The following is a 1118444-nucleotide window of genomic DNA, read 5'->3' as shown; positions in this document are numbered from 1 at the left end:
GAGGTACAGAGGTGTGGAGATGCTCACTGGTTTGGGGCATGCCAACCCGGGTGACTCTAGCGGTAAAGAATCTGCCTGTCTGTGCAGGAGATGCAGGAGACACGGGTTCCATCTCTGGGTTGGGAAGATCCCCTGGAGGAGGAAATGGCAACCCACTCCAGTATTCTTGCCTGGAGAATTCCGTGGACAAAGGAGCCTGGAGGGCTACAGTCCATGGGATTGCAAAGAGTTGGACATGACTGAGCACACACACACACACACACACACACACACACAACTACCTAAGACTGAAGTGTCTGGCAGAGCAGCCACCAGCTGCACGTGGTTACTAAGTGCTTTAAATGTGGTTGGTCTTACTGGAGAAATAAAGCACAGTCCAGATTCTGAAGACTTAGTGTGAAAATGCAGAATGTAAAACAGCTCATCAATATTTTTAACATTGATTATATGTTGAAATGGTAATATTTTTGATTACTGGGTGTGATATTGTGATTTATAAGAAATATGCATTTAATCACTCAGATGATCAAACTCTAGTTCTCATATACTTTTAGTCTTCATCCACAGTTCCTGGCTCATAGCACTCAAAACCCTTGGGATTTCCTGAATAAAAAGGGCAGTGGAAACATCTTTTGTCATATTTGGTCTCTTGTCCTCAGTCCCTAAAATCCTTGAGAGCCATAACAGGGAAATGGTATGTTGTTATTCATAGCAAGTCTCTTTCCACCACAGCTTCCAGTCATAGCATGAGGTGATTTTTGGAAAACACCTAAAAATGAGGGCTGATGGCCAGGAGAACCAACCATTAATAGAGGGGTGGAGTTTTCATTCTCACTCCCTGATTCTAGGGTGGGGGAGAGGGGGTGAAGATCAGATTAATCACTAATGGTCAATGAATTGTGCCTGTATCGTGAAGACTCCATAAAACCCAACTGGATAAGACTGGGAGAGCTTCTAGATTAGTGAACACAGAGCATCCTTCCCATGCCTTGCCCCACACATCTCTACTATGTGCTGTTCCTCAGTTATCCCTTTATTGTTGTTTAGTCGCTCAGTCAGGTCCGACTTCTTGCGACCCCATGAACTGCAGTATACTAAGCTTCCCTGTCCTTCACTATCTCCCAGAGTTTGCTCGAACTCATGTCTGTTGAGTTGGTGATGCCATCCAACCATCTCATCCTCTGTTTCCCCCTTCTTCTCTTGCCCTCAGTCTTTCCCAGCATCAGGGTCTTTTCCAATGAGTCAGCTCTTCTCATCAGGTGGTCAAAGTATTGGAGCCTCGGCTTCAGCTTCAGCATCAGCCCGTCCAATGAATATTCAGGACTGATTTCCTTTAGGATTGACTGGTTTGATCTCCTTGCTTTCCAAGGGACTCTCAACAGTCTTCTCCAGCACCACAGTTTGAAAGCTTCAATTCTTAAGTGCTCAGCCTTCTTATGGTCCAACTCTCAAATCCGTACATGGAAAAGCTATGGAACTACATGGACCTTTGTTGGTAAAGTGATATTTCTGCTTTTTAATATGCTGCCTAGGTTTGTCATAGCTTTCCCTCTAAGGAGCAAGTATCTTTTAATTTCATGGCTGCAGTCACCATCTGCAGTGATTTTGGAGTCCAAGAAAATAAAATCAATGCTTCCACTTTTCCCACTTCTGTTTGCCATGAAGTGACGGGACCTATATCATGAAGCCTCTGTAAAACCTAAATGGACAGGTGATCACTTCTAGATTAGTATCACAAGGACGTCCTTCCCGTACTTTGCCCTGTGCTTATCTTCTATCTGCTGTTCCTTAGTTATATCCATTTATAATAAGCCAATTATCTAGTAAGTAAGCTGTTTCTCTGAGTTCTCTGAGCTCTAGCACAATAATGGGACCCAAGGAGGGGGCAGTGGGATCCTGGGATTTATAGCCTGTTGGCCAGAAGCACAGGTGACAGCCTGCACTTGTGGTTGGTGTCTGAAGTCGGGGAGGGTTCAGTCTAGTGGGACAGAGCCCTTAGTCCAAGCATCTGATGCTGTTTCTGGGTAGATAACATTAAAATTGATCTGAATGGTAGGACATCGAGCTGGTGTCTTGAGAATTGCTTGGTGGGGGCAGAAAAGCCCCACCCATATTGGAATTGGTGATCAGAATCATCTATTGGGTTAAGTATAATAGAATATTAAAATTAATTTCATCTTTCTCCTTACACTTTTTAAATGTGGCTACTAGAACAGTTGAAATTACTTATGTGACATGTTTCTATTAGTCTATAAAAACTGGAGCCATAGAGGGCAATAAATTCAGATCTGAGCCTTTAATTCGGCTGTGGGCTAAAATGAGCCTGTACGCATGCCCGATTTGCCTCACAGCTCGGAGTACCAGTCACTCACTGTTATGTGGCAGCCAGCCTCTTCACACTGATAAGCGCTCTGTGCGGTCCCCGAAGCATCTGTGCTTTCAATGCTGCTGTGAGCGCTGTGGTGGCCACAGTCCCCAGAGTGGCAGCCAGAGCATGAATGTCCCAGCTTTTCTAGACCGGTGCTGCCCTGTTGAGATATATTGAGAAGAGGCCCAGACTCACATTCCTGGGCTGCCTGGTCTATGCTGTAAACCCAGTCTGTGTCCCAACCAAGTAAGCTCTCAGGGGCCCATTTGAGGTCTTGAATCAAAGCTGTTGCCAAGCCTGAGACAGCTTCCTGCCCGAGGCTGAGAATACAGCCATGACTTAGAGATCAGCCCCCAGCCCCCACCCCACCCAGTGGGCCATTTGCTTCTCATCAAGCTGTGAGTTACGGTGCGCTGTGCCCATTTCTAAATGCCCATCTGTTCTCCTCTTTGGAGAGTGGCAAGGGGACAGGTGTCTGTCGCTTCCCCAAGTAGATTTTTCTCAACTGTCTTTCTTGCAGATTCCCTCACTCAGTTCCCAACCACAAATAGTGTGTGCTTTGCATATCTTTGTCTCCTCCAATTTACATTTGAGCGAACCAGGCTGAAAGAGTTTGAATGACCCACATAGCTCATAAGCAGGGCGCTATGGCTTTCAAAACCATCTTCCTGTTGCCTCCCAAGGCTGTTGACCTGGCCTCAGCCTTGTTGTGTTATGAACACTTCCCAAGCTCCCATCACAGAGCTCTGTGTTAGTTAAGAGAATGCTGGTGGCCATAACACATGAACACAGAAACCCCAGTGCTTACATACATTTAAGATTTGCTCTCAGTATGCAAAGCCCACTCAGCCGTTTTCTGTGCAGTGATACAAGGACCCAGGTTCCACCCATGTTGAGGTTCTATTAATTTTAATATGGGGCTCCCAAGATCTCTGCCAGTCACCTCCCTGGTTGCATGTGCATGCTAAGTCACTTTAGTCGTGTCTGACTCTTTGCAACGCCATGGACTGTAGCCCACTAGGCTCCTCTGTCCATGGGATTCTCCAGTCAAGAATACTGGAGTGGGTTGCCATGCCCTCCTCCAGGGAATCTTCTCGACCCAGGGATTGAAACTGCGTCTCCTGCAACTCCTGCATTGCAGGTGGATTCTTTACCATGGAGCCACCCGGGAAGCCCCCGTGGCTGTGTGAAAGGACAGAACACAGCTGAGATCCTGTTTGGGGATGTCACAGGGCTTCCCTGGTGGCTCAGTGGATAAAGAGTCTGCCTGCAATGTGGGAGAGCTGTGTTCGATCCCTGGGTTGGAAAGATCCTCTGGAGAAGGAAATGGCAACCCACTCCAATATTCTTGCCTGGAGAATTCCATGGACAGAGGAGCCTGGTGGGCTACAGTCTATGAGGTCACAAAAAATCGCTCATGACTGAGTAACTAACACTTTCAATTTCACTTTCTGTTTGGGGAAAATACATCAGACAGCAATGGCATTCCATTTCTAGGGCAAAGACCCCAAAGGACGATGTCTTAAGTAGAGGAGGTTTGCCCCTCTTCCCTGCCTTCTTTACCCTGCTGCTCAGGACATAGACATGGTCTTGAGCCACCTTGAGCCACATGGTTGAGAAAATTACCCTGGGGATGGCAGAGCACATGAACCTAGGCTGAGTCCCTGAATAACTACATGGAGCCCAGTGTCCATGCCAGCCCCGTACTACCTGCCTCCAGACGGTACGCAGGAGAAAAGCGTATCCATCTCATTTAAGCCACTGTTGTTTTGCATACTTCATCCGTGCAGTAGAGCCTATATCCTGAATACAGGGAGCCCACTCTTTTTGTCCACAACAGGACTCTGGGCAAACAGTGGATGGAAAAAGAGTTAGCCCACAAGCCTCAGACCTTAGCTCAGGTGCTTAGGGGGTCAGCAGAGGGAATAACACCTTTTGGGCATATCATGACGTTTCTTATTGTGATAAAATAGATATAACCTACTTGGTTGGATGGCATCACAGACTCAATGAACATGAGTTTGAGCAAGCTCTGGGAGCTGGTGATGGACAGGGAAGCCTGGCACACTGCAGTCCATGGGGTCTCAAAGAGTCAGACACGATTGAGTGACTGAACTGAACTGAACATAAATTTACCATCTTAACTATTTTTAAGAGACCAGTTCAGGGGCATTAAGTACATTCACCCTGTTGTGTTGCCATCACCACCATCATCTCCAGAACACTCTTCATCTATCCGGACTGAGACTCTGTACCCATTAAACCCTAACTCCCCCTTCTCCCTTCCTCCACCCACTGGTAACCACCCTTCTATTCTCTGTCTCCAGGACTCTGACTGCTCTCGGCACCGCATGGAAGTAGAATCACAGTCTTTGTCCTTTTGTGACTGGCTTATTTCACTTGACATAATGTCCTCAAAGTTCATTCACCTGTCAGAATCTCCCTCTTTTTAAGACTGAATAATATTCTGTGTATGGATGGATCACATTTTGTTTACCCATTCATTTGCTGATGGATGCTTGGGTTGCTTCCACCTTTTGGCTATTGTGAGTAATGCTGCTATGAAGAAAAGGTCTCCACAGGAAGAGGAAGGGAAAGGAGAAAAGGCACGCTCGCATCCTGGACCTGGAAGTAGTGTGCGACTTTTCAGCTCATGTATCATTGGCAGAAACTAGTCATAGTGTGAACTAGTTATCTATTGCTGAATAACAAGTTACCCCAAAACTTAGTGGCATAAAAACATAAATACATAATTGTTGTTGTTTAGTTGCTGAGTTCCGTGTCCTACTCTTTGCAACACCATGGAGTGTAGCCCACCAGGCTCCTCTGTCCATGGGATTTTCTAGTCAAGAATACTGGAGTGGGTTGCCATTTCCTTCTCCAGAGGATCTTCCTGACTCAGGGATCAAACCCACGTCTCTTGCATTAGCAGGTGAATTCTTTACCTCTGAGCCACCAGGGAAGCCCAAATATATAGTACCTTATGATTTCTGGACTTCCCTGATGGCTCAGACAGTAAAGCATCTGTCTGCAATGCAGGAGACCCAGGTTCGATTTCTAGGGTCAGGAAATAAGGAGCAGATTCACTGAGTGGTTCTGGCTCAGGGCTTCTCATGAGACTGCAAAAGACCTGCTACCAACATGTCTCACTCACATGACTGTTGGCAAAAGGCTTCAGTTTTCTTTGCCATGTAGATCTTTCCCTAAGGCTCATTGAGTGTCCTCAGAATGTCAACTAATATTCCCCAAGGGGCTTCCCTTGTGGCTCAGTGGTCAAGAACCCCCCTGCCAATGCAGGAGATGCAAGAGACATGGGTGCGTTCGATTCCTGGGCTGGGAAGATTCCTTGGAGTAGGAAATAGCAACCCACTCCAGTATTCTTCCCTGGGAAATCCCATGAACAGAGGAGTCTGGTGGGCTATAGCCCACGGAGCTACAAAGAGTCAGACATGACTGAGCATACACACACACATTCTCCAAAGTAAGGGAATCCAACCTAACCTCAGAAATTATACACCATCATTTCTATGTTATTCTGGTTACACAGGTCAGAGTTGTAGGTGATACTCAGTGGTGTAGTTCAGACCCAGGTCTCAGAGAGGCATCATGAGAAAAAGTATGGATGGGAGTTGAATTCTGGGACTGGGACCCCAGGAAGCGGTAGAGCATGTCAGGTAAGAGCACTGGTCTTGGGGTCAACAGCTTGGGTTCAAAATCCACTTAAAATTCTTTGTTCTTAAATGAACACTCTTACCTCTCACTAGTCCATTTTCCTTTGCTGTTATAGAGTTGCTAAGTCATGTCCAACTCTTTGTGGCCCCATGAACTACAGCAGGCCAGGCTTCCCTGACCTTCACTATCTCCCAGAGTTTGCTCAAACTCATGTCCACTGAGTCAGTGATGCCATCCAGCCATCTCATCCTCTGTCACCCCTTCTCCTTCTGTCCTCAGTCTTTCCCAGCATCAGAGTCTTTTCCAGTGAGTCGTCTCTTCGCATCAGGTGGCCAAAGTATTGGAGCTTCAGCTTCAGCGTAAGTTCTTCCAATGAATAATCAGGATTGATTTCCTTTAGGATTGACTGGTTTGATCTCCTTTCTATCCAAGGGACTCTCAAGAGCCTTCTCCAGCACCACAGTTTGAAGGCATCATCTTTGGTGCTCAGCCTTCTCATGGTCCGACTCTTCCATCTGCATATGACTACTGGAGAAGCCATAACCAGTTGCCTTATAAAGAGAAAAAAGCATTTGCCTCATAGGATTATTAGGCCCGTTGATCTAATCCAGTGTTTCCTAATCTTTGCTTTGTCTCCTTATGATTTTTTTCACATTTGTATGCCACCTCTAGTGTCACCTAATATTTTTATATACTTTATAGCATCTTTATTGATATATAGTTCACAGAATACAACTTTCCCATTGAAGGTATACAATTTAGTGATTTCAGTATATTCACAGTTATATAAGTATACTCTCATCAGTTTTGGAGCACCCCAATTATCACCCTAGAAAGAAGCCATGTATGCTTTAGCAGTCACTCTCCATTTTCCCCAGCTCACCCAATCTCCAGCCCCGGGAAACGTCTGATATGCTCTCTATCTCTATGGACTTTCCCATTCTGGACATTTTATATAAATGAAATCATAAAAATATGTGGCTCTTTGTGTCTGGCTTTTTTCATTTGCATAATGTTTTCAAGATTCTTCTACATTGTAACATATATCAGAACTTTATTTTTTATAGCTGGAATCCATTGTATGGATAGGTCACATTTTATTTTTTCATTTATCTCTTGATGAACATCAGGATTGTTTTCAGTTTTTCACTATTGTGACTAATACTATGAACGTTTTTGTGTGGACATATGTTCAGTTCTCTTGGATGTATTTAGGAGTGAAATTACCTGGTCATATGATAAATCTATGTTTAGCCTTTTGAGGATCTGTTAGACTGTTGTATGAGGGTTACAATTTCTTCAATACTTATTATTATCTTTTTTGAAAAATTGTAGCCATTCTACTTGGTGTGAAGTGGTATCTAATTGTGGTTTTGATTTGCTTTTCTTTGTTATAGACTCATTTGGTTTATATTTAAAGGAGATTTTACATTGTTTACTCTAAGTGGAAAGACTAGCATTTACCATAAACAGATGGTAACCCCTTAATAATATAACTATCAGAGTGACCCTTGTCCGTGTATCACAGGCTGTAGTTGATGTTTGTTGCATTTTGGGAAACATGAATATGATCTAGGTAATAAGTGTGGAGCTGCAAAGGCAGAAGAGAGTCTTGTGTTGTATTGTGTTTTGTTTTTCCAGGAAGAGGGTAGGGTAAGATTCAGAGATCAGAAGATTCGTGCTGAAGAGAGAGGTCCAGCTAGTGGTAGAGAGCAGCCTTAGGAGACTGAAAACAACCAGCATGTGGATAGCGAGGATCTATGAAGTGGTGTTAGATATGAAACCTGCTGTCTGGCAGCAGTGAGAATTCAGGGGTTCTTTTCTCCATTCCTTGTCAATCTTAGCTCCTTTTCTCATACTTGCAAGGCAGGCTACCGTCTATGTTCTTAGAGCTCAGAGGGGCAGCACTGGGTCTGATTCAACTTTAGACACCTTTCCCCACCCTCAGTACTTCTGCTCAGACAGTGTTTGAGGAGCATGGGGCTGGTCAGAGAGTCCTGACCTGGCAGGTGAGGTTCAGAGGGTGCAGAAACTTGTCCAAGTTCTCAGGTTTATAGACAGGAGACCTGGGATTAGAATCTGGGTTCCATGACCCTCCTACCATGTTTCTTTCTGGAAAGGTCTTCTTGGCTCTTCATTTTACCTGTTTGTATTGTGAGATGCCCACAGATTTCTTGTTAGTAGACTGAGATTTTCTGCTCACAGCATGGTTCACACCAGCAGCAGCATCTGGGAGCTTGTTAGAAATACAGACTCTTCAGCCCCACCCAGACTTACTAAAATCAGAACCTGCATTTTAACAAATCCCCAGGTAATAGAAATTAAAAGACACTTGCTTCTTGGAAGAAAAGCTATGACAAACCTAGACAGTGTATTAAAAAGTAGAGATGTCACTTTGCCAGCAAAAGTCTGTATAGTTGTATAGTCAAAGCTATGGTTTTTCAAGTAGTCACAGATGGAGGTAAGAGTTGGACCATAAGGAAGGCTGAATGCCGAAGAACTGATGCTTTTGAATTGTGGCGCTGGGGAAGACTCTTGAGAATTCCCTTGGACAGCAAGGAGATCAAACCAGTTCATCCTAAAGGAAATAAACCCTGAATATTCATTGGAAAGACTGATGCTGAAGCTGAAGCTCCAGTACTCCAGCCACCTGATGTAAAGAGCTGACTCATTGGGAAAGACACCGATACTAGGAAAAGATTGAAGGCTAAAGGAGAAGGGGGTGTCAGAAGATGAGGTGGCTGGATGGCATCACCTACTTAATGGATGTGAGTTTGAGCAAACTTTGGGAGATGGTGAAGGACCGGAAAGCCTGGTGTGCTGCAGTTCGTGAGGTCACAAAGCGTGAGACAACTTGGAGACTGAACACCAGCAGTAGGTTGTTTGAATGCACGTTCCTGTTTCAGAACCTGGATTAAAAGATAGCCTTTATTTTAGCACCTACTATCTACTGGGCTCTAGTAGATGCTAAGCAAGCAGAAGGTCTCAGGCCAGTCAGGGAAATCGATGAGAAACCAGAGATCACTGACCTATCACTGACTTTTATTTATGTATGTATGTATTGCTCACTGAAAAAGCAGTTGCTTTGTCGATTTTCCTAAAAATGAATCAGTAAGAATTCAATGGTGGATGCTCTAGCTGGTGTTTTATGTCTGTCTAGCACCTTTGGGCAGAGAAGGCAATGGCACCCCACTCCAGTCCTCTTGCCTGGAGAATCCCATGGATGGAGGAGCCTGGTGGGCTGCAGTCCATGGGGTCGCTAAGAGTTGAACACGACTGAGCGACCTCACTTTCACTTTTCACTTTCCTGCATTGGAGAAGGAAATGGCAACCCACTCCAGTGTTCTTGCCTGGAGAATCCCAGGGATGGGGGAGCCTGGTGGGCTGCCATCTGTGGGGTCACACAGAGTCGGACACGACTGAAGCGACTTAGCAGCAGCAGCAGCAGCACACTTTGCCTTTGTCCTCTTCCAGATCCTTTGGAAATTCCTCCCGTACTCATTTTTAATTCAGAAATATTTATTGATCACCTTTAAATGCCAAGACCTGTGCTAGACACTTGACAACAGTGGTCAAGAAATCAGACAGAGCCCCTCTTTTCAAGAAGCTTCTTTATTTTGTAGTAAGGAATGAAAAATAAATAATACCAAAGAGTAATAGATATTATGGTTAAAAATAAAAATGGCAAAAGGGTCATCTTGCACCCCAAACTCTATCCAGGCATCTACTCTTGGAGAACCTCCAACATTTGGTGCCAGAGCTGGTCTGAGAAGGCAGGTCATGGGCTGTTGGAGCGAGAACCCTCAGTGCCTGGGTGGTGAGAGGGCCCGTGGCTGGTGGCTGACACAGCAGACAGCCCACTTGTTATAACTTTCACAAGAAGGGGATCGAAGGTGGATCTGTGGAAGGAACTGCACTAGTAGGTGTGGTGTGTTGGGAGACTGACAGGGATGGAGGACACAGTGGGATACACGGGGTTGGTGACCATGCCCAAGCACCACTGAAGCTTTATACCCAGGGGTCACAGCCTTTTTCCTTAAGGGCTAGACAGCAGATATTTTAGACTTTGCAGCCCATGCAGTCTGTTGTAACACTCGGCTCTCCTGTTGTGGCACAAAGCAGCAGTAGACAATATGTCAACCAATAAAACTTTCCCCAAACAGGCTGTCTGCCAGGGGAAAGCCTGAGCTTTCCATGAGCTGTGGTTTGCTCATTCTTATTCTATACTGAAGAAAAGTAGTGAACAGCTAAGGGTGACTAACCAGACAAGTGATTGCTTTTGAAGAAAGAATCTTTCTTTTTTTTTTTCCAGTAGCAGAGAGAAGATAGTTGAGGGCCAAAGTCAGGACTCCAGGATGTCATAATTTGTTGTTGATGTTCAGTTGCTAAGTCATGTCTGACTCTTTGAGACCCCATGAATGCCGGGCTTCTCTGCAGTACTCCAGGCTCCTTTGTCCTCCAGTATCTCCTAGTATTAGTCGCTCAGTCGTATCCAACTCTGCGACCCCATGAACTGTAACCTACCAGGCTCCTCGGTCCATGGGATTTTCCAGGCAAGCATACTGGAGTGGGTTGCCATTTCTTTCTCCAGGGGATCTTCCCAATGCAGAGATCGAACCCAGGTCTCCTGCATTGTAGGCAGATGCTTTGCCATCTGAGCCACCAGAGAAGCTCCTAGAGTTTGCTCAAACTCATGTCCATCGAGTTGGTGATACCATCCAACCATCTCTTCCTCTGCTGCCCCCTTCTCCTCCTGCTCTCAATCTTTCCCAGCATCAGGGTCTTTCCCAGTGAATCTGTTCTTCAAATCAGGTGGCCAAAGTATTGGAGCTTCAGCTTCAGCATCAGTCCTTCCAATGAATATTCAGGGTTAATTTTCCGGTTTGATCTCCTTGCAGTCAAGGGACTCTCAAGTTTTCTCCAGCATCAGACTTCAAAAACATCAATTCTTTAGTGACACTCAGCCTTCTTTATGGTCCAACTCTTCACCTCTGTCCATGACTACTGGAAAAACCATAGCTTTGACTATAAGGAACTTTGTTGGCAAAATGACGTCTCGGCTTTTTAATACATTGTCTAGGTTTGTCATAGCTTTCCTTCCAAAGACTAGCGTCTTTTAATTTCATGGCTGCAGTCACCATCTGCAGTGATTTTGGAGCTCAAGAAAAGAAAATCTGTCACTGCTTCCACTTTTTCCCCTTCTATTTGTCTTGAAGTGATGGGACCAGATATCATAATCTTAGTTTTCTTTAAATACAGCTAAATAAACATCCCAAATTCTCTCTCCAGAATTCTATTGGTTTTCATCATGCACTCAAGAGTGTTAGTCGCTCAGTCGTTTCCTACTCTGCAACCCCATGTTCTGTAGCCCACCAGGCTCCTCTGTCCCTGGAATTCTCTAGGGAAGAATACTGGCGTGGGTAGCTGTTTCTTTCTCCAAGGGATCTTCTCCACCTAGGGATCGAACCTGGGTCTCCTGCCTTGCAGGCAGAGTCTTACCATCTGAGTCACCAGGGAAGCCCTTTGCACTCAGAGGGTCACTGTTTTTTGATAAGTGTGACGTTCGTAAGAAAAATATTCAAGTCATAAGTGTACAGGTGGGTGAATTTCACAGGGTGAGCCCATCATAACCAGCACCCAGATCAAGTAACAGAACAGTACTAGAGGTCCCCTTCTGCCCCGTCTCAGTTGCTCCTGCTCCTAAGAGTACCACTACCTTGACTTTCAGCACGTGTATGTTACCCTTCCCTGCTTATGAACTTGATAGAAATGAATCCTACTGCATGTAATTTTAAATGTCTGGCTGGCTGTTTTACTCAGTATCATCAGCGTAGCCTTCATCTATATGTTTGTAGCTTGTTTGTTATTAATTCTACAGTTGATGGTTGTTTGAGTTGTTCCCAGTTCTGGCTATGAGGAATGGTGCTTCTGTGAACATTTTTGTATATGTCTTGAACATATACAAAACATATTCCAAGCCCATGCAACTACAGCATCTCCTTTTTGGGGTTCCCTGGTAGCTCAGCTGGTAAAGAATCCACCTGCAATTCAGGAGACCCCAGTTCAATTCCTCAGTCAGGAAGATCCCCTAGAGAAGAGATAGGGCTACCCACTCCAGTATTCTTGGCCTTCCCTGGTGGCTCAGGCAGTAAAGAATCCACCTGCAATGCCGGAGACCTGGGTTCAGTCCCTGGGTTGGGAAGATCCCCTGAAGGAAGGCATGGAAACCCATCCAGTATTTTTGCCTGGAGAATCCCCATGGAGAGAGGAGCCTGGAGGGCTGCAGCCCATGAGGTGGCAAAGGTCAGACATGACTGAGTGACTAAGCATGCACGCTTGAACATATGCACACATCCTTGTCAGATATACTCCTAAGTAGAAATGTTAGATCATAGGGTACTTGTATGTTTGATTTAATAGATCCTGGCAGAGTTTTCAACATGGTTACACAGTTAACACTTCTACCAATAATATATATGAGACTACTACTAACTGCTCTACATTCTTGCCAATATTTAGTATTTTCTGCCGTTTTAATTTTAGCCATTCTGATGGGTGAATAATGGTATTGTATTGGGTTTTTAATTTTCATTTTTACATTTTTTTGTACTTTTCTCATGTCTACTGAACATTTAGATGTTTTATTTTGTGAAATGCTGTTTAGATTGTGTGCCCATTTTTCCACTGAGTTTTTTTGCTGTTTTATTTACTTTTAGGAGTTCCTATTAAATTCTAGATATGAGTCTTGTCAGATGCACGTATCATAAATATCTTCTCCCACTATGTGGCTTTCCTTTGCAATAACTTTTATGTGCTTTTATTTTTGGTTTAAGAAGTCTTTGCATACTTAAGGGCATATAGGTATTTTCTCATTTTTCTTCTAAAAGTAATATTGTTTTATCTTTCACATGTAGATCTGCAATCCGTCTGGAATTTATTTTTGTGTATGATATGAGCTAGAAGTATTCTTCTTTCCTCAGATGGTAATCTAATTGCTGCAGCAGCATTTATTAAAAAGATCATGCATTCATCACTGAATTGCAGTGACTCCGTTGTGTTACCATGTATGTGTGGATCTTTTATGGACCCTCTGTTTTGTTTCATGGGTCTGTTTGTCTGTATCTGTGCTAATACCATGCTGTCTTACTTGTTATAATTTTTTTTTACTACAAGTTGAAATCTGGTAACATAAGTCCTGCAACTTTGTTTGATTCTTCAAGATGGCTATCTAGATCCTTTGCATTTCCATATATATTTTTAAAATAATTTCTCAATTTCCATAAAAAACCAATTAGGAGTTTTGATGTAGATTGCACTAAATGCAATCACATGAAAGATAATTAACATCTCAACAATATTGAGTCTTCTTATCATGAATATGGAATTTCTCTCCTTTTATTCAGTTCCACTTTGATTGTTCTCAATCATGTTTGTAATTTTCAGTCTAGAGGTCTTAAACATGTTTTGGTGGATTTATTCTTTGGTATTTGACATTTCTGATGGTTTTCAGTTCAGTTCAGTTGCTCAGTCGTGTCCGACTCTTTGTGACCTCATGGACTGCAGCACACCAGGCTTCCCTGGCCGTCACCAACTCCCAGAGCTTACGCAGATTCGTGTCCATTGAGTCAGTGATACCATCCAACCATCTCATCTTCTGTCTTCCCCCTTTCATCCCGCCTTCAATCTTTCCCAGCATCAGGGTCTTTTCCAACGAGTCAGTTCGCATCAGGTGGCCAAAGTATTGGAGTTTCAGCTTCAGCATCAGTCCTTCCAATGAATATTCAGGACTGATTTCCTTTAGGATTGACTGGTTTGATCTCCTCGCATCTAAGGGACTCTCAAGAGTCTTCTCCAACACCACAGTTCAAAAGCATCACTCTTTCAGCGTTCAGCCTTCTTTATGGCCCAATTGTCACATCCAAACATGACTACTGGAAAAACCAAAGCTTTGACTAGATGGACCTTTGTTGGCAAAGTACTGTCTCTGCTTTTTAATATGCTGTCTAGGTTGATCATAATTTTTCTTCCAAGGAACAAGCGTCTTTTAAATTCATGGCTGCAGTCACCATCTGCAGTGATTTTGGAGCCCCCCAAAATAAAGTCTGTCACTGTTTCCATTGTTTCCCCATCTGTTTGCCATGAAGTGATGGGACCAGATGCCATGATCTTAGTTTTCTGAATGTTGAGTTTTAAGCCAACTTTTTCACTTTCCTCTTTCACTTTCATCAAGATGCTCAACATCACTCATTATCAGAGAAATGCAAATCAAAACCACAATAAGGTACCATTTCATGCCAGTCGGAATGGCTGCTATCCAAAAGTCTATAAGCAATAAATGCTAGAGAGGGTGTGGAGAAAAGGGAACCCTCTTACACTGCTGGTAGGAATGCAAACTAGTACAGCCACTATGGAGAACAGTGTGGAGATTCCTTAAAAAACTGGAAATAGAACTGCCATATGACTCAGCAATCCCATTGCTGGGCATACACACCGAGGAAACCAGAATTGAAAGAGACACGTGTACCCCAATGTTCATCGCAGCACTGTTTATAATAGCCAGGACATGAGGGCAACCTAGATGTCCATCAGCAGACGAATGGATAAGAAAGCTGTGGTACATATACACAATGGAGTATTACTCAGCCATTAAAAAGAATACATTTGAATCAGTTCTAATGAGGTGGATGAAACTGGAGCCTATTATACAGAGTGAAGTATGCCAGAAAGAAAAATCACCAATATAGTATACTAACGCATTTATATGGAATTTAGAAAGATGGTAATGATAACCCTGTATGCGAGACAGCAAAAGAGACACAGATATATAGAACAGTCTTTTGGACTCTGTGGGAGAGGGGGAGGGTGGGATGATTTGGGAGAATGGCATTGAAACATGTATAATATCATATGTGAAATGAATCACCAGTCCAGGTTCAATGCATGATACAGGATGCTCGGGGCTTGTGCACTGGGATGACCTAGAGGGATGGTATGGGGAGGGAGGTGGGAGCGGGGGTCAGGATGGGGAACACATGTACACCCGTGGCGGATGCATGTTGATATATGGCAAAACCAATATAATATTGTAAAGTAATTAGCCTCTAATTAAAATAAATTTATATTAAAAAAAAGAGATTCTTTAGTTCTTCTTTGCTTTCTGCCATATGTGTGGTGTCATTTGCATATCTGAGGTTATTGACATTTCTCCCGACAATCTTGATTCCAGCTTGTGCTTCATCCAGTCCAGCATTTCCCATAATGTACGCTGCTCAATGAACATGAGTTTGAGTAAACTCCAGGAGCTGGCAACAGACAGGGAGGCTTGGTGTGCTGCAGTCCATGGGCTCACAAAGAGTCAAACATGACTGAGTGACTGAACTGAACTCTGGATGTAAGTTAAATAAGCAGGGTGACAATATACAGCCTTGACGTCCTCCTTTCCCGATCTGATGGTTGGAGATGGTATTTAAAATCTTTTTCCCATTTCTTGTTTCATGAAAACACATTGAGACACAATTGATTTTTTTTTTTTACAGCTTTTTGAAGTACAGTTGAGATACAGTAAGTTGTACATGTTTTGGTTTAGTTCAGTCCCTCAGTCATGTCTGACTCTTTGCAACTCCATAAATTGCAGCATGCCAGGCCTCCCTGTCCATCACCAACTCCCAGAGTTCACTCAAACTCATGTCCATCGAGTCGGTGATGCCATCCAGCCATCTCATCCTCTGTTGTCCCCTTCTCCTCCTGCCCCCAATCCCTCCCAGCATCAGGGTCTTTTCCAGTGAGTCAACTCTTCACATAAAGTGGCCAAAGTATTGGAGTTTCAGCCTCAGCATCAGTCCTTCCAATGAACACCCAGGACTGGTCTCCTTTAGGATGGATTGGTTGGATCTCCTTGCAGTCCAAGGGACTCTCAAGAGTCTTCTCCAGCACCAAAGTTCAAAAGCATCAATTCTTCGGTGCTCAGCCTTCTTCACAGTCCAACTCTCACATCCATATATGACCACAGGAAAAAGTGTACAAATGATAAGTTGTGACATACATATATACAGTGAAACTATCGCCATAATCAAAATAATGAAGATGTCTGTCACTCCCAAAACTTTTATCACGATGCTTTCCGTATCTTCCTTCCCTAGACTGTCACATGCAACAAGCCATCTGCTTTCTGTCAATATACATTAATTCGCATTTTATAGATTTTTATAGAAGTTGCAATTCATATTATATGAACTTATTTGGGGGAGGGGAATAGGAGTTCTTTAACAAAGATAATTATCTTGAGATTTAGTCCCGCTTCATGTATCAGTAGTTGTCTTCTGTTTTTGTTGTTTAGTTAGTATTCATTACATACATGTAACACAGTTCATTTATCCATCTTCATCATACCCATCAGTTGATGGATATTTTAACTATTTTCAGTTTTGTGCTGTTGCAAATAAAGCAGCTACAAATATTTATGTACAAATCTTTCTGCAGACATTTATTTTCATTTCTCACGTCTTGAGTATAAATTGGATGGAATATATGATATTTTTAACTTTTTTATATGGAAATTAAATAAGATACTTTAATTTTTTATTGAATGAAAGAGTCTTTAAATTCTATAGTGCTATACAATTTGTAAAAGTTTCACAAACATGCTTTCATAGCATCCAGGAGTAACCTTTTTTTCCGTTACCTCTATATTGCCCCTTTCCACTTCTGTCTCCCCACTGGTAACTAATAATTTGTTCTCTATATCTGTGAGTCTTCTTTTTTGGTATATTCACTAGTTTGTTGTATTTTTTAGATGCTGTGTATACGTGATGTCCTACAGTATTTGTCTTTCTCTGTCTGACATTTCTTTTAGCATAATATCCTTCAAGTCCTCCTATGTTGTTGCAAATGGCAAAATTCCATTCTTATTTATAGCTGAGTAGTATTCCAGTGTATATTGAATATGTCACATCTTCTTTATCCGTTCATCTGTTGTTGGATACCTAGGTTTCTTCCATACCTTGGCAAATGTAAGTAATGCTGCTGTGAACATTAGGGTATATGTATCAGGTTGAACTGGTTTTTTTTTTTCCTGAAATACACACTCAGGAGTGTAATTGCTGGGTCATATGGTAGTTCTATTTTCAGTTTTTTAGGAAACCTCCATACTGTTACAGTGACTGCCCCAATGTACATTTCCACCAGCGGTGTAGGAGGGCCTGCTTTTCGCCACATACTTGCCAACATCTTTTATTTATATTCTTTTTGATGATAACCATTCTGACAGGTCTGAAGTGATACTCATGGTGAGTTTGATTTGCATTTCCCTGGTAATTAACATCTTTTCCTGTTGGCTATCTACATTTCCTCTTTAGAAAAATGTTTACTCAGTTCTTCTGTCCATTTTTTAAAAAATTTTTGAGTTGTATGAGCTGTTAACGTACGTTAGATATGAACCCCTTATCAATCATGTCATTTGCAAATATCTTCTCCCATTTAGTAGGTTCTCTTTTTATTTTGTCAGTGGTTTCCTTTGCTGTGTAAAAGCTTTTAAGTTTAATTAGGCCTCATTTGTTTATTTTTGTTTTTATTTCCTTTAAGAGACATCCAAAAAAAAATATTGCTGCAATTTTTGTCAAAGACTATTCTGCCTAAGTTTTCCTCTGAGGGTTTTCTAGGATCCAGTCTAACATTTAGGTCTTTAATCCATTTTGAAGTTTTGTTTTTGTTCTTTTTTTGTATATCATGTTAGAGAATCTTCTTATTTCAAGTAACTGTCGAGCTTTCCCAGCACCACTTATTGAAGAAACTGTCTTTTTTTCCATTGTGTATTCTTGCCTCTTTTGTCATAGTTCAGTTCAGTCACTCAGTCATGTCCAACTCTTTGTGACCCCATGAATCGCAGCACGCCAGGCCTCCCTGTCCATCACCAACTCCCAGAGTTCACTCAAACTCATGTCCATCGAGTCGGTGATGCCATCCAGCCATCTCATCCTCTGTCGTCCCCTTCTCCTCCTGCCCCCAATCCCTCCCAGCATCAGGGTCTTTTCCAGTGAGTCAACTCTTCGCATGAGGTGGCCAAAGTACTGGAGTTTCAGCTTTAGCATCAGTCCTTCCAATGAACATCCAGGGCTGATCTCCTTTAGGATGGACTGGTTGGATCTCCTTGCAGTCCAAGGGACTCTCAAGAGTCTTCTCCAACACCACAGTTCAAAAGCATCAATTCATCGGCACTCAGCTTTCTTTATTGTCCAACTCTCACATCCATACATGACCACTGGAAAAACCATAACCTTGACTAGACGGACCTTTGTTGGCAAAGTAATGCCTCTGCTTTTGAATATGCTATCTAGGTTGGTCATAACTTTCCTTCCAAGGAGTAAGTGTCTTTTAATTTCATGGCTGCAATCACCATCTACAGTGATTTTGGAGCCCCCAAAAATAAAGTCTGACACTGTTTCCACTAATTGATCGTAATTGTATGGGTTGTTTCTGGGCTCTACATTCTATCTGAGCCATGGGTCTGTTTTTATGCCAGTGCCATACTGTTTTTTTTTTTTAATTTAATTTAATTTTATTTTTAAACTTTACATAATTGTATTAGTTTTGCCAAATATCAAAATGAATCCGCCACAGGTATACATGTGTTCCCCATCCTGAACCCTCCTCCCTCCTCTGTCCCCATACCATCCCTCTGGGTCGTCCCAGTGCACTAGCCCCAAGCATCCAGTATCGTGCATCGAACCTGGACTGGCATCTCATTTCTTACATGATATTTTACATGTTTCAATGTCATTCTCCCAAATCTTTCCACCCTCTCCCTCTCCCACAGAGTCCATAAGACTGTTCTATACATCAGTGTCTCTTTTGCTGTCTCATACACCGGGTTATTGTTACCATCTTTCTAAATTCCATATATATACGTTAGCATACTGTATTTATGTTTTTCCTCCTGGCTTACTTCACTCTGTATAATAGGCTCCAGTTTCATCCACCTCATTAGAACTGATTCAAATGTATTCTTTTTAATGGCTGAGTAATACTCCATTGTGTATATGTACCACAGCTTTCTTATCCATTCATCTGCTGATGGACATCTAGGTTGCCCTCATGTCCTGGCTATTATAAACAGTGCTGCGATGAACATTGGGGTACACGTGTCTCTTTCCCTTCTGGTTTCCTCAGTGTGTATGCCCAGCAGTGGGATTGCTGGATCATAAGGCAGTTCTATTTCCAGTTTTTTAAGAAATCTCCACACTGTTCTCCATAGTGGCTGTACTGTTTTTCAGGCTTCCCAGGTGGAGCTAGGGATAAAGAACCCACCTGTCAATGCAGGAGACAGAGATGCAGGTTCAATCCCTGGGTCAGAAATATAGTCTGGAGGAGGGTAAGGCAAACCACTCCGGTATTCTTGCCTAGAAAATCCTATGGACAGAGAAGGCTGGAGGGCTACAGTCCATGTGTTCTCAAAGAGTTGGACACTATTGAAGCAACCTAGCATGCACCATACCATTGTGATTACTATAACTTTGTAGTATAGTCTGAAATCAGGCACCATGATTCTTCCAGCTCTGTTTTCTTTCTCAAGATTGTTTTGGCTATTTGGGGTCTTTTGTGTTTTTCTACAAAATTTTAAAATTATTAGTTCTAGTTCTGTGAAAAATGCCCTTGGTATTTTGATAGGGATTGCATTGAATCTGTAGATTGCCTTGGGTAGTATGGTCATTTTAACAATATTAATTCTTTTGATCCAAGAACATGGTATACATTTCCATCTCTTTGTGTCATCTTCAATTTCTTTAATCACTGTCTTATAGTTTTCCAAGTACAGTTCTTTTACTACCTTGTGCTGTATGCTTAGTTGCTAAGTTGTGTATGGCTCTTTATGACCCTATGGACTGTAGTCAACCAGGCTCCTCTGTCCATGGGGATCCTCCAGGCAAGAATACTGGAGTGGGTTGCCTTGCCCTCCTCCAGGGAATCTTCCTAGCCCAGGGATCAAACCCAGGTCTCCCACATTGCAGGTGGATTCTTTACCATCTGAGCCACAAGAATACTGGAGTGGGTAGCCTATCCCTTCTCTGGGAGAACTTCCCAATCCAGGAAATGAAACAGGGTCTCCTGCATTGCAGGTGGATTCTTTCCCAGCTGAGTTTCCCTACCTTATGTAGGTTCATTTCTAGGTATTTTACTCTTTTTGATTGGGATTGTTTCCTTAATTTCTCTGATAGTTCATTTTTATGTACAGAAATGCAACAGATTTCTGTATGTTAATTTTGTACCCTGAAACTTTACCAAATTCATTGATGAGCCCTAATAGTCTTCAGGTAGGGTCTTTAGGATTTTCTATGTATAGTATCACATCACCTGCAAACAGTGACAATTTGATGGGTATAGAGGTAACATACTGTAATATAGTAAAGGCCATATATGAAAAACTCACAGCTAACATCATAGTCAGTGGTGAGAAGCTGAAAGCATTTTCTGTATAATCAGGAAGACCACAAGGATATGCACTCTCAATGCTTTTATTCAGCATAGTTTTGGAAGTCCTAACCAAAGCAGTCAGTCTTCGCTAGTAGCTCAGATGCTAAAGCATTCACCCGCAATGTTGGAGATTCGGGTTCAATCTCTGGGTCGAGAAGGTCACTTGGAGAAGGAAATGGAAACTCACTCCAGTATTCTTGCCTGGAGAATTCCAAGGACATAGGAGCCTGGTGGGCTACAGTCCATGTGGTCGTAAAGTGTCAGACACAACAGAGCGACTAGCGTACACACAGCCAAAGCAGTCAGGGAAGAAAAAGAAATAAAAGGAATCCAAACAGGAAAGGAAGAGGTATTTTTAACTTTTTAAACAACTATAATCTGATTTTCAAGGTGACCATACCATTTTATATTCCCATGAGCAGAGCAGGAAAGTTCCACTTGCTCCGCATCCTCACTAACACGTGGAGTGGTCAGTTTTTTAATTCGAACCATCCTAGTTCCAGATGGTGCTAGTGGTAAAGAACCAGCCTGCCAATGTAGGAGACGTAAGAGATGCAAGTTCAATCCCTGGATTGGGAAGATACCCTGGAGCGGGGCATGGCAGCCCACTCCAGTATTCTTGCCTGGAGAATGCCATGGACACAGGAGCCTGGTGGGCTATAGCCCATGTGGTGGCATAGAGTCAGACATGACTGAGCATGTACACAGTGCATATACAATGTCACAGAGATTGTGAAGTGGTGTCTCATTGTGGTTTTGAATTACTCTTCCCTAATGACTAATGATGTGAGGCATATTTTGATGTACTTATTTGGCATCTTCTTTTTTTGAAATATCAGATCAAACCCTTTACCATTTTCTTTGGGCTGTTTGTCTTACTATTGAGTTACACATTTTAAGAACATATTCTACATACAAATCCTTTGTTGATTATGCTTTGCAAATATTTTATCCTGGTCTGTGGCATGCCTTTTCATTTTTATAACACTATCTGTTGAAGACCAAATGTTTTTGTATTTTGCTGGACATTACTTAAATCATTTTTCCTTTTATAGTTTATGCTTTTTGTATTCTATTTAATAATTTTTGCCAAATATAAGATTACAAAGGTATTATCTCATGGTTTCTTCTAGAAGTTTTATAGTTTAAGATTTTACACCTAGATCTATGATACATTTTAAGTAATTTCTATATATGGTTTGAGTACTTATCTGGTTAATTTTTTATTTCAAATATCCAGCTGTTTCAGAGCCATTTGTTGAAAAGATTATCCTTTCTCTCTCAAAATCCCTTGGCACCTTTGTTGAAAATTAATTGACCAGAGGTATGTGGGTCTATGTGCGTGGTGTAGGAGCTGGGGCTGCAAGGGGCAGGAGTGGCCAAGAGGAGCTACCCCACGTCCAAGATCAAGGGCAGTGGCCGAGAGGAGCTACCCCCACATCCAAGGTCAGGGGCAGTGGCCAAGAGGAGCCACCCCGCGTCCAAGGTAAGGAGCAGCGGCTGCACTTTGCTGGAGCAGCAATGAGGTGATACCCCATGTCCAAGGTACGAGAAACCCAAGTAAGATGGTAGGCACTGAGAGAGGGCATCAGAGGGCAGACAAACTGAAACCACAATCACAGACAACTAGCCAATCTGATCACATGGACCACAGCCTTGTATAACTCAACAAAACTAAGCCATGCCGTGTGGGGCCACCCAAGACGGATGGGTCATGGTGGAGAGGTCTGACAGAATGTGGTCCACTGGAGAAGGGAATGGCAAACCACTTCAGTATTCTTGCCTTGAGAACCCCATGAACAGTATGAAAAGGCAAAAAGATAGGACACTGAAAGATGAACTCCCTAGGTCAGTAGGTACCCAATATGCTACTGGGGATCAGTGGAGAAATAACTCCAGAAAGAATGAAGGGATGGAGCCAAAGCAAAAACAATACCCAGCTGTGGATGTGACTGGTGATAGAACCAAGGTCCAGTGCTGTAAAGAGCAATATTGCATAGAAACCTGGAATGTGAGGTCCATGAATCAAGGCAAATTGGAAGTGGTCAAACAGGAGATGGCAAGAGTGAATGTCGACATTCTAGGAATCCACAAACTAAGATGGACTGGAATGGGTGAATTTAACTCAGATGACCATTATATCTACTACTGTGGGCAGGAATCCCTTAGAAGAAATGGAGTAGCCATCATAGTCAACAAAAGAGTCCAAAATGAAGTCCTTGGATGCGATCTCAAAAATGACAGAATGATCTCTGTTCATTTCCAAGGCAAGCCATTCAGTATCATGGTAATCCAAGTCTATGCCCCAACCACTAACGCTGAAGAAGCTGAAGTTGAATGGTTCTATGAAGACCTACAAAAACTTTTAGAACTAACACCCAAATAAAGATGTCTTTTTCATTATAGGAGGCTGGAATGCAAAAGTAGGAAGTCAAGAAACACCTGGAGTAACAGGCAAATTTGGGCTTGGAGTACAGAATGAAGCAGGGCAAAGGCTAATAGAGTTTTGCCAAGAGAACGCACTGGTCATAGCCAACACCCTCTTCCAACAACACAAGAGAAGACTCTACACATGGACATCACCAGATGATCAACACCAAAATCAGATTGATTATATTCTTTGCAGCCAAAGATGGAGAAGCTCTATACAGTCAGCAAAAACAAGACCAGGAGCTGACTGTGGCTCAGATCATGAACTCCTTATTGCCAAATTCAGACTTAAATTGAAGAAAGTAGAGAAAACCACTAGACCATTCAGGTATGACTTAAATCAAATCCGGATGCTGGGAAAGATTGAGGGCGGGAGGAGAAGGGGACGACAGAAGATGAGGTGGTTGGATGCCATCACTGACTCAATGGACATGAGTTTGAGTAAACTTCAGGAGTTGATGACGGACAGGGAGGCCTAGCACGCTGCGGTTCATGGGGTCGCAGAGTTGGACACGACTGAGCGACTAAACTGAACTGAACTGATGTGGGTCTATTTCTGGCCTTTCCGTTCTTTTTCACTGTTATTGTATCCTTATGCAGATATCACACTGCCTTTATAGAATTGCTTTCTAATAAATCTTGAAATCAAGTAGTCTAAGCCTTCCGACTTTGTTCTTCTTTTTCAAAATTATTTTGCATGTTCAAGGTCCTTCAGATTTTAATAGAAATTTTAAAATCAAGCTGCCAATTTCCACAAAAAACAAAACCTGCTGGAATTTTGATTGAGATTGACTGTGTCTATAGATTTATTTGCTGAGAATTGCTATCTTAGTATTGATTTTGCCATTTCTTAAACATGATGTATTTCTCCATCTATTTAGATTTCCTATCACTTTTGTGAGCAGTGTTTTGAAGTTTTTGACGTTCAAGTCTTGTGTAACTTTTGTCTAAAGATTTGGTTAGTATTTTATATTTTTGAAGCTATCATATTGTTTTTTAAAAGTAGCAATTCCAAATTGTCTTTTTCTGGTACATATAAATATGTATAAGTTTTATGTATAAATTTATATGTATTTATACATATAAATATGTATAAATATAAATATAATTAGTTGTTGTTGTTAACTTGGTATCTTTTTACCTTCCTAAGTTCACTTATTTCAACATTTTTGGTGATAAAGACAGTTTTATTTCTTCCTTTTGAAATTATACATGTCTTCGTAGTTTTCTTGTCTGTTACACTGGATAGACCCTCCAGTATAATGTCATATACGTTTTAAGAATAGACATCTTTGCCTCTCCCCTGATATTTGTGGGGAACGTATTCAGTCTGTCACAATTAAGTATGATGATATTATTAATAGCCATGTGTTTTTATGGATCACCTTTATCAGGGTGAGGAAGTTTCCATCTCTTCCTAGTTTGCCTAGAGTTTCTGTCATGATTGGTTGCTGGAGTCTATCAAATACTGCTGTTGTACCTGCTTCCTCCTCTTCCTATTCCCCCTTCCTTATTCTTCTTTCTCCTCTTCCTCTTCATCACATCTTTTGAGATGATAAATGCTTTTTTTCTTCTTTTTCTTCCATAAGTATGATGAATCACATTTGTATTTGTGTTAAGTGTAAAACCAATCTTGCATTCCAGGGATAAACTCTACTTGGTCATTCCTTTTACATGTTATAGTTACAATTTACTAAACTTCATATTTTTGTGCCTACATTCATGAAAGATACAGATCTATGGTTTTGTTTTCCTTTTCCTTGTAATGTGTTTGTCTGACTTTGCTATCAGGTTGATGTTGGCCTTATAGAATTTGTTGGGAATTGAGTGCTCCTTCTCCTTGATTTTGAAGAAGAATTTGTGTAAAATTGATATGATCTCTATTAAAGGTTTCATAGAATTCACCAGTGAAGCCATCTGGCCCTGGAGTGGGAAGGGTTTTAACTACCAGAAGAAGTTTCGACTAGATATAGGGCTATGTAGGATACACATTTATTCTTGAGTGAGCTTTGGTAATTTGTATCTTGCAAGAAGTTTATCCATTTCATTGAAAATGCTTAATTTATTGTTATACGGTAGTGGTTTAGTCGCTAAACCACTGGCTTCTTATTGCAGTGGCTTCTCTTGTTGCAAGATAGGGGCTCTAGGGTGCCTGGGTCTGACTCTTGCGACCCCATTGACTGTAACCTTCCAGGCTCCTCTGTCCATGGGATTCTCTAGGCAGTACTATTGGGGTGGGGCCATTTCCTCCTCCAGGGGATCTTCCCAATTCAGGGATTGAACCCAGGTCTCCTGCATTGCAGGCAGATTCTTTACCAACTAAGCTATGAGGGAAGCCCTCGTATATTGTTATATATTTATATGTAATATTCCCCATTAACCTTTCCCATTGTAGGGTTTTTAGTCATGACCTTTTATTCCTGGTATTAGTACTTTGTGTCATCTTTGTTTTTTCCTTGATTACTCTGACCAGTGGTTTGTCAACTTGAATAATTTTCTTTTTCTTTGTTACTTTTAAGTTTCAGTTTCACTGATGATTAATTTTTTTTCTCTATTTTTGTCTGCTTGTTTTAGATTTAAGTTTCTGTTCTCAGAATAACTTTGCTTAGAATATCAATTTAGAAACCAAGGGCATTGATTTGAAATTCTTCTTTTCTACTCTAAGGATATATTACTATAAATTTACCTTTAAGTGCTATTTTAGCCACATCCTACAAACTTTGATGTGTTGTATTTTTACTTTCTTTCATTTTCTCATTTCCCTTGTAATTTATTTTTTAAAATTTCTTCTTTGATCAATAAGTTAAATAGAAGTGTGTTGTTTAATTTCCTATATTTGAGGATTCTCCAGATCTGTTACTGATTTATAAATTAATTCCATTGTAGTTTAAGAACATAACTGATGTTATTTAAATTCTTTTAAATGTGTTGATTTTTAAAAAATTAATTTCTGGCACCTTCGTTTGCAGTGAGAGGGGCTGCTCTCTGGTTGTTGTGCACTGGCTTCTTACTGCAGTGGCTTCTCTTGTTGCAGGGTATGGGCTCTAGGGTGCTTGGGCTTGGTAGTCACAGCAGGTAGGCTCAGCAGTTGCGGCACACGGCTTACTTGCCCTGCGGCAGGTGGAATCTTCCTGGACCAGTTCCCGACCTGTGTCCCCTGCATTGGCAGGTGGACTCTTAACCACTGGACCATCAAGGAAATGCTAAATGCATTGATTTTTACATTGATCCTGTATCTAGTGGCCTTGAAAATTTCACTTATTAATTATAATAGTTTGCTCCTAAGAATGTGAATGAGACAGTGGACATCCTCATCTTGTTCCCAACCACAGGAGGAAAGAACGCAGTATTCCATCATTAACTATAATTTAGCTGTGGATGTCTTATTTCCCAGGTGGCACTAGTGGTAAAGAACCTGCCTGCCAATTTAGATGTAAAAGACAGGGATTCAACCCCCGGGTCGGGAAGATCCACTGGAGGAGGGCATGGCAACCCGCTCTAGTACTTCTGCCTAGAGAATCCCATGGACCAAGGATCCTGGCACGCTGAAGTCCGTAGAGTTGCACACGACTGAAGCAACTTAGTGTGCATGCGTGCATTTTACACATATTCATTACATAGTTAAAGAAGTTTCCTTCTATTCCTAGTGCTGAGGAATTTTCATATAGATAGGCATTAATTTTATCAAGTGTTTTTAATAATCTTTTGAGATATGATTTTTCTCAACATGGCAAAATCCATTGATTGATATTTGTGTATTAAATTATACTGGTATTTTTCAAATAAACTTCTCAGTCATGCTAGATTATCCTTTTAAAAAATATATCATTATATTCAATTTGCTAATATTTTGTATAGCATTTTTGCATCTCTATTCATGACTGGTATTGGCCAGTAATGTTATTTTCTTGTAATATCCTTGTTTGGTTTTGGTACCAGGGTTGAGTTGGTTTCAAAATAAAATGTTGAGAAAATTCCCCCTTTTTTTTTTTTGGGACAAGATGATGTATATTGGCATTTTTTAAACATGTAGAAAGACTTGTTTGTCTTTTTGAAAGAATATAGGACTATTCAGATCTAGTGTTTCTTCCTGTTTTCATTTTGGCAAGTTATCTTTTTCAAAGAATGATGGCATAAAATTTCCCCTTTTAGCAGCATGAACATCCACTCATGTAAAGTTTCCTGCAGCAGAGGGTGTCAGTTTTATTTTATCAGCATACCCACGGGCCAAAGGCAAGACCAGGAAAGTCATCCCACCACTTTAGGAGAAAAATTATGGTAGCGTGTAACAACACTTTCGGGCTTCCCTGGTAGCTCAGCTGGTGAAGAATCCGCCTGCAATGCAGGAGACTCTGGTTGTTTCCTAAGTCAGGAAGATATGCTGGAGAAGGGATAGGCTATCCATCCTAGTATTCTTGGGCTTCCCTGGTGGCTTAGACAGTGAAGAATCTGCCTGCAATGCAGGAGACCTGGGTTCAATCCCTGGGTTGGGAAGATCACCTGGAAAAGGGAACAGCTACCCACTCCAGTATCCTGGTCTGGGTTGCAGAGAGTCAGATACAGCTGAGCGACTTTCACTTTCAACTACACTTTACACGCTGTTAAGTGAATGCATACAGATTGTTGTTGGGTTTTTAGTGAGGTAAAAACATATTTTGGAATGCCTGAGATGCTTGTTGGCTAAGTCTATCTGCTCTGTGTGTGTGTGTGTGCTGTGCTAAGATGGGTTGGAAAATACAGCTTGCTAAGAGTCTCCTCAAAGAACATGAGTTTGAGCAAACTCTGGGAGAGAGTGAAGGAAAGGGAAGCCTTGTGTGCTATAGTCCATGGGGTCCCAAAGACTCAGACACAACAAGAGTCTCCTAGCATCCAAGGAAAACTGGTATAGATGTTTGCATCACCAGGTTCATGGTAGCCAGGATTTAGAGCTCCTTTTGAGGGGTGAAGACACCTCACTGGAAATCACTTCCTTCAATCAGCAGCTCCCTGGAAGCTGGAGCCAGGAAAAATAGTTCATGAGTCAGAAACCCGAAGAATTCTCCAGAATCTGGGTGGGGACTAGAGGTAGCAGTGAAGTCAGGGTGAGGCCCAGGTGGGGCCATGAGCCTCTGAGCTAAAGTCACTTCCTAACCGAGGGGCCTGATGGGTAGCCTTCCTATCACCCCATCTCAGGGAGCAGAGGCTGTCCTGGATTCCAGAGTCACCAAGTTAGCCATCTCTGGCTAGAGTGGGTCAGATGTTAGGACATCACTTCATTTATCCACTTGCTTGTCTTGGGGTCACCACTGAGATTCCAGGGCCCTGGAAATTCTATCCTGCTGGATACAAACCTCCTTCCCCTAACAGTCCCGTCTCATCCCCTTTTCTTTCTCAACTCATGTTTTCTCTCCCTTCTCATCACTCCTGCTTCATCTCTCCTCCCCTTCTTTTCTCCCTTCTCTCCACCTTACCCTCCCTCATGTCTACCTTCTACTCCCCTTCCCCCCAACTTAAGACACATTTCTCCCACTCCTCCCTCCTTGCCGCCTTTCTTGTCAGACAGTAAGAACCTTGGAGGTGGTTGCCAGGATACTAGGCTAAAACAGCGACAGAAATGCAAACTAGGAGTTGTTTGAGCATAAATAGGAATGAAACAAAAATTGAGATCAGTAGATGTCAGGCCACAGATCTTTTGCGTACCACCAGCTTTTCTGGTGTGGGAAGATAGGACCGATAGCTGTCTAGCCCTTTAAGGAGACCTAACGTTAATGAATGTGGTTCTCCTCCTGGGACAGAGAAGGGGCTTGTAGCAGTACTTCTGGTGCTGTGTGCCAAGAAGTCAGAAAGAAATTGTGAGTCCTTGCTCAGTCCTTCCAGAGCCAAGAGTTCCACTTTAAGTCCCAGGCACGTGATAAGGAAATCACAGTCCTATTAATTGGAACCTTCGGAGCATTTGTTACTCATGTTCCCATGTCATTTGTACCCTGAGACAAACAATAGACCAGAAATCACTGTAAAACAAAACTCTTCAGCTTCGCCGAGGGGCTGTGCAGATGCAGGCCTGCAATTATGGATACAGCCACTAGGGGAGGTAGTGATTACTGCAGATTTGGGGCAATGGATCAAGATATATTATATATATGAGATCTTCCTGGTGGCTCAGATGGTAAAAGAAACTGCCTGCAATGCAGGAGACCCAGGCTCAGTCCCTGAGTCAGGAAGATCCCCTGGAGAAGGAAATGGCAACCCATTCCAGTATTCTTGACTGGAGAATTCCAGGGACAGAGGAACCTGGCGGGCTACGGTCCATGGGATTGCAAAGAGTCAGACACGACTGAGCAACTAACACTGTCTACACTCTATTATATATATATGAGCTTCCCTGGTGGCTCAGATGGTAAAGAATCCCCCTGCAATGCAGGAGACCTGGGTTCGATCCCTGGGTTGGGAAGATCCCTTGGAGAAGGAAATGGCAACTCACTCCAGTATTCTTGCCCAGAGAATTCCATGGAAAAAGGAGCCCAGTGGGCTACTGAGTGACTAAGCATATATATAATTCACTCTCTCTCTCTCTCTTTCCCTCCCCTTCGCACACACACAGGTCTAGCTCTTTATCACAACAATAGGAATATGATTCAACTGCAATATCAGATTTGGGCCAAGATAGGGAAAATTACAAACATCTAGATCCAAGTTGCATCTTTTCTTACATTAAACTTCAGTATCTGTCGTTCAGGTTGGTCCTTGGTGTGGCATTAGGAAGACACAGTGGCTTTCTGGGCCTCCTGAATCCCCAGCTCAACATCTTGCTTTTCTCTGTAGAGACTTCAGATTGATTATTTTACGTCGTTAACTATTCACTTGCTCTTTCAGATAGAATGAGGTAATTGCCCTTTTCAAACTATTTCTGCTTGAGAACTTCCTATGCTATCTCTCCTGCATCATCCCACCCTACCCCAGCCCCACCCTATTCAAATAACTTTTCTTCCCTGGTGGCTCAGCTGGTAAAGAATCTGCGTGAAATGTGGGAGACCTGAGTTCGATCCCTAGGTTGGGAAGATCCCCCAGAGAAGGGAAAGGCTAAACTCCAGTATTCTGTACTGGAGAATTCCATGGACTATAGAGTCCATGGTGTCGCAAAGAGTCGGACACGACTGAGCGGCTTTTGCTTTCTTATCCTTTTTGCGTCCCATTTGAAGGCAAGCTGAATTCTGCATTACTAGAATGATTTCTTAAAACCTGGGGATTTCGTAAATCTTTACACCAGATTCTTCATGATTCTTTCCCTTTTTAGTCAGGAGACAGACTCCAGGCATCTCAATCCTTACCTCTCCCTTCTCACTTCTCAAGTTCAGGCTCACCATCAGCTCAGTTCAGTTGCTCAGTCATGTCTGACTCTTTGAGACCCCATGGACTGCAGCACGCCAGGCTTCCCTGTCCATCACCAACTCCTGGAGTTTACTCAAACTTATGTCCATAGAGTGGGTGATGCCATCCAACCATCTCATCCTCTGTCATCCCCTTCTCCTCCCGCCTTCAATCTTTCCCAGCATCAGGCTCACCATGATGGAATACAAAAGTAGATTACTTTTTAAAGCTCAGTTAGGTCCCTGTCCCTCAGGCCTAACATTTCCCCCTTTTTCCTTCCTCTGAATATTTAAAAACATATTTTCAAAACATTTGAATACATGAGTTTTTAACTGAAGTTTGAACAGTGGTTCGTCTTACAGGACCACAGGTTCTTGGGAGCAGAATGGCTCAGAAGCCCATGGGCAGTGCAGAGCGGCTCCTCTTCTGAGCCAGCTCATTTATTTGCTTGGGACAGTGAATGCTCTAATCACAACATATTTGGTTTCTTTTGTAACACTGGGATTCCTTAAGTGTCCTTGGCCACTTTCCAAGCCCCAAATATTAGTCATGCCGCCTGGTGCTCAAACATCCCAAGTTCCACACTGACGCATCCTCTCCTATTTGCATGGAAATTAGATTTTTAAAACTTGAAGATGAAAACAAGTTTCACTGCCTGTGCTCACAAAGTACCTCTCCGTCGGTCAGTGGACTGTAAACGCTGCTTCCAAGCGGTGGTTTTCATTTCCGTCAGTTTATGAGGCTTGAGGAGCTGAGCTGTCGGCACTCCCCTGCAGTGGGGAACTTTCCCTCGCTGCCAGCTTCTCCGGCTTTAGCTTCACTGGCTTTGGCTTTGCTTAGATACGAACTGAAGCACCTACTCATCTTTTACCTCGGTTATTATACAGTAAAAAATTACATCAGCATTGATCTCAAGTCTGTAAGATGGCACATTGATTGAAAAAAAAAAATCAGAAGGTAGAAAAACCCTCACTGTCTTTGGCAATGGTTAGAAAAGCTCATTATCTCCAGTGGGGTTGCTAGGAATGATCATATCTCACAAGGTCACACTGTCTTATTAACTACTGAACATTTTGTTGAGAACTTAATGTGGATCAGATGCTGGGGATGTGGAGAGAAATACGATGGTGCTCCTGCTGATGGAGAGAGAGATGTGAAGAGATCTGAACAGAGCGCGTGGCCTGATGTAATAAAGGCATGTGTGCTCAGTCATGTCCGACTCTTTGCGGCCGCATGGACTGTAGCTGCCAGGCTCCTCTGTCTGTGGAATCTTCAAGGCAAGAATACTGGAGTGGGTTGGTGTTCCCTTCTCCAGGGAATCTTCCCAACCCAGGGATCAAACCCACGTCTCTTGTGTCTCCTGCATTGGCAGACAGATTCGTTACCAGCTGAGCCACTGGGGAAGCCTGATGTAATAAAGGCAAGGGTAAATGAGGTCCATATTGAGTGGATAACTTTCCGGAGAAGTGAGGTAAGGCTTCCCAGAAGAAGTGGCATTTGAGAAGCGCCTTCAATAAGGAGCAGTGTCATCACTGGAAGTGGAACAATTAGAAAGGGGGTTTGGATCAGATGTGTGAGAGTCTTCAAATACCTGGCCTATAAGTCAGGCCTCTGTCGTCCTCGTGCGTGTTTGGAAACGTTTACTGGTTCCTTGGTTTATCGCACTATCTGAGTGGTTGGCCCTTGGGTGCCAGTGGAGCCAGCGGTGCGCTAGGATCTCCCGTTAGTGCCTTCAGGCCCACCGGGAACCTTCCTCTGCACTGCTCTGATCCCCAGGAGGCTGACCCATGCAGACTGCATCAGCTGGGGTGCTGGTTGTGTGTGTGCATGCCCCGTCATGGAGTTGCGTCTGACCCTTTGTGACCCCAGGGACTGTAGCCCACCAGGCTCCTCTGTCCATGGGGATTTCCCAGGTAAGAATACTGGAGTGGGTTGCCATTTCCTCCTCCAGAAGATCTTCCTGACCCAGGGATCAAACTTGCGTCTCCTGCATTGGCAGGTGGGCTCTTTACCGGCAGATGAGCCACCTGGGAAGCCTCCTGGGTGCTGGTTAGGGGTGGGAAATTAGAGCACTAGCAAGAGACCAGAAGGTGAAGGTGGAAACAGATCAGGGTATTTGTCAGCCTGGTCCCCTGCCTGTGGGGTTACAGCACCCAAATCTCTCAGCCCATGGCTGCTGTCATTCTGCTCTCGCCACATAAATCTCTGGGGATCTGGAAACCACTCCTTCCCCTTGACCCTTCAGCCCATCTGGGCTGGCGATGGCTCCCTGCTGATTCTTGTCTGGGGTGCTGCACCATCTCTGTTGCTCTCCTTAAACTCTACACACCCTTCTAAGTAGCCCCTTCATTAAGCTGCCCTCAGTTACCCAGCTTGGCACGGGTGCCATCCATCTCCTCCCAGGACTCATACAAATGGCAGATGAGGTCCCCACTCCCACGCAACTTATCATCTAGTCCACCTGAACTTGTTTAGGCAGGAGAATGATTGCACTGCATCTTTATGTTTTGGGGAAAAAAAACCCCGGATGGCAGTGAGGAGAGAGATTCCAATCCAGCCGAGGACCATTAGGGAAGGAGTGTTGCTGTTGTCCTGGCAACAGATGCCAGTGGTCCAGTCTAGGGAGGGACAGAGAGGAAGAGAGGTGGGAGATGAAAGAATAAGAAGGAATAGTCCAGGGTGGTCCTCGCGTCCTTGCTGAGGCAGCTGGATGGATGGCCAGCCCTGAGCTGGGGGACCCTGGAGAAAGAGTTGACAGGCAGGAAGGGGAAATGAGAACTTTGGTGCTGACACGTGAAAGTGTCTGTTGCCAGTGGGATAGCCAGTGAATGTGTCCAGCAGGCTCTTGGAATTGTGGGTTTGAGTTTGTGGGAGAGGTCAGGGTGGGAAATATGGATGTGGGCATCCTTGGAGTCTAGGTTGAGGGGGTGGGTACGAGGCAGGAGAGAACATGTTGGGTGAGCAGTGCAGCAGGCCTGTGAGAGGGCCCGTGGGGCTGGGATGTGCACAGAGAGGCTGAGCACTGATGCAGCTGCCTGAGACTCCCACACTGGCACAAGGGGGCCTTACAGCACTCCTGGGTCTAGGGAAGGCCGTTGACTCTGTCCTTGGTGCTTCAGGTTTGCCGAGCATCCCAGGGCTGGTACCAGACCTGCCCACGCCAGCTCTTGAACACCAGGTACATCTACTGTCCTCTGTACTTACCTCCTGGGGTATTAAAAAGAAAACAGGGCCCTACCCTCCCACTCCAGGCTTAGTGTCTGGCTCATAAGATGAATTACTTTGCTGACAAAGGTCCATCTAGTCAAAGCTATGGTTTTTTCAGTAGTCATGTATGGATGTGAGAGTTAGACAATAAAGAAGGCTGAGCGCCAAAGAACTGACGCTTTCGAACTGTGGTGTTGGAGAAGACTCTTGAGAGTCCTTTGGACTGCAAGGAGATAAAACCAATCAAACCTAAAGGAAATCAACCCTGAATATTCACTGAAGGACTGACGATGAAGCTCAAGCTCCTCTACTTTGGCCACCTGATGTGAAGAGCCAACTCATTGGAAAAGACCCTGATGCTGGGAAAGATTGAGGACAAGAGAAGGGGATGACAGAGCATGAGCTGATTGGATAGCATCACTGACTCAATGGCCATGAGTTTGAGCAAACTCCGGGAGATGGTGAAGGACAGGGAAGCCTGGTGTGCTGCAGACCATGGGGTCACAAAGAGTGGGGCACAACTCAGTGACTGGACAACAACATAAGACGATATGTACACAAGTGGGAAAACTGGCAGTCAGGCCGATAGACCTACTTGCCGTGTGGATGGAGCTGTTGGACTCTGCTCTCACAGACACCCCTTGACTGCTTGGTGGAGCCAGGCTTCGCAGAAAAGTCCGTGCGTGGGGAGGTGGTCCTGGAGGCTTTGCTCTCAGACATCACCACAAGGGAGCTTCCCAGGTGACTCAGTGGTAAAAGAATCTGCCTGCCTATGCAGAAGATGCAGGAGATAAGGGTTTGATCTGCCTGCCTATGCAGAAGACGTCAGGAAGATCCCCTGGAGAAGGGCATGGCAACCACACTCTAGTATTCTTGCCTGAAGAATCCCCATGGACAGAGGAGCCTGGTGGGCTACAATCCACGCGGTTGCAAAGAGTCAGACATGACTGAATGACCGAGCACAGCACATCACCACAAGACGTGCGGTTTTCTTGGTTTTCATCACCCAGCTCGTTTTTTTTGCCTCAGCAACTGATTAACTGTGGCTGTGGCCCTGCCTTCTCAGCTAAACACCCCTCGTCCCTCGACCTTGGCCTCTGAACTCCATCTTCTCCTGGCTACAACCAGTGTCCTTTCCCTTCTGATTCTGTAATGATGCCGCAGCTGGCTCACTGCCGCCTGGATCTGATTCCAGGTGATGATAAGAGGCAGAAATCACCCTGGGCGGGTAATGATCAGGTGTAAGAGGAAGAGGCACCCAGGGGAGACAGAAAGCCAGAGGCCTTGAGCAAGAACCTTTTAGATATAAAGTGGAGAGACTTGCCACTTCAAACACTCAGTAATGACTTCAACATTGTGCTCTGTACAATTCTCTCCTGCTTTCTGAAAACCCGTGAAAACGCTCATCCTGACTCTCTGGCAGAGCCTGTAAGAAGGCATTAGCACACACATCAGCAGTCAGAAAGTACACAAAGCAAACAGAGCAGAGGAATTTAAGGCACAGTTGTGCAACTGGGAGGGGAGAATGCTCAGTCGTGCGGATCAAAGAAATACCGAAGACAACATGTGGAGAAGAGAGGTGAGGGAGAAGAGATAGGCAGAGTCTGAGTAAAGCAGAACACGGACGGAACACTGGTCCTTGCAGGGCACCAGTTTCTGGCTCTTCCTACATGGTGCTCGAGGTGGCATGGAGCAGGTGGTCCCTGCTGGCTGGTTAATTGAATGACGGCTCCGGGAAAAGGTTAAACGAACGGTTCACACTTAGAGAAGACTGGAGAAGACGGCCGTAACATGCCTGATGAAGCTCGGCTTCTGTCCACCTTTCAGAGGTTCCCAGTCTCCGCTCTGCACCCTCAGTTCTTCCCAGAAAGCTCCCTGGGAGCCAGACTTAAGTTTGTGCTCATTGCCACAAGCATCTTTGGAGGCGTGCCTGCAGCAGGGCTGGCCAGCTGGGTTTTAGTAAAGTGGAGGCTGTTGGAGAGCTTACTCCATCCAAGGCATTTTCCAGGTTGGGAAGTTGCAGCCCCGTTCGGCTCACAGGCTGTCAGTGATCTCTACCACCTCCCGCCTTTACTCAGCTGCAGTCCCAGTGCTCTTGAACTTGGAGACTCAGCCCACGCTACCTTTCTTAGTCAATCCTGGCCAACAGGGGTGTGTGTGGGGAAGCAGGTCTTAGGTATCTCTTCCCTGCCAGCACGATGAAGCCACACTTCATCTAAGGCTCGGTCCAAGAGCAGCACCCCAAGTGTTACGTGAGGGACTCTTGTCTCTCACACCTACCCCTTCTCCAAGGGTTCATCTATAGATACAAAGACAGCAAACTAACTTCATCTGACAGCTCTCATTGAGAAGGATTGGGAGACTTCCAGGGACCACTCTGTGATGGGTTAGTCGTGTCTGCCAGAGGCAAAGGCTGCAGAGTGGTGGCAGCAGTTCCCAGATTTGGCGTCCCAGTTAAGCCACATTCCTTGCCTGTTAGACTTCAGATGTCTCCGCAACCGGGGGTCTCCTGCTCGCCCCGCAGAGGCAGCTCCTCTGACACAGCTGCCTGCTGCCCCCAAGCCCAGGTGGGCTATGCCCACTTGTCCTCTGCTGGCCATCGCCCTGGACCCACCCTAATGGCTCCATTAGTTTGTCCAGTCTCCACTTCTACCTGAGCCCAGCCTCCTGCTTTAGAGGAGAAAACAAACAAATGGCCAAAGAGTATTTGGCAGTGTCCAAACACAGTAGGTCCCTGGAGGAGGGCATGGCAACCCACTCCAGTATCATTCTTGCCTGGCGAATCCCATGGACAGAGGAGCCTGGCGGGCTACAGTCCATGGGGTTGCAAAGAGTTGGACGTGACTAAAGCGACTTAGCATGCATGCACATACAGAGTAGGTACTCCACAAGATGCTAGTACATGTGTTACATCACAGCTGTCTGTCTTCCTTAATAAGTAATTGATTGTCTACTACATATTCCTTGGTAGTGGGGAAAAAAAAAAAAAAACTGCCAATGCAGGAGACCTGGTTTTGATCCCTGGGTCGGGAAGATCCCCTGGAGGAGGGCATGGCAACCCACTCCAGTATTCTTTCCTGGAGAATCCCATGAACAGAGGAACCTGGCGGGCTACAGTCTATAGGGCCACAAAGAGTCAGACACGACTGAAAGGGCTTTGCACGCACTACGTATCAAGCGTTTTCTGTAGCCTGTCCCACTCAATCCTCCTGGTCACCAGGAAGGTAGGTACTGCTAGCATAGTTCCCATTTTGCAGTTAAGGAAACAGATTCAAGAGTTGACATCAGCTGGTCAAAGTCAGATACCTTATAATCAATGAAACATTGGATGTTTGATCCAAAGCTCTGTCTCTTTTGGGGGTTTACCATGAGCACTCTCTCCAAGTTGAACCCCCGTCTCCAATCAGACCCCCATCTCAGCTCCCTGTGTGCAGGCTGAAGAGCTTCAGTACTGACACTCCTGGATGTCAGCCTGCGCTTCTGTATGGAGCACCGAGATACCTTCTGGGTATCCCTGTGCTCTTCTGGGGAGACAGAGTCATGGGCTCCTGCCCACAACCCTTTCCACTCCCCCAAACTTCAAACCTCCCTGGCCACATATCTGGGACCCCAAGGATTGGCTGAAAGATGCCGCTGTCCCCACCAGCCCCGAAGCTGTGTTTGCATTTCCAGCAGGGAAACAGCACTTAATTACCTCTCAGTGCTTTTAATTGAGCATTCGTTCTGACTGATGTCTTCCATGGACCCTTTTGAACGAGGGGAGAAAAGTCCTCACAGGTGTGACTTCAAGGGCCTTTGGCCTTGGGAATGGGCTGGCTCCCTAGGAGGGTACTGCTCCCTAGGAGGATGATGCCCTGGCCACCTGGCCACCTGGCTTGCATGGGTGCCAGCCTGGCTGTCCTGCTGTGCCGAGTGTTGAATTGCTGCGTGCTCTGGGCTGTCTGGCGATCTGGATGTGGACTTGAAAAGTGTAGAGGGAGGGTGGGAGGGGATGTGTCCTGCTGATGGTGAGCCTCAGGGCGGTGGCTGGGGTGCCTCAGGCATCCTCCATGCCTTCATCCTCCTCCTTGGAGGATCCTGTTACTTCCCTCCCTCCCACATCATAGGGTCATGCCTGGCCCTTTGCTGCCTGCACACAGCCATGGATTCACCCGTTTCTAAGCCAGTCCTGGCCAAGGCAGGAAATATACCAGCTGCCCTGGCACCAACATCTGGTCCCTCTGCATAATTCTGAGCCCTAGGACAGTACCCAGGGAGCAGATGCTGTTGATTTGCTACCGGTACCCACCTGTGGGCTGACGGTGCCTACTTGGGGGACCGGTGGATTAAAAGCCGTGTTGGGATATCTCTGAGGTGTATTCTACACTGTCCCCCAGAAGTTCCAGCACAACTGGGCTCTCGTTGCCCACGGGGGTCGTCTGCTTCATAACAGCCTTCCCCTTCCTGTCCCCTGCCCCACCTCCCTTACTGAAATTTTCTAGAATCACCGTCCAGATACTCTATGCTTGAATACTTGCCTCAAGTCTATTTCTGGGAAAACCAAAGTAAGACACACTCCACAGCACTGCTAGAGTCTCTTGGCTGCCCCTCCCAGCTCAGAGACCAGCTCCCCGGAAGACACGTGCTGGTTCAGCCCAAAGGGCTCAGCCTCGTCTCCCTACCCTTCCTCTCTCACTTGTTGCACCCCCACCACCCAGACCGTGGTTCCCATTTAGCATCTCGCCTGCTGAGACCTCAAACATTGCTCATAGTCTGAGTTCCATCTGTTCTACTCCATTGATTGCAATGGCAGCCTTTTCCAGCATCCACTAAGACCCTTGAGTCTGCTCAGAGCATGTGGCTGGTGCAGCCACAATTTCAGAGTCAAGTCCCAGCCCTTTCCCTCAGCCAGGAGGAGATGCGATGCCCCAGGCAGAGGCAGGGCTGCATGCACAGTGAGTGGAAGGACGAGTTTGTGAGGCAGACAGAACTGAGCTCAGGTCTCAGCACCACCATGTACAAACTTCTCTGCTTGAGCAAGTCCATCTCTCTGAGAGTCAGCATTTTTAGCCTCGTATGACAGGGGGCAGAGAAGGGTAACTGTCCTCTGATTTGTGCACCCTCTTCTGCAACAGAGCTGGAGAGGCCGCCCAGGCCTGGGATGGCAGTTTTCAGTGCTCCCTGCTCTTAGGTGATGGGTTCTCACCAACAGAATGTGAGTGGAAGGGATGTGTGTCGCTTCCAGGCCCAGTGTGGTTAAGAAGCAGCCGTATCTTCTGCATCATCTCTCTCAACTTCCTCCTAGATGCAGAGTTCTAAGCCTGGGTCCCTGAATCACCATGTGGAGCGAAGCTGCCTGCCAACTAGAATCACCAGCATTGGAGCATGTGAGTAAAAATATTTGTTAAACTACTGAATCATGGGGGTTTATTTGTTACAGCAGCTGGCATTGTGTTAACCAATACATAATCATATCTCCATGTTGTAAAGAACCTAAAAAGATAACACAGAGAACCTCTACTCTAATAAGCACTCACTGTCTTTTTTACAACTGAGTACTGTCCCTTTTTACTTGCATGGTCTTATTGAATCCTCAAGGCAGTCACATTAACTGCGTCTTGAAGCTGGAGAAACCCTAGCACAGAGAGGTGAGGTGACATGGCCAAGGTCACACAGCTAGGAAATGCTAGCTCTGACTCTAAAGATATTTCTTTACCAGTAGGCTAAGCGGCCTCCAGTGCCTGCCACAGAGAAATTACTTCCAAAATGGGCACCATCTTTGTTAATCTGACCAAACAAACTTGCCAGGGCCTCCTGCCACCTAGACTGAGCCTTTGTCTCTATGGGGTGAAGCATTGCCCCCTGAGCAGATAAAGTGGACAGAGGTGGCCCCTCTGGGGCCGGGGGTGGGAGGTGGGCACAGGCTGGGTATTCAGCCTCACCAGAGCAACTTCCTCCACCCCAGGCCTGGCACTTGCTCAGGACATAGCTTCACCCCTGAAAACTGATGCCCCCGAGTTACCACTCCTTAGAGATGCCCTGAGTCCTTCTTCAGCTGGACGCCTGGCTGGTGGGGAGCCCGAGAGCACACGCACTGCTTGCGGTTTCCGGAGGGAAGATGCACCCTCAAGGCCATCCCTGCACCCTCAAGGCTGCAGCTGGCAGCCCCCCGGGGACCTGGCGAGTGACCCCCTGGTCCCCCCTCAGAGGCCTCCCCAGGCCCCCTGGGATGGCTTCTCAGCCCCTGGCCGCAGCCCAGCCTCCAACAGGGCTATTTCTGACCAGGCGGGTAATAGATTTCTGTCTCCTTTTTGAGAGCCTTTTGTGTGCCCTCAAACTCAGAGCCAAATGCTCTCCCTCCAATTAAAAAAAAAAAAAAAGGCTGTGTTTCCAGCCCCCGTGTGAGGAGGTTTCTTGAAGAGCTGGAGGACCCTGGGGGAGAGCTGGCCCACGATTTTATTTATGTTAATTGCCTGCCCCTCTTCCCAGGGGCCCGCACCTCACAAAGCTCCCTTGTGGGGCACCAGTGAAGCATCTAATATGTGGTATATATGGAGGCAAGGGCTCTGCTCAGCATTTCCTGGCTCTTGATTTATGAGGTGGGGCTGGGCTTGCTGCCCCGACCCTGCCTCGTCCAGGAGATACAGCCTAGAATTCTCTCTGATGGGGATCTGGGGTCTGGCGCCTGCCACGCCGCTCCAGGAACTCTAGTGAACCTCCACTGTTTCCACAGTATGATCGGGAAACCGAGGCACGGTTAGGTTGCTTGATGTGGGTGCCAATTAGGGGAGCTTAGGCCAGCAGTGGTTGTCTTAACTGGGGCCCAACGTTTCACACACCTCTACCCATGGCAGGTTTTCTGGGAGCTGATTAAAAGTATAGATTCAAGTCACGTCTGGGGCCCGTGGTCTTAGAGAGTCAACAGGCACTAGCGAAGGTGCTCAGGGATCACGTTGAAACTCACAGCAGTTCCAGCTGCACCGGAACCTGGTTGCCGCCTTGAATCTTCAGGGTTGGGGGCCTGTGTGTTTTGCTTTCACTAAGGTCTGAGACATGCCCAGACATGAAAACTGAAAGGGGCTATGAGATTTGTATTGTCCAGATTTTCCATTTTCTAGATGACAAGGTTGAGGCTTACAGTGCGATGGAGACTTGGCCAAGGTTTCACACCAGAGTGGTTCTGTCCCTTTGTGAGGACCAGAGGAGAGAGGGGTGTGGGGTTCTCGGTACCTGGAGAAGGTACGAGGAAATAGAGGTACTACTTCACTAGCTTGAAGCCCCCCCAACCTTTGGGAGGCTGGAGTTGGTGCCTGATCCCAGGCATCCTGCCCTGCCACCACTCACTCTCAGAAAACCCTTCCCCACTTTCTCCAGGTGGGACAGAGTCCTGCCCTCCAGTTTTGTCTGGACTTGACATCTAGAGTTGCTCTGCAGATTGTATGAGGCCCCTGGGCAGGCAGCCTGTGCTGTCCTGGAGGAAAAAGCCACAGCTGTTCTTAGACCGTGTGGGCATGACCCTGGTCTGCCTTTCCCCATGACCCACCCACCCCAACAACCCGGGGACTCCTGGGGCCCCGAGGGCCCCCAGACTTCTTTGATCAGGGCTGCATGTGTGTTTGTGTGCATTCAACAGGAATAGACGGCTGGAAGGGAAACAATCTATAATTAATGAAAGATGGTGTTTGATTTAGAATTTCCTTTCAAGTTTCAGAACTTTTGCTCTAATGTGAACAGGCAGCTGTGACCTGGGGTAGAGTAGGGCTAGATTCAGAGCCAGACATCCGAGGGCTCCCATCCCAGTCTGGCACGTGACCATGTGGCCCTGTGAATGCCGTCCACCCTCTCTGAGCCTTGGCTTCCTTATCTGTTAAAATGTGGGTCATCCTCTCTCCTTCACAGGTTGTTGGGAGTGTGACATGAGATCCTGTGGGCAAAAGTTTCTCAAACACTGTGGGTGCTGGTTACTTGCAGAGCCCTCTCACCCCTCCATACAGAGATTCTGCAGACCGAGCAGTCTTTTCCGAGAGGCATATTTTAGCTAGACGTGGTGGTCCTTTCATTGTTGCGTAAAGGGACAGAAGTGTAGTCAGGTAAATAGTTTTCAGGAAATAGGTATCTCTTAATGCTTTTTCTGTCCTCAGACATAGGTGAATTAATGGGGGGAATGAATACAGAAATACTTTCTTAAAGGTATTTTTACTAAAGTCTTATAGACATGCAGAAAAACACACAAATTGCACATGATTAGCTCCATGAATTTCACTAGCTGATGCCATCCATGAAACCAGCACCGTGTTAAGAAGCTGCTTGAACCAGAACCACCATCCCAGAAGCCCCCATCATGTCCTTCCCAATACACTCTCCCGAGTCTGGCTTTGGAACCGGATAAGAACAGACTCTTAGAGTGTGTAGTGCTGGTGTCTGCCTTCCTTCCTTCAGTGTTGTGTTGGTGAGATCCATCCGTACACTTCCAACATGGTCAGCCCATCCTTGCAAACACCCACACTGTCTGTCTTGCATTTTAGTCATCATGGTGAGTGTGCAGAGGTACCTTATCGTGGTGTTAATTTTCCTTTCTCTGATCAGTAATGAGGTCATTCCTCCTAATATACACCTGTTGGGCATTTGGATATTCCCTTTTTAAAAAATGCACTTATTTTATTTTCGGCTGTGCTGGGTCTTCGTTACTGCACACGGGCTTTCTCTAGTGGCAGCGAGTGGGGGCCACGCTCTGTTGTGGTACACCGGCTTTGCATTGCGAGGCTTCTCCTGTGGTGTAGCACAGGCTGTATGGTGCATGGTCTTCAGTAATTGCAGCATGCAGCCTCAGCGGTTGTGGCTCACAGGCCCTAGAGCCTGGGCTCAGTAATTGTGGTGCACAGGCTTAGTTACTCTGCAGCATGTAGAATCTTCCCAAACCAGGGATCAAACCCATTGGCAGGCAGATTCTTATCCACTGTACCATCAGGGACCTTGTGGACATTCTCTTTGTACACCACCTATTTAAGTCTTTTACCCCAGTGTCTAGTGGGCTAGCTATCATTTTATTGATTTGTAGGAACTCTCTATATATTTTGGATACTCTTTAGGTTTTTAGGGCTTTAGAAGCCCTGCCTGTCTCCCAGACATTTCACCCTGAGTACATCAGGAGCTCTGATCTTGATGGAAACCCACTGAGTACAAGCATTCAAGAGACATTCTCTTCCCAGCCTGTTGCCGCCACTTCCCCTTCAGAGTACAATGTGCTCCTCTGCACGCAGAAGCTAGAGAGCCTTGTCTCGGGCCCCTCCCTACTCTACCTCCCTCTGTGCCTCTTCTTCCCTGTTTGGTGTCCACCACCTACATTCCTGTCCCATGGGCCTGCTGTTCAGCTGATAGAAACCAAATCACTTTGAGGGCATCTTCTGCCCAAGAGGCTCCACTCCTTTTGGTCAACAGATGGAGGGAAGGGTTGCAGGGGCAGACAGAATGGCTGGGTCCTTCCCACCACTGGTCACTGTGCCTGAGATCCCACTGTTAGAGCTTCAACCCTCAAGGACAGCAGCTAGTGACCTGAGGATGTGATTCCTATGTTGTTGCACAGGGTTTGCTCAGCGCTCAGCCCTGACCAGGTCTGTGGTGTCAGGCTTATCCCTGTCTTAGCCTCAGTCTTGCCTGGTTCTGGAAGGGACAGCTCCAGGCAACTCCTCCAGCTCACAATCTACCCTTTAGACCCTCTAACCTGATAGCAGTTGCACACCTCTGTTCGTGAGACAGCAGGTGCACTGTCCCACTCTGTTTGGCTCCATCACAGACCAGGGCGGGAGGCTGCAAGGAGCAAAGCTTCCTTGGTGGAATTACAGGCACCACAGTAGTGACTGAGTGATGTTCACACAGGGGGTCCACCCTAGGGGACTGCAGCTGACTCAAGTGGACCAGTGAAAGGATGAGCGCCATGCTGCTCTTGGATGTCTTTCCAGAGGGTGGATATACATTACTCTCCACTGCCTAATTGTCCCTGAAGAAGGAAACCGAAAGGTCTTGTGGAAGTTATTGCCTTGACATGTTGACTGAGCTATTTCCCCTCCAGGTGGGTGACCCAGGTCCTATGTATGTTGGGCAGAGACCAAAAATAGCATCCACTGATTTTAAAGCCATGTCCCCCAGAGCATTTCCCTTCTGCACATCCGAGTTCCAAAAGGATATTTTTTAAAGGTTAGGCATCTCCTCCAGGAAAGGCATTTTGTTGTTTTGCCTGAGCAAAATAATGTCCTTAAAAAGATTCCAGTTGACCCTGCCAGCCTGAGCAGGAGAAAGATTCCATCTGCAAAGGTCAATATGAGGGTAAAATTTGAAACACTTTTAAATCCGTTTTTTTTTTTTAATGAAATACATGCTTGAGAGTAAAAATTCAAGTAAAGCAGAAGATCTGAATACCCAGCCTAATTTTTCAGGAATTTATGGCAAGAACAAGCATGTTACCAGCACCATTTCCATAGGTTCATCAATCAGCATAAGCTAAGTTATGCTTGGTAACAAGTAACCCCGAGATCTAAGTGCTTACAACCACCACGATTTATGTCTTTCTCAAGCTACTTGTCCACTGGGGATTGGCTGTGGGTCTGTGTCATGTCTGTTTCACTGTACGACCCAGCCTCACAGAACATCCCTGTCTGAAATATCGCTGTCTCCAGGTGGCACTAGTGGTAAAGAATCTGCCTGCAATGTAGGAGACCAGAGTTCAATCCCTGGGTTGGAAGGATCCCCAGAGGAAGGGATGGATGAGCACTCCAGTGTTCTTGCCTGGAGAATTCCATGGACAGAGGAGCCTGGCGGGCTGTGGTCCAGGGAGTTGCAAAGAGTCGGACACGACTGAGCCACTAACACTTTCTGTTTCACAGCAAAAGGGAAAGAGAGAACTCAGTGACACCAGGCAATGACTCTTAAACCTTCTGCTGGCAAAGGACATGTGTCTCTTCCTCTCATGTTTCATTGGCCAGGATAGAGCTCATGGCCACGCCAGAGGTCAATGTAGAGACACCAAATATTTTGGTCAATTATTCAACCTTTCATTGTAGGCAAAGTTCAGAATGATCTTCTGTCTTCCATAAAGGTGCTGGCCCTTTATTCCCAGCACCCCATGAACCCTTTCCCCCTGTAGAATGCTATGTTGCTGGCACATCCTCAGTGTGTTGTGTGGAATGCTATTTTTCCAATGTCAGTAAGTGCTGGGAGACAGAAGGTTCTGTGGTTAAGTAAGTTTGGGACGCATTGGGTTACAGAGGGGTCTTCAAGACAGCGGCTCTCAGAATCTTTAATAGCATGTGAATTGTTGCCTTTGAAGAAGGAGAGCGTCAACTGGGCCTACTGCCTGGTCCCTCCAGGCCAGTGTTCCTGACTTTGGCTGCACACTGGAATCATCTGGGAAGATTTGAAAGAAAGCCTAATGTGCAGGCCACATGCTAGACCCACGGCCTACGGGATTCCGTGTGCGTGCTTCTCAACACTCCCCTGGCAGCCATGGATTCCAATGGCAGCTCACTTCCAGGCGGATGATAAATTTGGGAATTGACCTTGCACAAGCTTGATCTGGCAGCCAACTGATTTGTAGCAGTTTCTTTCATCTACTAAGCAGACAAGCTCGAGCCAGAATGCTCAGGAGGGTTCAGACATATAAGAGGAATATACCTACCCCAAAGAAACTGATGATCTAATGTTGAAATGCTGACAGAAAACTTCTACTATATAATTGGTAGCACAGGTGACCTGGCATCTCTGGGAGGAACTTAGAAGTGCAAGGAGCCTGGAGTCCCCACCAGACATGTGCCGGAATAGCCCCAGATTCCTATGGCCTTTGCCTCTAAGGAAACATTGGACTCTTCATGACGTCACTGGTGTCTTTCAGTCCATCCCAGTCCATCCTGCTGAGACCCCTGTAGGTTCTCAGACTCATTGGATCATAAACCTTTTGCTGGAGGGCATGGGGCACCGGTGTTCCACGGACCCCTTGGCCCCATAGAATAAGCTCGTGTGGAAGTATATAAGGAGAACTTAGGAGCCCACTTAAGGAGACATTCTTCTTCTTTTGAATGATGTCACCTTGGCACTCCTCTCTGGCAGGAAGGATGAGATGTCACCTCCAGGGGATGATTTTGACTGAATGCCTGACTGGTTTAAATGCCCGTTTGGCTGAGCCCTGCTCTGGTAGAAGGGATTCCCAGGTGCCTCGGTGAAAGAACTGCCTGCCAATGCAGGAGACACAAGAGATGCAGGTTTGATCCCTGGGTCGGGAAGATCCCCTGGAGGAGGAAATGGCAACCCATTCCAATATTCCTGCCTGGGAAATCCCATGAACAGAGGAGCCTGGTGGGCTACAGTCCATGGGATCAAAAAGAGTTGGGCAGGACTGAGTGATAGAGCACGTGCGTGCTCTGGTAGAATAGGAGAGTATTAAAGATGCCTTAGTGCCAAACTGAGGTACTATCCTCAAGGCATCAGAAACGTTGAACAGCCAGTGGAAAACAGGCTCAAGTCTCTGAAGCATTTTGTGCTCAGATTCCTCTCATCAGTGATCTTTAAAAATGTGTCTGGAAAGAGGGAGAAGGGAGTGAGTGTAGAAACTGCGGTGGGTGGATTCTGCATAAGGTTCAACCTGGACTCACCCCCAGGTGAGGGTGGTGTCCTCATGGTGCCAGGGCTCCAGTCAGGGTCATGCCCTTGCCCCTCAGACATCACCCCATCAGGCATCACATGCACCGAGTGGTGAGCCCGTGATCTGCTGCTCCATCTGGCTCCCCACCCACCATGCTGAGGTCCCCAAGTCAGGGCTGCTGTGCACTCACCCGGGCACTCCCATGACCCAGCGCCATGCCTGGCACATAGTTTCTGCTCAGTCAATGCTGACAACACAGTGCAGAGACACCTCCAGGCTCCAAGGACCCCTAGTGAACTCAAGGCTTCAGTTGCCATGTCTGTTTACAGGGCTGAATTCGGATAAGCTCCAGGGAGGCAGGATGAGCTTTCAGATTCCTTTGACATCCACATGAGAACATCAGTGGAGGTTTAAAGATTAACAGCTTTACTGTGGCTCCAGAGGAAATAGAAAATTAAGGCCTCTGTTTTGGGTTGCCGAATGGAATTGGTTCCCTTTATGCCTCTCTTTGGAAGAGAGAAACATTTCCATCATCTCAGTTTATAAAAAGCAGTCGTAAGGCCAAGAAGAGATAAGTGGAATAATTTCAGAAACCCTCAATTTGGGCAGTTTCTTAAATCCTCAGAGTCTGAAATTGCTGCACATGAACTTTTCTGCAAGCATCGCATTTCCTGGGCCGGCTGTTTCTTGGAGAGATAATTGGACAGGTTGAGGGGGCCTGGGGGCTGTAGCCTAGGGGGCTGGGGCAGGAAGGCAGGGGTGGGGGCTGAGTGTGAATGGCAGGGTAGGATATAAAGAGCCTCCCCAGCCAAGATGTTAATGCAAGAGGATTACATGGGATCATCTTAAAAACACATCTGCCTATCCTTTCTCCCCTCCCCTCAAGTTCATGTTCAGTAGCTATAGGGTAGGGAGCTCCTCAGCAAGTGAATTTGAGCAGGCGATGACATCATAGTGTAGGATGCTCAGCCACCAGAGTGTCCCAGCACAGTCATCAGAGTCCTGCTCCAGGCCCCGCCCTGATCTCTTAGCACACACCTGCCTGACTTCCACCTGCCAGCCCTGCATCCCTTTCTTGAGGACACTCTTGTGTCCCAGAGCCATGCTTACTCATCAACAGCAGAACAGAGAGCCAGGGGAACTTACACCTCCTAAGAACAGTCCTGAACCAATGCTGATAGGAAGGGGGTATAAATACCAGACGATACTGTCTTTCCAGTGGCCATGTACGGATGTGAGAACTGGACCATAAAGAAGCTGAGCGCCAAAGAATTGATGCTTTTGAACTGCAGTGTTGGAGAAGACTCTTGAGACTCCCTTGGACAGCAAGGAGATCAAACCAGTCCATCCTAAAGGAAACCAACCCTGAACATTCATTGGAAGGACTGATGCTAAAGCTGAAGCTCCAATATTCTGGTGACCTGATGGAAAGAACCAACTCATAGGAAAAGACTCTGATGCTGGGAAAGATTGAGGACAGGAGGAGAAGGGGACGACAGAGGATGATATAGTTGGACGTCATCACCGACTCAATGGAAATGAGTTTGAGCAAACCCTGAGAGAGAGTTAAGGACAGGGAAGCCTGGTGTGCTGCAGTCCATGGAGTCTCAAAGAGTTGGACTCGACTTAGCTACTGAACAATAACAATAGATGGTAAAGAATCAACCTGTGATGCAGGAAGGAGACCCGGGTTCAGTCCCTGGGTCAGGAAGATCCCCTGGAGAATGGAATGGCGATCCATTCCAGTATTCTTATCTCAAGAATCCCATGGACAGCAGAGCCTGGTGGACTACAGTCCATGGGGTCGAAAAGAGTCAGACATGACTGAGCGACTAAGCACTCATAAATAACCCAACTCCCTCATCCATTGGGCAAGAGAGCTTGGGGGTAAATGTTTTATGCTGTCTCCCAGAGGTTCTTGGCAGGACTGAGCTCCAATTGCCCATGGGGGTCACTTGCTTGATGGTCTGGCTTCCTTCGCTGTCTGTCTTCCTGCTCCCTAGCTGTGTTTCTGGGTCTCACCTTCCAAAAAACACTTGCTCAGAAACCCTTGGCTCAGGCTGCTTCTGGGAGCACCCAAAGCACACAGTCAGTAAGAGCTGTAAGACCTTGGACAAGTGGCTTCAACCCTCAGGGTTCAAGTTTCCTCATCTGTGAAATGGGGATAATGCTACCTGAGCCACAGGGCAGGTGTCACAAACAGGAGGCCTGATGGCCGGATGTGGCCTCCATGTAGGTTTTATCTGGTCTCCAGATAGTTTAGGGCTTCCCAGGTGGTGCTAGTGGTAAAGAACCCGCCTGCCAATGCAGGAGACATGGGAAACATAGGTTCGATCCCTCGGTGGGCAAGATCCCCTGGAGGAGAAAGTGGCAAGCCACTCCAGTATTCTTGCCTGGAGAACCGCATGGACAGAGGAATCTGGCAGGCTACAGGACGTGGGGTTGTACGGAGTCGGACAAGACTGAAGCGACTTAGCGCAAACAGGTAGTTTTAAAACTTTATTGTGGAGTCTGTGTCATGCATTCCAAAGTATATGATGTTTGTTTAAAGATTCACATAATAAGCATCTACGTACCGACCTTCTAGCTTCGGAAATAAACCAACCACAAGACTGCTGCACCCCTGGATCCTCACTCCCCAGCAACCCCCAAGAGGTCACCACTGTGATGAATTTTGTGCATATCATCTCATCCTTAGTCATAGTTTTACTCTCAATGTCAATGACATACTGTTTCGTGTCGCATTTTCACAAATTGAGATGCAGGCATGTATGTGCGCTCAGTCATATCTGACTCTTTGTGACCCCTTAGACTGTAACCTGCCAGGCTCCTCTGTCTATGGAGATTCTCCAGGCAAGAATACTGGGTTTGATCCCAACCCAGGGATTGAACCTGCATCTCTTGAGTCTCCTCCATTGGCAGGCAGATTCTTTACCCCTGTGCCTCCTGGGATTTCTCATCAAAACCCACCTTTCCAACCTCCTGTAAGGAGGGTCAGAAGACCCAACCAGGCTGGACCCACATCCCCACATGGTAACAGTTGTCGGCTCTAAGTCATTGGGGATGGACTGGGTAGGTGGTATAGGGATCCGCAAGGACCCCTGTTTCCTGGAGCTCCTGCTGTCCCCTCCCTGGACTCTGCACTCCTTCATTTATCTGCCCGCTATTCCCCATGGACGTCTGGGCTGGTGAATTCTCACCGCGAGAAACGCTGCAATGAGATAGCCCATGGGTGCCCTTTGCAGAGAGCCTGGCAAAGGAGCATCAGCTGTTCCTTAATCACAGCCTCTATCAATGACATCTTGGGAGGCAGCCAGAATCAGAATCCTTGTCTTGAGGCTGATGAGGCGACATGATAAGGCCAAGGCCACTCGTGTGGACGGCGGTTGGGTCAGGACCCCACACGGCCCTGGGACAGGGGAGGGGGAGAATGCGAGTCCACTGAACCTCAACCTTGGGGAGAGGGTAGGGGGCCAGGCCGAACCCCTCCCCCAACCCCCGCGCCTCACATGTGCACCAGCTGAGCTCTGCTCCTGCTGCTCCCAGCCCAGGCCCACCTGCCTTTCACACAGCCCTCACTTGGAGACCAGAGGCGGAGGTGAGTGGGGAGACCTGGGACCAGGTCTGGGAACGAGTGACTCCCACCTCAGCCTCCTGGAGAAGCAGGAAAGGGATGCACCGGAGTTCTGCCTCTCCAAGCAGGTCTGCTGGCCTCGCCGGGCACGGAGGTGGACACTGGGGCCTGTGAATCATCGCCAGCGGATGGAGCTTTGTTTGGCTCACTGAGTCCCCAGACCAGGGGCCGGCCGGAGAGAGAGGGCTCTTTCCTGAGGGGCTGGACTTTCCCACAGGAACAAAGTGGGGCTTGTTAGCCGGGCATGAATCTTGGCGTGGGGCAGCCCGGGCTGGGCTCAGCGCTGCCAGGCGGAGGCCCGGCGATATCAGGCAAATTCCGCCTTCCCCACAGCTGGGGCTGACAGCAGGAAGCCCCAGGGAGGCTCCTAACAAAGGCAGAAAAATGGGCCACGTTTATTCATTCACTGACCAGCCCGGGCCTGGCTGGCCCACGGGGCCCCGTTTCCATGGCAATGGGCGGCCTTCGGAGCTCCCAGTTGGCTCGTCCGTGACCACTGCCCCCTCTGTTCCCGCACACCCCAGGCACACAGGAACACAGCATCCCGTGGCTCCCCCGGTACGGCCTTGCTCCATGGTGTCTGGGAGAACATGGGCCAAGCCAAACGCAAATCAAGGGCTTGTAAACAGTCAGGAGAGAGCCTGTGTTGTGTTCTGAAAGCTGAACACATGCCAGTCTTGGGTGAGTGGGGTCGAGGTAATGGTGCAGATCCCTGTGCTAGCCAAATACTTACTATGTGTGGGCCAGGGATGCGTGCCCTCTCCAGTCTCATTCTAATACAGCAAAAAAAAAAAAAAAAAAAGAGAGGGAGAGAGAGATTTGTTCTATCCTGAGACCTCCCAGAAGAACTGTCATGGACATTGGGTTTTGAAGGATGCGTAGGAGTTTGCCAGGCAGGGAAGGAAAGTGCATTCCAGGCAGAAACACAAGTTTTGAGGCCTGAAAGTGTGTAGTGTGATAGACAGTAGCTGAAATATTTGTTTTTAACTGGAATGAAGAAGGGATGTAGCTGGAAATGAGGCAAGTGAGGGCTGGAGAGCCATGTGATGTGATTCAGGGTGGCAGGCCCTTTGCTCCCCACTCACTGCCCAGAAGGGGGCCTGTGGACTGCCTCTGAGTTGTGAATTCTGCATATTGGCCTCTTCTCAGACTGGTTTTGGCAGTGGCCTAAAGAAGAAATGCCAATAACGATATCTTACAGCTATTTAGGACAAAAATAGCAAGTGGATAGCAGAGGGGGACTTGCCCAGTGGTTCAGTGGTAAAAATCTGCAAGGCAGGAGACCCAGGAGATGTGGATTTGATCCCTGGGTCGGGAAGATCCCCTGGAGAAGGAAACGGCAACCCACTCCAGTATTGTTGCCTGGAAAATTCCAGGGGCAGAGGAGCCTGGTGGGCTACAGTCCATGGGGGCACAAAGAGTCAGACATGACTGAAGCAATTGAGCACGCACATGTGCGAAGATTGCATAGGAGGGGGTGCCCTCCTGTCTCACACCACAGCAGATACAGCTAAACCATCACATCACGCTTTCTGGTCCGGCTTGACCTCAGCTTCAGAATCCTTCTCAAACAGTGATCAGGGAGCCACTGCCAAGCAGAGCTGACACCCAGGAGAACAACTTGGTTGTCCCTAGTCCATCCGTCTGTGTTCTCCAAACAGCTCACTCACATCTGAGACTCGTTTTTTGCCCCATTCATCAGGGCACGTGTAGCTGTCTTCATTTCGCAGATGGGGAGACCACCCTTGTAGCTCAGATGGTAAAGAATCTGCCTGCAATGCAGGAGACTCGTGTTTGATCCCTGGGTCGGTAAGATCCCCTGAAGAAGGGAATGGTAACCCACTTCAGTTTTCTTGTCTGAAGAAATTCACAATTAAAGGAGCCTGGTGGGCTACAGTCCATGGGGTCGCAAAGAATCAGATGTGGCTGAACCGATTTCTACACCATTGTAGCACACAGCAACTTAATCACAGAATAGAGGACAAGAATGGAGGGATCTCAGCTCTTACTCCATTCAGGATGTGTTTGGAAGGCCCACTGCGACCAAGGCAGTGGCATTTGAGTAGATTGTTCTTCCCTTTTCCCCCTGGAAGCCCACTGAGTTCCAGCTTCCCCTGTTTTAGCCAGGACACGAGTCCACTGAAGTCATCCAGAGATCTGAAGCATCACTAAATCTGGCCATTCCCTTAAGTGCCCAGCCTCCCGGGCTTCCTGGAGTGCAGATGACGCTATGATGGCAGATGTGCTCTGACAGCTGCTGATGGAGAGGCAGGCAGAGTTTATGCAGCTCTGTGGGCTGGAGGGGGCTGCTTGGGGAAGCTCCCCAGGCTGGTGGCTGAGGCACCTTGAGAGCTACGAGGGCAGCTGAGGGGTGGGTTCACGGCCCCCAGCGACTGCCGATCCCAGGAGCAGGCACATATGACCCAGCCTCCTGACTTTTCTTGTTGATTTAGCTGAACTGAGGAAGCCTCGTTCTTAGAGCCAAGCCCCGGCTGGGTGCTCCACTCTCTCCTGTTCTTCTTTGACTCTTCTCCACACCTCCACAGTCAGTGAGTTGTTGTTGTTCAGTCGCTCAGTCGTGTCTGACTCTTTGTGACCCCATGGACTGCTGCACACCAGGCCTCACTGTCCTTCACTGTCTCCTAGAGCTTGCTCAAACTCATGTCCATAGAGTTGGTAATGTCATCCAACCATCTCATCCTCTGTCAACCCTCCTTTCCTCCTACCCTCAGTCTTTCCTGGCATCAGAGTCTTTTCCAGTGAGTTGGCTCTTTGCATCAGGTGGACAAAGTATTAGAGCTTCAGGTTCAGCATCAGTTCAGTGAGTATTCAGGGTTGATTTCCTTTAGGATGGACTGGTTTGATGCCCTTGCTGTCCAAGGGACTCTCAAGAGTCTTCTCCAGCACCACAATTTGAAAGCATCAATTCTTTGGTGCTCAGCCTTCTCTATGGTCCAACTCAGTGAATACCAACTGACCGCGAACTGCCTGGACCCGTGCCCATCACCTGCTCTCAGGTATCTCTGTCTCACCTGCTGGGACCCCCACAGGCACCTTCCCCTTGCTGCCTTCATTCATCTGGATGGGACTGTCTCACTGCCCCATCTTCCAGCCTTGCCTTCTTCCCCATCATCTCCAGGTCAGTACTTCCCCAGACACACCTGCCCTGCTTCTGCCAGTTGGCATGGCCAGGCCCTCAACCTCCTTCTCTACTGGGTACCAGGAGCTCCCCAGACACAATCTCACTCCAGCTTTTCTTGATCTAGCTGTGTCCCAGAAATTGCCACCTTTGCAGTAACAAATACCTGCGTTAGCTGCCAGATGAAGTGACAAGTGCTTATCAAGCTCTCACTGTCTTCAGGCACTGGTGGGTGACTTTTTCATCCTGTATCATGCTCAGGGGAGCATGTCTGGCTTGTGAAACTTCATATCAGGAAAAAGAGCAAAGAGGTTTCATTTCGGCTGTCAATGCTGATTGTCTGGTGGTGTCGGCTTCAGTGCAGTGTGGATGTATGGATGTATGTCTAAGGCAGCTGTGGACTAGGTGGGGAGAAGTTCAGTGATCAGCTATTCAGGTCTCTTTGGGGCACAGGAGTAGCTACTGAAGGTCCATGTGCCACAAATTTCATTTCTCTGTGTCTACACCATGGAATGGCATCCGGTCCCATTACTCCATGGCAGATAGATGGAGAAACAATGGAAACAGTGAGAGACTTTATTTTCTTGGGCTCCAAAATCACTGCAGATGGTGACTGCAGCCATGAAATCAAAAGATGCTTGCTCCTTGGAAGAAAAATTAATATGCTAGACAGCATATTAAAGAGCAGAGACGTCACTTTGCCAACAAAGGTCCATCTAGTCAAAGCTATGGTTTTTCCAGTAGTCATGTATGGTTGTAAGTGTTGGGCTATAAAGAGAGCTGAGCACCAAAGAATTGATGCTTTTGAACTGTGGTGTTGGAAAAGACTCTTGAGAGTCCCCTTGGACTGCAGGGAAATCAAAACAGTCAGTCCTAAAGGAAATCAGCCCTGAATGTTCATTGGAAAGACTGGTGCTGAAGCTGGAGCTCCAATATTTTGGCCACTTGATGCGAAGAACTGACTCATTGGAAAAGACTCTGATGCTGGGAAAGATTGAAAGCAGGAGAAGGGGATGACAGAGGATGAGATGGTTGGATGGCATCACCGACTCGATGGACCTGAGTTTGAGCAAGCTGTGGGAGTTGGTGATGGACAGGGAAGCCTGATGTGCTGCAGTCCATGGGGTCACAAAGAATCTGACATGACTGAGCAACTGAACTGAACACAATGGAAAACACGGGAGTTTCTATAAGTCCCTAACTGTGAAGGCAGACAACAGAGAAAAGAGACTGATGTCTCCTAGGAAAGGCTGCCTGAGGAAGGGAGGAGGTGAACTTCTGGGGTCACTGCAACCCCTGGGGTCTGAGATATCATCTGGACCAGATTGAATTTACTCATATGTAATAAAAAATTTTTTTTGATTCTTCCCTATGCTTTGGTTCCCCTTCTTTGAAACAGTTGAATCTGTCAAACTAGACCTGGAAGATCCTTTCTGACTCCCAGTGTCCCTAAATAATTGCATCTCATAGGTGTAGAATCTTCCTGGGTGGCTCAGTGGTAAAGAATCCGCCTGCCAATGCAGGAGATACAAGAGACACGAATTTGATCCCCGGGTCGGGATGATCCCCTGGAGAAAGAAATGGCAACCCACTCCAATATTCTTGCAGGAGGTCCCATAGACAGAGGAGCCTGATGGGCTACAGTCCACGGGGTTGCAAAGAGTAGGATGTGACTGAGCAACTGAACACACAGCAGTGTAGGTGTGGAATGCGCTACAGCTCCCAGCCTCCTCTCTTATCCACTAGCTCGTCTGTACTTCATAAGGAGCCCATGATTCGGCCATTCCAAAGGTGAAAAAGCTGAGGCCCAGAGACCTTCCGTGCTTCTTACCCAAGGTCGGGCTACATCTGCAGAAGAGTTACCTGAACTCAGTTCTCCTGGCTCTAGTCATTCTCCTTCTGAAAGTATACTTGTACATTTCCAAATACCTGGGACATGTAGGTTATGTTTAACAGTTCCTCAGGTGATCCTAGCATTCACCTAGGGTTAAGATTATTGTTGAAAGGTTAGTTTTATGATTCACTTTAGAGGAAGAAGTAGAGGCTCAGAGAAGTTAAGCGACTTGCCTAAAGTCACACAGCCAGAAGAGAGTGAATCCCATGCCAGGCAGGCTGACTGTGTAACTGTGTGTTTATCATGGTCCAGGGACTCTCATATTATCAGTTCATTTCATGCTCTCAGCAAGTTGGTTCTTTCTTAATGTGGTTTTGTTAATTTTTGGCTATGCTGGGTCTTCATTGCTGGACAGTGGAAATTTCTCTAGTTGAGGTGAGAGGGGGCTCCTCTTCCCTGCAGGATGCACGTTTCTCACTGCGGGGGCTTCCCTGGATGTGGAGCCCAGGCTCTAGGGCACGTGAGCTTCAGCAGCTGTGGTTCCCGGGCTCTACAGCACAGGCTCCACAGTTTTGGCAAATGGGCTTAGTTGCCCCACAGCCTGCGGGATCTTCCCAGATCAGGGGTCGAACCTGTGTGTCCTCAATTGGCAGATGGATGCTTTACCACTAAGCCACCAGGGAAGCCCAACAAGTTAATTCTTTAAAAAAAGAAAAAAAACAACTGAGGAAACTAAATCAGAAAGGTTAAGTAAGCAGCCCAGAGTTGCAGAAGTAATAAAAGGCAGTGAATAATGGTTTCTGCCCCGGTTAGATGTGGGTGCACAAGCGTGTGCACTGGTCATCACTCGTGCATTGGCTCGCTTAAGACCTGCCCATTTTACTATGTATCGATTTTACCTTTAAAAGAGCATGAACTCCAGTCATGCTTTGCAGCAGGGAGAGAGAGATTCACAGCTTATTTTGAAGTGCTCAAAAAAAAAAAAAAATAGGATGGATGAATAGAGGAAGAAATAAATGGACAGATATGCAATAAAGGTGGTGAGTCTGTGGGTGTTCACTGGACAGTTCTTGCAACTTTTCTGCATGTTTGAAAAATTTCATAATAAGATATTATGTGGAGGGGAGGCAGCTAATAACTTGGCATCAGACTGTGAGCTCAGTGAGAACAGGGATCTTTGCCTAGCTTGTGACTGCTGAGCGCCCAGCACCTGGAATAGTGGCATGAAGCAGGTTTTCAGTGAAAAATGGCTGAATGGAATGTGGTAATAGACTACCTTGTGTCTGTAAATCTTAAACTAAGCACTTACCTAACAGTGAGGACTTGGTGGTATCTGTGAAGCAGGAGGGTAGGGAGGAAGAACACTGGGCAGAGTTGGGTGGGTGGGCACGGGTGGAGGGCTCTCCCCAATTTCTGTGCATGAGCTCAGCTCCCCTTTCCCCTGGGAGAAGCAGTAAGCGCTCCTTGCCCCAGAATCTCTTTCCCAGGAGCAGGGCGTTGCACGGGCGCATGCTGCCCTCCTGTGGCCAAGGTGAATATTGCACTAGTGTTAGAAAGGCCTCTGCCCCTTGAGCCCCGTTGGGCAGTACTCAGGGGCTCACAGACGCCGGAGAACCAATGCTGAGTCCAGGGGGCTGCATCTCTGGGCCTGGGGCCACTTGTTAGCGTGCCCTTTATCAGTTAGTGGTTCTCCCAGTGGCGGGTGTGGATCTTCCACGACCTCACCGCCGTCCTGAGGTTTGGGAGAACTGACTGATATGTGTTGGCGCCCCTGTCTGCTACCACTCGTCCATGGTCTGTCTGATTTGACCATCACACTGACCCTGCCGGGAGGGCGGCATGATGACTCAGAGGGCTCAAAGCCACACAGCCAACTGGGGGCAGGGAAACTGCCTCTAGGAATTCCAGATTACAGCAAGAAGACACCAGCCTTCCCCTGCTGCGATTCAGTGGACTCCAGCTCTGGAAGGGGCAGGGAGTCAGGGTGGTTTGAAAAAGCCCCAGTACTCACATCCACACCTTCACCTGTCACCCAGACACCACAGGTGGGCTCTTCACCTGCCCCTCCCGTGTCTTGCTGGACCCAGCTGTGTGACCCTGAGGAAAGTTATTTGACCTCTCTGAGCCCTGCCTCAGAGTGTCAAATGGGAATGATCATGACTTTACCTTTTAGGATTGTCATATAAACAACTGGGAGAATGTAAGCAAAGTGCACATGCTCAGAAATCCCCCCACTGCACTCGCCCCCGGATTGCAGCTTCCACGCGGGCAGGGATTGTATGTGTTATATATATACTCGCGCAACCCCAGCGTGATTAAAGAGGTCGGTTCTCCGAGAAGAGCCAGGGCAGAGCTAGGAGCGGGGTCTCTGCAGTCAGATACCTGAGTCCTGGTCCTGGCACTGAGTGACCTCAGCTCCTGCTCTGTAGAATGGGGAGGATTGTAGCTCTATAGGGTGATCCAGCGAATGGGCTGATGGGAATAAAGCGCCTGGCGTAGCACCTGGAGCGTAGGAAATGCCCAGATAAATGCAGGCTTGGTCAGATGGCCTTAACATCAGAGGTGATCGGGGTGTGGCCACAGCTCTGGGGCTTTCAGAAGCCCTGTGGTTCTCATGTGCAGCCGCAGGGCAAACCTCCCACTCATGTGGACAATGGAAACAGCGCAGCAGCACTGTCATTAGAGGAGAAGCACTGCGTGGGGCTGAGGACGGAGCAGCCGCCGTCAGCGTCAGGGGCGCGGACGGGAGGGACCCAGACAGGGTCTGGTCCCCGCCTGTGATGGCTAATTTTGTGTCGACTTGACTGGATCACCAGGCGCCCTGATTAAGCATTTTTTCTGAGTATACTGGGCCTATTGTGAGGGTGTTTTTGGGTGAGATTAGCATTTGGATCATTGGAGTCAGTCAAGTAGATGGAGATTGCCCTCTGCTGAGGGCTTAAATAGAACAGAAGGTGCAGGAAGGAGGGATTTGTCCCTTTTCAGATTCTCACAGCTTGAGCTGGGCATCTCGTTTAATCTCATCTTCTCTGGACCTCAGACTGGGGCTGTCCTCATCAGCTCCCTGTTCTCAGGCCATCAGACTCGGACTGAACTACACCATTGGCTTGCCTGGAGCTTTAGCCTGCAGATGGCAGATCCTAGGGCTTTCAGCGTCCATAATTATGTGAGCCAATTTCTCATAATAACCACCCCCCGTTCCTTCTCACTCACTTGCTTGCTCAGAGATATAGATAGACAGATAGATAGATAGCCCAGATTTTATATATATATATATATGTAAATATATATATTATATATATTTTGTATTTATTTTATATATATATATAAATATATATATATATATATATAAAGGACAGAAATGGTATGGACCTAACAGAAGCAGATGATATTAAGAAGAGGTGGCAAGAATATACAGAATAACTGTACACAAAAGATCTTCATGACCTAGATAACCACGGTGGTGTGATCACTCACTTAGAGCCAGACATTCTGGAATGCAAAATCAAGTGGGTTTTAGGAAGCATCACTATGAACAAAGCTAGTGGAGGTGATGGAATTCCAGTTAAGCTATTTCAAATCCTAAAAGATGATGCTGTTAAAGTGCTAGACTCAATATGCCAGCAAATTTGGAAAACTCAGCCACAGGACTGGAAAAGGTCAGTTTTCATTCCAATCCCAAAGAAAGGCAATGCCAAAGAATGTTCAAACTACCACACAATTGCACTCATCTCACACGCCAGCAAAGTAATGCTCAAAATTCTTCAAGCCAGGCTTTAACAGTACATGAACCATGAACTTCCAGATGTTCAAGCTGGATTTAGAAAAAGCAGAGGAACCAGAGATCAAATTGCCAATATCCACTGGATCATTGAAAAAGCAAGAGAGTTCCAGAAAAACATCTACTTCTGCTTTATTGACTATGCCAAAGCCTTTGACTGTGTTGATCACAACAAACTGTGGAAAATTCTTCAAGAGATAGGAATGCCAGACCACCTTACTTGCCTCCTGAGAAATCTGTATGCAGGTCAAGAAGCAACAGTTAGAACTGAACATCGAACAACAGACTGGTTCCAAATTGGGAAAGGAGTATGTCAAGGCTGTATATTGTCACTCTGCTTATTTAACTTATATGCAGAGTACATCATGTGAAATGCCAGGCTGGAAGAAGCACAAGCTGGAATCAAGATTGCCGGGAGAAACAGCAATAACCTCAGATATGCAGATGATACCACCCTTATGGCAGAAAGTGAAGAGAAACTAAAGAGCCTCTTGATAAAAGTGAAAGAGAAGAGTGAAAAAGTTGGCTTAAAACTCAACATTCAAAACACTGAGATCATGGCATCCAGTCCCATCACTTCATGGCAAATAGAGGGGGAAACAATGGAAACAGTGACAGACTTTATTTTGGGGGGCTCCAAAATCATTGCAGATGGTGATTGCAGCCATGAAATCAAAATTCGCTTGCTCCTTGGAAGAAAAGCTATGTCTAATCTAGACAGCATATTAAAAAGCAGAGGCATTACTTTGCCAACAAAGGTCCATCTAGTCAAAGCTATGGTGTTTCCAGTAGTCATGTATGGATATGAGAGTTGGACCATAAAGAAAGCTGAGTGCCGATGAATTGATGCTTTTGAACTGTGGTTTTGGAGAAGACTCTTGAGAGTCCCTTGGACAGCAAGGAGATCCAACCTGTCAATTCTAAAGGAAATCAGCCCTGAATATTCATTGGAAGGACTAATGCTGAAGCTGAAACTCCAATACTTTGGCCACCTGATGTGAAGAACTGACTCATTGGAAAAGACCCTGATCTGGGAAAGATTGAAGGAAGGAGGAGAAGGGGATGACAGAGGATGAGATGGTTGGATGGCATCACACTCAATGTACATGAGTTTGAGCAAGCTCTGGAAGTTGGTGATGGACAGGGAAGCCTGGCGTGCTACAGTCCATGGGGTCACAGAGAGTTGGACACGACTGAGTAACTGAACTGAACTGATACACACACACACACACACACACACACACACATATATATAGATGGTGTAACTAGCACCTCCAAGATAAAAGACTTCCAGGGCTGGGTCTCTAGCCTTGGGTAGTGGGATAGTGCATTAGTCAGGATTCTCCAGAGAAACAGAATCAATAGACATGTATCTGTTATCTATCTGTCATATATATATGTGTGTATATATATATATTTATATGCATAAAGGATCAATATATAGATAGAATATCCTATCTATCTATATCTGTATATATACTCTCTATATGTGTCCTATTGGTTCTGTTTCTCTGGAGTATCCTGACTAGTGCACTACCTCACTTCCCAAGATTAGAGACCCAGCCCTGGAAGTCTTATCTAGGAGGTGCTAGTTGCATTCCGAATGAGCGCAGAGAGAAAAGGAAGACTCAATGCAAAAGAAAGACTGTCATATGCATGAGTGGGATTTCTGACCTCATCATGCCTAGAGGAGGGGGCACTCAGAGACAAGTCTCTTCATGTTATGGCTCTCATAACATGCAGTGGGATGAGGCCCAGTGCCAGACACTCAACAGCATCCCACAGGCCCCTGAAGACCAGTACTGACGGCTTTGCTTTGAGACATGAGTCTCTCTCGCAGGCTCAGAGCGGTCCCTGTCCACAGCGCTAGGTCAGCAACTTGTGTCCTTGCTCTTGACCTTCAGCATTTTCTCTCTCTAAGCCGTACTGTGATTCTAGCCTCAGAGGGCCAGCGTCAGGGTCCAGCTACCTGGCACTGCTGTGGTCACCAGTGCCTCCTAGCTTTTCCTGCACTCACCACTGACTGCTGCCCAGCGATGAGCTCCAGAAGGGACTAAGCTTTATCCAGACCAGAAGCAGAGAAAATGTGGGGGCAGTGTGGGGTTTCACAAGTTGTTCAACTGGCAAGGAACCTGGACAAGCACAGCAACTGTTCCTTATGGAAAGTAAACCCCTTTCTGGTTTTTACTTAGCTTCTCTGTTGTAGGCTTTCTGAAGGGAAAAGAGGAAAGGCAAGATAAAGTGACATACAAAGAACTTTAGAATCTAGCGTCTTTGTGAACCACTGCTCTGGGACTATTAGACAGGGATATCTGTGAACCCCCAAGGGTCCAGGACTGCCTTCTGAGGAGGAGTCATCATCCGACAGGCCCCAAAACCTTTTTTGCATATCTGCCTCCCCTTCAGAATGTGAGGCATCTTCTCAGGGTGACTTTGATTTCGCTTTTCTGAAGCTCAGTTTTCTCACCTATACTATGGGCAGACTAGGGGCCCCATGGTGTCCAGAATCAAGTACAAACAGAACCCAGAAGCCGGCAGTGAGGAGGAGTGATCTGTGATGTAGCTGGATCTGAGGTTGGAATCTCAGAAGGAGAGCCATGACAATCAGTTTTCAGCCCCATGGTTCTGCTTTTCAGTCTCCACATCCCCCAGTCGCAGGTCCCCAGTGAGGAGGGAAGGGGTCCAGTCCTTAATCCTCAGAAGAGGTTTGAGGAAAGGAGCCTTCTTCATCCTGCCTTACTGGGCAAGCTGAGCACCTCTCAGCCTCCTGCAGGCTCGCTGCTCTCCAGGGTCCTGACCTGGCTCTGGCGTTGGTTCCCTGCCCTGGAGGCCAGCTCCTCCATCCAGGTTCCTGACAGCGGGGCTCAGGGCTCGGGGGCAGCTTTGCCACACCACCCTGGAATGCATTTAGAAACCTAATAATAGGCTTTAAACCCAATTTTTAAAACCTTGTTTTACCTTTCCCTGCCAATATTTAAAACTGACTTAGTGAACAAATGTTTTCAACATAGGTCTGGAACTTTTAAACTTTCTATTCTTAGATTGCATTTGTTCACTGAGTCACATATTCTCCTCTCTTATCTGTCTCTTCTCCCTTTCATCTTTCACTCTCTCTCTTCCCCCCTCTTTCTCCTTTCTCTTTCTTTTCTCTTTCTTCTCAGAATGAATATCCACTTCCTCCAGGGGCAGAAAGAATCACATTCTAATCATCTTCTTAAAAAAATGATTCTCAGTGACTTCACTGTATTCAGTCTGGATTTGAACTTAAATAATCCTACATTTGTTCAGACTAGAAACATTGTATTTCTCCATAAGCTGCCATGTTATTAGATCATCGTCATGCCCATTGGAGCTGAAAAGATATGACTTGGAATGGCTCGAACCCACTTCCTACACCAGATGCAACTCTAAGTGGAAGAAGTTGGTTGAAACAGCCATTCCTTCAACAAGTATGTGCTGAGCTGCCACTCTGAATCTGGAATTGCTCTAGATTCAGAAACCGCAGCTGTGAATAAGACAGATGCAAATCTCTGCCCTCAGGGAGCTGACATGTGTCCCTCAGGAGGAAGGTAGTGTCAATATGATCTGCTGCTGGATGAAGCTGAGAACTCACATAGAAGAAACACACCTCCTTCTTCAAAACTAAGAATAAGATGCTCCCAGACTTCCACAGAGATCTCAAAGGGTGAAGTTTCAGATTTCCATCTTGGTGGGTATAAGAGGCACCCAGGCTGTGGGCCTCTTCATTAGAGGGAAGCAGGTGATGTGACAGGTCCACAGGAGAAAAAGCAAGGGGAAAGAGCTTCTTTCTCCAGAATGCTTTGTTTTTTCCAGGCATCAGACAATTGGGGAGAAGGTGGAACCAAGAGGGAGGGGAGGGTTTGAGGCCCCTGGGGCTTTCAAGGGATCTCCTCTGAGCCACATCACAAATTTGCTTGAAGACGGACTAGCTCTTCCCTTTAAATTCACATCTTCCTAAACTTCCATATGTTTAAGATGTCTAAAGGGGATATCCTTGCTGCTAACACTTGCGGTCAGTTCCCAGAGCCACTCCCTGGTTCTGTGTGTGTGGTTCTGAAGTGGTCCAAGCCTGCAGGAGGGTCGTTGGCCAGAGAGGATTAGACCCACATGCTTTGGTCTAGGAATACCAATTCTGGACATTTATCCTATATAATAACTCAGAAATAGGGAAAAGGCTGGTATAATGGGAAAACACATTTATAACAGTGTGAATTAGAGCTATGAAAGGCCAAAGACTATATGAATGTCTCATGCTGGGGTTAGGTGAGTTGTGATGTATTAATTTAGTGGGATATTAAATTTATCACTAAAATGATAAACATAAGGTCTCAGCGGATTATAAATGTCTAAAATGCTCAATATCAACTCCTACTGTTAATGGCATGGAAAGCACATTCTGGAGAGAGAAGTGAGTTCTCTGAGATTGCATGCGGGTCTGGAATGGGGCAAGGACTGGCCTCAGGGTGACTCACAGTCCAGCTCCCTTTCCACCATTCTAGAATCTTCCAAAGGGGGAGGCTTATGCCTCACTCAGAAAGTGAGTTTGAAGTGGGGGAGGTCATGCAGGCAGGACATTAAGTGCCATAAATTCAGGGACATTAAATACCATTTAGAGGTGCTGAGAATGTCTGGGCACTTCCCAGGTCCTCCTCTGGTCCTGGTGACTCCAACTAATAGGGAACTCCCAGGTCCTGTTTCCCTCCCAGCTGTATTGAGACATAAATAACAAATAACATTGTATGTATTTAAAATATACAGCACTTTGATTTGATATACGTATGCACTGGGAAATGGTTACAGGTTAAGTAATATATGTTTTGAGATCTCTCTTCTCTAACTTCCAAGATCCAGGGCAGCACTGTTTACGGCAGTCACCATAGAACAGGCCTGACACAGTGTCTCTGATGTCCCTCTGAGCTCTTTTTCCACAAAGAGCAAAGGAGGTGAGGGACATTCTAGCCCAGAGCCCCCAGCAAGTGACAGCCTCCATCTAGAATTTAATCACTTTGTTTTCATTTTGTTTTTGCGGTTTCATCTCAATTATGATTAGTCATCCAGATTTTCTATTTCTGGTTGCATTACAAGATCTCTTTCCAAATAACCTTGCTTAAATAAATAGATCAGTTGTTTCAAGAAATATACTGAATCAAAGAGTGTAAAGGGAGTGTTAAGGATGTAGCAAAAGCTGGGAAGTGGATCCAGAGTTGGAGACTTGTGGGAAGCCTTCCCCCAAGCCACCTTGAATCCAGAACATCAGTCAACATATACAGGGGTGGTGAGCTGAGAAAGGGGAGCTCCAAACTGGCCATGCACATTGATAGCAATTATGGGGAAAAAAGTTCTGCCTCTGGTTGGTGGTGAAAGGAAAAACAAAGGTTATAAGCTACATAGGCAAGGGGAGGTTTTTATTTTGTTTAATTTTGTTTTAAAAAAAATAGAGGGTTGGACGTGTTTGCAGGCTGAGTGGAGAGATTCGCTAGAGAGGGAGACATTTATTCCTCCCTGCGTTCATTCATTCTGTGGAAGTATCAAGTCCCTACTTTATGCCAGGCATTGTGAGAGATGCTGCAGGTAGAGCAGTGACCAAAACCAAAAAAGGCCCCTGCTTTCAGGGGTTTTCATCCTCGTGGGAGAAGACAGCAACAAAGAGATACCCAAATATATTGTGTGCCCAGTGGTAGAAAATGTCATGAGAGAAAATAAGGCAGGGAAATGAGATAGCGAGTGATGAAGGCTGGGGTGTTATTTTGTGATGGTGGTTTGAGAAAACCTTGCTGATGAGGGGTATGTGTATGTGTATGTGTGTGTGTGTGTTAGTCACTCAATCGTGTTTGACTCTTTGCGACCCCATGGACTGTAGCTCACCAGGCTCTTCTGTCCATGGGATTCTCCAGGCAAGACTACTGGAGTGGGTTGGCATTCCATTCTCCAGGGGATCTTCCCGACCCAGGGGTTGAACCTGAGCCTTCCTCATTGCAGGCAGATTCTTTACCATCTGAGCCACCAGGGAAGCCTGAGGAATATTTGAGTAAGTCCCCAAATGAAGGGAGAATGAACCATGGGAAAGCTGAAAGGAGAGGGCTCCGAGTGGGAGGAACCTCCGTGCAAAGGCCCTGGGGGAGGAGTGGGGCTGGGGGAGGGCGGCAGGAGAGTCAGTGATCCTAGGAGGCTGGGTGGGATCTTGTCAGGACTTCAGATTTTACGTGGAGTGAAATGGGCTCCCGTGGAGGGTTTGGAGCAGACAGATATTAATGCCTGATTGTCATGTTATGTGGAGAACCTTGGCTATCCTGTTAAGACTTCAGGGCAGCAAGAGAGATAAGTGAGGCAGCTCTTCAAGCATCCAGACCAGAGTCCCAGGGACTCAGACCAGAGAAGGAGTTGCTGAATATAAACATCATATAGCCAGGAATGTGAAAATAATTAGTGGGGTGGTAAATGGAAAGGCAAGGGGCTGCAGAGGGCAGGAAAGAATGAGATGAAGGGACTGAAGGGAGGCATGTGAGGAGTTCACCTAGAAAGGGAAGTGCGGCAGGGGTGGAGAAAACACAGACCACTGAGGCTCAGAGACATGTAGGGTAAGAGGTGAAGGAGGGTGAGGATGAGCAGGCAGGACCTCAAGTGCCTCCAGGAAACAGGACGCAGCACTTCATGGAAATAATGGCACGGGAGGAGAGATGCTTAGACAGAAGGAGAACAAATGTTTCTTCCCGTACGTCATCCCTCTTCTGTGGTAAGCCCCAAGAGGTCAAGTCCTTCCCTGTGGGTGAAGCACTGACCACTGAGCCCCAGTAATGGGCCAGTCTTGCAGTGGGCACCCAACCTGTTTTTGAGTGAGTGAATGGATGAAATGGATGGAAAGAAGGTTGGATGGAAAGATGGGTAGGAGGAAGGATGAATGGAAGGATAGATGAAAGGAAGGATAGATGGATGGAGGATGGATGGGAGGTCAGATGGGTAGAAGAAGAGATGGAAAGAAGGATGGATGGGGACTCCCCTCGTGGGTCAGTGGTTGAGAATCTGCCTTCCAATGCCAAGGACATGGGTCCGATCCCTGGTCTGGGAACTAAGATCCTACATGTCACAGGGCAACTAAGCCCATGTGCCACAACTAGAGAGCCCAAGTACCACAATTAGACCTGATGCAGCCATCTCTATCTGTCTGTCTGTCTATCTATATAGAAGGATGAATGGATGGAAGACAGAAGGATAATATGCTAGCATCAGAGTTAACACTCCTAGTTCAAAGTTACTTTGAAATGAAAGAATGTGTGAAAGAGTAAAAAAAAATTTTTTTTGAGTAGTGCACGGGGGAATAATTTGAATCAGATTTATGGATGAAAACCAATTTATAGGTCAAAGTTCCCTTGGAGGATTGGAATTAGAGCAGGAGTTGGCATCATGAAGGGATGTTTTAATCAAGCTGCCTGTCCTGACAAGTGCGGCTCTTTATGCAGTATGGGGTTGGAAACAAGTCACACTGTTCTTGGAGTTAAGGAATCTGGGTTCTGGTGAAGCGGATGCTCTCCTTAAGCAGGTAGAGAGCTCAGGGCTCAGGCTAACAGAGCTCAGTGTCCTGGAAGAATATAGGCTGGAGAGAGAAGTTGTCAGGCTTGTTTGGGTAGAATCAAAACTTTCAACCTAAGTTGAGTCATATGATGAACAATCTTTTTCTCTCCTACACTCGGGCTTATTTCTTCTGTATCTCATTCCTTCAAGATGCTCCTAGCAGGACTTCCCTGGTGGTCCAGTGGTTAAGACTTTGCCTTCTAAGGGGGTGTGGATTCCATCCCTGATCAGGGAACTGGGATCCCTGATCTGGGATCCCACGTGTGTGTGTTAGTCATTCAGTCGTGTTCAACTCTTTGTGACCCCGTGGACTGTAGCCCACCAGGCTTCTCTGTCCTTGGAATTCTGCAGGCAAGGATACTGGAGTGGGTAGTGATTCCCTTCTCCAGCAGATCTTTCTGATCCAGGGATTGAATCCAGCTCTCCAGCATTGCAGGCAGATTCTTTACTGTCTGAGCCATCAGGGAAGCCCTCACATGCCTTGGAGCAAATATCTCCCAAAACCATGGAACAGAAACAATGTTTTAACAAATTCAATAAAGACTTTAAAAATGGTCCACATCAAAAAAATCTTTAAAAAAAAAAGCAAAGATGTTTCTAGGAAACTAAGCTAATCAAATAGTCTAATTTATACTAAAGTGTTCATGGCTATTAGGGAATCAGTCATTCCCCTACTTTCCACCAATTATGCTGAAGGCATTGGAACTAGGACCCAAAGAGAGAAAGTGACTTGATCAACCTGGAGCAGACACCTGTTTCGAGGTGACACTTGTGCTGAGTTTGGAAGGTAGAACAGATATTAGTGCAGGAGAAGAGAGTTGCAGGCAGAGGGAACAGCATGAATAAAGGCATGGGAACAAAGGGTTCTTCGCGCAGTTCTGATGCATGGGGCAAGGGTGAGGCTTGGAGAAAGATGAGGCTAGAGAGGTGAGATGTAATACTAAGTCACAGATGCCATTGTGTGCTGAGCTAATGGATGTTGATTTGATTCTGTAGGCAGTGGGAAGCTCCTGAAGAATTTGGACCCAACTTATTAGAGGCAATAAATCATAGTGGCTGAGAGCATGGACTCACTGTGAGTTCAAATGTTGCCTCTGACCCTCACTGACTATGTGACCTTGGGCAAGTTACTTCACCTCTCTGGGCATCAGTACCCATCTGTAAGATTGTACCTACCTCATAAAGGTCATTGTGAAGATAGTAGGTGTTATTGAAGTGCCAAGAACCACAACCAGCGTATACCAGAAACTCTGTGCTTCTATGCTAGCAGCTATCTTTTTCATCATCATCATTATTACTATTAGTTGGGTTTTAGAAAGCATGTTCTAATCGGCAGTGTTTTTGTGTAAATAGAAGCAGGATTAGACTGCAAATAAGACCAGGTGTGCTAATTCAGGTGGGATGGAATAGATTGTCACCGGAAAGCCAAATCCAGCCTGCTGTCTGTTTTTATAAATAAAGTTTTATATGGAACATGGCCACGCCCACTTATTGACATTCTGACTGCTATTGCCTTTGTGCTACACCAGCAGAATTTAGTTGCAGCATTACCTGGCCCTCAAAACTGAAGTTATTCACTATCTGGCTCTTTATAGAAGTGTGCTGAACCCTCAGGTCGGGGGCAGTTCAGCTTTGGGGCAGTGTCAAGGTTCTGTGTGCCTCCAGCACCTTCAGGAGGGACTGCCATCCTTTTTAGACTCAGGACACATCTAGCTGTACCTTTCCCATCAGAGTCATCCCGAACAGATGGGCGAGGTGTTTAGATTCTCCCAACTCAATTTCCTCTCTGATTAGTTTGTACTGCCTTGTTGTTCTTTTGCAAATTAATTCTTGCATCTTCAAATCTGTAAAGGAAAAAAAAATATTGAGAGCAGTCCATGACCTTTCTGGCGGTTTTCAATTTCTTTCCTCTTCATTTTTAGCTTTTATTACCCCCAGGATAGCATCTAATTATTTCCTGAATAATCACGTCTCCCGGGCTCTGAGGAAATTTGAGAAGTTTGCTCCCTATTATGTCTTCCAAATTAGTTTCTCTTCAATTTTGGTGCACTTTCTTTTGTCTTTTCATCTTGGTTCAGCCAAAAATAGCCTCTCAAATTGAGTGCTAAATTCTTCAGGATTTCGTTCACTTCAATTAACTTTCCTCAGGACTCTCTTTGGTTTTATAAATGAGGTCTCTGCTCGCTGGGATCTTGGTCCTTAGCCACTGGGCTGCCTTTTCATGTCAGCTTTGCCTCTTGTCTTCATCCTTGTGAAGGATGGGGGCAGGGAGAGGGGAAGAGTGGGAGGAGGTGTAGAAAGAGGCAGGGAATCTGGTGTGTCTGGACTCTGTAGCTTACAGGCTGAGGCAAGTCGACCTTAGTTTTTCCATCTACAGAACTGGAGGAGATGCCTACTGCACTGGAGAGTGTAGCAGTATCAGCACTTTCGATGATGGGAGCTGGGGAGCAAGTGTAGGGTTTAACACTTCTGCAATGTTTCTGAGCCCCTGTGAGGGTCACCAAAGTCCAGACCACTCTCAGATTCTCATAGTCCAATGATCAAGTTCTTACAAGCAGCTTCATTGACAGGAGAAGTTCAGAAAGCAATCAATGATTCTTTATTAGTGTGATATCATCAGTGTAGTGAAATGCTTTTCAACTTACAGATTGCTTACATATCTGTTATGTTATTCCCCAGCCTTCTGGAGTAGCCTGAGCCAAGGCACTGACCCATTTTACAGATGAAGACACTTAGCCAAGACTGATAGTTGCCCAAATATGTTGCCCAGGATCACACAGCTAATCAAGGCAGAGTCACTTAAAACACTGAATCTCACCTCCTTTTTTTTTTTTTAAACATGAGCTCCACTTCTTCCTTTGTTAGATTTTTAGTGTCCAAGTGGAGAGCATTGTCTTAAGAATCTTTCTGCTGGGTGTGTAATATTCCATATTCCAACAGTCCAAAAGCCAGGACTGGCCCAGTCTGAACCAGGAGTCCAGGCACCGGAGCCTCACTGGACATGAGACTTCAGCCCACGCTGCTGAAGACCAGGAGCTAGGTCTCGTTTACCTGCCCACGCCCCCCACCCCAGCTCCCAGCATGCCCGAGGCTCACTCCAGGGCTCAGAGAACACCCAGTGGACTCCACACATGAAGTCGAGGAGACTGGGTATGAGTCTTGGTTCTAGTACTTCCTAGTGGGTGACCTCACACTATCCCTGCACCCTTGGGAGCCTCAGTCCTGTCATCTTTTAAATGGGAGCAGTGCCCATTCCATAGGCTGGCAGCAGGCCTTACATAAGGGGATGTGAGAATGTATCTGGAACCACGTCTGTGCTCAGTAAACCCCAGACTCCCTTCCTCTTTGTCGGCCTCCTCTTCTCATTCTGTCTTCCTCTCTCTTGCCTCCCGCCTTCTGCCTGGAATTCCACCTTTAAAGCCTATTTCCCATCACTCTTATTTCCCCATATTTTTTGTCTGTGTGCAGCATGTGGGATCTTAGTTCCCCAACCAGAGATTGAACCTGTGCCCCCTGAAGTGAAAGCTCAGTGTCCCAACACCTGGGCAACCAGGAAAGCCCCTCTCTTTTTTGATTCATTGAACAGGACTTTTCCCAAGAGCAAGTGTTTAAAAAGTAAGAGGAGGGAAGGCTGAGGATGGGGACAGGACCCTGCTGAGGGAGGAAAAGGGCCAAAGACAGGGCAGAGGGTCAGAAGTCAGCATTCCCTCCACAAGTCCACTGTGGACTAGTCCTGTTGGTGGGGGTGATTTCCCTCTTTTTCCCCACCTCTGTCTCCTTTAAAATTATAATATGCTGCTGCTGCTGCTAAGTCACTTCAGTCGTGTCCGACTCTGTGCGACCCCATAGACGGCAGCCCACCAGGCTCCCCCGTCCCTGGGACTCTCCAGGCAAGAACACTGGAGTGGGTTGCCATTTGCTTCTCCAATGCATGAAAGTGAAAAGTGAAAGTGAAGTCGCTCAGTCTTGTCCAACCCTCAGCAACCCACTATTTATAAAGGATGACTAAAGAAGTGATGTATGGAACTGTTTCTTACCAGACCTTAAAAAAAAATTTTTTTTTTCAAGAAACTGTCTTTTCCTCCAGGATTTGTATTGGTGATCTGAAGAAGCTTGTAAGACCCAGAAGCCTCTGTGTTATTGCAGCTTAGAAGCTGCAATAACAGGCCAGGATCAGGGTTCAAATCCCCACTCTGACTCTTCCTGGCTCCATGACACTGGACCAATGACTTCACCTCTCTGTGCCTCAGTTTCCTCATCTGTAAAGTGGGGTAAGTGATGGCTCCTACCTCTCAGGTCAGGGAGTGAGCATTAATGAGATAATGTGTCTCAAAGTCCTATAACAGTTCTGGGCAATATTAATCATAAAATAAGAGTAGGATTTCCCTGGAGAACCAGTGCTTAAGACTCCACACTTCAAGTGTAGGAGGTGTGGATTTGATCCCTTGTCAGGGAAGTAAGGTCCCACAAGCCGCATGGTGCAGCCAAAAAAAAAAAAAAGAAGGAAAAATTAAAATTTAAATAATGTGGATGGTTTAGCTGCTAATTTGTGTCCAGCTTTTTTTGTGACCGTATGGGCTATAGCCCACCAGGGTCCTCTGTCCATGGAATTTCCCAGGCAAGAATACTGGAGTAGGTTGCCATTCCCTTCTCCAGAGGATCTTCCCAACCCAGGGATTGAACCCATAACTCTTGAGTCTCCAACACTGGCAGGTGGGTTATTTTACCACTGAGCCGCCTTAGGAAGCAGCCGCTCTGGATCCTTAGTCATTTCCTGTGGGGAGTCACTCCAGCCACACAGGACCTTCTTGGCACCTGCTGGGCTTCCTGCATGGAGTCTTAAGCCTCCCTGGGGACTTGTGAGTTGTTTGGAGAATCAGACGTGAGAGTGATTTCTCAGGTGAGAATGGGCAGTGGCAGCCTTGGGTCATCAGCTCCCTAAAGGCCACTGTAGTTCCCAGACCCAGGCCTGAGCTAGAGAGCATGGAGCTGGAGCCAGGCGAGGTGGCTGCTTGGCATTGCCGCTGTGGTGGCACCTAGCGGCACTGGGTGGCAGGCTTGTCCTGCTTTTAAGGCCACCAGTGCCCCCACAGTGTCCCCACGGTGAGGAGGCTCTGCTGGCGTGGCACTGCCCTTCCGCTTCCCACACTCATCCACTGCCCTGCCCTCCCCCGCCTCTGTGCCCACCCGGGGGCTCAGGCTTCTCACTTCCTAAGAAAGGCTGGGACCTGTAAGAGCCCTCACCACCCGACAGGCATGGGCTCACTCAGCGTTCGGAGCTTTAATCTCATCTCCTTGCCACCAGCTGCGCAGTCCAGGGGGGCACCCATGTCACAGCAGAAGAGACTAAGGCTCAGAGAAGTTGGGGCACTTTCCCAGCCAGAGGAAGAACCCAGGTCTGACTCCAGGGCCCGTGCCCACAGTTTTCAGAGTTTCTGAACTGGGTCATGCCCCTTGTTCACTGGCCTTGGCTCCCAGGGACTGAAGTAGTCAAGGACTGAATCCACAGCCGCAGGGTGGGGTCTGCATGTCCTGAATATATTCAAAGGGACTGGAATTCGACGTCATCATTAATTTGCTTGCAGACCCCTTCCACCAGTCGTGGGACTCCTGAGGCAGAATCGTACCTGCTTCACTTCGGGCCTCAAGCACAGACCTGGAGTTGACACCCGAGCCCCGCTCCTGCAGGTGCTTTGGAACATGAGTTCTCCGAAGGGAGCCAGGGGTTTCTGGGAGTGAAGCGGATGTTCTCCTCCCGGGGGGACCAAAGGAAGCTAACCATGGTTTGAGCTACGACTGTGGGTGAGGAACCGTGATGACACCTTTCATATGTCCTAGGACACATACACCACCCCCCTCAAGGCTGGGGTCGCTGTCCTGTCTCAGGGATGAGGAAGCTGAGGAAAGCGCATATATGCAGGAGCAGGAACGGGAGAGGGTGGCTGCCTTCCACCCGGCCAGGCTGCTGTTGCAGTTCCTGCTAATCTGCCCACAGTCCCCGAGGCTTGAATCTGGGATGGGTCCCCACTCCCTCCCGGTCAGGTCATTCTGAGCTGGTTCATTTTGGTCTTACCTCTCCATCTCCCAGGGAGATGTGCCTGTCTGTCATCCTGCCACTGGGCACTGTTTCCACTCGGTGCCAATCCCTGTCATCTCCATTGAGACCCCATGGCCTCTCTGGGAGCTGACAGTCCTCTGGCAGGGTGTATGATCCCAGCTCCGGCCTCTGCTGACACCCCATCTCTTGACACCCCATCTCTTACACTGGTCCTGCCCAATCCCATCCTGGCAGGACAGGGTCATGTCAGAAGCCCAGCTCCATAAATCATGTGTGTGGGGCTTGGAAAGGTTTGGGGCCAGCCCACCCTGGCCAACCCTAGCCCCGAGATAGTCTCTACAAGCCCCCTCCCCACTCTGGAGAACTAAGCTTTTGCTCCAAGTCCTAAAGTGAAGTCCATCTGGGGTCCTGCCTCAGCCCTCAGTCTCTCTCTATGGGCACCCCCCAGACCCAGGGCCACAGCCACCCCATGCTGCCTGACTCCATGTTCTGACCTCCCCCCTGCCCTCCATCACTACGGGCCTGGTCCCATCCTGGGAGGCTCCCTCACTTGGGTCCAGCCGACTCCCCATCCCTGGGCCTGCAGGCACACAGACTTGGGTTCTGAGCCCAGGTCCCCTTACTGCTGTGTGACTCTGGGTAACTCAGTGCCCTTGCTTAGCTGAGCCATCATCACATGAAAAAAAGGGCAGTGACTCCTACGTTGCAGCACGGGTGAGAGGATAGGCATAAAGTCGTCCAGCTAGCACTCACGCTGTCCTCCATCGGTGGTGGCGTCCGCTCATTCACGATTACTGAGCGTCTCCTGTGAGTCCAGGCCTGGGAATACAGTGCTGAGCTGAGCCCAAGCCTGGTTGTTGTGCCTCTGCGTTCCCTGCACTCTGGTGAGAGATTACAATAATGGACACAGAGCAAGTCCTGCAGGGAGGGTGGTGACTAGAGCCCCAGGGAGAGAGAGCAGGGTGTGGGGAGAGGGCTGGGAGGAGTTCTTCACGGGGGTATGTGGAAGGTAGCCTTTGAGCAGGGACCTGAATCATGTGAGGAACCAGCCGTGCAGGTCTCTGGGGAGGAGGGAAAGGCTGTGCAAAGGTCCTGAGACACGTCTTGCCTGGTGCACTTGGAGGGCAGCAAGGAGGCCAGCGTGTCTGAGCACAGTTTGAGAGGGAGCACAGGGGAGGTGCAGTCAGCGAGAGTGGTGGGGGCTGGGCCAAGTGGGGGGCTTGTTTTATTCCTGGGGTAGTGGAGGGTGGGAGCGTTGAGAACCACTGCCGGTTATTGGTCTGTACTGAGTCAGCAACAGCTCCACCCTCACCACCACAATGGCCTGGGAGGATGCAGTTGTCTGCAGGTGAGGAGAGGTAAGCCAGGCAAGCTCCCCAGGGTCCCGGCCCCCCAGCCCTCTCCCACCTCCAGACAGCACTGGTTCTCAGCTTCTGGCCACGTGGGAGGAGGAGGAGGCAGGCTGGTGACAGGCAGGGCTGCACCCACCTGTTCAGATCCTGGGCTGACTCAGCTTCAGAGAGGAAGCTGGTGAAAGAGGAGAAGAAGAGGTGAGGGAGGTGGAGAAGGAGGAAGAAGAGGAGGAGGAGGCCTGGCAGAGGGGCGCATCAGTGCATCCGCTCTACTGGAACGAGATTTCAAATTCTGTGCAGCACTCATACTTGGGGGACACTAAGTCAAAACCCTTCTGGACCCATCAGTCTTAGATGTCCACAAGTTTTAGTAGTTGGAAACCAAGTAGTTTTAGAAGAAGAAGAAAAAAAAAACCTGTCCTAGTTCTGTAATTGGCTCCCAAGGCTCTGCTCAACGATTATTAAAATACTGACACGAAGCTCCGGGCCCTATATTTATCATCGCATTGCTAAGATAAGCAGAGGCCTTTCCATGGAGTGTCAGCTATGGTGTGTTTCAAGGTCAGATAACTCACTTTTATTAAGGAAGAGTCTGATTTGCCAAACGAGCAGTACTGAGACTCAGGAGTGGTCCTCAGACCCTCCCACTGCCCGAAGTGCATGGAGGGATTATGGGAGGTCCAAGAACCTGCTGAAATCACAGACACGGTGTTTCTAAGTTGGTAGTTCTTGTAGTGTGAGCCCTCAGGAGTAGCCTCTCCTGGGCACCTGTTAGCAAGTGCACTGCCCTAGGCCTAATGAGTCACACACTCAGGGGCTGAGGTCCAGGCATCAGGGATCCTGATGCATGCCCTGGTTTGACGGTGGCAAGGGCTGAGCTCTAGAAGAATACAGCGACAGAGAGTGGGGCCTTGGGAAGCACGCTGGCCAGGGCTCAAATCCCCGTGCTGCCACTTAGTCGCTGCGTGACCTTGGTCAAGTTGCTAACCTCTCTGAACTTCTGAGCCCCTGTCTGTGAAACGAAATCACAAAAACCTTGAGGCACTGGGGGGATTTTTAATCCAACAATGATGGCAGATTCAGTCTTCGTCAGAGAAGAGTCCTAATGATAATGATGATAATAATGTTTTTGAAGAGAGGAGGTGTGTGGGCATAAGTGTGATCAGAAAGACAACTCTGTAGACTGGACTGAACACCTGAGTAGCTACTGCAAATGTCACAGGTGGTCAGGGCTGTGGTTAGAGCGGCAGCCAAGAGAGGTGTGTGTGTTTGGGGAGAGGGGTCCTTGTGAAAGAGTCGTCAGAAGTCAGGTGCACAGGGATTGCAAGCAAGTTGATTCACCCAGCAAATACTTCCTGAGCACCTACAATGTGGCAGCCCAGCTCCAGACCCTGGCTGTGTGGATAGCAGAGGCCTTGCCCTCATGGGGTTCGTGTACCTGCAGGAGATAAAGGCAGTGAGCGAGCAGGCAGGGAACACAAGAGGATCTCAGTGCGTGGTTGGAGCCACGGAGCAGGCTGAACGGGGAGGTGAGGCAGAAGGGGATGTGGGACAGGCAGGGTAGTTGGAGCCGGGGATGATGAGCTGAGACCTGAAGGACAGGCAGGAGCCGGTCAGGACACGGTTCTGGGGGCCAAGCAGAGGGCAGGGCCATGCACAGGGTTGAGCATGTGTTAGATGAGCAGGAGGAACGGTAGCAGCCTGGAATATAGATCCGAGGGTGTCCGAGACACCATGATCCTCCATGGAAGGGCTGTGGCGAGGAACTACCGACATAATGAACATAACCAAGTCTGGGACGGGCCAGCCCTGGGAAATGCCCACCGCTGCCCTGAGATGCAAGCTCTGCACCTCCTGGCATCGTAGGAGTCCAGCCAAACATCAAAGTCAGCTTGGGCACTCTTAATAGAAATAAAAGTTCTGAGGGCTTTAGACCAATATGAGGTGTTACAACAGGAGGCAGTTTCCCTGAAATAGCAAATGAGGATTGAGCCTGCATAAGGAGGACAGACTTGGGGGCACGGGAAAGCGCAATGTTCTCGGCTCCAGTGCACATCCCAGCCCTGCTCTCACCAGTTTGTGGTTCCGCCCAGTCTCCTCTGTGATGGGAGGAGACGTCCAGTACTACTCGAGCTTATCAAATACTGCAGGGTTGGCCCCCAGAGCATGCGCTGTGATGGGATCAGAGCTGAACTTTGAGATGAGTGGAGACCTTCAGGGGACGGAGCAGCAGGGAGAAAATGGGTGCAGAACACGTGCAGCTGTAGACCCAGTGCCTGGAAGGTGATTGGTGAGATTCCCCCCTTAACTTCACTGGGCCTTAGTTTCCTCATCTGTAAAATGGGCACAGTCTTGGTGGTAGTTGTGAGGATTACCTGACATAGTATCATACAGTTCTGAGCATGGCACCTGAAACAAACCAAGACTCACTAAATGATTGTTGAGTCACCAAGTCATGTCTGCCTCTTTGCGACCCCATGGATGGCACGCCAGGCTTCCCTGTCCTTCACTATCTGCCAGGGTTTGCTCAAACTCATGTCCATTGAGTCCGTGATGCCATCCAATCATCTCATCCTCTGTTGTTCCCTTCTCCTCCTGCCTTCAGTCTTTCTCTGCATCAGGTCTTTTCCAATGATGTCGGCTGCTATTATTAATATCAATATCATTGTCATCAGTACTATAGCCAGCAGGGGAAATTATGTCCCTGGGCTGCCTGAAGCGACTCACTGAACTGTGATACCTCTGAGTATAGGACCCTGGAAGAGCAGGCTTCTGTCAGCCAGGCCTCAATTCAGTTCAGTTCAGTCGCTCAGTCATATCCAACTCTGTGCGACCCCATGGACTGCAGCACACCAGGCTTCCCTGTCCATCAACAACTCCTGGAGCTTGCTCAAACTCATGTCCATTGAGTTGACGATGCCATCCAACCATCTCATCCTCTGTCATCCCCTTCTCCTCCTGCCTTCAGTCTTTCCCAGCATCAGGGTCTTTTCCAATGAGTCAGTTCTTCACATCAGGTACCAAAGTAGTGGAGCTTCAGTTTCAGCATCAGTCCTTCCAATGAATATTCAGGACTGATTTCCTTTAGGATGGACTGGTTTGATCTCCTTGCAGTCCAAGGGACTCTCAAGAGTCTTCTCCAACACCACAGTTCAAAAGCATCAGTTCTTCAGTTCTCAGCCTTCTTTATGGTTCAACTCTCACATCCATACATGACCACTGGAAAAACCATAGCTTTAATCAGATGGACCTTTGTTGGCAAAGTAATGTCTCTGCTTTTTAATATGCTATCTTGATTGTTCATAGCTTTTCTTCCAAGGAGCAAGCACCTTTTGATTTCATGGCTACAGTCACCATCCACAGTGATTTTGGAGCCCAAGAAAATAGTCTGCTTCTTTCCATTGTTTCCCCATCTGTTTGCCATGAAGTGCTGGGACCAGATGCCATGATCTTCGTTTTCTGAATGTTGAGTTTTAAGCCAGCTTTTTCAATCTCCTCTTTCACTTTCATCAAGAGGCTCTTTAGTTCCTCTTCACTTTCTGCCATAAGGGTGGTGTCTTCTGCATATCTGAGGTTATTGCTGTTTCTCCTGGCAGTCTTGATTCCAGCTTGTGCTTCTTCCAGCCTGGCATTTCACATGATGTACTCTGCATATATGTTAAATAAACAGGGTGACAATATACAGCCTTGACATACTCCTTTCCCAATATGGAACCAGTACGTTATTCCATGTCCAGTTCTAACTGTTGCTTCTTGACCTGCATACAGATTTCTCAGGAGGCAGGTCAGGTGGTCTGGTATTCCCATCACTTTAAGGATTTTCCACAGTATGTTGTGATCCACAAAGTCAAAGGCTTTGGAATAGTCAATAAAGCAGAAATAGATGTTTTTCTGGAACTCTCTTGCTTTCTCAATAATCCAACCTGGAAAATTTTAAGCATTACTTTGCTAGCGTATGAGATGAGTGCAATTGTGTGGTAGTTTGAGCATTCTTTGGCATTGCCTTTCTTTGGGATTGGAATGAAAACTGACCTTTTCCAGCCCCTTGGCCACTGCTGAGTTTTCCAGATTTGCTGCATACTGAGTGCAGCACTTTGACACCATCATTTTTTAGGATTTGCAGTAGCTCAACTGGAATTCTGTCACCTCCACTAGCTTTGTTCACAGTGATGAACACTAAGGCCCACTTGACATTGCACTCCAGGATGTCTGGCTCCAGGTGAGTGATTACACCATCGTGGCTCTCTGGATCATGAAGATCTTTTTTGTATAGTTCTTCTGTGTATTATTGCTACCTCTTCTTAATCTCTTCTGCTTCCATTAGCTTCACCCAGGCCTAGACAGATCCAGAAGCCTGGGAGGAGAGGGCAGGGAGCTTTGGAGAGCCCCCAGCAGGTGGCAGCAGGGGACAGAAAGGAGCTGAATTGTGGTCACCTCCTCCTGGAAGACTTCCCAGATTGTTTTGGGTGCTCCCAAAGCCCCTTGCACTTACCAGTTGTGAGACACAGACTCTGCTGTGGTGTAGTACTCTGTCCCTCTATCATACTGAGAACTCTTTGATAGTAAGGCCTAGGAATGACCCAAGTATGTACTTCCTAGGTGAGGTACAGCCAGCTCCCTAGAGAGCAGTGATTGCTTGAATGGATGAATAAATGAACAAAAATAAAGAATTAATGCCTAAATGAATGGGAATAAGTGGCCTGGCTAGTCCAAGGGGGAGTAAGTTTGGGATGGGGACAATCAGATCAGATCAGATCAGATCAGTCGCTCAGTCGTGTCTGACTCTTTGCGACCCCATGAATCGCAGCATGCCAGGCCTCCCTGTCCATCACCAACTCCCAGAGTTCACTGAGACTCATGTCCATCGAGTCAGTGATGCCATCCAGCCATCTCATCCTCTGTCGTCCCCTTCTCCTCCTGCCCCAAATCCCTCCCAGCATCAGAGTCTTTTCCAGTGAGTCAACTCTTCGCATGAGGTGGCCAAAGTACTGGAGTTTCAGCTTTAGCATCATTCCTTCCAAAGAAATCCCAGGGCTGATCTCCTTCAGAATGGACTGGTTGGATCTCCTTGCAGTCCAAGGGACTCTCAAGAGTCTTCTCCAACACCACAGTTCAAAAGCATCAATTCTTCGGCGCTCAGCCTTCTTCACAGTCCAACTCTCACATCCATACATGACCACAGGAAAAACCATAGCCTTGACTAAACGGACCTTTGTTGGCAAAGTAATGTCTCTGCTTTTGAATATGCTATCTAGGTTGGTCATAACCTTCCTTCCAAGGAGTAAGTGTCTTAATTTCATGACTGCAATCACCATCTGTAGTGATTTTGGAGCCCAGAAAAATAAAGTCTGACACTGTTTCCACTGTTTCCCCATCTATTTCCCATGAAATAGGGAGGTATCATGCCTTTCCCCTGGAAGGATCTTGGCTTGAGGCAACTGCACATCCTTTCTTGGACACAAGGGGGCGCCATCACTGCAGCCCCCACATTAAGAGCCTGAAGGACTCGGAACACTTCGCAGTGAAACTGACCTGATGCTTAAGTCAGAAGGGACCCAGTCCTTCTAGGGCGCAGATTGTCAGTTATAGGAGGAAGAACTTGCTGACGATGATAGTCAGCTTACCATGCAGGTGGTGAGCTCTGCATTGCTATAGGTGTGCAAGTGAAGAAGGCTGGCCTCAAGCCGAGGTCTCCGGAGTGAACCCCAGGACTTTGCCTGAGATATCTGCAGTTTGCTGGTTTCCTGACCCACCCTTGGCAGCTGCTGGTGCTTCCTGAGGTGGGAGGGACCTAGGAAGCCCTCTAGTTTCTGCCTGCTGGGGAGGGGAAGGGAAAGCCTTTTTATGGGTCTCCTTAGAAGGCAATGGCACCCCACTCCAGTACTCTTGCCTGGAAAATCCCATGGACGGAGGAGCCTGGTAGGCTGCAGTCCATGGGGTTGCTGAGGGTCGGACACAACTGAGCGACTTCACTTTCACTTTTCACTTTCATGCATTGGAGAAGGAAATGGCAACCCACTCCAGTGTTCTTGCCTGGAGAATCCCAGGGACGGGGGACCCTGGTGGGCTGCCGTCTCTGGGGTCGCACAGAGTCGGACACGACTGAAGCGACTTAGCAGCAGCAGTTAGATAGGCCCCTTGGCTTCCCAGGTGGTACTAACCATAAAGAACCCACCTGCTAACACAGGAGACATAAGAGAAGCAGGTTTGATCCCTGGGCTGAGACGACCCCCTGGAGAAGGGCATGGCAACCCACTCCAGCATTCTTGCCTGGAGAATCCCGTGGACAGAGGAGCCTGGCAGGCTACAGTCCATGAGGTTTCAAAGAGTTGGACACGACAGAAGCAACTTAGCATGCATGCACGCATGCATTAGTCCCCTTCCTCCTTCCATGGCAGACACCTTCCTTTTCTGACAGCTCAGCAAGGTTCCCCCAAAGTAGCTCCATTTCTTTTTTGGAATCATTTCACATTGTATAGAAAGTTGCAGCAGTAGTACAAAGATCTCCACCCTGTCCCCACCCCCCACCCCACCCCCGGACCAAACCATTTGAAAGTAAGTTGCTAATGTGATAGCCTATCAACCTTAGATATTTTGGGAGCGACAAAACAGTTTGTATCTGCCTCACCTCAAGCCCCCACATCAGAATCAATACTTGATGTTACCCTGAATCAAGCATTAGTACTATGACAGTTGCCAAATGGTGATTTTCTGATTCTGCCATCCCTTCTAATGGATCGATCAGGAATCCGACTATAAGGAAAAGCTTTCTCCTCTCCCAGTAACTCAGTCATTGATGTGTGGACTCAGTGTGGACGCCTGGATTCCCACTGTGTTTAATAGGTTATGATCTGTCACTCTGATTGTTTATTTTGATGCTCAAATGGTCCCAGGTCTGGCCAGTGGGAGCTCCTTAACACTGCCTCCTGTGTGCTTTAGACGTGCACCCATATTCTTTATATACTTCCTTATTTTCTGGTTTCCCTGGTGGCTCAGATGGTAAAGAATCAGCCTGTAATTCAGGAGACCCAGGTTTGATTCCTGGGTTGGGAAAGTTCCCTGGAGAAGGGAATGGCAACTCAAGGGAACGGCAGCCCACTCCAGTACTCTCGCCTGGAGAATCCCATGGACAGAGGAGCCTGGCGGGCTGCAGTCCATGTGGTCACAAAGAGTCGGACACGACTGAGTGACTGACACTTTACTTTCTCGCACAGGGTGTTGCAGGCTGATCTTATATTCCTGCCCCTGTTTTCTCTACTTATGACAAATGTGGATTTGTTGTCCTGCAGAGGTGCACTTTCAAACCCTGTTGCTCTAACACGCCAACCCTCAGAAGCCTCACAGTGCAGGAGGGGAGAAACTGGACTCTGCAGTCAGACTGACCTGGGTTCAGATCCCACCACTTACTGTTTCCATGGGCAACTCATTCAAACCCCCAGGAGTCTTTCCTCATCTGTAAAATGGGCACATTTGTCCTATTGCTTCAAAGGGGAAGAAATGAGAGAGCCCTCTCCTAAACACAGGTGGCTGTCTCCCGGAGCTCACTTTGCTGCCGATGATGTAACACCACCAGCACCAGCAGGTGACCGGTGGCTGGGAAATTGGGAAGGGGACTCCTGGACCCACTGCAGAGTGTACAGAGCTGAGTTAGAGACCCTAACTCAATTGGGCTCACCAGTGGGATGCTTTGTCTGTCTGAGCTGACATCTCTTTCCTCCCAACAGGACTTGACATTTATCCCCTGTCTTCCAACACCTTGTCGTGGGGGAAGAAGGACGTCTATAGGAATGAGACCTGTGCCACTGGGGCTTTGTGAGGGGGAGCCCTGACATCTTAGAGATGCCCTGAAAGCCCGGCTACAGAGAAATCTCCTGGGACACAACAAGTTCTCAGTGACTGACGACGACTCCTATGCTTCTGCTCTTCAGATGGTTGAATGAGTTTGGGACATGTTGCATGATGGAGCATTCTTCAAGATTCTTGATGCAGAGCGAGATAATACAGATGCTGGTCACATGGACATATTTTGCTTCTGGAAGTTGGGCTCTGAGCTTTCCCTGTCTCTGAACTCTCTCCAGTGCCAATAACTCAGGGCTTGTCACATGATAGACGCATGCATGTGTGTGCACGCTAAGTTGCTTGCTTTAGTCGTGTCCAACTGTTTGCGAACCCGTGGACTGTAGCTGGCCAGCCTCCTCTGTCCATGGGATTCTCCAGGCAAGAATACCCCCTGGAGTGGGTTGCCATGCCCTTCTCCAGAGGATCTTCCCAACCCCGGGATTGAAGCTGCGTCTCTTAAGTCTCCTGCATTGGCAGGAGGGTTCTTTACTAGTGACACCTGGGAAGCCCCCACAGATGCACAGTAAACGCTGAATGGATCAGCATCCTTTCTCCAGTCTCAATCTCCTTACTTGCTAACTCCTCCTCACTTTCCCATTTTCCCTGTCTCAGATTGTCTCCTTTTCCTGGCCTCCGCCTTCTGCCCTTCAGCACCCCCTTGTGGTCTCTAAGCACATCACGACCTTAGCTGTCTCTGCAGTGATCCAGGCCTCCATCATGCTTGTCTAACTGGCTCTGTCTCCAGAGACACTGCCCGCATGCATTCCAAACCCAGCAGGGACGCTGTTGCCTGCTCCGTGCCAGCTCTTTAGCCAGACATTCAAGGCTCACTACCTCCTAGCCCTATGGGGGTGGTCTGGTCCCCAGGTAGAACCTAGGAAGCCACTTTTAAACCAGCTTACCCCAAGGAATCCTGCTTCCCTGCAGGATATTAATATAGCTACCTCCGTTCTCCTTAGATTAGTGTTTGCTGGGTAGATCCTTTCCTGTACTTTCCTTTTAAACTGATTTGTATCTTTATATTCCAAGTGGGTTGCTGTAGACAACATATGGCTAAGTCTTACTTTTTTATCCAGTCTGACAATATCTATCTCCTGTGTGGATGCTATTTAAATTTAATGTGACTATTGGTATGATTGGGTTTATATCGACCTTCTTGCTGTCTGCTTTCAATCTGTCCTACCTAGTCTTTATCTTACCCTCACCTCTTTTTCTGCTTTTCCTTTCTTTTGGCCAATCAACTACTTTTATGGTTCTATTTTCTGTTCCTTGTTGGCTTATTTCATGCCCAATTGTTAAGCAGTTGATTTCAGGTTTGCATGTGTGCGTGCTCAGTCACAAGCAGTCGTGTCCAACGCTTTTCTGACCCCATGGACCACAGCCCTCCAGGCTCCTCTGTCCGTGGAATTTTCCAGGCAAGAATACTGGAGTGGGTTGCCATTTCTTTCTCCAGGGAATCTTCCTGACCCAAAGATTGAAACTGTGTCTCCCGCATTGGCAGGCAGATTCTTTAGCACTGTGCTGTACTGCGTCTTCAGCTTATTACAGTCTCTATATTCAAGTATGCCCACGTGTCATGGAAGAACCTACAATAGGACATTTCATTCTCCATCAGCTTTTTGAGCTATTACTGTCGTGCATCTTATTCTCCTTATTTTATGAAACCATAATAAATTACTATCTTAGGTTCAAATGGTCAGTTGTCTTTTAAAGAGATTTTTTAAAGCATATTTCTTATTAACCCTTTTGTGTCTCATTTCTAGTACTCTTCATTCCATTGTACTGGTCCATATTTTACATGTGATTGTAAGTCTCCTTCCTCCTAAAGGAGTTTGTTTAACATTTCAGTGCTTGTGATGAGGTCTTTCAGCTTTTGTGTGTCTGAAAAGAGTCTTTTTTTTTTTTTTTAAGTTGCATTGAAGCATAATTTACATATAAAATATGCCCTTTTAAAATGTGCAGTTTGATGTATAATTCAACAATTTCCACTATCTAATTTTAGAACATTTTTGTCACCCACAAAAGAAAGCCCATACCCATTTGCACCCACCTTTAATTCTCCACCTCTCCACAACCTTGGTCAACTACTGTTCTACTTTCTGTCTCTCTGGATTTGCCTGCTCTGGACATTTCATGTAATTGGAAACACAGTATGTGGCATTTTGTGTCTGACTTCTTTCAGTTAGTGTGTTTTTGTCGTCTGTCCGTGTTACGGCATGTATCAGTACTTCATTCTTTTTATGGCAAAATATTTCATCATAGGGGCATTCCATATTTTATCTATTCATCAGCTGATGAAGATTTGGGTTGTTTTCACGCTTGCCTACTACAAATAATTCTGTTACATATGTACACTCATGTACACGTTTTTATATGGAAATTTGTTTGCATTTCTCCTGAGTGTATACCTAGGAGTGGGATTGCTGGGTCATAGGCTTCTCAGGTGGCTAGTGGTAAAGAACCCTCATGCCAACGCAGGAGACTTAAGAGACACAGGTTCAGTCTCTGGGTTGGGAAGATCCCCTGGAGAATAACATGGCAACCCACTCCAATATTCCTGCCTGGGAAGTCCTGTGGACAGAGGATCCTGGTGGGCTACAGTCCATGGGGTTGCCGGGAGTCAGACACGACTGAAGTGACTTAACATGCACACATGTAGTAACTCTGTATTTACCCTTTAAATGAGACTACTCTCCACAGTACCTGTACCATTTCAGTCTCACTGGCAATGTCCCACGGTTCCAGTTTTCCGCATCTTTACCATCCCTTATTGTTTATTTGTCTTCATTTTCGTAAGACATTTCCACTGTGCATAGAATTAGCAGGTTGACGTTTTCTTCTTTCTGCTTTTTGGTCGTGTTGTTCCATTTTCTTCTAGCTTTCAGTGTCTCCAGTGAAAAGTCTGTTGTTATTCTTGTCTTTCCCTTGTCTCACTACAGCTTGTGCTTTCTCTCTCACTGCTTTTAAAGTTTTTTTTTATCATTAGTTTTACGCAGTTTGTTTATACTGTATTTTTATCTTCCCTGTGCTTGAAGTGGGTTGAGCTGCTTGATTCTGTGGATTAATAATTTTCATCGACATTTAAAAATGTTTGGCCATTATTTCTTAGGATATTTTTTTCGGTGCTTCCATCAGCTTCTTTTTTCTCTCCTTTGGGGACACCAGTGCTATGAATATTAGGCCCCTTGCTTCATAGCCCACAATGCTGTATTCAGCCCCTTTCCCTTCTCCTCTTCCTCCTCTTCCTTTTCCTGTATTTCATTTTGGATAGTTTCCACCACTATTCATAAAGTTCACTAATATTTTCTTCTGCTGGAACAAACTTTCTGTTAATCCTGTCTATATTCCAGACATTCTACTTTTAATCTCTAGATGTTTGATTGGGAGTTTTTGTATCTTCCATATCTCTCCTTTACATGCCTATGCTTTTATTTATCTTCTTGTATATATAGACTATTTTTAAATAGCTGTTTTAATGTTAATCCACTACCTCTATTACCTACATTATTTCTGGATCTGTTTCAATTGAATGAGTTTTCTCCTCATTATGGCTCACACTTTTCTATGCTTCTTTGCATGCTTAGTACTTTTCTTAAGTTATTCCGGATTTAATGTTGGATGATGGATTTATTAAATTTTCTTTAAATATTTTTGATCTTTGTCCTGAGATGCAGTAAAGTTAGCAGAAACAGTTTGATATCTTTGAGGCTGTCCTTTAAGCCTTGTTATGTGTGAGATCAGCCCTGGGATTTCTTTGGAAGGAATGATGCTAAAGCTGAAACTCCAGTACTTTGGCCACCCCATGCGAAGAGTTGACTCATTGGAAAAGACTCTGATGCTGGGAGGGATTGGGGGCAGGAGGAGAAGGGGACGACAGAGGATGAGATGGCAGGATGGCATCACTGATTCGATGGACATGAGTCTGAGTGAACTCCAGGAGTTGGTGATGGACAGGAAGGCCTGGCGTGTTGTGATTCATGGGGTCGCAAACAGTCAGACACAACTGAGCGACTGAACTGAACTGAACTGAACTGATGTGTGTTCTTTCAAGCTGCTCAGTTTGGGGTAATTTGTTATGGAGCAATAGATAGCAATTACAGAATGCAACCACTGTGGGAAGCTCTGCTCACTAGACTGATAATCCATGCTTACCTCCAGCCCCTTCAAGAAGAAACACTCTCTCTGCTCCTTTGTTCCCTCACTCCAGATACAAAAAAACTCCTAAGTGAGAACATTTGATTGGTAGGATTTACATCATGTGCTGAAAAAAATAGAATCCAGCTTCTCTATGGATGAGAAATATCTGTCTTGTTTGGGTTTCCTGCTTGCGTGCTTATAGTAACCTTGACTTCTTCTTAGCTATTATTAATTAGTGACCTATGTCACTAAATCACTAAAGTCTTGTCCACTAAACTATAGGCTCCCTGAAGGGAGAAACTATCTGTTTTGTTTGTTGCTTATTCCCTTGCGCCTAACATGGGGCCTGATACAGAGTAGGTGCTCATTAAATGCTTGATAAATGAATGAAAGCTTGCCACCTCTCACTCTAGTTTGTACATGTTGTCTTCTCAACAAGGAGCAATATTGGCCAGACTTGTAAGAATCAACTGGGATGTTTATTTAAAATGCAGAATTATAGGCTCCATCACAGGTCTGGGAAGAGGCCCAGAAAACTGTAATTTAACAAATGCCCCATGTTATTTAGGTAGCTGAGAGCTACAGCATCATATATCTCTAAGGGCTGGTCCCCCTCGGCCCAGTTCACTGCTAGCTGAAACCTGTATGGATTATTTTGTAGTCTTCTTGTCTGGGACAAGTGACCCTCATTACTTTCCTCTTTCTCTGGAGGACCTGCTGATTGTCCCCTCTAGTCACCTGCAGGATTTTCTGTGCTTCTCTTGATTTCTCCATGACCTTCAAGCATGAGTCGAGCTGTGGACACACAGGCACTGTTATGCAGGAGTGGGGGAGGAGGAGGGAGCATCTCACTCCTGGGCAGCACTGGGTAATGGAACTCATTTGCTATTGGTCTCAGGGGATGGCCAGAAAAGATTTGGTCCCTGAAGATGGGCAGGAAAATGAACATAGAAAGACAGTGATTATAAAAGCCATCCATCTGCTAAGTGCAGATGAATAGAAGGGATGGTAAGTGCCACGGGGAGTAATGTAGGGAGTGAGGCCAAGAACTGAAGCATTCGGGGATGTCTGCATGGAAGAGGAGTAACCCAAGCTGGGTCTCCGAGAAAGATGGTTGAATCTGGTAAAGAAGTAGTGAAAGGGAAAAAAAGAAAAGGAGAGTATACCGGGCAGAAGGGACAGAATGAGAAAGCTGTGGAGTTGAAAATGGGCCAAATCACCCCCAAATTAGTGGCTTGAAATAATAAGTTTGCTCTTTCTCATGGATTCTGTGGGTCAGGTAATCAGGAAAGGTTCAGCTAGATTGTTCTGGTTTAGGCCATCTCTTAGGGTTGCAGGGAAACAACTTCTGGTGAGGTCGAAGGACTGTGGGTCCTACCAGCAGAGAGTGGGTTCAAAGTCCAGCTGGGCTGTCTGCTTGAGTGCAGCTTTGGGCAAATCACTTCATCCACCCATCCTTCATCTGTCCGTCTGTCCATTCAAAAAGTATTTCTTGAGAACTTTCTCTGCCTGCAAGTGAGTTGTATGCTGAGGATTTTATCAGTAGGAAAGGCAGTTCCAGATCCTACCCTCATGGAGCTTAGTCTCTCAGGACGGTTTCTTAGCAACCTGCAGGCTGTGTGTTCGTGATGGAGGAACAAGGCGCTGACACAGTGGTTCTCAACTGGGGACAGCCCTGCCTCCACAGTGTACATTCGGTCATGTCTGCAGATGCCTTTGGTTGTACAGCTTTGCTGTGAGGAGTTGGGGGGATGGTGGTGCTACTGGGGTTTGTGTATGGAGGCCAGGGGTGCTGCTCAGCATTCCGTAATACACAGGCAACTGCCGCAACTAAGAATCGCATGGCCCCAAATGTCAAAAGTCCAGTGTTGAGAAACACTGCCATAGGAGCAGGGCAGGGGTCCTCAACTTGGGAAGGAGGGTGTCAGGGAAGGCATCCCGGAAGGAGTAACTACAGAAACCTCAAGGTTAGGTTGGCCAGGCAGTGAATACATCTATGGAAAGGGAACTTGGGGGTGCTGAAATAGTGTTCCTGGCCGAGGGAACAGCATTGCAAAGGTCTGGAGGAAAGAGAGAACAGGATCCCCCAAGGAACTGAGCAGAATTCATTGCTTCTGGGATACAGAGAGTTGGAGGGGTTCAGCGGATGGATGAGATGGCACGTGTGGAGCATGTGCTTCAGGAATCGTGAGCAGTCCTGACTTTCAGGGGGTGGGACCCTGGACCCAGTGCTTCATATGCCTCATCTCACAGAACCCTCGTGGCAACCCTCTGGAGCATGTTGTCGCTTTGCCCTTTACGGATGGTTCACAGAAGTGACAAGTTGAAGGTCACGTTGCTTTTGTTGCCACAGAGTCCGGCATCAAACACGTGTAAGTCCAGGTGCCAAGGAAAGGCTCAGGTTGTGTTTGTTGATTGAGCAAGTGAGTGACAGAATGAGGAAACCAAGCACAGATCTGGGTCCTAAAGCCTCACTGGGCTCAACAGAAATGACTGTCCTGTGGGGCCTGGGAATCAAGGCGTGGTCACAGCTGGTCCCCGAGACCAGCGAGGAAGCGCCCTGGCACCCAGGTGTGACTCAGCTGCGGGGTCCCGAATGTCCTCGCTTCTCCAGTTCCTTCCTCCCCCCTTGATGGAGAACACGTGCCCAAGGCCACCTCCGTCCATTCCCTGTCCTGTCACCTCGTCATGGGAGGATGTGGAATCAGGCTGGCGCACTCTGCTTCTCAAAGGCCACATCGTCATGGCAAGGTCACCCGAGGATGCAGTGACCTACATTGTGCCTTTTCACGGCCTGGCCTTTGGCGTCCTCAGCCACCCAGGAGGAGCTGGTGAAAGCGTAGGTTCTCAGTCCCCATCCAGACTCTGGGGGTGGGAAGATCTAAGTCTGTAGGTTGTAGGTTTTCACAGTCTCCCTGGATGACTTTTAGGCAGGCTAACGTGTGGGAAATGGCACCGAGAACCGGCAGAACAGCCAGCCTTTTGGCGGGCAGCCTGCCTCTTACAGAGGTCCTAGCGTGTCCCAGCAAGGGCTGCATCCACCGGGACCCGACCATGTGCCGGGCTCCGGGCTGAACCCTTCCGTGATTGCTCGCTCTGGGATCCGCAGACGTGCTGGCCCTGTTCCCCTCCTTTTACAGATGAGGAAGCTGAGGCCTGGCACAGCGAAGTACCTGGCCACCCAAACAGGATCTCTGGCTCGAAAGATCTCATAAAAACATAGACCTCGTTAAACACAGGTTCCGAAACCTGTCTGTGGCCCGAAGCAGGTAATTTGGTTGAGCTCACCTTGCTGGATTGTGAAATAGCCCAGTTTTTCCTCTATTTTTTCCCCCTCAGGTTATTTACCCAACAGGGGGATGGTGTGAATCCCAGCTCCAAGGCAGGAATGAAAGAAGCAGAGGGCAGGTAGGTCAGAAAACCCCAGTGAGGAGCAAAACTGGAATCTTCTCTCGGGGAGCGTGGGGAGCTGATCCTCTGAGACCTCCAGGCAAAGACGTCTTGCACCCAAGAAGCAGAGAGATGACACCAAGCTTGTGTGTAAACACAGGATCTTTGCATAGCTGCAGAGACTGAGCCCCCTGGGTTGGATCCAAGACCTGGAAATGCCTTCCAGAAATCCTCGTCTGGCACCAGGTGGTGTGTTGAGAAGGATGCATTGGGGTGGCACTGAGGGCTTTGGTCTGGGGTCCAGGGAGCTGTTTCTTCCGGTCTGGTCCCTCCGCTTTGTGTGCTTGAGTCAATGTCCGTCCTTCTCTGAGTCTGTGTTTCCCTGTGTGATGTTGGGTTTCAACCGACTGCTCTCTAAGGGTCTTCTTATTCTAGACTGAATTCTTAACCTCAGGACCCAACACAGAACAGGTGCTCAGGAAATCTGCTTGAATGAGCGAATTTGCTTCTCCAACCTCTTGCTTTCCTGGAACCAAGGTTGGCGTGGTGTTCAGCTCCTTCTGCCCGCTCTTTCTCCTCTCACACAGACCCTCAATGGCGGTCCAATGCTTCCTCTAGAACCTCCTGTTTGACCCTCCAGCCTCCAGGTCACACCGCTTGGCACTAGCTTCTTATTGCCCCTCTCTCTCTTTCTCCCACCACCTTGCCCCCTCTGGCCCGGCCCCTGAAGTGCATCTGGAGGGGTTTCCCCGGGACACAGTCACAACCAACACGTCCCTCCTCCCAAACCCCAGCCTTCCCACTGGCGGCTCTCTCCCATGTGCCCCCAAAGCACCTTTCAGTCCAGTGCCTGCCCTTCTCTCAAAGCCTGGCCCTGGCAGTTCCACGGCTCACCTAGGGATGTTGGGAGGAGCCAGGGTGGGATGAGGCCACTCACCGTGGGCCCGTGTGAAGCTCCAGTAGCTCCTCCCCGGACCGTGGTGCATCCACAGCTCTGCCCATGATACAGGCGCATTGCAGTGTTATAACTGATGACCTGCGGGCGACAGGGCAGGTACAAGGAGCACCACTGTGGACCCTTTTGAGAAGGGCAGTGGGGCGCTCAGCCCTGTTTGCTGTGGTTGTTCCACTGACTAGCTGTGTGGCCGCGGGAGTCCCCCAGCCTCTCTGAACCTCAGTGTCCTCATCCTTGAGGGGCTGGTGACACTCACCCTCTCGGGGGTGCTGCGAGGATCACCCATGACAACAGGTCTGAAGCATGAGGGTGCTTTGCCTGCGCTTGGTGCTACTGTAGGGTGTTACCATGGAGGACCGGCCCCTGCCCAGGGCCTGCAGCCTCTGAATCCTTCCACTTTCAGCTGTTCCCAGTAATGGCCTGCGTGGTTAGGCTGGCTGCGTTTCCGATTTTGGCTCCAAGACACACATCGACCTGGGCTGTGCTTTGTGAGGATGGATGAGTGGATACCCAGCCACTCTCCAAACTGGATCTCGGCATTTAAATGATTAATGTATTCAGGCTGCAAATAGTACCTTATGTCCCAGGGCCTCTGGGGTGCTTGAGAAAAGATCCGGCCCCTTGAGCACTTTGAAACAGGAGGCTAAAGGCAGGGATGTGGTTCTCTTTGCTAACTTTAGGGCTGGGCACTCCCTCGTGTAAATAAGAGGCTGCAGGGTTGGGGGCAGGGCCCGCCTTCTCTTCCATCCAGGTTTGAGGTTCGGGTTCCTTCTTGGTAAACTAGAAAGAAGCCTGGGTTACGAATCACTGCGTGGACTTGGGTCTTGACGGTCTTGCCAGCTGGTTGTATGACTGCTCCATGGTGCATCTTCCCACTTGCAAGATGGAGACTTCAGTCTTGCTATGGAAAAGCTCTTTGGGAACTAGGAAGTGAGCAGAGGGCAGGCACTTCTGGGTTTGGTGGTGGACTCTGTGCAGTGAATAAAAATTGCATGGGGCCGTCTATATGTTCTTAGCTCACAGAGGGGGCACAATGGGGTGTCAGTTAGCTCCCAGCTTATCCTTGTCCCTGAGCTCAGGGCAGAGTCGCTGGGTCTCAAAGATGCTCCCTGACCTCTCTCCATCCTTGGTACCCATGACAGGCTCATGGATGTGATCACTGGAGAGATGAGGGTACCCTCTGCAGTGGTGAAGACTGTATCATCACCTAACCCCACGTGGAAAAATGTGCTGCATAGAAACCTATGCAAATAAACCTCATCTCGCCTGGAGGCGACCCCTTGCTCTGTGATCCCGGGGGCAGGGACAATGGCGTGGAATTACACTTGACTCATTTCTGTTTAGATGCCCACCCTAGCTCCACCCACAGGAACATCCATCAGAGCGAGCAGTGCCTGGAAGGTCTGTATGAGCACAGAGCCGACAGGTGCAGACAGATGGACGCTCATGTGCCGTCTGCAGTTGCCACCTCAAAGTTTTGGAACAACCAGGCCCCTGCATGTGGGGTCTTTCCCCTGTGTCTCTCCCTCTCATCTGGCTCACTGGTTTGCTGACTCTACTGGGCCCAAGAGTAACCCACGCAGAGTTCCGCTCTCCAAACCACTGCAACGGTTAGGATTTTCCAGGGAAAGCTTGAGTCTGGCTCCAGTGCCCGTCCTAGGCTCCATCTCCCCAACCCCCATGTCATGTGCGATTCTGCTGTTGTACACACCCCTCAATTGCTGCTGTAACCGTGATACCTGCCACAGTGCTTGGCATGTATTATGTATGATGCGTGCGTGCACGCTCAGTCGTGCCTAACTCTTTACGACCCTGTGAACTGTAGCCCGCCAGATTCCTCTGTCCATGGGATTTCCCAGGCAAGAGTACTGGAGTGGGTTGCCATTTCCTTCTCCAGGGGATCTTCCCAACCCAGGGATCGAACCTGGGTTTCCTGCATTGTCAGGCAGATTCTTTACCACGGAGCCACCTGGGAAATCATTATATACAATAACTGCCCAATAAATGTTGCTTGGTTTACCTGGTATGTTAATTAATGGAGCAAACAAACCTCTGAAATCTCAGTGGCTTTGGATTAAAAAGGTACATTTCTTGCTCATGGAAAGTCTTTTCTCCATCTGGTGACTCCAGGACCTCTGGGTTTGGTCATCTCCACTGTGGCCCTGCAAATGTCTGTGGCACAGAAGGAAGAGAAGAGGGAGGGGCATTTTCTTGTCTCTGTTTCAGCCCCGAAACACACACATCCCCATAGCTTGGGATCCATCCACCGGGGCTGGTCATGGCAGCCCCAAGTTGATGGCAAGGTGGGCTGGCAAAGGAGGGGAGCCCCTGGACTCTTCAGAGCCTCTCACTGCTGCTCCGCAGCCAAGCCTTGACCAGTGGGTGGCCCTCTCTGATCCCGCTCGGGCTCACCGAGCAGCCTGGCATGCATGCCTGGAACCATCTGAGGCTTTGCAGCCTCCTCCGTCATGCTCTTCTCCAGCACCACAGGGAGGGAGGGGTGACGAACTCCACTCAGCCACTGGGGAGGCTGGGGCTCAGTGTGGCCAACCTCTTTTCCAAGGTCCAAGGTCAAATGGCTACCAAGGGGCAAAGCCATGACTCAAACTTGGGTTTGTTTCTTAACTCCAGCTCTAGTGCTTCTTCCACCATGGTCCAGATGTCCTGCGGGCACAGTGGTCCAGGGGCTTCAAGACAGAGAAGGGACGAAACCTGAGACTCTTTGGGAACATGAGGAGAGATGGGGAAAGGCTGGGAGGCAGCCAGGCAGTGGCCAGAGGAGTGCATGTACCACCCACTTTGTGTGATGTTGTCCGGGAAGGAAGCCCAGGACTGAGGAAAACAGCTACATTTACGATGAGAGGTGAAGAATGGAGGCGCCTTTTAAATGTGACTCAGTTTATGGGACACTCAAGAGAGTCACTTAGATTTCGCCTTGTCCTTGAGGAATGAGGACTGTCTCTCCATGCTCTCTGATTATTTTTGAAATGAACATTTCCTCCACCCCACATAGAACTTGTTATTCAGAGTTCTCCTTTTTCGCCCGTCAACTTCTTTTTTGGTCTAGTTGAATGCCAGAGGAGATAAAAAATATATACAGTAGGAAGCAAAACAAAAAAGAGAGAGAGAATCAGCTTCACTTTTCAACAAACTACTTTTAACAAGTGGGTTCAGACTTGTTAACAGGTCTTGGTCTGCTCTTAGCAAATCTTTAAGAGGTTCTGTTCTGAAAGCAGTAGGCAGTTTGAAGAAGTGGAGCCATGGAGTTGGTGAAGGTGATCCTTTTTTTACCAGGCAGAGCTCTGTCTGTGTGCACTCCTTGTCATACCCCCTCTTCCGGTGCTTGCCTTGGCGGATGACTGCCCAGCCAGGGCCTGTCTGGAAGCCCAGGAGCCGGCTCTGCCAGGCACCTCTGCTGGGTGACTCCAGGATGACCACTTGGTCACCGGCCAGCTCTGACCATGAGAGCATGCGCCTTCTCCACATCTGCCTCCTGGCTCTAGACTCACACACCCTCGTTCTGCCCCATTCGTCTTTACCAGGACAATCTACAGGGGCACCTGTTTCATCAAATTTCTCACGTCATGTAGAAGAAGTAGGTCACTGATTCCACAGAACCCAGAGTCTTGAACGTCAAGACTCTTCAGGTTGTGTTACGTCAGGTCGTGGGTGGCAGCCATCGCCAGGGGGATGTGGACACCCACAGGACAGACTTCAGTCCTGAGGCCACACGTGTGGCCGCGGCGTTCAGGGACGTTGGAGGCACAGGGGTGTGGGGTGGCAGAAGCCCTCCCAGAAACCCTCATCGCTGTCACTGTGATCCTGTCACTGAGGCTTAGACCTGCCCACCGCTCCTGACACCCTCAGGGTGGAATCCTGCCATCCTCACAGGGCTTCCAAGGCCTCATCTCCCCTCCGACAAGCTCCCACTCCATCCAAACGCTGAGCTGCTCGAGTCGCCTCCACGCACTAGGCTGCCTCCCACCTCACTGCCTTTGCTCCTGCTGTTCCTGCTGCCAGGCCCACCCTTCCACCCACTCATTCCTATGCGCACGCCCTGCGTGACTCCTACTTGTCACCTGAGATTGAACTCTTTCAGCTCTCTCCTCCTTCCAGAGGCCTCTCTGGCCATGCTTTGTCAGTCCTGTCTGGTTTCAATCTCACACAGCCCTGTGAGTGCTGGACCAGAAGGAAAGGGTTTCCTTCCAACCAGCACGGGGCCTGGTACCCCAGGAGTTCTGCAGACTGATGATCGATGCAGTGAAGATCAGACTTTCCCCACGGTAGCTCACATCTCAGATCCCATCCTGCATGCATGCATGCTAAGTCGCTTCGGTCGTGTCCATCTTGTTCCTTGAACTGCAAGGAGATCAAACTAGTAAATCCTAAAGGAAATCAGCCCTGAATATTCATCGGAAGGACTGATACTGATGCTGAAGCTCCAATACTTTGGCCACCTGATGCGAAGAGCCCACTCACTGGAAAAGACCTTGATACTGGGAAAGATTGAGGGCAGGAGGAGAAGGGGATAACAGAGGATGAGATGGTTGGATGGCACCACTGAATCAATGGGCATGAGTTTGAGCAAACTTTAGGAGATAATGAAGTACAGGGGAACCTGGCATGCTGCAGTCCATGGGATCACAGTCAGACACAACTGAACGACTGAACAACACCAGTGTTTGTACTCCAGCCTAATGGCTGGTTCTTGTCCAACACACAGGACCGACCAGATGGCTGAGGCCCACGGAGGCCCAGTTGTCTAGCTCAGGGGCAGAGATGGGTCCTACACCTGAAGCCCCTGTTTCCTGGGGCCCAGGAGAGTCTTGGCTCAGAACACAGACGGGGCCATCTTGCCACTTAAAGGCTGTGATCTGGCAAGTATCTCCAGCTCTCCATGTCTCAGTTTCCTCATCTGTGAAATGGGATCTCATGAGGATTAAATGAATTGATAAAAGCCAACCACTTAAATCACTTAAAACCTGTTTTAAATGGCACAATATAAGAGCTACATAATCGCCATTTATCATTGTCATTGTTTTTATTATTGTCTCTCCTACTATGACATGTCATTTCTAGGCAGAATATCCTCATTCCTCCCCAACTGCACTCTCTGTGACATTTTTTTATTATGGGTTGGGATCTGACAGGTCATGGAGTTTCAGAAACTCCATGTAGTAGAGATTATAGCTCTACTATGTATCAGGGGATTGCCTAGTGGCTTAGACAGTAAAGAGTCTGCCTGCAATGCAGGAGACCCAAGTTGGATCCCTAGGTTGGGAAGATACCCTGGAGAAGGAAATGGCAACTCACTCCAGTATTCTTGCCTGGGAAGTCCTGTGGATAGAGGATCCTGGTGGGCTACAGTCCATGGGGTTGCAAGGAGTCTGAGTGACTAACTCATTACTATGTTTCAAGCCTTTTGTGTTTACTTCTAACAACCGTCCCTCAATATATGTCTTATTACCACCATTTTTCAGATTAGAAAACTGAGGCCCAGGCTCCCATGCTGGCCAGAGGCAGAGCACGAATCCAACCAGGGCCAGAGCTCTCTTCACCTCCACTTCCACTGGCCGCTGCGATGCTCACACTGGTCTGTCCTCCTTGGGTCTTCTTTCTGATGGGCGTGCAGGTCTCACTTTGATGGCATGCCCACCCTCTTCAGCAAGCAGCAACGGCTTTGGTGAGGTGCGTGGATTTGATTTTCCGGATTGTCACTGCTCTCGGTCTTGTGAGGCTGGGAAGGCCGGGACCCTGTCCCCCGAGTGGTCAGCGCAGGTAGCGGTCACCATGGTAGCTGCGGCACTACCCCCCAGGTCTCTGGAAAGTCCTCTTGGGGAAGCTGGCCCTTTGCCTTCTCCGCTCATCACCAGGCATTTTTTGAGACCCACTGTGTGCCAGGCCCTGAGATAAGTGGAGTAGCAGGTGCAGAGATCCTGCGGTGGGAGGGGGTTGGTGTCTTGAGGAACGGAATGGAGGCCAGCATGAGCGGAAGCTGGGGAAGCGGGAGATGAGCGTGGAGGGGTGGGTGGTGGCCAGAGCTTGGTGGCCCCCAGTGCCCTGTGGGGCATTTGAGGTTGTGTTCTAAAGGCGGACGCCCTCGGTTGTTCTGAGGCTATGAGACCCAATGTGAGCTTCTTGGTTGGTCCCACCTCACCTGCTCCACCCACCAGGGCCCCTTCCTTCTTCTCCTCCCCACTCAAGCTAGAACTGCAGAGTCATCTTCAACTCTGCCTTCAGCCTCACCATCTGTTCACATCCCCTTCTAGAAGTTTCTCAAACCCATCCCCTCTTATCCAGCCCTGGGCCCCTGCTTTGGGTTAAGGTCAGGGTCAGTTTCCCTCCCCTCTGGATGACCTTGCTGTAGCCCTTCCCCTCCAACTATTTCCAACCTCTGTTGGCTTCCCTGGAATCCATCCTTTACAGACCCCCTCAAACTAAACTCAGGCTGTGTTTTTCCCCATCTGCGGAACCTTCCATGGCTTCCCAGTCTACTCTGTGCTGTCCAGTGAGACAGCCCCTAGGCACAGGTGGCCATTTAGATGTGGGTTAAAGTGTAATGTGAGATACAACATAAAATGCACTTCCTCGGTCCTGTGAGCCACATCTCACGTGCTCAGGAGCCACACATGGCCACCATATTGGGATGCGTGGGTATAGAATGTTTCCTCACTGCCAAAAGCTCTGTCTGGACAGCGCTGGACTTTATGAGCTAAAATCCAAACTGGTTAGCCTGGTACTTAAGGCCTTAAGCAATCTCACCTCGGCTGGCCTGTCCCGGGCCGTTTCCCACCAGCCCTTCCCATGCACACAGCAGCAGCCACATCACACGACTGCAGTGTCCGTCACACGTGTGTTAGTGTCTCGTGTGCCCTTCTAGGGTTATACAAGCACATGCAGATATGCGTGTTGTGGGTACAGATGCCTGCCTGCGTGTCTGTTTTCTTATTTCTCCTCTTATACAAAACGTAGAGTACTAAGGTCCCTTTTGGAACTTTGATGAAAATGTTATAAAGTTTAGATTATGGCGATGGTCGTATAACCCTTAAATATACTAAAAGCCGTTGAATCATCACCTTAAACAGATGAACCTTATGATAGGCAAATGGTATCTCAACAAATCCATTTTTTTTAGGACGCTGCATTCACTGATACAGACTGTTTTGTAACTTGCTCTTCCCATTTCACAGTATAGCCTGGAGCTCTCTTCCCATCACTATTTGCAGAGCTTCCTCATTCTTGATGTAGCCACAGAGGATTGCGCTGTGTAAATGTTTCATGGTTGTTTACCATGGCTGCAGCTGACAGACACTTGGGATCATTCCAGTCCTCTGCTTCTCTGGACAATGCTATAGAAATAACATGTTCCCTGTGTGGGCTGGTAACTGTAGGGCAGATTCCTACAAGTGGATTGCTGGGTCAGAGGGTAGCTCTATTTGTCATTTTGACAGATATTGCAAGCCTCCGTCCAGAGAGTTGTACTGATTTTCACTCCCACTCCCAGTGCATGAGAGTACTTGCTTCCCCAAGCTTCGCCTACAGTTGGCGTCAGGCTTTATCAATGCAGTTTTAAATGGAATTTCTCTGATGAGTGTGGTTGAGCAGCTTTTCATATATTTAAGAGCCCTTTAGGTTTATGGGGGGTGGCACTGCCGATTCATGTCCTTTGCCCATTTCCTATTACATTGCTGGTCTTTTCCATCTTGATTTCTAGAAGTACTTTATATATTGTGGCAATTAACCCTTGGTCTATGACATAAGATACACTTTTTTCCTCCCCTATTTGTCATATGCCGCTTGTAATTTTATGTTTTTTCCTCACTTAGACGTGTGAAAGATTTTTTTTAAATCTTGTTAAAGGTTTTTTATCTTGTTAAATTCGACAGTCTTATCTTTTCTGACTTTTGAATTTTGGGTGATGGAAAGACCTTACCCATTTCTAAGTGTTAAAGGAGTTTGCCCAAGCTTGATATTGATAGTTTATGGGTTCATGTTTGGTTATTAAGTCAGGATTTCGATTTCCTGATCCATTTTGTGTATGGTATAGGGTATGGATCTAATCATATATTTTCCTAAATGATTGCCCATTCATCCCAATACCATTTATCAAGTCCATTTGAGCCCCAGTGATTTGAGATGTTTCCTTTTTACCAACTTCTTGTATGGATTTGAGCCTGTTTCTGGACTCTCTTCTGTTCCATTGGCATGCCTGCCTATCGGCTGTATTTGCCAGTATCACACTGGTTTAATGACTGAGGTTTCATGGTATGAATCCAACTTAAACCCGCCTCCTCAAGATGCTTTTCAAGATCCTTAAACAAATGGGACTTCCTTTCCCCTCTGCTCTTAATGCCCCGTATGCCTCTGACAGACTGCAAGCTCAGTAAAAACAGGGTCTTGCCCTGTATAACTGCTCACCCAGGGTGCTTGGGGTGGGGCCTGGCACGGGGCAGGCCGCTGATACCTGCATTCGTCCGTCTCATCACAGAGGTTGCCTGTGAGCATACAGGGCTGTAGTTTCCTGGACGTCACCTTTTCCTTTGTTCGAAAATTGAGACACAATTCCCCTGCCTCCAGCCTTCTGGCATTTCTCCCAGACTCCTCCCAGATGTCTTGGGCCTTGGACCGGTGATTCTGCAGTGAATTTGGGTGTCTTTTCAGGGCTGGGTGCTCCTCTTTGGACCCCAGACACTCAAGAGCCCCCAGAGACTGGCCTCTCCTTTCCCCATTTAGACTTCAGCCCATGGACTCAGCCCTCCTGTATCTGGGGGGTGTTCCCTCCCTTTGTGCAGAACGTGGGATGGGAGGCCTGTTATTCTTTCTTCTGTCAACGTGACAAGGAGGGCACTTTGCCCTGCCTTTGGAGTCCAGCCTGCACTGAAGACTGTGCAATGGAAAAAAGCCTTTTCTGTTGAGCCTAGAGATCCTTCTGTAAGTCTGGGCTGGTTTATGACCATCAGCTCTTCTTAACCATCAGGCTGCTGTAAGAGCTGTGCAGCATTTGGCAAACATTTTGGAGCCTGATCCCCATTCAGCCCCTGAGCCCAGTGCCAGGGGACGGCAATGGCTCCCAGCTGCCCTGGGAGAGCTGAGTTTCTAGGCGGGAGCCTGCGTGGACAGGGAAGACACCAACAGCACAGCGCTCCGTATGGCGCGCTGTGCCCCAGGGCCTTTCTGGTCCACACGTCCCTTTCCTGATGCAGAGGTTAGCACCGTGCAGCGTTTCCTCCAGTGGGCTTCCCTGGAAGCTGTCTGGCGCACCTCACCCCCACATTTCACCCTTGACAACACTGAGCCCCAAGGAAGTGATGGCACCCCAGGTCCCTGGGAAGTCAGACTCTGGGCTGAGAACTGGAGCCTGAGCCTATTTCTCTGATCTTCCACCAGCCTCTGAGTCTTCTCTCTCACCCAGCGTCCCAGCCAAACCATTTACGGGAGGCACCATAAACCTCCCAAACATGTCTTAATTCCCTGTATTTCCCCGGACACAGGATTCAAGCCAGTGTCATCTCTCACTTGATGTTTCAGTGCCTCTGCACTGCTCCCCGCTCTGATCCTCGGGGAAACCAATGAGATCCTATAAAAATGCCGTATTTGATCAGGGCAACTTCTTGCTTAAGAACTCTCAAAGGCTTCCTATTGTTTTTCAAAAAATTCCTTAAACTTTTTATTTTGAAATAATTGTAGATTTGCATGCAATTGCAATAAATAGGAGACATCCTGTGTAGCTTTCGAAACCCAGTTTACCCCCACGGCACTATCTTGAATCACTGTTCCTTGATGCTTTTAACATGAAGATGGAGATCATTATTCTAGTTTAGCTCTGGAGTCAGAGAGATGTGGATTCAGGTTCTGGCCTTGACAAGCTGTTTTGCCTCTCTGAGACTCAGGGTTTTGGGAGTATAAGATTTCTAATAAAGATACTCAGCTCAAAGAGTTGCTTGAGGTTTAATGAGATAATATATACAAAGAGCTTAAAACAGAGGCTGACCTATCGATTGGCACTTGATAAATGGTAGAATGGCCTGGAGCGGTCTGTCCTCTACTTCCCTCTTCCTGTCCATGATCCCTCTTGCTCTGTCTGCTCAGACTTACCTTCTTTCTGATTCCTCCTCTTGTCCTTTTCCTACCCCACCCAGGACCTCTGCACATGCTGTTCACATTCCTGCTCTCACTCTGCTGGGTGTGTTGTATTCTCCCGTACAGGTACTGATTTTCGCATATACACATCTGACAATATTTACTGTTTTTTGTTATTATTCTCTTCCACTAGGCCATGAGTCCACGAAAGTCACCATAATGTTTGCTTTGCTCACCACGGGATCCTCAGCACCCCACAGAGGGTCAGGCCTTGAGGAGGGACCAATACGTGCATCTCTCATCTGAGTCAATGAGCAAATGGCATGGGTGGGAGGGAAGAGAAGGTGATGGTGGCGATGGTGGCAGAGATTTTATTGTTGTTGTTTTAGTTGCTAAGTCGTGTCCAATTCTTTTGCAACCCTGTGGACTGTAGCCCACCAAGTTCCTCTGTCCATGGGATTTCCCAGCCAAGAATTCTGGAGTGTGTTGGCATTTCCTTCTCCAGGAGATCTTCCCAACGCAGGGATCGAACCCGGGTCTCCTGCATTGGCAGGTGGATTCTTTACCACTGAGCCACCAGGGAAGCCTGGAGATTTTATTAGCAAATATTTATTGAATGATTATTGTACATCTTGCAATATGCTCAATACGGTGTGAATTCTCTCATTTAATTTACTCACATTTAAAATAACGCCCATCATTCTCTATCCAGCTTTAGTTTTTTCCTTGGTTATTTTCACTGCCTGATATTATATATTTATTTAGTATCTGATTTCCTCAATAAGGTAAACATCACAAGCTCAGAAATTTAGTTCTGTTCCCTGCTGTGTCCCTAGAGCTCGAACAGTGCCTGGTACTTCGTAAGCGTTCAGTGAATATTTGTGAAATGAATGAATGCTCACGTGAAATGTATGAGGCAGTCACAATTATCACCCCATCCTCATTTTAAGCATGAGGAGATGGATGCTTGGAGAAGTTAAACACCTGGTCCAGGTGATGGCCAGAGCTGGTCCTCTGACTGCAAAGCCCCTGTGATGTTACAGCCCATCAGGTTACACTGTGATGCTTTCCAACTTTGGGTTCGCCCCAACGGATCCTGAGACCAAGACTCAAGCTTGAGTAGCTCACTTGGGAGGTGACTCCAGGAAGCCAGGTGGGGCTAGGGAGGGGAGACAGGGAAGGGCTGAGAAGGAGGCCAGCAAAGCGTCCTCATCAAACCATTCACCCCGGGGACCAGCAGAGCTGGCCTGGGAGCTGGTGGAGACCAGCGGGCTCAGAGCTATCCTGCCCGCCGTGTGTGGGGGCCTCAGAGCTCCCCGCCCAGCTCTCGTCAGCAGCTAGTGAAGGCTGCTCCTGGGCGGGGTGGGGTGGGGGATGGCCCTCCAGCCTGTCTGCCTTGCCCCGCGTGTAAGCTGGCGCTCCCATGGTCAGGCAGACATTCTCAGCAAGGACTTTGCATTTGCCGGGGGCACGCAGTGGGGCACTACCAGCACCTTTTTCAGATGCCACTCAGACTCTCACCCTCAAAAGGTTGCTGTGTTTTCTCCCAAGCTGACATTTAAAGACCACATATTTATAGGAGAGAAGGCCTTCCTCCTCCCTCCCCCGGGCTTGGCAGCTCTCCTCACGCACACCCTCTTGCTCTCATTTCCTGGGGCCCTGCTAGCCTTCCAGGTCTGGTGTGGATCCCTGTCCTAGGTCCAGGCTGGAGGAAACCCCAGAGATTACTTGCTGCACCTTCTGACTCTGTGAGGGCATTCCTCTGTAGGAGGGTCATCCCTGGCAGGACTGCAGTCAGATTCCTGGGGGCCCTATCCTGCCCTCCCAAATCCTGTTGACGAATCTGGTCTCTCTGCTCAGTCACCATCCATAGCTGTGGCCTGAGAGCCCTCCTCTCACTCCCCAGCTTGTGCTGCAGTTCCTGCCCTGACTGGGGTTTCCTGCCTCCAACTGCATTAACTTTCCCAGCAGCCACGCTGGCATTTATTAAGCCTATAGTCAAGACCCTGATGCTGGGAAAGATTGAAGACAGGAGGAGAAGGGCACGACAGAAGGTGAGATGGTTGGATGGCATCACCGACTCAAGGGACATGAGTTTGAGCAAGCTCCGGGAGATGGTGAAGGACAGGGGAGCCTCGCGTGCTACAGTGCATGGGGTCGCAAAGAGTCGGTTACGACTGAGTGACTTAACAACAACAATAACACGGGGGAATAGACTTGTCCCTCCTGGCCAGGCTGGTCCACGGTCAGCCCAAGAGTCATTCTCTTTCACAGAGAGATGGAGTTGAACACGTTTCCCTTATTTCTACCTTCCTTGTTCTGTCTCACTCTGTGGCTCCCTTCTCTTACTGTGGAACCAGCTCCCATTGTCTGATTTTGCTTTGCTGAGCATTTGGGTTTGGGTCTGTCTCGTTTCCTTGATCCCCTCCCATCCCACCAGCCCCTCTTGAGGAAAAGGATTCGTACACATTCATCTCTGAATCCTGCACATCGTGCAAGGACCCGGCACACATACCAGATAAACAGAGGGATGAGTGTCAGGTGGAGCCAGTGACTGCTCAGTCATCATCCCTCCTGCCTCGCTGCCCATTCTCACTTGACACACCCATGCTCCACCCACCTCAGACCTCTAACCCCCACATTCTCATGCCCCGTCTCTCTCTCGTCTCTCTCTCTCTGACATGAGCCCTTGACATGCTGCTCCCTTGTCCCCTTAGAAAAATCCTTCTGCGGATGGAGAAGAGGCCCATGATCTGGCTCTTCCTTCTTTGAGATCAGTGCCTTCACGTCCTCAACTGCAAAATGGGAATAAGAAAAGGTTCTGAGGTCTGGTTCCCCAGAAGCAGAGCCTGGGATAGGCATGCTCGTGCATGGAATTTACTAAGTGCTCCTGGAATAACCTGCCTGGGAAGGATGAGGGCAGGGCAGGGAAGGGAAAGGCGCTTGGCAGACGTGGGTTCAGGGTTCAGGACAAGTGCACCCTCAGCCTCAGCCCTTGGGGAGTCCTGGGGGGTGACTTGCACCATATAGCCTGTTGCTACCTAGTGGTTCCCACTGGCCAAGGACCATATCCTCCAGAGAAGGGCGCAGGTGTGAGAAGCCAGCCCCCAGAGAGCCAGGGGCTGGGCACACCTGCCAGGTGGAGGGCAGGGTGGCACGCCGGCAGCACCTGCTAACAAATACTGCCTGCTAGACTCGTTGGGAGGATGAAATCAAGCTATTCAAAATTCTAAGAACAGTAATCGACGCTTTTACTAGAGTTCAGCGACTCTTTCTATCATTGGTCCTCTTGCTTCAAAACCCAGGAAAATTCCACCTCCGAAGTCTTCCTCACTGGCTGTCTTGAGAATTAATCATCTCTTCCCCTGCTGCCTCAGCACGGGGTGTTTTCCCTTCTCATTTAGGTTTTAAAACAGCACAAATAAAACATGGGAGATCGTTAGTGTAAAAGGTTCTGGCAGAGCCTGAAACATACAGGGGATACACAGAACGTTTTCTCTGCCCTCCAGTCTTCCCCAGAGAAACTCCCCTCGGTGGCATGTCATGTTTCAAGTGTTATCGATCAACCTGCCCTGTATTTGGGGAGTTGGGCTTTCCCAGCTGCATTTAGAGACCCTTAATGGGAGGGAGCCAGCTTGCCATTTCCTCTCCCCTGCTCAATAAACAGTTTGCTTAGCCCAGAGTTGCTGCTGGAGCTTCTAGAGGACAGGATGGGGGTGGGGCAGGAGGTTTTCAGCTTTCTCTCCTTGGAGATTCCGACCCTGACCTGAGTCAGTCCAGCAATCTCCTTAGAGATTCTGGAAGCAGATTCTCCAGTAGATGAGATAAAAATTTGTCTGAGAGGATGCAGTTTTTGAAAGGTGGCTTCTGTCAGTGAGGACCTTGCTCACTGATTTATTCCAACCTCCCCTGGATTATCATTTGGTGTGAGTGTGCGTTGAATGACTTCTACTGTGACTAAAAATAGTAAAGACACGGTCATTGTGAGGGACTGGGAAATAAAAGTCGGCTTTAATCTCCTCCCAGCAAAATCACTTTTGAGGGACATTCATGTGGTCCCCGGATCATGCAGTCTTAGTCACTTTTGCTCTCTGCCACTTCTGGCCCCTGCCTCACAACAGACCCCTGGGGGACCCAGGCTTCTTTCTCTTCTTGTTGCGAACTCAGAGGTGACATGCCCACCCGCTCGCCAAGCGTCGGTCACCTCCCGGTCTCTTTGTCTCTTCTTCCCGTCCAGTAGAGAGAGGGAAGTGGTCGTTTCCCACCTTATTTTGCGGTCGGTTCCATCACACAAGAAGTCTTCAAGTTGCAGGAAGGGCCCTATTTTTAGTGGAGTGGGACTTCTGGGCGTCCAGATTGCCAAAGCTCGCTCGCTACCAGATGCTCTTCTGTGTTGTCACTGGAAGCCCATGTCCTCACTTGTCACATGCTTGTCACCTCATGTAAACTTTGCCACAGCCGAGCAATTCCACCCCCCCCCCCATTCTCAGATGAGGAAACTGAGGCTCAGAGAGCAGACGGGGGTTGTCTAGGATCCCATGTGCCCCCCCTGACCCCCTCGCCATCCTGTCCTCTCCACTCCCATGACCCTGTGTGCCTCTTAGGTGGACATGAACGTATTCTGTGGGAGAGAGAAGGGGCCTATGTGTGCCTGTGTGTAAACAGATAACATTGATCTTTCTCCTGCTAATCCAGAGGTCAGAAGCTGCCAGCCTGCTGGCCAAAAAACCTACCACAGCTATATTGTGTTTGCCCTTCACAGGGTTTTAAATTTTTAAAAAAAACTGTTGATGACATTTACAGATAAAGAGTATGAGTCTAAAAATCCAGATGTCCAGCTTCTCTTAAAAAAAAAAAAATAGAAAACTGGCAGTTTAGACTCACATCCCAGCTTGGCCACGGTCAGGTGGAGCTGAGTGGTGGCTGTATCCATTTGACTGGACAGATTGCCAGAGTCCCCACCACTCCTTATTACCTCCCCCAGTACAGCCACTGTCAGCTCCTATTTGTCACCGCATGAACACTGTTGCTTTTTCTTATTGGGAGATTCCAGAGGAGAGAGCTGGAAGTCCTAACCAGCCCACCTCACTCAGTATTGCTGGTCCTTACGGGCATTCTCAGCTGGTCCTTACGGGCATTCTCAGGCTTCCCTGGTAGCTTAGCTGGTAAAGAATCTGTCTGCAATGCAGGAGACCCTGGGTCGATTCTTGGATCGGGAAGGTCCCCTGGAGAAGGGATATGCTACCCATGCCAGTGTTCTTGCCTGGAGAATCCCCCTGGGCAGAGGAGCCTGGCAGGCTACAGTCCATGGGGTCGCAAAGAGTCGGACATGACTGAGCGACTAAGCACAGCACAGCACAGCACAGCACAGCACACAGGCATTCTCTCCCCTGTCCTTCAAATCCCTACCAAGTCATCTTTGTAAATCCCAGGGCCTTAGCACACAATAGGTGTGAAGAATAACAATAGCTACTGTTTTTTTGGGGGAGTGTGTTTACCTTGGAGAAGGCTATGGAATTTATCACCCTTTAAATAAACATAAAGGTAGGAAGGACTTCCCAGGTGGTGCTAGTGGTAAAGAACCAGCCTGCCAATGCAGGAGACATGGGTTCAGTCCCTTGGTCTGGAAGATCCTCTGGAGGAGGAAATGGCAACCCACTCCAGTATTCTTGCCTGGAGAATTCTATGGACAGAGGAGCCTGGCAGGCTACAGTATTTAGGGTCACAAAGAGTCAGATATGACCGAGCAACTTAACCCACACACAAATAAACTAACAGGCTCAGAAAGGTCGAGGGCATGTTCAAGGTCATCCAACTGATGACTTTTGTCATCAGGACTTTTGTGGTGGCCCTTACTTTTGCACTGAGTTGCCTCACCTTTTGCAGCTTTTCACACCTATCCCTTTTGCCTTTCAACTTAACTGCTGGTTTCTGAACGTTTCATAAAAGAAATAGTAACTGAAGCTGAGCCTTGACACTATGACTGGACAGGAATTGACTGAGAGAGGGAGAAGGGCATTTCCATCCAAGGAGCAGAACACTGAGAGAGATGTAGTGTAGGGCTAAATATACATCACGAGGGGGTGCTGGGAACCAAGGTGGGAACGAAGTAGAAAGGGCACTTGGGGCCAAAGCAGAAAACCTGGAATGGCAGTCTGAAGCTATGGAACTTCTAAGGGCACTAGGGAGCTATGGAAGGTTTTAGAGCAGGAGCAGCCGTGAACCATGTCTGGCGTCATGAAACCTATGTGACAGCTGGATGCAGGCAGACAGGAGGCACTGTGAGAATCCAGAAGAGAGGTGTTGGGGCCCTTCAACAGGTTCCAGGGGGAACTGTGGAGGCCTGTTCAGTGAGGACTTGGAGATGGGAGAGCCTGGAGCTGGTCACCTGGAGGCCCACGGTGCCGTTCACTGGGATGGGGAAGGTGGGGTGTCTGTGCGGAGATGTCCTCCGGGCACCCACGGGAGAGGGCAGGCCTGCAGCAGGAGATGCAGTGACGCCTGCCAAGCCAAGTTGGAGCAGTGAGAACGGAGCGCTCTGAGCCAAGAGCCTGGAGACACCTCCTCTCACACCTGCCGGATTTCCTTTCGCTGATGGCCTCCCCGGCCCCCTCTCTCCCCTCTACGCCTAAGCCCCCGAGAGTGAATATCCTCCGTCCCATCCTAGGGCTGCAAAGCACAGGCCATTGTGCTTTTGGCCCAGCCCAGGGTCCCCCCAGGCCCTAGCTCCTGTTTCAACAGACCAAAGCCTGGGGGCTGGTGGGTGGTTACCAGGGTCTAGGCCCTCCCTGCCCCCGCCCCAAGGGGGCCCCTCTTCTTCTCTCTTCCTGTGAGCGGAGCAGTGCATTTGGCTTTTTATAAAGCCGATAAATAAATAAGCAAGCGGGCATGATTAATTGATGGCATGGAGCAGACCCAGGCTCTGGGAGTCAGGTGGCCCAGCTTCCTGGTGGAGCTAGGCTTTTCAGCGACCTGGGGCCTGTGCCAAGGAGGGGAAGCCTGCTTTGGGGAAGTGCTTCCGTGTGTGCCTGGGGCGTCCACTTTTCTGCTCCTCTGTGCCCGCCTAATCTAGGCCCTAGACTGAGCCAGGGCTGGAGGCTGGGGGCCAACAGGTGCCCCTGCCCTACCCCCATCTCTTCTCCCAGTCTGAGTGCCCTCGGGCTCAACACCCCAGGATTGCTCCAGCCAGCCCTCTCCCTCAAAGCTAGGTCTCCCCGTATACCCCGACCACACCTTAGTAATCCCACACTGCATGACCCCAGCCTTGGGTTTCTGTGTGTTGGGAATGGGATTGGGGTACCCTGACCCAGGGGAAAGGGTTCCTCCAAGGGTCAGGCTGATGGGCGGGGGCGGTAACGAGCTGGTGCTGATGGAAGTACCTGAAGACCAAGCCCGGGGAGAGGCCGGACACCCGCTCCCTGGGCCCCCCAGCGCGCGCGGTGGGGCGCGGGCTGGACCGCGAGCTCCGGGTCCCGCAGGGCGCTCTCCGTGCGGAGTTTGGGGAGGGCCGAGGGGGAGCGCGTGGGGGAGGAGGGAGCGGGAGGGGAGGGAGAGAGGGAGGGAGGCGGGCAGAGCGCAGTGCAGCGGCGGCAGAGGCGGCGGCGGCGGCGGGAGGGAGGCGGGCGGGCGGCGGCGGGGCGGCGGGGCGAGGCGAGCGCGGGGCAGCGGCGGCAGAGGAGCCGCAGCCGCAGCGGGGCCGGGCCGGGCCGGGCGCGCACCAGCGGCAGCGGCAGCGGCAGCATCTCGCTCGCGGAGCCGGCGCAGGTGAGGCAGGGGCGGCCGGGCCCGGGGCTCTGGGCCTCCTCCCCTCTCCTTCGGTCTCTCTCTTCCTGCCGGCTGGCTTCCCTTCCTCGGGCGCTCGTCCCCGGGAACCGCTGCCCGGCCAGAGCCGGAGCCGGAGCGCGTCCCGGGTCCACTCGCCCCGCGGAGGCAGGCGCCTTGTCAGCGGTGACCTTGAGCGGGCAGCCGGCGCGGGCGGGGCTGGCCGGGGTGGGCGCCTGCGGACCCGGCGCCTGCAGGCGCGGGGAGGGGGCGCGCCGTCCGCCTGCCGCGCGCAAACTTTCCGGGGATCCGAACAGCCCCGGAACTGGGGCCGGGGTCGTCCAAGGCGTTAGAACCCCCCGATTTCTTCCTTCCCAGCTGTCTCTGACTTCTCTGCCTGGCTTCTCCCCAGTATTGCGGGGTCCCCCCTTTCTCCAGGTCCGGGTATCTGCAGGCTAGGGACAGGAGCGCAGCTGTGGACGTTGACCTGGGGCTGGGGGCTTCTCTCCTCCGCAAAGGCGCTTTCGGAGCTTCCAAGAGCCTAAGCGCCGCGGGACCCTCTGCCAGGTGCTCTCTGCACCTCCGGCCTTGCTCTTCCCTGGCGCCCCTCGCTCTGCCCGCAGCCCTTGCCCAAGCTCCAGAAGTCCCCCACCTGGTGCCACAAGGGCTCCAAAGCCCCACACTCTCGTCAGGCTCTCAGATCTGCAGCTTGATTTTTCAGTCTAGCGTCAAAGGGTCCTTGAGAAAGAGGATTTAGGCAGGTACCCCACCTAGGGCCCCAAAGTGGATCAATATGTTTCCACACACCTGGACTCACCCAGGGCCTGGTCATCCTGAAGCCCTGTGGTCTCAGGAGGAGACTCTGTCCTGGCCATCGGGTGTGTGTCTTAGCATCCTAGAACGTTATTCTTAATGATGGGAGGTGAGCCCCAGAGAGGGCGATCCAACCTCAAGGTCACACAGCCAACCTGTGAAAGGAGCAAGAACTGGGCTTTTTTTTTTCCAAATGGGTTGAGAGGGAAGGAGAGTACTCCTGTTTGGTTCCTACTCCTGGGGGATTTGGGCTCTGTCTCTTACTAGCTGTGTGACCTCTGACAAGTCAATTCCCCCCTGACTCTCCCCATGTGTAAAATGGGGGTAGCTACCTCCCAGGGCTGTTCCGATGGCTGTGTTCATGTTCTTAAAGTTCTTACCACCCTGCCTAGTGCATGGTCTGTATCCAAAAATTTTTTGGCTAACAACATGTGAAATTTCCTTTCCGGGCTCAGAAGGGAAGAAACGGTTCCCATCCTCTCCAGTCTGCTCCGGCATCTAGATTTCGATGGGTTCTCCCTTGTGGCTCTGTGGGCTGCTAGGGGGCAGCACCTGCCAGAACCCTGAACCCTTGTGTGGAATGTTTGGTGGTGGCAAGAGTCCCAGACCCTCAAGAGCCCTCTGGACCTACTGGTCCGGCTACTGCAGGCTGTGGTTTCTTGCTTCTTCCATGGCAAGAACAGTTGCTAATTCCTAGCTGGGAGATGATGACGGGGGTGCCCTGCTGTAGTCCCAGGAGGATCACCCCCCTCCCTCCACAGTCTTATGGGTGAACATCAGCCTCACCTTCTCCATCTGACCCACTGTTCTCTCTACCTCTGTGCGATGTCATTCCTTCCCTCAGAGGTACTATTGGCAGCAGAGGAGACGAGGCAGGAGGAACTCATTCATTCATTCCCTTGCCTAGCCTTGAGTCATGCCTTCTCTGGGTCAAGGGGTGCTTGGAAGCACTGAGAAATATCAGCCATATGTTGCAGATATGAAGCTCCTGCCAGGTGCTAGGTGCCTCCTGCTCCCTGGAGACACATTCATTCATTTGACACATTTTTATTAAATACCTAATATGTGCTAAGCACTGTTTGGTGTGGCAGGGAGACATTGGTAAATAAAACAGACCTGATCCCAGTTGTCTAGGGTGACCATGTGATTTGCCGTCCAAGCCGAGATAATTTTGAGAATGAGAGAGGGCATTATTAATGATAACACCAGAACTGCGGACATAAACAGGGACTGTCCAGCCAAACCGGGTTGCATGGCCATCCTGTGACCTCGTATTTATACACCAGTGTTCATGGAGAACTGTTAATTTTTTTTTGAGCTTGCTTTTTGCCAGGCTCTGTTAAGCCCTTTCGAGTTATCATCTGATTTAATCCTCCCAGGGCTGTGAAGCTGCTGTTACCATCTGCATGCAGCTGGTTAGTGGTGGGGATGGGACCCCTTCTGCTACTTAACTGCTGAGTCGCAGTGTCTCCCCAGAGATGGACAAGACCCAGGGCCCACGGGCACTCTCACTCTATCAAAGAAGCTCACAGATGACTGTTAGGAACACAGATGCTGTAATAGATGTGCCGCAGGGGCAGACGGAGGCACAGATTTTGCCTGAAAGAGTCTGAGGGAGCTTTCTGAAGGACAGAACCTTTAAGCTGGAGCTTGAAACCTGAATTAGGATTTTGATGGACTGCTCGGTTGGGGGCAGGGCGTTCCAGGCCCAGGTAACTAACTGAGGCTTTGAGGTGTGGGGTATGTGAACTGTTTGGCGCTGCTGCTGTTGCTGCTGCTAAGTCACTTCAGTCGTGTTCGACTCTGTGCGACCCCATAGATGGCAGCCCACCAGGCTCCCCCATCCCTGGCGCTACCATCCCCCAAATAGGTCTGAATCTAACTGCGACAGGACAAGAGTTAGATCTGAAACAGCAGAGCCAGCGAAGATTGCGTCCAAAGCAGGTGTGCTGTGGCATTTTACAAGGATGCTCTGAAGATGTGACTATTCTGGAGGCAGGTGGTAGAGAGAGAATTGGTTGTGCTGGTTTTCCCTTTGACAGGAATTTTCTGTAACCCAGTCTATACTATGGGTTGCCTGCAAGGTCAGGGAAATCATCTTGTTATGTAGAACCACTGCAGAAGAATCTTACCAGCGTCTATCGCAGCAGAAAGGTTTCACCAGGCAAAGTGAGTGCCGGCAAGAGGAATATTAACCTACTTAAGGGACACAGTGTGTAGTAGCATCATTTGCAAATAAGGAATGTGCTCGTTATAAGTTAAATCTTTTCTGTTTGCTCAGTCACATCCAGAATAGCAGAACTTCCTCCTCTCGCTCCTCCTCTCCATGTCACCTCTGCCACCGTAGAAATCTGCAAGTCATAAAATTGAATTTCTTTAGTAACATAGAAAATTATAATAAAGTCTTATTTCTCAGGCTTTTCACTAATTCGGACTGGCCTCCTTTCCTCTCCCTGCCAAGGAAGTGGAATTATTAGCTCTATGCTATCTGAAACTTTGAATCCATTAGCAGAGAACAGTACCAGAAAAGGGGGTCAACTGTTGGGGCCTTGAATTTGGAAAATCAGGCTAGGAAGATTTGGGAAGCAGGAGAGCTTGATGGACGGCAGGGAAGGGGAAGGAGCAGGGCCAGCTGGGTGTGTGACCTATGTAATGACACAGGATTCTGTGGTGAGAGGGGCCCCACAACTTGATTCAATACTCTGTGGTCACATATTGAAATCCTTAATAACTTTGAACAGGGAAGCCCACATTTTCACTTTGCACTGCTGCTGATGCTGCTGCTAAGTCGCTTCAGTTGTGTCCGACTCTGTGCGACCCCATAGACGGCAGCCCACAGGCACCACTGTTCCTGGGATTCCCCAGGCAAGAATACTGGTACTTTGCACTACATCCTCCAAATTATGTAGCCCATCCTGGGAGGGAGAGAGGAAGAGAGAAAGGGTGGGGGTGGAGGTGGGGGTCGGGAAGACAGCGGGGGCAGGGGGGAAAAATAGAGATGAGGAGAGAGAAAGTCAAGTAACATTTCTAGAGCCTCTGCCATGTGCCAGATGCTATGTGAGGCCACTTACCGTGTTCCCCTACTTTTGTCTTCCTGACAATCCTATGAGGTGGGTGATGTCGTCCCTGTTTGAAAATGTAGATTTTATGTGACTCAGGTTTGGTAGGGGCTTCCCTGGTGGCTCGGTGGTAAAGAATCTGCCTGGCAGTGCAGGAGACATGGATTTGATCCCTGGGTCGGGAAGATCCCCTGGAAAAAGAAATGGCAATGCACTCCAGTATTCTTGCCAGGGAAATCCCATGGACAGAGGAGCCTGGCGGGCTACAGTCCATGGGGTCACAAAGAGTCGGAGACGACTGAGTGAGCGAGCAAGACAGTTCTAGAGGCTAGCAGTCTGAGATCAAGGGGCCGGCAGGGCCACACACCTTCTGAAACCTGTAGGGAAGCTTTTGATGGTTTCCAACAATCTCTGCTGCTCGTACGCCTGTAACTACGTGACTGCTGTCTCTGCGGTGTCTTCACACGGCTGACCCCCTACTCTGCCGCGTCTCATTTTCACATCTCTCTGTCCTTATAAGGACAACAGTCATATTAGAATGGAGCCCACCCTCACTGAGAATGACCTCATCTAAACTTGATCACATCTGCAAAGACCCCGTTTCCAAATAAGGTCACATTCACAGGTGCAGGGTTAGGGCTCCAGTGTATCTTCAGGGAGGACACAGCCTCATGCACAGCCACAGTGAACCCGACTGTGTGAATGTGAATGATTTGGGCCGAGAATGAACTCCTCTCTGCCCCAAGGTTAATACCAGCTCTGAAGAATCGAACGTTCTTGAGAAGGAGCAAATGACAACTGTTCGGTCCACGCTGAGAGAGAAAAATCAATCCCCGCTGAGGGAGAGAGCAGTCCCAAGCATACACAGAGGCGTCTCCACCTGAGCCTTCCTGCTTGCCCCACCGTCCTGACGCCATCACTTTCGTGTCCCTGGCTTCCTGGGGGATTAAGCTGCTTCAGTCCCGTTTCCTCATCTGTGAGACAGGATACCAGCAGCGCCTGCCTCGTGGGTGCTTTCCTGAGAATGAGAGGAATTAAGACGCGTGATTCTTAAACAGTGCCTAGCACACAGTTGCTACTGTTACCATCCTCATCATCTTTTAACTTAGGTAGCTTTTCACATGTCTTTGTATCTTTCAGTTTTCCTCACAGCAAGCCCTGTGACATGCTTCCATAAAAACCAGCTTCCTCTCCCCATAAGGTGGTTACTCACTGATGAAGCCACGTCTCAAACCCAGTCCTCGGGTTTCCAATTCCGAGCTGGCCTCACTGCATGGCGCCTGCTCTAGTAGCTGAAAACCCACCGGTATGAAGATGTTGTTCCTGGTTTCATGGGGCTGGGAGACTGGAGAGGAGTGATGTGTCAGGGAGAGGATGATCTGAGGGGAAGGAGAGGGTACCCAGAAAGGGGAAATAGCCTCAGCGGCCAGAGCCCCCCTTTATCACTATGCTTCTTAGAGGTGGCACAGGTGGGGCCTTTCTTTTTTTAACTTTGCATTTTCAGGCCCTGGTACATAGTAGGTGCCTAATAAATGTGTTGGATGAATGGATTTCTTATCAAACGCAAACAGTCACTGTCCCCAACCCAACAACAACAACAAAATCCTAGGACGAGGCCGCGTTGCCTAAGTGGCGATTGCTGGCCACAACTCACAGCTGGGCCATAGACGTGTGAGTGATGTCAGAAAAACATGCTTTTGATGCTGTGTGAGGAAACTGGATGAGCTGTGAAGGGCGAGGGTATAAAGAGGGTCCGATTAAGATTTGTAGAGTGTTTAGCAAAAAAGCCTGGGTCATAAATATCATCTCCTTTCTTTGCTCTTTTCTCACCCACCCCTCTTCTTCTCTCTTCATCTGTATTAGTTGAGGTAGTCATTAGTGCTAGAGAAGTATTTCTAGCTCCTTACTTTCTAGGTAGGTGGTAAACGGAGCTTCTTTGCTTGTTTTGTCATTAGTTACAGCTATGTATCTTGCTTTGGCCAGTGAAATTGGAGAAGTGACATTTGTCATCTCGGAAGCTTTAATAACTAGCATGCTGTTAGCCACTGTCTCCTTTTCCTCTCTCGGCAACTGAGGCAGCATGGAGCTGGAGCCTCCCTCAGTCTGATTCCCAAGTGAAGATGATGCGGAGCAGAGCCCTCTGCCAAACTATGATGGACGTGCAGCAATCAGTGAGAAGTGAGCCTTTGCTGTTAAGACACTGACACTTTGCTCTTATTTGTTACTGCAGCATAATCTGTCCTGTCCTGACTGATACAGGTAGGGCACGAGCTAAAATAACCACAACTTGTTTAGAGATGTATAGCCAGCTGTCCATGGCATTCTCCAGGAAGGAATACTGGAGTGGCTTGCCATTCCCTTTTCCTGGGGATCTTCCTGACCCAGGGATAAACCCAGGTCTGTTGCATGGCAGGCCGATTCTTTACTGTCTGGTCCTCCAGGGAAGCTCTAGAGATGTGTTTGTCTTTCATTCCTTCGCATGTAATGCTTAAAATTTTAGTGTTTGAAGGTCTTGTGGATACAAAATGGGTGAGCCCCACTGCTCTGTGAGGTAAAGGTCAGTCTTTGTGGCACAGATTATGGGAACTGTTCCAACTTCACCCCAGCCTCATCTGCTTTTCCCGTGTGGTCCTGCCAGACAAGTCTGCAGCATCCTCGAAATGGGCCATGTGTGCTGGAGCAACTCCGGGCCTTTGCCTGTGCTCTGGCTAGAATGGGGCATCCCCAGGAAGTCACGTCACTTGATGAGTGGCTGTGGTGGAGGGAGAGGGGAGCATTGGGTTGGTTCTGTGTGGCACGGAAGACCAGAATTAGGACTGAGAGTGAGAGTCCTGTTCAGTGTGAGACAGCTTTCTAGCTATTAGGACCTGGCCTGGCACAGTAGCGAGCTCACCACACTAGGAAGTTTCCAAGTAGGGGTGGGATGTCATGGTGGAGATTTCAAGTCATCAAAACTAGTATAAACTTTCCAATCCTGTTGCACATGACTTTAGGTGAGGATTGTCCAAATAAGGTGGATCTTGGCCATAATTCTCTATTTCTTTTTCCCTTTTAAAAATAAAAATAGCTCCCCCTCCCAATTGTAGATTGGTTACATAATGATTATAGAATTACAAATGATATCAAAAAGTACAAAGTAAAACTCAAATGCAATGCCATAAAACAGAGCTAACATCCATTAACATTTTGTTCCAGATAATGTCCTTCCAGATGTTTCTCTATGATTTATAGGTAAATAGATAGATTTTGTTGTTATTGTTGTTTTTGTATCTTTATGTCACTCAGTAGTAGAGTATGGGCATCTTAAATAGTAGTAAATATTTCTCTACCTTGTCTTTTATAAGTGGCTCTGCTGTAATTTATTTAATGGATCCCTTCCTGGAGGTTGTTCCTGAATTGTGCCATTAGGGGCACCATTGGGATGGATGTCTTGTCTGTGGACCCCTGGGCTTGTGTTCAGGCACCACCTGAGGACATATTCCTAGAAGTGACATCAACTGGCTCAGGCAAAACGGTTTGGGGTGAAAGAAGAGATGAGAGCCGTGGTATGATCAGGTAGAGGAACCACTTCTGGCAGGAGGGAAGCCTGCAAAGGGCCCGAAAGGAGGGAGATGAAAGGGAGACGGTGGCTGGTCTGGAAGGCTGAGGCAGTGGGAGAGAAGGGGAGGACATGGAGGGAGCTGGATTTAGACCCTCAGTCCCATCTTTGGGTGAGCCGTTCCCCAGGCAGAGGCCAACTGTGACGGCAGCTAAGACTTACTAGAGCCAGGCAGTTACAAGTGCTTTTATGTGCACAGCAGAGCCCCCCCACCACCTTGCAAGGAAGGTTTCTGTCCCCATTTTACAGAGGAACAAGGTGAGGCCTGGAGAGGACGCAGCAAAGGTGCTGTTGTCTCCATCTGCAGTGTGTGGGCTCCTGCAGAGTTCAGACCCTTCGCCTGCACACACCCTGGCTAGCTCATGCCTCCCGTCTTGGCAGACGCCATCTCAGCCAGCTCTTGGAAAGGAAGACTGATCATAGGTGACTTCTTTATGAAGTTTTTCTTCATGGCTCCTCATCCACCCCAGTCAACCTCCCAAAGTAAGGCAGAACTGCTCAGGGCTCAGAAAGATGTCCTGTAGGCATCACCAAAGTGTTATTTGGTATTGAGTATTCACTGTTGAACCAGGGAGCCTGGTTCCGTGGCTTCAGTGAATTGGATTCCCTGACTCGACTGACAGAGAGTAAGACCCTTTCTTATCTCACATGATCCAAAGCTCTGGAGTCAAGTTAATTTAGCAGTTCATTCCATGCCATCAAAACCCACAGTCTTTCTGTCCTTCTCCTCTGCTATCATCTCTAAAAGGATTCTGCTGTCCTGAGCATCCCCTGAAGATGCCACAGGACCCAGGGGACAAAAGGCAGAGGCAGCTCTCTGTTTCTTTTATCAGGGAGGAAGTCTTTCCTAGAAGCCCCCAGCCAACTTTCCCTTCTGTCTCATTGGCTGGAATTGGGTCACATGGCCGTGTCTAAACCAATCACTGCCAAGGGAATGTGACTGAGGGCTTTAAAGGACCAGGACTTATCTCTGCATCAGTTAAGGGCAGAGGTAGATGCCCAACACAGTCAGGGCTCTGCCAGCCAGGAAAGGAATGACCACTGGGAAGGCAGCTCCCAGGGTCTGCTCAACTGTGTGCTCACACTCCCAGCTCCCCTGCTAGGCTGGGAGCTGTGAGAGGACAGGGGCTTGGGGCTTACCCCTTCCTGTGTCTTCTGCAGGCTAGCATAGGGCTTGGCACCTTGTGGATATTGAGCAAACTATGGGTTGAATGAATGAATGAAACAAATCAGTAGGTGTTGCCGGAGATTGCATTGGACCCTGAGATCTCTGTGTACCAACAGTGCCAGTGATCTATCGACTGGGGCCGGGGGTGGTTTAGGTATTTCAGAGAGTATAGGAATGGCTTTGTCCTCAAAGTTGTGGTAATTTGGCAGTGGGGAGAACACTAGAGCCTGAGTAATGTGTAGAATCGGGGCCTGGATGGTGGCACTGACTAGACATGTCATAGAAGGTAAATTCCTCCATAGGAGCCCAGAACAGTAGGACAAGGCCCACTAGGGACCAGATACTGTGAAGGGCAGTGGTGGGTGGTGGCCTGTGTGCTCTGAGACTGGATGTGAGGGTGGTGGATACAGGGCAGTGAGGGCACCAGCTGGTCCTGAAGAGGACTCATTCCTGAGAGCCTACTGTGTCCTGGGCATCATACTTGTATTTATTTCATCCACTCTTTCCTGTGTCTCTATGAAATGGATCATCCTGTCCCATTTGTAGATGGGGAAACAGACTCAGAGGGTGAGTTTGCTTGTCGGACATCACAGGGCCAGGAAGTGGTGGAGTTTGGCTGAGAAAGCACATCTGTTCTGAAACACTGGCTCCGTTCTACAAAGGGGCTGGGATGGCCTTTGAGGGCCCACCTAAGACCAGCAGACTGTGGAGTGAATGGGAAAGGGGAGCCTGTAAACTGGCAAGGAGGGCCTCGAGAAGCTTGGCGCTGTGCAATGAGGGAGCAAGACATCCCTGTGGAAGAGGTGCTTGCAGCAGGATTCAGGGTGGGCCTGAGGAGCCATGATCCTTGGCATCAGAGCTGACCTCACATCCCTGATCTCCCAGCTAATAGCTGTGACCTTGATGGGACACTTAGTTTCTCCATCCCTCAGTTTCTCCATCTATAAAATGACAATAATAATTAAGTATGTACCCAGTGCCTGGCACATAAGGAGAATTTAATAAATGGAGCTATTATAATTATTAATATCATTATTGCTGTTCTTTTAGAGCCTGGTGGGTGATCACATTTTGAGGTGACTCCCTTGGTGTGGGGGTCCTGGGTTCCAGCTCTGCCTTGATCATCACCCACACATTTGACCTTGACTGCATCCTGCACCCAGCCTGGAGAGCCAGGCTTCCTCTGCAAACTTAAGAGGGGGTGGGCCAGCTTAATTCTAGCTTCCTCTTTGTTCCAAGCTCTGCACTTGTGTGAGGTGGAAGGGGGAGGCTGCAATGACAAACAGGATCAGAATGGAGTGAGGGGGTGTTGGGGATGCCTTTGTTCTGGGAAAGCAAAGGAAGGGAAGGGCATAGGTGGGAAGGAGGAGCAGAGAGGAACCAGAGCAGGTGCACAGCCAGCCAGGCCTGAGCAGGTGTGCAAACCGGTGGCCGGACAGCTGGTGGCCGGACAGTTTGGAGGGGAGCAGAGGCAGCCTGCTGAAACCGACCAGGCAGAAGCTCGTTGAGAACAGCTGCGTCTGACACCTGCCTGCGTTGTGGCAGAACCAGAGAGAGAGAGAGGAAGAGAGAGAGAGGGATCAATCATAGTTCTTCCTGATGTTTAATACCTGGGAGGCAGGGCTTTGAAGAGTGTGTGTGTTCAAAGACTGAAATTGAATTTCTCCAAAGTTTGCAGGAACACTGCAATTATGCCTGAGAACATGTCTATGAAATCCCCTTGAAATCTATTTTTGGCACAAGGTTTTATAACCAGAGTCAGAAATTGAGTGGAAGTGTGTGGGAGGCTGACCCTGGACAGATTCCATGTTTTAAAGGGGAAAGGGTATTTTTAACTGCAAACACCCCTGTCTCCAAACACCCCTGTCTCCTCGGGTGAGACCAGGGAAGAGGCAGTTTTACCACTTTGGGTTTCCCACCCACTGTTGTGTTAAGACGGCAACTGTCTTTGACAGAAGTTGTTAAAGTTCCTTACTCAGAGTGGGTGGCCTGGGGCTGGGGGATGAGCGGGGGAACTTGTCTGGGAGTTTTGTATGTTGGAACAGAGATAGATCTTAATTTGCCAGAGACTCCTTCAAATCCATCTTGTGATGCTGTCACTGTGCCCAGGGAGATTTGCCTGGCGGGAGATTTCTCCAACACTGCTGTATCAGTTAGCTGTTGCTTGGTAACAAATTGCCCCAGTCTTGATGTCTTGAAGCAGTTGGTTTGTATTATTGGCAATGAGTGTACAATTCAGCTGAATGGTTCTTCTGGACCTGCTGGATTCCCTGACATGTCTGTGGTCTGTTGTCAGTCACGTAAGCAGCTCTGTTGACTGTGGTGGGCTCTTTCACAGGTGTGGGGGGTCAGCTGGCTCGGGGCTGGCCTAGGACAGTCTCTATGGGACAGCTTAGCTCTGCTGTATGCTGTGTCTTCTCCTCCAGCAGCACGTGTGGGTCTGTTGGAGAGGCAGTGGCAGGGCTGTGAGAGAAAACAGAAGCATGCAAGGGTCATTGAGACCTGGGCTCAAAACTGGCACAAGGTCACTTCCAGTGCATGCGTGCATGCTCAATTGCTCAGTCGTGTCAGACTCTTTGTGACCCCATGGACTGTAGCCTGCCAGGCTCCTCTGTCCATGGGATTCTCCAGGCAAGATTGCTGGAATGGGTTACCCTGTCCTCCTCCAGGAGATCTTCCTGACCCAGGGTTCAAACCCACGTCTTATATCTCCTGCATTGGTAGGTGGGTTTTTTTTTTTAACCACTACTGCCACCTGGGAAACCTTCTGTTGCCCAAAACAAGTTATGAGGTCATCCCAATTCCAGGATTGGGGAAATATGATGGTACTTCTTGAATGGCAGAGTCACACTGAAAAGGGCTGGGGTCCAGGCAGGCCTTTAATTGGGACCACTAACACCTCCATTCGGTGTGCACACAGGTGAGCTTCAGCGTCGCCCTCTGGGGCTGTCACATTAGGTGGCTGTCTTTCCTTATAGTCGTCCCTATGCCAAGGAGGCCCTTGCCATGTAGAGTTTTCTGAGTCTTATCTGTGGAATAAGGAAAGTATGGGCTCCCACATACCGCGAGGTCAGTTTGCACTTGCGTTGTTGATTAGTCGCTTCAGCCGTGTTGGACAGTTTGTGCCCTGATGGACTGTAGCCCACCAGGCTTGTTGGTCTGTGGGATTCTCCAGGCAAGGATACTGGAGTGTGTTGCCATTTCCTTCTCCAGAGGATCTTCCTGACCCACAAACTCATGTGTCCTGCATTCTCAGGTGGGTTCTTTACCACTGAGCCACCAGGGAAGCCCCCACTCACTCATGAGACTGGCAGAAATTAAAGAGTTTGATGTCCTCCAGTGTTGGTGAAGATGTGGGGGAAATAGATGTTGTATCCATGGCTGGTCAGGGTTTCCATGGCATTTAAGGGGGCAATTCTGCTGTATTTCTTCCTTTTTTTTAACTTAATTTTTTTTAATTGGAGGAATATTGCTTTACGATGTTGCATTGGTTTCTGCCGTATGACAATGCAAACCAGCTGTAATTATCTGCTGTATTTCTGAGAATTGAAAATATATGTAAGGGTTAAACGCAGTATGGAATGACCATATCATGGATGAATAGCTGATAGACACAATTACCCAGATGAACCTCGAGGCGTGAAAAAGGCCGGTCCCACAGGCTTATTTGCTCCATGACTCCGTTTGGGTAACTTTGGTGACGTAACATAATCTTAGGGTTGGAGAACAAGTTAGTGGTGGTCAGGGGTCAGGGATGGGGAGAGGGCGTGTGGCATGCAGGGGAGGGCAGGGGGCCTTGCGGGGATGGCACAGTTGAGTGTCTTGGAGGGGCTGTTGTGTGCACAAAGACACACTTGTGATAAAATCACACACTTGTAATAAAATTACAAACTTGTGATAAAATCACACACTTGTGATAAAATTACACGTGCACGCACACAAGCACACCTGTATGGCGGGTGCAGTTTGAACTAAGCTCTAGGGGTTGTGGAATGTCTATTTCTTGGTTTTGACAATGTGCTCTGTCTATGCAAGATCTTGACTTTGGGAGAGGCTGGGTGAAAAATGTCTGGGTGTTCCCTATTCATTTCCTAACAACCCCCTGCGCATCTATAATTATTTCCAAATAAAAAGTTGAGTCCAGAGCGATGCCAGTGTGCCGCGTGGTCCTGTGCACCTGGAGGCTTATGCGGGTGGTCACCGAACACTCTTTGTTATCAGACGACTGGAAATGACTCAGAAACAACCTGAACGCCTTCTTTCACCTGATAACCATTTACTGAGCGCCTGCTCTGAGCCAGTCACCTTGCAGGCTCTGGGGACATAGCCGTGAGCAAAGTAGTCCAAGTCACTGCCCAGGTGAGTTCACGTTGTGTGACTGTCTCACCACAGGGAGCTGACTCGACCACAGGGCAGCTGCCCAAGGAATCCCAGGTAACAGAAACAGGGAGAGGAGGGGGGTTCCAGTCTCTGTGGACGTGTGCGATTCTGTCTCCAGACCACATCGCTGAGAGAGAAGAGCAAGAAGCAGAATCAGGCATTCGGTGTGATGTTTTTTTAGAAAAGAAGCACAGTCAGATAAAGAAAGGGCCAAACTCTGGCGTGCACTTTGCCGGCTGTTAGAAGGCCCTGTCCCCAGGATGGAAGGCCCACGGGTGTGGGGAGTCGGGGCTCTTTTGCCCACGCACCCCTCCAAGTGCAGTTCTGGCACGGAGAGGCATGCTGATTATCTGCTGAAGGAAGGAGTGAGTTGTACCTGTTGACTAAAAAACAGAGTCACAACCTGAACGTTGAGAGTTATTTTATTTTGTGGGCACGTGTAGGATTCCTAGCCTGGAAAGACCGTATCTCAGAAGTTCTGAGAAAACTGCTCCAAGGAGGCAGGAGGCAACGTCAGGCTATGCACTAAAGGTCCCTATGCAACAAAGGGAGCAGGCAGTCTGAACGGCAAAGGTCAGGCATCTGCAAGCCTCTGGGCTCACTGCTTCCATTCCTTTCACATGCGCCTCAGCCATCTGGGGCAGTCCTGTTTCCTTGTTCGCCTTTGCTGCTGGCATTTCCCCAGCATCTCAGCAGTCACCGTGGGGGGTGGCAGCATCCGCTGGATCACCATTTTGGGAGCCCTTTTCACCTTTGGAGGCCGGAGATCACTGATGGCTGTGACTTTTGTTGTTGTTGTTTATTGATACGGCAGGAGATATTTTTATTTCACATACCCATTTTACAGATTGGCCAAGAGAAGCATGAGGTCCTTAGCAGTGATATACTGGCAGATCAGATCAGATCAGATCAGTCGCTCAGTCGTGTCCGACTCTTTGCAACCCCATGAATCGCAGCACGCCAGGCCTCAGTGTCCATCACCAACTCCCAGAGTTCACTGACACTCACGTCCATCGAGTCAGTGATGCCATCCAGCCATCTCATCTTCTGTCGTCCCCTTCTCCTCCTGCCCCCAATCCCTCCCAGCATCAGAGTCTTTTCCAATGAGTCAACTCTTCCCATGAGGTGGCCAAAGTACTGGAGTTTCAGCTTTAGCATCATTCCTTCCAAAGAAATCCCAGGGCTGATCTCCTTCAGAATGGACTGGTTGGATCTCCTTGCAGTCCAAGGGACTCTCAAGAGTCTTCTCCAACACCACAGTTCAAAAGCATCAATTCTTCGGCGCTCAGCCTTCTTCACAGTCCAACTCTCACATCCATACATGACCACAGGAAAAACCATAGCCTTGACTAAACAGACCTTTGTTGGCAAAGTAATGTCTCTGCTTTTGAATATGCTATCTAGGTTGGTCATAACTTTCCTTCCAAGGAGTAAGCGTCTTTTAATTTCATGGCTGCAGTCACCATCTGTAGTGATTTTGGAGCCCAGAAAAATAAAGTCTGACACTGTTTCCACTGTTTCCCCATCTATTTCCCATGAAGTGATGGGACCGGATGCCATGATCTTCGTTTTCTGAATGTTGAGCTTTAAGCCAACTTTTTCACTCTCCACTTTCACTTTCATCAAGAGGCTTTTTAGTTCCTCTTCACTTTCTGCCATAAGGGTGGTGTCATCTGCATGCTGCTGCTGCTGCTGCTAAGTCACTTCAGTCGTGTCCAACTCTGTGCGACCCCATAGACGGCAGCCCATCAGGCTCCCCCGTCCCTGGGATTCTCCAGGCAAGAACACTGGAGTGGGTTGCCATTTCCTTCTCCAATGCGTGAAAGTGAAGTCGCTCAGTCGTGTCCGACTCTTAGCGACCCCATGGACTGCAGCCTACCAGGCTCCTCCATCCATGGGATTTTCCAGGCAAGAGTACTGGAGTGGGGTGCCATTGCCTTCTCCTGTCATCGGCATATCTGAGGTTATTGATATTTCTCCTGGCAATCTTGATTCCAGCTTGTGTTTCTTCCAGTCCAGCATTGAGCTATGAGGTGTGGATCAAATACCCTTGACTTTGAGGCTACCACATACTTTTATTTCACCCATTTCCCACCCCAACCACAGGAGGCTGAAATTGTCAAGTCTTAGGTCTTCTGATCCACACTGGCTGTTGGTTGTGGAATGAGGTCACAGTTTTTTTTTTTTTTTTTTGGTTCACAATCCGGGATTTGGTGATGGACAGGGAGGTCTGGCGTGCTGCAGTCCATGGGGGTCTCAGAGAGTCAGACACGAATGAGCAACTGAGCTGAACTGAACAGTGTGTCAGGCGTGCCTGCTGACATTATCTCATTTAATCCTCCTATTAATCCTGTTCTGGGGAAAGTGGATGTTCTCACATTTTCTATCTGATCTCGGGCCCCAAGCCTTCCTGTAAGTTTTTAGGCACAGGATTCTAGATGACTGGAGGTAAGAGAGTCTTTTATGGGACACATAGGCCTTCCCTGGAGCCTTCGTGAGTGCCTTGTGGGGGGCACATGCTCTTTACTCTCTATTCCCCCCTCAGCCTCTCAGAGAATCCATGCTTGCCTTGGGGTCCAGGGGGTCGCTCCTCTGCAGCCCGCTGCCTCTCTTCATCTCTATCAGCCCCGTATGTGGCTTAGAACGGAGCACCAGACTCTTGGGAATGCTTGCTGGGTTGATAGAAGTTGAGATTTCTTTAAAGGCAAGTGCTGAATTGTCAATCACAAGGAACACCTGTTCAGCATTTAGCTTTTAAGGTAAGGGAAAAGCGTGTTTCTTTAACCTGTGTGAGAGTTTGTGTGGTAGGATAACGAGTGAGAACACAGATGCTCAAAGTAGCTCATTCATTCACTCACTCATTCATTCATTCACCAAACACGTCTTGAGGCTCTGGTTAGAGCCCGTGGCTGGTCCTGAATGTGTGGTTTGACCCAGCGCCATTCTCAGGACAGGAAAGCACAGAGGCAGTTTACCCAGTGTCGCCTGGGAACCTGCATACCAGGAGGGTCACAGCACACAAGTTACTCTCACCCCTTCCTGTCCCCTCCTGAGGACCACAAACCATCCTTCCAAGTGCCAGCCAAAACAGCGAAACATGAAGATGCTCTTGGGGTCACCAAGGGAATCCTTTCAGACCAGGGATCCCCCGGAATGTGAGCATCTGGCAGCCTTGATCATGACCTCAACGTGTCCCCTCATCCATTGCCTACTGGGTCCCCTTGAACATTTATCACCCAGTTTCAGAAAAAGGCTGCGAGGCCAGATGACTTGTCTGCAACCCATGAGCCTCGGCGCCCACAAAGCAGAAATTAATGAATGATGGCTGGGGAGAGAGGCGGGTAGAGGACAGCAGCTATTTCGGGCGCACTCCGCCAAAGCAGAGCCTAATGCGTGCATCTGTGTGTTAACTCCATGTGCTCTCTGAGCAGGAATCAAAGTCATGTTGGCTGGGGTTTTGTTTGCTCGCCAGCTCCAAGCTCCTCAAGTTTGTACATCTTGTAAAAATATGCAGATTTTAAGTTAATAAAAAGAAAATAGAGCTACTGTGAGGATTGATCCCTACTCTCTCTTTCTAACTTAGTATGATTCATCAAAACCTTCTCTGAGCCAGCCAGTCAAACAGACTAAGATCAGAGTGACCTGAGTGCAAATCTTGACTTTCTCGCTTTCTGTCACATGAGCTCTCTGGGCATTAGTTTTCTCAACTAAAAAGTGGAGGTTGGAAGATTAAGGGAGATACTCTATGGGAAAGTTCCCAGCATGTTGGCCAGAGTTGAGGGAATGATTTTCCTCGCGGGTTTTGCTGCCCTTCTCCTTCTCTCCATACAGGATCACTGTTGACAGGTGTAGAGTCACTTCTCTGTCCCTGGAGGTGATTCTGAGACAGGTTTTATGCATCTACCTCACGCAGTTTAATCATCAAAACGTAGGGAGTCAAAAATTGCTTAACGGTTTGAGTGAGTGACTAGAGTGGCAAACTTTAGAAACCTCAGTTTCCTCCTCTATTAAATAGAGGAAATAGTGCCTTTTGTAAGGAGATACTGAGACATGGGTGTGTGTGTGTGTGTGTGTCTGTTTATCCCTATCTGTGTATAGATCTTTCCATCCTTCTGCTGTTCATCCATCCATGTACACATGCATCTATCTCCCCACCCATCATCCATCCATCCATCTATCCATCCATGCACCTATTTATCCATCACTTAGTTATACTGGTGGGCCTTGCCTGGTGGCTCAGAAGATAAAGAATCCGTCTGTAATACAGGAGACCTGTGTTTGATCCCTGGGTTGTGAAGATTCCTTGAAGAAGGGAATGGCAACCCACTTCAGTATTCTTGCCTGGAGAATCCCACGGACAGAGGAGCCTGGCAGGCTACAGTCCATGGGGGTGAAAAGAGCCGGACACGACTGAGTGACTGACACTTTTGCTTTTAGTTATATTGGTCTGTGTGAGTGCTCTTAAGTGTCAGCTGTTCAGAGGATGCTGGTACAAGTTTCCACGGTAGTGGTAGCTCACCCCATGGGTTGGGTGTTGCTCTATTGATCTTAAAGGGGCCTCATTCAGGCATCAGGGGTGTATTCTCTTCTGTGTCAATCCCCAGTGATGAACAGTCGTAGCTATGACTTAGCGCCCTCCCAGTCCCCTTTCCTGATTTGCCCTTTCAGAATGAAGACTCTTGTTCTTTTGATGTGAACATTATTTCCGCACTGTGTCCCCAGAGCCTTTGTGGTTCACTCTGCAGTGTGAAGACAGAATCCTCTGTAGGTGGTGGGTGGCGGGGGTGGGTTGGTGTGTATGGGTGGGAGGAGGGGTTGGCCCCCTCCCTTAGTTTTGATCTCTGCGTGATCTCTGGGACTGGCCTCTGCTCTGTCTAGAATGTTCTTCCTTCTCCCATTCACTCTGCCCCCACTGAGGACTTACTCTGTTGAGCCCCTGCGTCCTGCCCACACAAGGCCCACCACTCAGATGGGGTGGGGAGGGGAGGATGTGCAGCAAATACCTTAACAGCATGGCAGAGTGTGAGAAATAAGACGGAATACTAATATCCACTGGGCTCCCTCCGGGGCCAAGCACATCGTCTCGGTGGTTTCCTGGCAACCACCTGAGGCCAGTGCTGGTCCTCAGCAAGGTTCTCTGATCTGAGGCAAATTGGACAATGGTGGGGAGCTTTCCATAAAGCTGAGAGAAAAGGAAGCCCTTTTGTCCTGGGATTTCAATCTTCCTACTCTTTCTGTGTTAAAAATGGACTTTCTTCTGTCGTGCTGATGCTAGGAAGAGGTCCATTTCTCTCAAAGTTTGGTAATTTTAGATTGATTTACCTAATGTTTTTTTGTTTGTTTGGTTGGTTTTGTTTTGCTTTTTAAATTTTACTGGTCCAGGATATCTCAAAATCTAGGAAACCCTGAGATACCTCATTTTGCTGTTGTTCAGTCGCTAAGTGGTGTCTGAGTCTTTGCAACCCCATGGACTGCAGCATGCCAGGCTTCTCTGGGCTTCACTATCTCCCAGAGTTTGCTTACCTTATTTTGGGAGGGGCTTATCCCTGGTGGCTCAGACGGTAAAGTGTCTGTCTACAATATAGGAGACCCGGGTTTGATCCCTGGGTTGGGAAGATCCCCTGGAGAAGGAAATGGCAATCCACGCCAGTACTATTGCCCGGAAAATCCCATGGACAGAGGAGCTTGGTAGGTTACAGTTTGGGGTCGCAAAGAGTCGGACACGACTGAGCGACTTCACTTTCACTATCTTCTTGAATTGTAGTTGCTGACAATTCCGTGAACGCAGAGTGGATCCCCGCGCCCCCCCCCCCCCCGCCACTAATCATGGACCTGCCCTCCTTCTCAGCCCCTCTCCCCTGGTAATGGCAGCACATTCGTCCCCCCAGGTGGTTTCCACATCAGAACTATGGAGAGAGAGCTCTTGTGAGCCTCCACGTTGCCTTTTTAAACCAAGAGCCCCACCAACACCTTTCAGGGCTGCATCCCTTTCTCTTTCCTCTGCTCCGCCCTCATCAAGCCGGGGCCTACATCTTTGCCCATCTGGCGTCCAGGGGAAAATAATGGCCTGCGATCTGGTGAGTAAGCGCTTTGCGGGTTTTGTAAAATGACTTTGCTGATTTGGCTGCTTCTGTGGGCTGCAGGTGGCCTCGCGATGGATAAATCATGCCGCTGTGGAGGTCTGCTTGCCTCACCTCCTCCCCCTCTGAGAGCAGATTTTCTTTCCCTGGTGGCTCTCTCGGAGGACTTGGGTCAAGCAACAGGGACAAATCTAAATGAAAATGGACTCAGGCTAATTTCTGAACAAAATGTTTTCCCGTCTGATCTTGAACAGTTAGGAGTCTGAGGCAAAGGACGTACAGAAGAGCGTTGAGAAGTCAGGCACGCCTGTTGCCCTAGGTGTGTGCTGTCGGGGCCAGCTGCTGCTGAGGACAGGGTCCCTCGCGCTGGGTGCCACAGCTTGGAGTTGGGGTGTCCTTCCCACAGCCCCCGCTGTGGCCAGAGCCCCTCGGAATGGCTGGCGTCCGGCGGCACTGACCAGCTCTCGTGGTATTCTAGGACTCTGTGTCTGAGACGCAGCCTCACATGCCTTGTCTTTTGGGTATTCCCAATAGACAGATGGATGCGTACATGAGTGGATGGATGATGGATGATGGATGGATGGGAACCCTGTGGGATGGACCAGCGTGCACTGGCCTCTCGCACCACTGGAGACACTGAGGCTTGGAGAGGTGAATGGGAAAAATACCCAACACCTTGCTCACAGGAGTCATGGTGAGAATTTTATGAGTGTGTGATATGAATAACCATAATGAATGTATATGTGTGTGTATATACACGTGTACCCGGGGCTTCCCTGGTGGCTCAGATGGTAAAGAATCTGCCTGCAATGCGAGAGACCTGGATTTGAGCCCTGGGTTGGAAAGATCCCCTAGAGAAGGGAATGGCTACCCACTCCAGTATTCTACTTTTTTTTGTCCCACTCCAGTATTCTTGCCTGGAGATTTCCATGGACAGAAGAGCCTCGCGGGCTACAGTCCATGGGGTCACAAAGAGTCAGAATTGCTGAGCGACTAACACTGCTGCTACTACTATATATAAACCAGGCTTCCCAGATAGCAAAGAACCTGCCTGCCAATGCAGGAGACCTGAGAGACACGGGTTTGATCCTTGGGTTGGGAAGATCCCCTGCCTCAGGGCATGGCAACCCACTCCAGTATTCTTGCCTGGAGAATCCCATGGAGAGAGGAGCCCAGCGGACTACAGTCCATGCAATTGCAAAGAGTCGGACATGACTGAGTGAGCACACACCTCTAAACTTGTTCCCAGAAGTTTCTAAACAGAAGAAAACATGCCCAAAATGCCATCAGAGAGGCATCTTCTATTCGATTCATTGTGTCACAGAAGCGTGAAGAGCGTTCTTTGGCCCACCGAGATAACACAAGTCAACAATGCTTGAGCGCTTGGGACGCACCACGCACTGCAGTAAGCACTTAATGTGGATTAGCTCACTTAATCCACACGGCAATACTCTGAGGGAAATTGTGTCTGTATTGTTCCCATGTTATATGTGAGGAGACTGGAGTGCACAGGGTTGATTGTTTACCCAAGGCTGCCAGTGAGAGGCAGAACTGAGTCTCCAAGCCCAGGGTCTTTAGTTCCCAAGGCGTGTGTGTCCCGGGGTGGGAGAGGGGGGTTCATGTGGGGCCACTGCTGTGAGCTGTGCACAGCGATGTTGGCTGTGGCCTGGGGTGGTCAGTGCTCCGTGTGCTCTCAGAGGATAGGGTCCAGCCCTCAGCCCTGGCTCCTAACAGCCCCAGCTCCTCTCTGGCCTCAGCCTCCCCACCTGTAAAGTGAGCTGGTTATGTGGCATCAGCCCCACCCCAACATTCCAGAAATAGGCAGACATCTACACGAATCCAGCCTAAAGCTTTCTATTCTTCAGTTATTTTTTGGAGAGCATAGGAACTACTGTTCAGAAAATGCTCTCAGTTTTCCTAACTGTGAAATAGGTCACTGTGACCATGCAGTGAGAATGCAACAAGCCCCCCGGGATATAACGAGTGCATGAGAATTGCTCACCTTAAAAAACAGAGTTGGTTCTAGTCTCTTGGGCCGTGTGTCACAGATCCCTCATGGAGCTCTGGAGACCCAGCCCCCACCCTCCACAAAGCCAGCATCTATTTGAGGAATCTGTGCAAAGTTTGGGGTCTTGGTGCTTTTCTGTGGCAAACCATGTGAGCCTGAGCACCCTTTGTCAGAGAGGCCCTGGTTTCTCTGCTTAGACAAACTCAGTCTCCCATCCCGCGTGGCTCCCTTGGGGGTTCCAGCGAGGTGTCCGTTTAGTGGGAATCAGAAAGAGAGGGGAGGGACATGAGGAACCCAGGAGGGAGGAAGAGACAGAATCTGCATCTCACAGTTCAGCCATGAGAGAATGAGTGGCTTTAGAACAAAGTGACCCTGGCTGCATGGGGACCTGCTTGGTGGAAGCTTGTCCTTTGTTGTCTTTAGCTAAAAAATCTAAGATGTTGTATAAGAAGGAATTTCGCTTTAGAAATGGAAAGCCTTTGACTTGGGGCTTCAAGGACAAGGAAGCGAACAATGGAGCTAGGATTCTGGTTGTCAAAGATTGTCCCTCACACGTAGGTCCCTGCGGCTGTCATGCACGTCTGTGCTCCTGTGTGTGTGTGTGTGTGTGCGCGTGTGCATGCGCCTGTGCACGCCCGCCATTAGACCAAAGGGCACTTCTGTGTGCATTAGGAAAAGGTGCCCCTTGGGCAGAAGCAGGCTCTGGGCACACTGCTTAGCTAGCAGACCCCCCGCAGTCTCCCCTCCCCCCCGCCCACACTGTTTCTCGGGTGGTGAGGAGACCATCAGCTGAGGGCTGGTAATGTCTCAGAGTAGTGGAGACTGTGCAGCTGGACTCTCTCCATGAGGCACGGCAAGCCTGGCTCTCCAAGAGTCATTTCTACAAAACCCACAGCTTCCCTCTGCTTGCTCAGCCACCTTCTTGAAGATAATCTGTTTTTTTCTGGGCCTCTTCAAGACCCATCCGGCCCCAGCAGTCACACTTACTGATCTGACTCCAGAGCACAGATTTTATTCCTTCAGTCGAGTACCTGCTTTCGCTGGAAAACAAGCCTGGATCTTGCCATTTCCGGGGCGCCTCATCTGATCCTCGTGGCAGCCCTGAGGGTTAGATGGAAGGGAGCTGATACACCTATTTTACAGATGGGGAAATGGGCTGTGGGACAGGAACTTCAGAGCATGTCACGGGTGGTCTGAATTTAAAGAGCTTGCCATCTGGTTTTGAGTGATTCTACAGCTCAGTTTAGCTGCTGCAAAATCCTTTCCGAAGTGTGAACATTCACGGTCTCGTAGGCTTAGCTTCCTTTTCCCTGCTACCTCTGACCTGAACGTCCGTCCTGACCCACCATCTTCCTTAATGAACTCCTAACAGCAGCGTCTCAACCACTGTCTTGACTTGTCATTGTCCCAGGCCAAATAGCCAGTTGACAGTGACCTCTCTGGGAACCTGTTGCCATACACTCCATTAGCCTTTGGTGCTGTGTGATCCCTGCTGTGGTCATCACTGCTGCAAACCTGCTCCTAAGAGCTGGACCTCACCCCAGGTCTATTGGGTGCTTCTCTTTAGAAACTGCCTGCAGAGCCTGGGTCCCATTGCCCTAAATACTCTAAGATGATAAATCTTCATCCTGATTTCCTTTTAGGCAGATGGCATATCAGTGCCAGGCCCAGAGTGGGTTCTAAATAGATCATTGTTGAATGAGGCAATTAATTGATGAATCCTTTGAGGCTGCTATTTAATAGAAATCTTTCAGTTGCCAGTAGCCAAATCACAACACGAATTAGTTTAAGTGAAAAAAAAAAAATGAATGCATTGGCTTACACGACTGTGAAGTACAAGGGTGAGGGCAGCAGGCACAGCTGAATCCAGGGCTCAAGTCATGTTACTAGGGCCTGGTTTTTCCTTTTCCCTCAATGCTGCTGCCAGGGTTGGCTTCATTCTCCCATGTTCTTTCCTCGTGGTAGATCAGATAGCCACCAGTAGTTCTGGGATAATGGGGTTCTTCTAGTCAGTTCACAAGCTTAGACAAAGAATGATCTTCTCCTTCCTTTGTCCAGAAAGTGAATCTCATGGATGGGCTGGGATTGGCCCAGCTTAGGTCACGTGCCTTCCCTTTAAGACCTGTCACTGTGAACAGAGAGATGGGCTTCCCTCATTGGCTAGGGTAGGCACGATGGATTGATAGCTTCACCCAAGCCCCGTGGGATGAGGAAGGAACCATTCTTTAACGGACATTAGGGCTCGGCAGATTGTAGTTGTTCACTACAGGGGGGCTGAGGTTTCTGAAAAGGGAGAGATGTCAATAGGACAGTCTAGTAGAGATGAGAAATCTAGTGATAAGGCTTCAGGTCAAAATGAGAAGTGAAGTAAGGAGACATATTTCCTTGTATGATTCATCAGACCTGGAAGGGGTGTTGGCAGTGATGTTCTCAGTGGTAGCAGCCTAGAAAGAATGAGGGTGATCCTTGTCCTGGGAACTGTTTTGATGGGCAGAGAATCTTGAGGTTGTTCATATTATCCAGTCACCACACCCCCTGACCTCTGTTCCACATGAAGAAATGGGCAGAGCTACAAAGTCAGAAAAACTTGTCTTTAACCAGCACTGACACCTGTTCCCATCATCCCCACCCATGGGGAAGTTTTCCACTCTCCTAATTCAGCAGCAGGACCTTCTTACACAATGCCCTCCTGTGCCTCTTTCTCTGACTCATCCTTGGGATCAGAGCATGGTTAAGGACACAGGCCCTGACACAAAACGGAATCTTAATCCCAGAATTACCCCTTAGTGGTTCAACGTCCCTCAGCCTCAATTTTCTCATCGGTAAAATGGACCTAATAATGGTACCAGGAAGGGACGTTGTGAAGGTAAATGAGATAGTGGAGGCAAAGTGCACACAGCAAAGACTCGATGGGCATGTGTCTGACCACTCTTAGTAACCACATTCATTTTGTGTCCCCATCTTTTAATATATCAGGTTCCACAGAGAGGGCACAGTCTACAGTCCAAGAACCACGCACACACAAAGAGCAGGCCACCCTTCCATTCCAGCCCTCATCCCAGTTGCAAAGCTGTCTCCTGCCAGGTGCCCTGTGCTTGTCCGGTCTCAAGCCAGTGGGATCACGACCTGACCCCTGAGGCCTTCTGCCCTCAATCCATCTTTAACCGGGCCCAGTCTAGGAATGAATGGCAGATTCTGGAGTTTCTTGTGTTTCTCATGGATTTATTCACCCAGAACTCCCACATGACCTTGCTTCTGCCCTCGTTAGAAGTCCCCATACTCAGAGTCCACAGGGACCCCTCATCCCCATGTCTGTCATCTACAAAGACCTTCATGCAGCTGTTCTGTCCTCCCAGAAAGCTCCCAGGTTTAGAATATTGATTTAAAAGACAGACTGTCCTCACAAAGCATTTCCCATGGCACTCTGTAAACATCTTACATCTGCTGACTGATTTAACCACCACCACAGCCCTACAAGGTATGCTGTGTTGTGATCTTCATTTTATGGGGGAAGGACCTGAGGCACAGAGGAGTTAAGTAACCTCCTCAAGGTCACACATCCAATTAATGGGAAAGTTAGAACTTGAACCCAAGTCTATCTCCTCCAAAGCCCATGTTCTTGGCTAGTGTCTGATTCTGCACCTCTGGTTCATGCTTCCTGTCCTAAGTTTTGGTCTTGGGGGCCACCCGTCCTTCTGAGGTAACATATGCATTTAAATGCAACTCAGTGCTCCAAACTTGCTGTCAGATACAGGGCAAAGAAAATTTTAGATCTGGTGATGGAGACAGATTGAAAGTCCTTCATGGCAGACCTTTGTAAGGCATGAATGGAAATCTTGTACCCCTAAGATCCCTTCCCATCAGTCTCTTATTGTTATGGAATCAGTGTGGCTTATTGGAAGAGCAGGGAATCTGGATGTGGAGTCCTGGTGAACTCCTACTCATCCTTCATGGCCCAGGTCCAGTGCCTCCTCCTCAGGGAAGCCTTCCCTGACTGCCTCAGATATGTCTGATCATCCTACACTGCCAGTTACACATTCATCTAATGAATACTTTCTGAGGTCTACTCTGCAAACTCTCAAAGACAGGGTCCAGATTAGCAAAACAGTTAACTTTGCAGGCGTTGAAGCCAGACTGTTTATTTGAATCCTGGTTCCTCCATTTTAGTAGCAGGATGACTTGGGACAAATTTCTTAACCTTGATAAGTCTCAGTTTCCCCCTCTGTTAAATGAGCCAAAAAATAGTTCCCACCTCTCAGAGTGTTGTAACAATTGAGTTAATAGTAGGTGTTCAATAATTGCTGCCAAGTACATGCTAAGTCACTTCAGTTGTGTCCGACTCTTTGCAGCCCCAAAACCTGGCAGAATGTAGCCTGCCAGGCTCCTCCGTCCATGGAATTCTCCAGGCAAGAACACTGTAGCGGGTCACCATGCCCTTCTCTGGGTAATCTTCCTGACCCAGGGATCAAACCTGTGTTTTGAGTCTCCTGCATTGGAGGCGGGTTCCACTAGCGCCCCCTGGGGAGCCCTGCTGCCAGGTAGCAGGTGCTTATAACTGTTATCATTGTTATTGAGACTGTTTTTCATTTTAGTGTCTTGAGGATCAAACACAGTCCCTGCTCCCAGCAGATGCCCCGTGAATGTCTGTGTGAACAGTAGAGTGCGTGAGCGAGTGAGCTGGACACATTGCCCTTCTACACACGAATCCCCCTGAACATGGGACAGGGGGACACGAGTCTGCCTCCCAGCTTGTTGTGGGGATTAATGGGGGCGCATGGGCCGTGACCGTGCCTTGGAAACAGGGAGGTGCCCTGTACCCAATGGAGAGATTGCAATCATGTTGGCTGTAGGGACAAATGACCTGGGGATGTGCCTCCAGCGTGGGACCCAGCCTGGGAGGGTGGCCAGTCAGGGAGGGCTGGGGAAGCTGTGGGAACCTGCTGCCTGAGCCATCCCACCTGCAGGGGGTCGGCCTGGGGTGATTCTGGAGAGCACCCTCTGTTCTCCACAAACCTTGTACTGGTCCTTGTGTTTGGGGGGCATGGAGTGGGACCAAAAGAGCTGTCCTCACTGGTCACAGCCTCTGATTGGCAGGTTGAGGATGTTGCAGTCCTCCCTTTTCTGGAGCACTAAGGCATCTAGAGATAGTCAGCCTGTCCAAGGTCACATCACTAGCAAAGGCTGGAGCTGGAACCTCCCAGCAAAGTCTGCCCCAAGCCCTGCAAGGAATGATAAAGTCTCAATCAAAGGAGAAATCCCCCAGGGACAGGTCTCAGCTGCACTAGACTGTGACAACCCCAAACTCGACCTGCCACTCACCTGGGCCTCCGGAAGCCTGAGAGACCAGACTTCTGCAGCGGGAGGAAGGCCAGCTCATGCAGCCTCCACTGCCCCATTTTACAGATGGCAACGTGAGGCTATGAGGGCCTCGGGAAAGTTAGTGGCTGGAGATGGGATGTCTCTGGGGCCAGGGGACCTTTAAGGTTTTATGTGTTTTTTTGTTTTAAGATGCATGTTTCCCTGGTGGCTCAGCTGGTGAAAGAATCCACCTGCAATTGAGAGACCTGGGTTCGACCCCTGGGTTGGGATGATCCCCTGGAGAAGGGAAGGGCTTCCCACTCCAGTATCCTGGCCTGGAGAATTCCTTGGACTGTATAGGCCTTGGGGTTGCACAGAGACGGACATGCTGAACGACTTTCACTTAGGATCTAATAGAGGATAATGTAGCCTGAAGACTATTCACTCATTCAACTAATGTTTATTGCACATCAGGCCAGACCTACCTGGGTCCTCTGCTCAGGGACTCACAGTCTGGGCTAGGGGTGGGGCATGGTCTACAGGGTTCAGGATCCTCTGTTGTAGCTGTTGTTGTTGTTCAGTTGCTAAATCATGTCTGACTGGTTGCGATCCCATGGACTACAGAACACCAGGCCTCCCTGTCCCTCAGCATCTCCCGGAGTTCACGCAAATTCAGGGTCCTCTACTAAGCTCATGTGGCGGAATTAATTTCCTTGCACCTACAGAGCCCACTGGTTTTCCAAGGCCAGTGGGTGAGGGAATCCACGTCTGTGACTACCAGACCCTCTTCTAAAGGGTCACCTGATTAGTTCCAGCCCACCCAGGGATAATCTCCCTTTGGCTTAAAGTCAACTGATTAGGAAGCTTAATTGCATCTGCAGAACCCCATCACCTTTGCTCTATACCTTTGTACCATGACCACAGGAGTGATAGCCCATCATATCCACAGACCCTGCCCGCACTGAAGAGGAGGGAATTATTCAGGGTTTGTATACTGGGGGGTTGGAATTTATCTAAATGATAAGCCATTTAGAATTTGGCGTATCATAGATTGGTTGCATTACTATCACCATTTTAACTCAGCACAGTGAATTGTTTAACCCGGGTCACATATCCATCAGGAGGGTAGAGCTGGGATTCAATTCTAGTCTGTCTTGGGAGTAGGAGTTTTCTCTCTGCCTCCAGGACCTCTCAACATTTGTAAGAGGGGAGAGGGGACCACTTCCCCAGACTTCACAGACAGGTGCAGAAGTGCCTGGAACCCACAATATGAGCCAGCTGAGGATCAGTGACCAGGGCCTCCTTCCCTCCCTCCTTCCCTCTCTTCTTCTTTTCCTCTCTCTTCTCTTTCCTCCTTTTTCATTGAACTTGGACAATACCTGTGCTAAGTGTCAAATGGGCCATAAAAACAAAGCAAATCTCTGCCTTCATGGAACTAATAAAAGAGATAGAAAATAGATACATTCACAAATAAAGAAGTACCATTTGTTACCAGGTCTAATCTGCTATGGGCTTCCCTGATGGCTCAGTCATAAAGAATCCTCCTTCAGTACAGTAGACATTGGGCACATGGGTTTGATCCCTGGATCAGAGAGATCCTGTGGAGGAGGGCATGGCAATCCACTCCAGTAATCTTGCCTGGAGAATCCTGTGGACAGAGAGCCTTGTGGACAACAGTCCATAGGGTCGCAAAGAGTCGGACACGACTGACGTCATTTAGCACGCACACCCACTAGGGTGCTATGGGAGGGTGTGATGGTGACCTGACATTCACTGTGGTCATCAGGGAAGACCTCTCTGAGGAAGTGGCATTTGCACCAAAACCTGAAAGATGATCACAGAAAATGGGTGGAGGAAGGGCATGCTAGTCAGAAAGCTCGGCATGTGCAAAGGCCCTGAGGTGGGAACTGAAAGGAGGCCAGTGTGGCTGGCTGGGGTGTCCCGGCTGAGGTGCTAGTGAATGAGAAGGGAAGTTGGGCAGGTCTCCAGGCCTTGTAGTTCTGAACATCAGGTCCAAGGGATGCTGGGATGGGTGGCCCAGCTCAGGGTCAAGGCCAAAATTTGAGTTGAGTGAAGTCGATGTGAATTGAGGGTAGACCAGGGCCACATCATTAGGCGTCCTGGGCTGTGCCTGGACCCCTGGCAGCATCAGCTGCTCAACTTATGAGCAGGGAGGTGCCCAGTAAGTGGCTGGCCAGGCCAGCTTAGAGGGCCAGGACAGCTCCAGGCCCTCCAATTTGTTCTTATGGGTGAAAACATGTGTGACCTGATTCACCCTTTGTTCCTACAGAAATGATAAATCAATCATCATAAATGCTGTGAAGCACAGATCCATGTAGTAATGTGCCTGAATCTCACAAAATGATGGTGAGTGAAAGAAGGCAAACCCAGAGGGAACATGCTGAACGATCCCTCCTTCTGTGTGAAGGTCAAGAGCAGACAGAGCTAATCTGTGATAACAGAATTCACAGGGCAGGAAGGGCCCTCTGGGAGGCTGGCCATTCCTGTGTGCTGACCCAAGGGCTGGACATATAGGTGTGTTTTCAGTTTGTGAAAGTGCAGTGCTAGTCACTTCAATGTACGTCTGTGACACTTTAATACAACGTTCACTACAACTAAATCCATTCACTCGAAGTCACCTGTGTAGTGCTCCTGCCTAGAATGTTTAGTATGAATCTAGTTGTGGGAAACAATGAGGTGAATCCTGTCGACACTGCAAGAAACAAAAGGTCTGGAGAACTATTCTAAATTAAGAGAGACTAAAGTGATGTGACCCTGGGTGGAAAAAGGAGTTGTAAAGACACAGGAACACCTGGGGTAACTTGAATGCAGGCTGAGAGTTGGATGATACAGAGTTGACTTTCTGGGTGGGAAGCTGGAGTCATGGTTGTGTGGGAGGATATCTTCGTTCTTAGGAGTTCAGTTCAGTCGCTCAGTCGTGTCCAACTCCTTGCGACCCCATGAATTGCAGCACGCCAGGCCTCCCTGTCCATCACCAACTCCCGGAGTTCACCCAAATTCATGTCCATGGAGTTGGTGATGCCATCCAGCCATCTCATCCTCTGTTGTCCCCTTTTCCTCCTGCCCACAATCCCTCCCAGCATCAGAGTCTTCTCCAATGGGTCAACTCTTCGCATGAGATGGCCAAAGTACTGGAGTTTCAGCTTCAGCATCAGTCCTTCCAATGAACACCCAGGACTGATCTCCTTTAGAATGGACTGGTTAGATCTCCTTGCAGTCCAAGGGACTCTCAAGAGTCTTCTCCAACACCACAGTTGAAAAGCATCAATTCTTTGGCACTCAGCTTTCTTCACAGTCCAACTCTCACATCCATACATGACTACTGGAAAAACCATAACCTTGACTAGACAGAACTTTGTTGGCAAAGTAATATCTCTGCTTTTCAATATGCTATCTATGTTGGTCATAACTTTCCTTCCAAGGAGTAAGCGTCTTTTAATTTCATGGCTTCAGTCACCATCTGCAGTGATTTTGGAGCCCCCAAAAATAAAGTCTGACAGTTTCCACTGTTTCCCCATCTATTTCCCATGAAGTGATGGGACCAGATGCCATGATCTTTGTTTTCTGAATGTTGAGCTTTAAGCCAACTTTTTCACTCTCCACTTTCACTTTCATCAAGAGGCTTTTGAGTTCCTCTTCACTTTCTGCCATAAGGGTGGTGTCATCTGCATATCTGAGGCTATTGATATTTCTCCCGGCAATCTTGATTCCAGCTTGTGCTTCTTCTCAGGAGAGTAATGCTCAAATCCTTAGGACTGAAATGGATCAATGTCTCAATAAAAGGGAAAGGGAGGGAGATAAGGAGGGAAACACACCATAAGAGGGGTAAAACATTAACAACTGGTGTAATAAGTGAAAAGGAGGTGAACACAAACTGAGCTATTCTTGCAGATCTTGTGTAGGATTGAAATTTTCTAAACCAAAAATTTTGGAAATAAAATAATGAAGGAAATCGTCCTTCTCTTTTTCAAAAAGAGTTTTAAAAAGTTGTGGCTGTGTGTCCCATGCCTGCTAGGCTTTTAATATATATTATAGATAATCTCATGGTCAGGTAGGCCTTTACAAGGAATAAAAAAAAATCCAACCAAATAACTGAAGTGGATATTTGTTGGGCCATAGAGCTGAATAAGCCAAGGACTTCTAACTTCAGGTCAGGCTTGATCAAGGACCTGTTCTTGCAGGACCTGTCTGTCTAGGCTCTGCTTCTTATAGTTCGGCCTCATTTTCCGACTCACTTTCCCTTCCTGAGCATTTGATGGCTGCCAGGACCAATCAGGAAGAGTGTAAATTCCCCAAAGGGAGGAAAGAGAGGGTGCTTGGACTCCTCTCCAAAGTGGTTTCCACGCTTGCATGTAATCCGTGAGGCAGATGGTCTTACCCGCTGTGTATATCCCATGACTCAGAGAGATTATGCAATTTGTCCAAGGTCTCACCACAAGGACAGGAAGGCTGGGACTTGAATTTGGGTCTGCATGTCCCCAAAGCCTACACTTCCCTTGTGTTTATACCACCACTTCTCTTCCTACAAATGGTCTGGAGAAAATGCAGGACAAAGAGCACCCAAACTCCACTCCAACACCATCATTTTGTATATTCTCTTCTAATCTTTCTTTATCTGCCATGGCTTTTTTTTTTTCTTATACATAGAAAACATATTGAAATTAGATGTTAATACGAGAATTTATGAAGACCTCTGAGCTACCTGGACACCCTCCACGAGGGAGGTGAAGGCTGGGTGTTCCAGCCTGAATGTGAGGCTGGCTCCTTCCAACGCAGGCGTCCAGATCCACCTTTACTGTTTGATAAGCCGCATCTGTCAGGCAACCGACACTTGTGTGAAAATTGTTAGTCACTCAGTTGTGTCCAGCTCTCTGCGACCCCATGGACTGTAGCCCACCAGGCTCCTCTGTCCATCGGATTTCCCAGGCAAGAACACTGCAGTGGGTAGGGAAACAACGATGATGAATTGATGGGGAGCCCTGCGTGTCCTGACTTGCTCATGTCGGCAGTCACAACCCTCCTAAGCGTGGACGTTGCAACCTCCCCCACCACCCCCATCTTTCAGAGGAGGAGACTGGGGCTCTGAAGGAGAAATGCCTGGCCAGGTCACCATCCAGCAGGTGCCTTGTGACAGCACACCACACATTATGGCCTTGAACTTCCCACCAGGCCTTCTTCGAATAATCCTGGGAGCATCCTACCCACTTCACAGAGAGCCCCGGGGTTTTCAGCATCGATTACCCTGTGGGTGATAAGAACTTGAATCAAAGGCCCCTCTGTCGTCGGAGAAAGACCTCCAGCTTTGCCTCGGCCCAGGCACTCTCTGTCCAGGTCTGGAACCCATGCTAATAAAAGCAAGTGTCCTTTTACAGTGCTTTCTATAAATCTGGTGGTGACCTTTAATAAAAATTTATGACCCTAATAATCCTGTTCTGCACAATCTGGTCCAGTCACTGCTCACTGGCCAGTAATCTGCAAACCTTTCAAATGGAGTGACTGTGCCTGGGCCCGCACCGGGGGTCCTGTTCCAAGTGATGGGAATGGCATGGAGAATGATTAATCCAAACTGCCCTGTGCTGAGCACAAAGCTGTTTTCCTGACGCAGGCCATTGGGCCGGGAATCCTAGAAAGAGCAGGAACGGAAGACACCGGAGAATTTTCAGAGAGCCCATTAGAGCCGCTGCTGATCGAGCTTAGCCCCACCTGCCTGACCTTTCCCCTGGCAACCTTCTCTTCCTCCACCTCATCAGAGGAAGGAGCCAAAAATAGAGTGGGCTCCATCCATACCCAGCTGTTGTGGACAAAATCCAGGGGCCCCTCCTGAACTCATGAATCTGTCCACACTTTGTTTACGGGGTTGGAGAGTGAAGTGCCAGGAGTTTGAGAAAACCTGGGCAGACGTGGGCTTTCAGCATCTTGTTGCGTGTGATTTAACCAGTGGGGGCGCTTATGATCTCCAAGGAAAGGTTGCAGGCCTCAAACACCTTGTCGAGTGTTTGCTTGGCTGTCATGTTGTATCAGATCAGACTGCTTTCGCTCTGAGGCTCTCTGACAGGCAAATACAGACATTTGTGCAAATAGTACAATGTACCTCAGGCCCCCACCCACAGTGCATCCTGCAGAGGTCCCAGCTACTTCGGCTCCATTACTTGGGGTTCATGAGAAAGATGCATCCTGGGTACTTCGAGTGGGGGGTGTTTTTTTCTACAAGAGAAGGGCCCATCCAATGCCACCAGTGTCCTAGGGGCTCCTGTTAACCAGGCCGGCGAGTGCAGTCACCATCTCATCCTATGCTAGGCAGCTTCAGAGCTTCCTCGTCAGTTTCCCAGTTTGAAGAAGGGACATTTGTAAGTCATGGGGGCACCTATTTGCCCCAAGCTCTTCCTCTCTTTCGTGGAGGAGAGAGCAAGGATTCTGGAATTCCAGACCACCCCAACAAAGATGGGTCTGGCTACTGCTAGACTCTTGCTGCTCAGAGTCACTGTCTCGTAGGGCATGAGCTCCATGGTTCAGTTCAGTTCAGTTCAGTTGCTCAGTCGTGTCTGACTCTTTGCGACCCCATGAATCGCAGCATGCCAGGCCTCCCTGTCCATCACCAACTCCCGGAGTTCACCCAGACTCACGTCCATCAAGTCAGTGATGCCATCCAGCCATCTCATCCTCTGTTGTCCCCTTCTCCTCCTGCCCCAATCCCTCCAGCATCAGAGTCTTTTCCAATAAGTCAACTCTTCACATGAGGTGGCCAAAGTACTGGAGTTTCAGCTTTAGCATCATTCCTTCCAAAGAAATCCCAGGGCTGGTCTCCTTCAGAATGGACTGGTTGGATCTCCTTGCAGTCCAAGGGACTCTCAAGAGTCTTCTCCATCACCACAGCTCCATGGTTGGAAAACATGAATTATTTTTGTATTTGTTTCCAATATTAGATTTAATTCCTTCTTGCGGCAATCTCTACCCACCCATCCTACTTCTGTTCTCTGGAGTAGCTTAGAAAGGTCCAGACCCTTTTCCACACAAGAATCCTTTACATACTTAGAAACATGGGCTTCCCTGGTGGCTCAAATGATAAAGAATCCATCTGCAATGCAGGAGACGTGGGTTCAATCCCTGGGTCAGGACGATCCCCTGGAGGAGGAAATGGCAACCCACTCCAGTATTCTTGCCTGGAGCATTCCATGGACAGAAGAGCCTGGCAGGCTACAGTCCCTGGGGTCGCAAAGAGTCAGACACAACTGAGGGACTAACATATCAGGACTTAGCTTCTCCAGGGTAAACTTTCCTGATTGGTTATTTTTACTTTGTTCTTTGAGTAAGATGATTTTTAGATGCCTCCTCAGCCCTGCAGCCCCAGACTGCCATCTCGTAATTATCCTCAGAGTGATAGCTGCCTGTCACTTTCCCTCTTCAAGGGGATCAAATCTCACACTCCAGCTAAGGCTGGCTTCAAAGAGAGGGCACCATCACCTCCCCTGACTAGATACTCTACCTCTTTTAATGCAACCAAATTTTGTTTGGATTTTTTACTTTACAGCAACCACATCACACTGTTAGCCTGTATTAATATTAACTCGGTCAGGTATGCCTCTCACATCTTTGTCACATAAACTACTACCAAGTAAATGCCCCTGCTGATCTGTACTTAATTCTGAGTCCAGACGCCTGTCTTTCATCTACCCTTGAGTATCATCCTCTGACTGTCTGGCCCAGGAATTTTGCCTTTGGGGATAACTTTGGCTCTCGAATCTTTTACGATGTGAATTAGTCATCTCTCCCAACTGGGCTGACCTAAGCCAACCCTTGAGAATTTATTGAGCACCTACTGAGCACTCAGGGTCAGAGTTAGAGGATACAAGTGTGACACACGGCCCTGTCTCTCAGGGGGTTTACAGCCTGGCTGTAAAATGAGGACTCATCTCCAGGGCACAGAGGGGAGTGAAAACCAAGGACAGAGTTGCAAAGCGGTCTCCCAGGGAGCCCTTGTTCAGCGAGGCTCGCCCTCATTATGACTGCCCAGGAGCTTGCCAGAAGTACAGGCACATGGATCTACCCAGCTCAGGGACCCAGAACCTGGAGGAAGCGCCCTGCCTCCTATTTGTAACTCCCCAAAGTTAAAATCTGTAGTTTAAAGGGCTGAAGGAGGTGAGCCCAGGACCCAGGATGGGGAGGCGTTGGGAGGTGAGGGGAAATGAGGGGCAGGGAGAAGCAGAGCCCTCTACATGCCCAATAAAATGGGCATGGGCTACAGGTCCAGAGGGGCTGGGCAGGGTGGAGGAGGTCAGCCGCAGACACACACCCAGCTCTGCCCTGCTTATTAGCAACTTCTTGGAGCATCTCTGCCGTCCCAACTAAAGACGCAGCCCTGGGTTTGAAGTGCCGTCATTGTCTTGCCTGGGGTCCAAAACTGAGTCCACTCTGGGACAAGAAGAGAAAAAGCGTTTGGCAAATAGCACCACACCCTGGCTTCCTGCAGGTCCCCCCTTCCTGATTCCAAACAGTGGGTCAGTTCCCCCTCTCATATTCTTAGTATCTCAATTGTTGGCTGTTTGCCTCCTGGGGCTGAATTTAGCTTTTACAAGCAGTAGGAATCAGAATCCAGCCTGGAACGCCTGAGGGTCCATTTAAAGTGATCGGGCAGATCCTGTGTGATTTAATTGCTCCATGTTAGCATTAATGTCCTTATTAGTGTTGATAATCTTGGTAGAGCCATAGCACTTCACTTCTGAATCGTGTGGCCGTTAGAGCAGGAATTGGGATTAGATCAGTCTGGGTTTGAATCCCAACTCTGCAGTTCTCAGGCTGTGTGATCTTGGCCTAGTCACTTAACCTCTCTGAACTTCCACCCAATGGTGATAACAAGAAGACCTATAGTTCAAGTTTGTCGTGGGGATCAAATGCACAGGAGCCTGGACTTGACCCTAAAGTGTGGGCATTAGGGGGCTGCTCTGAGGCCCCAGAGTCACTCTCCCACCTACCTTACCCGCTTGCTGCCACCTGTCTGCCCAAGGTCACATGCCCCAGGAAGCCGGAAGCCAGGGGTGGGGCCCCAACAGCTAGCAGGAGGGCTTGCAAGGCCCCCCCGCCCCGCCCACCCCCACACTTTCTATCCTAGTTCAGCTATTTCTTTTTTAAAATGAAGCAGCAGCCCTTGATTTTGAAAATAGATCACTCAGAGTTCTCCTCCCTCTAATTAGGTTGTCTCACTTGTTTGTTTTGCATAGTGAGGAAGGGAGCTTGGAATTTACCCAGAGGACTGGAGAGAGTCCTGAGCTGAGAGGTTTTTTTTGGCCACCAATGGTGTCTGCCCGTCTCTCCATCCCGTTCTTTCTGAATGTAGCTCCTGTTCGGAGTATGCTGGATCTCAGATCCAAGGATTTGGGTTCGAATGGAGGCTTTAACAAGGAGCTGCCCTCTCCAGGCCTCCTTCCCACATCTGTAGAATGGGCTGACCGGAAGCTCAGGGGCTCTTTGTGAAGAACTGAGGACCGGGGGTGCAGGAAAGTCCCTGGCCTTTGCTCACCAAGTGAGCATTCGGGTGGCACTTGGCACTCTGATGGCTCTTCAGGATGTGGCATGCAGCCCAGGTTGACATGCTAAGGCAGGACACTCAGAAGGACCATGCTTGAAGCTATCTTTCCCTGCTGGCTTGCTTCTGGGGGATTTATACTAAAAAAGTGTTGACCTGAGAACCGTTCTGGCTCCCCTGCTCCTGGAGATGCCTCGGAATCACCCAGGGCACCGCGTTGTGGTGTTGCAGAGCACAGACAGCTCTGAACCAGAGAGGCCCAGGCTGAGCCCCCCAGCTGCCAACCTGGCCAGTGCCTTCGTCCACCTGACTCCGCTTCCCAGTCTACAACATCGGAAGTCTAAATCCTCTAGGTCCATTGCCTATAGGACTTCTGGATGGTGCCCGGCAAGGAGTAGTGTTGGGGGCACCACCTCTGAGAGGGCCCTGCCCAGCCCCTGCATTTTTCAGATGGAGAAACTGAGGCCCAGGACGGGGGAAGGCCTGTTCAAGGTCACACAGCCTATCAGGGGCCTTGCTGGGTCTCCTGAATCTCTAGGCCTCCGTCTTGCTAGAGCCCCAGTGAGAGTGGAAATGCTGCCTGGATGATCACAGGAGTCTAAAGAGGGGCGGGAAGAAATAGTCCTCGTTGCCTGGTAACCCCACTGAAGTGGGAAGCCTGGAAAACATCAGGTGGTGGAATTTTAAAGCTCAGAGAGCAGTGTGGGCAGAACTCCGTGTTCTCCAAGGGTTGAGACCTTCTCCTCCCAGCCAGCCATGCCCTCCGGGCTCTGGAGAAGAGCGTGTCTGGGGTAGAGCCCGTGTCACTCGGCTACACGTGGATTCTCCTGGGGAGTGAGGTTAAGCACACGTGGGGGCTGCAGAGGTTGGGAGGTGAGTGGGAGAAGGATGGCCGGGGGCTTCCCTGGGGAGCTGGACCTGTCCATCCATCCATTCACTCTATCTTCCTCTGGGCTTCCAGCTGGGTACCATGTAGAGTACCCAGAGGGCGAGATGGTGGGATGACATCACCGACTCAACGGACATGAGTTCAAGCAAGCTCAGGGAGATGGTTGAGGAAAGGGAAGCCTGGTGTGCTGTGGTCCGTGGGGTCTCAAAGAGTTGGACACAACTGAGCGACTGAGCTGAACTGACCATGTAGGGAGCAGACTGAGGAGACCGTTGGATCTGCCCAGAGTCCCTTCATCTGGGGAGTCAGGTGTACACGTGGAAATTCCTAGTGAACAGCAAGAGTTCACAGGGACTGGGAGCCAGTGAGAGCCAAGCCTCAGCAGTGATGGCCTGGGAGGGCTTCCTGCAAGAGGTGGCCATTGGAGAGCTCTACCTCTCCCCAGCAGCAGTGCTGGGGGTGAGGAGGAGAGGAGAGGGAATCTCTGACCCACCAAACCCCTCAGGCACTTCTGTGTGAGTGTGTTTGGCCAGTGGCCAGGGAGGCAGCGCACAGCAGGAACCCTTTAAACTAGATTCCACCCCGACTCTGCCACTGGCTTCTTCAAGTCAGAAGCAAGTCGTGAACGTATCTGACTTTTGCTTCTTCTATGAAATGGTTAGTGGAGGCCGTTCAAGAGGCTCTTAGAAGCTTCTTCCATCCTAAAGAATGTCCTCTAGGTTTTCCTGACAATGAAGACAGAAGCGGACAATTCCCCTGGTGGGTCAGGAGGAGCCCTTGGTCTGTTCTTTGTTCTGTGGTGGGTTTCCCTCTACCTCTCTCCGGGCTGTGGTGGGTGGACCCCCTCAGCAAGAGGTGACCCCATGCCTGTCACTCCTTCAGAAGCTTAAGATGTCAGGAGGGGATATGGAACCTGAATTTTAAAGATCTTAACCTTTGGCGGGTCCTCTGTGCAAACTCAGAAGTTGCTTCAGTCACATTTTCCCGCATCTTTGCTTTCACTCACTCGTCCAGGCAATATTTTCTGAAGCCCTACTATGTGCCAGGCACTGGGGATGTGCTGGGGACAAAACAATGAGCAAAACCAGATGAAGTTCCCTTCCCAGTGCAGCCGGGAGACAGACATTAGTCTAGGACTCAGTCAGGGACTCACAGAGCTCTGTGTGAGGTTCTGTCTCTGGTGAGAGATGCCTGCATGCCATGTACAGGCCTAGGAGAGGATTGTAGGGGTGCGGGTGGGCACTGTGGTCAGGGGAGGTTTCCCTGAGGAAGTGATGCTGAACCAAGACCTGCAGGGTGAGGGTGGGCTAGCCAGGCTAAGGGGGGAATGAAGGGGCAGGTCAGCCTGCACGAAGGGCCTGTGGCTGGAGCTGAGACAGGACGGGGTGTTGCAGGCTGAGATGGGTGGGGCTGGACCTGGGGTTGGCAGGCCCATATGGAGTTTTTTCCTCATCCCCAAGGCAAAGGGAAGCTTTGCAGGTGTTTGGAGCAAGGGAGAGGCTTCTGGGGAGACACAGACCAGTCTGACCCCCAAAGCTCAGGTGGAAAAGGGCTGAGGAGGATGAGGAAACCCAGGGAGGAGCCACCACAGTTACCTGGGCAAGAGAGTTGGACGCGTGCAGTGGCTTGACAGGAACGGAGGGGAGCAGCTGGTCTTGAGAGCAACTTGGACGACATGGTGGAGTGACTGGGATGGGGGCTGGGGGGCAGGAGGCGGTGTCCGGTGGCTTCTGGCTTTCTGGTTTCCATATCTGGGCATTTGCGCGAGCCTTTTCCTGCAACGGGGAGGCTGGAAGAAGAAGACTACAATCTGTGGGAAAAGATGAATGTTTTCTTCCTCCCTGAGGCGGCCTTCTCCATTTCCTCCTATTTTCAAGGCACCTGAGAGATCAGATACCTTTGCTCTTGTGTTTCCAAAGATCTTTTATCATCTCCCTTACCTCTGAGAGAAGGCGAATGAAAAACATGCCTGACAGACCCAGGTCCGAGGCTCACAAAAGAGTCTTGGTGAAATAGGATTAGTCCCTAAGTCCCCGCAAAGCTCGTGGGGTCATGCCAGGCGGAGGGGGGCCTAAACCTGCAGAGAAGCCGAGTCCCATGACCAGGGAGCTGGGCAGGGACACCGGTCTTTTCAGAAAAGAAGCTCCGGCCTTCACGAGTGAGTAGCTCGATAGCCTTGGGGTGGGGACAGGCGAGAGGGGCTTTGCTTTGTGGGGAGAAGATGTGTGGGGTAAGAGTCTCCTTGGGGACCCCAGAGGCTGCTCCGTTTTAAGAACAAATCAATCCTCGCAGCCACAGGGCCCTGGGAGCCTTCAGGGGATGGGAGATGAATCATCCCACCAGTTGCTAGGGAGGAGACAGGTAACCAAGATGCAAGGAGGCAGGGTCCCGGCTCCAGAGTGAAACAGCTCAGGGTTCAGCCCCACCCCTGGTCCGCTCCCTGCCTCTGGGACCTTGCCCAACCACGTTGGGCTTGTTTCCTCATCTGCAGCATGGTGGAGTGGGGGGTGGAGGGATGGGGGGGCGGCGATGCTCTATTGAACTTTCAGGAGAGCCATGAGCAGTCACAGAGCCCCCTTGTAACACCACTCACTTGTCTTTCTGGCACACGGGCTCTGGGGTGAGTTGGCGTCTTTGTTAAAGTTATCAGTGACCTCAGGGCATCTCTCATGTCCTTGCGTGGACAGCAACGGAGGGGACCCTGTCCTGTCCTCAGACAGCCCAGAGTCCCCTGATAGGAGGGTCATGGCTCAGCCTCCACTCACCCGGGGGGTGGGGAGAAATGGGCAGTGATCCTTGCAACGTCAGGCCAGGTGGGCGGTGAAGTGGGTGAAGCCGGATCCTTTGTGTCCCTGCGGTGTCTGCACTCCCCTTCCCTGGCCTTGCTGTGGTTTTGCTTCAAATGCCTGCACCATGACTCCTCTTTCGCTGGATACCCTTGAATGGGTTTTTGGAACAGCCTTGCTAGCACGCATGGAACCAAAAATGCCTAGGAGTGTATGTCCCCTCCGGTGTGTGAGGCGGGGTGGGGTAGGCAGTGCTTAGGTGGTGCCTGGTGAGTGTGGGAGGGTGAAAGCCCAGCCACTTTCCTGGACCAGGCCCCCCGAGGTGTGACCCCTACCCCCTGCCCATAGCTCCCGGCAGCACCATGCTGGAGCCGCCGATGGAGGAGGTGACACCCATGCTCACCCCTTCCTGCCCTGTTCTGCTTCCCCTCCCTACCTGGTCTCTCCCCGGAGCGCTTTCTTCATGCATCACTTGCAGGGGAATCCTCCTCTTAGGGACTGTAGTCAGTGCCCCTGGTTTCCCATTCTGCAGATGAGGGGAACTGAGGTTGAGGATGTCTCAGCCACGTTCTCAGGTGTCCCTGGCCAATGGTGGCTGAGTTGGGCTTTGGGCCAACTGTGGTCTGACTCCACAGCCCAGGTTTTTTTCCATACCCCAGTGTGTGATAAAATAGGGAGAGAGATCAATTTCCAGATGGGGCCGGGGGAAGGGGCAGCAGATTGTCGTGTTTGGGCAGGAGGGCGGTGTGAGGTTGAGACTGAGAAGCCCTTGGAAGCTTTCCTGGTGGAGTTTCCAGGTGGAGTTTTCCTGATGGAGATGGTGGGAATGGCGGTAGGAGGAGGAGCAGCGTGTGCAAAGGCACTGGGGTGTGAAACACGCTGCTTGCTGGGGAAGCACATGTGCCCCTTTCTTCCAGCCTCATTTCTCACCTCCCGACTGTCTCCCTGCCACCACCCCAGGCCCCTCCATTCTGTTCTCCAAACAGAAGCAGCCAGAACGGACTCTCTTAAATGTGAATCTGATCATGTCTCACTGAGCCTCCTCCAAAACCTTCAAGGACTTATTCTTCCGCTAAAAACAAGCAAAAAAGCATAACAAACCCTGAGCATCTTTCCATGTCCAGCCAGCCCTGCTGATCTGGCTCCTGCCCCTGTCCCCACCTCCTGCCCTGCCTGCCTTCACACACTCCAGCTGTCTTGGCTGACTCTGTTCTCTGAACACTGTAAGCTGCTTCTTGCCCCCAGGGCCTTTGCACTTACTGTGCTCTCTTCTGCAGGAAGAAAATTTCTTCCTGCAGATCTCGACAAGTCTGGCTTCTCTTCTTGCCCTTGAGGTCTCAGTATATGTCATGCCTTAGGGAAGTCACACCTCAGCCTGTTGCCCGTTAGTTTCCTTCATAATGCTTCTAGCAACTCCAGTCACTTAGCTTGTTTGACTGTTTTCTTGTCTATCTCACGTGTTTCCACTGACATGTGAGTTGTCTGAGGGCAAGGACCTTATCTGTCTCACCTCTTTATCCCAAGTGCCTCTAGCAGTGCCTGGCGCATATTGGGTGCTCAGGAATAACTGCTGCATTTGACTGGTGTGTGTGGAAGGATCAGTGGCGGGAGGGGCCTGAGCTAGGTGATAAAAGGCTTTGAATGTCGAGGTAAGGCATTTGGACATCATCCGGTTGAAGCCACTGCCTCTTGCCACCTCCTCTACTGAGAGGAAGGAAAAGAAGAGCATCCTGGGGAGCTTCTGAGACGCCCAGAGACCGATGCATTGGCTCTCAGTCCTAAAATGGGCTGGCCACTTCGCCCTGGGCTCAGTTCCAACCCCATCCTATTTTAGGGGATGCAAAGGAGAACTGGTGGATGGAAGGTGGCCCCGATCCATGGAGAGGTACAGCCTCCCACTAGAGCCCCCATGTCTTTGCTCCCCAGACACTGCCCCCCATCTCCTCCCCCACCCTCCCTCCTCAGCCCTCCACCCCACACAGCCTCTGCTGCCTATGCAATAAGTCAGATGCCTTATTCAAGCTTCTCTAGAAACTTTAACCCATCCCGGAGGACACCACTGTGCAGCTAAAAGCTTGTTTTGCTTGGACTCATCGATCGAGGATTTGTTTTCCTCGCCCTCAGATATGTTTCCAGGAGGAAAAAGGTTTTGTCCTTTCATGGCACTGGCTTGTAACGAGTTGGGAAGTGTTATTAAGGATACCAATTAATTGTAAATCAAGCATTGACAGAGAAGGACGTGGCTTGTGGTGCGAATAGATGTTTAAATCAGCTTTCCACGGTTTATCGTGGGGAGGTTTTCTCCTGTTACTGTGGAAAAGCATGGGTTGAGTCTGGCTGTTTAAAAGGAAGGAAGGAAGGAACTTCTCTCGGTAAGAGGAAATACAGAGACTCACTTCCAAAGTGGCTAAGTGGGAGGGCGGGTACTGAGAGGGCCACGTGGGCAGGTGACTGCAAAGAAGGGAGGGAATGTGGGGCCCTCCTTCTCTGAGTGTCGTGGGGTCTGAGCCACCTGGTCCAGACGGCCGATGGGGTGGGCCCTGGGGGCTGCCAGTCTGGTGCCTCCCAGGTAATGCTGACGCTGCTGGTCCGTGGACCATAGTTGAGTAGCCGGGGTCTAGGGGACCAGAGTGTGGTGGCTGAGGCCAGGTTAGGGTCTTCTGGAATACCTGGGAAATTTGAAAAGTAGAGTTCCTTTGTCCTAATGTTGGAGATTCTGATGGAGTGGGTGGGGATGGGACCTGAAAGTTGGCACCTCTAACTGCTCCCCGGTGGGGCTGATGCTGTTGGGACACGGACCACACTTAGGTCCTGGGGAGGAAGGGTAGGCGGGGGAGCTGAGAACTGAGAGGCCAAGCTGTCATATAGGAACTCAAGTCCCCATAGCAGAGGGAGAAACCTGGAGTGGGGAAGGAGAGGGAGGAGCAAAGAGAAGCTAAGAGTGATTGCTGAGACTTCCCTGGAGGTCCTGTGGTTAAGACTCTGCTTCCAAAGCAGGGGCGCAGGTTCGATCCCTGGTTGGGGAACTGAGAGCCCGCGTGCCGTGCCATGCAGTGCAGCAAAACACTTTTTAAAATGAATACATTAAATAAAGCATATTTAGAGCACCTGTTTAAAAAGACTGGTTGCAGTTGAAGCTAAGTGAAGTTGAATATCCAGCAAATACATAGCTTGGGCATTTTCATTTGACTGTTATTCTATTTCTTTTGGGTATTGTTGTTTGTATTATTTTATTATTGACCATTATTCTAAATATTGTACCTTGACCTGTGGCCAAGCTGGTTATTGGTGACTTGTCAGACCTTCGTACTTTTCTTTACTAGTTCTAGCTCTTGGGAAAGCTAAAGAGGCAGCAGTTAAAAACTAAGGGAGTCCCTTAAGCCCTCCCTGGCCTGAGGAGCCCCTGGTGACATGTCCTGGAGTGGTCGTTTTGTGCAGTATGATGGCATTTCTCTTACCTTGATAGTGAGTTGAACAAACCTCATAGGAGCCTGTGGATAGCGTTGCATTATAGCCCCACCTTATTTCTTCCCATAAAAGGGTCACCCTACTCTGGCACCTTCCTTGCCCATCCTGCCCTGTCTCTGGCAGACCTGGCTAAGGATGGCTTTGCAGTCTTCAGAAAGTAGATTCACCCACAGACAGCCAGTGAAAATTGGGCACCTTTAGGTCTTGAAAAGAATGTTCATGGGATGGGTTGATGGCATAAGAGTCACTGTCTCTAGCCTTCCGCCCTGCCTGCTCCGGGCCAAGCAGTGAGGGGCAGTTGCAGCCCTGCTGTGGGGCTCCTGCCTGCCTGGCGCTCTGAGTGCTTGCTTGGAAGTGCCCAGTAGCAGACACTGTTTTATTTTCTTCTTTTTAAATATTGTGGTAAAATATACAGAACATAAAATGTACCACTGCAGCCACTGTAAATATATAGCTCAGCAGCATCGAGTACGGGGCTTCCCCCGTGGTGCAGTGGTAAAGAATCCACCTGCCAGTGCAGGGGACACAGGTTCAATCCCCGGGCTGGAAAGAAACCCTGGAGGAAGGCATGGCAACCCACTCCAGTACTCTTGCCTGGAGAATCCCATGGACAGAGGAGCCTGGTGGGCTGCAGTCCATGGGTCGCAAAGACTAGGACACGACTGGTGCCTGAGCACACACAGCACTGAGCATGTTCGCTTTGTTGTGCAGACGTCACCAGGACTCCACTCATCTCCAGGATTGTTTCATTTTCCCCATCTGAGGCTCCGTATCTATTAAACACCTAACTCCTCATTCACTGCTCTCCAGTCCCCGCCACCCACCACTGTACTTTCTGTAAGTCCGACTGCTCTAAGGACCTCATGTAAGTGGAGCCACACCATATTGTCCTTATGTGACTGACTTACTGCACGTCACATAATGTCCTCAAGGCTCATCCTTGCTGTAACGTGACAGAATTGTGTTCTTTTTAAAGGCTGAATAATATTCCTTTGTTTGTTTTGTGTATCCGTTCATCCACAGACCACGTTTCGTTCATCCACAGACCATGTTTCGTTTATCCATTCATCCACTGATAAACACTAGGCTTGCGTCTGTCTTTTGGTTGTTGTGAGTGTGCTACTGTGAATGTGGCTGTGCAAGTACCTGTTGGATTCCTACCTTCAGTCCTTTTGTGTATATACCTGGGAGTGAAATGCTGGAACACGTGGTATGTTGCTTGGGACTTTTTGAGAATGAGATGGTTGGATGGCATCACTGACTCAATGGACGTGAATTTGCGCAAACTCCAGGAGACGGTGTAGGACAGGGAAGCCTGGCGTGCTGCAGTCCACGCAGTACTGTGGCCCACAGGGGCTGCACCAAGGGGCCTGCCTTTTGCTGCCTTCCTCCAGGTACTTGTCCAGCCAAGGAAGGCCACCATGGATTCAGGTCACCCTGTGATGTCAGTATGCGGTGTTATAGCAACCCGCATGTGCCTGAGTTGAAACTAAAGTCTAGTTGGCTAAAATGAACATAATCAGAAGTGGGACTTGTCTGCTTTGTGGATTTGAAAGGTTTTCCCTTACAGCTTCACCTCATGTCTGACTCCTCAAGGGGATTAGCATCTTTTATTTTCCTTGACGTAATTATGAACGTGTGATAGATTTCTCTGGAAGTGAAGGAGACCTTTCTTCCTGAGGATGGGCTGGAGCACCTGCCCCTCTAGGCAGTGTGTGTGGTCATCAGCCTTCAAAGGCTGTTCACACCAGCCAGGCCACATCTGGGGCTGGAGTGGACATAAGAAGGCTCGTTTATTGATTGATGATGAAAAATAACCCCATTTTCTGGATCAGAGTAGTCTCTCCTTGAAGCTCTGGGGCTTCCCAGGTGGCTCAGTGGTAAAGAATCTGCCTGCCCATCCAGGAGACACAGGAGACGCAGTTTTGATCCCTAGTTGGGGAAGATCCTCTGGAGAAGGAAATAGCAACCTGCTCCAGTATTCTTGCCTGGAGAATTCCACGGACAGAGGAACCTGGTGGGCTACAGTCCATGGGGTGGCAAGAGTCGGACATGACTGAGTAACTGAGCACATCCTCTCCTTGAAGCCCTAGGTTCTTTGGGAAACCAAATCAGCATTGATGGACATTGAATGATTAACCACAGAGCCATTCTTACCCCGACCTGAAATCTGGAGCTGACGTGATCTGTGTGTTCTCTCCTGGCTTATTGGGTTAGGTGGACATCAGAAGATAGCCCCAGGTTGAAGCAGGGGAGTGAGACAGAAGGAGTGTGGAATGCCATCAAGCTAAAGGACTCGTCTCTCAATGGGCAGGGACTGTTCAGGAGATTACCATCCCTGACGCTAGCTAAATCTCCTACCACCTTCATCCATGCACCTACCTGCTGAACCATCCATACATCTGTGTATCTGCCCATCTGATCATCTGTCCAGTTCATCCCTGAGCTGAGGTCTGAGCATGAATAAGAGTTAACTAGCCTAATATGAAAGGAAGAGTGTGCCCGGCTGAGGCAAGAGCATGTGCAAAGAGCCTGTGGTGGGAGGGAGTTTGTCGGCCAGTAGGGCTAGACCAGGGCAATGAGCACAAGATGAGGGTGCAGGAATGAGCAAGGGCCAGCCACACAGTCATGTGGGTACCAATGATGTTCAACCAAACTTTATATGATGATGGAAATGTTCTATAGCTATGAGTCCAGTATATTAGCCACTAGCCACCTGTCACTACCGAGCACTCGAAATGTAGCTAGTATGACTAAGAACCTGAACTTCTGCTTTTATTTCAATTAGTCTAAAACAGTGGGAGGCCACATTGGGGGTTTTAGCAAAGGGTGAATCAACGCGATCACAGTCTTCTGGGGCTGCCGAGTGGAGAATGGATTGAGAAGAGGAGGGGAGGATGCAGGGGCTGCCCCGTGAGGAGGCTTCTGCAGTGGTCCAGAGAGGAGGACTGGTTGCCTAGGCAGATGAAGGTGGAGAGAAGTGCAGAGATTTAGGAAAGACTAGGGATGGAAAACCAGCAGGACTTGGCAACGAATGATATGGTGATTTGGAGGCAGAGGCATCAGGATAACCCCTGGTCTCTGGCAAACGCAGCGGAATGAAGAGGGGTGCTTTCTCAGGTCCAGGCTGTAGATATAAATCAGGGAGTCATCAGCATAGAGAAAGCCTAAAGTTGGGTGACATCATCTAGGTGGTGAATGTACATAGAGAAGAGGGGCAAGAATCCTGAAAGATTCTCTGACTCTGCCTGTTCTATTCTTTTCTCTCTCTAAGTCTTTCATCTTTTGCTCTTACCATCATCTGCCCTTCATCTCTCTCCACTCCATCCAGCCATCAAGAACATGTGAGTTTATCAGCCCTAAGTTTGACCACAAGAAAGGAGAAACTAACTTCTCTTTCTCAATTCAGTTTCTGAAATCTCAGGGAAGGAATCTGATTGGTCTAGTTGGGTCAGGTGCCCACCCCTCAAACCAGTCAGCTTTGCCAGGATGTGGAGTCCTGCTATGTACATATGGCAGCACCTTCATTAACCACGTGAGTAAAGTGAAGTGAGATACAGTTCCCGGAAATGACTGGGTGTACTGGGCAGGCATAAATCCAGTAGGATTTTCAAACATGGATTTAAAGGCACACAGGTGACTTTTTCCTGTGGGAAGACTGGCCAGCAAAACATGGACCATGGAATGCCCACGTGAGGAGTCCTTCCTGTCTACAGGTCATCACCGTCCCCTATCTCAGGTCCTCCGTTGGGAGTCCTTCCTGTCTACAGGTCATCACCGTCCCCTATCTCAGGTCCTCAGTTGGGCCAGGTTTGCTGGAGAAAGTCATCTGATGGAGCCGATTCTTGATCGACTGCTGCCTCTACAGCTCCTACCACTACTACTGCCTCAGCCCCTCAGTTAGCCCAGCAGCCTTCATGTTGACGTCCTTGCTGATTTGCTGACAAGGCTGTTTTCAGCCTTCTCCCGACTTAGGCTCCCAAGAGCACACATCCCTTGCAGCCAAAGGCACCCCTTTGGCTGAAAGTCCTTCACTTTCCCGTATTTTGCCATCTTTTCAGGATTACATGGTGGCGGAAAGGAGAGAGCAGCCTAGAATCAATGATGAAGACCACTGCACATGAACTTTATCGTCTTTACACCTTTTCCAGACGTTCATCTTCCCTTGCCTCTGTGAAGGCGGACATCTCATTTTCTGTACTTCTCTGGACTTCATCCTGAGTTTTTTTCCCTCATCAGCCCACTGTTTTATTGATCTCCATCAACTTCCTTTGTTTTCTTCTCAGATATGCACGGGCTTCCTCTACTGAGGAAGAAATCCTCCTTCCCTTGAGGCTTTCACTGTCCAAGGATTGTCTTCTAGCTTCCTTCCCTCTCCAGCCTGAGTTTCTAAAAGAGAGCTCTCCATCTGTGCCCAGCACCCCCAATAGGGCCCCCACCCCGTTGTGGACAAACCACGGGGACCCTTTTCCTGTCCATCATCCGCACTTCCCCACAGCAGCTGCGGTCACGTGTTGAGGGGGAGCCTCATCCATCTTCTTCTCCATGGAGCTCTTTTCCTCGGCTTCTGTGATGGCAAGTTTTGATCTTAGATGATTGGGAGAGAGAGAGAAGACAATTTTCCAGTCGGATGTGAGGGCACTTTCCCATCCTCCAGCCCCCAGCCTGCTGGCCCAGCCTGACTCCCACCACTCACCTTGCCCTTTCCTAGACTGATCTACCCAATGACCCTGAGCAGACCTCCTCCCCACCCCCATGTTCACTTTATGGGCCCAGTTCTCAGCCAGGATCACTTCTCCTGCAGAAACCCTCCCCATGGGCTGGACACAGCTTGAATCGCTCCTTCCCCTTCCCAAATCCGTGCACCACGGAAGGAGCTGCCCACACTCACTCTTACCCCCACCATCCCCACCACGCACAGTGCACCAGAGCCCCACTGTGCACCAGAGCCCCACTGCCTTGCTGAATCACAGCATCATATAATGTCCCTTTGTAGTCCGTCACTCACCTGGCAATTAATCACATCCTGCTGGGTCCCAGCTCTGATGCTGCTGATTTGCAGGGCGCTTCATCCCTTGTATTATTATGTAACTCCCCACTTGCTGTCTCTTCAACCTGAATTAAGTTCCGGAGGGGAGGTGGGGAGGTGGCAGGGAGTAGGCAGGGGTGCCTTATCTGTCTCTGAATGCTCCAGAGCTCTTAGCAGAAGTGGCTCATGCAGGAGAGACTCAATAAGTGCGTGGTGATGGATGGGCTTGCTGTTGATTTTCCTCCAGCCCATCCTTTATGCTGCTGTCAGAAAAATCTTTCTCGAGGATTGTTCTCGTTACGTAACTCATCTGGCTCCCTCCATGCCGTCTGCCAGCATTGTTGAGGGTTTGCTGGGTGGGTGGTACTGGCTGGGGACTGGAGGGGTGCAGCAGAAGCGAGTGAAGAAACAGCTGTTAGAGCCCCCCCGCCACCATGAGGCTGACATGCTCGGGAAATGACTAGACGCAGAGGCACATATGGAACTGAGGGATGAGTGGAGGAACCATGAGAGCCATGGGAAGGCAGAGAAATGGAAGTGTCTTCCTGAGGTGCTCTGGTCGTCCAGGCTGACTTTGAGAGGTTTGGGTTGATCTGTTGGACGGTGGCAGGGGCGGGGGGCGGGGGGCGGGTTGGGACAGGAGGAGGTGAAGGGATTTCTGGCAAGGACGCTGTGGAGCAAAGTGATGCAGCGGCTAGGGCCATCACTGCAGCCTCTGTGCCTGGTCAGGCAGCCTCAGGACCATGTGGGAAGGTCAGTAACGGGTGAGATTTGGAAAAGCCTAGGAGTCCATAGCGGAGAAGGCAGTGGCACCCCACTCCAGTACTCTTGCCTGGAAAATCCCATGGGCAGAGGAGCCTGGTAGGCTGCAGTCCATGGGGTCGCGAAGAGTTGGACATGACTGAAGCGACTTAGCAGCAGCAGTAGCAGCAGCAGGAGTCCATAGACTTCAGGAGGGCCATCAATGTCTCCCAAATAGGCACCTTGTCCAGCTGATAAATGGAAACTTGCACAAGGACACCAGCCGGAGCCCTCTTGGTATCCATTTACTGTCCCATCTCCTGCCAGTCCATGCCCACATCTGTCACTGCAGCAGCCCTCAGGCCCTGATATGCTATGGCATCTGAATCCAGAGAAGCAGAAGGTGGGATTTGGGTGCTTGTCTCTGGGGGAAGGTGGTGCTAGGGTCTCCCAATCGCCTGTGATTGACAGCATCTGCCAAGCGATCCTGAGCAAGGCTCTGTGCCTCAACATCTCTGCAGTGGGGACCGTGCCAGGGGTCAGGCAGGTTGTCCCACGCTCAGCAGAGCCACATCAAAGAGCCTGTGTTCACCATTATCCCGCAAACACAGGAGGGTGAGACTCCCAGTTCCCACTTTGACTCTATTCTAGTCACAGAAGGAGGCTCTGAAATGTCCTGGGATGAAAGGCGACCCTGACTGTTGCCCCAGCAGGAGCAGCCACAGATGAAGGAGAGGTGGGGACTGTGGAGGGAGGAGGTGTTGACTGTGCTTCTAGGCGCCGTCCAGGGCAGTGTCAGGGCAGACAGACGCAAACCAGCTTGCAGACCTTGATTCTCACGCCTGTGTCCATGATGGCCTCTGTCTTTTTCTAAGTTTTTTGGGGTATCATTTCAAATCTCAAGAATAATATAAAGCAGCATCACGACGTTTGCTCACAAGTCCCTATCGTTTATCTCCTCCCTCCTTTGCTCTGTGTGTGTGTGTGCGCATGCTTACACATCCACATCTTCTGAGCAAGGTGCACCTCCCTGCATGTCACCTCTGATCACTTCAGGATATTTCCTAAGAACAAAGAGCCAAGACACTTGCCAACATCTGGAAATTTAACATTAATCCAGTACCAACACTTAATCCGCTGTCTGTATTCACATATCAAATGCCCCACTGATGCTCCTCAAAGCTTTTCTCCCTGACTTCTTTTTAGGACACACCCTTCTTTTCCTAATTTTTAACTTTTTATTTGGAAATAATTTCAAGAGCATGGAGTAGTCTGAAGAATGCTACAGAGAGCACCTGTAGATTGTACCTAGACTCACCTGTTGATGTTTCACTCCCCTGGCTTTATCATTTACACAAAATATCTCTACCTTTCCATCTACACACAGATCATTGTTTCTAAAACTACTTGAGAGTAACTTGCACACAACATATACCTTTACCCCTAAATACTTCAGTGTATGTTTCCTAAGAGGGACTTTCCCTTACATAATACCCCATTACAGTTACATGCTCCAAAAGATTCACCCTGATAGAAAATTTTTCTCGAGATGAAGTTCACATAACATAAAAGTAGCCATTTTTAAAGTAAACAATTAAGTGTCCTTTAGGGTGTTATATGATTGTCCAACCACCATCTCTGTCTAGTTTCAAAACATCTGTATTACCCACAAAAGTAAACCCTGCGCCCATTAAGCAATTTTCTCCTCTTTCCTCGCCTCTAGCCCCTGGTAATCTTCTCTATAGATTTTATCTATTCTGTACATATCAGTGTAATCTTAAAATATGTGCCTTTTGTGTCTGGCACCTTTCATTGAGCATAATGATTCATTTTGTAGTGTATGTCAGAACTCCATTCCTTTTCATGGTTGTATAATATTCCATTCTGTGGATCAACTGTCTTTTTTTATCTATCCCTCTGTTGACAGACATTTGAGTTGTTTCCACCTTTTGACTATTGCGAATAGAGCTGCTCTGAGTATAGCTATACATATATTTGTTTGACTACATGTTTTCATTTCTTTGGGGCATATACCTAGCATTAGAATTATTCATTTTGATTACCTGGGAAAGGTATAATTTAATTTGTCCAGCGTACCCTTACTATTTTATGCCCTGCCTCTTGCTCCCCATTTGAAGGACATGTGCACATCCTGCTTCTCCAGTTTCCCCTGGACTTAGCATCCACTGATAATTCTTACCTGATCCATTCTTTACTACGACTGCAAAATTCTGAGTGTCCAACCCTAGTACCCTCTCTGCATTTCCCAGGTAGACCAGGCATCCCACTCTAAGCTCCCTTCTTCCCACTGATTCATTGATTCATCAGTTTTTCTATGTGAATTCATGAATCCCTGTTTTTCACCCCAAGGTCTTATAATTCATTACCAAAGGGGTCCCCAACCTCCAAGATTTAATGCCTGATGATCTGAGGTGGAGCTGATGTAATAATAATAGAGATACAGTACACAATAAACGTAATGTGTTTGAATCATATTGAAACCATCCCCACCCCTGCCTTCCAGTCCGTGGAAAGATTGTCTTCCACAAAATCGGCCCCTGGTGCCAAAGAGGTTGGGGACTGCTGCTACTGTATTTAATTAGTTTGGTGCTCAACTCATCCCAGAGTTGGCCATTGGGAGCCCCCTACAAACTGGTGTTTGTGTTCTTATTACTTGCCTCCATCTCTGTTTTGTTCTTGGTTTGAGGTTTTGTGTGTGTGTGTGTGTGTGTGTGTGTGTGTGTGTGTGTTACTTCCTTAACTGTCTGGCTTGACAACATGATCCTCCTGGGCTCATCTTGAAACTATCCCACCCTAGTCAGCCATCTCTCCTGGGATCTGCGGTTCCTCTTAGAGAAAAATGGCAAGTGAGAGCAAGGTCTGGGCACAGGCGAGCGCACACCTTTGCCAGGCCTCCTCCATGCAGTGCGGAGGGTGTGGGACCCAGAGCTGCTTCCCTCCCTCGCCCTACTGCTGCAGCCCCCTTCTGAGGTCACAAGTGTGGAACACGCAGCCTACCGTGGCAAGTACTCGAGTCAACTGGCCTCGGGCACCACTTCATGCTGCATCTCTTTTTAGCTAAATCTCTATGCATGTTTAGACCCAGTAGGGTCTGTGGTTATTTCCATAGGAGGAGGCCTACTGGGTCATGAAAAATCACTTATTCTTTAAATATTGAAACATTATTTTGATGATATGTGAGCACAGGGCTCTGTTACATTTTACGCAGGCTGGACAGTATGTGGTGTTTTCTAATATGTCTCCTCCAGGTGTGTTGACGTCAGTGACTGTGCTTCTTTTATTCACCTCCTGGCACCCAGTAGAGTGTCTGGCACATGCCCAAAATTCTGTAAATGACCACTGAATGCGCACTGGTAGCCAAGCGTAGCTCCCGTGTACAGAGCACGTATAACATGCCAGGGGCTATTCAGAGTGCTTTACGTGAATTAACTCTTTCAGTCCTCATGGTGACTCTACTGTATCTCCCCTGTTTTACAGATGAGGAAGCTGGAGCTCAGGGAGGTTGAGTATCCTGCCCAAGTTCACATGTCCAGAAAATGGCAAAGCTAGATTTGATTCCAGAATCCATGCTCTTAACTATAATGATATACTGTGGAATGGGTGGATGATGGGTGGGTGGATTAGTAGATGAATTGTGGTAGGTGGGTGGGTAGGTGGATGGATGGGTGGGTGTGTGGGTGGATGGATGAATGGAGGAGTAGATGAATGTGTGGGTGAGTGGACAGATGGATGGATGGGTAGTATGGGTGGGTGGGCACATGAATGGATGGATGGGCCTGTGGATGAATGGATAGAGAAGTAGATGAATGTGTGAGTGTGTGGATGGATGGAGACTGATGTGTGGGTGGATGGATGGATGGATGAGTAGATGAATGGATGTATGGGTGGGTGGGTACGTGGATGGATGGATGGACGGATGGGTAGATGAATCAGTCATACATGGTGGCTCATCCATTTCTCCCCTGCTGTCTTTGACCTAGCTTCTCACTAGGAGTGTATCCATGCCCTCCCTTCCTGCTCCCTTGAAACTCACTCCCTTTCATACCATCTCTCCTGGAACTGCAGCCCCAGATGCACTCACAGTTATAGCTGAGCACCGAGAGAGAGAGAGAGAGAGAGAGAGAGGACAGACACCTAGCATCCTTAGTGTAGACCAAAGGTCACTAAATGTCAATTAAGGGCCAGATCTGGCACCTGGATGTGTTCTGTTTGACCCACAGAGCATTAAAACAAAGCAAAGCTTAGTATTTAAAAATGGGGGAGTTATGTCAAAGTTTGATTTCCACCTTCTCATTAAGAAAAATTGGCAGATTGGAGAATATGGGCATTCGTATCTGCTGGGTCACCTTGAGATGGGCTGAGAATTGGCTATCTGTGACATGAGACTCGAGGCTGTCCATTTGCTGCTGTCTTCACCCATCACCGGGAGAAATATCAATAACCTCAGATATGCAGATGACACCACCCTTACGGCAGAAAGTGAAGAGGAACTCAAAAGCCTCTTGATGAAAGTGAAAGTGGAGAGTGAAAAAGTTGGCTTAAAGCTCAACATTCAGAAAATGAAGATCATGGCATCCAGTCCCACCATTTCATGGGAAATAGATGGGGAAACAGTGGAAAGAGTGTCAGACTTTATTTTTTTGGGCTCCAAAATCACTGCAGATGGTGACTGCAGCCATGAAATTAAAAGACGCTTACTCCTTGGAAGGAAAGTTATGACCAACCTAGATAGCATATTCAAAAGCAGAGACATTACTTTGCCAACAAAGGTTCGTCTAGTCAAGGCTATGGTTTTTCCTGTGGTCATGTATGGATGTGAGAGTTGGACTGTGAAGAAGGCTGAGCGCCGAAGAATTGATGCTTTTGAACTGTGGTGTTGGAGAAGACTCTTGAGAGTCCCTTGGACTGCAAGGAGATCCAACCAGTCCATTCTGAAGGAGATCAGCCCTGGGATTTCTTTGGAAGGAATGATGCTAAAGCTGAAACTCCAGTATTTGGCCACCTCATGTGAAGAGTTGACTCATTGGAAAAGACCCTGATGCTGGGAGGGATTTGGGGCAGGAGGAGAAGGGGACGACAGAGGATGAGATGGCTGGATGGCATCACTGACTCGATGGACGTTGAGTCTGAGTGAACTCCGGGAGTTGGTGATGGACAGGGAGGCCTGGCGTGCTGCGATTCATGGGGTCGCAAAGAGTCGGACACGACTGAGCGACTGATCTGATCTGATCTGATCACCCATCACTCCTCACTTGTGGTCTCCTTGGCCCCTGGAGGACCTGAGTTTACAATCCCTGGTCGGACACTGCCCCTTATCAACTCATCCAAGTCTTTCTCGGCTGCAGTATTCCCCTTTGACTCTGTGGAGTGGATTGTCATCTACAAGCGTGATCCTGCCCGGGCGTCCCCCTGCACCCCTCCCACAGTGGGTCCTGCTCCCTTTCTGTGTGTTTACTTCCGTTCACTTGAGGTCCCAGGGTTGTTAGTTGTCCTGAGTTCAGTTCAGAGTCTGAGGTTGCCACTCGCTGTAGGAGTTCCCTAATCCTGTCTGCCTCGGGTCACACCCCTCCCCTCTCCACTGTTGGTCATTCTCCTCCAGATCAATGGTCAGTGTGTTGCAGGCACAGGGCCAGCCCGTGTGCTGTCAGAGACACCTGTCTGGTTAATGCTTCCAAGTTCATTTGGCCATCCGGAAACTATGAAGCCCTCTGTTGTTCTATAAACTGGTCCTCCTTTCTCCAACATTTTCTCAGAAGCATTAGGAGACACCAAGCCTGCCGGGGTCCAGCCCCGGTGGATCCAGGGAATTTGAAGCGGGGACGGCGTCGGAGATCAGGAAACAATAGCTTATTTAAATGTTAATTAAAGATATAAAGAGTGGTTAAATAAGGATATCTCAGTGAGGAAATTTAGTGGAGAAAAGAGGCTGAATAACTTGGTTTACGTGGAAAGCTAATAAAATTACAAAATAAGGAATTTGTATCACCTACATAGGCCGCAGGCATCCTCCCGTTCTCCCGAAGGAGAAGAGACACTAAGGCATCCCCGGTCAGATCTTAGAAGCCTAGGCAAAATTAGTAGGCTTGACGAGCCTCTGCGCCCCAGATGGAAATTCAGCCAGAAGGTGAGAGAAAGAACGACATGGGGAGACCAAGTTTCGGTGAACAAAAGGGCGCATTTTATTTTCCAAAGTAGTTTTATACCTTAAGTTGTGCATAGAGGATAATGGGGGAAGGGGTAGAGTCATGCAAGGACAGCAGTCCTTGATCCTAATGGAAGCCAGGCTTTCAAACTTATCATATGCAAAAGTTTAGGTGATTTACATCATCTTCTGGACAGGAGGCCTGTTAAAATTTTAAGATCCTTTCTTCAGAAAACTTATTTTTCTCTAAAGGTGATTATTCTAAAGTCAGGCGCCACCCTCCAAAAGCATTAGACAAAGTTGCATTTCTGTAGGGCAAAGGTGTGGTGGGCTGTAACAAGAAAAGAATTAACTCAAGGGTCCAAGGTTACAAACATTAAAGCTACTACTTACATTTCTATACACCAATTATATCAATCAATACACTGCCCAGGGACACAGTAGGTAAGGGATATGGAGACTTAGCAGCAAACATTGGCCCAACAAGTGAAAAACCCTTCACCAATACAATTTCTAATCAATCTTTTAACTGCTCAAAGGAATCTGTATTTAGACAGTTTAGAACATCTCACGCCTCTCACAGTTGGGAGGCTCTGAACAATCACATGTGGCCGGAAAAACCTATTCAGGCAGGCTAGAGGACTTCCAAAGGAGTTTGTAGGTTGAAACACTCTTGTCACACCCAGGAACTTTATTAACTGGAGCTGTAAGTTAACTCTTTTTTCAGAGAGAGGTAGTGGGGGACAGCCCCCCGTAAAGTCAGAGGTGTAGGTGAGAGCACAAAGCAGAAAGTAGGCAGACTCTGATTTTTGGGGTAGATGCTCAAGAATTTCCAGGGGGACTCCTGAGGCTCGATCCCGCCTTTGTGTATGCCGAGCCTCCTTCCTCATGACCTTTGCCACGGGCGGAGTTCCTCATGCTAGCTCCTGGCACAAGCCCATGCAATTCTTTTGTTCCTTTGCCCACAGAGCCCTGGGAGAGAAGACAGGAGTGTTCTAGGTGAGAATAGGGGACCAGCTCGGTGGCCCACCTGTGGTGAGTGCTCAGTAATCTGCTGACTGTTGTTACTCTTATCATCATGCTGATTTCTGGCTGTCACCTTATTTATCTGAGTGTTAGAAGGTCTACTGGACTGACAGGCAGGAAAGTCGCAGTGTGGGTCCCAAGTCTTAATTACTGACTGTATGGCCTTGGGCAAACACTTTTCATCTCTCTGAGCTTCAGTTTCCTCATCCGTGAAATGGAGTTAATAACAGTAACTCCTGCAGTGGCTGCTGGCCAGTGTGTGTTTTTTTCCAAAGAGGTGATTGATTGGTGGTTCAACACCTTCTTCATGGCCTTCGCTGCCCTGTGAGCAACATGAGGACCCCTATTCACCCCAAAGATGTACATCTAGACCAGGAAATGCTGCTTCTTTGTCCTTGTTTGTTCCCAAGTGAACATCAGTGACAAATACTGCAGCCTGGAAGCTTCTGTCCTGGCCTCTGGCCCCATAGCAGCCCCTCCACTCGTCCTTTCCATCTGCAGGTTGCTAAGAGGATGCAAAGGATAGGTTTCTGCCTGAGTCAGCACAGCTTCTCGTCTGTGAAATAAGGATGTGATAGCACTCAGTCGCTCAGTTGTGTCCGACTCTTTGTGACCCGTGGACTGTAGCCCCCCAGACTCCTCTGTGAGATTCTCCAGGCAAGAATACTGGAGTGGGTTGCCATTTCCTTCTGCAGGGAATCTTCCCGACCCAGGGATCAAACCCGCTTCTCCTGCGACTCCTGCAGTGAAGGTGGATTCTTTTTACCACTGAGCCACCTGGGAAGCCTGGTAACACTTCCTAGGCACTCCCTTTTTGTTAGTCAAAGCTGAATTTGAGAAGCCATCTCTGAGCACTGCCACTGTGTCTACTGGGAGTTTGGCCAGAACCAGGGTGCAGGACTTAATTGTTGTTGTTTTTCAGTCACTAAGTCGTGTCTGACTCTTTGAGACCCTATGAATGCCAGGCTCCCCTGTCTTTCCCCATCTCCCAGAGTTTGCTCAAACTCATGTCCATTGAGTCTGTGATGCCATCCAACCATCTCATCCTCTGTCACCCCCTTCTCCTCCTGCCCTCAGTCTTTCCCAGCATCAGGGTCTTTTCCAATGAGTCAGTTCTTCGCATCAGGTGGCCAAAGTATCGGGGCTTCAGCATCAGCATCAGTCCTTCCAATGAATATTCAGGGTTGATTTCCTTCAGGATTGACTGGTTTGATCTCCTTGCTGTCCAAGGGACCCCAAAGCATCTTCTTTAGCACCACAGTTCGAAGGTGTCAGTTCTTTGGCGCTCAGCTTTCTTTATGGTCCAACTCTCACATCCATACATGACCACTAATACTGGTTTAGAAAACACCCATCTTGAGTTGAATGGCCAGTGTGGCTGGCAGGTGTGATGAGTAGTATATTACACACTTAGAATGCTAAGATCCCTTCTAGCTCTGACAGTCTGAAATTCTCATGTCTCCTATTACAACAGCCTATAGTAATATCTTGCCTTGTATCATTATGTGATCATTTTGGTTGAAAGTTGTATAAATTCTGTTCCAACTGTTGTAAATTAAAAAAAAAAAAATTATATAGGTTCCGAACACTAAAACTGTATAGTTTTAGGCAAGGCTGGATCCAGAGGCACGACTCTTATGCCACTAACTTGACTGCATCCACCTGTCAGCTCTGATTTCTTCTGAATCTCCTCATGATATTAATATTTAAAGATGGACCCCAGTAGCTCTAAGCTGATGTCTCACCTGCTCAGAGACCCCAAAAGAAAGCAAGTGCCTCTTGTGCAGTAGCTCCAGCTTAAGTTCTGAAATTTGGTTTTATTGAGCCTGATCAACCAAGCTTGGGTCATGTGGCCACTCCTAACCAATCAGCATGGCCAGGGGCATGTGATGACCTGATCAGCTGGGCCTGGTATCCCACTGGCATGAGAGGTGTCAGGCTCCCTGGAACCACGGGGCATAGCCAGAGGTTGGACTCTGACTCCAAAGCAGCTTTGAGGCCTCACGTTTGAAGCCTCTGCCGCTCTTCGTTTGTTCACTTCCTCAGCAGCCTCGCCCTGTCATTAAGCCCTAGACCACCCAGGTCCAAGTGCTGGCTGCACACTTCCTGGCTGTGTGAGCTTGAGCAAGTTACTCAGGCTTCCTGAGCTGCAGTTTTCTTGTCTGGAAAATGAGAACAATAATCGTGTCTACCTGGGAGGCAGGCTGTGAAGATTAAACCAGTTAATCCTTGCAGAGTGCTTGGAACACGGGTTGGCACGTAGTCAGTTCTCTTTGCATGTGCTTGGTGCTGGGATTCCAAGATAAGCCAACCAGACACGCTCCTTGCATGAAAGGAGAGCATGGTCTGGAGACAGCCTGGGATTCTTGTAATCAACACAGACAGATGGAGAATGGAATGTTGTTGTTGCTTAGCCCCTAAGTCATAGCCAACTCTTCATGACCCCATGGACTGTAGCCTACCGGTGTCCTGTGTCCATGGGATGTCCCAGGAAAGAATACTAGAATGGGTTGCCATTTCCTTCTCCAGGGGTTCTTCCTGACCCAGGGATTGAACCCACGTCTCCTGCTTGGCAGGTAGATTCTTTACCACCAAGTCGCCTAGGAAGCAGCATTAAGAGAACATGATGTTATAAATAAATTGAGCAGGTGATTATAATGTGCATGGGTAAATGTGAGATCCCAGGAGTGTTACTTAGTGAGAGTTTCCAGAACTGAAGGATTAACAGGAGTTATCTGGGTGAATCGGAAAGTGGGAAGGGTGTACCTGGCAGATGGAGCAGCAAACACAAAAGCCTGGTGACAAGACAGAATGCGTTGCCTTGAAGAGGCAGAAGTTGAGTGTGGCTAGAGGCTGGTGTGTGAGGTTCGGTGTGAGGGTAGATGGGAAGCATCCATGGTGAGGCTGCGCAAGGCACTGGGCGACAGATTGCCTCCTAGGGTCTTGTGGGCTCTTGTAGGTATCGGTTTCAGCTTGAGGGCTGTGCAGGTGCCCTGAGGAATATTTTATTTTGTTTAGTTTTTTAAATTATTTTATGTTATTTTTAACAGCTTTTTTTTTTTTGAAGTATAATTGACGTATGGTAAACTGCACACGTTTTAAGTGTATGACTTGCTAACTTTTGTGATATGTGTACACGAATGAAGCCATTGCCATCATCAATAACGAACACCTCCATCACCCCAAAGAGTTTCCTTGTGTCTCTTTTTAACACCCTCCCTGCTGCAACTCCCAGCAGCCCCAGCCCCAGTCAACTACTAATCTGCTTCCTGTCGCCGTAAATTACTTTGTTTAATTCTGTTTTTATCTGTTTCTGACTGCGCTGGGTCTTTGTTGCTGCCTGCAGGCTTTCTCTTTTTGCGGCGAGGGTGGGCTACTGTCTAGCTGCAGTGCTGGGGCTTCTCATTGTGGTGGTTATTCTTGGTGTGGAGGACAGGCTCTGGGGCACGTGGGCTTTGATAGTTGCAACGAGTGGACTCCAGAGCGTGGGCTCAGTAGTTGTGGTACACAAGCTTGGTTACCTGGAGGCATGATGAATCTTCCTGCACCAAGTACTGAACCTGCATCCCCTGCAGGTAGGCATACTCTCTACCACTGGACCACCAGGGAGTTCCACCACAAATTATTAACTTGCATTTCCTAGATGTTTATCTAAACAGAACCCTACAATTTGTACTCTTTTTTTTTTTTTTTTTTGGCCTGGTTTCATTCACTAAACGTAATTAAGATTCCTCTGTGTGTAGCCTGTATTAATACTTCATGTCCTTTTATTACAATGGAGTAGTATTTCATTGTAGGGAATATACCATACTTTTTAAATCTGTACGCCTATAGATAGGCAGTTGAGTCTGTTCCTCCTTGGGAATATTACAAATAATGCAGTCATGACCTTCCATGTAAAAGTCTGGCTGTGGACCTACATATTTTCATCTCTCCTGCACAGATGCTTAAGAGTGGAATGGCTAGGTCATATCATAGGTAGATACAACTTTTTAAGAGACTGCTGAACTATTATCCAAAGTGGTGGTACCTTCTTATGTTCCCCCACCAGTTTATGAGAGTCCAGTTCCATCACATTGTCAGCAACACTTGATGCTGTGAATCTTCTACTTTAGTCATTCTAATACTTGAATAGTGGTACTCACTGTGGTTTTAATTTGCATTTCCCTTATGAAGGGAAAGGCTGCCCACTCCAGTATTCTGGCCTAGAGAATTCCATGGAGTGTATAGTCCATGGGGTCACAAAGAGTCAGACACGACTGAGTGACTTTTTCACTTTCATGACTAATGGGGCTTCCCAGGTGGTACTAGTGATAAAGAGCCCACCTGCCAATGTAGGAGACATCAAAGACGCAGGTTCCATCTCTGGGATGGGGAGATCCCCTGGAGGAGAGAATGGCAACCCACTCCAGTATTCTTGCCTGGAGAATCCTATGGACAGAGGAACCTGGTGGGCTACAGTCCATAGGGTTGGTTGCAAAGAGTCAGACATGACTGAAGCGACTTAGTATGCATGCATGACTGATGATGTTGAGCATCTTTTCATGTATTTATTTTCCAAATATATATCTTTTTTGGTAAAGTGTCTGTTTAAATCTTTCTACTATTTTGTATGAGGGTTGTTTATTTTCTTATTAGTTTTGAGAGTTCTTTATATCTTCCAGATACATGTGCTTGATCCAATATATGATTTGCAAATATTTTCTCTGAGTCTGTGGCTTGAGTTTTCATTTTCTTAGCAGTATCTTTCAAAGAGCAGAAGTGAGAACTTCTGATAAGGTCCAAGTATCAAAGTAAATTCATTCTCTTATGGATGGTGCTTTGGGTTGTGTATCTAAGAAATATTCCTCTGGATCTTTGCCTAAGATTGTGGGAGTTTTCTCCTGTTTCTGTCCCTGGTTCCACCAGTTGTTAAGAGAGGGTGTTGAAATCTCTGACTCTGATTGTGAATTTATTTCTCCTTGCATTTGCATCAGTTTTTATTTAGTGTATTGTAAGCTCTCTTATCTCATCTTATTTTAAATATTTAAACACTTAGAATTGCTATGTCCTCTTGATGTATGACTCCTTTATCTTTGCAAAATAACCTTCTTTATCCCGGCTGATATTCTTGGCTCTAAAATCTACTTTGATATCAATACAGCCACTTTGGCATTTGATTAGTGCTAGCTAGATGTATCTTTTTCCATCCTTTTACTTTTAACATATTAGTGTTTTTGTATTGAAGTGCATTTTTTGTAAGCAGCCTAGAGTTGTTTTTTAATCCAATTTGACAATCTCTGCCTTTTAATTGGGGGAACTTAGACCACTTATATTTATTGAGATCAGAGACATAGTTAAGGTTAAATCTCTCATCTTGTTGTTTGTCCCTTCTGTTCTTTGTGTTCTTTTTCCCTCTTTTTCTGCATCCATTGGAGTGATTGAATATCTGTATGATTCTATTTAATTTCCTTTGTTGTTTTACTAACTCTAATTTTTTTTTTTTTTTGGTTATTTTAGTGGTGTCTTTAGTATTTATGGGATAGATCTTTAACTTATCACAGTCTGTCTTCATACTTCACGCAGACTATGCCTTATAACAGTATACTTCCGTTTCTCCCCCTCTGGACCTTTGTACTCTTATTGTCAATCACTTTACTTTTGGGTATACAGTCGACTCTTGAACATCACAGGTTTGAAGTTCGTGGGTCCTCTTAGAAGTGGATTTTTTTCAATAAGTATGCACCACAGTATTACACAATTCTTGGTTGGTTGGTTGAGTCTGTGGATAAGGAACTGTGGATATGGAAGGCCAACTATAAAATTATATATGGACTTTTTACTTCATGGGGTCAGCACCCTTAGCCCTCACAGTTTTCAAGGGTGGAATATATTATAAACACCACACTACTTTATTATTTTCATTTAAACAATCAGTATCTTTTTAAGGGGTTTAAATAAATTTTAATAGCCTACACATTTGCCTGTGTGGTTTCCGTTTCCAATGCTTTTCATTCCTTGTAAGAATCTGTAGTCACATCTAGTGTCATTACCCTTCTGTCTGAAAGAATTCTAACATCTCTTATGGTTTGACTGCTGGTAATGAATTCTTTCAGAGTTTGTGTATCTGAAAATGTCTGTTCTGCCTTTGTTTTTGAAAGCTATTTCTGCTGGTAGATTTGCAGTTCTTTTCTTTCAATATTTTAAAGATGTTGTCCCACTATCTTCTCACTTGCATTCTCTCCGGTGAGAAGTCTGTTGTCATCATCTTTGTTTCACTCTATATTATGCATCTATTTTTTTATGGCTACTTTAAAGATTTTTCTCTTTATCACATGTTTTGAGAAACTTGATTTTGTTTTCTTTATGTGGCTTGTGCTTGGGATCCCTTAGGTTAGGCTTCTGAGTGTGTATGGTTATAGTTTTCATCAAATATTGTAAATTTTTCAGCCATTATTTCTTCAAATATTTTGTTGCATTCCCACCCCTTTCTCCTCGGCTTTGAAGGATCTAGTTGCACAAATATTGGGCCACTTAAAGTTGTCTCACAGCTTACAGATGCTCTGTTCTGTTCTGTTGTTTTTCTTTTTTCTTCTCTCTTCTCATTGTATTTCCTTTTAGTTTCTACTGCTGTCTTCAAGTTCATTAATCTTTCCTTTCACACTCTCTAATCTGCTGTTGGTCTCATCCAGTGTGTTTTTCTTTTCACACATTGTAGTTTTCATCTCTGGAAGTTAAACCTGTCTCTTTTTAAATATCTTCTTTCTCTCTGCTTACCTTCCTAAACACATGGTATCCAGTTATAATAACTGTTACTGCAACCCTGTCTGTTCATTCTGACATCTGGATCTGGCCTGGGTCAGATTGCTTTACCTTTGCTTTTGATTGCTTTACCTTCTCAGTATGTTTATAGTTTCCAGCTTCTTTGCATACCTGATACTTTTTTATTGGGTTCCAGATACAGAGAAGGCGATGGCACCCCACTCCAGTACTCTTGCCTGGAGAATCCCATGGATGGAGGAGCCTGGTGGGCTGCAGTCCTTGGGGTCGCAAAGAGTTGTGCATGACTGAGTGACTTCACTTTCCCTTTTCACTTTCATGCATTGGAGAAGGAAATGGCAACCCACTCCAGTGTTCTTGCCTGGAGAATCCCAGGGATGGAGGAGCCTGGTGGGCTGCAGTCCTTGGGGTCTCGAAGAGTCGGGCATGACTGAGTGACTTCACTTTCCCTTTTCACTTTCATGCATTGGAGAAGGAAATGGCAACCCACTCCAGTGTCCTTGCCTGGAGAATCCCAGGGATGGGGGAGCCTGGTGGGCTGCCGTTTATGGGGTCACACAGAGTCGGACACGACTGAAGTGACTTAGCAGCAGTAGCAGCAGCAGATACTGTGTATTACCTTCTTGGGTGCTTGATGTTTTTGTTTCCTCTCAATATCTTTGAGCTCTGTCTGAGATGCAGTTAAGCTACTTGGAAGCAGTTTTGAGTAGAACAGTAGATCCTTTTGAGCCTTGCTTTGAGTATTTGTTTGATGCAACCAGAACAGTGCTCAGTTTGGAGCTAAGTATTGCCCTGAGTACTTGACTGAGTGTCCCATGAATCCTGAGGGTTTTGCCAGTCTGGCTGATGGCTACAGACACTGTTTCCAGCCCTGCCTGAGTGTCAGGCGTTGTTCTCTGTAGTCCTTTCGGGTGGTTCTTGCCTCGGCCCTAAGTAGTGTCCTCACACACAGGCCAGATTGATACTCAGCTGCATACTGCAGGGTACCCTCTGCAATCTCCAGATCTCACCACACCTCCTCTTGTCTCTCCAGGGTTCTGTCCTGGATCCTCAGCTCCATCTCCTCCACTCAAGGAGTCTACCAGTTTCTACCTGGGTTCCCCCATGATCTGGAAACTTCTCAAGGCGGTAAGCTGGGGCAGTCACTGGGCTTACCTCTTATTTCTCATCTTTTGGTTACCTCTGTCTGTCATTGTATGATGTAAAGTGGCAGACCAATTATTCTTTTGCATATTTTGCCCACTTTTTGTTCTTCACAGCCACAAGAGTAACTGGTCTCTGTTACTGCATATTGACTGGAAGTGAAAGTCCCCCTGAGCAGTTTAAATCAGGGAGGCAATAGGCCAGATTCACCTTTTAAGACAATCCTGTTTCTAGATGTTCTTTCTAGTCTCCCTGGGGACATAAGCACCTGGGCCCCTCTGCCTGAGTGAGCTCATCTTCCCAGCCTCCTCCAGCCAAGAAAGGTGGCGTGGTCACAGAGCCAGTCCTGCAGGTCCTGTGGATCTCCTGGAGGGTGGTCCTGTGGATCTCCTGGAGGGTGGTCCAGCCTCCACCACTGTCACCTCTCATTCCTGTCTGTCTCATCCCTGGCTCTCAGAGGCAGGGAGCGTTGGGGTGAGCGAAGCAGCTCTTTACTGACACCAGTGGCCACACCACGGGCGGTGGAAGGGGAAATCACCTTTACATTGGAATAGCACTCCTGCATCTGGCTTGTCCACATCCTGCCCCCATGGGCTCAGCAGACCGAGGGTTTTATCCCCTTCTTAGAGGCTGAAACTGCGGGCAGTCACCCAGTTGCTAAGTGGCATGTTTTGTGTCTCTGGGCACAGGTTCAAGTTCTGGGGCCCAAGGCTTTAATTTGGGTGGCCCTGAGGTCCTTCTCCCCTTCCCGCCTCGCCCGTGTCCCAGGAGGCCCAGCAGGAAGACCTGGGAGTGACCCTCGGTGTCACCGCCACAGCCTCCCTCACTGCAGGAATCTTTTTGAGCTGAGGCGGGAAGTGCTGAGTGAAACACCCCCAGGGGGCTGTTTGCAGAGGCCGGTCTTGCCCACAGAGCCGGCAGGGATTGATGAAGACGACTGAGAGGGTGCTGTCCTTGTCAGGGATGAGCAGGGCCTTGTGGGAGGACCCCCACGGGTGCTGTGCTGTTGCTGTGTGCAAAGTGCTACCTACGAGGAGCCAGGGAAATTTCCCACCAAGGCCAAATCACGGCAGACTGTACTGAAAGCAGCGTCCGGTTCCTATCTGTCCTGCATCCCAAGTGCTCAGACCATAGGAGAGGGCGGGAGAGTGGATGGGGTGGGCTTCAGAGTGTGCACACACAGGAGGAAATGGCCCAGGGGTAAGATGGAGAAACTCACCACCATACATCTGACCTCATACACCGTGCACCGTACTCTAGCCTAAAGGAGGTCGTATTGCCTGGTGTCCTCAGAGTGTTGGTGGTGGAGGGAAGAGCTCTGCGAGTGGATTTTAGAGCTGCTTCTTGTTTGCTTGACCTGCAACCTTCCTGAACCCTGAAACTCTCGACTCAGAGCCTCCCAATGGAGGTCTTCAGGCTAATGCCGTGCATGCATGTTCAATTCTATATACTTTGCGTTATCCCACCTTTTGTTTTTTACTGGAATTAGCTTTCTGAATTCCCACACTGAGAGATGTCATGGAAAAACCTGAATTTCCAGCTTCTCTTGAAAAGTTAGAAGCTCGGACAACTGTGAGTTGAGTCACAGCCACTCTGTAAGCTCTCAGCTCTCATCACTCCCCATCGCCTCCCACAGACGAGAGCAAGTGAGAACTCACCACTTCCTGTGGATGGACACTCGCCTGGTGATCCTGTGGATGTTAGAAGGCCCTGTTCTCTGTCCCACAGGGCCTTCCCCCTCTAGTTTCCACTCAAGGGTCCCTGAAACCACGCTGAAGAGGTCGTCTCCCTTTCCTCTGTGACAGCCTTGAGTTGAGTAACATGCTGTTGTGGCTCCCTGACACCCAGCTCAGACCTCTGAGCCCTGGCTGCCCCTGTGATGGGGCTGCCCCAGCAGAGCTGCCCCTCAAGACAGTACTCTGAAACTTGGTCCGAGAAAGAGTGGAGCAGTCTGCCTGTTGGCAGAGGCCAGAGCCTCACACTCGAGGCATGGCATGCTCCCGTGGATTCAGGGGATTCCCGTGGTGCTGTGGGGACTCAAAGGGGAGGTACTTGGGGGAAAGAGTCCTTCTGGGTGGCCAGGCTGGCCAGACATGGGGTCACGGTGCATAAGGCAGTCCTATGCTTCTCTTCCTTGGAGGCGACAGGCCATCCCTCTGGAGGCAGGAGGATGACCCAAATGGCCTGGGCTGGACTCTCTCAGCCTTCAAAACCCATGATTGGAGGCTCCCAAAGGGTTGTGCTCTGTCTTTTTTTAATGTCACTGTGCCCCAAAAAGATATGTTTCCTCAAGGCCACAAAGAGAAGGTCCTGGGTCTATTTCACATTAGAGAGATTGTTCTGTTGGTTGGGGTTGGGGACTAGCTTTGTGCATCTGTGAGAGGCCATGGAAAGGGCACTTCTTGAGTGGGGTTGGGGGGAGGCTGGTAATGTCTCCCAGGCTAAGTTGGGCGAGAGAGCCCAACGAGGTCACCTTGGGATATGGTGCTGTGGCAGACACTAAAACCGCAGAAACCAGGGTCTCACACGTAGCCACCACCACCAGGCAACGGGGAGTTGGCCATAATTCAGGCACATGGCCTCATTTGCCTTGAGCATCAAGAAGGAGCATTTTGATTGCAGGTAACAGAATATATGGGGCTTCCCTGATAGCTCAGTGGTAAAGAACCCGCTTGCCAATGCAGGAGATGCAGAAGCAGAGGGTCTGATTCCTGGGTCAGGAAGATGCCCTAGGGTATGGCAACCCACTCCAGTATTCTTGCCTGGGAAATCCCATGGACAGAGGAGCCTGGCAGGCTACAGTCCACGAGGTCACAAAGAGTCAGATACAACTTAGCAACTAAACAACAGAATATATAACTGAGAGTACTAAAGTAATATGTACCTGATAGTGGAAGGTCTCCTGAGTCAGGAAGGAACCGGGTGCCATATGGCCTGGGGCCGCGGGTCCTACCCTGCCTCGGCACATCCTTGTCTTTTATCATTTTCATTTCAAAGGAGCCCTGACTTAGCCCGAGTCTCTGGGAACCCAGTCAGTAGTCATACAAAGACATTGTTCCCTGCATTGGAGTGCCCGTATTTCCCCAGGAGCCCACAGCCCCCAGCAAGGCCAGGCTCTGGGGCAGTGCTGAGCCCCTCGGGCCAGCCAACATGGGGAGGGGGGCACAGGAGAGCCGGTCGGGGGAGCAGCGGCAGCAGGTCCACTGGACTGTCACAGCGCAAGTGCCTAGTGACCCTGGGGGCACCAAGCCAGGACCTCAGAGGCCAGACCTTTGGAGGACCTTCTCACCTGAGCCACCTACAAGGGGCCTGGCGGAGCTGGCCCACCCTCTTAAGAGGTGAAAAGAGAAGCCCAGGAGACAGACAGGGATTCTTCTGAGTCAGATGTCCCTCTGTGGCAGGGCAGAGCTCGAGGCCAGGCCCCCTGGCTCATGCAGGACTCTTTCCACAGTTGCCTCTGTCTCAGAAGTCATCAGAAACGTTGGGATGCACCTGCCATGTCCTGGGTCTTGGGGTAACCAGGGTGAAGAGGTGGGGTCCCTCTTCCCATGGGGCCTCAGAATAATGACAGCTAAGGTGGGGGAATGCCACTGAAGCCAGGAAATGTTAGTGCTTACAGGGTGCACAGAGGATGCTGACCCCATGGATGGCAAACTCAAATGTCCTCAGGGCAAGACCGGTGCCAGGCTGTGTGAAGGTGAGGGAGGGGAGGGGCGAAACAGTGAGGAGCACTGGGGACTGCGGTGTCTGTAAGGGAACTTAGGTCTCCTTGTGGGAGGCTGAGATTCAGGAGCCAGGTATTCCCGATTTTAAGAAAATCCAGAAATCTGCACTCTTATATGTAAGTTTCCTAATTAAAATATTTATTTCTTTATTTATCTATCTTTTGGCTGCGCTGGGTTTTCACTGCTGCCTGTGGGTGTTCCCTAGTTGTGGCGAGCAGGGCCTACTCTCTAGTTGCGGTCTGCGGGCTTCTCAGGGCAGTGACTTCTCTTGTTTCGGAGCATGGGCTCTGAAGCTCGGCTCGGTAGTTGCAGTGCGTGGGCTGAGTTGCCCTGCGGCAGGTGAGATCTTCCCGGATTACGGATTGAACCCATATCCCCTGCATTGCGAGACGGATTCTCAACCACTGGACCACCAGGGAAGCCCTAAGTTTGCTAATTTTTAAAACTGTCTCTGCGCCAACGACAAAAAGTCGTCTTCGGACTGGTTGCAGCCTTTGGCCACTGCCCCACTGCTCAGTGGTGGTTGGATGGCATCGCTGACACGATGGACGTGAGTTTGAGCAAATTGGGAGATAGCGAAGGACAGGGAACCCTGGTGTGCTGCAGTGCATGAGGTCGCAGAGTGGGACGCAACTGAGATACTGGACAACAACCCTGCTCATGTGGCACGGAGAAGGAAAGGACTTTCCTGAGGTTACACGGCAAGATAGTGGCTGAGCCAGGTCTTGAACCCAAGTCTCCTGATCCAAGTGGGAGACCTCATGGGCCTGCTTCACATTAACTTCAGGGTCCCTTCTCTCTACTGGATGTGGTACGATGTTTTAGCTTTGGGCACAAACCACTTAGGGTGAGAAATATGGCCTTCCTGAAACTTCTGTAAGAAGCAAATTGGGAAATAGACAGCAAGCCATGTTAAATCTTCTAGTACCTTCCAAAGAGTGTTCTGCAGTTTTAATCCTGAAGTTGTATTTCACATGGAGCCACTTTGACTCCTTCTTGCCAGAATAGAGGGGGCCTGTACTCTTCTTTAAGGAGACAGAGCCTGTTTTTCATGGGGTACATGAAGTCCAAAATTCTCCTGTGGGGGGCAGGAGTAGAGGCCACTCTGCGTGGTCTGTCACACCGTGTCCACAGCAGCCCCCTGGCAGCGACCTTCTCTCCCCAAGCCCGGGCCTCCAGTAGCCTGTCTCCATTAGCAGGAGCTTGGGCATCACCGATGAGATGCGAGTCAGAGGTCTGTGTGCTGTATTTGAATCCTGGCTTTGCCACTTACCAGTTATGTGTCCTCGAACAAGTCCCGTCGCCTCAGTGAGCTCAGGAGTCCTCCTCTGTAAAACGGGTAAATAGTATTTACACACAGAGTTATAGAGTAACTCCGTGCCTACCTAGGGCTTCCTTGGTGGCTTGGTTGGAAAGAATCCGCCTGGAATGTGGGAGATGCAGGAGGCATGGGTTTGAACCCTGGGTCAGGCAGATCCCCTGGAGAAGGAAATGGCAACCCTCTCCAGTATTCTTGCCTGGGAAATCCCAAGGACAGAGGAACCTTGTGGGCTACAGTCCATAGGGTTGCAAAGAGTCAGACGGGACTGAGCAATCGAGCACGCACATTCTTACCTAATTGCTACAGGTAGGAAAGATGGACTTCTCACTGGGCTATTGATAGTAATGTTAATCACAACAAATAAACATGGAGTTCGCCTAAATTAGAAACAGAAAATCTGGGGCAACAACAGATCTGGCAAATACTTTCCCCTTCTCACTTATACCTAGGTTAATTTTGTTGAATTTTAACAAATATTTACATACATTTACTAAGTGGTAAACTCTCGGCTAAGCACTTTACAAATATTGACTCATTTAATGGTTGGAACCAGTCTCTTGAGGCAGGTATTACTTTAAAGATTTCCAGGGGAGACAACTGAGACACCAGAGCAAGTAAGCTGCTCCAGGAAGCGCTGCTGACGGGTGGCGGGCTGGGCTGCAGAACTGATCCGTGCGGGGTAGGGTCTGTGTGCACCACTGTCAGCTGCCCCTTTCCCGCTGTGTTACTGCTGAGACACAGTCTCCAACTTGCAATTGACCAACTCAGGGGAAGAAACTGTTCTTCCTCTACCTGTGGAAGCAGATGAAAGACTTGCCTTCGGAGGCTAAATTCCTTCTCCAGGTGGCTCAGTGTTAGAGAACCTACCTGCCAACGCAGAGGACGTGGGTTTGATCCTTGGGTTGGGAAGATTCCATGCAATCCACTCCTGTAGTCTTGCCTGGGAAATCCCCTGGACAGAGGAGCTTGGCGGGCTACAGTCCATGGGGCCGCAAAGAGTCAGACATGTCTTAATGACTGAGTATGCATGTAGGAGACAAAAGACAGAGGATCAAATCCCTGCTCTGCCTCCTGCCCAGATGTGTGACATCAAGCAAGTGACTCCCCTCCCCTGAGCCTCGCTTTCCTCATCTCTAGACTGGGCTAGCATCACCACCTGCCTCTCAGTTGGAGGGAAGTGGAGTCAGCCATCTATGTGAATGTGCTTTATAAAGTCTTAAATGCAGTATTTGTATTCGAGGAAGTTAATTAGTCAGGATCATGAAGCTGGTTTTCACTAAAAGTATCCAGCCCTTAAGTACTGCCCTCCTTTGTCTATGAGGATCCTGTGAAGTGCATGACTGCATGCTCAGTCTTTCAGTCGTGTCCGACTCTTTGCAGGCACATGGACTGCAACCCGCCAGGCTCCTCTGTCCATGGGATTTGCTAGGCAAGAATACTGGAGTGGATCGCCTTTTCCATCTCCATGAGATCTTCCCAACCCAAGATTCTATACCACTGCGCTACCTGGGAAATCCTATTTTCACACTTTTTGTTGGGAAGCCCAGATCCTATGAAACCAGTAGACAAAGAGCAGTGCCCACCTCCTGCCACGGCAAGTGGCATTCTGTCCTGGGGGTGTGGTGTGTCCCTCAGGCCTGTCCTCTGGCCCTGCTTGGACTCTTTGCTCTGGGATTCGGGTGTGTTGACAATCAGTGCTAAGAGGCTCAGCCCTTCCTCAATGCACAGCATCGATACCCATGTAGGTCATAAGAGGATTTCTGCCTTTGTGTTGCTTGGCAATATTTTGTTTGAATGAATTTATGCCAGGGATTAATATAGTTTGTGAGCTGAACTGCTTACTTGGCAGGAAGGTGGAAATGAACAGGGTTTTAAGAAACCTGATGTAGAAACAGTTTCTAGAATGAGGGCATGTAGATGAAGCTTAGGGGCGCAGGTGGGCCCCAGAGGGAAGCGTCCATGGTTTTCATCCATGCTGGGCGGTGTCCCCACCGTGGGCCTCTGCACCTGCAGCCAAAACTAACCATCTCTTCTCAGAATAACCATCGCTGGGTGGTGAGACTGTGCAATGCCTGGCAGGCCACACGTGCTCCACAAATGAAGGGTCAGTCCCGGGGGAGCAGGCTGCATGCCCCCAGCACCTGAAGGGCCTGGGCCACGGGATATCACGCGTCACAGACTCCACGTTACTTTTGAAGTTCGTCTACTGACTACACTTGATTTGTAACCTCCAAAATCAGTACTCAGCGGTGCTTTTGCAGTCGTTGGCAGAAACGTGAGGCGTGGTCAAAATTTGAGTCACCCAGTGTGCGAGTTTCCAGCTGCAGCTCAGCGGGTACCACTCTGCTTTTGTGTTTCAGCTGTCACATGTCAACCAGTGTGCTTCCTTGTGGTCTACTTGTGGCCACGCTTTCCACGCTTTTGCACTTTCTCTTGGTGATTTTGCTGGTTTAAATGACCCCCAAGCGCAGTGTGTGTTTAAGCCGGGAAGGCTGTGCTCGGTCTTATGGAGAAAATACATATGTCAGACAGGCTTTGTTCAGATGTGAGTTATAGTGCTGTGGGCTATGAGTCCAATGTTGATTAATCAACAGGAGGTACTAATAAGATGCATATATAGAAACACACATAAACCAAGGTTGTGTGTGGATCAGTTGATGAAAAGGTTGTCAACTGAAGCTCGCAGGAAGCTGATCCTGTATTCCCCCTGGAGTAGTGGTTCACTGTTAACTCATTCAGCATTTGTAGAGATTTTATAGAACATAACCACCACTGATGACCAGAATCAACTGTCTATCTACTTATTGTCATTATGATAGTTTTTATTCTTCAGAAGGGAGTCAAGAAAGAGATTGGGCTTGGAGTTCTCCCAGCTTGACAGCAGTTGTGAGGATCAAATGTGATAAAGGCTATGAAAGGTGGTTGTAGACTGTGAAGTCTGCACATAGGCATTGTAAATGGCATGACTTGATCGCACGGCCATCCTTCCCGGGGTAGTCCTCCTGCACTGAAGACTCTGGGGAGGTCCTGCCTTTATCCACGGGGCTGAGACTGAGCTTCAGGGCCTTAAGAAGTCACATTGAAAGGTGATGGGATATACCGGCAGGCCTCACTGTCACTACTTCCTACGTATTAGCCAGAGTCCCTTGGAGAGCAAGGAGATCATACTGGTCAGTCCTAAATGAAATCAGCCCTGAAGGTTTTCTGGAAGGACTGATGCTGAAGCTCCAATACTTTGGCCACCTGATGCGAAGAACTGACTTGTTGGAAAAGACTCTGGATGCTGGGAAAGATTGAGGGCAAGAGGAGAATGGAGTGGCAGAGGATGAGATGGCTGGATGGCATCACTGGCTTAATGGACATGAATTTGAGCAAACTCAGAGAGATAGTGGAGGACAGAGGAGCCTGGTGTGCTGCAGTCCATGGGGTCACAAAGAGTCAACACAACGGAGCGACTGAGCATAGCTCATGTCCAAGAAAAACCAAGTCTGACTGAAGGATGCTGTTCCTACTCGCAGTGTTGGTCATGCTCAGGAAGGCTTTGGCCTCTGATAGGTCTCGGGGCGGGGGAGGGAGGTGGGTCACAGGATGCTGAGATAGCAGGACTCACTTGACTCATAACCCCTCACCCATTTTACACAGGAAAAAGAGAGGGCCAGCAAAGGGAGTGAATTCATCCAAAGTGAAAGTGAAAGTCGCTCAGTCTTGTCCAACTCTCTGCGACCCCATGGACTACAGAGTCCATGGACTTCTCCAGGATTCTGATACTGGAGTGGGTAGCCTTTCCCTTCTCCAGGAGATCTTCCCAACCCAGGGATCAAACCCAGGCCTCTCACATTACAGGCAAATTCTTTACCAGCTGAGCCACCAGAGAAGCCCAAATCCATCCAAGGTCATAGACTAAAACAAAATGAGAACTTGAGATTCTGGGCTCCCTGGGCAGTGTTACTCACTTTTGCCTTGAAGTCTTACTGGTGAAATGGGGACAGGGAAAGGGTCGTTGTCTCTACCAGTCTGTCACGGTATCTGAAATTGCACCATAAATGTCTTTGTCTTACAGAAATTTCTGCTATTTCTCTAACAATGGATACCGTTGGATGGGTGAAGTGGGGAGGGAGAGTGTAAGTCATCAGCCACGGAATTAATCATTAATGTCTCCATCCATCCCCTTCTCTCCCATCTATCCACTTTTCTGTCTCTTCAACCGTTCCATCCAGCCACCCACTGAACTTTTTACCCATCCACGCATCTACCCATCCATCCACCATCCACCCATCCATCCCTCTGACCACATTCTCACTGAACACCAGTTCTGTGCCTGGCTGTGGGGTAGAGAGATGAATACAGCTCAGGTCCAGCCTCTTCAGGGCCCCAGTACCCTGGAGGCAACAGGTCTATGAGGGCACATTTCCCCTCCCTGGCGAGGACCACACTCAGGGAGATCTTCACAGCCTGGCTGCACAAAGAAGAGATGGCCCAACAAAAAGACCCTGAGTTCTTCATCCCAGCCCTTGCTATTAACTGGCTGTGTGTGCCTGGGGAAGGCCCCTGCCCTCTGGACTTAGTGTTTCCATCTGTGATGTGGGCAGGTTGGACTAGATGAAAGTTGCCCAGACTCCAGTCATTCACATGCCCCTTCCTCACCTGTACACGAGATCACCTGTCCTGAAAAGTAGTTTGTCTTTTTATTCAAATGAACTCCCTTTGTTAAAAATCCAAAATGAAACCTTGTTGTTGTTTAGTTGCTAAGTCATGTCCAGTTCTTTGCAACCCCGTGGACTGTAGCATGCCAGGCTTCCCTGTCCTTTACTATCTCCTGGAGTTTGCTCAAACTCATGTCCGTTGAGTCAGCGATGCTACCTAACTATCTCATCCTCTGTTGCCCCCTTCTCCTCATGCCCTCAATCTTTCCCAGCATCAGGGACTCATTGGAACAGACCCTGATGCTGGCAAATGAAACTTTATTGCCTACCATAAATGGGAAAAAGTGGTAACAGCTGTTATAAATAGAAAGTAACCATAAAGATACTTAAAAAAAAGAAGAAGAAGGCAAACTGCTGGTTAGATTCGGGGTGGACATTGCTTCCCACTGGTGGAGGCCTGCAGGTCTGGTTAGGAAAGAGCTTAGAGGGAGGTTGGGCAGGTGTTAGGGGTGAGACAGGACTACGCGGAGACCATATACAGACTAGTTTCCCTGCAGTGTGCCTGGATAGCACAGGATGGTGGTGAAGAGGGGTCACCCCTGGAGGGTCCGTCAGTGTGAGCATCACTCCTCACAGAGGTATTTCCCTGACCTCTCTCTCCTGTGCCCTCTGAATGTGCCCCGGGCCTGGCCCCTCCCCAGCCACTCACACCTCCTCTGCAAGCCTCCCAGAAGCCAAGGGTCAGGAAGCCGTGAGCCGGATTTTGTAACTCAAGCCAGCGGGTATCTGCTTCAAATCCTGATGCAGGAGAGAAACCAATATGGAAATCTGAAGCCGTGCCATCCGCGAGCTCAGCGGTGTCAGGTGCTGCCTGTCACAGAGAGGACCTTGGCCCGTTCTAATCTTACCTGCGGCCACCAGACTCCTCCACCCCATCTTCTCCAACCCCGCCCTCCCTTGACCCAGGGCTCCCAAAGCCCATGACCACCCCCAGGGTGAAGCCTTCCTGAATCTCCCTGTGGCATTAGCAGGTCTGATCAGAGAAAAATGTCTCTTAGCTACTCTAAGGCCTGAAGTGTGCCCACTCTTCTCACCCCTGGAAGACAGGCAGCCTGGGGGAGCCAGGAGACCCAAGTTTGGGGTGCACTGTGCTCCAACGGCTCCCTATGCTGCCTCACCTCTGAAATCTGGAGGGCCATGGTGCCTCCCGCAGCCACGGAATTCAAGGGTATTATTTACTTGAAAAAATGCTCTGTTTTGGATTCAGATTTCAGAAGGATATTTGAAATGCTGAACCTGCTGCCAGCTCTGTTGAAGACACAGGAAAGCCCACTTTTTCCTCTGGCCTTGGCTCCTGCCTGGGGCTCTGTAGGAGGGGTCATCTTCGTAACACCCAGCCCCCACCACCCAGATCTGAACAGCCAAGCCAGAAAAACACAGAAGGGGAAAAAATGTTAAAAAAAAAAAAAAAATAGTCTGGGCTTTGTCTTAGAAAGTGCTTTTTTCTCTCTAGTTAATAATTATGTTCTCTCATGCAGGCCTTATCATTCATTCAGTCGTTCGTTCGTTCCAGCAGGCTGGTGTTTGACTGACAAGCACCTGTAGGTTATTTATAGCTCATGTCCCTCTTGGTACACACCCCTTGTAAAATATTTTAAACATCACCCCTGTACTCAAATATATTTATTGAACACACACTGTGTGTTTCAGGCACTGAGCTTGTCAAGCCCCAGAGCACATTGGTGTCCAGATGTGGTCACTCTCTCAAGAGCTTGTGGTCCTCTGCTGGAAGAGACACACCCATGGTTGCAGGGCAAGACTGGCTGTGGCAGAGACCCAGACACAGGACCTGCCATGGGAGCTGGAGGAGGGCGCCCTCCCGTCTTGGCCAGAAATGCAGCCGAGACATTTTGGAGCAATTACCCAGAGGGTGAAATTTCACACCTCAGACTCTTATTGAATCCCCTTAGTGACAGAGCAGGAGGGTACCTGAGAGCTCTTTGAGGCCAGCATTCCCAAAGTGGGTTCTGAGAAATGCTAGTTTTGTGGGTGTTAATAGACATTCAAAATAATCAATATGCCCTTGTGACATACTTGGGGGTAGCCTGCTGTGGGCCCCTAAAATGTCTAGATTTGTGGGTGATATGATCACTCTGCTTTTTCTTCTCCTCCCTTGGAAAAGTGTCCTATTTATACTTCATCTATTCCCATCCTCCTTCCAGCTCAAATAGGATCAACTCCATGGGTACAGTTTGAGCGGGTACATAACCCAACATTATATCAGGAAAGGGCTTCCCTGGTGGCTCAGCGGTAAAGAATCCACCTGCCAATGTAGGAGACCTCGGTTCAATCCCAGGATCTGGAAGATCCCCTGGAGAAGGAAATGGCAACCCACTCCAGTACTCTTTCCTGGGAAATCCCATGGACAGGAGCCTGGCGGGTTACAGTTCGTGAGGTCGCAGAAGAGTCAGATACAACACAGAGACTAAACAACAGCAAATAGACACTGCTCCCTCAAAAAAGTCTGAAAGTCAGGTTAGTTTGGTAAATGCTGCGTCAAGCAAAGCCAAGTCAGTCAGTTTCTGGGTTACAGTACTTATCATAGCCTCACTTGTTCATCGCTTTGTGAAATATACAAGGGTGGGAGGGGCTGAGGTGTGAACCGCAGTCCTCTGTTCTAGGGAGCGTTGCAAAAGGCCAGTGCTTCCCTAGAGTTTATTCAGGGGGATCATACTCTAGTCCAACCCCTTGGTCACAGATAAAGAAACTGAGGCCCAGTTTCACAGACAGCCCAGAGAGTGGCTGTTGTTCACTCGCTAAGTTGTATCCAACTCTGCAACCCCATGGACTATAGAACAACAGACTCCTCTATCCTCCACTATCTTCTGGAGCTTGCTCAAACTCATGTCCATTGAGTCAGTGATGCCATTCAATCATCTCATCCTCTGTCACCCCCTTCTCCTCTTGCCTTATCTTTCCCAGCATCAGGGTCTTTTCTGATGAGTCAGTTCTTTGCATCAGGTGGCCAAAGTATTGGAGCTTCAGCATCAGTCCTTCCAAAGAATATTCAGGATTTCCTTTAGGATGGACTGGTTGGATCTCCTTGCAGTCCAAGGGACTCCCAAGAGTCTTCTCTAACACCACAGTTAGAAAGCGTCCGTCCCTCGGCGCTTTCCTTCTTTGCAGTTCAGCTCTCACATTGGTACATGACCACTGGAAAGATCTGGCTCTTGGGCAATGTCTCACAGGGAGTAGGGCCCAAGCTGGGACCAGAATCCAGGGCTTCTCCCCTGTCTGCGAGCTGTTTAGGGCATGTGGTTTGGGCTTTGGCTGCTGGTGCCCTGTGAAAAGTGTGAAATCCACGTGGGCTGAAGCAATCCTGGGGAGATTCCTGGAGGAGGCAGGATGTGTATTAGAAAGTCTGAGGCCTCTGCATGCCAACGCTTTGTGACTTTATTGACCATACAGTGGTATCACTGAGAACCAGGTATACACTAGAACCTCATCGATGCCCAATCTGCTGAAAAGGGACTTCAGGATGGGGATGGCCTCTCGCCTGAGGAGATACTAATCTCCCTGAGCTCACAAAAACATGGACGCACTTGGAAGTGTGTTTTCCAGGTCCCTTCTTCCAGGAAGCTCTCCCCCACCCCGGTTGCTGCCTCTAAATCAAAATGATGCCCCCACCCTGAGTTCTCATTCCGGATGTTTTGTAGTGTTGTTCTACCCTTCATCTTTCTTGTGAGTTTTGTGCTTAGCCAGTGTGAGATCCCCACTAGTTCGTAAGCAGTTTGAGAGCAGAGCTACTGGTTCATTCTTCTTCATTATTGTTAATGCTCATGAAGAACTCACCATGTGCCAGGCACACGTGTGCCAGCCCTCCGTATTTCCCCCTGGATTGTCTCATTTTATCTCCATCACGGCTCTCTCCAGGGGCTATTTCTGTTCCCATATTATGGAAGAGAGAACTGAGTCATGGGAGGTAGAAGTGACTTGCTCGAGAACATGGACAAGTAAGCGATGAAGTAGAGATTTGAACCCAGGCCTTCACTTCTCTTTATGGCCTGGCTTGTAAAACTGGATGAAATTGGGTTGTGAGTAATCCCACAGGCAGGCTTCCCAAGTGGTAAAGAATCCGCCTGCAGTGCAGGAGACACGGGTTTGATCCCTGTTCTGGGAAGATCCCCTGGAGGAGGAAATGGCAACCCACTGTAATATTCTTGCCTGGGAAATCCCATGGACAGAGGAGCCTGGTGGGCTGTAGCCCATGGGGGTTGCAAAGGAGTCAGACACGACTGAGCAACTAAACAACACTCCTACATTCACCCTGCTCTCCGGGGCCAGTGACCTGAGGTTGGGAGTTGGGACCACCCCCACCCACCCAAGCACCATGCTCCAAGCTCAGCCCTGTCTCTGCGGGTTCACTGTAAGAGGATCTGGGATGTGAGGTGTGGTCACCTGAAACGTAAGAGTGCAGGAGTCATAGACTGACAGTTGTTGGCCTTCAGGCTTGCGCACCCTCTGCCGCTGTGCCCGGACCTGCCCCAGGCCTGTGCACCTAGTCTCACTCATCCTCATGTCTCTGCAGAACTTCCTAGGCTGGGAGTCTGGCGGTTTTCCCACCAGTCACCCCTCATCCTACCCTTTCACCTTTATTTATGGACAAGAAAACATGGATGCAGGGTTTATAGCTGTGTCCGTGTGGACAGAATGTTAACATTGGTGATACCCAAGTGCCACTCTCCCTGCAGGCCTGCCTGGGCCGGGGGCTGGGGTCTCCTTTCTTCCGTAATTAAAGGTTCACCAGCGAGGACAGATTGCTCATCATTCTTTCATCCTCGTAGTCCCTGTTGGAGAAGACAGGGCACCGCTCGTGAGGCAGTCCTGGCTGCCCGCTCATGAGTCCGGCCTGGGCCCTGGCCACCGTGTGCATGAGGCCTCGAGTGGGGAGCAGGTGGGTCCAGCCCAGCCTGGGGAGGCCCCTAGAACATCACCGAAGGGCACTCGTCATGACCGGTCACTGATTCTGCTTTCTGCCTCACGTGGGCTGAATGTCAGGGAGAGGCCCACAGAGGCTCAGAAAATGAGTATGTGGAACTAAATAGTCAGGAACCAGGTAAACAACCCATAGCTAGGGGCTTCCCAGGTGGCTCAATGGTAAAGAATCCACCTGCAGTGCAGGAGATGTGGATTCAATCCCTGGGTCGGAAAGATCCCCTGGAGAGGAATTGGTAACCAACTCCAATATTCTAGCCTGGGAAATCCAATGGACAGAGGAGCCTGGTGGGCTACAATCGATGGGAGTTGCAAAGAGTTGGACATGACTTAGCAGCTAAACAAAAACAAGTCCTGTCTAGTTAAAACTATGGGGTATATGTATGCTAGAACGTTGCTAAGCAAGCAGAAGAAAGAAATGGTAATTGTGTGACATGATGCAGGTATTAGCTATTGCTACAGCGATCATCGCTTTGCAATAAATGTGTATCTAATGCCATGTGCATCTTAAACTTACATAATGTTATCCATCAATTATATCTCCGTAAAGCTGGAAATGTATATACCCTCCACATTCTAACCAAAGTTAGAAAAAGTTAAACTCCCAACACCAACAAAACACTTCCTGGGATGATGTGTGTGAAGCCCTCCATAAGGGGCCAGCTTGGAAAAACATCCTAATTGGCAACTCTCTTTTTTAATATTATTGTCATCAGTGTTGTTGCCCCGGCGACAGGCCTCACCTGCCGTGCTGGTCTAAGGCACAGCAGGTAACTCCTCTGGAGCTCATCTCCCTCTTCTGTAGCACCACTGCAGGACCCGCCTCACAGATTTGGGATGAGGAGAGGATGAACCAGGACCCCTTAATGTTGCTGTTCATTAGTGAAATCGTTATTGAGGAAACTGAGCCTGACACCCGTCTCCTGACTCGGCAGGGCCCTCATGTGTCCCAGACTGGGAGGCAGGGACAGCCTGGCAGGACAACACGACACGGGCTCTGCCACCTTCTGGCCGTGTGACCAGGGCAAGCCTCCCGCCTCTCCTGGCCTCGGTTTCTTCCTCTGAATAGAGCAGGTGATCTCCCAGGTCCCTTCTGGCTGCTCTGGCTTCCATGAAAGCCTGCAGGTGGCTGCCCCTTGTGAGGCTCAAGTTTTTCCCAGAAGAGGTTTGGGGGTTGGAGCTCTGTGTCAGCCTCGTGCCGGTGGATCCCCTGCAGCTCTGTGCCCTGATCTCTGGGAACCCTGGGCTGGGCTGTCTTTCCGGGAAGAGCACAGCCTGGCTCTGTAGGGAGGGGAATTTGATGGTGTCCAGTGAAAGAGAACAGGTTGGGGTGGCTATGGGAGCTCAGGGCCCTGAACTTGTTGGTGGACGGAGGTCCAGGTGCTAGGGGATAGGGAGGCAGCTAGAGGAGGGGCAGAAAATTCAGGCAAGGCCAGGTGAGCAAAATAGAGAGGCTCTGGCACAACTGGGGACAGCTAATGGCTGTTGGGATGGAACCGAGCTTCTGACACCTTGAAGGACCTGGTCAGCCTTGGCTTAGGTATGGATCCACTTTGTGAACAGGGCAGGGGAGCAGGAGGCAGGGCCGCTGGGCTGGACAGCTGCCATTCACCCCTGGAGACCCGCTGGCCGCCCTTCTCCCCGCCTGTGCTGGGAGTGGACCTAGAGGGCTGCATCCGTTCAGCACCTCCCCCCCAGCTTCCTATTGGCTCTGCCAGTGGGGAGCCCTGGCAAGCCCTAGACTGAGGAGCAGGGAGCTGTTGAAGTGTTTAGTCTTCCAGCTGTCCCTGGGGGTCCCCTTGGGCTGGCTGTGTGCCTCGCCCACAGGTGGGAGCTCCCACCAGGGGTCTTCCCTTGCAGCCCATTCTGTGCCTGGGTCTGGAAACTATTTCTTCCCCCCACCTGCTTCCAGATGCGGGGTGGCAGTGATGAGCCTTTTGCTCCCCCCAGGGAACTGCACCACTACTTCTCGCAGCTTTGTCCAGAAGCCCTTTATGAAGCTCTCAAGACCCTGCCTCCTGCAGCTCCCCAGAGCCGCAGAACAGAGGCGCTAGAGAGGGATTCTGGGGAGGGGGCGGCAGGACCCTGGACCCCGACTTCACCTGGAATCTGATCCAGTCTTCTCACCCTTGATTACTCCAACGGATGGACCTGGGATCTCCCCCCTGCCCCCACCGCCTGCCCCGGTATTCTCTGTCTGTGTGTCTGGAGCAGAGAAGGGAAAGATCGGGTAGGAAGCCCGGCAGGGCCAAGGGGACAGCCCTGCTCGGGCCCAGCCCATCTCTGTCCTATCCACACGTGGCCCAGAGTGCAGCTCTCCCGGGAGCAGTCGGAAAGATAGTGCAGTCCCTCAGCTCCTGGGCTTCCCCGGTGGCTCAGGGGTAAAGAATCTGCCTGCAAGAATCAATCTGCTAGAGATGCAGAGGAGGCGGGTTCGATCCCTGGGTCGGGAAGATCCCCTTGAGAAGGAAATGGCAACCCGATCCATTATTTGTGCCTGGGAAATCCCATGGACAGAGGCACTTCCTGGGCTACTGGACTTGGGGTGGCAGAGTCGGGTGCGACTGAGCACTCACCGTTAACATCTACCATCCTCGGTTTCTAAATACTGGGATCAGTTCAAATATGAAATTTTAAGCAAATACTAAATTTCAAACAGTCAGATTCAGATCCCTGGCCACCGGTCTGGAGCCGAGGAAACACAGGCCCCTCTGACAGGCTTTTCTGGTCTTTGTTTGTAGGCTTCCTGCACCTGGAGTGTGGACTGAGGACGGCCCAGGAGACAGGTGAGTGTGAGACTGAGACCCCTGGTTCACCTGGGGCACTCTGCATCCCATTTACACTTCAGCGCCGACAGTGGCCCCGCTTAGGAAACCCCTGGGTTGCAAACCACCTGTCTGTACAGTCAGCCACCCCCGGCCTCCCTGGCCCCTCCCGACACCAACACTTCACTCCTCGACCCCTGTGGACCTGCAGGTAGTGGGGGAGGAAAAGGAAGCAAGAAGCAGACAGGAAGCTGCGGTTTGGACACATTTCCTGCGGCTGACTTTTCCCTTATGTCCTGCAGGGCCTGCGTGTTGCTGCTTTACCTCGCCGTGACATTCTAAAACAGAGGGTCACTTGGGCTAGCCCATGTCCTTTTGAGATAAAGACCCATGTTCCTGGGTGGGTTACACAGCTCTCATTTCAGTCATTCACACTTCAGTATCTTTTAACACCATCAGATTATTTTCCAGTTATTATGTGACTGAGGTCAGCCACACTGAGGAGGTATTATTGACTTGGGGACTTGAGAAGGGAGAGCCCTGTGAGGAGGGCCTTGGCTCAGCCTCCATGGGGCCTGGAATGGAACAAGGGTCTGGAAGCCCACAGAGGACCTTCTTGGAGCTTCATGACTGTCCATTCGTTTACAAACGTTAAGAGACACAGCCCCTTTGCCTGGGGGACTGCCTGGGAGTTCTGTCAACGGCTATGGGCTGCCACTTCACTCGCAACCTCGGAGCAATCAGAGAAATCGTCCTTTCACGGGGTGGGTGTGTGCAGGGCTCGGTGGAATCAGCAGTCACGCCAGGGCATTTGGGGCTTCCCAGATGGCTCAGTGGTAAACAATCCGCCTGCCAATGCAGGAGATGCAGGTTTGATCCCTGGATCAGGAAGATCCCCCCGGAGTAGGAAATGGCAACCCACTCCAGTATTCTTGCCTTAGAGAATCCCATGGACAGAGAAGCCTGGCGGGCTACAGTCCAAGAGGTCGCACAGAGTCGGGCACAACTGAACGACTGAACACCTACGCATACCAGGGCATTTGGTAGCAGACAGCCGTGTCCACCAACACCCTTCCCCGCCGACCTGCCACAGTGCCCACATGGCCACCATCTGTGTCACCCCCGGGAAAGGATGAGGGAGCTTTGAAAGCTTCTGTCCAAGTGTCATCTGTAGGTTAGTTACAAGAGAATGGGCGATTTGGATTTTCTGTGTTTTCGGAGTTTCACATACTAAGTGTGAATTACTGCATTGGTTTTACTCTGCTATCTGGATTGGTCTAGTAAGCCTTGGGCATGTATGTTCATTGTAGAAGCTCTCTGATCAGATTAGCCTCAGCAGATGACAGGGTTTGGGGAGCTGAGAAATGGGCAGGTAAGTTTAGATGGAGAAGTAAAAGGCGGTAGTGGGGAAGGATTAAAGATCTGCCAAAGGTGGACATGCTCTGCTTTTTTTTTTTTTTTTTTAATTTATTGGAAGGAAGATGGCAGACTTTTAAAAAAACTTTTTATTTTATATTGGTATGTAGCCAATTAACAGTGTTGCAATAGTTTCAAGTGGACAGCAAAGGGACTCAGCCATACGTCTGCATGTATCCATTCTCCCCCATAACTCCCTTCCCATCCAGGCTTCCACAAAACACTGAGAAGAATTCCCTGTGCTATACAGCAGATCCTTGTTGGTTATCCATTTTAAATATAGCCGTGTGTACACATCCATCCCAAACTCCCCAACTATCCCTTCCTCCATCCTCCCTGCTGGTAGCCATAAGTTGGTTCTCGAAGTCGGTGAGTCTGCTTCTGTTTTGTAAATAAGTTCATTTGTATCATTTCTTTTTTCGGCTCTGCATATAAGGGATGTCCTAGGATCTTTCTTCTTCTCTATTTGACTTATTTCAGTCAGTATAACAATTTCTAGGTTCATCCATCTTGCTGCAGGTGGCATCATTTCATTCTTTTTGATGGCTGAGTAATAGCCCATTGTATATTATGTACCACATCTTCTTTATCCATTCCTCTGTCAGTGGACACTTAGGTTGCTTCCATGTCTTGAGTATTTATTTCAAATAGGAATGATCTGGCTGCTGCTGTGGAGTGAATAAGTGGCTGGGAGCTGGGGGGACGGTGGAACAGTTGGGAGGCTGATGCAGTCATCCTGGTAGCCTGGACTTGATGGTGGCCATGGGGAAGTAAACAGAAGAGAATGACAGTCACGATGTGGGTAGAAAGGAGGAGAGTCACAAGTGAGCACACTTTTGCGATTTAGGCAAAGGCAGACAGGAGGGCACTTGCAGAGATATTTGGAGGTGCCTTTGCCAAACTCTCACCCCACACTGAGCTCTGATAGTCCAACTGCTGCCCACTCAGGGGGGCCCTGACTCACAGTAGCCCCGGCAGGTCGGCCAACAGGGACCTCAGCATCCGGGGACGGGGGAGACCGCCTGCCTGGGGTCCCATGTCAGGGCTCAGGCTGGGCTCCAGGGCTGTGCCCAGGATTTCAGAGTTGCTGAGGGGATGATTGAATGAGAAAATTTGGCCCCACAAAACGTGACAACTTGGTTTAGCATTTTCCTCTAATTTAGCAAAATCTCTTCCTTCAGCATCTTTCCTGACAGAGAAAAAATTGGCCATTATTCCTAGAGATCCACTTGGTACTGACTTTATTTCTTTCTTAAAAATATGTATTTATTTATTTTTCACTGTGCGGGATCTTCGTTGCTGTGAGCTTTTCTCTAGTTGCGGCGAGTGGGGACTACTCTCTGGTTGCAGCGTGAAGCCTTCTCATTGGGGTGGCTCCTCTTGTTATGGAGCACGGGCTCTAGGGAATGTATATAGATCATGCTTCAGTATACAGATCATACTTCAATAGTTGAGGCTCCTGGGCTCTGGAACACAGGCTCAGTCATTGTGGTGCGTGGGCTTAGTTGCTCCGTGGCATGTAGGATCCTCCTGGAAAGGGGATGCAGCCCATGTTCCCCGCATTGGCAGGTGGATTCTTCACCACTGAGCCACCAGGGAAGTCCCTGACCTTGTTTCTCACCTAAATGTCCTGGTCCTCCTGTCCTGGTGGATGTTAGCACAGGAGTGGACTGAGTAGCAGCTGACAGGCCTGCTTCTATCTGCCTCTCAGGGACCCTCAGAGCGACCCTGGGACACAGGCCAGGAGGGGTTATCAGCAGCCTCCTCATTATACAGATAACAAAACTGAGGCTCAGCGGGAGGACATCCCTCACCCAAAGTGACCAAAACCCGAGTCGGGAAAGTCCACATTCTGTGAATGTTTCCCAGTTGTGTCTTTTGCCTTTAACCTCTCAGTAACTTCTGGAGTAAATGACCCGGCACGTTTTGCTTTCAGAGCATCTGTTGGTTACTCACTAAGAAAACATTTCTTTTCCTTTCACTCAAACTGTTTGAACTGTTCTGCCCTCTTGTGCTTCTTTCCACATCCCTGTGAATACATCTTTAGAACAACCAGTGGCAAAGCAAAAGACTCAATGAGACACCACGTCATTGGTACAATACCCTTCCCAGCGTCTGGCCAGCTTTCTTGGTGGCACCTGTTTCTTCATTCATTTGACAGTCATTTGTTGAGTCGAGTGCTGGGAGGACAGCAGCAGACAGAGCAGATGTGGCCCCTGCCCTCAAGGGCTGCGGTTCCAATAAGGGAGCAGGACAGTGAACAACAAAACAAGATGCCACCTCTCAGGCTGTTCAGGCTACAAGCAAGACTCAAGCCAGGGAGAGGAGGTGAGGGAGGCACTTTTATAGAGGGTAATCAGGGAAGGCTTCTTGGAGCAGGTGGCCCTTCCGATTGAATGTAAGGAATGAGAACATTCCAGGTCAAAGGGAAAAGCAGAAGTCCTGAGGCAGGCCAAAGCTTAAAGTCTGGGGACATGGAGAAGCCAGTGTGGCCAAAGGGACAGAGCAGGGGAACACGAGGTGGCTGTGACGTCTGGGAGGGAGGTGAGGGCCATATGGCAAAGACTCTGGGGGCAGGCACGCGAGATTTCAGACCGGCTTGTGTGGTGATCTTGCAGCCCCCAGTTGCTGTGTGGAGAGTAGGCAGCCAGAAGCAAGGGGAAAGCGGGGAGACAGGGAGAAGGCTTCAGTGGTGGCCATAATTTCAGGTGAGAGGCTCTGGTGGCTGGACCCAGTCAGGGCAGTGGTGGTGGGGAGAAGTGGCTGTGTACTGAACAGATGTGAAGGTTGAGTTCATGGGACTCACTCTGTCTTTGGATGTGGGGGAAGAGGGAAGGAGAGGAATCATGGGTGACTCTGGGTAGGGGGAGCACTGTCATTCTGACGCTGCTGGAGTGCTGATATCCAAACCTGGCACTAACTGCCCAGAGTTAGCACAGACCTCACGAGATGGAGAACACTGTTCCCAATGAAAGCATCCCCACCTCAGACGCCAGCCACCAGTAGGGTCTCCAGGCTACCATACTTTTACTGGGCTGGCTACAAATCTGGGGGCTCCTGCAACCCCTCTGGCTTGGTGACTCACTAGAATGACTCACAGAACTTGGGAAAATGCTATACTTACAATTACAGTCTTATTATAAAGGCTACAGGTCAAGACCAGCCGAATGAAGAGATACATAGAGCGCTCATGATTGAACTGCACCTCTATCCCTCTCCTCCCTGGAGGTGAGGCTGGCTCAAGCCCCACCCCTCCACTTCCCTGATTGGTCCTTCCGGTGACCAGCCCCCATCCTGACTCAGCTCATTAGCATAAGCTCAGGTGTGACCCCAGGGGCTCATGAACAACAGAGACACCTCTGTCTCTTGGGAAATTCCAAGAATTGAGAGGCTCCTTCCCAGGAACCAGGGACAAAGGCAGTTTAATTTTTTATTAAACAGCAGGCTGGATGCTGGTGCCATTTACTGAAACCAGCAGAAGGAGGGAGGCCAGGGGTGGGGGCTGGAAATAGTAGGTTTGGTGAGGGAAATGAAGGGTAGTGCTTTGAGCACATCGACTCTAAGATGCTCATTGGACATCCAAGTGGAGGTGGGGAGGACGCAGTTGGATCTATGAGTCTGGAGCTCGGGGAAGAGATCAGTATATAGATCATACTTCAAGCAGTAGGACTGGATAGATTAATTCAGGAAGTAAGAGTCATTAGGGAGGAAAAAAGAGCCAAGGGTTGTGCTTGGGGAGCACAGTGTTTGGGGAGCGAGGAGCCAGCCCAGGAGACAGAGGAGCAGTGGGCTTAGAGGCTTCTATCTGGCCCCCCAGCCCACCCCACACACTCTCCCATGGTGGAGGCATGTCTCTGCTCACAGCCTTCTCATCCCTCATCTATGGCATGGGGACAGTGGGCTCTGCCCACCCCTGTCAGGGTGCACAGTCACCACTTAACATGTAGGGGAAAGGCACTTTGCAGAAATGCCCGGCAGAAACCAGGAGCCATGATCCTCATTCAGGAGTGGATGGGAACCCCGTCCTAACAGCCAGATGGTGCAGTCGGGAGACTGCCGTCTGAGGTGGGATTTGGCAGCGGCTTGATCTGAAGCACCTCAGATCTGCAGAGGCACACCTGGCAGCCTCAGGTCCTGGCTCCCCACCCGTGAAATGGGAGCATCCTGGTTGAGTGGGCTCATGCCACCTGTTGAGAGAGACAGTCCAAGGAGCCCAGCTGGGCAGAATACACCCTGATAACTTCTGTGGTCGTCAGGGGCTCTTCCGTCCGTACCTTCAGCCGTGTATGTGGCTCTGCTGGGCTTGACAGACGCGTGGCGCATCCCAGCCAGCAGGGCCCTCCCCGCACCTCCCATTTCACAGAGGAGTGGGCTAAAGCCAGGAGAGATTGGGCCAAGCTTCCCTCTGGCAGCTGTTACTATCTCCTACCTAAATATTCCTATGTAAGGGAAGGGAGGGAGGGAAAGCGGACATGGGGAGAGGGGTGAGGCCCAGGGTGCTGTGCGGATTCGGGAGGATGGAGGCTCACCTTGGCTTTCAAGAAGAAGGGAACTAGGAATCCTGACTCCATCAGACACTTGGAGAGCGAGTGAGTCTTAGAACATTCTCAGTCTGGACCCTGTCAAGCCAGTCGCTTTACCTGGAAGTCTGTGACTCCACTCTTTGATTCTCCTTGTGCAGCGAGCACGCTGGTGGTTTGGTCTCAGGTTGTATGGAAAGAAGCATCTAGAAGGAGACAAGCACCGAGTGATGTGGGGCGGAGGGCATGACCTCCCACCACCCCCATGACTTGGAAAGGACGAAAAACTGTGGGCCAGGGGCCTGGGTTTGAAAATGTCTGGGATCTAGAAGCAGATGATGAATGAGTCTGAGGGGTCGCTGGCCCATCCTGCTTTTTGCCCTCCCTCCACGGGGAGCCACAGAGCCAGTTCTTGAAAAGCCAGTGCCCTTTCAACTCTCCCGGGGGCTCTGTGTTGCCTTCCAGAAACCCTGACTCTCAAACTTGCTTGGCTGGTTCTTGGGCTGCAGGTCATATTTCTGGAGCTTTTTCTGGAGCTTCCTTCCTTGATTCTCAGTGTCTCCACACGCCTCTGGGGAGATCTGAGGTGGGGCAGTTAGGAGGGAGCGGGCGCGTCTCTAAAGCAGTGCCGAGCTGGGAGCTTTGTGTGAGCTGTCTCACTGCAGGCTTGTGCCACTTCACAGGCAGGCAAACTGAGGCACATAAAGGCTGAAGGGCTTGCCTGGATGATCCAGTGAACAAGCAGGCGAGCAGGATGGGAAGCTGGGCCCATGGGACCCGGAGCCTGGGTCCAGAGTCTGCCTGCTGCTCCCCACGTGCACACCCTCAACTGAGTCTCCGAGGCTGGTCCCTCAGTTGGCTTGGCTGTTCCTTTCTCACTCCTCTCTACTATCTTTGTAACATCCCAGGGGCCCACTCTCCTCAAAGGCAGTTCATGTTTGACCCTGTTTTGGGACTCCCTTGGCTCAAATCCTGGAAGATCCCCAAAGTCCTGGAAAAGCCCCCAAATTGGGCCACTCTGAAAATAACCAGAGAGAATGAGAGGGCTTCTGGAGTCTAGACGTCAGAACTGATTGGTCAGGGATCGGCCAGAAGGAAGGCTCATGCCCTTGGTTGCCAGAAATGTGATCATCAGGTCTTCAAGGCCAGAGTCTGGAATAGTGGGCAAAAAAAATGATAATGATAGATGATAGATAGATGGATGCATCAATAGATAGGTGGGAGAGACACAAGAAGAATGAACTGGGCACGGGAGAGGCAGAGGAACCGTGTGTGGTCCAGGAGGGCAGACCAGTCACAGGTTTTTCTAGACCTGTGATGCGTCCACTGGGAGTGGGTGATGACATCAGGAGCAGCTCTGGACACAAAGGGAGGGAGCTCAGTTGGTTGAGGGGTGACCAGCACTAGGCAGTCATTCAGTGTCTGACCAAACAGCCCACTCACCCGGGACGAGAGCGGAGGCACTGCAGTGACCCCATGTGTTCACTTCATCAGCTCTGAGTCATCAAAAGATGCTTACATTACAAGTGGGTTCTGCTGCAACTTATGTTTACAGTGTGGATTAGTTAATTCCCATTAAAGCCAACCCAGAAACTGGTAGGCAGGGAGCTGGCCCTTAGTAGGTTAACCTTCATTTATCTGGAGTCCCCCTGCCACTCCTCCCCTTGCACGGATGATCGGGGGCCTTCCTGCACCCCAGCCAGTGGCATTTCTGTATTGGCAAATGGTGTTCCAGGCCCCCACCAATGGCCTTTTCTTAGATGGTTGCCTTTAATTTTCTCTTTCTTTTTATGCACACTTGCAAAGCCCCTGGCTTCAGCCAGGCGTGCCGAGGAGGGTTGGAGTAGCCGGACTGATCGATGCTGGAGGGCTCCTTGTGGATGCCAGAGCCACAGTCCTGGGTGGGGGTGGCTGAAGGCTCTGTAGCAGCGGCCGCCTGCCTCTGCTGCTGGCGGCCAGAGCTCCGGACAGGTCTGCACCCTGCAGACCCCTCCGGCCTGGAGCCTGGGGCACTGGAGAGAGGCCCACACCTCTGGCAGGGCTGGCCCAGGACATTCTCAGAGGGGTAAGTGAGGGGCTGTGAGTGCCATGGACCCTTGGAGGCTGGGAAGGAGGCACGGGTTCTGGGACTTGTAGAAAAGCAAAGCTGATAAAGCCATTGCTGCAGAGACTGAAGGAGGAGACCGCTCGAGAGCCCGCTCCTGGTGACTCCATGAGGTGGCAGCAGTACCTGACCCTGCTCAGACTTGAAGTCGCCTGGAATTCTGGGGCAGGAAGGCTGCCCTTGACTCACGGCCAAAGCAGGGCGGTCATAGGACTTCCCCAGAGGACCTTAGCTCCTTCCTTCATTTTTTGCCAGATGTTGACTGAAGGCCGTGTACATGCCAGGCTCCCTGTGGGGCACCAGGGTGTTCAAGGAGGACAGGAATGAGGCCTTTACCCAGCAATGCCCCTAGATGTGCCAGGAGGATGGTTGCTTAAGTAACTGTACTGTCCTGTGGATAATAGGAAAGGGTCTGTCCAGGGGAGGAAGAAGCCAACTGGACTTCAGGGTGCTAGAGAAGATTTTACAGGGAAGGCGTCATTCAGATTGGGTCCTGAAGGATGAATAGGAGTTCTTCGAGGAACAAGAGACAGCCAAGATGTTATGAGTGCGTGCAAAGAGATCTGAACATACAAAAATGTAATAGTAGGTGGTAAAAAGCTCAGCAGGCCTGAGCAGGCACTGCAGAAAGTAAGCAGAAAAGATTGACAGGGCCATATCATGAAAGGCCTCAAATGCCAGGTGAAGGAGTTTGGGCTTGATCCTGCAGGCAGGTGAGAGATGAAGTTTTTAAAGCAGTGATGTGATGTGGTCAGTTTTGCATCTTAGAAAACTCAGTCTGGCTACCGTATAGACAGGGTGAGGAGGGACACAGGAAGATCCCCGAGGAGACAGCTGTGTCCTGCAACTCTTAGAGGCCAGTGCTCTAGACCAAGGTCACTGGGAAGTGAGGGACAGGGGACAGCTTTGCTGTTTGTTGTCTGAGTTTGAGCTGGAAGACAGGTTGGAAAGTCAACGATAAAGGAAGAGGCTGGGGTGATTTCGTACTGGACCGTGGGGATGGGCTGGGTGTTGGGCCCTCTCGATGAGAGAGGGAATGGAGGAGGAGGAGCAGGTGGTAGGGGGTGGGGGGAGCACAGGAAGGACAAGTGATGAGCTCGAATGTGGCCTCTGAACCGAGCTGCTGGGGGGACGTGGCTTTAAGATGGCGGCACCCAAGGCCCCCTCACCCCCTTATCCCCGCGGGCTCCATGGTGACACCTCTGGAGATGCTGAGTCAAAGCCAGATTTACGACCCCACGCCCTGAGATTCCTGGTCCTCCACCCAGGGCACTGAATTGTGCAGCGGCCATCAGTCAAGCAGTAAGATTTTAACCTTGCACCTACTGTGTGCTTAGCCTGATCTTCAGGGCTTGGGAGTGAATCACCCTGGGTACGTGTATGAAAGAGGAGTACCACGCTCCGTCTGGAAGATTCCCAAATGTGAATGGGATGCTGCTGACCAAGTTGGCGGTGTAGAGCTGGGGCTGGAAATCAGGGCTTTAGAAAGCCTGGCCTGCTGGCTACCTGCCCAGAGACCCTCGGCAGGGTGGCAGAGGGGTGAAGGAGGGGTGACTAGGGTCTGACTGGTCGAGAATTACTCTGGCTCCCCACTCACCCCTTCCTGGGATCCTACTTGACTTTAGAAAAGATCTTGGGGTTAGGATAAATAGAAATGGAGATTAGGGACTATAAATAAATGGAATGAATAACAGAAACAGGAAATACAGATAGTTTCTGAGGTGGGAGGCGGCATTGCTGGAGATCTGGGGGTGCCTGGCTTTATGGGGAGTTGCCGGGACAGATAACTCTGTTGTATTGAACTCTTGTGCTGGCCTTTCCCTTATTCACCATATTCTCTCTTCACACATGGGGATCGGAGAGGTGAAGCAACTGGCCTGTGTCACACAGCCAGTACGTGGCAGAGCTGGGCTCCTGCCCAAGCCTGGCCCAGCCGGAAGCAGGGCTTCTCCTCCCCTGCACCCCTGCCATGCCAGTGGTGCACCTTGGTCTCCGGGTAAAGTTGAGAAAGATAGAACATTTGCCAACAGGGTGAGATTCATCCTTGAATAACCAAATTAAGTGTTTTTCTTAAAGATGTCGACTGGTTGGGAGCAGCTGAGGGGTGTGTGTGTGTGTGTGTGTGTTGTGTGTATAGACACACTGTCACACTTATGTATTATTGAGCACCTACTGTGTGCCAGTAATACATAAGTGTATTTGGGCTTCCCAGATGGTTCAGCGGGTAAAGAATCCACCAGCAATGCAGGAGACACAGGTTCAATCCCTGGATCTGAAAGATCCCCTGGAGGAGGAAATGGCAACCCACTCCAGTATTCTTTGCCTGGGAAATCGCATGGACCGAGGAGCCTGACAGGCTACAGTCCACGGGGCTGCAAAGAGTAGGACAGGACTGAGCGACTGAGCAACAGCGCTATGTACCGGATGCAGCGGATGCGGCGGTGCCTGAGCCCCGCTTTGGCTGGGCTCCTGGGGAGTCACGGGCAGGCATATGGGGCAGGGTCTTATACACGAGCAGGTCTGGACAAGCACACGAACACACGTGTGTGCACACGTTAGTGTTCCGAGCCCATGTCACGAGGAAAAGCACACTGGCCTCACAGAGACCCACGTACCTGCCCCAGACTCGCGTTCCAGTGCCTGCTCACCCCCCACACTCATCCACCCTGGGAACCAACTCAGGAGAGGGCACTGACCCCTCCGCCTGATGTGCTAGCCAGAGGGTTTGAAGTGCAGGCCGTCCCGTTTCACCCTAGAGCTCCGCACAGGACCTCAGTCCCAGGCCCGTCTCCACCCCACCCGTCATGACAGGAGGGCCAGAGCTCCTGGGCTTGATGACTCGGGTGCAGCTTTGCTGGGGGCTCTACTGAGAGTCATCACCGCCTCTGTCCACTAAACACACCCCTGGGCCCTTGGCATGTGTTGTCTCCTCTCACGTTTACTCCAGCCCTGGAGGTGGATCCATCTTACAGGCGAGGAAACTGAGGCTCGGAGAGATGGGGCCTTTTACCTAGGGTCTCACACAGTTCACAAGTAGCAGACCTGAACCCTGAATCCCTCGTTGAAATCAGCAAGCCCAAAGCAGGTGCTGCTCAGGGTGACCCGATGCCCGGAGCCCCCATGGGTGGTGGAGTCCTCGGGCTTTTCCTATACATTCCTGACACTTCGAGGCCTCCTGGGACATGGAGCGCTTCTCTCCTGATGCCTCAGGCCTGGTTCCCAGTACCATCGTCCAGTTTCCTGCTGGCCTGGCCTCTCTGGGCAGTGATGTGTCAGGTGGGAAGAAGGAAGGACTTAGCCTTACAGAGTGGCAAGGAGGCCCTGCTCATGGGTGGTGAACAGGCTGCTCTGCAGACAGACACCCCACCCCACCCCCGCCTCAGAGTCCTAGCCATTACCTGCAGATAATAATAGCACCCACATTGGATTTTATTCAGTGTTAAATGAGATAGCACATAAAGTGCTTAACCTAGAGCCCAGCACAGGGGGTGGTACTATTGTTTCATTATTCTTGGCATCTGTTCATTTACCTGTCCGTGGTTTCCTGTGGGCCAATCTGATGGGGGAGTAAGTATGTTAAGCTCTAGACACATGGGGGCAGGCTTATATTCCAGTGGGAGAAGTGGAAGTATTAATGAATAAAGGTACTTTGGTGCAAAAGATGCTGTGAAGGGGGTCTGAATGGGGTGTGGGGGGCAACACAGAAGGTACATGATGTCAAGAAGCGAGTAGAGCCCTGCAGTGAAGCCGTCCAAGAGGTGGATATTTTCCCATCAGAGCGAGGAAGGGCATTCCAGGAGGAGGAACCAGTAGAAGCCAAAGTTTAGGACAAGAAGAGTGAGATGCACTGGAGAAAGTGTACATGGAGCAGGTCCTGATATCCACAGGGTCGGAGCATGTGAGCTGGGTGAGAGAAGCAGGCGAGGGTAAGACAGTATGGAGTGGTGGGGACTGTGGCCAACACGAGGGTACTTGACGTCTCTAAAGGGGAAGTGGGACTCAGCTCCAGGCAATAGTTGCTATGAATGAGAGCTGGCCCCATGTCTGCCAAGTTTTCAAGAGATGCCAGGTTTTTATGTGAAATTTCCTGACTTTGAAAGATTAAGCCAACAAGGGGGAAGTCAAACAAAATATACCCAGGGACCACCAGTTGGCAGCCTCTGGTTCAGGCCCCGAGCATAAGGTGGTTATGGATGGTGGCACCGGAGGAAGTGGGGCTATGGATTCTAGACCCTGTGCTGTGCGGCACTGGGGCCAGGACCTGGCACACGGACAGTGCCTAGTCAACCCTTGTTCTGCGGATGAGTCAGGGAGTTTGGGCTTTATCTGGAAGGTTAGGGGAGGCTGAGGTTTGAGGCAGAAGGGCGAGGTGATGGGATGAGTATTTATAGCCATCACTCCACCTGCCGTATGGAGGCTGGCTTGGAGCGGGGAGACGGGAGGCAGAGAGTGGGTCAGGATGCTTAGCAGGGCTCCAGACATAAGGCATTTGTGGCCAGGACCAGGGTTGTGGGGTGAGAGGAGAGAACGGATTCCACAGGAGTCAGTTCCGCAGAGATGGACTTGGCGAGTGCTGGAGAGGAAAAGCAGGGTGCCCCAGCTCCCCACCCACGTGGAGGTCTCGGGTACATCTCGCTGAGGTAGGGAACCTGATGGGAGAAGTAGGTGGGCAGTGGAGGAGCGAGGAACCTGGTTTGGGCCATGTTAAGTTTAGATACCCTTGGCACAGCCAAGTGAAGAGGTGTCACGGGGCCAGACATGGGGCCAGCTCTCAAGAGAGGAAGGGCCAAAGACTCAGAACCACACGCCACCCGGATGGCAGCCTCTTTCCAGGAGCCCCAGAGATCCTGGTTCTCTTTATGGTTGCTCTGTGGTTTGAGAGTTGAGAAGTTTATTTCCTGGGTGTCGGTTTGTGTTTTGTTCCTAGAAAGCCTAAGGAAGGAGAAAGCAGACTGAGACGCAAGGCCAGAACATTGGTCTGTGAATCCATCAGCTCTGATCCGCACCCTCACCCCATGATGCGGGCAGCTGGGGGGAGGACAGGCAGAGAATGCAGGGCTCCCCAGACCCCCAGGGCGACCCCAGGAGCAGTCCCCGAGCTCCACTCTCCTGAACCCTCGCAACAGGGTTTTACCTGCACTTGAGAGAAGAAAAGGATTTGCTAAGCAGATTGATGGTTTAACAAGCCCACTTATGAGCGCAGGCTTTTAGCGGCAGCATTTGCATTCCAACAATGAGTGTACAAATTATAAATGACTCCTTATCTATTTTTAAAGCAGTTTAAGACTTCTCATCTGCCGTCAAGAGTGTCACAGAGCCTACCAAGGACATTCAGAGCAACGCTGCGCTCCTCCTGAAAATAAACTCTTCTGTTAGGGAGCTCACGGTTACGGAGCTGCTCACACACCCCAGGTGCCCGTGCGGGCATGGAAGAGCCTCCGGCTCCTCTGAGGCTCTTGCAGGTCTCCAGAGGGGTGGCCTTTCACTTCTTACAGAGGAAAGGAGGCCAACCCAGAGGAGGTGAGCTGAGGGTGCAGGCATGCTCAGCGGTGGTGCAGAGTCCCCACCAGGTCCACGTTCTTTCTGGGGACCACGAAAGGTCCAAGTTCTTTCTGCTGCATCTCGGGGTGCTTTCTCCCCAATTCAGGTTTCTGTCCCTCCATCAGAGCAAGGATGGTCTGATATAGACCCTCAGGGGGGTTGGAGAGCAGGGGAAAGAAGGGAAAGGATAGAGAGAGGGGTCTGAGAGGTCAGGAGAAGGAGGCCCAGTTCCGTGCGGAGGAGGAGAGGGCTCTGAGGGCCGGTACCGGGTGTGTCCTGGTCCACACCCCAGCTCTGCTGAGAATTCCCCATGGGCAGCTCCTTTGTCCTCTCCAGCCCTCAGCTTACCCGTCTGCAAAGGAGTTTGTCCTCCAGATCAACGTTCCCCAACGTGGGTCATTCGTGTCCCTTTCACAAGTATCACCGTCTCTGAGAATCGCCTGTACTTTCCACATGCTCTTCTTTTGTCAGTTCCCTTTTTTACTCGGGAGAAGGAAATGGCACCCACTCCAGTGTTCTTGCCTGGAGAATCCCATGGACAGAGGAACCTGGCGAGCTACAGTCCACAGGGTCACGAAGAGTTAGACACAGCTTAGCGACTAAACAGCATTTTTACTCGATTATTTTAAAGATAAACTTTATTGTGCACCTTCAATAGGCTGGAATATCACTTGTCATATACAGAAGCTAACCATCAAACTGAACACAAATAAATGAAAAATAATAATTTATCTGATTAAATTCTTTCCAGCTGTGTGGCCTGGAGTCCTCTCTCTCTCTCTCTCTCTCTTTCTCTCTGTTAAAGAGAAGTGACTCATCAGGGGTGGGTGTTAAAACCCATTGACCCCGAGCTGAGCCCTTGCTGCTCGAGGTAGCCACCCGAAGCCTGTCTCCACACGTAGGGCAGCGTTTTGTGCCTCCTGAGATCACCCCTGTGAGCCCTAGTGTCTGGGGTCACGCTCTGTAGAAAGCCGGATCAGAAATCATGCACTGACAATTGAATCTGGGTAGGTCTGGTTTGGAGAAGCCACAGGAGATACTAGAAAGAGGGCAGGAGTGGGTGGGATTCCAGGACGAGCCCTGCTCTCTGTGACAAGGAGGTGGGCTCGTTTCCCATGCTTTCTGCCTTTTGATGAGGGTGGGTAGGGGCAGAGGGGGTTCCTAGGGGGCTTCTGCCCAGCACCCCCTCTACCCTCCAGGGATTGCTGCTGGAGCCTCAGCTTCCTCCCCAACCTGGTGGGGAGGAAGGCCCCTCGAGTTTGCCCTCAGTCACCTGCAGAGTGAGGCAGCCTGTAATCCCTGTAATCCCATATTAATGAATTTATGTGCCCCAGAACTGGCTGAGTTGGGGGAAATTAAACTAAGCAAGCTCATCTCCCTGCCTGGGAGGCTGGAGGGGGACCGGGGGATTGCTCCCGACGGGATCAGAGTCGTGTTACATCCCATCCATGCTGAGCTCCAGGCAGCCTCCCTGTGGGCTCTGCCCAGGTTCTGGGGTCGGGGGTCCCCACTTCAGCTTTCCCTGAGGTTGCGTGCAGGCAGGTGTGGAGTGTGCATGCTCGTGAGCGTCCCCGCCTGGCCTCCAAGGGGGCCTTCCCTACTGGGCTCTGCCCACTTCCCGGCCTTAATGAGGAGGGGGGTTGGGGGTGAAAGGGGGAGACGCATTCTGATCAACCAAGAGCAGAGAGAGAACGTTCGATCAAAAGCATCTTAAGAGACCTTCTAGTTCACTGTTACTCCGCAGCCACAGGTGCAAGTATGACTTCCATTTTTACAGATGAGGAAACTGAGACCTAGGGAGGGGAAGGCCTGAGCGCCTTGTCTGGGGCTGAGCCAAGCCAGACCGCAGGCTCCTGACTGACCTAGGCTTCTCTCCCTGCATAATTCCTCTTCGCAAAAGGGCGGGTGAGTGGCTTCAGAGCCCATCCTTGGGACCTGCCAGGTACCATGTAGGTGTTCTTCTTATGCAAGCCTTGTGCTCAGGGTTCAACCCAGCTAGACCCCTATCTGTGCTGAGTCTGTTCTAGGAATATCTTTATTCACACTCTCCTCTGATCACGGCCTCTGGGGACACCTTCCCTCTTTCTGCCTGGAGACTGTGGCCACTTCCCCTGCCCTTTGCCAAGCATGACACGCAAGGTCTCCTCCATCTTCCGAGATTCTGAAATGACCTCCCCTGGGCAAGTTGGCAAAGCCAGGAGGTACCAGCACACCGGGGGAGACCCCTCTCACCGTCCAGGACACCCTCCCATGGGCACCAGGACCTGCCCTTTCAGAGCAGCTGGGTTTTGCAGCTCAGGGTGTCAGGTCTTGGAATCTGGGGGGTTCTTGCTCCACTGCAGAACGGAGGGCCTTGACTGCAACGGCAAAGCCTGCCTCTCACCCAGGGAAAACCCTAGTTTTCTCATCCCCTGATACTTTGTCTGGTCTCTGCCTGATATCTGTCTGTTCTCCTTGATCAGCCCCTGCCCACCCGCTGCATTCCACCTCATCCTCCCAGGCCCCTTCCTCTTTCCAGGGAGGAAAAAGATTGGTTTCCTGTGGGGCAAAGTGTGTAGTCCACAAGCGCCCCCAGGCTCTCAGAGCCAGGGTTGGCTTGAGCTGGGTCGGGGTGGGGAGAGGGCAGCAGATCCCACAGATGGAGAGCCACAGAACCAGCCCGTCTGGAGTCAGAAACCAGAGGCTTGTGAGTGAAGCTGTCCCGACGCCACCGATGCCACCGAGCCAGTTCCCACCGTGAAAGGGCCTTTTGTTTTACATTCCCCCCACCCGCAGTTCCTGGGTGAGCAGTGATTCCATTTTAATTAAATACTCAAAGATGGGGGTTGAGCACGCTGCCTGAACCCTCTGCTCAGGGCCCAGAGGAAGTGATTTGGGAGAGGCCAGTGGGGGCCCCACCCTGGCTGGAAAATGGTGAGCAGGTGGTGGGGCTGAGAGCCCTGGGCAGGCAGCTATGTGCCCTCGGCAGCTGGGTCATGTGAACGCAGAGGAGTCCACCCTGCCGGAATCCAGCCCTCCTTGGGTATCCCCTTAGCAGCACCTTCAGGGACACATTTAGGAAATTAAACCCAAGGGCAGGGGAGAGATATGTTCTGATTTCACACTGGTCCAGCAGGGGTTCAGAAAGGAGCTGATGGCTGGCTGTGCTGGTGGGCAGCCTGTCCCCCCCAACCCCCACCCCAGCCCATCATGCCCTCTGATACCATCTTCTCTGCCTGCCACATGCTGGCTTCTTGCCCAGAAGGAGTCCACTGTTCAGCAAGCCAGCCCAAACCAAACTCTGAGTCGAGGCACCTGTGGGAAAACCCAGCCCAGTCTGCCCATCCTGGCTTGCCCTTGGTCCATAGAATCCCTCCTCAAATGGCTCTTCCTCCAGGAAGCCCTCCAGAATATGGATTATCCCCTAACATCCCACACTCGCTGTAACCCATCCCTCTAAAAACATTTTTTTTTAATTTGAATTCCTGTGAATTGGCCATCTCTCCCCCATAGGATATAAGCTCCAGGAGGACAAGGGCTTTGTCTCTTTCATTCACTCAGCACCTGACACAGATCACACACTCAGCAGTGGTTGACTGAATACACTTAGGTAAAATCTGTGGGCAAAGACTCCACTTAAAAACATGTTGTTGTTCAGTCACTCATTCATGTCCAACTCTTTGAGACCCCATGGACTGCAGCATGCCAGGCTTCCCTGTCCTTCACTATCTCCCAGAGCTTGCTCAAACTCATGTCCATTCAGTCAGTGACATCATCCAACCATCTCATCCTCTGTTGTCCCCTTCTCCTCCTGTCCTCAATCTTTCCAAGCATCAGTCTTTTCCAATGAGTCAGCTTTTTGCATCAGGTGGCCAAAGTATTGGAGCTTCTCAGCTTTACCATCAGTTCTTCCAATGAATATTCAGGGTTGATTTCGTTTAGGATAAAAAAATGACATAATTTCAGTAGCGTGAAAGTCTATCATGATGACTGTTTTTCTGGGGCTCATCCAACCAGCAGAGGTTCCCTGAACCCCTGTTCTGCTCTGTCATTCCCCGCGATGGATTATACTGGGGGGACAGTGATGAAGTCAGCATGACATCTGCCCTCAAGAGGTTCTCAGCACAGGAGAAGACAGACAGGAAATCACAGTTCAGTGGACTATGTCTGTAATGGAAGGCCAGGGAGGCTTCCTGGAGGAGGGGACCATCCAGGATGATGAGCAGCAGTCTAGCTGGGAGAGAAGAGGGTGGATTGCCTGAGAAGGTGAGGCCGTTCTGAGAACCAGTGGCGAGAAGTGGTGAAGCCTGGGGTCGGAGGGTTGGTGAAGAGCTTTCTCGAAGGCATTTCAGATGCCCTCCCCCATACACACACATAGGCTCCAGAGCTTGTTGGAAAGGCGGTAGGGAGCTGTTGAAGGTTATTCAGCAGGGGCAGGGCACCAGCAGCTGTGTTTTAGGAGCATTCTTTGAGCAGCAGCTGGGAGCGTGGACTGAAGCCCCAGAGGAACTGGGGCCTGCTTTCGCGTCCACCAGGGAAATGGAATATGATGCCAGGCACTGGGCCCCTCTCTGAGGATGACTATCCAAACCTCTGCAGAGGGCTGGGTGATAAAATGCAGGCAGGGGGATCACTTACCTGTTATCAGATACGCTTTCCTCTGAAGGGGATAAACGTCCTCCTGAATAGGTGGCTGAGAGGGCAGGTGCTGCGTCAGTGTGCCCTGGGTGTGTTCTCCAGGCCTGGGGGCTCCAGGTCATCACCCCTGGCACCTGGAAATGCCATCCTCTTGGTTAAGTGCATGTTGTACAGTCAGTCAACGAACCACTTGCTTAACGTCGATGTAGGTTTTGTTTGCTTGCTTATTTACTGTATTCAGCCATAGATCCTGCTGGAGGTTGGGTGGGTGGGGAAGCTCCATGGGCAGAGGCTCAGAGCTAAGAATACATTTGAAATTAGTTGGAGGGGAGGCTAAGGCTCTTTTATATTGAATCCTTGTAGCCTTGGGGCCGAGTTCCCTTTTTCTCAGGAGAGTGAACAGTTGAAAGGCGTAAAAACCCAAATTTCTTTGTGTTCACCCCACGTCTTTGTCATTAAAAATATAGAGCTTGTGGCACTAGGCTAAGTGCTCAACATGTGTCATCTCTTAATCTTTATAACAACTCATGAAAGCCAGAGTGTAATTGCCTCCATTTCACAGGTAGGTAAGCTGAGGCTCAGAGAGGGTAAGTCCCTTGCTCAAGGCCACACAGTGAGGAAGCAGAGCGCCTGCGTTTTGAACCCAGGACCTCTGCCCCCACAAACCCCATTTTGAGTCACCACAGCAGGCCTTCTAAGAGCAGGGCAGCAAGCTGAGCTCACCCCCAAATTGTGCTCAGTTTACTCTTTGTGAGGCCTTTCTGGAACCCACATCCCAGAGGATCTTGTCCCCCTCCCCCAAATTCCAAGGACACCTGTGCATTCAGAGGAGGCTCCTTTGCTGGTGGTCTCATCACTTCTCTCCCCTGTTACCTGCCTTTCAGAAGAACTGTGTTGTCTGGACCCCTTCTCCCAGGATCCCAGCCTGGAGTCTAATATGAGGTCTTTCTTATCCTTCCCCTCCTTATTATATAACACTCCTTACCATTTGTAAGTCCTTTTCCCATTTAATCTTTGCCACTTCCTTCTGAGGCTTGATAGCTTGAGGGCCATTTGACAGAGGAGGGATCGGGGCTCAAAGACTCGAGGACAATGGCGATAATAAAAACCGCAGCAGTTAAAATGTACTACGCCGAGCTTGCGTACAGGTGAGAGGTACTGATATTGTTATTCCCTTTTGGAACTTGGGGAAACTGAGGCACCAGGTTCTGGAGTAGCTTATCCAGGGTCGCAGCTAGTGAGAGTTGGAACTGAGGTTCAGACCCAGGAAATCTGGCTCCAGAGCCCACACCCTGAACCATTTCACCCAGTCGCCACCCAACTGGCTGGTGGGGAGGCGCACAGAGGACTTGGCAAACACTAGGGGATGACTTGACTGCTCATCACTGACCCCCTGCAGCTCCGCTTGTGTCCTCCTCTTTCTTTCCTTCTCGACCTAGGGTTTGTAACTGACTGTCCTACCGTCACAGAACCCCACATACTACAGGTGCTGGTTTAAGTGCTGTTCATCCCTGAGAAGACTCACTTCTGTGTGTGTGTGTGTGTGTGTATGTGTGTGTGTTCATGCCTGCCATGTGCCATGTGCCACTTTGCTGAGATTCCTTATAGACTGTGCCCGGGGAAGCTACCTGCACCAAGACTCTCTCTGACTCCCTCCTTCACTTGGGGTGAAGACTTTCCTGACTGTGTGTTTCTCCTGTCCCTGGGCTGAGGCTGGCAGCTGACTGTCGGGTTTTCATCTTAAGGGACAGGGAGACGTGGTCCTTCAGAACGAGTCGAGCCTTCTTCAGGAAACTCCAGTTTTCTTTTGAAACTAAGCCACAGAAGAGTGACAGCCAAGAAATTCACAATCCTGCTTGGGACTGTGTTTTCCTCTTTGGAAAAAAAAAAAAATACGAGCTCTTTTGACTACCAAAGTGACTCTCAACCATCTTAAAGTGACAGCCTCTTACTTTACACCTGTGATATAGGGCATGCTCATTAAAAATAAAGAAAGAAAGGAAGAACTTGTTTTCAAAGCCTTGGCACCTCCCTGGAGGTTATCATACACACTCAAGAGCTGCAAAATCTAAAACTGTGATCACTGTGTGAGATGGATGAGGAAGTTTATTCATTCAGCAGGCGTTTCTTGGGTGTCTACACTGTGCCTGATGCTGAAATTATGGGGATGTTCAGATCCAGGGCAGGTAATCCCTGCCCTCATGGAACTTAGTTCTATATATAGAGAAAGATATTGCACTAATAAATCAAGCCGATCACTTCAGACCGAGTAGAAGGATGTGGCACAAGGTGCCGTGATAGAGTGGCAAGAGGCCACCTAGCTCAGGTAGTCCGGGAGGGCCTCTCTAGAGAGGGGGCCTGCCAGCTGAGAGGGGAGTGACAAGCAGACAGCTATGCCAAGACCTGAGGAAAGTGCATTTCAGGCAGACGGCATACATAGTCAGTGCAAAAACTGCCAAGTTGGGAACAAGCTTGTGAGTTCAAGGAGTGGCAAGGAGGAGGACAGCAGTGGGAGATGATGTCAGAGCTTGGCATAGGCTAGTCGTGTAGAACCTGGTCAGCCACGCAGAGAGCTTGGCTTTCATTCTATTAAGTAGACTGCATGCTCTGTTGATTAACAAGTGATGTGTGAATTCAGGAAAGATGATGGATTATGGCCACATTTACCGTTTTGTTCTCACAAAATTTTCATGCATCTGGCAAACATAATTTTGATGAAGGTAATACTCTCAATGGAAGATAACAGGGTCTTTTTACATGAATTATGGCAACTTGGTGTAATGATCACAGGGCTCAAGGTTCACTCTGAGATTTCCTAGCTGTGTGACCTTCGGCAGGTCATCTACTACTATTTCTGAGCCTCTGGTTCTTTATTGAGCAGAGGGGTGATACTGGAGTCACAGGGCTATTGTGAAAGTGAAAAATGATAATGCCACTAAAAAGCGTTTTATAGACTGCCAGGTGGTGTGCAGCTGGAAACGTGTATGGTTCCACTGAGAATTCTCCACTGCAAGCCCTCTCAGCAGTTAGGACCATACATTGCTATCTAGGGGAGCAGATGCCCACTGATGCTGATAAGTCGCTTCAGTCATGTCTGACTCTGTGCGACCCCGTAGACGGCAGCCCACGAGGCTCCCCTGTCCCTGGGATTCTCCAGGCAAGAACGCTGGAGTGGGTTGCCATTTCCTTCACCAGTGCATGAAAGTGAAAAGTGAAAGTGAAGTCCCTCAGTTGTGTCTGACTCTTAGCGACCCCATGGACTACAGCCCACCAGGCTCCTCCATCCATGGGATTCTCCAGGCAAGAGTACTGGAGTGGGGTGCCATTGCCTTCTCCAAGATGCCCACTAGAGATGTTTAAAAAAAAAATGATCTTGGAAGACCTAAAGCCTAGGTGAGCGGGGAGCATATCAAAGAAGAGTATCTAGCATCCGACCTCATGCCCTGAGGACTTGCAGCACCCCTCGCTCCCTCAGAGGCCCCCAGACACCTGACAAAGCTCTGTAACTAAAGGCCCTCTTAGAAGATGCCAGCCCTACCATGCATTGCTTCCCAGTTGTGGCAGGAGGGACCTGTCCAAGGCAGACCTGTGAGAATCTTGAAGTGCACTGAGGTCAGCATCCTGGAGCCAATCAGCATGAAGCACTTGGAGCTCTCCAGGGTCCTGACCAGCAGGTGCTCCCAGAATATTGCAGTTACCTTAGAGTGTATAGCTGTGACTCCAATTGCGTTGTCTTAGAAATGGGTTGTAGTTATCACATCTGGACCAAAAATGAGTATCTGGGGGGAAATAACCACATTTGGGGTCAGGCAGACCTGGATTAAAATCTCTAACCAGCTGATGACCTTAACCACTTAAACCTTCATTCCCTTATCTTTAAAGTGGGGGTGGTGGTAGCTGTTTCGTGTTGGCTTGCATGAGTTAATGAGTGAAAGCATTGAAAGAACCTAATACAATTCCAGATTAATAGGTCATTAAGTAGACGTCCCTCTGCCTAGGCAGTGAACTCTCAAGAGAAGCCTATTGTGGATCACAGGATTGGTTATAAGAATATGGATTCTGAGGTCCCTCAGACCTCATATAAGTTCCAGTTTTCCCCTGACAGTATGAGTGACTAAGACACTCACCTGTTAAACAGGGCTAATCTTGCATACTTAATAGGGCCTAATAGCTAGAGTTTAATAAGCACCAAACAAAGGCTTGTGGATTTGGATTGAATTTTCAGGTGACCTTCCTCTCCTTTTTAAAATAGAATTTAATTTGAAGTCCATCTCTAACCTAACAGCAGGTTTATGTTTCCCTGCACTCCGTTAAAAGGGGGCAGGCAGTAAATGGAAGCAAATGGTCATGTTGTAGTGTGACAGGGTGAAATGAAAATGGGTGCGTTGAGTTGAGCAGATATAACCACTCGCTCTTAGGTGGAGTCTATGGCACACGACTGTCAGAGTTACGTGGTCATGACCCCCAAGAAAAAGATCTATTCTCAGAAGTCATAGAGCCCTTGGAGTGTGAGAACAAAAATGTTTATAAGGTCTGTCTCTAAAGTTTCCATATTCACAGGGGAAAAAGAATGAAGCTGTGTGTCTTTGAGTGCCTGAAACTTTTCCAACAGAAAAGCATGAAGCTGGGGTGGGCAGAGTCCCTGTGGGCAGAGAGAAAATTACTTCACCCAGATGTCTGCTCCACCACTTTTCTGGGCAACTTGATGTTTAACTTTTAATGTTGGAGAATTTCCATCATATCAACAAGTAGTATAGAATGGCAAAGCCACATATACTCATTACCTAGCGGCAGTAATTATCAACCATTGATTAATCATTTTTCTTAAGCATTGATTAATCTTGATGAACCTCCTCCCATCCATTTCCCTCCCTCCTACTGCTGTTGCAGTGACACAAATCAGCTGGGTGGCAAAAGCATTCAGCTCTCTGAGCCCAGTTTCCTAAGCTGTAAATCTGGGTTGATGGTGACATCAAGAGCACAGGCTATCGGGGAAGGTGAAGAGAGAGATGAAGTCCTGACCGCGGCTGTTCTCAGTGTGAGTTCTCTCTTCTTCCCTGTCTCACTCCTGGTGGAGCCTGGGATCAGTGCAGAGTTGGCCTTCAGGTCTCCTTCTGCAAGTGGAGTTTCTCAGATCTGCCTTCTCCTCACACATGCTGACTCACCTTCTGGATCTCGGTGCCCATTATTCCAGTTACCCGTCACCTTTGGGAGTTGAAGTTCTGGTCTGTCCTGATCCTAGGGCTGAGGAAGGTGCCATGGAACTGAAAGTCAGGAAACACAGGTTTCTATCACCCTAGTTACCTGGATTTCACCAGTTCAGACCTCAGCGTCCTCATCTGGAATAGTACTGCCTTCATGTATAAAGTGCTTTTGCAAAATTTAAGCTGTGAGGATTGTTTCAGTGCTGATATTCTGCTCTTCATCCCCTTCAGAATAAGCCTTGTAGAAAGGGATTGTAGGAATCAAAGAAGACAGAAGTGTAGCAGGAGCAGCCTGAGGTCCAGAGAGGGTGTGTGTTTAAGATGGACTAGAATACAGCATGCTCAAGAACATGAGGGAAATAGCCCAGTAGAGGAGGAACAGGGGGTGATTCAGGGGGAGAGGACAGCAGGGGCACCCACGGAGGCTAGCTCTCGTGTGAGGCTCACTGTCAGTGGCCCCTGGTCACAGAGGCCTTGGGGCTTAGCTAGTGTGTTTGAACCTTATCCTGAAATCAGTGAGGCCCCTGGAGAACTTTGAACAGGGGAGGCGGTGTGGTCATGCCTGCCATGGGGAGGGCAAGACTGCTTGAGAAGACCTACTGAGGAGGGTTGGAGAAATTCCAGCAAAGGGGACTGTGTCTGCTCCTCACTGCCTCCCAGAGCTGAGCTGAGCTGTCTGTTGAGGACAGTCACCAGGGATAGCGAAGGGCTTTTGACCCTTCAGCAGGAAGCCCTTCTTGGCCAGTGTCACCGCTTCACAGCTTGTGAAGTGCGGAGACCAGTGGGAGGGAGTCCAGGAGCCGAGCCTTAGTGTCACTGGACATGGCCAGCTGGTCTTTGAAACCTGCTCCCCAGTCCCTGAGTCCAAGGCAGGTGCACAGGTGCACATGCTTCTGACCCCCCTCTCTCATGAGGCCAGGACTGTGAGCACAGCCACCTCTCCCTCAGGCTCACTGGTTTAAACAGGGGAGCAGAGAGCATCAGGGCTCCACACAGGCGAACCTGCAGAACCCACTGCTCCCATGGGCCGGGGCAGCTGCTGGGGGGAAGTCCCAGGCTAAGTAAGGATGGGGAGAGTGAATCCCTCTCCACCTCGGGGTGGGGAAGATTGGGCTTCCAGGCAGGAAGAAGCCAGGACCCACCAGCCCTGGGTGGTCCAGGGGAGGAAGAATTAGTCCAGGGGTGGTCCTAGAGCCTACAGCAGGCTAACATCATTCTAGAAGGGTTTTTTTTCCCTAATTTTTAAACATTAAGGTATAATTTTCATACAGTAAAATTTCCCTGTTTTAGTGTACAGTTCTGAGTTTTGACAAATGCACACCATTGTGTAGCCACCTCTTTAATCCGCATAGAGGACTTCTAACACCCTGAAATTCCCCTGTCACTTTGTAGTTAGCCTCTTCCCCTCCCCCAAGTCCCCAGCAACCACAAATCTATAGATCTGCCTTTTCCGTAACAGCGTATGAAGGAATCGCACAATACTCGACCTTTGACCCTGGCTTCTCCCACTCCACACGGTGATCGTGACTCTGTCATTTCAGCAGTTCACTCTTTTCCTATGCTGAGTGGTATTCCATCATCAGGACACACTGTTTACCCAGTCACTCAGTTATCCCTTGAGAGGCATTCAGGCCATTTGCAGGCTTTGGCTGTTATAAATAAAATCACTTTATTTTTGTATAAACGTAAGTTTTCCTGGGGTAAATACCTGGAAGTGGGATTTCTGGATTGTGTGATAGATTTCTGTTTAATTTGTAAGGAACTCTCCAGGTCTTTTTCCCATTTTGTACCCCTACCAGCAATGGACGTGAGCTCCAGTTGCTCTACATCCTCTCCAGCACTTGGTATTTGTCGTTTATTTCTTTGCTTATTTTTAGCCATTGATAAGTACTGGGGGCCTTATCAAGTACCTCCTAAGTGCTAGGCACTGAACTAGGTGCTTGATGCACAGTATCTCATCAAATGCTGGGCGTTCTGCAGGTTTGGAGACTGAGGCCCAGAGGAGTCTCCAAGGTCCTGCAGGACAAGAGCTGGCCCAGGGTGTGGAAACTCCACCGTGTGTTCCAAAGCTCAGCCAACCTGAGAGGTTCTGCCCTGATGTGGGGACAGTATCGACACTCGCTCACACCACAGGAAAACGGGTTCAGTCCAGACTCACCTCTCCCTCTGCCCTCCCCAACGGTCATTTCTTGGCCTGTCTGCCTCCTCTGATGGTCTATGAGCCCCCTGAGGGGCTGTGTTCTGGTCCTGTCTGTATCTCCAGGCCTGGGGCAGACCCAGCAGAAGAGCGAGGCAGCTGGTGTATGAGGTCCCGCTGCAAGGCTGAGACCCACTAGAGGAATCTCAGTCCTTCCCGGGATTCCAGCAGCCTCCCTGGCCACTCTCGGCCCCTAGAGTGGGAGCCACTGGGAAGACGGAGCTAGAGGGCCGGAAGACCAGGCCAGGCATGGACGGCCCTGTCAGCTGGACCCTCCACGGGGGCCCACCCTGAACTGTGCCAAACCCCCAGGTCCTCCCAAGATCTGGCATCTCACTGCCAAGCCCATGGCCCCCTGCCAGGTCTGTGGGCTTTGTTTCCTCCCCTTGTTGCCCCAGCTTGTGTCCAGGAGACACATCAGGAGCTGGGAAACTTGCTACTGCCTCTCAGCCCCTCCTACTATCAATACACAGGCTCACAAGGTATTGCCAGCCGCTGGCAAGGGAATCTGACTGTTTGGGAATCTGACTGCACTTGAATGTGAAAAAGGAGGTTATTTCCTGTTGGGTCCTTTTTTTTCCCTCCTTAACAGTCATTTACAGCCACTTAACCTCTCTGAGTCTCACTTTGTCTGTAAATTGTTAGCTGCTCCATCGTGTTCAGCTCTTCACAACCCCATGGACTGTAGCCCACCAGGCTCCTCTGTCCATGGGATTCTCCAGGTAAGAATACTGGAGTGGGTTGCCATGCGTTTCTTCAGGGGATCTTCGCAACCCAGGGATCGAAGCTGGGTCTCCTACATTGCATGTGGATTCTTTACCATCTGATCCACCAGGGGAGCTTTGGACATAAAAGCTAAAGCATCTGTCCCTCTAAAGATTGTGGTAGAGATTCAGTGAGGTAAGACAGTGAGTTGCTCAGCAGAGGGGCCCCAGAGGCAGTGCTTGTGCTGGGTGAGAGTAGTCACCTTGCAGCCCCTTCCCCTCCTGCCTCCGTCTCACTTGAGTCTCACTGTGGCCCTCAGAAAATGGTGCCAACTGCATACTTAGGTCATAGTCTCGCTTCATGAGTCACAGATGGCAGTCACAGTGGGAACCTGTCAATGCAGACAGACAACAACGATGACCTTTATTTGCTTCCCATGTAGGGCCACAGAATTCACATTAATGGGGGGGTCTGCATCAAGGTATTTAATTTTATAAAATTACATGTACACACACATGCATTTATAGAAAATAAAATGACTTCTATACAACAACAACAAAAAAGAAAACAGTGCCAAAATCCCCTTAGGACATTCATGCCAGGAGGTGACCAGCCTCACCTAATCCCAGCCATGTTTTCCACATCTGTAAAATGGGAATGTTGAACAAGTTAGTCCCAACAAGCCGCTCCTGCTCTCACAACTCCCTCCTTTTCAGGTTCCATTTTCCTGTTCCTTCTGTAGGGCAGGGAATGAGTAGAGGTGATGAGGGGGCTCCGGAGGAGGATTTGGGGGCTTGGTGCCCAGTGTAGCCAAGAGACACAGGGCCTGAGACCTTGGCCTCCGTGGTGGCTCTGGTGGCTGTTAGGCTGGGTGAGGCTGTCCAGAGTTAGGCAGAGGGGCCGCCTGTTCTTCTGGGCTCTGCTTTTGAACCAAGAGTCAGCAGTGTCCAGCAGTGGGGGTGGTAGTGTAGATTGTCAGAACAGTTGTGGCCAGTGTAGACGGCCACACAGCCATCAGAAGTGAGTCTGAGGACTTGGGCATTGGTTCACAAACACTGATGAAAGAGCACTCTTAGGCACTCAAGGCAAGGTACAGTGTAGCCCTTTTGAAACATCTGTCTCCTCCTCTAGACTGTCAGGTCTCAATGGGGTGGTTTTTGCACACCTTACCTCCTGCCTCAGGGGTATTTGGTAAGTTCTAGAGACATTCTTGATTGTCATGACTTGGGGAGGAGCTACTGGCATCCTGTGGTTAGAGACCAAGTCACGTGGCAACACCCACCACAGAGAATTTCGCAGCTCAAATGTCCACGGTGCCATGGCTGAGGACCCTGCCTTGATCCAGGGCCTCGTAGGAGTCCAGTGCCTCACACAACGCCTGGAAAGCAGTGATCCTGCAATGGCATCTGTGGATGCAGAGAGTCCTCCTAAATGTGCCAGTGACATGGTGGGATTACCGAGGAGTCCTACTCTCCTCTTTGCTCATCTGCATTTTTAGTGGTTTGTTTATGATCCTTCATAATACTGTCAAACTTTTTTTTTCTTGATAATGTTTTTTAACTTACTTATTTTTAATTGAAAGATAATTGATAAGGGCAGGGGGGTGGAGGAGGGAGAGGGTGAGATGAATGGAGAGAGTAGCATGGAAGCTTATACACTACCATATGTAAGACAGATAGTCAATGGAAATTTGCTGTATGACCCGGGGAACTCAAACTGGGGCTCTGTAACAACCTAGAGGGGTGGGAAAGGGTCGGAGCAGGAGGAAAGTTCAAGAGGGAGGGGACATATGGCTAATTCATGTTGATGTATGGCAGAAATCAAACCAATATTGCAAAGCTTTTCTGTATTTCTGAAAAATCTCCCACTCTGGATTTGCAGAGCTTGTATGATGAAAATTTTACTTAAGGAAGAAAAAACAGGATCATGTCAGAAAGGCATAACATGTGTACTGAATCATATAGTAATTAAATTCATCCATTCGTTTAAACAATGTTTATTGGTCCCCTGGTGTATGGCAGGCGTGGTTCTAGTAAGTGGGGATACAACAGTGGAGGGAAAAAAAAAACAGATAAAATTGCTCTCTTGGAGCTTGTGTTCCAGCAGAAGAAAACAATTAAGGACTTAACGTACAAATATGTGATATTTATAATACAACAGAATAGCTGGTATTGACAAGTGGGATGAGCAGAGGTAAGACAGGGCAGGGAGAGGGCGTGATGAAGAGCTGATGGGAGGAGACCTCTCGGAGGATGTGACTTTTGAACAGGGACCTGAGTGGAGCTGGGGAGCAGGACATGATAAATGGACCCGGTGTGGACATCATGTGTGTTTAAAGCAGAGGTTCCACTTCTTCTCTGGAAGGTCTCTGTTACACTCGGAGAAATGGCAGGAATTCTTATTTTGGAAGTGCAATCCATCAAGATGCTCCCTCTGACACCTCTGAGGAGAGGCTGATGGCATTTTCTTCCTCTGTGAAGGACCGGAAGGATGCACAGTTACTTAAAGACTGGACCTTGGAAGGTGGGGACAGGGTTCTCTCGAGGACCTGCAGAGGTGCTCTCCCTGGGGAGGCAGTCTAGAGTTCCATTCCCACTACCTGCCAGCTGTGTGACCTTGGACAGGTTGCTTAAACTCTCTGAGCCTCAGCTTTCTCATCTGTAAAATGGCAACGATAACTCTCATCCCCCGGGGTGATGGAGACTCAGGTGAGATAATATTAGGGAAGCTCTGCTGTGCATCCTGGCACATGGAGGTGCCCTTCCTCCCTCTGTTCCCAGCATCCTTCTCTCATTCTTGCTGGTAACATGAGTTAAGGGGCCGAAGTTTGCAGAATGTGAGCCAAACAAATTCTCCAACACCACTCTTTGAACAACAGCAGCATGCCGACATCCCAAGCAAAGGCAATGATGCCATGGTTTTGAGCAGAAGCAGACAAGTGCCACCGTTTGTCTTCTTTCAACATGTGTTGGGCTCATAAAAATAACTGCGAAGGGAAAAGCCCTGCAGAGGAGGAAACAGTCTGAGTAAAGGTGCCGAGTGAGTCAGTGAGTCGGCAGGTGTTCACTGGGTACCTGATATTTTCTGGGTACCCTTTTGGATGCTGGAGGTACCCCGGCAAACTAAACAGAGAGGACGGAAAGGATGTGTTCCCATGGAGCTTACACTGTTTTGGCACTACAGAGGCGTTGGACACAAAACAAATAGAGAAGCCAGATTTGAGAGTGAGGTGATAGCAGGTGATGGGGAGGCAGCCTCAGACAGGCAGTGAGGGAAGGCCTCTGTGAAGAGAAACGTTGGCCTTGGATCAGAATCCTGGGAGGGAGGCAGGCACCTCTGGAGAAAGCCGTCCAGGCAGAGGGAACAGCAAGTGCAAAGATCCTGTTGTTTGCTGCTGTTCAGTCGCTAACTCATGTCCGACTCTTTGCAACCCCATGGACTGCTGCATGCCAGGCTCCCCTGTCCTTCACTCTCTCCAGAGCTTGCTCAAACTCATGTCCATGGAGTCAGTGATGCCATCCAACCATCTCATCCTCTGTTGCTGCCTTCTCCTACTGCCCTCAATCTTTCTCAGCATCAGGGTCTTTTCCGATGAGTCGGCTCTTCGGTTTAGGTGGCCACAGTATTGGAGCTTCAGCATCAGTCCTTCCAATGGATATTGAGGGTTGATTTCCTTGAGGATTAACTGGTTTTATCTCCTTGCAGTCCACGGGATGCTCAAGAGTCTTTTCCAGCACCACAGTTCAAAAGCATCAATTCTTTGGCACTCAGCCTTCTTTATGATCCAACTCTCACATCCTTACCTTACTCCTGGAAAAACCTCAGCTTTGACTATATGGACCTTTGTGGCCAAAGAAATGTCTCTGCTTTTTAATATGCCGTCTGTTTGTCATAGCAAAGCTGTGTGCTGGTGAGGTGGAAAGAAGGCAGATAGATATAAAGAGTGTTGAGGAGGAGAGGCAAAGAAGAAGCTGGAAAGGTGAGCAGAGCCAGACCAGGAAGGGTCTTGCAGGCCATAGAATGGATCTTACACTGGATTCTAATTACAGTGCAAACCATTGGAGAGATAAGAGCAGGCGAATAACATGATTTAATCTGTGCTTTGAAAAGATCCGTTCTGGCTGCTCCGGCTGCTGCACCTGGCTGGGTTTGAAGGCTGGAGAGAGTTGCAATAGACAATGGTGGCTTGGACCTGAATGTGGCTGGGAGAAGGTGGGAAGGATATTTGGGTCGGATATATCCCAAATATATCCGATTTGAGATATATTTGGAGATGGCACCGTTGGGGCTTGCCAAGGGATTGGGTACAAACACTGAGAGAACTAGAGGAGTCAAGGATGGCATTTCTGCTTTTCTGCTGAACACCTGGGAAGGTGCCTGTGGCTGTTTGCGCAGGTGGGGAGCCCAGAGGAGAAGGACTGCTGGGGTGGGGTCATTTTAGCATTCATGTTAGTTATCCCAGCCTTGATGCCAAGCAGGCATGTGGATTGTATATGTGGAATCAGGGGTGAGTGCTGGAAAGTGATGGAATGGAAAGTTAGAGCCTTAGGATCACCCAGCAGTAGGAAGTAATTAATAGGGAGTTAAGGTAGGATGTTCAGGGAACATAGCCCCTGGGAACCATGGTCGTGAGAACAACATGTGAGTATCAGCCACGAGCTAAACATCACCTTCTTTCAGGAGAGAGTGGCCAGCTCGACTCTACATGGTTTTTCAGGACTTCGATCCGTGTGTCTCTGGCTCTGTGGTATTTGCAGATTCTACTGGGTACATAAGGGCCCACATGTCAGGAAGCCCATAGAGATCCAGGGGTCATTTGAGGAGCCCCCCATCTGGAACCCTATAGGGTCTATCAGGGGCTTCCCTTGTGGCTCAGCTGGTAAAGAATCCGCCTGCAATGTGGGAGACCTGGGTTCCATCCCTGAGTTGGGAAGATCCCCTGGAGAAGGAAAAGGCTACCTACTCCAGTATTCTGGCCTGGAGAATTCCATGGACTGTATAGTCCATGGCGTCGCAAATAGTCAGACACGACTGAATGACTTTCACTTTCAGGCTCTATCACACCAACAGAAGGGGAGCAAGAAAATTTGCTAGGGAAATCTCTGTCTGAATTCAAACCTCCCAGTCCAGTGGGTGAACTGGATCCCTAGACGCATCCTCCTGCCTTGTGGGGCCTCCTCTAGCCATCAGACCCCTCGGAGGAAATGCCAGGCCAGCCTCACCCCTGCCTGCTGGCGCCCCCTCCTCTCCTGTCTCCCCATAGTAGCCTCTGTTCTCTACTATCTGCGGGCCCCTCCTCCCCTCTGCCTCCTCTCACCGTCTCCACCTGACCAGGGCCTGCTTTTCCCTCAACACCAAGCTCGCAGCTCCCTTCCCAGCAAGTCCCTTTGGCTTACTAACCACCATCCAGCCATCCCATCCACTGCATGAGGGCCATGACTGAATCTGTCCAGTTTGCTGCCGTATTTCCAGGGCCCAGCAAGCAGCAGCTTGGCTTGACCCGTGACGTGCTGACTTGGATTCCCTGAGCAGCTGCCCTCGGGGTCCCAGCCACAGCTGCTTCGTTCGTTTCCAGTCAGTGTAGAGGGGTTGCTGGCAACCGAGGCTCGGTGACCCTCGCGGCTCCCGCCCAGTTCATGATGTGACACTCTGCTTTCACATTCATGCTGGCCCCTCAGAGTGGAGACAGAAGACCCAGGTGGATCTGAACGCCACCAGAGACGAATCCTGTTCTTCCTATAACTTCCTCCAGCGTCGGTTTTCCTCATCTGTAGATCCGGTTCCCTCACAGCGGGGATTTCACGAGGTCACGTTTGCAAAGCTGCCTGATACTGTTCATGAAATACGTTGAGCACAACCTGTATCTTTTGTAGTCAGTCACCTGCAGTGAGAAATGCCTGGGGACTTGCATGGTGGTCCAGTGGCTAAGACTCCTTGCTCCCAGTGCAGGGGGCCCAGGTTCAATCCCGGGTCAGGGAACTGTATCCCACATGCCACAGCTAAAGGTCCCACATGCTGCAACTAAGACCCAGCACAGTAAATATTTTTTAAAAAAAGAAAGAGAAGAAATGCCTGGATAAGAGGTGGAACAGGAGCTTACAATCTCAGAATCTCTCACTGCAAAGAATTGGATATTCCCAGACTGGGAATGAACAGGGTCAAGGAGTCACGGTCTCTTTCATCAGCCTTCTGGACATGCTGTGGTGCAGACCCAGCACGCCCTCGGCATTGCTGTGGGAGTCCAGGAGGTGCTGGAGGAAATGGTTGGTTAGTGGGTAGACTCTCCTCTATGTGTTGTTCCTTGAACACTTGCACCTCAGTGTTTCATTGCAACCCCAAGCGTCGACCATACTGCAGTCCTCTCAGCCCTGGGGTCTTGGTCTCATCAGTCTTGATCTCATCAGGTGCTCCTTTGGTCCAGTAGTCTGGCAAACCAAGGTGATGAGAAGAAACACACAAGAACCATCTGAAAAAGAAGAAGATAGGCGAAGCACGCGCTTCGTTTAAAAACAAGCAGGTTTGCTGGAGATTGGGAGCCTGTCACAGACGTCAAAGCAAAGCTGGTTTTTAGGACTGTTCACTAAACATTTATGAAATATCTACCGTGTGCCTGGTACGGTGGCCCGACAGAACTGCCAGATTAAGTGATGCAAGGGGCACCGTCCATAGGAAGGCAGTGGGGGCTGTGCAGCGGCTTCCCCACGGCTCCCTGAGCCGCTGTCCCACCCTAGTGCTGTCCACGCAGCGTCTGTAACCATGAGCCCCGCGGGGCCTTCACATGGGTCCCTGCATCACAGCCGCTCTCTTCGTGGCCCGTCACACTCCAGCACCCCACGCTCCTGTTGGTTCTTCAGTCACCCGGCTCCACGCTCCCTCTGCCCTCATCACTCTTCCCCAGATCTTACAGGACAGGTCCTCCGCCTCATTCCATTTGCATCACAAACATCACCACCTCCAAGAAGCCCTCCCCCACTATCCTAATACCCTTACCCCCCATGCACACAGGGGTCCCATTTTCCCCTTTGACTTTCTCCAAAGTACATATAATCCCCTGGAATGATCTCATTGGCTTATTTATTCATCTCCACATTCATTGTCTGTCTCTCTCCTGGAAAGTGAGCCCCAGGACTTAGGACCCATCCCTGTGTCCACAGGGCAGTAGTTATCCCTGAGTATTTGCTGAATGAAAGAAGATGCAGAATCTCTGTCTGAGGACCCCCCACCCCACCCCAAGTCCACAGATGAGCAAGCAGACCGATAGGTGTCAACTTGGATGTTTAATCAACAGTCCACAAATTCTCTTTCCCACTTTCAGCCCCCTGGATACCTATAGCAGCTCCTACAGCAACTCTGGAGCCTAGCTCCTGGAGAAAATAGTGACCCCAAAAACAGAGGATTCATCCCCCGACCTGGTTGCAGCTTTGGAATGAGGAAGGTATTTTTAAATGTTCTTGCAAGTGCCAGAGTGTGTCTTGTTAAAAATAAGGTTTGTGTTCATTGAAATGCCGTTCAGGCTCGCCATTCTGCGGCAGTGTTTAAATTAACCACATCAGGCACTGTGAATTCCGAGCAGCCCGTGAATCATTTTGGGGCGAAAAAATTGGGAGTTGGTATTTGCTGAAGCCAGACCTTCTTTATGTTCTGTGTTTACCTAGCGAACCTTTCTATAGCACTCAGTCTGCCGGGCACTGTTTGGTGTGCTCTGCGAATATCAGTGTTTTACCCTTTCCACCAGCCCGTGGCGTTCCCCATTTACAGTTGAGAACATCAAGTCACAGAGTTCACGTGTTCACCCAAGTCCACATGACTCATGCCCTTGGGGAGTTTTCGCCAACATTTTGGCCACAAGGAAAACCTTGTTTATAACCCGCCCTGCCGAAAGGTACCCAGCTTTCACTTCTGTCCTTTTTAGGAAATTCGGAATCCTCACAATGCCTAGGTATGGAATTTCCTGCAGCATGTCTCTCCTTCTCCTGTGGACTTGGCAGCCTTTTGGGGCCCGGCAGACAGATAAGCATCATTTCAAGAGTGTGTTTCTGTAGTTCCCCAGTACCCCGGCTCTGGGCCAAGCTTCCCCAGCTGGCTCGTGCCCTGCCTTGTCCCACTTAGCTGGCCCACCCTTCCATATTTCCTCCCCCTATCCGGCTAGATCTCCTCTCCCTGAATGACTCAGGCAGATCCTGCTGCTTCCAGGGGCCTTCTGGGCTGCTCTGGCCTCGTTTACCCTCATCTACAGAACTTCTCCTGGGCTTGTGGAACCTCCTTGCATCTTGCAAACTAGACTCATGGTGTTGCTCTGCTTGTTGTTCAGTCGCTAAGTTGTGTCTTGACTCTTTGCGACCCCATGAACTGCAGCATACCAGGCTTTCCTGTCCTTCACCATCTCCCTGAGTTTGCTCCAACTCGTGTCCATTGAGTCAGTGATGCCATCCAACCATCTCATCCTGTTTGTAGTAATAATTAGTCTGTTCCTGGACTCTGGGACATTGGTGGATTCAAATCCCAGTACTGCCACCTACTGGATACCCAACCTTGGACAAGACCCTTCATCCCTGAGCCTCAGTTTCCACATCCATAAAATGGGGATAAAAGTGGTTTCCAAGCTCCTATAGAGCTGTTGTGAAGATGCAACAAAAGATTATGTGTAAGATCTGTGCTTAACCTGTGTCAGAGTTCAGCAAACTTTCTCTGCAAAGAGCCAGGTAGTAGATATTTTAGGCTTTGCGGGTCAGTTTCAGCAGCAGCCTTTCAACTCTGGTGTTGTAGTGTGTAAACAGCCATAGACAAAGGAGAGTAACTGTGTTCAATTAAAACTTGATTTACAAAAACAGACGGCAGCCAGATTTAACCCATGAACTGGGGTTGGTCCATACCTGGTCTTCCAAGTGGCCCTCTTATCTCTGAAATGCTATAAAGGTCAGAAAAGAGAAGGCTGTGACTTTCCGTCCAGGCATGAAAGTTTTGGCTGAGAGCAATGCATGGGAGCAGACAGACCGGAAAGGGGTGGCCGGGAGGAGGCACTGTGGACCGGGCTGAGGCCCACAGACAGAAGCACAGGGTGGAGGTAGGAGGCTCCTTGTGCAGAAGTAAAGTGGGAGGGGGTCTGGCCAGCCAACCTCGAATGGCATGTGCATTCAGAGAATCACTGACTTCCTGTGTGAGAACTATTTCCCGAACACCTACTGTGTGCCACATCCTGTGTTGTATGCCTATGCCACAGGAGAACAAGACACACAGAAACCCCTGCCCTCACAGAAGCTTAGGTTCCTCCAAAGGAGGGAAACTCAGCCCCAAAACTCCTCCCGGGAGTCCCATAGCTGGTAACTGTCCTTCTGTATGAAGTGTATTTCCAGGGTTACTGCTGCTGTGGTGGGATAAGCACAAGATTTAGGGTCTCTGACCTGGATTCAAGCCTCACTGCCCACCCCTGTCCCACCCCCTCACTTCTGTGAGGCCCATAATCTGTGCTTCCCGCCATTGACACAGGATGCTGGAACCTTGGACTGTCCTCGCTGTTAGAGCCTTTGGGTTGTGGCTATGTGAGCCTCCCTGGGCCTCTCTGTGACCAAGGCACCCAGAGCTTCCACGTGTCAGGGGGGTGTTAGTGACTTCATTAAGCTTGATGGATCGATGTCTACCACATCCATGGAGGGGACTGGGGAAGGGAAGCAGTTTGGGGAAACTTTCTAAGTCCAAGCCTTTTTCATGGCTGTGTAGTATTCCCCACAGGCAATACTGTTCTCCCAGGGCAGACAGAGACCACCCCTGTCCCGGCCACCCAGTGGCAGACCCTGTTCTGGGCACCTTTGCAGCCTCATCCCCATGAGTGAGCTATGAGCCCTCCTTGTTCCCCCTTTTACAGAGCAAGAAACCACAGCCCAAGAGCTTGCAAGGAGCCTGACTACCCACAGTGATCACTGATTGTGAATCCCCTAGCAACTGCACATCCTCTCCTTTAGCCTTATCCTCGGAACACTCCCGTGATGGAGGAATCTTCCCCTACATCTCTCACATGCACTCTCTCTCTCTCTTTCCCCCATTGAGTAAAACTGCATCATAAAGTGAGCAAATCTGAAGTGCACAGTGGGTAAACTTTTCCCTCGGTTTATGCCTGGGTGACTGCAGCCCAGATCCAGCACATTTCCGGGTCCCTGGGGGGCTCCTTCCTGCCCTTTCACTGCTGAACCCAGAGGTACACACTGTTTTGACTTATATCACTAGGGATCACTTCCACTTACTCTTGAAGGCTCGATCAGTAGAATCCCTTGGGGTGTTCGTCTTGACCTGGCTTCTTTCACCAGCATGTCTGTGAGATTCTTCATGTTGTCATGCACGGGAGTGGGGCTTCTTTTTCAGGGCTGCCTAGAAGTCCCCTGTAGGAGTCCATTATAGGAGGTTTGTCTGTCCTCCTGTGGGTGGGCATGTAGCGTATTTCTCATTTAAGGTTATTATGAATTAGATCTCTGTGAATATTCAAGTCTGCATAGGGACGTGTGTTTTCATTTCCCTCATTCAGAGTGGGATTTGGGAGTCGCAGGGTAGGTATAGGTTTAACTTTCCTAGAAACTGTCAACGCTTGTCTCCAAAAAGGCTGTTCTATTTCACGCTCCCACCAGCAACGTCAGAGAGTTTTCCTGTGGCTCCATGTTCTCATCAACACTTGGTAAAATCCACACCCTTTCCTTTTAACCATTCTGGTAGGCGTGTCACCATATCCATTTCCTGGAAGCAGAAACCAAGGCTCACACATGCTGAGCCCTTTGCCCCAGACCACACGGCTACTGACGTTGGAACAGAGACTGGGGTTCTGTGAGATTCTGGAATTGTGTCACAGCCCAGGGTTCAAGGCATAGAGCATGGGACAGAGTGAGAACAGAAGAGGTATTTGAATAAGTGTTTTCTGAATACGAAGTGGATGGTTGAAAACCAGAACGCTCATCAGTGATAGCAATGGGCCCAGCTGGTGCTCTTGCCCAGTGGCACAGTGCCCTGGGTCCGCGCCAGCCACCCCAGGGAGAACCCGGGCTCCCTGGTAACTCCACTCGTCCCCGCCGCACCACTGGGAACGCGTCCCCGTGAGCTTGCCAGGAGAGACTGTTCTTTTGCAAGCTGGCAGGACACAGTCTGCATTCTGCAGCCCCGGGCTCTCTCGGAGTCCCTGTCCCAGGGGCTCTACTGTCCCCAAAGGCACTGATTGTTCCTCTCAGGAAAACATCCCATTCCAAGGGCAGGGGATTAACCAGCATGCCTGGGCCACTGGAGACACCGGGTCGGCTCTGGCCCAGCCGTGGGTTTCTAGAGCCCTGTGTTCCCCTGGGTGTGCCTTGGAAACTAAGGCTGGGGCCTGAGACACCAGAAGTCTGAGATCCTAGGCCAGCTTTGCTCCTGTCTTGCTGGGTGATGTCTGGTAAGGCGCCTTTCCTCTCTGAGCCCCATCACCGTGCATAAAGTGGAGAGACTGACTAAGAAGTCGGAGAGGCTGGGCTGGTGTCTGGAGCGCGAAGGCCTATGTCAGGGTTTCCTGTGGCAACTTGGTGGCTTTGACACATTTGTTTATCACTTAACTCAGTGCTTCTCAAGCTCTAATGTGCGTACGATACTCCTGGGGATCTTGCTAAATGCAGATTCTGATTCAGTGGGTTTGTTCTGAGCACCTGGATTTTCTCTCAAGTTCCCAACTGATGGTGCTTGCTGGTCTGAGGACCACACTTTGAGTAGCAAGAGCCCAGGAACTTCTCCCCCAATCCATGGGTTTCTTTAAATCATGCTTTTTAAAAAACTTAGATTTCTCTTAAGCAGTAACATATATGAACCTCTGGTTTGAGGTACCAGGCATATCTTTTGCCAAACACACAATAAAATGAATATGTTGCGTGCTCAGTTGCTTCAGTCGTGTCCAACACTTTGTGACTCCATGAACCATAGCCTGCCAGGCTCCTCTGTCCATGGGATTTTCCGGGCAAGAATACTGGAGTGGGTTGCCACGGCCTCCTCCAAGGGATCTTCCCCACCCAGGAATCAAATACGCATCTCCTGCATTGCAAGTGGGTTCTTTATGGCTGAGCCACCAGGGAAGCACTAAAATGAACATGTTAACTATTGGTATAAATATGGCAACCCTCCCTACGCTGCTGAGACCTGTTTATTTTTTTAAATGAATATCATACGTTTTGTCAGGTTCCTTATGCTTATGACCTAATTTAATCTTTAAAACGTCATGAAAAGTAGATATTCTTTTTAAATGTCTTTTCTCTTTGTTATCCAAGTAGTACAGGCATAATGAAACTAAAGACCAGTTTGAAATTAGAGATAAGGAAAAAAAGGAAATATAAATCACCCCCAAATTTCACTCATATGTCAAATGGGAAATTGAGGCACACCCCCACACTGACTCATGTAAGGCCACACAGTGGGCCTGTCTGGTGGTTTTCTGTGATCCCACACTGAGGTAATAAATCAACACTATAGAAATGTTTTAAATAGAAGAAAAAATATGACCACGATTATATTTTGCATTCCCCTCTGGCCTTTTCCTTATTCTTTTATTATACAGATAGCATTATGAATATGACCAATTGTTTTTCTCTGATTCATTTCTCAGTGTTCTCATCTGTAAAGTGGGGATGATAATGGAGCGGAGTCTGCAGAGTTGGGTTGGGGGAGGAATGGTGTCCTGCAGGCAGAACATGGGGCCCAGTACCTAGTAAGTCAGGTGCAAATGCCCTGAGCTTGCCAGGCTCCTCTGTCCATGGGATTCTCCAGGCAAGAATACAGGAGTGGGTTGCCATGCCTTCCTCCAGGGGATCCTCCCAACCCAGGAACTGAACCCACATCGCTTCTGTGTCCTGCACTGGCAGGTGGGTTCTTTACCACTTGCGCCCTCTGGGAAACCCAAGAAACAAACTCCACGTGCCCTCAGTCATCTCTTTGGGAGTAAATCTAGGGATGGTTCGCCTCTTAACCTTCTCCCTTCCTAGGACAGGCTGGAGAGGACCCGGGGGCAGGGAGGGGGCTCAGTTATGAAAGCCTCCAGAGACAGTGGTAACCAGTGTTGGAGGGAGAGGTGGGCAGTGGGGACGTGAGCAGGCCAGGGTGGCTGTGGGTCTGGCATTTGGGCACCCAGGCTCTCCTCTCACCTCTGCACCCCTCTCTCTGTGACCTTGAAAGAGAAAGAAAGTGACAGTGTTAGTTGCTCAGTCGTGTCTGACTCTTTGCAGCCCCGTGAACTGTGGCCCACCAGGCTCCTCCGTCCATGGGATAGTCCAGGCAAGAATACTGGAGTGGGTAGCCGTTCCCTTCTCCAGGGGATCTTCTTGACCCAGGGATAGAACCCATGTTCTCCTGCATTGCAGGCAGATTCTTTACCACGTGAGCCACCCTGTATGACCTTGGACGAGCCCATTGGCCTCTCTGGGCCTCAGTTTCCCCACCTTCTCAGTTATCCTGCAAGGGATCTTTAGCTCTGACAATTGGTGAAGTCTTTAACAATGAGTTGAAGCAAAGTATTTTCAGTTGTTTTTCTTTCTGTGTTCTCAGTTAATAAGAACATAGAGAGCATGGGATGAGGCCTCTGTCAGGGAGCTTTCATCTGTATTCCGTGTATCTGTGGGCTGTAGGATGTGTTCTACACTAAACAGAATCCCATTCAAAGGAAAGAGAGGGGCCTGGCTCCTGCTTGGTGCTTCTGAGGGTCTCCCTGAAGCCCTGGTCTCTATGATGATGTATGGTCTCTCTTCTCCCTCATCCCTAGAGATGAAAACAGCAGATGATCCCTAGACTCTGTCCCCAGCGGGCTGTGTCCACCATCTGTCCACACACGAGACCTTTCCCTCTCAGGGAACAGTGCAAGCTGGTCGCGTGCTCAGCTCAAAGTCAAAATGTTAACAGCAGCGGCTGGAAGAGCTGGCGTTTCCCAGGCATGCTCTGCGCCAGGTGTGGTGCTGGGTTCCCCACACAGCCCCTCCTCTTGCCCTCTCGGGGGAGAGGCAGCTGTCATACTCCTTTTGCAAGGCAGCAACTAGGTCCAGAGGGGCCAGCACTTGACAGGCCCCAGACCCTGAATCCCGCAGTCCGGTTCCAGAGCCAGTGCCCTTGGCCACCTGGCTGGATGCATGAGACTCAGAAGGGGCCACAGGGCTGTCCGGAGTGGTGGGAAGGCAGCCCAGAGCTGGAGCATGTGAGCTGGGTCCTTAAGTGGGTGTCTACCACGGCCTGGAGGGGAGGAAGAGCCCACACCGTGGTGGCTGGAACTCTGTAGTTTCAGGGAGCAGGGGTGGTTGGAGGCGCCAGTGAAAAGTGTGTTGAAGGCTCAGCTCAGGGTGGGAGTGGTGTTAGAGGCCATATTAGAAGGGTGTGTTAAGTCAGTAGAAGAAAAGGTCTGTTTGGGGAAAACCCCTGGCCTAGTTTGCTCTGAGACTGCCCACAGCCAGGCAGAAGACTGGATGATTCTGCTCTCGGGAAACTCAGCACCCTCCAAACAGCCACAGATGCTGCCATGTCAGGGTCTCCCAGTGCACAACCCACCTTCAGTGAAGCCCACCCTCCACTTCACCCCCAACCCACAGAGCTCCCTGTCAGCTCTTTGTACTTCTCCCTAAATGGAAATAGACCTCCAGGCTCAGCAGGCATCTGAAGGAAGCAGGGACAAAACAGAGAGAAAAAACCAAGAGGCAATAGAGACGATGTAAGAAGCAGAAGCTAACTGCCAGGAACCGTCGTAATTAACATCTCAGAGAGGTAAATACTGCATCTATGAAATGGAGAGGCAAGAGAAGGACCATTTGGAGAACAAAAAGGACTCTTGGACACCTGCTTCTAAAGTCGCAGAAAGAATATTTCAGTGGGGTTTGAAATAGGAAGAAACAGGCAGGGTCTGGCTGCTGCATGGATGTTGGGGAAAGGGCTGGTAAGAACAGAAGAGGCTTCTGAGCTTGACTAGGTAGGGCTGGGCAGAGCCCATATTTGCTGAGCAGTTCACCGCGGAAAAGCAGGTTGTGGGAGGACAATCGCAAATTCATTTTATTTTTGTTTATTTCTTTGGCCACCCCACTCAGCTTGCTGGATCTCAGTCCCCCAACCAGGGATTGAATCCCGGGCCATGGCAGTGAAAGCCTGCAATTGTAACCACTAGGCCACCAGGGAACACCCACAGATTAGTTTTAGACGAGTTGGTCTGGAGGGAGATCCAACAGCAAGCAGCAGAGTGTTGAAACCCAGTGCGAGGAAGCCATTGCTGTCAGAGTTTGGAGCATGGCCCCTCATGGTGCGTCTCTACCTCAGCCAGGTCTTTTCTTTAAAAAAAAAATTTTTTTTGACATGTACACCCTGCTGTTTATTTATTTATATTTTTGGCTGTGCTGAGTCTTCGTTGCTGCATGTAGGCTTCCTCTAGTTGCAGAGACCAGTGGCTGCTCTGTAGTTGCAGAGTATGGGTGTCTCATCGCGGTGGCCTCTTGTTTCAGAGCACAGGCTCTAGGTGGGCGGGCTTCAGTAGCTGCAGCACAGGGGCTCCATTAGTTGTGGCTCGTGGACTGGTCGTGGAGCGTGGGCTTAGCTGTGCTGCGACGTGTGGGATCTTCTCAGACCAGAGAGCGAACCCGTGTTCCCTGCATCGGCAGGCGGATTCTTATCCACTGTACCACCAGGGAAGTCCAGCCAGCTCTTTTCAAAAGCAAACCCCCAACCCTGCCCCTGAGATGCTGGTTAACAATAGAGATTCCCAGGTTTGCCAGGTCAAACCCCGGAGGGTGGGAATGTATAGTTCAACAAGCTCTCCTGGGAGTCTGATGTAGACCAACGCTTGAGAACCGCTGGTCTCTGGAGTGGGTGTTAGACTGGGACACAGGGAAGAAATAGAGAAGTCAGGATGAAGAGAGTGAGCAGGAAGTAGAGGTAGCTTTAAACCCAGGAGGACACTCGTGTGGCACATTCTGCCATCCCAGTGCAATGAAATTATTACTTATTTCAAAATAGCAACAGCTCTTGAGTATTCAGTAGCAGAATCACTGATTCAGGAAGCAATTAACATAGACATTCAATCAATTATTCATCGCATTACTAATGTGTAGCAGTAATCAAATTGGCCTTTTAATATGTATATTTTTTCTTTTAATTAACCCTGTCCAAAACTGGAGTAAAGCTCCCAAGCAGAAATATATTTGGCTTAATTAAAAAAAGAAGGCAGAGAGGGAAAAACTATTATCTCCTTACCACGTGTTAAAGGAGCCCAAAGGTAGGACTTGCTCTGTGCTCTGTCTCGTGTTTGTGGTTTGAGCTGCACCAGGAAACCCCAGGTCCTGTCTGCAGGCGCCTGAGCGTGCACAGTTAGTGGTTAGATGAAGCTTTATTGTGTCCCCGTCTGTGGCAGAACAGAAAGAGCACTGGACTTGGAGTCAAGACCTCCAGATTCCAATTTTAGATCTGCCACCGAGTTCCTGAGTGACCTCAGAGTTGCCTCTCTGAGTCTCGCCTTCTTCCAATGAGGGGACTAAGTTAGACACTGCCCAACAGTCTTCCAGCTCTGACTGTGTTCTCCTTATCATGTGACCACTGCAAATGCCCCTTCAGCCTATTAGTATGAATGAGTTTATGCCTCTTCCTTTAAGAAGTGAGTAGAGAGGCCAGTCACTCCAGAGTCATTTCCCTGGGGGCTTCATTGATCATCCTTGCACTGTGGCTAGAGTATGCAGTTCACCACACACCTCCTCTTGCCTTCTAATAACGGCTAACATTTATCAGGCACTTGCTATGTGGAAGGGACTAAATGTTGATTTTTTTTTTTTTTAAGTGGTAAGATTTGTTGTTGTTCAGTCGCTAAGTTGTGTCCGATTCTTTGCAACCCCATGGACTGCAGCATGGCAGACTTACCTGTCCTTCACCATCTCCTGGAGTTTGCTCAAACTTATGTCCATTGAGCTGGTGATGCCATCCATCCGTTTCATCCTCTGCCACTCCCTTCCCCTGCCCTCAATCTTTCCCAGCATCAGGGTCCTTTCCAATGAGTCAACTCTTTGCATCAGGTTGCCAGGGTATTAGAGCTTCAGCTTCAACATCAATCCTTCCAATGAATATTCAGGGTTGCTTTCTTTTAGGATTGAGTGGTTTGATCTCCTTGCAGTCAGTCCAAGGGACTCTCAAGAGTCTTCTCCAACACCACAATTCAAAAGCATCAGTTCCTCGGTGCTCAGCCTTCTTTATGGTCCAACTCTCACACCCATACATCCGTGGTAAGATATATATTTAATATCAGATTTACCATATTAACCATGTTTTAAGCGTGCAGTTCAGTGGCATTAAATATACATTCATCCATAGATATCCACGGGGGACTGGCTACAAGACCTACCTTGGATACCAAAATCCGTATCATTGGCCCGCCTTATCTGTGTTCCACATCTACAGATTTGACCAACAATCGATCACGGACATAGTACTATATTTATTGAAAGAAATAAGGGTATAAGTGGACCCATGCAGTTCCATCATGCTCAACCAGTGTTGTGCAAGCCTCACCATCATCCATCTCTAGAAAGTTTCATTTTCCTGACGGAAATTCTGGTCTAAGAGCTTTAAGTGGATTATTTTTATTGAATCCTCACTATAACTCCGAGAGATAGGGTCTGTTATTATCCCAATGTATCAGTGAAACACGGCCAGAATAATGCTGTGTAACAAACAACCCCAGTACCTCAGGCAGATACAATAATAAGCACCTCTTTAGCTCACAAGTCTGTAGGTGGTCCGGGAGTTGGCTGATCCAGCAGCTGGCTCCATTTGTGTCTGAGCCTCTGCGTGGAGCCAGCAAACTCACTGAAGGGAATGTTCTTCTCATGGTGATAGCAGAGGCCCAAGGGGGCAGATAGAAGCCTGCAAAAGCTTTTAAGGTCTAGATTCCAACTGGCACCCCTCAGTCCATTGGCCAAAGCAAGTCACATGGCCGGATGTAAAGCCCCAGGGCAAGGAATTTGACTGCACTCCTTAAATGAGAGTAATTGCAAAGTCAGTTAACAAAAGGTCCAGGGCAAGCTCAAGATGTACGGAAAGAGTAACATGGAAACTTACAGTACCACGTGTAAAATAGACAGCCAACGGGAATTTGCGGTGTGACTCAGGAAACTCAAACAGGGGCTCTGTATCAACCTAGAGGGATGGGATGGGGAGGGAGATGGGAAGGAGGTTCAAAAGGGAGGGGATATATGTATCCCTATGGCTGATCCATGTTGAGGTTTGACAGAAAACAACAAAAATCTGTAAAGCAATTATCCTTGAATAAAAAACAAATAAATTTAAAAAATTATACCCAAGTTAAAAAAAAAAGAATACAAGCCAGTGGTACCACCTTTCATAGCTCCATTGCTGAGGCTACTAACTCCTACCTCACGGGTCATTTAAGGAGTCAGCCAGGAGGTCATGGAGGGGTCATGCAGAGAACCCTACTGGGTACAGAGGAGGAGGCCGACACTTCTTTTAAACAAGAGTCATCCAGGGTACATTTAAATAAGGGTGCCCCCACCACAGTGGTTTCAGCTTTCAACAGTTTACCACTCCATCCAAAGCTTTTAACTTGGCATTCAGTGCTGGGAGCTGGATTTGAAGGGCCCAGCCAAGTTTCTCTGGCTCTCCTACCCCTGAGTTCAAGCTTTGGCTAGACTATTTGCTGCACACCCATGTCTGTGCCTCCGTTCGTGTTTCATAGAATCCACCCGGGTCCAGGGCAGAGTCCTCTCCTCCAGGCTGTCTGTCACTGGGGGCTCCAGGTGGAGAGCTGGCTTCCCCTGGCCTTGAGCGGCATGGTCTCTCACAGCCCATGGGACTCCTGCCCCGGCTCTGGTACCCCTGCTGAAGATTCTGTCCCTGGCACCACTGGGCAGTCCTCTTGCCTCAGGCAAGGGCCTTCCCCAGCTTCTGCCCTTCTCAGGGAGCTGGAGAACCCCATGGGATTGGCACTGACTGTGGGCACCAAGTCAGTCTTGGCAATACCCTCCTCACCTTCACCTGGGTAAGCACAGTACAGAACTTCCAGACATCTCCGCTTCTCAGTGCCACCCCCACCACAGCCCGAGTGTCAGACCAATCTCTTAGAGCAAGGGAAACATGGAGAAATTCCTCTCTTCTCATTAGGGGCCCGAGATAGACAAAAAGGATGAAGTAGGCCAGCTCGCTGACCCAGAATGTTATATTTAAACTCAGCTTTGCGTATGTGCTTCAGTAATGACAGGGAGAATTTATTAAGGACCCAGGAGCAGGGTGGGCTCCAGTGGGCCAAGTGGGCCTCTCTGGGCATAGTTGAGGGAGGGTCTTTCAGGCCTGGGTCAAGGTGGCAGGATGTGTTGCATCCTGAGAAGTTGTGGGAAAAGCCGGCTGTCCTTGGAGGGGCAGCAAGCCCTTAGCTCCCGGCCAGTGGAACATCAGGCTGGGCTCCAGTGGGGCTGACGTGGGCCAGTTGGTGGCTCAACACCCCGGGGGGTTTCCATGCAATTCTCTTCACCAAGAAGCAGCCTCTGTGTTCACATAATTTTGGCCAGAGAAAATAAGGAACCTACCTTCTTCCCCTCACCTGCAACATGGGAGGAAATCAGTTGGGATAGTTGACAACTATTTCATTGGTTCAGGTGCAACAACTAGGATCCATTACAGCTCTAGCCCAGCCTTCTGGGAAGACACTGGTTTCTTAAAATCCCAAACAATGGACCAAGCTGACCTCATGGCTAGGCAGAGTGGGTAGTCACCTTAGTGATGGGGCTTGAGGGGTGCCAGGAAGCTCCTCCTGCAGCACATCCCACCCACCCACCAAACTGCTGCTGCCTGCAGTTCCAGCATCAGTACTTGTCATCAAATCATAAAATGTTAAGGTTCCGAGGTTATAATTAGCCTTGGAACCTGTCTAATTCAATGTCCTGGCAGAGTACTTTTAGAGGATACCTGAAGAGGCCTCGTATTTTAGAGTGACTTCATAGCTGAGCAGGGTTCAAGTCCAGGCAGTGAGACTCTCTCAGTTCGGTTCAGTTCAGTCGCTCAGTCGTGTCTGACTCTTTGCGACCCCATGAATCGCAGCACACCAGGCCTTCCTGTCCATCACCAACTCCCGGAGTTCACTCAAACTCACGTCCATCGAGTCAGTGATGCCATCCAGCCGTCTCATCCTCTGTCGTCCCCTTCTCCTCCTGCCCCCAATGCCTCCCAGCATCAGAATCTTTTCCAATGAGTCAACTCTTTGCATGAGCTGGCCAAAGTACTGGAGTTTCAGCTTTAGCATCATTTCTTCCAAAGAAATCCCAGGGCTGATCTCCTTCAGAATGGACTGGTTGGATCTCCTTGCAGTCCAAGGGACTCTCAAGAGTCTTCTCCAACACCACAGTTCAAAAGCATCAATTCTTCAGTGCTCAGCCTTCTTCACAGTCCAACTCTCACGTCCATATATGACCATTGGAAAAACCATAGCCTTGACTAGATGGACCTTTGTTGGCAAAGTAATGTCTCTGCTTTTGCATATGCTATCTAGGTTGGTCATAACTTTCCTTTCAAGGAGTAAGCATCTTTTAATTTCATGGCTGCAGTCACCATCTGCAGTGATTTTGGAGCCCAAAAAAATAAAGTCTGACACTGTTTCCACTGTTTCCCCATCTATTTCCCATGAAGTGATGGGACCAGATGCCATGATCTTAGTTTTCTGAATGTTGAGCTTTAAGCCAACTTTTTCACTCTCCACTTTCACTTTCATCAAGAGGCTTTTGAGTTCCTGTTCACTTTCTGCCATAAGGGTGGTGTCATCTGCATATCTGAGGTTATTGATACTTCTCCTGGCAATCTAGATTCCACCTTGTGCTTCTTCCAGCCCAGCGTTTCTCATGATGTACTCTGCATAGAAGTTAAATAAGCAGGGTGACAATATACAGCCTTGACGTACTCCTTTTCCTATTCGGAACCAGTCTGTTTTTCCATGTCCAGTCCTGACTGTTGCTTCCTGACCTGCATATAGGTTTCTCAAGAGGCAGATCAGGTGGTCTGGTATTCCCATGTCTTGAAGAATTTTCCACAGTTTATTGTGCTCCACACAGTCAAAGGCTTTGGCGTAGTCAATAAAGCAGAAATAGATGTTTTTCTGGAACTCTCTTGCTTTTTCCATGATCCATCAGATGTTGGCAACTTGGTCTCTGGTTCCTCTGCCTTTTCTAAAACCAGCTTGAACATCCGGAAGTTCACGGTTCATGTATTGCTGAAGCCTGGTTTGGAGAGTTTTGAGCATTACCTTACTAGCATGTGAGATGAGTGCAATTGTGCAGTAGTTTGAGCATTTTTTGGCATTGCCTTTCTTTGGGATTGGAATGAAACTGACCTTTTCCAGTCCTGTGGCCACTGCTGAGTTTTCCAAGTTTGATGGCGTATTGAGCAGGGTTCAAGTCCAGGTGGTGAGACTCTCTGTCCAGTGTGAAATTCTACATGCCTGTGTATCTTGGACTTTCCTGGGTATCTCAGTCTACCAGGGATTTTGCTGAAAATGGATATTCTAGGTCACTTGGTCTGGGGTGTGGCTTGAAATTCTCCATTTCTGAAAGCTCCCTCAATTCAGTCCTCATGAGAATCCTGGGAGGGATGTTATCCCCATTTGATAGATGGGAAAATTGAGGGTCAGAGAGTTGGGTAATATGGCATGCAGAATTATAACCCGCTCCCTTGCCTTGGATGTCAGCACTCTAATCCTGGGAATTGGTGAATGAGTTACCTTCTGTGGCCAGAGGGACTTTTCTGCTGTGATTAAGGATAAGGACTTTTAGGTGGGAGATTAACCTGGATTATCCAAGTTAGCCCAGTCTAATCATGGGAGTTCTTAAAAGCAGAGAACTGCTTTCTTATCTGGTCAGAGATCTGTGGTAATGGAAAGGAGGTCAGAGAGATGTGATGTTTGCTGGCTTTGCAGATGGAGGAAGTGGGCATTGGCCAAGAAATGTAGACTGCCTCTAGAAGCTGGAAAAAGGGAAGAAAATAGATTCTCCCCTAGAGCCTCTAGAGAAGAAAGCAGCCTGGCTAACACAGTAGTTTTAGCCCAGTGAGCCCTGTGTTGGAGTTCTGACCTATAGAATTATGAGATAATGCATCTGTGTTGTTTGAAGCCTCTACATTTGTGGTAATTTCTTATGACAGCAACAGTTAGAAAAAATGCAGACTTTGGTACCCAGAGTGGGTTGTTGCTTTAAAAAATACCTAAAAATGTGGAGTGGTTTTGGAACTGGGCAGTGGGCAGAGGCTGGAAGAGTTTTGAGACATTTGGTAGAGAGAGGGAAAAAAATGTAGTTTGCCTAGACTCTACTGTTAGTAGAACTATGATTATTAACAACTTAATTAGTGTTGACCCAGAGGAAATAAGGATCATATTATTGGAAACTGGAAGAAAGGGGATCCTTGTCAGGGGGGACAGAAATCTTAGAAGGACTGTATCCTGCAGTTTTGTGGGAAACAGAACTTATAAGTGATGAGCTTAGATATTTAGCTGACATTTCCAAGCCAGTGTAGAAGGTATGGTTGGCAGGGATCTTCCTGTTGCTTATGGAAAACTGTGAGCAGAAACAGATGAGTTTGAGAGAAGAACTGTTAAACAGAAAGAAAGAAGGACTTGATAATTGCGGAGTTCTCTGCCTGTCTTACTGGGAAAAGATGCTAAAATTGAGAGGTTCCCTGTCAGGAAATCATGCTCCAGAGAAAAGGCTTTGTGTGCAGCTGTACAACTTTCTGCTAATACCTTAGAAAGACCAAAAGTTCAAAGTATTCAGTCACACAAAAGGCTCTTTGAAGAGATTAAGGGTGTGAGTCACAGATCCCTTCAATCAAACCCAAGAGTATCTTAGAAGCTTAAGGGAGTGTGTTTCCTAAGCCATCTCAGCAAATGCCAAAAATGAGGGAGGGGTTTTCTAGGAAAGACATGTTGAAGAGCCTCTTGTCTAATGGAGTGAATTCCCATGACATACACAGGAGACCCATGGGGTTACTGAGAACGTTATACCAGCAGAAACACTGCCAGATTGGACTGAAAGAGAATATGAAATGAAAGCAGGCTGTCAGATGCCCAAAAGTCTACCGACAAGACCCAGACTGATAAAACTGCTTATCTGCAAATACCTGCTACCTTGCATGAGAAAGGAAGGATGACTCAGAGGATGGAGCCCATATAGAATATCCCTGAGCCATAGAGGATTATTTCTAGACCTTGAGACCTGACAGATTTGCCTGGCTGGATTTCAGAATTGCTTAGGAACAATGACCTTTTTTTTTTCCTTCCATTGTCTCCTGTGTCTATCTCATCATCTTTTTTTTTTTTAATTTAATTTTATTTTTTAACTTTACAATATTGTATTGGTTTTGCCTATATACCTGTGGCAGATTTATGTTGATATCTCATCATCTTATATAGGGAACAAGTAACTTGTTGCTTTAGAGGAATTATGCTCCAGGATGGATCATAACAAGAGCCCTGTCCCAATTTCCATGATTTAGCTGATGACATTTGAGACTTTTGAGCTGATGAGATTCAGATGAGATTTTGAACTTCAAATTGCTGCTGTAATGAAATGATAACTGGGGGGACCTTTAGATAGAGTGAATGTATTTTGCATGAGGTATAGACATGAATCTTAGTGGGCCACAGGGCAACCTGTCATAGACAGAATAATGGCCCACAAATTCATCCCCAGAACCTATTAGTATGTTACCTTACATGGTAAAAGGATGCAATTAAGGTTAAGGAAATAGATTCTCCCCTAGAGCCTCTAGAGTGAACATGGTTGTTGTTGCTGCTGATCAGTCCCTAAGTCGTATCTGACTCTTTGTGACCCCATGGACTAAAGCACACCAGGCTCCTCTGTCTCCACTATCTCCTTGAGTTTGCGCAAACTCGTGTCCATTGAATAGGTGATGCCATCCAATCGTCTTATCCTCTGTTGCCCCCTTCTGCTTTTGCCTTCAGTCTTTCCTAATACCAGGGTCTTTTCCAATGAATCAGCTCTTCACATCAGGGGCCAAAGTATCAGCTTCAGTGACAATCCTTCCAATGGATATTCAGAGTTGATTTCCTTTAGGATTGACTGATTTGATCTCCTTGACCTCTTTCTAGGGGGCCTCTTATTTTAATTGCAAATGCCCCTGGGCAAGTAACCCACAAAGTGCTGGATCTGCCTCGATTTTAGACTGCAAACAACAGAAATTGAACTTGGATGATTTGGGCAGAAAAGGAATTAATTTAAAGCACCTTGGGCCTTGAAGGAACTCACAGCAAATACTGAGAACCAGGTTCAAGGCTGCTTGGCCAGGATCATGTCCCCACACTTTACAATAGAACTAGCCTGGGAAGACCACACTCCCAAGGTCATTGCCTCTGCACCCCCTCGCTCCAGATGCCGGAGCTGGGCTGTTTGGCCAGTGGAGCCTGGGTCACGTGCCTGACCCTGTGCGGCAGAGGCGGGGGAGCCATCCACAGGCATTTTCAGCTTCTTGAGTATGATGGTGGGTTCTGAGTCACAAGATGGGCAGCTCCCGAAATAAAGGGAAGAGTTTAGGTACCAGGCAAAGTAAACGGCAGGTGTCCCAGGGGCAATGTGTTGGGTTAGGCTATATCTTAGACATGATTCCTGTGTCTCAAATGAGCCGTAAAATTAAAATGCACCCTCCCTCCTGGCCGCTAGTTCACCTTCCCAATTTTAGTTTCTCTCTTTTCATGCTTGGAAATTTCCCCAAAGTCTCTTGGCCAGCCCAGGGTCCCAGATTGTAAAATAGAGTCCATAGGTAAAGGCAGCCCCAGGGATTGTAAAGAGGAGTGTGTGCTGTGAACCCCAGAGGCCTGGAGTTGCTGATCCTCCCCAGGACCCTTCGTTTCTTGAGTCTTTCCTCCTCCACTGTCACCCCCAAGGGCTGAGCCTGAGTCTCTTCTTGCTCAGACACTGCACAATGCTCTGAAAGGCTCAGCTTAACATTTTTCCTTGAACTCTCTCACTTTCATCATTTATTTTTTTCTCTTTTCTTTTTTTCAGTATAGTTAATTTGGGGGCTTCCTTGGTGGCTCAGCAGTAAAGAATCCTCCTGCAAGGCAAAAGACACCAGAGATGCAGGTTTGGTCCCTGGGTTGGGAAGATCTCCTGGATTGAGGGCATGACAACCTACTCTTGTATTCTTGCCTGGAGAATCCCACAGACAGAGGAGCCATAGGATCACAAAGAGTGGGACATGACTGAAGCAACTGAGCACACATGCATAGTTAATTTGCAATGTGTTCATTTCTACTCTACAGCAAAGTAATTCTGTTATATATAAAACTTCTCCATTATGGCTTTCCATTATGGTTTACTACAGGATATTGAATATAGTTCCTTAGGTATACAGTGGGACCTTGTGGTTTATCCATCCTCTATATACTAGTTTGCATCTGCTAATCCCAAACTCCCAATCCATCCCTTCCCCACCCTATCCACCCTGGCAACTGCAAGTCAGTTCTCTATGTCCATATGTCTGTTTCTGTTAAATATCATTCTTAGTTTTGTCATAAGGAATAATACAGAATAATAATCTCTATCCTTTCTTTCTCTTCCTCTTTCCAGGAGGTCAGTGTTTACGTTCTAGTTAAGTTTTGTTTCTGGTTCATGCAAATAATCCATAACAACTGAAATAAGAAAAACTGATCGTCAGGGTCGTGTTTAAAAGCATCTGTACCACTCTTTGGAAGAGGAAAGGAATCAACTCCTATTTCTACCACTTCCCTGTTGGGACCCAGGGTGATTCACTTCATCTCTCTAAGCTTATGTCCCCTCACCTACAAAATAGGCTGCATAGTTCCCAGGGGGATGTGAGTGATGTGTGGAGCCAATTAAACTGCATCACCTGTACAGCAGGCCAGTGCCTTGCCCACGTGAGGTGCTCAGTAAAGAGCAGCTGCTGTGTCCACTGTTGGTCAGCTTTGTCACTATCACTCCCAGGTGGAGTGTGGGCTTTGGAGCCACGTAAGGATGTGATGCCCGGCTCTTTAACATCCCTGGAATGTGAGCTCAGCAGCTCCCGTCACCTCTCTGAGCCCGGGTTTCCTCATCTGGAAAAAGAGAGTTAACCGGAGGCACAGTCGAAACAGGGAGGCGCTGTGACTACCAGCATGTGGCTGTAGTTAGCCTGACTGTTGTTTCCTGCTGATGGCAAGGCTCTCTCCTCTCTTTCTCTTTCCCTGACACTGGTCAGTTGGTAGGTTCTTAGCTTGTCTGTCTGCTGTTCAAACCAAAACAAGACAGGGAAAATAGAAAACCAAGTCTACACACCTCATTCTAAATAGTGGGAACCATGCGAATGGAAGGGCTTCCCTGGTGGCTCAAATGGTAGAGACTCCACCTGCAATACAGGAGACCCGGATATGATCCCTGGGTCAGGAAGACCCCTAGGAGAAGAAAATGGCAACCCTCTCCAGTACTCTTGGCCTGGAGAATTTCATTGTCAGAGTAGCCTGGCGGGCTGCAGTCCATGGGGTTGGGAAGACTTAGACACAACTGAGTGGCTCACATGAGTGCGAATGGAAGGAGATGGTTTTAGAGTTGGGCATTCTGAGCATCACTGGAGCTACTCTTAGGGGATGTTGTCTGACCTTATCCAAGAATTCACGTGTGGTGCTCAAACTGAGCAGGAGACAATGGCTCCAAGCCTCTTTCTCAAAAGGACATTTCTGAAGCAGAGAGTCAAAAATAGCTGCTAGTAAAATGACTGTTCAACAATCAGAGCCGAAGTGTGGGAAGCAAACTTTCCCTGAGCTCCAGCCACGTGAACCTGTGTCTGTTTAGATCTTGGAGTATTTAGGTTTTCTGTGGGAGGTTTTCCAGGAGATTTTTCTCTCTCTGAATGTCAGATATGTGGCTTCTCACAGCACAGGCCACCCAATCCCTGATCCCGCCAGGGCCTCAAAGTCCAGGCCTGCTTTCAGCAGCTCCGCTCAGCCCCACGTGTCTTTGGAATATGTGGGCAGCAGAAAGGTGGGAGCTGACTTAGCTCTGGTATCCTGGTCCAGGAATACCCCAGCCACCCTCCCGAGTCTCCCCCTTGAGGGGTGAGCAGAAGCAAAGGGCTGCCCCTCATTCAGCAGCAGCTCTAACCCTGATGCTGCGAGGGCCTGCCGTGGAGTCAGGGGCATGACTTGGGCCTTGGGCCTCCCCTGGAAAGGACCAGCCCACCCTCTTGATTCTCCTTACTTCCTTGAGGGACAGAGCCTGGCTTTGGCAATAAACGATCTCTTCCCCAAGCTTTCTACTTGCCTAATTTTGGGAGTTGGTCAAACAGGAGATACTGTCCCAGCCCTTCTCAGAAAGGCTTCTCAGGAAGTCCATGCCGCCTCCATCAGACCATTCCCTCCGTCTCCACGACCCTCTGGGTACCAAGGACCACTCAGTGATACTCTGCCTGCACCCGGGAGCCATTCACAATTCCCTGAGCACCTGCTAGGCGCTGTGGATAAAGCACAGTCCTGGCCTGCAGGGAGCGCCCACTGTCCTTGTTTCCATCACCATATCCCATTCCCAAGCCCAGCACATATTCCTCATGCTTATGGTCATCATTAATAGGAGTGACAGCAATGCTGGAGCTCACATTTCTTGAGAACCTGCGCCGGCTGAAGCACCTCTGCAAAGCCCTTTGCGTGAATTTTCTCATGAAAATCTCACAACTATCTTGTGAGGCAGATCTTGTTATCATCTCCATTTTATAGAAGAGAAAACAGAGACTCAGAGAAGTCATGCCTCTTGCCCAAGGCCAGGGGTGCCCTCAGATGGCCAAAGGGCTTCCCAGGTGGCTCAGTGGTAAAGAATCCCCCCTGCCAATGCAGGAGATGCAAGATATGCAGGTTAGATCCCTGGGTGGGGAAGATCCCCTGGAGAAGAAAATGGCAACCCACTCCGGTATTCTTGTCTGGGAAATCCCATGGACAAGGGAGCCTGCAGAGCTGCAGTGCATGGATTCTCAATACCATGGACAGGGGAGCCTGCGGGGCTGCATGGGTTCTCAAAGAGGTGGACACAACTGAGCATACAAAGGCTGATTGCCTAAAACCCGGCTGGCGAGCCCTCTCTCAACCTGTGTCCCTCCTGTCAGTGTGAACAGAGTCAGGATCAGCAAATACAGGTTTTATTTGGCCTCCTCCCAGCACAAGAGATGTTATTATTCTGATTTAGTTATTCCAGAAACCAAGGCTTGGAGAGGCCAGTAGAATTCCCTCATGTCACCCAGGTGAGGCTTTGGTTTTAGCACTTCCAGTTGCAAAACTCCTCTTACTGTGACATATAGCCCATTCATTCCAAAAGGGCATTTAGTGCTTCTGGGCTTTGATCAGCTGTGGCTAAGATGGAGCCTCATGGGTTGCAGCATATGCCTTGGGTCCCTGGCCCTCACCAACTCTGGCTGGTAGGAGGCACTGGCTCCAGAAGACCCGACTCTGAAAGGAAGGGGCCAGGTCTGGCTGCCAATGGCGAGCATTCGGGGTTGTCACAGTGGCCGGGCCCTGCTGGCATTTATGAGCGAGGACAGCTATGACAAACCTGGACAGCATATTAAAAAGCAGAGGCATCACTTTGCCGACAAACGTCCATGTAGTCAAAGCTCTGGTTTTTCCAGTAGTCATATACCAATATGAGAGTTGGACCATAAAGCAGGCTGAGCACTGAAGAATTGATGTTTTTGAGCTGTGATACTGGAGAACATTCTTTAGAGTCCCTTGGACTGCAAGGTGATCAAATCAGTCCTAAAGGAAATCAACCCGAAATATTCACCGAAGGACTGAAGCTAACCGCCAATACTTTGGCCACCTGATGCAAAGAGCCATCTCATTGGGAAAGACTCTGATCCTGGGAAAGACTGCAGGCAAAAGGAGAAGGGGGTGGCAGAGGGTGAGATGGTTAGATAGCATTACCAACTCAGTGGACATGAATTTGAGCAAACTCCCTCCAGAAGATGGTGAAGGACAAGGAAGCCTGGAGTGCTGTGGTCCATGGAGTCACAGAGTCAGACATGACTTAGCAACTGATCAACGACCATCAGGATGTAGCGACCCCGCTATGCACGTGGGCCTGTCCTGTGTCTGACAGTGGTTTCTCATTGAATGTTGAAGTTGCTGAAGATCCTGTTCGTTTGTATGTAAGCGCAGAACTGAACTCTGTGTTACGTATTGACACTTGATACATAAGGGAATTTGCAGCAAACTCACCAAGTAAATCAGGGCAAACCTGTACTTGATTTTATTTAGAACTCCACTAAGAGCTGCGTCCCCAGTTTAAAACCCAGGACCAGCAGTGTCACCTGTAGTTTTAAGATATTTTGGTGCTGATAGAATAGCCCCACAGTAGCTGCTAGTAGCTGTCACATTTCCAGTGATTCAGCGTGTGTATGTATATGTATATACATATACATATGAATTTGCCAAACATGAAGAAAAGAGTTGGCAACTCTCGGTTGAATGGTGTCTTCTCTTCCAAACCTTCATGCCCAGTAGGATCCATTGTCCGATGGCATCATCATATCTTCTGGAGCCGTCACAGCGAGGCATTGTGATGTGGACATGCACACATGATTTTCCTTTCTTTTCTCCCCTGTATTTGCAGTTGGGGCATTATAGGCCCTTTAATTACATATATTGCTAGGTCGTATTAGTTGTGAATTTGCTTTCTAGATAGTAAAAGGGGTGTTGGATCAGATGGGCCCCCAAACCACTGGCATGGTGGACAGAAACCACTGGTTATGGGTGGTGCCCTGCCCCTATTAGCACGGACCTGGGATATAAGCATGAGCATTAGCTCTTACCCCCAGCCTCTGATGTCATCTGTTTTAACTTGGTTCAGCCATTGGACTGCAGGTGAGCAGTAGGTGTTGACAGATAACGGATGATGGGCTTTTGGATGAACCAACAGGTGGGTGGATGGATGGGCAGATGGGTGCACAGATGAAGAAGAAAGTGGACGTATGGGCGTAGTAGGTGGACAGAAAGATGAGTGGGCGGGTGGGTGGATGGATGGATGGATGGATGTGTAGGCGGGTACAGAGATGAAGAAGCAAGTAGATGGATGGATGTGGTAGGTGGACGGACAGATGAGTGGGCGGGTGGGTGGATGGATAAGAGGGATAGGTGGACAGATGGGTAGACAAATGGGGGCGTGGCGGTGAGCCCACAGACAGTTAAGCAGTGAACAGATGGCCTGATGGGCAAACAGTTGGCCGATGGGTGGACAGATGCAGTGACTGGACAGATACAGATGGAAGGGTGGGTGGACAGATGGGAAGATGGATGGGTAGACAGACAGGTGAGTGGGTGGTTGGGGGGAAGGACGAGTGGATGAAATGAGGGAAGGGGGAAGAAAAGGCACAGAGATGTTCACTAACTTTCCCAAAGTCACACAGCTGGTCTGTAGGACTCCCAGGCAGTCTGACCTCAGATCCCATTCTCTTAATCACTGCCTTACATTTGACGAAGTCACTTGCCCAAGTTACCAGTTAGGAATGGGTTAGGCCAAGATTTGAAGCTGAGTCTGCCTGAGTTATTACTACCCCGATGGGCTGAAGGCTGGAGAAGAGCACTGGAATCAATAGTGAATGTCGCAGGACGCTGGACCTTGTCCTCAGGCAACCAGGGAGCTGGCAGAGAGTTTTGTGTAAGTCTGGACATTACACCATCCTTCTGAGTTTAGCAAGACAATACACCCAGCAAAGTAATGGCCAGGTTTTAGGGGAACCCACCTATGGGGAGGCTTTTGATTTGGGGGGAGGCTGTTGTAGTAACCATTGGAGGAACTGAATCAGAGATACAGCTGAGGTGGCACAGAAGCAAGAATGGATTCAGAAGGCTTCCAGAATTCCAGTTGTCAGGACCCAGTGGCTAAGCCCAAGTGAGAGGGGGGGAGCAGTAGAAATCACAGGGGTCTGTGTGACCTTGAAACCAGTCACTTCCCTTTCCCGGACCACCTACTGCCTCAAAAGTATGTATTAGTGCAATAAAGGCACTGCTGCTGTAACAAAGAGGCCCCCCAAGTACTGCTGCTTAAGCAAGCTATTAATAGAAGCATTTTTCTAGGGCAACAGGTGGATGCTGTTAGCTTGACATGGGGCTCTGCTCCATGAGGTCATGTACCAACCCAGGGCTACGTGAGCATATTGAGAATGGCTTCTGATGAGAGGGTCAGGGAAGAGCATTCCACAGTGGTGACCTAGATGATCAGAAGGATTTGTTGGGAATAAAACAGGGCATGAGGGGTGCAGGCAAAGGGAGCAGGGTATGCAAAGGCCCTGAGGTGAGACCCAGTGTCATGCCCTGGGAACACTGAAGGAAGGCCAGGGTGACTGGAGCCCAAGTAGGAGATGCTGATGTGAGGAGGGAGGGTAGGGGGCCAGCAGGACGTGTGTGGAGTTTGGACGTCATCGTAACTGCAGGAGAGCCATTAAAGGACCAAAGCCTCCTGCCGTGGGATCCAGCTTCCAGAAGATTCTTCTGTTGGAGAGTGGATTGATCTTAAGGGGTGATAGTGGAGGCCAGAGGCCAGGCCAAGGGTATGACATTCATTCAGGCCAGCAGTGATGGTGGATGACCATGGCATGTTGAGGAGGGTGACCATGTAAGGGAGACGGGTGAGAGGTACGATCTGCAGACAGGCTGGGGCAGGGGGCTGGCTGTGAGCCTGTGGTGGGTGGCAGGCAGCTGGTCGACCGGCCTTGGGAGCCATCTCCTGAGACTGGAGGAGGAGAAAAGAAGCATGGGGCTCACCTGGGCCCATGGGGCATTTAAGGGTCTTCTCAGCTATAAGGCCGTGGGGAGGTTCCTTTTTATTCTGAATGCATCAGGGAGTGAGCCTCAGTGAGACAGCACAAGTTGTCAGCCTCTGCCTTGGCACCTGCTGAGCCGTGTCCCTCCTCCGAGGGCAGGTCCTGGCTGTCCACAGCCGTGTCAGAAGCTTGGCGTGTCCCCACCAAGGGTCCCACAGCGCCCCACCCTGGCCTGTCTGCGACCCCTCGTTAGAGAGGTGTCCACCACATCGCGCTTTTCCCCTGGTTTGTTCAGAAGCCCAGCTGCTGCCTTTGCTTTGCTCTCATCTCATTATCCCTGGAGTTTCACCTTCTTTTTGTGAAAATTTAATTGCCTGCTGAATGTGAAAGGGCCTGGACCAGCTGTTCAGGTTTGGGAAGTGAGAGTCAAATGCACCCAGTGATCAAAGCCTTGCAAGAGGACAGCATTGTCGTTATCAGCAGTGCCTTTAAGCAGGAGCAACTTCACTCCTCCCCAGACGGAAACCAAATCGCCCAGCACGGAAACTTGAAAGGAAGAATGTTAAGCAGTTCCTGCCTGCATTTGAACTGCCTGCTGCATCTTTAAATCATTTTGCTTTGGAAATGGAATACCCAGGACTCCTGAGCTCCCCATGAGGGAACACTCACGGGGACGTCACCTGTGGGTCTTGTGCCTCCTCGGAGGTTCTTCCTAATCAAGCCCAGAATGAACCTTGAGAAGTCGATGAGGTCTGCAGATGAGCTCCAAGCTTCCAACCCGCCCCACCCGGGTCCCCCGTGTCCCCCCTCCCCCGCCCTGCCACGTCTCAGAGGGCAGGACTGGAAGCCAGAGGACCCAGATGCAAACCCAGCACCCCGCTGCATGTCCTCACACTAGATCTACTCATCTATAAAATGGGCTGATAGCATCCCTGACTGCCTCACCGGTGTCTGAGAGGCCTCCACAAGATGTCAAGTGTGAAAGTGCTTCATGAACAGAAACGGCGGGGCCCCAGAGGTTACCAGCATTTGCGTGTGTGCATTCTCAGTCGTTGTGTCTGACTCTTTGCAACCCCCTGGACCTTAGCCCTCCAGGCTCCTTTGTCGACGGAATTATGCTAGCAAGAATACTAGAGGGGGTTGCTGTTTCCTCCTCCTCCCGACCCGGGGATAGAATCCACATCTCCTACATTGGCAGGCGGATTCTTCAACCACTGAGCCGCCAGGGAAACCCATACCCGTAGTTCTGCTTGTTACCCCTCCCAGGAATACACGCGTTTCAAAAAAATAAGGAATTCAGTGAAGCAGGTAGAGTTTCTCGGGGAAGGAAGGGGTTTCTAAAATGTTGGAAAACGAAGTAGGATTTGAAGGACAGGCATAACAGGTGTGAAGTTACCTTGAGAGCCATGCGGTATAAAAATAGCGGAGTAGGTGGCAGGAGCAGCTGGCCTCACTCCTGGGGGCTGCAGGGCCACCTTCTGTCACTCTCCTCTTTCCTCTCTTGCCCTCTCCTCTCCTGCCTCCCTTTCCTCCCCTCTGTTCTCCGGTCTCCCCTCACCCGTGTTTTTTACATGCTAGTTTTTAAAATTTTACTCCCTCAGTCATTTTTAAGCGTACCCTTCTGTTGTTGTCAGTCATGTCTGACTCTGCGACCCCATGAACTGCAGCATGCTAGGCTTCCCTGTCCTTCACTATCTCCTGCAGTTTGCCCAGATTCATGCCCATTGAGTCTGTGGTGCCATCCAACCATCACATCCTCTGTCGTCCCCTTCTCCTCCTGCCTTCAGTCCTTCCCAGCATCAGGGTCTTTCTCAATGAATCAGCTCTTCACATCAGGAGGCCAAAGTATTGGAGCTTCAGATTCAGCATCAGTCCTTCCAATGAATATTCAGTATTGATTTCCTTTAGGATGGACTGGTTTCATCTCCTTGCAGTCCAAGGGACTCTCAAGAGTCTTCTCCAACACCACAGTTCCGAAGCATCCATTCTTCAGCGTTCAGCCTCCTTTCTGGCCCAGCTCTCACATCCGTACATGACCACTGGAAAAACTGTTCAGCAGTGTTAAGTTTTTTCACATGCTTGTGGAACAGACCTCTAGAATCTTTTCATCTTGCAACACTCAAATTCTATACCATGAAACAGCAATTCTCACTCCTTCTTCCCCTCACCCATCTTTCTCCTTTTTTCTTCTGAGTTCCATTCTCTCTTTTTTGTTCCCAGGAAGTTAAAGCTATGTAAGTCAAGAGCCTTTTTATAGAAAGTGACTCAAACTGGCCGGTCTAAAAAGGAATTTACTGACGTGTAACTAAGGAGTCCTAGGGCAATAGGCTTCAGGTACAGCTGGATCCAGGGGGTGATACAATGTCAGCAGAACTTATTATCTTCCTCTCTCTCCATCTCTCTTTTCTGCTTCTCCCTGTTTGGGCTGCACCCTTAGGCATTCTCTCCTTCTGTGGCGGCATGGGTGGCCCCCAGCAGCTTCAGGTCAGCCATCCCAAGAGAAAAAGAGCACTCCCTGTAGCTTACAGAGTCTTAAGACTGACACTCCGGTGGCTCACAGGTCACGCACACATCCACAGACTGCTCACCAGGTGGGGACTGCAAAGCTTTGTCTGGCCCAGGCTGGGATTCACACCCATCCTGGGAGCCCCGTCAAAGTCCCACAGTCTGAGAGTCAGGAATGAGCAATTTCCTAGGGCAATCCAGGCTGCCTGACCCCGAGGAGACCCCACAGGCATCACCGTGCCAGGCAGCCCACTTCATTCTGCCGAGTAGCCGATTAGGATTCTGTCCTTCCTTGCTGGTACTGCCTTACTTCCGAATACGGGGGAAATGTCCGCGGATTACTTACTCCCTTGCCATGCTGCCTTCACAGTAGTGTCTTCAGCCAGCGGCACCGGCCACACCCCCAGCTTCGGGGCATTGCTAGTCCTGCTGCTGGCCACCTGACAGCACTTCCTCCCCAGGCACCTTGACCCTTTCACCACCGTGACCCACCCGCTGCTTCTTGTCAGGATAGCATATAAACAGCCTGAGCTTCGCACTCACGCAGATCAGAGTTCGAGTCCCTGCTCTGCCACTGACTGAGATAAATGATGGCAGGGGGAAGGATAAAAGCAGAATAATGGTACAGAACATTGCCCTCTGATACAACACTTCTTGGGAAAGATTGAAGGCAGGAGGAGAAGGGGGCGACAGAGGATGAGATGTTGGATGGCATCACCGATTCAGTGGACGTGAATTTGAGCAAACTCCGGGAAATGGTGAAGAACAGGGATGCCTGGTGTATTGTAGTCCATGGGGCCACAAGGAGTCGGACACGACTGAGTGACTGAACACACACATACAACATTTGTTCCAGTGACTTCTGACTGCTCGCCCTGCTCTAGATGCAGCCCTTGGTGACTGTGCCCTGTGGTACCCACCTCAGTGCCCAATCCATTCTCTTCCCTCGCTGTGAAGTTGACGCCAGGACTGGGCCCTGTCCTCTGTGAATCCTGTACCCTCCACGGCCACTCTGTGCCTCACCCTGCAGCCTGGTCTGTCCTGGAGCCCTGCCCTGGGATCTCTCTGCCATCTCCTTCCGTCAGCTCTTCTATTAGAAAGTTCTGTCTCCTTCCCTTGCATCACTGAGGCACAACCTCCCTGGGAATCCAGCCTCATCCAGGCACCCAGAGGCTGCCCTGGCTTTGAGAGACCGGGACTGAGCCTGTGGAGCATCTGTGACTTGACTTTCCTGGTCTACTTCTTAGAAATCCACGCTCCCCAAGGGTCTGCCTACCCTCCAGCATCTTAGGCCCTGGGAGTGCCTTCCCGAGGCCACAGTGGCCATCCCAGGGGCAACTCTACATGCTCACCCCTGGGTCTCAGAACAGAGACCCAGACTGGAGACTGTTTATAGATATGCTACCAAGGAATGAAGGAGGGAGGCACCCTCTGGGGCTGGGAGTAACTCATGGTGGGGCAGCAGGAATCAGGGAGCGTGAGCACCTCCCAAGCCTATCCTGGGAGAAAAAGCCAGAACTGAAATATCACACAGTCCTGGGTTCAAATCCTGACTTAACCTACCTGCTGTGTGACCTTAGGCAAAGCACATTACCTCTCTGAGCCTTAGCTTTGCACAAAAAGGGGGACAATTGTACCCACCCCAAAGGATTGCTATGACCTAATAATACTTGGAAGAGGCTCACTGAATATGAGTTTCTGATTAATAGGAAAGAATAAATAAATGGGCATAACTAAATATTTTCTATAAAATGGTAGAAATAATGTGATAACATGTCAGTTGAGTATATGTGTTCTGAGCACACACTACGTGGCCTCCTTGCTGTTTCTCAAACACACCAGACACATACTCTTCTCACTGGGGATTTTGCCCTTTCTGTCCCCTCTCCAGGAATGCGTCTACATGGCTCACTCTACTCCCTTTACTCTGATAGGGGCTTAAATATGTCCTTCTTAGAGAGGCCTTCCTCGGCCCCTTACCCAAAGCAGAGGGTCTCCCATCTCTCCCTGCCCCTTGCTGTGTCTCCAGGCATCATTTGCAATGACTCCCTGCCCCTGCCTGGTATATTCTGGTTTTAAATGTTTTCATAACTTTATTTATTGGCTGCCCTGGATTTGTGTTGCTGTGCACGGGCTCTCTCTGGTTGCAGCGAATGGAGGCAACTCTCTGGCTGTGGTGCGCAGGCTTCTCTTGTTGCCAAGCATGGACTCTAGGGCGCTCGGGTGTCAGTAGCTGCAGCACGTGGGCTCGGTATTTGTGGCACGCAGGCTTAGCTGCTCTCCTCCAAGGCATGTGGGATCTTCCTGGACCAGGCACTGAGCCATTGTCCCCTGCATTACAAGGTAGACTCTTAACCACTGGACCATCACAGGAGCCCCTGGTACCTTCTATTTTCACTTGGGCAGATTGTATCATGTCTGCCTCCCCCACCACTGAAAAGTCAGCTCAAGGGGGCAGGGCCTTGTTCCCCTCTGTCCTCCCAGATCTAGAGGAGAGCTGGGCACAGGGTAGGTACTCGGTAAAGATCTGAGGTCTATCAGAGATAAATCAGACACACCCCTGCCCTGGGGACCTCAATTTTACCCTAGGAAGCATCTAGAATGATAACCTTTCTCCTGAAAACACAGCCACTTACTGCAAGCCCGCTCAGTGCCATTGCTATGCTATACCCTTTCCATGCAGCAGTTCCTGTGCTCCTCCTGACAACCCAGTGATGGAGGTGCTGTCATTATTCCCACTGATCAGAGGAGAAACCACTCAGAAAGGAGGCGTAAGTACCCTAGAACCACACAGGCAAGGCCAGGACTGGAGCCCGGAGGTGTCTGATAGCATGCTTGAGCCCTAAACATGAAACCCACAGTACCACAGGGAAGCTGAAAACCCAGCACAAAGAGTACAGCATGACCTTGCACCCTGGGATCAAGGAAGGCTGCCTGGAGGAGGGGGCATGTGAGCTGGAGCTTGATGGAAACATACGGGGCCTTTTAGGCAAAACAGAGAAAGAGGAACATTCAATGGACCCCAGTCCTGGGGTCCATTCCACCAGCATTCATTGAGTACCTTCTGTGTGCCAGGCAGAGATGAGGCTCTTCTGGGAAGGAGGCCCTGGAATTCCAAAGGCTTTAGAGCCAGTGGCTGTGGGGGACCCAGGGCAGGCCTGGGCTTGACTGAGAAAAAGGATGGAACAGGCACTGAGTGCCACCTGCATGCCAGGCATGTGCCACAGGCTTTCCCTTTGACCTTCTGCTCTGTGTTCCCTCCAGCTGATGCAGAGGGGGGCTGTGTCCATTTTCAGATGAGGAAACTGAGGCTCCGAGACTGTGGGCTGTGAGTGCTGACTCCAGGCCACCACCTCCTACACAGGAGGAAAGCGGCTCCTGCTTGTCATAAAACGGGCCACCCACCTGCCTCTGGCTGAGAGAGACAAAGGGGACGGGGTTTGAGGTCCAGGGTTCCAGTGAGACTGGTAGTAGAGAATCAGCAGAGAAGCTGCCTGGAACACAGGCCCCTCGGTGGACAGTGTCAGGAGCCTTGAGGAGGGCTGAGCACACCTACAGGTCTCTGCGGGGAGCCGGTGAGGCATTCTGCTCATGACAAAGGTCATGAGGAAGGAGGCTCGGCATACGCAAAGGCGGGATCGAGCCTCAGGAGTCCGCCCGGATATTCTCGAGCATTTTCCCCAAAAAAACCAGAGTCTGCCTACTTTATTGTTTTGTGCTCTCACCTCTGACTTTACTAGGGGCTGTCCCCTACCACCATCTCACTCTCTCTCTGTCAAAGAGTTAACTTACAGCTCCAATTAATAAAGTTCCTGGGCAATTAGGAGTGTTTAAATCCAAACCCCTCAGATGGCTCTCTAACTCGCCTGACAAGTTTACCCGGACTCCTGCAGCTATGCATACGATTGTTTACAGTCTCCTAGCCTCCAGAGGCACGGGAAGCTTAAGATATTCAAATAGCTTAGAGCCTCTCAGAGAGTTAAAAACTGTCAGAATAAACTAGTAAAGGATTTCATTGATGAGTCAATGCTTGTTGCCAAGTTTTCACATCCCCTGAATTGTATCCTTGAATGTGTATTAATTAATAGTTGGTATATAGTAAAAAATAAGTAGTGGCCTTGGTGTTAGTAACTTTAGACCCTTAAGGTAATAAATTCTTTCCTTTGTTGTAAATCCATTACACATCCGCCCTATAGGAATGCAATTTTATCTTTGGAAGATGGTGCCAAACCTTAAAATAATTACTCTTAGAGAAAATAAGTCTTTGTTGATAAGTCCTTGTCAAAAGTCATAAAATGTTAGTAGGCCTTCTGGCCAGAAGATGATGTAAATCACCTAAACCATTTGTATACGATAAATTTGCAGGAAAGAAACCTTGGTTTTTGATAAGAATCAAAGACTGCTGACTTTGCATCCCCTATTATCCTCTGTGTGTAACTTAGGGTATAAAAGCCCCTGTTAAAAATAAAGCTACGGGCCTTGTTCACCAGCGCTTGGTCTCCCCATGTCATTCTTCCCTTTAACTTCCAGCTGAGTCTCCATCTGGAGCGCGGAACCCACCACGCTTACTAATCATGCCTGGGCTTCTAAGACCCACTCGAGAAGGTGTCTAGGGTGAGGCACCTTCCGCTATTCGAGAGGGCGCCTGCGGCCTACGTAAGTGGTGCAAACTTCTTGTCTTGAAGTTTTATTGGTCTCCCGCGTGAACCAAGCTACTCAGCTTCTTTTCTCCACTGAATTTTCCTACTGAGCTATCCTCATTCTATTGTTCTCTATATCTCTAATTAGCATATAAACAGTCGCCTAGGCCGTCTCTCCTTCGAATACCCTGGATCAGCTGGGGCTGGTCCCCAGCAGGTCTCTGTCGTTATGTGTCACCTGCTTTGTGACCCTGACCAAATCACTTCATTTCTCTGGGCCTCTCATTTCCTTAACTCTAAGTTAGCTGAACCACCTCCAAAGCCCCCTTTTGGCTCAGACCTTGCGGACTTCTGTCCCTCGTGCGTAGTTTCCTGTCGGTGCTGTGACAAATTCTCACAAACCAAGTAGCTTAACATGTACCAGCTAGCTCTCTAAGTCAAGGGCTTCCCCTTTGGTTCAGCGATCAAGAATCCACATACTGATGCAGGAGATGCAAGAGATCCGGGGTCGATCCCTCCCTCCTAGGGGAGGGCATGGCAACCCACTCCAATATTCTTGCCTGGGATAGCCCATGGACAGAGGAGCCTGGTGGGCTACAGTCCATTGGGTGGCAGAGTCAGAGACAACTGAGCGACTGAGCACATCTAAGTCAGGAGTCTGATGCAAGTCTACAGGGCTAACACCAAGGGCTGTGTTCCCTTCTGCAGGCGCTCGTGGAGAATCTGAGTCCCCGCATTTTCCAGCTCCTAGAAGCGGCCATGATTCTCATGGGCCTGTCCTCGGTCTTCAGGTCAGCGATGAGCATCCTTCAGGCCAGCTGCAACCTCCACTCCCCTTTGCCGCACAACCTAACATAATCAGAGGCTCAGGGGTTAGAATACGGATGTCTTTGGGTGGCTGCCGTTCTGTACCCTACACCTGGTGAGGGTTTGGGGCCGGCTTTGGGCAGCTGTTTCTTCTTTCTGGACCTCGGCTTCCTATATTTTGAAATGGGGTGATCATTGCAACCCTCCCGTCCATATGGCTGCTTTGGGACCAAACTGAGGCAGTGTGTGTTCAGGTGGATGAGAGAGGGTCAGTCGCTGCTCATGGGTTAGGTCTCTATTCCTGTGTTGTTTCTGCTGCTCGTATCAGCTACTGATGGGTTCTCACTGGGTACCCAGCCTTCCTATGCTCTGCTCTGAGAGGCTGCAGTGCACCCCCACCCCAGAAAGCAAGCATGGTTCTGTCAACTGCTTCTGCGCCTGATAATCTCTGGCTTCTTTACAGAGAACCCCAGGAGCCCTTGGGATTTGGGAGTAGAAGAATGTTACTCAAGGATGCCTATTGACTGCTGAACAATAGCCCCCATGAGGTCATGTGGCTGCTTAGCAACTGCTCAGGCCCTTAGTAACCAGCCCAGAAGGGTTGATATTTACCCAACAGAAACTTTGGACTATATGGAGAACACCCAATTCCTTCCAGTGAGCTGCAGGCCCGAAAAGCAAGCTCCACCCATTCCTAGCTGCTCTTTTGAGAGCAGACCCGTGAGGGTACCAGGAACCCTGGGTTCTACCTGGCTCCATGCCTCCTGTTGTTGTTCTTGTTCAGTCACTCAGTCGTGTCTGACTCTTTGCAACACCGTGGACTGCAACACGCCAGGCCTCCCTGTCCATCACCACCTCCTGGAGTTTGCCCAAGTTCATGTCCATTGAGTCGGTGATGCCGTCCAACCGTCTCATCCTCAGCCCTCTTCTCCTTTTGCCTTCAGTCTTTCCCAGCATCAGGTTCTGGTGCCTCCTACTGGGACTCAGTTTCCCTCACAACATGGGGACCAGATGAAATGATCAGCAAACAGAGTGACCGTATGTCGTGGTTGGCCTAGAACAGTCCTGGCTTATCATGACTACTAAAAATGTCCTTTTTATTCTCAGAAGTGACCCCACCTGGAAGATCAATTTTCTGATTACCCTGAGGCCACCTCCAGCCCTTGAGTCTATTTTTCTTCCCTTCCACCCTCTGCCGCTGTCCTGAATTAATCCTGACTAGTCCAGCCAAGATTTTTTAAGGGCTCTTTCTGTGCCATACCTAGAGCTGGGACCTGGGAAGACTGAGGCAAACCAGATAGGGCCCCTGCTCGTGGGGGCTTCCAGCTCTAGGAGGAATACAGCTTACACATCCTGCCAAAGCTAGGATTGAATCCAGAACCTTGTCGTTCTCAGCCTTGCTTGCACTCTCCCCACGAAGCTATTTTAGTAAATAATAATACTCCTTAGTATTCGGGCGGCGTTTTGCAGTCGCTAAAGCGTTTCCCTTCCGTTCCCTCAGTTAACCCTGACCTTCTCGGAGGCTGTGACTTCAAGTCCCCATTGCACAGATGTGGAGCTGGAGTCCAGGGGTCGCAGAGGGGACGGTCAGGACAGTGTCTGGGTGGCCTTGGGAAGCAATTTAACATCCGCCTCCTCACCTGTGAGGTAAAAATACCAGCTCCCGCTGCAGAGAACGTAAAACGTAAATGAGACAACACAGAAAGTCCTTTTAAAAAATGGCACCTGCCCTACACGTGCGCCTTCACCCAGAGCCGTCGTGGCCCCAGCAGTTGCGTTTCTCCCGCTCCCCACAGACACCCGTTTGGGAGTCTCGGAAAGTTTTCAGCACACTGGGACCATTCTGTTGGAATCCCAGCTCTGCCTCCAGGTGGCGGTGTGACAGGCTTTCAGCCTCAGCTTCCTCATTTGTAAAATGGGCGTAAGAATCCGTCGTCCCGAGGGTGGGCCAAGCCTTGGTAGAGCACCCAGCGCCCTGGCCATGCGTGTTCCATATTGCGCTCCCAATATGAGTGTCAGGTGGGGGGTGCTTTGGGCCCATTCCGGAGGGAGGAGCACCCCCGATGGGGCTCACACCCCACCCCAGCCCCGCCAGCCCGGGAGCCTGGGCCACCTTGTGCTTTAGGCTCTGCGTTCAGCCGCGTTGGGAGGGAGGGGCTTCTGATGGAAGCTGCTTCCTAGTGCCCCACTCACCTCGCAGGAGAGGGCAGGGCCCCCTTCCCCTTTCCTTTCCAGAGCAGCTCCACGGGAGGCAAATCTGTCCAGTTCCATACTGATGCCTAAGTGGCTTCCCAGCCACACCTTTTAACAGTACTCTGAGTCACCAGCCAGCATTGAGGCTGTGGGAAGGGTGTTCCCTTTCAGGCTGTAGGAACGCTGCACAGGATTGCTCCAGAAAGCCAGAATCAGGCCCCACGATAAATGCAGCTACCCTCCTTATGCAACTTTGTGACATTGTTCAAAAACAAGGCTAATGTTCCTTCGCTTCCATTTGCTGAGGGCCCTAGAGAGCCGGCCCGGCCCAGCCCCGACCTCATGTCTTGCTTCCTGCAGCCAGGCAGAGGCTGGCGTCCCCACCACAGTACAGGTGGGGAAACTGGGCTGTGGCTGTGGCCGCATGGCCAGGACGCTCACAGACCCAGCCCTCTGCACCAGCCCTCAAAACTCCCCCTCTACAGCCAGCTGGGTCCTTAGACAAAGCAAAACAGGTAACTATGATACATTTTCTTCTTTTTCAAATGCAGCATAATGGTGAGCAGTTGTATCCAGTTCCTGGGTTAGAAACTGGAACTCTTGATTTCTGATAAGAAGAAAGAAAAATCTATTTCTGAATACAAGCTCACATAAAATAGAAACACGTTTTAGGGGGAATGTTTCTTTATACAAAAATTCAAAACTACTTCGTACTGCAGAGCTGGGCCCGTGGAGGATGCTCGTGGGGACTGAGCATTGAAGGGAAAGGATGTGGTATTAAGGATCATACTTTGCAGGTGGCAGCCACGGTGATGCAGGTCCTCAGAGCTGAGCTGCTGAGGCTGGCCCTCTTGCCGCATCTCTACTGTGCTGCAGTATATGGGCATCCATTCGCCTCTGCCTGGGGTGCCCAGTTGCTCAGTTGTGTCCGACTCTTTGCGACCCTATATGAACTGTAACCCTCCAGGCTCCTCTATCCATAGGACTCTCCAGGCAAGAATACTGGGGTGGGTTGCCATTTCCTCATCTAGGGGATCTTCCTGACCCAAGGATCAGACCCTCTGCTCCTGCTTCTCTTCCATCCTCAGGCGCTTTCTTTACCACTGAGCCACCTGGGAAGCCCCTCGCTTCTGCCTTGCCTGGTCCTAAAACCACACCACCTGCTTCTCTAGGGAGCTGTGTTTCCTCTTTCCCCACAGAATTCACTAACTGTTCTTCCATCGGGTATTTGACTTCCTGTCCTGTGAACTAATTAGGAGTCAGAGCTCTGCTTGGGAGCTATGAGTGGGGGTGAGGGGAGAATAGAAAGTATTTGCATAGTCACCTTGGTGACTTTGCATGTCGGCTGCCTCTGGCTGGAGTCTGCTCGATGAGACGCTGTGCTGTCTTGCTCAGTCCAGGGGGAAATAGGCAGAGATGAGAGTGGACGGGGCACGCAGGGTCCACAGGCATTCCCACCAAGCTCAGTCCTCTCTGAACCTTAAACTTGCTTGACCTGGGTCGAGAAAAGCCAGACCGCCCTTTCAGCCAACGGAGCAGCAGTCTGAGTCACATCCTGCCGGCCGCCTGGCCTGATTGGAGTTTGTGCTCTGCTCTGCATCAGGTCTTGGCCTCTCTGCCTAACAGCTTCCTTCTCTCCCAGAGCGACTGTGGACGTTTCCCCTTCCCTTTCACCATGACCTCACCCGGCATGGATTTCCTACTATTTAAAATTCTTCTGCAGTTCATTGGGTAGACTTCGGGGGTGACATTGATCCCCGCCAATTGAACAGCAGTGTGATGTTGATGCCCAGACAGTTTGAGTTCCTGGAATTAAGTCTTGCAAGGGTTTCTGTAAAGTGAATTTCTGTATATCAGTACCTGGATTCTGGTTAACTTTCACTGGAGCATTTAGAATGTGTCCTGGAAGGGAGAAGATTTTAAGCCCAACAGATAAAAGATCTGCATCTCAGATTGCACCAGATCTTGGAGAAGAAAGAATCTCAGAGAAATGAGAAAAATGTGCTTTCTGAAAACAAACAAAACAAAAATACGATTTTTAGAATTAGGACCTAATTTATTTCTGAGTTAAAGAGATTGTTATGTAGTTAAATTAATCTTGAGATGACTGAGAAAATTTAAAAAAAAAATCATCTGCAGCAAGGTAAAATGCCCTACATGCCAACTTATTCGTCAGTAAAGTGTCTTGTCACATTTCTACTATCTGCTTAGCTTTTAATTCTGAGAAGAAATTTATTGCTTTCGTGTTGGTCTCAACTTTTCAGTTGCTCTTACTATTGAAACTTCAGAGGCTCTATTCTCTGTGGCTAGTCAGCCACGAAAGACTCCCTTGGGCTGAGTTCCCCAAGACCTAGCTCGCAATAGAAGTCATTGTTATTATTATTTCCTTGAGGCTGTTAACAGACTGTGACCACATGGAAGGATACCAGAAATCATGAAATTTGGAGTCAGGACAAGCATTTATTTGCAATGAGGCCTGAAGCAGGTGACCTGACCTTTCTGACTCTTGCAGTCCCTTCCCTTAATTGCAGTATCACTGAGCAAGGTCAAGTGCCCCGTTTCATACTCCCCTGCTGTCATGCTGGCCTTTGTCCACCTCACTGAGCTATGTGATTCCCTGGTCTACCTCCTCAATCCCTCCTGGGTCCTGAGAGCTCTGTGAGGGCAGAGTCTTGTCATCTCTATGTCCCTGTGCCCAGCACAGAATCTGGCAAAGAGCAAAGGGCCGGGGTTTTGGGTGGATGGGGAGAAAAAAAAAGGAAGGCAGGGGAGGGAAGGAGAGACAGAGGAAGGAAAAGTAGGGGAAAATGCAAATTTAAACTCCTCTGGAGCTCATAGTTATTTATTTTAACCACCAACTGGCCTAAGTGATAAGACAGGCTAAGAAAACAATAGTATTACTGTCACCTATCACTGCCCAGTGTCCAGTGCTGATTTCACCATCATCTTATAGCTGACCCATAGTGAGCACCTATACAGACACATGTGCCTGCTTACTCTCCCAACAAGCCTGGTGGCTTAGATAGTAAAGAATCCACCTGCATCACAGGAGAACTGAGTTCAATGCCTGGGTGGGGAAGAACCTTTGGAGAAGAAAATGACCACCCATTCCAGTAGCCGTGGACAGAGGAGCCTGGTGGGCTACAGTCCACAGGGTCACAAAGCGTCAGACACAACTTTCACCATAATCCTCCATTAGACAACAAAGCAGAGGTCAGGAGAGGTCGAATCACTTGCCCGTGTCACGCAGCTGGCACGTTTGGGACCTGGGCTTGAGCCCAGGCCCCCAGAACTCCAGAGCTGCTGCACTTCACTGGTGTACCCGCAGCACCCAGTCTAGGACGTGACAAATGAAAGATGCAGTGAGTGAGTGAATGTCCTTCCATCGCCATTCTCTCACTAGATCTTCAGTCTCACTCTTAGTTCTTTCTTCCTGGCATGTGTGGTGATTAGAACAAAACATCTGAGGCTACACAGTACTGGATTCAGACATGAGCTTTCCACATCACTCTAGGAAAATCACCGCTGTCCGAGTGCCCATCTCTAGATTACCCTCACAGCCTCCTCTCCTCAAATGATTATCCCACTGTCCCCTGAGGCTGGATCTTTGTCTGAGAAGCCCCCATCAGCCCGACTCCACCAAGGGTCAGAGGAGGGAAGGCAGGAGGGCTTACCACATCCCCTGCCTTCCGGCTTTCAGCTGAAGACCAAAGACCCTCTCAGTGTGCCCCTTGTCCACCTCAGTCCGACCCCTGTGAGGCTGCGAGTGTCATCTCTGAGATTACCACATTATTATCGTGGTTGTTGATGTTGGTAGGAATGGCGTGACCTTGGGCCAGCCGGTCCCTCTCTCTAAGAATCCTCTCTCCTCCCTGCTGGCTGCTGTCGACCCCAAAGGACCAGGAATGGGCAGGCAGCGTCTGGAAGACCTGCAGCCATAGAATATGACCTTGTCAAGCCTGAGAAGAATCAAATGACCCAACCTCTTGTAGTGGAGAAACTGAGACTCAGTGGCGGGCAGAGGGCTTGCCCAAGGATACCCAGCCTCAGTGGTGGTCAGCATTGACCGTGGAATGCTGATACACAGCCCGCAGCTCTCCCCCCACCATCTGCTGAGGACTGTGCCTGCCCTGGCCCCTCTGCCACCTACCCTGCCCCAAGGCCCTCTCCCCTCCCTGGCTCCCAGCCAGGGCATCTCACTGTTCAGTTCTGACCGTGCCGTGGGAGCGTGCCCTCTCTGCAGCAAGCCAGTATTCCTGCTGCAGAGTTGGTGCGGCAGATGGCACAGCAGAACTGAGCGTCGGTTTATTTTTGATTCGAAGAGGACATTGCACAAGTGCACAGTGCTCGCCGGTAGGGGTGGTGGGTCTGGAGCGTGGGGAGCAGAATCTACCAGCGATGAGAGCCACGCACGCAGCCTGGGTTCAAATCCCGGCTCAGCCACCTTTTGCTGTGTGCCCTCAGATACGCAGTCTTCCCTCTGAGAGCCTCCACTTCCCCACTTGTCAAACAGATCAGTGAGGCTCAGAGGCCGTCCCTCATCAATGTCATGGGTTTCATTGATGGGGGAGATGCACACGTGGAGAAGGACTTTGGGGGCTGGTTTCCATCTCTAGGGAGGGGACATGATGGGAAAGTGGAGGCCCGCCTTTGGGACCTGGAGCTGAGCCGTCCCAGGTATTGGCCCCATATAGGGGTGGGGTGGGCCAGTGGCTGGGGCAGAGCCAGGAAAACCTGGGGACCTGGTCCTTCCTCTGTTCCCTGTAGGTGACTCTGGACAAAGGAACAGGGTAGGGTGGGCCCAGGGAAGGAAGGATCAGACTGAAGTGGGCAAGGGGTACCTAGAAGGTCTTTGGTCTTCAGTGGGGAGGCTGAAGACTAGGAGGGAGGGGATGTGATGAGGCCTCCTGCTCTCCCTCCTCTGCCCCTTGGTGGAGTCAGGCTGACGGGGGCTTCTCAGACTAATAAGCTTCAGCCTCAGGAGACAGTGGGATAATCATTTGAGGGGAGGGGGCTGTGAGGGAGCTGCAGAATGGGTAAGCCCATTAGTCTGGGCAAGACCCTCTTCCTGACTGACGTATGTGCAAGCTTACAGGGATTGCAAACTGGGATCTGCTGCATTTTAACCGCTGGACCGCCAGGGAAGTCACTAGAATAAGTTCTCAAGAAGCAAAATGACTGAGTAAGAAGCTGAACATGTTTTCCTCCACGTATGTTTACTAAAGAAAACAGGGAAACAGAGACATTTCATAGAAGAACCAAAATCTTAAGCCCCACAGTGTTGATGTTTGAGAAATAGTACATCTTTAAACATTATTATTTCTTTTCTAGGTGATAAACATAATAAATTGCTTGTTGTAGGTCATAAAAATCAAGATCTTATTTTATTTCTGTTCCCTACTCTGCATGTTTCACTTCAAGTTATTAAGCTATTTTCCTGGGCCATTAAAAAGTATCTGGAAATGTGATTTTTCCTTGATAGATGCATAATATTCTGACCAACGACTTCCCAGTAACTTACGTAACTAACCTTCTAGATTGGAAATTTAGATTGTGTCCAGATTATCGCCATGATTTAAAAAGAAAAACACCATGATCAGCATCGATATGGTTGAAATATTTTTGCATTTCCAAGTACTTCCATTAGAGTGAGCTCTTTTTTATTTTTATTTTTTAATTTTTCGGTTGTGCTGAGTCTTTCTTACCACAGACGGGTTTTCTCTAGTTGCAGTGAGCACAGACTACCCTGTCTAGTTGCAGTGTGCGGGCTTCTCACTGCAGTGGCTTCTCTTGCTGTAGAGCACAGGCTCTGGGCCCACAGGCTTCAGTGGTTATGGCATATGGGCGTAGTTGCCCCAAGGCATGTGGAATCTTCCCAGACCAGGGATGGAACCTGGGTCTCCTACGTTAGCTGCTGCTGCTGCTGCTGAGTCGCTTCAGTCGTGTCCGACTCTGTGCAACCCCATAGACGGCAGCCCATCAGGCTCCCCCGTCCCTGGGACTCTGCAGGCAAGAACACTGGAATGGGTTGCCATTTCCTTCTCCAATGCGTGAAAGTGAAAAGTGAAAGTGAAGTTGCTCAGTCATATCCGACTCTTAGCAACCCCCTGGTCTGCAGCCTACCAGGCTCCTCCATCCATGGGATTTGCCAGGCAAGAGTACTGGAGTGGGGTGCCATTGCCTTCTCCCGGCTAAACTCTAGGTAGATAGCAAACAGATTTTGGACTTAAAGTATCGGGCAGGCAATAGAATCCACTAAACATCAGGACAGCCTGTTAAAATTTTTCTGTTGTGGTTGTTTTTTATTTGTGGTGAGTGTCCCTGGTTTTCCTTTTAAAATAAATGTGTTTAAGTTTTAATCAAGCAAGCTATTAAGAAAAAATGAGATTGATTAAAGAATAGTAATCATCTTGACAGTCATGTTTGATTGACATAATTGGGGAAATACTGACCTCAATCAGCCATTCTCAAACTTTCTGTCTCAGGACCTTTTACATTCTTAAAAATGACTGAGGACCTCCAAGAGTTGTGATTACATGAATATTGTCTCTCCATATTTACCATATTTGAAGTCAAAATGGAGATAGCAATGATACTTATGTATTAATTCTTTTAAAAATAGCAATAGTAAATCCATTATGATAACATACTTTATGAAAAATAACTATTAAAAAAAAAGGAAACCTAGAACAGTAGTATTGTTTATGTTTTTGTGTCTCTTTAATGACTTAATTGAAGACAGCTGGATTTTCATCTGCTTATGCATTCAGTCTGTTGCCATAGGATGTTTTGGTTACTATGAAGAAATTCCAGCCTCACAGAGATATGTTGTGGGAAAGGGAGGAGGATTCTAATAGCTGTTCAGAAAATTGTAGATCTTCTCCTTTGATACTACACCCAAACTCAACAAGTGATATGTTAGTTATGGCTGGTATCCAACCAAGCTTGGCCCCACTCATCCGCACACAGTTAATAAGCCAGTCTATGGACACCAGGTTGCATACAAGCAAGTATAGCTTTTATTGCAAGACACCCAAAGTGAAAGTGAAAGGGAAAGTGAAGTCGCTCAGTCATATCCGACTGTTTGAGACCCTGTGGACTGTAGCCCACCAGACTCCTCTGTCCACGGGATTCTCCAGGCAAGAATACTGGAGTGGGTTGCCATTTCCTTCTCCAGGGGATCTTCCCAACCCAGGGATCGAACCCAGGTCTCCCTCATTGCAGGCAGACGCTTTAACCTCTGAGCCACTAGGGAAGCCCTGCAAGACACTCAATGTAGTGCCAAAAATAAAGGAGAACGGGCAGCTCATGTTCAAAAGCTCTGAACTCCTCAGTGGCTTTTGGCAAAGAGTTTTGAAAGTCTTTATTAAGGGTGAGGATTGTAGAATGTCCAGCTCATGGACATTCTTCTGATTAGACAGTGGTGAGATAATACAATGGTTTTTCAGGAGGTAACCTCATCATCCTTCTGGTTCCAAGTGGCCTGGGGTCTGGGTACTGATGGTCAACATGCAGTTAGCTTCTTCTACCTGGAGAAGATTTTAGTGTCTGCAAAACAGCCCAAGGGTATGGCTCAGGATATCACCTAGACCCCTTGAAGAGGAATTAAGGGTCTTGGACTTGGTATTATGGCTGAACTATTATTTTGTCTTGCTTGACTGTTTTCCTTTGTGGCTGCCTTTTCTTACTTCTCTGATTGAATCTGTTCCTTGGAATTTGGCGAAGGCCTAAGAAACTAAAGCTTTTTGATAAGTAAGGGTGAGGGAAGCATGGCAGGGGTGTCTGTCCCCAAGAAGGCCCCGCAGGATCTTGCTCAGTTACAGGGATGCCGTAACCAAACGCCACACACTGAAGGACTTCAACAACAGAAACCTGTTTTCTCATAGTTATGGCAGCTAAAAGTCCAAGATCAAGGCATGCTGGCCTCTCTTCTTGGCTTGCAGATGGCTGTCTTCTTGCTATTTCCCCACAGGGTCCTTCCTCTGCTTAGATAGCCCTGGTGTCTCTCTGTGTGTCCAAATTCCCTCTTCTTATAAGGACTCTAATCAGATTGGATTAGGGCCCATTTAATGTCTTCATTTTAACTTGTTGTGTTGTTCAGCTGCTGAATCATGTCCACCTGTTTGCAACTTCATGGACTGTAGCAAGCCAAGCTCCTCTGTCCTCCACATCTGGAGTTTGCTCAAATTCATGTCAATTGAGTCAGTGATGCTATCTAACCATCTCATCCTCTGTCGTCCCCTTCTCCTCCTGCCTTCAGTCTTTCCCAGGATCATGGTCTTTTCCAGTGAAGCAGCTCTTCACATTAGGTGGCCAAAGTATTGGAGCTTCAGCAACAGTCCTTCCAATGAATATTCAGGATTATTTTCTTTAGGATTGACTGGTTTGATCTCCTTGCAGTCTAAGGGGAACTTAACATTTTAACTTCAGTTCAGTTCAGTTCAGTTGCTCAGTCGTGTCCAGTTCTTTGCAACCCCATGAATCACACAGCACGCCAGGCCTCCCTGTCCATCACCAACTCCCGGAATTCACTTAAACTCACATCCATCATGTCAGTGATGCCATCCAGCCATCTCATCCTCTGTCGTCCCCTTCTCCTCCTTCCCCCAATCCCTCCCAGCATCAGAGTCTTTTCCAATGAGTCAACTCTTCGCATGAGGTGGCCAAAGTATTGGAGTTTCAGCTTCAGCATCATTCCTTCCAATGAACACCCAGGACTGATCTCCTTTAGAATGGACTGGTTGGATCTCCTTGCAGTCCAAGGGACTCTCAAGAGTCTTCTCTAACACCACAGTTCAAAAGCATCAATTCTTCAGTGCTCAGCTCTCTTCACAGTCCAACTCTCACATCCATACATGACCACAGGAAAAACCATAGCCTTGACTAGACGGACCTTTGTTGGCAAAGTAATGTCTCTGCTTTTCAATATGCCATCTAGGTTGGTCATAACTTTCCTTCCAAGGAGTAAGCATCTTTTAATTTCATGGCTGCAGTCACCATCTGCAGTGATTTTGGAGCCCAGAAAACTAAAGTCAACCACTGTTTCCACTGTTTCCCCATCTATCTGCCATGAAGTGATGGGACTAGATGCCATGATCTTCATTTTCTGAATGTTGAGCTTTAAGCCAACTTTTTCACTCTCCACTTTCACTTTCATCAAGAGGCTTTTGAGTTCCTCTTCACTTTCTGCCATAAGGGTAGTGTCATCTGCATATCTGAGGTTATTGATATTTCTCCCGGCAATCTTGATTCCAGCTTGTGCTTCTTCCAGCCCAGCGTTTCTCATGATGTACTCTGCATAGAAGTTAAATAAGCAGGGTGACAATATACAGCCTTGACATACTCCTTTTCCTATTTGGAACCAGTGTGTTGTTCCATGTCCAGTTCTAACTGTTGTTTCCTGACCTGCATATAGGTTTCTCAAGTGGCAGGTCAGGTGGTCTGGTATGCCCATGTCTTGAAGAATTTTCCACAGTTTATTGTGATCCACACAGTCAAAGGCTTTGGCAGAGTCAATAAAGCAGAAATAGATGTTTTTCTGGAACTCTCTTGCTTTTTCGATGATCCAGCGGAAGTTGGCAATTTGACCTCTGGTTACTCTGCCTTTTCTAAAACCAGCTTGAACATCTGGAAGTTCACGGTTCACGTATTGCTGAAGCCTGGCTTGCAGAATTTTGAGCATTACTTAATGCTTAAACATGAAGCATTAACATTTTACTTAATCCCTCTTTAAAGGGCCCTGTTGCCAAATACAGTTATATTCTGAGGTACTGGGAGGTAAAGACTGAAAAATATGAACTTTAGGAGGGACACAATTCAACTCAGAATCTTAAAAATTAGTTGCAATGAAGAATCTGAAGCAATGTCAATGAACTCTTTGTATTATACATTCTAATCCATTTTTCTTACACTTTGATTAATTCTTTTTACTCATGCATGGTTTGGTAACTCATGCATGGTTTTTCACTCATGCATGTCTTTTTTACTCCTGCATTGGTCATTTAGAAAATATTGGCTCAATGCGTTATGCAGATCTTCCAAATGTTTGCACATTTCATTATGCAATATCAAAAAAGAACATTTTTTGTCTTACCACTGACCTCATCAGAAATATCTCTTGGTAGCAGGGAGCTGTCAAGTTCATGATGGCACACATAAGCCTTCCACAACTCTAATTTTCACTTTGGAAGTTCACATTTTATCACTGGCAACATATACTGCCAGTTGTTTTCCTCGAAGTGATAGGCTCACTTTGTTTGCTTTTGAGAACATGTCTGCCAAATACCCAAGTCTAAATAACCATCATGTGTCTGTTGGTTGTTCTTTTTATGTTAAAAAAAAAAATGGCATTTGGTGAAAATAGGCAATTTCAGCTCATAACGTGAATGCTCACACGAGAGCCTCTCCTCCAGCAGACGTCATACTTGAGTTACAATGTAAGGGCTTATACAAATACTTCCCTTTCCGTGTTCTTGCAAAAGTTAATAAAGTTAGTCATTTTTACCGCTTCATCTCGGACATTCCAGGATGAAGCTGGCATTTTTTACTGCCCACATGTGGTGATGAGGAATACAATGATGACTGGTACAATTTGGTGCCACTCCCTGGATTCCTGCTAGGGCACCAGCAGTTTTACTCACTCCTGCCTTTGCACCAGAAGTGCAATCCAGTGAAGGTGGTAAATAAGATCTAAGTGTTACTCGGAAGATGGTTTTGATCTCTCAGCACCCCCTGTAAGAATCTTGGGGGAACCCTCGGGCACGTGGACCATACTTTGAGAACCATTTTGACTTAGATGAAAAAATACAGAGAAGATTTGGGGCCTGGAAAATGACCTTGGTGCCAGAGTCACAAGACCTGGGTGTGAGCCTGGCTCTGTCAGTATGGAACTAAGCGGTCTTGGGTAGGTCCCTGACCTCTGAAAGCCAGGCACTTAGGACATCAAGGGTGGTGGGTGCTTGCTGCCTCCCAGAGCTGGGTAGAGAAGGAAATCAGGTGCAGACTTGAGAGCCTCTTGTAAAAGGTAATACACAGTCCTGGAGGGAGGAGCCAGCCATGGTGGGGAATGAGACAAAGTTATGAACTTTAACACCCTGGCTTAAGTAGTTTTTGGTTACTGACACTGCCCAGATTCCTGCATTCCCCTGGAAAGACCTCATAAGGTTGGACCTGGAGACCCTGAAACAGATTACTCAACTGGATTTCTAGTTTTAACAACCATCTTTGGGGCTCTGTTCCAAGTCACCCATTGCCACCTACAGCTTTGAAAGAAAAGGCCTCCTAAAAGCCTAGAGTTCTTCTTGTCCCTGACTGGACACGTAGGCGTTCACCTGGGTCAGGTAGAAAGCTGGGAGTCCATGGAAAATAATGGGCATCTTAGAATATCTGATCAGTTTAGCTGTGTTAAGAAGATAGAGGTGGTCCTGGAAAACTCCAGAGAACTAAAAGCACTTGTTAAGAGGGCTCAGGTAGGCTTCTGCTTCTTGGACAGTGGAATAGAGGTACTTGTCCCTAGGCACAACTGAGAACCCTAGACATTTATATAAAATAAACACAAGAAAACTCTAAGAAATAGAGAGAAGGCAGACCTGCTTCTTGGGACCTGGGGACCCAAGAAACAGCATAGTGATGAGGTCCTGGTGAATGAGGAGTTTCTTTTTGCCTCATACAGCCCAGAGTTGGAGCTGAAGAAGCTAGAAATGAGGAAATGCTAATGGGCAGGCAAAAAAACAAAGAAACAAACAAAAGTGCCCTGACAGAAACCTGGCTTCTTTAGCTGAAAAGGCAAGAAAAGGGTAGCCTAGCAGAACAGATGTGCATGTGTGCAAAGTCACTTCAGTTGCATCCAGCTCTGTTACCCTGTGGACTGTAGCCCTCCAGGCTCCTCTCTCAATGGGATTTTTCAGGGAAGAATACTGGAGTGGGTTCCCATGCCACCCTCCACGGGATCTTCCAGACCTAGGGATTGAACTTGTGTCTCTTAAGTCTCCTGCATTGGTAGGCAGGTTCTTTTACCACTAGTGCCACCTGGAAAGCCCCAGCAGAACAGATACTTACCAACAAAAACTGCTCTGCTCTAACCAAACACCACAGAAAGCACTGAGGCTCCACCCACACCAGCACAGATCCAGTGGGGAGATTAGACTTCCCCCTTCACCAGACTGTAAAGAAGCATCTCAAGCGCTCCACGGGGGTGGTGTCAGAGAAGGCCAGGTAGGGATCCAGGACTTTCCTTCCCCACTGGGTGGTAACAAGACCTCACCCCAGTCCCTGTCGTGCTGGTGGAGAGACCACACTGGGAGCTGTAACAAGGCAGACCTACCCCTTTCAGCCATGGAGGTATCAGTGGGGGCCTGATGGGGAGCTTGATTTCCCCTTTCTCAGCTGGAGTAGTATCAGAGGAAGCCAGCTAAAACACAAAGTTTAAATGAGATCCCAGAGTCTGGATGCCCAAGTATCAATAGAATAATAATGCCCCAAATGCCCAGGTATCAATAGAAATTCACTTATAACAAGAATGAGGAAGATCTCAAACTGAATGAAAAAAAAAAAGACAATCAATAGAAGCCAACACCAATATGACAGAAATGTTGGAATTAACTGACAAAGATTTTAAAGCAGTCATCATAAAAATGCTCCAAGGAACAACTAGGAACACACTTGAAACAAATGGAAAAAAAAAAAATACAGTGTATCAGCAAAGAAAAATAAAGATAGAGAAGAACTGAAGGGAAATTTTAGAACTGAAAAATATGAAAACTGAAATTTAAAAGAAAAAAATCACTGGATGTGCTTAATTGAGGGCTGGAGGGGACACAGGAGAGAATCACTAAATGGGAATATAGGACAATAGAAATAATCTGAATTACCTAATCTGAATAACCAAGAAAAAATAGACACAAGAGAAATGAAAAACACAGCCTCAGAGACTGGTGAGGCTATAACAAAAGATCTAATATTTGTGTCATTCGACTACTGGGAGCAAACAAGAGCGGAAATGGAACTGAAAAAAAAAAAATACTTGAAATAGTGGCTGAAAACGTCCCAGATTTGGCAAATAACATGAATCTACAGGTTTGTGAAGCTGAGCAAAACTCCAAAGAGAATAAACTCATTAAAATCCACACCAAGATACAAAATAGTTAAACTTCTGAAACGAAAAACAGAACAACAAGAAAAAATCTTAAACGCAGTGAGAGAGAAATGACACCTCCTCTGTAAGGGGGAAACAATTCAAATGACAATGCCTTTCTCATCAGAAGCCACAGGGCCAGGAGGAAGTGACACGACAGTTTTCAAATGCTGAAAGGGAAGAACTGTCCATTCAGAACCTGGTATCCAGGGGAAATATTCTTCAAGAATGAAGGGGAAGTCAAGACATTCTCAGAATGAAGAAAAACAGAGAATTTGTTGCCAGAAGACCCACCCTAAAAGAATGCAAAAAGAGGGTTTCCAAACAGAAAGGAAACAATAAAAAGGGAACCTTTGAATATCAGGAAAGAAAAAAGATTATGGTAAGCAAAAATGTGGGTAAATGCAATTGGCTCTTTTTTCCCTTCTCGGCTTTTCTAAATTATATTCGATGACTAAAACAAAAATTGTCACACTTTCTGATGTGGTTTTAAGTGTATGTAGAAAGAACAAATAAGCAAAAGTTAAAATTGTACACTTAAACTTGGCACGTCAATAATGATATGAAATGTCAACCGTTTAAGTTCACCAATTAAAAGACAGATATTGACAAAGTGGTTTGAAAATCATGACCTGACTATATACTACCTATAAAAAAACTCACTTCAAATACAATGACACAGACAGGTTGAGGGGAGTTTCCCAGGTGGTGCTAGTGGTAAAGAATCTGCCTGCCAATGCAAGAGATGCAAGAGACGTGTGTTTGATCCCTAGGTCAGGAAGCTGCTCTAGAGTAGGAAATGGAAACCTGCTCCAGTATTCTCGCCTGGAAAATTCCATGGACAGAGGATTCTGGCAGGCTGCAATCTATGGGGTCTCAAAGAGTCATACACAACTGAGCACCCATGTGGACACATACACACACAGAGGCAGGTTGGAAGTAAAAGAATAAACGAAATATATATCATACCAACATTAATCAAATGAAAGTAGGAGTAACTATTTAAAAATCAGGTACTGTAGACCTCAGAGCAAAGAAAATTACTAGAGTTGGGAAGGAATATTATATAATGATAAAGAGTCCAACCCCCAAGAAGATACAGCAATTCTAAATATATATGCACTAAACAACAGAGCTGTAAAATATGTGAAGAAAAAAAACTGATGAAACTGACCACAGTTATAGCTGGAGACTTCAACACCTCTCTCTCAATAATGGACAGAGCAATTAGACAGAATACCAGAGCAAGGATATAGAACTCAACAACATCATCAACCAACAGGATCAAAGCAACATTTATAGAACTCATTATTTTCAGTGTCCACAGAACATACAACATATAGACCATATGCTGGGACATAAAACAAACCTCAGCAAAATTAGAATTTGTATCCAAAGGATGTGTTCTCCAACTGCAATAAAATCAAGCTAGAAATCAGTAACAGAAAGAAAACAGAAAAATCTCCCAACTACTTGGAAGTTAAATAATGCACATCTAAATAATCCATGAGTCAATGATAAAGTATAATTTGAAATTTTTAAACTATTTTGAACTGAATTAAAATAAAAGTATCACAGGAGACTTCACTGGCAGTCCAGTGGTTAAAACTCTGCATCCAATGCAGGGGGCACAGGTTTGGTCCCTGGTCAGGAAACTGAGATCCCACATGCTATGCAGCCAGAGCTAATAAAAAATAAAATTAAAATATCACATATCAAAATGTGTGTGACATACCTAAGTGGTGCTGAGAGAGAAGTTTATAGTACTAGATGCATAGTCAGCAAAGAGAAAAGCCTCAAATCAATGATTTAAGTTCCCATCTTGACAAGCTAGAAAAGGAAAAGCCAAATAAACCCAAATCAAGAAGGAGGAAGGAAATAATAGAGATAAGAGCAGAAATCAATAAAATTGAAAACAGAAGATGAATAGAGGAAAATCAGTGAAACTGAAGACTTGTATCTTTGAAAATATCAATAACATTGACAAAACTTTAGCAAGACTTAACAGGTAAAAAAGAGAGGGAAAGAGAGAAATTAGCAAAATTGAAAATGAAATGTGATTGCAGATATACAATTGGAGGGTAAGGGAATACTGTGAATAACTCTATGCACAGGACTTTGACAACCTAAATGAGACGAACCAATTTCTCAAAAAATGAAAACTACAATTTACCCAATATGAAACAGATAATTTGAGTAGCACTATAATTATTGCAGAATTTAAATTTTTAAATTTTAAATATCCTAAAAAGAAAACCTCAGATAGCTTCACTGGAGAATTTTACCAAATGCTTTAAAAATTAACACCAGTTCTACACAGCGTCTTCCAGTAAGTAGCAGAAGAAGGAACCCTTTCAATTCATTTTTTGAAGCTAGAATGACCCTGATATCAAAACCAGAAAAATAAAATACAACACACACACACACACACAAAAGACTAGGGTCCAACATTCCTCATCAATGTAGATGTGAAAATCTTTAATGAAACTTTAGCAAATAAAATTCAGTGGTATATGTAAAAGCGATTATGCATCATGACCAAGTAGGGTTTATTCCAGGAATGCAAAGTTGGCTCAACATTTATAAATCAATTAACTCCCAGCTACACCTCTGTGTTTAGAATTTAAATCTCAAACAGTAACTGGATCTACTTTGCTAGTATTAAGTATATCTGATATGTGTTAATGATTATGTAATGGCTTTCCTCTTCACGGCTGTGCTTTGCTGGAGCAGCCGTGAAGAGAGACCCCGCATCTGAAGTAAGAGAAACTCAGGTAATACAGTAGGCACTGAGAGAGGGGATCAGGGGGCAGACAGACTGAAACCACAGTCACGGACAACTAGCCAATCTGATCATATGGACCACAGGCTTGTCTAACTCAGTGAAACTAAGCCATGCCATGTGGGGCCACCCAAGATGGACAGGTCATGGTGGAGAGGTCTGACAGAATGTGGTCCACTGGAGAAGGGAATGGCAAACCACTTCAGTATTCTTGCCTTGAGAACCCCATGAACAGTATGAAAAGACAAAAAGATAGGACACTGAAAGATGAACTCCCCAGGTCAGTAGGTGCCCAATATGCTACTGGAGATCAGTGCAGAAATAACTCCAGAAAGAACGAAGGGATGGAGCCAAAGCAAAAACAACACCCAGTTGTGAATGGGACTGGTGATAGAAGCAAGATTCGATGCTGTAAAGAGCAATATTGCATAGGAACCTGGAATGTTAGGTCCATGAATCAAGGCAAATTGGAAGTGATCAAACAGGAGATGACAAGAGGGAACATTGACATTCTAGGAATCAGTGAACTAAGATGGATTGGAATGGGTGAATTTAACTCAGATGACCATTATATCTACTACTGTGGGCAGGAATCCCTTAGAAGAAATGGAGTAGCCATCATGGTCAACAAAAGAGTCTGAAATGCAGTACTTGGTTGCAATCTCAAAAACGATAGAATGATCTCTGTTCGTTTCCAAGGCAAACCATTCAATATCACAGTAATCCAAGTCTATGCCCCAACCAGTAATGCTGAAGAAGCTGAAGTTGAACAGTTCCATGAACACCTACAAGACCTTCTAGAACAAACACCCAAAGAAGATGTCCTTTTCATTATAGGGGACTGGAATGCAAAGTAGGAAGTCAATAAACACCTGGAGTAACAGGCAAATTTGGCCTTGGAATTTGGAATGAAGCAGGGCAAAGGCTAATACAGTTTTGCCAAGAGAATGCATTGGTCATAGCAAACACCCTCTTCCAACAACATAAGAGAAGATTCTACACGTGGACATCACCAAATGGTCAACACTGAAATCAGATTGATTATATTCTTTGCAGCCAAAGATGGAGAGGCTCTATACAGTCAGCAAAAACAAGACCGGGAGCTGACTGTGGCTCAGATCATGAACTCCTTATTGCCAAATTCAGACTTAAATTGAAGAAAGTAGGGAAAACCACTAGACCATTCAGATATGACCTAAATCAAATCCCTTATGATTATACAGTGGAAGTGAGAAATAGATTTAAGGGACTAGATCTGATAGATAGAGTGCCTGATGAACTATGGATGGAGGTTCGTGACATAGTACAGGAGACAGGAATCAAGACCATCCCCAAGAAAAAGAAATGCAAAAAAGCAAAATGTCTGTCTGACGAGGCCTTACAAATAGCTGTGAAAAGAAGGGAAGTGAAAAGCAAAGGAGAAAAGGAAAGATATACCTATTTGAATGCAGAGTTCCAAAGAATAGCAAGGAGAGATAAGAAAGCCTTCCTCAGCGATCAATGCACAGAAATAGAGGAAAGCAATAGAATTGAAAAGACTAGAGATCTCTTCAAGAAAATTAGAGATGCCAAGGGAATATTTCATGCAAAAATGGGCTCAATAAAGGACAGAAGTGGTAGGGACCTAACAGAAGCAGAAGATATTAAGAAGAGGTGGCAAGAATACACAGAAGAACTGTACAAAAAAGATCTTCACAACCAAGATTATCATGATGGTGTGATCACTGACCTAGAGCCAGACATCCTGGAATGTGAAGTCAAGTAGGCCTTAGGAAGCATCACTACGAACAAAGCTAATGGAGGTGATGGAATTCCAGTTGAGCTATTTCAAATCCTGAAAGATGATGCTGTGAAAGTGCTGCACTCAATATGGCAGCACATTTGGAAAACTCAGCAGTGGCCACAGGACTAGAAAAGGTCAGTTTTCATTCCAATCCCAAAGAAAGGCAATGCCAAAGAATGCTCAAACTACCGCACAATTGCACTCATCTCACACGCTAGTAAAGTAATGCTTAAAATTCTCCAAGCCAGGCTGCAGCAATATGTTAACTGTGAACTTCCAGATGTTCAAGCTGGTTTTAGAAAAGGCAGAGAAACCAGAGATCAAATTGCAGGCATCCGCTGGATCATCGAAAAAGCAAGGGAATTCCAGAAAAATATCTATTTCTGCTTTATTGACTATGCCAAAGCCTTTGACTGTGTGGCTCACAATCAACTGTGGAAAATTCTGAAAGAGATGGGCATACCAGACCACCTGACCTGCCTTTTGAGAAACCTATATGCAGGTCAGAAAGCAACAGTTAGAACTGGACATGGAAGAACACACTGGTTCCAAATAGGAAAAGGAGTACATCAAGGCTGTATATTGTCACCCTGCTTATTTAACTTATACGCAGAGTACATCATGAGAAATGCTGGGCTGGAGGAAGCACAAGCTGGAATCAAGATTGCCGGGAGAAATATCAATAGCCTCAGATATGCAGATGACACCACCCTTATGGCAGAAAGTGAAGAAGAACTAAAGAGCCTCTTGATGAAAGTGTAAGTGGAGAGTGAAAAAGTTGGCTTAAAGCTCAACATTCAGAAAACGAAGATCATAGCATCTAGTCCCATCACTTCATGGCAGATAGATGGGGAAACAATGGTTGACTTTTGTTTTCTGGGCTCCAAAATCACTGCAGATGGCGATTGCAGCAATGAAATTAAAAGACGCTTACTCCTTGGAAGGAAAGTTATGACCAACCTAGATAGCATATTCAAAAGCAGAGACATTACTTTGCCAACAAAGGTCCGTCTAGTCAAGGCTATGGTTTTTCCAGTGGTCATATACAGATGTGAGAGTTGGACTATAAAGAAATCTGAGCACCGAAGAATTGATGTTTTTTAACTGTGGTGAAGACTCTTGAGAGTCCCTTGGACTGCAAGGAAATCCAACCAGTCCATCCTAAAGGAGATCAGTCCTGGGTGTTCATTGGAAGGACTGATGTTGAGGCTGAAACTCCACTACTTTGGCCACCTGATGTGAAGAGCTGACTCATTAGAAAAGACCCTGATGCTGGGAAAGATTGAGGGCAGGAGGAGAAAGGGATGACAGAGGATAAGATGGTTGGATGGCATCATTGACTCAATGGACATGGGTTTGGGTGGACTCCGGGAGTTGGTGATGGACAGGGAGGCCTGGCATGCTGCGGTTCATGGGATGGCAAAGAATCGGACATGACTGAGCTACTGAACTGAACTGAGTGGCTTCCTATGTAATAAGGGCTTCGCTTATGTCTCAGCTGGTAAAGAATTGTCCTGCAATGCAGGAGACCTGGGTTCAGTCCCTGGGTTGGGAAGATCCCCAGGAGAAGGGAAAGGCTACCCACTCCAGTATTCCGGCCTGGAGAATTCCATGGACTATATAGTCCATGGGGTCGCAAAAGAGTTGGACACGACTAAGCAACTTTCACCTTCACCACCTTCCTATGTATTAAACTCAGAGACAAAGTTTCATGTTAAATAATTTCCCAAAGGAATTTTCTAAATTATGTTTGCTTACTTCATACAAATGAACTTGTTCTTGGGTTACAGCAAAGATCAGTGACATGTTACTTTGTACCAGTTTATCAATGAGTAGTCACCTGTTGAATATTCCTAAAATTTAACACATGGATTTTAAGTATCTTAACAAAAGTATGTAAAATAAAAGTATTTCTTTCAAAAATAAAAAATCATTTAACATAATCTACCAGGCTAATGGTCTAAAGAAAAACCATGCAGTATATCCACTAATGCATTTGATAACATTCAACAGCCACTCATGGTATAATGCTCAGAAACACAGGAATAGAAGGGATTTTGCTCAATGTGATAAAGAACATCTGCAAAAAACTAGGCTAATATTATCTTAATGGTTAAAGACTGAATGACTTTTCCTAAAACAGAATAAGGCAAGGATGTCAGCTCTCACCACTTATATTCAAATAGTGCTGTAAATTTTAGCCAATGCAGTAAGACAAGACAAGGAATACAAGTTGGACAGGAAGAAATAAATTGTCCCCATTTGTGGATAACTTCATTGTCTGCAAGAAAAATCCCAAAGAATCTATCAAAGGGAAAATAAGAAAAACCTCCTGCAGCTAATGAGTGATTTCAGGAAGGTCACAGGGTACTAGATAAACCTACAGAAATCTATTGTATTTCTGTATACTAGCAGGGAACGTGGGTGTACCATGATTAAAAATGCAGTGCCATTTACAATAACTCAGAAGGGAGATAATTAGGTGTAAATTTAACAAAACATACAAGATTTGTATGCTGAGAAATAGTTTTTTTAAAAAATCTGATGAAAGAAATCAAAGAAGATATAGATAAATGAAGTGACATATGTGTTCATGGATTGGAAGCCTCACCACAGTAAAAATGTTAGTCTCTGCAATTCCTATTAAGATCCCAACAAAATTTTTATAGATGTAGAAAAGATTATTCTAAAACTTATGTAGAACAGCAGAGAAGCTGGAATAGCTGAAACAATTTTGAAAAAGAAGAGTAAGAAGAGTCTGTCTACCTGATTTCAAGATTTATTATATAGAAATCAAGACTTTATGGTATCAACAGAGAGATGACATGTAGGTCAATGGAGGGAATAGAAGATTGAGAGATAAGACACATGCAAATAAGCCCAACTGATTTTTGACAAAGATACAAAAGCAATTCAATGGAGGAAAGATAATAACTTTTTCAACAAGTGATGCTGAAGCAATTGGACATCAGGGTCGGACACGACGGAAGTGACTTCAGCAGCAGCAGCAGCAGGCAAAAAAAAAAAAGAAAAATCCTATCTAAGTCTCTCACCTTATACAAAAGTAACTCAGAATGGATCATAGTCTTAAATATAAAATGTAAAACTATAAAACTTTTAGGGGAAAAATGTAAGAGGAAAATCTCCAGGATCTAAGACTAAATAATTATTAAACTTGACCCCAAAGCATGACCCATAAAAGAAAAAAAAAAAAAGATAATTGGGACTTCACGAAGTTAAAAGCTCACGATCTGCAAAAACAAACAAAAAAACTTGTTAAGAAGATGAAGAAAAGCTAAAGACTGGGAGAAAATATTTGCAAACCACAAAATCTAACAAAGTACTGATATCTAATAAGTATAAAAAATACTCTCCAAATTCAACCATCAAAAAAATCCAATTAGAAAATGGATAAAAGTCATAGAGAGACATTTCTATGAAGAGAATATGCAAATGGAAAACAAGCACATGAAAAGATGTTCAACATCATTAGCCATCAAAGAGAGGCAAATTAAAACCACGGTGAGACATTATTACACACCTATCAGAACAGCTAAAATAGAAAGTGATCACACCAACTGCAGAAAACCTGGATCACTCGTACATGGTAGATGGGAACGTAAAATGGTACAATCACCCTAAAAAAGAGTTTGGAAGTCTCTTTAAAACAAACAAACAAACAAACCCTAAATATAGAACTACTGTATGACCCAATAATTAATTGTCCTATTGAGCATTCATGCCAAATAAATGTAAACTTATGTTCACACAAAAACTCTGTACACAAAGGTTTATAGCAGCTTTACTCATATTAATCAAAAACTGGAAGTAACCCAGATGTCCTTTAATGGTTGATTAAGCTACCCGTGATCCCCCCACACCATGCAGTGGTACTCACCTAAAAAGCACTGAACTGTCTACACATACAACAACCTGATGAACCTCCACAGAACTGAGCTGCATGAAAAAGCCATCCCAGAAGGTCACATATAGCATGATATCATTTATAGACATCTTTGAAGAAACAATATTATGGAGATTCATGACTGCCAGGAGTTGAGGGTGCAGGGGCTTCCCTGGTGGCTCCGTGCCGAAGCTGAAGCTGCAACACTCTGACCACCTGGTGTTAGGAGTCAATTCATTGGCAAAGACCCTGATGCTGGAAAAGACTGAAGGCAAAAGGAGAAGGGGATGACAGAGGATGGGACGGTTAGACAGTATCACCTACTCAGTGGACTTGAATTTGAGCAAACTCTAGGACTGCAGTCCATGGGGTGGCAAAAAGTCAGAGACGACTCAGCAACTGAACAACAAGGGGTGCGGGTGGGTGGGGTGGCTTCAGTGGGGTGGCCCAAGGAAGCTTATGGTGACAGAACAGTTCTGTATCTGGATTGTGACTGTGCTTACATAACACTACACATGTGATAAAACTGCTCACACACATCGCCATGAATGTACATAGAAATAGGTATTATTATCTCTGTCCTGCAGATGGGGAAACAGAGGCTTGGAAAAGTCCGGCCACCAGCCCCAGGGCCTCTGTCCTTCTGAGCACAGGCCTATGACCACTCGGCCTCACTTCCTCTGCCCTCGCAGGCCACACCAGCCATCAGACAGAGGACAGGGAGACCTCACCCTAACACTCTCCTGGCGGGTAGACTGGTTCCCCTGAGATGGGACCTGGGAGAGGGTGAAGCCCACCCAAGCGAGTCCTGATGGAGAAGGCAGGGGCAGAGTCCTCCTGCTTCTCTCCCAGCTCCACCCCCCGACCCTGGCGCTAGCCCAGTGCCGACACATAGGGACACGCCCCACCACTGTTCCCTTCCCGCTCTTTCCTGACTTGAGTCCCTGTGGGGTCACCCGCCCCTAACCGATGCCTTCTCCCCTTTTCCAGAGCTGAACTTCGTCACCCAGTCCCCAGAGGCGGCAAGACATGGGCCCCATTTTCCAAACCCTGACGCCTTTCATTTAACCAGAAGACGTGGAGTGGTGAGTTGGAGACTGGGGTTTTGCGGGAGCTGGGGGTGGGGGAGACCTGGGAGGATAGCACTGGTGTAGGGGTGCTGATGGGGGTCCGCTAAGCAGGAAAGCAGTGGTCGACAGCAGCCGCCTTCCCTCTTCCACTCTGGTGGGGACGCGTGAATTATTTATGCACCACGGTGCAGGTGTGGGAACCTCCCCCTCACGTCTTTGCGTTTGAATGGAGAGCAGAATGAGAAGGCCTCATGGAAGGAAGGCAGGATCCCTGCACATAGAGAACTGAGTCTCGAGTCCCTCGTCAGTGAAACTGGGCGGCAGCAGCGTTTCTTTCTTGTCAAGGTCAAGCAGAGATGATCCAGAGATGAGTGTTTAGCAGAGTAGCTGGAAGATAGTAGGTGCTCAGTGAATAAATAGATGCCTGGTTGTCTAGTGCGTGTTAGTTAATGGGCAGCTGTCTCTCCAGGGTCACAGTGCCATCCGGCCTTCCAGAGCCAGCCCCTATGGCAGCTCTGTGAGGTTTCTCTGGCTCCTAGCTGGGATTAACCACATCTTCTGTTTTCCCAAATCCCTTTCTTTGGGCTTCTGTTAATGCCTTGCTTGATCCGCCTTGCGTTATATACCTGTGGACCTCAAAGTCCATGCCTGTCCCCGAGACCCACACCTGTCAGGGACCAGAGGTCACGCTGCTCACGTACGAGCATCGGACCCAACTTACTTTCCGAAAGAACAGCCCCTGAGCCAGAGCTCAAGTCAGCTTCTCCTCTGACCTCAGAAGGTGTCATCAGCCCCTTTCACAGGTGAGAAGACTGAGACCCAGAGAGAAGTAACTACCAGCCAGGAGTTGAGAGCTCTGGGGTGCAACTCAGAGATTCTGAGCTCACTTCCTACTTACCCCACCCTGCCTGCACCAAGAAAGATGAGAAAGTCCAGACCCAAACAGGGGAAGGGGTAGACAGGCAGATGGGCCATGTGCCTCTGTCCTCAACCCTCAGAGATCACCCAGATCTCTCGCCTCACTGAAGTTCTGTTTCTTGCCCAAGCACTTTGGGACAAACCAGATTGTTTCCAAACACATTACATAATCGTGCACATATTTATTTAATGCCATCTCTTGAATATTAAACAATCGATAATGCGGAACAGAAACATGGGTGTTTAAACCCGGCAGCTTTTGACAGGCGTGGGTGCAGAAGGAGGTTGAGGAGAGCCATCTATGAGCCATCCATGGGAACAGGAGGTGACACCCACCCCTCCTCCTCTTCCCAAGACGGGTTGAAAAGCTTCCAAGGCTCACAAGGTTGGCAAAGATTTAGTGTTTTCACCACTGGGGCTCAACCTCTTTTATTACATAATACCAAGGATGCATGAGCTCTTCACTGGAAAAGACCGTGATGCGGGATAAAGACCTAGGAAAGACTGAGGGCAAGAGGAGAATGGAACGACAGAGGATGAGATGGTTGGATGGCGTCACCGACTCAGTGGACGTGAGTTTGAGCAAATTCTGGGAATTTGAAGGACAGGGAAGCCTGGCATGCTGCAGTCCATGGGGTCGCAGAGTTGGACACAACTTAGTGACCCAACAACAACAAAGGATGCTTGGGGCAGGGCTTGCTCAACTACCTCTTTATCTGTTTATGAGTGTTTATTGAGCATCTTCTATGTGCAGTCTCTGTTATGCTCTGATTCACCTTGGGGTACCCTTGAGAATGAAACACACGAGACCCGCTCCTCATACAGTTGAGCAAATAAATACAAAAGATGGCTTCTGGACATGACTAGCACTGAATAAAACAAAGCAGAGCAGCAGGGTGGGAGTGCTGGGCAGCCCCTAAGGAGGGGACTTCTGGCCAGAGGTCCCTATGGTGGAAGCAGCCAGCCATGCAGAGGTCTGGGTCAAGGCACAGGGGTGGTGAGGGGGGCAGGTTTGGGGAGAGCGTTCTGAGCAGATGAGGGTGGGGGCAAGGGGCAAGTGATCCTGATGGAGCTAAGGAAGAATGAGGAAGACAGTGTGCTGGGGAGGGGTGAGTGAGGCCCCCAAGTAGACTCTGCAGACAGGGGGATACCTCCTCAGCAGGGCCCTTGGGCCAGGCCTAGAGGATCCCCAAGAGAAGTTTAAATTGCAGTCTACATGCAGTGGCTAAGCTGTTGGAGGGCTCTAGCAATCTGATGAGTGTTAGGAAAACACCCCTCTGCAGCTAGGAGAGGACTGGGGAGTGGCAACATGCTGGGAAGGGCTGGGTCAAAGTTCTAGGTCTGGAGTGCTGGGGGTGGGCAGAGAGAATCCAAGGAGGGGCTGCGGGGGCCCCAAGTGCTAGTGGATCTGTCCAAGGTGATGGTGAGTTCCTCCCAGGGCAGCTGTGGAGGGCCTGGCCTGACCTGGCAGAAGTCATGGTAACTCAGATATCGATGATAATAATAGTACCTAGGATTCACCAGGCACTTGCTGTGAGCCAGGCACTGGTCTGAGCCTCTTATCCTCACCACCAGCCTGTTATATATGTATGTTCATTATCTCCATTTCACAGAAGAGGGAGGGGACCAAGGCACAGAGCAGTTAAGTGAAATGCCCAGGGTCACTCAGCGAGTTAATGGCAAAGCTGGGATTTGAACCCCGTCCATCTGACTCCATACATATGGCCCTCCATCCACGGTGGCTGAGTGAAATGATAACAGTAGCAATGCTAACAATGACGAGAGCAGTTGCTTAATACAGTGCTGGCTACATGCCAGGCCCTATTCTAAATGCTTTAACAAGTGCTAACTGGGGAATTCCCTGGTGGTCTAGTGGTTAAGACCTCGCCTTCCAGTTCAGGAGGTGGGAGTTTGATCCCTCACTGGGGGAGCTAAGTCACACATACCTTGAGGTAAAAAAACCAAAGCATAAAACAGAAACAAGGAAGGTTGTAACAAATTCAGTAAAGACTTTTAAAGTGATCCTCATTAAAAAAAAAAAAAAAATTCTCATCATTTAGTCTTCACAACAGCCTATAAGGCAGGCACGACCTTTATCCACATCATACAGAAGGAGACACTGAAGCACAGAGCTTTCCCTGCCAAGATTTGAACCCAGGAGTTCTAGCTCCAGAGTCCAGGCTTTTAGTGTAAGTTGGGGGAACGTTGACCACCTACAACCTAACCTGGCTCCATCTGCATTTCCAAGTCTGGGGCCAAGCCTTGGCTGGGCCAGAGTCCCAGCCATGTTGGGGAGTGGGGCAGGCACTCCAGGAGCCGTGGGAAATCACAAAGGGCTGGACTGTCCCCCGCCCCAGAGCCCGCTGGCTCTTCAGTGGCCAAAGCAGAGGGCTTCCCAGAGCCTGACCCACCTGCAGAAGCAGAGACGAGCCAACGCAGGCAGGCTCAGCTCCTTGACGTCATCTTGGAGACATCCCACCACCCTCTCTGCTGACAAGAGCATCCAGAGAGCAGTGAACCAAGAGGGAGGGGTCATCAAGTCAGATCACATCCATGAGAAATGTCTACCCCAAGTCTGCTCAGAAACAACCCCCCAAACAGTCCCAGTGGAACCTCTTTTAAGCAAAAACTACAGGCATCCTTCTCTATAAATAAATCCAACTGACAGACTTTCCACACCAGAGCAATGTCTTAGGCCATAGGAACTAACGCTAGTTTACAAAGCAGGTCAGCCCTTCTTCAGAGGTGGATGGCAGTTCCTGTCTGAGGGGCAGTGCTGGTGCCAGGGGACAGTGCGTGCAGAAGTGCCGTGTGATACGTGAAAACGTGTGCACGCAAGGGCTGTAACAGTACTCAAAATGTTTCTATAAGTCTTTTGCCTCTCTTTTGTTGTTAGGTTGTTTGTCTTATTGGATGGGCTTCCCAGATGGCTCAGTGGTGAAGAATCCACCTGCAATGCAGGAGATGTGGGTTCGATCCCTGGGTCAGGAAGATCCCCTGGAGAAGGAAGTGGCAACCCACTCCAGTATTTTTGCCTGGAACACCCCATGGACAGAGGAGCCTAACAGGCTACAGTCCATGGGGTCGCAAAGAGTTGGACACGACTTAGCAACTAAACACCAGAATTGTCTTATTGAGTTCTTTATAGTATATGTTTTCTATGAATGCCTCCTTTGTTTTCTGAAAAGTGAAAGCATTAGTCTCTCAGTCGAGTCAGACTCTTTGTGACCCCATAGAGTGTAGCCCGCCAGGCTCCTCTGTTCATGGAATTCCCCAGGCCAGAATGCTGGAGTGGATAGCCATTCCTTTCTCTGGGGATCTTCCTGACCCAGAGATTGAACCTGGGTCTCCTGCACTGCAGACAGATTCTTTACTTTCTAAGCCACCTCTTTATAGTATATATTGTCTATGAATATATCCTTTGTTATCCATATGATTGCAAGTATTTTCTCCTAATTTGTGACTTGTCTTCCCCTGGCCAGGCAGTCCGAGAGTCTGGAATGCCAGGGATGGAGCAAAGAGGTTGGGGCCGTGCACTCCACACCCTGAGGCCACTCAGCACAGGTTCTGTCTGGGGAGGCGGGCACGGTGAGGACTGCCAGGCTGCACACTTCTCCCATGGTGGTTTCAGGTCCCAGTCGTGCAGTCTTTAGCAAGGTGTTTAAATTTCTGCCACCTCAGTTTTATGTCTTTAAAATGGGAGTAAGAAGCCCTCCACATTGAGACGGTTGAAAGAATTGGGTGGGAGAGGACATTTCAGGGCATGGAGTGTCACCAGCTGCCCAGTGGGTCTCTGGTCCCAGTGGCCCCAGTGGGAACAATTGCCCGCTCTCAGCCTTGGGTGCCTGGGGTTGAGGGCACCCTTCCCCAGGGTCAGTGGGAGAACTAAAAAGGGACCCGCCTTCCCTTCACTAGGAAAGAATAAAACTTGTAACATCTTATTACTAGAAGGAACCAAAGAACTCCTCAACAACCCCACGCAGTGACTGGCACCTTTTCAAAATGTCTTGCTGATTACCTCCAGGGACAGGGACCTCACCACCTGTTCTGTGGCCAAGAGCAGAGGTGACCCCCAGTTCATGCAGCTCGTTCTTGGGCATTTTACACATAAATAAACCCAGTACTCCTCACTCAGGGCATCGTGGCTCTTACTTTACAGTTTTAACCACACGAGTTATGTGGTTTCTTAAGCTTGAGAATGGAAGACCCTGCTCACGTTTCACCTCTCCTGGAACCATCCCCCATGGAAATCAGTCACTCTCCTTCTCATTCTCTGCAGCTCTTCAGATATGCCTCTTCTGTGGTAGAAGGTATCCTGTTGTGTTTTATTTGGTTGTTCAGTTAGAGCTCTCTCGCTAGACTCTAAAGTCTCCAAGAGTGGGGGGCAGTGGAAAGAGCTTGCTTGGGCCTGAGAGTCAAATAGGTCTAACTTTCATGCCTTATTCCCTGCTGGCTGTGTGACCCAGAGGAAGTTATCCAGCCTCTCTGAGTACATGGATCACGTCAGAGTCTTCATCATCCTCGCTCCCTGTGTGTGCGTGCATACTTAGTCACTCAGTCGAGTCCGACTCTCTGCGACCCCATGGACTGTAACCCACCAGGCTCCTCTGTCCATGAGATATCCCAGGCAAGAATACTGGAGTGGATTGCCACTTCCTTCTTCAGGGAATCTTCTCGACCCAGGGATCGAACTCAGGTCTCCTGAATTGCAGGCAGATTCTTTACCACTGAGCCACCAGGGAATCCCCTCCCTGAGCAGAACCCACTTCTGTTTATCTGTGTATCCCTAGTCCCTGACCCACAGTGGGCGCTGAGCCCTTGTGGAATAGAGGAAGTGCTAGGAGGCTGTGAGTGCAGTCAGTCATTGCATTGCAGGGGAGGAGTTTGCTGCTAGAAGTGTGCAGCGCTGAAGCCAAGAGACAAAACAGGAAAATGAGATTCAAGGACCGGACACGGGCAGCAGTCCAGGGCTCCTTAGCGAAGGGGCAGCAGAGGGAAGCACACTCACACCACCACCCAGGAGCCAGCCCGCGGGAACTGCCAGCACCTCGGTCCCTGCGCCAGGGAAGTGCTCGTCTAGGACCTGTGCGACTTAACCTGTGTTTTAAAAAGCAAAAGCCTGGGAAGCAAAGGAAGTCGCTGGGTTGACTAAATAATATGTTTGCCACACAGACGTTCTACTGTTTGTCAAATAGGAGCCGTTGCGATCAGCAAAATATCAATTCACATAAAAAGAGAAAAACAGAGTCAAGGGCGAGTTCCTTACACCTGAAATGTTTAAAATAAAGGAGACTGTCAGCACGAGAAGGGGAGAATGACAGGAGCTGGGTAGGCACTCGAGTGGAAGTGCTCCTTCTCCGGAGACACTGGTGAAAGTCTATCTCTCTGCCCATCAGGAAACACACGTGTTTTCTTCCTGCTCTCTGTCAACAGACAGAAGGGAATCGGGCACATTATAATGGGACAAGCAAGGAGTATCGTGGGGACATGAGACAGGATGAGCGGGGGGCTGTGTCATCTTTTTTTCCCTTTAATCGAGAAAGGCTTCCTGGGGGAGGCAAGATCCGGGCTGTTTGGTCCAGGCCCTCCCCACTACCTGGCCTCTCCCCAGCGCTCACACTCACGTGGCCTCTTCATTGGCAGTCTCTGTGGCCAGGGTCTGGCCAGATGCACAGATGGTGGCCACCCTTTCCGCATGATCCCAGGGCCACTCGACACCAGCTTGTTGTACCGGGAGTCCTCAGAACAAAAGGACTTCCAGGTAACAGGACTGGAGCCAGCGTGCTGCTGATAGGATTGGAAGCCTCAAGTGAACGGCGGCCCAGGAGGAAGCCGGGGCCACAGAGAAGCGCCCATCACCCCCACTGTTTTTGGCAGAGGCGCTGTTTCGGCAAGCACAGGCACTGCGGAGGCCGGCCATGCTCCCCCGCCCCTCCTCACCCTGGCCTGCTCCTCGCTGGTCCCGAGACCAGAAAGGCAGGTCTCAGCCCTGCTGGCAGCTGGACTGGCCACTGCATAGGGTGTAACCACAGGCTGGAGACTTCTGCAGCGGGGGCCATCCATGCTGAAGCCAAGAGGTCAGGGTAGGGGTTTGTGTCCTCGGCCTGGTATGCAGGGGGGGACCCTTGGGGATTCTCCACCATCTCCAGCCCAGGTGTGGGTGGGGCATTCACTAGCACTGCAGGGGAGACCCTTGGGGATTCTCCACCATCTCCAGCCCAGGTGTGGGTGGGGCGTTCACCAGCACCGCGCACAGTCCTGCGCTGCCTGGGCCCCTCGAGGGTCTGGGTCTCCAGGGCCAGGGGGCGCTGGGATGAAGGCCCAGTGTGGAGGAGGGACCTCGAGCCGTGAGTCCTGGGCCCGGAGGGAGCCTGGAGGGTAGGCACACCCTTTGGAAGTCGATGAGGAGCCCCGAGGGGTCGGTCTCTGGCCTCACTCAGCTCTCTGGGCACCCTTCCTGCAGAGAACAGCTGACTCGAGCGAGAGCGTGAGAGATAGCCAGGTTCAAATCCAGGTCCCTGTGAGACTGTGCGTGTTTACTAGTGCCTCAGTTTCCCACCCTGTAAAATGGGGATGTGAGAGCAGGACTGATCTCATAAGGCTGTTGTGAAGATCGAGCAAGATGGCAGATGCAGCTCCATAGCTCTGAGCATCTCCGCTGCCTGCCCCTCAACACTCCCCAAGCGTGGGGCACACCTTCAGAGCCCACAGGGTCAGCGCTGGAAGGAAAATGAAGAGACCTGTAGGCTACTTGCCCATTTCACAGGCGCAACTGCAGAGGAGATGATCTAGGTCATGGCCCCAGACTCCAAGCCAGACAGGCCGTGGATTGAATCCTGAGTCTGCAGACAAGCTGTAGAGAAGTTCTTGACCCTCTGACCCCCATTTTTCAATATGTGAAGTGGAGATGATTGTAGTGGATATACTTCATGCGGGTATCTGTGAGGATTGAAATCATGCCTCACACATGAAAGGTGTATCCTGTACTTCATACAAAAATTGGGAGCCACCACCAGCACCAGCACCACCATCGCTGTGGTTATTGTTATTGTTGTTGTTGAAAACGATGTTGTTGTGAGGAAAGGGAGACTCAGAGAGGGAAAGGGACTTGCTGGCAGTTGCACAGCAAGTCAGAGGGCAAGACAGGTCCAGCCCTGGCCTCCTAACCCCCAGTCCCCATTCTTCCTGCTTCCCTCATCATCTCATTGGTCTTTGCTGCCTCTCAGTCCATCCTGCCTAGAGCTTGGTTTCCCCTTGCAAGAGGTCCCCCTGAAGCATCTGAGACCTGTCTCTCGCTGATCTTGTTGCTTCTGGGCACAGATTTGGGGTCACCACACAGGGGAAGCTGACATCCCCCGAGACAAGATGCTGGGCCATCAGTGTGCTGGTAAGGCTACCTTCTCCCTGTGCTTTCTACAGTGCCCGTCCAAAAGCCCCAGCTTCCCTGCTGTCCTCAGGGATCCTTGGCCAGGGGGATCCCTGAGGGGATCAGGATGCAGCTTTTGGGGGCTGACTCCTTTGTTCCCCAAGAGGCTCCTTAGGGAGGGGAGGATTGGGACCCCAACTTCCACCAAAGCTTCCCTGCATATTGGGGTCAGATCCAGGGTCATCCTCAGGGGGTTCCTGGTTCCTTAGCCAATCTGGGCCACCTGTGCCAGCTTGCCTCTGTCTCTCTACCTTCCAGCCATCAGAGCTCAGCCTTTCCTGGCAGGAAGGGACAGAGACACAAAAGGAGGCTGAGGAGGGAGAGGATGGAATTTGCTTTAAGGAGAAACAGGAGTTATGTACTTGTTTTAATAATATAAATATTACATGAACAATAATCATTCTTATGCTTCCCACATATTGAACACTTGCTATGCACCAGACGGGCTTCCCAGGTGGCGCTAGTGGTAAAGAACCCACCTGCTGATGCAGGAAATGTAAGAGATGTGGGTTCGATCCCTGGTTCAGGAAGATCCCCTGGAGGAGGGCATGGCAACCCGGTCCAGTATTCTTGCTTGGAGAATCCCCCTGGAGAGAGGAGCCTGGCGGGCTACAGTCCATGGGGTCGCAGAGAGTCAGACATGAGTGAAGTGACTTAGCTGGCACACGTGCACCAGGCACCCTGCTGAGAACTTTATATATAGATATATAATTTCAGTTAACCTGACTACAGCCATATCAGGTAGGAAATATTACGATACCCATTTTATAGATGAGTCCTATGTATATGTTGTGTGGTAGCTATGGATGGCAAGCAGATGAAATAAAGCAGGACAGACTCAGTGGGATCCCAGTGAGTGCGAAGGACTGTGGCACACTGGAGACAACTGACGAAGGCAGCTGTTTTTTTAACTGGGTCACGATACACAGAAGGGCTTCCCAGGGCTCTAGAGGCAAAGAACCCACCTGCCAAGGCAAGAGACGTAAGAGACACGGGTTCAGTCCCCAGGTCGGGAAGATCCCCCGGAGGAGGCCCTGGCAACCCACTCCAGTATTCTTGCCTGGAGAGTCCCATGGACAGAGGAGCCTAGCGGGCTACAGTCCGTGGGGTCACAAAGAATCAGACACAACTGAAGTGGTTGAGCAGGTACACACACACACGTACATTAAAGTGGGCAGAGAGCACTTATCTTAATTGTACCATCTGATGATTTTTACACATATTTATACCACCCCAAAAAAATATATATAGAATATTTCTAGTACCGCAAACATTGCTTCTCGGGCATACAATTTTTTTTTTTTTTTAATTCTGCAAAGCTTTTAGAGCCAAGAGGCACCTAAGGAAACATGATGACTAAAATATACTGTGATATCCTGGATGGGATCCTGGAAAAGAAACAGGACTGGAGGTGAAAACTAAAGAAATGTGAAACAAGTATGGGCTTTAGTTAATATTAGCATATCAATATTGATTCACTAATTGTGAAAAATGCACCATACTAATGTAAACTGTTAATAATAAGGGAAACTGGAAGTGGGGTAGGTGAGAACTCCCTGTACTATTCTTAGCAATTTTTTGGTAAACCTAAAACTGTTCTAAAACAAAAAGTTTATTTAAAATTAAAAAAAAAAAAAAAAGGTGTTCTGTAGATATTTAAGGAAAATACATCCATGGACTGGGTCTGGCTGTGTTTGAGCTGCCCGTTTGTGACCTCCAGTGGTCTAATGCCCTTACTTTACAGATGAGGAACCTGGGGCCCCCAACAGGGAGGGCGCTCTTCCAGGGCCCCACACGGGGCCAGTGGCAGAGGCTGGTCCGTGCTCCAGCTGTAAGGGAGGGGCTTGGGGCGTGGGTGCAGGGCGGCCGGGGTCTCCCTGGGTCCTGGGTCCTGGCTGGGGGCCTGCCCCGCCGGAAGCTGCCAGGTGCCACTGGCTTCCTCCCGGGCTCTCCAGGGCTGTCAGTTGGAAACCAGTTTTCCCACTGGCCTCGGCCCCAGAGGGAGTGGTCACGAGCAGTTCCTGTTCTGGGAGCAGGGTGTCGTCTTCCCACTCCCGCCTGTCTCCATGCACCTGAGAGGTGTCCCCATGGCCAGCCCGGGGCCTCGGTTGAGTGTTTGTTGGACAGATGGGTGAGTGAAGACATGAAGGAGGGAAGAAACGAACGGCAGGGGTGGGTGGCTATTTGGAGAGGGCAGTAGGGGAGAGAGGGCCAGGAGTGCAGACCCTGCAGCCAGATGGCCTGGGTCAGACGCTGGACCTGCCGCTCCAGCCACAACGCCTTGGACAAGTCATTTAACCTGTCTGTGCCTCAAACTTCTCATCAGATGGCGGAGCTGATGGTGGCTCCTGTGCCCTACAGGAGTGCAGAGAGGGTTAAAGGAGTCGACTGACATACCAGGGGAGGGAGGGATGCGATAAATAGAGGCCAGGAGAGAAGGAGAGTGGGGGGAGGGGTGATGAGTTTGTTTTCATATTGAGACGTGGAAACCTGGACGAAGCCACAGGACTGGCCAGTGACCCAGAGAAGAGGTTTGGTAGCTTCCCACGGTGATCAGAGCACAGATTCGTGAGCTGGTCTGCCAGGAGTCCAGGCCCAAGGCCCCCCACCCCTTACTATTTTAGCCATGTAGCCTTGGGCAAGAGTAGTAACCTCTGTGTGCGCCCGTATCTTCATCTGTAACACAGGTGTGATTACTGCAGTACTTGTTTCATGAGATTGTCATGAGAATTAAGTAGTTGTCTGGTTATGTGTGTACCCCCTGGGACCTCTAGCATATAATCTTAGTTGCTTGGTCGTGTCTGATTCTTTGCAACCCCATGGGCTGTAGCTCCCCCAGGCTCCTCTGTCCCTGTGATTCTCCAGGCAAGTATACTGGAGTGGGTTGCCATTCCCTTCTCCAGGGGATCTTCCCGACCCAGGTATCGAACCCAGGTCTCCTGCATTGCAGGTGAATTCTTTACCATCTGAGCCACCAGAGGAGCCCCTGGCATATGACCAGTATTTGTTAAATAACTGGGAGAGGTTTTATACCAAAAATCCACTTCCTTCTCTGGAGGGCATTGTCTCACTCGAGAGATGGAGCTCCCGGTGTTGTGAATTCTCTTACCTCCTGAATCCAGGCAGGCAGCTGCCCTTCACAAAGCCAGACATGGTGAGGGCCAAACTGCTGACCGGCTTCCTGTCGCTATGGCCTCCACCCCCTCCGGCCAACCCCGGGGTGAGCAATGCTTGCCATATTTTCAGAGAAGCCAGAAATCTAGATTCTACACACAAGTCCCCAATTTTTAAACATTGGCACTTGGTTCAACTTTATTTTAAGCTCTAAGCCAAACAAACAAATGTATTTTAAGCTGGCTGCTCTCCTGAGCCGTTGGTTTACAGCTTCCACCCCAGTCTAGCCCTGCCAGCTGGCTTTCTTCTATTATTCTTGCCCTGTGTTTTAGAGAAAAGGAAACTGAGGCACAGAGAGACACAGCCCTGGGAAGCCAACAGCACCACCATCTTTGCAGATGAAGAACCTGAGGCTCTGGGAGGTCACGTCCACATGGGGACCTGAGCCCGAGCACTCCCCGTTACCTGCCTGAGCCTCCAGCTTCCTCGTCTGTAAAAGGAGGTTCAGGACACCCATCCCGGGGCTGCTGTGAGGATCGGTGAAGGCACGGCTTGGAGGGTGCACTGTCAGCTGCGAATCCCAGGCAGACGGGCAGCAGTGGTGTGAGTCCTGCAGAGGCCTGATCCCATTCAGGATTCAGGGTGTTTGGGGAGCAAGAGCTTCGGAGGAGAGTTATTCCAAGTGTCTTTTCCTTGGGTGGGTTCCAAAACGCGTCTCCTCTCTCCGTCTGACAAGTGTAGAGCTGGCCTCAGCAGAGGCTACGCCTAAAACAAGCAGCTTCCAGTGCAGTGACCTGGGAAGCAGAGGGAGGTGGGCATGATGGCCGCAGGGCGGACAGGGTCATGCAGAAGGTCTCAGGACTACAGCATCAGGTGGATGTGGGATCAAATCCTGGCTCTTCCACTTCCTAGCTGAGCAACCTTCAACCTGCTAGCTAAGCCCTCTGAGCCTCGCGCAGAGGATGGTTATGATGGGGGAGCTGAGCCCGGGTGCTGACAAGCACAGCGCGAGGATCCACTGACATCCCATGAGACAAGTATCAGGTCCAAGGCTGGGGCAGCAGACCTTACGGGGGATGGAGTGGGGAGCAGGACAGAAATCAGCCACAGGGCCAGGGTGGGGAGAAGGGTCGCTCCTGAACCCAGGAAGGGAAGACGGCTCAAGCAGGATTTAGCAGGACACACACCCTGGGAAGGAACGTCAGCCAAGTAGGGCTTAGCAGGGCATGCACACTGGCCCATGAGTAGCTGCGGGGCAGGCGCTCTGCGTCCCGGTGGCCTGGCTCCCAACCAGGGCACAGACTAGATTTTACAAACTGAATTACGCATCCAGTTTCCTTTCTGCCTCAAACCCGCCCATTTAATTCCCCGAGTCCTGCCATCTCCAACCCCACCACCCGCCTCTGTGAAGCGTGGAAGCACATGGGCTCTGGTGTCAGACAGATGGGGGTTCAGATCTGCCCCGTCTGGCTGAGTAGCCTCGGGCGGGTTACCTCCCTTCTCTGACCCTCCGTTTCCTCTTCTGTAAATGGGCTGGTCCTGCCCCTCCCCCCGGCAGGGTTCACATAGGAGAGGCTGTGTGGGAAAGCACCTCGCGTGGTCCTGGCACACAGTCAGCATTACGACAGTGGCAGTGGGCAATGCCACCTATCCCTTCCCGGCGTAGCACGTGTCTACTCTGTTTTTAAGCAGAATAGGAACAGAACCCCAGGGCGTTCGTGATTTGTCTTTACAGCTCAGATGACACAGCCTAAGCACCTAGGCTGGCCAGGTCAGCGAAGAGGGAGTGTCACCCCTGTTCCCAGCGTCTCTGTACACAATTCCCACCCTGCTCTGATGTTGATTGGACGTGGTGCGCTTAACAAGGTCCATAAAGTACCTCGAAAATGAGCATCAGAGAGCAAATCCCTGGAGACCAAGAGATAAACCACCCTCGGGGACTAAAACACACACCCACAAGGGCCAACAGCATCCTCTGGCCGTGGCGATGTGAGAGTTCATCAGAGTCTATGAACGTCCTCAGGCTGAGAGTTCATGAGTGTGGGCTTTGTGGTCCCAGCTCCGACGTCTTACTCTTGAGAATGGTCTGGAAACCCTGCAGCGTTGCTCAGCTGACTCTTGATGGGTCCTTCTCCTGCATATCCTGGTCAGGCTGTGTTCCTGAAAGGTGGCGCTGGCTCTGATCCCCGCAGCAGGAAGCCCACAGAGCTTCGGCCGGTGGGGGCTGGACCCAGAGAGGGACCCCCTACCCATTTGGGATGTGTGTGCCCTTGAGGCCTGAAGCTGGCAAGGGTCTCGGGCCAGACCCTGTGTGTGCCTGGCTCACGCGCACTTACCCTACATTCAGTGCAGACCCTGTTCTATGAGCCTTCCCCTCAGAACTGGGAACAGGGTTCGCCCTGTTACTAGCTGGGAAATCCTGCTTTAATGCCCAGCACTGTTGGAGGAGCCCCATGGCCACCAGCAAGGGCCTCAAAGAGACTATCTGCAGCCCCTGGGCCTCGGTGCCAACCCCTGAGCCCCTGGTGATATGTTACTTGGAAAAGTCACCACACAGTTTGGTCCAATGTAATCACAGCATAGCTGGTATCAGGTTCCATCAGTTCAGTTCAGTTCAGTCATTCAGTCGCTCTTTGCAACCCCATGAACTGCAGCACGCCAGGCCTTCCTGTCCATCACCAACTCCAGGAGCTTGCTCAAACTCAATGTCCATTGAGTCGGTGATGCCATCCAACCATCTCATCCTCTGCCGTCCCCTTCTCCTCCTGCCTTCAATCTTTCCCAGCATCAGGGTCTTTTCCATTGAGTCAGCTCTTCACATCAGGTGGCCAAAGGATTGGAGCTTCAGCTTCAGCATCAGTCATAGGCAATAATCATTCTGCAACCATCATTTTTGGGCTTCCCTGGTGGCTCAGACAGGAAAGAATCTGCCTGCAGTGCCGGAGACCAGGGTTTGATCCCTGGGTCGAGAAGATCCCTTGGAGATGGAAATGGCAACCCACTCCAGTATTCTTGCCAGGGGGATTCCATGGGCAGAGGAGCCCGGTGGGCTAGAGTCCGTGGGGTTGCAAGAGAGACACGACTGAGGAACTAACATTTTCCACTTCACTTTCAGTCGCAACGTTAAGGCACAATCCCTGCCCCACTCTTGACCTCTCCAGCCCATCTCTTTCTGTGTGTTACTTTGGGTTTCTCTCCACTCACCTCCCACGGGCATCCGGGGGCTCACCCGACCCCCATCACCTGCACAGCTGGGCATCCAAGCTTACAGCCAGCCCCTACCCCCTCTCACTGCCTGCTCCAGCCCTGGCTCCTGCACCCAGCCTCTCCCTCCGGGCCCCCGAGCTAATTACAGGCTTCCCTCGATCATTCTAAGGAAAAGCTAATTAAATCAGGGTCAGCCATCAATTTCCTGGCTAAGGACAGGCAACCCGAGCCCTCTCCTCCCTTCCAGGATTCCACAGACTCTGATTCTGATCTGACTCCACTCCATGGCAGCAGCTTTAGCTTGAGTCTGAGAACAGGGTTCACCTCTCAGGGCTGATGTGAGGATGAGCAGCAGGACAGGACACCTCCCCCTTTGCTCCTCTACCCTGGGTCAGGGCGCCACGGCAGGAGCAGGTCGGCGGGGGGTGGGCCTGAAGGACTGGGGTGCAGCCAGAGCCGAGGAGGTGAGGTGGGTGGCAGTGTCTCCCGGGTAACATAAAGCGGCCGTTGTGGAGCAGGGGCTGAGCCAACGTCTGTTGAATGAAGGAGTGACTACAGAGCGCCTGGCCCCGTGCTGCTTCCAGAGCACACAAAATGATAGTCGTTCTCTTGTCCTTCCTGGAAAACCCTCGTTTGTAACTATACACACTCTTGGGGAAAGGTGTATATGCTTTTGTGAATACGCTTGGTGTGAATACACTTATTGTGTGTGTTCCCCCTTTGACATGAGAGGGTGAGAGAGGTCAGGAGTGGGTCGTGGCTGTAGGGATGGAACTGAGGGGTCCTCTCCCATCGCATGAGCTTCTTGTATCTGGGCCTCAGCATTCCCTCTGTAGAGAGGGCCCCCGGACTCGAGTCCCACCTGTGATCCCCAGCCCCATCCTGCTTTGTACCCTAGTTAGCCGTGTCCTCCTAACCTCTCAGGGCCCTCGTGTCCGGGACCAGCGTGTGGCCATCATTATTTGTGTACTCAGTGGCCACTTGACTGCAGACAGTGAGGGACACGGTCAGCTAACTAAGGAGACCCCCAAAGGCAGATAACGCATGGGGGCTAAGGACCCACGTCACGTGCCAGGCTCAGCAGAGCGCTGGGGGACACAGGCTCTAGAGTCTGGTTTGAATCCCAGCGAGCTGTGTGATCTCAGGCAAGTTACCTAACCTTTCTGTGCTTCCGTTTTCTCCTCTGTGAAATGGGCATGAGAGAGTAACGTCCCTCACAGGGTTGTCGTAAAGACTTTAGGCGAGTTCACTGACTGCTCATCAAAGCCCAGCTTAGCCCATATGATGGTGCCTGTTTTATAGATGAGGGTCGGATAGGAGGAACTCCCTGGCCCCGGTTGCCCACAGTGAGGTCCCAGCTCCCTGGCTCTGTCCAAAGGGGGAAGGTCTGACAGCGCCTGTCAGGACCAGCAGGGCTGGGACAGCACAGAGGTACCGAGAGAGGAGCCGGGCCTCCCTCAGAGCCGCAAGCCGCGTCCAGAGGTGGCTATAAATACGAGAGGCGAGGGGCTTTCTAACTAGGCCAGGAATGTGTGCTAATCATTGAGGTCACCCGGGCCGCGGCAGCTCTCTTCTGAAAAAAGGTGTTTCCAGGAGTGAGTTGTCCCCAAGAGTGGAGCCGAGGAGGGGGAGGGCAACAAGTGTGTCCCAGCGAGGGGCTTGCTGGCACCGGGCTCATGTCATCCGGGAGGGCCAACCCCAGGAATGCCTCTCCTGCCCGTTGTGGTCCCTGAAAAACCCTCCTGCAACTCAGATCAGATCGATGGCCTCAAACCCACCCACCGGCCGAGGCCACAGCTGCGCTTCACCAAGGGCAGGCGCAGGTCGCTTTCTGGGGAGTGGGCACTTATTTTATTGTTTGGGGAGAAACACAAGTGGCAATGCCTAAGGCTGTACTGAGAAGGCTGTGCGTGTGTCAGCTGTGCTGACTCTTTGTGACCCCGTGGACTGTAGCCTGCCAGGCTCCTCTGTCCTGGGCTCCCCAGGCAAGAATAGTGGAGCTGGTTGCCATTCCTTTCTCCAGGCGATCTTCCTGACCCAGGGATCAAACCCAGGTCTCCCGCACTGGAGGCAGATTCTTTCCCATCTGATCCACCAGGGAAGCCCAAGATGCTGTATACTTTTTTAAAAGGGAGTGGATTTAAAGAAGAATGTGAAGTGTGTGCTAAAACCCATGGAGCTGGCGAGCATCATTCTTGACAGGTACAGGCTTCTGGTCCTCAGGCAGACTGCTAGTCTCCCCCACCCGCTGTGGGGTTCCAGTGGTCTCGGCCACTCTCACCCCACAGCCCAGCCCCGCCCTCCCCAAACATCCCAGGCACTTGCACCCGGCCCCACCTCCAGTCTCACTGTACCCACTGCCTGGAGTGCCTCTCCCACCCACTTTTCCTGGCGAGGACCAGGAAAAATGAGGTCTTCTCTGGGACCTCCCCCAGGCTGCTGTAAGCCCTTGTCCATCCACAGCCATTCCCTGCCTGTGTGAGAGTCACCGAGGCTGGGACCATGGCTCCCCCAGCGATGGGAAAAGTAGACTCTAAGGGGTTTCTGTCCTACCTGCTCTGCCCAGCTTACTGCCTGGAGCCGACCCAGGAGGGAGACACAGGTCACATCCGGCAGCCATCAGGGCCTGGTGCCAGTCCATGCATGTGCCAGTCCGTGTCCCCGTCAGGTGGGGACCCCAACTGTCCTTCTCCCGCTGGGTGGCAGCTGGGGCATGGAGTCAGTGAGTTCCCTCCATGTAAGCGCACATGCCTGCCATATTGTTACCACTCCACAAACACTGCCCTGATTATTAGCATCCTCAGCACAACTGCCATCACCAGGGGCCAGTGGATATTCGGTAAGGGAGTCCACAGTGGTACAGGGTGGAAGGGAAGGAAACAAGAACAGGGTATCTTTGCCCTTTGGACTGGGGCTTCCCAGGTGGCCTTAGTGGTAAAGAACCCACCTGCCAATGCAGGTAGATGTAAGAGACGCGGGTTCCATCCCTGGGTTGGGAAGGTCCTCTGGAGGAGGGCCTGGCAACCCACTCCAGTGTTCTTGCCTTGGAGAATCCTAAGGACAGAGAAGCCTGGCGGGCTTCAGTCCGTACATCCGTACAGGGTCGGACCCAACTGAAGTGACTTAGCACGCATGCACTTAGGATCAGGAGAAAGTTCTCAGCACCTACTGACTCCGCCCCTCTCGTTTTGAACTCGGGCAAACTGAGACCCTGGAACCGGGGCCCAATCTCCTGCTGCTCCACCGCCATCTCCCTCCTCAGGGCTGGGGAAGGCGGTGACTGCAGCCGGGCGGGCTCACCTGCCCAGTGAGACACCGCAGGCCTCCCGAGCTGCCCAGCAAGACCCAGGGAGGAATTCCAGGGTCTGCGGCAGCATGATTTTCACTTCACCCGGGCAGTGAATCAAAAGCCTCGGTCTTTGAAGACTCCTCCAATAGGTAGGAGCAGATGCGACCTTTGTCATTTGTTATTTTTAGCCGAGCAGGCAGGGAATGATAAAAACCTGTACGGGAGCTGACTATAAATAATCTGCCTGTGACGTGTTTTTTGTTTTTTGTTTTTTCCTTAACACATCTAAAAATTGTAGATCTCAACAAGCATTGCCCTTCAAAGCAGAATCACAGTGTTAGCATGGCACTTTACAACCAGGGCCGGTCTCGCCCCAGCTATGGCTGGGGATCACAGTGAAAGTCCCTGGGGCAGACTTCTCCCCATCCTGCAGATGAGGGGACAAGAATGAGCCAGGCCAGGGGAGCCGTGGGCATGTGCCTGACCCGTGACAAGAGCCTGATTTGTATCACTGCCCTCGGCGAGGGGTCTCCGAGAGGCCGAGTAGCTTGTCCGCAGTCACAGGGGGAAAGGGTCCGAGCCAGAACCACGTCGGGGCCACCTGGCTCCAGATGCAGTATTCACTGGCTGCTAGTGGGCTTCACGGGGCTGGAGGAAGAAGAAGTGGTTGTGCAGGGATCAGAGGAGTGGGTGCCGGGTGTCGTGGAATGAAAATTCTGAGCGAGAAGGTGGTGGCCGGGGTGCTGGAGGCTGAGAAGAAGGCTGTGAAGGTTCAGAAAAGGTGGCGAGGAAGAGAGAAGGTAACTAGCCGCCAGCCGCATAGGGCTGGACCTCACCAGGCTCCCCTCACCTGGCACTGAGGTCCCTTTGGGCGGAGCGGCCATCCATGGCCAGCCCTGTGGCAGGGAGTGAGAGACCCAAGAGTGGGTTGCCAGCACTGGGGTGCATGAGGGCGGCCAGGTGGCGGGAGAGGAGCAGGTGGGAGGGAACCAGGGCAGAAGGGGGTCCCGAGACCCCGAAGGAACACAATAAAGGCAAGCAGTGTGGCGTCCTGGCCTGGGCCTGGGGGTGAACTGGGGAACGTGCCAGACCGGCTCACAGGGAGGCAGGTGCCCTGCTGTGCAGCGTTTGCTGGTGTCTGTGGGGCAGATGCAGATTGCAGACCACCAGTGTGCAGTGGCCATACCCACGTGCAGTCCATGTGCCAGTCCACCCGGGGCAAGACTGCTCCATGCCAACCTGCAGGGAGGGATACGTATGCCCCTCTTGCTTCAAGGAAAGAGAGGGGGCCTTGTGCACCCTTTTAAGCTACTGTTAACTGTGGATGGGTGATGTGTTTCATACACAGTATCTCAGTGAATTCTCAGCACAATCCTCTGAGCTCGACATTATCTCTATCCTCCTGATGAAGAAACTGGGGCTCAGAGAGGTGAAGTGACTTGCCCAAGGTCACGCAGCCAGTGAGTTATGGCGTCTGGGTTTGAACCCAGGGGTGTGTGAGTTCAGAGCCCATACCCGAGCTGGAAACCGCTCGGCCTCCAGCCCCCAGGGTAGTTCTGGGAGCTGAGTGGAGGTTGGATTTTCAGGCAGGAGGTTATGGGGTTCCTGTGTGGGGCTGGCAGCTGAGAGTCCTAACCAAGGCCCAGAGGAGATGGTTGCTACCCTTGGGTAGTGTCCTGGGACAGGACCACCCCTTGGGGGAGGTCCTGAGAGGTTGGAGACAGCCCCACGTGGGTGGGGCCCTAAGTAACCCTCACTAAGGCAGAGGTACCACTCAGCACCCAGGACTCCGCAGACCCTCCCTCCCCGCTTCCTTCTTCTCCATCTGCCCCAGGAGCTGTCATCATGCCAGCAGGCATGTGGCACGTGTTCAGTTCGCGCTGAAGAAGTAAGCCAGCGATACCTTCCGGTTCTCTCTCATTTTGTTTGAAATCAGTCACCAGAATTCCTGTGCCTAAAATTGGTATCACCTTGCAGGAAAGAGATGGAGAAGCAAGCCAGGCTTTGCTGAGCACCTACTATGTGCCACAAGCATACATGTTAGCCATTCATGCTTCCTGACACTCTCACAATTGCAAGACTTGGTATTCCCATTTCACAGGTGTAGAAACTGAGGTTCAGATTGGTCAAATGACTAACTCAAAGCTACCCACCAGTAAGTGGAAGTGCTGGGGTTCAATCCCATGTCTTTGACCCCCAAGCCTCTGATCCACTCTTCTCTGCTGTGCTGTGACCACCACCACCCCCCAAACCCACCAAGAAAGAAACAGCAGCCCTTGTCCAAGAAGTTGCTTACAGTTTGTCAAGACTGGTCTATTTTCTTCTTGGATTTTTCTTCATGGCAAACTGGCCCCTGGGGTTAGCAGAGCAGGAGGCTGGGGGAGAGGAGGGCGGGCTCGGGAGACCGGAATGCCCCCTGGCTCACAGCAGTTAGTCCCACCTCGGCCAGCTCCTGGTCCAGGGTTCTCTGCACCTCCCGGGGAAGCCTGTTGGTGGCCCTGGAGTGAGATGTTGGCCCAGCCTTGAGAGCAGTCCCATCCACAGAGGCCCACAGATGCAGGGTGTTCACAGGGTGGCCTGGCCCCTATGCAGGTGCTCTCAGACCCCTAATCTGATGAAGGCGGGTGTGGATCAGGAGGCCCTACGAGACGACAGGAGAGATTTCTTAAAGGGTTAGAGGCTGCCCCGGAGCCAGTACACACTCAGCTGCAGGTGTCCAAGGCACCCAGCTGCCTGCCTAGGCCTGCAGCTCCCCCCGCCCCGCCACCCCGCCTTAAAATGGAAGGTTAGGCTTACGGAGGGGCAGGGCAGCACTTTCCAGCCCCGACAGGCCCCGATTCCACACGAACCAGCTCCACAGGCAGGTCCCAGAGAGAACTCCCTCTGGGACAAAGCGGGACGCCCCTATGGGGACGGCTTTGGAGGCCATCAGCCCACCTCCCTTTTCAGCCCACCTCTGACTCCACACAGCTCACTTCCACCCTGCTCCCTTGGGCCACTTGCTGGACACGCCTAGCTGCGCCCAAGCATCCCCCAGGCCTCTAGCAGGGTAGGAAGACGTCTGAGTTCAAATCCCAATGCCACTTACTGAACAACCTTGGCCAAGGTCCCTGACCTCTCTGTGCCTCAGTTTTTATCATCTGTAAAATGGGGATAATAGTCAGAACTACCTTAAAGAGTGAGAATTAAATGAGCCCAAACATGATCATTTTTTAGAACAAACATACTCAGTATTTAGTAATCATTGTTCGGCCAATGTCACCTCATTAGTACGATTTATGACTCATAGTAATACTGTCTCTTCTGCCCAGCAGGGCAAGCATCAGAGCCCTAGCAGGAGCACTGAACTAAAAGTACTGAGCTCAAAGCTCCCATCTCAGTCGCCTATGACTCCGGGGGTGGGGGCCCCCACTTCACCTCTCCTGGTCTGTTTCTCCTCCTGTCGGGTGGCTCCCCTCCCCTCCCAGCACATGTGGGAGTCTGCATGTGTCTGTTGGATGTGTTTTTCCTCCCGGTCGACGCTAGTGTGTCCCTAGCCCAGGGTCTGCCCCGGTCCCAGTTTGTTGAGTGAACACATTCCCTGGGGAAGGCGGGTGACGTGCAGTGTGGCTGTCCCGTGACACTGTGCAATTCTCTCCGGCGGCAGGCCCTTGCCATGGGCCTGATGTTCCTCATCCCATTTAATTAATTCTTCAAACCTAAGGTCCCTCCTATTCCCAGCTTCTAAGATGGGAAGGGGCTCATCTGCTTCAGTCCCCCTTTGCATCCAAAGGCAACGAGGAAGTGCCAGAATACTGGAGTGGGTAGCCTTTCCCTTCTCCAGGGGATCTTCCTGACCCAGGAGTCAAACCCAGGTGTCTCGCATTGCAGGCGGACTCTTTACCAGCTGAGCCACAAGGCAAGTCCCTTTCAAAGGTCCCTCCTATTCCCAGCATTCTGTAACTGGTCCACAAGCCCTACCCCCACCGCAAGCCCCTTGCCTACTCTCCCCGGCTAGCAATCCAGCTGCCTCTGTACCCCTCGAGAACGGCTAAACCCTTTCCAGCCTCAGGGCCTTTGCACATGCCGTTCCCCTTGCCAGAAACACCACTTTTTACCTAGTGAGCTCCTGCTCAGTCGCCACCCCCTCAGGGAGACCTTCTTCAGCTCCTCCCTCACTCCTACCAGACGTTCCTGCCTAAGGCGCTCACAGCCTCTGCTCCTTCATCGCAGACCCCTTTTACATGCAGGTCGGTTTGTGTGGTCCTTTCATTTCACGGCTGTCTCTAAACCCTCCTGAGAGTGGCTACCATGGGCTTTTCTGTTCACCGCTGTATCCTCAGCACCTAGCAAGGAGCCTGACAAGTGGGGGGCATCAGCATATCTTTGTTGAACAAATGAGCAGTCAGGGAGGCAGGAAGCAGATAGTGCTGTGTGCCTGTTTTACAGATAAGGAGCCTGAGGCCAGAGAGATGGGGAGGAGCGGGATTTGCCGAAAGTCACACAGCCCATCAGGGTGGAGCAGGACTGGGGCTAGTCCATTGGGCTCAGGTGCCCAAACTCAGTGTACCCACCCCTACTTCCTTGCCGCCTTTGCATGCAAGAGGGGACTGAAGCAGAGGAGCCCCTTCCCATCTTAGAAGCTGGGGACTTGAGTGACAGGTCAAGAAGGGGGGCTTCCGTTCTGCTGAAAGCCTTGGCAGCTTGGAAAGCTCCTAAGGGTGAACCCCCAAGCCCACCACCCTTCCACGAGCCTTCCAGAAGAGATCTGAGTTCTGACTCTGGCTCCAGCTGTTTAGTCCTGGACTAAACACCCTCCCCATTCTCCAGGTCTTAGTGTTCTCATCAGTAAAACCGGAGCGATCCTCTCCACATAGCAGGTCAGCTGTGGGTACCTAGACTGTGCGCTGGCACAAAGGAGAGCACTCACACACAGCCCACGTGGCCCCCACAGCCAGCCTTTCACTGTGGCGAGCCACAGGCCACGTTCACGGCTGAACTTCTCACTGGTCACAACCCCAGCCGTGCGTCCAGTTTCCCTGTCCCTCAGCAGGCAGGCCTCTCAGCTTGGAGCATCTCAGTTGTCACCCCTCTGACCTTGTCCTTTTTCCCTGCTGGGTCAGGGCAGCCTCCTGGGTGGGAAGACGTCCACAGAGGTCACAGACAGTGCTCAGTTCAAATGCTCGATCCTGTTCCACACAGCTGTGTCCCCTTAAGCGAGCTACTCACCCGCTCTGGGCTGCTGCTTCTCCTCTAAACTGAGGCCTGAGAACACTAAATTCTCCTGGGGTGGTGACGAGGAGTAAAATGGTAGCTCTTGTGTTAAGTGCCTGGCACACAGTAGGGGCTCAGCAAATAACAGATTTTCTTCCCTCTTCTCCTGACATTCCTGGATTCACCATCCCCACTCTCTCTGTTTTTCTTCTTTCTCCTCCTCTTCTTCCTCCAGGGAGTCAGTCTTCCAGTAGAAATGAAAAAAAAAAAAAATATATATATATATATATATACACACATACACACAAATAAATGTTAAATAGGGACCCCAGCACAGTACCTCACATTCAGTGAAGGCTGAATACATATTTGATGACTGAATAATCCAAAGAAATGAATTACTAATGGTGAGATGTCAGGCTGTGGATATCTAGGAGAGAGCATTTAGGGACAAGGGCTCTTCCCTGGGGGCATAACTCACCTTGAGTCCAGGCCCGGGCTGAGGCATCCCAAGCCTGTTGACACATCTCTGGACAGGGTATCCGAGGGAAGTTGGGGGTCTTCCTTTCCCCTTCCCAAGATGGGCAGGCAGAGGGAATCCCATTCATTGACCCATTCAGGACATAGCAACCTTTAATCAGGACCTCCAAGCAAGCCCAAAGAATATTTCCAGAGCCATAGAGAGATGCAAATGCCAGTTTAAAACCACCAGGGGAATTGCATTTTCATTCAACAAACCTGTATTCATCAGTTCAATCAATATTTATTAAGGCTGTGTGCCCAGTGCTCGGGATACAATAGGCAAATGAGACTTCTTCCCTATCCCCAAGGAACCCGGCCCCCCTGCTCCGTGATGAACAAGACAGATATACATAAAAAAATTAATTACAATGACTCTATTGGTGGGGAAGTGGGGGAGGCAGAGATGATGGAGAAGAAATCAGGGAAGGCTTCCTGGAAGAGGAATTGCTGGAGCTGAGTTTGAAGGATGAGTAGAAGTTCTCCTGGCAGATCAGACAGTGCACGCGGAGACACAGAGGCATGGAAATGCAGGGGTGTGTTTCAGAAGCAAGAAGGGCTTGATATACAGAAGATAAGAGGAGGGGTCTGGGACAGTCATCCAGGCCTCATAAGCCGTGATCAGGAATTTAGGTTTTATGCTGAAGGCACAGGGAAGCCAAAGAGGGGTTTAGAGTAATTGAGGGAGGGCCTTAGAGTGCAGGGGGTGGGTAAGCCAGAGGAGGATAGCAGGGGGAGACCAAGGTGAGGAGGCAGGATGAGCAGATGGGAGTGGGCAGTATATAAATATTTGTGCATTAACACGGTCACATTAACCTGAAGGATGAACAGGAATGAGACCGTGGTTTCCCAAGCCCGGAAAAGGCTGCCTCCCCCAGGGAGTCTTCCCAGAGTAGCTTTTGACTCACCAGGCTCTGTTCTATCAGATGGGAAAGTCCCCACTCCCTAATTAGCCCCTATTCCTGGCCTCATGGTTGGGGGGTGCAGTCAGCCATGGCTGCATACCTGCTCCACTCTGCTGGAGGGTCAGGGTAGGTCCTCTGAGGTGTTCAGATGTGTGGGAAATTCAGGTCCCGCATGACTTCCTGGGTCGGGTTTACGCTCACCTCCCACAGACCCTGGGCTCAGCATGGGGCCTCACGCAGCCCTGTTTCAGGCCCAAGTTCCCCTACTCACTCTATGACCTGGGACATCGTTTCACCTTTCTGAACCTCAGTTTCCTCATCTGTAAAATGGGGGTGGGGGGATAAAAATAGGATCTACCTCCCAGAAAGGGCTTCCTAGGTGGCAGTAGTGGCAAAGAACCCGCTTGCCAAAGCAGAAGACATTAAGAGGCGTGGGTTCGATCCCTGGGTCAGGCAGATCCCCCAGAGGGGGGCATGGCAATCCACTCCAGTTTTCTTGCCTGGAGAATCCCTGGCAGGCTATGGTGCATAGAGTCACAAAGAGCTGGACACGACTGAAATTGGGTTAGCACTCAGGATTTGGCAAATCTCACAACAGGGGAGACACCCAGTAGGACGTCAGTATGAATGGCAGCTGGAGTAGCCAGGGGCCAGGCCTGCACCCTCCTTACTGAGGGAGCAAGACCCGGGGGGAGGCCGGGAAGCAGGGACCCGGGTTTGCAACTCAGCAGGGCTGACTGGGCTTTCAGAGTCCTGGAGGCTGGCCCTGCCCAGGCCCCGCCGGTGGCATCTGAGGACCATCATTCGCCAGTGGGACGAAGGGCTACATGAGGCCCACTCCCCCACTTCTTTTCCTGGTTGGGAAAAGAAGCTGACCCCTGTGTTTTTTCTATGAACAACAGCTGCCATTCACTCTAGCGTGCAGACCTGCCAGATAGGTATTACTGTCCCCGTTGTGCAGATGAGAAAATGGGGACCCAGGGAGATTGAGTCACTTGCCCAGAGTCACACAGCTGGTAAATGAAGGAGCCAGGATCTGAACTCTGCTTTGTCTGACCACAAAGCCTCAGCCCAAGACCAGGTTGTCTCAAGGGACTTTTGGACCTTGGTGGGAGTGGATGGAGGACCCCAACGTGGTCGAGGGAAGAGTTAGGCCACGCTGGGCCACGAGGCCTCCTAACATTCTGTGGCCCCTTAAAGACCAGGGGCCTCGGAGAGTCTGAGTCATGGGCCTCAGAGCTGGGTGGCTTGAGGCAAGGACAGATGGATGGGCTCAAATCTCGAGTGGCACAGATCTGGGTTCGAATCTGAGTTCTGGCCCTCCCTGGCCCTGTAACTCCTAAGCAAGTCATTCGAAATCTCCAGGCCTCAGTTTTCTCCTGTAAAATGGGAAGAAGCCCAAACTCTCCATGAGTGATTAGTAAGACAAGGCAGGGATGGCAGGGGCCTTTGGAAATAGCTTCTCATCCCCCAAAGGGCCCAGCCAGCAGCTCCTTGTGATGGCAGCTGCCCCAGGACCCCGGGCCAGACTTCAGAAAGCCACAGAGAGCCTGTTACCTTCCAGAAGGGACACAGCGGGCCTCAGACTGCATCCCACTCTGCCTCCCTAGACCTGTCTGGACCTACCTTGTCAGCCTCCCCTGTGAAAAATGCCTGGGCCAGGCTCCCACCCTCATCCCTGGGTGGACGGACCCTCTCCACTTCCCCTGTCTTTTCGGCCCTGGGATCTGCCCCCGGGGAGAAAACTGGCCACCTAAACACCAGTTGAAATCCCACTGGAACCGCTCTCCCCTGAACCCTACCCTGTTTCTCAGATCTTCCCCCAACCCTGACCTCAAGCCGTGTTCCCCACAAGCGAGATCATACTGGAGGCAGAAGCTATGGGCACTCCTCCTGGCTGGCCCCTGCCTCTCTCTCCCACTTCCCTGTAGGTGACCCTGACCTGTCATTTCCAACCTTCCCAGAGTTGCAACACTAGTTCCATTGTTTGTCTGATTTCACAACGCCTCTGCCTGTCCAGTACCTCCTACCCCCAACATATCCTGGAAGGACAGGCCAGATGCCCCAGGTGTGTCTGCTGTCAGAGGGGGAGGCAAAGGGGGCCAGGGATGAATGTCTGTGGCCAGATTTCACGCTTAGGAATGACCTTGGTGAGCCCCAGACACCTTTTTTCTTGAGGCTTCAGTTTGCTCAGCTATAAAACAGGAGAGCTGGATAAGCGTCTTTCACGTTGCGGTATTTGATAACGTAAAACCACACAACAGCAGATTCACTCAAGCCTTTATTGTGGCACCTACCGTGTGCTGGGAGCTGGAACTTGGAGACAGAGTTGATGTGGTCACAAGCCTGGAAGGGAGACAGATGTGAAATGTGGTCAGAGCTGGGCCAGAGTTATGGACCAATTCTGTTGCTGGAATCAGAATTGATTCCAGGGGAGGGGTAAGGCAGGGGCATTTGAGCTGGACTTTGAAGGATGAGTAGGAGTCTGTGGGCCTAACATAAGGAAAGCTTCCAAACTCTGCCATTTAACACTTGGACTGCCTCAAAAGTTAGGGAGTATCGTGTACTTGGGGCATGGATGCAGAGGCTGAAGTACACAGGCCTGAAATGCCAAAGAGATGGGAGCTTAGCCAGATGCCGTGCTAGGCTTAGATCCTGAGAACCAAAACCCATGAGCTCCCAAGAGTTTGGTATCCCTTACTGAAGGCTCAGCCCAGCCCTCACAGGGGTCAGGGAACAGGCTGTCCCTGTTAGGACAGCCAAGCGGATGAGTGTGGGCCCTCAGGTGGCCTGTGTCTGCCTTCATGTGTAGGGAGCCCTGGGCTTGTAGTCCTCAGGCTTGAAGCACGGGTTCCGTCTGCCCCCTTCCCAACTGAGGGACCTTGCCCTGGCCACTGCAATGCCTTGGGCCCACCGAGGTTCCCCATCTGTAATATGGGTGCTCTCTCCAGCATACTTGTGAGAAGTAAGCGATTTATTGTTTTGCAGGTGGCCTCTGAGAACTAAAACGCACTGGACACGGGGGGGATTATTCTTTCTGGATGGTGGCTTATAAGCGGCCCCTTGCAGGGCTGTTTGCTTTGTAATCACAGGGAAAGAGCCGTGTGTGCCCCCAGTCATCTCACAGTCATAAAGGTGGGATTCCTGGCCCAGACACCGTTGTTCCCACCGGACAGGAGCTGAAGTGGGCCTCTCCCCTCTGCCGTTCTGTGCTCACCCTCACCCCAGCACCTCCAACACTTTTACTTGGCCCCATGTTGGGGGGCAAAGGCTTCCCCCCGCCCCAGGCCCTGGAGAAGGGGGTACTCCTGGTATGGCCCCTCCTGAAGTAGAGTATGTCTAGGAGTCTGAGTGGAGGGGGACCAGTGGAGTACCCCTGTCGGCACCCCCTGAGAAGGGGCTGAGGCAGGACGTCCCAGCCTCCCTGAGCGGCGTCCAGGGCTGTTCCTTTGGAACGCAGCCCAGTGCCCCCTCTGCTGGCCCCAGGGGAGCCCAGGCCACCCCACGCGCGTAGCACCCTCAGCTTCTCACCAGCCTCCTGCATCTCACTTGGCCTGGCCCAGTGGCAGAAGGGGACCCCGGCGGGGCTGGTTGTGATGAACGGCAAGGGGGTATCTGTGTGGCTGCTGGTGCTCCCCGTTCTCTGCCTCTCGTGGCCCCTCTGCCCGGGCCGGGTTCTGATTTTGGTGCAGTGCAGACTTTCAGCTTAACGAGACAAATTGATATTCTGTGCCAGCCCAGGGATGGAGCGGCAGTTCGGGACGCTCCAGCGGGCAGCTCAGAAGTGGGCTGGGAGAGGGGGCAGGGGAAGGAGGCAGCTGAAGTCTGGAGCGGCCTCCCAGGGCACCCCCAGCCCTCACCCTGCCCCTATAGCACCCCTTCCGCGCGGACAGGTGCCCCGAGACATTGTCCTAAAGGTCCTTCCGCCTTCAGTGCCTCCTGCCAAGCAGGAGGAGGGAGGAGGCCGGTGGAGGGGGAGGCTCCGGAATCTAAGAGAGGCCCCTGCATGCACTGTGACCTCCTACCCTTGCTCCCAGGGCTGGCCTCCTCACCCATCAGGAGGTAAATGGGCAGCAGGTCTGCAGAGAAGAGGTGGGAAGAAGCCGGCAACTGGCTGGGGGAATCCCATTCTTGCAGACTCCTTGTTGGGGGTCTCTGGGGTCCTCTGGACACCATCAACCCCCCAGCTCATCACCCTGAAAATTCTGGAGAGGTGCAAGGAATATGCAGCCCTTTGCCAGGGGGCACTTGTGAGTGGAGAAATGGCCCCTGGAGAGAGTCCTCTGCAGACCTGCAGCCCCTAGGCAGGTGGGGGTGCTCCCAGCCCGCAGTGGGGCTGCGGTGGGTCCAGGGGCTGTGGGGGTCCTGGGGCTGTGTTCCCATGGCAGCAGGGAGCTCACTGCCGGCTTGGTTCCATTGGTCCTACAACCACAGTTGTGTTTAGTCTGTCTTGAGTCCACCCGCTCCCCATGTGACCTTTGCCCCCCCAGGTCTGGGGGTGTCCTGCTCAAAAAGAGGGGGTACCAGAGCCCCTGCCTAGCTGAATGGGTCCCTCGGAAAGTAAGGGAAAGTAGGGCGGTATGGGCAAAATCCTCCCCTCTCTATCAGTGCCCCCACCCCCCCCGCCGCCCCGCCCCGCACGTCCACCGCTCACCCGAAGGACCCCCTCCCCTCCAGCGCAGCCCCGAGCCTACCCCCACCATGCCCTTGACATCCCCTCCTGCTTGGGGGAGCGGGCATATTCCTGGACTCTGCCAGCTTCGGTTCCTCATGACCCCACGGGGAGAATTAAAACCGCAGACAACACCGTGGCGGTGGCGGTGGTGGTTCGGTCCGCGCACCGCCGCCCCCGCCCCCCGCCTCCCCCAGCCCCCCATCAGAACGCGCCCTCCCCGCGCCCCTCCCTCGTCCTCCGGTGCCCCCTCCCCCAGCCTGGGCGGCTGTGCAGCGACAGGGGCGGCCTCCACCTCCCCCGAGATCTTGCATTTTGCCGGCTAGATGCTCTCCTAGAAGCCGGCGCCGGCGCCTTCCCACCTCCCCCCGCCCCCCCACCTGCTCGGGCAGGATGGTACAGTCTGCAGAGGGACCCGGGCACGCCGGCTGGGCTCAGCCGCGGGACCAGCTGCCGCACCGCGATTCCGGGGCTGCCCGCCTGGAAACCGTGCCGGATTTGTGGCGATTTTCGTAGCCAAGTAAGTACCGGCATCCCCCAGCATGAGAAATAAAAAATAAAAAGCGCCCCATTTCGCTCTCCCCTTCCTCCCTCATCCATTTTATTTTGTTTCATTTCGTTTCTTTTTTTTTTTTTTCCAGTGCTGATGGTGGTGGCGGTGGCAGCGTTGGTGGGGGGAGGGGGGGTGGGTAAGAGCCGGGCTTGTTTATCTGACAGCAGCTCAGGCTGCACTAGGAGCCGGCCCGCTGAGGGAGACACTAGTGTGAGGGTCCATGTGCTGTGGGGGGAGGGCTGGGGCGCCAGGGACATGGGCAGGGGGGCCTCGGACAGGCGGATGCCCGGGGTCTCAGGCAGATTCTGGCTGCCTCTGGGCAGCGGATGCATCTAATGGACGTTACGCAAGGGCCGGCCGGCAGGCAGTGGGGGCAAGGTTCTTTTCCTTCTGAGCTTCGTCCCAGGGAGACGCAGGGGACCGGAGGCTGCCCCCTGCCCGCCGCGGCCAGAGTCCCGGGAAAGAGGCAGAGGGAGGCCCCCGTGGAGGGTCCCGTCGGTGGGGTGGGCTGCTGCGGAGTACTGGGGAGCCCCCCCACCCCGCCCCGGGTCAGGCCAGCCGGGCGTGTGGTGGCAGGGGCAAGTCCCCCGGGTTCCTGAGACGCCTGGTGAGGAGCAGGAGTGGCATGGCCAGCCGTTTTGCAGCAGTCATGCTGGGTGGTGGAGCTGGCACTTTTGCTCCAAAGCCCCAGCCAGCCTCGGTGGCCCCTGGCTGAGCCCTAGGCATCGGGCAGGGGGCCTCCTCCCTGCCCCCAGGCAGGGTCAAGGTTGGGAAATCCAGCAGGGGGCCTCTGCATGCCCCTAGGATGAGCTGCCGTGGCAGCGTGGCAGCCACCCGTTCCAGCCCAGTGGCCGGTCCACGCCACGGCTGTCCTCTGCTCACCCAGGTCGTGTGGGGAGGGGTCGGCCCAACCTGGCTCGACCTTCAGAAGGGTAAGTGAGCAGGCAGGCTCCACCAGCAGAGGGTCTAGGCGCAACGCTGAAGCCCCCTTGCGCGGCACGGAGCGGGCTCCTCTCCTTGCCTGCCTTGCTCTCCAGGTCGCTGGGAGGAGGCAGAGCTGACGTTTGGGGCATCTCCAGGAGCGGCGGGCGCCATCCGGAGAAATTCTCCTTTGACGTGTGCACGAGGAGGGGGCTTGGAGCTCAGGCCCCGGGGCCCTCCGCCTGTTAACTTCGCTGGAAGAGCAGAGGCAGGGAGGGGGCTGTGTCTCTGGGGGAACCCTGCTGGTGAGGGGGGTGGTGTCCAGGAAAGAGGCGGGTGGCCCATATTATTCAGCCACCTTCATACTCCCCCCTAGTCCCGTTCTCATCAGGGCACACATACATCCACAGATCTGCACAGATGCACATATACAAATATAGTACACAGAGTAGTGCATCATATGTGTTCAAATTATACACACACATATGGCGTGCCGGTGCCCCCAGATACACCCCAGCACATGTGAACACAGTTCACAGCCCTGAATACCACCTGCTCACCTGCAGAATACAGCATCTACACGACTGCAGCATGCACGTGCCTGCAAGTGCACACACACACACTCACACCTGTGAGGGCAGCATGCCCTCACACGCGTGTGAGCAGCGCCAACCCAGAAATGCCATAGGCTGCCCATGGGTGAATCGGCCCACGCCGCCAGGCCCCGTAGCAGCCGTGACTGTGGCTTGTGAAAGTGACAGGCACACACGTGTGGCGTCCTGCGTGCCATCCGCATGCCCATCCATGCACTGGCAGGTGCGGGGCCTGCTGGAGTGTACCCACGGGCGAATGTGTGTTGCCCGGGTGCTAAGATGGCCCAGGCAGAGACGTAGCACACACTGGCCCCTCGATAGGCAGGCATCTTTCGTGGGAGTGCAGGAACCGCCTGGGTGCGCCCCAGGGGGCTGCCTGTGGGGCAGAGGGACACCTGGCCCCATGCAGGCCTGAGGGGAGGGCCAGCCCACATTCCCAGGAAGCCGTGCCTGTGCTCAGCAAGGCCATCTTGGCTTCTTGGTGCTCTGCAGAAGTGCCTGGAATTGGAAAGGAAACAGAGGAGGAGGCGAGGGTGGCCTCTGCCCATGACCCAGACCACCAGGAGCCCAGACTAGCCCCGCCACCCCCTTCTCTGGGCACCTGAAAACCGGCACGCTGGTGTGGGGTCTTTGAGAGCTGGGGCGTGGGATGCCTCTGGCAGCCTCCAAAGTCTTCTTCAATCCGAAAGTCAGAAAAGCTGCCCGTGGCTGGTCCCCTCCCTCTGTTTTCCCACTGACCACCCCACCCCTCCCCCCACCCTCTCTCTCTCCGCCCAGGACAGGTGCGGGTCAAGGACACCGGGACAGATGATAATAAGCCTGCTAGCCTTCACGGAGCTAATGACTCCGTGGTTGGCACTTCAATGAGGCCTCCCATAGCCTTCTTATCCTCAAATCCCAGATGAAGAAGCTGCACAGAGAAGTGAAGGCACTTACCCAAGGTCACACAGCTGGAACGTGGCAGAGATGGGGGGTAGGCTAGGCCGCCAGGATCCCTGCCTGACCCCTGAGACCCCCTCCTCCTCTCCCGTCCTGTGAAAGGCCAGCTCCAATTTGGGCTGCCAGCCTCTTGAGCACCAGCCAGCCAAGATCTTAGGATCTGGGGGTGAGGCTCCAAGAAAAGGTCCAGAGGGTCTCCTGTGGCTGAAGGCGGAACCCTCCCCAGGCAGGTGTGGCCCTGTCCTGGGCAGCCGGATACCTCTGCCACCCCGCGACCCCACGGAATTGACACCTACACCCAGCCAGGGGAAGGGACTTGTCCAAGGTCATACTGTGCTCAGTGGAGAGTGCGGAGTCTTGCCAACCCCCCTCTGGTCCCAGGCACCCTGCAGCAGAGGCCTGTTTGGGCCACTGGTTTCCCCCAGATATTTGAGTCTAAGGTAAAAGGCTGCTCATGCCAGGCCCAGGCTCTTTCCCCAGGAAGCTGTGTGACCTTGGGCAAGTCTCTCTGTCTCAGCATCTCAGTGTCTTCACGTGTGGCCAGGGCAGACCTGTCCCTGCCCTGCCTGGCCCGCAGCTGGCCGGGGCCCTGGACTCCCGCAGAGAGCTGTGTACAGAGCCATGCCTGGAGTCAAGGCCAGGAGCCGGGGCAGCAGAGCACCTTGCTGCTGTGATCGGCCAAGGTCAGGAGCGGAGACAAGGATGGGAACCTAAAGAATCACCTGTGGGGGCAGATCTTTGGGTCACCCAGTATGTCAGGAGGTCCTGGGGACTGCCTCTTCATCAGAGTCCCTGCGTTCTCATCCCTACGGCTCTGAGACCCCGGGGAGGGAGGAGCCGAGGGGCGTAAGAATGAGCTTTTGGAGCTCACGGACTCTTGGAGCTGGGGGTGCCTGCCATTAGGCGGCTCCCCAGCCACCACCGCCTCCTGGGAAACTGAGGGTGCCTGGCAAGTTGGCAGCAGAAGGAGACTGAACCTTGGCTGTCCAGCCCTCCAGTCCTCCGTCCGACCCCCAGCCCCTGACTTCCACGTGCACAGTTAAATCAGGCCTCTCTGGGAGCCAGGCAAGCTTCAGGTCCCATGTGGCTGGGAGGAGGGCTCCAAGGAGACTCCCTGGGCCTTAGCCCTGAGCCCTGGGGATGCCTCACCCCAGCCGTGTCCTGACAGTGGTGACAAGGCTCCTATCTGTAACTCCACTCTGCCCTTCTCTAGAACGGAGATAGTTTTAAAGCAGGGCTGCTTAACTCAGGGCTTCCTGGGTGGCTCAGAGGTAGAGAACCTGCCTGCCAGTGCAGGACACACGGGTTCAATCCCTGGGTCAGAAAGATCCCCTGGAGGAGGAAATGGCAACCCACTCCAGTATTCCTGCCCGGAGAATCCCATGGACAGAGGAGCCTGCTGGCCTGCAGTCCATGGTGTGGCAAAGAGTTGGGCACAACTGAGCACGCACGGTTTATTCAGATTGATATTGAGAAGCAGCTGGCACATAGTAGGTGCACGGCCAAGGCTGGGGCTGTGGAGGAGCCTGGGCTACAGAATGCAGCTCCTCTCAGCCTCCTTAGTTCCCAAAGGGCTGCGGTAGAGCTGTCTGGGGTGCGGGATCTGGGTGCCACATGCACACACACGATGTAGGGGTGGACAGGCGCCTCCCCCAGCCCTGCCTGGAGCACACAGTGCAGACTGGGAGGCCAGGCGGGCCTCATGCCTGGAATCTCGACCCCCACGCCCCACCAGCCCAACCTGCTCTCTCCAAAGTCTGAATATTGAACCTGCGCTAGTTCATCCCTCTCTCTCTCTGTAGGAGCCTGAAACAAGATATTTAGGGAGAATGTTCTCCTGGGTGGAGACAACTGGGTGTCTGGCTTTACCCCTCATTGAGAGGCTTCCCTGGTGGCTCAGAGGGTAAAGCACCTGCCTGCAATGCAGGTAGACCTGGGTTCGATCCTCTGGGTGGGGAAGATCCCCTGGAGAAGGAAATGGCAACCCACTCCAGTTATCCTTGTCTGGAAAACCCCATGGAGAAGCCTGGTAGGCTACAGTCCATGGGGTCGCAAAGAGTCGGACACGACTGAGTGACTTCACTGTGTCACTTTTTGAGAGCTGAAAGTGGATGGAGGCGGTGTGTCCTGGCATTCCAGGTGACCACCATTGCCCAGTTCACCCATCTGTGGAGTGGATGACAATGGTACCCACGTCCCGGGCTGCAGTAAAGCGCGAGTGAGAGGGTGCTGGGCTCAGGATGTGGCTTGTGTTCATGGCTTAGTGAGTGGAAACTGGAGACTGAGAACCGGAAGGTGTGAGCTTAGAACCTACCTCCGCGGCTTTTGCGTGCCCTTGTGTCAGCCCTGCCGCCTCTTGGAGCCTCGGTTTTGGATCTGTAAAGTGGGACTGTGTTTCCTAGTCTGCCCACTTCATAGGACTGCAGGGTGACAGCAGTTAAAAAAGAAGAAGTAATGTGATTGCCGGGTGACATGTTGAGGGCTTCACCCTGCCCTCCAGCCCTCGGAAGCATCCTGCACAATTCAGGAAGCCTCTGCAGGGTTCCGTGCAGGGCGAGGTGGCCGGGCCAGATGTGGTCAGGGGAAGGGACACCAGGACTGGGGTCCCTGAGGCTGCAGAGGCCCCGGGTGTAGGGGAGATGACCTTGGTCTGAGGATTGAGTGACCGGGTTTCCAGGCCCACCTCTGGCATGGATCAGTGACTTTGGGCAAGTTGTGATGGCACCCTGGTCCCATGCTCCCCCTGGAAGGCGGGGGCCGTGATCCCGCCCGCCTCATGTCCTCAGTGGGAGCAGATTCTCCTGCCAGCCGGCCCTCGGGGTGAAGAGGCTGAGCCAGGGCGAATCGGAGGCGTGATCAACCGCAGCAGTTACAACTGCTGTGTGTGTTTGCTGTGGCCATCGTTGCAAACGACCACAAACTGTTTAATGGCTTAAAACAATGAAAGTTATTTTCTCACAGTTCTGGAGGCTGCAAGTCTGAAATCAAGGTGTTGGTAGGGCCAGTTCGCCCTAGAGGCCCCGAGAGAGGCGATACAAGGCGTTTCTTGGCTTACAGCCGCGTCACTCCCTCTCAAATCTGTATTCATCTCACCCTGTGTCCTCTCCCCTTTCACCTCCTCTTTATAGTCACTGAATACAGGGCCCACCCTAAATCAAGGATGACTGAGATTTACAAAGACCCCCTTTCGAAATAAGGGCACCTTCTGAGGTGCCAAGTAGGCTTGAATTTGGGTAGACACGATGCAACCCATTGCAGTCACGAATGGAGCCAGCCACTGTACCTGCAGGTGTGTGGCCCCCAAATACAGAGGGCCTCCTGGAAGGGACTTGAGCATCCCGAGTTTCTATGTTTGCCGGGGGTCTTGGGATGACTGTATTTGTTGAGCATTTACTGCCATGTATGTGTTAGTTGCTCAGTTGTGTCCAACTCTTTACGACCCTCTGGACTGTAGCCCGCCAGGCTCCTCTGTCCATGAGATTCTTCAGGCAAGAATACTGCAGTGGGTTGCCATTTCCTTCTCTGGGGGAATCTTCCCAACCCAGGAATCGAACCCAGGTCTGCAGTGCAAGCAGATGCTTTACCGTCTGAGCTACTAGAAAGCCCCTTTACTGCCAGTGAATCCAACGCACATTGCTGCATTTCCTCACTGTTACCCATTTTACAGACAAAGAGACTGAGGCCTGGGGAGTTCAGAAGTGCCCAAGTCACCCAGCAAAAGAGGGGCAGAGCTGAGAATGTACCTAGGTCTCTAGTGCACTTTCTCCTTCCTCCCTTGGTACAGCTGCTGAACGGAGGCTCCACGTAGCCAGGAACCCACAGGGCAAGACCTCCAGCCAGCCCTGTGTTCACCCAGAGCCTGCAGGGCCTTGGGGAGAGAAGAGCTAAGAGTGGGCAGGGTAGCTGGCGGGGCGTGAGTGAGCCCTGCTGGCCCCTGAAGACCAGTGCAGGGCAGAAGGTTGAGATCCCACAGTCCCTTCTGTGAACCTCAGTGTTCTCTTCTGGAGAATGGGACAGCAGCCACTCAGTCTGTGGGATCATAGCCAAGTTCTAAAATGCTAATCCTAATAGTCATTTCTAATAGTTAAAATGTATCCTCAAGCATTTTACAAATATTTTTTTAACTTAATGTGTGGGAGGGTAATTGCTTAATCCAAGCCATATGCTAACAAGTGGCTCCACCGTGAAATAGCCGTGTGTGGTTGAACCAGTGACTTAACCTCAGTTTACTCCTCCATTAAGTGGGGGTAACATCAGTAGCCACCTTCTCAGTTGTGAGAGGCAAATGGGTTTCAAATCAAGCGCCTTGTGCTGTGTTGCAGTTGAGGGCCCAGAGGATGTTTCTTCATCTGTATGATGGGGAGTAAGAAAAGTGTTGGTGTTATTATTATACTGTTGCTTGTGGGAGAATTTGGTGAAGTAATGCAAAGGAAGCGCTCAGCTCAGGGCCTGCCCAGAGGTCAGTGTTAAAGTAATCGCCTCTCGTGCCATCAGGTAGACTTGAATTGAAATCCCAGTGCCAGCGTTTGCTGCTGTGTGACCTTGAGCTTTGCCTCTCTGAGCTTGAAGAACCGTATCTCACAAACATATCTGTGCACGATGGGATGGACAGAAAACTGTCACAAGTGAAGCCCCCACCGCATCAGGTGTTTGAAAGACGTTGCATTTCTGTCCTGCTTTTGGGGGAGGGCCCCCAGAGGACTTCCTTAAAGATATCTGCAGAAGGGGCAAATCCTGGTCCCGGGGCTGGAGTGGATTTGATTTTCAAAGACCCAGAGATACTGTGCTGTAGTGAAGCCTGGGGTTGGAAGAGCTTGTCGGGGGAAGCCATGAGTGGATGGCCGTGTTTGGGGTCCAGGAGCCTTGTAGCTCCTGGGGAAGGAAGCGGGTCTCTCCAGGCTTCTCCTGCCACTGCAAGGGAAGTTGTCTACAAAGGTCTGGACTTCTCCATGCCGGCCCAGGCCGCTTCACCCGCCCACGCCTGGCTGCCCAGGGGCTGCACTGCAGGAGCTGTGGGCAGTTTGGCCCAGAGGCATCGCTGCAGCCTGGCCTCCCTAGACTGAGTGCCGGCTCCAGGGTAGCTCGGGAGCTGAGCTGCCACCACTTCCTGTCCAGGCCGGGCAGGGCAGGAGGATCCTGGGGAGGCTGTTGGGGAAACAAGGGGCTCTGGGCTCCAGCTGCCCGAGTCTGCTCCTCGACCTGAGGCGCCAGGGGGAGAGGGGGGCAGGGGGAGGTCCCACATGGCCTGGCTGAGCGGTGATGTGGACGGTGGTTCAGGACCAAGTGCCGACCAGCTGTGTGCCCTTCCCCTCTGGGCCTCAGTGCCCTCAGCTGTCAATGGGGGCAGCGCCTCCCTTGTAGGGCATGGTGGTGAAAGCTGAGTCTCATGGGGATGGCGTGGTGCACGTTTTGACATCTCTGAATCAGGGCACGCAGTAGACCCAGCCATGCCTCTCTCTTTCTGACGCGTACATAAAGTAGCGATGCTTCTTCCAGCAGATGCATCTTAGCTTCACTGAAAGACGGTGAATAAGATAATAACCTATCAGGGACTTGGACAGGGCCACCAGGCGGGGAGAACAGAGCCATCTCCCACCTGCATGCCCAGCTCAGTCGCAGTGGAATCTTGGGTGTTTCTGTGCATCTCGCGGGAGCCCTCATTTCCTCTTCTGAAATGATCCCGGCCTCCCAGAGCTGTCGTGAGAAGTTAACAAGCTCCTGTGTGTACCACGTGCCCAGCAGAGTACCCGTATGCAGTAGGTGCCTAAAAATTGCCAGTTCAGAGCAAACAACGAAGATGGTAGTACAGGGAGGAGTTTAAAGCCCAGACTCTAGGATTTCAACTCCTGCTCCACCGCTTCCTTGCTGTGTGACTTTGTGCCAGCTTCATAGCTTCTCTGTGCCTTGGTCCCACCATCTTAAAATGGATGTAACAGAAGTATCCAATTCATTCGATTGCTGTGAGAATTAAATAGAATTAAAGTGCCTGGAGGAAGTGCTTGACTGAAGTGTAAGCAATTATTATTCAATGAGCTTCTAATGAGTCTCTTCTAGTTCCATAAATGGTAGTGAAAATGGACACAGGGCTCAATAAAATACTAGCAAGACAGACGGCACCCATTTTACAGATGAAACGGCTGAGGTCCAGGTTTTACGTCAGCTTCCCCAAGGTCACACAGCTGGCCCTCCCCAGAGCAGGAACCTGACCCCAGCTCCAGGCACCAGTCTGATGTCTCCTCCTGGCCCGTGTCAGTCTGGAACTCTGTGATTCTCATGGAGAACGAGGTTCCTGCCCGGGGGAGGGTGGGTTTCAAGAAGAAACGGCAGCCAGATGCAGTGTCTTCCAGGTTGGGGTTCCCATCAGAAGTGGTTTCTTCTTCCTTTATGCCTCTGCCTGTTCCCCACGGTGCAGGGGATGGGGCTGAGCTGAGCCAAGCCCAAGGCCTACAGAGCCTGCCACCCCAGTCACCCTGCGGGTCTACCTGCCAGCCCTGCTGGCCTCTAAGCGCCTTCTTGGGGACTGCTGCAGAGTTGACACAGCAAAGCTCCCTCCTGGAGGGAGCTAAAGCCCCGCTGGCCAGCTGGTCCAGATGCCGAGCTGTGCCAGGGTCACAGAATGGATTGGGACGGGAGAGGGCGAGCAGAGACTGGGGTGCAGCTGGCCCTTGACAGACACTCCAAGTAACCTTGGACTCGTCACGGTCCCTCCCTGGGCACCAATCTCCCATCTTTGAAATGAGGACTTAGGAGCCAGATGGGCCCCCTGGGACTTTAAATGTCTAAGATTCAAAATTTCCCAGACATTGCTGATAGTCAAGGTTACAGGGAAGGGCCAGGGCTGGAAGAGAAGGAGCCTGTGGCTCTGTGTGCACATCCTTGGGGATCTGAGGTTGGGCTTCCTGGGAGCAAGCCTGAGACAGCAGTCGCTCCTGTTCACCCCAGGATGATTCCAGAGGAGGAGGCAGGCCGAAGGTCTAACAGCCCAGCACTGGGGAGCAGGGTCTGCTGGTAGGGGGCGGGGGGCACCAACTGCGGCCCTGCAGTCCTGTATATTTGCGATGTGGAGGTCGCTGAGAACCAGCCTCTTCCTAGCAACTATCTGAAGGCAGGAGATTAAGAACTCTTAAGGCCACTTCTAAATTTATCAACTTACATGACTCACTTCAGATTAAAACCAGGCCCTTCTCCCCATTCCCACCCCCAGCCAATTTCAAGTTTCCAAGCTCAGAGGGAGGATCTTGAAAAGGGAAGAGAATAGAAATCGATAAAACCAATATTGGCTGAGGACTTAGCATGTGTCAGGCCAGGTGCAGCCCCAGGTAGAAGGCGGTAGGTGAGAGCAGACGCCCAGCTGTTGGCTGGACCATGAGTAACTGCTGTGCCCAAGGTGTGGCCTCGCCGACCATGGTCCTTGCGCCTCAGTGGGCCTCAGTTTCCTCATCTATGAAATGGGGCCAGTGTTGGGAGGAGCCGTGGCTGTAGCCACCCACACTCAGTCAGTGGGAATAGAATATAGGGTGACTGGGGGTTGAGGTCCAGGCTGGTTGTGGGTGTTTCTTTGCCCTCTAGGAGGCCAGGGTCTGCCCAGACATCTGCAGGCAGAGGGAACAGCTTCCCTCACCCTGGGACCTTCAGAAGCTTCTCCAGGAATCTCTGAGCTCCAGGGTCAGAGCTAGACAGTGGGACCACGGCAAGTAAAGGTGAATGGAGGCTGGTGCTGACCAGTGACCCGAGAGCTTTCCCCTGGGGACCTCCTCGAGCCTCACCACAGCCCCCATGGTAACCAGATTACCGGTAACAGCGTCATTAACCAAGGGCTTCTGTGCGCAGTGCTGTCCACATGTGTCCCTTCACCCCTTGTGGCCGTGACTGGACCCCTTTACAGAGGGACACCCGGGCTGGGGGGAGTGTGGCAGTTCCAGCCAGCTCTCCCAGCTGAGAAGGGCACCCCTGGGAGGAAGCCAGCCCCCTCCCCGCCCCCATCATCCTACTGTGTGCATTGGACTCGGAGGACCGGGGCCCAGGGCAGAGTCGCCCAAGGTTGCCCAGTGACAGCCAGAACACCAGGACTCTGTCCATGGTACTGGCCACCACCCCCAAAGGTCATAATACCACCCCAATCCTCCAGGGGAAAGGGTGAGGCCTCGGGCCAGACATCAAGCCAAGAACAGGGTCACTTACACACAGCCTGTGCACTCAACACAGCTGCCCACTGGTGCAGAGGACATTCAGGAGACCCTGTGCGCTGACACCTCGGCAATGCCAGGCCTGGGCCCCAGGAGTCAAGCGCGGCCTGCTCTTCATTCTCACCCTCTAGGATGCCCGGTGACCCTGGTAGGGTCGGAGCCACAATGGGGCCACCCTTGGGCCAGAGCGGTGACTACTTTCCTTAAGTGCCTCCTGGGCACTTCAGACCCCAGCTTTGCCACTGAGGGGCTGCGTCCCCTGGGTGGGCTGTTGCTTTCTGAGCCTCGTAGTTTTCGCCTCTGAAACGGGGAAGTGACCACAGCCATCGTGGAGAGGGTAGGCGTGACTCGCAGGCCCTGTGCATCTCCTGCCGGCTGCCTCCTCACTAATGTGGGTATCACCCTGGCTCGAAACACGCGGTTCTCCTGTCCATCCTGTGAAGAAGGCATTCTCGTCCTCGCTTTGCAGACCAGACACAGGTGTCCCTCAGAGATGTCCAGGGACTCACTCTGGTCTGGCAGATCAGCAGTAGAGCCATGAGCAGGAGCTGGTCAGTTCTTGTGCTTTGAGGGGCTCGTTGGCATATTCTTGAGGCCTCAGCAGGCAGTCAGGGGCATCGTGTGAGGGTTTTCTCTACCTGAATGTAGAGTTGTGGGATCCTAGGTGGAGAAGACAGCCAAGGGCAGTGGTTAAGAGTGGGCCCTGGAGTCTGAGCACATGGGCTTGCTTCCCAGCCCGAGTGCTTCCTTGCTGTGTGATCTTGAGCAAGTGACGTAACCTCTCTGCCTCAGTGGCCTTCCCTGCACACCGGAGTACAGTGTAGCGCCAACTTTTCTGGAGTCCTGCTGGTTCAATGAGTTAATGGGTATAAAGAGCTTAGAACAGTGCCTGCCTCTTAGGAAGCTCTATAAAGTGTCAGCTATTTATTATTATTAATCATATCATCAGAATGGGACGGGGGAGCCAGGCTTTGCCGTCTCTCCCTCAGTCTTGCCTCCAGCCTCCTCCCTGGCCGTGCATGGCCACCAGGGGGCCCTGCTCAGAACGTCCATCTGGCCAGCCACTCTGTGGGCAAGGGCTCAGTGCTCCCTGTTGCCAAGCAGACGGAGCTCAGACTCCTTGGCCCCTGTTCAGCGCTACCATGATTTATCCCCATCTACCCTTCCAGCACCTCCCTCCAGCTTCACCTTCTTCCCATTCCTCTCTCCTCAGTTAGTTATTTCATCCACTAAGTACACGAGTCATTCAGTACAGATAGGAGTACAGCTCCTGTTCACACCAACCTTTCCCCACCTCTGAGCCTTTGCCCGGACGGTGTCCATCCCTGAACACCCTTCAGCCATCCTTCAGGGCCTCCTGAAATGCAGGAAGACTTCCTGCCTCTCCGTTTGTTGTACGCTCCTCCTGTAAGCTCCTGCACCTCTGGAGTCAGGCCCCAGCTAATGAGTCTTGTTTGTTTCCATCTGTGTGTTTGTCTGAGATTTCGTCAGAACGTTGTTGAATAAACACGTGTGGAACAAGTGAAAGGATGACCTGCCTCACTGGTCCCCCGTATCCTCTCTTGCTCCCCCCCACCACCCCAAATCATCTGTTCTCCCTAAGTGGCCAGATGGATGCTTTTAATGATGCCGACCAGACTGTGGTGCTTTCTGCTTCAGTCTCTGCAGTCCTCCGCCATGCTGCACAGGATCAAACCCAGACTCGTCCCACGGCTTGTGGGCCCCTCGTCACACCCCTCGCCCCTCACTCGCCTCCTCTAGCTCACCGGTCGTCTTTCCAGTCCTCAAGCTCTTCGGCCTCTTTCCCGCCTCAGGGCCTTTGCACTTGTTTCCCCGATCTAGACTGCCCAAAACCCTTCTCTTTCTATTATAGGCTCCATCTCATAGGCACCCCACTGAGATCCTCCCTGATCTATTAAAGGGAGTGTTCCCGGTCACGGCCCTTGTCTTTTAATAGCATTTGTCACAATTCGTAGTCTTTTCAGTGTTTATTCTCCTGTTTGTCGTCTGGCTCCCCCACCCACGGCAGACGGGAGGTGCATCCGTCCCATTCAGTGGGGGAGGGCTCCTGTTTTGATCGGCTGTTTCGAAGGCGAAAACAGTGTCCTTACTTAGTATCACTCTTGACCCTCGATATAGCAGACGGGGAGACGTGATCGTGGGGGTTGCCTGGGAACCTCATGCTCACCCTGCCTGCCTTTAGTCGATCGAACAGGGCGGGGGCAGAGAGAGAGAGTGAGCGAGAGGTGCAGCCCCAAACGAGACAAGCGCAACGTGTAGCCTCCTTCTGTTTGCGTTTTGCTGGAGAGAGGGCAGTACGCAGACCGCCAGGCCTTGGAATGGTCTGACGCCAGGTAGCAGTGATGATGCGAGGCAGACACAGCAGAGGACGGTGCGGGAGGAAGAGCCCCCGGCTGCCCCCTGCTCTGAGAAATTAGGCTTTGTCGCATTGTTGGTGGCTCCACTGTGTACGATCAGACTTGAAGAGCTTTTAATGATGGGTTTGGGGCCCAGGCCTTAATAAAGGGAAATTTCTGCTGATTAGACCCGCCTAGGACAAGCTCTGGAAAGTGCGTGCCTGACGCTCACCTGCCCCCTTCCAACCTTCTCCCCCCAGCAGGGAACCCACAGCTGCTAATTAATGTGTCCCCAACCCATGAGGTGCCCGGAAAAGAAACCAGGCAGCAACTGCTCCGAAAACCGATTTCCTTTTCTTAAACTTCAGTCATTTGCATTACAAAAATAATGGTTTGCTTACTGAAACAGACAGAAAGATACAGAATGGTCTGTATCTACACATCCCACAGTCACCAGATGTAACCTCGGTCCGAACCCTGTTTTGTAGCTTTTAGGATGCATAGTTTCACGGCCCTGAGAAAGGGATACATGTTGTACATAGAGAGTTGATAACACATTGTAGTTTTGTTGTTGTCTTTCAAGTATAGTTGATTTACCATATTGCGCTGGTTTCAGGTATACACCGTAACCTAAAAAAAAAAAAAAAAAACCTGAATCATGGTATAGTTTTATGCTGGAAGTTCTTTTCCTTTCTTTGTTGCTGCTTAGTCACTAAGTCCCATCCAAGTCTTTGTGACCCCTTGGACTGTAGCCCACCAGGCTCTTCTGTCCATGGGATTTCCCAGGCAAGAACACTGTAGTGAGTTGACATTTCCTTCTCCAGAGGGATCTTCCTGATCCAGGTGTTGAACCTGCCTCTCCTGCATTGGCAGGGGGATTCTTTACTGCTGAGCCACCTGGGAAGCCCTCTTTACTGGTACATAAGATTGTGGTACAGCTTACAATTTGACTTGTGTGTGTGTGCTCAGTTGTTCAGTCTATCTAACTCTTTGGGACCCTATGGACTGTAGCCCTCCAGGCTTCTCTGTCCGTGGGATTCTCCAGGCAAGGATATTGGAGTGGGTTGCCATGTCTTCCTCCAGGGGATCTCCCTGCCCCAGGGATCAAACCTGCATCTCCTGCACTGGCAGGCGGATTCTTTATCGCTTAGCCACCTGGGAAGCACCCTCCCTTAGTGGTACATAAGATTGGGGTGCACCTTACAATTTGACTTAGGTTTGAGGAAATCTGGCAATTTGCTATCTCCCTCCCTTGCTTATATATTCACATACTGGTAGATACAAGTTTGGAGGGAGTTTGCTTCTTTTCTTTGGAGTCGTTTTGTTTGTACCGTGGCTTTGCTGTGTCCCTTAGGGTGCTGTGGCCCTCCTGGTGGCTGGGCAGTCTCTGAGGGGCACAGAGGCTAGTGCAGGTGACAGGGGCTTGGCAGCCGCTCACCCTGCCACCCACCCACTGTGGTGCCGCATCTCTGTGCCCCCAGCGCCTCACACACAGTGCCCAGCACAAGCTGGCACCAAGCGGGTGCCCGGGGATTGTGCTTCCCCCTCCTCTGCCCCCACGATGTGGACAGTGTGGACTGGCATCATCGCTCCTGCCCCAACCAGAGACATCGTTGCCCTGAGACCCAGAGGAGGGGCAGGGAGCCTGAGCTCAAATAAAAAGGCTGGATGCAAAAGGTCAGCTAAAAAAAGCCACATGCAAACAAAGGCAGGAGGTGAAATCAGAATAACAGGCACAAAGGTCAGAAGGAGAGAAGAATGAAGGGCATTAACCACAAACCTGCAAAGAGCTTCTCACCCCCAAAGCAAATAAGGCTCATTTTAAAAAGTCAGCTGAAGCAAGTAAAGGCTTCTTAGTAAGAAGAAGGTGATCCTCGGAGGGCAGGTACAGGTCAAGGTGATCCTCTGGTCCAGTCCCAGCCCCCACCGTGGCAGCCAGGTGCCAGGGCCCTGGGCTCCTTCCCTCCTCTAGTTTCTCCATCTGAATGCTGTCAACTGACTCACATCTAGACTCTGCTCTAAGTGCTGGGGGGGATTTGCTGAATACAGCATCCTTCTGGCAATCATTACCCCCACTTTACAAAACAGGGAGTGAGGTCCCCAGACATACAGTGACCTGCCCAAGGGCGCCAAGCCAGCAGGCTGGCTCCAGCGCTCTGAGCCTGACCGTGAGGCCAGTGGCCTCCAGTCCCCGAGCGCTTGGCCTCGCAGGGACACCAGTCATTGCAGACCAGTGAGTGTGCTCACAGCCCGGCGAGAGGGCAGCCTCAGGGATGCGGGCCCAGGGAAGGCAGCCACTTGCCGGTGCTGTCGGGGAACAGCCCCGAGAGGGCCCCACGCGGCCAGCCGCAGCCGAGCAGAAGGGTAAACGAGAGCCAGCCAGCTGGAAGGAAGGTAGGTGGTGGGCAGGGCGCCCCAGGCGAAGGCGCAGCCTGAGCCGGCAGAGACGCCAGCAGAGGCCAGAGCAGAAGGCAGCGGGTGGGGTGGGGAGCACAAGAGGTGGCAGGGCCAGGCTGAGGGCAGGTGTTAAGCTGGGGAGTGGTGTGGCCAGACGGGCCCCTTGGGGAAATCCCATGGCCCTAGTGAGGATAACGGGTTGCAGAGAGGAGGCTGGAGGCCCAGGAGGCTGGAGGCCAGACAGGCATTTGGGCAAATAAGGGGCAGGTTCTGGGGGGAGGAGGCAGGGTGAGCTGACAAGGCTTGGGGACTTCAGGGGGCAGAAATGGGAGGTCACGCTGGGTCCCTGCTGACAGTGGGGTCACTGGGGCCGATGGTGAGAGGGCAAGCAGGTCAGGGAGAACCTGTGGATCTGTTTAATGAGCGCTCAGAGGGTTGGTTATGAACAGAGACAATCATCAGATTCTGACCACTGATGAGAAGAATGCAAAAGTCCTTCATAAAATGGCAGCCCCCACCCGTACCTAAAGGTGGGCTTTCCTTCCATCCACAAACACCGTGCAGGGCGCGCTGTGTGCCAGGCACTGCAGAGGCCACACTGGGACAACAGGGACCCGTTCACTGCCCCATGGTTTGTACTCGAGGGGGCAGAGATAGACGGTAAACAAAGATGTGAGTGGGCAGCGCGTCGGGGAGTGGTCCATGGACAGAGAGAAATAAGGCAAAGGGAGGAAGATAAAGAGGGTGGCTTCAAGGATGGGGCCAGGGAAGGCCTCCCTGAGAAGGTGGCATTTGGGCAGAGACCTGAGGGAGTTCTGTGGCTGTCTGGGGAAGCGGGAGTAGCCAGTGCAAAGGCCCTGAGGTGGGTGCATGCTCAGTGGATTCAGAGACAGGGATGAAGCCAGTGGGGTGGAGGGGAGTGAGTGAGGGGGAGTGGGGGGATGTGGTTGGAGAGGTAATGGGTAGGGGAGGGGTACAGATCATGTAGGGCCTCGTGGGCCGTTCAGGGACTTTGGGTTTTCCTCAGAGAGTGGCAGGAACCACAGGAAGTTTCTGAATACAAGAGGACTTGATTCATCTCTGACCATGTGTCTAGAACAGGCTGGGGTGGGATGAGGGGATGAGAAGCAGGGAGATCAGGGAGGAGTCCTCCTCAGTGAGCACTCTGCGAGAAGACAGTGGCTCAGCCCAGGCTAGGGACTGTGACGGTGATGAGACGTGGTCACATGGGTGTGTTTTGAAGGTAAAGCAGATAGGATCTGCAGATCGATATTTGGTGAAACAGGTTTATTAAAGAGTTGAAGATCCAGGTTAACCCCAGCACTTAGCACGCTGTCTAGAACCTGGGAACCACTTAGTCAACGTTGCATGAAAGGATGGATGGGTGGGTGGACGTCTGGGTGGAGGAATGGAGAGAGGGAGGAAAGAGTACAGGTAGGTGGGTGGATAGGTGGAAGGACAGAGGGATGGATGGGTAGACAGGCAGGCAGCTGGATAGATTGGCAGCTAGAGGGGAGGATGGATGGATGCATGCATGCAAGCAGGGAGAGAGGAAAGGAGGCAGGCCTCGAATGCCAGACTAAGAAATCTGAACTTTCTCCAAGGCAGTGGGAGCCACCGCAGGTTCTTGAGCAGGGGCGTGACGGAACATGAGGACTGTTGGAGGCACCATCAGATGGCGGCTCTGGGCAGTGTTTGCACCATGTCCCAAGCTGGTAACCTCTGTGGACGCCGATTTACCAATCCTTTCTGTCGCCTGCTGTCCAACCCTCTGTCTTCATTCATTTATACTTACAGGTGTTCTATGCGCATCTGCTCCGTGAGGGCACTGGGGGCCTGGTGTGAATGAACCAGACATGGTCTCTGCCCACAGCACACATTTTCAGCCTGCACGGGGTGGGGAGGGAGTGTCTCAGAACCAGAGAGAGGATGCAGTTACTCTTGGGGCTCAGTGGCCCCCCAGCTTCATGCTGAGAAGGAAAGGGCTGCTCTCCGCTCTTTCCAGAGACCTGGACTTCCTGCAGCCTCAGTGGGGACCCTCCAGTAAGCCAGACAAGACCTTAGCATCCTCCTTCCAGCTCAGAGTTTTCTTGTTTGAGAATTGTGTTCTTTGGTTTCATCTGGATATTTACTTGGGGTTGGGGGGTTGTGCCTGACTGTTTGAGACCCCATGGACTGCAGCACGCCAGGGGTGTGTGTCGTGACTGAACATGCACTTGCCTGGGAGGAAAGGCTATGCTGGGAACGGGTAAAAGGAAGGGAACCAGCATTTAATGCCCACGGTGTTTCAGGCTCATTACACATTCATTCACTTAACAAGTATTTCTTGGACTTCTGCGCCATGCCAGGCACTGTTTGAGGCAATGGGAATACAGTGGTGAATGACACAGGGAAGCTCTCACTAGTAAATAAAGAATTCCATACAGCAGTGAGTGTTACAAACAAAATTAACCAGGCAGTTGAAGGGGCCACGGGGGCAGCTTGAGTAGGATGGTCAGGGAGACCTTCACTGAGGAGGTGACATTTGAGATGATAAATACCTGGCCGTGCCACCATCAGGGGGAGGAGCAATCCCAACGAAGGAGCCAGCATGTGCAAAGGCCCTGAGGCAGGAAGGAGCTAGGCGTGTTCAGAGACTGAGGCCACATGGCTGCGGTAGAGTGTTCAGAGGGCAGAGAGGTGGGTGAGGCAGAAGGGAAAGTAAGGGACCGGATCTAGGGGCTTTATAGTTCATGGAACGGGTTTTGAATTTGATCCTTGCCCTGAAAGCAAAGAGGAACCAAAGAGCCTCTTGATGGTGAAAGAGGAGAGTTAAAAACCTGTCTTAAAACTCAACATTCGAAAAACTAAGATCATGGCACCTGGTCGCATCACTTCATGGCAAATAGATGGGAAAACAGTGGAAACAGTGAGAGGCTTTATTTTCTTGGGCTCCAAAATCACTGCAGATGGTAACTGTAGCCGTGAAATTAAAAGATGCTTGCTCCTTGGAAGAAAAGCTATGATCAACCTAGAAAGCATATTAAAAAGCAGAGACATTACTTTGCTGACAAAGGTCCTTATAGTCAAAGCTATGATTTTTCCAGTAGTCATGTATGGATGTGAGAGTTGGACCATAAAGAAAGCTGAGTGCCAAAGAATGGATGCTTTTGAACTGTGGTGTTGGAGAAGACTCTTGAGAGTCCCTTGGAGAGCAAGGAGATCAAACCAGTCAATCCCAAAGAAAATCAGTCCTGAATATTCATTGGAAGGACTGATGCTGAAGCTACAATACTTTGGGAACATCATGCAAAGAGCCAACTCATTGGAAAAGACCCTGAGAATGGGAAAGATTGAGGACAGAAGAGGGCAGATGAGATGGTTGGATGGCATCATCGACTCAATGGACATGAGTCTGAGCAAACTCCAAGAGATGGTGTTGGACAGGGAAGTCTGGCGTGTTGCAGTCCATGGAGTCACAAACAGTCGGACACAACTTAGAGACTGAACGACAACTGAAGGGCCTTAAGCAGGGGTGAGACTCACATACAGGCCCCTTTGGCTGCTGTGTGGGAAGAGGTTCTCATTTGATTCAATCCTTGCAACAGTTCTGAGCAGTTGTTGAGGAAATTCCCATTTTGCAGACAGAGAAACTGAGTTGCCCAGCTAGTAAGTGATAGAGCAGGTTCCGAACCCGCATCTGCATGACCAAGTCCCGCACGTGATCAGCGGGCACTCACACAAGGCCCCTGGATGGGGGGACGGTGGGATGCAGGTGGGATTGCAGGGTGCTGATGTGGCCCCTGCCCTGTGCATCTTTGTGTCCCCCTCATCTCATTCACCACCTCTCAGCCCCATTTCCAGAGGTAGCAGATTCTGCCAGAAGCTTCTGCAAAGGCCTTCCCCTGCCACTGGCACACAGCAGCCTTGCAGACTGATCGTCCAACTCCCAAGCTCTGAGAGCTGATCCTGGGCTGAGGGACTGGCCCGGGACCAGGGGAGCAAGCAGGCCAAGACAGGGGGTCCACAAGTCAGCCTCTGTGACTCTGTGGAGTGGGCAGTGGGGATGGGCAGCCCTTTTCTTCCCAACCCCACCTCACCCTCATCCCTGTCCACCCCTGGAGAAAATATGGAGACAGGCAGAGTAAATTTGGTTTCTTTGCTATAATCACAAGGGCCTGCTTTAGACACAAGGAGACAAGCTGAAAGCAAAAGGGGCTGGAGGCAGGAGAGGAGCCTGCTGAGGGTTCACCCAGCCAGGAGGGGCTGTGCCAGGTGCACTCAGCTTGCCCTGAGCAGCCGCCAGGGAAGGGGGCACAAAACCATCCCTTGCCTCCTCTTTTAAGCCCCCTGCCACCCCATTGCTCCCCACCTGCACCCTCCTCAGTGCACAGCTCAGGGGTAAAGGCCCTGGCCGTGTCACCCACCAGCCAGGTGGCCTCACCACTCTGAACCTAGTTTCAGCAGCTGTAAAATGAGCTGATAAACCTTTCCAGGCAGGACTTTAGTGAGGGAGCTGCAAGAGGCCCTAACCTCAGAGCCTGGCATGTATGCGGCCCCGTGGACTGCAGCCCGCCAGGCTCCTCTGTCCATGGGATTCTCCAGGCAAGCACATTGGAGTGGGGAGCCATCTCCTCCTCCAGGGGATCTTCCCGACCCAGGGATTGAACCTGTGTCTTTTGCATCTCCTGCATTGGCAGGCGGGTTCTTTACCGCTACCGCCACCTGGAAGCCCAGCACATACCAAGTGCTCAGTTTAAAAAGTAGACAGTGCTTCTCTGATGGCAGGGATGATAATGGCCACCCAGCCTCCTAACACCTCACCGCCTCACCTCACCGCCCCACCGCCTCGTCTGACTGGGTCCTGACCCAGGCGCTTTCACAGAGGGGGTCCACCCGGGTCGGGTCTGCCTAGGGTCTGCTCCAGGCCAGCCTCTGGGCCCAGCGCTCCTAGCTCATTCTCATTCCCACCCTCAGGACGACAGTAGAAGGGCCAGGGCTGCCACCCCCACTGCATGGCTGAGGAAATAGACTCTGAGCTGTGAAGGCATCTGCCTAAGGGGGCAGAAACCCAGGTCTGCTCAGGAAGTCGCCACTGTCCCTAACCTGCAGGGTTTCTTCCTAGGCTATCTTGGAGGCTGTGGTCCCCAATGGGCCTTGATGTATAAGGGAGTTTCCTGCATTGGGAGGAGAGGTTGCAGGCAGGGGGAGGGAGAGGTGATCCTCTGGGTCATTGCGCCCTCTCCTACCATACGTAGCAGGGAGTTGGGGCCCTGGGGGCCTCTGCAGGACAGGGTGAGGGCCTGGTCAGCCCAGCAAAGGCGTGAGGTCTGAGCGGGGAGTGGGGCACCTGGGGACAGCGGGCAGGAACCACCAAGGCAGCAGCGGGTAGCGGGTGCAGTGGGTGGGTGTGTAGAGCTCAGACTGCCACCGAGACCCCCAGGGATGGCTGTGGGCGGGGGTCGCCTCCCCAAGTTCCTCACCTTTGTCCAGACCCCGCTGTCTGTCCCTTCCTTTCCCAGAAGGCAGCTGGGCGAACCGCGTGCCCGTGGGAGAGGCAGAGAGTGGCTGGGTGGTGAGGAGGCTGCGATCTCACCCACACGCTCCCACCCTCCAGGACCTGTGGGTCCTTTTTCTCCCTCTGGGCCCTTTAGATTGCTCAAGAGTTCCCATGGGCTCAGTCTCTCTGCTCCCTTCCTGGCCTCAGAACTCAGGAGACCCAGTGTCAGAGCCAGCCACACATCACCACGTGTTTCAGACCTTAAAGAGCTGCCCACCCCCTGCCTCCTTTCCCAGGGGAGGAACTGGGCTCAGAGAGGTCTGGTAACTGCTCAAGGTCACACAGCGAGTGGGTGGCAGAGGAAACGGACTCCAGGCTTGTGACTGGCGTCCGGGGAAGTGACTGCTTTGTTCTTCAACACATTCCTCCAAGAGAGGAAAAGCTCCCCATTTTTCCTTGAGCCCTGGGCCTCTGGTGCCCAGCTCCACACTGGGGGGCCGATGCCCACACGCTGGCCCGGGGCCCTACCGTGGGCGGCTCCAGCGTCTGCCAGGACTGCAGCGGGCCCAGTCCAGCCATTTGGGTTTGGAAGTCTTTTCAGGAGAGGTGTTTGGAGAGTGGCCAGCAGGTCTTTTCCACCACCGTGGAAATTTCCAACGATGGAATTATGAAAACCTCCTGTGGCCCTTCTGCCGCCCCACTTTGTTATGAAAAAACAACTCCTTGGTGGCCAGGCAGGGGGAGAGCAGATTAGATCCCAGAATGAAGAACTCCCCAGCGAGAGACTCCCGAGTAGATCACTGGGAGGACCCAGGAGATGGTGGTTCAAAGTCCCGGCAGCCTCTCCAGAAGGGGTTTCCAGCTGTTCTGCACCGGGAGCTGGGGTTGGTGTCGACATCACTGTCGGTCAGTGAACGCTGATTGGTGGTGAGACAGGTGGATAGGTGGGTGGGTAGTGTGGAAGGAAAGGAGGGAGGGAAGCCATTTAGTAGGACGGGCTTCCCTAGGAAACATCCAGACCATGGGACCTTGGTCAGTCCCCTCACTCCGGTGCTGTCTGACTTCCAAAACATGGACACGATTGTACCTACCACTCCTGGAGAAGTGGATCATGGCAACCCACTCCAGTACTCTTGCCTGGAGGACTCCATGGACAGAGGAGTCTGGCGGGCTACAGTCCATGGGGTCATGAAGAGTCACACACAACTGAGCAACTAAATAGCAGACATACCTACCGTGCAAAGTGGGAATGAGAACTAGTGTGTGGGAAATTCCCGGCTCTGTGAACAGCAGAGACAGCCCTGACTCTGTCTCTCTGAGCTGTGTCGCCTGGAGCAGGTGACTTCGCCTTTCTGGGCCTCAGTTTCTTCATGCACGCAATGGAGATGAGAAAGAGCTCCCGTCACCAGGGTTGCCTGCAGGGGCCGGATGAGAGTCCTTGGCCTGGGGAAAGCATCACCCCACCCCGCACTGTTGTTCTGCTGATTCTGATAGTGACTTGGGGGGCAGGGAAGGCAGCGAGTCTGTGATGGCAGAGGGGCCTTTCTATTAACTGTGGGGGGAAGGAGGCTTCAGTTAGGCCCCGGTGGGTGGGCAGAAGACAGGCTTTTCCAGCTCAGTCACAGGGCTGAGGACCAGCTGCAAAGGCAGCTGTGATTGACAGGCCTGCAGAAAGTCAGGGGGATCTGGACCGGAAATGCCTGGGGACGCACAGGTCGGGGCAGCAGTTGCCACACGCTGGGGGTTCTGGTCTCGGCGCACCTCGAGTCCAGCCCCTGCACCGCCCACTCTCTCCTTCCTCTCACCACCAGCCTGGCCGAGAGCAGGTTGCTCTTGGGTTAGTTCTCACCCCTCTGGGTAGGGTGAGGTGAGGGGTTGAGCTGCTCTGGGCCCAGACACGGCTGAGGCTGAGGGTCAGTTGGCATCAGCAGAGCGAGCTGTGACTGGGGCGTGTGCACAGCGGTACAGTGACGGGCTTGACTTTCAGATGGATTCCAGTCCTGCTTCCCCAGCCGTGTGGCCTGGGCAAGGTGCCCAAGCCTCAGGCTCCTCGTCCGTAAAATGGGGATAATAGAGCCCAGCTCCCAGGCTGCTCATGAGGGGGAAACAAAACAGTCCGCGTAAACACAGGGTGGCCCCGCCTGGCCCAGGGCTGGCACTCATTTACCCACTCAGCTGGGCACTGGTTACCTGCTGTGCGCCAGCCCTGGTCTGAGAAATGGGGTTTTATAGTAAACCAACTGAGCAGTCACGGGTGATCAAATCGTCCAGGGCGTTCTGGCCTTAGAAATAGAAGTCCTGCATCTCAGAAACCAACCCCACCCCACCGCCCATTCTCAAGCTAATCAGGACAGTGGGGCATCCTAACACAATCTCTACCCTAGTGGACGGAGATGGACAGTAAGTAAACACATACTGTTCATGATGGTTGAAGCAGTTATTTTTTTAAAATAAGCCAGAGTAAGGGAGTAGGGGGTGATGATCAGGCTTGTCACTGTTGATGGGGTGGGAAGGGCAGGCCTCTCTAAGGAGGTGACATTTGAGCAGGGACCTGGGGTGTGTGATATCTGGGAGAACGGGGAGCTACATGGGCAGAAGCCCTGAGGTGGGGGTGCTGGCGTGTCGGAGGAGCAGAAGAGGAGATGGAGAGTGGGGCGAGGAAGGGCTGGCCTTGAATTAATTGGGGCTCCTTTCAGAAGCAAGTAGTATAAATGTCAACTCAAGTTAACTTAAGAAAAATAGACGTGTTGACTTCAGGCATGGCTGTATCCTGGCGCTCAAACGACTTTTCTCATTCGTCATCTCTGCTTGCATCTGTGTTATCATCATTCTCAAGAAGGTCACAGCAGCCCCAGCTAGGTGACCTATGTGTCTGTAACTGCAAAAAAAAAAAAAAGATGCTCTGCTGTAAGGTCCAGCATGACAGATGGGAGCAGGCTGGGCAGAGATCATGAGAGAGAAATATGTGGGAGGGGAAGGGAGCCATCTGCAGAGCCAGAGCACTTGGGTCCAGTCTTGTAGAGTCTGGACTTTGAACTTCATTCTGAGTGTGCTGGAAGCCATCGAAGGTTTTAAACAGGGAAGTGACCTGATCCAGTTCACGTTTTAGGAATTGTCAGTCTCGTTGTGTGGTGAAACAATTGTCAGAGCGAGGGATTAGCAGAGAAATCGATGAGGAGGCTAGTGTGGTCACTCAGGTGGGCTTTCATGATGGATGTAGAGGTGGAGGGAAGGAGATGGACCAGGAGTTGGGGAGCACTGGGAAGAGAGCCTGGACAAGCCTGGGGCTGAGATGGGAGTAGGGTCACTGGGAGAGACTTGGAAGAGTCTCAGCCCTAAAGGGACTGGGGTGTGGGAGCGAGCTCTGTGTCAGGGACAAGACGACAGGCAGCCCCTAGAGGTAGGGCCTGTTTCCCCAGATAGCATGAGCCCCCTTAGCAGGAGGAGTCCTTCTGGACTCCTCTCCCAGTTAGGGGCCCACTGAGCCTGGAGCCTGGAGCCCCCTTCCTCAGCTTGAGGAAAGGAGAGTTGAAGGGGGCAGGCAGCCCACCCAGCAGACAGCAGGAAGCCCAGAATTGAGGAAGCCCCTACTTCAGCCATGGCCATTCATTGCCCCTTCCTTCACTGCTGGGTCCATGGCAGGACATATCCCCTGTGAAGCAACATCAGGGTCCTAGGTAGGCCCCAGAGCTTCTCAGGACCTGGCCTGGCCTCCTCTTGGTGCCTAAGGGCAGCTCAGGGGGTCTGCCCTGCCTCCCAGGGGGACTTACTCAAGTCTCATGCAAGATAAGAGTTGCCTAGCATCTAGGCTTGTAGTGGGAAGTGGGCCCAGTGTGGGCCCACCCACCTCTGACTCACCAGGCTAGAGTAAGTCTCATGCCATTTCCAAACTTTCAACAAGAAAAAAAACAAATGTTCAAGCAGATAAGTCATGAGCATTTTTTCTAAGGTTTCTGCTCTTACTGGGCTTCAGGTATGGCTAGATCAAAGTATATCTGAGTTAAGCCTCCCAGGCATGTACCTGAGGGCAATTCCCAAAGACTGCATGCCTCAAAGGGGGCTTGGGTCTCCATGTATCATTCTAGGGATGTGTCCGTGCCCAAACCTGGCAACTAATGAACTGAAGAGACTAAGGCACAGAGAAGCTAGGAGAGTGGCTGGATCTGGGGGCATGGCTGGGCTCAGGGTCGTCTCCAGAGCGCTTGTTTGGGGCTCAGCACTTTCACATACATCATCTCTTCTAATATGACAGTCTTAGAAGGGAATGTTGTAATCCCCACTCTATGGATGAGGAAACTGAGCCTGAGAAAGGGCCTGCCTGTGTTTGTCATGCATAATAAGTTCAAAGTGAGTGCTCCCCCCTGCCCTCCAGAAATGATGAGTATCACAGCTTCCCGTCTTAGAAAGAATCTTGTAAAGCAAGGCAATCAATCTTTTCACTCCAAGCATCCACCCTCCCTCCCTCCCTCCCTTCCTTCTTTCTTTCCTTTATTCCTGAATGATTTACAGATGATCTACTACATACTCACACTGTGTGAGGCCTTAGGAATGTGTAACAGTGATTAAAAAACAGACACGGGCCCTGCTCTCAGTGGTCTAGTGTCGAACATTAATCCAACACTCAGGCGAATGCGTATGAAACACAACCAGAGTACATAGTAGGTGAGTCCGGGACGGGCCCCACGAGGAGGTGGGATTGAGCAGAGTATAGGAGGGTGAGTAGGAGTTTGCTGGGTGCTTCTGGGGCGGGAGCAGCATTAGCATTCAGGCCCAGGAGCAGAACAGACAAAGGCCTGGTGGGGAGAGTGAGCAGCGTGGCTGGAGAATGAGACAGTGAGGGAATGCGGTGTTGGGTGGGGCTGGTGGACCTGGGGTGGGCCACCTGGGGCTTCGAAGGTCACAGTGAGGACTTTTGTCTTTATCCTAAGAACGAGATGAGGAGGATGTGGTATAAACAGACTTGCTTTTCCAAATGGAAGGGGACAGGTCAGTTAAGGGGCTCCTGCACTCACCCAAGCAAGAGATGAGAAAGACTTAGAGCAGGGGCTGTGGAGACGCAGTGCGGGGAGTGGCTTCAAGGAAATGTGCATGCTAAGTTGCTTCAGTCGTGTCGACTCTTTGCGACCCCATGGACTGTAGACCCCCAAGCTCCTCTGTCCAAGGGATTCTCCAGGCAAGAATACTGGAAGGGGCAAAACCAACAGGACTTGGATGATGGAGAGGAAAGGGACAGGGTGACTCTTGTGTTCTGAGCTGCCCACCTGGAGAGAGGACGAGGCCTTTCATGGGGACAGTGAACCCCACGGGAGAATGAGGTGGGGGTAGAGAAGGTTAAGGCTTGGATTTCAGATAGGACCTCCTATCTCACACCATGCACACACTGAACTGAGGGAGAAGAAAACAGAGTGTGTGTGTGTGGGGGGGGGTGGGGTTGGCAATTATTTCTTCATTCCAAAACAAAAGGATAAGCAAGAAAAGAAAAACTGGTTAAATTGGACTTCACCAAACTCAAAAAGTTTTATGCAGCAAAGGATACTATCAACAGAGTGAAAAGATGATCCATGGAATAAGAGAAGATACCTGCAAATCATATCTCTGATAAGGGACTTATATCAAGAACTCTTGCATCTCAACCAAAAAAATAAAGCCAAACAACCCAAATCGAAAATGAGCAAAGAACTTGAACAGACATTTCTCCAAAGATGATATGCACATGGCCAATAAACACACGAAAAGATGCTCAACATCACTAATCATTAGGGAAACGCAACTCAAAACCACCATGAGATTTCACTTCACACCCATTAGGATGGCTATTAAAACAAAACAGAAAATTACAAGTATTGGCAAGGATGTAGAGAAATAGGGACCCTTGTGCATTCTTGGTGGAAATGTAAAGTTGTATAACTGCTATAAGAAATTGTATGGTGGTTCCTCAAAAAATTAAACCTAGAGTAGCCGGACAATCCAACAATTCTGCTCCTGGATATATACCCCAAAGAACTGAAAACTGATATTTTCACATCCATGTCCATAGCAGCATTATTGGGGAAGCTGCCCACATGTCCACCAACAGAAGAAAGGATAAACAAAATATTGTTTATACGTATGATGGAATATTATTCAGCCTTAAAAAGGAAGGAAAGTCTGACACATGCTGGACCATGGATGAACCCTGAAGATGCCAAGTGGAATATAGCACAAAAAGACAAATACTGTGCAATTCCACAGGCATGAGGTCCCTAGCATAGTCAAAATCGTAGAGACAGAAAGTTGAATGGTGGTGCCAGGGGCTGGCGGGGAGGAGGGAGTGGGGAGACAGTATTTGATGGGCACAGAGTTGCAGTTGGGGAAGATGAAAAAGTTCTAGAAACAGATGGTGGTGATGGTTGTACAAGAGTGTGAATGTCAATGCCACTGAGCTGTACAGTTCAAAATGGTTAAAATGAAAACTTTTGTTTTCACCGCGATAGGAGGAGGAGTAGATGAGAAACGTTGAGGCAACACGTAGATCTGAACGTAAAAGCTGCAACTCTAAAACCTCTAGAAGGAGACGCAGGAGGACCTCTTCACCACCTCGGAATAAAACATAATTTTCAGAAAAGACACAGAAAAGTGTTTATCATAAGAGAAGAAACAGACAAGTTGGACTCGAGATGGGTTGAGCGTGACGTGTGGGGACATCGGGGTAGCGGGGCCAGGTACGAAGCTGGTTGTCGTTTGTAGTGAGACCTGGGCAGGAGGACCCACACGTGAGACCCCCGCAGTCAGCTGATATTTCCAGCCACAGTCTGCCCTCGGGGCCCCCAGTGGGGTCACCCACATGACCCGCCAGTCTAGAATAAGTGCCTTCGGGCCACTTCTGGAATGGGTCTAGCTGTGGATGTCCAAGCAGATGAACCCCTGCGTGTTTTCTCAAGGTATCTTCTCTGAGTGCCATCTCACTGGGCTGTGGCTTACACCGTCCGTCTGCTTCTCGGGCCATTAGGGTGCATTTGTGACAAGAGCTCTCTGCACTGCACTGCTGCCTTCACGCCCATCCCCGGGGCTGATGGAGGAGTCAGATGAAATCTCATTTCCTCGAACTAGAGGCTGATCAATTAAGGCGACAGGAACTTGCTGATCTGGAAGAATTAGATACTGGTCTTGGGTAAGACCAGTATCTGAGCTATTTCTGCTCAATCCACTCTGGCGTGATTCTCAAGTAGCCTTGCCTTGCTGAGGGCCCCCAAACCTGGGGTCGCAGCCTCAAATCTTGCTCTCTCTAACCATGCCCAGGCCCCTGGATTTCCTGGCTCTGCCATCTTGATACTGTTCCTACATGGCATTTACTGGCAAAGCAGGGAGTTGACTTGGCCCCGCCACATAGTGATTCCAGCGGGGTATTTGTGGGACAGAGGGGTCAGGGACTGCTTTGAGAAGCTGGTGAAGGTCACAGGCTTCCTCTTAGGGGAAAAAAATGTAAATCTACACAGACCTTTACAAACGACCTTTACATGGACCTCAGCTAAAGGCAGCCTGATTGGGGCTCCCTGCAAGGGTGCCAAGGCTACCCTAATGCTTTTCTGCTTTGCCCTCTGGTTATCTTCAGGGGGACACATAATTCATGCAAATTTTGCAGATGGAGAAACTGAGATTCAGAGGAGTAACCCTAACTGCTTGCCTGGTCCTGGAAGGAGTAACTGGGCTTGTGAGCTGGGAATTCCCAGACTGTTTCTTCTCGGTACAGTTGAGAGTTCCTACCCCACCCTCTCATCCCCAGTTTCTCTGAGCGAGAGGAAGGGGTATAAAGCAGTTGGTGGTGAGAGGCTTGACCCCCAGAGTGTGGAGCTTTTGCCTGAATAACCTTTGAGTCCCCAGCATCCAACTCACGGCCCCAGAACCTACTGACTGAATGACAAGTAAGAGAATGCATGGGGCGTTGCAGAGAGAGGGGCCTTTGGCCCTTGGAGACAGAGATGCTCCTGGTCATCAGTGCTGTCCATCCTAGCTCTGTGATCTGGGCCTCTCCCAGCCTTAGTTTCCCTGTCTGTAAAATGGGAACATCGACACTCCTCTGACAGCTGTTGGGAAGATGAAAGGAGACAGCTGTGGGACAGGGACTCTGCACGATGTGTCACAGCCGTTGTCACACGTTGCCTCCCCCAAAGCCTGGGCACACACATGAAAATGTCCCCATCTTGTAGATGAAGAAACGGAGGCCCAGAGCAAGGCAGCGATGTGCCCAAGGCCACGTAGAAGTAGCTGGTCTCGAATCAGAGTCCAGGTCTGTGCCCTTGAACAAACGCATGGTGCCTGACACCTACGAGGCGGTCATTAAATGGCCAAGGTGCCTCCCCCTGACCCCAGCCCACCAGCTAGAGGGGGCTTTCTGCAGGAGTCTGTGGGTGGTAACATCAGACACAAGACAGAATAAAAGTGGCCTCGGAGCACGCAGGGGGCTTCCCTGGTGGCTCAGCAGTAACGGATCTGCCTGCAGTACAGGAGATTCAGGAGACTCGGGTTCGATCCCTGGGTTGGGAAGATCCCCTGGAGGAGGGCATGGTAACTCCAGAATACCACTCCAGTATTCTTGTCTGGAGAATCCCACGGCCAGAGGAGCCTGGCGGCTACAGTCCACAGGGTCGCAAAGCATCAGACTTGACTGTGCGGCTGCTTGGGAGTGTGCGGAAGCTTTGTTGTGACCCCTCCAGACACGCCCCGCCCCCAAGGCCTCTCTGATTTCCTGCACAGTTGAGTCTCTAGTCCTGGGGCGAGGCAGCAGTGAGGACAGAGAACCTGATTGCACCTCGCTCCGATTTTGTCTTTTCACTTTTTCCCTTTGCTGCTGCAACAGCAGGTGAGAGGCCCAGGGAGTGCCCAGCAGCCGCCCCTCATTCTCACGCCCACTCACCTCCTCCCTGTGTGCAGCTTCCTTCCTGTGAGTCTGTTCAGAGCCGCAGCCCAGGCTCAGGGTGGAAAGGATGGGATGAAGTCCACTTTCTCAGCACCCCACCCCCATCTCCACCGCCATAGATCAGATGCACTCCTGCGACTCATGGGTGATGCAGGGATGGGTGCTTAGTGCAGGGCGGCTCTCTGTGAGCCTCGGGCGTGCTGAGCCCCAGAGACGCAAGATGGACCGGCCTCCGCCCCCTCGCCCAAGGGGCTCCCAGAAAGACAGTGATAATATAGTGTGTCCAGAAGGCCACAGAAGCACAGAGGCAGGGTGGCAAAGAAGTCTGCCCGGAGGGTTAGAGAACGCTTTAGAAGAGCCAGAGTTAGAATTAGCCTTTGCCTAAAGGAGGACTTAGGCGGGGGAGCTGCCCGAACTAAAGCCTGGAGGTGTGAAACTTCACAGGGTGCTTCTTATGATGGGAGGAAGGATCTGAGTGAGCAGCCGAAGGACGTGAGACCGGAGAAGTTGGCAGGACCCACGTGTGTCAAGCTACAGGTGACGAGCCTTGTCCTGAGGGCAGTAGGGACCCACTGACGGCTTTGAGCAGGGAGTCACCCGACGGGTCAGCCAGGAGGCTGCGTGGCTCTGTCCTCCTCCCTTGGTGATCTCATCCAGCCCCATGGCTTTAAATACCATCTTTTAAGCTGCTGATGCCCATATTTCTATCTTCAGCCCGCATCTCTCTTCTGCACTCCCAGCTCATCATCCAACTGGCCACTTGGCACCTCTACTTGGACATCTCACAAGCATCTCAAAGTTAACAAGTCCAAAAAGAATTCTTGATCGTGCCCACTCACCCTCCCCCACCCCCCAAAAACTCGCTCCTTCCCCAGCTTCACATCCCAGTAAATGGCACCGTCACCCAGCCTCCTCCTACAGGCAGAGCCCTTATCGGCCAGGCTCCTCCGCCTCCGTCTCCCCGGCTCGTCCTCTGGGTTCTGCTTCCTATCTGCCACCTGCCCACGTGTCCTCAGCAGCTCTGCCGCCCCTACAGCCGGCGCCCCATCCCCGCCCGCCTGGATGACGCAGTAGCTGCTCTTTCTTCCCGCTCTCACCCCGACGTTGTTGCCTCCAAAGGATGATGGGTTTTACAAAAAGCAAAGGCTTGTGCTAACCTGCCACCTAAAAGTCTTCAGAGGTATCCCTCTGCACCTGGAATAAAATTCAGCCTCTTCACCATCGCCATGAAGCTTCACAGTCTAGCCCCTGCCCTTTTCTGAACTCGCCTCTCTCACAAGTCTCAGTCATGCTTTGGGTTATTAAAAGCGTGTCCCACCCCACTTGCTGCCTCAGGGTCTTTGCCTCCACTGTCCCCTCTGCCTGGCACCTGCTGGCCCCAGCCCTTTGCCTGTCTACTTGGCAAAACAAGTTCCCCCGGCAGTTGGTCGTAATGTGGTCGTCACTTCATAGTGCTTTTCACAACCTGTCTTTTCCTACAGAAGCAAGTTATGATGTGCCTGGCACACAGTAGGTGCTCATTAAATAAATCTTGAGTTAGTAAATGAGAGAAGGCCAGAGCAGAAGCGGGCCTAGAAGCAGGAGGTCAGGGGAGAGAACCTGAGAGGGTGGTTAAAGGACAAGTAGAGGAAGGAACTAGCTCCCCGGGGGACGTGTAGACTCGACCTGAGAGGCACTGGGGAGCCATGGAAGGATCCGGAGCCGAACCCTGGGAGTGGAGTGATCCCTGGAGCGGGGAGGCCGTGTGCCAGGTGGCCACGTGACTGGGTTCTGAAATCAGGCTGCCTGGGCTCAAACCTTGGTTCCGCAACTTCCAGACGTGAAACCGCAGCAAACCCCCTCAGCCTCCCTGTGCCTCGGTTTCTTCCTCTATAAACCAGGGCCTCTTCCTGAAGCCTCCGTGTCCAGCAGCCGAGAGGCTCCATGGGAGGGCGCGTGTACATGTTTTCTTGATCAGTAGACATGGAGCTCACAGTCTGATGGGGGAGACCGACAGATACACCCCGACCGTGGGTCCGCAGGATGAGCGCTGGACCGGATGGACCAGCCAGGGCCTGTGTGAGCAGAGAATTTAATCTCGGAGGTCAGGGAAGGCCTCCCGGCAGAAGTGACATTGGATTTTGGGGAGACAGTTTCCTTGAGAGAATATTTTTGAGTCAGCAGCCACTGGCCCGTGAACAAGGGAGGAGGGGGTGGGTTCTGGCTCCTCAGCTCCCAAAATAACCCGGATCCGAGGGCGGACAGCCCGGCAAGCCCCGGGAGCCGCTACCAGCCCTCTCCTGGCTGGGCTCCGGCGACCTTGGAGCAGTCCTTGCCCTGCCCTGGGCCCCCAGCTGGCCAGGGGCTGGAGGGAGGGATGCCCACGCCAGAGACGGGGGCCCCCGGCCGAGGGGGCTGGGGAGTTAGTGCGGGCACATGGCCCAGGCCCCCTCTCTCCGATACAGGACCCGGAGCCGCCCCGTGAGAGCGGACATGTCTGCGTTTCGCCTTCTGGGCCGGCCGCTCAGCCACCGGGGCGGAGAGGACGCAGGCCCGCTCCTCCGTCTCCTTCCGCGCTGTGTCACCCGGCGTCTCAGTTTCTCTGTGTCTCTGCGTCGGTCCTTTTGGCTCCGTGTCCGTCTGTCCGTGTCCCTCCCTCCCTCTCTCTCTCTCCTTCTCTTCCTTCCTCCTCCTGGCCACCTCCCGGCCCCCTCCTTCCTCTCTCTCTTACTCTCTCTCCTTATCTGCTCTTAAGTCCACCTCTGTTCCTTCCCCTCCTCCCCTCCTCCCCCTCCTCCCCTCCTCCCCCTCCTCCCCTCCTCCCCCACCTCCCCTCCTCCCCCTCCTCCCCTCCTCCCCCTCCTCCCCTCCCACCCCAGCCTCTCAAGTTCCTCTCTGCCTTACAGCTTCTCTTTCTCCCCTTTCTTCCCCCTCCACGCCCCTCCTCCCCCTCCAGTGGGAGGCATCCTGGAACATACACACACACGCACACGCACATGCACACACACACCCACTTGCACACGCACACGCACTTGTACACATGCTCTTGAGCCCAGCATTCTCCCACAGTCTCCCACGCTGGCCAAGCCTGGTGCAGCACACAGAGATGGGGCAGGGCTGCCCAGACGTGTGGGTGTCGAGGCTAACGGAGGCAGTAGGGGAGAGGTCCCGGCCTCCTCCACTTCCCTCAGCCCTGCACTCAGAGCTGGGGGCCGGAGGTGGGGTAGTGGGGTGGAGAGGTTCCTGAGCTGTTTCCTCCCCTCTGTGCAGCTGTGGGCTTCCCGGCCCTTGGACGGCGGGTCAAGTCATTGGGCCCATTCAGCAGAATTATAAATAGCAGCGTGTGCCGGGACTGGCCCACAGAGCAGCCCCGGCTGCCACAGGGCCCCCGGGCCCCCCGTCGTCCTCCGCCCTCCAGCCATCCCTCTGAGGCCAGGCCTCCCCCTCCCGTGCGCTGCCGGCGGGTCCCCAGGTCAGTATCCGATGTGCTGTCGCCATGGCAACCCGCCTGTCTCCATCCAGCCCAGGCTCAGGTTGCTGGAGGTGGGGGGTATGGGCCACTGAAAAAAGAGGTCTGCTGGAATCAAAGGTCATGGCTCAGTGCTGGGGCTTGCTGGCTCTCTTGCGGGCTGGAAAATGGGGTCCTGTCCCCCAGAAATCTCACGCTGCCGGGGAGGGGTGGGGCAGAGATGGCTGAGGCTGGGAGGCCTGGAAGCAGGGTGCTGCCAGTGAACTGGGCAAAGTAGGTCAGCCGAGGCCTTGAAGCCAGAGAGACGTGGGTTCAAATCCTGCATGTCTGCCTACTACTTAGGTCACCTGGGGACCATCACTTAATCCTCTGGGTTCAGCATCCTCAGAGTTGGGTCGGGAAGACTGTTACGCCTCTCTCTCCGGGGTCTGCTGCAGAGATCAGAGACCACCCTCTGGAGGCGGGTCCCTCAGTCCTTACCTGTCCTCTCCTTCGTCCTCCTCAGCACCAGTGGGAGCAGAGCCTGCAGGCTTCAGAGTCACTCTGACTGGCCTCTGTCATTCACCAGCTTGATGGTTTCCAGCAGGCTGCACAGTCTCTCTGAGCCTCGTTTTCTCCATCTGCAAAATGGGCATGAAAACAAGCATCTGCCCCTCACTGTTGTGTTGAGGTTGAGTTGGGCTGCGGCGGGAGAAGCCACTGGCATGGTGCCAGGTGCACAGCCAGTGCCCTGCACACGGCAGCTGCATTTGCCATCACTTTCTGAATTGTTACTCGTCTTCCAGTCTTCTCAGCGAGACGATCCTGCCTTCTTCACTAACTCACTGCTCACTTCAGACAACTCCCTTTCCCTCCCAGGGTTCAGTCTCTCCATCTGCAAAATGGCCACAGGACTACCCCAGTCCTGCCCAGGTCTGAGATTTGTGTATCTCAAGCGGCCCCACTGGGCTGGGCCATATCTATTATTATTAACTGACACCCTCACCCGAGCCTTGTCCTCAGCCCCCGAAACCTAAGCTGCCTAGTTGCCTGGCAACCAAGGCGCGAGCCGGGGAGGCTTGGGTGTCAGGGTGTCCAGCTGCAGCCCCCTCCCTGAGGGACTGGAGCCCCGTCACTGTGGTCACTGTGTGTCCGGGAAGCAGGAGGACTCAGGGATGGGAACTTGAACCACGGCAGTCTGGGAGCGGCCTCCCGTTCCTCTCATACCTGCCCAGGGCCAGCCTGTCTCAGAGCCCACTTTTCTCGGGGTAAAAGGGGCCATGGGCCTGGGATATTTTTATAGGCAGGTCACGTGGTCAGACTCAGAGAGGAAGAAATCGGAGCTTCCTTGCTCTGCTAACTGATACGGCGGCTGTCACTGTCACCCTCTGCTTGGAAGCCTGCAGCCCAAGTTTGCCCAAAAGCACAGTTGATTCCCTGACCTGCTCTGAGCCCCGCCCTCAGGAGGCCTGATGCTGCTTCCTGGAGCTCTGAGGGCACTTTGCAGGGTCACGTTTAACCAAGCACATCGCCTGTCTGTCGTCAGGCCTCCCGCATGGCCTCCCCTGTGTCTTCGTTCATTCACCCACCAAACATTTCACTGAACTTGCATCCCAGCTCTGCTGTGTTCTGCCCGAGTGACCTTGGGCAGGTTACTCTACCTCTCTTTGCTTCAGTTTTCTTTTCTGCAAAATGGGATAATGAGAGTACCTGCCTCAGATTTGTGATGGGGATCCAATGAGATGTTGCTGTTCAGTCGCTAAGGTGTGTCCAACTTTGCGACCTCATGGACGGCACCATACCAGACCTCCCTGTCCTTCACTGTCTTCCAGAGTTTGCTCAAACTCATGTCCGTTGAGTCAATGATACCATCCAACTATCTTATCCTCTGTCGTCCCCTTCTCCTCCTGCCCTTAATCTTTCCCAGCATCAGGTCTATTCCAATGAGTAGGCTCTTCGCATCAGGGGGACAAAGTATTGGAACTTCTGCTTCAGCATCAGTCCTTCCAATAAATATTCAGGGCTAATTTCCTTTAGTATTGGCTGGTTTCATCTCTTTGCTATCCAAGGAACTCTCAAGAGTCTTCTCCAGCACCACGATTCAAAAGCATCATTTCTTTGGTGCTCAGCTTTCTTTATGGTCCAACTCTTACATCCGTACATGACTACTGGAAAAACCATAGCTTTGATTATACGGACCTTTTTTTGTCAGCAAACTGATGTCTCTGCTTTTTGATACACTGTCTAGGTTTGTCATAGCTTTGCTTCCAAGGAGTAAGTGTCTTTTAATTTCGTGGATGCAGTCACCATCCACAGTGATTTTGGAGCCCAATGAGATGATGTGTATAAAATACTTAGCACAGAGCTTGGCACATAAAAAATGCTGCATAAATGCTAATTTATCAGGATTATTGGTAAGAAATTGTGCAGGCACCATGCTGCACAGGGGGAGAACACCACCAACTTTTCTGAGAACAGGGCTGTGTCCTATTCCTCACCATCCACGTCACATCTCACAGGTCCAGGCACATAGCGGACCCAGAGCAAAAGTTTGCTAAATGAGTGGAAGTGAGAAATGAACTGTTTGCCCCCAAATCCCCTGCTGCTCAGCAAACTGATTGCTGCGACATCGGCTTTAAACTTCTTCTATAATTCTGGGTGCTTCTTAGAATCTGTTATGTTTGGCTGCATCATCCGCAAAGTTGCCAAAGTGGGTTTGAAGTCCCTCTGTGGATTTTCAGTCTCTGCCCTGTGTTTGCTGTGGGGGTAGGGCAGGGAGATGCATGGCTAATTCAGGTGGACTTGAACTGCAGGGCAGACAGCTAGCAGAGCAGTGGGAACCTGAGAGCAAGCACGGCCTTGCACTTTGTACCCTGGGGGCCTCCCCTGCCTCGCCACCACCCCAGCACTGTGTCTTAGGGGCCTGTGTAAGAACTTGCTTGTCTTCTTGAGCCTCAGTCTCCTCATCTTTAAAATGGGCAGCCTGCTTCCTCTGCCCCAGGGTCACGGGTGAGACCAGGGGGGTTGTACGATGAAGAACTCCTTCCAGCAACAGTCCTGAATTATAAAATAGTGATGCTATCCATGGAAAAGGGCTGGGCTGGTGCCTCCCCAGGCCTCCCATTTGTCAGCAGACCCACATTGGGTGGCCGCCAGCCCCCAGGCCCGGGGGCGGTTTCTAACAGCAGGTGACGCGGCCAGGCTGGTGGCTCCAGGATTTCACCCTTGACTTCTTCCAAACACAGGAAGGGACTGCCATCTGCTTACCAGCCCCTCATACTCAGCCTGCCGGGTCAGCCAAAGACCCTGCCTCGCACCTGTCAGCAATGGAATGGACCAGAATCCCACTGGGGATTTCCTTACAGATGCTGAAGTTGGCCAAGCCTAGGGGCCTCCTCCCAGCCCTCAGCCCGCAGCCCACCTGGAGGCCAGGCACTGTATCCTCCTCCTTGAGGCAGGGGAACAGGGTGGTCCTGGCTTTCTCTCTCCTGCAGAACAACACATTCCACTCCTGTGACATCCACTGGGTCCAGGTCTGGGAATCTGTTGCATGCCAAGGTCAAGAGTATAGCCTTGGGAGTCAGACCCTAGTGCAAAACCCAGTGTGACCTTGGCCAGACACCCCACCATCTGAACCTCAGTGTCCTCCTCTGTAGAGGAAAGAAAATCAGAATTCTGACCTTGGGGGCTGTTGTGGGTGTGAACAAGGTTGTGCATAGAAAAAATTAAATATAAAGAGCAGCACTCACTTGTAATAAAATTAGGCTTCCCTGGTGGCTCAGATGGTAAAGAATCCACCTGCAGTGCAGGAGACCCAGGTTCAATCCCTGGGTCAGGAAGATCCCCTAAAGGAAGAAATGGCCACCCGATCCAGTATGCTTGCCTGGAGAATCCCATGGATGGGCTGTAGGCTATGGGGTCACAAAGAGTCAGACATGACTGGCACACACATGATTCCTTCCATTGCTGTTACTGCTGCTCTGATGCCATGATTACTGTGACCACCTCCCCACCAGGGAGGTGATCTCATTTCCTCTAGTTGGGCTGCAGGAGCCATCCTTCCTGGAGGCACCATCCAGGGCCAGGCACACAGTAGGTTCTCAGTGCATGCTCTCTGCCTTTGTGTTCAAAAGCAAGCCCCTGTGGAAGGAGTGGATGAGCCCAGGTCCCAGGCACTCTGGTTCTCTGTTTCTGAGGTCAAGCTGCGGGTTTCTGTGGTCAGTCAGCAAGCCTCTGTTAGACACTGACCCTGTCAGATACCCTGGGGACCCGGAGAGGGGTGGACATAGTCCCCTGGTGTGAATGGTCAAGCCTGGTGGAGGGATCAACTGATTCTGCCTGGAGAGTGGGCTCAGCATAGTGTTCACTGAGGAGGGGGCTCTCTTGAGTGGGGCCCTGCAGGGTGAATAGGAGTCTAGCAGATGGAGAAGAAGCAAGTGGGAGGGAAGAGCTTGTGCTAAACCAGGATGGATTTTTCACACGGCAGCATTGAGTTGATTTTTTTTATTTTTTAAAGCAGAAAGTTTCCCCACCCCCATAGATGTCCCAGTGTCCAGAGATGACTCTGGCCAAGCTGAAGGAAAACATGCCCCTTGGGGAGGGGATTCCAGAACCACAGAGGGCCCCCTCCCTGGGCCTGATCCAGTGTCCAAGACTTAGCACAAGCCGGCACGCGAGGGTCTCTTAGACGCCGTCTAGCCTGACCTCCTCATTTTACAGATGGAGAAACTCAGCTTCAAAGAGGTAAGACCAGTGGCACAGTTTCAGCTAAGGGCAGACCTCCCGCGGCCCATCCACCATGGCTGGGGTGACCAGCCCTGGAGCTGTATGTTCTGTGCAGGATTCTGAGCCCCTAGGTTCCCCCCAGAGACGTCACTCTCTGCCGGGCCCCCCACCACAGGCCCCTGTGTCTTTCTCCTCTTTATTCGTGAAATATAAATAATTGGTGGATCCTTTGTGAACTTCAAGCTGGAAAGCATTTTATGACCGCTCTTATATAAATGGCATTTTGTGGTCACTGTCATTTTGTTCAGGGCAAGCCCTAATGGCAGAGTTCCCTGAGAGGTAAAGTCATCTGGTGACGTGCTGTGGGGTTCAGAGGTTCAGGGCCACCTTGCAGTTGGCCGTGGAGGCAGTGACAAGGCCTCTGCTACAGCCTGGCCTTCTGTTCTGTTCTGGAGCCTTTGTGGGTGCCCCCTCTCACCACCCACCCATCTCCCAAGCTGGGAGGCTAAGGTAATCTCAAGGTAGTAATAAAACTCTTTGCCATGACTCATGACTCCCTAACAGCCCCTTATACCTAAAGTCTTGTTTTTTCCAAAATGCACACATTTCTGCACGTCCCAGCACAGCCCGCACTCAGACATGTTAAAGCAAGTTTATACACACCGAGATGCAGCCCACATGTGTGCTCCCCCTCCCTGACATACATGGACACATGCCTGTGTGTACATTCAGGATTGCACGGCCAGTCACACAGTCTGCCCTGGCACACACACAGGTATGTGCCCATAGTTATGAATATCCAAAGGAGAAGAGGGAGCGGGGTTACTGTGTGTGAGTCCATTAACCGTGAAACAGACAAACAAAGAATGTTAGCAAGATTTCAGCTCGACCGAAAGAATTTAGGAATTACCAGCATTGGTGGTGTTGCGTCACTAAATCGAATCAGTCTCTTTGTGACCCCCACGGACTGTAGTCCATTGGCTCCTCTGTCCACGGGATTTCCCAGATAAGAATACTGGAATGGGTTGCCATTTCCTCCTGCGGGGAATTTTTCCCGACCCAAGGATCGAACCTGGGTCTCCTGGTTGGCAGGTGGGTTCTTTCCTACTGAGCCATGCGGGAAGCCCCAGCTGGAAGGAGAGAGTGAAACCCCTGTCGAGGGAGGCACGTGAGCACAAGCAGGACTTTACATAGGTGCTATGGAGGGGCTTGGGTGTCACAGGGATTTTGACCGCTGAGGGCCCTCTGGTTTCTGGATTCAAGTAAGCCTGGGGAATCAGAGCCTCTTCCGGCTTTCCCTCGAGGTTTACAAACAGTGGCTTCCCAGGTGGCTCGGTGGTAAGGAATCTGCCTGCAAGGCAGGAGACACGGGTTTTGCAGGTTTGATCCCTGGGTTAGGAAGAGCCCCTGGAGAAGGAAATGGCAACCCATTCCAGTACTCTTGTCTGGGAAATCCCATGGACAGAGGAGCCTGGCAGACTGCAGTCCATGGGGTCACAAAGAGTCAGACACGACTGAGCTGCTGAACAACAACAACCTCTTCTGGGGAGCGGCTTCCTGGAGTGGGGAGTCCAGGATGTGGTGGACAAGAACCGGCTCTGAGCAGGCCTGATGTCATTGGGGTCTGTGAACCCCCTTTAAAGATGCACACGTAGAAGCCCCCCCAAAAAACCCAGCACCCGTTTCATGCCAGGCCTGACCCTGGAGAGGGAGAGAGAGGCGGCAGCTCTGGGCTGGTCAGTCGGTTGTAACTAAGGAGTCTGGGGAAATGAAGGCCCTGATTAGCAGTAGGTGGCAGGGACTGAAGTGTCTAGAGAGGCAGGGAGTGAGTGAGGGGGCCTGGAGAAAGCTTCCGGGACTTGGAGTTGTACGCGATTTGAACATGAGTTTTGACTGCGTCTGAGACCCCAAACGTAAACTCCCCTGCGGTACACCCCACAGAAAGCAGGCCCTAGAGGCAGTGTGACATGAGGCCTGGAATCTAGGAGACATTAGTACCTCCAGGAGTCCCTGTATCCCTCCTTTTCTGGGAGGCTTCCAGAGCCATGGGGAACCCCAGCAGAGAGGGGAAGGGCAGCCATGGCTGGAGGAGGACCTTTGGAAAGCAGATTCATGGTGATGGGAGTGTTGGGCCATGCCCAGGGAAAAGGAAGTAGACAGAGCCCCTCACCCCCACCACTGCCAGGTAGCCTCATCACCAGACTTGGGAGGAGGAGGAGAGCCCCTGCAAGGCTGGGAAATCAGAGGGGGCAGAGCCATTGGGGGCCGTCGTGAGAAGTCTGCCTATGTGGGTACTTCCAGGGTCCAAGGATTGGGGTCTCCTGGGGCCTTGGGAGCACTTTAGATTTTGAGCTCTTAAACTTTCTGGCAGGACTTGAACTTCCTTGAGAAGCTGAAAGGGTCAGGCTACGGTTCAGGGCTGGTTCTTTGCAAGATATGGGGAGGAGGTGTTTTCAAGGAGTCCCTTAGGCCTCCTGGCCAGCTCCTGGGACTGGAGATGGACTAGCACTCAGGGAAAATCCTGCACAAGCATGAAGGTGAGACACATCCCTGGAACATTAGAGAGGGCTGTTTCAGGGGGTGAAAGCCCTGGCAGAGGCCTTGGGCCTGAACCTGGCTCTGCCAACACCTGCTCTGTGGCCTTGGGCCAGTGTCTTCCATTCAGGGTTTCTGTTTCCTCATCTAGAAATCACTATCATTCCTGTTGATTGTGTGTCTCTCGCTGGCCAGGCCCTGGCCTGAACCCTGTACCCGGTATCAACTCATGCTATCTCCTTAGCCACCCTGCAAGGTAGGGACGATTATTGTGTCCATTTTACAGATGTGGCAACTGAGGCCAGAGAGCTGCCCTGATTTACCCATGATCGCTCAGGGCTGGCAGATTGAGGGTGCTCACCCAGATCTCTCTTACTCTCTTGTTTAGTGACAAGGGGCTGGGAAAAGAGTAGTTGTTCAGTTGCTCAGTCGTGTCCGACTCTGAAACCCCCTGGACTACACCACACCAGGCTTCCCTGTCCTTCACTATCTCCCAGAGTTTGCTCAAACTCATGTGCATCGAGTCAGTGATGCCATCCAACCATCTCATCCTCTGTCGCCCCCTTCTCCTCCTGCCCTCAGTCTTTTCCAGCATCAAGGTGTTTGCCATTGAGTCAGCTCTTTGGATCACGTGGCCAAAGTATTGTAGCTTCAGCTTCCATCAGTTCTTCCAACGAATATTCAGGGTTGAGTTCCTTTAGCATTGACCAGTTGGATCTTCTTGCAGTCCAAAGGACTCTCAAGAATCTTTTCCAGCACCACAGTTCGAAAGAATCAATTATTTGGTGCTCAGCCTCAAACAAAGGGGTTCTGACCCGGCTAGGTTGTGAGTCCAATGAAAAGTGGTTAAAGACTCTATGGATGGAAGGAGAAGCTTCCTGGGAGTGGAAGGAAATTCCCTAGAGAAGATGGCACTAGGGATTGTGGGCATAGGGACCGAGACATGGGGTCGAAGGTGACAGGCGAAGAAGAGCGGTGTTCCGAGTGGGAATGCCAGGCGGCACACCCCTGCCTAGCCTCCTTGCGTTCACTTCAGGGCCGCACCTCGGCAGCAGGCCCGAGGCTCTGCAACAGCTTCCGTGAGGCTGGGGTCCCCCGGGCCCGCATCCCTGGGGAGGCTGCATTCGCATCTGTCTCTGTGCAGATGGCTGGTGAGCGCAACTCGCGGCCCCCACCCCCACCCGCACCCCCTTCTGTCGCCGGGACCGGCTGCGCAGGGGAGCGTTATTTTTAGAAGCAGCACCATCTGTTCAAGGTGCCGGGCAGATTCTGTTTGTCTCCGCAGTGGCCGGGACAGCCATGCTGTGTCAGGGGAAGGGCTGCAGAGCCAACCTGCCCTGTGCGGGAGCCAAAGAGAGGCCGCGGGCACACGAGGCACGGGATTCTGGGGTCTGGGGTCTGGAGCCGCCAGGGCCATGGCTCTGGGGCCAGGGCAGTCAGCGTGGAGGACAGGCTAGGTGTGGGGGTGCCCTGTGCTCCCAGCACCCTACCAGGTCCCTGGGCCTGAGCCTGGATCTACCTCCTGACAGATTCTGAGTGCCCTGCCCTGACCTTACCCCTGCCCTCCAGCTTTGGGTAGAGAACAGAGACGCGTGGGGGTGGAGGACAGTATGAGGGCCAGACCGCGAGGATCCCTGGTGGGATGTAACACTGGGCGTGGCCGAAGACGCGGACCTGACTGTGTGCTCCACACGGGCGGAGGCGTCTCCCTGCTGGACCCGGGACGCCCCAGCATGTCCCGCTGCCTTTGCCACCACCTGCCCAGCTTCTGAGTCATCTCAGAAGGGACTTAGGCAAGGCTTCTGATGGCACATTGCTTGGGCTCAAATCCAACGGTGATGTGACCCTAGACAACTTCCTTAACCTGGCAAAGCCTCCATTTGCCCGTCTGTGAAATGGGATACTGGAGTATCTGCTTCCCAAGTCTTAGGTGCCAATTTGCCAGCTTGCTGGCTGTAACGCTTCCCCCCTTCCCCCGACTGCATTCAGCATCCGCTCGTGCGGCCACTCAGCCGACCAGTTTCCACTTTCCAAATGCAGACTGCACCCCAGATCTGTTGTCTTTCCAGGCAGGTTGTTTCCTCAGCCACGGAACCAGCACTGGTGGAAACCAGTCTTGTGCTGGGTGCTGGGGAAGCTCTGTTCTCAGGGAGTTTAATCTAGTAGGGGAGGCAAGCTGGCAGAACCCACCCCAAGACTGAGGGTAGAGGGTGCAAAGTCAAGGAATGAGCCACATGTGATGGGCTGGAAGAGGGAAGGGGGGTTCAAATGTTTAACAGAGGAATTAGAGAATGCCTGACAATGCGGGAGCCTCAGAAAACGTGGTTTGATCTCTGGGTTGGGAAGATCTCTTGGAGAAGGAAATGGCAACCCACTCTGTATTCTTGCCTGGGAAATCCCATGGACAAAGGAGCCTGGCGGGCTACAGTCAGTGGGGTTGCAGAGAGTCGGACACGACTGAGCAACTGAACAAGTGATACATCACAGCGAAGTTAGCGTTAAGGCTGGACCTTAGAGAGGAAGAGATGTTTTTGTTATTGTTGTCCTTTTTAAAAAACTGGCTTTTGATGTGGACCATTTTTTAAGTCTTTATTGAATTTGTTACACTATTGCTTCTGTTTTATGTGTGGGGTGTTTTGGCCACAAGACATGTGGGATCTTAACTCCCTGACCAGGGATGGAACCCACACCCCCTGCGTTGGAAGGCAGAGTCTTAACCACCAGACTGCCAGAGAAGTCCCTGCAAGGAAGGTTTTGAATAGTGGCGAAGTGGGTGTAGACAATCCTGGAGAGAGGAGACAGTGTGTACAGAGGGTGGGGGGGGGGAGGAGGAGCACATGTTTGTTGTTTAGGAAACGCAAGGAGTTCACTCACACCAGAGCCCAGGAAAGTTGGCTCTGAGCCAGTGAAGCAGGATCTTGGATGCAGTAGTCGTGAAAATGTTTTGTTTTGTTTTTTTTAAACAGGCACCAAGGAGCCAGTGATGTTTTTAATGCAAAGCATGGCATGCTCAAATCTGAAAGGTTTTAGAGTCAGACAGGTCCCAACTCTACTCCTGGCTCAGCCGCTCATTAACTATGTGACCTGGACATGGTGTTATTTCACCTCTTTGAGTCTTGGTTTCCTCATCTGTAAACTAGGCATAAGAATGCCTCCGTCATGGGCTTATTGTGGAATCAGATGTTTTCAGAGCCGTTCAGTAAGTAGGAGTCCCTCCCAGCATCACACTGGGGACTGTGAAGGGGGTGAGGAGCCAGTCAAGAGGCTGTGAATGAGGAACCCGAGCAGGGTCAGGAGCCCAGGCCAGGGAGGAAGATGATGAAGCCTGAGCTCTTACCCCACCGCCCCCTGGCTCGGGCACCTGATTGAGTACAAAGAGGGAACAGAGTCAAGAGCAACCCTAATGGTCCAACTCCTGACTCGATGGACATGAGTTTGAGCCAGCTTCGGGAGTTGGTGATGGACAGGGAAGCCTGGCGTGCTGCAGTCCATGGGGTAGCAAATAGTCGGACACGACTGAGCAACTGAATGGAGTGAACTGAATGGTCCAACCCTGGGGGGATGCTTTTTATTGACACAGAGGTCACAGAAGGATGGGGACATTTGGGAGAGTCTGAGAGCCTGGACGACCTTCAGAGGTGACATTTGGTAGTCATGGGGAGTTTGGTTCTAGAGCTTAGGAGAAAGGGCCGGGTGGAAATGTCAGTTTGGGAACCACTTACGTTAGGATGCAAGTTGATGTCAGTTGGGTGGCTTTGCCAGGGAGAGGTGAGGCATTAAGGGGGTCAAGGGCAGGACTGTGGGAAAAGCCCAGAGTTCGCCCAGAACAGAGAAGCGGTATGGACCCCTGGGCAGAATTGTTCAGAGAAGCTATCATAGAGTGGGAAGAAGGGATCGGGTCATCAGGTGTGAGCAAGAGTGTAGAGACAGAAGGACCCTGGAGTGGCTGGTGGGAGTCATTCCCAGAAGATCCTACCGCCTAACCCAGCAGAATGTGACATTTGAGAAAGCGGGAGCTGGAGGTGATTTTGAGCCATAGACTGGGTTACAAGAGCAAGACAGGAGTCTAGAACCCAGAACCAGTGGAATGTTGGCTACAAGAGGAAGAAAGCCCCAAAGAAGGACTGTAATGGAATCCCCTCGAACTCTAGGGCAGTGGTTCTGCCTGTTTAAAATTTCCCAGCCCCAGTACCAGAGGTTGACTCATTTCTGCAGGCCTGAGCCTGGAACTCTATGTTTCAGCCAATCCCCAGGTGATGCCTGGGCAACCACACTTTGAGCAGCCCTGCCCTGGGGTCCTGAGCTCCACTCAGAGAAGCGTTTATCAAGAGAGGAAGGAGAGGAAACTCCTGCTCCTGCTCTCGGCTCCTCCTCTGGCTTCCAGGCCTTCTGATCCATTGCCTTTAGGTCTGAGGCCAAGTCAGCGTCCAGACAGAGATCGCTAGCTATCCACCAAGGAGTCACGGAGGGAGGTGACCTGGGGTGGAGCATGAAAGGCAATGGGTACACAGCCACCAACCAGGGATAGTTCTTCTTGAGCCCAGAAGACTCACTTCAGTAGTGAGAAATAAAATCTGAAAAGCATTTTCAACACATACAAATACCAACACATACAAATACCACCTCCTGCCAGTGCCCGCATCAGCCTGACTCCCCTCCTCCTCTGAATCTGGGTATCCTGCTTTTCTGCCTTTCCCTACTTTCTATTTAGTTCTATTTCTTGGCCTCTGTGTGCTCAGGCTGCATAGAATGACTTTTCCTCAAGCCTTATCTGCCTGCTTCCCTGATTTGGACCCCAAAGAACTTAGCGATTCAAAAGTAGTCTCCCAACTTAAACTAATTCTTTGGCACTTCTGTGGGTGAATTTTCCTTCCCCATCCCATGGAGGAATGAATTTTATAAACTCAGACACACTGAGTTGCAGCCACGTAAATACAGCAGGAACCAGAGGGAAAGGATAAAGCACAGAACAAGAGAATGGATCAGTAAAGGTGGGGTTTCTGGCATTGGTGACAGATGGCACTGATGGGTCAAAGTGAGTCTTCTCTATAATCATGCAGTTGGCCCCAAACGACTTTTGCTTAGTCCCATTTTCTTGGCTCAAGCCTACTCACAGGGACACCCCATTGCCTGACAACCTGGCTTTGAGCGACAGCACCAAATACCTGGGGTCAGCTACCCATGCTTGATCACAGAACTCATGAAAAATGCCCTGTGCCCTCCCTACTCCACCCACACCCAGCTCCTCAGACTTCCCAAGCCTGTGCTCTGTCAGTCAGCACTGCTATCCTGGATAGCTCTACGGGCACTTAAAACCCTTTGCCCTATGTCAGCACCACAGAACACGGACAGCTCCTTGACACGCGGTCCCTATACCCACCCCAGATCCCAAATCAGTACTGTGGCCTTGGGGACAGCTCCCAGTGGAGACAGTTCCCCAGTGCCTGTGTCTTTGTCCTCCCCAGGGGGGCTGTCAGCACCACAACCACATGGACAGCACTCACGCCCAGCCTCTGCTGGTCAGCCGGCAAGGGGAGAGAGGGGGCCCTACGGTTATCAGGTTCCCTGGCCTTAGCTACCCAATCCCTCCCTAGCACCCACCTGCATCCATCCATCAGCACGTCATCCCTGGAGACGGTTCCCTGAGCCCCAAGGACCCAGTGACCTGTTGTTTATGGTCAGAGCACTGACATGGCAGAACCCCGTGTATCATTACAGAGATCAGAAAAACGGGCAGGAGCCTGGTCTGGTGGAAAGAAGGATGTAACTGGGTCCTTAAGAGTTTCTGTGTGCATGTGTCTGAGAACTGACTGCCTCCCGCCCCCAAACCAAAGACCTCATGCAGTCCCTGCAGTCTTCCTGTTTCCTCCTCTGTAAAATAAGAGTGTGGCAGTACCTGTGTCATAGGGTTGTCGTGAAGGATTAAATGAGATAACAAAGGTGGAGTGGATGCAATGGTGCTGGACACATGTGATCCAAGTGTCCCCCTTATTGTTTGTTTGTTTGTTCTTGTCCTTTCAGCCCTCCGCTTGTAATCTGTGAGGACAAAGCCGGGGGCAGGAGAGAGGGAGGCAGATGAAGCCCGAAGGGGATGGTGTCACTCCAGCTAGTTAGGATCTGGAGGCTGGGGACAGCCAGGGAAGTCAGTGCACCTGTAGGGAGAGTTGGGCAGGGTGAGAGATGAGACTGGGGAAGCGGCCAAGACATTTGACTGAAACCAGAGGACACTGTGGGCTTTGCAGGTGGCCCTAGCGGTAAAGAGCTCTCCTGCCAGTGCAGGAGACGTGAGACTCGGGTTCGATCTCTGGGTCAGAAAGCTCCCCTGGAGGAGGGCACAGCAACCCACTCCAGTATTCTTGCCTGGAGAATCCTATGGACAGAGGAGCCTGACAGGCCACAGTCCGTGGGGTCATAACGAGCTGGAAATGACTGAGTGACTTAGTATGCACACACGCACGCAGAGGACGCTGAACAGAGTAGCTGATCCATCTTAGGCCGAGCCCTCGAACTGCATGTACCCTCTCTTGGAGGTAAGATGAGGTCTCTCCCAACACTTTTCTGCCTCAGCTAAGCTTTCTTACCTCTATCTGCTGATGATTTTACTGTTTTTCCTTCATCAGAAAACCCTCCTAAGTTTTTTTTTAAACTTTACTGTTTTTCTTTCATCAGAAAACCCTCCAAGTTTTTTGTTTTTTTTTTTTTTAAGGGAAGGTGTATAACAGGGAGCACATAAAGGGTACGAATCTTGGAAGGCAGGCACTTCCATGCAGAGGCCAGTGGGTGTCAAAGGCACCAGGTGCCTTTGATGTTTCTCCTTCCTCCAGCCTCCAGCCAAGCAGGACTTGGCTTAGAGCTAGGATGATGTTCCTGCTGGGCACAGCAGGGCAGCAAGAGGCTCAGGAAGTGCCCCTGTCTGAGCAGCAAGTATCTGGTGATGGGAGAATCCTTGAGGATGGTGCTAAAGTGGCTCTCTAAGACTGAGATCTGTCCAATCCCCCCTCACTTTATAGGGAAGGAAACTGAGGCACAGGGAAGAAGGCAGTCGTCTGAGGCTATTCTGTGAGTTGGTGAAAGGCAATGGGACACAGAGGCTCTGGACTCAAGCAGGCACCCATCTGTAAGGCACTGGCCGTCTGTAACCCTCCGAGCCCAGCTCTCTCTCCTGTAAGGTGGGAACAGTGATACTGAACAGCCCATGCAAGCGTGTGCTAAGCAATCCATTTTAATAGTGGAGGCGAAGACGAGATTGGAGCTCCGCAGATGCAGTTCCCAGGCAAGTGCCATTTGGATTGAAAGTGAAAGGTGCTCAGTCACGTCCGGCTCTTTGTGACCCCCATGGACTATACAATCCATGGAATTCTCCAAGTCAGAATACTGGAGTGGGTAGCCTTCCCCTTCTCCAGCGGATCTTCCCAACCCAGGAATCAAACCGGGGTCTCCTGCATTGCAGGCAGATTCTTTACCAACTGAGGGATGCCATTTGGATTACATTGCCCCAAAACCTGAAGCAAGAGTGGTGCAGGAATCATTCAACTTGGTCAACAGACCCTGACCATGGGGTCTGGGGGGGCTCTCTGTGGCAGAGTAAGCAGACCCTCAGCTAGAAAGGTGGTCTGTGCACCTCCCTTGCTCTCTCCAGAATCCCAGTGCCTGAGGCAGGGCCTGAGATGCAGCTTTTTATCGAGTAGGTAGATGGATGGATGGATGAGTGGGTATGTGAGGCACATAGAGGACCAGGAATGCGGGGTTTCCTCTACCATCTAACACTGGAAACTCCTGTGGAGAGCAAGGGGCAGTGGAGAGAGTTGACCCTGGTGGTCAGGGGATCCACCCTCCCTCAATTCAGGCAGGAGGCTGGGAAGCTATGTGAGAAACCCCAAGTCCCTAACAACCCACCCCCGTCCCTGCTTCTGCCATCTGTGCCTTTGAGGCCGATGCGTGGCTGTTTCTGTGGGTTTTTTTTTTTTTTAGATCTTCCTTTTCTGGTTAACAGGATAGGAGTTTTCTAAAAATAGCACTAAACTGGCTTCTGAGGCATTCATTTTCAGTTCCCTTCCTCTTTCCCTGTTCTCTCTCCTTGACTGTGAGAATTCAGAGCCGAGACCGTCATTGTGAGCTTTGATGCGCGTGCACACGCAAACCTAAAGGACAAACCTCTCAGAGAGGGGCGGCTGAGGCGAGAACTACAGCCCCTCCCCTGACTGTCCCGTGAGGCTGTCCCTCTGTCCCCAGCTGCCAGCTGAGTTTCCCTGTCTCACCCTGGTCAGCACCCAGCAGGAGGGTCCCCTTGGCTGGAGTGGAGTGTGGGGAGGGGCTACAGAGAGGCCAGAATTTCCATCCAGGAGAGGGGATGCCTGTGGGGATCAGTCAAGACCAGAGCAGAAGGGAGACTAGCCCTTCGACCTGTGCCTACAAGTGGGGGCCCTCCCCAGCCTTCCGAGCTGTGCTGGGAGGCTTGCGGGCACCGTCAGCCTGAGACCTGTGTTAAGGACAGCAGCGTGGGGACAGTCTGGTTGAGCAGCTAGAGGAGGGGAGTGAGTTAAGTTAGCGTCGTCAGAACAGTCACTGTTTAACGAGTCTCCCTCTCACTGGGCCAAGTTCCATCTCAGTTGAGTCCTCACCCGGCCTTAAGAGGGAGGCTGTGGGGCTGGCTCTGTTCCAGGAAGATGAGACGGATGCACAGGGAGGGGTGAAGAGCCTTGCCCCCACCTCACCCCAAATCTCAGAACCCCCACCTGTCAGCGTCAGGCCTCGTCATCAGGGATCTCCAGATGGGGTCTGTGTCCCCACATGGCTCACTCATTGGTGCCGAGGAAGATTCAAACTAAAGAGTGACTTTATAAATACATATTAAGGTGGCATTTAAATTCAGCACATCTGAAAACAGAAGGATTCGGCATCCGAAAGTTATTTTTAGCGCCTAATTCATTTGCAGTGTCCCAGCTACCATCCTTCAGTTAGGGTTTGAAAAACTGTTGGTTTAGGTTTGGGAGTGTTTTTTTAAAAAAATAAAATCCTTCATTTGAAAGATGGATTTCTTTTTTGTTAAATTAACTCCAAAAAAAAAAAAATTGCTCCTTCCTCTGCCAGTCTCTCCTGGCAAAGATTTTTTATTAAGGTGCCCCTAACCTACTCTTGAGTCATTGAAGTATAACAGTACAGAGTTATTTAAATGCTAAAAAGATGAAACTGAAATGCACAAACCCAATATTGTCAGAACGTTCTCCTGGAGTCCAAAGGGGCTGTTGTATCAGAGCCAGAAGGGACCCCAGAGAACACTGCTCCAGTCTCTTCACTTTCCACATGGGAAACAGGCCCAGGCAGGAAAGAGGCTTGGTCACCCAGCAGGAGCTTGGAAAACGGGGAGGAGCTTTTCAAGGGGCTGTGGCCCCAGTTGGCTGTGTGACCCCTAGTGTGTTGCTTAACCTCTCTGGGCCTAGGACTGGCTCTCTGCCCTGCCCAGGCCCATGCCTTAGTTTGGGTTGCTATAGAACAAAATACCATAGACTGAGCAGCTTAGACAACAGAAGTTGTTTTCCTCATAGTGCTGGAGGCTGGGAAGTCCAAGATCAAGTTACCGGCAGATTCAGTTCCTGGTGAGAACCCACTTCCTGACTTACAGATGGCTGTCTCTTCACTGTCCTCACACAGTCAAAAAAGATCGTCTCTCCCAAGTCTCTTTTTATAAGAAGACTAGTCCCATTCATGAGGGCTCCACCCTTATGACCTAATTGCCTCCCAAATGCCCCACCTCCAAACACCATCACACTGGGGATTAGGACCTTCAACACATGAACTTGGGGCAGGGGGACACATTCAGTCCACAGCAGCCTGTGTGCCCATTACTTAGGACAGGGGCACTGTCAGTGTGCTGTTGAGAGCTGGCTGCAAATGAACCTCGTTGCAACCTTGAGGGAGGTACACTTGCCAGCAACAGGAGGGGTAGGTAGGAGGGAGGTGGGAGGAGGCACAGAAGCCAGTTTACTGCAGAGCGTCTGCTCCGGGGGCCAGGAGCTGCAGAGAGACCCATACACCGGGTCTCTGTGGGTTCTTACAGCAGCCAGTAAGGCAGATGGGCCAACCTCACCAGGCACATGAGCCCCAGAGAGGTTAGGTGACTTCTCCAAAGTCACACAGCCCATTTTCCTGCAGGGGAAGACTATATTCCCTGCTCATATTAAGAGAAAAATCTTCCCTGATACCCTGGGCCCGATCACATCTTCCTGCTCTAGATATCCACAGCATCTGGGACTGACTGCCTGCTGTGGCAAACCCATCATGTTATAACAGGTCTTTTGATTGTCTCTCTTGCCCCTTGTCAGCTCCTGGAGGGCAGGACCCATGTCTGGATTATCCACTGCCTGGCACAAAGTAGGTGCCCACAGCACAGTTAATGAATGGATGATTGGATGGATGGATGGATGGATGGGAGGGTGGATGCATAAATGGTTGAAGATCATTGTTCCTCTTCACACAACAGCCATTAAAATCACCAGTCGCCCATTAACTGATGCCTACTGTTGTTGTCACAGATATAATTACTGCTAACGGTTCTCGTAGCTCATGGTGTCAGAGAGGTAATTATCCGTGCCTATAAGCCACGCCGCAGGTAGCAAGAGGACAGAGAGAAAACAGCACCTCGGGGTTAGAGAGTCTCTCATGGTTTGCGAAGCACTGTTGTTCACATATGGCACTTCATTTAAGCATCCTAAGTGCCCCGTGAGGGAGATACTACCAGGGAAGGCAGCATCGCCTCCTGATTAAGAATATGTCTCTGGATCCAGATCTCCTGGGTTCAAATCCCAGCTCTGCCACTCACTAACTCTGTGACCTTGGATGAGTGACTTCACCTCTCTTGGTCTCAGTTGCTGTGTGTGTTCTAGGGAATAAGAAGACTATCTGTCGCAAAAAGTGCTTGTGGATAGTTATGATCATTAGTGCTTACCATGTGCTTGTCTTGATTCTAAATATTCTGCATTAAATAATGCATGTAAGCCTCATAATACCTACGAGGTAGATACTATTACCCTCCCTGCTTTTTTTTTTTTTTTTAAAGATAATGAAACTGAAGTTAATTTGCCTCCCATTCTGCTGAGAGATGGCAGAACTTGAACCCAGAGGCTGTGTCTTCCAGAGCCCCTCCAGTTAACCTCTACAGCATCTCTACACACAGCCCTGCTTGGTCCTTGCCTCACCTGCTCCTCTCAGAGATGTATCACTGGGGTCCAAACTCATGGGTTTGGGGGCGGGGTGTGCTTGGGTGGCCGAGGACCCTGAGTGCTCCTGCAGGACTGTGGGTGGGAGCCCCAAGCACACACACGGGTGCCTCGTGCCTCTGCTTAAGGCATCAGCTCCATTGTAAGTTCTACTCCGCATGACACGGGTCAGCCCCAGTGCAAAAACCAGGCTTCCACGGCATCCCTGAGTGAAGGGCCCCCCTCTGAGGCATGACAGGCTTCTCCTGTGGCTCCAGCACCCCCTGCCCCAGGCTGGGAAGCCCTGCACCCCCAGTGGACACGCACTGGATTTGAACAGGGTTCATAGTTAGTTTCCAGTACACTGAGAGGTCACAGGGGCCAGGGCAGACTGACTTCTTTTATAGACGAAGAAACCGAGCCTCGCAAAAGTGAAGGGACTCACCCAGGACCCCACAGCCAGGACGTGAGAGAGCCCGGGTTTGAACCCGGATTGCTGTGATTTGGAATCCTGTGTTGCTCCTCCGCCATCGGTCCTGGTCTTCAGCGAGAAAGGAGGGAGCGCCCCCTAGTGGGAGGGGAAAGAGCAACGGGCTGGGAGCCGGGAGATCCAGGCCACCTCTGGGCTCCATCCACCTTTGCTCTGTGTCCCTGGACAAGTTCTTTTCCCTTTCTGAGCTTCAGGTTCTTCCCTAGGAAAATGAGAGGAACCCTGAAATCACCTCCAGCTCTAAAATCCTGTGCAACAGGAAAGGACTGTGAAGGAAAGAGAAGGGGCAGGGGAAGGGACACGTTGGGGCTGGGGTTGGGGCCCGGGTGGGGGCTTGGTCCCATCTGCCTGCCGCCACCTCACCCTCATTGTCCTGGGCCTCGGATGGCCAGCTGTCCATCCCTGCTGGGCGGGGCCAGTCCCCGTGCCAGGCCCGGCCGAGCTCAGCAGAGGCCCTTTGTCACCCAACGCTTGCCGGGGCCTTGGCCACCGGTGTTGGGTGTCTGGGTGGATTGGGTTCTCTCCTGGCAGCCTCACAGATGCCACACTCCTGCAAGGGTGGCCGGGCGGGCAGGGAGAAGCCGCCCGTGCTCGGCGCTCCCCGAGGGACGTGGCAGCCGCTGTCCGTGGTGCTGGACTGCGGGGCCCCCAGGTGAGGGTTCTGTGGCGCCTAGCTCATGCTGACGGCCACGGTGACATCCTGTTGAATGTACGTGAGCTGGATCCTCTCACCAGGACACGAGGGCCTTGATCAGTGTGCTTGCGGACTGCGGGTGGAGGCGGGGGGCTTTCTTCCATCCCCACGCCTATGGGGAGAACAGTGCGTATCAGCAGACACAGGAGACCTGGATGGGGAAAACATCTGTGCTGGGGGAAGGAGCCTGGGAGCTGTGAACTTTGGGGGAAGGGGTTGTGCCCCGATTGTGTGGGCATGGCATGTGTGCAAACAGGGTTGTGAGCACGGGTGTTTCTGAGGGGAGGAGGTGGGGCTAAGATGATGCCTGTAGATGTGACTACGTGTGACAGTGTGCATGTGGGGAGGGGTGTCCACCAGGGTGTGTGCGAAGGGGGGCCCTGTGTTGGGGAGTGTGTGTGGCTTTGGTTAGGCCCTAAAGTAGGCGAGTTGGGTGTTGCACCCTGAGCTGTGTGTCGAAGGCTGTGTGTATACCGGGGTTCGTGTCATGAGGTCAGTGTGTGCACAGTGGGCTGTTGGGGGTGTAGAGTGTGTTATGAGGATGCATAAGGCTGTACCTGGGGGAGGGATAGTGTGGAGTGCCCGGTGGGCATCAGTGCGTTTGGGTTACAGTGTGTGCTGGTGCATGGTGGGGTGTTATATGAACATCAGTGTCCAGGTGTGTGTACGTGTAGTGGGTGTTATCTGGGGTAGGGTGTGTGTGTGTGTGTTTGGCACATGAGTACCTTCCTGAGCACCTGTCCCCTGAGGCCTCCAGTGCCTGACCCTCATCACTCTCTGTGCTTATCCCTGCAGGAGCCCCCACCCCTGACCATGTAGATGCCGGCTCCCGGAAGCAGCATGGGCCCCACTGAATGGAGACTCCTGGGTCTGCAGCCCTGAGCCCCTCCGGCCCCTGGACCTCGCCCCGTGCCTGGGGACGCCCCTCGGAGCCCACCGCCACTGTCGCCAGCCCACCTCGGCCGCCCCCTGGAGCTGGCCGCCCGGAGCCACAGCTGTCCAGTGAGGCTGTGCCGGGGACAGACACGCAGAGCCATCAGCCAGCGGCCTCCTGTGCAGCGCTGACCCTTGGGCCCGCCCCGAGCGGGGACTGCAGCAGACATGGGTGACATGACCAACAGCGACTTTTACTCCAAAAACCAAAGAAACGAGTCGAGCCATGGGGGCGAGTTTGGGTGCACGATGGAGGAGCTGCGCTCCCTCATGGAGCTGCGGGGCACCGAGGCTGTGGTCAAGATCAAGGAGACCTACGGGGACACTGACGCCATCTGCCGACGCCTCAAAACCTCCCCTGTCGAAGGTAGGTGCGGGAGGCTCCCACCTGGGGTTTGGGTTCAGGGGTCAATGAGACCCTGGGCTCCCTGCTTCGGGCCCCAGGAATCTCTGTATCCAGGCTTCAGCATGCAACCAATGAGCCGATTCCAGCTCCCCAGACCCCCGCCACTGGGCTTGGTCATGTCCGACTCTCGCATGTCCAGACCCTGATTGGGGATCCCTCAGTCTGGGGCAGCCATGAAGCTTCTAGGATGACAGATAGGCAGGAAGTTGGGCCATCATGGGCAAGGTGATGACGCCCGTGTGTGTCATACCTCGAAGATGGCATGGGGCCTTCTTGTGTATGCGTGTTAAGTCGCTTTAGTCGTGGGCAACTCTCTGCATCTCTATGGACTGTAGCCCACCAGGCTCCTCTGTCCATGGGATTTCCCAGGCATGAATACCGGAGCGCGTTGCCTTTTCCTTCTCCAGAGGATCTTCCCAACCCAGGGATCGAACCCCCATCTTTTATGTCTCCTGCATTGGCGAATGGATTCTTTACCACTAGCGCTACCAATGAGCAGGCCTGTGATCTCCAGAGAGCGGAGGTTTCAGCCTCCTGGGGGCTCCCCTGGAGGGGACCAAGGCCAGGTTGTCTGCTGCAGGGCAGAGAGGAAAGACAGCAGCCTAGCCTGGGCACCAGAGCTCTGAGTTTGGGTCCCCTCCCCTCAGTCGCCTTCCCCTCACCACGAGAGAGAAGTGTTCGCTACATACACCCCTCAGGCTCAGGTGTGAGGCAGTCTGCCCTGGTGCTGCAGTTTTGCACAAAGAGGCTGCCTGAGTTTCTTCCTCTGGAAAATGGGGCTAATGCTTATCTCACAGTGCCTAGTGGAAGCCCGAGCATGCATACAGTAGGTGCTCAATGTGTGGCAGGCATTGTTATTCTAAAGAGAGTGGACGACAATCCTCCTCCAGGGATAGGCCACAATCTGGGAGGCAGGCAGTGTCTGAAATCTCACCCCTACTGACAGGCGACAAATTTGAGGCCGGAGATCACTCCCACACCATCTCCCGACTCCAGCCCCCGTGCCCTGGGCACTGCTGGGCACTAACCCTGAACCCGCTCTCTGCAGAGGCTGCCCGTGGGCCTCGCCGCTCTGCTGGGGCCAGGCGGTCCCTCACTGTACCGGCATCCGTGTGCCCAGCGGTGCTGGGGTTCAGTGTCTCTCTTGGTCTGGGACCCGCCTCTCTCAGGTCAGGAGGCAAAGCTCAGATGAGTCCTTCTTCCCAGGTTGGCTCCTGTCACTGATGTTTTGCCCATGTTGCTGAGTCTAGGCAGAGTGTAGAAACACCTTTTTCTTCTTTGATGTTGTTTGGTTTGGTTTTGGTGGGGAGAGTAGAAACAGAGGAAGCATCCTTTCTTCGCTGTGTGACTCTAGCTCAGGGCTTGAGAGTGGGCTTGGCCTGGGGGGCTCCTGGCCCCAGCCTCCTGTGAACACCCACCCATGGCAGAATGGTCTGTGCTGTCCTCCACCATCAGGTTGGCACAACTAGCCTGCTAGGAGACAGGGTTGTCCCAATGGTTTTGCCTTTTGAGTGGGACCAGGAGATTCTCTTGAGTCAGAAATTCTTAAGTGTCTCTGGACCCCCAGACTCTGTAGAAACCCAATGGAAGCTATGGCCCCTCCCCTACCCAGAAAAACAGCCAACAGCATGCCACAGTGTGGTCTACACTGCCAGCAGGTTCGCAGAGCTCTTCAAAGCCGGGCCCTGGACCCCGGGTTAAGAAACCCAGCCTCGCCTCCCAGCTGACAGGCTCTGGGATGCTGAGTGGCTCACAGCCACACTCCAGGGCAGGGCAGCAGGTGCGTGCCTAAGGACAGGAGCCCCGTCCTGCCCTTTTCTGGACACCCCACTCCCAGCCTGGTGCCTGGCATAGAGAAGGGTGGGTAACTGTCCCTGATAACCCTGAGATGTGGCCACTGAGTCCCCGGCCCACAGAGAGCAGCTCTCAAGTGGCTGAGCAAGCCACAACAGCAAATCCCAGAGCTACTGCAGCCAAGGGCCCCAGGGATCAGAGAAGTGAGGTGGGTGGACTTCCTGGTATTTGAAGGAGGAGGAAAGGAAAGGGAAAGTGCGTGATGTGGCACAGAGCAGCATTTGTTAGGTGGAACTCCCCAGACTGCTGGTGCGCTGCAAGAAGTGAGGCATTATGTGAAAAGAAAAATAAAGGAGACTTCGTTTTCTCATCTGTAAAATGGAAGTGATAATGGCTATAGCTCTGCCACCTGTTATTTGTATGCCTTTGAGACTTTTATCTGACTTCGCCAGACCTTGGTTTCCTAATATTTCGTGAGCATCAAGTGAGATGTTTGATGGTTGAAAGGTCCCTGAGGAGGGGGAAAGCCCATAGTGGGATTAACCAGGGCTGCGTTGCTGCCCTGAGGGATCTCCCAGGTTGCAGACGGGGCTGGGGGAGGTTTGAGGAAGGACTAACACATGTAATGCTACCCTTGGAGTTGGACTTGGATGACTGGGATTCAAATCCCAGCTGGGCAAGTTTCTGGGCAAGTTACCCAGCCTCTCTGTGCCTTAGTTTTCTCGTCTGAAAAAATGGGAAAGTACTAGTGACTACCTCATAGGGCTGTGATGAGGATAAAGTGAAATAGTTTAACACAGCATCCACCAGGCGCAAGGACAGCGCTGTGTTAGGGTTCAGCCCCAGAGACTGAACCCCTCCGTTTCCCCGTCCATTACACAGATTTTGAACACCGAGTGAGGTCGGGCACACGAGTGAGGCCCAGCGTGTGCGTCCTTCTCAGCCAGCATCAGCTCTTGTTGTTTCCAGTATGATTGTCACTACTTTGGAAGAAGTAGCGGTGATTTCCAGAAAGGCTAGAACCCGACTCTTCCGGGACCCTGGCCCGTGTCCCAGCTGGTGTTACACATGTTTTCCCAGGCTCTTCTGCATCCTTATCACCCACCTTCCTGCATGCAGGTGATGTCACCCATTTCACAGATGGGAAGCAAGAGGGCTGAAGTCATCACCACGGCTCACAGCAGAGCCGACTTTGAACACAACTGTGTGAGGCTCCACGCCCAGCCATGCCTCAGCCCCAAGCCACGCGTGTGTAACCTGGGTACAGTCCTGCAAAGGTGCCCTCTGTCTGCCAGGGGAGCCGCCAGGGCACTTTCCGTCTTCTCTCTCCCCTGCAGCCTTTGTCCTGCCCTGGGTGGCTCTCTTCTGACTCAGAACAACGCTTGGCCTCCCACCCCAGCCTGTGGCTCCAAAGCCCCGTGATCCGGGGCTGCCCTGGCTCCAGACAGAGGCCCAGGTGGGCCATTCCCGACACCCTCTGTCCTCATCTGCTGACGTCAGCAGGGGGTAGCTTCTGAGTCAAAATCTGGGAAAGTGCCCCAGTTCTCCTGAAAATCGAGCTACTTTTAGACAAAAAGATTGCTGAGGGCGATCGAGGGGATTTGAAACCATAGAGGTCAACTTCCACCCAGGGCACCACCTGCCGCCCACCCTAACCACGAGCTCAGATCCCACAGCCTGGCAATACTGGATATTTCTCTGGGCCACCGAGCACCCCTGCTCTCCTCTCCCACTGTGGGTCCTCTTCCATCCTGGTGATGCCCCTCCCTTGGTGCCCTCCACCCTCCCCCTCCTTGCACACCCATCCAGCCTAGGGCAGTAAAGCCCCTGATGCTCAGGTTTGACTCCTGGCTGGCTTACTCTTTGAGAGACACTGGGAGAGCTCAGTGAATCCTCTCTGAGCCTCAGTTGTCATGTCTGTGAAATAGGCATAATAACACTACCTTCCTTATAGAATGTGTGAGAATTAAATCAGATCACCTATCTGAAGGGTTTAGCCCTTTGTGTGGCAGCCCCTAGACACAAAATGATGATCATTGTCATTGTTATTATCATACCCAAATAGTCTCTTTTTTAAAAAACAACATGCTCTGGCCCCATCCCTGTGCAAGAATTAGGCAATTAAATGAGACGGTGCCCAGCATCGAGTCAACGTGCTATCAGAGGAGGCTTCCCAGAGGAGGTGGCTTCGAATTATCCAGAAAGTTGGGTAGTGGGTATTGGGGTGGTCTGTGAGCCCTGGGGCGCAGGAGCTGCTTGTCATTCTCCAGTGTCCCCAGCGCCTGCTCCAGCAGTTGGAGGGTCAAAAATATTGGCAGAATGAAGGGAAGGAGGAAGTAGCAGTGGATGTTCTGTGTCCCTCTCTGTGGGGTGTGGAAGGCTGCAGACTGGGGACAGGACCTCCCTGAGGGGACACTCGGCTTCAGTCTGCAGAGCCCCGGGCGGCAGTGCTCGGAGCCACTCAGCTCGCCTGGCGCTGTCCTTCACTCTGGACCCTGCACCACCGGCTGTCAGCTGGGGCGGCCAGAGAGGCCCCGCACGGTGCTCCCCGCGTCGCATATTTCATGGTGGGGGAGAAAGGGGACCGAGGAGACTGGGCAGCCGCGGGGTGCGCTGGGAACTGGATCCGGTGGGGTGCTGTGAGACGGAGCCTCCAGTTAATTTTGTATGAATCCTGCGGCCCTGCCCGAGTGGGGGAGAGACAGGGGCTGAGAGAAGGACAGGAGGACAGACGGTGAGGGATGGGACCCCACGTGGACTGAACGCGGTGATGGACAAGACGCCCCTCGGACCTGCTGGGGCCCACATTGCCCATGGGGCCGCCACCCACTGGGCACGGGGGAGAGCAGGAAGGCAGCGAGGGGGGGTCTCCTGTTTGCCACCGTGACACTCTGTCTCCCCAGGGACCCCAGGGAACCTGAGGCAGACCCAGCTGCAGCAGAGTCCCAGGCAGACACGGGATCCACTCGGGGAATTCACAGCCTGGCCAGAGAGAAGGGGAAACATCTCCCTGCCCCAACCCACTAACACCCCTTCACTCCCCCACCCCCACCCCTGGTCTTCACGCAAAGCTGCCCGGGACTCTGTCAGCTGCAAGGCCTGGAGGAGCAGAGCTCACCCAAGTATGTAAGAGGCTGAGGAAATGTAACCACTTTCTGAATACCTCCAGGGGCAGAGGAGGGGCCGGCATGACACCCTGGGAGGTGTTCTGGCCTCACTGCTATCGCTCAGCAGGTTGTGACTTCAGGCAAGATATTTAGACTCTCCAGACCTGTTTTCTCACCTGTAAAATGGGACTGTGCTACTTCCCTCTCCCACCGTTTGGAGACAGTGAGTTGGAAGTGCTTTGAAGGTTTTCTACCAAAGAAGTCATCATCTTTCAGTATTTACTGAGTATTTCTATCTATTAGGATTCGATTTGGGGCTTTCCCAGTGGCTCAGCTGTGAAAGAAGCTGCCTGCAATGCAGGAGACGCAGGAGACCCGGGTTCTATCCCTAGGTTGGGAAGATCCCCTGGAGGAGGGAACAGCAACCCACTCCCCTATTCTTGCCTGGAGAGTCCCACGGACAGAGGATTCTATTTGATAGAAATGTGTCTCAAACTGGCTTATGCAAAAAAAGGATTTTTTTCTGGCTTGTGCAACTGAGAAGTCCAGGGATTGTCCTGGCCTCAGGCATGGGTGGACCCAGGGCCTCTGATGCTGAGAAGGGCTTGTTCATCCCTCTCCTGCTGTCTTCTGCCTCCACTGTCCTCTGTGTTGGCTTCCTTCTCAGACAGGCCCTCACCCCATGAGGGCTCCAGCAGCCAAAGTCACCTCTTTCTCAGGGCCCCCCCACCACTCCATGAAGTATCAGAACAGACTCCCTCAAGGGCCACCTGGAGCCGCTCTTGAACCAATCCCTGTGGCTGGAGGTGGGAATAGTCTGATTGGTCAGATCCGGTCACATGCTCACCCCAGAAGGGTGCAGTCCTACTGTGTGCAGGGGAGGTATAGAGGAATGGCAGGCATGCTCCACGCCCTGGAGGATGGGGAGAACAGATAGACTCAAGGAGGCAGCTGAGGAGTGAAGGCAGGATTGGGAGCACCAATTGGGGAGTGATCACAGCCAAACCACACACTGCTAATAATTACACCTGGGAAGCAGGTGGAAGCTGGCTGCATCCAGGCTGGGGGGCGGGAGTCTCTGGCCAGTGTCCCAGAAGTGAAGGGGCTGACTCAGTGTCAGGGTCAAGTCCCAGCTCCATTTTCATCCAGCTGTGGAACACTGGGCCATTGTCTAACCTCTCTGTACCTTCGTTGCTTCATCTGTGACCGGAGAAAATAACAGGGCCTCTTTCACGGGGTTGCTGGGAGGATCAGAGCATCGTCGTGCAGTTGCTAAGTTGTGTCTGAGTCTGTGACCGCATGGACTGCAGCATGCCAGGCCTCCCTGTCCTTCACTATCTCCCAGAGTCTACTCAAACTCATGTCCATTGAGTCGGTGATGCCATCCAGCCACCTCATCCTCTGCCGCCCGCTTCTGCTTTTGCCTCCAGTCCTTCCCAGTGTCAGGGTAAAGTGTGTGAAGAGCCGAGTGCCTGGCACATGGCAGGTGCGATCTCAGCGTCAACCTGGGGCTCTGGGTGACTTTAAGGGACAGGTTGGGTTCACATGGGTAGAGAAGAGAGAGGCAGCTTTTCTGGGCAGGTGAGGGGCCTAAGCAACACATATGAGTCTGTGGGTTTCCAAAAGTGAGCCCTGTATTTGACTTGCAATGCTTCTATCCCCTCCCCTCACTCCCAGTACCATCAGGAAAAACAAATCCCCTAGAAGCACAGTTTTCCATGAAAGTCCGATGAATCTCCTGTAGATGCCTTCCAGAATGCCACCTGCACATCCTTCTGAATCATCCATGAGATAAACCCATGTGTTGATTGATACGTGGTGCTCTCTGTCTTCCCAGGCTGGGGCAGCAGAGTTGATGCTGGACAGACAGTTGTATAGGCTCAGGGGAGGCCGGGAGAGTGCAGAACAGTTAGAGAAGGGGCCTGACCTGTCACTCGTGGGGGCTCCTGGCCGGGGTGGTGAATGGGGGGGTCGGGGTGGGGTGTGAGGGGGCGGGTTTCCAGGAACTGCATGTTCCTTGACCTTGACCAGTACTGCTTGGCCTGGTCAGTGCTTCGTAATCAGGCAAAGAGAAGGGGCAGGGAGGATACGGGGTAGGGGCCGCATTGCAGGTGGGCTTCTCATCAGGCGGGCCCACCATCCAAAAAGCCTGCGTCCCTAGGCCAGCCAGTGGCTGTAATTTACTGGGTGCAGACTTCTCAGGGCCAGTCTTTCTTACTGGGGCCTCCCAGCAGCCCTGTGTGCAGGAAACCACGGCGTACAGAGGAAGGTGGTCCTGATTTGTACTCTGAAGGCACCTTTGATTTATAGAATGAATGTGCCCTAAACACTGAGTGCCTACTCTGTCCTCAGAAAAGAGAAGGAAGGGGAAGAGCTCTACCCGGGGGGCCCTTGATCCAGGGCCACAGTTTTCCTGTCTGTAAATGGTGTGACAAGAACACCCACCTTCCAGAACCAATGGATACAGGTACTATTCAAGGTTGTCCAATTCTTACCCCGCATCTGTCATACTGAGCAGAGGTGGAAGCTAACACACAGGCATGCACTGAAAAGATGTGTGCTGTGCACCTACTGTGCGCCAGCGTGGGCCACGTGGCTCCTCTGGGTTCTGTCTGCTGCTCGGGCAGCGTCTCTATCTAAGTCAGGTGGGCAGGGCTGGGGTGGGGCAGCCTTCCATTCCCTATTGGTCCAGGGTCTGGGATGGAGGAGCCCCTTCCTGACCTCCTTCTGCTCCAGAGCTGCCCCAAGAGTTCCTGGAAATGGAGGTGCAGAGCTGGGTTGTTAATCCCTCTGCCTTGAAGACTCTTCCAGTCTAGCTGTGATAAAACTGCCAGCTGATTCCAGGTCCAGCTGGGATTCCAGGTGCAGCTGAGATTCCAGTTCCAGCTGGGATTCCAGGTGCAGCTGTGGTTCCAGTTCCAGCTGGGATTCCAGGTGCAGCTGTGGTTCCAGGTCCAGCTGTGGTTCCAGTTCCAGCTGTGATCCCAGGTCCAGCTGAGATCCCAGGTCCAGCTGGGATTCCAGGTGCAGCTGAGATTCCAGTTCCAGCTGGGATTCCAGGTGCAGCTGTGGTTCCAGGTGCAGCTGTGATAGAGCTGTGATTTCAGGCACAGTTGTAGTCCCAGGTCCAGCTGTGATCCCAGGTCCAGTTGTGATAGAGCTGTGATTTCAGGTACAGCTGTGGTTCCAGGTCAAGCTGTGGTTCCAGGTCCAGCTGTGATCCCAGGTCCAGCTGAGATCCCAGTTCCAGCTGGGACTCCAGGTCCAGCTGTGATCCCAGGTCCAGCTGTGACCCCGGGTCCAGTTGTGATAGAGCTGGGATTTCAGGCACAGTTGTAGTCCCAGGTCCAGCTGTGATTCCAGGTGTAGGTGTGGTCATGGGCACAGCTGTGGTTCCAGTTCCAGCTGTGATTCCAGGTCCAGCTGTGATACATGGTTCAGCTGTGGCCCCAGAGACTCCTTAACGCATATTGACTGCTCATAGAGGGCCAGCCCGTCTGCTGAGGCTTCGTGACAGTATATTTGTTAATCCTCCCAAACCCATGTGAAGCAGGAACTACTTATATCCCCAGCTTTCCAATGAGAAAATTGGGGCTCAGGGTCCCACCGCTAGCAAGGGGCCCAGCCAGGACGGGTGCCCAGACAGGCTGGCACCCAAATGTACCCAGGTAGCCCCCTTCATCTTCTGGCTGCTGTTGAGAATAACTCTATGGCAAGAGGGAGGGCACTTCCGGACAAAGGTGGGGGTGATCCCTGCCCAACTGGAGATGAGTGAGGAGAGGCGTCCTTTGAACTGGGTCTCCTCCCAGGCAGGGTGGGGGGAGTTGAGCACGCAGTGACCAGAGAGGGAGCATGTTCTCAGCGAGAGGAGCTGCTTGAGCAAAGGGCCAGAACGTGCCCAGGGAGAGATGAGGGACTCATCACGGCTGGGACCTAGCATGTGTCTCAAGGGGAGAGGACCGGTCCACGGACTGGGTTTTAGCCGGTGTGTTCATGCCGTGTGTGCAGAATGTTAGCCTGCTGATCGTGGCTACGTTCGTCTATGCTGTGCTGTCCACATGAATGTGAAGTGGGCCATGAGCTCCATGAGAGAGGCCTGAGAACAGCTCCTCTCCAGGGGCCTGGGAAGCCAAAAGCTCGATAAAGGCAGGGGGACTGAGGTTTGGGTGAGGCGGTTCTCACACTGGTTTCCCTGGGGTTCCATGGAAGTGCCCCAGGGGACAGGCAGATGCTGAGTGGCTGGGGCTCTGGCCTTCCTGCCCACTGTGTTCCAGAGCAGCAGCTTCTTTTTTAAAAAATCTGTTTTGCATTGTGAAGCATCTAGTAAGTTTTCTTTAAAAAAAAAAAAAGAGGTGGGGGATACTTTTTTTTAAAAAGAAAAGAAAAAAATTTGAAAACCTCTAATATTATAGAAAGATACTAAACTGTAGTATCTTAAAGCCTGGGTGGGAGCTCTGGCTCTATAAACTCTCAGTGCCTTGGTTTTTACATCTGTTAAGTGGAATGGGTAATCTCCAGCCCCCGGAATCCATACTGGTCTCTGGATTGAAAGAGAAAATGCACGGAGAGAGCCTGGCCCACAGTGGGACCTTGGGAGGTTCGTCTTGCACCCGCCCCACTGACCACAGCCTGGGCTCCTGTGTGTAGCCCTCTCACCTGTGTAAGAAACTCACAGGGCTGGAAGGCCTGGAGTGGGGACCAGCCTCACTCTGGCCCCTGTTGACTGAGACTACCAATTGATAAAGCCCGAGTGCCAATGAAGAGAGCAAGTCTAGGGGTCTCAGGTTCTTCCAGGTCCTTGGGGCCAACACCTACCCCCAGTGGTGCAGACGTCACACTGGCCAAAGGGTGAGTGGCTCAGAGCCAGTCCCCAGATCCCTCTCCCTTTGACAGACTGTAACGTCCATCCTTAGGGTGTGGCAGGCCCACCATAGCCCTGATGGGGCAGCGCCCTTGGCCCTGCACCAAGCCCACACCCAGCGTCTCCACCAGGCAGTCTCAGAGTCCTGCTCACGCTGGCTCCGTGGGCGGTCCCGGGCAGTCTGCCTCTGGCTTCAGAAGCCCAGAGCCCTGGACACCAGTCTCTGGTTACTTTGCCTTCTTGAGCCTCAGTTTCCTCGTCTGTCAAGTGGGCTGAGGGATGAGAGATGCTGCTCAGCAACCACAGGCTGGGCTGTCTTAGCATTAGGGCAATGTCAGGTGTCCACCTGGCCTGGGTCCCACAAAACTCAAGAGGTCTAAGGCCACCTGTCCCTCTGGGCCTGCCTGTCACAGGGGAGGCCTCAGTGGGGCAGGTGAGTTACTTACACAGCCTCCCCTTCACCTCCACAATGATTATCTTACTCCTCCTGGCACACTGCAAGCCCTGCTGTGGTTTCAGATCTGTAGTTATTATAGTCAGTGGAAATTAGGGCCTCCACAGATGGTTCTCTCATACCCACCTGCCAGCATCAACCTCCACCCCAAAGGGAGGCCCCTTACAAATTTCTGTGGTCCCAGAAAATGTTCCAAGGGACCGTTTCTGAGCAGAGAAGATTCTGCTCTTTCTCTAGGATAGCTTTGGACAAGACGCCAGAGAACGGAGAAGCAGAAGTGAACCCTTCCAGCTGGGGGGATCTTGGAGGGCTGCATGGAGGAGGTGGTATTTGAGCAAGACGTTGAGGGATATGCAAGGTTTGCATTGGAGCAGGGCACTCCATGTGGAGGGAAAAGTGTGGACAGAGGCAGAGCAGAAGGCTATGTAAAACGAAGAGCCAATTATTCTGTTTTGGTTGGGGCTTAGAGAAGGGAACCACAGCAGCAGTGATAATAATTAAGAGGAGCAGAGCAGTGTAGATGCTCCAGACATTCTTCTAGAGCTTTGCACGCGTCGTCACCTCATTTGATCCTCCCAACAACCCTACAGAGTAGGCACTGGTAGTAGTCCCATTTTCATAAGACACCGAAGCACAAAGACATCAAATCACTTGCCCGTGGTCACGCAGCGAACGGGTGGAGGAATCCAAACCAGGCGTGACAGTCAAACCCAGCAATTCGAGAGTCCATGCCAGGACTCCACATATTCAGCCACAACCTCTGTGCTTAAATGAAGAGGCAGGAGGGAGGCCGTGACGGTCCTCAAGCAGAGGAACAGTGCAGCTGGAACAGCTGGCAGCCGTGGGTTTGGGTTGGATGGGGAGATAACCCATGAAATAAAGCCAGCGGGGAGGGAGGGAAAGGCATCTGAAAGAGAGGTGACAGCTGGACCTGGCTGGACCGGTGGCGGAGAGGAGGACCCAGGCTGCACTGGACAGTCAAGGGCAAGAGAGGGTCGTGCAGACTCGGTTTTTAAGACAGAGCTGGCCGCTTGTGGTAGAGACGGTCCAGCGAGGAGAGGAACAAGGCTGTGGTGAAATGAGAGGTTTCTGCTGGGCCCTGAGGAATGGGATGGCAGGCCTGGAGGTGGAGCAGCTAGATGACAAAGATGCCTACAGAGAAGCCTGGGACAACAGAGAAGTTTGGGACTCTGCTGCTGCTACTGCTGCTGCTGCTAAGTCACTTCAGTCGTGTCTGACTCTGTGCGACCCCATAGACGGCAGGCTATCAGGCTCCCCTGTCCCTGGGATTCCCCAGGCAAGAACAGTGGAGTGGGTTGCCATTTCCTTCTCCAATGCATGAAAGTGAAAAATGAAAGTGAAGTCCTTCAGTCGTGTCTGACTCCTAGCGACCCCATGGACTGCAGCCTACCAGGCTCCTCTGTCCATGGGATTTTCCAGGCAAGAGTACTGGAGTGGGGTGCCATTGCCTTCTCCGGGGACTCTGCTAAGAAGTCCCAAAGCTGCTTGGGGGAGTGGGGCAGAGGTCTGGGCCTGTGCTGTTCACTGCCGTATTCTAGTGCCTGGAGCAGTGCTGGGCACAGAGTACACTCCATGAGCATACAGGAATGAACTCTCCTGCGGTGCTCATCAAGTGCAGCTGCAGCTGGTAAGGGAGAAGGCAACCAGCAAAGCAGGAGAAGTCAGAGAGGAGAGGAGAGAGTCACCTGCAGGCAGGGTGTGATCAAGGTGTCTGACACTGGAGAGGCAATCAGACATAAGAGCTGCCGGGAAGGGTCCAGAGAGGACAGTGAAGGAGTAACAGCCCGGGGCACAGGCTGCTTCCCGAGCTCTTGGGAAACCTCTGTTGGACAAAACAGCAGAATGGTGTGTTCCCTGGGGCTGCCCCCACACACACCAGCTCAATCGGGTCAGGGTGGTTGGGACAAGAGCCGGAGGGACTCTCAGACTCGTGGGGACCACAGGTCTGGAGTGGCTCTCAGGGCCCATCTCATCCAGCAATCCCAGAATGCACTGAGGCCCAGGAGGGAAGGGACCTGCCCAGGTGTGCGGTGGGTGAGGTCCTCACCCAGGACCAGGGGCCCCAAGGCATCCCTGCACGTGGTGAAGGGGGCAGATGTTCGTCTTCCCCGCCCCCTGCCTCGTGCAGGCTCCCCACCTCCCCACACAATGTCAGCTCTCTTCCATCCCCGCCTTGCTGCACGGATGTGTACATTTCCAGGGTCTGCCATAACCAAGGACCACAAACTGAGTGGCTTAAACAGCAGAAACGTGTTGTCTCACCTTTCTGGAGGCTGGAAGTCTGAGATCGAGATGTCGGCAGAGCCGGTTCCTTCCGAGGGCTGTGAGGGGAGGATCTGTCCCAGGTCCCTCTCCTTCACCTTGTCGGTGAAGAAGGCGTGACAATTGTAAATATCTATGCACCCAACGTAAGAGTGCCTCAATCCACAAGGTAAATGGTAGCAGACAGAGAAGGGGACATCGACAGTAACACAACAGTACTGGGGGCTTGAGCATCGCACTTCCACCAGCGGACAGATCACCCGGGTAGAAAAGTAATAAGGAAGCACAGGCTTTAAATGGCACAGTAGACCAGTCGGGCCTCGTTGGTATTCACCTTGTAGGTGGCCGTCCTCCCCGTATCTTCACACCATCTTCCTTCTGTGTGTGTCTGTCTCTGACTGCAGATTTCCTCCACGTAAGGACACAGGTCATCCTCGAACAGGGCCCACCCGAAAGACCTCATCCTAACTGAGCAACTGCTCCCCTCTGTGGTGGCTCTATATGGTCCCACCCTGAGTTTCCAGGCCTTATGACTTGGGCGGGGGCACAATCCACCCAGAACATTCTCACTTGAGACGATCCTTTCTGTGCTTGAAGCCCCAGTTTCTCTCCTGTAAAGTGGGGGTGCACGGGGGGACAGAGGAGGACTGTGGTGAGAGCTGACGAGCTCTCTTCCGTGCGGATGCATGCGTCTCCGAGCGCCCATCCCAGTGGGCGTTAGGAAGCAGTGAGGCAGCCTACGCGTTAAGCAGCGGGCGTCCTGGGTCTGATCCCAGCTGTGCCACTTACTTACTCGCCGTGTTGTGCCAAGCAAATGACTTCACCTCTCAGAACCTGTTTACTCATCTGTGAAATAGTACTTGTTCGTGATCCGTGGTAAGGAATAAATGAGCTGGTGTAAGAACACACAGCTCAGTACAGGAAGCCTGCAGGGAACGGAAACTGCCATTACTCTTATTACTATCATCATCATTATTTACATATTATAGGTTTAAGATGCTGAGGCACAGAGAGGGAAAGATCTTGCCCCAAACTCACACAGCCTTCTGGCCTAAAACCAAGTGAGAACTCTTCTCCTGACCCAAAGTCCCAGTTTTTTTTTTTTTTTTTTCTTAACCGTTTCCCTGTGTGATGTTAAGTAATTCCTAAATGCCTAACATTAGGAGAGCAATTAAGCCGCCTTCAGCTTCTCCACATGCCTGATGGAACATTGTGGGAAATTGTTGCAAAGAGCATGAAGCAACGTGTATGGGGCTCGTGATGCGGTGCAGTGTGAAAAAGCCGTGTTCAGCATGGTACGTGGCAGCAACTCCGTAGAAACAGATGGGAGGCAAGTGCCAGTGTTGGGGTTATGGGTAAGATTCAGGGTGATGGTTTCTCTCTCCACTTGTCCTTCTGCGTTGGTGGGGACGTTGTCCTAAGGCAGGTCAGCTAAGGCACGTTGGTCATGAGCAACAGGAGTGGTGGGGCAGATCCGAGGGAAGAACGGGCATGGTCCCCCGAAGTCAGACCAGAGGCTGGAAAACCGAGATCGGTTTTCTGGAGGGAAATTGGGATGCGCGGGGCTGGATGGCAGGACTGACACCAGGAATATATGCCCCTGGGGGGCACGCAGGGTGGGAGAAATCCACTCCCGCTGTTTCGGGTCCTTGCGTTGTTCTCTATTTCGGGCAGCGCTGGGCTGGTGGGTGGTTAGCACACAGCTCTCTGGGGTGGTAAGGAGTCCTCGTTTGTGGCGCATGCTGATTTCCATGGCGTAAGTGTTCCTACAGCGTCACGAACACGATAGCACAAAATGTGAGACTGGGAGACGACCCACAGTCCACACCATTATGCGGCGTTTCTGTGGGTAGACTCAGTGGGCTCCAGAGAACAGAGCATAGTGACAGGCAGGAAAATAGGAAGGGACAAGCATGGGCCACTTGTTCCCCTTTTAAATATGATTTATAGAAATTGGAACTCTGTATCATTGACTTCTCATGACGGCTGCCTCTAACAGCCAGCTCACAAAAGTGCCTGAATACTTAGCAACAGGGTCTCACAAGAAGATGTGAGCTGATCCCACTGCATTGCTGACTCCGGGTCCAAGGAGAGAGCATGTGGATGGCCTGGCCTGAAACACGGAGCAACACAGGGGTTGTAGCCCGCCAGGCTCCTCCGCCCATGTGATTTCCCAGGCAGGAGTACTGGAGTGGGCTCCCATTTCCTTCGCCAAGGGATCTTCCCAACCCAGGAGTCGAACCTGCGTCTCCTACGTTGAAGGCAGATTCTTTACCATCTGAGTCACCAGGGAAACCCTATAAAGAGGATCCAGGGCTTAACTGTGAGAACAGTGAATGAAAGGAACCAGCCACCCTGTATAGGGGCTTAAAACAGTTACACCATGTACATCCTGCCCCAGCTGGCCCCTACCTTCTCCAGGGAGGGAGGGAAATGAACTCAGCTCCCCGTCACCCTGCTGAGCCCACCCTAGAGATTCTCCCAAGAGGACAGAAATCCCAGTGGGAGAGTATCTCAGGGCAGAGTCTTCCCAAGCAGCCCTGCAGGTAGAAGAGGCTGCATGGGGACCCTCGGGAGTCTGGAGCGGCTGCCTATGAATGGCTTGCCAAGATTGGCTACGGTTGAGTTCTGGTAGGCCTCCAGCTCTCTGGAGTTTTCTGATCCCCTATGTTGCTCAGTGGTAAAGAATCTGCCTGCCAGTGCAGAGACACAGGAGACGTGGGTTTGATCCCTGGTTTGGGAAGATCCCCTGTAGGAGGAAATGACAGCCCATTCCAGTATTCTTACTTGGGAAATCCTATGGGTTGAGGAGCCTGGCGGGCTCCAGTCCATGGGGTTACAAAGAGTCAGACACAGTTTAGCGACTAACCAACAGCAGCGTGGTTGCTTCCCAATGTTGTATTAGTTTCTGCTGTACTGCAAGTAAATCCACTACACATACATATATCCTCCCATTTTTGGATTTCCTTCCTGTTTGGGTCAATGCAGAGCATTGAGTAGGGCTCCCTACTGTATACAGTAGGGAGTACTGTATACAGAGCTATACAGTAGGTTCTCATTAGTTATCTAGACTTTTGGATTTTATGCTTCCTGAGGACAAGGGCAGTCTCATGCACCTCTGAAAAGTTAGCACCTAACAAAGATTCTACATAAATGAAAATGCGAGTGATGGAGATATGTGTGGGCATGCTGAGGGCTCCCTAGTCCACTTGCCCCAAACGGAACCCACAGCCCACTCAGCTTAGGACCTGGGGGGAGGGGGCCGGCCCAAGAGGGGCTGCGATCTAACAGAGACACACACCCTGCTGCCCCCTTGCCAGCCTCAAGGACATGTGAGCTGGCATGAAGCCGCCAGCATCCTCTTGAAGTCCTGGGAGATCTAATTACCCAGACAAGGAGAAAGTGTCGAGTGAGTGAACGCCGGGGTTTGGAATAATCCATTTTCTGACTGCCGCAGTTAATATGAGGCCAGGCTGCAAAACCGTCCCTCTGATGTTCTGACAACGGGCTCCCGGGAAAGCTGGCTGTTTGATCTGGAACTGCCAGCTTCTCTGTCTCCCCCAGAGGTTTCCTAAATTGTCCGAACAATTACCATCTTGGGGAGCCAGCTGTGTTTCCAGCCTCAGCACAGTAGCAAAGAAAATGCAGCCGCCATGTGGGAGGCTGATGGAGACCACCCATGGGGCTGCAGTGAGTCCCAGCCCCCAGGTTTAATTCTGAGCAGTGGAGAGTGGTTGGGGGGGACTTGCGGTTTATATGGTATCTCTTTATAGTATTATCACCGTTTCACAGACAAAGAAACTGAGACACAGTGTCAAGGCCAAGGTCACTCACCAACAGGTTGCAGAAGTAACACCTGAACCCAAGCCAGCCTGGCCCAAGTCCCCTCTCTCCAGTGTGTTCTAGATGCCGGCAAATCTTAGATGTTATTTCCTCTCCCTGTTTTGTGTATTTAAATTTCAGAGTCCTTCATGACAGGTCCTGAAGTTTTGTCCCTGAAAAGTGCACAGAATGATGATTTCATGCTAGCGTGTTTCTTGGTTAATGGATATCTTTACCTTTTGCTGTAAATATCTAAGAAAGAATTGCCTCCAGTAAATGCAGGGCCAAGCATACAGGGTTTAAGGGTGTCGGCGAACTCCTTTTGTAGAAAAGCCTAAAGTGAAACAAAAGGCAAGAAGGTCCCAAGCACCTACTAAGTGCCAGGCATTGGAACCATTCCTTCATTTGTTCATCGATTCATGCAGCAGATGGTCCTTAAGCACCTATCATGTGCTAGACATAGTTCTGGGCCCCAGGAATTGATGCAGCAGTGAACAGAATAAAAAATGTCACCGCTCTTATGGGGCTTGTGTTTGAGTATGGGTGGCAAGAAAAAAAGCTAAGAAAATGGAGAAATAACTGAGATCGTCCATTGTCATTACGGCTCTAGGGGAAACAGGCAAGGGCCGGGGGAGGAAGAACAGAACAGTCATTGGAGATCCTGAGATCAGGAGGCGGAGAGGACCTGCAGAATGAAAGGGAGGCTGTGCCATGGAATGAGGGGGAAGCGTGGACAAAGGCTTGGAGGTGGGGCCTGAGGGGAAGTCAGCAGGGGCTGGACGACCAGGGGAGCACCAGAACTGTGGGGTTTCCTCCCTAGTGGGGTGGATGCTGGAGAGCTGAGAACAGGCGAAGGACATAGTGTGTTATCTCATCCATTCTCACCATGCCAGAGCAGGGACCAAATCTGAACTCCAGCAGGTGAGGAGATACCAGGGCACTGACTGGGTATGGCTCAGCCAGTGAGCAGGTGACAGGGCCACTTTTTGAACCTGGACCTGGGTGAGGATCTCGGTATCACCTAGCCAACCAGGGGTCAGCATGGCTGGAAGCCCAGCCCCAGTCTCCTAGCACAGTACTCCATCCCCCAAAGCTCTTGCTGCTTTGTTCTGTTCCTTATGGCTTTGTTGCTGAGCCCCAGGCTGAACAGAACTTAATGATGTGTGATTTGAGGGTTCATCTGGAACATTTTGTTTCTCCATATAATTGTGAGCCGAGGCAGAGATGTGTGTTGCTGGTTGCTAGGCAACCAGGTGTGACCCAGTGAATGCTGGGGGTGATGATTCTTCCCAGACAGAAGTGGCAGGTCCACCCACCTTCCCCTTTCTGCAATGCCCCCTGAATCCAGACCCTCTCAGCCAGGCAAGTGAACTCCAGGGACTCAATGATGAGGGGGACAGAATGCAAAGTAAGTGTAAACAGGAGAGGGTGAGAATTCCAAACCAACAGTATATAGGTTCAGGCCTAAAGGAAAACTGAAGTGGAGGACCTATCCCAATATGCAGGAAAGGTCAGCCCTCACTCTTACCATGTACAAAACACTGTTTTGAGCACATTAGTGTAGTGTTAGACACTCAGTTGTGTCTGACTCTTTGCGACCCCGTGGACTGTAGCCCACTGGGCTCCTCTGTCCATGGAATTCTCCAGGCAAGAATACTGGAGTGGGGTGCCAATCCCCTCTCCTTTCTTGCCATTCTTCCTTCTCTAAGCATATTGTTGTTGTTGTTGTTCAGTCACTCAGATGTGGCCGATTCTTTGTGATTCCATGGACTGCAGCACACCAGGCTTCCCTGTCCATCACCAGCTCCCAGAGCTTGCTCAAACTCATGTCCATCGAGTCGGTGATGCCATCCAACCATCTCATCCTCTGTCGTCCCCTTCTCCTCATGCCTTCAGTCTTCCTCAGCATCCGGGTCTTTCTATTGAGTTGGCTCTTTGCATCAGGTGGCCAAAGTATTGGAGACTCAGCTTCAACATCAGTCCTTCCAATGAATATTCAGGATTGATTGCCTTTAGGATTGACTGGTTTGATCTCCTTGCAGTTCAATGGACTCTCAAGAGTCTTCTCCAACACCACAGTTCAAAACCATCAATACTTTGGCGCTCAGCCTTCTTTATGGTCCAACTCTCACATCCATACATGACCACTGGAAAAACCATAGCTTTGACTAGATGGACCTTTGTTGGAAAAGTAATGTCTCTACTTTTTAATATACTGTCTAGGTTTGTTATTGTTTTTCTTCCAAGGAGCAAGCATCTTTTAATTTCATGGCTGCAGTCACCATCTGCAGTGATTTTGGAGCCCAAGAAAATAAAGTCTCTCACTGTTTCCATTGTTTCCCCATCTATTTGCCATGAAGTCATGGGACCAGATGCCATGTTTAGAATGTTGAGTTTTAAGCCAGCTTTTTCACTCTCCTCTTTTCACTTTCATCAAGAGGCTCTTTAGTTCCTCTTTGCTTTCTGCCATAAGGGTGGTGTCATCTGCATATCTGAGGTTATTGATATTTCTCCTGGAAATCTTGATTCCAGCTTGTGCTTCATCCAGCCCAGCATTTCACATGATGTATTCTGCATATAACTTAAATAACCAGAGTGGCAATATACAACCTTGACGTAAGCACATTAACAAGTATCGACTCATTGTATCTTCACAGCAAGCCTAGGAGGGAGGTACTGTCAAAATTCCCATTTTAGAGACAGGAAAACTGAAGCACCTGGGGGTTGAGTCCAGCCTGTAAGTGGCAGAACCCCTTCATGGATCAGTGCAAAGAGATGACTTGTTGGAAGAGACCCTGATGCTGGGAAAGATTGAAGGCAAGAGGAGAAGAGGGCAGCAGAGAATAAGATGGTTAGATAGCATCACCAACTCAATGGCAAACTCCGGGAGATAGTGAAGGACGGAGGAGCCTGGCATGCTGTGATCCATGGGGTCACAGAGTCGGACCTGACTTAGCATGACTCAACAACAACAACAAAAAGCGTCAGAAGCAGGTGATCTGGCCCCAAGTCCAGCAGCAAAACAAATGGGTGGGCCTGAGACCTCACTGGGGGTCAGCAGGGAGAAATGGAACACAGGAGAGATTTACTCAAAAACTGGAGTTGAATCAATTCAGTTCTTATTGTGGCCCTACTGTGCACTGGACAGTTTCCCTTATACAGAAATGAGGTGAAGAACTGGAGGAAAAGGAGTGGAGGCAGATAGACCCAAGCTGGCCATCGAACTATTTACTAGAGTGGTGGCTACTGTGAGAGAAGAGAAAGATGCTGGGAGAGGATGGTGTTGAGGCAGACCCCAGAGGAAAGGAGACAGACCCAGACCTGGAAAAGGAACCAAAGTTGGAAGGAGAGGCATTTCACCTGGGATTAGAGTGAATTTTTACACATCTGTCTCCACCCTAGACTGCAAGCTCCTCATTAAGGGACGTAATAACCTGGGAAGGGTTGTGAGTTTCACATACCTTGGACTGGACTTATTTCTCAAAGGAAAGCAGGACTGCATCAGTACCCGCAGAATTTGAAGTGGAGGGAAGTATTCACTTCTGTGTCCTTACGAGACAAGACATACCTGACATTGTGGATGCAGCAATCGTGAAATGTTTGTTTAACAAATGTGTGAACAGAGAGGAAAAGGGAATCTAAGAATGAATGGATTAGTGAGTGAGAGAAAGGGATTGGTTTTAATTGTTGAAGAGGGGATATTAGACACTGCTGAGCATTTAGAGCCAATGCACTTTCCAGAGTGGGGACATACAGGTCTGAGGGGCACTTAGGAGAGATCAGAGTATCATTCACTGTGAGTCAGAGGATGACGGTTCAGGAAGGGAGATCCACTAAGGAGCCATTGCAGGGACAGCCAAATGAGAGATGCGAGGACCCCAGACTCAGATGTTGATCTCAGGTCTGAAGAAGAAAGGTCAGATCCAGGAAATCCCAGGGTGGCTGGCCAATATGGTCAGAAGGGGGGATAGATTTCAACGAAATGAAGAGCTTGGTCTTAGACCTCCCAAGTTGGAGATGCATTAATAAATAAGACATCCAGGTGGGTCTACCTTGTGGGCCTCTTGACATCCTGAGCCAGGGGTTGAAAGAGAAAGAGGACAGGACAGCAAATTCCTGAAATACAAGCCCCCACTTCCAGACCCAAATCTGGGGCAGATCAGATCAGTCGCTCAGTCGTGTCCGACTCTTTGCGACCCCATGAGTCGCAGCACGCCAGGCCTCCCTATCCATCACCAACTCCCGGAGTTCATTGAGACTCACGTCCATCGAGTCAGTGATGCCATCCAGCCATCTCATCCTCTGTCATCCCCTTCTCTTCCTGCCCCCAATCCCTCCCAGCATCAGAGTCTTTTCCAATGAGTCAACTCTTCGCATGAGGTGGCCAAAGTACTGGAGTTTCAGCTTTAGCATCATTCCTTCCAAAGAAATCCCAGGGTTGATCTCCTTCAGAATGGACTGGTTGGATCTCCTTGCAGTCCAAGGGACTCTCAAGAGTCTTCTCCAACACCACAGTTCAAAAGCATCAACTCTTCGGTGCTCAGCCTTCTTCACAGTCCAACTCTCACATCCATACATGACCACAGGAAAAACCACAGCCTTGACTAGACGAACCTTTGTTGGCAAAGTAATGTCTCTGCTTTTGAATATGCTATCTAGGTTGGTCATAACTTTCTGTCCAAGGAGTAAGCGTCTTTTAATTTCATGGCTGCAGTCACCATCTGTAGTGATTTTGGAGCCCAGAAAAATAAAGTCTGACACTGTTTCCACTGTTTCCCCATCTATTTCCCATGAAGTGGTGGGACTGGATGCCATGATCTTCGTTTTCTGAATGTTGAGCTTTAAGCCAACTTTTTCACTCTCCACTTTCACTTTCATCAAGAGGCTCTTGAGTTCCTCTTTACTTTCTGCCATAAGGGTGGTGTCATCTGCATATCTGAGGTTATTGATATTTCTCCCGGCAATCTTGATTCCAGCTTGTGTTTCTTCCAGTCCAGCGTTTCTCATGATGTACTCTGCATAGAAGTTAAATAAACAGGGTGACAATATACAGCCTTGACGAACTCCTTTTCCTATTTGGAACCAATCTGTTGTTCCATGTCCAGTTCTAACTGTTGCTTCCTGACCTGCATACAAATTTCTCAAGAGGCAGATCAGGTGTTCTGGTATTCCCATCTCTTTCAGAATTTTCCACAGTTTATTGTGATCCACACAGTCAAAGGCTTTGGCATAGTCAATAAAGCAGAAATAGATGTCTTTCTGGAACTCTCTTGCTTTTTCCATGATCCAGCGGATGTTGGCAATTTGATCTCTGGTTCCTCTGCCTTTTCTAAAACCAGCTTGAACATCAGGAAGTTCACGGTTTACATATTGCTGAAGCCTGGCTTGGAGAATTTTGAGCATTACTTTACTAGCGTGTGAGATGAGTGCAATTGTGCGGTAGTTTGAGCATTCTTTGGCATTATCTTTCTTTGGAATTGGAATGAAAACTGACCTTTTCCAGTCCTGTGGCCACTGCTGAGTTTTCCATATTTGCTGGCATATTGAGTGTAGCACTTTCACAGCATCATCTTTCAGGATTTGGAATAGCTCAACTGGAATTCCATCACCTCCACTAGCTTTGTTCATAGTGAGGCTATCTAAGGCCCACTTGACTTCACATTCCAGGATGTCTGGCTCTAGGTCGGTGATCACACCATCGTGATTATCTGGGTCGTGAAGATCTTTTTTGTACAGTTCTTCTGTGTATTCTTGCCATCTCTTCTGAATATCTTCTGCTTCTGTTAGGTCCATACCATTTCTATCCTTTATCGAGCCCATCTTTGCATGAAATGTTCCTTTGGTATCTCTGAGTTTCTGGAAGACATCCCTAGTCTTTCCCATTCTGTTGTTTTCCTCTATTTCTTTGCACTGATCACTGAAGAAGACTTTCTTATCTCTTCTTGCTATTCTTTGGAACTCTGCGTTCAGATGTTTATATCTTTCATTTTCTCCTTTGCTTTTCGCTTCTCTTCTTTTCACAGCTATTTGTAAGGCCTCCCCAGACAGCCATTTTGCTTTTTTGCATTTTTTTTCCATGGAGATGGTCTTGATCCCTGTCTCCTGTACTATGTCATGAACCTCATTCCATAGTTCATCAGGCACTCTATCTATCAGATCTAGGCCCTTAAATCTATTTCTCACTTCCACTATATAATCATAAGGGATTTGATTTAGGTCATACTTGAATGGTCTAGTGGTTTTCCCTACTTTCTTCAATTTAAGTCTGAATTTGGCAATAAGGAGTTCATGGTCTGAGCCACAGTCAGCTCCTGGTCTTGTTTTTGCTGACTGTATAGAGCTTCTCCATCTTTGGCTGCAAAGAATATAATCAATCTGATTTCAGTGTTGACCATCTGGTGATGTCCATGTATAGAGTCTTCTCTATTGGAAGTGGTCAAACAAGAAATGGCAAGAGTGAATGTCGACATTCTAGGAATCAGCGAACTGAAATGGACTGGAATAGGTGAATTTAACTCAGATGACCATTATATCTACTACTGCGGGCAGGAATCCCTCAGAAGAAATGGAGTGGCCATCATGGTCAACAAAAGAGTCCGAAATGCAGTACTTGGATGCAATCTCAAAAACGAAAGAATGATCTCTGTTTGTTTCCAAGGCAAACCATTCAGTATCACAGTAATCCAAGTCTATGCCCCAGCCAGTAACGCTGAAGAAGCTGAAGTTGAACGGTTCTATGAAGACCTACAAGACCTTTTAGAACTAACACCCAAAAAAGATGTCCTTTTCATTATAGGGGACTGGAATGCAAACGTAGGAAGTCAAGAAACACCTGGAGTAACAGGCAAATTTGGCCTTGGAATACGGAATGAAGCAGGGCAAAGACTAATAGAGTTTTGCCAAGAAAATGCACTGGTCATAACAAACACCCTCTTCCAACAAATCTGGGGCAGACATCACTAATCAATCCTGATACGCAGACTCTTCAAACTCAACTCCAGGTAGCCCTTGCTAATAAGTCACAGTTGACTTGCAAGATGAAATTAGTTTGTGGCTCCTGTCTGAGAGGTGGCAAGGATAGCCCTCGGATTTGACTATTCTCTGAAAGCCGAATCAGAAGAGGGAAAGGGGTAATGAGGGAGCCGTGAGGCCTGAAAGTTAAGGTCAGATATAAGCCACCCAAGGTCCAGGTAAGAATCATGACATTTTCCCTCTGTAAGAAAGACTCTGAAGGCTTACAGAGTTTAAACAGTTAAACTCTCGAAGAGGTTTTTGTTTATAAAGAACTTTGTTTTGCTTTTTGTATTTAGTTATTTTTGATTGATTGATGATTACAATATTGGTTTCATTTCTTCCATACGTCAATATAAATTAGCCACAGGTGTCCCCTATGTCCCCTCCCTCCCCGCTAGGTTGTCCCAGTGCCCCGGCTTGAGTTCCCTGAGTCATGCAGATTTCCACTGGCGATCTATTTTACATATGGCAGTGTGTATGCTTCCATGCTACTCTCTCCATTCATCTCACCCTCCCTTCCTCTCCCCCGCCCTTGTTCATAAATCTGTTCTCTATGTCTGTATCTCCACCACTGCCCTGCAAATAGGCTCATCAGTACCATCTTTCTAGATTCCACATATATGCATTAATACACGATATTTGTCTTTCTCTTTCTGACTTACCTCAGTCTGTATAATAGGCTCTCAGTTCACCTACCTCACTAGACCTGACTCAGGTGCGTTCCTTTTCACGGCTGAGTGGTATTGCATTGCATATGTGTGCCATCGTTTCTGTATCCGTCCATCTGTCGATGGGCATCTAGGCTGCTTCCATGTCCTGGCTGCTGTAACTAGAACCGCGGCAAACGATGGGGCACATGTGTCTTCTTCAGTTTGGGTTTCCTCAGAGTATGTGCCTAGAAGTGGGATTGCTGGGTTGAATGGTGGTTTTGCAAAGGAGTCAGGCACGGCTGGGCGACTGAACAGCACCAACATTTTATTATTGTTCCTAGTTTTTTAAAGAGTCTCCATACTGTCTTCCATAGTGGTTATATCGATTTACATTCCCACCCGCAGCGCAGGAGGGTTCCCTTTTCTCCACTCCCTCTCCAGCACTTCTTTGTGGAGTTTTTGATGATGACCATTCTGACCAGTGTGAGGCGGTATCTCACTGTAGTTTTGATTTGCATTTCTCTAACAATGAGCGATGTTGAGCATCTTTTCATGTGTTTATTACCATCTGTATTAAAGGAACTCTTTTTTAAGCAAAATTACCCAGCTCTTGGGCTTCCCAGGTGGAGCTAGTGGTAAAGAACCCTCCTGCCAATGCAGGCGACTTAAGAGACATGGGTTCAATCCCTGGGTTGGGAAGATCTCCTGAAGGGCGGCATGGCAACCCACTCCAGTATTCTTACCTGGAGAATCCCATGGACAGAGGAGCTTAGCAGGCTATAGTCCATGGGTCACAGAGTTAGATATGATTGAAACATCTTAGCACGCATCACACACCCAGCTATTATTATTCATTTGTCCCAAGTAGTGACAATGCATCCATTCTTATGAAGAATAATATTCTGAAGGTACAGTTTGACAGCTTTCCTGAGAAGCCTGACTAGTCTCAACCGACTTCAGTTTTATTGTTTGGTAAAGGTCCTAAGGAACATACTTTTCTCCTACCGTGGACTCTGTAGCCTGCCAGCCTTTCATGCCGCACCTGCTTCATGAGCACCTACTACGTGTTGGGCTCTATTCGAGGTAACAGGACAGTCTTCACCATGGAGCTCCCAGCAAATTAGGGCAAGAGCCAGCCTCAGAGCCAGCTATGGTCTCACCAGTGACCAGCCCCGGTGACCCTTCCTCTTTCACAGCCAGCTTAACAGCTGGAAAAAGAGTGTGTTCTGTTATCTTCCAAGAAAACATTGTAGTCAACCTGCCAGCATGCCTGCTCCCGACTCTGCATGGCTGGTCAGCAGAGCAACTGCCCCTTCTCCCCCAGAGGAGGGCGGACTCGCCCCGCAGCAGGACTGGCATGGCAGGGCTGGCCGAGGACCTGGCCGCCCTCAAGCATCACAGGAATGAGGTTCCCAAAAGCAGACACAAGTGACTTCTCCCGGGCTTGGGGTTAGCACAACTGCAGAAAGGCTTGCTAAGGGAAGCACATGCTCCCAAAACAACACACTTCTAAATAAGAACACACTTCATAGAGAACATGGCGCATGTCTAGAGAGAAACTTCACTGGGTTTTGCCAGGACTCAGTAAATGGTGTGACGATCACTATGGCTGCTCCAGTTGGAGTCACTGGGTGTGTTTTCACAGCTGTCCCCTTGCTCTCAGTATTAGCTTGAGCCTTGGTCAGTCCAGCATGGGCTTTCCTGGTAGCTCAGATGGTAAAGAATCTGCCTGCAGTGCGGGAGACCCAGGTTCAATTCCTGGGTCAGGAAGATCTGTTGGAGAAGGGAATGGCAACCCACTGCAGTATTCTTGCCTGGAGAATCCCATGGGCAGAGGAGCCTGACGGGCCACAATCCATGGGATTGCAAAGTCAGACACAACCAAGCAACTAACACTTGGTCAGTCCAGCATCTTTATCCAGCTCGAGGCTGCAGCTGGCACCACACCAGTCCTCTGAGCAAAGGGACAGGAAGTACCCGGCCCCCGAAACAACAGTGATGCTGACCCTTCTTCTGTTGCGCGGGCAGTGACAGAGGTGGCCTTTGTCAAGTTATTGGAGAGACACACAGAACATTTAAAGTATAAAAGAATGCGCGACAGTGTGGGGAAGCAACAGCATCAATGATAGGTTCCCGGTGCAAATGCTTAGGCTGTCCTGAAGAAGCCTGTGTCGCAGAGCAACAGGGGCGTGGGGTCTTGGCATCTCCAGACTGGGGTTCCAGTCCTACTGTCCTATTCATGCCTCTGATGGCTGCATGCACTCAGTCAGGCCTCTTCATCATCTCCCTCCTCCATGGGGTGTTACAAGGCTATCAGCTTCTGCAGCTGAAGTCCTTTAACCCGTACACATGTGTGTATGTGTGTGTGTGTGTGTGTGTGTGTGTGTGTGTGTGTGTGTATGTTCGGTCTTGTCTGACTGTAAGCCAGAACTGTAGCCCGCCAGGCTCCTCTGTCCATGGAATTTTCCAGGCAAGAATACTGGAGTGGGTTGCCGTTTACTACCCAAGAGGATCTTCTGACCCAGGGACCAGGCCCATGTCTTTTGTGCCTCCTGCATTGGCAGGCGGATTCTTTACCACTGTGTCACCAGTGCCTACTCTATGCCAAGCACTGCGGGCCAGGCATCGCCTTAGATAGCCCTCTCCTCAGGTCTCTGGGGGCCTGCGGGATCTCCCTGTTTTATAGCCCAAGTGGCCCAGAGAAGGTGCGTGACTTGTCCCAGGTCACACAGCTGCGGAAAGGGGAACAGCTGGAGCCACCGTTAGTCATTGGAGGCCGTGACCACACAACTCAGTGCCCAGAGGGTCAAAATGAATAAGTGCGTGTCTCACCGGCTGCCAGAAGAGCTTGAGTCTGTGTGTGGCAACAGCATTGCACGGTTAGACGACCACGTGGGTGTAGAAGAGCCAGGGGGGGTGGGAGGGCCATTCCTGCCCCACTAGTGTGTGACCGGTGCTTGCTGAGATGCCGGTGCGGGCGGGTGCACAGCCACCGTTCAGCGAGCGAAGGAACCGGCAAGCGAATGAAGGAAGGAGTCAGGCCACACACGCTCTAGTCCAGGACGGGACTTGGGCCAGCTTCCCTGGGGTCCCTTCCCGCTCTGCCGCTTCCTACCTGTGTGTAAGACGGGATGATAATAGTGTCCCCTTCAAGGGGCCACGCCGGGGATTAAGTGAGTCTGCACACATGAACACTGTTAGCCTAGAACCTGGCATGGAGTAAGCACTAAGTGTGGCCTGTGAGGATGGCGAGGACCAGTGGTTTAGCCAGAGGGTTTCGTGTCTGTGTTGTGATTTAGCATTAGAGCTGTTGCTCCGTGCTGTTTGCTCTCTGCTAGTACCAAGTGTGGGTCCAGCTGGGACCCCCGCCCCTCCCCCTCTTCCCCCCTCTCCCTCCTCCCCCCTCTCCCTCCTTCCCCCTTTCCCTCCTCCCCCGCTCCCTCCTCCACGGGCACACGGTGAGTGATTCCTGCCTGCCAGCCATAACCAAGGACACAAAATGAACTGACGCAGATCTTGCCTTTCAGGAGCTCAAAATTAAGTAATCCCAGGAGTCAGTTGAAATACCACTTAATAACTTCCGTAAGGGGGGTGGTGGGGGAGGTAAGCTGCATGGAAGGGCCATTAGATGAGAGTAAGGCCAGCCAGGGGCAGCTTCCTGAGGAAGGTGCTGTGACCCGTCCCAGGAGGGTGAGGCCGGAAAGGCAGCCAGGCATGCAGACGGCCAGGCCGAGGGAGCGCAGGCACGCTGGAGGCAGCGAGACGAGATGAGAGGCTTGCCGTCAAAGTGGCCTCCTCAGTTGGCTGCCCTGTAGCTGTCCTGCCCCCTCACGCAGGGCAGGCTCGCCCCCTCCGACAGTGGGCAGCACCTCTGTCGGGCCACAGGCTCACCCGGCAGGCTTAGAAGGCCCCTCATGGAAGCTTAATGGCTTTATGAATGAATGATACAATTACAGGAGAAGTGGATCTCAGAATTTCTGAGCAACAAGGGCCCTTAGAGGACTAGTCCAAGCTCCTTGGTCGAGAGGAAGGAGAGGCCCAGCGGGGTCACACGGCCAGTGAGTGATTAGAGGAAGATCAAGATGGGACGCCAGGCCCCAGCCTCACACATTCACTCCTCACGACCTGTTTTTGTGTGTATTAATCGCTCAGTCAGGTCCAACTCTTTACGACCCCGTGAACTGTGGCCCACCTGGCTCCTCTGTCCATGGGGATTCTCCAGGCAAGGATACTGGAGTGGGTTGCCATGCCCTTCTCCAGGGGATCTTTCCAACCCAGGGAGCGAACCCAGGTCTCCCACATCACAGGTGGATTCTTTGCCATCTGAGCCACCAGGGAAAGTTTTTAGTTTGAGTTCCCCAAAAGCAGAGTGTGAGCCAAGGGTGGGATGCAGGTGGTATGTTTAGGAGTCATCTCAGGAGTGAGAGAGCAAGAAAGCAGGGAAGAGAGAAATGCCATTGGGGGTGTGCTGGTGACCTGATTACGCTGCAGGGGACCAGGGCTATGACCCACTTGACCTTGGCAGGGAGCATGTGGGAAGCACCTGAGAACTGTCCCTCCAAGGGTATAGGAGCATCTATCCTGACTCCCAGTCCCACTGGAGTCTGGGGTAATTCTCGTCACTTCTGGGCCCCCTGCTTAGTGGCACCCGATGAACCCCCAGCTGCAGGAAGAGCCCTGAAGCTGAAGACAGATTTGGAGGACACGTGAAGGGTGTGGCCAGCGTGCTCCGGAGCTGCCTGCCATTGGCTGCAGTGTGGAGTCATAGAGGACCAAGGGGCTGGGGCACAAAAACTCTTGCCACAGTTCCTTATGAGATAATAATAGTGCCAGCAATGGTTTTCATTCCTCGAGATGTTCCCTGCACCAAGTGCAATGCTGCGTCCATTATGTTCATCACCTGAGGAAATAGGGACCAGTTATCCCCTTGGAGGATTCCCAGGGGGCTCAGTGGCAAAGAATCTGCCTGCAATGCAGGAGACGCAGGTTTGATCCCTGGATCAGAAAGATTCCCTGGAGGAGGGAATGGCAACTTACTCCAGTATTCTTGCCTGGAGAATACTATGGACAGAGGAGCCCAGCGGGCTATAGTCCATAGGGTTGCAAAGGTCAGACACAATTGAAGTGACTTAGCACTCAATTACACTATTAATGGGGCTTCCCTGATAGCTGAGTTGGTAAAGAATCCGCCTGCAATGCAGGAGACCCCAGTTCAATTCCTGGGTCAGGAAGATCCACTGGAGAAGGGTTAGGCTACCCACTCCAGTATTCTTGGGCTTCCCTTGTGGCTCAGCTGGTAAAGAATCTGCCTGCAATGTGGGAGACCTGGGTTTGATCCCTGGGTTGGGAAGATCCCCGAAGAAGGGAAAAGCTACCCACTCCAGTATTCTGGCCTAGAGAATTCTTTTGATTGTATAGTTCATGGGGTCGCAGAGTCAGACATGACTTAGCAACTTTCACTTTCACACTATTAATGATTAAAGTAATAAAAATGAAAGGGATGTTCGGTGAGCTATGAGAACATTCAGAAACAGGTTCAATCTGAAGGGGACAGAGAGACAGGTTTAGCCGAGTTCAATGTGATTGAGAGGGAAGCGCAGTCCAGGCAGCAGGAACAGCATGTGCGAAGGCCCTGAGGCAGGAGAGCACCTGTATTGAAGCTGTACTAGAGAGGCTGGTGGCGCTGTGGTGTGTTGGCAGGGTGAGGGAATAAGACTTAAGAAGAAATAAGGGGTCCCACTGTCCAGGGCCTTCCAGATCTTGGCAAGGAGAGTAGATGTCTGTCTGTGCAACGGAAGCCCCTGGAGCATCTTCAACAAGGGCCTGACATTCACACAGTGCACTTAATGCTTTTAAAACATCCCTCTGACCACTAGGTGGAGAATCGGTTGAAGGTGCCTAACCGAAGTCCTCCTGGACTGATGTGCAGGCAGTGAAGGGGAGTGGTTGGATCAGAGTTAAGTATTCCTTTGAGTGGAGGGACACACAGGTAGTAGTGATGAAGCCAAGTTTTTAACCCAGGAATATTTGTCTCCAAGCTCATATCTAAAAGGAGGGCCATTTCCTCTCCAGGGGATCTTCAAACTCTGTCTGCTGCTTTGCAGGCATATTCTTTACCACGAGCACCACCTGGAAAGCCCCTCATATCAAAAGGTTGTGTGGAAATAAGTGTACATTTTCTTATAGTACGTATTGATTTCTCCCTGTAAATTAAACTTTGAATCATTCAAATAAAACATGAATACATTCTCCTGGGTTAAAATAAAAATATTTTAGTCCAAGTTAGAGTCCCAGCCACTGCAACCAATCAGGTTGCCCTTTTCCTCCCCAGAAGTTCCACCATCATAAGTTTGGAGCAGATCCTTAAAGAACCTTTGCTACATATTTACATATATGTGTACCTATAGGAAATATAAACTATGGCTTTACTGAGTTTTCTGTTTCGCATAAATGGAATCAAACTGTACACATTGCTCTGCAACTTGCCTTTTTCACTCAGTTTTGCTGTATTAGTGCATATAAATGGATTGTGTTTTCTAATTGTTGCATAATATTTAATGGACTGGATGCACCACAGTGGATTTAGCCCACTCACTTTCCAAAGACGGAAATGCATTTTTCTATAAATGTTATAGCTTTTGAAGGACTCGTGTTTTTTTTTTTCCTTTCAAAATGTAAGACTTTTATTTATGCTAATGGAGGTACCCACACTGCAGTGACAACACAAATATTTAACAACTCCGAGCCTGGTGACTAAATTTTCCCATTTTCTTCAGGTGCCTGGAATCCCTGGGAGTTAGCTCTTGTCTGTTGCCAAGTCTGTGTTTATAGCTCAAGGCTGTGTCCAGAACAGGGGAAATGGTGGAGTTGTTGACTTTTAGCTGCTGGGCCCTGAAATAGGCGCCCTGGCATGACATAGAAATAGCCCAGCTGTGGATTCTCAAAGACCTGGGGTCCAGTCCCGGCTGAGCTGTGTGACCTTGAGCAAGTCACTTGAGCTCTCTGAGCCTCAGTTTTCCCATCCACAAAATGGAGTTTGTAATCCTTGTCTTATAGACTGGCCAGAGGTGAATGCAAGCTCCATGTGCTAAGTGATGATCCCCGAGAGCACAGATGTGTGCACTTAGCCCCCCTCTGTCTGCAGCCCCAGCATACTGGAGGGAATGGGGTGATGGTGTGGGGTGGGGCAGACGAGTTCGTCCTGCATCTCTAAAGGGGTCACTCGAGATCATAGACAATGAAAAGACGTGAATACTCTGTCGCTGCTGTCAGTGTCGTGTGAGGGTGCATTTGAGCTCAGAGGCTTTCTGCCCGGATTCTGGGCCCCTCGGTGTGCCAGGCACTTCTCGTATAGTTGTGCGCCTTTCATTTGCACCCCAGCAGGCAGAAACAGCGAGTCTCCCCTCTGCCCCAACTTACAGCTGAAGAGACTGAGGTTCTGAGGGAGTGTCACTTGCCCAAGTGGCAGGTTGAGGCTAGAATTTGGTCCCTCTGCTTCTGGAAGCTTCCCTGAGGCTGCAGGCAGCCGCTCAGCAGAGCGCCCCGTCCTGGACCAACAGGGATGTTGCACCTCTCGTGATGACATCGCGGATGTCTGTGTTCAACCGTCAAGACCCCTTCACAGACGGAGAGAAAAGCGGCTTTTCTGGCCTCCTTTTTTCCAAAAGGATGCTGCTGCTGCTGCTGCTAAGTCGCTTCAGTCGTGTCCGGCTCTGTGCTACCCCATAGACGACAGCCCATCAGGCTCCGCCGTCCCTGGGATACTCCAGGCAGAAACACTGGAGCAGGTTGCCATTTCCTTCTCCAATGCGTGAAAGTGAAAAGTGAAAGTGAAGTCGCTCAGTCGTGTCCGACTCTTAGCGACCCCATGGACTGCAGCCTACCAGGCTCCTCCGTCCATGGGATTTTCCAGGCAAGAGGACTGGAGTGGGGAGCCTTTGTCTTCTCTGCCAAAAGGATGAGATAAAGGCTACTCGGAGGTCACCAAAGGACAGTTTGAATCAAATCTCTTAAACGATGCTGATGGAGAGAGAATGTGAAATGTCCATAATTTTGTGTGTACATTAAGGCTCAGTTTTTTTTTTTTTTTAAGCTAATGAGCAAGATGAGAACCTTTTGGTGAAAAGGGCCTGGGCCAGGAGTCAGGAGTCCAACCCCAGCTTTGCAGCTGAATCACTGTATCTGAGTCAAGATACTTCCCCATCCCTGGGCCTCACTTTTCCACCTGCCAAATGGAAGAATGAGACTGGCTGACCACAGAACTTGTCCTGCTCCAGCAAAGGGGGAACCTGGGGCAGGGGATGGAGAGGGTGGAGTGCTTTTGGTATAGGGTTGCCAGATTTAACAAAGAAAAGTATAGGATATCCAGTGAAATTTGAATTCCAGATAAAAAAATAATTTTTATTAGCGTGTCCCCAATATTATAGGAGACATAACTTAAAAGTTATTTGCTATTTATCTGAAATTCAAATTTAACTGGTCATCCTGTATTTTGTCTGGCAACCCCATTCAGCACCTTCACCTCCACTGGACCCCTCAGTTCTTTGATGCAGATAATTGATATCTTCACAGCTACTAGATCAACTCCTGGCCACCCACCTTCCCACCAGATCCTCACCACCCAATCCCAACCTTCCCACCAACACGCACTTTCCTGTTCACATAGAAATTCTAGAGCCGTGAGCTGAGAGGGTTCATGGGTCTAGGAATTCCTACAACAGAGATAGGGGTGGAGATGCAGCTGAGCTCAGGGACTTAAATCCGTGGGGAGATGTATGTCCGTGTGTATCACGAAGGCTGGAGGGACACAGTGTCTGTGGGTGCTCACGAGCGGCTGATCTCATCGTGGGCCATGTCTACATGTGCGCACACACGCTAGGGGCACTGCTTCCGCATGTGACCAAGAACCTGGCCAGGGCAAAGCCTCAGAGCCTGGGGGAAAAGCCAGTGTGTGTCCAGTACAGCTGGACAGAGATGCACTTTGGGGGCAAAGCTTCCTCAGGTAGCCAATGACACAAGCGGCCGTTACAACAAATCATTCCTGTTCAGCGCAAGAACCCACGTTCTGCACTCAGCTCTCTTCTTGTACATAATTAATAGCATACAAATTCTGACTCCAGCAGAAGACTTGAGCCACATGCTGGGGCATTTTTTAATTTCTTCACCGTGAGGACACACTTGCCTCACCTATACTGTTCACAGAGAGCTTCCACGCCCCTTCCTCTGTGGAGTACAGCTTACCACAGCCTCGGGCTTACTTTGCTCCCATTTTAATGATGAGAACATTGAGTTTCCAGGGGATGAAACAACCAGCCCAAGTTCATCCGCAAACCTGACTCCTCACCCTTGTACAAAGAGAAACTCAGGTTCGAAAATCTATGGTTCCACACAGTGTCTGCTATCAACTGCATTTGGGTCTCTGAATTTTCAAGGCCTTCCTGGCTTTGTCCCGCGGATATTTGACACAGTATTTTAATTTTTAACATACTAAATGGTGAGATGCCCTTTAATCTAAATTGAATCTCCAGCACCATTCATCTCTCACACCAGCCTGGTAGTTTTCCTCCCAAAATAGGCACTGTTAATTTTCAGCCTGAGGGTGAGGAGACTTTAAATTTCTGCTCCTGGGAAGGGCATGACCGGTGGCCTGGGCCAGGTGGACTTTCCTACCTGTAAGTCTCCATAACAACTGTCTTTGGATATAAGGTTGCCACAGCCACCAGTCCCCACTTTGAGCCCTTCAGCCAAGTCCATCCTTCGTGCTGTATATGAGGAAACTGAGGTCCAGAGAGAAGTGGGTTGTCTGCAGTCACACAGCCCTTCCGCTGTGCCTGTCCTCTCCTTGACCAGCCTCCTCTCCTTCTCACTGAAAACTCATCTCTTCAGTCTTACTCCTCCAGGATGTCGTGATTAATGACACCACTGTCTTAACTGAACAACAATGACCCAATATCCTCACCTGAGGGCTTCCCTGGGGGCTCAGTGGTGAAGAACCCACCTACAGTGCAGGAGATGCAGCTTCGATCCCTGGGTCGGGAAGATCCTCTAGAGAAGGAAATGGCAAACCACTCCAGTATTCATGCCCGGAGAATCCATGGACAGGCTACAGTCCATGGGGTCGAAAAAGAGTTGGACGTGCCTGACAGACCAATGCTTTTCACTGTGAACACATATTAGCCATTCCGGCACGGGAGGCTGGGGGCAACTTTTCCATGTGCTTAGAACAGGGCCAGCCTGGGTCCTCCGGTCCCAAGAGTGTGCCATGGCTGGGTCTCATGAAGGCCTCCATCTCCCCATCTATGAAAGAAGCATAACCCAGCTCAAGCTCCCTTCCTCCCACTGCACAGGCAGGACAGTGGATCTTCAGCACTTCCTGTACTGATAGGCAAGGCCAGTGGGATGGGGGAAGGTCTCCTTGGGAACAGGACACCCTCAGGCTCTTCTGCAGCTCTCAGCCAGTCTGGCTCTTGGAGGCAGTAGGTGGGTGTCTTACTATGAACATCAGAAGAGGCTCAGCACCCAGAACCCCATTTCAGAGGTATGTCCATCTCCTGTACCCCTGAACCACAGACTGTAGGATCCCAGGACCACCAAGCTCCTATATTCCTGAGCAAGGGGCTCTTCCCTTCGCAGGACTCCCCCAGCACCCGCATGGGGCAGGCGTGCAGAGAAACACGGGTTGAATGAATAACGGGATGAACAAAAAACTATTGGAGTCCTAGGCCCTGTGATGTGATAGCTTGTCTATGATGGTAGATATTGGACCCTGGGGCCCCTGCAACTTGAACAGCAGAATGCCCCAGTCCTCCAACTCCAGCACGCTGTGATGCCGTTCAGGAGATCTTCTGGGTGGAAGCTAGCATTGGGCGCCGGCTCCTGGTGGGTTCCTGCTGGTTTTCTGCCTTGTTTTTGCCTCTCTCCCCCTGCCACGCGGCCGCCCTCCTCGGAGTGATTCCTGGGCATGTGTGTCTCTCCAGGACCCCCAGGCCAACCTCTCTGCACTCTGTCCTCAGGTTTGCCGGGCACTGCTCCAGACCTGGAGAAGAGAAAGCAAATTTTTGGGCAAAACTTTATACCTCCAAAGAAGCCAAAAACCTTCCTGCAGCTCGTGTGGGAGGCCCTGCAGGACGTGACGCTGATCATTCTGGAAATCGCCGCCATCATCTCCCTGGGGCTCTCCTTCTACCACCCGCCCGGCGAGAGCAACGAAGGTAAGACGGCACCTGGGACCTCCCTCTCCTGGCCTGCAGCACGCATGCCCGGCCACACCTCGGGGCACCTGGGGGCTCAAGGCCACCGTTCCCTCCAGGCTGGGAAACTGAGGCCAAGGGGCAGTGGGTGGCTGAGCTGGACCGGGGCTGAGAGTGCCTGGCCCCCCTTCTCCCATGTGGGAAACACAGAGGTTGGTCAACCATGGTCACGTCAGGGTGAGCGTTTGTCGAGCACTTAGTGTGCCGAACTCCAGGCCGAGATACCGTCCTCCTAACAACCCCATGACATAGGGGCCATGATTACGCCCATTTTAAAGATGTGCCTTGGGCACAGGGAAGTGCATTAACTTGCTCCAGGTCACCCAGCTAAGAAAGAGCCCCGAGATTTTGCGGTGGGGCTTGTTAAAGACACGACTGCCCAGACCACGCTCTTGTTCAGTCGTTCAGTCGTGTCCCATTCCTTGCCCTTGCAGCCCGTGGCTGCAGCACCCCAGGCTTCCCCGTCCTTCACCATCCCCCAGAGCTTGCTCAGACTCATGTCCATCGAGTCACTGATGCCATCCAACCATCTCATCCTCTGTTGTCCCCTTCTCCTCCTGCCTTCAATCTTTCCCAGCATCAGGGTCTTTTCCAATGAGTCAGCTCTTCACATCAGGTGGTTAAAGTATTGGAGCTTCAGCTTCAGTCCTTCCAGTGAATATTCAGGGTTGATTTCCTTTAGGATTGTCTGGTTTGATCTCTTTACTGTCCAAGGGACTCTCAAGAGTCTTCCCCAGCACCACAGTTCTGAAAGCATCAATTCTTTGGCGCTCAGCCTTTCTTTATGGCCACTCTCTGGTTATGTTGAATGGAATCCAAGGGAGAGTGACCCCAAACTTCTATCCAGCTGCTCTCTGTGGGCTCCTCACTCTCACAGCTGACGACAGACCCTCCGAATCGCCCACCTATGGGCAGCATCCATGCTCCATTGGACACGGTGTCAGCCTCGGGCCCCTTGCCCTCTGGGTGCTCTAGCTTCTGAGTGATCCTGTTTCAGCTCCGACACTGGGCTCCCAGAGGCCCCCAACTGTGAGAAAAGCCATGATGACGTCAGAGCCCTGTGCAGCTGATATTCTGGAACAGGGATCGCAAACTTCAGAGCACGGCCACATCCTGTTTGTGTGTGGCCCTTAAGCAAGTCACTTTCCTTCTGTGAATCTCAGTTTCCCCATCTGCTAAACAGGGCAACAGACCTCACCTGGAGGGGCTCTAACAAGGAGGTGGTGGAGGGGCATGTGGACAGCCTGGCACACAGAGGGCGCGCAAAGATGCTGGGCCTGCTGCCGCTGTCGGGGGACCACCCTGGGCTTCCTTCCCTGCAAGTGTGAGGCGGGGATCTCACACTCGGTGCCTTGCAGGAGGAGGACTCTCAGTCGCGATCCTTTGCTTGGTTCAGGGCCAGCACACCCTGGTGGGGCTGATGCTGAGCACGCTTGGCCACGTGACGCGTCTCGGGCTTGAGAGGACATCCTGAAATGTGCCCTGGGTTCTGAATGGGGCCATTGCTTGGTGGGTGGAAGAAGTACTGCCCCACTCATCCAGGGAGGGTTCTGGAGTAAACCTACTTTCTCAGTCAGGACTTGGGAGCCCTAATGGAAAACCTCATAAATAAGTGAGGAGGTTGGGATTAATATATACACACTAATAGACATTAAAATAGATAACCAACCAGGACCTGCTGTACAGCACAGGGAACGCCGCTCAATATTTTGTAATAACATATAAGGAAACAGAATCTGAAAAAGAATAGATATGTACATATAACTGAATCACCGGGCTATACACCGGAAACTAACATGACATTGTAAATCAACTAGACTTCTATTTTAAGAAAAGAAAACCTCAGCCTCCATTCTTCCTTTCATTCCAAATACTGAGCACCTGCCAAGGGCTAGACTTCACCAACTCCATGCAGCTTCCCTTTATCATGGCGAAGGTTTTTAAGCCTGAATCCCTCTACACATCTATACGTAAATAGAAAGACAGGCAGACTGATAAATATATACACATAAACCACGGGCTATGTAGGATTACATAAGATATATTGTTTTGCTGTTAGATTTTTATAATCTGATTTGCATTAGTAGAAAAGTACAAATACTTTGTTATTAATTATTATTAGGCGTCTTAATGTGCTTCATAAATAGATGATCCTTCTAGGTTCACTGCTTCAGGCAAGCAAATAAAAAGTGAAAACTAAATATAGGAAATAATCTTTATGGGCCTTATTTGCCCAAATGAGGAGGTGGTCCCTGAGGTTCCTTGTACGGCTGCTACCCCACTCTCTCCCACGCCAAAATTTCCTGAAAAACTGGATAACCAAGTCTATCTGGTCAGCTACCTTTATTTATTTATTTTTTTTACCTAATATTACTAGTTGCAGCCATGAAATTAAAAGACGCTTACTCCTTGGAAGGAAAGTTATGACCAACCTAGATAGCATATTCAAAAGCAGAGACATTACTTTGCCAACAAAGGTCCGTCTAGTCAAGGCTATGGTTTTTCCTGTGGTCATGTATGGATGTGAGAGTTGGACTATGAAGAAGGCTGAGTGCCAAAGGGTTGATGCTTTTGAACTGTGGTGTTGGAGAAGACTCTTGAGAGTCCCTTGGACTGCAAGGAGATCCAACCAATCCGTTCTGAAGGAGATCAGCCCTGGGATTTCTTTGGAGGGAATGATGCTGAAGCTGAAACTCCAGTACTTTGGCCACCTCATGCAAAGAGTTGACTCACTGGAAAAGACTCTGATGCTGGGAGGGATTGGGGGCAGGAGGAGAAGGGGACAACAGAGGCTGAGATGGCTGGATGGCATCACCAACTCGATGGACATGAGTTTGAGTGAACTCCGGGAGTTGGTGATGGACAGGGAGGCCTGGTGTGCTGCAATTCATGGGGTCACAAAGAGTCAGACAGGACTGAGCGACTGAACTGAACTGAACTGAACTGAATATTACTAGTTGATTCCTTTTTTCTGCATCACCTCTTTCCAAAGAGGATTTAAAGCAAATAAGTTTGCTCCCTTGATTGAGATATAAATTTGACTTTGAACTGCCTGGCAACCAAAGCAGAAAGTGAATTGGGGTGATTTGCATAGCTCAAGTTATCAGTTAGGAGGAAAGGTAGTTCTTTGAGAAGATAGTACACCCCCTGACAATGAATTGTGGGATGAACTTACACACAGGACCTTATGTGCGAGCGTGCTGTGTTGTTTCAGTCGTGTCCGACTCTTTGCGACCCCATGGACTGTAGCCCACCAGGCTCCTCTGTCCATGGGATTGTCCAGGCGAGAATACTGGAGTGGGTTGCCACGTCCTCCTCCAGGGGATCTTCCCCCATCCAGGGGATTGAACCGGCGTCTCCTACGTCTCCTGAATTGGCAGGTGGATTCTTTACCACGCGCCACCTGGGAAGCCCAGGCCATTATGAGAGATGCATAATGGGCAGCATTCTTTGCAGAAATTTTGTAGAAAATAGAGAAGAAGATGGTACACTGCTTCTTGCATAAGCTTCGAGCAAAGCTAAGGGCGCAACACAAAAGCATGATGAGGAGGGTAATATTTACTGTTTTTAGAGCCACCTCTAGTTGGGAGCTTTTAGGGTAAAAGTTCATTTGGTACTCACTTGACCCTCACGACAGCCCTGTGGGCAGATACTCTTATTACCCAGGAAACCGAGGCCCCGAGATGCTACATGACTTGCGAGGGCAGACTCCGGGAACTGGCAGAACCGTGACTCAGACCAAGGCGTTCTGGCCCCCGAGCCCGCGTGCCTGTCCGTCGGCTGCCTTTCCTCAGAAAGGGACCAGGTTGAGTCAGTGCCACCCGGATAAGTGACCTCAGGTGACCCTGTGTAGTGCAAGCTTAGAACTCAGCGGGCAGCGGGGAGAGGGGGTCAGTGGGAACACAGATCAGGCTCCCGGAGTGGTGCCCCACAACCCTGCTCTCAGATGCCTGGGGTCGCCTCCATCCTAGCGAGATGGGAACCAAGGCCCAGAGAGGGGAAGGACTTGCCTAAGGTCACACAGATTGGTGGCAGGAGGGCTGGGTTTGGAACGCCAAGCTTCTGGTTGTTTCTACTGCCCTTCACTTCTTCTAGCTGAGACACCAGCTTAGGCCACAGTGGGTTGACAAGGGCAGCTGAATACACTCTTCTCCTACAGAACGGAGTTCTTGAACTTTGTGACTCACTCCTCCCTGACACCCAGGCCCCAGCCTGCGCTCTGAACCTTCCATGGTGCCTGGACCATCCCCACCATGGCAGACGTAGGCTGCATCAGTTACGTGTAAAGTGATGCTATGTACTAAGTTGCTCAGTCATGTCCAGCTCTGTGCAACCCTATGAACTGTAGCACCCCCCCAGGCTCCTCTGTCCATGGGATTCTTCAGGCAAGAATACTGGAGTGGGTTGCCATGCCCTTCTCCAGGGGACCTTCCCAACCCAGGAGTCAAACCCGCATCTCTTATGTCTCCTGCATTAGCAGGCAGGTTCCTGACCCCTAGTGCCACCTGGGAAGCCATAAAACGGTGCTGGTGACGGACTAACACTAGACTGCCCTGCAGTACCCAGAACCCCTCCTTGTCTGCTTTCTTGGCTCAGAGACCTCTAGACACTTGTTGGAGGTCACAAAGCACTTTCATGGCAGGGCTAGGATAGGCATAACCCCTGCTCCCAGCTCCCTGCCGTGACAACTCCCTTAGTGCCAGAGAGCCAGCAGAGTGCCCAGCACATAATAGGTGCTTAGAAAATGTTTGTGACTTGACCAGTTTTGAGAGTCCGTATTTGATGCCAGGCCCTGGTAACCACCTCAGAAGTAGTTTCTCCAGTTTACTGATGAACAGTTAGAGGGAAGGCCAGGTGGGTTCCCCAAAGTCACACAGACAGTGAGCAGACACACCTTAGAAAGCCCTGGGTCTGAGGAGGGCAGTTGCAGTTTCCCCAGATCCTGTGGTCACAATCCCCAGATCCTGTCCCTGCCCCAGTCCAAGGGAGCCCAGAGGTGACCTCAGCAGGACCCACCCACACCTCTCTTTCTTCCCCTTCCTCTTCTCTTTCCCCTGATTGCCCCAGAGCAGCAGGAGGTGTTCTCAGGGTCTGGTGGCTCCGAGTGGTGAAAGGAACCCACACCTCTACTTTCTTGCCCTTGTAGGTACCATGTAGTCATCAGACTGTAGGTCACACAAGTGGCTCAGGGTATCAGTATCCTCACTGTGTATTGGAGGCTCAGATCCAGTAAGACCCTCCTGTGTGCCGAGCACTGCCTGGAGCTTTTACCATCCTCCCCTGGAGCCTGGCCTCAGTGACTCCCGCTTTGCAGATGAGCACACTGCAGCTCAGGGAGGGCAGGGACTTACCCAGGACCAGAAAGGGGCAGCAGCAGGGTTTGGACCCAGCTTGTTGGAGAGCAGGTCCCGCCCCAGCCTAGAGACCTGCCTCACAGTTGCTGGAAGAATGGAAGGAAAGGATGTCAGCAAAGCTGCCTTTTAGACCCTAAAGCACTTGCACTGTAGATTACCATGAGGCCCCTTCTGCCTGGCTCACCCGCCCTGCCTGCTTCCTTCCGCTCTGCGCAGGATGTGCGACGGCCCAGGGCGGGGCAGAGGATGAAGGGGAGGCAGAGGCGGGCTGGATCGAGGGGGCTGCCATCCTCCTGTCGGTCATCTGCGTGGTCCTGGTCACCGCCTTCAATGACTGGAGCAAAGAGAAGCAGTTCCGGGGCCTGCAGAGCCGCATTGAGCAGGAGCAGAAGTTCACTGTGGTCCGGGCCGGCCAGGTGGTCCAGATCCCTGTGGCTGAGATCGTGGTTGGGGACATCGCCCAGGTAAAATATGGTAAGTGACCCCACTGTTGAGCTGGGTGCTAGAACTGGAGTCCAGGCAGGGGTGGGAATGGGCCAGGCAGACCCAGAGAAGCAGGCCCAGGGCAGAGGGTGGATTCCTGAAGGCTGACCCCAAGCTAAAATATTTTCTGAGCTTCTTGGAGAGGTGGAAGGCTCATTTCTGGAGGAGGTAGGATTCCAGAATGTATTTAAACCATAAAATGGCAAATGCATGACACATGTACCACCACTCTCCAAACGGCTACCCTTAGCAGACATTACTAGTTGATCTCAGCTCAAAGCTGAGATAACATCATCAGATGACTTCTCAGCCCAGCACTCCAAGGAACACTAACACTCAGAGTGGCTTGATGAAGGGAAATCCCTTTCCCTTCTCTGATTTGGCTGTTGGTGGATGGTTGTTGTGCTAGAGAAGGTGTTATAAGGAGTGGACACGAATGAGCAAACATTCTAGGCCCGTGATGCTGCCATGGAGAAAGTGAGCAGGCTGGTGCCAAAGGGGATTTAGCTGAGATATGTCCTAGGTAAGTAGAGGTAAGAGAAGGGGGAAAGGTTGGAGGACCCCTTCTCACCAGCCGTATTATCCTCCGATAATATTCCTGTCTTGGGGTCTATTCAGCCTAGTCAAGACAGGCCCTTCCCAAAGAATTTCCCCAAACCATAGTTGAGGCCAAAGAAGAATGAGTCATTGAGAAAACTGGGCCCCAAATCCATGCCATGCCAAGAGAAGCACCTTAGAAACTGAGGGACATGCCCACTTGAGCTCAGATAGAGGCAGGACCTGACCTCAGCGCTCCAGGCCCCCTGCCCTTCACCTGGGCCCCAGGCTTCAGCTGCCCATTGGCCTGTGATGGATGCCACCTTGGTTCCTGCACCCTGGGAGCGCCAGGCAGCCTGTTCCAGAAGGCGACTCCTCCTTGCAATCATGCTTGAAGGGAATATTCCAGCCTCTCCAGCCCTTGAGACCCTGCTGACAGCCCCCCTTGCCCTTCCTCCCACCAGGCGACCTCCTCCCTGCCGACGGCCTCTTCATCCAGGGCAACGACCTCAAGATCGATGAGAGCTCCCTGACGGGGGAGTCTGACCAGGTGCGCAAGTCGGTGGACAAGGACCCCATGCTGCTGTCAGGTGAGCTGCGGCCGCCGTGGGTCACTCCCGTCGCTGCTTCCTGTCCCCGTTCCCCGGGGGCGCCCGTGTGCCCTTGATGAGGCTGGAGGGTCTCAGAGCCTTTGGTCTTTGGCTCCAAATCTCTGGCCAGCTCGGCCCCAATCAAGAACTCCCTTCTTTTCCCCAGAACACATACATTAAGTCTACTGTGTACTCAGTACTTCTCCAGGCCCTGGGGTGAGCCCAGTGAATAAAACTGACAATGAATTCCTGCCCTCCCCGCCACCATGGAACTTACCTTCTAGCGAACTGGTTTTCTGAAAGTTGAACATGGAAGTCTATTCCCATTAGGGACAAGAAAGAACCAGTCTGGTGACCATTGTTTTAGAGGCATACTGTGTGCCAGGCACTGGTCTGGGGGCTGGGACCTAAGACAGATGAGGCCCCGGCCTTGAGGAGCTTGTGGTATCGTTAGGAGTCAGACAATGTGGAAATTCCAGAGAGTAATAGATATACTCTTGAGAGTCCCTTGGACAGCAAGGATAGCCAACCAGTCAATCCTAAAGGAAATCAACCCTGAACAGTCATCGGAAGGACTGGTGCTGAAGCTGACGCTCCAATACTTTGGCCACCTGATGTGAAGAGCCAGCTCATTGGAATAGACCCTGATGCTGGAAAAGATTGAGGGCAGAAGAAGGAGATGACAGAGGATGAGATGGTTGGATGGCATCACCAACTCAATGACATCACTTTGAGCAAACTCTGGGAGATGGTGAAGAACAGGGAAGCCTGGCGTGCTGCAGTACACGGAGTAGCAGAGTCAGACATGACTGATCAACTGAATAACAGCAACGATAGATACTTGATGAAAATAAAACAGGACAATGGAGTGCAGCTGGCTGGGGTGGTCGAGGAGGCCTGTAAGCTGAGGTGTGAATGATGACACAGAGCTGGTCTTCCAACTTTCCAGAGGATGAGTATACCGGCAGCAGGAATGGGAAGTGCAGAGGCCCTGAGGCAGGACTGGGAGCAAGATGGAGGGGTCAGATGTCAGGCCTGGTGTGCCGTGCTCAGGAGTTCATAAATGTTCTGAATGTTATGAGTGCTCTCTAGAATTAGCAGTAAGCTGATCCCGTTTACATTTTTAAGATCTTGGTCTGACTGCTGCAGTGGGGATGGCAAGAGAGGAGGGGTGACCCTGCAGAGGTGAGGTAGCAGTCAGGTGAAATACCTTCCCCGAACAGGACACCAAAAAGGCATTCCTGTCCAGCAGTGCTCAGCACACATCATCTGAGCAGCTGCTCTGAGCCAGGCTGAGCAGTGAGATACCTCCCTCCCTGACCCCACGATGATCCAGACTCACCCTCCACCCTTGGAGGCCTCCAACCTGAGTAAGCAGGAGCATGAGGGCAGGGAGTAGAGTTGCAAACAGCTAAGTCCATAGAAGAGGAGTGAGGAAGGTGTGAGGAAACCAAGGGAACAGAACCATCTAGAAGAGGTAGAATTGAGTGGGGTTTTAAAGGATCAGTAGGAGCCCACCAAGCAGAGTTGTGGAGAAAGGGTCCTCCTAGCAGAGGCACAGCGGTCTAAAGGAGGGTGGAATTTCCTAGAAATATTACAAAGAGGAAGAGGAGCATGTCTACAGGGTATGATGGTGAAAAGAACTGAGAATCGGGTCTGGGGCATTTATTTATCAAGAACTTATTCAATTATTCACTTATGGAGCACCTACTGTGTGCCAGTGGTTCATGGAACAAGCAAGGTGCCTGCCCTCCTGAAGCTTAGAATCTGGTAAAAGAGACTGACAAGAAAGGAACAAACAAGCAGATATGTACCACAGTTTCGGATAGGGATAAGTCAGGTGAAGACATTACATCGCTGTAGTGAGAAAGAGACCCTGAGGAAGGGGATGGGAATCTTAGTTGATCAGGGAAAAGCGTGTGTGAAGAGGTTGCATTTGAGCTAAAGGCAGAGCAGTGAGAGAAAGAGCATTCCAGAAAGAGGGACAGTAAGTGCAAAGGGCCGGGGGTCTGGCCGAGTGATCATGGAAAGCCATATGTGCCCTCTGGGAGCTCAGGGCCACGTGGGAGCTCAGTAAATGGTCATCGCCCTATGGCCTTTGTTCTGACCTCTGAGCTGAAGTGATTGTCAGAGATGTGGTTACCCTTGAGAGAAGTGACTCGGTGGGTTATGAGGCTCAGTGCAAGTCGAGGGGAGGTGCTGGGCCTGAGTGGATGGGAAATGAAGGTTCCAGACAGTTTGGAGGAGAGGAGAGGTAGTTCCCTGGCAGGAGGCTGGGGAGAGAAAATGTTCAGGATCACTGACCTGAATGAAGCATCAGCACGCAGCCATGAGGGTGGGCACAGATGTGGAGACCCTGGAAAAGAACAATAGGGTAGAGGTGGATGGGAAGTCGGCTGGCCAGCCCAAGTAGGGTCAGCCACTCTAGTCTCAATCTATCCACCTGGAGGGAAGTCAAGACAAATGGAGGAGACCCTGGGCCTCTGGGTGTCAGGAAACAGGAGCCAGGGTCTCCTGTGATGTCCTTTGTGGGCAGAACAGAGAGGGTGTGCCGAGGCCAGGGGATCTCGGTCGGTTTGTGCTGACGCTTCGTTGCTGGCAATCTGGTGGCAGGTTTCTAGCAGGCTTCCCTGGAGCTCTGTCCTGTTACAGTACGGAAAGTGTGCCCATCAAGTTTGCAGAGCCCACACACCCAGGGAGGGTCAGGACCCATGAAAGGTGGCCAGAGTGCAGGGCGAACTAGACTCGAGAAAATGCAATGGACTCTGAGCTGCAGCCGACACCCTGAAATGTGAGGGGGAGGGAGGGCGGCGGCTCAGCCCAAGTTCCGGGGGAAAGACGGTGAGAGAGGGGCATAGTCCGCCCGATGGAAAGCAAGCTGATTGGAGAGAGAATTCTGTGACAGTCAGAACCATTCTAGGAACAAAAGAGGCTGCCTGTGTGGTAGTGAGTTCCCCATCACTGATTGTATGTAAGTAGGGCCTGGACAGACTGGGGGTGGGGTGGTTGTAGAGGAGGCCGGAGCTCTGAGCAGACGCTGCCTTCAATGCCCCTCCCTGTGGTGAGAGTCACAGATTCAGTGCACCCGTCCTCACCCGCACCTCTGCTACAGACCCGCCTTACTTCCTTTCCTCTGCCCTGCCTCTACTAGGGCTATTTGCTCCTCCCAGGTGGCCCTTTTCCTTTCTCGTTGCACATTTAACTCCTGCCCATCTGCTCAGTGCCCCCTCCTCCACGAAGTCTGCACCTTTGGCCTGCACCCCAGCACCGCCTGGGACCCTTGTGTTGGCCCGCGACATCACACAACACTCGGCCATTCGGGCACAGGCTGTCATGCTGATTGAGTTTTGTGCTGCGCAGAGCATCTCAGATAAACAGCGAGACCATCCACAGTCCCGCCACCCAAACAAATCTAACAGGTCTCACATTTATGGGCTCTTCCATCCTTGGCCGGTCCAAGTGGGTGGGAGCCCAGGCCTGAGGCTGCCAGGAGGTCCGCCCAGCTCCACCCCAGGCCCTGCACCCCTTAGGGTTCAGGCAGTGTGTGTGAGAGTGAAGAGGGAGGCTGCACTGCGTAATAGAAAGAGCAGAGTTCAGCCAGGCTGAGCCAGATCTGGGCTCTGGAGTGAACTCACTCTGTGGCCTTGGGCACGTCGCTTCACTTCTCTGAGCCTCGGTTTACCTGTGAGGACAATAGTGATATCCTCGTGTGTGACGTAGGTGAGGCCCCTACCTAGCATGGTACAGCCAGAGGGATGCCCATGGTGGGCTGGGTCCCTTCCCTGCTCCTCCCAAGGAGCCTGGACTTGGGAGTGACTTAGGCCTGGGTTCAAATCCCGACTCTGCCCTTCACTGGCTGGGAGACCCTGGACAAGCTTCTTTCTGAGCCTGTGTTCCCTCACTTGTAAAATGGGAGAACAACTCCAGCTTATGTGTCCTTTTCCTACCTCTTCCTTCATCTTGAATGTGTCACCGTTCCCCCTCTCTGGGCTGGCCCTGTCTCTCCATCCTGTAACCCCTCCCCACCTACAGCCTGCATGAGCCTGCCTTCTCCAGGCAGTCCCCCTGGCTTGCTGTCTTCCCCAGTGCTCTCAACTCTGCATAACTGTCCTTTGGGCACTCTTCTTTGGGGGGGGAATACGACTAGACTTCTCACACCCTTCCCCTGTGCTAGAGGCTTCGCTGGGCCTTCTGGTCAGATGACCCTCGGAAAATACAGAGAGACCAGCCTGGGGGCACCTGCAGGGTCCTCATGGTAGTTGAGGAACCACCCCCACCCCACACACACACACATCGCATCGAGCACATTGGCTCAGCCTGCTGCTGCTGCTGCTGCTAAGTCGCTTCAGTCGTGTCCGACTCTGTGCAACGCCATAGACGGCAGCCCACCAGGCTCCTCTGTCTCTGGGATTCTCCAGGCAAGAACACTGGAGTGGGTTACCATTTCCTTCTCCAATGCATGCATGCATGCTACGTCACTTCAGTCATGTCTGACTCCGTGCAACCCCGTGGACAGCAGCCCACCAGGCTCCTCTGTCCACGGGACTCTCCGGGCAAGAATACTGGAGTGGGTTGCCATTTCCTCCTCCCGGCTCAGCCTTGAGGAAGGCAAACAAAGTGGCCCAGCCTGTGACCCTGGCCAGGTTGCTTTGTCTCTGAGCCTCCAGGTCCACGTCTGTGTAGTCACCGGGCCCCCCCACATCTGCCTAGGCACAGGGCTGTTTTGGGGACCACATGCCTAAACCAGTGGGACTATCCTTTGTGAATGGTGTGCTTGTGAGACGCTGTGTGATGTGGATCAGACACAGAGGCAGAACCCCCCAGCTCCTGCTCTGCATCAGCTCCCGCTATGACCTCGGCCCCTTGGGGCCTCAGTCTCCCCATCTGACAAATGGGGGCAGACCAGCCTTCAGGAAGATTCAGCTGTATCTCTAGCACTCAGGGCACAAAGGAAATCCTAAAGCCCCGAGCACAGACAGGAGGACGCAGGCCTGTGTCTGCAGTGTCTTCTACCTGGGCAGAGGAGACGAGCAGGAATCTCAGGGCGATCCTCTATCCATGGGGCCGGGCAGGGCTGGTGGTGGGCAACAAACCCAATGTCACCTTCTCCCCCTGCTGCCCGCCCACATGCCACCAGTGTGGCTGTGATGTCCACTCTGCAAGGGGACCCAGAGTTTCACACACTTCACGTACAATTGGTTAAGATGTTGGGGGGAAATTTCAATTCTTTAAAAGTCTGTGTGGGTCAGACAGCATGCAAATGGGCCCTGGAGTGCAGGGGCCCATGAACTCAGCCTATTTTTTTTTTCTAGTTTTGTATTTTAAAATAATTTCAAACTTTCAGAAAAGTTGCAGGAGTAGCATAATGAACGCCTGCATGCCCTCCCTCTGATAAAACTGCTATGGCCTTCCGCTGCCCTCGCTCTCAGGAGCCATACGCTCTCCTTGTCAGGACCCCTTCCTCCTTCAGGTGTGTCTCCAGAGAAAAGGTATTTTCATGAGTAACAACAGCACAGTTGTCAACTCAGGAAGCACACCAGACATACCATCCTCGTTCACGTGTACTGCCAGTACCCACAGCATCCCCCAGGCTGGGGCCCGGCGCAGATGCCCTGCAGCCTTTAGACATCCTGCTTCTTCAGACTCCCTTAACACTGAGCAGATCTGCAGCCTTTCCTGGAAAGCCAGTGGTTTTTAGCCCTTCTGGGTCATGAACCCCCATGAAAGCAGTGATCCCTCCTATTAGAAATAAATGCCCAGACTTGCTTCTTTGCAGCCTGGCTTTCCACGTGGCGCTAGAGGTAAAGAACCCACCTGCCAGTGTAAGAGATGTAAGAGGTGCAGGTTCAGTCTCTGGGTCGGGAAGATCCCCTTTAGAAGGAAATGGGAACCCGCTCCAGTATCCTTCCCAGGAAAATCCCATGGACTGAAGAGCCTGGTGGGCTACAGTCCATGGAATCACAAAGAGTCAGAAAGGACTGATGAACACACCGACACACACACACATGCGCGCGCGCGCGCGCGCGCGCGCACACACACACACACACACACACACAGAGTGAATGCCACAGGAAACCGAAGACTAGGCAGGACCAGCACGCTGTCCTCAAAAGCCGCGGCGCCCACCCCCAGCAGACCCTCGGCTCAGCCCCCTGCAGGACCCCCCTCTCCCTCCTCCCTTACCCCTGGAACCAGAGCCCGAATGGCACGAGGTAACCCAGGACCTCAACAACCCTCTGGGGCCCGCTGCCCACCCTGCCCGCCGAGCGCAAGGCCAGGCACGGGGAGCCGGACCTGCCGCCACTGCCGCCGCCGGGGAGCCTAGGACGACACCGTGACCGCAGGGAGGCCCCGTCTGCCACGCGGCCCGCGCTCTCTCCATTACACTACCCTGCCTCTTCTCCACGAGAGGCAGCGGGGTGTAGTGGATAGAGCACGGGTTCAAGTCCCGGCTCACCTCTCACAGCTGTGACCCTGGGCCATCGCTCAACCTCTCTGAGCCAGGGAGGCCACAGGTGGGCGGAGGGGCCGGGGCTGGCACTCGCACCAAGGCCTGCCTCACTGGGTTGTTGTGAGGGGGACGGGCTCGTGGGTGCTGCAATGCTCTGCCGACTTGGAGTGCTCGTGGGCCTGAGTTATTGCTGTTGTTAACCGCGTCGGTAACAGTAACGACGACAGCACCACATCTGGGCCAGGAACCGCATGGGCTTGGCCTGGTGCTCTGCTGGAGGCAGGTGATAACTCCCGGACAGGGCCTCCGTCCTTCTTCACGTCTCTACTCTCAGGAAAAGGCCTCTGAGACGGCCCGGCCTCTCCACTCTCCCTGTCCGGAGAGAGGCTTCGGAAGTCAAAGCCTGGAGGGTGAGGAGCTCTGTGCCTCTTGTGCTGTGCAGCCTCTCAGCCATTTGACCTCTCTGTGCTCAGAAGCTTCATTTCATAAAGCTAGGCTTCACTAGGCCTGCCCGCAGGGCCTCAGTGCACCCCACTTGTCATCTCCAGAGCCTGTGCCCTGAGATGCCATCTGGACCAGGTCTGGGGCAAGTCTGAGGCAGAGGTGGGCTTTGAGCCTGCAGTCGGGTAGGTTCTGGCCCACACTCTGCTGCCAGCTCAGAAATCACCTCCAGGGGGACGAGATGAAGGTTCAGGTGGGGGACCTGGATAGGCCATCCTGTTGGCTGGAGCCTGCAGAGTTCTCGGGGTCCAAGGTCCTTTCTGACTCACCGATGGACGGACAGACGGGTGCTGACACGGCTCCCCCTGACTCACCTGCTTCCCTCTCACTCCTCGGGGCCGTGTCCCCAAAGAGCCCTGCCTCGGATTTTGTGCACAAGCCCCACCACCCCCCACCACCCCCAGCAAGGGGGAGAGAATAGGAGCCTGAGCCTCCCAGCTGCCCAAGCAATGTGCTTTGAAATGCGGGTGACGATGGTGACCTCACCAGGGTCCATGGCCACCGAGAGGGAAGAGCAGGCCACAGAGTGTGGGGCACAGAGAGACCCTCTGTGCATAGTGGTTCTCTTCTTCCCTCCCTCAGCACACCTCCAGTGGCTCCCCAGTGAACCCCAAACAGACACCCAACCCTGCAGCCCTCCTCTGCTCAGGCCGCCGCTCCCTTCATGAGCCCTGAGCTTCAGCCCAGCTGATCCGTGGCCGTCTCCTGCCTTTGCCTGAGCGGGGCCCCAGCCTTCCCTGCTCCCGCTGGTCTAGAGGCCCTTGGGTCTCTGTTGTCTTGTGTTGTTGCTCATCTGTGTGCCTGTCTGCTCCCCCAACTACACTGTGAGCCGGTGGAGGACAGGGACCACCGGGAGCCCCTTGGCACAGAGCGGGACCCCACCACACCCATCCGTCGAGTGAACAAGCGCAGCCCGGACAGGGAGCGACTCGTGGTCAGTCTGTCCGCTCAGCCTCCGCCCGCCCCTCCAGAGTCCCCGAGATGCTGCCTTTAATAGAGGCTGCCCTCCTCCAGCCGGGAGGGACCCTCATCTCCAGGAGACCTGGGTTCCCAGACTTCACTGCTGAGAGGCGATGACTGAAGCCAGGCCTCTAACAGAGGACAAAACTGAGGTCCACCAAGGAGAGGGCTGGCCTCAGGTCGCTCAGCAAACCAGAAGCAGACCCAGACTGATTCCCAGGGCCCTCCCTCCTCAGCCCAGGGCCTCTCCATCGACCATCTCCTAAGCAGTGTATTCTGGGGGGCTCCTTGGGGACTTAGAGGAGGTGGGGGCCACAGGATGGTGTCCAGAGGACCGTGGACATGGGAGCTTGGTGCACAGCCTAGTCAGGATGCCCCTCCCTAAAAGGGTCTCTGTCCACACCCACAGACCTGTGGCTTATATGCCTCTGGTTCTAGTGTTGGAGCTTCGGCCCTTGGGCTTAAACCTCGTCCCCTGCAGGGGATCCTGGAGCTGGGTGGCCCAGTCCACTTGGTTCTTCCTCTGGCAGGAAGGGGCAGCCAGGCTCTGAGGTCCTCGCAGGGGAGGCGGGTGGGCAGTCCAGGGAGCTGTGGGGAGGAGGGCTGGGCTGGATGAAGTTGACCCTTTGTAAAACCATGAAGTGGCTTATGGAGGGGCTGTGGGTCCTCCGTTGTGAATGTAACATGTGCCCACCAAGAAAAATACAGAAAATGAGGCAGCAGTGGCAACAGAGCTGTGGGAGGCAGAGGAAATGCGCTCGATCCTGCCCCCAGGGGCTCAGGGGCCAGGAGGCAGCCCCTGGGGAGACTGCCGGCAGAGGAGACCAGAGAGGTGACATCCTTCTGTGGGGGTCAAGGAAGTCACCTGACAGGAGGGGCATTTGTCCTGAGCCTTGAAGAGGAGGTTTTGGACAAGAAGTGGAAGAAGGGCATTCAGGCGGTGATAACTGTGTGAGCAGAGATGGGCGTGGGGCTGGGGTCGGCGGCGGGACGGAAGGGCCGCTCCCAGTGCTGCTCCCAGGGAGGGGGCGCGTGGCTGGAGTCGGTGGTCCAGGGCTCAGAGAAGGGTGAGAGCTGACCCAAGGGTTGCTAATGAAGGCGTCTGGACTTTGGGGAGCTGTGGAGGGTGTCTGAGCTGGGGGACGGTAGTCAGAGCTGAGGCTGGGCGTGCTGCTGGGGTGTGGAGGGAGGGGGGACCAGAGGGGGAGGTGAGGCCCCCGACTCCTCTGGCCCCTCCAATGCGGAGGCCTGGAGGACCCCCGGGGCTCCTCGGTGCTGGGTGGGAGGTGGCCAGCCCTTCTCCCCGACCTCCCTGTGTCCCCGTGTCCCCGTGTCCAGAGGCCGCCTCTCTGGCTTCCTCTTCCTTCCCCCCCTCCTCCCTGCCTCCTGGTGCAGAGCTGCCAGCTCCCTGCTGAGCTGGGAGTGATTAGATCAGAAGGTGATTTGGGGTCTGATTATCTTGGGTGGAAATTGGCCCCCTGTGTCTTTTTCCATCCCGCCCAGGGCCGGGGAGGTGGGGAGCGGCTTCTCTGTCGACACCCAGGCCGAGCCAACTTTTTCACGAATGTGTTTGGGACCAGTGTGTGGCCTTGTTTCTGAGGAAGTGCAGCATCTGACCAACCTGGCAGGGGGCTCTGTCCCTCACCAGCCAGGGACCCTGGACGGGCCACTCCTCCCAGAGCCCCGGGTTTCTCCTCTGCCAGCTGAGGGCCAGCGTGAGAGCTGACGAGATGATTGCACGTGAAGGGTCAGGGTTAAGGTTGGGGTTAGGATCCGGGTGAGGGCACGGGGCCTGGCGTGGAGTAGGTGTCCTGCAGAAGGTCGTGCTGATTCCGTCCCTGCCGTCTACGCCCTGTGAGTGCACTGAAGTGTGCTCACCCCTCACCTTTAAAGATCTGCAGTGACCTCACACCACCCACAGGTGACCTCTCTGCGCCTTAGTTCCTCATCTAATATAGCTGATACGTAATAGTCCATCCTGCCAGCCCCCACACAAGCTGAGCCCGCGCTTGAGAAAGCTTTTTGTCAGCAAGTCACTGTAGTTCCCAAAGCCCCATAATGGGGCCCAGGTGGTGCTTGTGCCCCTCGTGAGGAGAGTGCGCTCCGGGGTCTGCCTGTGATGCGAAGACACCAGGCCTGGGCCTTCCAGCTGGAGTCAGTGTTCGAGAGCTTTCTGTGGTCCCCACTGTTCCCTGCCTGGCGATGGGCGTGGAGCCTGGGGATGGGCGCAGAGCCTGGGGATGGGCACGGAGCCTGGGGATGGGCACGGAGCCTGGGGATGGGCATGGAGCCAGTCGCAGAGGGCATCACCTGAGAGCCCGGATTCTGGTACGGCTTGCTAAGCTCCAGGCTGCCTCTGGGAGTCTTCATGACTTCGTTTGCCCTTCATGGATGGACAAACCAACTTTTACCACCTCAAAGGAACTTACTGGAGGATATCTGTCTGTCTGTAAAGCACTTTAAGATCCTGACATCCTAGAGACCAAATGGCTGGAGCCCCACAAACACGCGCACACACACACACAACCAGACATGTGTGCAAACATATACATGCACAGACACCATCTCAAAACATGGCTCAGGTCCTAGGAGAAAAAGGAAAGGAGTGGACAAAACCTCTTGAAACGTGAAAATAGATTCCTTGCTTTAAGGAAAGTGCTTTCTGCCCCGACTTAGAACCTGTTGACTCTTATTTTACATGCAATTCTAATGAGTCTGTCCACCTAGACTTCAAGTCTGAAGCAAATTGGGAGAACAAGGAGAAGGCCTTTAGTGACAAGTGACCCTGAAAACAGGAGGAAACGACCATTGATCGTAAGTGGAAACAAGGAAAATCTGAAAACAGCAGAAGGAGTTTGAGAAACAAGTATTCAGGGGTGTTTGGTGTCTGGGCTTGGTGGTCATGGCCGCCTGTCTGATAGACCAGATATAATTCTTCCTGTGCGGCCTGAGGACGGCTGGAGACCCTATACCATGCAGGACTGGATTCTTACCTCTCTGCTGGAGGAGGAGCTACATGCTCGTATAGAGGATTTTCTAGCCAGAGCAGTAAAAAGGAAAAATCACAAAAAGACAAGCACTTGACAGGCCAAACTTCACTTCCCTAGGTTCTTTACTAAGCAGAGTGCCCACTTGTCAAGAAGAAGTTGACAACAAAGACCCCGAAGATGAGTAAAAGTGGAGCTACTCTGCTCAAAGGCCTCCCTCCCTCCTTCCCCACAGCTCCCCTCAGGCCCCTGGAAGAATTCCAGGACCCTTTGGAACCCAGTTTGAAAAATCTAAAATTCTCGGAAGGGAGTTTGTAACTTTTCTTGTACCATGGACTCCTGGGAAGGTCCGGGGTCATCATTAGTTCAGTTCAGTCGCTCAGTCGTGTCCGACTCTTTGCGACCCCATGAATCGCAGCACGCCAGGCCTCCCTGTCCATCACAAACTCCTGGAGTTCACTCAGACTCATGTCCATTGAGTCAGTGATGCCATCCAGCCATCTCATCCTCTGTCGTCCCCTTCTCCTCCTGCCCCCAATCCCTCCCAGCATCAGGGTCTTTTCCAATGAGTCAACTCTTTGCATGAGGTGGCCAAAGTACTGGAGTTTCAGCTTTAGCATCATTCCTTCCAAAGAAATCCCAGGGCTGATCTCCTTCAGAATGGACTGGTTGGATCTCCTTGCAGTCCAAGGGACTCTCAAGAGTCTTCTCCAACACCGCAGTTCAGAAGCATCAATTCTTCGGCGCTCAGCCTTCTTCACAGTCCAACTCTCACATCCATACATGACCACGGGAAAAACCACAGCCTTGACTAGACGGACCTTTGTTGGCAAAGTAATGTCTCTGCTTTTGAATATGCTATCTAGGTTGGTCATAACTTTCCTTCCAAGGAGTAAGCGTCTTTCCATCTGCAGTGATTTTGGAGCCCAGAAAAATAAAGTCTGACACTGTTTCCACTGTTTCCCCATCTATTTCCCATGAAGTGATGGGACCAGATGCCATGATCTTCTTTTTCTGAATGTTGAGGTTTAAGCCAACTTTTTCACTCTCCACTTTCACTTTCATCAAGAGGCTTTTTAGTTCCTCTTCACTTTCTGCCACAAGGGTGGTGTCATCTGCATATCTGAGGTTATTGATATTTCTCCCGGCTATCTTGACTCCAGCTTGTGTTTCTTCCAGTCCAGCGTTTGTCATGATGTACTCTGCATATAAGTTAAATAAACAGGGTGACAATATACAGCCTTGACATACTCCTTTTCCTATTTGGAACCAGTCTGTTGTTCCATGTCCAGTTCTAACTGTTGCTTCCTGACCTGCATACAAATTTCTCAAGAGGCAGATCAGGTGGTCTGGTATTCCCATCTCTTTCAGAATTTTCCACAGTTTATTGTGATCCACATAGTCAAAGGCTTTGGCATAGTCAATAAAGCAGAAATAGATGTCTTTCTGGAACTCTCTTGCTTTTTCCATGATCCAGCGGATGTTGGCAATTTGATCTCTGGTTCCTCTGAGATGAAGCCAGGGGTCGGCCACCCCTATTCAGAATAAAGCTTTGAAATACATGAAATACCTTGGATCACAAAGGAAGTCAATTATATTGAAATAGCTAAAGTAATTTTAAAAGAATAAATGTGTGCTATAGTAACATATGTGTTTCTTTATTAGTATACTGAATAATGAGATCCAGCAATCAATATAATAACAGCCTTAGTTATAAAATAAGCATAAGCCTAAAAAGTATCTTATCTTGGTGGCACCTCTGATAGCTCAGCTGGTAATGAATCCACTTGCAATGCAGGAGACCCCAGTTCGATCCCTGGGTTGGGAAGATCCACTGGAGAAGGGAAAGGCTACCCACTCCAGTATTTTGGCCTGGAGAATTCCATGGACTGTATAGTCCATGGGGTCACAAAGAGTTGGACATGACTGAGCAACTTCCACTTTCACTTTCAAAAAGTAAGAGATATTTTTCTTTATTTCAAAAATAAAGAGATATTTTTAAAAACTGTGATTTTTGTAACATGTGTAATGGTGTTGTGGGCACCACTGACACTCCTGGAGTTTATTGCCTTTGTTCTTAATGGAGGAAAAATGCTAAATTTCAGTTTGATGTCTGTGAAAATAAAGATTTCATTGTTTCCTCATCCAAGTTCTCGGAGCGCTGAATTCTTTCCTCAGATCTTTGGGGAGGAAGTGGACTTCATTTTAGGCAGTCCTGCCCAGGGCTTAATTGGCATTTTTCTTGCCAGTTGCAGAATTAAGTAGAATGAGGTATGGTTCTAGATATATCAATAAAGGAAAAGACAAGGGTGGTCCCTGCTTGACCTGTAAGGCAGGGAGAGGAGGAATGGGGAGAGAGAAGAGAGAGGAAGGAACTCACCAGGAATGGGTAGGAGAGGATAAGCCTGAGCTTTCCAGGGGCCTAAGAGCTGAGTACAGCAGTGTTTGAGAACCTGGCTCATCATAGCACTGTCCCAAGGTATAGTCATCTTTAAAGGACCCACTACGATGATACACATTAAAGCTTCACTGCAGGTGGTGCCCCAGGACCTCGACAGGCAGATTGCCAGGAGCAGACTGGGACCAGATTCCTCCCACTCCTTGGGGGAGGGGGTCTGGGCTGTGCAATGGTAACTTGGCTTTCATCCCCATCCCCAGGTACCCACGTGATGGAGGGCTCTGGACGGATGGTGGTGACTGCCGTGGGTGTGAACTCTCAGACTGGCATTATCTTTACCCTGCTGGGGGCCGGTGGTGAAGAGGAAGAGAAGAAAGACAAGAAAGGTAAGCCCAGCCCCCTCATGGACCAGGAGAGGAGCTCTTAAGGCCACATTTTTTTGTTGTTGATTCTTTCACTCAACAAGTGAGTTATTGAGTGCCTTTTATGTCCACACCCTGTGCCAAGAGTCGCCTCCTGCATCCTCGAGGCCCTGCTTGGGCCAGGAGGCTCTGTCTGTTCCATCTCCAGGGTCTTGTCCCAGTCTCTGTCTTGTCGAGTCATGTCATGGGGGGGGCTCCCCTTCCCCTCCGAGCCAGGCCAAGGGTGCAGAGCCTTTTCTTCAGTCTCCAGCCTCAAGTGTGACCTGGTCCCATCATCAGCCCTGATATAGAGTAGGAAACCCCACCTGGGCACATTCCTTCACTACTCTCAATTCCACTGGGCAGAGCTGCACACTCAGTGGAGACTCTATCCAGAAATGATAGGGGAGCTTCTGGGGAAGGTGCCTCCAAATCATCTGTTGTGAGCCCCTCTCTGATGCCCCTGGAGCTGCCATCTCAGCTGAGTTCTGTCTCCTCCTCTCCCAGAAGCAAATGTCCTCACTCCGTGGGCTCCCCTTGGTGCAGCAGGTTGGCATCTTGGGCTAGAAGTGCCTCTCAGAGCATAGGAGGGCTGGTTGGGAGACGTGAGCCCCAATCCCATCAGACCAGGCCCAAATCTAACATCCAGCCTCTGGTCCAAAACAGCCAGCTACTTACCCGACATTCACACTCGGTCTTGGGGACCCTCCCCCTCTCACAAAGTCTTCAGTCCTTTGTCTCCTTCCCCAAGCCCCAGAGGAGGGTCCCCAACATCCAGACCTTCTGGAACCCAGGGGAAGGAGATGAGATAGTAGAAGACCCCGCTTTTGGTTTTAGGGACAACGGGACTAACCTCCAGCTCTCAGAGGTCAGCCAGTCTTGGCCTGGGACACAATCAAAGGTTACTTGTTCCCAGGGCCAAAACCTGTTTCCTACTGGGGTCCTCCTAAGATTATGGCTGCCGCAGCAGCAGGAACAATGGCAGTAAGCTGTGATCTGTGCGAGCTGAGGTTGAAACTGAGGACAAGTCTTGGCCATGAGGCACAGAGCGCGTCAGGACAGCGTCCACACAGTGAGGTAGCAGCTGTGGCCACCAGCGGCCCCCGGTACAGGCAGTTGGGCAGGATGTAGCAGTTGTGCCCACTTCCTTGGCCTTGCTGGGGCCCGGGTGAGGGGCAGAAATGCCCAGAAGCTCCCACAGGCCAGACTGGTGTTTTTTAAAATGCCGATAAGAAAACAGGCCTCTTCTGCCCATCATGGGTCAGAGTCCCTCGCTGAATGTTGCCCCATCGACGAGACGCGGACAGCAGTGCAGAAGGAAGAGGTGGGATATGGAGGGGACATGGCAGAGGAAGATGAGGGGCAGCCCAGCCTCTCAGGCCCCTGAGAGCAGACCCGGGGGGTTCCCAGGGCTGGACCCCCTTAGCACTTCCATCCCATCACCCCCACCAGGGACACTGCTTACAGCCCTCCATTTCAGGATGACTCTGGGCATGTCAGAGTGTGTGTGTGTGTGTGCATGTGTGGGCGGGCGTGTATGTGGCTGTACATGCTTCTCCTTCATTAACATGTCTCAAAAATCATCACACAGGTGTGAAGAAGGGGGATGGCCTTCAGCTACCAGGTACAGTAAGACACCGCCCAGGGTAGAAGGGGCTTTTAGAAGTAGCAGCAGCCATTGACCCCTGAGCCCTGGCCCCAGACCCCCAGCACACAGCTAGAAGGGTACCCGATGGCTGGGGGCTCTGCCCCCAACCCCAAAACTCCTCTGTGGCCCCATGTGCTGCCAGCCCCACAGGACAGGCCAGCATCCCACGCTACCCTTCCAGTGCTTCCAGGGCAGATGGTGCCCCCACTGCCTCCAAATCCCAGATAGCCGCACGCCATGTGCGCTCAGCCCCACGTGACCCCACAGAGCCCCTCGCCCCACAGCACGGCCAACTCACCCAGCATCTATTCCCTCTCCTTCCCACAGAACCCGTCTCCCCTCACCCCAAGAGCAAACAGCCAGAGCGAATTTGAGCATCTCATATCATTTTTGATTTCTAAATTAAGGAAATCTCACTAGTACCCTTTCTGTCTCGTGCACAAGATGCAACATGCCTGATGTCATATTTTAAGTGGTGGGACATCTCCTATAGGCAAGACCAAGGCAGCCTTTTGAGCATCAGTCAGGAAAGGAGGAGTTGGCCACGGGCAGCGGCCTGAGTCAGATGCACGCATCCGAGGTCACTGCAGTGAAAGATGTCCTTCCAGGACACAGCAACCATCACAACAAATGCCCAATCGGAACGGTCAGTGCTATTACTGCACCCGTGCCGAATCGACTCCTGGCCATGGGTCCCTCTGGCCGTGATGGTCAGCCAGCGCCCTCCCGCACCTTCATAGAACCCTCACTGACAGAGAGACCTGCCCTGTTGGTTGGGCCAACGGGACGCCTGGGTCCAGACCTCACACCGACCATCCCACCTACCCACGTTGATCATCCTCCATATTTTATTTCAAAGACCCTCCATGTCTGAGTTTCTCCCCACCGACTTGTGTGTCATCTCCATGGGAACGTTTCACCCACCCACCACCCACCCCCACATTTGAGTTTCTTGATTTCCGGCGGAGATGTGTGTTTCTGACCACAGTCACGTCACTCCCCGCACGTTGGTTCGCGTCTACTGTTGCTGCTGTCTGCACTGCTGCTCTCCTCCATTTTGACCACTGCATTTTTCATCCCTCCCACCCCCACAGCGGCCGATGGTGCGGCAGGTTCAAATGCTGCAGATAGTGCAAATACCAGCCTAGTCAATGGTACGTCTCCCACCCCGCCCCCGGGGAGCTCTCGGTCTTGGGCGATGGGCGCCTCCCCACCCTCAGCTCTGGGCTTTGCTCTCCCTGTTCGGGATGGCCCAGACTTGGATGTGCATGGGCAGCTCGGGGACGGTCGTCCTCTCACACACAGGGCAGGTGCTTAAGAGAGAAGCCACCCCCGGGCAACCAGCTCGGCTCCCACCAGCAGTGGTCACCGATGGGGCCTTGATCCCCGGTGAGCCCGGAAGAGGGACGTGACCTTCGCTTCAGATCTGGTCCCCTCTCCCTCCCTGGAAGCAGCGTCCCTCCCTGCGTGGCCCTCTCCTAAGCACATTCCTGGTCCCGGCTTGGGGGAAGAAGGCCCGGGGTCAGGACCCGGGCTGAGGCTGGCCTCTGGGTCCCCAGTGCAGGCTCCCATCCTCGACTCTAACCATTCCCTCGAGGCAGGGGGACCCAGGCCTGTGTTCAGCTCCTGGGCCCCGCCCTGTAGCATGGCTGAGCCACTAGGACACGTTCTTCTCTTCTTTCGTGGAGTGAACGGGCAGGGGGTTTGCTTGGGCTTGGGCCCAGTTCTGTCCCTCGGGTGTGGACTGGTATTTCTTGCTGTTGCCTGCGCTGGAGCATCTGTCCTGAGTCTCTGCATTCTTACCGGCCCTCTCGGGGATGGGCGATGGGGGTAAGGGCTGCCCCTGTAGCTTGGGTCTGCATCTCACCCTCCTTACACACAGGCAGGAAGGAACTCCTTTCACTGGCCTCCGCGCCTTTGGAAGATTTCACACCTCTATACCCTCCCATCTTCTCTGGTCATCCCCGTCCCCAAGTCAGGTGACATAAAGTTACCTGGTCTGCTCCTTAGAGCTTTTAGGGCTCGGTCATGAAACCATTGCCCCCGAGAATTGAAGGGAAGGGAAAGCTCTTTCTTTCCCCAGTGTCGCTCATCCCAGGAACTGAGCATCCATCATGTCATTTACTCCTCACCACTCCCAGAAAACATGGAGCTGTGGTTCTGCCTCCCCTGTCCCAGGCCTCTGGCCCAGCCACTCGGATTCAAAGTGACCCAAGCTGGAAGCAGCTAGCAGATGTCAGGGGCTGGGCAACACCCCTCTGTGAGCAGCACCTGGCCAGGAAGGGCTAATTCGGGTGTGGGTCTGTTTCAGGCACAGGAAGAGAAAAGAGGACAGCCTGGGGCATGGGAGGTGTCACATGTGAGGGAGGGGCGGTGCTGGTGCTTTAGCTGCTAAGTCTTCTCCGACTCTTGCCGCCCCATGGACTGTAGCCTGCCAGGCTCCTCTGTCCATGAGATTTTCCCAGCAAGAGTACTGGAGTGGGTTGCCATTCCCCTCTCCAGGGGATCTTTTCAACCCAGGGATAAAACCCGGGTCTCCTGCATTGAAGACTGAGCCACCAGAGAAGCCCTAACAGGGAGAAATAATATAGGCAAATCCATGTGGGGGAGGGAGAGGGGAAGGAGGAAACAGGAAGTGACGTCCTGCTTCCCCCCACCCCTCCTGGGTGATGAATCTGCTGGGACCACATCCAGACTGGTGGGTCTCAAAAAGGCAGGAGCCTCACTTCCAGTTCAAGCCAAAAACGTCCATATATTCCCAAGAAAAACTGTAGGAAAAGATGGGGAAACATCATTTCTTACCCACTTTCTGTGCACCAGGCACTTGCAAGCGTCTCATTTAATCCTCATGATAACCCTATGGGTCAGTGTTTTGTCCCCACTTTAAAATGAGGAAACTGAGTCTCATGGAGATCAAGACACTAGTCCAAGTTCACAGAGCTAGGCAGTGGCAAAGCTGCGACGTGAAGCCAGGCCTACCTGGCTCTAAAGTGTGTGCCGCTCTTCCTGGTGTAAATTTCACATGATGTAGGGACTTTCCCTGGCGGTCCCGGGGTTAAGACTTCAGCTTCCAATGCAGGGGGTGCAAGTCCAATTCCTGGTCAGAGAGCTAAGATTCCCATGTGCCTCGCGCCCAGAAAACCAAAACATAAGCAGTACTGTTCCAGATTCAATAAGGACTTTTAAAATGGTCCACATCCTCAAAAAAAGAAAAGCTTTAAAAAATAAATAAATAAACTTCACAAGCACATTAAGAAGTCTCCCCTGCAAGGAAAGGATCCTGTGGTCAAAACTGTTTTAAGAACCACTGGGTAGAATTGGTTTCCTTCTTGTTGCAGAAAGACAGCCTCTATTGTGCTGTGGGATAGAGTTAGAGTCACACAGGGCTTCCCAGACTGACGTGGCTGCAGAACCCTTCCTGGCTGAATGTCGTGGGATTGGTAGACCCCCCCCCCAAAATACTTTGGAGCCGGTGCTCTAAGCTGTTGTTACTCGAATTGTGACCGGAGGCCCGCATGCTCCTGGGCATCTCCCAGGAGCTCGTTAGAAATGCAGACTCTCAGGCCCCACCCAGACCTAGCGAATGAGAACCTGCCTTCTGACGCATCCTCCAGGCTCCAGGTAGAGGGCACTGAAGGCTGAGGGGGCTAAGCTGAGCTTTGTGAGTGAGAGAATGGACCATTCCTTTCCACTCTTTGATCTGAGCCCAGTCAGGATGCCCTGGATGTGGAAGACACACTCAGCTGGCAGGATGCCCCCTCCTCGCTCCACTCCCCCCAAGCCCCTCCCAACTGAGCACTAAGGGGTGTCCCATTCATTTTGGAGGCATTATAATTGCCATTTTAATTTTATTATTTATTTTATATTTATTGACATGCGTGCGTGCGTGCTAAGTCGTTTCAGTCATGTCTGACTCTTTGCAACCCCATGGACTACAGCCCATCAGGCTCCTCTGTCCATGGGATTCTCCAGGCAAAAACACTGGAGTGGTTTGCCATGCCCTCCTCCAAGGGATCTTCCTGACCCAGGGATAGAATGAGCATCTCTTGTGTCTCCTGCATTGGCAGGCGGGTCCTTTACCACTAACGCCACCTGGGAAACCCATTTATTGATATATCACTATTGAATACATCACTTTTAATCATGATTTTAAGTGACACGTTGCTCTTAACACTGGACACTTACAGGGTACTTTGCAGTGCTTTTCATAAGCATCACCTTGGTTGAAATTTTTGCATTTCACAGGGGGACAAATGTAGGCACAGGTAAGAGAAGTGACGCCTCCCAGTTCTCCTAGTTAGCAGTCTGTCTCCTCAAAGCTTGTTTATGGGATCTCCATGGACCCTCCACGTCGAGGCTTTCTGCACCCATGACCCTCGCAGTGCACAGAGAGGACCGATCCATTTGGTAGAAATGCATCTGGCATCTGATGCAGAGAGGCCTCTGGGTCTCCACCCCGGTCCCCCATCCTGGGTCCTGTCCTCCATCCCAACTCCTCTGAATCAGCCCATCTTCCAGGTCCCATGGGGGGCCAGAGCAGCACCCCACCACCGTTTCAGGGCCAGGCAAGCACCGATTTGGCTAAGGAGAGCCCCCAAATGAGCCCTTGCTTCTAAGAAACCGGGCCAGCTGCGCCCAAGTGCCCCCAGGACACGGCTCCCTCCCTCAAACATATGCATTGTTGATTATTTTTCTGGCCACATGATCGCTATGGAAATAAAAGAGGAAATTGCTAGCTTGGTTAATGGGCGCACGTGGGCTATTGCATCTGATAATGTGCAATGCAAACAAAGGTCCCTCTGTGCCCTCGCACACCAGCTACTGAAGCCGAGTCCTCTGGTGCCTTTTAGCCCAGTTAGTAAAATTACGTTTAAAAATAAAAACAACTGTTGTAGTTCATTCCAATCGGCTCCGAGAAGCCTTCTTCTGTGTTGTTTCTTAATCTGGTAGAAAGGATTTTAGAATAGAGGGATGAGGGCCTTTCTCTTTCAACCCCAGGGCAGGTCCCTGACCCTTTGCTAGCAGGCTCAATGGGAACAGCCCAGCACTGTTGCAGAGACGGTATGGAGCTGGCACCCAGCAAGCTGCTGCTTCCCTCTGAGGCAGTCGGTGTAACGTGGATGTGGTGTAGGGACGACAGTGTTTAGAGGGTCGTCAGGATGCTCTGTAAATGACAGCTGCCTCTGAACCTCCCTCAGCCCCAGTTTCCTCGTTGTAAAATGAGAGGGATGAAAGCCCCTCCCGCCCCACCCTACAGGGTACCAGGAAAACTGACAAGACGTGAGACACTTGCAAACTGCCAAACACTGCTGGGCGGGTGGTTCTCACTAAAAGGTAACTTTTAGGTGCTCTGGGAGGCAAGACGACAACCCCTTGTTACGGAGGTGGAAGCCAAGCTGGGAGCAGTGAAGTCACAGGGCTAGCTGCTCCTGAAACAGCAGCTTCAGGAGCCCAGTCCCACCAGTGCCACGTCAGTGCCCACCCTACCTCAGGCTCAGGGGATGGTGGGTAGCTGCTTTCTCCCAAGGAGGGGCAAAAATGTGCACACACTTTGGGGCCAGCTGTCCGCTCACCTGCAGAGAGCTGGCAGAGCCCCCGCTGAGCGTCCCTCCCCGAGCCGCAGCTTTTTATCTGTCTGTGGGTATGATCCGGAGTGCCCCAGTAGGCATGCAGTGAGGACCAGCTGAAATCACGGAGGTCATGTATGGGCCTGGCCCACGAACTGTGAGGACGTCCTTCACGGTGATTATCCAGGAGTGGTGAGGGGTTCAGCGACCTTCTCTGAGTCCTCCTGAGGTGGCCAGCCATCGGGCGAAGCCCAGGGTGAGCCAGGGGACAGGAGGATGCCCCCATCCTTGCAGGACCAGCAGGTGCGGGTAGGTGTCTCATTACCAGGTAGCAGTCACCAATACCTCCCGCCCTGTGAATGCAGCCCACATGCTCTGGACTGACTTGGGGAGGCAGCCTCCCACGTGGCCCGTTTACAGGGTGGGGAGCCCCAGACTCAGCACTAGACACCATCCGACTGATGGAGCTGAGGGTAGGGGGCACCCAGGGGTTCCCACCAAGCCAACTTCACCTCTCTGCTGTGGCCCGAACTAGGCAACCTCGAGTGACGAGCACACACTTTAGTGGAGGGGTGTGGTGGGGTAGCTTCCCCTCGGGCGCCACGGCATGGCCCCAAACACCTGTGGGTGCCTCCGAGCCCACTGCTGGGAGCCTCTGCACACCCTTTGCCTGAATCACTCTCAGTGAGGCTGAGGGTCGGGGGGAGGGTTGTCCATGTCGTGGCTTCGTCCTCCACCACCACGAGGAAGAGGAGCTGGAATCATCTCTCCCGGAGCCAGAAGCTAAGGAGCACATTGACCAAACGCCTCCCTGTTCTAGAATCAACCTCTCTCTCTCTCTCTGTTTCCTTTTGCCTCTTCTCAGCCCACATAAAGCACCAACCAAATTCCAAATTCATCACTGGGAACCTGAGATCTCTTATTCCTTCTGCTTGTGTGGTCCCTTTACCCTAAAGGCTGCTGTCTAATCTGTAAAATACTCATGGCCAACATAACCCCCACGGAAGCCCCCGCTCTACACCCTCAGAGAATCAAGAGAGACCCTGCAGTCCCCGCAGGTTTGCTCTTGCCTGGGGGGCCTCCCCGGCATCCCCGTACTGAGGGGCAGAGCCGGCTCGGCCCTCCCCACCCGCCAACTGACATGAACGTCCGTGGCCCTGTTGCGTCTTCATGGTGACCGATGTGTGTTGTCTGTTCTCTGTCGTCTGTTCAAATTCTTTGTCGTGTAGGTAAAATGCAGGATGGCAATGCGGACGCCAGCCAGAGCAAAGGTAACCCTTTTGTATTAACCTGGTCCCTGCGGCCCCTCCCTGCCGGTTCTAGGGGCCACAGCAGAGGCAGACGTCTACACCTGTGGGCGCCTGACGTCTCTGGGCGGGAGGGTAACTGTGACCTCGTGGCACCAGGACAAATGGAAGTGGCACTGTCCGCACGACAGTCCACCCGCAAGCCAGTGTCTCCCCTGCTTTGAGCTGTATCCCCGTTCAGCTGAAGGCTTGAAGCTGGTTCTTCAGGATCTTCAGGGGCCAAGGGCTCGGGCTCCAAGCCCACCAGTCAGGGCTGTGCTGAAGGAGCAGGGTCTTGGAACCCGTGGATGAGGACACACTCCTCCACTTTTCAAGCCGCTTTTGTCCCTTCTGCCTAGTGACTACTCAATATTCCAGCAACATGGCCCAAGGACCAACTGGGCAGAGCCCAAGCCTGTGTCTTGTCTGATGCGGAAAAGCTGAAGAGCCCTTTGGGAAAGGGCTGGTAGACTTGTTCAGGCCCAGAGTCTCCCCCAGCCCCTTCATGCTGCAAATCCAGGGTGGAGCCGTGTCACTCCGTGCTGTGTTCTGTGGCCCTGGGTCCAGGGTCTCCAGCAGAGAGAGGCCGACCCCCTCATCACACAGAATCTGTGCCGGCCATGCAGGGGGGCTCAGGCGGGGGAGTGAGGCTCTCACCGTGCTCCCCTGGGCAGGGGGCTGGGTGCCGACACCCGCACCCTGCAGGCTAACCTGTGGGTGTGCATGTCTGTGTGTGTGCACGTGTCTGTGTGTGCGTGTGTGTGCGTGTGTACATATGTGTGTGATCTGCTCCCTGCAGCCAAACAGCAGGACGGGGCGGCCGCCATGGAGATGCAGCCCCTCAAGAGTGCCGAGGGGGGAGACGCTGATGACAAGAAGAAGGCCAACATGCACAAGAAGGAGAAGTCGGTGCTGCAGGGCAAGCTCACCAAGCTGGCCGTGCAGATCGGCAAGGCGGGTGAGCGTGCGCCCTGGCGGACGGCATGGGGCTGGGGGGACACAGGGCATGCAGGGGGATCCCCAGGGCAGAGCCCTGCCCCTGGCTGGGCCTTGGCTACCTCATCTGCAAAGAAGGGCTTGCAGGAGACCCACCCTTGTCAGCCACGGCAACCAGTCTGAGTCCTGATATAGCAGGCACCTCAGCTGGCACTTAGGCGCAAGAGTGAAGCGTGGGCTCTGGGGGCAGCCTGCCTGCATTCTCGTTGAGCTCCAGCTCTGAGGTCTTGAGCAAGTACCTTCACCAAGCTCTGAGCCTCCACTCCCAGTCTGTGGACTTGGGCTCCTGTAGCCCCCACTTCACAGGTTGCTGTGAGGAGTAAAGGAGATTATTTACATGTACAGGCAAGGGTGGTGGCTGGATGTGGGCAGACCCTGTAGGAGTTGGCCAGGCAGGCTTTATTCTGAGGACATTGGGAGCCCTGGAGGAGGTGTGAGCAAGGATGGAGTTGAGCTCTATGATGACCACCCCCAGCTGCCATGCACAGGAAAGATTGGGAAGATCGAGGGCAGTGCTAGGAGCCCAGGGAGAAGCCCCTTGTCTGAGCCCCAACATAAGATGGTTGGATGGCATTGCCAACTCAATGGACACGAGTTTGAGCAAACTCCGGGAGGTAGTGAAGGACAGAGGAGCCCGGTGTGCTGCAGTCCATGGGGTCGCAAAGACTCAGACACGACTGAACAACAACACGAGCCAGGTTTCCCAACCGAGTTGATAGCTACAGTTGACAGCTGATGACGGCCGCTCTGGCCCCCAAAGCCGAGCCCGGCTACACGGTGAGCCCTGCCCGCCCGACATGGTCTTGGCCTCTCCTCCTGGGTAAGGATATGGCAAACACCACGGCCTCCCCACCTGGCTGCCTGCTCTTCCACGGCTGTCTCCCAGCTCTAATTATAGGCACCGCAGTGTGGAGAAGAGAGGCAAATTGCAGGCTTGGCTGTCTATATTTAAACTCAGGGGCCTGGTGACAGCTCCCGGCTGCCGGGAGCTTGGCATCCCGCCCCTGCGACTGTCAGACGGGGCTCGAGCTGGCTCTTCAACTCCACAGCTGGCAGTGGGGGCGGGCGGCAATGGGTCTGGGGATTTCCTCCATCCCCACCACAGGGAAGGCTCCACAGCAGCATGGTGCTGGAGGGCAGGGAGCAGAGCCGTGAGAAGCATCCCATGGCCTTCCCTGTCCTGGTTCATCCCCTCCGCCACTCAGTCAGCCCTGCCAGGCATGGGGCACAGAGTCGCACCCTTCTGGTTCACATCCCACTTCTGCTCCTCTCCTGGGATGGATTCCCTGCAAGCAGAGCCTGAGATGGGTGGGCACAGGGTTTGGGGAGGGGTGCTCTCACGGGGAGACCTGGAAAGGGTCTGGAAGGCCACAGAGCCTAGGAAGATTCAGACTGAGCCGAGGTTTCCGGAGAAATCCCAGTCCCCACCTGATCCCACAGGGAGCTCTGGAGCATGAAAACCTCTACAGGGCCCAACCCGCACTGCAGCAAGGCGGCTGGGCTTCTGGACCCCCATGTCAGCCCCTGGGTATTGGCCATCAGATTGGGGTGGGTGGAACTGCCATGCACTTTTTGACAAGGAGACGCCAGTCTCCTCTGGCAGAGGCTGCAGGTGTGGGCAGCTTCAGCTACACCTGCACAGCACTGAGGTGGATGGGGGTGGTTGGGCACATGGGGCTGGCAAGAGGGATCTGGGTGAATAGCTACCTGCAGGTACTAATTCGACAGTGCCTCCCTGGCCTGTGGCCTCGGGCACATCACTTCCCTTCCCTGCTGTTGTTCAGTCACCCAGTTGTGTCCAACTCTGTGACTCCATGGACTGCAGCACACCAGGCTTCCCTGTCCTTCACTATCTCCCGGAGTTTGCTCAGACTCATGTCCATTGAGTCAGTGATGCCATCCAAACATCTCATCCTCTGTTGCCCCTTCTCCTCCTGCCTTCAATCTTTCCCAGCATGGTGATCTTTTCCAATGATTCGGCTCTTCGCGTCAGGTTACCAAAGTATTGGAGCTTCAGCATCAGTCCTTCCAATGAATATTCAGGACTGATTTCCTGTAGGATTTACTGGTTTGATCTCCTTGCAGTCCAAGGGACTCTCAAGAGTCTTCTCCAGCACCACAATTCGAAAGCATAAATCCTTCGGCGCTCAGCCTTCTTTACGGTCCAGCTCTCACATCCATACGTGACCACGGGAGTTATCCTCTTAGTGTATTTGTTAGTTTCTTGTCTGTGTCCTCCTCTAGAATCTCAGCTTCCCAAGGGCAGGGACTCTGTCTCTTTACTATCGCGTCCCTTGTTCCTAGAATAGGAAACAGTGTGTGCCTGAATGAAGGAGGAAATAGGTGGTGCTCTCTGTACATCCTGCAGTGCGAGAGCACCGTGCTACTGCTGCTGCTGCCAAGTCGCTTCAGTCATGTCCGACTCTGTGCTAGCATTCCTTATTCGCATGCTCACTCAGCACCTGTTGTATGTTCAACACTGTACCCGGCAATTTACATCCATTCATTGTATTTGATTCTTATAAAACCACATGGGATAAATACACATCCCCACTGTACAGAGGAGGAAACTGAGGCTCTTTGAGGATCAAGCACTTGCCCCAAGGCCACCAGGTTGAGCTGGCATGTGAGCTACGGCCTGCCTGACCCCAGAGCCCTTGGAGCCAAGGGTTGGCTGGGTCCACATCTCCCTTCCCAGGGCCCCTTGCCCCCAGGAGGCCCCCTGACAGGCTTCCTCCCCGCCGTGTCACAGGCCTGGTGATGTCAGCCATCACGGTGATCATCCTGGTGCTCTACTTCACCGTGGACACCTTCGTGGTCAACAAGAAGCCGTGGCTCCCTGAGTGCACACCTGTCTACGTGCAGTACTTTGTCAAGTTCTTCATCATCGGTGTGACGGTGCTGGTGGTCGCCGTGCCCGAGGGGCTCCCTCTGGCCGTCACCATCTCCCTGGCCTACTCGGTGAAGGTGAGGAGTGGGGAGCAGGACAGGCCGGCTGATGCCACCTAGCTGGGAGTCTGAGGGGTGGCTGGCAGGGCCAGTGCCGGGGGCTGCGAGGAGAGCTAAACAGAAAGGAGTGGGCACGTTGGAAGCTCAGAGAGAGAGGCTGCATCTGGGAGCCCCAAACTCACAGGCCTCCAGGAGAGCCGCACCCTGGCCAAGGGGACAGCCGTTATTCAGCCCAGCCAGGTGTCCCCTTGTAGTGATGGGGCCCAGTGTTGCCAGATATTCACATTTTTCTAAGAGAAGCCAGAAAGCTGGACTTCATATAAGCCCTCCTGACTTTTAAACACTGACAATCAACTCAGGTCTGAACAGTAAATTAGACGCAGGTATTCCCTGTACAGTTGTGTCCGACTGTTTGTGACCCCATAAACTGTAGCCCGCCAGACTCCTCTGTCTATATGGGATTCTCCAGGCAAGAATACTGGAGTGGGTAGCCATTTCCTTCTCCAGGGGATCTTCCCCACCCAGAGATGGAACCTGGGTCTCCTGCATTGCAGGCAGAGTCTTTACCATCTGAGCCACCAGGGAAGCCAGACCCACACTCATCCCTTCCCATCAAATGCTGGCCGGAGTGTGGTCATCACACAGCTGTAGGCCCCACTTAGCCACAGTACTTGTGGGACTAAGCTTGGAGTTTGCTTCCTCAAGTTCGAAAGAGATAAGCCTAAAATAAAAAGGATGTCTGGTTTTAAGAAAGCCCCTCCTCTCAAGAGATGGGCTAAAAATAGGAGGTTTTAAAAGCTGTTCAATAACGGGCTCGTGCTTAGTCGTTCAATTGTGCCCAAGTCTTTTGCAGCCCCCTGGACTGAAGCCCGCCTGTCTCCTCTGTCCATGGGATTTCCCAGGGAGGAATACTGGAATGGGTTGCCATTTCCTGCTCCAGGGGATCTTCCTAACCCAGGGATTGGACTCATGTCTCCTGACAGGCGGATTCTTTACCACTGAGCCAGCAGGGAAGCCAATAAAGGGCAAGTGGGCCCAGGAGTGCCTTGGGTCTGGGGGTGCTCCTGAGTGCCACCCTGATAACAGAGCCCCACGTTCCCCTGCTCCCAGGCCCGAGGCCATGGGCAGAGCCCAAACACGGGGGTGTGGGGGCTGGCATCATCTCGTGAGCACAGGTGTCTGACCCTCTTGGGGGCACTTGCAAGCCAGGCTCATCCCCAGATCCCCACACCTCATTCCTCATCTTGCCTCAGCCCAATGATTGCCCCACCTCGATGGGCAGGGCCCTGTGCTCCTGTTTCCCAGGGCCCCTAGGCCAAGATGTGCCTGCGAGAGCAGAGGCCAGGGCTGTTTATAAACAAGGCATTCACTCTGAGTCGTTGGCAGAGCCGACCGAGGGCATGGTCAGTTTCCAAGTTGGAATTTGGGCTTGGCTGGCCGATGTAATTTCATACAGAAAAGAGCTCTCAGGGCAGTGCCAGGAAGTGGCAGGTCTGTGTAAAAGGACACCGTCCTTATCGTCTCCTTGTTTTGGGGTTCTCTAAGAAACTCCATCCCACAAACCAAAGCCCAAACAGATCACAACACAAGGCTGATCGGGGGGCCTGAGGATGGAGACCTCATGCTGCTATGAGTCTGGACCCCACCCCACCCAGTGGGGACCCAGGTCCCCTTAAAGGTCATAAATGGTGTCGGGGGGTCCACTTACAGACCTTGTTGCCTCTACACCTGTGGTCTGTGTCTCCAGCACCTGTGCCTTCAGCTGCCTTAGGTAGTGTTACTTATACAGTCACTTGATAAACTGAGTACAGCCCCCGCCCGCCACCCAGGAGAGAGGCAAACTCTCCACTTTCTGAGCCTGGACCTACCCCTTGGCCGTGTGTGCTCAGTCGTGTCTGACTCTTTGTGACCCCATGGACTGTAGCTCACCAGGCTCCTCTGTCCATGGGATGTCTCTCAGGCAAGAATACAGAGGGGGTCTTCCTTATCTGGGGAGATGGATTCTTTACCACTGAGCCACCAGGGAATCCCCACAAAAGCAAGTGCCAGAACAAGGACTTGAACCCTGGACCCTCAGATTAAAAGTCTGATGCTCTACTGACTGAGCTATCCAGGGTCCACCATCCAAAGAACAGTGGTGACACTTAGACCCTCACTGTGCAGTAGAGACATGACATATGGATGAGGTTAAACTTCCTAGCAGCTTCATGAAAAAGACAAAACAGAAAGAAACAGGTGGAAATCATTTTAATACTGTACATTATTGAACCTAATATGTCCAAGTTATTATCAAGCCTACATGTAATATTTAATAATACACAAATGATTGGTGAGATTTTTACATTTCTTTTCATAATCAGCCTTCAAACCTGGATGTGAAATTTACTCTTGTAGCACATTTCACGGGCTTCCCTGGTAGCTCAGATAGTAAAGAATCTGCCTACAATGCAGAGGACCAGGGTTTGATCCCTGGGTTCGGAAGATACCCTGGATAAGGAAATGGCAACCCACTCCAGTATTCTCACCTGGAAAATCCCCTGGACAGCGGAGCCTGGTAGTTTACAGTCTGTGGGGTCGCAAAGAGTCAGACACGACTTAGCAACTAAACAACAGCAGCAAATGATAAGAGAAGCTGCAGGAGCACTGAATTCTACCAATATTCATTTTTTAGGAACATGACCTGCTATTAAAATTATTCTAGGGACTTCCCTGGCAGCTCAGTGGTTAAGACTCTGTGCTTCCAATGCAGAGGCAAAGGTTTGAATCCTTGGTCAGGGAAATAAGATCCCACACGTCGCATAGCCAAAAACATTTTTTTAATTATTCTAATTGCACTCTTTTTTACCCTTGTTATAAACACTTATAATGAGGAGCAAGAAAAATGGAATCAGATCCCTAGGCTCAGACTAGAACATCTGACTCAGCCTTCAGCTAAATCCGCCTTTTCACATGTGTTCTTGCCAGTACGGTCACTGTGTCAGGAGGACCTGCAGTTAAGAGTGGTGGTTCCTTAAGAATCACTTTATTTGCATTATTTGCCTGAGAACCTGGAAGAAGCTAGGAGTGTGATGCTGGGAGGAGAGAAAAGAAGGTGAATATAAGACAATTAATAGTTGTAGAGTAGGATTTCATTTTTGTTCTAAATTTAAAGAGAAAAGATATTGTTATGTAAGATACTTCAGTGCTCGATGGTAGAATTATGACTGACTTGTTTTTTCACGCGTATCTATATTTAAAAGAAATTTGTGATTTTTATTATGCAAGTTATAGTATGTAGTCATTGTAGGAAAATGGAAGCTGTAGATTTTTCAAAGGAGGCAATAACAATCTCCTATAAATGTCTCTCTCAGAAACGATGACACTAATAATTTTGTTTTTTCCCCATAGTCTCCTATGTCTGTTAACACATATATAACTTACACTTCTTCACTTCTCATGAAACCAAAGTGACCGTGAAAACCACGCACCAGTGAAAGATGGTACCTTTGGAAAAGAAAAAACCCATAATCAAATTAAGAACTTATTTCTGTTAGGATGTAAAAGGAAAGTATCTGAAGTGCTCAAAGAGGACCCAGCCTTCATTTATCATCCTTTTCACTATCTTTTCCATAAAGAATACAGACTACATCCGTAATTCAAATTAATAAAGTCAACTAATCAGCTCTTTTAAATGGCTCAAGTAATGTAAAAGGAGAAAGAGAAAGTGCTGTACACAAAAAAGGAACCCAGATGCCAGACGCTCTTGAAACCCAGATCCTTTGCCCAGGAGTGAAGCAGAGGGGCAGTTGTGCCTCATTTACTGAGTGTTTACACGGTGCCCTCACTCCCAGCCCCCAGCTCCCTCTCCTCACTGTCCCGTCTCCCCTGCCCCCTCCTGCAGAAAATGATGAAAGACAACAACCTGGTCCGCCACCTGGACGCCTGCGAGACCATGGGCAACGCCACGGCCATCTGCTCGGACAAGACAGGCACCCTCACCACCAATCGCATGACGGTGGTGCAGGCCTACGTGGGCGACATCCACTACAAGGAGATCCCCGACCCCAGCTCCATCAATGCCAAGACCATGGAGCTGCTGGTCCATGCCATCGCCATCAACAGCGCCTACACCACCAAGATCCTGGTGAGTGGGGAGGCGTCCAGGGGGTGATGCAGGAGCACCTGGCTGGCAGAGCAGAGTGATTCGTAATTTTAAATCCTGCTGATGTATTTTGGGTGGTCAGATAGTAAGCAGTTGTTTCTCTTTGACCCAGCTATGATGCTTGTGTGTGTGTGTGCTAAGTCACTTTAGTCGTGTCTGACTCTTTGCAACCCTATGGACTGTAGCCTGCCAGGCTCCTCTGTCCATGGGATTCTCCAGGCAAGAATGCTGGAGTGGGTTGCCATGCCTTCCTCCAGGGGATCTTCCTGACCCAGGGATCAAATCCACTTCTCTTATGTCTCTGAAGTTGGCAGGCGAGTTCTTTGCCACTAACACCGCCTGAAGCCCCAAAAGTGAAAGTGTTAGTCACTCAGTGGTGTCTGACTCTTTGTGGCTCCAAGGACTGTTAACCCGCCAGGCTCTTCAGTCCATGGGATTCTCCAGGCAAGAATACTGGAGGGGGTAGCCATTGCCTTCTTCAGGGGATCTTCCTGACCCAGGGATCAAACCCAGGTCTCCTGCATTACAAGAAGATTCATTACCATCTGAGCCACCCATGGGGGGTGGTGGGGGAGATTACTGTTAATTGTGTTTTTTAGATCCTATCATTTCCCTCTCTACAAAAAAAAAAATCTTTTTATTAGTTAGTTTCTGCTATATAATGACTCCAAAACATAGTGGCTCAAAAGCAAGCTGTGTCTGTAGCTCACAGTTCTGTGAGGTGGGAGCTCAGGCCGGGCTCAGCTGGCGGACGCATTCCCTTGTGCATCCACCCTGGGTCACGTGCACGGCTCTGCTGATCTTGGCAGGACTGTAGGCTGATCTGGGATGACCTCAGCTGGCATGGCTCATCTCTGCTCTGTGTGGTCCCACCTCCTCCATCAGGCTCGGCTGGGCACTTCACGTCATTTTGCTGCGTACTATTGGCCAACACACGTCGAGAGCCCTGTCCAGATTCAAGGAGCAGGGAAATAGACCCCAGTGTCACATTGCAAAGGGCGTGGATTCAGAGAGGGGACTCACTGTGGCCATTTACAGAGCCTACCACTAGCGACAGTGTAGTTATTAGTGATAGTAGGGGCATTACTAGTTTTAATAAGAAAAAAAAAAAACGCTCATATTCCTGTCTCAGCCACCTAGAGTCATCATGCTAGAATCCCTGTTTGGTTCAGAAGCACAGGTTGCTGTTTTGTAATTAACCAACATTTGAGTGAAGAGAAATACAGACCGGTCCATCCAGAGTTCTGTCGGCTCCCAGATGCAGGACATTCCTGCAGAGCGAGTGTCTGAGAGGACAGCTGAGCTTTTTTGCCTGCCCTGCCAATGTGCCCTGGCCCTGACCCCTCCTTCTGCCCCTGAGCCAGCCTGAACCTTCTGGATCAGACTGGGTTGCAGAGTGCCAGAGAGTGAGTCAGCGGCCGGCCGAGGGCCGAGGGCTGGGGGCGGAGGGGGTGGGGGTGCGTTTGCTGGAGGGAGGCAGATTCTGCCTCCAGACACTGGGGCTGCAAGAACTGTCCCGTCCACTGTGGCTGAGCAGCTGCCCCATCAGCCCAGAGCTGCAGGAGGGCTGGGGAAGCAGCCCTGACAGGAGGAGAAAGTAGGTCGGGAGAAAGCGGGAGAAAGCGTGCAGATGGGTGACAGAGAATGCTGGGGGCGGGGGAGGGGGGGCATGCCAGAGATGACAGCGTTTTTGTCTCCTTCCACCCCTCCCCCCACCTCCCAGCCCCGATCTGGGAATCAAGGGAGGTGGGGCGAGGCTTTATTCTGTTCCTCAGGCCTTCCTAAAATAACCAAGATGCCGTTAATGATCTCGTCCTGTAGATGTTGCAGAGAAGGGAACAGGGCAATTCCCAGAGCAGGCTTCGGGTGGTGGGGGCGGCTGTGTGGGCAGAGCCCTGCAAAATGGGCTTGGATGAAGATGTATGTTATGCAATTACAGTTAAAAAAGGAGTTCTGGAATCTGCCAGGAGGGGCCACAGAACATCTCTGCAGCAAGAAGGCTCTATTAGGCAGTGTTTCACAGTGCCAGTGGCAGAGCCACAGTTCATTTCCAGATGTGGTTAACTAGATGGTATCCAGTGGCTTCAAGGACAGGGGTCCTCAAGTCCACCTAGGGGAAAGGGGTATTAACTGCCAAGACTGGAGAGAGCTCAGGGACCCGGGAACTGGGATTCTTGGTTTGTAAATAGACCAAGTCTCTGACCTCTCAAGCACCAGTGTCCCCTTCTGTGCCTTGAAACCTTGCGCCTCTCTTTCTGGGGCTTCCTTGAAAGAACCCTGGCTGTTCTCCTTTCTGTGAGCTAATAGCCAATCAGTGTGAAAGGGACAGCAGAGGCGCCTGGCATGACTGGATGGTGGTTAAAGCCCACACCCTGGAGCCAGACAGCCTGGGTTCAAATCCCTCACTAGCTGTGTAACTGTGAACAAGTTACTAAGCCTCTCTGTGCCTCAGTTTCCTAGGGGAAATGATAGGATTATTGTGAGGATGAAATGAGTTACTAAGTGGAAAGTGCTTAGCACATATTCAGCACTCAGAGTGATTAGCATTTTTTGTTGTTGTTAGCAGTAAAATCACCCATTTGTAGCCATGCAGAGGCTAATCAATAAATGAATAGACAGCAGAGACATCAAGGTTACAGAAGAAAGGGTTTTGCTCAAAGTTGGTAGCAAAGCCAACTTACAGACACCCTAAAACCAGCTATTAAGTAGGGTGCCCAGATTAGGTTCTTGGTCCTTGAAACCAGTCATGCAGCATCTTTAGTACTGGTTGGTCTCAGGAAGGAAGGCCTGGAACTCAGAGAGTCAGATTCACAGCCAGGACTGTCAGCCATATGGAGAGAAGGGGCTCCCAGGACCTGCCCTTGTAGTCCTAGAGGAATTTTGAGAAGCATCATGGGCTTCTCGGTCCAAAGTGGAAGTCCAGCCACCCTCCAGATCAGGCTGGGAAATCTAGATGTGGAATATCTTTACCATGCAAAAGGAGATGGAAAGGAAAGGTGCACAGTGTCCCCACAATATCTACCAGCCTAGACTGGGAAATGAGCCTGGCCTGGGAAACAGATCCTGGCCAAGGTTGTGTTTCCCCCTGCAGGAGGGTGCCGATTCTTCTGTGTCTCATGTGGTCTGATTGCAGGCTGTGTGCTCTGGGACACAGCTGAGTTATCTCCGCTCCCTCCAGTGTAGGCTCTTGGGAAGTACTAGTTGGGCGGGTGACGTACGTGAATTGACTGGTGAATAAATATATGCACATGTAATCAGTGAGATGGGGACTAGGTAGGGAGAGGGATGGATGGACAGATGGAAGATGGATGGAAGGATGGCTGATAGATGAGTAAATGGATGAGCAGGCAGATGGATGAATGAGTGGGTGGTGAATGGACGAGTCTGAATTGATAAGAGGCTCAGGATAGGGCTACCTCCATGGTCTATTTTCCTATTTTTGTGGCAGCAAGAAGTAGGAGTTGGCCCTGGCCCCAGTCTAAGGCCAACACCCAGGCTCTCTTGGTACCTCCAGCATGCCGAGGAAATCTTTTCTGAAAGTGCCCTCAACTCTCTACTCTCCATTGATCCAGAGACTTCCAAAGTAACTAATGGCTGTTATTCTAAAAGATTAAAAAAAAAAAAAAACAAACTAGATGCATATTTGCAAGGGTAGTTTGTATAGGTGTAATCTGCATGGATTCACAGACCTTAGGGACCACCTGGTCCAGCCCCCTCACTTTACTCTGAGGCCCAGAAATGGGAAAGGACATGGGCCAAGTCACCCTGTGGGTTTGTGCCGTTAGAATCCACGTCTCCTGACTCCCAATCCAGTAAGCAGTTTAGGAGCTTTGGCTCTGAAGTCCAACAGACCACGGTTCAAACTTCAGCTCCAGCACTTACCACCCATGTGACCCTGAACAAGTTACCTAACCTCTCTAAGCTTTTGCTTTCCAATCTGTTAAATGAGTGTAGAGTTAATCATAATTGCTAGTATTCACTTAGCCAGACAGAATGCTGAGTGCTTAACCCATGTTGGCTTGTATGAAGACTCCATGAAATAGGTAATGTCACATCTCCAACTCGTAAATAAGGACAACGAAGCTGGGAGGAATTAAAGAGCGTGTCCAGAGAAGCTAAAGAACAGGGCCAGGTTTCAAACCCACGTCTGTCCAGTCCAGAGCCTGCACAGCTCACCACCACCACCGCTCCATGTCCAGCTCCTCTGGCTATATACATGCCTTGAGGCAGTTCCCAGGGCTGCTGTAAGAAGTTCCAGGGCTGCTGTGAGATCAGATAAGAGGATGTATGTGTGGTTTCCAGTGTAGTGCTCGACATGTAGCAGCTACTCCATCCATGTCAGTTATTGCTCTTATTACCTCCTTTATTATTTCTGAGCCTTAGCCTCCATAGCCTGCTCTTCCGGCCACTGTCTAGCTTGACCCTCCACATCCCTTCCAGGTAATCAAGGCATATGACCATTTTCATCTTGCAGCTGAGACAACAGAGCTGCATAAACAGCAGGTGTACTGACCCAGGTTGCTCCGGACACCAGGTGACAGAGTTGAGCCCAGAGAATTGTGGCGGAGTTGACCAGGCGGGTGAGGAGGCGTTCTGGGCAGGGCCACACAGCCTTGCCAAGGCCCAGAGACCTTTTAGAGATGAGACAGTCTGTGGCCTGGGCATTTCCCAGGGTCAGAGTGATGAGAGGTGAGGCTGAGAAGGCTCAGGCTGAGAAGGCTGAGGGCGAGTTGGGGCGGTAGCAGTTACGCCCTTCATGGCCTTTCTCCTCACAATGCTCAGAATCACCCAGGCACTGGTGGAGGATGGTGTGAGAGTGGAGGCTGCTGGGGGAGACCAGGAAATGGGACCAGGAGGTCCCTCTCAGGGCGCCAGCCTCAACCACATGCCCCATCCCTTCTGAGGACGCCGGAATTCTCTTCTTTCCACTCCTGTTTCTAATCACTGGCAACTAAACTTGCCCTCTGAGGCAAGCGACATGAATCATCTTTTAGTCAGATATGGCTTCCCTGCCTCAGAAATCCTGGCGCACCCTCAGATTGGCTTTGTCGCCTCTAACTCTCTGAGTGTTGAGACTTCTACTAGCTGCTTCTTCCTGTCGCCCTTCTGCTTCCCAGAGCCGCAGCTGAGCTCTCAGATGGAAATAGCTCCTTCCTCAGACTTTAGAAGTGTGCTTTCTTTTGGGAGAACGTTCTCCTTTTCCGCCCACGTTTATTCTGCACTCTGAAACCACCCAAGCGGACTTTAATTTTTTTTTATTTTATGAGACCTCTTTTAAAGTAGGTTGACATTACAGTTAACATTTGAATTATTAAAATGAACATGGGCACTTGTGGAGTCAAACTGTTGGAAGTTTATGGCATATATTCTGGTAACATAAACTATTGAAAGAAGAACAAATCTCCTTGGAGTCCCTGAAGTGGTTTTCACTTCAGGGAAGGAGCAGGAAGGATTTTCCTGGCAGGATGGTTTTCCTGAATAAATAAGGCAAACTTCACCATGTAGAGACTTCCTAGGTGGCGCAGTGGTAGAGAATCTGCCTGCCAATGCAGGAGACCCAGGTTTGATCCCTGGTTCGGGATGATCCCCTGGAGAAAGGAATGGCTACCCACTCCAGTATTCTTGCCTGGAGAATCCCACAGACAGAGGAGCCTGGCGGGCTGTAGTGTATAGGGGTCACAAGAGCTGGACACGACTGAACATGCACTCACCTAGTTAGAAATTACAGGTGCTACCCCATTACCAAATTGAGGTGCCTCTATACCCCCAAGAGCCCCAGTAAAACCTAAAAGGCAGGAAGGATCTGCTTGATTCCATGTCTCATCAATCTTAGAGCTAGAGCTCCTGGGAGGAGGGTGAAGTGGGGCGCTAACTCTGGAAAGCAGAGAGTCAGCCCTTTAACTCAGATCTAGCTCCAAACCCAGGGTGCAACTGAATGTTCCAAGGAGCCTCAAACCCCCTGAGTCAAGCCAGTTCTGCAAGGGACTCTGGCCAGGACAGTGGTTCCAGAAGGCACAGAAGACCCTGGAAGTGACTTACCAGGGCATTCAGACGGGGAGGTGGGATTGCTCTTCGTCCTGGTCTGTGAAGTGACGGTGCCTTTGTGTTGAATTCAACAGCTGTTCTGGTTCTGTTCATTGGTTTTGTTTTTGTACTTTTTGAAAACACTGTCCCTAGGAGAACAATTTAAAACGAGTAACCCTGAATGGGGGAGTCTAATTTTTAACAGAACTGTTAATCCATGTATCCTATCTTCTCACTGTACGTGTGCACACACACGTACCACACAGCACGTACACCATGCCCACACAGGTGCCTGCACACACACACCCACACACCCTGCATGCACATATACTGCACTACACACAGCGCACACACAGGCGTGTGTACACACACGTACCACATCCATGCATGCACACACACCCACACACACGCATACACAGTGCAGTGGCGAGCTCAAGAAGGCCCCCAGGGAGTCTGCTCTCACGGGTGTGTCTCCCCAGCGTGCTTCAGCCTGTCCAGCTGTCATCCAGGACACACACACTGACCTGGGCCTCTGTAGCCTTCGTGAAGGTCCTGGCTCTGCCCTCCTGCCCCTCAAGGCCTAGCTCCTGAGAAGCTCCTGGGGAGGCAGAGCCTCAGATAACAGTTCTGGAGGCCAACATTCTGACGAAATCCCATCCCATCTGGCCTCCCCTTGGCAGCGCTCCACACCCACAAACACCAAATTATTCATTTATTCATTCAACACATATTCATTGGTTACCCACAGTGGGAAGCAGAGATAAGCAAGACAGCCCTCCCCACCGCCCCCACCATGGGCTCTAAACCAGTCACCCACCAGTAACCTCGTTAACCAACCATCTGAAATGCTAGGGAAGACAGGCAGGGCTGCTGGGAAAGCGTTCTGTGTGGACACAGAGCTGAGACCAGCAAGGGTCAAATCCTACTATCTCAGCCACTCACGAGCTGTGAGACCCGGTCTCTCCAGGCCTCCGCATGCACCTGGGAATAGTAACAGTCTGTCCCCTAGGAAGCCATGAGGATGTAACTGAAGATGCATGCTTAGCGAAGAGTTTAGCAAGGGGCAAGCGGAGTTGGCATCTGGCACACAGTCCTTGCTGCAGCTGCCGAGGCTCCTGGTGGTCCATTCAGGCCTTGGGGAGGCTCCACTGCCAGTGCCCATCCTCAAGGGGTGAGAAGAGTGGGCTCAACTGCCAGAGCCCATCAGAGAGTGAAAAGTCATTTTCTAATGTGCTTTCACAAGTGTCATCCTGTGGCCATGGCTGAAGTTTACCATGCTATGTCTGTTGGGTTTTGAGGGACAGAGAGGGGGTATTGAGGGTATTTTAATATTTCAGTAAAAGACATATAACTTAAAATTGATCACCGTAACCATTTTGGTGTACACATCAGTGTCATTAAGTCCAGTCACATTGTACAACCGTCCCCACCACCTGCATCCAGAACTTACCATCTTCCCCAACTGCAACTCTGTTCCCTTTACACTCTCCCCATCCCCCTCCCCCCGCCCCTACTTTCTGTCTGGATGAAGGTGACTGCTCTAGGGACCTCGAATAAGTGGAATCACACAGTATCTGTCCTTTTGTATCTGGCTTATTTCACTTAGCATAATGTCCTCAAGGTTCATCCACGCTGGAACATGTGTCAGCGTTTCCTTCGTTTTTAAGGCTGAATACCATTCCACTGTGTGTGTAGCTCGCATCTTCCTTATCGACTCGCCTGTTGACGCACAGTTGGGTTGCTTCCATCTTTTTGGCTGCTGTGGACAGCGCTGCAGTGAACGTGGGTATACAAATGTCTTCTCGAGTCTCTGCTTTCAGTTCTTTTGGGTATATACCCAGAGGTAACATTGCTGGATTGTATGGTAATTCCGTGTTTAATTTTTGAGGGACCTCCCTGCTGGTTTCCACAGTAGCTGCGCCATTCTGCATTCCCGCCAAGGTTTCCAGTTTCTCCACATCCTTGCCGACACTTGTTTCCTATTTTATTTTGGATAACGGCGTCCTCATGGGGGGGAGGTGGTACCTGCTCGCTATATGTTTTTAAATCTCATTTTTTCAGATGTTATTTATAACTTGCTGCTCTTCAGGTCATCATTCCTTGTGTCTGAGCTCCAGTCACTTCCAAGCATCCCAAAACAGGAGCATGAATTGCCCTCTCAAAGTTATGCTCACCCAGCTCACCCAAAGTTAGCTGCACCCAGCACCCCCAAAGGGCTTAGTGCTCATACAGGGACATGTGCAGTAAACAGCACTGCATTGGGAATGAAAGGAACTGGAGGCAGCCCCAGGCCTTTGACCAGTCTTTGCAGGAGGTCTTTGACCAGTAGCAAATCACTTCCCCCCAGGCCTGCCCGCTGCCCCTCAAAACCAATGCCTTAACTGTCTTACAGAATTAGAGCCCTGGAGAGCAAAGGCTCTTGGGAAGTCTACAGTTATAACAAAACCTATGGGTTTGTTGAGATTTAAAAAAAAAAAAAGCCTAAAGAAAAAAGGGGCGAGTCCCTACTTCTTAATAATACACGTAGGCGATTTCAGAGCTCAAGTTCACGGAAACAAATTGAATTATGGAGGAGCCAGCTCTGCCTTTTGCAGCCATGGATTGTTTGAAATCCTTTTAGGGGAAAATTAAAATATTTCATAGAGGGTAATAAAATGCCGTGTGTTTGCAGGCATAACTGCTCAGCTCTCTTGGGCAAATAAGTAATTAGCCATTTTTATTTCGGTCCTCTGTATCATCATCTTTCATAAGCAGGGGGTGGGGGGAACCGTGTGGAAGACACATAAAACTCTGGAAATCACCAGAAGGTTAATTATAAAATTGTAAAAAAAAAAAAAGTAAATAAATATGTAAATTTTCAAAGCACACATAACCACATGCTGCAGAGACTAAGAGGAGTGCTTAATGTCTCTTTTCCCAAACATCAGGAAGAGGGAGCTGTCAGATTCTTCTGCTTTCAAGTCACATCCACACAGTGTGGGAGTGGGGAGCCTTCTGAGGCCCACAGTGCTGGGACCTAGTCGGACGTGGCATGGAGCAGGGAGGGTATTCTCAGGCTGGACCCATGGCCCCCAGAACCCTCAGAGGAACCCGCAGCTCCGCCTTGTTCTGCCATCCTTCACTACGGCCCACGATGTACCTGAAGGAGTGGGTTGATTTTTTTTTCTCAGCTGGAAATCATTTGCTCCAGCCTTTCCATGTGACACGTGGGGGCCCTGAGGCTGACGACTTAGGGTCCACGGCTATGTATGGCGAGGTCAGTGCCCGTGACCCGCCGTGTCTCAGGTCTGCTCCTGGGGCCTGAGCCCTGACTGTGGGGCAGAGGGGGCCGGCCAGGGACAGGTCCTGTTGCCATCCTTCCCCCCGCACTGCCAGCCCATCCATGCCAGCATCCTCTGGGGTCTGCCTTCCTCTTACCTGGCTGCTCGTATGAACACCACCAACAAGGCTGAGAGTGAGGGTTTGGAGGGCTCCTGTGCGAGGCTGGTCTGAGACCCGCAGAGACCCAACCGTGGGGTAGGAGAGGGACACAGCATGTTCACAGACAGTGTTCCTCTTCAGTGTCTCTCTGGGGTCTGCGTTTGTCCATGGTGGCTCTCACCGCTCCCAAAGCCACCTCCACCCGGGTTGCTGCACACTGATTTTATACAAGTGGTCTGCATGTGTGGTGGGCGGGGGGGGGGGGGCGCAGCTGTGGGAGGTGAGCCTGCCTGCCACGTGAACTTCCCACAGCCACCTGCTAAAGCTGCTGTCAGCGCTCACGTGGAGCACCTTGTGCTTACCTGGCCACCTGTGCCTCTCACCCCATGCCCCCAGGGCTGGTCTGCATTGAGCCATCTTGCAAACAATGAGTAAATACCTACTGTGTGCCGGTCTCTGTGCTGGCCCTGACAACCTGGGCAGGGGATGGAAGAATACAGCTCCTACTCAGGGGGTGACAAAGTCATCAAAGACAAGGAGATACCTGTGCTGGTCCTTAAAGGGCGAGGGGAGTTTGCCTGGCAGGGAAAGGAGGCAGGAACTGCAGGGCTGAAGGGACAGGGTGGAGAAACAACAGCCTCTGTCCCGGCAGCCACGCGAGGAAGTGAGAGGCACTGGGGAGATGTGGGTGGTGGTTTCACTGAGGTTCAGGGCAGAGGCTGTGGTGTCCATGCAGCCCAGTTAGAAAGGAGCAACCCCCCATTTCATCCGACCCGCCTCTTCCCCCGCTGTGTCTACACGTCCGTTCTCGACGTCTGCGTCCCCATTCCTTCCCTGCAAATAACTTCATTGGTACCATTTTTCTAGATTCCACATACATGCGTTTATATACGATACTTGTTTTTCTTTTTCTGGCTTAACGTCACTCTACATGGTAGGCTCTAGATCCATCCACACATGTCCACTGCTATATGTAGAATAAATAGCTAGTGAGAAGCTGTTATGTAGCATGGGGAGCTCAACTCGGTGCTCCATGATGACCAAGAGGGGTGGGATGGGGGTGGGGGTGGGAGGAAATTTCAAGAGAGTGGGGATATATGTATGCGTATAGCTGATTCCGTTCATGTATGGCAGAAACTAACACAACATTGTAAAACAATTATATTCCAAGTTTTAAAAAAGAACAAACTAGTGCCCTAAATGGGGATAACTCAAAAACTGAATGTTTTTGAGAATGAAGCAAGTTACAGAAGAACGTGTACAGCCTCCTTACCTGACCTTTGCAACATGTAAAACAGCACTGCACATATATACCGTAAGTTAAACTACATGAAATTGCCGATGGTTGGCCCCTGTGACACAAAATTAGCTGTTGCGTTTGGTTCAACCTCAGCTGAAGTCACAAAGGATGTTACATTCAGAGCATAGAATACCACCCAGTCGTGAAAAGGATCACACTGTTGAGGCATGGAACAACTTGCCTGGACAGCAGGGGACTGTGCTGAGTGAAAAGAAGCCAACCTCTGAAGGTTACATACTGTACAGTTCCATCCATATAACTTGCACAACATGGCAGAATTACGGAGCTGGAGCACAGATTAGGCGTTGCCAGGTGGTAGGGAGGGGGAAGGGACAGAGATGACCGCAGTCATGAAAGGGCAGCATGGGAAGTGAGTCAGAAAATATGGATTCATGCATATATGTGGAATCTGGAAAAATGGTATAGATGATCTTATTTGCAAAGCAGAAATAGAGACACAGACACAGAAAACAAATATATGGACACCAAGGGGGCAGGGAGTGGGAAGAATTGGGAGACTGGGATTGATATATCTATGCTGTTGATCTATGCACAAAATAGATACCTGGTGAGAACCTGTTGTATCGCACAGGGAGTCCCACTCAGGGCTCTGTGGTCACCTAACTGGGAAGGAAGTTCAAAAAAGAGGGAATGTATGTGTACGGAAGATCCCCTGGAGAAGGAAACGGCAGCCCACTCCAGTGTTCTTGCCTGGGAAATCCCATGGACAGAGGAGCCTGGCGGGCTACGGTGCATGGCTTCACAAGGAGTCAGACAGGACTTAGCAACTAAACAACAAGAATCACACGTATACGTCTAGCTGATTCACTTTGCTGTCCAGCAGAAGCTAACACGGCATTGTTAAGCAACTAGACTCCAGTAAAAATTCATTATAATAAATTAGGAAAACAAACCATAGACAGTAAAATTTAAATTTTATTAAAATTTATATCCACATAGAAAAAGGCACTAAATTTTTTACAATGGTTATCTCCAGAAAAAAAAAAAAAAAAACAATGGCACAGGGGAGTGTTGTGGTGAACAGCTGTGCACCTTGATGATGGTTGTCACAGGAATCTACACATGATGCTGTTGTTCAGACCTAAACACACATAGAAGTGCTTTAGTACTGGTGAGATCTGAATCCCGCCGGGTCGGTTCTACCATCGTCAACACCTTGGTTGTGTTCTCGTGGTCCAGTTGCTCGGGAAGTGAGCACTTGGGGAAACAGGATGAAGGGCATAGGACACCTCTCTGTATTATTTCTTGTCGCCTGTGAATCTAGCATGAATCTCGAAACAAAAAGTTAAAACACAGAGGGCAAGGATGAATACCAAATTTAAGAGTTTCCTTGTGGGACAAGGAGTGGGTTATACAGATGCAGAGGGCTACATGGGGGACTCAACTTTATCTGTTAGGCTTGACTTCTTAAAAAAAAAGAAAACTCTGAAGCGAAGAAGGCCTCAGGTTCTGCAGAGCTGGGTGGTCTGAGCACAATTTTTTTTTTTATTCTGTCACCGGTTTATGTTTGAAATCATAAGTCTTAAAAAGCCGATCTTGGTTAATGCCCATCATCCGAGAGGTGGGATGCAGAGGCCCGAGTGCGGGAGCGTGTAGGAGCAGCCCCACCCAGCCCCGCCGCCCCGTAGTGCCCAGGTGGCCATCCCAGCGAGCCCCCCTGCCTCTCCCCGCAGCCCCCGGAGAAGGAGGGCGCCCTGCCCCGGCAGGTGGGCAACAAGACGGAGTGCGGCCTGCTGGGCTTCGTGCTGGACCTGAAGCAAGACTACGAGCCCGTGCGCGCTCAGATGCCCGAGGAGAAGCTGTACAAGGTCTACACCTTCAACTCCGTGCGCAAGTCCATGAGCACCGTCATCAAGCTGCCGGACGAGAGCTTCCGCATGTACAGCAAGGGCGCTTCGGAGATCGTGCTCAAGAAGTGAGTAAGGGAGCGGCGGTCTACGCAGGGGCCTGGCGCAGGCCGGGGGCGGTGCTGTGGGCGGGGCCGGGACTCCCAGGGCTTTTGCTGCTACTGCTGCTGCTGCTGCTGCTGCTGCTGCTAAGTCACTTAAGTCGTGTCCGACTCTGTGCGACCCCATAGACGGCAGCCCACCAGGCTCCCCCGTCCCTGGAATTCTCCAGGCAAGAACACTGGAGTGGGTTGCCATTTCCTTCTCCAATGCATGAAAGTGAAAAGTGAAAGTGAAGTCGCTCAGTAGTGTCCGACTCTTAGTGACCCCATGGACTGCAGCCCATCAGACTCCTCCGTCCATGGGATTTCCCTGGCAAGAGTACTGGAGTGGGGTGCCATTGCCTTCTCCAGCTTTTGCTGCTATTTCCTCTTAAATGGAAAAGACACTGGTGCTTGGACAGAGGGAGGGCAGGAGGAGAAGGGGGCGACAGATGATGAGATGGTTGTATGGCATCATCGACTCAATGGACATGAGTTTGAGCAAACTCTGGGAGAGGGTGAGGGACAGGGAAGCCTGTGTGCTGCAGTCCATGGGGTCACAAAGAGTCGGACACAACTGAGCAACTGAACAATCTCTTAAATGTTCATGCAGAGAATTCTCCCTTTCCCCCCTAAGTCACTGTCTCATCGGGAAATTCTCCCTATTATCACTGTTGGAGCCCCCTCCTGTCACTTCTCCGAGTGTGGAGTTGGTTGACAACACGATTTTCACTGTTAGCCAATCTCATCTGACTCCAGGTGTCAGAAATAAACTCGGAGAACTAAGCAAGTCAGGCCCCATCTCTGCACCCGTTTTCCCATTTGTACCTTGAAAGGGAATCAACCCTTGTTACACATTGGAATAGCCCCAAGGAGATTTCTAAACAAACAAACGCTGATTCCTGGACTCGCCCCAGACAAACTGAATTGGAACCTCTGACCTGAGGCTCAAAGGTGGGGATTTGTTCAGTGCTCCCCCGAGCCATCTTGATGTGACTGGTGACGTCAGAAACCTCTCACCTAGGTTTTATGCCCTCTGAAAACCATTTTAGCTGTGAAACTACCTTTTCAGATGATATCTTGTGAAAATGAAACAAAGTAGATAGGTTCTTGGTGGATGGCCTGAGGGCAGATACAGCAACCAGGCCACCTGATTTCTTTTTAGTTGGTCCTGATTTCAAGTTCTTCCCTGGTAGCCAAGCTGGTAAAGAATCTGCCTGCAATGCAGGAGATCCCAGTTCAATTCTTGGGTTGGGAAGTTCCCCTGGAGGAAGGCATGGCAACCCACTCCAGTATTCTTGCCTGAAGAATCCCATGGACAGAGGAGCCTCACAGGCTACAGTCGATAGAGTCGCACAGAGTCAGACACGACTGAAGCAGCAATCAGCAGCAGCGGATTTCAAACCTGCCTGGGGCCCAGTGGCCAGGACCACCCCAAGCGTTATGAGAGAGGGACTCGACGGGCCCTGGATGACCGACCCCGGCCAGTGCAGGGCGTCACTTGGGATGTGGGGGTGCGCGCCAAGCCCATCGGCGGGAGGGTCCTTGGGCCCTTGGCTGCACCTTACCGACCCCCCTCCCGCCTCCTCCAGGTGCTGCAAAATCCTCAACGGGGTAGGTGAGCCTCGGGTCTTCCGGCCCCGCGACCGGGACGAGATGGTGAAGAAGGTGATCGAGCCCATGGCCTGCGACGGGCTCCGCACCATCTGCGTGGCTTACCGCGACTTCCCCAGCAGCCCTGAGCCTGACTGGGACAACGAGAACGACATCCTCAATGAGCTCACCTGCATCTGCGTGGTGGGCATTGAGGATCCCGTGCGGCCTGAGGTAGGTGCCCCACCGTGGCACCCCAGGGAGGGGGTGAGGCGGGGCATCCAGCCTGCTGCTGGATGACCTGGCATACACCACCTGACCGCTCTGAGCCTCAGTGTCCCTGCAAGGCCCGCTGGTCTCCTCTGGACCTTCTCCTACACTTTCAGACTGCTGAGACCAGCAAAGCCACACTTGTCTGCTTGGGCCCCGGGGCAGAGCCCACAGCCTGGCAGGGAGTGTCACTCTGCCGTGGGGTCTATCCTGGAACAGTCCACTCGATCACCCAGAGACCTTCTCTCCGGGGCTCTGGGGACAGGCATGGGGCCTGCCTTGCCCTGGAAGCCTCAGAGGAGTCAGGATTTCCTGTCAAAAATCCAAAGGCCCCAATTCCAAGGTCCCTGCAAAGGAGATGCCCACTAACAAAGGTCACCGCACTCAAGAAGACCCCAAACATGGGCATCCCCATCAGCAGTTTAGAGTTCTCTGCATGCAGACCGAGGTTCCCAGTTAGTTTTCCCTAGTGATGCATCGGGCTGTCTGCCTTCATCAGGTTTCCAGGGCAACAGAGCGGGAAAGTTAACTGAAGGTCACATTCTCAAGCCGAAGGGAAGGAGGAGGCATGACTGTGTCCCCTCCCCACAAAGGCCGAGGGAAGTGATGTAACACGTGCATCTGTCGGGGCACTCGGCTGACACAGTGGGTCTTCCGTCTTCTTTAGCTGAATCTGAATTCAGCTGGAGATTTGCAGGGTTGGGGGAAGACGGGACGTGCATGATCAGTTGAGCTGCCCAGGCTGGAAGGAGGGTGTGAGACGACGAGAGAGCAGCCTTGAATCTCTAACACACCACTGTGGGCAGGCAGAGCGCACTCACTCACCCTGGGAGCCGGAAGTGGGGGCAGGACACAGGAGGGGGTGGCCTCTGCTTCCTTGAGGACTAACGCAACTGCTGGGCCGGAAGGGCTTTGATTGTGGGATTTGGTGATGGCCTCTTGGGAGTGTTACAGACCAGGGTTCTCGGCCCCCTTAATCAATAGAAATTGATACGAGACCAGACAAGGCATTCAGGCAAGGCTTTGTTGGGGCCCCTGCTGCAGCAGAGGGGAGCAAGAACAAGTAACAGGTTTCTTTAGGGGATCGCCCACCCCGTGGGTGGTCTTGTGAACAGGGCACATGCACAGCACCCTGCTTTTGCTCCCAACTCTTCCAAGTGGCAATAGGGTTCTCCTGGTCTTTTTTGTATCTTGTTGTCTATAATTTGTCCCAACTGGGCATGCATGCAGTCATTTGTTGTCCCTTACAGTTTCTTCTTAATTTGTTTTATGTATTTTTGGCTGCCCTGGATCTTCGTTGCTGCGTGCAGGCTCTTCTCTAGTTGCGTGCAAGCAGGGCTCACTCTCCAGTTGTGGCGTGCAGGCCTCTCATTGTGGTGGCTTCTCTTGCTGTGGAGCATGGGCTCTAGGCACGTGGGCTCAGTAGTTGTGGCACACGGGCTTAGTGGTCCTGTGGCATGTGGAATCTTCCTGGACCAGGGATCGAACCAGGGTGCCCTGCATTGGCAGGCAAATTCTTAACCACTGGACCACCAGGGAAGTACCCTTATGGTTTCTTCATATTCTGTTGCTTGAGGAGATGACTGCCCAGGTGCTAGCCCTGCAGTAAAGGGTCCCAGGCTGCCGCCTGTCTCGGGGCCACCTTCCTCCACTGAGGGCAACTTCAGGGTGCCCCACGTACCCTGTCACCGTCCTCGGGGGCGTCTCTGGCTGTTCCCTGCTCTTCTTGGAGCCTCCATGTCCCTTTCTTTCAAGTGAAGTGGGAACAAAGAAGCTCCTGCCCCCCAACCCTGCCAATCCCCGGCTGAATTCCAAGCTCCTGGCCTCTGTGTTGTAAGATTCTGCATTCTAAAGACCAAGTGAAACCTGAAGGTCACAGACGTGGCCTTTCACATTTAGGCAACAGGGAGATGGGTCAAAACTGTGAGTTTGGGCATCAGACAGACCTGGGCTTCTGAGTCCCTCAGCTGTGTGACCTCGGTCCAGTTACATAACGTCTCTGAGCCTCCATTTCTTCATCCGAAGACTGGGGATAAGAATAGTATTCTAAACACACACACACATGCCTCCTTCCTCCCACCCAGAGCCTAAAACAGCAAAGGCAGTTAGTGCCCCTGGGGCTTGGCACCAGAGCTGTATGCTTTTGCCTACAGCCTGTACCTCTCCCTGGACACACAGCCATTTACCAGTCTCCCTGGGGGAGTGCCTGTTCATTACCAGCTACTAATGGGATTGGGCTTTGCTGTAATGTGTTATACCCTTACAGGCGACTGAGATGCACAGTGCACGAAGCTGGCCTGCGGCTCCCCGGGCCTTCCCGTCCCCAGAGCCCCTCCAACCCCCATGCCCGAGCTCCTGCCTCGTCACCCTGAAGCAGAGTGGAAAGCAGCATTGCACACACAATATGCTGTTTCGTGACCCCCAGTGATGAGAAATGTATCTTATGTCAGGACTCAGCAAACACACACGCTAAACCAAGATACGACTCTCACAGAGTAATGTGATGCACTAAAGTATTTTCTGTCCTCGCCTATCTCTTCCTTCATTTTTTTAAACACTGGTCACCACCCACAGAACTGATTTCACAATCCACTAAAGGGCCGAGACTCAAGGTCTGAAAGGCTGATCTCGTCCAGACACCTTCCCACTCTCCCAATTTGCAGAAGAAACACGGAGACCCAAGCAGGGCCAGTGAGGGGCCCACAGTCTCGCTGAGTGAATCCAGGTCTCCTGCCTGGAGCCTGCGCCTGGGGGCCACAAAAATGAGAGGGCAGGTAGCTGTGGGTCAGGGGGTTGAGAAGAGGAGAGAGGGCCTGAGAGGGCTGAGCGGGGTCCCTGCTGTTTTCTGTATCCAGAGAAGCTGGCTTCAGGCGCAGACACTGGGAGGGGGTGTGGGCTTCCCAGGGTGACGCCAGTGGTAAAGAACCCACCTGCCAATGCAGGAGACCTAAGAGACTCAGGTTCGATCCCTATGTTTGAGAAGATCCCCTGGAGGAGGGCATGCACCCCACTCCGGTATTCTGGCCTGGAAAATCCCATGGACAGAGGAGCCTGGCTGGCTATAGTCCATGTTGCAAAAAATCGAATGCAGCTGAAGCTACTTAGCATGCACACATGCACGCTGTCCACCCTGCAGGGCTGGGTGCACAGTCAGCCCGCACTGGAGAAAGGGGGCCTGATCCCAACCCCAGCTCGGACACTAGCAAGACACTTCTCCACTTCATGCCTCAGTCCCCTCATCTGTAAAATGAGCGGTTGGCCTGGGGACTCCCCAGGTCCTGCGCCTGGGGGCCACAAAAATGAGAGGCTGTCTGAGCCAGCAGCCTGGGAGGCTTACCTTCAGTCAACACATCCTGTGGCGACCTTCCGTCTCTCCAGGGCTCACCCTGGGATGTGAATTTAGAAGCTGGAACTGTGCTGGAGGGAGGGGGCTTACTGGAGGGAAGTGGGTTCTCATCCCGCCCCTGCTCCTCTTTCCCATAAGACCTCCTGTACATCGCTGCCCCGGGCCTCAGTTTCCCCATCTGAACAATGAGGAAGTTAGACGTCTGCATGTGAGGGGCACGGTGGGGTTCCTGGCGATGCTTGTGAAAGTGTTGAACCTCTTCACCTGTTGACTCAGCATCTCCCGTGAGGCGGGGGTGGGATGCAGGGCCTGAGGAGACTGGCAAGTATGTGTTTTGATTTATTTGGGTACTTTAGGCTAGGTGATTTATGGAGGCAAATTCAACAGGTTAAACGGCACGGACAGGGTGAAGTAGCCCCCATGCCAGCCCCAGACCTGCAGTCCCCACCACAAAGGCAGCCACGGTCACCGGTGTCTCAGGTTAGGGTCACGTGCGTGCGTGCTCAGTCACTCCAGTCATCTCCAACTCTTTGCAACCCCATGGACTATAGCCCGCCAGACTCCTCTGTCCATTGGATTTCCCAGGCAAGAATACTGGAGTGGGTTGCCGTGCCCTCCTCCAGGGGATCTTCCCCACCCAGGGATCAAACCCACATCTCTTATGCCTCCTGCATTGGCAGGTGGGTTCTTTACCACTAGCTCCTCCTGGGAAGCCCTCACCCTAACCTTTGGGAGGAGTGTCTCTGCCTACAGGGAGAATGTTTGTGAAAGTTCCCAGGACAGCCGTGAGGCCGGCCGGAGTGAATGGCCCCACCTGGACCACATCTAGGGTCCTACAAGCCTGGTCAGATTCGTATGCAGCTGCTGCAGGAAAAGAAACTCTGTGTCCCTCAGTTTCCCCATCTGTCAGGGGGAGAAACTCTCATTACCTTCCTCCCTTGAAAAGACAAAGGGCAGAACAGGTTAAAACAGGCTTGCCAACCACCCGACTCCCACCCCCAAGACACCACCGCAGTGCATTTTCCAAGGCGGATGGAAGCCAGCGAGGATAAAGCCGTCAGGAGAGCCACGGCTGGAGATTTGCCGTGTTATCCGGGGGTGTTTGGAGCCCTTGGAGTCACAGACGACTGCTGTCACCAGAAACAACAGATGTTTTAAAGCCTTTATTTAATGAAAACAGGAAGCACCCGTTTCCTGGCTGGTTTTCCTCAGCGAGAAATATCGAGGATAATTTTAGTGGAAGAAGGAATTTTTTTTTTTTTTACAGCTATTGTATCTATGGGGAAAGCATATTTCAACCAGATCGATGCCTCTGGGGCTTGAGTCTTTATCCTCTCTGCATCGTCCCTGCCCAGAACAGTTAGATGTTCCTTAGCTGTGCGTCACATAAATGAATGAGTGAGGTGGTAAAAGGAAGGGCTAAGCAGCTGCAGGAGGCAGAGCATTGAGCTGGAGGGGCCAAGGGTGGCTCCTGAGTGGAGAACGTTTCATGTGCAGGATGGCAAAGATCTGTGGGCACAGAGATTCAGGGAGAGAGGGTATCCTTGGTGGAGGGGACACCACAGGCAAAGGCAAGGAGGTGGGATGGGATGCTGGGTGTTTGGAGACTCCTGAAAACCCCAGATGGGTTGCTTTTCCTTTTTAAAAAAAAAATCTTTTTTTTAGGTAGACCATTTTTAAGGTCTTTATTGATTGTTACAATATTGGTTCTGTTTTATGATTGGGGTAGGTTTTTTTGGCCACGAGGCATGTGGGATCCTAGCTCCCCAACCAGAGATTGAACCCACATCCCCTGCATTGGAAGGCCAAGTCGTAACCACTGGACCACCACAGAAGTCCCCCTCAGGTTGAGTTTATAAGAGAACAGGTGGAGAAGGGAGCTTGGAGCTGAATTGGGAGGGTTTGCACATGCCCGTCCATATCCTCTCTCACGTGGGTCAGCCATCGAGGGACTTGAGTGCAGAGGTGTTTCATGATAACCCTCACTGACTGAGCGCTTGCCCTGTGCCCAGGCCTCAGCGAGGGTTCTGAGCGGCCGGCAGCCCCCACCCGCAGATCCACGGCCTAGTGAAATGAAGGGTGAGGGAAAGTGTAGATGCTTGCTTGGTGCATGAGAGCGTGAAACCAGACAGGACTGAACACGGCAAGGATGTCCAATGTGGGGGGCACTGCTCAGAAAGGAAGCAGAGTATATCTCGTAGTGGCCAGGGGTTTCCAGATCTGTCCCCGGTCCCCGCCCCCAGTCAAGGCAGGTCAAAGACTCCTAATATACCTGACCCAAAAGCTGTGGTGTGGCGCCCACCCTATCCCACCACCCCAAGCACCTGTTCCCATGTGTGCTCCAGATGCCCGTGGCACCCCACCCCCACATCTGCACCCCCGCTCTGCACCCCCTTCACCGCTCTGGAGCAGAAAGAGCAGACAAGGGCGCCTGGGATGAGGCATCTCGCCAGCCTCCCCCACCCCCTCATCACCAGCAGGCACTGGCCGTGAGCTTGGTGCCGTTTGCAGGTCACAGATTTCTGCAGCAGCAGTGAAGGGTGGAAACTACCGTCCCATTTTATAGATGAGGAAACCAAGGCTCAACAGGGAGCCTGGGCAAAGCCCAGCTCAGCCTTTTGGTCCCTGAGCCGTCTCTCCCCAAAGCAGAGGTGCCTTCACTGTACAGAGCAAAGTGTGGGGACCATAAGAATTAACCTCCTCCTTTTGTCCCAGTCTGGCTTGTTGGGATGAAGCTCAGATGGTAGGGATTACACACAGTCAAATTTCAGCTCCCTGAGACCATCTTGAAAGCAGAAGTCCTTCTAAAACGTGGTACACATCACCTCATTCCCAGTTCAGAACTTGCCATGGCTTCCAGGCCTGAAGGAGCGAGGCCCTGGGTCCCAGACCTCTGGGCCTCCAGCCCGTCTCTGGCTCCATGGCCAGCAGCCAGCCCCTACCTCTCACCCTCCCTGGGCGTAAGGTCCCCCCACATCACCTGCAGCAGTGTCTGCAGCATCCTCCCTTTGTCTGCCTGTGCACCTCATGGGCAGTTCTCTGAAGCCAGGACCACAATGAAGTGGTCATCTCTGCAGCCCCAGCATGGGCACAGAGCCAGGCATCCAAGCCTTAGTTAGTGTTGGCTAAAAAGAGGGAGTTTGAGCATCCCCTCCTCCGGAAGCCCTCCCAGATTTCTCCTCCCCACACACGTCCTTCTTAAGCAGCTGTGTCCTCCTCTGTGCTCCCCGAGCCCTCTGTACAGATCTTTACTGAAGAGTCTATCTCTGTACAAGAGAGTGGGTCTGACCCAGAGTTGTTATTTAGTCACTCAGTTGTTTGTTTCTGACTCTTTTGTGACCCCATGGACTGTAGCCAACCAGGTTTCTCTGTCCATGAGATTTCTCAGGCAAGAATACTGGAGTGTGTAACTTCTCTTTTATTTGAAAAAAGGATTATGTGAAAGGACACGATAGACTTGCTCTACCATTGGGCAGTCAGCCTTAGAAGGGGGGAGCACCCTGTCAACAGAGGCATGGAACAGAGGGGATGCCTGGGAGGGGATCTAGGCAATTAGCAGAGGGTCAGAGTCACCACCTAGAGTCCCTTCCAACTCCAAGTGCCTCTGAAGCACAAAACCTAAATTACTCCTTTCCGGGCAGGAAACAGATAAAGGTATGTTTTCCCAGAAGAACAGTGGCTCTTTCGTGTCCTCTGGGGCAGGAGACAGTGGGGGGCCGCAGCCGGGTTACAGCCATCGTGAGGACATTGGTAAATTATGTAAACGGGATCTCGGACCTCCCACATCCCCACTCCCTCCAGCTCTGTAAAAAGAGGTCACGTCTGCTCATGTGAGCAGGCGCCGTGGCGCAAAGCAGAGGCCTTGCTCACGGGGTCCCAAGCCCCGCGTGGGCACCAAAAGGCTCCTCCTCATACCCTGGGAATACACCCAGAGGCGGCCCCTGGTCAGCGTGTCCCGCTCCAGCCCTTCAAAGGACGGAGAGCACTCCCTGTCACCACGGGCTTCTTAGAGAACTCAGGGAGCTGGAGAGGCCTCCCCAGCCTTGACCCAGGCCCTGCCTCTCCCGAATGTTTGTTTCTCCCTCCACTGCAGGATGGGGGCTTCCCAGGTGGCTCAGGGGTAAAGAATCCGCCTGCCCATGCCAGAGACACGGGTTCAATCCCTGGGTTGGGAAGATCCCCTGGAGGAGGAAATGGCCACCCACTCTATATCCCTTGCCTGGGAAATCCCATGGACAGAGGAGCCTGGTGGGCTACAGTCCATGGAGTCGCAAAGAGGCATGACTGAGCAACTGAACAGCAACAACAACATATTTGAATTCTCTCAGCAGTGACTTGTCCGGGTAGGCAGGGATGAAAGTGAGTTCTTAGACCCAGAATGTGCAAGAGGAGGGGGCGTGGGATTCAATCGCCAGGTCTAAGATTCGAAAGTACTTCGGTCGTTCAGTAGAACTGGGTTTTCTGCCCTCGACATGTCCTCTCCCACTGAAGGACGTTTGGCAGCAAATATTGCTTTACTGTTGTGCGATTTGTCACTGCCCGTGGGTAAGAATCACTTGTTCAGTTGATCTGTGCTGTGTATAAAGGGCCACAGCAGCTCCAGGCTGGTTTTTTAAAATACTTGTATATTTACTTTATTTTTGTCTGCACTGAGTCTTCACTGCTGCTTGCTTTGCTAGTTGTGGCGAGTGGGGCCGCTCTCTTGCTGTGGTGTGCTGGCTTCTCATTGCCGTGGCTTCTCTTGTTGCCGATCACGGGTTCTAGGTGTGTGGGTTCAGTAGTTGAGACCTGAGGGCTCTAGAGCGCTGGCTCAGTGGCTGTGGTGCAGGGGTTTAGCTGCTCTATGGCATGTGGAATCTTACTGGACCAGGAGTCGAACCCATGACCCCTGCGTTACAAGGCAGATTCTTAACCACTGGACCACCGGGGAAGCTCCCAGGCTGGCTTTTGCATCCTAATTGCTAGACAGATCCAGAGCTCTGCATAGGTGGGGTGGGGAGTAGGGGTGGAGTAGGGATTAGAGGGCAGAGTTGGGGGATTTGCTGGCTCCTGGTTGGCTGGGTCTGCTCTGTCCTAATTGGTCCAGATGTCAGTCTATCATTACAACAAGGGCAGTAGGAAGTCCTTATTCTCCCAGGGAGATGTCATGTTTTACCTGAAGCCTAGTCATTTGCATTTATCTAAGGCAGTGTAACACTATGTAAATAATATGCCCTAAAATGCAATGTTCTTCCACTGCCCACCCCCCCCAAAAAAAAAAACCCAAAGTACACAAATGTATTTAACATTGCATTTGCAGGAAATGTGCACGTGGATAAAGCAGGGACAATATCCTGTGCAGTAATGCAGTGTTCTGTACTCCTGCCTGGGACCATATCCAAGAGGGTGTTTACTGCAGTGTTTCTTAAAGTTCTTGTCCAGGTCAGAATAGTCAACGGTCTTATCTTAGGATGCACCGTCACTGTCGATAGGTGATGGCTGTCAGGGACACTGCAGGAAAGAATTGTGAGACCACATCAGGGTTTAATCAGAGTGTGCTGGGATTGATTAGCAATGCCTGCCATGGGCACAGGAAGGGAGGAGATGGTCTGCATGCCATCAGGGTCTCCCAGTCATCTAGACCCCTTATCGTGGTGCTGCCTGTGAACAGGCTCTGGAATCCATAAAGGCAGGGAGGGCCTACCCTAGGTGCCGTCCACTCCATGGCTCCTGCCCTCCCTCCCAGGTCCCGGAAGCCATCCGCAAGTGCCAGCGAGCAGGCATCACGGTCCGCATGGTCACCGGTGACAACATCAACACAGCGCGGGCCATCGCCATCAAGTGTGGCATCATCCACCCCGGGGAGGACTTCCTGTGCCTTGAGGGCAAGGAGTTCAACCGAAGGATCCGCAACGAGAAAGGGGAGGTACGTGGCCCAGCGCAAAGGGTCCTCGGAGGGTTGGGCCCGAACGGGGGCCCAGGAGGCACGGGCGTGCATGGTAGCCAGCCAGTATGCCGCTCAGAGCCCAGTGGTCTAGGAAAGTCCCCTCCCTTACCTGGGCCTCTGTTTCTCTCCTCAACCCCACTCACCTGCCCCTCCCGCATCCCTTTCCAGATTGAGCAGGAGCGGATCGATAAGATCTGGCCAAAGCTGCGGGTGCTGGCTCGCTCCTCACCCACGGACAAGCATACCCTGGTCAAAGGTAAGACCTGGGTGGGCCCAGGCAGTGCTGAGGTCCAGGCACCAGGCCTCTGGGGCTTTCCTGACCTAGCGCCTTCAGCTTCTTTCCAGGATGACAGCGGCTCCCGCCTGGGATTCCTCATACCTGGGGACACCCCATACCTGGGGATGCCCTAGGAGGCCTGCCAAGGGCCACAGCGGCATGAGGAGGTGGTGGGCCTTTGGCCTAGGTCCCCCCTCCCATGGGCAGCAATGGGACTGAGGGCTGAGGAGCCCACCGACAAGCTGATTTGGGTGGTGTATCTTGGTTAATGTTCAGGTTGAATGACTGGACACAGACCCTGCTGTTCCCATGTGATGCTGTCTTAACCACTAGGTCTGACACTCAGCCCACTTCCTTTGTGTATGTTCCCAGTCTGGCCCACACCTTGTGAGTCTGAGAGCCTTGGCCTGCCTGGTCTCTAAGGACGCTGTCCCATGTGTGTGACCAGGACCCCGGGCATGAGCTGCCCTGGGAACAGCGATCTGAGACATGAGGCCCAAAGCCAGTGTCCTTCTTCCCTGACTCCTTCCAGGGGGAGGACACACCCCTCGCTGAGCCCATCTCACTGGCCAGATGCGGGGCACTTTCAGAGTCACACAGGCCTGAGTTAAAACCCTGGCTCTGCCCCCTGTCCTGCTCTGTGGCCTTTGGCAAGTGTCCAGCCCCAGGACTCAATTTTTCCGTCTGTTGAATGGCCATAAGGGGAAGTTTTCTGACTGAGGTCAGCCATAGGGCATCTTAGATTCGTCTTCCAAAGGTGCTGCCCAAAGACTTCAATGGAGGCAGACCTGGCCTTAGAAACACTGAGCCCCTGAACTGCAGGAGACCCCCAACCCAGCTCCATTTTTTATTCAATCACTTATTCATTCATTCACTCATTCTCTTGACAAATGTTTACTGAGTATCTACTATGTGTCAGGCCCATCTCTTGGCTGACATGACCCTTCCCTCTTGGATTTCATGGCCAGGTCTCACCCAGTAGACACTGAATAGGTCGCTGCCCTGCACAGAGGCCACAGCAGTGGAAGCGGAAGCTTCCTGGGCCCTGCTGGCCTCTCACTCCACCTGGGGGTGCTGTCAGATCCCAGACTGAGGGGTGGGGTCCAGGGGGCGGCCCTGTGTTTCAGGCAGGACAGGGAACCACACTGTGGAAGTCCAGAGGAAAAGGTCTCCAGGCACTTTCAAGGGGTGGGAGGAAGTTCATTGGCTGGCCCGGGGCCTCCAGTGAGAGAGGGAGACGAGAGGAAGGGCTGGAGAAGGGAGTCTCATCCTCAGATCACACGGGGCCTTGAACACGCGGTGGTGACCTGCACTGCTAGCCCAGGTGGTGAGCTGCAGGAGGGCCTCGATGGAGAAGCGGTGTTTTAGAAATCTCCCTCCCTGCTGCTGAGTGGAGAGCGGCCTGGAAATGGAGGGACCGCTGGGATAGTCCAGCTGCGAGAGGGGATGCTGGGGGCGGGCTGGGGACAGAGCAGGTGCGCTGGGAGTGGGCAGGTCTGAGAGCTCTCTGTGGGGGTCAGGCCTGGCCCAGATGGGGTGGAGGAAGAGGGGAGATGGGAGTCCAGGACTGCTCAGTGTGTTCCTGCCTGAGAGCCTGCTGCGAAGTTTACAGGGGGCAGCTGGGTGTCTGGAGTCGCACAAGAAGGGACAGATTTGAGGGGAAATGGATGCACGTGGTTTAGGAGGCTGGGCTGGAGGCCCTCTGACATCCCAGGGGAGGTGTCCATGGATTCAGGGCTCAGGAGAGAGCCCCGGCACCGCTGAAGGCAAAGGTGGTGTCTGTATGCCCCATGGGGGTGGAACTAGAGGAGCTGCCGAACCCCAGTAACTCCCACCTGAGTGGTGGGCAGAGGTGACTTCTTTCACTCGTCCTGCTCCTCTGGCCCTCACTCACTCAGTGATGCGAGCCACATGTCATCTGTCACTGCTACTTGCTGAAGGTTTTATTAAGGATGAGTATCTAGAGAGTGGTCATTAGCAGATGGCAGAGCCCAGGCCTCCTCAGGTGTGACTGGCTCCCCAAGCACAAGATGCTGGCGGAGCAGATGGGTGGCCCCCCAGCCAAACCTGGCTCCCCTGGAGAACAGAGAGGCCCCTGTGGTTCGGACAGGGGATTTGAGTTCGGACAGGGAAGGTGAGTTCGGCCAGGGTGGTCACTGCAGTGGCCATGGGCTGCAGAGAGCAAAGAGGACGCTGGAGAGGCAGCAGGCCCTGACGAGAGGGTGTTAGTTGCAGCCAGCACTGGGCTAAGGGGCCCCATGTCCCCTGCAGGTGCTGGGAGCTAGGATGAAGCTTGACAGAGTCAGGGGGGTGGCGGGGCAGGGGCCAGAGAGGAGGCTGTGCCAGCCTGGGCCCCCGGCCCTGGGGGGGTCCCAGGGCCCTGAGCACATGCCCGCCCCGCCCACAGGCATCATCGACAGCACGCACACGGAGCAGCGGCAGGTGGTGGCCGTGACGGGGGACGGCACCAACGACGGGCCTGCGCTCAAGAAGGCCGACGTGGGCTTCGCCATGGTAGGAGCGCACGGGGGCTGGGGCGGCAGCTGGCAGGAGCCCGCAGGCAGGGGCTAAGGGGGACGCGTGGACCACCAGCCTCCAGCAGGGGGATGCAGGAACCCCGGTGCTCACGCCGCCCACCCTCTGTCCACCTGACACTCCCAGAGGTCTTGACGCTCAGCTTGGCCTCAAGAAGGGAGGAGAGAGCTTCCTGCAGTGATGGGTCTGGGGAAGGGAAGGGAAAGAGTGGAAGGGCCCCCTTCCTGAAGGCAGAGGTTGGCCTCAAGGCTGGGTCTTGAAGAGTAGGGGTAGGGTGTGTGTGTGTGTGTGTGTGTGTGTGTGTGTGTGTGCGCGCGCGCGCATGCATGTACACTTGCGTGTTTGGTGTGGTGCCTGGGTTCCTGGGCCAGCTGGACTCTGCTACTGGGACAGGCAGCCTCCTGTCTCCCCACAGCCAAGGGCTGACCAGCCTTGCTTGGGGAGGAGAGGGCACGTGTTCCGAGGCCTGGCCTCTCCCAGCAACCACGTGGGCAGACACGCTCCCGTGTGGTCTGCAGTGCTGGGGATTCGTGTGTGTATGTGGGCGGTGGTCGGGGGGTGAGGATGGTGCTGCTAGAGCTGCTCGCCTCTCCGGTCGCCCCAGCCAGGCTCCTGTCCCCATCCTCACAGGGCATCGCAGGCACGGACGTGGCCAAGGAGGCCTCGGACATCATCCTGACGGACGACAACTTCAGCAGCATCGTCAAGGCGGTGATGTGGGGCCGCAACGTCTACGACAGCATCTCCAAGTTCCTGCAGTTCCAGCTGACCGTCAACGTGGTGGCCGTGATCGTGGCCTTCACGGGCGCCTGCATCACGCAGGTGGGTCCTCCAGGGGTGGGCGGGGTGGGGCAGCTGAAGCCCGGGGGAGGACGGGCACCACACACAGGGGCTGTCCCAGGCTGTCACAGCTCCATGCTGAGGGCCAGGAACCGCATCACAGAGCCACCCACGTAGGCACCAGCCGCACAGAGTGCAGGAAAGGAGGCTCAGAGAGGTGGCAGGACTACCCCAAGGTCAGCCAGCCAGTGGAGATACCGGCCCTTGTTCCGGGAGGCAGGAGAGGGACCCCCTCCAGGAAGGCAGGGCCCCTGGCCACATAAAGGGGCAGAGAGAGGCCGGCACCAGACAGGCAGCCAGCTGGCATCACGGAGCTGGTGCGGCCCTGGGAGCCCCAGCCGTGGCGTGGAGTGCATCAGGGAAGGCCTGAGTGCCTGGGTTCCTGGGCTGGGTGGACTTGGTCACTGGGAGAGCAGGAGTCGGCCCCACCTTTACAGCCAGGTCTGTAGCAGCCCCGTGTCCTGGGCCCTGTGGAGCTGACAGGCAGGCCCAGCCCCTGCAGCCTCACTGCCTCCTCACCCCCCTCGTGCGATGGGAACTGTGTTGATCCCCATTTCACAGAGGCAGAAACTGAGCCTCAGAGGATGGACCAGCCAGGTGCCTGCCATTCCTCCCGCAGCCTCCTGCCTGCCTGTGGCCAAGGGCTGACCAGCCTCGCTTGGGGAGGAGAGGGAAGGCCTCTCCCAGCAACCATGTTGGCAGACAAGCTCCTGCCCACAGGAGCCCCCAGAAGCCCAGAGGCTCTGGAGGACAGAGGGGCCCATGGGGTACCTGCCCAGTTCAGTTCAGTCGCTCAGTTGTGTCTGACTCTTTGCGACCCCGTGGACTTCAGCACGCCAGGCCTCCCTGTCCATTGCCAACTCCCAGAGTTTACTCAAACTCATGTCCATCAAGTCGGTGATGCCATCCAACCATCTCATCCTCTGTCGTCCCCTTCTCCTGCTTTCAATCTTTCCCAGCATCAGGGTCTTTTCTAATGAGTCAGTTCTTCACATCAGGTGGCCAAAGAATTGGAGTTTCAGCTTCAGCATCAGTCCTTCCAAAGAATATTCAGGATTTCCTTTAGGATGGACTGGTTGGATCTCCTTGCAGTCCAAGGGACTCTCAAGAGTCTTCTCCAACACCACAGTTCAAAAGCATCAGTTCTTTGGTGCTCAGCTTTCTTTATTGTCCAGCTCTCACATCCATACATGACCACTGGAACACTGGAAACCCCATAGCTTTGACTAGACGGACCTTTGTTGGTACCGGTACCTCTGTCCTGAAGAGCTGTGTAGCCCAGGGAATACTGTTCCCTCTGTTGAATTCTGGGCCCTTGAGGACGCATATGGCAGCTCCCAACACCCCAGCCCTGAGAGTGAGAGCCCTGGGCTGGAGCGGAGGTGGGGAGGTGGTGTCCCTTCTGCTCACCAGGCCCTTCTCTCCTGCTCTGTAGACAAGAGGCTCCCTCTAGTGATGGTTTAGGGAAACTCACGCCAAGTTTCTTGGAGACCAGCTGGAGCCACACGGGGAAACTGAGGTGCCGAAGGGACGGTTTGCCTGAGGTCTTGGATTGAGTTGAGGGCTGTGAAGGCCTTGGTGAGGATAGAGGGGCCCTGACCCCAAGGTGCATGTAATCAGAGGAGGCTGATGGACAGGAAGAAGCTGAGGGGAGTGGGGAGCGTGACTGAGCTGGGGTGGAGGTGGGAGGGGTGGCCTGGGGGAGGGGAGGTGATAAACATCTAGGAGGTGAATGAGGGTGTGAGGTGTAGGCGGTGGGGCCTCAGGAGCCACACTGAGAAGACCAGGGGGCAAGGAACAGCCCACCCCAGGCTGTTAGGTGTATAGGGCCTGTGACCTTCCTGGAGGAGGTGTCCACCTGTGGGCGAGGCTGCGGCCACAGGGCCAGGTCTGGACTGGAGGGAGGGTGATGTGGGGAGAGGTAAGCAACTGCATCCAGGGGTAGGGCCGAGGAATGGGTCACAGGGAACACAAATTCAAAAGGTAAGGGAAGAAGGAGCTGGAGAAGGAGTCAGAGAGAAGGGCGCCCAGAGAGGGGTCAGGATGCAGTCAGATTCCTCGAGGTTCAGTGAGACGGGCCTGGAAAAGAATGCCTCAGTCTGTGACAAGAAAGGTGGTGCTGCCCTTGGGGAAAGGCATTTTGGGGGGTGTGGAGGTGTGAGGATAGGATGGGGGACAAAGGATGGGGTCTACACACCTTCAGGCAGCACAGACCACAGGAGACGACTGTGCACAGACGTGTAGGAATACGTGATCCCGGTCTCAGCCAGGGAGACATGGAGAAGGACCCAACCCAGAATGTGGAGGGCAGGAAACCCATAAGTGGGGAGATCCTGGATGAGGTTTGGCTTCCTCTGTCCCTTACTTGCCTAAAGTTTCTACCAGGACAACATTTTTGTGTGTGTGTGTGGAGTTAGGAGAAGGCAATGGCAACCCACTCCAGTACTCTTGCCTAGAAAATCCCATGGACGGAGCAGCCTGGTGGGCTGCAGTCCATGGGGTCGCTAAGAGTCGGACACAACTGAGCGACTTCACTTTCACTTTTCACTTTCATGCATTGGAGGAGGAAATGGCAACCCACTCCAGTGTTCTTGCCTGGAGAATCCCAGGGACGGGGGAGCCTGGTGGGCTGCCGTCTATGGGGTCGCACAGAGTCGGACACGACTGAAGCGACTTAGCAGCAGCAGTGGACTTATTGAGACACACAGTACTTGCTTCATGTAAACAAAAAAGGTGAAGAGAAATCGGGTCGTGGTAAAGAGAAATGGTGTGGACCTAACAGAAGCAGAAGATATTAAGAAGAGGTGGCAAGAATACACAGAAGAACTGTACAAAAAAGATCTTCACGACCCAGATAATCATGATGGTGTGATCACTGACCTAGAGCCAGACATCCTGGAATGGGAAGTCAAGTGGGCCTTAGAAAGCATCACTATGAACAAAGCTAGTGGAGGTGATGGAATTCCAGTTGAGCTATTTCAAATCCTGGAAGATGATGCTGTGAAAGTGCTGCACTCAATATGCCAGCAAAGTTGGAAAACTCAGCAGTGGCCACAGAACTGGAAAAGGTCAGTGTTCATTCCAATCCCAAACAAAAGCAATGCCAAAGAATGCTCAAACTACCACACAATTACACTCATCTCACACGCCAGTAAGGTAATGCTCAAAATTCTCCAAGCCAGGCTTCAGCAATATGTGAACCGTGAACTTCCTGATGTTCAAGCTGGTTTTAGAAAAGGCAGAGGAACAAGAGATCAAATTGCCAGCATCCGCTGGATCATGGAAAAAGCAAGAGAGTTCCAGAAGAACATCTATTTCTGCTTTATTGACCATACCAAAGCCTTTGACTGTGTGGATCACAATAAACTGTGGAAAATTCTGAAAGAGATGGGAATACCAGACCACCTGACCTGCCTCTTGAGAAACCTATATGCAGGTCAGGAAGCAACAGTTAGAACTGGACATGGAACAACAGACTGGTTCCAAATAGGAAAAGGAGTGCATCAAGGCTGTATATTGTCACCCTGCTTATTTAACTTCTATGCAGAGTACATCATGAGAAACACTGGGCTGGAAGAAACACAAGCTGGAATCAAGATTGCCGGCAGAAATATCAATAACCTCAGATATGCAGATAACACCACCCTTATGGCAGAAAGTGAAGAGGAACTAAAAAGCCTCCTGATGAAAGTGAAAGAGGAGAGTAAAAAAGTTGGCTTAAAGCTCAACATTCAGAAAAAGAAGATCATGGCATCTGGTCCCATCACTTCATGGAAAATAGATGGGGAAATAGTGGAAACAGTGTCAGACTTTATTTTGGGGGGCTCCAAAATCAAAAATCAAAAAAAAATCCAAAATGGTGATTGCAGCCATGAAATTAAAAGACGTTTACTCCTTGGAAGGAAAGTTATGACCAACCTAGATAGCATATTCAAAAGCAGAGACATTACTTTGCCAACAAAGCTCCGTCTAGTCAAGGCTATGGTTTTTCCAGTGGTCATGTGTGGATGTGAGAGTTGGACTGTGAAGAAAGCTGAGCACCGAAGAATTGATGCTTTTAAACTGTGGTGTTGGAGAAGACTCTTGAGAGTCCCTTGGACTGCAAGGAGATCCAACCAGTCCATTCTAAAGATCAGTCCTGGGTGTTCTTTGGAAGGAATGAAATACTTTGGCCACCTCATGTGAAGAGTTGACTCATTGGAAAAGACTCTGATGCTGGGAGGGATTAGGGGCAGGAGGAGAAGGGGACGACAGAGGATGAGATGGCTGGATGGCATCACCGACTTGATGGACATGAGTTTGGGTGAACTGTGGGAGTTGGTGATGGACAGGGAGGCCTGGTGTGCTGCAATTCATGGGGTCAGAAAGAGTCAGACACGTCTGAGCGACTGAACTGAACTGAACTGAAGGAGAAATTGGATGGTAGTGAAAAGGGGACAGGGTGCCAGGCGTTGTTTGTGAGAAGGAGAAGCCCGAGTCATTGATTCACTGATGGTTAAGGGGAAAGAGGCAGCAGGAAGCAGGGGAGCTGGGGTCTGTGTGGAAGATGCTTGTGGGGGCTCTTGACCTGAGCCTGGACGAGACATGGCCAATCGGGGCTGGAGGGGAGGAGTGAAGATGGCGGGGGTGTGGCTATATTTACAAAGCACAGGGTGTGGAAGTGGTGGCCGTGATGCCTGGGGCTTGATTTTCTCCCTGGGGGAAAAGACAGCGCTGAGGTGAATAGGGCTGGGTGGTTCTCCACGGAAGGTCTGACAAACCTACTCAGCACCCACTCTGGAACCCTGGGCTGGGCTGGCCAGCCAAGGGAGACACACTGGCAGAGCTGGCCTCAAGGGGAGCAGCTTACACTCTGGCGATGAGCCCCACGCCAGGCACATCAGGGCAGTGGATGGCCAACCTCCCGTGATAAATATCTAGGAGGTATTCATCACTACCGTCTCACCCACGGTCCCCAGGACTCCCCCCTGAAGGCCGTGCAGATGCTCTGGGTGAACCTCATCATGGACACGTTCGCCTCCTTGGCGCTGGCCACTGAGCCGCCCACCGAGACCCTGCTCCTGAGGAAGCCGTATGGCCGCAACAAGCCCCTCATCTCTCGGACCATGATGAAGAATATCCTGGGCCATGCCGTCTACCAGCTCACCCTCATCTTCACCCTGCTCTTCGTCGGTGAGTCCCCTACCTTGCCCACCCAGGACTCCATGGCCCAGACCCGGCCGCTCTGGACTCCCAGTCACCCGCCTGTTTGCTGAGGAAGTAATGGAGGCCCAGAGAGGTGAAGTTAGTGGCTCGGGGTCACACAGCAAATCTTGGGTAGAGCCAGGCCCTGGCCCAGGTCTGGCAACCCCAAAGACTGGGCTTTTCCCACTGATGACAGCTCTGGACACTGTGTACACATTGTGCAAGGCAGGGCGTCATGCCAGCCCCCCCAGGAGCCCGAGACACTAGGGGGAGTGACCGGCCCCTGTTCTCAGCACTCCCACACGTGACCCTTGCCCGGTAGAAGGCTCCTCACCAAGGCCTCCTGGAAAAGAGCCACACACCTGCCTACAAGCCAGCTGTTTCCACACTTTTCTTGGGCACCTGTGCCACCACCCCCATGACAATGAGGCACCAGGGACAGAGAGGGGAGGTGACTTGCCCAAGGACATGCAGCCAGCCTGAGGGGGCACCTGGGCTGAGAAGAGACCTGGCTGGAACTCAGACTGGCCTGGCTTCCAGGGTGCTTCCAAGGTAATCCGACCCCTGGCACCTGGAGGTGCCCAGAGGCAGGCAGATGGTGGCCCAGGGTCACACAACAAACTGGGGCCAGTGGGATTCCCTCAGATCCCTGAGCTGGGCTTTCGACGCCAGCAAGCCTGGATGGGGTTGGGGCAGGAGCCCATTTCTCAAAGGGCAGTTCTTGTTCGTTGTGCTGGCAGGATAGTTGTAAGGATGATCGTGAGAAGCCTTAGAGGATGTTCGGGAATGCAGAGCAGCAGAGACTCACAGAGAAAGCTGTCAGTTGGGGAAGAAAGGAGGAGGAGGCCCCTGGTTGACTCACTGGCTTCCCCACTTGAGCATCTGCTCTGGGTGCTTCTGGATTCAGCTAGACTCTCACCGTCAGAAAACCCCACAAGCCCTCCCAGCACCAGCTTGTGCGGCGCTGCAAAAGGACATGGGATGGCATCAGGCATGCCATGGGCGGTGTCCGCAGAGCAGCCGGGAGCTGTGTTGCCCCACCACGTGACAGCCCCCGTGGTGTCATTCTTTGAGCCCTCTCAAAGAATGAGGGAGGCCACCTGGGTGGGTCTGGAGCCAGCCTGGCCTGGAAGGCTCACCATCCATATCGGAACTGGTCTGTCTTGTAACAGCCCCTTGAGCTCCCAGAGGTCTCCGCAAGGACATGCTCAGTTACAGGCAGCCACACTTTTGGGGGAACCCAAAGCTACAGCTTCCGTGGTGGCTCAGACAATAAAGAATCTGCCTGCAAGGCAGGAGATCTGGGTTCAATCCCTGGGTAAAGGAGGTCGCCTAGAGAAGGGAATGGCTACCCTCTCCAGTATTCTTGCCTGGAGAATTCCAAGGACAGAGGAACCTGGAGGGCTATAGTCCATGGGGTCTCAGAGCGTCAGACAACTGAGTAACTGAGAAACAACACAAGTGCAGAAAGCCAAGGCCTCCCGCCAAACGTTCCAAGGCCACGCCCTGTCCTCCCAGTCCAGAGGAGTTTGCCAACCAGGGGCTGCTTTTTATAAGCCCTGTTGCCTGGAAGCACAGCTGGCCTCCCGCCTTTATTAGATTTCCTCAAAACACTGGAAGAAAGTTCACCCAAGGCACTTGGCCCCTAAAGAAAGGGTGCTGTTACCCCTTCACTTACACCCCATGGCGCAGGCCCACCTAGCCCCCCAGTGTCCAGAGAGCGCCTCCCGCATCTGGGTGACCCTCCTGGCTGCTCAGAAGAGGCCTCCACACAGGGCCAGGCGTCCCTCCCAGTCCCGACCCTCAGCCCAGCTCCCGCCCTCTTGACTTGGCAGGCGAGAAGATGTTCCAGATCGACAGCGGGAGGAACGCACCCCTGCACTCGCCGCCCTCCGAGCACTATACCATCATCTTCAACACCTTCGTCATGATGCAGCTCTTCAACGAAATCAATGCCCGCAAGATCCACGGCGAGCGCAATGTTTTCGACGGCATCTTCCGGAACCCCATCTTCTGCACCATCGTACTGGGCACCTTTGCCATCCAGGTACCAGGCCCCCATGCTGGCCTGGCTGGTGGGGGGCTGAGCACCTTTGCCATCCAGGTACCAGGCCCCCATGCTGGCCTGGCTGGCGGGGGCAGCATCAGGCAGCCGGAGCCCCTCAGCAATGCCCTGGGAGCCCAGACCTCTGAGCTGGCCCCTGATGGCCTTTCTGTCTCTCTCTGCCCCCTTTCTCTCCAGATAGTGATCGTGCAGTTTGGGGGGAAGCCCTTCAGCTGCTCCCCGCTGCAGCTGGACCAGTGGATGTGGTGCATATTCATCGGGTTAGGAGAGCTTGTCTGGGGCCAGGTGAGTACTGCAGGTGGGCAGCGCGAGGGGCCCCTCAGCAGGGACGCCCTGGAGAGAGCACTGGCTGGGGCTGTCCAGGATCCTCACCCATAGGTCCTGGCTCCTGCAAGGACTAGCTGTCTGGCCCCCATTTCTGGGGGCTGGAGCAACAGGGGTTGACCCTGGTCTCACATGATGGTCACGTGGGTATCGCCACTATGACTTTTGCTTCCAGCTATACGCTGCCGAGGGGCTTCCCAGGTGGCGCTGGTGGCAAAGAACACACCTGCTGACGCAGATAGATGCCAGAGTCGAGGGTGCAGTCCCTGGGTCGGGAAGGTCTCTTGGAGAAGGGCATGGCAGCCCATTCTAGTATTCTTGCCTGGAGAATCCCATGGACAGAGAAACCAGGCCAGTGGGCCACATACAGTCCATGGGGTCTCAAAGAGTCACACACGACTGAAGCGGCTGAGCACACAGGCGTGCACACATACACCACTGATCCTGTTGTTTGATATTTTCTTTTAATCCTGTCTGGTTTTTTAACTGAAATTTATTTCAAAAGGCAACTTACATTACTGATAGGAAAATAAGTATTATTTGCCATAAACAGAAACTGATAAAAAAAAAAAAAAGTAACATGATCAATGTTATTAAACTCTAACTAGATGTCATGACCAGCCAAGGCTCAGAGCCCGAGGCGGCCAGCTGTAAAGGGTGTCACAGGGGTTGTGGCACCCAGCAGAAGGTCCTGCAGAGAGCTCCGAGGGAATGTAAGAGGGGTGACCTCCGCTGCATCGTGGTGCTGTCTGCAGCCATCCGTGACCCTCCGAGGCTCTGGGGAACCCTGGGCTGGCTCCTCTCCAGAACGTCCCCCCACCAAGCCACACGCACACACACACATGCACCATCGCGAGCTCACAGCTCGCAGCTCAGAGGACATGGTGTCTGGAGCTGGATCTAGGCAGAGGGCCCCGGCAGACCTAAGACATTGGTCTTGCCTTCAAGCTGTTTCCAGGCTAAAGTGGGAAACTCCAGTGACAGAAATTAACTAGAAGGTCAAGAAGGAACTTTAGTTTCACTCAAAATAACCTTCTTTAAACTTCAGAGTGTCTTTGGAGAGTTGATAAACTAGATTTGACTTAGCAAGCCCATTCCCCGGGCACCCTTGAGCCTGGACATCTTTGTCTCATGGGGGCCTGCTCCCTCAGGGAGCCCTTGGCATCTGGACAAGATGGTTCCTGACCCCTAAGGACGATGCCACCTCAGACTCCCAGGGAACCCCTGAGAGTGTCCAGGCCAGCCCCTGTCTGTCCCTAGAGAAGATGTAAGCGGCCTCTGACCCCAGCCACCTCAGTTACCCCATAGGGCCTGCACTCAGGCCTCAGCCCTACGGACAAGCCGTTTGGAGGAAGAGTAAGAAGGAAGACATAGCCCCTTCCCCTATTGCCTTCCCTTCCAGGAGGGCAGACATTCCAAGGGTCTCCCAGCATTGACTACCCCCAGGCACCTAAGCTCCGAGCCCCTGTTGCCCAGGGTTGGGCACCCCAGGGACCTCAGGAAGAATTAAGCCAGTGACTTAGACACACCATGTCCAACTCTGAGAACTGGCCCCCAAGCTTTCCAGAAGGGAAAGCTAGAGCTCAGAGAGGTTACATGACTTGCCCAAGGTCACGTGACCAGTGAAGTCTGGGGTAGTCAAAGTCACGTGTATGTCCAACTCCCAAGATTTCCCACCATGTCCTGCTGACTCTGGATAAGCGAGGGAATTAGAAAGAAATCTAAAGATTGGGTTGGGGAAGAGGGGAGGTGAGTTGACGGTAACTAGGTGAGTGAGTGACAGGAGCCGACCCCTCCACGGATGCTGACGCTAATGGCTGGGCCCCTCCGCAGGTCATCGCCACCATCCCGACCAGCAGGCTCAAGTTCCTCAAGGAGGCGGGCAGGCTCACGCAGAAGGAGGAGATCCCCGAGGAGGAGCTCAACGAGGACGTGGAGGAGATAGACCACGCCGAGCGCGAGCTGCGGCGGGGCCAGATCCTGTGGTTCCGAGGTCTGAACCGGATCCAGACGCAGGTACTGGCAGCTCCCTGGGCCGGGTGGGCGGTGACGGAGATGAGGGGCGGGCCTAGACCCCACCCTCTGATCAGCCTCGGACGCACCGAGGCTCCCCGCGTGCGCTCTCCCTGGCTGTGCGAGGGAATGTCCCACCTCCCCGTCCACTGGGCGAGGGGGGTCACACCAGGGTCACGCCCACAGTGGACTTTGTGGGGAGGGGTGGCTCTGAGGGCCGAGATTGGGGGGGGGGGCTCCCTTCAGGGCTGTTGGGGGGCGGTGGATCAGGGCTGCCGGCTGGCTACCAGGAGGCCACGATGGCGGCTTGAGGCCAGAGTGGGCCCCAGATTCTCCCGGCCAGGGGGTCAGCCCTGAGGCCCGGCTCTTCTGCACACAGCTTCCTCCTGGGGGTGGGGGGGGGTGGGGCGGGTGCTTCAGGCACTCCCCCAGCCCCCACTGGGGCGTTGAGTCAGTTTTGGGGAACAAAGTTCGTTTTTAAAACACACACTGCAAGGACACAGACGCAGAGCACTGGTGCAGGATGTGTGTTCAGCCAAGAGCAGATTTCTTCCCCACAGAACAGAGCCTGCCACCAGGCGACACACACCAAGAAGGTGGGGCCCCCACACTCACAGCATCCCTCTCCCTGGGTCAGCGTTACAGTTCCCAGGGTGCTTTCACAGCCCTGTGTGGTGAAGAACAAAAAGACCCAGAGACCAAGAGTGGGGCAGTTTCCTGCCCAGCCGGCCTGGGAAGGTCATGGCGCCCCATCCCACCCCACACCCTCTGGGAAGCACGTCAGGGGCCCCCAACCTTGGGCGCGCAGCCCCGCGTGGCAGACCACTGCATTTCCACCCATTCGCAACACAAACAGATCACCTGGGCTGCCTCACCCTGCACAGGGCGCTGTCCCAAACATCTCCTGGGCCTTTCCAGCCCCCCACCTAGCTTTAAGGCTAACTGACGCTTGGGAAACAGCCCTTTGTGAGCGCTGGGTGCAGGGAGCAGCTTGCAGACCCAGAGCCTCCTGACGGCCAGCATTGTGGGCGCTGGAACTAGCCCTCCTGGTGGCCCCTGGCCACCCTCCCCATCCCCCACTGCCCTCGAGGGCTGGCAGCTGTCACACGGAGCCCTGAGACACCCACCTGCTGACACCCAGCCCGGCTGCCAAGCCCTTCAGGAGGATTCCAAGGACTGTAGTTTCTTGAGCAGGCACGAGTCCCGTCCAGCCTGACTCTTTCGTACCACTAAGTGGGTCAGTGCTTTGTCCCTCACAGCTTAGCCCTGCCAGGTAGGTTGGTGGCACTGCCCCTTCTGAAGGACAAGAAACTGCCTCCGGGCAATGACCTGTCCAAGGGCACCTAGCTTGTACATGACAGAGCAGGTATCTGGGCCAATGTCGGTCCTCCCCGGAGTCCCCTCCTCACCACTCCGGCTCCACGCCTGGTCCCAGGGGCTGAGCACCCCCTCTGCCTGCAAACCCCACGTTTAACATCCCCCCCAGCCCACCGGCCCCCAGGCCTCTAGATCGGTGCTGCTGCCGGGCCCTGGGTCTCCCCGCTGTCCCCGGGCCCCGGAAGCCCAGGTGCCCGACTGAGCAGATGTCTCTCAGAGCCTTGGACGTGTCTGGTATTGTCGTCTTGGTGTAAGTGGCGTGTCGTCTTGCCGTGGCTGCGGCTGTCCTCGTGGCGTGGCGCCTGTCAGTCGTGAAGCTGTCGTGTCCGTTCTCTTCGCAACTTGTCTCGTTCTCTCCTCCGTTGCAGATTGAAGTAGTCAATACTTTCAAGAGCGGAGCCTCCTTTCAGGGGGCCCTGCGGAGACAATCCTCCGTCACCAGCCAGAGCCAGGACGTAGCCAATCTCTCTAGCCCTAGTCGCGTGTCGTTGTCCAATGCTCTTTCCTCTCCGACCAGCCTTCCTCCTGCTGCAGCTGGGCGTGAGTGTGACCCCCTTACCGCCTCGGGAGCCGCCACTGCCAGTGCCGCGGGGGGCAGGCGGGCAGGGGCTGGGGGGCAGCCAGCCGCTCATGGTTAGGCCCAGGGAGCTGAGGGGCCCCGGCCATTGAGGAGGAGGGTCCCAGATGATCAGCCGACCACAGCCAGGCACGGGGTGGCAGTCCCTTGGTGGGTCAGAGGCGTCTGGAGTCAGAGTTAGGGGTTATGGACCAGGCCGTTGTGGGGTCGGGAGGGTCATGAGTGGTCAGAAAGTCTGGGTCAGTCAAAGGAGCACCGTCACTCAGGGAGGTTTCAGTGATCGAATGGTCACAGTCCCCCACAGGGTCACGGAGGCCAAGTGGGGATGCAGTCAGCTAAGGGGTATGAGGTATCCCAATCAGTGTAGGGTCAGGAAAAGCCTGGCTTACGAGGGTCAGAGTTGGCCAGCAGATCACAATCTTGCAGTCGAAGTCAGGCCGAGGGTCACTGTGGGTCAAGGGAGAAAAGGCTCTCGGGGTCACGGTCGGCCACAGCGAGACCCACCCAGAGGGCGCACTGGAGGTTAGGGATCACAGTCGGTCAGGGGACCCAGGCCCCCACGGGGATCGCAGCCCAAGGCCCTGTGCCCCGTCGTACAGACCCTCCATCCTCTGCCCTGTGCCTCTGACAGCCCCGGCTGCCTCGTATACTCTTCTCCCTGCAGCAGGGCTTGGAGCACAGTGAAGGCCTGAGCCCTCCCTGGAAGGGTCAAGGCTCCTGACCCCATTCCCCTTGACCCGGCGGGGTCTCATCCGGGCTGGCTGCCGGCAGGCTTGTGGACCTGGTCCAAGCCTCAGCTTCCTCCTTCCTCATCAAAGGGGCAGCCTAGGACTCTGAACTCCTCCCACGAGCTCATCTCCTTATACCATGGCTTCCGCCCAAGGTCACTCATCTCTGGCCTTGTCTAGATCTTTCTGAACCCCCTAATGGCCTCGGGCCCCAGAGGGCATGAGAAGATTCTGTTTACCACCTGCCTCCCTTCCCTGGTCTCTAGTCAGCCCCTCCCAAACAATGGGGGAGCTGTAGTCTGGTCCCCTCTCTCCCAGCTGTGTGCTCACTCCCAGCCCTCGGGCTTCTTTCATGAGACTCCAGGCCTCATCTCTTGTAGTTTATAAGGGACCTCTGTCCTCTTCTAAGCACAGAAGACCCAAACACACATCCTCTGCCACCAGGCAAGAAAGGACCATGTGCTGGGTGGGCACGATGCTGCCCGAGCCCTCAGGCAGGAGGCACAAGTCACAGGGCGCTGTTGGTGGTGCGTCCCATGAACCCTTCCGTGGGTACAGTCCCACCAGGTACGCGAGATGACAGGAGGCATGCAGAAACGTGGCAAAACCCTGTACTGGTTCATCAGCATGAAAACACAGCGATGGGGAAACCAGAGGAGCCAAGGTGAAGTGGGGCCGTTTGAGCAGATGGTGCCTGAGCCTCGTTTCCAGGAGGCCTTGTCACCGGAAGTCAGTGCCAGGCTCTCTCTGGGCAGGAGGCACTTTGATCCCACCCTCTTCTCCCTTCACACCAGAGAGGCCCCTCCTCAGCGGGAGGCCCGCACCCATCGGCCTTACTCCCACATCAGCTAAGCCGTGGCCTTGCTCAGCGGTGCCTCCTACCTCCAAGCATGGAGACCAGAAGTGCTCGGGGCTGGACAGCCAGTGGGGAAGAGTCCCTTTCTCTCCGTTCCCACATCCCTCCTGCATCCCTCCAGCCGGTCTGACTCCCAGGAGGTGGCCTCCAGGTCCAGTCCTTTGTCCTCCCTGGCTCGGTCTCTTTCTTGAAGCGTGGAGCCCCACTCGTCCTGGCCAGCACAGAGCTCACTGCGCTCCTGGCCACCCCGCAGCCTCTCCCTTGTTCGACCTCACATCTTAGCTCTCACGGTCTCGAGGAAAGAGCGCAGTCGTCTCGAGTCCTTTCTTCTGTTCTTTATAAAACCACTCAGTAAGGCTAGTCCTGGGCCAATTGGTTCTCAACACTCTTCCTTCAGAGAAATGCCCATCTCCACCTGCCTTTCGCTCCCTTTCTCTAAGGCAGCTTCCTTTCAGGCCAAGTTGATCCCTTTATCCCATGAGGTGACCCAGCTTTGGAACAGCATTTGAGAAGGAGCCTACAGGTCTTGCCCATGACCCATCATTTTCTCAGAGGACCCTAAAGGGGCTACTCAAGCATGACTCCCTCGCCCAAGCACCATCCTGCATCTCTCCAGGCATCACGCCTCCTTAGGGATCTTGCATTCCTACCTGTGATTGCAGAATCCAGCCTGTGACTCTGGGTCCTACTAGGACCTTTTCTTGGGCATCAGGTCTCCAAAAAGAGCCTGAGCATCCCCCTGCATGAGGGTACTTGTTCCAAAAGGGATCAAAGCCTTTGTGGTCTCAACACACAGATTTGGGTCAACATAGTCATGACGTGAACTCTAAATATATACCCCTTAGTTTCTCCTTTGCTTGAATAGTTTCTATAGCCATGTCGCCGCCTCTGGTCTCCAGGGACTCCAGGAGCCCTCTGGGTACCAGGCAGTTCCCTCCAGAAGCCCAGAGGCTTTCTTGGCACAGGTTGTGAAGCAGGTGGCCAGGAAGCAGGGCCCCACATGGGGTGGATGGAGAGATGGGCTGCCCCTGCCTCCGCCGAGCAGGATCTCCCTCCCAGGACTCTGGGTAAAGGAGGGCTGCCTGCTGAGGCAAAGAACACCTGGGCTTTCTGTACCTTTGTTGCTGTTCAGTCGCTCAGTCGTGTCCGACTCTTTGCGACCCCACGGACTGCGGCACCCCAGGCTTTCCTGTCCTTCACCACCTCCCGGATTTTGCTCAGACTCATGTCCATTGAGTCAGTGATGCCATCCAATCTTGGAAGGAGTCCAACCACGGTCCCCTGGGCTATCAGAAGTGACCACAGAGACCTAGGGAAGGGCTGTGTCTGTGAGGCTGACTTCTGGAACACCCCCAGCAAGTCCCATGTCCCTCCCCCAGCACCACTGTGAGACAGAGGGGCCCCAGCAGACAGATGCCCTGCAGTGACCGGAGAGTGTGGTCAGACTGACATTCAAATGATCAGAAGGAGACTCTGGCCCACGACCTCGCTTTCCTCTTCCGATTCACTCAAAAGCGAGTTTTTCACCTAGAAACTTAATGGCACACCCCTGATACTTGAGCCTAACCCACCATTTTCCAAAGCACTTGCCCACATCCTCCACTCCACATGTACCTCACAACTGAAATGCAAAGACGGAGGATCTGCCAATACCTCCATTTAAGTGAGCAAGTCTCTGAGGCTCAGAGAAGTGGCCTGACTTGGCCAAGATCACACAGCACGTAAGTGACAAGAGATCTGACTCCAGAGTCCCGCGTTTTACCCACCACCCACACCACTTGCCAGACAAGCCCACAGAGGTTGAGTTTCCACCGTGGAACCAGTGCCCACGCCCACAGCCACATCCAGTGAAAAGCAGCCAGTGCTCTGGGGGCCAGGGGGCCAGGGAAGCCATTCCTCCTCTTGAGATTTCCATCAGCCTGGCAGCGACTGGGTTGGGGGTGTCCTCCCATCAGCGATCAGGAACAGAGTTAGCGTTCAGCTCTAGGATCTGAGGCCAACCTCCACGGCTCCTCTCTCTCTTACTCCCACAAATTCCTAACCCATCTCAGGCCGTCTTCATATTCAGCAAGTTCGTAGCATGCTCCATGTTCATGAGTGAAGTTCCTGTTCCTTCAAACCAACCAGGCCCAGAGCATCAGACTCCTAACCCCAGACGGGCCACTTTCCCCATGCCTTCCCAGTCTAGAGAGGGCATGCCCCCTCCCAGCCCCCTGCAGATTCCAGGTTCAGAGGACCACTAGGATGAGGAGTCTGTGTCTCTTAGGCGGGGTATGGAGAAGGGAAGGAAAGGAAGCCAGAGCTCTCATTAGTATCCTGGTAACTAATTTAGTGCAACTTGGGTTGGCGAGGAAATGGCTTGCTTCTGGTTGGTGGTGGGGGGGAGCCCAGACCTCTCCGCTGTCTGAATATTCCATGTGTTTGTTTCCCTAGAGGGCTAGAGAACCCTGGACACAGAGTTCAGCAAGAGAGAGTGAAATTAAAAGAGGTTGTGAGTCTTTAACCTTGAGCCTGAAATGAATGTGAATCAACCCCAGACTCTTGGCTTCCTTGAAGCCGGGTAAACATTCGAGTATGTCCAACCCACCCCAGACCGGGACCTATGCATCTCCCTTAGAGCACCCCGCCTCCCCGCCCCGTGTGCTGATGAAACCAAAACACCTGAAGACCCCAGACCCTTCCTCTCTTCCCCCCTCACCCCACGTCCCAGGGCGGCTCACGCCAGCACAGGCCCATCCCCAGGGCAGGCAGGGAAGGGGAGACGGAAGAGCTTTTTTTCTTCCCATACTGTTTTCCATTTCAGCCGCGAGAGATCCGCAGTGGAGACTTGAAACGGCCGTGGCGGGGTGTCCCGGAAAGTCTTGTCCCCACAGTCTTTGTCCAGAGCAGTCCATTCTTTCTGTCGTCTCCATTCCAGGGGGAGGGCGAGGGGCCTGCATCTCATTGTGTGTCGTCCCCTCCGCGTTGTCAGTCACACAACAGGGTCCTGCCACCATCCCCCCTCCTCCACCAGGCGCTCCCCGGCTGCCGTCTCATTGCAGCTCAGCCTCCGAACACTCTGGGCACGGGGCTGAGCAGCTACAGTGGTCATTAGTGTCCCCCTTATACAGTTAGGAAGACTGAGGCCTACAACATCTTTTTTGTTGTTTTCACTTAACCAAGGGAGTAATGGCCCAGTTATCAGGAGGTCAGAATACTGCATAATCTCTACAGGCCACAGATAGGGTGTCCAGGGAGAAGGAAGTCTCTGAACAGCCACATGGCCATCACGGAGGGCCAGTGCTAGCACATGGTGTCTGGCTCTTGCTTAGCACCCAACGCCTTATTGAAAGCAGGATCTCACCAGGCAGATTTCCCCAGAATCCCCAGCCCAACAGCACATAAGAAGGACCAGAGACAGAGGTGGTTTTGAGAAGATGAGGAAGAGTCAGAACTAGTAAGTGATGGCTGGCAGCAGAGGAGAAAAATTTAAAAAAAAAAATCAAAACTTTGGAGTCTTACATAATACCAAGAGGGCTCACTGACAAACTTAAATTCTCTGTGTTCTCTAAATTAGAAGGCAGAGGAGCTTATGATGTGCTTTGCAAAGACTCCTCTCTGCAATAGTCGAGTAAACCCTGAGCTGTGACACTTAAAACCATCAGCCACAGTCATCATGAAAAATCACTTCCATGGACAGGGCTTTCCCGCCACGCACCCCACCAACCTGGGTTTAGTGCCACAAATCCCGGGATTGCGAGGGCCTTCCCACACCCACCCTGTCCGGTCCTCTGCCCCCCACCCCCAGGCCTGTGATGTGGGGCAGGAAGGCCGAGCTCTCCGGGTCAGCACCCCTACCTCCTCTGCTGAGGGTCTGCTCCCCCGAGGCATCATCGATGCCTGTTTTTCCCTCCGCCTGCTGGCTCTGCTCTGAGTGGGGGCTGGGAAGAGAGGAGGAGGCGCTTTTGTCCCTTCGGCCCCTCACTATGGCAGGCAGGGCTCCCCTCCCAGGAGTTCAGGGACGGGACCCTCTCTTCAAAGCGAGGGTTCCGTTCCTGTGCCCTCTGTGAGGCGGGACGGGGCAGCCAGCCTGGTGGCCAGGCTCGCCTGCAGTCAAGGCGCCAGAAGTGGGAGAGCCGAGACGCAGACTCGGGCCTTCCTGACTCCGTGTCCACTGTTCTGTCCGCTGGTCCGGACGCCTCCGTGTCCGGCCTCCTTACGTTCAGCAGGGAACCCAGCTTCCAACTGAGACCCAGACAATAAAAGATCTTGGCTGTTCTGTGGCTTAGTTCCGAACCCTCTTAGCATCCTACCCAGGGGCTGAGTCGGCCCCTTTGATTCTGGCCTCATTTTGGGGTTTTGTGTTTTCAAAGCACAAATAAAGAAAGAGGGGAAAAAAAAAAAAACCAGGAAATCAGGGACCCCAAAGCCAACTCCAATGACTGGCCAGAGCTTTGAGTCTATACTCGAGTGTTTACCTCCCAAATGCATGAAGGAAAGAAGCGTTGGGTACAAACGACCTCCGTTCACATTGTGCAGGCTTCCAAGTGTAGCCGTGTGTCCGTCTGTGTGTGCCGTGTGGTTCCCGTCCCCCCACCGCAGCATGCTCCCGAGCCCCGAATGTCATCGGCCGCCGGCTCCTCCGCGCTTTCTGGCTGCCTCTGCTGCACCCCAGAAAGCCCTGAGTTGGCTTTGGTTTGCTTTGCTGCTTTGGTTCGATGTCCCCTTCTCTGTTTGGCCCTCATGTGTCCCCCCTCTCATCCCGGCTCACCCAGCCATCTCTCCTCTCTGTTCCTTTTGTGTGTGTGACCCGTTATCTGTTCCATGTCGTGTGGTTCCTTAACGGTGTGTGGTTTTTCTAAGATGAATTCTTCTTTTTTTTTTTTTTTAACAAATAGCCTCTCCTTCTTCCTCCTTGATTCCCACCTGGCCCCGCTACCCTTCTGCATGGTCGAAGCTCTGCTTTCCAATTAACAAGGCTCAGTCTCTCACTAGGTCTGGGTGCCCACTGGAGTGGACTAAGCTTCCTCTAACCACTGTTCCCCATCGTCTCTACGGCGGGGCTTCCTTCCTTCTGTGCTAATACTGTAGTCTGTCCCCAAACCGATCAATTAAAATCAAACAAACAAAAAAGACCTCTCGGATGCACATAACCTGAGCCCCCTCCCTCCTCCATTCTTCCGGCTCCGTCCCGTGGATTCCAGCCGCCCGCTGTGCCCCGCCCCCTCTGCCTCCCCACCCCCTTCCCCTGAGCCCACCCCCGACCCCCAGAGCTTGACCACCGCCCCCCCCTCCCCCGGTGGTGCGCCTCACCCCCGCCCTTCCCTTGCAGATCCGCGTCGTGAAGGCGTTTCGTAGCTCTCTCTATGAAGGTCTAGAAAAGCCTGAGTCTCGAACCTCCATCCATAACTTCATGGCTCATCCTGAGTTCCGGATCGAAGATTCGCAGCCCCACATCCCCCTCATCGACGACACCGACCTGGAAGAAGATGCCGCGCTCAAGCAGAACTCGAGCCCGCCCTCGTCGCTCAACAAGAACAACAGCGCCATCGACAGCGGGATCAACCTGACGACCGACACAAGCAAATCAGCTACCTCTTCAAGTCCAGGGAGCCCCATCCACAGCCTGGAGACGTCGCTTTAGCTGAGGAACCCCCCCCCCCCAACCCCGCCGCCACACCACACCCACCCCCTACCCGGGCAGCCACCCATCCAGGCACCTGACTGACCCAAGCAGCAGCGAGCAACAGCAGGAAAAAAAAAACAAAAACCAACAAAAAAATACTGGCGAGAACACCGATTCCACCCAGCAGACCCTTTTTTTTTTCTGGCTGCGATGCTGTTTGAACTCTTTTTCACCTTGAGGCGAGGGCGGGATCTCGTGGGGAGCGGGGCTTAAGGGAGTGAGCGGGGGTTTTCCCAGAACTAGCCCTTCCTGGCTCCCGCCTGACATGGACCAACCATGCCCCCTGCCCAGCGCCAGCCACATCCCTGCATGAATGTACTGCATACTTCCGGTCCTCCCCTGGTTTGGTTTTTGGGGGGTTGGGGAGGGGTTTTGTTTTGTTTTGTTTTGTTTCTTTTCTTAGGCGGGAACTGCAAAACAGACTCTTTTCTGAGACTATTTATCCAATCCACTGGTCTGTGAAGTTTTTGAGATGCTTGCATAGCATGGTCTCAGTTGTACAGGTTAATTTCACAACTTTTTGAAATTGCAGAGCTTAACTCGCCTGGTAAATTTGCACCAATGGAACCGAAGAACTTCAGACACTCACAAGGTTATATCCATTTCTTTGTATCTATATCAACGTATACTTCTCTGAGACTGTATGCGTCCATATAGATAGGTAGATATATATATATATAAATATATATACATGGATATATAAAATTTTTTTGCCGGCATGTTGCCTTGTTTCCGCTTAAATTGCTCTATTTTAACTTATTTATGTCCTAAAAGAAGAATGTAATTTGTTTACAAACCTGTAGATAACGTCTTCGGCTATTTGTATGGTTTAAGAACACTGGGGGCTGAGATGCTGTAAAAACAGCTCAGCCTGGCAGACACCTCCCTGGATTGCACCCCTCGATGTTTTACGATAGCCATGCTCTGATTTTCTTTTGCCTGCTATTTCCGTTCGATAATGTCACTACCATGGGAGGCAGGAGTCAAGTGTGAGCGGGTATCCATCCCGAGGGGTCCATCAGCGCGCTCGGTAGACACAGGGGGAGGCGGAGAGAAGTCCTCGTGGGCTCCACGCACTGAGGGCCGGCCGGCCGCAGGGCCGCGGGGTCCGCAAGCACTGAGTGAAGACTTTCTCTCAATGAAACTCACTTGAGTTTACTGAGAGCACTTCCGACAGAGGTTCTCTCTGGCGCTGTCTGTGCAGAGACTGAGGTAGTGCGGCAATATTATAAATGCTGTTGTGTTGATTTTCTTTTCAGTTACTAATTTAGAGGCTTATTTCCTCATAGATCGCAGCAAATGTGCTGATGGCCGATTGGATGAGGATCTTAAGGCTTGCTGCTTTTATTTTTATTTTTGAAGAAGAATAGCCTTTTGCTCTGCACTACTTAGATCCGGAAGAACCTTATGATGTGTATATTGAGATATATTCAGTGTGATTTTTTTTAAACCAAATCGTCTTCCTGTAGTCACAATATATACTGTAGCCTTTGAACAGCAAGTCTTGCTTTCCCAGACAGAAAGCCATTCTGAAACCCTGCAGTATCACAGGTGAGAAAAGGTGGTTATTTCTCCCCCGCCCCTGAGACAACAACAGCACTAGTAATCCCACTTAATAAGAGCTTATTTAATTGTATGTCAGCCTCTTAACTGCTAAGCACTTTGTGGGTATCAGCTTTTTTCATAAAAGAACTTTTGTATTGAATACAAAGTTTGCTTTGAGACTTTTCAGCATACGATCTTTTTCCATAAACTTGTACAGTGCAAAAGACATTTTGAATACCATGACCGATGATGTCCCATGCTTCAAGGAAAACCAAAACGTTTCCCGCCTCGCTTGCAAAATGCATTCTTCATACTGACCCTTCCCACGGTTGCTCTGTGTCAGCCCGGGCCCTTCCCTTCTCCAGGCCCAGAGAATTCTTCCACAAACAAGATTGAGAGCCACTCGGGAAAAGAGCCATAGTCAGCTGGGAGGGCGTGTGTCTGGACGGCTGTGGAGAAACCCGAGGGTTTGGGATCCCGAGACAGCCCATCCCACCTAGCAAGACCTTCCTGGAAGGAGGACCTTTTTTGAGCAAGAGCATCTCCTGAATGTCGAGAAGCAGCATCTCTGAATGTAGCCAGCAGAGGGAACTGCGTCCCCTGAAGGGGTGACCAGCCCTCAGATGTGTTTATTGGATTCCAAGACCAACACCGCCCACACCGCCCACTGCTCTCCTTCGAGAAAGACCTGCTCCTGTAGAACCTGGGGCAGCTTTGGAACGTGGTGTGTTTTTTCGTCTCTGTTGTTTTTTGTAGTTTCCTTTTTTGAGGTTCTCCATCTCCCCCTGTGTTCCCACCGTGTGTCCATGACCTCATTCCATGACGCCAGGAAAGCCCGGCTTGCACATGAGGCCTCCTGCTCATTTTCAGCCAGGACGCAAGGGAAGCAGGAGGGGTCTCCCAGAGCGGGGCTCAGCTCCAGGGAGAATAGGGAGCCATGGAAGTTAGACTGCCCCCATGTCGGTGCTGGTCTTTTCTTGTCAGGAATGATGGATGCCCACACACACATACACACTCATACCCTCACCCTCACACTTGCACCCACACACAGAGGAAATGACTGGTTTGTCAGAACTCACTGTAGTACATAAAGCTTGCACTCGGCGTCCTATATCTAGCAGCATGGGGTACGTTTGGCAGTTCACCCCATTAGGGGGTAAATAATTTATGACCATTCATCTGTTTTTATGAATTTTTTTAATCTAGACAATAATTGTAAATAAAGAACTCACCATCTCTGTTCATTTAATACTATGCAATGGTGATGCTTTCGATTGCTGACTCTTGCTACTCCTGCAGTGTGGTTCTGAAATGTCTGTGGTCTTAAAAAAAAAAAAGGCAAAAAACAACATCAAACAGAACACAGTGACTATACACTCTGTAATATATACTTTTTTTTTAACTGGTCAGGGACTGCACCATCCTCTTAGATTCCTGTCTGCTCTCTGGACAGGTTCCAGAAGGAGGTAGCAGACTCGGTTCTGAGGTCTAAGCTCACCAATTTGTCTACCCCTCCACAGGTGAGGGACGAGCAGGGGGCCCATTCAGTGAGCCACCCACCTTTGGAGGTGGACAGGGAGGAAACTGAAGACTTTCCTTCCTAACTCAGCAGCAGCCTGGGTTGCTCCCACCAGCCCCCACCCCCCGTCCCATGGCCCCTTGTGCCCATGTCCCAACCAGAGCAGAGAGCGGACAAGAAAGAGGGATCCCTGCTTCTGAGCACAGACCAACGGCGGTGACTACGGTGGGGCGAGGATCCTGGGCCTGTCTCAGCCCAGGCAGCCCAGTGATTGAACAGCCACCCTTCTACCACGTTGAAATTGCCCCTTTCCCACACGCTGGCAGCTTAGAGAGACCTGCATCTATTTCTAGAATTTCCCCTCTGTTTCCTCATCAGGGTGTCTCATCTGACCAGCCACCTAGTTTTGATTATTGTCACTTTATATGATGTTTTTATTATGTGGTGGGACAAATACCCTTCGTGCTTTTTTTTTTCTTAAGCAAAATTTCCTGGTTATTCTCTCACGTCTATTCTTCCAAGTAAATTTAAAATGTTGCCAAGTCCTGCATCCTTCTGCCCTCCTCTCACCCCAAATATTGGGCCCTTTCATCACAGGTGCAAACGTCATGCCGCCATTGTAAGCACTGTCCACTCCGGCTCACTAAATAGCCCTTTAAGGAGAAATAAGAAGGGCATCCTAGCTCTTGAGGGAAGCCTGATACTCCTCCCATCATCTCACCTGTCCCCTGAGCCAGGGTGTTGTCAGGAGAGGCCACTGAGCCCCCACCCAATATCAGGGTGGGCCCCCAAATCACCCCCCTTGCCTGTGATGGGGTGGACCCTCCATCCGCCCCAGTCCAGGCGAGATAGAAGGTTCTCTCCCAGACTCAGAGCTACCAGAACGTGTACCCCACTTGCCAATTCTCCTCATGGAGAAATGTTTATTCCTGGCTCCTTTTCCTGAGCTGTTTTTGTGGGGAGGGGGTCACCCCTTGCTCTTTATTGACAGTTTTCAGCAGGTCCGTGATAGGTCCTCCGGGATGTAGCCGTTTCTTGCCTGGACCGTCTCACCACCCTGACTCCCCCTAGTGGTTCTTGCTCTACTTGCAGGAGGCTGTCAAATAAGTACACTGTGACATGCCTCCCAGCCCCAGACTCTCTCCAAGGGGCCCCAAGATCCCACCATTAGGTGTGGGGAGGGGATGGGACGGGCTGCATTTCTCTGAAGGTTTTTGGGTCCTCCAGAGCCAAGGCCAAAATCAAACAATAGCGGAAAATCCCCAGGTCTTTCTCAAGTCCCAAAGCGAGCTCTCCTGATTTTGACATAAAGATCCTGTCCGCCCAAGTAGGGGAGGGGGAATCCCAAGCCCTGGGCATCAGCCATCACCCCCTCCAACGAAAACAAGATATTTGAGGCTGCTTTGGGACTGCCCATCTCGGCTCCCCCAAGTCTTGTAACGCCTGTGGTGCTCTCCCTCCTGACCTTTCCTCTCGGGAGGGTCGGTCGCCACACTTTGCTAACTCTTGTGTGCACATATTTTATACCAGAGTAAGCAAGGAAATGGTGCCGCCTCCAGCTTCCTGAGCTGCCCGGGCTCTGGGGGGCTCTGGGACAATCGGGGCTGGGAAGTGACTGTGCTCTTATTGTACACTCTCGATTTCTCTGTATCTCTGGCTTGTGCTCTTTGTAACTAATGGGATTTGTCTGCCTTTTCAACACTATACTGAGCAATAACAATAAATGCACACGTGGAAATGTAGACACAGTACACATCATAAGGCCTTTTTCCGCGGGATGGCTGGGTCCCCGCCCTCCGTGGACTTGAACTCAGAGGGAAACTGAGTGCCTGGAAGGGAAAGGCAGTTTTCCTGAGGGTGCACAGGGCCGGGGCAGTCTCTCTCCTTCCACTGAGTCACACCTTCCTGTACCATTTGAGGGAGGCAAGTTCAGTGTTCCGTGAGTCATTAAACCTCCATGAGGAATAGCTGACAAGCCCAGACGGCCAGACTTTTGGGGGAAGAGACCTCAGGAGGACAAAGAGGTAGAGATTCAGGTTCTAGGGGCACCAAGGAAGGAAAGCTAACAGTGGCCTGACTTGGGGTCTGGGATTAACCAGAGGGAGGTGATGGGAGATATGGACAAAGGATGTAGGTATCATCCCCTCCTGGGGACAGGGGGATGCAGAAGGGAGCCTGGCTCACTAAGAGTCTGAGCTTTGCACACCTCTGGTGAACATTAGCAAAGAACAGGAACGTGCCCAGGTCAAGAGACAGTCCAGTGTTGGTTCAAAAGCTGAGGGTCCCACGTGCACACACACGCACACACAATCCCAGCTCTTCTCAGGGGACTCCCAGAACAAGCACCACAGGCCCAGTCAGCTTCCAAACCCAAACCCAGTTTCGCATCCAAAGTCCATTTACTCCCAGCATCAACCTTGTAGAGAAGGTTTTATTACAGTTTCCACCTAACAGAAGAAGAGACAGCAGTTCAGAGAGGTGAAGGGTGTGCCCACCTAGTAAGCAGGAGATACAGTATTGATACCTGGCAATCTTGATGCCAGGGTCGGCACTCAAAACTTCAGTTCCACCAGCAAATACCTTAATGAATAGGATACAGTTGCACCGTTTCTCCCAAATCCTCAGTCTCTCCAACTGCAGTGCCAACACTAGGGAGTTCCTTATGCCCCATGCACTGTGTTTATAGCTGGTGTGTCATTGTCCTCATCTTATACTCAAGGAAAGTCGGGCTCAGAAAGAAGCGACATGATTTTATCGCTCAGAGAATCATCTACAGATCTGAGATCAGGGCCTGTCCCTGGAACAACAGGAGACCCAAGAGCCCCTCCCCCTTTGCTCCCTGCAACATTTTTTTCCATCATAAACACCAGTCCTCAAACCTCTGGAATATTTTCCCATTAGAGGGAAATTGGAGGTCTTGAAAGCTGGGGTGGGAGTGGAGTGTGAGTTGCAATCTGCAGGTCCAGCCCTGAGTTCTGTAAGACCCCACTCTCCGGCCCCCTCTCCCAGCTCCTTGATGGCCTGTCACACTCTCTGGGTCTTAACATTATCCCTCCAGCAGGAACCATCTTCTGCTAGGACACTTCCCTCCAGTTTCAAGAGAGGAAACAGGGATTCTGACTCATCCAAGGGGAGTCTAGGTTCCATCCTGGGTCACTGAAGTTCTAAAAAGCCATGAGAAGCTCAGGGTTGCCAGACCATGTGAGGCTGAGGGCAACCCCCACCAGGGGCTCTGTCCAGCTACAGCATTCTCGCTGTGCAGGTGAGAAGCCAGGGACCTAAGGGTTGGGGAAACTGGCGATTGGGTCCTGGGCTCTAGCTGTAGGAGTCGAGCTGAGATCCCTCCTTGCCTGGGGCATCTAGCCGGTGGGCCAGATTCACAGGATCCCAGAGCCGTGATGGAAAAGGCAGTTTCGGAGGCATGGATCCTCCGGCTTGGAGAGGGCAGGAAGAGAGACAGGCTCAGCTCCTGGCGAGGGGCTTATTTGCTAGACTTCTTTGCCCCTGGTCCCAGCTTGGGTCCTGAGGAGACACTAACAAGGAAGAACAAGGACCATTCTGGCCACTACCCCCAAATTAATCATCCTAAAATGTTCATTGTAAGGCCCGTCGCACCCAGAACCGCAGAAACGTTCCTTACTGCTAAGTCGCTTCAGTTGTGTCCGACTCTGTGCGACCCCATAGACGGCAGCCCACCAGGCTCCCCCGTCCCTGGGATTCTCCAGCCAAGAACACTGGAGTGGGTTGCCATTTCCTTCTCCAATGCATGAAAGTGAAAAGTGAAAGTGAAGTCGCTCAGTCGTGTCCGACTCTTAGCGACCCCATGGACTGCAGCCTACCAGGCGCCTCTGTCCATGGATTTTCCAGACAAGAGTACTGGAGTCGGGTGCCATTGCCTTCTCCAGAAACGTTCCTTAGGAGTCCCTTTTTTTCCTGTGTGGGATCTCAGGAAAAGGGAAGGGTTGGGTCGCGAGGGAAGACGGGCTAAAGCTTCAGATTACAAGTCCCGGGTCTGGGTCGCCATGGAAACGAGAGTCCCACCCCGCTCTGGTCTCGCGCGCTACGCACGGAGAAGGGGAGGAGCCGTGGCGCTCAGAAGAGGACGGAACGTTTGTGCGAGTGGAGCTTGCTGCTGCCCGGAGGCTCCGCGTCGGGATCCGACGGGCTTCCAGCCCGACGCCGGAAGTGAGCTGTTCCGAGGCGACGCCGGGTCTTGCCACGTCTGAGTCGTGAAGTCGCTGCTGCTGCTACAACCATGGTAAGTGTTGGGGTCGGGGTCGCGGCCCTCCCGGGTCCTCGCCGCGCTGAAGTTCAAGCCCCATTCTGGGGCCGTACAGTTCTCCCGCACCGCTTCGGATTTGAAGTGGGGTGGCTCTGGGGGGTGGTCAGAGGGAGGCCGCGAACCTCTCAGAACTCTGCGGACAGCCTAGCTGCCGCGTCTCCTGCTCCTTCTTTTCCTTCTCCTCCCGCAACAATTGAAAACAAAATCCTAAACACCGTAGGAGCCGCTGTATTCTGAGCCCTTAGCGGGTTCCAAGCATTGTTCCTAATCTCAGCCTGCCCACAGCCCCGTGCAGTCGATTCAGTTAAGCCAGTGTTCTCGGGGAAATGTCTGTGCCTAGGTTTTTGAGGAAAGCTGGGTGAGCCCACAAGTCAGGACGCTGGGTTTGGTCCTTGCTCTGCAGGAGACTGGGTTTTAAGTTTCTTGGGGTTTTTTCTTGGCCTCTTACTGAGTAGGTACTGAGTAGAGTTGGGGTCCTTATGCCGTGACATTCAGCTTTTTTTAAAACTGAGTTTTTAACTCAGCAGTTCTGAAGAGGTGAATTATTTTGAGGGCTGTCTTTTACTACCCAGTGAAGACCAGACAACTTGAGGTGCTCGGAAGGATGAACTTTTTTTTTTTTAAGTAGCTTAAAAAAAAAACAAAAAACCACGCACTTATTCATCAGTCCTGGTTGGTGACAGAAAGTGGGTTCAAAATAAAGGCTGGTAATCTGCAGGGTCCTCTGATGAACTAGTATGAAACTACCAGGAAGTTTTGTTCTTGTGTACTCAGCATCGGGCCATTAACTTAGGCAACTGGATGTGACGCCTGGATAGGCACCCTAGTGGGGTGGAAAGCTTTGTGGGGTAGGCATTACTAATAGCAGGTGGGGGCTCTTCTCCCAGCGCCACTTTTGACTAGCCCTGGAGCAGGTGTTTTCCCTTCTCTGGGCTTCATATCCTCAGTCAGCTCCTGTGAACTCTGCCCTTTGGCTTTCCTAGTGCACACATGAAAGCACTTTATAGCCCAGGCAGCTTGCTGCAGGTAGGCTTCTCTTTCTCTTCCTTTCTTGCCTTTGCGGATCGTGGGGGCCTGCTTTACCGGGCATCTAGGCTTTGATGAGAGAAATTGTGTTTGCTTGATGCGCCCCTTTTGCACTGCTTTGCAACCATCCTCTCCCGGCGTTCTCCTTTCTGAAAAGTCGGGTCAGGTTTTAAACCTGCAGGACTCGTGCTGGGAAAAGAAATGGGGGAGACGGTAAGAAGAGTATCGTTTCCAGTCTGAAACCTCCTTTTCAGTCTCTCTTCTATCCCAAGAGTTTTGAGAGACTAGTGGTGGAACATAGTCAAATTGTCCATTTTTGTTCATTGACTTATTCATTCAGCAGATAGTCACTGAGTTCCTTCTGGTTGCAAAACACTGCTGGGTGATGTGAGAGGATGCAGAACTGTCGATGACACCAGCCCTGGCTCTGGGGAGCTCGCCTTCTAGTTGGGAGAAGGAAGCGTCTGAAGTGTAGACATTCAGCATTGATATTCAGAGGAGTCTGGCCAGTCAGGACATCTGGGAATCTTCAAGCCCCGGTGTTGGGGGCGGGGTGTGGTCATAATTTGAGCTGAGCCTCAGAGAATGGATATGAAGGTGTGGTAACTGTACTCCAGCCAGCCCTGCGAACTGGACTCTGTCACAGGTGGTGAACCAGGGAGCAGCCTCAAGAGAATCAATTGAATCAATTAATCGAAGTCTTCAGGTGAAAATCCTGTTATGCGAAAAACTGCCTGGAACATCAGAGGCTCTGTCCTTGAGGAAGGCTGCTCCATAGTCCAGCTGTAGCTCCCTCGGAGTCCCTCTTCACCCCCAAACGTAGCCAGGACGTCCCGTGCCACTATCCCCCATCTTTGCTCATGTTATTCCCTCTGCTTGGACTGTACTTTTTTTTCCCATGTGTTGGTCACTCGAGTCCTGTCCAACTCTTTGCAACCCTATGGACTATAGGCCGCAGCTCCTCTGTCCATGGAATTGTCCAGGCTAGAATACTGGAGTGGGTTGCCATGCTCTTCTCCAGAGTATCTTCCCTGGTCCAGGGATCGAACCCGGGTCTCCTGCGTTGCAGGCAGATTCTTTACCGTCTGAGCTACCAGGGAAGCCACCTGCCAAATTCCTCCTCATCTGAGCCCGTTTTTGTCCACCACCACCAGCCCCTCAGACTGCTATAGCCCGTACTAACCCCATTAAAATATTCATCCTGCCTTGTTGGAGTTACTTCCATACAGACTTCTCTGGGCAAGAAGTACCTCTTTTCTAGGTCTACATCTCCAGTCCCTGGCACAGTGCTTGGCACAACGAAGGCACTTAGAGTGAATCTTTACTGAATGAATGAATGATCAGATGCTATCAAGAACTTTAAAAGTGGTGGATTTAATGCAATGATTGCATTCTAACTACCATCAGTTCATTTACCAACAATATCTTTGGTTTTAGGTGTCAGTAATTAACACTGTGGACACTTCCCATGAGGACATGATTGTAAGTATTCCTTTAGCCCTTCCTCACATGCTGAGGACGTGGGCATCTCTGTTGATGATTTATTAATCCAGTGTGGCCCTGCAGCCTTTGCCAGTCAGGCTGTAACCTCAGGGGTATGGTCAGTCTCCAAGCAGGCCCTCTGAGTTGACAGGGCTGTGACAGTCTGCTCACTCGAAGTCAGGAGAAACCCAGAAACAGTTTGCAGCTCAAGGTGCTTAGTCTCCTGGCCAAAAAAGTAACTGGCTCTGGGATGGGATGGAAGTGGGTGCAGAGGTTTGAAATAGTCTTCCCACCTATCTTCCTCCTGCTGTCACTGCTTAGCCCCATTGAAAAGGGGATTAAAGAAGGAAAAATAAGGACTTCTCTCGTGGTCCAGACTTAGGCTTATTGGAAGCATAGTCTTCCCTGCATTGGAAGCATAAAACTATGCTTCCAATGCAGGGAACACAGGTTTGATCCCTAGTTGGAAAGGTTCTGCCTGCTGTGTGATGTGACCAAAAAAAAAAAGAAGGAAAGAAATAGGAAGATGACTCAATAAAAAGGCAGAGCCAGGTAGGACCACCACAGACGGCGGGCCAGACGGTGCCCTTTGAACCAGAAACATTAACTCAGGGTGTGTCCTGAGAGGTGAATACCTGCTTAGTGTACGAGGACCGGGCTGTGGGAGAAGGTCCAGAGGTTACAGTCTCCAGCAAAGGATGCAGACTCTGCTTCATGCAGGGCAGGGAGTGCAGGAAGCCTGAGCAAGACCCAGGTCAGTCAGCCCACAGCACTGCGTCCCAGGCGTCCTGCGCTCACCACCTCCCTCCAGCTGTTGCCTTTGGGCTTCCGAGTGGTCGCTTGGATGTGGTCATCCTTGGAGACAGCGTGGCACCTGGGTAAAACCGTCAAATCTGAGGTCCCCAGTCAATCTGTTAACTTTAAGATGATCCAATGTGAGGTCCCTCGTCAACCTGTTAACTTTTCTGAGCCAGCCTTGATTTTCTCGTAGCTGAGATGGGAAATGCCATGGGTGTGCCCCCTCTCTGGGCGGGTTCATCTTGGGGAACAGATGAGACAGGGTAGTAATGGGGAGCATCTGCATGCTCATGGCACATCCCACCCCCGGCTGAATACTGCTTCTTCAGTGTCTCGTTTAACCTTCATGAAGTTGAGGCCATTATCAGCTCCGTTTAAAGGAAACTAAGGTTCCAGGGCATTAGGACATTTTCCCGAGGTTGCACGGCAGAGAACTTGAGATAGGATTGGAGTCTTGGTGCTGTGCTCTGCTTCCTCCCAAAGTGTGTGGCAGCCTGCAGGAGCAGTGCTTCAGAAGCACACTTACCGAGAAGCTCTGTCTCAGCACTGCCCTGCCTGCCTTCTGAGGAGCCAAGACCTGGAGTGGCGGGGACGCTTGACTTCCCAAGAGGAATCAGGATGTCGTCCTTGGGTAGAGAGATGAGGAAGGAATGTCTAAGCAGACAGAATAATTGCTGCCCTTTGAAAGGATGTAATTGCTCCTGATGACCACAGCATGACAGCTGATAGTTGAAACCCCAGAGGTACAATGAGGAAGACATGTTATCCGTTGGAATAGCAGGGCCAGCGAACGGGAGGGCCAGTCAGTTCAGCGAGGCAGCAGGCAGGTGGGCTCAGAGGAGCCATCGCCCAGATGGACAAGGACGCTGAAGTGCTGGGTGGAGAGTTCGGGGTCCTGGGCACACTACTGGGGAAAAGGTCAGCTAAAAACCCAGGAACAAAGGTCCACAGAGGATCCAGGGCCATGGGTGGAGGAAGGGGCCTAAATGGCCGAATGGAACCCTGTGTCCTGGCTAGACGTGCCTTGTGGAGGACCTCACTGGGGCCCGCTGGTGGTCAGAGGCCTGCTTCTCTGAGTCAGCGTTAGCCCCGGGTTCTGGCACTGAGCCGAACCTCCCTGGTAGCATATGGAGCCTCAACACAGTGGGGCGGGAGGAAGGAGAGAGAAGCTGCGCGAGCTTTCCTCCCACACCCCCCTGCCGATGGGGATTGGGAGGACTTTCCCCGTGCTGTGAAGGGTCTGAAAGCAGCTGGGTGTGGTTTCTCTTGTCCCTTTCAGAAGGAAGTTGCCTGTGAGAGAAGTGAGAATGTCACCAAGCTAGGTTCCTGCCGGATAGTGATGATTCTCTGAGGTTCAGTTAATCTCAGGTCCTGTCCTCCCTCTGCAGCATGACGCCCAGATGGACTACTACGGCACCCGCCTGGCAACCTGCTCGTCAGACAGGTCCGTCAAGATATTCGATGTGCGCAACGGGGGGCAGATCCTCGTCGCCGACCTCAGGGGGTAAGCGCCCCCAACCCTGGACAAAGCCGCAGATGTGGCAGGAAGGGCTGAGAGCCCAGATCAGCACAGCCCCTGGGGTGGCTGGTGGAGAGGATTCCTGGTCCCGGCCACCTGACTGCCTCAGCAGGCGTCCTGGGCTAATGGGCCAGGAGCCAATCCCACCTCTGCCGCCCAGATGCCCACAGGCAGCCCTGGGGTGAGAGTCAGGTTACCCCTCCATCTTCACCTGCTCACCCCTGACCCAGGCCTGGGCAGTGTCCGCCTGGGCAGTGCCTGCTCACAGGTCTTTAGTGGCTACTGCTGTGTTCAAAAGTGGGAAACGACCTTTTCTTTTCCTTTTTAAACACGTTCAGCACACATGATCTAAAGTGACTCAGAGTATAATCGTAATTATGTGGATCCCACTGTTTGGCCTGTTTGTCCCAGCAGGTACTCAGTGAGTATTTACAGATGTTTGGTTTACCCTTCTCCCTGTGGAGATTCTTGAGATCCTGGTTTTCTTTTTTGTGGCCACACTGTGTTTTTCCCTCTAAGTTCACTACCTCAGATGGATAGTGTTCTTAATCCAGGTTCCATGAACCTCCACGGGTTCTGTGGGTAGAATTCAGGGGATGGTGAACTCGGGAAGGGGAAAATCACATCTTTATTTTCAGTGACTCTGATGTGCAGCATTTGCTTCAATTATGGCTATAGGCCAGGAATCACAGTAGTATTCATGGTACCTGTCACTTTTTTTTTAATATTTATTTGTCTTCACTGGGTCTTAGTTGTGCCACTTGAGATCTTCTGTTTTGTTTGGACATGCAGGTCTTTAGTTGTGGCATGTGGGATCTAGTTGCCTGACAAGGGATTGAACCCAGGCCCCCTGCAGTGGGAGCTCGGAGTCTTGGCCACTAGACCACCAGGAGAGTCCCCAGTACCTGTCACTTTGTTACCAGAAGAAGTCACAGATATTTTTTATATCACATTACAGTTGTAGCTTTCTCAAGCACTTGTGCTCATCGCTCCTGTGAAATTAGAATGGGTATTAGACTTGCCACTGGAGTTTGTTACTTAATGTATTAACAAAGAAGCACATATATCACTAATAACATAAATTGTTCTTTAACCTTTTGATGACGATTTCAGTATAAATGGATTTCATGTATAATCCTCACTCTATGTATTTTATTCATTATCCTGAGAAGGGACCTTAGCCTTCACCAGACTACACAGGAGAGGTTAAGAATCCCTGACAAGTGGGTACTCACTGCATGTCTGTGAATGGATTAAAGAAAACACAGCCATGTCAGTAGCCGTTTAGGAAGACAGGTCTAGAAATTGCCCTCCTCGTGGGTGTCAGGAGTTGCGTGCCTGAGGAGCCCAGTGCCGCCTTCCCCGCCCCACGGCCGCTGGCTGAGAGCTCACAGGGCGAGGCCTGGCCGCCAGTACTGGCTTGGACACACTGTCCACTGTCACTTGGTCCTTTCTGCTCAAAGTACGTAAAAGACTGGAGGGTAAATTCGTGCCCCCGTTCTTTGCTCCCTCAGTTAACACTATGCCAGTTGTAGGACAATGAGTCTCCAGGAGTTTCGTTAGCAGCTCCTTTGTGGAGACTGCGCCTGGACCATCATCCCAGCTAAGGGAGGTGGACTCTTGAGTGTCCGCAGCCCCAGGTGAATGGATGAGCAGGGAGCAGCCCACAGGCGTCGAACCTGTGTTTTTTCCTTTTTTTGTACCAAGCACTGTTGCAGACTCTTAAATGAGTTATCACAGACATTTCCCTCATGACCACCATGTGAAAGAAGTCCCGCTGACATCTCTCTCAAGAGACCAAGCCAAAGAGAGGATAACGGCCCTGACCTGAAGTCAGGCAGCTAGTGAGTAGAGAATGGGTGTGAAAGAGCCCGTCCCATCTGCTTTGTGCTGCCCACCTCTTGTGTGCTGGGTGCCCTCTCTTCTGAGCAACAGACCCAGTACAGAGCCTGGCACAGGGCACATGCTCAAACGGTAGTGACCAGGTGAACGCACAGAGATGGGAAGGGAAGAGAGAGACCTGCCTTTTGAAAAAGTTAGAGAGTAGTTGAAAGTACTAAGATGAAACATTTACTGCCTGCTCAAGAGCACAGCCTCCTCAAGGGCTCTGCTGGCTCAGGACAGAGGGGCTGACTTGCTTTCAGCCTCAGGGTCCTCACTGTCCAGTGAAAGTCCCTTTTGGAGTGACATTATTCAGCTCTATCCCTTTTGAAATTCTTCAGCAGTTCTCTCCTGAGAAGCCATTCACTTCTGTCCAAAGTAGTGGCCAGCAGAGCGCCCTGCCTTCCTTTTGCCCATCTGACCAGCCGGCAGAGCGCCCTGCCTTCCTTTTGCCCATCTGAACAGCTGGCAGAGTGCCCTGCCTTCCTTTACCCATCTGAACAGCCGGCAGAGCGCCCTGCCTTCCTTTTGCCCATCTGAACAGCCGGCAGAGTGCCCTGCCTTCCTTTACCCATCTGAACAGCCGGCAGAGTGCCCTGCCTTCCTTTGCCCATCTGAACAGCCTCTGGCCCTCTCGCCTGCAGCCATGAGGGTCCCGTGTGGCAGGTGGCCTGGGCCCACCCCATGTATGGCAATATACTCGCGTCCTGCTCCTATGACCGGAAAGTCATCATCTGGAAAGAGGAGAATGGCACCTGGGAGAAGACCCACGAGCACACAGGACACGACTCGTCAGGTACAGTGCGGGCGGGTGGGGCAGGGGCCGCGGCGGGAGGGTCTGTCCACAGCGCAGGCAAGGTCCTAAGACTCAAGCCAGCACAAAGCGCAACAAGGACAGCAAAGACAAGGTAGTAAGCTTGGTGGGTTGGTTTTTTCTTTAAGGTTTATTCATTTTAAGTGCTGGTCTTTGTTCTGAGACTATAAGATAGGCTTTAGTTTATGATGACGATGATATTAGTAGGTGATGGGTTTTTCAACTTTCCCCGTGGTGATCCCTACGATTTTCCTTTTTTTTTTTTTAAGAAATTTAGTTAAACAGTCTCAGACATGAAAGTCTGCTCACTGTGCCTCCTTCCTCCCTGCAGTAAACTCCGTATGCTGGGCTCCCCACGACTACGGCCTCATCCTGGCCTGCGGCAGCTCGGACGGGGCCATCTCCCTGCTGACCTACACCGGGCTGGGCCAGTGGGAAGTAAAGAAGATCAACAATGCTCACACCGTAAGTCCACACCCTGCCTGCGGGTAGGGGCCGCTCTGCGGCCTCACCACGTGTCTGCTATTCACTCCTTAGAGAAGGGCAGGAGCGGTGTCCCTGCTGTGCGGTGGGCCACAGGAGGGCTGCTGAGCAGACACTGTTGGGAGAGCAGGTCTGAGCCTCTTTGTGCCAAAGCCAGACAGAGGCTACATCCAGGGAGGCCAGGCTGCACCTGCCTCATTCAGCCCAGGGCAGTGCTGGCACTGGTTCCTTCAAGTCAGGGAGGGCCAGGGCACTGGCAGGGTGGCAGCAGTAGCCTGCCCACCTGCCACCCTTGCTGTGCACACCGCAAGTTGACATGGCCTGCAGTGACCATTGGGAGCCCTGGAACTGATTGGTGTTACAAAAAGCATCATAGAAAGTAGTTCTCTGCTTCCTGTGTAAGGTTGAAACAGTCACGGAAGCACTGAACAGGGGTGGGAGGGCTCACATTTCTTGAGCCTCTAGTGTATGTCATGTAATCCTCACAGATGTTTGTGAATCAAAAAACTAACAATTGTACAGATGCCTGAGGTCACCAGTCCTGTTCTCATTTTGTGAATAGATACGTGAGGCTCAGATAACTGACTTAGAGGAGGTACCGTGCTGGGGTTAGACCACTGGAATCCGTGTACCTCTTGTCTACACGGCCGTCCAGCCTTGATGGCCCTAGCGCTTCTGAAAGCTATCCAGACGGAAGGCAGCAGCCCCAAGTCTAACCCTGTACTTTCGCAGTTCTCAGATCCTGGGAATCCACAGCCTGCCCAGCCTTCAGGGCCCCAAGAGCCTGTCTGTGGCTCTTGTTACTTGGGACCCTGTGACCCACATCTGCTGACTAACATAAAATTGAATAGGCCTAGAGGCTTCTGGAAAGATGGCAGGGAATGACATCATAGTGCTTGAGTCTCTTCCACATCTCTGCATAGAAACCAACAGAGCAACTTAGGTAGCAAAACCAAAATTTTCTGAGCAGTAGTTAACAGCAGAACTGGTAAAAAGGTATTTCCATGAACTCAAAAATACAAGTGAAGAGGGATGGACCAAATAAATACAGCACCAAGACTGCGTGGTATTGGCATGCGAGCAAGAGAGGAGGTAAGTGGTGAGCAGCGCCTTCCAGTGGCACCTGCGGAGTACCCACAAAGAGCAGGAGGTGCTCACTGTTCGTAACATTTTAAACTCAAGAAAATTCACCCTTTTAAAAAATAGAGTTCGATAGTTTTTACTATACTCACAAAGTTGTACAACTCTCACCACTAATACCCAGACCATTCTCATCACCCCAATAAGAAACCCCATTAGCAGTCACTCTCCACCCCACCCCCCCCCGGCCCTAAGCAACCCTAGTCTACCTTCTGACTGTGAATTTGCCCACTGGACATTGCCAGTGGATATTGCATATTGCCTATGGACATTGCCTGTAAATGGAATTATGCAGTACAGTCCACAGAAGACTGACTGCTCTCACTTAGCTTGTTTTCAAGGTTTATCCAAGTTTCATCCACATCATAGCATATATCACTGTTTCGTTCCTTTTTTATGACTGAATGATATTCTATTGTGTGAATATATATATACACACACACACACACACACACACACATTTTATTTTGCATTTATTTCATTTTTATTCATCAGTTAGCGGTCATTATGAATAACACTCTTACAGACATTTGTGTATAAGTTTGTGGTTTTAATTTTTTTGGGTAACTACCTGGGTGTGAAACTGCCAAGTAAGGGAAGCTCTGTTTAATTTTTTGAAGTACTGCTAAACTGTTATCCAAATTAACTGCACCATTTTACATTCCTGCTAGCAGTGTATGAGGGCTTCAGTTTCTCTACATCCTTGCCAACATTCCTTTTCTTTTTGATGATAGCCATCCCAGTGCGTGTAAAGTAGTACCTCCTTGCGGTTTTCATTTGCATTTCTCCAATGACTAATGACGTTAGGCACCTTTTCACATGCTTACTGGCCATTTGTGTATCTTCTTTGGAGAACTGACCGGGGGAGTGGGCTTGCACTGTCTCATACTATGTGAGTGCAGGGAACCCACAAGAAGAAAGACTAAAAAGGGGCTTGGGGAAATCCGGCCCTTGCGACCCGCTGGGCTTGCTTCCACGGCAGTGCCCCTCTTGAGCAGAGGGACGCAGAGCCAGAGAGAGAGACAGAATGAAGCATGTAGACCAGAGTGGGCGAGAGGAACACAGCCTTGAAATCCCCAAAGCAAGTGTCACGTTTGTTAACACTACACAGAAAGAGACTTCTGAACTTAGGGAGGCTTTCCTCAACCTCACCATCAGGAAAACTAATTTCACATAAAAATACCAGAGAAGTATTTAAGTGAATCACATACAAAATTTTCCTTTAAGAAAGAAAGAATATGTGGAATAGACCCTTACAGACAGTGAGAGAAAGACACGCCCACAAAAACTGAACCAGTTGTCATCTATTTCAAATCAAGCTGAAAAGACTTCTTTTAAAATGACAAAAGACAAAAAAATAGCATAAATGAAAATTAGAAAAATTCAGAAAAAATGAAGTGACAGGACTCAAGAAATTTAAAATTATAAATAAAGACTAAATTTAGGAGTGTAAGAACAAATAAACAATAGATAATGCCGTAAGATAAACAGTGTGAAAAGAAGGGGAAATCCCCCCAAGATGAAGCTATAAATAGATTTTAACAAAAAGTGAAGACAGGCCAAGATCAAATGTGAATATTAGGAGTCCAGAAGAAGTCAGAACAAATACTAAAAATTGATTAAAGAAAAACTACCTTAAAATTCAAAAACTCTCTTTGAAACTACATCTTGAGAGAGTATACCTTATATTTAAGAATATCAACCCAGAATCACAAGCCAAAGACCTAAGAATAGTGAAATTACTGGCTTTTAAAACAAATCCTTCAGGCATCTAGGCAAAAGGACCATGTGATTTACAGGGGAAACAGACCATCATCAGACTTCTCAACAGCAATGATCATGCAAGAGAAAATGGAGAACGCATTTACAACGCTCGAAAGAGTGTGCGAGCCAAGGATTTAACTTAGCGAAACTGACTTTCAAGTTCACACAGACTCAGCAGCTTTACTCGCCAGATATTTAGGAAATAACCCAAATGTGAATCGGCAGGTGAGTGGGCCAACAAACTGTGAGGCAGTAGAAATGTTACCTAGCAATTAAAAGAAATGACTACTGATAACAAGATAAATGAATTTTAAAATGCTGAGTGGAGAAAACTTAGTCAAAAGGTACATACTCTGATTCCACAGTACGCAAAAGCGAACTCCAGTGACTGCAGGCTGGTGGTTGCTGAGCTTGGGGGGCCAGAGGCAGACTGTAAGCTTGGAGATGGCAGATGCGTTCATTCTCTTTTTACCGATAATTTACTGTTTTTAATCACTTTTTAGTGGAGGTATTAACTAGTCACCACGCTGTGCATCACGTCCCCGTCAGATGCTTATTTTACACCTGAAGATTTGTATCCATTCGGCCAGTCTGTCTTGGTTGGAGCATTTAATCTGTGTATGTCTACAGTAATTATTGATATGTATGTTGTTACTGCCATTTTCCTCATTGTTGTGGGCTTGTTTTTGTAGGGCTTTCCTCTTTCGATCTCTTGGGATTTGATGACTAACTTTAGTGCTGTGTTTGGATTCCTTTTTCTTATTTATATTGTGCATCTACTGTAGATTTTCAGTTTGTGGTTACGATGAGGTTTTGATATAGTAGTCTATATAGAAAAAGATTGTTTTAAATTGCTGGTCTTTTCATTTTAAATGCATTTCCAATATTTTGCATTTGTACTCTCACGATTGTTGATTTTGATACCATATTTCTGTGGATGATTTCCTACCTTTATGTTTCCCTTTACCAGTGAGTTTTTCCATTCATAGTTTTCTTGTTTCTAGATGGGACCTTTTTTCGCCCTGCCTGGAAAAAGTCCTTTAACATTTGTTGCAAAGCTGGTCTCATGGTGCTGAATTCTCTCAGCTTTTGCTTGTCTGTAAAGCTTTTGATTTCTCCTTCGAGTGTCTAAATGGAGCCTTGCTGGTTATTATTGGTCGCAGGTTCTTCCCTTCCATCACTTGAAATATATTGTGCCGCCCCCTTCTGGCCTGTAGAGTTTCTGCTGAGAAACCAGCTGCTAACCTTATGGAAATTCCAGTACGCTACTTGTTGCTTTTCCCTTGCTGCTTTTAATATTTTCTCTGTGTTTACTCTTTGTCAATTTGATTCCTACGTGTCTCAGCCTTTTCCCCCTTGGGTTATCCTGCCTGGGATTCTGCTTCCTGCACTTCAGTAACTATTTTCTTTCCCATATTAGGGAAGTTTCAACTATTATCTTTTCAAATATTTTCTCAGGTCCTTTCTCTTTGCTTCTGGGACCCCTATAATGTGACTGTTGTGTGTTTAATGTTATGATGAAGGTCTTCCTTTCTTTTCATTCTTCTTCACGGCCGTGACTCCCCCCATTCCGTCTCGCAGCTCACTTGTCCAGTCTTCTGTGTTCCTGATTCTGCTGCTGAGTCCTGCTAGTGTGTTTTTCCCTTCACTTATTGTGTTTTTCATCTCTCTTTGTTCTTTAGATTCTCTAGCTTTTTATTAAACATTTCTTGTGTCGTCTTAGTCTGTGCCTCCATTCTTTTTCCAAGACCTTAAAACATTTTTACTGTCATTACCCTGAGTTCTTTTTGGAGTGGATTGCCTGTCTCTACTTCACTTAGCTGTGGCTCTGGGGCTGTGTCGTGTTTCTCCGTCTGGAACATGCCCTGCTGTCTCATTCTGCCCAGCTCTCTGTGACTGGTTTCTGTGCTGCAGGGTGCAGGTTCTTCTTCTGTCTGCCCCTGGTGGAGGAGGCTGGTCTCACAGACTTCTGCAGACCTCTTGGTGGGAGGGACTGGCTCCTACTCACTGGTGGATGGAGCTGGGTCTTGTCCCCCTGGTGGGCAGGGTCAGCTGTGGGCTCAGGAAGGCTTGAGGCAGCCTGTCTGCTGATAAGTGGGGCTGTATTCCTGCCCTGCTGGTTGTTTGGCCTCAGATGTCCCGGCATTGGAGCCTACAGGCTGTTATAAGTGATTGTTTGGCCTCAGATGTCCCGGCATTGGAGCCTGCAGGCTTTTATAAGTGAAAGTTTGTGCCTTTTGACCTCTTTTCACCCGTTTTGCTAATCCCTCATCAGCACCTCTGGAAACCACCAATGTGTTCTTTGTATCTGTGAGCTTGGGGGTTTTTTTTATTAGTGTCGCGTTGAAGTGAGATCATACACTATTTGTCTTTCTCTTTCTTTCTTTCTTCACTTAGCATGATAGCCTCAAGGTCCATCCATGCTGCTGAAGATGGAAGGATTTCATTCTTGTTTTTGGCTGAATAATATTCTGTGTGTGTGTACATACCCCACCTGTTTATCCATTCATCTGTTGATGGACATTTTGCTTGCTTACATTCTTGGCTCTTATAAATGTTACAGTGAGCATGGGGGGTGCAGATATATTTCAAATTAATGGAGGGTTTCCTTGTTGTTTGTTTTTTGGTATAAATAGCCAGAAGTGGAACTGCTGTATCTAGGTAGTTTTACTTCTAATTTTTTGAGGCTCCTCCCTGCTGTGTTCCACAGTGGCTGCACCAGCTTACGTCGTCACCAGCCGGGCACGAGGGGTGCCCTTCCCTCTGCGTGCTCACCAGCACTTGTCTGTTCGATAGTGTCTCTTCTGACAGCTGTGCGGTGCTCTCCACTGTGGTTTTGATTTGCATTTCCCTCATGACTAGTGATGTTGAGCGTCTTCAGGTACCTGAGTGTCTGTGTATCTTCTTTGGAAAACCATATATTCACATCCTCTGCCATTTTTGAGTTCAATTATTTGCTTTTTACTGTTGAGTTCTATGAGTTCTTTTCTATTTTGGATACTGACTGCTTATTAGGTACACGATTTGCAAATATTTTTTCCCATTCTGTACAGTGCCTTTTCACTTTGTCGATGATTTCTCTTGCTGTGCTTTTTGTTTGATGTAGTCCCTCTTGTTTCTATCTTCTTATGTTGCCTTTGCTTTTGGAATCAGGTGCAGAAAATCAACACCAACATCAGTGTCAAGGAGCTTAGCGCCTGAGTTTTTCTCTATGCGTTTTATAGCTTCAGGTCTCACCTTCTTTAATCCATTCTGAAGTAATTTTTATGTATGGTGTAAGGTGGTGGTTCAGTTCCATCCTGACGTGGCCGCCAAGTTTTCCCAACACTGTCTATTGGAGAGACTGTCCTTTTCCCATTGTATAGTCCTGGCTTCTTTGTCATAAATTAATTGCCCACATAGGCATGGGTTTATTTCTGGGTTCTCTGTTCTGCTCCATTGATCTATGTGTCTGGTTGGGTTTTATTTATTTTGAGTTTACATTTTAGTAAGGGTAGAAAGTATCAGGTACATAAGTAAATGTAGACAATACCAGTGTTATAAGTACTGTCTGTCTGTTTTTAATGCCAGTACCATCACTTCATGGGAAATAGATGGGGAAACAGTGGAAACAGTGTCAGACTATTTTTGGGGGCTCCAAAATCACTGTAGATAGTGACTGCAGCCATGAAATTAAAAGACGCTTACTCCTTGGAAGGAAAGTTATGACCAACCTAGATAGCATATTCAAAAGCAGAGACATTACTTAGCCAACAAAGGTCCGTTTAGTCAAGGCTATGGTTTTTCCTGTGGTCACGTATGGATGTGAGAGTTGGACTGTGAAGAAGGCTCAGCGCCAAAGAATTGATGCTTTTGAACTGTGGTGTTGGAGAAGACTCTTGAGAGTCCCTTGGACTGCAAGGAGATCCAACCAGTCCATTCTGAAGGAGATCAGCCCTGGGATTTCTTTGGAAGGAGTGATGCTGAAGCTGAAACTCCAGTACTTTGGCCACCTCATGCGAAGAGTTGACTCACTGGAAAAGACTCTGATGCTGGGAGGGATTGGGGGCAAGAGGAGAAGGGGACAACAGAGGATGAGATGGCTGGATGGCGTCACCGACTCGATGGACATGAGTCTGGGTGAACTCCGGGAGTTGGTGATGGACAGGGAGGCCTGGCGTGCTGCGATTCATGGGGTCGCAAAGAGTCGGACACGACTGAGCAACTGAACTGAACTGAACTGAACCATACTGTTTTGGAGAGGGAAATGGCAGCCCACTCCAGCGTTCTTGCCTGGAAAATCCCATGGACAGAGGAGTCTGCTGGGCTACAGTCTGTGGGGTCACAAGAAGTTGGACATGACTGAAGTGACGGAGCACACTGTTTTGATCACTGCATTTTTGAATTGAGGGGTCTTCTGTGATTCCATACAGATTTTAGGATGTTTGTTCTGTTTCTGTGAAAAATGGCATTGGAATTTTGCTAGGAATCGCATCAGATCCGTAGATTGCTGAGTAGAATTGACGCTCCAGCAGTGTTCTTCAGTCCATCTGCACAGATACCTTTCATCTGTGTTTCTCTCATCATTGTTCTCAGCGTACCAGTCTTTCACCTCAGTGGTTAAATTTGTCCCTAGGTATTTTATTCTTTTTGATGCACCTGTGAATGGATTGTTTTCATAATTTCTTTTCTGATAGTTCATTATTGGTATATGGAAATGTAAAGAGATTTTTGTATATTGATTTTGTATCCTTCAGTTTTACTAAATTCTTTTATTGTTGCTAATAATTTTTTGGTGGATCTTGAGGATTTTCTGTATATAATATATCATTTCCAAATACTGACAGTTCCACTGTTTCCTTTCCAATTTGGATGCCTTTTATTTCTTTTTCTTGTCTGATTGCTCTTGCTGGGACTTCTGATACTTTGATGCATGAAAGTGGCAAGCATGGGCATCTTTGACTTCTTCCTCATCTTAAAGGAAAAGCTTTCAGCTTTTCACCATTGAGAATAATGTTAGCTATAGGCTTGTCCTGTATGGCCTTTATTATGTTGAGGGACATGCCTTCCATACCCATTTTGTTGAGAGTTTTGTCATAAATGGGTATTGAATTTTATCAGATGCTGCTTTTGCATCTATTGAGATGATTATGTGATTTTTTTTTTTCTTCCTTCATTTTGTTAACCTCGTGTAAACACCTGGACTGATTGGCTGTTAAACCAGCCTTGAATCCCTGGAATAAATCTCACTTCATCCTGTGTGTGATCCTTTATTATGTTGTTGAACTTGGTTTGCTGATTATTTTGTTGAGGATTTTATCATCTGTGTTCATAGTTAATGGTCTAATTTTATTTTCTGTTTCTTCGTGAATCAGTCTTGCAGTGTGTTTCTAGGAATGTATCCATTACTTCTGCTGCCGTTTGTTTGCATTATTATTTTTCTTAGTTACTCTGATGAGCTTTTGTACTTCTGTGGTGTCAGTTACCCCTCTTTCATTTATCAAATGAAATTTGAGCCCTCTTTTTTTTCTTGGTGAGTATAGCTAAACGTTTGTCTGTTTTATTTATAGTTTCAAAGAACCACTTCTTAGTTTCATTTATCTTTTTGTTGTCTTTTTAGCCTCTACTTCATTTATATCTACTCTGATTCTTGTTCCTTCCTTCCTTCCACTAACTTTGGTCTTCATTTGTTGTTCTTTTACCGGTATCTTGAGGTATAAAGTTTGGGGTTTTTGAGACTTTTTTCCTTTAGGTGTTTACTGCTGTGACCACCCCTCTTAAAGCCGCTTTCGCTGCACTCCACAGGGTTTGGTGTCTTGTATTTCCGCTTCCATTTCTCCGATGGTGTTTTTGTTACTGCTCTTTTAATATCTTTCTTCATCCGCTGGCTGTTCAGTAGCATGTTGTCTATTCTTCACGTATTTGTGGATTTTCCAGTTTTCTCCTTGTTATTTCTAGTTTCATATCATTGTAGTCAGAAAAGATGCTTAATAGGACTTCAGTTCAGTCGCTCAGTAATGTCTGGCTCCTTGTGACCCCATGGACTGCAGCATGCCAGGCTTCCCTGCCCTTCACCAGCTCCGGGAAGTTGCTCAAACTCATGTCCATCGAGTCGGTGATGCCATCCAACCATATCATCCTCTTTTGTCCCCTTCTCCTCCCGCCTTCAATCTTTCCCAGCATCAGGGTCCTTTCCAGTGAGTCAGTTCTTCGCATCAGGTGGCCAAAGCATTGGAACTCCAGCATCAGTTCTTCCAATGAATAGTCAGGACTGATCTCCTTTAGGATTGACTGATTTGATCTCCTTGCAGTCCAAGGGACTCTCAAGAGTCTTCTCCAACACCACAGTTCAAAAGCATCAACTTTTCAGTGCTCAGTTTTCTTTATGGTCCAACTCTCACATCCATACATGACTGTTGGAAAAACCATAGCTTTGACTAGACGGACCTTTGTCAGCAAAGTAATGTCTCTGCTTCTATTAATAATATGCTGTCTGGATTTGTCCTAGCTTTTCTTCCAAGGAGCAAATGTCTTTTAATCTCATGCTTGCAGTTACCATCTGCAGTGATTTTGGAGCCCAAGAAAAGACAGTCTGTCACTGTTCCCATTGTTTCCCCATCAGTTTGCCATGAAGTGATGAAACAGGATGCCATGATCTTCATTTTTTGAATTTTGAGTTTTAAGCCAGCTTTTTCACTCTCCTCTTACACTTTTATCAAGAGGCTCTTTAGTTCCTCTTCACTTTCTGCCATAAAGGTGGTGTCATCTGCATATCTGAGGTGATTGATATTTCTCCTGGCAAACTTGATTCCAGCTTATACTTCATCAAGCCCAGCATTTTGCATGATGTACTCTGCATATAAGTTAAATAAGCAGGGTGACAATATACAGTCTTGACGTATTCCTTTCCCAATTTGGAACAGTCCATTGTTCCATGTCCGGTTCTAACTGTTGCTTCTTGACCTGCATACAGATTTCTCAGGAGGCAGGTAAGGTGGTCTGGTGTTCCCATCTCTTGAAGAATTTACCAGTTTGTTGTGATCCACACAGTCAAAGGCTTTGGCGTAGTCAATAAAGCAGAGGTTTTTCTGGAATTCTCTTGCTTTTTCTGTGATCCAGCAGATGTTGGCAACTTGATCTCTGGTTCCTCTGCCTTTTGTAAATCCAGCTTGGACATCTGGAAGTTCTCATTTCATGTACTGTTGAAGCCTGGCTTGGAGAATTTTGAGCATTACTTTACTAGTGTGTGAGATGAGTGCAATTGTGCGGTAGTTGGAGAATTCTTTGGCATTGCCTTTCTTTGGGATTGGAATGAAAACTGACCTTTTCCAGTCCTGTGGCCACTGCTGAGTTTTCCAAATGTGCTGGCATATTGAGTGCAGCATTTTCACAGCATCATCTTTCAGGATTTGGAATAGCTCAACTGGAATTCCATCACCTCCACTAGCTTTGTTCGTAGTGATGCTTTCTAAGGCCCACTTGACTTCCCATTCCAGGATGTCTGGCTCTAGGTCAGTGATCACACCATCGTGATTATCTGGATCGTGAAGATCTTTTTTGTACAAGTTCTTCTGTGTATTCTTGCCACCTCTTCTTAATATCTTCTGCTTCTGTTAGATCCATACCATTTCTGTCCTTTATCGAGCCCATCTTTGCATGAAATGTTCCTTTGGTATCTCTAATTTTCTTGAAGAGATTTCTAGTCTTTCCCATTCTGTTGTTTTCCTCTATTTCTTTGCATTGATCGCTGAGGAAGGCTTTCTTATCTCTTCTTGCTATTCTTTGGAACTCTGCATTCAGATGCTTATATCTTTCCTTTTCTCCTTTGCTTTTTGCTTCTCTTCTTCTCACAGCTATTTGCAAGGCCTCCTCAGACAGCCATTTTGCTTTTTTACGTTTCTTTTTCTTGGGGATGGTCTTGATCCTTGTCTCCTGTACAATGTCATGAACCTCCATCCAAAGCTCATCAGGCACTCTATCAAATCTAGTCCCTTAAATCTATTTCTCACTTCCACTGTATAATCATAAGGGATTTGATTTAGGTCATACCTGAATGGTCTATTCGTTTTCCCTACTTTCTTCAATTTAAGTCTAAATTTGGCAATAAGGTGTTCATGATCTGAGCCACAGTCAGTTCCCGGTCTTGTTTTTGCTGATTGTATAGAGCTTCTCCATCTTTGGCTGCAAAGAATATAATCAATCTGATTTCAGTGTTGACCATCTGGTGATGTCCATGTGTAGAGTCTTCTCTTATGTTGTTGGAAGAGGGTGTTTGCTATGACCAGTGTGTTCTCTTGGCAAAACTCTATTAGCCTTTGCCCTGCTTCATTCCGTACTCCAAGGCCAAATTTGCCTGTTACCCCAGGTGTTTCTTGACTTCCTACTTTTGCATTCCAGTCCCCTATAATGAAAAGGACATCTTTTTTGGGTGTTCATTCTAAAAGGTCTTGTAGGTCTTCATAGAACTGTTCAACTTCAGCTTCTTCAGCGTTACTGGTTGGGACATAGGCTTGGATTACTGTGATATTAAATGGTTTTGCCTTGGAAACAAACAGAGATCATTCTGTCGTTTTTGAGATTGCATCCAAGTACTGCATTTCAGACTCTCTTGTTGACCATGATGACTACTCCATTTCTTCTAAGGGATTCCTGCCCGCAGTAGTAGATATAATGGTCATCTGAGTTAAATTAACCCATTCCAGTCCATTTTAGTTCACTGATTCCTAGAATGTCGACATTCACTCTTGCCATCTCCTGTTTGACCACTTCCAATTTGCCTTGATTCGTGGACCTAACATTCCTGGTTCCTATACAATATTGCTCTTTACAGCATCGGACCTTGCTTCTATCACCAGTCACATCCACAACTAGGTATTGTTTTTGCTTTGGCTCCATTGCTTCATTCTTTCTGGAGTTATTTCTCCACTGACCTCCAGTAGCATATTGGGCACCTACTGACCTGGGGAGGTCCTCTTTCAGTATCCTATCATTTTGCCTTTTCATACTATTCTTGGGGTTCTCAAGGCAAGAATACTGAAGTAGTTTTCAATTCCCTTCTCCAGTGGACCACATTCTGTCAGACCTCTCCACCATGACCCTCCCGTCTTCGGTGGCCCCATGGGCATGGCTTAGTTTCATTGAGTTAGACAAGGCTGTGGTCCGTGTGATCAGATTGGCTAGTTTTCTGTGATTATGGTTTCAGTGTGTCTGTGCTCTTATGCCCTCTCACAACACCTACCGTCTTACTTGGGTTTCTCTTACCCTGGACGTAGGGTATCTCTTCACGGCTGCTCCAGCAAAGTGCAGCCACTGCTCCTTACCTTGGACGAGGAGTATCTCCTCATGGCCGCTCCTCCTGACCTTGAAGTGGAAGAACGTGGAGTAGCTCCTGTTGGCCCTCCTGTGTCAGTAGATCTTTAATCCTGTTTTCTGTTGATGGGCGGGGCTGTGTTCCCTCCCTGTTGTTTGGACTGAGGCCAAACTATGGTGGCAAACAGTGGTGATAATGGCAACCTCCTTCAAAAGGACTTATGCCCTCACAGTTGTATTCAGTGCCCCTGGCCCCGAGGCAGGCCACTGTCAACCGACGCCTCCACCAGAGACTCCTGGACTTCAGATCAGATCAGTCGCTCAGTCGTGTCTGACTCTTTGCGACCCCATGAATCGCAGCACGCCAGGCCTCCCTGACCATCACCAACTCCCGGAGTTCACTCAGACTCACATCCATCGAGTCAGTGATGCCATCCAGCCATCTCATGCTCTGTCGTCCCCTTCTCCTGCCCCCAATCCCTCCCAGCATCAGAGTCTTTTCCAATGAGTCAACTCTTCGCATGAGGTGGCCAAAGTACTGGAGTTTCAGCTTTAACATCATTCCTTCCAAAGAAATCCCAGGGCTGATCTCCTTCAGAATGGACTGGTTGGATCTCCTTGCAGTCCAAGGGACTCTCAAGAGTCTTCTCCAACACCACGGTTCAAAAGCATCAACTCTTCGGCGCTGAGCCTTCTTCACAGTCCAACTCTCACATCCATACGTGACCACAGGAAAAACCATAGCCTTGACTTAGACGGACCTTTGTTGGCTAAGTAATGTCTCTGCTTTTGAATATGCTATCTAGGTTGGTCATAACTTTCCTTCCAAGAAGTAAGCGTCTTTTAATTTCATGGCTGCAGTCACCATCTGCAGTGATTTTGGAGCCCCCAAAAATAAAGTCTGACACTGTTTCCACTGTTCCCCATGTATTTCCCATGAAGTGTTGGGACTGGATGCCATGATCTTCATTTTCTGAATGTTGAGCTTTAAGCCAACTTTTTCACTCTCCACTTTCACCTTCATCAAGAGGCTTTTGAGTTCCTCTTCACTTTCTGCCATAAGGGTGGTGTCATCTGCATATCTGAGGTTGATATTTCTCCCAGCAATCTTGATTCCAGCTTGTCTTTCTTCCAGCCCAGTGTTTCTCATGATGTACTCTGCATATAAGTTAAATAAACAGGGTGACAATATACAGCCTTGATGTACTCCTTTTCCTATTTGGAACCAGTAACTCAGTCATCTTAAATTTATGAAGACTTTTTTGTGGCCTAACATAAGATCTGTCCTGGATAATGTTTCATGTGCACTTGAGAAGACTGTCCCACAGAGATAGTGTGGGTTTGGTCCCAGACCACCACAATAAAGCAAATAAAAGGATTCGCCTGAATTTTTGGATTCCCAGTGCACATAAAAGTTATATGTAAACTATACTAGTCTGCTGCTACTGCTAAGTCACTTCAGTCGTGTCCAACTCTGTGCGACCCCATAGACGGCAGCCCACCAGGCTCCCCCATCCCTGGGATTCTCCAGGCAAGAACACTGGAGTGGGTTGACATTTCCTTCTCCAATGCATGAAAGGGAAAAGTGAAAGAGAAGTCGCTCAGTCATGTCCGACTCTTAGCGACCCCCTGGACTGCAGCCCACCAGGCTCCTCCATCCATGGGATTTTCCAGGCAAGAGTACTGGAGTGGGGTGCCATCGCCTTCTCTGAGGTATGCAATAATAGCATTATGTCTAAAACAATGTACATACTTTAAAAAACACTTTACTGCTAAAAAAACTAACCATCATATGAGCCTTTAGCAAGTCATAAATAACATTAGCGTTAGTAACATCAAAGATCACTCAGCACAGATCACCAAGACCAGTGTAATAATGAAAAAGTTTGAAATATTGCAAAGTTACCAAAGTGTGACACATAGATGGGAAGTGAGTAAATGCTATTGGGAAAATGGTGCCAGTTGAATTGCTCGACTTAGGGTTGCCACAGCCTTCAGTTTGTGAAGAACTCAACTTGAAACAAGATACAGTAAAGTGAGACATGCCTGTATTCTGCTGCTTTGGGTGGAACATTCTCTATATCTCTGTAAAGTTCCTCTGGTCTAATGTGTCCCATAAGGCCATTTTCTGGATGATCTGCCATTGACATAACCCTACTGTTACTGTAATACTGCCTATATCTCCCTTCAAGTCTGTTAATATTTGCTTTATGTATTTTGGTTCTCCTATGTTGAGTGCATAAATGTTTACAAATGTTACATCCTCTTTTTGGATTGTCTCCTTTGTCATTATCTAATGCCCTTCTTTGTCTTTTAGTGCGGGCTCTGTTTTAAAGTCAGCTCTCTTGGTTTCCATTCGCATGGAACATCTTTTTCCATTCCTTCTTTTTCAGGCTGTGTGTGTCCTTCAGTCTGGAGTGAGCCTCTTACAGGCAGCATACAGATGATGATGTTTTTTTCTCCTGTCAGCCATCCTTCCATGTCTAGTTGGAGAATTTAGTCCACTTACATTTAAAGTAATTATTGATAGGTATGTACTTCATGCTGTGTTACTGTTTTTTGTGGCTTTTCTACTTCTTTAGCTCTCTTACTTTGTAGTTTGATGACCTTTATCCTTGGGCTTCCATGCTGACTCGGACAGTACAGAATCCCCCTGCAGTGCAGGAGACGCAGGTTTGATTGGGTCAGGAAGATCCCCTGGAGAAGGGAATGGCTACCCACTCCAGTTTTCTGGCCTGGAGAATTCCGTGAACAGAGCAGCCTGGTGGGCTGCAGTCCACGGGGTCACAAGGAGTTGGACACGACTGAGTGACTAACGCCGTCACTCTCACGTTCAGGTTCCTTTGTCATTATCTCTTGTGTATCTGCTCTATAGATTTTTGCTTTGTCATTACTATGGAGTTTACATAGAACAGCTCATATTAATAACAGCCTATTTTAAGTTGATAACTTAAATTTGTTCCCATTCTAAAGCTCTATATTTTTATCCTCCCCCACCCACATGTAAAATGTCACATTTTACATCTTTTTATTTTGTGTATCCTTTTAATTACTGTAGTCACAGATTTTTATTACTTTTTTAACCTTCATAATAGCGTCATAAGCAATTAATCCATTACCTTTAATATATTTTTATATTATGAGCATAAAACATGGAAGACTTATACTTTTATATGTTTTCTTGTTACTAATTAGCACCCTTTCTTTTCAGCTTAAAAAAGTCCCTTTAACATTTCTTGTAAGGCCGGTTTAGTGGTGATGAAATCCTTTCACTTTTGCTTGTGTGGAAAACCGTCTTTCCTTTACTTCTGAACAGTAACTTTGCAAGGTAGAGTATTCTTGGTTGGAAGGGTTTTTTCTTTCAGCACTTTGAATTCATTTGATATCTTGATTGTAGTGATGGCTTTACAGGATATGCTGATGTCAAAGTTAATCAGCTTGTGCAGTTTATGTGCTGTTAACAGCAGTTAGATCTCAAAGCTGTCTTTACAGGTTGGAGTGTAAGGAATGCAAAGTGTTATCAGTATGCAAAAACTCAGGGACTGTTGTTTTCATAAGCCATTCTGAGGTATCTACTAGAGAGAATAAGTTTTAGACAACAAAAATGGCTAGAAAGACATCCATATAAATATACAGTTAGTTGTGAAGACCATTCAGTATTAAACTGAATGAGTCCTGGTCATGTGCTTGGCTAAGATAGATAGAGTATAACTATTTAAAAATGGTGTGCAGCACAAGCAACTGGAGATCTAGACTTCTTCATGTTGGTACCATCCACACAAAAACACCCCCTCACCAAAAAACAAAACAGTGGGAGAATGGAGTTGTTACGTTGCTGAGTCATGTCTGACTCTTGGCGACCCCATGGACTGATACAAATACTACTAGGTATCATGTTGATGGCATTATTATTCTGAGACCATCCTGCTGTGTGTCAAATGAAATAAAATGAATAATCATCTGTCAGTGAACATCCTTAGCACCAGAAGTACACTTGAATTAGTTTCTCACTGAAAGAATCCAGAGCTCTTCTGGAAATGGCCAATCCCAGGTTTTGAGGCAGGAAAGGAACAAACATCTTGTTATGCCAGATAGAAAAGAAATCAGTGACATACTTAGACATACTAAGGTTATGTCAAAGGAGCCACCTTGAACAGGCTCAAAGTGCCGAAGATGGGCAGTTTGAGTGTAAAAAGTGAGAATGATTGCAATGAACCAAAAGCCATCAAATATGCTTAAATCCATGCCTTCATCCTGATAGTTATTTAATAAAAAAGAATCAGTCATCTTTGAAGAATAACAAGAAACTGGTTCAGAAGGGATTAAGTGTTTATGCTGCCTTTCCTACCTGATCTGTACCCCTGGGGGGAAGCAAACATTAGTGAATGAAATAGCCCCTGTGTGGAGTATTCCATGTAATAAATGACAAAGGATAGAATGACAGTATCGCCATTTTGGAATGCCCAGTGAGTTAAAAGAGGCATAAATTATTGACGTGGTAATAACACAGAGAGAGAGACAGTCTGAGGTCGTGTGCCTCCTGCTGAAGGAGTACACCATACTCTGTAGTCCTGGCAAAAGGAAACGAACCTGAATCTGATCAGTAAGATCATAGGGAGAATCCATAAATGAGAGATGCAAGAAACATCAAAAAAATGTTTTTACTCACACTGGTCAGAATAATCATCAAAAAGTCTACAAAAAAATAAATGCTAGGGAGGATGTGGAGAAAAGGAGAGAAGCATCCTGCACTGTTGATGGGAATACAAATTGATGCAGCCAGTATGGAAAACAGTGTGGAGACTCCTTTAAAACTAAGACTAGAGCTACCGTGTGGGGGATATATGTCCCATTCCTGGGCATGTATCCAGAAAAAGTAAGAACTCTCCTCTGAAAAGATACACGCACTCATTGCTCATAGCAACACTGTATTAGCAGAGACGTGGAAACAGCATCATCGTCCGTAAAGAGAGGAACGGATGAAGATGATGCGGCACGCACATATACACACACATACAGTGGGATATTACTCAGCCATACGGAGAACAAAATGATGCCATCTGCGGCAACGTGGATGGACCTAGAGATTATTATAAAAATAAAGTCAGAGAAAGACAAACACCATATGATATCTCTTATATGTGGAATCTTAAAGATTGGTGTAAAACACAGCTTCACAGACATAGAAAGCAGACTTACGGGACTTCCCTGGTGGCCCGTTGGTTAAGACTGTGCTCCCAGTGCGGGGGGCGTGGGTGTGATCCCTGGTTGGGGAACTAAGATCCCGTATGCGGCACAGCGTGACCCACAAAAGGAAAACAAACTTATGGTTACCAAAGGGAAAAAGGGCGAGGATAGATTAGGAATTTGTGATTAACACGTACCCACTGCTATATAAAAATAATAGCCAACAAGGAATTACTGTATAGCACAGGGAACTCTATTCAGTATCTTGTAATATTAATAACTTAAAATGGACAAAAATCTGAAAAAACATATATGTAACTATCCCTTTGCTACACCTGAAACTAACACAAGTCTTGCAAATCAACTACCTTTCAATAAAAAAGAGATACTGCAATTCAAATATATATTTTTAATGGCACAACTACACTGGTGCCTCGGAATGCGCGTTTGGGTGATGAATGTGCTAAAATAAATAGAAATCAGAATAACGTTTACTTACGGGGAAGAGGAGCTGTGATTCAAGTAGGACACGAACGACAGGGCTTCTTGGGCAAATGGTCATTTTATTTTTTGACCTGGGAGTGACTGCAGGAGTACTTCAGAGTGATTGATGAATCCATGTATTTACTTTGTGTGGTTTTCTGAAATCTGTGCCCTCCCTTCGTATATTTGGAATATGTTCTGTCTTTTAAATTCCTGAGAGTCCCTGCTTCCTACTTTAAATGCATGTTGCTGAGAAAGACGTGCACTGTAAGGAATCCTTGAAGCAGAGTTCTGGGTGGCTAATCCTTAGTTCATTAAAAGAGCTGTCCTGCATAATCCAGTCCTGAGAATTGGAGAGGAGATGATCACCAGCCTTGGGTCTGCAGAAGCAGTGTCCTGTCGCTGGGCCAAGGGGCAGAGTCAGCACGAGACCCTCTCCCTGCAGATCGGCTGCAATGCTGTCAGCTGGGCCCCTGCTGTCATACCCGGAAGCCTCATAGACCAGCCATCCGGGCAGAAGCCCAACTACATCAAGAAGTTTGCGTCAGGCGGCTGTGACAACCTCATCAAACTGTGGAAGTAAGTGGAGCTGGTGACCTTTTTAAGGGGAATCTTCTACCCTGTCTACTGTCCACCGTGACTCAGCCTCAGTTCACCAGAAACAGAATCACCTTTTCCCCTTCTGCCCATTGAATACTATCTTCAGTCTGTCAGAGGACATCCTTTATTTAAAAAAAAAGTCCAAATCTTGCCCTTTCCTCGGGTGCTTTGACTCTTCCTAACTGCTGTTATTTGGCTCAACAAATGCTATCAGAAAGATGGAGTAGCTTCTCCACCCCTGTGGAGCCTTTGGGGCGGGGGAGGAAGGGAGGTGAGGGAATGGTGCCTGGAGTCTGCCTGCTGGATTCTCCCTCCCGTCTCCCCTGCTAGGGAGGAGGAGGACGGCCAGTGGAAGGAAGAGCAGAAGCTGGAAGCCCACAGTGACTGGGTTCGAGATGTGGCCTGGGCCCCCTCCATCGGCCTGCCTACCAGCACCATCGCCAGCTGCTCTCAGGTCAGCTCAGAGCCATGCAGGCGGCCCACGTTAGTTAATCTCAGGCAGTCCCGTCGGCCCTCACAGTCCCCTGGGGAAAGTGCTTGGAGGGGCAGGAGGCTGGCCCCTGTGGACCACTGCAGGTAAGCGCTTCTGGAGCCCGCTCGCCTCCCAGTGAGGTCTTGACCAGAAGCCACAGTGGCTTTCTTCCACTCAGCCAAGAGCAAGACCAGACTCAGGACTAGTTCCCCTCCTGACCCTTTTATGGAAAGGGATTGGAGCTACCTGGGCATTAAGAGTGTTCCCAAGCAAGGACTAGGATCAGTGGGAAATCCTAAGACCTTGGGCTCATCTCCCTGGTCACGCTTCCCAGACAGAAAAGACCCAGGACAAGCCTTTAATTACATGCAACCACCCAGGATGAGGCTTCCTTGATAGCTCAGCTGGTAAAGAATCCACCTGCAATGTGGGAGACCTGGGTTTGATCCCTGGGTTGGGAAGATTCCCTGGAGAAGGGAAAGACTACCCACTCCAGTATTCTGGCCTGGAGAACTCCATGGACTGTAGAGTCCATGGGGTCACAAAAAAGTTAAACACAACTGAGCGACTTTAACTTCACTCATCCAAGATGAGGGGGCTTCCCTGGTGGCTCAGATGGTAAAGAATCAGCCTGCAATACGAGAGACCCTGAGTTTGATCCCTAGGTCAGGAAGATGCCTTGGAAAAGGGCATGGCAACCCACTCCAGTCTTTTTACCTGGAGAATCCCATGGACAGAGGAGCCTGGCAGGTTGCAGTCCATGGAGTCACAGAGTCAGGACTGAAGTGACTAACACTTTGACCAAAGATGCGAGTTAAGCCAGGCCTTTTACATCACTGGAGCCTGTTCTTGTGCGTGCACGTGTTCTAAGTCGCTTCACTTGTGTCCTCTGGTGTGACCTGTGGACTGCAATGTGCCAGGCTCCTCTGTCCATGGAATTCTCCGGGCAAGAAGGCTGCAGTGGGTTTGCCGTGCCCTCCTCCGAGCCTCTTCTACTTGGTCCTAAATTTGAGAGGACCAGGTATGAGAGGTTCAAATGATGTAAAAGATGGTTTTGTTTTGGTTTGTTGTGTGTGTGTATTTCTGTGTGGTTTTTTGGTCGCTTCTCATTCTCTGAGCTTGGCTTTTTAAACACCTATACCCATTCCGTTGAGAAAGTACAGGGCTACTGGAAACCAAAACCAGGAGGTGACTTGGCACATGTGGGAAAGTCCCAGGGAACATTTGAGAAACAGCAGTGTTGACAAAGCCCATCCCTGAAACCGGTATGAGGAAAGGGACCTGGGAGACTCCTGCCCAGCCAGAAGCGTGTTCTGGGCTGAAGGGATACAGGCAGGGGTGCCGGGCTGGAAATCGGTTGTCAAAGCTGGAAACAGCCAGGAGGTCTTTGGCTGTGGTTTGCCCTGGTTCCCTCCCCCTGTCCCTGAAAAGGCCTAGCACAGATGCAGATGGAGAAGACGTCACCGGGGAGGCCTGCCGCCCCCACCTCCTGACTCGAGGCTTCTTTTCCCAGGACGGTCGGGTGTTCGTCTGGACTTGTGACGATGCCTCAGGCAACACGTGGTCTCCCAAACTGCTGCACAAGTTCAACGACGTTGTGTGGCATGTCAGCTGGTCCATCACAGCCAACATCCTGGCGGTCTCTGGTGGAGACAATAAGGTCAGTTCAGTCACTCAGTCGCGTCCAACTCCTTGTGACCCCGTGGACTGCAGCATGCCAGGCCTCCCTGTCCATCACCGACTGCCGGAGCGCACTCAAACTCATGTCCATCGAGTCGGTGATACCTTCCAACCATCTCATCCTCTGTGGTATTCAGACCCCCCACCTCTGCACCAGCACCTAGCAGCCCTCATTTTGCTCTCTGTCTCTATGAATGGAGCATTTAGGCACCTCCTAGAAGTAGAGTTATAAAGGATTTGATGTTGTGAGTGGCTTGTTTCACTTAGCGTGGTGTCTGTGTTGTTGCTGTTGTGAATTGAGGCATATAGCTGATTTGCAATGTTGTATTAATCTCTGCTGCACAGCAGAGTCATTCAGTTACACATGTTTCTTTCATGTTCCTTTCCATGGTGGTTTGTTAAAAAATACTGAATGTAGTTCCCTCGGTTCTGTGGTAGGACCTTGTTGTTAATCCATTCTGTGTATAATAGCTTCCATCTGCTAATGCTAAATCCCCGTCCATCGCTCCTGTAGACCCCGTCCATCTTGGCAACCAGGAGCGTATTCTCTGTCTCTGGGAGGCCGTTGCACAGATGAGGCAGTAGTCATGCACGTGCCTATTCGCCAGAGCCTGAAACGGCCCAGCAGTGGGTCTGTCTTGACTCTGAGGAACCACGTTCTGTTCTCTGTAGAGGCTGTTACCAATTGCACTGCTGTCAGCATCTTACAAGGGCTCCATTTTCTCTGAACTCTCTTCCTGTATTTGTTATTTCCACACCTTGATTTAAATGTCTGATATTAGGTTGAACATCTTTTTTTTTTTTTCACAGTGTGAGTAAAATGTACCTTTTGAAATTTCCTTATTAAAAGTGGGCCCTGTTTTCATGGTTATTACATTACCTACCCAAAGTCATTAATTGACAGCAGGTATCATTTAGAAGCAAACATGTCTTTGGAATATGACCCTTCCTTAAGCAGTGGATTTAAAGTTCTTGTTATAGAAAATGATAACAAGGAAGCAACCTCCCTTCCTGACCAACTGCGGTTACTGCAGCTTCCAGAAGCTCAGGAAAAGCCGTATTCCCGGGCTGTCAAGGGGACAGTATGCGCCAGCACACACACTGAAGGGCTTCCTCCTCCTTTCTTCCTCCTCCTCACCCTTCAGCACCCAAAATACCAACCCCTGCCGATCCCCAGCACGCAGGTGGCTGACTGACGTGGGTGGGGTTGAGTCTCTGGACAGACACTAGAGATGGGAAGCCCTCCACCAAGACCTCTTCCCGCCCCGAGGACTCACCTCTTCTCGGCACACTCAGTGCGCTTAACGCTCTGCATGTCCCACGCACATCTGGTGATGCCGTGCCTTCCAGAGGGACCACTCAGGTCCAAGATGGCATCATTGCCGGCCCCTCCCTCCCAGCTCCCTTGGCCCCCCGCCACCCCCGTCTTGGTTCCCAGCCAGCTCGGGCTCCAGGGATGGACTTTACCACGGGCTTCAGAGGCCTCATCGTGACACAGTAGATAATACTCTGAGGTTTTTCTTTTCTCCTCTATTTTATCTGGACGTGTTGTTGATTTACAGTGTCGTGTCAGTTTCAGAATGCTGGGTGCTGGTCACCTATGCTTATGCACATCCCTCCTCTTGAATTCTTTACCTGGATAGCTTAGGACACAGGTTCACTGGGGTTCTCTCTGCACTGCAGTAGAGTCTTGCTGATCATCTCTCTCAGTGATGGGAGTTTATATATGTGAATCCCAGCCCTCTCATTTATCTGCCCACCATACCCTGCACTAACACCTCCTCGTTCTTCTTTCTTCTTCACTGACACGCTGTTTCAAGTTCACCTGTAACAGTGTTCAGAGTCCACCTATTGCTGAAATCGTAAGATATCTGTGTGTCTCTGTCTGGATTAGATCGTTCGTGGGATCGTCTCTGGGTTTATCCACACTGTTGCAACTGGCATTACTCCTTTGTTCCTACAGATGAGTCGGTACTCCAGTGTACGCCTGCACTACGTTTATTTTTTACTGGTTCGTCTGTCATCAGTATTTGTCGCTTTTCTGTTTGTAAATAATGGTGCAGTGAACACTGGAGTGCAGGAAATCTTTTCGTATTTGGTGTCTACAGGCCCTGTGACAGCAGGTCTTTTTCCGAGTTGACTGTAGTAGATCTCTTTCTGAATTTTTGACCAGCCTCCATAGTGCTCTGCCGAGTAGGTCTACCAGTTCCGTTCCCCCGGACAGAGTAGGCAGGTTCCCTTCCTCCCAGGTGCTCTCTGGGGTTGCCTTTCACACTGTAAGGATTGTCCTTCTGTGGGTGTGATGGGATTCCAGGTTGGTGTTTGGGGTGACTTCTTTCTGCCAGTTGGGAATGCAGACCATGTCTTTCTGTACTAAGGTTGACAGCAGTGGAGGAAAATCTTTCTCTGCAACCCACTTCTGGAAAATGGGTCGTTAGGAATTCTTTATCCATGAGATACTAGGGCAATATTTCTTGAAGGTAACTGTCTTTAACAGCTCCAAGGGCCTGGTCAATTTGAACTGCCCTGAAACCACGGTTTTAATGAATTCTTTGGGGACGTGGCCACAAGGTGGCAGGTTTCTTTGCCTGGCTGTAGTCACTCCAGCCTCCAGAACCCTGGGGGACGACATGTTCCTGGGCTGTCAGGAGACTGAAGGGTGCGGCACAGACACCCCAGGGTTCCTGTCTCCTCCCTTCCTCCCCCTTACCCCTCACTCCAAGAGGTGCCGACCCGGGAAACCTCAGCCCTGGTGCCCGACATACGTGGGGTTGGGCCCCTGGACCGAGGCTAGAGGAGGGGAGCCCTCCACGGAAGCCGTCTGTGGAGACTCGGGCTCTTTCCATACCTGTCGGGCCCAGAGGACTCAGCTCTTGGGTGAGCTGGGTGTGCTTTAGCCTCTGCGTGACCCACCTGTGTCTGATGATTGTGCAGCCTTCCAGGGAGCAGGCACACAGGTCCAGGAGTGGGCCATTGCTGGTCCCTCCCCCCAGCTCCTTCAGCCCCTGGACACTCCAGCCTTGTTCCCAGCCAGCTCGGGCTTTAGGAATGGACATTAGCCCCTGTTTCAGAGGCCTCATCGCAGCACACTAGGTAATACTCTTTTAGGTTTCCCTTTTTCCCTCTTTATCTGGAAGTATCCTTGGTGTACGGTGTCGTGTCAGCTTCAGAATACTGGGTGCTCGTCACCTGTACACACGCACAACCTGTGGTTTCTCAGGGTCTTCAGCGGGATAGCTTGGGGCACCGTGTTCACTGGCGTTCTCTCGCTGCCTACGGTGGGTTCTTGTTGATTCTCTCTTTTACTAATAGTTTATGTATGTGAATCCTAACCTTTTCACGTACCCGCCCACTGTACTGTACTATACTTCCTTTCGTTTTCTTTCTCCCTCACTGAGCCTGTTTCTCTTTGAAGTTCACATTTCACACTATTTAGATCACACATGTTATGAAAATCACGAAATATTTGTCTGTCTGTATCTGTATTAGATGGTTCGTGGGATCCTCTGGGCCCATTCACATAGCTGCAATGAACATTTTTCCTTTGTTTCCATGGATGAGGAAGTAATTTCATTAAATCTGTACCACGATTTTTACCAGTTCATCTGTCTTTGGTATTTATCATTTTCCTGTTTATAAATGATGCGGAGGAGTTGGGGGTACAGTTATCTTTTGAGTTCGGTTGTCTGCAGGCCCTGTATGCGAAGGGCTCTTTCTCACTTGACTGTGCTGCCTTCTCAGTTTTTCACCAACCTCCATCATGTTCTGCGTAGTAGGTCTACCAGGTTACACTTCCACCAACAGACTAGGAGGTTCCTTCTTTCCAGGCTCCCGCTGGGACTGAGTCTTTCAGTTTCCTGTTGATTCTTTCTACTAATTGGGGATTTAGAGTATGTGTTTAGCTACTACTGTTGAAAGCCGTGTGAGGAAAATGTATCTCTGCAACTTGCTTTGGGAAAGCAGCCTCTGTTTCAGATTATTATCCATGAGATGCCAGAGCATGTTTCTTAAAGGCGGGTGCCTTTTACAACCCAACAGGCCTGGCGAGTCTGAGAGCCCTGAAGCGGCAGTTTTAGTGCTGTTTTGGGCAATGGCCACAGGGCGGCAGCGTTTCTTCTGCCTGACTGTGGTTAATGCGGCCTCCACACCGCAGGGAACAGTGGGTTCCTGGGTTCTCACTGAGACTGGAGGGTGCAGAACCAACACCCCAGGCTTCCTGTCTCCTTCCTTACCCTTCACACGAATAGACTCAAACCCGGAAGCCGCAGTGCACAGGTGCTGCCCGTGTAGGTGGGGGAGCCCTCCACAGAAGCCAGGCCTGTGGATTCGTGGGCTTTTCAAATCTCTCCCTCTCGGGTGCACGGGGCGTGTGTATCCTCCTCATCACCCACCAAGCCTGTGACTGTGGTGCCTTCCAGAGGCGCCAGGGACTCCAGGTCCAGGAGGGCATCGTCGCGGGTCCCTCCCTGCCAGCTTCTGCACCCCTGCACTCTCCAGCCTTGTTTCCCGGCCAGCTCAGGCTCCAGGGATGGACGTTAGCCCCGGTTCCAGAGCCCTCATCGCAGCACAGTAGACAGCAGTCTCAGGTTTTCCTTTTTTCCTCTTCATTTTATCGGGGAGTATTGTCGATTTACAGTGTTGTGTCAGTTTCAGAACACTGTGCTGGGCACCTCTCCATGCACACACCTGTTCCTTCTCCAGCTCTTTACCTGGTTAGCTGAGGGGCAGTGTTCAGTAGAGATCTGCTGAGCTACGATAGGGTCTTTTTGATGATTTGTTTTATTAATAGAAGTTTGTGTGAATCCCAACCTCCTGATTTACCCGCCTAGGATACTCTTGAGATTGTTTTTTTTACATTAGGTTACTATTGCCCTTTTTATTAATTGCGAGGGATTCTTCCTGAATTTCCTGTTTCTTTTCTCCTTTAACTATGTATTAGACCATGTATTTCTGTGCTATATCTGGTAACATTTGGGTTCAATTCTAGCACTCATTACTTCAGATTCTGTACCTGGGAGCCTCTCAACATAGTACTTTCTATTTAAACCTTTTTTCTGTTGAAGCACTTCCTTGTGGCACAGTTCTAGAGCATGTGGATAGCACTGCCTACCTGCTCCTTCCCCCAGCTCACCCTGCAACGTCCCTGTCCTGGCATTGCAGCAGGACAGGGTCCAAAGGATGCTTGGCTCTCCCTTTGGTGAGCTTCCGAGCAAGAGTGTGCACTTCTTGGTACGTGAGGCTACTCGCTTTTTTCTACACAGTGCCAGTGTAGTTTGTCTGGGTGGTCGGAAGTGGTCCCTGGCCTGGGAAGCAGCTCCAAGGTTTCTTACCTACTAAGTCATGTCCAGCTCTTTGTGAACCCATGGACTATATAGCCTGCCACGCTCCTCTGACCATGGCATTTTCCAGGCAAGAATACTGGAGTGGGTTGCCATTTCCTTCTCCAGGGGATTTTCCTCACCCAGGGATCGAAGTTGCATCTCCTGCATTGCAGGCAGATTCTTTACTCACTGAGCCATCAGGCAAGTAGTGCTGTAGGTTACTAATGACTTATTTGTGACCTCATCTCTAGCCTTCAGTGTGTCCACGTTCCCTGTAGGAACAGACTCCTGCCCCAAGATCCGGTGCTGGCTGTGGTGGGCCTTACCCTGCACAGCTAGTGTCTCAGCAGCAGAGCCTCATCTCTGTGGAGCCAAACCAGAGTAGCCGATCTGCAAAGTATAACTTCTTTGCAAGCAGAGGGCTCTCTTCTCACTCCAGTGCAGAGCCTCAGGAGAAGCCTCTCTGCGTGGTGCTCTGCCAGCCCTGGAAAGGGGCCCTGGGCTAGACATTGGCCACACCTCTTACCGTGTCATGGAGTCAGGCTGTCTTGGCTGGAGGGGCACTTGAGCCTCAGTGCTGTGGTGTAGGATTTGTTCAGGCACATCATGTCCATGAAAAGTTCTCAGTTCTTCATCTGAGGGAGATGAAGCCAGGAGCAGCTGGAGTCATCCTCTTCTTAGACATCACTCTCCCCACCCCTGTCTTCCTCTGTGTGTGTTTATTCCTTTACTTACCTTGGTTCCTCCACTGAAATCACCAGGACGTAAGTGCTCGGTTTAGCCCTTGATGGGGAGCGGTGCTCTCTGAGGAGGTGGGTGTGCGCCCCTCTTGGAGACGCGGGCAAGGAGGGCGGGGTGCCGCCTCCAGTGGGTGCCGCCCTCTGCTTGCAGGTGACCCTGTGGAAGGAGTCGGTTGACGGGCAGTGGGTGTGCATCAGCGACGTCAACAAGGGCCAGGGACCCGTGTCCACGTCTGTCACGGAGGGCCAGCAGAACGACCAGTGAGCACACGGGCCCGCTTCTCCAACCGCGCAGACCCTGGGCCAGCAGCCCGGACGGCGAGGAAGAGGCCCCGCGCCCCCTTGGGGCCCCAGACACAACAGGGTCATCATCTGCCTCGACGTGAGCTGATATGGTTTGTGACTTACCGTCCAGCTGAACACACACTTGTTCTGAGGGAAAAACCGAAAAGACCCGAAGGTGGTGGTTTTAAGATGCTGTGGTCGTTTTTACGCGCCTTTTATGTTCAGGCGCCATTTGTGCGGTTTGTTTGCAGAGTAATTAAATAAACACGTATTGCTTATAACTCTCCCTGCATTTTCCTAACCCACCTAAAACCGAGCTTTTCACGATAGTTGTCCTGGAAGAGCACAGATGCAGGCCAGGTGGCCGGGGGCCTGCCGAGCCGCACGCAGCTGCCAGGCACCTGCAGAGCTCTGCGACTCAGAGTGCCAGGCCTGGACCTTCAGGGCTGGGCTGTGTCCCCTGCGTATATACCCTGCGCTCTGGACGGGCTGATAAAGCCTGCCCTCTCCAGTTACACCCATTTGCGGGCAGAGGGCCTTACTCACCCTCACGGAGGAGCACCTCAAAGCGCCTGTGACCATGACTGGAATGAGCATTCACACCCCTCACTGCGATGACTGAGATCTCTGCAGGCTGCATGTCACGCCTCTGGAGGCAGAAAATCCGGAATTACCACGGAGGGAATCCGCAGGAAGGGGAGAAACTGCCTTGTGCCGTGTGCAGCCCGTAACTACTAAAATCCAGGGCAAGAAACAACGGCGTGAAGAGGGTCGCTGTCCCCATGCCTGAGCGGGCTTGGCCCCAGGCCGACCCACCTGGTCCGAGGCTGCTGTAAGGCTTTGGCATAAGCGCTCCTCCCCTGGAGTAGAATTCTAGTGCCTCCTCACCTCCAGACTGGGCCTCAGTTTTACCCAGGAGACCTACCCTGAACGCTAATCTCAGCCAAAGGACCCAAGAGATACTGCATTAACGGGAGAAAAGCCTCCACAGGCTCCCTGCAGCCCCTTAGCTTCAAGCCCCCTAACTTCCAAAGGACAAGACTGCAGCATGGCAGTTTGGCAGGGGTGTCCGAATATCTGCAGGTCAGCAGTGAAGCAGGAGGAGGAACAGGACACAGGCCTTTGGGGTTTGTGTTTCCATGTTCCAGAGACGTTGGCACCCAAAGTCCCCGGTCTCCCCACTGACCTGGGTTGGGCATGGAAAAGTAGTGCCGCCTTGTGGCCATTTCCTGTTATTACAACGTACAAACTGGTGCTTCAAGGCACTGCACAATCAAAGGGCTGCTGCTGCTAAGTCGCTGCCGTCGTGTCCGACTCTGTGCGACCCCATAAAAGGCAGCCCACCAGGCTCCCCCGTCCCTGGGATTCTCCAGGCAAGAACACTGGAGTGGGTTGCCATTTCCTTCTCCAATGCATGAAAGTGAAAAGTGAAAGTGAAAAGTGAAAGTGAAGTCGCTCAGTCGTGTCCAACTCTTAGCGACCCCATGGACTGCAGCCTACCAGGCTCCTCTGTCCATGGATTTTCCAGGCAAGAGTACTGGAGTGGGGTGCCACTGCCTTCTCCTGTGGGGCCTTAAATAACAAACACTTACCCTAGAAATGGGCTTCCCTTGTGGCTCAAGTGGTAATGAATCCGCCTGCAACCTGGGAGACCTGGGTTTAATGCCTGGGTTGGGAAGATCCCTTGGAAAAGGGAAAGGCTATTCATTCCAGTATCCCAGCCTAGAGAATGCCACGGACGTTGCAAAAAGTCAGATACGACGGAGTAATTTTCACTTCCGCACGATCGGGGGGAAAAGCACTTCAGACTTTCATACGGCCTGCACAGGCTCACCTGCAGCCCCTTAGCTTCAAGCCCCCTAACTTCCAAAGGACAGGAATGCAGCATAGCAGTTTCCCAGGGCTTTCTGAGTACCTGCGGGTCAAGGGTGAAACAGGAGGAGGAATGAGACACAAGCCTTTGTGGTCTGTGGGGCGTGCTCCAAGGACATGGACCACCCAAAGCCCGCACTCCTAAAGCTCTGGCCTCCCCACTGACCTGGGTTGGGCATGGAAAAGTAGTGCCACCTTGTGGCCATTTCCTGTTATTACAACATACAGACGTGCTTCAAGGCACTGCACAATCAAAGGGCTGCGGGGCCTTAAATGAGGAACACTTAGCTAGAAGCACCCCGGCACAGGTCAGTGAGTAAAACTTCAAAACCCATAAACAGGGGGACTTTCAACAAGTCCTATTCAAAAGGAAAGTTTCCTCAGATATTTACAAGAAATAAACAAGGCACATTAAATGTGCAGATCCCTCACACACAGACTGTCAAAACTACACCCTTTGCCATCTGCCGTGAGTCAGAATGTCCAGCACAAAGGTCTGCAAACAGTAACTGCTGCAGATCGAGGACAGAGGGAACCTCCATGCTGATGCTGGCACTGCACACAGGCATGGGCCACTCTGGAAAAGAACACTCAGGCTTCTGAAAGGGACATCACAGCTCCATGTGAGCCCAGTACATGCTCCTGGACATAAATGAGAAACTAGGGGCTGAAATGACACGGGCATCAAGACGCACACTGCGGGAGTATGGACAGTACTCAATACGGAACTGAAGCCAACGGCCAGGACCACCTGCACACCGAAAAACCGACCTGGGACACGTATGCCGCAGGAACTGACTCAGCTGTGAAGTGAAGAAGAAAACCATGCCTGGCAACAAGGACGGACCTAGAGATCTCTGGACTCGGGAACTTACGTAAGGGCTGCAGCCAAAGGATGGTGTAGTGGTGTCGTCTCTAACTGGAGAGAAATAAACCCTCTAAGAAAACAGAAACAGTCTTAGAGTCCTGGAAACAAAATGTGCATGCAGCAGGGACAAAAGGTATGAGCAGTTCACACTGCTACATAAAACATCGACCCTCCATCACTACACGGCACATGCAGTCCACCCAGCACTCTAAAATCCTCCCCGGGAGAAGAGTCCACGCACGGAGAGCTGTGCAGACGTGTACCCCTGAACAGTGGTGCTGCCCATCTACAGCATGCACGTGGAGATCAAGTCTGTCTGTATACACTTGAGTACTGAAGTATTTTTAAAAGTGTCTATTATATTCCCCGCAGCCTGGGTCCCCTGGCTTGGTGTCCCAGGCCTAAGCAGGCTTGGTTCCCTAGCCTAGACTATCCTGGATCCAAGCGTGCTGTAGAGGTTTTGGCAGAAATGATCCCCCCTTGTATCCTAGGCCCTCCCACTTCTGTTTCGGTCCTTTATTTTAGTCCCACATGCCCACTCTCTTAAATCTAATCCCAGCCTCAAGAACCCCAAAGATAAGTGACCATCCACCAGAAATAGTTTCAAAGTGAAATGGCCTCTGCATTCTCTGGTGTTCAGCTTCCTACCTACATTCTCTAAGCTTAGAGTCATCCTCTTTGTTAAGAACAACCCCTTAGCATAGTCGTTTATTTGGGTTCATATATATCTGGACGTGTTTATGGTGAGGAAAAACTTGAAAATATGTGAAACAAAAACTCACAGAAGTGAAGAGAAGTCTTTTCCAGTTCTGGCTGGTGATCTCAGCGCCCGTCCTTTAGCAGTAGAACACGCAGAGCCCTGAGAAACAGCCAAATGATGGATACTGTCAGTCAGCTGGACCTGACTGGCATTCACAGAACATTCTTCCCAACAACACTTAAAGCGCATCAAGTGCGTCTAAAACACTCACCAAAATGGGCTGATGTCTGGACCCCAAACAGCTGTCCTGCTGTCTAGCTTTCCTTCCAAGGAGCAAGCCTTTTTTCATTTCATGGCTGAAGTCACCATCAGAAGTGATTTTTGGAGCCCAAGAAAATAAAATCTTTCATTGCTTCCACTTTTCCCTTCTATTTGCCATGAAACAAAATTGTTGAAGCCAAAGTCATAATTCTTTCGCCACCTGATGGAAAGAGCTGACTCGTTGGAAAAGACCCTGATGCTGGTAGAGACCGAAAGCAAAGAGAGAAGGAGCGGCAGAGGATGAGATGGTCAGACGGCATCAGTGACTCAATGGACATGAATCTGAGCAAACTCCAGGAGACAATGAAGGACAGGGAAGCCTGGACACGACTTAGCAACTAAACAAGGACAACGAAAGGGGGCTGTGGTCGACCAAGAAAGCATGTTTCATCTGTGAACGATACAAACTGAAGCTTTTAAGACTGAGGTCACGTGATTGCTGAGATTTGCTCTTCATTCCCCTCCAGTGAAAACCAACATGAGAAATGAGTGCATGAAAGAAGATGCAAATATATGTTGAAACTGATGACAGGTGCTTGGAGACTCGTGGGATTACTCTCTCTGCTTTCTTTGTATGTTTGAAATTTTCTAGAAGAATAAGTTCAAATATATCTGGAGAGAGTTTAGCTTACACAGGTTTCTGTTGGAAAACTTTTGGCCAAGTTTTCCGTTGGAAACATGACTTTGTAATCAGAAAGGAAGTACCTGAGACCCTCGTGAAAATACAGATTCTCGGCCCCACAGCAGACTTACTCGAACAGAGTTGGAAGATGAAGCATAAGGAAGTCGGCTTTCTTACAGCCTCCCCTGTGAACCCACTGCAGCGCAGCGCAAGTCTGCGCCCAGCAGTTGCGATCAGGTGACCCCACGGGCCTCACCGAGGTCCCACGGCTCTTAGTGACCCCTAGACTAAGGCTGCGCCACCTGCAGCTCCGAGAGCCGTTTCAGCACAGTGGTGAGCAGGTGTGAGCTAGACAGTTTGGCCTATCCAGTGAGGAACAGGATACAGGGAAAGGAAATTCTGCCTGGACACGGCAGCGTGAGGGCAAGGCGGCATCGACAGACCTTCCCAGGGTGAGAGACCTGGGCGTGTTTGAAGGCTGAGGGTGGAAGCTGCTGGACAGAAAGACTGGAGACAGAAGACTAGCATCTGGGGCTCCAGCCCCACGATGGCAGGAGAGCAGGGACACCCCAGTGGGAAAGGAGCGGCGAGAGCGCTTGGCTAAGGTGATGTGAGTGTTAAGAGCAACACCTGTGGTGTCTCCATTCTTCTTCATGACTACCAAGCTCTTCCTGTTAAGTGCCCATCTCACTTCTATAAAGGAAAAAAAAAAGGGTTTCATATGATTATCATGTTAGAAATGGTCATTTTATTCTTAAATAAACCTTCATTTTAGAAGATTAATCTTGAGTTCCTGGTGCCCACATATTTTTATCGAGCACCCCGTACCCCACTTTTTAAAAAAGTGTCCACTTATGTAAACATACCATTTTCTTAGATGATTTTACTATTCATGAGGGAAGTTTTTGTTAAGGATATACTTGAATATTGAGTTTTTCCTATCATGTTGCATTCTGCTGCCCTTGGCAAAGTATATCGTAGATTTTCATGAAAAGTGAAAGCCACTCAGTCATGTCCAACTCTGTGCAACCCCATGGACTATGTAGTCCATGGAATTCTCCAGGCCAGAATACTGGACCGGGCAGCCTTTCCCTTCTGCAGGGGATGTTCCCAACCCAGGGACTGATCCCTGGTCTCCCGCATTGAAGGTGGATTCTTTACCAGCTGAGCCACAGGGAAGCCCAAGAATGCTGGAGAGGGTAGCCTATCCCTTCTTCAGTGGATCTTCCTGGCCCAGGAATCAAACCAGGGTCTCCTGCATTGCAGGCTGATTTTTTACCAACCGAGCTATTGGGGAATCCCATAGATTTTCAATCTTCGTCTATTTTTTGTCATCCAGATGTATCTTCTGTTTTTGTTTTTAATGCATTTATTTTACAGCTGTGCCTTTACTATGGACTGTAAATAAAGAAATAGAAATAAAAAATGAAAAAAAAAAGCGACACCCATGTTGACCTAATACTCACCCTACAGTAGCTGGGAGCCATGGGTCCCTACTAAGCACCGGAAATGCAGCAAGTCTGAACTGAAAAATGCTGCAGAAATATAATACCCACCAGACTCTGAGGATTTAGTAAAAAGAAAACCAGTACCAACCATGTAAATCATTTTCATGTTGACTGCGTGCCAAATTGACAGTGTTTGGGGTACATTAAAGTGTATTATTAAAATTGATTTTACCTCTTTCTTTCTGCATTCTTTAATGTGACTTCGAAGGAATTTTCCATCTCATGGCTGGCATGATACTTCTATTTCGGAAGCCAGAAGGAGAGAAAGAAGAAGCTGGCCCAAAGAGCCCTATCTCACAAAATAAACCTGTTTCTAGACCCCAAACTCTGCCTCGGTCACACCAAGGTTGGACTACACTGATGCAAAAAGTGCCTGATAAGCCAGCTAACCATTGGTACAAACAAAAGACCGTGGACCGTGTACACACTTTGTTCTCAGATGCCATTCACACACGGCAGGTACTTGGGTGACGCCGCGTCCCTGTCCGTTCACAAGGCCGTGCGGCAGGAAGGGAAGCACCACCCAGCGGGCAGGGAATGCTCTGCGGGGCAGACAGACAGGTGCAGGCTGGCCTCAGCGTCATCCGCACTCCGACGGGAATCATGAGCTGGGAAGGCCAGTCCTTCCCTGGAGACACAGTCCTCCTCCGGAGAACTCTGGGGCCGGGTCTGCGTGTGCCCTGCCCAGTCCCGCCCCTTCCACAGCAGGGGGTGGGCGGCGGGGTACTTCCCAGGCGCAGCCTCCCCGGCCCCTCCGCCCTCCCTTCCTTCCCCAGCTCGCCTGGGCTCTGCACCCGCAGGCCTCCTTTCTGCACTTTCCTGTTCCCAGGATCAGAGGGCGAGGGGACCAGGGAGCAAGGGTATTCTGTTTGCTCGCGGGGGCTGTTATCTAAGATCAACACCCGCAGCTCCCGTCTCCACGGTGGAGGGAGGCCTCATGTCGCAGCAGGGGCCTGGTCACCATAGACGCTTTGGGTTTTGTTTTTTGTTTTTTTGCTGGGGTTGGCAAGGAGAGGCTCTGGAAAAGCTGCCAGCTGTCTCGAACATCTCCCCACCTCACTCCACCTTCAGCCCTTCTGGGCACCCAAGGTCAGGAGCCCTATGCTCAGGGGGCTCACAAGGGGAAGGTCTCCAGGGGACACGCTTACACTCTGCTGGGACTGATGGAGCCTCCTGGTAGAAGTTTTCCAGCAGAAGGTACTTGGTCCCCACACTGCACTGTGGGGCTCAGTCCAGCCCCTCCCAGGTCCCCCGTCCCTAGAGTCTGCACAAGGTCCATCTCCCTGAGGTCCATCTACATCCAGTCAGCATCTGACGGCCAAAGGTCTGCTGGCGGCCCCAGCCTCTTCCTGATCCGGAGCCCGCTGGCAGCCCACACAGCCACTGAGGGCAGCGTGGCTTTGGGGCAAGGGTGGCCCCTTTAAACAGTCAGTTCTCCCCATGAAACAAGAGGTGCAGCCTCCCAAGTCTTCAAGGTCAACCGGTCACTCCACTGCCCACGAGCCTTCAACGTCTTCCCTCCTCCAGATCAAAGCCCAGATGCCTGGTGCCAGGAGCTTCCCAAGGGTGTTCATCCTCACCCTGCCCCTCCTTCCAGGCCTTTCCTCACAACCCACTCCTCCCCACCCCGCCGCCGTCCTCCAAGCACCCCAGCTCCTCGCCGGTGGCTGCACACGGTCCACAGCCGCGCCTGCCGCTCACCTCCGCTCCGGCCCTCTGCCCGCAGTGGGCCTCCCTTCACAGCCTGGCCCCGCTGCTGCAGCCCCGACGGGGGCGGCCTTCCCACCCTCCCAGCTCAAGCGCGGCCAGAAGCAAGTTCCTGCTCTGACTGACACTAGAATGTCTACGCAGACCACACACCGAGCCCTCAGGAGTCACCGCCTGGGCATCCGGTGGGACGAAGGGCTCCAGGCAGGTTAGGAAGCCCCCGTGTGGTTGAGCAGCTCGTCATTGGGGAACATGTGATGTGGCCGAGGCTGGCCAAGGTACGAAGAACAGCTACCGTCTGATACTTGACAGCTTACAAAGGATGTGACATCCGTCACCTCGGTCCATCCTCAAAGGCGCTCTGAGAAGCAGCCATGTGCAGGGGACGCTCAGTGACCTTGCTGAGGCCAGCGTGCATGTGGTCACCCTTGGCAGCACTGGGTCCCGGCTTTCCCACCCCTGGGGCCACTCTGCTGCCTCTCAGGGCCTGGCCGGGGGAGGAGAGACAAGCCCACGTGTTAAGAAAGACCATGCAGAGCGGAGCCATCACCCCCTTCCTCCCAGAGGCGAGGACGGGCCTTCAGCCCCTGCTGGAGACGGTCCCTGCCCCGCTCCTCCAGTTTCCTCATCTGAAAAACGGGGCTTCCCTCCGGGCGGCCTGAGAATGCCAGGAGGCAGGCTCTCACGTGCTCGAGGCCATGGGAGCCAGAGCAGCGTCCCTCACGAGGCCCGAGGCAGCACAAGCCCCCAAGATCAAGCGACGGTGCCTGGTTCATCACCAATTCCGTGGACATGAACTTGGGCAAACTCGGGGAGAGGATGAGGGATGGGGACGCCTGGAGGTCTGCAGTCTATGGGGTCGCAGAGTTGGACATGACTTGGCAACTGAACAACAGCAACCGACCTGGTTCTATCCCAGGAGGAGGAGGGGAGCAGAAAGGCCAGCAGGTCACAGCTGCCGAGCAGCAACGCCGGGATGGCCCCAGGGCACACTCTCCTTCCTCCCGCCCAAGCCGAGGCGGGCACTCCTGGGCACAGGAGGGGCAGGTGGCCCCACGGGGCCGCCCCAGCCAACTCAGCCATCTCTCAGGGCATTTGACCTCTGCTGGTGACGTCTCCCAGGTGGGTGATGCGAGCATTTTTAGTTCCCAAGGAATGGCACTCAGCCCCCAGATGCCAAGCTGCCCTGAGAGACGGCTGCTGGTTTCAGATAAATACAGACTGCCCTATATAAGAACCAGACGGCCGCCAGGCGCCACCTCCGCCCGAAACCCCAGGTAGGCACTCTGGGGACGCTTGCATGCGGGGGGTCTGTTTACGGGTCTAACTCACGGCAACACCCGCAGGCCCTTCTGAACACGGGGAGGTCGCAGGGCCCCGCGCTGCCCGGCTGCTCCCAGCTGGACTTGGGAGCAGCCCCGGTGCCCCCGGGTCTCCTGGGACCTGGCCAGTTCGCCTTCCTCAGCCCTCCTCCAGAAACTTGGCGCAGGGTTCTCAGGGCTGGGGACGAAGGATGTGGACACTCCCACTGCCAAGCATCTGCACCGGAGAGAAAAGTCTTGGGAAGCAGCCCTCATGTCCTACCTGGGGAGGTGGGCAGATGGCACTTCTGGGGGAGAGCTGCTCCAGACAGCAGTCACCCTGGGTCCACAAGCCATCTCTCTGCCTGGCCCAGAGACCCTCTCTCCTCCAGGTCCATCTGCCTCCAGCCAGGGAAGCAATGCCCGCCCTGTGGACCATCTGCAGCCTGCTGCTGCTCAGCGTGCTCTGCATGGACTTGGCCATGGCGGGCTCCAGCTTTCTGAGCCCCGAACATCAGAAACTGCAGGTGAGACGCCACCCCAGGAGCCCCGTGTCCTGAATGCCCCGAGCCGTGTGAGTTGGGCAGTGGCTCGCCCTGTCTGAGCTTCAGCTTTCTCCCCGAGCCCGAAGGAGGGCTCTGGGTCTGACTGTGGGTCCACACCTCAACCTGCTTCTCGGAGGAGAGGGGAGATTCAGGGCCTAAGGGGAGCACCTCCTCTTTCCTGCAGAGAAAGGAACCTAAGAAGCCATCAGGCAGACTGAAGCCCCGGGCCCTGGAAGGCCAGTTTGACCCGGAGGTGGGAAGTCAGGCGGAAGGTGCAGAGGACGAGCTGGAAATCCGGGTGGGTTCCTCTGCAGTAAGAGGTGGGGTGGGGAGGGCGGCTACCCACAGACACCCACTTAGCAGCTACTCAAGGGACATCAAACAGCAGGACAACAGCAGGCTCCACACCCCTGGTTCCGCTAGGTCTCTGCCATCAACAGGCAAATGTCTAAGGAAATCTGCTGCACAAGGATGAGCCCCAGCAGAGGGGAGGGGGCGTGCCAGCGAGTATTCACAGACACTCAGGAAGGAGGAGCTGCTCACAGGCTGCAGGCGTCTCCCCGCAGAAAACCTTCCGATGGGCTCAGGGCCCTCTCGGACCTGACCTTACCCTATCTTGGCAGGGCGGCACCCTGGGTGGGGAAACCCCACCTGCAGGCCAGGATGGAGCCCTGCAGGCTTGCTTGGGCTCAGGAATCCTGCACGGGGCAAGGGCACCATTGGGAGAGAACGGGAGGGCCAGGAGAGACAGGGCATGAAGGCGTTTTATGGGCCCCCCGCCACGTGACCTTCCTGCCGGGGGGCCTGGCCGTGGTCCTGGGAAAGGACTGACAAGGGTTTAGGTGGAGATGGGCATCTCTGTGCAGGGCGACCAGTGTCCCCCGAGGTGCCCAGTCACCACTGAGCTGCCGCACCCTCTGGGCCTCACTTTCCACGGCTCCGCCCTCCTGCACGCGAACGTACTCAGTCGCTTCAGTTGTTCCGACTCCTTGCGACCCCATGGACTGTAGCCCACCAGGCTCCCCTGCCCATGGGATTCTCCAGGCAAGAACACTGGAGTGGGTTGCCATGCCCTCCTCCAGGGGGTCTTCCCGACCCAGGGATTGCACCCATGTCTCTTACATCACCTGCATTGCCAGGTGGGTTCTTTACCACTAGCACCACCTGGGAAGCCCTTCTACCCTGCTTGGCACTGAATCTCTACAGCCACTGGTGGGGTCAGTACGCTGGTCTCTGTGGCCTCGTGTAGAGTTGAGGAACAGAGGTTCAGCCAGGGGAACCCGCTGGCCCAAGGGGTCACCGCCTGCAGGCGCCGAGGTGGGACCCACGGCCTGGGGGACTCGGGTCCCCAAGCCTTCGGTCTCCACCTCCGGTCTGGCAGAGAGAGCAAGTGCCCAGGAAGTCTCCTCTGCCCACCTCTGCTCCGGTCAGAGGTCAAATCCCCAGCCCCCAGCCCCTGACTCTCCCCAGGCGCCGCCTCCACCACGTGTAAGACCCCACCCGTCACGTTCCTACTTGACGACGGCCTGCAGATTCTTAGATTAAAACCAGGGAACTTTCCTGCTGAGACTGCCAGGCCCAGCGGGGCAAGGGAAGCCGTGGGACCGCTCAGATGGGGCAGAAGTCTTGGCTGGGACTGTCCAGTTTCCACAGAGGCAAGAGCAGGCCCTGCCTCAGCCGGAACCAGGAGTGCGTGATGTCCAGAGGTGGGGGGTCCCACCAGATGTGCGTGAAGCCTGAGACACAGGCCACACAGTGTGGGCTGTGCGCCCCAAAGCCCCCAGTCCCAGGGTCCCACCTCAGGCACCGCAGGCCCCTCCACTCGCTCCAAACGTTTTCCTAAAATGGAATCTCAGAGCAGAACGCCTTATAGACCAAGTCCTGTCCTGCCCCACCGGTCACCCATGGACTAGTTAGACACTGGGGCCAAGGGGCCCGTTTCCAGCCCCTCGAAGACGCGCTCTCTCCCATCCGGCAGCTGCCTCACCTCCTGTCAGCTGCCCCACCTCCTGTCAGCTGCCCCTCGCCCAGCTCCAGGGTGAAGACCAGCCCAGCAGGTCCCCAGCTCAGTGTCCACAGAACCCCAAAGTCTGCTAGGGTCACCTGACCACTCTCATCGGCCACAGGGCTGGAGAGGAAATGAATATTTACTGAAGGGAGAGAACAGAGGGGCCTCAGTTCCCCCCGAATTAATTACGTCATCTCCACAGCTCCATCTTCACGGTGGAGGCAAGAGGGGGAGGCAGATTTTAAAAGGGAACCCACATTTTATCGTTGTTGTAACAACACCTCGGAGCACCCCTGCTCACCTGTGAAATGGGAGGCAGAGGGAAAGGCACTCAGCCCGGGCCTGAGCAGGGCGAGGGCTGCACCCCTGCCGGGGGCAGGAGGACCGAGGGCTCCCTTTCGGCCCCAAGATCCCTTCGTGGACTCACCCAGGAGCTCTGTCACCAACACGGCCAGGAACTGGATGAGCGGAGGCGAGCACGGTCTCCACTCCTCTGGAGAGAAACAATGATGCGGCTGCAAACAGAGTTCCTTCCTGGTCGCCCAAATCTTTGAGCTTCAACAAGTCGTCTCATAGGCTGCCGAGAAACTAGGAGACGTGGGGTGATCCCCCTGTAGAAGGGCAGAGACAGAGGCACAGAAAGTACAGCCTTGGCTCAGAGCATCGATCGAGGAAGAGGTCAACATCCTATCTGGTCCAACACAGAACGAGGAAGGGCCGGTGCAGTCGAGAGGAAGAGCTCCTGGGAAGGGAGGGAGGCGGTGCAGAGACCGTCCCCCGGGCCGGAGCTGTGTCCACCGGGGAGAGCCCTGACCCCACATCATGCTCCCAGCCGTACCTCCATCACTGGCCATTCCGTCTGACGTCTTCCGATCTAGGGGACCCCACAGCTTTTATCAGTAACCTCTTCAGAGCCAGGTAAAGAGGGTACAAGGTGAGCCTCCTAAGGATCGTGGAGTGGTAAGATGAGGCCCGGGACGGACGGCAAACTGGCTAAGCCACCCCTCGGGGGGCCTGTCAGACCCCAGGCCTTTCCTTCTTCCCCTCCTGAGAGCACAGGGCCTCTTCTGGGGTGGGGGTGCAGGGGGCAGGGGTGGGAGGGTGCAGGTGACCTCTGACAATTCCTGGGTGGTCCTCCTCCTAGTTCAACGCCCCCTTTAACGTTGGGATCAAGCTATCAGGGGCTCAGTCCCTCCAGCATGGCCAGACGTTGGGGAAGTTTCTTCAGGACATCCTTTGGGAAGAAGCTGAAGGTAAGTCCTTGCCCAGCTCAGCTCAATTCCAAGCTTCGCCTGAGTCCCAGTGTGAGCCTGCCCATGAGTAACAAAACAGAGGTTTCATTCCCCACCCTGCCTCTCAAAAGAGCTTCTAATTCCTCTTTCCCAAAGAGTTGTCACTCAGTACCCGTGGGGGATTGGGTCCAGGGCCCCAGCTTTTAGGGGATGGGCCGAAGTGGCACAGTCCAACTCTGGGCCGCTCCTCTCGCTATTACAGCACATCTCCTCCACCCCCTGTGGAAGGGAAGGCAAACCGGAGGGCAACAGGAGGAGAGCGGACAAAGTAGAGGTTTTTTGGTGGTTTTTCTTTTTTTGGCTACATTGTAAGGCATGGGGATCTTAAGTTCCCCAAGCAGGGATCAAACCCGTGCCCCTGTAGTGGAAGCATGGAGTCTTAACCAGTGGACCGCCAGGGAAGTCCCGGACACAGCTCTTTGACTTGACCTCTTGCATTTCAGAAACCCTGGCTGACGACTGAGTGGCCCTGGGACCAACCACCTGTCCGTTCTCCCACCCTCAGAAGCTCTCACCTGGCTTCCGGGACACTTCCGAGACCACGTGGGGCTCTGAGGGGTACTAGCCTAGGCAGTGAATAAATGCTCAGATGGATGCAAAGGTTCAAAATGTTTATTTCACCAAAGATGGAAATTTCACATTTCAATGAAAACCAACGTGCCCCCGCAATTCCTGGTCTGTGGTCAATAGACAGGAGAAGGCCGAGGAAGAACATAAAGCAAGGAGGTGTGAATGCTGAGAAAACCAAACCAGATCCACTCCTACAAGCAGATACGGCTGCTGGGGGATTGTAGGAGCGGAGGTGGAGGAGACAGCGGAACAGGAAGGGGAAAGGAGGGGCAAGATGGAGAAAAAGAAAAAGACAAAGTTCCTTTAAATAGCAGAGCTTCCCAGGGGCAAAGCTGCAACGGGGGCTTCTTAACAACCAGCAAGGGCTGTGTGCACAGGGAAACTTCTGGTGACGCCATCGGAGCCAGTGTCCCTGAACTGACATTCACGCGGACAGGACGCTGGGAAAGGGAAAGCCTGACTTTGAGGCTGGACCTAAGTGGGGCACTAACAATGGTGACGGCCATTGCTAGACCCGGCTGACCTAACCCCTCCCTCCTCCTCACCCAATGCGGAGCGGATGCCACCTCCTGTGGCTGAGACTGACCACTGCCTTGGTCCCTTTGTTGATCTGGGACACGAGGTTGATGTCCAAACACACTTGTGACCCCAGCTCAGGGCTGAATGAGCCTTGATCGTTAAGCACACAACTTAATTCCAGCGAAGACCCAGTCTTCATGGAAGGGATGTCACTTAGCATTCACTTGCACTTTGGTGCAAACATGTGAGCTGACTCAAGAGCCGGTGGCGATGGGTGGGCAATCACGGGGGAGGAGCACCACCCAGCCACCCACCTGACATGCACACCCATCACCAACATGCAGGACACCCCTCTGTGGAGCCAGGGCCACAGCCACACTTGGGAGAAACCTTGGTCACAGAGAACTCCCTCTAGGAGCCAAGTACCTTCTCCAGTGAAGCTCTGCCCACCTGGCAATCAAGCATGCGTGCATGCTAAGTCACTTCAGTCTTGTCTGACTCACTGCAACCCTATGGACTGTACTTACTCCAGGCAAGGATACTAGAGTAGGTTGCCATGCCTGACTCCACGGGATCTTCCCGACCCAGGGATTGAACCCGCCTCTCTTAACGTCTTCTGCATTGGCAGGTGAGTTCTTTAGCACTAGCACCACCAGGGAACCCCCCAGGCACTCAAGACAAAGCACTAACCTCTGATCGCACTTGGTGGGCACCCAGAACCCATCCCATCATCCCTCAGCGAAGAGCCACTTGTGCTCTGAGGAACATCACTGTGTCAGAAAGCCTCTTAGAAACAGTCTGGGGCCCCGCCCCCACCCTAGGACAGGTAAGGATCTGCTTTCTAACAAGACCCCCAGGTGCATGTAAAGTGGTTTAGAGGCCACAGGCTCCTATTCACGAGCAGAGCCCGGTCCCCCACCTGGCTTGGAGCAAGTGTCGACTCTCCTGTGACAAGAAAATGCAGGCCTGGCCAGCGGACCTCAACAAAACTGAGCGCACGGGAAACAGCTGTCCTGCCTCCTCTCTCATTCACCTCCCCCCGCCCCCCAGCCCTCTAAGCCTCAGCTCTGATGTCAACGCCAGGCCTGTCCATCAGGCGGGCAACACACATACTTCTCCATCTCTCGGAGCACCCCACACTGACGATCTGACCACCCAGTAACAGCTCAACGAGCCCTTGCTTATGAAAGCATCTGCTTCCAAGTGGTGATCACAGTTTGAAAAGCTTTGTTCCCACAGGAGGAATCTAAGGTACTGGAAAGCAGGTGAACGGCTTGGGTTGGGGGAGGCAGGGAGGAAGCTGGAGCCTCCAGCCCCTCGCTCTGATGCAGAGACCAACATGCGGGCCTGGAGCTGAGTCACATCCCAGCTCTAAAGTTGAGCAGGGGTGCCACCCTAGCCCACCGCCCTCTTCTCAACACCCAGAGGAGGACTCAAGTCCTGAACATGTTCAAAGGGCCCAAGAAGCCCGCTCCTGACCTGATGGACAAGCAGCCAGATGGGGCTCAGGGGAGGACGGGTGTCAGGCCCCAGGGAACGCTGGTCACCGGCTGCCCCCTCCTCAGAGACAACGCCTTACTCCTTCCTCAAGGGCCACACCAGCCTTCTCTCCCACTCGCCCAGGTCATTCACCCCACACACAGATGATAAGCACCTACTCTGCCCTGGGCGCTCTCACCGGCCCAGGCAGCGTGGTGGGCTGGAAAGCTACAGGCTTCAGGCTTGAACGTGAACACCAGCTGCCAGATCCACCCACGACGCTGACCTGTGCAGGCTCTCCCCACGTGCAACGCCACCTCCACTGGCCACTGTCAAGAATGATCCAAGCATCTCCCGCTGGGACACCCGCACACTAACTGTCTTAACGGCCGCGTTTGCTGCATTCTTCTTGGGCAGCCCTGGCGCTCGGACGGTAAAGAATCTGCCTGCAATGCAGGAGACCCAGGTTCGACCCCTGGGTTGGAGAAGATCCCCTAGAGAAGGGAATGGCTGCCCACTCCGGTATTCTTGCCTGGAGAACCCCATAGATAAAGGAGCCTGGTGGCTACAGTCTCGGGTCACAAAGAGTCAGACATGACTCACTTGCAGAGTCAGACACGACCGAATGACCAACACTTTCACTTACTGCTTACATGAATTTAGTGTACTTTAAGTTACTTTCACACAAAAAAACCACTTATGAGGGAGAAAACTGAAGTCTAGAGGCATTAAGCGACTTCCCAAGGCCACAGAGCAAACAAGTTTCTGACTCACCCAGAGCTACAGGCTCAGGCCACACTCTGGCACACTCAGCTGCACACTCGGTGACCAACATCACCGCCTGACCCTGCTGCCTGAGGTCCCAGGGGTTCCTTTTGTTTCTATTTCTCATTTTCCTTCACAATACATGGGGTCAGCTTGGGGTGGGCTGAGGACAATTTCAAGTCAATAACTGGCAGAAAAACTGATCACAGGGAACACACTTGAGAATACACAGCATTTCTAGCCTGGTCCCACGTCAGCCTGCTCACACCTGCTCCTGCACACGTCCCTCCTCGACACCAACTCCGGTGCTCTGAAGCTGGTGAACTTATCCCCAGGCTGAGCAAGGTATTTGCCACATAGGAGAAAACAACCTCCTTTAAAAAAAGACTTTAAAAAACCCAAACTTTTGTGTTTTATAACTAATACACCAGGTACATTAGCATACACGCTGATGGGGTGTCAGAAATTCTCTCACGATGGTGAACAGACACAACAGGAGAGACCCACACTTAGTTACCGCCCTCTGGTCTGAATCCACGTCCACACCGCGTTGACAGATGAGCATGGACAGCAAGCAAGGGGCCTGCCTGGCCACAGACCAACGGCTCTCCTGCCGTCTTGGAGACTTCACTCAAGCATCGCACACTTCAGTGGACACTGGCCCAGATCTAACAGAAATCACTGATGCAAAAATGGAAACGCTTGACATCTTCAGGACATTCCATCCAAATGCAGAAGAATACACCTTCTTCTTAAGTACACATGGAACATTCTCCAGGACAGACCACATCTTGGGTCACAAATCAAACATCAGTAAATTTAAGAAAACTGAAATCGTATCAAGCATCTTCTCTGACCACAAAGCTATGAGACTAGATATCAATTACAAGAAAAAAACTGAAAAAAAACACAAACACATGGAGATTAAACAGCACGTTTCTAAATAACCAACAGGTTACTGAAGAAATCAAAAGGGAAATCAAAAAATTTCTAGAAACAAATGACAATGAAAACACGACAACTCAAAACCTGTGAAATGCAGCAAAAGCAGGTCTAAGAGGGAAGTTTATAGCAATACAATCCTACCTCAAGAAACAAGAAAAACATCGAGCAGACAACCTAACTTTATACCTAAAACAACTGGAAAAAGAATAACAAAAAGAACCCCAAAATTGGTAGAAGGAAAGAAATCATAAAGTGCAGAGCAGAAATAATTGAAAAAGAAATGAAGGAAACAATGATAAAGATTAATAAAACTAAAAGCTGGTTCTTTGAGGAGATAAACAAAATTGACAAACCTTTAGCCAGACTTATCACAAAAAAAAGAGAGAGAAGAATCAAATCAGCAAAATTAGAAATGAAAAAGGAGAGGTTACGACAGACAATGCAGAAATACAAAGGATTATGAGACTATTATAAACAACTATATGGCAATAAAATGGATAATCTGGAGGAAATGAACAGATTCTTTAAAAAGTTCACTCTTCCAAGACTGAACCAAGGAGAAATAGAAATTATGAACAACCCAATTACAAGCACTGAAATTGAAGCTATGATCAAAAATCTCCCCAAAAGCAAAAGCCCAGGACCAGATGGCTTCACAGGAGAATTCTATCAAACATTTAGAGAAGAGCTAATGACTATCCTTCTAAAACTCTTTCAAAAAACTGCAGAGGAAGGAACACTTCCAAGCTCATTCTATGAGGCCACCGTCATCCTGATACCAAAACCAGACAGAGACAACACACAAAAAGAAAACTACAAGCCAATGTTACTGATGAACATAGATGCAAAAATCCTCAACAAAATTCTAGCAAACAGGATTCAGCAACACACAAAAAAGCTCATACACCATGATCAAGCGGGGTTTATTCCAGGGAAGCAAGGATTCTTCAATATACACAAATAAATCAATGTGATAAACCATATTAACAAATTGAAACATAAAAACCATATGATAATCTCAATAGATGTAGAAAAAGCCTTTGACAAAATTCAGCACCCATTTATGATTAAAAGTCTTCAAAAAATGGGCATAGAAGGAACCTACCTCAAATAGTAAAGGCCATATATGATAAGCCTACAGCAAACATTATTCTCAATGGTGAAAAACTGAAAGCATCCCCCCTAAGATCAGGAACAAGACAAGGGTGTCCACTTTCACCACTATTATTCAACATAGTTCTGGAAGTCCTAGCTACAGCAATCAGAGAAGAAAAAGAAATAAAAGGAATCCAGATCGGAAAAGAAGGAAAGCTCTCACTGTTTGCAGATGACATGAAACTGTACATAGAAAACCCTAAAGATAGTATCAGAAAATTACTAGAGCTAACCAGTGAATTTAGCAAAGTTGCACGATACAAAATCAAAACACAGAAATCACTTGCATTTCTATATACTAACAATGAAAAATCAGAAAGAGAAATTAAGGAGTCAATCCCATTCACCATTGCAACAAAAAAAGAATTAAATATCTAGGAATAAACTTACATAAGGAGATGAAAGAACTGTACACAGAAAATTATAAAACACTAATGAAAGAAATCAAAGACAACATAAACAGATGGAGAGACATTGCATGTTCCTGGGCAGGAAGAATCAATATTGTGAAAATGACTATACTACCAAATGCAATATACAGATCCAATGCAATCCCTAGCAAATTACCAAAGGCATTTTTCACAGAATTTGAACAGAAAATTTCACAATTCATATGGAAACACAGAAGACCCCGAATAGCCAAAGTAGTCTTGAGAAAGAAGAATGGAGCTGGAGGAATCAACCTTCCTGACTTCAGATTATATTACAAAGCTACAGTCATCAAGACAGTGTGGTACTAGCACAAAAACAGAAATATAGACCAATGGAACAAGATAGAAAGCCCAGAAATAAACCCATGCACCTATGGGTACCTTACTTTTGACAAAGGAGGGAAGCATATACAATGGGGCAAAGACAGCCTCTTTGATAAATGGTGCTGGGAAAACTGGACAGCTACATGTAAATGAATGAAATCTGGACACTTCCTAACACCATATACAAAGATAAATTCAAAATGGACTAAACACCTAAATGTAAGACCAGAAACTATAAAACTCTTAGAAGAAAACATAGGCAGAACACTCGACGACATAAATCAAAGCAAGATCCTCCTAGAGAAACGGAAATAAAAACAAAAGTAATCAAGTGGGACCTGACTAAACTTAAAAGCTTTTGCTCAGCAAAGGAAACACTAAGCAAGCTGAAAAGACAACCCTCAGAATGTTGTCTGGAGAAAATAATAGCAAATGAAACAACTGACAACGGATTACTTTCTGAAATATACAAGCAGCTCATACAACTCAATACCAGAAAAACAAACAACCCAATCAAAAAGTGGGGAAAAGACCTAAACAGACATTTCTCCAAAGAAGATATACATACGGCTAACAAACACCTGAAAAGATGCTCAACATTGCTCATTATGAGAAACGCAAATCAAAACCACAATGAGATATCACCTCACACCGGTCCAAATGGCCATGATCAAGAAGTCTGCAAACAATACATGCTGGAGAGGGTGTGGAGAAAAGGGAACGCTCTTGCACTGTTGCTGGGAATGTAAATTGATACAGCCACTATGGAAGACAGTATAGATATTCCTTAAAACACTAGGAATAAAACCACCATATGACCCAGCAATCCCACTCCTAGGCACATACCCTGAGGAAACCAAAACTGAAAAAGACACATGTATCCCACCGCTCACTGCAGCACTACTTACAACAGCTAGAACACGGAAGCAACCCAGATGTCCACTGACAGATGAATGGATATAGAAGTTGTGGTACATACACACAAATACAGGATTACTCAGCCATAAAAAGGAACACATTCTAATGAGGTGGATGAACCTAGAACCTACTATAAAGAGTGAAGTAAGTCAGAAAGAAAAAGATAAATATTGTATTCTAACGCCTATATTCAGAATCTAGAAAAATGGTACTGAAGAATTTATTGGCAGGGCAGCAATGGAGAAACAGACACAGAGAATAGACTTATGGGCATGGGGAGAGGGGAGGAGAGGGTGAGATGTATGGAAAGAGTAACATGGAAACTTACATCACCATATGTAAAATAGATTGCCAACGGGAATTTGCTGTATGGCTCCGGAAACTCAAATAGGAGCTCAAGGCAGAGGAACCAGAGATCAAATTGCTAACAAGCGCTGGATCATAGAAAAAGCAAGAGAGTTCCAGAAAGACATCTATTTCTGCTTTATTGACTATGCCAAAGCCTTTGACTGTGTGGATCACAATAAACTGTGGAAAATTCTGAAAGGGATGGGAATACCAGACCACCTGATCTGCCTCTTGAGAAATTTGTATGCAGGTCAGGAAGCAACAGTTAGAACTGGACATGGAACAACAGACTGGTTCCAAATAGGAAAAGGAGTTCGTCAAGGCTGTATATTGTCACCCTGTTTATTTAACTTATATGCAGAGTACATCATGAGAAACGCTGGACTGGAAGAAACACAAGCTGGAATCAAGATTGCTGGGAGAAATATCAATAACCTCAGATATGCAGATGACACCACCCTTATGGCAGAAAGTGAAGAGGAACTCAAAAGCCTCTTGATGAAAGTGAAAGTGGAGAGTGAAAAAGTTGGCTTAAAGCGCAACATTCAGAAAATGAAGATCATGGCATCCGGTCCCACCACTTCAAGGGAAATAGATGGGGAAACAGTGGAAACAGTGTCAGACTTTATTTTTCTGGGCTCCAAAATCACTACAGATGGTGACCGCAGCCATGAAATTAAAAGACGCTTACTCCTTGGAAGGAAAGTTATGACCAACCTAGATAGCATATTCAAAAGCAGAGACATTACTTTGCCAACAAGGTCTGTCTAGTCAAGGCTATGGTTTTTCCTGTGGTCATGTATGGATGTGAGAGTCGGACTGTGAAGAAGGCTGAATGCCGAAGAATTGATGCTTTTGAACTGTGGTGTTGGAGAAGACTCTTGAGAGTCCCTTGGACTGCAAGGAGATCCAACCAGTCCATTCTGAAGGAGATCAGCCCTGGGATTTCTTTGGAAGGAATGATGCTAAAGCTAAAACTCCAGTACTTTGGCCACCTCATGCGAAGAGTTGACTCATTGGAAAAGACTCTGATGCTGGGAGGGATTGGGGGCAGGAGGAGAAGGGGACGACAGAGGATGAGATGGCTGGATGGCATCACTGACTCGATGGACGTGAGTCTGAGTGAACTCTGGGAGTTGGTGATGGACAGGGAGGCCTGGCGTGCTGCGATTCATGGGGTCGCAGAGTTGGACATGACTGAGCGACTGATCTGATCTGATCTGATCTGATCAACCTAGAGGGCTGGGATGGGGAGGGAGATGGGAGGTTCAAAAGGGAGGGGATATATGTATACTTATGGCTGATTCATGTTGAGGTTTGACACAAAACAACAAAATTCTGTAAAGCAATTATCCTTCAATAAAAAAATAAGTTAACTGAAAACAAAACAAAGACCAAAATGCTTGCATTACTAAGAGCTTGCAGTAGAGCGTGATTACTGTTGGTCCCAAACTTAACACAGAGAGAAGGATGTGAAACCTCAGAAAGGCCGAGAGCAGATTTCCCGAGACACAGAGGCTGGCGCTGCGTCAGGTGGATGCAGCTGCCGTGTGTCTGGCTGCGACTGAGTGAAGAACGTCCTGGAAATACAGAAACCAACGGCTGTGCGTCCGAGAGGAGGCCGCCACAGATTTCAAATGTGTTCGCTGTTCCTGGAACAGAGCCTCCCTCTGGCGCGTTCACTTCTGGCTTGAGCACTCGTGTCCAAGGGTACCTCAGGGCAGCACTGGCAGACGGGAGGAAGTTCTGTTTCAGGGCTTGCAGTCAGTTTGCCCAGAAGCATCAGAGCTCACAGTCCAAAGCCCACAGAACAACTGAGTCATCGACGACACCCTTGGGCCCTCAATTGTTTTTCCTCCTATTGCACCGTTCTGGAACAAAGAAAGTATCTATTTCTCACGGCCAAGAAGCACAAGTATATCTGGGTGTTCCCAGGCAGTAAATTGAGAGTTAATGCTCAAAGGCAGCAGAACTTTCTTTTTAAAATAAAATTTATTTATTTGGCTGCTCTGGGTCTTGTTGCAACGCATGGTATCTTCATCACGTCAAGCAGGATCTTTCGCTGCACTGCACAGACTCTCCTCAGACGTGGCGAGCACGTTCCAAAGCACGCGGGCTTCAGTAGTTCCAGCACATGGGCTCAGGAGTTGCGGCCCGTGGGCTTAGCTGCTCTGCAGCATGTGGGACCTTAGATCCCCGACCAAGGATCGAACCCGGGCCTCCTGCAACAGGAACATGGAGTCTTAGCCACTGGACCACTGGGAAAGTCCAGTGGCAGAACTTTGAAGAAGGGACCAGGAATGCTTGTTTACTGTGCTAAGGCACATACATATTCAAGAATGCCTCCAGACCTTTGGATTCTTGAGCTAGTCAATGACCAAACCACTGGTAACACCCTGAGTAAGATGCACAAACATGGAGGCCATGGGTCCATCACTTTATCTTCAGAAAGTGGTGGTCCAAGGGGGTGAGGGGGCAGAGACACAGAGGCATTCCGGCAGCACAGCAAAAACAACCCAGTCAGCCACACAAAAACTAGATCAGAACCAACACCAACCAGCTTTCACACTCACAGGTCACGTGCACTGTGTAACAGGAACGAGGAGCCTAAACCCGGAGACACAAGTGTGCAGCCTCATGAGCTTTACTCTGCAGGAAGCCTGCAGGGGCGCAGAGACCTCCACTGGAGCCTCACTCTTCATCCTGGCATGCAGGCCCGGTTGGTTTTCCCTGGTAGGCTGCAGTCCTGGGGGATCTGTGAGTGGGAGCACCTTCCCTGAGGTCCTCTTGCTCAAGCAGGCTTTCCTCAGGTCCCCCAATCTGTCGGGAGCTCCCTCGGCCAGGACGTGCCCTGGATGATGAGCGCCCGTTGGCCCCACTGAATCGACGGCAGTGGAACCAGTGAGGCCAGTGGCTGAGGTCCTTTTGCCAGTGCTGACTGGGAGCTGACATGGTAACTCTGAGGATCCGACCGAAGGGTCATCCAGGGAAATGAGGGGCTCCTTCTCCGCCTGAGTGGTCTCCGGCAAATGTCCCCCAGAGGAGAGTTCCACCGGGGAGGTGTGTTTAGCGTGGAGAAACCAGGAACCACGCGACGCGCCCCCGCACGCTTAGCTGAGAAGGGCTGTGACTTTATCCACAGACCACTCACACCACCAGCTGCAGAGACCGCTGGCGGGCGAGCTCGCCACATCCTCACATCCTCCCCTCTTCTTCCGGGCCCTGGAGCCCCGCAATCACCCCTCGCCCGCCCCCCACCCCCGCCAGCCTGATGGGGAGCGCCCACTGAGGTCTCAGGAAGCACCCTGTCCTGGGAGCTCTCACACACCCTCGAGGGGGACACGCAGGCCTAGCTCACACAGCCTTCCTCTCGTCAGGCCGCTGGTCGGGGAAGAGATGGGGACAAGGGTCAGCTTCGAGGTCACTCAAGACACCCCGGGCTCGCTGCTCACCCTCTGTTTACACGCTCTCCGTTTCAAACGTTGAGCCCCAGCCACTTTGTCTTGGATTTTAAAACCTAGCAACATGACCTTCGTCACCTTTTCTGGGAGACTCCTGATGGCACGTCTGGGCTTAGAGGCTGTAGAGGCGGCAGGCGTTCTCGCGGAGGGTGGCCAGGGTGTAGCTGAGTGACAGGACCTTGACCCTGGCGATCTCTCGAACTGTGGCCAAGGCCAGGCCGGGGTGGGCGCACTGGCAGACGCTCCTGAGAACCTGGAAGACACCAAGCCTTCAGGACACCGCTCCACCTTCCGGGCATGACCATCACGTCTGACCCCCTCCCCGGTCCTCCCCCAGCAGGGCCTCTCTGACACTGTGTAGACGCCCCTGTCTGCAGGTACAGAGAGTCCAGTCATGGGAGCACCAGTGAGCAGGTCCCACGCTTCCCTGGTCGACCCTCTATAGGGTGGGGCTCTGCACCGCCTGGAACAGAGTAGCTATGCTTCAGTTTCTCGGTCCCCCAGACTCTGATTCTGAAAAGCAACACAGAGGCGGCGCCTACACAGCCAAGGTGTGGGGGCGGGGCACCTGGAAAGGTACTGTGGCCCGGGTCCTGCCGGCCCCGCGTGGTGACCGCCCGCCTCCCACCCTCTCCCCTCAGAGCCTCAGCTCAGCCTGAAGACGGCCCTACCTATCATGGCAGGAAATGGGGGGTGTCGCTTTCCATGACGATCCTCTCCAGCGGGATCTCTCTCACAGCCTGCCGGCTCTCGCTGGCAGAGGAGCAGGTCAGGATGGCCGTGAAGCCCACAGACATGTTGGGAAAGAGCTCCAGGAGCGGCTTGATGACCCGGTAGCTGCTGGCGAAGCAGTGCCTGCAGAAGGACACTTCCAGATTGGGGCTCCCTCCTAACCCGCTCTGCAGAGCCCCGACTTCCCCCAGACCCGTCACCTCGCTTATGGGACTGCCGGTGGGTAAACTGTCAGACACAGAAAGACCGCATCCCAGGGACGGACTCTTAGTCCACGCAGTCAGGGGCAGAGTGGACGACCCGAGTCCCTCGGGATCACGACAGCAGGGAAACACTACGTCCACGTGGTCAAGTGAACGAGAAGGAAATAAAGTTGAACATGGGGGGCTGGCCTACAGGTGAATTTTCTTCTCTGAACTGACCCATCTGCACTCTTAGTACAACACACGTCAGCCCACAAGGGCTGAGTGCCCACGCCTCGTGTCTCTGATGGAGGCTCCAGTCAGAGGCGACACTCTCCCAGCCCAGGGACCCTGGAGGCAGGCGTCTAGTGGCCGGACAGCCCCACCCGCTTCAGCCACCTGTCATGACCCGGCCTGAGATCCAGACTCCCTGTTTCCTCAGTTAACCCATTCTCACCCCTCTTGAAAGCACCATTCGGGCATCACTCCTGACCTTACTGTAGCCAGACACAGCTAAGGGCCCCTCCTCTTTCTCCCAGGGCACCCAGTGTCCACCTCAGCCCCACGTCCTTGGGACAGGGACCAGCTGACCGTCTCTCACAGCTCCTCCGGGGCCCCTCCTCCCCAAGCCCAGCCCACACCTAAAACAAGTACACGATGCGGGGGTCGGTGACTTTACCAAACTAAAGACCCCTAAGCACCATTTTGTACATTGTCACCCTGCTTATTTAACTCATATGTGAGCACATCATGTGAATGCCAGGCTGGATGAAGCACAGGCTGGAATCAAGATTGCTGGGAGAAGCGTCAATAACCTCAGATATACAGATGACACCACCCTTACGGCAGAAAGTGAAGAGGAACTAAAAAGCCTCTTGATGAAAGTGAGAGAGGAGAGTGAAAAAGTTGGCTTAAAGCTCAACATTCAGAAAACGAAGATCATGGCACCCGGTCCCATCACTTCATGGCAAATAGATGTGGAAACAGTGGCTGATGTTATTTTGGGGGGCTCCAAAATCACTGCAGATGGTGACTGCAGCCATGAAATTAAAAGATGCTTGCTCCTTGGAAGGAAAATTATGACCAACCTAGATAGCAAATTAAAAAGCAGAGACATTACTTTGTCAACAAAGGTCCATCTAGTCAAGGCTATGGTTTTTCCAGTGGTCATGTATGGATGTAAGAGTTGGACCATAAAGAAAGCTGAGTGCGGAAGAATTGATGCTTTTGAACTGTGGTGTTGGAGAACTCTTGAGAGTCCCTTGGACTGCAAGGAGATCCAACCAGTCTATCCTAAAGGAAATCAGTCCTGGGTGTTCACTGGAAGAAATGATGCTGAAGCTGAAACTCCAATACTTTGGCCACCTCATGCGAAGAGCTGACTCATTTGAGAAGACCCTGATGCTGGGAAAGATTGAGGGTGGGAGGAGAGGGGGACGACAGAGGATGAGATGGTTGGATGGCATCACCGACTCAATGGACATGAGTTTGGGTAAACTCCGGGAGTTGGTGATGGACAGGGAGCCCTGGTGCACTGCGGTGCATGGGGTCGAAAAGAGTCGGACACAACTGAGCAACTGAACTGAACTGAAATACCATTTAGAGAAGAGACATCCTGGACTTCAAGGGGGTAAAGAGGGAAGGATGAATTTTTTCAATTCAAAGGAGGAGACAAAATTTCTTTTCAGGTGCCCTGAAGCCAGTCTCTCCCAAGAGCAACAGTTCTCATCTCTGGGAACTGAGCCCCCATTTCAGCCTGCTTCACGGCATGGCTACAAGTCCACGGGGTCACAAAGCGTCAGACACGACTGAGCAACTAACACTTTCCCTTTTTCACACTTTCATGGGATGGGGATCACAATGATTTAGGGTATCAGCTCAAACCAAATTAAGTTGCCATTTTTTTAGATTAAAAAAAAAATCAAATACCATAAATTTCGCATGGATCAAGCTGATAGTTAATCTTGGGAAAAGATTCTATATAAAGATGTGACATTATCAATGTTCTCCTTGCTCAGCTTCTTCTTCCCAGTAACATCTTAGCCCGAGGAGCCTGTTCACTTCACTTGCCTGCTGAAGTTGTAGGCTCTCACCTGTGAATCTTGTCCTCTGGAGGAACCCATTTTTTCATGATTTTCAGCAGATCGTCCTCCGCATCTCAGCAGTGGATCACCAAGGGCTTCCTTAGAGACACGGCCAGCTGCAGCGGCCTCTCGAAAACCTGGGAGGAGACAGGGGGACAATGCCTGTGGGTCAGGGTCACTCTGGTTACCCCCAGAGCAGCCAGTGCAGTGGGCAACCCCCACTGCATCCGATTCTTTGTTCTTAAACTTTATAATGCATGAAAATGAAAGTCTCTCAGTCGTGTCTGACTCCTTGCAATCCCATGGCCTATACAGTCCATGGAATTCTCCAGCCCAGAATACCAGAGTGGGTAGCCTTTCCCTTCTCCAGGGGATCTTTCCAGCCCTGGGATCACACCCAGGTCTCGCGCATTGCAGGCAGAGTAGTAATAGCTAACGCTGTGCACTTCCTAGGTGGTGGTGATGGTGGTGCTTTAGTCACTAAGTCGTGTCTCACTCTTGCGACCCCATGGACTGTAGCCTGCCAGGCTCCTCTGTCCATGGGATTCTCAGGCAAGAATACTGGAGTGGGTTGCCATTTCCTTTTCCAGGGGATCTTCCCAACCCAGGGATCGAACCCAGGTCTCCCATTGCAGGCGGATTCTTTACCAGCTGAGCCACCAGGGACAGCCCTCCTAGGTGGTAGCAGTATTTAGATGTATTATAACGTGCAATGCTCACGAGCACCTTAGGAGCGATCCTGCTCTTAGCCCATCCTGCAAAGAAACCGAGGCTCCAAACGAGGTCATGTAACTTGCAGCTGGTGAGCTCCAGCACCACGACTGAAACCTGAACCCAGGCTGTGCTCACAGCATCTGGGGCTCCAGGGGCAGGGCGGCGCCCACCACTACCAGCTGAGTGTCCTCCCTTTCACTGCCCCCTCCTCTACCCCCACTCCCAAGAGGTAATCCATCACCCTGCACAGCTTTTCCTATACACACGCTGCCATCCATACACACATCTGCACAACGCCCGACTCTGGGAAGGTGTGCGTGTGTGTGTGGAAAGAATACTACACACATTTCCTCCAACTTGCTTTCCTAACCAAAATCAGGTCTTCTTCCAGGTGGACACCTACAGATGTATTACATTTTTAAAAGTTCTAGTTACCTTAAAAATCGTCAGTAGTAAAATATACAAGTTGCTAGTAACTGTAATGAAAAAATAGGGCTAGAACTTATTCTTTCCTTTAACAAGATCAGTTTAGGGAAATAAAGAACAAAAACACTAATTCATTTATAAACAAATTATGTCATCTTCAACTTAATGTTTCCATGGATTTTTTTTTCAATTGTGGAATATAATTCATGTTTGAATCACTACATCAAATAAAAAGATGTTTTGGGTACTTTGAGTCCGGGGTGCTCACCTGACAAGACCTTCAGATCCAACACTTACACTCCCTCCCCTCAGAGCGGTGGCAGTGAGCCAATACCAATTCCGATGTAACTCATGCTGAATCTGTGATTCCAACTAAGGGAACCAAGAGCATAGACTGCTCGCCAAGTCTAGACAAGCTAGATCCAGTATCTAGAGCTGGTGGGAACCCCCCCACCAACACAGCCACCCTCCCTGGGCCCCTCCACAGGCAGGAGGTAGCAAAGGATTCTAATTCCTACATTTAATTTTTACGTCTAAAAAATCTTTCCTTAAGTAATCAAACTAGTACAGCCTTGAGGTGGAATATTACATAGCTGTTAAAAAGCCTATTTTTCAAAGCATATTTAATGAAGCAGGAACACTTTCACAGTAGAAAAAAGGTTTGTGACTACTACTTTTTCATTTTAATTTTCCTAGTTTTCTAAAAACCATGTAGAGACAGCCCACATGTTCCTGATTCTATGGCAGGTGTTTGAAAGACATGCCTCCAACTGTTCCTTGCAATTTTCCAAGGCACAGCAACATTAAAAATATGAATTTCAAAACACATCTGAATTTCAAAACTGTTAAGAAGGAAGAATTTTTAGGGGACAGAAACTGTGGCTGGGCTGGAGAATTTGTCCTCCCCAGGAAGCCAGCTGAAAAAGCACAGGAGTAAATGAAGCTTACTGGGAGGAAAAGGTCTCCTGATGGTCATGGTCACCATCCTGATGGAACAGGAAACGATCTGTACACATTTGTCTACTTCTCAAATATTTTGCAACGGGCACACTAAGTTATAAAATATATTTTATATAAGTTATAAATAATTATATATAAGTTATAAAATATAAACTATAACAACACAAGAGAAGACTCTAAACATGGACATCACCAGATGGTCAACACCGAAATCAGATTGATTATATTCTTTGCAGCCAAAGATGGAGAAGCTCTATACAGTCAGCAAAAACAAGACCAGGAGCTGACTGTGGCTCAGACCATGAACTCCTTATTGCCAAATTCAGACTTAAATTGAAGAAAGTAGGGAAAAGAAAACCACTAGACCATTCAGGTATGACCTAAATCAAATCGCTTATGATTATACAGTGGAAGTGAGAAATAGATTTAAGGGCCTAGATCTGTTAGATAGAGTGCCTGATGAGCTATGGAATGAGGTTTGTGACATTGTACAGGAGACAGGGATCAAGACCATCCCCATGGAAAAGAAATGCAAAAAAGCAAAATGGCTGTCTGGGGAGGTCTTACAAATAGCTGTGAAAAGAAGAGACGCGAAAAGCAAAGGAGAAAAGGAAAGATATAAACATCTGAATGCAGAGTTCCAAAGAATAGCAAGAAGAGATAAGAAAGCCTTTTTCAGCAATCATTGCAAAGAAATAGAGGAAAACAACAGAATGGGAAAGACTAGAGATCTCTTCAAGAAAATCAGAGATACCAAAGGAACATTTCATGCAAAGATGGGCACAGTAAAGGACAGAAATGGTATGGACCTAACAGAAGCAGAAGATATTAAGAAGAGATGGCAAGAACACACAGAAGAACTGTACAAAAAAGATCTTCACGACCCAGATAATCACGATGGTGTGATCACTGACCTAGAGCCAGACATCCTGGAATGGGAAGTCAAGTGGGCCTTAGAAAGCATCACTACGAACAAAGCTAGTGGAGGTGATGGAATTCCAAGTTGAGCTATTCCAAATCCTGAAAGATGATGCTGTGAAAGTGCTGCACTCAATATGCCAGCAAATTTGGGAAACTCAGCAGTGGCCACAGGACTGGAAAAGGTCAGTTTTCATTCCAATCCCAAAGAAAGACAATGCAAAAGAATGCTCAAACTACCGCACAATTGCACTCATCTCACATGCTAGCAAAGTAATGCTTAAAATTCTCCAAGCCAGGCTTCAGCAATATGTGAACCGTGAACTTCCTAATGTTCAAGCTGGTTTTAGAAAAGGCAGAGGAACCAGAGATCAAATTGCCAACATCTGCTGGATCATGGGAAAAGCAAGAGAGTTCCAGAAAAACATCTATTTCTGCTTTATTGACTATGCCAAAGCCTTTGACTGTGTGGATCACAATAAACTGTGGAAAATTCTGAAAGAAATGGGAATACCAGAACACCTGATCTGCCTCTTGAGAAATCTGTATGCAGGTCAGGAAGCAACAGTTAGAACTGGACATGGAACAACAGACTGGTTCCAAATAGGAAAAGGAGTACGTCAAGGCTGTACACTGTCACCCTGCTTATTTAAGTTATATGCAGAGTACATCATGAGAAATGCTGGACTGGAAGAAACACAAGCTGGAATCAAGATTGCCGGGAGAAATATCAATAACCTCAGATATGCAGATGACACCACCCTTATGGCAGAAAGTGAAGAGGAACTCAAAAGCCTCTTGATGAAAGTGAAAGTGGAGAGTGAAAAAGTTGGCTTAAAGCGCAACATTCAGAAAATGAAGATCATGGCATCCGGTCCCACCACTTCATGGGAAATAGATGGGGAAACAGTGGAAACAGTGTCAGACTTTATTTTTCTGGGCTCCAAAATCACTACAGATGGTGACTGCAGCCATGAAATTAAAAGACGCTTACTCCTTGGAAGGAAAGTTATGACCAACCTAGATAGCATATTCAAAAGCAGAGACATTACTTTGCCAACAAAGGTCTGTCTAAGTCAAGGCTATGGTTTTTCCTGTGGTCATGTATGGATGTGAGAGTCGGACTGTGAAGAAGGCTGAATGCCGAAGAATTGATGCTTTTGAACTGTGGTGTTGGAGAAGACTCTTGAGAGTCCCTTGGACTGCAAGGAGATCCAACCAGTCCATTCTGAAGGAGATCAGCCCTGGGATTTCTTTGGAAGGAATGATGCTAAAGCTGAAACTCCAGTACTTTGGCCACCTCATGAGCTGCTCCCAGAGGACCTGACCTTGGCTGCCTCGAGCACCTGCAGGGTAAAGAAGGGGCCAGCAGTTCACCGCTGCCCCTGCCTGCTGCCCTTCGTCCACTTCCAGCCATCCTGGGGCTCCCTGGAGGAGGGCAGGCCAGAGGCTGGCTTCACTCACCTCCCCCCTCCTTTCCATTACCCATCACATGTCTCATGGTTTCAGAGATGCCAAAGCGCCCCAAATGTCTGGATTCCCAAAGCACATGGGACAAGTCCAGAAGATCCCAAGATTGACCAAAGCCTTTGTTCCACTGAGCTTCCAAGTCCACAACCTGCTTCCACAATTGCCCAGTGCTTTCGCTTGCACAGCACTACGTCCTGGAGACTAGAGCTACCAGAGGGTCTGGAAATCCCACTCCCAAGGTCACCAAAGGGGAAAGGGAAGGGGTGGCAATACATGAGGACGTTGGGACTGACACAGACACACTCACATCTATAGAACAGCTAATCAACAAGGCCCTCCTGTGCAGCAGGGGACACTACACTCAACATTCTGTAAGAACCCACGGGTCTGACCAGGCTCCTCAGCTCCATTCTGGACTCCGCTCCACCAAACCACATCCTGAGTCAGTCCTGTGACCTCTCAGCCCTCCCTCCAGACTGGATGCTCCTCAGAAGCCATCTCACGGCGCCACCTCAGACGCAGTGCTCAGCACACAGTCCTCACGCACGTGCTTAGGACGCAGAACAAGAGGGGGCAGAACCCCAGGACTCCCGAGACGGGACCAGGCTCCTCATCTCTCTGTGGCTGCCAGTAAGCCAACTGTGAGAAACAAGAACCTTTAGGCCTGAGATACAGACAAGGGTCTCTGCCATTGGATCAGACCCCGAACAGAGGCCACACCCTCACCTCTCTATTCAGCCACACCTGACACCTCGAGCCGAGGACACAGTGAAACAGCAGGACCCTAGGGCCCTCGCTCACATGTGCTCTGCCTGACTTTTGTCTATGAAAAACTTTAGGCAAAGAATACGTTTATCAGAGAAGTGAGAACGTGCAAAAACAAAGGAGAACAGTCAAAGGAGACCAAACAGTAATAACGTACTCATTAAGCGCATAGTCAAGCTCCTTTAGTTCCTTCTCAATGGCTAACAGGCAATATTCTGAGCCATGCCCTGTGAGCTGTCTTGTAGATACGGAAACGCCCACCAGGTGGAAGAAATTAACTAGGTGATGACCAGACGGTACCCATGACATATGCAGCCACCATTCTGACAACTGGCTTCAAGAGATAGAAACAAACTAACTCTGGAACTGAAGATTGCTGCTGCTGCTGCGGCTGAGTCGATTCAGTTGTGTCCGACTCTGTGCAACCCCATAGACGGCAGCCCACCAGGCTCTCCCGTCCCTGGGATTCTCCAGGCAAGAACACTGGAGTAGGCTGCCATTTCCTTCTCCAATGCATGAAAGTGAAAAGTGAAAGGGAAGTCGCTCAGTCGTGTCTGACTCTTAGCGACCCCATGGACTGCAGCCCACCAGGCTCCTCCATCCATGGGATTTTCCAGGCAAGAGTACTGGAGTGGGGTGCCATTGCCTTCTCCGGGAACTGAAGATTAACTGTACCTAAAACAAGATGACCAATTTGAAGACGACCTACAGAGCTGACCGTGCCGTTTCTGCATAGAGCGCCTCTCTCAGCCTAAAAAATCTCTTACCCCACTGCTTGTCCGTTGTGGGGAGCTGACGTCCCCCATCACTGCCCCCCACCCATTGCCAGCATCCGAAATAAAGCAAACTTTCCTTTCCACCACCCTGGCCTGTTTATTGCTTTTGAGCAGCAGGACCCCCCACCTTTCCGCAACAGCAGCACACCTGAAAGGCTAAGTAAGACCCCGCCACATCTCTGGACCCTCTTACTGAAGTTTAACCAACTGATCCTTCTACCCGTGGGCACCCGAGACCACTGAAAGTGCAGCGAGGACAGATGGCAACATCAAAGCAGCCTCTGGCTGCCTGATTTATATTTCGGTCATACTCATTATTCTTTTTCAAAGGTTTTCAGCTCACCATTACTTCTTTGGTACGTCAGCGTGCCCACTCAAGCTTTCTGACGGTGAAGTCCGCACTGGAACACCTGGAACGCTTCCCCTAAGTAAACAGCCTGCCAGCCAAAATGCAGAGCCAAACACAGCCGCACTCCTTGGTGACAAGGTGAGACACCGCTGAGCAGAGGCTTAAGGACAGACCACTTTCCTTCCCGCTGCTTTTATTTCTGATGACTTTATCAGGGGCCACCGGTCCCACCCAAATAAGACTCCACCTCCCCTCCCCGACATACAGACCTCCTCACCTCTAAAGCCCAGACCTCCAAAACCTAAAGAGCAAATCCCAAACCACCAGAAACTCTGCGTGGCACAGACTAGGACTTCCGTAACTATTTCTCCAAAACCTGACTAAATAGGCGGATGACGCTCACAAAGTAACTGGCAACGTAAGCTAGGGCTCTTCTCCTGCCTGGAACCAGCAAAGTGTTAACTGAGTGCAAGAGACTCAACCTTTCCAAACTCATGATCATCTTTCGCACACATACACACACACACACTCCCGCACTGAGAAATTTTAATTAACCCCCTTTTTAAAGTAAACCAAATGGATGAAATGCACCTTCTCCACGAAGCACCCCTCAGTCTGCTCCCAGTAAACATGAAGACCTCCTCTGTGTTCCCCCTGGGGAACTAAAGGGGAACCTCCAAAACAAACCCACTACACAAGACCCCAGCGCCCTGGCAGCCGTAACCCTGGTGAAAAGTCACACCAGAAACCAAATTCTTTTTCCTGGTTCTGTGCTTCAACGTTCAAGTCCCAATTCCTTAAATTTACAATAAAATACATATGGTTTTGTTTCTGGGGCACACCATCCAGAGTCTGCAGCCTGACTGCTGATCGCAAGCACCTGGGGTTTATTTAAAGACTTCGAAGCCCCACCGACATCTCAAGTCACCTGGGCGGAGCAGAATGTCAGGGCAAGGATCTTAAAGTACCTCAAAGCGCTGCCCAGTTGGAACACTGCCCCTGTCTGGAACTTCAGGTCATCCCCTAGCGTCTTCCAGCTTGCATGAAGACATCTGGGAAGCCCCCAGAGATCTTGAGATCTTTTTTTTTTTTTTAACTATCCTCTCACCAAAATACCCACATCCAACCTCTCAAGCCAAGGGGAAAGGGCTTCGCAGTCCGTAAAGTGGACTGGGTGCCTCTTAAGGCTGCAGGCGCCCTCCCCGAAACACACCGTTTGTTCCAGGGGTCTGGCAGGGCACAGAGGGGATCCCCGTGAGGAAAGCAGCCCCCGGGAGCTCCGAACCAGGCCTCCTTTGGAAGGGGAGGAGGAACGACTGCAGCGGGAGCCCCAGGACACAGGTCCTCATTCTGGATTTCCAGGAGCCTGGGGCTGCTGGTGCGTCCTGAACCCGACACAGCACGGGGAGCTGACTGGGGGGCGGGGTAGACATCACTGCGCTCCCAGAGCCAGCTGCGCCGGGGGAACTCCGCCCTGGACGCTGCTGCTGACCACCTGCAAGGTACGGAAGGGCCGGGAGTCCAGCATCACCCCTCCTGACTGTCCTTCCTCAGCCTCCGGCCATCCTGGGACTCCCTGGGGAAGGGCAGGCCAGTAGGTCAGAGGCTGGCTTCACTCACCTTTCCCCCTTTTTTCCACTGAAGAAGGTTTCAGAGTTGCCAAAGCACTTGGGACAAGTTCAGGCCCACACTGCTTCCACAGCTACCAAGTGCTTCAGTTTGCCCAGAGCTACTTTGGGGTGTCAGAGAGCTTCTTGGGCTATGACGGGCTGCCATGGAGCTTGCGACGCAAAGCCCTTTTGAAGAGACCAGCATCTAGAAAGTCAGGGAGCAAGTAGGTCCACACCTACGAAAAATAAATCCTGGTATGGGGGGCAGGAGAAGAGGAAACTGCCCTGCACTGTTGGTGGGAATGGAAACTGGTAACAGCCACCATAGAGAACAATCTGCAAAAATTTTTACTCTAAAAATAGGGCTACCCTATGATCTAGCAGTCCCACTCCAGGGTACATATCTGGAGGAAACCCTATTTTGAAAAAAACACAGGCACCCCAAGATTTCACTGCACCACTATTTTAAATAAATAAATGCACGATAATAAAGAGATTATATTTTTAAAAAGAAAGAATTTGTTAGGCAGGACCACCAGAGGTAGAAAAGTAAATGTTTATACCAGTTCTAAATGCATGGGATTTCACGAAGAAATGGGGACGGAGCTGCTGATCTGAATCACAAATGTTACATGAGAACCTACTGTTTCTTCCCCTCCCTCCTCCATTCCTAGGTCTCTTTCTTAGGTGATATTATCACACCTGTACATCTTTTTTTTAAACTTAATACTAAAAACAATTTTTTTTATGTATATGGCTGTGCCCAGTCTTAGTTTTGGCATGGGAGATCTTCTGTTTTTAGTTCTGGCATTCACACTTTTAGTTGCGGTATGTATGATCTAGTTCTCTGACCAGGGATTGAACCTGTGCCCACCGCATTCAAAGTGTGGGGTCTTAGCCCCTGGGCCACCAGGGAAGTCCCACACCGGTACATCTTTGAAGGCATCAGCACAGCACTTTCACCTTGTAAACTAAAAAAAAATGCAGGCAACCTAAAATTTGAGAGTTATGCTTTATTCAGGATTACTGGGAGAAATATCAACAACCTCAGATATGCAGATGATACCACCCTAATGGCAGGAAGTGAAGAGGAACTAAAGAGCCTCTTGATGAAGGTGAGAGAGGAGAGTGAAAAAGCTGGCTTAAAGCTCAACATTCAAAAAACAAAGATCATGCCATCATCACTTCATGGCCAATAGATGGGTAAAAAAATGAAAACAGCGACAGGCTTCATTTTCTTGGGCTCCAAAATCACTGCAGATGGTGACTGCAGCCATGAAATTAAAAGATGCTTGCTCCTTGGAAGAAAAGCTATGACCAACCTAGACAGTGTATTAAAAAGCAGAGACATCACTTTGCCAACAAAAGTCTGTCTAGTCAAAGCTGTGGTTTTTCCAGGAGTCACGCACGGATGTGAGAGTTGGACCATAAAGAAGGCTAAGCGCCAAAAAATTGATGCTTTTCAACTGTGGTGTCAGAGAAGGCTCTTGAGAGTCCCTTGGACTGCAAGGAGATCAAACCAGTCAATCCTTTAGAAATCAACCCTGAATATTCATTGGAAGGACTGATGCTGAAATTGAAGCTCCAATACTTTGGCCACCTGATGCGAAGACCTCACTGGAAAAGACCCTGATGCTGGGAAAGACTGGGGGCAGGAGAAGGGGATGACAGAGGATGAGATGGTTGGATGGCATCACCGACTCAATGGACGTGAGTGGAGCACCCTATCCTTTGTCACATGACAGAGGCATGAAGAAATGAGCTCCTGCATGGAGACCAAAACATGATATTCTGCTTCCCTGTTTTCACATGCCCTTCCCTCTCACAGTCAGCCACTAAGGCTGCAGCACTGGGCCGTGTGCTTTGCACGGAACTGACCCACCCACGCAGACTCTTACCTTTCCTTGAACCAAAGGCTGGACTCAAGTCTCACACCACAAAAACATCTGAGAGCCCTCTTGCATAACCCTGGTTTCACCCTGGAATTGCCTGGAAAATGTGATGAAAACCAATTTATTTTCATTCTCTATAAACTATGTCGCTCACAGGAAATTAGGTTATACATCTCAAATACAACATTGTGTGTCAACTACGGTTTTTTTTCAGACTTTAAACTTTTTATTTTGTATTGCTGCTGCTGCTGCTAAGTCACTTCAGTCATGTCCAACTCTGTGCGACCCCACAGACCGCAGCCCACTAGGCTCCCTCATCCCTGGGATTCTCCAGGCAAGAACACTGGAGTGGGTTGCCATTTCCTTGTCCAATGCATGAAAGTGAAAACTGAAAGTGAAGTTGCTCAGTTATGTCTGACTCTTAGCGACCCCATGGACTGCAACCCACCAGACTCCTCCGTCCATGGGACTTTCCAGGCAGAGTACTGGAGTGGGGAGCCATTGCCTTCTCCGTTATGTAGTATTGGGATATAGCCAATTAACAATGTTGCAATAGTTCCAGGTGAACAGCCAAGGGACTCAGCCACACATATACATGTATCCATTCTCTTCCAGACGTCCATCCCACCTGGGGTGGCACATAACAGTAAGTAGAGTTCCACGTGCTATACAACAGGTCTTTGTTGGTTATCCATTTTCAACTACATATCCGGATCAATACACAGAATGTGTGAAGGAGGTCACAGGTGATAGTATTTAAAACTCACTTGTCATCTCTGTGGCAAGCCTAGAGTGAAAAGCACGTCTTTAAATCTTGCCCCTCAAACTTTAACATGCATACAAAGCATTCCAGCACACAAGGAAGAAGCTATGAGTCTGCAGCTTTGGTGTGGGGCCCGTGAACTGGCATCTTTAACAAGCTTCTTCCTTGTGCAGATGCTGCTCCCCTAGGACCACTTTTAACAGCACTAGAGAAAGCAGACAGGCCACACCTCAGCTCCTTCCACCAAACACCTAATCGCACGACACCTACTGTTGGTTCCATTAAAGACCACCATCCTGTCCTGAAGGATCCCATGTCTGGCTAGCACCGTAAGGTTTATGGAACAAAGACTGTAACATTTGAGTCTCTATTTGGAAAATGATGCACATAGTCATTAACCCTATGACTACTGAGCCTCTACCGTGCGTTCACAAGAAGTCAAGGCAGGTATGTCTTTTTTTAAATTATGTTTGGCTCTGCAGGCCCTTCGTTGTTGCATGGGCTTTCCACAGCTGTGGTGTGCGGGGCTACTCTTCTCTGTGGGGCGTGGGCCCCTCACGGAGGTGCCTCCCTTCTTGTGGACAGACTCGAGGGCCGTGGGCTTTCCACAGCTGTGGGGCACGGGCCCCTCACAGAGGTGGCTTCCCTTCTTGTGGCGCACAGACTCGAGGGCCCACGGGCTTCAGTAGTCGTGGGACACAGGCTCAGTACTTGCAGGCTGCAGGCTCTAGAGCGTGGGCTCAGCAGCTGTGGCACCTGGGCTGAGTTGCACTGAGGTATGTGGAATCTCCCCGGACCAGGGATTGAACCCATGTCCCCTGCAGTTAACAGGCGGGTTCGCATCCACTGTGCCACCAGGGAAGTCCAAGGCAGGTTTTTTTCTGCCTCTGGAGAAACAATCCATAGTCAGACTGTGAGGCCACCCAACCAGGCTGGAAGGGCCCCCAGTGCGTGCGGAAGGCCCATCCCTGCTCCCTTGTGGAGGGCAGGCACTTTGGGCCAGGGATTTAGAAGTGCGCCCTAAACAACCTGTCTCCTCGGGGCGCATCCTTGGGTTCCTTCAAGCTCATCACCTAGCCCTGAGGTCTCGCCCTGGACCCGCAGGTTGAGTTCGCCAGTGCTCTGGCGCCCTCCGGTGGACACCCGCTGTAACAACAACCCTCAGCCCTTCGGCCTGCCTCCATCCCTTTCCCCTGGCAACTGCACAGTCTATCACAATCTTACCTTAAGATTTAATTTTTTATTCAGAAACACTGGACTAGACCAAAGGTCACTTGAAATAGACTATTTCTAATCACAGGCAGAAAAACTAAGTGACACGAGAGAAAATGTACTTTTATGGTGGTTGAAGAGATGCGCTGTGCTGTTAGTCGCTCAGTCGTGTCTGACCCCATGGCCGTAGCCCGCCAGGCTCCTCGGTATATGGGGATTCTCCAGGCAAGAATACTGGAGTGGGTCATCACGCCCTCCTCCAGGGATCTTCCCAAACCAGGGACTGCTGAAGAGATGGGGTGAGTACAATTACTTCAGCGATTAGCTCAACTCTCACTTTGATGGCGGGACACGGACCTGTGTTCATACTTTCCTAACGTTCCAGAAAGAAATATTTATAATAAGATCAATTTACATTGGAATCGCAGCTTTCCCTCTTTAAGACCTAGTGACTTTCCGTGGGTTTATTCTCCCCTCAAGCACTGTTTTTGCAGAAGCACTAGTCACTCAGTCATGCCAGACTCTGCAACATCTCCTCTGTCCATGGAATTCTCCAAGAAAGAAGAATACTGGAGCGGGTAGCCATTCCCTTCTCCAGGGGATCTTCCCAAACCAAGGCTCAAACCCGAGTCTCCTGCACTGAGGCAGATTCTTTACCGTCTGAGCCAACAAGGAAGCCATTTTGCGAAATGGAGATAAGAAAATCCACTTGCATAACTTTTAGAGTTGAATGAGATAAAATGTGAAGGATGGCATTGATCAATAGAACTTAATGAAAATCTACACCCTTTCCTTTTTCTCCTTTCTCCAAGCAGGTGTTCATTCTTTGCAAACTTCATACTCTCTTTTCTCTCCAGGGACATCACAATTCCTGATACACAAGAAACAAAAAATGTTTGTGGACTGATTCAGCCATTATTCCAGCTGAGACATTCATCAGCTTCTATCCACGCTGGTGAAACAGCCTCTATTCTCCTCTGTGCTGTCTCTTTTAACTGCGGTCTCCTCTACGAAGATGCTAGTTGCCTGGGTGTGGAATATTACTAGATTTTATTCCCTAATATTATCTTGTAGTTATTACTCTCCTGTTGGCTTGTCCCATTTCTTTGTACCCTCCCATCTCAGTACAATGATTTAACAAATAATTAGATAAATAATCTTTTGATTAACATACTATTTAGTCATAATAGATCTCACAGAAAATGCCAGTCTTTAGGTGCAGTTGATCAATGTTTTATCTATGTTCTTTCAAGAGGTAAACATCATAGTTTCTTAAAATGCATATGAAAAACAGAACATTCACTTTCTTGATCGCTTCACCAAAGTTTAGAATTTTTTGCTAAAATTTTTTGCTAAAACTACAAGGCCAGGAAGTGGAATGACAAAGAAATATACAATGTCACAGTCATGTTTTCATCTCTTCTGGATGACAATAAATCACAGTTTGGTATTATTAATGTATATTGAATTTTATGCAGCTTACTTTACAGGCAAAAACTGTGAACATAACTCCTTTTCAATAGACACAAAATCTAACAGTAAACTACCCAAAGGGGTGGAAAATTTATATTGCTTCTTTTAACAGATGTAGTAATAAAACTATGACTTATGAGAACAAGAGTACAGGGAGAAATTAAAAGACATAAAACACTGGGAACCAATGAAAACAACACTAAATATAGTCAAAAAAATAGAAAACATATCAACTTTATACCTCTGCAATTAAATAAATATTTATATATGTAGGGAATAAATACTTCAGCAGAAAACTGTTAATTAAAAAGAATAATGTTTCATAGAACAAATACACAGCAACAGTGCATCTAAGATACACAGATAAGCATTTTAAATCAGGCTAAGAGGTCTTGTCCAAACACACAGAAATAATTTTGCCATCTAAAAGCATGAGGGTGGTTGACTAAGATTTGACTCAGGTAGGATCTACAGGAAACTTTCTCCTGGTGTCTACTTTATCAAATTCAAGTCATTAAGGTATTTATTTCAGAAGTAGATCTCATTCCATAAAGAATTATTTAGAGAATTTCATTGTTTCTGCCTTTCATTAAGTCTGCTGCTGCTGCTGTTAAGTCGCTTCAGTCGTGTCCGACTCTGTGCGACCCCATAGATGGGAGCCCACCAGGCTCCCCTGTCTCTGGGATTCTCCAGGCAAGAACACTGGAGTGGGGTTCCATTTCCTTATTAAGTTTAGATATCAGTATATCTGCAGTCCTAGGGATAGAAACATAAAACATGTTGATATCCTATGGTTTGGGGCAGCTATTAATGTTTTTCTGTTTGTTTAAGAAGAACCGATTTATTTTCAAACTAATATGAAATCAAATAACTTTGTCTTGTTTCTATGTCTTTTATAAAGTTGATTAAGGACAATGGAATGCACAGTTACATTGCAAGACTAGATATGACCATTAAGAATGACAAAATCATTAGTGTAAGATTGATTCTTTTTAAAAATTTTGTAGTAATAAAAAGAGACAGTGGTGGACAGGGGAGCCCGGCGTGCTGTAGTCCACAGGGTTACAAAGAGCTAGACAGTCCACAGGGTTACAAAGAGCTGGACAGTCCACAGGGTTACAAAGAGCTGGACATGACTTAGCGACTGAACAAGAAGAAGAAATACATTGTAGGGCATGTATTACCATCCTTGTAAAAGCTGTGAGAAACTATGAATGAGTAAATCTACATTTGTTAGCTAATGGTATGATACAACCACACACTTATCAAAATAAAAATGAAGTCCATATACATACAAAATCTAGTCTTTATCATTAGCATCAAGAGAAACTATAGACCCCAAATGAAGTCCTGATGGTAACACTCTTAAAACAATAACATTTTAAGTGCTATTACAAACCCATTTGATATTCACTTTAATTGCCACAATGCTGATAAATATACTTTGTATTCAAACACATGTCACAAGTACTACCATAGCAGTTTCAAGAACAAGTAAATGGATGTTTAAAATTGCATGTTACCAGGAAAGAGGGGGAGAAAAGCAATCACAGCAAACATTAGCTCCTTAAAACAGCAAATTAAAGATTTATATTAAATCATGTTCCGTCCCACTTAGATACAGGGATCAAACCCAGGTCTCCTGCATTGCTGGCAGATTCTTTACCATCTAAGCCACCAGGAAAGCCCCATGACACATACAGAATACAATAATACAGGAAAACTTGATGTATCAACCACGCCTTGTGGTCTAAGCTGGTTTCTACTGATTAATTAGCCTGGAAAGAAGAATTGGGATGTGAAAAATGACTCAGAAGGGGAGGCTGAAATTCACTGCACAATAGTTAGTTTCTGAAAAGGATTTTAAAAATACCGCTACGCCACTATATTTTAGCTGAAGGGACAGGTAGTTACATATGCCATTTTATTTCAATTGGTCAGACAAGTTCTACTGTTCCCTTTAACCTTGTCCTACATGCAAGACTGCCACCTTAAAATCCAACATGAGAGACCTCACGCCGTGAACCCAAGATGGCATTTTTCAGTGTATGGGTCACAGAATGATCCCTGGATATTTGTTAAAAGCAAACATTCCTGTGCCTCAACCAGGTTCTACCAAGTCAGAATCACAGCAATGAGCATTGTGACAAGCAACATGCAAATTCTGACATTCACACTTGCTTAAAGTCAACTGCCCGGGGAATTCTCTGCTTATCCAGTGGTTAAGAATCCTCCTTTCAATGCAGGGGACTTGAGTTCGACCCCTGGTCAGGAACTCAGATCTCACACGCCACAGAGCAGCTAAGCCCGAGAGCCTCAACTGCGGAGCCCAAAGATCCCACATGACACAAGGGAGATGGCACAGGCTCGATGCAGACAAATAAACACTTAAACAAACAAACAAAGAGCTCTAAACTCTCTATTCTGTGTGCTATTTGTTTACCTGCAGACAGCTCTGGAATTCTTTCATCTGCCAAAGACATGAGTTAGAAATGAATAACTCAAAGGGAATTACTTGAAGGTTCACAAGGAACTCTGATAAATTTTTGCCCAAAACAACTACCAGAAGCATAGACACACACACACACACACTCACACACACACTCATACACACACACTCACACACACACTCACACACACACACAAGCATAGAAAATTGAAAACAAATCTATAGAAACAGTGGAATTTTTTAAAATCATGCATTCTTAGCTTCCTTTCCCAGAAAACCAAGTGGTTGCATTTTACTTTCAGAGCTGCCTGCACTTTGCAGACTGGACTATTAGGGTAATTAACCACACCACTGGACTTTTTTTTTTTTTTTTCCTGTGTATTCTTGCTACCTTTTCTTAATATCTTCTGCTTCTGTTAGGTCCATTCCATTGCTGTCCTTTATTGTGCCCATCTTTGCATGAAATGTTCCCTTGGTATCTCTCATTTTCTTGAAGACATCTCTAGTCTTTCCCGTTCTATTGTTTTCCTCTATTTCTTTGCATTGATCACGGAGGAAGGCTTTCTTATCTCTTCTTGCTATTCTTTGAAACTCTGCATTCAGATGGGTGTATCTTTCCTTTTCTCCTTTGCCTCTGGCTTCTCTTCTTTTCTAAGCTATTTGTAAGACCTCCTCAGACAACCATTTTGCCTTTTCGCATTTCTTTTCTTGGGGATGTCTTGATCACTGCCTCCTGTACAATGTCATGAACCTCCGCTCATAGTTCTTCAGGCACTTCTATCAGGTCTAATGCCTTGAATCTATTTGTCACTTCCACTGTATAATCATAAGGGATTTGATTTAGGTCATACCTGGTCTAGTGGTTTTCCCTATTTTCTTCAATTTAAGTCTGAATTTTGCAATAAGGAGTTCATGATCTGAGTCAGCTTCCAGTCTCATTTTTGCTGACTATAGACAGCTTCTCCATCTTTGGCTGCAAAGAATATAATCAATCTCATTTTGGTATTGACCATCTGGTGATGTCCATGTGTAGAGTCTTCTCTTGTGTTGCTGGAAGAGGGTGTTTGCTATGACCAGTGTGTTCTCTTTGCAAAACTCTGTTAGCCTTTGCCCTGCTTCATTTTGTACTCCAAGGCCAAATTTTCCTGTTACTGCAGGTATCTTGACTTCCTATTTTTGCATTCCAGTCCCCTATGATGAAAAGGACATCACTATGAACAAAGCTGGTGGAGGTGACAGAATTCCAGTTGAGCTATTTCAAATCCTAAAAGATGATGCTATTAAAGTGCTGCACTCAATATGCCAGCACATTTGGAAAACTCAGCAGTGGCCACAGAACCGAAAAGGTCAGTTTTCATTTCAATTCCAAAGAAAGGCAAAGCCGAAGAATGTTCAAACTACCACACAATTGCACTCAACTCAAACGCTAGCAAAGTAATGCTCAAAATTCTCCAAGCCAGACTTCAACAGTACATGAACCATGAACTTCCAGATGTTCAAGTTGGATTTAGAAAAGGCAGAGGAACCAGAGATCAAATTGCCAACATCTGCTGGATCATTGAAAAAGCAAGAGAGTTTCAGAAAAACATCTACTTCTGCTTTATTGACTATGCCAAAGCCTTTGACTGTGTGGATCACAACAAACTGTGGAAAATTCTTCAAGAGATGGGAATATCAGACCACCTTACCTGCCTCCTGAGAAATCTGAATGCAGGTCAAGAAGCAACAGTTAAAACTGGACATGGAACAACAGGCCGGTTCCAAATCGGGAAAGGAGTACATCAAGGCTGTATATTGTCACCCTGCTTATTTAACTTCTATGCAGAGTACATCATGCAACACGCCAGGCTGGATGAAGCACAAGCTGGAATCAAGATTGCCAGGAGAAATGTCAATAACTTCAGATATGCAGATAACACCACCCTTATGGCAGAAAGAGAAGAACTGAAGAGCCTCTTGGTGAAAGCGAAAGAGGAGAGTGGAGAAGTTGGCTTAAATCTCAACATTCAGAAAACTAAGATCATGGCATTCGGTCCCATCATTTCATGGCAAATAGATGGGGAAACAATGAAAACACTGAGAGACTTTATTTTTTGGGACTCCAAAATCACTGCAGATGGTGACAGCAGCCATGAAATTAAAAGACTCTTGCTCCTTGGAAGAAAAGCTATGACCAACCTAGAGAGCATACTAAGAAGCAGAGACATTACTTTACAGACAAACATCCATCTAGTCAAAGCTATGGTTTTTCCAGTAGTCATATATGGATGTGAGAGCTGGATTATAAAGAAAGCTGAGCACTGAAGAATTGATGCTTTTGAACTGTGGTGTTGGAGAAGACTCTTGAGAGTCCCTTGGACTGCAAGGAGATCCAACCAGTCCATCCTGAAGGAGATCAGCCCTGGGATTTCTTTGGAGGGAATGATGCTAAAGCTGAAACTCCAGTACTTTGGCCACCTCATGCAAAGAGTTGACTCACTGGAAAAGACTCTGATGCTGGGAGGGATTGGGGGCAGGAGGAGAAGGGGACGACAGAGAATGAGATGGCTGGATGGCATCACTCACTCGATGGACGTGAGTCTGAGTGAACTCTGGGAGTTGGTGATGGACAGGGAGGCCTGGCGTGCTGCGATTCATGGGGTCGCAAAGAGTTGGACATGATTGAGCAACTGAACTGAACTGAAGGAGGATTATCCTGGAGAAGGAAATGGCAACTCACTCCAGTATCCTTGCCTGGAGAATGCCACAGACAGAGGGCTACAGTCCACAGGGTTGTGAAGAGTCGGACACAACTGAGTGACTGAACACAGCAGGGAGGACATCCATGGCTGCTAACACAGCCACACGTGAACTGAGAAGCCTGAGAGCGGAGGGCCACACACAGCACTACGGTGAAACGGACACAAACCAGACATGAACTTCATCAAGCGTCCCCACCTGGCAACTTCTAGAAAACAGAGGAAAGGGGAACATGTTAAATGGCACCACAGGGAAATAATCAGCAAAATCCACATTGTGGAAAACCATATACATCATACAATCTAGTTTTTCAACAGGTAAGCAATAAATTACAAAGGGAAGACACACACACACAGAACTCTATATTAAAAGAGATGACTTGAACTTGCCTTTCATGCGGTCTTCCTATTTCAGGAAGGCTTCCCAGGTGGCATAGCGATAAAGAACCTGCCTGCCAATGGAGGAGACGCAGGGTCGACCCCTGGGTCGGGAAGATCCCCTGGAAGGAGATGGCAACCCACTCCAGTACTCTTGCCTGGAAAATCCCATGGACAGAGAAGCTCCGAGGGCTACAGGCCAAGGGGTCGGAAAGAGTCAGCCGTGACTGAGCACAACACACATTTCAGGAAAACACCAGCTTCATTCCTCTAGTTCTCAAGACAAAAGCTATGGAAACGCCTTTAACTCTTTCCTTTCCTCCAACTCAGCAAGCATCCAGTCAGTAACTCTGAGTACCCCTCACGCGACCCTTCACCGATGCTCTGGTCAAATCCCCCAGCCTCCCTTGCCTGCTTCCCACAGGAACCTCAAACAAGCCCCTTCTTTCCACCCTCATACCCTGATGCCTACCATGAACACAGGAGCCGGGCTGGGCCTTCTCAGATACACCATTCAAGGTCTTCACGTGGCATCAGGCCTTGTCCACAATTCAAGCAGCCGAAGGCCCTCTAAGTCTGGGCTCCTCCTCGCCGCCCTGCTAATCTCCCCGTTGCTTCTTGGACTCTGACCACACTGACCTCCCAGCGTTCCTCAAGCAGATCAGGTGGCCCCTCCTTGGAGACTCACACTCGCTCGCTCTTGAGTCTAGAGTCTTCTTTCCTCTGGTCTCCTCACCCCTCCTTCCCCTGCAGATTTGAGTTCCGGAGCCAACCCTTTGCCGAGTCCCACCTACACCACAGCTGCTCTCAATCTATCGGCCCAGCTCTGCACGTGTAAATTATTTCTTAATATCAGTCTCCCCTCCTTAGAAGGGAAGAAAGCAGGGATTGTTTTTAATGCGATATATGCACAGTGCTTAGAACGGTAACTGGCTCATAGTAGGGCTTCAAAAACAGTAGCTGAATAGAAGCATGAAGTAATAAAAATAAATAGCATACAAACACCGGATCTAGGACCCTCTTATAATCACTTTGGTTCAAGCTCTGCTGAGTCTATCCTGACAGACTCTGGACAGGGCCCTTCCTTCCTCAGAGCCAGAATTTCCCTTCATCTCTTACAACATGCCTCTCTATCAGAATATCCTGCAGCTCGCTGTTCTTAAATCCATGAAACCAAGTTCAGTTATGGTGCCCCCGTATTTTCCATATGATAGTGAGTTTCCCAGTTTTATCTTTGGCCTGATCAGAACTGCCTTTCGTTAGCTCCTCTGATACAGCAAGAAAAGCCTCAATATATTGTGGTAATTCAGACATGATTCTGAAGACAAACTGATGGTTATTTACATCCAGGCCAGCAGAATAACCTTTACCTAAGGAAAAGTTCATGAAATGAATTAGGCTGGATTAGGTAATCCATAAATCTGCCTCTGTAATAGGTCTGTTTCTTTTACTTTCGCCTTTGTTCTCTATTGCTTTTGCGACAAGTTAATCATTAAAGAGATGTTGCCTATAGCTTAAAATATATGCAGCGGCTCCTCTCTGGGAACCCTTCCCCCGATGTGCCTGAAGATTAAACTACAATACCTTTATTCAGTTCACCTGGGAATGGCTGACAGCAAGAAGAATTTAACACACTCCCTCCCGGTGTCAGGCCTAAACCAGGGCATCTTTGCAACCACTTTCACTGGTCTTCTTACTTCGGCTCCTCAGCCCACTTTTTCTTTGTTCTATAATAAATAAAAAAAATAAACAAATGCAGACCCCAGTAAGATGCTTCTCTACAACCCTTGTCTGCCATCTGCTCGGACTCCTGGCTTTCTGTTTGTTTGTTTTTTAAATACTGTTATTTAGTTATTTTTGGCTGTGCTGGGTCTCCGTTGCTGCTCGGCCTCTTCCCTAACTGCGGCAGGCAGGGGCTACTCTCTAGGCGGTGCTCGGGCTTCTCGTCGCAGTGGTCTCTCTTGTGGAGCACGGGCTCTGGGGCGTGGGCTTCAGTTGCGGCTCCCAGGCTCTAGGGCACAGGCTCAATAACTATGTCACACAGGCTTAGCTGCTGCGTGGCATGTGGGATCTTCCCGGACCAGGAATCAAATCCATGTCTACAAGAGGCAAAGCGATAGATAAGAAGTGATTTACTACAATAGGATGCTTGTGAGGCTTACAGACAGGCGGGTGAGAGGAGGAGTTTCCTTGTCCCTACATGTCAAGCCAGGACTGTCATTGCGCAATGGAAATGAGTGAAAAGGCAGCGGCACATGACCGAAACGGTGAATCGTCTCACGTTTTAGTATATCACCTTTCCCTTATATGTTTGTTTTTAGTGTGCGCAGAGGAATCATTAATTTACTGAGCTCACGGGGCCGGATGTGGGTCTCATGCCACAATTGTCTGATTGTTTTCGGGCATGTCTCATGCTGATGGTGCACAGTTTTGTTGCTGAACAAGCCTGCTTTCTTTAGTGATCAGTAACTTACAGGGGTCTCCCGTACTTTTTTCTTTACTAGAATCCCCTAGTGGAATCAACTATTTATTAATAATTACCTGGACTTCCCAAGTGGCGCTAGTGGTAAAGAACTCGCCTGCCAATGCAGGAGATGTAAGATACATGTGTTCAATCCTGGGTTGGGAACATCTCCTGGAGAAGGAAAAGGCAACCCACTCTGGTATTCTTGCCTGGGAAACTCCACAGACAGAGAAGCCTGGCGGGTTACAGTCCATGGGGTCGCAAGGTGTCGGACGCGACTGAGTACGTGCACGAACGATGACAAAACAATGACCTCATCCCTTACTCTGTCCCTATCACTTCCTGCCTGCCTGCCTTCCTCCCTTCCTTTCTCTCTCTTTCTAAAAACAAATACTTCAGTCTTGTCCTATAGCAGTGTTCCAGACCTTTCTTTCTTGAACTCATGATGGAAGTGCATTCTAACCTGACCCTCCTTTAAAGTATCATAACCCCCTTTTTAATACACACAACATAATGTTAAGAAAGGCAAACATTAAGCAAGGGGAAAAAATGGTTACTATTATGGTCTCTGTCAATAACTTTAAAAACACTAACCAATTTTTTACTATTGATGAATATTTAGGTCCCGGTTTCTTCTTGGCCCTAAACTCTAGTTCCAACAATCTCACCACACACAGTACAGCATCAAAACCCTGTGCATTGTCTCTTTGTATCTGTTTTATAGCTGTTCATTCATTCATTCAACAAATATTACTGTGTACCTACTATATGACTGATACAGATCTAGGCTCCAGGGAAACCACAGCAAAAAAAAAAAAAAATCATAAATTTTTGCAACGTATATCCTTACATTCTAGTGCGGAAAATTAAACAAGAGAACGGATAACAAGCAAAATTAAAATAAAATGTGTATTTAGAAAGTGATAATGGTGAGAAGAAAAACTAAATGAGGGAAAGTGAAAGTGAAGTCACTCAGTCATGTCTGACTCTTTGCGACCCCATGGACTGTAGCCCATCAGGCTCCTCTGTCCATGGGATTCTCCAGGCAAGAATACTGGAGTGGGTTGCCATTTCCTTCGGGAAGACCTAATTCCCTGACCAGGGATCAAGGCTGGGTCCCAAAAGTGAAAGCACCAAGTCCTAACCACTGGACCACTAGGGAATTCCCTGTATTTTCAAACATAGAGGAAACCATAAAGGCCCTGAGCAAGTGACATTTGAATAAATAAGATGGTTATCCAGCAAGCCATGTGGATGTCGGGGGAAAGTAACCCAGAGAGAAGAAATGCAAATATTCTAAATCTGGAATACTCCAGTTATCACTTGGGTACATAAGGAGGCCAGTGAGTGAGGAAGGAGAGAGGAGCAGAAGCTGAAGGCAGAGATATGATGGAGATTAATGGGACATGACCTCACAGTGAGCTGGAAATCCACTGGCATCAGAAGGTTTGGAGCAAGTTCGTTTGCTTTTACTGATTCTTTGACATACGATTTTTTGCTTCAGTCAAATTATACTTCAGATGGGTTTGAAAACTAACATGTGTGTGTGCATATATATACACACATACATATTTTATATGTATCTTCATAGAGATCTAAAACTTTTTAAAGTGTCATGGCATTCTAAAAGGTAATATATAAGCTCTATGTCAATAACATAAAACAATTACTATTGATGCATCTTGAAAATGATTGTGTGTGTGTGTTTCTGTTTCCCAAGAAAGAAAGAAGAAAGTAAAGTCACTCAGTCATGTCTGACTCTTTGCAACCCCATGGACTATAGCCTACCAGGCTCCTCCATCCATGGGATTTTCCAGGCAAGAATACTGGAGTGGGTTGCCATTTAGGGATCAAACCCATGGCCCCTGCATTGGTGCATTCAAAGTGTGGAGTCTTAACCACTGGACCACCGAGGAAGCCCCAAGACACCAAAAATTAATATCCCCCTTTAAAACAAGACTGTTACCATGTAGGTACATCTTCAATAAATTTGTAATCTATTAAAATGCCATTCTATAGGAATACTAAAAAGGAAGCCTTGATGATGCACTGACTACTTTTGGACACTTTTTTCTTTCCTTTATTATGCTTCCATGAAGGGGAGAGTGATGGATTTAGGGGGCTGGTTTAATATCAGTATATGGGAGTCAAGTGATATAAGGGTGCTGACTGAATCAATGGGGTCCCTGATTTGTGGTGACTGACTTAACAATAGGAGTTATGTGACCCACAGGGCCAGCTGGATCAGCGGGAGGGCCCCCCATCTTACAGGGGACAGCAGCCTTGCAGGTGGGAGAAGGTGGTGGACTAGGGAAGCTGGTAATACACAGGCTTGGGTTCTCTCAGCTATTTGAGCTCCCTAGGTCTGCCACAACGAACTGGCACAAACCAGGTGGCTTAACACAACCAAACCATATTCTCTCACAGTTCTGGAGACTGCTGCTGCTGCTAAGTCGCTTCAGTCGTGTCCGACTCTGTGCGGCCCCATAGATGGCAGCCCACTAGGCTCCTCTGTCCCTGGGATTCTCCAGGCAAGAATACTGGAGTGGGTTGCCATTTCCTTCTCCAATGCATGAAAGTGAAAAGTGAAAGTGAAGTCGCTTAGTCATGCCTGACTTTAAGCGACCCCATGGACTGCAGCCTACCAGGCTCCTCTGTCCATGGGATTTTCCAGGCAAGAGTACTGGAGTGGGGTGCCATTGCCTTCTCCGGTTCTGGAGACTAGAAGTCTAAAATCCAGGTGCTAGCAAGGCTCACGCCTCAAGAGTACAAGCTGTTCCATGCCTCTCTTACCTTGTGGTGTTGCTGGCAACCCTGTGTTTCTCGGCTTGTAGATACAGCGTTCCAATCTCCGCCTCTGTGGTCACAGGGCATTCTTCCCTGTGTCTTCCTCTCTTCTAAAGACAGTAGTCAGATTAGAGCCCACCCTAATGACCTCATCTTAATTTGATTACAGTTGACCCATTTCCAAATATATTCACATTCACAGGTGCTGGGGATTAGGCATGAGACTCAAGAGATGTGGGTTGGATCCCTGGGTGGGGAAGATTCTCCTGGAGTAGGGAATGGCAACCCACTCCAGAATTCTTGCCCGGAGAATCCTATGGACAGAGGAGCCTGGCTGGAACAGCCTATGGGACCTCGAAGTGTTGGACACAATTGAGCAACTAAGCACATATATCTTTTGAAAATTAAATTATTTTTGTCCCTGTCACATGGCATGCCAGTCTTAAGTTTCCCAGCCAAGAATCAAGCCTGTGCCCCCCATGCTGTGGAAGCAGAGTCTTAACCACTAGACCACCAGGAAATTCCCAACGACAGTTTGTTTTCAGAGAAATGTACTACTTCTTAAGTGAAAACATTTTAGCAGTATTTAAGTGTATGGAAAAGTGGAAGTAATGTCAATCCTGAGTATCTCAGTGGGGTGATGATGGATGACATTTTCTTCTAATTATACTTTCTAAATTTCCTACAATGTGCATGTAACCATCTGGGCCATCTGAGCTGCCAGAAGCCCTAACCTCCCTCCCCAGCCCTCAACTCCAACTCCGCTTTCTTACTGAGCCTGCAGATCTCTAGCGCCCTCTCCCATCTGCATCTCTCCATTTTGTGCTTCTAGGAGGTGCAGGTCAGTCTCCTGGGGGTTTTGTTAAAAATGTAGATTCTGATTCAATGGGTGTGGGGCAGAGAACCTGGGATTAGGCATTTTAAACAATTCTTAAGGGAAACTGATGCTGGACCCCACCAAGTAACAGGGGTTGAAACTGCTGAGTCACGAGGAGTTGTTCTACAACAGTGATCACAGTCAGCCTTGGATATATCGGTGCAGGAGTGCTCCTGCGAAAGCCTAAACCTAACGCGGAAAATCGACCACCGCCAGGAAGACTGCGGCGGCCCCGCTCTTCGAGGCCATCCCGGAGCCGCAATTGGCCATCCCACTCACGTGGTGCGGCGCTCACGTGAGGCCGCCGTCCAATCGTCGCGCGCCTCCGGCCCAGCCGCTGGCTGGCACCCCGAGAGGTGGCTGCGAGCGCCATGGCCGGAAGACCGCTGCCCGGAGGCGGAGGGGTGTGCGCCGCCGCCTACCCTAACACTTCTGCCGGATTCCCCCCGCACCTCCAGGCCGGCGCGATGCGGCGCCGCTTTTGGGGCGTGTTCAACTGCCTGTGCGCCGGCGCGTTCGGGGCCTTGGCCGCCGCCTCCGCCAAGCTGGCCTTCGGCAGAGAGGTCGAGCTGGGGGCGCTGCTGCGGTGGGCCGGCGGGAGGGGCCAGGCGGAGGAGGGGCGCTGCGGGGCTCCGGGGCGGGGCGGGGCTGGCGGCGCTGGGGCCGTCCGACCCCCGCGGGTCTGTTTTGAGGGGTGGGTTGGGGGGCCCATCCGTAACCGGGCGCTGCAGAACAGCGGGGGCAGAAGAGCATACCTCGACTCGGAATCACGCCCAGCCCTCGTCTAATGTAGGTGGTAAGAGACGTTGGGGACTGAGGCCTGTTACCTTACCAGGGACCCCAAAAATCTGCCCTCCGACTGGGCTAGTTCACTCTCGGGGAAGACGCACACCTCCTACATCCACTGTCTACCTTTCATTTTAAGCCCTTTGTGCCTGAGCATTTCTCTCCACGTGACTCTTAAGGTGAGAAGCCTGTTGCCCAACTCCGTCTTTAACGGGTGTTTTGACTGGTCAACCCACCTGCCAGGAAACTTGGGAATTTGGGATGTCCTATAAAAGGAAGATTGAGACAACCGTTTTGGATATTTCCCCAATGCTGAGAACTCTTGAACTGCCTCCCCACGTCTGCTAAGGTCCTATCTCCAGTCAAATAGGCAAGGTTCTACTTGGTCGAGTTTTCATTGCAGCTGCTGCAACTCAGGGTTAGTCCTCAACTGAGACAGTAGACAGTCTGGTTCTTTAGGTTTAAGCCTGTTAAGGGCTAATCCAGTGGGCACTGCCATGCTTGAGGTTGGTATCCTGACGTGTATAATTCTCATTGGAGTAAGTGGTCCAAAGTAAGATGAGTAACCATGAGCCATGAGGTTTTCTTGTTTTCTCAGTTGTGCAGCAGACCTTCATAAGCCTTTACATAAGTAGGCTGCCGCTGGCACATAATGGGGCTTCTGTGTAAATTATACAGAGACACTCCTTCCTCAAGACACCATATATTCAGCTGCTGGAAAACTGTCAGGAGAAAGAAGAGGAGGTGTAGATGGGTGCCATCCCCAGGGGAAGCGGCTCTCTGCACGCAGGTTAATAACTCAAAACCAAGTAAGGGGTCCGCATGTCCTTTGTGTAGGAGGCTTCTAAAGATCCTCTGTTCTCTCAGTACTCTCCTGAAACAAACGAATGAATGAAATCTGCATGTTCTCCAAGAGACACCTGGAATCACTAGTCAGACACTCCCAGGTGTGGTTTCCCATGCTGTGTCCTAGTTCAGAGCATGGAGTCCCACTGCCTGGGCCTGAATCCTGGTGGCTCCCCCAAGCTGTGGCACTTCAGGCAAGCTCCTTAATGCGTCAGGTTCCTTATCTGTAAAATGAAGTTAAGGAATAAATAAAAATGTACTTGTAACACTTAGCTCAGGGCCTGCTACCAAGTAGAAGCTCAAGAATGCCTGGTGGGACCTGGCTGAGTGGCTTATAGGCTGCATAGGACAGCAGGGAGACCACCAATTCCTGTGTTACCTGATTCTGGCATGTGAGGACCCTGCCCCTCATTTACTCAGACTGGGGTAACTACTTGGCCCACTGGGACTGAACTTCCCCCTCCTTGCTGGTCACTGTGGGGCCGTAACAGACTGGTGTTCAATAGGAGATAACTGGATATGAATTAGCACTTTACTTCCGCCCAAGGTCACATGGTTAGTACAATGGCCAAATAAATGTCTTCTCTGAGTTTGTTTCAGCTGTTAAATGAGTGTGCCACTGGCTGAGGGTTAAGTGAAGTCCTATGCAAGAAAGCTCTGAGGACCCCCAGGCTGTGGTGGCCTGGCTGCCAGCAGTGACTGTGACCCTGGGTGGCTGTAAGGGTGGCTGCTGGTCAAGCTTGTCCAGGGCTGACCGTGGCTGCAGTGATCCTTTCTCCTGCAGGTGAACGTGGGCTTCTGCGTCTTAGGCATTATTATGATGGCTACCACCAATTCTCTGATGTGGACGATCTTTAGCCGGGGCCTCAGTTTGTCTATGTCTTCAGCCATTGCATCTGTCACAGTGACTTTTTCAAACATCCTCAACTCGGTGAGTAGCCTGAGTGTATGGTTCCTCTGTCCCAAACCTGGGTTCTGGGTGGGTTGTCCTTGGGCAACACCTGCTTTCCCACCTAGGAGAAGGGACAGGAACCGAAGCAGAGGTTGGGCGGTATCTTGACTCCCTGTGGCTTCTCCTCCAACCTCTCAAACTTGGTGACCTTCTCAAGTTAGATGGCAAGGAAGTCCAGCTGTCGAAAGCCTATTTGTTTGCTGCTCCACAAGGATATGTGAACTCAGGCAGGAGACATGGAGGGTGGAGGTTCTTCCCTCCCAGTGGGGCTGAGCCAGTCAGCGTGCAGTCCAAGCAGGGCGGGCGTGCTGGGCCGGCTGTGTGCAGGGCCTGGCTGCTGGCCGCTGCTGGCCTCTCTTGTCCCCTCTGCTGGTCCACTGCCATGAGGAGGTACCTGCCCCACTTCTACAGGTGAGACTTGTTGAAGATCACAGCTGGGTTTCAGGCCCAAGACTTCCAGCTCCAGACCTTTCTTCCTGCCCTGGGAGGCACTTGGCCACAGGGGAGTCAGGTGGTGCCCACCCACCCTGCAGGCACGTGTCCACCCAGCCTCACAGCTGTTTCTGTCCCACAGGCCTTCCTGGGTTTTGTGTTGTACGGAGAGTGCCAGGAGGTCTTGTGGTGGGGTGGAGTGTTCCTCATCCTCTGTGGACTCACCCTGATCCACAGGGAGCTCCCACCGCCCAGGAAGCCCCTTCCGCACAAGCAGCGGTAGCACCAGCCGGCTGGGCAGACCCGCTGGAAAGACAGTCATGGCGGCTCAGGCTCGGGCTGGCGTGTGGGGACCGCAGCTCAGGGCGATCTGGGTGCTCAGCCTTCCGACCCTGGGCCAGAGGAGGATGCTGCCCAGGGAAGTGGGCCCATGACCAAGAAGCCTTGTGGGTGGACAGCTCCAGCTTCTGTCAGGGGAAGTACAGCTCGGCAGTGTTCTGCCCGAAGCCACCGCCTCCATCCGTCTGCACTGTGCTGTTGATTCTCATGTTTCCCGGCCCACCCAGCAGGCCCCGGCAGGTGCAGGAGACCCTGGGGTTGGTCAGCTTCCTGTATGGACTTGAGACCACACTGTAACTGCAATCCTGTTGCCTAACGAAGGCTAGTCACGGGATTTTGGAATCAGGACTGGTTGGGCTTTTGGCTTCACATCGATGTTACCAGACCATCAGCCTCATGCTTCTGTATTAAAGCAAGAGAAGAAAAACTGGATTAATAAATGCTTTGTTTTGTAAGTTTAAGCTGCCAGGTGTGTGATCTTGATTCTGTCCTGATTTTTTTCCTTTCCTCATTTTTTTGGAGTAAGAGCAACTGGGGTGAGCTGTAGTTCTCGGAGGGAAGTTGAAATCCCATCCCCACTTCCAGGCCTGGGACTTGGCTACACTCTGCCTGCCAGTTCCTTCCTGACTCTACCCAGGCAAGTGTTCTTCAAATTCAGGAGCATATCTGTCCATATCTCTTACAATATTTTATGTTATGTTATGGCTGTGCCACTTGGCCTCTGGGATTTTAGTTCCCTGAGCAGGGATTGAACCCTGGTCCTTGGCAGTGAGAGCACAGAGTCCTAACCACTGGACCACCCCCTGCCCCAGGGAAGTTGCCGTCTTGTCATTTTTGAGTCCTGATTGGACAGTCGCCCCCGCCCCCCCCCCCCACCGCCAGAAATCCACACACAAGCTGAAAAGTCATAGGCTGATGGTCTCACAAGAGAGCCTTAGCAACTATCGCTAACTTTGGTATGAGAACAACTTTGCCTTTTAAAACCCTACCAGTGTGTCTCCATCTGTCATCTCTCTCCTGAGACTCCAAGAGGCAGAAGTTACAGCAAACATCATCCATTATGCAGACTGGTTTTGTTTTTTAATACTGAGAGGATTTAAATTCCAACTCGCCTACTGGTGGCAAAAAACAAGGAAGTCGTATCCTGCCAACACTTCCCTCACAGCTTACCCTGATCGGGATGGTTCCCCAGCATTTATGATATGACATTACGGGCAGTTGACATTTCAGTCTTTTCCACCCACCCAGGTGCAATAACTACAGAAAACAAAAGCATTAAAAAAAATAAAAATTATGGCTGAGGTATGGCTTCCTGCAGTCCCAGCACTGCTCTGACCTCGTGAGCCCACCTGCATGAGGGTGCTGAGTCACACTGCAGGGCCTCAAGGAGGCGGCGGGCGAGGACGCTCCAGTACTACACATGGACTCTGTGCCCTGAATTCCTTTCCTAGGGCAGAAACAAATGGCCACAAAATTGGTGGCTAACCCAATAGAAACGTATTCTTTCACAGTTCTGGAGGCTGGAAGTCTAAAACCAAGGCATGATCACGGCCAGGTCCTCTTGGGAGGCTCCTTGGAGCATCCTTTTGTGGCTCTTCTGGTTTTTAAGGCTCTTAAGTGTGCCCTGGCTATGTCTGCATTACTTCAGTCTCTGCTGTGTCACCCAGCATCTCAGCTTTTGCTGCTTCACACTCCCTGAGGCATCTCAACTCCTTCCCATTTCATTTCAGAAAGGACAAAGTTCGTTGGAGTAAACAAGTAAATGAGGTCATGCAAATATGCTGGTCCTCATGAAAATCATTCCCGTCATTCCCCGCCACGCCCCCGCCCCCCCCCCAACAATTTAGTCTCCACTGACAGCTCATGCTGGGGCTTCCCAGGTGGCTCAGTGGTAAAGAACCCACCTGCTAATGCACAAAATGTGGGTTCAGTCCCTGGGTCAGGAAGATCCCCTGGAGAAGGGCATGGCAACTCACTCAGGTATCCTTGCCTGGAGGATCCCATGGACAGAGAAGCCTGGCAAGCTACAGTGCATAGGGTCACAAAGAGTTGGACACGACTGAGTGTGCATGCATGACTCGTCTGAACCAACCTTCTCTGATGGTTTAAGAGTCATTTCCCAACTTCAGCTCTCCCTCCACGCTTACCTACTGGGCCCTGGTATTCTGTAACCAAAACCCTTCCTTCACCCCAGTCTATCATCTGTCTGTCTGATCTATCAACCATCTATCCATCTATGAAACAATCTCTCTGTGTGGGCTCAAGGATCTCATTTGTCCCCAGTGGTTTACGATTGTTCCTGTTCTTAACTGTTTGTGCTAGGACTGTCCCACATTTGCCCCGTGGAAGTCCTGCACAGCTGGCTCAGGAAGTGAACATCTCTTTGATTCCTGTCTTAACTCATGCCCCCCATGTCTGACCTCCCAACCCTTACTGTTCCAAACCTCTCGTGGAGACCTTGCAGGACCCCACCCCCTACCACTAGGCCATGTAGCTTCCTCCTGAGACTGGTCTGCCTGTGTCCAAGGGTGGATGATAACCCCCATGTGCACGTGTGTCCCTGCTTCAGAGGACTTGGTTTTCACGGTTTGTGAGTTAACACAAATGAACATTTCCTAAGTAGCTACCACTTGATAGTTACAAGGAATCTATGCACAGAGAAAATGGGGGCCAAAGAGACTACTAGTCCAGAAGCGTGGGGTCCATCACAGTCATGAATCAGGGGTGCTAGAAGTAGCACTGGAAGTCTTTTATGATGGCAAAGATTTTGTCTCAAATGCCTACTCTAACCAGGTTTGTGGGTAGCCAGGGCAGTTGAGAATGGGCAGAAAGTCCTAAAGCTGGTGATGTCTCCATGGACTCAGGATGGGAGCCTGGATAACGCAATTGTTATTTCATCTTGAGCTCAGCTGCTTGTTTTCCAGAAAGAGGAAGAGACTTACCCAAAGTAACCCAGTTCTGTCCATCCAGATTTCATCTAATTCTGTGCTTGATGGTAACTTGTTTTGGGGGACTGTAGTAAATTACCACATCCCTTCTCTCTAGCTCTTCGGCAGCATCTGAAGAAACTGTGTCCTTGGATTCCAATACCTACTTGGACTCCCTATGTTTGATGATGACCCAATCATCAAAGGTTTCATCATTGCAGAAATTCTAGAGTCTGAAGAAATGACCACCTCTCAGGAATTTGTATCTTTCCAGTATGCTAAGCTCCCAGTAGAGGTGAGCCACTAGAGGCAGACAGGGCTCCTGCCTGGAGCTCAGTCTTGGCTTGGGGTGGGTCCCTAAGACCCCTGGGGGGTGCCCTGGTTGGCTTAGTCTTCAGGCCAGGTGTATTCCTAAGACAAATAACACTTTGCTTTTCCAAATTAGATTTTCTGAAGAAGTGATGCATCAGTAGGCAATTTTTTTTTAAGTTTTCGCTCAACTGAATCTTTAACATTTTAATTTTTGGAATAAGTAATTATTTGCACGTAGTACAAAATTCTAAAGATGCAAAAGTTACAGTGTAAAGCTTCTTAGCAACTCTTTCCTGCAGGTGTGCACCTCCTGCCCTCCCCGCACCCCCCACCCCACCCCACCCCCAAAGGTAGTGAGGGGTCTTTGACGACTTAAGCGTCAAGAGTTTCTCTTGGGGAATTTCACTCCCCACCCTCACCTAAGTGGCTTAGCAGAAAATTTCTCCCACCTCCTGAGAGGAGTTGGGGAAAACACACGTGTCTCCAGGCAGTCATGTCTCTAGGGATGTTTGAGGTACCTTGTAAACAGTAGGTGCTGCTGCTTATTTTGGCTAACTGAGACTGTGTAGGAACTTGAGCGCTGTACTTCTGGATCTTCTGATCTTTCAGAATAAGCTAGATGTCTGTTCTTCTACAGTATGAAGGTCTTCTATAATAATTCAAGTTGTAAAAATCGGTGTGTGGATCAGACTCAGCAAGTTGGAGGCTGAAATTGTTTTCAGCTCATCGGTTTATACGCAGTGCTCCCAATGGCAGAAATACTACGGACATCCCCGCCCAGCCCTGGCAGCATGTTCCAGCCCTAACGGCTGCAACTGACTCTCCAGCCTGGGTCTCATCCTTAGTAATCATCTACAGCTCCTAGGTACTTCTCACAGCACGCAGTGTGGACGCCCATGTGCCCTGCCCAGGACCAGCCAGGACCCTTCAAAGAGGTTGAGCTGAGGCTGGGACTCCCGGCTTCTCACACAGCGCCCCTCCCCTCTCCCGCAGCACTCCCCGCCAACTGAATGGTTGTGTGTCTTTGAATTTTCCAGGACAGTGAAGCCAGGGGAAACCCATCAGATTCCACATACAAGGCATCCTAACAAAACCTGGACTCAAGAAATTTCTCATCAAGTTCCTGCTGAGAAGAAATTTCTCATCAGGTTCCTGCTGAGAAGACTGTTCTCATCACCAACTAGACTTTGCCTGATGCCCCGGAAGGAGGTGGCAGCTCTGACCGGTTCTGAGCCTTGGTTGAACATTTAAGCATTTCTTGCCTAGGGATTTTTGTTTGCGACCCCATGAACTCTAGCACCCCAGTCTTCCCTGTCCTTCATCATCTCCTGGAGTTTGCACAAACTCATGTCCATTTAATTGGTGATGCCATCCAACCATCTCATCCTCTGTCATACCCTTCTCCTCCTGCCTTCAATCTTTCCCAGCATCAGTCTTTTCCTATGAGTTGGCTCTTTGCATCAGGTAGCCAAAGTATTGGAGCTTCAGCATCAGTCCTTCCAATGAATATTCAGGGTTGATTTCCTTTAGGATGGACTGGTTAGATCTCCTTGTTGTCCAAGGGAATCTCAAGAGTCTTCTCCAGCACCATAGTTTGAAAGCATCAATTCTTTGGTGCCCTTCTTTATGTCCAACTCTCACATCTATACATGACTACTGGAAAAACCGTAGCTTTGACTAGACGGACCTTTGTCAGCAAAGTGATGTCTCTGCTTTTTAATATGCTGTCTACGTTTGTCATAGCTTTTCTTCCAAGGAAACCTTAGATATTAGCTTTCAGATAATTAGATTTTATTACTCATTAGATTTCAGATGATCAGGCTTGATTACTCATATGAGGGCAGATTCAAGAGCTAGCTGGGTGAAAGATAGCATTCAAAGGCCAACCAACCACAGCATCACAACCACTGGGCCAGGTCACGTGGAATCACAGTGTCACCTTATTGACAGTAGAAATGCCCAGCCTGGGTCCCAGAGTCCTGCCCTGCCACCTTGAGTTTTGGACCACGGCTGTCTGTGATCAGAACCAAAGGCGTCCACAGCCCCAGAGGCCCTCCCTGGACCCTAGGCTATCAGAAGCCCAAAGCTGCTGCCCACTCGCCCCGTGAGAAGGGACCACCTCTTCAGTCCCAGTGCACATCAGCCCTGGAAGCAGCAGCTGACTGGAGCCTTCTGCCCACCCTGGCTGGGCCTGCTGAAGGTGTCTTCTCTCTCCGCTGTGTTTGCCTGAAGTCTGAGGACTTCTGCCCCTCACTCCCACCTCTCCTTCCTCCCAGAGGGGGCCTTTCCTACAGACCTCAGCACATACCAAGCCCAGGCCCAAACCAGACGCAGGACTGAGGACCACGTGCTGTCTGCTTGCCTTTGACTTTTGACAATTTCAGGCAACTTGAAACTGTGATACCTGAAACCAAAATTCATGACCCCTGCCTGCGCTTCCTCACAGCTGGTGGGCCTTCAAGGCACCTGCAGTGCAGGGGCCATTTCCAGTTTTCCACGTGGAAGAAGCCCCAGCCCCCTGGTGATGGTGGTGGGTGAGCCAGTGGTCCCACCTACTTGATCATGGTAAGTTAAGATCAGGAAACTTCAAGGGGGCTGACACGGGGCAGGGGGAGGGACGGGGGAAGATGGTGAATGGCTCTACCCATCCTGGTGCAGGACCCTGCCTACCTGTTCCCGCCAAACAGCCTCTGGACTTTCTCCAAGGAAGCCACAGGCTCCTCACCTTGTTCTCATCCAGACATTTCACTCCCACTCTTAACACCCAAAACATCCCCCTCTACACCCCTGCTCCTCACGCCAGCCGGCCCATCACAGGCCCCTGCCCAGCTGAGCAGGGTCAGCTCTGCGTCCCCTGATGCCCCCAGACCCGAGCTTCCCTTTTCAAGAAGGCCTGCCCTTATGAACCACCTTGGACGTGGCCCTAGAGTGGCCAGTGAATTTGCTGATCCTGTTGCTTCAGTTTCTCCCTCTCACGGTCAAGGAGGTTAAAATCTATCACCCTGTACCTCCCATTCACTCCTTGACCCCCAGGGATAAAGCCGCCTCAGTGACCCCGTGGGCCTCCACCTCAGGGTGTGAAAGCAGGCAGGCCAGCCAGAAGGGCCCTGACTTGAACCAGCTCCAGGAAAAGAAGGGGGTTAAAGAAGGGTGACCCATCCTGACCTTTGGGGTAAAGAAGAATCCCAAGGAGTGCCTCCATGAAGGCTCCCGCCTAGCCCCCCACCTCATCTGACTGATGCTAGTGGCCCCATATGGCGGGCCTAGAAGCAGAGCTGTGGGCAGGAGTACAGGGACCCGGAGAGATGGCCTTGGCCTGCCAACAGGCTCTTGGCCACAGGGAGGTGGCCCAGCCCGGGAGGGAGAACCACCTTCCCTCGGGCAGAGATCTGTCCCTTCCTGGGGGGATGGTGGTCATCCCAGAAGGAGGCACCTCCTTGTGCCAACACAAAGCCCTTGTGTTACCTGCAGTTCTTCTCTGGGTGCTGCCCTCCAGAGACTTGCTCAGATGATCAGTACACATTTAACTAAACTCCGATGCCTTTGAGATGACCATGTGGTCCTCTGGGTCACTTTTCTCTTTCTGTGAACAAGCTTCTTAGTGTCTTATGCTGGGACCATGTGGGAACTTGGAGAGCCATCTGATCCTCCGAACTTCCCAGGTCAAGGGACTGTCTCTTTCTGGGGTCAGGCTTCTTTGTTCTGGACCCCGTTGGGGATGCCTGCTCCTCCCTCTAAGGCCATAACCCCCCCCAACTGGACACACACTGGCAGAGGCACCATGTAGCACCGTGTGGGCTGAATGAGAGATATTTTATGTGAAATTTGCAGGAAATTCAGAGGTGGAGGCCTGGGCTCTAGAGTCAAGGACCTTCAGTTCTGGGCACTCTTGGCCCAAATGTCCACAGTAGATGCTCCATCAATGTTTGGTGCATAAAAGGTGAGTTTTCTTCCTGCTGGAAATACCACGGGAAGAAAATCCCAAGACAAAGGTGTAGCTATGTGACACTTGTCTCCTGGGCCACAAATGGGAGAGAAGAGGCTTAGAGATGTCCTCAAGGTGACCTGAGAGGCAGGATGCAGCCCAGGGGTCTAGACTGGGAGCTCCATGAAGACACGAGACTCTGGCAGCTGAGGTGGACCAGAGAGCTTTTTATTCAAACAAAGAGGTGGAGGCTTGTGCCTGGCCTCCCTCCCTGCAGCCCTCAGCTTGTTCTGACATCAGTTGCCCAGTGGTAAGTTTGGGGTTAAGCAGAATATCACACTGGCGACAGCCACTATGGAGAGAAGGCCACTGTGGTTGCTGGTGCGAGGCCACGAGGCTTAGGGTTGGGCAGGTGATTCCCACACGGCCCAGGTGCCTCTCCTGGGACATGGTCTCATGTGTCTAGTGTGGAGGAAGATGGGCTCAGCGAGGAGAGGGGTCGGGGCTGGGTCCCACTCTGTGCAGGTGAAAGGCCTCTGCACCCACCAATCTGAAAGCAGAAGCGGCTTTGGGCCTGGTGGGTATTTCTGCTTTCAGGCCATGATGACCAGAGGAAGACCAGTTTCAAACCTGTCATGCAGGGACATTTCTCAGGGGCCCTGTGGTTCAGCACCTGCCTTTGACCTCAGGCTTGGACTCAGCAGAGACCCCTGAAGCTGTCTGCAAACAGTGACCAGTGACCCCTCTCCCCTTCTTCTAACCACGGCCTCCTGGGGACTCCAGGGGTTGGGATGGCTTTCCTTCCCCAGCATGGAGTCTCTTGGGTGTACGGTCCATCAAGCCTGTGCCTTGGATGCTTTTTTGGGTAAGGATAAAAACTAGCAGGCCTCCGTAGCCACATCCTGCCTAGATGGTGAGTTAACAGGCTTAAGAGCCCCCAGGGTCCCTTATGTGGCCGTTAATAAATATTAAAGCTGATACAGACCCAGAAAAGAGGCCTATGGCCTGGGTGTGGAAGGCCCCATGCCCTGCCAACTACTCTATCAATGCCAGAGTCCTGTTGTCGCCCTCTTGTGAGACATCATTAGAGCTGGGATGAGGAAAGAAGCAGACCCTCCACAAGAAAACCCAGAGCCTGGCAGGTCACTGGGGATGGACGGCAGTGTCTCTCTGACAATCGCCACCTTTATGGAATGCCCAAGGGTGTCCTCCCAGAACTAGGCCACTGCCTGGCCCTCCTTTCTTACCCACAGTCACCATGGGGCGCCAACCCTCTGCTGGACTCTGTGAAAGATGCTGCTTCAGCTGCTATGAGAACGGGGATTGTGAACCCATGACGCTCTGCTCAGGCCTTCAGGAATGATCACGGACACTTCAGGCTTCACAAGGGATGAGCAGGGTCCCGGCTCAGCCTGGTAGTGTGGGAGGTCTGTGTGTGTGACAGGGGGCCTTCCTGCTTCTCAATCGGCAGGCCCTGGCCCCCATTCATGGTTTGAGAGAGACGCCCCAAGAAAGGACACTGTCTTGGGAGAACAGGCCTAAGACTCTTAGGCCAGATTTTCTGGTCAGTTCTGCCCATGTGGGTGGTTAGACTTTTTTCAGGAGGGACAGTTAAATGCAGTTCTCACAGGGGAGGTTGGAGTTCCAGGAGCTCTACATAGGTTGTCCTTCTGCCCCTCCACCGGGAGTGGACAGAGTCTTAGCCCCGGGACAGGATGCCTCGGAGTGGACTGAGGCTTCTGGTGTCTGTGGAATGCGAGCTGTTTGGGTGCTGCTGTCACAACTTAGGCTCATGCCTACCGTGCATGTCCCACATGTGTGGGGCCCTCTCTCAAACCAAACTGGAGCCCTGGAGGCAGCCAAGGCCACCATGGCTGTCTCCTAGTAAGGCAGGCAAGGGGGTTGGTGGTGGGTAGCCCTTTCTGGGGAGCAGCCAGGATCCTTGCCGCCTGCCCAGGCCCATCTCTGCTAATGCTGGTGTCCCCCCCAGGTTCCCAAGGCCAGCCCTGCTCTGTCCTTCCGTCACCGCCTCACAGCCTTAGTTCCCCAAAGCCAGGAGCCTGGGCCCCAACCTTCTCAAGAGAAGACAGACACCCCAAGGAAGGACAGAGAGGCAAGTTCTTTTCTGCCCCTGGGCTGCCCTGCTCGTAGCTTCCTTTGCTGGGTGAGGCTGTGCAGGCTGAGAAGCTTGCCCAGCCTCGGAGGATGGTTCCTGACAATCCCTCACAGGGTGGGGAGCTCACAGCAGGGCTCTCGTCTGCCTCCATCAAGCTGCGTCCACCCCCGCCGCCTGACCTGGCCCGGCGTGGGGAGGGGGTCGGGGGTTGGAGGTCAGGGGAGTGAGGGGAGCGCGTGGGGTGCCCAGGTGCCCCGGGCTGCAGCCAGCGAGGCCCGGTGCCGGCCTCGCCCGCAGCGTCACTCATCGACCACCTCCACGAAGGCCTCGTTCTTCGGCTCCTCCGACGGCTCCTCTGTCGTCGTTGTCGTCGTCTCCGTGTTCTCCGTGTCCGACACCGAGGACACCTGTCGCACCCAGTCTCTGTCGCTGAGCGGCTTTGGGTGACGCGGTCCGGAGAAGGGGTTGAACCAGTTCAGGGAAAAGTCCCCGCCGAAGGTCTCTTTGACCGACTTCCAGCTGCCCCTGCGTTCCCTGCGCTGCTTCTTTCGTTGGAGGCGCTCGATGCCCTGCGGGGAGAATGGGATACAGAGGGTCAGCGTGCTGGGGCCCCGGCACAGCAGAGCGCCGAGGCCCAGGGCTGGGGGCTCCTCAGAGGGCAGGGAGGGGCGCCGGGGGGCTCCTCAGAGGGCGAGGAGGGGCGCCGGGGGGCTCCTCAGAGGGCAGGGAGGGGTGTCGGGGGCGCTCCTCAGAGGGCGAGGAGGGGCGCCGGGGGGCTCCTCAGAGGGCAGGGAGGGGTGTCGGGGGCGCTCCTCAGAGGGCGAGGAGGGGCGCCGGGGGGCTCCTCAGAGGGCAGGGAGGGGCGTCGGGGGTCTCCTCAGAGGGCGCAGAAAGGCACCGGGCTGGGGTTCCTCAGAAGGTGGGGAGGGGCGTCGGGGGTGGGTTCTCCTCAGAGGGCGCGGAGGGGCGCCGGGGGGAGGGGCTCCTCAGAGGGTGGGGAGGGGCGCCAGGGGTGGGTTCTCCTCAAGTGGGGAGGGGCGTCGGGGGCGCTCCTCAGAGGGTGGGTGGGGGGGCTCCTCAGAGGGCGGGGAGGGGCGCCGGGGGAGGCGGGTGGTCTTCTCAGAGGGCGGGGAGGGGTGCGGAGCAGCACAGCAAGCAGGGCCTGCCTTTCCTACCCCTGCCCGCCCTTTTCTTCCACAGGACCAAGGGTGCCCAAGATGGCTGCTGCACAGCGACCAGGCTTCCCTGTGGCAAACAACCAAGGGGTAACCCCTCAGGCCTCTGTAGGCGTGAGCTTCGCCCCCCCCCCCCCGCCCCCATCCTGAGACCACCTGGAAAGATGACCCTTCCCCGAGAATCCTGGGCCACTCCCCCCTCCGACAGCAGGCGCAGGGAAACCGGCCTGAAGCGGGATGCTGGGGTTAAGGGGGAGCACAGGGGACACGGGACGGGTGAGGGGAGGAGGCAGCCGCGTGCACAGCGAGCACTGCATGCAACAGGCAGCCGGAGGGCACGCGGGGCCGCTCTGCGGGGGGGCGAGGGCAGGCCTCGGGCCTGCACATGCGGTGGACACGCCCTGAGGCCTCTCCCGATCTGCCCACTCACCTGCCTCTGGGTGTCCGTGCGCCAGGCCGCGGAGAGGGTGTTGGGGAGGGGGGAGAAGCCACAGGAGTTAAAGGCGCAGCCAGGCCAGACCCACAACACCCTCTACCCCCAACAGGGCGCTGCCCGCTCCATCTCTTCTGGAGCCCAGGGATTCTGCCAGGAGCAAAGGTCAGGCACCCGTCCTGCCCACGGACAGTGCTTTCCACCGCGGAAGGACCTCTGATTACCCAGTTCTAGATTTTCTGTTCCAGGTAAGATCCTTACCGAACCGGCCCAGTCCTCTGTTGTGCAGGAGACTGACACACAGTACTGAGATCGGGCTATGCCTGAGTCACTTCCTCTCCAGCACTCTTAGTTAATGGTATCCCATCAGTTACTGGTCTTATATCAATAAAGTTCCAAGTTTCTATATCTGTATTATGGTTTTATAAAATGTTTACATCTGGAAAGACTGACTGAAAGGCATATGGGAGCTCTTTGTACTATTTTTACCATTTTCTTGATTAAATCTGAAATGATATCTCAGTAGAAAGGTAAAAAAAATATGAGACACCATAATTTAGGCAATATAGTCTTGAATGCAGAATTACAATAATGAGAACTCAGAAACAATCAAAATGTCCAATAATGATGGCTAAGTAAATTTTCTATGTTTTTCTATAAGCAGAACACTAATGCAGTTAATAAAAGTGGTATCAATAAGGGCTTAATTTCCAAAATATGCAAACAGCTCACTCATACAACTCAACGACAAAAAAAACAAACAATGCAATTGAGAAATGGACAGAAGGCCTAAACAGACATTTCTCCAAAGAAGATATACAGATAGCCAATAGGCACATGAGAAGATGCTCATTATTGCCAATTATTGGAGAAATGCAACTCAAAACTAGAATGAGGTGCCACCTCACATGGGCCAGAATGACCATCATCAAAAAGCCTACAAATAATAAATGTTGTAGAGAGCATGGAGAAAAGGGAACCCTCCTACACTGTTGGTGGGAATGTAAACTGGTGCAGCCGCTATGGAAAACAGTATGGAGGTTCCTCAAAAGACCAAAAAGAGAGTTGCCATATGACCCAGCAATCCCACTCCTGGTCATATACCCAGACAAAACTATAATTTGAAAACATACATGCACCCCTATGTTTAGAGAAGCACTATTTACAATAGCCAAGACATGGAAACAGCCTGAAGGTCCATCAACAGATGAATGGATAAAGAAGATGTGGTATATACACACACAATGGACTATTACTCAGCCATAACAAAGAATGAAATAATGCTATTTGCAACCACATGCATGGACCTAGAGATTATCATACTAAAGACAAGTAAGTCATAGAATGGCAAATACTATATGGTATCACTTACATATGGAATCTACAATACAAATGAATGTATCTACAGAACAGAAACAGACTCACAGATACAGAGGAGACTTGGGGTTGCCAAGGGAAAGGAAAGGTGAGTGAGGGAAGAACTGGAACTCTGGGATTAGTAGATACAAACTCTTATGTATGGAATAGATAAACAAGGTCCCACTGTACAGCAGAGGGAACTATACTCAATTTCCTATAATAAACCATAATGGAGAAGAATGTGAAAAAGAATATACATATGTACTGACATAACTGAATCACCCTGCTTTACAGGGAAATTAATGCAACACTGTAAATCAACTATACTTCAATAAAAATTCTAAACAAGTGGCATCGATACAGGTTTACACACACTGGAAATTCTTGTCCATGTGGTGACAAGGAAAGAAAGCAGCATTGCATGTGACATTATCATGGGATCTGGGGTTTGGGAATGAGATTTTAGATTTATTTCTGTTTCACGTTTTCACCAATGAACAGGTGTGACTTTTATAATGAGAACGAGAAAGCTGTGTCAGGAAATGGACCATGTAGACACAACTCTTGAGGGAGGCTCATGTGGGTCTGGGGCACAGGAAGCCATGATATTCACAATCTGGTCCCTTTCCAGGCCTCCCCCTTTAGCAGGATCAGTGATGGCCAGCTGAGGGACTTGCTCTGGGGATCCTGCATTCCTTCCTGAGTGATCAGTTGCAGCCTGTTGAGAGAAGAGGGGTTGAAGTGTGGCTATGTGGCTGGCCAGGCTACAGAGGGAACATCCAGAAATGCCAGAATGGGGGGGTCTGCACTGACTGGGCTCACTCAAAGCTATCACAGTGGATCCTCACAACCCCCTGAGAGGAGGTGGGTGTTAGTATTGACAGTTGGCAGAGAAGACACGGGTGCCAGGAGGCTGTGACAGCGGCCGAAGCGAGTCCTGCTGGTTGTGCTTCAGAACCAGGATGGGAACTGGTGTGCCCTCTGCATTTTCAATCCTACCGCAAATCTTCACTCAAAGGCAGGGAAAAGCTGGAGAGGAAAATGAAGCAAAAGAGCCCACAGAACAACACAAACAGATGGAAAGAAATACCATGTTCTTATATTAGAAGAATTAATATTGTTAAAATGACCATACTGTGCAAGGCAATCTGTGGATTCAATGAAATCCCTATCAAAATACCGATGGCATTTTTCACAGAACTAGAACAAAAAAATTTTAAATTTATATGGAAACACAAAAGACCCTGAATAGCCAAAGCAATCTTGAGAACAAGAGCTGGATGAATCAGGCCCCCTGACTTCAGACTATACTACAAAGCTATAGTAATCAAAACAGTATGGAACTAGCATAAAAACAAACAAATCAACAGAAGAGAATAGAGAGGCCAGGAATAAAACCCACACATTTTTGGTAAATTAATCTAACACAAAGGAGGCAAGAATATACAGTGGAGAAAAGACAGTCTCTTCAATAAGTGGTGCTGGAAAAACTGGACAGCCACCTGTAAAATAATGAAATTAGAACATTCTCTAACACCATATACAAAAACAAACTCAAAGAGCTAAATGTAAGACCAGAAATCATAAAACTCCTAGAGAAAAACATAGAATACTCTTTGATACACACTGTAGCAATATTTTTCTGGATCTGTCTCCTAGAACAAAGGCAATAAAAGCAAAAATAAACAAGTAGGATCTAATTAAACTTAAAAGCTTTTGCACACCAAAGAAAACCACTGACAAAATGAAGACAGCCTACAGAATGGGAGAAAGTATTTGCAAATGATATGACCAAAACAAGGTCAATATTAAAAATATATAAACAGCTCTTACAACTCAACATCAAAAACAAACAACCTGCTTAAAAAATTGGCAGAAGACTTGAATAGTTCCCCCAAAGAGAACATGCAGATGGCCAATAGGCATGTGAAAAGATTCTGAACATCATTAGTCATCAGGGAAATGCAAGTCAAAACCACAGTGAGCAACTTCCCTGGTGGTCCAGTGGTTAAGAATCTGCCTTCCAATGCAAGGGATGCAGGTTCAATCCCTGGTCAGGGAACTAAGATCCCACATGCCTCAGAGCAATCAAGTGCTGCAACTCCTGAGGCTGCATGCTCTGGAGCCTGCATGCCACCACTAGAGAGAAGCCTTCATGCCACAGCAAAGACCCCACGTGCCCCAACTAAGACCAGACACAGCCCCAAAAAATCCCCAACAAGGAGATGTCACCTCTCACCTGTAAGAGTGGCTATCGTCAAAAACAATGCAAATAAGTGTTAGCAAGGACGTGGAGAGACAGGAACACTTGTGCACTGTTGGTGGGAATGTAAATTAGTGCAATCACTGTGGAAAACAGTATGGAGTTTTCTTTAAAAACCTAAAAATAGAACTACCATATGACCCAGCAGTTCCACTCCTGGGGATATATCTGAAAGAAACAAAAAACCTGATTTCAAAAGATACTGCAATATTCACAGTAGCACTATTTATGATAGCCAAGACATGGAAGCAACCTAAGTATCTACAACTGACGAATGGATAAAGAAATAGTGGTTTGTGTATATATATACACAATGGAATATTACTCAGCCATAAAAGAATTTTTTCCTTTTGCAACAACATGGATGGACTCTAAGTTGAAGTAACTGAATTCACTAAGTCAAATAAGTCAGAGAAAGAAAAATAATGTATGATATCACCTCTATGTGGAATCTTAAAAAAAACAAACAAAAAAACCCAAGCTAGTGAATGTAACAAACAAAAAAAGAAACAGACTCATAGATACAGAGGACAAATTAGTGGTTATCCATGGGGAGAGGGGAAGGGAGAGGAGCAATATAGGGGTAAGTTATTAAGAGGTACAAAATACTGTATATAAAATAAGCTACAAGGATATATTATATAACACAGTGAATATAGCCAGTATTTTGTAATAACTATCAATGGAGTATAACCTTTAAAATTTTCGAATCACTATATTTTAACATATAATACCACACATCAATTATTCTTCAATTAAATTTTTTAAATTAAAAATAAAAAGAAGGGGACTTCCCTGGTGGCCCAGTGGTTAAGGATCTGCCTGCCAACAAAGGGGACACAGTTTTGATCCCTGGTCCGGGAAGATCCCACATGTCATGGGCCATGCGCCACAACTACTGAGCCCACGTGTCTAGAGCCCACAACGAAGAGTAGCCCCAACTCTCCATAACTAGAGACAGCCTACGCACAGCAATGAAGACCCAGTGTGGCCAAAGAGTAAATAAACAAGTTTAAAAATAAAAAGAGAGCCCACAGAACAATACTCAACCTCCTCAGCAGGCTTGTAAAAATGTTCCAGACAGAGCCTGGCCTGCCCACCAGAAGGACTTCCTCAGAAGTGAAGTGGACAAACATCCAGGAGTGTCTGTCTGAAGAAGAGAAAATACTCCAAATGAATCTGATGCAAAAGAAAGGCAGAGGGGGGCTTCCCAGGCGGTCCAGTAGTTAAGACTGTGCTTCACTGCAGGAGGCATGGGTTTGATCCCTGGTGGGGAACTAAGATCCCACATGCCACATGATGGCCAAATAAGTAAACAAACAAACAAACAAAAAGATTAAAAAAAAGAGAAAGGTTGAAGATCTGGACCATCAGGTTCATAAGGAGCCAGTGGGGTTTCTTTTCCCTGGTAGGACTCACTTTTGAGTTCTGTGTGGATTTCAAGGTGTCCTGGAGGCAGAGTTCTTAAGTTAGAGGGTTATGGAGGCAGCAGTGATATCCACTTCCTGCTCAAGCAAACAGGAATGGTTGGCTGATTCCTGGTAAGGGGGCAACTGCCTAAACCAGCGTTTCTAGCGGGCAGTGTGTGACTTCGGCCTTTTGGGCCTGATCAGCCTGGGTGCCACGTGAGCAGTGATCTATAAACCAACTGACCAATGCCCCAGAATGAATGAACCAGGACTATGGCTCCCCAGGAGACGGAGACCAGGCGCACACTCTGTAAGGACCTGGCTGAAGCCCACAGAGGAACAGCAGGAAGTCCCTGCATCTCAGAAAGTTGGAGTTGCTGCAGCCCATGCAAATGTGCCCTCCTTGGAGACAGCTGAACAACTCTCTCCTCATCAGCGGTTTCACATGTTTTTAGTGCAACCCACAATAGGAAATGGGCTTCCTTGGTGGCTCAGTGGTAAAGAATCTGCCTGCCAATGCAGGGAGATGTAAGCTCGATCCCTGGGTTGGGAAGATTCTCTGGAGTAGGAAATGGCAGCCCACTCCAGTATTCTCGCCTGGGAAATCCCACAGAGCCTGGCGGGCTATAGTCCATGGGGTCACAAGGAGTTGTGATGACTGAGCAACTGAACAACGAAACAACAATAGGGAATACTATTCTGTTGCAGCCTACTATACACACACACACCCACACACACACCCACACACACACATACACCAAAGTTTCATGAAAATACGTCTTTTACAAGGTGTAAGGCATTATTTTTTTATCTCTGTTTAAAAAATGCTGTTGCAAACCAATAAACTGATCTCGCACATGAACATTTGTGCACATGATCTGAAAAGCACAGCTTCACCAGAGCTAGCGTTCTCTAGATCCATACAACATGCCAGACACCATCCTAACATCCACATCCATTCCTCTCTCTGAATCCTCCGAGCAACTTTGTGAGTTAGATTATCTCCAGGATTTTACAGATGAGCAGAGGCTTAAGCAAACTACTGCTTAAGGTCACAGGAAGGAAGGAGTTGAGCCAGACCGGAACCAAAGACAGAGGGCTCAAGGACCCATCACCACACGACCTCAGCTGCAGAAATTCAGAGCATCTTTTACATCCATGTCAGAGCGTGTGTCTTCATCCTAAAGGTTTTTGCAAACACTATCCTGGCGACATTGTTCATAATTCCATGGATCAGCTATGCTGCAACATTGTTCATAATTCCTTGGATCAGCTATGCTGCAACATTGTTCATAATTCCTTGGATCAGCTATGCTGCAACATTGTTCATAATTCCTTGGATCAGCATCCTCAGCTCCCACCCGCACAGATGAGGGATCCCTGGGGCTCACTCTGCTTTGCTAGTATAATCACAAGGCTCAAGTCATCAATGATTTTTTTTTTTTTTAATTGAGTGAGAGGATGGGAGAAATGGAAGTCTTCAGTTTGGGAAAGTAGACTTGTTTAGTCGCTCAATTGTGTCCCACTCTTGGGTAACCCATGAGCTGTAGTCCGCCAGGCTCCTCTGTCCATGGGATTTTTCTGGCAAGAATACTGAAGTGGGTTGCCATTTCCTTCTCCAGGGGATCTTCCCAGAGATCAAATTTGTATCTCTTGCGTCTCCTGCATTGGCAGGCAAATCCTTTACTACTGAGCCACCAGGGAAGCCTGTAGACTTGTTAATAGCTTATTTTCATTTCACTGTGAATCCATCATCCTCTGTTAGGTGATTCTCAGGCAGATATGTATTTAAAAGATACAAGAAAAGGCCACATGGGTGTTGAGGTCCACAGACAGAAACCAAAGTCCAGGACATTCTTGTGTCTGCCCCAAGCCTCACTCACTCACTGGCCACTGCTCCTGCTAGGAGGACCCTGGCTCCACTCTTTTCCATCTTCTTCTGGGATGGTTCTTCACCCAAATGGCCTTTTGGTGCAGAAACAAGTGGGTCAGATGAGATATGCAGGAAGATCACCGGACAGGTGAATAGTCTGGCTCCCCCTCAAACACTTTACTTGTTTTCTCAGCACTCACTGGCTAGGGAGGCTGCCGGTTATGAGGGACTAGGGGCTCACAGTGAGCAAAACCCCAGCTAGCACCATGCTGAGCCTGGCAGCACCCAGGACCACATCATCGGCAGGCCTGTGGGTGACCCCTGTAGCCCCCAAGTGGATCCTCAGACTTGAACACGGGTCAGCATCACCTGGAGGACTATGAGCATCCAGATCACTGCTCCCCAGTTTCTGATTCAGCAGGTCTGGGGTGGCACCTGGGAATCTGCATCTCTGTTAAGTCCCTAAGGAGATGTGGCTGCTGCTGGTCTATGGACCACACTTGAAGATGCACTGCCTCAGTATATCCCTTAGCAGGAAGATTCTCAAGAGGGATTCTAGCAAAATCTCCCTCTCTTCAAATATCTTTGTTAACTAAGGGCCCCTTCTAGGTTGGAACCCCTCACTTCTGTGGGCTAGGTCACTATGTAGGCTTATGTACTACTTTGAAGTGAGAAAAACATAAAACCCATCAGCCTGGCTGAAAGAACCCAGCCCAGCCTTCCAAGGTCTGGAGTTTCTGTGTGATACCGACCTCACATACGTGTTCAATAAACACTGTCTAATTTACCTCATGAGGAAAGTGGGTTTTAAAGACGCTTACTCCTTGGAAGGAAAGTTATGACCAACCTAGATAGCATATTCAAAAGCAGAGACATTACTTTGCCAACAAGGTTCGTCTAGTCAAGGCTATGGTTTTTCCTGTGGTCATGTATGGATGTGAGAGTTGGACTGTGAAGAAGGCTGAGCACCCGAAGAATTGATGCTTTTGAACTGTGGTGTTGGAGAAGACTCTTGAGAGTCCCTTGGACTGCAAGGAGATCCAACCAATCCATTCTGAAGGAGATCAGCCCTGGGATTTCTTTGGAAGGAATGATGCTAAAGCTGAAACTCCAGTACTTTGGCCACCTCATGCGAAGAGTTGACTCATTGGAAAAGACTCTGATGCTGGGAGGGATTGGGGGCAGGAAGAGAAGGGAACAACAGAGGATGAGATGGCTGGATGGCATCACTGACTCGATGGACGTGAGTGTGAGTGAACTCCGGGAGTTGGTGATGGACAGGGAGGCCTGGCATGCTGGGATTCATGGGGTTGCAGAGTCGGACATGACTGAGCAACTGATCTGATCTGATCTGAAGTCAAGATGTCTCGCTCTGTGTTCTTCCATGAAAAAGTATTACAAAGATGAAATAGTAAATGACTAGAAGGAGACGAAGCACATGCATTTCTACCCGTGTCTACTTTGTGCATGATGTCACCAAGCCCATGTAAATATGCAGAGATTTGTTTGCTCCTAAGCTTTTTGCATGTTCAGTCTGGTTGCTATGAGAACAAACCAGAAGTTGACAGGTGGGAAGGAGTCACCAATCCAACTGATCAAGTCACTTTCCTCTTTATTTTTCCTTTCCACTCCTCAGAGCCCACATTCTGGAGGACCGTGGCTACTACTGGCTCATTTTTCCACACATGCACCATTCAGTGCTGTCGGGGCTCCTGTGCCGAAGCAAAAGGCTGGGTTGCCTTTGTGTAGAGATGTCCTTCTTCATCTGACATCCTGGGAGACTGAAGAGGGCTTGGGGGTGCCTGTTTCTTCCTGGGTGGATGCCAGGCAGAAGCTCAACCACTGCTGCAGAGAACAGCCACATTCCTCATTGCTGGCTGCTGCTGCTTGGTCACTAAGTCGTATCCGACCCCAAGGACTGTAGCCCGCCAGGCTCCTCTGTCCATGGGATTTCCCAGGCAAGAATACTGGAATGGGTTGCTATGCCCTTCTCCAGGGGGTCTTCCTGACCCAGGGATTAAACCTGTGTCTCTTGAGTCTTCTGCACTGGCAGGTGGATTCTGTACCGCTGAGCCACCTGGGAAGCCTCCACTCCCTGGGTTCCTGGCAAAACATTCTCCATCTCAACAAGATAAAATAGGAAGAACACAGGGAGTTTGGGGATATTTCCTATGTCCTGAGTGCAGCTGTTCAATCTGGCTTGAGAACTAGGGGAACATTCATTCTTTCAGCCAAAGGGCTTGTAAAAACCCAGAGACAGAACCACACTGGATGTCAGAAGGAGACTCTCTGGGAAAGATATAGGTGGTACGCTCAGGTGTAAATCATGAGTTTCTATTTTGAGGACTTGAAAACAAAATTCAATATATCTTTAGCATGATCTACTGTATTCCTTAGAAATTCCATGGGGAGAAGAACCAATGTGATTCATTAAAAAAAAAATGCCCTTGAAGATGGGGTATTTTGAGGCCTTCAAATACTTGACAATATTCCTTGAGTCCTACTCTCTCTTCCCTGGCAAAAGGAAACATAGCAAAAGCACCCTCTCCCCCCAGGGATAGATCCTTGAGGGAACACAGCAGAGTGAGGGCTTTCTAAAATGCTCTGGGGTCATTCAACAACCACATTTCTTTTATCAGCGTAAGGGGTGGGGTTGGTGTGGTGGGGGAACCACGCAGGGAACAAATGCTAGGGACTAGATTTAAAAACAGCACTGAGAGGAAAAAGCCCAAACACAGGCTTGAATACAGCATAAGCAGCACGCAGAGGCAGGTCAAGTCTAACTGCCTCAGAAGAGATTGCCAAGAAAATGGTTCTTCGCTTAAACATCTGAGGGGTGGTGGAAAGCACCTCAAAGCCACACCCCACGGTGTGTGTGAAGTTTCCAGTCATTTCCTCTGGCTTCACTTTGCTTTTTGCTGGGTGGGCAGAGGGAAAAAAGGTCTCTCTCCCAGGCCCAACTGGAGAAGCAAATTTTGCAGACCTGCTGAGTTTTTTTTTCTGTTCCAACTGGGAATCCACAAGCACCAGGGAAGGGACTCAGGCTGCAGAAAGAGCCAGAGGAGAGAGGCCCGGTGGGGCCAGCTCGTCCGGAAGAGGGCTGTAAACATCCTTTAGAGTCGATGACGCAAAAGGGAGCATGCACAAATGCCCTTTAAAAGCGATGAATGAAACGCCCAAACAGCACATTCATGTTGACTGGACCATCAGCTCTACCCAAGGGGTGACTCCGTGAGAGACAGGGGGCTCAGCCAGAACAGGTTTTGGAAAAATTTTATTGCGTTTGGTTTCCATGTGGAAGCACTGACAGAATTGAAAAGAGGCAGCATGTTCCACTTACTTTTCTGAAAGATCACACAGCTAGACGAAATCTCTCCCCACCCCGGGCTGATTTCGTGAACCTCACCCCAAAACCCACCCCAAGCAGATTAAAAAAAAAAACAAAGAAAGGTTTGTGGTGATTATTTAAAAACAATTCCCCGTGTGAGACGGTCGGCAATCAAATTTCTGTGACTTCCACGTTTGATGAGCGTTTCCCGTCCCCTCACCTCCCCTCACGGTCTTCAGGCCTTCCCTCCTTCAAATTAGACTCAACGCACAAGTGTGCAAATGGAAACACTAGTCAGTCTCGGTGCCACAGGCTTAGGAATCTGTCGGTTCCACTGGACGGGTGGGCATCTCTCAACTTGGCGATGGTGCCTTCGCATCACGGGCAGCCCATGCAGATCCACGGCCTCCCAGGTTAAAATATAGACAAGACATGGAGACGTGCACATTTATGGGTCTAAAACATCCGAAAGTAAACCCACTGCGGAGATCTACAAAAATGAGGAAGGAGCGGGTTGACTGTGGGGCTGCGGCTGGTTCGCTTGGCAGTAACACTGCTGAACGGACATGGCGCTAGGAGAGGGAGGGAGGTGGGACGCTCAGATGGGAAGCAGAGGGAATCAAGGAAACGTAGCTCGCCTGAAGCTGCGTCATTTTCTTCTTCTCGTGATTGTGTAAGGCATTTTGAACTGGAAAAACTTCTTTCCTTCACATTCTTCCAAATGATCAGTTGGAATATAACCAGTGATTCGGAATACAAATAAGACCCCTTTCATCTCAACCCTCCCACCCCCAAAATCATTCTACGCACCCAGAGCCCAAAAAGTACAAGGCAGGCAATTGATTTTGTGAATTCAGAGGCAAATCGTGTTCACACAGGGCACGAGGCTGCTGTGGTCAAGGACCCTTCTTAGGGCTCCAGCCCTGATCTCCCAGGCCACAAGGGGTGAGCATCCAACTTCAGCGAGGTTTTAAGTCCCATCCAGGCACCTGCCACTGCCTCCTGGGCAGTGGGAGGTCACGGGCCCTCTTCACTCTCTCCTATGGGTCCCCCACCAGGTGTCCGGGCCAGTCCGTCCACGCACAAGCGTCATGACTCAATTAGTACAAGGGGGCGTGGCCTGGAGACAGTGGCCTCCACGTTAGTCATGCCAGACAGACAGCAGAGAGGAAACCAGAGGCCAGAGAAGTGATTTTAAATAGGAAAAAAAGGAAAGCAGCTTCGGTCACCGAAAAATAGAAAGGATGATCTTTTCAAAAATAAAAACCATGGGGACTTTTTTTTTTTTCTCTGCAATGTTCAGCCATTTAACTTGAGGCATTAAAAAAAAAAAGTTTCAGAGTAGTTGTGTTGCTTTTTTCAGTTTAGACATTCATGAGAACGGATCGGACGGTAGTGCTGGGATGTGGTTTGTGTCTGAGTGGCAATGCTGCTCAGGGTCCTTCAGACCACATACTGGTACGGGTCTGCCTTCCCTTGGTCTGGCGTGGCAAAGGGGCTGGCCCAGCCTAGAGAGAAGGGGTGGCCAAAAACGGCTTTCATGTTCATCCATTTTGTTTTTTTAGCCCATCTTCTCTCTTCCTTTTTCAATTGTTCTATTCCCTGAAAACAAGAACAATCATACTTTCAGTCAAGCACTTTACTGCTCTGGTTTTTGGGGGAGAAAAATCCATTAGCTTGAGGTGAATGGAGTAAATGCTTCCTTTTTAAAGCCATGAAGCTTATCTACATAGTACATTTTTTTTTCTTCTCTTTCTCTCATAAAAAGTGCTAAAGACAAAAAGGAATCATCATTTTTCTTTTGGGTGGGCACACAGGCACGTCTGTGTAAGTCCCTCCAGGCAGGAAGGGACACATAAGAAAGTCAGCAGGCCCTGAAGCCGCTGCTCCTAGTCACGCAATCCGGTGTTGTATTAAATGAATCCTGGCCGGGGAGTTTGGGCCCAGGGCCGAGCGGTGTGTGGGAGCACTCTGAAGGCTGGGGTGCAGGGAGCCTCAGCTTGTGGGGAACTTGAGCTCGTGAGAGCCAAGGATCGGTTCGTGGGAACTCTGAAGCTGCTATGACCACTTTGCAGACAAAAAAAAAGGACCAAGTGAAACGACTGCTCTGGCGCGGTCTGTCCCGAAGGCCGGGGAGGCCAAGGAGCACCCGGCGTAGGGGGGCTGGCCAGGTGCAGCGGAGGAGGTGAACAGGAGGAAGAGGTCAGCACAGAGGAGGAAGGAGAGGGATTAGTACAGGTTAGAGGGGCCGCACTGGCAGACCGCTCAGCCTCGGCCGCGGCCGTGGCCAAGGCCTTCCTGGGCTCCTCTGGGGACAAGTGTGGCCCGAGGCAGGCTCAGCAGTTGTCATGGAGCCCACACCACCCCCAGCCAAGTCTCGCAGGAAAAACGAGCTGGGGGAGCAGGTCAGTCCCTTCCTGTCTCCTTCTCCGAAAGGAACTGGTGAGCAGCTGGAGGACAAGGCGGAAGCAGCTTGGCGGGAGCCCCACCGGGGGTCTATCTGGTGGCCTCTGTGCAGTGGAGAACGGGGCGGGCCCGAGGGGACAGCCCAGTCCAACTCTGTTCACAGCCTAGGGCCCTGGGACCACACCATACTGGTCAAGGGCGGGATGCCCTTGCCCATGCGCGGCAGGCCCTCGACTCCTCTCTCCCTTCCTTTCAGCACGGCTCCCTTTAGGAACGGCCTTGAGGAGTAAGAACGACTAGGACCAGGGCCATGATTTGCCTTCTGACCCCCTAGGCCACAGCCTGTGTGGCCCAGTGGCGTCCTGACAGCCAGATGGTCACCTCTGGGTTCCCTGCAGGTCTCACACACAGAAGCTGGTCTGTGCGGTGCACAGACACACGGCTGGATGAACCTCATCGGCTACTATTTTTATAGACACTCTTTTATAATGGTACTAATAGTTATAAAAGAAAAAAAGGTGCTGAGAGGCACGCAACCTTCTAAGCCACCGGGAACTGCCCCAGATCCCAATGATGGTGCCTTGGCAGCCGGCACACCGTCCTCCTCTGCATGCTGAGTCTCCACACCCTCAGGGGTGGGGCCGCAGCAGCAGTAAAGGCTGAGTCTTCCTATGAGCCTCCAGCTAAGGCTGACTACCCAACCGGCCAACGTCCCCCCGAAGACCCCGAGGTGACTGTTGAGGATGGACTCACGACGTCCCCATAGAGCGCAGGGCTGCCCCTTCCACCTGGGGCCCCTCTCCGAGACCCCAATGCCAAAGAGGGAAGAAATGCCCACATCACAGCCATGGACTGGTCACCAGGTGGCTTCTGGACACCTTAGGAGGGTTTAGAGGTGGCAGCAGTGGTGCCAGGGGTGTGGGCTCCAGCAGTTTCCAAACTCCCAGAGAAGGAGTTGTGAACAGGGAGGAAGGTGGGGCAGGTGGGAGGCCGCAGACGGGGACCAGAACCGGCCTTGCGCCCACTGCTCTGAGGGCCCCCACTGGGCTGTCTCCTGACCCCACTCTCAGGATCGGATCATAAAGACGCTTTCACTGGGAAGCTGACCCTGCCTGTGCCATGCAGGTCAGGGCACCCTTTGTCCATCACCCATCTCCAGGCCCATGGCCGCTAGACAGGAAGGGCACCCCAGTGCCTCGTAGAGTGACACAGAGCCGTGGACAAGACTGAACCATCACGGGAGGCTGGGGGGGCTTGTAACAGAGAGGCTGTTGGGCCCCATACCTGTGTGACCTGAGTGCCAGAGGAAGAAGACTACAGGCCACTGCAAAGGGAGGAATGGGCCCTGCACACCCGCGGCCTGGCCACTGGGCTCCCAGGTCTGACCTGCAGGCAGCCCCCCGCCCCCAAGCCCCAGCCGTGGAGGGAGTGGTGGCAGGCTGCCCCCGTGCTCACCGTCTCATCCGTGCAGATGGAGTGCACCTGGGTCCCGAACATGACAGACGTGAAAATGAGGAAGAGCAGCCCCTCGAAGCAGAGCAAGATGAGGAGGATCACCGTGGTGGGCGGCGAGAAGGAGCTGCACTCTGAAAGAGAATGGACACGTGGGGCTCGGGGCTCCCTCTGCCTCTGGCCCCACAGGACCGGGTTCCTCGCTGGCCTCCAGGCCCCGCACCAGCCTCCAACACCATGAGCTCGCACTAACACCCCATCGCAGCCCACGTGTTGGGAGTCGCCTGCTTCTGTCTGCCCTTGTCTGATGTCTGCCCTGCCTACTCAACCCCCAGGCTCCAGGAGGACAGGGACTTTCTGTTCGGCTTGGTGTTGGCCATCAGCCTTGGAGCAATGCCTGACGACAAAAGAATCTGGGCGAGAGGTTGGGGCATTCTGAGCTTTAGTTTTCTTTCTGTACTGTGGAACAGTCGAGGGTTCGCGAGGGGAATTCTGCCCCACTCCACCTTGGCCCAGCATGAGCAAGTTGATGCTGCTCCCAGACAGGGGTGCCGTGCTTCCTGATCCCCTATAGCTGCCCTAGAGTGGTGGCCTGGCCACCATCCTGCCACAGCTGCAAGCACCCTTCTCATGGGCTGGCCATGGAACTGCAAGTAGAGTCTGGGGAGGTGGGAAGCAGATCGAGGGAAGGTGGAACTGCCTCCTTACCCTTCTCTGAACATCAGTTCAAGATGCCCTCATCCTGGGGGATTCCTCTTACACGAGCTGGATGCCCCATTGATCCAGGGCTGAGCAGAGATGGTATTAACTGAGCAGAGATGGTATTAACTGTACTCTGGGGACTGTCCGGCACCTCCTCTGCTCTGAGACCAGAGGAACTGGGGGCCTCAAGCCACCTCCATCAGGAAATCCCCTGCTGGAGGAAATCCACTCCATCTGGATTGACCACAGACAATCCAGAGCATGCAGGTAAGACCCTGGGTGGTGGAGTCTTCCAGACAGGGTAGGAAAAGCCCGCTCAGGACTAAGGCCTGAATCACAGGCCCTCTTCTTAGCCATGTGACAGGGTAACTTGCTCAACCTCTGCAAACACCGACTTTTGTCATCTGCAAAGGGGGGAGTATCTCTCCTACCCTGCAGGCTTGTTACAAGGTTGAGATAAGGCCTCGCTGACAGTCTCCTGTGCACTAAGTGGGAACACGGAAGCAATGGTCCCAGCCAACTCCATTGCCCCAACAGTGGCCCTCAGTGCTCTCAGCACTGCGCACGTCTCTTCTTAAGGGCACGAATTCTACTGCGAGGGCCCCACCCTCATGACCTCTTATGAAGAAATACCAGAGAGCTTGCTTTTCTCTCTCTCTGCTGGGTGAGGACACATGAGGATAGGGCCATTTGAAGCTGGGAAAAGGGTCCTCGTAAGGGATGGAATTGACTGGTACCTTGATCTTGGACTTTCCAGACTCTTGAACTGTGAGAAATAAATACTTAAGCCTCCCAGTCTATGGCATCTTGTTGCAGCAGCCTGAGGTGACCAGTACCCATGGGATTTTTCTTCCCCTAGATGAGGTCAAGCCAGGTGGACCAGAGAGACAGAAGGGGGCAGATGCAAGCTAGGAACAGAGGCTAGAAAAATCTCTTAATATCTGGTCAGGAGCTAAAGATACCTAAGAAGTCAGTACATGCAGGAAGAGCAAAACTCATAAAAAATGATGACATGAATAAGGGGACCAATCAATGGTAAAAGGGTGGAAATACCATGTTTCTGCTCGAGGTGTTTGTCTCACAGACTGCGTGTGAAAGGAGGAGCCCAGCAGGCAGCCTCCTCATTCCTCCAGCAACTACAGCAGTCTCTCCCTTATCCTTGGTTTTGTTTTCTGCAGTTTCGGTTACCTGCAGTCAGCCTTGGTGCAAAAATATTAACTGGAAAATTCCAGAAATAATAAGTTTTAAAGCGCAAACTCCCCTGAGAAGCATGATGAAATCTCATACCTGGCTCTGTCCACATGAGATGTGAACCATCACTTTGTCCAGCATGTACATGCTACATATGCTACCAATCATTTCAGTGACCAAGTTGACTGCCACGGTATCAGAGTGCCTATGTTCAAGTAACTCTTATGCTACTTAACAACAGCTCCAAAGTGCAAGAGTAGTGATGCTGGCCGTTCAGATACTCTCTTACTGTGCCTGATTCATAAATTAAACTTTACCATAGGTATGCTGTGCTGTGCTTAGTCGCTCAATCATGTCCGACTCTTTGTGACCCCATGGACCATAGACCGCCGGACTTCTCTGTCCATGGGGATTCTCTAGGCAAGAATACTGGAGTTGGTTGCCATGCCCCACCCCCCCCGCTCCAGGGGATCCTCCCAACCCAGGGATCAAATCCAGGTCTCTGCATTACAGGCAGATTCTTTACCATCTGAGCCACCAGAGAAACCCAAGAATACTAGAGTGGGTAGTCTATCCCTTCTCCAAGGGAACTTCCTGACCCAGGAATCGAATTCGGCTCTCTTGCATTGCAGGCAGATTCTTTACCAGCTGAGCTACCCAGGAAGCCCCTATCATAGGTACATCTGTATTTAAAAAAAAAAACACCAAACGCTGTATATGTAGGGTTCTGTACTATTTGAGGTGTCAGGCATCCACGGAGCGTCCTGGAACATGCCTCCTGCAGATAAGCGGGGACTACTATATTAAAAATTCTTTTCTTATATCTCATTTTTATTCTTCTTAAAAAATTTCAAATTTTAATTATACGTTCAGCATCTATATTTTTCCCCTCAGAATTTATGCAGTCTTGTGATTGGAGTTCCCTCCTCAGCATTTGCATCTTTAAACGAGATACTTCAAAAGCAGGAAGAATTTGTCTACCATCTTAACATACATTGGTGATTAAGCAGCTAAAAAAATTATCGCACACAAAAACACCCAGATGAACAAAAACCCCACCCATGTCCTAGCCAGAAAGTTAAAAATGGATTTCTGCAAGGTTGGGATGCAATGACCTTCAATTAAAGCTCCTCACTTAAAGGCACGGCTCTGCTCCTGGGATGCGCTTCCCCGCTGGGGCCTACATTTTTCCTGGGCCCGCTCAGACCCAGGAGGGTCTGTCCAACTCACGACTTTACCTGTGGAACTGACTTTAAGGGGCTGCTTTATTTCATGAAGAGATATTCGGGCCTCTGCTGTTTCTTCCCTGGTCAGTCCATAGGCTTGCAGGAGATCTAATAAAATGAGGTCAGCCCCTGGCACCAGGACAGAGACAGACAGCCCGCCCCCACTCCGGTCACGCGCCCCTCCTGGAGCAGGGAGGGAAGCCCTGGCATATACTCACTTGTCCAGTCTTCTTCAAAGCAGTGCAGGAAGTGGAATCCCACCATGATGAGGGCGTGCAAGGAAATGAGAGCTATGTACATCTGCAACAGGAAAGCAGGGCAGACGCCATTGCTGTGAGAACCGCCTGGCCGTGCGGGCGCCCGGGACGGGGTGCTTGCAACCTCCCACTCAGGAACGCTCAGGCTGAGAGCTGGGCAGGGAGGGGCCGGAGAGCCACCTGGTGATTCCCCCCAGCCAGCCCCCGCCCCTAGGTCTGAGGTGTGCGGCCATTCCCTGGGGGCAGTGGGGCTCGGGCTGTCCTGGGGGCTCCGGGCCCGCTGCCTCTTCTCGCTTGAAGGGTCAGGGCACTGACTGCCTGTGGTCCCTCCAGCCCTCGACCTACCTGCAGCTGAGGGAGGGTGGCCGCCTTCTTGGCTACTGAGCTCGACACCAGGCCTGGGAGCCCAGAACACGGCCCTTTGCTTAGAGCTAATCAGCTGGAAGCAGTTTTCTAGACGCTTGAGGGAAGGGCATGGGAGTGGGCCCGTGTGGAACCAAGGAGAGCTCTGGCAGAAAGGCAGAGGTCTGCATGGCCAGGCACCGTCCTGCCAGCAGCAAGGCAAACGGCGAGTGCTCCCCGCAGGGTAGGGACGGCATTCGGAAGCTGACTTACTGTAAACAGGACGAAGTACTTCTGGTTGTTCTCGCCGACACAGTTATTGACCCAGGGACAGTGGTGGTCCATTTTCCGAATGCACCGCTTGCAGACGCTGAAAGAGCCGCAAGGCAGACCTTGAGGGGCGCCCCACGGAGGCGGGAGGGCCAGGAGGACTCAGAACCCACACTCCAGCACCACTCCTCCTCAGCGGCCCAGTGTTTCGCTGCGTGTGTGCTGGAAGGGCCTGGAAGGGACAGGACCCCCAAGGTCACAGTCATTCCAGACAGGGGGACAGGTGGTGACCACCGAGGCCTCTTATCTTGTTTCACAGAGAAAAAGGCTGGAACTGACTCAACTGAGAAGGACACGGCTCTCCTGAGGGAAGAGTGGGCTGAGATTCTGGTTTACTGAGGGGACAGAAAAAAGAGGCAGTTTCGAAAACTTGACAGGATGAGATGGGATAGAGCTACTCCTCACTTCCCCCAAAGGCCAAAAACCCTAAAGGCGGGCATGATGGGACTTGCCAGAGTGGCTGACGAAATAGAGAGAGACAAAGAGACAGAAAGTGAGCACTTGAAGAGTTCAGAGTGGGGTCAAGAACTGCGTGTCACGGGGCTGCAGGAAGTCCCCCTCTAAGGACCTTTCAGCTCTAAGATAATATCCACTTAGCCCAAAATAGCAATAGAGTCATCTGAGCTTAAGTGTTGACCAGAAGTCCCACTAATTTGCAAACAGTTATTAACTTGTTGCTGGGATAGTTTTTGGCTTGGGACTATTTGAAGCTACGATATTTGATTAAAAAAAAAAATGCCCTCCCCATTCCCTTCTGGACGACACAAGTAACAATCTGAAACAAGAGCACAAAGCTTAAATAGGGGCTCGAAAGCAGCTATTCCCAAAGCTCAGGTTCAGGAAGAGCCATCTGCCAACAAGATGGACTCATTGAGAACAGTTTCTTTTTCAATTCATTAAAATAGGCTCCATAACAATTTATCTTGGGGGCATTACATGTTCAAAACAGTTTAAAATACTGTAAATACAAGCTTGTTGTATATATTTATGAAAGGCCCTGAGTTCACACCAGCGTTTATTTCCACTAGTTTCCATAACCAACTTTATCTTAGGTTCTTACTGAAGTGGGCGGGGGGCTGCAGGAGAGCTGTTCCCAGACTATAGGTCAGGAAGCCCAGACCACTCCGAAGGGGGAGGCGTGGCCTTTCCTAAGCCCGGCATGAGCTCTGCTGGCAAGGCAGACCTCCCCCTGCCGGCCCCCCGCCCCAGAGGACACGTATAAGGGAAAGTGAGGAGAGATACTGGCTCAGACCAGCGCGGGCGTCATGGTCTCCACCCTCGTTCTTTCCACAGCTTCAGAGGCTGGTGATAACACAGGCCTATGGGAAATGAGCACATTTCAGAGATGCTAGCCCAGCGCCAGAGTCTTCCTTGGGAGCCAGAAAGGCAGGGTAAGAAAAGGATGCATGAAAGGGACAGGGAGGGCAATAAACCGAAGGCCAGGTGCCAGCAGCACCATCTGGTCAACCTCTCTCTGTGTCACCAATTTGGATGAATGAATGAATGAGTAGGCTTTCCTTGTTCCCAGTGTACAATTTTGCAAATCCCGACGAGCAGGCAGCAAAGCTCCCTGCATCCTGGGCCTCATCCAACACATTCCACCGTGGAACCAGCCCTGTAGACCATCTCTTCCACGTCCTTCCTCAGCTCTGGGGTTTCTTAACCCCCTCCCCATCAAGGGAACCCCTGAGGGTGACCACCTCCCTGCTCTAGGCTCTTGAGCAGCTTCTCTTCCACTCACACTATTTTGTAAAAGGGATTTAAGGTGGGTGCTCCAAGACAGTGTGTGCTCAGCAGCAGAGAAGTGCCAAAGCACCTGGCATCCTCTGAGAGCTGTCAGAGGCTAAGCGAATCTGTTCTTTGCTCTCCCCTCCCAGCCTCCGTGAAGAGGCCAAGTGTGAATCTGGGAAGATGGGTTTCACAATGGGTGAGTCTCTCTGGGCAATCAAATCAGAACACAGCTCGTCCTTCGGGGAGCAGGCAGGAGTATAGCCAACCGAGAGCTGCAAACTTTGTCCAGAGTGTCGGTCTGAGTCTCTTTCCTATTTGCAGAGACAGGACAGGCCAAGACACTGCCTCCCCCTCCGGCTTACAGACTTGTTCAGAAGTGGGGCTCCCGGGTCGAGTGGTGGCGCACGTGGGTAGGGAGGTCCATCCACGCGGAGGCTTGGAGGCTCTCTTCAGAGGCCGACAGACGCAGCTCAAGAATGCCCGGCCTGAGCGGCTCTGGGACTGGGGCTGGGAGAGCACCAGGGGCAAGGCCTGGGGTAGGTCTGCAGGGCGCCAGGTGAAGGATGCTCCAGGCCCCGGGGGAGACCGCCCTTACCTGCCTGGCTACTTCATCTCTGGCACCAGCCATCAGGCAGAGGAGGAAAAACTGTGGGCCTTCCACAGCCCCTGACATCCCACTGACTGGGAACTTATAGCCCAGAGCCAGCATTCTGCCCAGTCCCCAGCGGGCAGGAGGCTCACTGTGTCCCTCCCCCCCCGACACAGTGGCCACACGGGCTCCCAGAGGGTCCTCTCTCCACGCTCACCTCCTGGTGAAACACACCTCCCCTGGCTCCTCTCCTGTGCCAGCTTTAGTGGCTCTCGTGCGAAATGCTGCGGGCACAGACACGTCCTAAGCCCGCTATGGCAGTCACTGAAAGGACCAAGGGTCCTCCCTGGAGGTTATTTTGGGTGCTCCTGAATTCAGGGTCCCCCCAGGTCCCTCCTGGTATCAGATGAGGGAGGGGGCTTCTCCCCTCTTCCTCCAGGTTCCCTACCAGTATCCATCCCCAAAGCACTTTCCTGGAAAGCCTTGAAGAGCCCGACAAGCTCACCGGATCCCATGAATTCAGGTTTCCTGGGGCTCGTGCCTCCTTCTCCAGGGAGACACAAGGGTCCTTCCTTGGCTCTCAGGCTCCAAGAAGAGGCTGAGGGCTTCTGCCCGCCCTCCCTACAGCGGCACCCATCAAGCTGTATCTGTCCTGCCTGGGCGGTAAGCTCCTGGGTCAGGGCCGTCTCCCCTCTACCACTATAGCCCAGAGCCAAGCCTGGGGTTAGCTTACCAAGGGTCAGCAGAGTGAAGGCTCTGACACTACAGATAAGGAGACAGGTTCCACCGCCTCAGGCGGGGACATCACAGCACAGAAAGAGAAAGGAACACAGCTAGTAGGTCCCAAGGGGACCATGCTCTGCATATAGGCTTTCATCTCACACCTCATTCACTGTAATTAAAATTATAAGCAAAAAAGACATCTCCAGCATTCTGGTCCCAGCGGAGAAACAATTTGGGGTAAGGCTGTGCCCAGATGGGCTTCCCTGGTGGCTCAGATGTAAACAATCTGCCTGCCGAGCAGGAGACCAGGATTCGACCCCTGGGTTGGGAAGATCCCCTGGAGAAGGGCATGGCTACCCACTCCCGTATTCTTGCATAGAGAATTCCCTGGACAGAGGAGCCTGGTGGGCTAAAATCCACGGGGTAGAAAAAAGTCAGACACGACTAAGTGACTAAACAACAATAACAACAAGTGTTCAAACAGGGCACGAGAAAGACAAACAAGCTGGCAGGGACCTAAGCAGCCCGCAGCGGTCCCAGCCTGTGTGTGTGTCCGTGTGCATGTGCGTGTTGGGAGGTGGGGAGGAATATGAGGTTTCGCTGAGGTCAGACATCTCCACCTCCTTGTGCAAAAAGAACCTAACACATTACCTAATGCCCTGACCATCCATGTCAGCATGAGCTGCCCACCCCGAGGACTTCCACATGCTTCTGTGGTCCTTGATGTCAAGAAGAAAGCAGCCTGGCTGGAAGGAAGACCCACTCACAGACCACCAGGCTGGAAGGAACACCTAACAAGTCAATGTCAGGGAATATGCATGGTACCCATCAGAGCTGAGGGCAAAGAGATGGTTTTAAATTCCACACACTCTTCTGGGAGGAGAGGAAGCAGAGAGCTGGGCACAAACAGTGGCCCCTTCACCTGAGCAGGAGGACTGATGCCCACTCTCTCCAGCAGGGCAACAGGGCCCTCGGCTCCACCAGCCACAAACCCAGCTCTGTCTGGTGTGCTGGGGACTCTGCTCACCCGAAACCACGGGTGCCTAGATGGCCCAGGCCACCGTGAGCCATCACCAAGGACTGACTGGCAGCACACGTTTCCCGAGACAGAAGCAGGCCACGCACAGGCATCATCACTCAAGTTCCTCTGCGTTTGAGTTTATCTGAGTCCGTGGCTTTTGTTTGGCCCAGGCCGATTTGTTTACTAGCACTCAAGAATACCTCCCTTGGATCATCCTGCGAAGGGAGGAAGTGAGGAGGAGGCGGTGAGGAAATGCCTGGCGGTAGGGAGGAAAGAGAAGAGGACCACTGTGGTCGCCCCAGTGCTTTCTACAAAGCTCACCCTTCCCTGTGTCTGGCCCAGCCTGTGTAAACCCAGCACCTCCCCAGCGCTCACACATTCCTCCACTAACAGACATTCATACTGAATCCTCACGAGCTAGGAGGAACAACCCTTTCTATAAAGGAGAGAGCTGAGGCTCTGAGAGATGGTCCCCGGTATGACCGGGACAGCACTGCCATTCCAGTGCTGACCAGAGCATCGCTCCACCACACCGGGATGCCCTGAGCAATCACGGCACCCGGGAGGTGGAGGCAGCTGGCTTCCCAAGCCTCGGGGGGAAGGCTAGCTGGGTGCCTCCCTCTTTGAATTAGTTTCTAATACAGATCTCAGAAACAAGCTGACCCAGGGACAGAAGACCCCACGGAAGACGGCAATCCCCGTGGCCTCTGCCCACGCTCCTTGGCCCTTACCCTTGAGAAGCAGCAAGTAGCTGGGGAGGGCTTCAGCTCGCTCTCTCAGACAGACGGAAAGACAGACAGCCTTAATTCCTCATCCAGGGAGAGTCGGTGCTATGGCGAAGCCATCTCTGGGGCTGACCATGGGAACGACGATGATGAAATGGGGTGGGCTGAGGTGCCCAGGACACAGCAGCTGTCGGGAGCCAACCCCGGCATCCGGATGTGGAGACTGACCGCCTTCCTCCGAGAGGTGGGCAGCACAGCCCACACAGAAAAGACACCTTTCAGCCACTCGGACCTCTCACAAAGCCCAGACGCTTCCACAGCGTCAGGCTGACGATACCTCCTGACGCTGGGAGGCGGTTCATTCCTCTGCAGCCCCTCTCCAGCCCCCCCCTCACACTCATGTGAGAAAGGGAGCAAGTGACAGGCTTGTATTTCTGTAATTTAGCATTAAAGTCCTCTTGTCATGATGAAGCACAGTATTTACCTACAAGTTTTGTTTTTTTTTTTTAGCATAGAAGACTCAAAAGAACAAAGAAATCTGAAAATCAAAAAGGAAAAATCACTGCACATAAAATGGGGAAATGGCTTTTTTGGCTGAATTCTACAATGGTCAGACCTCTAGACGTTTTGTTTTTAAGAAAAGTTGTTCTTTTCCTTCAAGGATAACGCCTTCATTTCCCTGTGGCCATCCACGTTAGTATGACCCGCCCACCCTGAGGACTCCCACGAGCTTCCATGGTCCTCAATGCCAGGAAGAAAGCAGGTGAAATCTCCAATTTCTGTGAAACTGGACCTGCCCCTCAAAGATGTCAGGCACTAGACATGCCCAGAATGACTTTCTAAAGCTTTACCTCGAGCACCCTTCATACAGTAATAAAGCCATGAGGTAGGAAGGGCAGAAATCAGCTCAGTTTCAGACATGGACACGGAGCGGAGATGGGCGAGGGCCTGGGTGGGGCCCTCCAGCCAGCATGGCAAAGCTGACTCGTGCGATAGGTGTCCTGGGCCCAAACCCAACACCCTTTCCCATCCCTGCCCTCCTGTGGAGGCGGGAGGGAGAGTTGCAGCAGTCACTCCGTGCCCAGAGCAGGGCATGTTCAGAAGTCCTGTGGGTGATGGCACCCGTGGGGGGAGTATGGAGGGCTATGGTGGGGGGCAGGGATGAGGAGGGGGTCCGGGCGGCACGGCGTACCTGCAGTGGTGGGCTCGGTCAGGCTTGATGCTGCAGCACTTGGGACATTTGTACACCACCTGCCCAGGCTTCAGCTGTAAACTCTCGATGAATTCTTTAGTGGCATTTCCTTTGGGGACTGCCCCCTGTAAGGAAGAGAGACGTTGGGGTCAGGCTAGGGGTGCCCTCGGTTGTGACATACCACGGAGGCGGCCGTCATTCGAAAGTAGCAGCTCCACGCAAGGGGACAGGACATCTTCATGCCAACAACATGTGGATTCTGTTCAGAGTTATGCCAACACCGATGATAAGAATTTACCCTGGGAAAATTACCCTAGGAAAAGTGAATAATTGTCCACACTGGACAGTTACATCATTTCTGATGACCTTCTATTTCCATTCTACTAAAACTGTTTTCACTGAATGCATCCTCTCCTATGTATCAGTAAATATTTCACTGAGGATCTGACTCATCAACTACTATTTTGGCCTACATTAGATTTCCCAGGGACTGCTTCAGTTCTTGCAAATGTTCACTGGGGATTATCACATCAAACAGTCCAGTTCACCCAGGTCAAAATTCACATCTCTGAATGTTACTGAATCAAGTGTTATCTTCTTTTTCACCAGGACTATTGTCATGGATTGGTAATCTGTGTTTAGTTCTTAGGAATCCACAAATATTCAAATATTCAACGTGCTCTCCACACCAAGATGCTGAAAACCAGACGTGACCCAGGAAAATGATCAGCTCTGTGGTGGTGGGGAGGCTAGGGGTGGAATGAAGTGGGGTGAGGGTGGGGCATATAGAGAGGCTAACCTTTGTAATTTTTTTTTTTTTAATTTACAAAGCTGGGAGATAAACACATGAATGGTCATCATATTATCCTTGATACCCTTTTGACTGTCTCAAGTAGTTCATTATAATTTTTTCTAAAAGTTCAAAAGAGAAGTAAAAAAAATCTGGTCTGTAAAATACAGATACCAGATACCAGAAGAACCGATATCAGAAGAACCCATCACAGAAATTTTAAAAGCAAACAAACTTTGGTAGGCAAGGACTACCTGGTACATACAAGGTCATATAGGACAGAGTTGCGCGAACTTCCCTGACAGTAAAAGAATCCACCTGCAATCCAGGAGACCCAGGTTCGATCCCTGGGTCGGGAATAGCCCCTGGAGAAAGCAATGGCAACCCACTCCAGTATTCTTGCCTGGAGAATTCCATGGACAGAGGAGCCTGGTGGGCTACAGTCCATGGGGTCACAAAGAGTTGGACATGAATGAGCGACCAACAATTGACATCAAATATGCCATAAAAGTACACAGTTATTGACACAGGAAACATCTATGATACACTGTTAAAGGGAAAAGGAGATTCTCAAACAGCAAGTAGACTACAAGCCCATTTTGGTAAAAATCACACTTACACAAATACAGACACACACGTGCGTGTCAAGTACTAACGGTTATCTCATGTAGTAAAAATCACAGTAATTTTTAATTAACTTAAAACTATATTTCTTAAATATTCCAGTATGAACATGTGGCTTCTACAATAAGGAAAAAAACTCATTTGAAAAACCAGGAAAAATAGATACTCAGGAAGGAGCTATCCAAAGCAGGAGTATGAGCAACTCTGCTGAATTCTGTAACCGAGGTGCTGCGACGTGTCTCATCCTGAGACAGCTGAGGATCCCCCTTAAGGCACCAGTGGAGCATCAGGGTCTGGAAGTCTTCAGAGGCAAACCAGGGCCCAGACCACCCTGATGGACTTTGAAAGGGGCCTGGGAAGGGCGCTGACCCAGGAAGAAGGGTTGCAGGAAAGTCCAGAGGACTGTATTTTAAATTCTCTTTAATGTAAAAAAGCAACTGAGTTTGGGCAACCACATGACCTTTCATGGATCCTGAAGCCAAAAACCGCATCTGGCAGTCACTGTTGTCATGTGTACGAGAGAAAAGCACTAAGAACATCGTCTCCCCAAGGAGATGAGGCAATGGGGCGGTTTTCCTAAATGGAAGTTGCTTTTGGTTTTTCCCCTAGGTCCCGTGTTTAAGGTCCCTGCCACCAGAATCTGCTGTAAACCTCAGGAGACCCCTCTCCCCCCATAAAGGCTACAAGAGCTTTACATCACCAAGGGCAACTGGAGCTCTCTTTTGGTCTCATTACCGCCTGCTATTCCAGATCCCAGCCAGAGAAACATCGATTCAAGAGCACAGCCTTTTTTCCAAAAGTTTCCCTTCCGTGGAACTCCCTCTTGCACACATCTCCTTGGAGGCACACTCCCATCCAGGCTAGACCCCACCCACCCAGGAAGCCCCCCTCGCAGAGCTAGAGACAGCCCGACCAGTCCCTGAGCTGAGGGTTCCGTCCTTCCTCCCTCTCTCTGTCCTTCTTTAAAAACAAACAAACAAACAGGCTCTTCTGGGCTCATCTCCGCAGATTCCAGAAGGTACTGGTTCATGGTAAGGAAGTTTGTTCCATTTGATTCTTGGTAAGACAACACTGAGTTGGAAGGCCCGCCGAGACACTTCTGCCGGTTGTCGCACGGTTGTCGCACTTGCACTAAGAGAAACACCCTCCACATCCACCCGCCACTTATATCTCACAGGGATGGCTCCAGGCTCCACGTCACCACACCCCGGCAGAGCAAAACTTACTCATCTTTTCCTCATTTCCAAAGTAATACTTGTTCACGACTTTTAAAATGCAGAGAGAAGAGAAAATTAAAATGGGGAAAGCCGTTTTATTTTCTGATTCTATCATCCAAAGATTAGTACTACTAACATTTTCGAGTACAGGCTTCCAGTCTTTTCTCCTGGTACACAGTAAGCTGTGTGTGCTAAGTCGCTTCGGTCGTGTCTGACTCTTTGCCACCCTGTGGACGACAGCCCACCAGGCTCCTCTGTTTCATGGGATGTCATAGGCAAGAATACTGGAGTGGGTTGCTCTGGCCTCCTCCAGGGGATCTCCCCAACCCAGGGATCGAACCCACGTCTCTTACACCTCCTGCATTGGCAGGTGGGTTCTTTACTACTCATGCCACCTGGGAAGCCCACATGGTAAGCTAAAACACTTTTTAAAAAATCGATACACCCATAAAAAATGCTCATACACTTCTAAAACCCATTTCATCCTGCAGTGGAATCCATTTGAATCTGGGGGCAGGAGGCATGATATGCCTCCACAATCCATTCCCTTCAGTGGCTAGCCCAAACTTCCAGTACCTTCCTCGACCCCTACTCACTTCCCTGTCCATGTCAGAGGACACTGAGGCTGCTGAAGTAACCCCCTCCAGACTCCTCCTCTCCCTACCCCCATCCCTGGACACCCAGGGGCTCATCCGTCTACCTCGGGGCTTTCCCTTCTTTGAGCTCTTAGAGGAGCCTCCAGGCTCTCCCCATCACAGCTAAGCTTCTCCGGGGTTGCGTGTGCTCTGCTCACCCCTGACTCCGTTTCATGCTCTCTGGCCCCTATTGCCTCAGTAACAGGGAACCACTCTCACCAGGTCAATGAGCAACTCCCTGTGGCCAAGTCCCAAGGTCGGTCCTCCGCCCTCTCTTACTGATCCCTCGCCTGTCACTCTCCTGCGGCTGCTCCACGCCCTCGGGGTCTCCGCCCATCCTGGACCTGGGTGTTCCTCGGGGCTCCACCAGCTGCCCTCAACCCCGTTCACCCTGCACTCCCCAGACAACCTTCCCCCGCCACCAGCTCCAACTCGGGCTTCTTTTGCAGCTGAACATCTTTTACCTGGTTGTTCAAAAGCATTCAGACAAAATAATCCAACCCCTTCCCCTCCTCCCAATTCAACCTGCTAGAACTGACCCCACCCCTTGCTCCCCAAACTCTCCTTCCTATTCTCCCCTCAGCCCCCCACCCCGGCCCACGGGACACCCATCTGCCTGGTCACTGGGGGCAGAAGCCCACTTGTCATCCTCAATTCTTCTAACCCTCCGCCCCACACTCCCACCTACTCCACTGAGTCACCGTGATCCCGTATTATGCCCCGCCTCCAATATCCCCCCCTCCACGCCATGCTCATGGCCTTAGCTGAGCCCCATCACCGTGCATCCCAGATACTAGAGTCCCCAGGTCTGCCTGCCTTCAGGCTCTCCCTCGCATCTGGCAGCCTCACCTCTATGCCTCCCCCTAACTGTTTTCCAGAGTCAACTTTCTAAAATGTGAATCTGATCATGTTATTCCCTTTGCCTAAATAAAGCCTTCCCTGGATCCCCAGAGCCCTCACGTGGTACAGAGTCCAGGCTCCTAGGCAGCGCCCAGGTAAGGTCACTGAGACCCAGCCCTGAACCACCCCTTCAGTGTCATCTCCCTCCTGAGAGCCCCACCCCCTGGACAAGCCCAGGGCTCTGTGCTCTGCAAGTCTCCCTCTTGCGCCCTCTGGGACCCACACCAGCACCTCCCTCCGGTCTCTCAGGCTCGTCCCTGCCTCCTGCTCGTGTGTCAGATGCTCAGTCGTGTCCGACTTTTTGCGACCCATGGACTCCAGCCCACTAGGCTGCTCTGTCCATGGAATCCTCCAAGCAAGAACACGAGTGGGTTGCCATTTCCTTCTCCAGGGGATCTTCCGGATTCAGGATCGAACCTGCGTCTCCTGATCTGGCAGACAGATTCTTTACCACCTGAGCCACAAGGGAGGCCCTGCGCGTGCGCCAAACCTGGACCACACCCTCTGCCTTCTAACGGCCCCAGGCCACGCCCGAGCAGGGCCACCACCTGGGCTTCATGCTACCACAGTTTCTACTGTCTCGTAACACCTATCATTTAACTATGCACTGATCTCTTCTACATGACTGTAAATTCCTGGAGGACAGGGACAATGTCTTTAATCTGCAGCCCAGTGAATTGCCCAGGGCCTAGCAGGCAGCAAGTCTTCAATAAATCCAAGCCGAGTTAATAGCGATGATGTAACAGACATTTATTGATTGCTTCTATGCCAGGTACACTTCCAAGGGCTTCGCTGTACACTGTCAATTAATTCTGACAATAAACCTATGAGGGAGAGACTACGATATTCCTCATATTATAGATGAGGTAACTAAGGCAGAAAAGTTAAGCAAGTTTCTGAGATCGCGTGGCTAATAAGTAGCAGAAGCAGGATTCACACCCATGTCCAGAATCTAATGGAAATCAGCCCTGAACATTCATTGGAAGGACTGATGCTGAAGCTGAAGCTCCAATACTTTGGGCACCTGATGTGAAGAACTGACTCATTGGAAAAGACCCTGATGCTGGGAAAGACTGAGGGTGGGAAGAGAAGGGGGTGACAGAGGATGAGATGGCTGGATGGTATCATACTCAATGGATATGAGTTTGAGCAAACTCTGGGAGATGGTGAAGGATAGGGATGCCTGGCATGCTGCAGTCCATGGAGTTGCAGAGAGTCAGACGTGACTGAGCAACTGAACAACAACAATCAAAAAACAACTTATGTATTTATTAGATATTTCTATTAACTGATTGAAGAGACCTTTGAATTGCCTTGATGCCATAACACCATTCCCCTGCTAAGAACTGTCTCACTACACGAACATTAAGACTGAAACAGACCCCAGATGATAAGGCCTCCTTTAATTAGTATCCAGGATAATACGATGATATAAAAAGGACACACTTGGAAAGCAGAGGAGACAGGTTACCAAGAGGCATCACCCATTCCATTTCAGGCAACAAGTATGAAGACTTGGTACACTGTCTCAGGGGCCACGGGATCACAGCCCCTGCACACTGGCTGGTCTGGGCAGGAGCTCTGCCCCTACCAGAACAGGTGACCAGCCTGGCCTGAGCTGCAAGGCCACCTGTCTCCTCCACAGAAAGGCAGGGGCTGGGCAACCCCTAAGTTCGTCACCCTCTTCTCTCTGGAGCTAGACACATATTCTGGCTGGGGTTGATGGATTACTCAGTGGCAGGTATGAGAAGCTGCCAGGCACAAGGGAGAACGTAGTACCCTCCTCAAGCGAACCCTGAGCAAGTCCCTGACCCACCCAGGGAAAGTGCCAGGGCCTGGGGGCCAAGTGCACGAGGCCCTTCTCTATCTGCGTCCAGCACTCAGCGCCCACACACACCTCACGGCACTCGGGGCGGCCCTGCGCTGCTCGCCCTGTGTTTCCATGGGCCTGACATCATTCTGCCGAGGGACGAGCCTGAGCAGACACTCACTAAGCTCACTGAGAGAGACTCCAGAAGGGACGAGCAACTGCACGCTGCAGTGAGGCCCGTTATTCCAGTTTCCGCGGCTGAAACTCCAGTTGCAGGCCTGCGGTGGTCTCAGATAGTCACGTGAGGCCTGTTTATAACCAGGTGTTCACAGGGCGGGGTCCAAAGGCAGGGAGGGGCACCGGCAGCAGACAGACAACTTTTCTTTCCCTTCACGATGTGGTTAAACCGAACAGATTTCTAGTCCTCTTGTTCTCTAATCTCAGATTTGAGGTAATAAACAATTAGGTCCAAAGAGTGGAGGGGGAAAAAAAAGGCAACTGATCCTAAGGTTGCCACAGCTGTGATCGTGCAGTATACCTGGCTTTGGGCTTCCAGAAGACAGGACGGAAAGAAACCAGCTCTCAGCTTTAAGCATCTGCGGGACACAGACACTGTCCCAGGCCTGAAGCTGTTGTTATTTTTGGGCTGCCCCGGGTCTTTGCGCATGGGCTTTCTCTAACTGTGGCGAGGAGGCGCTCCTCTTTGCTGTAGTGTGGGGCTTCTCACTGCAGTGTGTGCGTGCGTCTGTGCTAAGTCACTTTAGTTGTGTCTGACTCTGTGCGACCCCATGGACTGTGGCCCGCCAGGCTCCTCTGTCCAGGGGATTCTCCAGGCAACAAAACTGGAGAGGGTTGGCATGCGCTTCTCTTGGGAACCTTCCTGACCCAAGGATCAAACCCGCATCTCTTGCATCTCCTGCATTGGCAGGCGGGTTCTTTACCACTAGGATCACCCTGGAAGCCCTCTCCTTGCAGTGGCTTCTCTTACTGCAGCGCACAGGCTCTATGGCGTGCAGCCTCAGCAGCTGTGGTGCACGGGCTTAGCTGCCTCGAGGCATGTGGGGGTCTTCTCCAAGCAGGGATCGAACCCATGTCCCCGGCATTGGCAGGCAGATTCTTAACCACTGGACCCTCAGGGAAGCCACCCAGAACTACATTTTAAACGGAATCCTTCAGGATTCCTGAGGATTCCAGCATTCCCAGGATGAGTACTTATAACAGGAAAAGGACATGTGGTGAAATCAGGATGGGGCGGGGAGAGAGAAGGAGCCAAGGTAAGAGCTGGAGTCCCGGCTGTCTTCAAGGGGCGGCCTCCTCCGGGCCAGTGGTGCCACTCCGGACCTCTCTACGTCTGAAGTGTTTTAGGAACACAGAGAGCTCCTCTGAGGACATCGCTCAAACACCAGTCTGCCCTGTGTGCCCACACCCCGCCCCCTCCAGGCAGGACCCTCTCACCCCTGCTCAAAGGGGAGCTCCGCCTCCATGCCCGCTCTGCCTCCACACAGGCCCAGCCCTCTTACCCCGCTGCTCAAAGAGGAGCTCCGCATCCAGGTCCGTCCTTTCTTCCCTTTTCTGTTCAAGCTCTCCGTGGAGCCGTTTACAACTACATTGGAGTAAGTGACTGCCTACATGGTCCAGAAAGCTGTAGTGGTTGTGACTTGTTCTGATGCTACATTTGGAATAAGAATATCAGAGCTCAAAGTGGTACCAGTAACTGTGGGAGACTATAGGAGGGGTTTTTTTTTTGGCACTCGCCGGGGTGGGGGGTCGGGGGGGAAGGGGTGTTCTTTTACTAGTAATACTAACAAACCAAAATGATACACAGTGCATACTGTTATACACTGTTTGTGCCTTAGGACACAAGTTTTTCTGACCAATATACAATGTATACGTTATGATACATTGTTTATAACCTCTGGGCATAAACTTTTCTGAAAAATTATACACAGCATGAATTGACCTACAAAACATTACAGCCCTACAGGAAACTCCTTAGAATCCTGAAGTGATGTCTTTCTAAAACCAGACCCTGCCTGCAGTGTTAATAAGGCACCCCTAGTGTCTGCTTTCAGGGTGAGATCTGGGCTTCCAGCTCCGCCCCTTGGAACCTGGCGCGGGGGGTGTCCTGGGGCTCTGCAGCCCACCTGTCTCTGTTTTGCATGAGATGTCACCTGCTGGGACGGGGACAGGCAGGAGGCCGCATGAGGAGCCTGAGACAGGGCAGGTCGGCAGGACGTGCTCTGAGCGGCTCCCCTACTGCTGTGGGCATTTATTTGACAGAGGCTTTACTGCTTGTTTGCCCAGTTTTCTTTGGAGCCAATGGCAAGACACACCTCTGAGAAGCTGGGTGGCGTCTGGGATATGACAACTCCAGCTCTCACGAGTTTGGGGTTGGAAGCCGAGCAACAGGCCAGTGAGGCTCATTCTCTCCTGCATCTGACTGCCAGGGGCCAGGCTGAGGAAGATCTGGCGGGGGCACCATGGAGGGGTTAAAGAACATACACACGTGAGGGCAGCAGGAGTGCCAGGGCGGAAGCCTCCTCTCCCTCCCGCCTGACATCCAACACCTTCTATTCATAAAAACCAGTAACCTCCCTCCACACTCTAGGCTCTGACCCCCAATCTCCACCAGCCCCAGACCTGGCTACCTACTGCCCATCTGGCGCCCCTGCTTCCACATAAAAGACCTGCAGTTTGGCCGGAACAGAAACCTTGATTTCTCCTCCAAAATCTGATCTCCCCAGGCTCTCCCATCCAACAAGCGGCACCAGCAGATCTCCCAGCTGCTCCAGCCAAGACTCTGGAAGGCACCCTCCCTGATCCCTCACGCCTCCTGCCACTCTGGTGGTTCTCAGATCTGGCTGAATAGGAGGGACACCTGGGAGCTCTAAAGCACCAACCCCAGGGCCCCACCCCAGACTAATCAGAGTAGAATCTCTGGGGGCGGGCCCACGGCACCAGTACTTTTCAGAAGCTGCCCAAGGGGATTCTAATGTGCGGGCAAACCTGAGCACTGACGGCTTCAAACATATTCGGAGCCCAGCAGCTTCTCCTCCCCCCACCTCACCGCTTCCACCTTGGTCTGAGCCACCACCACGTCCAGCCTGGCCCACTGCACAGCTCTCACCTTCCTGCTTCTCCCGGCTGCACCTCAGTCCCCCCATCGCAGGCCAGGCGGTACCCTTTTCAAAACCAGGTCACATCACGCCTCTTGGATGGCTTCTCACCAAGGTTCTCACGAGGCCCCAGGCCCTACCCGGCCTGGCTTCCGCAGCCCTCCCTGCCTCTTCCAGCCCCTCTCACCCCCACCCACCACGCTCTGGTCAGCCTGGTGTGAGTCCTGTTTCTCAAACATGCCAACCACGCTCCTGTCTCTGGGCCTCTGTACCTGTCCTCTGTCTGCAGGGTGCTGCCCGAGCACTGCTTCATGTCACTTAGGACTCAGGGGTCCTTCTCAGATCACCTTCCTGCAAACGGTCTGGTTCACTCCAGAAAAGTCCCCACCAGAGCCCCTGGATCTTTAAAAGCCCTTTTCGCTCCCTGGAATTGCCTTGTTCTTTCACTTGTTCTTCACTGCCTGACACCCTAGGCTGGGAGGTGGGCAGGAGGGCAGGGATCGCGGTCTGCCTCGCTCACAGCTGAACTGACTGCTCAGGACCCTGAATATGGTAGGCACCCAACACGGACTGGCATTCATTTGACCCCAGCCCGCAGTGCCCGCTCACCGCTGCCGAGGATCCTTGTACAGTGGCAACCTGATCTCATCACTCCTGTGTTAAAAATCCTCAGTGCCTCTTGATGGCCCCCATTATCCCACTCCTACCCCACTTCTTTGGCACTCTGGCCACGTGACCAACCCAAATCCATCCTCCTGGGTTCTCTTCACTCCAGACCACCACACCCCAACACTCGTGTGTCTCTGTGCACGCTGCTCCCTGAGCCTGGAACGCTCACAGTGTCTTCCCAGCCCCCCCACCTCACCTTCCCTGCCCCTGTCCACTGTTCTGATCAGAGCTGGCCTGGGCGCCACCTCCTCCAGGCAGCCCCCCTTCCTAAGCTGGTGATTTCTTTCACACCTACTCATGCTTCCTTCTGCCGCAGCCTTCATCACACAGGGTGGACCTCACCTGTCAGGGCACCGTGAGGGAAGAAAGCATGCCCGGGGCCCAGCAGACAGCAGGATTATAAGCCGAGACAAATAACGTCTTTTAGTCTTGTGCCCTTTAGCAAGGGCACTGGGAAAACCAGTGAATGAGCCCGTAAGTTGCTTCCAGTACGGTCAAGTTGATGCTGCTGGGAAAACCGTTCGTATCCTTGTGTTTGGGGGCACTTATAACCTTATACTTCGTTTCCTTCAGGTGACAAGTGTTCCAACAATCCCACAAGCAGTGCTAACACTCGGTCAACAGGCCCCTGCCTGCCAGTGTGTGCCATCTCCACAGGCGCATGTGCGAGCAGACTTGTGACCGAGCTGGGCACTGACTTGTGACCGAGCCGGGCAAACAGCTTTCCCTAGGGACGGATTAATGATCCACCCCCGAAACCCCACCCCCCACCCCCCACCCCGAGCCAGCAGGAAGTGGAGCTCCTCGAGAAGTGAGCCAGTTCAGGACTCAGCATTTCGGCCGTGCCTTCCCTGGGACTCAGAGGAACGAGATCTGCGTGGCCGGGGCCACTGCCATTCAGAGTGCTTTCCCTTTCCTAATTTAAACACACTCGTCCCACGTACTGAGACAATTAAGCCACAGGAGGTCTTTATCAAATAATGCACTCTCTTGCTTTTCCCATACACAGTAATGAGCGGGAACGGAGGATTTAATACCAGGGTAGGCGACACTCAACAGCCACTTGCACAGCTTGGTATATTTAGCTAGGTCCTTGGGCAGAAAACCGTGGCTTTGCCCACGATATGCACTGAAAGATGCCTGTCATGGCCTGAAACAGGCCTGTCCAGCTTTTCAGGAAAAGATAAGCCTCGTCCAAGCAAGGTAAAGGCCACTGCCATGCAGGTTTCTGGGCCTGGGTAGGGCTTTAATTTTTAATTTCATCTCCACCTAGCGCCAGTCCTGTCTTCACTAGGAGGCCCCAACCCCACCCAAGTGGCAGCGTGCTTTCTGCTTGGATCATCCGGCCCCAGCCTCCTGGGGCCCTCACCGTGCCTTTCTAACCAGAGGCTGGGCTTGCCCTGGCCAGGCCCCTCCCACGGCAGGCTCCATTCATGCAGACACCCACGTATATAAAGTATCGTTCAACCAACCCAGACAGGCCGCGGCACAGACGGGGTCCCCTTGGAGGGGCCCGAGTTTCCCACCCCTGTGGGAAAGAGAACAGGCCCTCCTATTCTCTGCGTTCCCAAGGTCAGGGGGCACATGCAGGCTGCGGCCATGCCCGGGCCAGAGGAGGAGAGTGCGGGCTGGTGAAAACGAGCCCAGACATACTCACGGGGTCCGTCAGCATGGCCCGGCAGTGGGAAGCCAGGGCCAGGAAGGCCAGCAGGTTGAACACAAGCCCGTTGATGACGCTGTACACGTAGTCCCGGGACGGAATCAGCATGACGAAGAGGACCACGAACTCCGCGTAGAGGACCAGGAACCAGGTGACGATGGCACAGGCGATGCCACAGCCGTCGCGGATGAACCACATGGTTCCCGCGGGACGGGGGTGGGGAGGCGGGATGCACTTCTCCGGCTGGAGGTACTCCGGTTTCCGCTCAATGTCTCGGAAGTGGTGGGCGGGGATAAGCATCATAAACTATTCTGTCCATACTGGCATCTGGAAGAGAGAGGGAAGGATCCAGAAATGGCGGCGTGGTCTAGTCGTCTGGGAGACTTGATGAAGCTACCTTTCCCAAGGGAGCCGTGAGGATCTGGGTGTGAACTTCTAATTGAAAGCTGCCTACACCTGTTCACTTCCAACGCTGAGTTCTTGTCCCTACTCCTGAGAGCTAAGTTAACCTCTGTGAGACAGGGCCGCCTTGCCCAAAGCCGTCACGTGACAGATAAAGAAGGACGGGGAGCTTGAAACGGGCAAATGCCGAGCTTCCCTGGTGGTCCAGTGGTAAAGAATCCACCTGCCGGTGCAGCAGACATGGCTTTGATCCCTCCTCTGGGAAGACCCCACATGCTGCGGAGCAACTAAGCCCGTGGACCGCAGCTGCTGAGCCTACACTCCAGAGCCCAGGAGCCGCAACTAGGGAAACCCGTGTACCTTAGAGCCTGTGCTCTGTAACAAGAGAAGCCACTGCGTGAGACGCCTGGGCACCGCAGCTAGAGAGTAGCCCCAGCGCGCCACAACCAGAGCCAGCCCTCGCAGCAACAGAGAACCAGCAGGGCCAAAAATAAATTAAAAAAAAAAAAGGCAAACACTTCACCCAAGGTCAGCCAGGGCAGCAGGCGCGCACACACTACACCAGATGGGAGGCAGGACTAATAGACATATTCACATTTTGACCTACAAGACAAGGGGTGGGGTCGGTGGTGGAGTACCACGCCCTCTGGAAAAACTCTCTTCATCAGCTACACTGCTGCCTCTACACTGCGGACCGACCCAAGACGCATGCTGAGGCTCTTTGGGTTTGAGTAGGAGGACAGAAGGCCTGGGGTTAAGCTGCTCTAACTTACTGCAGTGCATTAGCCAATAGTAAAGGCATGACACTCAGCAGCATGGGGAATGTTCTAGAAACAAGCCAAGCTTGTTTTAGCCCTCTGGCCAAAATGGTTAATTTTCCAGGGAGAAGAGACTCTGAGTTAGGCTCTACCTGTGGTGACGAAGCAAAGTGTAGGAATGTTGGCCAGCAAGCCCAGAGGTGTGTCCCCACCACCTGGCTGTGGGGCTAGGTAAGTTCTGGTCTCCGGACCTAGGACAAGACCCACACCCCAGCCCCAGGCCCCTCCTCAGGACAGGGTAGGTATGAAGGTCGAGGGAGCTGGAGGTGCCTGTTACACACGCTACGGACCGTAAGACCCTGCACACATCACAGACGGTGTACACGTCCTCTCTCTAGGAAAGACGTCCATTCCTCCAGAAGCACGTGCTGAGCAAGGTGCCCGCTCTCTCAAGGCTCCAGCCGAGTCTCTGGAGACAGCCGTGAAATCGCTAAGACTCGATAACGGAAGTCTATCTGTCCACGGCATGTGCTGCAAGACAGCAAGTCCAGACTCCCCTCCTCCGGCTCTTTATCTTACACTCTGTGGCCTGTCGCTTCACCCACCAGGTTTCTCAGAAACCATGGTGGCCTCCAGTTCTCTGCCAGACGTAGAAGCCGAGGGAAAACCACCCCAGAACACAGTCTCTGAGGCAGGCAGGCGACACCTCAGTCTGTAGAGAACTTGAGTCCCCTCACCGCAGAGGAAATCCCTCAACAGCGGCAATCCCTTAACAGACAATCCCTCTGTCTGCTTTCCTGAAGGACAAGAGTGAGCTCGCAAAGGCTTCTCCTCGCCCTTTGCCCAATTTTCCTCCTTCCTCGACTGCCCTCACCCCCAGCGAAGAAAGAGGACCTGAACTGAATACAGTACAGTCATGAAAAGTAAGGACGTGTCCAGAAAGCTGAGAGGGGAGAACAGTAACTATGACTCAAGGGACAGACATCCCAGAGTCAAAAGTTGCACAGACTAACAGCAAAGAATAAGGCCAGGGCCTCCCCTCCCAGGCTGGCAGAGAATCAATGGCTGAAAGGCAGGTAATGTGGATTGCGTGCATTTCCAAAGGAACACTGAAAAAAAAAAATTTAAAAAAGGAACACCGACTCAACAAATATTCAGAGTGACTATCATATTCAACCAGTTTTCCAATAACACAGCCTTGTGCTCTTCACAAGATAGTGGCGATCGGTGTTGCCAGGGACGACTTCGCAGCATTAGAAGATGCAGGGGTACCGTCTGCAGCACCGAAGAGAAGGGCTGCTGGAGATTGAGAACCGGGGCCATCAGAGGGAGCTGACCCACGGCAGGGAGATTCTAAACTTCCAGATTCTGCACAACCCAAACCCAACAAATGAAAAGCTGAAATTTCATTATGATTCAAGAGCTGATCAAGGCTCACCATTTTGACAATGTCCAAATGCAAGGGTTCTCCCGGTTTTTCCTGTTGCCATACTGATTTGTATGCATATCACCCAGGCCCCCACGATTGCTGTCTAAGCTCTAAACCAGTAGGATTTTATTGGACCACCGCCACACTTTGATTACACGTATTATAGGGTCTATGTCTGTTCTGCATTATAATAGCAAGGCTGAGCAGCTGTGATGGAAAGACTCATTAGCTTCAAGTATTTAGTCTGGCTCTTTACAGAAGTTTGCTGGTTCTGGGATAGTTGTTACTCACCGAAAAAAATACAGATATGCCTTGTTTTATTTCACTTCACTTTATTACGCTACAAGAAACACAAATCCTGCATCTCTTTACAAATCGAGTGTCTGTGGTAACCCTGCGTTGAGCAAGTCTCCTGGTGTCATTTTTCCAACAGCATCCGCTCACTTTGTCTCTGCACTTTCGTAATCCCCGTGACATTTCAAGCCTTTTCATTATTTTATTGTTACGGTGACCTGAAATCAGCAATCTTTGATATGACTATTTTGTTGTTTCAGGGCAGCGTGAACAACCCCCCATATAAGACGGCAAACTTAAATGGTGAACGTTCTGGTGTTCTGACTGCTCCATGACGCTGCTGTTTGCCCCTCTCTCTAACTCCCCCTGTGCCTCTGTATTCCCTGAGATACAATAATACTGAAATTAGGCCAATCAATCAGCCTCCAATGGCCTCTAAGTGTTCAAATGAAAGGAAGAGTAGCATGTCCTCTCACTTTAAATCAAAAGCTAGAAATGATTAAGCCTAGTAAGGAAGACATTTCAAAAGCTGAGACAGACCGGAAAGCTAGGCTTCTTGCATGCAACAGTCAAGTTGTGAATGCAAAGGAAAAGTGCTTGAAGAAAATGAAAAGCGCTGCTCAGTGAGCACACAAAGATAAACAGGTGAGACTGCCTTACTGCCAAGATGGAGAGGGTTTTAGTGCTCTGGACAGAAGACCAAACCAGCCACAACATTCCTGCAAGCAAAAGCCGAATTCAGAGCAAGGCCTTATCTCTCTCCATTTCTGTGAAGGCTTCGAGAGGCGAGGCCGCTGCACAAAAGTCTGAGCTTGGCAGGGTTTGATTCATGGCGTGTAAGTTAACAAGCCATCTCCATAACATAAAAGTGCAAGGTGAAGCAGCAGGTGCTGACGGAAGCTACGTCAGCACGTCATCCAGAAGGTTCAGCTGAGGTAACTCATGAAGGTGGCTACACTAAAGAACAGATTTCCAGTGTAGACGAAACAGCCTTCTATCGGGAGAAGATGCCATCTAGGACTTCCCATAGCTCGAGAGAAGTCAATACCTCACTTCAAAGCTTCCAGGGATAGGTTGACTCTCTTGTCAGAGGCTAAGTAAGCTGGTGACTTGAAGCTGAAGCCAATGCTCATTCGCCATTCTGAAAATCCCAAGGTCCTTAAGACTCATGCTGGATCTACTCTGCCTGTGCTCTATACATGGAAACAAAGCTGGACCGACAGCACGTATGTTTGCAACATAATTTACTGACTGTTTTAAGCCCTCTGTTGGGACCTACTGCTCAGAAAAAAAGATTCCTTTCAAAACAGTATTTCTCACTGACACGTGTAGTCACCCAAGAGCTCTGATGGAAACAGACAAATTTAGAGCAACGCTTCTACAACTTATATACTTCCAGTGAGTATATTTTCAGAGTCGTTGACTGTATTCTATCTGTCCTCTGACAACTGCTCATTCTTATTGTGAAAAGTGCAAGTGTTAGCCACTCAGTCATGTCCGCCTCTTTGCAACTCCATGGACTGTAGACTGCCAGTCTCCTCTGCCCATGGGATTCTCCAGGCAAGAATACTGGAGCGGGTAGCCATTCCTTTCTCCAGGAGATCTTCCCAACCCTGGGACTGAACCTGGGTCTCCTGCATTATAGGCAGATTCTTTACCACCTGAGCCACCACCAGTCATACAGCGACGACATGATTAAACCTGAGTTGTGTTCCATATGTGTGATTTTCCTGAGGAACAGGTCCTTCCACATAAGTAAATGTCCCAGGCAACTGTGGTTTGTTCCTAAGCAGAAACACATTTTAACCATTTGGGTGGTTAAGTTGGAAATCTTAAAAATACAAGTAAAATCAAAAACAACAAAAAATATATATTAGAGCTGCTTTTGTCTCAAGCACAGTAACCATGCATTTCTTTGGAACGATTTAGAGTCATTACTGGGAGCATCAGTTACTGGAGTGTGTTAGGTCATGATGTCCTCAGGGGGCAGAGATTCACTGTGCTCTCGGTTTTAACCAACTGGCCTGTGCAGACTATTCCAATTCTAATTCTGGGGTCTCCTTCCTATGGCTGTTCGTCTTCCCCCTCCATTCCTGGCTGTCATTTCTGTGTCTACGGCTACCCCCAATATACCCTTTATTTACTACTGGTATTTGGCCGTGGGCTGGACAAGCAAAGAAAACTAAGTCTTGCTGGGCTGCTAACTCGCTTCAGTCGTGTCCGACTCTGTGTGACCCCACAGACGACAGCCCAACAGGATTCCCCGTCTCTGGGATTCTCCAGGCAAGAACACTGGAGTGGGTAGGTCTTGCTAGACTTGTTTATAGAAGAAAGGTATGCACTTTGGGTAACAGGCCTTTAGAGGACGCTTGCTATGCTGTCCTACCACACAGTCCTTGTGGGCGGGGAGCCCTGCCTTTCCATTAGCCCAGGGCCTGGCACATTGTAAGCATCTACTACCTGTGTTCATTACACAAGTACGAGAGGAAAATGCACGAGACGGGTGGTCCTAGGCCCACCTCTCGGAGGCCTCGTGTGATTATTCTCAGGGCTGCAGCCATGTTCCAGACGGTGGAGGGTGCCCTCGACAGGACCACGAAATAGACGGGCTGTGACTCGTACTCGTGGTTCCAGATGTGTCACCTTCAGACAACGTGAGACCAAAGGCTGGACAGAGGTGCTGTGTTTGCTCTGCCCCTCACTGGTGAGTGGGAGCCTGAGATCCGGGCAAGGACCCCAGCAAGGGTGCACCTGCAGAGCCAGACACTAAGAGCTGAACTGAAGAGCATGTTCCAGCCCACACTTTAGAGCTTCAAGTAGTCCAGTCAAAACCCAGGAAGACATGCTGCTCTAAAAACTCTACTTCACCCCCAGCCCCTCCAAAAGCGGCAGAAGCAGCTTTCTGATCCCGAGCAGGGCCCTGTGGGGCTCCTGGGCACAAGGCCTGTGTCCCCCCATTTCTCTGATTACAGGAAACAACCTTCACTCAGCCTCCAGAACCTTCCCTGAGTTCCAAGGGGCAGGTGCATGCAGTTGTTAATCAGAGAGGGGAGAGGATGTGAGACCAGGGAGGAGCAAACAGCCAAGGGCAGCCTTGGAGCAGAGTCCTGCTTCCCCAACACAGGATACATAAACAGTAACTTTGAGCTAGTCTGCAGATACTGAACCCTCCAGGTGGGAGAAGGTAATGGTAGGCTGCCCACAAGCATGCAGACCCCAGACCAGTTGGACCTGAAAAGTGATGTTGACCGCTACTGGACCTCACCATCAGCCCATCAGAAGAAATGTCCACGAGCTGACCAGGCCCTCTTTGAACAATTCCTATGATAAACTTCTCACTATCTTCCCTAAGCTGGGACACACGGTTTTGAGGGCACAAGCCTGCTGTGTCCCCTTTTGCCTGGTGAAGCAATAAAGTCACTCATTTCTACTTCACCCAAATCTCGGTCCCCGAGATTCGATTCAGCACCAGTGTACAGAGAAGCTGAGCTTTCGGTATCTTTTCCTTATGTTAGCCAACTGAAAATTTGAGAAATGTGGGGGGAAACCCACCATGAAAAGCAAACTGTACACATTCCCTTCACCCTGCTGCTAGTAACAATGGACAACAGGCAAACACAGCGCTCTTTTCCTTTTCCAATTAGGGAAATGTCAATCCTTGGGGCTGAGGCTCTTTGTCAAAGACCCACTCCCGACATGAGTCCTCGTGTAAGCAGAAACGAGCAGGACTGGCGGCTCAGCCTTGGGGGCAGGCCCACAGGGAGGCTAGTGGGTCCCCGAAGCCCCTGCACCACTCTGGCCAGCCTGCTCAGACCTCACTCAGAAGGGGCCACTTCCTGCAGTCTCCCTCCCTGCCCTCTGCACCCCATGCCCTGGCCCCTGTTTGCTTGCTCAAGCCCCCTCTCTTCATTTCAAGTCAAAATGCATGGTGCAACCACTAAGTGCTAGGGGCTGTGTTGGGGGCGCGCACTCAGCAGTGATGAGGACAATCATGTGTAGTGAGCTGCTCTGGTCGGGCCCTGCCCTGCCCTCCCACAGCCCCCAATCTGGTAAGACAGTCCCATCTGCTTTTTTTTTTACTAAACTGCAAGTCCCAGTGTATTTAGCTTTGTATCTTGGTATATGGCTTGAGTGAGTGCTCGAATCAACGGCTCCTTCACAAACCAGACAGACACGCCCCATGATAATCCTAACACATAGGTGTCTAATGAACAGCACAACAGAGGGGCAAACAGTAGCCCAAAAAAACCCCAATGCCCCCCCGCCCCTACCACACACAACCCAGAACTGAGATAAACAGACTTCTTCTCCGAAGCAAGGACTTCAGACAGGAGGGATGAGAGCAGGGCGCTCAGACAAAGCCAAGGGGGGCTGGGGGCGGCCGGTGGGGAGGGGCACCTGGTAGGGAGAGATGCAGTGCTGGAAGGCAGGGCGCAGTGCTGGGGGGCGGCTGGGTGTCCAGGCCTGGATGTGTGAGCATGCGCATACGCGGGCTTTGTTGGGAACAGTGTAGCTTTAAAAGTAGGGAGTAGGTTGTGTTTTAGAAGGCCTGGATTTCATGAGATGGGAGTTCACCCTGGAGGTTCTGGTGAACCACTAAAGCTTCTGAGGAAAGTTGTGAGGGGAACATGTCCACACTCGAGCAAGGCAATGCCAGCAGTGAGAGGGCTCTGAGACCAGAGGCCATTGAGCCCAGGGAGGCACTAAGGCAACAGGCCTCAGCTCTGGTTTGGAGGAACTAGGTTTTCTCTTCTTGTAAGGGGATACCAGTTTTCCAAAGAAAGACTGAGAGCAGTGATCATTTGCAGTTTTAATTACAGGCAGAGCTAGGATACTGTGGGCTTGGTTCAAGACCACTTCAACAAAGTGAATATTACACCAAAGTGAGCCTATGAATTTTTTGTGTTCCTATTGCATATAAAAGTTATTTTTATACTATCTTATAGTCTTAAGTGTACAATAGTATGTCTAAGAAACAATGTGCATATCTTATTTAAAAATATATTACTGCTAAAAAAAAAAAATGCTATCAACTGAGCCTTTCAGGGAAAGATTAGAGATCTCTTCAAGAAAATTAGAGATACCAAGGGAACATTTCATGCAAAGATGGGCACAGTAAAGGACAGAAGTGATATGGACCTAACAGAAGCAGAAGATATTAAGAAGAGATGGCAAGAATACACAGAAGAACTATTCAAAAAAGATCTGTATGACCCAGATAACCACGATGGTGTGATCACTCACCTAGAGCCAGACATCCTGGAATGGGAAGTCAAGTGGGCCTTAGAAAGCATTACTACGAACAAAGCTAGTGGAGGTGATGGAATTCCAGTTGAGCTATTTCAAATCCTGAAAGATGATGCTGTGAAAGTGCTGCACTCAATATGCCAGCAAATTTGGAAAACTCAGCAGTGGCCACAGGACTGGAAAAGGTCAGTTTTCATTACAATCCCAAAGAAAGGCAATGCAAAAGAATGCTCAAACTACCGCACAATTGCACTCATCTCACACGTTAGCAACGTAATGCTCAAAATTCTCCAAGCCAGGCTTCAACAGTACATGAACTGAGAACTTTCCAGATGTTCAAGTTGGATTTAGAAAGGGCAGAGGAACCAGATATCAAATTGCCAACATCCGCTGGATCATGGAAAAAGCAAGAGAATTCCAGAAAAACATCTATTTCTGCTTTATTGATTACGCCAAAGCGTTTGTATAGATCACAACAAACTGTGGAAAATTCTTCAAGAGATGGGAATACCAGACCACCTGACCTGTCTACTGAGAAATCTGAATGCAGGTCAAGAAGCAACAGTTAGAACCAGACATGGAACAACAGACTGGTTCCAAATTGGGAAAGGAGTACATCAAGGCTGTATATTGTCACCCTGCTTATTTAACTTATATTCAGAGTACATCATGTGAAATGCCAAGCTGGATGAAGCACAAGCTGGAATCATGATTGCCAGGAGAAATATCAATAATCTCCAATACGCAGATGACACCACTTTTATGGCAAAAAGCGAAGAAGAACTAAAGAGCCTCTTGATGAAAGTGAAAAAGGAGAGTGAAAAAGTTGGCTTAAAACTCAACATTCAAAAAACAAAGATCCTGGCATTCCATCCCATCACTTCATGGCAAATAGATGGGGAAACAATGGAAACAGTGACAGACTTTATTTTCTTGGGCTCCAAAATCACTGCAGATGGTGACTGCAGCCATGAAATTAAAAGACGCTTGCTCCTTGGAAGAAAAGCTATAACAAACCTAGACAACATATTAAAAAGCAGAGACATTACTTTGCCAACAAAGGTCCGTCTAGTCAAAGCTTTGGTTTTTCCAATAGTCATGTATGGATGTGAGAGTTGAACTATAAAGAAAGGTAAGCACCGAAGAACTGATGCTTCTGAACTGAGGTGTTAGAGAAGACTCTTGAGAGTCCCTTGGACTGCAAGGAGATCAAACAAGTCAATCCTAAAGGAAATCAGTCCTGAATATTCATTGGAAGGACTGATGCTAAAGCTGAAACTCCAATAGTTTGGCCACCTGATGTGAAGAACTGACTCCTTGGGAAAAACCCTAATGCTGGGAAAGACTGAAGGCAGGAGGAGAAGGGGACGACAGAGGATGAGATGGTTGGATGGCATCACCGACTCAATGGACACGAGTTTGAGCAAGCTCCAGGAGTTGGTGATGGAGAGGCAATCCTGGCATGCTGCAGTCCATGGGGGCTGCAAAGAGTCAGACACAAGTGAGCGACTGAACTGACTGACTGAACTGACTGACTGAGCCTTCAGAGTGTCACAGTTGTAACGTCAAAGATCATTGATTACAGATCACCACAGAAAATACAATAATAATGAAAAAGCTTGAAATATTGCAAGAATTACCACAGTGTGATACAGAGGGGAAATGCTGCTGGAAAATGGTACCAACAGACTTTGCTCAATGCAGGGTCACCACAAACCTTTTAATCTGTCAAAAATGCAAGTCTGGGAAGCTTAATAAAATTGTATTTTTTTGGTCAAGGGTTTTGTAGCATTAAAAATAGATGGCTTAACCACTGATGGTCCAGTGGTCAGGAATCACCTCTCAATGCAGGGGACGTGCGTTCGATCCCCGATTGGGGAACTGGGATCCCACATGCCGAGGGCAGCTAAGCCAGAGCACCACAGCTACTGAGCCCATGCGCCACAACTAGAGGGTCTGTTGCGCAACGAAAGACCCCACGTGGTGAAACGGCGATCACGGGCCACAGCTAAGACCTGATGCAGCCAAGCAAAGAAATAACCATGTTTTAAAAAGAATACAAAGGTATGAACCACGGTAATTAAAATAAAGAGAGATGGCTTTCTCACATGTTAGTAATTCAAGCCCAAAGTAACTATTCTCCCCTCCCCACAGAGGAGCGCACCCAAGGGCCAGAAAGGTAAAAGGAGTAAGCCTTGGGGCCACGGAAGTAAAGCAGAGAGAGTCGCAGGCCCACAGGTGGAGCTCCCCAGAGATAGTGAAACCGATGATAAGGCAGATGGTGTCCAGAATGACAATCTGAGCTCTGCGGTGGCGGGTAGTGTGTGGAGGTCTCAGGAAACCATCTCATCTACCTTCTTGGAGATACAGAAGCAAAAATCAAGAAATGACTGACATGAGTGCTAACGTCCAAAAAACGCCACTGTTTCTGGTCCAGAGAGTGGCCCCCAGATTCAGCTGTAACACATGTGCTTCCTTATGCCTGACCACAACTGTGCCCTTCCACAAATCCAGATAAGCAGACCAAAATGTACTTAGTGAAATGCCACCGAGGGTCCTGAGAGCCCTTGCAGTATAGCACTCAGGACTCAGGTCCATGCTGCCTATCCATGGCTGGGCAGCTCAAAGGGTTTCAAAGTGGTGACTCATAGGCCAAGCTCACAGGCCCCGTTCCACTGTGGCCCACAGCTGGTTGGTGGCCAGGCGAGACTCCTGGCCTGGCCCAGTGCTGACACTTAGTGATGGGCAGGGTCCAGCTATATACCTGGAGTTAATCACTTTACTTACTTTTTAAAAAATATTTATTTGGCTGCACCAGGGCTCCGCTGTGGCGTGTGGGATCTAGTTCCCTGACAAGGGACTGAACCCAGGCCCCCTGGGTTTTAGCCACTGGACCACCAGGGAAGTTCCATTCATCAGTATTTGTTGAGTGAGGGGCAAATCCTTATAAATCTATCACCTGGCCTGAGAACACTGACCAGAAGTCCATGCTTTGTGAACAAGGGTCAAAGGCATGACCATCACATAAAAGTTCAGTATCAGATTATTAGAGCCCCCAAATATCTACTGTTCTTGATCTAATGAATATCCAAAGAACTCCAGACCCTCTCAGATTGCCAGCTGTTTTCCTGAGACAAGATACTACACTAAAGTCATGGGTTTCCCTGGTGGCTCAGCTGGTACAGAACCTGCCTGCCAATACAGGAGACACAAGAGATGTGGATTTGATGCCTGGGTCAGGAAGATCCCCTGGAGAAGGAAATGGCAACCCACTCCAGTATTCTTGCCTGGGAAATCTCACGGACAGAGGAGCCTGGCGGGCTACAGTCCATGGGGTTGACAAGAGTCAGATATGACTGAGTGCTCATGCATGCATACATACACACATATACATACACATATATACACGCACGCACACACACACACGGCTTAGCTAGATCTAAACCGAAGTCCTATAGGCAACTCAAAGAACATTGTGAGGATTCCCTTCCAAAAACACCACACCCACTCACGCTCTCGTGTATACACATGCAACCAAGCACAGCATCCAAGCAGATCTTGGAACTGTATAGATTCAGAACCTCTCATGTTTTAGAAGAATGAACTTCAAGTAGGAAAGTATTCACAAGCCAGCCCTGCAACTGCAAAGATGAATAAAAGGTCCATTCCCTGGAAGCTTTGGAAAAGAATCTGATCAAGTAAAAAATGGATTTATCTATTTCTTTACTTAAATTTCAGTTAATTTGCATACTGATCCAAAAGGATTGTAAATTTTATACCCATGTTTGGATGATTCTCAGAAAAAGAATGAGCCATGAAGCACTATGTTCGAAATGCTTCATAAAAAACCAGAACGAGTCACTCAAGTTTTCCCCAAAGGTAAGCGTGTGGCCCAAAGGCAAGGTGCCTTACCTTCCCCTCTGCACTGCGCCCTGCAGGCCAGGAAGGCGTCCAGACAGGCAGGGCTGCTGGCCTGTTCTGGGGCTTGACCGAAGGGTCTACACGGTGTCTCTCTATATACGAGGGTCTGGCTTCCCCTGCCTGCCTCCTGTCTGTGTCATACTTAACTTCAACAAAAACAGAAGAAAAGAAAGGAAAGGAGGGAGAGAGGGAGGGGAGGAATGAGCGGGGAGGGAGAGAGAGGAAGAAAGAAAGAAAAGAAACACATCATACCCCAAAAGCAAATCCTATACACATTAAAATTCACTAAGGGAACCAGGAAGTGGTCGGTAAGCTAAAGTGGCCTTCTTGTTTCATAATCAGACACCTTCTTATAAAACCCATTCATGTACAAACTCAGACTCCCAACAATGAGTCTCCATTTCAGAAAAAAGTTTTGGATTTGAAAACTCATGGAGGCTAACAGTTCCTCCGCTTACTACAACTGAGTACTACTGTACTAAAGCTGGCTGGTGTACTGCCTCTGGGCTTTCTGGATCTATTAAAAAAAAAAAAAAACCACACACACCCACATACAGGATGACATAATCTATGTCACGGGCTTCCCTGGTGGCTCAGATGGTAAAGAATCTGCCTGCAATGAGGGAGATCTGAATTCGATCCCTGGGTTGGGAAGATCCCCTGGGGAAGGGAATGGCAACCCACTCCAATATTCTGGCCTGGAGAATCCCATGGACAGAGGAGCCTGGCAGGTACAGTCCATGGAGTCGCAAAGAGTCAGACACGACTGAAAAACTAACACACGCACACACACACACAATCCATGTCAGAAACACGGGGAATCAGTAGAAACTACCATTCATTTGGGTCACACATTCATTGCTTTTTATGGGCATGTTTTATCATATGTTGCCACGATGAGAAAAATATTAAAACAAGACCACACATGAGATCAACTGGTAAAAACAGTTGCTATCTGAGTCAGAATTTTAGAGTGAGGAAGAACCATAAAGACCATCTAATAGATTTTAGTCAAACTCTTCTGCTTTCAGATGAAGAACGGTGGTGGGCACTAACAGGAACCGCGCACCCGTTAAGACCGAGGATGCACACAAACCAGCAGCTCTCAGCTCTCAGGCCAGCCTAGCACAGTAGCTTTTATCAGTCGTCGTGGAGATGGAAAGAAGGAGGTGTAGAGGCTTTTAATAATATTCCCCAGGTCAAAGAAAACCAGGATCCAAAACCAGCTCCGCCTGCCTCCACAGACCACGTTTTGAAAACGGTACGTGGCTGCTCTTCCTTTCTCTCTCTCTCTTTTTTTTTTTTTGCAAGAGGGGGCAAGGAGAATGACCAAGCAGAATACACAAGTTCTGCTTCCTACTTCCTCGCACACATTTCATGGTGCTAAGGAGAGGTCACGGCATTAAATGAAACTTAGCTTTAATGTTATCTTTCAAGCGACTGGGGACAACCAGTTCTCTAAACTTTGTGGCCTTCTTTTAAGAACCTGAGAAATGGACTCTAAGCAGACTTTCCTTGCACTCCTAGGAGCTTATAATACTGTTTAAAAAAAAAAAAAAAAGGAGCCTTCTTTCTTCTGTGAGCCATTTCACTGCCGATGGGCTGTCTCTTTAATGGGGCAAAGCACCCAGCCCTCAAATCCACGGCCTTTTGGGAAGAGACTGCTGGGACTAGCTGACCCCTTCCAGACTCTAGCCCAGGCTCCTCTACAAATGGATAAAGAAACGAAGCTCAAGGAGTCAGTTGGTTTCCATAGAACAGTTAGAGAGGTGGCTAACTTCCTTTCTAGGTCTAATGGATGATATCGAATAATCGGGCTTCCCCGGTGGCTCAAAGGTAAAGAATCTATCTGCCAATGCGGGTTCTATCCCTGGGTTGGAAAGATCTTCTGGAGAAGGAAACGGCAACCCACTCTGGTATTCTTGCCTGGGAAATCCCATGGACAGAGGAGCCTGGCGGGCTACAGTCCACAGGGTCTCAAAGAGTCAGACACGACTGAGCAACTAAACATCATCTACTAGTTGCTTATGTGGCCATCACCCTACATTAACCCCTCCTTCCAGGAAGTCTGCAACCCAGTAGGGAAAACCTTTAAAAAAGCAAAAGCATCTTACTGATTTAGCTAGCCAATTAATATCTGTCAGCCCGTTTGACATGCTCTAAGTATGTGGAACCTTCTGAAATCAGGTGAATGGTTCTCACTTGACACTGACCTGCCCTTGGCCTCTGTCAGGGTAGGTTCCGAGATGGGCATCTGGCTTGGCTGCTGCTCCAGCACAGACCACGTGGAAAGTGGAGCAGGGCCCTGACTCTCACTGAAGGTCTCACCTACTGGGCTGTATGCTGGACACTTCTCAGCCTGCTCGAGCCTCCTGTCCTACCTTGTAGGATAAGCACGCACTTTCCCACCCTCTTTTAGGGAAGATTAGCCTACGTTCACACTGCTGGGAAATTCCATGGACAGAGGAGCCTGGTGGGCTACAGGCCACGGGGTCGCAAAGAGTTGGACACGACTGAGCAACTTCACTTCACTTCAGCCTATGTTCACACTGCTGGGAAATTCCATGGACAGAGGAGCCTGGTGGGCTACAGGCCATGGGGTCGCAAAGAGCTGGACATGAACCGAGTGATGAAACAAGAAAAACACTGCTAGGAAGCAGTGGAGACAGGATACACCCCCAGGCCGGTTCTCATTCCAGAGCCTACCTTTAACTGCTCTCTGTGATCATTAACATTGCCCATTACCTAGAACCAGAAGGGAGAGGGGTGCTGGTGTTTCTGCCAGTGACCCTGGCTTACTTACAGTTTCAATCTCTTGCCCACACATGGTCACGGCAGAGATGGCACTATCGCATGGGCCACGTGCAGTGCTGTTCACAGACCACAGAGCTGGACGTAAGCATTTTCGGCCCTAAGGTGGGGCCTTGGCTGAACACCAACCAACGTTCAGAAGACTGGTCCTGCCTTAACTGAGGGAGCAGGAGGACTATGGAGCTTCAGCCAGAAGAGTCACCCTAAGATCGAGGCCCTAAAGTCTGCTTCTGCTGGGGGACACTTCCGGGAGGGCCAGGTTCCAGCACCCATGCTAGGCTGAGAGCACCCAGCAAAGGGTCCCACCTGAGGGTGCTGAAAATGGCACCCGGCCCCACATTGTGCCATGTGCAGACATGCAGCCTCTGTGACATCACTCAGGCAAAAACCTGGCTTTTGTAGGGACTAAAAGCAACAGTGCTTGGAGGGATCTGAAAGACGAATTAAGGGAGGAGAAGAGAAAACCAGTTATGACCTTTGTGCCAGGCTTCAAGGAGGGTTCCTGCTGATTCCACTCACCCCAAGTCCTGTAAGTCCTGCAAGAGCAGGGCCTTGGAGGAGTCTGGCCCGAGGAAGCAAGGCTTCACATGTCCACCGCCCCTGTCTGTCAGGACGAATTGTTGGAGGGCTTTGGAGACAGATGAAAGCGGAATGAAGACTCGGTTTGGAGTCAAGCAGCCAGAATTCTACTCTGCACCTTGCTGCTCACTAACTCACAATTTGGGGTAAGACAGTTACCTCCGTGGGCTCCGTTTCCTCATCCATAAAGTAAGAGGGAAGACTAAGCTGACTGCTAAGGTCTGCTGCAGGACTCAGATTCTGATTTCTCTGTTCTCAGGAACAAATTCAACATCTCTGTTAATTTCTTGGCTTTTTTTAAAATTATCAAAAGTATCCTTTAACGTCCTACCCCTATTCTTTGTTAATATTCAGAAAGAAACCCACCAACAACCGTTAGCAATTTTCCTGAGCATGTTCAATTTTTTCAATGAAATATGGCATGTAATTACCGCTTCCTTTGTTCTCTCATTTAATGTTTTGTGGAGTGGGAAAAGCACTATTAAAATACATCAAACATTAGAAAGTGGTTAAAGGAAAGCCTTAAATATAAAATTAAACATGACCACTTTTCAATGTTTAAATGTCTGTAAATCCAAGATCTACTGGGGCTTCTATAACCTGCTTAGAGAGGTCATTTTCGTGTAAAATGAGGTTTAGAGAGCTTGACCTGCTCAAAGTCACAAAGCAAGTTAGTGGCAAGGTCTGGCTCACTGGAAGAGATGCCCAGTAGTCTTTCCAGCATAGACCCTTATCTTCCTAGCCAAGCCGTCTTTCGAGATGCTCTGCTATTCCTTGACTTAGAAGCGCACACTCTGTACAAAGCGAAGTCCAAACTTACTGCACGGGAACTGCAGCCACAACTGCACTTGTCCCCCTAGGGCCACTGTCCAAAGGTGAAAAAGCAATCCTACCCAAGGGCATTTCAACCACTGAACCTGAACAGGAGGTATTCATGTCTCAAATTGACCAGAAAATTTGAAGAGTTCAATCAACAAGTCTACATAGCTGAATGGTTACACTTTGGAGTGTGTCTATGAGTGCTCAGTCGTGTCTGACTCTTTGTGACCCCATGGACCGTAGCCCACCAGGCTCCTCTGTCCCTGGGAGTCTGCAGGCAAGAAAATAGAGCGGGTAGCCATTCCCTTCTCCAGGGGATCTTCCTGACCCAAGGATCGGACTCGTGTCTCTTGCATTACATGCAGAATCTTTACTACTGAGCCACCAGGGAAGCCCATTCAATTCGGAGGAAACTATGAATTGCCTAGATGAATGACTGGATTAGGTGGGACATGCAAGGTGGTCTTCTTACCTTTACAGTTGAGAGCCAGTAATAACCTGGTCATTTGTCTCTGGAAATGATTTAAAAATGAAAAACCAAACAAACAAAACAGGACGAAACCCGAGGTGGAGTGGTATTAGCCTCCTTGGCTCCCCCAACAGGTCAATGGCCAGACTTTACACCTTCCTCAGGGGGTATGTGTGCGCGTTAGTGGCTCAGTCATGTCCGACTCTTTGTGACCCCATGGACTGTAGCCCACCGGGATGTACGTGTGTTAAAATGTTTCTAGATAGGCTCGTCAGGACACATGAGCGCCCCTTTCTCATACTACATGCCCTCATGAAAGACATGGGCAGCACCCTGCCATTCTCTTAACATGAAACACCCAGGAAGACCCTTCCTCTACAGTAGAATAAGCTTTACCCGTGTATCCCCATCAATTTTCCTATCACTGGAATTACAAGGCATGGTTTCTACAATAGCGAGACAGACAGATCTGCGGGCCTGTGACAGGTTATTTATACTGAGTGTTCTTTAAGACAAGGCAGAGGCAGGACAAGTGCAAAGTGTTTAAAGGAAACAGAGCTACAGAGAAAACAATAGCTCTTTTTTTTGGTAAAGATTGGTTTGATGTGGACCATTTTTTTAAAGTCTTTATTGAATTTGTCACAGTACCGTTTCTTTTTTTTATGTTTTGTTTTTTTGGCCACAATGCATGAGGGATCCTAGCTCCCTGACCAGAGATATGAACTTCCATCCCCTGCCTCAGAAGGCGAAGTCTTAACCACTGGTCTGCCAGGGCAGTCCCCAGCAATAGCTCACTTTTGCTTTTCTGGTGCTCTGCTTTGCTAAGTGGAGGAATGCAAAGGAAAAGGCCCAAAACTTGGCTTCCTCTGCTTAAGACCAGGAATACAGTGTTCCCTTGCTGAGATCTTAAGAGCTCTCTTTTAAGAGCTCTCTGCAATTTCAGCACCATGGACTCAGCACTGCCCCAAGCTCTCCCCTAAACCGACTTTTATTGCTGTAATTAACAAGGGTAGGGGGGACAGATTTCCTCTACAGCTGTAAAGTTATTGCTGCTGCCAGTGGCTAACAGCAGCTCTTTACCTCTTGCCCTTGATGCCTGGCCTGCCCAATTAGCACCTCATTCTAGCCAGGCCTCTCATCTAATTGCCATGTGTCTCAAGTGAGCACTTTATTTTATTGTCTTGTTCATGCACTAGTTCAAGAGCCTGGGCTCCCCGGTCAGAATACAATCTCCAGCTTCTCTTAGGCAGGTGTGTGTTTGCAGTTTCCTTATCACTGCAGGCCCACGGGAACACTAGGGACACACAGCCATGCAAACAAATACTTCCTGATTGTTTGAAGAGCTTCTTAGATATTTATTCTGGGAATAAGCACGTGGCTGGAATCTGGGTCTCCACGCCTATCTCAGCCCTCTACCAGATCTACTGGCCTTCTCTGCTGTTGAGGGCTCTCGCCTACATTGAGTTAAGCTCTACCTGGTCTGTATGTAACCTTTCCCCTTACCTAAAAGAGCTGGCTGAAACAGACACAGGGGCTTCCTACAAGCACCACCCTCAACATTCCCCTAGAGAAAGGAACACATTCCTTGCTTTTGGAATTAAAACTAACTATAGCTTATATGGCATTACCACTCCCATAACAAATATATTGTTTAGCTGCTCAGTCGTGTCTGACTCTCTTTCGACTCCATGGACTGTAGCCCACCAGGCTCCTCTGTCCATAGGGTTTCCCAGGCAAGAAAACTGGAGTGGGTGCCAGGCTCCTCTGTCCATAGGGTTTCCCAGGCAAGAAAACTGGAGTGGGTTGCCATTTCCTTCTCCAAGGGCTCTTCACCACACAGGGATCGAACCCATATCTCCTGCATTGCAGGTGGATTCTCTACCACTGAGCCACCTGGGAAACCAACAAGAAACAAGGTGAAGTGTGAAAGTCAAAGGTGCTCAGTTGTGTCCAACTCTTGCGACCCCATGGACTACACAGTCCGTGGAATTCTCCAGGCCAGAATACAGGAGTTGGTAGCCTTTCCCTTCTCCAGGGGATCTTCCCAACCCAGGGATCGAACCCAGATCCCCCGCATTGCAGGCGGATTCTTTACCAGCTGAGCCACAAGGGAAGCCCATAAGAAACACAGTTCAGTTCAGTTCAGTAGCTCAGTCGTGTCCAACTCTTTGCGACCCCATGAATCACAGCACGCCAGGCCTCCCTGTCCATCACCAACACCGGGAGTTCACTCAGAAACACAGGCTTCCTTCAAATACTCTGGTGAATGAAATGAAAGGGGACACCTGCATAAGGGGGTGGTTAGGAATGCAGGTATGGGATCGAGGTTGTCTGCTCTCAAATCCTGACTCTACTGCTTCCCAGTTACGTGACCTGGGACCTTGGTCAAGACAATCTCTCTGTACCTCAGTTTCCCAATCTGTAAAATAGGATAATAGCACCTGCCTCACAGGGCTATTGTTAATAGGAATGAATCAGTTAGTCTTTGTGAAGTGCTTCAGAACAGAGTTGGGCACATAGTAAGCACTATTATGCTTCAGTTATTATTAGATATAATTAATAAGAATACAGAGATTTAGGACAGACGGACCTACAAATCAGTATGCACGCAAAAGAATCTGACAGTGATGGGAAAACAAGCTGGTTAATAGAATAATATGCCATCCTTGGTGTTTTAATTTTCTGGCAAACGTACAGTCTTTGAACTGCTTCAGTAAACCAAAAAGAACTCTGAATTTATGGGGTTTTGAAATATCTAATCTATGATCACAACCAATGTGATAAAAAATGTTCTGGCTGCATTAAAGTACAACAGTTAGTGAAGGTGTCATTGTTTTAGCAGAGAATTTAAAACGAACATTCGATTGTTTGTATCTCTTGTATCGATTTAGGCTAACATGTCAGACATTGTTTGTAATGTTATTTAGCAAATACTGCCAATCCTTCTCCAGCAGAGAATCTTTAGTCATTTATCTGGGAAACACTTCCAATGTATGTTCTATAGTTTTAAAGACACACTGAAAGATTTTTACATAAATATGATCCCGTGGTATCCAAACTCAGAATTTTCTTTCCCTGTCTTTTCTGATCTATTCGCTGCCACTTTTTAAACCCTTGATCCTCTTAGATATCCTACCTATTAAAATTTCACATCCGGGGTCTCTTCTTTCTGAGCGATCTCGAGCGCAAGACACCATTTCTAACATCAGAAGTCCCCTGTTAGCTCATCACCCAGGTGCTCATTAGAATCCAGGTGTTCAATCACACAAACGCCTCAAGGTGCATTTGTCCCAACAGGTGGGGCACCTGTACTCTCATGAAGGAGGAAACTCTTCTGGGTTTACCTCTCCGAGTTTCCCGGAGGGCAAAATTCAACACTGCAAGACATCCTCCCTATAGGTACGCCGGCAGAGAGTTACGGAGAGACGCCCAAAACAACTAAAGGTCCAGTCTACTAAGCACAGATCATTTATTTGGGGGCTCCGCAGTTTAGCGCTTCACAATGTGGGCAGGTACTTCCTGTCCATACCCTCTTCAGAGGGTATACCACCTCCCTATCCCACTATGTTCCCTGGTGCCACTGTTACAGCTCTTCACCACCACGTTTATGCTGGGTCTGGAGCCTTCCCTCTGCCTGGGAGCTTCTCTGGGCAGAAGCTGTGTTTCACTTGTCTCAGTGTCTCAAAGCTAGCACAAAGCTCATCAACAGTAGGCTCCCAAGAGTTATATGTGAAACTGTATTGAGGCTACTATCTGGGACCCGACCATTCTTTGGACGATCAAGCAGTCAAGGGTTAGTTTCACCATTCTTTGGACGATCAAGCAGTCAAGGGTTAGTTTCACTTCTGACAACAGGGAGGTTCCTCAAAAGTGGGGCACTTGGAAAAGTCATCAGATGCCCTCGTTGCTACTATCGTTTTGGGTTAATTTTCCTCCATTTATCTACGTGGCTCCTTTAAAATCTGTTTCCTGCCTTATCAACTCCGCCTTAATGGGCTCCTTCAGTGACCCCACGTTCACCTTGCAGGTATCCTTTCTGGGTATTCAAGGCCCATATTCCTACTTGGTCACGACCGAGGCCGGCATTTTTTTTTTTTTTTTGTCCACGGTTCCCAGCGATCACCCGGTCAAGCCAGGGCTTCCAGTCCCTGCTGGAAAGCGCTGGGGACGTCGGGGCACTGCGCCCCCGCAACCCTCCCGCCAGCGCTGATCAAGACTCTCCCCTCTACTCTCTTTGGGACAAAGCTCCGGCAACCATCCGGGGCATAGGGATCCTGCAAGGCTCCGGGGGGTCAGCGTTCGGTCAGCCAGCCCCAGAGACAGCGGGGGTGGGGGTGGGGGAATCCCTGGGGTGCAGCTGAAGACATCTCGGGACTAGACGGGCATTCACTCCCGGCCCAGATCCTTATCACCGAGAACGACCTAAAGAGAGCTTGATCGCTTCTTTCCTCCCCACCATCCCATGGGCCAGAGAAATACAACACATGAGGGCAGGAAGGAGAGCCAAGAGACAGCCTCTCTCAGGCCAATCGCGACGTCCGGCACCTCTGACTTGGGGTTGGTCTCTTTCTTCAACACACACGCACACACACGACCGGCCACTTCAACTCCAGCTCTGAGCAAACTGCGCCGCACGCCTCTTCCACCGCTAGTCCTTCGAGCTCCGGCCCCGGCCCGCGCCTGTCGTCTCGCCCCAGCTTTCTCACCCGATCCCAGTTTCCTCACCCGACTGACCGTGAAGCCGGAGGCAGTTCCCCAGTCCCAGGCCCCCCCGGTGGGGCTCCGGCTGCCGCTGCCGTCGTCGCTCCCCTTTCAGCCCTCGACCTGGGACCCGGCCCTGGGCTGCAGCGATGGCTCCCCGGCACGAGACGCCGCGGCTCCCTGGACTCGGCCAGACACAGGGCGGCGCGCAGGAGAAGCCCATCGAGCTCCCCGGCGGTGGTGGCGGCGGCGGCAGCTGCAGGAGCGGCCGCCGCGCAGGCTGATGACGCATGGGCGCGGGGTTGGGGGGGGGGGTCGTGCCTGGCGGCGGGCGACGCGGGCGGATGATGTCTAGCGGCGGGGGAGGCTCGGCAGCATGGCGTCGGTGGCGCTGAGCGAGGCGGAGAAGGTGTACATTGTACATGGCGTTCAGGTAGCGGGCAGTACCGGCGCCGGCCTCCGGGGTTCCCTTGGCCTTGCGGGTCGATGCCGGTCCTCGGCTCGCCCATAAAGACTGCGGCAGGCTGGGTTTACCTTTGATTAGACCGCTGTGCGGCCGGCATGTGCAGCTCTAAAGCCGCCAGTGCCGGCGTCTTTGGGACCAGGCGGCGAGCATCTATTTAGGACTGTATGCGTACTTGGATCTTTCCGGGTCCACAAGGTTCCAAGCCTGGACGCGGTGGGCAGTCCCTGATTCTGTTAAATCCCCTCTCAGCCTTTGAAGGCTGAGCTGTCTCACTTTTGTTAGGTACATACTCTGTCATAGTTTTTATCTCATTGAATTTTTGTTAAGTCCTGAAGGTGAGTGTTATGTCTGCTTTACATATAAAGAACTAAGTTCAGAGACATTAAGTCAGTTGTCTGAGGTCGTAAGGTAAGTGTGTAGTGGTATTGCTGGAAAACGGGTTTGACTCTTGGTCGTGAAAGTCGCTCATTCGTGTCCGATTTTTTGCGACCCCATGGACTATACAGTCCATGGAATTCTCCAGGCCAGAATACTAGAGTGGGTAGCCGTTGCTTCTCCAGGGTTGTCTCTTGGATGTTGCACCGAAAAACACAACCAAGCCAGAGAATGGGAGAAGGAGAATTTATTAATTGCATCAAGGAAGGGGACTCTGGGAATCTTTTCAGAAGCAATGTCTACCAATAGCAAAACTGGAAAACAAGCTAAGGGCACAGGTATATTCATGAAGGGGCTTGAGCAGAGGAGGTAGCCTACAGTTGGGGCAGAAGTCAGCGGAGTCCAAGCTTTAGTTGATTGGAGTCACCAAGGGGACTGCTTCCCTGGTGGCTCAGCTGGAGAATTGTATGGACTGTATAGTCCATGGGGTCATAAAGAGTCAGACATGAATAAGCGACTTTCACTTTGCTTCACTTCATCAAGGGGAAGAAAAGGGCAACATCATCTTCAGGTTGTGACCACTTTGGGGTCTTATCCTGGAGTTACCATCCTCCAGCTGAGTGGGCAGCTGAGTTCTTGTAGAACAACTCAAAGGTTTGTATCAGACTGTTACGTATATCCATTGAAGAAAAACTAGGGCTCCGTTTTATCTGAGAACTGTTGTTTCTTCATTGCTTTTCCATTTTTTCCTGAATTCTGTAGTTCCCTCAAGATCATTAATTACTGCAGCATGTTCAAGGGCAAGCACTGTGGCCAGGCGTAGATCACAAAAAGGCTGAGGACTAAAATGGCTTCCCTTGTGTCCAGAAAGCCATGCATGCCTGGTTCCCTTTTTCCGGAACCCCCACCCTTTCTTTGTACAGTGGACCTGGGATATAAATCCAGATCTGACTGTAAAGCCCAACTCAAGTCTTGTGCTATTTTCCCTTTTTAAAAATAGGCACCCAGAGATGAAAGCCAGGGAGAATGCCCACTGCTTCCACTTCTGTTTCTTTGCTCTGTCCTCTGAAAGCACGTCGGCGAAACAGGAGCAGGGAGGGCAAGTTCTGAACCCCCACCATTTTTCTAGGCCTTAAATAGTATATGGACATATATTACTATTACCTTTTTAGGCAGTATTTTTCCCACGTTGGTTTAAGCTTCTTTAGAACCCTAGTTAGCATTTTTTTGTACAGCTTTTGTTTTACTTACTTGTATCTAACTGGTTTTGTTTTTTAAGTATTTTATTTATGTGGCTATGCTGGGTCTCAGCTGAGGGATCTTCAGTCTTTGTTGCAGCATGTGAGATCTTTAGTTGAGACCTGTGGGATTTTAGTTCCCTGACCAGGGATCCAACCCAGGCCCCCTGCGTTGGGAGCACAGAGTCTTAACCGCTGGACCACAAGGGAAGTCCCAAGCTGGTTCTTACATTCAGGGATTGGGGGGCAGGTTTCAGAATTTCCAGAATTAGCATTTAATCTTCTTTTCAGGTTTGCTGAACTGGCTAAATGTGTGCCTTCTTCCTCCCTGCAAAGACATTGCTAACCTCTGTCTTAGCCCAGTAATTCTGAAACCTTGAAGTGCCTTTTACTCACAAAATACAGCTTCCTGGGCTTTACCTGGACCTTCTGGATCAGAATCCTTGGGGCTGGGGCTGGAGCCTGGGAATGAGTATTTTCATAAATGTTGGGAGATTTTGATGCAGTCACTAGACATTGGACCTTGGACCAGCCACTGGCCTGGTCCAGCCTGCCTGGAGTCTGCTGTAGAAATCTTTGCCCCTCTGCCTGAGGAGGTTGTAGAAAGGGGGACCCCTTTCAGGGCCAGCGAGTAGGCAGTTGTCTAACACTTGGAAATGAATTGTCCAAGGAGACACACGTGCTGACAAAGCAAGAGACTTTATTGGGAAGGGGCGCCCAGGTGGAGAGCAGCAGGGTGAGGGAACCCGGGAGAGCTGCTCTGCTGTGCAGCCCGCAGCCTCGGGTTTCACGGTGATGAAGTTAGTTTCTGGGTTGCCTCTGGCCAGTCGTCCTGACTCAGTATCCTTCCTGGTGGTGCACACATCACTCAGCCAAGGTGGATTCTAGTGAGGAGGATTCGGGGAGGTTAGTAGTTTATATGGACTGGCGTCCCCTCTCTCAAATTTGGGAAGAATTTCCCAAATTCTTCTAGTTAGCAGTAGCTTATTAGTTCTGCATTCCTTACCAGGACGTCCTGTTGTAAGATAACATATCTCCTGCAAATGGTTATTATAGGAACCTTAATGGTCTGGCCAGGGCAGGTGCTTTCTGCCAGTGGTTCCCCTGACAAGGTCAGTGGCCTCCAGCTTCTGTTTGGATGAGGACTTGGAGTGGACTGAGCAGGGCGCCTCCTGGCTCCACCATTCACAGAAAGAGTGTAGTCAGCTAGCTCCCCCTGTGTAAGGGGACAGAACAGGACCGTGTGGAGTGACAAGGAAAGGGAGCATGGGCCGCCTGGCGTGCACTCAGCTCTGAAGAGACGCCGCTCCCAGTGGAGATTTTCCTGTCAGAAGCGTGGCTTCGTCCGGAACCATCCGTACTACATCTGCAGCCTTCACAGTGACCCCATGAGGGGTTCGGCCTGTGGCTATTGAGATTTAAGCTCTTTTTATTTGGGAAGATTAAGTCAGGTTGCAAAGAGTTGGACACAACTGAGTAACTGAACTGAACTGAGAGGTTGTTAAATTGTTGGGTGTAGAAAGTCCCTAGGCAGCTCCTGGACACTGCCTCTCCGGGGCTCAAGCATGGATCACGTGTCTTTGTGACTCTGCCTGCCTTGATGTCTCTGGGACACCCCTACTTCTCTCTGCTGAAGTGTCTCCCTTCTCCACAGCCACTTGCTGCCAGGGTGCCCTCCACCTGGGCACACGCCGCCCGCCCATCTTTACTTCTGTGAGGCCTCTCCAGCTCCCTCCACATCATGACCTGTCAGCTCCTCTTTAACTTTCTTTCCCTGCCAAGTACTTCCCAGATCAGAGATCAGATTCTAAGGAGAGAATCAGTTTCAGGCCCCAGAGAGCTGGCCACTCTCTGGCCTGCGTGCCTTTGGGTCAGGCACTTGCAGCTTTGCAAGGCAAACAGCATTGCATCCTAAAGGAATGCGGGCCCACCCAGCAGGCTTGGAGAGTGGAACGAGGACAACATCTGGTTTGCCTGCTGGGTCTTGGGCCTGGGCCTGCAGAGCCGGGCTCCTTCTAAAGTGGGGTGGCTTCCTAGTAGGGGAGGCCATCTGGTCTCCGTTCTCCTCCAGTGAGCTCTGTGGTTCAGTCGCTCAGTCACATCCGACTCTTTGTGACCCCGTGGACTGCAGCACGCCAGGCTTCCCTGTCCTTCACCATCTCCTGGAGTCTGCCCAAGTTCATGTTCATCGAGTCAGTGATGCCATCCAACCATCTCATCCTCTGTCAGCCCCTTCTCCTCCTGCCTTCAATCTTTCTCAGCATCAGGGGCTTTTCCAATGAGTCGGCTCTTCACATCAGGTGGCCAAAGTACTGGAGCTTTAGCATCAGTCTTTCAAATAAATATTCAGCGTTGATTTCCTTCCTTCAGGGTTAACTGGTTCGATCTCCTTGCACTCGAAGGGACCCTCCAAGAGTCTCCTCCAGCACAGTTGGAAAGCATCAGTTCTTTGGCGCTCAGCCTTTATGGTTCAGCTCTCACATCCATACATGACTACTGGAAAAACCTTAGCTGTGACTAGATGGACCTTTGCCGGCAAAGTGGTATCTCTGCAAGGTAGTGAGGGGTTAGCATCACCTCAGAGGACCACTTCGTGTGTTGGATTGCAAGAGCCAACTGCCAGCTGCTATTAGGGAGTAGGACTGGGTTACCTGGGTGTGAGGAATAGCAACTCCGGGCTGGGTCATCTGTCCTGTGTCAAACAGGAGTTAAACCTGGCACCTCGGTGTCCTCATTGGTAACCTCTCTCTGGGTTGTTTTTAAGGAGTCTGTGAGTTAATACATGTAGCCAGAAGCAGAAGGAAGTCCTGAGCAGGGACTCTTGTGAGCTGCCTGTGTGGGAGAGTCTTCCTCTAACTCTGCAGGTTCAGGGTTATTCCCTCTTCTACATAAAGAGATAGACTCAGAGATGTGCAGGAACTAACCTGCTCAAGGTCCCAAAGCTGGTGTGCAACAGCAGAGTTTTAAATACAGGTTGAAGGTGATTCCATATCACCCAACCAGCGGGGTTGTTGCAGTCACAAAGTGAACAACTTGAGTCACCAGGACCCACCCTGGCATTCAGAAGGCCTTTACCTGGAAAGGCGCTCAGTCCCCTGTCCCCTGAGGACAAGGCTCTGCTCCCTGGTGTGGTCAGTCACCTGTAGGCACCTCTACTGATTTTTTTTTTCCATTGACTTTTTAAATAGAGCTTTCACTTCAAGGCAGCCAGTGTTTAAGTGTTCACACATGGATTGGTTCCTTCGTTTGAGTACTGTAGGTGGATAAAAAATTGTGGTAGGGTGTCAAGCTCTGAGCCAGGCCAGATCACCAGGTTTGGGAGATTCCTAGAGCCTTTTATGTGAAAAAGTGGATTTTGAAAAAGTCCTGTGTGCAGTGATTCATGGATTTTGTTTGTTTTTCTCCTTTTGTGTGCTTTTTTTGATGGAAAACAACAAAAATATGCATCCCCGGAATGGGGAATTTGTAGCTTGCTTGTTTATCTCTTACGTGTCACCCAAGTCTTCCCAGCTGAGGGAAGAGGGCTCAGAGAGTGGGTTAAGGGCTGGAAAGAGAAGCCCTGGTGGCCCAGTTTTCTGACATCCCTTCTTATTTCTAAGGGTTCTGATTAGATCTTTCCAGAGCGGGTGGTGATTTAAAGCATAGTTGGAAGCCCTGTAGCCTTGTGGGCCCGCTGCTTTCATAGTCGTTAGCATCCTCACTAGGGCCAAGTGGTCACCAGGCAGCTCGTCCTCGCAGGAGGCCTGTGCTGCCTGACCTGCACAATGAGGAGACCCTTTAGAACACAGGAGACTGTGGAAGCGGGGTCAAGAGCTCTGGCTTGGAATTCAAGTGGAATTCAAGCCAGCTATTGACTGGCTCTGACCTTGGGCCATTTAGCATCTCTCAACCTGATCCTCATTTGTAGAATGGAATGAAAAATCTTATGTTACAGGGTTATTGTGAGGATTCAACATATTAACCTGTATGGATTTCCTAACACATTATCTGGTAGATAGTAGTTTTTTTCTTGTTGTTTAGTCTCTCAGTTGTGTCCGATTATTTTCTACCCCATGAACTGTAGCCTGCCAGGCTCCTCTGTCCATGGATTTTCCAGGCAAGAATACTGGAGTGGGTTGCCATTTCTTACTCCAGGGGATCTTCCAAATCCAGGGATCAAACTCACGTCTCCTGCATATCTCCTGTATTGCCGGCAGATTCTTTACCACTGAGCCACCGAGGAGTCTGGTAGATAGTAAATGCATATTAAACAGTAGCTGCTATTTTAGTTCTTGCAAGCAGTGGTGGTTCTTTTCATGTATACATCCATAGAATTAGAGAAGCGCCTTTGAGGTCAAGCAGCGAGTCAGTGGCAGGACCCGGCCTGGAGTCCATGACTAAGGCTCCTAGTGATGCTCACCCTTGTGCCGTAGGTATAACCTACCAAAGACTCAATGTAAAGGTTTCTGAGCCAGATTTTTACTTTGCATCAGGGTACACCTTGGGGACGGGCTTCCCGGGTGGCACTAGTGGTAAAGAACCTGCCTGCAATGCAGGAGACGTGAGAGGTAAGAGATGCTGGTTCAGTCCCTGGGTCGGGAAGATCCCCTGGGGGAGGGCATGGCAACCCGCTCCAGTATTCTTGCCTGGAGAATTCCATGGACAGAGGAGCCTCGTGGGCTGTGGTCCATAGGGTCGCAAAGAGTCGGACGTGACTGAAGAGACTTAGCACGCACGCATACCTTAGGGATGGAGCAAGTAGAGATGGACCTAGGAAATCTTCATGTGGATGGGGGTAGGTGGGGTTGTAAAGAGATAAAGTTACATAGTTTTGGATCCTCCAGTGAAAAGAGATCTCTCTACAGAGTCAGGAGACTCATTCTCCTAGACATGAAATTCTGTTGCTTTTTAAGAATCTGTCTCCTCAGACTCCAGGAAGGGGTTGCCTCCAAGGAGAGGATGGCTGGGAGTGGCAGGGCTGCAAAGGGACTTCAGCCTGATTTAGGATTGTTTATTTTCTCTCCTTTAATAGGAGTTGAAAGAGTGAAAGAGCTCAAACAAAAACGACAGATGGTAGTAGTTGGTACTGTGTGGCGAGAGCAGGCAGTGTTTTCCTTTTCTGTATTTTAATTTCCCAAAATAAAAAAAGTCAGATATGCAGTTAGCCAGGCAGTTTAAAGATAAGTTTCTGATAGTTACATACTTTAGAACAGTGGTTTGCTTTTTTGTTTTGGATTTTTTTTTGCTTGTTTTTGGTTTCTTTTGTGCTTGTTTTTAACATTTTGAGGAGCATTAACCTCTTTGAGAATCTAATGAGGTGATGATTCTTTTTCTGAAAGAAAGAGCTTTCCAGAAAAAAGTTTACAAGGAATGAGGACAGTCTGTATGAGCCGATGTGTAGTGGTTTCCTGCACAGGCATACTCATGTAAAGGTTCATTTGTGCAAGGAAATACAGGAACCATGGACCAGGAGCTAAAGAGACTGGTTCCCTGCCTGGAGTGGCTGGGAGGAAGTAGGAAGAGGGGAGCATGAACTAGCGATGAGGGAGAGGGACATTTGTCTGAGCACACCTCTCCTGACAGTGGCGACTCCTAGAGCCCTAGTGATAGGCCACCTGGCCCAAAGGTAAATAGGAATTAAAAGTAACCAGGATGTGGCGGACTCAAAATGGAACATCAGCAGTTTTAATTGAACCTGAAAGGGGTGCAAATGAGTAACAAAGGCGCAGGGAGGACAATTGGAAAAGGTATTTTGAGTGGGTTATGTAAGATAGAAGGCAGGAGGAGAAGGGAACAACAGAGGGTGATATGGCTGGATGGCATCACCGACTCAATGGACATGAGTTTGAGCAAGCTCCGGGAGATGCTGAAGGACAGGGAAGCCTGGTGTGCTGCAGTCCATGGGGTCGCAAAGAGTCGGACACAACTGAGCGGCTGAACAGTAACAATATTTAAGGCTAAAGACAAAAAGAAATCTACACAAATAACTATTAGTAAATTTGTTTCTCATAGGGGTATGGCAGTAACAATTCTGAAACTGTGTATTCAGAGACTTAACAAATACAGAAATACACTGTAGATAATGAGAGCCAGGTTTCTCCCTGAGAGAAGTTTCAGATAAGACAAGGAAGAAGGTTGGAACCAACTCTTAGTATGAACACATGGCTCTTTAATCCACATGTGGATAGATAATCCACATAAATAAAGATGTGTGTGTATGCGTGGGTTAGTACACACATGTTTTTTTCTGGCTCTGTTCTACTGAGAAGATCTAGAAGCAATGATACCCTAATAGCAATTAATCTACTTAGCACCCAGATCTTGGTTTTTAAGTACCATTCTCCCATAAAAGGAACCAACGCTCCTTAGGAAATGGGCTGATCCCGGGGCTGGGGCAGGGAAAATCTCAGAGGCTGTAACTCCTCATGTGATCAGAAGTAAAGAAGTGCTCCAAAGATATCTGAGGCATGTTGAGAGAATGCAGGAACCAACCCATGAAATCTGGAACTCGTTGAGCAACAAGATAAATGCTAGGAGTAAACCACAACATAAAATGGTTATCTATGAGTTATACAGATAGAAGTAAATAATTGAGGAAGTAAATAACTGGGGATAAAGCCAGGCAGTACGTAGACCACCCTGAAACCCGTCCTCTGCAGCAGGGTCGGCAGACTTCCAGTGAAAGGCTAAGTGGTAGTGATGTGGGGGCTGCCGGTCATGTAGTCTCTGTCCCAGCCCCTCAGCTCTGTCCTTGTGTGCGAGCAGCCACAGAATACCTGCGTGAACAGGCATGGCTGGGTTCCCATGGGACAGCTTCCAGAACGAGCAGCCTGGGGGCCTAGCTGCTGACCCTGTCCTAGAGAATGCCTGTGTTAGAAGACACCAGCTGATTGTTTCCAGCCGTTTACAGAGTAGATCTGGTTGGGTTTAGGGGGTAGGAGGGCTACAAGCTGAGACAGGTGAACTTGTAACTGACAATCCGTGTTTCTTGTGGCTTCAGAATTGCAGATTTGGGAAGAAATAGCTCTTATTTATTATGTCTCTTCGGATTTTGTGTGTGCCTGTTCCAGATGGTGGTATATAGTTTGGACTTTCCACTTCAGACCTAGATGGGAAGCCGAGCTTTGCTCTCCCTAGCTGTGGGACCTTGAACACAAGTTGCTTAAATTCTCTGAGTCTTCGTTTCCTCATATGTAAGACAGTAATGTTATCAGCTCACAGGACAGGATTTCTGGACGAATCCCTAAAAGGAGCTATTGTACCGCATATTTCTCTAGAGGGGAAAGGAGTGAGTCAGTTGAGGAGCCTCTTGGAGGGTTAGGCCCACAGCCTTAGGATGTTGGTTGTTGCACCCAGGAAGACCTCCGTGTGGACGGCCGCGGCTGTGAAGACTACCGATGTGTCGAAGTGGAGACCGACGTGGTGTCCAACACCAGTGGGTCTGCCAGGGTCAAGCTGGTGAGTGCTGGGCCCACGGTTTGTACAATGTTGAGGAATGGGTCGGCTCTCGGGAGCCAGCCCCTCTGGGCTTTCAGGGTGCATTTTGTTCCAGGGGAAACATAAGACCCACAGCCAAGTCTGGGAGGGGGTCTGTGTAGATCTGAAGGACCCCTCTCCTTCTCAAAGGGCCCCTTTTCAAGTTCCATCACTGATCCTAAGAGAGTTCCCTGGAGGTGTGTGTCTGGGAGACGAGGGCGTGGTTGGGTGGCATGCTGTCCGCCCCAAATGAAACCCCTTCTTGCTTGTGTCCACAGGGTCACACGGACATATTGGTGGGCGTGAAGGCAGAAATGGGGACACCGAAGCTGGAGAAACCAAACGAAGGTTACTTGGAGTTCTTTGTTGACTGGTCAGTACTCTGCACGTGGTTTTAAAGAAAAGCAATTTAAAAGAAGATTCAGAGAATGAACCTCTGGTTTCCTGCTGAGCCCATTTTTATTTTGTATTTAATCATCCTTTATCCGGCCAGCAGATATGTGCCGAGTTCTCTGCTGTGCCAGGCCCCGGGAAATGCAGGAGGAGGTCTGAGCTTAGGGCCTGCCCTTGTCCTGATCAGCCAAGCCGGCCCTCATTTTCCCGGTGCCAGGCCGTCCAGCACACGGTAGTTACAAGAGTCATAGGAAATGATGGGTGTCACTGAGCTTTGAAAAATAATCAGGTATACCTGACAAGACTCACTTGTGCTATAAGGCCCCGGCGGTCTTCTGGCTCTAGCTTTGCAGAAAACTTGTAATGACTCGCTTGGCAGAGCGGGGACAAGGACCAGCCAAGCTTCTCGCAGGCTGAGGGGGTGGCAGCCGGGCAAGCTGCGTGGGCTCAGGGAAGAGCAAAGACTGCACCCTCAGCAGCCAGCTGGCCAGCCTTGTCACTGCCTTCGTCTCCGGCAGCTGGGTGACCTCGGGCTGGTTACCCAGCCCCTCTGTGCCTAAATCTCGTGACCTAAAGAATGGAGATGGTGATACTGGGGTGATGATGAGGAAGTTAGGTAATGAAAATAGAGCGAGCACCCAGTCGTTACACGTTCTATGGGCTTTCCAAAGTGTTTTTTCTCTCCACCTCCCCTTTGAAGGCTTGGGGCTTTTCACCGGGTTGCCGGCCCAGTCTCATCTATCTGTAACTTCCTCTTCCAGCTAGCAGCGGTGACAGTGAACCTTCTTGAAATGGATGAGGCTCTCTATTGGTTCATGCTAGATGCAGATATGTAACATTGATACTTTACTGGTAGAGGGGCAAGACCGCCCCCACAGTCGGAGATTTCCTGAACGGACTCGGAGGACTCAGCATGGAGCATGTAGTTGTACTCAGAGCTGTGATTGTTACAGAAACACAGCAACCCATGTGTGATCATTTTGCCTAAGGAAACCCATTAGAGACTCAACACCCAAGATTTTGCCTGGTGACACAGGCACCGTCTGCTTTACACACACTGAAGTTGCAGACTCCCAGAAGGAAAGCAGGTGTCTGGCATACACCATACGTTATCCACACAGTCTCGGCACAGTTTACCACTGACTGGGTCCTCTCTTAAGAGCCGAGTGCCCAGATGCAAGCCAAGGGCCAGCCTCGCAAGCAGGCCCTTCCAAAGGTAGCAGCCTTGCGCCTGTGATGTCAGCCCTTTCCTGCAAAGATGCTGACCCACACTTGCACAGTGAGCTGCAGACTTGCAGTCTTCATTTCCGAACACAGATGTTGGTCCTCACAAAACTCCAGTAAGAGATGACACAAGGGGTTCCGAGAGGGTAAGTGACTTTCCTGGGTTCACACAGCTAGTTCTGCCAGCTCGGGTCTATCCAGCTCTGAGCCTTTGCTCTTGTATTTCATACAGCCTGCAGAAGCCAGCCTTAGCGGGATACCCCGTGTAGAGTTTCCAGAATGTGTCTTCATTTTTCTGGTTAGTTTTCCTTCCAGCGTGTCCTGGTCCCCTGGCGCAATCTCCCCTCGGTTCTGCCCAGCTGCTCTCAGCATTCCGGGTCATCCAGTGGAACCAGCCCATCTTTTAAGTTGCTGTACATGGTGGTGACCTTGTTCAGGCCTCCAGCTTATCCTTTCCTTTGCTCATGGAGGAAGAAAAAAATGCCTCTCCTGACTTGATCTGCCTGATTCGGTGCAGTAAATAGTCACTGAAGAGCAGATACCATGTGTTAGGGGCTGTCATCTGCTCTCCTTTCTTCCTCTTCGTTATCTCCTACCTCATTCATCTCAGGCAGATCAAAGGCAGTCAGTGCGGCCACGCCAGGGAGAGTGGTGCACTCATGCTTGCTGCAGGGGCCACGTTTCCGTGTGGCTCTGCGTCTGAACATGGCTTGAGGTTGGCCCACTGCCCGTGTCCCTTTCTAGTCCTGGCTGGAGAGGGTGGCTCTAAGGCAGGCGGAGCCTTTGAGCAGCCTCTTCCCCAGATCTGGGTTCTAGAAGTAAGCCCCTCTCTCCTGACTGAGAGGCTGCCTGCTGCTGTCTTTCTCCTCCTCTGTAAGTCTCAATAGAACCTCAGCAGGCCTAGAAGCCCCACTTTCCAGGGAAGTTCTCCTGAATCTGTTTGTCAAGGTGGCACCCTTCGGCGTCTTTAAGAGACTCTGTGTGATCAGCCAGAGGATGGAATCACCGTGAGATTCATAAAAGCCCATTTTCCTGCAAACAGGAGGTCACCAAGCATCTCTGGCTGCCACCTTTATCAGAAGCTTATTTGCATCTTCAAAGAGCAACTCACAGTTGTGTAAACAAAGCCCTTTCACTTTGACCCAGTGAACAGGAATGGCTTCTGGGCACCTGTGGCTGTGCCCAGGCTTCAGGGTGCTGCCCCCAACCCCGCCAGGGCCCCAAGCGTGGGGCTTCTGCCAGAGAGCTCAAGGCACACACCCATCCACAGGCTGAGACAGTTGTTACCCAGTGGGAGGAAAGTGATTGGGTGGTGGTGGGACCCCTCCTGCCTGCCTGAGCCCAGCTTGACTTAACTGCTTGCCAGCAACCTTCATGTTTTTAATTATTTCAATTTCCAGTGGTAGAGAGGTCATGGAAAACTAATTGCTTTTCTTCTAATTGCCTCTACTTCTTTTCATCTGCTTGGAATCAAATACAGAGCCTGGGGTAGACACCTTCCCCACCCCAGTGATTTTCCCTGGGTCTCAGAAGTGGTGCCCTTAGGGAAGGGTACCTGAGACACAGGCCTGATCCCTGTACCAGTGGAGGAGGAAAACGCGGGGGTTCCTGAGCTCTGCTCCAGAAATACCTGGCAGCACCTTTACCTGGGAGCGAACTCGGACCTTCTAGCTCCTGCCTCTGTGTCTTTGGCTTGTTAGTTATAGCCTGAGAGTAGGCTGTGTTATAAGAAGGTTCAAACTTTGGGAAAAGATAGTTTCCATCTGAAGGCCAGAAGGTGAGTATTTGGTGGGCTTGGTGTGTCACTGTGGTTACCACCAGTGGCCGTCCATCAGGTCACTTCCCGGCTCTTGGCCACCATGTTGATGGGCTTAGGGACTCTGTTTGTTCTCAGAGAGGCTTCAGGTTTTAGCTGGGGCAGTTGGGGAGAACATATTTCATTCATGGACATTTCAGTGTGTCTGACGCTTTTCACTTGTCCGGGATCTCAACTACTTTAAGTGTGATCATTTGTTTTCTTCACTTACTGAATCTGGATTGTTTTCTTCATTCACTGAACCTGGATTGGTTTCAAGCCCTGAATAGGTGGGTGGAGCCACTCGATTTCTCTTCCTTACCTACTTCATGCTGCTTGAAGCGTCACCCTTCTCAGCTGAAGGGTCGAGGGTGGGGGCAAAGCAGAGAGGTAACCTGAAGGCCTCATTTGAGGCTCGCTGGGCTCTGAAAGTCTGCAAAGCTGATGAGGTAACTCTCCCAGGAACTTCAAACGAGGGCTTAAGATGAAACACTCAGAATGTGCCACTGTTCCCATCCCCTTCTATTGGGGTGCTTCAGCAGGCCTGGAAATGAGCAGTGTGCCTCCAGAGGAGTCAGGGGAACTGGGACCTGCCTGGGGGCTAGGGACTAGAGGGTGAGGCCCGGAGTCATCCCTGGCCCACCTGGCTGTAAGACTTCATGGCTCTGCAGGCTAGATCCATTGCAAGGGGAACAACAATGGGCCTAGTGTCTCAAGTCCTGCTCCAGCTAGACAGGGCCTTGATCCCAGCCTAATGCAGTCAGAGCAGAGAGATGCCAAGCAGGAGGAGCAGGGTGGAGGTGATGAGTCAAGACGCTGGAGAACTGGGAGCGGCAGCCTTCCCAGGATTTTTCTGTTTATCCAGCTCCATAAGCGATTTCCCAGCAGCCCTGGAAAAGGGGCTGGGTCATACTTTATGAAGGACCTGAATTGGTTTCAGTAACTGTAATTATAGAAAGAACTTGTCTTATGCAAAAAAAACCCCAAGTGTATGTTCCTCGTCTGAAGAATATACACTGATGTCTGTGAACAGGGGGTAGGATTACCAGCCTGCATTCTTTCTCGCTCTCTTTCTAAACTTGGTACTTAATAGAGAAGCTTTTTTATTTAGGACTCCCTTGGTCTGCATTCATTGACTCCAACATTTGTGGTCTAGTAGTAAGTCCTAAGACCAGAGCACCCATTCAGTACCTTGAGACATAAGACGGGCCCAAGAGCACTCACCTGACTGATGCTAGCCTACAAGCCAGGTGTGCTGAATGACACATTCGGGCAGATCCCGGGAGCTTTCCATGGTCTCATGGGCTTCTAAATCCTCCTTTCTCTGGCTGCCAGCTATGCATAAAGGGTTAACCTGTTTTTGTGGTTTTTTTTAAGGGTAGGGGGCAGAAATCATTTAAAATGGGAAAATTTTCCACTTTAAACCAGCCCAGTGTCAAAAAAAAACAGTGGGTGTGGTTTTGTTGGTAGATTAATTTAGCCAACTGGCTTGGGAAGTTGTTAAACTGTCCCTTTGGGCTGTAGAAGAGTTAATGAATCCATTCCATTATTAGTCACACCCAGGAGGACTCAGCCTACTGTAATGAGGGAAGGATAAACATTTTAAGCATAAGGACCTCTGCTGGATTTGTCCACCCAGAGCTCTGTACAGATGCGCTTTTAAACAGAAGATAGGACTTAATGTTGATGGCTTAGGGTTTACATTAGAAACAGGTTGTCTTTTGCTGGCTCTGCAAACTAACAAACTTGGTCTCTGGTGACTTGATTATTTTACCATCAATGAACTCCTTTTCATGGCTCGGTGCCCGAGTCCGGCAAAGGCTGGGAAGGAACAGTGAGGTTGCTATGGCAGTGATGAAGTTTCTCTTGGGGATTTTTAAATTGGGGGGTTCTCCTGGCTTGTAGTGGTCAGGGAAGACTATATGATGAGAGAAGCAATGTTATTAGACAACGCTACACTCTGATTGTTTTAGGATTCATCTTATGTCTGTATTAGAATGGACCAGACAGAAGGGACACTGAAACGTGTGAGGCGAGGTTTGCTTCAGCATATGCAGATGGGGTGGGCACAACCTTCGGCCTTCACAGAGGTTTTGCTTGGGCTGGAATCCCCCTGCTCGTCTGTGGTCAGACCAGCTTGTCTCATGTTCAGGTTCGAGACTCCCTTCAACCCGCAGTGCTGACTGACACCCCCTGCAACCCTCCCCGACCGTTTCTGTGTGCCTGTTTGCATGTGACTTCCTGCTGTGTCCCTGGAACTGCTGACTTGGGTTTGCACCTGTCCCACTGTCTCTAGGTCGCTAGTGCCTAGTCCAGGGCCGGGAACCTTCTGGGAGGACCAGCGGATGGACAGATGGACAGGGACCAGAGAGCTTCCACATGTGGTTTTGTAGAGACCTACTGAAACAACTGATTTCTTATCTTTCTGGGCCTTAAGTTCATTACAATAAAATAAGTACTGGAGTGTTTACATATCCCACAAATGTACCAAGGGTTTATTTTTGTTAAGGCAAACCCTCAAAAATTTCCTGTTAAAACAGTAGTGCTTGGGGCAGGGGCAGGGGGCGCCCATGCTGATGCTTGCTCCTTCTTTGTTGAGGTAGTTCGGCATAAAATTCAGGAAGCTACGAAGGAAAAGGCATTTCTCTTGAAAAATAACAAAGTAAACGCGATAACCAAAGTGAAGAGAGATTTCAGTCAGCAAACAGTTCTTAGTTTCCTGCTTTTCAGTACCGTGATGATCTAAAGTTTATGACAGAACTCTGACATACTATTATACATGTCTCTTTTTAAAAAATAGTTTTAATGGCGGATAATTGCTTGACAATAACATCAACATGAATCAGGTATGTGTGTATATATGCATGTCCTAGATAACCCCAGGAGAGTTACTGTGCCTACACTGAGGTTTTGTCTTGAGAGTGTCATCATCTAGGGTTGGTGTGTATACTGTCACCGCTCTGTAGACCAGACTCATTCTCTCGGCCTCCTACTTCCTTGGCCTGCCAAAGAAGAGTCTAGTAGACATTCAAGATATGAGAGTTCATTATTGCTGGAAGTGGTTCATTTCACCAGTGTTCTTGTTTCTCTCTGGATAAAGATGGCTTCTGTGAGAAGTCAGTGGGCACTCCCACCACACACAGTAACACAGCCAGGGCACCGTCCTGGCCTGGTTCACGGCCTGTGTCTGGACGCTGGAAGAGTGGCAGATGCAGCCTTCCCACAGTGGCTTTCCTCCCAGCGCTGGTTCTTCCAGCGTCCCCCAGGGAACCTGGAACAAAGCCTGCCCCTCTGTCCATGCATTCGACAAGACTCACCCCTTTCCTGTCGCCCTTCTGTGTAGTTCCGCCAGTGCTACCCCTGAATTTGAAGGTCGTGGAGGTGATGACCTTGGGACAGAGATTGCTAACACCCTGTACCGGATATTTAACAACAAGAGCAGCATCGACCTCAAGTCCCTGTGCATTAGTCCCCGGGAGCACTGCTGGGTTCTCTACGTGGACGTGCTGGTAGGTCTCACGTCACTGCACTGGCCATGCCCCACGTCTGTGGGAGACATGTGGGCCTGCTTTCCTCCCTGTGCCTTTTCCGTCTTCAGTTGGATACTTTCAGTTTCCAGGGTGAGACTACTTGGGGAAACTTTGGCCTCCCATAATGGTTTCTAACTTACATACAACATACGTGCAGTAGGGCACGGATGATGCCACCTGACAGTAAATCTGCCAACAGCTGTACCATGGTAGCACCCAAAATTATCCGCAGAGGTTGTTGGGGAAGAAGGAAACAAGAGATGTTCTCTAGATGGTGCCAGACAGAGTTGATCGGCAGAGTTGCGACAAGGAAGATGAGCATTCACCTGCATTTTTGTGTAGCCCTTACAGATGTTCTGCCAGTGGGCACTAGCCTTCCCCATTTATAAGTGAGGGCACTGAGGCACAGAGAAGTCAAGGAACTCTGCCAGGGGATCTCAGCTTGTGATCAGTGATCCTGGGCTCCAAAGCCAGGGCTGTTTAATGCCAGAGCCAACTCGTGACCTCACCTCATCCTCCCTTGAAAACACTGTAGCCCACCTACTCTGACCCCCTTGTTTCCCATGAGGACCCGGGGCCCTGCCCCCTTGCCTTCTCCAGAGTCTGTGCCTGCAGTAGCCCACCTACTCTGACCCCCTTGTTTCCCATGAGGACCCGGGGCCCTGCCTCCTTGCCTTCTCTAGAGTCTGTGCCTGCAGGAGCCTTTCCGGTCTAGCCCTCCATTTCCTTCCTGGTGCTTCCCTCCCAGTTACTTGTCTGCCCGGTTTTGGGCACATGGCAGTAATTTCTCTTACAGCTATACTTTATTTTGCCAGTCTCTTGCTCACATACAGGCTCTTATTAGGTCTCTTTCCCTTTAATCTTGTGAACCTTGAGATGAGTGACATCTTCCACTTCATATTGAGGGCAGAGGGCGAAGCCAGGGACCAAACAAGTCCTTTCATGAGTATGAAGATAACGCTGATCTTGTGGACTGACAGTGAGCTTCGTTACTGGGAACAGCCTGGCTGTCTAATTGTTGGCCCTGCATGAAACAGGGCAGGGCTTTCTGGAAACTTTTAAATTAGTTTGATCATAGATGGGGTAGAGCTAGCCAAAAGAGCAGTGCTTAACTGTCCAGCAGGTTTAGGTCTGTTCTGAATGCTGATGCTTTGGGGTTACAAGTTCATTTGCTTTTTCTCATCTCCAATAACCAGGCTGTATTTGGAGTTTGATTCCTACTAAGCAGGTAGTTTTACAGGTGCCGGTTTTGAGGAGGGTGGGAACTGGCAGCCTGAAGTCACTGCCAAGAGGCAGGCTTCACAGCTGCCCAGGGAGGTGCCATCCCACACGCTTGTGGCTCGTTAGGCTGGTCCAGCGAGGGGGCCTCGTGCACTTTTGATTCGGGCAGGAAGCCTATCCTCTCAGTGCAGCCTCTTGCAAGACTGGTGACCATCAAAGAGACACTGTCTCACCTTAGAAGCAGTAGGCTTCTCCCACGAGCAGGGGTACACGGGGAACAGGAGCAGCTCAGGGTGCATTGTGTCCTGGTCACCCGCGTGCCTTTTGCATCGGAATTTCTTCTCCAAAGGGGTTGTCAACAATGAAGACGGAGAAGCTATGGATGCACTGAACAGTCTGTGAGGAGAACAAAGGGAAGATGAAAGAGCAAATTAGGATTTATTTTAAAACACTTAGCTGATGCCTCCTGCGTGCCAGACACACTTTGGAGGGCTTTACAAAGACTCATGTGTTGAACACCTCTGGGAGACAGAGGGGCTTTCACCCTTTGTGAAGCCTGGAGTAGTGAGGTCCAGACTGGAGAAGTCAACAGTCACCCAGCGAAGACAGGAATTGAAGCAGACTGTCCAGCGCCAGCATCTAGCCATTCAGCAGTCTGTACGTGAACCAGGGTGCAGGGGAGCTAGTCTGGCTGCTCGACAAACATGCTGCAGTTATCAAGCCAGCTGGTAATACAGGCTGGGAGATCATATTCTGATAAGCAGTAATTATACGAGGCAGTAGGAGAGATGCTTGGAGTCTACCGGAGGCTTGCCCAGAAAGCTCAAAGGTGGGAATTAGAGTCTGTACTGGGCATGGACGCAGTGCACGAGACCTGCCAGGTGTGACTGTTGATTCTCAGAGTTTGGAAGGCCCGGGCTTTGAGCCTGCCTGTCTTCTGTAAATAATCACCAGGCTCCTCCTTCCCAGCAGCCCTTCTGCTGGACTCTGAAGAGAAAGGAATAAACAGAGCTGACAGCATCCAGCCTCAGGAGTCAGTAGTTCAGACGAAGAGGAGACAGACTCTAAATAAACACACACGGAAATACACGGCTTTTCTTTCTCCACGTGACTTCCTCTCCTCTCTTCCCATTGGCTTTATTCCATAACCTCAGGCCAAGGCTTCTTGAGAATAAGGAAGAAGGGTGTGTTGCCCTCCACTTAATAATGGGCTCCAGCCCTCCCTGGACGGGAACACTCGAGTGCAGTCAGCACGTCTGCTCACAGGTGAAAACGTGTGAAAGACCTCAGTTGTGCTATGCTTCACAGAGACCATGGAGTGAGAGGTGTTTGAGCATCAGATTTACATCGGTCGTTGTGTGCAGTAGTGACTGCGGTCGTCAGCGTGACCCTGGTGGCGGCGGCAGCGTCAGTGGCCGCCATTCTGCACTTGTCTGGAGGCTGGGTATATGCGAGCAGAGATGAGAGGAATGCTTGCCGAGTGCTTCTGAGAGTCACCTGGGGCAAAACGCCGGGGAGCAGTTTTCCCTCAGCGTAGGCCCGACTGCCTGAGGAGCTAGCTGCTCCACACGGTCTGGGGCCTCTGAGCGGTGGTCCCACAGCCGGGGCAGCAAGGCGGCACCTGCAGTTAGCGTGAAGAGCCTGTGCGGGGCGGTGAGCCGGCCGAGCAGCCTGGCTTTCTGCTCTGTATAAACACTTGGTCCGTATTTTTTAGGAACCAGCATGCTTTCATTGGGGTAATACTTAAGGTGAGAAATGATGCTCACTGCTTCTCCCCGCCTCACTCCCTGTCTCCCTTAGCTGCTGGAATGTGGTGGGAATTTGTTCGATGCCATCTCCGTAGCTGTGAAGGCTGCGCTCTTCAACACCAGGTAAGCCTGCTGGAGACAGTGCCGTGGCCTGTGGAGACCCTGAGAGGACACTTGTGGTGGACTGCGGAGGCATCACAGCTGAAGCTCGTCGGAGAGGATAACCAGGGGGTTCCCCATCAGCAATGGGGTATTTAATTTTAAGCTTCAGAAAACAGATTTCCTAAGTTAAAACTAGATATATTTCTGTATTTATGTTTTGGATTATTATTTTCATAAGTAAACATGTACCATGTAGAAAAATTCTCAAAAACCACAGAACAGCAGAATGAGTCGAAACCAGTGACCCAGCCAACTGTCCAAACACTGTGACTAGGTAAAGCTCCACAGGGGCCAGGGTTTTGCCTGCTTTGTACTCTGCTCTCTGGGCTTCCCTGGTGGCTCAGTGGTCAAGAACCCACCCGCCAAGTCGGGGGACGTGGGTTCCATCCCTGGGTTGGGAAGAGCTCCTGGAGAAGGAAATGGCAACACACTCCAGTATTCTTGCCCGAGAAATCCCATGGATAGAGGAGCCTGGTGAGCTACAATCCATGGGGTCCCAAAGAGTCAGACACGACTTAGCAACTGAAAAACAACAACGACAAACATAAATACCCCCAAATGGACATTATGGTTATTTTCAAGTGCCCACATTATGGGTGATTAAAAAAGTTATTTTAGAGTTTTCCTGTGGTGGAATTTAAACCACTTGCACAGTTTAAAATACAACAAACAAAAACAAAGTTGAATAAATGTAGGTCAGATGTTGCAGGATGGAAGCTCTGTTGAGAACGAAAGCTGTAGAGTCCCCTTCCCCTCGCTGGGCCTTTAGACTCCTGGCTAACACTGGCCGAGGGCAGGCCTGGCCCTTGTGGCCACTGTGAGGCCTCGCGTCCCAGATGCTATCCGCAGCAGCCTGGCCTTGGGCTCTGTTGGAGAAGAAAGGAAGTTGCCATCTGTTGTACCTCAAGCCTCAGAAATCACTCCCTGTCTTGCCAGCTGGTTACCATGGGCACCAAGGCAGAAAGGGAGAGGAGAACCAGATGAGGCTGTTGGGCTGTAGGGGAAGTGTTGGGCAAACTGTACATCAGAATGGTAAACCCAGCTGCTCAGGTAGGGGAGGACACCTGTCATGGGCATAGCTGTCAAGTCCCATTCCCAGAGCACAACAGCCATGCAGGCAGCAAGGGGTGGGGATTCTGCAAGGCACTCGGTCTCCCTGGTGTGTGGAGAGGACTTTGTATAGTCAGGGCCTTCTAGAAGGGTGGCGGCCATTCTGTCGAGAGTATCCTGTAGCCCTTCTGATGAACCACATTATGGCCAGAGGATTGGGAAGGGGTGTGTGTGTGTATGTGTGTGGTGGGAAGAGGTATGTGTGTGTGTGAGAGAGAGATGGGAGGGGGTATGTGTGAGTGTGTATGCGTGCTTAGTGTGTGTGTGATGGGAAGGGGTATGTGTGTGTATGTGTGTGAGAGATGGGAAGGGGTATGTGTGAGTGCGTATGCGTGCTTTGTGTGTGATGGGAAGGGGTGTGTGTGTGTATCTGTGTGATGGAAAGGGTTATGTGTATGTGTGTGTGAGAGATGGAAAGGGGTATGTGTGAGTGTGTATGCGTGCTTAGTATGTGTGTGATGGGAAGGGGTGTGTGTGTGTGTGAGATGGGAAGGGGTATATGTGAGTGTGTATGCGTGGTTTGTGTGTGATGGGAAGGGGGGGTGTGTGTGTGTGTGAGATGGGAAGGGGTATATGTGAGTGTGTATGTGTGCTTAGTGTGTGTGTGATGGGAAGGGGTGTGTGTGTGTGTGTGTATGCGTGCTTATTTTTTACCATATCAGAATTCAAACTGTTCACCTAATATTACTTAGTACTTCCACCCTGGGGGACCCCGGCACGGAGACTTCACGCAGGACAGACCATAGCAGGACTCCTTGGGGCAGGACCCTAGTGGGACGTTCTCTGGCTGAAACCCCTCTGCTCTGGACATTGGCGTGTGTAGGGACAGGCAGCAGGACTGAATCAGAGGGGGCTTTTGTCAGAGGCACAGGGAGAAGCACTGACGCTGCTTCCATAACAGTAGCTGGATGGACCACCTCTTCCTTCCTGGCTCCACCCCACACTGGAATGAACCGGCTTTATGGCGTCACTATGTTTCTGGCACCCAGCTCAAGAAACAAGAACAACGCCAACCCCCAGAAGCCCTCCCACCCTGTACCCCCATGCAGTCACTACAGCCCCTGAGGATAACCACAGTCCTAAGACAATAGGTTGGTTTGTGCTTGGTACACGCGGAATCCCGCAGTGCTTTCTCACTGATGCTCGCCTCGGTCACCGAGCATTATGTTTTGAGACATCTGTGTTGTGACTTGTGGTCATGGTCCTCTTTTTTGCTGTATGCTGTCCACTGCCAGTGAACACGCCACACTTGATGTATCCATTCTTCTGCTGACGAGCATCTGAGCACTTCCCAGTTTTGAGCTCCAGCAAATAGTGTTAGCAATACTGTGAAATGGTTTTCCAAATTGCTTTTACCAAATGATATTCCTAGGTTTGTATAGAGTCTGAGCTGCTCTGCATCTTTGCTAACCCTTGGTTTTTTGTTTGTTTTTTTTTAATTGGTCTTTTTAATATTAGCCATTCTGGTAGGTGTGTCTTGGTATCACATTGTAGTTTTATTTTGCACTTTCCTGATGAGTATTTTAAGTTGAGCAACTTTCTGTGTGTCTATTGGCTATGTGAATAGCCTCTTTTTTGAGGTTCCTGTTGAAGTCTCGCCCATTTCTCTGTTGGGTCGTCTGTCTTTTCTGTTCGGTAGAAAGTCTTTATGTAATGAATGTGTCAGTTTATACACACACACTCACACAGAGAAATAATTTGTTTTCTCCATTCTGGATTATCTTTTAGTTTCCAAATAATGCCTTTTGACAAACAGAAGTTCATCATCTGAATCTATATTATATCATACACACGCACAGAGGCGCACCTCGTTTCACGGCACGTCGCTTGATTGTGCTTAGCGGATACGGCGTTTTCTGCAAAGTGAAGGTCTGTGACAGTGCTGCAGTGAGCAGGTCTATCAGGGCCATATTCCCAACGGCATTTTCTCACTTCATGTCTCCTGCAGTATTCAGACTTTTCCTTATGTATATGTTTGTCACAATGACCTGTGATCAGTAATTTTTGATGTTACTATTGCAAGAAGGTTCACATGATGTTTAGTGTTTTATAATAACAGTGTTTTTCACAGCGAGCTCAAACCCGGTGCTCTGTGACAACCCAGGCGGGTGGGATGGGGTGGGAGATGGGAGGGAGGTTCAAGAGGGAGGGGACGTACGCATACCTATGGCTGATTCATGTTAATACATGGCAGAAACCAACACAATATTGTAAAGCAGTTATCCTCCAATTAAAAATAACTTTTATTTTTAAAAGAGTCTTTTAAAATTAAGGTATGTGCACTTTTTTTTTTTTTTTTTCTTGGTATAATGCTTATACCAAGCTTATAGACTACACTATAGTATAAACATCAGAGAAGGCCATGGCGCCCCACTCCAGTCCTCTTGCCTGGAGAATCCCATGGACGGAGGAGCCTGGTGGGCCGCAGTCCATGGGGTCGCTAAGAGTTGGACACGACTGAGCAACTTCACTTTCACTTTCATGCATTGGAGAAGGAAATGGCAACCCACTCCAGTGTTCTTGGCTGGAGAATCCCAAGGACGGCGGAGCCTAGTGGGCTGCCGTCTATGGGGTCGCACAGAGTTGGACGCGACTGAAGTAACTTAGCATAGTATAAACATGACTGTATGTGCACTGGGAAATTGACAAGTTCATGTGACTTGCTTTATTGTGATGTCTGAAACCAGACCTGCAGTATCTCCAAGATATTTATGTGTGTGTGTGTATTCAGTTATAACTGAACGTTATTTTTTTTTCCTTTACAACGAGTACTCTGTGTCCTATTTAATAATCTTTGTCTACTCTAAGGTCGTGAAGGTGTTCTTAGTTAAAAGCTTTATTGTTTCACCTTTTACCTTTACATCTGTGGTCCATTTAGTATGGATTTTTGTGTTTGGTGAGAAGGTAGGGATAAGGGCTCATTTTTGGATATCTGGTTGACCAAGTATTGTTTTAAATTTCATTTTTAAACTTTTTGTTGTTGTTGAGGTATAATTCATATGTAGTGTTATTAGTTTCAAGTGTATAATATAGTGATTCAGTATTTTTATATATTATACTCCATTTTTAGCTACTGTAAAATATTGACTATATTCTCTGTGCTGTACAATGTATCCGTGCAGCTTATTTCATTTGCAGTATTCAGTTTGTGCCTTTTGATACCCTCCCCCTCTAGCCCACTTGCCTCTGCCCAGCATCACTTTTAAAAGACCTCCTTTCCTCACTGCATCCGTGTCACTTTCGGCAGGGCTGAGGGGGAACTCAGGCACAGCATGACTTCATCTTCTGAGGCACAGGGATTCCAACTCAAGGAAAAGAAGTTACCATGCTTCCTTTCAGTAAGTGGGAATTTTAATTCTGCTTCTAGGATACCAAGAGTTCGTGTCCTGGAAGACGAAGAAGGGTCGAAGGACATTGAACTGTCCGATGACCCCTACGACTGCATCCAGCTAAGCGTGGAGAATGTCCCCTGCATCGTCACCCTGTGCAAAGTAAGAGCTTATATCTCCTGGTTTTTTCTTCCTTGTCAATCTCCTCCAACCCTGGCCTGTTAAGGTTACCCAGCAGGTTGAGAAGTTATGGTTTACAGCCCACACAGAAGTACCTTTAACCTAAACCCACTAATTTCGTTATATTAGAGACCACTACCATAAACAGCTTTCTCTTTTTAATGGGACGATATGGCTCTGGTCTCAGGAGCACATGAGTGGGTTCATAGTAGCAGTAGCCAGAGTTTGCAGAGCTCCTTCTGTCTACCAGGCATTTCACCAAAGTACCTTGAATGCTTAGTTCCTTTAATTCTTTCAACTCTGGTGTCTGGGCTGCTTGAATAGTAAAAAGGTGGTTGAAAGGCAGACACTGCCTCCTCTGTGGGCCCCAATGAGCACATCTATGAAATGAGGGCTGGAGCAGGGCCTGGGTGTCTAATACATCAAGCGTGGAGCACCATGGCCTGTGGAGCGGAGCAGCTGGCTGATGCTCATGCGTGACTGGCACCGCCCAGGACTGTGCAAAGAGGCTTGTTCTGATTGAGACTGTCATAATTCCACTCGGGATTCACTGGACGCAGATCAGACTGACAGGCCAGGTTTAATTCCACCAGGATCGCTACATGAGCCTGGGCTGTGGTGAAGTGTTGGGACGACCAGGGCCACCTGCCCTTGACTCATTCTTGAGTGCGTCCATCAGCATGGGCCCTCTGCATTCATCTCTGTCATCAGTGAAACGTCCAGGGGACCTCTGCTGGAGACCCCTGGATAGCCCCTGACTTGGAAGGTCTCTGGATTTTAATTCTGACCACCCTCCCCCCACCCTGTATTTCCATTTCATGCTTCTGTTACACTGTGTACACAGCCTTTCAACAGCACGAGCAAACAGTACTTCAAATATTTCTCTTATGAACAGAATCCAACATAAGGCCTGAATGGGTGGTATGGGTATTCCCCCTGCGAGGCCCTCAGAAGTGGGGGTCCGGGGTGTGTGTTGCCCACGCGTGTGCACTGCTGCCCTCGTCTTGCAGATTGGCTATCGGCACGTGGTAGACGCTACTCTTCAGGAGGAGGCCTGCTCCTTGGCCAGTTTGCTGGTGTCCGTGACCAGCAAGGGAGTCGTGACGTGCATTAGGAAGGTGGGAAAGGGCAGCCTGGACCCAGAGAGCATCTTCGAGATGCTGGAGGTGAGTTTGGTTCTGAAGTGGGCGCTGGGACCTGGCTGGGAGCGCTTGCTGCCTCCTGCCCCCTTGGTCACATGGAAATTCTCCCCATTTTCCCCTCTTCACCCCACTTTTGGGGACTGGAGAGCAGCTGGTATAAGGCAGATGTCGCTGAGCTAGCTGAGGTGGTGGTGGGTGGGGGCTTGGGACCAGGAGGTAGCGAGCTGCCCATAAGAGTTCCTTATCCTCTCCTTCTCTGACCCCAGTGCCACGTTTCTGAATAAGAACGTTGGAACGATAATGTAACTCACTTGTAACTCCCAAATCACACGCTTCAGTGATTGGATAAGGGAACTGAAATCCTGGCCGACTGCTTCCTGCCTGTTGAGGAGAGTGGGCAGAGGTGGAGCTGGGGGTACAGGATGGTGGTCTCCCTGTTCCGTGTGGGCCTGGAAGCGTGTAAATGGAGATGAAGAGGGATGGGGGAAAGCCCCCCACAGCCTCTGGGCGGGTTGCTCCCCTCGGTTTCCCAGGCCTGGCAGCAGCACTTGGGCGCTTTCCAGCTGCTCCTGAACTGACTGGTCAGCACTCCCGTCCCCTTCACTTCTGATAAAGCTTACACTCAGCTGGTTGTGTCTGCCGCCCCCGGCCACTGTAACCTCTCCTGCAAGGCCAGGTCCAGATCTCGCATGTCCTGGTGACCTGTTTGTCTCATTTCCTGTTCTCTCCCTGCCTTCATTCATATGAATAATCAGTTTCCCTGGTCAGTGTCCCCTACTTGGACATTTTTTCCTTTTTTTAATGTTGCGATAAAAGTCTTTTCAAAGTCACTTTGGACCTTAATCCTGACTTCGGATTTCATAGACTCTATCCCTTCCCAGTCTTTAGACTAAGCTCTTCTCTTCATATGAGTTTTTGTGACACCTGGGGTCTCATCCCTTGTTATAGTCTGGGGTCAGGGGAAAAGGCACACAGCCCTGGGGAGAGACCACCAATGACTGGGAGGACTGGGGTGGGGCCGTGGCCTGGGTGTCTTTCTCCCTGACATTGATGGGAACGGAAGCAGTAGCACAAGTGAACTAAAGCTGGTATGGGAACGTGGAAGGCTTGAAGGGGAAACTTGTAGTCGGTTCATAATATTCTTGAAATGATTCATGTGACCCAAAAACAGTTGCATAAAGAAAGATTTTTATATAGTTGGGATTTTTTTGTCAAGACCCCCTTCTGTCCCCTGTGTAGGGGGCTAATTAGGAAATCTGTGGGGTTGTCTGACCTCTTGACATGTCTTGATCCCAGCAATTTATGCTTTTAGCATCTCTGCATGGCAGTAACATCAAAGACTCTATTCAGGTATTGACTTTGGTCCTATCTGAGCAGATCTCCTTTGGTGGCAGGCAGATTAGACACTGCTTGTTAAAAAGGGTTCCCAGCACCATCTGTTCCTTCATCAGACAGATTCTGGATTCCCCGTGGTCTCCCCATGCCTTCTCTCTGCCACGCAGTGGCGGTAACCAAGTTCTGACTGGGTTGACTGTTCTGCTGCTTCTGGTGGCAGCAGCTAAGGACCAAGGCAGCTTTTGTTCCTTTCTGCTTGCTGCTTGGGGGTTGGCTTTTCCTTTTTCTTTTTCCCCTTTCTCAGAATAGAGGCTTTCCCAGAATGTTAACTGCTGTGGTGTTGGGGTTTGGAGGGTTGGTTTTTTTATTTATCTTTTTTTTTTTGGCAGCACCTGGTCTTAGTTGCAGCATGCAGGATCTTTCATGGTGGCAAGTGGGATCTATAGTTCCCTGTCCAGGGATCAAACTTGAGCCCCCTGCGTTGGGAGTGCAGACTCTCAGCATTCAGGAACTCCCTGGGGTTTTTATATTGAATGAAAGTCCTGCAAGGCCGATGGAATGTGTGCAGCTTTGGAATGGCTAATTGGCAGGGATGCTTCTCTCGGTCAGAGTACGTGTGCCTCATGGGCGGGCGTATGCCCTCTTCTGTCTGCCCTTCTCCATCCTGCAGACTGGCAAGCGCGTGGGCAAGGTGCTGCATGCCTCCCTGCAGAGTATTCTACACAAGGAGGAGAGCCTGGGGCCCAAGAGACAGAAAGTCGGATTCCTGGGCTGATGTGCACAGCAGCCTCCAACTGCCGAACGTTCGTCTTCTCCTTTTCCCTGGAAGCTGAAGTTTGTATACATTGTTTTCTTAACTGCTGTGAATTTAAAGCAACATTTGTACATGTAAAATTAAAGTCTATTTTCTGGTCTCGTGTGTGGTGTGGCTTGACTTCTTCAGCTGTACACCAGGGTGCCATTTGTGGCTCTGCCACAAATGACCCTTATCTAGGGAATGACAGCTAAGTCCAGAGACCTGCTCCAGTGGAGGACTCTGGTCCCGGGCCTCCCCAGGGAGACTTGTCTCCTGCTGCAGGAGATCAGAACAACAAACACACACACTAAAATAAGACCTAGCAGAAAAATAGTTCAAAGGACATGCTTATGATATCAGTATCAGTTCAGTCGCTCAGTCGTATCTGACTCTTTTCGACCCCACGAACTGCAGCACACCAGGCCTCCCTGTCCATCACCAACTCCCAGAGTTAATCCAAACCCATGTCCATTGAGTCAGTGATGCCATCCAACCATCTCATCCTCTGTCGTGCCCTTCTCCTGCCCTCAATCTTTCCCAGCATCAGGGTCGTTTCCAATGAGTCAGCTCTTCGCATCAGGTGGCCAAAGTATTGGAGTTTCAGCTTCAACATCAGTCCTTCCAATGAATATTCAGGACTGATCTCCTTTAGGATGGACTGGTTGGATCTCTTTGCAGTCCAAGGGACTCTCAAGAGTCTTCTCCAACACCACCGTTTAAAAGCATCAATTCTTCGGCGCTCAGCCTTCTTCACAGTCCAACTCTCACATCCATACATGACCACAGGAAAAACCATAGCCTTGACTAGACGGACCTTTGTTGGCAAAGTAATGTCTCTGCTTTTGAATATGCTATCTAGGTTGGTCGTAACTTTCCTTCCAAGGAGTAAGCATCTTTTAATTTCATGGCTGCAATCACCATCTGCTTATGATATATATATATTGTCAATTTTCTCCCCTTTAGAGCTTTCAAGATGAGACTCACACACAATATAAATGCAACTCGTGCATTTGGGGGCCTCCTGGTTGAGAAGATGGAGAAGGCATTCTGCCCTGGGTACCAACCCAGGGCTTCTGCCTGGCTGGTGAGCCTTCCCGAGTTTTGGGGAAGCCCAGTTCTTGCTTCTTGCCCTTTAAGAGATCCCAGCCAAGCTCCCCTAGGGTCTGGTCCGTAGCCAGCCTTTCTTATCACTCTTGTTTGGAAATTGCTTCATGTTTTATAACCACTCCCTGGTGTTTTGTAAGATTTCCATGTTTTATCAGTATTAAGGAGGCTGCTTTAGAGATGTTGTCATTTGATTCCTCAGCCTGCCTTCATACTCTTGGGACAGAAGGGGGGGCCATTCTTCTGGCCATCAGAACATGCTTTCTATGAGCCTGTGTTCTACTCACAGGACAGCGTGTTGGAATTATTCGTCTATTCATGGGTTGAAGCAGTCTTTGTATTCCTTTTCCCCGGGGAATTGAAACTCCCCAATGGATCTTCAAGAGAGCCCTGGGGAAGGAGCTGATTCATGAAGGAGAGTGTTTCAGCCTGGCATTTACTCACTGCATTTCATTAAACAAACAGGGTAAGGAGTTAGGAATTTTTATTGCCAGATGGAAAGAACATAATGTGAGCTGAAGCCCTTGCAGACTGACTGCAGAGGTCCTGGCATGGGCACCTCCTCCCGGCCTGGCCAGGTGTGCCCAGTGGAGAGAAGCGGCTGCCTAGACTTGGAGCTGCTGCCATGTGGACAGAACAGCCGGGGCTTTCTTCTTTTGCTTTTTTCCAGTGAGAGTCCTCATGGGTGCCACCACAGTGCTGCCAGCGAGGTGGCGATCGGCCTGTTCCTCTTCCTCTGGCGCTGGTTGGCTGCCCGTGATGGAGCATTAACAGTGGGGCTGCGCAGCTGCAACCAGAACGTGAACACAGTTGAGAAGCCTTCAGTTTCGATGATTAAAGACATCGGAGAGTTCTGACAGACAGGTGAGGCTTTCCCAGTCCAGCTGCGCTACAGCTAGCCGCCTGGGCCTGCTGGCGGAGCACTTCCAGTGCAGATTAGGCCGAGAAGCAGATGTCAGCATCTGTCTCTACCGCCCCATCCATACCTTTCCTTGAGGGCCACCCTACATGGAAGAAGCGTCCATCACAAATGAAACAAAATACAAAGTGAGCAGGGTCTCTCGCAGAGAGGCTTTCCTGGAATTGTCTGATTACTACAGCTCTCAGAATAAGGAAAGAGAACTGAAGGCAGAGACTGGCAAAGACTCGGGAAAATATTGTCCCAGAGAAATCCACTACTTCATCCAGAACTAGACCTGTCTTTAGTGGCCATTAAATCAGTGTTGGGGAGAAGAACTAAAATCAGCCAGAAGGCAATCGGGAGCCTGTGGGCGGGGGGCTCAGTGAGGGTGGGCATGGAAGGAATGGAGTGTTACAGAATATTCTAATTGCTTTTATTGTTTCTCTGATTCCTTGGTTTCTCAAATTGTGTAAATTCAAGTCTACAAAGCACATGAATTTCGAAAATTGACAGCAGTTTGCGTTTTGCTCAGTAAAGGCAGTGGTCTCCCATATAACTGCCAGTTCAGTTCAGTCGCTCAGTTGTGTCCGACGCTTTGCGACCCCATGAATTGCAGCATGCCAGGCCTCCCTGTCCATCACCAACTCCCGGAGTTCACTCAGACTCACGTCCATTGAGTTAGTGATGCCATCCAGCCATCTCATCCTCTGTTGTCCCCTTCTCCTCCTGCCCCCAATCCTTCCCAGCATCAGAGTCTTTTCCAATGAGTCAACTCTTCACATGAGGTGGCCAAAGTAGTGGAGTTTCAGCTTTAGGATCATTCCTTCCAAAGAACACCCAGGACTGATCTTCAGAATGGACTGGTTGGATCTCCTTGCAGTCCAAGGGACTCTCAAGAGTCTTCTCCAACACCACAGTTCAAAAGCATCAATTCTTCGACACTCAGCTTTCTTCACAGTCCAACTCTCACATCCATACATGACCACTGGAAAAACCATAGCCTTGACTAGATGGACCTTTGTTGGTAAAGTAATGTCTCTGCTTTTGAATATGCTGTCTAGGTTGGTCATAACTTTCCTTCCAAGGAGTAAGCATCTTTTAATTTCATGGCTGCAATCACCATCTGCAGTGATTTTGGAGCCCAAAAAAATAAAGTCTGGCACTGTTTCCACTGTTTCCCCATCTATTTGCCATGAAGTGATGGGACCAGATGCCATGATCTTAGTTTTCTGAACGTTGAGCTTTAAGCCAACTTTCTCACTCCTCCTTCACTTTCATCAAGAGGCTTTTTAGTTCCTCTGCACTTTCTGCCATAAGGGTGGTGTCATCTGCATATCTGAGGTTATTGATATTTCTCCCGGCAATCTTATAACTGCCGGTTGAGTGTAAATCTATGCTATTCAATATTTTTTGAAGATAGTCCGGCAGTGTGTATTAACAGTCTTAAAAATTTCATGCCCGTTGACCTAATAATTGAGTTCTGGAAACGTCACCAAAGAGTAAAAACAGAAGTTCATCCCAGTATCGGTGCTTGTGCGAGAATGGCCGAGCGGCGCAGGAAACTAAAGGAATACCCTTGGCAGGGTCCTCTGTCAGAGACAGGGCTTCGGTCAGGAAAGAAAGGGACTCTGACCTGCGAGAAAGACAGCATCTTGGTCCCTCATATTCCTCTGGACGCTTTGGGCAGGCAGAAGAAACTCCCACCCTTAGAGAAGCGTTCCCCAGAGAAACACTATACCAGTTTCCACACAGGCACCATACTTGAGGCAGATTTCTCATAAAGTGATAACACCTTCCCTCCTTGGCTCCAGGCCCATAACTAGGGACTGATGACAGCCCAGCCTGAGCAGGGAAACACAGGCCCTGCCCTGGGAAGAAAGACATGACTCATCAAAATAGTTGCAAGACCTGCTTGGCAGGTACCAAGGAAACAGAGCTGGGAGTGGCTCAGAGGGTGCTGGGCCAGGGTCAGGGCTGGGCAGCGGCCTAATGTCCTGGCACAGACATCTGAAGTTTTCCTAACTCACTGCTGGGACAGCCCCTGAAACTGGGCCTCACTGGGCCAGGGTCAGGGCTGGGCAGCGGCCTAATGTCCTGGCACGGACATCTGAAGTTTTCCTAACTCACTGCTGGGATGGCCGCTGAAGCTGGGCCTCGCTGGACCAGGGTCAGGGCTTGGCGGGGCCTAATGTCCTGGCACAGACATCTGAAGTTTTCTTAACTCACTGCTGGGACGGCCCCTGAAGTTGGGCCTCACTGGCCCCTGGAGTAAATGAGGAGGAGGAGGCAGAACTGAACAGGCTGGAAGAGCAGCAGGCCTCCTCAGAGCTGGAAGATAAGTCAGGACCCAAGGCAACCACTGCTCCCCAAAGTGGGGAGGCCCGCAGGCAAGTCCAGAAAAATCAATAAAGCTCCGTGAAGCTCACTTTAAACAGGAGACACATATAGAATAAAAGTAAATGGAGGAAGAAAGATAAACCATGGTAACATTCATCAAAACAAAGCTACAGTAGCTATATTAATTTCAGACAGAGGAGACTTCAGAGCAAGGAAAGTTATCAGGAATAAAGAGGAACATTACATAATGATAAAGACATAAAAATAAAAAGACATAAAAATCCAAGAAGACATAAAAATCTGTAACGTGTATATGCCTAACAACACAGCATTAAAATACATGAGGTAAAAATCTTTGACAGAACAGCAAGGAGGAATACACGAATCCACTATCATAACTGGAGAATTCAACATGGCTCTGTCAGAGATGAACAGATGGAGCAGGCGGGAAATTGGTAAGGATGTGTTTGGACTCACCAACAGCATCAATGCGGATATAACGGACATCTGCAGACTGCTTCTGGGCTTCCCAGGTAGTACTAGTGGTAAAGAACCCACCTGCCAACGCAGAAGACATAAGAGATGGGAGTTCGATCCCTGGGTGGGGAAGATTCCGCTGGAGGAAGGCACGGCAACCCACTTCAGTATTCTTGCCTGAAGGAATCTCATGGACAGAAGGGCCTGGTGGGTTGCAAAGACAGTCCATAGTGTCGCAAAGAGTCGGACACTACTGAAGGGACTTAGCACCCACAGACTGCTTTATCCATCAACAGCTGGACACACATTTGTCTCAAGCTCTCTTGGAAACATTTCATGCAGACAGACCACATTCTGAACCATAAAATGCACCTTAACAAGTCTAATAGAACAGAAATCACAGTGACCTGCTCCCAGACCACGATAGAATTATACTATAAGTCAATCACAGAAAGATAGCTGGAAACCACACACACACTTGGAGATTAAACAGCACAGTTTTAAGTAATACTTGGGTCAAAGAAAAAAATCTCAAATGAAATCTCATATTTTGAACTAAATGAAAATAAAAACACTACTTATCAAATTTGTGGGATGGATGTGCATTTAGGGATCCTAAAAATTTCACATTATTATACTAGCCATGCACAACCTCTCTAAGTTTTGCTGCTTTCTCTATTCCCTCATAGAACCCCTCTCTGTGTACCAGGAGTGCTAAGCAAAAGCAGTGCTTAGAAGGAAATTTAAATCATTAGGAAAAACAAAAGATCTAAAACCAATCATCTAAGCTCACACCTTAGGAAATTAGAAAAAGAAGAGCAAATTAAATCCAAAGTCAGCAGAGAGAGAGAAATTATAAAAAATCAACATAGCAATATAGATGTCAATGAAATTGAAAACAGAAAATCAACAGAGAAAATCAATGAAAAAAAAGCTTGTTCTCTGAAAAATTCCAGAGGAGGCAGAGCTTTGGATGGGAGCAATCTGCCACCAGCCCATTTCTTTCCTCGGGACCCACAGACTCTGGACACGGGCTAAAGATCAGACCTGGAACACAGAGAGGGGTTCTATGAGGGAAAAGAGAAAGCAGCAAAACTTAGAGAGGTTGTGCATGGCTAGTGTAATAATGTGAAATTTTTAGGATCCCTAAACGCACAACTGGGTTTATATTTGTTGAATTTTAAGGCCATTTGTGGAGGGTTGGGAAAAAGGTGTCAAAAAGGTAGATGCCCATCAATTCTATCCTACACAGCTAATCAGATTTTCCATTCCTGCGTGAGCTGTTAACAGCTGAAGACATCAGGCAAGTGCAGAACTGGGCTGCACATGCAAGACTGACTCCTCCCAGATTTACAGGTCAGGTCATTTAGTGTCTCAGCCCTGGGGTGGGAGGAGGAAGGCAGCGGACGGAGGCCGAGGAGCCCTGAGGGCTGTGCAGCGTCTCAGCCCCGTCCTCCAGCCTCCCACACCGTTACAGGCGGCCCGGCCACCCCACACCCAGGGTTCCACTGTGCAGAGATGTACTGGACGACATCCCTTATATGCGAAGTCTACAAAGAAATGACACAAATGAGCTTAGAGAAGAGACAGACTCATAGGCTTAGACGACACACTCGTGGTTGGGGGACGGGAAGAATGGGGGCTAGAGATAGGGAGTTTGGAATGGACACGTACACATTGCTGTATTCAAAGCGGATAACCAAAAGGACCTGCTGTATAACATGAAATTCTGCTCAATGCTATGTGGCAGCCTGGATGAGAGGAGAGCTTGGGGGAGAATGGATACATGTATATATGTATAATGGATACATGAGACCCAGAAACTATCACAACACTGTTAACCGACGATACTCCAATATAAAGTAAAAAGTTTTTTTTTTTAATCCCATTGTGTAGGCAGGGTAGAGATTATTACCCTGTTTTATGAAAGAGATATCTGGATCTGGAATAACTTGCCCCAGAAGACCCAAGTGCTGGATGTCTGAGCTCCGCTTAGAATCCAAGGCTCCCAGTTCTCTTTCCGCTAGGGTACTGCTGACCTTTAGGGACAAAACCAGAAATGTGGCCTCACGGAGCCGAGAACCTGGGCAGATGGTGCACCGCCTCCCGCGCTGTGTGTGCCCGAGGGCCTGGCACACGGGGGCAGAGGCAGTACTCGCTGCATGAATGACAGAACCAGGCCAACAAAAGCTTCAAAAAGGACCAAGTGCCTTTCCTAATGAGGGTCATGAGACCATGTAACAGGATGCTGGTCTTTGGCCCTTGCAGTATTCTTGGAGATGTGCAGCCTGGATGTTCTTACCTTTGAACAGAGTGTGGAAAGTTCTCTGCTCCGCAGGCAGGGCACGTTTCTGTTGACCAGGGCCAGCGGAGCCAAGAGGAAACATCTGTGCGCGACGAGGGTGGGGGTGGGGGATGTTTTCATCCTGCACGACGTGGGTGGGGTGCAAGCGCTTGTTTTATAACTCAGATCTCCGGCAGCTCGGGAGGGAGAGAACAAAACTGAAATGTGCCTTTCGGGCCCTCTTCAGATTTTTCTGCCTCTGGCTTTGCTGCCAAAATGATTCTTTGCACGGGGAAACTGACGGGAGGAGACTGGGCCCGGAGGGTGGGGTGTGAGCGCACAGACCTTGGCTTTCACTTGTGAACAGTAACCCCGCATGTATCTCCTGGCTGAAGCGCCCCCTGCTTGGTGCCCTTCCGGCTGGTAGAGGTCTCGGGGATGGTGCAGGAGAAGGTCTTTTATGCTGGGAGGGTGAACTCCCCAGGCCCCACCAGGGCTGGTGGTGAGTCCACTGCAGGGGGCTGAAATGGGGCCGGGAAAACTAGGCCTGGACAAGAGGACCCAGGGGGTTAACGGCCCTAAGCCCAATGTGGGCAGCAAATGAGGTGTGCTGTGTCTACAAAGGGTGCCTTTCTGAATGGCGTGTCCATTCTGAACACAGGAGACACAGGCCCCTGTCCACAGCAGACTCCCTGAGAACACGCACAAACACAAACACAGGGAGGACGGTGGCAAGCAGAATTTATCCAAAGATGCTTTCAAGAAGATAAAAACAAAGTCCAGGAACCATATCTTAGAAGGAAAGTTGGGAGGAAGAGGGGAAGGACCAAGAAGAGACAATCAAAGAGGGACAGGAAGGCCAGGTGCCAACATTTCAGTTCAGTCGCTCAGTTGAGTCTGACTCTTTGTGACCCCATGGGCTGCAGCACGCCAGGCCTCCCTGTCCATCACCAACTCCCAGAGTTTACTCAAACTCATGTCCATTGAGTCAGGGATGCCATCGAACCATTTCATCCTCTGTCATCCCCTTCTCCTCCTGCCTTCAATCCTTCCCAGCATCAGGGTCTTTTCCAATGAGTTAGTTCTTCACATCAGGTGGCCAAACTATTGGAGTTTCAGCTTCAGCATCAGTCCTTCCAGTAAATATTCAGGACTGATTTCCTTTAGGATGGACTGGTTGGATCTCCTTGCAGTCCAAGGGACTCTCAAGAATCTTCTCTAACACCACAGTTCAAAAGCATTGATTTTTCAGCGCTCACCTTTCTTTATGGTCCAACTCTCATATCCATACATGACTACTGTAAAAACCACAGCTTTGACTATACAGACCTTTGTCAGGAAAGTAACATCTCAGCTTTTTAATATGCTGTCTAGATTGGTCATACCTTTTCTTCCAAGGAGCAAGTGTCTTTTAATTTCATGCCTGCAGTCACCCATCTGCAATGATTTTGGAGCCCACGAAAATAAAGTCTGTCACTGTTTCCATTGTTTCCCCATCTATTTGCCATGAAGTGATGGGACTGGATGCCATGATCTTAATTTTCTGAATGTTGAGTTTTAAGCCAGCCTTTTCACTCTCCTCTTTCACTTTCCTCAAGAGGCTCTTTAGTTCTTCTTTGCTTTCTGCCATAAGGGTGGTGTCATCTGTGTATCTGAGGTTATTGATATTTCTCCCGGAAATCTTGATTCCAGCCTGTGGTTCATCCAGCCTGGCATTTCGCATGATGTACTCTGCATATAAGTTAAATAAGCAAGGTGACTGGTTCCAAATCGGGAAAGGAGTATGTCAAGGCTGTATATTGCTGACATTTGCTGGCCCCTTAAATGCCTGTTCTGGTGAACCAGGGAACTGCCTCACCACAGGAGGACTTTATAACAAGCCAAGCATCTAATGATGGAACCAGCTATTTTGTAGAGTAATGAGCTGCTTGTTCCAGGAAGGCTTTAAGCAAACACATGGAGATCAATGGGAAAGGACATCACATATCGAGAGGTGGTTAAAGCAGGCAGCCTCTTCCACTCAGCTTTCTAGCTCAGAGATTGAGGGACGGTGGGCCACTTGCCTCTGGAGAGGCCACCGCAGCCCTGCTGGCATAGAGGGTGCCTCGCACCCCCAGGGCCGCACAATGGCAGGGGCACGTGGTGCAGTGACCGAGGGACTGGCCGGCTGAGAACAGTCCCAGGCAGGTCGGATGCAGCCTGGCTCCCATGTGGCTCCTGCAGGATAAGCCCCAGAGCAGAGTGTTCTAGGCTTCTGAGTGGCTCCTCTAGGACCTCCTCCCCAGCCTACCCAGGGCACGGCCTCCATAATCGGGCCTGTCCTGACCTTGTACTCGGAAACAGACTCCTCCCGTTTCCCTGCTGCCCAAGAGCCGAGGAGAGAAAATCAGGAATGCAATGGAGTTTTAAAAAGAAAAAGAACCATAATTTCTCTTGCCGTGTGCTACCCACCCAGAGTTCCAGGAAGCAAGACTCCCTGGCAGGTTGCTTAATCTTTGGTCCTTAACATTCCACTGAGGGCCCAGCTGAGAATATAAAGCCCCCTTGCACTCTGAGAACGTGAGGGCCAGCCAGGACAGGAAGGGCCGGGTGCACAGAGCTCCTGCTGTCCGCCCCAGGCTTCGGAGCTGGGGGACTGCAGGGTGGGGCCTGGCCCAGCAGGCTGCAGACACGTCCCTGCCCAGATCAGATGGAGCAAGGTGGGGGTCCCTGCAAGAAAAGAGTTACACAGGGCTGCTTTTTCTTGTGGAACCATCTAAAGCTCACACAAAATCTGCAACTACAGCACAGAGAATGTTTTTCCCCTGAGCCATTTCCGAGGGAATCGTTGACCTGATGCCCTATCACCGCCTCCTGCTCTAGTGCGTGGTCCCTGCGGCCGAGGCCCCTCTCTTCCGTCATCACGACGGACCATCCTTGCCACATGCTCCTCACCCCGTCCCAGGGGCGTCCAGAGAGCAGGAGGGTCTGGTCCAGTGCACAGCGCGTTCGCCGTTCTGTGTCTGCGACCTCCTTCGTGTCCTCAGATGTGTCCTGGACAGTCCTGAAGACTGCTGGGCAGTTGCTGTGGAGAGAGCCCCTTGGTTGGGCTTGTGCGCTGTGCCCTCGGCAGGAGACTCCCCAACGCCCATCAGGTGCTCGGGGGCTGCAGGCTCTCTGTCGGGTCCGTTACTGACGACGCTGACCTCGGTCACTTCATTAAAGTGACGTCTGCCAGGCTTCTCCGTTGCAAGGGGGCTCTTTCCTCTTTGGAGTTAATAAGTATTTTGTGGGAAGATAATCTGAGACAATGAAAATATCCCACTGCTCGTCAGACTTCCAGTGTATTCACTTATTTGTATCTGTATGCGCTCAGGGTTTCCTATTTTACTGTTACCATCACTGTTTTGATGCTCAAACTGTCCCCGATTTGGGCCCTAAGAAGCTCCTTCAAGCTGGTTCCGTGTCCTGCCACGTTCTCATCCTTCTTTAAACATTTTCTTATGTTCTGGCAAAATAACCTGTGCTGGGCTTAGTTTCTCCTTTTCCTGCCCCGGCCCTGGAATGAGCCGTTGCTCCAAGGTGCTGCGGTTTCTTTTCGTGGAAAGCTGTACTGAGAAGCCGGCGCTTGAATGCCAGGCATGCTCAAGCCTTTGGTGGGGCCGCTGCTCCACCCAGACATCTAGCTGGGGGACTGATGCGCACATTTCCGTGGACAGTTGCAGATTCAGCTTCATGTGTCAAAGTCTGTAACTGCACACCGAGAGCTCCAATTTCAATCCTACACTGTAGGAAACATTCTCTATGTTTTCTCTGTGTATTTGTACCTCCCTTTTCCGACAATGAGAAACCTGGCTCCCGTGGTCTTTTTTTTTCTCCCGTGGTCTTTAATAAATGCACTTACTTGATGTGTAACCACTCTCTCCCATGTGCCCCCACCCGCTCTCCCACGGAGATCTCTTCTTCTCGCCTGGACTCCAACACTCCACGGAGGACCTCTGTTCCCCCGGGGGTGCCCCTTCCACCCTGTTGTGTCCTGACACCCCACACCGGCTCCCCTTCCTGGGGACATTCTTTCCTCCCTGCTCCATCTCTGACACCACTCTGGGACACCAGGCTGCCCCTTTCCCACCGTGGTCACCTCGGCTTCAGGAAAGGATGGGTGACAGAGAGTGAGTCAAGAAAGGTCTTCTTTGTATTTTTAAACATGCATCAAGAACACAGACGCAGAACTACAAAAGAATCGCAGCAAACACTCCAGACAATTTGGCAGTGAGCCCCAGCTCTCTCCCTAAGGAGACACGGTTCCATAACTGTTCTGTACCCGGGCTGGGGTCAGATACTGGCGCTGCCTCTAACAGGTCTGGTAGCTTAGGCTCCCTTAACCTCACTGAGCCTCAGTTTCCTCAGCTGTAAAATGGGAAAATGCCAGCACCCGGCTCATATTGCTGGTGTGAGGCCTCTGTGAGGCCAGGAAAAAGCGTGACCCAGCGCCTGCCCGAGGTAACTGCCCAGCAGATGTGAGCTCTGAGGACAAGCATGTATTTTTCAGAATCCTAGAAAACAATGATTGTTTCAGAGGGCGGGACCAGGATGCTGGGTGGGTGTTCCCGGAGCAGCAGCCAGGTTTTGTGGCTCCCAGGCCTTCCTCTTTTTGCAGGATTTTTTTTTTGGCACTCCCGCAGCCAACTTTGGGAGGGTTTCCTGGACAGAGGTCCTTGTGGCCGCTGCCTTAAGACACGTAGCTCAGGCCCCAGCGGCCAGTGCTCTCTGACCCAGGCCACCGCAGGCAGCAGCGGCAGCAGCATGGAGCTCTGGGGGCCCTGCGTGCTCCTCTGCCTCTTCTCTCTTCTGACCCAGGTCACCGCTGAGACCCCCACCCCCAAGGCCAAGAAGGCTGCAAATGCCAAGAAAGGTAAGGAGGTGGGTTGGGGAGCTGGTAGCTCTCTCCTTGACTGGCCCTCACCCTCCGTTCTCTCCTTCCCTTCCCTTCTCCACGAGCCCAGCGAACATCAGTGAAGTCTCGACACCCCCCCCACCCCCCCACCCCACCAACTGGGACCTAGGTGAGTTCTCCAGCCGCAGGGGCAGCTGTCAGAACTGTCAGAGTCACGGGCTCTTAGAATTGGAAAGAACCTTCCAGATCACCGTAATGGACACACACTCCTCCCCCACCACCGCAAGATTTTAAGAGAAACCACACCTTTGGCTCAGCAGCCTGGAGATATCCGACTCTTCTCGGGAGGGCTGACAAGGCTCCACTTTGTTGTCTCTGAACCTCAGGCTTCTCAACTGTGAAACAGAGATGGGGGCCTTGGCTCAAAGGGTTGGTTGGGAGGATTTAACGATAGAAAACACGTAAGGCGTCTGGAACACAGGGTATAACGTAATGCACAGGCGAAGGAAAAATGAACAGTTGGTAGTTCTGTGGTGCATCACAGCCTTCAGGAAATGAAACTGTTCAAGGCTGAACTAGGACAGTGGAGGCGGCTTTGCTCTCCCTCCGCGGCCTCTGGGCCCGGGTGTCCTTGGGTGGCCCTGGCCTCAGCAAGGCCTGCCCTTGGAGCCCTGCCTGCAGTGAGGTCACCCCGGGCTGTGTTGAGACAAAACTAGTGAAGTGCCATGGCAATGCAGTGGGCTGTCACCCTCCAGGAGATGAGCATGCTGATGCAGGCAGCCGAACGGCTGGCCTGGGGCCAAGGGCACAGACGAGGCAAGGCCAGGGGGCGTAGCTGCCCTCAGGCCCCTCCCAGAGCCTCCACTGTAAATGGACAGCTGCCCACGGGTCACGGACAATGTACGCAAGGGCACGTTAGGAACATGGAGCCCCACAGGCAGGAGACACAGAATGGACGGGTCCCAGTGCCAACAGGAAATAATCCCCAAGGTTCAGTTCATAAAGTAAACAACAAAAAATTCAAAACAGTATGCATACTTAGGTAACATTTGTTTTGAAAAAGGGATTTATATAAAAATATATATATTTACTTCAAAGAAAAAAATACATATTTACTTGTATATGCATAGAACTTTTCTGGAAGGATTCACAAGAGTTAGCAACAGTGATTATCTCTGGGAAGAGAAACTAGAGAGCTGAGAGCAGATTGACTGGGAAAGAGACTTGAACATTTTGAACTGTTTGGGTCTTTAAAAATTATATGGCTGTGTTACCTTCTACAAAATGTTCATTAAAAAAAAGAAGACTCGCGGCATGTGTGGTATGTCCACGAATGTTAGCTAAAATTGCCACCACGGATGTTCTTTGTAAAGGATACCCAGTTCCAAAGGCAAATAACAGAATTTTTGAATGTGGAAAAGAGTTGCTAATTTCTCAAGTTTACCAAAGATGTAGTATGTATTTATTCCAACGTGTAAATCCCAGACCTCATCACATGGACAAGAAGGTCACACCAGACAATGCCCTGGCCCGCTCCAGCTGTCACGCTTGCACCCCGGCTCCATGTGGTCTCCGTGCAGTGCCCACGGAGGCCCAGGGCGCTGGAGGCCCGCACAACAGCAGGCAGCGCGAGAGCGGTGTGCCCGACTGCCTCTCCCCGTTCCGCAGCCGGAGCCCCCGCCCTGCTGGTCTGTGTTGTTCCTCCAGGAAAGCACACCTGGGAGGTCTCCAGGGCCCCGGCCCTGCTTCCTGTGCTCTGTTCTCCTCTGGAGCTGGGATGGTGGTGGTGGTGGGGGGGGCGGTCACTGAAGGCTCTGCCTGCAGCCCCACCCCACCCCGCCCGTCGCCATCCCATCTGACCCCTCCTACACAATGCAGCACAGGTCTCATGTTAGCAAGAACAAGTGAAGGAGGGCCCCCGGCAGAAGGGAAATCACGAGCAGTCACTTGGATGACCACTGGCAGGAACAGGGAGAGACAGAGTCTGCCAGGACATCAAGGTCAGGGGGTCATCCCCTGTCCCCTGGTGGCTGACGGTGGTCCACCCCTCCGGTCCCTGCCCTGCCCCCATCCCTACTGCCTTCATCACGGGATTGTCCCCACTTCCTTCCTTCCTTCTAGATGCTGTGAGTCCGAAGATGCTGGAGGAGCTGAAGACTCAGCTGGACAGCCTGGCCCAGGAGGTGGCCCTGCTGAAGGAGCAGCAGGCCTTGCAGACGGGTGAGTGAACTTGGCCGTCTCTCCAGGCAGGGGTGTGCTGGACACAGGGGCTCGGGCCCGCAGTCAGGGATGCGCCTCTAGCCTCTGGCTCAGCACCAGGGAACTGGCTGGCTCCCCTAGTCCAGGGCACCAGATTCAAGGAGGCCTCAGGAAGATGCCCTGATGTGTGGAAGCAGGAATGTCCCAAAAGGACAAACTCGCCCACAAGAGTCCATTACCGCCCACTGGAAGCGTGAGCCCTGGAGCCCCCAGGAGACCCTGCACTCAGCCGACCCCATGGTCCTGTAGGGCATGCGCCTCAACACCTGTGTGTCTGCTGCGCTGCCGCAGCCACTCTCAGTCATCATCACTACACTGAGGCAGGATTTACCATCCCTATTCTAAAGACGGGAGCTGAGACAGAGAGGCCCTGGTTCTGCCCATATCCCCTGGCTGGCAAGTGCAGGTTAGGGTGGGAATGGAGGCGGCCTGCCCCGTGCGTGCTGGGTGTGAGGAAAGGTGGGCTTTGGTCTTCCTGACCCTGCACGAACCAGCTAAGCCAGGATAGACAACACACCCAGCTGTGGAGCCCGGGGACACAGTCAGCTCACAGCCACCTGCCCTGGCACTTCCTGGCCAGCCTGCCTGGACAACCCGCTCTCTCTCTCCACCGAGTCCCTTTCATATTGTCTCCAATTTTCACACACTTCACACTCACCTACTCCTTCGTGACCTTGCCCTGGAGGACACAGAATACAGACGATCAGTAATACTTAACACATGGGGGAATGTTTAAGATGAGCACAATGCCGTTCGGGGCCTCAGTTTCCTCATCTGTAAAGTGGAAGGGCTGGGGCTGGACTTGCAGGGCAAGCTCTAAGGTCTCATGACTCAGCTCTCCACTTATGCAAAGACCATGCCACCCAGATGCCACATGCCTTCTGAGGTGGGCAATGTCATGGGGACCTCCCTGTGCAAAGTCCACAGCATACAGAGATCCAAACACCCCCTCTTGGGGGCCTTCTCCCTCTCATCACCCTTTCCTTTACCACAATCTGCAAATCACCTTGCCAAGAACCCCTCACAAAGCATTCCTGAGCTCTGCTGACCTAGCCAAAGAGTTGAGAGAATGAGGGGTTAGGGGAGAAATCCTTCCCTCCCACCACCTGCCCTTCCTCTCCCCCAATCAACAAACGCACGTGAGGTCCCCAACTAGCAAGCCTCTGCCACGCACAAGGAAACACAGGTGACCCAGGGGGCCCTGCTCTGGGGGCCTCAATGTATTCACGTTATCAGTGTATTCCCTGGCACCCTCAAAGCAGGTGTAGGAACATAAAGAGGGATTCCAAGCAGAGGGCAGAGCAAGAGCAGAGCTAGGCAGGGCCAGCATGCACCCACCGGATCATAAGTGGGCCAGAGTGACAAAATGCCAGTTACAATGGCAAGGCACTGAGGACTGACGCTCACTGAGGACTACGTTAGTGCTGTGGGTGCGGCTCCCAGGACGCGGCCCTGAGGTGGAGCTGAGCCTGCAGGAGGCTCATAAGGGAGCACCTCCCAGGACCAGTACCTGATCAGCACCCAGGATCAGAAGGGAAGAGACAGGACTCAGGAGTGGGCAGAGTGCCCTGCATCTCAGTGAAGGCCCCAGAGACTGCAGAGGGAGCCCTGACCTCGGAAGGGCCCTTCAGAGCTGTCCTGAGTCAGGACAAGGGGGCTCATGGGCCGGTCCCTGAGTGGGGGCTGCTCTGGGGAGGGGCATGCTGTGGGCGAGGGGCTATCTTCCACTGAGGCAATCCCCAAAGGGAGGCTGAGCGCTCCCAGCAGCTGGGGTGGTCAGGCCTTCACCCCAAGGGGGTCTAGGTGGCATTTCACAGTGACCCCAGAAGGAAGGAAAGAGTGTGGGGCCAGGCTGGAAGGGCAACGAAGCCTGGCTAGGAGGCACTGCACGAGAGCACGTGGCAGGGCTGGTCGGCTTGGGACAGTGTCTGTGAGTGAAGACACCTCGGTGACGCTCCGGGCCTGGAGTTGAGAGTTCCAGGAGTATCCAGTGCTCACGGGGACACAGAGACATGTGTTAAGTGAGAGTAACAGAGTGAGCGGGTGAGTGAGGGGCGGGGGTGGTGGTGGAGTACAGACCCACCCCTAAAATTTTGAGGATCAGCAGCAAGAGGACAAACGGAGACATACACTCCAACTGTCTAAATATTTATGTTATAAACCCAGCTAAAGAATAAACTGCTAAGCAGAAACAGTCTACATTCCTAACTAGACCAAATATACACCTTCATTACAACCTTTGAGGCCAGAATCAAATTTAGAACTCTCGGACTTCTCAGAGTTCTGAGCCCGAGACAGCGAGCTCCTGGCCCACTGCCTGGGCCATCTCTTCTGTCTGGCAGCTGGCCAATCTCAGCTCTGAGCTCCCAGTCGCCACTCCAACCAGCCCTCAGGAGCACTGACCCAGAAGAGGCTGTTGGCAGACGCTGGGAGCCTGTCTGGGCCCCTGGGGCAGGGATTTGGGGTCCTGTGCACCTGGAGTGTGGTCTGGACTCTGGGTCAGCATGTCCCCTGGCCCCAATCTCAGGGAGAGTGGGGTGGGAGGAAGATCAGAGCGGGTGGCTCTGGCGGGGCTCCCTGGGAAGCCCACTCTGAGATGGGGTTCATTCATCAGGGAGAGTCTGGGGTCCCAGCTGTGAAAGGGGGCGGTGGGAAGCAGACTGAGCAGAGGTACCCAAGGCCAGCTTCTGCCCCCTCCCTGTGCAGCCTCCAAGCTAAAAGGCCCTAAAGGGCCTTTTAGTTCTGCTAAAAGGCAGAATTATCCTGCCTGGGGGAGAGATGACCCCCTCCTCCCCTGGGCGCTAGATGGGGCACCCAGGGGAGGGGTGTGTCCTTGAGGGAGGGGCCCTCTGTCTTCAGCTGAGGCGGCTGAGCCCACGCCCAGCAGCAGGAGCTCCACCCCCTGTGAATACGAGGTCTGGGATTCAGAGCCCATCACAGCAGGGCCATCGGGCCTGGGTCTGGAGCCCCTGGACAGGGCTGGATGTAGCGGGTTGAGCCGGCCCCTGGCAGTGGGCTCTCGGCTGGGGAACCTGGGGTGACGGCCACTTCTCCCCTCCCAGTCTGTCTGAAGGGTACCAAGGTGCACATGAAGTGCTTCCTGGCCTTCGTCCAAGCGAAGACCTTCCACGAGGCGAGTGAGGACTGCATCTCGCGCGGGGGCACCCTGGGTACCCCGCAGACGGGCTCCGAGAACGACGCCCTGTACGAGTACCTGCGCCAGAGCGTGGGCAGCGAGGCTGAAGTCTGGCTGGGCTTCAACGACATGGCGTCCGAGGGCACCTGGGTGGACATGACCGGCGGCCACATCGCTTACAAGAACTGGGAGACGGAGATCACCGCGCAGCCCGACGGCGGCAAGGTCGAAAACTGCGCCACCCTGTCCGGCGCAGCCAACGGCAAGTGGTTCGACAAGCGCTGCCGGGACAAGCTGCCCTACGTCTGCCAGTTCGCCATCGTCTAGCGGGCCTGGAGGGCCGGGCCGGGCCGGGGCGCGGGATCCTGAGCCCCGGAGGAGGGGCACGGGGACGTCCCAGCCCCCTGCGCGCTGGGCGCCTCCTTTCGCAAATAAAGTGGGTGCACCATGCTGGAGAGTGGCTGCAGTCTGTGCCGGTTCCCATGGGCGGGGAGAGTCCAGGAGCCCTTCTGGGATCCCTGGGAGAAGGCTCTTAGGAGGTGAGCAGAGAGGCGGGGAAGGATGGTGAGCTGGGTGCACAGAAAAGGGGAGGGAGGAAGAGAACAGCGGGGAGGCGGGAACCCTTGACTGCTGCTGCCTTTTTTATTTTTTTTAAATTTTTTGCTGCCTTTTTTAAATTAAACAACGTTGTATTTCATTTGATTTCCCTCTTACAGAGAGATTTGCAAGAATTCCCGAATACCCTTCATCCAGATTCCACAAACACTATTTCCCCCTATTTGCTTATCCTTTTATTTTTTCCTGAACCGTTTCACTGTAAATTGCAGACGTGATTGCCCCTTTACCCCTAAATACTTAAGTGTTTCCTGAAAGCAAGGACATTTTCTCATGGAGGTTTCCTCAAGCTCCGGAAATGAACACTGATACTCTATTGTTATCTAAGTTACAGCCCTTATTCCGATTTCCAGGCTACTTATCATAAGACTCTACTTCAGCATCCCCTCCACAACTCCAGGGCAGAAGGGACACCCCCATCCCACCCTTTTCTGTTGGGGGATTCATTTCTGGGGTGCACTGACACGCTGAGTCCTGTTAGGGAGAGGGTACGGTCTGCCCACAGGGAATATTTGCATCCCCCTTCTTGCCGAATAGGAGTCAAAAATGAGAGTGGCCAACACTGCCTGACTGGTGTGTCCCCCTTTCCTGCTCCTCAAAGAAAGTTCCATCCTAGCAATACCAGCTACCACTTATTGAGCGCACTGAATGGCAGGAACTTTAAATAAGTCATCTTATTTAATCTTATCCACCAGGGACAGGCATGTTATTATCTCCATTTTGTAGAAACGGAAGTTGAGGCTCAGGGAAGCTGAGTGACTTCCGTTGGTCACAGAGCCAATAAGCAGCAGAGCCAGGATGACCAGGGCCTTGGCCTTTCCATCACCACCGTGATGCTTGTCTCATGGTGCTGGACCTTCCCTGAGATAAAACATCAGAGAAGGGGCCCCGTGAGCCCCTCTGGCCCATCCAACCATGTAGGCCCAGCTCTAGTAACCCCCTTAGAGGAGGTCTTCCCAGATCAGCCATGGCATCATCCCCTGTGGGGACTTCTGCCATACCTTTTCTCCCTGGTCGTCTTTCAGTGTGTCCTGCCTTCAGAGGTAAATTGATGATATCTTGATTTGATCACGGGGAGTGGGCCATGATGGGGGAGGTAGCTTACAGCGAACTCTGTGTGTGCACTTTGTGCCACACAGCCTGCCTGGCATTGTCATGGAAACCATCTCATGTAATTCAACAGTTTAGGAAGATGTAATGATGGAAGACATTCATTATAGGTGCAGAAACTGAAGCTCAGAACAGCGATGTGATTTTTTTTTTCAAGATGACCTAGCAAGTGAGAAGCAAAAATGAGATGTAGATCTCGGTCTGGCTGAGTCTTGGGCTCTTTTTACCCCACTCAGCTATCTAGCAGAATGTAGGAGGCCACAGGTTTTCAAAGTTCCTGCACTGGGTGGATGCCCGCAAGAGGGCACCAGGCCTTTGCGTATGAGAGAGGGTCCTGGTAGAGAACTGCCTCTGTGGCACTGCCTGATTTCAGCAGCAGGTGGCAGCATAAGCAAGAGAATCGTTAACCGTTTTTAATCAGCTGCAAAAGCTCTTCAGTTTTTAAGACACTGAGAGTCGTGGACTTGAAGCTAGGGTGCACCTGCCCTGGGATCTTGCTTTAAGTTTTGACCTGTTGTTGTTGTTTGCATTAATTTTTGTTTTTTAAAACACTGTGTTCAAATATTTTGTATCATGATTACTGAGTTTTTTAGGCACTTCCTTAAATTTTGTACCCTAGTTAAATGCCTCACTCACCTTACTATTCCTTATGGCCCTGGCTACAAAATTAAAAATTTCCAAGGTGCATAAACAATAATAAGGTACTGGTTTCTAGATCTTCAGCTTCTCCACTACTCTTTATTAGAATTGATGGTAGAGCCCTCTTTCACCATCACCCATTTCCTTCTTTACCATGTGCTGCCCTGGTGTGCAAAAATTTTGAGGATGTCCAACAAAGGGACAATCTGAAATATTGCTATAAGTGCCGGTCACGCAAAATGCTGGGTAAAAACTCCTTTCGCAAGTTCAGCTGTTTCCAGTTCTTTGCCTTGGAGAAGAGGTTAATCAAGGTGTCAGTAATATCTTTCCTGGTTGCCAACTCACCCATCAATCTCTCCCAACCTCCCTAAACCACAGGCTTTTCTGCATAACTGCTAGTTGCACAGCAAAGAAGACAGGTTCAAACTCTGGTCAGAGTCGGCCCCTGGAATGTGAGCTTCCCTCTCACACACATAAACATACTTGCTTCAAATGAAAACATTAAACCACTCATGTGTCCTCGCACAACCTCCAGGCACATTCTTTGGATTTTGGCTTTGCTGAGAGAAGGTGGAAGTATTAATAAAAGCAAAGAAAATGAGCAGTGTGTGCATTCCTACTGTGGGCTGGGCACTGACCCACAAGCCCCTTACTATGTCCTGACAACAACTCATGAATTACCTCATTCAATAGTCATACTAACCTAGGAGAGTGGTTTTATTAAGCCTATTTTATAGTTGAAGAAAACGGAGTACAGAGAGGATAATTTTTCTAAGAACATCCATGAATGGGGCTGGATTTCAGGTCTGTCGAGTTCCAAGGCCCATGTACTATTATTTACATTCAGTCCTTCCTGAATCTTGAAGAAAGTTTTCAGATATTTCATGATGTGACTGTGAAACTTTTGTGAAAAGGAGTTGATGGTCATGTGCATTGGTGTGTATTTGTGATTGCTGGAAAGGAATTCTGTAAAAACACGTTTTCCACCCAGATTTTCCAGGGCTATTTTAAAGCTTAACATTAGATTCTACTTCACCTATTTTTCATGGGTGACTCATGAAAAGCACGGTTTATGAGTCTCTCTTTCATGCTAAAAATCATGACACAATCTATGAAACTAACCATTTTCTCCACTAGAATGCACTGCTGTTTTGTACAGCATGAGAACACAGTCGCAGGAGAAACAGCTCAAAGATCAATGCAATCTTCAGATGGAAAAAACTGAGGCCCAGGGAGGTTAAGTGACTAGCCAAGGTCATGCAGCTTGCAAAAGAATGAGCCAAAGACTCTCACTTTGTTAGTAGAAAGAGCTTTGTGCAAACCATTTCTCCAAACAGCCAACTAGTAAGTACTGAGCTCCTTCCATATGCCAATTGCTCTGACAGAAGCTAGGCCACGAGGCCTGGATCCTGTTCTTGAGGTGTTCACTCTCCTGGCAAGGGACCCGGCATTTCTGAGGCTGCTCAAAGACAGAGGGACGGGGCTGGTTGTATCCTCTAAGGGTAGCTTTCCTGTTTTGCATTGTTGGGAAAACAACTGCGCAGTAGTAGTAGGAAAATGTCTCTCAGATTAAGACACACAAGCCACATAACGAGGCCAGAGTCAAACAGGGAAACTAGTGTTTCCTCCTGTTCATCAGCAAGTTCCGCCGGGAAAACCTTAAACCAGGTTGAAGCTACTCATTGATAGTGCAATACCGATCAGGAAGAAACCCTGGGTTTGGATTCCAGCTCTTCAAGTGATGATGCATCAGGGATTTTAATTCATCCCACCTGAAGATGAGGTGCCACCATCCACTGGGTCTACTCCCCACTCTCCACCTCCCAAACCGCAAACAACCCTGAGATCCCCGTCTCTCACAGACAGGAAGGATATCTCCACCCACAGGCAGGGACAACACTGCTCAGTTCAAAGCGGCTAAGAAGATGGACCAGAACTTCCCTGGTGGCCTAGTGGTTAAGAATCCGCCTGCCAACGCAGGGATGAGGGTTTGATCCCTGGTCCGGGAAGATTCCACACGTCCTGGGGCAACTAAGCCCGTGCACGGCAACTACCCAGCGCAGCATGCTGCAACCGGAGCGCCGCCACTACAGAGTCTCAGCCCCCATTCACTACAACTAGAGAAAGTCTGCACAGAGCAATGACGACCCAATGCAACCAAGAAATAAATAAAAATTTAAAGAAAAGAGGATGGACCATAGACACTTCCGCCTTTAGAAGATTTTAAGTGTCCAGACTCCTTGAAGGAGTAATGTTGGAGCAGGGAGATAGCCAGGTGCGAACTAAAAGGGGCACACGGGCCAACAGCAGGAAATCACATATCTCCTAAACAAAGAGGGTCCTTAGGCAGACAAAGAAGAACCCTTCGGACTCATGGGAAACCACTCATTTTGAGCTGATAAGTGTCCTGCAGACAGCTTAAGAAAGGTGGAAAAACGTAGGAATTTCTGGCGTCCAAATGTAACCGTTTGCTTACTAAGCTCTCATTACAATAAAACCTTGCAGATAAGAAGTTCCTACCATGCACCGAGGTCATGACACTTCCCATCAAGACTACATAGGGCAGAAATCCCTCCTCCCCTGGCAAGGTGGAGCTAGGATGAAAATCCGGGTGCGTGACCCCCCAAAACCCTCCCTCCCCAATGCATATTCCACCCCTTCATCTGTACATCCCGCATGTCCTGCATGCCCAAGAAACTCGGTGCAGTTTCTCACCTTTGAGAGTGTACCGTCGCTTAGTTAAATCTTCACTTTGCTTTCTTGACCGCCCTGTCTCTTCTCTGAACTCCTTCTGGGACAAGAGAAGCGCCTACTCCCCCAGTAACCCAGGCACCGGCTCTAACAGCCCAGTGTCCCCTACCAGGCAAAACCACCCTTTAGCAAAGTGGAGAAGCAGGGAGGGCGAGGGCACACGCGAAGTCCTCACAGAAAGGAGCCGTGTGAAAAAAAGTAGCTGAGGCAGATCTTGATTTGATGCTTTAGATTCCAGTTTCTTTCCTTCTAAAGCCAAGTCCGTGCCTTTACTGGCCAGCAAGCTACTTGAGGGGGTCGAAGCAGGAAGAGTGGGTGGCTCCATGCCGGACCAGCCGTGCTTCATGGGCTTATATAGGAGATGGAGAACTCGTCTAGGTAGTGGCCAATCACCTCAGGCTTGACTTGCACCTGGCTGAAGGTCCTGACAGTTGTAGACGCCCACCATACTGCCCGCCATCTTGGGCAGGGCGACGCTGTGGCGCCTGGTCTTCTCCACCTCAGGCTCCTCTGTGGGCGGAGCCTCATTCTAGGTCTTGCGCAGGCGCTTTAGCAGCATGTGCTGCTCCTTGCGCAGTCGCACTACCGCTGCTTTTAGGTCGTGTCCCGCTGGTCGTCGAGGTCCGCGCAAAAGTAAGTGAGCTTGCAGAAGGTCCGTTTCTGTACCTCCATCACCTTGTTGCGTGAGTGCGTGCTAAGTCGCTCAGCTGTGTCTGACTCTTTGAGACCCCCATGGACTGTAGCCCTCCAGCCTCTTCTGTCCCTGGGGCTTCTCCAGGAAAGAATACTCAAGTGCGTTGCCATGCCCTCCTCCAGGGGATCTTCCCCACCCAGGGATGGAACTCGTGGCTCCTACGACTCTTGCATTGCAGGCAGATTGTTTGCTGCTGAGCCACCAGGGAAGCCCGTATCACCTTGTTTGCCCTTCCTAAATTACAGTATTATCATTTAACACGACTTAGAAACCATAGTTGCCAAGCCAAAATTCAGGGCATATGTCTCAACAGAGGCTTAAAACAAGAACTTATAGAAGCGCATTTATTCACAGTGTAAGTCACATTTGTATAGGTTTTTTCCCCCTATCCTCTCTTCCCCTTTTTATCCTCTGCAGGCATTTCCGTTAACAAATCTTTTGCATGTCTAATCCTGTCTTGGCCTCTGCTTCTGGGAGGACTTGATCTGCTTCAGTGACTCAAAAAAATAAAGGTATTGCTGACCGAAGACACGTATGGCTGTGGAGGGTGCAGCTCAGACGGCTCTAAGATAGCCTGCTGCCAAGCAGGAGTTGACTGACAGCCTGGGCTGTCTGCGGAGGGGCAGGGGCCAGTCTTTCCCTGGCTGGCTCTGGGCAGTGACTGAGTACAGAACCATTCCCGCTGGATAGGTGGCCCCTCTAAGTGGAAAGTTTAGCCTGGAAACTCCCCAAAGGCCTGGCCTCGATTGTCTCAGAAGTGTGCTGCAGTCTGGGGTTCTTCCTACGCAGTCCGCTTTCCCCCTGCTGTTCTTCACACAGGGTCAGACCTGTATTGAAGACGCCTCTCCCTGCCGACTCCTGCTCCCTTGAGCCCTTGATCTTTCACAGGTGTTTCCCTCAGTTAATCTCTTGCACTTCTAAAAACATTATATGGAACAATATAATATGTAGTCAAACTATATGTAGGGTATCAAATAGTTTTATTACTTAAATCAAGGATATACCAGAAAACTGGAATGTACAATCACCCAGTGTTTCCAAAGAGGGTGGATTACCTTTCTAAGTGAGGGTTATCTGTAATAAGAATGGCCACTTCTTATGCCTGCCCCACCCTTCGACCTGGAACTTCCTCCAGTAATTCACAAGGCACCTACAATACAAAGATTATCCTAATTCCTTCCCTTGTCTGCTTAATATGGCTTTGGAATATCATTCTATTCAGGCAGAGGAATGGAATCCTGGATCCATATAGGTTACAGAGATATGAATCCTCTAAGCTAAGACACTATTTTACCCCACCCCCACCATAAGCAAATCCCCCTCCTCATTCTCATCCGTCCCTCCTCCTCCTCTTCAAATGTGAGGATCCTTATCCCATCATGAAGATACAGGACTAGGATATAAAGAAGACTGGAACTGGAGGATCAAAGCTTTGCGTTTGTAATGACAAAGACGAAAGTAGTCCCTAGCATCAAGCTCCCACCAGCCAGGCACTCAGAGCTAGGTGCCACGTTCTCCTCTCAAACAGAGCTAGTCTCACCCATCACCAACTTCAGACAAGCCTGACAAAACAAGACCATTCTGTAGTCATGTCTGAGCACAGGGACAAACTAAGCCTCTGCCCACACGAGAGAAATCACTCAACTAACCCAAGTGACAGCTGTCTCTTCACAACCACGGCTTTAGCTCTGATGCCTTCATTTCACCTTCTGTATAAAAACCGAAGTTCCTGGTGGTAGAATCCTGCTTCCTGACACCATTCGATCCAGAGCAAACCCCTGCTTCCTTGAAACTTCCCACACACCACTTAACACAAGTCCATGTTCTGTTCTAAGTCCCTTGTGCTGAGAGGCCCCATGACTCCTTATCTGCATGTACACAGCCTCCCTCCCTGCAAAAGATCAGTAAATCCAACTTTGTTCTTGGTGGCCTTTGGCTACAGGGCACACACAGGTGGTCCACAGATGATCAGTTCCTGAGTCTGTCTCTAAGGTGCTGAGTCCAGCCTGTGAAAGAAAAAGAGAAGAAAAGAAAGGCAAGACAATGATGAAAAAGAAAGGTTTCGGGACACAGAGCCAAGATGTACATGAATCCTCCAAGTAGGGTTCCAATTCTAACTCAAGTTGCTCTGTAACCTCGAACAAGTCGTACACAACTAGAAATACAGTGAAGCTTCACAGGACTGCAAAGTTAAGTCTGAAACAAGTCAAGGATGAGAGCAAGCCATGCACAATGGCGGGCATGCAAAAAATATTTGCAGGGCTTCCCTGGTGGGCCAGTGGTTAAGAATCTACCTGCTTAGTAGGAAGGTGTTACATAACACAGGGAGCCCAGCCTGGGGCTCTGTGATGACCTAGAGCGGTGGGCTAGGAGGGGAGAGGGGAGGGGATATATGTATAATTATTACTGATTTGTGTTGCTGTATGGCAGAAACCAACACAATATTGTAAACTAATTATCTTCCAAACTAAAAAAAAAAAAAAGAAACTGCCTGCCAGTGCTGGGGACACAGGTTCAATCCTTGCTCCTGGAAGACTTACATGCATGGTTGTGGCCTGTGGACACAACTCCTGAGCCTGTGCTCTGCAACAAGAGAAGCGACCACAATGAGAAACTCACACCACAATTAGAGAGGCAACCCACTCCAGTGTTCCTACCTGGAGAATTCCAGGGACAGAGGAGCCTAGCGGCATCCAGTCCATGGGGTCACAAAGAGTCGGACACGACTGAGCGACTAACACATATTGTACAACATGAGGAATATAGCCAATGTTTTATAATAATTATAAATGGAGTTAAATCTTTAAAAATTGTGAATCACTATATTGTACACCTGTAACTTACATAATTTTGTATATCAACTGTACTTTAATTAAAAGAGAAATGCACAGAGCTTTTAGGAGCAAAAAGAGACCAATAATGATCGTCACCTTCCAGAGAGTTAAGAGTCCAAAGCTAACGGCTCACCTTTTAACTCGAAGGCAGAAGTAGAGGACACCAGTTAGAAAAACTCATTCTTCTAGAAGGAAGCAGACTAAAGGAACTGTGAGCTCAAAGAGAAGAAATTGAAAGGCGGTAGGAAGGTTTTCTCTGCATCATCCCTGGGCCAAGTCAGCTCGAGCTATGGGAGGCTGCCCGTGTTGAATGGTGCTGCTAGCCGCAAGGTCTTGAGGCCACCCATCCTACCACACGGCTGACACCTCTCGCTGTGTGCTTCAACTGGGGGAGGATCAGCGCCCCAGGTGGCGTAGTGCAAGCTCCAAAGGAGAAAGGGGCCCAAACCTAGGTGGAGCAACCTCTGTCACCCCCAGTGGTGAAAATGTTAACCAGAAAGGCCCTTGGCACAGTGTCACGGGGAATCTGCCCTTGTCCTTGACTAGGGGTCCGGCAGTGTCCTTACTCACATGCTGGTGGCCTTAAACCTGGACTTCCGCACCCTGTGGAGGGCCCCAGGTTCCTCACCTGTACCTGGATGTGATGGGAAGCTTCTTTGCATGCAGCAGGCTTCCCAGGTAGCGCTAGTGGTAAAGAACCTGCCGGCCAATGCAAGAGACATAAGAGACACGGGTTTGATCCCTGGGTGGGGAAGATCCCCTGGAGGAGCGCATGGCAACCCACTCCAGTATTATTGCCTGAAGAATCCCATGGACAGAGGAGCCTGGAGGGACATGACTGAAGTGACTTAGCACTCATGCACAAGGCGGCCCAGGGTGTGGGTCCTGATTCTCAGCTGGCTCACTGGGTCTCAGGATACTGGCAGGTGGCCTGGAGGGAGGCTGCCAGGAGGCTAAGTGAGCCGACCTCCCCCTCGAGTAGTCCCCCTGCCTCTCCCTTCCCCTCGGGCTCCCCTCCCCACACCTCGCTCACAACCTCCCCCTTCTCTGGACCCCTGCTGCTGCTGCTGGAACTCTTTTGCAACCCCATGGACTGTAGCCCTCTAGGCTCCTCTGTCTATGGGATTTCCCAGGCAAGAATACTGGAGTGGGTTGCCATTTCCTTCTCCAGAGGATCTTCCTGACCCAGGGATCGAACCCATGTTTCCTGTGTTGCAGGCAGATTCTTAACCGTGAGCCACCAGGGAAGATCTCTGGACCTCTGGCTCCCTCAGTTCTCCTCAAGGTCCTTCTCATTCTCTGGGCCCCTCAGGCCTAGGAATTCTTTGCCTTAATTGTCCCCATGTGGTCCACTTTAAACATAGTTTAAAATGATGGCTTAGAAGTGGGAGGCAGGGCAGAGAGCCAGGCAGTTGGTTTAAAAATATGTCTCAAGATATGTCTCATCCCCGCCCCCCAGGGAGATGGGGTGGAAGGAAGGGGGTTGGGGGGATGAGTCTGGCCTCAGACCCTTGCCTCACAATCCAAAGATGAGAGTTTTGCTTTTCAAGCTAGAAGACCTGGAAGGATTGGTAACTGAGGTAATCCAGGATCGTTGGATGGGTGGGGATTTTTGTCGTTGCTGTCATTTTGAAGGCAGTCCTTGAACACGTGTGGGAGGAAGGTGCTCCCCTGAGCACAAACAGTCCTTTATTTAATGGTCCCCTTGTGACAGGAGCCCTTTCACTGGAATTTGCTGGAAGAACTTGACCAACCGAGGAGACAGAGCTCAATTCCCTTCCCTTGTCCTCAGGTCACCCCCTATTTAGCATCTGAGAATGGCTGTTCAGAGAGGAGGACAGTGTTTGTTCTGCAGAAGCTCAGCCCTAGCACAGCCATGATCTTCAGAAACCCTCTTTCTAATTTTCTGGGCCTTCAAAGAACTCGGGAAAGGGGACCTGGAAAATGACAATTCAAGAACTTGAGATGGGACTAAAGCATTGTAGATGACCCTGCCCTTCTCAACCCCAAACTCTGGGTCTGCTGAGTTAGATCCAGGAAGCCCCAGGGTTCCACCCTCCCCAGCTGAGGCTGTTTGGTCCCTTTTATTCCTCGGTGGCCTGGAAGTGTGTTTCGTCTCCAGTTCAGGTGAGAGAATAGTAGGCTGCTGTTCCTAAAATGGCAGTAGTTCTGTGCAAAGATCTGGAATCGAGGTTAAATCTTGGGGCGACCTGTGTCTTACAGGCACAGGATCTAGAACATTCTAGCACTCCAGTCCTCAGCATTCCTGAGGGCCACGACAGAGAGCATGGTTTTCTAAGTATCCTCAGCGAAAAGTTCTTTGTGTAAGAATATTACCGAGAGGGCTCCCCCTCAGGGCTCAGGGGTAAAGAATCCGCCTGTCAAAGCAGGAGACGCAGGTTTGATATCTGGTCTGGGAAGGTCTCACATGCTTCAGAGCATCTAAGCCCACGAGCCATATCTATTGAGCCTATCCTCTAGAGCCTGGGAGCCCCAGTGGCTGAGGCCGTGTCCCAGGACTACTGAAGGAAGCCCCTGTGTCTAAGGCCCGGCTCCACAGCGAGAGAAGCCAGCACAGTGAGACCCCTGCACATGGCAACTGGAGAGGAACCCCCCCCCCCCCCGGTGCCACTAGAGAAAAGTCAGGCAGCAACAAGGACTCTGCACAGCCAAAGGTAATAAATAAATAAAATTACCAAAATGAAAAAAGCATATAGCTGAGGAATCAGCACAATATGTATTGCTTGGTTTATAGATGAATGAAGCTTGTTTACTAAATACTTGCAATGTGGTCTGTTGCCTCAGGAGCAGAGCGAGAAGCAAAACATTAGTTGGGAAAAGTGACTAAAAATTGGCAAAGAACTCACCATATTTTATGACTGCCTCTCCAGCCAAGCCTCACAATTCATTCCTCTTCTGGTTTAGAAATGTCTTAACCACTCAAGAAAGGAGCTAATGGAACCGAGACATCCAGCGCCTCACTTGGTGAAGTGCTTGTTGAATGAATGAGCAGATGTTGCCACCGAAGGTTCGTCGTCTCCTCTCCTCCCCTACGCTGTGTCTCAGCCCTCCCTCGTAGCACTTTATATGGTAACTTCTTCTCCACCAGCACTCAGCCTGAGCATACTGTCTTACACAGAAAAGTCGCTTAGTGTGTCTGCCTCCTTGTGACCCCATGGACTATACAGTCCATGGAATTCTCCAGGCCAGAATACTGGAATGGGTTCCCTTCTGCAGGGGATCTTCCCATCCCAGGGATCGAACCCAGGTCTCCCACAATGCAGGTGGATTCCTTACCAGCTGAGCCACCAGGGAAGCCCACACTTAAGTCTTACACATAATCCCACACTTATGTCTTACACATAGTAGGCATTTCATGAGTACACTGAAATAACTGGATTGAATTGGATCCACAGCAGAATGAATACCAGGCAGTTGAGTGCTACCCACACTGAAATTCCTCATGAAGATCAAAGCAGACTTGTTGCCATGTTCAATTATCGCTCAACCCTTGGCAAGGATCTGAAGACAAACAGAAACATCTTGATCTATTTGTGCAAAAAGTCAGCTTGCAGCATCTGTAGCAAGTATGAATTCTCATTTTAAAACTTGATGTCCCTGGCCTGGAGAAAATAGATTAATTTTTTTTTTTTTAACACCAAAGACAAAGGCTTCATTATCGCAAAAGGAGCTTGTTACCCATGTTGTTTAAGAAAAATATAATTGAAAATACAGCTTTATCCTGGATATATTGGACTGATTTGACACTAGACAGTTTTTAAAAGGTGTAAGGGATTTTCATCTTCATTATTAGAAGTACCTTTGTTGCCAGTGTTTCTCAAAAAGACTATTATTTGCAGAAATATCACCGGGTTGCTTTTCAAGAGGAAGTGAGGGCAATTTAACTCCTGATTGGAAAGGGTCACCTCTGAAGTTCACATTTCCCAATTATCCTTCCCTCAGCTGGCTCCCTGGGCTTCCATAGTGGCTCAGATGGTAAAGAATCCACCTGCAATGCAGGAGACACAGGAGACATGAGATCGATCCGTTGGTCGGGAGGATCCCCTAGAGAAGGGAATGGTTACCCACTCCGCTATTCTTGCCTAGAGAATTCCATGGACAAAGGAGCCTGGAGGGCTACAGTCCATGGAATTCCAAAGAGTCGGACAGGACTGAGCGACTAACGCTTTCACTTTTTCACTTTCAGCTGGCTCACTGGGTCTCAGGATACCAGCAGGGGCCTCCTGGGTAGCAGCTGCAGCCATCAATGGGGGTGACTGGGGGTTGCAGCCTTGGGAGGAGGTTGGAGAGCAGGTTCCCTCCCAGTCTCCCAGGCGAAAGGTAGGATTAGTGTTCAGCCTGCCAAGAGCTCTGGTGACACCGCCAGTGGCAGGCAGCCAAGCAATTAATGTGTCCAGGAAAGAAAGGGACCTACGAGGGACTTGGACCCGCCTGCTATCCTGAGACCCAGGGAGCCAGCCCAGGGTTCAAAGTACACACTGAACCCAAGCCTGTGGTAGAATGGCTCTTTCACTCTTTAACATGGTTTTTTTTGGCTGAAAAAAAAAAAAGAAATTTTTTTTTTCCTTCCAAATGATTAAGCATCACAAAATGATTTCTTCTCCCTGAACTCCAAGGGGCAGCCGATACCCTCCCAACCGTACTTCCTAGGCTTAAGATCTGAGCAGATTCTAGTCCCTCCAGTCTGGCTCCTGGATAGGTCAGATCTGAACGTCCTGGGCAATGATGGAGCTGACGCCAGGTCACCAGCTGGTCCCAGGACTCCTCTTTCCGATGCGGGAGCCGAGTGCAACAGCTGCTGTCCCAGGATTGGTGTCGGCTCCCAGAGAACTTCCTGGCCTGGGAGCATCAGCATTGAGGAATGATCCCTGAGGTAGTATGGAAGAGTCTTCCAGGGTGTTTGAGCAGCTACCATGCCTTCCAGTCTTCTCCAGCCTTTAGCCTCTCTCGGAGTAACCTGGGATTTCTGACCAGATAGGGTGAAATCTGGCCAAACTGGTCCCACCACTGGGGGCGGGGCGGAGGAGCCGGGGAAGGAGGCTTAAAAGTCTCTGAAAAATTGCACTCACAAGAAGATGGCAAGACTGAACCACCAAAGAATCTAAAGGGTACTCTGTTGTTATTATTATTTTTTGTTTTTTATGTATTAAATGTATTCTTTATGTATTTTTATGTATTAAATGTATTCTTTTTGGCCTTGCTGCAAGCAGGAGCTGTTTCCTGAACAGGGATCAAACCCATGTCCCCTGCATTGGAAGCACAGTCTTAACCACTGGACTGCCAGGGAAGTCCCAGGAATCTTGAATTTTGACAAGTTTTAAAAGGAAGTTTTTGTTTCCATTTTCTTTCACTGAAAAATAAGATACATTTGTACAGTTCCAATTCAAAAGCTACAGAATGGTATATGGGGGAAAATTTCCCAGTCACCATTTCCTTCTATAAAGGCAAACACTGTCCACAGTTCCTGTTTAATAAGATTTTTTTTTCAAACTTCTTTTTGAAACTTTTCCGATGCTTAGAGGCAATTTAGAGGCATTGATTTGGTTCTACATTAGAGAAGTGATGAGTTTCTGATCAGCTTTAAAGGAGGGATACTTTTTGCCAAAAGTAGGCAGTGTATTAAAAAGCGGAGATTTCACTTTGCTAAGAAAGGTCCGTCTAGTCAAAGCTATGATTTTTCCAGTAGTCGTGTACGGATGTGAGTTAGACCACAAAGAAGGCTGAGCGCCAAAGAATTGATGCCTTTGAACTGTGGTGCTGAAGACTCTTGAGAGGCCCTTGTACTGCAAGGAGGTCAAACCAGTCAATCCTAAAGGAAATCAACCTTGCATATTTATTGGAAGGACTGATGCTAAAGCTGAAACTCCAATACTTTGGCCACTTGATGCGAAGAGCCGACTCATTGGAAAAGACCCTGATTCTGGAAAAGATTGAGGGCAGGAGGAAAAGGGGATGACAGAGGATGAGATGGCTAGATAGCATCACTGACTCCATGAACGTGAATTTGAGCAAACTCCAGGAGAAGCCTTGTGTGCTGCAGTCCATGGGGTGGCAAAGAGTCAGACATGATTTAGCGACTGAACAACTCTTGCCCTCTTTGTCACTGAGGAATGGTGTCCTGTGATGGGGTAGGAGTGGAGCAAGGAGAAAAAGACAGGACAGTTGCTATGGTAACTTCAAGCCACAATGCTGCACACCTCTTATGTGTTTGTTGAGGTCCTTCTCTGGTCTGGGTGCCTGCTCAGGCAAGCCCAAACAGCTGGTGCTGCCCCTGCCACAGGCAGCCAAATATCTTATCACACTGCAATCGTGTTAGAAAATGAAAGCCCATAGTTCTGGGTTCCTTGGCTGTGGACCCCGCATGGCTCATGCTGTGATGCTTCCCCCAGGAACATCTCTTTCTAGGGCTGCACGAATGATGAGGATCATATGTCAGCTTGCTGAAGCTGACAGCTAAAATGAGTGTGGAGAGGACGTGGAGTACAGCGTCTTCAAATTTGACACAATTAGCTAGAGAACTGTCAGCCCACAGGAAAAGACAGGCAGCTTGCTGAAGATGAGACCATGCCAAATTGAGCAGACTATAGGCTATGTATTTTTTTTCTCTCTTCAATGCAGATTTAACAAAGAGTGACTACTAAATCCAGACAGTGTCACATGCAGCATCTCTTCCCCACCCTGGCAGTCACCTTGTTAATAAGTAAGTATTAGGATTTGCATTTTACAGTTGAGGAAATTTTGGCTCTGAGAAGTTAGCCTGTCTCAGTCACACAGATCACGTTTCATGGCGGCCTCTTAGCCAATTCCAAGATCTCTTCGGTCTGGGGAGACACGGTACCACTCTTGCTGCACTTAATGTAAATAATTAAGCCAAATTGCATGAGACTAGACTTACTTTGCAAACAAAATAGTCTTTGATTATCTTTGATAGAAATGGGGGTACTTATAGAGAGAAATTCTGTTTTTCAACAACAACAACAAAATCTAGCATATTGTTGTGGGTGGGTTGTGGAACTCCAGCCAGGCTCACTGCCTCTGAGCCTTTTGACCTCTTGGTAAACTGGCTTCTGACGTGCATTTTAGCAATTAACATTTCCATTTTTTCTCTCTCCCTCCCAGCTTGGTGCCATTGAGAACTACCTGACTGCCTAGATCCTTCTTGGGACTACCTTAAAAAAAAGAGAGAGAGAAGGAGCGCCAGGAGGAGAAGCCCTGCAAAGTGCAGCTGTACACCTCCACGCCTGACTGAGAAATACTGGGGATAGTGATGCTCATGGAGACGCTCGAATCCGACACTGGAATTGCAAACTAGGAAGTTTGTTGGCTTGGCACTGCTATTCTCAGTCCACCATTTAAAAATGCTCTGAGCCCAACATCTAGAAATCTTCTCACTAACGACCCTCTGGACTCAAAAAATGAGGTTACAGTTTGTTTCCCCTTCATTTCCTATAGAAATGTCCCTCATCAGGTGCCTGACTGCTGACACCATATAAAGGCTGGACTTAAGCAGGCTCCCGCTCCTGCCTGCAGCACAGCTTCCTAAAATGAAACACAGCTGTTTCACCGAGTGACTCCTTCCTGGGTCTGAGAGACTGATTCATTAAGACATGGGCAAGAGACTTAGGTTTGTTCTTTTCCCCTTCTTCCATTTAGGCTTTTCTCTGCCTCTGCAGATCTCTTATTTTGCTACTTCTCATTCCAGCCTCTTTGCACAGCTGCCAACTCAACTTTTAATATATGAAACTTATGTTTCAAATGGGAAAGTGAGGGATTTAGGGTATTCTACCCCAAAATATGCCAGACTGGCATGAGGATTATTTTGAATTGAAGGCAGTTAAGAAGGAACAGACACAAGAAAAGCTCTCTGTCCTCCCCCTCTTTACCAGGAAGGACAGAACGATTCTTAATCACCAGAGACAACTCTACACTCTTAGCCGGGAGACAACACCAGAGAAATCGACACAATGCACTTTGCTAAGAACTGTATTTTCCATTTGTTTTCCCCATATTCTTAGCTTTCCACAATTTGCCACTCCTAGAAGCTGAGTACTTCTCCTTTGTCTTGTCACTTCTCTACGAATGTAATGTTCTTTTGTGATGCTGTGTCCGTACCCTCTTAAATCTGAGGTTCTGAGACTGACGTACCCATAGGCTAGAATGGATGTGACACTGGGCCAGGTTCCAGGCCCAGGATTCGAGACACTGGCCTGATTCTGGGGGCACTCGCCCTGGGAATTCAGCCTCTGGGTTGTGAAGTCCAGAAAGCCCTGTGGAGTGAGCAGTCCTTGTGATGAGGAATCAAAGCTCCTAGCTGGTAGCCAGCGCTAACTTGTTGGCTGCGTGATGCACCATCTTGAAAGTGGATTCTAGTTGAGTTGCCCCAGAGGCCGCACAGAGCACAGAGAAGCCATCCACGCTGAGTCCTGCTCAGCTTAGGTTTGTGGCAGAATACACGATTATTCTTAAGCCATTAGGGTCTGGGCTGGTTCGTTACACAGCAGTACTCCGTCTCCCTCGAGCACTTGGGTCTCCTGTCCAAGTGCGCAGGCGCCCACCTGGAGGTTCCCCTCCCACCACTCTCCCTTTGCCTCTGTTCTGTTGGCTGGTGAGCTGCACTGGGCTTAGAGCAGTGTGCATATGTTTTCGTGTGTGCTCAGTCGAGTCTGACTCTTTGTGACCCCATGGACTGTAGCCCAGTGGGCTACAGTCCATGGGATTTTCCAGGCAAGAATACTGGAGTGGGTTGCCATTTCCTCCTCCAGAGGATCTTCCTGACCCAGGGATGGAACCCGAGTCTCCTGCGGCTCCTGCACTGCAGGTGGGTTCTTGAACTGAGCCACTGAGCAGTTAGTGGCCAAGGTGGCCTCAATAGGGGACAGGTATTAGGAGGGTCATGCAGAGGGGACTCCGGCTGCCTCAGCAAGAACAGAACAGAACAAACTCTGGCCTCTGAGTCACCCACTGGCAGCTCAAAGCCCAGCCTGCTGGAACATAAACACATAGAGAAGATGGAATGCGTTGAGCTCCTGCTGAACCTGTCTCAGTCAACAACCGGGCAATGAGGGCTTCAGCTGACCCAGGGGACAAGCTGCCAAAGCATTTAAACAACCTGATACCTCTTTTTTTCTGTATATTTGTTTATTTAAAAAAGTATAGGAAATGAACAAAATGCTGCCTAAAAAGTATCTACAACAAATAAATTATTTTGAGTTAAGCATTGCAGATCCCACGAATCTGTCCTAACCCTCACCAAGGTTATGTCCCATAGACTTCTGCTTTTCCCCCTGGCTCTTCCTTGAGACCGACCCCCCCGACCCCCCCCCGCCGGCCCCACCCAACCTTGCAAAATGGCTGCAGCATTAATCAGTCCTGCCCGAGCCAGGCTTCGTCAGAGGATGGGCTTGAGGGCGAGGGCAGACGTGGCCTGGAGGGCAATCTGCTGGCACCAGCTAGGCTTTGACAAATGTGTTTGGTTTTCAGTGACCCTGAAATATGTTACAGAAATGGGGCCTGAGCTTTAAAGGGAAGAGCCAAGGGTATATCGGTCTGGCCCCTTCAAGGAGGCATGTTTTTGGAGATTGACTTGAGGTCTCAGGAGATAGTAACGTGGCCTGGAGTTTTGAGCTCTTGGTTAAAAGGGAATGGCCACGTGGGGCCCCTGCAGGTAAAGATGATGTGTGTGAGGACAGCCACACTTTGGGGGTGGAATTTCGAGCGCTGAGTGACCCTCAGAAGAGGCCAAGAGGTTGGAGAAGGCAGAGAATGGAGGAGCGGGGCCCCAGTGATGGTTTTAAATAGTGATACAATTTCAGTGAAAGGAAAGGAGCCACAGACCTCCTCTGGTCCTTCCTGGAGGGGCTTTGCCAGCATCTCAGGCCAAGACAATGAGGGTCCGTGGGCAGAGCCAGCCTTTCAGAGTAAAAGCGTCACAGGGAGCACCAAAGACACAATAAAAATAATACTCCTCTTTCTGGAAAGAATTCAAGAGACCTTGGACCTCACAGCATTTAGATGATTGCAAAACTTTTCATGGAGGCAAAGTAGCAAGGGGACAAGTCCAGACAGTGCATTTCCAAGGTGAAGCCACTGAATTTGACAACCCGCATCTATTTTTTAAAGGAGGTTTTGCCACAGAAATATTGACCTTGGGACTGTGCTGACAAGCCATAACACAATCCTTTTCCTCCTGGACGAGAGCAGGGGCCACGAAGGCAAACGCCTGCAGGAGCTGGGCTGGTAATTAGTATAAATGAAGGATGTGGGCTGGGTGTGAAAAAACAACTTTCCTGAAGCACACATCAACCTCAAGACTTGTCTTTTTATGTCACTTGAGGTATGGGTCCTGAACTTTCCATTATGAGAGAAGCAGCCCTGAAGGGCACTCACCCACAGCAACAGACCCTCAGCCTCTGTGGGAGGCGATAGGGAGAGGTGTGGCCTGCAGGGAATGGGTGAATCAGGTGCCCCCTCTAGAGAGCAGCTGTGTGTCAACTCCAGACGGCTATTTTCTGATGAGCACGCAAGTCCCAGCATGGCCAGATCTTCCGATCCAGATTTGTTATGTAAACATTTTATCATTTCAAATGTTGGTGAGTAATTCTTTAAAAAGATGCTGCAGGCCTAACAAAACACATCTGTAGGCTGGAACATTCTGTAGTCTCTCCTGGGGCGGGTAGAGTGTGGTAGGCAGGAGAAAGGTCCATGTGCTAATGCCTGGAACCTATGGATATGTTACCTTACAGGGCAAAGGGGATCTTCAGTGTAATGAAAGATCCTGTGACGGGGAGATGACCCTGGATTACCCGGGTGAGGTTTGTAAGTGAAAGGTCCTTGTCAGTAGAAGAGAGATGCAAGCTGTGGGAGAGAGTGGAGGCCAGAGGAGCCTGGTGTGCTGCAGTCCATGGGGTTGCGAAGAGTTGGGCACCACTGAGTGACTGAACAACAGCAGTGTCACAATGCCATGATTGGAGGCAAGGAATGTGAGAGGCTGCTATGAGCTGGAAAAGGCAAGGAGACGGATTCGCCCCTGGAGCCCCCAGAAGGAGCACAGCTCTGCTGACACGCGGATTTTAGCTCAGGGAAACCCGTTTTGCACTTCTGATCTCCAGAACAGTCAGATAGGAAACGCGTGTTGTTTCAAGCCACCATGCGTGCGGTAATTTGTTGCAGTAGCCTTAGCAACTAATACGAGTGGCCACTCTCTCCTGTACCTTTCAATGTTATTTTTCTAGTGTATGCTTTTGTTTGCTTATATCTTTTTGGCTGTGCTGGGTCTTTGTTGCTGGGCAGGCTTTTCTCTTATTGCAGTGCTCGGGCTTTTCTGGTTGCTGTAGTGTGCAGGAGTTGCGTCCCCCGGCTTCTAGAGTGCTGGCTCGATGGTGGCACACGGGCTCGGCGGACCTGAGGCATGTGCGATCTTCAGAGATCAGGGATCAAACCCGTGTCTCATGCACTGGCAGACAGACTCCCCACCACTGAGCCACCACGGAAATCCTCTTTCAACGCTTCTAGAGGATGAAAATACTCTCTACGTTTCTGTTTAAACGTTAAAGCGTTGCTGCAGCTGGGTGGAGCCACACACCGCAATTCCAGGACATTTCTCTTATTCCTAGATCCAAGGACAACAATGCGACTCAAGATGGATTTTTGCAGAGAGAGAACCACATGCAGAGCAAGACAACCAGCAAGTCTCTCCTCAAAGCAGATGTGCGTCAGTGCCCTCAAACACACACACACTGTTTTCCGGCTGGAGAAACTGCAAATTATTCCCACCTCCCAGAGGACAGGCACATGTTTATCTAGTGGTGGGCAGAAGTCAAAACCCAGCCATCTAATCAGTGAGCATGAGCTGCCACTATGTCTGGTGAGACGAGCTGCATGGCAACCCGTTTGACTTCTTAAATACCCAGGACCACCCAATAAATAATAATAGTTAAAAAAGCACACTGACATTTTCATCCAGGGGCTCCCCAGTGAGAGCAAGGACCCAGGGATCAACACTGTCAACCTGAAGAGGTCTAAACCCAAATGTGGGGCTCGCTGCAGCCCTGTCCTGGGTGATTCAGCCGCTTCCCTCTCATTATGGGCTGGTTACAACCCAACCTGAGTTTAAAGGACATGCCCGGAGATGATAGCATCCGGATCACAAATCATCATGTTCAACGTCTCAGCGGCGGAGTGAGTCCACGTGGAAATCAGAAGTTGGTGGCATTCAGGAAAAACCTCCTTTTGTCCTTCCACACAATTCCTTGTCTTCAGGATATCTGGGTGGGAACCCTAAAGGGCTTCTCAATGCCCTGCCGTATGCCAAGTCTTTGGGTGGGTCCCTGTTATTCCCCGGGCTCCGTGGGCTCGTGGGCGTCCAGCAGAGGAGTGTCTGTGCTTCTGTTGCTGACCTTCCCGTCCTTGGGGTGGGAGAAGGTGTACGGCTCACTCTCAGACTCAGGAGGGGAGCCAGGGGGCGGCTCATCTGTGGCCAGCTTGACGGTCGGGGCCCTGGAGTTTGTGGGGGGTGGGGAGGGAGGGAAGTCCCCTGTGGGCCCCTGGAAGGGCCGGTAGGTGTCCACCTCTGCCTGGATAAAGGGCCCGCTGGCATCCTGCAGCAGATGCCCGTATACCATGGTGTCGTCGATGACGGCATACACGTGCGAGTCATTGTCCTTGCGCCCCTTCTGAAACTTCTTCCGCTGCATCGGCATCTGGGTGTTGACGTTCCCGTTGTAGATGCCTACAGCCGGGCCCTTGGTGATCTTCTTTTTCTTACTGAGGGAGGGAAACAGACAGAAGTCAGGAAGAATGTGACCTCAGAGGCCCATCAACTGTATGTCCCTACTGGAATGTATAATAGATCCTTCAGGGTCAATTATACCCATGTCTCCCCGAGTCCCTCAGGTTGCTTTAGCATTTGAAATGGAAATTGCTGTCCTCAGAGAACATTTAGGAGGGACCAACTCTGTCTCCAGTTTTTAAGGTGGAAACTTAAGGAGCAGAGAGTGGTGTAGAGTGGGCATTCTCAACACCATCTGTGCCTCCATTTGCTTTGATTACTCCCGTGGTGTCCAAAGGTGGAGGGTCTGATAATACCCTTTCCTTGCAGAAATGGGCATGCCCAGGCCAGCCTCCCATGACTTTGAATTCTTTCCTGTAGCTAACACTTCAGCTCACTTTTGCACGTGTACAAGCCACGTCCATTTCGATTCTAAATGACAGCACACAAGACTCAGGATGGAAGGTTGTATCTTAGTTTTTAGTTGGAGTTGGGGACAGTTTGGACTCAGAAGGAGCAGAGGGAGCCAGTCCCTTCAGCAGTAACCTCCAACAGAGGAAAGAGCAACCAACAAGACAAAAGTCAGCCCAGGGTGCCCGACTCCCCCCGCCACCAGTGACGCTTGGTTTGTAATGTTCTTTGGTACTTGGACGTGGACAGGCATTAGCACTCCCTGCCTCAAAAACAAAGCCTCGCTGTCCATCTCCACCAGTGAAAAGCGGGGTAGGCTGACTTTTTAGCCAATCAGAGATTCAAATGGAGGATATTAGCTCAATCAGCATAAGGGATCACATAACGCAGTTCGCTGGCTGGCGGTTCGCTAATGATGAACCCGGACTTTTCTGAGATAAAAATAAATCCAGCACATGTAGCTTGTAACGCTGGGTTCCCCGGCCAGAACAACGGGCTGCCAGGGCTCCAGCCTGAAGTCCTGTAATGATGACCTCCCGTGTGCTCCTACAGCGCCGTTCTTGTCCCCACTAAGCTCTTCTGTCTCCTGTGTATCCCCAACACCTCATTTGGTTCCTAAGGCCCAGAAGACCCTCAGGAAATACATGCTTTTTAAAAAAAATTTTTTTACTTGGCTGTGCCAGGTCTTCATTGCAGCAGACGGAATCTTTAACTGTGGCATGTGGGATCTAGGTCCCTGACTAGGGATCGAACCCAGGGCCCCTGCATTGGGAGCGTGGAGTCTTAGCCACTGGACCACCAGGGAAGTCCCAGGAAATACATGCTTAAGGAACAAGTTCAACAGCACTGTCTGCCCTTCTTCCCCCTTACAGAAGCCGCGTTCCCTCCCACCCTAACTTGGGGATGGAGGAGCCTTATGTAAATCTGCCAGCCAGTAGCCTCCCCCACAGCAAGGAGGGGGCTGAGGATTCTCAGGCCCGGACTGGGGCACTTTAGGGATGGAGGCAAGTGCAGGTCCCTCCCCTCCCTGCCCAATTCCCTCCTGGGCAGGAAGCTGGCTCTCAGTATTAATGACACGCTTTCCCATCTGGGTTGAGCATACCATGCACCCCAGACGGGAAAGTTTCCTGAGAGAAACCTTACGATGATACGTCATTAAAAGAAGTCCTTTCCCCTCATGCAAGACATGTGCAATCCCATTTCACCGAGAAGACGTCTCCCCTGGACCTGCCAGCCCGTCCTCATCAGCAGAGACATTTCTAGACAGTCTCACTGATGATCAGCAATTTCAACTGTTTGCTCATGGCCCCGGTTAATAAAAAAAATTTTTTTTTAGTTTTTTTGCTAAGGAAAACAGACGCACCCCCCACTGCCCCCTCCGCCCATGGCTTTAATCAGAAATACGAGCAGAATTGATGAAATCTGGTAGCAGCGTGGACTAAGGTGAACCTCTGAAAAGGTCAACCCTGTCCTCTCATAAAAAAGAAGCTGTCATCCCGAGGGGGTGGAAGGTGAGACTTGAGTCAGTTAACTGGCTCTTCCTTGCTCTTGCCCACAGGGCTGGCTTTCTGGTACCCGTCTGGAGGCCAACAAACAAGCATAAACAGACAGTTTGTTTAAAAAACTGGAGGACAACAAGCTGGGCAGCGTGCATGTGTACCTCAAGGTGACAGTGGAGCAGGTTCACAGGCCTGGTCTGGCAGGGCTTACGTGAGCTTTTTCTGCCAGCATCACCCCCATGAGGACCGCAGTCTAATGAGCAGACAGTAAATGATTCACAGGGAGCTTGTGCTGAGGCAGCTGCCTAAACACTGCAGGCTACAATGTCACCACATGTGTGTTTTCTTTTTTTTTTCCTGCTAGGTAGGGGGTTTCTACGCCAACCCCACCCCCAAGCATACTTCACATCTGGCACTACTGTTTATGCTCCTTTTTTTTTTTGGCTATGCCAGACAGCTTGTGGTATCTTAGTTCCCTGACCGGGGATCAAACCTGTGCCCGAGGTAGGGAAAGCTAGGAATCCTAACTGCTGGACTTCCAGGGAATTCCCCCCTAGCAATAGTATTTAAGATTGATCTTTGCGGGGAGGGGCGGGGGAGGGGGGGGCGGTCAATGGAAAGCAAGGAAAAAAAGTCAATAATTAATGACAGCTCTGGATTGTGTGATATGAGGAGGTGTCAGCTCAGGAGAAGAGTTTGAGAAATTCCACCTACTTCTTTTTCACGAAGCATATGATGAATCCGAGGGCAAACAGCAGTAAGGCGCCACCTCCCACCACCGTGAGGATGATGACAGTCAGGTCTGTGAGCAGAGACACAAGGGAGAGAGATGAGGAGACATGTGAGGTTAGTTTAGCCTGGTGACAAACTTCAGTAGACAGTCTTCAAAGATGGCCGCCATCCATTCCTTCCCTGCCCAAATGCACATGCCACTCCTCACACATTCAGGGAAATCTGCTTCCTCTCCTCTTGAATATGAGCTGAGCTGGTATGCGCCTAACCTTTTAGAAATGTGCAAGCGTCTTGTGTTTCCTGAGGAAAATCCAGCTACCATGTAAGCAGTCTGACTATGCTGAGACCACCATGCTGTGAGGAAGCTCAAGCGGCCATGTTGAGACTCCAGGAGGGAGAAAAAAAACAAAACCCAAGGGTCCCACCCAGCTTTGAAAGTGAACAAAGGTGAACCATCCCAGCCTACCCCCCGCAGCTGTTCAGGGCATCTGGCAGAGGCTCCCAATATCTTAGAACAGAGATGAGCCACCTGCTGTACCCTGTCTGAATTCCTGACCCATGCCTGCATGCGTGCATGCTGAGTCGCTTCAGTCATGTCTGACCCTTTGCGACCTTATGGACTGTAGCCCGCCAGGCTCCTCTGTCCATGGGATTTCCCAGGCAAGAGTACTGGAGTGGGCTGCTATGCCCTCCTCTGGGGTATTTTCCAGACCCAGAGACGGAACCCGTGTCTCTTACTTCTCCTTCATTGGAAGATGGATTCTTTACCAGTAGTGCCACCTGGGAAGTCCTCCTGACCCATGGAGTGTGGGCATAAAAAAATGGTGACCATCTAAGCCATTAAATCTTGGGGTAGTTTGTTACACAGTGAACTGGGAGACCTACCAGATCTACTCCAAAGGCTACTCCTGGCCTATCCCAGCTGTGCTCCCCCAATCGCCACAGCCCGAGTTGGAGGAGAGAAGAGTGTAGAAGAAAGCAGGGAGTCAAAAGTCAGAGGAGAAGGAGTTAGGAGAGGGTTGTCTCATGTGTGCTGTCCTTCTCCTGCAGTTGTACAAATGAAAAGGAAAAGCAGTCAGAGAGAGAGCCCTGCACCAAGCTGGGATTTAGACTTTCTGGCTGGCTCAACAAGAAAACAAAAGGTGAGACTGAGAGAAAAACAGGACTAGACATAAATGACAGAAAATGAATGGAAGAGAAGGAAAAAACCCAGGAGCTAATCTGAGTGTGGGCGAGCTTTTCACATGTGGTTTCTGGTCCCTGTCGATGCTCCTGCTGCTGACCACCTGTGTGGCCTGGGTGGTCACAATCTATCCACCTGGATGGACACACAGTCTATCTGACCATCAAAAAGAGAAGAGGTCAGGGAACAAATCTCCATGGTTCCAACACTGGGATGCTCTGTGACTATCTTGGAATCCAGTGCAAACATGGCCCCAGCACAGACTACCTGAAACCCTCCAGTGGATGCTGCTACCCTGGGCATAAAAGCAAAATCCTCATCATGGCTCACGACCAAGGGCCTTCAGGGATTCTGATGCTTCACTGGACTAAATAAAAAGTGCTGGTGCCATGCGTCCGTGTCCCACTTTTCAGGTTCTCACATCTGAGTCACCAACTCTGAATGCCCAGTGAAAATTTTACAGGGTAGTTACAGTCATCTATTCTCTACAGAAGGAAGATGAGGAAGATCAGAGGGCAAAAGAGACTTTCTCTATGTCAGAAAGAGGTCAGTAGTAGATTGACTACAAAAAATGCCCAATTCTCCCCGCTCCCCAAACCATGTCCTTTACTGTGTGATTTTGCAGCTCCTCCCACCAAGAGGGGGAGCCTACCTGTCCTCCCCTTGAATCTGAGTTGACCAAACCAATGCTGTCACAGGGATGGGGTATGAGTTTCTAATCTTAAGCATCAGGTGACCTAGCATGCTTCCCCCAGCCTCTCTTGGATCTCTCTGGCTTTGCCATGAGAAGGGGCCTGGGTTAGAGGGTAAGAATCCACGTGGAGTAGAGCCAAGGAATCCCAGTTGTCCCTGCTGATCTTGTCTGGGCCCCAGAATGTGAGAGTGTTTGGTCAAGACTGACAAAGTTCTCTAGCCCACCTGCAGCTGCCCACAGGGGCTTGAGTGAATGAATCCGATAAGCCCAGCTCAGACCAGAAATGCCCAGCCAACATGTGAGAAATTACAAATGGCTGTTTTTAAACCACTGCATTCTGGAGTGGTTTGTTACTCAGAATTACTGATTCAATAGCTAACTGATACATGGACAGCCAGGGCTGAAATCCATGCTTTCTGACTTGCCTTCCAGGCTTGCTCCCGACTCTTAAGCCAACAATTTGCTGTCCACCACCACCCCCAAAAGACCTTACCCGTGGTCCTTGGGGTAAGCGAGACCCAGAAAAGCAGGTCTAGCTGCTTCCCACTCATGGGGCTGCAGTTGGAGATGTTGACCCAGAAGCTGTGATAGCGGAAGCTTGGCTTGGGCAGCACCTCCTCCTCCAGGCTGAAGATCTCCTCGGCATGGGCCCGCTGCTCTTGGATGATCATGAATGCACGCCCGGTTTGGCAGACCACACCTGTTCGCTCTTTGAGGAAGGTCAGGCAAGCCACCTGGTTTCGGGGCACGCTGATGTTCCAGGACACTGATGCGAGGGACGGTAGGCCCCGGTCCCAGTTAGGGGTCCGCAGGTAGACCTTGTTTTTCGTGTCTGGGGTCACTGTGAAGACACTTTCTTCTGCAGGAAAGGGAAGAGAATCCACTCAGATGTTGTTTCACTCAATCACGATGGAGAGAACACAGTTCTTCCTTGGGGATACAGTGGACAAGAATCTGCCTGCCAAAGCAAGGGACACGGGTTCTATCCCTGGCCGGGGAAGACTCCACGTGACTCAGAGTGACTAAGCTCTACGCTCCTGAACCCATGTGCTGCAACGACTGAAGCCCGAGCTTCCATAGCCTGTGCTCCGCAACAAGAGAAGCCACCACAATGAGAAGCCCAAGCACCGCACCAAAGAGTAGCCCCTGCGCGTCACAACTAGAGAAAGCCGGCAGGCAGCAACGAAGACTCAGTGCAAGCAAACATAAATTAAATAAGTTATTTTTAAAGAAGATGGAGAGAACAGGAAGGTGGAGGAGATGATGTTACAGCAGACCACAGAGCATCCCGCCATGACGGAGAAGCTCTGGATCGGCACCGGCCAGGAGAGTGGTCACAGCCACAGGTGTCTGTTGCAAGACTTGGAAAGTACTTGGTGTGACTGAGGAACTGAATTTTTAATTTCATTTACTATTGATTTAAATGTAAACTGCCACCTGTGGTCTGTGGCTGCCATATTGGTCAAAAGAATAGTCTTCAAGGAGGTTCTCAGGCCTTTTGAAAAAACCAACCAAACATAAAACAGGCCAAGTTTGCCAAACTGGTGGTTATCTCAGGTTCTTTTCAGAAATGCCTGCAGGACTTCCCTGGTGGTCAAGTGGTTAAGAATCGCCTTCCAATGCAAAGGACGAAGGTTTAATTCTTGGTTGGGGAACTAAAATCCCACATGCCACTCGGCACGGCCAGAAAAGTTAAAAATGGAAAGAAAGAAATATGCCCTCAACGGAGCTAACATTCATCTAATGCTCTGCACCGTGGTGGGACTGGAATATACTGATTTCTATTTTGGAGATTTAGAAAACTTCAGGTTCTGGGAGGAATTCTAGAATGGCAAAGCTGAAAGGGTCTCTAATCCACTCCTTACCTTCGGATAAGATAAAACCCCAACCCTCCACACTGAGGATGGTGTGTCTTATTTTCAAAGACTCCCCAGAAGGAGTTTCACTGGTAAACTAGAAGACACCAGACAGCCTGGACTGACCTTGATCTCACCGGCCAAAGATTCATCTCCCTCCCACTCACGGCTCTGAGAACAAAACTATGGAGTAAACCTTGAATTAAAGTCTCGGTGAATTTAAAAATGAACTGAAAACTTTGTAACGGTGACCGTGAATTTCAAAATCAGCCATATAGAGTTCATCCATTGTGACCGATTTAAACCTCATTTACTGCCTGAGAAGATCATGCACCGGCCCCCCAGGAGGGTTCTGCTCCCCCATGCAAGAGAATGCTCCAAAGATTCATCTCTCTCTCCATATTCCTTCCTCTGTGTCCTCTGAACCACATTCTGAATTGTCAAAGCAGAATCATAAGCATGTCTGCATAAGGATTTTTATGTTACCACCTCAAGAATCCAGGACTTGAGACTATGGTTAGTTCTCATTTATGCCCTGCCTGCTTCCAAAAAAGGCTCGAGACCTGATTATTTGTTCCGCTGCCTACCAACCATCACCTCCTATTGTCAGAGAGTGATGTCAGAGACTTATTTCTAACTCCTGGAATTGTCTACACTAGCCTAATGGTAAACTCAGGATTAGGATTCCTCATCAGGTACCCACTCAGGTACCTGTTTCTCTTCAAATCGACAATTAAGTTGATCACAAAAGCAAAATGAGTTCTCCAACGAGAACGGCTAAGGGGCCTGGAGATGGGGAGAGAGTGAAAGACACCCTTACCTTTGAAGTGGGGGATAAAGGACACAGTCAGGTCCTGCTTAGCGCTCTCATGTTGGAAGTTGGGGGCAAAGGTGCGGAGGGTCACCGAGATGTTCTCCTTCACCTGGATCTGCTCGATGGACCCTCCAGAGCAGAAGGAGCCGAAGTAAAGGTTCTGGCCCGGCACGGCACTGGCCACCAGGTAGCTGAAGCTGGTGTTGCAGACTCTCTCGTGCGTGTGCTGCTGCAGCTTCTGGGCCGGCACCAGCGCCAGGCTCAGCCTGTCCTTGGGCACCAGGAGCTTCCAGGTGAAGTCGTGCAGCTGCACGGGCAGCTGGAAGACGGACGGTGGCAGCTGGAGCGAGTAGCGCATCCGGTGGCAGTACCGGTGGTCCAAGCAGCCTGTGAAAGAGGGGCAGGTGGTGCTCAGCTGGGAGGAGACCGGCAGCGCATCCTCTCCAGCTCTCAAGTTAGCCTGAGGCTTTCTCGCTTCTCCCTTTGGTCTCTCCTCTTCCTTCATTCCTGCCTCCCTGGTGCTCCTTTCCCAGCTCACCCCCTGCTCTCGCTTTCTTACTCTCCACTAAACTGGCAGACCACCTTCTGGGGAGGAGTCAGGGTTGAAAATTTCTCTTCTTGTTTGCTGCCAGTTCTCATCTCTAAGACAACCTATATCTTAGACGCCAAGTGCCACATGGGCCAAGTGTAGGTATTCTTCCTGCACCCAGCCCTACTGCTCAGCGTCCCTGCCTGTGGGGAAGCAGTTCTGCTTAGTGATTAGAGCAGAGTGGAGCTGGGGAGATCTCAGCTGGCGTCTCAGCTCTGCTGCTTCCTATCAGGGTGGCCTCGGGCTAGCTGCTTCACCTCTCCTGGACCCAGCTAATGCCTCGGTGGAGACCCTAAGAGCATCCATGTGAGAGATGATGGTCGCCAGGAGGAGGTGCCTCCTGGCTTTGCTGCTCTCCACTGATGGGACATTTCTTACGTGACGAGCACCCGTCTGGCACGGCTAGTAACTAAAGGGGTTAAAAAAAGTGGAAGAAGCCAAAGTCTTTGACCTCAAGACTTGCTCTTATGCAAGAGAAGAAAAGCAGGCAGTGAGAGTGGGAGCAGCGGGTGCGCATGGGGGAGGTTAGGGAAGGCTACAAGGACCTCAAAAGAGGGAGACTGGAGGCTGGGCAGAGGAGACGTGAGCATGGACATGGGGGATGCTACCTGCTTTTGAAGGAAGCATGTCCCCACTGAGGCTGCTGGTCCTAAAAGGAGCTGTGTCTCTACCTCACTCTGTGCTTGCCGGTTGCCCTTGCTCACCCTGCCCTGCTGGTGATCAGATTATTTACAACCCACCCAGCGGACCCCACTGAGACAGGGCAGGATCGTACTTATGGTTTTCTCGGCGTTGATCCACAGGCGTGTGAGATCATCACAGAGGAAGGAGATAGTGTGTTTGGAGCCAGCTGTCAAGGTGAGGTTGGTGCTGCAGGTCCGAGAGTTCAGGCACACGAAGCAGCTGGGGACAAACTCGCGTTTCAGTTTGTTGGGCCGTGGCTCGATGGACAGCGACATGGTTCGCTCCTTACTCAAGTCAACCACGTAGGTTTTATCTGGAACCACAAGTACAAAACAGGCCTGAAGAACGGTCAGGACCAACCTCACGTGGAGGCAAAAATGAGCACAGAACCTCTCATGGCTGGGGAATGCTGGGAAGTTTGTTTATTAGTAAGAGAACATTATGATAGCTTGAAACAAAATTTAAAAAGAAAATGAGCAGGACTGCATTTCTACCCCTCTCATGGAAGCACTTCATTTCTTCAAATTCATTTTAGTCCTTGTTCATGCATATTACAGTGTATATAAAAATGTATATTCAGCTTTTACTTTATTATTTTGTACAGATATATCTACTTTAGTATACAGTTTTCATACTCACTAATCTTTAAAAATATTCATTAAATCTTAGTCAACCAAGTGGGATGTAGCATCACCTATTTAAATATTCTGCTACTATGAACAGTAATTAACAACCGTTGGTATTAGTGCAGGGAGACAGGATTCATAGACAGGATGGAATCACAGATATAGTCTCTAATAAATGCTACATTTCAAATAAGCGACAAAAAGATGAACTACGTCATAGGCTGGGCCAAGAGAATGGTGTCTCCCATGAGTAAAAGAGGAATGTTACACTGGTGCCTCAGAGCAGTCACCAAAATAAAAACAAAGAGATTATCTTTTTAAATGTGGAATAAACACAAATTATAAAAGCAAAAAAAAAGATAAAAATGTCTCTCTGGTTGACGTACCAAAAACAATGTCTGAAGGACAAGGCACACACTGGGAGAAAATGTTTGTAACAGAATGACTGAGGAGTTCACAGTACAGGAAATATAAATGTCCAAATATCCAAAATGTGAAGGGTTCTTTTTTTTTTTTTTTACATTTGAATAGAAAATTTATTATTTTCATTTTCCAAGTGTTTTCTTTTTCTATCAGGGGGAAAAAAAAAAAGAAATCTTAAGGACAGTTGTCACTTGCTGCCGAATCGAGGGTAGTCTTTCTCTGGTGGGTTAGTCTCTAAGTCGCGTCTGACTGTTGTAACCCCATGGACTGTAGCCTGCCAGGCTCTTCTGTCCATGGGATTCTCCAGGCAAGAACACTGGAGTGGGCTGCCATTGAAGGGTTCTTAGTATCGCTTGTAATACTGCTTGTAATTAGAGAAAAGCAAATTAAAATCAAATACAGTGGGACTTCCCTGGTGGTCCAGTGGTTAAGACTCCAGGCTCCTAATGCAGGGGGCCTGGGTTCAATCCCTGGTCAGGCAACAAGATCCCACGTGCTGTAACTAAAGATGCTGCACGTGTCAGCAAAGATCCCACATACCGCAACTAAGACTACGTGGTGCAGTCAAAAAAAAAAGCATAGGATAAAAATAAAAGCTCTTCAGCCCTATAACTCCAGCAGTGTATGGGGATATATGCCCACATTTGTACACCAGCCATAGTTAGCGGAATAATACTGGAATAGTTAAACAGACCATGAAACGCATGAAGGGAATATTACACAGCAGTTAAGAAGATGTTGTATGAGACAAAATAGCAAGCTGTAGAACCATATTTAGACTGTGACATTATTTGATTGTAAAATCTCTATGTAAAGTGAAATAGCTGTTTCTACATGTACATACATTTGCATTTAATATTTAAATGAAGAGAAAAAAATTTGGCGAGGAATATAACAAATTCATAATTGTGGTTATGGGCCTCCCCGATGACTCAGATGGTAAAGAATCTGCCTGCAATGCAGGAGACCTGGGTCCCATCCCTGGGTTGGGAGGATGCCCTGGAGGACGACATGGCAACCCATGCCAGTATTCTTGCCTGGAGAATTCCACGGACAGAGGAGGCTGGCGGGCTACAGTCCATGGGGTCACAAAGAGTTGGACACGACTGAGCGACTAAGCACACACATAACTGTGGTTACCCTGGGAGGGGAGCCTGGAAGTAGGGACAATACAGATTGTCAAGGAGATTTTAGCTTTGTCTGTGATGTTTGGATTTTTAGAGCAGGAGTTACCCAACAAAAAATACAAACAAAGCCAACATTTAGTTAAGGGCTCCAGGTGGCTTCTGGTGGTTACGAAAGCTGAAAAAGAAGCAGTGTAACTGCTTCCGCAACCAGCGTTTACCCAGATGGGTCACTGGAAGCATGTGATACACAATGCTGGAAACTCACGTCCCTTTACCTTATTTGAATCATGATAACTTGGAAACCCACAGGGCTTGAAGATACACTTAGTCTGTTGGTATTTTCTGAGCAAGTAAATGTATCTTCCAGAAGGTAGGAAATGTTAGTTGCTCAGTCGTGTCCAGCTCTTTGTGACCCCATGGACTGTAGCCTGCCAGGCTCCCCTGTCCTTCACTATCTCCCAGAGTTTGTTCAAATTCATGTCTGTTGAGTTGGTGCTCGGTGGAGATAATTATGAATCAAGCTCTCTGACAATCTCAGACATGGTTAAGCTGCAGGTTTTGGGCAATGTAGGCTATCTGTGCTCACACATCTGGTCACAGCTGGCTAGATCAGTCATTCCTCGAGTCCGGGGCAGGTTGTACATTACTGTCTTAAGACACAGGGTGCTTGTGGTCAAGCCATGGAAAGATAATCTCTGCAGGAGCCGTCTGGGTCTAGTGTGAGCCTAGTTGATATTTTCAGCAAAGTACAGAGGTTGAGAAAAGGGCTTGGGGGGCGGTCAGGCTCAATGTAGTACCTTCCTGCTGTCCATATTCATTAAGTTGGGTGTTTTTTTTTGGCACTCTGAGCCGACTGTAGTCAGGTCCTACTGGATGGATGATGATAAGGGTCTGGGTGCCTCTGACAGCTGCCTGTGCCCTTGCCGAGGCTCTGCCTTTGCAAGGGGGCTGTGACAGCCGCCCTGTGTGGCCTGAGAAGGCCTCTCAGCTCTGCCTCTGCTCTGGTTCTACTTCTCTCGCCCTTGCCCGACTTCTCCGCAGCTGCGCTCTTGGTGCCGCCACTGTATGCCACCCTTGCCCCTTTTGAGGCGTGGTGCTTTTGGAGCACCAAAGTGCTCTGAGTCTGAACCACTTTGGATAAGAGGGGGCCTCCTGAGAGTAGTGAAGCAGGGTTTACGGAGGGCCTGGAATGTGCTGGATACTGCTGAGAGTGGGAAGATAGAGAAATAAGACAAGATGCCTGATGGGGTGTTTAGCAGGACCCAGACATGGACAGATGGATGATCAGATGGATGATTGGGACATGGTGTGTGCTGAGTGCAAACCACTCTCATGGGGGCTCCTGGTGTGGTGGTCTGAGCATTTGCTTCCTTCTGCTGGGACAAAGCAAGGTCAAGGCTCTTGAAGTCCCTCTCACCCCAAACCTCTAGCTTTTTTCTCATCTCCAAAATTAAGAAAGAGCAGAGGGACTTCCCTGGTGGTCTGATGGTGAATACCCCCTGCTTTCAGTGCAGAGGTGCAGGTTCAATCCCTGGTCGGGAAACTAAGATTCCACAGGCCGCCAGGCGCAGCCAAAAAAAGTAAATTAAAAAAAAAGCAAAGAGCATAAACAGCACATATGTGTTTCTTTCCTGTGGCCACGAGGGGGCACATCCTGTGTGGGGCCTCAGGCAGCTTGAGAGGGGCCAGGCTCTGTCACAAGTCTCCTCTTGGTACCCCGCCCCCCAAGCCTGAGGGATGCTCCCTGCTCTGAATCCCGTTACATGCCCCTGAAACTGCTTCTGAGGGGCTTCCAGGTGGGTCAACACGTGGAGATTTGGGGAGACGGCCTGGAAGCCCTGCCCTCCTTCCCACATACCCATGCATCTCTTCCATCTGGCTGCTCCTAAGTTAGCATGCGAGTGTGCTAAGTCACTTCGGTTGTGTCCGACTTTTGGCATCCCATGGACTGTAGCCCTCCAGGATCCTCTGTCCACGGGATTCTCCAGGCAAGAATACTGGAGTGGGTTGCCATGCCCTGCTGCAGGGGATCTTTCTGACCCAGGGATCTTCCTGACCCAGGGATCAAACTCGTGTCTCTTGGGTCTCCTGCACTGGCAGGCGGATTCTTTACCACTGCGCCACCGGGGAGGCCCTCTTCATTGCCTAGGAGAAGGTATATGTAGGGAGATCAGGAACCCCAGCACGGACACAGTGGGAGGCGCAGCATGGCTGAAGTTACTGGCAATCCATAAGAGTTTAACACAGATATGAACTGGCCAACCGTGGGTACAGAACAGCCACAAGTGTGGAACAACCAGCTCCTAGCACCGAACAGCCAACCACAAGCCGGGAATAGCTGACCACCAGCACTCAGGAAAGGATGGAGATGATGACCCCTCTGCCAATACAAGTGCAGAGACAGTGCCAAGGTGGGGAAGACAGCCAAGTGGGTAGAGATGCCAGCCAAAATTTCCTCTGAAACTTCTATCATCTGTGCAAGAAAGGGAGAAACAAGACCAACAGCATTTGTTACCACCAGCTGACGCTGAGAGGGCATGAAAATGACAGACAGAATCGGCTGGAGCAGAACCAGGAGACCCGGCCCTGAAGACCTCCGCCCGTCCCAGTGATGCACAGCGTACCGGGGTCCTGGGCCCCTACAGCGATCCACTGCAGCCCCAGAGGAGCCTGTGGAGAAACGGCCACCCACACGGTGACCACATGTCACACCAACAGGGCACAAAGACTGCAATTATTAAAATAAAACCAACAAGACATGAAAATAGAAGAAACTCCTCTGGGAGGGGACCACCAGCACCCTACAAATCTCATCTGCTTTCTGGATTGCCAGCTAACCTCTAAGGACAAGTGCTGTGTCTTGTTTGACGCTGCCTCCCTTCCCTGACCTGGCACCTGGCAGGATAACATTCAGACAGTGCTTACGACCTGCCAGGCAGTGCCCCCTCATTGCATTTTCACAGCACCCCTACGAGGGTAGGCCTATTGGCGCCACCGGAAGATGAACTGAGTCACACAGGAGTGAAGTGACTTGCCTGGGCTCACACAGTGAGTAGGGGAGCCAGGATTTTAACTTCTCGGAGGCCAACTCCAGAGGGAGTGCCCTTGACTGCCGGCCTATGCTGCCTGCAAGACAAGCTGTCCACACATATTTATAGAGCCTGACAAACGTGTGAGTGCACAGGGCTCGCTGCCTTGCACAATGTCCTGAAATTTAGGGTCCATGCTGGGTTTCAAAGACGGAGATGTCCAGAGACTCAGAGCTCTCAGGGCACCCAGCCTCGACTAATTTTATCTCTAAAGATACTTCTGCTGGACAGCCCTGATAGTACAGTGGGTAAGAGTTCATCTGCCAACGGAGGTGACACGGGTGTGATTCTGGGTCTGGGAAGATCCCATATACCGCAGGGCAACTAAATCCATGAGCCACAACTACTAAGCTTGTGCTCCAGGGCCCAGGAGCCACAACTCCTGAAGCCTGCGTGCCCTAGAGCCCGTGCTCCAAAACACGCCACCGCAGTGAGAAGCCCACGCACCGCAACGAGGAGTAGCCCCCGCTCACCGCAACTACAGAAAAGCCCGCCCAAAGCAATGAGGACCCAGCACAACCAAAAGTAATTGAATCTAATAAAAAAGATACTTCTGCCAGCCAGGTTCACTCAGTAGTCTAGAAAAAGGCAAACCCTGCTTGATGTAAAGCCTTGACGCTGCTAAACACATCTAAATTGCAGTTAACCACTATTTGCCTCAAAACTAAAGCTGTATCCTTCTTGATGCTGGTAATAGCATGCTTAACAATTTGATCAGATGTAGCTTTCAACCCAGCCGATGTTACAGGAAGCAGAATTCAGCAGCAGCACTTCACTATGACCAAGATGGTAAACAAATCCCTTCGTCTTCTACAACTCAAACCCAGTCCATTTCTGATCCCTCCGATGGCTGTTTTCAACATTCTGCTAACACTGATGACAGTGGACTCATCAATGGACACATACATGTATATATAACGTTATGCCTTGTACACGGTTCTTGTGAATTAGAAGGAATCTCGGGGCAAGATATGATGGAACTGAGGCTTCTCCAGGAGCCGGGCTCCAAGTGAGCGCTGAGCGGGCACTCCTAAGACAGCCTCAGATGGGCAAATCTGGGAGTGGATCCTGTATGATCCCTTGGCAGATATTTACCAGGCCTGACAGTCCACACTCCCACTTGTTTTCTCTGCCTGATTCTCTGCCTGTTTCTGCCTACTTTCCAAAGCAAATACTGATAAAGATAAGGATGAGAAGCAGCCTGTGGGCAGGATCCATCCTTAGCACGTGTCACAGAGGTCCTGGTTCAAGGCCACACATCACAACTCACAGACTCCAGCTCATAGACAACCCCGGGGAAGAGCCCCTCTGAACTCATCCTGTACCTTTTTCTCAATATCCATGTGACTCCCCTCCTTTGAGGCAAGGGAACCCAGGGAGCAAGCATTAAGGAGGTGCTTGCTGTCAGGGGCCGACCTCGTACTGATCCAAGGGTAGGGGGTCTGTAAGAGTGTGTGCATCAGAGCTGGGGCCTCCTCCAATGCTGTGCCCTGGGCACGTCACCTCGTTGTAGTTTCGGCCCTGACAACCCTTCTCAAGGTTCACGGCATCTCAGCAAACATGTGTGGAACACACGTTTGTCAAAAATACACAATACAGTCAAAAATACACAAACAATTTCAAAAAACAAATGAAGACAACCTCACTGTCACAGAACCTGGGGTTCTGTGTGGTCCAGAAGCACAGGCCACAGGTTCTGAGCTTGCTCTGCTCCTGGCAAGCTGTGTGATGTTGGGCTAGTGTCATCCTCCCTGAACCTTCTGGTTTGTCATCAATAAATGAAGATAACTCTTGGGACTTCCCTGCAGGTAAAGCAGGTAAGAATCTGTCTGCCAATGCAAGGGACACAGGTTCGACCCCTCTTCTGGGAAGAGCTTGTGCGTCACTACTCGTGTGCAACTACTGAAGCCCGTGTGCCTGGAGCCCATGCTCCGCAACCAGAGAAGCCTCACAGCGAGAAGCCCATGCACGTGGAGACCACGCTCCACAACAGGAGAAGCCCTCACAGCGAGAAGCCCATGCGCCTGGAGCCCACGCTCCGCAACAGGAGAAGCCCTCACAGCGAGAAGCCCGCGTACCACAACGGAGGGTAGCCCCCACTCACTGGAACTGAGGGACAGCCCGCTTGCAGCAATGAAGACCCACGCAGTCAAAAATACACAAACAATTTCAAAAAACAAATGAAGACAACCCCTGTCTCCCTTACAAGACTATAGTAAGGATTAGTTGGGACCACGTGAGTGGTGTACCTAGGGCAGGACTTGGCATGCAGAGTGTGCCCATGGTATGGGGCATTCAGCCAATAAAAGTGTTATTAGCACTGCTCACAGTGCTGGTGACGTCCTGATTCACTGGAGGGTCAATCAAGACATGAGCTCTAGAGCGTAACCTTCCAATGTCTTCATTAAAAACAACTCAGCACCCTGAACGCAGGATCGTCTCAGCTTATTGTGCTGAAATGGAGGCATGCTCCTCGTTCACCCAGTGACCTGGTATCACTAGCAACGGACTTCCTGAAAGTCTTACGGGGTCCAGAGTCCACGTGTGACTGACTGACAGACGAGAAGTAGAAAGGAACCTCACCCCAGGCAAGAGATTCCAGGAAGGAACGAAGGAGGAGGGAGAGGGGAAGGAAGGTGGGGCTCACTTACTGCTATCATTCTGTGGATGTTGGACAGAAACTTGAAACTGCAGCCGGAGGATGCCTGGATTCTGGGCATCTTGGTCACAGCCCTGCAGAGAGAGGTTGAAGTTCCCGGCCATGTTCCCGGGCTGCTGGTCCTCCAGCCTGAACACCTCAGGGTTGGTGGTGGAACCCGGAATGTAGTACTCCACCCGCTCCTCCTTCTTCACGCAGTTGGAGACGTTGAACTGGAGGAAGGAGACGCTGGCCCGCAGGGGTGCGGGAATGACGAACTGCCACGTCATGAGCTCGTCCTCGGGGAAGCCAGCCGGGTAGTTGGCGGACATCAGCGTGGCCGAGCCCTCACCCTCGAACACAGACTCGATGATGCACAGGCCTGTGGGGGTGGAACCCAAACAAGAGAATTGGTCATTCGTGGCTGGAGGGACCAGGGTTAGAGAAGAGGTGAAGGGCTAGGTCTCAGATCCTGAGCATTGGGTCTGGATATGGCATGTTTATACTCAAGGTAGAGGAGATCAAACCAGTCAATCTCAAAGGAAATCAACCCTGAAGACTCATTGTGAGGACTGATGCTGAAGTTGAAGCTCCAATACTTTGGTCACCTTTCATTGAAAAAGACCCTGATGCTGGGAAAGACTGAGGGCAAGAGGAGAAGGGGACGACAGAGAATGAGATGGTGGGATGGCATCACTGACTCGATGGACATGAGTTTGAGCAAACTCTGGGAGATAGTGATGGATAGGGAAGTCTGGTGTGCTACAGTCCATGGGGTCGCAAAGAGTCAGACACAACTAAGCGACTGAACAACAGTGAGCATGAGGATACATCAGCATGTGTGAGTAAATGTTTAATAACCAGCCCAGCAGGGGAAAAAAATAAAGCCCTAATTTGTAATGTCTGCCCACTTCCTTGGTGTAAAGACTCCCACTATTGCTGTTTTCAAACTGCTGACAGGAGATGGATGAACATGGAGGTGGGAGGTGATGGACAGCCTCTCCCATAACATAGGATTTTTACCATACAGATCCATCGGCATACCCACCCTCAGACCATAGAGAAAACTGCAGTAACTAAGAAGGATGAGCTTCAAGTTCTTATTACCTTTGCTCCTCAACTAATTTATCTAGCTATAAGTTTATATAGTTTTAGTAATTGCTCTGTTTACTACCAGCTCACAAAATTCCAGAACACTTAGCAACTGGCACTCAGAACTGCTGTGAGCCAGCTTTGGCACACGGCCACCGATATGATTCTAGAAAATACGAAAGAGACAGAAGACAGGACAAAGACATGAGAAACAGAGTCACGGAGCGATAGATTTGTGCAGCCAGTCCCGTTCTGTTTCTTGAACACAAGTGTCAAATACCAAGGACAAAGGAAAGAGTCGCCACAGGGTCTGTGTAACAGCGAAGGGTGGGCTCACACCAGGCGTCCTGTGTGTTCACAAAAGAGTGGGATGTGCTTTAAGGGGTCAGGTGGAATCACAAAACCACCGCCATCAGACTGTTTCTGATGGAAAGCGAGGCTGATTTTGTAGGTTTCAACCTCAGCCACTACTGGGGGAGACGGGGGTGGGCAAGCTCACGTTTTATCGACAAGCGGTTTGCGATGCTGAAGCCAGAGACGTTTCTGCTGTGGAACCACGGCAGGTCCAAGGCCAGGTTCACTCCCTCTTGCATCTTGATCCGGGACACAGTGCCATTGCCGCAGAAGGTCCCGATCCTGACCATCGTGCTGGCGTCGACGCGGCCGCTGATGCGGTGAGTGACTCCATCCGGGCAGTTCTCCGTCAGCCCAATCTGCCTCAGGCGTGACAGGGAGAACTGCAGCTCGAGACTGACATTCTTGCTTGCTTTGATGTCCCAGATGAAGGTTCTGTTGAGGGTGGGCAACACCGACGTGGAAGGCTGAAGATAAACCTCCCCAAAGGGACACTGGCCTGACACGCAGTCTGAAACACAGTCACAAAACGGTCTGGTCACAAACGCTACTGGGCCCCTCACTGCCCCACCTCTTCAGCCCCTGGAGTGCAGGGGTCCTCAACCTCTGGGATCTAACACCTGATGATCTGAGGTGGCACTGATTTGGTAACAGTAGAAATATTCATGTTGTGTAGCAGAAAAAACAAGACCCTGACACTGAGAAAGACTGAGGGCAGGAGGAGAAGGGGGCGGCAGAAGATGAGATGGTTGGATGGCATCACTGACTCAATGGACATGAGTCTGAGCAAATCTGGGGAGACGGTAAAGGACAGGGAAGGAAGCCTGGCACACTGCAGTCCATGGGGTTGCAAACAGCCATACACAACTGAGCAACTGAACAACACCTGGCAGAAACCAACACAGCACTGTAAAGCAATCATCCTCCAATTAAAAATAGATACTTTTTTTAAAAGGTAAAAAAAATAAAGGCTAAAAAAACAATAGAAGTAAGGTGCACAATAAATGTAATTTATTGTAATTTATTGAATCATCCCCAAACCATTCCCCCCGCCGCCCCCCATCTCCTGGCTACGTGAATGTTGCCTGCCCATGGTTCAGGAGTGTGTCCCTCTCTGGGGAAGTGCCTTGGCTGGAGGGAACTGCTTTGGGGCAGAAAAGCCTGAGACTTCCCTGCTCCCCGACTCGCATCCCCTCAGAGGGTCTTCAGTCGTGTCCGACTCTTTGTGACCCTATGAACCACAGCTCACCAGGCTCCCCTGTGCATGGGATTCTCTGGACAAGAACACTGGAGTGGGTTGCCATTCTCTCCTCCAGGGGATCTTCCCAACCCAGGGATCAAACTTGCGTTTCCTGTATTAGCAGGAGTGTTCTTTATCACGGGGCCACAGGGGAAGCCCCAGTCACCACCAGCCTGACCCTCTGCCCCTTTTCACATGACCCAGCCCGGCAACTGCCACTCAAGTTCCCATTCAGCCTACAGCTAAAACCACAAGTACCCCTCACTTTACTCATTTTATTAAGTTTTCCTCTTATCCTGTTTTTCCTCACTTCTTCACAGGTTTCTTCCGATGGGAACTCTCCTTTTTTTTTAAGAGTTTTTTTTTTTTTTGGACCTTTTATTTTTTTTAAGTCTTTATTGAATTTGTTACAATATTGCTTCTGTTTTATGTTATGGTTTTGTTTTGTTTTTTTGCTGAGAGTCATGTGGGACCTTAGCTCTCTGACCAGGGATCAAACCCGTACCTCCTACACTGGAAAGCGAAGCCTTAACCACTGGACCGCTAGGAGAGTCCTCTCCCAAGGGAACTCTCTTGATACCAACTTAAAGACAAGAATCCCCAGTCAGGCTCTTCTTCCAGTGGGCCAGACCAAAGTTACCTCCTAACTACACGTCTCCCCCACTTTTTGCAACTTCGCTTTATACCACTTCGCTTTTATGAAAGACTTACAGTAGTACGTGTTTCCACGAACCAAAATAAATCCAAAGAGAATTTTTGCTTTTATGAAAAAAGGTGGAAAGCGTGAACAGCGTTTGGTGTTTATTTTGCAGGGAGCCATTAGAGAGGCAGTGCGTACCTGGGGAGTGGGCATTGCTCTCTCTCCCCTGGAATGAGACTCAGCCTCTCAGCAACAAGCCGTCACAGCTCTGTACTGTATCTGTGAGCATCTGTGCTTTATTTCAAATTACTTTGTGCCTCCATTAGCAAAATATGTCCTATGGTAATTGCTGCTTCAATTTACACCGTTCCAGCTTGTGAAAAAAGTGTCACAGGAACTCTGCTTTTGAAGAGCAGGGGAAACCAGCATTGTTTTCCAGATTAAGTCAGTGGAGTCCAGCTTGTGGCTGCATTCTCAGCCCCCAGAGGGGGACCCTTTGCAGTGGGGCTTGTGCTTTGGGACGTCCTACCTCCTTGATCCCGAAAGTCATGATTTCATAATTTTTCAGGCACTGCGCCAAGCTCTACCCTTTAAAACTGGTTTTCCCATCAGTGCAGTCATCAACAGATGGAGTATGCCCTGAGTGTACAAGCCCTTAATGGCTGGAACCCAGAGGCCAGGTCATCTTCTTGCCTCCTGGCTTTAATGCTGGTATGTTATTACCACTGCTGTTGAATCTTTTCCCCTAAGGCTAATATCTAATCCTTTGATGTACTTTGTTTCCTAAACCTTTTTAAAACAAAGGGAGAATTTTCAGTGAGGTGGATTTAACTAGAATCTGTATTACAGAGTAAGTCAGAAAGAGAAAAACAAATATTGTATATTACCGCATATATATGGAATCTAAAATATGGTATGATGAACCTATTTGCAGAACAGCAAATAGAGATGCTGTCAGAATAGAGAGGGAGGAACAGGAAGGCCTGACGTGCTGCAGTCCATGGGGTCGCAGAGTCAGACACAACTGAGTGACTGAACAACAACAGAGATGCAGACATAGAGAATGGACGTGCGGACACAGCGGGGGAAGAAGAAGGTGGATGAACTGAAAGAGGAGCACTGACATATACACACGACCATGTGCGAAATACATAGCTAGTGGGAAGCTGCTGCATAGCACAGGGAGCTCAGCCCGTGCTCTGTGATGACCCAGAGGGCCTGGAGGGAGGCTCAAGGGGGCGGGGATACATGTATACCTATGGCTGATTCACCTTGCTGCACGCAGAAACTAATACAACATGGTAAAGCAATCGTACTCCCATTGAAAAGAAATTTAAAAGAAACAAAAGAAAACAAAGGGAGAAAGGTTGTCTCAGGGAGGCACTAAGGAAAAGGCAGTGTGGCTTTTGCTGTCTCGAGCACAGGGAATCTGAAAGGTGCAAAGCACTCTGGCCACTGTAATAATAATCTGCAAGTGTTTTATTGCTGCTCCGGGGGAGTATGCGAAACTACTGCCAACTCGAAAAGGACTTATAGGAGAATTTCAGAGCTGTCAAGGACCTCTGAGGTCAGCACATCAAGCCTCTCATTTTTTGCAAAGAGACCCAGAGTCCCGGTGGCTTGTGTGCTGCTCACAGTGCACACACTCCCAGGACGAAAGCCCAGACTGTTGTTTGTTGACTTGCGCTCTTGCCAGTGCCCTGCACTCTTGCCAGTGCCCTGCACTGCTCAAGTGATAAAGCAAGGTTAGATAACGAGGTGACGAATGCAGCTAAAATCAGGTTTTGTGTGTAGGTAAAGATAGTATCAACGTTTTGGAGCTCACAGAAACTCTACTGTTTGCATTAAGCCAGGTCTACTTTTTAGCTACACCTGCCATGTGGCTCGGAGTGGCTCCTACTGGCTTCCGTGTTCATATGGGATCACTTAACCCAACTAAGGCAGTGATTCTGACTTAATTCCATACCAAGTACCTGGAGCAAAAAAGCTCCGTCTCTCAGCCACAGCTCTGCCACCAGTCACGTGACCCTGCGGCTGTCAGGTTGTGTGGACACTTTTTAATGTGCTGCTAAGAGCTTAGTTTTCAAATGGACACACAAGCTCAGTTCAGTGGCTCAGTCGTGTCCGACTCTTTGCGACCCCATGAATTGCAGCATGCCAGGCCTCCCTGTCCATCACCAACTCCCAGAGTCCACCCAAACTCATGTCCATTGAGGCGGTGATGCCATCCAACCATCTCCTCCTTCGTCGTCCCCTTCTCCTCCTGACCTCAATCTTTCCCAGGATCAGGGTCTTTTCAAATGAGTCAGCTCTTTGCATCAGGTGGCCAAAGTACTGGAGTTTCAGCTTTAACATCAGTCCTTTCAATGAACACCTAGGACTGATCTCCTTTAGGATGGACTGGTTGGATCTCCTTGCAGTCCAAGGGACTCTCAAGAGTCTTCTCCAACACCACAGTTCAAAAGCATCAATTCTTCAGTGTTCAGCGTTCTTTATAGTCCAACTCTCACATCCATACATGACTACTGGAAAAACCATAGCCTTGACTAGATGGACCTTTCTTGGCAAAGTAATGTCTCTGCTTTTGAATATGCTGCCTAGGTTGGTCATGTTTTCCTTCCAAGGAGTAAGTGTCTTTTAATTTCATGGCTGCAATCACCATCTGCAGTGATTTTGGAGCCTCCAAGTCTTCAGTTCCCCGTCCAGTGTAAAAAGGTTTACGTAACTCAAATGATTCCTTATCCAGAGGATGGAGAAGCGTCATTTCTGAAGTGATTCACACCTCAGTTCCCCCGCACAGACTTCTACCTTCATTAGCTTTAATGGAGTCCTTCGAGAAGGGATGGCATTGTAAATCAGTTATATCTAATATAAAATAAAAACTGAACTTCTTTTTTAAAAAAGAAGGGATGACAGCAGAGGGGCTAAACATTGAAACTTTCAGAATGTTTATTCAGAAAGGTTTTCAAAAACCAGAGGTAAGCAGAACACTGAACTTGATTCCAGTGTGTAGATTTATAATTCTAAAAATGTTATTTTCATATCATTTTCAGAAACTGCGAGCATGGGTTTTTATTATTTGGGAAACTGTGTGAGACGGGGCTCATGAGATGTGTCTTGTGAGATACGATTGTGGTATCTTTTTCCTTTTTTCAAGATGGCAGTCATTTTCTTGACTTAACTGGTTATAAAAGTAATGCCTGCTTGTAAAAAAATGACAGTACAGAGGAACAGAAAGAAGACCATGGATGCCACCTGTGCCCCTCCCCTACTCACTAGAGAAATAATATAAGGATAGCATTTTGGTGTTTAACCCTCCAGACTTGAGGCTCAGTATGATTCTGTGTACTTAATAAAGTGAAATTAAGCTATACAAGGGCTTCCTTGTATAGTTTAGTGGGAAAGAATCTGCCTGTCAAGCAGGAGACACGGGTTTGATCCCTGGTTTGGGAAGATCCCCTGGAACAGGAAGTGGCAACCCACTCCAGAATTCTAGCCTGGAAAATCCCATGGACAGAGGAGACTGGCGGGCTACAGCCCGTGGGGTCCAAAAAGAGTCAGATACAACCTAGCGACTAAATAACAGCAACAAACTATACAAACTCTTCTCCTACTGAAAGCTGCATTGTTTTGCATGGAACAAAACGACCAGGGGGATCTTTCCATGTCAAACATTAATACATAGATTTCCTTCTTTCTGTAATAGCAATACACCATTCCTTTGAATTCTAAGTATATTTAGACTCCTCACCTATGTAAAAGCTTTACTGACATTTTAACTGTAATTGACTTAAACTCATAAATTAATTTTGGGGAGAAACGACACAAAAAATACTGAGATTTTCATCAGGTAACATGGGAACATCTCTCCATTTACTTATGTCTTCTCTTCGGTCTTTCAGGAAAATTGTATATTTTGCTTCATATACATCCTATGTATTTATTAAGATTATCTCTAAATAGTTAAACAGAACCTTTGAATACTGGCGCCCAAAAGCATGCACAGTGGGAATCCTTATGTTGTTCCTTGTTTTTCTGGTAATGCTTCTATGTCTGATGGTTAAATATACTTGTTATTGCTTTTTTTGGCCACACTGTGCAGCAAGCGGAACTTCCCCTATCAGGGATCAAATCCATGCCCTCTGCAGTGGAAGCATGGAGTCTTAACCACTGGATCGCCAGGGAAGTCTCTGCTATTAGTTTTTGATGAATATAATTTATTGGATTAAGAAAACATTCCTCTATTTCTGGTTTACTAAGAGTGTTTTTGGGTTTCCCCGTTGGCTCAGTGGTAAAGAAGCCTGCAATGCAAAAGATGCAGGTTTGATCCTGGGGTTGGGAAGATCCCCTGGAGGAGGGCATGGCAACCCACTCCAGTATTCTTGCCTGGAGAACCCATGGACAGAGGAGCCTGGTAGGCTATAGTCCATAGCACTGCAGAGTCGGACATGACTGAAGTGACTGAGCATGCGTGCCAGAGCATTTTATTAAAATCATTTAAAATCATCTATTAAGATGATCAAGTGTGGGCCTCCTTGGTGGTCCAGTGGTTAAGAATCCATCTGCCAATGCAGGGGACACGGATTTGAACCCTAGTCTAGGAAGATCCTACATGCTACAAGGCAACTAACCCATGAGCCAAAACTACTGAGCCCGTGCGCCTACAGCCTGTGCTCCGCAACAAGAGAAGACACTGCAATGAGAAGCCCAAACATCGCAATCAAGAGTGGCCCCCACACTCTGAAACTTGAGATAACCCATGCTCAGCAACGAGGACCCGGCACAGTCAAAAATAAACACAATTGAAAAAAAAAATCGACTGCAGTTCTTCCCTTTCACATACTCACATGCTGCAGTTCATTGAGCTGATTGGCTAATGGTTAGAACTATCCTGTCTTCCAACAAGTCCTCTTGCTCTTGTTGCTTTGGTCTTTCCATGAAATTTTTGGATCTGATATACTTCTATTTTACTTAGGATTTGGGGGGCAAAGCATATTCATAAGAGATTAGTCTATTTTCTTTTTATGCAGGGGAAGAGTCTGACATCAGGGTTTTAAGGACCTTAGAAAATGAACTATGAAACTTCACCTCTTTCAACGTTCTAGAATGGGGTTTGACAAACCACAGCTCATAGGCCCAATCCAGTCAAACATCTGTTCTTGTAAATAAACACGGGATGTTCATTGCCCATTTGTTTATCTATTGTCTATGGCTGATTTTGTGCTATCATAGCAGAGCAAAGGAGTTGTGACAGACACCATCTGGCATAGAACGTCTAAGATATTTACTCTCTGGCCTTTTACAAAAAAAAGGTTTGTCAACCTTCCTCTGGAATTGTTTAAATATCACAGAAATTATCTGCTACTTGGAGTTTCATAGGACACTTCTGTGAAACCATCTCTGACAAACCCAAACCCTTTCTCCTTCACACTGGACATTTTTTCCAGTCTCCTCCTTGATCATATACTTATTCACATTTCCTCCCTTTCTTTGAGTCAATCTGGCCCAGTAAATTTTCCCTGGAAATCATTTTGTCATTCAGATTTTCACAATTATTACCAGTCTCTTACAGTTCAGCAATCTGCTTTCTATATGTCATTAAATCCACATGTATACATTCAGTGTTATATATTTGCAATTTCTCTTCTTGCCTGGAGACTAGTCAGAGATTTGTCTTTTTAATTGGCCTTTACAAAGAACCAGGTTTTGGCTTTGGTTACGAACACTTCTTTTTGGCTGCACGGGGCCTTCACTGCTGTGTGCGGGCCTTCTGTAGTTGTGTGGAGTGGGGGCTGCTCTCTGGCTGCAGCGCACAGGCTTCTCCCTGCAGGCTCTTCTCCTGTTGTGGAGCCCGGGCTCAGTAGTTGTGGCGCATGGGCTCAGTTGCACTAGAGATTGAACCCGTGTCCCCTGCATTGGCAGGCGGATTCTTAACCACTGGACCACCAGGGAAGTCCATAAACACAATTTTTAAAACTGCTTTTACGTACTTTAATTTCTCTTTTTATTTTTATGAATTCCTTCTTCTCAAGGTTTATTTTATTCTTCTTCCTCCTTCATGATCTATTTTCAGTTAAAGGTGAAGAAATTTTCTGAGTATGACTTTGATTACAAAGTCAAAATAGTGTTCTCATTGTTGTTAATACATCTATTAGTTCCTCATTGGCATGCCACCTTAAAATAACTGGGAAAGTATACCTTTAATTCTCTCTGCCTGATTAGTATTTCTTACATCAATCTCCTATCCCAAACTCAAGTTATCATTAATAATGCCAAGTATCTGTAGTTTATTGAAGGCCAGTATGTTATACACCTCAATCCATTATTTTATTTCATCCCGAAAACATCCCTATTGGTTGGTACAATGACTCTTGTTTTACAGACTAGAAAACGAAATCGCAAAGCAGGTAAGTAACTTATATGAAGCCATGCAATCAAGGCACATGATCAGTCGCCCTGGCACTTGAAGTCAAACCAGGTCCCTCAGCCTGCAAAGCTGGTGTTTTTTTTCCCGTTGTAACTAGTGGATCCACTACCCCACTCTTATCTCCTCAATCTTCCAATTCTTCTGTCCTCCAGCTCCCTTGACTTCCACTCCTGCTCGGCCAGATGTTTTTAGCACATCAGACAGAGCATTACCCGAGGATCCGTAGCTCTGCTATGAGACAGTGTTGCATGGTGGTCACAGGCAGACACTCTGGATCCACAATTCCCGAATACTTGGGGTTCCTGTCTTGCTGAGACATACCCACTGTGCCATCTTAGGCAAGTGACTTCCTTTGAGAACTTCTCTTAGGGCTGCTTTGAGGATTAAATGAAAAAACAAACCTGAAACCATGCAAAACGCTTAGGACTGTGACTGGCCACATACAAGCTAAAGAGAGTGCAGAATTTCAGAACAGGTCTCACCTCTCTAGCAGTACAGGCCGGGTTAGCTTGGAAAGAAGAGACAGGGAGGCCAAAGAGTCCATGAGTGAGTACTTACCAATATTCTTCTGGATCTCGATAACGAAGTAATTATGTGGATCCTGGCAGCTAAAGGAAAAGACCTTTTTCTCTCCGGCTTTGATGGACAGGGTGGTTTCCCATCTTTTAGACATGATGTAACAGAGTTTCACTGGCAGAGCTTGGGTCGCAGGCTTCAGGAGGACTGTGACACCGCTTCCACGTGGCAGATCAATCTCATAAGCTTCAGAAAGAAGGAAGAAAAATAATAGAATGAACTAGGGCTGCCTGCCTGCTGCCGTCCCCTCAGCTGGTCCAGGAGGATGGTCTTCTGAACCCTTTTATTCCTTCCTCCAGGTCTGAGAAGCGGGGTGATACCAAATGACAGCATCATCCTTACCTGTAGACAGAACCCGGCCACTGAGGGCTAGGCCCTGATGTTCATCTCTGATATGGCTTATTCATTTCTCGAAAAATTAAAAGCACTGCACCATGTTCTAGATGTCCAGAGCAGTATGCGTCCAGATACCCCTATCTGTGCAATATTAAACAGAAACTGCCATATCTCTTCACAGTACGACTGTAGGTAAAAGTCCACTCATAGAAACTGTCATTCTGTAGAGACACATGTTTATCTGTGATGCCCTGTGCACACATATATGCAGTAGTGGAGGCTGGGTAAACTTGCAGAAATTAGATATAAACATACTGATCGATGAACTTGGCGAGTCAGAGCCAAACATGGCTCAGACCTCAGACCAGCGCTCAGCAAAATTACATGAGCAAACTGTATCAAGCCAGACAGACGGGGGTTGGTTACTAAACAGAGAGGTGGGTGCATTGGGTCAGGATGAACCAGTCCCATCTCCTTCCCATTCCCTCTGCTTGAGGGATTTTTAGGTCCTCCCAGGCCAAAAGGAAGAGCTGTTTTTCTCCTTAGTGATCCCTGTTCCTTCCTGGATTTGGGTGCTGACTGTGGTCTCTGGGTGGCTGACGGGCTGGGTACAGAGAATGGGGGGACGGTCTTCTGGAGGAGGGAACCACGGGGCTTGTCAGTCCTCTTCCCCACCGTGTTTGGCACAAACAGCCGCTTGGCACCTGTTATGGCACCTTGCTCATATGCACAAGAGGTGCTCCGTAACCACCTAGCCAGTGAACAGCAGTTTAACCAAAAGCTTTACTTTCCCCTTTCCTTTTCAAAATTTTTAGAATCAAATTTATTGAGATATAATTTACAGACATTAAGAAAGACCTAAAAGACTTTTGACAAATGTGTATACGTGTGTATACCACCGCGATTAAATATAAAAATGTTCATCATCCACAGAAGCTCCCTCAGTGCACTTAGCCACCGACCTCCACTCCTGGCCCCAGAAAACTATCAATTAGTTTTGCCTGACTTAGACTTTCCTGCAAAACAGCAGCTGGCTGCTTTTGCTCAGCATGTCTGAGGGTCACCCACGTTACTGCATGGGTCTGCAGTTTGTTCCTTTTCATTGCTGCATAGTATTCCACTGTCTGGAGAGACTGCAATCTATTCATCTGGGCACCCATTCAGTGACAACTGAGTTCTTTCCAGTTTTTGACCAACCGCGTGACTTCATTTTCCCAGAGCTGCAAGCCTGCTCAAGAGCTGTGCTCACTTCTCCCACTCAGGGCACACATGTGCCCGTGTTCCCACCTGCCAGTTGCTGTGTGCCATCAAACATCTGGATTTTTGTCAACCTCCTCTGAACCCCTCCCCCTCATTCGCTCTATGCCAGCCCCACCCGCCAGCAGCTCTTTATACGGGGTGGAAACTGATCTCTCAATCTGACATAATGAAACAGAGCAGGACAATATGGTCCTTGTGCCCGCCCCCACCATGGCCTCTGCCTGCCTTTTGCCTTTAGTCAAACTTGAGTCAAAGAACAAGTTTCCTCAGAGAAATGAGAAATGTGGAAACAAAGGAAAACAGTCAAAGAAGACTAAATAATAATAACGTAGTCATTAAGCACAGTCAAGGACCTTTAGTTCTTTCTCAAGGGCTGGGGATAATATTCTGAGTGTATCCTGTGAGCTGTCTTACAGATACCAAAGCACCAGGTGGCGAAGTTAACTACATGCTGACCAGACTGTTCCCAGGACTTGAGCTGCCTCAATTCTGAGAACTGACCGCAAAGAAATGGGAACAAGCACACCCCGCACCTGAAGATTAACTGTACGTACAACAACCAAGATGGTGCTGGTCAGACCACTGATGACCGATTTGAAGCTGGCTGTTAGAGATGACTGTGCTGTTTCTGCACGTGCCCCCCACCCCCGAATCTGTCTGTAAATGCTCTCACCCCCCGCTTGTCGATGGCGGCCGGGTGGGGGGTTGGCCTTTGCACAGATGTCTGCCACCCTCCCCCTACAGTTGCTGCCACCTGAAATAAAACAAACTTTCCTTTCCACCAACCTGGCCTGTTTATTGCCTTTTGAGCAGCAAGCAGCTGGACTCCCCGCACACCCCTCCTCCTTTCAGTAACAATAATGAACTGCAAATATTTCCTCCAGGTTATGAGGTTAGAACTTTACCCTCTGGGCCTCTGTTCCTTCCTTTGTAAAATGAGGAGGTTGGGCTAGACTAGCTCTACCTTCCCAGGCAGCTCATCTATGATCAGTATCCAAGGAAATAAGAAGCCATTTTGCCAATGTAAGCATTCCGTACTACCGCCCAGCCGTGACACGCGACTAGGAGCTCAGGGGGCACTGGCACAGCTGGCTTCGCTACTTTGTTTCCAAGAGGGCTCAGGTTTTGCATATTTTGGAGCAGGGCTTATCTCTCTACCCTCAGCTCGCATCCGTCTCCACCTTGGCCACTGAGCACGGCTACCTTTGCCCTTTTTCCTGAACACAAGCCTCTTTGCTACCTCAGGGCCTTTGCATGTGCTGGTCCTGGTTTTTATAATGCTCTTTCTCTAGCAAAAGCTGGTTCCTTTTTGTTTTGGGGGTCTTAGCTCAAAGATCACCTCCTCAGAGCCATCCCTGACCATTACCCAAAGTGTTCACCCCACCCCAACCCAGCTGTCCTGCCCCTGCTGTTTGTTCATCCTCTGGAGGACCCATGTTACTCATTCCCACCTCCCGAGACCAGAACGCGAGCCGCTGCCTCCCAGAGGGCAGCAGGAGTTTGCCTGTCTTCCTCAGTGACAGCCTTGGGACCCAAACAGTGCCTGCTGGGTTCCCTCATGGAGGCAGAATTGATGACCCACCTGACAGCACCACATAAAATCTCCACATTCTTGTCTTTGCACCATGTAATTTCTCATAGACTTACCACCATTCCTGTGTTTCAGTTTGGGCTATAAATCTTAGTGGGACTCTTTAGTTTCTTATAAATCAGGGACTCTGAGCTTTATAATTAATAGCTTCAGAAAAAGAAAACATCCTCTGAGGCAGAAGTTTCTTTACTTCCTGCTTCATCTTCAAGCAGCACGGCCTTTGAGAATCTTCTGAGAGCGGGGGAAGGTCCAGGGGTTCTTTAAGATACCAGATTAAAAATGAGTCCAAGGACTTGCCTGGTGGTCCAGTGGCTAGGGCTCCATGCTCTCAACACAGCGGGTCTGGGTTCAATCCCTGGTTGGAGAACTAGATCCCACAAACCACAATGAAGATCTGGTACAGCCAAATAAACAAAATTTTTAAGAAGAAATATTTAAAAAAATAAGTCCAGATGCATGATCAGAAACTCAGTGGGCAGATGTATATCTGAACTGAATATGTAAACCCTTGCCTTCTTTTTCTGTAATCACAAAAAAAGGTTTCACCACATTATTTGTATAAAAACAAACTTCTTGGAGCACCCAGTTCTTTGTGGCCCCCTACCCTGGGTCTCCAGGGGGGCTAACTCGTTGTCCAGTGAAGCTGCAATTTGTCTCAGGGCTGCAGTCTGGCTGGCTAGGTTACCCATTTCTTTCTCATTTCTCCTCTTTGGTAAAAATATTCAAAAATTCTTGACTCTTACAATTACTGTTTTTTGGGTTGTTTTTTTTTACCATGCCTTGAAGCTTGTGGGATCTCAGTTCCCTGACCAGGGATTGAACTTGGGGCCCCCTGCAGTGGAAGGGCAGTGTCCTAACCACTGGACCTCCAGGGAATTCCTGATTACTGTTACTTTAACTGACTGTTAGACCCTAAGCAGATCAGTGGTTCCCTAAGATTGGAGGTGGGAGGAGGGGATGGAAACAAAGAGGGCAGAGGAGACAGTGTAGGGTGAAATAACCGTTCTGTATCTTGACCATGATGGTGATTATAGGCGGCACACAAATGCCCAAAGGCATCAAACTGGGCACTTGACATTGGTAACGTTTATTATGTGTAAGCTATGCCTTAATAAATTAGAAAAAAAAGAGGGAAAACTTGTGTTAGAAAGACTGTGTTTCTGCACAAAGTAGGCACTTAATAAATGAAAAGAAGAATAATCATGACCACAGTTAAAATATGGTTTAATAATATTTTGAAGTGGGCTGAGTTTCTCCCAAGGTAAGTGTAATAATTTCATATAGCTTTAAATTAAATCTTGAGACGAAAAGGCTGATCTCACTAACATGTCTCTACTCAAATCCTCTCTCCTGCTTTTCAGCAGTACCCCAAATAACTCTGCATGTATGACCATCTATCTCATTATCAATGACAGCCAAAAAAAAAAATGTATGAGCTCTTTCAGAAGTTGTTTTTTTTTTTTAATATAAATTTATTTATTTTAATTGGAGGTTAATTACTTTACAATATTGTATTGGTTTTGCCATACATCTGTTTTTTCTTTTAAATTCTTTGAAGTCACCTATTCATTCCAACAGTTTTTAGAGTCATATGACAAAGGTCCATATAGTCAAAGCTATGGTTTTTCCATTAGTCACGTACGGATGTGAGAGCTGGACCATGAAGAAGGCTGACTGCCAAAGAACAGATGCTTTTGAACTGGTGTTGGAGAAGACCCTTGAGAGTCCCTTGGACTGCAAGGAGATCAAACCAGTCAATCCTAAAGGAAATCAACCCTGAATATTCATTGGAAGGACTGATGCTGAAGCTGAAGCTCCAATACATTGGCCACCTGATGCAAAGAGCTGACTCATTGGAAAAGACCCTGATGCTGGGAAAGATTGAGGGCAGAAGAGAAGGGGGTGACAGAGGATGAGATGGTTGGACAGCATCACCGACTCATCACATGAGTGTGAGCGAGCTCCGGGAGTTGGCGATGGACAGGAAGGCCTGTCGTGCTGCAGTCCACGGGGTGGCAGAGTCGGGCATGACTGAGTGACTGAACAACAACAACAACTATGTTCCAGGGACCATCCTGGGCGCAAATGATGTAATAGAAGCAGCAGAGTCCGTGTCCCGTGGGGGTTAACAGTCTAGACTAAATGATCTGTGACGGGCTGTAAAAATGATAAAGTTCTAAGTCAGAATAGGGCCTTTGTGGGACCTGGGAGTCCGAACTGGAAACTTTTGTGTTTTTTTAAAATCCCTACAGTAGGAGGTAGGGATTCCCTTTCGTTTTTCTCCAGATGGAAAGCCAAATGTCCCAACGCTAATGATTGAGTATGCCAGTTCTTCCTTAATGGATTGCTCATGCTACTTCTGTTGTTGCTTTATTTTGGGGTCTAAATAACCCAGATTTTCATCCAAATTCATTTCGGAAATACAGCAGATGGAGCCTTGTCAGATGAGTTAAATGACTCACTTGGGTGGACTTTTAACATCTAACCATGTTTCTTCACTCTGACTTTGAGATGAACAACCTGGAATGCTCTACGGTCAGGCCCTAGTTCATCTCTCTCCTTCAGTGCCCCAGACCAGAGGATCCCCCTGGTCCAGAGCCCAGTTCAGTTCAGTCCAGTCATGTCCAACTCTTTGCGACCCCATAGACTGCAGCATGCCGTGCTTCCCTGTCTATCACCAACTCCCGGAGCTTACTCAAACTCATGTCTATCAAGTCAGTGATGCCATCCAACCGTGGGTCCGGAGCCCAGGCAGCACTGAAGGCCTACCTGCCTTTGCACAAGGAGGGGATCTTTTATTATATGCTGTTTTCATAGCATATAATAAAGGCAAGGCCACATCACCCACTGGACTGTCATTTTCCACTGCTCCCCCCCTCATCCTCAATGATTAACATACCAGCTGGAGGGGCACAGCCAGAGGGAGAAGACAATGATTCAACCATATATATACTTGAAACCTGGACCCTCTTTACCCAGCCCCCTACCAATGCTAACCCCTTGCATGTGTGCCCAATCACTCAGCCATGTCCGACTCTTTGCCACCCTTTGGACTGTAGCCCGCCAGGCTCCTCTGTCCGTGGCATTTTTAATGGCAACCCATTCCAGTACTCTTGCCTGGAGAATGCCATGGACAGAGGAGCCAGGCAGGCTATAGTCCATGGGATCACAAAGAGTTGGACAGGACTGTGCAGCTAACTTCCAATTTTCACTTTTATTTCACTATAATAAAAGTAGCAGAGAGACCCTGACCCCTGCCACTGCTTGAGTAAAATAACTTATAACTCATTTATCACAAATGCTTGGAGTTTGAGAAGGACACCTTGTTTGCACATCTTCCCTCTTGCCCACTCCCCACCATTCATCACCCCTTGAAATGAAAATTTCAACCCTGTAGAAGCAATCTCACCCCACTCCAGTACTCTTGCCTGGAGGATCCCATGGACGGAGGAGCCTGGTGGGCTGCAGTCCATGGGGTCGCTACGAGTCGGACACGACTGAGCGACTTCACTTTCACTTTTTGCTTTCATGCATTGGAGAAGGAAATGGCAACCCACTCCAGTGTTCTTGCCTGGAGAATCCCAGGGACAGGGGAGCCTGGTGGGCTGCCATCTATGGGGTCGCACAGAGTCAGACATGACTGAAGCAACTTAGCAGCAGCAGCAGCAGCAGCAGAAGCAATCTCAACCTCCTACCACAACCCCCAGCCCACTCCCACCAGTCACGCTGGCACATCTGAGTGCTTGATAAATGCACTGTAATTTAAATAAAATGGATAGGCATCTTCTTCTTCAGCATCTCTTTCTTTTGTCTCCCCAGGAACTTGGTATTTCGTTGGTCTGGTTATTTTTGAAGATCTATTACCCAAGTTCACAGGAACCCAGACAAAGCTCCAGATTCCGGCACGATTTCGAGGGCTCAGGGGCTGAAAGAAATCCAAGGCGACCCTTACGTTAGCAGTGCGTGGGCTGCCGGCTGGAGAGCTTGCAGGCGCCACACGTGGGCACGTGAGTCACAGCTCTCATCCTCCGCTCCCCTGCCTTCTGACCTCTCCTTATTAGGATGCCTTGCGGAGTTTCTGCCTCCCCAGGAGCTCCTCAGGCGGGAATTTCCAATTGTTTTAATCACCACCATTCATTATTCACCATTCATTAGTCACCTATCACAGGATATTATACAGATGCCCCTGTTACTCCTTCTCCCTGCCGGTCTCTGTCTTTGTAAGGGAGGCAGATGCAAGGAAGGGGATTCACCCGGGAAACACCAGGAAGTTACCTGTTCCCAGATGTGGCCAGTACAGGTTACAAGACTGCCAAATGTGATTGACGGTTTCTTAGATGGGTCAGAATCTGCTGCCTCTGGGTGTGGTTTCCTGGGAGACTCTGCTCTCATCCACTCTCTCTGTCCAAAGAAAATGAACAGAATGGCTCCCGGCCAGGGTCTGGGCTCAGCCCGGGCACCAGGAGACACATACGAAGACCCACGGGACGAATGCCTGGGAGGTTGAGAACTTGAACACAGGAGCCAGGCGGTACGACTGTGAATCAGCGTGACTGATCAGTTGCAGCCCGTGTGGGAGTCAGATTCCCAGGCAAGCCCATAAGGAGATAATCGCTTCTGGGGAAACAGCCCTGTCCTCTTTCGGGAAGATATCCCACTGCAGACCCACATCCTTCTCTCAGTGAGTCCACGGGGCCGATGGCTGGAGTTTGCTCCTCCACAGAGCAGACCCATGCTTTGCTGGCTGAGCATCAAATAAAGTGATGATTTGATTTTAGAGCCAGGTTTACAAAATTCAGCTTGTTAGACTGTAGATACTCACAGCACAAGAGGCAGAGGAAGAGACACCAGCAGAAGGCACGGGGTTCACCCTCCCACCCCGCACCCACCCCGCAGGTCACACCATCCCGATTCCTCCTGCCTCTACTCCTCAGGGCCGCAGTCCTCAACCTTTTTACACATGGGGGACCAGCTCCGTGGAAGACAATTTTCCTACGGCTGCGGGTGAGGGGAGGGGGATGGTTTTGGGATACTTCCAGTGTGTTACACTTATTGTGCACTTTATTTCTATTATTATTACATCAGCTCCCCCTCGGGTCATCAGGCATTGGATATTGGAGGTTGAGGACCCCTGCCTTATGGGAGGCGATTGCTGAATTCACAGAACTGAGTGTACGTTTGCCTGTCTGTCTGCCCCATGTGACCCCACCGGATAGTCAGCAACTTGAGGGCACCAAGGACGGTCAAGGTACTCTGAAGATGCTGAGGTCAGCTATGAACTGTCTCGGGGTGGTCAAGGAAGACTTCACAGAGCAGACTCAAGAGTGGGGTCTAGAAAAATGAGTAAGGGGTTTGCTTGCAGAGAAACGGGTGTCAGGAAAGATAGTGGAGGGAAAGGCAGGTGCAGCGCCACAGGTGTGAAGAAGGCTTCCTTGGAGCCACTCCAGGGAGTCTGGTTTGCCTAGAGAGTGGGTCGAGGAGGCTGGAGACAGAGGCAGGGGCCAGGCTTGGTTGTTGCCATGGAGTTCGGGCTTCACCCAGTGGGACTAGGATACCTTGGCAGTGTCGTGGTGAAAAGCTTGGATGCTAGAATCTGACTGCCTGGGATCAATTCCTGGCTTGGTACCATTTACCAGCTGTGTCCCGCTAGACAAATTCTTTACTTTCTCTGTGTCTTACTTTTCCTCCCTGCAAAGGGGCGCAATAATGGAATAGTTGTAAGGATTAAATGAGAAAGTACCTGCGAATTGCTTAGAACGGTGCCAGGTAGTCAACCAATGATGTTATTGTTGATATTAGTAATGATAGCTAGCACATTATAACCACTGGGGCAGTACTCGTGGGGCGTTGTTGAGGGTGAGAAGTAGAGAAACAACTGTTGCAGCAGCTTGGCTCTCAGTCTAGAGCCCAGAGTCCTGGCAGGGCTGGGCTGGGAGAGGGCAGCGCAGGTAAGGTGCCTAGGGGCAAACCATCACACTCAGGGTTGTGCAAGGGTGAGTGCTTCCTTACATTTTCCACACCTCCCCTGCCCTGGCCTAGCCCTGCCCAGCTATTATTAAGGTCCTTCCACGTGTGTTGATTCATTCGAATTCAGCATCCCTTTGAGGCTCAGAGAAGTGACCTCATGTCCCTGTCTGCTGAGCTCAGGAGGCAACTGGGAGATTCTGGTTTGACCTCCGCACACTTGCCCTCCCCACCCCCCAGGTACCACATTGAGCTGTCCTCCGGGAAGTTGCCAAAGCTGGCGGAATCAACCAGCAGGAGGGGAGGAAGTACTTGTGATCAAGTACGTGTAGCTGTTGGCTGACACCAAGGGCCTGAGCATGGGTACCAACATAACCCATCAGAACAGGGCCTGTTTTGGGAGCGAGTGCCAGACTCTCACACCACCAAAGTTAAAGTGTTATTAATCCAGTGGACCTGGGGCTGCACGGCCTGCAAGCTGTGGAGGAAGAACTGGTGTAGCCACCCTAAATCTCTTTGGCGTGGCCTTGGCCAGGTCTGTTCACGGACTGGCAAACCAAGGGGAAAGTCTCACCAACGGCAGGAAGATCAGCCATCTTCCGGCCTGGAAATAGTTAATTTCCCACATTCACATCCAAAAGGAGTGCAAGGGAAGTTGCTGTTTCACAAACTAACCAGTCTTCCTTGGATGAGAAGCCTTTGGAGTCTAGATACCAGGCCAGCCTTCAGAATAACAATGAGTACTTAATACACGCAGGATCTGTGCTTGCACTTGATAAAATGCCCACAGCCACCCCACAGAGCAGGTTCGAACGTTAACCCGCATTTTAAAGATGACAAAGTCGAGGCTCAGAGAGGTCAAGGAACTTGCCCAGGCACGTGTGATTAGTAAGAGGCAGGGCCAGGTTGCAGCCTGACATCAGAGCCTAGCACATGAACACTGGCTCATGGCAGACCCAGCCCTGCCCAGAGAATTCCACACACGGCCAGCCAGGGGCCTGGTGATGGGCACAGTCTACTCTCTCCAAGCGAAATGGAATGAAACATTTTTCAGTGGCTGGCTTGCTAGAGACTCTTCAGGCTATCAAAAGGGACAGGCATTTCTTTAAAATAGTTAAACAGGCACTTTGTTTCAAAATCATTTGCAAATGTGGCTCTGGATTTAAACTGAAAGTTGACAGTTCCCCGGAATTCAAAATGTTTGGGGTGCGGTTCTTCTGTGTGATTTTTTTTTTTTTTTGGCAGTGACTCTAGACAAGGACCTGAGAAAAGGGAACCTGGCGTGTTGAGACGTGGGTGGCTTTGTGAGGCTTGCCCAGGGGCCGTGGGCATGGGAGGCTAGTGGCTGAGTTAGTGGCAGACAAAAAGCAGCCATCATTCTGGAACGAAGCATTGGGTGTACAGGGCTAGTGCCAGGTCTTGGAAGAAAAGCATCTGCAGAAACCCAGGCTGGAGAGGCTCACTTCTGCAGGCCACTGTCAGTGGGACTCATGGGCGAAATCACACCTATGTTTAAGGAGAGTTCCCCAAACCCCCGCTACCGAATCTCCTTCCTCTTTACTTGGCCTTCAATCTCAACCCAGACCTCTGGTTAGCTGGGGAGGAAATACCTTCTCCTGGTAGGAGACTCCCACCTGTCCTTCCAGGCATCAGAGCTGTAAAGCTGCTCCCTCATGCACTGGCTCAGAAACCAGGCAGGGCCTGATGGAGAAGGCACCCCCCCGCCCCACCCCAACCCTGTCCCCCTCGCCACTCCACCCACCTTATTCCCTGGGTTGGTGTGGGAAAACCAGCCTCTTACAAGTAGAGGGCAAATCTTTCCTCATCCTCTTTCTCGGAGTGCCCACACACACAGCATCCCCACGGAGAGGCTGAGTGGGTCCTCCCACGTGGCTCAGCAGTAAAGGATCTGCCTGCAACACAGGAGATATGGGTTCAATCCCTGGGTTGGGAAGATCCCCTGGAGAAGGCAATGGCAACACACGCCAGTATTCTTGCCTGAAAAATCCCATGGACAGAGGACCCTGACGGGCTACAGTCCATGGAGGTCGCAGCTGCTGGTAAGTCGCTTCAGTTGTGTCCGACTCTGTGCGACCCCATAGACGGCAGCCCACCAGGCTCCCTCGTCCCTGGGATTCTCTAGGCAAGAACACTGGAGTGGGTTGCCATTTCCTTCTCCAGTGCATGAAAGTGAAAAGTGAAAGTGAAGTCGCTCAGTCGTGTCCGACTCTTAGCGACCCCATGGATTGCAGCCTACCAGGCTCCTCCATCCATGGGATTTTCCAGGCAAGAGTACTGGAGTGGGGTGCCATTGGGGTCGCAGAGTCAGACACAAATGAGTGGCTGAGCACACACGTGGTCGTCGGGCCGGGGCTGGGGAATGCTTCAGGCTATTGTTGGAAGTCTGGAGGGACGGGAGGCCACAGGACAGGGCCTCATTTCAGCCCCCAAAAGCAACTGAAGAATTCGCCAGCCATTCTGACAGGGAAAGAGTGAAGGGACAAAACCGGTTATTAAATAGTTACTCCCACTAGGGGATTATAAGTAGGAAAAATATGGAGACCCCTGTGAGTTAATGATGACTCAAGAGAGCTGGTTTGCTTAACCACAAAACCAAGCAGGCTTGCTTGGCAGCAGAACCATTCAGCAGAAGCATAAGACGTGCCCCCAGACAATGAAACAATGGCGCCAGGGAGCCCCACATCCTGCCCAGTGAGCTCAGTAAGTTAGGACACGCTCTTTGCACACACACACACAAAAACAATTTGTGGACCAAGCTTGACCATGTAGGGACAAGAAAACTCCCCTGCTCAACTTGGAGGAGGAGCTGATGATGGAAGCATAATGTCTACTCAAGAAAGATAAAGAAGTTCTCCTCCTCCCCGCTTTTCCTTTGATTATAAAAAACCGTAGCCCAGTAAGTTCTCAGGGCACGGCATTTCTCGCCCATCCCCTTGTAAACCTCACATCCTGTTCTAACAAATCACTTCTTATTTATCACTTTTTGTGCTTCTCTGGTGGCTCAGATGCTCAAGAATCTGCCTACAATGCAAGAGACCGGGGTTCGATCCCTGGGTTGGGAAGATCTCCTGGAGAAGGAGGGTTACAGTCCGTAGAGTCGCAAAGAATCAGACACAACTGAGCGCCTAACACTTTCACTCACCTATCACTTTGCTCTCCCCGAATTCTTCTCTGTGATGAGACATAAAGGACTATGGAACCAGAGCTCTCTGGAGCTCCTGGAAACGACACAGATGGTTTCAATGCCAGCACAGGAGCTTCCCAGACTCCTTAAAGAAGAGGGCCACACTTTAAGCCCATACACTAAACACTGCAATCATCAGTCAGTACACCAGGAAGGACTGGACATCGACCACAGTTATAAACAAAGGGCCTGGGGGTGACCAAGAACAACCTCACACCAGGGTGGAACTGCCCTGGCGTGGGGCGGCGGCAGGGGTCAGGGCAATGAAGAAGCCGCAGGAGGAGGGCCAGGGCATGCACAAGAGACTCGGAAGGCCCAAAGACAACTGGTGCTGCAGCCGTTTTGTTCTTTGACAGATCCTGCCTCGGGTTCATTTGTACAAACAGCAGAGGAGCGGTGACATGCAGACAGCAGCAGCAGGGGGATCACACCCGCCCTCCTGTCCTCACACTGGCAGATAAAGGCCTCTGTGCTGTGCTATGTCGCTGCAGTCATGCCCGACTCTTTGGGAACCCGTGGGCTGTGGCCCACCAGGCTCCTCTGTCCATGGGATTCTCTGGGCAAGCTACTGGGGCGGGTTGCCATTTCCTTCTCCAGGCCTCTACTCTGGAACCTTTGTGGGTGCCTGGGCACCTTTGGGAACCAGAGTATGAGCCGCAGGCGCAGCTGCCAGTGACTGGGCATTGGTGTGAGCCTTGGCCCGGGACTTTGGCCGGCAGAGCCTGAGACTCTTGGCAATGTGGGCACAAGCATGTTTCCTGGGCTAGGGGTGAGCAATGTAGGTAAGCTGACTAAGCGTGCAGCAGCCACCCTTTGGGGTCTTGGACTTGACCTCCTTGGACTTCGTGAGAGCCTCCACAGCCTCAGCACATGCACTCATGGCCTTGGCACTGTGGGCCAGCATCTTCTTCAGGCCCTTCTTCCTGTGCTTCTTGGCCAAGTGCATGTTCCTCAGGAAGTGGGGGTCCACCCCCTTAAGAGATTCACATCATTGTGATAGGGGCTGCTTGATGCCATTTCTGTGCCATTTTCAGGACTGGTTGTGGGTAGTATAGTTCTTACACTTAGCCACGTCCGCACCGGGGCCCAGGGATCCCAAAGCATCTGGGACTGGAAGGGCGGTGCTGCCTTTGTAAGAAGGCTGACTGTGGCCGCGTGCCTCCAGGGAATGGCGAGCTCGGTCCAGGCCAGGTGCAGGCATACAGAGATGCACAAGGCTGGGCCCAGCCTGTGGAGTCACATCCACAGACTTCAGAGCTCAAAGGACATCATGTTCTCATCTGCTCAGTGAAAGAAACCCACAGTTCCCATTATAAACCAGTTTACTATTTTCATATCTCTTAGAACAATCATGGACACAATAAAATAAACCTCAAAGAGCAATGTTAAAAGGAACCTTGTGCATTCTCGGTCAATACTTGTTGAATTGTTTAGCAAAACAGAGGACCGTGGTGTCCACGCATTCATTTCCTCCTCTTAATTCCTGAATTCCTTAGGAGAGAAGTTTATATTCAGTGATGCACGTTCATTGTCTAAAGTAACTAAATGATTCTCCAATGTAGATACTAGCGATAGGCTGTTTCCAGGGCTTGTGCTTTGAATTATTTATGTTTTTAAGTGATGATGGGTTTGCAGTTCAGTTCAGTTCAGTTCAGTCGCTCAGTCGTGTCTGACTCTTTGCAACCCCATGAATCGCAGCACGCCAGGCCTCCCTGTCCGTCACCAACTCCCGGAGTTCACTCAGACTCACGTCCATCGAGTCAGTGATGCCATCCAGCCATCTCATCCTCTGTCATCCCCTTCTTCTCCTGCCCCCAAACCCTCCCAGCATCAGAGTCTTTTCCAATGAGTCAACTCTTCACATGAGGTGGCCAAAGTACTGGAGTTTCAGCTTTAGCATCATTCCTTCCAAAGAAATCCCAGGGCTGATCTCCTTTAGAATGGACTGGTTGGATCTCCTTGCTGTCCAAGGGACTCTCAAGAGTCTTCTCCAACACCACAGTTCAAAAGCATCAATTCTTCAGCACTCAGCTTTCTTCACAGTCCAACTCTCACATCCATACATGACCACAGGAAAAACCATAGCCTTGACTAGACAGACCTTTGTTGGCAAAGTAATGTCTCTGGTTTTGAATATGCTATCTAGGTTGGTCATAACTTTCCTTCCAAGGAGTAAGCGTCTTTTAATTTCATGGTAGCAGTCACCATCTGCAGTGATTTTGGAGCCCCAAAAAAGAAAGTCTGACACTGTTTCCACTGTTTCCCCATCTATTTCCCATGAAGTGATGGGACCGGATGCCATGATCTTCATTTTCTGAATGTTGCGCTTTAAGCCAACTTTTTCACTTTCCACTTTCACTTTCATCAAGAGGCTTTTTAGTTCCTCTTCACTTTCTGCCATAGGGTGGTGTCATCTGCATATCTGAGGTTATTGAGATTTCTCCCAGCAATCTTGATTCCAGCTTGTGTTTCTTCCAGTCCAGTGTTTTTCATGATGTACTCTGCATATAAGTTACATAAGCAGGGTGACAATATACAGCCTTGACGTATTCCTTTTCCTATTTGGAACCAGTCTGTTGTTCCATGTCCAGTTCTAACTGTTGCTTCCTGACCTGCATACAAATTTCTCAAGAGGCAGGTCAGGTGGTCTGGTATTCCCATCTCTTTCAGAATTTCCCACAGTTTATTGTGATCCACACAGTCAAAGGCTTTGGCATAGTCAATAAAGCAGAAATAGATGTTTTTCTGGAACTCTCTTGCTTTTTCCATGATCCAGTGGATGTTGGCAATTTGACCTCTGGTTCCTCTGCCTTTTCTAAAACCAGCTTGAACATCAGGAAGTTCACGGTTCACATATTGCTGAAGCCTGGCTTGGAGAATTTTGAGCATTACTTTACTAGCGTGTGAGATGTTCATTACCTGGCTTTAAATCCTTTTTTATTTATCTTTGCTTATTTACTTGGCTGGGGCTTAGCTACAGCACACAGAATCTTTGTTGCCTCCTGCGGGAACTTTAGCTGTGGCGTGCGGACTCTGTACTTGTGGCTAAGTAGACTTAGTCGCCCTGCGGCATGTGGGATCTTAGATCCCTGTCAGAGATTGAACCTGGGTCCCCCACATTGCAAGGCGGACTCTTAACCACTGGACTACCAGGGAAGTCTCTAAATTCTTTTTAAATTTAAAACTATTTTTAAGGCAAAACTGTGTTGATAGAAGGCAAACAAATGGTTGCTAGGGGCCAAGGGGCAGGGACTGTCTGCAAAGGGGTCTGGAGGAACTTCACAGAGGGACTGAAACGTTGTATCACGCACCTGACAGGGCCCATCAAAGACTGCCGCTGAGAGGAGAATCTCATGGTATATACATCAAATCTCAATAAAGCTGAAAAATGTATTTTACTTTTAGATAAATGATACATGAAGCACAAAATAAAATACGTGCGCATAAGGCATTCCTGTTTTATTTCATTTTGCCAAAAGGTCGCATACCATCCTCATTGTTCTGAGTCTTGTGTTTTCCCCTCCAGAATGTATCTTGGTTGGAGTGGGGGGTCCACACCATATCTGTACATCCCATTCTTTTAAATGGCTGTGCAGCATTCCCCTGTTTAAATGCACCATCATTAATGTAACCAGTCTTCTAAGGACGGATATTTGGGCTGTTTCCAGTCTCCAGTGACCAGAGGAAGGAGCAGAAGATGTTTATTTGGAGTTTCAAGGTGCCAGCTGGACACACCTTCTTGGGTGTGTCAGGTTCCTGGCTGGAACTTGAATTGTATTCCCACAGAGGCTGAGATCAGGGAAGCTGGAAGACGTTATTTCCAGGGTTTGGCTGCACCACGTTGACATGGGCTTCTGCAAGATGACCCGAGCACTGTTTACTATTTGAAAAACATCTTCCTTGTCGTGGTAAGTTGAGAACTTGCTCCTGACAGCCTACGGCTGGAGTGCCTGATAAGACTGTCAGCAACTTCAGAGCAGTTGGGCAATCTTCCTCCTCTCAGCAGTGGTGAAAGGTGGCGGCCCTGCCAGGTTCCACGGAAAACTCGGCTCTGGTTTCATGGCCTGGCACACTGCAGCTCAGACTCGGTTTAGTTTTGACACCTGCTCACAAGGATGGCTGTAAACTTCAGAAGCCCACTGAGGCATTCTCTTCACTTCTCATGTGTAACTGGGTATGATGTTTACATTATATAAAACTGGTCTGGTCAGTTCCTTGGTTAAAAGAAAATATGCGTGCTTGTGTGTATGCATGTGTGTGTGTGTGTGTGCGCGCGCGCACAGCTGCTCACTTGAAAACAATTTTTTAAAACATGTTCTAGGACCCCCTGGCAGCACAGTGGCTAGGAATCCGCCTGCCAATGCAGGGGACACAGGTATGATCCCTGGTCTGGGAAGATCCCACATGCTGTGGGGCAATAGCCACGACTACTGAGCCTGTGTGCTGCAGCTCCTGAAGCCCGCACACCTGGAGCCTGTGCTAACAAGAGAAGTCACCGCAGTGAGAAGCCCTGCACCTCCAACTGGAGATTAGTCCCCACTCATTGCAACGAGAGAAAGCCCGCGTGCAGCAGTGAAGATCCAGTGCAAGCAAAAAAAAATTTTTTTAACACATGATGAAAACACACACACACACAAAAGCAAAACATGTTCCTGTGTCACTGATTTCTTGCAGATTTTAATCCAGGAGCTTCCCCAGATGTTCTCCTAAGGGCCCAAAGCTGACTACTGCGATACTGCCTGAAGCACGCTGTGTAGTTAGGCTGAAACAACCAAAACGTCTCCCCAAAGCAACCTGGCCTGGCAGTTTGGTCCAGATGGTCTGCTGCTAAAAAAAATCTCGGTGTTCTTTTTGGGCTCAATTTAGATAATCAAAGTAGTATTAATTCTTAAGCGAGGAATCCGTTTGAGGGCAGACACTGTGCTGAGTGATTTACAGATGTTGTTTTCACTGGGTCCATGCCTGGAAGATGCTCCGAGGCCCTGCTCTCCAGTGAGACTTGTCAGCCAGACGGCTGGTGGTGAAGATGACCCATCGCCCCAGACTGACTCCTCCTGAGACAGTGTCTCCTGCTGCCCCGGACTTCCAGCATAGGGCAGACTTCTAGCAGGGGCAGCAATATATGGTAACTTCACCCGCTGTGCTGCTGGCTCGTCGCTTCCCTGCCGTGGCTGAGTGCCACCCTGCACCAGAGTCAAGCGTCTGTCTGCGTCCAGGAGATGCCCTGAGCCCATCACATGCAGGGGCTTCATCTCATCACCTCTGCATCCTCATGTTTCTTTGCAACCCCATGGACTGTAGCTCACCAGGCTCCTCTGTCCATGGGATTCTCCAGGCAAGAATACTGGAGGGGGTTGCCATGCCCTTCTCTAGGCAACCTTCCCAACCCAGGGATTGAACCCAGGTCTCCCTCATTGCAGGCGGATCCTTTACTGTCTAAGCCGTCAGGGAAGCCCGATGTCCTGAGACTTCTCACAAATGCTTGTGAGTTGTCTTCAGGTTAAAAAATGTTTTTGCTATACATCCTTGTTGGAAATGACTTGCTGTCCCCATGACCAGCTCAGTGATGGAAGACAAAGCATCTGCTTGAAGGAATCTGGCACATGCCTGGACATACACCATCCTAGCCCAGCTCCAGCTGGACCACACATTGTCAAGTATTGAGAAGTCGCCCTCGTGGCTCCAAGCATTGTGTGACACTGAACGTGGCCAAGTGGGCAGACCTCAAAACAAAAACAACAGCTTGACTTGAACTCCATGTGATTTTTGGACTTGGAAAGTTGATTAACTTAAACCTGGAGATTGTCTTTCATTGTCCCAGCCAAAGGCAGCAGGTTCGCACCCATTCATTGTTGCAGAAATGGCACATTTCCCCCAGAAGGCTTTGATTTTTTGTCATTGAGGGTAGGGAATATTTACACTTCGTTAAAAACAAAGAAAGCTTCCCATTTGTGCGCATGGAACAGTTGTATTTTTTCAAAATATTTCCCAAATATTAAATATTATTTAAAGATGTTCAGACTCTCAGGGGAGGTGGTTAATGGCCTCAGAGAATATTGTACTTGGTCGCTCAGTCAGGTCTGACTTTTTGCGACCCTTTGGACTGTAGCTCCCCAGGCTCCCCTGTCCATGGGATTTTTCAGGCAATACTGGAGTGGGTCACCATTTCCTTCTCCAGGGGATCTTCCCGACCAGGGATTGAACCTGCATCTCCTAAACTGCAGGTGAATTCTTTATCACTGAGCCACTGAGGAAACCCACAAAGAATACTGTATTTCCCTCTGGCAGAATGGACGGCCCGTTCAAGAGGACAGCCCCTCCCTGGCAAAGTCAGACCAACAAGGCTTTCAGTGGTGCCCTTGGCTTGGGCTGTACTCAGGAGAGAAGTGAAAAGTGCAGATATTTTTTAAGTACAGTATCTGAAGAAACAACTTTAAGTTTTACAAATGTTTGTGTGAAGTGCAAGTCAGTAAAACAAATTCTGATTTTCTACTGCATTCTATCACAAATTCAGTATTGCTGTTTAGAAAATTCCAAATGAAACAAACCAGGCTGGGATACTGTGAAGCCAGGTAGGTCACAGGAGAGAACATGTAGGACAGTACAAAGTCCTCATCATGACCATAGGTTTGATATAGATGGACAGAGGCCACACTTGTTGAAGATGCTAGAGTTAAAGTGGAAGAAGCCTGTGTCCCCATATCACTGCTTGGAGGAGATCCCATTTAGGGCCCTTTTATTTATTTATGTAATTTTTTTTATTGGAGGATAACTGCTTTATAATGCTGTGGTGGTCTTTGCCATACATCAACGTGAATCAGTCATAATTATACCTATATCTCCTCCCTCTTGGGCCTCCCTGCCCTGCCTATCCCACCCTGTAGGTCATCACAGAGTCCCAGGCTGGGCTCCCTATGTTATAAAGCAGCTTCCCACCAGCTATTTATTTTACATATGATAATGTATGTATGTCACAGAGTGAAGTAAGTCAGAAAGAGAAAAACAAATACCATATATTAATGCCTATACATGGAATCTAGAAAAATAGTACTGATGAACCTGTTTCCAGAGAAGACATGGAGATGCAGGTGTAGAGAGCACACTGGTGTTTACAGCCTCCTATGAGCAGGAAATAAACATCTATTGTGTTTGAGCCATTAGACACATTTGGGTTTGTGTTACAGCAGCTGGAAGTGCGTCACACCTTAACTATTAGACTTATCAGGTAAAAAGTCACTAAGGATCCATCAGCCCTCAGTGCAAACACTTCACCTGGAAGCTGTCAGAGCCCAGGCGCATCTTCAGCCTTCTTGATACACAGTGCTCATGGCATTCTGATCACATAACCAGAGGTGAATATTTGAAAGGAGATTCAAAATATTTCCCTTGTCTAAAGTTTATAATTAGTTTCAACTGGAAAGAATAAAGAAAGGAATAAATTGCAGGCTGGGGGCGGTTAAGAGCTTGTATTCTGAAATTAAACTGCCCAGATTCACAGATGGCACCACCACTTATTAACTTACTCCACTGTTACTTACTTTCTTCCATTTGCTCTGACGTTTTCTAGATATGCTAGTAAAGAATCTGCCTGCAATGCAGGAGATCCCGGTTCGACTCCCGGGTCGGGAAGATTCCCTGGAGAAGGGATAGGCTACCCACTCCAGTATTCTTGGGCTTCCCTGGTGGCTCAGCTGGTAAAGAATCTGCCTGCAATGTGGGAGACCTGGGTTTGATCCCTGTGTTGGGAAGATTACCTGGAGAAGGGAATGGCTACCGACTCCAGTATTCCAGCCTGGAGAATTCCATGGACTATATAGTCCATGGGGTTGCAAAGAGTTGGACATTACTGAGCGACTTTCACTTTCTGTACAAACCCCAGTAGCTCCTCATCCAGGAATTTCAACTACAGATAAACTTGTCCATATATCCAACCAAATCAACTGCAAAGATGGTCACTGACGCTCAGTGTATAGAGACAAAAGATTGGGAACAATCCATTATAAGCTGCTGATTAAATATAATATGGTATTTCCATGATGAGGACCTCTGTACAGCTCTCAAAAAGCATATGATAGTCTTTGCTGAGGGTCACATTGAGCTTCCAGCGACTTCAGGGGCATCTTTAGGAGTCAGCACTATGGCAGAAGACATCAAGACCAAAATCAAGAACTACCAGTCTGCTCCTTTTGACAGCCGCTTCCCCAACCAGAACCAGACCAGGAACTGCTGGCAGAACTACCTGGACTTCCACCGCTGTGAGAAGGCAATGACCGCTAAAGGGGGTGACGTCTCCGTGTGTGAATGGTACCGGCGTGTGTACAAGTCCCTCTGCTCCACATCCTGGGTGTCAACTTGGGATGATCGCCAGGCAGAAGGCACGTTTCCTGGGAAGATCTGAACTGGCTCCATCCCACCTCCTCTGTCCTCCGTCCTCCGTCCTTCTCCCCAGGGTGGTGAAGGGGGACCTGGGTACATGGAGATCCCCACCCTGGGATCCTGAATCATGGTATAACTAATAATAAATGCTCATTGGAAATGTGAAGAAAAAAAAAAAAAGCATATGATAGCTCTGTATGTTTTGCTATATAGTGAGCACCAAAATGGATTGCTCAGTGAAAAAAAATCAGGAAACATATGGGATACATCCTCCACTATATACTGTATTTCTGCTCCTCTTTGTGCAAAGAAGGGCAGTATATACATTTGTTAACTTGTACATGCTCAGGAACAATGCATAAGAAATCACAACTGCCTCTGGGAGGAGGCCTGGGGTCAGACGTAGAAGGGGACATACTTCTTTCCTCCCACAGACCATTTTGTGCTATTTGAAATTATGTTACCAGGAACAGACAATTATTTTTCTAAGCACAGCTTTTAAATATTAACAGTAATACACATTACCATATGATCCAGCTATTCCACTTCTGGGTATTTATCCACAGAATACAAACACACTAATTTGACACATGTACCAAATGTTTACAGCAGCATTATTAACAATAGCTAAGATACAGAAACAACCCAAGGGCCCATCCATGGATGAATGGATAAAGAAGATGTGAGACAGACAGACACACACACACTGGAATACTACTCAGCCATAAAAAAGATGAAACATTTTGCCATTTGTGATAACATGGATGGATCTTGAGGACATTATGCTAAGTGAAATAAGTCAGATGGAGGAAGACAAATACTCTATGATTTCATGCATATATGGAATATAAAAAACAAACAAAAAACCAAAATAAATGAACAAATCAAACAAAAACATACATTCAAAGAACAGAGTAGTGGTTAGCAGAGAGGAAGGGATGAGGGGTGGGGACACAAATGTGGAAAAGGGGGTCGATTTTACAAGGAGGGATAGAAAATAAACTTTTAGTGGTAAGCATGCTGTAGCATGGGCTTCCCTGGTGGCTCAGCTGGTAAAGAATCCACCTGCAACACGTGAGACCTGGGTTCAATCCCTGGGTTGGGAAGATCCCCTGCAGAAGGGAAAGGGTACCCACTCCAGTATTCTGGCCTGGAGAATTCCATGGACTGTATAGTCCATGGGGTTGCAAAGAGTCGGACATGACTGAGTGACTTTTACATGCTATAGGATATACATAAGTTGAAATACAATGCTGTATACATGAAATTTACATGCTATAAACAAATGTGATCTCAATAAAAAAAATACCACATACACATTTCTAGAACAGATATGAACACAGCACTCAGTAAGTGCTGATTTTTTAAAAAATGAAAGAGGGACTTCCCTGGTGATCCATTGGCTAAGACTCCATGCTTCATATGCAGGAGGTCCCAGTTCAAACCCTGGTTAGGGAACTAGATCCTACATGTTGTAACTAAGACCAAGCACAGCCAAATAAAGAAATATGTACATTTTAAAAAAATGTCTGGCGTGCAGACAGTCTCTAAGATGACCAGCAAATGCTGTCTTGAGTCCCACTGCACATAGCGGGCATGGTGCACTGGTGATGTAGCATCTCAGCATCACTACATACCTGCTGGGTAACCCTGGGCAAGTTACTTCACCTCTCTGTGCTCCTCTATTCCCAGGGTTCTAGGAGTACATGCTTGAAGAAGGAGAGCTAAATGACTCTTGATTTATATTTTCTCAAGAGGAAACAGCTGAGCTTTTATTACGCAAACACTGTGTCATCCATCATAGTTATTTTTGGCCAATGTCTATTTAGGAAACATGTATATTTACATCTCGAAACATAACACAACACCTTAAACAAAATATATGTTGTACACAGAGGCAGAATGTCAGGATCTAGTGGAGATTCTCTGAGTGCCAACAAATGGGGGTGCAAGAAGTTATTACACACAAAGTAACTGTCTACAAAGAGCCACATAAACGTCTTGCAATTTGGAAAGGATGTCTTACACGTTTTACATTTAATAGAATTGGCTGTTAATTATATATTGGTATCTCCCAGTGTTTCATTATGCTTTCAGAAACTATCGGGGGTTTGGGTTTTGTGCAATGGGATGTTACAGTTTGTCCCACAAGAAATAATGAGACATAGGGCATCAGTGAGTGTTTTCACGTAGAATGTCTGGTTTTTAGGGATGAATTACTGATGTTAAGTAATGGGAGATGCTTACACATAAAATACTCAGAAGAATGACCAGCACAGAGTAGAAGCTCAATGTGTGTTAGTTACTACAAGTAGCACTTAGTAATTTAAAAAAGAAAAACAACACTGATGTACTGAATACAAACCCAAGGTTACAAAGAGGTGAGGGAGGGAACTTGGCTCTCCTTGCCTGTTTCTCTGGAATACTGCCAAATGCCCCGGAGAAAGTAATGGGTTAATTACAAGGTGGTAGGAAGAGGTTTGAAATAATTTGATTGTGGAATAATTTTTACAATTTAGAATGATAATGAAAGGGTGTGAACTTTTCTTAATCACCCAGGTGGAGAGCCTTAGCACTGTATCATCCCCTAGCATTCCACCCATCTTGACCTCAATCATGGGTCCTTCTGACCAGCAAACTCCCCTTCTCCTCAATCCAAACCAAAGCCAGCCCCACTGAGCAAAATCAAAGCTGAGGCATGGGGTATAAGAATCTGCCTGCCAAGCAGGAGACATGGTTCGACCCCTGGGGTGGGAAGATCCCCTAAAGAAACAAATGGCAACCCATTCCAGTATTTTTACTGGGAAAATCCCATGGACAGAGGAGCCTGGTGGGCTATTACAGTCCATGGAGTTGCCAAGAGTTGGACACAACTTATCGACTAAACAATAACAACAATATATATAGTACTTAAAACATGTAAATAATTTCAACTTCCTTTCTCCACATTGATAGCTTGGGAGAACCCCTAGAAGAATGTTGAGGAGGAGCACAGTCCGGTCATCACAGACAAAACGCTGGCATCTGAGGTGAAGCTTGAGGCTGAGGTGAGCACCCGGGCACATCATACAACCAGCAGAGCAGCGGTCTCTGACTGTCTCACACAAATCTGTGTGGGTGTTGGGGAGGCTCGGGGGAGGACCCAGCAGTTCTGCCAGTTACACATTCCAGACAACAGGCACCAGCTCCTCATTTGAATCTGAAGAACGACGAACTCACACACTCACCCAGGGTAAGAGAACACATCATTTGATGTCTACTCATACTTATGGCAAGAATCAATGGTAGCGAGAATGGGGTCACCGACCCAGATTCTGGTACCTGAGTGGTTCTTGGAAAGCCACTAAGTTGAGGTTTTAACAGGATTATTTTAACTTAATCAGCCCTTCATTCTTAGAAGTGGGGGAACTTGTAAGAATACCGAACTCAAACACACCCCACGGCGATGTCAACTTTCCTTTACAGTTCCATCTGTGCAGTGACACCAACTTCATTTTCATTCAGAGGAGTATTAAGAGAGTTCAGGGATTTATAAAATAAATCCACTATGCCAGGCTCTCTGATTTTCTCCGTCTTTTCAGGACAGACTCTAGAAACTTCTGGGCAAAGCAAATGTACTCTGCCTGCTTCAACCAAAAAGACACAACCATTAGTTCAGCCCAGTGATGTGGCCTCACAGGTCTAGTTCCTGAGAACACAGGAGGGATTTAAGAAAGTGAAAGGGGCAAGTTCCTGGGCTTCCTTGTATTTAGACAATGAACGGTGAGACACTGCTCCAACAGTTAATAACTTCCTGGAAAGAACAGGCTCCACTGGAGACCAAAATGGCAGCCTCCGCAGGCCACAAGTAGGAATCAGACACGTTAACAGAAGCCAGTTCAGGGCAGTCTGTCATTGTGATCAGTAATGTACTGATGCCTTGATTTACATCATATTCTTACTGGAGTTCTCAACTGTTATCACACACAACCAGAAACATCTCAGACAATTCCCCCGAGTTTCAAGAGGTCTCCCAAGTCTGGTGGGCACACTTTTTTTCTCACACATACATTTACACCTATTCATTTGCTAAGTTACTCTTTATTCTTAAGCAGACTTTTTTCAACGGAAATCTTGAAAACTCAGTCCTAACTTAAATACAGTCAATACGCGCACAGTATGTTCAATATCCCATCTACTATGCAGTAATATGTCGCCTGACGCCGCTGAGGAAAAGAACCAGGAAGCTTTCCCGTCTCGGATTTGTCATGATGGCAGTTGCCGGGACGCCCAAGTTCAACTCATCCGCATAGTTCCATTCTTTTTAATTTCCTCTAATTTGTCTGCCTGCCAAACGCAAACGTCCCCTTAGATGCAGCAAAGGGTAATAATTAAAGATCGCTTCCTGGGTAGTTCTTTCCCAAGGGGGAAAAAAAGCCCCACTACACAAAACCTGTAGTAGTCTCAGGGAAGGCTTCAAATCAAATCCTTACGTGAGGAGACCAGGTATTCATGGTGTAAATACTTCCAGGGCCCGCAGGGCACCTCGCCGCGGGCAGCCGGGATGGGGGCGTCCTTGCGCGCCCCCGCCCCGCCCCCACCGGAACTCCGGATTCCCCCACAGCGCTGGACCCTCCCCTCCGCCGACCCCCTTCCGCCGTCAGGGTCCACCGCCCACAGGTGCGAGGGCCCGGGCTGCCCAGCCTCCGCGGCGCAGAAGCGCTTTCCGTGTGGAATTCGTGTTCCCGAACTTCGGGACAACGAGAAAATTCCGGGCGGACAGGGGGGAAACGAGGCGAAAGCTAGGAGATGGTGACGCTTAAACCACTGTTTCGTTTCCTCGCCCGCGTCTCTGGCCGGGGCGCTGAGGTAGGAGGGTGCACCCGAGAGGGAAGTTTCTTTCCTCACGGCCCGCCCGGCACCACCAACAGCCCAGGTAGAGCGAGCGCGCGGCGCGCCGCCTCAGCAAGCTCCCCGCGCCCGACTTCCGCGCGCCCTTCCCTCCTTCTCCCTCGGCGCCCGAATCGGGCGCCCGACCGCGGGGCTCCCCGCGTGCCAAGCAAGGCCTGCGTCCTGGGCGAGGTGGCGCGGAATCCAGGAGGGCACGGCCACCGCGCCCACCCCGCTCCGGCGCCGGGCAGTCCCGGGGACCCCCCGGGACCGCGCCGCCCCCGCCCCACCCTGCACCCTCGGCAACCCGCGCCCCTCTCCGCCAGGCGCCGGCTGGCGGGCGGTCGCGACCCTCAGCGCTCAGCGCCCCTTCAGCGCCGCACTCACCCACTCCGCGGGGCAGGCGCGCGGCGCCCAGCAGTAAGATCCCCAGCAGTGCGACCGCGACCCCGCAGTTGAGGCTGGCCATGGCTCCGAGGCGCCTGGGCCTCGGCGGGGAAAGCAACTGTGGCCCGAGGTGCAGAGTGGCGGCCGCGGGCCCCCGAGCCTGGCATCCGAGGCGCTGCGCTCCACCCCAGCTCGCTCACCTGCGCGCGGGGCGGGCCCGCCCAGGCTCCGCCCAGCGCCGCGGGAGCACGAGCTGGCCGGCTCAGTCCCCTCCTCCCTGTCCTCCTCCCCTTCCTGCCTCCACTCCCGCCTCTCGCCTGGAGCACTGGGACCGGTAGCCACCTTCCCGGGGTCTAGCCGCCGTCCCTCTCCTGACTTTCTCTATAGGGGCCAAAGTCGCCCTTGGGGAAGACACTTGCCCTCCTTTCACTGTCTGGGAGACACTGAACGGAGGCCACTGTGCAGCCCTTTTTCCGGGGAAATCAAGTCTGTGGAACACCCAAGCCGTGGCTTCCGCCTCTGCTTCCAGATTTGGGCTGCAGGCTTTGGACTTTTAAGGCCGATGCTACTGGTACTCTTTTCAGAATGATGAGCCCTTAGCCAACCCCAGGCACTTCACGGACAGTGTTTCTAATGCTCACAGTAACCCTTCCGCAGAACAGATGAAACAGACACCCAGTTACGCAACCTTCCGAAGGTCCCCGGGCCAGTTAGTAACTTGCGGAGGCAGAATTTGATACCCCTGGAAGGGGTTTGCACAACCGGAGTTGCTTCGTTTCATTTCTGAAGACTGAATGAAATGAGTGAATACTGGAGGCTGGAGAGGGCCCTGAGGAGAAACCTGCCATGGGGCCCCTTCCTTGAATTCTGAACAGTATGGCCTGAGGCATTTACTGCAATTATTGGGCTGTAAATGAATGACCCTGGGCCTCTTTCCCTCCTCCCAGCTGCCTTTCTTTGGTTTCTGAGGTCCTGTGGATTCTCCTTCCCCTCTGCAGGCCACACACCAAGTCCAGGGTCACAGTGTCACAAGGAGAGACAGTGGATGGTTCAGGGACTCTCAGCTAGCAGACCAGGGTTCTATCAGAATGACTCCAAAGGCCCCCGTGGGCCTGCCTGTGCCGGTGGGCAGCTAGCAACTTGGCCAGGGTCACCCAGAATAACCTGGAAGCAGAGTACATGCAAGAGCATTGGTCTGTGTCCAGTTCCCACTTTTTTTTTTATTCTTGGGAAACAGCTTCTCCAGGCTGATTCTACTCTTATCAGGAACAGGGGTGAGAAACCATCTCTTAGGAGAGTCATCCCCTTCCTTCTGTGTGTCTTCAGTGATGAGAATAAAGCAGCCTCTGTCTACAGGGAGCCCACAGTTCATGAGGGATGCAGGGCTGTCCGGGCTGTGGACATGACTGCTCCGCCCCTCCTCCACCTATGGACTGTGAGCTGAGGGAACATGAGTTTACCTTCCAGTTACTTAGAAGACAAATGAGGAAGCTGAGGCCTAGAGGGAAGGAAGAGGATGAGAAAAGTAGGGAGGCTCTTGGTTCTCCCCAAGAAATTGAAGGCAGACTCATCAAGAGAAAAAAATTATCAGAAAATCTAAACATCCTTTAAATATGTTTATGCTGACAGGAGAGTAAAGCAGATTTTGTCTGTTTTCCTAATTGTAAGCAGGCATATATACCCCAGCATCTTTTCATAGCGTCCCTAACTCCATTGTTTTTTATATATGATGATGGTGATGATGATGATAATATTGATAATAATAATGGAGTGGCAATGAGTTGAATTGAAAATACTAGAAATATTTTGTGATAAGTTTAAGCCTAAGCAACAAGTTATCTTTTTACTGTCTCATTTCTCCGAAGTTTAACTGAACTCTCTGGAAGAGTGAAACTGGCTGCGCTGGGTCTTCGTTGCTGCTCATGGACATTTCTTCTTTGAGGCAAGAGGGGGCTACTCTCCAGTTGCAGCACGTGGGCTCAGTAGTTGTAACTCACGGGCTCTAGGGTGTGGGCTGAGTAGTTGTGGCACACCAACTTAGTTGTTCTGAGGCATGTGGGATCCTCCCAGATCAGGGGCTGAATACATGTTGCCTACATTGACAGGCAGATTTTTAACCGCTGGACCACCAGGGAAGTCCTAAATGAACTTTCCATAAATGACACAAGAGTCACTAAGTCTCAGATGTGAAGGATTGGTAGTAGTTCCAGATAATGGCAAGTGAGAAAGAGTCAAGGAAATGAGGAGGCATTTCAGCACCCTTTGCAAGACAACCCACCTCTGTAGTTGAAATCAAGATGTCTTGAGGCAATGGTTTGGTTCATGGAAGAATGTAAGCAAAGCTTTGCCAAATTCTGGAAATGTCTTCTCTTTACAAACTTGCCTGAATGGAAGGAATCAATTTTTAAAAGTTATTTCTGAACTGAAAGAAATCCAGGCAGCTGCAGTCTGTTGCCAGAGAAAAAATGACATTGAAAGATGAGTTTTAAAGCTGTTGTATTTAATTTTGAACCCTCTCTTCAGTTCAGTTCAGTTTAGTTGCTCAGTCATGTCCAATTCTTTGCAACCCCATGGACTGCAGCATGCCAGGCTTCCCTGTCCATCACCAACTCCTGGAGCTCTCTCAAACTCAAGTCCATTGAGCCACTGATGCCATCCAACTATCTCATCCTCTGTCGTCCCCTTCTCCCCCCACCTTCAATCTTTCCCAGCATCAGGGTCTTTTCCAATGAGTCAGGTCTTCACATCAGGTGGCCAAAGTATTGGAGCTTCAGCCTCAGCATCAGTCCTTCCAATGAATATTCAGGACTGATTTCCTTTAAGATGGACTGGTTTGATCTCCTTGCAATCCAAGGGACTCTCAAGAGTCTTCTCCAACACCACAGTTCAAAAGCATCAATTCTTTGGCCCTCAGTTTTCTTTATAGTCCAACTCTCACATCCATACATGACTACTAGAAAAACCATAGCTTTGACTAGATGGACCTTTGTTGGCAAAGTAATGTCTCTGCTTTTTAATATGCTGTCTAGGTTGGTCATAACTTTTCTTCCAAGGAGCAAGTATCTTTTAAGCATTTTTGACCCCTCTGGAAACCCTACAAAAGCTACAAAGCAGGGACTTTTTTTCCCCCCTTTGGTAAAAAACATAAGCCTACAAAGATGAGGGGAGCAGACAGAAGACAACAGCCTCTTAGAAACTGGAAAGCAGATGGGTAAGTAGAAACTGTAAGCCACTGGAGGGGAAAGTTGAGAAATAAAAAAACAAACAAACAACCACCACTAAGGAACTGGCAGCAGAAGGTATTGTGTAATGGGAGAGTGAAGAAGGGGCTAAAACAATGAAACCTGGGAGAAAGCTGAAAAACTATAGTTCGATCTCTGGAAACTGTTCTCCATTTCTCCTGGCTGGGCAACTGCCCCTAAGCAGAAATCTGAAGCATTGTTTTCTGAAGAGGTTGCAACTGAGGAAACTGGGCTGAGGAGTGCTGGGCATAGCTGTAGGCTTAGGAGACATTCTGGAAAATAGGTAGATAAAAGGAACAAATGTATTCCTTATGCTTAGTTCCCTAGGTGCCTGGCCCCGGTTTGCCCCTCAGACTCCAGTAGTCTCAATTCATACTAGAGATGGAAGGAGTCTTCTGGAGAATCTGACAAGCTTGAAGGGAAACACCTAAAGACACAGACATTTATCCCCATCAAGAGGCTAACCAGATTCTTCCCATGACATTCACAGCTGATAAGCCCCACCAGTTAAACTTTTTGATCTCTCACTTTTAAATATGACCAGACAGTAGGAGTTTATGACATCTGAGGAAAGCAGCTAACATGATAGAGTCAAAACCAACCAAACAGAAAAAGGCACTTGGAGAAAAGACAGAGAATAAAACAAAACAATTGCTACCTTCTTTAGAAAAATAGCAGACAACAGTGTATTTATGCTGTAGGGATAAGGAGTAATAAAAAAATGAATATTCAGGGACCTACAAGAGTTCTTAGAAAAAATTGTAAATGACAGTAAATATTAAAAAGTAAATAGAAAAATTGAAAGATTTCCCAGAAAGTAAAGCAAAAAGATAAAGATAAAAAGTAGGAGAGAAAAGGTAAGAAAATTAGGGGTCTAGTTCAGGGGCTGTAACGTGGATAGTGGGTTTCACAGATAGAAATAGCAGATTAAGCAGAGATATCATCATCAGTAATATAATTCAAGAAATTCCCCAGGTCTGGAATGACATGAGTTTCCCGATTTAAAGACTCATGGTGTGTCCAGTACAATGGATAAAACAGGCTCACATCAAGGCACATCACAGCAAAATTTCGGGAGCCTATAAACAAAGAGAACATTTTATAATTTCCAGGGTCTTATGCAAAGAAACAAAAATCAAACTGGCTTTGGATTTCCCAGTAGCAGCACTGGAAGCTGGAAGACAATGAAGCAATACCTTCAAAATTGTGAAGGTATAATAATTTCCAACTAAGAATTCTATATCCAAGCTACCAATTAAGTGATAAAGTAGGAAAAGAGCACTTTTAGATGTTCAACATCTAAAACAGAAAGAAAACCAATAAAACCTCCAAACAACAAACTCCCACACACCTTTTCTCAAACAAATACTGGAGAATGTATTCCATTAAAACAGGAAATGCGTGAGACACAGAGAGGAGTGGATACAGGTTTGTGGGGCTGAACTTAATTACCTTAAGAAAAAGAATACAGAATTACAAATAGAAAGTCAAATGTGAAAAGTGAGTATTTATTTATAATAAGGAAAGAGATGACAACAAATCACAAACTTGAAAAAGTTGAAAAATGCCCTGCTGCTGCTGCTAAGTCACTTCAGTCGTGTCCGACTCTGTGCGACCCCATAGACGACAGCCCACCAGGCTCCCCCGTCCCTGGGATTCTCCAGGCAAGAACACTGGAGCAGGTTGCCATTTCCTTCTCCAATGTATGAAAGTGAAAAGTGAAAGTGAAGTCGCTCTGTTGTATCTGACTCTTAGCGACCCCATGGACTGCAGCCCACCAGGCTCCTCCGCCCACGCTATACCTCAGGCAAGAGGACTGGAGTGGGTTGCCATTGCCTTCGGAAAAATGCCATAAATGTCACTAAATCTAGGAAGCAGTGTGATATCTCTAATATGAGTTCAGTTCAGTCGCTCAGTTGTGTCAGACTCTTTGCAACCCCATGAATCGCACTCAGTTCACTCAGACTCACGTCCATCGAGTCAGTGATGCCATCCAGCCATCTCATCCTCTGTCATCCCCTTCTCCTCCTGCCCCAAATCCCTCCCAGCATCAGAGTTTTTTCCAATGAGTCAACTCTTTGCATGAGGTGGCCAAAGTACTGGAGTTTCAGCTTTAGCATCATTCCTTCCAAAGAAATCCCAGGGCTGATCTCCTTCAGAAGGGACTGGTTGGATCTCCTTGCAGTCCAAGGGACTCTCAAGAGTCTTCTCCAACACCACAGTTCAAAAGCATCAATTCTTCGGCGCTCAGCCTTCTTCACAGTCCAACTCTCACATCCATACATGACTACTGGAAAAACCATAGCCTTGACTAGACGGAACTTTGTTGGCAAAGTAATGTCTCTGCTTTTCAATATGCTATCTAGGTTGGTCACTGGTCCAGTATTCTTGCCTGAGGAAGTCCATGGACAGAGTAGCCTGGAGGACTATAGTCCATAGGGTGGCAAAGAGTTGAACACAGCTGAGCAACTAATGCTTTGACTTTTCATAACACTATATCCTTCATTTGTTCATTTCTTCAGGTCATACTACGTCACTGATATATGTATCATTTCTTCTGGAACTGTCAAATTTCATGACAAAATGCATCAGATAAGGTAAGATACAATCTTGATGTATTGTGATGCATTCAGCATATGAATTCATACACAGAAATGCAGTGTCTCTAGAAACATAATGTTGTGCCATGCAGAGTACAGAAATTCTTACAAATTCTATGTGTGATTCTTACTAAAGAGCAAAGTAGTGTGATACATTTATAATTGTATATGCTGCATTATTAATTTATTTCTGGCAGAAAAAAATCCTTCATTTTTTATAAGACATTCGAACTGCATGTTATGCTTAATATTTTAGTTTTGATAGTTGAAAGAATTTTCCAGACTAGCTTCTTTGATTCTTCCTCCTCCACTATCTGCATGCTTCTGGTTGGGTACTATAGGACAGATTCATCATATGATACCACTTCTGACCTTGCTCCTTTTGGTCACCTCATCTGATGAGTCCGCCCAGTGGGTCTGAGGAGTATTTCTAGAAGACACTAGTACAGCATGAGTGCAAGCAATGACCCAAAAGTGACTATGAATTATGTCCCACTAAGATATCCCACTAACTCCCAATTAAATGTATTTCCAGTTCAGCTTCTCCTTAGCCGGATCCCAAATTGCTCATAGCCACTCAGTGCTGCATTGCATAAAAGGAGGTGGGATGGAGGGGAGGTGGAGGAAAAACTCTTTTGCAATTGAAATACATGCCTTTGCGACTATTACAAAAAACAGGAGTAGATGAGCATGTGCCTTTAGAAGGATTGCAGTGTTATTTAAGCTTTCTTATCTTCATGATTTATTTGCTTCTGGACACAAGAAGCACAAAATCCACCTCAAGGGAGAGGTAAGGAATGCCCAGGCTGACATGCACTGTGCTTAGAGAGACGGGAGTCCAGATTTAGTCAAGTTGTAAAATGTATGGCCAAGGATTATGGGAGCCCCTTCCAGGTGAACCGATGGACAGAATAAAATCAAATGGAGACATACATTTTATTGATGAGATCCTCAGCAGTGTTTGGCCAAGATGTACATAATCCACACCTCAGCACACCTGTGTTCTTCAGATGCACTTGAGCCACACACGGCTGAGCAACCAGAGACAAGGAGCCTGACCATGGAGTGACACACCAGCCTCAAGGAACATACTCCCTTTTCAAGCTTCTGTGATTTGCAGCTTCCAGTCACTTGTAGCGGAACCTCGTCCTTAGGCCAGCACTAGAGATTTTTCTCGTGCCGTGGAATGTTAAGGGAAAGCAGACCCAGTGATTCGCTGCAAAAAGGAATTTGATCTAAACGAGCATGGTGGAATGGCTTAATGACTACCACTGTTATTCTGCAGTCAGATGTCCTAGATTCAAATACTGGCTCTGCAACTTACCAGCTTGTGCAACTCTATATGTGCCTTGGTTTCCTCAGCCACAAACCAGGGCTATGAGAGGATGACCTTCAGAGGGTGTTGTAGAGATTCATGAGATAATATGTGCATAGTGCTTGGCATGTATTAAATGCACAATAAATGTGGCCAAGATTGCTTTTGCCATGGGGGTTGGTGTGAAATGAGAGGGTTTCAGCTTGGTTGGGGTGGAGGGGAGAGCTCTGGAGAGGTCTGGAGACCAACATCTTCATGATCTCATTCATGCATGAAAGCATCAGTTCCCCAAGACAGGAAGTTGCCTCTGCTTTACTCATCTGGATGTTCTCAGTGCTAAAAACGGTGCTTGGTACACAGTCACTGCTCAGCAGATAGTTGGGCAATGAATGGATTCATCAAGCTGATGAATGTGTGGATGGCCCTGCTAATCTATCCAGCTGAGCCTGGGGATCTTATTAAAACTTGGGACCCTGAAAAGATGAATGCAAGTTGTTCATTTTTAAAAGGGCCGGGGGGCAGCTTCTAGAAAGAGGTCATTATGGCCCAGGCCAGGTGTCTGGCAGCAACCCTGGTCTTATGGGACTGGCCAGTGTCTGGTGGGCCAAGACTTCATCTGGTTTGAACAGAGGGGTGGAAAGAATCTGTCTGCATCAGGCAGCTTCTCTGAGACTTTGCTTTCCAGGCGATTAAGCAAATTAACAAAGTGGAGATTCTTTGGGAGCACAAACAGCCCTTAACTGTCACTTTAATGCCAACCACTGTTTCAGAGAGAAAACCTCCCAGTCACAGCTGGGGCAGAGGCCCCTTTGTGAGCATTGAAACAGAGGAGCTGGCTGTGGTCTGGGGATAAGATGGGTGTTCCTGGTTTGCCAAGTCATTTGCCCAAAGGGGGAGCCACCTGGTACAATTTCAGTCCTAGGATGACAAAATAAGGAAGATCCTCCAGAAGTAGCTAGTCAGCTGCTGCAGACTGGGGCTGAGTGAATTTGAATCCAAGTGACTCAGGAAGTCGCCAGCAGGCTGCCAAGCACCTATGTGCTCGCCCCACGGTGCCTTGAAGCCATGGAGTTCCCAGGCTCCATCACCTCCCCGGATCATGGCACCTAGGAGGTCAAGGTAGAACGACAGAGGGAGAAAAATGAGGAGCAGGAGACAGAGCTCTCCCCTCCTGCCTCTTCAAGCCTGTGTAGTCAGCTCCCTGTAAGTCTGGCCCACAGGGTGAAGAAATCCAGACCCTGCCCCTCCCTGGATATGACCCATATCCACATCAGGCCTGAGCCTGCCAGCCTTGCTTCTTTCTTTTCTATATTTTCACTTGGAGTGTGGGAGGAAGATGGTCTTTAGAATACCTTCAGAGATTGTTCTTCCCCCAGGAGAGGGAATTGAGTCATAACCATTGAGCTGAAGGCTTGGAGCTCATCTCGTTGTTACCTCTTGATAGATGGAGTCACAGAGAGGGGACGTGACAACATCAAGCCACCCAACATGTGGTGTTCAGGGCAGAAGGAAGCCAGGCGTCCAGCCAGGAGCCCGTGAGCTCTCCTTCTTAAAAAATCCTGGTCTAACTCTGCCAGCATCCTCATTCCCACTGCTCATTCACCCGCTCTGACCCTCTTCCTTGGCCGCTTGGCCTCCACTCTCAGTGCTCTGCTGAAATGTTTCTCTCCAGAATAGCCAAAGCCCCTCCCCGTGGTCACACCAGGTCTGGTGATGGGAAGATGGCTTCAGAAGGAGGAGGGGATGGGGAAGCAGCATGGGCTAAGGCTCTGAGACTCCCCTAGTCTAGGACTGGTTCTGGAGCTGGATGGGCAAAGACACAGCTAACTCAGCAAGCCTGGAGCCATTGGTCACAGACTTTGCCTGCAGTGCCCTCCCACACCACTGAGAATCTAATCCGTATCCTCAGGAGACTCACGCTTCACTTGTGCAACCATCACTACCATCTGCCGCCAGAGCATTTTCATCTTCCCAAACTGAAACTCTGTTCAGAAAGTCCCCTACATAAGAATAAGTTCTGCTCCAAGAGTGTGTTCATAAGTCCAAGTGGTTCATAAGTCCACCAAAGTTAGCCGAGGTACTCAATTAATACAGTTGACTATGTAGTACTGTACCGTAATAGATTTATAATACTTTTCACACAAATAATACATAGAAAGCAAACACACAAAAAATAAAACATTTAAAATCCTACAGTACATTACCTTGAAAAGTACAAGAACTGGCATACAGGGGCTGGAATTGAACATGCAAGAAGAGTTACTGATTGGAGGAGGGAGAGAAGGTGAGAGATGGTAGAGCTGAAGGATCATCAGCAATAGGAGACAAAAGGCAAGCTGCAGTTTCACTCATGCCTGACGTTGATGTCACAGGTTCTGGTTCCTTGCTGGATTCAACTCTATCTACCTTCTTGAAAAAACAATCCAGTGATGTCTGGATAGTATTAAAAGCTCTTTTTTTCTCTTCATGTCAGTACCTGCTACAACACCACTGCTTTTATGCTTGCTTCCAGACATCCTGGGCTTGAAATAAAAATATTACCCTACTGTACTCTATATAGTTCTGTACAGTAAAGAACACAAAAGCACAACCATGACACATGACAGTGTACGCCAGACACCTGAACTTGCTTATGCGATTGGACATGTGAAGGCACGATCGTGTCTTTGAAGCTTGCAACTTGAAGGTTCATGTGTAACGTACTTACTGTACTCACTAAACAGCTTCCTAGTCTCCCTCCCCACAGCCCCTGAGCAACAATTATTCTACTTTCTGTCTCTGTGACTTTATTATTTTAGGTACCTCATATAAATGGGATCATACAGCATTTGTCTTTTTGTATCTGGCTCATTTCACTTAGCTTAATGTCTCCAAAGTCAATCTATGTTGTAGCGTGTGTCAGAATTTCCTTCCTTTTTATAGTTGACTAATATTCCACTGTGTAGATACACCACATTTTATTTATCTCTTCGTTCATCAGTGGACATTTGTATTGTTTCTGCCTTTTAGTTACAGTGAATAATGCTGCTATGAACTTGGGGGTACAAGTATCTATTTGGATCTGTTTTCGGTCCTTTTGTTTACATAGCCAGAGCAAAATTTCTGGATTGTAAGGGGATTCCCTGGTGGCTCAGCTGGTAAAGAATCTGCCTCCAATGTGGGAGACCTGGGTTCGATCTCTGGGTTGGGAAGATCCCCTGGAGAAGGGAAAGGCTACCCACTCCAGTATTCTGGCCTGGAGAATTCCATGGACTGTATAGTCCACACAATCTCATAGAGTTGGACATGACTGAGCAACTTTCATTTTCACTTTCAAGGTAACATCAGCACCTCCCTGGTGGCTCAGCGGTAAATAATGTACCTGCTAATGCAGGAAATTCGGGTTAGATCCCTGGGTCAGGACGATCCCCCTAGAGAAGGAAAAGGCAACCCACTCCAGTATTCTTGCCTGGGAAGTCCCATGGACAGAGGAACTGCTGGGCTATAGTCCAGGGGGTCGAAAAGGGTCGGGACTTGACTGAGTGCCTGAACAACAACAACAACAAAGACAACAACAATGCCGTCATCACACCTCCAACTAAATGGATGATGGTGCCTCAATAGCATCAAAAATCTAGTCAGTGTTCAAATTTACAATCGTCTCATCAAAATCATTTTTACTGTTTTAGTTTGATTCAAAATCAAAACATGGTTCATGTAGGTTCATGTATTGCAGTTGATCAGTGTGCCTTTTGTTTAAAATAAAATAAACTTTATTTTGGAATAATTTTATATTTACAGAAAAGTTGCAAAGTCAGTACAGAGACATCCCATGTACTCCGCACCTAAGTAGCTCTAACATTAACATTTTTCATTACATGAGACATTGGTCAAAACTAAGAAATTAACACTGATACTTTACTAGTAACTAAACTCTCAACTTTACTGGGATTTCACCAGTTTTCTCACTAATACCCTTTTTCTGTTACCACATTCCATCTTGGATACCACATGGTATATGTTTAGTCATCATGTTTTCTTAGGCTCCTCTGCTCTGTGACAGTTTTTCCTTTTTCATGACCTGGACAGTCTTGAGGAGTACTGGCCGGGTATCCTGTAGCAGGTCCCCTAGTCTGGGTTTGTCTGAGGTTTGTGTCATGATCAGACTGGGGATGTGGGTTTGGTAATGACAGCACAGAGGCAGAGTGCCCCATCACACCTCATCAGGGGTGGGTAACAGCCACAGGACATCCCTGGTGATGCTCACCTTCCTATCTCGGGTAAGTAGTGTCTCTTGGCTTCTCCACCATGAGGTTACTATCTTCCCCTTTTCTTGCTCTATTTCTTGCAAGTGAACCAACATTAAGCCCATGGTATGTCTTCTAAACTCATTTGAATCAAGATTCCCTTATCTCTTATTTTTTCTCAAAATGTATTTATTGAAAAAACTGGGCTGTTTGTCCTGTTTCCTTTGCCCTGTGTGGTTCCTATAAGCTGGATCTCAAGGTCTGATCTGCCTCATGCTTGATTTTTTTCAGCAGGGCCACCATAGGGATGGGGCTGTGGGCTTCAGTCAGGAGGCAATGACTGTCTCCTTTTTGTCATGTTAGCAGCTACTAATGCCCAGTATGTTACCTCAATTCTAATGCCTTTGCTGCTAAGTTGCGTCAGTTGTGTCTGACTCTGTGCGACCCCATAGATGGCACCCAACAGGCTCCTCCATCCCTGGGATTCTCCAGGCAAGAATACTGGAGTAGGTTGCCATTTCCTTCTCCATCTAATGCCTTTAGAGTCCTCAAAACTAAGCTTATCGTGAATGTAATCTTTCCTACATGAAGAGAGTTCCTTTTCCTCCTTCATTACACACAGCAGATCTTAGCAAATCAAAGATAGTACCCATGGTAAGAAACATTATTGTTTATGTACAACTAAGAAAAGAAATGCAAAAATAAAATGGCTGTCTGAGGAGGCTTTACAAATAGCTGTGAAAAGAAGAGAAGTGAAAAGCATAGGAGAAAAGGAAAGATATAAGCATCTGAATGCAGAGTTCCAAAGAAGAGCGAGGAGAGATAAGAAAGCCTTCCTCAGTGATAAATGCAAAGAAATAGAGGAAAACAACAGAATGAGAAAGACTAGAGATCTCTTCAAGAAAATTAGAGATACCAAGCCTACATTTCATGCAAAGATGGGCTCGATAAAGGACAGAAATGGTATGGACGTAACAGAAGCAGAAGATATTAAGAAGAGGTAGCCAGAATACACAAAAGAACTGTACAAAAAAGATCATGACCAAAATAATCACGATGATGTGATCACTCACCTAGAGCCAGACATCCTGGAATGTGAAGTCAAGTGGACCTTAGAAAGCATCACTACGAACAAAGCTAGTGGAGGTGATGGAATTCCAGTTGAGCTATTTTAAATCCTGGAAGATGATGCTGTGAAAGTGCTGCACTCAATATGCCAACAAATTTGGAAAACTCAGCAGTGGCCACAGGACTGGAAAAAGTCAGTTTTCATTCCAATCCCAAAGAAAGGCAATGCCAAAGAATGCTCAAACTACTGCACAATTGCACTCATCTCACACGCTAGTAAAGTAATGCTCAAAATTCTCCAAGCCAGGCTTCAGCAAGACCTGAATCATAAACTGCCAGATGTTCAAGCTGGTTTTAGAAAAGGCAGAGGAACCAGAGATCAATTGCCAACATCTGCTGGATCACAGAAAAAGCAAGAGAGTTCCAGAAAAACATCTGCTTTATTGACTATGCCAAAGCCGTCGACTGTGTGGATCACAATAAACTGGAAAATTCTGAAAGAGATGGGAATACCAGACCACCTGACCTGCCTCTTGAGAAACCTGTATGCAGGTCAGGAAGCAACAGTTAGAACTGGACATGGAACAACAGACTGGTTCCAAATAGGAAAAGGAGTACGTCAAGGCTGTATATTGTCACCCTGCTTATTTAACTTATATGCAGAGTACATCATGAAAAACACTGGACTGGAAGAAACACAAGCTGGAATCCAGATTGCTGGGAGAAATCTCAATAACCTCAGATATGCAGATGACACCACCCTTATGGCAGAAAGTGAAGAGGAACTCAAAAGCCTCTTGATGAAAGTGAAAGAGGAGAGTGAAAAAGTTGGCTTAAAGCTCAACATTCAGAAAACGAAGATCATGGCATCTGGTCCCATCACTTCATGGCAAGTAGATGGGTAAACAGTGGAAACAGTGGCTGACTTTATTTTTCTGGGCTCCAAAATCACTGCATATGGTTATTGCAGCCATGAAATTAAAAGACGCTTACTCCTTGGAAGGAAAGTTATGACCAACCTAGATAGCATATTCAAAAGCAGAGACATTACTTTGTCAACAAAGGTCCGTCTAGTCAAGGCTATGGTTTTTCCTGTGGTCATGTATGGATGTGAGAGTTGGACTGTGAAGAAAGCTGAGTGCCGAAGAATTGATGCTTTTGAACTGTGGTGTTAGGGAAGACTTTTGAGAGTCCCTTGGACAGCAGGGAGATCCAACCAGTCCATCCTAAAGGAGATTGGTCCTGGGTGTTCATTGGAAGGACTGATGTTGAAGCTGAAACTCCAGTACTTTGGCCACCTCATGCGAAGAGTTGACTCATTGGAAAAAACTCTGATGCTGGGAGGGATTTAGGGCAGGAGGAGAAGGGGACAACAGAGGATGAGATGGCTGGATGGCATCACTGACTCGATGGACATGAGTCTGAGTGAACTCCGGGAGTTGGTGACAGGGAGTTGGTGACAGTGGACAGGGAGGCTTGGCGTGCTTCAATTCATTCGGTTGCAAAGAGTCGGACACAACTGAGTGGCTTTCACTTTTTTTCACTTTCAGGTGAATTGCACTTGTTAGAAGTTCAGCCAAAGGCAGAAGTTGCCTGGTGGCTGGATGTTGGGCAGCCGTTGCTCCAGGGCATCGCTCACACCAGCTTTTGTGGTCAGTGTCCCACTGCCTTCATCCTTCCCTGGGACTCATTTTCCTCTAAGCTCCCTTGTGTTGTTGCTTGGTGTGTGGTCTGCTGTCCTTTGGACACTTCTCAGTGACAACACAGCTTAATGGAATTCTGCTTCTTCTACATCCTTTCTTAACTACTATAAGCACTTTGTTATAGCTTTGCAGGAAAATACAGAATTGTGGTCATTCCTCTCAAGACTGATAATTGCTACTCTGCTGTTATATTTCTGCCCCACTGCCCCATTTCCCTGCCTTCCTGTGCCCATACTGTTTGTTTCCATACTGAATCAGATTGTCATCTTTTTTGATGATGTTTTAAATGGTAAATAGACCTTGCATGGATAGAACCAACCATGTGTATAATTCAGTGGAAGGTGATGCAGTATGAACACAATAGCCAGGTGGGATTGTGTCCAGGATGGTGACCACGCTGCCACTTGTGAGCAACAACTGTGAGAAGTGCCCACATTACAGAGATGCTGAAAGTTTTTAAGACATGTGTCTGGGAATTGATGAAACACAGTTTCTGGATTCTAGGCTGGCAAGATCCCCCATGTTTTTAATCTGGGTGACCTCCCCAGGCCTTCACTCAGTGTTTGCAATATTTCAAAAATATTTGTGGGAGGAATCAAGTCAACAGTAATCAATAAATATTTATTGTGCATTTACCAGGATCAAGGTCTAGTTGGGATAAATATTTGAGAACCCACACCAGTTCCCTTTCTTAAGTGCTAATTTGCTTTTCTCCATTTCCATCAGAGTTTTGCAGCTGTTCTTGGCCAAGTTGAAATCTCTCACTGCTACCTTGGTAGCCTATTTGTTTCTTTTCCACTTGAGTAATAAATACACCCAACTGTCTATCCTAGATTTTCTACAAGAGTCCTGATTCTTGTCTTCAGGTCCCTTGAATGAATTTGGGGATCAGAAAACATGGTCATGTCATGACCACCCTCTAGTTCATTTTGCTCCATAGAGTTCTGACAGCTCAGCGGAACATTTGCCTGAATCGCGAAAGGTCTACGTCAGGGTGAACAATTTCCAGTTTCATTCAAGCAGCACTGTCCTTTCTTTTTTACCCACATGGCAGGTAATCGTCTCACTGGATTCTTTCCTTCTTTCTTTTCTTTTATTAATAGGCTTTATTTTTTTTTACAAGTTTTGATTCACAGAAAATCGAGCAGATAGTACAGTGAATTTCCAAGCATCCCCTCACCCCCTGAGTTTCCCCTATTGACATCTTACATTATTAGTGTGGTACATGTATTACAGATAATGAAGCAACACCAATACATCATTTTTAACTAAAGCCCGTGTTCAGACATCCTTAGTTTTTACTAAGGAGATAGGATCCCATGTTACAGTCAGTTATCATGTCTCTGGAGAAGGAAATGGCAACCCACTCCACTATTCTTGCCTGGAAAATCCCACGGACATAGGAGCCTTTTAGGCTACAATTCATGGGGTCACAAGAGTCAGGCACGACTTAGCGACTAAACCACCACCACCATCACATCTCTTGGGCTCCTCTTGGCTGATACAATCGCTCTTCCTGCCTTGTTTTTGATGATTTTTGACAGTTTTGTTGTTTCTTGCTGAGCTGTGCTCAGCATGCAGAATCTTAGTTCCCTGCCCAGGGATTGAACTTGTGCCCTCTGCATTGGAAGCATGAAGCCCTAGCCCCTAGACCACCAGGAAAATCTCGATATTGACAATTTTGAGGATTCTAGTCAGGTAAATGGACTTCCCTAGTGGCTCAGTGGTAAAGAATCTGCCTGCCAGTGCAGAAGACATGCGTTTGATCCTTGGGTCAGGGAGATACCCTGGAAAAGGAAATGGCAACCCACTCCAGTACTCTTGCCTGGGAAATCCCATGGACAGAGGAGCCTGGCAAGTTACAATCCATGGAGTCACATAGGGTTGGACACGACTTAGCGACTAAACTGCAATAACAGTCAGTGTGTAGTAAGATGATCCTCTATTGGGATTTGTCTGATGTTTTTCTCGTGGTTAGACTGGGACTATGAGTCTGGGGGAGAAACATCACAGAGGGAAATGACATTTTCATCATATCTCAAGAGTGGAAAATACCAATATGACTCACCACTGTTGATATTAATCTTGGCCACATGCTGGGGTGGTTCTCGTCAGGTTTCTCTCCCTGCCCCCACTTTTCCATATAGGACTCTCTGGGAGGGGGTCCCCAGGCCCAGCCCCACATTAGGGGATGGAGAGTTATAGTCCCTCTCAGTTAGGGTGGAGCTTGGATTTCTTTTTGAGAGCCAACCTCCTATGTTTCTCATCTTTTCTTCCTTCCCTTACTCTCACCTCAGTTCCCTCCCAAAGTCTTCTTTCGAGGTCTTTCTTCCAATGTTTGATCTTTTTTCTCTTCAGATTTAGATACTCTTGGTTTTTTGCTCAGTCTCCACACACTCCTCTTTTTCTTAAAAGAGATTTTCCTGAGTTGGCTCTGCAGATGGCCCCTTTTCTGGCACACTCTGGGAGAAAAGGTTCTTTGGACCAACACCCATGGGAAATGCTCATTACTTACCCCTTCTTAGAGACTCGGAGCTCACATGAGCATAATAAAAGGTCTGGCATAAAGAGGCCTGTTTAACTCAAAGTTTTCCCAACCCCATTTCACCCTGAAACCTTCTTACCATAATTCATTGATTCAGAGACATTTGTTTCTTTTCTCACATATTACTGTTTTTGAAATTGGGATGCATCTTACAGATGATGAGAAAAGAGTATGTTTCTTTTTCTTAGAGGTACATGCAATGGTGTGAGCTACACTGATGCTATTTGAGATTTGAGGAAATATAGTAACACGGCACATCTGTAGATTATTCTTCAGAACCAGTGGAAAGTGGAAACTGAATTAAGAAACTCAGCCTCTCAGGTCCTCACATTTCACCTCTTCCTACTTGGATGACCTGCCTCCTTGATTTCAGGTATTCTTTCATTTGGGATGCAGGTGTCCTCTGCTCGCTCTGTGAGGTGTGCCCAAGGGCCCCTTCCCCACCCCCTCTGACATGACTGGCTAGGCCAGTCTAATTTAAGAATGGGGCGTTAAGGAGTCTCTTGGCCACAGATCTAGACTGTGTCCTCTTGATCAACTTTATCATTAATGAGATGCATTACTGTCCTTAAGGAAACACATTCCTAGTCTGCCTGTCTTGAAGTCTAGCCTGCTGTGTGATTTTGTGCAAGTCATTCAACCTCTCTGTGCCTGTTTCCGCACCAATACACCAGGGATACATAATTGTGTCTACTTGATACGGTCGTACAAAGCTAGTGGAGGTGATGGAATTCCAGTTGAGCTATTTCAAATCCTGAAAGATGATGCGGTGAAAGTGCTGCACTTAATATGTCAGCAAATTTGGAAAACTCAGCAGTGGCCACAGGACTGGAAAAAGTCAGTTTTCATTCCAATCTCAAAGAAAGGCAATGCCAAAGAATGCTCAAACTACTGCACAATTGCACTCATCTCACACGCTAGTAAAGTAATGCTCAAAATTCTCCAAGCCAGGCTTCAGCAAGACCTGAACCATGAACTTCCAGATGTTCAAGCTGGTTTTAGAAAAGGCAGAGGAACCAGAAATCAAATTGCCAACATCCGCTGGATCACAGAAAAAGCAAGAGAGTTCCAGAAAAACATCTACTTCTGCTTTATTGACAATGCCAAAGCCTTTGACTGTGTGGATCACAATAAACTGTGGAAAATTCTGAAAGAGATGGGAATACCAGACCACCTGACCTGCCTCTTGAGAAACCTGTATGCAGATCAGGAAGCAACAGTTAGAACTGGACATGGAACAACAGACTGGTTCCAAATAGGAAAAGGAGTACGTCAAGGCTGTATATTGTCACCCTGCTTATTTAACTTAAATGCAGAGTACATCATGAGAAATGCTGGGCTGGAGGAAGCACAAGCTGGAATCAAGATTGCCGGGAGAAATCTCAATAACCTCAGATATGCAGAAGACCACCACCCTTATGGCAGAAAGTGAAGAGGAACTCAAAAGCCTCTTGATGAAAGTGAAAGAGGAGAGTGAAAAAGTTGGCTTAAAGCTCAACATTCAGAAAACGAAGATCATGGCATCTGGTCCCATCACTTCATGGCAAGTAGATGGGTAAACAGTGGAAACAGTGGCTGACTTTATTTTTCTGGGCTCCAAAATCACTGCAGATGATGATTGCAGCCATGAAATTAAAAGACATTTACTCCTTGGAAGGAAAGTTATGACCAACCTAGATAGCATATTCAAAAGCAGAGACATTACTTTGCCAACAAAGGTCCGTCTAGTCAAGGCTATGGTTTTTCCAGTAGCCATGTATGGATGTGAGAGTTGGACTATAAAGAAAGCTGAGCACCGAAGAGTTGATGCTTTTGAATTGTGGTGTTGGAGAAGACTCTTGAGACTCTCTTGGACTACATGAGATCCAACCAGTCCATCCTAAAGGAGATTGGTCCTGGGTGTTCATTGGAAGGACTGATGTTGAAGCTGAAACTCCAGCGCTTTGGCCACCTGATGTGAAAAGCTGACGCATTTGAAAAGACCCTGATGCTGGGAAAGATTGAGGGCAGGAGAAGAAGGGGATGACAGAGGATGAGATGGTTGGATAGCATCATGGACTCAATGGACATGGGTTTGGGCGGACTCCAGGAGTTGGTGATGGACAAGGAGGCCTGAAGTGCTGTGGTTCATGGGTTCACAAAGAGTCAGACATGACTGAGCGACTGAACTGATTGGGTCGTGAGTATCAGATGGGGTGTTACCCATAAAGCACTGAACCTGGGACCTGGCACTTGGCAAGGTACTCTAAAGCATCGGTTGTTACTACAAAGACAACATTTTAATCTCTGGTTCCTGAGTCATTTTTCAGGGGTAAAAAAGACTTGGAGGGACTTCCCTGATGATCCAAGCATCTGCTTTCTAACGCAGGGAACACGGGTTTGATCTCTGGTTGGGGAACTAGGATCCCACATGCCTTGGGGGCAACTTAGCGTGTGCACCACAACTACTGCATCGTGATTAGGACCCAACACAGCCAAAAATAAATAAATAAATATGAAAAAAAAGACTTGGAGACGGTGACTAGCTCAGGTCCTTATGGTGGCAGGAGGCAGTAGGGAGGAAGACAGAAGAGAACTTTTCTGTGATCAAACCAACCTTGGCCTGCTGCTTAGAGTTCCTGACTCCAGCTGAAAAGTGGAGAGAGAGCAAGAAAGCAAGTCTCTTCCAACCAGCCTCTTGAAAAGGGAAGGCTGACAAAGTACCAGCCAGAAGATTCAAAAGCAGTGAGTGGTGTTCAAGTTCCAGGAGACTGGTTGTCTTCTAGGGTGCCCTCTGCGCCCTGCCTCGGGTGAGACTCTGGGCACTCCATGCAGTCCCCGAAGTCCCCTCTGCCTCCCCGTATTATTCAGAACACCTGCTTCATATCCATTCCCCACGTGTTCTGTGCAGTTTAATTGCTCTGTCACTGAAGATTAATCCCAACAGATAGGAAAAAGACATCTGGAAATGTTGACTCTGCTCCTTCTTATCTTCCATCCCAGACCTTTACTCCAAAGCCTTGTCCGGTTGTTGAAGTGGCTCATTTCAGGGAGTGAGCTCTCTCAGGGGCTCAGGTGCCCAGTGCTCCTGGGGACTGGTGGCTGGCCACCGGTTGCTGTGCTGGAGGGATGGGGCTGGCACTGGAGCCTGGGCCAACTGGGATCCCAGGTGTTATCCCATGCAGGCATAGTGCCTTGCCATTCTGAGTTGCTAAGAGACAGAAAGATATCCGGAAGGCAGGCTGCTTTAAAGAATATCATATGCAAAGGCTCATTGTAAATGGAACATCATCAAAACTTTGCCAAGTTCTTTCTGGTTGTTCAGACGATGGCCACTTTTCTTTCTTTTTCTCACTCCCTTCTCTCTGTATCCCTACTTCTCTCTGTCCATCTCTCTTTTTAGCTGTAGTTTCTGATGGTTCAGTCCTTGCTGGTCTGTTGGTGAGGCTGAGCAGGGGTCAGGCGTGAAGAGGTAAGGAGGTAAGGTCTCAGATACAGGTTAGCCCAGGGGCCCAGGAAGCATTTGGGAAAACTAGTTCCACTTCATCCAGCCGTGTCTGTGTCATTCACCAGGTGGCCTCTTCAATGAGCAAACTTTTACCTGTGTGTAAAGTAAAGTGATTATCTGGTAAGCAAGCATCCACACTTTTTGTGATTGCCACTGGTCACTGTGAGGCCCTTTGCTGCCCTCTGTGTCCCCAGCTCTTTCTATATTTTTCATACGAGTGTCTGGCTCTCTATTTTATTTTTATACAAATAATAACATATTATCATCTTGTTCTACCCCTAAAGATTTTTTCCCCTTCATCCTAACAAGAGTTTTGATTATTTCAGAGTGTCTGTACATAGGAAGCAACATCAGTCATTTTTGATGGTTAATCAAACACACTTCAGTTCTAAGGCACTGCTGCCAGCCACCCTGGAGCCTGCAGACTGTACAGTGCATGCCCCCAGGTTGCCCTGTGACTCGGGGAGGAAGGAAGCAGGTGACAACTGAAACCTGGTGACTGACGAGCCTTAATGAAGGCACCATTTACAAAGGTGTAGGCTCAGGACAAGGAACCAGGCTGCACCCTGGGCACCAGGGCCAATATCATCTAGCTTGCTCATTTTATCCAGTCCCAAGGGGCTGTGTAACTTGCCCAGGGTCACACAGCAAGAGGCAAAGCCATTGGAAAACCAAGTGTCTGAGGTTCCAATGGATGGAACAAAACAAGAACTTCCCTGGAGGTCCACTGGCTAAGACTCCAAACTCCCAATGCATGGGGCCTGGGTTCAATTCCTGGTTGGGGAACTAGGTCATGCATGCCACTACTAAAGGTCTTGTGTGTTGCAACTAAGAACCAGCACAGACAAATAAATAAAAATAAAATTTTTTTAAGTTAAAAATGAAAGAAAACTCCAAAACACCCTTGGTTATTTAAATTCCAATCATGAGTCTAGAAAAGCATTTTTAAATTAATCTGTTCCACAATTAAGACCAATTAGTCAAGTCTTCTATCATGAGTATCCATAATTTTCAATTTTCCTAACTTACAAATTGCTTTTTAGATCATAATTTGCAAATTTATTCAAGAAAAATGTTTTTAAAAGCAAAAATTTGATACCAGTTAAAGTGTCCCCAAATAGGATAATGGGCAAGTAAATGAGGATCCATCTACCTTGTGGGAAATGATGCATTTCTTAAACTTGATAACTTATGAAGAGTGAGCAATAAACTGGAAAATGCTTAGTTGTAATGCTCAAGGAAAACTGTCATCTCCAATTTATTTAGAGTATCATCAGAATTATGTTAATTCACACATGCACTGAAACAAACCAAAAAAACCCATAAGGTTACATAAAGAAAAATAAATACAGGAAAGGAATATACCAATATGTTACTGATAATGATTGTCCTTGCTAAGTTGCTTCAGTCGTGTCCGACTCTGTGTGACCCCATAGACGACAGCCCACCAGGCTCTGCCGTCCCTGGAATTCTCCAGGCAAGAACACTGGAGTGGGTTGCCATTTCCTTCTCCACTGTGTGAAAGTGAAAAGTGAAAGTGAAGCCGCTAGTCACATCTGACTCGTAGCGACCCCATGGACTGCAGCCTACCAGGCTCCTCCATCCATGGGATTTTCTAGGCAAGAGTACTGGAGTGGCTTGCCATTGCCTTCTCCGAATGATTGTCCTTAGCTGGGTAAAATATGGGTGGTTTTGATTTACTTCCCTCCATATTTTCTACATCAGTCAACTAATATGTTCATAATAACAACAATAGCAGCTATTACAATCACAATTTCAAAAAAATTTTTTGAGGTTGTGCAAAACTATTGTATTTACAAAAATGGCACAAAAGTGAATTCAACAGTCGATGCACATGCACACTTCATTCACATCTTCAATGACAAAAGGTATTCTGAACACTATAGAACTGAATAAGAATACTAGCTTCAACAGCAGCTGTTAAGCAATAGAGTCATGTAAGTTACACCAGAATGGGCAAATATTGCCCAAGTAAAATTCTATTGTTAAAGCTGAAACAGATTTAAGGCCATTCACGTTCAAGCACAGGATACAAATCTTTTGGAGCCCCATTTATTTGTGTTTGAAATATGTGACCTCTCTTCTAACTTGTGGTCTTAAACTTCTGTTTACAAAACCCAAAAGGAAAATCCAGAAGAAACCAACAGTAGAGGTTATATTAAATAAGAGTAACATACAAAGCTATAATTAAGATGAATTAAAGAAAGCCAACATTAAAACTGCAAAACTTGTTAGTTACTTGTTGGATCCAGCCCTACACTAGGAGTTAGGTAATATATACAATTATTTTCAAGTAGATTACTTTATGTTGCTCTAACATGTTCTTTTCATCAGTGCACTGTTAAACTAATCAAAAACTCTACACATGTATATTCCCTTAAAATAGCAGCACACACTACCGCTACCTGCAAAGCCATCACTCTCAAATGACATAGGGAGTAAAAGGAAATAAAAAGCAGAGGAGTAACATATTGAGAAATAATGGGAATTAGAAGATTCATGCAGTTCAGCTCTTTTTAATCAGCCAGCCAGTTTGCTAGCAACAAGAGATGGTTTCCATTGAGGAAGGTCCTGTGGAGTGGGAATGTGGTCACCAGTGACCTCTGTCTTATCCAGGGTTGCAGTAGGAAGTTGCTTGTTCTTCATTTTTGCTTTAGCCATGTTGTAATCCCAAGAATCAAAATACTTTTGCCCTTTCTGCAATCGTTTCCTTAAAAAATCGGAACCTCCAGGCTTTTGTCCCAGATGAGGATACCTTGCTTTTAATTTTGCTTCCTTAGCTTTCTCTGGATTAGTCACTTTATCTTCCATTTCCTTCTGCTCCTCCGCGGAGGCTGCCTCGGGGACTTCCGCAGACATACTTCTCCCTCTTACTCCGCTTCTCCCACAATTTCAAATTTTTTAAAGTCACTGTGATCAGTTGACAAAGGATGCATATCCAGAACCATAAAATACCCATACCTTCCGTCCCAGTTATTTCTCTCCCAGGACTTTGTCCTGAGAAAGCAGTTCTGCCTGTGGGCAGATCTCTAGGCAGGAAGAAGTTTACAGCAGAGGAAAGCTGGAAACCACCTAAATGCCAGACAGCGGAGTAACAATTACAGAAAATGTGGTTCAATTACTCAATGCTGCTTTGTGTTCATTAAGAAAAAGATAATTATGACAAAAGCATGTGCTGCGACATTCAAAATTAAATGGAAAACGTGACTCTTAACAGGTTTCTTTCTTTCTTTTTTTTTTTTAAGGTGTAGATTTGGGGGAAAAACACAAAGATGAGAAGAATGAGCTGGCAGGGCAGGATGTTGAAGTTGCGAGTGATTTTTTTCTTGCTTTTCTAACATTTTCTGTAATGTAGCTGTCTTGCCTTTATAACTTAAAAAACACAGGAAGTATTAGTAGCTGTTCATCTGGGAAGTCGGTTCCTGCTAAGCCACCATCTCACAGGGAAGGCGGGTGGAGACCCAGCCCCAATGTTAGCAGGAGGACAAGCGGGAAGTGTTCATCGGTGAGGGGCTGCTGAAGTCTGAGTCATTTACTCCAGGGTTGTTGAAGCTCTGAGTAGGTGAAAGGAATTACTGGTCCCTGCAGGAGTGCAGGTGGGGAATGAGATGGATACTAAGAGATAAGGAGTGCTGTCATAGGCAAGAGGCTTCCTCTGTCCTATTCAGAACCCTCCACCAGCCCTGGCAGCTAAGGAGCACTTAGGATGTTCCAGACATTGTGCTCGGCTGTGAGTTATCCAGAAGTGGCTTTATCTATCATCCGGGGACAGGGTCTGTGTATTCGGGCCACTTAACCTATTACCACACAGCAAACCATTCTGATACTTGGAAGCTAAAACAGCAAAACTGCCTCTATTTTGCTTAACTTTATGGTGACAGCTGGGGCAGTGAGAGGCTAGGGCAGGAGAGGAATTGTCTGAAGGACCCTCACTCACACGCTGGCTGTTGATACTGACTTTTGGCGGGACTGTTGGCTCATGGGTGGCCTCTTTCTGTATGGCCTGGGCCTCCTTACAGCCAGGTGGCAGGGATAGAGAGAGAGGAAGGAGGAAGCTGTATTCCTTTTATGACCTGGCCTCAGAAGTCACACATCAGTCATCCACATCAGTACTTGACTGATTGTGTGTGCTAAGTCACTTCAGTCGTGTCAGACTGTTTGTGATCCCATGGACTGTAGCCCGCCAGGCTCCTCTGTCCATGGGATTCTCCAGGCAAGAATACTGGAGTGGGTTGCCATTCCCTTCTCCAGCGGATCTTCCCAACCCAGGGATCAAACCTGTGTCTCTTAAATCTCCTGCGTTGGCAGGGGGATTCTTTGTCACTAGTGGTACCTAGGAAGCCCATTTTACTGATTAGAACCTTGTAACTAAAGGGACCCAAACACAAGGAAAGGGGAGTTAGAATTCACCATCGATGTGAGGAAATGTCCAAGAACATGCATGTATGTTTTCCAACCTCTGCTCTTGGTCTTTCCTTGTACCCCCTCCTCCTTGGGCCTGACACAGAGCCTTGAACTAAACATTAGCCAGACTTGTTGGGAGAGCCGGATTCCTTTCAGGTTGCTGCAGGCCTGGGTGCAGAGGGCAGTTTGGGGTGAACCCACTTGCTTCCCTTTTGTGTTGTTCAGAAATGCAGGACACTTGGAGAAGTATGGGTTTTTTTTGCCTCCAGCTGCCCACAAGCTTGGCATCTGGGTGGTCAAGGCTGCTGCCTGTCGTCTGGCCCATTTTCCCACCCAGCCTTTCCCCCGCTGCTCCATAAACTCCACCCCATGCTTTCATCAGACAGGCCCCCTCATCTGTCCTGGGGGGTTGCAGACAGCCTCTGCTCAGGTGGGTTCACCTGCTGGGATGCCCTCTCTTCTTTCTACTTTTGAACTATGCCAGCTTTCACAAGCCACCTCAAGGAACTTTCTTGGCATTTCTCTCTCACCACCACCAACTCCTTCCCCCACCACTGCCTGAGCAACAGAAGTGAAAATCAGGCCTAATTCCCAAAACTGCAATCCTGAGTCCTTAAGGAAGCCCCAAAACAGCAAGGGCTAAGCTTTGATACCAGGTGGGAAAAATGGCTGAGAGAAGCAGGCTGGAGGCCATCTAGACTGTAGGAGGGACCCCAGCCATCTGGTCTACCAAAAGGGGCAGCAGCTCCTTCTTGCCTCAGCAAGCTGTTACCAGGGGAACTGAAGGATAGATCATCTGATTTTTTTCCTTAGAAGCAGGAAAAAAAAATGGATTTTTATGTGGGATTTCTTAATTTGTAATTATTTATGTTTAAGAATTTAGAACGTAGGCTAATTCCATGAGCTGCATTTGCCCCACCTCTATTCACAACTTTTGGGGGAAAACATTTGGATCTGGGAGAAAGGTTTGGAGGTGGGATCGGGGAGGAGGCTGGAAAGGACAGAGTTGAGGTGGGTGTTGGGGATGGAACTTCCGGAGGGTCGTCCAGAAAGGATCTGGGCACAGTGTGAGACCCTGAACTTGGACCTCACAGCGGGGGAAGCATCCAGAACTCAGCAGAATGGGACTTCTGTGGAAGTTGGGTTAAGTTGTAGAAAAATAAAATCCTACTTCTTGCTACCCTGAGCTTGGGGTGAGATTCATACTCGGAAGCCTTCAGCAGAGCCTGGCTGAATGAGGATCCCTGTCTCAAGTTAGCCCCTCGGGGGAAACAGATTGGCATCGTTTTATCTACAAAATCCAGGCTCACAAGAGAGAGCTCTTAGGGTCAAGACCTCTAGGGGATGAAGACAGCAGGCTTGACCGGAGGGCAAGGTTGAACGTGATTCAGTCTTGACAAAGGCCTCAGTGCAGTTAAGGAAATGGAGAAGGAAATGGCAACTCACTCCAGAACTCTTGCCTGGAGAATTCCATGGACAGAGGAGCTGGGCAGGCTACAGTCCATGAGATTGCAGAGTTGGACACGACTGTGCAACTAGCTTTCACCTTTTGGTCCAGCTGGTGCAGAGCTCTGGTTCCAAGTGGACCTGTATGGGCACGAGGCTGCTTGGTCACCGTGACCAGGCTCTAGATGCAGGCAGCCCTTCTGAACACATCTCAGCCTTGGATAAGGGCGTCACTGCAGCAGAAGGTGGGTCCCAGAGAGACTCAGTGTGAGCCACCAGCAGGCGGGGGAGCAAGTCTCCGTTCCTGGAGGAAGGAGATATCTGAGCGGTTCATTCAATGTCCACCATCCCTCACACTACTCAGATTCACTGGTTTTGTTTGGTTTTTAATTATTTATTAACTGAAGGATAATTACTTTACAACATTGTGATGGTTTTTGCCATAAATTAAAATTTGTGTCAACGGCCACATCTGTGAATGAGCCATAGGCATACATGTGACCCCTCCCTCCTGACCCCTCCCCTCAACCCTGCCTTCCTCCCCACCCCATCCCTCAGATTGTCACAGAGCGCTGGCATTAGGTTCCCTGTGTCATACATAAAACTCCCACTGGCTATCTGTTTTACATGTGGTAATGGATATGTTGGAGAAGGCAATGGCACCCCACTCCAGTCCTCTTGCCTGGAAAATCCCATGGATGGAGGAGCCTGGTGGGCTGCGGTCCATGGGGTCGCAAAGAGTCAGACACAACTGAGCGACTTCACTTCACTCACTTCTTACTTTATCATTGGGGAAGGAAATGGTAACCCACTCCAGTATTCTTGCCTGGAGAATCCCATGGACAGAGGGGCCTGGCGGGCCATGGTCCATGGGGTCACAAAGGGTTGGACACAACTGAAGTGACTAAGCAGCAGCAGCAATGTATATGTTTCAATGCTATTCTCTCAAATCACCCCACCCTCTCCTCCCACTGGGTCCAAAAGTCTGTTCTTTATGTCTGTGTCTCCTTTGCTGCCCTGCATGTAGGATCATTGATACCATCTTTCTAGGTTCCACATATATGCGTTAATATACGATTTTTGTCTTTCTGACTTACTTCACTTGGTACAATAGACTCTAGGTTCATCGACCTCATTGGAACGGATTCACATGCGATCCTTTGTGTGTGTATGTGTGTTTTAATAATTTTATCTACAAATGGCTGTGCGTGGTCCTTGATGCTATGCAGGCTTCTCTCTAGTTGCGGTGCGAGGGCTTCTCCTGTTGTGGAGCAGGGGTTCTAGGCATGCAGACTGCCGCAGCTGTGGTGCACAGGCTCAGTAGTTGTAACACATGGGCTTAGTTGGCCCACAGCATGTGGGATCCTCAAACCCATGTCTCTTGCATTAGCAGGTGGATTCTTTACCGCTGAACAGGGAAGCCCAGATTCACCAGTTTTATATGATAAGTTTTGGGAAGCAGCTCCTCCAGTCCCCACTGGGCCTCTTTTCTTGGGCACTCTTGTGGGGGAAGCTTGGAGGTCTAGAATTCAGCTCCCTCCTCCCTGCAGCTGGTCTCGAGGGTATAACTGACATCCCCACCCCTTCCTGCACTACCTCCTTGTGCCCCTGTGCCCTGAGCTGGCACCCCCACTGGTTAGGTGGCTTGGATGGGGGTGGTGGTAAGTGAGACCCTCATCCTTGAGAGGTCTGTACTGCTTATTACCAGGCCCTTCTTGGTCCATGCATTTCTTCATTTCCTGTTGAAACTGGGGACGAGAGAACTGAGAGCTGTCCCAGTGAACCACTTAGGTGCCAAACCTCTTCTTTCTTGCCCCTACTGTGGATCAGCAGCTAGACTGTCTCCTGATGACCAGAGTCTATTACCCAGTCAGGGAGGGACTCCTGTCCTTCCCTGCCAGTGTCTTGGCATGAGGAGCCCAAAGTGACTGGACAGCCTGGGGTCTGGTGGAATCCTTGCTCTCACCAGTGCAAGTGTTTCTCCTCTGGTTACTAGAATTTCTAAACTTTCCTGGCGACATGAACTTTCCATCTGGGTTCCCAGAAGTGACAGTGACTGGAACCACTCTGCTCCCTGCTCTTGGTTTCCAGACTGTGTAACCCCTCTAATGGAGACATAGCCCCATGCAATGCCCACTGACTTAGGGCACCAGGGTATACACTGCCTCTTGCAGGATGTTACCCCGTCCTCTCAGGCACCCTCTTCATTAATTTTCCAGTGTGTTCTTTATGTCAAAGGGCATGTTCTGGTGTGTCCCCACACCCGTAAACGCTTGCTCTGTCTGGTAGGTACCTGAGTCCGCCTAGGATTTATCCCTCACCTTCTTGAGTGTGTGTGTCTTACTAACATCTCTCACATACCTGTCACCTCTCGATCCTCTATTCTGATGACATGATCTCAAAATGCAGCGGACCTGCAGTGCTCTGGGGCACAGGTGAGACAGATCCCTTTGGATGTTATGTGATGACAGAGGACAGGAGAGGTGACCTAGCCCTTGGCAGGCTCATCAGTGTGTACTGCTGTTCATCCCCAGAGAAAGTGAATTTTCTCTGATCCCCTCTTCTGAGAAGGATGGTTCTTCTTGTGTTAGTCCCAGCCATGTCTGACTCTTTGTGATCCCATGGACTGTAGCCCGCCAGGCTCCTCTCTTCATGGGATTCTCCAGGCAAGAATACTGGAGTGGATTGCCATTTTCTTCTCCAAGGGATCTTCCTGACCCAGGGATCGAACCCAGGTCTCCTACATTGTAGACAGATTCTTTCCCATCTGAACTATCCAATATAAAATGCATTTGCCAGACCAATAGCTGCATACTATGTCTTGTTAATCTGCTCTAGCAAGGATACTGCATTTGGTAACAGCTGTTGGGGCTACCATCTGGCTTTTTTTTTTTTTTTTTCGCTGTATATGTTTTTAAACATTTGTTTCTTTATTTTTGGTTGTGTGGGTCTTCATTGCTGCCCGCGGGCTTTCTCTAGTTGCAGTGAGCGGGAGCTAATCTCTGTGGCGGTGTGCAGGCTTCTCACTGCAGTGGCCTATCTTGTTGCAGGGCACAGGTTCTAGGATGCCCAGGCTTCAGGAATTGTGGCGCACAGGCTCAGCAGTTGCAGCACTTGGGCTTAGTTGCATGGTTAAGTTTGAGACAATTCACTTCCATCTTCCAGTACCCTGTGGCTTAGATAGGGGGCTGCAATCCTTGTATCTTTTAGGACACTGAGAAAGCACTAGTCTCCACCATTCTCCTAAGGATGTGACATGGCTGGGGGCAGCTTTGAACCTTCCCCTTTTCCACTATCCTGGCTCCCACCCCACAGTCCAGGAACCTGAGGCGTGGTTTTTACTCCCAAGTGTATCCACTCAGTACATTACACATCTGAGAACTAGAGATATGACCACCAGTTGGCTCCATGGATGCACCACCATGAGCTGGACCTGGGCCAGGGACATTTATCTCAGATGCTGACATTAAGGTCAAATAAGATAATGTTAGAGAGGAAGACTGTGACATGCAATGGGTGACAGTTATTTCCACTTTGGAACCAGCTCCTCTGGGTTGCAATCCTGGCCCCTCCGGTAATGGACTGTGAACCTTTGGGCAGGTAGCCACACCTCTGAGCTTTACTTTCCTCACCTATAAAGTGGGCACAATGGCATCTTCTTTGCAAAGTTGTCATAAGTGTAAATGAGCCTCTACAAAACATGTAAGTGTCTGGCTTAGTTCCACACTCAGCTTTTCTTGAATGAAAGCTTTATTTTTATTTTTCCTGCAGCCTGCAGCATGTGAGATCTTAGTTCCCCAACTAGGAAGCAAACCCTTGCCCCGTGCAGTGGAAATGTAGATCTTAACCACTGGATGACCAGAGAAGTCCAAACGAAAGCTTTATTTTATTGAGAACTCTCCATTCTGAATGCCCAACTTCTACAGGGTTCTTTGTCTTTAGGGGTGATGGCTCCTTGGCTGGGCCCAGAATGGCTTTATGTGAGACTGTCAAAGCTGGATCCCCCAGAACTTGTAGGTCATCTGCTTCTAAAGGCAGCTCTTCCTCTGTCCTGCATATGAGTGAGATGTCACCATTAGAAAGCCATACTTTTGCCCCTGTTTAATCTCCAGGAAGCCCCTTTTTGGCACCAATATCTCCCATTTGTGTGACAATTGTTTTGTACTGTCCAAAACACTTATCTGTCCTTCCAGCAGCCCTGAAAAGTAAATCAGAGCTTTTCCCAAAGTTCCTCACCTGGAAAGGGAGGGACTGGGGTTTGAACCCCACACTGTCGGTGAAGAGGCTGTCAACTGGAGGCAGTCTGAGTGATTAATGCCAACACTGTGTATTCCCTCTGTCTCCCAAAGCACCTTCTGCCACTCTAGGTGAGGTACAGTGAGTCAGGCCATAGCAACTAAAGTTAAACTTTAGGAGTCCACTCTGCCTCTCAAGGGCCCTGTCTATAGGCCATCTACCCAGAACTTAATGACGAGAGCTGTAGAGAAGGTAACTCACTCCCATTCACATGTTTGTTCCACAGCAGAGCCGAACCTGGAGCAGAGCCCAGACCAGAGGCTCTCAGAACCTGATCCCAAGTGCTTCACTGCTGTGCCACACTAGCATGCAACAATAGATGGTTTAAGATTGTTTACAGAGTGAAGCCTGCATGACGAGGGCGCTGTAGGTAAGGGGACCAGCCCAAGCCAAGGCCCAGAGGGGTGGAGCAGCTCTGTGTTCAGGGTCACTGGGAGAGAGGTCATGAGGATGAGAATAGGGTGGACCAAGATGCTCTGGGGAAGGCAGGGTGACATTGAGAAGTCTCAGCTCATCCCCTCAAGTCACCTCCAGTGCCCCGAATGGAGAGACTTTCCTTTGGGTGTCTGAAACTGGGACTTGTGGCTTCCTTTGAAAGTGTGGTTCTCTGCCTTGCCAGGGCCTTTGGGGCACAGTGTTCAACCACCCATGGTCACAGCCAGCCACATCGTAGCACCGGACTTGACTACAGCCTTGCCTCCACTACTCTGTGTGGAATCCTGGTTTGGAATCTGGTTTGGAATCCTGGCGCTGCCATTCACGAGCAAGCCCTGAGGAGTGCATATTCTTTGGAGCGTGTGTGGTCTTAGTGGAAATTGGATAAGTGGGTCTGGGTTTGTGGGTTAAAAAGACAAACATGTAGAAACACTCTAAGCAGCCCAGGTAGGGGAGGCAGCGAGGTCCAACCAGGAGCATGGCTTTAGAGGAACAGACCTGAGTCCTAGTACTTTTCTTTGCTGTGAACCTTGGGCCAGTCTCTTAGTCTTTCGAATGCCCAATTTCTCCAGATGTGATTTGGCACCCCAAATACTCCTCTTGACCTCTGGCTCTGAAGATGGAGGGCAGAGCCCAACTCCTAAGTGTGTGTCTAATGATGGTAACTCTTGCATGACTCTTGGAAGGTCCTGTGTTTTCACAGTCTCAGGACAGAGTCTTCCAGAACCTGGTCAAGGACCTGATGCCAGCAGTTTCTGAAGGGAGTGTTCTCAGGAGAACCTGGTCAGGCAGTGGGGAAAGCAGGAGAGGGATGGGAAGGAGCCACCTCCCCAACATCACCATCCCTCCCCCCAAGGGGGAGAGTTCAGGGGGAGCGCAGTCTCGGCCTGATCCTAGACATCAGGGAGCCCTGGGCTTGTCCTCACTTCGAGGCAAAGGAGCTGGTGTCTGTCCTCCCACTAGGGAGTTCTTGGTCACAGGCTGCCAGGGAGCCAGAGGGAGCTCCCAGCTCTCTGTAAGGACGAGGTGGCCGCAGTGTCATCTTCTTAGAGCCAGGGGCCAGCCCCCAGGAACAGGGCATGCAGAAGCTAGGGGAGGGATGTACAGAGCTGGTGAAGAGATTGGAGGAGATCTGCATGACCTTGAATGTCTTCACTTGTGCTCTAAGGGCTTTCCCAAGCCAGCCTGCGGGACCAGGACCCTTGCCAGAGAACAAAGCTGACAACAGGTTGACTTTTAAGTCTGAAAGCCTGTGGCTGGTGTCAGATAGAAGGCGTTTGGAAGGAAATGTGATTGTGCTCCTTTCCCTAAGGCTGGGAAGGCCCCTTGCCGGCCCTTAGGGCACCCCGGCTGGCCACCTCTGACTCCAGGTCGGTGTTCTCTCTGGGGTGTGGGAATCTGTCCAAGGGCGCAGAGTGGCCATTCGAACTTGCAGCTGCAGTCCTTATATTTGTTACCTAATGCTTCATAATAAATCGCCCCAAAACTTCGTGGCTTAGAACAACAAACACGGGACTTCCCTAGTGGTCCAGTGGCTAAGATTCCCCGCTCCCAGTGCAGGGGGCCCAGATTCTGCCCCTGGTCAGGAACTAGAATTAGATCCCACGTGCCACAGTGAAGATTGAAGATCCTACGTGCCACAACCAAGACCCGAGGCAGCCAAATAAAGTCATGTTGCTTTAAAAGAGAGAAACAACAAACCTTTATTATCTCAGCGTTTCTGTGGGTCAGGAATCTGGCAGCCGCTTTCTGTGGGTGGCTCTGACTCAGAGTCTCTGGTGAGGTTGTACTCCAGCTTTTGGCTGGGGCTGCAGTCATCTGAATGCTCAAGCGGGGCTGGAGGGCTCGCATACCACTGGGCTTTGCATAAGGGCTGGAGGGCTTCCTTACTACTTGGCTTTGCACAGGGCTGCTGGTGTATACACTGACACAGCAGCGGGCTTCGCCCAGAGCAAGCAGGTCAAGAGGGAAAGCAAGGAGGAAGCCACAACATCTTTTATGTCCCAGTCTTACATACCATCACACACCATCATTTCTGCCACATCTTATTTGTTGAGAGCAACTCACTGAATACCTCCATACTTAATTGAAGGAGAAGTGCCTTTTGTTGATAGTTTAAAAAATATATTTATTTTAAAACATTTTACTATTTATATCTGTATTTAATTTTAATATATTTTTATTTGGCCGCACCAGGTCTATGTTGCACACGGGATCTTTAGTTGCATCATGCAAACTCTTAGTTGTGGCATGTAGGATCTAGCTGCCCAACCAGGGGTCGAACCAGGCCCCCTGTATTGGAAGCATGGAATCTTATCCCCTGGACCCTCAGGGAAGTCCGGAATTGCCTTTTAGAGGGAGAAATATCAGAGAACCTAGGGATGTGATTTACAAGCACGGTGGTGCTGTAGAGCTGCTCCCCACCTTGCAGGGGTGCTTGGAGAGTGCTGCCCTCCATCAGCTCCCTGGCTGATGAACTCCCCTGTGTCATTCTGCCCCAGAGGAGGGGCAGAGGACTCTCTGCCACCAGTTGCTGCACCCACCCTTCCCCAGACCTGCAACACTTGTGGTTCTTCCCGCCCTTCTCCCCTCTTCTTCTCCAGGCATCTCGGTTCTGCTTTCCCAGAGATGGACCTGAGATGCTCTCAGACCCGTGATTTCACCTTTGTGGAAAAGGGGTGTTCAAATCTGCCAGGTGTGCTGGGTGGAGGTAGTCTCTGTGGGGCTGAGGCAGCGTGTCCCAGTCCCCAGAGAAGATCTGAGCCTGAATGAAGCCTGGTCCACTCAGCACACACCCACCCTTTGATCTGAGGATGAAGAAGTACTTAGCCACATCACCCATTTTTCTTTCCAGTGTACCTGTGGGGTGAGGCAGGGAGGGAGGGTGGAGGAACTGGGGCAGAGATGTTTTTCTTGACCTCATTTCAAGGCAGTTGAGCTGGGTCTGGAAGACATGTGTCCGGTGGCAGCTGCAGCTGACCTCTCAGCCACACTGGACTTTGTATTGGGATGTGGCGGCCCTGAGCCTGTGCTTTGAAGACCTCCCACTGCAGGGAACTTAACCAACCCAGGGCCCCAGATCCTGGATTTTGGATTCTTATTCCACCCCTCATTTGTGTTGAGGCCATGGCACTTCCCATGACCTGTCAATAGTGCAGAAGGAATACTATTTTGGGAGATGCCTCAGATGTCCCATAACTTTGGCTCAAGGATTCCCCGGTGGCTTTGCAGAACCTCCTTAGACAGCCCAGCAATTTAGAATGCTGCCAGTAAACCTACCTTTCTCCTTTCCTCAGAGTTAGGGCTGCTGGATAAACTATAGGACACCGACCACCCCGCCACCCCACCCCCTGCCAAAAAGCTATAGGACATTCAGGTGAATGTGAATTTCAGATAAACAACAAACGATTCTTATATAAGCATGTCCCCAGTCCTGCATTCCTGCATGAGACTTGCTGATACTAAAAAATTTATTTGTTTATCTGAAATTCACACTGGGCATTGTAGCTGTGTATTTGCTACCTCCGATAACCCTACTTGGGGTCAGGCTCACTCTGAAGCCTCTTCTGATCCCTCTCTTATTTCCTGTCACACATGCATTTCCTCTGATAAAATCCTTTCATGTTTAATCCCTCTTGGCATTTACTTCTCAGCCAGCAGGGCAGGACTGGGAGTGGTGAGCTCAAGTGTGCAAGCTTGGCTGACAAACATCTCAGCTGGTGTGGTCCTGGGAGTGGGGCCATCTTTTGTTGCTCAAAGCTATGCTTGTGGGGGAAGAGGAATTACTCTTTGGTCCAAATTTTAATGCACTTTCCCAGTATTTGTTGTTGTTGTTGTTTAGTTGCTAAGTCATGTCCAACTTTTACCACCCCATGGACTGTAGCCCACTAGGTTCCTCTGTCCATGGGATTTCTCAGGCAAGAATACTGGAGTGGGTTGCCATTTCCTTCTCCAGAGGATCTTCCCAACCTAGGGATTGAACCCATGTCTCCTGCATTGGCAGGCATATTCTTTACCACTGAGTCACCTGGGAAGCCCCTTTCCAAGTATAAGGAACTCCAAATCAGTTATCCAATTTCAGTGTGCTTTTAAGAGTCACATGGGGGAATACAAAGGAAATGGAGGTTCCTGGGCCCCTCCCTTCAGATATTCCAATTCTATGGGTCTAGGATTGGGATCACAAATGTGCATTTTTGCAGGCTTCACAGTAGATTTTGAAACTGCACCAGGAAGATAACTTGGTAAATTTTGTAACACTTTCCACGAATGCTTCTGCCCCTGCTTATTCCATGCTCTCTCTGGGTGATAATTAATTAGCATTTAGTAGTCAAGGCATCAAGGCTGGGAGTAAGTTTGCTTTCCTTTCTTTCCCTCCTTGCTTATTTTTCCGAGGTCCTCTCTGGGTTAGAAAAATTTGCCAAAAGTCTGGGTCCCTGAGCAGGTATGGTGTACTTTTTTTTTGTTTGATAATAAGAGCAGTATCAATCACTTTTCCTCTTGTCTGCTAGGAGGCTCTGAGCAAGATTTCTGTGTAAGTTGCAGTATTCCTCCTATGTCAGGATTTCTGATACAACAGATTCCTGCCCCCTGCCAAGTAAACACACAGGGATTTTGTTACACTGTTACTGTGGTTTCATTCCTGGCAGTAACAGCAGGCTTGTCTGTTTCTCACTGTAAACAGCGGTACCCAGAAATATGCAGAGTACAAACCAGCCTTGACTTACCTGACTCCTAAGAAACTGGAGATGCCTCCCAGGGGCCAGGATCATGTGTTTCTGTGCTTCTGTAGGAGGGTTAAAGTAGAGGGTAAAGCTGCAGAGAGGGTGTGGGCCTCCGAGAAACAGCAAGCCACGCACCACCCTTAGAGGCACAGCTGGGTGGGTATCAGTTCGAGGCTGGCCGGTGTAACCAGTGAGTTTGCGATGGGTGTTGGCTGATTCTGATCCCAGGCAGTCTGGGTGAGTCGGCAAGGGAGGAATGTCCTGACTCACTCCTGTCTCGGTTTCTCTTAGGGTGGAGGGCTAAGCTACCCCTAGGGGCTGGGGAATCTAGAAAGAAAGAGACGGACAATGGGCCTTAATATGAAGCCTGTGGGAATAGGAGTCCTGACCACAAGGATTCCAGGCCTCTTTCATTCTGACATTCCACCACCCACCGGTTTCTGAAGACCTAGGAAGTATAGCTCTGTGCGAAGGGCTGGATTGGGGGCCATCAGGAGACTGGACCTCCCACCCCAGAGATTCAGGCTGCCAAGTATTTGTTTTCAGATCGTGTTTAGTATTCTTCCCATTTTCCTGCCCTTCAGCCTTAGTTGGGTGACATGGGGCTCAAGACATGGGGCTCAAGTGAGCACCATCTGTTAAATGGGTGCATGAGGTTGGAGTGGAGCACAGGGGGCTTAGCGTCCCAGTGTCTTCCCTCCTGTGTGCTGGCATCAGTTCCTCCTCCCTCGTACTGTGATGGCAAGACGTGCTGATGCAAGCCTGGTGGGGACAGACCCTGTCCACGCATCCCTCCATGTGCCCAGCCCCGGGCAGCTGGCTCAGAGCCACCCCCAGGAGGGGTTAGCTGCCCAGGTGTGGGGCTGGAGTGACCTGTGTTGCATCCAAGCTCCTGCCTTTCATCATGGAAGTCCCAAGGCCAGTGTTCTCACCAGGCCCAGGGACATGCACCACCTCTTTTAAACAGAGCTCGAAATCTATGGGACTGGGGAAGCAGAGGTTAAGTTCTGAGCAGCTTCATTTGGTCCATTTTCCAGATGGGCTTCAAATGAAGATTCACCTCCTGAAAGGAAAAGAAGCAAGCCTCAAATCCTAGGCTTCTAAATGTGAGACAGAAATGATGAAACTACAGATAGGTTTTTACATCCAAACCGCAGGTGGGCAGAGGACGCTGCTGGCAAAGCCAGGCCCTGGCCAGTGGCTCTGCAGGTGGGGGATGAGGCAGAATCTGGTGACAGCTGAATACCCTGGGAGTTGCATCTTGAAGCTTCATGTCCTCCCAGTAACATAGGGAAATTCTGTCTTCCATTGAGTTATCCCAAGGTCTGGGGTAATACAGCTGGGAGTGTACCAGGCACCAGTTACTGGGGCTCTCACTGCAATTAGCTCTTCTCTGCCTGCCAGGAAGATGACGATCAGGATCTAGGAATTCCGCTCTGCAGTGGGATGTAGAACCATTTGGGGCCCTGCTAGGTGCGTTTTGGGAAATTAAGTCATATCACAAACACTCCTCAAAAGGTACGGCTTCAAGACCTCACTGGTGGTTCGGCGGATACCTGGACCTGCCTTGCAACGCAGGAGACACAGCTTCCATCCCTAATCCAGTAAGAGCCCACGTGCCACGGGGCACGCACCACAACTGTTAGGGGAAGCACCCTGATTGAAACCGCCCACCCTGGCCAGGCACCATAGTAACCATTTGCATGAGTTGTTTTATGGCAGGAGATCCTGATAAGGAATACGGAACTAATAAGCCATCACCAACCGGAAGAGTTCGGGAAAGGTCAAAAGGAAACACCACTTGTCCGTCCACTTCCCAGAATCCCTCTGGCTAGCACCCATCTTGGCTGAGCAATGCGCGCACCACCAGGAAAGACTCTGAATTAGAATGACTGGCCAAAGACCACCCGGAAACTAATCCCATCACCATACAACCCAGGACTGCGAGCCACGCGACAGAGCAGTTCTCCTGGGTTCCCTTACCCTACTGCTCTCCACCCGGGCGCCCTTTCCCAATAAAATCTCTTGGTTTGTCAGCACATGTGTCTCCTCGGACAATTCATTTCCGAGTGTTAGACAAGAACCCAGTTTCGAGCCCTGGAAGGGGTCCGCCTTCCTGCACCGCAACTACTAAAACCTGCTCACCTAGAGCCCGTGCTGTGCAACAAAAGAAGCCACAGCAGTGAGAAGCCTGTGCACCGCGACGTGGTAGCTCCCGCTCGCCACAACTAGAGAAAGCCCGAGCGCACCAGTGAAGACCCAGTGCAGCCAAATAATAATAATAGATCAAATAAATACATTTTATTTTTTGGTAGAATTTATTTATTGGTAGAATGAAAGGACCCCTAATTCCACCATGTTGGTGTTTTCCCAGACACTTCTCCACCCCTGGAGGGCAGACAATTTCCTGTCCTTTCATAAACTGAGCTGCACTGAACAGGCCTCTGCAGAAAATAGCTCGCACTCTGTAATTACCGATGAGTGTACAATCTCTGGACAGTGAGGACAATTATTAGCTGATAATGCCCGATGACAAGGAGCCCACTAAGTACAGCCCTTGTTGTACAAGGGAGGGAAAAGATGGAAGTGTGATGGGGCTTTTCAGGGTGGGGGTCTCAGGGCTGTCTGCTGGTGGCAGGCAGCACACTAGCGGGGATGAGGACTAGATGAGCTTTGGTAAGAGGGTGCCCACTGATCCCATCTCTGCCACATGACTACTTCATTCACAAGCCCACAGTGCACACACTCAGTGGTCGGCAGCTCATCTAACGGCTAAGTCATCCTGTTCGCTGAGGCGTTTAGTGCCTCTTCTGGAGCAGATCTTCACAATGGGCCCTAACAAATGGCACAGAAATCCTTCACCCATTGGTCCACTGTAGGCCTCTTCCCCAGGCCTTTTCGTTCTTGATCTTCCAGTCTTGCCCCTCCCAGGCCTCTGATCAACTGGCTAAGCCTTTTTTTAAAAAATTAGTTTTTATTGGAGTGCAGTTGCTTTACAATTCTATGTTGGTTTCCACTGTACAGCAAAATGAATCAGCCATATATATACATATATCTACTCTTATTTAGATTTCCTTCCCATTTAGGTCACCGCAGAGCATGGAGTTCCCTGTGCTATACAGTAGGTTCTCACCAGTTATCTATTTTATACATAGTAGTATATATATGTCAGTCCCAACCTCCCAGTTCATCCCACGCCCTCTTCCTTCCTCGGTATCCATGTTTGTTCTCTGCATCTGTGAGAAGCAACCTAAATGTCCATCAACAGAGGGATGGATAAAGAAGCTATGGTACATATGCACAATGGAATATTACTCAGCCATAAAAGGGAACAAAAGAGTGCCGCTTGCAGGAATGTGGATGGAACTGAGGCTGCCACACAGAGGGAAGTGAGTCAGAAAGAGAAAAACAAATAGCACAAAATATCACTCGTGGAATTTAGGAAAATGCTACAGATGCACTTGTTTGCAAAACTTGCTAAGTCTTTTATCACCGCTCATGCATCTGTGTATACTCTTGCCTCAAGCCCCTCTCTTTCCACTCAGGGTGGATGGATGACCGGGTGCCCTTTGCCCCAAAGCCCCACCCATCAGGGACATTCCCTTACTCTCCTGTCTTTTCCTTCCTGTCTGTGTGTGTCAGAGCTACAGCAGTCCCCTGCATTTGTTACCCACACCCTGAGTTAATCACCCAGCAGCCAAACTCAGGCCTTCTCGTCTGTCATCTGGCCATGGGGACCCCACACGGGGCCAGCGGGGTGAGCCGAAGGAGAGACACCCATGCAGCAGTGACGTGTGGCTTGAAGGTCCGTGCCACCTGGTCAGGCAGCTTAGTTGTCCCTTCCGGCCCAATTTACATCTGATCCTGCTTGTCCCTCTCCCATCATGTGAAGGATTGCTCTTCAGTCTGCCCGCTTAATGAACTAGTGGGTCTGATGTTACATGCCTCATGATGGCCAGTCCTGCCAGATGGTCATCTGGTCAGTCTCTACTTAGGTACAGTAATATGCTTGGTGCTTCTTTCTGAGTGGCATGTAGATCTTTCCTGCAGTTGGATGACCTTGTTCCCGAACCCCATGGGTTTGTGCTGTGCATCTCTTTTTTGTATGTTTTGGGTTTTTATAGTAGTTTTATGTATTTATTTAGTTTTGGCTCTGCTGGGTCTTCTTTGCTGTGCAGGCTTTTCTGTAGCTGTGGAGACCAGGGGCTACTTGCTAGTTGTGGTGCTCGGGCTCAGTGGTTGTGGCTTCTGGGCTCTAGAGCACAGGCTCAAAATTTGTGTCATACAGGCTTAGTTGCTCCTCGGCAGGTGGGATCTTCCCAGGTCAGGAATCGAACCAGTGTCTCCTGCACTGGCAGGCGGATTCTTTACCATTGAGCCACCAGGAAGGCCCTTTTGGTTTTGTTTTAATATGTATTTATTTTTGGCTGTGTCAGATCTTGGTCGCAGTGTGCGGGATCTTACACACAGCTTGCTGGCACGTGGGCTCTGTAGTTTCGGTGCCCAGGCTTGGTTGCCCCCTGGCATAGGGAGTATTAGTTCCCCGACCAGGGATGGAACCCAAGTCTCCTGCGTTATAAGGTGCATTCTTTTCAAGCTTCTTTTCTTTTTTCCTTTCTGTTATTTTTGGTTGCCCTGGGTCTTCGTTGCTGCGTGAAGGCTACTCTGTTTGCGGTGCGTAGGTTTCTCATGGTAATGGCTTCTCTCGCTTCAGAGCACAAGCTTTAGCTTCAGTAGTTGTGGCACATAGGCTTAGCTGCTCTGCAGCATGTGGATTTTCTTGGACCGAGGATCAAATCCATGTCCCAATGTCCCCTGCACTGGCAGGCACTTTCTTACCCACTGCCCCATCAGGGAAGTCCAGAAGGCACATTCTTATCCACTGTTCCACCAAGGAAGTCCAGAAGGCAAATTCTTTTTTTTTTTGTTCCCTCAAACTATGCCAGCTGGGACAATAAGCCCTTTGGACAAGTATTCCTTTCTTTTTATCTAGTATAACATGTTGTGTATAGTTTAACAATGATTAGCTAACCATTCTTTTTTCCTTTAAATGTGCCTCCCAAAAATGAAATCTTAGAATATCTTTTTTGTGTGTGTGTGTGTGTGTTTTTGGTGGAGGAGGAGTGTGAACTATTATCGTGCTCTTCAAACTTTAATACTCCTGGAACCACCAGTTCAGTTGCTCAGTCATGTCTGACTCTCTGTGACCCCATGGACTGCAGCATGCCAGGCCTCCCTGTCCATCACCAACTCCCCGAGCTTGCTCAAACTCATGTCCATCGAGTCGGTGATGCCATCCAACCATCTCATCCTCTGTCGTTCCTTTCTCTTCCCTTCAATCTTTCCCAGCATCAGTCTTTTCCAATGAGTCAGTTCTTTGCATCAGGTGGCCAAAGGACTGGAGCTTCAATTTGAGCATCAGTCCTTCCAATGAATATTCAGGATTGATTTCCTTCAGGATTAACTGGTTTAATCTCCTTGCAGTCCAAGGGACTCTCAAGAGACTTTTCCAACACCACAGTTCAAAAGCATCAATTCTTCGGTGCTCAGCTTCCTTTATGGTTTAACTCTCATATCTGTATGTGATGTGAGAAAAACCATAGCTTTGACTAGACAGGCCTTTGTCAGTAAAGTAATGTCTCTGCTTTTTAATATGCTGTCTAGGTTGGTCATAGCTTTTCTTCCAAGCAGCAAGTATCTTTTAATTTCATGGCTGTAGTCACCATCTGCAGTGATTTTGGAGCCCAAGAAAATAAAGTCTGTCACCAGAGAACCTTGTTAAAACGCAGTTTCTTTTTTTCTTTTTTTTTGCAGTTACAGGAGCAAAGGGTTAGCATGTATAATACAACCCAACCTCTGCCATTATTCTCTCATTCTGGGGAACCACATTATAAGAACTACAGCATTGTTATATTAATTATTTGGATAAGAACAATAATAGCACTGCCATCAACTTTTATTAAGCACCAGGTTGTGTGCCAGTTGTTTTTAGTGTAATATTTTCATTTTTGTCTAAGTCTCAAATTAAGCAAAACATGAGAGCATTTTACTGCCATACAACAGATGAAGATAATTCATTGGGTTTGGTTAATTTGTTCAAAGTCGTGTCATTAATGATTAGTGGAGAAGGAATCTGAATGAAGGATGCATGGGTTTCCTTGGGTTTCTTCTCATGCTTCTATTTACATTTGATTATATTCAGTATTATCCATAATAAATACTTTATTTTTTATTTTTTTTTATTTGATAAATTTAACGCCTTTTATTGCCATACCTCATTTTACTGTGCTTTGCTTTAGTGAACTTTATAGATACATGTTTTTTTTTTTTTTTTCCCTTGTTAATTTTCTGTTTAGTTGATCTATCCATAAGTGTGAGTGGGGTATTAAAGTCTCCCACTATTATTGTGTTATTGTTAATTTCTCCTTTCATACTTGTTAGGATTTGTCTTATATACTGCGGTGCTCCCATGTTGGGTGGATATATATTTATAATTGTTATATCTTCTTCTTGGATTGATCCTTTGATCATTATGTAGTGACCTTCTTTGTCTCTTTTCACAGCCTTTGTTTTAAAGTCTAATTTATCTGATATGAGTATTGTGACTCCTGCTTTCTTTTGGTCCCAATTTGCATGGAAAATCTTTTTCCAGCCCTTCACTTTCAGTCTGTATGTGACCCCTGTTTTGAGGTGGGTCTCTTGTAGACAACATATGTAGGGGTCTTGTTTTTGTATCCATTCAGCCAGTCTTTGTCTTTTGGTTGGGGCATTCAACCCATTTACGTTTAAGGTAATTACTAATAAGTATGATCCCGTTGCCATTTACTTTATTGTTTTGGGTTCGAGTTTATACACCATTTTTGTGTTTCCTGTCTAGAGAATATCCTTTAGTATTTGTTGGAGAGCTGGTTTGGTGGTGCAGAATTCTCTCAGCTTTTGCTTGTCTGAAAAGCTTTTGATTTCTCCTTCATACTTGAATGAGATCCTTGCTGGGTACAATAATCTGGGCTGTAGATTATTTTCTTTCATCATTTTAAGTATGTCTTGCCATTCCCTCCTGTCTTGAAGAGTTTCTATTGAAAGATCAGCTGTTATCCTTATGGGAATTCCCTTGTGTGTTATTTGTTGTTTTTCCCTTGCTGCTTTTAATATTTGTTCTTTGTGTTTGATCTTTGTTAATTTGATTAATATGTGTCTTGGGGTGTTTCTCCTTGGGTTTATCCTGTTTGGGACTCTCTGGGTTTCTTGGACTTGGGTGATTATTTCCTTCCCCATTTTAGGGAAGTTTTCAACTATTATCTCCTCAAGTATTTTCTCATGGTCTTTCTTTTTGTCTTCTTCTTCTGGAACCCCTATGATTCGAATGTTGTAGCGTTTAATATTGTCCTGGAGGTCTCTGAGATTGTCCTCATTTCTTTTAATTCGTTTTTCTTTTATCCTCTCTGATTCATTTATTTCTACCATTCTATCTTCTAATTCACTAATCCTATCTTCTGCCTCTGTTATTCTACTATTTGTTGCCTCCAGAGTGTTTTTAATTTCATTTATTGCATTATTCATTATATATTGACTCTTTTTATTTCTTCTAGGTCCTTGTTAAACCTTTCTTGCATCTTCTCAATCCTTGTCTCCAGGCTATTTATCTGTGATTCCATTTTAATTTCAAGATTTTGGATCAATTTCACTATCATTATTTGGAATTCTTTATCAGGTAGATTCCCTATCTCTTCCTCTTTTGTTTGGTTTGGTGGGCATTTATCCTGTTCCTTTATCTGCTGGGTATTCCTCTGTCTCTTCATCTTGTTTAAATTGCTGAGTTTGGGAGTCCTTTCTGTATTCTGGCAGTTTGTGGAGTTCTCTTTATTGTGGCATTTCCTCGCTGTGTGTGGGTATGTAGAGGTGGCTTGTCAAGGTTTCCTGGTTAGGGAAGCTTGTGTCGGTGTTCTGGTGGGTGGAGCTGTATTTCTTCTCTTTGTTCAGTCACGCTATGGGGAGGGAGGGAGGGATGCTGCAAACAAATGACACTGGCGTGCGCTCGCAGTGCCTCAGCCACACTGGGTCTGCCCCCGCTCACGGCGCGTGTAGCCTCCCTGCCCACACTGCTCAGGCTCTAGGTTGTTCCGCCGGGAACAATCGGAGGCTGACCCTGGGTTGCATGCACCTCCCAGGTCCAAGCCGCTCAGGTTCAGGCACTCAGGTAGTCCTCAGAGGCGCAGACTCAGTTGGGGCTGCGTTTTGTGCTCTTCCCAGGTCCGAGCAGCTCAGGTGATGAGGTGTTTGGAGAGCGCCAATGCTGCGACTTATCGCCTCCCCGCCACTTGGTTATCTGGGTGTAAAACCGGCGCACCTTCTCAGGCAGATGTTGACCGTCCAGACCCCCAATAAGTTTTAGTTAGCAAAGAAGCCAGTTTTATAGATAATGTCTCTCTGGGGCTGCGATTGCCCCCTTCCGGCTCTGGCTGCCTGTCACCGGAGGGGGAAGGTTTGCAGCCGGCTACCTCTGTTTAGTCCTTTGTTCCGTGCGCGGGCTGGCGGTGTCTTAGGTTAGGGCTGGCTTTTCGCATGGTAGATATCCCACAGTCTGGTTTGCTAGCCCAAATTATTTCGCTCAGATAGTGCTCAGGGTATTCAGGCCAGATTCTTACTCTCAGCGATGCAGCCCACGCCGCGCTTCCCTGCCCAGCCCCCGCTTGCTAATGGCGGATGCAGGCGTCTGCGCTGCTTCTCTGCTGGGGGAGTTACCGTAGGGCTCGCAATCTGTGAGTTTTAATTGTTTATTTATTTTTTCTCCCTGTTATGTTGCCCTCTGTGCTTCCAAAGCTCGGCACGGATTCGGCAGTGAGAAGGTTTCCTGGTGTTTGGAAACTTCTCTCTTTTTAAGACTCCCTTCCCGGGACGGAACTCTGCCCCTCCCTCTTTTGTCTCTTTTATTGTCTTTAATATTTTTTCCTACCTCCTTTCGAGGAGTTGGGTTGCTTTTCTGGGTGCCTGATGTCCTCTGCCGGCATTCAGAAGTTGTTTTGTGGAATTTACTCGACGTTTAAATGCTCTTTTGATGAATTTGTGGGGGAGAAAGTGTTTTCCCCGTCCTACTCCTCCGCCATCTTGGCGCCTTCCCCCAGAAGGCAAATTCTTAACCGCTTGACCACCAGGGATGTCCCTGTGCTGTGCATCTCTTTTGGGGACACACAGAGGCTCTGCATAGCATCTTTTCTACCTCAGACACTTCTGGCAGCATGGGATCTTACAGGTCACATGGCCCAAAGACAAAATTTTATCTTTTACTTAGAACAGAATGTCTCCCTATGTCCCAGAACCTCTGCACCCATGAGTCTTTGTGTGACCCATTCTTTGTAGTGATTGGGAATCCAATGTACTTCCATTACTTCTGCACATCTGATCCAATTTATATAATGTCATCTATAGAGTAGAACAGGACTTCCTAGGTGGCTCAGTAGTAAAGAATCCACCTGCCAGTGCAGGAGATGCCAGAGACGCAGGTTGAATCCCTGAGTCAGGAAGATTCCCTGGAGGAGGAAATGGCAACCCACTTCAGTATTCTTGCCTGGAAAATCCCATGGACAGAGTAGCCTGCTGGGCTATAGTTTATGGAGTTGCAGAGAGTCGGACATGAGTAGTGACTGAGCACGCATGCCCATAGAGTAGAACAGTATGGTAGTCTCAGGAATATCTCACTGGTCTAGGTGTCTTTAGACTCTATTGTGGCAGAGGGGTGAATTAACATAGCTCAGGTGACACAACGGGGAAAGAGAATGCCTAGGTCTTTGGGCACCAAACAGCCACCATGTTCCACCTGTGAGACTGAGGCTTGTAGGGTCAGCTGGTAAATGAAGCTGCAGCCCAGGTTCATCTCACAGTGGGTCCACTGGGTCCATGGACCTACCCAGTAGTCATCCTCCAGCTTCCACTTGTTTATTGCAGTGGGCTTACTTGAAAATAAATCTTCTCATTGGTTCCTTGATCAGTAGAGAAAGAGGAATAAGAGCTATGTTTTGTAGCAAAGACTAAGTGAAAACTTATAGCCTCTCCTGCCAGGGCAGGAAGTCACAAATGATATCACATTTCAGAAGGATGACAGAGAATAGGCCACCCACAGAGACTTGAAGGTCATCCCCCACCTACCTCCATTTAATTCAGTGGCCTGGCCTCTGCAAAAGCCAGACTGACTATAATATAGTCTGATGACAATAGTCTACCACAAAATTTCTAAGCAATAGCCCCATTGCAACTGCCAAACCCAATACGGTATCTTTATTTGAGCAGATTACATAGCCGCTGGTAAGGAGTGTGGCAAATGTATTGTGTTCCACACAGATTAGTTTATATTCAATTGGGACAGACAACAGTGTACACTCATCGTCTTGCTCTGGGGCTATGTTTATTCACCTCTCTGCCACAATAGAGTCTAAAGGAGCCTAGACAGCTAGATATTCCTGAGAACATCATCTCATTCTACTCTATGTCTGTGCATGCTCAGTCGCCAAGTCATGTCTGATTCTTTGCAACCCCATAAACTGTAGCCCACCAGGATCCTCTGTCCATGGAATTTTCCAGGCAAGAACATTGGAGTGGGGTGCCATTTCCTCCTCCAGGGAATCTTCCCAATCCAGGGGTCCAATCTGCGTCTCCTGCATTGGCAGGTGGATTCTTTACCACTGAGCCACCTGGGAAGCCCATTTATTGTATTAGGTATTACTTTTTCCAGCTTCCAAGGGTCATCTCATTACCAATTAGGGTTCTTGGCCTCCTTAATAAATAGAAGTTGATAAGAGGCCAGATAAAAAATTCAAGCAAGGCTTTACCGGGGCCCCTGCTCCAGAAATGGGGAGCAAAAACAAGCAGCAGGTTCCCTTGCTCACTCCCCAAGGCAGCTGGAGCTGGTTCCTTTACATGTGGTGTGTCCAGGGGTCAGGCTGGAGGGGTATCTTAAGTGGTTTGCCCACCCTTTGGTGATGTTGAGTGCAGGGGATGTGTGCAGTACCCTGCTTTTGCCCAACACCCTGTTTTTGCTCCTAGCTCTTCAGAAGTGACAGTTGGGTCTCTTGTATCTTGTTCTTCATAATTTGCCCCAGCTGTGTATGCATAGTCCCTCACAGTTTCTTTCTATTCTGTTGCTCGAGGAGATGTTTTTCCAGGTGCAAGCACTGCAGCAAAGGGTCCCAGGCCCCAGGAAACCCCCACCTGTCTCAGTCTCAAGCCGGGTATCAGAACAAGATCCTAGGACCTTTTCTGGGTGTTAACTCCTGTGTCATGGGAGAGTGTGCTCATATCAACAAACTCTTCCTTACTTAGTTTAGATTCTGGCCCCCTTGATCCAGCACCAGGAGGATCCCCTTTCAGGCCTATTCTCCCAGATCCTGCTTGTACATATTAGGCAAGAACTGCAAGTCCTTCCACACATAATCTGTTTCCTTCCTTAGCATGGCTAGAACTTCCCCATCCAAACAAGCTAGCTATGCTAAGATTCAAGAGAGGCTGAAAGTTAACCCTAGTTGTCGGTCTAGCGGCCAGGAGGGGAGGGAGGGCAGGTTCTGAGGAGGGCAAGCTTTGTCTTGTGCGGCCTCCGTCTCATGTGAAGCTTCTGCTCAGTCACGGAGAAAGCAGAGGTGCTTCCTCTATCGAGGGACAGTGAGTCACTCCTGAGGCCGAAAAGGTTTCCAGAGAATCAGAGGTCGAGTTTTCCAAGTGCCTCTACCTAGAGATTCCCATCCAGAGTCTCAGAGTCCCACTCCTTCCCTACCAGAGATTTGACGAGGCTCAGAAATCAACTTCTCTCAAGTTCTGCTACTCTTATAATTAGGACCTAAGGCTGCCCTTCTGGAGAAGGCAATGGCACCCCACTCCAGTACTCTTGCCTGGAAAACAGCATGGATGGAGGAGCCTGGTAGGCTGCAGTCCATGGGGTCGCTAAGAGTCAGACATGACTGAGCGACTTCACTTTAACTTTTCACTTTCATGCATTGGAGAAGGAAATGGCAACCCACTCCAGTGTTCTTGCCTGGAGAATCCCAGGGACGGGGGAGCCTGGTGGGCTGCAGTCCATGGAGTCTCAAAGAGTCAGACACGACTGAAGCAACTTAGCAGCAGCAGCAAAGCTGCCCTTCACAAGGAAAGCCCACAACTCAGTGGTAGAGAATCCACCTGCCAATGTAGGAGACTTGGGTTTGATCCCTCGGTCAGGAAGATTCCCTGGAGAAAGGAATGGCAACCCACTCCAAATTTCTTACCTGGAAAATACCACGGACAGAGGAGCCTGGTGGGCTGCAGTCCATAGGGTCGCAAAGAGTCAAACATGACTGAACGACTAGACAATAACAAAAGACGCTCCTCATCTGCCCTTTAGCTACAGGAGATGAGGATTTCCTTAACTACTGCCAATGAGGCCCTCTGACTTCCATATTTTTAATTGACTACTTGCCCGAAGTATATTGGGCTTCCCAGGTGGTGCTAGTGGTAAAGAACCTGCCTGCCAGTGCAGGAGACATAGCTACTTGGGTTCAAACCCAGGGTCTGGAAGATCTCCTGGAGAAGGAAATAGCAACCCACTCCAATATTCTCACCTGGGAAATCCCATGGACAGAGGAGTCTGGCAGGCTGCAGTCCATGAGGTCTCGGAATCGGACACGACCGGGCATGCGCACAAACAACCACCACCTCAGGGTATTACTTTTTCTCTCTAAAGCAGGAATGGTGTCAGTAGCAGTCTTACAGTCAGCCAGCAGGAATTGTGTCAGCAGCAGTCTTACCGTCATCTCCTCTATCCCTGTATTCTTCACATGCCTGAGACGTCATATGAGCCAGTGCACCCCCTTCCACCCGAATTCCATCCCAGTGAACCACACCCGAAAATCTTAGCATTTGTGCAGCCACAGCCAACCAGGCAGAGAGAAAGAGGCAGTGACTTGCCCAGTTCAGCCAGTGAGTGGATAACCAAGCCAGGACTAGTGTTATTCTTCAGGCTAGACTGCCTGACAGGGCAGGGGGAGAGGTGGGCTTCCCGGATTCCAAGAAAAGGAAACTCCCCGCCAGTGACATCAACCAACGGCAAGTGTAGTTACTGTAGGGATTCCTGAGCTCAGAAAGCCAGAGAAGGGACCTCTCTGTCAGTTCAGTGGCTAAGACTCCACGCTCCCAGTGCAGGGGGCCTGGGTTTGACCCCAGGTCTGGGAACTACATTCTGCATGCCACGTCTAAAGATCCTGCATTCCACAGCTGAAGGATCCCACATCCTGCAAGGAAGACTGAAGATCCTGGGTACCACAACTAAGACCCAGCGCAGCCAAATAAATACTTTTTAAAAAACAAAAAAAAGAAAGAAGCTAGGGAAACCCAAGATCCAGTCCTAAAAAAAAAAACCCATGGAATTGGGTCTACCGAGGCCAGAATCCATATACATGCCTCTGAGAGTACAGCAGGAGGAGCTGAGAATCTCCACGTGGGAACTGGGTACTTGCTCGGGGCCTGCCCTCTTCTCTCTACTCATTGGCCTTTACTGTCCATATTTGAGAGCTCGGAAAATCTGATTGGCACAGCTGATAACTGTTAGCCTGTTGGGAAGACATTTGCCATCAGACCACATCCTGGGCTGTTGACCACACTGGGCATCAGCTGCCATTTGACCTCTCAGGAGGCGGCCGTGTACGGTGGATGTGAGCAGAATCTGGAGCTGGCCGGCCCGTTCGAATCCTGGCTCCACTGCCCATGGGCTGTGTATCTTTGTCCAACTAATGCAACCATTCTGTGCCCCACTTCTCATTTATAAAGCAGATGTGCGAATAGGGCCTGTCTCGGGTTGTTGGAAGAGTTCCATGAGCTAATGTTGTTTAAAGCCCTTAGAAGAGTGCCTGGCACGTAGTCCGTGCTCTCTGTCTGTTAGAGAAGAAATATGGCAGAGTGGGGTCAGAGGGCTCAGAGAGGAAAATAGAAAACCCAAGCAGGAAGAAATCTGTGGAGGGAAGGATGGGCCCTTGGAATTGCATTGATTACCAAGTCTCCCATTTTCAGTTTAGTCCATGTACTTCTTGTAGGAAAACTCTTTTCATGAAGCTAACTGAGTTGGTTTTCTGTCCTTGCTACCAAAAAATTGGTCTAGAACAACCCTCTTTCCCCTGTCCATGCAGTGAAGCTCCGTCCTCTCTTTAAAGTCTCTTTGAACCTTTCCTCCTCCATGAAGTCTTCCAAGGTTTCTTGTCAGATGTCTCCATCTCTACGCACCCAGAGCAGGATCTGGGTCTCCCTTAGGCCTCTTCCCACTGTCCACCTCATTCTGGGGGGTGCTTGTGCATGTGCCTCACCTCCCTGGCTGAACTGCATGTGTGTGTAGAGTCAGGAAGCCCAGTGACCAGATACAGCATCAAGAACTCTTCAGTGTGCAAAATAATGAGACAGAAGCTACATCTCTGACATGCTGGTGGCACCAAAGGTGCTCCTAGGGTGTAGGAACCTGTGTTATTCCATCTCGAAGGCACCTTTGCAAGACGTTATGTGCCTGTCATTGGGAGAGGGTTCTTCCTAGACGTCTCCCCTTCATGCTCCTCCCACGAGAGGAAGTATTGGCAGGATGGCTGGTCAGAGCCTGAGAATCCATCAGGCAGTGTTTTACTGGTGGGCAGACTCATGGGTGTTAGTGGTAAGGGCGTGTTAATGAACTTCCTCTTGCCCTTCCCGTCTCCGAGTGACGAGTATGCCAAAGAAAACCCCGTTTTCGCAGGGCGGGTCCAGCCACCCTCTTTCACTTTCTGTTTCACCCTCTCACCTGGCAGGGTTGGCCTCTCTTTCTGGTCCACTTTCCCCACCTGAGGGTGGAGGCTGCAGATCCAGGCACCTGAGATTCGGGGGTTTGAGAGTGGGAGGTGAGTGAGAACAAAGGGACCACCTAGTGACCACAAACCTGAACTGCCTTCTGCAAACCAGCTTGTCCTGAGGCTGGGAGTCTCATCTGGGCCACCATGTAATCCATCATCCAAGTCAGGCATTTTGACAATGAAAGGGGAGGTTATGAATATAGACCCTGGGAAGGGCACTTCCAGCCACCTAGGAGCTCTGGGCCCCCTCGTTGTCGGCTTTTGCTCCGTATTCATGCAGCAGCACTTTGTTTTCCATTTAGTTCTCATTCATGAGCTCCTTTGGTGAGAAGTCCCAGAGGGAGAGGAGAGGAAAGTCAGGATCTGGAAACCGAAACCCAAGCTTGAATACCTTACATGTAACAGACTCTTGATTAATCTGGGGGAAAGAATAATGAGTGAAGCTGAATTTTTGCCCGTTGACAATAAAACCAGAAGACAATATCGTGGCAATACCAGTACTTAAAAAAAAAAAAAAAAAAAAAACTGAAGCCATGTTTCTTTACTTTGAGGGATCTGAGTTAGAACGGGCTTGGAGTCCCGGCTCATCTCTTACTAACTGTATTATTCTGAGCACTTTGCTTAAACTCAAGGCTGTGTGTAATCTGAGTGTCATGTGGGGCCTTTCTGCCCCTTGGAGACTTGGCACATTTAACTCAAACATCCTGTGGAGTGGATTAGGTAATTCCAGAGTTTTCCTCATCATTTCTGGAAATTTCTATGCCTAGGGCTTTTTAAAAAAAAAAATACTTTTTTTTTTCTTTTATGTTGCACTCTGTCCCCACACTCCACATCTGTCTGTTGCCTCACGTCAAACCCAGATGCGAGCTTCACCCCATCGCTCTTTTCCACAGCAAACATAACCTTTCTCAACACCTCCTGAGTTTGGAAACTTCATGGGTTTGAGGGGTTATATGGAGGAGGGCCTCCTTGGCAGCTCGGGGGTAAAGAGCAAGTGTAGGTTCTATCCCTGGTTGGGAAGATCCCCTGAAGGAGGAAATGGCAACCCACTCCAATATTCTTGCCTGGGAAATCCCAGGGACAGAGGAGTCTGGCGGGCTCTCTGGGGTCACAAAGAGTCTGATACAACTGAAGCGACCAAACAATAACAGAAGAGCTCATCACACACTGTGACCTTCTGCTGTCTGGGTGGTTCCAGATCCTCTTCTCGTTTTCACTTGGTTGTCATTCAGAGTTCCCCTCTCTTCCCCCCACTTCCCTTTCCATCCCACAGACGCTTGTAGAATACACTCTGATCTATGACTTTCCTCACGAGAGCCATACTTCCCTACCCTGGCCCCAACCCACTGCTCTGTTTTAAGGCCTTCGCCTTCTCCTGAATTCTGGTGAAAAAAATGCTCTCCATTTCATTTCTTAAGGAAAAAAAGTCTAGAATGGTCCGGACTTGCAGCGCTGTAACCATTCTTTGGGCTGTAGAGGTTCTTTCTGAAGCCTCTTTGAAAGCTTTAGCGGGTGGGCACTGTGTGTGGGTATGTGCGCTCTCCCTGCTGCTGCTGCTTTCTTCTCAGATTCCCCCAAATCTCTTTGACCTCTGAAACTGGAACCAGTGCTTTGGAACTTGATGTCCCATTTCACGTCACAACTTTAGAGTCTGTTTGTATGATACAGGCGCAAGGTTGGACTGTCTCTTAAGCTTCACGGCAGTGATCAGAGCTGTCTTTGGGTTCACATAAAGAAAGAGGATGAAATGATCGGATGGCATCACTGACTCAATGGACATGAATTTGAGCAAGCACTGGGAGATAGTGAAGGACAGGGAGGCCTGGCATGCTGCAGTCCATGGGGTCACAGAGAGTCGGACATGACCAAGTGACTGAACAGCAAAGGAAAAATGAGATGGAGTTCCTTAACCCCCTTTCCCAAAGGCGACAAGGCGCAGACAGGTAGGAAGAAGAAAAGTGGGAGAAAGTTAAGTGTTATGTCAGTATATTTCCAAATACAGGTAATAGAAATACCAACTGGAAATGGATTAAGCTATAAAAATACCCAGGGGCTTCCCTGATGGCTCAGTGGTAAAGGAATCTGACTGCAATGCAACTGATGCAGGAGATGTGGATTCGATCCCTGGGTGGGGATGATCCCCTGGAGAAGGAAATGGCAACTCCAGTACTCTTGCCTGGGAAATCGCATGGACAGAGGAGCCTGGCGTGCTACAATCCATAGGGTTGCACAGAGGTGGAAATGACTGAGTGACTGAGCACACACGCATGTATAAAAATACCCAAGCCTGGATAACTCCAAGGTTGATAATCCTGCAGCTCAATAACATTGTCAAAATCTCAGGTTCTTTTCATCCTCAGCTCCTCTTAGTCCCAGGTTGGTGGCCTCAGTTCCAAGCATCGTCAGCAGACCCAGCAACGTCCAGTGAGAAAAGGTCAGCATCTCCCGTGTGTCTCTTTTCCTCAAAGAAATAGTTCCCCAGAGCCCCTCACTAATATCTCATTAGACAGAATTGTCTTATCATATGTTCCTGCCTAAACGAATCACTTGTATGCAGAGTACATCATGAGAAACGCTGGGCTGGAAGAAGCACAAGCTGGAATCAAGATTGCCGGGAGAAATATCAATAACCTCAGATACGCAGATGACACCACCCTTATGGCAGAAAGTGAAGAGGAACTAAAAAGCCTCTTGATGAAGGTGAAAGAGAAGAGTGAAAAAGTTGGCTTAAAACTCAACATTCAGAAAACTAAGATCATGGCATCTGGTCCCATCACTTCATGGGAAATAGATGGGGAAACAGTGGAAACATTGTCAGACTTTATTTTTCTGGGCTCCAAAATCACTGTAGATGGTGACTGCAGCCATGAAATTAAAAGACGCTTACTCCTTGGAAGGAAAGTCACGACCAACCTAGATAGCATATTCAAAAGCAGAGACATTACTTTGTCAACAAAGGTTCGTCTAAGTCAAGGCTATGGTTTTTCCAGTGGTCATGTATGGATGTGAGAGTTGGACTATAAAGAAAGCTGAGCGCCGAAGAATTGATGCTTATGAACTGTGGTGTTGGAGAAGACTCTTGAGAGTCCCTTGGACTGCAAGGAGATCCAACCAGTCCATTCTGAAGGAGATCAGCCCTGGGATTTCTTTGGAAGGAAGGATGCTAAAGCTGAAACTCCAGTACTTTGGGCACTTCATGCGAAGAGTTGACTCATTGGAAAAGACTCTGATGCTGGGAGGGATTGGGGGCAGGAGGAGAAGGGGATGACAGAGGATGAGATGGCTGGATGGCATCACTGACTCGATGGACATGAGTCTGAGTGAACTCCGGGAGTTGGTGATGGACAGGGAGGCCTGGCGTGCTGCGATTCATGGGGTCGCAAATAGTCTGACACGACTGAGCGACTGAACTGAACTGAACTGAAACAAATCACAGGCAAGGCAATAGTACCACCGACTTGGCTTAGACTAATTAGGACACACTTCTGGGAATAACTGCCCTGAGGAAGGTGGGTACCAGGATAAACCCGGGTTTGTTGGGCGCGTGGCTGGGTTCACAGCCATGTGTCTGCCACATGAATTAACTGACCTTCCAGTTGTGGAGGACAGAGGGGAGGAGGGCACAGCCCAAGAAGGGTGTCATTTCCCTGGGTGGGGAGGAAAGAGATGGTGAGTTAGGTTTCTCTGCTGGGATGATGGACTGCTGTCAGTTGAGACGTTTCTGTGATTTCCTATAAAACCTCAGGGCAGATAGGAGCTGCGGAAGGTATTGTCTGAGTGGCCCTGAGAATAAGTTCTGTTGAATATGCTGCTCCTCGAGGGAGCCTCAGATGAGATCTCATTTGCAGGGTGTAATCACACTCGTTTCTGCCCCAACACTTCCACTCCAATTCCTTGTCCACTGACTTCCTCTCACACTGGGCATGTCTTTCCCTGTCTCAGAATCTTTAGTAGCTTTTCTGTTCTTCTCTCTTTCTTTTGTTGTTGTTCAGTCACTCAGTCATGTCCGACTCTTTTTGACCCCACGGACTGCAGCATGCCAGGCTTCCTTGTCCTTCATCATCTCCCAGAGTTTGTTCAAACTCATGTCCATTGAGTCGGTGATGCCATCCAACCAGCTCATTCTCTGCTGCTCTTTTCTCCTCCTGCCCTCCATCTTTCCCAGCAACAGGGTCTTTTCCAATGATTCAGCTCCTCACCTCAGGTAGCCAAAGGATTGGAGCTTCAGCATCAGTCCTTCCGATGAATATTCAGGGTTGATTTCCTTCAGGATTGACTGATCTGATCTCCGTGCTTCCCAAGGGACCCTCATCTTCTCCGGCACCACAGTTTGAAAGCATAAAATTGTTGTTTTTTTTTTTTTTTTTACCACATCGTTAATTTTCACAAAGGCTCAAGAAATAGTTTCCTCGTCTTTAAAGTCTTGTCTGGACAGTCCCCGTAGGGAAACAGATGGAGATTTCAGCTCAGATTCTGTTCTGCATAGTTCTAAAAATGTTCAGTCCAAGCATAGTGGTCCTTTCAGACCTCCAGAGCCTGCATGGAAATACCTTTGTACTAATGGATTCAAATAATCCTGTGTAGATCTTGTCTCTGATAACCAGCTCTTAGCCAATTTCCAATCTACAGTATAAAGTCATCTCTGTTGGTGTGGTGTGATTTGAACACATTTTTAAATCAAGTGAGTGTGAAGTGAAAGTCACTCAGTCATGTCTGACTCTTGCGACCCCATGGACTGCAGCCCGCAAGGCTCCTCTGTCCATGGGATTCTCCAGGCAAGAATACTGGAGTGGGTTATTGTTTCCTTCTCCAGGGGATCTTCCCAACCCAGGAATAGAACCCGAGTCTCCTGCATTGCAGGCAGATTCTTTACTGACTGAGCTATGACGGAAGTCCACTTTTTAAAATCAAAGTGTTTTGCAAAGAACTCCACCTTTCTATGTTCCCATGATGGCGCTGGTGTCTGCTCAAGTCTAGAATGAAACTTGCAGTGATGCTCCCACCACATCCACCAGGAGAGATTCTCGTAACTGAAAGTTTTATTGCCAGCAGCTTTTGTGTCTCCATTCCTTCACCCCCATTTCACTAAAACTCATTTTAAATAGTCCTGTTCTTAATTTCTGGCTCTTCAAAGATCTGATGTACACTGTGGAGAGGAAGGCATTGGTTGAGATGATTCCAGTTAAGAGAGCAGTTTTGCTGGGCTGCTCCGGACCTTGATGTATAAAAACACTCTTCTGCTCCCACCCAGCATCTCTTTGGATACATAAGAGCTTTTGATCTGTATTGGGAGGAGGAAGCATGAGTTTTATTTGGGGGATGGGCTGGAGGAGACAGAAGGACTCCAGGAGGGATGTTATGTCACCTGTTCTTTGAACCAGTATTCTTGCCTGGAGAATTCCCTGGACAGAGGAGCCTGGTGGACTACAGCCCATGGGGTCGAAAAGTGTTGGACACGACTGAACACACACACGCTCGAAGCAGAGAAAGAGATTTGAGACTGTAGCTGCTCAAGTGAGAGCTTTTAAGACCCTGGATCCAAGCACAACTGCCAGCGGGTTCAGGGAAGACAATGGGAAGCTGGCTGTGGGGAGGACTGGTCGCCTGGCCTCTGCCCCAAAACCACTGAAGGCAAGCCCCGGCTCTGCATCTTATTGTTTGACGTTGATGGCCGTCAGATGGCCTTGTGGGCAGTGATTCCTGACCAGGAAGAGTGGGAGCTAGGGTAGGAAGTGGGGCAGTGTGGGTAGAAATGGCAGCAGTATTAGCAAGGCCGAGAGGACATCCCCTGGGACTCCTAGAAGGAGCAGGTTGGACCATGGTTTTGTTGATAACCAGCGGTTAGGCTGCTGGAGCGTGGTCCCTCACCATCTGGCTGTAATAACGGAGGTTAGCATCATTTTGAAGTCGTAGTCTCGTAAAGATTCTAGCAATTTAATTTAATGAAAAGTCCAGGAAAGACAGGTAAACATTTCTTTCCTCAAATGATTTGCGGTGATGTCACTGCCTGCCCACTTCGTTTCCTGTCTAATCCGAACTTGGCCAGGACCACGTTCCAGCTATCGAGTGCTGTGTAACAAGTCACCCCACAACTTAGGGCCTTAGGACAGTAACCACTGTGTAACCTGCCATGATTTCTGTGGGTTGGGAGCTTGGGAAAGGTTCATCTGGGCGGTTGCAGCTTGCGTCTCGTATGTGGTTGTGATCAGACAGTGGCCAGAGCCTGGAGAGCCAGGCTGAAGCAGCAGGCGGCTGGCCAGGCACTCCGTCTCTTCATGGGCTGTCGGGGCCTCGGTGTGGCCTCTCCATGTGGCCTAGTTTAGGTTTTATCACAGCATGGAGGCCTCAAGGAAGCTGAAATGCTTCAGGAGGGCTGAGGGCTTCACAGGCGAGGCCTGGGGATGAATGTGGATCTCTATGGTGGAGCCTCCCAAGTGTCGCCTAGCGTCACTTCAAGCGTTCACTGCTAATTCAGTCTCTAAAACTCACTTCGTGTCAAGGGCAAGGGAATTAGACCCAGTTCTTTGTTTTAACTTTTTATTCCATATTAGAGAGTAGCCGATTAACAATGTGGTGATAGTTTCAGGTGAACAGCAAAGGGACTCAACCATGCGTATACATGTATCCGTTCTCCCCCAAGCTCCCCTCCCATCCAGGCTGCCATAGAACATCGAGCAGAGTTCCCTGTGCTATACAGTACGTGCTTGTTGTTATCCATTTAAAAAAAATAATTTTGTTTATTTATTTTTGGCTGTGCTGGGTCTTCATTGCTGTGTGGGCTTTTCTTTAGTTGTGGTGCATGCACTTCTCGTTGTGGTGGCTTCTCTTGTTGCACAGCAGGGACTCTAGGCCATGTGGGCTTCAGCAGTTGTGGCTCCTGGGCTCTAGAGCACAGGCTAAACACTTGCAGCACACTGGCTTAGTTGCCCCACGGCGTGTGGGATCTTCCTGGCCCAGGGATCGAACCCGTGTCTCTTGCATTGGCAAACGCATTCTTAACCACTGAACCACCGGGGAAGCCCTGGTTGTGCGTGCGTGCGTGTGCTCAGTCGTGTCAGTTGTGTTCAACTCTTTGTGACGCTATGGACTGTAACCTGCCAGGCTCCTCTGTCCATGGGATTCTCCAGGCAAGAATACTGGAGTGGGTGGCCATGCCCTCCTCCAGGGGATTTTCCCGACCCAGGAATCGAACCTGGATCTCCTGCAATGCAGGCGGATTCCGTACCACTGAGCACCAGGAAAGCCCTTTATCCATTTTAAATTCAGCAGTGTGTACATGATCCCAGACCTGTCCTTTCCCCCTGGCAACCACAAGTTCCTTCTCTAAGTTTGTGAGTCTATTACTGTCTTGTAAATAAGTTTGTTTGTATCATTTCTTTTTAGATTCCTCTCTTTCTGTCGGACCCCAGTCTTTGATGGGGGAGTGGCAAGCTTCTGGAAGAGTACTGGGGGTAGGGAGGGAGGGAGACTTTGCTGCACTCATCTCTGGAAAATGCACCCAAATGCACCCTCTCCACACTGGTGAAATCATTCTTCCGAGTCTCCTTCTCTCCAGGCTGGCTTCATTTACAACAGCCTTGATCTGGATCACCTGTCCTCCACCTTTTCTATGTGCTGGAGTCTCTGCTCTGTCTCCTCTTCTCCCAGCTCCTCAGCCGTGTTGGTTCATCTCCTCCCGAGCCCTGAGTAATAGTCAGGGCCTCGGATAGAAACCTCTCCAGGTCTGCTTTCCCGCTGAGGAATCTTTTCCTAAAAAGGTGCTGAACTAACCGTTCTCATGAGCAGAGAAGAGTGTGGAAATCCATCAGATCACTGACTGTGAAGCAGGGCAGCTGTGGGACAGCTCGCTGACTGAGACATCCCTGTGTTCTTCGAGCTAGGCACACACCAGTGAGAGGCTTCATTAGAGGGGGGTTGGGCAGGCTGGAAGGGCCCAGGGAGAATGCCAGGAAGATAAATGCACTTGGAGACCGGGAAAGGCTCTCAGGGAATATTTTCCAAGCTTGCAGGAATGGAAGGGCACTCCCAAATTGCCAATACGTGAATCATCACCAATTATCATGCAGCCCAGTTAAGGATAATGGCATACTTTAGGCCTAGAATCAAAGCCTTAAAATAATAATAATTATTATTTTTTTTATTGAGGATTTTTTTTAACGTGGACAATTTTTAAAGTCCTTATTGAATTTGTTACAATATTGCTTCTGTTTTATGGTTTTTGGTTTTCTGGCCGCAAGGCACCCTGCGCACTGGAAGGCAAAACCTTAACCACTAGACCGCCAGGGAAGTCGCTTACCACAGCTAGGAAAAGCCCACGTGGCAACAAAGACCCAGACACAGTCAAAAATAAAGTTTTTAAATTATAAAAAATAATAATAATGGGGGGGCGCCTCTCTAGCTGTGGTGCGCAGGCTTCTCTTGTTGCAGAGCATGAGCTCTAAGGCACTGACTCAATAGTTGTGCTGCATGAGTTTAGTTGCTCCTCGGCACGTGGAATCTTCCTGAATCAGGGGGCAAACTCGTGTCTCTTGCATTGGCCGGCAGATTCGTTACCACTGAGCCATCAGCGAAGCCCTATTTTTAAGTCAAGAGAAAATACAATCTATTTAGAAGCCTAGGGGATGACCTAAAAGAAGAGGTCAAGATGGGAACCCTCAGAGGCAGGACCGCAGAAATACAGGGGTATTCCATGTGGCTGAGGAAGGGAGCCTCCTGGAGAAGCATGGAGCTCTGGCCACGAGAGACCTGATCATAGAATCAGCTAGGTCCCCTGCAGTCACACTTAACTGCTGCCCTCTCCTGCTTGGGGCATGTGTCCTTTTTCACATGTCCATGAAATAACCAGGCCCCCCCCACACGTACCTTTCCATTTCTTTGTGGTAATTCTAGCCAGAGAAGCCGGGACTCAGACCCAAGCGTGAATTCTGGCTCTGTCACTATTAATCTGTGCAACTTGGGGCAAGTCCCTTAACGTCTCTGAATCTCTGCTCATGAAAACTGTAAAACGGGGACTATTATCCCTACCTTTGTGTTATACTAGTGAGAGAATAGGGATCAAGGGTCTGCAATAGCCTTGGACCCAATTAGTGCTTATAAGTCTGTTCTCTTCCTTTCCCTCTTATTTATCCAAAGAGTGCCGTGTTTCATTTTGTAACCGGTCTTTAACTTGACTGGTGTGCATTATAGCTAGAAGAAAAAGAAAGGATTTATTTTTTAAATAATTTTATTTGTTTTTAATTGAAGGATACTTGCTTTGCAGAATTGTGTTGGTTTCTGCCGAACATCAACATGAATCAGCGTAGGTATACATAATGTCCCCCCCTTCTTGAGCCCCCCTCCCCATCCCACCCCTCTAGGTTGTTAGAGAGCCGGGGTTTGAGTTCCCTGAGTCATACAGCAAATTCCCATGGGCTATCTATTTCACATATAATAATATAAGTTCCCATGTTGGTCTCTCCAACATGGGAGAGATATCCCACCCTGTCCTCACAAGACCCCCCCACCCCCCCACCCCACCAGGGTGTCTGTTAGTCTGTTCTCTATGCCTGTGTCTCCATAAAGCAGGGCATTTAAATCCAAACATAGTTATACTAAATGACACTCCGTTATCATTCTGGGGGATTCAGCAAAGGAAGAGTCTTTCCCTGGTTTCCTTTGCATGTGTGAGCCTTGCAAATGACTTTTGCTGCAAGTGGATCTTCTCCTGGTGACTTGAAAATCCATCTCCTCTTGAGAAGTGAGAAGTGCAGATCTAGGCAACACCGAGCTGTGGATGCAGCCCAGGCAGCATCCAGGCCTTGGCCTTGGATCTAGGATCCCTGATTGCTCAGCCCTTCACCTGTCGCCATCACAGGTTTAGAAAAGGCTTTTGCTATGAGTCTGTGAGGCACAGAGGCCTTGTAAGGCAGATCCATGTGCCTCATTCAAGTCTGTTGTTGTTTAGTCACTAAGTCATATTCGACTCTGTGTGACCCCATGGACTGTAGCCTGCCAGGCTCCTCTGTCCATGGGATTTTCCAGGCAAGAATACTGGAGTGGGTTGCCATTCCCTTCTCCAGGGGATCTCCCCGACCCAGGGATCGAACCCATGTATCCTGTGTCTCCTCTATTGGTAGGCAGGTTCCTTACCACTGAGCCGCCAGGGACGCTCCATTCAAGTCCAGCCCCTCACAAACACACACCACAGATCACCTATTCCCTCCCCCTGGGATAAAATGCCCCCCATTTCCTCTGAGAACTCCCCTCTCAAGCACTTTCTCCTTGGGGGCCTCCTGTCACCTGGGACCTGCCTCCATTGACTTGGGTGCACACGGCCCTCCCTGCTAGGCTCCTCCCAGACTCCTGATTCCCAGCTGAGAGCTCTGCACAGAGCCGTGCTCAGTAGACATCTGTGGACCTGAGTCAGACTGATGAAAGGCAAGACTTACAAGACTTTCCCAACCCTAATACTCCATGATTTCAAAAAGTGCTTCCCCAGGCTTCCCTGGTGGCTCAGTGGTAAAGAATCCGCCTGCAGTGCAGGATATGCACTGCAGTGGTTCAGTCCCTGATCTGGACATTTTCCACATGCGGCAAAGCAACTAAGCCCCTGTGCCACAACTGCTGAGCCTGTGCCCCAGAGCCCACGAGCCGCAACTACTGAGCTCACGCGCCACGGCTGCCGAAGCCTGTGTGCCCCAGAGCCCGTGTTCCGCAACAAGAGAAGCCGCAGCAGTGAGAAGCCCAAGCATCGCAGTTAGAGAGGAGCCCCTGCTCTCTGCAACTGGAGGAAAGCCCACGCAGCAATGAAGACCGAACACAGCCAGAAATAAATAAATATTTTAAATTATTTTTTAAAAATGTGCCTCCTTCGTTAACTTCATTTTCAAAATCTAATTAGGTGGAAAATATATGTTATAGAGTTGGAAATTTCACGTTACGACTCAGAGGTACATAAAAATATTGCTTAAATTTTTTTTTCTCCTCTAAATGATTCATCCTGCTTTGAATGTTCAATGTCTTTTTACTTAAAATTGCCTTTAAAATGAACAGTCTCTGGAATAGGATAAGATTTCTTAACTATAATGCAAAGAAAACACTAACTATAAGGGGAAATTTTAATTAATTGGACTATGTTAAAATGAAGAACTTCAGATCAGCAAAAAAAAAAACACCCTTAAGAATGTGAAAAAGAAGTTTCAGGCTGAGGGAAGATATTTGTAATAAATAAATTCAACAGAAGACTCAGAATATATGAAGAACTTCCTTGGATCTCTCTTGGAATGGCAGGTGTGGGAGCCAGAGGGAGGTGAGTGTTGGCTGTGAAGCTGGTTCTATCTTTGTGGAGAAAGCCAGGAAGCTGAGAGCAGCAGACACAAGGCACAGGGGCTTGTTGTTGTTCAGATCTCAGTTTGTCTGACTCTTTGCAACCTCTTGGGCTGTAGCACGCCAGGCTTCCCCTATCCTTCACTATCTCCAGACACAGAGGGAGATACAGAGATGTGGGAGTGAACCTTGGCTCCCCTGAGGCTCTGCTGCAAGTCTCAACTTCCTTTAGTTAGCTAATCCAGAGAATGCCTCTTTTGGCCCATGATGGTTTGAAATGGTTTTAAGTCTTCAACAATCAAAAAATTCCTGACTAGTTAGGCTGCCTTGGTGGCTCAGCAGTGAAGAATCCGCCTGCAGTGCAGGAGACGTAGGTTCAGTCCCTTGATCGGGAAGATCCCACATGCCATGGAGCGACCAGGGCCTTGCACCACAACTCCTGAGCCTGTGCTCCAGAGTCTGGGAGTCGCAGTTACTGAGCCCACACGCCACAAAAAGAGAAGCCCATATGCCCTACAGCCTGTGCTCCACGAAACAAACCTCTATAATGAGAAGCGCGCATACCGTACTTTCCAGGCGGCGCAGTGGTAAAGAATTCACCTGGCAATGCAGGAACTGCAGGAGACTTGGGTTTGTTCCCTGGGTGGGGAAGATCCACTGGAGGAGGAACTGGCACCCCACTCCAGTATTCTTGCCTGGAGATTCTTCACACTCTTAAGGGTGTTTTTTTGCTAATCTGAAGTTCTTCATTTTATTATAGTCCAATTAATTAAAATTTCTCCTTATGGTCAGTCCATGGGGTTGCACAGAGTCGGACATGACTTGGTGACTAAACAATAATACATCTATTACAGGTTTTTTTTCCGCCAAAGAAGCAGAATCTCTAAAACATCCAGGGTTGGAGAGGAGGTAGAAGAGAAACCACTCACCCCTCCTGTGAGAATGGCAGAGGGCAACTGGTGGTGCCCTGGCAGAGCCTCGATCTAAAGCTGGCATCACTCATGGGGGGCTGTCATGGTAGGGACTTGGGGAACCTGGGATTTCATCTTCCTTCCAAGATGAATTCAAACTCCTGGCTTGAGGAAAACAGAAAAAAAATTGTTTTACATTTTAAAAGACTGAGTCAACTTTGCCCACGTTTTACCGGCTCCCCCTCTAATCATCAGGGTTGTCAAAAATCTGGGCTCAGTCTCGGTGTGAGCACCACCCCCCACTAAGATTCAGGCCTAGAACTCAGCTGGTGCTTGATGAACAGGTGTTTGCGCAATGAACAGATCATGAATGTGACATAGTAACACCAGGAAATAGACTCACTGACCCAGGACATGTCACCTGAGGTGCTGGTTTATCTTAGGGGCATGATGAAACATTTCTGGGAATCTCACAGGCTGACAAAAATTCAGACTTTGTCAGGAAAGCAGATTAAGTTGTTTTGATTGCTAGCCAGACCTAGCAACATTTCTCTGTGGTTTCAGCTCTGGATTTTGATGACCTGTCTGAGTGTTTGTTATAGAAGCACAGCCTTTCCAGGAACAGCCAAAAGGGTCTTTTGGGGAAGCCTGTGTTAAGAAGCCACTGTGACATGACTATCACCACAGGCAGTGATGTATCTGATGGAAAGATGTGACTCTTAGGTGGAGTAAGTGAAGTCTCTTTAATGATGAAGTTTAGGGAAATGGCAACCCACTCCAGTGTTCTTGCCAAGAGAATCCCATGGACAGAGAAGCCTGGCAGGCTGTAGTCCGTGGGGTTGCAAAGAGTCAGACATGACTGAGTGACTGAACACACGCATGGAAACATGTGGAAATGGTTACAGAAAGCTGTAGGCAACCCAGCCTGCTTCCAGGGAGAGATCAGACTTCCCAGGTTCCCCAAGTCCCCACAATGACAGCCCCCCACGAGTGATGCCAGCTTTAGATTGAGGCTCTGCCAGGGCAACTGGTTGGCACCGCCAGTTGCCCTCTACCATCCTCACAGGAAGGGTGAGTGGTTTCTCTTCTGTTACTTCCTCTGCAACTCTGGATGTTTTAGAGATTCTGTCTACTTACCTGCCCACTCAACGGTGCAAGGGCTTGGATAGAAAAACACATACCTGAGTGTTCACTGTGAAAATAGTATCATAGATAAAGTAAAAGCCTATTTTCCAGGAATATCCATTCCTGCCAAGGGCATTCATCCTACTGGAAGGGGCTTGATCGTGATATATATTTCCAAATTTGAGTCCAAGTTGCTTTCACAGATGGATACTCTCATCAGTGCCTACATGAGGACATCCTCACCTGTCAGTTCAGTCTCTCAGTTTTGTCCAACTCTTTGCAACCCCATGGACTGCAGTACACCAGGCTTCCCTGTCCATCACCAACTCCCAGAGCTTGCTCAAACTGATTAAACTCGCTAGCATTAGATATTAAGGTTTTTTTAAAACTTTTTCCTCATTTGACAGTTATAAAGTAATATTTAGGGTTGGTTTTTGTTTGCATTTATCTCTATTTTTACATAATGCAGTGGGATAATGCTTTGAATATCATCTAATAGATATTTCTTTCTCCATAACCCATTCCTCTCCACCCTCACAGCCTGTGCCAGTGAGCCTAGGCTAGGAACAGAGGAAAACCTCTCTGAGGAAGTGGGAAGTGGCTAGAGTCTGAGTCAAAGACGTCATTTCTCCACCTTAAGTTTCAAGGTAGTCTTAAAATCTCATAGCAGGACAATGGTCTTTAAAGCCAGACTTTTTGAGAAGAAAGGGTTTTCTTAAACCTCCCAAGGCTGGAGTTTTCACACATCAAGAAATCAAAGCTGCGAGAAGTTGAGTGATCATTGAGTGAATCATAGGGGACGGCAGAATGCAGATATGACAAAAGAGAGGTTTCTGTTCTACAGGACGTACAGTTATTTTGGGACTTGGGGAAAGACTCAAGAACCAGAGCAAGAAAAGGCAGGCAGGGGTCAGTCTGTGAATGTTCTGATTCTTTCCTCCCCACTCATCGGGATCAAACCCGAAATGTAAGGGAGGTTAGAAACTCCCAGGTAGTTTTAAGGACTCCAAGAACACCAGGCTGGGGTCCCCACTTCCCTGGGTGTCCCCTGAGGAGGCTTGACCTTTCTCATGGCACCATCGGGTCAGCCCGATACTGCATCCAACATGGCGACCAAGCCGTGGAGTAGAGCTCACTGCAGGGGGCAGGGGTGGGGGTGGGGGTGGGGTGGGGTGGGGTGGGGTGGGGGTGGGGTGGGGGGGCGGTTCAGGTGGGTTGGGATGGCAGCCCTGGGTCATAATGTCTGGTCCAGTACGACATGTGGAGGCAGGCCAGAAGCTTCTGTATGCCACAGGAGGACCCAAATAGTAGCTGGGGTGCTGGCTGGTGAGTTCACTAGGGTGTCACCATGGCAAAAAGCAAAGTGACATTTTAACAGAGAGCAACAAGATGGATTTCTCAAACCACAGATCAGATGGCTTTCCCAGGCAGGCCCTGGGCAATCAGGAGCCTCGGTGAGAGCCAGGTGAGACGTAGATGGCAAGACAGTCCTCCAGCCTTGAAGGCAGCATAGAATTGTGCTGCAGACCTGACGACATGTCACCTTCCCCTGAAACCAGCTGTTGTCTTAGAATGAAGAGGAGGAAGGAGAACCCTTGTAGAGATGGAGAGACCAAAGACGAAGTCCTTACCCAAAGGAGGTCATTTTAAGCCAAAAAAGTCTGAGATACCGTAATGGCATGAACAGGAGTTTTTTGCCAACAGTGGAAAAAGGAGCTTTGTGAGCTGCCGGAGATCTTACTGACAGTTGGCAGTTGTGTTTTGCACATCTCAGCACACGCCACCTTCACGACTTCTATAATAACATACTTCATTTTTTTCCAGTTGGTGGCAATATGATTTCATTTCAGAAACTATGGAGAACAACAGTATAAAACAGAAAAATCATTCTTTGATCTCACCAATCACAGATAACCACTGTGCTCTCCTGGTGTATTTCCTTCCAGTCTTTTTCTATGTACGTGTGTGTGTGTGTATTACTGTGATTGTGCCATGGTGCATCTTGTTTGTTGACTACAGTCTCTAATGTCTGAGGCACTTTTGTTTGCAGAGAAGAATACCCACCGCTATGTGTACTTTATGTATTATCTTTGAATAATTAACAATTCTAAAAGTTCATAGCACTCATGATTGCCAGATTGAAAATGTAAGAAACCATCCAATCTAATTTCCCCAGATGCTTAAACATTGATGAAAGTGTGATAAATTAAACTTCCTGAAACATTTGATTGCAAATCTCAAATGTTATCAGATTCTCTCATGTGGTGTAAATGCCTTAAAATGCAGACAGAAGAGGCCCACAATGACAATGATTTCTAACCTGAGCAGCAGTTACAAAAGCACTCATCTCATCATCTCATCCTTACTCTTGTACGTATTTCTCTCTCCTTCCCTCAGTCCAGGGAGTGGGCTGCCTCTTCGCCGGCTGAGATGGGAGAAAGGGCAGTGGGTCGGGGACTGCTCAGATTATCAGCTCTGACTTCTCAGATATGATTTGTTTGTTTGTTTTTTTTTTTTTTTAGTCCTATCACATGGGGGGGGACTGAACTGATTTAGATAAAAACTTGTCACACTGCAACTATAGCTTCTTTTTCTCATTGATTATTTTGACCTATATTGTTGACACTATTTTTCCCTCTTCATATCGTTTCCTGAGCATTTCATGAATGATTAAATTTTCTTCAAAAAAAACTTTTAATAGCTGTCTGACATTTACTGGGATATACCATCATTTATTTAACTTGGTTACTTGTTGGGCATTTATATGATGTTCAATTTGTTTTCCATTAAACTCATCTCCATTTGAATAATGCATGCTCATGAATCTCAGCTTGCCTTTCTAGTTTCTTGGATTAAATTTGTAGAAGGGAGCTTCATATATCAATGGTTATGAAAATATTTAAGGCTTTAGATACATAATGCAAAATTGCCTTCCAGAATGGCTCTGTAGGCTTCATTTCTGGTGCGATCCCATGTAGGATAGGAGAAGACATTGCTACCTTCTTTCAAAGCCAGGGAAATCAAGACATGGCAGAACTAATTGTCTGAAGAGAGTGTCACTACTGGAGGTTTTGGTGAAGGAGGGCCCAAGCCAGGTTTCCAAATACTTCCCGGGTTACTCACATTTGGGAACTGTACTTTTCAAACTAACAATGCAGGCTCAACCTGACAAGGCCAACTGTACTTAGGGGACAGTGGGAAAGAATATTTGGAATTAGGACTGTTGCAGAAAAGCTGGAACATACTGTCATCAGCTATTCATCCCTGCATTGTCCAATAGGGCAGCCATCAACCACCTGTGGGTGTTGAGCTAATGTGGCTAAGGAATGGAATTTTAAATTCTAATTCAATTAATTTGAATTTAAAAGCTGATACTTGAGAATTCCCTGGCAGTCCAGTGGTTAGGATTCTGTGCTTTCATTGTCGAGAACTTGGGTTCCATCTCTGGTTGGGGACCTAGGATCCTGCAAGCCAAGCAGCGAGGTAAACAAACAAACAAACAAACAAAGCTGATATTTGATTCAGTTATGGAAAAAACTGCTAAGTGTGTTTGGAACAACTTGGATATGTGAATCTATTTTTGAGTCTTAACTTCTATGAAACCTAACTAAATAGATCAATATTTCCAATGAAAATGTAGCATCCAAATTGAGATGTGCTGTAAATATAAAATGCCCAGTGAATTTCAAAGACTTAGTATGAAAAAAGAACATAAGCTATCCCATTGGTGAATGTTTTATATTGATCACAGGTTGTAATGATAATATTTGGAATGTGTGCACGCTTAGTCGCTCAGTTGTATCCGACTCTTTGCGACCCCGTGGACTATAGCCCGCCAGACTCCTCTGTCCATGGAATTTTCCTGGCGAGAATACTGAAGTGGATTGCCATTTCCTACTCCAATATTTTGGATGTATTAGGTAGTTAGAATAGGAAACAGGAGTCCAAAATGGCGGTGGATAAAAGACAAGGAAGGGAAAAGCCCGTGAAAATAGAACAAAGGAAGGTCAAAGGAAGGTCCGAGGACCAGAGTGAGGACTTCAGGTAGAACAAACAGCACTTCTGGCTAGCCCATTGCATAGGGCAGGCCCAGGGGGAGGGAAAAACAAAAAAGATGAGCCAAAGGGCTCCCCGCCCCCCGCGCTGGGGCGCTCTTCTCTTCGCGTCTTTGGTCGACATCCCTCACGCCTCGAGGATGGATTTTCCTGCTATTATCTAAATAAAATAGAGCTGTACCACGGAGCTGTAACACTGATTTGTCTAACAGCTATAATACGGTCCATTTGAGACCTGAGAGCTATAACACAGTCCGTCCAAGACCGGAGAGCTGTGACACACCGAGGGCTTTAATGTCCGTCACTCCAAATCTTCTGTTGGGACAAGACAGAACCAAGGAGCACACACTCGCCTGACAGATGTATGGGGTTAAATAAAATATGTCATTAAAATTAATTTCACCTAGATCTCCTTTTTAAAAATAAACTTGTAATTTTAGAATACTTTCAGATTTACAGAAAAATTTCTAAGAAAATATAGAGAAGTCCATATGCCCCACACCCAATTTCCCAATTATTAACATCTTAATATTGGTAGAATATAATTACCAATGAGGACTTACTGTATAGCACAGGGAACTATGCTAAATATTTTGTAATAATCTATAAGGGAAAAGAATCTGGAAAAAGATATACATATATATAATTGAATCTCCGTGCTGTATACCTGAAGCTAACATGATATTGTAAATCAACTATACTTCAATAGAAAGTTTTTCAAAATAAAAATGTATTCATAGGATATATTTGTAACAGTTAATGAGCCAGTATTGATATATTATAATTGACTGAATTTTATTCAGATTTCCCTAGTTTTTCTCTAATGTCTTTTTCTGTTCCAGGAATCCCTATCAGGTCACCATGTCACACCACATTGCCTTAGGCTCCTCCTGGCTGTGACCGTTTCTCACACTGTCCTTGGTTTTGACGATCTTGACAGTTTTTTGAGGACTACCGGTCAGGTATGTTGTAGAATGCCCCTCAATTAGAATTAGAATTGTCTGGTGTTTTCTCATAATTAGACTGGGGTTATGGGTTTTGGGAAGAAAGACCCTAAAGGTAAGATGCCATTGTCATCACAGCATGTCAAGAGTATCTACTGTCGACATGACTATGGCCTCTGCCATGGCTCTCCACTAGAAAGTGACTCTCGGCCCACACCGTGAGTGAGGAGTTGTGTTCCACCCCCTTGTGAGTGGAGACCTACATAGATTATTTGGAATGCTTCTGTAAGGGAGATTTGTTTCTTCTCTCCATTTATTTATTCAATCACTTATTTAGATCAGAAAGGAGTTTTAGATACTTATTTTTTAATAAATTCATTTATTTTAAATATTTATGTGTTTATTTGGGGCCTTACTCGTGGCATGTAGGATATTTTAGTTGTGACATTCGAAGTCTTAGTTGCAGCATGTGAGACCCAGTTCCCTGACCAGGGATCGAGCCCCAAGCCCCCTGCACTGGAAGCATAGAGTCTTAACCACTGGATCACCAGGGAAGTCCCTGTAATTTATTTTTTAATTGGAGTGTAATTGTTTTACAATGTTGTGTTAATTTCTTCCAAGTAGCTGGGTCAGAACTATTGACCAGTTACTTGCAGAATCTAGGGTGCTCCTAGATTTGCAGAGCCAGCCTTGGCCTCCTAGAAAGGGCGCCACCTGGTGGCGAGCACTCAAGGGATGGGCGTGCATTCTCTCTCATACTAGTGCATGTGGAGGTGGGGACTAACCGGAGGTGAAGGCGTGTGGCCTCTTGCAGCGTCAGATTTACCTGGCAAGTCACTGCCTGGGATACAGTTGCTGGCCAGCTGTGATTGAGGGCTTCATGGGGCAGTGGAGCCAGATGTTGGAATTCAAGTCCCAGCTTCAACGGGGACAACTTAGCAAGCAGTGCAATCTCTCCAAGACTCAGTTTCTTACCTGTAAAAGGGAGATCAAAGGACCTATCTCCCTGAGTCCCTTCTAAAGAATAGATTAGATTAGGCATGATCTGAGTTTGGGTTCTCCAAAAGCAGATCCTAAAATTCAGATGTAAGTAATTTATTTGGAGGTGATCTCAGGAAATACCATTTGGGGAGGACATGAGACAGGTGAGACAAAGAAAACAGCGAAGAGTGACTTATCCAGAAAGCGTGCTGCCACAGGGGCACCAAGTACTTAATCCTTCTCAGCATTACCCTGGCCTGAGGGCATAGAGCCGGGGTATTTCTACAGATTCCTGGCAGTTCCTGATGAGGGCTCCTCTTGGAGTGCCTTAATTCCTCAACATTGCTGGCTTATTCGATACAAGCACAATTAGGGTGCAGCAACCAGTGTCCTAAGAGTCAGAAATGACAGTATTTGGAAGCTGGGTCAACATGCATAAAAATAGGGGTTTCCCTGGTGGCTCAGCAGTAAAGAATCTGCCTGCAGTGAAGGAGATGTGGAAGACAAGGGTTCAATCCCTGGGTCAGTAAGATCCCCTGGAGGACAGAATGGCAACCCACTGCAGTATTCTTGCCTGGAGAATCCCATGGGCAGAGGAGCTTGGCAGGCTACAGCCCATGGGATCGCCGAGAGTCCGACACGACTGTGCAACTTTCACTTCACTTTTATGGGGAGCACAGGCGTCAACAACCCTACCAGAAGAGGCTTGATGTCCCCCACGTTATAGATAAGGAAGCTGGAGCTCAAGGAGTGTCAAAGCCTTGTCTGGTTCTGGGGAAGATGACGTCCATGTCAGTGTCCTGTGGGTAGGTACGGCTGATCCTGCCAGGGCCCGGATTGTAAAGAATTTTCATCCTGTGCCTGAATAAAAATGTTCTCTCTATATATTTCTGAGCCCGATCACGACTGCCCAGAAGTGTGTTTCCTTCTGTAAAATGTCAAGGCTGAATCTTTTCTGTTCTTCCCTGGGTCTGCACCCAGTAATGAACTCCATTCAAGCCCCACTGCTACCTGCAGTCCCTGAGACTCATTGATAGTCTTGGAAACTTAACACAAGGAATAACTCTCAGTGGTTGGAGAGAGCAAGGGAATGGTTTCATCTTTCTTTTCCTGCACCACTTAGACCTGAGAGAGAAGAGGGAGTTGGTGGAAACAGGAAAAGGCCATGGGCCCGCTGTCTCCCTCTCTTCCAGGTGTGTCCACGGGGGATACTGGAGCCTGCCTGCCCACGGAGCCTCACCTCTGTCCACCAGGAGCCCAGGATGTCATTGCTGGCCTCATAGCCGGAAATAGCAGGGCTACTCAGCTCTCCTTCGTAAGTGTCAGGGTCACATCTGTCAATGCTGGTGATGAGGCTCATGCAGGACTAGCAGGAGAGCAGCCGGGAGTGGGCTGGGCAGGGCTGCCATAGAGAACATCAGGGTTTCGGGGCAAGGAACGGTTCACGCCACTGAACAGAGGATAAAACCCATCTTTTGTGGTCAGCTCTTGGTTGGAGCCAGGATTATTTTTTTAAAAATATGTTATTCTTCAATTATGATTATTAAAGCAAGTTTATTTTGGTAAAATACATGTAACATAAAACTTGCCGTTTTAACTCTTTATTTAATGTTTTAAATTTTAATTGTATTTATTTATGGCTGGGCTGGATCTTCGTTGCTGCAAGTGCCGCGAGCGGGGCTACTCTCTAGTCGGGGGGCACGGGCTCTAGGCATGGCAGCACACGGGCTCAGTAGTTGTGGTGCCTGGGCTTAGTTGCCCCGTGGCATGAGGAGTCTTCCTGGACCGGGAATTGAACCCATGCCCCTGCATTGGCAGGTGGATTCTTATCCACTGGACCAGCAGGGAAGTCCCCATTTTAACTATTTTTAGATGTGTGATTCAGTGGCATTAATTATATTCACAGTGTTTTGAAACTATCCTCACTGTTTCACCCTGTCTCCATTAAGCAACAACTAACCATTCTTTCTTCCTCCCAGCCCCTGTGACCACCATTCTGCTTTCTGTCTCTGTGATTTTGACTACTCTAGGGACCTCATGATACTGGTGGATATTTCCTTTAGTGACTGGCTTGTTTCACTTAGCATCAGATCAGATCAGATCAGATCAGTTGCTCAGTTGTGTCCGACTCTTTGCGACCCCATGAATCGCAGCACACCAGGCCTCCCTGTCCATCACCAACTCCCGGAGTTCACTCAGACTCACGTCCATCGAGTCAGTGATGCCATCCAGCCATCTCATCCTCTGTCATCCCCTTCTCCTCCTGCCCCCAATCCCTCCCAGCATCAGAGTCTTTTCCAATGAGTCAACTCTTTGCATGAGGTGGCCAAAGTACTGGAGTTTCACCTTTAGCATCATTCCTTCCAAAGAAATCCCAGGGCTGATCTCCTTCAGAATGGACTGGTTGGATCTCCTTGCAGTCCAAGGGACTCTCAAGAGTCTTCTCCAACACCACAGTTCAAAAGCATCAATTCTTCGGCGCTCAGCCTTCTTCACAGTCCAACTCTCACATCCATACATGACCACTGGAAAAACCATAGCCTTGACTAGATGAACCTTTGTTGGCAAAGTAATGTCTTCAGAGTTCATCCATGCTTTGGCATGTGTCAGAATCTCCCTCCTTTTTACACCAGAATAATACTCCCTTGTGTATATATAGACCCCATTTTGTTGTCCCCTCTTCTTATAATGTTATCCCTTCATCAGTAATACTCCATTGTATATATTGACCACATCATGTTATCTCTTGATGGAGACAAGTCTTTCTTTTACATCTCTACCTGAGCGTGCACTTAAAAAGGAAAAGAATGCTTTTAAAAGGAACAAAGAAGGCACCCAGCGCACGTGACCCTCTCACAGCGCTGGGTGCCCAGCCACCAGACTTGCCCAGCCACCAATGACACCAGTGGTGATCAATACTCTTCGGTGATGCTTCTGAGAACAGAAGCTAACAGTAAGAACAACATACACATTTCAGTCAATTACCCATAAGCATAGATTTAATATTTTGGTCTTTGGAAGTGATTAGTCTGGGCTATGTGTTCTATGAGGGCAAGGTTCAGGCCCATTTGATCTCCACTCTGTACCCAGGACTCATCGTGACCTGCCTAGCATGTAGTAGTACTAAACGAGTATTTTCTGAGCATGGAATGAAGTAGCTGGTCTGCAGGGCTGGAGCGGATTGCTGCCCTGGAATGATAACACTGCCAGGACCGTTCGTTGCGCCTACATATGCCTGGTGCTGCTTGTTCCTCTTCCTCCCATCAGCCCTCCGAGGATAGGCATCATCATGCCCATTTTACAGCTGAGGAAGCTGAGGCTAAGTATGTAACCCAAGGGAGTACAAGGCAGAGCCATGTCCCAGTTGGAATCAGTGTTCCTGGAAGGGTGTGGAGAGGAAGTAAGCATTTTGCTTGGTTATCACTTTTTAAAATTAGTTGATTTGCCTACGAAGGTCCTAGTTGCGCCCCGTGGGGTCCTTGATCTTCACTGTGGCATGCAGGATCTTTAATTGTGCATCATGTGGAATCTAGTTCCCTGACCAGGGATCAAACCCAGGCACCCTGCGTTTGGAGCACAGAGCCCCGCAGCCACTGGGCCACGAGGGACGTCCCTAGGTTATCTTTTGTAATCTGTGCAACAATACCTATGAAAAGGTACTGTTGCTACTGCCGTTTTACAGAGGAGAAAGCTGCGACCTGGAAAGCAGCTAGCAAGTGCTGGGGCCAATATAGGAACCTGACCAGTCTGGCCTCACTGCGCACCTCCTCTGCCCCACCAGACTGGCTCCATTTCTCACTCCGTTCTGCTGGAGTCACCCCTGCAAGCTGAAATGTCAGGCGTTGCTGGGGCTTTGGCTTCCCTCTGAATGCAACTGGTAGGCTGAAGTGAGCCTGCAGGAATTTTGCCATCTCATCTGGCTAATTAAGTGTGATTTGGGGGCTCCTGAATGAGGCAGATGTGAGTCATAAACAGTGCAGGCTCATTTGAACTTAATAACCCCGCTCGTCACGGATCTATGTTTAGAAGTGAGTAGGGAGCTGCATGGGCCGGGGCTGGGACATTCCTGGAGGACCCCATGTCTGTTCACTGCCTTCCGCAGAGGACAAGCGCTCGACATCCAGAAGAGAACTGTTTGTTGCTCAGTTTAAATAACTAAATTGTATTTTAAAAACAAACAAACAAACCATGGCGTGCCAGATAAATTCTGCATGGATTCTTTTAAACATTTATTTATTTATTTAGCTGCCTTGGGTCTTAGTTGCAGCACGTGGGGTGTTTGTTGCAGCCCGTGGGATCTTTTGTTGTGGTTCAGGAACTCTCTGGTTGTAGCACTGTGAGCTTACTTGCCCCACTGCACGTGGGATCTTAGTTCGACCGGGGATCGAACCTTTGTCCCCTGCATTGCAAGGTGGATTCTTCTGTTGTTATTGTTACATTTTATAATATTTACATTTATTGATTTTTCATTGGAGGATAATTGCTTTATAAATGTTGTGTTGGTTTCTGTGGTGTAATGTGAATCAGCCATAGGTATACACGTGTCCCCTCCCTCTGGAGCCTCCCCTCCACCTCCCACCCCATCCCAGCCCTCTAGGTTGTCACAGAGCATGAGGCTGAGCTCACAAGGTAGATTCTTAACCACAGGACCACCAGGGAAGTTTCAGCATGAATTTTTAAAATAAAACATAATATTTTAAAAAATTGTCCCTTGCAAGAGGCAGCATTAGATAACAACCTCAGCATCTCCAAGGTGGAGTGGCGTTCTCCACTGTGACCAGAAGGCTTTTGCAGAGCAGTTTGAGAATTCATCTACTGCATCAACGTCCTATCAGGCCAGTGTGTCTGGCCGCCAGCTGCTGCCTCTCCAGGCTCTAGTCTGACGCTCAGGGTCAGGCACACCTGGTACCTATCCTTAGTGAGTAGTGGGGTGTGTAGTTCAATCTGCCGTGTTCCCTGTTATAATCCACCACATGGACAGAAAAGCTCTCAGATGATATTGTAGGGTCTATCAACTTGGAGAACCAGAACTTTGATTCTTTTCATGTCCATGAGATAAACTTTTCCGGGAAGGGTCATAAAGTTTCCCCACAGCCTTTATTGCTCATCAGATGCTGTGTGCAAACACTCCTTTCCACACTGCTTCCAGCTCTCTACTTGGTGATGGCTCTCCTCCGTCATCTGAGCCTGGGAGATGGAAAATGTAGAGCAGTGTCTGCAAACTGTGACAAAGGACTGTGAGCCTGTTTTTGTATGATCCATGAGCTAAGAATAATTTTTACACTTAGTGGTTGAAAAAAGTCCAAAGAGGAATAATTCGTGATGTATGGCTTCCCAGGTGGTGGCGGTAGTGGCAAAGAACCTGCATACCAGTGCAGGAGACAGAAGAGAAACGGGTTCAGTCCCTAAGTCAGGAAGATCCCCCTGGAGAAGAGCATGGCAACCCCCTTCAGTATTCTTGCCTGGAGAATCCCATGGGCAGAGCAACCTGGTGGGCTACATACAGTCCATAGGGTCGCGAAGAGTTGGACATGACTAAAGCGACTTAGCACGCATGAATGCATGGAATTTAAGCAAAATTCAAGTTTTTATGTCGATATTTTGAATAAATGTATCAGATCAGATCAGATCAGTCACTCAGTCGTGTCCGACTCTTTGTGACGCCATGAATCGCAGCATGCCAGGCCTCCCTGTCCATCACCAATTCCCGGAGTTCGCTGAGACTCACCTCCATCGAGTCAGTGATGCCATCCAGCCATCTCATCCTCTGTCATCTCCTTCTCCTCCTGCCCCCAATCCCTCCCAGCATCAGAGTCTTTTCCAATGAGTCAACTCTTTGCATGAGGTGGCCAAAGTACTGGAGTTTCACCTTTAGCATCAGTCCTTCCAAAGAATACCCAGGCCTGATCTCCTTCAGAATGGACTGGTTGGATCTCTTTGCAATCCAAGGGACTCTCAAGAGTCTTCTCCAACACCACAGTTCAAAAGCATCAATTCTTTGGCGCTCAGCCTTCTTCACAGTCCAACTCTCACATCCATACATGACCACTGGAAAAACCATAGCCTTGACTAGACGGACCTTTGTTGACAAAGTAATGTCTCTGCTTTTTAATATGCTATCTAGGTTGGTCATAACTTTCCTTCCAAGGAGTAAGCGTCTTTTAATTTCATGGCTGCAGTCACCATCTGCAGTGATTTTAGAGCCCAAAAAAATAAAGTCTGACACTGTTTCCACTGTTTCCCCATCTATTTCCCATGAAGTGGTGGGACCGGATGCCATGATCTTTGTTTTCTGAATGTTGAGTTTTAAGCCAACTTTTTCAATCTCCACTTTCACTTTCATCAAGAGGCTTTTTAGTTCCTCTTCACTTTCTGCCATAAGGGTGGTGTCATCTGCTTATCTGAGGTTATTGATATTTCTCCCAGCAATCTTGATTCCAGCTTGTGTTTCTTCCAGTCCAGCATTTCTCATGATGTATCTGCATATAAGTTAAATAAACAGGGTGACAATATACAGCCTTGACGAACTCCTTTTCCTATTTGGAACCAGTCTGTTGTTCCATGTCCAGTTCTAACCTTTGCTTCCTGACCTGCATACAGGTTTCTCAAGAGGCAGATCAGGTGGTCTGGTATTCCCATCTCTTTCAGAATTTTCCACAGTTTATTGTGATCCACACAGTCAAAGGCATGTATACAGATTTCAAATTTCCATGTCCATAAATAAAGTTACCAATATATAATTGGCTTCCCTGGTGGCTCAGATGGTAAAGCGTCTGCCTGCAATGTGGGAGACCCAGGTTCAATCCCTGGGTTGGGAAGATCCCCTGGAGAAGGAAATGGCAATCCACTGCAGTACTCTTGCCTGGAAAATCCCGTGGATGGAGGAGCCTGGTGGGCTACAGGCCATGTGGTTGCAAAGAGTCGGACACAACTGAGGGACTTCACTTTCACTTTCTTTATGAAAAATACATACATATGTACAACCACACCTCTTCATTTACATACTCTTTTCTTATTTTTGGCCACATTGGGTCTTCCTTGCTGCACTGAGCTTTCTCTAGTTGTGACAAGCAGGGGCCACTCTCCCTTGAGGTGTGCAAGCTTCTCGGGTGGTGGCTTCTCTTTCGGGGGAGTATGGGCTCTAGGTGCACGGACTTCAGCAGTTGTGGTGCACAGGCTTACTTGCTCTGTGGTATGTGGGATCTTCCTGGACTGAGATCGAACCCATGCCTCTTGCATTGGCAGGTGAATTCTTTACCACTGAGCCACCAGGGAAGCCCTCTTGTAGCTGTCTTTGAGCTACACCAGCCCAGCTGAGTAACTTTGGTAGTCTGCATGGCCCACAAACCTGAAAATAGTTACTACTTCGCCCTTTACAGAAAAACCTTGCCAACTTCTGGGCGTCTTGCCCAGAGCCCGCAGGGCCCCTGCAGGGGGATAGTCAGGATGACCCAGGAGCAATGTCTAAGGCAAGCTCTCTCTCCTCCCTCAGCATATTGTGGATGCTGCTCCCAAATTCCACTTCCATGCCACTGGTGGCCTCTCCCCCAGTGGGGAAGGCTGGATATGACCTCACCGTTCCCAAGTCTTCAGGGTCTAGGCAGCCAGCTCTCCCAGGATTCTCCTGGACATCTTGTACCCAAACTTGGAATCTTATTTTGCACATGGAAGGATGGCCTGTCCCCCATGGGCCACATATTATTAGACTGGTGCCAAAGATCCTGATTTTAAAAAATAAGACAATTTCCCTGACTACTTAATTTGGAAAAACATGCATAAAATATGCTCTGGTTATCGTAAGTAAAAACATGCCTGGTTAGATCTAAATCTTCTAAATCTGGTTTACTGGGGGAAAAAAGACAGAAGACAAAGGGGTGCAGGTGTTGGATGAATTCACATTTGTTTTATTTGTTTTTCTTTATTTTTAATTGAGGGTAATTACAATATTGTGTTGGTTTCTGCCATACATCAGCATGGATCAGCCATCGGTATACAAATGTCCCCTCCCTCTTGAGCCTCTCTCCCACCTCCCACCACATCCTACCCTTCTAGGTTGTCACAGTCCCAGTTTGAGTTCCCTGCCTTATACAGCAAATTCCCACTGGCTATCTATTTTATATATGTTAGTGTATATGTTTCCATGTGATGAATGGAATGTTTATTTTAAAATAACTTCCCGTGGAGTTACTGAACCGAGTTACCTTAGCCAAAAGCCCTGGATTTGCAGGAGCCGGGTAGGCTTTGTGACATTTTCCTGTGTCTGAGCTGTGAACTTGGGTAAGTTATTTTGGCTTCCAAAGCCTAAGTCTGTCCATAAATCATTAAGGTAGTGAAAACGCTGTCTGTCTCCTAAGATTGCCATGATGATTTGGAAAGTCAAGTTCCTGGATGTAGTAGGTATATAACCCAGGATAACTTCTCCTGTTCCTTGTCTCATGTAGGCCCTGCCTTAGAATCTGATACCCAGTGTTAACCCACAAAAGCAAAGAAGATGTTTTTTCACTGTGAAAAATTTCTCACTTTTTGTTTGCTTCATTGACTTGAAAAACCTTTATTCCATGCCTCTGGGCATTTGAATAGAGGAAAGTAAAATCATAATTTTATGGATTATTAGATCCACACAAGCAGCCAGTGTAGATAATCCAGTGGTTAAAAATCTCTCTAATAAAACACCTCTTCTCTGATTTGTACTATACTTTTCTGCTTCAAGTCACCCGGAAAAACGAGTGGGCTTGGCCTCTGTTTCAGTCTGCCTGAAGAAATGCTTGAGGGGTGTGTCTTTGTAGCCGGTGTGTTCTGACTAGCCTGGGAGATAGGAAGGGGAGAAAAGAACACGATACTCCAGGCCTGGAAGGACTGAGGCATCTCCTCATCCAACAGCCCTGTACTGTAGACAAGGAAACCAAGGCCAAGCAACTCATTAATGGCAAGGCTGGTACCCTAAGCAGGGGGCCCAGTGCCCTGTGTCATATGACTGCCAGGCTGCTGGAAGTCTCAGGGATGCTAACACTGTATCTAATGCTGGTACTAATACTGTGGGACTTCCCTTATAACACAAGGGTTGAGGAGCTACGGCTTTGAACACAGACAAATGGCAGGACTTCAGACTTCATCAGGGAGGCCCAGCACACCAGAGCCGGCTGCACCTCAGGTGGCACGGGTGCAGGACACCCAGAGGCAAGGCCGGCTAGCTGGACGTCACCTGAGACAGGCCAAAGCCCTGGGCGTCAGCTCCTGAGTGGGATGGAGAGTTTAAAGTTCACTCGGTGTTGGGACTTCCCTGGTGGTTCAGCGGATGAGAATCTGCCTGCCAATGCAGGGGACACGGGTTCGATCCCTGGTTCGGGAAGATCCTGCATGCCGGGGAGCAACTGCTGCACTGCAGCTACTGAAGCCCGTACACCCAGAGCCTGTACTCTGCACAAGAAAAGCCACTGCAATGAGAAGCCTGTGTGCTGCAGTGAAGAGTAGCCCCCACTCGCCACAACTAGAGAAAGCTGGTGTGCAACAACAAAGACAGCATAGCCAAAAATAAATAAAGAATTTTTTGTTTAAATTAAAGAAAGAAATAAACTTCACCTGATGCCTTTCAGCTTTATTCCCCACTTGCTACTACTGGGAATGAACTCAAGAGTGAGGCGAGGTCGGCAGTGAATCCTGAGGGTGTCCCACCCAGATCCCCTTTACGGGCCTGCAATCCACCACTGCTGGGAGTGTTTGTGTGCATTAGTCACTCAGTCATGTCCGACTCTGCGACCCCATGGGCTGCAGGCCACCAGCTCCTCCATGGGATTCTACAGCCAAGAATACTGGAGTGGGTTGCCATTCCCTTCTCCAGGGGATCTTCCCGACCCAGGGATGGGTCTCCTGCATTGCAGGGAGATTGTTTACCGTCTGAGCCACTAGGGAAGACCTGCTGGAAGTGTGCTGGCTTCTAATATCTCCCAGCTCCCTCTGTCTATGGGGACCTGGGCCAAGTTAAATGGGAGCTGCCAGAGAGGCCATGCAGCCCCTTCCCCCCGGCCCCAACTTTGGCCAGTGATTGAAATGGGAGTACAGAAGCCCAGCCTTTGGCATCAAGTGGCACAATTCCCTCTCCAGAGACCCTCGTGGGGTTGGCTGAAGCTGATTCCAGCTGATACCACATCCTTGCTTTGCTCCTTCCCTGCTTCCCCCACTCCCTTCCTCCTGAGAGCACCCCTCAATCAACTGCTATATGAGTCTTCCCATCTCAGACTCTACTTCCAGGGACCCCAGTCCTAGACAGGATCACTCCTAGAAGTCCTTAACACTGTCCATTTATTATGATTGGTGCTGAATATATTTTGACTCAATGATAGTTCCTATCCTTGGTGGATTCCTCCCACCTCTGGCCCCATCTCCTTCCTCTCTCTGGGGAGGTTCTGTCTTTAATCCCTGCCCCTGACAGCAGTGGTTTCTGAATGCAGCTGCTACTTGGCCATGTGGGGTTGTGACAGCTTTAGGGGCAGCATTATATAGGAGCAATATCCTTTCTGATTATTGAATCTCAGAATTCATTTCACACCAAGACATCAAATAAAACCAGACAATACAAGGCAGCTCCATGGTTATGACTGGAAGGGAGGAATCTCATTGTTCATCCTCTAAAGTTGTGTTCTGTCCTTAGCAACCTCATCTGAAACCTCAAGAGTAGATATGTTTCTCCAGGAAGAGTAGAAAGTTTGAGCTGGCTTTGATTCGTGTTGGAGATGATGGACTTGCGATGGGAAAGATAGAAGACCTCCCCAGCCCACTCTCTGCCAAAAATCTTCATCAAGCCTTTGGTCCTCAGATAGGTTTCAATATCCTGTTGCAGCTGGACCTCTGACCCACATCGAGAATACAGCCTTTAAACACTCACTGCCCTGAGAAGCCTTCCATAAACCTCTGCAGAGGGAGGGACCCCTCAAAGGCTCCTGAGTGGAGGCAGCAGGGCTCTGAGAAGCAGGTGCCTGCTGGGGTTCATATACCTAGAACATATGCATGAAGGTTTATCGATAAAAATGAGTCACGGTCACTGACTGTCCTGGTGGTGTTGCTGCCATCTATTCCTTTGTCTTACAAAGGGTATTTTCTCAGTTCTCTATGATGCAGCACTTGTATAATAAAGAAAAGTTTTCAGAACAGTTAAGTATAGAACAACTCCATTTGTAGTGTAAATAACTTATCCTGGACACATATACATGTGTAGATATAGACTGGAAGTGTGTGCACCAAAACTCTGGCAGGGCTAGCCTTTGGGTAGTAGAAAGATGAGCTCTCCTTTCCTTCTATGCCTGTGTGTCATCGTTCCTAATACTTCTACAGCGGATAGATAGCATTCATGTTCAAGCCAGGGTACAAGGATGATGCTGCGTAGCAAAGTGTCATTTCTGAGCCGTGTTAACCACTGCAGGGACATGGTGACAATCTGGAGTTGGCACCACAGGCTATGCCTCTCAGTCTAGGGGAGACACGGTTTGGAAAGCAATGATTCTAGCCTTCCAGGGCCAAAGGAGGAAACTGTTCAGAGCAGAGCAGAGAGTTGGTGGGGCTGTCCACTCAGGGGTAGCACTTATAAGAGGGAGGCCAGCAGAAGCTGTTCCCAGCTCTTGCCCTCGTGGCCCCTGTCAGTGCGCATCCTTCCTATGGCGGGTTCCTCGCCTGCTGCAGGCGATGGCTCCAGGTCGGCCACCCCACTTTGATGTCCTTTGTGCCTTTGTGTGGGGTCTTTCATTGTGTGTGAGGGGAAGGGGAGGGGACGATGAGGTGGGGGATAACCTTTCTATTCTTAAAGCTGATTAAAAAAAATATTTTTATTATAGTTGACTTACAATGTTGTGTCAATTTCTGCTGTACAGCAAAGTGATCCAGTTACACACACACACACACACACACGCTCTTTTCTGTTCTTTTCCATTACGGTTTGTAACAGGATGTTGAGTAGAGTTCCCTGTGCTATCGAGTAAAGCCTTGCTGTCTGCCCGTTCTATGTAAACATTCTGCACCTGCCAGCCCCACAGCTCCCCCCATCTTCGGCCCACTGCACCCCCTTGGCAACCACGGGTCTGCTCTGTGAGTGTTTCTGTTTCGTAGATAAGTTTATTTGTGTCATATTTTAGATTCCACATAAGTGATATGGTGTTTGTCTTTCTCTCTCTGACTTACCTCACTTAGTATAGTAATCTCTAGGTCCATGTAAATGGCATTATTTCTTTTTTCGGCTGAGCAGTATTATATATACGCACCACATCATTCTCCATTCATCTGCTGCAGGACATTTAAGTTGCTTGCACGTCTTGGCTATTGTGAACAGTGCTGCTGTGAACATGAGGGTGCATGTACCTTTTTGAATTAGAGCTTTCTCCAGATAAATGCCCACCAGTGTGATTGCTGGGTCCCATGGCAACTCTATTTTTAGTTTTCTGAGGAACTGCCATACTGTTTTCCATAGTGGCTGTAGCAACTTACATTCCCACCAACAGTGTAGGAGGGTTCCCTTCTCTCCATGCCTTCTCCAGCATTTGTTATTTGCAGACTTTTAAAAAATATATATATTTTTAATTTAAGGATAATTGCTTTAGAATGTTGGGTTGGTTTCTGCCATACATCAACATGAATCAGCCATAGGTATACATATGTTCCCTCCCTCTTGAGCCTCCCCCCAACCTCCACCCCATTCCACCCCTCCAGGTTGTCACCGAGCACCAGGTTTGAATTTGCTGACTTTTAAATGATAGCCATTCTGACTGGTGTGAGGTGATACCTCATTGTAGTTTTGAGTTGCATTTCGATAGTAATTAGCGACTTTGAGAATATTTTCCTGTGCCTTTTGGCCATTTGTATATCTTTGGAAAGATGTCTGATTAGGTCTTCTGCCCATTTTTCAGTTGGGTTATTTGTGAGGTTTTCTGTTGTTGTTGAGCTGTATGAACTGTTTGCATATTTTGGAAATTAAGCCTGATCTGTTGCATCATTTGCAAATATTTTCTCCCATTCTGTAGGTGTCTTTTCATCTTGTTTATGGTTTTCTCTGATGTGCAAAATTAAAGCTGATGTTTTAAATTTGGGCTTTCCTGGTGGCTCAGGTGGTAAATTCACTTCTCTCCTCTTAGTTACTGTTTTCCCTTCTACTTTTCCCTCTCTAATCCAAAATAATAATTTATTTATGATGATGGTGATAATAATAATTATTATTATTGCCATTGTGAAAGTGAAGTCGCTCAGTCATGTCCGACTCTTTGCGACCCTGTGGACTGTGTCCATGGGATTTTCCAGGCAAGAGCACTGGAGTGGGTTGCCATTTCCTTCTCCAGGGGATCTTCTTGACCCAGGGATCGAACCCCGGTCTCCCACATTGTAGGCAGATGCTTTACCGTCTGAGCCACCAGGGCAGTCTCCGTATTGCCATTGTAGTCCTCCTAAAGAGGCTGCAGAGTTATCTAGGAACACAGGAGGAGAGGTACTATATTAATACAATGATAAAGCTTTTAGGAAAAAACTCAGCATCTTTTTTACCAAAAGAACCAATGAATATGGAATTTAACTCCAGCCAAGGTAGTTCTATGATCATAGAATATTCTGAAATAGATTCCAAGGTACTAACTATAATGATAAAGATCACAATTCTAGATCATTATACAGTGTGATTCATGATTTAAGTCCAGAGTGGAATTTACAAGGAAGCCTAAGAGCTAGGCTGGAATTCACAGTGTATCCTCCAGGATAGAACAGTGTGGAGCTTCGGACTGCTGGGAAAACTGCAGGGACAAGACTCTGAGGCACAGCCACTAGGAGGGGGCTCTTTTAGGTTCTGAACAAGGTTCAAACCTGCAGTCCAGGGTCAGACCCAGGGTGAAGTAGAGAGCTAGGGGGGTCATCAATCTTGCCCCGCCTCGCTCCTGCCAACTGACCCTCAGGAAGTCTGATGGAACTTCCCAGGAGCCCAGGAAGGACTCTGGAAACAGAGCAAATTGGGTCCTGGTGGGTACCCCTCCCCAAACAGGTTATTTCCTCAAGTGCCAAAAAAGCTTTCTGGGAGACAATTTGTATGAAGGGTCAAACTGAGGCCTTAGGGTGTTATCAGGATGCTAAGTATTTTGACCTTCATCACTGGCCCATGAAAGCACAAAAAATAATGGGTCCTCCCCAGCACATTAGCTAACCTCAGTCCTTTAGGTAAGGAGACAGATCTGGCAACGCTCAGACAATTGGAACACCAGAAAATGCCAAGAGTGAGAGGTGGAGAGAGTCCCTTATTTGTCCTGGGTGAGCCGCAGCTGTGCCACCAGAGAACCACAGTAAATCCCCATCCTCCTCAAAATACCCTTGGACCCTGGCCCATTCCCGGGGGTGGCAGAAATGACCGCATGTCAGCACCCGTGTAGGGGTTTTCAAACCTAGCCTGGGGACTGTGAGATCCTGGTGGCTGGAGCTGAGCGGGGAGAGACAACAGATTGCGGGGCCCTACCCCAAAGCTTCTGCATCTGTAGTTCCTGGACAGGGCCCCACTTTTGCATTTCTAACAATTCCCAGGTGCTACTGATGCTGCTGTCCCCAGGACCCTACTTTGAGAACTATCAAGAACAGTACCTACTATTCACCAGAATGGAATGCTCTAGCGCACTTATTCACTCAGAAGTGGGGAGGGGATGGAGAAAGGGAAAGTAGCTTTAATAGTTTTTTAAAGGTGTTTATTAGTCCGTAAGACTTTACTTGAGAAAAAATCTTAATGCCAAAATACCCCCCGTTTTAAAACCAGCTTTTGAAACGTGTCCATATACTAAAGGTTACACATATGAAAAGGAAATCTACATGCCTTTTAAAATGAATTGTTTTCATGAAAGACACTTGGCTCAGAGGACCTACTGATTTTACTATTTCAGCACTTTACTGGGTGTTTTGTGGGGCTTGCCTGAAGTGGGTAAAAAGATAAGTCACATAAAACTCTGAATGCCACCATGACAAGTGGTAGTGAGGCTGAGGGGGGAGGGATGTTGTTTCAGGGGAGGGCAGTGTGGTGCAGGGCGAAACAACATGGGGTGGGGGCATTAGGGTCAGTAATTTGGTTTCCATCTCCCACCTCTCCCAGACAGGTAAGGGAGATAGTTAGCCCTTCTCTAACTTTTTGGAGATTCCCTTCCTCACGTTTCAGGGGATCATCTCGTAATTCTTGGATTCCTTTTCCGAATCAAATAAAGAAAAGGCACATACGCATCTCTGGAGGAAAATGTCTGTATTAAAAGCCAAAAAAACACAGAGTACAAGAAGAAACGCCCATCTGGCCACGTCACTGGATAGATCGACTTGAAAAAAGGTTCATAAAGTTCATTTTCAGCGGTAACAATATATCGATGTTAAATCATTCCCATGCCCCCCTTTTAAATAAATTAAAAAACAACAAATTTCAAATACTATGTTCAGATACAAAGAGCTTCTCTGACTACAGCAATAGCAATTTTTTTTTACTAAAACTTTCATTTAAAACAGTTATTAAATATATAAAACAAATACACAGGATTTGGTCGTTTTCTATAGGGCACGTGGGTGCGGGGAGGGAGGAGGGCAGGGTGCGCAAAAAAGGGGAAGGGGCCCCATTTCCCTCCTCTCCGTCTTCCAAGCTGCGGATCCCACCCTGCAGGGCAAGGGCTTGCATCTACTTTTCGGAGCCAGAAGCGGGGCACAAACCTGGCTTTTCCCACACGCTGGGGCCTCTTCGGCGGTCCCCTCCCCAGAAGAACTAACGGTCACTACAGCACGAAGCACACCGGCCGAGTCTCCCGGGGGGAAAGGCACCGAGAGCGCGGACACGGAACGGACACGGGAAGGAGCGGGCCGGGTCATTTGGTCGCCGTCCCCGAGGTGACGGCCGCGGCAGCGGCCGCAGCGGCCGCAGCGGCGGCGGCGGCGGCGGTGGTCCCCGCGGGCACGGCGGCAGGGGCGGCGGCGGCGGCGCTGGCGGTGGTCCGGCGCTGCTCCATGCCGTTGGGCAGGAAGCCGGCGATGATGGGCACCGGCCAGATGAGGGCGGCCACGCTCCACACGACGATGACCAGGGTCATGAAGCAGGCCACCAGCGTGGACTCGATGGGCTTGCGGTTCAGCCGCCAGCCCGGCTCGCCCTGCAGCTCCTCCAGGCTGAAGTCCAGGCAGCAGAAATGCAGCGGTTCGCCCTGCAGCCACAGCGGCCCGGGGGGCTCGGCCGCAGGGTAGGCGGGCAGAGCGGTGGGCGCCCCGGCGGTGGCGCCGGTGGGCCGGAGGCGGCCGGGGCGGCGGCCGCGCACCCAGCCGCAGCCCACGCAGAGGCGCAGGTCCTGCTGCGCGCCGCCCGCCGCCAGCCCCAGGTGCTCGATGAGCAGCGGCGGCCCGACTCGGTGGAAGGCGGCGGCGAAGAAGGCGCGGCCGTGCGCGTTGGTGGAGAAGAGCAGCAGGTCGCACTGGAAGCCCCGCGGGCGGCCCCAGCGCACAAGCAGCGAGCTCAGCATCTGCCGCTGCACGCTGATGTTGCACGGCGCCGCCGCCTCCTCCTCCGGGCGCTCGGGGGCCCCGGGCGCAGCCGAGGCCAGCAACCGCGGGGCGGCCGGCTCGTCTGAGGACGACGCGTTGACCGAGGCGTTGAGGGGCGCCCCGAGGAGGCCCGGCGCGTCCACGGCCCCGCCGCGGGCGGGCGGCAGCGGGCAGGCGGCGGCCAGCAGCGCGGCAAGCAGGGGCAGCATGGCCTGCGGCGGGCGCCTACGCGCGCGGGGCTGGTGGTGGCTGCATGGCGCGAGGGAGACGGGTCGGCGAGCGGACGGCGGGATCGCGGGGGCTGGCGGCGGGCGGAGTGAAGACGCGTCGGACCTCCAGACAGGCCCGCGCGGGGGCGGCGGCGGCGGCTCGCTTGGCGTGGGGCTCCCTCCCGGCCCGGCGGCGTCTGGGGTTCCCCGCCTCTCCCCGCGCGGGGGCCCTCGGACGGCCGGGCAGCTCTGCTGGGCCGGGCGCTCGCGGGGAGCAGGAATCCCCGGCTCCGCTCCGCCTCCCGCGCGCTCCGCCCCGTCGCGCCCCGCCCACCGCCCGCGCCCCGCCCACCGCCCGCGCGCCGCTCGGAGACTCCGGGGAGGGCGGGGTTGCACGCGCCGCGGCGGGGGCGGGGGCGTGGTCGGGGGGCGTGGCTGGGGGCGAGACGGGTGCTGGCCGCGTGCGGGGGTGGGGCTCCGGTTCTTGAGCGCGGGCGCGGAGGCGTCTATGGAGAACGTCCGATGGTCGCGGTGGGGGTTGGCAGGGCCGGCGGAGCTTGCGGACGCGCCCTGGCGGCCGGGCCAACCGCCGGAGTCCAACTCCAAGCGGAGAAAGCGCTCTGAGAGAATTGCGTCCTCTTGAGGGAGGCTCAAGGGCCCGGCGACCAGCCTTTGTTACGCCTGAGGCGGCCGAGTGGTGTCTCACCTTAGTGCTCTCCGGACCCCGTTCCTTTCACAGAGGTAAAACTGAGACGTCCCCAGGTCACCGCAGGAACCAGAACCAGAACTCCTGGCCACCTGTCTCCTCAAGTCTGCAGAGTTCGGCTGGTTTTTAATGTGCCTCCAACACAATAGATCCACTTGTTATTCTCACAGCAAGCAGACCCCAAGGAAAATTCCAAGAACTCTGTGGAGTTGAGGTGCAGGGGTTCTGGTGGGAATGTGAGCCCCACAGCGGTTCTGGGGTTCCCAGGAAACAAGGCCTATTTGGCAGGTCCGATGAGCAAGGTATTTATGAAAGATTCGTATGTAGAACGTTTTCAAGGGAAGATTCATCCCTGTTAGGGCATTAAGTGGGGGAAAGCCTGTCAAGAATAACTGCCAAGATCAGATTTATATGTTAAAAAAAAAAAAAAAAAACACCTCTTTTTTTTTTTTTTTTTTTTTTTAAGCAATCTGGCCTTTTACACTTGTTAAGAAAAATTCCCTCATGCCCCTTCAAGAGAATAACCCTGTGGTTTGAAGCCAATGTGCCCTCGGAGCACCGGCTGTTCCTGAGTCTGAGAGGGAAGGAGTGTGGAGAGCAGAAACAGGCCCTCAGCGAAATGACACTCCCTCTAAACTTCCTTTCCTAAACAGAACATTGCTAGGCTTGGTGGCTGATTACATTTCTGGCAGATTTATCCATTGTATCTAACAATGAGTCAAACCAGGTTGAGGAAGATGTAAAAACAGCTCCAAAATATAGGTCCCAAACCTACGTGGCTTCTTTCTAGTGGGGCAAGCTATTATTCTAATTGGCCTTGGCTTCCCCATCTCAACACTGGGGTCAGTGGTACCTGCCTTGCAGGGTTGGTGTGATCAGTGCGCTCAACCCAATGTCTGTCCATCCGTCCACAAAGGTGCTTATGTGGTGGCTGAAAAGATGTAGCTCCTATTAGTTCAGTGCAGGCTAGCTGGAATGATCTTTGATTTCTACAGAAATGATTAATTTCCCCAAGGAACCAGGACTCCCCTTTAGTTTAAACCTTCATCACTTTTCTGCTGGAAAGCAAGCTATCAGGACAATGTGAACTTCTGTGCTTTTATTAAAAATTAGTTTTCCTTTTAACCTTGCATGTCAGGTACAGAATCTTCTGTCTGATCTGGCAGAGCTGTTTTAATCTGAGCTATGTGGCTGGTGAACAGCCCAAGAACAGGGGCCTCAGGTTATCCTGAAGGCTGAGAGTCACCCAGTTTTCAAGGGGTGGGTTTTAAGTCCAGTGTCTTTGGTAGCGAGGGATGCTCTCTAGGGTTTGACCAAGAGGTAGGAACTCTCTGGCTTTGTCTGAGCAGGGAGGCAGCAGCAGAGGGAGAAGACACAGAACCAGTTGTGGAGCCAAACAGTTAAGTGCAAAGCTGTGCCACCATTGCCCTGCATCCTGGGAAGCCGAATTCTGCCCCCTTTCCATTTTATGCTATGGACTCCAGCACCGTGCCCTCATTCAGAGGGACAGCCATACAGTTCTAGAATGATTTGCTTTCTTTGGGGGCAGTTGGAATTGGGGAAGATAAGATAAAATTGTTTTCAGTTTTGTGTGCTGGTGTGTTACCAGAGACAGAAGAAGCACCGAACAGGGGAGAGAGGGCCTGTGGTGGTTTTTTTTTTTCCTTTCTGAGAATTTATGTTTTGCTCTTTGTTGATTGGATAGATTTGCCTGTTTGCTAAAGCTCTGACAAGCCACCATTTATTGAGTACTTTCCACATGCCAGATGTTTTACACATCATCTCTACTCTTTTCAATAGTCCCAGAGTGATACCTATTTTACAGTGAAAAACTAAGGCTCAGAGAGGGTGAGTAATTTACCTGAGGCCTCACAGAAGCTGGTGACAAAGCCAGGATGTCAGTCTGGTCTCCACTGACTCAGAGTTTGTGCTTTTTAAAAAACTGGTTGTGTCTTGTCTTATGGAGGTTGCGTTCCCAAGTCTGTGCATTAGTTAAACGACTATATGGCATAATTTTCTTTTATCTTGATAAAAACTTTTGGTTGAGTTTCTTTTTATTTTATTCATAATAATTTTAAAACCTTTTTTTTCTTTTGGCTGTGCCCCATGTCATGTGGAATCTTAGTTCCCTAACCAGGGATCAGACCTGAGCTTCCACCCACTGTGGTGGAAGCACAGAGTCTTAACCACTGGACTGCCAGGGAAGTCCCAAGTTTCTTTTTAAAGATATACATATATTATAAACATAACAGCATTAGACAAAGATTGGAAAACAGTGGAGGAAACCGTTAGAAACCTGGCTACCTGTTTCTCTACTTCTCTGCATCATTATTCTCTTCTGCCATCTTCATATTCTCTAAATGTACCACTAATACTCTGGGAAAAAAAGGAAATTAAAGTCCCACTGTCTTTTGCAGCCATTATCACTCTGTGCTCTTCCCTTCAGCCCAGTGGGGATCTGGGAGTCTACCCAGGAGCAAAGGGCACTCAACACACAGCTGCTGACTGAGTTAGCCTACTGGTTAAGAACTCTGCCTGAGCTACGGGCAGAGGCCTGATGGTTAATTGTGGCTTCTGGTCCCTTCTCTGATCCATCTTCTACCAGTTTCCCTTCCCCTCACTGGCTCTGTTCCAGGTCTGCTGGCTTCCTTGCTGGAACACAGCAAGCACATCTAGAATTAGAGCCTTTGCCCAAGCTGTTTCCCCTGCCTGGGATGTTGTTCTTCTGGTAGCTGTCTTTCTTGCTCCCTCCCTTCCTTCAGATCTCTGCTGAGATATCAGATTCCCCAGAGGGGCCTTGCCAGACCATTCCTATAAAATAGCACCCACTACCAGCATCCCCATCCCTCCCCATCCTCTGGTGCCTTGTTCCCTGCCTTCCTGGTACTTACCGTCAGCTGACACACTGCGTGTTGTTCTTCTTGGTTTAATGTCTCCCTTCTTTGGAATGCCTGATCCCCCAAAGCAAGGCTTTATCTGTTTTGTTCAATGAAACAATGCGTGGCACATAGTAGAGGTCCAGTGACCAGCTGACGAATGAGTGAGTGAATTCAGTAGACCGGTCCGACCCAGCGGGCAGGGTGTGGGCAGTAGTCAGGGGCTTGAGATGGACAGAGCCATACCAGTTCCACAGCAATGAGACTCACACAGCCGTCCCCAGCCTGCAGGCCAGGAGCCACCCCCAGCCCTGCCTGCCCTGCCCGGAACCGGCGGAGGAGCCAGGTCTCGTGGGGAACCACATGGCCAGGCAGAGTTTGGCCTGGAAGGCTGAACTGAGCTCAGACCCAGATGCCCAGCAGTATTTAGGGGCGTGAGCCAGGGCAAGCTGAGTGACTGGGAGGAACATCCCAGATGACCCCAGTTCCCTTCTAAGGAAGAAAGCAAATGACACTCCTTCCATCTGCTCAAGTCTTATCATTTTTATCAAACAGAGATTTGATAAATCTCTGTTTCATCTATAAAACACAAATAGCAAGTTTTTTCTACATGGGCTGTGTTGTTAGAAAACAATCATGAGGATTTCAAAGAAAATAATTAGTAATGATGCCCAGTTGTTGCATTTTTTTCATTTCCTGTGTCCCTCCCAGGGGTCAGCTAATTTTTCCTTAGGCTGCCTATTGAAGTTATACTTAACAAAAAGATCTCTCTGGGTTATTTGAATTCCTTTCATCTAACGACCTCAGAGTGCCACAGGTACAGTGATTCGTCAGTTCTCTCTTATTACGTGGGTGGAATGAAGAAGATATTATTACCACACGCTGTAGACTGAGAAGCAAGAACCACAAAAGAATCATAAAAATAGGACGGAGGAAAGAGGGGCTTAAAATGAGGGTTCAGCTACATCAGAATCAGTGGTGAAGGCTGTGGTAGTTGGGTTGGTGTGTGTGTTAGTGGAGGCGGAGGGGTGGGGGGTGGCACTAAGAAATGGGGGAAGAATTCTTTTCATGCCTGTCTCCCTGAGATATCCCATCCCTCAGATGGGAAACTTGACAGATCACACAACTGCTTCTGAAGAGCTGGGCCTTTGTACCAGCCACTGGGGAAGGGCTGGGAGCCCCCAGTGTTGGGTGATTAGACCAGTCCTGTGTCCTCTGCTTCCAGACTGCTTTGTGACCTCCCTGAGTGGCTCAGCCAGATCTCCAGGATGTGGACCTTTATCCTTCCCAACCGCTGTGGTCAGAAGAGAGATTTCCCTCCACTCACTGCTGGCAGCAGTTATTGCCCACACAATTCATTTGGCAATTAATCGTGGGCTGCCTTGGGACGAGGCTGCTGTTGCCAGCTCAGGCTGTTACTAAGACAGTTCTGTCTGGTGTGTTCATTGTTTGCTTGTGGATACCCTGTGCTCGTGGTGGGCAGGGCTGCTGCTGGTATTTCTTTTCTATTCAGAGAGCCAAACATCATGCTGGGCTTCTGGTAAGATTTCAACAAAGACTTTTTGAGGAAATAAGAAGCTGTTGCTGTTATAGGGTGATGGAGAGTGTCTAAGAGAGACCTGGGAGGATGCAAATGGTGCTGAGGTGAAAGAACTGGAAGGGGAGAGAAACTCTGCCAAGTGAGCTCCTCTCCTGGGCTTGGCCTGTCATTGGCGCCTTCCTCAGATGATAAATGTCCCTTGACAGACAGTGTGCTCTAGGCACTGTGTTGAGCACTTGAAATTCATCCCCACCATATGCTCCCGAGGAAGAGATTACTGTGCTCATTTTGTTGCTGTTGTTCAGTCTCTCGGTTGTGTCTGGCTGTTTGTGATCTCATGGACTGCAGCACGCTAGGCTTCCCTGTCCTTCACTCTCTCTCAGAGTTTGTTCAAACTCAAGTCCATTGAGTCGGTGATGCCATCCAACCATCTCGTCCCCCTATCTCCTCCTGCCCTCAGCCTTTCCCAGTGGCCATTGCGCATAGGAGGTAAACTGAGGCTGGGGTGATTAAGTCACTTGTATGAGATCACAGCAGTGGAACCAAAATTCAGACCTTGTCTAACAGCTGTATTCTTAATCGCAGCCCTGCTAAATGGCCTCCACTGTCACCGGCAACCTTGCGAGCTGGAAGTTACTGTCCTGTTTTAATGACGAAGAAGCAGATGCAGGATGTCTGGGCAGCTGGCAAAAGATGGGCCATCTGCATCTCTTTAATGTAGCAATTATATCTAGGCTGCACTTAGCCCCAGTTTGTATATTCCACCAATTCAGAAATTCTGGATGTTTTCCCAATCCAGTGCATCCTTATGGATGGAGCCCTGGATTCCCCATGCCCATTGCTCTTCCACCAGGGTTACCAGGGCATGTGGCACAAAGTAGGTGCTCAGTAAGTGCTGGGACAGCTGGGCGGACATCCAGCCTGGAGCTCCCAAGATACCTGAGAGCCTTCAGGTTTGACGTTGATGGTTTCTAAGATAACGTATTCACAAGCTACTTGGCAAAGTATTCAAGAGGTGTTGACTAAACCCCGTTGATGGGGACAGCAGACTAATTTCTGTGAAAAGAAAAAAAAATTGTCAGTAAGCACTTATTTCCAGGGTGAGCATCTGTCAGACAAACTGACTGAAACTACCTTTTAAAACATTTTTTTAAAGTATTTTGGTGATGTGCATTTCTAAAACTTTGGGGCTACTTAAAGTAATTTCTTTTGAAAAGAAAACCCTTAAGGCAAATGACATTTTGTGGTTCTTGTATCCACCTTATGAGAAGTTAAAATGTCATTTAGCATTTAGATGGTGAATTCTGAGGGTTTCAGTATGGCAAACGTGGGAGACAGAGCTGGGTCATCAGAGCCAAGGCAGCTGAATGTTCCCCATCAACCAGCATCATAAAAATTTACTTCATGCTGCTTCTAAACAGCAGCAAACACTCCCTTCAAGTGAAATCGTTGGCATTCCATTTGCAGAGGTAGGGAGGAGACGGAGGAAGCCAGAGCCCATTTAGAGAGCCAGGAAAAATAGAACATGCTTGTCAAGGTCTCTCATGCCTTTTAACCACCCCCCTTCCTGCTGGATCTGCTGGCCCACATGCTTGGGGACATCTGCCACTCACCTAGGTGTGCCCTGTCACTCAGGTGTCCTGCCTGGTATTCCCTTCGTGTTGAGGTGGCCTCTGGGTCTACCCATTCTTTTTCTACTAAAGTCCCCAGATTTGGGGATTTAAGAGTTGTGACTGTAAACCTGGCCTTCAGAGCTGGCCAGACCTGGGCTGGATGCACTACTTCACGGTGTCTCAGTTTTCTTGTCAGTTAAATGGGCCTAAGAGCCACTCTCTTATAAGGATTAAATGAGATTCTTATTGCAAAATAGCATTCAGTGAGTGTAGCTAGCACTTTGGGTTCCAGAAACATATGCAGACTGCTCCTCCTCTGTCCTTACACTGCTTTGGAAGTGGGTGTATTTGCACCTGCAGGGATTTGTCATTGTATGTGGTAAATAAAGAGGGAAGGATAGCTCCTGGCTTAAAAGAAGCTATAATATATTCCTGTCTACACAGAGCCATCCCTCGTTATCAAGCTCACGTGGATTCCAGTGGCCATGAGAGTTGGAAGGGAGCAAAGAGGCCACCCAGTCCAAGCTCCTTCTTTTATAAGTGGGGAAACTGAAGCCCAGAGATGGATGCTGGCCTCATTAAAGGTCACAGTCTGGTTGACAGCAGCACCAGGGCTGGAAGCCAAGATCCTGGGCCAACAGGCCATCAAACGTGGCACCTCTCTTAAGTACAGTCTGTGGTAGTGCTTTTACAGCTGCACTTTAAAAATGAGGTCCGGTTGCAAAGTGAGAGCAAAGAGCCTTTCTAATTTACTTAAGAGAAGAAGAGGAAAATGATGGGCTTTATAATTGCCGGAATCACACTTCTCACTCTATTTACAGGATGGAGGATTGATTGCATGGGCTGAAAGTGTCAGCACACTTGGCAAGCTTCCATCCTGATGCAATTAAACCTCGTTCCTTCCGGCTCTGCTGAGAACCTGGTTCAGGCCCCAGGAGACCTGGATGTGAGCTGGAAGCACAGGCTGAGCCAGCCCCAGTCTCTAGTCCTGAAGGAGTCTATGGAATAGGCAGGAACTTGGAGCCCAGTGTCCACGTGAGGCCACTGGGGCTGGAGGATCGTGCTTCTTCCTGGTGCCTGGGATGTTGACCAAACTCCTGCAGTCCCTCGGATGGAATTGGAATCCCCAGGTGACTGCCTGCTTGAAGCTGTGTGCCAGGGCCACCCAGAGCTGGCTGCGCCCTGTCTTCACCACCCAGGCCGGCTTACTCAGTGGTGGTCTCCACCTTGATTGTGCCTGGGTTTGCTTTGCTCTGTGCACTTTGGAGATGTGAGCTTTGAGCCCCTCCTTGAAGAACTCTGTGCTACCCTGGAACTGGGTCTGTGGCCCCAGATCTGTCAACCCTAGCCCAGCAAAACTCACCCTCTCTGGCTGACCATTGATCAAGCAATGAAGCACATGGGTGCGAGGGATCAGACTTCTCCTAAAGCCAAATCCCCATGGAAATCTGTTGAGTGGAGCTCAGAGATTTTCTGCACTTGCAATTCACTTTTTTCAGTAACAGTAATGGAAAGAAAACACGTTTGGCCTCCTGTAGGGAGACAGTCTCACAATGTTCCACGCTCCAGTAGCACCCAGCCGTCTCTCTGTCACAGAGACTGACGTCTGCAGTCTCCCAGAAGGGACCCACTAGGGTTCTTCTGGCTTATGTGCATGTGTGCTGAGTCGTGTCTGACTCTTCGTGGCCCCATGCACCATAGCCTGCCAAGCTCCTCTGTCCATGGGATTTCCCAGGCAAAAATACTGGAGTGGGTTGCCATGCCCTCCTCCAGGGCATCTTCCCAACCCAGACCCTGAGCCCTTGTCTCCTGCAGCTCCTGCATTGGCAGGCAGATTCTTTACCTGGTGAGCCACCTGGGAAGCCCAGATACTTTTCCTTAAATCCAGTTCACTGTAGCCTCTTGTTCATCAATGACCTGACTTCTTGTTTTAAGCTCCAAAATAGCAAATCACTTTTATCTTGTAAACTAGATTGGATTAGCTGGAAATTACTGCCTGGATGCTGTGTTAAGGTTTCTGAGGCTGAATCTGGGTTCAAGGGGGAAATACCATAATGGATCAGCGGTAGCCGCCATAGTGTGAAGGAGCACAGATAGTGAGTATCTGTGGTTTTGTTTCTCACTTTCATCCTTTTCTTTTGGGTATCCGCTGCTCCCTAAATTCACATGGCTTTGGTGGTGCTACTAGTACTTGGGCCCTGGTTTCAGTGATGGACATGTGACCCAGGCCTAGCCAATCACAGTGCCCCAAACCTCCTAACCACAATGATTTGCCCAGGCTGCCAGCCTGTGACCCAAGCCAGTCAATTAGAGACCTTCATTGGAATTTGATACACGGAGCTAGGGAAGAGAAGGCTCCCTTTCCTGTGGCATCTCTGGCTGGGATGAAGGAAGGTTGGAGTCATCTGTATGTCTGTCCACTCCTTCCTCCACCTCCTGCCCATTCTTCCTCTCCCTGTGCATGGAAAGCCTGTTTATAGTAGGAAGGAGTAACCAACAGCAGGAGCTTAGAGATAATGGAAGGCCTGACGTTATCACTTGTGACCCTAGATCTAGTGGGAATTGAAACCTGCACTGCCCCTGTTCTGACCAGACTGTGAGCTTAAAAGCACAGTTGTGAGACTGGAAGCTGGCAAGAGATGCCTGTCTGGCCCTGGCAGCCAGATACATGCAGCAGCTATCTGTCAGCCTTCTTGTTACCACTCAAAACACCCTCACCTCTAGCATTGCTTTAATCTCACCGGAAAGCCCCTCTTCTCCCGTTTCACACAGTCCCCAGAGTACCTGGCTCTACTCTTGAAACCCCTATAACTCTCTCAAAAGAAGAAGATACGTTTTTTCTTTCCTTAATCATATTCATAAATGTTCTGAGCCCCACTCCCTCCCCTGCTTAATCCCAGGGGAAATTTCTGTTCTGTGTAGTACTTAGCATTTGAAGCAGATCGCTCAACATTTGTGAATCTGTGTTCCAAGGTCATAATCATGAATAAAGAGAAAGTTTGCACCTCCAAGATGTTTATCATATATTGTTTTACCGTAGTGAAAACTTGGAAGCCAACCAGATGCCCCCCAGTGAGGGGATGACTAAGGAAATACAGAGATGTCCTCCTTAGGAAAGAGTATGCAGCCATGACAATTCACTTTGCAGAGAGGTTTCTGTTGAGTGTGGCATTGAGACTACCATGCAGAGTTTAGCGCATCTCATGGTGTCCAGAGTGTAGAACCCCCAGAACTTTGGTTGTTTGTATAACCTTCACCAATGCTTTGTGGAGGAGAGGGCATGTTGCATGAGGCTTGTGATTCCACTGACGATCTGACGACTCTCCCTGTTATGAGGGTCTCTCTCTTGCATCCAGCCTCACTGTCTTCATTCTCCTCCCCTCTAGTTTTCCCCAGGGAACCTTGAAAGTCCTTTCCTTCTTTTGTGAAGGGCAATCCAGCTCTTCCCCAGCTCCTGCCTCCCAGTCTATCCCGGGACTTCCCTTGACCTGAACCACGAAGGGAGCCAGACCCTTCCTCCTTACAAGGCCACTGAGCCCTGGTTTTTGCCACTGGGTCATGTTCCGGAGCTTCCCCATCTCCACCAAAATCAGCTTCCCAGACCTTAACTGTGCCCGAATGCCCTGGAGGGTCCACCCTAGCAGTTCTGATGCAGTAGGGCAGGAGTGGAGACCAAGAATCTGCATCTCTAACAAGGTCTCTGGTGGTTTCCAGGGGATGCTGGGGCCACTGGTCTGGGGGCCACACTTTGAGAACCACTGACTTGGAGCATTTCTTTTGAATGAACAGAATACTGTCCCTAGGAGGAATGTTGGCGAACAGTGTTTTCTCCATTTTGTCACATATTATTCTAGTATTGTTCCTGGAGACAGAAAAAGTTATATTAAAATGTTTATACTGGGGACATCTGCCTCTCAGTTGCTCCAGAGAAGCAGAGAAAGGGATCCCAGCCGGTCAGCTCGGTTTGCTTTGCTAAAGAGATCCAGCTGTTTCCATGGTTTGGGAACATGATTTCCAGCCACTGACCAGGGCAGCTTCCATGGTACCCAGGCCAGAGGAGGTGCCAGGATGGGGAGTAGGGCTGGTCCAGCCGAGGGTGGAGTCCAGGGCCCCCTGCAGTCATGCCAGGGACCAGTCAACCCATTGGCATCTGTCCTCAGTTAGCACCGTACAAAGGGCATGTCAGAGGCGGCTGGGGCACAGCTGGCCCTGGCCCCCAACCCAGGCCCTGCTCTCTGCTGGTTTAGGAAGGGGACCCTGGCAGCACATGAAGCTATGAAGTCCCCCTGACTCGTAGTGGGCACGGACAGAAAAGCCACGGGAGGTGGAGCCCCGCCAGGGACCTGGTTCTGGTCCCACCCTGGCACTGGCTGGTGAGCCTTCCTTCTTGAGCCCATCACATCACCTTCCCTGGTTCCAGTGCTCATTGGTAAAACGAGATGACGTCCTCGGCTCCTTAAGGTCCCACAGTCAAGTGCGTCCTTGGGGCTGGCACTTCACCCCTCCACTGGGACTGTCTTCCTTTTGTGGGGAGAGGGGGATGAAGGATGCGCTCAGATGTTGCGAGACTTTGGGCTGTTTAGGATGGTTTGTTGTGCGTTGCAGTCTTTTCCATTATGAGGCGTTGTGAGGCTGTGAGAGACCCCAAATCCTGTTTCAGCCCCTGGGGAGCTCCTTTGACTCTGACAAGTGGCGGCAGGATGTTGGGGAGCACAGGTAGGGAGGTGGGTGGCATACTGGGCTTCTGGATGCGGGGAGCATCCAGCACAACTGGACCACGCTTGGTGCACACTGGCAGCTGAGATCTGAAGGACAGGAAGGCAAGCATCAAACTCTCCCCGGGCCTCTCTGGGCAGGAGCCCTGACTTCTTAAAAGGGATGTGGGCTGGGGCACCAAGGACAGTACCTAGTCCATGTGCAGGAGTGCAGCTCCTCCGTGCAGCCAGCCATGGACGTGGTGTTGCCACCAGGAGACTGCTGGGAATTTGAGGGTCCTTTGTGTAAGTTTCCCCACATTCTATAGTCAGGCTTTCCCAGGGCTTGGAGAGTTCTCATCTGCCAGTAGGAGCTCCGGGTGGGCTTGACAGCCTCAGGCAGGGCGTCTTCTCTGGCCTGATGCAGCTGCCCCTCTAACTTTGGGACAGACCTAGACTCAGGGTGTTTTTCCCCTTTGTCCCTTCTTGCGTCCCTCCTTGCAGGTGCCTGGGGGATTCTCTTAGCTAAGAGCCAGCTGAGCACTTCACACTTTAATAAAAAGTCACCACAATAATTACCAGATCATTAACAAGGGATTTTGAAAAGGCACTTCAAAACATCTCTCCTAGAATTGCTAAGACAGGTGTAAAAGTCTATCTGGGCGGAGCACAATGGCTTAAAGGGATGTTTGGGACTGAGGGGAAGGTGTTAATTAAAGCGGGCTGAGCAGCAGCAGAAGTGGGCAACCTTCTAATCGAGCGTGGTGACAACCCCGGTGACAGCAGGGAGGCCTGACAGGTTTAAAAACACGCAGCGTAGAGACTTTCTTTCTCCTCTTCTACTTTAATAAGGAGTTTGACATAAATCCTAGGTCTTTCTTAGAATGCCTGGTACCTGTTTTGACAAGACTTGTGTACATAAAATATAAACAAACCTTCCTGCACCACGGACTTCTTTTTTAATTGTCTTCATTACAATTAAGGAAAAATCAACTGTCCTAGTGGCTGGGGATGAGGTGGGCAGATAAGCTCTCCTTATATCAAAAGTCCTACAGGAAGGAAGACTAATGGTTATGTCTCAAATACGGCAGATGATTAGGTATGCCTACGTGTGCAACCTGCTTTGCACGCATGCATGCTGAGTCGTATCTGACTTTGTGACCCCATGGTCTGTAGCCCGCCAGGCTCCTCTGTCCATAGGGTTTCCCAGGCAAGAATACTGGAGTGGGTTGCATTTTCTTCCTCCAGGAGATCTTCCCATCCCTGGGATCGAACCTGCGTCTCCTGCGGCTTCTGCATTGGCAGGCAAATTCTCTACCACTGAGCCACCTAGGCAGAGAAGGCAATGGCACCCCACTCCAGTACTCTTGCCTGGCAAATCCCATGGACAGAGGAGCCTGGTAGGCTGCAGTCCATGGGGTCGCAAAGAGTTGGACACGACTGAGTGACTTCACTTTCACTTTCACTTTAATGCATTGGAGAAGGAAAGGGCAACCCACTCCGGTGTTCTTGCCTGGAAAATCCCAGGGACGGGGATTCTGTCTCTGGGGTCACACAGAGTCGGACACGACTGAAGTGACTTAGCAGCAGCAGCAGCAGAGCCACCTAGGAAGCCCCGCTATCTGCTTTACTGAAACCTTAACTCAATTTTTCGCCTCCTGACAAAAATCTGCACACTGTCTGGATGGAGATACAACCCTTCTGTACCTAGGACCTTGTTTCCAGAGTTCCTTGCCCAGTCGCAAGTGATAATCTGAGTGGCAGCAGACTCAAGTACAGATCTTTTGTCTTTCTGCGATGATCCAAGTCAGTGAGTTTCAGCTGTGGCTGTGTATTAAAATCCTAGCAACTTAGATGCCGGGCCTTACCCAAGACATGTGGAATCAAAATCCCTGGGGCTGAAAATCTGGCATCCATATTTTTTAACACTTTGCAAGGTGATTCTTGTGCAGTTTTTAGAGTACTGGTGTTTGGGAACTAACTACAGGAGCTGAAAATAAGTTTTGTGAACCACCCCCCCAACACATTCAGAGCTACAGTTCAGAGCACAATCGCTTTAAAATGTCACCTAGGGGGTCTTCAGCCTCCTTGAGAGGGTGGATTTGCAGTAAGCATTTTCTATCTGCCAGACACAAAGTGTAAGCCAAGCACAGGAGTGTTTGGGCTCGTGGTGACCATCTTTAGCATCAGGCAGGCATCTGTCTGGCACCTCGCAGGCTGGCGAGGCAAAGTGTGAAGTTCATGGTGTTTGTATCTGGAGTAATGCAAACTCTGCCTAGGACATCATGCTGTCTGGGTATGACTTGATAAAATGCAGCTGTTTTTGTTTGCACAAGACCACATGTACTGTGGGTCTAAATGAGCTATTCCAAACTCCATGCCCATCCCGGGTTCTCTGCCAGACTCCTGGATTGTGGTGAGACAGCCTGAGGCTGTCTTTTGCTACAACCATGGTGGGAAAGGAAGGTCCTGGGTGGTCCCAGAGGGGATGGATGGGAGTGATGGGTGGGCTGCTGTGCTTAGGAGGAGGGTGTCACCAGCTCAGTCAGAATCCATAGCTTGGAGGACTCTCTGTAACTAACAGATCAACCTGCCCCCCACCCCCAAATCCTTAAATGTGCTGGCATCAACTTGTCATTTTATTAAATATTATTACAATCACCTTGGAAATCCATCCTATTTATCATGGGCATCCTGCTGTCTCTGAAACGTCTCTGGGCGTTTTTGGGACACTCACATTTCTCCTGCCTGCGTCTGGCCGTAATTCCTGTTGGATTCCCAGCTCCGTTATGTGCTGTCATTTCCCCTTAGACTATCACCCACCTCCTGCAGAGCCCACCAGCTCAGAGCTTTGGGTGGAACCAACTTCTAGGCCCAGGTCAGCAGAGTCCAGCTACATCACAAGGATACCCTTGCCCTCAGCCTGATCAGGACCCTTTACCCTCATGTTGTTCCTTGTGTTATAAAAGCAAAGCATCCCATTCCTCACCGGTTGCCCCCTCATCAAGCATCTCTTCACCCCTCAGAAACCTCTGACACCCCACTTGCCAGTGCAACAGTGCCAGCTGGGAGGGAACAGTAGAAAGATCGATGGAGGGAGGCAGAGGGAATATACTCTCCTGTATATCTTAATTTCAGCAGTAAAATCAAATAGCCAGAGACCAGATTCTGCAGACAGAAGCCAATTACATGCAAATTTTGGCAAATCATATGCATATAACATATGTGACTGCTCTGGATTGCATCTGCTTAGATGTGTTTCTCACGAGCAGACAAGTGGAGATGGCTGGGAAAGTGTGTTCAAGATTCGGGGGCAAAGGAGCAAAAGAGGAAGTGATGGATTCTTAAACCCAACTGCATGCCAGGAAATTTTACTTCTGTCGTTTGCTCAGCTAGCCCTTGAGCGGCTCTTGTGTGCTTTGTGTATCGGCCATGTTTCTCCCGATCATTTGAAAGTGGCCATCATCACACAGTGATGTCCAGAAACAGAAAAAGAAAGGGGAAAGAAATCCTCACACCTTTCTCTTTTTTATTTTTCAGAGAAGACAGTTGCTTCTCATAACTACCCAATAATTTTCCCAAGGATACAGACCTGGTGATACAGTGTAACAGAGATGTCATTGTGGACAGTCTGACTCTAGACTGTCCAAAAGAAATATAATACAAGCCACATATGTAATTTTAATATTTTAATGCTTATTTATTTTAGTTTTTAATATTTAAAAAGTAAAAACCTGGTGAAATTAATATATTTTATTTAACCCAGTATATCTAAAAAATTATTTCAGCATGTCAACAGAAAAATTACTAAGGATATAGTTTACACTTTTTGTACTGTTTTGAAATCCAGTATATCTTTTATACTTAATTCAGTTCAGCTCAGTTCAGTCGTTCAGTCGGTCCGACTCTTTGCGACCCCATGAATCACAGCATGCCAGGCCTCCCTGTCCATCACCAACTCCCGGAGTTCACTCAAACTATACTTAGAGTACATCTCAATTCAGCCAGTCTATTTTCATTGGAAATACTTGATGTGTATTTTATATTTCATAAGATTTACATGGATACACATACCCCAGTTGTTCCAAATAGGCTTAGAGTTTCCCAGTAGCTGAATAAATAACTGAATCAGGCAGTGGGGTTTTTGTTTTGTTTTTTTGTTTGGAGGGTTTTTGGCCATGCCACATGGCATGTGGCATCTTAGTTCCCTGACCACGCCCCCTGCAATGCAAGTGCAGAGTCTTAACCGCTGGACTGCCAGGGAAGTTCTGGATCAAGCAGTGGCCTTTACATTCGCTTTTAAATTAATTAAAGTAAAACACACACACACACACACAAAAATAAATTAATTAATTAAAGTAAAACACAACTAAAAATTGGTTTTCTCAGTGTCTGTAGCCCCATTTCGAGTTTTCAGAAGCCACATGAGCACTGTCTACTGTACTGAATAGCATCATTCTAGATTCTGCACACTTAAGCTAATTTTGACCAAATTCCCTGTACTTGAGTATAAAGTGATATGTTAGTAAGTGTCCACCTATTTAAGAGATGCACAGACTCTCTAACTAGAAGACTGGAGACCCAGCTTGGTTGTTGCCCTGCTTCCAATTAGCTGTGGGACCTCAGGAGAGTTACTCAACTTCTCTGGCCTCTGTTTACTCATTTGTTAGTGATGGGGTGTATCTCAAATGTTTCTTCAACCTCTCAAATTATGTGTTATTCTCTTTTTTAAGAGAGAAAAGAATAAGGACTTTATTAAAACAATGGGCACCCGGGCACATGCATACACACACATGCACACACACATTGTCTTCAAAATAATACCTGGAATCAGTGTTGCCAGTCTCGAGCATTTGCTGGAATGCTGTGGGCAAGCACTCGCAGGGCGCTCTCTTCCTCTCCTCCAGTGCTGAGGGACTTTCTCCAGGATGTCCAGAATAAAGAAACATCGAGACATTGTCTGGGCTCCAAATTCCAGGAAATATTGCTAATTTGTTCCTTTTTATACACCACCTTTTAAGGAAAAAAAATCCTATACATGGACAGAATGCTGCATTGGTTTCTGGAATGGTTTTGAGTCACTGGCTTCCTGGAATGGGCTGTGTTCTTTTATATATAAAAGAAAGGGCCATGCCTCTCCCAGACTCCCCTCTTGTTAGGCTGTTTGTATTATGTGCACCCGACTTATTACTCAGAATGGGGCTTTGGGTTTATTGGATAGCATAAAAACTCGAGTATATTTTAGCTGTTCTGTGTGCTGTGCTTAGTTGCTCAGTCGTGTGACTCTTTGCAACCCTGTGGATGCATGGGTGGGCCTGCCAGGCTCCTCTGTCCATGGGGATTCTCCAGGCAAGAATACCAGAGTGGGTTGCCATGCTTTTCAGGCTATGTGCGTACTAAGTTGCTTCTGTCGTGTCTAGCTCTTTGTGACCCTATGGACTATAGCCCTCCAGGCTCCTCTATCCCTGGGATTCTCCAGGCAAGAATACTGGAGAGGGTTGCCATTTCTTCCTCCAGGGGATCTTCCCAACCCAGGGATGGAACCTGCATCTCTTAAGCCTCCTGCATTGGCAGGTGGGTTTTTTACCACTAGTGCCACCTGGAAGCCTGCTATGGAGCCAATAAAAGTTGGTCAGGGGATTCAAGTCAAATCAGAGTGACTACTGAGGCTGAAGACTCAGCAATCCATAGAATAATTCAGTTCAGGACTAGAACTTGCCTTCTGAATGGAGGACTTGGATCTGCCAGGGGTATAAAAGTTTAGGGCTGTTTGGGAAAGTTCCAATTCTGAAAAACAATTTCACCAGACTGGTGACCTTTTACTACTAGAGTCTCATTTCTTTGGGTCCTATAAGTTAGGCAAAGTGAGTATAGCCTCCTTACGTGGAAAATTCTGAAAGAGATGGGAATACCAGACCACCTGGTCTGCCTCTTGAGAAATCTGTATGCAGGTCAAGAAGCAACAGTTAGAACCGGACATGGAACAACAAACTAGTTCCAAATAGGAAAAGGAGTACGTCAAGGCTGTATATTGTCACCCTGCTTATGTAACTTATATGCAGAGTACATCATGAGAAACGCTGGGCTGGAAGAAGCACAACATGGAATCAAGATTGCCGGGAGAAATATCAATAACCTCAGATATGCAGATGACACCACCCTTATGGCAGAAAGTGAAGAGGAACTAAAAAGCCTCTTGATGAAAATGAAAGAGGAGAGTGAAAAAGTTGGCTTAAAGCTCAACATTCAGAAAACGAAGATCATGGCATCCGGTCCCATCACTTTATGGGAAATAGGTGGGGAAACAGTGGAAATAGTGTCAGACTTTATTTTTTTGGGCTCTAAAATCACTGCAGATGGTGACTGCAGCCATGAAATTAAAAGACGCTTACTCCTTGGAAGGAAAGTTATGACCAACCTAGATAGCATATTAAAAAGCAGAGACATTACTTTGTCAACAAAGGTCCGTCTAGTCAAGGCTATGGTTTTTCCAGTGGTCATGTATGGATGTGAGAGTTGGACTGTGAAGAAGGCTGAGCGCCGAAGAATTGATGCTTTTGAACTGTGGTGTTGGAGAAGACTCTTGAGAGTCCCTTGGACTGCAAGGAGATCCAACCAGTCCATTCTGAAGGAGATCAGGCCTGGGTGTTCTTTGGAAGGACTGATGCTAAAGGTGAAACTCCAGTACTTTGGCCACCTCATGCGAAGAGTTGACTCATTGGAAAAGACTCTGATGCTGGGAGGGATTGGGGGCAGGAGGAGAAGGGGACGACAGAGGATGAGATGGCTGGATGGCATCACCGACTCGATGGATGTGAGTGTGAGTGAACTCCAGGAGTTGGTGATGGACAGGGAGGCCTGGCGTGCTGCAATTCATGGGGTCGCAAAGAGTCAGACACGACTGAGCGACTGAACTGAACTGAAATGAGTCTTAGGTTTTGGAGAAGGCAATGGCACCCCACTCTAGTACTATTGCCTGGAAAATCCCATGGACTGAGGTGCCCAGTGGGCTGCAGTACGTGGAGTCGCTGAGAGTTGGACACGACTGAGTGACTTCACTTTCACGCATTGGAGAAGGAAATGGCAAACTGCTCCAGTGTTCTTGCCTGGAGAATCCCAAGGACGGGGGACCTGGTGGACTGCCGTCTCTGGGGTCTCACAGAGTTGGACACGACTGAAGCGACTCAGCAGCAGCAGCAGCAGTCTTAGGTTTGAATTTGAAGAGAATGATAAGAAACTGAATGAGAGAAGAAGGCAGGAGGGGGCAGGTGGAACCAAAAGGACACTGAAGAAGATGCTAAAAGTTGTCAGCCATTGTATGTGAAGCGAACATCGTGCTGGAGCTTATGCAGACCAGGAAATACATAAAAATCCTGTCACCAGGTTTCTGTTCTGCTTAAAGAAAGACAGGCTAAAAAGAAGCAAGAGTGTTTGGTTTAGTTTCCTCATTTCTTTAACCAGAGTGAGAACTGGAAGGGAGGTTATATCACATTTGTTCATCTTTTCATCCGTTGATTGTGGCAGATAGCCTTCAAAGACGGTCACCATCAATTCTCGCCACTCTGTCTGTCATGACCTTCCATCAAGAGCTGTGATTTGTTTTCCCTTCCAGGTGATTCTGGGCTAGCCTGTGACTTGTTCTGGCCGACAGAATGTGCTGGAAGTGTTGCTATGCCCTTGGGAGACTGTGCTGTGCCTTAAATGACTTGGGCTACATTGCTGGCTGATGAGAGGCTGCATGGAGAAGGAGAGACCAGGGGAGGGGCTGAGGGGCCAGATGTGAGTGAAGCCTTCTGGGACCCTCTCGCCCAGCCCAGCCACTCTCTGAATGCAGGTGAGTGAGTGACCCCAGCCACTGCTAGATGGAGTGGAAAAAACAGCCAGCTTTGAACACTGCCCAACTTCACACCCACAGAGTCATGATAAGTATAAATTGCTGTGGTTTTAAGCCACTCTGCTTTAGAGTAGTTTCTCATCTGACCTTAAGTAACTGAACTCATGTGTTTTTGGCAGCTGTATTTAAGGGGTTCCTTTTTTTTTTTCTAAAATAGGTTTTCTTAAAGAGATGGGAATATGCAGATGGTCATGAGTTTGAGTAAGCTCCGGGAGTTGGTGATGGACAGGGAAGGCTGGTGTTCTGCAGCCCATGGGGTCACAAAGAGTCAGACACGACTGCATGACTGAACTGAACTGAAAATAGGTTTTTGAGCATAAATAAGAGTTGAAATTTGTTAAATGACCTTTTCTCCCTCTATTAAAATGATCATGTGCTTACTTTCCTCCTTTAGTCCATTAATCTTTCATTGGCTCTGCATTTAGGGGGGTTTTTAGCAGAGGTTTTGCACATCTGTCATTAAATTTGTTCCTAAATATCATATTTTTGATTCTTTTATAAATGATACCTTAACATTTTTTCTTCCAACTGTTTGTGTCAAACAATATTGATTTTTATATATTAGCACTGTGTTCTGTAAGCTTGCTAAACTCATCTATTAGTTTTAGTAATTTTAAAAAATTCCTAAAGGATATTCTATGTACATAAGCATATTATCTACACACACAGATAATTTTACTTCTTCCTGTCCTTTATTTATACCTTTTATTTATTTTTCTTGCTTTATTGAACTTGCTGTGACTTCTAGGACCATGGTGAATAGAAGTGTTCAGTGCGAACATCCTTGCCTTATTCATGTTCTTAGAAGGAAAGGACTCATTCTTCCATCATTAAGTATGATGTTATCTTTAGGTTTTACAGACATGTCTTTTGTCAGGTTGAGAAAGTTATCTTCTATTAATAATTTGCTGAAAGTTTTTTTATTATGAATGGATGTTGAATTTTGTCAAACACTTTTTCTTCATTAATGAAATGATCATATTTTTTCCTTTATTCTGATTTTTAAATCGGTTGAACTTCAGTGTGGTTTGCAGCCTCTAACGTGGTCCCCAGTAATCCAGGTGTAAAAAGACTGTGACTCCTGTCATGGGTGATTTCCTTCGTTCACTTGCTCTGAGGAAAGCCAGCTGCCATATTGAGAGCTGCTCTAGGGAGCAAGAGGTCCACGTGGCCTGGAACTGAGGGAAGCCTTTGGCCATTAGCCAGAGAAGAGCTGCGGGCTTCAGTCCAGTAGCCCATGAGGAACTGAATATTACGAGAACCACATGAGTGATCTTGAAGCAGGGCCACCCTCGTTTAAGTCTTCAGATGAGACCACTATCCAGACTTACCCCTTGACATCAGCGTCATGAGAGACCCTGTGCCTGAAAACCCAGTTAAATAGCGGCAGGATTCCTCACCCAAAGAAATGGTGAGATAAAAAATGTTCATTGCCTTAGTATGCTGAGTTTTGGAAGTGATTTCTTTATGTAGCAATAGATAACTAATATCAATATATATATACTGATTACCTTTTGAATGTGAAACGTCTTGCATTCTTGCAATAAACGTCACTGTCATGAACCATTACCCTAGAAACATTGTTAAATTTGATTTACTATTTTTTTGTTGTTGTTAAGGATTTTTGTGTCTAGGTTCATAAGGAATATTGGTCTGCACTTCTTTCTTTGTTTGAAAAGTATTTATTTGTTTGGCTGCACTGAGTCTTAGTTGCAGCATGCAGGTTCTTTCAATTGCAGCATGTGAACTCTTAGTTGTGGCACGTGGGATCTACTCACCTGACTAGGGATCGAACCCAGGCCCCCTGGCATTGGGAGCACAAGTCTTAGCCACTGGACCATCAGGGAAATCCCTGTGTTTCTTATGTAATGTGTTTGTCAGGTTTTGATATTAGAGATATGCCTCATAAAGTGAAATCCTTCCTTCTCTATTTTTTGAAAGAGATTATGTGAGATTCATATTATCCCTTCCTTAAATTTTTGATAGCATTGACCAATGAGCCTGGAGTGTTCTTGTAATGAACTTTTTTTCTTATTTATGAATTCAGTTGTCATGTAGATATGGGACAATTCAGATTTTGTTTCTTCTTAGGTCACTTTTTCTCCAGCTTTAAGGATTGAAAGAAAAAGTATATGGGCTGATTACCAAAAGAAAGGCAGTCCTAAGGCTGCTTAGCATAGCAGGTCTGTGCAATGTGAAAGGAGCACCTTGCCCGGAAATGCATTCATAGAGAAGAGTTCAAGGGACCAAGATGGTGGGGAAAGACAGCATGGATGGAAGAGTTATGTTGGAGCAGAAGAGTGAAAAAACACTAGGAGCCTTACGTGCTAGAGAATAGGAGACTTTAAAGAGTTGCTGTGGCTTAAATTGGATTCCCTGATATCTCTGAAAGAAACAGACATTAAAATTAAAATTCTTGTCTACACGAAGCTTAAGAGTGACACCCCTTGGGGACAACAGTATGAACGCTCGGGACAGAGAGGAGGGCTAGTCATAGCTTTGTAAGCATCACTTTTCTGTTACTGTAATGTCACTGAACTTCATTAAAATAATATTACATTATTAACATTGCTTCATAACAAATTACCCCCAAACTCAGTGGCGTATATCAACCATTTATTATTATGCTCGTGGATTCTTTGGGTCAGGAATTTGAACAGTACATAGTAGGAGTGAGTTGTCTCCATGGTGTCTTATAACCCCAGCTCTTCCCAGCTTTTTTCCTCTACCCTCTATGCCTCCAAGCCCATTCATCTGAAAGTCCTTTACTTTCCTGAACTTGCTCTGCTTTTTCTGTTACTGAGGTCTTTCCTCTGTAAATGCTCTTCCCAATATAGAAAGCTCTTATCTTATTTCCTTGCCTGATTAATTCCTTGTCTCTTTTGGGGACCACTTAGATGCTACCTCCTGTGGAAGTCCTTCCCGACCCTTCGTGCCTGCTTTAAATATCCTTCCTCTAGGCTCTCAGAATTCTCTGTACTTGCCCATCATAAAGTTCATCACACATTATTTATTTCTTGATTCTGATGTTTGACTCCTCAACCAGGAGGCTAGCTCCAGAGATTGCCTCTGTGCTGTTCAAGTGTTTTCCCGCCCCCTGGCACAGGGCTGAATGTTTCCTTGTTGACTCTATTAATGGGTAAGGCAGACATTGCTCTTCCCTGTCTATGGAAGTGTAAACAGCATGGGGGACAGTAAGAACCAGCCCTAGGCATGGTCAGTCTATGACACAGCTGAGTAAGTGCAGGTCACACCACCACCCGACACCCTTGTGTAGCCTGGATGCAGGTCTCCAAGTGAACTTGCAGCCACCTTCTCAGCTTTGGTCCTTGGTCTTCGCCACCTGTGCCCACTGTCTTTCCAGCCTGGACATGCCAGGCACCTGTGTCCATGGAGGGAGAAGTCCTTGTTATTAACTTATTTGCATGCATTCATTCACAAACTGCCCAGCGGGAGATGGTGCTGTTGACTTGTCTTGGTAAGACACAGCCAGAGAGATAAAAGTTCTATTCCCATGATTAAGGTTCCTCCACAACTAAAATATTGATCTTAATTAAGAAGTAATGCATACAGAGGACACTGGGAACAGTGGCAGTGGGCTACAGAGACAATAGGCTTTTGTGAAAGGAGAACGTGGAAGTTCCATTTGCTCTCATTGCCAGCTTTTTCTCTTTCCCACTTAAGAGTAGTGGCAAAGAGTTTTCTTTTTCTTTTTTCCATTTGGGAAAAAAGTACCCACAAAGTACTTAACTCAGGGGAAAAACAAGCCCAACTGCCAGACAACTCGATCACTCTGTCTCTTAGAAGCTGCTCCTAATGGGTGTGGAATCAATACCATTGAACCCCAGTCTTTCCAGAGCAGACACTTCCAGATGCCTGGCTCTCAGGTGGGAGAGGCCAGGAGGTGAGGCAGGGCTGGACCAGCCAGAGCTGGGCCTGCGAGATCGTAACCAAGCAACAAGCCCACTCTCTGAACCAGGGCAACCAGGAGCTTGTGGCTGGATGGTGAGCAGAATTCAAGACGGCAGTATCTCAAGGCAGAGTCAGAGAGGCCCTGAGGCAGAGAGCTCAGGAGCTCGGTAAATGGAGGAAAGAGCACCTGGTCACCAGAGGAAAGAAAGCCTGACAATCATGGCGATTTCTGTGGCGATGATGATGACAATGAAATAAGCTTGATACAGAAGCTAGCCCCTAGCACCGAGGGGAGCTTCCCATACACTTCCTTTTAAAGATGAGCTCATTCTGATACTCAATAAATAACACACAGGAACACTTAACAAAAGAGCTATACAACTGGCCATTAAGCGTTTGATAAAAGTCTCCAATGTTTTAGTCATCAAGGAAATAACAGTTGAAACCACGATGAACAACCTTGCTCAGTCACTAAGTCACTTCCAACTCTACGTGACACCTTGGACTGTAGCCCACCAGGCTCCTCTGTCTATGGGATTCCCCAGGCAAGAATACTGGAGAGGGTTGCCATTTCCTCCTCCAGGGAATCTTGCCTACCCAGAGATCAAACCCGTGTCTCCTACATTGGCAGGTGGGTTCTTTACCACTCAGCCTCCAGGGAAGCCCATGAGGAATTCATACAGGGAGTCAAAAGAGGAAGAAAAGGCTTTTGGGTTCACAGTAGCTGGAACATTAATGGAACAGGCTGGGATTTCAACAATATAATTCACCTCCTCTTCCTGCTTTGTACTTTATTCAGGTCATCGCAGCAGTGTTCTCTGTTAATTCCAATATGCTGCTTCTTAATTGCAACCTCACAGCCCTAAGTCCTGTAATTCTTATTGCTATGAAAAACCATTGCATGCCATTCCACGCCATTAGGATGGCTAACTTCAGAATGACACCACCTCTTGGTGAGGAAGTGGAACAACCGAGGGTGGGAATGTAAAATGGTATAACCACTTCGGAAATTTGTTTGACAGGTTCTTGTAAAGTTAAACATATATAACACCCACCCTATGACTCCATAGTTCCATTCTTACCCGAGAAAATGAAAATATACATCCACAAAATGATTTGGATATGAATGTTCATAAGCAACTTTATAAATATCCTTAAGCTGAAAACAACCCAAGTGACCATCAAGTTGAGAATGAATGAATCAATTTTCCATAAAATGAAATACAGTCAGTAATTTAAAAGAATGGACTAATAGTATATACATTATGATGAATGAAGCTCATAGGCATTATGCTGAGCCAGAGAACACAGTCATTTCTGTGCAATTTGAGAGCAGCTAAAAACTAATCTATGGTGAGAGGATTCAGAATGAAGTTGAGGGTGGAGAAGGTGACTGGGTGGAACATGAGGGAACTTTCCAGATGATGAAAATGTTCTATATCTGGCTTGCGGTGGTGATTTCAAGGATGTAGACAATTGTCAAAACCTATCAAGCTGAACACCTAAGATAGTTGCTCCTTGCTGTGTGCTAATTATATCTTAATTTAAAAAAATAAGCCATAGGCAAATTGGAATCTTTAGGTCTAGAAGGACAAGCACAAAACTCATGTTCTGTTGCTCTGATTCCACTCCCATGGCACACAGGATGAATTGATTTCAGCATTCTGTGCCCTTGAACTTCAATGGGGCTTCAGAATATACGTCACAGTGTAGCTCTTCAAGCAATCACTGTCAGTCCACCAATCTGTTAGAGGTCAAAGCCAATACAACTCATTCCTCAACTTACTTCTCTCATTTGGTAAGACCTGGGGAAATTTGAGTTTTCTATAAAAATAATACTCCCATTTCAGAAAGGTTTTAAAATAACTCAAAATCCCACTCTCTTAATACCATCACTAATACCACTGAAGTTTTCAAACAATTAATTGTATTTTGGGCTGCAATGGGTCTTTGTTACTGTCCTGGGCTTCCCCTAGTTGCAGCGAGCAGGGGCTGTCCATCGCTACGGGCGCGGGCTTCTCTCGTGGAGCACAAGCTCTTGGTGCACAGACTTCAGTGGTTGCAGCACGCAGACTCAGTGGTTGTGGCCCGTGGGCTTCATTGCCCCGCAGCATGCGGAATCTTCCTGAAGCGGGTATTGAACCTGTGTCCCTGCCCTGGCAGGCAGATTCCTATCCACCGTACCACTATAGGAGTCCTACCATTGAAGTTTATTTCCTTCTATTCTGTTGTTCTAGGTAGGCATATTTAACATGCATGTGGGTCCTGTTTCTTACTCTTCTAAGCATTTTTCTAGGTTACGTGATAGTGGTCATATCTTCTTTTTATTTTTAAGTGGTGGCATAATTCTCCAAGACACTGCACTGTCACTTACTGTCCCTGCCCCTGTGGTGACAGTCACCTCTTGTCTGTTTTCATTCGTCCTGGAAGTATAGTTTTGTTGGGTTTATACATCTAGTTGACAGTTATTTCTATCAGCACATTGAAAATTTGATCCCACTATCTTCTGGCTTCCATATTTGAGAAGTCAGATGGTAATCTTTATATTTTTGTGGATAATCTATCTTTTCTTTCAGACTTCTTTTAAGATCTTGTTTTTGTTTTTGGCATTCTGTCTTTTCACTATGATGTGTCTTGGACATGGCCTTTTTATGGTTTATTCTGTTTAGGAATTTGACTTCCCCTGATAGCTCAGTTGGTAAAGAATCTGCCTGCAATGTAGGAGACCCCCGTTTGATTCCTGGGTGGAAAAGATCTGCTGGAGAAGGGATAGGCTACCCATTCCACTGTCCTTGGGCTTCCCTTGTGGCTCAGCTGGTAAAGAATCTGCCTGCAATGCGGGAGACCTGGGTTTGATCCCTGGGTTGGGAAGATCCCCTGGAGAAGGGAACAGCTACCCACTCCAGTATCCTGGCCTGGAGGATTCCATGGACTGTATAACCCATGGGGTTGCAAAGAGCTGGACATGACTGAGTGACTCTCACTTTTCTAAATATGAGGATTCATATCTTCACTGGATTCTGCAAAAATTCTCAGCTACTATTTCTTTATTATTATTTTTTTAAATAAACTTATTTATTTTAATTGGAGGCTAATTACTTTCTTGAATTATTGCCTCTCCCGCATTCTTTCTATTATCTGCTTTTCTAACCGGGATTAATTGTATGTTGAACCTTTATCACGCCATTCTGTAATTTTCTTAACCAGAGTTTTCCATCCTCTCTGAGCTGTTTTCTGTGTAAATTCTTCAGATTTATACTTGAGTTCATTGATTTTTTTTCAGATGTGTCTGTTTTGCTTTTCAAATCTTTCATAGATATTTTCATTTCTATTGTAGTCTTCATTTTTAGAAGAAGTCTTATTTGGTTCTTTTATAGTACATTTGCTGCTCATTTGTATGGTTTCTTCTTTTAAATTCTGTTACTTACATAATCATATTAAAATATTTTCAGTTCGAGATTTCTAATATCTAATCTTTATGAGTAACATTTTTCCCCTGCCAAGTCTTACTCATTACGATGGCTTGTTATTGGGGCATTTTCTGGTTTTATATTGTGAGCTCATATATGATGGAACTTTGCCTGTAGGAGTTTTGAGAGACCTGGGTTGGAGGTACATGCTTGTTTCTGTCATGAGTTTTAGGCACTAAAGACCTGGGTCCCTCTAAATTAAATTCTTACCTGGGGACTTTTTGGTGTATTTCAGCGTACAAATCTGTATGAGTGTTGGCCAGTGGCCTTGAAATCTCAGGGGAAGCCTTTTCTCCTCCAGCAGAACTGGTCCTGGGTCCCTGTTTCTTGCAGTCAGCCTCTGATAGGCAGAATGTCTTCTATGTCACCTCGTTTTCAGGGTGTGACCCCCTCTCAGTCCTGGACTGGTGCCAGGTTTGCTGCTGTGTGTCCATATCACTATTTGCATCGAAATCTTGTTCTCCTTTCCCACCCATCCCTCGCCCCAGTTTGCTTCTATGCGAGAAAATTCTCTAAAGATGACCTCAGGCTGTGAAGTGCTTCTTGGTTTTTATTTACCTTCAAGGACTGGTGTTCCCACTAGTTTTCAAATCATGGATGGTTTCCTTACTTTGCTTTCTTGAAGACTGTTTCATTGCTGTAAAGGAGACTCTGTGTGTGTGTGTGAGAGTGAGTGTGTTTATCGTGTTAAGATACTTTGTCTCAGAATGCTCAAGTTGTTTGCTTCTCTTCTCATTCTGATTCTCTTCATGTTGGCTTGTCGTTGTTCATCATATCTATTCTCTTCTTTCTAATTCCATTAATATCTTTGTATTTTTCCTTTGCATTGTCATGATTATTATAAGTTCTTTTATGATGGCAATTTGATTTTGAGCCTTCTATTTCTTACAGTTGTAATATTTTAACTAACTCTTTTATGGTACTTTTTGGTCCTAGATTTGTTTTCTTAATTCTGAAAGGTCTAGTTTAACTTTAGTCTATTGATTTTGTCAACTCACCTTTCAGTTCTTGTGCCATTGAATTCATCAAGTTCATGAGAAGAATCACTCATTGTCTGTTTTCTGAGTTGCGTTTTCTTTTCTTTCATTTTTTTAAGTTTAGATTCTCTCTGGAGTTTTCTTCTTCTTTTTGACTGCACTGCACGGCATGTGCCATCTTAGTTCCCGACCAGGAATGGAACCCACAGCCCCCGCATTGGAAATTTGGAGTCGTAACCCCTAGACCGCCAGGGAAATCCCCCAAGTTGTGCTTGCTTTTAGAATATGTCCTTCAACTTATCTTTGGCGTGCTTTGTCCTTTTTTTGTTTCTGTGTATCCGTGTCTGTTTTCATAGTTTGAACGTGGACCGCCGTATCCACACAGAATATATTCTGTGGGAAACTTCCCCCGAGTATTCCATCTTCCATGTCCCTTTCTGCAACCCGAGAGCGTGGGGTGGGGGTCTCCTCCTCACTGTGCAGTCCCGAAGCCCTCGCTTTCGTCTGAGAAAGAACCTCCCTTCTCCTAACCCGAGAGCGTGGGGTGGGGGTCTTCTCCTCACTGTGCAGTCCCGAAGCCCTCGCTTTCGTCTGAGAAAGAACCTCCCTTCTCCTAACCCGAGAGCGTGGGGTGGGGGTCTCCTCCTCACTGTGCAGTCCCGAAGCCCTCGCTTTCGTCTGAGAAAGAACCTCCCTTCTCCTAACCCGAGAGCGTGGGGTGGGGGTCTCCTCCTCACTGTGCAGTCCCGAAGCCCTCGCTTTCATCTGAGAAAGAACCTCCCTTCTCCTAACCCGAGAGCGTGGGGTGGGGGTCTCCTCCTCACTGTGCAGTCCCGAAGCCCTCGCTTTCATCGAGAAAGAACCTCCCTTCGCCCCTCGGTGGCTGCTTCCACTACTCTTACTCTCCCTCCCACCCCTCACCCAAACAGAAGAGGAAAAGAAAATGTCACATTCTCTCCAGAATAGGTCTATAAGTAGAAATCTCAGGATCCTGTTGACTCACCAGCGCTACATGTAGGAGGTAGGCTGCACTCCATCATATTCTGAGTTATTTTTTACCCTTTGTCACCACTTGAATTCTTATGTCATTAGATTATGCCCTTGTCTGGCTCCTCCTGGTAAAAATTTCCGGTTTGTTTATGATTGCTCAGTTAGTAAAGAATCTGCCTGCAATGCAGGAGACCCTGGTTCGTTTCCTGCAACGGGAAGATCCCCAGGAGAAGGGAAAGGCTACCTGCTCCAGTATTCTGGCCTGGAGAATTTCTATATAGTCCATGGGGTCACAAAGAGTTGGACACAACTGAGCGACTTTCACTGTCTTTACTTTCTTTCTTTTTTTTTTGGTTACTGTTTTTGTCATCTCCTTAGGAGATGAAAGCCTCTGTGACCTTATTTCACTTTGTCAGATCAGCTTAGTTTCATCTGTCTTCTATCTTTCATGATTCTCTCAAACTTCCAGCTGTAACAGACATTACTGTCTTCCAGAACTTTTATAGTTTCATTCCTTAGACATACACACAGTCACACACACACACAGAGTCATAAATATTCTGCTTGAGGAGCTGCCATGTATCGTGTGAGGTTCCCTTTTACTTAGGGTGGCTCCCCAGTTTTGGGCTCATATGGGCTTTTCTGTGCCAACTTGAGAAAGGCTTCCCTTGAACTAAGGCAGTACTCTTAAGCAGTTGCTATACTTCTCTGCTCCACAGTTGGTTCATGTCACCTACAAGAGTTAGGTTCATCAGAGCCCCTCAAACAGGGCAATGTCAGTTACCAGTGTTGGAGCATGAGGACGTTTCTCTGGGGAAAGAAGCCTCAGTTTTCATCACACGACCTCTCTAAGCCTCTGTTCCATCATCTGTAAGATGAGGATGATGATAATGGAACCCACCACAGAGGGTCATCATGAGCAGCAGTCCCCGAATGTTTTTGTCACCAGGGAGTGGATTGGTGGAAGACAGTTTTCCACGGATGGGACTGAGGGTGGGAGGACAGTGGTTCAGGTGGCATGCATGCGATGGGGAGCAGTGGGGACCAGCAGCTGAAGCTCCTCTCTCTCGCCTACTGCTCACCTCCTGCTGGGTGGTCCGTGGCCTGGGGCTTGGGGACCCCTGATCATGTGGATTAAACAATGGAATTCGTATTTAATCTTATTTACTTAAGTAAAGCACTTGGCATCAGCCCTAGAATGTAATGAGTACTATTATTATTCTCAAAGGAGCCCATGTATCCCCAATTTTAATAACTGCTGAAATCGATTTTCCTTCTGGTTTTCTACTGCTGTATAATAGAATGCTCTACAATCCAGTAGCTTGAATAACAGTTTCTTGTCATTTGCCGATGTGTGGGTTGACTTGGACTCAGCTGTGCCGTTCCCGCTTGGGGGTCTCATACAGTTGCCTTCAGCCGTTGGCTGGAGTCATCAGAAGGCTCGACTGGGCTGGCCATGGAGACGGCTCACTCTCACAGCTGATAGTTGATTCTAGCGGGTGGCTGAGAGCTCAGCTGGTGGCAGGCAGAGCGCCTCCGCCGGCTTCTCTGTGGGACTTGGGGGCTTTGCACAGCATGGGAGCTGGGTCCTAAGGGCAAGTATCCCAGAAGTAAACTACCCAAGAGACCCAGTCATGGACGCCTCAAGCCTCCTTGTGATCTTTTAAAAAATACATTTTTGTTTCTTTGTTGATCCGGTTGTGCTTGGCCTTAGTTGCGGCCGATAGGGTCTCCCATCTACATGCAATGTGCCCTGCGTTTTAGTTGCAGCTGTGGGGTCTTTTTTTTTTTTTTTAATTGTGGCATGTGGGGTCTAGTTCCCTGACCAGAGATCAAACCTAGGCCCCCTGCACTGGGAGTGCAGTCTTAGCCCTGGACCTTCAGGGACGTCTCAAGGCTCTGTGTGGTCTAAGAGAGTGAATACCGGCAGATGTGACTTCTGAGAGGCTTGGTTCAGTTGTCAGGGGATGGGGGGGAGCATTTTGGAGGAACTAGCTGCCACAGTTAAAGTTCTCTTCTAGCTCTAATATTCCGCAGTTACATTGTCATAAACTGCTCTCTTTCTCATTTCATCCTCATACCCAATCTTTTGAACTTCCATTTTAAAGATGAGAAGACTAAGTCACAGACAGGTAACAGTAAGATCCTGCACTCCCAGTGCAGGGCCTTGACTCCAGGTCTGGTTTTCTTTGCCCTTTTGTGTTAGTCGCTCAGTTGTGTCCGATTCTTTGCGACTCTATGAACTGTAGCCCGCCAGGCTCCTCTCCATGGAATTCTCCAGGCAAGAAATCTGGAGTGGGTAGCCATTCCCATCTCCAGAGGATCTTCCCCACCCAGGGATCCAGCCCGTGTCGCCTGCACTGCAGGCACATTCTTTACTGTCTGAGCCACAGGGAAGCCCTAACGGCTTGTAAATGCGAGCTAAGAGTGCTGGCGTGCATTGAGACCCTGCCCACGTTCCGAGCATGAGGCTGGGCACCCAGAAGAGGCCGAGCATGTGCTTGCTAGTGAAGTAAAGGACTTTTCTTTGAGAATTCACCAAAAGAAAGGATGGCTCAAGTGTGTTTCCCTGAGGTGGTCCCCAGGACTTGAGAAATACACACACATTTTCCTTTACTGACTGTATGCAAGACAAGCAAAAATCTCTTCTTGAACAGCCGTCTTGGGGAAGAGAAGTGTAAAACCAAAGCACTCGAGAGCCGCAGACCTGGATGGGCATCCACGCTGGGCTGGGACACCGTGTATCTCTGTGTGGTCACAGAGGAGGATCTTGACAGTTGAGCGGGCCCAGAATTAATCTTTTCCACCATCAAAGTATAGATCAGCTCCCATCTGTCCTGTCTGGGCCTGTAGCTGCCCACACGGAAACAGGCAGCGTCAATTAAACACCCTTAAAATACACCCTTCCTCAGAGGAACTGGGGACAATGAAGTGACATGGTGATTGAAGTTAGGGCTGGAAAGCATTTTGCACTGACAGCCTTCCTCCCCGAGGGCCCGGCCTCCCTGCCCAGGAGGGAGAAGAAATACCAGAGGCTCTGCGGGTCCTCTTTTAGTCTCTCCCTAAAGCTTCACTCTCAATTTTCACTTTCATGCATTGGAGAAGGAAATGGCAACCCACTCCAGTGTTCTTGCCTGGAGAATCCCGGGGACGGCAGAGCCTGGTGGGCTGCCATCTATGGGGTCGCACAGAGTCGGACACAACTGAAGCGACTTAGCAGCAGCAGCAACTGCTGCTCTGCCCAGCATGTCACAGTTTATCAGTTCTCTCACATGCCACTCCCTGGAGACCTTGTGAGCTGGGCTTTGCAGGAAAGGAAAAGCAAGTGGAAAGAAAGAGGGTAACTGGTTCAATAAAATGTACAGGCAGACCTCGTCTTATTGTAATTCACTTTATTGCACTTCAAAGATAATGCATTTGATTTTGAGGGCGGGGTTGGTTTTGTTTTTACAAATTGGCATTCGGGGCAACCCTGTGTCGAGCAAGCTATCAGCGTTGTTTCCCAGTGGCGTTTGCTAACTTCATGTTTCTTGCTCTCATTTTGGTAATTCTCACAACATTTCAAGCTTTTTCACTATGGTTTTATCTGTTATAGTGATCTGTGATTAGCAGTGTTTATGTTACCACTGTTGCCTGTGAAAGGCTCATATGATGGTTAACGTTTTCTAGCAATAAAATATTCTTTAATTAAGGTATCTACATTCTTTTTTAGACAGTGCTATTGGACACTTGATAGACCACAGTGTAGTGTAAACATAACTTCCCTGTGCCCTGGGAAGCCAAAACATTCTTGTGACTGCTTTATTGTGATATTCGCTTTACTGCTGTGGTCTGGAATACAATCCATAATATCTCCAAGGGCTGCCTGGAGTTCGTGAAGATCACAGCCACAGGAATGAGTGTCTCTGGACCCTTAATGCCAGTCCCCTCAGTTCCCCTGCGGCCCCCACTGTCCAGCGATTACATGGGGAGCATCCCTGCCTCCGTGCCTCTTGGGGACCACACTGAGCTCCTCGGCCTTCCCCTCCTGCCTTCCCTGGAGCCGCTTGGAGAACAGGACCATCCCGGCCAGGTTGCCGTGGCTCCTGGGTTTCAGCTCTTTATGTTACACAGCACAAGTTGCAACCATGAAACTTTAATTTTTTTCTTCCCAACCTTACATCCTTTAGAAACAGCCCCAGCTGAATATAACAAGGATGCCCTTTGGCACATCTTGCCAATCTTGCAAGTGATTCATAGAGCTCACTCGAGGTGCTCAGGGACATGGGAGCTGCCATGTAGTGAAATGACTGGCTGTGCTGGAAGGCAGCACAGATGGCTCTTAATGAGCTTGCCCTGCTCCTCTGGAGCCATGCGGTGCTGCGGATGGGGAGAGCCTGGCAGTGCTGTGGTTATGCTGGGCTTCCTCTGGGCCTCCCGGTCTGCTTATCAGCCCAGTGGAGTTCCCAGAGCCTGCCCACAAGCCCATAGCGCAGGCCAGGCAGAGCCGCGAGGAGCCAGCCCTGTTCCCTGTGGAGTCTTCCTCCTCTGACAGCCCCAGAGGCATGGCCTTTGGTTGGGTTCCCCAGAAACAGAGCCCAAGACAGGAGTTTACTGGGAGACTGCTCCCGGGTAAACCTGTAGGGGAGTGAGGGAATCAGGATGGAGCAGGGAAGAGGCTGGGCAAACATGGAGGTTGAACTAGGGTCTAGGTTGGCCTGATCCTATGGGGAGCTCAGAGGCGTGAGTCTTTCCATCTGGAGTTCAGGCCTTTGGCCCTTGGACACCCAGTCCAGTCCCTGCCAGCTGCTGGCTGCTTCTGCAGGAGGGCAGAACCTCCCAGGCTCTTCTGGGTCAGGTAGCTCCCTTTATTGAGGACGATTCTCTGGAGGAGGGAGCAGCCGTGAAGTGGTTGCCCCCAGAGGCAGCAGCTGGGGGCTGGCTGCACTGGCCAGGAGAAGAGGAGCTCGAGGGCAGGACGCCAGCTATACCCATTCCAGGTACAATTTCTCACCTGTTGGGAAAATCAAAATGACCGAGCATCTGAAGGTAAGTCACTTGCTGATAGCAAAATGTTGTTTTATATTGTCCCAAGGGTGCCTGCGTGCGTGCTCAGTCGTATCCATCTCTTTACGACCTCATAGACTTAGCCCGCCAGGCTCTTTCCTCTGTCCATGGGATTTCCCAGGCAAGAATACTGGAGTGAGCTGCCATTTCCTTCTCCAGGGGGTCTCCCTGACCCAGGGATGGAACCCATGTTTCTTGTGACTCTTGGTAAGCAGATTCTCTACCACTGAGGCACCTGGAAACCCATCCCAAGGGTGGGGAGAGGCCAAACACAGCATCAACTCATTCCTCCTTCATCTTACATTACATCTGATTTTCCATGCACAGGACAATCCCTGTGATTGGGGAAGAAGTACAAGCATAAACACCACTGACTCATTACTGACTTCCTTAAACATTCTAACCTCCTATAAGACCAGTGAATGCCATATTTTTTCATCTCACTCCCTCTCTTCTTTCATTCTGAAAAAAGTGCTGCTGAGATGCATGTGGTGTGGAATACCGCAGTGGTGGAGCAGTGCATTCACCACGTCTGCACTTGTTGTTGCTGGAAGAAACACGGCAGCCATGCAAGGTGACTCAAATATAGAGTGGGCCCCCTCCCAGATTATAAGGATTATAAACAACCTGCCCCTTGGGTACTCGAAGTAAGTACCACGTCAGATGTCAGATGTGCGGCAATGGTCTTTGCTGCTGGCAAACTGGGGAAGCAGGAGGGGCAGGACCAGATCATCTTTGTGGGGAGGGGGCATGTCCCTTATTGTTTATAATTTGGGGATGCAAGAGGAGCTCTAGGGGTTCCCTCCTTCTTACTACATTTGCCTTTAATCCAAGGTCAGAGAGTCAGTGTGGGGATTCTTCCTCTTGCTGACGTGGGAAATGAGCCATTATGTGCTAAGATCTAACTCTGTAAGATATCAGGGGGCTGACTGTGGTGGACTGGTTCTTTTGGGTACCATCAGGGAGTCCTGGGTCCCTCAGAGCAAGCGTCAGATTCTCCTCAAGTGTTCTGATGAGCTCCCTCTCCCCAGAACATAGTTACCCTGAGAAATGGCCATGGGTCCCTTTGGGAAAGTGGTGACGGCAGGGAGTCAGGGCAGCCTGGAGACACTTGGGTTTCCCTGTTAAAATAGCTTCTCCAGGTGGCAGCATTACAGGACTCTGGAAAGGTGGGAAGAGCCTCTTCAAACCGGGGATGAAGAGATATTTTCTGGCAAGAGGATTTGTGGGACTTTGTATATAGAAGAGGCCAGTTTATCCCAGGCTAAATATAAGATGTCACGTGCATACTTGTGATGTTATCACATTATCTAGAAATCCTGGTCTTCTGAATAACTCGGATCTGGCAATGCTCTGATGGCTGTAGTTAAGCTCCAGTTGGCCAAACTAGAGGTTCAGGAGTATAAAGTCAAGTGGCATCATAGTTAGCTGCCATCCTATTTTAGTCCTAAGGACTCCATGATCACCTGGCTATGCCTAAAAGCTCTAAAAGTGGTCAGGCTGTTCTGAGTGCTACCCCAGCCTGTCTGCTGATTGCTGTGACCCCAAGCACCTTCTGGAAGCCGGTGCCACCTCTTGGCCTCAGCCACCTCCATATCCCTTCACCTACCACTGACATCAGGCCGTTTTAACACCGTCTCTCCCGCAAGCACATCTAAACTACAGGCAAGAGTACAGCACCACTTTTCAAAGATTCCCCTTCTTTCCTTATTCATGTAATTCTCAAGACTTTGGCAAAGAGTGTCTTCAGGGCACTTCCAGGGGATGTGGTTAGGGAATGAGTGACTGGATCTTGTATAATTATTCCAGTCCAAGGTGTATAAAGATGCATCTTTCCTCTATATCAGAGCTTCATAACCTTGAGAATGCATTTTAACCGTCTGAGAAGCTTTGACGAAATACTGGTGCCCATGCCCCATCCACAAATATTCTGATTTAATGGGTCTGGAGTGTGACCGTAGCATCAGTATTGTGAAAAGCCCCTCAGATAATTCTAATGTGCAACCATGTTGAGAGCTGCTGTTCTACATCAGGCCATGGAATTTCTAGAACTCTGATTCATGTTGGCTGCCACTGAATTCAGGGTTAAGTCCACCAGTCAATTAGAAAGAATAATTAGAATAGTGATTACTATTCTAATAGTGACGATCTTGAGCGGTAGACTGTTCGATATAGTCTTTTAAACAAGAGCTCTCCAGCATTTCTTGCCTGGTGAATCCCACGGACAGAGGAGGCTGGCGAGCTGCAGTCCACGGGGTCGCCAAGAGTTGGAACGACTGAGCGACTGCACTTTCACTTTTCTCTGGTTGGAGCTCTCCAGCTGACAGATGCAGCTCTATCTACACCCTGTCCCCGCTTCTCTGGCCCAGCATCGTCAGAATCAACCCTCTCACTTGCCTCCATGCTTCTTTCTGGAACAAATTAGCAGGTTCTTACACATCTTTGTTTGCAGATGCCCTTTCTTCCCAGGTTTAACTTTATATCTGGCCTCCTTTGACTATCTTCTGGCCTCCTCTGATGTCTTCTGATAGAGTGAGTGGTGGTGTTGGCCAGCAGTGAGGGGAACTTGGTGGGATTTAGAGGTACCCAGCCAAGTAGCTTCTGTGGGTGAGGCGTTCCAGGTCCTGGAGCAGTCAGGGATAAGAAGGGTTTACTGTTCTGAGAAGCATCTGGGGCGGCCAGTTGACCCCTCTGGCTGTGAATTCCTCATGCTCTTCATACCATTTGATGGCAGCCTCGTTAGATTCCTCTGAGCTTTGCCTTCAATGTGCTCTTCAAGGTGCCCCAGGAAAACACTGTTTTCAAGACTCACCTCTTTGACTGCTCAGTCCCCTTCCTTATTGCCAACTGGCTCTTCACTGCTATCCCTTCCAACTGGGTCAGATAACCAACCCCTCATTCCTACCCAGGGTCCGTAGCTGGCAACAACTTGTAGTCCCAGTTTCTGGATAAGTCTGGTGTCTAGTGGCGAGACTGACTCTAAGTAGGGAAAGCATTTGTTAAAAACACATTACCAGGTGCCTCAGTGGTGAAGACTCCAGCCGCCTGGGCAGGAGACACGGGTTCGGTCCTTGATCTGGGAAGATCCCACATGCTGCGGAACAACTAAGCTCGTGTGCCACAACTACTGCGCCTGTGCTTTAAAGCCTGGCAGCCACGAACTGCTGAGCCCACACCCCACAACTACTGAAGCCCGCTAGCCCATGCTCCACAACAAGGGAAGCCTCCCCAGCGAGAAGCCCACGCACTGAGCATAGCCCCTTCAGAGAGAAGCCCCTGCTCTCTGAAACTAGAGAAAAGCCCAAAGCAGCAGTGGAGAATCAGCACAGCCAAAAGCAATAAATAAATAAATAAAATTATTTTTTAAAACCCACATTACCATAGCTCATAGAAGTGCTGGGAGGGTGGAGAATCAAGCTCACAGCTCAGCTCCCAGAATCACACTGCAGGGCTGACTTGCTGAGCTCATCTCTGCCTCTGGAACTAGAGGAGCCCTCCCCTACTCTGCTCCACCCCCTGAGGCTAACTTCTCCCCAGGAAGTGACCTTGTCCCCACTGCTGACCCCGAAAGCTAGATGCCTCTGCCACCACCCTGCAGAAGGTTCTGGGTAGAGCGTCTTTCGCTGAGATATGATTTCTGAAATCGTATCTCAGACATATAGATGAGTCTGAGTAGACATGTAGGTCATGTGCCTGTGTCCCAGCAGCTGAGGTGCTGCTGCTGCTACTGCTGCTAAGTCGCTTCAGTTGTGTCTGACTCTGTGCGACCCCGTAGACGGCAGCCCACTAGGCTCCTCTGTCCCTGGGATTCTCCAGGCAAGAACACTGGAGTGGGTTGCCATTTCCTTCTCTAATGCATGAAAGTGAAAAGTGAAAGTGAAGTCGCTCAGTCGTGTCCGACTCTTCACGACCCCATGGACTGCAGCCCACCAGGCTCCTCCGTCCATGGGATTTTCCAGGCAAGAGTCCTGGAGTGGGTTGCCATTGCCTTCTCCAAGCTGAGGTGCTAGGGAACTGATTTCTCTGGGTTCTATTCTCTAATTCCTTTATCTTAAGGAATTGGCTTCTGTGATTGCGGGGCTGGCGATTCTGAAGCCCTCAGCGCACCCAGCAGGCTGGAAGCTTTCAGGCAGGAAAGCTAAGATAAGCAGTCTTGAGGCAGGAGTGTTTCTTCCTCAGGGAAACTTGTTTTGCTCTTAAGGCCTTTCAACTGATCAGATAAGGCTTCCCCACGTGATCAATGATAATTTCTTTTACTTAGCGTCAACTAATTGTTGAGGTTAGCCACAGCAACACCCACCTTACTGTTGGATTGAATAACTGGGCACTATAGGTCTGTCTTACTTCCCTGGTGGCTCAGATGGTAAAGCGTCTGCCTACAATGCGGGAGACCTGGGTTCAATCCCTGGGTTGGGAAGATCTGGAGAAGGAAATGGCAACTCACTCCAGTACTCTTGCTTGGAAAATCCTATGGACAGAGGAGCCTGGTAGGCTACAGTCTATGGGGTTGCAAAGCATCGGACACGACTGAGCAACTTCACTCACTTCACTCATAGGTCCATCTAGTCAAGGCTATGGTTTTTCCTGTGGTCATGTATGAATGTGAGAGTTGGACTGTGAAGAAGGCTGAGTGCCAAAGAATTGATGCTTTTGAACTGTGGTGTTGGAGAAGACTCTTCAGAGTCCCTTGGACTGCAAGGAGGTCCAACCAGTCCATTCTAAAGGAGATCAGTCCTGGGTGTTCTTTGGAAGGAATGATGCTAAAGCTGAAACTCCAATACTTTGGCCACCTCATGGGAAGAGTTGACTCATTGGAAAAGACTCTGACGCTGGGAGGGATTGGAGGCAGGAGGAGAAGGGGACGACAGAGGATGAGATGGCTGGATGGCATCACCGACTCGATGGACATGAGTTTGAGTGGACTCCGGGAGTAGGTGATGGACAGGGAGGCCTGGCGTGCTGCAATTCATGGGGTTGCAAAGAGTCGGACACAACTGAGTGACTGAACTGAACTGATAGGCAGCTTCCCAGGTGGCTCAGTGGTAGAGAATCCACCTGCCAGTGCAGGAGATGCAGGAGACTTGGGTTTGATTCCTGGGTTGGGAAGATCCCCTGGAGAAGGAACTGGCAACCCACTCCATTCTTGCCTGGAAAATTCCATAGACAGAGGAGCCTGTTGGGCTATAGTCCATGGGAGTTGGACACGACTGAGCAACTGAGCACACACTGCACACACGTAGGCTGGTATCCAAACTGATGTATAAAAATACCCAGCAAAGGATGGTTGTTTCCTCAAGTTAGAGATGGTGTTTAAAAGGTACTGGGAAGCCAGAAAAATGTGGGAAATATTTATGCTGTTGTTAAGTCGCTTCAGTCATGTCTGACTGTGCAACCCCATAGACGGCAGCCACCAGGCTCCCCCGCTCCTGGGATTCTCCAGTCAAGAACACTGGAGTGGGTTGCCATTTCCTTCTCCGATGCATGAAAGTGAAAAATGAAAGTGAAGTCACTCAGTCATGTCCGACTCTTCACGACCCCATGGACTGCAGCCCACCAGGCTCCTCTGCCCATGGGATTCTCCAGGCAAGAGTACTGGAGTGGATTTATGACGCACCCCCAAACTCACCACTTATGATGACATGACGATGGAAGTTCCCTGGTGGTCCAGTGGTTAAGACTCCATGCTGCCAGTGCAGGGGACCTGGGTTCTATCCCTGGTTGGGGAACTAAGATCACACATGCTGTGGGGCAACTAAACCCGCACACTGCAACAAAGACCCAGTGCAGACACACAAAAGGAGGAAATCCATGCGATGATCAGAGGGCAGAAGGATCAAGGATCAAGAAGTCAATGGGGGCGATCAAAGAGGAGAAGCAGCAGCAAGAGCAGCTTGCTAATCTCCTTGTCAATGAGGAGATACCATCACAGGGAGAACTGGGTTTCAGGTTTGTGAGCTCTTCCACAAGCTTGCAAACACCCTGGTCCCCGGATCTGAGGGAGCCCTGGTAGGCCAACAGTTGACACAGCATCGTGTCCCCCACTGAGGAAACTCCAGGCAGAACTTCAGCTCATGGACTATTTTATGAACTCTGAAACTACAGTAATGTCTCAAGTCCCCTGAAATCTATTTCATCACTCTAAACATAATCCCACAAAAACCCAGATCCTCAGGATGGGGGAGGAAAAATGATGGTTCAGTAGAAGAGGATTTGTTAAAGAATATGCTTTTTACTACAAAAAAAAAAAAAAAAAATCAGCTCTTTGAAGAGAGGATGGGCTGGGCATGAGTGGTGGCCAGCTCACTGGTATCCAGTACTGGCCCTTGAAGTTCTGCCCAAGCCCATGCTGACTACATGTGAGGAGAACCCCACTGCTCTCTCCCGACAGCTTACTGGAGTGGGGATTTAAAACATGGTTCTGAGAGGTACCAGGAGGGGAATGGGCATTCAGAAAATGGAGGAAGAATTCCAGTTCAATCGCTTAAGTTATAAAACATCTGCGTCTCAGTTTTGTCACTGGCGAAATGGGAAAATACAAGGATCTACTCACAGAGCAAGGTTTCAGAGTGCAGTTGTAAAATTTTATGTTGCTTTGACTCTTTCCTTACCTCATTTCCTTTTTTATTGTATATCCTTTTTTATTTTATGTGACCGGTACTACGATTGAGCGCAAACTGTTCTCAATTTAGCAGGAAGGACAGTCACTTCCAGATTCTTTAAGGATTTGGATAGTCTGGACTTGATCAAATACCTGGCTGAACACAAGACAAAATAATGAGAAGGGTTTCTTAGCTGAGGTCCTCTGGAAAGCAGAGCCTGAAGCAAACACTAAACCATTGACATTAATTGCGTTTTTTTGTTTGTTTGTTTTCTTTTCAATGAGTAGCTTTTAATTAAAGTATAGTTGATTTATAATATTGTGTTAATTTCTGTTGTACCGCAAAGTGATTCAGTTAAACAGTGATTAAATTTTTTCATATTCTTTTCCATTACGGCTCATTGTAGGATATGGACTATGGTTCTCTGTGCTGTACAGCAGGACCTTGTTATCTGTCCTTCCCACATCTGAAAGCTTACACCTGCTAACCCCGGCCGCCCTCCCGCTCCATCCTTCACCCAACCCTCTCCCACTCTGCAGCCACCAGTCTGTTCTCATGTTTTATCTTTCATAGACAGGTTCGTCTGTGTCATATTTTAGACTCCACATGTAAGTAACATCATATGGTGTTTGCCTTTCTCTGTCTGACTTCCCTCATTTAAAGTATGACAAACTCTAGTTGCATCCATGTTGCTGCAAATGGCATTATTGCATCCTTTTTATATGACTGAGTAGTATTCCATTGTACATGTATACCACATCTTCTCTGTCCATCCATCTGTCGACGGACATTTAGGTTGTTTGCATGTCTTGGCTATTGTGAATAGTGTTGCTCTGTATCCCTGTACACACATAGGGATATGTGTACCTTTTTGAATTAGAGTTTTGTCTGGATATATGCCCAGGAGTGGGATTGCTGGATCATATGGTAATTCTATTTTTAGTTTATTGAGGATCTGCCATACTATTCTCCGTAGTGGCTGCAACTTACATTCTCAACAGTGTAGGAGGGTTCCCTCTCCTCTGCACCTTCCTGAGTATTTGTTATTTGGAGACTTTTTAATGCTGGCCATTTTGACTGATATGAGATTGTACCTCACTATAGTTTTGATTTGCTTTTCTCTAATAATTATCAATGTTGAGCATCTTTTCATGTATCTATTGGGCATCTTTGGAGACATGTCTATTTAGGCTGCATGTAAATCAATGCATTTAGAACACATCCTCTCACCATATAGAAAAATAAACTCCAAATGACTTAAAGACTTAAACGTAAGACATGATACCATAAAACTCTTAGAAGAGAACATAGGCAAACATTCTCTGACATAAATCATGCCAATGTTTTCTTAGGTCAGTCTCCCAAGGCAATAAAAATTAAAACAAAAATAAACAAATGAGACCTAATCAAGTGTACAAGCTGTTGCACAGCAAGGGAAACCATAAACAAAGCAAAAAGACAGACTACAGGATGGAAGGAGATATTCACAAACGATGAGACTGACAAGGGCTTTATTTCCAAAATATACAAACAGCTCATACAACTTAACAACAACAACAAACAACCCAATCCAAAAATGGACACGGATTGTTTGAGAATTGTATAGCCCAGGACAGTGAGAGGGGGGAAAGGAAAGGGGGCGTGGATAAGGAAAATTGCAAAACAACACGATGCGATGGTACCACCCCAGTTACCACTTCATGACAAGCTGAGAAGGGAGAAGCAGGTAACTTAACAGGCATGTTTGTCCAGCACATGGGACTCCTCCAAAACGATTGTGAGAGAGAGCTAGCCTTCTGTGGTAGTCCATGGAAGACAGAAAGAAGGCACACTTGGTGCTGCCCCTGATGAATGCCGAAAGAGAACACCTTCGCCACCCTCCATCTGTTGTTGTGTCTTATGAACATGGGCATCTTGGGCTTTGGCTGGAAGCTAATTAGTGTTCTCTGGCTCCTTTGGCAGGGGTGACGGTGGATTCTCCAATTCCATTCCAATCTCCCCATGGGAGCTGTAGCTAATCTCACCCATGGGAGCTGTAGCCAGCGTCCCCACTAAGTCACCCTAGAAGCAAGCAACCTCACCAAGGCAAGCACTGACCTTTTTCCCTTCAAAGGTAGGTTCAGTCTCAATATGAGAAAAATGTCTTCCTGCCTTGAGCATGACTATCATACCTCTGGTATAATTGTGGCAAGGTGAATTTGACTTTTTCTGTCCCAGAAAGAGTTTCCAAAGTGGCTGTAAATGGTGTCTTAGCTACCCTGCATGGGTGGTACCAATTCAGATTAAAAATCTTCTTGATTCCACTTCACTCTAATACCATGGCTAATGCATAGGAGACATACAACATGCATATTGCTCCTTCAACACTCCTCTTATTTATGACGGTGTTGCCATTGAACCCATTAAATAACTGTTTTCCCCATTACCTCTTTCTCTTATATTTATCCCTCCCCTCTTCTTTTACTTCCAACCTCATATTTTGCAGTTTGATCTCTTCTTTGTGGTTTTGTATACCCCTTGTAATTATGAAGTGGATGGGCTCTTTGGTGATAAACTTTTGAGGAATTCCTACCAGAGAACAAGAAAGTTAAAGTCTTCTCTCAGTTCAACAAAGAGCTGTGGTTCTGTTTACCTCGGTAGAGTTGCAATCAGAAAGTACTAAAGAGCCCAGATTAATGCTCTAAACAGCTTCTATGTGGGTGGGCAGGCAATTAAAAGCTAGACATGTTCAAATTCTTAGAGGATGTCTAGGTGGTAAAAATGTTGTCAACACATCCAAGGAGGAGTTTGCCAGGTTTTGTTGGAAAAACACAATTTTCATGTCCACAAAGGAAACTCTCATCTCATCTTGTCAAGCTGGGTTTGCAGCTTGGAACGACTCTGTCATTCCAATTGTCATTGCCCTTAAGTGTTGATTCTCTTTAATGAAGCAGGGATGTTGACATGAGCTTCGTGTATATCATCGTACTCTTCACAATAGTGAAGTGAAGTGAAAGTCACTCAGTCGTATCTGACTCTTTGCGACCCCATGGATTATATAGTCCATGGAATTTTCCAGGCTAGAATACTGGAGTGAGTAGCCTTTCCCTTCTCCAGGGGATCTTCCCAACCCAGGGATCAAACTCAGGTCTCCCGCATTGCAGGCAGATTCTTTACCAGCTGAGCCACAAGGGAAGCCCAAGAATACTGGAGTGGGTAGCCTATTCCTTCTCCAGCAGATCTTCTTCACCCGGGAATCGAATGGGGGTCTCCTGCATTGCAGGTGGATTCTTTACCAACTGAGCTATCAGGGAGTAGGCATTATTTCCATTTTGCAGGTGATAGGACTTGGTCTCACACAAGTTAAGAAGCAGAGCAAAAGGTACAGAGTTTCCAGGGGGAGGGTTAAAATCTTAGGACTGAGTCCTAACTCCAAAGCCCATTTCATTCCCACCCTACCACTTGTTACCTACTTTCTGAGAAGGCTCTTCGGATTTGAAGATGTAGGTTGGTTGAAGGTACAAGAATGGCAAGAGATATACCATGCAGGCAGCAACCATAAGAGAGCTGGAATGGCTATCCAAATATCAGGCAAAACATAGACTTTAAAACAGAAAAGTGACTAGAGGTAAGTACTTTGGCCACCTGATGTGAAGAGCCAACTCACCGGAAAGACCCTGATGCTGGGAAAGATTGAGGGCAGGAGAACAAGGGAGCAACAGAGGACGAGATGGTTGGCTGGCATCACCGACTCAATGGACATGAGTCTGAGCAGAATCCAGGAGACAGTGAAGGAAGAGAAGCCTGGTGTACTGCAGTCCATGGGGTCACAAAGAGTCAGGCACAACTTAGCAACTGAACAACAAAAGTTAAATGTGGATGTTTTATAATAATAAAAGGGTCATTCCATTAGAAAGCTGTAACAATTGTAGTTACAGTCCATGGTGGCTTAGATAGTAAAGAATCCACCTGCAATGCTGGAGACCCGGGTTTGATCCTGGGTCAGGAAAATTCCTTGGAGAAGAGAATGGCTACCCACTCTGGTGTTCTTGCCTGGGGAATTCCACCGCCAGGACTAGAGTGTAGTCCTTGCTTGCCACAACAGAGAAAAGCCTGCCCAGCAGTGAAGACCCAGCACAGCCAAAAATAAATAAAATTATAAAACACAAGATATATGACCCATGATAACATGCTTGTTTTGTGATGAGTAACTGAAATAAGCCTAACTGTGTGATACGTAAGCTGAAATAGAGTCATGGAGAGAAGGTTGCTAACGTGACACACTAACGCTGCCAGGATTTGAACCCAGGCAGAGCTTAGGCCCTTAACCGCTAGTTAAAATGCACTGAGCACCTTCTACGTGCCAAACACTGCTTTCTTTTCCATAGAAGTATTGGCTCACTCAACGCCCTTTCCAACTTCTTTCCAAAAATACCTTCCTCCACTGCAAAGACTAGAAAGCTTGGCATTTTCCAGACCCCCTAAAAGCTTGTTTTCAGATGTTCTCCTGTGAGACTTTGATGGACTACTGAGTTACTTGAGCAGAGAAGCAGCATCCGAGGCTCCATTTTCCCAGCACAGGTTGGGCTAGAGGTGGCGTGGTTCCCAAGCTAACAACTGTCGTGGCCGCTTCCAGACCCTGCAGTTTCCTGATTATGTAGAGGAGCGTGTCTATTCGTGGGCCTGTTTGGGACTGTGCTTTTGGCAGTTGTTCCTGAGAGTTCAGCCTAGAGCTGATTTCCTCAGGCCCTGTAATGATTCTGTAAGTTTTCTATTCTCCTTAATACCTTTCTCAGCTGGAGCAGATTCTGTTATCTGCAACCAAGGGTCCTCATTAACACCGTTGGATTCCCTCCCCCGGGGTTCGTTGATGTCTTCAGGAGGAAATCGAAACTCCAAGAAGTTAGAAGATTTGTCAAAGTCATACCACTTTCTAAGCGGGAAAGCAGGAACTTCGATTTCGTTCTGTCCAACTCCGAAGCCTGGGATTCAACTACTGTATTTCACTGTTTGGGTTTTTGTTTCCATTTTTCTGCTAGGCTTGAATGCAATCACAACCCATCAATTTTTAAGGTATCCTTATTATCAGAGCCCGTTCTGTTCCTCTCCTCCTCTCTCAGTCTTTCTGGAATGTGTTCTGAATATCTGGCAGCTCCAGCAGCAATTATCTTTTTTTTCCCCTATCACTAAGGGTTTTATTCTTATTTTTTAGAACTTTTTACTTTATCCTAGAGTATACCCAATTAATGGGGCTTCCCAGGTGGTTCAGTGGTAAGGAGCCCGCCTGCCAGTATAGGAGATGCAGGAGACGGAGGTTCAGTCTCTGGGTTGGGAAGATTCCTTGGGGTGGGAAATGGCAACCCACTCCAGTGTTCTTGGACAGAGGCGTCTGGTGGGCTACAGTCCACTGGGTTGCAGTGATCGGAAGGTCTGCTGGGGAGGCAGGGACTGGAGGGGGCAGGATGTACAGAGCCTCATCATCCCCAGCGGGCCGAAGTCGTTGCTTAACAAGCAGTGGGTCCCCCAGGCAAGGGATGTGTTTAAGCAGAAGAAGGACATGGTCACGTTCACAAGAACCATCTGGTTGCTGAGCAGGCAGCGAGCTGCAGGGGAAGAAGGGAAGTCAAACACAGAGGCAGCACTCCATGTCTGCACCGCATTCCACTGGTCAATGTTCTTCTGCCATTTTTTCATAAGTCTTGCACTACTTAGGCAAACTCTTTCTTACTACCTACTAGTCAAGTTCTAGGGCTCGATCTTGAAACTGTCGGTCCTTCTAACTGCTAGGGAAAGAATTTTCATCATGCTATGAAAGAAAAATGTTTTCAGCAAAGAGAACTCTGCTCAATATTCTGTAACAACCTAACTGGGAAAAGAATTTGAAAAAGAATAGATGCATGTATGTATAGATACTTGTAACTGAATCATTTTTTGGACACCTGAAATACAACATTATTAATCAACTGTAATATAATTTTTTTTAATGTAGAAAGGAGATAATTCCTAAAAGAGACAGAAAGCAAAGAAAGAGAGATAGATGTTGCCTTCTTCCCCACAGCTGTAAAAAAGCAGATACTATCTTACATCTTAAACCTGTTTTTGCAAATGCTGTTTCTGACAAGGTCTTCTGTAAGACGCCTGGATTTTGGAGATGGCTGCTCTGCCTTACCACCACCTTTTAACCTCTAAAATGTCTTTTGTTCAAACTGAATGCCCTAGTAGTAAGATTTAAAATGGCATCTTTATTTTCTTAAACTGATAAATACCCATGAGGTTTCCTTCTTAAGCCTGGAGGAGAACATTAACCCTAACTTCTTTCTTTGTAAAAAATACCTTTCTGTATCTCTTTTTAAAACAAGAGTTTGCTGGCTTTGGCTCATTTAGATTAACTCAGAAGACTCTAGGGAGCTTTTTTGCAAAGTCAGGTGACAGACGCTGCAGGTTTTGATTAGGATGGGGTTGGTAGGGATGAGAGAGCCAGGCACTGGACAGAATCAAGAAAGATTTCGGAAGTAGAATTGACAGGATTTGGGGAAAGACTGAACTGAGCGTGGGAGGGACTTCACCAGATGACTCCCAGGTTCCTTGCATGAACCACACGGAGAACTGTCCATGTAAAGAAGTGGGAGGGTGGAATGTCCCTCAGAAATCTGTTTACTCCACAATTAGTGATGTCAAGAGGCCCTTTGTGCAAAATTTCCCTCTTCAGAGGCCCCAGAGTGAAAGTTTAAAGGTCATTGACTGTGTCTGAACAGGATTAGAGGAAATGGGGTGGGGTGGGTCACAGGGGCTCTTGGTGAATCAGAAGGTGGATACTCCTCCGTAGCCGTCACTGATGGTATACTGGGACGTGCACTCTCCACTGAGCCCCCAGAGAGGTGGCATTTCTGCTTGACGTCCACTCAGCTCTGTCCTCTGGATGCTGGGGACTTCAGAGGTCAGAGCAGGGGGAGACATCTCACTGTTAAGAAAACTCTGCCACTAGATTATTTTACCGGAGGTAAGGACAGGACTGAATGGCTGAAGAAATAGGCTGGGGATCGAATTGCTGTGAGAAACTAAATGTACAAATGCAGAGGGCCAGACTACATATAATAAGAGAACCCTGACCCACAATCTGCTACCACCGCTCAGGAAGCCAGCCCACAAGCCTTGTAACATTCTACCCAAAATGACTGGGACATCACAGTCAGTAACAGCCAGCTTCCCTATTGTGTGTCCCCCTTTCCAACTTAGGACCAATCACAGAAGGCCAAACACTTTCCCCTAGCCAACCACATAGGATGCCATGCCCTCTTCTGGTTTGCCTGCCTCCAGCCCCATGGACTCCAATCAGGGCACACCTTGATTGACCCTTCCCTTTATCTGCTACAAAGCTTTCCCACTCCGTTTGCCTTTGAGTCTCTTCCAAAGGCAAGTGATGGCACTGACTCCCTTGCTGTGCAGCAAGCTCTGAACAAATAGCCTTGGTTTGTTCTCATCAGGATGGTTTCCACTTATTTCCACACCTGGCCCCTCATGGAAGCTAACTCACTGGGGACTTGAGGAAGGGGAAGACAGAGCTGGACCTTGAGGTCTCTGCTTTTCTCAGTGTTGGGGCAGACGGCTGACTCTTCATCAGAGGTGGTGCTGGCCACATCTGGCAATTAATCTGACACCTTCCCAATGCAGCTGAGGGGTAAAACTGAGTAGGAGGAGGGCCACCTGCTGGGACAGACCCTCTGAGAAACAGCTGTTTGAAGGGGTGTGTATGCCCGTGTGCGTATGTTTTCCTGAAATCCTGTAGCTCCTTTATAGGAAGAAAGCCCATAATGGCCACAGACACAACCTTAGAGTATGGAGCTGTACAAGTGGCCCACGTGGTGTGTTCTCTTACCGAAGAATTTGTACAGAGTATATGCACCTCTGCCTGGAACTGGGTCCGAAATCCTGCCTTTATCACTCTCTGGCTGTGTGATTTTGGATAAGTTACCTGCCCCACTCTGGGGTCTCAGAGTCCTCCTGTGTTTATTTCACGGGCATTTTGAGGGGTGTAAGTCTGCACACCACCTGTGTCTGAATCTGGAGTATTTGTTGAGAATACAGGTTTCTGGGCCCCATGCCAGACCTAATGAATCAAGAGTCTCTGGCAGTGGTCTAGGTGTCTACCGGACTAGCCAGTTCTCTGAGTGATTTTTCTGCTCATTAAAATGTAGGAACCTCAGGGTTACTGCGTCTCAGATGCTTCCAAGGTTCCAAGGATGATCAAGACCCGATGCCTCTCCTGACTAAGGGCTCGTGTACGGAAACATCCAAGGCGAAGCACCTTGCAATAAACCTAGAAACGGAGCAACCAAGAGCTATAGGGAAAGGAATGAGTTGCAGCCAGGGAGTCAGAGAAGGCTGCATGAGGGGAGTGACTTCCAGTCTAGGCCTTGAGGGAGAAGTGGAATTTCATGCTGCAGACAAGGGGCCCCATCTGAGGTGCTGCTGGCGGGGAAGAAGAAAAGCTTCTCCCTCCAGAAGAGGCATAGACTCAACACTGCCTGGAGGTCACTTGCTACAGTGGCAAAGGCCCATTCTGAAGCCCCATTAGGTGCCCCCTGACTGTGGGGTAAGTAGTACTGTCCCAGTTTCATGGGTGGGGGACCAGAGGGCCAGTGAAGACCTGGGACTTCCCCAAGGAGGCGCATCTAGGAAGAAGGACCCATGGAGTTAGAGAATCTTCGGGAAGAAGGGAGTTTCTGTGGAGCATTTGAGGAGAGGGGATTTCCCCGCCCCGCCCCCCCAACTGGTTTTTTAGTAGAAGGTTGTGGTGCTGATTTGTTCCTACAGGAAATCTGGCCTCAAGGCAGGGGTAGACTGTTGCATATTTAACTGGTCACCAGCTCTGAGCAGAATAGGAGCCCTGGGTTGTAGCATTTGCTGACTGCTATGGTGTAATCACTCCTACCTTGGCCCATTTCAAGCTGTTGACATAACACCACTGAATAACGTCGGCAAGAGATGTGCCCCGAGGGCTCTTGAGCCAGTAGAAGCTTCTCCAGGACCCTGTGTCTGGGTTGTGGCTAAAGGACGCATGTGAGGCAGACTCACCCATCAAGAATGAAGCTATGCTGTGGGCTGGTCTGTGGGCTGGACCGTGGCGTCCGGCTGGTTCAGGATGCCCCCCGGTCTCTTTGATGGGCTGTGCCATTCTTGTTGCTTCTGGGCATGCCAGCTGAAGCGTCTGCAGCTGAGGAACCCCGGGTGTGAGGGAGACGGGATGCTGAGCGCTGCTTTCCTCTCTCAGAAGGAAACGCATCCAACGTCTTTACACCATGAGCTTTTGAAAAACAAGAGGTCTCAACATGGTCAGAGGGGCTCTGTGGGCATGTGGAAGAGCCACAGAGAATGAGGGCGCCCCAGCCTTTGGGTCACTGGGAGGAGAGGTGCTGGGAAGACGAGAAATGAAGGGGACCTGCCAACCAAGCTGGGCTTCACAGTGGGGAGACAAAGCAGTGGGAAGGAGGGAAATTTACTTTCAACAAACCTATGCAGAACCACCGTGGCAACCAGATAATTAAGAAGTTATTATAATTTCAGCACACATATAAATTCTGTGCTTTATGATTTTTATTTGGAGTTAGGTAGAGGGAGGAGGCATGACAGATGTGTTTTCTTGCCCAGAAAACTAAAGGGATTTATCCGTTCCCACCCCCTGCCTCCTGACCCATATCTACCTCCTGCAGCCCCTCACTCTGCTCAAACATAGCTGTTCCTAATTGAACCCCGTGTTTGTTGTGGGAGGAGTAAGGGGTGCTATTTCTCCCCCCTGAAGAGGAAGCCACACTGTCCCTCCCTGAGGGCATCCTCAGTGACACAGAGGGCTGAACTGAGGCAGAACACACCTCAGGAGGGCCATACCCACTACCTATGCAGAGAGCATCCTGCCAGCAGGTGCCACCAGCAGCCAACAGAACCAAAGAGAGCCGGAGAGAGACCTGAGACCTCAGCCAGTGATGGGAGACCACCCCTGCTCCTTGATTCTCTTAGGTCCCTAAGGCCTGAGGACCCGGGCGTGGGCATTTGGTACTGTAATTATTATTCTCTGGTGCTATCTTAGGAAACTCTAGGCCAGCACAGTGTCTGGTACGTGGCATCCACACAGGCATCTACATAAGGTGGTGGGTGCTTCTTGTGACCCACTCTGTGGAGGATGGATTGGATGAAAGAGGCAGGAAGAGAGGAAAATGAGGCCATAACTGATAAAGAGCTCGGTGTGACGATGAGTCTGTGGGAACACAGCACCTCTGCACCTTCATCCCAGAAACCCAAAGCCCCACCTAAGTATGGGGAAAAAACATCAGACAGACCGAAACTGAGGGACTTTCTGCAAGATATCCGACCAGCTCTCCTGCAAAGGGTCAAGATCATAAAAAAAAAAAAAAAAAAAGGAAAGATCGAGGAACTGTCATACATCAGGGGGCCTAAAGAGAAATGACAGCTAGGTGTAGCATGTATCCTAGAGAGATCCTGAGTCAGAAAAGGGATTTTAGGGAAAAACCGAATAAAATCCGAACAAATTGTGACGTTTAGTTCCCAGGGTGTACCAACACCACTGTCTTCATTTCGGCAGATGCACCATGGTAACCTAAGATATTAGCATCAGGGCGCACTGGGTGAAGAGCATATGGGGGCTCTTGCTGCTATCTTTGAACTCCTTCATAACTCTAAAACGGTTCTTAAGTTAGATGATTTAAAGAAGTGTGAGGAGAGGAGGCATGGCTTCCCAGTGGGGCACCTGGGGACAAGCTCTGGGGACAAAGTGTCATCTGAGCTGTTGAGTAGCACGCAGGGCTCGGGCGGGGCCGGCTTTACAGAGGAGCAGCGGCATGAGTGCAGACCCGGGAAACCAAGGGAGCTTGGGGTCCCTGCCTGCTGCCTGCCTTCCAAGCAGAGGTAGACAAACGGCACGGTGATTTTAGCCAGTATTATGTGCTTCTGACTTGAGAATTCTCTAAACCGGGAGGTAATTAGACTGCCTCAGGCTGAATGAGGCACGGGTATTTTCATCAGCAAGGAGGTGTCCGTGGAGGGGCTGCAGGATCCAGGACTTCTGCCAGGGTCTCGGATGGGCCCCAGGGCAGGGCCGGGAAGGGGGACTTTGCAGGGGCTCTCTCTTCCCACTCCAGTGAAAAACAAGTATGTTGGGTGCATGCTAAAACCTGCGATGTTTATAGCAGCTTTAATCATAATTGCTAAAACTTAGAGGCAACCAAGACATCCTTCAGTTGGTGAATGGATAGATAAACTTTGGTACATCCAGACAATCAATGTATTGTTCATTGCTAAAAAGAAATGAGCTATCAAGCTATGAAAAGACATGAAGGAAACTTAAGTACATATTACTAAGTGAGAGAAGCCAATCTGAAAAGGCTATGCACACTGTAGGGTTCCAACTGAATCACATTTTGGAAAAGGCAAAACCATGGAGACAATAAAAAGATCAGCGGTTGCCAGGAATTGGAGGGAGAGCGGGGACTGGTGGGATGAATTAGGTGGAACACAGAGAAAGTTCAGGACAGTGAAACTACTCTATAGAAACTTGTGTCATGGTAGATACATGTCATTATACACTTGTCCAAACCCACAGAAGGTGCAACCTCAAGAGCAAGCCCCAGGGTAAACTATGGACTTTGACGGTTCATCAGTTGTAACAAAGGTACCCCTGGCGGGGCAGGGGGTGGTGGTGGTGCAGATGTTGATAATGGGGGAGGCTGTGTATAAGTGGGGGCAGAGGGAAATCTCTGTACCTTCTCCCTTAGTTTTGCTGTGAACCTAAAACTCCTCTAAAAAATAGTCTTAAAAAAAGGAAACATAACCAGAGAACAAAGCAAAATGAAATAAGTCTGTTGGGAGTGGAATAGGAGACACAGGTTCAATCCCTGGGTCTGGAAGATCCCTGGAGGAGGAAATGATAACCCACTCTAGTATTCTTGCCTGGGAAATCACATGGACAGAGAAGCCTGGTGGGCTTCAGTCCATGGAGCTGTGAAAAGTCTGATTACGCGCACACACACACACACACGGATCCAGAGGAGCTGCCCAGCTCCCCTTGAAGGCCCCCAGCTCTGGTCTATCTGGGAGGCTTTGCCTCCAGAATGACTTCTGGAATGAAGTCATTCCAAGGTCCCGAGGCGTGCAAATCAGGGTCCCAGGAACACAACAGACACAACTTTAGACTTTTAGAGGAGTGGTTTGTCAGGGAGGAATCATTTGAGCTGGAGTGTCATTGACTTCACCATGTAGCCCAAGTCCCACCCTGGCCTCTCCATGTTTTCCCAGGCCCTCCCTACAAGGGAGCATTTTGTTAAAGACGCTTCCATGCAGGCACTGCTCCCTGTTCATCGTGTGCCCGCCACCCAGCTCGTCCCTGGGTCCTCTCCTGGCTTGGACCCTGAGGCGAGCCTCACATGATGTGAGCATCACAGGGGAGAGGGTGATGGAGTTGACATGCTGCTGGGTGCCTATGTGGGCTGGTCTTCCACAGAGTGGGAAAGGTAAGATCTGGAAGGCCTGTCCCTGCCTTGGAAACCCCATTCTATCCTTTATGGTGGCTGCTCTGGAAAAGGGAAGGAGTGGGAAATTCTTGCCCTGTTTCATTCCATCCTGATTCCCAAGTAATTGACTTGGGGGTGCAGATGAGCTCTGGCCTCTGGGGCCTCTGCCTTTGGAAAGGAACCAGCCAGCTGCTAAGGAACCAATGCTACTTCAAAGAGTGGGTGACTGTCCTCCAAAGCTGGGTCTGGATTGACCCCAGTGCAGATGGCAGCTTCTGGTAGGGAACCCTAATTGGAAGAGGCTCCTGTGACCACCAAGCCAATTAAATGATGTCCCAGGAGCTGGGAACAGCTGTGGGGATACAGGTGAATTTTTTTCTCTCACCAGAAGTTGCTTGAGCGATCGTAGGAGGTATTGACTGTGGGTGCTGTACAGGTCGGGAAAATTGGTCTCAGGAGAAGCAAGAAAAGTAACGTTAGCAACCTGCCTTTTTCAGCAGAGGCTCTAATGAGGCTGAGCTGGTTTGTGGGGGAATAATTGCTTCCAACTATCAGGAAAGTTGCCTGGACCAGAAATGAGGAGAAGGTACCAGAGACACAAGCTCCCCAGGTGGTGCAGTGGTAAAGAATCGCCTGCCAATGCAGGAGAAAGAAGGGATTTGGGTTCGATCCCGGGGTTGGGAAGATCCCCTGAAGGAGGAAATGGCAACCCACTCTAGTATTCTTGCCTGAAAAATCTCACGGGCAGAGGAACCTGGTGGCTACAGCCCATGGGGTCGCAAAGAGTCAGACACGACTGAGCGACTGAGCACACGCAGTGGAGAAATGCTACTTTGAGAGGGGCAGAGAGTTGGGCAGGTTAGGTTTTGAAACTCTACCCTCTGTTGGGCTGCGAGAACTACATTCAGGTGTCCCTCGAGGTGATTTTGTGGTGATAGAACTGTTTTGTTTCTATTCTTGTTTCTTGATGGTTACAGGATCACATGCCTCTGTCAAACCTGCTATAAAACTTTAAACTTCAAAGGGTCAGTACTACCACGTGTAAACCATTCCTAAATTTACACACACACACACACACACACACACACACACACACACACACAAGATACACCTACACAGGGTCTCTTAGGCTGTTTCTCCTCACCCAGACCTGGGTAGAGGGCTGCTGGTCGATTGTTGACTCCTTGTCCTGCCTACAACTCCTGGAGACCTCCATAATTTTTTTTTAATTTTATTTTATTTTTAAACTTTACATAATTGTATTAGTTTTGCCAAATATCAAAATGAATCCGCTACAGATATACATGTGTTCCCCATCCTGAACCCTCCTCCCTCCTCCCTCCCCATACCATCCCTCTGGGTCGTCCCAGTGCACTAGCCCCAAGCATCCAGTATCGTGCATCGAACCTGGACTGGCAACTCGTTTCATACATGATATTTTACATGTTTCAATGCCATTCTCCCAAATCTTCCCACCCTCTCCCTCTCCCACAGAGTCCATAAGACTGTTCTATACATCAGTGTCTCTTTTGCTGTCTCATACACAGGATTATTGTTACCATCTTTCTAAATTCCATATATATGCGTTAGTATACTGTATTGGTGTTTTTCTTTCTGACTTACTTCACTCTGTATAATAGGCTCCAGTTTCATCCACCTCAGTAGAACTGAGGAGAGAAGGAGAAGCACCAGCATGGGATTATGAAAAGTGGGAGGGCTCTATAGCAGGGACTTGCCACCTTGGCTGCCCACTGTGAGCTCTGACAGCGCAGACCACACACAACTGGTGTGAAGTCAGAATCTCTAGGGCTGGGACTCAGCCTTAGGATTTTTAACTTCCCCCACCCCACAACCCTCCCTATGATAGCTTTGTGGGAACAGATTGGGACCTCTGATAGCTCTAAAGTCATGGGAGGCGGGTTGTGTATTCCACCCTTCACTGTTAATTAAAACATCGTTGGAGTCAGAGTCCAAAGCCTACGTCTGAGCTCTGTACTCTCCGGTCCCCACACCTGCCCTGCAGGTGCTGGGCGCCCTCCCTTGGATTTCCATCTTGCTGCTCTGATGGGACTGTCAAGAGGCTCCCTTCGCTCCCACTCAAGGATCCATTTGGAACTTTGGCCCTGGGTTCCCAGTGCCTCCAGCCACCTCCCCTCCTCCGTCTCTCCATGGGACTGTGCATGGATGTTCCCAGAGGAAGAACATGGCACTTGGAATTGAGTCTGGTTCTAGCTCCCCATCTTGGGTGACAATCCCCGAGGTGAGGGCAAACCCCTCAGCCTCTTTGAGCCTCAGGGGTCTCACCTGCAAGCTGGAGAAGATGGATGAGGATAAGTGAGGACGCACTTTGCAAACTGCAGCATTCAAGCCCTACTTAACGGTCTCACCGATACAGGACTTTGTATCCTACATTTCTTGGTTTCCAACAGGAGTCAGTACAGTGTTCTCCCAGGGGATGCCTGATCATCACCTGCCAAATTAATTACCATGAAAACTCGTTTTTTGTGGGGAAAAGGACCAGGCTATTTTCAGGCTGCTGGGTTAAGTCAGAGCTCTGCACAGGCCTCCAAAACAGCTGCTGGTTCCTGCTGGGCAGTTTCTGAAGTGGCCCAGATTTCTAAGTGCCCCTGTGCTGAGGGAAAGGCTGTCTTTGTGCTCGCCTGCCCGCTGCGGGGGAGAAGGATGAGCGCTGCCCTCCTCCCCGTGCTGTTGGTGCCTGTGCAGCACGGATGGGGCATGGGGCTGCCCACTCCGGAGGGGAAGCTTGAGGGACACAGTGGGGAGCGGGACTGTACTTTGAAGCTTTTCCAGAATTGATTGTTTGGGGGACACTTTCTTAAAGAGTCCCTTCTTTTTCTTCCCCAACAGTGAAGAGTATCGTGTATTAGGCACTCTGTGCCAGGCTTGTTGTTGCTGTTCAGTCACTAAGTGGTGTCTGACTATTTGCAACCCCATGGACTGCAGCACACCAGTCTTGGATTCAGGGCCCACTCTAATCTAATATGGCCTCATCTTAACCAGTTATATCCACAAAGACCTGATTTCCAAGGAAGGTCTGAGTAGAGCTGAATTTTAAGGGGACATTATTTAACAGGATCCCTAGGGCTTATAGATCCTTACATATCCTCTGTCCAAGGGGCTTTTTGGCAAAGTCTGAGCCAGGTGAACTCAGCACCACAGTGGTGAAGACAGGCACTGTGATTTGAGGAAAGGGCCAGGGCTGATGTGAAGACGTGGGTTAACTTCCAGCGGACCTGAGCCAATCAACCACCCTCAGAGCAGGAGCCACCTGCAGCCCCGAAGCTTCATATGATGCAGTTCTAAGACTGTGTACGGTAAAAATGAACCCTCCGCTGCCTGCAGAAAATTCCTTCCCAGGAACATAAAGTTACAAATAATTGTATTATCTGTCTTATGAACTTCCTGAAAATCCATTTATCTGAATTTTTATTCATCACTCAACTAGCCTTCATCAGAGTAAATAGCCCCTTTCCCAGAACAACGAGTCTCTCTGCTGGGCTTAGCAAATGACTGTTTACTCTTAAGGTTCATTCAAAAGGTTCTGATCTTTATGTTTCCCAATCCTCAACTGTTTTATCAGGAAGTTAGTCCAGTTCCAGTCCAGCTCCCCGCAGTTGAAGAGCCACCTTAAACCAGGACCACCCAGATCATATAAATTTGCTATGCTCGACTCTCCCCATTTCCTGAGGAGCAACAGACTGAAATTTGCTGGCCCCAAAGGCTAGCCAGGTGGCATTTTGCCTGGCAGTTGGCACCTCTCTGAGTGTCAATTTTCTATATTTTATATATATTAGTAGCAAACACATATTCTTATATAGAAATGTATATTTTACATTGTATATTTTTATATTTATATTATAAAAAGTCTATAGAATGGAGATAACAATCCCCTGCTTCACCCACCACACAGACTTGTGGGTTCCCCACTCACTCCCACCCCCGCACCAAAGAGAGACATAGAGACCAGCAGAAACTCTCGTCAGCCAGGACACACTCCAAGACTGAAAGGAATAGTTGCCCACTTGGGCACTTTGGGGTCTTTTAAATGGGATATCTCTGTAAAAAGATTCTACAAATCGTTGGCTGCTGTATAAACTTCAGGGACCACTGTTAGCAGTTAGGTGTTTTTGTCCCTCCACCCACAAACAGAAGCTTTTGAACCAAGTAATGGAATCCAATGAGGTACAGTTGGCCACTTGTAAAGTTTCCTTGTTATTATTGTTTAGTTGCTAAGTCGTGTCTGACTCTTTGTGACCCTGTGGACTGTATTCTGCCAGGCTCCTCTGTCCACAGGATTATCCAAGCAAGAATACTAGAGTGGGTTGCCATTTCTTCCTCCAAGGGATCTTTCCAACCCAGGGACAGAACTTGTGTCTCCTGCATTGGCAGGCAGATTCTTTTCCACTGAGCCACCTGGGAAGCCCCAAGAGTTTCCTTCCCTTTGTTAATTAGAAGTCGATGTACCTGCACCTCCCCTGGGCTCAAGGTTGGCCTGGGGGATATCAGACACCCCACACAAAGTAGGTGGACAGAGTTCGGTGGTCTCCTTCCTGCAGCATCTTTTGTGTCCCCACTGGATTGGGAGTCATGGGGGAATTACTGTACCATAGACCAAAATGTTGATATTTAATAAGAGGTACTTACTGAAGGTTTAGTTATCAAAACTGACTTTAGATAGCTTTCTAAGAGGCATTTTATGTAAAATGAAGAGAAATATGCTATTTTGAAGTTGTGTGAGATTCTCTTCAATTTAAGAACATACTGTGATGTGCTCTCTGAGTGTGTCTATTATGGGCTGTGATTCTCAGGGTGGAGCTTTTGCAAATCAAGTATTTGCCAACTGGGCAGCACATCTGCAGTTTGACCAACTGAGGATCAAAACACAGGTTCATATTTCCCTTTTCCCCAACTGTCTGTACAATACGTTTTAGACCTGACTCTAAGTCAGGACCCAATAAAAATTTGGGCATGGCATTTGGTGGCTGCACATGTTTAACTTTCGTTCGTCTAGAATGGTCCCCCAATTCTTTGTCCCTTATCATATCAACTCTCAGAGAGGACAATCAGTTTCTTTATAGAAGATTCCACCTTCTGGATGTTGTTAGATTGTTTCTTCGTGGTTTCATTTCACTTGTTTCTCTTTGATTCAAAGTGGGAGTTAGGGCTCATTCAATTTGTTTTTGGCAAGAATATGTCACAGGTTTTTTAAAATACTTTTTTTCAGATAATGAAACCAATTCAAAGTCATTATGGAAAAATTTAAACACAGAAAGAAGCAGACAGCCCATAGTCCTACTGTCCCAAGATAAATATATTTTAGTCATTTCTTGCCAGCCTTTTGTTCTCTGAAAGAGAAAGAGAGACAAAGGCAGAAAATATATAAATATTCTTTTTAAGAACAAAATGAAGCTCACAGATTCTCTGTGTGGGAAAGTGTGTGTGTGTGAATGTATGTGAGATCCATCAATTATTTGATCAGTTTTCCTGTTGCTGGGCATTAAGATAATTTCCAATTCTTGTCTTGTGTGTGTGTGTGTGTGTGTGTATATATATATATATAAAACACAAGCATCCTTGCATACAGATCCTTATCTGTCTTTTTCTAAAATGGACTTACTAGGCTAGCACTATGTAAAGTGGAGTCACAGTTGGCAACCTACTCCAGTATTCTTGCTTGGAAAGTTCCATGGACAGAGGAGCCTGGCGGGCTACAGTCCATAGGGTCACAAAGAGTCGAACACAGCTGAGCACCACACAGCACCATGTGTGAGATTTCTGATACGCATGGACAAGGTGGCACAGTTGATCAGTATATACATCCACCAGCCGTTACTCGCCTGCCCATTTTAGCAAAACTTCACCAAACCAGAGTTTTCTTTAAAAATGTTTTGATAAATGAAGACAGAAAACTAATTTTAGTTTTCATAGTGGATTACTTAAGGAAGCTGAGCATACTTCCATATGCTCATTAGCCTATCGTGGGTCTATTTTTAAAATAATGTTATCCATAATTCTTTAAAATTTTTATTTATTTATTTTTGATGATTTGATTCTATCTGATTATTTTTGGTTGTGATTTGTTTTATTTTTGATGCATCGCTGCCCAGGGGCTTTCTCTAGTTGTGGCTAGTAGGGGCTACTCTTCAGTGCGGTACGCAGGCTTGCCATTGCAGCAGCTTCTCTTGTCTCAGAGCACAGGCTGTAGGCGCAAGGGCTCACTAGCGGTGGTGCACGGGCTTAGTTGCCCTGCAGCATGTTAGATCTTCCAGGACCAGAGATGGAACCTGTGTCCTCTGCATTTACAGGTGGTGTCTTAACCACTGGACCACCACTGGATATGGAAAGTCCTATTCATGACTTCTTGCTTGTACAATCATTTACATTAAGAATCATAATCCTATGTCCTACATGTTGCTCTTATCATGTTGGAAGTTGAAAGGCAACCTCAGGTTTCACTCGTAACCACTCTCCTTGGATTCACACTGGACTCTAGGGCCTCCTGAGAAGGTAGGAGCTTGGCGCAGGGAAGGCCCTTGACATAGAGCCTGGTACACAGGAGGCGCTCAGCAGAGGCTGGGAACATACTAGTGATCCCAGTAAGCCCCAGGGCATGTCCCCTGCTGTGACCACAGAGACCCCGTCATAAACCACCTGGATGAAGCTCAGAGCTTCTCCCAGCCTCGGCCCTCCCCCGCCCTGCCCTGCTTCCCACTTCACTCCCTTCTCTCCATCTGCTCCTTGTGAGTCCAGACCTGCCCAAATTTACCTCTTGGTTGATCTTCCCTCTGTCAAGCTATGGAACATGATCCCCAATCTACAAGGGCCTGATTTGCAAAAGCTGCAGCCCCTGGTGGCTCAGTCAATAAAAAATCTGCCTGCAATGCAGGAGACCTGGGTTTGATCCCTGGGTCAGGAAGATCCCCTGGAGAAGGAAATGACTACCCACTCAAGTATTCTTTCCTGGAAAATCCCATGGACAGAAGAGCCTGGCAGGCTACAGTCCATGGGGTCGTAAACAGTTGGACACGACTTAGTGACTAAACCACCACCAGCCCCCAGAATCGGGTTCAGAATGCCTGGTTCAGAGGGCTGCACCGATGAAAGCTGCAGAAGGTGGGGGCGGGGGCCAGGATGGGTGCAGAGGGAGATGCGTGCCTCCAAAGAAGGCCTAGTCCAGGCTGACCCGAGGCATGAGAGCATGCTGGGCAGCCCAATAATTTGGAGCCCCATCACACTGAGATGTTTAAAAAATTCTTAATGGTAAATAAATAGAAAGTAATTTTCCATTTTAAAAAAGTAGCGTGCAGAGACAGCTTTCTCCCTCTATGTTCCCAGCACGGCTTCTCTAAAGCTTCGCTCTGGTTTCCACGTTGTGATCACCAGCAACTGCTTGTCTCTTCCAACCAGACTGTGAGTGCCTGGAGGGTGGGGACTGTCCCTCTTGGTCTTAGAGTCCTCAGCTCCAGGGGCAGTGTCTGGCATGTAGAAGGTCCTGGAATGATTGCTGAGTCTGTTTCTATAAAAGGCGGTGGTAGACACAGGGGCTCAAAAGGAAGAGCAAGACACCCGCGCATGGCTGATTTCAGGCCCCTTTGGACACTGGGGCCCAGCCCTAGTGACGTGGAGCCCCCGTGCCTGGGCTGTGGAGGAAAGCTGAGGATGCGCCCTGCTCCCCTAGGTTCTCCTGGGATCTCTCAGCATCCTGAGACACATTTGGCTCTTCTTGTCCTGGATTAACTTTGAAGTGCTGCAGTTCCTCTTCGGGAACCAGATGGAGAGTGAGAGGGAGAGTGAGACAGAAGCGATCTGAATGAGGGTGGGGGCTGGGTGGACCATCACCCAGCTCTGGGCTCCAGGAGCAGGAAACCAGATCAGAAGCTGAGAGGCTGTTGGTGGAAGGGTTAGGGCTAGGATCAGCAAAAAGGGCATGGTAAAATATCGGTTCTAAAGAGGAGTCACTGGGACTCAAAGGCTGGGGATTCACTGCTCTAATCCTGTTCCCAGCTCTCAGCTGCTTCTCTGCTGCGAGAAGCCTGGCCTCATCCTGCCATGCTGACCACATCAACCATAGGCAAATAATAATAGCTGCCATTATGAATGTCCTCTGTGAACTCTGCTTCATGTATACTTTCTCCTTGAATGTAGTCCTCACTGCTCCTGATCTGCTTATGTGATACATACTGATACCTAGCCTCACTCTCACTTTTAAGAAAATAAATGTACTTGTTTAATTTTGGCTGTGCTAGGCCTTCACTGCTGCGTGGGCTCTTCTCTAGTTTTGGTGAGTGAGGGCTGCTCTCTAGTTGCAGTGCACGGGCTTCTCATTGTGGTGGCGTCTCTTGCACGGCTCTAGGGGGCACAGGCTTCAGTAGTTGTGGTTCCCGGGCTGTGGAGCACAGACTGCAGTTGTGGTGCATGGGCTTAGTTCCTCCGAGGCATGTGGGATATTCCCAGACCACGGATAGAACCCGTGTCTCCTGCATTGGCAGGCAAATTATTGACCACTCGGCCTCCAGGGCAGCCTATCCTCACTTCAAGCACTAAATTTATATAATGAAAAATAAAAACCCCCATAGATATGCTGTTAACAGCCCTTCTTGGAACAGAACTTGGCTGCACTATGTTCCCAGTTACAAGTGATGGGCTTGATCTTGGAGGATCAATCACTGTGTTCGGGCATCACACAGATGAGCTGTGCCCTGCACCCACCACTCCACTCCTAATCTTCAACTGCTGCCTCTCCCCGAGGCTGTCCCATCAGAACTCAGTGCTTACATTTGCATCAATATATCCTTTGCATATAGTAAAGTTCACCCATTTGAAGCGTACACTTTGAAGACTGAGTAACTGTATACAGACAAGTAGCTATCATCACTACACAGACCAGAACCATTCCCTCACCCTAAGAAATCCCTCCTGCCCCTGTGCAGTTGCTCCCTTCCACCAGCCCTACGCAACCACTTGTCTGCTCTCTGCCATTATAGTGTACTCCTCTCTAAAATTTCCCATAAATCTTCTCATATAATATTGGGTTGGCCAAAAAGTTCATTTGAGTTTTTCCAAGCATAACGTTTTTTGAGATGCATCTGTTTGCTATTTTGTTCCTTTTTATCACTGGGTAGTATGCCATTGTGTGCATATTCTACAATTTGTTTATCCATCCGGAGTTGACTGGGGGCTTCTGGTGGCTCAGTGGTAAAGAATCCCCCTGCCAATGCTGGAGACCGAGGTTCGATCCCTGGTTCATGAAGATCCCCTGGAGAAGGAAATGGGAACCCACTCCAGTATTCTGGCCTGGGAAATCCCGTGGACAGAGGAGCCTGACAGGTTACAGCCCGTGGGGTCACAAAGAGCTGGACACGACTTAGTGACTAAACCACCACCACCACCACCACCATTGGCTGCTTCCACTTTGGGGTGATTATGATATATAAAGCTCCTGTGAACTTTCACACACACATCTTTGTGTGGGCATGCGTTTTCACTTCTCATAGGTAAATATCTAGGAGTGGGATGGCAGAATCACATAGTAAGTTTAACTTGGAAAGAAATGGCCCTGCTGTTTCCCAGAGTGGCTGCACCACTGAGCCTTCCTATCAGCTGTGTGTGAGAGTTCCAGTTGTTCCACATCCTCCTCAGCACTTCCTATTGTCCGTTTTTGTTGTGATTTCCTGTGTTTTAGTCATTCTGATAGTTGCATTTCATGCATTGCTGCACTTTTTGCATTTCCCTGATGACTGATAATGCTGAGCATCTTTTCATGTGCTTATTGGCCATTTTTGTGTCTTCATTGGTGAAATATTTGTTCAGACCTTTTGCCTATTTTTGTATTGTGTTGTTTGTCTTTTTATTATTGAATTGTACAATGCCAGATTTTTTAAAAATTTATTTATTCAAGTCTAGTTGATTTACAATGTCGTGTTCATTTCTGCTGCACAGTGAAGTGCTTCAGGTAACATATATATACATCCTTTTTCATATTCTTTTCATTACGGTTTACCACGGGATGTTGAATACAGTTCTGCCCTGTTGTTTATCCATCCTATTTATATAATAGTTTGCATCTGCTAATCCCAAACTCCTAATCCCTCCCCCCCTCCCCCCACCTTCCTTGGCAACCACAAGTCTCTTCTCTACGTCCGTGAGTCTTTTTTGTAGATAAATTCCATCTGTGCCATATTTTGGATTCCACATATAAATGATATCGTATGGTATTTGCCTTTCTCTTTCTGCTTTCACTTAGATGATAATCTCTAGGTTCATCCATGTTGCTGCAAATGGCATTATTTCATTCTTTTTTTAATGTAAAATGCAATATTTTTAATAGCTGTTTCCTATGACCCAGCCTGAGGCACGGAAGTCAGATTTCTGTCTTAACTGCTTTATCTCACTTAGATACAGATTTAATTATAGTACAATTCAGAACGTGCCTCCATCCAAGTCATGCTGACCAGTGATAAGTTATTTTAATCCATTGCACCTTTTAAAAATAAACAAGCATTTGTCCTCTGCATCCCAAACATGGCTAATATGACTTTTACTTCCTTTTTTCAGGAACGTAAACATGTAACAATGCTTGTGTAAGAAAACACCCACACATTAGCTGACACCTGCTTTTTCTCTTCTTATGTCAACTACAGTTAAACAGTCACCAACAGAACGTGGAGAAATCTGTCCCAAAGATAAACCCCTTAGCTTCTTGATCCTCTGATGGGTCATTGATCTGGGTAAGAAAATCCATACATCAGGAAATGTATGCTTTGGCTCAAATTCTTTGGAGTTTCTGATCTTTACTAAAGTCCGAACCATGCCAGAGGACCCTTATAAACCGTTTGTCCGTATGTCTGTGCTTCATCCAGCCCTCTCCAATAGTGGGACACAAAATAAACCTAGTAAGTGTGATAGTTTAATAATGGCTACCATTGTAGATGGGGCTTCCTTGGTGGCTCAGTGATAGAGAATCCACCTCCAATGCAGGAGATGCAGGTTCAATGCCTGGGCTGGGAAAATCTCCTGGAGAAGGAAATGGCAACCAACTCCAGGATTCTTGCCTGGGAAATCCCATGGACAGAGGAGCCTGGTGGGCTACAGCCCACAGGGTCACAAAGGGTCGGACAAGACTTAGCAACTAAACAACAACGACCGCTGTAGATGACTTACTGCATGCCTGGCCCGAGGGACTTTGAGTTTATAATCTGAGAGGCCGAGCACAGCCCGGACTTAAAAAGAGACGACTCCCATATGAAAATCAGGGTAAACTATCCTAGAAATGTAGCTGCAGGGGCGGAGGGCTTCAAGCCTGCCTTGGCTTCTGGTTCTCTCTCTGATCTCACTTTTCCATTTTCCAACAGCCTGCATTCCTTTCAGAGAGCTGACATCCTCAGTGGGCTGAGCCCCATTTGGGTTGGCAGCCTCTACTGGATTGTTCTATTGTCAACTTGTTTATTCCAGGAGCTCTGTTTTCCAAGATCGCCTTCCTGGTGTGGGTCTGAGTTGGCCACAGTTGAAGTTCTGCAGGACACATGAGGCGTAAGCGAAGCAGCAACCCTGCAGGTTGTCACTGGCGGGAGGCACAGAGAAACAGTCCCAGCCTCTCGCTCTGTTCCCCTCCTGACTGCCAGGCGCCCACCAGCAACGGCCCAGGGGCACTGTCAACGCACTGCCACCTCCCAGAGGCAGTAGCTGCTGCTCCGTGGTGAGCATTTAAGATGGCCAATCCCTTCTTTGAATATCCTGTTTTTCTTTGTCCCGGGGCTAGGGGCATCTTCGGTAGAGTTCCTTCATCCTCTCCCCCTTTTCAGGCTTTTTCTTTTCTTCTTTGGAATCGGAATGCGATAGGGTAGATTTCCTTCCAAGCCTCCATCTCTCTCCTGTTTGCCTCACATGGTTCAGGCAGTTTTCTTTGATGCTTGTCCTATTTTGAGGTCGGGTGCTGGGGGAGGGGAGGACAAGGAAGGATTTAAGGGTCATTGCTGGCAGCAGGATCCACTGGGGACAGTTATAGGGCTACCCGTTGCCTGTTGTATGCCTCACAATCTCAGAAACCACAGGTAAATTGGAGGGCTGAGAAAACCCTCAGTGAGAACCATCCAGTTGCTCATTCTCTCTGTCTTGACAACTACCCTTTTTACTGGGGGATGAGGATTAGGTATGGTGATGGGACAGGGCTGGATGGAGAAGGTTTCGGTGTTTTGGTTTTATGTGATAATTTATAGGCAGGGGCATAATTTGTATTGCATGCATGCATGCTCAACTGCTATGTTGTATCCAACTCTTTGCAACCCCATGGACTGTAACCCACCAGTCTCCTCGGTCCTTGGGATTTCCCAGGCAAGAACACTGGAGTGGGTTGCCATTTGCTCCTCCTGGGGACCTTCCTGACCTGCATCTCCTGCATTGGCAGGCTCATTCTTTACCACTGAGCCACCTGGGAATCCTATAACTTGTACAAACTACTATAAAAGTTTTCTTCTCTGAGCTGTGTTGAAGTTGTGTTTCCTTAACACTGTGGACACCACGAGGGAGGAGAATGCAGTTTCCTACGACTCTCAGACCAGATCAGTTCCTGGTGCTGCCCAAAGACCACATGGAGCCCACAGTTACTAAAGAGGACAGGGAACAGCCAGGGCAGGTGACCCAGGGCCTGGGAAAGGACATATTTTGTCGGTTGTCTTTCCACCCATTCCTTCAGGCTCTAGAATTTGCACAAGTTGGAGTGAAGTGTGTGAATGTACTTCTGTGTACTTCTCATAACCTTTCGATGGATACAGACTGCTTTCAATTGCAAAAAAGACGCAGAGCCTGGCTGGTAAATCACTTGTCAGACCTGAGTAATCTGTCCTTAAGGAAATTCCTAGATTGCGGAAATCCTTCTCTGATATTCTGGCCAACCCCACATTTACTCACATGTGGGAGAGTCTGGGAAGATCCTCTCAGGAGCTGTCAAAGGAAACTTTGTCAAAGGAGCTGTCTCAGGAGACTTCCATCTCCTCCTGAAATCTGGGGACCACCCAGACCTTCTCGCCTTTGGCTTCCAAGGCTCAGGGAAGCAATCATATTACCATAGCTCCAGGAAGACTCTGGCCGGCTTCACACACACTGCTCTTGACTGCAGGCATCATCCTTGCAGACGGAGGCTGTAATTACACCAGTCACTCCGTGAGACAGGCTGGGAGTAGCCCCGTGATTAACGGAAGAGACTCACTCAAAACGCAAGATGTCTCATTTCCTAGTTGGGTGTACAAGACACTGGAAACGTAGCCTCCACAACTCCAGCTGAAATGCCTTGACAAGTTTCCTTCTATTCCCAGGTAACTGGAAACAGCAGGGTGTCTCCTTAGATTCCAAAATCATATTTGGGAAGAGGCGGTTTTCTAGAGGAGTGACTCTAGAGAAGTCACTAGAGATCCCAGGTGGTTTTCAAACAAGTTTTTTGAATATCTGGGCTTCCCTGATAGCTCAGTTGGTAAAGAATCCGCGTGCAATGCAGGAGACCCCATTTGATTCCTGGGTCAGGAAGATCTGCTGGAGAAGGGATAGGCTACCCACTCCAGTATTCTTGGGCTTCCCTTGTGGCTATCTAAGGGAATATCTAATTTCAAAAGTCATTTTATATAAGTTCATTCTGGAAAAGTTGGAAATTATAGAAAAATATCTGAAAGAAACCAGAAGTCATCCACAAGCCCACCAGCCACAGATAACCGTGATTGGCATTTTTGAGTATCTGCTTCCAGCTGTTTTGCTGGGCATACACAGAGTAATAGCTTACACAAAATATTCTGTTTTTTCCTTTTTTTAAACTTTGTTGTTGTCGAGTCACTCAGTTGTGTCACTCTTTGCAACCCTGTGGACTGCAGCACGCCAGGCTTCCTTGTCCATCACCAACTCCCAGAGCTTGCTCAAACTCGTGTCCATTGAGTTGATGATGCCATCCAACCATCTCATCCTTTGTCATCCCCTTCTCCTCCTGCCTTCAATCTTCCCCAGCATCAGGGTATTTTCCAATGAGTCAGTTCTTCACATCAGATAGCCAAAGTATTGGAGCTTCAGCATCAGTCCTTCCAATGAATATTCAGGGTTGATTTTACTTTAGCACACCAAAATTATTAAACCCTGCAGTCAATAACTATGAAGCATTTGTTGTGTACTGGGACCAAATTTCCACACTCTAGCAAGAATATCTACGGGTGTGTGCTCAGTCGTGTCCGACTCTTTTGTGACCCCAGACTGTAGCCCACCAGGCTCCTCTGTCCATGAAATTTTCCAGGCAAGAATACTGCAGTAGGTAGCCATTTCTTCCTTCTCCAGGGGTACTTCCCCATCCAGGGATTGAATCCAAGTCTCCTGTGTCTCACGCATTGGCAGGTGGATTCTTTACCACTGGCGCCACCGGGGAGTCCCTCTACTGATAATACATCATTTAATCCTCTCCAGTACTAGGAAGAAAGCTACTTTTATCTCTTCCACTCTATAGATGAGGAAATTGAGGTGCAGAGTTGTTAAAAAAAAACCTGCCTAGGATCACTGGGCTTCCCAGGTGGAGAATCCCATGAATAGAGGAACCTGGCGGGCATGGGGTTGCAAACAGTCTGATACAACTGAAGCAACTTAACACACCCGCACAACTCGGGAATTTGTGGAAAGACCTCCAGGGGGCGTCCTGCAGGCAGCAGGACCTGCTGTCAGGGTGACCCTGAAAGTGACCGGCAGCCCAGTTTTCGGCACCTGAAGGGAGGGTTTGCTCTAAACAGTTGTGGTGCCTCGTGGGGTCCACCCGCCCAGGGCGGAGGCAGCAGTGCCGCTCAGAATCAGGTGGTGAAAGAGCCCTGTTTGCAGAAGGTGCATTTGTTGCCATGGTGCCCAGACAGCAGGAGACCCAGAGAGAGGAGCCTCTGTGCTGCCTGCCCTCTCCTCTGGAAGATACTTATGGGGGAGGAGAGCCCAGGAAAGAATTAGGGCCCAACTCCAGCCCCAGGAGGACCAGAGGAGGCTGAGACTCCTGGTCACGGTCTCCAGCAGGCGGGGCTCTTGGGAGCCCGCGCTCTGAGTGACAAGGATGCTCAGGGAAGCTGATGCCACACTGCCAGCCTTGGCCAGGGCCACGCGTCCTCAGAGCTCACAGCCAAGTGACACCTGGGCTGGGCTGGGCTGCTACTGCTGGGCTCCCCCCGCTCCTTCATCTGTCCGCCTGAGTGGCTGAGAGGAAATGGGAGATGCGGGAACACTTTGCACAATGAAAGCAGCAGACCAAGGTGAGAGGTCTAGAGGCGTGCTTCTGCTGCGGAGAACTAGGCCAACGGCATTGACGCGTGTCTGCTGGAAACTGAGCCCGGCCCCCTCCGGGCTGGGGACTGGGCTGTGTCCCTCTCGACAGAGAGATGTCAGCTTCTCCTGCTAGAGGCCTGTCCACAGCCCCCAGGCACGGGCAGGGCAGGCACCAGGCCGAGACTTTCCTGTGCGCTCTCTCACAGAATGCTCACAGCATGAGGTAGGGTCTAGAATTTCTCTAGACGCAGAAATGAGCCTAGGAGAAGCCAAGACCATGCCTCAGCCACATCGGGGCCACGCCACTACTGAGTGGCAGAATCTGGATTCAAACCCAGAATCACAAATGGCTGGCTTGGTCCTGGGTGACTGCGTCTACCTGTGTGACACCTGAAGCTCCCTTTGGCCTGAAAGCGAGCTAATGATTTAAATCCTTCAGGCTCATTCAGTGTCATCTTGTTTAAGCAAAGGGTTACTAAGTCAGGGAACCAGAGAGGTGGTAGGTGGGCTCTGTCTTCATTAGTCTCAGAGCCTAGGTGCTCGGGCTCACCAGTCCACACTGAAAGCTCACAAGGGCTCCAAGGAGAGGTGAGGGTGGAGAGGGAGGTGCCTTCTCACTGCTGTATCCATGGCAACCAGACCAGCACCAGCCCTCAGCCAGGGCCCCATCCACACTCTGGGTGAAGAGGGGTGAGGCTCAGGACGCCAAGGCTGAAGGCAGACTCCCACCCAGCAGGGAAGTCCTTCCATGACCTGTCTCAACCTGTCTCCTCACCTCCCCACACGCCCCCCTGTTCTAGGGCAGGTGGTCTGCACCCGACTCGTGTCCCACTTCTCGCTTTGACTTATGACAAAAGTATACCCTCCCACCGGGCACACACCACTCTCATCTGCAAGGCCCAGCCCACCCCCTTCCCTCTTCTGCAAAACTCTGCACTGGCCAGCGGCTTCCTCCCAGCCTCCCGGCCCACCTGTGTGACTGTGAAAGCCTGAGGGCCCCCGGGACGCCCCTTTCCTGCTGTCCTCCTCCCACTGCTTCCCACTTTACACTGCATCCTCACCATCCGTGTGTGTGCTGGGGCAGGCAGTAAGCAGCTGTTGCATCAAAGCTCTGGTATTGTTACAGGAAGTAGGAAATTATAAGGATACCACATTTCGAGGCTTGCAGAATAAAGACTGTGTAATAATGTGAACATTAAGTATATTTCAGCCCTAGCTTCTTTCGCTTTTGAGACTCTGAAATTCCAAGTCTAATTTTTCCACACCCATTTAAAAATGGAGGGACTTCACTGGCAGTCCGGTGGTTAATAGTCCAAGCTCCCAATGCAGGGGACAGGATTTCAATTCCTGTTGTGGAAACTGAGATCCCCCATGCTGTTATGGCATTGCCGAAAAATAAAAAAATGTTTAAAATCTGAACTATCCTTTGGGCCTTCACTACCACCGGCCCCCGCTTTCATTAGGAGCTCACGTGAGCCCTGTACTCACACTTCCACCACACAGGTAGTGATCCAAATGCACCCACCAGGTCCTGATTCTGGACAAAAAGAACTCTGCCAAAGCAGCGGGAAGAAGATGAATCCAGTCATTCTTTCACGTTTGCTGAGTATCCACTGTGGGCCAGGCACTGCTTGGGAACACAGGAGTGACGAACATTCCAGTGCACAGAAGCAGCAACAGGCAGAGTGCAGCATAGGGTGGGAGAGAGCTGCTACAGAGAAAGTAAAGAAGAAATCTGGACGAGTGGAGGGAGCCCAGCAGGGGCATCAAGAAGAACAAAGGCCCTGGGGATCCCGGGGTCCTGCGTCTGTGTTAAAGAATCACTCTGGCTGCTGAGTGGTGAACAGACTCAGGGGGCAGAGGCAGAGGTGGATGCAGAAAACCAGTTTAGAGGCTGCTGGCAGTCTAGAGACTGGATCCTAGGTACATTTTCAAAGACAAGCTAATGGGATTTCCTAATATCTTGGACGTAGCTGTTAGAGCAAAAGGAAGGGGCTGGAGGATGATAAAGTTGACTTTATATGGAAACCATTTACAACGTGCTCGTGTGGGGGCTGCTGTTAGCACTGGACCTGAAAAGGGGGGAGAGGAGCTGATGAAGGGAAAGGTGAAGAAGGGGGCTGAAAAGGGGCCACGGCCAGGGCCGGAGCAGGGCCAATAGGGAGGACCTCTCGTCTCTCCTCGCCAGTGCAGATCTCTGCCAGCGCCTCACATCGGTCACTCCATCCAGAACCCAGAAGGCAAGGGAACCTCTGGCGCTGCTGTCCTCAGGCCCAGTCTTGGGGTACACAGGGCAGGGGGAGAGCAGAAGAAGCGAGAGGCAGAGAATCACAAGCACGCCAGAGAGGCCTCAACCCTGGGGGAAGCGTGTGCTTAAACACCACGTTGATTGTTCATTACTGCTTTCCCTGGACCTGTGCTTAAGGTGCAGCTGGAGAAAGTCAAGTTCTCTGGAAAGAACATCATGGTTGGAATAGTGATTGGGTACTAAAAATCAGAGACTGTGAAATCCTGACTCCTGGGGGCCTTCCAGATCAGACTTAAACAGTCACAGGCTTTAGATGTCAGAGAGCTTCCAGGAGGCAGAAGGTCTCCCCCATTGGTCTCCCCCATTGCAGGTGGATTCTTTAGCATCTGAGCCACCAGGGAAGCCCAAGAATACTGGAGTAGGTAGCCTATCCCTTCTCCAGGGGATCTTCTGACCCGGGAATTGAACTGGGGTCTCCTGCATTGCAGGCAGATTCTTTACCAGCTGAGCTACTGGGGAAGCCCAGACCTAAGACTCAGGAAGGCATTTCTAGCTCTAGCGTTAAGGTATGTGATGTGGCACTTTCCCAAAGCAGCCAATTATAATGGAACCATAAGTCATTTTCCAGGCAGAGTCTCTACTAGCAGATTGACAATTCCTATGTAACCCTTTTCATGGCAGACACATCTTGATAATTGGGATGGTGTAGATGGGTCTTAAAAGTCCTCATACATTCTAGATAATTAGGATGCTTTGGAACCAAAAGGAATTCACTGTAAGCTAGGACTAAACACGTTGCCTTCTTAGTGTGAAATTTCTTTTAAATCAAGACTTTTTAAAATTCCTTTTTCTCCAACTAAAATATAGGTTTTCACAGGCAATCAGCTGGCCTTTTGATTTGAGCAGAATTTGCAACTGCTTGTAAAGTCAAAGATCAATTCTTATCTAAAATTGTCAGCCTGGAAATCTCTTTATTTTCTTGTAGGCGGCTTTTCTGATAACACACACTCACTCCAGTGCTGCATTTTGGAGGTGATCTGTATCTGAAAAGCGCCCTTCAAACGATTTTTCCCTCCCAACACTCAAACTAGTTGGTCGACAGTTCCTGTCAGTCCTTTCTAATTGCTCTGTGGGACCAAGGCTGTGTGAGGGAGCTCTGAATTCACCCCATCCTTGCACAGAGGGGAAGACGGGAGCGCAGATCTGCAGGGGGCCTCCACACTTCACTGAGATGTACCTGTTTGGTTCCCGGTCTCCTCACCTTCTCTCTGTGGCTGCCTCGTGGTGCTTCTGACTTTGTCTGCCCTTTATCCCCTTTCTCCTCTGATTGGAGGGTGGAATGAGACACAAGAGGCTCTTCATACTGCAGAAAAAGATTCCTTTGAAGAGGTGGACTGGATGATTTCAATCGTCTAGTGTCTTGTTATTCATTTCTATAAGGTCTGTACTGTTGTTCAGTTGCTCAGTCGTGTCCGACTCTTTGTGATCCCATTGTCTGCAGCACGCCAGGCTTCCCTGTCCTTCACCATCTCCTGGAGTTTGCTCAAACTCATGTCCATGGAGTCGGTGATGCCATACAACCATCTCATCCTCTGTCACCCCGTTCTCCTCCTGCTCTCAGTCTTTCCCAGCATGGAATCTTTTCCAGTGAGTTGGCTTTTCCCATCAGGTGGCCAAAGTATTGGAGCTTCAACTTCAGCATCACTCTTTCCAGTGAATATTCAGGGTTGATTTCCTTTAGGATTGACTGGTTTGATCTCCTTAGAGATCATCTCTAGATCACTTATAATGCGTAATTTAATGTAAGTGCTATGTAAACAGATATAAATACAATATGAATGTTGTGTAATATAGTTGTCAGTGCACATCAAATTCAAGTTATGCTTTTTGGAACTTTCTGGGATCTTTTTAAAAATATATATATTCTAGGGAACTTCCTTGGCAGTTGAGTGGTTGGAACTCCCTGCTCCCACTGCAGGGGTCATAGGTTCAATTCCTAGTCGGGGAACTAGGACTCCGCATGCCATGTGGCCAAAATTTAAATAAAACAAAATAAAAAATATTTTCTACCCCCGATTGGTTGAATCTGCAGACGTGGAAGGCAGACTGTAATTCTTAAGAAAAAAAGGCGGCAATCTTCACTGACAATGCATGCATGCATTCCTCCGGCCGATAGGTGGCGCTGCACTCAACTACGGTCATTCCCCTGGAAATTTAACAGGAAAAAATTGTATTTCTGTTAATCAGTTTTCAGTGGCTCAGTCGTGTCCGACTCTTTGCAACCCCATGAATCGCAGCACGCCAGGCCTCCCTGTCCATCACCAACTCCCGGAGTTCACTCAGACTCACGTCCATCGAGTCAGTGATGCCATCCAGCCATCTCATCCTCTGTCGTCCCCTTCTCCTCCTGCCCCCAATCCCTCCCAGCATCAGAGTCTTTTCCAATGAGTCAACTCTTCACATGAGGTGGCCAAAGTATTGGCATCTCAACTTTAGCATCGGTCCTTCCAAAGAACACCCAGGACTGATCTCCTTTAGGATGGACTGGTTGGATCTCCTTGCAGTCCAAGGGACTCTCAAGAATCTTCTCCAACACCACAGTTCAAAAGCATCAATCCTTCAGCGCTCAGCTTTCTTCACAGTCCAACTCTCATATCCATACATGACCACAGGAAAAACCATAGCCTTGACTAGACAGCCCTTTGTTGGCAAAGTAATGTCTCTGCTTTTGAATATGCTATCTAGATTGGTCATAACTTTCCTTCCAAGTAGTAAGCGTCTTTTAATTTCATGGCTGCAATCACCATCTGCAGTGATTTTGGAGCCCCCCAAAATAAAGTCTGAAGCTGTTTCCACTGTTTCCCATCTATTCCCATGAAGTGATGGAACCAGATACCATGATCTTAGCTTTCTGAATGTTGAACTTTAAGCCAACTTTTTCACTCTCCTCTTTCACTTTCATCAAGAGGCTTTTGAGTTCCTCTTCACTTTCTGCCATAAGGGTGGTGTCATCTGCATATCTGAGGTTATTTATATTTCTCCTGACAATCTTAATTCCAGCTTGTGCTTCCAGCCCAGCGTTTCTCATGATGTACTCTGCATATAAGTTAAATAAGCAGGGTGACAATATACAGCCTTGACATACTCCTTTTCCTATTTGGAACCAGCCTGTTGTTTGATGTCCAGTTCTAACTGTTGCTTCCTGACCTGCATATTTCTGTTAATAGGTATAATTAAACAGTTGTGATCTCCATTTTATTACCTTCCTTTTCTTTTACCATGCCATTTCTTTTAGTTCTATATACAAGAAAAAAGATGCAAAACAAATTTCAAGCCTATGTAAAAGCTTGTGCTGATTAATTAAACCAAAGTACTTCATTCATTCCTTCATCCAATAATATTAACAAGGGATACCTTTTGAGTATTTACACCATGACAAACTTTATGCTAAGAACTTTAGATGATATCCTCATTCAATCTATATGATTAGTCAATAGGATAACTGCTAATATTATCACTATTTCATAAGTAAGAAAATTCCAGAAAATATGCCAGGTCCTATGCAAAATGGGGAGAAGCAGAAAGACTAACATATTTTCCTGGCATCAAGGATTTACAATCATGAAGGCAGAGACAAATGCATAGACAAAAACATGCAATAAAATATTAGAAGAGCCACCATGAGCAGCTGTTAGGGTCCAGTGAGGCACAAAGGAAGGAGTGGTCCCTTTACCTTAATGTTATTCAGCAGGCTGTAAGTCCTGAGGCTTTCCAAAGGGTGGGGGGAAAAGGTCTAGGACCGGCAACTCAGCTAACTTTAAAAAAAAAAAACACTAAAGCTTTTGGCCAACCCTGCTTTTCCCAATTACCCCTGCTTGCACCTTCCCCCTACTGCTCCATGACAGTGCTATCCTCCAAGCCCTTGGGTATGCTCACCCCAAGCCCTAGAAAAGAAAAGTCCAGTACTTTTCTGTGATAACCATGTTGTGCTGTAAAAAAATATACTCTCTTAACCGCAGGTTTTCTAAGTCCTCTTAGGAGGGCCAGCCTGGGTAAATAGCATGATCAACGTTTGAGGGCAGAGCAGGGAAGTTACAAGGTGAAAAGTCAAAAGTAATGGTTAAAGATGAGACAGTAAAAGAAATTTATTGTGCTCCTCGGAAGAAGAAGGAAAAAGAAATGAGGCAGAGCTAACCAGAGGATGGGTCCTTTGGGGTAAAAGTAATAGAAGCAGATGGGCTATGCTGGTGGCCCAAGGAAACATCTAAGGATGCGGACGCCTAGTGTGGCTAGTTGTAACCTCTTTCTTCCCATCCCCACCAACATCACTCCCAAACACACACACACACACACGGTAGAGAGGTCTACCACACCCAGGAATACCTTGGCTAGGTGCAGGAGCATATCCACATTTCATGGAATCTGAAGCTCATACAGTTTGGTGAGATGCCCTTAAAGAAAAATAATAAAAATATCAAACTTTTGCGAATTTTACTAAAGCATATGACCATGTGAACACTTTGCTAGTGGCCCCCACAAGGGAGCACCCCCAGAATTTAAGCTTCATTAGCTTTCTTATAAATCTTCTGCTGGGAAGACAAGGCCACAGGAGAGTCAGGCGTCGCTTGGGAATCCTCAGAAATCTTTGAGGGGCCTTTGGGCTCCAGAGGTCATGCACTGGGGGAGTCTGAGTCAAGGCGATCTAGATTTCGGGGGCAGGCTGGCTGTGACTGACAGCTGGGTGATAATCACTTTCCTAATCTCTAGAACAAAGTAGAGTCTCAGAAGAGCAGCGACCTGGGTGAAGGAGGGACCAAAGGCAGCTGCATTCGGAACCTGGAAGGGTAAGTCTGAGAACTTGTGTTTCAAAAGGGAGGGGAAGCGGGGAGGATGACCACAGGCTGCAGGGTGACACGAGCCAGCTCTTCAAAAGCTCTTCAAGTCTTATTAGAAAATTGCAATAGAGAGATCCCCTGCCCTTGCCTCCATCCCAGGGCACAGAGTACGGTATGTCCTCCGCTCTGATTACTTCATTTTGGAGCTCAGAAAGATGCTAATCAGAAGGCTCACATCACACAAGCTACTTCAAGGGCAATTTGGAAGTCAGCACGATGAAGGGAATCATCAGCTGTGTCAGTACAAAGAAACATTCCAGCCTAATTAAGGCATGAAGATGCAGCGATGGACGAGTGGACAGGGATGATCAGAAGAAACGGGGCACATTGGGGACTTCCCTGGTGGCTCAGTGGCTAAGACTCTGTGCTCCCAATGCAGGCGGCCTGGGTTCGATCCCTGGTCAGGGAACTAGATTTCACATGCCACAACTAAGAATTTGCATACCTCAACTAAAAGACCCCACAGGCTGCAACTAAGACCTGGCGTGGCCAAATAAATAAATATTTTAGAAAGAAGAAGAAACAGGGCACAGCTCACCACCACTCTCAACAGCTCCCAGCTCTGCACACCAGCCAATGAGGAAACACAGCTTCCCTGCGTTCCTACACGTCCAGCAGCATCGCCAATAACCCTCCCAACCCTCTCAGTGGCGTGTATTAGTTTTCTCTTGCTGCTGTGACAAATTAGCATAAATTTACTGTCTTAACACATTTATCTTCTTATAGTTCCATAGGTCAGAAGCCTGAGATGGGTCACACTGGGCCTAATCAAGATGTGCCCAGAACCGCATTCCTTGCTGGAGGTTCTCAGGAGAAGTCATTCTCTTGCCTTTTCCAGCTTCTGGAAGCTGCCTACACTCCTTAGTCCTGGTCCCCTTGCATCTTCAAAGCCAGCAATGTTGGTCAAGTCTTTCTCACATCTCATTCCTGTGACACTGATTCTCTTGCCTCCCTCTTCCACATGTAAGGACCCTCGTGATGACATTGGCCTCACCCAGGTCATCCAGAATAATCTCTGTAAAGTCCAGCTGATCAGCAGCCTTACTTCTCCTTCTTTATACGATGTAACATATTCACAGGTTCAAGGATTAGGGAATTAGGATGTAGACATCTTTGAGGCCATTATCCTACCTATCATGATAGGAAATATTATCTTCTCCTATTTTCCACGTGAGGAAAATGAGGCGCAGAGAGGTCCTGTGACTTGCCGGAAGTCACACAGCTGGTAAGCAGCAAAGTTGGGATTCACCCAACTGGCCATCTGATCCAGACCCTGTATCTTAACCTTTAAACTGTACTCCTTCCATATAATCATTGTTCTTCTGTTCAACACTTTATTTTTATTTTATTTTATTCGACTACTTCCACTGATAGAAAGATTTGGGTGAGGCAGCGGCTCTGGGGGCAGGAGTTGCTGGTGGTGTGGACATGCAGTGGGAGAGGCATGCCGTATACCCCATAACACTGCTGAATGGGAGGCCGCCTCCCTCTTATGTTGCGAGAGGCCTGGGTTCACATCTCAGCTCTGTCACCTACATCTGTGTGCCTTCCAGCCAGTTGCTGGATCGCTGAGTTTCCTCCTCTGCAAAGTGATGACAGCAGAACCCACCTTACAGGCTTGTTGCATTAACTAGAACAGCATGTCTGAAGCTCCCCGCTGTGCCCGCAGCACGGGCAGTGTTCCATGAATGTTCCTGTTCCCCTGCTCTCCTTGTTCCCCTCTCCCCAAGGAACCTTAACTTCTCACAGGTACTAACAGAGGAAATGGTGGCTGAGATTTCTAGATTCTGAGGGAGCGGATCTGGGGAAGCTGAGACGGAACAGGTCGGAGGAGGACAAGGAACTCTGCTATCATCTGTCTTGGACTTTTTATATTTATTTGGCTATATCAGGTTTTAGCTGTGGTATCTTAGTTCCCAGCCAGGGATCGAACCCAGACCCCCTGCGTTGGGAGCATGGAGTCTTAGCCAGGGAAGTCCCCACATTAGATTTAATTAGAGAAAAAAGGCTCTGTGGCTAAAACACATTTTAAAAACATTGATATCTCCCTTCCGTCCTTTGTTGCTTCCTTCTTTTCTTCTTTCTTTGTGCTTTTAGGAAACATTGAAAGGAGGAGAGGAGAAATCAAATGTCCATTAGATTTAGGGTTCTTGGTTGCAAGCAACAGATTGATTCTGACTAACTTGAAAGTTGGGATTCAGTGGAAGGACACAGGGTGACACCAAGTTGAAGACAAAGCTGAACATCTGGGTCTCGGGAAGATAGCATCTTGACGGCAGGGAAGAATGGAGACGCTCTTTCGGCAACCAGGCCCTGAGGGGAGCCCTTTCCACTGGCCCCTGGGCTTGGCACTGGGTCCCGTCTCCATCTTCCTGGGAAGCAGAGTTAACCAGCCTCGCCTGGGAGACTTGTTGGATCCTCATCTCAGTAGGCAGGGAAGCTTGACTGATTGTCCCTGCCGAGTATCTCCAGAGGGCAAAATAGGGTTCCTCAAAAGAGAACCCAGCAGTAGAGAAAGGGGAAGATGCCAGTAAGCAAACGACTCACCCATCAGTCACCTTTGCTGTGTTTGAAAATGTATCTTCACGTCCCTGCCTCTAAGACGCTCTTTCACTTCCACATTCACTCTATTTAAACTGCACAGTGTCATTTTTGTAGCTACTGCCACACACACACACACACACACACACACACAAATCTAACAATAACAACATAAAAAACCAGGATAAAGAAAAGCTTCATGTTACTTAAATTTGGGGAGAAACACTTTATGTTTTATTACAGAGTGAACTGAATTGGGTTAATATGGGACTCTGAGCACACTGGCATCAGTGGGACAAGGACCACTATGTCACAAAAGACCCATCTGTCTAAGCCCTTATTTTCCAGCTGAGACCCAGGTCTGAGAGGCTCAGTGACCTGCTGCAGGTCAGAAGGCAGTGCAGAGGCGGGATCTCCACGGGTTCCTGTCACTAGACAAGGCAGGCCTTTGGAGCGGCAGTGCTTCATCGAGAGGGGGCATTCTCTTATCTGACAGGCGCCCCATCACAGATGAGGACGTGTGTGGCACAGCCTTGGTGCTGTGTATGATGTGCTGCCAAAACCCAGGGCTTCGGCAATGGGCTCCTGGGCGATGGAGCTCGGCTGGCTGTGCCGAGGTGTGTGCTGGGGAGTTCTGAGTCAGATGCGGCTTCCTTGTCAGCCCCTGCCTTTGAGGGCTTAAAAGAAATGAAAGAAAGGGAAAGAAAAGAGAAGCCCTTCCAATGTCTGATCTTACAGAACAAGGCAAATTTCTCATTTTGACAGAATCAAAACCCAAATCCATCTTACCAAGAGACCAAAGTGGGGGAAAAAATGTTCAATAGATTTTTGTTCTTAAACTGTTGGATCCAACTTGAAAGAAAATGGGTTTCTCTCTTTAAAAGAGAGAGACAGAAACGCGCGTTCCTCTAGGATGGAGAATTCAGAAGTATGGTGTCCCCACGTGCCCGGCAGCCAAGGGAGGGTCAGCAGTTTCGGGGTGTGGTTGACAGGTGATTTGGTCAGGGGATGCAGAATTGGAGGAAGGTTAGGTTTCCAGAATAACTGAGTGGTCTCTTGCTGTCCAGTGACTTCCAAATGGCATTCTTCAGTTTCAGGGAGGGCAGGGTCGGGTGAGCCACTGGAATCAAAGCTGGTGCTACAATGAGCCTCCAAGCCTCACCTCCAAATGCTGGGCCTAGTTGTCTTGCTCTAAAGTAGATGGAGGAGCTTCCTAGGTGGCTCAATGTTAAAGAATCTGCCTTACCAGTGCAGTAACACAGGTTCGATCCCTGATCCAGGAAGATTCCACATGCTGCGGCGCAACTAAGCCTGTACGCCACAGCTACCGATTCTGTGTGCCCTAGAGCCCATGTTCCCCAACAGGAGAAGCCACCACAATGAGAAGCCTGAACCCTGCAGCAAAGAGTAGCCGCTGCTCACCGCAACTGCAGAAAACAGGCGCACGGCAATGAGGACTACCTAGTGCAACCAAAAATTAAACAAAATTAATAAATTTTTTTAAGTTAGTGAACTTAGAAACAGAGCAACAAGACAAATGGAGCCATCTGTCTGCAAGTGGGTTCATTTATCATCACATGTCCTGAGTGCTGACCGAGGCTGGCCACTCTGCTGAGTGCTGAGGCATGATCACCCCTGAGGTTCACCCCACCCTCCAAGCCGTGAGTCTGGTGGGGAAAAGGGAGAGTGAGAAGAATGTCCAGAGACAGACAATTTAGGTCTCAGGCTTTAAAATAAACTTAGTTACTATTGTTTAGTTACCTTAAAATCAATGTAGAACTTGACTAAAGATTAAGGGTGGGAAAAATCTATTTTAAGTTCATAAAATTGATTTTCTAGGATCAATTTTAGGGCTGAGGCACAGCTGGGAGATCCTCTGGCCCACCCTCTCCTACCCCTTTATTATCAAAATGTAGAAAGTGAAGCTCCTATTAGGCACTTTGTAGTTTTCCATATAAAACAGAGGGCCCAGATCTCGGGGGTGACAAAATCGCAGTCTCTATATGGTCATGTGCAGTAGGGAAAATATGCAATATGATAGCGACTTTGTGATCATGGAATTTTATTTACTTTAAAAATTTCATACATCCTTAAGGCAGGACGTGAGATTTGCGTGTTTATCAAAATGAGAGTATGGGATTTCCCTGGCGGTCCAGTGGTTAAGATTTCACCTTCCAATGCAGGGGGTGTGGGTTTGATTTCTGGCAGGCGAGCTACAATCCCACATGACTCACAACCAGAAAACTAAAATATAAAGCAGAGAAATATTGTAACAAATTCAATAAAGACTTAAAAAAAGAGAGAGTGAGTGTGTGTATGCCTGACCCTGTCCTCTTCCAAAGTAACTTGGTTGTGAAAGATAAGGAAAGAGAGAGAAGCTGCCCAGATCAGAGGATGTCATGGAGACCTAGTGATTGTATGTGCTGTGATAAATAACTGACAGCTATGTAAGACGGTAATTTAACAACAGAGGGACCTGGGGGAAGAGCACACAGGAATTTTCAGTACTGTCTTTGCAAATCTTCACAATTATTTGAACGTAAAAGGTAATTTTTAAGAAGGAGAGCATGGTGTGGGAGATTGTATTTTCTAAAAGTCAATGCAACACGGTCTTCCAAGAGTTCGCCACTTCCACATGAAGAGGTAGATCTGTGTTCTCTCCTTTGAGAGGGGGCAGGTTACTTACCTTCTCTGTGCTCCCGCTGCCTCTGTAAAATGGGAAGGAAATGTTAGAATTGTTTTTACTATGAAATGGGAATACACATGTAAAGCATGTAGACAGAGATTGGAAATATTGGCTGTCATTACTGTTGTGGAGACTAGTTAGGAACCTAGTCATCAGAACTGAAGTGGCAACCAGAGGAACAGGCAGTACAGAATCCCTGGGATTCCTTAAACTCCTCCTGCTTCAGGGGCGAATCCTTCCTGGGGGTGGAGACGCCAAGTTTGCAGGTGGGCTCTGGGAGAGACTGGAGGGGGAAGACAAGTGCAGAGATTAGGAATGGACGATGACATGCAGTGCGTTTGCTCAGGGAAGAAGGAAACCGCCACAGTCTGGGGTGATCAGGGGTGGTGTCAGGAGAGAGAATGAGCTGAAGTTGTGCCTTGAAGGCCAGCTCGGGTGCAGATGAGCAGAAAGGCAGGGAAGGGCAGCAGAGGTGGAGCCAAAGCCTCACCGGGGGTCTGCTTGGGCACAATTTTCATGTTATTTACCTTTAGCTATCCTTCTTTCTTGATTTCTACTAACGTGAAATGGTGGGAAAGATCTGTACATTTATCGTTTTAAGGATAATAGACCATAGCCATTCCCGCTGGGTTACATGTGCTCCTCAGCAGAGCCCTTTCTTTTCGAGGTCATACATCCATCAAATGACACAAGTTGGAGCTTATACCCAGGACTGGCCACTTAGGACAGACACCACATCCATGTGCTGGTGGTAGTTGGTCCAGAGGTGACCCTAGGACACCAGCGAGACCCATCAGTGTCCTCTCCCACGGACTCTGGAGAGAGAGGAACCCCTTGTGGTTGTTTAAATCATGACCACAAATTCTTTGATATTTCCAGCCTTTAAACTGTAGCCCATGACTTTCTCCTTGAATTTGGGCAGGATTGTGACTGCTTTGAGCACGGAATATGACGTAAGTAATACCAGTTGACATTTAAGGGTTCAGCTTAAAAGATCATGTGGTTTCTGTCTTTGTTGAAACATTTGCTCTTAGAGCCTTGAGCTTCCAGACCAGAGAAGAGAAGAGAGGAAGGGAGGGAATATGAGTCCTTACTCATTTGAGTTATCACACCCCTTGTGCCAGACATGGAGTGAAAAAGCTCTTAGATGAAACCAACCTCTAGTCACTTGAGTCTCACTGGCTATTATGGACTGTATGTTGTACCTCCAGATTCATATGTGAGTCCCTCAGTTCAGTTCAGTCACTCAGTCGTGTCTGACTCTTTTTGACTCCTGTCTACTCTGACAGGAGTTGGTAATGCCATCCAACCATCTCATCCTCTGTTGTCCCCTTCTTCTCCTTCTGCCCTCACTCTTTTCCAGCATCAGGGTCTTTTCCAATGAGTCAGTTCTTCGCATCAGGTGGCCAAAGTATTGGAGCTTCAACTTCAAGCATCAGTCCTTCCAATGAATAGTCAGGACCAAATTCCTTTAGGATTGACTGCTTTGATCTCCTTGCAGTCCAAGGGACTCTCAAGAGTCTTCTCCAACACCACAGTTCAAAAGTATCAATTCTTCGGCGCTCAGCTTTATTTATATATGTGAATATATGTGAATCCCTAACATGATGGTATTTGGAGATGGTAACTTTGGGAGGTTATTAGGGTCAGATGAGGTCATGGAGGTGACAGCCTTATGATGGGATTAGTGCCCTTACAAGACGGGACCCCAGAGAACTGTCACAAGCACTCACTAAGAGACCTGTGAGTACATAGCAATAAGGCGGTTGTCTGCAATCCAGGAAGAAACCTACACTAGAACATGACTGTGCTGGTGCCTTGATTTTAGACTTACAGCTCCAGACTGTGAGAAAATAAATTTCTGTTGTTTAAGTCACCCAATCCATGATATTTTGTTATGGCAATCCAAGCAGACTAAGATACCAGCTGAGACACCAAACACTGTGGATCAGAGAACAGCCATTCCTGCCATGCCCTACTGGAATCCCTGGTTCCTAGACTCCATAAGGATAAGAAACAGTTGTTTTATGTCATTAACCTTCAAGAGTGATTCCATAACTATTAACTGGAACATTGTCTTTCCAGAGCCTTGAGTTGGGGATTGTGGAAGCTTTGAGTCACCAAAGGCTACATTAGCTAATAAATAAAGTTAGCCTGAGAAATAAGCTGGCACAGAGCTGACAAGGAAGAGATGGAAAAGTCTAGCCCTCATTGATGATACCACTCAAATCCTTGGACCAAGCTGGGCCAACCTCCTCTTCAACTTTTCAGTTACATAAGCCAGTAATTTTTTTAAAGTCTTAAGCCAGTTTGATTTGGTTTATATTCCCTCCAGCTATAACTGGAATAGAGATTAAAAGGATAAAAAGGAAGAAATGGAGGAAGGAGGTCAGATGGGAAGGGGACAAAATCTGTTCTGTTTGCCATTTAAATGTAAGTGGTATCTATGGCAGACACTGCAGGTTGCCCATTTCGGATCTAATCCCCATCTCTCCCCTTATGAACAGAACCTCTGTACTTCGTAGGTGCCATCTTCTCCTTCCAATCACTCAGAGGAAGGTGACTCAGAGTTAAACCCAGATTGGTTCCTAGCTAATCCAGGTAGTCCTATGTTCCTTACCAATGATTGGTTCAGGAGTGGGCATATGACCAAGTTCCTCCAATGAGATGTGAGGGGACGTCTCTGGGCGGAGCCTCTGAGAAAGCTTTCCTTCTCTCCACAAGGAGAGACAGGCGCTGTCGCCTGTGAACAGTCTGAGTGGGGAATGTTCGTCCAGAGGGGCCACAGCTACCTTGCAGAGCAGGAACCTGGACCTCCAATGGTATGGAGCTGCCGGTTGTCCCTTGCCTGAGGTGCTTTCTCTTCTGCCTTTTGTGTGAGACAACAAAGGACAAACGAATTTGAACTGCCATTTTCTGCTGCATGCAGCCCTGATACTGCGGATTCTGAGGAAGGCCAACTCACCACCGTCTTGTTTTACTGAGGACAGAACCAAGGCCTAGAGGGACCTCTATGTGTCCAGGTCTCAAAACCAGTTGATGGCAGTGAGGGACAAGAGCCTCACCTCCCTTCTCGTAATCTAAGCTTCATCCTGTAGTGAGACAGGTTCTAGAATCTTCTGTCATAGCCCTTCCCACCCTCAGCTCAGAGCCTTTTGTAATCAGCTGTGTGTACAGGCGAAGAAGGCAATGGCACCCCACTCCAGAACTCTTGCCTGGAAAATCCCATGGACGGAGGAGCCTGGTAGGCTGTAGTCCATGGGGTCGTGAAGAGTCGGACAGGACTGCGCGACTTCACCTTCACTTTTCACTTTCATGCATTGGAAGAGGAAATGGCAACCCACTCCAGTGTTCTTGCCTGGAGAATCCCAGGGACGGGGGAGCCTGGTGGGCTGCCGTCTATGGGGTCGCACAGAGTCGGACACGACTGAAGTGACTTAGCAGTAGCAGCAGCAGTGTGTACAGAAGCTCACCTGATTTGAATCCAGCAGGCAGTATTCCGTCTAATTAAGCAGTTATGAGCAGGAAGGCGCATCTCCAGAGCCTACCTGTTTTTCGTGAGGCGCCTTTATAAACCCTGCTGGTTGTTGTGACAAATGCCAGGGGCCGCCGAGACCTCTGGAAAGCGGGTCCTGCTGGGCCGCCGTGGGGGCTGTGACAGTGACTGTTTATGGAATCTGAAGGCTGTATTTGGATAATTACCGCCATCTGATTGTCAGATTAATGTCACCTGAACCAGACGGTCTGCTGTTTTTCTGCTTAAGGGAAGAAGAATAAAACCTTCTGGAGATGCTCACCGACTGTGAACTTGGAAATAGCCCTGAAAGTTAGTGAGGCAGTGAGCGTGGTGAGGCCAGAGCACAGCCAGCAGCGTGCTGAACAAGTGTGCTGGTGGGTGAAGTAGAGAGGAGCCTCAAAGAAAATGTGTTGATTTTCCTGCTTTGCACACAAAGGTGTGCAAATGCACTGTGAAGCAGGCAGCAGTGGGCTTCTGATATGGTCACCTGTGTCATGGGCACCTACTATCGGGAAAATTCAAGCCAGAAACTTCAAGAAGAAGAATAGCTTTGGAAAAGCCGGCTCCAAATAGAAGCCACCTTCATCTTGGACACAGCAGCCATTGCTGCTGATCCTCAAGGGCTCACCCTGCTGCACACATTCACAGGGGGTGATATTTCAGCACAGAGGCGAACTTTCTTCTCTCAGAACCCCTCAAAGAGACGGACGCTACAGGTAAAGGTGCTCCCTGCCACTTGCCCACTACTTTGCCAGGCAGAGCACCGCTGATCAGTGGGTGGGAGGCACCCCCAGCAGAGGGTCTAGAATAGCAGTTTCCCTCAAGTCCAGCAGAGGCGGAGAGGGGAGGTCCTCAGGCGGCTGCTCTGGGGGCAGGTCTCAGGGGTTGTGTATCTTTGTGGCCCCAAGCCTGTTTCCCTGAGTGGCTCTGCGGGGTAAGTGGTGAGTGTTGGGGTGGGGACAGAGAGTGTGGGTTCTCCTGTGCAAGTGGAATTGTGTGTGTGTGTGTGTGTGTGCGCGCGCGCACGCACATGCACACTTGTGCTTACACAGAAACTTGTAAGGATTCGGGGATCTCTGGGTATGAGAAGGCTTCCCAGGTGGTGCAGTGGTAAGGAATCCGCTTGCCAGTGCAGGAGACACGAGGGACAGGGGTTTGATCCCTGGGTTGGGAAGATTCACCGGGAGGAGGAAATGGCAACTGTCTCCAGTATTCTTGCCTGGAGAATTCCAAGGACAGAGGAGCATGGTGGGCTACAGTCCATGGGGTCTCAAAGAGTCAGACACAACTGAGCAGCTGAGCACATGCAGGGAATATGGGAAACACCTGGTGCTTTGCGCAGAGAGTACTAGACCAAGAGTGCAGTCATACTAAGAAATATAATGTGAGCTAAATTTGTAACTTTAAATTTTCCACGAACTACATTAAAGAAGAAAGAAAATCAATTTCAAAAATGTATTTTATTTTACCAAGCATACCCCAAATTATCATTTCAACATATAGTCGATATAAATATATAAATGGGATATTTTATAGTCTTTTTTCCTCTTACAAAGTCTTCAAAATTGCTACTTTACACTTGCAGCAGTATCTCAGTTTGGACCAGCCCCATGTCAAGCTCTCAATAATCACCTGTGATTCATGGCTACCATCCTGGACAGTGCAGGTTTAGAGACCTGGATTTGAGTCCCTGTTCGGTTTCTTCATAGATTTGTGGCTCTGACAAAATTTGTATGTGTTCTGAGGTGCTGTGTCACCATCTCTGTAATGCCCTTGATAGCCTATCTCATGCCAGTCGTTCAGGTAGTGTCCTGCGTGTTGCTGAGTGCCTAGGGTCCAGGTCAGCACTGCAGGGCTCGCTTGTATGCTGGTGTGTTGGAGCTGCACCATACAGGCTCCTAAGACCCCATGGTTAAATATTCATGAATTTTGTAAAGTGATTTTAAACCGTGGGCCTCTTGAATCAGCCATGGTGGGAGAATGTTTGCACCATGGAAATGAGCAAGTGTTTACAAATCAGCCTTTGCCACTCCACAGAGCTGGTTGTGAAACATGACTTGCACACCTCTGGACTTGGATATATTTGTATGTGATGCAAGGCTGAGTGTGAACTGGGGGCTGCTTCCTGGGCTGTTTTTCCCTCTCTAAGGCCTCATCATCTTCCTTTAGGTGCCCCTGTCTTATTGCAGCCCCTTCCAGATTGCTCTTTCCTACTCTGAGAGGCAGCACGGAGGAATGGTTAAGCCGGCAGAGTCTGGAGCAGACCTAGATCCTCCATTTACTCATTTTATAACTGTGGACAGGTAATTTAACTTCTCTGTGCCTCAGTTTCCCTCACTTGTGAAAATAATACCAGCTGAGAAATAGGGTTAAATACCATGGATGTAAAATGATAGAACAGTGCCTGACATACGGTATGTGCTTATAAATGTTGCATGGTCTATAATGTTGATTTGACCGTCTGCAGCTCCTCCTTGCTTCCAGGCTCTGACTGTTTGTTGATCAGTGTGGAACATTCGTGAAGGGCAGTGCTCATGGCAGGCAGGGGCACCCAGAGGGTGAGCTGGCGTGATGGTGGGGTAGGTAACACCACAGTCAGGTTGGATCTGGGGTTGTCTTTGCTTCTGTTTTCCATTCATCCTCTCTGAAGAACTAACTGCCTACTGTGTGTGTATTCCGTGGGTACGGGGTAGGCACATGTAACTGAGAAAGCTGATCCCTGCCCTTAAGGAGCTTACAAAAGCTCTTGGGGGTCTTCACTAATTTTTAAGAGGATAATGGGGTTCTGAAATGGGAGGATTTGAGAACTGCTGGACTGTGGGTATAATGAAAATGCCACCAAATGTGGGGCCAGAGAAGTTGGCAGGTTTGAGCTCCAGCACGTAATTATTGTGCTTCTAATGCCTTGACTTCTTCTGGCCTCAGTTTCTTCCTCTGTAAAATGGGAGTGATAATGTGGATCCATGCCTCAGCCTCCTCCAGGACACCGAGAAAGTGCATTTAAAGACTCTAAAGGCCAGGGTGTTGGGGGGGGGGGCGGGCATTGTGCTGCAGGCAAGCCTGACCCCTTGGGGACTCTGTTCTGAAACTGACATTTTACCATCTGGGGGATCTGACTGACTCCTCCATGCTACACACACAAGTGAAGGGAAACCCAGAGAGTACCCACCATGCTGTCCCAAACTCTGTCATCTGACTTCCTGGAACACCAGGGATTATTGTTGTTCAGTCGCTGAGTCATGTCTGACTCTGCAATCCCGTGGACTGCAGCATGCCAGGCTTCCCTGTGCTTCACTATCTCCCAGAGTTTGCTCAAACTCCTGTCCATTTAGTAGGTGATGCCATCCAACCATCTCATCCTCTGTCGCCCCCCTTCTCCTTTTGCCTTCACTCCCAGCATTGGGTCTTTTCCAATGAGTTGGAAAAATACCAGGGATTCTCTGTGGGTAATTCCCACATCAGCACGTGAAAAGCCAATTTGACACATTTGGGTGACTCTGGGAACATTGCTAGAAAATGTAGATAAGGAGTTCCCTGGTGGCCTAGTGGTTAGGATTCCAGGCTTTCGCTGCTTTGGCCTGGTTCAGTCCCTGGTCAGGGAACTGAGATTCTGCAAGTCTTGCAGCACAGCAAAAAAAAAAAAGATGCAGGCAGGGAAGAGATTTGGAGCTTGAAATGTCCTGATCTCTGCCACCCTTCTTAACTGGAGCTGACAGCCTCAAGTGCTTCACCCACCAGGACCAGCCTCAAATGGAGGGCTGTTAAGTTTCTAGAGGGCCTGCCAGGTGGCTCAGTGGTGAAGAATACACCTGGCCAGTGCAAGAGACACAAGAGACTCGGGTTCAATTCCTGGGTTGGGAAAGATCCCCTGGAGAAGGAAATGGCAGCCCACTCAAGTATTCTTGCCTGGGAAATCTCGTGGACAGAGGAGCCTGGTGGGCTACATTCCATGGGGTCGCAGAGTCGGACATGACTGAGTGACCAAACAACAAATGACAGCAAGGTTCCAAAACAACCCAAAGGGGACATCCCGGCTTCTGACCTCCTTCGGTCTACCCCGGCCTTCTCCAGGCTCCAATGCTTTTTTCCTTCCCCAAAGATTGCCATGATTGTTTCTACCCATCGGAACCCCTAGGTTGTCTCCCACCAGAACCTCTATCTCCTACCCCATCCCCTAGAGACCCCCAGCCCTAACCTTGGCCACTGACTAGACCCCGTAAGAGCCGAAGAGATTTTCTCAAAGAAGAGCTTCAGAGGTTCCTGGGATGTTTAAATATGTCAGTATTAATAGAGACATTTTAAGTGGAAGAAAATGCCAAAATTGGACCTGAAAACACTCCATGCCAAACTCAGCAACCAGCAGGGTGAAGTGAAGTGATGTCACTCAGTCGTGTCCGATTCTTTGTGACCCATGGACTGTAGCCTACCAGGCTCCTCCGTCCATAGTATTTTCCAGGCAAGAATACTGGAGTGGGTTGCCATTTCCTTCTCCAGCAGGGTAGAAAGGACAGATAGATTCTCCTTAGCATCGCTCTAACCAATTAACTCCACTCCCTGTATTCCCCCCACCAAGCAAGCAGCAAGCCTTTCCAGCACTTGTCTCTTGTTCCTGCCCCTTAAGGAAGACAGTTAGCATCTGAGTAAGGTCTCCTCCTGACAGCCTGTCAGTTTTTCTATCTAGTTCAGTACCATTTCCAGCAATGACTTTCAAAACAGGAATCATTTTTTGGTCAATTACATCCAATTTTTAATATTTAAATCTGTTTTACCTAGTTGTGATTATATTCTAAAAACACTTGAATAGGCTGTTTACCATTTTAGTGTAATAAAAACTTTCTTTTTTTTAATTAAACTTTTTTTCTTTTTCAAAGAATAAGTCTTAATTATAAAAATAAAGCATCATTAAGAAATAGTTTAAAATAGAGAAAAGACGAGAAATCACTCATGATCTTCTCTCCCCAACTCTAACACAGCCAGAACCATCATACTGGTGCTTTTTATTGCAATCTCTGCCCCTATAAATACATTTTATTTGAATGTTGTGATGCTTATCTTGGCCTGGTTCCTGAGAAAGCAGAGTCTAAGACAAAGGTTTCCATGCAAGTATTTTATTGAGGAGCTTGATTCCAAGGAGCTGGAATGAGAAATGGGGAGTGAGGCTGACAAGAATGTGTCATGGAGTTGGCCATCACCCAGTGCACCTTGCTGGATTCGCGTTGAACCGAGGAGCCATAGGAAGACCTTGCATGGGTAGGGGAGAAAGAAGCATTTTCCTATTGGCTCCCAGTCCCTGTTAGTCAAAGGTTTTTCCCGTCGGGTAATTCTCCCACATTTCTGAGCTTCCCCTGCGTGGGTGCTGAGTGGATTTCCCCTTGGTCCCAGGCCATTTCTGTCCTCAGGGCATCAGGTGATGCAGACATGTTAACATCAAATTTTGTGATGGTGTTGTGATGGTAAGCATGACACACAGCAGGGAAAGAATAGATACGACATTTGCTTCATTCTCTGACTGTATTAGTTATTTGTTGCTGGGTAATCAACTGCCCCGGTACTTAGCTACCGAAAACAATAATAAGTGTTATCACACAGTTTGAGTCATCAATAATTTAGGAACAGTTCAGCTAAGTGGTTGAAATCAAGACACCAGCTAGAACTGCAGTCATCTGAAGGCTTGACCAGGACTCAAGAATCTGCTTCCAAAATGGTTCCTCACACAGCTCTTAGCAGGAGATTTTAGTTTCTAGCCATGTGAACGATGCTATTCAGTATGGGATTGAACTGCCTGAAGAGTCAATATCAGGAAGTGGGGATCTTGGGGGGCCATCTTGGAGGCTAGCTACCAACTTGGTTCATTGATTCATTTGATTGCCATTTATTATGCAACTACCAGGAGTCTGGCACTGTGCTGTCGATGGGGGGAGACCAACATGGTTGTGATTAATTGAGTTCAAGGACCACTTCTTTGTTTAATTTGTGTCTCTGGTACCTGGAACGCGGAAAGTCTCAGTTAAAGGCTTGTTTATTTCTCAAAAGGAAGCAAAATGCAGTGGTTAGGAGCTGGACTTATGGAGCCAGTCTGCCTAGGTTCAAATCTGGCTTCTTCCACCACACCTTGATGGTTTTGCAGTACGTCTTGTGGGTGTATGTTGCTTACAACCAAGAATCCTGATTGATACACCCATTAGTTTTTCCACTAATCTCCTTTTATAGTTTAGACTCTGCACAGGATCCCACATTGCATTTAACTGCTGTGTCTCCTTTATTTTGGGGACAGTTTCTCAGTCTTGCCTTGTCTTTTTTGACCTTGCCACTTCTGAATAGTACTGTGCAGACATTTTGTAGATTGTCTTTCAATTTGGGTTTGAGATTTTCTCATGGTTAGATTGAGGTAATGCATTTTGGACAAGAATACCAGAAGTGATATTTTGAATCATATTAGGGATCCATGATATCAACATGTCTTGTTATACTGGTGATGTTGTCTTTGACCTCTTGATTAAGGTTGTGGGTATGTGTTCAGTTACCATGGACATGGAATATGGATTCCACACTGGTTCCAACCATCACTGGTTCTAGATCGGGAAAGGAGTACATCAAGGCTGTATATTGTCACCCTGCTTATTTAACTTATATACAGAGTTCAGTTCATTTCAGTCTCTCAGTCATGTCTGACTCTTTGTGACCCCATGAACTGCAGCACGCCAGGCCTCCCTGTCTGTCACCGACTTCCAGAGTCCACCCAAACCCATATCCATTGAGTCGGTGATGGCATCCAGCCATCTCATCCTCTGTCGTCCCTTTCTCCTCCTGACCTCAATCTTTCCCATCATCAGGGTCTTTTGAAATGAGTCAGCTCTTCACATCAGGTGGCCAAAGTATTGGAGTTTCAGCTTCAACATCAGTCCTTCCAATGAACACCCAGGACTGATCTCCTTTAGGATGGACTGGTTGGATCTCCTTGCAGTCCAAGGGACTCTCAAAAGTCTTCTCCAACACCACAGTACAAAAGCATCAATTCTTCAGCACTCATCTTACTTTATAGTCCAACTCTCACATCCATACGTGATTCCTGTAAAAACCATAGCCTTGACTAGATGGACCTTTGTTGACAAAGTAATGTCTCTGCTTTTTAATATTCTGTCTAGGTTGGTCATAACTTTCCTTCCAAGGAGTTCAGTTCAGTTCAGTTCAGTCACTCAGTCGTGTCCGACTCTTTGCAACCCCATGAATCGTAGCATGCCAGGCCTCCCTGTCCATACCAACTCCCAGAGTTCACTCAGACTCACGTCCATCAAGTCAGTGATGCCATCCAGCCATCTCATCCTCTGTCATCCCCTTCTCCTCCTACACCCAACCCCTCCCAGCATCAGAGTCTTTTCCAATGAGTCAACTCTTCGCATGAGGTGGACAAAGTACTGGAGTTTTAGCTTTAGCATCATTCCTTCCAAAGAAATCCCAGGGCTGATCTCCTTCAGAGTGGACTGGGTAGTCCAAGGGACTCTCAAGAGTCTTCTCCAGCACCACAGTTCAAAAGCATCAATTCTTTGGTGCTCAGCTTTCTTCACAGTCCAACTCTCACATCCATACATGACCACAGGAAAAACCATAGCCTTGACTAGATGGCCCTTTGTTGGCAAAGTAATGTTTCTGCTGTTCAATATGCTATCTAGGTTGGTCATAACTTTTCTTCCAAGGAGTAAGCGTCTTTTAATTTCATGGCTGCAGTCACCATCTGCAGTGATTTTAGAGCCCAAAAAAACCAATTCTGACACTGTTTCCACTGTTTCCCCATCTATTTCCCATGAAGTGATGGGACTGGATGCCATGATCTTCATTTTCTGAATGTTGAGTTTTAAGCCAACTTTTTCACTCTCCTCTTTCAACTTCATCAAGAGGCTTTTTAGTTTCTCTTCACTTTCTGCCATAAGGGTGGTGTCATCTGCATATCTGAGGTTATTGATATTTCTCCCGGCAATCTTGATTCCAGCTTGTGCTTCTTCCAGTCCAGCGTTTCTCATGATGTACTCTGCATATAAGTTAAATAAGCAGGGTGACAATATACAGCCTTGATGTATTCCTTTTCCTATTTGGAACCAGTTTGTTGTTCTATGTCCAGTTCTAACTGTTGCTTCCTGACCTGCATACAGATTTCTCAGGAGGCAGGTAAGGTGGTCTGGTATTCCCATCTCTTTTAGAATTTCCCACAGTTTATTGTGATCCACACAGTCAAAGGCTTTGGCATGGTCAATAAAGCAGAAATAGATGTTTTTCTGGAACTTTCTTGCTTTTTCAATGATCCAGCAGATGTTGGCAATTTGATCTCTGTACATCATGTGAAATGCCAGGCTGGATGAAGGACAAGCTGGAATCAAGATTACTGGGAGAAATATCAATAACCTCAGATGACAGATACAGATGTCAGATAACCTCAGATGCAGATGACACCACCCTTATGGCAGAAAGTGAAGAAGAACTAAAGAACCTCTTGAAGAAAGTGAAAAAGGAGAGTGAGAAAGTTGGCTTAAAACTCAAGATTGAGTTGAGTTTTCAGATCTAGAAAACTAAGATCTTGGCATCTGGTCCCACATTTCATGGCAAAGAGATCGGGAAACAGTAAGAGACTTTATTTTTTTAGGCTCCAAAATCACTGCGGATGGTGACTGTAGCCATGAAATCAAAAGACGCTTGCTCCTTGGAAGAAAAGCTATGATCAACCTAGGCAGCATATTAAAAAGCAGAGACATTACTTTGCCGAAAAAGGTCCCTCTAGTCAAAGCTATGGTTTTTCCCATAGTCGTGTATGGATGTGAGAGTTGGACTATAAAGAAAACAGCGCCGAAGAATTGATGTTTTTGAACTGTGGTGTTGGAGAAGACTCTTGAGAGTCCTTTGGGTTGCAAAGAGATCCAACCAGTCCATCCTAAAGGAAATCAGTCCTGAATATTCATTGGAAGAACTGATGTTGAAGCTGAAACTCCAATACTTTGGCCACCTGATGCGAAGAATTAACTCATTTCAAAAGACCCTGATGTTGGGAAAGATTGAAGGTGGGAGGAGAAGGGGACAACAGAGGATGAGATGGTTGGATGGCATCATTGACTCAATGGACATGAGTTTGAGTAAGCTCCAGGAGTTGGTGATGGACAGGGAGGGCTGGTGTGCTGCAGTCCATGAGGTCACAAAGAGTCAGACATGACTGAGTGACTGAACTGAACTGATCTGCTCAGTTACTATTTTTCCCTTTGTAATTAATGATTATGTTGAGATACCTTGAGACTGCAAATGTCCTCTTTCTCATTCATTTGCCCATTGATTTTGCATCCATTGATAATACTTTTGGACAGCAATTATTACAGTGCTTTTTGTCTATTGCTGATTTCCTATTTCTATCATTCCTCTACATTTATTAATTGGAAATCTACTATGAAGAACTGTCCCGTCTCCTCCTTATTTACTTATTCACGTATTTATTTACACTAGTATGAACTCATGCATTTTCCCCCTGTGGGTTATAATCCATTACTGTAGTTATTTGTTTCTCAAATTATCTCAGATTTGGCCTTTGGAAACTCTCAGACTGGCTCTTGTGTGTATAGGAGTTTTTTTTTTTTTCTTTTTTTAGTTTTCATTTTTATGGTAGTAGTAATATATGCCTGAGTACAGGGTACATGAGAACTTTCTATACTATTTTTGAAATTTCTTCTAAACCTGTAATTATTTCAAAAAGTTAGAAAAGTTGTAGTTGCCAGGACATGGAAGCAACCTAGATGTCCATCAGCAGATGAATGGATAAGAAAGCTGTGGTACATATACACAATGGGAGTATTACTCAGCCATTAACAAGAATACATTTGAATCAGTTCTAATGAGGTGGATGAAACTAGAGCCTATTATACAGAGTGAAGTAAGCCAGAAAGAAAAACACCAATACAATATACTAACACATATATATGGAATTTAGAAAGATGATAACGACAACCCTGTATGCAAGACAGCAAAAGAGACATAGATGTATAGAACAGTCTTTTGGACTCTGTGGGAAAGGGAGGGGGGATAATTTGGGAGAATGGCATTAAAACATGTATAATATCATATGTGAAATGAATCGCCAGTCCAGGTTCGATGCAGGATACAGGATGCTCGGGGCTGGTGCACTGGGATGACCCAGAGGGATGGTATGGGGAGGGAGGTGGGAGGGGGGTTCAGTATGGGGAACAGGTGTACACCCATGACGGATGCATGTTGATGTATGGCAAAACCAATACAATATTGTAAAGTCAAAAAAAAAAAAGAAAAGTTGTTGTTGTTCAGTCGTTTAGTCATCTCTGACTCTTTGAGACCCCATGGACTGCAGCACACTAGGCTTCCCTGTCCTTCACCATCTCCTGGAGCTTGCTCAAACTCATGTTCATTGAGTCGGTGATGCCATCCAATCATCTCATCCTCTGTCATCCCCTTCTCCTGCCTTCAGTTTTTCCCAGAATCAGGATCTTTTCCACTAAGTCAGCTCTTCTCATCAGATGGCCAAAGTATTGGAGCTTCAGCTTCAGCATCAGTCCTTCCAATGAATATTCAGGACTCATTTCCTTTAGGATTGCCTGGTTTGATCTCCTTGGTATCCAAGGGACTCTCAAGAGTCTTCTCCAACACCACAGTTCAAAAGCATCACTCTTTCAGCGTTCAGCCTTCTTTATGGCCCAATTGTCACTTCCAAACATGACTACTGGCAAAACCATAGCTTTGACTAGACGGATCTTTGTTGGCAAAGTCATGTCTCTGCTTTTTAATATGTTGTCTAATTTTGTCATGGCTTTTCTTTCAAGGAGCAAGTGTCTTTTAATCTCATGGCTGAAGTCACCATCTGCAGTGATTTTGGAGCCCAAGAAAAGAACGTTTGTCATTGTTTCCATTGTTTCCCCATCTATTTGTCATGAAGTTCTGGGACCAGATGCCATGATCTTCATTTTTTTATGTTGCTTTTGAAGCCAGCTCTTTCAATCTCCTCTTTCACTTTCATCAAGAAGCTCTTTAGTTCCTCTTTGCTTTCTGCCATAAGGGTGGTATCATCTGCATATCTGAGGTTATTGATACTTCTCCCGGCAATCTTGATTCCAGTTTGTGCTTCATCCAGCCCAGCATTTTGCATGATGTACTCTGCATGTAAGGTAAATAAGCAGGGTGACAATATACAGCCTTGACGTACTCCTTTCCCAATTTTCAACCAGTCCATTGTTCCATGTCTGGTTCTAACTGTTGCTTTTTGACCTGCATACAGGTGTCTTAGGAGGCAGGTAAGGTGGTCTGGTATTCCCATCTCTTGAAGAATTTTCTGCAGTTTGTTGTGATCCACACAGTCAAAGGCTTTAATGTAATCAATGAAGCAGAAGTAGATGTTTTTGTGGAATTCTCTTGCTTTTTCTGTGATCCAGCATGTATTCATGCTTAGTTGCTCAGTTGTGTCCAACTCTTTGTGACCCTGTGGCTGCAGCCAGCCAGGCTCTTTTGTCCATGGGGATTCTCCAGGCAAGAATACTGGAGTGTGTTGCCATTCCCTCCTTCAGGGGATCTTCTCAACCCAGGAATCGAACCCAGGTCTCCCACATTGCAGACTGATTCTTTACCATAAGCAACCAGGGACGCCTATGATCCAACAGGCAATTTGATCTCTGGTTCCTCTGCCTTTTCTAAGTCCAGCTTGAACATCTGGAAGTTCTCAGTTCACATACTGTTGAAACCTGGGTTGGAGAATATTGAGCATTACTTTGCTAGGATGTGAGATGAGTGCAATTGTGTGGTAGTTTGAACATTCTTTGGCATTGCCTTTCTTTGGGATTGGAATGAAAACTGACCTTTTCCAGTCTTGTGACCATTGCTGAGTTTTCCAAATTTGCTGGCATATTGAGTGCAGCCCTTTCACAGCTCAGCTAGAATTCCATCACCTCCACCAGCTTTGTTCATAGTAATGCTTCCTAAGGACCACTTGACTTTGCACTCCAGGATGTCGGGCTCTAGATGAATAATCACACTTTTGTGGTTATACAGGTCATCAAGATCTTTTTTGTATAGTTCTTCTGTGTATTCGTCCCACCTCTTCTTAATATCTTCTGCTTCTGTTATGTCCATACCATTTCTGTGCTTTATTGTGCCCATCTTTACATGAAATGTTCCCTTGGTATCTCTAATTTTCTTGAAGAGATCTCAGTCTTTCCCATTCAGTCAGCTCTTGGTCTTGCTTTTGCCTACTGTATAGAGTAGGCTGCAAAGAACATAATATAACCAGTCTGATTTTGGTATTTACCATCTGATGATGTCCATGTGTAGAGTCTTCTCTTGTGTTGTTGGAAGAGGGTATTTACTATGACCTGTGTGTTCTCTTGGCAGAACTCTGTTAACCTTGCTCCTGCTTCATTTTGTATTCCAAGGCCAAACTTGCCTTTACTCCAGTTATGTCTTGACTTCCTACTTTTGCATTCCAGTACCCTATAATTAAAAGGACATCTTTTTTGGGTGTTAATTCTAGAAGGTCTTGTAGGTCCATAGAACCATTCATCTTCAGCTTCTTTGGCATTAGTGGTTGGGGCATAGACTGGGATTACTGTGATATTGAATGGTTTGCCTTGGAAAAGAACAGAGATCATTCTGTCATTTTTGAGACTGTACCCAAGTACTACATTTCAGACTCTTTTATTGATTATGAGGGCTACTTCACTTCTTCTAAGGGATTCTTGCCCACAGTAGTAGATATAATGGTCATCTGAATTAAATTTGCCCGTTCCAGCCCATTTTAGTTCATTGATTCCTAAAATGTTAGTCTTGCTATCTCCTGTTTGACCACTTCCAATTGGCCTTGATCCATGGACCTAACATTCCATGTTCTTATGCAATATTGTTCTTTATAGAATTGGACGTTCCTTTCACCACCAGACACGTCCATAACTGGGTGTTGTTTCCACTTTGGCTCAACCTCTTCATTCCTTCTGGAGCTATTTCTTTGCTCTTCTCTAGTAGCATATTGGACAGCTACCGACCTGGGGAGCTCGTCTTTCAGTGTCATATCTTTCATACTGTTCATGGGGTTCTCAAGGCAAGAATGCTGAAGTCGTTTGCCATTCCCTTGTCCAGTGGACCATGTTTTGTCAGAACTCTCCACCATGACCCATCTGTCTTGGCTGGCCCTGCATGATGTGGCTCATAATTTGATTGTGTTAGACAAAGCTGTCATCCATATGATCAGTTGGGTTAGTTTTCTGTGGTTGTGGTTTTCATTCTGTCTGGCCTCTGATGGATAAGGAGCTATAAATGTAATATATATTTTAAAAGTAATGTATGCTCATTATACAGAATGATTTTCAAAAAGTCATTTTTTGATGGTTTTCAAAAAATCATTTTTGAATGATTTTCAAAAAAATCAGAAAATACAGCAAAGTATACAAATGATTATCTCATCTCCTAGACTTATTCACTGTCTGTATTCTGGTATGTCTCTCTCCATTCCTTCATTTTAAATGGTATCATTACACAAGTGCGGCAGCTCTGAGCACTAACATTCTGGTTTTGTAATGGACAGAATACCAGCCAGGGAGACTGGGGTTAATAAAGCACTAATACCTCCAGCCCAACACCTGTGTATCTGCCACAGGCCCCCAGCCCTCCTGGTGCTGGACTACATCTAATTCCTCCTCGACCAGCTTGTGAGGTGTGGTGACGTGGGCAACACCAATCAAACGGGGTACCGGAGGGTCTCAGTGTACTGAGTCAGGGAGAAGAAGATATCAAGGCTAGTTAGCAGAAACAGGAGTTAAAGCTAGTAAATCCAGGAGAATGTACACAGGTCAGGCTGACTTGAGGTGGATGGGGAGGGGATTGATTAAGAGGATCAGAGAGACAGAAAAGAGGAGAAAATCAGAAAATGTCAAAATTTTGACATTTTTGCTTCAAGGAAGCAGAGGGCAGCCAAGAACTCAGTGGGTGTTTGTAACCAGACTTCAGGTGTTGGTCAAGGGTGAACGTCTCGCCCGCACTGGGTTGCCCTGACAACCTCCTCCTTCTGGTATTGACATGATGGTGAGAAAGAAGGAAAAACAGGCAAATGAAGAAAATAGTCATTAGAGGCGGAACCAGCTGAGGTCTGGCTTGCTTCCTCTTGCAGGGAGGTCCGGGGGTGGGGGTGGGGGGAGCCTGGGAGGGGCAGTGGGCTCTTGGGCTGTGATACAGACAGAGGCATGAGGACTAGAAGGAGAGACGGGGTTTCAGGGATGGACTAGGCTGGTACAGGGATGCACTTGAACTCATGTGCCAGAGACTTCTTTCAGAAATTATGGTGAAGCCATTCACCACAAATTGAATCTCACTGGTTGCATATCCCTTGCTTCCCCTGCTCTTTTCTTTAAAAAAAAAAAAAAAAGGTTTAATTACTTTAATTTTGTCAGTGGTGGGTCTTCATGGCTGCGTGGGCTTTTTTCTAGTTGCAGCAAGTGGGAGCTCCTCTTTGTTGTTGTACACGAGTCTCCTTGCAGTGGCTTGGCTTGTTGCAGAGCACAGACTCTAAGCACTCAGGCTTCAGTATGTGCAGCGGGTGGGCTCAGTAGTTGCAGCTTGAGGGCTCTAGAGTTGCTCTGCAGCATGTGGAATCTTCCCAGACCAGGGACTGAACTCATGTCTCGTCATTGCAAGGCAGCTTCTTAACCACTGGACCACCAGGTAAGCCCTGCCCCCGGCTCTTTTCGAATTAGTCAACGTTGCTTAGAAGGGAACTCCACAACCCAGAGTCCGGAATTGGCAGCCACCCACTCTACCAGCAGAGCTCAGGGTCACCGCATCAGCCTGGGGCTTAGAGTCCTTCTGAGTAAGACCCAGAGGGAGCATCAGAGGAGAGAAGAAGAATGGAGGAGGTTGTCTACAATAGTTACTACTCTATCCTCTTTCCAGATAGGGAAACCGAGGCTGAGACATTAATATCTCACTCACAGTCACAAAGCTAAGTGTGTCTGGGGGTCAGACTTAGGATGGATCAAGTCAAAGTTTTGCTGGGGTATTACCTCACTCTGTGGTACAGAGTAGTGGTTCCCAAGCTCTGTCGTGCATCTGAATCCCCTGGAGGGCTTTTTAAAACACAGAAGGCTGGGCCCCAATTTGGTAGATCTGGGGTGTGGCCTGGGAACTTGCATTTCTGACACGTTTCCAGGTGATGTTGATGCTGCTGGCCCAGGGACCACAGTTTGAGAACTACTTACATAAAGCAAGCTGTTTATCCCTTGGACCTTGAGTGCAGTCTTTGTAAAACAAGGATTAGGACTAGTTTGCAGTCTTAAATTGAACACCTTTTCCAGAGGAGTGTTAGCCATGGGGCAGGGATGCAAAGGTTGAGGGAACTTTACTTCTAGCAAAATAACTCCTTGGATCCATATATATGAGGGTTCTATATGAGATTTTATTGGAAAAGAGCTTTCTGCTATTAAACATAAAGCCAAGAGTTATAAACTACTGAACTAAAAGATATTAAATACTGTTTGTTCCTGTTATCTATTCCTATGGCTTAATTCCTATTCTTATTTGTGAGTCGGAAATCTGGGCAGGTCTACCCCTAAGGTTACTCAGCGCTACTCAGCTGGTGTCCTGGCTGGTCTGGAGGGTCCAAGATGGCTTCTCTCACCCCCGACCCTTGGTGGTGGTGGTTGGAAGCCTGTTGACTGGAACATCTACCCTCACCTCTCCAGCAGGATGGTTTCAGGGTAATTGGATTTCATGACAGCTCAGGGTCCAGAGCAAGTGTTCCAAGAGACAGAAAGCAGAAAGCACCAGTCTCTTAAAGCCCAGGCCTGGAAACCAGCCCAACATCACTTTGCACGCATACATGCTAAGTCTCTTCAGTTGTATCTGACTTCATATGACCCTATGGACTGCAGCCCGCCAGGCTCCTCTGATCATGGGATTCTCCAGGTCAGAATACTGGAGTGGGTTGCCATGCCCTCCCCCGGGGATCTTCCTGACCCAGGATCGAGCCCCCTTCTCTTTCATCTCCTGCATTGGCAGGTAGGTTCTTTACCACTAGCACCACCTGGGAAGCCCCCAGCATCACTTTGTCACCTGCCATTTGTCCGTACAGTAACTAGAGGTCCCTGTCCCCAGATTCAAGGGGAAGGGACATTCCACCTGACTTCTTAGTGGGCCATAAAGAATACTTTGTGGCTGTCTCTTTGAAGTCAAAATTCGTCCTTATTTTGATAAGCTCCTGATCTTCAAGTCAGATGTGGTGAAAGGATGAGACTTTGGGTGGGGCAGGGGGTGGTTAGTGTATTTGGCATGTGGGATAAATGTAAAGAACTGGACCAGAGGAGGGATTGTAATAAGTCCTAGAAGGCCTGCTTTTTAAAGTAATGTTTAGAACTCATTTTTGGCTGTTCTGGGCCTTCGTTGCTGCACGCGGCCTTTCTCTAGTTGCAGCGAGCAGGGGCTGCCCTCTTGTTGCAATGCATGGGTTTCTCACTGCAGTGGCTTCTCTTGCTTCTGTGCAAGGGCTCTAGGGTGCGCAGGCTTTGGTCGTTGTGGCTCCCAGACCCTAGAACACAGGCTCAGTAGTTGTAGAGCACGGGCTCAGTTGCTCTGCAGCAATCCCGGACGAGGGATTGAAACCATGTCTCCTGCATTGGCAGGCAGATTCTTTACCACTGAGCCGTCTCGGAAGCCCCAGAGTACCTGCTTTCCAGTCCAGTCATCATGCTGGAGGAAGCCCATAGAGAGAGAAACCAGGTCCCCCACCTCCATCCCAGGGGTCCAGCTGAGCTCCCAGCCTACAGGCAGCACTAACCAGCCACAGGCAGCTCACAGGGGAGTGAGCCAGCAGGGAAGGTTTGGTCCCCAGCTCCAATCGAGCTTAGCTGATGGCAGATAGAGAGATGTGATGCTAAATGGGGCCACGTGATAGTTTATGTTGTGTGTCAACCTGGCTGGGCACGGTGCCTGGATATTTGGTCAGCTATTACAAAAATATTTCCACAGTCAATGATGTTTGGGAAAACTGTTTATCAAATGGTGCTTTTAGGGTCTCTGTGTTGCAGACCTTGTCCTAATTTGGCCACGAATCACTGTCTGTACTGCACACCTGGAGCCTTGGAGAGGGTTGATCTGGGGTTATTGAGAGTTTCCTGGCAGTGAATCTTTATTCTGTTTTGAAAGTAGGTCACCCTGGTCAGTTTCCACTCTTTTTAGAGGGTCTCCTTTCTAGGAGAAAAGGGGTCTCCTTCTTGGGTGAAGGGAAAGCATTGGTTCTCTTCCACATCATTTTGTTCTCTTCCATCAGAGAAGCACTGTGGGTTCATGAGTGAAGACCTTCCGGCCTGGGAGCTGCTGCTTCATCACAGCCGCCCTCCCCCCCACCTCCTGAGGCTTCACCTTACTATGGGGGAGTTTGGACCACTCTATCAGACGTTCTAGAGCAGAACCAATGAATTATTCACGTGCTTTCTGCTGGCAGAGATGCGAATGAGATGCTACTGCGTACATTAGTGTAATTCCTGGAGATTCTTTTTGCTCAGGACCACTGCCTCTGTCCCCTATTGGCCGTGGGGAGAGGTGGGGTACGGGATGGCAAAGAAGCCAAGGAACTGAAGACTTGCTAGCCAGCAACTCATGACTAGGGAGGCCAGAGGACTACCCATCTTCCTGAATCCAGTTGTGCGGACTTGAAGAAGGAACATCCAGAAGCTGTCTTCCGGTCACACAAGCAGGACGGAGCTCAGATCACCTCCTCCAGGATGCCTTTCCTGATTTCTCCCTCCCCGCTGCGGCCTCTCCTTCCTGTCTGGGCTGAGAGATGTGTCCCCGCTCTGTGTGCCTTAGTCTCTGTGCTGCCCATCATCATAGACGATGGGGAGGGGGCTCCACTGTCCATCTCCACCACTGCACCCCAGCCTTCTGAGCACACAAGTTCAGTGCCTTTTTTCTTTCTCTTCAGGACCTAAGGTGACACTTGGTGTGTACAGAATGTTCAGATGTTTGATGGGTGGAATTGAACTGTTCACACGTGATTAGTTCAACTCAGAAGGAAATGTGGCTATTTTGATAGGGATTAGTCTTTGCCCTTGAATCCGCTGAGCAAATTTAACATGTAAACAAGACTCAGGTGGAGAGATGTTAAGCACTCTTAAAAAAAAATCTTTTCCAAGCACTTTGGCAGCTTCCATTTGATGAACAGTTAGCTAATTTCAAATTGATTTAGATGTATTTATTCCAGTAAGTTCAACACGACCAATCTCTAGTTGGGAAAATTCTGTTAATTCTTAATGCCTTTTACTGTATCGCCTTAGAAGTAATTCATTTTCATTTTATCTTCCTTCCTTCCTATTTATTAAGGTTTCATTATTCAAGCTTCCCACTTGTTCAGATGGGACTTTGCTCCCCAGATTTAAAGAATAAGTAAATGTGTGCATGCTCAGTCACTCAGTCATGTCTGACTCTTTGTGACCCTATGGACTGTAGCTCACCAGGTTCCTCAGTCCATGGGATTCTCCAGGCAACAATACTGGAGTGGGTTACCATTCCCTACTCCAGGGGATCTTCCCAACCCAGGGATCAAACCCATGTCTCCTGCATCTCCTGCATTGGCAGGTGATTCTTTACCACCGAGCCACCTGGGAAGCGAATAAGTTAAGTATTAGGAAGTAAATCAGTGGTCATGTATCTTGTCTTACTTCTGTGTTACTTTCATGTTGCAAGGGACTTCATCACACCAAAGCTATTGCTCAGATCTTTACTTCTTACCCTGCAGTCTGGGCTGGCTGCATCGGCATCTTCTGGGAGCCTGCTAGAAATGCAGACTCTCAGCCCTCCATTCCCCCAGACCTATCCCTGGGTGATTCACATGCATGTAGATGTCTGAGAACAGAGGTTTAACTAAGCTGGTCAGTGTCCCTGTTTCATCCCTTGAAGAGGAGGTGCGGACTGAATCAGAAGAAGAGTGTTGAATAGATGCCTTTTTGCACTTTATCAGACTAAGTAGCCTATACTTTCGTGGGATCTACACACTAGAAAAGTTTCCTGACCTGTCCCACCCACACCTTCTGGAGGGGGCAGCCTCACTGCCTGTCAGCATCCTCCACCTCTTTCTGGGAGCAGGGCAATCCAGATTTAAATGGCTGCAGAATTGGCCAGTTGACTCATAAACTGAGCTGTCATCTTATGGTTTTAACCCTTTGCAGACTCTTAAATGGCATTTGCCACCCTGGGCTGAGAGTCGAGGACAGTATCTCATTGCCTGCTTCTCAAGCCCAAGGCTTCTACATCCACTTCAGTGTGCCCCTCCTCCTCCTCAGTCTCCTCCTCCTTCTCAGCCTTCTCCTCTCCTTTATCCAACTCCTCCTCCTCTTTCTCTTTCTTGTCTATCTCCTCTTCCTTCTATTCCCTCTCCTCTTCCCTCCCCCCCCTTTTTTTTGGATTTTTAAAAAATTGAAGTATAGTTGACTTTGGGTTCTCTGGTGACTCAGATGGTAAAGAATTCGCCTGCAGTGCAGGAGACCTAGGTTCGATTCCTGGATTGGGAAGATGTCCTGGAGAAAGGGAACTGCTACCCACTCGAGTATTCTGGCCTGGAGAATTCCATGGACAGAGGAGTCTGACAGGCTACAGTCCATGGGGTTGCAAAGAGTCAGACACTACTGAGTGACTTTTACTTTCCTGGAGGAGGAAACGGCAGCCCACTGCAGTATTCTTGCTGGGAAAATCCCATGGACAGAGCATCCTGGTGGGCTACAGTCCATGGGGTCACAAAGAGTCAGACACAGCTGAGCACATGCATACACATAGTTGAGTTAATTTCTGCTGTTCAGCAAAGTGATTCAGTTATATATAGATACATTTTTTAAAAATGTTCATAGAATCTTTATTCATAGCAAAAAACTGGATACATTTCAGGTGTTCAGCATTAGATATGTCACAAGAGTGTGTAATTTCCACGGTTCTGTCTCACCACAGCAAAGATTTGAAACGGCAGACCAGTGTTACAGCTCAGTTACAGCTCAGAGTTTTATTAGGCAAGTAAAGGAAAGTACACCCTCAAGTCGTGAGGGGGGGCCGACCCCAAAGGAGAGGCCTCAGTCCAACTTGGCTTCCTCTTTGTGTCTCCTCCCTGCTGAGCCTGCCCTATGCAAATTGGGCTAGCCAAGAAGGGGGCGTGTTTGTCTCACCTGAGTTCTCACTCTGCGGATTTGCTCAGGTTTGTGGGTTTTCTTTTGTTCCATTTTCGTGGGCTTTTTCTTTTCTTTGTCTTTTAGTCACCGCCATTTTGGACTGTTTCCCTATTCTAACTACCTAACGTTCCCCCCTCAAGAGATAGGAGGCCCGATTCTTTAGGAATAGGGGCATTGAGGTCTCTCTGGCTACTTCCTGTTGAGCTGGGACAGCAAAGGGCATTGGGCCTCGTCCTCTTGCTAGTCTCAAACCTCAGAGTCTTTATAGCTGTGTCCATCTAAGGGTGAGTGATGTTTTCTGTGACTGAGTGTAGTTTTATATATCTTTGTTGAACTAGCACTGCGTTTTGTATCTTGTTGACCTGGGCAGAGACAAAACGGGTTAAATAATTTTAATACATGGAGCAATCATAAGCAGTGTCAATATGGTGATAACAGGGGTTAATAGGAGCATTAGCCAACTCCAAATCCCCCTTTGCCAGGAGAAAAATCCCCCCAAAGAGAGATTGTAGCGACCTTGAGGATTCTCCAGCGTGTTCTTTGAGATCCTGTAGGATCTGAATGTTTTTCTTGAGGACTGTGTGACTTTCTTCAACTTAGCTGGAGGTATTTATGCAGAAACAACATGTCTCATTCAAGATGGCTCAAATCCCTCCTTGTTCAGGGATCAGGAGATGTGTCTCCTGTCTATTTTGTAGTACAAAATAGTACAACCTCTGCCAAGCTATGTTGGCTCTTTAGAGCTATCCTGAGAAAGCTTATCCCCAGAAACTTAATTTTAGGGTATGTTCATTAGAATGACACTCATTTGTAGTCCTGAATAGTTATCTGAGAGCTCCCAGTGGTGCACAGGTGTATTGAGTGTCCTCTTCTGCTTTCTTCCATGGCTTGACTCATGAGTAGTGAATCCAGGAGTCGTGCTCTGGTACCTTGACTGCTTAACCAGAGGTCTTCTGGAATCTGAGACTGAGCTGCATGAGCTTTCTGCTGTTTGTCTTTGCTGTCCTGGTTTCCAGCACACAGGCTTCTTGGTCACTTCCACTGTGATGTGTTTCCATCACATTCAGCTTCCACAGTGTGAGTGTTCACCAAGTTTGGCTTCTGCTGTGCTTGGCCTCCACTTTGTGGGGGCTGAGCTAAGGTTGCTTCAGCCAGGTTACATCCAAGTCACGACATCAGATATGTCGGGATAGTGTGTAATTTCCTCATTTCTGTCTTGCCACAGCAAAGATTTGAAATGGTGGACCAGTGTTACAGCTCGGTTACAGCTCAGAGTTTTATTAGGCAAGCAAAGGAGAGTACACCCTCGAGGTGTGAGGGTGGGCCAACCCCAAAGGAGAGGTCAAAGCATTATTTTTTATATTCTTTTCCACTATGGCTTGTCTCAGGATATTTAATATGGTTCCTCATGCTATACAGTAGGACCTTGGGATTTATCCATTCTATATGTAATAGTCGGAGAAGGCAATGGCAACCCACTCGTACTCTTGCCTGGCAAATCCCATGGATGGAGGAGCCTGGTAGGCTGCAGTCCATGGGGTCGCTAGGAGTTGGACATGACTGAGCGACTTCACTTTCACTTTTCACTTTCATGCATTGGAGAAGGAAATGGCAACCCACTCCAGTGTTCTTGCCTGGAGAATCCCAGGGACGGGGAAACCTGGTGGGCTGCCGTCTCTGGGGTCACACAGAGTCGGACACGACTGAAGCGACTTAGCAGCAGCAGCGGCATATGTAATAGTTGGCATCTGCTAACTCCAAACTCCGCATCCATCCCTCCTCTACTCTGCTTCCCCCTTGGCAACCACAGATCTGTTCTCTACTCTGTGAGCCTGTTTCTGTTTCCCTTTTTCCTTTTTCTTCTCCTCCCATGTCCAAGCACTTGAACTCAACATAACTCTTCTCCCCATCTCCCTCTTCCTTCCTCCTTTCACCCTGGGTTCCAGGTATGGAATTCAGATGACAATGATGATGATGATTTTATCATTGTTACTGTTTGGCCATGTAAGATTTTTGATCCCTTTCTCCCCTTTATTTTCATCTTCTGCCCTGGTGGGAACGAGGTCATTCAGCATAAGAATAAGAACTGCTGTGAAAGCAACCAACATGGTAAGAAAAAGGCTGGTTTGTCTTAAAGACTTAGAAACTCTGTAGGGGAGGAGAAGGGACAAGGTGGGTAATAAGGACCACAGGGAATGAAGAGGGAGAGAGAGAAAAGAGAGGAGACTATTAATAGAAAGAACTCCGAGTGCTCCTCAGACACACAGCCTGGTTGTTCTGAAAGGGGACTAGGAAGAAAAGCACAGATTTTTAAGCATCATCCTCTCTACTTAGGGTGTGTTTACCACGAGCCACTGGGAAGTCCCAGGTGGCTCAGTGATGAAGAGCCCATGTGCCAATGCAGGAGACGCAAGAGATGCAGGTTGGATCCCTGGGTCAGGAATATCCCCTGGAGGAGGGCATGGTAATCCACTCCAGTATTCTTGCCTGGAGAATCCCATGGGCAGAAGAGCCTGGCAGGCTACAGTCCATGAGGTCGCAAAGAGTTGGACACGACTTACAGACTAAGCATGCACGCATTGGGAAGCCATGGTCGGGTGAAGAACATACCAGCAAGTCCTTCCAGCCACTGCAGGACCTTAAGGGACAGTTACATTATGGTTACTGCTAGTACCAGGCCACCAGTTCTTAAGCTTCCTCTGTGTATCCGGCACTTGTTAGATTCTTTCTGTACATGACTCCTACACCTCACAGATTGGGCAGAGTGGGGAACTGAAGCCTGTGCTTTCCCTATTTGTGTGCTGTACAATTTGGGCTGTCACACACTTAACCAGACTGACACACAACTTGCTGTCCTCTGCATACAAAACTGTGCTGCTCATCAAGGATCAGAGGAGCATACTCATTGACTTAATTTATTGTCTACTTTGGAAGAAAAGACACACACAAATTCAAGGCTAATTACCTCTACAAGTGATGTCAGAAGATGGTCTGACTAATTGCCAAATTAGTAGCAGAGATGTAGGACCTAGGAGATCTTATTAACTTTTATTTATTAAAATTGTGGTGGCTCAACGGGTACAGAATCCACTTGCAATACAGGAGAGATAAGGGTTCAATCCCTGGGTCGGGAGGATCCCCTGGAGGAGGAAATGGCAACCCACTCCAGTATTCTCGTTTGGGAAATCCCATGGGCAGAGGAGCCTGGGGGGCTACAGTCCACGGGGTCCCAAAGAGTTGGACACAACTGAGCAACTGAACAGGCACATACATTAAAATTGCAGATATCACCAAAAGATGGACAAAATATATTTTACACATTTGCAAATACATATGAGTAACCCAAAGCCCACTCTCAGGCTGGTGGTGCTGGTGGTTTAGTTGCTCAGTCATGTCCGACTCTTGTGACCCCAAGGATTGTGGCTCGCCAGGCTCCTTTCTCTGTGGGATTCTCCAGGCAAGAATACTGGAGTGGGTTGCCATGCCCTTCTCCAGGGCATCTTCCTAATAATAAGAATTCTGAATCTCTTCAGGTCAAATGCAACTCAATACTGTCTTGTACATTCAGTATTTCTTCAAATAGGATTATCTTTTTCTAGAAGCAATCACAAGGCCTAAGGAGATTTGCAGCAATGGAAACTCTTTTTTCCTTCCCTATAATGAACCGATTAAAAGCTTAATCCCAAGGCTGGTCTCAGCGTCCAAAGATAATTGTGGTATGAATCACTCTAAGTGGGTTTTTTCATATATACTCAAGAGCAGCAAGGCATGGGGTAGAGGGAGAACATAAAATTTTAAAAGTCAACAAAAGAAATCATTTTCAGCAAACTTTATATCCTGGCAAGGAGGTCAAAGGGGGTACTTTTTAATATCAAGCACCTAGGAGAATATGTTGGAGAAGGCAATGGCACCCCAGTACTCTTGCCTGGAAAATCACATGGGCAGAGGAGCCTGGTGGCCTGCAGTCCATGGGGTCATTAAGAGTCGGACGCGACTGAGCTACTTCACTTTCACTTTTCACTTTCATGCATTGGAGAAGGAAATGGCAACCCACTCCAGTGTTCTTGCCTGGAGAATCGCAGGGAGGGGGGAGCCTGGTGGGCTGCCATCTATAGGGTTGCACAGAGTTGGACACGACTGAAGCGACTTGGCATAGCATAGCATAGGGGAATATGTACTGATTGTACTCTAGGTCACTCAAGACCAAGACGGCTCTTCTGAAACGAATCTTCTCCCATCTACAGACGTCTAGGATGCTGGCTTTGAAAAGATCATTGTGAGTTTTTTTGACCCATCAGTGCTAGGCTTAACTTTTTTTTTTACTTAATTTTATCATTTATGGCTGCACTGAGTCTTCGCTGCTACAAGCAGGTTTCCTCTAGTTGCAGTGTTGTTCAGGCACCCAGTTGTGTCTGACTGTGCGACCCCATGGACTGCAGCACACCAGGCCTTCCTGTCCCTCACCATCTCCCAGAGTTTGCCCAAGTTCATGTTCATTGCACTGGTGATGCCATCCAGCCATCTCATTCTCTGACGCCCTCTTCTCCTTCTCCCCCTCAATCTTTCCCAGCATCGGCGACTTTTCCATTGAGTTGTCTGTTCACATCAGATGACCAAAATACTGGAGCTTCAGCTTTAGCATCATTCCTACCAGTGAATGTTCAGGGTTGATCTCCCTTAAGATTGACTGGTTTGATCTCCTTGTTGTCCAAGGGACTTTCAGGAGTCTTCTCCAGCACCATAGTTCAATGGCATCAATTTTTTGGCATTCTGCCTTCTTTATGGTCCAGCTCCTCACAGCTGTGGGTGGCCACTGGGAAGACCATAGCCTTGACTATATGGGCCTTGGTTCTCAGAGGAATGTCTCTGCTTTTCAACACACTGTCTAGGTTTGTCACTGCTTTCCTGCCAAGAAGCAATCATCCTCTGATTTCATGGCTGTGGTCACCATCTGCAGTGATTTTGGAGCCCAAGAAGAAGATATCTGTCACTGCTTCCATCTTTTCCCCTTCTATTTGCCATTATGGCAGAAAGTGAAGAGGAACTAAAAAGCCTCTTGATGAAAGTGAAAGTGGAGAGTGAAAAAGTTGGCTTAAAGTTCAACATTCAGAAAACGAAGATCATGGCATCCAGTCCCATCACTTCATGGGAAATAGATGGGGAAACAATGGAAACAGTGTCAGACTTTATTTTTTGGGGGCTCCAAAATCACTGCAGATGGTGACTACAGCCATGAAATTAAAAGACGCTTACTCCTTGGAAGAAAAGTTATGACCAACCTCGATAGCATATTCAAAAGCAGAGACATTACTTTGCCAACAAAGGTTCATCTAGTCAAGGCTATGGTTTTTCCTGTGGTCATGTATGGATGTGAGAGTTGGACTGTGAAGAAGGCTGAGCACCGAAGAATTGATGCTTTTGAACTGTGGTGTTGGAGAAGACTCTTAAGAGTCCCTTGGACTGCAAGGAGATCCAACCAGTCCATTCTGAAGGAGATCAGCCCTGGGATTTCTTTGGAAGGAATGATGCTAAAGCTGAAACTCCAGTACTTTGGCCACCTCATGTGAAGAGTTGACTCATTGGAAAAGACTCTGATGCTGGGAGGGATTGGGTGTAGGAGGAGAAGGGGACGACAGAGGATGAGATGGCTGGATGGCATCACTGACTCGATGGACATGAGTCTGAGTGAACTCCTGGAGTTGGTGATGGACAGGGAGGCCTGGCATGCTGCAATTCATGGGGTCACAAAGAGTCAGACACAACTGAGCGAGTGAACTGAACTGAACTGAATGGGGGCAGATATCATAATCTTAGTTTTTTTATTATATAGTCTTAAGATGGCTCATTCATCCTCCTCCTTCACCCTTATCAAGAGTCTCTTTAGTTCCTCTTCGCTTTCTGCCTTTAGAATGGTATCATCCGCATGTCTGAGGTTGCTGATCACTGCTAGTTGCAGTGCGCAGCAGCTCTTCTCTAGCTCTGTTGCATGGGCTTCTCATTTCGCTGGCTTCTCTTGTTGCGGAGCATGGGCTCTGGGCATGCAGGCTCAGTAGCTGTGGCACACAGGCTTGGTTGCTCTACAGCATGTTCCATCTTCCTGGACAGGTATCGAACCTGTGTCCCCTGCACTGGCAGGCAGATTGTTAAACCACTGGACCACCAGGGAAGTTCCTAGGCTTAACTTTCATGTCAGCAAGAACTACTAAAGAAAAAAATTATTCATGATACTAGTTAAAATAGTGAGGCAGACTTTATTCAGAATGACTTTTGCTGTAGGTATAGGGACTGCTGCAGTGGGGTTTTGCAGGAGGGGAGAAAGATCAGGCTTAGCTCTGAATATGATAAGAAAAAGTGGAAGTTTATAGCCAAGGAGCAGAGTGAGGGTCAGTGGATGGAAAATTACTAATAGGAAACATCAAGAGTAAGGGGAGAGTCTGGCTAAGCCAGCCTAACAGGATTCTTGCTGAAGGCAGGCCAGGATGATCAGACATCACTTGGGAGTTGATGGAGGATGATGAAGGGCAGAGGGAGTCTGGCCAGACTGACTTTGCAGAATTCTTGGCATGATTGGGTCATTCAGAGATAGACACAGAAGTCCATAAGCTGAGGCCTACTTGGAAAGGGGATTCTGAGGCAGTTGGCTTCAGGTAGGGCTTGATGGCAGATCCCTCAGTAGCACCAGGACCCAATTTGTCTCTCAGCTTCCTGCCTTCATTCTTAGCAGACTCATCTAGCTGGTTCTGGGATGGCTGCTGCAACTCCTGAGATTTTTATTTCCACACAGCAGGGAAAAGAATCTGGGTTCTAGTGTTCCCTGCAGAAGTCCTGGGCTTTCCTCTGGTTAGTCTGGTTGAGATAATATACTTGCCTCAACCATCTCTGTGGTCAGGGGATGGAATGACTGGATTGGATTAAGCCAGACCTCAGACGTATGGTATGTGGGGTGAGGTCAAGTTCTTAAGACAAAACGGCTCAAATTTAGAGGGTTTTGTTTTGTTTTGTTTTTTAAAGGGAAGTCCAGAAGCAGTGACCAGAAAAGGGGGAGGAATAGATAAGAGGAAAAAATCACAGATAATAAGCCTATCTATACCTTCAGTAATTTGACTATCACAGCTGGGGCATTTGTATTGAAAAACCATCTACAAAGTAGCAAGAATCTTGCCTGCATCTCCATAATGGAGGCCTGAAAGTTGTGCCTGGAAGATCTGAATCAGTGTCTGAAACATGACAGCTCGGATAAGAATTTACATGGCTGCCCCAGGATTCATTTTTTAAAAGGTCACAAAAGCATGGGAATAAATGTCAAGTTGGAATTATTTATTACTCTTGCACCTCGAAGTCGTTTCTAGTGAGTTTACTTTACCTAGTGAGGTAAACAGGGGAAAAGACTTGTTTTTACACCAGGGGAAGAAACGATTGAAGAAATGGAGACCCCCGTATTCCTAGAAATTTCGGACACAGAGGCTTTTGTATTAAACAAAGAGAGTGCAGAGCAAGGTGCAAGAGGCAGGGAAAATGAACAGAGGGTAGAGGAGTAAAGCTGGGCAGTGATTCAAATAAACTCAAAGATGTTAAAGGAGTCCACAAAGAACTCAGGACTTTGGTCATTAAACTTTTTTGAACAGTGCTTGAATGAATCCAGAATGTCTAAACCTTGGTAGGTTGCAACAGGGTAGGCGGGGCAAGGTGAGAAGGGAAAAGGGTGAGGAGGTGGCGTGGAAGGGACCAGCAGGAGACCATCCAAGAGGGTGGCTGGGAAGAGAGAAGGGAGAAGAGGAGGAGGAAGAAGAAGAGAAAGTTGGAGGACCAGGCACCATAACACGGAAGGCGCATGGATGGCAGGGAAGGCAGGGGCACCAGGCAGAGAGAACTAGAGAAACAGTTTGCCTGTGAGTCTCCCTGAGGTCAGGGAAGCCTGTTTTCTTTATCCTTGTCCACCCGTGTCCTGATGCAGGGCCTGGCTGTTAGAGCAAAAATCAAGGCAGGGGAGACTCCCAGAGAAGCATGCAGGGAAACTGGAGGGGAAAACACGGGGGTGGGAGATGGTTCCAGTTGAAGATCGAATGCCGGCTGTTAAAAGATATGCGCGTTAGTAAGTTGGAAGAAAAGTAACATTTAATCTCATCTCCAAGATATTTAACTTAATCACACTGCAAAGTCTCTTTTGCCATCTACAACAATATTCACAGGTTTTAAGGATTAGGAACAAATATCTTTGGGGACCACTATTCAGCCTACCACACAAGCTAATAGAAAAAGCAAAAGGAACATAGAAAACTCTTGTAGAGAAAGAGCCGTGGAAACACTGTTCCTCGAGATGATCACAGGAAATAAATGAGACATATTCTTCTAGATTTCTTTCCATGCATATACTAACACATGCATTTCCTTTATTCCCTTTCCTTTCTGCAAAATTGAAAGTGGGATAACTTTTGACACAGCCCAGCAACTTGTGTCTCTCATTTAATAATGGATCTTTGTAGTGAGCTCTTTAAGAGTGGAAGAAATTTACTTTCATGCTACTGTCTTGTTTGATGTAAAAATAGCAATTTTCCAGTAAAGCAAGTGAACTTTTAGAAAAATTCTATTTGAAATAATCTCCCAGAAATGTCAGCATTAACTTTAATTCATAAGAGGAAAGAGATATTTTGAATCAAAATAAAGGTGAGGCCACTTGGAATTTAGTGTTTTGGGTAAATTAGAGAAAGGGCATGCTAGTTATATGTGCATACAGCATGACACCCTCGAAGGGCATGTAACTTTGTGTGGTATGTTAATGTGAGAGTCAGTGCTTCTGATGTTCTGCCATCAACTAGCTGTGTGATCTTAAGCTGTATCCAATCTCTGGACCTCAGTGCATCCTTATCTTCGAAATGAGAGGTTGGCCTGGAAGTTGTCTTAGCTAATGATCCTTCATTCTGCACTTTGGGAAGGGCACTGTTTTAGCAGGTTTTAGAGACCCACTTTTGAATACCAGAACTTTTACACTGAACCATCTGTATCCATGATTCTATATCAGTGGATTCAACCAACCACAGATGAGAAATATCCCCGCCTCCTGATTCCAGAACGTTCCAGAACCTATACATAGCATTTACACTGTTATTGTTCAGTTGTTCAGTTGTGTCCAACTTTTTGCGGCTCCATGGACTGCAGCACACCAGGCTTCCCTGTCCTTCAACATCTCCTGGAGCTTGCTCAAACTCACGTCCATTGAGTCGGCAATGCCATCCAACCATTTCATCCTCTGTTGTCCCCTTCTCCTCCTGTCTTCAATCTTTCCCAGCATCAGGGTCTTTTCTAATGAGTCAGTTCTTCTCATCAGGTGGCCAAAGTATTGGAGCCTCACCTTTAGCATCAGTCCTTCCAATGAATATTCAGGACTGATTTCCCTTAGGATTGACTGGTTTGATCCCCTTGCAGTGTAAGGGACTCTCAAGAGTCTTCTCCAACACCAAAGTTCAAAAGGATTGATCCTTTGGTGTTCAGCTTTCTTTGTGATCCAACTCTCACATCCATACATGACTACTGGAAAAACCATAGCTTTGATTAGACAGACCTTTGTTGGCAAAGTAATGTCTCTGCTTTTTAATATGCTGTCTAGGTTGGTCATAGATTTTCTTCCAAGGAGAAAGTGTCTTTTAATTTCATAGCTTCAATCACTATCTACAGTTATTTTGGAGCCCAAGAAAAGAAAGTCTGTCACTGTTTCCATTGTTTCCCCGTCTATTTGCCATGAAGTGATGGGACCAGATGCCATGATCTTAGTTTCTTGAATGTTGAGTTTTAAGCCAGCTTTTTCACTCTTCTCTTTCACTTTCATCAAGAGGCTCTTTAGTTCCTCTTCACTTTCTTCCATAAGGGTGGTTTCATCTGCATATCTGAAGTTATTGATATTTCTCCTGGCAATCTTGATTCCAGCTTGTGCTTCATCCTGGCTGGCATTTCGCATTGATGTACTCTGCATATAAATTAAATAAGCAGAATGACAATATACAGCCTTGACTTACTCCTTTCCCAATTCTGAACCAGTCTGTTGTTCCATGTCTGGTTCTAACTGTTACTTCTTGACCTGCATATAAGTTTCTCAGGAGGCAGGTCAGGTGGTCTGGTATTCCCATCTCTTGAAGAATTTTCCACAGTTTGATATTTACATAGTATTTTCACTGTATAAGGTATTAACAGATAATCTAGGGATGATTTTAAAGTGTACAAGAGGATGTGCATAGGTTATATGCAAATATCATACCATTTTAATGAGAGACTTGAACATCCTTGGATTTTTATATTCTCGAAGGGTCCTGGGATACCTTGGTGTGACTATACTGACTTGCTTGCTGTGATCTTGAGCTAAACAGCTCCACTGGGCCTCAGTTTTGTTCTTCAGTCCTCCATTGTCCCCTTCTTCTCCTGCCTTCTGTCTTTCCCAGCATCAGGGTCTTATCCAGTGAGGCGGCTCTTCGTATCAGGTGGCCAAAGTATTGGAGCTTCAGTTTTAGCATCTTTCCTTCCAATGAATATTCAGGGTTGATTTCCTTTAGGATGGACTGGCTTGATCTTGCAGCTTGGTAAAATGAGCCTGCTGGACTAGAGTCTTCTCAAGATTGTTTCTAACTCTCACATTCTAAGACAGTGAGTCTCAAACTTAAGTGTGCCTAAGAATTCCCTAGAGATTTGTTAAAATGCAGAGTCCAATTCAGCAGGTCTGGGATAGGGTCTGCAATTCCACCACATTCCTAGCAAGTGAAGTTGATGCTGGTTTGAAGTGTACACTTAATGACAAAGTATTTGGATTTTGAACTGTCAGGAAACTTTGTTAAAGACTTGAAATTTGGCAAGAGATTAGCGAGTGGGTGGTTTGCTGGCCTGGGGACTATCTGGTGCTGTGAGGTGTGCATATTTGCATACGGTGTCTTCTACTGACCATACATAAACTCTTTTAGGAAAGTGGGTGGTCAGGTGTCTTGGTTTCCTGACACCCAGCCCAAGTGTCAAGTGAGGGAAACACTTTATTTCCAGCTTTAGCCAGGTAATTCCCCTCCCAGAGCTAGACCACGGATGTGGTGGAAGATGTCTTAACCACCACGTGGTCCATTAAGGATCAAGACGTTGAGAAAGGAGGAGGATGGACTTCAAACCGAGGCCTCAGGTTTCCTCCAGTGGTCTTTACACCACGTGCCGCCTAGGAGCACTAAACTGATGGCTTTCACACGTCTGCTGCAATTAAGAATCTGATTCTTGTACGTTTAGAGTTTTGCAGTCGCCAGGCTCTGGGTGGAGTACTGGGTCCAAAGGCGGGGCTTGGAGCCAGGAGGCGGTGCCAGTGACCAAAGAGCGGAACCCGGGACTGTAGTGCTGCGACCCCGGCCTCAAGGAATGCCGGGAGTCGGGACCAGGCAGCGCTCCGCCTCCTTCGGCTCAGCTACCGCCTGTCTGTGTCTGTGGCGGCCACTATCGATAAAGTTGTTGTTCTGCCAACATGGCGGCGCCCATGGTGACTGTCCGGGCCATGTTCGTCTAAGGTGGGAACCGAGGAGTAAGGAGCCGCAGGCCAGAGCCTGTGAGCAGGTAAACCCCTGACCCGGGCTCAGCGGGAATCGAGACGCGACCTGATCTCCTCTCTCCCCAGATAGATAGATTTCGACTTGCCGGGAGCCAGAAGGGAAAGTGCGGTCTGGGTTCGGTGATCTCGGAGCTGTGCAGTTTCCTAATTGGAAGTCTCTGAGATCCAGATCTTAAGACTCTTTGAGCCACCGACTCCGTTGATAGTTCTGGGCCCTTTCCCAGAAAAACGTCTATGTGCGCATAGTTTTGTACTCAGGCCCCTCTCTCCACTCTTCTACTACCCCAGTGGGTCCCTGAATCTTTGCCCACCTCATCTCGTGACCCACAGATGATTGTCACAGCATGTTAGGGCTCGATGGTCCTCAGAGATCATCTGGATTTACCCCTTCATTTTAAGGAGAAGCTGGTGTTCTGGACAGGAAATAATTTCTCCAAGGTCACATAGAGATTTAGTTGTTTTGTTTGCACGTAACTTGGCTCCTTGTTCATTTCCCGGGTATATTTTTGCACACTTTCTTTTGGGTGCACGCTGTGTCCTGTGCTTTCCCCACATGCTCTGTTACTTTGCCTATCTTTTCCTACTCTTCTCCTAGGTTTCTCTATACCTATGATTGTCATTTTGGGTCCAGTTCTCAGGCCTCTCCTATGGTCACATGCTGGTACCCCCACCATTCTCAAAAAACTTTAATCCTAAGTGAAGTTGAGGTCAGGGCTGACTCTTAAAGAGGCATGGAATAATGGGAATTGATGCTTTGGAAGGATGTGGTAGAAGAGACAAGGTTCCAAACATCTAGGCAAGGAGCTGGATGTGATAGAGCTAAGGAAGAAGAGGGCCAAGTTGATCATAACACAAAACATGAGTCACACCTTTCATATTCATGGTACGGGCATGGTGCTCAAATAAAATCACTGCTCTTTATCAGCAAGAGGCAGTGTCCATCAGGGCTTTGGTGGTGGAGTGGCCCATAGCAGGGCCTGGGAAGTAAAAGAAGGGAACTGAACTGAGCTCCAGGGTTGCAGTAAATCTTAACCCTGAGTGCACTGGGTGCTGAGTCTGCCTGAGTTTGGGGGTTCCCCTAACATTAAGGGTGTGGACTTTTCTTAAAGGATCTTGACACATATATTACCACATTGCTCCCCAGGGAGGTGGAATCAATTTACATTCCACCAGGAGTGTATAAAAGTGCGCATTTCTTTTCATAACAAATTTTTGCCAATGTGATAAGCAAAGTGTTTCCTTGTTATTTTAATGTGCATTTCTTTGTTTAGTTATAAAGTCATTCTTTTTTCTTATATTTGTAAGTCATTTGTATATACTCTTTTCTCCTTTGCCAACTTTTAAAATTAGGTTTTTGATGTTTCTTTTTATATGTGAATTCTTTATAGGGAAGGATAATCTTTTTTTGTAGTTTTAGCAGTTTTCTTTCGGCTTACTGTTTGCTTCTAATTTTGTTCATGGCTTTTTGTTGGTTTGTTTTTTTGACTGCACTATTCGGCATGTGTGATATTCTAACCAGAGATCAAACCTGTGCCCCTGCATTGGAATTGTGAAGTCTTAACAGCGACCTCCAGGGGAGTTCCCAGGTTCATGGTGTTTTTGATATGCAGGTTTTTCACATTTTTTAGAGAGTTTTATTAATATTTTTCCTTTTGAATTCTTCCATTGCTTTTATGCTAGGACGGAATGTCCTGCACCTTGTAGAGAATTAGTACATACTCTATTTTTTTCTTGTTTTATGGTATTTAAAAAAATTCTTTAATCTTTGTGGCGTTTACTCTGGACTTCCCAGGTAGTTCAATGGTAAAGAATCCAGCTGCCACTGCAGGAGACACAGGAAACCTGGGTTTGATCCTTGGATTGGGAAGATCCCCTGGAGAAGGAAATGGCAACCCACTCCAGTGTTCTTGCCTGGAGAATCCCGTGGACAGAGGAGCCTGGCAGGCTGCAGTTCATGCAGTCGCAGAGAGTCAGACACAACTGAGCACACACGAGTGGAGTTAACCAGCATCAAAACAGCGAGCTTGTAAGACTGTAGTTCAGGTCAGATTTCTATTTTTATAATTCCATCCTTTTCCATTCTTTCTGTGTCTCCTTATGTGTTCTTAAGGAATGCAGCCTAAGAGAGAGATTGCAGGTATCTATATGCCCTCTGCTAAATTAACATTCTTTAGCTTGCAAAGACATAAAAACACTGACTTAACTAGAGAACCATAAAGTCCATGACTCTATGATAGTTCTAATTATGTAGAAATCGAACTCCTCAAAATAAATGTAATTGCCTTAATTGTACAAAATGTCTGTATATATTAGGTTGGTCATATGAAATTGCTGACAGTCAGCTAATTATATAGTTTACTCTGGTATCAATAGTCGAATCTACACACTTTAAAATAGCCAAGCCCATTAGATAGGAAAGTGAAAGTGAAGTTGCTCAGTGGTGTCCAACTCTCTGTGACCCCGTGGACTATAGCCCACAAGGCTCCTCCATCCATGGGATTCTCCAGGCAAGAATACTGGAGTGGGTTGCAGTTTCCTTGTCCAGGGGATCTTCCCCACCCAGGGATGGAACCCAGATCTCCCACATTGCAGGCAGATGTTTAACCTCTGAGCCACCAGGGAAGCCCTGTTGGATAGGAAGGGAGGTGTTTTGTTTGTTTGTTTTGTTTGGTCTGTTTCTGATTCCACCCACAAAGAAGCAAGAGGGGTTGAATACAGTGAGAATTGGTATGTCAAGAACTTTTGCAGACCCACTTGTAAAATGTCAACACTTATGATGCCATTTTATATGTGTGAAACTCGCTTATATAAGTCTATAATGAACCCTCTTGGCAGCATTTATGACCTGGAACCTTTGCTAAATAGACTAGACCCCAGTGGACGTGGACAAAATTTTGAGAGGATCAAGAATTAATGCCAGCTTAAGAGTGCCAGTTTCTTCCTTCATTTTCTCTCTGGTTTTGAGAGATCTGTTTTCATTTGTTTCTGCACTGTAGCAAATGCTGTTATGTAGGAAGGCGGAACGTTTAGGCTGTTTAGCCATACATCTTAAATATTTGATGAATATTTGATGAACTGTCACCTCAGGCTTTAACTTAGTGATAAATCATGAAGCTTCTTCCATGAGGTCATTTCTGGAATTTACTGTTGGAGGAAACCGATGCAACGTTTAAGCTGAATTTTGAATCGCAGCTGGATGTCTTGGTGAGCCCTGTGGATTGTTTGCCAAAACCCATAGTACTCATCACTATTACACATGCTATATATTTATTTGTTTCTTTTCTTTTTTTGGCGGGTGGGGTGGGGTGGGTATATTTGCTTTACAATGTTGTGTTAGTTTCTGCTGTACAGCAGTGAATCAGCCTCATGGACTTCGTTCTCATTTAAGTTACTACAGAGCAGCATTGGGTAGAGTTTCCTGTGCTATATAGTCTATTGTGATTAGCTATCTGTTTTATACATACTAGTATACATGTCAATCCCAGTGTCCCACTTCACACCACCCCGCCCCCTCACCATTTGTTCGCTTCTTACCTGCTTTTCTCTGCTAGTGTATAAGTGCCATGTAAGAAGTGACTTTATTTTTGTTCACTGCTGTATCCCCAGTGCCTGGAATAGTATGTAGACCTCAATAAATACTTGGTAAATGAATGAAGAAGTAAGTAAGAGTCTTCTAAATAATGGTTATTTCCTGGCTCAGCCTGCTGAGTATATTTAACTTGTAGTATGTATGAAGGATGCTGATCATAGCTCAGAGTCTCCAGTCTTCCTGGGAGACCTGTGTTCAAGAGCTCTTCTGATATTTGAGCCTAAGGCCAAGCCCAGATGTGCTTAGAGCTCTTTGGAAGCCTGGAATGATGGGATGTGCAGCCTGCTAGACAGACCCTAGAGTGGCCTAAAGGCAAGGAAGGGGCCTCCGCTGCTTCCCATGTAAGCTGTGAGGTTGCGGCTGGTGCTGGCTCAGGTGATGGTCTCCTTTTGTTCCTATGGGGCTTTTGTATCTTTGCTGTTTGGGAGCACTGAACATCTTTACTATTTTCCATTAAAAAGTTTGTGTTTATCTTGACTGCACTTCTAAAGTATTCTTTTCAGGGAAAGAATCATCAAAATAAGAGGAAAGCCTGTGAATGCTGGCTGTGCTGAATGGAAGGAGGAGCTCCGGGAGGTTCTGGCGGCTCACACGTGTATTCTCCACTCTCTCTTTCAGGCCCTTTCCACCTTTTGAAGAATGGCTCCTTCTTGGCAGAGACTGGGTTTATATGCCTGTCTTCTAAAAAGGCAGCTAAACGATGGGCCAGATGTCATTAAGTGGGGAAGGAGAGTGATTCCAGGATGGTCCAGAGGTATTTACAGTGCCACGGGAGAGTGGACCAAGGAGTACACGCTGCAGACACGAAAGGATGTGGAGAAATGGTGGCATCAGCGAATAAAAGACCAGGCCCTCACGGTTTCAGAAGCAGATGTGAGTATTCTAAGAGACACTGAAGGGTTGAGAAGAGGGGCGAAGGGCGTGGACTGGGGTCAGATTGCCTGGATTCAAATAAGTTATTGAGTATGTGACCTTCAGCCAAAGAACCAAGTCTCTCTAGGCATCAAATTTTTTTTTTAATCGAAAATAAGCAGTGATAATAGTAGTGCCCACCTGCTTCCCAGGATGCTGGTGACGGGTCACTGGGATGAGACCAGGATGGTGCTTGGAGGAATCTCAGAGAGGTGCACGTTCATGTAAGGGGCCTACGGATGCTGCCACGCTGGGCATTCTGGAGCCACAGTTACTGGGGGAACTCACCCAGACAGGAGCTGTAGCAGATGTCAGCTTCTCTGTGGTCCGCTGCCCGGTGGGGTGACATGCAGGGATCTGGCAGGGTCAAATAGGAGATTCCAGAGGGGGCATGTGGGCCTCTCAGCTGCGAACTTTTAAGTGGCATGTTCTGAGAAGTGTCTCCCTTGCCCCTAGAATGATGTTGGCCTCCAATCCTGCTCTGCCATCTTGGTTTGGGAGGTCCCAGCCCTTCCCTGGTGTAATCTGGTGCTGGGGTCCAACCTCATGGTCACAGATATATATAAGTTAGTGCACCCTTGGCTTCTAGTCTGTCTGCACCAGCTCAGTGCTCTACCTGAATTAATTGTCTTAAGCACTTGGCTGTAACCAGTTTCCATGGCATACTCTGCTAGAAGCCAGCTCCTTCTCTGGGAGGCCGGCCTGGTGGGAATCAATCTTAAATGCGTTAACCCTTACCTCTCAATATTGGTTACAATATGGAAGGTGTGGTTTGTTACATGAAATGTTGAATTTGATTAGAGTACACCACTATTAAGTAGTTTTACTCTTAAAATTCTGACCATCCTTTCATAATAGTAACCAGTCAAATAATATAAACTCTCTCTATGTTCAACTGGGGCTTCCCTGGTAGCTCAGACGGTAAAGCGTCTGCCTACAATGCGGGAGATCTGGGTTCGATCCCTGGGTCGGGAAGATCCCGTGGAGAAGAAAATGGCAACCCATTCCAGTACTCTTGGCTGGAAAATCCTATGGACCACTATGTTCAATTAAAGAGATTAGGACAAAGGCAAGCAGTTGAGTGAATGTATATTTGCCCAAGACCACAGTGTGCTAGAATCACCTTTCCTGATTCTCCTCTCTTATCAGACTCATTCTTTCTATGAGATTGAGCTTTATGAAAAATGGGGAGTGGGTAGCTATTTGTCTTAAACTGAAGGATGGTTTTTTGCATTAGTTACGAAGAAAATCTGGTATTGAAAGAGATGTAAGTGATATGTGAAATCATAAAAAGGAAGGTTTAAATGAAATGCATAATTATACAATGAAAGCTTAACTTTTACCTCATTAGGAAATGAAAATTCTTCATGGCAACATGACCAGACTAATGTAGCTAAATATATTTTGGAAGCAGACCTTAGGGAGAAGTTTAATTCTGAATGAGGAGCATAAAATTAGCTTCTTTTTCTTTTGGTTTAGATTCAGTGGCCTCCAAACGTTTTGAAGTTGTAGCTTTTTATTCTTGTGACATTGCATTCTTAAGTGTATGGTTTTCTAAAAAATTAAATGGGTCAAAATAAACTATGCTTGACTAATTGGGTAAATAGCTTTAGGAACATTGTGGGTGATCCCCAGTGGGATTCTGTCAGGGTTGAATTGGAAAAGGGTAAAGTGGAGAGAAGGCTAGATAAGGAGTCTGGAGCCCGGGCAGTAATTCTGGCTCCTCTCCCAAATTCACTGTGCTCTCAGCAACGTTTAACCTCTCTGATCCTCAGATTCTTTGCATTGTTTATCCCACAGAATTGTTTTGAAAATCAAAGGATAAAATAAGATTAAACTCATTTTACAAACTGAAGTGTTATGTAAATGAAAGATGATGCTAAGTCACTTCAGTCTTGTCCGCCTCTTGGCAGCCCTATGGACTGTATCCTGCCAGGCTCTCCTGTCCATGGAATTCTCCAGGCAAGAATACTGGAGTGGATTGCCATGCCCTCCTCCAGGGCATCTTCCCAACCCAGGAATCAAACCCACACTTACCACTAGCACCACCTGGGAAGTCCCATGAACGAAAGATACAAGAAGATAAAAATGTGTGGTGTATCTTTGACAGGAATGAGAATATGACTAGATGCTGGTAGATTTTAAAGCATGTCTATAATCAATCTCACTCTGGTAGTAGCTACATTTGAAATCCACTGGAAATGAGTTTCTAGAAGTTGAATATTTTACCATGATCTTCATAATCATCGTTATAAAAAAAACTTTCATTTAATGAGCATTTTAGTGTGTTAGGCACCATCTTTCCTTTCATTATCTCATTTAAATTCTGAAACAGCCCTGAAAGTGTATAGTAGTATCCTCATTTTGGAGTAAGAAAACTGGGAGGGAAGTTTGGTAAGTTGTTGAAATGCATAACTCACTTGTTGTTCAGTCGCTAAGTCATGTCTCACTGTTTGTGACCGCATGAACTGCAGCACACCAGGCTCCCCTGTCCTTCACTATCTCTTGGAATGTACTCGAGCTCATGTCCATTAAGTTAGTGATGCCATCCAAACATCTCACCCTCTGTCCTCAATCTCAGTTGTGGCACAGCCCAGATCCAGACACATTTGAGTCCTAAGCTCATGCTTTCACCAGGAACCTTCTTTTGTCTCACCTTTGATTTACAGACTGTGAACTGAGCCCAGAAAAACAAAGGAATTTGCCTGAGGTCTCACAGCTAGTGGCAGAGCTTGGACCAGATCCCATGCTGCAAGCTTCCACTGCGCGGTCCACTTCCCTCCATTCGCTAGTCTCAGCGAGAGTTTCAGAGCATGATCCATAAAGAGGCAGAAGTTATCTTTCTTCTGATGTCAGAGCTGACAAAAATAATAGGACCCACTTATATAAAAACCATCTATTTTCCATCACTTCCAGTCTTAATTTCTATTAAAGGCTTAAATTCTTACACTTTTATATAATTATGAAAATGTCCCTTTCAATCAGATTCCTGCTCAATTATAAACTCCCAAAATTCCTTCCTTCTACTCTCAGAGAACAGAATTCATCTCATTGTCACAGAGGAAAATGGCTTAGTTCACACAGAGAAACAGAAGGCAGGGATAGGCAGTGTGCTGAACACCTTTTCTGCAATAAAGAAAAATATTCATGAATAGTAAAAACTTTTGCTAGCAGTACTTTTCTGTATCTTCTGTGGACTCAGTACTCTGAAATCACTGCAGATGGTGACTGCACCCATGAAATTAAAAGACACTTGCTCCTTGGAAGAAAAGCTTTGACCAACCTAGGCAGCATATTAAAAAGCAGAGACATCACTTTGCTGACAAAGGTCTGTCTAGTCAGACCTGTGGTTTTTCCAGTAGTCATGTATGGATGTGAGAGTTGGACTATAAAGAAAGCTGAGTGCCGAAGAGTTGATGCTTTTGAACTGTGGTGTTGGAGAAGACTCTTGAGAGTCCCTTGGACTGCAAGGAGATCCAACCAGTCCATCCTAAAGGAAATCAGTCCTGAATTTTGGAAGGACTGATGCTGAAGGTGAGGCTCCAATACTTTGGCCACCTGGTGTGAAGAACTGACTTATTGGAAAAGACCCTGATGCCGGGGAAGATTGAAGGTGGGAGGAGAAGGGGATGACAGAGGATGAGATGGCTGAATGGCATCACCAGTTCAATGGACATGAGTTTGAGTAAGCTCCAGGAGTTGGTGATGGACATGGAAGCCTGGTGTGCTGCAGTCCATGGGGTCGCAAAGAGCGGACACGACTGAGCGACTGAACTGAACTGAACTAGCTCGTATGTAATGAATTCCTCAATTTTGCCGTAAGTTTCATCTTTGTTGGAGAGACATACAAAAAAAGGTATTAATGAAGACGCTAGATGTAGAAAATGTTTGGGGTAAGATTGTTAAGTAAACATAATTTTTTAAATATATATGATAATAAAAACAAGGTGATTATAATAAAAATACATTTAATGTGAAAACTTTAAAATGAAAAACTAGAAATAGTGTATATCAAATATTTTATTGTTTTTTCAGGTCCCAAAGAACTCTGTAACAACTGTTTTCTTATGTCCCTAAAAATTCCCCCAAAAGAAGCAGTAGGCCTAATCTATGTCAACGAGTAAGGTAGAATTGAGTGGATAGTCTGCCTATTTCTCGTTCTGTACCAGGTATCAGAATGACGTCTTGCACTTCCTTTGAAGGAGTTGTTTACAAATTGAGAGGATCGTCTGTCACTTGCCTTCTTAAAGAAGAAAGTCCTGAGTCCCCAGTGACTCCTGAATCTCAAGTTGTCTCTCTTGCTTCTGAGATTTTCCTGAGTTATGGTTGCACAGTTTCCAATTAAAGTGCATGATCAATGTGGGGCTTTCCATCCATTTCTAGAAATCAATAGGAGCTGTCACTTTAGTATTACAGGTTTCCAGGTTTATTATGCAAACTCGTTATTCATGCACTTTTCCCTTCCCTTCCTTCAGGCAACTTGACTTGCCACACAGTTGATCATTTCTAGAGGAAGCAGAGCATAGAGAAAAGTGTCATTCTGGTCTGTCTTGCCACACGACAGTGGCCCAGCTAAAGATTTGTCCACCTTCCTTGCTGAGGGAAGTTGAAAGCAAGGGGTCAAGTGAGATTTGGAAAGAATTCGATTTCTGGTTTCTTCTGCTCCCCTGATTACAGTTGGCTGTCAATTATCAGTCATGCAAATAAATACTTAGCACAAAGTACTCCCCCTGCCCAATACCACTCGCACACATAAGAATGGTCATGAATATTCTGTTTTGCATTTGTTTTCATTAATTTTGGAGAAGCAAAGCCTTGAAGAACTCTTGTAGAGCTCTCGGAAGCGAGTAAGAACAGAGAAAAACAGGAGAAAAAAAGTAGTGATAACATCAGAGGATCCAGACACTTAGCGACTAAACAGAAGCAGTTACCTGTTCTCTTCCTTTCTTCAGAGGCATCCCTTCTCCCCCAGGCAAGGATTTAAGGCCCGTTCTCAGGCTTCAGAGCACAAAGGCTGGCAGACATTTACCCAATAGTTTGTTAAACTAGGGGGTCAGTCAGGGAGGTGGGGATTGGGGTGGGGTTATGTGGTTAAAACATGATCCTTGCCCTTGAATGACAATTCCTTAAGGTCCCCAATAAGGAATCAATTAAATGACTACCTCCTTTCCAGCCTTCTCCCCTCGTGTGTGCAAATTTGTGTCAACATTCACCATTATAAGAACCAAGGTCCCAGAGGCTGACGTTCCCGTGAGGATGTCCTGCCCTGTGTCTGTTGTGTTCCAATCCATGAACCTTTTTTCCTGTTTCTCATGATGAAACTGTGTGTCTTTGGATGCTGGAGCTTTATGTAACCCTGGCCTGAGGCTGCCTGTAGATCACCCCCTGGGAAACAGCAACCTGGCTAAGATTTTCTCATTACCCTCCCATTTCAGCTTTTTCTGTTGAAAGATAAGCTCGCAGTACAGCAGAGAAACCTGGAACCTGAATCCGCGCCTGGGGACCCTCTCAGTCCAAGTCTGCGTGCAGCTCCCGGAATTTAGGGAGGGGCTCCATTTTAGACTTGTCACATCTCTGTGATTCACCGTTGTCTCCATGAATTTTATGGACACATATGTCAGAGCTTCGTTTGGAAAAACATACAGTTCTTTAAGTCCTAGATAGCTGTTCTAAAAGAGAAAAAGGCAGATTTAAAAATAAGTAGGGGTAATTAGCACTGTGAGGTTGTTTGGCATTATTTTGGACATTCTTTAGGATAACCCAGTGCTTTGAATTTTGGCATTTGGCATTTTTGTCCATTTACCTTATGGGAATGTTTTTTTTCTTTTTTTTAAAAGAAAGCTTTTGAAAATGTTAAATTATTACCTTGAATAAAATGCCAAAATATTATATGTGTACCTAGTTCCCTGTGAATGATGAATAAATACTCACTGCATTTTTCCGTCACCCTTTCCTAGAAATCAAAGCCCAAGTTTTACGTGCTTTCCATGTTCCCTTATCCCTCCGGCAAGCTGCATATGGGCCACGTGCGTGTGTACACCATCAGCGACACCATTGCACGCTTCCAGAAGATGAGAGGGATGCAGGTAAGGCCCAGTGCCCGCTGGGGTGGCGCTTCCCTGCCCCACTCAGGACAGTCAGAATGTAGGACAAAGGAGACACCCAGTCTCAGTTAAGATTAGGGCAGCTTTGAGAAGCCTAGGGTTTCCTCTGATGAATTGGAGGACATAATAAAGCGTCAAGATTAATTGAGGGCCAGCCGTGTATTGGGTATTGTGCTAGGGAGGGAGGTGGGGTGCCGATGCAGTGGAAGGGTTCATGCCTGTGGGTACCATGTTGATACCACCTCAGGAGGAGTTCACGATGTGGTGGGGCTGATGCCCCTCAATAGACAGACATTGGAGAGGGAGATGAGTGCAGTAGAACAAAAGAGGAGCAAATGCTGTGAGTAGGAGGTAGAGCCACAAAGAGATTTTTCTCCTTGTATTTTGATATTCTCTGTATTCTCTAATGAGCACGTATCTATCTTATAATGGAAAAAAGTCAAATTTTCATAACACAAAAATTTGGGGGGAAGTAACAGCCCTGTGGGAGTTGGGAAAGACTCCCTCATAGGGGACCATCTGACATGGGTGTTGGAGGACAAGGTGAACTTTCCTGGGAGAGGAAGAGAAGAACACTTCCATGGCTGATGTGGGTCAGACCCCTTTCACTGCCAGCTACCCAGAGCCTGCACTTAACTCCTTAACAACACATCATCTGTAAGACAAGGTAGCAGTGATCATAGTAGCTTCTTGAACAACTTCTAGAGAGAGGCAGCATCAGAGAGGGGCGGAAAGCGTGTACCCGTGAACCAAATGGCCAGCACTCAGGCTCTAGCTCTTAACACTTAGTAAGCAGTCAGCCTTTGACTCATTACTGATTAACCTCTCTAAACTAACACCTAGTTTTCTCTCATCTGTAAAAAGGGGATAAAATAGTACTTGCCCATTGGCCTTTCCCAAGGATTGAAAGATGATGATTGTGAAGCAATTAGCGCGTAGCTGGCGCGTAAGCACATAACCCGTAAATACGGTCGTCCTCAGCGGAGGGCTGGAGCCCGCCACACCAGGTCCTGAGAGCCGTGCACACCTCTGCCCAACTTCGTGTTAATTATTTGTCACCTCGGTAGCTCAGAATCCACCCGGGATGGGAGTATTTACATCATGGAAATCAGCAGAGCCTGCAAATCAGGGCTTTTTCTGCTAGAGAGTCCATTGTTAAACATTTCCCTGCACTCCCCCTGGCTCTTGCTGTTATTAACCTCTCAGGGTCTGTATAAAGGGTATCTGCTGCCTCCCAGTTCTTTCTGAAGATTTTCTTTTTTTTTTTTAGTTTTTATTTATTTATTTATTTTAATATTTATTTATTTTAATTATAGGCTAATTACTTTACAATATTGTATTGGTTTTGCCATATATCATCATGAATCTGCCACGGGTGTACACATGTTCCCCATCCTGAACCCCCCTCCCACCTCCCTCCCCATACCATCCCTCTGGGTCATCCCAGTGCACCAGCCCCGAGCATCCTGTATCATGCATTGAACCTGGACTGGCGATTCGTTTCACATATGATATTATACGTTTCAATGCCATTCTCCGAAATCATCCCACCCTCGCCCTCTCCCACAGAGTCCAAAAGACTGTTCTATACATCTGTGTCTCTTTTGCTGTCTTGCAGACAGGACTATCGTTACCATCTTTCTAAATTCCATATATATGCGTTAGTATACTGTATTGGTGTTTTTCTTTCTGGTTTACTTCACTCTGTATAATAGGCTCCAGTTTCATCCACCTCATTAGAACTGATTCAAATGTATTCTTGTTAATGGCTGAGTAATACTCCATTGTGTATATGTACCACAGCTTTCTTATCCATTCATCTACTGATGGACATCTAGGTTGCTTCCATGTCCTGGCTATAATATACCACATTAACAAATTGAAAAATAAAAATCATATGATTATCTCAATAGATGCAGAGAAAGCCTTTGACAAAATTCAATATCCATTTATGATAAAAACTCTCCAGAAAGCAGGAATAGAAGGAACATACCTCAACATAATAAAAGCTATGTATGATAAACCCACAGCAAACACTATCCTCAATGGTGAAAAACTGAAAGCATTTCCCCTAAAGTCAGGAACAAGACAAGGGTGCCCACTTTCACCACTACTGTTCAACATCGTTTTGGAAGTTTTGGCCATAGCAATCTGAGCAGAAAAAGAAATAGAAGGAATCCAAATTGGAAAAGAAGAAGTAAAACTCTCACTGTTTGCAGATGACATGATCCTCTACATAGAAAACCCTAAAGACTCCACCAGAAAATTACTAGAGCTAATCAATGAATATAGTAAAGTTGCAGGATATAAAACCAACACACAGAAATCCCTTACATTCCTATACACTAATAATGAGAAAATAGAGAAATTAAGGAAACAATTCCATTCACCATTGCAACGAAAAGAATAAAATACTTAGGAATATATCTACCTAAAGATTTTCTTTTAAAGTGGTAAGTGCATCCATTGTCATAATTGGTTTCAAAATTTGTGCCAAGCTGACATTGGCAGCAAAAAGTATTCCTAAAAAGGAAGTCAAGGTACTGTGTCTCTCTGTGCCTCGAAGAGTTAACGACTTTTACTGTCAGATTCAGAGATTGGCCTTCTACAAGGGCCATCTCCCTGGGCTCTGCCAGGTGTTATTTCTCCCCGATATTGCTTTCCATCACTTCTGCAGTGTTTATTGGAAAGAGGTGGTGCAGAATAAATTGGCTCTTGTCAGGAAGTATATCTAACTGTGCTTCAACTAGATTTAATCTTGTTGTTTTTTTTTTTTTTTTTTTAAACTTAAGCTAACTTATTTTGGACAGTTAGTGAGTACAGGCAGTTGCTACAGATTAAACTTTTATAGCAAAACTGTGTGTTTATGGTACATTAGCAGATAGATGGTTGAGGGGGTATAGGTGGAACTCTGATTCTCTTGGATGAATGACACATTACAGACAAAGCTCCAGGCAGAACCCCAGGCCCAGACTTACTGGGACCCTTACAGACAGCTCAAACCCAAAAGACAAAATGGAGTCCCTTACCAGTAACTGAAACCCAAGGTCAGGCTAGACTCATGGATTGGGCAACCCAGGTTTGACCCTCGTTATACCACCTTCTTGCTGAGTGACCTTGCACGAGTCATTGAATCCCTTAAAACAGGGGTAATATTTATTCTTCGCTTCTGGGTTGTTGTTCAGGATAAATGAGACAGTACCTGTGTCTGGCCAATAATAATCCCCTAAAAAAAGTGGACGTCTCCAAAATCACTGCGGACATGACTTAAGCCATAAAATTAAGATGATTGCTCCTTGGAAGGAAATCTATGACAAACCTAGAAAGTTTATTAAAAAGCAGAGATCTTTGCCAACAAAGATCCATATAGTCAAAGCTGTAGTTTTTCTAGTAGTCATATATGGATGTGAGAGTTGGACCATAAATAAGGCTGAGAACTGAAGAATTGATGCTTTCAAACTGTGGTGTTGGAGAAGAGTCTTAAGAGTCCCTCGGACTGCAAGGAGATCAAACCAGTGAATACTAAAGGAAATCAACCCTGAATGTTCATTGGAAGGACTGATGCTGAAGCTGAAGCTCCAGTAGTTTGGCCACTTCATGCAAAGAGCCGACTCATTGAAAAAGGCCCCGATGCTGAGAAAGATTGAGGGCAAAATGAGAAGGTTGCTGCAGAGGATGAGATGGTTAGATAGCAACACCGATTCAGTGGACATGAATTTGAGCAAACTCTGGGAGATAGTGAAGGACAGGGAAGCCCAGCGTGCTGCCGTCCTTGGGGTCTCAAAGAGTTGGACGTGACTTATTGACTGAACAGCAACAAATGGTTATTTTGTAAGTAAATCAGGTCAGTATAAATTCCCTTCTCGAAGGGATCTTCCCGACCCAGGGATTGAACCTGGGTCTCCCACATTGCAGACAGATTCTTTACTGTCTGAGCCAGCAGGGAAGCCCTGCTCTGGGAAGTCACATAATAAATGAAATTAATCTAATTCATTTAATAATGACTCTGTACTCTCTTCTGCCCACTGAATGGATTTGCCTTTTGAGAAGCACCCAGCCATCGCCTGCTCTTTGTATCATCTATCCTGTGCCTCAGTTGGTTGGTGCCTCAGACCACCCTGTGTTATTTGGTTTATGGTATCTTAGTGACCAGCAGGCACCTGGGGCTCCCTGCGTTCCTGTTTCAGTTGCTCTCTTTAAGATGATAAACTGTGTGGAGCGGGAGGGTATTCTGCAGGTTCTCCTGAGATTAATTTCTTGTTAATTTTCGTAGCCCGTATTTAAGTCAGATCATCCCCAAAATAACTGCCAAATACGGTGAAAAATTTGCCCTGCCATTTCTAAGTTACAGTGGCAGGAAAGACGCAAACCTTTGTCAACAGAGGTGGTCAGCAGCGATAAAGCCTGTCGGCTTCCTGCTGTTTTAAAACCCTTCTCTCCCAAAGTCAGGATTAGTCCTAGGGATAGGGCAGGGTTGGGTGCAGGTCAGATCCCAGTGATCCTGACTCGAAGGAGGGAAGGAATATCTGATCTGGAATAAGAAGATCTGACATGTGTGTTGATTAATTCATTAGGTACATAGTCCTTGGGCACCAACTTTGTTCGAAACACTGGCCTTTCTACTGTACTATAGAGTAGGACTGGAATCTTAAGTTCAAAGTCTGTCAGTAAGCTTGGAAAAATTCAGTAAACTTTGCCTTTTTCTCTAACTTGTTAACTTGTTGGTTGATTTGCTTAGTTCTTTTTCAAATTTGCTATTCTTTGCTGTGCTGGGTCTTTGATTACCGCGTGGACTTTCTTCTCTCATTGCAGTGAGTAGGGGCTGCTCTCTGTTGTGGCGCCAGCTTCTCAGGCAGTGGCTCCTCTTGTGGAGCGCAGGCTCTCGGGCGCACAGGTTCAGCTGTTGCAGCGTGCAGGCTCAGTAGTTGTGGCGCATGGGCTTAGTTGCTCCATGGCATATGGGATCTTCCTGGACCAGGAATCGACCCTGTGTCTCCTGCACTAACAGGTGGATTCTGTATCACTGAGCCACCAGGGAAGCCCTGATTTGCGTAATTCTTGAGTGGAGGTATGGGAGTCATTCTGAGGCATGCTAAGAACAGCAGATGGGAAGTAAAAAGTGGGCTGACCTCTGCACCACGCCTGCAGTCTTCAAGGCGCCAGTGACCTCCCTGGATGTGTCTCTTTCCTCATCCTTTCTCACCTCAGTGGCATGTCATACGATGGACCGTATCCCCCTGCTCCTTGAAAGACTCTGCCCTTGGCACGAGGTCCCACTCTGCAGGTTTTTCTCCTGCATCTTGGTTTCTTCCTCCCAGTTACTCCACAGGGTTTTCCCGCTCTGCTCCATCTTCGCATCCTCTAATCCGGTTGGAAAGTTCTCCTGTGCAGGCAGACCTCGGCGGTAGTGTGGGTTTAGTCCCGGAGCACTGCAATAAAGCAGATGTTGCAGTAAAGCGAATCATGTGAATTTTCTGGTCCCAGTGCATATAAAAGTAATTTTTACATTACACTGTGGTCTGTTGTGTGCAATAACATTATGTCTTTTAAAAAATCTACATACCTTAATTAAAAAATAATACTGTTGGGAAGTGGTGCCAATTGACTTGCCCAATGCAGGATTGCCGGAAGCCTTCAATTTGTAAAAAGCACAGTATCTGTAAAGCAGAGTACAGTGAAACGAGGTTGTCCCTATATTCCATTTGCTGAGAATTTTTCTCATGAATGAATATTCATTTTTGTACTATGCCTTTTCTGTATCTATTGAGATGATACATGGTTTTTCTCCTTTAGTCTGTTAATGTGATGTATTAAGTTGATTGGTTTTTAATATCAAACCAACCTTGTGTTCCTAGGATAAAGTTGATTTGGTCATGATGTACTTTTGTGTCTGTATTGCTGAATTCATTTGTTAATATCCCTGTGTGCCTGAAGGCCACTGCCCTGTAATTTTTTTTTTCTTGTAGTGTCTTTGTATTTAATATCAGGGTTATGCTGGCCTCATAAAACAAGCTAGGAATTGTTCCCTTCTTCCCATTTTCTGCAAGTACTGTGTGTTATTGGTGTTATTTCTTTACTTTATTGTTGAATAGCATTCACCAGTGATGGTATCTTGACCTAGAGTTTTCTTTGTGGGAAGTTTTAAAAGTACATTTCTATTTCTTTAATGGATACAGGGCTGTTCAGATCTTCTGAGTTTCTTTTTTGTGTGTGTGTCCATTTTATTTATTAAAATTTTAAGTTTATCTTTTAAATTGGAGTGTAATTGGTTTACAGTGTTGTGTTAGCTTCTGCTGTACGACAGCGTGAGTCAACTGAATGTGCACACATATCTCCTTCCTCTTGAGCCTCCCTGCACCACCCGCCTCTTGTCTGTTTTATTTTGTGTTTTACGAGAGTTTTGTCTACCTTACCTCATGTTCTGTTCTAGACTGCCTTCCCTTTTATTTCTCTATCCACTTTCCCTAGGCAGTCTCTATCCTGAAGTTTAAATATGATGCTGTAAGAAATTGTGCACATTTCCAACACAGACATCCAAAGCACATCGTCATAAATACTCAGACCTGCCATCCTGATGTAATAGATACTAGTGTTTAATCTTGTTCCCTCAGCTTTTTCTTTTAATGTTACAGACACAGTTGTGCCTCTCTACAATCAGATTCCAATCCTTCAGTTAAAAAAATACTGTATTATTTTTGCCTTTATGTTTTTATGCTGTATTTCTATAGATTGTTTATGGATACACCCACACTTGTGTGTAGTATTTGTGTTTTAAATTTTATGTAAAAGCTCTCAATATTCTGCATGTTTTTCACTATTTTGTTTCAAGATTTAGTCTATCTGTGAAAGTGAAAGTGAAGTCGCTCAGTCGTGTCTGACTCTTTGCTATCCCATGGACTGTAGCCTACCAGGCTTCTCTGTCCATGGGATTCTCCAGGCAAGAATACTGGAGTGGGTTACCATTTCCTTCTCCAGGGGATCTTCCTGACCCAGGGATCGAACCTGGGTCTCCTGCATTGGAGGCAGATGCTTTAACCTCTGAGCCACCAGGGCAGCCCATCTATTATAAGTACTGTGTAATTATGACACATTTAATTACCCATTTTCACATTAGTAGACTTTTAGGTTGTTACAGACTTCTGTTCCAGTGACCATCCTTGCACCTCACTGTTGGCTTGTGGGAGAGGTGGCATCACTGGGTCACAGAGTGTGTATAACCTCAGCATAAATGCATCTTGCCAAATTGCTTTCCAAAATTTTGGTGCCAGTTTATACTTCTGCCAGCAGTGAATGGCATTTCTTCCTGCCCTACCTCCTTGATAACACTTATTAATGTTAGACTAATCCTTGCTAATTTGATACATAGGAAATGACTTCTAATTGTGTTTTTAATTTACATCTTCCTGAGTACTGTCCCCCAGTGAAGCTGAGATATTTTCTTGTGTTTAGTATCTATTTAAGTCCCTTCTGTGATTGGCTTGCTCACATTTTTTGCCAAGTTTCACCGGGGTTGTTTGTCTTTTTCATGTTGTTCTTATTGTTCATACTGTGGGAGTTCTTCTGTTTTTTTTCCCTTTTTATTTTATATTGGAGTATGGCCGATTAACAAACAATGTTGTAATAGTATCAGGTGAACAGCAAAGGGATTCAGCCATACATATACACGTACCTGTTCTGCCCCAAACACCCCTCCCATCCAGGCTGCCACATTGTGGGAGTTCTGTATACAGTCTGGATTATTATATTTTTTGTTAGTTGAATACAGTGCAAATATCTTTCCCCAGTCTGTGGCCTGTCCTTGCATTTTGTGACCCTAGCCAGACCACAGGTTGTAGTTGGAGTTTGAGAATGGACGACAATGATGATTTGGGAAGTCCAAGGTTGCTTGGGCCAACTACATTGGTTCCCTCCTATAGCAGCAAATAAGTTGTGTAGAGGAGAGAATGAGACAAGAGTGTCAGCAGATGATTGGGGGCCCCCTTCTCATTGTAGTCCGTGGAAGTGTACCTGAGGCCACGATCACACAGCCTTCTTGGGAGAAAGCTACAGTCAACATAGCTGGCCAGACCTTGGACACACAAGTAGACTACATGTGGACTTGACAAGTAGAAGGGAGTGGTGAGCGGTGGTTTTGGGGGGTGGCGAGTGGGTCAGGAATCTGTGGCTTTAGTCAGTGGCAATGACCTGCCTACCCTCCACCTCAGATATGTTGCAAGGTTCATGTGAAATGATCAGTGAGAAAACTCCTTAAAAACCACGATGCAATTTTCCAGTGTAACCTAATTAATAATAGCAGTAATAAGGTAGTTCTGAGATTTGGATGTTTAAGCAGGGGCCACTTGAAGACAGAGATAAATTATTCTCTTTCAGGAATTAGAAAAGACCACACTTCCAGTCATTTTCTTCTTTTTTAAAAATCTTTTTTTAAGTTTATTTTTTAATTTTTGGCTGTGCTGGGTCTTTGTTGCTACGCAGGCTGCTCTCTGGTTGCGGTGTGTGGGCTTCTTATTGCAATGACTTCTCTTGTTGCAAAACACAGACTAGGCACACGGGCTTCAGTCGTTGCAACACATGGGCTCAGTAGGTGCGGTTTGCAGACTGTAGAGCTCGGGCTCAGAAAGTTGTGGCACATGGGCTTAGTTGCATGTGGGATCTTCCTGAATCGGGGATCTAACCCGTGTCTCCTGCATTGGCAGGTAGGTTCTTTACCACTGAGCCTCCAGGGAAGCCCCAGTCCGTTTCTTCTTAAACTCATACAATGTCTGATGACATATTGAAGCTTAGCACCATATGGTGATTTGTTGTGTTTTCATATGTTGTATGCACAGATGGTTAGAAAATAAAATTACCCACCTCCCACCTCAGCTGGTCTCCTCAGCACCTTTTGGGCCAGAAGCAGGGCAATTAAAACATCAAGCTGCCAAGTCCCTCTCACAAAGCAGAACTTGGACTAATTTGTCTCCGGCAAAACATCACAGGGTACTGCACAAGTCGTTTTCTGCTTGGGCCTTTCTGCTGTTCACTGTGGAGGAGGAGGCTGTGTGCCTGGCAGCCACGTGATCGTAATGCAATGACCCACAGATACCAGGAAAGGAGAGGAGCTTCTTGGCAAGTGAACCTTGACATACAGTTCATCGGTTCTCAGTTGGCCAGTCAGTCAGTAAGTGTTTATGAAGAGCCCAGGGAGTGCATCGCATGGCATTCTGTTTTCAAATTTTCTAATCTCTGTCGCATCTGAAAGTAGAGAGTGGATTTCCAGAGCTTATCCTCTCAGATGTAATTTGAAAGGGCAAATGAATTGCAGGTCTAGTGTCTTGATTGGAAAACTGACTGATTTATCTGCCTCCGCGTTCCCAGAGGAGGTCTTCTGTCTGGGGCCTCGGCACTGTCATCTGAATTCTGTTACTCTGAAGCATTTGCTTGATTTTTGATCCCCAGCCTGTAATAATGGTGGGTTATTAAACTTGCTAAACAAAATTAAATATTGCATTTCTCATTTCTTGGAAATGAAGCATTGCATCTCCTCCAGAAAAACCACAGCACTCTGAAAATAGCAATTTTTGTGAGAAGCAGTAACCATGGTTGCTTTCAATTAGAAGCTGAATTGGTTTCAAATTTAAAGTTTTGTTTTGTGATGAAAGGGAGAGAAAGCTGGTCATTCCTGGGGAATTGGTACTTTTCTGTCTTTGGTAGGGCAACGGGCTGCCCCACTTCCTTCCCTTCTACTTCCAAAGTTGTCTTAACTCTGCTTGATCTTCCTTCCTGTGTTGGAGGAAGAGCTGTACTTTTGCCTGTTTGTTTCTTCCTACTTAAGAAAAGTATTTTAAAATTATACATAAAATTCTATATGTTGTTGTTGTTGTTCAGTCACTAAGTCATATCCAACTCTTTGCGACCCCATGGACTGTAGCACACCAGGTTCCTGTGTCCTCCACTATCTCCCGGAGTTTGCTCAGATTCATGTCCACTGAATTGGCGATGCCATCCAACCATCTCATCCTCTGTCGTCCCCTTTTCCTCCTGCCCTCAATCTTTTCCAGCATCAGGGTCTTTTCCAATGAGTCAGCTCATATTCTCCCCTTTAAAAAGGAGAAATGTAGCGTAGGTAAGGCGGCAGTCCCCCTTGATCACTCAGTCCCTCCCAGGCCCTTCTGGACACTGGGCCCTGCCATTTTCTAGGGTACATCCCTCCAGAGCCTCGTCTGTACATTGTCCCCTGTAGCTGCCACCCTGAGTTGCCCACGGCTCTGCCCAACTGGAGGCAGGAGGTTCCTGTCGGGTGAGCCATTGTCACGTGACTGGGTCCTCACCAGAGGCTGGCCTCACCCCAGCTTCCAGGTCTCGCTTCCCAGCCAGCACTGGTCTAACTTGCCAGGACTTTATCCCTGTGTTTGCCCCTCATCAGTAGCTGGCCCCAACTCCCCTTTTATATCTCGAGTCTCTGTGAATTTTGCAGTCCTGCTAGTGCACCTGTGCTGGTCTCTGACCAGTTTGCCATCAAATCCGTCTCCTGATTTGCTTTGTATGGTAGAAGGGCAGAACCAGAACTCTGCAGGCCATGTTTCCCAAGCTCTGATGTCAGCTGACCTCTGAATAGTTTTGGACAAGAAGAATTTGGCAAGATTGTAGGGTAAGAGGAAAGAAGCAGCCAGGGAATTTCTTTCTCTCTGCCCTCTTTAGCATCTCCATTAATCCAGCTCTGTTTGGCCAGACCTGTCCATTTTAAAAGCTTCTGCAGCTGATCTCAGCCTTCGGGTTCAGTTATCTCTGCTTCTTCCCTTTGTTCCTTCAGTCTAGAAGTGGGGTCAGTGTACCACTCATCGAATTTCTGTGTTGTTTCCCCTGTCCCCCTTGGCTTCTCACTCAATTTGAAATAGTTAGAGCATTTGTTAGAAGAACAGCTGGAAGTGATGGCTTTTATTTTATGCATTTTCAAGTTATAGCTGCCGGGACTTCTTGATCCCCTTTCTGCTGAAAGCACTCATCCAAGAAGAGGTTAACACCTGGGGGATTGAGAGGACTCAGGTGGCGCTAAAATAGAAATCCAGATGTTAGGGGGGTGGTGGTTGTTGTTTGTTTTTTAGGTTAAATTGTCTAGTTGGCATATGTGAGCTATAGATTTAGTTACTTGTGGAACTAAACCAAGGATTAAACCAGGTTATGGCGATAGAAAAAAATAGGGATTTTACAACCCCAAAGGAAAGTTTAGAATTCCTCCAGTGAATGTTTTGGATGGTTTTGCCCATAGAGAAACCACAGACAAGAAAGTGGGCATTATATATCCAGAATGGGGGTATTTCATCTGGACTATATAGAAGAGACCAAGAGGTGAACAAGGTGGGCACAGGCAGCACTGACATGGTGTCTTTTCAATAAATGAACTGTAACAATTTGACCCTGATGCTGGGAAAGATTGAGGGCAGGAGGAGAAGGGAGCGACAGAGGATGCAATGGTTGGATGGCATCATCCACTCAGTGGACATGAATTTGAGCAAACTCTGGGAGATAGTGAAGAACAGGGACGCCTGGCGTGCTGCAGTTCATGGGGTCGCAAAGAGTCCAGACGTGACTTAGCGACCGAACAACAACAATTTGCCCAGCAAATAGAATCCGCTGCCTCGGGAAGCGGGGCAGTCTTTGGCATTTCAGAGTCTTGTTGCAGGCCTTTACTGTGCTCCCTGTGGACAACAGAGAATCATCTTACGGCACGAGAGTGAGCTCTGCCCTTTGTCACTGGGTGTCTGGGGAATCCATGGTGCAGAATGGGCGGGACCCTTTCCTGTCTCCTGCAGGCTTGGCTCACGGCGACACTGCTTCTGGTGTCCAGCCATGGTGGAAAGGACTATCCTGACTCCCCACAGTCTATATTCCAGGGCAGACATTTGTTTACTGTTACTTTTTGGTAAGACTATGAAATAATTAAGAAGCTTTAAGATTTTTCAAATTTTTATCTTCATAGACAGCTGGGGTAACATGTGAGCTAAGAATATATCTTTTCATGTTCATTTCATCTGAAAACAAAAATAGAAATGAGTAAGTGTATTATGTAAATCCAGACTGGTTTTTTGACCGTCTCTGTATTGACTTTGTTTAAAAATACGGATGGTAACCTGGCAGCATGTTAATGGGCAGAAACATTGAACTGCTGCCACTTTGGCAGTCCCTGCGAAGAAACCAAGTGATAACTAAGTCTTCCCCTTTCTTGTGGAGCATGGTTACACAACAGTTACATTATTCTGCCAGCGAGGTAGCAGTGCCTCCAGCCCCAGGAGAATTAAAGCACTTCTGGAAGCTGCGTTCTGGCATTGTCCATGGAAGCGTTGCAGAACTTTCTAGTTAATCAAACACAAATCCCCAAAGTGGGGTTTCCATTATTATTATTACTTAACTCTTGGAAATTAAAAAGAGAGAAAAATCTGTGCAGGAGACGTTTTCCATCTGTGGGTTAAGCAATACTCCAGAGAAGGCTGTATGCTACAAGGTGTGTGTCTTAGTCAGAATTCTTGGCTCCCAGGGACTGTAACCCAGCTGAGACCAGTTTAACCAAACAAGGAGGTTTTGTGTGTTTTGACAGATCCTGGTGTAACTCACGGAACCAAAGGAGATGTAGTAGGAACGGGGCCCACTGGAAATTGGGCCCAGGTCCTTGAGCAGATCAGCACCCCTCGTCTCTGTCCAGCTCCTGTTTCTGTGTGTGTCCACACACCCAGCTGTATTTCTCAGACAGCTCCACCAGCTGCTTCCTCCATGGCCAGAGGGGTGGGTTTTGTGACTGTCCACAGCAGGATGATATGAAGTTGGAGGAGGAGCATATTCTTAGAAGACGGGATGGGGGTTGGGGGGCTCTTTGTAAAGATGAAACACTCTGGGTTGGCCACGTTTAGCAAGAGGAAAAGAGACCTCAGGTCTGAAAGATCCACTGGATTGGGTTATATTTTGATAACGTCCTAAAACTACATAGAATTAGATATTCCTAGGGAATGTTAAAATTTTTTAAAAAAAGACATGTATACACACACATGTATATACTTACATATTTTTTGCAGATGTCCATGGCACGTTAAATTAAAAAAAAAAAACAGGTTATAAAATGGTATATAGTAGGTTCTATTTCCATGAAAACAAACCAGCCAGCTCCTATGTGTGTGCATATGCTTGTGTGTCTGCGTTTAGTGAGGAGAAAGGTGGGGAAGGATACAAAGGCCGGTTGAGAGTAGGGTAGGGTGGAGCGGGGAGATGGTCAGCTTTGCCTGTATGTATCATGTGCTGTGTCCTTTCCCTTGTCAAAATAAGCCTGTATTGTGCTCGTAACTCGGAGAAGGCAATGGCACCCCACTCCAGTACTCTTGCCTGGAAAATCCCATGGAGGGAGGAGCCTGGTAGGCTGCAGTCCATGGGGTCGCTAAGAGTCAAACACGACTGAGCGACTTCACTTTCACTTTTCACTTTCATGCATTGGAGAAGGAAATGGCAACCCACTCCAGTGTTCTTGCCTGGAAAATCCCAGGGATGGGGGAGCCTGGTGGGCTGCCATCTATGGGGTCGCCCAGAGTTGGACAAGACTGAAGCGACTTAGCAGCAGCAGTGCTCGTAACTTGAGAAGCATCAATTAAGGAAAAGAAGAGGAGCCTCTTCCGACTGACCTCAGGAGAGTGGATGCAGGGACTGAGGTAGTCATGTCATCTCTTGAGTTTTTCTTTTACCATGCCACACACTTGTGGGATCTTAGTTCCCTGACCAGGGCTTGACCCCTTGGCAGGGTTCAGATAGGGTCGAGACCCTTGGCAGTGAGATTGCAGAGTCCTAACCACTGTGAAGTCCCTGGGAATCATGTCATCTGAGGATGAAAGTCCAGGGCATCCACTCTTCCCAGACTCCCGGGCTGGGAAGCGCAGCAGAGTATGTGGTGGACCAGCCCCTCCTGGAGCGGCAGCAAACTGCAGAGCTGAGGTCCTGACAAGGGAACCGGTGATGTGACCTTGTGAGGTGCTGAAGGTCAAGCCGATGATAGCAGCCGCCACTTGCAGCCAGCCCTGCCATTTCCTGGGTGCCTGCACTGTGCCGGGTGTGCCACACACACCTTAGCATGTGATTCTCAACAGTTCAGGGGGCTGCTTTCAGTCACAGCTGATAGTTGAGACTCAGCAGAAGTGGTATGCCTCAGGGCCCACTGCCAGGAAATGGCAGGTTTGGGTTTAGGATCCTTCCCCCAAAACCACAGCCTCCTGAGCAGCAAGCCTTTGTTGACATTTCCCACTCACTAACCAAAGGTGTGGGGCTTCCCTGGTGGCTCAGTGATAAGGAATCTGCCTACTAATGCAGGGAACTCTGATTCGATCCGTGGGTGGAGAAAGGAATGACAACCCACTCCAGTATTCTTGCCTGGGAAATGCTGTGGACAGAGGAGCCAGGAGGGCTACAGAGGGTTGCAGAGTTGAACACAACTTAGCAAGTAAGCCACCACCATCAGCCAAAGGGGTTAGAGCGGCTCTGAATTTAGATGCATGGTCTTTGTTCTTGAGATGGAATTGTTCCATCAGAACAAAAACCTAGTTTTAAAATATTTAATAATCACAGAATGGCAGAATGACTTTAAGGCAAGTGGCATCTATCTGCTACTGGGAGAGCCATGCCTGTTGTCTTACTGCCACCTGCTGAGAGGGACAAGGAGAGGGTGGATCTGGTGATTGGGATTTGAGTATGAATCCAGTTTGGGACACTTTGAATTGTAGGTGCTTATGGACCTGGAGCAGAGATGCCATGGGTGATACTCATTTGCATCTCAGAAAGTTCGTGAATAAGACAGAAAAATGGAAGAAAACCCTAGGTACACAGTGAATTTAAAAAAAATTTTAATATAAATTTATTTATTTTAATTGGAGGCTAATTACTTTACAATATTGTATTGGTTTTGCCATACACCATCATGAATCTGCCACGGGTGTACACATGTTCCCCATCCTGAACCCCCCCTCCCACCTCCCTCCCCGTACCATCCCTCTGGGTCATCCCAGTGCACCGGCCCCAAGCCTCCTGTATCCTGCATCGAACCTGCACTGGCGATTCGTTTCATTTATGATATTATACATATTTCAATGCCATTCTCCCAAATCATCCCACCCTCTCCCTCTCCCACAGAGTCCAAAAGACTGTTCTATACATCTGTGTCTCTTTTGCTGTCTCGCACACAGAGTTATCGTTACCATCTTTCTAAATTCCATATATATGTGTTGTATACTGTATTGGTGTTTTTCTTTCTGGCTTACTTCACTCTGTATAATAGGCTCCAGTTTCATCCACCTCATTAGAACTGATTCAAACGTATTCTTGTTAATGGCTGAGTAATACTCCATTGTGTATATGTACCACAGCTTTCTTATCCATTCATCTGCTGATGGACATCTAGGTTGCTTCCATGTCCTGGCTATTATAGACAGTGCTGCGACTAAACAGACATTTCTCCAAAGAAGACATACAGATGGCTAACAAACACATGAAAAGATGCTCAACATCACTCATTATCAGAGAAATGCAAATCAAAACCACAATAAGGTACTATTTCATACCAGTCAGATCAGCTGCTATCCAAAAGTCTACAAGCAATAAATGCTGGAGAGGGTGTGGAGAAAAGGGAACCCTCTTACACTGCTAGTGGGAATGCAAACTAGTACAGCTACTATGGAGAACAATGTGGAGATTCCTTAAAAAACTGGAAATAGAACTGCCTTATGACCCAGCAATCCCACTGCTGGGCATACACACCAAGGAAACCAGAATTGAAAGAGACACGTGTACCCCAATGTTCATCGCAGCACTGATTTTTTTTTAAAGGAGATAAAAAACACACATGGAAATAATATGATCTCAATTTTTAAAAATTAGATATAAATTTACCAAATAACAGTTATGTATGGTTATATGGTAGAATTAAGGGTGTTTATTTTCTTCTGAATATTTTTCTCTATGTATTAAGGTTTTTCACAGTGAATACACATTATTTCTATAATCAGGGGAAATTGTTACTTAGAAAATGAGGGCTTCACTGGTAACTCAGTGGTAAAGAATCCACCTGCCGATGCCGAAGACATGGTTCAGTCCCTGGGTTGGGAAGGTCCCACGTGCCGAGGAGAACTAAGCCCACGCAGCACACCTACTGAGTCTGTGCTCTGGAGCCGGGGAGCTGCGCCTACTGAAGCCCGCGCCCTAGAACCTGTGCTGCACAATAGGAGAGGCCATGCAACGAGAAGCCCAAGCGCTGCAACAAGGAGCAGCTCCTCCCCTGCCACTCGCGCAACTAGAGGAAAGCCTGCGCAGCACCGGAGACCCAGCACAGCCATACATAAATAAATACAACTAAAGAAAATGAGGGCTGTTTCTTTAGTGGAAAATGTCCCATCAGGATATGAACAGGATATGAACAGAGTGTCCATCACTCTTCTGGGAGATGTGTGTGAACAGAAGCTCAGGTTCCTGCAGGATTGCAAACACATAAACCCAGCTTGTGGCAGGGGACAGACCAGGAGCTTGAGAGGAAGTAAGAAGGCCATCCATTAAGGGCTGTTTCTAGAAATACCAGAGCCTCCTCAGCCCATCCTCCCCTATAGGCAAGTTTGGAAATCTGGCTTTGGGACAAGTTGTGTCTGTGGTGGTGTGGCTGAAATTGGCATCAGAGAAGGGTAGGGGACTGAGCGTTCAAAGCAGGTCTTCTGAGGCTGCCCCTTGATGCCACAGCTTGTGTCTCAAGCCATTGTTCCCGTTCACAGCACGGAAGGTAGCTTGAGAGAACTTGCTATTGAGGCTACCAGCTGGGCTGTGACCGGTCATCCATTTGCAGAAATGAACGTCTGTCCTGGCTTGAAGCGCCTGCTCCTAGTGTCACCTGGCGAGGCTGCTTCCTCTTTCTGGGCCCCAGTGGCCCAGGCTGTCAAATGAGGAAACGGAGATGGAGGGTGCATCTCAAGAGCTTCTTCAGGCTCTAAGGTCCGAGGATTCCCAGACCTTTCCAAAGATCTGAGGTTCTTTGGAAAATGGATATATCTTACAGGTAGTGATTCAGAGTGGCTTATTGTACACTTCAAAGGTGGCTAGTGTGATGGAGGGACTGAATTTTAAATTTTACTACATTTTAATTTAAGTTTATATAACTCTATGTGGCTACCTTATGGGACAGCAGAGCTCCTTAACTGGAAAATCTAACATAAGGTGAGCATTTGGAATGCCTGTATACATTTTTATATATACCTACTTTGAAATTGAAAGAAACTTTCTAATTTCAGAAAAACCATTTGGGTTCTTTACAGACAATACAGACAAGAAGAAGAAAAAGAAAGTAAAAAATAGTCACGAAAACACCTACTCAGAGATAACTGCTACTGGCACCTTGGTGTATAACTTTCTAAATTCCCTTCTGTGCTCATGTCTTAGGTAGTCAGCTGGCTTTCAACAGCATAGCTTGAAATCATCCAGGAATGGATGAGACATGTTAGGAGAGAATGCCTGCTCACTGCCCAGCAGAAAATACTGAGAAAGACTTTAGCAATCTGCCCTGACTGATGTTTCTTTTCTGGGTGCTAGGTTATCAACCCTATGGGCTGGGATGCATTTGGATTGCCTGCCGAAAATGCCGCGATTGAGAGGAATCTACATCCAGAAAGCTGGACGCAAAGGTATGTGTTTACAGGCAAATTCAAGCACTTGTATACATTACCCTTAAACAACTTTTTTTTTTTTAAACCTGTGCATGAGAAATAGAAAGCAAAGGAAACAAAACACTGCAGTCTGCCAAGCAATAAAAAAGGATTCTCTACATTGGTATTTGCTTTTTCTCACACTGTATTCTTATCTAAGACACAACACAAAGTGTTTGGCTATTCATTCATGTGTTCATTTTGATGCTTTGTTATTTACAGTTATTCTTCCTTTGAATATTTGCATTTGGAAGGAAAAAGGAGGAAGAAAGGATGACATTTGTTAAACTTCTACAGTGTTCTTCATCTTCTTGACCATAGTTTGAGCCATAGCCAAATGCCACATTATAATTTTCTCTGCAAATTCTTTTAATTTTTTTGGCTTCATCATTCTGAAGCAAGAGGAACAAGGAAATATATGGCCACTTTATTCTAGGCATGGCTTTCTCCAAGGAGGACATAGTCTGAGTCCCCGCTGTGGCCTCAGGCTGCCATGTGCTCAGGCAATGCTCATCTGTCTTCCTCCTGATAAAGCCTTGAGGAACTTGTACTAGAACCCAGCACAGTGTTCTGGGCTCCTTTGATAAAGCCGTTCCTCACCCTACCCCTCAGAGGTGTGGAGGGCAGTTCAAGGCCTATCCCCATTGTCTTTCACCTTCCTTTGCTTTATCTTGCCCAAAAGAAGCATCTTCTGTACCATCCACTTCTCTTTTTTCTTCCTCATTCCTGGTTTCCACTTTTCCAATATGGCTAATTATGGAGTAATAGGAGTGATGAAAACAGGAGGAAATGATGATTCAAATAAAAAGGGTCAAATATGGTATAAATTTGATATCACCCAGGACAGTAATTGCCAAATTCTATGGGCCAAATTTGGCCCTGCCTAATGGGGCTTCCCTGGTGGCTCAGTGGGTGAAGAATCCGCCTGTAGTGCAGGTGACCCCGGTTCAATTCCTGGTTTGGGAAGATCCCCTGGGAAGGGAAAGGCTACACAGTCCAGTATTCTGGCCTGGAGAACTGCATGGGTTGTATAGTCCATGGGGTCGCAGAGTTGGACATGACTGAGTGACTTGTACAAAAGATTTTATAAATAAAGTTTTGTTAGAACTCAAGCCACACCTATTTGTTTATATATTGTTCATGTCTGTTTTCATGATACAGTGGCAGAATTGAGTAGTTGTGACAGATACCGTATGGCTGATATGGAGCTGGAAACATTTACCATCTGGCCCTTTACAGAAAAAGTTTGCCAGCTTCTCCACAAGAGTATAGCAGTAAAGAAGATGGCCCCTGAATCAGGCCACATAGGTACAAATCCTGCCTTTCTTTTTTCCTAGCCATTCACCTTGAGCAGATTACTTAATCTCTCTGCCCCTCAGCTTGCTGCTGCTGCTGCTGCTGCTAAGTCACTTCAGTCGTGTCCGACTCTGTGCGACCCCATAGACGGCAGCCCACCAGGCTCCCCCAACCCTGGGATTCTCCAGGCAAGAACACTGGAGTGGGTTGCCATTTCCTTCCCCTCAGCTTATTTATCTGTAAAGGAGGATAATGATTAAGCACTGTCTTAGTCAACTGCTATAACAAAGCAAAAACAACACCCAGTTGTGGATGTGACTGGTGATAGAAGCAAGGTCCGATGCTGTAAAGAGCAATATTGCATAGGAACCTGGAATGTTAGGTCCTTGAATCAAGGCAAATTGGAAGTGCTCAAACAGGAGATGGCAAGAGTAAACGTCTACATTTTAGGAATCAGCGAACTAAAATGGACTGGCATAGGTGAATTTAACTCAGATGGCCATTATATCTACTACTGTGGGCAAGAATCCCTTTGAAGAAATGGAGTAACCATCATAGTCAACAAAAGAGTCCAAAATGCAGTACCTGGATGCAATCTCAAAAATGGCAGAATGATCTCTGTTCGTTTCCAAGGAAAACCATTCAATATCACAGTAATCCGAGTCTACGCCCCAACCAGTAATGTTGAAGAAGCTGAAGTTGAACGGTTCTATGAAGACCTACAAGACCTTTTAGAACTAACACCCAAAAAAGATGTCCTTTTCATTATAGGGAACTGGAATGCAAAAGTAGGAAGTCAAGAAACACCTGGAGTAACAGGCAAATTTGGCCTTGGAGTACAGAATGAAGCAGGGCAAAGGCTAATAGAGTTTTGCCAAGAGAACGCACTGGTCATAGCAAACACCCTCTTCCAACAACACAAGAGAAGACTCTACACATCGACATCACCAGATGGCCAACACCGAAATCAGATTGATTATATTCTTTGCAGCCAAAGATGGAGAAGCTCTATACAGTCAACAAAAACAAGACCAGGAGCTGACTGTGGCTCAGATCATGAACTCCTTATTGCCAAATTCAGACTTAAATTGAAGAAAGTAGGGAAAACCACTAGACCATTCAAGTATGACCTAAATCAAATCCCTTATGATTATACAGTGGAAATGAGAAATAGATTTAAGGGACTAGATCTGATAGAGTGCCTGATGAACTATGGACTGAGGTTCGTGACATTGTACAGGAGACAGAAATCAAGACCATCCCCAAGAAAAAGAAATGCAAAAAAGCAAAATGGCTGTCTGAGCTGTGAAAAGAAGAGACATGAAAAGCAAAAGAGAAAAGGAAAGATATAAGCATCTGAATGCAGAGTTCCAAAGAATAGCAAGGAGAGATAAGAAAGCCTTCCTCAGTGATCAGTGCAAAGAAATAGAGGAAAATAATAGAATGGGAAAGACTAGAGGTCTCTTCAAGAAAATTAGAGATATCAAGTGAACATTTCATGCAAAGATGGGTTCAGTAAAGGACAGAAATGGTATGGACCTAACAGAAGCAGAAGATATTAAGAAGAGGTGGCAAGAATACACAGAACTGTACAAAAAAGATCTTCATGACCCAGATAATCATGATGGTGTGATCACTCACCTAGAGTCAGAAATCCTGGAATGTGAAGTCAAGTGGGCCTTAGGAAACATCACTATGAACAAAGCTAGTGGAGATGATGGAATTCCAGTTGAGCTATTTCAAATCCTGAAAGATGATGCTGTGAAAGTGCTGCACTCAATATGCCAGCAAATTTGGAAAACTCAGCAGTGGCCACAGGACTGGAAAAGGTCAGTTTTCATTCCAATCCCAAAGAAAGGCAGTGCTAAAGAATGCTCAAACTACCGCACAATTGCACTCATCTCACACGCTAGTAAAGTAATGCTCAAAATTCTCCAAGCCAGGCTTCAGCAACATGTGAACCGTGACCTTCCAGATGTTCAAGCTGGTTTTAGAAAAGGCAGAGGAGCCAGAGATCAAATTGCCAACATCTGCTGGATCATAGAAAAAGCAAGAGAGTTCCAGAAAAACATCTATTCTGCTTTATTGACTATGCCAAAGCCTTTGACTGTGTGGATCACAATAAACTGTGGAAAATTCTGAAAGAGACGGGAGTACCAGACCACCTGACCTGCCTCTTGAGAAATCTGTATGCAGGTCAGGAAGCAACAGTTAGAACTGGACATGGAACAACAGACTGGTTCCAAATAGGAAAAGGAGTATGTCAAGGCTGTATATTGTCACCCTGCTTATTTAACTATATGCAGAGTATATCCTGAGAAATGCTGGGCTGGAGGAAGCACAAGCTGGAATCAAGATTGCCGGGAGAAATATCAATAATCTCAGATATGCAGATGACACCACCCTTATGGCAGAAAGTGAAGAATTAAGGAAGCTCTTGATGAAAGTGAAAGAGGAGAGTGAAAAAAAATGGCTTAAAACTCAACATTCAGAAAACTAAGATCATGGCATCCAGTCCCATCACTTCATGGCAAATAGACGGGGAAACAGTGGAAACAGTGATAGACTTTTATTTTGGGGGGCTCCAAAATCACTGCAGATGGTGATTGCAGCCATAAAATTAAAAGATGGTTGCTCCTTGGGAGCAAAGTTATGACCAACCTAGACAGCATATTCAAAAGCAGAGACATTACTTTGCCAACAAAGGTCCATCTAGTCAAGGCTATGGTTTTTCCAGTAGTCATTTACGGATATGAGAGTTGGACTATAAAGAAAGCTGAGCACTGAAGAATTGATGCTTTTGAACTGTGATGTTGGAGAAGACTCTTGAGAGTCCCTTGGACTGCAAGGAGATCCAACCAGTCCATCCTAAAGAAAATCAGTCCTGAATATCCATCAGAAAGACTGATGTTGAAGCTGAAACTCCAATACTTTGGCCACCTGATGCATAGAACTGACTCATTAGAAAAGACCCTGATGCTGGGGAAGATTGAAGGCGGGAGGAGAAGGGGACGACAGAGGATGAGATCATTGAATGGCATCACTGACTCAATGAACATGAGTTTGAGTAAGCTCTAGGAGTTGGTGATGGACAGGGAGGCCTGGCGTGCTGTAGTAGTCCATGGGGTCGCAAAGAGTCGGTCACAACTGAGCTACTGAACTGAATTGATTGTTAGCTTATCAGGATCACCTAGGGAACTTCTTCATGGTTCTTCATATTTTCGTATTTTCAGTCTGCTTGAACTCAAAGGGTACACAGTAGAAATGAATCAGTCCTACAAAAAAAAAGAGGACTTGAAGAATATCATATTTATAGAAGTTAGACAAAGAAAGACAAATATCAAGAGATCACTTATGTGTGGAATCTTAAAAAATGATACAAATGAACTTGTTTAAAAAACAGACCTAGAAAACACATTTGTGGCTTAGTGGTAGTGTTAGTCATTCAGTTGTGTCCTTCTCCTCTCTGCGACCTTCTCTGGGACCCCATGGACTGTAGCCCTCCAGGCTCCTCTGTCTATGGGATTCTCCAGGCAAGAATACTGGAGTGGATTGCCATTCCCTTCTCCAGAGGATCTTCCCAACCCAGAGATAGAACCTAGGTCTCTTGCATTGTAGGCAGATTCTTTACCGTTTGAGCTACAGGGAATACCTTTATGGTGGAGGGCAAGGGGGAATAAATTAGGGGTTTAGGATTAACATATTTATTACTGTATATAAAATAGATAAGCATCAGGGACCTATTGTATAGCCCAGGGAACTATACTCAATGTCTTGTAATAACGTATTATGGAAAATAATCTGGAAAATATGTATGTTTGACTGAATCACTTTCCTATATACCTAAAACTAATACAGTGTTGTAAATTATACTTCAATAAAAAAGGTTACAATGTTTTTAATTAAAAAAGAATATTTCCTATTTTCTTATTTTATGCTAAAATTGGTTTATATACTTCTCTCCTCTTTTCCAGTTTTTAGAGGTTCAGTTTTCAGGTTTTGATTGACAAAGGCCTGTGTGATTTCTCCTGGATTTCTGAAATTTTTATGTTAAGATTTTTTTTCAGGTGCTTTTAAATTTGTAAATGCTTGGCCTGAATTTGTGCAGGATCCAGGCATATGGATGTGCCAGAAGTGCAAAAATCGAAAGGGTTGCCTTTCTAATGCCCAAGGAAAAGGCCAGTCCCCAGGAGCAAAGACTGTCATGGTTTTTAGTAGATTTTGCAAGCTTCCAAAGAATGGCTATCTTCTACTAAGCAGATATTTTTGTTGGTTCTTAGTGATTAACTTTTTTTCTTTTTGGCCAGAGCAAAACAACACTTAAAGCCCTTTGAAACATCTAGACTTTTCCAGTCTCCTTTTCACAATCTCAGAGTGTCATCTGCTTATGGCTTTTCCTGTTTCTAAAATCCAAACCCTCTTCCGTTCGTTTCACAGTAATATTAGACACATGAGGAGACAGCTTGATCAACTGGGCCTGTGTTTCAGCTGGGACAGGGTAAGTCACCTTTCTCCCAGAAGGTCTTTATTTTAACCGCAATCCTGAGTGGACAGGGGACTGTGCTCATTTACTTTCTCTTCCTTCTCTTCTTGTCGAGAGGAGGGAAAGGAGGGTGGCAGAAAGCAGGCAGGGAGGATTAGCGCGCCACAGATGAAGAAGCATCCCCAGTGGATAACTTGTCTGCAGACAAGTAATTTTCTCAGGGATTGAGCTAAGAGAGTTAACTTCTTATTTAACTTCCCAGTTGGCTGTGATTTATATGTGTGGAAAAAGCTCTGCACAAGGATTGCTCCTATTGTCAGCAATAGTTCAAAAAGACTATTGAAATCTATGTAAGTGATTAAATATCAACCCATGTGGTCCCTTTAGGTGATTAGGTGTAGGTCGATGGATCATTTATCTCTTTTGTCCCACTTGGAACTGAGGTTCATGATAAATAGCCTTTTGGTATAAAATGCTTTCAAACTGTGTATTAAACCCCTGGAGAATTCCAGACCTGGGAGGAGTTCTGTGAAGACCACTCTGGTGTTAGGAACATCCAGGCTAAATGCGGCTGAACCCTTCAAAGCAGTGGCCAGTAATCAGCCTCCAATTAAAATTAATTAATTAATTTAAAAAAAGATGTAAAAGAATAAAAAAAAAAAGCAGTGGCCAAAGACTCCCGGTTAGACACTGATGCGTCGTCTGTTAGGTCAGGTGGACTCCTGCTCGTCCTCTCCATGAACCAATGCTGTGATCGCTTTTAATGTCCCATTTACTTCACAATGCTTTTCATTGCTGGGTCTGTCAAATTCAAGTTCACATCCTTTTTACTCATGAGAAGCACCTGGGAAAAACTGAAGTATGATCGTCTTCTCCTCCCCCACGATTTTTTAAAGATTGCAGTTTGATGAGTACAGTGAAAAAGAGTGAAAATCAAACACATTTAAACAGTCCCTGCTTTTGTCTGTTTTTTTCAGCTTCTTTAGATGAGTTCATGGGCTGAATTAAGTTCTTATTGCAGCACTGATGCCATTTTTATCACTAACTTGCAAGGTCACCAGGGTTTTGTTTGGTGGAGGTGTGAAAAAGTCCTGGTGCCTGACTCAGGTTGTCCTGAGGAGCCAGTGGGGAAGTGCTGGTAGAGAATGAAATGTTTCTACTGTGGAGAGAATTGAGTAATGCCCTGAGCTCTCCAGAGATGTGTTGGTAGATTCCTTGAGGGCAGAGATGGGCTTGTTAACCCTCTAGGATGAGAACTAGGCTAGTCCTACACAGGAACAGCAACCACAAATGGTTCAAAAACTAATGGGTTGTTTTCCAGATTATCCTAGAAGATTAGAAAACACAGAAAAGTATAAAGAAGAACTTAAGTCAGTGTGATTAATTCAACATCATCGTATGGCTCCTCGTAGTCTTTTATTCTGGAATTATAAATATCTATGTAATTTACTTTTGCAAAATAGAATTCATAAATCATGTTTTTTATTTTGCTTTTTTTTTTTTTAACCTGCTGTTCATGAACATTTTTCCAATTTATTAAATAGTCTTTGGGAAAAGTGACTTTTTATAACTATATAGTTTTCCATTGTATGAATATATCATAATTTAGGTAACCTACCCCTTGTGTTAGACTGTAGCCCTCCAGGCTCCTGTGTCCATGGGATTTCCCAGGCAAGAATATTCAAGTGAATTGCCATTTCCTACTCCAGAGTACCTTCCCGACCCAGGGATTGAACCTACGTCTCTTGCATTAGCAGGTGGATTATCATGCATTTAGATAGATTCTAATGTTTGTCTATTGTAAGTACAAATTCTCAATCCCTCTTGTAAAAATCTGAAGTCCAGAAAGCTCTAAAAGTGGAACGTTTTTTCATAATTCCTTTGACTGCAAAACCTGACCTAAACTAATGTTTATCTCCCTTAAAATGAATGTTCGTGTATGTTTTACTCTAGGAATAGTACTGTGATTGATTACCAGGTGCTCTCCCAGACCTAGTTAGGTAAATATACTGTTGTCTCTCATACCCAGAAAGGTCTTAGTTTTGAAGCACAGTTTGACCACAAGCGTTTCAGATAAGGGATTTTGAGCCTGGAAGAGTTGTAGAGGAATGTCACCACTGCTGCTATCGCTGTCTAATAGTTACTGAACAATCCCATGGGCCAGGCACCCATAATTCTCCCTTGAGATCTCTAGAAAGCTCTAAAACGTGGACATTTCTGCTGACGGCATTTTACTGCCGGTCACCCAAGCGGCGGGGCTGGGCACGTCCCCTGGCTGATTTATGACTGGTGTGTTCACCCCCTAACACTTGGAGCAGATTCCTTAGTGCACATGTTTTGTTTCCTTAGTATGAATCCTCAAAAATCCATGAACAAGTTTAAAGCTTATGGTACTTGAATTTAAAGATAGTTAAAGATATAATTTGCTTATGTTACTTTGCTGTTGCCAAATTATTCTCCATAAAGGTCATACATTTTTACCTTCCCAAGTTATCAGTTATTTTCACCTGTACTTCTTTTATTACTAGTGATAATGAGTTTTTTTCATGCTTTTAATGAATGTTTGAATTTGGGGGATGTGTGTAGGAATGATCTAACCATGTCTTTTGTCTGTACAGGTAGATGGCGTTTGTCCTTCTCTTAGTAATTTTCATTTTGTTACAAATATTTTCCCTCAATTTATCATTTGCCTCACATGCTTCCCAGGTGGTGCTAGTGGTAAAGAACCTCCTGGCGATGCTGGAGACTTAAGAGGCACGGGTTCAATCCCTGGGTCGGGAAGATGCCCTGGAGGAGGGCATGGGAACACACTGCAGGGTTCTTGCCTGGAGAATCCCGTGGGCAGAGGAGCCTGGCAGGCTGCAGTCCATGGGGTTGCGAAGAGTCGAGCTAGACTGAGGCGACATGACACGCGTGGGATTATTGTTAGCACACAAATATTTTCTAGGAAAGACCTTTCAGACAGATAAATACATGTATATCCCAATTAATTTTTAATTTTTGCACTTAACTGGAATTGAGCTGAGGAATTCCTACTTTTTCTGAATAAGCAGTTGTTTCTTTTATTTTCAAACAGTCTTTTCCTCATTGATTTGAAAGGCTACCTTTGTTATAGTCATGATCTTTTACACTATTATTATACACTAGGTTCTGTTTCTGTTCCTTTGATCCATTGATTACTGTGTCAGTACTAAACTATTTTTAGTTACAGTTGCTTTATAATTGGCTTTACTGTCTGGTAACAGGTTTTTCCTTAGGGTCTGATTTTGACAGTGCCATTCCTCCTGTCTTGTGTCTTTGTTTCCGTGATGTATTCTGCCCATTTAAAAGCATTTTTATCCTTTAGTTGTTGAATTCTTTTGATGCACCACATATATATGCAGTTCATTTAAAAAATTAAAAGATGGACAAAGCGTATGAGAGAAACCATCTTTTGGCTAATCTAGAGTCTTTAACAGCCAAGTGTAAGCTATTTGTATTTATTTTTATAACTAGTATATCAATTCTTTATTCTTCTAAATGATACCTTTATGTGTCTTTTTTTAAAAAAAGAATGTGTTTAGCAGTATCAACATAAAAAATAGAACAGTATGAATGTTTTTCCTTCCCATGTAAGGTAAGGAGATTAGCTGGTAGATACACTTTCCATTTTCTGAATCTGTTTTCCGAGGCTTTTGGGGGTATATTCTGAGATTTGGGGCCTAATTTCTTCTTGTTGTAATTTTTCTTATCACGTATCACTTCTTAACATAGAAATGTAGATCTTTGCTTTTCGTTTTAAAATAATATCCATAACAATTACTGAAACTGAATGATCCTTGGCTAGCTTCAGTGCTCATCAGTAGACCTTACAGAGCATGATTGCCCATTTGCAAAATCTGGATCTGTGAAAAAATGTTTAGGTGTTTTCGCTCTTGCTTTGAGTCTTCTGATATTGCATACTATTTTCATAACAGAGAATGACTTTTCATTGCTTTCACCTATGAGCAGCAACTTATTGGGGTATCATTCTTTTTTCTTTCAAATTTCTTTAGGAGACCTTGATCCTTGATCTACTGTCTTAAAAATTATAGACTCAAAGGACGTTGCCAAGACAGTATAGAGAGATCCTATGAACCCTGCACCGGCTTTTCCCAATGATATCACTTTAAACAACTACAGTGTAATATCAAACCAAGAAATTAACATTGGCATAATGCTATTAACTAGAGTACAAGTCTTACTCAGACTTCACCAGTTTTTATATGTACACACAGTGTGTGTACCTGTGTATGTATGTATGAGGAGGAGGAGGAATTCTGTGCAATTTTATCACATGTCGATTTATGGAACCACTACAATCTGCCCATTGTCTGCTGATAGAGAAATCTAAGGCCAGCCCAGGTCATCTCTCTGTAACATAGAGATCTTTCTGCTCTCATTCTGGTGCTGTTGGACTCCTTTTTTCCCTGCTTTTGCCAGAAACAATTTTTTAGACTTTCCTCAGAGTGTCTCTTCCGTCCTTTCACTTTTAACTTGCCTGTTGCCTAGTGCCCACTTTTGATCTGCGGGATGAGTCTTTCCTTCTGGCAGTTTTCTAGACTCTTTTCTCAAGAACACCGACTCAGCGTGTGCTCTGTTCACTGTCTGCCATTGTTTTCACCACCTCTCTCATGATTTTGGTCCCTTTGTTCTCCTCTACCTTTTGGGAGAACGTCTCCTGTTTGCTTTCCACATCACTGATTCAGTTCCTATTGAATCAGGGCTGCTTTGTGTGGTTTCTAATGCCAATAATAATTCTGCTATTGTATTTTTAGATTAATTCTCAGTTTTCCTCATCTCGTTCAGTTCCCATTCTCTTTCTGAAGCCTCTTGGCCAGATACATTTCTTTTCTTCCTATTTTGCTATCTTATCTCATTTCACAGACCACGTATGTTCAGAAAATTTCTTGAGAATGCAAGGCGATGCTCTTGAAAATTTATCTTTTGCTTCTTGTAATAAACCTTTTCACAAGTTTGAAATGCTGTACTCTCCTTGTTTGTTTCAGAATCTTTTCTTGGACCCCTTGTGGATTTTTTCGCCTGTTTCCTGAGTGAGGTGGACTTGTGTATCAGTTCAGAGATCCATCAGCTTGAGGGTAGCAGAGTGGAAGCTCTGGTCATTCTCTCTACCTCCTTTATTTCTCTCGGGGCTCAGGGGACCCATAGCTCCTGGGACGTCTTTCTCTTTGCTCTGATCTTTACCCGGGTGTGAGCTGCGGTCACAGGTGCCTGTGACCATGACTGCTTTATCCACTTCTGAGGCCCTACAGCCTGGGGTGTCCAGTCTGTGGGCTTTCCACCTATTCCATTGCCCATTCTCCCCTCTGGACTTGCCCTTTCAAGTAAGGGGTGCCAGAGCCCTGCTTCTCAGAACCCAGTCTGGCTTTAAGAGGGGAAGGTGCTGTTCGGCGTACGGTGTTTGTCTTCAGCTTAATCCCATTGGCCGAGCTTCCTTGATGTTTCTGGGATGTCAGTGGCACCTCTGTTATTTCCTGTACTGGTGCAGTTCCTTCAGCCTCCATCTTTACATTCTCCTGGGCATTTTTTAAAATAATTATGGTTTTCTGTCTTTCTTTGTTTTTGGCTGTGCTGGGTCTTCGTTGCTGTGTGGACTTTTTGTCTACTTGCAGTGAGAGGGGGCTACCCGTTGTGGCGGTGCGGAGGCTTCTTCTTGGGATGGCTTCTCTTGTTGTGGAGCATGGGCGTCAGTTGTTGCGGCTCCCAGGCTCTGGAACACAGACTCAGCAGCTGTGCCACATGGGCTTCGTTGCTCTGCGACATGTGGGATCTTCCTGACCTGGGAACTCAACTGTGTCTCCTGCACTGGCAGGCAGATTCTTTACCACTGAGCCACAGGGAAATCCCCCCAAGATGGTCATTTTAATGGGAGTAATGGAAACAACTCTAGGTACATGCGCCCTTTTTCTTTTTTTAGTTTATTTGTTTTTAAAAAACTAAACAAAGGTGAATATTTTTAATGATAAAAGGTACAATTCACAAAGAAGATAGACATTGTAAACCATTAGGACACCTAACAACAAAGAAACAAAGATTCATAAAGCAAAAATCAGAAGAAATATAAGGAAAAAGAAGAAAATTTATAATCATAGTGAGACATATTAACTTTTCTCTGCGAATCTTTTAGATACATGCATTCTTGATACCCTTTTTCCCAGAAATCCACCAGTGCTTTTTAATGAAACTTTTACATTCTGATGGATCATACAGAGCAGCAGAGTGAGGAGGCAGAGGAAGAGTTTATTTATAATTGATGGGGTAAATCTGTGCCCTTTGCAAATAACAATCCTAACATCTCATAAAAACTGGGTACTTAATTAGGTGGCATGTGTGGATGTGAGAGTTGGACTATAAAGAAGGCTGAGCACCGAAGAATTGATGCTTTTGAACTGTGGTGTTGGGGAAGACTCTTGAGAGTCCCTTGGACCGCAAGGAGATCCAACCAGTCCATCCTCAAGGAGATCAGTCCTGGGTGTTCATTGGAAGGACTGATATTAAAGCTGAAATACCAATACTTTGGCCACCTGATGTGAAGAGTTGACTCATTTGAAAAGACCCTGATGCTGGGAAAGATTGAGGGCAAGAGGAGGAGGGGAAGACAGAGGATGAGATGGTTAGATGGCATCACCAACTCAGTGGACATGAGTTTGTGTAAATTCCAGGAGTTGATGATGGATAGGGAGGCCTGGCGTGCTGCGCTTCATGGGGTTGCGAAGAGTCGGACACGACTGAGTGACTGAACTGAACTGAGTAGATGGCTAGTTGACAGTCAACAGAATATTTAAAAAATTAGATGGCTCAGAAACCTTCTCTTCCTCCCCCAGGTGGAGAAAACCTGGGTCATGGTCTCATCCTCCCTCCCTCTGCCTGGATGGGGATCCCTGTAGGAATGGTCCAGCTCTGGAGCTGCCTTCTCATCTTTCTTACAGCAAATGCTTGATTCTCTGAATTAAAAGAAAAAAAGTATGCATTTCTGAGATTAATACTTTTGTGGTGAGCCAGAACAATAATCTCATGGTGCTTTTTAGTTCAGCACTGTGTTTCACTTTATCAGATGTTATTCCCCAAACAGCTTCTATCATCTTGATTGGGAAAGGAAGAAACTGAAAGCTGAATTTGAACAGCTAAACATCTCCTACAGGAAGAGGAAAGAGGAGATAAAATTCCAAACCGTGCAGTGAGAGAGATCAGACACGTTTTTGTGTGTGTGGAGCATGCACTTTGTGGACTCATCAGCAGCCTTTGTGGAGAAGGTGTGACCTGCGTTCTGTTTTCATGGCTTCAGGTTGTGGCCTTGGTGATCGTGCACTGGTGCTCGGGATGGCCCCGTGAGTTCCTTGGGATGTGACGCTATTAGCTTCTACGCTGTGTGGTGTGGCTCACTGAGGCACGTCTGTCTCTGACTTTGACCCTGTGCCTTCCCACCAGTGCTCTGGTGCCTGAAGCTGGTTCTGGACCAGGCATTAGCTGTGTTTTGATTGGAGTAGGCTCTGGGGCCTGATTTTTAGCAGAAATCATCTGGATAATCATTTGGGGAGCAGTTCCTAGGAGTTCCCTTCAAAACCAGCATATGTAGAGAGAAAAAAAAAAGTTCCAACCAGATAGGACTCAAAGTAATGCCTGTGGAACCTGTGAAAGCAGAGTTTTATTAACTCGTTGTTTATAGTGTTTGCTGAGCAATCCCCAAACACTCATCCTTCAATGTAGCATCAAACAAAATGGAAACACAGGACTGGGCATCAATGACGTTTGGATTAACTTGTCTCCTTTACTGGAGTAATCAAGAATTGACTCTCTGCAGAGTTTCTTTACTGTGGAGCTCTTACGAGCTTTTATTTTACGAGCAGTGATTTTCATTGGATTTTAATTTTATTTATTTATTTTTGGCTGTGCTGGGTCTTCATAGCTTCGAGCACTCTTCTCCAGTTGTGGCGAGTGGGGGCTACTCTAGTTGTGTTGAGCAAGCTTCTCATTGCAGTGACTTCTGTTTCAGGGCACGGGCCCTAGGGTGTGCGGGCTTCGGTAGTTGCAGCTCCGGGCTGTAGAGCACAGGCTCAGTAGTCATGGCGCACAGGTTTAGTTGCTCTGCAGCATATGGGATCTTCCTGGATTACAGATCGAACCCGTGGCTCCTGAGTTGGCAGGCAGACTCCTCACCACTGAGCCACCAGGGAAGCCCCATCTGTCACTGAATGTTAAGTTCCTAGGTTTGATTTCTTGCCACGTTTCTATGTTCTGTCTTCCATACACGTTGGTGCCTGGTAATAAGACGGGTGGATTCACCAGCAGTACCATTGGAATCAGGGATTACTGCCCCCAGCCATTGACACAAGTTCAAAATGGGCCCCCTCCCACTGCCAGGTTCCCTGAAGGCTGTGTTGGCCGACACGGAGTGTGGTTATCCTGGGGTGGTGGAAGAGACACGTCAGAACTGGCTCTCTCAGAATTTTTGCTGGGACTGGCTTTTCTGACATTGAAGTTTTCCAGGTTTTATCCATCCATGCTGCCCAGCCTCCATAAATTCTGGGGGCTACGGAGGCGTTCATGGCATCTCCACCATGTGCATGCATCTCAGTGCTTGTTTCTCTCTTTCTCTCTTTCTTCCCTTTCCTTGTCCTCTTTCTATTCCTTGTCCTCATCCATTTGCCTTGACTTACTTGCTTTCCTTTTCCTCTTGTCTTCTGTCTTCTGCCTTTTTTTTAATTAATAATTGTATTATTATGAAAAATGTGTAACCTACACTAAAAGTGAGAATAGCACAGACAACCCCCAAAGACTCATCACCCATCGCCAACAGCTGCTGCTACGTGACCAGTCTTGTTTCATCTATACCCCTGTGCTCTGAATTATTTTGCGACAAGCCCCAGACGTCACATAACCTCATCTGAAAAGAGTCACTGTACATCACTAGAAGATGAAGGCTCAGTCTTTCCTTCTCCCTCCCTCCCTCCTTCTTCACGCTTCCATTATCACACCTACAACAATTAACAATAATGCCATAAAATCAGCGAATGCCAGGCATTGTGCTGCTTTCCCTGGTTGTCATATCCGTATTTCTTTCTCCCGGGGTTTGCCTGCACTTCTGCTGGCCTTTCTTTAGCCTTTTCTTCCCCACCCTCCTGTCATTATCATGGTTTGGAACCAGTACTGTCTTTTCATCTAAAACACACAAGTTCTTTGGACCATAGCTGCATGAGTTTATTTTCAAAGACAGCATGCTTTGTATGATTACAAAGTGAAAACTATTACTGCCTCAAGGGCCTGACTACCTTGGAATTTTATTTACAGAGAGAACTAGACATTTGACAGGAGGGATTAAACTCCAGGAAAGAATGAGGTTTCTAGGATAATAGAAAGATACATTTTTCACAGTTTTTATTTTAAAAGAATTTAAAGATTGGCTTAAAACAAAAAGAACTTAGGGCAAGTGATCGCCTGAAAACCTGGTTGGGAAGATGCCAGTTGTGAAAGCTTAGAGCTCTGGTTGCCTTGACAACGTGCAACCGGGCCTCGAAGTGTTTGACTCTCTGAGTCCTCCTTCAGATCATTCCAGAAGTGAAGCCATTTGTCTGGTAGATCTCTGGGTCTGGATTACTTGCTGTCCCTCAAAATCAAAAAATTAACCTTCTTCCAAATGTTCTTCTGTTGACCGGGAGGGAAGAGGCAATACCTTTGTTTTACCTGAGATGAACTGGCAGTTTGTCTAGAGTGCTTTCATTTCGGGGAAGCCCGGTGCTGATGCGTAAGGGTTAGTGTTCAGAATTGTCACCTTGTCTCACCAATACCTCGCACACGTGCGGCCGACCCCATGCACTTCTGTGCCAGCTCAGTACTTGCCAGCCTAAAACATGGTAGGGGAAGCTTTTGGTTGCTTCAGCCAGGATAACGTTCTTGGACTCCTCAGCCCTAACTGAAGAAGGAGATGTCCTGGGGCAGCAGGGAATACTTTGTTTATCCTCATGCCCATTTGTGGTCATGAGCCCTATGAAGGATGCATGCTTTGGCTCATGGAATAGAATTTCCCAATTGCATGCTCGTTAAATGCTTCTAGGAGATGGGATCTTGGACACTCATCCTGGAGGCCTGGGCTTTGGTGATGGGCCTTGCTGTTCACACAGGATGGGTGTGATCTGTTACCCTCTGAGCCTCAGGTTCTTACTGTTATTAAAGAGATTAGCTCACTCCTCAAATACTTTAGAAAATAAGAGTGCAAACCTCTTCGCTATGGCTGAACCAGATATCCAGGTCAGTTCTGCATGACAGCCAGTACAGCTTTTGACCGGATGGGTGCCTGTAGGTGTACAACACGAGGTGCTCTGTGCGCACTGGGAGGCAGTATCCACAAGGCCTTGAAGATAAAGTTGTTACTCCATGAAAATAACGAGGTTAATTTATGTGTGTACTTTGACCAGTGGTTCTCAAACATTGGCAAGCTTCAGAATCACCAAGAGGGCTTGTTAAAGCACAGATTTCTGGGTCCCACCCTGATGCAGTATGTCTGTGGTTTTGTTTTTCTCTTCAGAAAAAAAAGGACCTTAGGAATGATCGTACTCCCAAACCTTATTAGGTAGGAATCACAATAAGACCTACCATTAGTTTTTTCTGACATGTGGCAGAGCATAAATGAATAATAAAAACACAATTTTAAAAAAAAATAGGCAATGTTTTTGCAAATACAGTATTATTTTTATAACTTATTTCTTTGTGAAATGTTAGACGTGGATAGACTAGAGCATAAAGCATGTACATAAAACTTAACGCTTTATCGGAAGTGCAACCAACCACCACCTAGGTTAAGAAATAAAACTTGGCAGCACCCAGAAGCTCTTTGGGGGCCCTTTCCCAGTCGGTGCTCTGTCTCTCCCCACTGCCAGCAGCATGTGGAGCTACTGCTCTGACATTCACGGTCATCCCTGCCTTGTTGCCAGCTTCACCACCTACCAGAGTTTCTCATAGTTACATAAATGGACTCACTACTCAACGTTTTTAAACTCAGCATTATGATCAGAGAATGTTCTCTGTATGATTTTTCTAGAGGAAAACCACACTCCTGTGTGTCCCCCACACTCTCAGTACTCTGCAACACCAGCCTCACGTCTGACTCCAGATGTGCGTGAAGATGGTGTCCGACCCCAGAGGTTACACGCTGAGCCCTACGAGACAGTCCCCCTGCCCCCACTTCTGATTCCACTCACAAGTCCAGGTTGTTACCTCGGCTTCTGACCAGCTGACTCTAAGTCAGAGGTTTCCACAACCCCTCCTTGATTAATTCGCTAGCAAGAGTTCACAAATTTCACAGAATTCAGGAAACCCGTCTGCTACTTATTAGAGTACCAATTTATTACCAAGGACATCAAGATGAACAGCCATTGGAAGAAGTACAGAGGATGGGGCCCAGGAGGGTCTCAAGCAGAATCTTCTGTCCCAGTGCATGTTGGTGCTGGGCCTTGCCAAGGTGGACCTTGGGTGAGTACCACCTGGGATGCCCACTGCATGTCCCTGTGACCATGCAGGCCACCTTCCTGCATGTCACCATCCCGGAGGCTCATCAGACAGTGTTTATGGAGCAAGAATGAACTCCCTGACTCTCTGTTTGAACTCCTCTGACACTGGCCCATCAGAGAGACAGAGGGGCACCTCATTACTGCTGGTTGGGGTCGAAGTCCAGACCCCCTTTCCCCACCGCTGTGGTCTCCACTGACACTGCCAAGGCTCCCCGCCCCCCTTTTAACTTGGATTTTATTTTTATTTAAGTTGATTTCCAATGTTGTGTTAGTTTCTGTTGACAGAGAAGTGATTCAATTATATATATATATATGCCTTCTCTTTTTATATATATCATAGGATATTGAACGTAGTTTCTTTGTGCTATGCAGTAGGACCTTGTTATTTATCTGTCCTGTATATAAAAGCTTGGTGTCCAGCAGGAGTAGGAGAGCCCAGTTTTCCACTCCACCTCCTCGGACACCGCCCTGATGCAGAGAGACTGGGCTCCCTTGTTTTTGGCCCCCCAGGCTTGTAAGTCTAGACCCTCTATTAACCACTTCCTGGTGGGCATAGGGCTGTCATTTTTTCCTGTGGTGTTGAGTAGGATGGAGCAGTAATTGTCTAAATTTTCTCTCATTAGGCTGTCCCTTTCATGGTACTTTGGCTAAAGGAAACGGGCTTTTCTTTCTTCTTTTTTATTTTTTTTTGTCTGTACTCCTTGGCATTTCTGGTTTACTGGCTTTGTTAGCTCCAATTCTGGGACTTATGAGGCATAAAGAAAATCTATGAAACTCACCAGTGTGTCATTCCTCAGGTGCTGAGGTCTCTAATTAGCCTGCCTTCTCTTCTCAATTTATCCAAGTCTGTGCTTGCTTTATACATACATACACACACACACACATATATATATATATATATAAAACGTTCCCTAAGATTTTTAGCTGTACTTAGTGGAAGGAACAGGGAAAAGTGCATCTGTTCCATCTCCCCAGAAGAAGGTGGCATATATAGGTTTAAATCCGCCCTTCTTCCTGTGAGATTCTGGTCTGCACTTCCCTGCCCCTAGTCCTTCCCTTAAACATCACTGGGCTACATTGTGTCACATATGACATCTTTTAGGCTGTGATGGGTTTCTACTACTCGTTGCTTATAGAGCTCGCAAGCAGCAGAACAGCTCATCTTGGACACCACTGTCACTGTGCATCCAAGGAATTGATGAATTGATATTTCGTCTGGACCCATGCCCGTCTCTAACAAATAGCCTTCTCATTATTCAGGAAACCTAGAGAACTCACTTCTCAAAAATATCTTTCAGAGGACACTGCCCTGTTGATCCTGAAATTTTCAAGTGTATTGCAGATAAAATTAATGTTCTTTTCCTCCCAGGAAAAATGAAACAATGGTGGAGAGCTGGTTTGGTATGAATAGTTGAAATACTGGCTTCTGCCCAAGTAGACTGATAACAAATTACAACTCACACCCATTCATCTCATCTGTAGTTGAATGGAGGGTTTTCCATTCCCAGCTGTCTAGATAGAAAAGCTGTCCCTATTGTCTGACTGCCTTGATGAAATTCTTGTCAGCTGGCAAAGAACAGTTACCAAGCAATTAGGCAAATTGTTGCTTCTTGTCCCATTATGGATAGTTTACAGAAACTTGTGCCGTTTGTAGCAGGAGACAGCTTTCAGGTTACCATAAAATTGACAGTGCTCAAGAAATAATGGCCAGGAGAATAGCAAAAGAGGAGCCTACTGGTCAGCCTGATTTCAGTTCAGAAAGACAGTGTGAGCTGTCTTCAAAACTGCAAAGACCATGATTTCCTTTTCTTTAACGCTCCTTCTCTAAATTGGCTTCGAGAGCACGTAGAACATGAACCTTTCAAATGACGAAAATTCAGCTGTAGCCCTAGATTTGAAAAACAAGACCTTTGAGAATAAAATGCATGCTCTGTAAAAGCGGAGTGTCTAGCATTTGTCATTTTCAGTTTTCATTAAATGCTCATTTTCAGGCTAAAGTTAGTCCTGAGATGAAGAAACATAATTACATACAAATGAGTTCTTAGACAAATGTTAGGTTCATGATTAATTAATTACTCTAATATTAACACCTGTTCCCTCAGCTCTGCAAAAAAGGAGGAGAACCGGGAAGGTAAAGGAGGCCACAGGCAGAAACTCAGCCAGGATGGAATTGAACAGATGGTTGAAGGAAGAGGCATGGAAGGATGGGGCCGAGAGGAGGGGGACAGTGAGGCTGAAGAAGCCTGGGCAGTGGCAGTCGTTGCTGTTCAGTCACTGAGTCGTGTCCGACTCTTTGCAACCCCATGGACTGCAGCACACCAGGCTTCCCCATCCTTCACCACCTCCCAGAGTTTGCTCAAACTCAGGTCCACTGAGTCGGTGATGCCATCCAGCCATCTCGTCCTCTGCCACCCTCTTCTCCTTTTACCTTCTCTTTGCCAGCATCAGGGTCTTTGCCAGTGGGTAGGGAGTAGCAAATAGTTTAGGAGGGAGGAAGCAGTGGCCATGTGGCCTAGGACAGGGACCCCTGGCTGGGTCTGTGGGTGGCAAAGAGTTGTTGGGAGAGATGCAAATGGAATGGAATAAAGCAGAACCAGGAGAGGTGGGGGAGAGGGCTGTGCTCTGGAATGCCTGTGGGAGGTGAGGCAGTGATGGATTGCCTCTTTTCTCTCAGAGACAAATGGGAACGAATGAGATAGGAATGGGAATGACAGTTCAGAGAAACTGCTTAAGGAAAGAGAGACTGAAAAGGTTTAATGTAGGTGGCTCGAGTCTTCATATTCTCTGACCCAGGGCCCATCTGCAGTCAGGACTCAATAAATGTCTGTGGCATAATTCAATGAGTGAGTGAGCAAAGAGAGCCCTGAGTTGGATGGAGGAAATTTTGTCCTCTAAACCTCCGTCTTCTATCACTACAGCTGGTTGTTGTTAAGTCTCTCGGGATAAGGACAGGGTAATTGTAGACCCTTCATGAATGTTTTCTCCGTGATTGGATTAAATGGGGAGAAACACAGAATTCTGAACCGGTGTTATACCACGGAGCTGAGACACTAATCTCAAGCGTGTCTCCTTTTGAAAAGCCATCATTTGTTTTTGATTTTGTAGAAGTCGCTAATGGAGATATATGTGGTTCTTCATTTGCCTTTAGAGGTTTGAGGTTTCTGCACACAGGTTTCTTAGAACACTCTGTTCAGTATGAATTGGAGTGACATTTCTCATGTGAACCCATACTTGACAACATTTAATATGAATAAGCCAGACTGGTTCGAAGAGAAAAAGACATTCTAGTCTTTTAAAAACCTGTTACATTTAAGAAAACTTGCAAGGGCTCTGTCTCAAAGCTTTAATTTTTTCTCTTCTTTTTTACGCTGGTGACACTTGATGTCCTGAATTTTGAGGTATTTGTTGCTTTAACGAAGATTTATTGAGCATCTGCCACGTATACCTACTGGGCCAGTGTTGGAAAGGCAGGCTGACCCTCTCCAGATTCCTGGGTCCTCGAGGCCCAGAGAGATGAGTCGTGGTCCAGGGTCACAGCGAGTCCGCAGCAGACCCACGGACTGAATCCAGTGCTCCGAGCCCAGGCTTCAGACTGCCTGTCCTTCACTCCTTCCGTCCTCTGCCCTTTCCCTGCCAACCGCCTGTTTAGGAAGGTGGATAGAACCTGGGGACCTAAATAATAGAGCCAAGAAGTCTGTTGGGTCCTAAAAGATGGGGATATGCTTGGCATGAGCACACGGGCTCTCTCATGCCCTTGTGGCCTGGGCAGCAGACGGACCCGCCCGCACCCTGCGTGGAGGGGAGCCGGGTGATTCTGGCACACCCGTGGGCCTGGCGTCACCTCTGTCCTCTCGTTGGTGTGCTGAGTGTTTGCCAAGTCCAGCACCGCTCTTGCTCGTTTACTCACAGGCAGAGGTGTCTACCTGGCCCTTTACCGTCTTGTAACAGCATCTCAGAAAGTGAGTAGGCCTCCTTGGGCCTCTTCCCCGGGGATTGTGGACAGTGAGCCAGCCTCCCCCGTTATACTCCCCGGTGGTTCTGCGTTTAGGCCACATCCTTGCCTTTGGAGCCAGGGTTGTCGGAATTGGTCATATGGATACAGACCACGTTGTCCGGGGGCTTTGCGGGTGGCCGTGTGGATGCCCCTTTGTGACCCCAGGATATTTGTGTGCCTGCATGCTCGGCTGTGTCTGACTTGTGACCTCATGGACTGTGGCCCACCAGGCTTCTGTGTCCGTGGGATTTTCCAGGCAAGGATACTGGAGCAAGTTGCCATTTCCTTCTCCAAGGGATCTTCCTGACCCAGGATCAAACCTGCATTTCCTGCACTGCAGGAAGATTCTTTACCACTGAGCCTCCTGGGAACTGAGCATTGTTATTCCTAACAGAATACTCGCCGGTATTCCTTTATCTAGGAGTGCTCTGGCCTGTTGCTTCTGCCTGATTTACCGAGACCTCCTTGGAGCACACATTTGAGTCAGTCCGGGCACAGCCCGGATGTACTTACCAAGGTGCTGTCTTGCTGCCTGGTCCCCTTTGAGCCCAGGGTCCTGGGTTCCAGTTGTTTCCGCCACCCAGTGCTGGGCTGCTGCGGGCAGGCCACTCCCTCCCCTCAAGGTGGGGTTTCCTCCTGTAAAGCAGTTCTCACGGCCCCTGCTTCGCAGCTCCAGCCACTGAGAGACGTGGGAGGGGAGAGGAAGGGAGCAGAGGGCAGGAGGAGCAGTTTGGGAGCACAGAGTCGTGTACTATTGTGTCCTGTTACTTGCTAATTAAGACTCCGAGGCAGAGCTGAGTGAGCGCTCCATCTCCATGCTGTCTGTCCCTGTCTGGCCTGAAGCCCCTTCAGGAGCCTCTAAGTGAGAAGTTAGCCATCCTCCTCCCTCCTTTTCCGTGAAGCCGCAGGGGAGGGCCAGCCCACTCTGGGCTTTCTGCAGCTCCCCTTCCAGAGCCGTGCCTCCTCTGGGAGGACAGCTGAGCTGTCAGACAGTCGGGTGTTTTTGAACCGCTGATCGCAGAGCACAGGTAGTTACATACCCAGGTTTCTGTGGCTGTTGGATGGAGGTGGGCTTCACGTGATTATTTCTTGGTGTTTCTTCTGTTTGTTTTGTGAAGGCAGAGTGGACATTGACCGAAAGAATGAAGAGGATCTGTGTTGGGGCGGGGCTGCAGAACACAGGGCAGATTTGAATCCAGGCAGTACCCTGGGGAGACCCTTTTAACACAGGACACTGCAGCTGGGGAGGGGCTCGTTAGAAATCTCGTATGGACTAAATTGTGCCCTTAGCTTCTGTCGAAGACTGGTTCGTTAAATTCAGTTCATGAAGACACAAGGGCAGGACAGGCCCAAACACTTAGGCAGTGTTGGCAGGGGGATGTATTTGGGAAGAACCTCTTTGCAATAGTTCTCAGCCCTGGCAGCACATGAAGTTTCTGTGGGTGCGGTGAGACCCAGGCACCAGCAACCTTCAAAGGTCCTCTTCAAGGTGCAACCAAGTTTGAGAGCCAGCTCTAAGATTAGAGGGCTCCGCGTGGGGGTGGTTGTACACGTCCTCTTCCGGCAGATTTTGCTCGTGAGCACCGCTCCCCCACTCCCCTTCTTCCAACTCAGCAGGTGCACTGAGCTGTGGACGGGAACCTTGAACCGCCACCAGCGAGGAGCATCTGATGCAGGATGTATATTTCCTCCCAAGCGGCACAGTATGAATCCTGAGACTGGTTTCTGTAGCCTTTAAGCTGTGCTCGGCTTTCACAGCCCCTCCCCTTCAGAACTCAAAAAACGTGGGAAGGAATAAAAGGCAAGGCCATTACCACCCATTTCCTTTTGATCCGTTGCAGTAAAGAGCAAGTGACAAAAATGCACAGAAGAGGAATGTGAGTACCCACATCCCCTCTGTTTACAAGATTGGTTGTTTCAGAGGCAGAAGGCTCTGGTGAGAGTGAGGAGCGGGGAGGTGATGCCTGGCGGCTGCTCACCCTTCTTGCCGTGTTTATTTTCCCGTGTTCGGGGCCGTCCAGTGACCGACTTGATGAACATGCTGCCTCTGGTTCGGTCTGTTTCATTTTCTTAAATCCTGAGAGCTGACCTAAACACTCCGAGGTTTGCAATGCAAATTACATGCACGGTGGCCTCGAGTGACGTTAGTAGTTCTGTGATCTGGGACCCGTCACTGTCAAAAGTGCAGTGGGATCAAGAGGCACAGACCCAACTGAGTCCTGCCTGAGCTGCAGGGGGGTCGGCGGCAACCTCTCTGCCTCCCCCTGAGGTGGGCGTTGCCGCCGGAGGCGGCTGGGAGCAATCTTGTGTGGATTTACCTGTCTGGGTCCTGTGGTTCGGTCTCTCCCTCACGAACACAATCTCTTTTCAGTCCGAAAGCCAGTGTTTGGTAAGGGATGGTGAGTGCAGATTCTTCTGACCCAAGCCCACTGCTCTCCCTCCCGCCCCGTCCAGCAGCCCCACGAGGGCATCAGCCGCCTCTGAGAGGGATGTGGTGACCGAGCCGGCCTCACTCCTTCACGACACACTCTGGGTCAAGCAAGGGGAGCAGCACCATCGATCCCTCACTTGTGCCCGGCGTGTGCTTCACACATATCATCACATTTGTCCTGAGGCCCCTCCAACGGGCCTCGTCGCCCCTCTCCCCTGGACACGGACACTTGACTGTGGCCACATGCGGATGACGGTGCAAGGACTGGAACCCAGTCACACGGCTGCCGAGTGGATTGTCTTTCCCTTGGCTCACCCTCTCTCTCCCTCTTTTTCCTGGAGCAAGGAAGGTCAGCCTGAGGTCCACAGGAGCCGGTCACCCTCACAGACCAAGCACTGTTTTCCTCTCCGAAACAGTCGGGTGGGCCTCTGGGACTCGGGCTTCTCCGGCCGTTGTCGAATCACTGTGCAGGGCGGTCCCGGCAAGGCCGGCGGGGTTATTGATCTGTGCAGTCACTGAGGTGTGGGGGGCCGGCCTCAAGGGAGGACATTTTGATCCTCGTTCATGTTGAGTGAGTGTCACCTTCTCCACTGGGCCTCGGATTTGGCTGTGAATGTGCAAAATATTTCTAATGCTAAAAGCCAGGTATCGCTGAATGTAAAAACTGCAGTGTGGCGGAATGAGACTTGTTGAGATTCTAGATGCATAAATTGGGTCTCTTGGCAGCTGGATTGCACTTTGCAGAGCCCAGGGGGTTATAAAAGTTGACATCTTTATATAGATATATGTGGAGTGTGGCTGAATTGCAGTTGCTTTTAGAGCTATAACTTTGAATTGCCTGAATTTTTGTTTTAAAAACAAGGATGGTTTTGCATGGGGGTGGGCTTATTTGGAAAGCAGAGCAAGAAAGGCACGGGAGAGAAAAGGGCCTTGGGACACAGGGAACAGCCCTCGTGTGAGGGCCCGGTGGTCTCGCGGAGAGCCGAGCTGGCGCCATCCACAGCTTGGGAACCCCCGCCCCCAGACAGAGGCTTCCCTTCAGAGGACAGGCAGGGCTGGGCCCAGGCATCTGGGTGCTGTCGGCTGGGTTCCAGCGGGTGACCTTTAAACCTGTCCGCTCAACATCTGTTTCACAGGTGGGGATAAACTGGTGTTGCATCAGGAACAACCGGGTGCCTCTCTAAACGGGAAATGTATTACATGAATTTTTTACCCATTTTCCCAAGTCAGACAGCTACTCGGAGGCATATTGAGTGATTTAAATTTTAGATGGTAAAGTCAGTCACTCCTTCCCCGTGAGTAGCATCACACACACCTAACAGTTTCAAACCCGTGTCCGCCGGCTCCCCACGCTTGCCAGGCCTCCCCTCTGCCCGGTCTCAGCATTGGCAGACGGGCTGGTGGCCACAGCGAGCAGCAGCCCCACCTGCACTGCACTGCGTGCTCAGCGGAGATGGGGCCACCCCAGCGGGAGAGGGAAACCTAAGCTAGCTTAGGCCCGTTTCTACTTTTGCCAGGGACATCTGATTGCTTTTATGGACCACCCTCCAGAGAACTGCTTGCTCGTTCCTCTTAATCCATCTGTGGTTACAGACTCCAGCTAAGAAGATCGAAACCCTTCGAGCAGGGTTTCTCACCTTGGCGTTATTGACGTTTGGGGCCGGATAACTTTCTGTTCAAGGGGCTGTCTTGTGCTTTGTAGGGTTTCGGCAGCATCCCTGGCCTCCGCCCAGCAGATGCCGTTAACACGCCCCCAGCCACAGCCCTGCCACAGTTGCCACATGCTGCCTGTCTCCAGTCGTTATCTGGGGAGCAAGTGTCCCCATCGAGACCCGCTGCTCCAGGAAGAGGCAGGGCGCCCTTTCACATCTCTGTGGATGCGGACCCCCCAGAAGACCTTCGTCTGCAGGGCTGGGTTTTAAATGAGTAGTTCCCAAAACATGGGAAAAGAGTCTCATTTTCTAGCCAGTTGACTACAGGTAAAGCTTTTAAGCAGTTTAATTTCAGAAAGATACCTTTGATGATTTTTACTGAGATGAGGCATTAGAAGACTAGAAGTAGCTGTTTGGATTTTTTTGGCTTTTTTTCCCTTCAAGTCAACAAAGCAGAGGGAGGGAGGTTCCAGAAAGGTTCTGTGGGTGTTTCAGGAAATGCATTTCCAAGCAGGGTGCTCCCAGCCAGCACACTTAGTATGGTTCCTGTGAGACTGGACGTCTGCCCGGGCAGTTCTTCGTGGAATGGCGGTGCTGAGGGTCATGCTGGGCCCTGTGTGCAGCAGGTGGGAACAAATGGGTGGGGGCGACGCTCCTGTCCCCAGGACGTCCCCAGCCTCCTCTAGGCAGGAAGCGCCAGCATCTCAGGAGGGGAGACAGCGCCAGTGAGGCAGCTGCGTGTTGCAGCAGTTCTGCTGGGATTAGAATGGCCGTCCCGGAGCCGTGGTTTTCAGGCTGTACTATTAGCAGCGGGTGTGGTTTTTTTTTTTTTTTTTCTTCAAATGACATGTGTAGAAATGCAATATATATGAAACAGGCTGAAGGAGGAATGGAACCTTGAAGGCAGAGTGGAAGGAGGGGTCCGTACCTCCTACCCACCGTCTCACCTTGGAGCTGACACTTCCCAAGACACCGCAGTCTGTGTCACCCATCTAACTGAAAGTAGCCTAATATTTGGTTGGATAATGATCTTCCCCCCGCCCCCCTGCACCGACTGGATCTATCATCTTTTTTTTCTATTTTAGATAAAAGCAGTTTTCCAAACCACATACCTAAGGGAAGATTATCATGCTGTTCCATGGCGATGTAATTTTTACTCTCTGTCTATGAAAGCAGATCCAGGGGCTGAGGAAATATATATGTATATACGTGCCTACATACATATTCATTAGGAGTATTTTGATATTTTGTTTTGAAAAATTTAAATAAACAGAAAAACAGAGAAAAGAGCTCAGTCACTAGATGTAACAGTTGTCATTATTTTGTCATATTTGCTTCCCCTGTTTCTTTAGACCTCTAATGGATAACAGTTTTAAAAAGCATATCCACCCTAACAAGGTCTGGGAATATTTCCACCGCCTTCCCCTTCCCCCGACCCTGTTTGCTATTCCAGTTCATCTTGTGGACCTGTGTAACTTGAGTTCAGTTTATGAAACTCCCATAAGGGATACAAATTTGATTTGACATTCCTATATCTATTTAGTTTTGTTCAACATCAATTTGGGGGTGCCTTGCTGTTTCGAGACCTGAGCATACATGATGAGCAAAATGAAACGGACCAAACATAGCCCCTGCCCCAGGTTTTGTTAGAAATGGAAGTTCTTAAGTTGCTTATCAGGAAAGTGAGTTCTGCCCTAAGCTTGCAGGGCCGGGGGGCGAGGCGGGGGGGCGGCTGGCTGGTGAGGAAAATATGATGGGATGAGGATGAATCTGGAGGTTTGGGGGCACGAACAGACCCACAGTGTGCTGGTCTGATTCTGTGTCAGTGAAGTGCTTTGTGTCCCATGCTCTTCAGACTCGATGCCCGTGCGCCCCAGGAGCTGGTGTGGCCTGTGTGTGCGTGTGGCTCCGGCGTTGGCAGGGGCGAGCTACAGTGTGGGCAGAGTTGTTAGACTGGCTGGTTATTCATTCCCTGCCTTGCAGCGGCGAGTGGAACCTGTGATCAGAGTTATTTGTTCTCTGATAGTTATTCCTCTGCTATTGTTACAAAACAACAAAAAAAGGACCCAGGACTCTTCCATGGGAAACATCACCCATGGGGGACAGGAGGAGTTCACCTGCCACCCTGCTCAGCTGCTGCCGCCCTTACCCTCCTTTCCTGGGCTTTAGAATCTCTCCTTATTCACTCATCTGGAGAAAGACTGGATCGATTGCTCTTCTGATAGAAGTATGCCTTCTGTCCGTCGTCCATGACAGATGAACCATCTGGAATGTCCCCTGCCCTACATCCGTTGCTCTGTTAGCTCTCCTTGGCAGTGAAAGAAGAGCCCTAGAAAGGAAACAGTGAGGACGCAGAGGTTTTTATGCTTGGTTGATTTCCTCAATTGCAAACCTTATTGGTTAATTAATTAATTAAACCTCATCAGCTGGTTAATTAACAACCTGATTTTACAGATTCTATAGCACATGTGTTCTCAGGACAGAAAATACATTTTGGGAACGTTCAACTTAAGCTTGGAAATACAAGCCAGGTGGTTTTTCACTAAGTTTATGAACACTATTTGATAACGTTTCTAATGGGCCTTCCTAAGTAGACTCCAGCGTGATTCACATAATGGGATAAATGGAATATAATGAGTCTAAAAGAGCTATCAAGCCCCAGTTGTATCTAGAAACACAGGTTTGTTTTCCAGTGAGGATCGTACCGAAGCTAGCAAATATTCCTCTTGAATTTTGTGATTGCTTCCAAAATGAACTACATTTATGAATTAGCTCTATGGCCCCCAAATATGTTTATGCTGACAAAAAAGGGAGTACTCAAGTCTGTACAGTGTAATTCAGCTGTTACTTGCAAGCATGGGGCTGTGCAGAAGACTTACATCGAGTTTCTCATCATTAAACAGGCCCTGGGAAAGGTTGCCCAGGAGGTCGGCATTTCAATAACATCTCTCTTCCCAGAATAAATTGCTTCTTCTCTTATTTCACAAATTGATAAAAATATTATAGATTGATAGATATTTTTGCAGAGTGATTGCTTTTCAAAATTGAATTGCAAAGCAGATCCATATGTTGGGAGAGGGAATGTTTACAGTGGCCCATACATAATTTTACCCCTCTTTGGCAGGAAATAACGACGTGTTTACCGGATTACTACAAATGGACTCAGTATCTCTTTATTAAACTCTACGAAGCTGGGCTGGCCTATCAAAAGGAGGTGAGTTAAAGTTTGTTGTTGTTATTATTTAGTTACTAAGTTGTGTCCAATCCATTTGTGACCCCGTGGACTGTAGCCCACCAGGCCCCTCTGTCCATGGGATTTCCCAGGCAAGAATACTGGAGTGAGTTGCCATTTCCTCCTCCAGGGGATCTTCCCCACCCAGGGTTTGAACCCGCGTCTCCTCCATCTCCTGCATTGGCAGGTGGATTCTTTACGACGAGTCGCCTGGAAACCCCATGGTAAGATCAGCCTTAGATGGTGGGAAATGAGAGAAATAGTATCCTCGCGTGGCCTAGAGCTGCAGTGTCCAATATGACGATGGCTGTTAGCTGCATGTGGTTGCTGAAATTTAAAGTAATTAAGATTAAAACAGTATTAAAAATTCAGGTCCTCAGTCGTACGAGTCACATTCAGATGCTGGTAGCTAGTGCTGGACAGTCTAGATAGAAAACATTCCCATCATAACAGAATACGCTTTTAATCATTATGGTTTTTATGGGGTTTTTTTGTTCAGTCTTCTCTCCTTTTCTTTTTTAAAAAAGTATTTAATTTTTAATCGATGGATAATTGCTTTACAGTATTATGTTGGTTTCTATCAAACATCAACATGAATCAGCCATGGGTTTGCCCCTCCCACTTGAACATCCCTCCCACCTCCCTCCCCATCCCACTGCTCTAGATTGTTACGGAGCCCCGGTTTGAGCTCCCTGAGTCATACAGCACATTCCCGCTGGCTATCTGTCTTACATATGGTAGCGCATGTTTCCACGTCACTGTCTTCATACACCCTACCCCCTCCTTCCTCCCCGCTCAGCCTTGTTCGTAAGTCTGTTCTCTATGTCTGTCTCCGTTGCTGCTCTGCAAATAGGCCCAAAAGTACCATCTTTCTAGATTCCATATATAATGCATTGGTATACGATATTTGTTTTTCTCTTTCTGACTTACTTCACTCTGTATGACAGATTCTAGCTTCATCCACCTCATTGGGACTGACTCTGATGTGTTCCTTTTTATGGCTGAAAATATTCCATTGTATACATGTAGCACAGCTGCTTTTTCATCTGTCGATGGACATCTAAGTTGCTTCCATGTCCATGTCTGTTGTAAACAGAGCTGCAGTGAACATCGAGGTGCATGTGCCTTTTGCAGTTTTGGTTTCCTCAGGCTATGTCCCTAGGAGTGGGATTGCTGGGTCATATGGTGGTTTTATTCCTAGTTTTTTAAGGAATCTCCATACTGTTCTCCATAGTGGCTGTATCAATTTCATTATGTTTTCAATTAAAAAATTTTAGAATCAGTATAGCAACTCGTGTAGAAGGCTTAGTTTAGAATATCAGGATAACATGAATTTTCTTAAACCTTGACAACATAAAAAGTAATCTAGCTAACAAAAGTCAGGAGGTGGAATTGGGGAAAGAGAAGTAGAAGCAAGTGAGAGATGATCCCTATGTATTTCATAACAAGGAGCCATAGAAGGAGAATTAGACATTTATGTCTATTTTTTTTTTAAGTTGAAATGTAGCCATTAAAGCTAAAGATAAAGGTAGCAGAAACTAGAAGAGGAGTCTTGTGTGAGGAAGGCTGTATGCCCGTGCTCAGTATCTCATATTACATGGCAGAGGGTCAGCAGAATTGTCTGAAGATAGTAATCAAACTTAAAGTAGTACAGTTTTATTACATAAAGTTATAATGGTAAATACCAGAAGAACTAATAAACAAAGCCTGCTAAAAGAGTATTTTTATAATCACTTCAGATAATTATGAATGTCCTCCTTTAATACTATACCAAAACTCAACAAGTGATGGTTTCTTAAAGGTCAGTTGCAATGTTGAATCTAAATATCAGTGAACTTTTTGCACCCTCGTTACATTAAAATGTTTTGGTCTATCTTACCCTTCGAATGAATGTTTTACCCTTGTGTTATTATTATTATGAATATAGTTTTGACCTGCCAACCCCTTGTAGTGGTCTCCAGGACTCCAGAGGTTTATGAACCACACTGAGAAGCTCTGTACAAAGTATACAATCCCAAACCCACTCTCAGCTTTAAACTGAGGATATTTTTAAAATATTGGTTGTTTAAAATACAATGTTGTTAATTTTTTTTTTTTTTTTTTAAGTATTCAGTCCCCATTAACATTTGGGATACATTGAAAGTGAGAACTTTGTGGAGTCAAGTCATACTCATCTGTAACCACTGTAAACGCTCTTGAGTCAGTTTAATTTGTTAACACAGCATAGCTGTTCCTGTGCCCAGAAGCTGGTAGGTGAGGAGAGGGAGAGACAGAAGTACCTGTCCAGGGTGCTGACTGCAGCAGGCCTTGTTGTGTAGGACGTATCATTGTGTTGTTACAGAATAATTTTCAAAAGTTAGAAACATGACTCCCATACAAATATAAAATGAACATGTGTCAAAGATTGTATTCAGCTCGTTCATTAGCAAGAGAACCAGCTGTATGTTAAGACTGGTTCAAATGATATTTCAAGGAAGGACGATTTGTAGAGTCAAAGGCATGTGAAATGTGTTTGCTGATAGATCAAAACTGCTTAGTGTCCTCCCGGGCATAAACTTAGTTTTGGGGACAGTCTTTCCGTGAATCAGAAATCATTTGCTTTGTCATTGCCTGAGAGCCATTTGTGTCACTCTCAGACAGAAAGCTTTGGTGTTGCTCTGTGTTTTCTGTAGGTTAACCTCTTCTTTGGCACCCTTGCAGAGTTGTATTGGGTTGGCCAAAGCATTCATTCATGTTTTTCCATACCATCTTATGGAGAAACCCAAGTGAATTTTTTGGCCAACCCAATAAAATAACTTAATAATGAAGAGGGAGTCAAACAAAGGTAAACATCCCTAAAAAATCAGATAATCCCTGGGGGCTGTGGCTCTGCTAGCCAACTCCAGCTTGCCTTGAAGAAGCAACCCCTTTTGCTAAATTTGGAATAATTTTTCTTAACAGCATTATTCAACATTCAGAAGCAAAAGGGTCAGAAGGGAATTGGTGGGAAAATATCAGCTTCCCACTTTCATCACCAGGTTCTGTGCTAACCGAGCAGCCTGGCAGACTCCTTCCCAGAAGAACCTCCCTGCTCAGGTGGATCAGAATTGTACGCCAGTCAGGTTTCCACACCGGAATCACCCATGGGTCCGAGCAGAGGGATTAAGAGATCACAAGCCACGTTGTGTATCCCAAGTAATAGCAGGAAGGACAGACAAAAATCAAAGTTACTAGAACACAAAAAAGCTACAGCAAAGCAGAGGACATCCTGCAGGTAAAACTGTTCTTTAGAGTATAAGCAGTGGTACACGGCATCAGTTGGATTAGCCAGTGTTAACTATCCTCAGTTGCTTTGTTACTCTTTCTGTGGATGCGATATGAAAGAGGTAACACGTTAATATAGCAGTGTAAACAGTTCTTGCACGAAGCCCTTGGCTGTGTTGATAGCCCTTTATGAGACACTTGATTTTTTGTATCTGTGTGTTGTATAGTTAAGCTGACTCTGAATATATTGAATATTTACTGTAATATTCCTTCATAGGACACTTGCTTCGCTCTTTGTTAGTGCTGCTTCAGTTCTAAGTACATCAAACCCAAGTAGGAAGCTTAACCTCTTCAATATTGGGTTGGAGCCAAAGCCAGTCATAAGCACTGTCTTAGGAGCTGAGTAACTTTTCTAAACATGGAAGGGGTTCCAGGGGGTCCCCCACTGCATGAGCACAACTGTGCTCCCGGGTCCAGATATCTCTTCTCCCCAGTGATTTCCAGATCAGTGTCACACACACACCTCTCTGATATCCATACCCCTGGGAATTTGGTCCAGTCTTCCCTCTGACTCCTTCTGTCATGGAAACAGCCTATATTCCTTTCCTGATGCTGCTGCTGTAACAAATTACCACAAACTGGGTTGCTTAGAACAACACAGATTCATTGTTTTACAGTTTCTGAGGTCAGAAGTCCATGAAATAGGTCTCACTGGGATACAAATCAAGATGTTGGCAGAGCTGCCTTCTTTCTGAAGGCACGAGAGGAAAATCTCTTTCCTTGCCTTGTCCAGCTTCTGGAGGCTACTCCCAGCCTTGATTTTGGACCCTTCTCCATCCTCAAAACCAGAGCATCTTGAAATCTCTCTGACTGTGCTTCTATTGTCATATCTCCTCAGACTCAGACTCTGACTCTTCTGCCTTCCTCTTTCTCTTATAAGAGCTTTTTTTCATTACTTTGGGCCCATCTGGTTAATCCAGGTTAATCTCCCCATCTCCAAATCCTTCATTAATCAGATGTCTTCCAAGATCCTTTTGCCATGTAGGTGGCACCGGTTGCAAGTGACGTAGGACGTGGACATCTCTGGGGTGTGATTGTTCTGCCTACCACAAGCCTCTTCTCCCCGCTTCAGAGGGTTGTTACGAGGATTAAACTGGTGAATGCTTGTGGAGAGGCTGGATGGTGCCTGGCACAGAGTACATCCTTAATAAGTGCCCATCTGTGCATGCCTGTAGTCACCTAGGGTCATTATTATATTTAAATTGGAAAAGCAAAAAGTTAAAAAATCCTGAAGCTTCCTGGCTAATTCTGAGGCAGCCTGCACAAGGAAAGGTATTACAGAAAAACAGTGTAGATTGTCTCATGGGTATTCATTTAGAAAGACAGTGTTTTTACTGCTGGTTATTGATTTAAATTTTTTTTGATGCGTTCTTTTAAGTCACTTAAATGACATGATCTAAGGAAAAAAATCATAAATAGAATGTAACATGCACACTGGGTACATTGTTTGAGGACCAGAGTTGTCTCTAATCCAAAGTATTTTTTTCCAGGTAGATTTCCTTTTATTGGATAGCCGTCTTCAAATTGGCTTTAAAACATAAAACATACTGATATATCTATTTTTATAACCCTTTCTATTTCTGGGGTTTATTTCAAAATATAAGCTTTGAAGTTAGCATAAGAAAGTTAATTTGATTTAAAAAAAACTGCATATAGCATACTTTGTAAAGCATATTTGGCAAAAAAAATAATTCACATATTAATACTTTTCCTCTAATGGCATTGTCATAGCCTTTTAAAAAAAATAATAAATAAAGATAGCCTTAATCCTTAAATTCAGTTCTGCTGTAAGTATAAATGGACATTTAGGGAGAGTATTTTAGCAGAGCATTACAAAGCAGAGCTGGAGTCTAACTCTTGTTCTTAACAAGCACTGTCCATCAAAATGTTTATTTCCATCGAAGAAGCGAATCTGTTCTTGCTGTCACGGACCAAAAATATTTTCAGCCAAAAATATGAATAGAGACTTCTTCTTGGGAGAACATTAAATATCACCTCTCTGGTTAAAAAAAAAGAAATTCCGTGGATGTAGCTAGTAGAGAGAATAATGATGCCATGTTCTACTTGGACGTTCTAGGGAACTGTGGAGCGCCACTTAATCTGTGAATTTGTCTTTGACCCTTGATTTCAGCGGCAGCTGCTGCTAGTGTTAATTCACCAGCCTAAGCTACTTAAAGAGACGCGGGGCACAAACAGGCAGCCTCTCCCAGTCTGCCCCCTGGTGTCTTTGGAAGGTAGTGCAAGCAGCAAGCGGTGGCCTTGGGAACTTTCCACCCCCCCACCCCCCACCCCATTCTGGACCGAGTCCAAATTCAGGCCCATTCTGGATGGAATAGAGCAAAATCGATTTTGAGAATTAGATCCTTTAATGAGATCTGTGTGGTGTTCCTTAATTAAGTGAGCTTTTGTCAAGAAAAAAGCTAATAGTCCTTGAGAAAATCAATACCCTAAAGCATATCTTACCAGCCTTTGGAACCTGAAGCTGCATGGCAGGATACTCAGAAAAGGTCTCCAGTCATACGGAAGGAGAGCTTGAGGAGAAGGAGCATGCTAATGGAGGATCTACTCTGTTAAGACTGGCAGCTGGTGAAGAGGGTGAGGGCCAGGGAAGCAGGCGGAGAGAGGATCCAGAGGAAGGACAGGATGAGATGAGAAAGGACGAGCTTTGACACAGGAGGCCTGCTGGGGCGGTAGGCACCAGGGTGTCCGTGTCGCAGAAAAGAGGGCTGATAAACTCAGGCTGATTCAATGCTATATATCACCATATTTAAAACAGACAGCTAGTGGGAAGTTGCCGTATGACCCAGGGAGCTCAGCCAGTGCTCTGTGACAACCTGGAGGGGTAGGCCAGGAGTGGGGTGGGAAGGAGGTTCAAGAGAGAGGGGATATATGTATCCTTATGGCCGATTCACGTTGTTGTATGGCAGAAACCAGCACAACATTGAAAAGCAGTTATCCTCCAATTAAAACTAAGTTTTAAAAGCATCAGAATGAAATTGCCTTGAGAATCCCCAGTGGACCCCATGGTCTTCCACGACTTCAAGAACTCAACAGCCAAGGGGAGGGGAAGGGGACAAAAATGATGCAGCACCCACAATCTGGAATCTGTACAAACCACAGTCTGTACAAACTGGAATCTGTGAACACGGTCGCTTCTTGCGTAGAATCGTGTTGTGACGTGCATTTCTAAAATGCTTTCTGAAAGCTTCCCACAAATCCCGCAGACCAAAAAAATGTTAACCTTGGCATTTAAGCCTTGATCAACTTGGGGAGGTTCTCTTCTTCAGGATGACGGCTCATTCTGTGATGTTGCTGGATAACTTGTGTTAGAGAAGCAGTGGGCAAGTCAGCTAGAGTTCAGTGTTTTTGCAGGTGTTTTACTGATTTCAGTATTGATTTAAAGTTGATTGGAAAATATAGAGATAGGCTGTATTTTGCTTATATAAGACTAGTTGACTGTAAGGAGCATGGCGTTGGCCTCGGAGGTGATAGAGACCATAATTAACCAGGGGAGTGACCACAGTCAGTGAAGTTGTCCATTAACTGTATTCTGTGGAGCATGACTGTGCTTGCTTAAAAATCAGGGCATCCATCAAAGTAAGTGTTCAAGATGTGAAAACCCAGGAATGCCAGATGAAAGAAGACAGACCATGGCTTGAAGGGAAGCTGTAGGTTAGAGACTGTTACGTAAGAGAGGAGACCCAGAGAAAGATTTGGAAGTCAGCTCCAGGCCTTCAAGAGGCCATGGATGCTGTGCACCCTGGACCCTACAGGCCCTGAATTTTGACCACCTGTGGCTTTACCACCTGCAGAAAGGCCAACTCTGAACTCTGTAACTCTGTGCTTGAGATGGATCACGGTCCTGAGAAGAAACAAGACTGAGTACTTACAAGAATGCATCTTTTTTTATATTAGTATTATTTGGCTGCAGCAGATCTTAGTTGAGGTATGTGGGATCTGGTTTCCTGACCAGAGACTGAACCCAGGCCCCCACTGCATTGGGAGCACAGACTCTTAGCCACTGGACCACCAGGGATGTCCCTTTGATTTGAATGCATCTTTGATTAGAAACTTTATTTCCTTTTGTATTTTTCTTCTCCCCATCAAGACTTTCAGTGGGGGAAGATTGCTTTTGTGTTTTGCTTCTGTTTGTCTTTCATTTGATAGCAGGGTTTTATTATAATGTGTAAACCTCTTAGGAGCACACATCCCTCAGTGCATTTTGTAACTTGGAGTCTGAGGGCTGCCAGGCTGTGTGGGAAATGTTGATGAGAAAATCAAGTCCTGTCCTGTTCTTGCAATCCGCAGGGCTGAGTGTTTGCTTCCTCATGTCTCCTGCGGTTTGCAGTGGGGACAGGAGGCAGAGGTGAAGGCATATAGGGCTTTTGCTCTCTGTTTCATATTTTGTACTGTTTTACTTGTGCACTGGTTTTGGGTTTGGGGGGCGCAGGGGGCTCTTGAAGGAGCTGTCCTGGTTACTGAACAGTACTTGGCCCTCTCTTTATATCTTTTAAGTGGTATCCTTCCCCTCACCCCTAATACGGGCAGGCAATAATAATAGATAAGTAAGCCACCCTTGGCTTATTCACCTCAAGTTTTTAGGTCTTCAATCATTTGTCCTATATTGTGTCTCTCTCTGTCTATGGATTCAAGGATCTGGGGGACTGTAGAAAGAGGGGAGAAAAATCACTCTATGCATGTCTTTTCCACCCCTCCTCTACGCGTTACATGTTTAAAATTTGCAGTGGGTATATTACTTTTTAATTGTAAAATCACAACCCATGGAAGTTAGCCTCTCCTCCACTCCTCCTTTTTATGTAACTTTTAGATATGTCTTTGGATCAGTCAGGGTCCCAGCAGAAGAAAAGAGGGCCTGCCTGACAGCAGTCACTGAAGAAAACGTGATGAAAAGGCGGATTCTGTGCAGAGTTCGGGGAAGCCCACACCCCACCACAAGGGGTGGTCCGGCACCTGTGACACTAGGAACAGAAGGAAGCCTTTGCCCACCTCGGGTGGCAGGGGCGACATAGGGGAGCCATTCCTGGAACTGGGAGAGTGGTAGCGGGAGCAGTAGGCGAGGCCGGCCCGTGAGCCACACGGGAAGGAGCTGGTTGAACCAGCTGGTTGAACCCAGTCAGAGGGCAAGGGTCCAGGTTAATGTGGGCACAGGGGACAACTTCCATCAAAGAATGTGGTGGAAAGAGGATTGGAGGGCCAAATCGACAATATCCAGCACAACGTCTTATTAGAATCGTTTATTAATATTTTAAAACACAACATATGTGTTCCACTGCCCAAACACGTCTCTGTACTCGTTGCCCTCTTTGTACTAAGTAGTGCCTAATGTCATAAAGGAGTGAGTGCAGGGTGGTCCCTGGTGGTCCCAGTGCTGGGGGCCTGGGTTGTATCCCTGGTCAGGGACCTGGATCCCACGTGCCACGACCTAAGATTCTGCACGCCACAACGCCCCACGTGTGGCAACTGAGAGCTGGCACGGCCAGATAAAGAAATGAGTGAAAACAAACGCTTTCTTAAAGGAGTGAATGTAAATGGCAGGGGTGTTTTAAATGAAACTAAAACCAAATTAGAACTCTGTGGAGAGAAACTTCATCCTGGTTAAGACTATAGGTTCTATCAGCCAAAGAAATCTATGGAGAAAGATCTCAGAATATTGCTACCTTTTGGGGGGCCGATGTTGATCGGAAGAAGGCAGAACAGAATTTTCTGGGGTGCTGGGAATGCTGTGTCTTGATGAGTGATGGTGGAAATAGATCGAGCTGTACACTTAAGATTTATTAAAAAAAAAAAAAGATTTATTCACATTACTCTGTGTGTTGTACTCTAATTTAAACAGAAGTTTTTTTTTTTTTAATCACAAAAATGTTTACAATTCCTAGAGACCTGAGTTCCTACCCTGCTGTCTCTGTTACTTACTGACTGTGTGACCTCAGGCAAGTTATTTAATCTCTTTGTTCTTTAATTTCCTCCTGTGCAACTTAAGGATAGTAATATTCTTACCTCAAAAGGTTGTCGTGAGGATTAGAAGAGCCGACCTTAGGGGAGCATTTGGTACAGCATCTGGCACATGGTAATCACTCAGGAAGTTTTGGCTATTTCTATTAAGAGAAACCTATTGTTTTCCCTAAAATAACCCAATTCCGCTAAGTGCTGGGTATCATTGTTTTCTTCTTTTCTTCTCTTTACTAAAATTTCCAATCTGCAGGTCCATCCTTTTATAACAAGCAGATTCTGAACTTGAGTTAGTCGCATGCATACAGCCTCCCTTCCCAGGCCTGTCCTGATAAGGTGAAGGCTCTGGGGCGGTTCACGTTCTTTCTTTTCAGCTTGCCAGTAGCTTCCTTGCCAAACGATGCTCCAAGGAGCTGCCCTTAAGCCTCAGAGCAGAAATACTGCCTTTGTAGCCCCTCTCACATGTGAGGGACCTCCATATGATCCTATTCAATATACTCACCAGATTGCATCATTTTGTTTCATGAATTATAACAGGCCTTGGTTAACTGGGACCCAGTGGACCAAACAGTGCTTGCCAATGAGCAGGTGGATGAACACGGCTGTTCATGGCGTTCTGGAGCAAAGGTGGAACAGAAGTACCTCAGACAATGGTTTATTAAGACAACTGCTTATGCAAAGGTGAGTGTCAGCCTGGAGGCGCCCCAGTAAGGCTTATGTGTGATCAGGTCTTCTGAATATTTGCCTCCCTCTTGGAGGTGAACTCTAGTTAGAGCTATTAGAGCCAAGGGTGTGCGGACAGGAAGCACGTGGGCCTCAGGGTCACTCACACAGAGCATGATGGATTTGGGTCCTTCGGTTGTAAATCAAGAATAGCACCTGAGGTCATCGTAGGCCATTGTTTGCTGACCTTTCAACAAATCACTGTACTGCCCTAAAGGCCAAAAAACATTCATCTTTATCTGCAGCTATATCAGCAATAAAACTAGAAAGGAAAAAAGTATTTTCATCTATGCAGTTCTAGTAAGACCTCCAGAAAGACAGAATGACATTTCTGAGGGTCCAGAGAAGACCGCCTAAAGGAGTGAGGAGATGGCAGTCTTCATGCGGGAAGGCCAGGGTGAAAGTGAACCAAGGCAGGAAGCAAAGCTCTGGACTCTAACACTTGTTGTGTCTCCGATTAATAGTGTAAACCAGTGTGAGTCCCTGAAGTTCAGTTTCCTTATCAACAGAAGGAGAGGGTGCGACCAAGTGCTCAAGTTGCCTCTGGCTCTTTATGTTTTCAGAAATTCAAGGCAAAACCAACCATTGAAAGGTGGGGCTTGCTTACTAAATCACCAATAGCCTGGGTGAAATAGCTTATTCTGGGCATGCCAGAACCACTCTGTGCAAGATATTCTTTGAGCCTACCATGTTTCAGGATATGGAATTGAGCGATCACTTCCTGAAATTCCAGAGAAAAGTGATTAGAACAAATCAGGGGCATGTCCTGTGGCAATTTGATAACCTTTGTATCAGCAGAAGACTGGAGGTCAGCCGGCTCTGAACAGGTAAAGGCACCATGCAGAGTTGTTCTTACTCTGTGGCAGCCACCATACGTGGCATGGTTGTACCTTCCCATCGTAGCCCACGGGTTGCTACATCACGATAGGGTGCTGGACTGAAGTGCACTTTGGGTCGGATCCAATTCTGTACTTTTTATATTGCAAAATAAGCACAAGTTATAAATAACCTCTGATCACTACAAAAGTTTGCTGAATTAGAACTGCAGTACTCCAGTTCACCATACTGGTGCCATATGGTTACATGACCTCTAGTTCTCTCACTCAAAGACATGTCCTAAATGAAAATGTTGCCCGTTTTAATTTATCCAGAATGTAGCATATGGTTTTGGAGAACTACTCTTTAGAACTTGCTAACATAATGCTCCTTTTAAGCACGCTAGTAGTATTGAGAGGCTGAATGGAAGAAAGCTGAGGACATAGCTTTCTATCACAGCCCAGGCAGTGGAGCCCCCACCTGCTGGCAGTTGGGGTGAGTACATCACCAGGAGGCATACCAGGGCACCTCAGGGACCTGTCAGATGACTCTAATAGGCATTGGTGGAAAGGCCACCTAATTAGCTCTTTGGTTTGACCTCTGCCTCTAATTGGAAATGTAATAACCTGAGTGGCATTATTCTTTAAATTGTCAGCTGTGAATTTTCAACTGTTCAGCAGAAGTGGTTAGTTGCCATGGTGACTTGCCTGCTTCTTGATGAACTCCAGTGAAGAATTAACTGCAAAAGCTGACATTAGAAGTCAGCACTTGGTTTGCCCTGAAAATCAGCAGAGGCGGTGGCGTGGGAGTGGTTAAGCGTGAGCAGATATCTGTGTTCACTGCACATCCTTGACTGAAGGCTACACACGCACAAAGCAAGAAGTCATAAGGCCTAATAGAAAATGATTACTGTGGGATTAAGAGGAGAACCGAGCTGTCAGGGGGCTGCACAGTGCTCTGAGACTTGGAGTTATGGTTCAGCCGAAAGTACGCAGTTGAGACCCCAGAAAGGCTATATATTACAAATGTTCATGACTCTTTAGGACCAAGGACAAAATCAAAATAGACTCACCTTAATTAAAAATAAGCCCAACAGTTTCAAAAGTAACTTTCAGAACAAAACTCAACACCTTAAAAGGGAAACAGCATAGTTCTGACTCGCTGAAAGGTTGGTTTTCCAGCTTGTAGTAAAAAATTACTAGATTTGCAAAGAGCCAAGAAATTGTGATCTATAATAAAGGCGGGGAAAGGGAGTCAGCACAGGAGAAATCATATCAGATCAGATCAGTCGCTCAGTCGTGTCCAACTCTTTGCGACCCCATGAATCGCAGCACGCCAGGCCTCCCTGTCCAACACCAGCTCCTGGAGTTCACTGAGACTCACATCCATCGAGTCAGTGATGCCATCCAGCCATCTCATCCTCTGTCGTCCCCTTCTCCTCTTGCCCCCAATCCCTCCCAGCATCAGAGTCTTTCCCAATGAGTCAACTCTTCACGTAAGGTGGCCAAAGTACTGGAGTTTCAGCTTCAGCATCATTCCTTCAAAAGAAATCCCAGGGCTGATCTCCTTCAGAATGGACTGGTTGGATCTCCTTGCAGTCCAAGGGACTCTCAAGAGTCTCCTCCAACACCACAGTTCAAAAGCATCATTCTTCGGCGCTCAGCCTTCTTCACAGTCCAACTCTCACATCCATACATGACCACAGGAAAAACCATAGCCTTGACTAGACGGACCTTTGTTGGCAAAGTAATGTCTCTGCTTTTGAATATGCTATCTAGGTTGGTCATAACTTTCCTTCCAAGGAGTAAGCGTCTTTTAATTTCATGGCTGCAGCCACCATCTGCAGTGATTTTGGAGCCCAGAAAAATAAAGTCTGACACTGTTTCCACTGTTTCCCCATCTTCTTCCCATGAAGTGATGGGACCGGATGCCATGATCTTCGTTTTCTGAATGTTGAGCTTTAAGCCAACTTTTTCACATAGATCCTGAGATAAAGGAAAAGATGGTCATAAGGAGTGAACAGATGAGTGGACAGGGGAATCTCTGGAGAGAAATGGAAACATTTAAAAAAAAATGGAAATCTAGAACAGAAAAGTATAACATCTGAAATGGAAGATTATTGTTTGAGCTGCAGAGGGATGCGTAAGGGTTAAATAGGCCATAAAGCTGTAAAGGAGCCCCTGTCATTCCATATAGGGGACAAAACAAGTGGTAGTTCTAAAACAGATGCGTATGACACGTTTAAGAAACTGAAATAATGATGGTATAGCTGAAACTAGGAGAGCCAAGAGGAGAAACTCAAGATAGGGCTGGAAAACCTGAAGAAATGGTTAGGGGCCAGATAAGGCAGTGCCTTAAGAAATCCGTACTTTATCATTTGATTCTTAAGAAACCATTAAAGGATTCTAAGGAAAGGAGTAACATGATCAGATTTGTGTTTTTATAAATTCACCATGGAAAGGGTAAGTGAGGATGCAGAGATACCAGTTAGGAGGTTATTGCCGTGCCCCAGTACTCTTGGCTGGAAAATCCCACGGACGGAGGAGCCTGGTAGGCTGCAGTCCATGGGGTCGCGAAGAGTCGGACATGACTGAGCGACTTCCCTTTCACTTTTCACTTTCATGCATTGGAGAAGGAAATGGCAGCCTACTCCAGTGTTCTTGCCTGGAGAATCCCAGGGACGGGGGAGCCTGGTGGGCTGCCGTCTATGGGGTCACACAGAGTCGGACACAACTGAAGTGACTTAGCAGCAGCAGCAGGAGGCATGCATAACTTAGATGGTAGTGGGAATAAATGGGTAGGTTAGAAAAATATTCATATGGCAAAGCCTAAGAACTTGGTGATATTGAATGAAAGTATGTAGGAGATGATGTCATGAAGAAAGCCCCTGACCTAGACACAAAGTGAATGATACAGCTACTCACTGGGATAGGGAGTCCTGGAAGAGACACAGTCCTGACCCTTTTGAGTTTGCAGTGACAATGAATCATTTGAGTAGAGATGTAGAAATAAATGATTCTTGGATAAATGGGTCTAAAACTTCAAAGAAGATCAAGTGAGACAGGACATCTACTTTAAAACCTCATAAGACAGCTGCTGCTGCTAAGTCGCTTCAGTCATGTCCGACTCTGTGCGACCCCAGAGACGGCAGCCCACCAGGCTCCCCTGTCCCTGGGATTCTCCAGGCAAGAACAGTGGAGTGGGTTGCCATTTCCTTCTCCACATATGACAGCAATAGTGTTGAATTAGTGATGAGGTCTTGCTATATAGACAAGGATGAGATATTGAGTCAGTAATGCTTTTAGCCACAAGTAACTGAAAACCCAAGTTATGGCGACTTAATAAATGGGAGATTCCTTCCCAAAGAAGTCCCAGTTGCTGGGCCCAAACTGGGATAGGGCTCTGAGTTGGCATTTCCATGGTTCTCATCAGCCATTCCTTCCTGCCTGTCACCTCATGGTTGCAAGATAGCTTCTGCAGATCAGACATCATGTTTCCATTCAAGACAGAGGCAATGTTAGTAACCGGAAAGCAAGACCTTTCCCACAAATGCACAGCCAAATTCCGCTGATGTTCTGTTATCCATTATTGTGTCATGTGGCTACACGCAGGCGTGGAAGGCTAGGAAAGCAGACTTGAGCTTTTTAGCTTCTGTAGTCAAGATGGTTGGGGGAAGGGAACGGGGAATGGGTGCTGGGATGGCCAAGCTGTGCCCGGCAGTTATCTTTAGAGCTCCGTGTGTACATCTGATTGACCAGGCCTGAGGGCTGCCTCGATGGTGTACAGCTGGTGGTCTGCTTGGGAGCATGGCTGGAGGAGCCCTCTTTTCATTCTCGTAACTTCCAAATTAGAAAGATGATGCCTGATGTGACAATTAAAATATAAAACATCTGAAATATAAAAATTTTCTATCGAGGCTGTTCCGTGATGTATTTGATGTTTCTCCATGTATCCCCCATCCAGTCCTTCCCAGGATTGTTTGCTTTATGAAACATTAAAAGTGATTTCAGCCACTTGTTCTGTGAAGAAAGAAAACTGGCAGTAGGAGTATCTGAAGAGCATGGATTAGTCCTGGCAGAAATGCGTGGGAGGATTGTGGTGGGCAGCACCGCGAGGGGGGAGCAAGGAGGGGAGGGCCGAGTGGAGACTACATGCAGGAAGCAGAGGGGGTTCAGAGCCTGCTGGAACGAGCGCTTCGGTTCCTGACAGCAGGGCGACAATGGGAAGGCGAGACAAGTGGAGAGACGGCTTCCCATTTGACTCTTTCTGACGGATTTGTGGTTTTGACTTCTGCACTCCCTCCTGTAGCCCCCAGAGGCTGCCTCCGCGCAGGTCCTCAGACAAGACGCTGCCTCCGCGGAGGTCCTCAGACAAGATGCTGGGACACTGTACATGGCTCCTCTTTGGCATTAAAGTGGACATGCTCATGCCCTGATGGTGCTCGGTCAACACCCGTACCTAATTGGTGCTGATGTTCTCTTAAGTTTCCAGGAGTTACCTGGCAACTGCTTAAATACGAACCAAGTTTGTGATCACCTCCCACTTCCTGCCTGCTTGCCCCCGATCTGATCAGTGCCCAGGCTTTTCCTTGCACGTTCATCTTATTGAACGTTCACATTATTCTTTGGAGGGTGGGTACCACCTGTTACCCCATTTTACTGATGGGGAAACAGAGGCTCACACTGGTCGTAAAGTAACAGCACTGGGATTCCAGTCCAGGTGCTTACCTTCTTCACCAGCAGTCTGTACCACTTCTCAGGTAATCTGAATTCATTCTTTCTCTCCCAGATGTTACTGAGTGCCTTGCCTAGGTGCTAAAAATACAGGTGAGAAAAGCTGAGGTCCCTGCTCCTTGGGCTTCCCAGGTGGCTCTGTGGTAAAGAATCTGCTTGCCAGTGTAGGAGACGCAGGTTCAATCCCAGGGTCGGGAAGATCCCCCGGAGAAGGCAAGACAACCCACTCCGTTATTCTTGCCTGAAAAATCCCACTGTCGGAGGAGCCTGGCAGGCGGCAGTCCATGGGGTCACAAAGCGTCAGGGACCACTGAGCGGCTCAGCACACACTGCTCTTTGGGAGCTCAGGGACTAGCACAGGAGACCGCAGACATGAGAGGCCACAGCCCTTGGGATCGCCGTCACACTGCAGGAGAGCACAGGGGAGCTGAGGAGCCCCCCTCTGCCCGGTGGTCAGAGGAGGTACCGCCAGATGGTGTGAAAGCTGTGACGTGCAGCATGTCTGTAAGGGAGTGTTTCGTTGCCATCCAGACGTGCAGGAAAGTTCACAAGTCTTTCCAAGTAGAGCTCCTGCTGGCAAGAAGGAGACGGGCAACACCGAACCCTTAGGAGATAAGAGAGGGTGGGCAGTAATAAGCCAGCCCTTTCCCCGCCCGCTTTGTGCCTCTCATCTTGGCTTCACACTGCACTTGGGGGTAAAGTAGAGACACCCAGAGCTCCCTGGTCTTGTCGGCCCCTGCAAAGCGGGAAATTCAGGGTTGGAGTGGTGTGCAGGGGAGGGAGGGGAGCAAGGCTATGACAGGAGCTCTCTTGGGGGTGTGGAGGAGGAGGCTGGAGAGAAAGGCTGCCCCCGAGGAGCACTGGTACATGGGTATGCGGGTCTAGGCCCCTGGTGTCCCTGGCTCCTTAAGAGTCCCCTGAGCTCTGGATTAGGGACCCTGGGGTACCCTTGTTCTGATCCCAAGGCCTGGAGTTCCCCGTGAAAGCATTTGGCTGTCTCCTGGAAAGTGGGCTGTTGCCTGGCTCTCTGCTCCTGCCCTCAGGTCCTCTTCCAGCCCTAGAACAGAGACTCGGGTCACAGGTGGTGCCCGGAAATGCCTTCTCCGAACAGCGCGCAAGTCCTCACGCGCTGTCACGAGACTTTGCAGAGGGATTGGTCAGTGGGGGTTGGCCCCTCCGCCCCACCCTGCTGCCCAGAAAGATCCTTGGCCCCGATGTCTCCTCCTGTGTGTGCAACCTGGGCCTTCACATGGTGGGCCTGTGCACCGAGGAGATGTTGGCTGAGGAGGGAAAGTTTCTGAGCAGCCAGACGAGCAAGTGAGAACCATTTCACAAGCTGTCGGCTTCTCTGCAGGGCTGTTGTGATAAAAAGCCGTGAGGACACAGGCCGGGGCCAGAGTTAACGATCCTAATGCTGAGGTTTATGTACTGTGAGGGGCAGGGTTAAGCCCGGTGGCTTGAAAGCTGTTACCGCAATCACCCGCGTGTGCTCCGCTGTGGCCAATCCGGGCTGAGTTGGCCTCTTTCCTCCCCGCTAGAAAGAAACAGTTGGTCAGCGCCTGCGCAGTAGGGGCTGCTGAGCCCGGACCCCGCTGCGTCGGCGCTCAGAGCAGCCTCGGAGCTGGCTTCCTGTCGGAGTGTCCCCCCAGGCCCCGGCTGTCACTTGTTTTGGGAACAGCAGACTCTGCTCCCATCCCAGGATCTGGTTTTGACTCCCTGTCTCACAAAGCTAATTAATTGTTAAATTCTGCTCCTTCTTACGTAATATCTCATACTTCCTTCTGTTCTCCGTTTCACCTCCTCTCCGGGATCTTTTCTCTCCTACACCATGAGCCGAACTCTGTTCTTCACCTTCCATCCTAGCCCGTCAGCCCTCCTCAGGGTGATCATTCGCTGGTGCCAGGGGGTACGGGGAAGTCCTCCTAGGGTGGGGATGGGAGCAGACAGGTGGAAGAGGGGACAGAGGCAAAAGGAAAGAGAGTGATGTGAGACTGGCCGTGCCCCAGCACTTTGCCGGTGAGCAGGAGGCTGCCGGGGGCGAGTCAGGAGACTTGTCACCACCCCCTCCCCACCCACAGCCCTAGCCAAGGGACCAGGCTCCTCAATACCAGCTGGGGGTGACGGCAGACGTGCTGGGAGGCCTCTGGCCGACTCTTAGCAGGCCTTAGGGATCACTTCTGCCTGGAAGAGCTCATCAGAGTTGGTGCAGGGCTGGGTTCAGAATCCACGCTCTGGATTCAGAAACTGCTGTATTTCATGACAGAATAGGTAGATTTCCTCTCCCTTAGACGTAGTGCCTACCTGCTGCCTCGGGAATGTCCCACCATGAGATCAGCTCCAGGGCCACCTCATTTCCTATCCCTGAGTTCTTGCCTGCACCGTGTCCCTCCTATCCACTGAAGACAGCCCGCCTGCACACACACTCCTGTACGAGAATGAACAAGAACTTCTGAAGAAAGGAAACGCACAGTCTCCAGCTTGGCATACATGCTCTGCAAGCAGGAAGGTTTCCTTTATTATTTGTGTTTCGGAGATAGGAGAAATGATTTGTTGTTGTTCAGCAGCTCAGTCACGTCCAACTCTTTGCAGCCCCCATGGACTGCAGCATGCCAGGCTTCCCTGTTCATCACCACCTCCCAGAGCTTGCTCAAACTCATGTCCATTGAGTCGGTGATGCCATCCGACTATCTCCTCCTCTGTCACCCTCTTCTCCTCCTGTCTTCAGTCTTTCCCAGCATCAGGGTCTTTTTTAATGAGTCGGCTCTTCGAATCAGGTGGCCAAGTATTAGAGCTTCAGCTTCAGCATCAGTCCTTCCAGTGAATATTCAGGGTTGATTTCCTTTAGGATTGATTGGTTTGATTTCCATGCAGTCCAAGGGATTCTCAAGAGTCTTCTCCAACACCACAATTCAAAAACATCAATTCTTCGGTGCTCAGCCTTCTTCATGGTCCAACTCTCACATCCATACATGACTACTAGAAAAACCATAGCTTTGACTAGACAGACCTTTGTTGGCAAAGTAATGTCTCTGCTTTTTAATATGCTGTCTAGGTTTGTCTAGGAATGATCACTAGGGGAAAATGGGACAGATACCTTAATAGTGTATTTCTTATTGTATACTGACAATGAAATAAATTATAAATTTGATTATAAAAAAAAATGAAGACAAAGTAAACATTACATCTTGCTCTTAAACTTCCCTAGTAGCCTTTCTGAACACCCTGGCCGGTCCTTTTGGAAGGTAAAGGTGTCCTTCATTCTCGAGGTGCTAGCCTGGACTCCATTGGAAGAGGAAAGAGATCGAGTAGCACCTCGTTGGGGGCCATCCCTGGAGGGCTAGTGGGTGTCCCAGTGAACCCTTTTAGTTTAGGGAGTCATTGGAATTTAGCACTGGAAGAAAGCCAAGAGAACATTATACAGGCTTCTCCACGTTAGGCCTAGTCTCCCAGGCTTTCTAATCCCGGCCCTGACCTGAAAAACATAAAAGCCGGCAAAAACCCCCTCATGCCTGCCTTTACTGCTGCTGGAAATTAGAAAATCAATATGCTGTCTAAACACAAAGGGATAGGGTGTTGCTTCATTTTAAGCAGCTCACATCCTGCCCTCCTCCTGCTCCCCAGGGGTGCTGCTGGCCAGACTGAGGAGTCCCGGAAAATTACCACCTGAGCCCACTTCTCATTTGATACCTGGGGCCCCCAAGCCCAGGAAAGCCAGGACCCAGTTCGAGTGTCCCTGGCCCTGGGCCTGTGCTTGGTCTGCCTGCTCTTGAGCACTAATTCCAGAGCAACCAGGCATCTCCAACAACCAGAGGCAGAGGGCAGTCAGAGGGCGGGTGTTGTGGGAAGGAAGGCGAGTTAAGGAATGTTGCAGGAGGTCCAAGAGAGGGCACAGATGGCCAGATAACAGAGAGTGCAGTGGGTCGTGGTTTGCTGGTCTGTTCCTGATGGAATTGGTTTGTTGGCCTCAGAACTGAGCAGTGTCGTGTTCTATGTCATTCTCTACTCCAACACCCTTTCCTTACCCCAGGGCTTTCTGAACCCAGCCGCCTGGAGAACAGTGAGACCGGACCAGTGGCTTCCCCTGCTATGAAGGAAGTGACAGTCATTAGGAAATACCTACATATCCATATTACATTATTCTGTTCTGTTTTTCAAAGTAAGCATTTTCTTATAGAAAGGGGCCATTTTCCACAGTATCTTTCCATTTCTCTTTATATTTGCTTACTATTCCAAGGTGACTGACTCTGAGTGTCAGATTTATTCAAAATAGATTTAATCCTTTCTAGAGCTATAACAGAGAGAAGGAAATGGCAACCCACTCCAGTATTCTTGCCTAGAGAATCCCAGGGACAGAGGAGCCTGGTGGGCTGCTGTCCATAGGGTTGCACAGAGTAGGACACGACTGAAGTGACTTAGCTTGTGTGCATGCATTGGAGGAGGAAATGGCAACCCACTCCAGTGTTCTTGCCTGGAGAATCCCAGGGGCAGAGGAGCCTGGTGGGCTGCCGTCTTTGGGGTCACACAGACTGAAGTGACTTAGCAGCAGCAGCGGCAGAGCTATAATAAGTTGTGAACACTGGTACGATGCAAAAACTCTCGTTTAAAAACAGTGTATAAACAGCATAATTTTAATTATGTAAAAACATATGCACAACAGAGTGAAGTAAGCCAGAAAGAAAAACACCAATACAGTATACTAACGCATATATATGGAATTTAGAAAGATGGTAACAATAACCCTGTGTACGAGACAGCAAAAGAGACACTGATGTATAGAACAGTCTTATGGACTCTGTTGGAGAGGGAGAGGGTGGGAAGATTTGGGAGAATGGCATTGAAACATGTATAATATCATGTGTGGAACGAGTTACCAGTCCAGGTTCGATGCACGATACTGGATGCTTGGGGCTGGTGCACTGGGACGACCCAGAGGGATGGTATGGGGAGGGAGGAGGGAGGAGGGTTCAGGATGGGGAACACATGTATACCTGTGGCGGATTCATTTTGATATTTGGCAAAACTAATACAATTTTGTAAAGTTTAAAAATAAAATTAGAAAAAAAAATATGCACAACTACACACACTCATACTGCATTTTATCAGTTCTAACACACGATTGATTTTAAAGTTTATGCTCCAACTAGAATAAAAAATGCTGTGGATCAAAGACACCATTGATTGTAAGGCCTGCCCAGATTTCAGGATTTGTGGGGAAAACATGCATCTCAGAGTCAGTAGAAGATGGGATTAATTAGGATGGAAGGATGTAGAGCAAAGATTAAGAGTGATCTCCCTGGATGCTGAAGTTGATTTGGGGTAATGGTTATCCTTTTCCATCCTTTTCTGTCTTTTCTAAACTCCCCATAATGCTTATTGTTATTTTGAAAATTGTAAAAATGCAAAGCAGCCTGATAGCAGGGTTAGGTCAGCATTGATCTACACCAAATCTCTAGACCTGAGTGTCTTGGAAAAGGATAGTTTTATGTTCCTGCAAGTTTTAAGTTAACAGGCAGACTTGCAGGATGTCCCCGGAGACATCTGTCCCCATTTTGTTTGTCTTGATCAGACCAATAAAAGCTTTTAAGCCTTGCTCCCAAGACTCCCCTTTCCTGGAACAAAACCACCTTTTCAGGCAAAGGTAGCCTCATGCCACAGGTTGGGCTGAGTCCCATATTCTGTTTGCAGGATAGTGATTTAATTTCTTCCTCCTCCTGAGGGGTACAGTTGTGTGTGTACTTAGTTGCTCAGTGGTGTCTGACTCTTTCTGACCACACCCCAGACTGTAGCCTGCCCGGCTCCTCTGTCTATGGAATTTTCTAGGCAAGACTACTGGAGTGGGTTACCATTTCCTCTTCCAGAGGATCTTCCCGACCCAGAGATCAAACCCGTGTCTCTTGAGTCTCCTGCATTAGCAGGAGGATTCTTTACCACTGAGCCAACCTAGGAAGCCCAGACTCTCTTTTATCCTGTGGAGCCAGGGGTAGTGAAGTGATGTGAGCAGTCTCTGGGAATCAGAAGCTCTGTCATGAGACAGGTGGCTTTGTCCTTGAAAGAGTTTGTTCTCCATCATCTGCACTGTGAGGAGCATAGTGATGACATTTCAGAACCTGTAGTCACCATCTCTTAGAAGTCAGTAGATTTAAATCGTTTTGCTATTGGTTAGCAAATAGCAAAAAAGTGGGTTACTTGAGTCAGAGGAGAACAGAAACATAAACCAAGGCTGATGCATTGCCTGAGCGGATACGTGAATAAGAGGAGATTGGTCAGTCTGGCCACACCACAGCTTCCTGGTTTCCTTCATCACATCCTTTCCCACTGAGCGGGCACACAGTGATGATACCTGGCGATGATACCCAGGGAGCACTTCTTTCTTTCTAGCTGCTGGGAGACTGTGTCTCTTCCTCCTTTTCGCATGGCTGGGATACACACTGTAAGCATGGGCTGCTTGATGCCTTTCCCTCTTGCCCCTGCTGTCCCATGAGCCACATCTTGTCGACAAGTCATACATCATTTTCAGGGTGCCTTCTCTGGTAGCTCAGTGGTAATGAATCTGCCTACAAGTGCAGGAGACCTTGATTCGATCCCTGGGTTGGGAAGATCCCCTGGAGAAGGGAATGGCAACCCACTCCAATATTCTTGCCTGGAGAATCCCATAGACAGAGGAGCCTGTAGGGGCTACAGTTCAGGTCGGACACGACTGAGCAACAAACGCGTTCACCTTCACATACTTTGCTTAGGCCTGATGGTTTCCTTTCTGGGTTAACAGTACCTTCACTGGAACTGAGACCCTTGGATAGCACAACTGTATTTGGAAGGGAATGTTTTTCACTGGGATGCTGTAGCAAATGGATTTTGCTAGAAATGCATATTGCACTTCAGAAGAAAGGTTGAAGGAGGACCATCAGAGGGAGGTAAACAAGATAAATGTCATGCCAGAGCTTTTTAATGTATCATCTTCCTGCATGACTTCATGCCAGAGCCAAAGCAGAAGTGCGAGACTTGAAAGTGAAAGAGTTTACTCCTCTAGAATGTTCCAGAGGAAACGTCTAGATTTTTTAAACATCTTACTGGCTTCAGAATTGACTTTTCTTTATTACAACTCAAATATATACTGTATCTTTCAAGTAACTGCACTGAAATGATTCCAAAGACAAAAAGACTAAAGAAATGTTGGTAACAATAATAAGTTTTAGAAAAAAATAGACAAATTATAATTCAAAAATCATTGCTAATCAGATCATACTGATTCAGAAGAAGGCTGAGTGTTAAGCTTTTTTAAAATGTCCGTTTTAATTAAATATCATTAAATCCCACTTCAAATCTGTATCTAGCGCTCATAGTTCTGATTTCTTAACTTTCCCCTTACTGGCTAATAAACCCACTTATTTTAAAAGGTCTGTATTGCTCAGTTTTCCTCAACTTTTTGTTGTTGTTGTGTAGTCACTAAATCCTGTCCAGCTCTTTGCAATCCCACGCACTATAGCCCCCCATGCTTCTCTGTCCTTGGGATTTTCCAAGCAAGAATACTGGAGTGGGTTGCCATTTCCTCCTCCAGGGGGTCTTCCCGACTCAGGGATCGAACATCCTTCTGCTGCATTGGCAGGCAGATTCTTTACAGCTGAGCCACCAGGGAAGCCAGCCTTTTTTTTTTTTAACAAGGTCTTTAAAATGTGTCATGTGTTTAAACCATGTCTTCTAGAATTCTTGTTTATGGCTTTGATGTACTTTGTTCTTCATGCTTTGGCTCACATCCTGTCTTCTCTTGGGAAGTATGGATTTACTCCTGGCATTATTTCTGCTTCTTTGAAGGAAAAATCAGATTAGCCATGCTAAATCTAAACCTCTTCTCATCCCCAGCATTGTAGTTTCAATCTTCCTCTTTCTTACCCCTGATTCTGCTTTCTTGTGACTAAAGCCTTTTCGGTTGGGTATGTACTTCAGTGCGTCTCCTGGTGGTCCATGCTCCTAAACATGGGCTCACACTGTAGAGTGCTTTTTCAGCTTCTGAAAGCATCTCCATTCACGTGTTGTGAAGCAGTTGTGGCTGTCTTTTCACTTATCCTCGTTAAATGATTATGAAGCCCCTTGTAAACCATACTCCTACATATAGCGTACATAGAAGTACTTCTATATATATGCTAAATAATAACCACAGAGAAACTTTACAATTGGGCTTCAACCGAGTATTAAATACAATAATTATTTGTGAAAATTAAGTGAGGAGCCCATTCACCTTGTTCATGTCTAGGTTTTGCATGTGGAAGAAGCGGTCTTTTTTTCTTTAATTTACAGGCAGTTGCCTGAAAACTTGAGTGTGATGGTCCCAGAACAGTCAGATTTGGATCATTCATTATTCGGGGATCTGCTGTTGACTTGGTCAAGTGAGCCACTTTTTCATTAATTAAATGAAAGGAGATGAATAAATGAATGGTTTCCAAGTCGTGCCCAAGCCTGGCAAGTGGATGGAGAGGGGAAAGAGGAGATAGCAGAGAACCTCCTAATGGCTCAGCCTTCAACTCTTAGATATTGGGGTCCCTCAGATTTTATATGGAAAAGGATTTCATAGCACTTTAGTAAAGAGTCTCAAAGCCTGCTGTTTTCCCAAGTTTTTGGATTCTATGAACCAGTTTAAAAAAAAAATGTGTTAGTCTCTCAGTCATGTCCAACTCTTTGAAGGCCTCCTCTGTCCATGGAATTCTCCAGGCAAGAATACTGGAGTGGGTTGCCGCTTCCTTCTCCAGGGGATTTTCCCAACCCAGGGATCAAACCCAGGTCCCCTGCCTTGCAGGCAGATTCTTTACCATCTGAGCCCCCAGGGGAATTTAGGTTGGCCAGGGTGGGGAGGGGAGGCACGGCCCATTGGCAAATAGAATGACTTGAGATGAACCCTGTCCCCTGTCACTATAATTGCAAAACACCACAGAAAGGATATGCTCTCAACAACACGCCAAACAGGTAAAACCAGTTCTGTGCATTGAAGAACCGCAAATGCTCAGCAGGCTGTTCCTGTTGTGGTGGAGATTTGATGGGGCCCTGGCCTGAGCTGAGGGGGGCTTGTTGAAGGCACCTGCTTCTTGGGCAGGTGCTTTCTGGAGGCCTGTTCCTCAAAAAATCAGTCTTAAATAATGAGTTTATTTTACAGCGGAGACTAAAAAGGGCTTGCTCAGTTGTTCTCCAGAGGGTGGTTTCTTTTCTTTTCTTTTTCTTCATTTCTTTTGATTTTTAAAAATATTCATAGATTTGGTAAGGATTTAAGCAGGCGTACATTTTTCTCTGCCACAATTAGCATATCAAAACATTCACATTTCATTCTATTTGAATCTTTTGTCCTCATCAAACTGTGAATATTTTAAGCAAAAGCACTTCCAAAGGGTATATTCTAGCCTTGACAGTTCAATCTGGAAGAAAAACACCATGAGAAAGTTTATAAACTGAGGCTCAGTACTGGAGGGAAAGGGACGGGGCAGGAAGGGTGTCAGAAATGGACCCTGTGAGCTCCGAATTGTCTGTGGCAGGAAAGGATGGGGTGGGAGATGGAGCCAACCGTCAGATCATGTCACATGGGTTTTATCTGATGGAAGCACATCAGATCCCATGAGACCACATGTAGGTTTGCTTGGAAGTTAAATAGAATCTCAGTGATCCTTGGAAAGGAAAAGCCGTGGGTCATTCGGAGTTCGTAAAGTCCTAGTTACGTGCTTGCTGACATTTAAGATCCCTTAAATGCTGCATAAATTGGAAGGTTTTCTAAAATACACAATTGTATCAGAAGGCTTTTTAATAGTTTGTAAACATTATGTCTTATTATTCTAATATTAATATATAATTAATATATTTAAGATTTTAACACTTTTGCTACAGTGATATCAAGACAGTACAGTTTTAGCTAGCATACATCAAGACCGTGAGGGACTTCTCTAGCGGTCCAGTGGCTAAGGCTCCATGCTTCCAGTGCAGGGGTCCCAGGTTCGATCCCTGGTCAGAGAACTAGATCCCACTTGCCACTAGTAAAATCCCGCATACTGCAAGGAAGACTTGAAGATGCCATGTGCCACAACTGAGATCCAGCACATTCAAATAAATAATTATTTCTTTTAAAAAAGAGGTTGAAACTTTTAAAGTCCATTATCAGATAGGAACCTTGATTGAAGCAACCTGAAGTTACTCTGGTTAACTTAAGCCAAAAGAGAATTGATCAGAAGACGATCAGGTTCCTCATAGCTGGATGGGAAGCTGGAGACACAGGCCTGGGCAAGAGTCAGGGAGAACAAGAGCACAGCGGAGATCTTGTCCCGGGAATGGTCTTTCTGAGTCTGCGCCGCCTCTCAGTTCTGCTGTGGCATTTAAACCAGTTGGCCCTGTGCCTCTGGGCCCCCCTCAGTGTTCTGACTGTGCTGAGCCCATGATGGGTTACACTGTTTAACTGCAACAGGGGAGAAGAATAGGGCGGGAAGAACACCCCCTTTCTAGCTTTCATAGTTGGTGATGGGGCCCTGCCGCTCACCCATCTTGTAATTCCCCTCCCTACCCTCCCCAGAAAGGAGAGACTTCAGATGCTGGACGGCTTAAACAATAAAAGTTCATTGTGCAGTTGGGGAGCAAGTTTCTGAGGAAGGTGAATCGTAGTTAAATGAGGCTTAAGGAATGAGTTTTTGGTCTCACTCAAGGGAGCTCAGTGATGTTGTGCAGATTGTTAGACCTCTGGGAGCCTCTGGGTCCTCATCTTAAGAAAGGGAGTTTTGATCACAACCCCAGCCCTATGACTCTGCAACCAGAGTTTTCTTTCCAGGAAAAAGATACAAATATGAATAGGATAATAGAAGCAGGCAGGTCTTTAAGAAGTGCCTCTTTTACCTTAGAGAATGATAAGTTGAAACTATCTGAAATACAGACGCGGGAAAGCTGGATTTAAGGAGCTCTGCTAGAGAGGAGTCACTGCAGAGTGAGCTGCAGGGATGCGTGTGGACTTAGGAGTCAGCTGCACCTTGCTGCTCGTGCTCTTTCACAGTTCCGCCCTGTACTTGTGGACTGACTTAGAGGAAATTCCTCAGGCTTGTTTTCTCATCTGTGAGGTGGAGATAATACTCCTTGATAACGCTCCTTGACCGTGGTGAAGATTTAAATGAGGTCCCATACGTCAGAGTGCCTGCTGCATAGGAATCGATGTACTAAGGTTACTGCTTCCCTCGCTAGAGGCCTGGGGATCTGGTTCTAGAACACAGTCTTGCTCTCTGAGTCTCCCCCTGGAGGGGAGGGAGTTAAATGGGAATTTAATGAGCATTTGCCCAGTTCGAGTTCGCAGTCCCAGGCTCCAGGCCAGGACTCTTGTGGGGTTTAAAGAAAAACCAGAGTTTGTCCTCGCGTTGCTGAGCGCACAGGCCGGCGTCTCCCTGTGCCATGCTCTCTGGGAGCAGTGTGAGAGAAGAGTTGTGACCTGTGTGATACAAACTTAGTAGAAAGTCGTTGTTTTACTTTTACATTTTTATTATAAAATAAAACACAGATAACCATATAAAACAAATATGTAGTTTATTGAATTATTTTAAAGCAGCTGCCCTTGTAGGTCAAGATAGTGGATCTCGCCAGCACTCTACAGGCCCTCTACATGCCTCATCTCAATGTAACTGCCCCCCGAGCCCCCATAGTCACCACTATCCTGACTTTAAGAATAGTCACATCCTTGCCTTTCTGTCAGAGAAGGCAGTGGCACCCCACTCCAGTACTCTTGCATGGAAAATCCCATGGATGGAGGAGCCTGGTAGGCTGCAGTCCGTGGGGTAGCTAAGAGTCGGATACAACTGAGGGGCTTCACTTTCACTTTTCACTTTCATGCATTGGAGAAGGAAATGGCAAGCCACTCCAATGTTCTTGCCTGGAGAATCCCAGGGATGGGGAGCCTGGTGGGCTGCTGTCTATGGGGTCGCACAAGAGTTGGACACGACTGAAGCGACTTAGCAGCAGCAGTAGCAGTACCTTTCTCTATAGTTTATCACCTAGATGTGCCTCCCTGGATAATACAGTTTATTCCTACCCTCGTCTTTTAAATTTGATGATGTCTGCTAAGTGTTTTAATCTGTAGGTTTCCCTCTTTATCCCTTTCTCTTCCTTACAGTTTATCGGTTGAAGGACTGGGCTGTTTGGCCCACAGTTTCCTGGGTTTTGCCGACTGGATACTGATCCTGGCACATTTCCACACGTCCCTGTGCCCCCGGACTCCCTGGCACCTTTTTCATTTTTGCTTTTTGGCTGCACTGTGCAGCATGTGGGATACTGGATCTTAGCAATTCCCCATCCAGGATCGAACCGGGGCCGGCTGTATTGGGAGCACGAATCTTAACCACTGGACCACCAGGAAAGTCCTGCCTGGTCCTTCTTACCCACCAAATACAACGTCTTCTATAAAGGAGCTCAGTGGCCGCGTTGTAGTTGAACTGGATGGGAACGTGGGATCTTTGGTACATGATTCACTCGTAATTGAGATACCTCGTATCATCTTCTCCTTTCCATGGCAGCTGATTTCTTTTGAAAGAATTTCTAGGAAAGCCTTATTTTAGATGAAGTTTACATTGCAGTACTTACCAACTGACTCATTTTTATCCCTCATGCATCTTTAGAATGATATATCGAAGATCAAATCCCAGAAATCCCATTAACCTCTGGGTTATGCAAAAATTAGTTGTTCAGTTTTTCAAGTCTGTGGTGTCAGTAACAGAAACTGTGTGTTTCTAATATTTGTTTGGTAGCTTTCTTAAACTGTTACAGGCATATGTAGCTCTGCAAATTCATGTTCCACTTATGTCAGTCAGGAAGGGAAAATATGGAGAAACTATAGTTTATCTGAAAGAATGTGGGAATAGGCTCTTTTAATCAGTAAGTGTTCTCCTTAGCTTAATGTGTTCATACGCACCTTCATGTATGTGGTAGTTTCTAAGGAATTTGTATGCAACTCAATACATATAAACTATATATGAATATAATTTAACATTTCTTCAATGAGTCATGATCTTATACTGCCTTACAGCCATCACTATGGGTGATTTTTTAAAAATGATTTCTTATTCTACTTGTTGACCACGGTGGGTCTTTGTTGCTGCACACAGGCTTTCTCTACTTGTGGCAAGCTAGGGGTACTCTTGGACCGAGTCCAGAAGATTGAGATGATAAAATACAGGTTATTGTGTGTTTTGCTAGAAAATATTACCCAGAATCTTCTCACAAATCCTAGTTATTACCACCTGCCATTCATTCTGTTAACATATACTAGCCTCTGGCTAAGCATGAAGTTTACTTGCATTTTATGAGTACTCAACAATAGAGAAGAAAATCATATTTCTACATACAGTTCATTGTCAAAAAGGTATTAAAATTTCTCATTGAAGAAACAATAGAAAATAAAATTGATGTTAGGGACTCTGGCAATCCTGCTTTTGTGTATGCCCAAACTCTGGCAGTTGGTGATGGACAGGGAGGCCTGGCATGCTGTGGTCCATGGGGTCACAAAGAGTCGGACATGACTGAGCGACTGAACTGAACTGAACTGAACTGAAGCCTCCAATGTCTGGATGAGGTCCTGATGCTTAGGGGTGAAGAATTAATACATTCTGGGGGATAAACTAATGAATGAACACATCTCTCATCAGCCTGTAGGTGTCCATAATCCACAGTTTATGCCTCAAAATAAATTTCCAAATCCTGAAGCTTGCAGACTCTCCCAAATAAATGAGAATGGATGGATAGATAAATGACAAATACAGAAAATGCTCTGTGTTGTTTATCACATGATTGAGTAAGAGTCTCTTCACTATAGGTGAAAGAATGCAGTTAGTAAGTCTGGGAGGATCACAACAAACTGGGAAATTTTTCAAGAGATGGGAATATCAGACTGCCTTACCTGCCTCCTGAGAAACCTATATGCAGGTTAAGAAGCAACAGTTAGAACTGGACATGAAACAATGGACTGGTTCCAAATTGGGAAAGGAGTACGTCAAGGCTGTGTATTGTCATCTTGCTTATTTAACTTGTATGTAGAATACATCATCCAAAATGCCAGGTTGGATTAACCACAAGATGGAATCAAGATTACCAGAGAAATATCAATAACCTCAGATACGCATATGACACCATCCTAATGGCAGAAAGTGAAGAGGAACTAAAGACCCTCTTGATGAAGGTGAAAGAGGAGAGTGAAAAAGCTGGCTTAAAACTCAACATTCAAAAAGTGAAGATCATGGCATCTGGTCCCATCACGTGATGGCAAATAAATGGGGAAAAAATGGAAGCAATGACTTTATTTTCTTGGGCTCCAAAATCACTGCAGATGGGGACTGCAGCCATGAAATTAAAAGACATTTGCTCCTTGGAAGAAAAGCTGTGACAAACCTAGACAGCATACTAAAAAGCAGAGACATCACTTTGCTCACAAAGGTCCATCTAGTCAAAGCTATGGCTTTTCCAGTAGTCATGTACAGATGGGAGAGTTGGACCATGAAGAAAGCTGAACACTGAAGAATTGCTTTCAAACTGTGGTGATGAAGAAGAGTCTTGAGAGTCCCTTGGACAGCAAGGAGATCCAACCAGTCCATCCTAAAGGAAAGCAACTGAATGTTCTTTGGAAGGACCGATGCTGAAGCTGAAGCTCCAGTATTTTGGCCACCTGATGGGAAGAGCTGACTCACTGGAAAAGACCCAGATGCTGGGAAAGATTGAAGGCAGGAGGAGAAGGGGATGACAGAGGATGAGATGGTTGGATGACATCATCAAGTCAATGGACATGAGTTTGAGCAAATTTTGGGAGATAATGAAGGACAGGGAAGCATGGCGTGCTGCATGAGGTGGCAAAGAATCCGACAAGACTTAGAGACTGAACAACCAGTCTGCGTTTTAGTCCTGGCTCACCTTTTCCTGTAGGTGGCGCGAGTGGCAAAGACCCCTGCCTGCCAATGCAAGAGATGCAGGTTCCATCCCTGGATTGGGAAGATCCCTGGGATGAAGGCATGGCAACCCGCTCTAGTATTCTTGCCTGGAGAATCCCCGTGGACAGAGGAGCCTGGCACACTACATTTCATGAGGTTGCAAAGAATCAGATACGACTGAGTGACTTAGCACGCATGCACACACACGTGGATTAAAATTAGACAAATATCAATGAAAATAAAATGTGCGCCTCTAATAGCAAATGTTACACAAATCAGTATGATGATGTCTGTTATGCTAATTTTTATTTTTACAATAGATTTATAATGGTCTATATATTCTATAGCTGAGCTATAGAACAGCCATGGCTTATCTTAGAGTTTAAAAATTCATAAACATGTGCTGCTTTTGTTTAGGTTCTAGACTGGGGAGGAGAATGCCCCAACCACATCCGTCAAAGATAAGCATGTCGTTGTTCAGTTGTTAAGTGGTGTTTGACTCTTTGCTGCCCCATGGACTGCAATGCGCCAGGCTTCCCTGTCCTTTACTATCTCCCAGAGTTTGCTCAGTTTGATGTCCATTGAGTTGGTGATGCCATCCGACCATCTCATCCTCTTCTTGTTAACGTTCTTCTTTCTCTGAAACCTTGGCTCACTGAGAATAGAGAAGTGGGTGAAGCCCATTTCGTGAAGTTGAGTCACGATGGGCCCATCTGTATAACCTTTGCTGGGCCTCTCTGATTGGCCAGTAAAGGAGAAAAGGGTGAATTCCTGAGCCTCAGTGACCCCAGTTCTCCCACCAGTCACTTGCTTTGTCTTAAGCAGTCTGTAGTTTCTACTTTTGCATTCTCCTTTCATTCCTACAGGCCATGCAGGACGCGCTGGCAGGCCTTCCAGAATGGTATGGGATTAAAGGCATGCAGGCCCACTGGATTGGCGACTGTGTGGGCTGCCATCTGGACTTCATGTTAAAGGTGATTGAGCAGGAGCATCTGCAGCAGTTAATGCTCACAACCCCCCTTCTGCCTCTTTAGGCCTCTTTTTAGAAAAGTGGGTGCCTGTATTCACATAAATCCTGGAGGAAAGTATAGCGCCTTTCCCAGGACAAATAACATTGACAGTTATTGATTCGTGGACAGAGGAGCCAGGAACTGGGGAAAGCCTCTTTCTGGGCATGCTCTGACATCCTTTGATGGGGATCCCCAAGTAGGCCTGGGGGTAGGCCCTGGGGAAGCCTCCTGAAAGAGGAACTGCGGCCCTCTTCTCTCTCCGCCTGTCTGCCCCTGCCTGAGACCATCTCAGGCCCCCACATGCCTGCCGGTGCCTGGGACTGAGGAGGGGTGGGAACAGGGGATGTGGGCTGGGGAGCACGGCAGCCCAGAGTGCGGACTGAGAACTGAAACGACTCTGCCTCTTGTCAGGTTGATGGGCAAGTCACAGGAGAAAAGCTGAGCGCCTACACAGCCACCCCCGAGGCCGTTTATGGCGCCTCCCACGTGGCCATCTCTGCCAACCACAGGCTCTTGCACGGGCACAGCCCTCTGAAGGAAACCTTTCGGAAGGCCCTCGTCCCTGGCCAAGGTAAGTCGGCAAGTTAAGGTTAAGAAGGGGGCGTTACGCCTTACATTTCACAGAGTTCACGGTCCTTTCACATATGTCATCCTTGTGATCTGTTCCTCTCCTTGGCCTGACTTTATGTGTTGATTTTAAAACGTGAGGATCAGAAAGAGACTTGAAAATAAGTTACTTTGAGCCAGTAGCTTCTCCGCTTCTTAAGTTTTTGTTTGAAAGTTCAACTCTTTCCCTTTAAATATAATCTAGATTCAAAGCTCTTTTCTGATAAGAATAGACTCTTGTGCTTAATTTATAGTCTCATCATCAAATAAAACTATACTGACAAGGACAGGAAGGAAGCCAGTGAGAAACAGAGGAAACCTTTTCAATAACTTAATTTTAGTGTCTCTTAAGAATTCACAGAGTGATCCGAGCAGACCAGCAGGGTCCTGGTCTTTAATGAGAACCAAGCTGACCTCAAATTGGCACAGCGAGTGTTGGTCAGTGAGGATGAGAAGTGCCTGTGCATTAGTCTGAAGTCCAGGGCTGCAAGCCACAGAGTCCATCTCTGGCTCACCCAGAGGAAAGGGGGAACATACTGGAAAACTGTGGGGAAGAACCAGTCTGGAAGAAGACTTGGACTAGGCAGCCACGGGAGTTGGGGCAGGAAGAATGAATAATGTCTTGATACCACTGACTGAGGGAATCTGCTCTCACTTTGCCATCAGCACTTGGGGCACTTGCTTTGAGATTTGTCCTGCAGAGAAACGTGTCCGATTGGTACAGCTGGGGACCCCTGGCCTCTATGTTGGCCGAAGGAAGGCCAGGTACCTTATTCCTTGATAGCCCCCCAGGACTGTCATCCGTGAGGAAGGGATAGCTCTGTAAAACTCAGGCTGTTACCAGAGGAAGGAGTATGGATCCTGGGCAGGCAAAAGGAACTCCCCTGTTAATTAGAAGTAGGTCTCAGGAGAAATGTAAATATTTCTGTAAAAATCTCAGCCCGCTTCACTTTTCATAGACTATATAAACTTCAACCCAAACCACACAGTCTGAATTATTGCAGGTCTGTTTAAGTTACTAGATTAATAAAAATTTTTGAATAGTAGTATAGTTTCATGTTTTTTTTAAAAAAATAATTGGAATGCATAAAATAGCCAGAAGGAAAGACTCCCTGATCAGATTGGAAGGATAAACAGTGTTGCCCCAGCTTCTCTCTGCTGAAGATTTATAATTGTTAACAACAGTAACACTCAGATCAGTTAATATTTACTGAGAGCCGGCTGCGTGCTGAGCACTCGGGGATGGGTAGGTGGCCACTCACAGTCTTGCCTTCTGGGAGGCTGCAGCAGAGGAGACCCAGATGCATACGTAATTTGCTGGCCCAGGACACATATCACTCGGTTTCATCTCTTTTGTTGTATATTGAAATAAAGAAAAGACTCTTTTAAGATTTCAGTGTGTGCTTCTGAAGTCCAGTATAGCTCTCTCTCAGTTTTATTTTCCATTTATTCAAAAGAAAAATTGGATTCTTTTCAGTGGTTTAAAGGGAAAACTCATCATTTATACTCTCATGAACATTTTGAGATTTCTTGAGAACTATGGCAGTGGAATAATATCTAAAATTGAAAAACTAAAAAATGTGAATCTGACCTTCGATTCCCCCTCCATGCTTAAGTTGGGGACATAAATTAAAATGAAGTAATAGCAGTAGGGGATTAACTAGCTAATAAGTTATAAAAGATATAGTTCCTGCCATGAAAGATACTATATGAACCCAAAACATTTTCACATGTAAGAAATTAAGAGGCTGTGGTGGCATGGGCCAGTTTTCACAGTCACGTTGGTATTAGCACATCTGACTTGGCCTGGTTGGTTTCCTTTTGGCTTGGTTCTCCCCTCTTTAGTAATTTCTGAAATAAATCCAAACGGAATGCTCCTCTTGGCTCTAAATTTTCCGATTCTAATTTTCATAGTGGAAATATTCTTTTTGCAGATGCCAATTTATTCAAAGTCTCTAGATTAATTTGCACGTCAGGTCTCTGGATATTGACCTGTGGCCTCAGTCGTTTGTGGCCAGTACAGTGCCCGAGCGTAACGCGGTTTTCCCGAAGGTGAATTGAAACTGCTGCATGGATATGGGTTTATGCCTCCTCTGGCCTCTACGGTCACATTTTAAACCTGAGCATCTTATCACTAGTGTCATTTACCATTGCCAACTGGCTCCGTTCAGACAGGTGCCTTGGTTTTCCCTCAAATATCTGTTTTTCAGGATAAATATTAAAGCAGTGACCACTTCAAGTCACGGTAGCACACAGTTGTGATAGAATTTATCGCTTGCCTGAGCTTAAATTATCACACTCAAGTTCCTACAGTTGCTGAGTTGGTGTCTGCATATGGGCTCCTGAGTTGGCACAAGACGACCAAGGTTCTGATCCCAGATCTATCCTGTGACTGAAGGAAGTTGAGTTTTCCCAGCAGCGCAGGTGATGGGGCTGTCAGGCAAGGTGGTGTGGGGGCCTGGTGGGTACAGAAGGAGCCCTGAGGGGCTCTGAGGAGGAGGAGTATGGACAGGGTGGTGCTTGAGTGTTAGAGTGGAGGCAGGAGAGCTGGCTTCCCCAGTAGTGAGGTGAGAGGTGAGTAGTGAGTGATGGCCCTGAAACAGCGGCCATCGGGATGGAGGGGCGAGAACAGCTCTCAGAATTATTTGTTTAGAAGACTCCTCGGACATCTCCCTGATTTTTGGCCTGGCTGACTGTGTTGCTCATGTGTTTGACTAAATGTACTGTTTTTGCTCAACATCCTGTAATTGGCACAGATTCCTTTAAGAGAGCAAAAAGTAACGTCCCTCTCCGTACAGATCTTGAAATCGAGTGTATTTCCGTAATCATTGACATTGTCTCCTCTTCTCAGTTGACTACCTCTGACTTAAGTCGTGTTACATAAGCTGTGACTTGATAGGAACTAGAAACCATAAAAAGCATCAATGGGGGAAATATTGTCCGAGTTCTAGACGCTGTTCTGTTTTTTCCTGGAGTCTTTTTCTTACACTCCTGATATTAAAATATGCAAACCCTGGGGCTTTGGAACCATGCATTTCAGCTCTGAGTCACCGATGATCTACACAATGCATTTTTTGCCAAAAGGGTAAACGAGGTCTCTGTAATAAGAGGCTTAGGAACCCTGTCGTTGTTGACACATTAGAGAGAGGCCCCAAAACATCGAATAATTTATGGCTCCCTATTGCTTTGCCCTGTCTCCATAGAATCAGCATGAGGGTGGAACAAAGGGCAAGGAACAGAATCCTGTGGGTAATAGTTTGTTCTTAAACCTAACTGTCCCTGCTAGCATCCTTGCAGTTCAGCAGGTGTTAATAGATGCTGTGCGGAGGAAAGCTTCTGTGCTCAGGTAACCTGGCATAAAGCAGAAATAAATAGGTTTCTTTGCTTCCACTTGTCAGTGTCTTCTCTGTGCTGACGTGCGTTGTGACTGTCTACAGGGGAACGTCAGGCGCCTCTCCTCACGCGTACTTGACCACGGGGCCCTGTTTCCACAGAGATCTGGGGACCTAGCTGCAGGCAGCACCGCTCTGCACCAAACAGAAGTCTCTGGTCTGTTTTTCCAAGGGGCATGAAAGACCCGCCTAGTTTGCAGTGGGGCCTGAGAGAGAGGGCAGCTTCTTGCCTAGAATGTTTCCTTTGTAATTACTGGCTGTTAAGCTAGGAATCCTTTGTGTTTTCTGCGGCGTTTCGCTGTGATTTAACCCCTGTATGAACTGCTTCAGTTACTTGGGGTTTCTCCCTGGCTTCCTGCTTCACGTTGCCGGCACACGGCTCATGAGACATGTGGAGAACGCCAACTCTGACCAAGAACTTCGGATCTTAACTTTGGTTCTTTCTGAGAAATAGGTCGTGACTGGGTACAGCAGGCACATTGCTGTAGGGCGTTCATTACACATCTGCTCATGTGTAAATTCACATATTAGCTTTTTTTCTAATTGAAAAACAGTCACAATAGACTTTTATGTGGGAAAATGAAAAAAATCCAACCCTTTAATCCATACTCTACTTTTTTTCATATTTTTCTGATAAATGACTTTATTGATATATATTTTGCATACCAAAAAATTCATCTATTTAAAGTGTACAGTTCATTGGTTTTTTGTATATCCACAGAGGTGTACAACCATCACCACTGTCAATTCTAGGACATTTTCATCACCCCCCCAAAGAAATGTCATACCCTCTAGCAACCATACTCAACGCCTCCTATTTCCCCAGCCCCAGAAGACCACTAATCTACGTTCTTTCTCCATAGATGTGCCTATTCTGGACATTTCATGTACGTGGACTGGCGTGATATTTGTTCTTTCGTGACTGGCTTCTTTCACTTAGTGTAATGTTTTCAAGGTCATCCAATGTTGTCGAATGCGTTAGTACTCCATTCCTTTTTATTTCAGAATAATACTTCATTATAGATACCACATTTTATTTATCCATTCATCAGTTGATAGACATTTTGGGTTCCACTCTCTAGCTAGCTGCCATGTCCCTTTGGTATGGATTCTTGTGCGGATATATGCTTTTATTTCTTCGTGTATGTATCTAATTCTGATTTATTTCTTCGTGTATGTATCTGTTGAGTTGTTGGGTCTTACGTTAATAGGAACTCTATATTTAACTGGTTGAGGAACCGTCAGACTTTCTCAAGGCAGGTGCTCTATTTTACATCCCCAGAAGCAGTGCAAAGGGATCCATTTTCTCCACATTTTTGCCAGCACTTGTCACTGTCTTTTTTGTTATGGTCATGCTAACGGTTGGTCATGCTAATGGTTGTCTCACTGTGGCTTCGATCTGCGTTTGTTTATCCGATGACTAATGGTGTTGATCATCTTTTCATGTGCTCATTGGCCATTTACATATCTTCTGTAGAGGAATATCTATTCAGAGCATCTGCTCAATTTTTAATTGAGTTGTCTTTTTATTCTTTAATTTTGATAGTTCTTTATAGTAGACACAAGTTTCTTATCAGGTATATGATTTACATCCATGTTCTCCAGTTCTGTGACTGTTCTTTTCACGTTCTTGATGGTGTCCTTTGAAGCCTGGAAGTTTTAAATTTTGGTGAAATCCAATTTACCTATTAATACTTGCTTCTTCTGTTGTTTTGCTTTTGGTGTCATATCTAAGACACTGTTGCCTAGTCAAAGATCACTAAGATTTATACACCTGTGTTTTCTTCTAAGACTTTTATATTGGATCTTATATTTAGGTCTTTAATTCATTTTTAAATTAACTTTAATTTATTCTTTTGCATGTGGTCATGCATCTTTTAAATTCATGTTCCCACACACACTCATCCTAAAAATGAGACTGCTCCTGTCTTTTGTTTTTTTGTTTTTTACTTAATATGATATCAGAAAATATTTCTTAGTTTTTAGGCAGGCTTGTCTTTAACCCATGCATAATATTCTATCAACTCAATGTACCATAATATTCTAAATCTTCCTATCATGTTGAATATTTGGCCTTTTTCGTGTTTGGGCTATTACGGAGACAGTTCTTTGCCTCTGTAGAATAAATTCCTCAGAAAACAGCTCCCCCACCCCCCCCCCCCCAAAAAAAAAAAAAAAGAACGAAGGAAAACATCCCCAAGAGTGCAATTTTTTTTTTTTATGAACCCTTTTTTGGTTCTTTTTACATGTTGCTTTTATTGGTTTCTGGAAGGGCTAAATCAGTTTAGAGTGTCTTACCAGATGACATACGAATTCCAGCACAGCTTCACAGTGAGGGTGCCCTTCTAATTTTATTTTATGTATCTGTCTTTCGGCTGTGCTGGGTCTTCATTTCTACGTGGGCTTTTTCCTGGCTGCGGTGGCTTCTCCTGTTGCTGAGCACGGACTCTAGAGCACACTCCGGTAGTTGTGGCTCGAGGGCTCAGTACTTACAGCTCCTGGGCCCTAGAGCTCAGGCTCAGCAGTTGTGGCACACGGGCTTAGGGGCTCCGCAGTGTGTGGGATCTTCTCAGACCAGGGGTTGAACCTGCGTCTCCGATATTGTCAGGCAAATTCTTTACCACTGAGCCACCAGGGAAGCTTTTTATTCTTTAATTTGATAGTTCTTTATAGTAGATACAGGTGGTCAGGCCAAGGCTCTTTCCTTTCTACTGCTTGGCCCCTCTAGGATGTCGCCCTTATCTGTGTGTTCTAGATTGTTCTGCATGTCATCTGCATTGTGGTCACAAGGGTGGGGGAGAAGGGCAGCCCCCCTCTTTGCGAGCCTGGCCTCCGACTCTTCTGCGCGCGCTCCCTGGCCACTCCTGGTGGAGGCGCTGAGCAGCACTGCCATTAGCCGTGCGGCCATGTGTCCAGCAAACACTGGTGCTGAATCAGAGGGCAAGACAGACACGGGGTCAGCTGGCAGCCTGTGCCCGAGCCGTTTCTCTGCTATAGACCAGAGATTTGTGGTCTGTTTGGACAATTATCCTCTGTTTGGATAATTCCAAATTAAGTGTTTTGTTATGACCACATAAATATTGGTCATCTGAGCCAAATATACTCTGATTACATTTTCCTTTTTATATAACTTTCTATTTTTCCTGAAGTTCATGATGTTCTCTCTCTTTTTTTTTTCATTTGTTTTGTGTTCTTTGAATTTCTGATTGTCTTCCCACGCCCTCCCAGAAGCTCTTTAAAACTCCTTTCAAGTTTTCTACATATTCCGGTCTGTCAGAAAATGTGCCCGTCCCCTTTTTTCCCCGACGATGCTTCCTAGGGCTCTCTGTCCTGTTCGCATGTCACCTGGTCTTTCTCCCGGCATCTGCCATCCTGGGAGTTCTGTCTGTCTCTACTCTGCAGATGTCCCTGCCCTCTTCTCTTTGTTGGATTCCCTGTTTGTTCCCTAGATTCCATGTCCTCCTTTTCTTGATTTACCCCTTACTTTCACAGGGCTGCCGTGGTGGCTGAGATTGTAAAGCATCTGCCTGCAATGCTGGAGACCCAGGTTCAATCCCTGGGTCCGGAAGATCCCCTGGAGAAGGAAATGGCAACCCACTCCAGCATTCTTGCCTGGAAAATCCCATGGTCGAAGGAGCCTGATAGGTTACAGTCCCTGGGGTTGCAAAGAGTCGGACACGACTAAGCGACTTCACTTTGACTTTTTGCTGGACCACAGCCTCTGGTATCTCCTTAGAAACGGATCATGGGAAGGAGCAGTTTTGTGCTTGTATGTGTGAAAATCGGATCTCTGCTCAGTCATTCTCTCCTTTCCTATCCACTTCCATCTTTGAGTGTTATAGTTTAAAATTCCAGATATCTTTTAGTTTCACCATAGGTAGGTTGTTGATTTTCTCTTTCTTCTGTATACACGAGTTACTTTCCAAAAGGATAAGGGAGGTGGTAGGAACATCTTTCCTCCACCTTCTGGGAAGCAAAAGTGCCATTTTCACTTCTTTGCTGAGGAGCACGCATGAATATTTTCATGTATTTGTTTAATCTTTTGATCCTCCACTAGTATGAATTATCTGTTAATACCTTCAAAGAACAAAGTCTATAATAATTAGCACAAAGCACAGAGGTTCTAAAGCTTCTTTTTCTCACTTGTCTCCTCTGAGACGCAGAGGGTGTTAAAGCCCCAGCTGACGGGCCTCCACCGTTGTCTGCCCTCATTTTCAGATTGCCTGACGCCCGTGACGGCCGTGAACATGCTCACCCAGCAGGAAGTCCCGGTCATCATCTTGGCCAAAGATGACTTGGAGGGCTCTCTAGATGCAAAAATAGGTAAGTAGCTAGTAAAATGTAAGCAGGAGGATGTCTTTAGCAGGCTTAAGATCAAAATACTAGCCTGGAAGAGCTGGCTGTATATTCCGTGATCTGTTTTGCGTCTTTGTAAAAATGAGTGTCCCTTCATTTCATTGTCTCTTATTTAAAGCATTGTATTTTGAATAATCAAAAATGTCTGGCCCACAGATTTTGCCAGTGGAGCTAGTTGGCAAGACTTGCCTATACAATGTGGGGAACAATACTACTCAGATAAGAATCCCATTTCAGAAGTCACAGAAGCAGCAGCAGCTACTGAGATGGGGGTTCAAAGCACACATGATTGATGCGGGCTAACTTTTGGGGGAAGACTTAGTGGAGGGGGTGAACTTGAGCCGTGCAAGAAAGGGATTCTGAAACAGCAGTAGAATCGAAGGCGTTTGTAGAGCTGTAAATTGCACATGGTTGGTGGCCTTACTCATTGCTGAGTGTTCTAAACTACCGCCACCTAACAGGAAGTCTGGGGTTGAATCAGGGAATGGAACCTAATCATATCCCATCCAAGACCTACCCTGAGGGGGACCGGAACATCTCTCTTTTACAACTTCCTACTGTAGATTCCAGCCCATCACCAGTGTGCTGGGACCTGCAGAGAAAGTTACTGCCACACCCTCTATCTCCTGGCACACACAAGAAATGGCGTTGCTTATGGAAACCATGTTTTTTCCTTACAGCCCTCAGATGCTTTTTTGACAAAGTGATTTGAAGAAACACCAACCCAGAAAACAGATATTTAGCCATTCAAGTCATTCTTATCTGACAGTTTAACGTAGAAAATATGTTGCTTAAAAGACATAATTCCTTCTAGTACTTTAATGCATCTTATAATTAGTAAAATTCATTAATATAGCCAGCCAAGTTGAACAGTAAAGGAAGCCCTTGCTGATGTGGCGCTTTTTTTTTTCCCCCTCATTTGGTATTTTGAGTCAAAGTACCAGCACAACATTGAGAGTTCTGAAGGAAAAGGGTAAAAGAAAAAGAGAAATCTGATTTTCTTGGGTATGCATGGGAAATCATTTTTCCTATTGTCTTCATTTCACATACTTCCGTGATTAACATTTTCTAAGTTATCGTCTGTTGCCCTCCAAGAATAACAGAAATGAAAGTAAACGAGATGAAGTAGGGTTTTCACCATCTTACCGGCATGTTACAAATGGTTTACATTCTGCTGAGCCCCACATGGCCAGCACGGTAGCCCAGTGCGAGCTTGATGCGGTCAGGTAAACCTGTGATCACGTCTCCATTTGAAGATTGCTCTGAGTTCCCCCAGACCCCACAGGACTGGAGTAAATGACTCTCCCCCCTCCTCGTTCATGACCACTTCTCGGCAGTCTCCATTGCTTGCCATCTGTCCTCATCCTTCGGGGTCTTTCAAGTCCACTCTGACAGTTTATTTGCTTCGTTACATGCTTTTTGTCAATAATCTCAGCTGGAACAAACACCACAGAGCTTTCCGTCATGCCGTGGCATTTTCTATCTTACCAAGGAGGTTTAGAACCCACACCCTAAACATTAAATCACCCTTGTAGGGCAGCGTTCCAGAGAGGTTGTTCATGGCGACCTGACGTGTGTCTGACCCTTAGTTTTCTCTCTCTCAGTTGCCGTGTGGCGTGCTGTGTCCGCAAGGATGTCAGCAGTTTTGACAGCTGTCCCTACAACACGAGTTCTCAACCAGGGGTGATTTGGGCATCAACTGACATTTGGCAACTGTAGAAACATTTCTGCTGGTAGGGACCAGGGAAGCTCTTCAATTCCTACACTGCACAGAACAGCCCCACAGCCAACTTCAGAATGTCACATAGGGCCCAGGTGGAGAAACCCTGGCCTACAGAACTGACAGCTGAAAAGCCTGTTTTCTGAAGAGCTGAAGCTGAAACAGCAGGCCCTGATCCTCTGAATGAGCGATTTCCTTACACTCAGCTCTGTCTCCTCAGGGGCGTATGTGGGTTGAAGACTAAATGTCTATTCAGAATGTACTGTTGCCTCTGGGAACAAAGCACAGTGTGGAGAAACACAGTTGCCAGCTTTCCACTTCCTGCCCGAGTGGATGTTTCTGGGGTGCTGGGAGACGCTAGCGGAGTCAGCCCTGCTGATCAGGAGCACCCCAGTGTCCTGCATCCCTGAAGGAATTCAAAGACCAGGCTTCCCCAGGTGCTTGTGATTTGCTGTTCAAGTGACAGAAGCAGCACCCAAAATTGTGAATTTTAGAATTACAAGTAATCGTTTTTAAAGACAGTAAACAAAGGAATAAGACAACCGAAAGTAGTGTCAATACGGAACACCATTGTGTCAGGGTGGTGAGTTTCCCCAAGACTATTCCCTTTTCTCAGTGAATGCGATGTGATTTGATCATTTCTCTGACTGAAAAAGATAGAGTCTCCCTTCAAAAGCTAATGCTGAGTGCCCGCGCTGGCAGTCCTTTTGTGATTTGGGCATTTGCAAAGAAGACATTTTGTATTTCTTCGCCTTGAACAGGAATTCCCAGCACCAGCTTAGAGGACTCCGCCTTGGCCCAAACCCTGGGCCTGTCCTACTCCGAAGTCATTGAAACGACGCCAGATGGCACAGAGAGGCTGAGCGGCTCCGCGGAGGTTGGTGGGGCCTGAGAATTTACTTCTAAACTCATGGTCTTCACGTGAGCTTCATGATGCATTTTCCCCTCGATGCAAGTTACAACCTACCATTTACCATTGCATTCATCTCCACACCTAACAGTCTTGCAGCCTCGTTTCGAAATCTATGAAACCAAAATAATGCTCTTTTATTACTATTATCATTTACTTTTATTCATTTATTGGCCGCACAGGATCTGAATTGCAGCATGTGAACCCCTAGTTGCGACACGTGGGATCTAACTCCCTGACCAGAGGTTGAACCCAGGTCCCCTGTATTGGGAGCATGGAGCCTTAGCCACTGGACCACCAGGGAAGCCCAAAATAATGCTCTTTTTCAAGATCTAGAAGCTTCTCAACTCCAAGTTGAACCTGATCCCTGAATAGTATAGTTGTCAGAATAGCTAGTACCTTATTTTGGGAATCTTCTGCATGAGAAAAATGACCTCCTCCAGGGAAACTGGTTCCTTGAGGCAGTTGACCAAAATTGGCTCTTCCTTTTAGAGCTCTCTCTTCTCCCCAGATACTTATTTCCAGACAGTGGCAGTCCAGGGTGGTGGCCTCAGGGTAGCAGCTCATTCTTACCGCTCTCCTTCCCCTCTCAGTTCACAGGTATGAAGCGGCAGGATGCATTTCTAGCCCTGACTCAGAAAGCCCGGAGGGAGAGAGTGGGCGGTGACGTGACGAGTGATAAACTGAAGGACTGGCTGATCTCGAGGCAGCGCTACTGGGGCACGCCCATCCCCATGGTCCACTGTCCGGCCTGCGGGCCCGTGCCCGTGCCTTTGGAGGACTTGCCCGTGATCTTGCCCAGCATCACCTCTTTCACTGGCAAGGGAGGCTCCCCACTGGCCTCAGCTTCCGAGTGGGTAAACTGCTCCTGTCCTAGGTAAGGAGCCACACCCCTCGGCCACGATTGCTAACTCTCCTCTCGGACTTCCGCTTGGTTAGAAAGAATAACATAGGTCTTTTGCAACCTTAGAAAGAGGAGGCTGGAATCTGGAGCCCAGCCCTGTGATGGGTGCCCTCTTCTCTCCTCTGGGCTGGTGGAGGCAACAATATCAATTCACATCTTTCCCTGAAACAGCCGATCCAACTGATGGAAAAGCTACACATTTTCATCATAGCTTTGGAAAAGACCACTTTCCTTCACTATATATTCCAAAGAGCTTCTCAGAGAAAAGAGTAAATGCCTGCGGTTTTCCCACAGAGTGACTATGATAACAGTGGAGATTTTATCACAAGCAGCAGGATAGTAGCTACGAGGACAAGTGTACTCAGGGGTCTCATTCTTTAATATCCTGAAATATGTCATATCTCCTTAATTCTCATTTTGGAAGTAGGATTATGTTTTCTGTCAATTCACTGGCGTGTCTCCCATTTTTTTTTTTTTTAAGATCTTTTGATGTGGATCATTTTTAAAATCTGTATTGAATTTTTTACAGTATAGCTTCTGCTTTGGTGTTTTGATTTTTTGGCCCTGAGACATGTCGGGGTCTTAGCTCCTGACTAGGGATTGAACCCTCCCCCGCCCTGCATTGGAAGGCAAAGTCTTAACCATTGGACCTCTAGGGAAGTCCCTCCCGTGTGATTTTTTAGGATGCCATTCCAACTGATTAAAAAGTAAATAACAGATACCAAAGTGTAGTATTTCCCTTCGTCCTTGTATGGAAAAGCTGTTTTTCTCTGCCTTGTAGATCGTGATGGGGTTGTTTAAAGTTTTGAAATAACTTAGTCCTCTTACTACCACCTCTAGGTCAGTAATTAGGTAGCCACCTAGTTGGATGGCATCATCGACTCAATGAGCACGAGTCTGAGCAAACTCTGGGAGATAGTGAAGGACAAGGGAGGCTGGGGGGCTGCAGTCCATGGCGTCGCAAAGAGTCAGACACGACTGAGTGACTGGACAGCAGTGCGCATGCGTGGCTCAGGCTGGCGAGACAACACTCACGGCTTCAGGTCCTGACCCGGCCTCTTCACTAGCTATGTGGTCTTGGGAGAGTCACATAAGCTCACTGAGCATTGATTTCCTTATCAGGAGTGAAAATAACCCCATGAAGGGGTTTCAGAAGACTAGAATTAACTCATGGAACCCTGCACAGTGGCTCCTAGCAGACACTCTGTAACTGGAAGTGTTGGCGATGTTCTGCCCTGGCCTGCCAGCAGTTCACCCACGAGCTCACTCAGGCAGTTTTGAGGTTTGCGATGGGGCTTGCAGGAATGTAGGAAGCTCTGGGCCAGGTAGGGGAGAGTTAGCACACCCTTTTTGTTAATAAGCAGTAACAAAGTACTTCTCTGTTGGAGACATGGGCAGCCTTCAGCCCACCCATTGTGGCAGCCCAGGGCCTTGGTGGTGGGGATAAGATCTACCTTGTCTACTGATGCCTGGAGAGCAGACCCCAGGCGTGGGCTTGGTCAAGGCTCCCTGTTGAATCTGATGAGCTTGCAGGGCTGAGAGCTGCTGAGCCGTGTGGCCAAGCGGGACAGCCCAGTGGTAAGGACCATGGGCACCAGAGTCCAGCAGAGGTAGATTCGTTACCCTTGAGCTCCAAGACCTTGAACGGATTTCTCAACCTCTCTGAACCCTAGTTACCCATCTGCAAAGTGGGAACGCCAGTAGTGTCTACTTCAGCATCCCCAGAGTTACTGGGATTAAATGAGACAAAGCCCGGGAAGCGTTTGGCTCGGTGCCCACCACCCAGTTTTAGTCTTATTAATGCTGGGGCTGATGATGGTAGTAACACTGTCACTGTCACCATTGTCTGCCTCCCATTTTCCAAGTAGTCTCTTCTGTATGATCCAGCTTTTAGTGTCAGCCATAAAAAGTGTTGGTCATCTTCAAATCCACCATGACCATTTAAAAAATCAGCATGGCAAGTTTTGGTCAGATATCAGCCCCTTTTATTAGTTGAGTCCCTGCGTTTTCTTCCTAAATTGTATGCGTGCCCTAACAGTGAGGAAGAAGAAGAGACATTTATCTTCTAATGATTTCCCCAAAATAGTATGTGTTCTGGGTGCTTGCTCTCCAAATAAAGAGACCTGGCTTTCGTTTAGAGATGCACTTTTGAGATCAGATTCTTAGAGCAGCCCTGGGTGGTAGGAAACAGGATTAGGGGTCCCTTGGGGCTCTCTCCGGTAAGCCCCTTCCCCTGGAACCACCACTGTTCCCAGTTGGAGGCCCCCTGACTGAGAGGCATGAGGCCCCAGAGCCCCGCCAGGTGTGGGCTCCTGTGTTCTCTGCTCAGCCACTTCCATTTAATAAGCAGGAGATGGGGAGTGGCTGTTTCCTCCAGTAATATTTGGAAAGCCAGTACCAACTGCTTCACATGTGCAGCATATAAAGGCAACGCTTCTTCTATTTTTTTTTTTTATGCCTCCTTTTATTTTTAAAATTAAAAGCAGACTGAAGCCCTTACGTGCTAAATTAGCAAAGGATTCATCACTTCCTCTTTGGGGCGCCTCATCCCCCTCCTCAAATTTTCCAAGAACCGCCCCCCGACCCCACCACCGAGGACTCATCCCACCAAGAAGGCAGCATTGAGAGGGGTGGTTGGTTCCGCTTCCATGCTTCAGAAGGGAGAGCCTGGAGTCCGAGCTGTGTTCTCCTGCTGTGGCTTCTCACAGCCACAAAGGGTCCCTGCTAATAGCTGTCAACCCCCATCCACTACTGATCCATGCCTTTGAGGGGTCTTCAAGGGAGCCAAGCACCTTCCTTGGCCAGGCTTGGCTAAGGGTACTGTCTTTTGCCTTCCCAGAAGTGGTGGCTTATGGCTCCAGTCCGCTGAGCCATCATCCTACTGACATGTTTCAAAATTGGTTGGTAGTTGGGCCCTTATGAAACCTCAGTCCTCCCCACGTATCACATCCCTAGGATGAGCACTGCTTTTTGTTTTCAACCCTTCACATACCACGCATCTCCCTCCACTCACTGTCTTGAACTGTGGGGCTGTCTTCACCTTCTGTGAGGAGCCTTCCTTTAGACAGTGATGTGTTGGTAAGTGTGTACTAAGTAGATCACTGGAGGGGGGCTTCTGATCTGTAGTGCTGGCCCCTTTCTATGGTACAGGTATTTCCTCCAAGGGCTAACTTCAGACGACCCCTTGGCATCACTCAGTCGTCCCACTGTTGTTGGGAAGAGATCTCAAGAGTCAGTCCTCACAAACTGTTATGAGTTGCTGCAGCACACTTCTGCCTTTGGGTCTCCATGGTGGCTTATCTTCCTGAGGTCACCCCCTGTGGATATCTGCTCCTCTCACCCAAGAGATAGAGATAGGAAGAAAAAAAAAAAAAGTTCATTTTTCAGCGCAGTATCTCACTACATTTGGTTTTCAACTTCTCTTCATAAACTGATGTGCCCCAGGAGCATCAGTGAGTAGTTGGCACTGGCTGAAGACAGTCGTGACATGCCTAAGAGAGAAGTGAGTGCATAAAGAGAGAAGATTGCCGTTAGATACTCTACCATGTTCAATTCAGAGAAGTAGAGAATACGGGCTTTTATAATTGTCGAAGATTTACATTTTTAAGTTTCTTTAAAGCATTGTGTACTCTGCAGTACAAAGAGAGCCCATACCGTGAATTGTTCTTTTCATGATGTGGCATTGTTCTTGTGACATTTTGAACTCGTACTAATTGTTATAGCTTTCTGAAAAGCTGGTGGAAAATGCATTAATACTTAAAAAGAAACCAATTGATGAACTTTCTTTCCTTCTTAGGTGCAAAGGAGCAGCCACAAGAGAGACAGATACAATGGATACCTTTGTGGATTCTGCTTGGTACTACTTCAGATATACTGACCCTCAGAATACTCAGAGGTACAGAAAGCCCTGCTGAATTCATGAGCATGTGTTGGTCTGGGTCTTCCATGAAGCAAACATGAAGATAGAATTCAATGGGCAAGAGATTTATGGGGGCAGGTGCCTCTGGGGAATAAAGAGGTGAGGGAGCGGGAGTCGGCAGGCAAGCCCTGGACTGGGATATAGGTCTGACACCGATGAAAGAAAAGGATGAAGGCAGGAGGATTGGGTTGAAGAGCCTCAGACCCCAGCACAGCTTGAAAATCTTGAGCAGGCCGGATGGGAAATGCCGAGAGTCCCAAGTCAGGAGGCAATGCCTGCTCTGGTCCGCTCCTCCCAGGAGGGCACAGGCTGCCATCAACCCCGGTGGGTCCAGAGATGAAAGAGCTGGAAGCCATGGGTCAACTGTGCTCTTTGAAACAGGCTCTTATAGTGAGTGTGCTCAATTATTAAATTAGATTCTTCAGAGCCAAGTAAATCCCAGGTATAGGAAAAATGAAAAAGAGTAAAAGGAAGAGCTTTGGTAATACCCTCGTTGGCCCTGCAGTGAACTGCACTTGTGCAGTCACAAATATGTAAAGTTATTAACTTAAATGAAAGTAATGATGCAAGTGTACAGGGAGGGTAGAAGAGAGAGAGTCAGTGAGCTGAGGGCATGACCTCTTAGCATATACGGTCACTAGATAATTTCCAATACTGATAAATGAACAAAGCATATAAACATATTTTTAAATAATTGCCAGGAAAAAAGCATCTGAAAGGGTTAAAAGTGGCTAAGTGACAGGTAGGAGGTGTAGGGGGAGGGTGGTGAAGGAATGGGGCTGGACACCACTGTTCTACATTATAAACGTTTCAGGACTGTTTTTGTTAGCTATGTGCATGTGCTTCTTTGACAAAAATAAATAAGGGAAAGAGAGCAATAGGTAGATGGGTAGAGAAGGAAATGAGAACAAAAGAAGACTGATGCAGAGCACAGGAAACCACAGACACTGCGCTTCAGGGACCTTGCCAACTCGCTCTTGTCCACGGGAGAACCATTATACTGAAACCCTGTAGGCCAGGTATAAAAATGCACCCATTTTCTTCGCTGGTTGGGAGATAATGTATTTCCAGGGAGACGGGCGCTCCTGCCTGCCCCAGTTCTGCTATTCTGTGATTCACGTGGAGGCTGTGCAGAAATGAGCAGGAGCCAGAGTGAACAGCAGCTGGCAGAGGCAGAAAGGGCACAGAGGGATTGCCGTGGCTGGGACCAACCAGGCAACCCCGGCCAACCCACAGAGAGGCCCCTCTTCTGGGTCTTCCTTCTCAAAGGAGCTTTTATTGCCTTCCATTTCACGTATGGTTGTGAGAGTTGGACCAGAAAGAAGGCTGAGCGCTGAAGAATTGATGCTTTTGAACTGTGGTATTGGAGAAGACTCTTGAGAGTCCCTTGGACAGCAAAGAGATCAGACCAGTCAATCCTAAAGGAAATCAACCCTGAATATTCATTGGAAGGACTGATGCTGAAGCTGAAGCTCTGATACTTTGGCCACCTAATGTGAAGAGCCAGTTCATTGGAAAAGACCCTGATGCTGGGAAAGATTGAGGTCAGGAAGAGAAGAGGGCAGCAGAGGATGAGAAGGTTGGATGGCATCACCGATTCAATAGACATGAACTTGGATAAACTCCGGGAGACAGTGAAAAACAGGGAAGCTTGGCATGCTGCAATCCATGGGATTGCAGAGTCGGAAAGACAGTGACTCAACAATGGCAACAATAATTTAGGAAGAGCAGCCTTACAGCGCAGGGGAAACCAGACTCTCCACCTCTCAGAAAGCTTCAAGGGAAAACCTTTCTACAGATGACGGAGACTCCGGCTTAATGAGGGGCCCCTGAGTGGCGAGACACACCCTGAGACCTTCACAGCCCCCGGTGTGGAACCCCAACCGCCACGTCATTTCCCTCATAAAATGCTGCTGTGCGTTCCCATGCTGCCTCGTGTACCTCACTGGGTGGTCTCCAGGATAGATCATAGATCCCAGCTAGAACTACTTCCACTGTCTCACTCCTCAGTTTACTTCAAGCTTACTTTCAGGCACCATCCTTGACTTCCCTTGCTTTTCTGTCACCTGCGTGAGCAGTCACATTTCTCCAGGGAGCCATTTTTCACAAAGAAACATTATTTAAAATTTTGCCAGAATTCTGGCATCCTAGCTGGAGGAGAGAAAGCCAAGCTGTATTAAGATGCAAACACAGGGTGTTTGGCCAGGCCCACCTGCCGAGCCCTGGGCTCCTGCTTCCAGCCCGAGCTGGGGAAAACGTGCTTGAGGTGTGGGGAGGAGAATTCACAAACACAGGAAACCATGGGGCTCAGATCCTCCACAGCCCAAGGTTTGCCTCACTGGATGACCTCAAGAGAGGGCCTTACCTTGGGGATGAAGCGATCTGTCCCCAGCCAGTGCTGTTTCTCCCTCCCACCCCCCACCAACCCCACACCCGACAAGAACCCCAGCTAGAAACAGAGGGAGTGGCCTTTTCCTCCCTGGCATCCATTAGGATTGGGAATGATGCTTCCAGTGAGGAAACTTTTCTTTTAGGACCTCCATTGACCAAAAAATACTTGTTGGGTGAGAGAGACTTGGGCTATTTTAATTACTCTACGTATGCTCAGGGCATTTTAAGAAGCATATACAGACTCTTGCTGACTATCTGCATTTTGAGGCTACTTTTAAGACAGAATTTCTGTTTTAAAATGAATGTTTAGTATCTGCGTGAGTCTCCATTTTAAGTGCCATATTGCCCTCTATTGGTAAGAACTCAAAAATCTCTATTGTCTATGGTAATAAAAATTAAAATAAAACTAGACAGTCAAATATATGCTTTGTACAGAAATACCTTTAGTGCTGGTATATATTCCTTTTGTCCTCATTCTAAGTGAAAATCACATTTGTTAAAATGTGTCAGCAATGGCTTCTGAAACAGTTCTTGTAAATTTCATAAATTAATATTGCTCTGACATTTTTCTCCTCTCTTATGTAAGCTTCTCATTATATTTTATAATGAAAATCACTGTTTTTCTTTCACGTAATTTATTTCAGGGAATATGCAAATTATAATGTCTGTCTAATTTATGCAGTCGTAACAAAGTAGGTTTTTTTTTTAATAAATGACCATCTCTCTTCCTCCCAGCCCTTTCAGCGTAGCCTTGGCAGATTACTGGATGCCTGTGGATTTGTACATTGGAGGGAAAGAGCATGCTGTCATGCACTTGTTCTATGCAAGATTCTTCAGTCATTTTTGCCACGATCAAAAAATGGTCAAACACAGGTGAGCATTTACACTGCTTTGCAAAAGAATTCGGTTTCTTGAATAGCAGCTGAAAGCAGGTGTCAGTTCTTCTGGAGCAAGGTGAATACATATGTAGCAGAAGAACTCTTATTTTTCAAGTGTGCTTTCGAGGTCACTGTCAGCCTTGACGTTGGAAGGCCACTTGTGCTGTTGAGTCAGTCCCAGCCCGTGCCGTTTGCCTGCTCACATAGGATCTTCGCTTCAGCTCTTCTCTGTTAGGTGGAGTTAAATCTCTGCTAATGGAGACTTTTCACCTGGGAGGCAGTGGAGAGCTTTCATTATGTTACATGGCTTTTTATAGCTTCTCGTGCGAGGTCATGTTTATCATCAGGTCCGTCAGTGTCTGCTGTGTTTCCAAGCTTGACTGAATCCTGTCTCAATATATCACTGATAAAAGTGTATGATGGATTAAAAGCTAGGGGAAAATCCATTGAGAAATTTGTTCCCTGTTGGTCTGTAATCTGTTCCCCATGGTGTTCAGAAAGATGTGTGTGTGGGCTTCTTTCCCATGAAATACCTCATATATATATGTATATATATATGTGTGTGTGTATGTGTGTGCATATATATAATGTGTATAATATATATATTTAATGTATTATACAATTATAAAATTATACAATTTTTAAAATAGAATGACCATCCATGCACCCCCTTGTCACATTTGGAAATAGAGTCTTAGAGGCCCCTTAGAATACCCAGGCTGCCCTCTCCAATCAGATCATCCCCATTCCTACACCTCTGCCTCTCCCCTCACACAGTGCCATTTCTGAATGTTGAATTATGCATTTCCTTGCTTTTCTTAAAGTTATTACTTCTTGATGTATTCTGACTTAATTTCTGTCTTACACTGAGGTACGGTTGATTTACAGCCTCGTGTTAGTGTCAGGTGTGCAGCAAAGTGATTCGGTTTCATATATACATATATATATATATTTATGTAAAACCGTCTTTTGCAGATTCTTTTCCCATATAGTTTATTGCAGAGCATTGAGTAGCGATCCCTGTGCTGTACAGTAGGTCCTTGTTGATTATTTATTTTATATATATTATTGTGTATATGTTAATCCCAAACTCCTAATTTATCACTCCCCTCAGCCTTTCCACTTTGGTAACCACAAGTTTGTTTTCTACCTTTGTGACTCTATTTCTGTTTGTAAATGAGTTCATTTGTATCATCTTTTTAGATAGCACCTACAAGTGATATATATTTGTCTTTCTCTGTCCGATTCACTACACTTAGCATGATAATCTCTAGGTCCATTCATGTTGCTGAAGGTGGCATTATTTCACTCTTTTGTGACCGAGTCATAGTCCGTCGTATATTTGTATGGCATCTTCTTTACCCGTTCCTCTGCTGACGGACATTTAGGTTTCTTCTGTGTCTTGGCTAATGTCTGCAGTGAACGTGGATGTGCATATATCTTTTCAAATTATGGTCTCCATAGTGGTTGTACCAATTTACATTCCCACCAACAGTGTAGGAGGGTTACCTTTTCTCTGCACCCAACATTTGTTATTTGTAGATCTTTAAAATCTTATTCATTTATTTACGGCAGTGCTGGGTCTTCATTGCTGTGTGTGAGCTTTCTCACGCTGTGGCAAGCGGGGGCTGCTCTCTAGTTGCAGTGCGTGGGCTCCTCGTTGAGGTGGCTTCTCTTATTTCGGAAAGTGGACTCTTGAGCGCACAGGATTCAGTAGTCGTAGCTCGAGGGCTCCAGAGCAAGGGCTTAGTTGCCCCAAGGCATGTGGAACCTTCCCAGGCCAGGGATCAAGCCCCTGTCTCCTGTACTGGCAGGCGGGCTCCTTACCACTGGACCATCAGGGAAGTCCTGTTTGTAGACTTTTGATGATAGCCATTCTGGCTGGTGTGAGGTGCCACCTCAGTTCAGTTTGATTTGCATTTCTTTAATAATTGGCAGTGATGAATATTTTAAGATATATGTGTTGTTTCTGTCTTTGAACTTTGTAAATAGAATCATATTTCACATATTCTCTCTTGCTTCCCTTGCTCAGCATTTTTGGAATTTCATCCATCTTGCTGCATTGAGTAGTTGCATTTCTCTTTTATTGCCATCTGGTATTCGATTGCTTGGAATAGAGTTTCTAATACAGAGTTCAGTTCATGTCCATATCATTAATGTCCTTGGGCTGTTTTGTGCAGCTATGAACAAAACTGCTAGGAGCATCCATGTATGTTTCCTGACATACACACATGAGCAGTTCTCTAAGATATGTGCTTATCTTATATATGTGGGATTCCCGAGTTGTAGGATTACTCACATGATCAACTTTAGTAAGAAACCCAGGCTGGCTTTCAGATTGATGATAGAAACCTACACTGGCACTACCAGAGGTGAGCATCGTATTGATTACTTGACATCCTCACCACTACAACATACAGTGCTGCCATCCCCGCATCTCCGTGGAGGACGGGTTCTGGGACCTGCTGAGGGTACCACATCTGCAGATGCTCAGTTGCCATGGTCGGCCCTTGATATCCAGGGGTTCCACATGCTTGGATTCAACCTACCACGGATCATAAAACACAGAGGGCTGACTGTATTATCCAACTGTAAGACTTTTGTCAGACTTGTGGTTATATAGTGGATGACTTTGTGAGTTAAATTTGAATTTAAAGACTTAATGAAGTTTAGCATGTTTTCATTCTGTTTATGAGCCTCTGTGTTTCTGCTTCCGTTAATCCCTGCTTGTGTGTTTTGCCCTTATTTCTTCTGGGCTGTCTTTTATCAGTTGTAGGAATTCTATAAATATTCTGGATGCTATGTGTATTGCAATATTTCTTCCCAGTTCTTGGCTTGTCTTATTTTTATGGTGTCTTTTGATGAACAGAAACTTAATTTAATGTAGTAAATTTTAATAATCTTTTCCTTTATGGCAACTGCTTTTAGTGTCTCAATATCTTTAATGGAATAGTCTATTATTTCCCCCACTGATCTGCAGTGCCCTTTCCATCATAAATCAAGTTTTTGTGAATATACAAGGACCTATTTATAGGGTCTTTTTTTTTCTTTGGTCCATTGGTCTATTTGCTTTTTTCCATGCCATTAATAGTTATTTACTGGCATTGTTTATTTTAATTCTACAAGTCTCAATATCCAGTAAGGGCAGTCCTCCTACTCTGTCCTTTTTCTTTAGGAGTACCTTGACTATTAATATATTTGGACTTCTGTTCTTCCATATACATTTCAGATTCCGCTTGTCAGATTCCACAGAGGTTATCTGTTGGGCATTCAACTGAAATTGCATTGGATCCACATACTTATTAATCTTTTCTCACTCTTGCTTCTTGCATCTCTGAATTGAACATCTGAAATCATTTCCCTTTTATCTGAAACATAAATTAATATTAATACTTTAGAGTCTCTTTTTTTTTTTTTAAGTAAAGGACCAACTGTTAGTTCTTATTTACCTAAAAATAGATTTATTTCAACCTCATTTCTTAGTTTGCCAACTCAATAACACACTTAAAACAATGTGTTTTTTGTGTCCGATCTGGCTTTTTCACTTGTTTGTCATCAGGACAGTAATTCAGGTTCTTTTGTCTGCCACTCTGCCTGGAGCACCATTCCTGAGGGTTTTTTTTCAGTTGTTGCTGTGCTTGGTTTTTTTCATACAACAACCTTTTAGAATGTTTTTTAATTGAAGAGAATAAAAGGGGAAAATATATCTAGTCATCTCTCTGTCCAGTTAATTGATGTTAACAATTAAAATATTAAATAATGAAAAAGTAATACATGTCTAAAATTAAAATTTTTTAATTTAACTGCATAGAAAGTAAACATTGAAATCTTCCTCCCTGCAGCCTACCTTCTACCCTTCTCAACTGTTAACAGTTTCTCTTGATTTCTTCCAGAAAAATATTTTGTATCTATTGATATACTCATTTTAAAATGTTTCATGTATTATATATATGTCTTTTGCTTTTTTATTTTATAATATATCTTGGTGATCTCTCTACATCAGCATTTATAATTTACGCATAGTTGTCTGTCATATGGATATATTGTAATTTATTTTAGCAGTCACCTTAAGTCACTTTCAGAACCTCTAAAATCCAATTTCATTAAAATGAAGTGCCTCGAAAGCTCCCTCCCTTTTTACCCCGTCCTCAGATCTGTTCCCACATTCTGGTCATGCACACATGGATTAAGTCTACAGAAAGCTAATTTAGGATATAAATTAAATGCTTAAAATAATTCTCATTAGTCCCAGAGACATTCATGTGTAAAAATTAACCCATCTGCATCAGAAGGCCACTAAACACATTAATAGCATTAACCCTCAGGGAAGTATTGATAAATTACAGTCATCCCTGGTGTCCACTAGGGATTAGTTCCAGGACCCCCACTGATACCAAAATCAGTAGATGCTGAAATCCCTCATACAAAATGGTGTAGTATTATTTGTATGTAACTTACACTCTCCTGAATGCTTTAAGTCATCTCTAGATAATTTTATAATGCCTAATACAGTGTAAATGCTATGTAAATTGCCTGGCTACACCAAATTCAAGTTTTGCTTTTTGGAAGTTTCTGGATTTTTTTTTTTTTTTTGAATTGATGGTTTGTTGATCCACAGGTTTGGAACCCACAGATAAAGAGGGCTGACTGTAGTTACAGTGTTTGTAACTTAGATTATACCATTTGCCATTCTGCCTTGCATTTCTTCTTTGTGGAAACTTCTTTACCTCACTAGATATAAGCTACCCTGGGGGATGGAACCTGTGTCCTGTTAACTATCACAGTCTCATGGACATTATCTCAGCAAATATTTGTTTCAATCAGTTGAGTTTAACCCCATTGATATAAACAGAGTAAAATGTATGTTCTTCAAAGGAAATGTTCTCCTTGGGATAGGGAAAGTTGGATAGAGAAAGGCTAAGTTCAAACATCAAGTACAACCTGAGAAATAATTCCTTCTCATGTAGGTTTAGGGCTTCCCAGGTGGCTCAGTGGAAAAAAAAAAATCTGCCTGGCAGTGCAGGAGATTCAAGAGATATGTGTTTGATCCCTGGTTTGGGAAGATCCCCTGGAGTAGGAAATGGCAACCCCCTCCAGTATTCTTGCCTGGGAAATCCCGTAGACATAGGAGCCTGCTGGGCTACAGTCCATGGGGTCGCAAAGAGTCAGACATGACTGAGCGTGCATGCACGCATGCAGGTCTAGAAACAAAGACCACAAATGATTTCTGGCTTCTTAACAGTAGGGTGCATTTCTCAGCCTTGGAACCATTATTTGTAGAAGGAATGAATGAGTCAATAAATTACCTAATGGCTAACTAATTTAAGATGTAGGACAGGACCTGGCTACTTTTCCGACTTGTTTGCGTTGTTTTCAGACTATAGTCAAGCAGAAAAAGATTTGTAGCATTCCGACATAATTTTACAACACTGTTTTGGATGTGACTTGTTTCTATTAAATACATTTCTAAAATTTGCAAAGCCTGAGGTCCACCTGGAATTTGCCTTACCATCAACTTTAAGGGCCAACTGTATGGTATAAATAGAAATATACCTATGCAATATATATTTTAAAAATTCTTCCCAAGATGGTTCAATTCTATTCCATGCCTTCATACTCCCCCCAAAAGAGGGAGAGTTAAGTCCTCAGAAGGCTGACCTTTCTGAAGAAGGTGCAGAAAGTCATCTTATCTCTGTTTCTCAGCACACTTGTCAGCACTGCTCCTGTTCAATCACATCAGGGCAACAGTAGCGTCTGAAAACTCTTTATTTCTGAGCATTACCTCTTTAGTGGAGGTGTTTTGTAAACCAGTTGGCCTCAGATGAAATGAAAATCATCCACTTTCTGTGGTGAGTAATTCAGAGCTCTCCAATTAGCATTTATTTTAAAGCCCCCAAACAACTTTATCAAGCTGGTCTAGGGCGAAATTTTGAGACCTGTCAATCACGTGTGTGTTTCTCTTTATTTATTAGCTCCTTTTTCGAAATGTGTATAAATTGGAATTTCCTGTCTATTTCTGTATGCCTTTTGTTTTATCAGGAGGGACTTGGGACTTCAGTTGTCCCGCTTTTTGTTTCTCAGTCAGTCGCTTGGCCACTGTCTCAGGTAGTAGGTCTGGACTGGGAGTCCTGAAACCTCTGCTTCCTGCTCTTGGTCCTGTGATTAGTGGTGCAGACGAGAGTTCTAACCCCTGTGGTTCTCCCTGGCCTCATAGATTGGGGATTCAGTCACCTCTGAGTACCCTTTTCACTCTCTGATTCTGGTTAAATGTCTTCAAATACAAAAGCAAAGGTTTATGTGGATCTAATAATCTTCCTATTTCCTAAAAGAGCCCGGGCCCTTTCTTTCATCACTTGCACATTTAGGTCTGCGGTTTGAATTTCCAGAAGGGCTCTTTACCATTTATAAGAAGAAACTGGCCTCTGGATTAGAAGTGCCAGCCCATGGTACAACTGGTGCCTTTATTGTGTGTCTGAAACGTCAGGTTGATGATTAAGCTGGAAGTTATGTCAACAGGAAATTTGCAAAAGAAGAAATGCAAGTGATCAGTAAACATACTCTAAAATGTTTATCTTGTTGGCAGCAAAAGGAACACAAAATAAGCGTTTTCCGTACAGCATCCCAGCGAGAGCGGGTCTCTCATGCACTACAGTTGGGAACAATCTTCGTGAAAAGCATTTTAGCAGTATAGAGGGAGTGCTTTAAAAATAGTCATAAAATAGTGCCTTAAAAAATAGTTTTGGGCACACTAATTGCACTTCTAGAAATCTATCCTAAAACACAAACTAATACACAAGAATGTCCATATAAGTATGATTTCAAGTATTACCCCAAACCTAAATGCCCCAGAATGCTGAGAAAGGGCAAAGTATACTCCATCTCTATGGAGGACTCCATACAACTCTTTATATATATTACAAAGGATGTTGAACACCAAGGAGAAATACATCTGAAGTAATCAGAAGTGAAAAAACCAAGGCAGAAATTTGTAGATACAATTTGATTCTCTGTCTTTACATGTACACACACCAGTACACACACAAAGCAAGAGAAAAGACTAGAAAAAAAATTATGTGAGCATGTTAACACTGGTTCTCTCTGGATGGTGAGCTTATTGATGATTTTATTATTTCTTAATGGTTTTTTCCCCAGATGTTTTTTTCCCAATGACTATGTGACTCTATAACAGAAAATAAAGCGAAGTCATTTACAGTTTATATTCTGAAGCAGGGAAGTGTGCTGGGCATGCAATGTGATTTGTGAGCATGGGGGAGTAGCGGGGTGGAGGGGAGTCAGCATCAGCCTCAGCTGCTCATACAACCCAGAGAGACTAAATTCCCAGAATTGACGTTCTGTCTGCAGTTTGCAGTCATCAAAGGGTGGGGTGGCGTCAGAAGCTGCTGCTTCCCGTGCTGACAGCCAGCTACTGACCATTGTGAGCTCAGCAGGCCTCCATCTGTGGTCCAGGGAGCTTTTTCTAATCACACCAGAAATGGAGCTATTAGGAAAAGGTAAGGAAAAAAAGAAAGACTTTACCTGAGTCTCATGGTATTAATAAGACTTCCTTCCAGGCCCCTGGCTATCTGCTAGGAAATGGAAACAGTGATATTTTCAGACAAGCCACGTCTCCATGCTTAGAAACAGGCCAATTATGTGAACACGATGGCCCTGGACTCAGGGCAGGGACGAAGAGCAAGGTGAAGTTAGTCTGAGAAGTCCCAATTAGAGACTGTTTTCAGAGATCTGCAGCTTTCTGCTTTCTTCTTTCCAGATCTACATAGTAGCCGACTGACCAGGCAGGAGAGAGGGGAGCAGGTTATCCAGGGTTTCATAAGTAAGAAAATGTCACCTGCAGTCACTGGTTTTGGCTCTGATGAATCCTGAGATTCTTTTAGCCACATCTTGACTAAGACATTCCTGTATGCAGTGATTTTTGTAAGGATGCTTTAAATAGCCTGCCTGTGTTCTGAAATTCCTTGTTAATCCTAATGATTAGTCACCTTTCTCCCTCCCTCCCTTCCTCACACCCACCTTCCCTTCCTTCCTTCTCTCCTTCTTTGGACAAAGGTGCCTTTCCGTGACCAGCAGGAATTAGTTGTAATTTCTGAGTTAGCACAGTCCAGACTGTCAAGGAAACACTTGACAACTCCATCACTTTTCATCATTCTACTTGCGTAGAGCCGTGCTTCAGTGCATATGAAAGTAATCCAACCCTCAGGGTGGTATTGAAGGAGTAAGAGGAAGTCTGACTCAAGGAAAAGAGCACTAATTTGTATTCATGAACGTGAAACCCATCTAGGCCTTCCCCAAGGCCGAGGCCCTGCACAACGCCTCCATCTTTGATGGCTGCGGAATCCGAAGGGGTTTGTTGGTGGCTTGGAGTGGCAGACTTTTCACTTTCTTATCATAAAGCTCCCTGCTATGCAGAGCCGTTATGACACGTGAATATCTCGGTTGCTTATACAGTTTTGTTCGCAGGTGCCTTTTGGTGAATGAACGTACAAATGGGAAATACACTAATTACACTGTTGTGGATCTGAATCATGAGCTTGGCAGTGTGGTGTGACGTCTTCTCCAGCAGGACCCTTGACGTCCCCTTGGCCCCCATGCCCATGCCACCTGCTTCTCTGTATCACACTCCACGCCTCCTCCTTGCTGGTGATTTATGAGCATGTCTTGGGCCACCCATTTTCCTGTAAGCTTTTTGATTGAGTGCAAGAGGGGTCTGTGCCGAGTTGTCGCTCAAATACAAACATGACTCCTCATTCAGAGCTGAACTACACTTAAGGGTAAAAGGGCTGAGAAGCGGCTTCCCAGAGCCCCGAGGCCCTGGAAGAGTGGAGGGGGAATCACTGGGGACTGAGCAGGATTCCAGGAACTGGGGGGCCCCTGCCCCACTGTGGAATTTGTCCCTCTTCCACACTCATTCCCTGCTGATGTTCCCATGGGCTTCAGGTGGACAGAGTCTGAAATCTTTGAGCATGCCTCTCTCTGCAAAAAGGGCCTGGCCCTACTTGGAAGCAGTAGCATCCCATGCCCACCCTTCATCCCCTTTCTTCCCTCATCTCTTGTCCCCTCCACACCGTCCCCTTCTCTGCTCCTGCAGATTTGTTTATTCGTTCATGGAAACAAACTCGACATAGCTCAAACCAGTTGCCTTAACTGAGCATCTGTGATGAACTGGGTGCCAGAGGGGTCTTCACGGATCCTCCTATTCCCCACTCTCGGGGAAAGCAGGCAGCAAAGAACTCACATGAGCGCACAGTGACATGTAATACCTGCCCAATGCAGTTATAGGAACCACACTGGACACACCGAAGAAACAGCAGCTAATTTTGCCCAGGAGGGCCTGAGACGCCTTCCTAGTGGATTTGGCGTTTGAGTGGAGTCTGGAAGGAGGGGTAGAGTTCTGACAAATGGGCACTTCAGGGAACAGTGAGTGAGGACACGGAAGCGCCTGTGGGCAACGCGTGTAAGAAAGAGGAAAGGAAGCGGAAGAGGGGCGGAAGTCCTCCATGGCCGAGCGAGCAGTTTGGACTTGGTGTGGCAGGAGTCGGTCTTCAGCTCTGACTGGACTCTCTGTTCCCCCCCGCAGCCCTGAGGGTGGGCAGGCCTCCGTCTGGCTCAGTGACAGCAGGCAGGCCGGCTCCGTGAGGGCAGGGCTGGCCTTGCCCTAAATGCCTGGCTCAGCGCTGGACATGTTGTAAGCACTCAGTAAATAGCTGCGGAATAAACAAATGGTAGGTGTCACTCTGCTTTCTGAGCACATGATCCCAAGAATCCTGAGGCTCAGCCCGAGTCCACCAGGACATGCAGCCGTGGGTCCGTGATGGGGGCAGGGGCACCGGGGCAGTCTTGCCATCCCTGCCCTAGATGGCCCTTCCGGCCACCACTGCAGTGCTTCAACCCTGGGGGAAGGCAACCTGCATGAGGCTCAACCATCAAGTTGCGTGGTTGCTAACTTTCGGAAATTAAGACTTATTTAACTGGCAGGCCTTGTTTTGGGTGCTCTGCTGTCTGAGAGGGAACGCCTGCCTTTCTGGGAAAGGCCTCCAGTGTGGGTGCTCCCGCCAGATTCCCTCATTCTGAAAGGGGTAGAAGTGGTTTCGAAACAGGCAAAATTGATCCATGGTATTAGCAGCCAGGCGGGTGGTGCCTGGGTGGGGAGACGGTGCCTGGGAGTGGGAGGAGGGGGCCTCCAGGAGGTGGGTCACATTCTGATCGTTGACCTGGGTACTGGTTACACCAGTGTGTTTATCTTGTGGAAATTCCTCAAGTTTTACCAGTAGGAATTACAAGCTTTTCGATATGTGCACTTTACTTCATTTAGAAGTTCACTTTTAAAAAAGAGAGAGAGTTATAAAAGATGAGGGCAGAGAAGTGTGTAGCTTTAGGCAGAAAGCCTGGAGTTAGGGTCAGAATCCCACAGGTTGAGGGTTGAGATGGGGGGTTCAAGGGTGGGAGGGAGACTCAAGATGGAGGGGATATATGTAAACTTATGGCTGATTCAACGTTGTATGGCAGAAACCAACACATTATTGTAAAACAGTTATCCTCCAATTAAAAATAAAGGGGCTTGCTTCCCTGGTGGCTCAGTGGTAAAGAATCCACCTGCCAGTGCAGGAGACATGGGTTTGATCCCTGATCCGAGAAGATCCCACATCCTGTGGAGCAACTAAGCCCCTTGCGCCACAGTTACTGAGCCCACGTGCTGCAGCTGCTGAAGCCCGCGCCCCCTAGGGCCTGTGCTCAGCAACAAGAGAAGCCACCGCGATGAGAAGCCCGAGCAGTGCAGCTAGAGTTGTTATTGTTGCTCAGTTGCCAAGTTGTGTCCAACTCTTTGTGACCCCACAGATTGCAGCATGCCAGTCCTCCCTGTCCCTCACCAGCTTCCGGAGTTTGCCCAAGTTCATGTCTGTTGAATCAGTGATACCATCCAAACACCTCACCCTCCGATGCCCTCTTCTCCTTCCGCCCTCAGTCTTTCCCAGCGTCTCTCCCAGGGTCTCTTCTGGTGAGTCAGCTCTTCATAGTGATCAGGTTGCCAAGTGATTGGAGTTTCTGCTTCATCATCAGTCCTTCCAGTGAGTATTCAGGGTTTATTTCCTTTAGGATTGACTGGTCTGATCTCCTTGCAGTCCAAGGGACTCTCAAGAGTGTTCTGTAGCACCACAGTTCGAAAGCCTCAATTCTTTGGTGCTCAGCCTTCTTTATGGTCCAATTCTCACATCCATACATGACTACTGGAAAGACTATAGCTTTAACTGCTGACCTTTGTCAGCAAAATTATGTCTTTGCTTTTTAATATATGGTCTATGTTTGTCATAGCTTTCCTTCCAAGGAGCAGTCTTCTAATTTCATGGCTGCAGTCACTATCCTCAGTGATTTTAGAGCCCAAGAAGAGGAAATCTGTCACTGCTTCCACCCTTTCCCCTTTTATTTGCCATGAAGTGATGGGACAGGATGCCATGATCTTAGTTTTTTTAATATTGAGTTTTAAGCCAGTTTTTTCATTCTCCTCTTTTCACCCTCATCAAGAGGCTCTTTAGTTCCTCTTTGCTTTCTGCCATTAGAGTGGTATCGTCTGCATATCTGAGGTTGTTTACATTTCTCCTGGCAATCTTGATTCCAGCTTGTAACTCATCCACCTCAGCATTTCGCATGATGTGCTCTGCATATAAGTTAAATAAACAGGGTAACAATAAACAGCCTTGCCGTACTCCTTTCTCAATCTTGAACCAGTCTGTTGTTCCATACAGGGTTCTAACTTGCTTCTTGACCAGCATACAGGTTTCTCAGGAGACAGGTAAGATGGTCTTGATATTACTATCTTAAAGAGTTTCTCACAGCTTGTTATGGTTCATACAATCAAAGGTTTTAGCATAATCAATGAAACAGAAATAGATGTTTTTCTGGAATTCCCTTGCTTTCCCTTTGATCCAGTGAATGTTGGCAACTTGATCTCTGGTTCCTCTGCCTTTTCTAAACCCAGTTTGTGCATCTGGAAGTTCTCCATTCATGAACTGCTGAAGCCTAGCTTGAAGGATTTTGAGCATAACCTTATTAGTATGTGAAATAAGCATGACTGTATGGTATTTGAACCTTCTTTAGTACTGCCCCTAGTTTGAAAAAAAAAAAAAAAAATTCCAGAAGGTTGCAATTCTATCCATCCCCAGAAGAGGGCAGCATTGCACCACTTAATAACCTGCAAGAATGAAGCCCAAGCTCTTTATTTCTGCCCCTGCCCCTTTTGGAAGCTTAAAGCTACTGATTTTGATCATCCTACTGATAATCTTTACCTTTGGGATCCAAATTATTCCCTCCCTTCTTCCATCCCAAGGACATATTTCTTATTTCTATTAAGAGTGACCAAAGCCATGTACTAAGAGTGAGAAAGGAAAGGAAAAACCTCAAAAACTAGTGCACAGGGACACTAGAGCCTAAGTCGGTAACGGCACGTTCATCCTCCCGCCACTGAGCCCAGCAGGAAGAACGTTGCAGAGTGTCTCTTTGTGTGAGGCAGCAGCATGTAAAATTATTTGAGGAAGATTCCTAAAAGATGAGCTAGTGGTCAAAAATGTGCACCCCGGGGGTGTGCAAAAGTCGGCCCCGTCGAGCCCACTGATGCCCAGGGAAGGCCCCACCGGGTGTGGGGGAGGCCGCCCTCACACGTAGGACACTCGTTCAGCTTGCTGTGTAGCCACTGTCTTCGTCTGCCCAGTAAAAGTAACCATATGATTTTCTCCTTCTGTTTTAAAACTGTGTTATATCTTCTCTTGTAATGAGGTTAAAATCCAGGTGCCACCCCAGATTGGATGGAAGGCACAGATGGCTTCAAGAGCTGGCAGCCCCAAACATCCATGTCTTCCTCCCTCCGTCCCGCCGTCCGTCTGTCTGTTCATTTGTATTTTTTCATCCATCGTCCGTGTTTTGAACATGTTTAAAGGGCCTGTCGTCCATGGAAACAGTGCTAAGCGCTGAGACAGATGAAAGGACAGTCCTTGTCACTACGGGGTAGGGCGGCGGTAGACGGGTATTTATGTTGTCATCAGTACACAGCCTGGGCGTGCTCCTCATGGCCGAGCATGCTGGACATGGCAGGACCCAAAGGAGAGTCCAGAGCTGCCTGCAGGGGACAGGGATGCCCACCAGAGAAGGGGGTGCCTGCGCTCAGTGCTGAAGGCCGGGTCTGGGTTACCCCAGGAACTCAGGCTGAGATGGGCATTCCTGCCGAGTCCTAGGGAGCGTGGCTGGTTCTGGGGACAGCCAGGTGTCCCTGGGACCTCTCTGAGGACCAGGGGCACTTGTGGAGGGAGAGGCCCAGAGGGCAGACGGGGCTGGCGGCAGAGAGAGCTGCACACTCGGTCTCTGGGCAGGGGCCCTTGAGCTTCCTGAGGAAAATGCAGATCTGGGGTCTTGGGCATCCAAACCCCAACCTGCCCCGGATGCAGCGCGTGTGGCCCAAGGACACCAGGTTCCTCACGGTTCTGTGCCTGTGTTCCTGAGAAATGGGAACCACAGACACCATTGCTCCCCCTTAAAGGTGCTTCTGGGGTAAAAGTCAGCCTGAGATCCAAGTACACTGTAACAGATCATTTTTCACATCACTCATGTTGTCTGGGAGTCTTCCTGGGACGTGGTACAGAAGGACGTCATTCTGCCAGTGGTGACATTGCTGGTGGAATGTCTGCGAGGTAGAAGGAAGGCAGTTTTGTGACTCAAAGAGCTTATTAAGATAGCTTTTGGAGCCAGAACAATGGGGTGACTATTTTTCTGCATGTACGTCTTCCAAATTAACACGGTCCCATGGTGGACAGGCCCTATGACACTGAGTAACTTGACTAATTTCCATTTAATGTTAATTATATCGGGTGTTTTACACCTTGGCAGATACCCCCACACATACACACACCCCACCAAACTCACATATGCACACACACATACATACACATGCTCATAACAGGATTTTAAAACACAGAGACTAGGGGTCCTATTTTTCTAGCTGACCTTCATATCATTTTCAGTCATCCCCGTTGTTCCACTCCATCCCTCTGAGTCCACTGGAGAATTTCCTTTAAACCGCATCTGTCCACACAGCTGCTGTGACGGGCTGCACGGTGTACAAAGCAGGGCCCTGTCCAGAGGCCTTCTTCCTCTGTACAGGGTTCATCTGTATTAGCCTCGAGTGTGAAATGAGATTCTGTTAATTAACAAAGCCAACATCACTAGAGCTGTGCCTCCATCACTAGAGCTGCGTTTGTGCTCTGCTTGGCCTCTTTGAGGTTATTGGGTCTTTGAGTTGTTTGTTGTTTGATCCGTAAAGTCGTGTCCACCTCCTTGCGACCCCATGGACTGCAGCACGCCAGGCTTCCTTGTCCTTCACTGTCTCCTGGAGTTTGCTCAAATCCATGTCCATTGAGTTGGTGATGCCATCTATTGGGTCTTTGAGCCTCTAAAAAGCCACTCCATGTACGTGAGCTTGAAGCCCCCGAGGGTTCTCATGTTGATGCTGGGGGTGATGTCGGCAGAGAATGTCAATCTGTCTCCTCGCTCAAATGTTCCTCCCTGTGCTTTATAAGAGCGAGATATGGACACGTGCTCTCAGCAGAGGTCTCCACAAATTGAATGTGGAGTAGCTCTTTCTTACATACTTTAAAACTGCACAGCAGTTTCAAATCTGAAATAATTTCAGTTCGAGGGTCAAACCTCTGCTTGTCCTCTTAAGAGAAAACGTCTTCAGTTCACTCTTCAGCCAGTAAGGGTGTGACTAACACTGCTTTAAAAAAAAAAAAAATAGGCACTATAAATAAATTATAATCCACCCATATAAAGTACTGAATAGATGCTGAAAATGAAATGAATCTGGGGAATTCCCTGCTGGTCCAGTGATTGGACCCAGTGCTTTCACTGCCAGGGCCTGGGTTCAGTCCCTGGTTGAGGAGCTAAGATCCCGCACGCCATGCTGTGCAACCAAAAGGAAAAAGGAAGTAGATCTGTGTGGACTAGTAGTAACTGCCTCATCAGAGGGCAGTAGGCCTGGGAAGACAGGGGGAGAGGTGTTTGAATTTGAACAAAAGCGGTATAGTCCTGTATAATTTGCATGATTTAAAAATATTAAAAAGAATTTAAGCAGGCACTGTATAGAAGTTAAGGAATGGATTATCTTCATGAATAAAACCCCAACGTAGACCTCTTTATATCATCCTGAACTTTCCGTTACTCCGGGCTCAGCATAACTGACGCTTGTGCACGCATGTGTGCTCAGTCGCTTCAGTCATGTCTGACTCTTTGCAACCCTATGGGGTCTAGCCTGCCAGGCTCCTCTGGGATTCTCCAGGCAAGAATACTGGAGTGGGTTGCCAGGCCCTCTTCCAGGGGATCTCCCCGACCCAGGGATCAAACCTGGATCTCCTGCATTTCAGGCGGATTCTTTACCGGTGAACCACCAGGGAAGCTCAACTGACCTTTGTACATACCTTTAAAATTTACAAGCAGTTTCATGCAGTTGTTTCATTTAATCCTCCCAACAACCCTTTGAGGGCAGGTTTTTATGATCCCTATTTTACAGATGAGCAGACTGAGGCTCAGAGTAAAGAAGTGACTTGCCTTGGCTCATTGAGAAGCAGCACAGAGATTCCAATCCAGGACTGCCAGCTGTGAGGCCTGGTGTTCATGGCACTTCACCACGTTGGAAAGTCGTTACTCTCCACTGATTTGACCTAGTTTTCTTAGCATTTATGTGTAAGGAGCCATTTGTGCAAGTTGAGTCGATAAGCGGTCAGCCTGTTTTCACAAAGAGCAGTTATCTGTACTCATCAGCTGGTAAGGTTTGTACTGCTCTCTCTGGATGCTTCCAGTCCCCGCCCCACCAGTTTTCTTCTCCTGTTTTCTTTCCTCAGAGAGCCTTTTCATAAACTGCTGGCCCAAGGCCTTATCAAGGGGCAGACATTCCGCCTACCGTCTGGACAGTATCTACGGCGAGAGGAAGTAGATCTCACAGGTAAGAATGGCCCATCTGGTTGCTCTTGGAGCCAAGGAATATTTAGCTAGGAGGAACAGAAATCCACACAAAGGCGGGTTTCCCCCAGGCACATAGGGCCATCGCCCAAACCCAGCTGCAGGGAGGGGCAGCATGTAGGAAGCCGCAGCCAATGCTGTCTCCTCTGTCGCTCTCCAGCCTCTAGTTCTGCTTCCTGCTCCGCTCTGTTCTCCTGCCCCTGCCAGGCTTGGATCCCGCTGTCCCTGGCTTCAGCATGCAGAGTGCCCTTGGGCAGATGCAGGGCCACCTCCTGCCTCACCTCCTCGGGACCCCTGACTCCAGTGCCCAACAGCGTCAGCCCTGGCTCCAGTGCCCTCTCTCAGTTCCAATGCAGAGAAGGAGACTTAACCTTGTCAGGTGTCCTTCCTGGTCCCAGCCGCTGGGGCTTGGCTGCAAGGCCACCTCATCCCCACACGGCCAGGGAGGGCGGCCTCTGTCAGCACCATCCAGACAGAGAGTGTGGAGCGGGGAGGAGAGAAGGAACAGGGCTGCACAGCAGGACCCACGTGTAACGTGAGCCCAGCGAGCTAACCCCACGCGTGGACCCCGCTTATGGGGTGAGCTCACCTTCTGGTGACTTCACACGGACGGGGACCTCCCTCCAGGTGAAGTGACCTCAGACATGCTCTGCTGCCCCGAGACCCTGGCAGGTCAGCTGCCAGCTGCCAGAGGAGGCCCCGAATCCATAAAGAAAACAGCAGTGTGCGAGTCCTCCTTATCCTTTTTTCCTGTCCTTTTTGTATATACGTGATTTACTTTTTAAAAAGAGGGCATTGCTTTGTCTTGTTTTGTGGCTGAGAAAAAGCTGGCAAGTGTACTACCAGTTCATGAAAGGCAGATTTGTGACGGGAGGTGGGCCTCATTTACTTGAAAACCAAAGCATGATCACGATGTCTAAAGGGAGAGAACACGTCACACTAAGTGAATTAGTGGGATTCTTCAAGTGGACACGTTGAACGGCTCCCTCAGTGTTTCCGGATTGGATACGCTGTGAAAACCGGCTCGGCATCCCCCGCTACCTACGCGTCCTTCTGGTGTGCAGGTTCCGACCCTGTTCACGCAAACACGGGGGAGAAGCTCGAGGTGAGCTGGGAGAAGATGAGCAAATCCAAGCACAACGGCGTGGAGCCCGAGGACGTGGTGGAGCGGTACGGCAGAGACACCGTCCGGCTCTACGTCCTCTTCGCCGCCCCTCCGGAGAAGGATATCTTGTGGGATGTGAAGAGTAAGTCAGCCTCTCCTCCCAGCCGGCCGCCTCCGTGACCCGCCTCCGCGCCCAGGGAGTCCAGGGAAGGGCGTGTTTTTGCTGAGACAGTAGGGGAGGGCCCAGGGGTCCTACCTGTGGAGCAGGTAGCAGTTTGCCCGACATCCTGTGCCATTCCTGGGCCAGCGTAGTCAGACATAATGAGCCCCAGAGCACCCAGAGCGCGCGCTGTGGCTGCAGACCCCCGGTCCCCACTGCAGCCCTGCTGACCCCACTCCAGGGTGGGGCTGGGAGCCTGCCTTCAGCATAGACTAGGTGTTCTCCGGAAGCTTCTACGAGGATCCCACTTTGGGAACATTTCCTTGAGCCAGGCTGGTTTTTGTGGTACGCCTGGGCCCACTGCAGTCCGCAGAGGCCAGTCCCCTCTTGGTGTAACCTGAAAGGTTTTTTCCTGGAACGGTGTCATTGCCCTTTACCAGGCCAGAGAACCCCACCTGGAGCCTGGCCCTGACGTCACCTGTGACCTCTGCAGTCACCCACAGCAGCCTCCAGAGCCCCACGGTCGGGGTGTTTGGGGGTGCGGGTGGGGAGCGTGGGTGGGGGGCGTGGGGATTCCTTCTTCCAGAGTTGTTTAGATCTAAAACTGGGTTGGCAAGATCCTTTGGAGGAGGAAATGGCAACCCACGCCAGTATTCTTGCCTGGAGAATCCCATGGAGAGAGGAGCCTGGTGGGCTGCAGTCCACGGGGTCACAAAGAGTCACACGCGACTGAGCATGCGCACATGCTGAAATACGTGAAACACGAAACTGGCGAGGACCCGGCCTGTGTTAAGACACCTCAGGCTGCGTAGCAGTGTGGCTCTGAACGCAGCCTGGGGACCAGTGCGGCCTCTGTGTGCTGCCTGTCCACGTGAGAGGTCAGCCTGCGCCGTGTAACTCAGCCCTGTCTCCATGCACACTGCTGGTTCGGAGGACGTTTTCGTCACAGCACAGCAGGCTTTCTTAACCAAGGAGGCGATGCCCTCCTGCACATCCTGGCCCAAACTTCTAAGCTCCTTTTGGGCCGGTGACAGTTGCTGGGAACCCTTTGAGTAAGCCCCTGCGTCCTGTGCTCAGAATATCTGGGGCCCTAAGAAGAAATGACTGAGTCAGTCCTGGGCTGAGTTCCCAGGCACTGGCAGCCAGGGAGGACCCTTCTGCCTGCCCTCGGGGAGATCCCGTGAAGCATCTCCTCCTTCACAGGTGCTTTGTCGCTTAGGTGTGACCAGACCAGACATCCTCACGTTGTCTCTCTCTCTGTCGTTCACTAACGTCACACGCAGCCGACGCGCTCCCCGGGGTGCTGAGATGGCAGCAGCGTCTGTGGGCCTTGGTGACTCGATTTATCGAGGCCAGGACGTCTGGGAAGGCGCCCAGGCCTCAGCTGTTGAGCGACAAGGACAAAACCGAGGCCAGGAGGCTGTGGGAGTACAAGAACTCGGTCATCTCTCAGGTCAGAACTCTTCCCGGGACACTGGTTGATTCTGTGACTGAGCCCTCGTGGTCTGTGTGGCCTGCCTGCCCTGGGCGGGGCACACTGGGTCTTCCTCCTGTCTTCATCCTGCTGCTTTGGGTATTTATTTCCCCACGGCGGAGCAACGGTGCACAAGCTCTAAGGGCAAGGGACGCTCTTGAGAAATGGCTCCCCCTAGTGGTGATCTGAGGAGGCTGCCCGCTTTCCATGTTTCCATATTTAACACATCCTACCCATTCCAGTGTTCTTGCCTGGAGAATCCCAGGGACGGAGGGGCCTGGTGGGCTTCCGTCTATGGGGTCGCACAGAGTCGGACACGACTGAAGCGACTTAGCAGCAGCAGCAGCAGGGCTTCCCTCGGAGAAGGCAATGGCACCCCACTCCAGTACTTTTGCCTGGAAAATCCCATGGACAGAGGAGCCTGGTAGGCTGCAGTCCATGGGGTCGCTAAGAGTCAGACACGACTGAGCGACTTCACTTTCACTTTTCACTTTCACACAATGGAGAAGGCAATGGCAACCCACTCCAGTGTTCTTGCCTGGAGAATCCCAGGGACGGGGGAGCCTGGTGGGCTGCAGTCTATGGGGTCACACAGAGTCGGACACAACTGAAGCGACTTAGCAGCAACAGCAGCAGGGCTTCCCTGGTGACTCAGACAGTAAAGAATCTGTCTGTAATGCAGGAGACCCAGGTTCGATCCCTGGGTCAGGAAGATCCCCTGGAGAATGGAATGGCTACCCACTCCAGTATTCTTGCCTGGAGAATCCCATGAACAGAGAAGCCTTGCGGCTACAGTCTGTGAAGTTGCAAAGAGTTGGACGTGACTGAGCAACTAACACTTGCAGATGAGAATCAAGTTTAATGTTATACCAATGACACACAGTATACATTATAAAAACAGAAATAGAATTTTAGAGTTGAAAGGGGTTGAAAAGACTCTGTTCTTTACTGTCCTCATCTTTAGCCTCTTCATCGTCGCTTCTGTGGGCAGAACTGAGGCACAGAACAGTTAAATGCCCTGTGCAAGTCACAGCCCATGAGGAACTGAGCAGAGTTCCCTGATACCCAGCATAGTGGAGACTTTTCCACTCAGGAACTTTGTTACACAGTATTTGTGGAAGTTACTGTGGAATGAATTTTGCAAATAAATTAATGGCTTATCTTCGTAGAGAATAGCATATTATTGTCTAAATAATTTTTAAAGATTCTTCATTGATAACATCCCTGTAAATTTTTCATCTGGAAGTCTGCTGTAACACCATGACATTCACCTGTTTAAGAACTTTGTGGAAAAATGCCATATGTCTTTGAAAGAAAGCACTTAGGAAGTCTGAAGCCACTTTTGAATGGGTACCAGATACCCCAAATTCTCCTTAGGCTGAATGTGTTCTTTTTTTTTTTTAAGATGTGCTGATTCAAATTTAGAAAGTCAGCCAAGGTCACTTCTCTGGACTCCGGTAACTGAGGACATTGAAGGAGCTGAGCTTTTCCTCTTGTTTGTGTAGACTGCAGTGGCCCCGGATCCAGCATGGTCTCATTTAGTGACACCTCTTCAGCTTTATTTCCATCCTCTCTCCCATGCTGTAGAGAAACAGAGCTCATGAAATTGACTTTAGTCATCTGAGTGCTGCTTGAATGATTGTTTGCATATCGCATATTTTCTCTTTGAATTTGGCAAATTCTTCTCTTCTGTCAGATAATAGAATTGGGTTATTTCAGCAGGCTGGAAACTCTTGACATCTCAAGGATGTGTTAGTTTTCTGTATCCTTAACCCATGGCTCAAAATTGAAAAGCATGCCAATAGGAAAAAGCTGACAAGTAGTATTTGTGTTCTTGTGTTGACTCTATATTTGAATATGTAAAAAAAAAAAAGAAAATGTAAAACTGACCTTATCCCCATATACCAGTAATCTTCAATGTGAGTTAAGGTCATGCCACCGTGGGAAGTGACATCCTTTATCCCGTCTCCTGTTTGCTGTTTGGTCATCAGGTGGGTCCCGCCTCCGTTTCAGGTAATGATCAGTGTTTTCTTAGGCACCTGCTGTGGGAACCAACACTGTCACAGCTATAGAGGAAAAGGAGCAGTCTTGAGTGGCGGAAACAACATTGACTTGGACTTTAAAATTCTTTGTGCTGATAAAACATTATAGTGACTACTTGAGATAGTGAAAACAGTTATAAGTATCTTTTATGGCATACATTTAGTTCCACATTTTTTGGATAATTCAGTTTGTGTGTGTGTGTGTGTGTGTGTGTGTGTGTGTAAGCCTAACGGAACTTTGAACAAAGTGAACGATTCTATTTTCACCCATAGGTGACTGCCCATTTCACAGAGGACTTCTCGCTGAACTCTGCGATTTCTCAGCTGATGGGACTCAGCAGTGCCCTCTCGGTAAGTGGCCAGTCTGTGCCCATTTGCTCCTGGCCAAGGGGGGTTGGTGTGGTGGTGAGTCACGTGGTGAGGTGGCCTGCCGCTCCCAGAGGGCAGAGACCACGCCTTTCTGGACATTTTATTTCCAAAGTTTGGTGTGCAGCAGGTGAATGGGTGTGACTAGGTTAACTGATCAGCCTCACCTCAGGAAGACGCTGAGTGTTGGCAAGAACTGGCAAAGAATAGGAGGACCCCTGAGATCCTTGAGAGGGGCAAGAGGACCCCAGCCCTGGGAGTTTCACAGTGCAGAACCTCTGAGCACGTCTCTGCACTTCCCGCTGGTCCTGCACATACAGGAAGCCTAGCACAGTGGTGACCTGCATTCTAATCTAGACTCCATCTCTCGCTTGACCGTGTGTCCAGGCACAGGTGACTCTCCCTCTGTCATAGCCCTCAGCTGCTTCATCTGTCACGTGGGCTAACAGTACTGCGCTCAAAGGGTGGGAAGACCCAAACCAGGTAGCATCAGCTGAAGGACGTGGTTAAATGCTCAGTCAACAGTGATATATCTGCTCAGGGCTTTCCTGGTGGTCCAGTGGTTAGGGCCCCATGCTTCCCCTGCAGAGGGCCTCATATCAGGTTCAAAACTCATAAGGAAACTAAGATCCTACAAGTTGAGCGGCACAGCCAAAAAAATAAAATAGAACAATAATACAGCTGCTGTTGCTGCTCCAGCTATTTTTAATACTGTGATTCAACGGGGAGAGTTCTTTGCCTAGAACTAAAGTGATGTGAAGAGTCTCTTCCCGCCTGCTTGTCTCTGGACTTCAGGTACCTTCATGGCCTCTCTCACCCATCTTTCTCATCTTGCATGCCTCAGTGTGTTACCCTGCTGTTCTCTTCTCTCCCCCAGCAAGCTTCGCAGAGAGTTGTTCTCCACAGCCCCGAGTTTGAGGATGCTCTCTGTGCCCTGATGGTGATGGCCGCCCCCATGGCCCCTCACATAACCTCAGAGCTCTGGGCAGGTAGGTGGCCGAGGCCTCATTTGACCTGTTACTACTGGCCAGCATGTGCTTCAGCCGCGTGTTGAGCCTTATTCGGGACTTGTGTCCTCAGCCGTGGGGCCCAGAGTGTGGCATCATCCCTGGGGACCTCTCTGTGGAAATGCGAGCGAACTGAGAATGGACCATGCAGGAGGACTTGATGGCTGTGCTGGGCCCGGTTCTCCAGACCCTGTGTTCAGAGGTCCCCTCTGACTTCTGAGGATGTTTTAAAGGCGCTTGCAGGAGGCAGGCAGCCTAGGGATGCTGTGTTTACATTATGCTGTTACCTGGGAGTTTCTGAGAAGTAGTATTCATTTCTTTTTTGTAGTTATTTTAGCTCTTCTCACCTGTTTATTCTTCTCAGTAGAACTCAGGTATAATTTTGTTAAGTTCTCCCAAAATCTCCTTGAGATACTTGAGTTGAGATTTTCTTAAGCCTGGAAGTAACCTGGGAAAGCTTCACATCTTTACCACATCTAAGCTTCCATCCCAGAACACGGTCTGTCTCTCCTTTTATTCAAGATTTCCCTCACCCCCCAGTCAAGTTTTGTAATTTTCTTCATATGGATCCCACACATTTCTGGAGATTATTTTCAAATATTTCATCTTGCCATCAGTTTAGTTCAGTTGCTTAGTCGGGTCCAACTAGTTACAACCCCATGAATGGCAGCACGCCAGGCCTCCCTGTCCATCACCAACTCCCGGAGCTTGCTCAGACTCATGTCCACTGAGTCAGTGATGCCATCCAATCATCTCATCCTCTGTCATCCCCTTCTCCTCCTGCCTTCAGTCTTTCCCAACATCTTGCCATAGTTCATTTTATTTTTTTTATTCTAACTGAAATCTTTTTTTTCTCTTATGATTTTTGACTGGTAATATCTGGCATATGATTTTTAGTAATTATTTACTTACTTATAACCAGATTCCCTGTCAATCACTCTTCCTTCATTTAGGGGTAGAATCGTCTTGGATTTTCTAGGAGTCTGTGACCAACAAATAAGCCTAAGTTTTCTCCTTTCTAACAGTTATGCTCTTGTGTCTGTTTACTGTCTTTAATATACTGCTTAGAAAACCACATGTGATGTTAAAGAATACTGGTGACAGCCAGTCTGCTCTCGTTTCCAGATTTCAGTGGGACATGATTCCCTGTGAGGTTTACTGTTGGCTGTTGGCTAGGGTAGATAGTCCCTGTCGTGTTAAGGAAGCGGCCCTCTAGCCTTGTTTCCCAGAACTCGCCTTAGGAAGGGAGGTGGATTTTACTTAACGTCCATTCTTCAGTTGTTGAGCTGTTGTAGCCTTTGCTTTTAATTTTCGCCTTTGCCCTGATGGTATGGCTTATGTGCAATTAACTGATTGCCTAATAGGCTATTGAGGGATTAATTTACCTTGACCATGGGGTAGTAAACCTTTAACATACTGTAAATTCTATTTGCTAGTGTTTATTTAGAATTTTGCAATTACTCTCCTAGGAGAAACCAGCTTTTCCTCAGTGTGCCTTGTCAGGTTCGGAAAGAAGGGTTTCAATGCCTTCACAAAGTGACTTGGGTTGCTTCTGTGCTTTGGAAGACACCACACAGGACAAGAACGTCCACCCGTTCTTTGCTGAATAGACAGAATGCCCCAAATGGAGGGTGGTATTAGGCCCTGCCAGGCTGCTGCCATATTACATTAGCTTATACAGTCTTTCATTATCTCCTTAGGCAGAAAACATGCCTCTTTGATTTAGCATTGGTGATCACATTAAGTCTTTTAAGTGGCACACTGTTAATTCTTTCCTACTCTTCTCTTCTTATAAAACAAAGCTTATCTAATTTGTAATAAACGTGTTCACTCTCATCCTGGAATATACACATCTCTCCCTTATCATCATTTTCAGTCCCGTATTATCTGTCTGCCTCCTTCATTTCATTTCTCCCAGGAGGGACTGATGTAAATGGGTTTTTCAGAAACCCAGAGACTGCGTGCCCCTGCAATCTCTGTGTTTTAGGACCAGGATTGGGAAGGTGGCAGGAGGGCCTGCTGTCTCCAGGGTCCTGTCCCCGCCGGCAGGTCTTTGCAGAGGTGTGCGCTGCCATGGACCCTGCTAGTCTGTTTTCTGGTTGTGTGGCAGGCTCTCCTGAAGGGCACACACAAGAGGAGTGTGATAGAAACTAGCCCGTTTCAAACGTGGCTCCGTGTTTTTCCCCACATAGGACACCGGTGGGTTTTGTGAGCTGTGTTATAAGGAGGAGTCTGTCTAGATTAAATCTGAGTTTTCCTAACCGGTCTCGTTCGGTCATTCCATGAACATTCACGGAGCGTGTATTTTGTGCCGGACTCTGTTCTAGGCATTGGTGGGAAAGCTGGGGAGGGCATTCCGAGCAGCGGGCATTGCAGTCTGTGTTCATTCCCTTGAAAGGGCATCCTTCAGGCATTTAAAGAAGCAGTGGCTCCGCACGTGGGTGTGTGAGTGTGTGGCTCCTCCGAGTGGGAAGCGGGGCCGTGACGCAGTCAGGTGAGGAGTCCCGCACCGCAGGCCCGGCACCCTGGCCATTAGCTCTCGGGTCTTTGTCAGGTGCCTTCTGCAGACGGTGGGGACCTGACCCCTTCCCACCTCTCCCGGCATCCGGCAAGGGCCGGTGTCACAGGACTGAGCGTCCTCTCAAGCAGAAGCACTGTGTTGGAAGGGAGCATGATTGCTGTCGTCCCACACTGTCAGTCACTCTTCTCAAGGCTCTGGGACTTTATTCTAAATAAACATAGCTTTCAGGACCTCCCTGGTGGTCTGGTGGGTAAGACTCCACACTCCCAGTGCAAGGAGTCTGGGGTTCAGTCCCTGGTCAGGGAACTGGATCCCGCATGATGCAACTAAGAGTCCCATACCTCAACTAGAGGACCCACGTGCTGCAAGAGCAACAACAGGAAATTCCGCATGCGGCCACCAAGACCCAGCGCAGCCAGATAAATGAATAAAAACACGGCTCTCACACAGCTGACTTCCCTGCTGCATCTTAGACAACCGCACAGTGACTACAGTGGGAATACGGTCAGCGAGGGTGGGCTGTTCAGAAACGACCATTTCCCAGAGTTCCCCAGGAAAGCAGGTTTTCATGGAAGAGATCCTCCCCAAAGGACAGCGGATTTGAGATCTGTCTTTTGAGAGCCTTTCGGGGTCCATAGACAAAATGGCCATTGTGGCTTTGGATAAAAGAAAACCTTTAGAGAAACCCAAAGTACTTGATAGCCTAATAATGCCCTCTACCAATCATGTAAAGAGTCGGTGGAGACCCTCAGTGGGAAATGGAACCAGTGTCTTGGCTGTGTGCGCACGTTAACAGGATGAGGAAATCTTTTTTCCTTCCTGACGCTCTGGATCTGAGAAGGTCAGGAGACCACATGTGAATTTACAGAGTTATCTTTTGCTTACCATCATAGAGTACTGTCCTGTCCACGAGGGTGTCAGGGAAACTTTGCGTGTCTGGACCCACTGACACTTTCCAGACACAAGGTTTCCCCTCTGGGCTCCCTAAAGCAAAGCAAATCCTAGAGTTTTCCTTGAAAAGTACGTCTGTACACATACTGTAAAAGCCTCAGCTCCTGCAAAGGGTGCGTCCTGGGTTCCCGCATCCTCACCCCTACGCTCAGTTGTTCTCCCCAAGCACCTCCACTGCTGAGTTTGACAGTCGAATTGTCAGAACTCCATGCGTGTATGTGAAATTTTTCTCTCTTTCCATATTGAGTGTTGTATAGAGTGGTTCTATATCAATACTTACAGGCTGACCCTGTTCTTTTTTAACAGCTTCGTGGTGTCTTACCCAGTGAATATTCTGTCAGTTATTAAACAGTCGTCTACTGATGGGCATTTGAGTGATTTCTCCTCTTTGTCTTGTGTGTGTGTGTGTGCTACTTTGAACTTAGCCAAATATAAGTTATTTACAATGTGGTGATAAGCTCTCCCGTCTCTGTTTCTCTGGCCATTTGTACAGTTCAACGCTGACTTTTCTACCTTGGTTTTTGCATCTTGCTTCTACCTCTTGCTGTCTCTGAGTCTTCCATCAACATCTTAATTATGAGGGTCACAGCATGGTGACCCTTTGCCTCCCTTAAGTTTCTCAAGTAACGCATGATCTTGAAGTATAGTCAACCACCACAAATTTTTTTCTTCGTAAAAATGGTGGTAAAATATTGTAGCTATATTGTTTTGCTGTGCTTATAGGCTGTATTCATTAATTTCAATAAAACTCCAAATCTAGGGACTTCCCTGGCTGCCCAGTGGTTAGGACTCTAAGCTTTCACTGCAAAGGCCACAGGTTCAGTCCCTGGCTGAGGAATTAAGATTCTGCAAGCCACTCAGAAAAGCCAAAAAACACCTGCAAATCCGCAAATCATCTAGAAGTGTGTGTGTGATACTTGTAAGGGACAGTAAGATATTTGTTGATGTTCTGATGGTTTTATACGTGAAAAAGCCTCTTGATAAAAGTGAAAGAGGAGAGTGAAAAAGTGGCTTAAAGCTCAAGATTCAGAAAACTAAAATCATGGCATCTGGTCCCATCATTTCATGGGAAATAGATGGGGAAACAGTGGCTGACTTTATTTTTTGGGCTCCAAAATCACTGCAGATGGTGATTGCAGCCATGAAATTAAAAGACGCTTACTCCTTGGAAGGAAAATTATGACCAACCTAGATAGCATATTCAAAAGCAGAGACATTACTTTGCCAACAAAGGTCCATCTAGTCAAGGCTATGGTTTTTCCTGTGGTCATGTATGGATGTGAGAGTTGAACTGTGAAGAAAGCTAAGTGCCGAAGAATTGATGCTTTTGGACCGTGGTGTTGGAGAAGACTCTTGAGAGTCCCTTGGACTGCGTGGAGATCCAACCAGTCCATTCTGAAGGAGACCAGTCCTGGGTGTTCTTTGGAAGGAATGATGCTAAAGCTGAAACTCCAGTACTTTGGCCACCTCATGGGAAGAGTTGACTCATTGGAAAAGACTCTGATGCTGGGAGGGATTGGGGGCAGGAGGAGAAGGGGACGACAGAGGATGAGATGGCTGGATGGTATCACTGACTCGATGGATGTGAGTTTGAGTGAACCCCGGGAGATGCTGATGGACAGGGAGGCCTGGCGTGCTGCAATTCATGGGGTCGTGGAGAGTCGGACATGACTGAGCGATTGAACTGAACTGAACTGAACTGATGCATGCTGTTTCCACGTTATTTTGTTGTTGTTTAGTCACTGAGTCATGTCTGACTCTTTTCTGACTCCATGGACTATGACCCGCCAGGCTCCTCGGGCCATGGGATTTCCCAGGCAAGAAAATTGGAGTCGGTCGTCATTTCCTCCTTCTCCTGGGGCTCTTCCCAACTCAGGAATCGAACCTGCATCGGCCGGCGGATTCTTCACCGCTGAGCCAGTGTCACCAGAACACTTTTTGTGGGTAAAGGCTAGCATGAAGCAGCGTCTCTCCCTGTCCATTTCCTTGGCAGTACCAGGGCTGGATGGGCCATGGTGGGGACCCAGTCTCCAGGCCTCCCCTGTGTGTGATGAGGATTGGGGTGGAGTGGAGATAGGCGTGAAACTGATCATCAGGGGAGGCCTGCCATCCACAGACACCACGACCCCCTGCTCTCGCTCCAGGTGCCTTGGTGGCATGGCGACCTCACCAGCTCTCGGAGCGGGAGAAGAAAGGCATTTTGGTTCTTGCACAGGAAGGTCAGCGACAGCAGCTCTCCAGGGAGGGGCAGGAAGAGGGTGGGCTGAGAGCGACAGCTGGCCTTGAACAGTGGCCTGTGTATCAGAGTCTTGCTGCTTCCCAGCCCGTGTTCAGACTTTCTCCGTGTGCTTCCCAAACACCAGCTCCCAGCCTGACCTGTGTCACGTAAAGAAAGCATTGTATTTACCATGCAAATGGTAGGTATTTTTAGTTCCCTAAAAAGAGCAGGAAGGCAAAAACATGACGTAGAGCCTGGGGTCGTGAGTTTCTGTTCCTCCCTGCTGAGCAGGACGGGGCGGGGTGGGGAGGTGGGGGCCCCTCTCCCATCTATATGGAATTCCTGGCAGGGGCCGCCGGCCACTATAAATAAGCATCCTGATTGCTCCAGGAAGGCTGGGCTTCCTCATTTTTTTTTAAGTGGAATTTGTAACAGCTTCTGTGCAGAACATTTGTGTCCAGGGTCCTTTCGTCTCCCAGGCATCCTGTGCAACTGCCATGTGGAGGCTCTGGAATGCTGCCCATGGCAGCTGGGTCACAGGACAAGCCGTGCTGGCCCAGCCAGCTAAAATAAAGACCTGATTATCTCCCTTCTGTGACCTCTGTCCTGTATTTAGATATGAGTCTCAATAGGAACCCTTCTGAGGAACCAGCAGGAAGCTCCTTTCTGCTTCTGCCAAGAGGCACGTCTGTTGGAAACAGAGCAGGTTCGTTAGAAGCGGGGGAAGCCCAGGGCACGGGGGCCACACGGGGCCCAGGAGTACATCTCCGACGCCTCTTGGTTCTCAGGCCCCGAGGGGCCCTCCCTTCCCCCAGGTTGTCATCCGGCAGCACAGGGTTACAGTAAGAGCACCAAAGAGTAGAGCACAGGACGCTTGGCAAATGCGCAACGTCTGCACAGGGACTGAGCCGCGCAGGTCAGCAGAGTAAGACACCGCTGCCGTTCGGAGTCCACAGGCCTGAGGCTGGTCTGGGAACGGTCTCTCAGCGCTTAGGACAAGGTGAGGAGCTTAGCAGGTCCTTCGCCCGTGTCACTAAGCACACATCCCAGTAAAACCGCCCGTATTTTTGGTAGCAAGACTTTCTCAGTGAAGGAAGCAGTCTGCTGATTCCTGTTCTGACCCGTTCTTCACTTCATCACACGCAGGCATTTTAAGTATCTTCATAGTAAATCGTTCTGCAACCATCCCTAGTATGTGCTGTGCCTAGTCGCTCAGTTGTGTCCAACTCTTTGCGACCCCATGGACTGTAGCCCGCAGGCTCCTCTGTCCATGAGGATTCTTTTGGCAAGAATACTGGAGTGGGTTTCCCTGCCCTTCTCCAGGGGATCCTCCCAACCCTGGGATCGAACCCAGGTCTCCTGCATTGCAGGCAGATTCTTCATCGTCTGAGCCCGCAGGGAAGCCCATCTCTAGTATAGTATATTGTAAAACAAAAATCACAAACCAATAGGGAAGAGACGCTTTATTCAGTGGAGTCAGTTTGGAAAACTGCTGTGTATTTTTTTTAAGAATGTGTTTTTTTTCACGTTATACACAAAATAAATTACAGATAGATAAATTATGAATAAATGGAAAACAAAATGAAACCGTAAAAAGAAACCAGAAGAAAATTCTTGAACTAATGTCACAGTATGGGAACACTGTTTATAAATATCTTTTCAAATTACAAAAGTCATGAGTATTCCATGTAGAAAAATCCATAATTTTTTTTTAACAGAAAGATTGCCTACACTTATATGTCCCACGGATAATCCTTGCTGCTATTCTGCTGTTTTTCTTCTTTTTCCTAATAATTTATTTTAAAGTGGTCCTAGATCATAGATCTGCAGTCCTATGGCGGAAACAAATATTCATTTTTTCAGCCAGAACCTAGACATGTCAGAGAACCTCCAGTGATAAATTCCAAGAAATACAAACTCACAGCCAAGAATCATAAAATTCACCAGGAAACAAGGCAGCGAGAGGGAGGCAACAGAAAAAAGGAGAGAGGGGTCAGACCCACAGAGGCTTCAGACATTGGCGTTACCAGTCAGAGAGTGTACAGTAAGTCTAATATGTTAAAAAGAGAATGAGTTGAAGATAAGATTAACAAAAGCTATCAAAGTCCAGCAAATTAGGAAAACAACATAGCACTTAAAAGAACTGAAAATCATAACTTTGGAAATTAAACACTGTGAATGAGTTCAACAGCACATCTGATACAGCTGATAAGAAAATTAGTGAACTGAAAAATGGATCTTGTGCAATTACCCAGAATGGAGCAAAGACAGATGAGGGACAGGAAGCAGGGAAGGGCTGCTGGAAGGCACAGTGAAGGTGTCTGATGCATGCTTCTGGGGTTTCAGAAGGAGCAGGAGCCCAGAATGGGGTATAGGTGCCATCTGAAGAGAGAGAAGCCCAGGTGCAGAACACCCCCCGCATTCTGCTGTTTTCCTTCCTCAACTTTTCTGTTTATATAAACATTTGCTAAAACTATGACCATAGTATATATATTATTGTGTGTCATCATTTTCCGTGAAGCTGATTACTAGTTTAAGATGTAGGAGAAAAGAGAATCCAAAGCTGTGTCTGTAGCATGATCCAGGTGGTGGTTTGGCTTGATTCTGTGGATACAATATCATACAAATATTCATTCGATACATTACATTACTATCTTTCAAAATAAAAAGTTTTATAGATGCTATAAAATCATGTGAACATGATTTTTTTTTGTTTTTTGACTTTTTACAAATTTTCTGCAAGGACTATGCATCACTTCTGTCATCAAAGAAAATAAACCATTATCAACTCACAGCCCAGTGTTCAGGACTGGCATTGGTGGGATTCCTTTCCTCTCTCCCAGACTCAAACTTCAAATGTATCTGCTGGTCTCAAGGCTGATAATAAGAGCTGGGGGGGGGGGGCGCGGAATGCGAGGGCCACGCCACCTCTACCAGCGCTGGAGAAACCACTCACAGTGTGAGGGCTGTGCCATTGCCATGGCAACACCCCCACATGGGCACACTGGCCACATTTACGTGCCCACTTGCTCAAGGCCTGCCTCTGGGAGGCCAGGAGGCAGCGGTGAGGTGCCAGGCCACAATTGCCCAGGCATCGGTTTTTCTGCCCCATGTACTTCCTTCACATTTGGGGGCATCTTTTGTACTCCCGATATCAACAGAGGCTCAGAGGTTGAACCCTCCCTCTAGAGAAGCCCTGGTTGAAGCCCTAAAGCTCAGACCACTGGCCGTGAGCATCTCTGGGGTGCTGAGCCTCCTCAGCCTTGGGGGCTGCAGCGCGAAGCACTGGGGAGCTCGCAACTGGAGAGGCTTTCATTCCTCCCAGCTTCCTTGGGTTGGACCCACCCTGAGCCAAGGACAGCTCTTTCCAATTTGGAAGTGGCGGGAGCCTCTCACGAGAGGAAGTTTTAGCTGAGAAGTTGAGCTCCCTTGAGTAGGTCCAGAGGAGCACCCTGCTGTTCTCAGCATGTTGGCTCGGTGGATTAGGAGTCAAAGGACTGGGTGGGAGCCCCTCTCAGACCACAAGTATTTTTGGGCCAGAGAGGAAGCGAACACAGCTCGTTACTTTGGGATCCGCACAAAGGATTCCTTCACCAGCGGGACTGCAGAGACGGAGGGAAGTCAGCAGCCTTGCTTTTGCAAATGCACACTTACGAACAGTGTGTTCACCCATCTTCATGGCTCTGGGTATCGTTGAAAAAAAAGAAAAAGAAAGCTACCTGTAAACTGGGATGGTAGTTCTCTGGCGGTCCAGTGGTTAAGACTCCGTGCTTCCAGTGCAGGGGATGCAGCTTCGATCCCTGGTCAGGGAACTGGGATCCCACATGCTGCTTGGTGCAGTCAAAAAATAATTTTTTTCACCAAACTTTAAAGTTTTTGTTTTGGGGGTCTGACTAATTAACAATATTGTGGTGGTTTCAGTTGAACAGTGAAGGGACTCAATCGTACATATACACTGTATCCATTCTCCCCCAAACTAGCCTCCTGTGGCCAAAATATATTTAATAAATAAGCTGGGATGATGAGCAAGGCCGAAGGAAGTGGGGGCCCCTGGTGGGCTGTGGAAAGCTGTGCTGGGGCCCCTGGGGCCTCAGCCAGCACCAGGGCAGGCCGTGTCGGGACAGGCGCTGTACAGCCTGCTCCCGTGAGCCCATGCGTGCTCACTGACCCTCCGTGTCTCCATGTCGCAGGCCTGGCGCTGGTGCCACAGAAGCTGTGTGCCCACTACGCCTGGAACACCAGCGTGCTGCTTCAGGCCTGGCCCACCGTGGACCCGCAGTTCCTCCAGCAGCCTGAGGTCGTGCAGATGGCGGTTCTGGTGAGTGCCTCCCGAGGCCCCCTGCACCCAGGGGAATCTCACACACACACACACACACACACACACACACACACAGCCGGGTCTGCAGGTTTCTCGCCAGGCCTTGCTAGCCCACCCGACTCTCTGCCCGACCTTCCAGCCTATCTTGCTTTGCCAGCACCTTCAGTTTTGAGGTCACCACGTACCAAAATCTTGTGAGCAGAAAACTTGTGGCCCTCAAGCTTTTGAGAGCATGGAAAGAATCAACCTGTCCTGCCTTACGTGTTCTAACTGTCCTCATTCCAACTGTGTTTCAGGCTCTCCAGGTTTCATTCAACTGCTCTTGGCTTTTGGAGAGGGTAGGGTGATAGTGAGGTGGTGGGCATGGAGTCCCTCACTCTGCAAAATATATTTCAGGAAGACTGCATGAAATCTCTTTTTTGGTAACGTGAATCATTTTAAATACATAGAAGTAGTCGATTAGAGTATAGAGCAAGTAATTCTGCTCTAGTTTATCCTTATGCATTTAGTTTGCTTAATCTGAGACCCGTTATGAGGAACATCTCTTCAATATGCTGATGTGGCTGAAGAGGGAAAGAAAACAAGAGGCAGACCGTTTAGTCTGAACCACACGTGAGCCAGCTGATTCACATCCTAGCTCTCATCACCCTGAGAGGCAGGCATCGCTGTCCTCATTTTTTTTTTTAAGCTGAGGACACAGGCTCAGAGAGCTCATCACTTTGCCCATGTTTGTTTATTCCTCAGTCATTATCCAGTTACCTCCCCTACCTTAACACAGGCTCTTGGGACCCAAACCCAAATACAACAACCCGGGTCCCTGCCCTCGTGGAGCTTAAAGCCTGGTGGAAAAGATAGGGGGAAATAAGAAGGAAAGAAAAATAGAAACAAAATGATTGCAAACCGTGGAACGTGCCACAGACAAGTCACCCAGAGGCTGAGGGGTAGCCGGGCCTGCCAGTCCCCGCCTGCCGCGTCTGCCAACCCTGGGCCCTGCGGGCAGGTCCACGCTGGGAAAGACAGAAGCCCCCAGGAGACTGGCTCCTTGTCAGCCACTCTTTCTGCTCACCCTCTCCCCTGGCACTCAGTCCCTCAATGCCTCCTGTTCCCCTGCCCACAGAGGGCGAGGAGGTGAGGCTGCCTGGCGAGGCTTCTTCCCAGAGTCCTCAAGACTAGCCTGTGCCTCAGAGAGGCGATTTCTTTAATTTGATTAACGTTTCTAAGAAATAATTCTCTTGTATACTTCTAAGGACTCGTCCTAAGCTCGGCTGAGAAAGGCCAACTTTTTTTTTTTGCCACACCCTGCAGCCTGTGCAATCTTAGTTCCCTTGACCAGGGGTCAAACCAGCTCCCCCTGCAGAGTCTGAACCACTGGACCGCCAGGGAAGTCCCAGAAGCGCCAGCTTGAGACGCTGAAGCTCTAGTCTGAAAATGTCTTTCCATTTTAAATTAACCACCGCGGAAAAGAAATTGAGTGTTGGTAATTGGTAAAATAATCTTAGATTTTCATTGAAATAAAAATTCAAGATGTAAAGTGTGTAGGGCTCCCTGCAAGCACACCCAGCTCAGCAACCTGGGGGTCGGGGTGTCGAGGCCTGCTGTCCTGTCTCCGCGTGATCTCGCTCAGTGCCAAGGCCGGAAATAGAAGCTGCAGCACAGACAGTGTGACCCAGCGCAACTCAGTTCAGCCGCGCCCGTGCGCTCTGAGCCCAGAGGCACCGCCTCATGTCCGTGGAGCCCGGCACCGGGAGGGACGGTCTGGGGAGGCACACGCGTTGTCACACACACTGACAATTTGTATAGCCTCCGGGTTAAGACATAAGAGCTTGGGGCTTGGACCACCTCACTTTGCAAAATGCTTGATCTCTCTAAGCCTCAGTTTCCTCAGTTCGAAAATGGGAGGCAAATCCAGGGCCTGCCTCACCTGATTATGCCAAGAATTAAACGGAGCATGCCAGGAGTGCTCAACCTGCTTCTGGACGCACCAATGACAAAACCCACTAACACAGTGAGCATCGTCTAAGACGGGCTCTGCCCTGAGAACTTTCCAGGTACTGACTCATTGACCCCGCACAGCAGCCCAGGGAGGCAGAGCCTGCTGTTCTCCCCATCTCACGAGGAGGAAACGGTGGCAGCACAGGCTTGGTAGCACACTGGGTAGATGGTAACCGCTGCTGGCATAGGCGTCGCTGCCTCTGGCGGCTGGGGCGTTGGAGGACGTGTCCTGAGGAAGAGGACCTGACCTTGGCTTTGAAAGAGGAGCAGCTTTTCCCTGGTGGAGGGAAGGAGCCACGGCGGGGGAAGCCCTCCCTGGACCGAGAGCCGAGGAGGGGCTGGAGCAGAGGCAGGGCCCCTCTCCAGAGAGGGCCAGACTGCATCTGGAGCGGCTGGGGGCTGGCAGGGAAGAGAGGGGGTCTGGGGGTCATGCCATCTCCAGGCTCGGCTGGAGTGGGGACCTGGTCTGTGGCTTCACATTCCTGTCCCTCAGCTTGGCCCTCTGAGAATCGGGGATGGAATGGCAGTGACCTACCTCATGGGCCTGTGACAGGGATAGACAGGGTCTCTCAGGTGGCTTGTGGGGCGCAGTGCCTGGCACAGAGAGAGAGAGAGCTCAGACAACAAGTGCCTTTACTGTCATGACCATTGTGGGGCTCCTGTCAGTGAGCAGTGGATGGGGCGCTTAGGGGAGTGGGGGGACAGCACTCGCGGCCAGGGGCCCACCAGGCAGCTGTTGGAAAAGTCCTAGAGAACAACACAGAGGCCTGGACCCAGGCGGAGTGGTGAAGTGGAGGTGGCAAGACCAAAGGGCTGAAGCTAGCAAGGCCACCATGTAGGGACCTGGAAAGTGAAAGTGAAGTCGCTCAGTCGTGTCCGACTCTTAGCGACCCCATGGTGACCTTCCTAAAGGCAAGCAGCCGCTGTTCGAGGTGATGTCTCATTTGTCTCCTATCGGGGTGCGAGGAGCAAAGAACCCGCCTCCCATCCCGTCCTCTAGGTGGCGCTAGTGGTAAAGAACCCGCCTGCCAATGCAGGAGATGTAAGAGAGGAGGTTCCATCCAAGTCAGGAACATCTCTGGAGGAGGACATAGCAACCCACTCCAGTATTCTTGCCTGGAGAATGCCATGGACAAGGGGCCTGGCAGGCTATAGTCCATGGGGTCGCAGAATCGGACACAACTAAAGTGTCTTAGCACACTCAGCACAGCACAGCGATCTAGGCCAATACAGCCTCTAAAAATGCCACTAAGTTCTGCAGAAATCTGAAAAGATAAATGGGTTACTATGGGATCCTGGATAATATGCTTAGGTTGAAACTTCAGAAGTTCTTCCCTGTAATTTTTCGTAATACAGTGACTTTATTTTCAAAGTCAAAAACTGGAGCATTCACAAAAGAAACATAAGCATTCTGACAGGAGCCACTGGGACAGAGGATTTGAAACAAGCTGTTCAGAAGCTATCTGGATCACATTTCACTTTCCTTAGCAACAATATCAGTTCATATTTGATGTGAAATTTAACCTTCACATCAAATAATTGAACCAACATTCAGTGAATAATACCACTGGTGTCTAGAACAGTTCAGTTCAGTCACTCAGTCGTGTCTGACTCTTTGTGACCCCATGGACTGCAGCATACCAGGCTTCCCTGTCCATCACCAATTCCCAGAGCCTACTCAAAACTCATGTCCATCAACTCGGTGATGCCATCCAACCATTTCATCCTCTGTTGTCCCCTTCTCTTGCCTTCAATCTTTCCCAGCATCAGGGTCTTTTCCAATGAGTCATTTCTTTGCATCAGGTGGCCAGAGTATTAGAGTTTCAGCTTCAACATCAGTCCTTCCAATGAATATTCAGGACTGATTTCCTTTAGGATGAACTGGTTGGATCTCCTTGCAGTCCAAGGGACTCTCAAGAGTCTTCTCCAACACCACAGTTCAAAAGCATCAATTCTTCAGTGCTCAGCTTTCTTTAAAGTCCAACTCTCACATCCATACATGACCACTGGAAAAACCTTAGCTTTGACTAGACGGACCTTTGTTGGTAAAGTAATGTCTCTGCTTTTGAATATGCCATCTAGGTTGGTCATAACTTTCCTTCCAAGGAGTAAGTGTCTTTTAATTTCATGGCTGTAGTCACCATCTGCAGTGATTTTGGAGCCAAAAAAAAATAAAGTCAGCCACTGTTTCCACTGTTTCCCCATCTATTTCCCATGAAGTGATGGGACCGGATGCCATGATCTTCGTTTTCTGAATGTTGAACTTTAAGCCAACTTTATCACTCTCCACTTTCACTTTCATCAAGAGGCTTTTGAGTTCGTCTTCACTTTCTGCCATAAGGGTGGTGTCATCTGCATATCTGAGGTTATTGATATTTCTCCTGGCAATCTTGATTCCAGCTTGTGACAATATACAGCCTTGATATACTCCTTTTCCTATTTGGAACCAGTCTGTTGTTCCATGTCCAGTTCTAACTGTTGCTTCTTGACCTGCATACAGATTTATCAGGAGGCAGGTCAGGTGGTCTGGTATTCCCATCTGTTTCAGAATTTTCCGCAGTTTGTGGTGATCCACACAGAAACTTTGGCGTAGTCAATAAAACAAAAGTAGATGTTTTTCTGGAACTCTGTTGCTTTTTCGATGATCGAGCGGATGTTGGCAATTTGATCTCTGGTTCCTCTGCCTTTTCTAAATCCAGCTTGAACATCTGGAACTGTACCGGCCCATTTTAGGTAAGAACTGTGAGTGGTGTGGATCCTGTTTCCAGGTTGTCACACGTGAGCGCCCCCTTCTGGAGCCAGTCATCAGGAAGGGAGGTTGCCTAGGTTCCCCAGAAATTAATTAGTCCACATGAAGCGCCCTGTAGCCGGCTCTGAACTCGATGTGATCTTTAGGAACACAATTGTCCCTCTCCTCCTGAAAACAGCCTAAACCATCTCATGCTGAGAGTTTTTGACATACTTCCCACCAAGGTGTGATGGGGGCAGCATTCAGGAAACACGGGCTGGCGCCCCCGCCCTCTCTGCCATATTCAGGCATTAATCCCACCCGTCTCACTACACTTCGCTCTTCTGGGAAGCTGGGTGCCGCCTTTTCTTTCTCTCTTCCCACACCCTCTCCCCACACAGAGACAGCAGCACCTTTTAGGGGCAGTGGGTGTCAGGCTGCCTACCACCCCCAGGCTTTCCTCATGGGTTGTCTCTCTTTTCGCATTCTCAGATCAACAACAAAGCCTGCGGCAAAGTCCCCGTGCCCCAGCATGTCGCCCAGGACCAGGATAAAGTCCACGAACTGGTTCTCCGGAGCGAGCTGGGAGTCAGGCTCTTACAGGGGCGAAGCATCAAGAAGGCCTTCCTCTCTCCGCGCACCGCCCTCATCAACTTCCTGCTGCAGGAGTGACTGCCGGCCGCTGCGGCCCCTCCTCCAGGTCTGGGGCCCCGGCTCGGGGCAAAGCCCAGTGTCTCGAACGTCTGCCTCCGCAGGGCGCCTCTGCAGTGTGATCTGGTGCCGGGGGGAGGGAGGGTAGGGCAGAGGAGAAATGAGTGACGTGGGGTGGGCAGCGCATACCTCCGCCATTGCGGGTGAGGGAAGCATCTAGCCCCACGTGAAGCCCCCAGAGATCCGGCCGGTGGGAGCAGGAAGGTGAAAAGAGAAGCAGGTGAGCCTGAACACGAAGCCTCTCGAGCAGCCTGGGTGCCTCTGGACCCCAGAAACTGCACTGCCTTCGGCACGTCTGAGGAGCGTGAGGCTACACCGAGGATGTCGGGGGCTCAGGAGCAGCTCGAGCAGTCACTGTTGATGGGTGACGGAGCCTCAGCCTCACGGCAGAGGGTCTCCTGCCTGCAGGCTGGATCCATATATCCACGTGCTGCATGGACATTGGCGTCTTCAGAAGTCGCTCGAGGAATGCCCTGGCCCTCCGGTGGTTTGGACTTTCACTGCTCTGGACCCCGGTTAGATCCCTAGTCGGGAAACTAAGATCCCGCATGGCTGACACAGCCAAAAAGAAGAAGAAGAAATTGCTGGGAATCAAGACACAAGCAGGGCTAGTCTGGCTGCCTGCACCCCGGCTCCTCAGCCCTGCCTGGCTGGCTGGCTGCACCCAGGCTCAGCTGGACTAGCCTGCCTGGTCTGCTCTGATGCCGATCTTCAGGCCCTCGGGCGAAGCACCACTTCACACTGTGAATGGGGAGCAGCCCCTCCCGACTGCCCCCTCAGGGTGTCACGTTTGCTGTGAAGTGAAGCGGAACCAAGCTGCTTCCAGCCTGGCCAGAACCCATCTCAGAGCCCGCCATAGCTCAACAGAGCTTCTGCTCATGTGCGCCCCAGATGGCAATGCCGCCCTGGGTGTGGCCCCCAGAGCCTGTTGTCTGGAAGAACTAGTCCACCGCAGGCGGGGGTGGGGGTGGGGGGCTCGTGCCACCCAGGTGTCCCCTCCTGTGCTCCAGCCACAGCACTGGCTGCCAGGAAGACCCCCATGTGATGTATGTTAGGGTGATCCTGGGTTTTGGTGAAGTCAGAGGTTAGGTGCTCTTAACAGAACTGGCCTCAATCCACTGAGTACTGTTTAATACAGGGAGGGGAGGAGAATCCAGACATGTTGTGATGCTGAAAATCTGTATTTGTTCCCCGATGCCTTTTTCTGAAGTAGGCTCAAATGTGGCCCCCTGCAGTTCAGCAGTTAACAGACGACTTTTTTTTTAATGGAATAAAATGTTTGTCATGTATGACTTCGGGACAAACATATGATCCTGGAATAGTCACCATATTCCAATTCTAGGAGTTAATCAGGAACACACTGAGTTATTCTGTAATTCTCTGAAGCACTGGCTATGTGCCTGACTCCACGTGGACTGTTATAAAGTGGGATGCATGGGAAACTTACCAACCATGGTAGATGGTACTGACTCAGAAACAGCAGCTAAGTCACTTGGCTCAAGCTTAATACTCTGCCTGGTCCCCATGCCCAGAAATCCTGGTATAACTGATCTCAAGTGCAGTTGGGCATCAGGGATCTTGTTAATAGAATCTCCACACTTGACTGATTGTTGATTTTTAGTCGTTCAGTCATGTCTGACTCTTGGCGACCCGCCAGGCTCTTCTGCCCATGGAATTCTCTGGGCAAGAGTACTGGAGTGGGTAGCCATTCCCTTCTCCAGGGGATCTTCCTAACCCAGGAACTCGGGTCTCCTGAGTTGCAGGCAGATTCTTTATGGTCTGAGCTATAAGGGAAGCTGACACAGGTGCTCCACAGGTGATTCTAATTGGCCAGCTAAGTTTGAGAACCACTGGATTAATTGACTCATTTGAACCATAATGTCTAACTAGTCCCTTCTCGGAGAAGGCAATGGCACCCCACTCCAGTACTCTTGCCTGGAAAATCCCATGGACGGAGGAGCCTGGGAGGCTGCAGTCCATGGGGTCGCTTAGAGTCGGACACGACTGAGCGACTTCACTTTCACGCATTGGAGAAGGAAATGGCAACCCACTCCAGTGTTCTTGCCTGGAGAATCCCAGGGACGGGGGAGCCTGGTGGGCTGCCGACTATGGGGTCGCACAGAGTCGGACACGACTGAAGCGACTTAGCAGCAGCAGCAGCAGCAGCAGCAGTTCTTTCTCTCCCTAATCTTCAGCTTAACTGGGATGAATTTGGTCCAGGACCAAAGCACAGCGAAGCAGAGTCAGGAAAGACTTGGACTGGAAAGGAAGGCGGGGGCCAGAACTCTGGAGCAGGTATTTAAGATGTTCCCAGAGCTGACCTGAGTGGACAACATCCTATGGCATGTACCAACAAATGCAGATTCACTATAAGCAAACAGATGAGGATCTGTGGTTCAAGAAGGGGAGTGAGTGCATTGGCCTCATGTCTTGTTTATTCCTAAAGTAAGCTAAGTGATCTTGAGTCTGTCAGTAAGATGAGTGCAGGGATCCCTTCATTAGCACATAATCTGGCCACAATAGTGGGTGAGTAAAGCTTCAAGACCACTGGACTAACCCGCATGGCTTCGAAGAACTTCTTCTCCAAGAGGAGAACAAAGTTTTGAAAACAGATGAGCTCGTTGGTATCACTGAGCTAGTTGGTGTAATGGAACAACTGAACAGAAGAACCTGATCCCTGGGGTGGGGAATGATCTCAGTCCTTTATTAACTGCCTTGATTAGGTCAAAACCTGGACTGAACAAGCTCCCTTGCATTATGTCATTTAATTTCCACCAAAACCCTAGAGGGAAAGAATGTGTCTGTCGTAAATATGAAGAAACCCAGGTTCTGAGGTTCAGTAATCTGCTCAGTTTGCGCAGCTAATAAGTAGAAGTTTTTTGTTGTTGCTGTTGTTAAGTCACCAAGTCACGTCCAACTCTTTTGCAACCTGGTGGAGTGTAGCCCGCCAGGCTCCTCTGTCCATGGGATTTTCCAGGCAAGAATACTGGAGTGGGTTGCCATTTCCTTCTCCAGGGCATCTTCCCAACCTTGGGATCGAACCCGAGTCTCTTGCATCTCCTGCATCAGCACGTGGATTCTTTACCACGGCCCCACAGTAAGTAGAAGAACCAGATCCAAACCCCGGTCCTCTGGCCCCCAAATCCCCTTGTGCCACCCACCATGTCTACCCGTCCCCTCACCTCATTGCCCATCTTGCTGGAAATACTGCTGCTGCTGCTGCTAAGTCACTTCAGTCGTGTCCGACTCTGTGCGACCCCATAGACGGCAGCCCACCAGGCTCCCCCTGTCCCTGGGATTCTCCAGGCAAGAACACTGGAGTGGGTTGCCATTTCCTTCTCCAATGCAGGAAAGTGAAAAGTGAAAGTGAAGTCGCTCAGTTGTGTCCGACTCTTAGCGACCCCATGGACTGCAGCCTACCAGGCTCCTCCGTCCGTAGGATTTTCCAGGCAAGAGTACTGGAGTGGGGTGCCATTGCCTTCTCCGGCTGGAAGTACTACACTGAGGAAAACTCAGGTGTTGGATGGAAGCTTGGGGCTCTCTAGGGACACCTCATGACTGCATGGAGTGGCCATTATTCTTGTTGCATCTGTGCTGCCTTGGCTTAGGATTCCCTGATTGATGGCCTGAGGCATCTGGGGGCAGATGGCCCGGTGATGTGAGCTGGAGGTTTGAGGCCACATGAAGAAGTCTACCAGAGATCCTTGCAAGCCACTCATGGCCCTTGGCAGGCCAGTGCTCAGACAGGATAGACTCCAAACCTAAAGCTGAGCATCCGAAGTTGGCTTTGGTTTTCATCTCTAGGTGGTTTGATTCCTGATCTGAGCCCAGGTCGGAATTAGGAGGCTGCTAGTGTGCACAGCCATGCACCTGGGCTGATGACATTCCTGCCAGGTCACCACTCAGGCCAGAGGGCTTGGTTCCTGCACCAGCTGCCCCGGCCCCCACCACCTGCCACCCTCTTGGTCTTTCTCCTCCTAGGAGGGAAGGGAAGGAGGCGGGCAAGCCTCCAGGGTCGTTGTGTGCACCAAGCACCGTGCAGGGGGTTTGCTGCTGCCCTTCAAGCCTCACAGCAGTGCTGCGAAGTGAGAATTATGACCCACAGTCTTTATGGAGGGAAACCGAAGCCTAGTGAAGTCTAGCGAGTTACCCACGTCGTGCCACTGATGACCGCTCGAGCCAGGATTCGGCCCCTGTTCTGCCTTCCTGTTCACGACTCATGCTTTCTCCAACCCGCCTTCCAGGAGGGAGGAAGTGGGGTGTCTTGGGAGGAAATACAGCTTGTTCTTTCTGTCCCAGGAATTCTAAACTGGAGCTCTGGCCAGTTTATTTGCGGCCCTGCAGAATGCAGCCCAACACTCCTGACTCACCTCACCGCAGATGCTCCTTGAGGAAGCGGGCTGGGCTTTTGTACCCCAAATCCATCCATCACTGGCTGTGGG

General features: G+C 49.0%; 11 protein-coding genes, 10 long non-coding RNA genes, 1 other non-coding gene and 3 pseudogenes across 82 annotated transcripts; 12 read left to right on the top strand and 13 right to left on the bottom strand.

Moving 5' to 3' along the window:
* The first annotated feature begins 38772 nt into the window (after positions 1 to 38772).
* Positions 38773 to 84975, top strand: LOC147348659 (uncharacterized). The gene is made up of 2 exons (XR_015151814.1): positions 38773 to 38856; positions 81213 to 84975. It is a non-coding gene; the product is annotated as an uncharacterized LOC147348659 (long non-coding RNA).
* Positions 84976 to 171485: 86510 nt separating this feature from the next.
* Positions 171486 to 279921, top strand: LOC147348658 (uncharacterized). Its single transcript, XR_015151811.1, has 3 exons — positions 171486 to 171584; positions 189025 to 189069; positions 279838 to 279921. It is a non-coding gene; the product is annotated as an uncharacterized LOC147348658 (long non-coding RNA).
* A 10453-nt stretch (positions 279922 to 290374) lies between these two features.
* ATP2B2 (ATPase plasma membrane Ca2+ transporting 2) lies at positions 290375 to 485436 on the top strand. 11 transcript variants are annotated; one of them, XM_086368500.1, is made up of 25 exons: positions 309511 to 309680; positions 363343 to 363847; positions 398884 to 399081; positions 404691 to 404948; positions 405959 to 406084; positions 419642 to 419767; positions 421374 to 421406; positions 422525 to 422584; positions 428227 to 428268; positions 429083 to 429241; positions 432032 to 432246; positions 436109 to 436351; positions 448808 to 449049; positions 450654 to 450888; positions 459996 to 460175; positions 460365 to 460452; positions 462881 to 462987; positions 463639 to 463830; positions 468807 to 469020; positions 470868 to 471079; positions 471275 to 471382; positions 473255 to 473437; positions 475180 to 475351; positions 479406 to 479460; positions 482284 to 485436. In XM_086368500.1, the coding sequence occupies exons 2-24, from the start codon at positions 363649 to 363651 to the stop codon at positions 479411 to 479413; spliced, it is 3600 nt and encodes a 1199-aa protein (XP_086224626.1). In that variant the 5' UTR covers positions 309511 to 309680; positions 363343 to 363648; the 3' UTR covers positions 479414 to 479460; positions 482284 to 485436. The 11 variants fall into 11 exon arrangements, with proteins under 11 accessions (XP_086224622.1, XP_086224626.1, XP_086224625.1 ...); XM_086368499.1 differs by lacking the exon at positions 479406 to 479460 and having other exon boundaries at positions 482284 to 482453; XM_086368496.1 differs by lacking the exons at positions 309511 to 309680; positions 475180 to 475351; positions 479406 to 479460 and adding an exon at positions 290375 to 290392.
* TRNAK-UUU (transfer RNA lysine (anticodon UUU)) lies at positions 434272 to 434344 on the bottom strand. The gene has a single exon. It is a non-coding gene; the product is annotated as a tRNA-Lys (tRNA).
* On the bottom strand, positions 473640 to 482203 carry LOC147348656 (uncharacterized). Its single transcript, XR_015151813.1, has 2 exons — positions 479761 to 482203; positions 473640 to 479419 (listed from the first exon to the last, which is right to left on the bottom strand). It is a non-coding gene; the product is annotated as an uncharacterized LOC147348656 (long non-coding RNA).
* On the bottom strand, positions 485363 to 489720 carry LOC147348654 (uncharacterized). 2 transcript variants are annotated; one of them, XR_015151810.1, is made up of 2 exons: positions 489541 to 489720; positions 485363 to 485504 (listed from the first exon to the last, which is right to left on the bottom strand). It is a non-coding gene; the product is annotated as an uncharacterized LOC147348654 (long non-coding RNA). The 2 variants fall into 2 exon arrangements; XR_015151809.1 differs by having other exon boundaries at positions 489342 to 489696.
* Positions 489721 to 489898: 178 nt separating this feature from the next.
* On the top strand, positions 489899 to 525227 carry SEC13 (SEC13 homolog, nuclear pore and COPII component). The gene is made up of 9 exons (XM_086368478.1): positions 489899 to 489959; positions 492447 to 492491; positions 494678 to 494793; positions 497334 to 497485; positions 497835 to 497968; positions 516294 to 516427; positions 516779 to 516902; positions 518434 to 518580; positions 524813 to 525227. The coding sequence occupies exons 1-9, from the start codon at positions 489957 to 489959 to the stop codon at positions 524924 to 524926; spliced, it is 969 nt and encodes a 322-aa protein (XP_086224604.1). The 5' UTR covers positions 489899 to 489956; the 3' UTR covers positions 524927 to 525227.
* A 1539-nt stretch (positions 525228 to 526766) lies between these two features.
* On the bottom strand, positions 526767 to 528867 carry LOC147348652 (uncharacterized). The gene is made up of 4 exons (XR_015151806.1): positions 528658 to 528867; positions 528469 to 528545; positions 527694 to 527737; positions 526767 to 526861 (listed from the first exon to the last, which is right to left on the bottom strand). It is a non-coding gene; the product is annotated as an uncharacterized LOC147348652 (long non-coding RNA).
* A 939-nt stretch (positions 528868 to 529806) lies between these two features.
* LOC147348650 (uncharacterized) lies at positions 529807 to 577015 on the bottom strand. Of its 11 annotated transcripts, none has more exons than XM_086368481.1 (6): positions 570969 to 571770; positions 551613 to 551740; positions 549277 to 549460; positions 548684 to 548858; positions 536826 to 537009; positions 529807 to 530022 (listed from the first exon to the last, which is right to left on the bottom strand). In XM_086368481.1, exons 2-5 carry the CDS (start codon positions 551640 to 551642, stop codon positions 536838 to 536840), a joined length of 561 nt encoding a protein of 186 aa, XP_086224607.1. In that variant the 5' UTR covers positions 551643 to 551740; positions 570969 to 571770; the 3' UTR covers positions 529807 to 530022; positions 536826 to 536837. The 11 variants fall into 11 exon arrangements, 5 of the variants coding, with proteins under 5 accessions (XP_086224607.1, XP_086224608.1, XP_086224611.1 ...); XM_086368482.1 differs by lacking the exon at positions 529807 to 530022 and adding an exon at positions 561490 to 561580 and having other exon boundaries at positions 536759 to 537009; positions 570969 to 571107; XM_086368485.1 differs by lacking the exons at positions 529807 to 530022; positions 536826 to 537009 and adding exons at positions 547118 to 547366; positions 561490 to 561580 and having other exon boundaries at positions 570969 to 571107.
* Positions 533717 to 538284, top strand: GHRL (ghrelin and obestatin prepropeptide). 5 transcript variants are annotated; one of them, XM_086368488.1, is made up of 6 exons: positions 533717 to 533821; positions 534238 to 534372; positions 534575 to 534688; positions 537543 to 537651; positions 537893 to 537964; positions 538134 to 538284. In XM_086368488.1, exons 2-6 carry the CDS (start codon positions 534265 to 534267, stop codon positions 538151 to 538153), a joined length of 423 nt encoding a protein of 140 aa, XP_086224614.1. In that variant the 5' UTR covers positions 533717 to 533821; positions 534238 to 534264; the 3' UTR covers positions 538154 to 538284. The 5 variants fall into 5 exon arrangements, with proteins under 5 accessions (XP_086224614.1, XP_086224617.1, XP_086224615.1 ...); XM_086368491.1 differs by lacking the exon at positions 534575 to 534688; XM_086368489.1 differs by lacking the exon at positions 537893 to 537964.
* On the top strand, positions 576952 to 580440 carry TMEM42 (transmembrane protein 42). Of its 2 annotated transcripts, none has more exons than XR_015151792.1 (3): positions 576952 to 577413; positions 579041 to 579187; positions 579783 to 580440. XR_015151792.1 is itself a non-coding variant. In XM_086368487.1 (3 exons), the coding sequence occupies exons 1-3, from the start codon at positions 576996 to 576998 to the stop codon at positions 579921 to 579923; spliced, it is 480 nt and encodes a 159-aa protein (XP_086224613.1). In that variant the 5' UTR covers positions 576952 to 576995; the 3' UTR covers positions 579924 to 580440. The 2 variants fall into 2 exon arrangements, 1 of the variants encoding a protein (XP_086224613.1); XM_086368487.1 differs by having other exon boundaries at positions 576952 to 577187.
* A 6910-nt stretch (positions 580441 to 587350) lies between these two features.
* On the bottom strand, positions 587351 to 648125 carry ZDHHC3 (zDHHC palmitoyltransferase 3). 18 transcript variants are annotated; one of them, XM_086368460.1, is made up of 9 exons: positions 647862 to 648125; positions 626405 to 626734; positions 614987 to 615111; positions 608949 to 609045; positions 608295 to 608376; positions 608089 to 608184; positions 607168 to 607266; positions 604961 to 605091; positions 587351 to 589828 (listed from the first exon to the last, which is right to left on the bottom strand). In XM_086368460.1, exons 2-9 carry the CDS (start codon positions 626708 to 626710, stop codon positions 589559 to 589561), a joined length of 1206 nt encoding a protein of 401 aa, XP_086224586.1. In that variant the 5' UTR covers positions 626711 to 626734; positions 647862 to 648125; the 3' UTR covers positions 587351 to 589558. The 18 variants fall into 18 exon arrangements, with proteins under 18 accessions (XP_086224586.1, XP_086224585.1, XP_086224589.1 ...); XM_086368459.1 differs by having other exon boundaries at positions 647871 to 648125; XM_086368465.1 differs by lacking the exon at positions 587351 to 589828 and adding an exon at positions 601029 to 602701.
* Positions 648126 to 648190: 65 nt separating this feature from the next.
* Positions 648191 to 675453, top strand: EXOSC7 (exosome component 7). Of its 4 annotated transcripts, none has more exons than XM_086368455.1 (8): positions 648191 to 648270; positions 657252 to 657353; positions 657650 to 657744; positions 664127 to 664292; positions 667335 to 667405; positions 671922 to 672045; positions 673074 to 673229; positions 675211 to 675453. In XM_086368455.1, exons 1-8 carry the CDS (start codon positions 648214 to 648216, stop codon positions 675313 to 675315), a joined length of 876 nt encoding a protein of 291 aa, XP_086224581.1. In that variant the 5' UTR covers positions 648191 to 648213; the 3' UTR covers positions 675316 to 675453. The 4 variants fall into 4 exon arrangements, with proteins under 4 accessions (XP_086224581.1, XP_086224583.1, XP_086224582.1 ...); XM_086368456.1 differs by lacking the exon at positions 648191 to 648270 and adding an exon at positions 650099 to 652472; XM_086368457.1 differs by lacking the exons at positions 664127 to 664292; positions 667335 to 667405.
* Positions 663568 to 688000, bottom strand: LOC147348646 (uncharacterized). Of its 6 annotated transcripts, none has more exons than XR_015151796.1 (3): positions 687622 to 687952; positions 680156 to 680236; positions 663568 to 665930 (listed from the first exon to the last, which is right to left on the bottom strand). It is a non-coding gene; the product is annotated as an uncharacterized LOC147348646 (long non-coding RNA). The 6 variants fall into 6 exon arrangements; XR_015151798.1 differs by lacking the exon at positions 663568 to 665930 and adding an exon at positions 668174 to 668310 and having other exon boundaries at positions 687622 to 687887; XR_015151797.1 differs by lacking the exon at positions 663568 to 665930 and adding an exon at positions 676908 to 678974 and having other exon boundaries at positions 687622 to 687887.
* On the top strand, positions 687100 to 693160 carry CLEC3B (C-type lectin domain family 3 member B). Its single transcript, XM_086368480.1, has 3 exons — positions 687100 to 687333; positions 689437 to 689535; positions 692637 to 693160. Exons 1-3 carry the CDS (start codon positions 687225 to 687227, stop codon positions 693035 to 693037), a joined length of 609 nt encoding a protein of 202 aa, XP_086224606.1. The 5' UTR covers positions 687100 to 687224; the 3' UTR covers positions 693038 to 693160.
* A 5224-nt stretch (positions 693161 to 698384) lies between these two features.
* On the top strand, positions 698385 to 710588 carry LOC147348643 (uncharacterized). The gene is made up of 4 exons (XR_015151802.1): positions 698385 to 698458; positions 704279 to 704381; positions 707993 to 708074; positions 708494 to 710588. It is a non-coding gene; the product is annotated as an uncharacterized LOC147348643 (long non-coding RNA).
* LOC147348644 (uncharacterized) lies at positions 698846 to 702132 on the bottom strand. The gene is made up of 2 exons (XR_015151807.1): positions 701060 to 702132; positions 698846 to 700525 (listed from the first exon to the last, which is right to left on the bottom strand). It is a non-coding gene; the product is annotated as an uncharacterized LOC147348644 (long non-coding RNA).
* CDCP1 (CUB domain containing protein 1) lies at positions 710494 to 767077 on the bottom strand. 3 transcript variants are annotated; one of them, XM_086368453.1, is made up of 10 exons: positions 766823 to 767005; positions 751748 to 751898; positions 740817 to 741020; positions 732097 to 732462; positions 730519 to 730887; positions 722694 to 722915; positions 721336 to 721716; positions 719153 to 719518; positions 716765 to 716852; positions 710494 to 714136 (listed from the first exon to the last, which is right to left on the bottom strand). In XM_086368453.1, exons 3-10 carry the CDS (start codon positions 740929 to 740931, stop codon positions 713704 to 713706), a joined length of 2340 nt encoding a protein of 779 aa, XP_086224579.1. In that variant the 5' UTR covers positions 740932 to 741020; positions 751748 to 751898; positions 766823 to 767005; the 3' UTR covers positions 710494 to 713703. The 3 variants fall into 3 exon arrangements, with proteins under 3 accessions (XP_086224579.1, XP_086224578.1, XP_086224577.1); XM_086368452.1 differs by lacking the exon at positions 751748 to 751898 and adding an exon at positions 748297 to 748422 and having other exon boundaries at positions 766823 to 766960; XM_086368451.1 differs by lacking the exon at positions 751748 to 751898 and having other exon boundaries at positions 766823 to 767077.
* LOC147348642 (large ribosomal subunit protein eL29 pseudogene) lies at positions 753655 to 754531 on the bottom strand (annotated as a pseudogene).
* LOC147348641 (cytochrome c oxidase subunit 6B1 pseudogene) lies at positions 761244 to 761741 on the top strand (annotated as a pseudogene). Its single transcript, XR_015151794.1, has one exon. The product of XR_015151794.1 is annotated as a cytochrome c oxidase subunit 6B1 pseudogene (transcript).
* LOC147348637 (uncharacterized) lies at positions 766183 to 838060 on the top strand. Of its 2 annotated transcripts, XR_015151803.1 has the most exons (4): positions 766183 to 766414; positions 772587 to 772661; positions 835394 to 835513; positions 837670 to 838060. It is a non-coding gene; the product is annotated as an uncharacterized LOC147348637 (long non-coding RNA). The 2 variants fall into 2 exon arrangements; XR_015151804.1 differs by lacking the exons at positions 835394 to 835513; positions 837670 to 838060 and adding an exon at positions 773675 to 774148 and having other exon boundaries at positions 766194 to 766414.
* Positions 789066 to 789985, bottom strand: LOC147348639 (cAMP-regulated phosphoprotein 19 pseudogene; annotated as a pseudogene). The gene has a single exon (XR_015151793.1). The product of XR_015151793.1 is annotated as a cAMP-regulated phosphoprotein 19 pseudogene (transcript).
* LOC147348638 (uncharacterized) lies at positions 796747 to 803396 on the bottom strand. The gene is made up of 2 exons (XR_015151805.1): positions 802335 to 803396; positions 796747 to 796930 (listed from the first exon to the last, which is right to left on the bottom strand). It is a non-coding gene; the product is annotated as an uncharacterized LOC147348638 (long non-coding RNA).
* Positions 838061 to 851696: 13636 nt separating the features above from the next.
* On the bottom strand, positions 851697 to 853509 carry TMEM158 (transmembrane protein 158). Its single transcript, XM_086368450.1, has one exon. The coding sequence runs from the start codon at positions 853189 to 853191 to the stop codon at positions 852316 to 852318; it is 876 nt and encodes a 291-aa protein (XP_086224576.1). The 5' UTR covers positions 853192 to 853509; the 3' UTR covers positions 851697 to 852315.
* Positions 853510 to 968813: 115304 nt separating this feature from the next.
* LARS2 (leucyl-tRNA synthetase 2, mitochondrial) lies at positions 968814 to 1115291 on the top strand. Of its 5 annotated transcripts, none has more exons than XR_015151777.1 (21): positions 968814 to 968931; positions 973134 to 973388; positions 979385 to 979513; positions 997106 to 997197; positions 1002952 to 1003012; positions 1025742 to 1025831; positions 1035660 to 1035803; positions 1057173 to 1057280; positions 1057728 to 1057887; positions 1065533 to 1065637; positions 1068152 to 1068267; positions 1068894 to 1069177; positions 1073001 to 1073099; positions 1076250 to 1076387; positions 1091961 to 1092392; positions 1093474 to 1093656; positions 1094958 to 1095127; positions 1097464 to 1097541; positions 1098434 to 1098545; positions 1108444 to 1108571; positions 1113784 to 1115291. XR_015151777.1 is itself a non-coding variant. In XM_086368420.1 (21 exons), the coding sequence occupies exons 2-21, from the start codon at positions 973155 to 973157 to the stop codon at positions 1113961 to 1113963; spliced, it is 2712 nt and encodes a 903-aa protein (XP_086224546.1). In that variant the 5' UTR covers positions 968814 to 968931; positions 973134 to 973154; the 3' UTR covers positions 1113964 to 1115291. The 5 variants fall into 5 exon arrangements, 4 of the variants coding, with proteins under 4 accessions (XP_086224546.1, XP_086224549.1, XP_086224548.1 ...); XM_086368420.1 differs by having other exon boundaries at positions 1092292 to 1092392; XM_086368421.1 differs by lacking the exon at positions 968814 to 968931 and adding an exon at positions 970716 to 970969 and having other exon boundaries at positions 1092292 to 1092392.
* The last annotated feature ends 3153 nt before the right edge of the window (positions 1115292 to 1118444 follow it).

The sequence above is a fragment of the Bos grunniens genome, chromosome 22 (genome assembly GCF_055505025.1).
Source record: "Bos grunniens cultivar Pamir isolate PY7600 chromosome 22, Bosgru_T2T1.0, whole genome shotgun sequence".
In the NCBI taxonomy this organism is placed as follows: domain Eukaryota; kingdom Metazoa; phylum Chordata; class Mammalia; order Artiodactyla; family Bovidae; genus Bos; species Bos grunniens.
The sequence above is the reverse complement of the archived record's forward strand: the minus strand, read 5'-3'. Positions and strand labels throughout refer to the sequence as shown.

Bases quoted from the DNA above. Each gene is read 5' to 3' on its own strand.
- ATP2B2 (XM_086368496.1), top strand. From the start codon at position 363,649: ATGGGTGACATGACCAACAGCGACTTTTACTCCAAAAACCAAAGAAAC. The intron at 422,585-428,226 runs GTACGTCTCCCA...TTTGTCGTGTAG, and splicing joins AAATACCAGCCTAGTCAATG to GTAAAATGCAGGATGGCAAT. The intron at 469,021-470,867 runs GTGAGTCCCCTA...TTGACTTGGCAG, and splicing joins CTTCACCCTGCTCTTCGTCG to GCGAGAAGATGTTCCAGATC.
- LARS2 (XM_086368420.1), top strand. From the start codon at position 973,155: ATGGCTCCTTCTTGGCAGAGACTGGGTTTATATGCCTGTCTTCTAAAA. The intron at 1,092,393-1,093,473 runs GTAAGAATGGCC...TCTGGTGTGCAG, and splicing joins AGAGGAAGTAGATCTCACAG to GTTCCGACCCTGTTCACGCA. The intron at 1,098,546-1,108,443 runs GTAGGTGGCCGA...TCCATGTCGCAG, and splicing joins AACCTCAGAGCTCTGGGCAG to GCCTGGCGCTGGTGCCACAG.
- TMEM42 (XM_086368487.1), top strand. From the start codon at position 576,996: ATGGCCGGAAGACCGCTGCCCGGAGGCGGAGGGGTGTGCGCCGCCGCC. The intron at 577,188-579,040 runs GTCGAGCTGGGG...TTTCTCCTGCAG, and splicing joins AGCTGGCCTTCGGCAGAGAG to GTGAACGTGGGCTTCTGCGT. The intron at 579,188-579,782 runs GTGAGTAGCCTG...TCTGTCCCACAG, and splicing joins TTTCAAACATCCTCAACTCG to GCCTTCCTGGGTTTTGTGTT.
- EXOSC7 (XM_086368455.1), top strand. From the start codon at position 648,214: ATGGCGTCGGTGGCGCTGAGCGAGGCGGAGAAGGTGTACATTGTACAT. The intron at 664,293-667,334 runs GTAGGTCTCACG...TGTCTCCCTTAG, and splicing joins TTCTCTACGTGGACGTGCTG to CTGCTGGAATGTGGTGGGAA. The intron at 667,406-671,921 runs GTAAGCCTGCTG...TTCTGCTTCTAG, and splicing joins GCTGCGCTCTTCAACACCAG to GATACCAAGAGTTCGTGTCC.
- GHRL (XM_086368488.1), top strand. From the start codon at position 534,265: ATGCCCGCCCTGTGGACCATCTGCAGCCTGCTGCTGCTCAGCGTGCTC. The intron at 534,373-534,574 runs GTGAGACGCCAC...TCTTTCCTGCAG, and splicing joins CCGAACATCAGAAACTGCAG to AGAAAGGAACCTAAGAAGCC. The intron at 534,689-537,542 runs GTGGGTTCCTCT...TCCTCCTCCTAG, and splicing joins AGGACGAGCTGGAAATCCGG to TTCAACGCCCCCTTTAACGT.
- LOC147348650 (XM_086368481.1), bottom strand. From the start codon at position 551,642: ATGGGTTCCTCCAGAGGACAAGATTCACAG. The intron at 549,461-551,612 runs GTGAGAGCCTAC...GTCCTTCTGCAG, and splicing joins CCAGAGGACAAGATTCACAG to GCACTGCTTCGCCAGCAGCT. The intron at 548,859-549,276 runs GTAGGGCCGTCT...GGTGTCTTCCAG, and splicing joins CCCATTTCCTGCCATGATAG to GTTCTCAGGAGCGTCTGCCA.
- ZDHHC3 (XM_086368460.1), bottom strand. From the start codon at position 626,710: ATGATGCTTATCCCCGCCCACCACTTCCGAGACATTGAGCGGAAACCG. The intron at 615,112-626,404 runs GTGAGTATGTCT...TCTTCCTTACAG, and splicing joins GGGCCATGCTGACGGACCCC to GGGGCAGTCCCCAAAGGAAA. The intron at 607,267-608,088 runs GTAAAGTCGTGA...ATTCTTGCCTAG, and splicing joins CCTTAAAGTCAGTTCCACAG to AGAATCCCCATGGACAGAGA.
- SEC13 (XM_086368478.1), top strand. The intron at 492,492-494,677 runs GTAAGTATTCCT...CTCCCTCTGCAG, and splicing joins CTTCCCATGAGGACATGATT to CATGACGCCCAGATGGACTA. The intron at 518,581-524,812 runs GTCAGTTCAGTC...CTCTGCTTGCAG, and splicing joins TCTCTGGTGGAGACAATAAG to GTGACCCTGTGGAAGGAGTC.
- TMEM158 (XM_086368450.1), bottom strand. From the start codon at position 853,191: ATGCTGCCCCTGCTTGCCGCGCTGCTGGCCGCCGCCTGCCCGCTGCCG.
- CLEC3B (XM_086368480.1), top strand. From the start codon at position 687,225: ATGGAGCTCTGGGGGCCCTGCGTGCTCCTCTGCCTCTTCTCTCTTCTG. The intron at 687,334-689,436 runs GTAAGGAGGTGG...CCTTCCTTCTAG, and splicing joins GGCTGCAAATGCCAAGAAAG to ATGCTGTGAGTCCGAAGATG. The intron at 689,536-692,636 runs GTGAGTGAACTT...CTCCCCTCCCAG, and splicing joins GCAGCAGGCCTTGCAGACGG to TCTGTCTGAAGGGTACCAAG.
- CDCP1 (XM_086368451.1), bottom strand. From the start codon at position 766,904: ATGGCCAGCCTCAACTGCGGGGTCGCGGTCGCACTGCTGGGGATCTTA. The intron at 730,888-732,096 runs GTGAGCTTGCCC...CCACCCCCACAG, and splicing joins AAACCGCTTGTCGATAAAAC to GCCTGTGCATCATCGAGTCT. The intron at 714,137-716,764 runs GTAGGTGGAATT...TCCCTCCCTCAG, and splicing joins ATATGCTTCGTGAAAAAGAA to TAAGAAAAAGAAGATCACCA.